The 1,150,562-nt window shown below is 45.5% G+C and overlaps 2 protein-coding genes across 3 annotated transcripts; one reads left to right on the top strand and one right to left on the bottom strand.

Moving 5' to 3' along the window:
- Positions 1–248,203: 248,203 nt before the first annotated feature.
- WDFY4 (WDFY family member 4) lies at positions 248,204–1,105,109 on the bottom strand. Of its 2 annotated transcripts, XM_086921796.1 has the most exons (63): positions 1,104,718–1,105,109; positions 1,090,179–1,090,242; positions 952,523–952,947; positions 947,661–947,775; positions 947,440–947,546; positions 935,007–935,150; positions 916,006–916,195; positions 905,221–905,410; positions 904,471–904,631; positions 900,301–900,753; positions 896,369–896,473; positions 893,092–893,282; positions 876,941–877,542; positions 848,904–848,997; positions 812,849–813,063; positions 742,751–742,848; positions 723,841–724,048; positions 704,104–704,180; positions 693,305–693,523; positions 688,910–689,094; positions 677,654–677,885; positions 670,212–670,363; positions 668,268–668,379; positions 660,964–661,154; positions 659,682–659,834; positions 651,937–652,010; positions 647,757–647,924; positions 642,121–642,221; positions 629,617–629,716; positions 623,181–623,386; positions 608,331–608,512; positions 603,655–603,780; positions 601,069–601,230; positions 592,596–592,787; positions 587,830–587,956; positions 583,928–584,094; positions 570,956–571,194; positions 569,745–569,863; positions 550,027–550,218; positions 547,252–547,376; positions 526,046–526,123; positions 513,772–513,975; positions 511,598–511,649; positions 494,323–494,489; positions 471,216–471,364; positions 462,031–462,319; positions 448,258–448,343; positions 441,277–441,339; positions 386,852–386,897; positions 386,248–386,367; positions 381,036–381,153; positions 364,546–364,655; positions 338,781–338,934; positions 332,535–332,626; positions 314,398–314,610; positions 306,027–306,174; positions 303,102–303,259; positions 279,424–279,582; positions 271,722–271,901; positions 270,273–270,455; positions 260,416–260,527; positions 252,033–252,153; positions 248,204–248,757 (listed from the first exon to the last, which is right to left on the bottom strand). In XM_086921796.1, the coding sequence occupies exons 3-63, from the start codon at positions 952,904–952,906 to the stop codon at positions 248,691–248,693; spliced, it is 9,927 nt and encodes a 3,308-aa protein (XP_086777922.1). In that variant the 5' UTR covers positions 952,907–952,947; positions 1,090,179–1,090,242; positions 1,104,718–1,105,109; the 3' UTR covers positions 248,204–248,690. The 2 variants fall into 2 exon arrangements, with proteins under 2 accessions (XP_086777922.1, XP_086777923.1); XM_086921797.1 differs by lacking the exons at positions 1,090,179–1,090,242; positions 1,104,718–1,105,109 and adding an exon at positions 1,079,312–1,079,450.
- Positions 408,521–425,027, top strand: LRRC18 (leucine rich repeat containing 18). The gene is made up of 2 exons (XM_086921798.1): positions 408,521–408,659; positions 424,103–425,027. Exons 1-2 carry the CDS (start codon positions 408,649–408,651, stop codon positions 424,899–424,901), a joined length of 810 nt encoding a protein of 269 aa, XP_086777924.1. The 5' UTR covers positions 408,521–408,648; the 3' UTR covers positions 424,902–425,027.
- Positions 1,105,110–1,150,562: the final 45,453 nt, after the last annotated feature.

The following is a 1,150,562-nucleotide window of genomic DNA, read 5'->3' as shown; positions in this document are numbered from 1 at the left end:
ATTGCAGCTGCCAGATATCAAATCAAAATTTGCACTATTTCATAATCTCTTTTGTCTGTCACTGTTGCTATGTTTTTCTCTCTTTCAGTGTGCCTTTGTGCTCCCGTAGTACTGGCTTTTTACCGTAGATTGCCATCGTTCTCTGGTAAGGAGGCATATGGCCAGGTATTACAGAGTCCCTTCCCTCAAAACATCCCATTTTTCTAAAACACTTGTTGCCGCTTCGGCTCCCTAACACTTCCACTCTCCCCCGAGGCATAAACAGGGCCAGACTGGCTACCGGGCATTTTGGCATTCTGCAGAGCTGGGGGCTGATGTCACTGCGGCGGGGGCTCATTTCGTAGATGGAGACCTGCATGTGCTTCGAAATCAACAATGCAAAACGAATTTCGTTTTGTACACGCAGGTCCCCATCAACGAAATCAGCCCCCAGCTCTGCAGAATGCCAAAATGCCCAGTAGCCAGTCCAGCCCTGGGCATAAATGCACATCAACACAGTGACTTTGGTTAAGGGTCGTAAAAACCCCGGCCGTATTTTTTTCAAAACATAACAAAACAGATAAAAAATGTCATATTTACAATACACAGAAAAGACCTGTCCATCAATCTACTACATCAGTACACCGATATTCAGTTAAATTAATATGTACAGTATTTCAGATGGCTAACCATAACGTTAGCTAATACATAGCCATTCTTGTCATAAACTAAATGATCTATATTATTCCTTTCCTGTGTATCCCGAAATGAGCCTACGGGCAAGGTCATGACTAGTCCAAGAATGTGCTAGGTCCCACCCTCCTACCGGATTAACCTTACACAGCAGGCCCAGTTCCCCAGAAGGTTATCTACCCCGGGCACCCCCTAAGCCCTCTATATTATATCCAAGGGGCTCTGCTGTTATGCCAAGTTTCTGCGCCCATACGCTTGTGTGGGGTTTGGCCCAAAAGGCCTACCGGAAGCAGAACTTCCCCTTCCCTACACCATTCCAGTCATAGTGTCTCTGTCCTGGAGACACAACCTTGTGTGGGAATATGGCTGTGGATCAGCGAAGGAAAAGACTGTCCCGCTGCTCCACAGCCCCTTTTAAACCCCCCCCCCCCCGAGTATGAAAACCGGCTGCATCCAGCTTCCAGCTTGCCCCTGCCCCACCTTTCGTGCCCCGGAAGCACTTGAGTGCTTCCGGGTCAATCCCATGACGCCCAATCAGGGCGAGGAGGGCATCGGCTGCATCACACTGCGCGCAACGCCCGCCCCTTCATTCCAGGAGATTGGCACAACCGCCATAAGTGCGGCATGCCCAAGTTCGGTTGACGCCTTTACAGACTGACTGCAGATAGCTGAGGTTTGGCAAATACTTTTAGTTTTTAGAGGAGGGGGGGCCTTGATCGTTTCTCTAGTGCAACCTTACATTAGATTTTCTCTTTCGTTCCTGTTTGACTATTCCCCCAGTGCCCTACTTCGATGTTCCATTCCATGACTTTTTATCCGGAGTCCCAGTAATATTTCATCTTGTACATCTCCGTTTAATCTCAGCAGGGTAGTACATCCTCCCTTTTGTTGAGAACTAGGATTTTATTTTAGGTGGCACGTGAACCTGCTTGGAAGTCAGAGGCACACTTCATGCCCTAGCATGAGAGTGACCAGGTATTGAGCGGTGGTGCTCTGGGGCATTCCTCCATGATTTTAGAACACCATTTATTGCCGTTTAAATGGGCACTTGGTCTAGTTCTGCTTGTTTTGTACTTCTCTTCAGAGAAGAGATGAAGTTGTCTACCATTCCATTGGCCTGAAACCATAGAGGTGTGGTTTTTAAAAGCCAGGTGTGTAACAAATGCTGCAAATTCTTGTCCATCAAAATGGGTCCATTGTTGATATTTATTGGTTTGGGGATTCCCCAAGCTGTGAGCATTTCATCCAAAGCCGGGATTACTACCACCACACTGATAGATGACAGCTGCTTTATGAAAGGAAATCTTTAGTACTCATTCATCATTACCATCACATATTTACCTGATTTTCTGAGCCAAAGAAATCAATGGGAATGCTGTACTACAAATAATGACATTTGTATTGAAGGCGATTTGTACTCGGAGTCACGTACCGGACGTTGGTGACATTCTCACAGAGTGTCTTCTTCAATTTGGTCAAGCATGGAAAGCCATACCCTTTCCCTCAGGGCTCTCTTTGTGGCTACTGTACCCAGATGTCTCTTGTGGGCAAGGTCTGTGACTTGCTTATGCAGGTGTATCTTATTCCTCGAAGCATGGAGCCACAGGCATCACTGATAATACGTTACTTGCATATCGGAATGCTATGAGCTCCTTGACATTGACTTCAAGGAAAACTGCATGATCCTCAATTTCTGTTGTTACTTATCCTTTCACCTCATTCAGCGTGGAAACTATTAGAGCTGCTCTTACAATATGGGTTGGACTGATAGAGGTCGGTGGCACTCTTTCCATCAAACAGTTTAGTTATCCTTGGTTTTCTTGATGCTTGAAGATGTTAAAACATGTAGTTCGTTGGATTATGGTCCTTCCTTGGCTTCTGTACAATGATGTAAATATACCTTGATAAGCATAGTCCCCATCTTTTGATTTTTTGTTGCATTTTTTCTTTGATGTTTCCATAGTTCGTGAGCAATGCTTGGTAATCAATCACTATTGTGTATTGTTTGCCATAGATGAACAGATGATAGTGTTTGCATGCCCACACAGCTGCTAGGCTCTCTTTCTCAGGTGGAGACAATGCGCTTTCAACATTGGTTAGATCTCCGTTGGCATTTGAGATCATCTGGCATCGATCATCTATTTTCTGATACAGGGCTAAAATCTATATTTATTTCAGTGCAGAGCTATGGATTAAAGCATTCAATGTTTTTTGCATTGCTGATTCTCTTCTCAATTCATCCAAAGGCTGTCACATTTCAATGACCAATTGAAAAGTCTTCCTTGCTTTGTCAGCTGTCTCAGTGGATTGCTGATTGTGGATAGTCATTCACTAGTCTTGAGCAGTAGCTGGTCATTCCAAGAAAAGATCTAACATTTCCGATGACACAGGGAGCTGGGGTGTCATTTAGTGGTTTGATTTTCTTCTGATCTGGAAGCAACCCTTTATCCAAGAAGATGTGTTCATAACATTGTAGATGGTCTTTGTGAAATTCACATTTATCTGCATTTTGTCTTAGGGTGTCTTCCTGCAAGGCTCGAAAGACCATGACTAAGCCTGCGCCATGTTACTCACCTGTAGATCCAAACACAAGGATGTCATCACTGTGGTTCAGCTCGCTGACGATGATCTTGAATCCCATGATGGGGATGCGTCGCTTAAGATGTCCCATTAAGATGTGCTGGTGGTTCATGCTTTCACTGCTCTTACAGGATGCTGGGATTTCCCGTACATTGTCTTTTTGGACATCTCCCGTGCTTTGAACATTATTTCGTAGCAGTTTTCTTTTCAACACTTTTGGCATATTTGTCAGAGGAAAGTAATACTCTTGTTTCGATTGGCAGTGATTTTTAATTTCCATGCTTTGCCTGTGCCATTTTCTGGATTTTGACCTCCATCCTTTGTCCCAGCGTATCTTCTTCTTAATGCACTCTTTTAAGCAAAATGCTTGTTCCCAATTTTCTGCCTTGCTAGTGTCGATTTGACTGGATTCCTACTTGGTTCTCAATGTAGGTCATTCTTTATATGGCCAGTGTGGGCCTCTTTCTTTGCTTTCAACTTGGCTGACCTGCAGATGGGAGGTGTTCCTCCTGTCCCTAGCACCTGCTGCGGCCTTATGCTATATGGGTTGCCTCATCTCACTCTGCATAAGTCGGCTGCATGAGTGCACCACCCTTTCTCATTGTCCTGAAAACATTCTACTCTGCTTTTATCTTCACATGGAAGGGCTTTACTTCACAGAACAGTTGTATGCGTAAATGGGTTCTCACACTTCATATAACACGACTCACTGTTTTCTACATGTGCGTTTCTTGGAATCTTTGTGACCAGTTGTGCTCTCGCTACATCTTATAAGCCTTTGGAACAAATCACTAATCAGAACGAAGAGACAAACTCGCTTTAGGCAGGCTATACTACTTTGTTATTTATGTGAAACCTCACTAATACTTACTTTTCTAGTGCTGGCGGACCTGGCTTCCTGCCCTTGTATATCCCTGATTCTCCATTTGTTCTGCTCTTCCTGCCCCGCCCACCCCACCTGGAAGTGGCGATGAGGCTCTCCTGGTTAGTCTGGGATGCTGGTGTCCTTCACCTCATTGTGTAGGCTCTGTTACCTCTCGACATGAAGAGTCCATACAACTCCAACTCAGTAAACATGAAAGAGGGAGATTTGGGAAAAAATAAACAGGAGAATTTATTTTCCCCATAGACTCTCATTGAAGGGTGGGTAATTTTAGGTGGGAGTAAGCTACAATAAAGCCACTTTGCCCTTAAAAATCGGGTGTATCCCTCGTGAATTGGTCATGAATGCAAATCCGAATATAAGGAACACTCCAAAGAGTTTAGGGAGGCCCTGCCTGCCTTGGTCCAACCAGGGAGCACTGCGGACATGCCTTCTGCCTTCTCCCGCCCCCATGCCCGCCCTCGCCTGGTCTCCGAAGCCAGGCCTCGCTCGTGCATCACTATAAGGGATAGTCTTCGCTCTTGTCCTTTCTCCACCCGGTGTAATTGGGCGGGAAAAGAAATGAGCGGCGTCTGTGGCACTATCAGCGCGCGCTCTGGCTCCTCGGGGGCGGGGGGAGGTGACATTCAATGGGCCGCACTAATTGAGGTCTTGAAGTGAAGTTGCTGCTGTTATTTAAAAGGTCGCCGTGGTTGGCAGTGAGGGATGCACCGTGATTTTCCACTTGGCTGAGCTGGGCTATTTGATGCAATTAGCGGCACTGCAAGTGATCTTGTGAGGGAGGGAGGAGGCAGACGACTCCCTGGGCCTCGTCTCAGTGTCATGCCAGCAAATCTTAACCCGGCTCGTTTCTTCCGGGCTCGGTATTGCCAAGTCCGGGAGTGCTCGTTTCACCGCATGAATCTGGGCCGTCCTGCGCTCCTCCGGGGGCTCGTGCTGCTGTGCGCGCGGTCAGATTCCAACGGTCAGTTGGGTGCTTCCGCTGTGCACGTGGGCATCCTCGAGCTGAGCCTCCTCCTGTCCGTCTTCAGCCGTGCTCTAGTCATTCTCCAGCTGGGCTTGGCTTGTGTTTCCAGCTGTGCTCCCAGCAATGGTCCAGTTCAACCTTTAGGTCACTCCAAAGTGGTAACTTATGTCAGGATCTGATCTGTGTCTGTTCCCAGCTGTTCTTCTGGCTTAGTCTTGGCTTAGCCAATTAAGGTGGTTTTGATCCTATATATTTATTTTATTTATTTATGTATTTTTATATAGCACAGACAGTACCCAAATATGCTAGAGCGCTTTAAAATAAAAAGAGGTTTGTTACAAGAGATACAAAGCTACAAACAGGTGCTATTTATGATCATTGCAAAAGGCGTAAGGTATTGGGATATTTGCTCATTTTGCTCATTAAAGGCACAGATTACATACAGATAAGAGGTGGTAGGTGGTGTATGTAGAAGCAACACGGCTAGGTAAGGTGAAACAGGAGTAGTGTAGTTAGTCTCAGTCATGGTTAGAGTAGATTATCTTGGGGGAGGTTGGCTAAGGGGACAACAGCATGGATTTAGTTAGATCTGGGCTACAGGTCTGGTTAAATCCACTCTATTGGTTGTCTTCTATTTTGCACCAACCTCTGTTCTTCACTAAGCTTTTATTCAGCCTTCTTCTATGATAGAACAAAGCAAACACAAGAAGATGATGGACGGAGCACTGAAACAGATCTGGGTTGAATCCATCATCGTTTTTTAGCTCACATCATCTCCCCAGTTCAGCCTTGGCTATATGCAAATCGGTCTTGACCCTGTGCCTCTTGGGAGCAGTTCAGCCTGAACTTCAGCCATGTCTTCCCTGTACTAGAAACAAGCATCCTGCGACCATTTTCGGGGTAACACCGCTCATCAGCCAGGCTAGCTTGAATCCAGTGGCAAAGTGACCAAGGGACCCACATCTGGGCATAGCCTGCCAACTAGGGCAAACAAAGAAAACACAAGGAGATGATGGACGGAGCGCTGAAACTTTTCAGACACTCACCCCCAGTCACAGATGTGGGTTGAAACCATTATGGTTCTTTAGCTCACGTTGCCACCCTAGTTCAGACCCAGTCATATGCAAATCAGTCTTGACCCTTATGGGAACAATCCAGCTCAATGCCAAATCGGTCTCGACCCTGCCCCTCATGGGAACAATCCAGCCCGAACTGCCAAGCCAAATCTTCCCTGGAACGGAAGAAGCAAGCATCCTGGGACCAGTTTCGGCGTAACACCCCTTATCAGCCAGGCTAGCTTGAATCCAGTGGCAAAGTAAGCAAGGGACCCACGTCTGGGCATACCCTGTCAAAATGATGGATTTAACCCAGATCTGTGGCAGGGGTGAATGTTTGATTGATTCAGCATTCCATCAATCAACTGTTCTTTTTAGGTTTCGCTTGGCGTCCACTGCGCAGCAGTGTTCGCGCAGTCGAAATCTTTTGTTAGGCAGTACGGGGCTTTGTCCCGCCTGTCTCTTCCATTGGCTAGCTCCATAAATGAAGGCTAGCCATTGGAAGAGAGATCTGTCAGTCATTGTCCTACCAGATTCGTGGGCGTTCCGGCGATTTTTTCTCTCTTTGTATTTGTCACCCTAAGCGGGAAGTGTATGCCCAGACATGGGTCCTGTGCTCCCTACGCCACCATATTCAAGCTATCCTGGCTAATGAAGGGTGTAACCCCGAAACCGGTACTAGGAGATGGTTGTTTCTGGTCCAGGGAGGACCTGGCCATGGCAGTTCGGGCTGGACTGTTTCCATGGGGAACAGGGTCAAGACTGATTTGCATATGGCTTGGTCTATACTGGAATGGTGTGGCTAGCAACAAAAATTATGGATTTAACTCAGATCTGTGACTGGGTTGAATATTTGGTTGAGTCAGCATTCTGTCCATCATCAGTTCTTTTTGCATGTGTCACCCTAAGTGGGAAGGATATGCCTAGATGTGGATCCTGTGCTCACTACGCCACCAGATTCAAGCTATCCTGGCTGATGAGGGGTGAGGCCCCGAAACCAGTCCTGGGATGCTTGTTTCTGGTCCAGTGAGGACCTGGCCTGGCAGTTTTGGCTGGATGGTTCCCATGAGGAACAGAGTCAGGACTAGTTTGCATATGGCTGGATTTAAAGTGGGATGGCGTGGGGTTAATAAAAACTACGGATTTAACCCAGATCTGTGACTGGGGTGAATGTTTGATTGATTCAGCATTCCGTATATCATCTGTTCTTTTTGCATTCTTCTGCAGTAGGTCAGACTCCAGGGGGCTTATTTACAAGGAGATAGTGCCGCATTGGGCCCAATGTGTCAGTTTGTTAAGGCCTGCGCCACATTACACCTGCACCAGGTATAGTGTATGCAGGGTAGGCGCTCCCACATTAAAACCCACGTACAACTGATGCAGTGAAATTTATAACTTTTCACTGCGTCACTCTAAGACTTGACTGCATCAAATCCTTACGCCTTCTCAAACCAGGCATAAGGATTGACGCAGGGCTTCTAACATGGGATTCACCTCTGGGGAGCATACTTACAAGAAGCTTGCGCCACTGCAGCGTAATTTGTTTTACACTGCGGTGTCACAATCAGTGCTCCACACTGCTCCATATTTATAAACTGATGCATTGGGCCCAATGCGTCCGTTTTTAGAGGCCTGCGTCACATTACACCCGCGCCAGGTATAATGTATGCATGGTAGGCGTTCCCAGGTTAAAAGCCATGCAGAACTGAAGCAGAGAAATTTATAAATTTTCACTGCATTACCCTACGACTTGACTGTGTCAAAATCCTTACGCCTTCGCAAACCAGGCGTAAGGATTGACATAGGGCTTTTAACATGGGACTAGCCTGTGCGCTCTGACGCATTGCTGGAGTTGTGTCAGTCTTATGACCAACTTCAGCAATGCGTCACTAAAGCACCAAAAGATGCGTCAGAATTTCTGAAGCAACCATGTATCCTTGCACCATGGTGCACTGTATTGTAACTACAGCGCATCCATGGTGTCGTTAGGGCATTTGCAGTAAGTCGAGAAATCTTACACATCAATGTGTCAGTTCTGGTAAATATGCCCCTGTGTTCTGACGCCTTGTTGGAGTTTCGTCAGTCTTCTGACCAACTCCAGCAATGCGTCACTTTAGCGCCAAAAGATGCATCAGAATGTCTGAATTATCTATGAAGCCTTGTGCCAGGGAGCACTGTATTATGAATACAGCGCATCCGTGGCGTCATTAGGGCATTTACTGCAGGTGCAAAAATATGGTGCATCGATGCTGATGCGTCAGATCTTGTAAATATGCCCCCATGTGTGCTCTTGGTTAATTTTCATTTTTGTTTTGGGTTGGCTCCTCGCTGGACTCAAGCCTGTCCCCCTGCAGTCCTCCTGCCTGCCCCCAGCTGTGCTCCCACCTTCATTTGTTTCAAAGATTGATATAAAGCTGTGCTTGAGCAGTACACTTGGAGCCTTATTTATGAGTGTTTGCCATACAGCCGCGCCACAGGCCTTCCTGCTGGGCTCCCCTACAGCAAAGAACAAGCATTTACAATGCAATGGTTTTGCCTTTGTTAAAGTTAGAGCTATTGGCATTGCTCTTGACATTATTTTTATTTATTTTTTTAACATAAATAAATGGCATTGTCATTTACAATGCCACTAGCTTTATCTCGCAAATGACACACACAAATACCCAGAGAGCCCCCCCAAACACACACAGAGCCCCCCCCACACACACACCCACACCCACACAGAGCCCCCCACACACACAGCCACACAGAGCCCCCCACACACACAGCCACACAGAGCCCCCCCACACACAGCCACACAAATCCCCCCACACACACAGCCACACAAAGCCCCCCCAAGTATAAGGTACTTAAAATGAGTAATTTTGTCAAAATGGCACGTCATGTGTAAGATTATAATGTGTTATTACGCATGCTCCGTGTGTGCGCCTGGTATTGTTTGGCATTAAGATGTGATACAAAGTGACCAAAATGGTGCTGGGGCTACTGGACCAAAATGCATTACATTCACCTTGCTACCAGAACCCACGATCTGGACGGAGTTCGAGCATTTAAAAGTGATTTAAGACACAACACATCGAAAACATGCCACTTTATACACAGTAAACTTGACGAGCTATAGCAACACGTTTTTCAATACAACGGGTATGGACACCAGTACATGGCTGGGGCTTTAGGAAGACGTCACCGTCCAACGCGTTACTAAGGCGGAAGTAAATGCAGCGCTCCTTTTCAATGGCCTCACACGCCCATCACGATTGCTAGTCGGCTTGCTACAATGAGTCATTACTATCGGAAACCGCATCCAACTTTAATCTTACGTTTTACAGTATTTTTACACGTACCCTCCAAACAATGCTTCTGGATAAATTGGTGCAATATTTTTTTTATTTACCACCCAAGATCCCACTCCTCCTCCCGGCAGTGAGAGCGCAATGAACAACAAATTAAAGTCTGAAGAATGGTTTTCAGGAAGGGTGTATTGGCGGCGGTTATGACAGTGACTAGAGTAATGCGGAGGAGTACGTTTAGTACAATTAGTCAATGTCGAGTGAATCACACTTTCGTAATGACCCCATGACCACAGTGCATTTCGGATAACACCATTCCTCAAGGGGGAAAAATGAGTTCAACACAGCTGCAGCCATGAAGTGTGTAACAGTCTAAATTCTTGTAACCATGCACGTTATGTAAGTGTATTAACCCGTGCGGCGGTGTGTGGCGCACAAATGCGCCGCATGAAGTACATGAAGAAGAATCATGGTGATATTTTGGCCGGGCATGCTGCCCGCGCCACCCTTGCATGCACTAATTTACTAGTTGTTTACTCAGTCATTAAATGTCGCATACCTCGTGACTACGAGAACTGACGTAAGCCTAAGCAGGAGGCTTCCAGGTCTATCGGACTGCTCCAGTCCCCCTATCATGAAAATGACTTAAAATGATCCTCCGCAATGCGATAAACTCATAAAATTATAGCAGTAAAGTGACCGGGTATCTTACCTCAGTCATGTGCTGCAAGTGAGCAATTGAGAGTCTATCTGGCACAATCTGGATGGATAACAAAAGTGACAAAAACAAAAAGGTGCTACCGCCGCTGGCCCGAAAACCGGAAGTTTGGGAGCGTGAAGCCGGTCGTGGGGTGGTGTTTCCGCCTTCTGCATGAAGCCCGCGCCCACGGAGTGCCTGGCAGAGAGCAGCAGTGGTGACGCGGGGCTCCCATGAGTGAGGGAAGCCCCGCGTGTGCCAGGTGATGCGGCGGAGATGACACCAGGGGAGTCCTAAGCGTGACTGAGCCTGTAGCCCGGTGAGTGGGGCTTGGTTGTAGGGGGGTGTGTGTGTGTGTGCTCTTGATTGCAGGAGGCTGACTTAGTTGTACCATGGCGGGGGGGGTTGTGTGTGTGTGCGAGAGGGAGAGTTTGCAAGAGGCTGAGAGATTGCAGGAGGCTGACTTGCCTTAGAAGTGGGACAGAAGATGCGCATGGCGCGTGGCTGTACGTGCGCGTACACCTGCTGAAATCGCTGAGGGCTTTGCGGGCGTGCCCATCCCCTGTCCCACTCCCAGAGCAAGTCGCTAACAATAGAGCTCGCTGGAGACGGCAGCGCTTCACGCTGCTTACGCCCGCTCGACCTAAAAAAACTCCCAGAAATGTTTGTTGACCACTGACGTTAACCCCTTGCATGTTGCCACGATTCTGCGCCTGTGCGGGAAAATCGCGAGTGGGCTGGTTTATGACGGCCCCCAGCCATCAGCACACGAGCACCGTAGTGCATGACGGATGTGGACCGTCATCAGCATGCAAGGGGTTAAAGGAACTGCTACTTGCATTCTGTATTGTAGCTTTGCACAAAAAAAGTATCCAAGCAGTGGACTCAAAAATTCTACCTGAAATGCAGCTCGCATTTAAAAAAATTACCCAAAAGCTACATTGTTTATTTACACATCTCCCTGAAATGACACCTGGTGGCATAATCGCTGTCATTTCACTAATTCAGTTATGTGAAATTGCCAAAATGATGTAATTACACTAGGATAATTAAAGTTTCACCCAGACCGGTCAGTGCGAGAGCCACCAGTCATTTCAAATTGCCCTGCAGGTCTGGGAGGTCGGGTCTCAAGCTCCATTAACCATGCTGTTAAACAATCTCAAAACCAAAACCCATGGTGATGGGCTCCCAGAATAATGATCATCAAAGCAGTTTTAATGGCAGAGCGCAAACCTCTCTGAATGGCTTCTGTCCAGAAATATCATACGGCAATAAAGTAGATGTGTGAGAAATGGACTATCAACGCCGACTGAAGAGATTAGAACTTCACACACCGAGCAGGTGTCTGGTGAAAGGCCTCATCATGTTCAAGTCTACACACCAACGGCATCCTTTCAGTTGATGGTTACTAGAAACTAATAAAGACTAAATGTAAATGGCAAGACATGAATGTATATTCAGGCTTCAGCCAACAGATTAGCTCCTTCTATTTTAGGAGGAGACTTGCACACAAACATAGGTAAACTTGAGTCACTTGTAGTAAAATCGAACACGTGTGGCCAGAGCCAGTCCTAGTAAAGCATAGGATGCAGGCAGCAATTGCTGAGTGGGTCTGGCCCCTACTTGCACATGCATCTCCATCCTCTGGCAAACTAAAAAGGTTAATTGGAGCCTTCGGGTAGGGGTAGGGGGTGGGGAGAGAAAAGGCCTCGTGGATTTTTGCAGTCATTCGTGGATTAAACTGGCATGAAACCTTTTCCGGATATCTTAAATCCCAATACATTATGTAAGTAATTAACTGCCATATTGTTAACTGCCATATTGTAAAGCCCCTCCCCCCCCACCCCGCCCCACCGGAGTCCTTATGGCACGTTGGTGTGTGCATATACCAATAACAAAGGCAAAGACACTTGGGGAATATTTGGGAGTCCAGTACACAAGCCGATCGGGTTAAACGGACATGAACTTCCATTGTATAGCATATGTTACAGCGTGCTCGGGCAGGTTGTTCCTCGCTTCACATTGCTTTGCTAAATAAAAGGCTTACACATTTAGCTGGACAGGCACTTGTTTCAATTTAAGGGGTTATACTAAAAAAGGTTTCAACAGGCAAGCCACATGGGCAAATAACCTAATGTTAAAGGGTTGTGCACCCGCTAATTTAACTTCTGAAACAGGACGGATAAAGGAGCTGCATCAGATCTCCCGAGCGGCAGGATCCCCTCTGTACCCGGGAAGGTTAGCGCTTCCCACACAGGCAATGTTTTAAGAAGCCCTGGAGGAGCCTCTAAGAGGAGGGGGCGGGGGGGCAGACCTCGAGGCTCATATCCCTCTATGGAGAGAGGGTCAGTGAAGTGCAAAGGTTCCTCATGAATACTTGCCGTGCATAAAAATAGACAAATCCATCTGCTAGAGGGTGGAGACCATATCAGCCAATAAGCATAGGGGGAGGTTGCCAGGTGACCAACATTTTTTTTTATCTCGGCGATTCAAGGTGATTTTACCAAGTATCCCAATCCCGTGGGCACAGAAGGGGGTTGTGGAACAATAGGGACGGGTATATTAATCCGAAACCCATTAAGGGGGCAGCGTTGAGAAGCGAAAGGTATCACCGGAGATTGTGAAACATCGCCACCCATCATTTTACGAAGGCCAATTCACACTACCTGCCAAAAATATTGACGAGTAAATATGCAGAGTTCTAATACAAAAATGACACCGGTTTCTCCACACTTGCAATTCGGGACCGAGGGTGCAATGCGCGCATTAACAAAATGTCGAGAAGCCGAGATTAGAACCCAGAACACACACTCACCAGCGGTCCGAGCCCCACACAGACTCATTCCGTGAATAGGTGGTACAAGGCTTAACTGGCAGCACCCATGCGGCGACGGGCCTTTGAAGTCCAACCCGGATACAAGCGGACATTGCAAACTTGACGGAACTGGCAAGATCTGTGTAGGCCTGACAAAACAGAATGTAGTGCCCATCCTCGTTCGCATGTTCACACTCTGTCCAGGTCATAACGTTGCATTCCACCTCTGTAAAGAACTATGGATAACGCCAATCTTACACCCCATCGACAGCGCTTACTACTAGCCAGAGGAAAGACAACGCAAAAAGTAACCTGGATTGTCGGATCTGAAATCAAACAAGCATTCAGGCACTTCGATTAAATGAACCCAAGTCTCCAAGCACTCAAATGTGACACCTTGATTGCCGCATCCCAACCCTCTAACTGTGCGAAACCTTACATTGCACGTCACGGTGTTTGCCATATGTCACCAGGGTCTCCTCGAAAAATAGAGATCTACTTTGAGACACGTCCTTTCTGTTGCGGTGAGTGTACACGCGTAGTTTGAGGATTTCATCGAATACTACATTCAACCCTAAATGAATGCGAGTTTATGCAAGGCGCTCCGACGGAATGGCACCCAAATCTGTATCTACGAGATTCCAGCCTATTTATAATCAGGGGCCTGGTTTTAAACGGACTGGGGTGTAACAACATTTATTTTCCGTGTTTTGGTGCGCACATAACATGCCACACAGCCATCTTCTGAAAATACAAAACACGTAGCACATTTTTTGGAGCAGAGAATTTACCACATCATGCCAGCCAGGGGGCACTTCGAAAGATCAGAGGAGACCTCTAGCCTGGACAAGACGCCCCGCCCACCTTTGCGAAGGCCAGGTTTATACAATCCGTTGCAGAGTATTCCAATAAAACGTTGGTTTCTGCGAGGCACCCTTCTTGCCGTCAGGGAGTGTCCATCCCTTACCTATTGTAGACGAGGAGCGATGGATCGCACTTATTACCTTTACAATCTTCATTTTAAAACGAGTAGAAAGACACCGTGCATTACCGAGGGTGGAGTTCACGAAGCCGCTCCGGCTGTACACATAATGGCTCCTCGGCAAACTCAGGGCGGCTCCAGCGATGACGCGGCGGCTCAAGAACCAATCCTAGCGCGGCGGCACTGAGGGGGCTCGACCACCTCAGCCAATGGCAGGGCAGCTCCTTCGTTCTTGCTCATGACGCGCCGGCTCGAGAACAGACGGGGAGCGATGGATCGCACTTATTACCTTTATAATCTTCATTTTAAAACGAGTAGAAAGACACCGTGCATTACCGAGGGTGGAGTTCACGAAGCCGCTCCGGCTGTACACATAATGGCTCCTCGGCAAACTCAGGGCGGCTCCAGCGATGGCGCGGCGGCTCAAGAACCAATCCTAGCGCGGCGGCACTGAGGGGGCTCGACCGCCTCAGCCAATGGCAGGGCAGCTCCTTCGTTCTTGCTCATGACGCGCCGGCTCGAGAACAAATCCTAGCGCGGCGGCACTGAGGGGGCTCGACCGTTTTAGCCAATGGGAGGGCAGCTCCTTCGTTCTTGCTCTCCGCGGCCCCGGCGAGGTCCTCAAGTTATTCTCGGCCCGGGGCAGCGGCGGCAATCAGGGAGGCAGCGTTTACACCGTAGTAGGAGGCGGCAGAGCGCTCGGGGTGCCACTAGTGCCTTACCAGATTCGGGGGCGTTCCGAGAATCGGCTTTTGGCTGACGTAGCGTGACGTAGCCAAAAGCCAAAAATTCTCGGGAACGCCCCAGAATCTGGTCCGAGATTGACGGACAGAGCCCTCTCCCAATGGCTAGCCTCCATTTATGGAGCTAGCCAATTGGAGGAGGGGGCTGTTACCCGACTCTACACACAGATCATAAGATTTTTCCTAGCGCATGCGTACTTCGTACGCATGCATCGCTAGTCAAAACCTAAAAAGGGCAGGAATGTGCTGTATTTATCAGATACGGCACATTCCTGTCCTTTTCCCCTGCGTTGGCGCACAATAGGTTGTTGTACGCCTACGCAGGCACCTTTGCACCATGGTGCAAGGGTGCCTGCATGGTGGGATGATTATTTTTGTGCAGGAAGGGTAACCTGCACAAAAACAAGCATTGGAAATGCAATAGGGCTCGCATTAGGAAAGTTTGAGCTATTGGTGTTATAAATGAATTATTTTTATTTGTGTTTTTTTTTAAATAGCTAAATTAATAGCTTTATCATTTACAATGCCAATAGTTATAACTTTCGCAAATGTGACACCTATAGCATTTGCAATGCAACATGTTTTGTATTTACGTGACTTAGATGTATTGATATTACAAATAACAATGGCTTTTAATTTTTTAAAATAATTAATACTTAAATAATGTATTTAATTTGTAATGGCAATAGCTTAAACTTTTGTAAATAACATTTGTGAAGATTATGTTCAGTGTTTTTTATTGTGACGAAAATCCAAGAACAGAAGTGAAATATTAACATCTTTTTGTGATTTGTAATAAAGCGTGAAAGCTTGAAAAATTGAAAGAACATATTTGAACCAGTGATGCTGTGGTTGCGCTGAGTGGTGTGTGCATCGGTGTAGCTGTTTGGTGGGTGCATTGGTGGAGCTTAGTTGGAGCATCGGTGGAGCTGTATGGTGGGTGCCACGGCGGAGCTGTGTGGTGGGTGCCAGGGCTGAGCTGTGTGGTGGGTGCATTGGTGGAGCTGTGTGGTGGGTGCATTGGTGGAGCTTAGTTGGAGCATCGGCAGAGCTGTGAGGTGGGTGCCTCGGCGGAGCTGTGTGGTGGGTGCCTCGGCGGAGCTGTGTGGTGGGTGCCTCGGCGGAGCTGTGTGGTGGGTGCATCGGCGGACCTGTGTGGTGGGTGCATCGGCGGAGCTGTGTGGTGGGTGCATCGGCGGAGCTGTGTGGTGGGTGCATCGGCGGAGCTGTGTGGTGGGTGCATCGGTGGAGCTGTGTCGGTGGAGCTGTGTGGTGGCTGCATCGCTGGAGCTGTGTGATGGGTGCATCGCTGGAGCTGTGTAGGTGGAGCTGTGTGGTGGGTGCATCAGTGGAGCTGTGTGGTGGGTGCATCGGTGGAGCTGTGTAGGTGGAGCTGTGTGGTGGGTGCATCAGGAGCTGTGTCGGAGGAGCTGTGTGGTGGGTGCATCGGTCGAGTTGGGTGGAGGGTGCATCGCTGGAGCTGTGTAGGTGGAGCTGTGTGGTGGGTGCATCGGTGGAGCTGTGTGGTGGGTGCATCGGTGGAGCTGTGTAGTTGGAGCTGTATGGTGGGTGCATCGGTGGAGCTGTGTGGTGGGTGCATCGGTGGAGCTGTGTAGGTGGAGCTGTGTGGTGGGTGCATCGGTGGAGCTGTGTGGTGGGTGCATCGGTGGAGCTGTGTGGTGGGTGCATCGGTGGAGCTGTGTTGGTGGAGCTGTGTGGTGGGTGTGTTGGTGGAGCTGTGTCGGTGGAGCTGTGTGGTGGGTGCATCGGTGGAGTTGGGTGGCGGGTGCATCGGTGGAGCTGTGTGGTGGGTGCATCGGTGGAGCTGTGTGGTGGGTGCATCGGTGGAGCTGTGTGGTGGGCGCATCGGTGGAGCTGTGTGGTGGGTGCATCGGTGGAGCTGTGTGGTGGGTGCATCGGTGGAGCTGTGTGGTGGGTGCATTGGTGGAGCTGTGTGGTGGGTGCATCGGTGGAGCTGTGTGATGGGGCATCTGTGGAGCTGTGTGGTGGGGGCATGTGTGGTGGGGGCATCGGTGGAGGTGTGTGGTGGGTGCATTGGTGGAGCTGTGTGGTGGGTGCATCGGTGGAGCTGTGTGATGGGGCATCTGTGGAGCTGTGTGGTGGGGGCATGTGTGGTGGGGGCATGTGTGGTGGGGGCATCGGTGGAGGTGTGTGGTGGGTGCATCGGTGGAGGTGTGTGGCGGGTGCATCGGTGGAGGTGTGTGGTGGGTGCATCGGTGGAGGTGTGTGGTGGGTGCATCGGTGGAGGTGTGTGGTGGGTGCATCAGTGGAGGTGTGTGGTGGGTGCATCTGTGGAGCTTTGTGGTGGGTGCATCGGTGGAGCTGTGTGGTGGGTGCATCTGTGGAGCTGTGTGGTGGGTGCATCGGTGGAGCTGTGTGGTGGGTGCATCGGTGGAGCTGTGTGGTGGGTGCATCGGTGGAGCTGTGTGGTGGGTGCATCGGTGGAGCTTAGTGGATGCATTGGTGGAGCTTAGTTGGAGCATTGATGGAGCTGGGTGGTGGGTGCATCGGTGGAGCTGTGTGGTGGGTGCATCGGTGGAGCTGTGTGGTGGGTGCATCGGTGGAGCTGTGTGGAAGGTGAATCGGTGGAGCTGTGTGGTGGGTGCATTGGTGGAGCTGTGTGGTGGGTGCATCGGTGGAGCTGTGTGATGGGGCATCTATGGAGCTGTGTGGTGGGGGCATGTGTGGTGGGGGCATGTGTGGTGGGTGTATCGGTGGAGGTGTGTGGTGGGTGCATCGGTGGAGGTGTGTGGTGGGTGCATCGGTGGAGGTGTGTGGTGGGTGCATCGGTGGAGGTGTGTGGTGGGTGCATCGGTGGAGGTGTGTGGTGGGTGCATCGGTGGAGCTGTGTGGTGGGTGCATCGGTGGAGCTGTGTGGTGGGTGCATCGGTGGAGCTGTGTGATGGGGCATCTATGGAGCTGTGTGGTGGGGGCATGTGTGGAGCTGTTTGGTGGATGCCTCGGTGGAGCTGTGTGGTGGGTGCATCGGTGGAGCTGTGTGATGGGGCATCTATGGAGCTGTGTGGTGGGGGCATGTGTGGTGGGTGTATTGGTGGAGGTGTGTGGTGGGTGCATCGGTGGAGGTGTGTGGTGGGTGCATCGGTGGAGGTGTGTGGTGGGTGCATCGGTGGAGGTGTGTGTTGGGTGCATCGGTGGAGGTGTGTGGTGGGTGCATCGGTGGAGCTGTGTGGTGGGTGCATCGGTGGAGCTGTGTGGTGGGTGCATCTGTGGAGCTGTGTGGTGGGTGCATCGGTGGAGCTGTGTGGTGGGTGCATCGGTGGAGCTGTGTGGTGGGTGCATTGGTGGAGCAGTGTGGTGGGTGCCTCGGTAGAGCTGTGTGGTGGATGCCTCAGTGGAGCTGTGTGGTGGATGCCTCGGTGGAGCTGTGTGGTGGATGCCTCGGTGGAGCTGTGTGGTGATTGCATCAGTGGAGCTGTGTAGTTGGAGCTGTATGATGGGTGCATCGGTGGAGCTGTGTGGTGGATGCCTCGGTGGAGCTGTGTGGTGGATGCCTCGGTGGAGCTGTGTGGTGGGTGCATCGGTGGAGCTGTGTAGTTGGAGCTGTATGGTGGGTGCATCGGTGGAGCTGTGTGGTGGGTGCATCGGTGGAGCTGTGTAGGTGGAGCTGTGTGGTGGGTGCATCGGTGGAGCTGTGTGGTGGGTGCATCGGTGGAGCTGTGTGGTGGGTGCATCGGTGGAGCTGTGTTGGTGGAGCTGTGTGGTGGGTGTGTCGGTGGAGCTGTGTCGGTGGAGCTGTGTGGTGGGTGCATCGGTGGAGTTGGGTGGTGGGTGCATCGGTGGAGCTGTGTGGTGGGTGCATCGGTGGAGCTGTGTGGTGGGTGCATCGGTGGAGCTGTGTGGTGGGCGCATCGGTGGAGCTGTGTGGTGGGCGCATCGGTGGAGCTGTGTGGTGGGTGCATCGGTGGAGCTGTGTGGTGGGTGCATCGGTGGAGCTGTGTGGTGGGTGCATTGGTGGAGCTGTGTGGTGGGTGCATCGGTGGAGCTGTGTGATGGGGCATCTGTGGAGCTGTGTGGTGGGGGCATGTGTGGTGGGGGCATGTGTGGTGGGTGCATTGGTGGAGGTGTGTGGTGGGTGCATTGGTGGAGCTGTGTGGTGGGTGCATCGGTGGAGCTGTGTGATGGGGCATCTGTGGAGCTGTGTGGTGGGGGCATGTGTGGTGGGGGCATCGGTGGAGGTGTGTGGTGGGTGCATCGGTGGAGGTGTGTGGCGGGTGCATCGGTGGAGGTGTGTGGTGGGTGCATCGGTGGAGGTGTGTGGTGGGTGCATCGGTGGAGGTGTGTGGTGGGTGCATCTGTGGAGCTGTGTGGTGGGTGCATCGGTGGAGCTGTGTGGTGGGTGCATCTGTGGAGCTGTGTGGTGGGTGCATCGGTGGAGCTGTGTGGTGGGTGCATCGGTGGAGCTGTGTGGTGGGTGCATCGGTGGAGCTGTGTGGTGGGTGCATCGGTGGAGCTTAGTGGATGCATTGGTGGAGCTTAGTTGGAGCATTGATGGAGCTGGGTGGTGGGTGCATCGGTGGAGCTGTGTGGTGGGTGCATCGGTGGAGCTGTGTGGTGGGTGCATCGGTGGAGCTGTGTGGAAGGTGCATCGGTGGAGCTGTGTGGTGGGTGCATTGGTGGAGCTGTGTGGTGGGTGCATCGGTGGAGCTGTGTGATGGGGCATCTATGGAGCTGTGTGGTGGGGGCATGTGTGGTGGGGGCATGTGTGGTGGGTGTATCGGTGGAGGTGTGTGGTGGGTGCATCGGTGGAGGTGTGTGGTGGGTGCATCGGTGGAGGTGTGTGGTGGGCGCATCGGTGGAGGTGTGTGGTGGGTTCATCGGTGGAGGTGTGTGGTGGGTGCATCGGTGGAGCTCTGTGGTGGGTGCATCGGTGGAGCTGTGTGGTGGGTGCATCTGTGGAGCTGTGTGGTGGGTGCATCGGTGGAGCTGTGTGGTGGGTGCATCGGTGGAGCTATGTGGTGGGTGCATCGGTGGAGCAGTGTGGTGGGTGCCTCGGTAGAGCTGTGTGGTGGATGCCTCGGTGGAGCTGTGTGGTGGATGCCTCGGTGGAGCTGTGTGGTGGATGCCTCGGTGGAGCTGTGTGGTGATTGCATCAGTGGAGCTGTGTGGTGGTTGCATCGGTGGAGCTGTGTGGTGGTTGCATCGGTGGAGCTGTGTGGTGGTTGCATCGGTGGAGGTGTGTGGTGGGTGCATCTGTGGAGCTGTGTGGTGGGTGCATCGGTGGAGCTGTGTGGTGGGTGCATCGGTGGAGCTATGTGGTGGGTGCATCGGTGGAGCAGTGTGGTGGGTGCCTCGGTAGAGCTGTGTGGTGGATGCCTCGGTGGAGCTGTGTGGTGGATGCCTCGGTGGAGCTGTGTGGTGGATGCCTCGGTGGAGCTGTGTGGTGATTGCATCAGTGGAGCTGTGTGGTGGTTGCATCGGTGGAGCTGTGTGGTGGTTGCATCGGTGGAGGTGTGTGGTGGGTGCATCGGTGGAGGTGTGTGGTGGGTGCATCTGTGGAGCTGTGTGGTGGGTGCATCGGTGGAGCTGTGTGGTGGGTGCATCTGTGGAGCTGTGTGGTGGGTGCATCGGTGGAGCTGTGTGGTGGGTGCATCGGTGGAGCTGTGTGGTGGGTGCATCGGTGGAGCTGTGTGGTGGGTGCATCGGTGGAGCTTAGTGGATGCATTGGTGGAGCTTAGTTGGAGCATTGATGGAGCTGGGTGGTGGGTGCATCGGTGGAGCTGTGTGGTGGGTGCATCGGTGGAGCTGTGTGGTGGGTGCATCGGTGGAGCTGTGTGGAAGGTGCATCGGTGGAGATGTGTGGTGGGTGCATTGGTGGAGCTGTGTGGTGGGTGCATCGGTGGAGCTGTGTGATGGGGCATCTATGGAGCTGTGTGGTGGGGGCATGTGTGGTGGGGGCATGTGTGGTGGGTGTATCGGTGGAGGTGTGTGGTGGGTGCATCGGTGGAGGTGTGTGGTGGGTGCATCGGTGGAGGTGTGTGGTGGGTGCATCGGTGGAGGTGTGTGGTGGGTGCATCGGTGGAGGTGTGTGGTGGGTGCATCGGTGGAGGTGTGTGGTGGGTGCATCGGTGGAGCTCTGTGGTGGGTGCATCGGTGGAGCTGTGTGGTGGGTGCATCTGTGGAGCTGTGTGGTGGGTGCATCGGTGGAGCTGTGTGGTGGGTGCATCGGTGGAGCTATGTGGTGGGTGCATCGGTGGAGCAGTGTGGTGGGTGCCTCGGTAGAGCTGTGTGGTGGATGCCTCGATGGAGCTGTGTGGTGGATGCCTCGGTGGAGCTGTGTGGTGGATGCCTCGGTGGAGCTGTGTTTTGATTGCATCAGTGGAGCTGTGTGGTGGTTGCATCGGTGGAGCTGTGTGGTGGTTGCATCGGTGGAGCTGTGTGGTGGTTGCATCGGTGGAGCTGTGTGGTGGTTGCATCGGTGGAGCTGTGTGGTGGTTGCATCGGTGGAGCTGTGTGGTGGTTGCATCGGTGGAGCTGTGTGGTGGTTGCATCGGTGGAGCTGTGTGGTGGTTGCATCAGTGGAGCTGTGTAGGTAGATCTGTGTGGTGGGTGCATGGGTGGAGCTGTGTCGGTGGAGCTGTGTGGTGGGTGCATCGGTGGAGTTGGGTGGTGGGTGCATCGGTGAAGCTGTGTAGGTGGAGCTGTGTGGTGGGTGCATCAGTGGAGCTGTGTCGGTGGAGCTGTGTGGTGGGTGCATGTTGGACAGGCCACATGAAGGGCCGCTCTCCCCCGGCCCAACCAGGCCTGAGCCCAGTCCCGCAAGTACCACACACCACCATTGCACGTCCTCCGTCCCCTCAGGGACCCCTGCCCTCGAGCCTGCCGACCTCGAGGGTCCGATCCACTGCCGGCCCACGCGCCCAGCCTGGGGCGCCATCTTGGACACTCCACCACGAGGCCGCCTGGCCCCCGATCGACCTCAACCCTGGGCCTGGCCCGGCCTCAGACATTCCGGCACCACCCTCCACCCAGGAGGTGAGCGGGCTACTTGGCAAGTCAATGGGAGAAAGAGGTGCCGATGGCTCTCCCCCGCCAAGTGCCGCTCGCCCATCGCCTCCCCGGGCGCTGGCTCCACCCCCCTGCTGGGTGTCTGGACTCCCCCATCCCGGACCTCCCGACCTCCAAGTGCGAGGGTCCGGACATCAAAGCACGCCAGCCCTATAACTGGGGCAGCTCCAGAGCAGGAAGGCAGTTGTATCTTGGAGTCGAGAGACGTAAAGAGGAACTCATCCTGGACGGACTACTGGCGCTGCCATAGCTCTGTCCTGTGCACCATCGTCCTGCCTGTTGGCGCTGCCACAGCCGTCGTAACCTTCATCCTTCATCGTCGTCGGGATCTGCTGGCGTGGCCGCGGACCGTTGTAACCGTCATCTTCCACCGGGACCTGCAGGCTCCGCCGCGGACCGTCGTCCTTCCTTCATCCATCTCGGGACCTGCTTGGCTCCTCCACGGCCCGATCATCTAGAACGCCGAGCTCGAGGATTGAGAGCTATTTTGTACTCATTGGTAACTAAGACTGTCCCGCTACCCCTTTCCTAAGCCAGAGACTAGAACCGAGGGGACCCCTGAGTCCAGACCTCCTTGTATCCATCCTCGTAACCTAAGAATTGCATATAAAGTCTCGTTAACCTTCAACCTTGTGTGGTGTCCGTCTGTGGGGGGGGAAGTTACTTATCTGTACAGTCGTTGGAGACGGCTCTCCCTGGAGACCTCTCCCCGTAACCTCGGCCGACCCTCCCGGTCCGTCTAACATTGGTGGCCAGCGGCGCGATCCGAATCACCGCACAAACGTACAGAGAGTAGCTCACCCCACGACGAAGTCACAATGACCACGAAAGAGAGCGGATCAACCGAGAAATTCCAAATGGAGAAATTGGAGGAGTACAACCATCGTGAACTTAAACAATTCTGCATCGAACTGGGTATCGCTACCACCGGACTGAGTACCAAGGACGATTTTAAACATGCCCTAGAATCTTGGGCAGAAACCGGGGCTGCCGGAACCCCTGATCAAAGCACCGTAAAAAAAACGACCCCGGAAGGGCAAAGAACGGGTCTTTCGCAAGGTGAGATCCAGGAAAGAGAAAGGACCCGACTACACGAACTAGAAATGGCCCGACTTAAAATGGACGTTGAACTTAAGTTGGCCGAACAAAAAATCAACTTAGAGCACCTGCGTCTCCGAGAAGAAAGAGAGGAGAAACAGAGACAAAGGGAGCTCGAGGAAAAAAAACTAGCGTACGAACACGAACGAAACCTAGCCGAGATCAACCTACGCAAGCAGAATAAAGAAGCAGGGGTACCGGAGCGACCCCCCACCTCAGGGGCCACAGACAAAAAGGTACACATCCCCAAGGATGTTGTCCGAGAATACTTCAGAGAGGACGACATCCAGCAATGGTTTAAAGCCTATGAAATCGCTATGACTGCACACCGGATCGATAGAAGCGACTGGGGAGCCGGTCTCTGGGGAAGATTCCTCAATGAGGGCCGCGACACCCTACTACAGCTCCCGGACCACCAGATGACCTCCTACGACCATATGAAAGCGGCCCTCCTCACCCGCTATGGTCTCACCCCCGAGATGTACCGTCAGAGGTTCCGAGACTGCACCCGCATCCCGGGTACAACTTGGGTGGACTATGTAACATACTTTAGCCGAGCCTTCGAGGGCTGGATCCGAGGAAGCAACGTCACGACCTACGAGCAACTATTTAACCTGATGGTATGGGAGCATCTGTCGAACAATTGCTTCATTGAACTCCGCCAACACCTCCTCGACAGCAAGTTAACGGATCCCCGGCAGCTCGCAGCCGAAGCTGACCGGTGGGAGATCACCAGAGTGGGCCGGAATGGGTCCTACGAACAGAACCGGAACAACAATGGTCAGCACCGACCCAGAGGAGGAGGAGGGGGCCAAGGGCGAGGAAGAGACAACGCCCCGGTCGCCCCCGCTACCAACACCACCCCCCCGGCCAACCGGGGCAGCACCCCAGCGCGACCGGGGTACAGAGCCAATGTCACGTGTCACCGATGTCAACGAGTCGGCCACTATGCGAACGACCCAAACTGCCCGCAGTACCAGAGCCCAAGACCCCGCCAAGTGGCCGCTGCAGCCCTAGGGGAAGAACAGATCTCCGAGGAACAGGAAGAGTACGAACAAGAGCATCAAGAGTGGGAGCCAGCTGCCATGACTCTAGCCTGCTTAGGGGGGAAAGACATGGTCCCGCGGGTCCCCCTACCCGCTAACACCCAGAAGTACAGCCAATGGGTGAGCATCAATGGACACCAGGCCGAAGCCCTTCGTGACACCGGGGCCAGTGTAACAGCCGTCCGCTGTCACCTGGTGGCCCCAGAACAGTATCTACCGAACATTCTCTGCCCTGTACGATCAGCCGATAACTCGGAGAGCCTGTGTCGGATGGCCTGCGTCCCCTTCGAATGGGGGGGGGTCTCCGGCATGTTGAAAGTGACGGTCCGAGACGATGCCCCCGTAGACTGCCTCCTGGGCAATGACCTGGAAAGCTCTCCGTGGGCCGCCGTGGAGAGAAAGGAACACCTGGGGATGTTGGGCGTCCCCGACTGGGCGTGCGTCACCACCCGTTCCATGGCCGCCCGTGCCAACCACCAGCCAGAAGAACCCGAATGGCCGGCGCCACCGCCTCCGGTTGCCCCGGCCGAAAACACCGACCGTAACATTCCCGCCGAACCAGCTCAACCCACCGACCTCGCTAACCTCGACCAGTGGCCTCAAGAAGGGGGGCCCACGCAAGAACAATTTCGCAAAGAACAGAAGACCTGTCCCTCCCTCGAGGGACTCCGCCAGCAAGCGCTCGCCCAAAGCGCAGGGGATACCCCCGGAACTCATTGGGTCTACTTGGACAATGATCTGCTGTACAGCGAGCAAAGAATCGCCGAGCTGGGGAGCAACCGAGTACTAGTGGTACCCCTCCGTTTCAGAGACTTCCTGTTAAACCTGGCCCACGATGTCCCCCTGGCAGGACATCTGGGACAAGATAAAACCTACAGTCGCCTAGTGACCCACTTCTTCTGGCCCAAAATGAGAAACGATGTGCACCAGCATTGCCGATCTTGCCCCACGTGCCAAGCCAGTGGGAAGAGCGGCCGCAAACTAAAGGCTCCCCTGCAACCTTTTCCCGTGGTCACTACCCCGTTTGAGAGAGTCGGAATAGACATTGTGGGGCCCTTGGACCCACGCACAAAACAAGGCCATCGATTCATCCTGGTGCTAGTGGACCACGCCACCCGCTACCCTGAGGCTGTTCCTCTGCGAACTGTGACAGCCCCGGTGGTCGGCCGGGCCCTGATGGGGATCTTCTCCCGTGTGGGCTTCCCCCGAGAAGTCGTCAGCGACAGAGGCACGAACTTTATTTCCAAATACATGAAGTCCCTCTGGCAACAGTGCGGGGTCACCTACAGATTCACAACCCCCTATCACCCTCAAGGGAACGGACTCGTTGAGCGGTTCAACCGCACGCTAAAGGGAATGATCGGGGGGTTGGAAGAGCCCCTCCGTCGCCAGTGGGATGTGCTGCTGCCGTGCCTCCTCTTCGCATATCGAGAAGTCCCCCAGAAATCCCTGGGCTTCAGCCCATTTGAACTGCTATATGGACACCCAGTGCGAGGGCCGCTCAGTCTCGTCAAAGAAGGCTGGGAGATGCCTCCGCTAAAGAACCCTCCAGACGTCTTCCGGTACCTCCTCACCCTCCGCAACCAGACCCGGCGGTTCAGAGAACTAGCGAAGGCCAACCTAGAGGCCAGTCAAGAGGACATGAAAAAATGGTATGACCAGAATGCCTCATCCATTGAATTCGAACCTGGCCAACAGGTATGGGTGATGTCCCCCACTGAGCCATGCGCCCTGCAAGACAAATGGACGGGGCCCTTCAAAGTAATAGAGCGCAAGGGGCCTGCCACTTATCTCATCGACATGGAATCCTCCCGGAACCCTCTCCGGGTCCTCCACGCTAACAGACTAAAGCCCCACTTTGTGCGAACAGAGCTCAGCCTCCTGATGGCCACAGACACTGGGGTTGAAGAAGACTCCGAGCCTCTCCCTGACCTCCTACGGACTCAAGAGCAAGACGGCTCCGTGGATGGGGTCCGGCTCTCAGAGGCCCTCACCAGAGAACAACGCCAGGAGTGTCAAGCCCTCCTATCACAGTTCGCCAGCCTGTTCTCCCTCACCCCGGGTGTCACTTCCTGGTGTGTGCACGATGTGGATACCGGGGACAGCCCCCCTATCCGCCACCGGGCCTACCGCGTGCCAGACCGGGTACGGGCCTGCATCCAGGAAGAAATAGCCAAGATGCTCACGATCGGGGTCATCAAGCCCTCAGACAGTCCCTGGGCCAGCCCTGTCGTACTGGTCCCCAAAGCAGCTGCCCCCGGCACCACACCCGAACTCCGGTTCTGCGTCGACTACCGGGGCTTGAATGCGGTCACCAGAACAGACGCGCACCCCATCCCCCGGGCAGATGAGCTAGTCGACCGAATGGGAGCTGCCCGCTACCTCAGCATCTTCGACTTGACAGCAGGCTATTGGCAGATCGGCCTCACACCCCGGGCGCAAGAACGTTCTGCCTTCTCCACCCCCGATGGCCATTACCATTTCACGGTCATGCCCTTCGGCATGAAGAATGCCCCAGCAACATTCCAACGGCTCGTCAATCAGGTCCTGGCGGGGCTCGAAGGATTCAGCGCCGCCTACCTAGACGACATCGCTGTATACAGCCACCATTGGACCGAGCACCTCCACCACCTCCGAGCAGTGCTGCAAGCCCTTCAGCGAGCTGGCCTCACGATCAAGGCCAGCAAGTGTCAAATTGGGCAAGGGTCTGTAACCTACCTCGGACACCAGGTGGGAAGCGGCCTAGTGGCCCCGCTACAGCTGAAAATTGCCGCCATCCAGGCCTGGCAGCCCCCCATCACCCAAACCGAGGTACGAGCCTTCCTGGGCCTCACGGGCTACTACCGAAGGTTCGTAAAAGACTATGGTACCATAGTGGGGCCCCTCACAGAACTCACGTCAAAGAACCAGCCCAAGAAAGTCACCTGGACCCCAGAGTGTCAAACTGCATTTGAACAATTAAAGGCCGCCATGTGTTCCGCCCCTGTGCTCCAGGCCCCAGACTACAGCCGGGAGTTCGTCGTCCAGACGGACGCCTCCGACCAGGGCATTGGGGCAGTCCTGTCTCAAGTGAACACCGAAGGCCTTGATCAACCGGTGGCCTTCATCAGCCGGAGACTCCTACCACGGGAGCAACGCTGGAGCACCATAGAGAGGGAAGCCTTTGCTGTGGTATGGGCCCTCAAGAAGCTCCGGCCCTACCTTTTCGGCACCCACTTTCGGGTGCAGACCGACCACCGACCCCTGCAATGGCTGATGCAGATGCGGGGGGAGAACCCAAAGTTGCTACGCTGGTCCATCTCCTTGCAAGGTATGGACTTCACAGTCGAACACCGGCCTGGGCCAGATCACGCCAACGCGGATGGCCTGTCCCGATTTTTCCGCCTCGACGAGGAGAGTCCCCAAGAGGATGGGTAACTCTCCCCGCCTTCAGCTGGGGGGGACGCATGTTGGACAGGCCACATGAAGGGCCGCTCTCCCCCGGCCCAACCAGGCCTGAGCCCAGTCCCGCAAGTACCACACACCACCATTGCACGTCCTCCGTCCCCTCAGGGACCCCTGCCCTCGAGCCTGCCGACCTCGAGGGTCCGATCCACTGCCGGCCCACGCGCCCAGCCTGGGGCGCCATCTTGGACACTCCACCACGAGGCCGCCTGGCCCCCGATCGACCTCAACCCTGGGCCTGGCCCGGCCTCAGACATTCCGGCACCACCCTCCACCCAGGAGGTGAGCGGGCTACTTGGCAAGTCAATGGGAGAAAGAGGTGCCGATGGCTCTCCCCCGCCAAGTGCCGCTCGCCCATCGCCTCCCCGGGCGCTGGCTCCACCCCCCTGCTGGGTGTCTGGACTCCCCCATCCCGGACCTCCCGACCTCCAAGTGCGAGGGTCCGGACATCAAAGCACGCCAGCCCTATAACTGGGGCAGCTCCAGAGCAGGAAGGCAGTTGTATCTTGGAGTCGAGAGACGTAAAGAGGAACTCATCCTGGACGGACTACTGGCGCTGCCATAGCTCTGTCCTGTGCACCATCGTCCTGCCTGTTGGCGCTGCCACAGCCGTCGTAACCTTCATCCTTCATCGTCGTCGGGATCTGCTGGCGTGGCCGCGGACCGTTGTAACCGTCATCTTCCACCGGGACCTGCAGGCTCCGCCGCGGACCGTCGTCCTTCCTTCATCCATCTCGGGACCTGCTTGGCTCCTCCACGGCCCGATCATCTAGAACGCCGAGCTCGAGGATTGAGAGCTATTTTGTACTCATTGGTAACTAAGACTGTCCCGCTACCCCTTTCCTAAGCCAGAGACTAGAACCGAGGGGACCCCTGAGTCCAGACCTCCTTGTATCCATCCTCGTAACCTAAGAATTGCATATAAAGTCTCGTTAACCTTCAACCTTGTGTGGTGTCCGTCTGTGGGGGGGGAAGTTACTTATCTGTACAGTCGTTGGAGACGGCTCTCCCTGGAGACCTCTCCCCGTAACCTCGGCCGACCCTCCCGGTCCGTCTAACAGTGCATCAGCGGAGCTGTGTGGTGGGTGCCTCAGTGGAGCTGTGTAGGTGAAGCTGTGTGGTGGGTGCATCGTGGAGCTGTGTCTGTGGAGCTGTGTGGTGGGTGCATCGGTGGAGTTGGGTGGTGGGTGCATCGGTGGATCTGTGTCGGTGGAGCTGTGTGGTGGCTGCATCGGTGGAGCTGTGTGGTGGCTGCATCATTGGAGCTGTGTGGTGGCTGCATCGGTGGAGCTGTGTGGTGGCTGCATCGGTGGAGCTGTGTCGGTGGAGCTGTGTGGTGGCTGCATCGCTGGAGCTGTGATGGGTGCATCGCTGCAGCTGTGTAGGTGGAGCTGTGTGGTGGGTGCATTGGTGGAGCTGTGTGGTGGGTGCATTGGTGGAGCTGTGTGGTGGGTGCATCGGTGGAGCTGTGTCGGTGGAGCTGTGTGGTGGGTGCATCGGTGGAGCTTTGTCGGTGGAGCTGTGTGGTGGGTGCATCGGTGGAGCTGTGTTGGTGGAGCTGTGTGGTGGGTGCGTCGGTGGAGCTGTGTCGGTGGAGCTGTGTGGTGGGTGCATCGGTGGAGTTGGGTGGTGGGTGCATCGGTGGAGCTGTGTGGTGGATGCATCGGTGGAGCTGTGTGGTGGATGCATCGGTGGAGCTGTGTGGTGGGTGCATCGGTGGAGCTGTGTGGTGGGTGCATCGGTGGAGCTGTGTGGTGGGTGCATCGGTGAAGCTTAGTGGATGCATTGGTGGAGCTTAGTTGGAGCATCGATGGAGCTGGGTGGTGGGTGCATCTGTGGAGCTGGGTGGTGGGTGCATCTGTGGAGCTGGGTGGTGGGTGCATCTGTAGAGCTGGGTGGTGGGTGCATCTGTGGAGCTGGGTGGTGGGTGCATCTGTGGAGCTGGGTGGTGGATGCATCTGTGGAGGTGGGTGCATCCGTGGAGCTGTGTGATGGGTGCATCGGTGGAGCTGTGTGGTGGGTGCATCGGCGGAGCTGTGTGGTGGGTGCCTCGGCGGAGCTGTGTGGTGGGTGCCTCGGCGGAGCTGTCTGGTGGGTGCCTCGGCGGAGCTGTGTGGTGGGTGCCTCGGCAAAGTTGTGTGGTGGGTGCCTCGGCGGAGCTGTGTGGTGGGTGCATCGGTGGAGCTGTATGGTGGGTGCAACGGTGGAGCTGTGTGGTGGGTGCATCGGTGGAGCTGTGTGGTGGGTGCATCGGAGCTGTGTGGTGGGTGCATCGGTGGAGCTGTGTGGTGGGTGCATCGGTGGAGCTGTGTGGTGGGTGCATCGGTGGAGCTGTGTGGTGGGTGCATCGGTGAAGCTTAGTGGATGCATTGGTGGAGCTTAGTTGGAGCATCGATGGAGCTGGGTGGTGGGTGCATCTGTGGAGCTGGGTGGTGGGTGCATCTGTGGAGCTGGGTGGTGGGTGCATCTGTAGAGCTGGGTGGTGGGTGCATCTGTGGAGCTGGGTGGTGGGTGCATCTGTGGAGCTGGGTGGTGGATGCATCTGTGGAGGTGGGTGCATCCGTGGAGCTGTGTGATGGGTGCATCGGTGGAGCTGTGTGGTGGGTGCATCGGCGGAGCTGTGTGGTGGGTGCCTCGGCGGAGCTGTGTGGTGGGTGCCTCGGCGGAGCTGTCTGGTGGGTGCCTCGGCGGAGCTGTGTGGTGGGTGCCTCGGCAAAGTTGTGTGGTGGGTGCCTCGGCGGAGCTGTGTGGTGGGTGCATCGGTGGAGCTGTATGGTGGGTGCAACGGTGGAGCTGTGTGGTGGGTGCATCGGTGGAGCTGTGTGGTGGGTGCATCGGAGCTGTGTGGTGGGTGCATCGGTGGAGCTGTGTGGTGGGTGCATCGGTGGAGCTGCGTGGTGGGTGCATCGGTGGAGCTGTGTGGTGGGTGCATCGATGGAGCTGTGTGGTGGGTGCATCGGTGGAGCTGTGTGGTGGGGGCATCTGTGGAGCTGTGTGGTGGAGGCATGTGTAGTGGGGGCATGTGTGGTGGGTGCATCGGTGGAGGTGTGTGGTGGGTGCATCGGTGGAGGTGTGTGGTGGGTGCATCGGTGGAGGTGTGTGGTGGGTGCATCGGTGGAGCTGTGTGGGTGGTGCCTCGGTGGAGCTGTGTGGGGGGTGCATCGATGGAGCTGTGTGGTGGGTGCCTCGGTGGAGCTGTGTGGTGGGTGCCTCGTTGGAGCTGTGTGGTGGGTGCCTCGGTGGAGCTGTGTGGTGGGTGCCTCGGTGGAGCTGTGTGGTGGGTGCATCTGTGGAGCTGTGTGGTGGGTGCATCGGTGGAGCTGTGTGGTGGGTGCATCGGTGGAGCTGTGTGGTGGGTGCATCGGTGGAGCTGTGTGGTGGGTGCCTCGGTGGAGCTGTGTGGTGGGTGCCTCGGTGGAGCTGTGTGGTGGGTGCCTTGGTGGAGCTGTGTGGTGGGTGCCTTGGTGGAGCTTTGTGGTGGGTGCCTCGGTGGAGCTGTGTGGTGGGTGCCTCGGTGGAGCTGTGTGGTGGGTGCCTCGGTGGAGCTGTGTGGTGGGTGCCTCGGTGGAGCTGTGTGGTGGGTGCATCTGTTGAGCTGTGTGGTGGGTGCATCTGCGGAGCTGTGTGGTGGGTGCCTCGGTGGAGCTGTGTGGTGGGTGCATCTGTGGAGCTGTGTGGTGGGTGCATCTGTGGAACTGGGTGCATCGGTGAAGCTGGGTGGTGGGTGCATCGGTGGAGCTGTGTAGGTGGAGCTGTTTGGTGGGTGCATCTGTGAAGCTGTGTGGTGGGTGCATCGGTGGAGCTTAGTGGGTGCATTGGTGGAGCTGTGTGGTGGGTGCATTGCTGGAGCTTAGTTGGAGCATCGGTGGAGCTGTGTGGTGGGTGCATCGGTGGAGCTGTGTGGTGGGTGCATCAGTGGAGCTGTGTGGTGGGTGCATCAGTGGAGCTTTGAGGTGGGTGCATCAGTGGAGCTGTGTGGTGGGTGCATCTGTGGAGCTGTGTGGTGGGTGCATCTGTGGAGCTGTGTGGTGGGTGCAGCTGTGGAGCTGTGTGGTGGGTGCATCTGTGGAGCTGTGTGGTGGGTGCCTCGGTAGAGCTGTGTGGTGGATGCCTCCTTGGAGCTGTGTGGTGGGTGCCTCGGTGGAGCTGTGTGGTGGTTGCATCAGTGGAGCTGTGTGGTGGTTGCATCGGTGGAGCTGTGTGGTGGTTGCATCGGTGGAGCTGTGTGGTGGTTGAATCGGTGGAGCTGTGTGGTGGTTGCATCGGTGGAGCTGTGTGGTGGTTGCATCGGTGGAGATGTGTGGTGGTTGCATCAGTGGAGCTGTGTAGGTATATCTGTGTGGTGGGTGCATCGGTGGAGCTGTGTCGGTGGAGCTGTGTGGTGGGTGCATCGGTGGAGTTGGGTGGTGGGTGCATCGGTGAAGCTGTGTAGGTGGAGCTGTGTGGTGGGTGCATCGGTGGAGCTGTGTCGGTGGAGCTGTGTGGTGGGTGCATCAGTGGAGCTGTGTGGTGGGTGCCTCAGTGGAGCTGTGTCGGTGGAGTTGGGTGGTGGGTGCATCGGTGGCGCTGTGTCGGAGGAGCTGTGTGGTGGCTGCATCGGTGGAGCTGTGTGGTGGCTGCATCGGTGGAGCTGTGTGGTGGCTGCATCGGTGGAGCTGTGTGGTGGCTGCATCGGTGGAGCTGTGTCAGTGGAGCTGTGTGGTGGCTGCATCGCTGGAGCTGTGTGATGGGTGCATCGCTGCTGCTGTGTAGGTGGAGCTGTGTGGTGGGTGCATCGGTGGAGCTGTGTGGTGGGTGCATCGGTGGAGCTGTGTGGTGGGTGCATCGGTGGAGCTGTGTCGGTGGAGCTGTGTGGTGGGTGCATCGGTGGAGCTGTGTCGGTGGAGCTGTGTGGTGGGTGCATCAGTGGAGCTGTGTGGTGGGTGCATCGGTGGAGCTGTGTTGGTGGAGCTGTGTGGTGGGTGCGTCGGTGGAGCTGTGTCGGTGGAGCTGTGTGGTGGGTGCATCGGTGGAGTTGGGTGGTGGGTGCATCGGTGGAGCTGTGTGGTGGATGCATCGGTGGAGCTGTGTGGTGGGTGCATCGGTGGAGCTGTGTGGTGGGTGCATCGGTGGAGCTGTGTGGTGGGTGCATCGGTGGAGCTGTGTGGTGGGTGCATCGGTGAAGCTTAGTGGATGCATTGGTGGAGCTTAGTTGGAGCATCGATGGAGCTGGGTGGTGGGTGCATCTGTGGAGCTGGGTGGTGGGTGCATCTGTGGAGCTGGGTGGTGGGGGCATCTGTGGAGCTGTGTGGTGGGGGCATGTGTAGTGGGGGCATGTGTGGTGGGTGCATCGGTGGAGGTGTGTGGTGGGTGCATCGGTGGAGGTGTGTGGGGGGTGTATCGGTGGAGCTGTGTGGTGGGTGCATCGGTGGAGCTGTGTGGTGGGTGCCTCGGTGGAGCTGTGTGGTGGGTGCCTCGGTGGAGCTGTGTGGTGGGTGCCTCGGTGGAGCTGTGTGGTGGTGTTGGACAGGCCACATGAAGGGCCGCTCTCCCCCGGCCCAACCAGGCCTGAGTCCAGTCCCGCAAGTACCACACACCACCATTGCACGTCCTCCGTCCCCTCAGGGACCCCTGCCCTCGAGCATGTCGACCTCGTGGGTCCGATCCACTGCCGGCCCACGCGCCCAGCCTGGGGCGCCATCTTGGACACTCCACCACGAGGCCGCCTGGCCCCCGATCGACCTCAACCCTGGGCCTGGGCCGGCCTCAGACATTCCGGCACCACCCTCCACCCAGGAGGTGAGCGGGCTACTTGGCAAGTCAATAGGAGAAAGAGGTGCCGATGGCTCTCCCCCACCAAGTGCCGCTCGCCCATCGCCTCCCCGGGCGCTGGCTCCACCCCCCTGCTGGGTGTCTGGACTCCCTCATCCCGGACCTCCCGACCTCCAAGTGCGAGGGTCCGGACATCAAAGCACGCCAGCCCTATAACTGGGGCAGCTCCAGAGCAGGAAGGCAGTTGTATCTTGGAGTCGAGAGACGTAAAGAGGAACTCATCCTGGACGGACTACTGGCGCTGCCGTAGCTCTGTCTTGTGCACCATCGTCCTGCCTGTTGGCGCTGCCACAGCCGTCGTAATCTTCATCACCTTCATCGTCGTCGGGACCTGCTGGCGTGGCCGCGGACCGTTGTAACTGCCATCTTCACCGGGACCTGCAGGCTCCGCCGCGGACCGTCGTTTTCCTTCGTCCATCTCGGGACCTGCCTGGCTCCGCCGCGGCCCGATCATCTAGAACGCCGAGCTCGAGGATTGAGAGCTATTTTCCACTCGTTGGTAACAAAGACTGTCCCGCTACCCCTTTCCTAAACCAGAGACTAGAACCGAGGGGACCCCTGAGTCCAGACCTCCTTGTATCCATCATCGTAACCTAAGAATTGCATATAAAGTCTCGTTAACCTTCAACCTTGTGTGGTGTCCGTCTGTGGGGGGGAAGTTGCTTATCTGTACAGTCGTTGGAGACGGCTCTCCCTGGAGACCTCTCCCCGTAACCTCGGCCGACCCTCCCGGTCCGTCTAACATTGGTGGCCAGCGGCGCGATCCGAATCACCGCATAAACGTACAGAGAGTAGCTCACCCCACGACGAAGTCACAATGACCACGAAAGAGAGCGGATCAACCGAGAAATTCCAAATGGAGAAATTGGAGGAGTACAACCATCGTGAACTAAAACAATTCTGCATCGAACTGGGTATCGCTACCACCGGACTGAGTACCAAGGACGATTTTAAGCATGCCCTAGAATCTTGGGCAGAGACCGGGGCTGCCGGAACCCCTGATCAAAGCACCGTAGAAAAAACGACCACGGCCCCTGAAGGGCAAAGAACGGGTCTCTCGCAAGACGAGATCCAGGAAAGAGAAAGGACCCGACTACACGAACTAGAAATGGCCCGACTCAAAATGGACGTTGAACTTAAGTTGGCCGAACAAAAAATCAACTTAGAGCACCTGCGTCTCCGAGAAGAAAGAGAGGAGAAACAGAGACAAAGGGAGCTCGAGGAAAAGAAACTAGCGTACGAACACGAACGGAACCTAGCCGAGATCAACCTACGCAAGCAGAATAAAGAAGCAGGGGTGCCCGAGCGACCCCCCACCTCCGGGGCCACAGACAAAAAGGTACACATCCCCAAGGATGTTGTCCGAGAATATTTCAGAGAGGACGACATCCAGCAATGGTTTAAAGCCTATGAAATCGCTATGACTGCACACCGGATCGATAGAAGCGACTGGGGAGCCGGTCTCTGGGGAAGATTCCTCAATGAGGGCCGCGACACCCTGCTACAGCTCCCGGACCACCAGATGACCTCCTACGACCATATGAAAGCGGCACTCCTCACCCGCTATGGTCTCACACCCGAGATGTACCGTCAGAGGTTCCGAGACTGCACCCGCATCCCGGGTACAACTTGGGTGGACTATGTAACATACTTTAGCCGAGCCTTCGAGGGCTGGATCCGAGGAAGCAACGTCACGACCTACGAGCAACTATTTAATCTGATGGTATGGGAGCATCTGTCGAACAATTGCTTCATTGAACTCCGCCAGCACCTCCTCGACAGCAAGTTAACGGATCCCCGGCAGCTCGCAGCCGAAGCTGACCGGTGGGAGATCACCAGAGTGGGCCCGAATGGGTCCTACGAACAGAACCGGAACAACAATGGTCAGCACCGACCCAGAGGAGGAGGAGGGGGCCAAGGGCGAGGAAGAGACAACGCCCCGGTCGCCCCCGCTACCAACACCACCTCCCCGGCCAACCGGGGCAGCACCCCAGCGCGACCGGGGTACAGAGCCAATGTCACGTGTCACCGATGTCAACGAGTCGGCCACTATGCGAACGACCCAAACTGCCCGCAGTACCAGAGCCCAAGACCCCGCCAAGTGGCCGCTGCAGCCCTAGGGGAAGAACAGATCTCCGAGGAACAGGAAGAATACGAACAAGAGCATCAAGAGTGGGAGCCAGCCGCCATGACTCTAGCCTGCTTAGGGGGGAAAGACATGGTCCCGCGGGTCCCCCTACCCGCTAACACCCAGAAGTACAGCCAATGGGTGAGCATCAATGGACGCCAGGCCGAAGCCCTTCGTGACACCGGGGCCAGTGTAACAGCCGTCCGCTGTCACCTGGTGGCCCCAGAACAGTATCTACCGAACATTCTCTGCCCTGTACGATCAGCCGATAACTCAGAAAGCCTGTGTCGGATGGCCTGCGTTCCCTTCGAATGGGGGGGGGTCTCCGGCATGTTGAAAGTAACGGTCCGAGACGATGCCCCCGTAGACTGCCTCCTGGGCAATGACCTGGAAAGCTCTCAGTGGGCCGCCGTGGAGCGAAAGGAACACCTGGGGATGTTGGGCGTCCCGGACTGGGCGTGCGTCACCACCCGTTCCATGGCCGCCCGTGCCAACCACCGACCAGAAGAACCCGAATGGCCGGCGCCACCGCCTCCGGTCGCCCCAGCCGAAAACACCGACCGTAACATTCCCTCCGAACCAGCTCAACCTACCGACCTCGCTAACCTCGACCAGTGGCCTCAAGAAGGGGGGCCCACGCAAGAACAATTTCGCCAAGAACAGAAGACCTGTCCCTCCCTCGAGGGACTCCGCCAGCAAGCGCTCGCCCAAAGCGCAGGGGATACCTCCGGAACTCATTGGGTCTACTGGGACAATGATCTGCTGTACAGCGAGCAAAGAATCGCCGAGCTGGGGAGCAACCGAGTACTAGTGGTACCCCTCCGTTTCAGAGACTTCCTGTTAAACCTGGCCCACGATGTCCCCCTGGCAGGACATCTGGGACAAGATAAAACCTACAGTCGCCTAGTGACCCACTTCTTCTGGCCCAAAATGAGGAACGATGTGCACCAGCATTGCCGATCTTGCCCCACGTGCCAAGCCAGTGGAAAGAGCGGCCGCAAACTAAAGGCCCCCCTGCAACCTTTTCCCGTGGTCACTACCCCGTTTGAGAGAGTCGGAATAGACATTGTGGGGCCCTTGGACCCACGCACAAAACAAGGCCATCGATTCATCTTGGTGCTAGTGGACTACGCCACCCGCTACCCTGAGGCTGTTCCCCTGCGAACTGTGACAGCCCCGGTAGTCGGCCGGGCCCTGATGGGGATCTTCTCCCGTGTGGGCTTCCCCCGAGAAGTCGTCAGCGACAGAGGCACGAACTTTATTTCCAAATACATGAAGTCCCTCTGGCAACAGTGCGGGGTTACCTACCGATTCACAACCCCCTATCACCCTCAAGGGAACGGACTCGTTGAGCGGTTCAACCGCACGCTAAAGGGAATGATCGGGGGGTTGGAAGAGCCCCTCCGTCGCCAGTGGGATGTGCTGCTGCCGTGCCTCCTCTTCGCGTATCGAGAGGTCCCCCAGAAATCCCTGGGCTTCAGCCCATTTGAACTGCTATATGGACACCCAGTGCGAGGGCCGCTCAGTCTCGTCAAAGAAGGCTGGGAGATGCCTCCGTTAAAGAACCCTCCAGATGTCTTCCGGTACCTCCTCACCCTCCGCAACCAGACCCGGCGGTTCAGAGAACTAGCGAAGGCCAACCTAGAGGCCAGTCAAGAGGACATGAAAAAATGGTATGACCAGAATGCCTCATCCATTGAATTCGAACCTGGCCAACAGGTATGGGTGATGTCCCCCACTGAGCCATGCGCCCTACAAGACAAATGGACGGGGCCCTTCAAAGTAATAGAGCGCAAGGGTCCTGCCACCTATCTCATCGACATGGAATCCTCCCGGAACCCTCTCCGGGTCCTCCACGCTAACAGACTAAAGCCCCACTTTGTGCGAACAGAGCTCAGCCTCCTGATGGCCACAGACACTGGGGTTGAAGAAGACTCCGAGCCTCTCCCTGACCTCCTACGGACTCAAGAGCAAGACGGCTCCGTGGATGGGGTCCGGCTCTCAGAGGCCCTCACCGGAGAACAACGCCAAGAGTGTCAAGCCCTCCTATCACAGTTCGCCAGCCTGTTCTCCCTCACCCCAGGTGTCACCTCCTGGTGTGTGCACGATGTGGACACCGGGGACAGCCCTCCTATCCGCCACCGGGCCTACCGCGTGCCAGACCGGGTACGGGCCTGCATCCAGGAAGAAATAGCCAAGATGCTCACGCTCGGGGTCATCGAGCCCTCAGACAGTCCCTGGGCCAGCCCTGTCGTACTGGTCCCCAAAGCAGCTGCCCCCGGCACCACACCAGAACTCCGGTTCGGCTTCGACTACCGGGGCTTGAATGCGCTCACCAGAACAGACGCGCATCCCATCCCCCGGGCAGATGAACTAGTCGACCGAATGGGAGCTGCCCGCTACCTCAGCATCTTCGACCTGACAGCAGGCTATTGGCAGATCGGCCTCACACCCCGGGCGCAAGAACGTTCTGCCTTCTCCACCCCCGATGGCCATTACCATTTCACGGTCATGCCCTTCGGCATGAAGAATGCCCCAGCAACATTCCAACGGCTCGTCAATCAGGTCCTGGCGGGGCTCGAAGGATTCAGCGCCGCCTACCTAGACGACATCGCTGTATACAGCCACCATTGGACCGAGCACCTCCACCACCTCCGAGCAGTGCTGCAAGCCCTTCAGCGAGCTGGCCTCACGATCAAGGCCAGCAAGTGTCAAATTGGGCAAGGGTCTGTAACCTACCTCGGACACCAGGTGGGAAGCGGCCTAGTGGCCCCTCTACAGCTGAAAATTGCCGCCATCCAGGCTTGGCAGCCCCCCATCACCCAAACCGAGGTACGAGCCTTCCTGGGCCTCACGGGCTATTACCGAAGGTTCGTGAAAGACTATGGTACCATAGTGGGGCCCCTCACAGAACTCACGTCAAAGAACCAGCCCAAGAAAGTCACCTGGACCCCAGAGTGTCAAACTGCATTTGAACAATTGAAGGCCGCCATGTGTTCCGCCCCTGTGCTCCAGGCCCCAGACTACAGCCGGGAGTTCGTCGTCCAGACGGACGCCTCCGACCAGGGCATTGGGGCAGTCCTGTCTCAAGTGAATACCGAAGGCCTTGATCAACCGGTGGCCTTCATCAGCCGGAGACTCCTACCACGGGAGCAACGCTGGAGCACCATAGAGAGGGAAGCCTTCGCTGTGGTATGGGCCCTCAAGAAGCTCCGGCCCTACCTTTTTGGCACCCACTTTCGGGTGCAGACCGACCACCGACCCCTGCAGTGGCTGATGCATATGCGGGGGGAGAACCCAAAGTTGCTACGCTGGTCCATCTCCTTGCAAGGTATGGACTTCACAGTCGAACACCGGCCTGGGCCAGATCACGCCAACGCGGATGGCCTGTCCCGGTTTTTCCGCCTCGACGAGGAGAGTCCCCAAGAGGATGGGTAACTCTCCCCGCCTTCAGCTGGGGGGGACGCATGTTGGACAGGCCACATGAAGGGCCGCTCTCCCCCGGCCCAACCAGGCCTGAGTCCAGTCCCGCAAGTACCACACACCACCATTGCACGTCCTCCGTCCCCTCAGGGACCCCTGCCCTCGAGCATGTCGACCTCGTGGGTCCGATCCACTGCCGGCCCACGCGCCCAGCCTGGGGCGCCATCTTGGACACTCCACCACGAGGCCGCCTGGCCCCCGATCGACCTCAACCCTGGGCCTGGGCCGGCCTCAGACATTCCGGCACCACCCTCCACCCAGGAGGTGAGCGGGCTACTTGGCAAGTCAATAGGAGAAAGAGGTGCCGATGGCTCTCCCCCACCAAGTGCCGCTCGCCCATCGCCTCCCCGGGCGCTGGCTCCACCCCCCTGCTGGGTGTCTGGACTCCCTCATCCCGGACCTCCCGACCTCCAAGTGCGAGGGTCCGGACATCAAAGCACGCCAGCCCTATAACTGGGGCAGCTCCAGAGCAGGAAGGCAGTTGTATCTTGGAGTCGAGAGACGTAAAGAGGAACTCATCCTGGACGGACTACTGGCGCTGCCGTAGCTCTGTCTTGTGCACCATCGTCCTGCCTGTTGGCGCTGCCACAGCCGTCGTAATCTTCATCACCTTCATCGTCGTCGGGACCTGCTGGCGTGGCCGCGGACCGTTGTAACTGCCATCTTCACCGGGACCTGCAGGCTCCGCCGCGGACCGTCGTTTTCCTTCGTCCATCTCGGGACCTGCCTGGCTCCGCCGCGGCCCGATCATCTAGAACGCCGAGCTCGAGGATTGAGAGCTATTTTCCACTCGTTGGTAACAAAGACTGTCCCGCTACCCCTTTCCTAAACCAGAGACTAGAACCGAGGGGACCCCTGAGTCCAGACCTCCTTGTATCCATCATCGTAACCTAAGAATTGCATATAAAGTCTCGTTAACCTTCAACCTTGTGTGGTGTCCGTCTGTGGGGGGGAAGTTGCTTATCTGTACAGTCGTTGGAGACGGCTCTCCCTGGAGACCTCTCCCCGTAACCTCGGCCGACCCTCCCGGTCCGTCTAACAGGTGGGTGCCTCAGTGGAGCTGTGTGGTGGGTGCCTCGGTGGAGCTGTGTGGTGGGTGCCTCGGTGGAGCTGTGTGGTGGGTGCATCTGTGGAGCTGTGTGGTGGGTGCCTCGGTGGAGCTGTGTGGTGGGTGCATCGGTGGAGCTGTGTGGTGGGTGCCTCTGTGGAGCTGTGTGGAGGGTGCATCGGTGGAGCTGTGTGGTGGGTGCCTCGGTGGAGCTGTGTGGTGGGTGCCTCGGTGGAGCTGTGTGGTGGGTGCCTCGGTGGAGCTGTGTGGTGGGTGCCTCAGTGGAGCTGTGTGGTGGGTGCCTCGGTGGAGCTGTGTGGTGGGTGCATCTGTTGAGCTGTGCGGTGGGTGCATCTGCGGAGCTGTGTGGTGGGTGCCTCGGTGGAGCTGTGTGGTGGGTGCATCTGTGGAGCTGTGTGGTGGGTGCATCTGTGAAACTGGGTGCATCGGTGGAGCTAGGTGGTGGGTGCATTGGTGGAGATGTGTGGTGGGTGCATCGGTGGAGCTGTGTAGGTGGAGCTGTGTGGTGGGTGCATCGGTGGAGCTTAGTGGGTGCATTGGTGGAGCTGTGTGGTGGGTGCATTGCTGGAGCTTAGTTGGAGCATCGGTGGAGCTGTGTGGTGGGTGCATCGGTGGAGCTGTGTGGTGGGTGCATCAGTGGAGCTGTGTGGTGGGTGCATCAGTGGAGCTTTGTGGTAGGTGCATCAGTGGAGCTGAGTGGTGGGTGCATCTGTGGAGCTGTGTGGTGGGTGCATCTGTGGAGCTGTGTGGTGGGTGCATCTGTGGAGCTGTGTGGTGGGTGAAGCTGTGGAGCTGTGTGGTGGGTGCATCGGTGGAGCTGTGTGGTGGGTGCATCAGTGGAGCTGTGTAGGTGGAGCTGTGTGGTGGGTGCATCTGTGGAGCTGTGTGCTGGGTGCATCGGTGGAGCTGGGTGGTGGGTGCATTGGTGGAGCTGTGTGGTGGGTGCATTGGTGGAGCTGTGTGGTGGGTGCATCGGTGGAGCTGTGTAGGTGGAGCTGTGTGGTGGATGCATTGGTGGAGCTTAGTGGGTGCATTGGTGGAGCTGTGTGGTGGGTGCATTGCTGGAGCTTAGTTGGAGCATCGGTGGAGCTGTGTGGTGGGTGCATCGGTGGAGCTGTGTGGTGGCTGCATCGGTGGAGCTGTGTGGTGGCTGCATCGGCGGAGCTGTGTCAGTGGAGCTGTGTGGTGGCTGCATCGCTGGAGCTGTGTGATGGGTGCATCGCTGCTGCTGTGTAGGTGGAGCTGTGTGGTGGGTGCATCGGTGGAGCTGTGTGGTGGGTGCATCGGTGGAGCTGTGTGGTGGGTGCATCGGTGGAGCTGTGTCGGTGGAGCTGTGTGGTGGGTGCATCGGTGGAGCTGTGTCGGTGGAGCTGTGTGGTGGGTGCATCAGTGGAGCTGTGTGGTGGGTGCATCGGTGGAGCTGTGTTGGTGGAGCTGTGTGGTGGGTGCGTCGGTGGAGCTGTGTCGGTGGAGCTGTGTGGTGGGTGCATCGGTGGAGTTGGGTGGTGGGTGCTTCGGTGGAGCTGTGTGGTGGATGCATCGGTGGAGCTGTGTGGTGGGTGCATCGGTGGAGCTGTGTGGTGGGTGCATCGGTGGAGCTGTGTGGTGGGTGCATCGGTGGAGCTGTGTGGTGGGTGCATCGGTGAAGCTTAGTGGATGCATTGGTGGAGCTTAGTTGGAGCATCGATGGAGCTGGGTGGTGGGTGCATCTGTGGAGCTGGGTGGTGGGTGCATCTGTGGAGCTGGGTGGTGGGGGCATCTGTGGAGCTGTGTGGTGGGGGCATGTGTAGTGGGGGCATGTGTGGTGGGTGCATCGGTGGAGGTGTGTGGTGGGTGCATCGGTGGAGGTGTGTGGTGGGTGCATCGGTGGAGGTGTGTGGGGGGTGTATCGGTGGAGCTGTGTGGTGGGTGCATCGGTGGAGCTGTGTGGTGGGTGCCTCGGTGGAGCTGTGTGGTGGGTGCCTCGGTGGAGCTGTGTGGTGGGTGCCTCGGTGGAGCTGTGTGGTGGGTGCCTCAGTGGAGCTGTGTGGTGGGTGCCTCGGTGGAGCTGTGTGGTGGGTGCCTCGGTGGAGCTGTGTGGTGGGTGCATCTGTGGAGCTGTGTGGTGGGTGCCTCGGTGGAGCTGTGTGGTGGGTGCATCGGTGGAGCTGTGTGGTGGGTGCCTCTGTGGAGCTGTGTGGAGGGTGCATCGGTGGAGCTGTGTGGTGGGTGCCTCGGTGGAGCTGTGTGGTGGGTGCCTCGGTGGAGCTGTGTGGTGGGTGCCTCAGTGGAGCTGTGTGGTGGGTGCCTCGGTGGAGCTGTGTGGTGGGTGCATCTGTTGAGCTGTGTGGTGGGTGCATCTGCGGAGCTGTGTGGTGGGTGCCTCGGTGGAGCTGTGTGGTGGGTGCATCTGTGGAGCTGTGTGGTGGGTGCATCTGTGAAACTGGGTGCATCGGTGGAGCTAGGTGGTGGGTGCATTGGTGGAGATGTGTGGTGGGTGCATCGGTGGAGCTGTGTAGGTGGAGCTGTGTGGTGGGTGCATCGGTGGAGCTTAGTGGGTGCATTGGTGGAGCTGTGTGGTGGGTGCATTGCTGGAGCTTAGTTGGAGCATCGGTGGAGCTGTGTGGTGGGTGCATCGGTGGAGCTGTGTGGTGGGTGCATCAGTGGAGCTGTGTGGTGGGTGCATCAGTGGAGCTTTGTGGTAGGTGCATCAGTGGAGCTGAGTGGTGGGTGCATCTGTGGAGCTGTGTGGTGGGTGCATCTGTGGAGCTGTGTGGTGGGTGCATCTGTGGAGCTGTGTGGTGGGTGAAGCTGTGGAGCTGTGTGGTGGGTGCATCGGTGGAGCTGTGTGGTGGGTGCATCAGTGGAGCTGTGTAGGTGGAGCTGTGTGGTGGGTGCATCTGTGGAGCTGTGTGCTGGGTGCATCGGTGGAGCTGGGTGGTGGGTGCATTGGTGGAGCTGTGTGGTGGGTGCATTGGTGGAGCTGTGTGGTGGGTGCATCGGTGGAGCTGTGTAGGTGGAGCTGTGTGGTGGATGCATTGGTGGAGCTTAGTGGGTGCATTGGTGGAGCTGTGTGGTGGGTGCATTGCTGGAGCTTAGTTGGAGCATCGGTGGAGCTGTGTGGTGGGTGCATCGGTGGAGCTGTGTGGTGGGTGCATCAGTGGAGCTGTGTGGTGGGTGCATCGGTGGAGCTGTGTCGTTGGAGCTGTGTGCTGGGTGCATCGGTAGAGCTGGGTGGTGGGTATATCGGTGGAGCTGTGTGGTGGGTGCATCGGTGGAGCTGTGTAGGTGGAGCTGTGTGGTGGGTGCATCTGTTGAGCTGTGTGGTGGGTGCATCTGTGGAGCTGTGGGGTGGGTGCCTCGGTGGAGTTGGGTGGTGGGTGCATCGGTGAAGCTGTGTAGGTGGAGTTGGGTGGTGGGTGCATCGGTGAAGCTGTGTAGGTGGAGCTGTGTGGTGGGTGCATCGGTGGAGCTGTGTCGGTGGAGCTGTGTGGTGGGTGCATCAGTGTAGCTGTGTGGTGGGTGCCTCAGTGGAGCTTTGTAGGTGAAGCTGTGTGGTGGGTGCATCGGTGGAGCTGTGTCGGTGGAGCTGTGTGATGGGTGCATCGGTGGAGTTGGGTGGTGGGTGCATCGGTGGAGCTGTGTCGGAGGAGCTGTGTGGTGGGTGCATCGGTGGAGCTGTGTCAGAGGAGCTGTGTGGTGGCTGCATCGGTGGAGCTGTGTGGTGGCTGCATCGGTGGAGCTGTGTGGTGGCTGCATCGGTGGAGCTGTGTGGTGGCTGCATCGGTCGAGCTGTGTCGGTGGAGCTGTGTGGTGGCTGCATCGCTGGAGCTGTGTGATGGGTGCATCGCTGCAGCTGTGTAGGTGGAGCTGTGTGGTGGGTGCATCGGTGGAGCTGTGTCGGTGGAGCTGTGTGGTGGGTCCATCAGTGGAGCTGTGTCGGTGGAGCTGTGTGGTCGGTGCATCAGTGGAGCTGTGTGGTGGGTGCATCGGTGGAGCTGTGTTGGTGGAGCTGTGTGGTGGGTGCGTCGGTGGAGCTGTGTCGGTGGAGCTGTGTGGTGGGTGCATCGGTGGAGTTGGGTGGTGGGTGCATCGGTGGAGCTGTGTGGTGGATGCATCGGTGGAGCTGTGTGGTGGGTGCATCGGTGGAGCTGTGTGGTGGGTGCATCGGTGGAGCTGTGTGGTGGGTGCATCGGTGGAGCTGTGTGGTGGGTGCATCGGTGAAGCTTAGTGGATGCATTGGTGGAGCTTAGTTGGAGCATCGATGGAGCTGGGTGGTGGGGGCATCTGTGGAGCTGGGTGGTGGGTGCATCTGTGCATCTGTGGAGCTGGGTGGTGGGGGCATCTGCGGAGCTGGGTGGTGGGTGCATCTGTGGAGCTGGGTGGTGGGTGCATCTGTGGAGCTGGGTGGTGGGGGCATCTGTGGAGCTGGGTGGTGGGGGCATCTGTGGAGCTGGGTGGTGGGTGCATCTGTGGAGCTGGGTGGTGGGTGCATCTGTGGAGGTGGGTGCATTCGTGGAGCTGTGTGGTGGGTGCATCGGTGGAGCTGTGTGGTGGGTGCATCGGCGGAGCTGTGTGGTGGGTGCCTCGGCGGAGCTGTGTGGTGGGTGCCTCGGCGGAGCTGTGTGGTGGGTGCCTCGGCGGAGCTGTGTGGTGGGTGCCTCGGCGAAGTTGTGTGGTGGGTGCCTCGGCGGAGCTATGTGGTGGGTGCATCGGTGGAGCTGTATGGTGGGTGCAACGGTGGAGCTGTGTGGTGGGTGCATCGGTGGAGCTGTGTGGTGGGGGCATCTGTGGAGCTGTGTGGTGGGGGCATGTGTAGTGGGGGCATGTGTGGTGGGTGCATCGGTGGAGGTGTGTGGTGGGTGCATCGGTGGAGGTGTGTGGTGGGTGCATCGGTGGAGGTGTGTGGGGGGTGTATCGGTGGAGCTGTGTGGTGGGTGCCTCGGTGGAGCTGTGTGGGGGGTGCCTCGGTGGAGCTGTGTGGGGGGTGCCTCGGTGGAGCTGTGTGGTGGGTGCCTCGGTGGAGCTGTGTGGTGGGTGCCTCGGTGGAGCTGTGTGGTGGGTGCCTCGGTGGAGCTGTGTGGTGGGTGCCTCGGTGGAGCTGTGTGGTGGGTGCCTCGGTGGAGCTGTGTGGTGGCTGCATCTGTGGAGCTGTGTGGTGGGTGCATCTGTGGAGCTGTGTGGTGGGTGCATCTGCGGAGCTGTGTGGTGGGTGCCTCGGTGGAGCTGTGTGGTGGGTGCATCTGTGGAGCTGTGTGGTGGGTGCATCTGTGGAACTGGGTGCATCGGTGGAGCTGGGTGGTGGGTGCATTGGTGGAGATGTGTGGTGGGTGCATCGGTGGAGCTGTGTAGGTGGAGCTGTGTGGTGGGTGCATCTGTGAAGCTGTGTGGTGGGTGCATCGGTGGAGCTTAGTGGGTGCATTGGTGGAGCTGTGTGGTGGGTGCATTGCTGGAGCTTAGTTGGAGCATCGGTGGAGCTGTGTGGTGGGTGCATCGGTGGAGCTGTGTGGTGGGTGCATCGGTGGAGCTGTGTGGTGGGTGCATCAGTGGAGCTTTGTGGTGGGTGCATCAGTGGAGCTGTGTGGTGGGTGCATCTGTGGAGCTGTGTGGTAGGTGCATCTGTGGAGCTGTGTGGTGGGTGCATCGGTGGAGCTGTGTGGTGGGTGCATCGGTGGAGCTGTGTGGTGGGTGCATCAGTGGAGCTGTGTAGGTGGAGCTGTGTGGTGGGTGCATCTGTGGAGCTGTGTAGGTGGAGCTGTGTGGTGGGTGCATCGGTGGAGCTGGGTGGTGGGTGCATTGGTGGAGCTGTGTGGTGGGTGCATTGGTGGAGCTGTATGGTGGGTGCATCGGTGGAGCTGTGTAGGTGGAGCTGTGTGGTGGGTGCATCTGTGAAGCTGTGTGGTGGATGCATTGGTGGAGCTTAGTGGGTGCATTGGTGGAGCTGTGTGGTGGGTGCATTGCTGGAGCTTAGTTGGAGCATCGGTGGAGCTGTGTGGTGGGCGCATCGGTGGAGCTGTGTGGTGGGTGCATCAGTGGAGCTGTGTGGTGGGTGCATCGGTGGAGCTGTGTCGTTGGAGCTGTGTGCTGGGTGCATCGGTGGAGCTGGGTGGTGGGTGCATCGGTGGAGCTGGGTGGTGGGTGCATCGGTGGAGCTGTGTAGGTGGAGCTGTGTGGTGGGTGCATCTGTTGAGCTGTGTGGTGGGTGCATCTGTGGAGCTGTGAGCTGTGTGGTGGGTGCCTCGGTGGAGCTGTGTGGTGGGTGCCTCAGTGGAGCTGTGTGGTGGGTGCCTCAGTGGAGCTGTGTGCTGGGTGCATCTGTGGAGCTGGGTGGTGGGTGCATTGGTGGAGCTGTGTGGTGGGTGCATCGGTGGAGCTGTGTAGGTGGAGTTGTGTGGTGGGTGCATCGGTGGAGCTGGGTGGTGGGTGCATCGTTGGAGCTGTGTGGTGGGTGCATCGTTGGAGCTGGGTGGTGGGTGCCTCGGTGGAGCTGTGTGGTGGGTGCATTGGTGGAGCTGTATGATGGGTGCCTCGGTGGAGCTGGATTCAATGGTCTTATTACGAGGAGGCCCTGGTGTCAGAACACTAATGTTGTAATAAAACAACGGATAGTACATTATCTAGAGATGTATTTGAAATCAACTTCAAGAAATTTGTTTAGCAATATTAGAATCTGAGTGCTTACTCACTCAGCATCAGAGTGGTTAAACTGCTGACCATGGAACGACTAGTTTCGTTCCAATTGTGCAGTACGGTACAAATAAATCTGTTTTGTGGCGTTCATTCAATTTCTTCATGCATGCCCGGTCACGTGCTTTAAACCACAGCGATATTACGTGGGCCATGCATCTTAGAAAGGATTTCTAGTTACTCTTTTTTTGGTCATTCCCTTTAGAGAACACACCTCAACTTTCACGAAAGTTACAGCACATTAACAATGAGAGCTGCATTAGTGAGCGCAGGACCCATGATCTTCAAATTGCACACAGTTCTGTACAACATGCACATTAACCCACTTAGCTATGACACCGCTCAGAAAAAAATGCCTTGATAGGGGAGGGTGACACAGAAATTGAGCTGCAGGTGTGCTTCGTGCAAATTATGATGCGATATGTTTGGGGAGCACACTCACACACAACTCTACTCCACACTCCGAGCTCGTGCTAAAACCCGAATCTCGAGGGAGTTGTGTGTCTGTGACATTGTAACCTGGTAGCTTTTCCATCTTCCTTCCTTGTGTGCAGATATTTTCGGTGTGACGATTACGATGCAAATACACTCGTTCGAGAGATTGGAGCAGTCACTAGGGCGCTGGAGTCACAGCTGAGTTTGGAATGAAAGAGGCGGATGCGTGCACTCAGCATTCAAAGACCCTCGGACGCCTTAATGGCACATGGAATACTTTACAGCCTTCTAATGGCAGGCGGCGGTTATTGACTGGGAAGAACAAACAGAAAGCACCAGAAACGAGGCGGAAATGCAAGACACATGGCAAGCTGGAGGGAAAACGTGCGGTATCGGCCTCTGCTTTTAAGGGATCTGAGATTTAATGAAAGGTTGGTGCATTTTAAAGGCATGGTGTTTGACGTCTGTGCCCCTTCACATGTGCGGGAAAGGCGGGAAGACATAGCCCTACTTGGCTTTCTCTGCCCTGCTCTCTACAGAGAAATCTCCCGAATAGCCCCTGCATTCTGTTGGTTAGAGATGCTGATTTATCAATTGTTAAGGTAGGTGGAAAATAGAAATGGAACTGTCCCTGGAATGGGTATTCAGCATGCATGAAAGTCTACAATCCCTAAATAAAACGCCTGTCTCTAATTTCTTTATACCTCAAAGAAACAAGTTAAACAGGTTTTAAAAGGAGACACGGCCTCCGGCCGTGAAACTGAAAGTACGGCCGGCCGGCCGTGAATAATTAGGTGGTGACAAATGCGCTGGGAGGGCTGCCTTTGATGTGGTAATGCCAGGCAGGCAGGCAGGCAGGCGGCTGGTGGCATTGTGCACGCGCTTTTTAGGGCTTGCGCTTGCGCAATGACCTAAAAAGCACATGCACTCAAAGGAATCGCCAGTGGAATCGCCAGTGGTGGTTAAACACTGGATAAGCCCCTATAGAGCTTCCAGCTGTGCACATGTGCACAGCAGGCGAGCCCTAACAATCACAAGAGGCGTTTTTCTCTTTCTATGTGTTCTGCAAAGTGCAACACCCATAAAAAAGGAAAAACAAGGGGAAATAACTATCAAGGGGGTTTATCTCCGCTTTTTTGGCTTTAAAAGCCAAGAAAGCAGAGATAAAATTATCTCCCTATTACCTAGCTGTCGCTAATCAATCAATCAATCAATCAATCAATCAAGGCATTTATAGAGCGCACTACTCACCCGGAGGGTCTCAAGGCGCTTGGGGGGGGGGGGGGGGGGGGGTGCCGCTACTGCTCGAACAGCCAGGTCTTGAGTTTATTCCTGAAGGAGAGGTGGTCTTCGGTCAGGCGATGGTCGGTCGGGAGGGTGTTCCAGGTCTTGGCGGCCAGGTAGGAGAAGGACCTTCTAACACCAGTTAGCAGCTGGTAGGAGATAGCGACCATCTTGGGCCCCACTTTGCATGTCAGTGATATTTATCACTAATGACATGCAAAGTGGGAGTGCCAAGATGTTAGCGACTGGAAACAGTCGCTAACATCGCTATCTCCTATTACCAACTTTTGGAGATATATTCGCGCTAAGCACGAATATCTCCAAAAGCTAACACCTGCCCTGAGCAGTTCTTAGCCATGTTATCCAATGGGAGGTGGATAACATGGCTAAGAGCATTAGCTCGGTAATGCATGAATATCGCAGACTTTTCAGCGATATTCATGCATTGCGGGCGATTTTTATTGCATTTGCGATAAACCTTGGTAATACCAAGGTTTATTTGCGATAAAAATCGCCGCAGCTTAGCTGTAAATTTTTGTCTCTAACCAAGCAATAGCGATAATTATCGCTATTGCTTGGTAATATGCCCCGATATTCCTCCTCGTTTTGCCTCCCTTACGCCTCCCCTGGGAGGCATACATTTTTGGCGCTACATCAGTTTCGATTTCTCGTAAATCTGGGGCAGTGTCCAAAAGCCATGGATGTTGCTGGAAATGCCCCCAGAAAAACCCATTGCATGCCCCTTTAATGCAGAAAACTGTGTTAAAGGGAACGATATTTACAAGGCAGCATTGAGCCAAAAAAAGTAGCTTTAGTGCTGCCTGGTAAATATGAATCAGGCTCCTGTGCCCCCGGAGCCTCACAAAAAGTAAGGCACCAGGGGCTTCATTTATGAGAAATGACGCATCACTGCGTGAAAGCAGCGATGCGTCACTTCTCAGTGCGCACTCCTTGCGACATTCCTGATACGTCATATTTAATGTATGACGCATCATGACGCAAGGAGTTACAGATACGTCAGTCTTTCGGACGTATCTGTATGGCGCAAAAGTGACGCATTGCTGGAGTGTGTCACAAAAGTGATGCAACTCCAGCAATGCTTCCTTTCACATGGGGCAAGCCCCATGTGAAAGGGCCTGCGTCAGTCTTACGCCTGCTGTGAGGCAGGCGCAAGATTTTGACGCAACGGCGTCCTAAAAGTGATGCAGTGAAATCTCATAGATTTCACTGCGTCACTTCTACGAACCTTCCTTGCGTCAATACGCCCCCCTTGCATACATTATACCTGGCGCAGGTATAATGTGGCGCAGGGGTTTACAAAGTGACGCATCTTCCCAGATGCGTCACTTTGTAAATATGGCACAACAAGGCGCATTTTTTCCGCCACTGGTGCGTCACAACAAGTGATGCACCAGCGGCGTAAAAGTGATGCACAGCCTCATAAATGAGGCCCCAGCAGCGCAAGGAGCTTATAAATAAGCACCTGAGTCTCCAGCACTTGCTCTAGTGCGACAAACCAGCTGTGCATCGAGCGAGCGGCACACTGTTCTGTGGATCATTTCCTGTCTGTTCACCAGGCCAGCGCCACAAGTGTATATTTCTCACACTTGCTCTGATTTTATCTTGTCTATTGCTTTTCCACTCTTTCTCTAGATTTGTGTAGATCAGTCATCTGGTGCTTTAGTCATTTATCAGCTATGCTTAGGGTCATCACCTGCAGTGCTGCTAGCCATCCAGCTGAGTTCATAATGTGCCTTGAGTTGTGTGTGTCAGTCAGAGGTGTGACTTCCATTGGTGCAGAAGGTGCAGTGGCACAGGAGCCCAGAGGTTTGGGGGATGGGCACAGACACCTGATTATGACTGATTATGACTGTGTTTTATCATGCAAATAGCAGCCAGATGATCCATATCTTTCCTTTTACTAGGGCTCCTGACACAATATATGCTGTGGCAGTCTCCAGCTCTTGCCTAACCTGCAGCTGTGATCTAATTTGAATTTGAATTTGATTTTAAAAATATTTATAGAGCGCACAATTACCAGGCGGTTTCTTGGCGCCGGGGGGGGGGGCAAGCCCTAAGGGAAGAAGGGAAAGGAAATTAGGATGAAAAAGCCTGTGAGAACAGGAAAGTTTTAAGCACTCTTCGGAACTCCGGGTAAGTCACTGTTGACCTAATGGAAAGAGGAAGGGAGTTCCAGAAAGCAGGAGCAAGGACTGAGAACTTCGTACCCCCCAATTTGATCTTCCTAAACCGGGGGACCGAAAGGAGAGATAAGGAGGAAGAGCGCAGTAGTCTGCTGGGAATGTAAGCCTTCATTTTGGAGTTGATAAAAGCTGGCGCAGTCCCAGCAAGAGCCTGGAAAGTCATGCATCCCATCTTGAAAAGGGCGCGTTCTCTAATGGGGAGCCAATGAAGGGATCTAAGATGCGGGGTAACATGATGTGATCTAACTTAGGGGCATATTACCAACAACTAGCGATAACTATCGCTATGTTGGCTTAGCGGCAATATTATTATCGCCGAGCTCCGCCGATTTTTATAGCAGATAAACCTTGCTATTATCAAGGTTTATCTCAAAAGCGATAAAATCGGCCGAAATGCATGAATATCGCTGAAAAGTAAGCGATATTCATGCATTACCGAGCTAATGCTCTTAGCCATGTTATCCACCTACCATTGGATAACATGGCTAAGAACTGCTCTGGGCAGGCGTTAGCTTAATATGCCCCTTAGTCTTTAACTTTGAGTAAGAGCAATCTGCAGCTGTGCTCTGTCTTTTTCTCCACCTGCTTCCCAATGCATCCTCCAGCTGTGCTAGTCCCACGCACCCTATCTTTCCTAATGTGTTTCACGTTAAACTTCGGTTCTCCAACATTTCTTCATTTTAATCACGGGTTCACCAGCATGTTCTGGTTCTATCTAATGTATCAAGCTGCCCTAACATCTGATCCAATGTACTTCTGTCTCCAGCTATGCCAAGTGCCAGTACTATGCTCTACTGTGATGGCATCAGGCAGCCACTATCCTATCCCAGAATCCCCCGCCCCGCCTCTGCCTACATTTGGCTCTTCTCGTGTGATTTTCTCAATCTCGCATTCTCAGTCTGTGCCACACCACTCCTATTCTGTCCTGACGTTCTTTCAACCACCGTTTACCTTGCTTCGTGGGCAGTCCCATTATTTTTTGCCATGTTCTCGGTCAGGGCTGTATACGCATGAACACTGTGGAATGCAAGATCTGTTTAGCGTTCTAGTAGCATCCATTTTCTAGTGAAAGTGAAAATAAGGCACACAAGTGGTGATTCGAATGTGTGTTTAATTTATATATAATTGTATTTCATGTATTTCATGTAATAAATTAGCGTAGCGCTAAGTCAATCCAAAAGTCTCTGAGGATAGAGAATGAAGCGTGGAGGAAGGCAAGAAGTGGCACCAGATTGTTGACTATCGATCGATAGCTCTTGATGGTTGTCAATCACAGTGTCCAATTGGCCATGGAGCAGGTTTTTGAAGGTCCTTGAGGGAGAATAGAAGAACCGGGTGCAAGAGTCGAGGTGTTTTCAGGAAAGATGCAGTTCGAGTGTACACCATTGAAACCGACCATCCATATGAAATTCAGTCTTGGCCCCCCCCTCAATGCAAACAATACAGCACCAAAATCTAGGCCACGTGCCCTCTGAAGAGAGATACAAAGTACCCCACATTGTGTGGAATTTCTAGGGCCTCATTGGTGAGGTTCAGTTTGAGTCTCTGTGTCACAGCGAGCTAGAAAACTAACATCTAGTCATCCTTTAGTGTGTCTCGGCTGCTCTGACATCGACTATGTAGTTCTGGTTTTCGCACTCTGCTTAGTTCTGAAACCAAAAGTACAAGGCTGAGACCAAAGCAGGACACAGAGCTGCAAATTTGCACAGATGATGTGTTTTACTTTTGCCTGCTTTATTCAGCAATGGCTCATGGCTGAAAATTGCATATTGCTCCACTAAAAGTTGGTATACACACTGATGACGAGGTGGTACATATGGCAGCGTGTTCACAGAATTGCCCAACCATGAGTGGCCTATCCACAAATTGTATTTTTAAAGTACATGCAGCAATTGTAGTACTACAAAATGCTATTCACAAACCTATGAGTATAAATCTCTACCTCCAGCATTCATATCTTTTCTATGGGGAGATCCTCGCACATGTAAGTGTACTACATAGAAGTAAATAAGGAAGAGACCGCGGCAGTGGTTGACAAATGGGTGTACCTACTACAAAATAGGTACGGTTTATGGAGAGAGGAAGGAAGTTTTGAAAAAAGATAAATGAAGCGTTTTGGGAGAAACGGACGCCCATCCACGAACAAGTAGGCCCATTCAAATTCACAAACTGCTCATCTTAAGTTGCCACAACAAACAAGCATTGGCATAGCCAATAGTTCTCGCCTTTGGTCCCTTATAAGAGTTTATTCATGCGGCACATATCCCCAAAATAATAATTTTAAAATAAGAGCGTGGGTGGGACTTCGGGGCAGCAACTGTAGTGAGAAGTGATCAGCAGCGAGAGGCCGAAAGAGGGCTTCCACAGGAAGAGGGTAGGAGAGGGGAAAAAGCAGCACTCTTCCAGTGCCCAGAATCACAAAATGTTAAGCCGACACAGAGGAACACAAAAAAAGCCAACAGCAAATTAGCCGAGGAACGACTATTTTTATTACAAACTATTGCCCTGGACAATATCTAGTAAAACATAAATCCTTAAAGCCCGACTGGAATTAAACTACCCTGCACACTAACCTCTAGCCAATTGGAAAACTGGTAAAGCGCTTGGTTACATTTGACCTCTTTCGTGGCCACTTGTAATCCCGCTGCATACATGCGCATTATCAGTGCCTAGAAGAGAGCAAAAGAGGCACAGTCTGCTTTGTTAATGATACAAATGATTTTACAGCACTCTTTATTGCCATGTCCTTTTGGCGCTATCGAGTGCACGTCTCGAATGTTGGAATCTGTGTGGCACCAAAATAAAATTATCTTTCTGCACTTCAACAGTAGAAGAGCGTTGACAGTACTTGCTGATCAGGCTACGCCTCACCTGAAAGCCCTGCTCTGATGCTGAGCTTCAAAAGAACCTGTCTGAGCGAGATTTACTGCTAGAGAGAAAGCATGCTGTGTGCTCGACACACCCCTGCACCGGATTCCTAAATGTGAAGTCGGCAAAGATGAAAGTAGCCTAGCTCGCTGCCCGGAGCCGCATCATGCACAAGTGACAGCGTGCACAAGGGAATGCGGGCTCGCTACATTCAGTGGTGACAGAAGACTCACTACAGGCAGCGTGTACCGCTGAACGTGAGAGTTGAACAGCCCGCACATGAGAGAGCGGTCTCACTACAGACAGTGTATACCGGTGAAAGTGAGAGTTGCAAAACCTGCACAGGTGAAAGCGGGCTGACTCCAGGCAGTGTGTACAGGTGAAAGCCAGAGTTGCAAGGTGAAAGCCCGCACAGGTGAAAGTGTGCTCACTACAGGCAGTGTGTACCGGTAAAAGCGAGAGTTGCAAAACTCACACAGGTGAAAGCGTGTTGGCTACAGGCAGTGTGTACCGGTGAAAGTGAGAGTTGGAAAACTCGAACAGGTGAAAGCGGGCTCACTACAGGCAGTGTGTACCTGTAAAAGCGAGAGTTGCAAAACCCGCACAGGTGAAAGTCTGCAGACTTAAGGCACTGCGCACAGGTGACAGCAGCGCGAGCTAGGAAGAGTAAGCAGCGCTCAACTGGATGTGCTCCCCAGGCATAAGTTATTCAAACAACAGTGGTCCCTTTGGGGAAAATATACATGGTGAATAAATATAGAATCAGTCGTGGCTATATTATTGGACTTGCCCAGCCGGGCAGAGGTCTAGTATTTACTTTGCAGTGGAATATAAGTAATGTTACACAACAATTCACAAAGTGGGGCACAAGCCTGCACCCTACTTAACACATGTGCAACAAACATTCAGTAACAAAACTGGAACAAAAGGGCTTGTAGGCTAAAAAGCTTGAGGTTTGCATAGACTGTCCTGTTTTCAGTTTCTATTTTTGGTAAATTCTGGTAGGGTTTTGTCAGTGTTTTCAATATCTTAAAAAACAGTTGTTATCAGTGGTTACACATTTTCACGCCACTAAAAACAACAGAAAAAGTGTTTTTCCGGTGTTTATGGAATGTTTTGCTTTTATCATTGCTTGCTTTCTGCACTGAAAGAACATGGTATATAGACAGTGTACATATAGTGTTTATGAGGTCCAAAGAGATTTTTGCAAATTAATCTTATTGTAGTACACCATACAATACTTCTTCAGTGAGTCTTTAGACATGCGCGCTCGCGCTATCCTTCCCATGTAAACTTCTATGAAAAGGCCCTCTCAGCATTCATAGCCCCTTGGGCTAAGAACCGTCAGCTAAAGGGCACAGTTGGGATGACTCTTTCTTTGATGCCACATAAAGCACGAAATTATAAATATTTGCGTTTTATTTCCTGGGCATAAGAAAACAGTGCACCAGAATGGACTAAAAAGTCAATAGCATCCCTCATTAACTCTGAAGATTGTAAAGATGCTTTCAGCATACCATCTAACAAGTGGCAATGATCTCTTACAGGGAATCACTTCAGCTCGGGTATCAATTTTGACAGGTCCCCACACACATTTTTTATATACGTTGCTGAATCACTACAAATACAAACAATATCACTCCAATCTTTGTTGAACTTGGAAAGAACCTTTTTTGCAGAGCATAATAAGTGACACTGCGTTCCATGTTTTCCAAAGGTCTGGTGTCACGTCTTCACCACTATCCCAGATGCTTGGTTATATATATACTTGTCACTATACCTTGCCTTTAATGTTTAAAGCCTGAGGTGTTGACAATTCACTTACTATCAATACTGTCCCACTAGAAACTATGGTCTGATGTATTAAGGGTTTTTACACATTCTCTGTGGGCAAATGTGACGACACATATTAGGAAAGATTTTTATGAAACTAGCCATTTTACCTATCAGTGAAAGAATAAAATGCAGCCAAAATATCAAATGTGAGTTTGATATGTCCTGATTCTCTATAGTTTATAAAATAATTAAACTAAACCTAAAACGTGAAACTAAACCCTGCATCTTTAGACCAAAGGCCATAAATCTGAAAAAAGTAAAAGGAAGAAGAAACAATATTTTAGTTGCATCCCTAAAGAACAAAACTCAAGCAGAATAATGTTAGCCAGTCTTTCTTACTGCTAGCTTGTATAACAAAGTTACATTTTATTGACCCCTTCAGTAAGAACAAAATGACTCTTTCACTTTCTTTGAATGGCATTTAGTTTGTGGTTGTGCAGGTGTTTTTTCAGTGTTTATATGTTTTCAACGGTGAGGGCTATTTTTCTGTCAGTGGGGTTTTATCAGTTATTATAGGTTTAAATCTAAAACCCCACACCCGTAATTACATAATGTCATGGTACAGCAGAACACAACAAACACCTTTACAGTACAAATACACATAAGGTTTGAAGCTTGTATAAGGTGTTATGAGAAGTCGACGACGTTTCAATCCGTTATCTTGATACACGGATCATCATCAGGACATAGATATTATGCCTAACAATTGTGGCCTCAGATGCCTAGCAGGAAGAGAGGAGAGAAAGGCCAAGGGGAGTAGGAGTAGTGGGAGAACGACAATATAACACAGTTCTACAACAAAAAAGGTGTTTAGGTTCACTCTATGCCCAGTCGGTGCATTAATGTGTTTGATGTTTAATGACACATTTCCTGAGAGAGTACAATTAATTACGAAGACTAGTGATATAAGGGAGCAATAACCTTAAATTGTGGCGGTCAACTAGGAACGTACTATAATTGATTACTTCACAGAGGCAAAAACATTATGTACTAAACTCATGTCCAGAGGTTACCCGTGGCGCCTAGTACGGAACGCCATGAAGAGAGCGTGGTACTGCCCGCGAGAAACATTGCTGGAACCCAAACCTAAAAATGATACTGAACGGCTGGTGTGTGTCACTACATTCTCTCCAGTGTCCAATATCATCTGCAAAACCATAAAGAAAAACTGGCCTATCTTGAATGCAGGCATACTCGAACTGGAGACGCCCCTCTTCGCTTTCAATAAAAATAGGAATATCAAAGATCAACTGGTCTGAGCATCTCTGCCTATTACCCACAATCCCAATCCTACACTACATGATATCTGGGCCCTCACAACTCTCAAGGGCCATGCAACGTTGGAAACTGTGTGGCATGTGAATTCACCATTGAGTGCAAGGAATTTGTATACAAAGATGTTAGGCTTGAACTGGGCTAATCCCCTTGGCTTTCCTCCCCTCTCTTCCTGCTAGATATCTGAGGCCACAATTGTTAGGCATAATATCTATGTCCTGATGATGATCCGTGTATCAAGATAACGGATCAAAACGCCGTCGACTTCTCATAACACCTTATACAAGCTTCACACCGTATGTGTATTTGTACTGTAAAGGTTTTTGTTGTTTTCCGCTGTACCTTGACATTATGTAATTACGGGTACTGCAAACCTCAAGCTTTTTAGCCTACAAGCCCTTTTGTTCCAGTTTTGTTACTGAATGTTTGTTGCACATGTGTTAAGTAGGGTGCAGGCTTGTGCCCCACTTTGTGAATTGTTGTGAAACATTACTTATATTCCACTGCAAAGTAAATACTAGACCTCTGCCCGGCTGGGCAAGTACAATAATATAGCCACGACTGAGTCTATATTTATTCACCATGTATATTTTCCCCAACGCGACCACTGTTGTTTGTATAGCATTCTCCCCAAGGTCCCTTTTGACTTATTTGGGTTCCCTTGTTGTTTCAAAATATTCCCCAGGCATAAGTGACACCAAGCTAATGTCAGGGCATCCCAATGCCACTGCCTCGTCTGCCTCCACCCGTAACATGTTGCTGGCCATGTCCAGGGCTCAAGTCGGGGTACCACGCGGGTGGAGGGCGTCCCCCCACTTATTTTACCGGGGGGACACCATCCCCCCTGCCCAAAAGCTGGCAGCATTGAGCATGTCCCATTCCGACAAGCAGACTGCTGAAAGGTACTCGCCACAGCACGTACCAAGCCACACCTGTGCATCAATGCGGCGCAGGAAGCGGGTTGCACGGAGGAAATAAGTCCACTGGTAATAGACCCCCACCAGGAACATATTGACAGCAGTTCAGCACTTGTCCTTGTTCGCTCTTCCAGCTGACTGGTAGCATGAACTGCTCATTACTTCAGACACTATAGACACAGAAAGCAGACACTAGATACAAAGGCACTGCTCACGTAATGGCGCAGTAAGCAATATATCCGGGTAAAATGTATCACAAACGGAGATTTATTATTACACGTCGACACACATTGGGATACATTACAAATAGAAATTATCAGTCCATACCTGCCTTCATACGCTACATTCCCCAGTTTTTTAAAGTGGCCCCCAAAGTGAACCGGGTCTCCCTGTAATAAGAGGAGACTACCTTTCGTGACATCACTTCCGGTGACTCCACCTAACTTGGAGCGCCCCCCCAACTTCTTTTTATAGGACTTGTGCCCAGGCCATGCCTCTCATTTTAATATGGCACAGTCTGAAAGCCTTGGTCTCCAGTGGGCACAGAGTTTCAGACGTTTCAATTTGTGCCAAAGGGCTATGCCTTTTTCACCCAATTGGGGGGAACAATTGTTCATTGATCAAACAGAGTATAGTGCTTTTTATATGTGCATCGCAATAAAGGTCAGTGTCTTATGAAGCAATGTTGTGCTTGTAAGGATGTGCTAAGTTTGTGCTGGTTTGAGCTACAAGTTTGTACATAGTGTGTTGGTGTGTGACAGTGTCATTTATTTTGCAGCACTTTGCTACCTATACTGCTGTGGTTCGTGTTGTCAGCATGATGGCGAATTAGTTCTGTCTAACATCTGCTTTCTATTGTCATTTGTAGGTGGGAATCGAAGAATAGTGTGTGGTGTTATTGGGCTTAGTATAGAGTAAAAATGTATGTAACTTTTTTGTTAGTGTGAGTTTTATAATTTTACTCTACTCTTTTTCACGCAAAGATCCTGAAATTATACTTTTATTCCACATCACATAAATATGTACTGTTCGCAGCAACAAGGTTTTAACCCCTCCCACGCTTGTGACGGAACCGTTCCGTCACGCCCCTCGGGTGGGCTTTGCTGGTGACGGAACGGTTCCGTCACGGCCCGCTAGCCGCGCCTGCACGGCGCTGATTTCGCGCCTACGCAGCGCGTTCTATTGAGCGGACGGGGCCGTGACGGAACCGTTCCGTCACAAGCACAGCTCACCCGAGGGGCATGACGGAGCGGTTCCGTCACCAGCGGGGAGCTTCGCCCGGCCCCCCGCCCCTTAGCACTTCGGTGAAATAGCCGCCGCAGTGAAAGGCTTAAAATTGTACCATTTATGTAAAAAAGTGACAGTGAATGCACAGGAACAACGCTAAATAGAGTGTGAGTACAGTGGTGAAAGGAAGGGGCGGGGCCACACACACACATGCACGCACACATACATACATACTCACTTACACCAATGCATTCATACGCAATACATACCCATTCCAACACTCACTCATTCAAATATGCATACATACGTTCATACATACATGCACACATAAAACATTAAAAAACAAAACTTACCTTCATTGCAGCTCTCTGAAAGGGAAACCTCAGCGGTCCCGGGAGGGTTGGGACTGCTGCCTTCCCTTAGGTCAGCCAATGAGGGAAGGCATTAGTCCTTCACTCATCACAGAGTGGGATGGGGTCAGTGAGACTTCTGGCCCCACACCACTTTGTGATAAGATGTCACTGATTGACACTCAGCTCTGGGCACTTCAGGGCATAAAACTGAGGCACCCATGTCCAAGGCACTCAGTGATGTTCCTCCTCATCACAAGGGGGAGTGGCTTGAGGCACTTTTGCTGAGCTGATGAGGTCATGCCCATAGGGCTCTGAAATCCTCAGCTCAGCAAAGTTTAGCTCAGGCAGCCAGGAGCCTGTGCATTTAGCGCATATCTAGCTCCTGGCTGCCTGATCTGAACAAGAAATATGTCTGTCTGGCCGACCTTTGTTCAGCCTGAGAGATACTCTTCTTTTCTGGAAAAAGGTGGGTGGCATTGCCTCTCTGCCATTACAGACGGGCCATGGCTGTATGAATAATTATTGTTCATGGTGCTTTTATTTTTAGCTCCTATTCAAAGTGAACACAAGGATGCATTGCGGCTAGTGTGGGTGGTGGCAGCTCCCATGCGGACCCGTTTGTTGGGCTGAGGCTGTATTTACGTTTTTATCACTTTGATCAATTTAAAATTGCATTTTAATCTTCCTGTGCCTAAGTCCTGCGCAGAGGCGCCTTCGCTTATTTTTTAGCTCACTGCTCTGATAAATCTTTGGATTTGTAAAACGCTTACCTGTTTTTACAATTGTGGTGCTGAGGTGTGCCTTCCCTGCCCCGTTCCACCGCCGCTGTTGTGCCGATTGAGTGGAGGGTGGCTGGCCATCTTGTGTGTAGTCCCGGACCCCGGCTGGACCAGTGGCAGTGTTCTAGCTGGGGGAGGGAGGTAAACCCATAAATTGACCATGCCATTTCGAACGCGCTATGGTCACGCACAGCGGACGCGCGGCTGGTGCGCCGATGGTAGGTCTGCGCCTGTCCGTGTTCCGGGCGCGCTTAGCGCTGGAAATGCTGCCCGAAGTATCCCTGACTTGGTGGATGATGCTATAAAGTATTCTCGAGAGGAGCTATTAGCTCTCAAAACTACTGAGTGCAGGGTCACTGGCTCATGGGATCTTTCAGATGGCGTCCCTAGCTTCTGCCCTGCATGCGATTTTGGCTCTCCTCAAACTTTGGCTGCTCCCACTCACGATTTAAATAATTCATTAACAATTACAGCTGCTCTCATAAATGCGCACTCTATGAGTAAACATGCCGCTGATATTTTTGAACTCCTGTCCGATGGCCACCTTGAAATTTTGTTTATAACAGAAACATGGCTTACTAACACCAGTGCCCCATCATAGAGCTCGCCATCCCAAGGGTTTTAAAATCATCAGGGCTGATCGAGCAACGGAGAGAGGGGGGCTGCTATTGTTATTAAAGACATTTGGTCCTTTCACAGCAAATCCTCCACTGAGCTAGGTGATGGGGAGATTCTTCATTTCTCTCTCACCCTCTCACCTCATTTCACGCTGGGAGGCACACTGGTTTACCGGCCCCCAGGCCCTTCTGGACCGTTCCTCAAGGCGCTGGCGGATGTTATTGTGCCCCGAGCCCTGAGGTTCTCTAGATTTCTTCTTCTGGGCGATTTTAATATCCACGTGGATGTGGGTGAGCTACCTGATTCCATAAATCTGTCGGAATCTTTTAGCCTAGCCCAACTAACTCAATGGGTCTTGTTGCCCACACACTGGGGGTCATATCTTGGATGTGATGTGCTCCAATTTTCCTCTAACGATATCTGACTCTGAAATACTTACCTGGTCCAATCATATGCTGATCAGGTTTTCCTGGTCTTTAGAAGACCCCACTTCTAATAGTATGCCTAACACCTGCCATCAGAAGATCAATCTGACTGCCCTGTCTAATGCTCTTCATCTGGGTCGCCCGGCGTTAGGCCCTGAGCTGACCACTGCGGTGCAGCTCTTTAACACCTGGATTTGCACGGGGTGGAGATCTCCGCTAAACGGAGCGTTAGCTCTAAAAAACGTTCCGTACCCGCCCTGGTTCTTGCATGCTCTAAGGGAGCTGAAGCTCGGCTGCAATAAACTGGAAAAATGCTTGCGGCGCTCTTATTGCCCTACTTCTAAGGGGATATTACGTACAGCTCAGAGGGAGTATTATGCCAGCATTAGGATGGCTAAGAGTGAATACTATGCAGGTAGGATCTCTAAGGCCAACAATAACAGTAGGGACATTTTTGCTATTGTCAACAGCTTCCTTTCCCCCTGTGCTGAGCAACCAATAGTGCCATCCTCTGCGGATTGGTGCGAGGATTTGTCATTATTCTTTGAAAATAAAATAGCAGGGATCCAGGCTAGTCTGCGCACCACCTGTCTTAGTCACAGCTTTTCAGCCCTAGCACATTCTCCACCTTCTTCTTCTACTATTCACTACTTTAGGGAACTTTCCCCACCATCTGCAGTTGACACTCTGGCAGTTCTAAAACCATGAAATCTGGATCACTTACTGACCTCTGCTCCGCGTGTGTTCTTGGAGGGGTGGAGCAGGTGCTCTGTCACGAGGTCACTGAAATCATTAGTCTCTCCTTTAGGACGGCGACAGTCCCCGACTGCTGGAAGCAGGCCAAACTTCTACCTCTGCTGAAGAAACGGGGCTTGGACCCGGCAGTTCCTGCTAACTACCGGCCAATCTCTCTGTTGCCTGTATTGTCCAAGGTGTGTGAGAAGATTGCTTTCCGGCAACTGAACACTTTTGTGGAAACCTCTCATGCCATCCATCCTGCTCAGTCCGGATTCCGCGCTGCTCACAGCACGGAATATGCTCTGGTGGAAATTTCGGAGGAGATTAGGGAGTGTCTGGACGCGGGCGGCAGAGCGGCTCTAATATTATTGGACCTCTCTGCTGTGTTCAACACGGTTCCCCATCAGCTTCTCCTTACCCGTCATCTATTGGCATTACTGGTTCAGCCTTAGAGTGGCTAACTTCATTTCTTCTTAACCGGACTCAGCAGGTATGGCTACCTCCTTTTTCATCATCGGCTAAGCTTCTTTCCACCGGGGTGCCCAGGGGTGGACTTTAAGTCTGTTATTGTTTAATCTATATCTGACCCCTTTGGTTTTTTTGGCCGAACAACTGGGCGCTAAAATAATAGCCTACGCTGATGACACGCAGTTGCTCTTCACTTGGTCGGCCATTGATTTGGACACCTCATCCGCCCGGACCTGTCTTTCCTCAATCTTCAATTTGCTGGCATCTGCCCAGCTAAAATGTAATGAAGATAAATCTGAAATTCTACTCTATGGGCAGTTCCCTCCACATTTCAGAGAATCCCTGTGTATATTCCATCTCCCAGCTCTGTGGGCAATCCGGCTAAAAACTTGGGGGTATGGTTCGGGGAAGACTTAAAATTTTAGGAACATATTAAGAAACTCACATGCGGTTGCTTTGGCACTCTCAAAGCACTCCGCAAATTCTTTCCTCTTCTCCCCAGAGTGGCAAAAGAAACAGTGATGAGAGCTCTTATTCTCTCTCGCCTCGATCATGCTAATGCCCTGTTCATCGGCATCCCGGCATACCTGACTAATCGCCTTCAGATAATACAAAATGCGGCTCCCAGACTCGTTTTTAACATCTCAAAAAAGACCAGCATCCGTTGCCATCTGCACAGCCTGCATTGGCTTCCAGTCTCTCAACGGATTATATTTAAGTCACTTACCTTTGCACACAGAGCTGTTTATGAGCAGGGCCTACTTTACCTGAGGAAACGTTTTTCGTTATACCTCCCTACCCGCCCCCTCCGCTCTGCCACTCAATATCGGCTGGCTGTTCCACGCTTCAAACGGTCCCGTCTTGGTGGACAGTCTATTGCCGTGAAAGCAGCAGCTGCCTGGAATTCTCTACCTTTGGCTCTTCGTGCTAATCCGAACTTTAATCTCTTTAAAAAAGTACTTAAGACCCATCTTTTCAAAATGGTGTTGTAATTTTCTTTCCTCGTCTGTAGTGTTGCCTCTTCATAACTCCACCCGCGCCAGGATAGGTAATTGAGCGCGTTATAAAACCACCCATAACAATAACAAATAACCATTTTGCTTTAAAATATAGCACCAAAGGTCAGTTTTGTATTTTGCGGAATTTCATGTAATTTGGCCAAAAAAACTTGTAATTTGGCAAAAGCAAATTATGCAAATTTGCCAAACCCCTAGTGTGAGTACTATTGAATGTCTGTTTAAAATCCTGAATCAATATAAGCAGCTGTACATTGGTTGTAAGTGTCTTCAACTCTGGCATGAACCTCATGCTGAAATGGAGCATGCCTGAAAACAGGCAATACAACACACCAGTTTTATTTTTAGGTCGAGCCTGGGCAGCGCATGCGCTGCTCTGTGAGGCATGATGTATTTAGCTAGGGACGTGAAGCTCCCCCAACTCTCCGTTCATATTTTTCATTGGCTTGTGTCATTCTCCTTTGTAAAATGTATATTTTCATTGGTCAATAGGTTTTGTAGTTCCTCCTTAACTCCGCCTTGTCTCATCTTGTAACCTCCCATAAGGATTGGCCCTTTTACATGTGTTGCTACTCTGCAGGCTTTAATTACAGCCTCTGAGCACTATTTCCTTAAATTGGTTTCACCTGCCTGCTGTTGCAGGCAAGACACACTCTCTCCTAAAGCTTTATTTTCTTTTTATAGTGCTAAATATAGATGCATGTTTTTATTTTACTATTGATTCACTTTTTTTTGGTTATTGTTTACAATCGCCCTATTCCACGCTTTCACGTTAATAGAGGCCGCGCCCCTTTCTTCAGATGAGCCACATCTAAAGAAAGGGGCACGGGCGCCATTAAAGTGAAACCGCGACATGGGGCCCTTTACAAAACAAAGCTCCATATTCCACGCTTTCACCTTAATGGCGACACGCCCCTTTCTTTAGACAAAACTTGTCTAAAGAAGAGGGCGCAGCCGCTATTAACGTGAAAGCGCAGTATGGGGCGCTTGTAAACAATAAAAAATATTTGCAATGCAATAGGTTTTGCATTTGCGAGAATTTAAGCTATTGTCATTTACAATGCCAATAGCTTCAAGTCTCGTAAATGCGAGACCAATTGCATTACAAATGCCTGTTTTCTGTGATACTGGTAAAAAAATCCATGAGAGATAAGGAGACAATGAATCCATTGTCTTTCTCTATAGGGACATGTATTTTATTTACAAGCAAGTGTGGAAGCACTAGGATAGGTGTGCAAAAACAAAAAGAGTACCGGTAAACCCACATCTGATCACCATATATATTGGTTACAATAAAAATATATAGTTATTTAATACAGCAAAACAACTATTCAAAAGTCCATGACAATAACAATTGCCATATAGAAAATGTACATTTAAATGCTTCACACCACATCCCTTGTTTCTATGTATGAAAGGATGTTCTGCAAGAAGGCTCAGTCTGTTTCAGCCAGGGCTGCCACTTTGATAAAGCAAGGTCAGCCTTAGGGTGCCACCAAGTGGTGGTGCTGCATTGCATCAAAAATATCCCAATACAACTGCTTTATGTTTTGCCTACAGACAGCTTTTAGCTGTGTGTTGTCAAAGATCTATTTTTACAATGCGAATACTTAGAGGGGGCTTTAGTTCAGCCCAATGCTTATCATTTATTATCATTATTTTCAATATAATGTTCTTGCTTCTTATTAAAAACATGTTTTGCACTTCTTGTGTTTGCTCCTCAATGGATGCATGTTATGTGTATTTGTAAAACAAACACAAGGAGATGATTGACGGAGCGATTAAACTTTTTAGACACTCACCCCAGTCACAGATCTGGGTTGAATCCATCATCGTTCTTTAGCTCACTTTGCACCCCAGCTCAGATCATCCATATGCAAATCAGTCTTGAACCTGTTTCTATTAACAGTCCAGCCCGAACTTCCAAGCCAGGTCTTTACTGGACCGGAATTAGGCATACTGGAACCGGTTTTGGGGTAACACCCCTCATCAGCCAGGCTAGCTTGAATCCAGTGGCAAAGTGAGCAAGGGACCAGCCATATGCAAATCAGTCTTTACTCTTGACCCTGTTCCTCATGGGAACAGTCCATCCCGAACTGCCAAGCCAGGTCTTCAATGGACCTGATACAAGCATCCTATGACTGGTTTCAGGGTAACAGCCCTCATCAGCCTGGCTAGCCTGAATCCAGTGGCAAAGTGAGCAAGGGGCCCACATCATGGCCTACCCTACCAACTTAGGGCAAAAAACGCAAACTCAAGGAGATGATGGACAGTGTGCTGAAACTTTTCAGACACTGACCCCACGTCACAGAACTGGGTTGAATCCATCATCGTTCTTTAGCTTACTTCGCCACCCCAGCTCAGACTCAGGCATATGCTAATCAGTCTTGACCCGGTTCCTCATGGGAATAGTTCAGCCCGAACTGCCAAGCCATGTCTTCACTGGACTAGAAACAAGCATACACTGACCGGTTTCGGCGTAACACCCTGTAGTGTCTTCTCTATCTTCATGACATAAGGTTCTGTGGAACTTGGAATGCTATGCCTTCTGATGTTCCCTAGAAATCATTTACTCGCTGGTAGCTGATGGATGGGGTGTTTGTTAATAAACCTCTTTGACATACTTCAACCTTGTATGTATATATTTGGAGAACTTTTCATTGACGATGAGGACAATTGGGAGAAAAAGGAGAAGAGAAAGACACCTCAACATCAAGCTAAGTTATATGTAAAAAAAGGAAAGAAAGTTTCATGACGGAAAGGAAAGTGTATGAAAGAAAGTATAACAAGGAAAATGAAAGCGATCTTGAATGACTGGTAATTAAAAGAATCTTCCCCAGCGGCAGTGTTTTAAAAAGGGAAGAAAATATAGCTTCCCCAGCGGCAGATTAAATCTAGTGGGAAGGTGTTTGCAAATGAAAATCGGATATGATTGAATCTGAGGAAATTAAAAGGAAATATCCTTCTACAGTGGCTGTATAAATTTGAGTAGAAAATACTTCTCCAGCGGCTGTCATTTATAGTTAAGAACAAGAGAAGGAAAGATATGAACTTTCAATTTGATTTTAAAACGATCTGTCCGATAATTTTTTAAACATCCTTAAGAGTTAAATACCTCTCTGGTACTTTTTGACTCGAAGCATTATGTGAACTGAGACTGTCCAAGACTCTCAAAGTTGTGCGTATTCATGTGCGGAAAGTCGTTTTGTTTGGAGCCGTTTGTGTGTTCAAGCGTTCTTCAAGCTGCGACGGTCTTGGAGAAATGATGACGCAATAGAATGCGTGTGAGCGTCCTGGCGTTTCTTGTAAAAAACGCGAGATTTGAGGAAAGTTTGTTCGGCGAGTGGAACGAGGAAGAAGTATACCGTGAAGTGAAATTATTCGGTGTGCAGAGAGGAACGCAGAAGACGTATTCTGTGAAGCGAAGTCGGTGTGTGAAGTTCGTCATATGAAAAGGAGAGCACTGTTTCTCGTAGAAGAAGCGGGGGACTTCAGATGTGTCAGGAGGGAAAGAAAGAAGTAAAATTTGAATATTGAACTAACGAAAAGAAGGTTATTTTTTAACAATAACATTTTTGGAAAATACATTTTGAAGAAAAGACTATTTTTTTTGTGAGTGAAGCTCTTTTAAAATATAGTATTTTTGTTGAGTTTAGAATAAGAAAGTATATTTAGTGTTTAAGAACATAGAAAAGTTGCAATCCTAAGAAATAAAAGGTGCTTATTGTAGGTCTGTTTAAAATTTAAAAAGCAGAATGTTACTACTCCACCGTTTTTTCTCCCTGATCCAGGTGAACCAAAGGTAAAATGGAGTAAATGAGAAAAAATATTTGCGCATTATGCACGTGTATGTGGGACAAATTTAAGTGCAGAAAGAAAGTATTCACTTTTAACACATTGTTTAGGAGGGGAAGGTCAAGAAGTATTAGAAAATTTACCTGACTTATCTGTACAAGAACAAAGGGGTCTGGATGAATATGAAGTTTGTTTATTGAAGTTAGATAAACATTATTTGCCTCGTGTTAGTACTATTATGGAAAAGTATCATTTTGGAAAAAGGGAACAAGGGAAAGATGAATCAATTGAAGAGTATCTGCTTTACGAAAGTTATCTTCAACGTGTAAATTTGGTGCGGTGAATGAAGAACGGTTGAGGGATCAGTTAGTATTGAAATGTAGAGAGGAAAAGATCAGAGAGGAATTATGGTTGAAGGGTGAACCGCCATTAGAAGAAGTTGTAAGTATAGCAAAAAGGGTTGAACATATGTTAAAATGTGTAAATGAATTAAAAGGGGAAAAAATGAAAGTTGAAACTGTAGTTGAGGATGTAAAAGAAATTGTTTGTCAGGTAAAGGAAGTAAAGAATGTTCCTAAAGATCCAAGCAAAGAAGATACTTCTTTTAATGCAATTTTATGTTTCAGGTGTGGAAAGTCTGGACATAAGGCGAATTCAAAAACGTGTCCTGCTTTAAGTTTTGTTTGCCATGCTTGTGGGAAAAAAGGACATTTTGTGAAATTTTGCAAATCAAAAGAAAGAAAGGTGTTTAGAAAAGAGATAAAAGAAGGCATATGTCAGGTTAAGGAGAGCTTGAATGATGATCATCCTGTTGGCAAAGTGAAGGTTGAAGGTATAGAAATTGACATGAAGTTTGATTCTTGTTCTCCCATTACGATCATATCCAAGGAAATGTATGGGAAGTATTTTCAAATGAATAACAATCTTTTAAGAATGGATCTCAATCCAGGAGGATATGGTGGTTTTCCAATAAGTATGTTGGGTTATTTTAATGCTATGATTGAAATTGAAAAGAACATGATCGTTGGAAAGGTTTATGTCTCAAAGGTTGGTGATTGTTTGATCAGTTGGTCACATCAGCGCATGTTGGGGGTGGTGTTAAATCCCAATTCTAATCCACAAATTCAGATTCAGGAAATAAAGCCAGATGGGAATTCTTTTGTTAAGGAGTTTCCTCGTCTTTTTAGAAAAGAGTTAGGATGCTTAAAAGGGTACAAACATTGCATTAAAATCAAGAAGAATGCAATTCCTGCGATTGCAAAAGTTAGGAAGGTTCCTATCACTGTTCAAGGAAAAGTTGAAGAGGAAATTAAAAAATTACTTGAGCAAAATATTATTGAAACAGTTGAGGCAACTGAATGGTTGGCGCCAGTTGTTGTCGCAAACAAACCCAATGGCGAAATTAGACTCTGTTGTGATTTGAGATCGCTAAATAAGGAGGTGGTGGTTGATAAATTTCCTCTACCAAATATTGATGAGATTTTAACTTCTCTAGGTGATTCAAGGATATTTTCAACTTTAGACTTAACTCAGGCGTATCATCAGATTGAGTTGACGCAGGAGTCACAAGACTTGATGCTTTTATCACGTCTATGGGCTCTTACAAATATAAAAGGATGCCGTTTGGTCTTGTGTCTGCGTCAGTTTTTCAAAGGGTTATGGCTTCTATTTTGAGAGGAATTAAGTGAGTAAAATGTTATCAAGACGATCTGTTGATGCATGGGAAAAGTCAAGAAGAACATGATAAGATTTTGAGAATGGTTTTAAGGAGATTAGAATCTGCAGGTCTTACTTTGAAATATGAAAAATGGAAATTTTCAGTGAAAAGTGTAAATTACTTGGGGCATAATATCTCTGCTTTTGAAATATCTCCAAAGAAAGATTTGGTGGATACTATTAGAAATTTGGAATGTCCTAAAAATAAAGAGGAAATTGTTTCATTTTTAGGAATGGTTGAATATTATGGCAAATTTATAAAGGATTTAGCCAGTAAGCCTAGCAATTTGAGAGGTTTAATAGTTAAGAACAAAGAATTTATTTGGACAGAGCTTTGTCAGAAAGAATTTGAGGGTATTAAGAAAGATTTAGAAAATGCTCCCAATCTACAGGCTTTTATTCCTTTTGAAGAAACGTTTGTTGTAACTGATGCAAGTTCAAAAGGACTTGGTGCAATTTTGAAAGAGAATAGAGGTGGAAATGAGAAACTTATTGCCTGTGCTTCTAGGAGTTTGCGAGGTGCAGAGTTAAACTATTCTGTTATGGCTTTGGCCATATTCTGGGCGCTTAAGAAGTTTAAAAATTTCTTATGGGGTCAAGAATTCAAGGTTTGTTCTGATCACAAACCATTAAAGGAGATTTTCACGACAAAAGGTTTGGATTGTGTATCTTCGCGTATAAGGAAATGGGTGATTGGACTTCAGGAATTCAATTTTAGTGTAGATTATATTCCTGGAGTGGAAAATGTGTCCGCAGACTGTCTTTCAAGATTAGTTGGAGATGCTAATGGTGTATCTGAAGACGATGAGATCTGTCAGGATGAAGTGAATGTTTGTGAGATTACATCTGGTGTAATACTTGAAGAAAAGTGGTTGGAAGAACGTGGGAAAGATGAGGTGATTTCTAGGATTAAGAATTTAATTCAAAATAATTCAGTGCTCAATAAAACTTTTGATAAAGTTTGGCACTTAGTAGTTAATGAATTATCTGTTGAAAATGATGTATTGTTAAGAGGTTCAAAATTAATTCCTCCAATCACTTTGAGGAAAAAAATAATTGAAGAAGCACATCAAGGTCACTTAGGAATTGTAAAAACTAAGGAAAGGATTCGCAGTTCTTTCTGGTGGCCTGGCATGGATTTGGAAATAGAAAGGGAAGTGAGAGAATGTGTACATTGTAAAATAAGTTATAACATTTTGGTTCCAAGGACAGCACCTATGGTTTGTAGAAATGTACCTACCGGTCCTTGGGAGGATATTGCTATTGATTTTGTAGGTCCTCTTTCAGGTGAACAGCGAACTCCTTATTTAATTGTTTTAATTGATCTCTACTCTAGATAGGTTGAAGTTTCTTCTGTATCGGATGTCACTTCTTTTTGTGTGATTTCTTTTCTTAAGGAGGTGTTCAGAAGGGAAGGATTTCCTACGACAATTTTAACTGATAATGGACCCCAATTTTGTTCAAATATGATGAATGAATTCATGTTGTCATGTGGGATTAAACATAAAAAAATCTGTATATCACCCAGAATCTAATGGCGTAATAGAAAGATTCAATAGAGTTATAAAGGAAAATATTCAACTCTCAAGGGTAAATTCCTTGGATTGGAAAGAAGAGTTGCAGAAATGTATTTTGGCACATAGATTTTCTCCACAAACTACAACTAAGAAAACTCCTTTTGAGTTATTTAAGGGTAGGAATCCCAATACTAGTCTGTCTCTTGGTTGGATGTTTTGGGGTAAAGGAGTAAAGGATAAAAATGATAATGCTTGGAGAGAAAGAGAAGAAAGGATGCAGATTAAAAATAAAGTTTCTTATGATTCAAGGAAAAGAGTAAAGGAAAGTGTAGTAGTAGTTGGATATTTTGTTTGTGTGAAAGCTCCAGTTGGAGCTATGTCCTGGTCAAAGTATTCTACTCCCATGCGGGTAGTGAAATGTTTTAAGAATTCTGTCAAATGGGAGAATGGAAAAATCTGGAATGTTAATCGTGTGGTGGTGGTCAATGAAAGTACTTTTAATTCTGTTCCTGTTGAAAGTAGGTCTTCTGATTCTAATGAGTCAAATTTTTGCTGTAGAAAGGATTCTACTCGCATTAGGAAAATGCCTTTATATCTCAAAGACTACGTAAGTTAAAGATGTGGCATTATGTGTAACATGTTTTAATTTGATTACTTTTTGCATTTGTTCCTATTCTTGTTTTTCTCCTCATGCTTATGTTGTGAGTTGATGCTTTGTTATAATAAAGAAGATGTGTAGTGTCTTCTCTATCTTCATGACATGGTTCTGTGAAACTTGGAATGCAATGCCTTCTGATGTTCCCTAGAAATCAGTTACTCGCTGGTAGCTAGCTGATGGATGGGGTGTTTGTTAATAAACCTCTTTGACATACTTCAACCTTGTATGTATATATTTGGAGAACTTTTCACACCCCTCATCAGCCAGGTAGCTTGAATCCTGATGAGCTCTTTCCAACCGGTAAAATGCTTCGTACATTTGGTCCTTGTGTGTGAGTGTGGATGTACATGGCACCTGGGAGAATATTCTCTCCCACTGCCCACAAAAGAGTACAGGGGACACTAACAGTAGTCCTAGCCATTTTAAAATGTCTGGAAGGAGACCTGTAGGTAGGATAAAGGACTTATACAGAAGACATTAGGGCAGAGATAGAGCTGACAGAGCGTCATGAACAATCAAGAGGAGATGAGATCTTAGCACAATGATAAGTGCCTAACAAAAAAATGAATGTGTCCTCATGTAAGGCAACTGGTGCTCATGTAAAGCGCTCTGATATCCGATACCTTCGGGTCAAGTTTGTGCTATATAAAACTCCATAAAAAATATAAATTTCTGTAAATCATTGAAGCGCACTCCAGATGGGCTGGAACATGGGCGTTCCCATTCAACCACCCTTGCCTTTTGACGCAAAACCCTATCTACAAACAATTGTAGGCAGGGTTTAGCGCCAGAAGTTAACGCCACTAACAGGAGAAATGCTTTTATTTCTCCTGTCTTTTCCAACATTGCATGTGTGCTGCACTGTGCAGCACACATACAAAGTAGGAGAAGCCTTAAAACTTGCCTTGGCATGGTATTTTGTACAGGAAGGGTACACTTCCTGTATAAAACAATGCTATATTCACGCACACACCCTAGCACTATGGCACTAAGTTGTGTAAGAGGCGCTTGGCAGCTGAAATCAGCGCTGACGGCACCGACGCTATGGAGAAGGGTGGCCATAACTCTGAAGATATGGCGTCTGCTCCCTCCCTAAATAAATACAAACCTTTGTCCTACTCTATCCTTCTGCTATCATTCCAAATCCAAATAACTGACTAACCTATCCACCACTTAAAATGTACTTGCATGTTTCACTATACTAATTCAACGCTAATCCTCTGTGGGTCCCGGAGTAGCGTGCTACCCGCCGAAAAAGCGCTTAGACGCCTCGTCAGGGGTAGTAAGCGCTGTATAAATGCAATTACAATACAATACAATGCAGCCTCTTTGGTGGCTGCGCTGCGTTGCGTAAATTTTTTCAAAATCTGCCGCTAAGGGTTATGCTGCCGCCTAATTTTGTGAAGCACCTGAAAGCATTTATAATGGTAAGTAAATCAATGCAATGCTTTAAGTTGCACCTTTTGAGCACCCGAGCACAGCCGCAGCAGGGGCGCGAAAGTGCATTCTGGTCTCACACACACGCATATTGGAAAGGCATTGTCTCTCACATTTGCCATTCAGCAGCAACGCGCTCGAGCCGTAGCAGCGCTGTCTGCCAACCGCTGACGATCAATATTGCAGGATTCTGGGAAATCCCCTGCACCGAACCCTCGCAGCGCGAGCGCAGCTGCCTTCCTGTAATGAAGTGAGAAGCTCTTTCTGCAGGTTTTATGTGAAAGCTTTTAAACTCTCTTTAATGTAAAAACAATAATTACGGTCGGTTATTTTTTTCTAGGAAGATATTTTTTCTTGTCTGCTTAACGTTCAGGATGTAAACACATCCTCTGTATACTGCTGGACAGCGGGATCCGTGAAATTGATGTATAGCTTCCTAGGAAACCCCATTTACAGCTCCAAACAGCTCCTGTGAACTCAATGATTGGAATTACAGATTGTGTGATAATTGGCACACACTCGTAGTTTTCCCTTGATTAAGTAAGGTGTGCCAAACCTGCAGAAATTATCGTGGGGTGGTGGGCGGGTTGCAAAACGTGGAATACGGTGTGGTAAAATTGATTCAGCCTCATTTTCTTGTTGAAAACTCAGAATAGAAGGTATTTACCACATATGGGAAATACTTACCCTGCAATATTGGCATTTACTGCATGTAGTAAATACCTCACCTTATTCCGACAAACTTGTAATTAGGGTTAATGTCTAGGGTCGTTGTAGGGCTTCATCGGAACAACAACAGTACTGAAAAATTATCAGTAAAATGATTAACTGAACTTATGTCAGGATCAAAACACTATCATGGAGGTCAATTAGGCACATTCAAAAGACACACTTACTACATGCAACTTGCTCTTTAGTGAGGCTGACCAGACTTTCAGAACCGAAAGTTTGAACAGCCACTGGGATAGAAATAGAACTAAATAGTGGCACTGGCCTGGGATGCTGAAGGACTACGATACAGCACCCGCCACCCACTGCCAAAGAAAACAGGCCCCAATGCCACATTCTACGAACCCATTTAAAAAATGAAATCTAAGAATGACATAAAAGTCCAGCATTTCAAAGGTTGTGCACTTTGTTTTGTTAAAACACACTATAGCACCCACAGCCGACTACAAGTTGAGCACCTCAATCCTAAAGTCCTATGTATATCAGTTTCTGTGCATAAGGCTTCCGGGACCTGCTGTGGTTGGGTCCCACTGAAATTCCAGAGAAAAAACTTCAAGAAGCGTGGAGGCAGCACCAGGTATGCAGTCACAGAAGAGCCAGGAGTAAACTTTATCAATATACTTTTATTCTTCTTAGTATTTAAAATGGAACAACAGCCAACGTGTTTCGTTCCTTTCGAAGGAACTTCGTCAGGGCAGATAGTATAATGTGTGGACCCTGATACGCCACCAACTTTCCCAATCCGGCGTTCTACCTGATCCGGGAGCAGACGATAAAAGGCCAGTTCCTTTGAAAAATCACTGTGCTTGGGAAAGTTGGTGGCGTATCAGGGTTGCTTCTACTATCCTGTCGAGTGACAGCTGAAATTTTGGTCGTCTACACACATGATTATTATTTTACTGTTAATTGAGCCATATTGAGGACTTGAGCGTCGATTTGAATTTAAGCTAATTGATCATTTCTGAATACGAACCATATAGCATATGGACAGGAACTTGGCCCAAATACCATTAGGAAATTGGATTCGATTAGGCGCCCTCTGATTTTGATTGCCCACCACTTGGAACTCTCTGAGGTCCACACATTATACCATCTGCCCTGACGAAGTTCCTTCGAAAGGAACGAAACGCGATGATAAAGTTTACTCCTGGCTCTTCTGTGGCTGCATACCTGGTGCTGTCTCCACGCTTCTTGACACTTTGTTTTGATAAAGAAACTGACTAGCTGAGGAAAGAGAATTGAGATCTCAAGTTGCATATCTTGTCACACGTGCAGCTCGATTAGGTTTTCGTTGCATTCTTGGACTAGTAGCCCTGTATTTATGATAAACTAAAACTACAATAACCAGAGGCAAATGAAAAAAGACTAGATAAGTTTCAATGCGTTTCCACAGGGTGTGGTGGCGGGGAAGCGAAGGTGGCGATGAGATGTCCATGGACTTGTGATGGGGAGTATTTCTATACTCCACTGAGTATCAAAAAGTGCATTTTGTAACTTGTATGCAAAAAATTTAACACACGTCTGGTGCCACCTGTCAAATGAAAATAGTCCCTCCCACATGCTTGACAAGCCCTAGGGGGAGGCATTGAATGAAGGGATATTTGACACTGATTCACGCCTCATTAAAACCTGTTGTGCTACGTGAATTAAACAAGGCAGCACACCAGGTGAATCTGTAAAGAAATAAACTTCTGTCCATGGAACTGGGTGCGGACATGGGGCTGAGCCAGGTTTCGGTGATGAAAACGAGGTCCAGTGCATTGTTGCTGAGGAGATCCCCGACCGATCTCGGTGACATGTTTGCTGAGTGATCGGGTGTTGAGGAGCATGTATTCAAGAGGCTTTTGTGGTGCGGGTCTGGAGTGTTTAACTGTGCTGACTCAGGCAGTTGATGGTGCTGCTGGTGCTTAAGGGGTATCGATGGGTGTGCTGCTGCAGGAGAGCTAGCAGTGGGTAAATGTGAAAGCTCCTACTATGTTGTGTGGTGAGGCATAGTAGAAGTGGGTGGTGCAGCCTCAAGGGTTGACCAAGTGGAATAGTGCTGCGTAAAAGCTCTGGGGATTGATCAGACCAAGATTAGTGGCACTGGGTACGATGCAGGCGCAGTCGGGTGCAGACAGGCTTGCATTTGGCATAGCACTGTCATGTACACTGTACACATGCATTGCTAGTGCCATTAAATAGTCAATAGAGTGGGAGAAGCATTGAGGGTGGTTGGTGTTGCTGCAGGACGTGGGAAGGCGACAGAGGAGCAGATGGAGCTGGGAAGATGCAGGTCAGGTGGGAAAAGGCACAAGAGGGGCGAGGAAACCAAGGCAGAGAGGCAGAAAAACTAGTACAAAGGGGTGAACGAGAAAGGCATAAACATGGGTGGATGCTCAACAAGGTACAAAGAAAAGCTGAACAAACGAGCAGAAGCTCAAGAGGCGCAGAGAAATAGGGAGAACATTAGCAGACACTCAAGAGGCACCGAGAAAAGTGGAAAAGGAGAAGCTCAAACGGTACAGAGAAAACAGGGAGAAAAGAGGAAGGCTCAAAGAAGCACAGAGGAAATGGGGGAAAGAGCAGAGAGCTTAAAAGGCACATGGAACATCAATGGAAGAGAACAGAAGCTCCAACAGGCAGAGGAAAATGTGAAAAACAAAATGGGGTGGAAGTGCAGCAGTCTCAAGAGGCACAAAAAGAAGCGAGTGCAGGAGCAGATGAGCAGTCGATTACAGGTAGGTGGGAGGGGAGCTGAGCCTAGGCACCTGCTTCATGGCTGTGGCTATCCCTATGGGATACAAGATCGCACAACAGGACCGGCTCCAGGCCAAGCCAGGAGGAAGACTCGCCATCATCCACAAGGATACCATCAAATATTCTACATCCACAGAACGCTACAGCAAGACTCGTCCTCAACCTCCTACATCGCACCCACATCTCACCACACCTCAGGGAGCTCCACTGGTTCCCTACACACAAATGCAGTCAATTCAAACTCCTCACAAACGCATACAAAGCACTCGGCCAATATACCTGAACAATCACCTACCAGACACCTATGCTCAGCCACACTCTCACTCACAGGCAGAGCTGGGGGTCGCTCATTTCCTACATTGCACCCAAAATCTGGAATGACCACCCTCAACATATCAGAGCCTCTTCCTCGCTTCTTGAATTCCGCTATTTGACTAATTCTACATGGCCCCAAGCCTATATTCCTGCTCTAACACCTGGATACCCTCAATGGTGATTAAGGCACTGCACAAATCCACATAACATGGTGAAATGAGAGTGCTGGTTGAAATGTCGGCATGCAGATTTCAATTAATGTTCATTAGAGCCCTTCCTAAAATCTGGTACATATTTTTAAATTAGCAAAAAGTGCCAAGACGCTGGCACAGTCCTTGTCAAATCAGAACTGTCCGGACAAAAACAGGTCGTCTGGTTAACCTACCTTTAGTACACCTGCAATGCCCTTTCAGCCCCTGCATATGCTTATGCATTCCATAGTATAATGTGAAGAAGACTGCATGCACTCAGACATCGAAATTATGCAACAAATGTTTCGGCAGGCTATATAGCGCCATATATAAGTGCAATTACAACACAATACAAAACACAGTTATTTTTTTTTCTTTTTACTAACATCAAAATGGGACTATTAAAATATATTGGACAGTATATCTGAGTAAGCATGGTTAAACTTCATTTTAATTCCACAAAGCAATTGTAACTCACTTTTTGAATAGACTGTCTTCTGTTTTATATCTTGAAGTTCTACTTTGGTGTCTGTACAATGTTCTGTCTACCTTGCATTTAAGTTATATACACCAGAAGGTGGAAAATACATTATCCAAACAAATGTGCAATCCATTAATTTATTATTGACAACAGAGCCGTAGATCATTGTAGAAATTCTCCTTTTACTCACCGTGATATAATGATTTGACAGTTTTAAGGTATATAATATTGATCGATCAACAGGTCACCAAAGGTAGTATCTATATGCAGCATTATATGAACTCATTAGCAATACACTTTTCTCTAATCAAAGGGTTCTTCTAATGCACATTTTCTTAAAGTTTTGATAAAGTCATGGATAGGCCTGCCTTACTAGTCTCAAGGAAAATATTCTTTTGCATTCCATGTTACTTCAATGTCTTATACACTAATGTACCCAGTAGCGGCTTCTACCGGAACCAGGCAGTGGGGCGAGTGGGGGCCGTGGGTTGAGGGGGGACCAACAAAGAAAAAATACAACACTTAGCTGAAAAAGGCCGGCCGCCACCTCTCCTCCGTTATCAGCATTGTGATTGGTCTGAGCTCCATGGATCGGCGCTCAGAAGGGGAATGGGAGGCTGGGCATGTTCCTCACCAGGCTGTACATTACAGCCCGGTGGGGAATATGCAAAGGGCACATGACTGTTTGGTTGGCTCAAGAAGGCCAGCCAACAAGTCCTGCACACTTAGGGAGTGCTGACCACTCCTCCCCCTGCTCTGGGCACCTTCGCCCCTCCCTGAGAGCCTCTGACTGCAATAGGAAAACCAAAATGACAATAACGATACGTTATTATCATTTTATTGTTCCTTTTGAGCAGTGGGGCGACACTCCTCCGCTTTAGCAGAGGAGCCACCACTGAATGTACCAGAAACAGTTACATATTGTCCATGCTCACATGTAGCAGAATTGAGAACTTATAACTCAGATCTGCCCTCTCACAAAAAAACAAATTCCTAAATGACCCAATGTGTCTGTTTTTCAATGCTGAAGGAGTGCGTCTTTACTGAGCAAACCCTCACCACATGCCATATGGAATATTGAATATTATGTAAGGTCAAAGGTCGCACGTCTCAATGTGTGATGTCATCATAGAGGCAGAGGGTGAACGATGGCACATCAACCAGCTGCCTCTGGTGGAGATCTCCCTTTCGTAAAGCACAGGGTAAACTAAAATCTTTATTTATTTTTACATATTATTTTAAATGTAATATCCATGTAAAAAATGCTACAGCACTAGTTATTTAATTACAATTTCAACTGTCATTCTTTTAAATATATTAAATTAAATAAAAATTATTTCTAGTTCAAATTAAAAAACTCCTCTAAGGTAAAAAAGTATACTTTTTATTATGTATTACCAATTATTAATAGTGATTTAAAATGAACTATATATCATTTAATTCCATTTTAATAACAATAATGTTACATGAATTAAAACATTGAAGACGTTTTATTAAATATTTCATAAGAAATTAATAAATATGTTTTTTTAGCATGAAATCAAATTAATGTATGTTTGTTACTAGTTTAAAAAATGTAATTTTATTTAACATTATTTTCTCTGGGGTTTTACTTTAAGCTAAGCCCCTATCTCCATTATTTTCTTTGAGAGGGTGTTGCAATACCAGTGGTTGCCAATCTGTGGAGCTGGACTTATATTAGCTCTGAGTTGGACTAAATTTACACCTGTTTGGGTCCTTGTGGTTGTAGTTACTTTAGTAGTGCAGTTTGGGAGTAGCAATTAACTTGGGGGCATATATATTAAATATTTGCGTGGCCCTTGCACCACACATCGGGGCGAGGGAGGAACACAACTGTTAAGTTGAATTTATGAAGCCAACAATGCCACTGTGCGTAGACTTGCGACATGATAAATCTAGAGTAATGCAACACAGCGCAAATCGGGGCGTTGCATTACTCTTCCCCAGGAAGGCATTACATGGATGGACCATGGTTATTCCCACGCATCCCCCCATGGAGTTTGGCGCATTTCCAGATATACCAACAGTGTTAGACCTGGGAATACCTCAAAATGCTACACCTCCACAGGTGAGGCGTAACAAGGAGAAATATCTTTATTTCCCCTTGTTAATTCCTCGCATTCTGCAACACACATAGAAAGAGGAAAATGCCTCTCAGGTTTGTTTTCATGCAGGAAGGTGTCCCTTCTTGCACCAAAACAATCTTGCTTACAGCGCAGGCACCACATTGTTCAATAGCGCAAAAAAAAGACAGGACTGCACCATATAATGTTAGATGTGGCGCATTCCTGCCCTTTCCCTATCAAGCAGCGTAGCAAGGTGACTTGCTCTGCTGCATGATTTTTTTATAAATATACCCCTTGCTCTTTTGTGCAAGGGTGAATGGCCCACCCTAAACGTCTCCCTAACTTCACTAAATCCCTCCTTACTCCTGCTTAAATCCCTCCCATTTAGTAAAAAGTAGGCCCTCTTTTTCGGTCGGAGTTCCCTTTGACGGACATCGTCGCAAATGCAAAACCGACTGACCTCAGGTCTGCGGTCCTCAGACAGCAATTAGGATGCGACCGCACCACAATGGGAGTTTCTACGGTGGTCCGAAACCGCCCAAAGCACAAGCTCTCATTGAGAAATGGAAGTTTTTGCACATCCCTGCACCTACGATGTCGGTCCGTAAGCCTCCGACGAGCGGTCGTAGGCTGGCCAACTGACATCGTTATAGGGCCCTAAGTAGTAAACTTCCATCTAACTCCCATTAGAAAAGATAGTTGAGGCTGAGATTTACATTTGTAGGTTTATGAGTTGCATTTTGTAGCAAATAATACCTCTGTAGAATTACTTTATGTAAGGCTAAATTTAGTTTGTGAATCGGGCACTCAGAGTTTATGCAAGGTTTTGATGGCTTGCCTGACTGACTGACTTGCCGGAGAGATGGTAAAGGGGTTCAGGCATTAGTGGCTCACAGCTCTAAGGGATATAAGAGCAAATTAGAAGGCAGAATTCTGAGCTTTTCCACATTTTGCCTTATGTTGTTACCACAGAGTATTCTCAACAGTACTGTGCAATAGCCTTCAAACAGTACAACCAGGCCAATTGTTCAATCTGATGCCTGCCTGCAGTGAAGTCGTACGCCTCCCCTCCCCTCTCTTCTCCGCACTCCGGAGTCAGGCTCAGCAAATACAGAAAAGGACTCTAGGGACAAAACCAAGTGTGGGCCAGAGAAATGTAATTTCTTCATAAATAGGTTTCTTACCTTTTTAATATGAAGACTTCATTTCACTACAAATTTGCACGCCTTGGCTGCATTCTAATGCTGCCAAATGCAATCTGCCCTCCGCGCGCGTGGCGGGAGACGACGATTTCCTCATAAGACCTAATACGCCTAGTTTTAACCGTTGAATGGTTGTCTTTTTAGTATAGTAGCCAGATCACAAGCTGATTTAAAATTACTTGTTTGTTATCTTTTTTTAACCTGCTAATAAAGAAAAGTGATACTTTTTGACTTCAGATCAGCTGATCTATTTTGTTCCGCAGAAGTAAGGACACACTTTAATTTGAGCAGATACAGCAGATTTCGCCAATGAACACAGCTATAATTTCATGAGATATATTTCATTAAATGTTTATCATGTTATGACTATAGATGAATAATTCAAGTTATCAAATCTATTGGCTTGTATAACGGAAAGGTAATATTAAAGTGAGAGGCGAGAAGCAAACCAAAGGTCAGAAGGAAAAAAACAAGGAAAGTGGAATTGGCAACATTGGAAAGGTTTGGTAATTATCCAAGACATTCCACTGCGACCCTGACGAGTTTCTATTACCTGACTGCCGTCAGTTTACCTATTACTCATGAGAAAAGACACCTTGAAGCAATGAAACAGCCACAGGGAACTGGACAGCAGCGGCTCCTCCACAATGGCGGAGGACCCTCGCCTCACTGGTTCAGCGCCAGCAGCTGAACAATAAAACAATACTTTATTATCGTTTTATTTTTCAAATGGTGGCTAAGGCAGCGTTTGCAGGGAGGGACGGGGCTGGGCCATGAGAGGGGGAGGAGCAGTGGTGGGTGCACTTTTAAGTGCGTATGTCAGTTTGGCCGGCTGTCTTAGGCCGGCCAAACTGACATGCGCACTTAGGTTTCTCCAAACCAGCTGTATTGAACAGCCTCCCTGTGCCTGAGCGATTGCTAATCCAGCCCGCTCAGGCCAATCCTCACTCTGCTCTCATGCTTGAGAACAGACCGGGGATTGCATGGGGAGCCTGTGATGCTGTTCCAGGGACTGCTGGGACCAGGAACTGGAAGCAAAGGAGCGCAAGGCGGCCAGCAGCATCAGGTAAGTCTTTTTTTTTAAACCCCGGAACACGCTCACCTCACTAATCACACCCCACCACTCGCCCCAACACTCTCAATCTGTGTCGGCCGCCACTGGAACTTGAATAGCTATTTAGAAAATATGGCATGTCTTGTTGAATGAGTCAGTCACTTTTGATATTAAGAGGCTTGCCCTGCCCTGCAGTGCAAGGTTAGTGTATTATCTCGTTTTGATAGGCAGGTGGTGTATTCCTCAGGAAGCAGTTTTAAAGCTACCTAGAAAGGTGATGGTGCATTTTAGATGCCCCATTGGTAAATCTTATAAAGTCTCCCCTGTAGGGGTGTGATAATTGCTTCTGAATTCTCTGTGTTGTTAGAGCCGGCTGTCTCTAGTTGGCAGAGGTATGCACTTCTGACAAATAGGGACACTCCTTTTCTAGTCAGGGAGAGGGGATCACACCCTTTGATAACCCCTGCTCACCCCCTTGGTAGCTTGGCAGAGCAGACAGGCTTATCTCAGAGGCTGTGTGTTAAGCATTTATGACCACATACAGTAACAAAGTGAATACACTACCAATGGACACGACACAGTAGTATTATAAAAATAAGGATTTTTATATAAGGCTTAGCACAAGGCCAAATAACGACAAAAAGGTACACAATCTTAATAAATACTCTTGGAAGGGGAAAATAGTTCAAAGGTAGTTTCTTCTTTAGCACAAAGTCTTTCGTATCAAAGCAATTCTTCTTCCTGGAAACACAGTTCTTGGCAACAATGTAACCCACACGGGAGTTACACGACGTCGAGGCAAAGTTAATCCAAAGGTTCGGCATCGACCGCGAGGAGCACTACGTCGAGCCCGGAGTCACACGGACCCCCAACAACACAGTACCTTGTAAAAGGAAGCACACGATGATCAGCGGCGTCGAGCAATCCGGCGTCGCGTCTTCGGTGTCGATCAGGCCTCAGCAGGCGTCGATGTCGATGATGCGGTTGCAAGAGTGAGCAGCGCTCACGGCGTCGAGTGGGTACAGAGTCGATGCGATCAGCAGCGGTGCAGACACGAGGTCCCTTGGAGCTGGAGCCGAACTCACTACTCACTGGCGTTGCTGCTGGCGTCGATCAGGCCCGGCGGCCGGCGTCGAGGAAGCGGGACACTTGAGCCGTCACTCACGGTGTCGAGCTGGATTCGGCGACGTCCGTCGGCGTCGAGATTGCTGGTTCTTTCAGAGGTGCTGGATTCACAGGTTCCAGCAAATAGCACTTTAAGCAGATGAAGTCCTTTAGCCCTGTGACTTCAACAGGAGACTGGCACTCTTCCAGTCCTTGGAGATTTTCTTAGCAAGCGTGAGAGTACACACACAGTTCCTCTCTCCTGGTTCCTTAGCAAAAATAAAGAAGCACTGCAGGATTCCCCCCAGCAAACAGCACACTGGCAGAAGGGGTAGGCAAGTCCTTGGATCAGCAGGCTTCTTGTACTTGGTTACAGGGTTCCTTGTCAGAAGTGATCTGATTTCTTGGTTCAGGGGTCCTTCTCTTATACCCCTTTTCGGCTTTGATCCCTTTGTCCATGCAGGGGAATTTCCCAACATCCTGGGTCTGTTGTGGGTGGAGCCAGGCAGAAGCACCTGGCCTATTCACTGAGCAGGGCTGGGTCCTCAGACGCCCAGCAGGAGGTGGAGCCAGCATGGTCACGGGCAGGAGCAGAGCTATCGGCCTCCTGGCAGGAGGTGGGGCTAAGATCGTCCATGGCAGGCACAGAGCCATCAGCCGCTTGGTAGGAGGTGGAGCCAGCATTGTATCAGGCAGGGCAGGCTGTCAGCAACTACTCTCCCCCTACTCTCAACGCAAATGTCCCACTCATCCCACACTGACTCACTCAGACCTCTGGAGCCACCCAGCTCCTGTCACACACACGCAAGACCAGCAGAAACCAGAAATGGTTAGACAAGAAAATAGACACTTTCTAAAAGTGCTATTTTCAAACCCAGAGTCCAAAAACCATCCACACCAACGGATGCGTAATTAAACCCCGAGTTCAGGGATACCAAACTCGATATTGCACCATGCTCCCCGAGCCAGCTAGGATCATAGCATTAATAATCCCGGCGGCCCATTCTAACTAACGGAGAGCAGGTTACCTCGCAATAGTGAAGAACGAAGATGGCTGTTGTTCACTATTAGGACATGCCAACTTGGTCAGGCGTGTCCTACCTTATACTTACACCGCACCCTGCCCGTGGGCCTACCATAGGGGTGACTAACATGAAGTTAAGGGAAGGTTGGAGGGACTGGCAAGTAGGTATACTCGCGCAGCCCGCGTGACAGTACCAGACTGCACGTAGGTCTCGCAATGACCGACCCGTAGACATTCTTTTACAAGGCCGCTCTTGTGGGTGGCACAACACGTGCTGCAAGCCCACGAGCGGCATTTGGATTTACAAGCCCCGGCACTCCTGGTGCACTAGACTAGGGACTGACAGTAAACCAAATAAGCCAAACACGGAATACAATCGATACATCAATTTAACATAGGGAGCACTTGCGCTGTGGCACTGATCAGCAGTGGCACAGCGCCCAAAGCATATACCAGCAAAACATCGTAAAACAGTGGAGGCAAACAGAACAAAATGGAGGAGAGACTCAAGCCAATGATGTCAGGTCTAACACGTGTCCCCTCCAGCTGAAATGTGGGGAGAACTACCCTTTACCTAGGGAGTCCTCATCACTAAGGCGGAAAAATCTGGACAGACCATCAGCATTGGCGTGATCTGTACCAGGGCGGTGTTCCACCGTAAAGTCCATCCCCTGTAGGGAAATGGACCACCTCAACAGTTTCGGATTCTCACCCCTCATTGCATTAACCATCTGAGGGGCCTGTGGTCTGTCTGAACCCGAAAGTGAGTCCCAAACAGGTAGGGTCTTAGCTTCTTCAGCGCCCAGACCACAGCAAATGCTTCTCTCTCTATCGCACTCCACCTCGTTTCCCTGGGAAGTAGCCTCCGACTGATGAAGGCTACAGGCAAGTCTCGGCCCTCTTCATTCACCTGAGCTAGAACAGCCCCCACGCCATGCTCTGAAGTGTCCGTCTGGACAATAAATTCTTTCGAGAAGTCGGGTGCCTGGAGTATAGGTGCTGTGCACATTGCAGTTTTCAGGGTATCGAAGGCCGTTTGACAGGCATCAGTCCAGATCACATTTCGTGGCTGCTTCCTGGAAGTCAGCGAAGTCAAGGGGTGCACAATGTTACCGTAGTCCTTGACAAACCTCCTGTAATAACCCGTGAGTCCTAAGAAGGCTCTCACCTGAGTTTGGGTTTTGGGCGGCGCCCAAGCCAGGATGGTATCAATCTTGGGTTGTAGGGGGGCAACCTTGCCGCTCCCTACCTGGTGCCCCAAGTACACCACAGAACCCTGCCCAATCTGGCACTTACTGGCTTTGATTGTGAGGCCTGCTCTGCGCAGGGCCAACAACACTTCCTGGAGGTGGCGCAAGTGTTCCTCCCAGCTGGCGCTGAACACTGCGATGTCGTCCAGGTAGGCGGCACTGAAATCCTCCAGTCCAGCCAAGACCTGGTTGACCAACCTCTGGAAGGTGGCAGGGGCATTCTTCATCCCAAAACGCATCACCCGGAACTGGTATAGCCCATCTGGTGTGGAGAATGCGGACCTCTCCTTTGCCCCATCAGTCAAGGCGATCTGCCAGTACCCAGACGTTAGATCACACGCACTAAGGTACCGGGCAGCCCCCAACCGATCTATGAGCTCATCAGCTCTGGGGATGGGGTGCGCGTCAGTCTTCGTGACTGAATTGAGTCCTCGGTAATCCACACAGAACCGAAGTTCCGGTGAAGCACCAGGCGCTGCAGCCTTCGGGACCAAGACCACTGGGCTGGCCCAAGGACTGCTAGAGGACTCCACCACCCCTAGCGCAAACATTTTTGAGACCTTCTCCTTAATGTATGTTCGAACCTTGTCAGTCACCCTGTAAGGCTTGTGCTTCACAGGAGGGCTGTCTCCGGTGTCAACGTCATGGACACACCAATGAGTGACACCCGGAACCAAGGAAAACAGATCCGGGAATTGTCCCAACAGTTGGCGACAATCCCGTTTCTGCTCAAAGGTCAGTGTGTCAGAGAGGACAACACCATCCACTGACCCGTCTTGCTCTTTAGCGCACAGAAGGTCAGGAAGAGGCTCACTCTCCTCCTCCATTCCAGCATCTGTAGCTAGGAGCATGCCCACTTCGGACCTTTCTAAGTGGGGCTTCAAACGGTTGACATGCAGGACCCGCAAGGGGTTCCTGGGAGATTTCAAGTCCACCAGGTAGGTGACATCGCTCTTCTTCTCCACAACCTTAAACGGTCCAGTCCACCTGTCCTTGAGCGGACAAGGTTCCACAGGGGACATGACCCAAACTTCCTGTCCAGGCTGAAGCTCTACCAGAGTGGCATTCCGGTCATACCAACGCTTCATCTCCTCCTGGCTGGCCTCCAGATTTGCCTGAGCAAGTTCTCTGAAGCGCCGAGTCTGGTTCCGAAAGGCCAGCATGTAGCTGTATACATCCTGGGGAGGTTTCCTGGGAGATTGCTCCCAGCCTTCCTTGACCAGACTCAAAGGCCCTCTTACCGGGTGACCGTACAAAAGCTCAAAGGGGCTGAACCCTAGGGACTTCTGAGGCACCTCACGGTAAGCAAACAGCAGGCATGGCAAGAGGACGTCCCATTTCCGCCTCATTGGTTCTTCAAGACCCATGATCATGCCTTTAAGGGTCCGGTTGAATCTCTCAACCAGCCCATTTCCTTGAGGGTGGTAAGGAGTGGTGAACTTGTAGGTTACCCCACACTCCTTCCACAGAGACTTCATATAGTTAGAAATGAAGTTGGTGCCCCGGTCTGACACCACCTCTCTGGGGAACCCCATCCGGGAGAAAACACCCATCAGTGCACGTCCCACCACGGGGGCCGTCACTGTTCGGAGAGGGATGGCTTCCGGGTACCGTGTGGCATGGTCCACCAAGACCAGGATAAACCTGTTGCCCAGGGCTGTCTTGGGGTCCAGGGGCCCAACAATGTCAATCCCCACCCGGTCAAAGGGGGTACTGACCACTGGAAAAGGTTGGAGGGGAGCCTTCTGCTTCCTTCCGCTTTTCCCACTTGCCTGGCAAGTGTGACAAGTCTTACAATGGATGTCTACATCCCTTCGCATCTGAGGCCAATAAAAATGGGTGACAAGCCTGTAATAGGTCTTGTCCTGCCCCAGATGTCCAGCTAACGGAACGTCGTGAGCCAAACCCAGTAGGAAGGCTCTGAAGCGCTGGGGTACCACCAGCACACAGGCTGACCCAGGCTCAGCAGCCTTAGGCTCGCTATACAGGAGGTCGTTCTCCCAGTACACAAAATGTGACCCTGACTGATCACCTGAGGATTGGGCTGAGGCCTGCTGCCTCATACCCACAAGAGAAGGGCACACTTTCTGTTTGGCACAGAATTCCTCCCTGGAGGGACCACCATCCTGCTGCCAATGGGTCAGCTTGGGCAGGTCTCCTAGTTCGGCAATTTGTTCCCCTGTGGGCTCCAGGGCATCCCCCTCAGGGTCTACCTCCTCCTGGACCACGGGAACTACGGGGGCCGGTTTCCCGCGCCTCCTGCCTCTTCTCTTCACAGCTGGGTCCTGGGCCGTACTTTCAGGCTCCGGGACCCCATCAACACCCTTACTCGCTGTCATCGAACGAGTGGTTGCACACACCCACTCTGGCACACCCAACATTCTCAAATGTGTCTCCCTCTCCACCTTAGCCCAAGGGGAGTCTTCTAAATCATTGCCCAGGAGACAATCGACAGGCATGGCGGGCCTCACAGCAACCTGAAGAGTACCTGAAACTCCCCCCCCCATTCAAAGGAAACTTGGGCTACCTCACACTCTTTCTGGGAGTTGTCAGCAGCTATCACGGGGTAGAATGCATGGGGAACCACCTGCTCTCTGGACACCAAGTGACACTTGACAGCTGTCACACTCGCTCCGGTGTCTCCGGCGGCCGGCGTCGAGGAAGCGGGACACTTGAGCCGTCACTCACGGTGTCGAGCTGGATTCGGCGACGTCCGTCGGCGTCAAGATTGCTGGTTCTTTCAGAGGTGCTGGATTCACAGGTTCCAGCAAATAGCACTTTAAGCAGATGAAGTCCTTTAGCCCTGTGACTTCAACAGGAGACTGGCACTCTTCCAGTCCTTGGAGATTTTCTTAGCAAGCGTGAGAGTACACACACAGTTCCTCTCTCCTGGTTCCTTGGCAAAAATAAAGAAGCACTACAGGATTCCCCCCAGCAAACAGCACACTGGCAGAAGGGGTAGGCAAGTCCTTGGATCAGCAGGCTTCTTGTCCTTGGTTACAGGGTTCCTTGTCAGAAGTGATCTGATTTCTTGGTTCAGGGGTCCTTCTCTTATACCCCTTTTCGGCTTTGATCCCTTTGTCCATGCAGGGGAATTTCCCAACATCCTGGGTCTGTTGTGGGTGGAGCCAGGCAGAAGCACCTGGCCTATTCACTGAGCAGGGCTGGGTCCTCAGACGCCCAGCAGGAGGTGGAGCCAGCATGGTCACGGGCAGGAGCAGAGCTATCGGCCTCCTGGCAGGAGGTGGGGCTAGGATCGTCCATGGCAGGCACAGAGCCATCAGCCGCTTGGCAGGAGGTGGAGCCAGCATTGTATCAGGCAGGGCAGGCTATCAGCAACTACTCTCCCCCTACTCTCAACGGAAATGTCCCACTCATCCCACACTGACTCACTCAGACCTCTGGAGCCACCCAGCTCCTGTCACACACACGCAAGACCAGCAGAAACCAGAAATGGTTAGACAAGAAAATAGACACTTTCTAAAAGTGCTATTTTCAAACCCAGAGTCCAAAAACCATCCACACCAACGGATGCGTAATTAAACCCCGAGTTCAGGGATACCAAACTCGACACTGCACCATGCTCCCCGAGCCAGCTAGGATCATAGCATTAATAATCCCGGCGGCCCATTCCAACTAACGGAGAGCAGGTTACCTCGCAATAGTGAAGAACGAAGATGGCTGTTGTTCACTATTAGGACATGCCAACTTGGTCAGGCGTGTCCTACCTTATACTTACACCGCACCCTGCCCGTGGGCCTACCATAGGGGTGACTAACATGAAGTTAAGGGAAGGTTGGAGGGACTGGCAAGTAGGTATACTCGCGCAGCCCGCGTGACAGTACCAGACTGCACGTAGGTCTCGCAATGACCGACCCGTAGACATTCTTTTACAAGGCCGCTCTTGTGGGTGGCACAACACGTGCTGCAAGCCCACGAGCGGCATTTGGATTTACAAGCCCCGGCACTCCTGGTGCACTAAACTAGGGACTGACAGTAAACCAAATAAGCCAAACACGGAATACAATCGATACATCAATTTAACATAGGGAGCACTTGCGCTGTGGCACTGATCAGCAGTGGCACAGCGCCCAAAGCATATACCAGCAAAACATCGTAAAACAGTTTGGAGGCAAACAGAAAAAAATGGAGGAGAGACTCAAGCCAATGATGTCAGGTCTAACATGTGTCATGAAGTATTTTCTGGGAAAAAATGGAGTAAGCACCGTGGAGCTGCTTGTTCCTTTTCACTGTGGTGGGAGGACTCAGTATAAGGTTGATAGTTAGAAGTGAAACATCCTAGTCATCATTTTTGTTTAACACTTCCTTGACCTTGCTCCTTATTCTTTGACCTCCTTTATGTTTTTTAACAAAACTTGAATTAATCATCCTTGTGGGCCCACATTACAAGTCAACAAAAGTGGCAAAAAAAACACACATAGAAGAGGCACCACAACAATAAAAACACTACATAATCCTCAACAATGCAGCATCCCTGGCATGAAGTTAGTTGTATTCTTTCACTGACTTTGAGTACCTCAAAATGAACCTTTATTGGAAATGAGCAACAACTGGATAGATTCTGAGGCCCCGATTTACTACGTTCTCATACAACTCAGTTCAAAATGTGTTAAACAGAACTGCAAGAAGAGGTAAACGAATCTACAAACATTGGTCTACTGCTGGTACTGCCACACAGAAAGGCCATGGTGCATGCTCAACGGCCTTGCGCTATGGTCCAAAGGAGAGTGTGCACTGTCTTGCATAGAGTTTGTACTAAAGACAATCTATTCCACTACCTATTTCTGTGCCTAGAAATCTGCAGAATGATGGGATGCATTCAATGTGTGCTGGGCAGCACATATGCAGTGCATCCGTTTTGGGGGGGAAATCAGTGCATTTCCCCCTTGTTTGCGTCCTGCTTCCACTTAGTATATGTTTTTGCCGCAAAGGTCGAGCGTTGCTCTCTTAGATGATTGAGCTATAAGTCAAAAACTATAAGTGTTTGCCAATGACATGCCCCTAGAAACACCACTCCCCATGGCTCAAAGTGTGACAAAGTGGATTTAGTGATGTGAAAAAGCCCCCTTTCCAGCACAATCACCCTTTGTAATGGAGAGAAAATCCAGCTGCCACTTTGCATTGTGCTAGTACTGGTTCAAAGTCTTAATACATATCTTTTAAACTTATTTGTTGTAATCAATGTTGAATAGCCATTACTTTCGATTGGCCTATGTACTCCTTTGCAAGGAAATTGTAAAACCCAGATTTTATTTTATTTTTTTAAACTTTTTTAATTGCATTTTTCAAATGTGTTAAAACATAAAACAAGGCATGAATACTCAAGTCACATTGTGTAGCAATCCACATTGGCTGCGCAGGATAGGCCTGGAACAGAGCGTTTAGGTTGAGCAAGTCTACACACATGTGTGAACGGACCAGGCACAAGTCAGAAGCAATAGTACAATTCACAGGTTTGCACATAATTGACACAAGCAATATATCAGTCAGTGCTCTACCCAGGGTCCTTCAAACGACAGAATCTCATCCTTCACTTCTTCCCCTACCTCCAAACCATAATATTTAATCCACGGAGACCAAATTTTCCGAAACTTTTTAGGACAGACCCAGCTTTCTATGTCACTTGTTCGGCAACCATGTATAAGTGCAGGCCTTCCCGCCATTCGTCGACAGTAGGTATTTGCGGAATCCCCCAGTATTTAGCTATATCCCGCTTGGCCATCACCAGCCCCAGGTTGGCTTAGACAAACTTGTGCCTCGGGATGTCTACCTCTGTTGGAATTCCCAGAAGGAAAATCCTTGGCTCCGATTCTATTTGGGCTTCCAATATACGATTGAGCTCCCCCACAATCAATCCCCAATAAGCCTGTATCTCAGTGCACCCCCATAGGGTATGTATGAATGTCCCTGACTCAGTATGACATTGAAGATACTCTGGGCTCTGGACTCTTCCTATTGCGTGCAATTTGGCTTTGTCGAAATATGTGCAATGTAGTATTTTATATTGGATGAGGCTTAAGCTTAATTTAATTGCCACTTCCCTTGGATGCATGAGGGCTGTTTCCCCATCAATGTCCTCTAGCTCACCAGTGACCCTTTCCCATTTTGCATGAAGTTGGGCCCAGTCTGTCGGGCATAATATTGAGTAGTGTTTTGTAGGTAAAGGACACAGCTTTAGCCAGGATTTCCTCTGGGAAGAGACGGCCTTCTAGTGGGGAATACTCCGGCAGCGCCATACCCGCCAACCCCTCTGCCCACCAGGCATGCTGCAAATGAAGGTATGCGTATGTCTGAGTGTCGTGTAGCTGGTACCGATCTTGGAGTGTGGGGTAGGAAACCAATACTCCATGGTCAAGGACATCGCCAATTTTAGTGATACCTATCAGATCCCACTTCCCAAAGCCACTCAACTTTCCAATCTCTTTCAGCATAGTCCCTTCCCACAATGGGGTTTCCCTGGTGCAATTTTGATCTCATTTCATTTGTCGCTCTGCACGCTTCCATGCTCCACTGTTCTCTGGGTCACCTGGAATAATCTACTACACCACTTACCCCCAAACAGATAGTGAAGAGGGAAGTGGGCTCTAAACTGCAGTCTTTCGAGCCTATATGTTGAATGTTCCCCAGGCGCATGGATCCATTCATTAATGGCAATGAGGTGAGTCGCTCTGTAGTAAGACAGAATGTCTGGCAGAGTCAACCCCCCATTATAGAGATTCCGCTGCAGAGTTGAAAGTGTAATATGTGGATGAGCCCTGCCCCAAAGGAGTAAACATAGCTCACTATCAATGTCCTTAAATATCTGATCCAGAACCTTAACGTAGGTATTTTGCATTATGTAAAGCAACTGTGGGAGTGTTACTATTTTAAACATGGCAGCCCTGCTCATAATCATTAAGGGAAGCTTCCACCATCTCTTAACATCTTCCTGAAAGTTTAAAAAGTCCGAATATTGCGAACCAGATTGGTGGTCTCGTCCAAAGTAATGTAGAGACCAAGATAAGAGAATCCTTCTGTGGACCACTGGAAACAACAAGGAAAAGTCCAATTCTCCACCGTCCCCCCCACTGGGTACAGGGTGGACTTAGATCAATTAATCCTGTATCCCACATGATATCCATAGGTTTCGACTATTCGCAGGATTTGAGGGAACGTCTCCGCCGGATTCGTCACATACAACAAAATATCGTCTGCATATAACGATATACGTTCCTCCGCTTTCTGTCGGGAATCATCGGCAAAGCCACTCAACCCGGGAGAGGCCCTAATAACACAAGCCAGGGGTTCCAAAATAAGTGCAAGCAACAGAGGGGAGAGCGGGCAGCCCTGCCGAGTCCCTCGTCGATTCGGCAAGGATTCAGAAAGAACACGGGGGACCCTAACTCTGGCCTCAAGCACATTGTACTACAAAGCCACCCACTCCTGGAATCCCGAACCAAAGCCGAACTTCTCCAAAACTTTTCTCAGGATGGGCCAATGGATGGTGTCAAACGCTTTTTCTGCATCTAGTGAGAGCAGCAAATCAGCCTCCTCCTGATCCCTGACCACATCCATCCAATTAGCCACTCTTCTTAGGTTATAACGCATGGCCCATTTCAGCATAAAGCCAGTCTGGTCTCCATGTATCAAGGAAGCAATACCAGCAACAAGGAGCGTTGCCAGGATTTTGGTTTCAATGTTTAACAGTGAGATGGGTCGGTATGACCTGCAATCTTCCAGGGGCTTTCCCTCTTTAGGGATCAGAACCACTGTTGCAAACCAGAGGTCCGCCAGTAATATTCCTTCTTCCTTAGAGGCCTGAAACATCTTAAGTAGGTACGGAGCCAGCAGGGTGCTATACGCTTATAAAAAATTCCCCCAGCAGGCCGTTAGGACCCGGGGTTGTTCCGGCCTTTAGTCGACCAATGACCTCTGTGACCTCTGCTAGAGTGAGATCTTCATCAAGCTTGTCTCTCTCCTTGGGGAGTAAACAGGGGAACTCAACCTCCTCAAGGTATTGGACTATTTGTGCCTCGGAGGCTTGCGTCTGGGCTGCATATAGCTTCGAATAATATCGAGCAAATGCTTCCACAATGTCCCGATGCACGGTATAGGTACTGCTCTGCTCTTTGATAGACAAAACCCATCTCGACTCCTGTTCCTTCCTGCCCAACCACGCCAGTAATTTACTTGGTCACCAGTCTCGTACAATCTATAATGGACTGCAAGTTGATGCGCTCGTGCTTCTTTAGTGACAAGCGCTTGATATTCCTGTTTATTGACATCCAGCTGAGTATGCTCACTCAGTGGATGGGGACTCCTCTCAATTTCTAGCAACCTACGTTCCAGCGCCAGTGTTTCCTGAAGTTCCCATCTGTTTTTGTGAGCTATAATATTTTGGGCTCTATCCCATATCACAGTTTTAATTGCCTTCCAAAGAGTAACTGCCGATTGCACGGAGCCCTCATTTTCTTTAAAATAAAATTCAGTGTCTACCCTAAGTTCTGCCACAACCTGGTCATCCCTCAGTGCCCAGGCGTTCAGCCTCCAGGTCGTGCCCTGACTCTTCCGTCTTCCCCCCACCTGCAGGAACAATGGTGAATGATCAGAGATTCCCCTGGCTAAATACTCCGCCTCCTCGATGTGGTCGATCTCACCAGCTGGGGCAGGAAGATAATCCAACCTAGAGAACACCCTGTGGGCTCCAGAAAAGTATGAATATTCACATGTGGATGGATGATGACGTCTCCAAAAGTCAGTGAGCCCAAGGGCCGCTTTGAACCTAGCCAATGCCGTGGTCTCATGTAGCAGCGAATAGTCTAGGGTAGGATCACTCACATCATTGAAGTCGCCTCCTATCAAATGTGACGCGGGACCAGATTGCAACAGGAGTTCGGACAACTTATCTAGCGTACGCTGCTGGATACGCGGGGGAGCGTTAATACTGACTGTCAACCAGCATTTGTGATTCCAAGTACCCTGAACCGCAACATATGCGCCCTCTGTGTCTTCCCATCGTCGAGTGACCCGGAAGGGGGGTGATCGTTTAATTAGAATCACTACTCCCCTTGATCCTCTGGTGAAACCCACGTGCACCAGGGTAGTGTATTGCCCCCTACCAAGGAAAGCGCAGTGTGACCCCATAAGGTGTGCCTTCTGTAGTAATATGATGTCCAGGTTCTGCCTCTTGATATATTTCAAGACTAACCCCCTCTTAATTTTACTACTTAGTCATTGATGTTCCAAGTCAATGCTGAGAACCCGTCAACCGCCATTGTGTAAGGTGCATCAAAGCCTCCCGCACCCATCGAGGCCCCCCATCACAGCCCGTGCCATGCCAGCTTGCCTCAATGTCAGTATTCATGCAACTTACCAAAACAGAACAAACCCCCATCACCCGAACACATAGTCTAGAACAGTTAGCAGTGTTCATCTTACCCCGTTCACACACTCTGCAGGCACCCCAACCACCCCCAAACTCGACAACATGACAACACTGGTGCAGGTAAACCGCCCAGAGGTCTGTAGCCCACCAACCCCTCCCCCTCACAGTCAACTATATAGCACTAGAAAAAGAGACAACTCACTGTATACTTTCCTTTCACGCAGCAAAGGTTCTGAATGTCCTTTATGCCTTGGGACAGTACAGCGTCTCCAGGAGGGCTCCCGGCCCCACCACTTCATTCCTCCTCGCCATTGTTCGGTTGCTGCAGCATGCTAGAGTCCCCACACAGGGAGCCGAGCCTGAGGCCTCCAACTGCTGGATGATTTCCAAAAGAGGGTGTTGAGCGTCCGAAAGTCGGGATTCGAGGTTCTCTGAGCGATCAGAGTCTCCATGGCTGCTAGACCTCATAGAAGTTCTTGATGCGCATTCCAGGGCTGTGTCATTGTCTGAGTCCGATATGGTGGCCTTGCGATCCCTGGGCCTCAGGGATCTCCCCCGCGTATTCCCAATGGAATTCCGGTGCTTGAACATTTATTTCCGCTCTTCACTTGAGGCCTCTCGCAGCCAAGACTGGGCTGCTTGGTGGCGGACAGGAGAGCAGGGGAAGGCTGCCCACGTCGAAACCGCTCCTCAATCCAGGACCACGCCTCCTCTGGTTTCTGGAAGAACTGCATGGCATCCTGGAAGACAACTTTGAGTTTGGCCGGGAGCAGCAGCATATATTGGATCCCATGGGCACTAAGTTTCACTTTGTTAGGGTCAAAGGTGCGTCGTTGTTTTTGAACATCACACGAATAACCTGTGAACACCATCACTCTCGTGTTCTCATATTTGATCTCACCTTTCTTCCGCAACTCCCTGTGTATCAGATCTCTGTCCTGAAAATTCAAGAACCGAGCTATCAATGGCCAGGGCGTGGCCCCTGGCTGCCGCCGAACCTGAGGAATCCTATGCGCCCTCTCTATGACAAAACAGGAGGAAAAATGCGTCTCGGGAAGGGCATCCTTAGGAAAAGTCAGGAGAAAATGTCCTGGATCGAGCGCTCCGCATGTCCGGAAAGCCTACAAACCGCAGGTTATTTCTGCGGGCCCTGTTTTCGGCTTTGTCGACCCTCCAGAGCACATCCTTCACTGCCGCCCGAAGGACGTTTACATCTGTATGCATGGTCTGCGAGGTGTCCTCGAGCGCCGAGACACGTTGCTCCACTTCACTCACTCTCTCGGAAACCTTGCGCAGGTCTTGACGCAGAAAGGAGACTTCTGTCTGCACCTCCACCAGCTTGCCCCCCAGGCTCTCCTGAGACACGCAAATTGCCAGCAAGATCTCCTCTGTGTCCCGTAGGGGGTTGGACCCCCTCCACCCCGTAGGTGCAGGAAGAATGTTTGTAAAGCGGTCCATCTTCCCCTGCTTGGCTGTCTTGGGTTCTTTGTCTTTTGTCATCGTGGCTAGGCAACATTGCGGACCAACGCCGCCAGTCCCTCCCAAATGAAACTCCCAGGAGATGGGATAAACGGAGGGAAGGCCTCTCCAGCCCCACAGCACAAATACTTCGGGATCACTGTGATATAGGAAGTCAAAATCAGGCCATTCGCAAGCCTGACACCTCCAGTGACCCAGTACAGGGAGGGGGGACAGAACCCCCAGGTTGTAGATCCTCAGCAAAGTGGATTGCCGTCTCAAGTGCCTTCCGGCCCCACACATTCATTGTGCTGTCACAGCCAAGACATACACGATTTAATTATGTGCCATGATCTTGACGCTCTTTTCATAACGGAAACATGGCTCAATGACTCCTCTAATCCCGATTTGGCTACTGCCCTTCCCCCTGATTTTACCATCTTCAGGCAGGACAGACAAATCGGGCGAGGAGGTGGGGTTGCACTCATCGTAAAAAAATCCTTCTCGTGCCACACATTCGACCTAGGCCATCTTAAAGGAAGGGAGAGTATCGGTTTCTCTATCAAGCTAAATCCCTCCACCTCTTTCACGGGAGGCCTAATCTATCGCCCTCCAGGCAATGCCACCCCCTTTTTGGATTCCCTAGACGAAATACTGGGGTCACTTATGCTACGCTACCCTCATTTCACTCTAATGGGAGACATGAATTTGCAACTGGAGTCGTGTGACGACCCACACGCCATCTGCTTTCAACATACCCTCAACATCTTTGGACTGGCCCAATTAGTGACCGCACCTACCCACCTTGCCGGTCACACATTGGACGGGATCTGTTCCAATCTAAGTACTATGTCCACGTCCCCTCCCATCCCGCAAATCTGGACCGACCATAGTTTTATCCCCTTTGTCATTGAACAAAGAGTCCAAGCCCCATTAACTATAAAGCGTTCCCAACCCTCCTTCCCGATAAACAGGAGAAAGGTGACCGACCGTATTAAGCAGAACTCCCAACCACTGGTACAGGCACCTAAGTTGGTGGGTGATGTTTCGGTTGACTCATGTAACTTCCATGTCTGGATAAATCAAATTATCTCGGACAATTCCAATCCTAAAGGTGACCGTGTGAAGTGTTCCAGAAGGAAACTGAGCGCCCCATGGTACACCCAGGCCTTAACTGAGAGCCACCTACTTTGTAGAATAAAAGAAAGGAAGTGGAGGAAAACTTATGACGAGGCATCTAGAGCCCTCTATGTTCAGCAGAGGAAACTATACCTCTCAAGCATAAAATCCGCTAAAAAAGAGTATTATACAAAAGCCATCAACGACGCCCACCAGAAGCAAAAAACGGTTTTCTCAATCGTAAAATCCTTCACTCACCCCAAAGCTCTACAGCCTGAAATCCCTCCCTCTGAATTTTTGTGCATCAATATTGCAAATTTCTTCGGGGAAAAAATTGCTACCATTCAAAAGGATTTCCCGCCCCCCCTGACCATTCCCACTCTAGAACCCCAGAAGCAGGTAGCCGATAATCATCATTCCCTCTACAGGTTTCAACCTGTCTCCCTCCTGCAGACCCGTAAAGCGATCATGGCCTGCAAATCAGGAGCACCTACTGACTCCTGTCCCCCTCGCATACTGCATCACCTAATTGAGGCAGTCAATCCGAACATCAACGCTATCATTAATGCTTCCTTAGACTCAGGGGTAGTGCCCAACGAATGGAAGAAGGCCATCGTGAAACCCTTGATGAAAAAGCAAAACAAATCCCCCATAGACCGGACTAACATGCGCCCTATCTCACTCTTGCCTGCTCTAGGAAAGATCACGGAGCAGATAGTGTACTGGGAGCTGAAAGCCTTTGTGGAGGACCATAACATTCTGCATCCGCAGCAATCTGGCTTTCGCCCCAGCCACTCTACCGAAACAGCCCTTATAGAACTCTCCGATTCCATCAAGTTCCTGCAGGATGAGGGGAGGAAAGCCGTCCTCATCCTGCTTGATCTCACAGCAGCGTTCGATACAATTTCTCATGCCATCCTGATCGACAGGATGCGTGAGATTGGCGTGACAGACACAGCTTTGGCATGGGTAACATCGTTCCTGACTAATAGGTCCCAATCTGTGTCACTGGGTCCCCATCTATCCAGCGTAAAAACCATTACATCGGGAGTACCTCAGGGGTCCATATTAAGTCCATTACTTTTCAACATCTATATGGCACCCCTCCTAGCTGTGATAGAGTCCCATGGGATCCTAGTCACGTCTTACGCTGACGACACCCAACTCGTCGTCTCTATCGACAAAAACTGCACGGACACAGAGCTGCGTTTCCAGAATTGTCTCACGGAGGTATTTCAGTGGTTGAACAAAAACCACTTGAAGTGCAACAGTGGGAAAACTGAAATCATACCATTAGGTAAAGATCTGCCCTTCCGCCCTAAGGATTGGTGGCCCAAAGATTCAGAGGCCCCGCCTAGTGCAGTGACCTCTGCACGTAATCTCGGCATGCAATTTGATGCAGCCCTCTCCTTTGATGATCACGTCAGGATCACGGCCGGTTGCTGTTTCGGACTTATCAAATCTTTAAAAAAATTCTTTGACTTCCTCCCCATTGCGTCCAGGAAATCGGTCGTGGTCGCATTAATACTCTCTCGACTCGACTACTGCAATGGGTTGATGGCTGGAGTGAAAAAGTCCACGCTGAAGAAGTTGCAAAGTGTACAGCACGCGGCTGCAAGATTAGTGTTAAAACTTCCCAGGAAATCCTCAGCCTCAGCAGCATTAAATTGTCTTCACTGGTTGCCCCTGCACAAGAGGATCCTTTTCAAACTTCTTCTAACAGTTTTCAAAGCACTAAAAAACATAGGTCCTAAATACCTTGCCAACCGTTTTGTCTACTATGACCCCGTACGATGTTTGAGATCCTCCGGTGGTAACCTCACCAAGATCCCGAGGTATAAATACAAAACCAGGGGCGGAAAAACTTTCACAGTCCTAGCAGCAAGGGCCTGGAACAACTTGCCTTTAAATCTCAGACTGGTTGAGACTGAGTGTCTTTTTAGGAAACAACTGAAGACCTGGGTTTATCAGCAATCTGATGCTTATGTGATGGCCGCTATCTAGATTTTTCATCATCTAATCCCATCCTCACACAATTTCTCAGCGCCAAGATGCTCCCTTCGGAGCGATAGGCTGCGCTTAATAAATACTCACAAATACAAATACAGTGCATCCAAGAGAGCAGGAGAACAGGCTTTTCCCAACCTGGGGCCCCCAACGTTGAAAGGCGGCGCTGCTGTACCCCTCTCACCGTCCGCCCAAAGAGCCACAGAGCCAACAGCCAGGAAGTCCCAGTAGTGATGTCATAGAGTGAGTTCCAATGGGCCACAGGGATAATCAGGGCCATGTTATACAGCTGCACCGGGTACAAAATGCACAGGGGGCCGCACACCCATCCACCGGAGCTCCTCTACACCTGCTCATGGAGGCCTCCACGCCAGCTGCTGAAGGCACAGGCTCCTCTAGCCATCAAGGCAGATCTTCTTTTGCCTCCACCCCGCCCTCCACACGCCCATAGAAAGAGTCTAGGGCGCAGACACCAGCTCCCGGACACTTCACAGTTCAAAAGGAGCAGGACAGTGCTCAATGCCACCGTCTCCAGTTGTAGCCACCCGGCGTGGGCTCACACAAGATGCGCCACACACCGCCGCCTCCCACAGAGTCTTGTGTAAAGGTTCCGGGACTCGAACACCTCTCCGCAGGGGCTCCCGGCTTCACCGTCTGTTCGTCGCAGCTGCCCGCACATTCACAGGGCTTCACTGCAGCTCCGGCGTGGGGCACACCTCTCTCCTCGGGCTCCGCCTCCACAGATCAGCGGAGCCCCTCAGCCACAACGAGAGTCCCTGGGGCGCGAGCAGGCCTGTCGCCACCACAGGAAGCAGAGCAGGTCACTGCATCTGCCTCTCGGCTACAACGCTTGGTTAGCCCACAACACCACAGCCGCGCCTGGGGAGGATCTCACTGCGACGACTCAAAACTGCCTGCATTCCCCCCCCGGCCGCCATCTTAAGAGCCGCACGCCGACAGACGTGCCAAAAAGTCTCCGAATTCAGCCAGTAAGAGCCCCAAAACTCCCTGGTGGGTGCACCACCATCTGCTCGGTCACTTCCGCTACTGGTGTGGTAAATTAATGGCGAGGAGAGACAGGATTAGGTCAGGATATGTATCGGGGCCCGCGGAGCTCACAACATGCGCAGCTACCCGGCCAAGCTGTTGGCCACGCCCCCTTTTGTGGCCCAGATTTATTCATGATTTACGCAATGCAGCACAGCAACTTTGCTGCACTGCATTGCGTAAAAGGGAGAGAGTTGACCAGTGCTGTTTTCCTCTCATCCTGCGCTTGTGCACTTTAGGCTGCCATGCTGCAACAAACACACTCTTGTGCTAAGAGAGTGTGTGTTCTGTAAGTAAAAATTTTTGTACTGGAAGGGGAGATAGGACTGAACGGCCACGTACCACCAACAGGACAGTTCCTTGACGCAAACTAATACAAAGCAGAACAAAGCTCTACTGGCATTACTTTAAAGAATATTTAACAGACCGAAAACAGTTTTGCACTGGTAACAACATTTTTTATCATCACTTTGTGTCATGTTTTGTAATTTTGCACTGGTGAATAGTGTTGCTAAATCTGCCTTGTAGGTTTGTGACCTACTATGGCACTGCAAAATAGGAGCCTAATTCTTCCTTTCTGCACTGGCCTCTCAAGGTGGTGAGGATGAGCAGTCAAAGGCTTCTCGGGTAGTTAGTGAGTGTAGAGACTCAGAACTCAAACAGTTGTGCAACAGAGACAATACATTCTATCCATCTCATTGCAATTCTTTATATAAAAAGAGAAGTGCTAATATTACACACAAAAATATAATACATCGCAAAGTACGATGAATCACGCACAAGGTTATAACATGTAAGCCTTGGTACTATAATCATATAAAATATGACTAGGTGAGACTATGGTGCAGTTGGGTCCACACTGTGGCACGTGAGAGAAGCCTTCTGCATCTGTAAATGTAGGTCAGTTCAATCATCTCCTACTGCCAAAGAGTTCACAAAAGGTTTCAAATAAGAAAGAACAAAATACTAGGTTTAACAGTAGAGGAACAGTCAATGTTCAAATTCACGTGCTTGGTTTATCTGAAGAATTGGGAAGTCAAAAATCTTGACCGTTATACTTGAAGACACTAGCCATGTGAGGGATACTACTCGCAGTACCCAGAAGTGCCATTTGTATTGTAATAACATGGAAGGCTTTAACACGGATGTCTTAATACCATAATGGAGCAATATATTCTCCTATTTTTATACATAATTTTATGTGTATATATATATATATATATATATATATATATATATCAAAACAAAAGTCCGGTAATGGTAGAGGAGGTCAATCAGGGCGGTCCATGAACAGGATACCGGTAACCCTGCACAATGCCACATGCAGATTCTTCTGAATACAGAAAACTTATGGACACCTTGGGTCATTGCAGAGATAGTATTTAATGTCTGCACAGTAACGCGTTTCAGCTTTCGCCTTGATCACGCTAAGGGTCAGGCGATATTGTACACACTTTTAAGCAGTTCTGCTAAATATAAACCACAGGCTGAAAATACACCCGGGGTGAAAATAACAAAAGACTAGCAGCCATCTTGTCACTGTCTGTGTTACATATCTATACATAAGTAACCTGTATCTCATGTGTTCTATATATAACATAAAAACACGTTCCGATTTTGTTAACTAATCACATATTGGCGATTGCAATTTCCAATTTGATTCCAAGGAAATGCGGTCAGTTCAAAAATATATACCAACCCAGTAATTACGTGAGAGAAGTCCAATTTCAGACTTAGCATAAACGGCATAATTATTGTGAATACTAGACACATTGTGCATTTAAATACAATATATTTGAGCAGTTCATAAATAATCTCTCTGTATGTACCTCGGCTTGTTATATACAAAATACTGGTGCTTTATTTAACCACAGAGAGGCTCACAACATACCAGGTAAAGCAACCAGTATAATGAAAAACGGTTGCCAATAAAGTTTTTAAACAAACATGTGATGTTGAAACGTTTCCCAATTCTGCCCAAGTGGGCATTCAATTCCATCAGTGACAATGTTGGCGATAATACACACATGTGCCAATACCTAAACATTGTCAATAACCACCATGCGGAGAAGTTTTTCATTTTGGAAATGGAGATCGAAAAAGTGGTGCACTACAGGATATTGTCTATTATTGTGAGGTATTGCCCTAACATGTACCAGCACTCGTTTTTTAGCGCAATGTATTGTGCTGCCTATATAGGCTTTGTTGCAGGAACAAACAAGTGCGTATACACAATATGTGGTGTTGCATGTGAGCGCTTTCCTAATAGTCATTTCCCTTTTATTGCTAGAGACGGTAAGTGTGGTACAATCAACGCTGTTACTGCAGCTTTGCAGTTTCTACAGCGTCGAAAGCCTGTACGGCCCGCCACATTGGGTCTATCAACCTGTGTCATGAAATTTGGACTCAATTCATCTCTCAGCAATATATTAATTTGGAAAGTGACTTGGGGGCAACTACGGAGATGTTTCTGGAGACTATTATCAGTTAGCAATACATGCCAGCATCTTCTAAGTATCTGGCAAACATCCTGTGCTTGCCTTGAGTAACTCGTGATAAAGCGCAGCATACTAGTCTCATCCTGCCTGCTTACTGGATGTAATAGTTGAGCGTGGGTTACTGCATCCACCTTTTTACAAGCTTCTGATATGGTTCTACAACTGTAGCCTCTATCCCTAAATCGCTGCACCATGATTTCTCTTTCTTGGAGATAGTTATTGTCCGAACTGCAGTTCCGCTTGGCGCATAACAACTCGCCAAATGGAATACTGTAGACAAATTTGCGCTGGTGGGAACTAGATGCACTCAAAATACTGTTGCCAGATGTTGCTTTACAAAATATTCTAGTGTGTACGATCTGATCAATGATTTCTACCAGAATATCCAAAAATTTAATTCTGGTTTCACTCATATGTTCAGTGAACACCAAATTATGATTGTTATTGTTAAGCTTTTGAACAAATGCCTTAGCTGAATCAGTGTAACCATTCCAAATTAAAAAAATGTCATCTATATAGCGCTACCACAGGGCACAGCGGTCGTATTCTTCCAGTTGTGAGGCCACCCACTCCTCCCACCGGCCCATGAACAAATTGGCATAGCTGGGGGCGAAGCAGGTGCCCATAGCTGTGCCCTGTGATTGGCAATAGATGACATCATCAAATAGAAAAAAATTACTGGTTAAGCAAATCTCCATCATTGCAAGGATCATCTGAGAATGAGAGAGTAAAGAGACAGAGCACCTGTTCAGGAAATATCTTACAGCCTCTAATCCAAATTGATGCAGAATAAAGATATATAAGCTGCAAACATCTAAGGTAAACATGATGTAACCTGGCTCCCACTGTATCCCATCAATAATAGTGAAAAAATGTGTAGTGTCTTTCAGATACGCTGGTAAACCGACCACATACGGCCTTAAGTAGTGATCAATGAATTGAGAAGTGTTTTCGAGCAGAGACCCCATGGAAGAAACAATGGGTCTTCCCAGAGGGTTAACTGGGTGTTTATGGAGTTTGGGGAGTAGATATAGGATAGGTATCCGTGGATGGGTCATTTCAGATAATTGTATTCCTCCCATTTCAACAGTCCCTGCTCTCGCCACTCTACCAGCATTTCTCCATATCTAGTGTTGGATTTAGCTATCTCCCCTTTATCAGAGATACAATAACATGTAACATCCATCAGTTGTCTACGGCCTTCTGTCAAATACGCCAGATATATATATGAATATCCCAATTCCGTTGGGTACTCCAAACAACATCTCAATTAATTCTTCTTTTGTTAGCAGCAGTCCAACACTGACGCGTTTCGGTTGACCTTCAGCCTTTCGCAAAGTGCGAGGCCCACTACCCAGTGAAAGTTTAAAAAGGCATTTACTGTAGATATAGAGGATATATTCTCATCTAGTTTATTTCTTTTTTCCTTCTTATCTAATCTCTTTTTTTCTTTTTTCATAGAGGGATACTTATTTTAAAAATTACGTACAACAATTTCATAATATAGTACATAATTATAAATTATAATCTTATACTATTTTTTTTATTTTTTTCTGTCTTTTTTTTAATTTACTATTTTTACCATTTTGTCCAGTTTGTGGTACCAAATTCAAAAGCATTTAGTACATTTGGAGCAAATGGGCCAATTTAACCCCCTTTTTTAAAAATCCTTACCTCTCTTTACCTCTTCCTGCCTCTATACCCTATAAACACTTTACCTCCCTTTACCTCTACCAGCCCTTTAACCTTAACATCCCCTTACCTCCCTTTACCTCTACACCACTTCATCCTGGCATTCCCCCTACCTTCCTTTACCTCTGCCAACCTCTAAACTATCCTACCTCCCTGTACCACTTCCTGCACCTGAACCCCAAAACTTTCCTATCTCCCATTCCTACAACCAACCCCAGAATCCTTTGAAAACTCTTATAGCCTGTTCTGACATGGTTTTTGGCTCTATTTCGGAGTGATGAAGACTTTAAGCTTGCTCACATCTATAATCTGTATTCTTACCTTGTGTTGGCCCTTTTAAGCCCTTTTTTCCAGACCTAGAAGAGGATAGCTGCTTTATATGATGATAGATCCCTTATTCTTGACTCTAATCCATCTATTGCCTATTGGCTTTGACATAATTATGTGTCCTTTCATTATCCTGCCTATAGTAGAGGGTGGATCCTGTGGTCCTGACTTTATATTACACATTGGTATGGTTTGTGTAGGTACTCTGACAGAGCTAAGGGTTATTTCATCCTTCTCAGGCCTACAAGGCCCAGAACTAGAGAGACTCCATTTTGCTTTCTGTCCCTGCAGAGCTGAGATGCTTGAAGGGTAAAGGTAATGTTTATAGTTAAGCCTGTTGTCTGCTAGGGGAAAACCAGCCGAGACTGGTTCTTATCGGAAGAATGTGTTTGTCTCCTGGGCCCAGACGTAACATGCGGATGCGCACTGCGGTTGCGCGAGGAGCCCTGGAGCTGGCACAGGAATTCGGTGGGAGGCAGCCCTCTGTTGGAAATTTCCATGAGGGAAGAGCATTCTATATTAGTGAAGTGCAGAGGCGGAGTTAGTGAGTTGAGCTGGAGTTGCAGAAAGAGTTCGAGCTGGAGTTGCAGTGTGTTGAGCTGGAGTTGCAGAGTCAGTTGAGTTGGAGGAGCGGAGAGAGTTCGAGCTGGAAAGAGTTTGAGCTGGAAGCAGTTGAGTTGGATTGAAGCAGAGGAGAGGAGTGGAGTTGCAGAAGGAGTGGAGAATCAGAAAGAGTTTATGTTGAATTGGAGCAGAGGAGAGGAGTGGAGTTGCAGGAGGAGAAGAGACAGAAGATGCTTGGAACAGAGAGAAGACAGACAGACAGTCAGTGAGCTGGAACTGAAGGAAGCAGTCAGAAGCAGTTACTTATCAGGAGGAGTTGTGAATAGCTGGAGTCTGAAGTAATGCCTTTTAGAAGAGACTGAAGTTATATCGTGGATTAATCTGTGGGAGCAGCTAGAGTGAATTGGACATTGGCATGGAGACAATCAGATAGAGTGAAGAAGCTAGTGGAGCGAACGATTATCAGAGCGGCAGAAACCATTAGACTGAAGTTGGAAGGTGGAGAGAGTTCGTGGGGGAGAGGAATCCAGTGCAGAGTGATCAGCGCAGATGTGTGTCGAAGAGTGCAGGAGAGGATCTAAGACGAGCTAAGGCACAGACGAGAGAGGAGCCCAGATGACAGCTAGAGCAAGACCCAGGCGCGCAACACCCATTGGGCTCACCGGGCTTCAGCCCCCCCCGTCGTCTTCTCCAGCCCGGGCTAATTTGACACGCACTGAAATGTGAAAGAAGGCTGCGCATCGGAGCCGAGAAAGTCATTTTCATGATGCTTTCTTTCTGAGAGGCCCAGCAGCCGGAGCCAGCCAGCCTCTGAACAGTTTCAGGGAACCCCCTGCCTCCACCTCTTGTCATCTGATTAGAGTGTCCTAGCGGCGAGTTGTGCTTTACCCAGCTGCCTTCCTCTGCTGCTGGGGCCCAGGTTAGTGGATGCAATGGGGACAGACGTCTCATCCAAGAGTAATTTAAGCATAGCCCGAAGGCCAGGGGCAAAGAGTTGACGCTCCACTGAGGTGTGCTGCTTAAGCCGACACGACTGCTGAGGTCTGTGGCTGAGCAGTAGTGATGTCATTGTTGTGTATGTTGAAAATAGACATGGGTGCGGTATTAGGCTTCCCCATCGTCGAGCTTGGAGTCCCACAGTATCATTACAATAAAGTCTAATGTTAAACATAGCCCTTAGGTTGTAAACGTTTCCACTTATGTTACCTGTCCCATCATTTGAAAAGAACCAAACTCTAACTCTGTGGCAGTTTTGGACTTCCTCCATGTTACATAACAAGACATACTTTTTTTCTTACAGCATTCATCCTCGGGCTTGTGAAGCTGTTTGACTACATGCTCATTGTAGTCAAACAACATCCTTTGCATGAAGTAGAGCTCACAGCAATTCCCCTAATAGTTTTTCATCACTGCATATGATATGTTATACTTTGATGCCTTTTTAAAACAAGCATTTGTAATGCAATAGGTTTTGCATTACTGTAAGTGTGAGCTATTGGAGCTAGAGGAGGTTACCTGCAAAACATAAAGAATAATATAGAGCATCCCATGCCCATTGTTTGACTAGCAAATGTGTGCTCTAATTGTTGTCCAGTTTCAAATGCAGAATTCATCACATGTTTTCTCCACTTGACCTGAGCATTAATCGATCCTGATTAGCTGCCATTTTAGCCCCGCCCCATTGATTAACATTAGCCACGCCCCTTCATTTGCCATGTTAGCCCCCCCCCCCCCGAAATTAAGACCTAGTTGCGCCCCTGGCAAGACCCCACACTCCTTAGGTGATATGGTTCTTTACTTTTCAAATATCAACCTTGTCCTTATACTGTATGTCTAATCCCTTTTCTTTCAGCGGTGTGTTACAGTTCCTGTTAGTTACAGAGACCCCGCAGATCTGTGTATGTGTCTATTCCCATTCTATTGTTATTGTAATAAAGATACCCCAGTTCTTAGTGAACCAGTGTGCATGTGTTGTTCTTATGATAGAGAGCGTTTAAATCAGGGAATAACTCTTGCATACAGTGTGTGTCTCTTGTTCTTAACGATTCAAAAAAGGGGGGTGGTGATGAACAGAGTGTCTGAATTAAGCAGACCACTCTTACCCAGTCCAAAGATCAGGGCTTGATCCATCACCGTTATTTATCTCACTGCACCATCCCAGCTCAGAACCTGGCTATATGCAAATCAGTCTGTCCCTGGCCCAGTGCATCATGGGAACAGGGCAGACTAAACTACCAAGCCAATTCTTCACCAGAAAGGAGACAAGCTACCGGGGACCGGTTTCTGGCATTTCAGCCGTCTTCGGCCCGGCTTGCTTGAATCCTGATGGTGCAGTGAGAAAGGGACTCATGTCTGAGTATACCCTGCCACACCTATAGTGGCCAAAAACGATTCAAAAAAGGGGGTGGTGATGAACAGAGTGTCTGAATTAAGCAGACCACTCTTACCCAGTCCAAAGATCAGGGCTTGATCCATCACCGTTATTTATCTCACTGCACCATCCCAGCTCAGAACCTGGCTATATGCAAATCAGTCTGTCCCTGGCCCAGTGCATCATGGGAACAGGGCAGACTAAACTACCAAGCCAATTCTTCACCAGAAAGGAGACAAGCTACCGGGGACCGGTTTCTGGCATTTCAGCCGTCTTCGGCCCGGCTTGCTTGAATCCTGATGGTGCAGTGAGAAAGGGACTCATGTCTGAGTATACCCTGCCACACCTATAGTGGCCAAAAACGATTCAAAAAAGGGGGTGGTGATGAACAGAGTGTCTGAATTAAGCAGACCACTCTTACCCAGTCCAAAGATCAGGGCTTGATCCATCACCGTTATTTATCTCACTGCACCATCCCAGCTCAGAACCTGGCTATATGCAAATCAGTCTGTCCCTGGCCCAGTGCATCATGGGAACAGGGCAGACTAAACTACCAAGCCAATTCTTCACCAGAAAGGAGACAAGCTACCGGGGACCGGTTTCTGGCATTTCAGCCATCTTCGGCCCGGCTTGCTTGAATCCTGATGGTGCAGTGAGAAAGGGACTCATGTCTGAGTATACCCTGCCACACCTATAGTGGCCAAAAACGATTCAAAAAAGGGGGTGGTGATGAACAGAGTGTCTGAATTAAGCAGACCACTCTTACCCAGTCCAAAGATCAGGGCTTGATCCATCACCGTTATTTATCTCACTGCACCATCCCAGCTCAGAACCTGGCTATATGCAAATCAGTCTGTTCCTGGCCCAGTGCATCATGGGAACAGGGCAGACTAAACTACCAAGCCAATTCTTCACCAGAAAGGAGACAAGCTACCGGGGACCGGTTTCTGGCATTTCAGCCGTCTTCGGCCCGGCTTGCTTGAATCCTGATGGTGCAGTGAGAAAGGGACTCATGTCTGAGTATACCCTGCCACACCTATAGTGGCCAAAAACGATTCAAAAAAGGGGGTGGTGATGAACAGAGTGTCTGAATTAAGCAGACCACTCTTACCCAGTCCAAAGATCAGGGCTTGATCCATCACCGTTATTTATCTCACTGCACCATCCCAGCTCAGAACCTGGCTATATGCAAATCAGTCTGTCCCTGGCCCAGTGCATCATGGGAACAGGGCAGACTAAACTACCAAGCCAATTCTTCACCAGAAAGGAGACAAGCTACCGGGGACCGGTTTCTGGCATTTCAGCCGTCTTCGGCCCGGCTTGCTTGAATCCTGATGGTGCAGTGAGAAAGGGACTCATGTCTGAGTATACCCTGCCACACCTATAGTGGCCAAAAACGATTCAAAAAAGGGGGTGGTGATGAACAGAGTGTCTGAATTAAGCAGACCACTCTTACCCAGTCCAAAGATCAGGGCTTGATCCATCACCGTTATTTATCTCACTGCACCATCCCAGCTCAGAACCTGGCTATATGCAAATCAGTCTGTCCCTGGCCCAGTGCATCATGGGAACAGGGCAGACTAAACTACCAAGCCAATTCTTCACCAGAAAGGAGACAAGCTACCGGGGACCGGTTTCTGGCATTTCAGCCGTCTTCGGCCCGGCTTGCTTGAATCCTGATGGTGCAGTGAGAAAGGGACTCATGTCTGAGTATACCCTGCCACACCTATAGTGGCCAAAAACGATTCAAAAAAGGGGGTGGTGATGAACAGAGTGTCTGAATTAAGCAGACCACTCTTACCCAGTCCAAAGATCAGGGCTTGATCCATCACCGTTATTTATCTCACTGCACCATCCCAGCTCAGAACCTGGCTATATGCAAATCAGTCTGTCCCTGGCCCAGTGCATCATGGGAACAGGGCAGACTAAACTACCAAGCCAATTCTTCACCAGAAAGGAGACAAGCTACCGGGGACCGGTTTCTGGCATTTCAGCCATCTTCGGCCCGGCTTGCTTGAATCCTGATGGTGCAGTGAGAAAGGGACTCATGTCTGAGTATACCCTGCCACACCTATAGTGGCCAAAAACGATTCAAAAAAGGGGGTGGTGATGAACAGAGTGTCTGAATTAAGCAGACCACTCTTACCCAGTCCAAAGATCAGGGCTTGATCCATCACCGTTATTTATCTCACTGCACCATCCCAGCTCAGAACCTGGCTATATGCAAATCAGTCTGTTCCTGGCCCAGTGCATCATGGGAACAGGGCAGACTAAACTACCAAGCCAATTCTTCACCAGAAAGGAGACAAGCTACCGGGGACCGGTTTCTGGCATTTCAGCCGTCTTCGGCCCGGCTTGCTTGAATCCTGATGGTGCAGTGAGAAAGGGACTCATGTCTGAGTATACCCTGCCACACCTATAGTGGCCAAAAACGATTCAAAAAAGGGGGTGGTGATGAACAGAGTGTCTGAATTAAGCAGACCACTCTTACCCAGTCCAAAGATCAGGGCTTGATCCATCACCGTTATTTATCTCACTGCACCATCCCAGCTCAGAACCTGGCTATATGCAAATCAGTCTGTCCCTGGCCCAGTGCATCATGGGAACAGGGCAGACTAAACTACCAAGCCAATTCTTCACCAGAAAGGAGACAAGCTACCGGGGACCGGTTTCTGGCATTTCAGCCGTCTTCGGCCCGGCTTGCTTGAATCCTGATGGTGCAGTGAGAAAGGGACTCATGTCTGAGTATACCCTGCCACACCTATAGTGGCCAAAAACGATTCAAAAAAGGGGGTGGTGATGAACAGAGTGTCTGAATTAAGCAGACCACTCTTACCCAGTCCAAAGATCAGGGCTTCAAAGATCAGGGCTTGATCCATCATCGTTATTTATCTCACTGCACCATCCCAGCTCAGAACCTGGCTATATGCAAATCAGTCTGTCCCTGGCCCAGTGCATCATGGGAACAGGGCAGACTAAACTACCAAGCCAATTCTTCACCAGAAAGGAGACAAGCTACCGGGGACCGGTTTCTGGCATTTCAGCCGTCTTCGGCCCGGCTTGCTTGAATCCTGATGGTGCAGTGAGAAAGGGACTCATGTCTGAGTATACCCTGCCACACCTATAGTGGCCAAAAACGATTCAAAAAAGGGGGTGGTGATGAACAGAGTGTCTGAATTAAGCAGACCACTCTTACCCAGTCCAAAGATCAGGGCTTGATCCATCACCGTTATTTATCTCACTGCACCATCCCAGCTCAGAACCTGGCTATATGCAAATCAGTCTGTCCCTGGCCCAGTGCATCATGGGAACAGGGCAGACTAAACTACCAAGCCAATTCTTCACCAGAAAGGAGACAAGCTACCGGGGACCGGTTTCTGGCATTTCAGCCGTCTTCGGCCCGGCTTGCTTGAATCCTGATGGTGCAGTGAGAAAGGGACTCATGTCTGAGTATACCCTGCCACACCTATAGTGGCCAAAAACGATTCAAAAAAGGGGGTGGTGATGAACAGAGTGTCTGAATTAAGCAGACCACTCTTACCCAGTCCAAAGATCAGGGCTTGATCCATCACCGTTATTTATCTCACTGCACCATCCCAGCTCAGAACCTGGCTATATGCAAATCAGTCTGTCCCTGGCCCAGTGCATCATGGGAACAGGGCAGACTAAACTACCAAGCCAATTCTTCACCAGAAAGGAGACAAGCTACCGGGGACCGGTTTCTGGCATTTCAGCCGTCTTCGGGCCGGCTTGCTTGAATCCTGATGGTGCAGTGAGAAAGGGACTCATGTCTGAGTATACCCTGCCACACCTATAGTGGCCAAAAACGATTCAAAAAAGGGGGTGGTGATGAACAGAGTGTCTGAATTAAGCAGACCACTCTTACCCAGTCCAAAGATCAGGGCTTGATCCATCACCGTTATTTATCTCACTGCACCATCCCAGCTCAGAACCTGGCTATATGCAAATCAGTCTGTCCCTGGCCCAGTGCATCATGGGAACAGGGCAGACTAAACTACCAAGCCAATTCTTCACCAGAAAGGAGACAAGCTACCGGGGACCGGTTTCTGGCATTTCAGCCGTCTTCGGCCCGGCTTGCTTGAATCCTGATGGTGCAGTGAGAAAGGGACTCATGTCTGAGTATACCCTGCCACACCTATAGTGGCCAAAAACGATTCAAAAAAGGGGGTGGTGATGAACAGAGTGTCTGAATTAAGCAGACCACTCTTACCCAGTCCAAAGATCAGGGCTTGATCCATCACCGTTATTTATCTCACTGCACCATCCCAGCTCAGAACCTGGCTATATGCAAATCAGTCTGTCCCTGGCCCAGTGCATCATGGGAACAGGGCAGACTAAACTACCAAGCCAATTCTTCACCAGAAAGGAGACAAGCTACCGGGGACCGGTTTCTGGCATTTCAGCCGTCTTCGGCCCGGCTTGCTTGAATCCTGATGGTGCAGTGAGAAAGGGACTCATGTCTGAGTATACCCTGCCACACCTATAGTGGCCAAAAACGATTCAAACAAGCATTTACAATGCAATGGTTTTGCCTTTGTTAAAGTTAGAGCTATTGACATTGCTCTTGACATTATTTTTATTTATGTTTTTTTTAACATAAATAAATGGCATTGTCATTTACAATGCCACTAGCTTTATCTCTCGCAAATGACACACACAAACACACACAGAGCCCCCCCACACACACCCACACAGAGCCCCCCACACACACAGCCACACAGAGCCCCCCACACACACAGCCACACAAAGCTCCCCACACAGAGCCCTCCACACACCCACACAGAGCCTTCCACACACACCCACACAGCACAAGCAGGCAACAGGGGCACGAAAACGGAGGCACAAGCAGGCAATAGGGGCACACGGAGGCACAAGCAGGCAACAGGGTCACGAAAACATGCACAAGCAGGCAAAAGGGTCACAAGCAGGAATTGTAATTTAGACGGGGCTGAAGTGGAGAACGGTCAGTAGGGAAGTAGTGCGGCTGGTGCAGTGGTACCAGGCTGAAAGGTGAGAGGGGCTGTCTGCACCCCAGTTTGGACAGTTTCCACTACCTAACATCATCATCTTGGTTCACTGATGTTAAAAAACAGGAGCAGCCATGATTTAAAAAACGTTAGAAGAATTTAATAAAATTGTACCTGCGTCAGCTTAGGTGTGCCTTCTAATTAAATTGTGCCGGAGGAAATCAAGGCGGGGATTGAGCCTAGTGTATTAAGACATGGAAATGATGAACGGTCTGGCGCACTTAGCATACAAACAATTAAATGAAATTCATAAATTAACCTAATTCACTGATAACTATTCAGGGCACATTCCATTCCATCATTGTCATCTTATTTATTCTGTTCTAGCCAGCACCCAGCTGCATTCGAGTCAGTCTTGACCACTTCCTAAAAGGGCCAGTACAGCCTGAACTGCTAGGATACAAGCGCCCTGAATGGTAGAAAGTTACCCCAGATGCGTTTCAGCTTCATCAGCGAGGTACAGTTGGGGTTACAATGCCACAGCCATCTCGGGTACAAATGGGGTTACACCCAAATCATTTGGGGCGACTAAGGCCGCAGGAGCATTATGGATGGAATGACGGAATCAATCTGAACCTCTGGTAATTATCTCAGGGCATTCTCCACTGTTTTAGCCCATGGTCATGTGAGACCGTGACCAACCACAATAAAACCAGCGTTAGCCACTACAGGATTGGGCATAGTTTCAGGAGCACAACCAACATTAAAATGACTGAATAGAGTAAAAGAAATCCACACTGTAATGATAGTACACGAGCTTGATACACCAAACACAAAAAGTTGGAAAACACACACAAAAAAAATTGGCATCCACTACAGATTTGCCAAGCTCATATAAACTCATAAAATAAAAAAAAGTCTGCCCTGTTCTTCATGAGAGTTATCACGCTGGAATCATCTCTTGGCTTTTTAGGCCTGGCTTGACAGCGCAGCAATTTATAAAAATTAACTTGCATAGAGAAGTATTCTGATCCACACACAGGTAGATGACTCATACCAAATAGCCAATGGCGCAAGGTACCATTTCATCGTCCAGGAAGTGCTTCCATTGGAAAGTACGCCATATCATCAGGCAGTTTGTCACTTCTAATTCTTCATATTTTTTATGGGCTCTAAACAGAAAGCACTTTTTTTCACTTTTACGCAATCATTGGCAAAGCCAATAGGGCAGTCTTTTAGTGTGCTAAAACGCATTTGTGCTTGCATTGTACACAAACGGCATCAGTGGATTGAGGCACCCTATTTGAGATAAAACCAAGGAAGCCTTTCAAAGTGGCAAATTCTAAGAGGTATATACGGGCCAAGAGAACAGCACAGTTGGTTACAGTATGCATTTCAGCATGGAGATGCCAAAATGTGCAGAATACAAGGCCTCCCAGGTGCAGTCACTCATCACTACAATGGGTGAGACAGCATGGGAAGCTGGGGTGCCACCACACTGGTTTTCAGGAGTAGTCTCCTCCTAGAGACTCCAGTGGGGACCTCAGTGTCAAACACTGAAACCATCAAGGGGATCATGAACTTCAAAACGGAGGGGATATTAATGTACTGAGTAAATTGGGCCCTTGTCTAATATAATGCTCAGCCCAGTTACTGAGCAGCGTCCCTGCAAGTCATTTGAACAGCTGAAAGATGGTGGATCAGAAGTCAGATTTACAGCTACACCACAGTTACGCCTTGCTCTCAGGCCAGAGTGTGGGAATATGAAAAACGTAGACACCCTGTAAACAGCATATCACCAACTTTCGACAACACGAGTGGTGGGGGTCAACTCAGTGTAGCTTTTCCTGGAATTACTACACAACCATCTAAAATTCCAGCTAAATGTGGGAGCATCAGAAGATAACAGCACTGAAGAGGTGGATGAAGGACAACACCTTCAAGAACTATTGCTTCAGAGATTCAAACTCTAATATCTTATCTTTATATGTATTTATCACTTAGGGCACAACTAAATTACAGGACGGGCGAGTACTGGGGATGCTGTAAGGGGAATAAGAGAAATCAACCTGGAGAAGTCCACAAATACTTGTGCTGTGGAAAGAAGCGTCATAGCTCATCGGCATTGCTTCAGTGTGTGTGAGATCAGATTTATATAGAGCTATAATGCCATCACTTTGGATTTACGGTGCTGTTAGTTCCTCAGAAAACATACCAATAAAGCCCATATCAACAGATCAGAGAAAAAAAACACTTTCTTCACAGCCCATAGACAAGGATTCAAGCTCTGACTCCCCAAGCAGTGAACAGAAGATTCCCGGGTACGGAAATGGCGATGCTATAAAAGATGATGCCGTTAGATAATGTCAAAACTATCTGGAATGGGTTTACAGAGAAAATTGTTCATTAACAAGACATATACAATGATTAACTTTGGAAACTTTGAACCAAGAAGCAAGCTCGGAAAAGCCTCACAAAGCACAGCAATGAGAGCTTCATATGGTTGTAACACAGCGACACATCACCAAGGAATAAAATGGTAAGCAGGGTGGACTATGGGAGGCAGGCAAACAGCAAGGGAAAATGTAAGGCTGTAACTCTGGTGATGTGGTCGATTACGGAAATTCCCAGTTTAATGTTGATCTCACCATGCGAGAGCACGCACCTTGCGACGGCGGCTACTAGGAATGATGCGAGTACTGTCGCCATATTAAAAATAACCGATTTACCTGAAAAGAGCGAAATTAGTGGAACAGAGCACGCACCTTGCGACGGCGGCACTTCTCGATCGGTCTGGGAGGCGAGCAGCGACAGGCTGGGCAGCCCAGACAGAGCGGCAGGTTGGAGAGGCACTTCTCCGGTCTCCCCGCGGGCGCCGCCATAGTGCTTGCCGTCTTCCTCTCCTTCTTCCCCGGGCTGCGGGGGGCGGGCACTTCCGGCCGGCCGCGCTAGGATTGGCCGGCCGGCCAGTCACGGGGCAATGCAATCGGGGAGGAGGAGACTGGAGGCCGGCGACGGAGGAGAAGAGACGCAGTAGTGCCGGCAATGCCGGACCAGACACGGGGGCGTTCCCGGCGTCCCGTGACGTCGGCAAAAGCCAAAGAATGTCGGGAACGCCCCCGTGTCTGGTCCGGCATTGACGGACAGGCCCCTCGTCCAATGGCAAGGCTCCGTTTACGGAGCCAGCCAATCAACGACGAGGGCCGAACAAAGCCACACTACAGTTCTCATCAGGTTTTCGCCTGCGCCGAAAAGATGCGCAGAGCGCATCTTTGGCGAGGCAAAACCTAAAAAGGGGGTGGTGATGAACAGAGTGTCTGAATTAAGCAGACCACTCTTACCCAGTCCAAAGATCAGGGCTTGATCCATCACCGTTATTTATCTCACTGCACCATCCCAGCTCAGAACCTGGCTATATGCAAATCAGTCTGTCCCTGGCCCAGTGCATCATGGGAACAGGGCAGACTAAACTACCAAGCCAATTCTTCACCAGAAAGGAGACAAGCTACCGGGGACCGGTTTCTGGCATTTCAGCCGTCTTCGGCCTGGCTTGCTTGAATCCTGATGGTGCAGTGAGAAAGGGACTCATGTCTGAGTATACCCTGCCACACCTATAGTGGCCAAAAACGATTCAAAAAAGGGGGTGGTGATGAACAGAGTGTCTGAATTAAGCAGACCACTCTTACCCAGTCCAAAGATCAGGGCTTGATCCATCACCGTTATTTATCTCACTGCACCATCCCAGCTCAGAACCTGGCTATATGCAAATCAGTCTGTCCCTGGCCCAGTGCATCATGGGAACAGGGCAGACTAAACTACCAAGCCAATTCTTCACCAGAAAGGAGACAAGCTACCGGGGACCGGTTTCTGGCATTTCAGCCGTCTTCGGCCCGGCTTGCTTGAATCCTGATGGTGCAGTGAGAAAGGGACTCATGTCTGAGTATACCCTGCCACACCTATAGTGGCCAAAAACGATTCAAAAAAGGGGGTGGTGATGAACAGAGTGTCTGAATTAAGCAGACCACTCTTACCCAGTCCAAAGATCAGGGCTTGATCCATCACCGTTATTTATCTCACTGCACCATCCCAGCTCAGAACCTGGCTATATGCAAATATGTTCTTAAAGCACAGGTAACCTTTCCTTCTAGTCAGGTGTTACAGCCAGAACAGATGCTGCCCCTGATCCGGTAAGTAGCCACTGAATAATTAGGGAGAGAGAGGAGTCCTTGGGCTAAAAGAACATTCATACACTAAGTGATTCGGCCTTTCTATAATATTATTGTAGTAGTGAACCTCTAGTGAATAGTGAGAGAAACTTCCCAACATAGAGAGAGAGAGCTGAAGGTATTCATAGGAAAGTGATCGTCGTTGGTAAGCGGCGTTAATGAGAACACCAGGGGGGACACTGGTGTGTAGATCCGTCGGATTGCGGATCGGGCTGTGAGTGAGAGAACACTGGGGGGGATACCAGTGTGTAGGGCCGCCAAATTGTGGACCGGATTGTGAGGAAGAGAGCACTAGGGCTGCAGCCTAGTGTGTAGGCACGCAGGATTGCGGAGGTGCCGAGTGAGCACTGACTGTGGTCAGTGTGTAATGGTAAATAATCAGAACTGCCCCAGGGTAGATTAGTCTGGACCCATGTGGTCGCGAGACTACAAGGTATGAGTGTGGTGTAGGGCATGGACGTCCTTAGTAATTAGTGAGTATTCCTAGTAATCCCTATAGATTTAGTGGTGTTTCTAATGATATGAGCTTGTGTATTGCGAGTTCCCCATCCTCAGGTAGGTACCCAGGTGCCTGGATAGATGGGTCCTGAGGAGGGAGGTGGTTACGTTTTGGCCAGGTTGGTGATGCTCTGGTGAGCTGGTTCTATCTGGTCTGAGAATCTGGTCATAACATCTGGCGTCACGAAAATGTTTACGTAGCCTGTGTGCGCTGTATTGTTTTTATCTTGTTGGTTTGCACTTGGCACGAAAATTGACCTATGGGCTTGAACAGTTGCAGTGTAAGGAGATTGCAGTACATCATGGCATTTGACTTATGCAGGGTGGAAGAATTGCTTTTCATCTTGGTGTTTGAACTGTCAGGCTTGAAGGGTGACATTACATGAGGGAGCCAATTCCATCTTGGTGATGATGTAATTGTACATATGTGTGTGAAAAATGCTTTTAAATTGCCCATTAAATTGCTTGCTGCATTTGCTTATGCTGTGCAATGTGAAATGTATTCAATGTAATATGACTTGTGGTGTTCCTTGTAAATAGCTCCTTGTAAATATGGCTTGTGAGGAGCATGTTCTCATTTTGACTTGCTGTGTTCCTTGTGAATTGCGCCTTGTATATATGCCTTGTGAAGAGCATGTCATTATTTGGACTTGTTGACTTTCTTGTAAATATGGCTTGTGAATAGCGCCATGTGGATATGGCTTGTACAGGGCATGCTATTGTTGCGTTAGGCAGGAGAGAGCTGGATCTCTTTCAAATGCTTGGAGAAATTGTTTTGAAGATGTGCGTACGTGTTATGTGAAAACGTGTAGAGATAAGTTCTTGAATTTCCTATGTACTGCAGACATTGGGGAATGATTGTGTTTGAGCTGCCAAAGGGTTAATATCTTGAATTGAGACGGCAGTATTTATTTTAACATGCTGTTTAACATGCATGGTTCTCTGAGCTGACACTAAAAGTCAGTGATTGTTTAGATTAATGATGGTTTGATTTGACTTTTTCATTGTTTGCTGGGTCTGCCTATGTGCTTTGTCAGCTTGCTGACAGAATGGTAACATCTTGCATGGAGAGAAAAGCAGTGTTCATTTAACATTCTCTTTGAAATGCGTCCACTAATTTGTGTGGGTTTGCCTTGGAACACATGATTTAATGTGTCTGACTCGGAGGTCGGTAAGTTATAAATCAACCAGTCGGATTGAGATATGGGTTTGCACGGAGGGTGCTTTAGTGCTTTAACGGTTGAGAAGAAAATATGAAACAGACCCATCATAGAATGTGCTTTTAATTAGTGAAATGCAACCGTGTGCTTTTAAAAAAAAAATGTGTTCTAGAAAATATACATGATTATTTTTTCCAATGCAAGCTGCCCTTTAGAATAGCGTGTGACAGTTAACCTACTCAGTTAGACAAATGGCTATTTAAACATAAAAAAATGATTCTGGCCCTTTTAATAGGTAGAATAGAAAAGCTTGCACACTAAATTATGAATTCTTGGTTATGCAATGCAAAATTACATGTTGCCCCTTGTTTAATTTGATGGTGTTTCACATGTTATTTTCAAAAAGAAAAATGAAATGTGTCTGCATGCAATGTTGTTCTAATATTTTTTCCCTTTCTGCAAGTAGCAGTACTTTATGATAGAATTATTTTAAGATGCTAGCATGTGACTTAGTTACAAAAAATATGTCTTTATTAATTTGCTTTTTACCACGTTTAAATCTGCTTCAGTTAGTTAGAATTCATGGTCAGTGTCTCTGGCCTGGGAACGGCTGTATGTTTTCAGTTTCAAGGCATCTGCTTTGACCTTGACTGATATGAGCCCGGCATCTGTTTGCGGCTCAAGTTTTGAAAGGGTGGAGGCCGTGGGTAACTTCTGAGAGCAGAGAAAGCCAGCTTGTTATTCTTGGCTATGTTACAATTTCTTTCCGCGGAGAAATGTTTATGTAAGGGGGGGTCAAGTCGCTCTTCCTTGCTGTCGGCGCAGACAGCTTCATTGACTTCAGATAAGGGATGCTTGCACATACAGAATAATTGGCAGACGCTTGGCCCTTGGAGTTAGATAAATACAGTAGGCCCAGTGAGCCTCCCTGACTAGAGATTAGAGATGCTTATACAGAATGGTTGGCAGTAGCTTTGCTCCTGCAATGAGATCAGCATTTGGCAGTGATTCAAAATTACATCGCACTGTAGCCCGGCTCCTGCTTATTATGGTTGGAGCAGATTCAAAACTTTGAGCGCGAACATCTTTCTGAAGGGAGGGGCTGTTTCTCAGATGAGTAAGGAGTAGCTAGGCCCCAGCCCTTCTGGCTGTGTATGACAAAATTAGATTTTGCCCAAACAAATTTAAAGAATATGATTTATATAGAATCTTTAAATCATTCCTTGGATTTAGAAGACTTCTTTTCATGAATTAGGAGGTTTCTTTCAAAAATAAAAAGCACTTGGGGTGCTTTTTTAAATGGAAAATGTATTTTTGCAAGATTGATGATGCGTGTTTCTTGTTTCAGATGGCTTTATCGTGTGGGGGCCCTGGATGAGTGTCATTTTCTTATTTTGGAGTGCTGTGTTTTTTTGTTTTCTGTTTATTGTTTTCGGAATGATTGTCTCCAACCCCCAAAACCCCCGAGGCTGAATCCAGGATTAGAAGCAGACGTACCAGGCTGAATCCAGGATTAGAAGCAGACGTACCCGGCTGACCAGACTGGAGGGTGTGCGTCCTTGGCACCGGATACAGATGAAGATGGAGAATCATGGCCTTTGCAAATAAACTTTTCAACTATAAATTGACAGTTGACTGCCTCAGCAGTCAGGCTCAAATTACAGATACTCAATTTTTGAAAAAATGTTCATTAACCTGAAAGTAATTCCTTGGCCTGCATTCTTGAGCCTTGCATTTTTTCCCATGTTTCTATTTCAGATGGACATTATGCCACTTTTGCAGTTACCATATACAGGCCCCACTTGGAAAAAAAGTCTCACAGTCCTGTTCATGGTTTTGATGTTTATGCAGTGCCACATTCATTTAAGATTCATATATATTTTGCTTTTAGTATGCTATGCTATTTCATTATTGATACACTTGTTTATCTTTCACCTATTTCATAGTTTTCCTGTTTTCTGCAAAACAGTCTTGCCAATGGAAGAGAAAGCCGTGTTTTAAATGATGGTGCACACATGTGTTCCACAGCATGATACAGAGAGGGACTAGGTGCAAACTGTTTCCTGAGTTAGATGATTTGTGATCTTTACCTATTGCCTTTGGCATGGTTCAAATTTAATTCTATGATCTTTTAGACAATATATACACCACACTTAGATAATTTTCTTTGACTTATTGCTTGATATGCATAGTGCTACATCAGCTATTTTGTAGGAATGGGGTTATCCTTATTTTCCTGTTATTACACTTTCACTTTGATTCATCAACTCTTATTTAGAACAGTGGGATTAGTTCCAAGGGTGGTTACCTTAGACTTTAAGTTGTCCTGGGAGGTGTGTCTTTTAGTCAGGTTATGTCCTACATCTATTAGTAATGTTTGCCTAGACTTTGAGGACCCTTTGTCATGTTTATTTGTCATATTTCACCAAATCCTTTCTTAAGTTGACCAAAGTAGGTAGGCCTCATTTAGGCCCTTTGTTATTTTCATTTCACAAACATGACCCTTCACCAATAGATGTTATGAGTTATCACTAGGAGTTGAAGCACATTTAGTTCTTAAGTTGACCAAAGTAGGTAGGCCTCATTTAGGCCCTTTGTTGTTTTATCATTAGAAGTTGAGGCACATTTAGTTCTTAAGTTGACCAAAGTAGGTAGGCCCCATTCAGGCCCCTTGTTGTTTTCATTCTACAAACATGTCCCTACATCAATAGATTTCAATAGTTATCACTAGAAGTTGAGGCACATTTAGTTCGAGGGTGCTTTGGTTAGTTTCTGTTGTTATCAGATCAATCTTAGTTACATTTCAGCATTCAGGTTAAGGGTGCTTTGATTTGTTTTCAGTTGGTTGTTAGATTTGTATTCCCTACATCAAGTTTTAGGTGGAATTTCCTTAAGTTGTCATTTATTTTAGGGAGTCTTTTGGTTTTTGGTTTTGTTGATAGATTATGTTGATGTTTGTTTATTTGTTTGTTGTTGTTTATAGATGTTCGCAAGATAAAGTCTAGGGTGGAATGTTCTGACATGGTTTTTGGCTCTATTTCGGATTGATGAAGACTTTAAGCTTGCTCACATCTATAATCTGTATTCTTACCTTGTGTTGGCCCTTTTAAGCCCTTTTTTCCAGACCTAGAAGAGGATAGCTGCTTTATATGATGATAGATCCCTTATTCTTGACTCTAATCCATCTATTGCCTATTGGCTTTGACATAATTATGTGTCCTTTCATTATCCTGCCTATAGTAGAGGGTGGATCCTGTGGTCCTGACTTTATATTACACATTGGTATGGTTTGTGTAGGTACTCTGACAGAGCTAAGGGTTATTTCATCCTTCTCATGCCTACAAGGCCCAGAACTAGAGAGACTCCATTTTGCTTTCTGTCCCTGCAGAGCTGAGATGCTTGAAGGGTAAAGGTAATGTTTATAGTTAAGCCTGTTGTCTGCTAGGGGAAAACCAGCCGAGACTGGTTCTTATCGGAAGAATGTGTTTGTCTCCTGGGCCCAGACGTAACATGCGGATGCGCACTGCGGTTGCGCGAGGAGCCCTGGAGCTGGCACAGGACTTCGGTGGGAGGCAGCCCTCTGTTGGAAATTTCCATGAGGGAAGAGCATTCTATATTAGTGAAGTGCAGAGGCGGAGTTAGTGATTTGAGCTGGAGTTGCAGAAAGAGTTCGAGCTAGAAAGAGTTGAGCTGGAGTTGCAGTGAGTTGAACTGGAGTTGCAGAGTCAGTTGAGTTGGAGGAGCGGAGAGAGTTCGAGCTGGAAAGAGTTTGAGCTGGAAGCAGTTGAGTTGGATTGAAGCAGAGGAGAGGAGTGGAGTTGCAGAAGGAGTGGAGAATCAGAAAGAGTTTATGTTGAATTGGAGCAGAGGAGAGGAGTGGAGTTGCAGGAGGAGAAGAGACAGAAGATGCCTGGAACAGAGAGAAGACAGACAGACAGTCAGTGAGCTGGAACTGAAGGAAGCAGTCAGAAGCAGTTACTTATCAGGAGGAGTTGTGAATAGCTGGAGTCTGAAGTAATGCCTTTTAGAAGAGACTGAAGTTATATCGTGGATTAATCTGTGGGAGCAGCTGGAGTGAATTGGACATTGGCATGGAGACAATCAGATAGAGTGAAGAAGCTAGTGGAGCGAACGATTATCAGAGCGGCAGAAACCATTAGACTGAAGTTGGAAGGTGGAGAGAGTTCGTGGGGGAGAGGAATCCAGTGCAGAGTGATCAGCGCAGATGTGTGTCCAAGAGTGCAGGAGAGGATCTAAGACGAGCTAAGGCACAGACGAGAGAGGAGCCCAGATGACAGCTAGAGCAAGACCCCACACTCCTTAGGTGATATGGTTCTTTACTTTTCAAATATTAACCTTGTCCTCATACTGTATGTCTAATCCCTTTTCTTTCAGCGGTGTGTTACAGTTCCTGTTAGTTACAGAGACCCCGCAGATCTGTGTATGTGTCTATTCCCATTCTATTGTTATTGTAATAAAGATACCCCAGTTCTTAGTGAACCAGTGTACATGTGTTGTTCTTATGATAGAGAGCGTTTAAATCAGGGAATAACTCTTGCATACAGTGTGTGTCTCTTGTTCTTAAAGCACAGGTAACCTTTCCTTCTAGTCAGGTGTTACAGCCAGAACAGATGCTGCCCTGATCCGGTAAGTAGCCACTGAATAATTAGGGAGAGAGAGGAGTCCATGGGCTAAAAGAACATTCATACACTAAGTGATTCGGCCATTCTATAATATTATTGTAGTAGTGAACCTCTAGTGAATAGTGAGAGAAACTTCCCAACATAGAGAGAGAGAGAGCTGAAGGTATTCATAGGAAAGTGATCGTCGTTGGTAAGCGGCGTTAATGAGAACACCAGGGGGGACACTGGTGTGTAGATCCGCCGGATTGCGGATCGGGCTGTGAGTGAGAGAACACTGGGGGGGATACCAGTGTGTAGGTCCACCAGATTGTGGACCGGATTGTGAGGAAGAGAGCACTAGGGCTGCAGCCTAGTGTGTAGGCACGCAGGATTGCGGAGGTGCCGAGTGAGCACTGACTGTGGTCAGTGTGTAATGGTAAATAATCAGAACTGCCCCAGGGTAGATTAGTCTGGACCCATGTGGTCGCGAGACTACAAGGTATGAGTGTGGTGTAGGGCATGGACGTCCTTAGTAATTAGTGAGTATTCCTAGTAATCCCTATAGATTTAGTGGTGTTTCTAATGATATGAGCTTGTATATTGCGAGTTCCCCATCCTCAGGTAGGTACCCAGGTGCCTGGATAGATGGGTCCTGAGGAGGGAGGTGGTTACGTTTTGGCCAGGTTGGTGGTGCTCTGGTGAGCTGGTTCTATCTGGTCTGAGAATCTGGTCATAACATAGCCCTTACTACCCCTCTCCCCTGATGGCCTGATTATGACCTCACATATTACATAGCTCATGACATGTTAATATTTCAAAAAGCCATGAGAATGTGAGATAGTGTTTGCGCAGTGATGCAGGGTCTAGCGGAAGGTCAGTACATGTTGGGGCGCAAGGTACACCTAGCTCAGTAAACTATAACTTGTGAATATCAGTGCTTTTTGGGGTTTACAAATATTAGGTTTTATGTCATTTGAACACCAAACTATAACATCACTTTAGCCTTTGTGAATGTCAGTTTAGAAAACAAATCATATTCAAACTTGAGGATACACCCAAGCTTCTCGGGTAACCAACAAGCAATACTCCAAAAGGCTGTGCACAGCAGGGAGTTAGCCGTACAGCCTGGTCTCTTTTCAGACTCTCCTACAAACCCTGGCATACGCAGCAGGGGTTGGAGCACAGGGACTAGTCGCTGACCAGGCACTCACCCATATCCTCCGCCGATGGCCAACACCCCACTGGTGGGTGCCTAACCTGAGATTTCTTTTCCTTTTACCCACAGAACCCGACATTCAAGCTTTCATCACATGGTGCCTCACGGAGGCTTGCACTGTACAGTGGTACCATGGGTAGAAGCTTCCGCAGGAGTTTCGCCGTACCTCACAGCAGAGCCTCGCTGGGTCCCACTGGAGTATCCCAATACCAGAGGCCTGAAAAAATAAATGTAACCTCGTGGGGGTTCTCTTACATTTAATGCTTTTTCTATATGAACATGAAAACATTTTCAAACAGATGTTGTCATAATTTTAATTTGATTGTGGACTGCCCGGTGTTACATGAGCTTGAAAGGGCCCTACGATGCAAAGGCAGAAATGGGAAATTCAATTCTGTAATATAACTATTTAAGTTTTATTGGAGAAACAATCCCCTTCAGAGTCTAATGGGCAGAGCTTAATTTGATCCAGTGGTTTCCGGTGCTCGACACTGGCACTTAATTGACCTCACCAACGCTTGTGATATTCTGCCAAAAGGTGGCACTGTCTCAGATGACTACAACAACAGTCAATTATAAATTCAACATACATAAAAAATTACTATTACCTGCTGCCCAAGCCATTGTTCTAGCTTTGAGGGCCTGAAATAGTCTGAATTGTTACACTTGTAGGAGTGTGATGGTTATTCGTTGTGTTGGGGGTGTGGCTAAGGAGCCAGAGGAAATGGCCGCCGAACTCGAGAGCTCCGTATCGGTGTAGCACGATGGGAGTCCACCAGGCTTCATTTCCAGCCACCTGACTCCCAAAACTGCTGCATCCTATATCGGAATGCCTGCTGCCTGGAATGCGACGTTCGCAATGCTCGGTGTGAGGATTATTTTGCCTTTTTCCTGGTCTTCTGCCAAACGCGGTTCGCGAGTAAAATGCAGCCGCCATTTTGATTTATGTCCGATCCCCGTGACACTCGCTGACAGACTTTCCTCACTGCATTATTTCAAGGATTACAAAAGCATGTTTGCTGGGAAATAAATACTAGTTTTCTCTAATTTTTCCCCTCATTGTAATTCTTTTAACTATTTTGCTGACTCTTGGACTGACCTTCATATATGCTGTGGTTTTGAATATTAACAGCTTTTCTGGCCGCCATTTTGTGATCTGAGCTTTGCTTCTCTCTCTCAAATTCCACCCAATTTTTCTCAATGGCAATGTCTCATTCCACCCGAGTTGGTCTTAATCAAATTAATACAAACAATTCGTCGTTGGAGGACACTAACCCATTCCGTGTATTACAAGATAATGTAGAAGTCGCAACAATGGATACTAGTACAACGAAAGGTACATCTTATCATAATTTGCGATCAGGCTATAAAAAGAATTCCAAAATTCCTTCCACATCTGCCACTACACCGGTTAAAAGAGTGAAAACGAATTCTCCTTCGCCCACCAATTCCTCCTCCTCTATCTCTATGGAATAGTTACTTGAAGAAATTAGCTCACTCAAACCATGTATGGTAGAAACAAATTCTTGTCTTCAGAACTTGGAGGATAATTGGTCACACACTGAACAAAAGTTGATGAGTTGGAGAGAAGAGTTGCCTCAGTTCAGGTAGTCACAGATCAAGTTCCATGCCTACACAAAGAAATCCAAATCTTAAACAACAGGTTGAGAAAGTGAAAAACCGCAACAGGCATAACAATCTACGCATTTATGGACTAGCGGAGGGTCTTGAAGGATCTAATCCTATATCCTTTTTCCAATAATTTTTGCCCACACTTCTTGGACTTCCAACCTCTCCTACCTTGAATATTCAACGAGCCCACCGCCTAGGTCAAATTTCTCATACAGCTGTTCCATCTTCCTCCTCAATGTAACCTAGAGGGGTAATTTAGAATTTTCTAGAGTATACGGATCTCCTTAAAGTTATTCAGGCTGCCAAACAGAAAGGAAAGTTCATATGGAATGGCTCAAATCTGTTATTTGAGCAGGACTATGCCAAAGTTACTGCAGATCGTTGAAAGAAGTTTCTAGAGATGAGGCCTACTCTCCGTTTTCTGAATGCCCGTTATGGCCTATTCCACCCATGCCTCTTCAAAGTGGCTTATAACAACAAAACGACGAACTATGAAGCTCCGGCGCTTCTTCAACATTTCCTGAATTCTTGTAGAGACGAGTCTATGGACACTCCTCGAGCTTAACCACTTTGCAATATATTTATTTAGTTATTATAGAGTTTTGTATAGCGCGAACAAGACCCGTAGGTATCAGAGCGCTTTACATTAGGAGGTCAAAGTCAAAGAGTAACATATATGATAAAAACATTTTAAAACACCTAAATGAGGTAGAAGATTATATGGCTTTAAACTATGAGAGTATGTATATATATTCTCATTAGCATGAGGTAGATAATAAGGATACAGCTTGGTCTCAAGGTGTATCGCCAGTCCTGAGTCATCGTTCATCTGGTATCTCTATTCACGTTGGAGAATTTCCCTTCTACTAACTTAGATGTTCCGTATTAAGGCATCTATAGATCCGATTCGTGATCCGTAATCTTCCCTATGTCAGGAATCTACTCATCAGGAGGTTCTTCACTTCCCTCTTAAATGTTGCTGTATTTTGAATTTTTTTAATGTTTGGAGGGAGTGAATTCCAGATTCTGGGGGCTGCTCCAGAGAACGCTCGGTCATAAGTTTTTTTCTTCCGGAAAATGGATGGTCTCAACAGCAACTCCTTGGCACTCCTTGCTGGTCTGCTTCCTCCTGATAATTCAATTTTCCCGGCTAGGTATTTTGGTGTGTTGTAGTGGATCGCTTTATGGGTGGTACAAGCTATTTTTAGCTGAATTCTGGCTTCATAGGGTACCCAGTTTAATGCTTTCAGGTGAGGAGAGATATGGTCGAATTTCCTCAATCCAGTGATGAGTCTTGCCGCTGCGTTAAGGCATGCTTTTAGTGGTGCTGTGGACATTTTTGGTAGTCCGGCTAAGGTGGTGTAACCGTATTCAATCCTAGAGATAACTAAGGATTGGACTAGCAGTTTGAGATCCGCCTTTGAGATGAAAGGTTTCATATTTCTTAAGTAGTTCAAATGGAAGCGGGCACTTTTTGCCATTGATTTAATGTGGGCTTTCATGTCTAGGTTCTCATCTAATGTGATTCCAAGCGATTTCGCTGAGTTGACTAGGGTAGGGGTGCATTTTAGTGCTGTCACCAGCTTGGTCCATTCCTTCACTTCCATATGGCTCCTTGGTGGTGAAATTAGTAGGAACTCGGTTTTGTGAGCATTTAGCTTCAGATGATTGGTTGTTAGCCATTGCAGTGTCATTTTTAATGTCTCATTCATTAGCTTAATGTCTTCCAGGGACGTGATCTTTATATATATTTGCGTGTCATCCGCATACATGTGATAGGATATCTTCGAGTTTCGGAGGATTTCTGTAAGAGGTTCAACATACAAGTTAAACGTAGATGGGGACAATGTAGATCCTTGAGGGACTCCAATTGAGTTAGGGCAGGAAGGTGACAGTGAATTGTTGACCAGGAATCTTTGTGTTCTGTTCCGCAGGAATGATTCAAAGCATTTCAGCACATTTCCAGACATTCCCATCCTGTCCTGCAGCCTGGTCAATAATGCTTCGTGATTTACTGTGTCAAATGCAGATGACAGGTCCAGGAGGATCAGTAGGCATGTTCGATTTTGGTCTAGGGCCTGTAGCGCGTCATCTACAATATGAAGGATCTCTGTTTCCGTGCTGTCCCCTGATCTGAATCCTGATTGGCAGTCGTCTAGGAGGGCGAAGTTGGTGATGTGTTGGCTCAGTTGGCCTTGCACGCATTTCTCAATTAGTTTGGCCAGTAGAGTGATGTTGGTCACTGGGCGAAAGTTATTCGGATCTGCAGCGTCCGCTGTAGGTTTTTTGATGATGGGGACAACTTGGCCTGTTTTTAGGCAATCTGGGAGGATTCCTTGTGATAAGGAGGCATTTATTATTGTGGTCCAGATTGGAATCACAATATGGCTGATTTCTTTTAGGCATTTCGCGGGTAGCGGGTCGTTATAGTGATTGTTAGGTTTGATATCCGAGAGCGTTTTGGCGATGGTATTCTGGTCATATAATTTGAAGGTATCCCATTGTGCCTTGTTTTTTGCTTTATTATAGTCCGTTATTGAACTGGTATTGATCGTTGACAATGGTTGGTTGGGTAGGTTATCAGCTGCGCTTTTGAGCTCTTTTTCAAGCGTCTTGGCCTTCTCCGTGAAAAATGTTGAGAATTCTTCGCAGCTTAGTTGTGTTTTTGTAGTCTCTTGGGCAGATTTGGCTAGTTTATTTGATTGCTGCTTTAGGATTTCAAATAGTTTCCGTGGTCTGTTTTTGGCATTATCCAGTTCTGATCTTATAAATTCCTTTTTGGAGTTGAGGATCTTTTTAATATATTCGTTTCTAATTTTTCTGAGGGATTTCAGTTCGGGGGATGATGGGTGTTGTCTCCATTTTCTTTCAGCCATTCTCAGTTTTCGCCTTTCTTCGTTCAGTGATCCATTAAACCATGGATTTTTTATCTTCTCTTTGACTCTTTTCAGTTTTATTGGCATGGTGTTGTTGACAATATTCGCAACTGAAGTTGTGTAGTGATCTGTTAAATCATTTACATTCTGCAGGTTATTAGGTGGCTTTAGGTCTCTCTCACAGCTTTCTACTAGCAGCTCCATATTCGACTCTTTTGTATCTCGAGTCCATTTTTTGAGCTTGGTGGGTTGCGTGGTCTTGCTCTTTTTCATTGTGGGTATCAAGAATGTTATGGCATGGTGATCTGACTAGTCACACGGAGCTATTGAGAGGATTGATGTATCTTCGTTTCTTGATAATATCCAGTCTAACGTAGCTCCTTTCGAGTGTGTAGGTTGCGTGCATGCTTGTGTGAGGTTTAACTCCGCTAGGAAGTCTTTGAGAGCGTTGACCTGTTTGTCATTGCAGTCATCCCAGTGTAAATTAAAATCACCTAGGAATATGTTATTGGCCTCGGTGTTAGAGTTGGCCGTTATGATCTCCATTAGCTGATCGATGAACGTGGCGTTATCTCCTGGTGGGTGGTAAAGCGCATGCAGGTTGCACCTTTGATTGTCTGCTGATCTTATATTGAGACCTAGGTATTCACAGGATTCTAGTGGGTCGGATTGTATTTGGTTGACCTCTATATCTGATCGGTGAATGCATGCTATACCTCCTCCTGTCTTTTTTAGTCTATCTAGTCTCACTATATTATACTCCGGTGGTACTAAGAGATCCAAAATTGGAGACAATGACTCCGATAGCCACGTTTCTGTAAGGATTGCCACGTCAATTTCCTTGTTGATGATGAGGTCCGCTATGTCTGATTCATGTTTGGTTGCAGATCGGCAGTTGAGTAGAAGGCATATCAGAGGTTTCCCTGAGTTACTAAGGTTCAGCTTTTTCGGTTCGGTTATTAGCTGGATTTGTTGTAAATTGTTAAGGTTGGATTTTCTTTCATTCTGTCTGGATGTTCTATTAGGGTCGATCGGTACTGCTAGCTGTTGTTTATGTTTTATCCTCATCCCGGCTGTTTTCTGTCAAGATGTGAGACCTGTTATTCATTTTTATTTTTCTGTTGGACTCCTTCAGATGCAGTTTTGTGATCCCTTGAATATGTCTTCTTCATTTGTACCTGGAGGTTGTTTTCCCTCTGACGCGTCTTCATGGAGTCCTCCTTCCGGTGTGCTAACTCCCTCATGTGGCTCCACCCACCCCATTCTCATTGTTTATTTGTGGTATGTCTTTTTGACATTGTTCTTCATTATCAATTGTTTGATTTGTTTTGTCTTTTCGTTCTGTTTTTTTCTCTCTCACCTTTTATTCTCCCTGTCCCTTTCTCGTCTCTTTTCCTTTTTTCTTTCTTCTATCCTCTGCACTATTTTCTTAGAGTATGCCTGCTTTCTTTTTTTAATCTCAACTCTCTTTTTTTAATTCTTTTTCATCTATTTTGTCTCTTTTTTTGAGTAATAAGCATGATACTTCGATTGCTTACGTAATAAATGTTCATGTTCATTTTAACGGGTTACTTTTAGAGTTGTAACATGGAATGTTAAAGGAGTTAATAATCCCATAAAAAGACAACATGTATTAACCCATTTAGCTAGAACAAATGTTGATATTGTGTTAATTCAAGAGACCCATTTATCAGACTCTGAAGCGGCTAAACTAAAAAGAGACTGGGTGGGAAATGTTTTTTCTTCCCCAGCTCTAGGGAAAAAGAATGGAATCTCTATTCTATGCCATAAGATATATCGATTTCAGTTCTCCATCAGGAAAATGATCTAGAAGGTCGCTGGGTAATTGTTAAATTACTTATAGATCAAATACTTTTAGTGCTTTTTAATATTTATGCACCTGTTAATATTGATAAAGTATTTTGGACTCTTGTATCTGATAAACTTATTGTGTTTGATGATGACTATGTTGTTTTTGGAGGCGATTGTAATCAGGTTCTTGACCCTATATTAGATGGACATTCTTCTGTTAAATTTTCCAGTACCAAGATGCACTCACAATTTACATCCACCATACATCGTAAAGCTTTAGTTGAAATCTGGAGGCTTTGTAATCCCGATATCCGTGAATATAGCTTCTACTCCCCCCTCACCATTCACAATCCCGAACAGATTATCTCTTCCTTAGTAAACCTTTATCTCAGCATGTCTCTCATGCTGAGATTGGTTCTATTCTAATATCAGACAATGCTCCAGTTTTTGTTGATTTTGAATTGATACCTTTTTCCCCTCATGCGGGCAGGTGGCGTTTCAATAATACTTTATTAGCTGCTCCTAATTTTACAAGCCAATTCACCTCCTTTGCTTCTGAATTTTTCTCTATTAATTCTACCCCAGATTCTTCTCTGGTAATGATCTGGGATTCTTTTAAAGCCGCAGCCAGGGTTTTATCATAAACTTTGCTTCACAGAAAAAAAGATTCTTTGAGGCTAAAAAATACTCAGTTAGTAGCCAAGATCAAGCAACTTGAATATTCCTATTATCACTCGAACTCTGAATCTTCGTTAAAAAATCTTACAGAGGCAAAATTTGCTTTTAATAAATTATCTACTGAAGCCACTTTCTCATATCTCTTCAAAAGTAGTGCCCATTACTATGGAGGCCAGAATAAAATGGGGAAATTACTTGTGAACTATTTAAAGATATGTCGTGAGCGGACTAAAATAGAATCGATATGTAACAACGCTGGTGATTCGCTATTTAAAGATAACAATATTTTGAATGAATTTGTTTCATTCTACAAAAATCTTTATACACCAGAGCAACAACCAACTTCAGCTGCAATTCCTACTTTCTTTCAATCGATTAATTCTCCTCCTCCTTACAACACCGATTTCACCTCTTTAGAATCCGACATCTCTCTCTCTGAAATCACTCATGCCGTATCGGTTCTGAAAAGAGGGAAATCTCCAGGTCCCGATGGATATACTATTAGATTTTATGCTCACTTCGCGTCTTTGATACTCACCCAACTCTTATTACTTTATAATGCTTTTGTAAAAGACGAGTCTTAATCAGGAACTTTTCAAGAGGCCATGATCTGTTTAATTCCTAAAGAAAATAAAGACCCCTCTCTTTGCAAAAATTATCGTCCGATTTCCCTAGGTAATTTGGACTATAAGATCTTCGCAAAAATTCTTGCCCTCCGTATTGACCCCATTTTACCTAACCTCATTGGCCCGGAACAATCTCGATTTGTTAAAGGCCGTTTATCTTCCGATAATTCCAGAGTCTTTTTTAACATTCGGAGTAAAGCTTCCTCTCTTGATTACCCTATTGCTGCAATAGCACTAGACACTGAAAAAGCGTTTGATAGGATCGGATGGGATTTTATGTTTCAGGGATTAAAATGGATAGGACTCCCTACTAAATTATTTTATCTTATTTCTTTACTTTACTCTGGTCCTAGAGCCTCTATTTTTGTTAATGGTAAAACTTCTGATTACTTTTAACTTTTTAGGGGGGTACGTTAAGGGTGTCCTTTATCTCCCCTTGTATTTATAATAGCATTAGAACCCTTTTTAACGGAAATTAGGTTCGATGCTAGGAATACTGGATTTCAACTTGATACCACTCATATTAAAATGTCTGTTTATGCTGATGACATCCTTTTATATAGTTTGAATCCATCTACATCTCTTCCAGCTTTTCTATCCCAAGTTGATATTTTTTCTCAATTAGCTGGATGCCGTCTCAACTCAGACAAATGTGAGGTTCTCCCCTTAAATATACTCTGTTTAAAACAAGATTTTATATCTACCGGTTTCTCTTGGAAAACTTCTAAAATAAAATGTTTAGGCTTGTGGTTCTCTCCAAACATCCCAGAAACTTTCAAGGAAAACTTTGATAATATTAACAAAGTTTTATCTGATACTATTGACCGATGGCACCCGCTTTTCCTCTCCTTGTGTGGACGGCTAGACTCTATCAAGATGATGCTTTCTCCTTTGATTCTTTACCTTCTGTCCATGATCCCAGTACATATTCCTGGATTCTATTTTAAGAAAATTGGTTCTCTTCTAAATAAATTCCTCTGGAAAAACAAATCTCCTCGAATAGCTCTGTCTGCTCTAAAAGCTGACAAGACCTCTGGAGCCTTACATTTCCTGACTTTAAATCTTATCACCATGCTTTTTCTCTAAAACAGTCCTCTCGTTGGTTTTCTCTTGATCAATGTGTTTATCCTCCTATCTGGATGAATATAGAAAAACACTTTATAGCTCCTGTCCATTTCAAGGAATCTCTTACCTTTACTAATAATATTTCTCCTTATCGTCCTCACGTAATCTTCCATACCCATAAAATACTAATACCACTTATGCCGTCCTCTTATCCCTCATTTTGCACGTTAGATCAACAACCCATATGGCATAATCGCTTATTATGTATTAAAAGTCCTACCATTTATTGGAAAATCTGGAGACTCAAAGGATTGCTATGGATTTCACAGTTAGTATTTAATAATGTTCCTTTATCCTCTTCAGAGCTCCAGTCAAAAACTTCTCTGCCCTCTTCCTGTAAAGCTCGATATGGTTTACTCCCTTCTTCTCTCTCACAATATCTTCTTTCCTTACCATCTAATCGCACTCTCCCTTCCTGATGTTCCAATCTTTTCCATTTATTATCTAACAATCCTTCAGCTTCTTCTCTATACAAAACACTATTTTTCTCATCTGATAGGTACAAGGAAAAAGCTGAATTGGCTTGAGAAAAGGACAGCAGAATGTTGGTCTATCCCCTTTTGGGATAAACTGTGGTTAAAAATTCATAAAACCTCGAGAGCAGCTAATACTTCTCAAACACTTTATTTATTTATAAATCCCTTTTATTCACCCCCACGAAACTAGTCTCCTTTTCTGTGGACTCGTCCTCAGCCTGCTGGTCCTGCTCACATGCCTCAGCTGACTTAAACACATGCTTTTTGAATGCCCCTCCATTACCGGTTTTTGGCTACTAGTCTGGTCCCAAATTAATAAAATTTTTAAAACCCAATTTTCTTTTTCTCCTTCTAACGTCTTTTTAGGTTCCTTATCACCGTCTTGGACATACTCATCTTTCACTCCCTCACTAATTGATTTATTACTAGCAATAGCCCTCCATTTAATAACTTCCAATTGGAAACAAGGTGACAAAGTCACTTTCAGAGCATGGTGGAATGCTGTTTGTTTTCGTCACAGGCTTGATACTAGTCATGTCAATCCCATATCTTTATCCATTAAAAGAGAACTTTTATGGCTCCCTCTGTCCACATACTTAACTTGTACTGCTTCAGCCCTTGCTACAATAGCTAAGTATAATCCTACTGTTACTCCTTTCACTGTTTTTGAACTATTATGGTTACTTTGTATTCCAGATGTCTTTTTATACTGATAGAGATTAAGTTTCAAATATTATTTTCATTGTCAATGTTTTAATATAATATTGTACTACCCATCCCTTTTTCTTTTTTCCCTTCCCAGACATCTCCTCCTTATTTTCTTTTCAATATCATTAATGGTTATGTATTTGTTGAAATGTAAAATTCTCTTATATTGCAATTTCCTAAATATGATGTTTTCCTTTGTTTTCTTCCAATATTTCTTAATAAACTTTAAACTTAAAAAAAAAGTAGTTGTGTTGTTACTGTCACTGGCAGCATGGCAGGGGCAAAGTGTGGTGCAAGCTGCAGTGGCCTCCCGACAAGAGCCCTGGCACTTATTTATTTACAAATGAAACACTGTGGGTGAGTGTGTGAAGAATGGAGCAGAGCAGAGCAGGATGAGGAGCAGAAAACCCTGGACCGAATGGCAAGTTTGAATGAGCTACAGCAAGGGTTGACTTGGGACATTGTTTCCATGAAATGGCTGCAATGACCTTTGATTTCCAAGAACAGCATAGTTCAAGTGACATAATTTTAGGCATAATTAAACACTGCAAAAGACACAGCTGGGGGACCGAAAATGAAGGATATCCTGCTACACAAAGAGCGAGCAGAGCTTTGTGCTTCATATTCCGAGGTTCACAAAACGCCTGTTGTATTTGTATGGAAAGAAAACCGTCTGCGTGCTTTTAACTAAGCAGATTTGACTTTCCACATTACTGGGCGAGAGACGGTCAGGGGAGCGGCCTTTCCTTGCTGAACTCTGCTGCATCTTAAACAAATCATGCACTGAGGGCATAACTAGGGGTATAAACTAACCAAGTCTCTAAAAGCATTTGCAATTCTAGGCTTTTTAGAAAAAAATATATATTCAGATTCAAGGAGACAGCTGTGGAGACTTCAGAGCTGGAACCCTGAACGTGTTCACTATTAAGGTTTGTCTGAATCAAACCTTTTCAACTTGTCTTGGCTGCGCTTCACCATCAGGTACACTGTGACAGGACAGAGGCAGGGCAGCTCCTCCGCAATGGTGGAGGAGCGTCGCGCCACTGCTTTTAAGCAGTGCCAAGTAGAAACATGAAATGAAAATAACTTAGAGTTATTATCATTTTATGCTTTGTGTCCTGCTGCTTTGTGGGCAAGCAGGTGAGTGGGCAGGGCTGCTCTGCTATTGGAGCAGGGGAGGAGTGGTTTTCGGACGCCTAAGTGCGCAATGTCTGTTTAGTCGGCCCTCTCGGGCCACCCAAACCAGTCATGCGCACTTTCCCCGTTCTCCATGCAAACTGAATTACAGCCTGCATGGAGAACATGCCCTCACCTCCAGCCCCTGGCTGAGTGCTGTGCACGGAGCTCAGACCAATCACAACACTACATTGCAGCATTGTGATTGGCTTAGAGGAGGGAGCCTGGCTGCCTGCTGTCTGTTCTTGGAGTCGGAGGCAGGAGAGCAGGAGTAGAGACGCGGGACCTGGTCTCAAGGTAAGTTCCACCCCCCGGCAACACCCCTCCCCCGAGACCACCACGACCGCCCCACCACCCGTAAGCCATGAACAGAGAGAAAACACAGGCCTGTCTCCATATTTTGCAGCGCCTCGTGACTCAACCAACCACTTTTAAGTCGCTTCATTTCAGTGTATCAGAAAAAGACATAAGATAAAACAACATGTAAGCTCAGTCACTATGAAGCAACTGCATAGCCTGGGCGAAATGAGGTTGTAACAAGAGTACTAAGGGAGCAAGGCCTACTATGGACAAAAAGCCAACCAACGTGCAGCCCCTTCTGTTGTGAGTTTAATGAGGCATAGTCCAAAGTTGAGACGCCACTCATCAACCTGAAAGTATTTGCAAGACTCTAGGATGGGGGGGAGGCAGTAAAATGATGTGATTCTTTGGCCCCTTCAGCTCAATTATAGATTTACTCTATTTGCCACCTGATCCAATATCAGCTGCATAATTTGCAGATTTTACCCCAAAAACTTTATTTTCTAGCCCAAACAGATCAAGAGTTACTAAAAACACTAAAACGTGTGTTGCTGCGTAGTAATAGCCCTTCGCAAAATGTGACTGGTCACCTTTCAGTTGCATGTTGCTGTATCACAGCCCAATTTGTTAGTCCTGGCTGCTTTGTCTTTAAAGAGGGCATACTGATTCCATCCATAAAGGTGGGACGAATTGGCGTAACCATGTAACATGTGTATATGTTGATTCAACTATACTTTATACTTTAGGAGCTTTTTACATATATCCTTTGGGGCATTTCAGATTAGGTATCTCAGAGACAGCATCTATAAACTTCCTCAGTTCATTATCTACAATTGACTGTTGAGTGCGGTTCCCCGTATTATTCGATAAGATTTGTATTACTTTTGGCCTTTGTGAGAGAGTGTATGTGCTGGGAACAACAGCAGGTGGAAGTGCGCTATCTGTGAAGAAGTTTGATATTTATATAAAGGGGAAATTTCTTGTCTGTTCCCTGTTAACTAAAATTACATGACTACATGACTACATGATTAAAATGATATGATTACATGATGGCTGGTTCATGAATGCATCCGGGACATTATAGCAGGCAGAGATGTTCTTTTTCCTGGTTTTCAGTTTTCTTCTCATTTAGTGGATGAACTCACGTCACTGACCATCATAGTTGTAAGGAAGTGAAAGCCCCATTCTTGTTTACTATCTGAAAGGAATCACTCTACAGTGATTGTTTAACAGAGACTGCCGGGACAGTTTCTGGTGCTTGTGTTTATCAAGGACAGCTAGGGAATCCTTATGACAAACATTTTCACTGTTCTTAGAGCAAAGGGTCCCGGGTACTGCTTCAAGCTTACTCAATTGCCAAAAATTACTGAATTGCCCCCAAAAAATAGCCCCCCAAAAAATTGCCCCCCCAAAAAATGACAAAATTGCCAAAAACGTGCACTGGACGGTCGGGTAGAACGTCTGGTTCTCTTCAGTGGTACTTAACCTGAGGTCCGCGAAGCCTACTCACGGGATCCGCTATTGCTTAGAAAATTCAATAATATTAACAGAATAAAGTGAAACATAGAAGGAAAATGTACCACTGAAAATTAAAAAATGTTCTATAAATGTGAAGATATTTTAAATGAACTTTGTGTTCTGAGATTGATTCGTGGGAGCAGTGCAAGTGCATCAACCAGAATATAGTATGGGAGATGAGTGGGCGCAAATAAATATAGAAATGCTCCAACCTTCTTTTACAATTAAAATATATATATTTTTTATATTTGTTTGTGAATTAAATATTTAATCTTTCATGTATCTGTTTGAAAAATGATTGTTTCTGTTTTTTTAATGTATTATTGTACGGTTCAAATCATTAAAAATGTTTAGGCTGGGGCCCCCAGCTTCCAGTAAAGACTTATTGGAAGGGTCCCTGGATTCCAACATTGATTCAATTGGGGTCCCCGAGTTCCAGTAATGATTACATGGGGGTCCTAAGAAGTTAATACCTCAAGAACCACTGTCCTAAAACATTTATCACTCACTGTAAATATAATTTCCAAGCAGTGGTATTCTTTTAGGAAAAACAAATACAATTATTTGTCTTTCAGAACCTAGGAGCAATAAAAGCGTGAAACTGTGGGCTAGTCAAATGTTTACAATTTCAGGCAATGAGGACAGCAAGTCAAAAAAAGGCAACCAAGTGAAACATCCTGTTGGCAAAATTCAGCATTTCTGCAGGACTTCACCTGATGAAAAGTGATCTTGTTGCTCAGCAGGCAAGACATAACTCCCAGGGAGAAATTTGTGACAACAGGCAGTAGGACATTCATATTTCACCTCAGCTCATCATTTGACAAGTGCAGTCCCTATCTTTGAGGAATCAGATACCAGCCTCTCGCCATCCTTTAGCCACTCACTGACAAGCCACAAATCATCCTGGTATGATATTTTTTTCCTCAATGCCAGCTTCCTTCATTGATTCCCACTTGATGGGAGTGTTTCATCTTTTCAACCCTGTACAAAATATTGTGCACCAGCTTGCCAGTGATGTGTTAGAGAAGAATTGTCTTACTAAGGTAAAACCCTGTACGTGGTTGGTCTCTGGACTTTGGTCTTTTTCTACCAAACTCTTCCTGCTTGAATGATTGAATGACAACATGACACTGCTACCTGATTATTTGTTTACTAACAGAGTTGCAGAGTTGTCTATGGTGACTAGGAGATGGTGAATCAACCGGTACAGGCCACCTGTGGAGCCCTTGACCCTCCAATAAGGCAATAATGGAAAAGGTTCAGTTGTCTTTGTCCACTTTCATTTACAGCTAACTCAAACATCTACAAATGTACAGGTCTTCCCATCAATTTCCAACTGTATTTTCCAATTTTTCAGCTCTGTATAGCACCTTTCGCTCTTAACACGTCCACTTAATCAATCAATTTCTCGAACACTGTTCCTACACACAATCATACACAAACATACTTATTGTCTTGGTTATAACCCCCAGGAAGGAGACTACTTGACAAATGCTTCTGAAAGAGCAGACTTTTTAAAGAAGTTGGATACACAATGTGTAAACACAAAATTACTTTGTGTGTATTTTCTTTTTAGAAAAAACACAAAATCGAAACATAAAATTGATAGCACCTGCCTCCCACAAAATTAGATGGACTGGAATACAGCCTGAGTAATTACCCGTGGCTGATAGTAACTCCACACATCACTTTTCAGCATTTTGTTATAGACAACATACGTTACAAGCACCAATGAGATGAATAAATACAAGGTCAATAATAATAATCCACATTTGTAAAGTGCACAATCACCCGTAAGGGTCTCTAGGCGCTGGGGGCCGTCGGGAAGATTAAGCAAGTTATTGCCCAGAGTCACATGGTGCTGGGCTAACCGGCCGCCGCTGCCAGGGATCGAGCCGTGATCCCCAGATTACGGAGTCAGTCGCCCTAGCCGCGGCGCCACACCTCTTCGGCATGCACATCGAAGACCGTTAACAATTATGGCTTCGTTTGCAAATTGCTTCCCCAGGAGGGATATCACTGCACCAACTATCAATGACACAGTGGTCACTCATCCAGATTACCTGGGTGAACTAACGTTGGGCCTGATTTTATATGCTGGAAAAAAATTGAAAAGGTAACATTGTATAAAGCTCAGAACTGAAGTACAGCCAGGGCCGAGGCCCTCTCCTCTGCCTAACCCCTTACAATGGCATATGGAAGCAGAGAACATTTTTTGCTTGATAGATTATGGACCCTTATTCCACTTGATATCCTTCCCTCATTGCACAGACCTGGTGCTCCAATGAGAGCAATAACCCTCACAGTGAATTAAGAGCTACCTGCAGAATTTGACCTAGAGGAATTGGCTTCACATGATTATTCCTCATTCTGTGGAGATTAACTAATTGTAGTTGGCTTTAGGTGTTTGGATAGTAACCAGAAATGTTATTTCCAGTAATGTGCTCCTCTTGCACCTGCATACACCCATCTTTTTCTCTGGCTTTATGTCATTGGTGAAGCTTCTAGATCAATTTTCTAATTTACAATTTTACATGCATAGAATGAAGGCACAAACAAATGCTTACTCTTTTTGTTACGATACAATGCAATAAAATGCGGACTATACAGACTGGAAACATCCATAACAATGCGGTGGTAACCACGCATTGCCTTTACAACACAGCCCTTACTACTCATTACCAACACTGATAGTCCTGGCTTGTTGTAGGTGTAATGTTTCTTGTATTATATACCTGGATGCAATGATAGAAGCTGCAAAATGCCAGACGGGAGGAACACTATGCTAAGGACAGATTTTTTAGCTTGGGTGTTTTTAAGCAATGCCCCTAATTACATCGGCAACGCCCCTATAAGAGACCCCCCCTCCCCCCCCCCTCCCCAGTTTTCCATCCCACTTAAAGCCCTGTTTATGGCTGTACTCTGAATGGCATAGTGGGCAATAAAAGATGCATTGGAATGTGGCCGCAAGTAACTGCTTTCATTTATTGACAATAATACGCTTGACTAGCAAATAAGTAGGAATATATCATTGATTTACAGATTTTTGATGTCCACTGACCTACTACTCAGGAAAACTTTTTATAGGCAATGTGTGTCAAAAAATTTTATAATGGTTCTGGTACTACTGGAATTTACAAGTGCAAAAATGAAAACAAAACGATTTTTTCACTTTCTAACTGCATTCTGAAAAGAAAGTATCTGGATTGAGTGACCTAGATAAAATATGTGCACTGGGTAAGTAGGGAGAGCCAATCGGAAAGCCACAACTGGAACAAAATGGTGCCCTCCATACCTCCCTCTGTTAGTCAGAACTGCAAACAGGAAACCAAGACTACAGGTGGCTGCTCTTAATCACACAGAGTGTGTCATTTAAATCCGCCGCAGTAGCAAGTTTTGTAAATTGTGATTATTCACTTAGTTGAATTTGGTCTTCTGAAGAATCTTTGTCCACCATTCTCAGGTCAGTGCGGTGGACTTAAGTCTTGCCATCAGCTGAACTTAGAATTCCTATATCCGTGCATTATAGAAACAAATGAATGGACTTCTCTTGACTTTACATCTGAATTGTTTTTGAGATAAAAATGTTAATCTTAACGAGGGTTTATTATCGCGCTGCTCTGGTGCCCTGGATCTCTGTACAGGAGGAGAAAATGCATTCTTGAGATTGGGCTAGCTTCTGTGATTCCTAGATTTTAGAAAATTCTACTTTTTAATGTTATGAGTGGTGGTGTTATATTTATTTTCAAGATTCGCGAAGGGAGGTGATCTTTTGGATCCTGCTTATGAAAGCAGGCTAAGATAAAAGTATAAAAGTTATTACCATGCAGTAGCAGTCAATAAATTCCCCAAACCCATAAAATACTGCGATCTAGTTCAGTACAGCAAATTCACTACCTTAAGCAAATCTTGTTACGTTGACCCTTTTTAAGGATTAGTCTAAAGTGTAGTTTCATGCACGTGCAGTAATATCTCGAAATAATCTGTGGTTCTAAATTTTCAACATGCAACTCTCAAAGACGAATGTAAGGAGTCCACATCGAAAGGCGAGTTCATGCAAACGTGTACAAAGTGCCAATTTTTTGCCTCCTTGCAAGGACCCTGGTGTGGTCAGCACTGCTGACCAACCGTTAGCCTGATGTTGTGCTCAACGGTGCAGTGTAATGCAGAACCCCCAAAAAACTTCAGTTTTAATCACAATGTGCTTATGGCTAACTTTTAGAGTTTGGAGCCCAATAGCAGTGCTGGGACGTGGACATCAAATCTCGAAAATGCCAGGGGTAGTGGAAATTACATCACGCATCCTTTGAAGTGACGCGTTTTCCTTCATTGGTGCAAGCTTCATCAATATGAAAAAGTCCCTCCGTTCTATAAGGTAAACGCTCAGAGCGTTTACCTTGTAGAACGGAGGAACTTTTTCACCCGCCAGAAGGACCTATTCCCTGATGAAGGGCAAGTACAGAAATTCATTGGGTGTTTTGTATTCATGGATAATTGAAGTCTAATGATGGATGTATAGTGTGATTTCCTAACATTATTATATCGATGAAGCTTACACCAATGACATGAATAAAAGGAAGATTGTTTGAGCAAATTACCTACGTTTGTGTCTATATGGATTTCGAAGAATAACGGTTCTATCATATTGACGGAAGGTAAAAAAACAAAAAATTAAACTTTGCGAGTGCCGGAGGGGACGTTTAGAGTAGACCTCTGGAAGAAAACTCATCACTTCGAAAATTCTCAGCTCAGAAGGCGATACCCACTGGCGCCCTTCAAATTCATTCAAAGAGAATCGCAGGAAACTAACTTGGAGTGCGATGGTTACCTCTTTAATGTCTAGATCAGGCATCCTTTGACCATGAAGGCATTTGAGGGTTGATCCACTTACCCTGACTCTAGCCCCAAAATTATGCATATTTGTTCTCATGGTGGTGGAGACTGGAAAGGAGTGTCGGCTCTTAGGCACTATTAAGGGTGACAATGGGACATAAAGTATTTACCAAAGTCAGTAAATATTGACACTGGGGGGTGAGGTGTTTTCTGTGTCCAGTAAATACCTTCTATTCTGAGTTCAGGCTTGGATCTCAGTACAATATATGAAAGGTCAAAGTTTACACCACCTAACTGTGCATGTCCCGGTAATTTCCTAGCATTTTTTGGCTGGTAAATTTTGGAAGGATTGCCTTTCCGTAATATATCTGAGGAGTTTATCACACCTGCTAATTACTGTAAATCTGTCATTACTTGGAATTCTGTTGCCTGTACAAATCCCCATTTTTATGGCTCCCTTATTTTGGGGCCTTACCAAGTGTTTCCATTCTGCACCTGCCATAAATACAATGGGCAAGGGTGGAAACGACAGTGGCATTGGTGGCACAGCCTAGGGCAATCCTAGGATGTATCGCTGTAGGTAAGTGAAGCAGAGCAGGATATGCTCAGCCATAGAGTTTGGAACACTTTTTCGTTCTGGCTAGACTCTTGTTTGCTTGTACACAAGATGGCTGAAAATGATGGGCTATCGGCTCCGCGGTGTGGGCTGGTCAGGGCTGCGGTGCTCCTCTGCACCCCAAGCTCTCTGGAAAGAGAGATGGGTGAAATATAAATTGCACAATAATGAAATTAAATAATTAGATTACAGTGCATGTGATAGATGATAGCAATAAAACCTTTGTTCACAGATTCACCTGTGCAGAGGCAGTGCTACCATTCTACTAATGGGATACATATATAATAACTGAATAACTAATTAGAGGCGAAAACAAGATTGAATTCACTGGCTCCGCGTCAGGGTTTGGGGACAGCTTCGGTAGAGGAGACCTTCTGCACGTGGTGCAAGTTTATGACCATGGGGTGAACCCAGATTGTTTTCATCAACATATTTTGATTCAATAAAGATTTACAGAAAAGGGAGGGAGGGCGTCAAAATGTCGTGATAGGAGCCAGGCATATAACAACCATTCAAGCCTCATATTGTCCAAAAATGGAGGTTTCCGCCCCGGTACAGATGAACCAGAATGGTTGACGCAAGTTCTGAGTATCTCCCTAGGGAGAAAAAAGCAAACAAGTGACCGTGAAATGGGGGACTGTAGCCCAGCTCTGTTTGCACGGAAGGTCAGGGGGGTGCACTGTGGGGCATATTTAAAATAAAGTCGCGGAGCACAGCGTTAAGCCAAGAAGGCTAACGACGTTATTCGTCACTTTAGAAACGCAGGGCTGCACCATTTACTAGATTATGGCGCAGCACTGCATTTCCCCCTGCGCTGGCGCTAACTTTAGCTACCTAGCGCCAGCGCAGGCACCCTTGCACCATAGTGGAAAGGTGCCTGTGTTGAGGGGAAGATTGTTTATGTGAAGGAAGGTCCCCCTTCCTGCACATGAACAATCTTTAAATGCGGATTTGTAACTTTATGTTTGCTGCTTAATGCAACACAAATAGAAGTTGCAAAACTGCATTTTTTTAAAGGACTGTTTATGTGCAGGAAGGGGGACGTTGCTGCACATAAACAATCAAAGGCAATTTGCCGTTTACATGTGTGCTGTACAAGGCAGCACACATGGAAACAGCAAAAAACGAGGAGAAATAAAGAATTTCTACTCATTTCACCTGTTTAAGACCAGGTTTTCCCTGGTCTTAATTTTGGAGCTGCCTCCTATTTACGCTGCCCTTGTAAATAGGGGGCATTATGTTTGTGGAAAACTCCTAGGTCCACCTTTGGGATGGGGAGGCATCATTTTGGATGCCTCTCAGGGCGGGCTTCCAAATAACCTAACCCGCATCATTTGTTATCAGTATCACTAAAGATTAGAGCACTTCTAAAGCGTCCATTCGACTGACATATTCTGTGCTTCAGTGCCTCCCTTTCCTCTCCAGTTAGCAGGTAAACACATGAATCTCCTCACGTCTGTGTTTTTCACGTTGACAGTGTGCAGGACTGTGCAAGAGACATCCATCCAGGGCCCCTCACATCTCCCAGGGCCCGGCTGGGAACGAAAACCGGCCCTGGCAAAGTGCTCGCCCCCCCGCCTCATTGGGGGGTTGGGGGTACCGCCGAGCTCTTTGCCAGGGCCAGTTTTCGGCCGATCTTGTTACAGGGCCGATTTTGCATCTGTGCTGCAAAAACGTCCCTGTAACAAAAACGGCCCCCAGGGGCCCAAAACCGGCCCCCACCCGTGCGGCGCACCAGGGGATTGCCCAGTGCCCGCTATGGCCAGTCCGGCCCTGGTGTCTCCCCAATAATCACTCCTGAAGCCCTGAGCGAAGCTCTCTGAGATACATGGTATGTCAGTCCCTACAGGACAGACGGCATTCATCCTTGCACATGTATCTGTGAGAATCCTATAAATTTGTCATAGTCTGTGTAAGAGTTCTGTACAGAAAAAAAACAACATGCCTGAGGCATCCTTGTGTGCAAGGGAGTAGCCATACAATTAAAATACCCCCCACTTCGAACCAATGGTCTTATGACACCAAGCAAGCAAAGCAAGTCATTGCAACGCTCCCTGGAAGAGCTTTTTTGTCTCTTCCATCCAAGCATCTATCCATTCATCATTTCTTCTTTCCATCCACCCACTGATATCCACCCTATCACCATTATATTCTGTCATCCATTGATTTTTCCATCCATCCATCATTCAGTCAGTCACAATTCTGTCTGTCAATCCATATTCAAACCTATCCATCCATCTTAACCCTATCCATCAAAGCTATCAAAACATCCAACCATCCTTCCATCTACCCAGCCATCCAGCCACCCTTTAACTCATTCATCTATCTATCCTTTAACTTATCCATCCCCCTTTTATCCGTTCATCCATAGTTTCAATCATTCATCCATCCTTTCACTCCATCCATCTATCCATTCACCCTTTCACTCACCCATCTGTCCCTCCTTTCATCCAGCCATCCATCCACCGTCCATTTCACTCATCCATCCTGATATCATCCTTTAATTCATCCATCCATGCATCCTTTTGCTCATCCATCTACTCTTCCATTCCCTCCATCCAGCAGGACTTTCATTTCATCCATCCATTCATCCACTCATCCATCCATCCATTCTTTCACTCACTCGCCCATCAATACATCCTTTCTCTTATCCGTCCATCCACCCTATCACTCACTCATCCATTCACCCTTTCACTCATCCATCCCTCCATCCTTCCTCTCTTTCACTCATCCAGCCTTACATCCATCCAGGGCACACATCGAGGGAATATGGGGGTAGATTATGTCCAGCCACAATTTTCACAGGGTTGACACAGTTGAGTTCACCCTGCCAGGAAGTTTGGCCTCACAGAAACATCCTGAACTTGCCCCAAAGTAATTTCACACTCAGTAGCTCCTGCAAGCTGCTGCAAAAGCTTTCCTTTCCCAGCAGCAACATACAGACAGTGAGGGGGCTTTGTTATTTAAAATTCGAGCTGGGCCCAAAGCAAAGGCTGAATTTAAGGGACCATAAGGCCTCCTTTTGTTGGATTATCCTGGCTGGGAGCTGTCTGGAGCCTCACAACTAGATGCAAATGTGATAGAGGGGGTAACAAAGACACAGTGTGTTATTACTTCACAGGTACTTAAGAGAGGCAATGGTTTTTACTTTTTTCAGTCCTCGTATATAAGAGATACTTATGCACTGTAAGAATGTCAGGTGTGTTGGTCTGTACCAGTATTTACACAAAGAACAATTTAAATACCACTATTTTGTTTTATTTCTTTTATAGCACCACTTATCCCAATGTAGGGTGTCAGAGTGCTTTACATCACAGGTGCACATTATACATTGACAATAAATCATATGAGTGTGCAAATCAATGTACACTATGTGTTACATAAGGCAGTGAGGGCTACAAGGTGTAAGAGTGACATGTCCTTCATAGCTTACTGTACTATATTAGAAGGATTACAATTTATGAACTCTAAGTAACAAAAGAACCTTTGTGTTAAAAGCAGTAACTACTCTAGCAGATTTTGTAGCGGTGCTAGGAATGATAGATATCTGGAGGGCTCTTAACCCCTCTACACAGCGCTTTACATTCGACTCCAGGGCCCAAAGTAGTATGTCCCGCATCAACCTTCTTATTTCAACGGCCTCTTCCCTGACTAATTATCGGAATGTGCAACACTTGGCGAGGGGCATATCGGATCACTCCCCTGTATGGACAAGATACTGTTGGGGCACCCGACGGATGAGGGGCACAATCTCTATAAATCCCCAGTTGCTCAAACTTCAGCAATACGTGAGGGACACCTAACACAAACAACCCACTATTTCAAGGAAAATGAACATTCAGTCACCTCATCATTGACACTTTGAGAAGCCAACAAGGCAATAATCCGACAATAAGCTCTCTCATTAATGGTGGGACATAGACAGGATACATATCCCATGATAGAGGCGCTCGAACTGGAAATTCTGGAGCTGGAGTCCCAATTGATGCAGGATACACAAATACTCACACAGTGCCGCCTACGCCTGAAACAACAGGAATATAGCATTATTAGCAGAGGTGGCTAGGAACAAATACAGATCCACACAACACTGGGTTTATGCACTGGGAGACCGGATAGGAAAATTACTCACCTGGCTAGAAAGGTGGGATCGAGCGAATCGATGGGTGGTGGCATTAAAATTGGCAGATGGGGAGTGCCTGAGCGACCCACAAGCTATTGCAGACAGTTTTGCAACCAATTACTCTAAGCTATACTCCTCTGACATGGCAAGCTTGGAGCAGGACTCCCTGACCTTCTTAACAGTTAGACCTCTCCCGACTCTTTCTCCCGATAAAGTAACGCTTCTTGATAATGATCTCACGGAGGAGGAAATGAAACAGACCATTCGAGCACCGGGCAAGACGATGGGGCCCAATGGCATACCCATAGAACTATATAAACTCATGGCATCCACCATAGAGCCCTACCTCCTAAAATGTTTGAAGAAAGTAGAAAAGTGGGCACACTTCCAGAGGAACAGAGGTTCACCTTGGTGGTTGTCATATATAAAGAGGGCAGATCACTGGAACAATGTGCCTCTTAAAGGCATCTCCTTATTAAACACAGAAGCGAAGATTCTTGCCAAGCTCTTGGCCCTCCGCTTTACCCCAGGTAATGTTGAAATTTGTCCATCCAGACCAACCAGTGTTTATTCCCAATCGCAATACGGCGATAAACCTGCATGGACTCCATGGATTCTTGGGTCTGGTGCACAACATTGGTAAAGATGTGGCGATCCTGTCTCTTGACGCCCGCATGGCCTTTGATACTGTAGAGTAGCGATATATCTTTGTTGTACTTCAACACATGGGCTTCGGCCCGAGATTTTTATCCTGGCTGCAACTACTGTACTTACAGCCTCTGGCACGAGTGGAGGTGAACGGTATAATGTCTAGGGTTTTCCCCCTTCATTGAGGCATTGGCGGCATGGGTCAGGGAAGACCCCTTGATCCAAGGCCTATGATGGACGGAGGATTGGGGGGACAGAATCTTCTTATATGCTGACGATATTATCCTCTTTGTGGCCTCCCCAAGATCTGCCTTTCCCAGACTGATGATTATCCTGTTGATCTTCAGGGACTACTCCGGAAATCCAATTAATTGGTCCAACTCAGTGATTTTTGTTTTGCATGGCCCAACACTGCGCCTCCCTCCAGGCTGTGAGGCCCATGTCACAATGTAGAGTTTCCGATACCTGGGCAACCACATTACTACGGATCTTAAGATATTCACAACCAAAAATCTATTAGGCCTCTTGGCACGACTGAAAAGTGACGCTTGTCACTGGAGATCTCTCCCGCTATCTTTACTAGGGAGAGCAGCAGCCTTTAAAATGATGGCACTGCCCCGCTTTCTCTATGTGCTGCAAAACACCTCCTTTCCGGTATGCGACAAGTATTTTAACGCAATAGGTAGGTAATTAGGACCCTGTTGTGGGATGGAGGCTCCCCACGCATTGTCCTAGTGAAATTGACACAGGGTGGTACGATGGAGGAATAACACTGCTGGAACTTCAATCATATGATAGAGCAGCACAGGTAACGACTATCCACCACTGGGCCCATCAGCAGAGGGAGGAACTTTCCTATTGCATGGCTGCCTGGTTCTTCAACTGGAGGGGTATCGCTAAGCACGATACACTGATCCAGTCTGGAGGGACCAACAGCGGTAACGGTTAACATATAACCCTGCGAAAATTGAGATGGAGAAAACCTACCAGAGTCGTCTCCACTGGAGAGCAGATTACTTGAAGAGCACCTCACTACCAAGGAGATCCCTTTTACATACCAAAAACTCATGAATAACTTCCCAGACATCGAGAACATTGGGAGACAGACCTGAGCGATTTTCATGATGAAGACTGGTCTGAAGCCTTGGCTTCACTGTGATAGGTTGCCATACGACTTCACTTTCGCTTAGTGCAACTTAAAATACTGCACAGGGTCTATCTATCCTGTACCACAAGGGTAAAAATGGGTAAACAGACGGACGCCATGTGTCTCTGGAAGTGAGGGCAAGTGGGAAAGTTTTTCCATATCTTGTGGGGATGCCCAAAGAACTACTGGGGAGCGATGATGTCATGCATGAGTGAGGTCACAGGAATAATCATGTCTCTATCGGCCAAATTGTGTCTCTTTAACATTTGGGATAGCACTGACTTGTCACAGGCTGAACAAACCTGGGTACATTAGGCAAGATGGTAGCCAAATGCAATATTGCACAGCTGTGGGGGGCGGTGTCAACCCCATCCTTTGGAGACTGGAAAAGGGACTTGACCGATGTATGGTAGCTGCGAGATCTGTGTATGAAAGTAGGTGGTGCCGACAAAAATGGGAAAACATTTGGGGATAGAGAAATGTATATAGAGGGAGCCCATGTGTCGCCCAGAGGTCTAGCGTATGAGATCCCACATCACTTGAAAAGGCAACATGATTAGGCTTTGGGTATTGAATGTGTTATCCCGCCTGCTTGATCTTTCTTAGAAATGTGCAACTGACTGTTGACTTTCTTGCTAATACTCACCAACTGTATAAGAATGAGACATATGTAATGTGGTGGGTAACATTATGTTAATAAACAAAATAAAATAGTTAAAAAATGCAGTAACTACTTACCTAAAGACGTAAAATAAAAATCTTTCATCTGCAAGTACCATGATGTGCTTAGTATACCCTCCATGCTACTTTGATTCAGAAGTGGGACAAGACAAAACACAGATCTTGCCAGCAAATGCTTTAACCTCCAGAGTTATTTTACCATTATTATTATTCCCCGAGGTTTTCTGAGCACACAACGATCAATGTAATAGGTGCCTTAACCCCATAAGATATTTTAAAATGCAGACTTTGCAACCAAATACGCAGAACAGATTTCCTGCCACGTTTCTCCTTGTTGCCAATTTCTTTGTGGCAGAGTTTTGAAAAATAGATGCGTAAGTTGAGGCCCAGATCTTGCATTGGGGTTGTGTCACTTTTTTGGCACAACCCACCTCAAAATCTCATTTGTTAAATGTAATGCGCTCAATTGTACTAATGATAGACCTGTTAAACATGCTTGCGGTCCTAAGATCTGATGTCACTTCATGTGAAGTCATGGGTTGTGTGATGCCACTTCCAGTGATGCAAATGTATAACAAAGGAGGGAGGGAGAGGGAAAGTTGATTCGATCTCCCCTGACAGATTACATAAACAAAATGGAATCCACTCTGGCAGTGGTAGTGGTCCCTACAATGGTGGGGAGCACACTGTGTGCTCCCCACCATTGTAGGGACCACTACCACTTTCAGTGATGCCACATGTGATGTCCCGTGCTGTCATGTTACTTTTATACTATCTAACTTGGCTAGTTCCCCCACTCCTTTTTTAAGGTCTTGTACCCTGCACCCATCCAGCATCCCTTTGACTCACCCATCCATCCACCATTTCACTCACATGTCATCCATCCATCACTCATTCACCCTCCCATCCTTTCACGTTAATTATGAGCCTTTGCCTGCCAAATTGCAGACAGAAGAGGCCCATCAAAAACCCCAGCCCCGCTGTAGCTGCTAAAGCAAGGGGTTACAACGCTCTATGAGAATGCAACAAATGAACTCCTAGTTGCACACAAATTTACCACAAACAGGGCCACTAGAATTATGCGATTCCTCTTAATTATGTATTTGCTACATGTTGCAACGTAATCTATTTTCAGCTGCATGATCTGCAAATTATAACTCAAAAAAATCTAATGACTCAAAAGCTACTAAAAAAAAGTCGGCCCGCGTTCCTGCAAAGTTGGAGCCAATTCGCAAAAGGTTGACTGGCCATCTTTCAGCTGTTTATCGCTGTATTTGGTTATTACGTCGGTAGAAATATGAGGAAATCTTTTCCCAAACAGTGTTACCATGCGGGAAAAAATGACAAAATAATGAATACTCTCACAAAATGTGGCGCATTACGCTACATAATTACCTTTTATTGCTGCATAATTTAGTCAACCCTGTTACATAATTTGTCCCTCTCCTGACACAAAATTCAAGTGGCCATAAGAGTTACATGAGAACTCCCAACTAACCAGCCTGTGGAGAGCGCCACAGAGGGGCTCTCACAGAAAACAAGCGTTTTTCTGGACGTGGGTCAGTGTTAAGGCGTTTGCTCTACATGGCGTTCCCTAGTTATCTTTCCTACTGGTTGCAAACATCCGAATGAAGGAAGTTAACAATGTCACCGCAGAAGCCTAATACATGTTTTAGTAGCCACCACAGTCCTCCCCTGACCGGCTCTTGCTCCGGACAGCCCTGTGCGCTTCTGTCAGTTTCGAAAGAACGTGTCCAGAGTGGGGCTGTGGACGTAGGAGGGAGGTGACCGGTCAGCTCTGGCGCTGCAGCAGAGCTAGGCCATCTTGCAGAGAGCACGGCCGCTTCTCCCCTTTCAAGGGAATTCCGCCTACTGCAACTAACCGCGAACCCAAACAGAGGGGGCTGTAACCTCAGCCCCCGAGTACACTTCCTGTTTATCAGAACTTTCCATTCTTTCTTCCCCCCCGCGCGCCGCGCAGCTGAAGCAAGAAGCTTTGACAATAATGCGATTCTCCCAAGCAGCTCGGGGCCAGAGGACAGAGACGTGGCGTACTGCCCTACGAAAGAGGGGTCAGGGGTGGCCTACAGCCCTATAAGCAGGAGTCAGGGGGCCCGTGCTGCCCTATGAAAGGAGTGCTATCTTGTACATTTGCAATTTTTCCCTCCTTTCAATCCACTTGTATATTTGCATTATTTTTCTGTTTGTATCTCTTATATAACTCATGTATTCCAAAGTCCTTATGTAACGCAACTGGTTCTTTTGTAAAGCACTCTGACACCTTCAGGTAATGTTCGCGCTATATAAAATCGCATTAAATTAAAATTAAATCCTAGGTAGAATGCGCCGTGAGTGGTCTAGGAAGAAGGAACCAGGGAAAGGCTACAGCTCTAGGAACTAGGGAGCAGTCATGGGGTCACGGTATGTTGCTCTAGGAACGAGGTGCCGGGGACAGCAATGCTGCCCTAGGGAGTAGAGGGCATGCTTCTCCTTGAGTGGCTGCCAGATATAGCGTGCTGACCCAGAATTCGGCGCTAGGCAATAGGGCTCTCTCAGACGCAGGTGTCCAGGAAAATGAGCTCCTCTAGGAGGTAGGGCTAATAACAAAGCTCGGCCTGCTCTGTAAGGTGCAGTGGGCAGTGGCTTAAGGGCTAGAGTGGCCGACTGTTACGCAGGGGAACCAGTGGCGTAGCATGGTCAGGTGGTACCCGGTGCGGAAAATTTCTTGTCACCCCCGGCTTGACAAAATAAATATATGTGTTTGAAACACATTTTTGCCATTTTGTCACCCCCCTCAGTGTTGACACTTGGGGTGGCCCACACCCACCGCACCCCCCTTCCTACGCCACTGAGGGGAACCAGGTTAGAATCTGGCGAGAGGCTAAGGCATCCTGTGATTCTGGGCAAATCACTTCGAGGCAGATTTAGAAGAAAGTGATGCATCTGTAGACAGGGCCGGTTCTAGAATTTTCGGGGCCCTGGGCAAAAGGAAATGCACGAGGCCCCTGAAATTTACATAAGTGACACCTTCTGTCTGGGAAGCTGCTTTGTGCAGACTCCACCTGGGCCGCAGCTCCTTCTCTCAGCCACTCTCAAGCACCTCTTTTACCTCTTTTACAGCCCATTTCGGACTGAAGGTGTGAGAATTGCTTGGGGGCTGAGATTTAAACCTGTGTGGGCTAAAGTGTTGACAATGGGCGTCCAGCGGAGGCTCTGAATGGGCAGCCAGAGAGGTGTCCCCCTCCCGTAGGCCTTCCCACACCATCCCTTGGAGGCCCCAGGAGGGGGCCCCCTCGAGCCCAATTGTAAAAAAAACGTATTTCTTTCACTTTGATCGGCAGGAGTACACAAGGACTGGTGGGGGGTTGACATTGTGTGGGGCCCCATCCTGGTAGGCAGAGTGCAAGGCCCTGGGCAGCTGCCCACTCTGCCCAAGCCTAGCACCGGCCCTGTTTGTAGAGATGCATGACTTTCTTTGCTCCACCTGAGAAACCTTTGCGCCACCATGGATGTGCTGTATTTACAATAAGGCGCACCATGGTGCAAAGATTGACAGATGCGTCAGTAATTCTGACACGTCTGTTATCGCAAAAGTCATGCATTGCTTGAATCATGTCTCAAGCACAACGTAACTCCAACAATGAATTGGCAGGCCTGTCCTCACTGTGCTGCGTCACTCCTTACACCAGCTCCAAGCAAGCGTAAGGTTTTTACACAGTGGGGTCGTAGAAGTGGCGCAGTGAAATCTTGTAGATTTCACTGCATCACTTCTAGGAGGCTTTTTTGCGTGGGAACGCCCAGCCTGCATACATTATACCTGATGCTGGTATAATGTGATACAACATGACGCATCTCCCTAGATGCGTCATGTTGTAAATGGGCCGCATTTTTATGCTGCCGCTGCATCACAAAAAGTGACCCAACTGAAGCGCAAAAAATTATGCAAGGGCCTTGTAAATCTGTCCCTTAATATCCCTGTGCCTACAAAAATATAATAATAAAAAAAATACAAAAAGGAATATTTCTCTCTATAATGCAACTAGCGCTCGTGTAAAGCGCTCTGAAACCTTCAAGTTCACGCTATATAAAACTGCAAAAAAATGAATAAAATGGAGAGTAGCCGGCACTACTCTTAAGTTCAATAGCATAAGCCATAATGCGAGGAAAATGGCCTGCGAGCACAGTGACTGGGCAGTCAAAACAATCACAATCAGAGTGCAGTAGGTACTCACACACTCTCAAGCCCTGGTGTTACAGCACCTGCTGCTGCATTATTGCTCGCTACACCTGCTAGTCCATTATACTAGGCAGTGATGAACTGGTAGCTGTGCTGTGCTTAGCATTGCTGAAGCCAGGATAGCTGTGCTGTGGGGAGTCGGGGACAAGAGTTAATAGAAGTTCTGTCAATGGTACAAAAGTGTCAGGCAGAGCAGCGCACTCCGGGGTGCATCTTTCGAGGATAATGTGGCTGTGTCAGTTGCTGCGGATCAGGGATAGCAGTTCTGCTGTCAGACCTTCAGTCTTCAGGAAGAAAGTAGAGGTGGGCAGGGCTCTAAGTGGGCCGAGTCTGAGCATCAGCAGTCTTTTAAAGGGGGCCTCGAAAAAGGTCTCTATCGGGCTCTGTTTTGTACCCTAGCACAGGCGGTCCGTTTTTGTCCGGACTGCAGTGACAGCATGTGCGCTGCTCACACTGCTCCCTTCTCACTAGCAGAGAAGTGACTGCATGACGTCATGCCAGGCGAGCGTTGAAGGGGAAGGAAAATACTTTAACCCCTTGGCTGCGGGGCAAATTCCCCTGCTGTGCTGGGGGGCGGGGGGCGCGCACAGCGCCCCGGTGCCCATGAAGAGCTCAGCTCATCATGAGCCACGGTGGCCGTGTGCTCGTGACGAGCTGAGCTCGTCATGACCACACCCGTTTCAATAGAACGCTCAGCACAGCAGGGGAATTCACCCGCACCTGAGATTTCCAACGGTCATGACGAGCTCAGCTCGTCATTAGCACACGAGCACCATCGCTCATGTCGAGCTGAGCTCATCATCAGCATGGGAGGGGTTAAAGAGAGCCATTTTCTCTCTGGATTTCCCTTCTCTTTTTGAAACTCACGAGCAGCAACATTGTCATGGTGTCACATGCAACCAAAAACCACTGACAAAGCCAACAGTCCTGACTTGTTGTAGGTATGATGTTACTTGTTATATCATATATCTAGATGCAATGACAGAAACAGCAAAATACAAGTCGGGCGGGACACTATGCTAAGCACAGATTTTTAGCTTACGTGTTTTTAAGCCACGCCCTTAATTACATTGGCCACGCCCCTTTGAGAGACCCTCCAGTTTTTTCATTCCACTTAAAGCCCTGGAGGTGGGAAAAGAAAGCAAGAATCGAGCCTGGTGCTGGCCAAATGTCCGACCATGCCTCAGCTCTAGTCCAAAGAGCCCTGGAGTGCCGGAAGAGACCCAAGGCATGCATCTCAGGCACTGCCTCCACCTCTGTGAAAGCAGATTTAGAATCTGTTTATATTATGTTCATATACTTCTAGAAGTGCTTTGTTAAAAAACACATCTGTAGTTATAGATGTATTAGCTAATAACCAATATATGGATCTTGCTTTTTATTGTTTTAAGCTTCCTGTCAGAGGGTTGCAGCTTTCATAGACGAAAATACCATCCATTTGTAGGTGTTTAAAGAGTCTGTGAAAGCTGGAACATGATACTAAACACAACTTTAAACAAAATCGTATGTACTCATTTGTAACAAGACATTTCTGCCTTTGTTTACTTTAATAATTAGCCAGGGACCGTTAACGCAGCTCTAGAACACATTTAAGAGTGCTTGCTCTTTGAAGTATGTAGGGATTAGGGGTTAAAATATTGGCTTTAGATGATTTTGCTTTTTTTTGTACCGGCCGGGACATTAAAATGTCACCATAGAAAACCCGTCAGGTGACATCCCTACCTGTGATATTGACTCATTTGCAAGACGTTTATGGCCTTAGCAGGCCCGGAAACCATATTGTTAAATTTTGTACTTTGCCCATTTTCTTTGAATGTAGCCTAATTTTCAAAACCTGGCAAAGGAAGGATGATAATGTGGGAATAATGAGGCCAGTATTATATGTTATGTTATGTTATGTTATGTTATGTTAATAACATTTATTAGGCGCAACAGCTGCCCCAGCAAAGGGGCGTCCTTATAATATACATTACAATGCATTATCATTACAACGTAGCTGTTACTATGCGAATGCCATTACAACACAAACCATTACAACAGAACATTTTACAAAGCATGCATTTACAATAAATGTTGTTTTAAAAGCATGCATGGTAATGGCATATGCATTCTAAATGTACGTATTAGGTAAAAGTGTTTGTATATATATGTGTATGGGTTTTTTGGGTGGAAGGGTAATGTTATGATTTAGGGTTCTGTATGGGTTTTTGGTACACACATACACATACACACACACACACACAGACACACACACTCACACACACACACACACCCACACTCTCTCTTATGAATTTATGTTTGAAAATATATAAAATAATATATATATATATACACACACATATATATATATATATATATATATATATATATATATATATATATATATATATATATATATATATATATATATACATATACACATAGATACATACATACATCCAGGGGCATGCCCAGTGAAATCTGACACAGCACGGGTGAGGCTCCAGATGATTATTTAGATAGACTTAAGTATTGGTTTGAAAGATACTCGGGAACAGCCAGTCCCATGGAGATGGCTCACAAAGCTGTTAGTGTTGATTGTGACCACCATATGTATTGGATGGCACACTAAGAATTTAGTAGAATTTGTGGCTATTGCTGTGTTGCATCTCAGAGGAAAAAGGAGGAGAATGTTGAATCAAAACTAATGTCTTTGGAATTGCAGAGTATGCAGCGAGTGATTAAAGGAGTGGGGCAAGGACCTAAACAAAAGGGGGAGGTCGATGAGGGCAGACAGGTGGGGAAATTAAAAGGCAAAATGGAAGGGGCTGAGTAGAGGTCCTGGGGCTGGAAGGTTTGAATATCTACATATAGAAAATGTCACAGGTCAGGAACATTTTTGGGGTACATCCTTACAATGATACTGGACAGACTCTAGGAAGAAGTTGTTGAAAGGGCAGTGCAGCCTTTGTCCCTCCTAGGTATAGCAGTTTTTTTAAAAATGGGTTTGCTTCTTCGTTTTCTACACATACAACAGAACATACAACACTAGATACCAGAAACATACTTTTTTGACATCACTTTGTGAACATTACTCTGGGAGCCTAGAGGATACAATTAAGCTGTACTGATCGAACTGCAAAGTCAGTATGTCCTTAATAACGATGGGGTTATCACTAGGTGGCCGGCTCACATAGCTGTAGCTCATGACTACTCCACTTTGGAGGAACTTGGAGTACCTTTTATCAGGTCTGGCTATAATATTTGCAGGAGCTCTCCCAACCCATTTAAAAAAATCACTGGGGCCGGGGAATTTAATTGTTTTTTGGTATTATTTCATTCTCACCTTTTACTCTATCTATCTCCCCTGTCACTCCTTTATTCCCTGTGCTTCACCCTGAACTCCACACCATCACCTCTCATCTGCATCTCTCTAGCCCTCCAATTTGCCTGCACTGGCCCATTTCCAATGCTACCAGGTGGCCTATGTTGTGTGTGACACTTTCAGCCAGTTCTGGTATCCTAGCAGGCTTTGCAAAGTTTGTATATTCTGTTAAATTCACAACCTGCATCTATGCTTTCTCCGGTCTAATGTTGCAGAATACTATCATGATAAAAGGTAACATTATTATGATGGTGTTAGTCCCTCTCAGACTGGCGATATTAAACACTGCAGCCTGGACTAAGCTGGCAAGATGTAAGTAAAACAAAGAAATGACATAAATAAAGGCATTCTGGATACCAAAATGCGAGGATTGTTGCAATTTTTGTTTAGCCAAAGGAAGGATTACCAAGGTGACCACGAGCAACAACAAAGTGCATATAAAATTCCTGAGCAGTGACTGCAACTGGTGAGTCTATTCACACTGCTTCTAAATCCTGCTGTGTGGAGCACAGGCCCAAGATACCCGAGGGGCACCAGAAAAACCCTACCCTGAACACAAGAAATAGAGATGCAGTCGCGGCCGCCGCCTAGAAGCAGCAGTGGGGTGGGTGAGGGCGAAGAGGCGGGAATTAGGGTAAACAAAAAAAATCGCTACCTCCCAGACGGCCAGCTGGCCGGCCGCCTCACCTGTATCCCGTCCAATCCTCTTCCTGGGTTCTCGTCAGAAGCAGGAAGCACCAGGACTCCCATGCTCCCCGCAGCCAATCGCAAAGCTGCAATGCAGGGTTGTGACTGTTCTGAGCGCCGTGACACTGCGCTCAGCCAGGGGCTGGAGGGGTGGGCATGTTCTCCATGCAGGCTGTAATGCAGCCTGCATGGACAACAGGGAAGTGTGCATGACTGTTTTGGGTGGCCCCGTGGCCCGAGAGCCACTGCGCACTGGAGTGTTCTACCACTTCTGCCCTGCAGCCCCACCCCCCCCCTCACGCATGCTGCCACAGCACGAGGACAAAATAAAATGATAACATTACGTTATTATCATTTTATTTTTTCCTTTCTTTTGATGCTTCCTGGCAGTGGTGCAATGCTCCTCTGCCTTAGCGGAGGAGCCGCCACTGAATGCAGGCAAGTTTAATTGGTACTATTACAACTGGCCGCGAAGAAACGAGTCATTCAGTGCACCAGAGGCACCGGAAAATCCCAAACACAATCACTGCAACTCATTTAAACTTCAATTTCTCCTACTTTTTTAAGTCAAATGAACCGTATTTATCATTCACTGTATCTAAAGTGGCAGTGCATGTCTGCCCATTTAAAAAATAAAAGTAACCCTGTTCCATTTATTTGTAAACATTAAGCAGAGGGCTTTGCAAACGTTGCACTCATACTATTTGAGCTCTAGCAAATTTAGCCCAAAAGTCAACATTGCCACATTTAACAAATGGTAGTTATTTTCTTTATTATGTCTGTTAGAAATGGAGGTCTCTAGTTGGCAATGGTTTGCACCTTAACCAAGTAGGGACCCTTCTTCCTAGTCAGGATAAGGGGGATACACTACTGATATAACCCCTGCTCACCCCCTTGGTAGCTTGGCACAAATAGTCAGGCTTATCTCAGAGGCAGTGTCTAAAGCATTTGCACATAACTGACAGTAACACAGTGAAAACACTACAAAAGGACACCAGACCAGTTTAGAAAAATACCCAATTCTTTACATATTCAAAACAAGACAAAAACTTTTAAAATTAAATATACAGTACCTAAAAATATGCACTTTGCATGAATAACCTTAAAAATGCAGTTCCTTGAAGTCGGTAGCTCCGTCCAGTGCTACAGAATCCAACAGTTCCGTCCGACTGTGTCGGTCGTGGTGTCGGCAGACCCGTAAACAGTACCTTTTCGTTGCGTCAGATCACGTTGGTACGAGCCAGTCATGGAAACCGTTGCGGTTGCGATGTGAAGCGAAGTGGTGCGGCATGCGGTGCCCTCAAGGCGCAGGGCAGGCAGCAGCTAGGTTACCATCATCCAGCAGCGTCGGTGAGACCAGGACTGCAGTCCGGAAGGAAGGCGGTGCTCCTGGCGGTGCTGACAGATCACCGTGCGGGCAGCGGGGACGGTTGTAGGAAGCTGTCGTCGATCAGTCCTGACTGTTGTGTGGGGCGGGGCAGTGCGTCATGAGCGAGCTGTGTCCCCAAGCCACGGTGCGGTCACGGGTGTCGAAGTCAGCGGGCAGCGACAGAGTCAGTGAGACAAGGGTGGCGAAGTGAAGTGAGATGGTGACGAGTGCGGGGCCCACAGGTCACGGTGCAAGCAGTCGCTCAGTGGCGTCAGTCATCATCGGTGAGACCAGGGTTGTGGTGCCAGATACCGCGGTGCCCTCTGCGGTGCCATCAGGACACAGAGCCAGTGATGGAGTCGGTTGCTTTCCCCCATCTGTGGCAACTGAAACCACGGTTCCAGAGGCATTACACAGAAGTCAGTGAAGTCTTTGTGGTCCCTGACACTTCAGAACAGGAGGCAATCTCTACTTCAAGCCCTTGCAGATACTCAGCAACAAGTTGAGAAAATTCAGTCCAGTCCTTTCACTGCCCATGGCAGAAGCAGCAACTGCAGGCCAACCCAACAAAGCAAAAACACAGCAGTGGGCAGTACTCCTCCTACCAGCTCTTCCAGCTCTTCTTCTGGCAGGTTTCTTGATCCAAGCGAGTTCTAAAGTTCTGGGGGCTGGACCTCAATATTTGCACTGCATTTCTCTTTGTTCTCTCAGGCAGAGATTGTCTGTGCTTAATCTAAACCAGTTTGGTCCTCTCTGGTCCAGCTTCCCAGCAGGAGGTGGAGACAACATTGTCCACTGCAGACCATGTCTATTCTGCCCAGCCCTGACTCATCCAGGAGAGGGAGGACACATCTCAACCCCCCCAGTGGCTGTTTGAAGTGAATGACCTTCCCCAGCAGCTGTCAATCCAAACCCAGACAGTCAATCCACAAACCAGCAGAGGCACACAGGATGGCTGAGCAAGAAAATACCTACTTTCTAAAAGTGGTATTTTCAAACACACAATATCAAAATCATCTTTACTAAAAGATGCATCTTTATATTCTGAGTTTAGGCATACTAAACTCTATCTTCTTAAATTGTCTCCATAGGAAGTTATGCTTATAAGTTGTTATAAGTAAACTCCTAATCTATCACATGGGATAGATAGCCTTTCAATAGTGAAAAAATGAAATACACTTTATTTCACTATCAGGACATGTCTGTCACACACACCAGGACATGTCGTACCTTTCACATACACAGCACCATGCCCATAGGGGTACTTTGGGCCTACCTTAGGGGTGACTGACATGCAGTAATAGGGACGGTTAGGGTTTGGCAAGTGAGTGCACTTGCCAAGCTGACAGGACAGTAAAAACTGCGCACAGACACTGCAGTGGCAGGTCTGAGAACTCTTTGAAAGGCTGCTCGTGTGGGTGGCACAATTAGTGCAGCAGGCCCACTAGCAGCATTTGATTTACAGGCCCTGACACAATCAGTGCACTTTACTAGGAATTTGCCAGTAAATCAACTATGCCAATCATGGAAACACCAATCTATAATATAATGTACAACAGGAGCACTTGCACTTTAATCCTGAACAGCAGTGAGAAAGTGCGCAGAGACACTAAACCAGCAAAAACCGAGTCAAATCCGGGAGGTTAGAAAGCAAAAATACAGGGGAAACACGCCAAAAGATCCCAGGTCTAACACATGTTCCCTCCAGCTTAAAGTAGGGAGAACTATCCAACATCCTGGGAGTTCTCTTCACTAAGGTGGAAGAACCTGGATAGACCATCAGCGTTGGCATGTTCTGTGCCAGACGATGTTCCACCGTAAAGTCCATTTCCTGTAGGGAGTTGGACCACCTCAACAGTTTTGGGTTCTCACCCCTCATTTGCATAAACCATCTGAGGGGCCTGTGGTCTGTCGCAATTCGGAAGTGAGTCCCAAACAGATAGGGTCTTAGCTTCTTCAGTGCCCAGACCACAGCAAAACCTTCTCTCCCTATGGCACTCTACCTCTGTTTCCTGGGAGTAGTCTCCTGCTAAGGAAGACTACAGGCTCGTCTAGACCCTCTTCATTCAGTTGTGAGAGCACAGCTCCCACACCATGCTCTGAAGCGTCAGTCTGCACTACGATTTCCTTGGAGAAGTCGGGTGCTTTGAGTACGGGCACTATGCACATGGCTGCCTTCAGGGCATCAAAAGCTTTCTGGCAGGCATCAGTCCAGATCACCTTCCTGGGCAGCTTACTGGAAGTAAGCTCTGTCAAGGGGGCAACAATGGTGCCATAGACCTTGACAAATCTCCCATAGTAACCAATGAGACCTAAAAAGGCTCTCACCTCTGCTGGGTCTTGGGGATTCCCAAGCCAGAATTGTGTCAATCTTAGGCTGTAGGGGCGCCACCTGACCGCTTCCAACCTGGTGCCCTAAGTACACCAGGAAGCCCTGCCCGATCAGGCACTTAATGGCCTTGACTGTGAGGCCTGCCATCTGCAGGGCCTTCAACACTTTCCAGAGGTGCTGCAAGTGTTCTTCCCAGCTGGAACTGAACACTTCAATGTCGTCCAGATAGGCAGCACAGAAATCCAACATCTGGTTGACTAACCTCTGAAAGGTGGCAGGGGCATTCTTCAACCCAAAGGGCATCACCCAAAACTGGTAGTGCCTCTCTGGGGTTGAAAATGATGACTTCTCCTTGCCCCTCTCGGTTAAGACAATCTGCCAGTATCCAGACGTGCTGAGGAACTTGGCAGCTCCCAACCGATTAATGAGCTCATCAGCTCTGGGGATGGGCTGCAAGTCAGTCCTCATGACGGCGTTGAGCCTGCGGTAGTCCACACAGAACCGCAATTCAGAAATGGCATCGGGTGCAGCAGCCTTTGGGACCAAGACCACTGGGTTGGCCCAAGGACTGCTGGAGGGCTCTATCACTCCTAACGCCAACATCTTAGACACCTCCTCTTTGATGCTGGTTCTGACCCGGTCAGTCAACCTGTAAATCTTGTGTTTCACAGGAGGGCTGTTACCAGTGTTGTAAGACGCTGTCTTGGTATATGGTGTACACTAATGTAAGTGGGCATCCTGCACCAATCCAGACAACTGTGATGGTGATTTTAGTGGTCTTAGACAACCTTAGAAAGCTCTCTAAGTGGTAGCTGTGGAGAGCAGCCTTCAGGCTTAGTCCAGAAGGAGTGTAAAGCAGCTTGTTTAACCAGAACATAATCTTATAGGTATAGATTAGGTGAAAAAGAACCACACAGTATATTTATAAAATATGTACTTATTGTAAGACGCTCACTAACACATACAGATATCTCCTAGCTGGACATATACACAATGCACACAATACTTTTCAATAGAAACAGGTAAGTAGCAAGAAATACACAGTGGTGACCAGGCGGAGACAAAACCATGTACTTAAATAGTGGTTGCGAATCATGACTGGAGTCAAGACTATACCCAGAAGACGTAGAAGACATAGAAAGGCTGGGGACCCAAGGTAAGTAACCAGGAGCCCCACAGAGGCTGTGTGCAGAGTGGGAACATGACCGCGGGATCAATGCAAGTCAATGAGCAAGTCGCAGTTGCAATTTTAAAGAAGAAGGACCCTTCCCAGTGGACCCTGAAGAAACCCAGTGGAAGACAGAAGGTTGGAGAGCCACCCCACCTGTGGATATCCTAGGAACCAGAATACCTATACCAGGGAAGTGGGGTGCATAGGTGTGAAGTGGCATTGGAAACTACTGTCAAACTCAACGAAGGACTTCAGGAAGATGCGACTTCTGGAGAAGGAGAAAGTGTCCGCTGGAACCCAAAGGTGGATTCAAGTCGAGAAGTACCTTCAAGCAAAGGGGACAGAGTCTAGGCCACTTGGAAGTGACCAGGAGGCCCGGAAGACGAAAGGCAACCGAAGTCGAGTGTTGTAGAGGAGTTGACGGTGATCTTGGAGCTGCAGCTGTGAGGACCAGGAGACGCTGTGGAAGACCAGTAGTTGTACATGAGCTGTTTCATGTCAGATGTCAAAAGTTGAGGGGTCGGTGTCCATCCAGAGCACCAACAAGCCTTGGCAACTGAAAACAACGGGAAAGAGAAGAAGGTGCAGTGTTGGGACCAGCAAGGTCCAGGTGACTCACCACAAGCAGGGGAGTCAGGGCAAGCCCCAAGCAATCAGGGGAGCTCACAGAAACCAAAGAAGACCCTCAAGAGAACATGCTGGCCGGAGGAACTGGAGTTGCTATAGGACCTCAAGCAGCACACCAAAGATGCAGGCTCATTGTGCAAGTGATGTGGTGAGGACAAAGATCTTGGTCAAGGGAGATACTTGAGGTAGGAGCTACTTGGAGCCCGAAGATCTTGATGGAAGGAAGCCAACAAGCCTTTGCAACAGCAAGTTAATGCAATGCACAGGGGTTCGGTTCTTGCGGCTCTGACAGGGAATACTGGCCTCAAACTTGGGTGGGAGGACAGGGATGAACCATCACATGTGTTGCTAAGCCTTTCAGAGTCTGTGGGAGCCCAGGATCATCAGACCAGTCAGCTTAGTTGTGGTGCCTGCAGATGCAGGGAAGTGACTCCTTCACTTCAAGGGAGAATCCTTCAGTTGTCTTGGATGCCCACAGGCCTTGGAAGGCTCCTGTATGGAGCACAGGCACATACGTTGCAACAGACGAGCAGGACGACGAGATCAGGAGCAGCAGGAGTCTTCCCAGTTGCAACCTTGTTGCCCAGAGCGAAGTCCAGAGTGCCCAGATGGTCAAAGAAGAAGTGATGTCTTGAAATTAATCTTGTCCCATGACAAATCTAGCGACCCACCCTCAGGTAAGCCCTTAAGTACCCTCAGGAAAGGGTTGGGATGATTCAGGGTTCCCTCCCAGGGGACGGGTTGGACAGTGGGAAGATACTCCCATGCCCTTTGCCCCGTTTCACGCCAGAGCGTGAGCCAACGGCTCCCTGAGCTGGTTTGAACTGGACTATGCAAGGATGGCACCAAATGTGCCCGTCAAGTAGACTGAGAGGCGCTGGCAAGCGCTCCCACCGGCTCTAATACACTAAACCCTGTCTGGAAGGAGGTCACACCTCTCTGGAGACCTATTGTTCTGCCTTCCCCTGCTTGAGCTTGGCTCAGCAGCAGAAGGTCAGAATTGTGTCTCTGGTCGGCAGCATTCATGTTGTGCTATCTGGGTCTAGAAGACTGGCACTGGGAGCACTGAGGGCCTTCTGGAGGAGTTTTACAGTGCATGGAATCATACCCCCCTCACCGTTTACAGGTAAGATGCCAACATGTTTGATACTAAACATGATAGGGTTTGTTACAGCCAGTTTAGAGATGGTCATCACGTAATGATGCATGGCCACTCCATATATCGTAATGGCTGATGCACTTACAGTCCGGGAGAATGGACTCCAAAGGCTGTAGGGGTGTCCTGCTCATGCAGGGGCACCCTCACACTTTGAACCGAGCACCCTGCTTTCAGGATTGAAAGGCGTGCATTAGGGGTGACTTATAGGTTTTAAGTGTAGTGACCTTAGATATGGAGAAACTGATACCTTTTGTAAGTAGTGCTAGCACCAGCTTACACAGGCTGCAATGGCAGGCCTGTAGTTACAGTTTGAGCAGTTCCACATGGGTGGCATAATACATGCTTCAGCCCATGGGGGACCCCTGGTGTACCTATGCCCTGGGTACCTCAGTACCATATACTAGGGACTGATAAGGGTACACCAGTGTCCAATCTGGGAGGTACCTAAGTACTTACCATACCAATTTAGGGGAGAAGCAGCACAGAGACTGGGGTCCTGATTAGCAGCATTAAATTCAGACTAGTCAGAAACACCATGGCACCAGGCAAAATGTGGGGGTAACCATAAAAGCAGATCCTACTTTCTTAGAAGTGTCCAAGTCATGGGTACACCAGTGAGTAGCACCTGGGGCCAGGGAGAACAGCGTGGAGAACTGCCCCAACAATTGGTGACAGTCACTCTGCATGTCATGGTAGGGGAGAGGATCACACCTTCCACTGACCCATCGTGCTCCTTGGTAGACAGGAGATCAGGGAGAGGTTCACTCTCCTCTTCATCATCTGTTGCCAAGAGCATGGTCCCTTCAGACCTCTCAAAGTGAGGCTTGAGGTGGTTCAGGTGAAGGACCCTCAAAGGGTTCCTAGGAGTGTGCAAATTCACCAGGTAGGTGACGTTACTTTTGCGCTCCACCACCTCAAAAGGCCCAGTCAACTTGTTCCTGCAAGGCACAAGGTTCAGCCGGGAACATGACTCACACTTTCTGGCCAGGCTTAAACTCTACCTGAGTGGCATTCTGGTCGTACCAGCGTTTCAGCTCCTCCTGGCTTGCTTACAAGTTTGCCTGAGCGAGTTTCCTGAAGCGGGGAGTTTGGTTCCTGAAGGTCAGCATATAGCTAAATACATCCGGGGGAGTTTTACTGGGAGCTGTTTCCCAGCCTTCCTTGACCAAACTGAGGGGTCCTCTCAAAGGGTGCCCATACAGAAGCTCAAGGGACCGAATCTAAGGACTTCTGTGGTACCTCCCTGTATGCAGAGAGAAGGCATGGTAAGAGGACATCCCACTTACGCCTCATGGGTTCTGTTAGACCTTTGATCATGCCCTACAAAGTTTGGTTGAATCTCCCCACCAAACCATTACCATGTGGGTGGTAAGGAGTGGTGAACTTGTAGGTCACACCGCTTTATCCACACAGGGATGTCATATACTAGGATATGAAATTGGTATCACAGTCAGATACCGCCTCTCTGGGGAAGCCCACACAGGAAAAGATCCTCATTAACGCATGGCCCAACACTGGCGTCGTCATTGTCCTGAGAAATAGCCTCCGGGTACCGGGTGTCATGGTCCACATAGACCAGGATGTACCTGTTGCCCATGGCTGTCTTGGGATCCAGGGGCCCCACAATGTTCATCCCAAACTTTTCAAAAGGGGTTCCTACCATGGAAAAAGCTTGGAGAGGAGCCTTACACTTGCTTCCACTCTTACCACTTGCCTGGCAAGTTTGGCAAGATCTGCAATGTGCATCTGACTACCTTCACATTTGAGCCCACAAGAAGTGGGTGACAATCCTGTTGAAGACCTTGTCCTGCCCCAAATGTCCTGCCCAAGGCACGTCTGGAGCCAGACCCAGTAGGAAGGTCCTGAAGCGCGGGGGGACCACCAGCATACAGGCTGACCCAGGCGCAGCGACCTTAGGCTCACTGTAGAGGAGACCATTCTGCCAGTAAATCTAGTGTGATCCGGACTGATCACCAGCTGCCTGGTTTCAGTCTGCTGCCACAAACCCTCCAGAGAAGGGATTTCCTTCTGCTCACTGCAGAATTCTTCCCTGGTGGGACCCCCTTCTTGCTGCCAATGGGTCAGCTCAGATAAGTCCCCCAGTTCAGCTACGTGCTCCCCTGTAAGTACCGGGGCGTCCCCTTTGAGATCAGCCTCCTTCCAGACTGCGGGAACCTGAGGTGTGGGTCTTCCACGCCCCCTGCTCTTACTCTTGGCAGGAACCTGGCCCATAATTTCAGGCTCCAGGTCCTTCTGATCACTCTATCCGACTACCATCGACCGAGTGGTCACACAGGCCCACTCTGCCAACACAAGGAGACCTGAGCTCAACATCCTTCCATAAGGACTGCTCCACGTCGTTACCTAGCAGACAATCTACAGGCATGGTAGTGCTCACAACCACCCTCAATGGACCTGAGACCACCCCCATTCAAAGGGAACTTGCACCATCATACACTGGCGCTCTGAGTTGTCCACAGACACTACTTGGTGGAATGCCCTGGGTACTACTTGCTCCTCAGAGACGAGGTGACACCACACCGAGGTCACACTGGCTCCAGTATCTCTGAGAGCCTCCACTCTTCTCCCAATTGATGGTCACCCAGGTGCTGTATTTTTTAGTGTTAGCAGGCACCTGGTTTCCTGGGACCATCTCACTATTGAAATGAGAGTCATTTCTGTGGGACCCCACCCCCCTGTTGGTACCCCTCCTCCTCAAGCTCTACACTAGCCAACACCTTGGTCTGCCCACAGATGGCTCGCTGTGCCGTCTTGGGACACTTGGGGTCCCCCTTCAAGTGACCCACCTGCTCACAGGCATAGCACTTGCGGGGGCAGCCTCTGCAGGCTTTCCTGAAGAGACTCCTTGTTTCTTATCTCCTGGGGGATGGGAACCTTTTCCCTGGGTGTTAGTTTGGGGCCCTTTAGAGAACTCCTGTGCTTTACCCTTGTACCCACACTCTTCTGCTGGGGACCCCGACCACCTTTGGCTGAGTATCCCCCATACACATTCTTGTGGACCCTGGTACTCACCCAGCGGTCTGCCTCCATAGCAAGTTTCCTGGGGTCAGCTTACTATCAGTTAAGTGCTGACGCAGCTCAGCCAAACATAGACTAAACAAGTGCTCTCACACAATTAAATTGTACAGCCCCTGAAAATCTGTTACATCGCTGCCCTTCCTCCAACCATCCAGTGCCCTGCAAAAAGAATCCTCACATTCCAACCATGTCTGGGAATCAGTTTTCTTACTAAACCTATACTGATCCTGGTATTTATCAGGTGTGAGACTATACCTAGTGAGAAGGGCCTTCTTCAGTCAGTGTAGGTGAGGCTGTGCCCCTTACCCAAAGCCAACAAAGTTTCCCTACCCCCTTCAGAGAAATGAGGCCACAATCCTTCCCCTCTATGCTTTTCATGCACCCCATTCATGTGTTTAGCTGCCTCATAGCCCAAAAACCTCCTTTGTAAGTCATCACACTTTTTAAATTCCTTTGCCTACATTCTTGAGAATGTTCACAATCCTGTCTGAGTGCAATGTAGAATTGCTGCCACCATTTGTGTGGATTTACGCTTTAATTCCAGTTCCTTGAGCCCATGCTCATGGTCTAAAACCATCTTCTGTGAATCCATCTTGAGCCTCCCAAGCTCTATCTGATGCCTCCTAGCTTCCCTTCTGTCCTCCAGCTCTTCTGGGGACAAACCACTGCTGCCTGGCCAGGAGGGATCCCCCTCTCTCAACAACACATCTGTCCTAGGAATAGGCTCCTCCGCCTCCACACTACGATTGCCAGACTACCCACTGGCATGTCTGGCTGCTAACCAGGCCCTCAGCGCCTTTTGTAGCTCCTTCTTCCTGGTGAGGCCTCTGACTTGGACCTTTAGGCTTTTACAAATAGCCTTCAACTCCTTCATGTTGTATGTTTTCAACCTTTCCCCCTCAAAGGTCACTTCTAGGAATGAAATTGATGTTGCTGCTGTACCAGGCATGGTGCAGTAGGAAGTTTAAGTTCCAAATGATGGAAAGACAAAAATAGACTAAAAAGAAATACAGTATGTGAGACGTAATGGTCTGCGATATGGTAGTAGTGCACATCAATCACTGTAGGTCAAGTGCAAACGCAATGCCAATCCTCACCGCTGACAACCAATGTTTGAAATCGGGGTCTCTAGTTGGCAATGGCTTGCACCTTTGACCAAGTTGGGAGACCTTCTTCCTAGTCAGGATAAAGGGGATACACTACTGAAAAAACCCCTGCTCACCCCCATGATAGCTTGGCATGAGCCGTCAGCCTTATCTCAGAGACAGTGTGTAAAGCATTTGCACATAACCGACAGTAACACAGTGAAAACGCTACAAAAGGACACCACACCAGTTTAGAAAAATACCCAATACTTTATATACTCAAAACAAGACCAAAACAGTAACAATCCAACATACAGTACTTAAAAATATTCACTTTGCAAGAATAACCTTAAAAACGCAGTTTCTTGAAGTCAGTAGCTCCGTCCGCTTCTACAGCAGTGCTGAAAACAACAGAATCCAACAGTTCCGTCTGACCGCGATGGTCGTATTGTCGGCAGACCCATAAACAGTACCCTTTCATTGCGGCTGATCATGTGGGTGCGATCCGGTCATGGCAACCGTTGCAGTTGTGATGTGAAGCATAGCTGTGTGGCGTGCAGTGCCTTCAAGGCGCGGTGCAGGCAACGGCTCGGTGATGGTTGTCCAGCAGCATTGTTGAGACAAGGGCTGTCGTGCGGAATGAAGGCGGTGCTCGTGGCAGTGCTGACAGATCACGGTGCAGGCAAGATGCCGGTTGTGGGGGCTGGCATTGGTCAGACCAAACTGCAGAGCAGGATTCTTTTGGTGGGTCATGAGACTTACAAGTGGTGCTCCCAAACCACGGTGCAGTCATGGGTGTTGAAGTAAGTGGGCAGCTACGGCGTCAGTGAGATCAGGGCGATGAAGTGAAGCAAGTACGGTGCCCACAGGTCACGGTGCAAGAAGCGTTTCGGTGGCGGTGGTCGTCATCGATGGGGCCAGGGTTATGGTGCGACATGCGTCAGTACCCTTTGCGGTGCCTTCGGGACATGGAGCCAGCAATGGAGTCGTGATGGAGTTGGTTGCGTTTCCCCCTCTGTGGCAACTGAAACCACGGTTCCAGAGTCGGTACCCAGAGGTCAGTGAAGTCTTTGCAGTCCCTGAGACTTCAAAACAGGAGGCAAGCTCTACTTCAAGCCCATGGAGGTACTCAGCAACAAGTTGAGAAAGTTCACTCGAGTCCTTTCACTGCCCAAGGCAGAAGCAGCAACTGCAGGCCAACCCAACAAAGCAACAACAGAGCAGCGGGGCGGTACTCCTACTAGAAACTCTTACAGCTTTTCTTCTTGGCAGGTTACTTGATCCAAGCGAGTTCTAAAGTTCTGGGGGCTAGGCCCCAATATTTATACTGCATTTCTTTTTGTTCTCTCAGGCAAAGAGTGTCTGTGCTTAGTCCAAACCAGTTTGGTCCTCTCTGGCCCAGCTTCCCAGCAGGAGGTAGAGACAGCATTGTCCATGGCAGACCAAGCCCATTCAGGTGCAAGGAAATCTCCTCACACTACTCTAAATGTAGCCCGGGTCTATTCAGCCCAGCCCTGACTCATCCAGGAGAGTGCACATCCCCAGCCCCTGTCACTCCAAAGCCAAACAGTAAATCCACAAACCAGCTGAGGCACATAGGATAGCTAAGCAAGAAAATACCTACTTTCTAAAAGTGGTATTTCCAAACACACAATATCAAAATCATCTTTACTAAAAGATGCATCGTTATATTCTGAGTTCAGGCATACCAAACTCCATCTTCCTATCTTGTCCCAATGGGAATTTATGCTTATAAGATGTCAAGTAAACTCCCATTCTATCCTATGGGGACAAATAGTCTTTCAATAGTGAAAAAATGAAACACATTGTATTTCACTATCAGGACATGTCATACATACCAGGATATGTCCTACCTTTTACATACACTGCACCCTTCCCATAGGGGTCTTTGGGCCTACCAAAAGGGTGAACTTGCCAAGTCGACATGGCAGTAAAAGATGTGTGCAGACACTGCAGTTTTAATAAATAATGGTCCGTGGACTATTTCTTCTCAATACCACAGTTAGTCAGTACTTAGTCACCGAATAAACATTTCTTGAGTATGAAAATCTACTCTAAGTCAATGAATGCACCAATACAGAAAAAGCAACAGTATACATATAAATCAAGGGGAATTAATTCATTCATTGCCTCTGAATAAAAATGCAATTGACTGGCAATACATAGGAATCACAGTGGTTGCCCTCAAGAGGAGCGGGCAAGAACTAGAAAAGGGTGAACTGAATAGTGTTGAGTGATAAAAGGAAGAAAAGAAATTCCAAGAGTTAGTGACATAAAATATTCAAAAACACTTTATACAAGACAGTACGGATCCGCAATTATCTGTACTATTTAACCTGGCCATAAATACAAATTACTCAATAATGTTCATAGTTTTTCAATGGGAGCACACATATGTGTCATAAATGATGTTGCACATGAATATCAAACGGAGACATGTGTGTCCAGGTTCAATATTAAGGGCGTTGACGTTTCGACTCGACTTAGGGCCTAACGGTAAATTATGCCTGGGCCATGCGAGTCTTCATCAGGACTATAAAACAACGGTCAACCAAATCTTTATTGATGACCCCTCAAGGAGGATGTGGTACATATATTAGGTTACCATGTTCCCATCAATGATATTACCTCCTGGCCGATACCCAGGTCCAGGAACATTTGGGTTACCCCATTGTATTAATGGTCAGACACTGCAGTGGCAGGTCTGAAAACCCTTTGAAAGGCTGCTCGTGTGGGTGGCACAATTAGTGCTGCAGTCCCACTAGCAGCATTTCATTTGCAGGCCCTGGCACTCTCAGTGTACTTTACTAGGGACTTACCAGTAAAACAAATATGCCAATCATGGAAGCACCAATCCATAATATAATTTACAATAGGACCACTTACACTTTAATCCTGTACAGCAGTGAGAAAGTGAGCAGAGACACTAAACCAGCAAAAACAGAGGCAGTACCGGGTGGTCAGAAAGCAAAAGACTGGGGAAACACGCCAAAAGATGCCAGGTCTAACAAAGGAGAAACAATTTAAAGATTTGGATCCTGTGGACAACACATCCATGTTTTTTGCTAATTGAATCCAATCAGTATTCATAGATTGCATGTCCATATTTAGTATCTTGGTAAAATAGGAAAATTTACTGAGTGGCCTAAAGTGGCTAGGCACAAATAAAAGCATATAGGTGTTTTGTTATTTCCTAAAAATTGTCACAGCGCTAATACATCTCACCTTAGAATGAAAGAACCTCCACAATTTTGTGGCTGTGACTTGAAATGTCTCACTCCAGATCTTTGTTCATCAACAAGGGGGATTAGAAAGGGATTTTGGTCAGGTCCAGCATACTTGCCCAAATGAATCTGAAACAGGAAGGGTATGCAGTTTCTAGGTGGGTCACCCTAAGGGTGAGTACAGAGAGTTAGGAAGTGTTTAATTCCCTTCAGGACAAGGTGTCCTCCAGGGAAAAAAAAATTGGAAGAGGAGGAGGGGGAATTCCTCCTTTCGGAACTAGTGCCCTCACACATCCAGCCAGCTATGTGTCATGCTTCATCATCAGGACTGCTCCTCGTCGGGTCAGCGCTGCAATACCCGATGGGCATCCAATAATGGGGCTCTTTGGCGGAGATCTTTTGTTCCTTGCCGTTTGGTGAGGTGTGGGTGAGGGGCCTAGGCTAGTGTAGATGTATTGTAGTGAAGGTGCAATTTAAAACAGGTTAGGTAGTCCAAAGCGATACTTTAATAGAATGGCTCCTACCTTATTAAAATAAAACTAGAGTGGCAACTTCTATCTTAAATTTATTAGTTCAAGAATATAGTGCTCTACTGTACAACAGTCAACATGTTTCTTGCCACACGGTCTAGTTGAGGGTAATCTAACACTTAAAACAACACTGTTGGTGTTGTGGTGACAGGCAGCACACAATTCCCCATAATATTCTTTGTAAAGTGGTTTTAAACCACTTTACAATGAATATTATGGGAATTGTTTTAAAGCAAATTATATGTCACCACGTGTGCTGCCTGTCACCACACCACCCACAGTGTTGTTTTAGGTCACCAGTGCAAGCACATTGGGTCACTTTTTAAATTTTACAGAGGGCTACAGTGTTATCAAGGATGCACAATAATCATGTACTATTGATCATGGTGTCTATTTCTTTTCTTTTTCCTTAGATTACCCTCAACTGTATTTAGGTACTTTGCCTAAAAAACAAACGTGGTAGGTAGATTGTGGTAGTCACCAACCACAAGGTGTAGATAGTTTGCACATTGGTCCTGATGAATTGCCGTCTGATTTCCTAGACGCTGTGGCAAGGAACATGTTTACCATTGTAGAGTAGAGCACTTTAATTTTGAACGAATAAATTTAAGAGCCCCATCATTGGGTGCCCGTCGAGTATTGCAGCGCCGACTCGACGAGGAGCAGTCCCGATGATGAAGCATGACACCTATCTGGCTGGGTGTGTGAGGGCACTAGTTCCGAAAGGAGGAATTCCCCCTCCTCCTCTTCCAAATTTTTTTCCCCGGAGGACACCTTGTCCTAAAGGGAATTGAACACTTCCTAACTCACTCCATATCTTGGAAGTTTCACAACCACACACGTGCCAATACTGATGGTTAATCAAAAATCATTCCATAAGATCACACGTGACACTCAATGTGACCTAAGAAGGTTTCTATGTTTTTATTTATTTCATTATGTTTAGGCTCCAAAGTGAGAACTCAATTTGAGGATTATCAATGGCGAACACAAAACCATTGTACAAATGTTATAAAAACACACCTATTTTGACAGATGCATCACTTATATTGCATATATTATACTTTAAACTTGTTGGACAATCAAAACATGACTTAGACAACAAATACAACCTTTAAAAAAAACCTGAACAAGCTCAAGTTCCACATTTTTGAAAAAAGTGAACAATCAAGGAAAAATTGAAGAAAGAAAAAAGAAGAAGGCCCCAGTTGGTTGCAAATTTCTTTCAGAAAAATAATTTTCTCAACATCCTTGGTCTGGGCAGTGACCAAACAGTGTACTATTCAGAGTACCCAGAATGACTTCAGCAATCTTTTCACAAAATTTCTTTACAAAAATGAAACTGAGGGTTAGTGGTCATATATTGGTCTACGCGTTTCGATCCCAAAATCTCCATCTCTTGGCACCAAGGTAATAATATTAGTAATAAATGTCCCCCAACCCCACGTGATTTATCACTCAATATCACCTTTATGTATATTTTGGAAATGTAATGAATTTTATCCAAATATCAACATGAGCTAAAAAAATAAAAAGAAATTCATTTCGAATGCACGATTTCCAATGTTGGTATACATGTATTAATTCAGGCATGTTAAAGCTTCTAATTTAGAAGGGTGGGCTGCACACAGGAGACCTACAGGTAGTAGGCGAGCTACCAGTAGCTCACGAGCTACTTGATGGAGAGGCGTAATCTAAGAGTATAATAAATTAGTAGTGTTTTTAAATGCATACCACTGCCTGGACATTGAACTCCATTGATTATTATAACTCTCTTTTCCATGGTACCGGATTCCAATCTCCATGCCCTTCAATTGAATTAGATGGGGGAGCTCGTCATGACAGCCGATCAAGCTCTGAAAGCAGCCTCCCCCCCCCCGTCTGCAGCCTATAAAGGAAATTCCCGAGTGCAGTATAGCCAGTACGGCTCAGGAATTTTCAATCAATGGGAAGAAAAAGCAGTGTTGTCTTCAACTAAGTCTGCTGGGTCATTCCATGTGGTCAGTGACACCACATTGATGTAAAGTGCTTCCTTATAAAACAATTATCACATACGCCTTTAGATAAAGTGAATAAAATTGGATAAAATTGAGATGAAACTGAATTACAATGCCGAGAATGGAAAGGGGCGACCACTCGGTCCCCTCGAACGTATGGTAGGGTGCCCTGACCCCCCCGGGAAACCATTTTGGGCGGGAGGCGTGTCTCGGCTGGTATGCCCGAAGCGGCGTAGCCGGGGCGCGCCTTTTTCCCGCCCAAGAGGGGTTGTCCTAGACACCTACACCGTTGGCCACGCCCTGTAGGCGGATCGGAGGAGGGTACACGCCCTCCCGAGGAAGAATAAAAGGAGCAACAATCCAAAGAAGCATCCTCTTGTTCCTGTGCTTGGAAGCTGCACCTCCTCGTTGCACGTGAGCCCTCGACGGAACAAGGAGCCAATTTTGAGAACTTGTAATTTTGTGCTTCTCTTTTCAGTGACTCCGAATCTTTGGATCCAGGACCTCGTCGAGCAGCAAGTTTCGAATATCCGATAACGATGCCTGGCAAGAAGGTCGGAAAGAAGGTTGGGACCGAACAGATGCTTCGCATGCTGGTGAAAGACATGGAGAACATGAAAAAACAGATGGCGGCAATGAATAATACGGGCAGGCCGAAGAGAGTCATCGGACCAGCATTGCCGGGAGTAGTCCCTGCCGGGAGAGGTAAAAGGGCCAGGAATAGGGCGGCAGGGGGGGAGGCCCCAGTTCCCGAGTCACCCCCGGCGAGCCCGGTCAGTCCAGTGGAGGCCCCAGTTCCGATCCCGAACGCGGGACAGCCGATCCCTGTTGTGGTTACACCCGTTAACGAGGAGGATATGCCTCCCGAGTTGGCCGCCCAGTTAGCTGCATGGTTAGGCAAAAACACTGAGGGTGCTACGGCGCCAGGAGACACGGCCGAAGAGGCCAGGTTACTAATGAAGCAGTTGCGGCAGTCGAGAGATGCTGCGAAGTCGCCTTTTCCTCTTGTTTCCCCTCGGGTTCCCTCGGAACAACCGGCGTCTGGCGTTGGAATAGCAGCAGGACCAGCTACCGATTCGGGTAAGCAGCCGTTGCCAATGGCAAGGGAGGGATCGTTACCCTCAAGAAGGGAAAGGGTGGTCCAACATATCCCGATGGCCACGAAAGAATTGATCTGGGCTGATAAATATGTGAACATGTTTTCTCTCTTGACCGACCACCATGAGGTAGAGCACGTTAAAAGTCAGAAGGATTTGTTGCATCCTAGTATATGGCGTGCAAAAATGGCGGGATTCAGGGTGGATGAGACGATCGCTAATTGGGCCAGGGCGTTTGCAATGTTCACTGCGATCATGGGGGAACGTAGGCCCGAGGTATTGACTGAATTGGCTTGCTATCAGACACGTATAATGGATTTCTATGAAACGTATGAAGGCAATCAATGGCTGGGTTATGATAATAAGTTTCGTAAGGCCAAGGAGCACGACTCATCTCTGACGTGGGATTGTTTCGACTCCATCTCTTGGTAGAAGCAGCTCATGCCGAGCACGACGAAGTCGTCTTCGCTTGGCGGGAATGGGGCGGAGCCCTCCCGCCATTATCCGGCGGCGCCCTTTCGAGCAGGCACCAGCAGTGATCAACACCCAAGGGGTAGTGGGAACTCGGGTAGAAAAGGGGTCTGTTGGAGCTTTAACAGAGGCAAGTGCACGAGGCCACAAGGGGCATGTAAGTTCAAGCATGAGTGTGCGGGGTGCGGACATCTTCACACCCCGAGATTCGTGCAGAGCCAAGAATGGTGATACAGGGGGTAGAGGAGGGGCCAAACAGGTCTAATGGCGACCGAGGGGCACCGCTACCTACTCCCGTGGACATCATGGCAATGATCCCTTGGCTGAACGAATACCCTGATCATGTCTCCGCCGGGGTGTTGCGAGACGGTTTCTCATATGGTTTCCGCATCCCGGCGGGGGATTTTCGGGGGGAATCACAGTGTAAGAACCAACTGTCGGTTCAACAGAATACGGCGGTAGTGCAAGCTAAGATTGCAAAGGAGGTGGCCCGTGGTCGGGTTGCTGGACCTTATGGGCATCCGCCAGTTACTAACTTCATTTGTTCACCGTTGGGAGTAGTCCCCAAGAAGGACCCAGGTGAGTTTAGGTTAATCCATAACTTGTCCGCTCCTAGGGGTCTTTCGGTGAACGATGCGATTGACCCCGGAGTTTGTTCGGTGCGGTACGCCTCCTTCGATGAGGCCGTCGCCATGTTGAATCGCCTGGGGCCCGGAGCGCTGATGGCAAAATCAGATATTGAATCAGCGTTCCGGTTGCTCCCGGTACACCCGCTGGATCAGCGTTTGTTAGGTTTTGTGTTTCAAGGACGCTACTACATGGATAAATGTATGCCAATGGGTTGCTCCATCTCTTGTGCGTATTTTGAGAAATTCAGTTGTTTTTTGCAATGGGCGTTCGCCAGAGCTACGGGCTTTACGCAGGTTATGCATTACCTTGATGATTTTTTGTTCCTGGGGGCAGCCGGTGACACAGAATGTGCACAGGCTTTACTGGAATTTTGCAATCTCATGAAACGATTTGGCGTGCCACTGGCACCAGGGAAGACAGTGGGGCCATCTACTTCACTCGAGTTTCTTGGAATTGAGCTCGACTCTGTGGAGGGATGCTTCCGTTTACCCAAGGAGAAGGTAATGAAATTTAAGGCCTCTCTCGAATTGTGCATCTGCGAGAAAAAGGTAACTCTCCATCAGTTGCAACAAGCAGTGGGCCAGCTTAACTTTGCCCTTAGAGTGATACCGATGGCTCGCCCCTTTTCCCGCTCTATTGCACAAGCCATGGTTGGCCTCAAGGAAGGGCACCACTGCACACGACTGTCAGCAGAGGTTCGCCAGGATATGCGCATATGGTTGGCATTTCTGGCAGATTTCAACGGTCGCGTCGTGTGGAATAAGCCACCAGCTTCCTCCGAGGAGCTGGGGTTATGGACCGATTCGGCGGGGAGTGTGGGATTTGGCGCCATCTTCGGTAATCGATGGTCGGCGCGAACATGGCCGACGTGGTGGCACGACAGTGGGCTCACAGGTAACATTGGGTTTCTTGAGCTGTTCCCCATTTTGGTGGCCACACATGATTCCCAGGAAGGTGTGGCGGGGGGCCCTCTCTGTGTCAGCTTTGAATCAGTCGGTAAAGAAAGTCAATAACAAACTTAGTAGGTTGTTTCGCTCAGGACAGTTGCATTGTATTCCACATGGATGTATTCGGGGGGACCACATGTATCTTGAAGATGGGGTCCATTTGTCCCGGGAGGGGAATGTCTTACTCATAGGAGACTTCATAGCTTGGTTAAAGGGTTTGTGTAGCCATGACCTTTAGTAGGAGTTTGTGGGGGGTCCGGATAGCCGGTCAACTATCCGGCCTGTGGCGGTAAGGTCATGATCGGTGAGCAGTAATTTGAAGATCCCTAGAGGTGGGGCGCCACCCATTATGGATGGGAGCGCCCGGGGGGAGGCGGCCATTGGCCCCTCACACGGGGAGGCGGCACCCTCTAAGGATGGGGCCGCCAAAAGGGAAGGCGGTCATAGGCCCCTCCCAGGGGAGGAGGCGGCTACGGCCCCCTCCTACGAATTTCCCGGGGCCAGGACATCCGCGACGGCGGATGTGGTAAGCAGTGTGGGGTGGGAGGGGGGTCTACGCTACCTTCTAGACACCTCACACGAGTCCTCGGACGACCACTAAGATGGCGTCGAGTAAATAAGGGGCCCCCATTAAGACAAGGGAAATTGGAAGTTGGCACAGAGGTACAGTCCTCTGTGCGCCCGCCCCTCACAAGTGAGGGGGGAGTTCTGGTATTAGGGATCTGACACCGGTTACGACCTTGCCGTTGGCCCGTAATGTTAGGATGTACAATTTTTATTTAGAGAATATGCATTTGCAGGATGTTTAGACTCGGCTAGGAGAACCTTTGTATTAGAGATGTGTTAAGGTTAGCCAATAAACATCGTAATGTATAAATGAAAAATTGTACATGATATGAAACTGTTATTTTAATGTTTTAATTTTGTTTCATATTTTAATAAATACGGCCGGGAGGGTAACTCCCTCCCGCCTTCCAAAAGTTCAAGAACTGTGTCCGTCTTCCCATCCTTGGGGATTGTGTTGGGAGAGGGTGACGGGTATCCCGGCCATATGGAAAGGGGCGACCACTCGGTCCCCCCGAATGTATGGTAGGGTGCCCTGACCCCCCCGGGAAACCATTTTGGGCGGGAGGCGTGTCTCGGCTGGTATGCCCGAAGCGGCGTAGCTGGGGCGCGCCTTTTTCCCGCCCAAGAGGGGTTGTCCTAGACACCTGCACCGTTGGCCACGCCCTGTAGGCGGATCGGAGGAGGGTACACGCCCTCCCGAGGAAGAATAAAAGGAGCAACAATCCAAAGAAGCATCCTCTTGTTCCTGTGCTTGGAAGCTGCACCTCCTCGTTGCACGTGAGCCCTCGACGGAACAAGGAGCCAATTTTGACCCACCCACCAGCCCCTTATGGCAACGATTAGTATTGCAATTAAGTCGATTTACGGTGATAATATCTCTTTTTCCAGGTTGTTTCAAGAAAGTTTAGTTTGTTTTTTAAGGCAATAAAATGATTTGCTTTTTACCATGGTTTTTAAGCGGAGTATCAGAGTCTAGATTGAAAGATGTGTTACATGGGTAGATAAAGGTTTATATTGCGAATGTCCAGTATAATCGTTTTTCCGCTCCTCATTAGGTTCAAAATGTCGTATTTATTTTGGTCGGGCGGTAAGGTCATGATCGGTGAGCAGTAATTTGAAGATCCCTAGAGGTGGGGCGCCACCCATTATGGATGGGAGTGCCCGGGGGGAGGCGGCCATTGGCCCCTCACACGGGGAGGCGGCACCCTCTAAGGATGGGGCCACCAAAAGGGAAGGCGGTCATAGGCCCCTCCCAGGGGAGGAGGCGGCTACGGCCCCCTCCTACGAATTTCCCGGGGCCAGGACATCCGCGACGGCGGATGTGGTAAGCAGTGTGGGGTGGGAGGGGGGTCTACGCTTCCTTCTAGACACCTCACACGAGTCCTCGGACGACCACTAAGATGGTGTCGAGTAAATAAGGGGCCCCCGTTAAGACAAGAGAAATTGGAAGTTGGCACAGAGGTACAGTCCTCTGTGCGCCCGCCCCTCACAAGTGAGGGGGGAGTTCTGGTATTAGGGATCTGACACCGGTTACGACCTTGCCGTTGGCCCGTAATGTTAGGATGTACAATTTTTATTTAGAGAATATGCATTTGCAGGATGTTTAGACTCGGCTAGGAGAACCTTTGTATTAGAGATGTGTTAAGGTTAGCCAATAAACATCGTAATGTATAAATGAAAAATTGTACATGATATGAAACTGTTATTTTAATTTTGTTTCATATTTTAATAAATACGGCCGGGAGGGTAACTCCCTCCCGCCTTCCAAAAGTTCAAGAACTGTGTCCGTCTTCCCATCCTTGGGGATTGTGTTGGGAGGGGGTGACGGGTATCCCGGCCATATGCATTGGGGAGTTGAATGAAAGACCTAGAAAGAGACAGGATGTCCCTGATGACAAGGGCACATCTAGTAACATTACTTTTAAAGCTTGCTGATGCTTTCCAAGACCAAAGAGAACGAAGACCCAAACCCCAACCTATCTATAGACTTTTAAGGACTCCCTGACACCAATTCAATGGAGCGGTTATTAAGATGCCTTCATATCCCGGTAGGAGGCAGAATTTTCCAGATTGAGAGAAATTAGATTGTGTTTTCAAATGGATTTTCATACTGCACAGATATTCTTCAACTATTGACTCCAGTTCCATTTGCCCAGGGCCGTACCTGGCACCAGGTGCTTTCCCATTGAGGTAGAGTGACCAGATGTCTCGGTTTTGCCCAAACAGTCCCGGTTTTTGAAGGACTGTCCTGGTGTTCCGATACTTTCGACTAAAACAAAGAAATGTCCCGGTTTTTAATGGAGGGTCAGTGAACCTGTACATCAATCATAGTCTTGTGCAGGTTCACATTTTAACCGGCCCTCTTTTAAACAGGGACAGAAGTTCACTTCTTTAAACTGTCCTGCTGTGATGCTTCACCTCATTCAAGCAGCACAGAAAGATTTACGGCCACATGCATCAATCTAGGATTTTGCATTTCCTAAATAGCGAAAATTAAGGAATCGCTATTTAGGAATTGCAAAATCCTATGCATCAAGAAATCCTAATTTTTTTTAGGATTTCTTAATTTTCGGAATTTGCGATTTCTTAATTGCGAATTGCAATTAAGGAATGGCATTACATTGATTCCTATGGGCCTAGAGGCCCATAGGAATCAATGCCGTTTTGCATTTCTTTTTTTAGGAAATTGCAATTTGTTGATGCATTGCAAGGGTGCAGAGCCCCCCCCTGCACCCCTGAAATGTATTTTAAAGTGCATGTTTCACACACACATGTCCTAAGGACATGTGTGTCTGTAACATGACACTTTTCAAAATGCATTTTTGTGCTTTTTTAAACAATTTCGCAAATTAACACGAGGGTCAACCTCATGTTAATTTGCACTTCCTATTTCAAAATTCGCATTTTTTTTTAATTGATGCATTGCATTTAAGGAATCGCACAAATGCGATTCCTTAAATGCATTCGCATTTTTAGGAAATGCAAAAAAAAACGAATTTTGAAAAATTGTTTCATGCAGTCCAAAAACGTATTTAGGAAGCGCAAACGGCCGAATTTACCGATTCGCACCGTTTGCACTTCCTAAATAGGTTGATGCATGTGGGTGTTAAAGAGGTGTGAATCAGGGCTGCAGAGCATATATAGGTCAAGGCTTGGCCCAATAGCAGCAGGACCCTGGAGCTCTTTACAGAACAGGGAGGGTCTGTTAAAAAAAAAAATTATATATATATATATATATATATATATATATATATATATATATATATATATATATATATATATATATATATATATATATATATATATATATATATGAACCCAATCCTGTGTTCAAAGTCTTGCTCACTACATCTGGTTTCACCAAGTGCATAAGATATATTCAAAGTGATACAATGTAACCCATTGGTTCTTAGGAAAACGACAAAACTGACATGTGACACAATCATAGACATGGAGGGTGAAAAAACATGTACATATGAAAATTCATGGGTTGAAATTTATAACAGTAATGCGTAAATAATTCTTTACACTTTAAATTTGCTTTACCCTCATAATTTGTAGACCTCCTGTGTTTATGACCATTTTTAAATGTATTTAACTCGGGAATTTGTTGTGTGTGAGGCTTTTGCCTTGCTAGGTGTGTTTGCCGTGGACATGGAAAAAAGATTGCGCTGTCTTTAAAACCTCTCAGCGCATGTCAAATCTGTAACTTTCCACCAACAACATTAGTCGAGCCTCGCGTTTGTGGCGGCAGGGATGAAAACGTGAGTTTGGGCTTGTCCTCGTCGGAGGTGTTTGTATGAGCATGACATAATGGAAGTGTCAATGGTGTCTACAAGCAGTGGAATATTATTTGAGAAATAGGGCACCTATTTTCCACCAACATAACGAAATGCTGGTAGCAATGATTAGATTTTGTTTACACAACAATGTGTTTATGTTTAATCATTTACTGTATTGCCAAACACAAGGTGTAGCCATGGGGGCTAGTTTCTCCCCAAGCTATTCATGCCTACATATGGGCAAATGGGAGGAACTAGTCCTGGGAGGAGTACACGCTGACACTGTAAGAACAAAAGTCAAAATGTGGCTAAGGTTCATAGATGATTTATTTGTAATCTGGCATGGAACGAAGGGGGAGGCGGAAATCTTCTTGGAAGAAATAAACAACAATCAATTAAATTTAAAATTCACGGCTGAGATAAGTGAAACAAGGGTGAGTTTCTTGGACACTGAAGTGTTTGTTATAAATGATACCTTACAAACAACACTCCATAGGAAGAAAACGGCAGGGAACTCCCTACTGCACGCCTCAAGTTCACATCCCCATCACTTAGTGGACAGCATTCCCTACGGGGAAATGCTAAGGATAAAGAGGATATGCAGTACCCAGGAAGAATTAGAGCTAGCCCAACAACAAAGTAAAGAGAGATTCCTAGTCAGGGGTTACTCCAACAAGATTATAAATCAAGCCATAGCAAAAACTAACCTAGCTGAGAGAGAGGTACTATTGGCTGGGAAAACAGACAAGCATGATCAACCAAATATAGAATCACAGGCGAGCCGACAGAATCTGGATGCCAATAATTTTCGTTTGGTTGTAGGATACAGCAAACAACACAAGACTATACAAAAAATTATTCAAGATGCATGGCCCACAGTTTTAAGCGACCCAGTATTAGGACCCCTGCTACCGCAGAGGGTGTCCATTACGTACAGTAGAGGTCCCTCAATGAGAGACGCACTGGTGGTGTCAGATCCAGACATAATTGGCAAGCCTACTTGGTATCAAAGCCTAAAGGGTTTTAAACGATGTCCCACTTGTAAAGCCTGCACACATGGTATAAATACCAAAACTTATCTCAGTCCCTTTAGAACAAAACCCTATTTGATTAATAAGATGCTGAATTGTAAAACTGAATATACAGTATACGTTTTAACTTGCCCATGCGGGTTGAACTAAGTAGGATCGAGCAAACTTCAGGCTCATGTACGTATACTACAGCATCTGCGAGCCATAACGAATATGGATAATACGTATCCGGTAGCTCGCCATTTTAAGAAGCATCATGCATCCAATAATAAAGGGTTAAAATTCTATCTCATTGATGCAATATCACCGAATAGGAGAGGTGGGGACCGGGAAAACAAGTTAAGAAAGTTAGAGACGCGATACATTCTCTTGTTGGATTCAAAACATCCTAATGGATTAAATCTTACGGAGGACATGTACACGTGTCTATCTTAGTTAAACCATGTATAAAATATGTGAATGAAACAAATGAGAAAACAAATTGGGCACCTGCTCCGACAGAACAAATAATGTATATGATATCTTAGAAATGACACCCCTGACCAATACTAATTTTAGTATGTAGCATATAATAATGTGTTTTAAGGTGTAAATAATGTATATATATATATTTTTATAAGAACAAAGGAGGTATATATGACTTTTTCAGGATATTGTAAATATTTTATAAATATTTTATGAACTGTGTTTTAACAGAATGCACAAAAGTTAAGGGGTGACTAAAAACAGTTATCTAGGTTGGAAAAGGTGTACCAATAAAAACTAACACATATGATAAAAAAGCAGGAAAAGGTGACATAAGAGGATGAAAGTGTAGACAAATGATACAAAATGATTGATTCTGAATACAATGTCGATGGAACGTAAAAACTGTGTAAATAGATGTAAACATATGTGAATAGGTACAAAAAGGAGAACAGATAAGTGAATGAGGATATTCAAAGCTAAAACTAAGAATAATATTTTTTAATAGGGTGGAAACACTATCACTTAAGAGCACTTTATAATTTATTGTCACTGATCATGGAATAAGAAAAATATAAATGACACGAAAATACAATTGATGCAATTGGTTAATGAATTACTGTATTTTACAAAAATTTAACAAAATCTAACAAAATGTAATTAACAGACCTATGAATTTTAACTTGTGATAATTTATCAAATATGCAAATGTATTATACGTATATCAAGTTTAATCATTTAAAGGTTTTAACCAGTGTCAAATGCAATGTATTTTACGAGGATCACAGTATTTTATCCATGTCTATGACTAGAGATATTCACGTGGTATACGAATCACAATAGCACTGTCACTTTAAAAAGCCTTCGCGCGCAAATGTAATGGTCGAGTGAACAAGCGGCGTTCGCGCCGCGAAACGCATCTCAGACATCAGGCTAAAATAAATATTTGAAGCACCAAGAAAACTGGGTCCGTGTCCTGTTTGGTTTCGGCGTGAGTTAAACGCGGTATCTAATCCAGGATTTGGGATATATATATATATATATATATGAACCCAATCCTGTGTTCAAAGTCTTGCTCACTACATCTGGTTTCACCAAGTGCATAAGATATATTCAAAGTGATACAATGTAACCCATTGGTTCTTAGGAAAACGACAAAACTGACATGTGACACAATCATAGACATGGAGGGTGAAAAAACATGTACATATGAAAATTCATGGGTTGAAATTTATAACAGTAATGCGTAAATAATTCTTTACACTTTAAATTTGCTTTACCCTCATAATTTGTAGACCTCCTGTGTTTATGACCACTTTTAAATGTATTTAACTCGGGAATTTGTTGTGTGTGAGGCTTTTGCCTTGCTAGGTGTGTTTGCCGTGGACATGGAAAAAAGATTGCGCTGTCTTTAAAACCTCTCAGCGCATGTCAAATCTGTAACTTTCCACCAACAACATTAGTCGAGCCTCGCGTTTGTGGCGGCAGGGATGAAAACGTGAGTTTGGGCTTGTCCTCGTCGGAGGTGTTTGTATGAGCATGACATAATGGAAGTGTCAATGGTGTCAAATTCACCCCTAGTCTGAGAGTTGCCGAAAGTGCAATGTTTGAAGTACGGGTTGGGATAGAATCGTACATGAACGCGGGTGCGGTTAAAGCGCCAATTACCCAAGTGATGCTCAAGGAAAAACAAATGCCGTAGAAAAGTGCTCAACAGAGCATTTGTATGTTAAACTGTTGGGGGTATTGCCCAGCTTAATTAATACCCATTGCAGTATGTGGCGGGCTATAAATGCTGTTTAGCACTTATGAAATGAATAATGCGGGTTTCGCCCAAGTGGGCAGTGTAACACCCAGGAATAATTTCCTAAAGTTCCTCCTGCATAGAAGAATATATGAATTTATATATTTTCGGGTTCTTCACTGGCCACCGCCTAGTTTAAAAGAGTACCAATCTCCCTTCGGAAAATAGTGTAAAAGAATAAAATTCTGTTCAGTTGAGGTTGAGGAAGGAGGCTATGTGCTGTGTGTTGAAAGAACATGGCACAGTGGTCAGTGATGGGGAGGCTTGTGTCACGGTTTGGTCCTATTGTCGCTAAGTGATGATGTCACTAATATTTACAAAAAATTATGTGTATGTATGTGGGTTAAAAACTATGTGCAAAGATGGTGAAGCTAGATGTTATGCAGCTTAATGGGTCTAATGTCTAGGCACGAGGAATTGCTTGTGGAACGCTTAGGGCTTCATCAGCGTTGTGGCCGTTAGGTATCCTTGAGTTTAACTGGATGATGTATTTGGACTCTAAATGTCTCAATGCTTGTAGTCTGTTACCACCTCTTGGTTTTGGTGCCACATTGTCGATTACAAAGTATGTGAGGTCATCTTTGTTCCCACTGTGATGTGCATTTATATGCCTGGCAAAAGGGTAAGTGGGATCATCATTGCTGATGGCGCGCAAATGCTGCAAGATCCTAACATGGACTGGGCGGATCGTACTCCCCACATATAGCTTATTACAGGTACAACTGAGCACATAAACTGCGTGGTCAGTCTTACAGGTATAGTGTTCTCTAATTGTGTAAGGTGTTTTCCTGAACGGGAATTCTACTGTTTTGGTGTTAACTCCATGTAAGCAGGCCTTACACTTTGGGCACTTAAAGAAACCTTTCTGGGCCTGTAACCAGGGCATGTTTTTGTTCGTGTTTTTGTTTACAATGGGTGCATAGTTAACCAATTCTTGTCGCATTGATATCACTCTGCGAAAGGTTAGCTGAGGTAGTTTGGCACAGTTATGACCAATGGAGGGGTCCATTTTGATGAGTGGCCAGTGCTTAGACATGATTCTACCTAGGTCCTTGTGGTGTTTACTGTAACCTGTAATCATTCTGGGAGTGAAAGGTTTGCTATCACTAAGGTCAGCTACTACCTTTGGTTTCCCCTTTAGTAAGTCTTGTCGAGTACGTTTTTCACTCTTTTTCTTAGCTTGGTCTCATGTATGTTCTTTGTTTCCTCTTTCGCTCAGCCTAGTAAAAAGGCTCTCTTTGTTGTGGAGTTGGTCAGTTTCTAGACTACAATTTCTTTTCATGCGGAGGCATTCCGCATATGGTATGCTCTCCTTCAGATTGACAGGGTGGAAGCTTGTGGTGTGTAAGATTGTGTTACCCGCTGTCTCCTTTCTATATGTTCTGGATTCTATTCTTCCATCTTTGTGAAAAACCTCTAGGTCTAGAAATGTGATTCTGGTGGTGTCTGTGGTACATGTAAACTTAAGGTTCAGGCTGTTTTCATTTATGGCTTTAACAAAATCAAGTACACTTTCCTCCGTCCCCTTCCACACCATAAAGATGTCATCTATGTACCTCTTATATAAAACAATGTGGTTGAGGTATGTGTGGTTGTGTTGGGCCATGAGTACTTGCTCCTCCCACTAGCCCATATGCAAATTCGCATAGCTGGGGGCAAAGCAAGTACCTATGGCCGTCCCTTGGGTCTGTTGGTACAGGAGTTTGTTGTAAGTGAAAGTGTTGTTTGCCAGGCACCATTCCGCCATTTGTACCAGCATCATAGTATGTTGGTGTAGTGTGATGTTACGACTACCCAAAAAATATTTCATAGCATTTAAACCGTCTGTGTGTCTGATGCTCGTATAGAGGCTTTGAACGTCCAATGTTACAAATATAAAATCAGGTTGCCATGCAAAGTCATTAATTTTATACAGAAAATCCCCAGAGTCTTTCAGAAAAGCTGGTAACGCCTGTACCAATGGTTGTAAAAAGAAATCTATGAATTTACTAGTATTCTCAAAGAGACTTCCTCTGGCCGAGACGATAGGTTTGCCAGGGGGACAGTCAATGTTTTTATGGACCTTCGGTAGTAGGTAGAGTTGGGGGGTTATTGGGTGGTTATTTTTCAGGAAAGTAAATTCCGGCTTGGTTAAGGGGCCTTTACTCCTCCAATCATACAGGCTCATGTGGTATCTCTCTTTGATGTTTGCAAGGTTGGGGCTGTTGATTCTTATCTAGCATTGTCTATCTTGTAGCTGTTGCATGGCTTCGCGATTGTACATGTCTAGCGGCCATAGGACTATATTCCTTCATTTATCGGCACTTCGGACTACAATGTCTTGGCGTTGTTTTATTTTGTCCATCACTTTTTCATATTTCATTCTGTAGTCGTTCGACTTTTTATTGAAAGTTGTACTACTCTCCAAGGCCAGGTTTTTAAGGTCTTTGATTACACTTTCTGGGGGACAGACAAGTAAAGAGGAAAGTTACACGATTGAAGCGCTTCCCTTAAAATAATGTCGATTTATTTCCCCCTGCGCTCTCTGCAAAAGAATACGGCCTGCGGTGATTAAAAGAATCAGGTTGGTCATTTGAAAGTCAGAGACTCCACCCGTGACCAAGGCTTGCAGAAGCAGAAACGTTGAGGAAAGGACGCCTACTGCCTTCGTGCTGTTCCACATATTAAATGAAATTACAACAATCCAGCCAGAGTCGGTGTGCCTCTTTGCTTCAAGGAGGGTTTTGATGGTATATATATATATATATATATATATATATATATATATATATATATATATATATATATATATATATGTATATATATATATATATATATGTATATATATATATATATATATATATATATATATCCATCAATCGCAGGTAAGCCCCAAAACAAAAGGATTCAGCCGCCAGAAGACCAATCGTTCCAACTTTTTATTCGAAGGCTTGCAAGCAGGCTTTTAGACATTGTACAAGCACAGAGTCATAAAAATGCCATACTCGTTTCAGGAATCCCAAATGTTCCTTTCATCAGTGGCAAGCACGGCAGCACAGAGCAAAGTTCATTGCGCACCTCTTAATTCACTAACACCTGATCCGATGGGCGTGGCTTATCGCAAATCCTACTGGTGTTTGTAGTGAGTCGAAGTTTTTCCCAGGTGGGCTGTGCTCTGTTGCTTCGTGTGAATAAGGTTCAGATCAATGCCCAAGTGGGTTTGTGCTTAGTCCGGTGAAAACTCCTGCCCCGCTTTGGAGAATTCGAATGGGAAAGCCAGCTGGCACCGACCCTGCATCGGCGCAAGCTTCTTCTCTCCATTTTCTGCAACACCTAGTGGCGCCACACGGACCTGCAGAGGAAGTAGCTTAAAATCCACGGTTGGGCAACAGCCGTATATATTCATCAATCACAGGTAAGCCCCAAAAGGATTCAGCCGCCAGAAGACCAATCGTTCCAACTTTTTTTTTCGAAGGCTTGCAAGCAGGCTTTTAGACAGGATACAAGCACAGAGTCATAAAAATGCCTTACGTGTTTCAGAAATCCAAAATGTTCCTTTCATCAGTGGCAAGCACGGCAGCACAGAGCAAAGTTCATCGCGCACTTCTTAAATCCCTAGCACCTGCTCCGATGGGCGTGGCTTATCGCAAAGCCTTCTCGTGTTTGTAGTGCGTCGAAGTTTTTCCCAGGTGGGCTGTGCTCTGTTGCTTCGTGTGAATAAAGTTCAGATCAATGCCCAAGTGGGTTTGTGCTTAGTCCGGTGAAAGCTCCAACCCCGCTTTGGAGAATTCGAATGGGAACACCAGCTGGCACCGACCCTGCATCGGTGCCAGCTTCTTCTCTCCGTTTTCTGCAACACGAGTCCGGCGGGCGGCCTCCGCGGGTGTGTCTGCGGCGGTGGTGGCATGCATGGAGGAGCCACCACCGCAGAGTAGAGGTGCATCGGGGAGGGGCGCGGCCGGTAGAGGAGCTGTCATGGTCCCACTGAGGCCTCTCAGGATCAGCTCGTTGCTCAATGGGGTCCACCTATTGACAACCTTACTTCCGAATTGCCGTAATGGCACGGAAGTTTAACGGGGTCAATCGGTGAAAGGAAAGAATGGGAACAGTGGGGAGGGAGACTTGACTCACATGGGAACAATGCGCCTCATCCAGTGAAGAATATATCAAAATGTCATCGATATATGCCACCACGAACCTGTCCAAAAACTCCTGCAGCACCTCGTTAACAAAGTATTGAAATGCCGTGGGGGCGTTGCACAGGCCGAAGGGCATTACCGTGTACTCATATAGCCATTACCTGGTGCGGAAAGCTGTCTTCCACTCGTCTCCCTCTCATACTCGCACCAAATGGTACGCTCCTTTTAGGTCTAGACGTGTGTAAATGGTGGCGGATTTGACCTGTTCTAGAAGAACTGGTATCAAGGGGAAAGGATACCTATTTTTTATTGTTACATTATTCAGAGCTCTAAAGTCTATGCAGGCTCTTTTCTCTCCATTAGCCTTAGGAATAAAAAATAGTGGAGAGGCCGCTGGAGACCTCGAGGGGCAAATAAAGCAGTTTTTCAGGTATTTATCAAGGTAGTCCCATAAATGGGGCATTTTCGGCTTCTGTTAATGCATATAGCCTCCCACAAGGAATCACCGCTTCCGGTATTAAATCTATCCTGCAGTCATAATGCCTACGAGGGGGCAATGTATCTGCTGATTTCCCACAAAACACATCCTGGTATTCCTGATACCATAAAGGAAGTTGAACATCGATCTCTGCTGCCGTTGCTACAGTATGAGACATGGGTACCTTAAGCAAGGGATGTGGGTGCTCATTAAAGCAATGGTCCTTACATCATGAGCTGCTGAACTCCACTTTTTTCTCTCTCCAATTAATGAAAGGGTTGTGCAGTTTCAACCAGGGAAGCCCCAGGATTATCCCATATTGTCGTGCCTGAATGACATTAAAACTCAACCATTCAACATGCCCTCCCCCACAACCTACTTTTAAGTTGTCAGTATGGAACTTGATAGGACCTGTACTTAGTTTCTTCCCATCAACTGCCAGAACCTCTTCTGGACTATCTTTAGTTATTAACCCAAGGCATAGATTCCTAGCTGTACTTAAGTCCATAAGCATCCCGGTAGCTCCAGAATCTATCATGGCTTCAATACTCTGCCATCCTTTGTGTGTCTTTATTTGAATGGGCAGAAAGAAATGTTGAGAGGACAACTCAGATTCATTACTTGTGGAAGGGAGGTTTATACCACCCTTCAGAGTACCTTGAGTATTTTAATTTTCGGACGAACTTTCGGGATTAATAGTTGATAGTCTTTTCACCCCTATGCTTGATCTAGGTTTGGCCAGGCAATCCTTTACGAAATGTCCCTTTTTTCCGCAATACATGCAGAGGCCTGTCTTTCTTCTTGTTTCTCTCTCAGCTTGCGTTAGTGGGGCTCTTACTGAACCTATGTCCATGGGTTCAACAGGAGGCAATGAACCCCCCGTACTCCTGCTTTTATCAAAACGCATAAGCTGACGCTCTACTCTCTTTCTGTCCCCTCTGCGTTGGCCCATACGATAATCTAATCGCAATACAAGGATGATTAGTTCTATACAAGTAGAGGGCTTGGGGTCAATCTGGGCTAACACATCTTTTAATTCTTCCTTTAGCCCTTGACAAAACAGTGTGGACCGTTTCTCTTCTGGCCACTGTGTTTCTGCCACTAGCCTTTGGAAGGTGTTAATATACTCCACCAAATCTTTGTTGCCCTGCTTGAGTTCTAATAGTTCACGGTCTGCCGAAATCATAGAGAAACGGGTCGTCACGGCGTACATAGGGTACAGCCCACTGAGCAGCATCTCCTGTTAAATAAGAGATCAGGAAAGCTACTCTAGCCTGATTAGTGGGAAAGGCCTTTGGTTTGCATGAAAAATGTAGTAACACCTGTGTCATAAAAACCTGGACCTTGGATGCCTCCCCATAAAATCGCTCGGGGGCTGCCAAGGGAATAGGAGTGGGCATTTCGACTGAAAATGGTGTTGGAACTGAGGGTGAACCAAACTGAAAAAGACTCCCTGACTGTGCGTCAAATGGGTTTCTCTGCATCCTATTAACAGTATTCTGTAATGCTGCTGTCTCTGCCCTAGACGGTACAACAGGGGGTGGTGATGGACGGAGCATCCGAATCAATCAAACACTCACACCCAGTCAAAAGATCTGGGTTTAATCCATCACCGTTCTCTAGCCCGTATATGCAAATCAGTCTGACCCTGTGCCTCATGGGAACAGTCCAGCTGGAACTGCCAAGCCATGTCTTCCCTGGACCGGAAACAATCTTCCTAGGACCGGTTTCTGGCATTCCAGCCGTCTTCAGCCCGGCTTGCTTGAATCCAGTGGCAAAGTGAGCAAGGGACTCATGTCTGAGCATACCCTGCCACACATATGGCGGCCAATATTGGCGGCAAATATTGTTTTGCCACCTTAAGTCTACCTGCAAAGAAAAAGAACTCAGTTCTGGTAACTATAAGAAGAAGGACGATTGTGCAGTCATCGAGACCTTCTCTTGGCTACCCTGTATTTGTGTAGTCCAATGGCAGAGACAAGTGATGGCAGGCAAAGCACTGGAATATAAAGGAACAAGGAAACATAAGCAGTGCACCCGGGAAACACAACCAATGCACCTCGTTAAACAGGTACAACGACATACAGTACCCACCCTTCTGTGTAAGTGAGCAGGCCTCACAAGGGAGGAAGGCTGGCTAGTGATAGCTACCTCTCTAAGGGCCAGATGTAGGTAAGTATATTTTACCGATTCATAAATACCGAATTTTACCGATTCGGTATTTATGAATCGGTAAAATAGAAGGGGGGAGATTAAGGTAGAATCGGTAATTGAATTAGCGATTCTGTAAGAATCGGTATTTACCGAATCAGTAAATACCGATTCGGTAATGCCCATTGATTCCTATGGGCATTGAAGCCCATAGGAATCAATGGGCATTACCGAATCGGTATTTACCGATTCGGTAAATACCGAATGTTGCAAGGGTGCAGGGGGTGTCACTTTGACACCCTCTAGCACCCCGAATTCAGGCACGTGTGACATGTGGCACACAGACATGCCCTAAGGGCATGTCTGTCTGTCACATGGCATTCGGTAAGGCCTGTGGGACTCAGAAGAGTCCCACCTACATCTGCAAGTTACCGAATCGGTAAAAATACTGATTTGGTATTTTACCGATTCGGTAGATTTACCGATTCGGTATATTTACCGAATCGGTAAAAAAAATAGGGCCCCTACATGCCAAATACTAAATATCGGTCTGTAACGGCCGTTACCGACCGGTATTTCGGCTCCTACATCTGGCCCTAAGTCCCCTGCTAGGAGATAAGCATAACACACACACACACTCTTATTTCACATGAAACATCTTTGCCATCATAATTAAACAGCCTTTTACCAATTTAACACGTGGTACCCACCGCAACCAGCCCAAGAGCAGTAGCACGTAGTAAAGATAAAATAATATATGCCACCTTGCATCAATACCAGTAGAAATGTCCCGTAATAATTGAGAAGTGTCTTTTCACGAAAAACAAAATTCGGATATATGCTAACACTTGTTAGTTATTCAAAGTCTGAAGAACCGGGTTTTAGAACCCAGCGGCGCCAGGGATAATGCCCGATGTCTTCGGATTCCCCTGCCTCTGCAAACAGAGACACGGGACACTTCTTGATGACTTCAAAGACCAAGTTTATTGGCTGCAACCAGGAACAGAGGTCTATGAAGCACAACACGGGTGGTTCGCTAGAGACTGCACAAATTCAAGGAGCGGAGCATCGTCTTTTATGCTAAAAATCACATTCCTGGCTAGCATCAATTACATACAAACTGACCAATGGAAACACGACATTTCAAACATATCGCATGACGACAATCCCACTTTCCGTTGTCCAGCCCACCAGAAATGACCCAGCACATTCCAATATTCCTGTTCGATCAGGCCGGACAAACCCTTCATAAAGACCTCAACCCAAATCAGTGATTAAGCCATAAAGGAAGGAACAGAAGCAGATGAGAAGCAAGATAGAAGGGTGTGTGCGTGTACCATAAACTCAGCAATGTCCTGCTCTTTGATCGTTATCTGACCAGCTGCTTAACAAGGAACTGGCTCAGCGAGGGCAGCCTCGAGCAAGGGTGTCAGTTCGGCCAGGTCACGCAAGAGTCAGCTAGGGTGTACGTGTCCCAAGGACTCGTTCGGCCATAGTCATCGGCCTATGTGAAGGCAACCACACAAAATGGCTGCCGCACACAAAATGGAACCCGAGGGTTCAAACGAAATCCCTGAATACGTAGTGTTCTCATTGATCGATTATGACGAAACCACTCGTACACACCGCACTCATCATTTGCGGTTCGCTGATACCAAAATCGTCTATATCCGACGACCTTCATTGAACGGGTTCAGAATCTCCGAACCACAAATCCTCGAACTACGGAACCACAGAACCTCCTTTTGCCCTCACATAGGCAATAAACCCAAACCCATGTCAGTCTGAATCCAGGTCTATATTCATCAGATCATCAAGATGTTGCTGTAGCATCATCCTAGTACTTAGCAACTCTCTCTGGACAGGTCTCCTCGCACACGAAGTAGCACAGAGGCCACATATAGCCGGAGCACACTGTACACAGAGACAGCACAGGAAAAGGATAGCTAAGATCATCCCAATGACCATCAGAATCTTCCATGCCCACGTGGATATCAATCCCAGAAACCATCCCATCAACGACCAATCTCCCTCGTCTATATGTGCAGACTCTGAGATCTTATGTAGTTTGGAAATAGCCTGGAAGACTGTCGGAGCGTTGTCTGGAATGAAAACGCAGCAGCTCGATTGAATCAGTTTACACACTCCACCTCTATCTGCAAGTATGACATCAAGAGCAACTCTATTCGATCCGACTGGAGCTCAGCAGTCAAATTACTAAGGGCACCGGCAGTTTAGACTATGGTGGACTCAACCACTCTCGCCAACTGGCGAATGTTAGCCATCGGTCCCCAGAACGGCAGAAAACCCTTAAAGAAATCTCCAAACTCTTGCCCTGCGGTATCTTCCTTACTGAAGACACCTCTAGCAACTCTTGTCTTGTGGTAATCTGCCGCAGCTGTAAAAGTGGGCGGCAACAGGAAAGAAACAAAACATGTGCCCGAGAAGTCAGGGGGCAACCATGTATACGCTTTGCAATAACAGATGAAGTAGGTACCCTTAGCTGCTAGGAACACTGGGGAAGTCTGAGACGCAATACATAAGTCTCAGTGCAGACACTCTTCCCTAACTGAGCTCTCAGATTCTTGCCATTACCTTGCAGACAATAGCGACCCTGATGGGGCACTATCCAAATCGGTGGAGAACTTTTCGCTCGCTGGTTAACACTCAGACTCACTCCATATCCAGTAACGTTCCAACCAATGTATGCTTGTGTCTCATCTCTCGGCATAGTCTCATACGAACTAATTCCTCTAATCTTATCGACTATACCCTTGACCAGAGCACTAGTCTTCGGACTATCTTTCACGGAACGTTGGGGATAGAAACTATGAGCATAAATGAACATCGCTCTGTATGCCCAAATAGAACCATTGTAGCTGAAAGGCAAAACCAGGTAAGGAATACCTTTATCGGTCGTATGGGGCATTAGGCCACAAATCCAACAATTTGTCATGTTCATAACTAGCTGGTGTTGGTGCAGGAGTTGAACAAAGGAATTGTTAGCAAATTCCAGTCTTCTAACTATTTCATGTTCAGGCAGAGGGTGAAAAGAATGAGAAGAAATAGTAGGAGGAGGTATAGGTTGCGTAGTGAGCATAAACGTCACTTGAAAAGAGAATGTCACAAATCCAATTAAAAACATCATTAATCTAAGCAACATAAATAAACACAATATTAAAAATCTTTTCCGGGACATTAATTTACATATTTTGCTCTTAAAGCTTATTGTCTCAACAGGTCTCTCCATCTCGAAAAACTCCATCCTTTCTAATTTGCTGCTCGCGGTGGTAGGGTGGTCTATGCTAAGGAATGCTTCTGTCAGCCCAGGGCAACTCCCTTAGGCCAACCAGAACCGTCAACCTAGTGTCTTCGGCTTGCACTCCAAAGACTTCGGCAACCGCGACCCTACAGCTGAACCCGGATGGCGGTTCGAAAAACAAAAATCAAAGTAGTTCCTCGGAGGAGAGTCAACCTGCAAAAAAAGTCATAAAAGGAAACTTTACACTTTTATTTGTCCCGCGGCTCTCGGTCGCAAATTATAACGCTCTTTGCCAGGCAATGTTTGTTCACGAAAAAGGAGTTCAGGTTCAGAAGTGTTCAAACGGTTCACTAGAGGCACAGCTTCTTGAAGAAGATCGTCACTTTCTTTTTCAGTGTTCGTTCCAATCAAACGGGCATCGCTGAATGGCAGAAAACGAGGCACGGTCTCAGCCTCAGAGTCAGGAAGTCCCTTCTGGACCCACCGGTCATACGGCAGAGGCAAAGGAGCCCTTTTGCAATGTGCGCCATGGATCCAGTTCTTTTTACCGTGCACTCGTACTGCAGAACGGGTAGACAACAAAACAAGGAAGGGTTTGGTCCAGCGGGGCTGCTCGTTCTTGCTCCGCTGAAAGTTTTTCACCAAGACCCAGGATCCAGGTTCAATGGCGTGTCCTGGATCTTTAGAAGCCTGTGGCAAGGTACCGTGAACCTGTTGATGCCAAACACGCAATTTAGCCGTCAATTCATACAAGTAGTCAAGCAACACAGGATGTTCAATCTCACTAAATTTTGTCGGCCTCGGCACTCCCCAAATGTTCGCCGGGCGACCAAATACTATTTCATACGGACTCAAACCCATTTGTGAATGCACAGTCATTCTAGTGGACAGAAGGGCTAGGGGCAAAGCATCTGGCCATTGTAAACCAGAGCTCGCTTGAATTTTGGCCAATTTTAATTTAAGGGTGCCATTATAGCACTCGACTAGACCAGCTGATTGGGGATGATTTGCAGCGTGAAACTTCTGACGGATACCTAACCCGTCACATACTCTCTTCATCACTTGACCCACAAATTCACTCCCATTGTCACTCCAGATCATTCTCAGAAATCCAAACCTAGGGAAGAATTCCTTAATAAGGGCTTTCGCTGCGGACAAGGCAGTATTGTCCTTCAAAGGGTAAGCTTCCACCCATCTAGAAAAAGAGCAAACAACCACTAACACATACTTTAGGTTGTTGCACCTCTCCATGTGGATGAAATCTAGCTGCAAAGCCTCAAACGGATACGTTGGAGGAGCAAAATGACCAGCTGGAGTTGGAATTCCCTTACCAGGATTGTACATCAAACACACCATAAAATTCTTAACCAGATTCTCTGCACACTTAGGAATTCCAGCATTCTGCCAAACCGGAGCCAACAACTTGCAAATCCCTTTCACGCTGATATGTGCCAATCCATGAGCCATTGTAACCACTGGAAGCACATACGCATCGGGTAACAACCATCTTTGATGCTCTGACAAATCAATCCAACAACCATTCAAATCCAATTTCCCCCTTCTCTCTCTCCATTCATTCAACTCTTTCTCTGTAGCTTCAGCTTGGATGGATTTCACACTCTCAATCGTATCTTCACACATACTTCCATCTGGAACCCATCTCGCCGGACCTGCAACATACATTCGGCTCATCACATTTCTCGCAGTTTCTTTCGCGACCTCATCTGCAAACGCATTACCACGACCAACATCATCCGTAACTTTCCTATGCGCACTGCATTTCACAATCGCTACTTGCAATGGCAAAGTAAGTGATTCAAGGAGTTCATTCACCAACTGGATCTTAGTCCCATGCGAAGTCAGGAACCCACGCTCTCTCCACAAACGTCCAAAACTATGAGCCACACCAAATGCATACTGGCTGTCAGTATACACAGTCACTCGTTTTCCTTTCGCCAACACACACGCTCTCGTTAATGCAATCAACTCTGCTGCTTGCGCTGAATTATGTGGGATACGTGCAGCTTCAACAATCGTATGCAAAGTCGTAACAGCATATGCCGCAGTCGTATCACCATTCGGAAGCTTGAAGCATGAACCATCAACCCACAAAGTACCATCACATTCTGGAAGAGGAGTATCCCTTAGGTCTATCCTCCCTTTCATTTCTTCCTCAGTCCTAAGGAAACAATCATGTTGTTCAGTGTCGTCTGACTCAATTGAAATCGGCAACAACGTGGCTGGATTCAACGTGTTGCATCTCTTTATATGCACATGACTCGCTAACAAGGTCAATTCATAACCCGACAACCGAGCACTAGTTAAGTGCTGTGTCTTGGTACGATTCAACAAGGTATCCACTGCATGTGGAACCATCACAATCAGTGTATTGTCCATTACCAAACCAGCAGACTGTCGAATCGAAACAGCCGCTGCTGCTGTAGCTCTCAAACAACTCGGCAACGCTCTAGCTACCGGATCCAAAGTCGATGAAAAATAAGCACATGGACGCTGCTTATCGCCAAATTGTTGAGTCAAAACTGACAATGCACATCCCTCTCTCTCGTGGACGTACAATGTGAAAGGCTTACTGTAGTCGGGAGTACCCAACACAGGAGCCGAACACAACGCATTGCGTAATTCTGAAAAGCTCTTCTGACATTCGTCAGTCCAAGGAATAGGATTTGGAGTATCCTTGACAGTAAGAGCTATCAAAGGCTTCGCGAGCAACAAAAAATTAGGGATCCACTGTCTACAGTACGATGTACTACCCAAGAAAACACGCACTTCTCTCTGTGTCGTAGGCACGCTCATTTTCGCAATCGCTTGAATTCTTTCTGGGGTCAGTTTCCTTCCCTCCTTCGATAAGAGGTGACCTAAATAGGTAACTTCTTGTCGACAATATTGCAACTGCGAAAGAGAAACTTTGTGATGGAAATCAGACAAGTGGCGTAACAACGACAAAGTAGCCTCTCTACAAATCTCTTCATTGTCGGCAGCAACTAACAAATCGTCAACGTACTGAATAAGAGCAGCACCATCAGGTAAAACCAGCAAATCAAATTGCGTCTTCAAAGCTTGGCTATAGATCGATGGACTTTCGCAATAGCCTTGAGGAGCGCGCTTAAAGCGGAAACTTCGTCCTCCTAAAGAGAAGCCGAAGATGTCTCTACTTTCCACGGCAATCGGGATGCTGAAGAAAGCATTCTTCAAGTCAATCACCGAAAACCACATGGCTGTAGCCGGGATCAAAGTCAGTAAAGCGGTGATATTAGGTACAACAGGAAATTGCGGAACAACAATCTTATTCACCTCCCGGAGATCGATCACGAACCTATATACAGGAGGCTGTGAAGAATCAGTCATTTTCAGAACAGGCAAAACCGGACTATTGCACACATTACCTCTCGTTTCCTCAATCACACCTTTCTCAATCAGATCATAGATGATCGCCAAAAGTGCTCTCTCACCGTCACTAGAAATACAATACTGTGGAATGCGTGGTAATCTAGCATTTGCTTTCAACGTCACAACATACGGCGGAATCTCAAAGAGGCCTACATCGTTTGGACCAGTAGCCCAAAGAGAATCAGGAAGAAAAGACAATTCAAGTGGAAGTCGATCTTTAGACAAGTACATTGGAGAGATCACTCTCTCACCCAATGTAAGATGTACTCCTGACGGAGAACCATATAGCGTCGCATACAATCTCTTTAACAAGTCCAATCCCAACAAGTTTTCACCACAACCAGTCGTCAAAATGAGGGGTGCTTCAAATTTACGAGGTCCAACAGAAATAGACAACGGACTAGAAATCGGATTCGTAACCGGGGTGCCAGAAAAACCTACTGAAACATTCTTTAAGCCAGACAAAGGTGCGCCAGGGAGTTTAGAGTGCATGATAGAACTCTTCGCAGCACCAGTATCCAACAGAAAAGGCTCTGACACACCTGATGCAATCACTTCAACATAGGGTCCACTCTGATCTACTGGAACTGAAACAACTCCCTCTCTTTGTCTATGGCTGTCCTAGCAATCATTACCATCCACTTCCTCACCTTCGACGTAGTAATCATCCGCATAGTACTGTGCTGTCCTACCAGACGCACCATTCTGCTGATCAAAGCTATTCATAGAATTCTGTGGAGGCAAAGAACGCGTATTCTGACCACAACGTCTACCTCTAGGAGCTTGTTGAGCACCTCGACCTCTCACACCAGAAGCACCATTCGTGCGCTGTAACAGAACCGGGCAACTACTCTTGAAATGGCCCTCTTCTTTGCAATACGCACACTGATTAGGACCAACTGGAAAACGCTGTTGAGAAGACTCGAACCTCTGCGAGTTTCTCTGATATTGCTGAGGTTGCTGATAATCGCGCTGATTATTACGGGGCGGATAAGCTTGCTGTAGAAGAACTTTAGTCTTCAATTCCTTAGTCTTCTTATCCGCTTTTTCTATCTCATCCTTATTCCTATTTTCATAGTACTGGGCAGTAGCTAAAATCTGTGCTGACGTGGAAACAGCCCAAGCACTCTCAGAATCCTTCAACCTATTGCACAATTCTGGAAGTAAATTATGAATAAACTTGTCAACGAACAACCGTTGACCACCTTCGGTACTCATGTCCTGACCACTGTGGTCTACAAAGGTCTCTTCGAACCGCGTGAAAAAGTCGGACACAGTTTTGTCTTTCTTCTGCTTGCAAGCGGACAACTTGTCCCAATTAACACGCAAAGCAGGCATTAAAGTCTTCATATAATCAATAATCCTACCAGGGAGTTCAGAAATTATATCTTCAGGCTTAGCGCCACCTACTTGTCTATTATCTGCATCTCTAAGATTATTCCATGTATCACATAATGCATGAGCATGATCCGTGTGATGAATCTTTCCCCAAATAGGCTGTGGAACAACATTCCCAAACAACATATCTATGTCTGCTATATTCATGATACATGAATCCGCAGTCTGAGATAGCTCCTTATAAAACCCTGCTGGACTTTTGCGCGGATCAGGCAAAGTCTGCTTAAGGGCTAAAACTTCAGCACGCTTCCAAGGAACATGCACCCAAACTCGCTGAAAGTGTGGAATAATAGGTGGAGCAGCATTTGCATCACCAGGACTCCAAACTGGAGCCACTCACGCATCGGATATTGACACGCCTTTCTCCTAACTGACGAATCAGGCTCAAACAATCGCTCAGAAGGAGATGCATTCCTAAACGACAACAACGTCCCAACTGCTTTCTGAATCTCGAGACCCACAACAGTCCCTTTCGCAAACTCAGAGTGTATACGGTACAACTCAGGCGGAGTTTGACCTACCTCACTATCTTCCCATTGTTCACGAAGGAAAGAACACATCATATCAAAAACGTATCATTGTTTCGGTGCTTCCCATTGATGGAAAACATCCATAACACCCTCAAGTTCATAGTGCGAAGGATACAAAACCCATTTACGCGCCAAGTGATCTAACACTGTCCTTTCATCAGGACTAGGCAACTGACTACGCGATTGCCTACGCTCGACAACAGGAGACATACCCAATGAACCCAACAGAGGAGAAAAGATACTAGCAACCGCATCAGTCATTCTCTGTCGAGCAGAAGAAGAAGGTGACAAAAGAACAGGAGATGGCGCAGAATGAGAGGAAACCAAAGTCGGAACAGTACCAGGAGGAGTATACAAGACAGGCGTAGGAGTAGCAGACGAAGGAGGCAGCAAAGGCGGCGGCCCTTGAGAAGGCTGCACCAAAGGAATAGGAGCCAACGGAAGAGGAGCTGGCTGTTGAGGAATCGCAGGTGGCAAAGCAACCGGAGGTTGCGCAACTACAACTTGTGGCGGTGCCGTAGCATTCTGTACATAAGGGGGTGGTGAACTCAATAGATGGGACATTAAAGGATCTTTCACAAGATCTTTCTTCTCTTCTTGTTGTTGAGGTGGCAAAGCTGGATAGCACTTGTCTACCGCTAGTTTACGTTGCCTAAGCATCTGTTCGCTCTCTTGTTCTTCCTCATTATCCCTAAACTGTATCGCAGCTTGCACCATTGACATACCTCGTTCTCGTTTATTTTTCTTCGCTAACTTAATTTCTTTCTGTTTGGCTTCCTTTCGCCATATGCGAAAAGAGTCAAACATCGCCGGCCGGGCTTTCTTCTTGAACAGTTTAACTTCGAGATTGTCTAAAATTTCTGTTTCAAAGCTACCATAACGGGGCCACTGTAGGACGCCGTCTTTCCTGGTATATTTTACCCATATTTCATTATACGCGATGGGGCCCACTCCATGTTTAACATAGAGCTCATAGGTTGGAGTTCCAATCGGAGGAACCGGACACGAATCCTCCAACCGGGAATCCCTAGTACAACCAAAACCAAATATCTTTCTAAGTCTGCTAAGACCAGGCATCTTCGCTCACTAGTCTAGCTTTAAACTTCAAGGGAAATCTCAAAACGATAGTCTTGTGAATACACGAGTCCCTCGGCTTTGGGGCCTGCAGGTACCAAATCAAAGCGATCCCGAAGGATACCCAAACAAAACTAAGGACTGGGAGACGCTCCACTCATACTTAACTGAAATGTCGATGGCATCACCAGAAGACCCGTCTATTGTCTCGCTCTACAAATCGTCTAATGGCTCCAAGACAGGGCGACAGTCAGGGCAGCAGTCCTTCGTAGCCGTCAGAAAGCGGGGAACCTCGCAGCAAAAACTTCCGGACCACGACAACATACAGGGGTCGATGAAGTGGCAGGCCTTCCTCCAGAATTTCCACACGAAGCTCCTCGCGATCTTCGGGCTTGGACCGGTACCGCTGAAGTCGCCCCCACGTTGGGCGCCAACTGAAGAACCAGGTTTTAGAACCCAGCGGCGCCAGGGATAACGCCGATGTCTTTGAATTCCCCTGCCTCGGCAAACAGAGACACGGGACAATTCTTGATGACGTCAAAGACCAAGTTTATTGGCTGCAATCAGGAACAGAGGTCTATGAAGCACAACACGGGTGGTTCGCTAGAGACTGCACAAATTCAAGGAGCGGAGCATCGTCTTTTATGCTAAAAATCACATTCCTGGCTAGCATCAATTTCATACAAACTGACCAATGGAAACACAACATTTCAAACATATCGCATGACGACAATCACACTTTCCGTTGTCCAGCCCACCAGAAATGACCAAGCACATTCCAATATTCCTGTTCGATCAGGCCGGACAAACCCATCATAAAGACCTCAACCCAAATCAGTGATTAAGCCATAAAGGAAGGAACAGAAGCAGATGAGAAGCAAGATAGAAGGGTGTGTGCGTGTACCATAAACTCAGCAATGTCCTGCTCTTTGATCTTTATCTGACCAGCTGCTTAACAAGGAACTGGCTCAGCGAGGTCAGCCTCGGGCAAGGTAGTCAGTTCGGCCAGGTCACGCAAGAGTCAGCTAAGGTGTACGTGTCCCAAGGACTCGTTCGGCCATAGTCATCGGCCTATGTGAGGGCAACCACACAAAATGGCTGCCGCATACAAAATGGAACCCGAGGGTTCAAACGAAATCCCTGAATACGTAGTGTTCTCATTGATCGATTATGACGAAAACACTCGTACACACCGCACTCATCATTTGCGGTTCGCTGATACCAAAATCCTCTATATCCGACGACCTTCATTGAACGGGTTCAGAATCTCCGAACCACAAACCCTCGAACTACGGAACCACAAGTCTTAACGGAGATTGGCCCTTGGCGGTGTCACAGACACCCAGAACAAGCTAGCATCCGCTAGCGCAAAATAAAGTATCACAGAAGATTGACTCTTGGCGGTGTCACCGACACCCTTACCCCACTGGGAATGCAGTTGCCCCAAAATCAGTTTGACAGCGTCTTGCAACAATGCCGGAATAATCTGCTTTCGTAGCCGGCCGGAGGCTCAACGATGCGTCACTTCCTGTGCGCGTTCCTTTCTCCCGCTCAGGTACCTGGGCATTGAAGTCCAGGGGCGCCGGCCCTCCAAACGCTCCCGCGGAAACTGACGGCGGCATGTTTCCATATGTCCCGTCTTTCGTCTTGGCCAGAAAAAACGTGCAGTGGATGAGGCTGTGCACACAACAGGAGCAGCGCGCGGAGGCCGGCGTAAGAGCCTGGCTCCGCGCTTGGGAGATTCAGAGAGAGTTGCGTGGGGCTGGTATTACAGGCAGCTAAGAGGGCCCCCTCCCAGAGGAGGCAGTCGGCTCCGATTTCTGCAGCAGGAGGGTAGAGGGGCGCAGGCCCACAGCTCTTGGAGGACCCGGCAGAGAAGATGAGCCTGCAGTTGGGAGGTGGGGGGGTGGGGGAGCTGGATTTGTCCTGCCTTGGGGGGGATGAGCTCAGAGAGGCCAGTGAAGGGGGGAGGCAGCCTGCGAAGAAGCTCGGGGTCAGTGCAGGGGCGTAACACAGGCCCCGCAGCCCCTGCGTTGCGGGGTGGCCCCCGCACTCCAGGGGCCACCTCACCCAGCAGAGACACAAGCCTCTTCTCTTCATTAATTAACCGTGCGCAGGGCCTCTTCAGTAATTACATGCCGGTATGCGCAGGCCACAACCTCTTCATTAATTAAATGGTGGGCACGCCCGGGCCCAGCCTCTTAATTAGGTGCACACACCCAGTCTCTGAGGCTCTCCTAGTTATTTAATTTATGCGCGGCGTGCAGATGTCTCCGCATCTGCGTAGTCTTCATGGTGGGGAATGGGGGGGTTGTTGGTGACTATTTTCAGGCATGCACATTGCGCAATTAAAAGTGCGCGTGTTTCGTGACCATTGAGGTGTCGGTGAGGCGTCCGAGGACCCAGCTAGAGACTAACTGAAAAGGACGGTGCAGCGCCGGCCATAATTTAATTCTTACTAGTCCCTGCCTGGCTAGCCTTGCCCTGTCTTCTGCTGGACTGCTGCCCATTAGAGCCTGCCTGCCACTTAAGCTGCAGGCCAGGCCTCCACCTTAGGTGAGTCTGTCCGACAGAGGCAGAGGTTGGTCGGGTGGGATCTGGGATGAGATCATAATCCTGGCATCTTGGGGCCCTGCGGCTGCCTGCTGGGAGTTAAAGAAAACTAAATATAGGCCCGGTAGGTTCTGCGGGAGACGACTGCACCAGTTTGTGAGAGGATTAGCTTATTGGATCGTGCACTCCGAAAGTTTCTCATATCGATCTGGTGCTCTGAAATGAGACCTGCAAGCTCAAGGAGCCGCTGGGATGCTCGTAAATGTTTGCAATTCAAATTACCTTTTTAATATTGGCAAAAGATGATAGGTAACCTGAGGCACTTGGTCTAGTATCAGCCCCGCCCCCCCGGAGGGGCTACAGTTACTGCCGTGCAGAGCTCCTGTTTACATGCCAAGGCATTGCGGCGCAGCCATAGAGACTGTGCCCTGTGCGCTCCAACACCCGCACTTTGTTTGCCAAGGAGAGTAAGGGAGGGCTTGCAATATCTTCCTTGTGCATAGTGATGAGGTCCTGATATGGCAGGGTTTATGGCATGGGAGCTTTTTACATTGTAAGAGAAATTCTAGCTTTGTCACCTATCTAGTCTTCTTTTCGTCTCTCCTTATTGTCTCTTCCCTTATCCTCCCTTTCTCACCTCCCTTGCCCCCTCCACTACTTTTCTCTCTCCTTTCTCTCCTCTCCTAATTGTATTGCCTATTTTTTTGGATGTATTGTGTAATTGTTGAACTTTCTCTGTTACATTGTTGATTCTCATGTAAAGCACTCTGATACCTTCGGGTCTAGCCAGCGCTTTATAAAACTCTTTAAAATAAAAAAAATAAAAAAAATTAAAAATTAGCCGTGAGATCTGGTGGTATTCCCCTCAAAGGGGTGAATGCCCAGGGGGTAGCGTTTTCGGGGTTTGGAGCACTTTTACAACCTAATACACTGCTTCAAACAGCAGGAAAGGTGCCAAAGATTGTGCAGAGACGTTTTTTAAGCCATGGGCAAGTGGGCTGTGGCCCAGGACCACAGCCTTTCAGTGGGGCCCCTGATAGGCCCAGTTCAGTTCTGCAGAGAGTCTTGCCCTGGTTGATTTAAATAGGTTTTCCTTTAAATTATTTTTAATGTGGATGATATGTGAGCCTATTACAGACAATTTGCAGATACATCTGTTTATGCTTCAAGCAACGTGCATTAAAAAAATCCTTTTAGATCAAAACAGGACCTCACATGGGAAGGTGTAACAGATTATTTGCATTAATGTTAGTGAGCTGCTGTTGTGTTACAATATTGAAATTACTATCCTTGAATACAAGATGTAAACGCATTTAAAATGTGGACCAGTGTGTCTGTACACTGTCAGTGACCTGGCCAAAAAGGGCATGAAAGAGCTGAAATTGGATCAAATATCGAAAGCTGTTCTGAACAGGGGACCCCAAAATACGTTTGACCCAGGGTCCCCAAAATCCTTACGATGTCAGGGGCAACGTAAACCACGAAAGGCAAAAATAAATATTCTGATACTTAACTGCTTCAGGCTCAGAGGCAACATTTAACAGTATGTCCTCGACTGTTCGTGCCATGGAAATTCCTAGCCAATCAAAATGTCATAGAATTATCCATGTGCACCTCTTCACAGCACCTGCAACCTCAAATAATGCTCACTGTTAGTCCGCCTGCACTGGCTCCTACAAACTACACAGCTTATTATGGGGGCGTTTATTACATACCCAATTTATAAACATTCCGGCACTCCTTCCAAATTCACCTTTTCAAATTGTCCTTTACTTTGGCCTAAATGTCTCATATTGCATCACTTGCTTATGTTGAATTACTGCTTAATTCCATTTTACATAGACCTTGCTACTAAATATTATTTTATTTATTGTATTTTTTAATTTAATGTTCCGTTTTAATACTTTAATCCTCTCTTTTATTTTTTGACTGGCTGTATATATTTTTGTTCAGGACAAGCAGCCTTCAGGCTTAGAAAGTATTTTGTTTTACAATTGTGTCAAGTTTCTTAAAACACAGCCTTGAAACGATCGAGTGAGATACAGAAACAGTAAGCATGGAAGCTTACTTTATTTGGTAGTGCAATCAAAGTACGACTTTGCTATTTGTTAAATATATATGAGATATTTGGTCTGGCATTTGTAATTTGGAAAATGAGGATTCTGCTGAAGGCACAAAGAATTGTTTATGCCTTCTCGGACTACTTCCATTGCTACAATTCCCACTGACATACGAGGCTGAGCACAAAAAACACTACTCCTTTCTATTCTTGGCAGTTCCATTACACTTGAAGTCCTCCCTGAAGTCAAGTTGGGCTTTTCTGTTTTCCTTTACAAGAACAAACGAAGGGTTAAGAATCCTAACACCTACTTTGACACAGATTTTTACTAAATATGCAGCATCGGCCTTTTTTCAGGTGTGGGTCTAGAAAATCATGGAAGGAATAGTGAGTGATCATAATATCATGGCCAAATATCGACAGGTAAGTATGTATAGATTTTCCATACCTAACTCCACATCTACGTACCTTGAAGATATGTTGTCAAGGTACGTACGTGTGAATTTAACAATAGTATATCGATTTGTGCCACTATCTCTTGGATATCTTGGTTTTCAATATTTTAGTGGTGATATTGTAAACACTCTATATTCCTTCTACTATATTCCAGACTACAGCCCTTTTTTCATCCATCTTCCATCAAAATGACATGCACATTATAGGTAGGCAATCTTTTTACAAATATTTATAATTTTTCATATTGTTCTGATTGTGTGGGTGTTTCAAACATTTATAGTAGCCTCTTCCTTAATCATCCTCTTGGAAACCTATTTTCTCACCATTTACTAACGTTGAAACTTCACCAACAGATAGATTTTCCAGAATTCCGAAAATTCAGTAATTCTTGATTCTATTAATATTTTTGTTTCAGCTTCCAAATGCATTGATACGGTGGTGAGGCCCGATGGTGTCGGAGCCCACCCAGGTTGGAGCGACCTGGGTGGTAGGGGGATCCCAGCAGGCGGAGGTCAGCAGAGGGGTGGTAGGTTCGGCGGGGCACAATACGGCCTCTGGACGCCACCTTGAAGCTGCAGGGGGGTCTGCGGCGGCCTTTCCTCCAGCGAGGGAATGGGCAACGGCGTCGTGTATGGAGCGCGAGAGTGGGGGAGGTGTGAAAGTGCAAAAAGGAGTGAAGAGAGTGGTTCGTGAGGTTATGTGGAAGCCTGTGAGAGGATGAGCCGGTGTTGGAGTTGGACTACGGTTCTGAGAGTGATGAGCTAGAGGACGGGGAGGTGAGGGATGACGTTGACAGGATGGGGGGTGCGGAGCAACAGTGGTCTTGCTTTTTACAGGCCTCACAGAAGAAGAAGGGCAAGGCGATGGCGGACATCACCAAAGCCAGAAGCTCGAAAGGACAGTCAGGAGAGACGCAGACACTTATGACAGGTGAGAGGTCGTGGTGGTCAGCATGGGACGAGGGCCCGAAAGGGGGCCGGAAGAAGGCCTGTAGGTCGGTGGGTGTGGGGGACTGGTCTGTGAGGGACACAGATGTTAGCAGCCGATGTGTCCGGGGTGGGGATGTCCAAGACAGAGGCAGGTAAAGCGGTAGTGACAGGGGGTCCAGACTGGCAAAACTGACGGGAAGGAGGACAAGGATGAGAAGGGGGAGAACAAACATCAGAAGAAACTGCTGTATATGGGTTTGGCCATGCCACTGGGTTCCCACTTATCGGACAAGATTAAGAATTGGATCTGGAAGCATGAATACATAGACGTGTTCAAGCTATTGCACAGGGAGGTACAGACGAAGGAAGGCTCTAAGGAGGAAGAATGTGAACTAACTAGGTGACCCAGGGTGCCAGTGAACATGGAAAACTGGATGTCCGCTTTTCTCATTTAGGCAAGTATATATTGCGAAAAACACTTAGACAGAGCTAGCCCCCTTTTGAAGTTCATGGATATTATAAGGAAGGCCCAGTTGCAATTTGGGGGTTTGCTTGATTGAGTTATGATGAGGAGTTCCGGGGATGGGTTAGTGTGAACCCCGACAAGCCTTGGGGGGAAATTGATCAGGAGCTGTGGATGCAGTGGATGGCGTGGAGGCACTCGTTGGCTTCCAAGCACACGGCCAGTGGTTTGCCGGTCCCTTACCGGTCCTTTCCGCCGCGGCCCGCCCGGTCGGGCGGTAGGGGCTGCTGCACCCGCGGGAACCACCAGTCACACAGCTAAGCCCTGGACCAGCACTACAAGTGCATGCTGGAGCTATGACAAGGGATATTGCTGCGGTACCCTTGCAAGTTCAAACATGAGTGCTCCAAATGTGGAGGCCGGCATGCCGTCACTCACTATTTCACCTTGGTCATGCCTTCGGAGCAATGGCAAAACACAAATGCAAAGGGTAGGGTGCAGCCTGGACAGAAGGGTGCCTACTCAGGTTAAGGTGGAGGCGATGGCCCCGTGGCTCTCGTGTTACCTGGACAGGGAAGCGTCTTTGAAGTTGCATTGGGGTTTTACGAAGGGTTTTTGAGTGGGCTATCAGGGACCGAGGGTGTGGAGATGGGCAGACAATCTGAAATCGGCTAAAGAATTGCCTGGGGTAGTGGCAGCCAAGCTCAATCAATCAATCAAAGCATTTATATAGCGCACTACTCACCCGGGGGGTCTGAAGGCGCTTGGGGAGGGGGGGGTCCGCTACTGCTCGAACAGCCAGGTCTTGAGCAGCTTCCTGAAGGCGAGGTGGTCTTGGCTCAGGCGGAGGTGGGTCAGGAGGGAGTTCCAGGTCTTGGCGGCCAGGTAGGAGAAGGACCTTCCTCCTGTGGTGGCTCGTCGGATGCGGGGGACGGCGGCGAGGGCGTGGCTGGTTGATCGAAGCTGGCGTGTGGGCGTGTAGAAGTTGAGGCGGCTGTTGAGGTATCCTGGGCCTTGGTTGTGAAGGGCTTTGTGTGCGTGGGTGAGGAGACGGAAGGTGATTCTCTTGTTGACCGGGAGCCAGTGCAGGTCTCTCAGGTGTCCGGAAATGTGGCTGTGTCGGGGGATGTCGAGGATGAGTCTTGCTGAGGCGTTCTGGATCTGCTGGAGTCTCTTCTGGAGTTTGGCGGTGGTTCAGGCGTAGAGGGCGTTGCCGTAGTCCAGTCGGCTGGTGACGAGGGCCTGGGTGACCGTCTTCCTGGTCTCGGTGGGGATCCACCGGAAGATCTTACGTAGCATGCGCAGGATGTTGAAGCACGATGAGGAGACGGCGTTGACTTGTCTGGTCATGGAGAGGGAGGAGTCCAGGATGAAGCCCAGGTTGCGTGCGTGGTCTGCTGGTATGGATGCGCTACCCAGGGCGGGGGGCCACCAGGAGTCGTCCCAGGCGGAGGTCGACGAGCCAGGGTCAGGACTTCCGTCTTGTCTGAGTTCAGTTTCAGGCGGCTGTTCTTCATCCACTTGGCTACGTCTGTCATCCCTTCGTGTAGGTTGGATCTGGCAGTGGCGGGGTCGTTAGTGAGGGAGAGGATCAGCTGGGTGTCGTCGGCGTAAGAGATGATGTTGAGGTTGTGTTGGCGTGCGATGGCCGCGAGGGGGCTCATGTAGACATTGAAGAGGGTGGGGCTGAGCGAGGAGCCTTGAGGAACGCCGCAGATGACTTCGGTGGCTTCTGATCTGAATGGGGGGAGGCGGACTCTCTGTGTCCTTCCGGCGAGGAAGGAGATGATCCATTCTAGAGCCTTCTCTTAGATTCCGACGTCGCTGAGGCGCTGCACTAGGGTGTGGTGGCAGACAGTGTCGAATGCTGCGGAGAGGTCCAGGAGGATGAGGGCCGCAGTCTCCCCGTTGTCGAGCAGGGCTCTGATGTCATCGGTGGCTGCGATGAGGGCGGTCTCGGTGCTGTGGTTGGCCCGGAAGCCAGACTGCGAGAGGTCGAGGGATCCGTTCGTCTCGAGGAAGGTGGCAAGCTGCTTGTTGACGGTCTTCTCAATGACTTTGGCCGGAAACGGGAAGAGCGAGATGGGGCGGTAGATTTTGAGGTCGGTGGGGTCCGCTGATGGTTTCTTCAGTAGAGCGCTGAGTTAGGCGTGCTTCCAGCTCTCCGGGAAGGTAGCAGTGCTGAAGTTGGTGTTGATGATGTCCCGCAGGTGGGGTGCGATGACGGCGTTGGCCTTGTTGAAGACGTGGTGGGGGCAGTGGTCGGTTGGAGATCCGGAGTGGATGGAGTTCAGCGTGCGTCGGGTTTCTTCGGTGTTGATCGGGGTCCAGGCGCGGAGGGTGGTGGTAGGGGGTGCCGGTGCGGTCGTGGGGTGCGTTGGCTGTGTGCTGAAGCTGTTGTGTATGTCTGCAATCTTGTTGTAGAAGTAGGAGGCGAGGGAGTTGCAGAGGTCTTGCGATGGGGTGATGTCGTCGTTTCCGGCGCTTGGGTTGGAGAGCTCTTTGACGATGGTGAAGAGTTCCTTGCTGTTGTGTGTGTTGTTGTCCAGTCGTTCCTTGAATGTGGTTTTCTTGGTAGCGTGGATCAGTTGGTGGTGTTTTTGAGTGGCGATCTTGAGGGTAGTCATGTTGTCTGGTGTTGGGTCTCTGCGCCAGGTTCTCTCGAGGGCTCTGCAGTTCTTCTTTGAGCTCTTGAGTTCGTCGGTGAACCATGGTGCTTTCTTACTGCCGGGTCTGCTGGGCGGGGTCCTCAGGGGGGCGAGGTCGTCAGCGCAGCTGCTGATCCACTTCGTGAGGTTGTTGGCGGCCTGGCTGGGGTCCGCTGAGCTGGAGGGGGGGTCCTGGCTCAGGGATGCGGCGAGCTGGTCGGATGTGATCTTGTTCCAGCTTCTGCGTGCAAACTGTTGCTGGTGGTGGTGGATCATGTTCTTTCTGAAGCTGAAGTGGACGCAGCTGTGGTCCGTCCAGTGGAGTCCGGTAGCGTGGCTGAAGGCGATGTCTTTGCTGGAGGAGAAGATGGGGTCGAGTGTGTGTCCGGCGTAGTGGGTGGGGGTGGTCACCAGCTGCTTGAGACCGAGGTTGGCGAGGTTGTCCAGCAAGGTGGCGGTGTAGCGGTCGTTGTTGTTCTCCAGGTGGAAGTTGAGGTCCCCGAGGAGGATGTAGTCAGCGGAGGGGAGGGCGTGCGGGCTGAATTGTGTGCGTGGTCCCGGGGGTCTGTAGATGAGGGTGCCTCTGAGGGTGGTCTTGGGGTCGGTGTGGATCTGGAAGTGCAGGTGTTCGGCGGCTTTGAGGGTGTCTTCGGAGTCGGTCATAATGCGGATGGTGTTCTTGTGGACGATGGCGATGCCTCCTCCAGTCTGGTTGCCGCGGTCCCTCCGGGTGATCTTGTATCCGTCCGGGATGGCAATGGCGATGTCGGGCGCTGAGGAGGCGTTCATCCAGATTTCCGTGAGGAAGGCGACGTCTGGTGATGTAGTGTCGATCAGGTTCCAGAGTTGGACGGCGTGTCTGTGGACGGAGCGGGTGTTGAGCAGGATACACTTGAGGTGGTTGCTGCTGGTTCTTGGCTTGTTGGGTGCGGGTGCAGTGCAGGTCCGGATGCAGTAGAACTTGCAGGAGTGGCAGCTGAAGGGTCCGTGGGTGCGTCTCGGGGTGGCTCAGTAGCATCCCGGGATCCGGCTGGTGTTGAGTGCGTTGAGTTCGGTGGCGGTGTAGGTCCGGCGGGTGGGCTGGTGTCTGCGGGGACCAGGGGTCCGGGCGCTGGGCGCGGGCCAGGCGCGGACGTGCGCAGACGGGCTTACCTTTGGCGCGCTTCGGCGCACAATCGGTGCGTACGCACGGTTGCCATTTATGGCAAAGTGGGAGGGAGGGAGGATCAGCTGGGAGGCGGGAGCGGGGAGGGCACAGAAGGCAAAGGGGCGTGGCCGCAAGCACGGCGGCGGGAAGCGGGGAGCGGGGCAGGGGGCACAGGGGGCACAGAGAGGGTAGCGGCACAGCCAAGAGACAAAACAAAAACACTGGGAGCAATACAGTAAGAGGAAAAGGAACCAAACAATGAACAAACCAACTTACAGGCAAACACGCAGTACAGTAAGAGGAAAAATAAGAACCAAACAATGAACAAGCCAAATTGCGAGCATGCAACTACAGCGGGGCGGGCTCAGCGAGGCTGAGGGCAGTAGTGGGGAGAAGTAGCACACGCTACAGCTGGTGGCCGTGCGGCGCAGGAGTGTCCTGAGAACAGGTCACGCTGCAGAAGGAGGTGGTGGAAGGCAGGGTGGTGGGCCGTTTGCGAAGTGGCCCATTGAACATTTGATCGTCTCCCTATTGGGAGTCGTGCCGAAGAAGGAGGAAGGTGAGTTTTGCATGATCCATCACCTCTCATGGCCGGAGGGACAGTCCGTGAACGATTTCATCGCGGAGTTGGACTCTTGGGTGCTCTATGCATCAGTAGATGATGCGATCCGCCTTGTGCAGGTGTGTGGGCCAAAGGCGGAGCTGGCAAAAGTGTGATATCAAATCTGCTTTCCACCTTTTGCCAATACACCCTGCGCATTTCTCTCTGCTGAGGATGCAGTTTGCTGGGGCCATCTATGTGGACAAGGTACTGCCCATGGGATGTGCCATTTCCTCTGCGCTTTTCGAGATGTTTAGCACATTTCTGCAATGGGCTTTTACACAGATTAGCGGGCATCGCGACATGATTCACTATCTGGACGGCTTTCTCTTTCAGGGGACTGCGGCAGGGACCTGTCACAGTTTCAGGAGATGGAACAGCTGTTTAGAGTTCCTTTGGCGCATGAGAAAACAGCTGGGCCCAGCTGTTGTCTGACGTTCTTGGGAATTTACCTGGATTCCATTCACTGGATGACTCTCCTCCCGCAGACGAAGGTGGCTGAGATGCAGGCTTGCCTGCTGTGGGCGATTGGAGAAAGGAAGATTGCTTTGAGGGCAGTGCAGCAGCTGTTGGGCTTCCTGAACTTTGCATGCCGGGTAGTGAGGGCTGGACGGACATTCTGCAGGCGGCTCAGCATGGTCATGTCGGGGGCAGTCTTACCACACCACAGGGTCTGGATTACCATGGGAGTGCGGGCTGACTTAAGGACATGGCTGACGTTCCTCACTGATTTCAACGGGGTGACACTCGACTTTGTGGAAGAAAGGATGGTTTGGCAAATCCAAATCTACTCTGACGCAGCTGGGGCAGCAGGTTTTGGCATCTTTTGGGATGGCAGATGGTGCGCTGAGGAGTGGCCGGCTCACTGGGTGAGGCAATGGAGGAGCATTGCGTTTCTAGAGTTTTTCCCTTGTTGGTGGCATTGGAGGTGTGGGGGTCGGAGTTTCAGAACAGATCAGTGTTGTTCCATGTGGACAATATGACTGTGGTCGAGTTGGTCAACCGGCAAAGGGCGAGAGATCTGAGAGTGCTGCGTTTGTTGCGGAGTTTCATGCTGAAATGTTTGAGGTTAAATGTGATTTTTCGAGCCAAGCATGTCCCTGGGGCGAATAATGACATTGTGGATGCTCTGTCTCGTTCACAGTAGCAGCAGTTCCGGAGACTGGCACCTGGAGGGGATCAGTACAAGACCAGACTGCCGGCCGGCATCTGGGCCTTGGGGAGTGAGGGTGTTAGGCCTGGTGGAGAAATCTGTGGCAGAATTGACAAAGCGGACCTACCGGCTGGCGTGGGCAGAGTTTGGCTCATTTATGGGAGGGTGACAAGATGTGGCATGTGGAGATCATTCAGTGGTGGAGCCAGGGGTGTTGCAGTTTGTATAACATTGCATTGACAAGGGGTTGTCTTCTGCGACCATTGCGGGGTTATCCTTTTATGGTAGCTTGTTTTTTAGTTTTGACCCTTTGAAAGATGTGGTCATAGGTAGGGTGCTCAGGGGCTGGGGTATGGAGCAGAGGGGGGAGGGGAAGCTGTCACATTTGATTTGTTAGTCAAGTTGGTGAGGTTTTACTGTTGTGTTGTTATGACAGTTTTGAGGTTCCTATTTTCCGGTGGTGCATTGTTAGGAGCATTCAGGGTCTCTGAGCTGCTGGGGACGAGGGCCAGCAGCGGCAGGAGGTAAAAAGAAATCAGGTTGGATGCTGGTTGTCTGGGGATTTGGTTGGGCCAAACTTAAACGGATCAGTTGGGGCGGGGTAAGTGGGTTTGGTTGTGTGAGGCTGGTTGTGGGGGGGTGTGCCCAGTGGCTGAGTGGAGGGCATTTCTGGGTCCCTCTGAGGCTACATTTGGTGAGATCTTTTGTCATGCGTCTGGGGCTACAGTCACGGCAGCACAATTGTTGGCGGTCTTGTGCATGGCTTTGAACAGGTTGGGGTTGAACCCGGCGGGCTTTGGGACGCATTCTTCCCGCGATGGGGCGGCGAAGGCAGGTGCACGATTGGGTTGGTCATGGGACAGGATTGGTAGGTGGAAGTCTCGGTGTTGTGAGCATTATGTCCGGAATGTCGAGTCCTGGTCTGTGTTTTGAGGTTTTGGGCGGGAGCTGTGTTTTCAGAATGTATACTAATTCCTTTTTCTTATCATAGGTTGCGCGGGTGGCCCGGGGGCCCAGACGGTCACATGGATTGTGGAGCATTCATTCATGCAGTGGGCCTCCAAATATGATGAGCGACAGGTGTATGGCCGTAACCTGGGACTCTGAGGACAACATGAGGTGCACTGGTGGGGGAAAGGTGGGATGCGATGGGGGGTACTAGTGCCCTGGCTCGCGAAGATGGTCCAGCAGAAAGGATGCCCAGATCTTTTGATTATCCATTTGGGGGAGAACGACTTGATTCAGCTGTCGGGTTTGGCGCTCTTACAGCTGATGCAAAGAGACTTGGAAGTAATGAGGCAAAAATTGTCTGGGACTTGTATTGCATGGACTGAATTTGTCCCTAGATGGATTTGGAAAGGTGTAATCAAACATGGGGCAGTGGAAAAGGCTTGCAGGAAATTGAACCAAGCTATGAGGGTCTTTTGCGAAGAAAAATGTATTAAATTAATAGCGCACCTGGACTAAGACTCGAAGAACCGCTACACTTTAGGGACGACGGTCTGCATCTTTCGACAATGGGGAACACTTATTACATGATGGAAATGAGAGACATGGTCAGCAAGTTGAGGAATGAGGCAATATGGTGTCACAGGAATGCTTGAATTGATTGGGAGCGAAAGATGCACAGTGGTTCCGCCCTAAAGGGGGTTACCTGGTTGGCGGTACTTGGGAGGGGTGGGGCAGTCACTAGCGGGCGCATCCACCTTTCGTGGGGGGGAAGAGTGAATGATGGGGGGGGACTGGAGGCATGAGTGTAATGCCAGGATGCTAAGAGAGCTGAGGAAAGGGATGAAGAACAGAGTGGGTCATGGAAGGGAATGGAATGGAAGGTGAGTCCGGAGTGTATGAAGGTTGAGTTGATGTTGGGGGGGATTTGTTGTTGATTAATGTGTATTGGGTTGTTGTTTATGTTTGTGCAGCCTGGTCCTAATAAATGGCCTTTTTCATTTGCTCGTCTTTTTTCATTCAAGCACGGGAACATGAACGTGGACGGGGAATACAAGCCGTGGCGCACAAGCCGCAAATCGCTGGGCCACATTGTAGACAGAGACAGCAACTGAATACTATAAGCAATACTAGTCCTAAGAATGACAGCACTTTCCATCCCCAGGCTGATATTACACTCCAGAGCCAACCGGACCAAGTCCAGGTGCCTGGATTCTGGTGTATCTGGTGAGCTATTTTATGAAGCCTTGTTATTGCTGAATACACTGAAGGTGCGTTATTAGGAATGAAAATACAACAACTGGAGCCGATCACTCTACAAGCTCCGCCCCTATCGGCCAGGATGACGTCAAGAACAAGGCGGTTCTGAAGAACAACAAGTCTCATAGCAGACTGCTCTTCGGTTAGGTTACCTAAGGCAGAAGTAGTCTCATTCACTACTGCTTCCAAAGTTCTTGTTAATCTACGTATTAATTTATTATTTTGAATGGGACCTATGAAAAAAAAGAATCCTTTATTGAAATCTGTATATTGCTCCAATGTAGTCTCAGTCTGATCGACAATTGGGGACTCGATCTCCCTCTTGTGTCTGATGTGTACGAGTCGAGAATCTCGATGATAAGTAGATGGGGCTAGAAAAACTGGTGGCAGTAGGAATTCAATATAACATGTTCCACCCCAATCTGAGGGCAGACGTACATAGGCTGTCTGACCACAAATAAAATAAGAATGACGGGAAGCTTTGAAAGTAGACTTTCCTTTATCACTGAAATCGACCACAGTATTACAATCACTGTGTCCTAGGTGTACTGAAACCATTTTTCCTAACGCATAATTCACCTTTTACGGGTAAAACTGTTATAGACGGTGAGTCCGAATTAGTCTCGGACTGGACGTTCAGAATCATGAGGTTAAGGGAAAAATTACCTAAATCATACACTTCATTTTCTAGATCGGTCCCTGTCCTTTGGGGAAGACCATTTTTGTCTGGGAAACAGGCTTTATTCATAACTGTATTCAGGTCTCCCCATATCCCATTGCTCTGGGAAACTGTGGCTTCACTGCCTAGTGAGGACATTAGAGCAAACCATGCTCCGCACAAACCATTGTGCGAAAACGGATAAGGAAAAAGGGGCAGAGCTCCCTTCAATTTCTGGTAAGGTGGGAGTCGGCCACATACCCAGCAATTCGTGACATTGCTGGTCTGGTGAGAATGGTGTAACATACGGATAAAAGTGTTGTTGCGCAGTGCTAGTCGAAAGGATAGTTCGTGAGGTGGCAGGTCACTAAATGTGTGCTCTATTGTGTCATTGAAAGAAGAATGTACATGTGAACCAAGAGGAGGAAAGAAAACATGTAGGGTCAAGCTTATACATATAATCGTAATACTTAGAAAAAACATAATAAGCAAGGTAACAATGCATCTACTACGTAGATTTTTACAATATTTCATTTTCATTATTTCCTGTCTATCTCTCTCACTATTTGGGTCTACAGTCTCAAACATATCAGGAACCTGTCTAACCGCTTCACCCGAGGGGGACTTAAACAATTAAACGCTGCCTGACTTACTAGACCGTAGCTTAGTTCTGTACTCCTGCTGCGGAGTTTTTTCTAACAAAGGGAGTTTAGTGTCGTTATCAGAAATGTTCTCAGAAACCTTCGCGAAACAGTCTTTGGAATCTGAGCTGAGTATATGCAGTCTTTTTACATGATGGGCATGGATCCAGCCCTTCTGACCTTCTACTTTTATTGCAGTCCTCGTCGTTAGCAGCACAAGTTTTGGTGATTTCCAGCGCGGCTCCAGGGGACTTGACCGGTCGAAATTTCTTACAAAAACGACGTCGCCCGGGACAATGGCGTGATCCTTAACCTGGGTGTTGTCTGGAAAGGCGGCGGCAACCTGTGAACGACAAGAGAGTAGTGCAGACATCAAGGAAGCCAGGTAATCTGTCAGCATGTTACTGTCAACGTTGGTAATTTTCTTAGGCATAGGGGTACCCCAAACATTTGGAGGTCGACCGAAGACTACCTCATAAGGAGATAGTCCGGTTCTGGAATGAGCTACCATACGCATATAAAAGAGGGCAACCGGCAGGGCTACCATCCAATCTACGCCTTTCTCTGCACAGATCTTTGCTAGTCGTGTTTTCAGAGTCTGATTGTGTCTCTCTACGAGACCAGCTGCCTCTGGATGTCGTACGCAATGGAACTTCCACTGGTACCCTAACAGAAGAGATACTTGTTTCATGAGTTCAGAAGAGAATGGCTGTCCATTATCTGAGTACACGACACGGGGCAAGCCGTATCGCGGGAAGAATTCACGGACCAACTGTTTGGCAGTGGTCACAGCAGTGTAATCTGGGACTGGGTACGCTTCTGTCCATCTGGATAGGGCACATACAACTACGAGGACATACTTGAATCCTCAACATCGATCCATCTGAATATAATCCATCTGGAGGACTTCAAAAGGGTGGTCAGGAGGATGAAATCCACCTTGTTCCACGGGAATGCCTTTGCCTGGGTTGAACTGACAACAGATCATACAAGTACGTACTTTCTGTTTTGCTGCTGCACGTAAATGTTTGTTGAACCAGATGTTCTGTATGCTGTCTAACATAGCTTTTTCTCCTAAGTGTGCTGGACTATGTGCTGTATTAATGATAACTTGAACCATAGAGTCGGGGAGAAACCATGTGGCTTTTCCCTTTGTCATCCATCCCTGATCTGTCTGGACCCCTCCTTGTTCAGTCCATTTCTTGATTTTGTCTGGAGTGGCATGTGTCTGTATGTCGAGTACATCTTGTGTGGGATCCCTAACTGTCATGCAATTCGTCAGTGATGGTACTTCGGTCTTTGTCGTGTCAGCTGGAATGTCTGTATGAGTCTGAGCTGTAAGCTTGGCTGTTCGATCTGCCAGGTCGTTACCCTGGGAAACGGTGTCAGTAACTTTCGTATGTGCTTTGCACTTCATGATAGCTATGGCTGTAGTCAAGTGTATTGCATCTAACAGAGCTTGAATGAGGGGACCATGCTGTATCTTGGCTCCATGAGAAGTCAGAAAACCTCTCTCTTGCCAAAGGACACCGAAGTCGTGAACGACTCCGAATGCGTACCGTGAATCTGTGTATATATTTACTCTCAAGTTCTTGGCTCGTATGCAGGCTTGGGTCAGAGCGATGAGCTCTGCTGCTTGGGCGGACAAGGTGTCAATACGATGTGTTTCTATGACTTCAGTTTCAGTGGTCACTGCATATGCGGCCACTAACTCTCCTGTGCTTGTTCTCATGCATGAACCATCCACATAAAGTGTCAGGTCTGGGTCGGGCAATGCAATGTCTGTCAAGTCTTGTCTTGGCTTCGTCAAGGTGTTAATGACTTCCACACAGTCATGTGGCGTAGGGTCTGCTGTGCTTGAGGGTAACAGTGTAGCAGGGTTTAATATGTTGCAACGTCTGATCTCTATGTGTGGCTGAAACAGTGTCAGTTCATATCCTGTCAGTCGTGCTATGGTCAAGTGCTGTGTCTGTGTCCTGTTTAAGAGAACTTCCACGGAGTGTGGAACCTGTACTGTCAGGGGATGTCCTAACACTATGGAGTCGCTTTGCCTGATTGCTAGAGCTGTTGCTGCAACTGATTTTAGGCACGCAGGCAAGGCCTGGGCTACTGGATCCAATGTACTAGAAAAATAAGCACAAGGCTTGTGTTTTCCCGCTTGATCTTGTGTGAGAACAGATAATGCTGTGCCATCGCGTTCAGTGACAAAAAGTGTAAAAGGTTTGCTGTAACATGGTGTCGCTAAAACAGGTGCTTGACATAGGGCTTTCTTCAATTCGTCAAAAGCAAGTGTATGTTCCTGAGTCCAAGGGAGGATAGTCGAAGTCGCTGCCTCCTGTGTTGTCAACTGTATGAGTGGTTTGGCTAGATATGCATACTGAGGAATCCATTGTCTGCAGTAAGAAGTGAGGCCGATGAAGGCCCGTACTTCCTTTTGTGTCTTGGGCTGTGGAAGATGTGCAATTAACTGAATGGGATCAGGTGTCAACTGTCTACCCCTCTTGGACAGCAAGTGTCCAAGGTAAACCACTTGCTGGGCACAGAATTGTAGCTTCGAAGGGGACACTTTATGCACCTTTTCGGCCAGGAAATACAAGACTGTCAGTGATGCACGTTCGCAGTCTCGTTCTGTTCGTGCTGTGATCAATAGATCGTCAACGTACTGGAGTAGGGCAGTGTCAGTAGGCATGTGAATACTGTCTAGTTGTCGTTTCAGTGCTTGACTGTATATACTGGGGCTTTCTGTGAACCCTTGAGGAGCCCTTGCAAATTTGAAGCTTCGGCCATTTAAACAGAATCCGAAGAGATACTGGCTTTCCGGATGGATGGGAACACTAAAGAAGGCGTTCTTGAGATCAATTACAGTAAAGAACGCAGCTTCGGAATCAATGGCAGTCAATAGGGAAGAAATGTCTGGGACCACTGGGTACTGGGGTATTATGCATTTGTTTAATTCTCGAAGATCAATCACCAGTCTATAGACCGGTGGTGCATTAGGGTCAGTTCGTTTAAGAACTGGGATGATAGGAGAATTACATACATTGGAGTCAGTTTCTACAACCACTCCCTGTGCAATGAGTTCGTCAATAATTTTCAGTAAGGCCACTACAGCCTCAGGTGGTAACTTGTATTGTCGGATTCGGGGCAGTATAACTCCTTGCTTCAACGTGACACGATATGGTGTAATGTGCATACAACCTACATCAGTCGGACCTTGCGCCCATAAATGCTGTGGTACATTCTGTAATCTTGGATCAAAGTCTCTTAACACATAATGTCCTTTAAAATCACGCAAAAACAATCTCACTCCTTCCGGAGAACAACAAATCACTGCTCCTAGTTCTTTCAATGTTTTTATACCAAGCAAGTTTTCTGGACATGATTTCGTAAGTAACAAGTCTGTAGTGCGGGACAATGGACCAACTTCTAGGGAAACTGGTTTTGACACTTCGTTAACAATAGGCTTTCCTGAAAATCCCAGGGAAACATTTCGTGAGCCTGAGAGGGGTGCCCCTGGAACCTCGTCATGACTGATGGTAGTCCTGCTTGCCCCTGTGTCAATCAAAAATTTTCTGTCTTTCCCTAATACATGGCTATGTACATAGGGACCCTCTTGATCTACAGGAACCTCGATAAGGGGCAAGCCAACCTCCCTCTCTAGGCTGTTTCATGAATACTGTTGATAATCTGGATAATCTGACTGTGCATACTGGTACATTTGCTGTGTAACATGTTGTGTGGCAGCTATGGGCTGGGGTACGGCTACTGTCTGTTGGGCATTCTGAGGAGGTTGCGTGTTCTGCGCGATGTGTTCCTGTCTAGGAGGACGCGGTCTTTCTTTCGTCCTGCCTGTAGCTATATTGTGTTTCAGGACGGCACATTCATTTATATAGTGACCTGGCTGTTTACAATAGTTGCACGTCCCTTTTACAGGAGGTGCACCTTTTCTCTGACCATCAGCTGCCGGAACAGTTTGGGCAACTAATACTTTCATTTTCGTGTCTTTCATGCGTCTCTTTTCGTGTTCCTGCTCCTCTAATTCGATTCTGATGATACTGTAACATTTGTAACATTTGGGAAGGGGTATTAGCTTGCCAGGTACTCTCAACCTTCAGTACTCTATTCTTAACCTGAGGTATAGAATTCTCTACTAATTTGGTCACAAACAGATGTGGATACGATTCACTACTTGTCTTTAGGCCGCTATTAATAATAAAACATTTTTCGAATCTGGAATAGAAATCACTAGTGTCTTCATCTGGTTTCTGTTTGCAGGCTGAAATGGCATCCCAATCTTCCTTTTTGGTAATCAATAATCTCGGCAAAACCTGTATCAATAGCTCTGGTAATTCTCTAGCTCTATCCCCGAGACCACTTCCAGGGACTCGTGTATTTTCTTCGTTTTCCAATTCTGTCCAATTAATCTTTTTCTCTCCCACCTCCCATTCTTTTTCTTTAAGTTTTTCGTAAATGCCTGCAGGTAACAGGACTTTTAACATTTTAAGTGTATCAGCATATGTATATTCTCCCATACGGAGCATGTCCGTTAATTCACGGTGGAACCCCGCTGGATCTTTATCATGACAGGGCAGTAATTTTTTCATTTCCAATAATTCTATTTTAGTCAAGGGTGTGTATACGAATACTCGTTGAAGCGTACCCGCGTCATTTCTGACGGGATGAACCTCACGTAAAGGATTCTGTCTGTCTATGTAATAGGTCTTCCTTTCTGGGTGTGAAATAGGAACGAAATGTGGAGTCAGGAAAGTCCTGTATTTGTGTCGTTGTTCTAGAATGACATTAATTAATTCCGTACCTAGACCTCTCCATCTTGCTAGGAGTAAATCGTCCAATAATTTATATAAGGGACCTGGATCAGAATGCTGATTCTCGTACAATGTAATGAGATGTTGAATCATGTACATACCAGCTAATCACTGTTCTTCCGGAGGAAGACTCAAAAATGTTTGCGCTACTATGTCATCTTTATATACGCTAGTATTGCCAGCCCATTGTACTGCTGACCGAGCTAGTTCCTGTTCATGCATGGTATTAAGTTCGCTTCTCCCTATTCGTCTTTTTAATGTTTGGTCAGTGGCTTGAAATATGTGTTCGAGGGAATACTGTTCTGGTACGGGAGAAAGAGAACGTTTCCTGTATTCTAGGCGTATAGGTCTATCGAAGGGTCTTGCCCTTCCTACGTACTGTATTCTATCCGGGTTCTCAATTGCTACATCATCGTCTTCTGAGACTTCGTCATTCTCCTTCTCGGCTTCTCTCTCTGCCCGCTCCCTCTCGTGTATCGCAAGGATTTCTTTACGAATCTTTTTATACATGGTTTCTATACAACTCTGTTTATCATGTTTACCATCAGCTATGTTGTCACTCCATTTGGTCAGGGTTCTCATTTCATCTTTGTCTTTACTTGGCTGGTCTTGTTCCCTTATCAAACAATTAATCAAAAACTGTAGGATCAAACGTTGAACCTCCGCTTTCCTATATGCCATGGCCGCGTGAATACTTTCTGATCCCTCCCCCGTTCTAATGAAGTGATATATCTTATCTAAATGTTCCTTCATGTCTGGTAGGACACTCAAGTAGTTTGAAACGAGTCTTACACGTAATGAGTATATAAGCATTTGGCCTTCACCGGGTACTGGATCATATATACAATCAGTAAGGTACTGTCTAAGTGTTGCGTGAGTAGCTGCTTTTGGCGTGCGCTGTAATGCTAGTTCTCGTAGTGATGTACGTTTTAGCTGAGGCGGGGTGGAGGGGCCTCCACCCGCTGCTCCTAAACTGAGATCGCCTAGGCCAGAGTCGACCTTTACTGGCTGTGCTGTCGCTGGTATTGTGGCGGTAGCCACTGGTAACGTTGTCACTGGTATGGCAGGTTGATCTTGGACTACAGGTGCTGAGGAAAAAGGATTGGGAGGGGGATTGGTAACAAGAGGAACAGTAGGGGAATTCGTGTTATTAACAGGGTGAGGAGGATTATTAGTAGGTGGTACACGTACATTTACATACTCTGGAGCAGCGTCATCTAAATAGGAAGAAAGGAAAATGTCCGCTGCGGTCTGTTTATGACGGAGTTTAGTCGGGATCAATGGTTGCGGCAAGTTACTGGGTACTTCCGGGGTCGCCTTAGGTAGGCCCTCGGCGAGAAGGGGGTACATGCCTTTAATAAGGGCATTTCTTTGTCTGTCTAATTGTTCTACTCTAACTCGTTCACCTTCTTCTAGTAGTTCTTTTTCTTGGGCTTTTTCTGATGCTTCTCTACTTTTCTCTGCTTTCCTAATTTCTTTCTCTGTTCTTCTATGTGCTTCTTTACGCCACAATTCTATGGCATCTTTCTGGGATTGTCTGGCTTTCTTCTTCCACAGTGCTTCTTCTACTCTCATGATGCAATCAGCATCCCATGTCCCTGATACAGGCCATCTATATTTCTCTTCCAGATCCTTGGTGTAGTCAACCCATAAATCTAAGTACAGTATGGCATCTAAGCCATGTTTATGGTACATAAAATGTCCTGGAGTATCCCTAGGCGGGACGGGAACTGCCTCTTCGAGTATCCCTTTCCTGGTTCCTATCTGACGTAATTTCGAAAACAGCGGCATATTTGAACTGACTTGAACAAGAACACATTAAACACAATAATGAACTGCAAACAATCATTCATACCACGACATTAAAACATTGCGAGCAGAGATTACCTGGTACATAAATAACACAAATCTGAAAAACAATACTAGAATACTGGATACTGGATGCACTGCTAGAACAGTACAGTCATACCGGTCCCATAAAGAGACACGTCATACCGTATCCACCTAAGTGGACACGTCTATACCGGATCTGTGTACCCAGACCCGTCTTGACCGGGCTCAAATAAATGAACCCGTCTATATGCCTTCCCAACAACGGTACTCACCGGGAAGCAAAACTGAAGGCCTCGGAAACTCGACACTGGACTGGACTGGACTGCTACGGCTTCTAACTGCTACGCATGCGCTTCGGAACAGGTGGGCCTCCGGATACCTCGGACCTTGCTCTCTCGGCTTGGGCTCTGGTCGGGACAGTCCGCATTCCTCACCGCCTCGTGTGGATGCCTGGTCGCAGTCTCCGTCTCCTCCGTGGGCCTGAGGGAGTTAGCAGGAAAACCCGCAGATGTGCACAGAAGGGGGTCCGTCACGGCTGTAGAAGGGGTCAGGGGGCTGCGTTACATCGCCGGCGCGTGGGGAAGGGGACGAGTCCCTGTTCGGGCGCCAGATTATGTGGTAAATAAAATTACCGGGACTATTTTTCTATACATTAAATGACAATAAGGATAGCTCATAAAAATGAGAGGCAGAGTCCGTGGTATCTGACTCATACGGGCTTTAATTAAGATGACTCGAGTCAACGAGAATCGGGTTCCATCACCACTAAGGTTCAGGAAGGGATATCTAATGATTTATTAACATCACACATTATATATAGTAAAACTGTACAAGTTCAATGAATACAGTAGGCGTAACAAGTGAAAAGAGAGAGATAAGAACACATGGGCGTAAAAGAAGGCGTGTAATAGGGCGTACACGGAGGTGTGTGCTAGATGCGTCACAGAAGTGTCATAAGTGGGTGGATGCATAGGGAAAATCTGCGGGGTCAGCAGAAACCTTTACCATACATGCGCGCGCAACTGAGCATGACGTGTATTGACGTGTAACTGGGGAGAGCTGGGGGGCTTGACTTTAGCACTAGTAGGGGAGTCTGATGTCTGGGATGCCAGAACGACCTGCACCTATAGCATATCTGATATCTTGTGTTTGAAGGATGTGTTGTCTGAAGTAAAAGGTCTCTCGGGCAGAGGCCGTTCATCACTGAATGCTAGTGGGTGCATACGTGTCTTCGTGTAATGCGCGGGGCCATGGGCCTACTATGGCAACGGGTGCAGTAATTTACTTGCAAGGAGACAGGGAGGCCGGGCCCTTTGCTCTGCAGGCGGGAATAGGTTTACCTATTTCACTAGACTGGAATGTGTTTTTGCGGAGGCTGAGCAGATAACTGTAGGCAAAATACCGTCTTGGCAGGCAGGCCAGGCCGAGCCGGGCACCGCTCGGCTGGGCAGGAAGTAAGGTAGAGGTCAGGGATGCATACCTAAACTGCAGTTTTCCGAGATAGAGAAGAGGCTCGGAGCCTGAATTAAGGGCCTGGCCCGACTGAGCCAGAAAAACGTGTGCTTCGCGATATTTTAAAAGTGCACCATGTAAATGCATTGGAAACGTAGGCCTGGATGCGGAATTGACATTAGAACCACCGAGGGCCTAATAACTGACATGCTAACATTTGACGGAAATGCAGGGGCATTATCCAAACAGGCACGGAAAAGGAATTACATGATAATAGGGACATACATGGGACATAGGTACATGGATAGGGTGCGAGGGGGGGTCACACTGACTACCTGAAAATTTCTATTTCCTCAGGATGTGCCATTTCCTCTGCGCTTTTCGAGATGTTTAGCACATTTCTGCAATGGGCTTTTACACAGATTAGCATGCATCGCGACATGATTCACTATCTGGACGGCTTTCTCTTTCAGGGGACTGCGGCAGGGCCCTGTCACAGTTTCAGGAGATGGAACAGCTGTTTAGAGTTCCTTTGGCGCATGAGAAAACAGCTGGGCCCAGCTGTTGTCTGACGTTCTTGGGAATTTACCTGCATTCCATTCACTGGATGACTCTCCTCCCGCAGACGAAGGTGGCTGAGATGCAGGCTTGCCTGCTGTGGGCGATTGGAGAAAGGAAGATTGCTTTGAGGGCAGTGCAGCAGCTGTTGGGCTTCCTGAACTTTGCATGTCGGGTAGTGAGGGCTGGACGGACATTCTGCAGGCGGCTCAGCATGGTCATGTCGGGGGCAGTCTTACCACACCACAGGGTCTGGATTACCATGGGAGTGCGGGCTGACTTAAGGACATGGCTGACGTTCCTCACTGATTTCAACGGGGTGACACTCGACTTTGTGGAAGAAAGGATGGTTTGGCAAATCCAAATCTACTCTGACGCAGCTGGGGCAGCAGGTTTTGGCACCTTTTGGGATGGCAGATGGTGCGCTGAGGAGCGGCCGGCTCATTGGGTGAGGCAATGGAGGAGCATTGCGTTTCTAGAGTTTTTCCCTTGTTGGTGGCATTGGAGGTGTGGGGGTCGGAGTTTCAGAACAGATCAGTGTTGTTCCATGTGGACAATATGACTGTGGTCGAGTTGGTCAACCGGCAAAGGGCGAGAGATCTGAGAGTGCTGCGTTTGTTGCGGAGTTTCATGCTGAAATGTTTGAGGTTAAATGTGATTTTTCGAGCCAAGCGTGTCCCTGGGGCGAATAATGACATTGTGGATGCTCTGTCTCGTTCACAGTAGCAGCAGTTCCGGAGACTGGCACCTGGAGGGGATCAGTACAAGACCAGACTGCCGGCCGGCATCTGGGCCTTGGGGAGTGAGGGTGTTAGGCCTGGTGGAGAAATCTGTGGCAGAATTGACAAAGCGGACCTACCGGCTGGCGTGGGCGGAGTTTGGCTCATTTATGGGAGGGTGACAAGATGTGGCATGTGGAGATCATTCAGTGGTGGAGCCAGGGGTGTTGCAGTTTGTATAACATTGCATTGACAAGGGGTTGTCTTCTGCGACCATTGCGGGGTTATCCTTTTATGGTAGCTTGTTTTTTAGTTTTGACCCTTTGAAAGATGTGGTCATAGGTAGGGTGCTCAGGGGTTGGGGTATGGAGCAGAGGGGGGAGGGGCATTGAGGGAAGCTGTCACATTTGATTTGTTGGTCAAGTTGGTGAGGTTTTACTGTTGTGTTGTTATGACAGTTTTGAGGTTCCTATTTTCCGGTGGTGCATTGTTAGGAGCATTCAGGGTCTCTGAGCTGCTGGGGACGAGGGCCAGCAGCGGCAGGAGGTATAAAGAAATCAGGTTGGATGCTGGTTGTCTGGGGATTTGGTTGGGCCAAACTTAAACGGATCAGTTGGGGCGGGGTAAGTGGGTTTGGTTGTGTGAGGCTGGTTGTGGGGGGGTGTGCCCAGTGGCTGAGTGGAGGGCATTTCTGGGTCCCTCTGAGGCTACATTTGGTGAGATCTTTTGTCATGCGTCTGGGGCTACAGTCACGGCAGCACAATTGTTGGCGGTCTTGTGCATGGCTTTGAACAGGTTGGGGTTGAACCCGGCGGGCTTTGGGACGCATTCTTCCCGCATTGGGGCGGCGAAGGCAGGTGCACGATTGGGTTGGTCATGGGACAGGATTGGTAGGTGGAAGTCTCGGTGTTGTGAGCATTATGTCCGGAATGTCGAGTCCTGGTCTGTGTTTTGAGGTGAAGGTGGAACTGTTTTTTTTGGGGCGGGAGCTGTGTTTTCAGAATGTATACTAATTCCTTTTTCTTATCATAGGTTGCGCGGGGGGCCCGGGGGCCCAGACGGTCACATGGATTGTGGAGCATTCATTCATGCAGTGGGCCTCCAAATATGATGAGCGACAGGTGTATGGCCGTAACCTGGGACTCTGAGGACAACATGAGGTGCACTGGTGGGGGAAAGGTGGGATGCGATGGGGGGCACTAGTGCCCTGGCTCGCGAAGATGGTCCAGCAGAAAGGATGCCCGGATCTTTTGATTATCCATTTGGGGGAGAACGACTTGATTCAGCTGTCGGGTTTGGCGCTCTTACAGCTGATGCAAAGAGACTTGGAAGTAATGAGGCAAAAATTGTCTGGGACTTGTATTGAATGGACTGAATTTGTCCCTAGATGGATTTGGAAAGGTGTAATCAAACATGGGGCAGTGGAAAAGGCTTGCAGGAAATTGAACCAAGCTATGAGGGTCTTTTGCGAAGAAAAATGTATTAAATTAATAGCGCACCTGGACTAAGACTCGAAGAACCGCTACACTATAGGGACGACGGTCTGCATCTTTCGACAATGGGGAACACTTATTACATGATGGAAATGAGAGACATGGTCAGCAAGTTGAGGAATGAGGCAATATGGTGTCACAGGAATGCTTGAATTGATTGGGAGCGAAAGATGCACAGTGGTTCCGCCCTAAAGGGGGTTACCTGGTTGGGGGTACTTGGGAGGGGTGGGGCAGTCACTAGCGGGCGCATCCACCTTTCGTGGGGGGGAAGAGTGAATGATGGGGGGGGGACTGGAGGCATGAGTGTAATGCCAGGATGCTAAGAGAGCTGAGGAAAGGGATGAAGAACGGAGTGGGTCATGGAATGGAATGGAATGGAAGGTGAGTCCGGAGTGTATGAAGGTTGAGTTGATGTTGGGGGGGATTTGTTGTTGATTAATGTGTATTGGGTTGTTGTTTATGTTTGTGCAGCCTGGTCCTAATAAATGGCCTTTTACGCTTTAAACTGGAGCAAAAAGAGGGGTACCCCTGAAGTAAGTACCTAAATCAGGGAAATTAATCCTAGTGTAAATATGAACATTTAGGAACAGAATAAATCTAGTGGACCTAAACAAAATTATTAACTCACGAATACCAGAAAATACATGTCATCAATCATACATGAAAAAAATGATTTCATAAAGTTATTTTTTTATTATTATTGAATTTTTTTTTATTTAAATATATAATAAATACAATAGATACACAATAATTCAAAAGTTCATTCATAGAATAGTAATACTAAAACATGTCAATAAGTATCAGGTCAGACAATCTATGGTCACTATACAATTCAAACATGATAAGTTGTAGTAAATTGGAGCATGGCTAGGGAATGTGTTCCTACGTGCGTTTCGGCTATGTGCCTTTATCAGGAAGCCATGTTTTCAAAGACATAAGATGTGACCTTAAGTGATGTCCCACAGAATTATGCCATCGTAGAGCTGGTCAATACCTGGTAGAATTGTTAAAAAGGGTTCTATATTATGAAGGCGGTCAGTCAGGGCGAGAGGTGCAAAGCCTTGCGGCCGGGTCCCAGTAATCTCGCTAAATATTCCGGAGTCTCTACGAAGGTGGAATAAACCGATTCAGAGGTCCGAATTCTATGGGCGGAAGGACTGCTCTATGATACCTATGTGACTCCTGCCAACGAGGATCTTATTTATAAGTTAGTCGCAGTCAGGATGCGGGCAGGGGTATTGCCTGGTAATGGGGTGCACGGGCTAGCAAGGTGCTCAGTGCATCAAATAAGAGACGCCAGCGCCAGGATACAGCGTCTCTGCAGCGGTCGGTTCGGCCGCCCTCTACTCCGATCGAGAACAGCTTCCTTTTACGCTTTAAACATCAGTGTGGCCTGATTATTGCGCGATGCAGGGCCCCGGGGGAGGTGAAGACGCAGTCTAGTCTTCCCCCGGGGTCGTTCGCGCGGGAAGGGCCAGGCTGGGGTTAAAGGGGTGGTTTTGGGGGGTGGGTATAAGGATGCAGGAGAGGAGGGCGACTTCCTCTTCCTGTACTCTGTTATCGTTGGGTGGGGTAGTTAATTAAGGCCTCCCACCCACCCTACAGTTATTAGGGTTCAGGGGTAGGGTTGGCAGAGCGTGCCAGTTTAGGATGGACTGCAGGGTTGGCAGTTATTTGGTTGAGTGGGGGAGTCACTAGCGGGCGCACCCACCTCTCGTGGGGGGGGGAGAGTGAATGATGGAGGTCGGACTGGAGGCCTGATGTAATGCCAGGTTGCTAAGAGAGAGCTGAGGAAAGGGATGAAGAACGGAATGGGTCATTGACTGGAATGGAAGGTGAGTCCGGAGCGTATGAAGGTTGAGTTGATGTTGGGGGGGATTTGTTGTTGATTAATGTGTATTGGGTTGTTGTTTATGTTTGTGCAGCCTGGTCCTAATAAATGGCCTTTTACGCTTTAAACATCAGTGTGGCCTGATTATTGCCCGAGGAGCACTCAGTGGTTTCAAGGGAATCCACTTTATTGAGACACATGAAAGCGGCAAACACGTTTCGGAAGAAATCGCCTTTTTCAATGCCAATTTGTATCAAGTGTTCAATTATACGTGTATATGTGTCTTTAAGCCACTCCTATTAGTCGATTCTTGATTGTAATTGGACATGTCCACCTTGTGTCAGCAGTCACGATCCTCCTTATCGGCTGGCGACGGTTCTGGGATTTTCATTCCTTAAATGTTCACCCCCAATTTGCCACCATAGGAATGCCGAACACTTTTCATAAGCGGGTGCTCCATACTGGGCTTGTGGCTGCATGTAATACATTCCAAACAAATTGTTCCCCCAGGAGCAACAAGCAGCACACAGCGGTATTAAGGAAATCCACTTTTTTGAGACACATCAGAGTGGCAAACGCGTTTCGGCAGAAATCGCCTTTTTCAATGCCAATTGTTTGGAATGTATTACATGCAGCCACTAGCACGGTATGGAGCACCCGCTTCTGAAAAGTGTTCAGCATTCCTATGGTGGTAAATTGGTGGTGAACATTATCTAATATAAGATGCCCTGAGACCTAAAAGAATATGTGGTCCTATTTCCATGTCTATGCCTGTCCCGTTTTCTCGTTCTGAAAATCTGGTCACCCTACGTTAGGGTGGTGGTTTTGAGTGGTGGGGGCTGGTTTTGTTACAGAGGGACGGTTTTGCAGCAGGGCTGGTTTGTTTTGCCAAGTCTGACCCTGCATATGCCCAGCACCACACATTCTTGGTCTGCTCATCATATTGGTAAAACAAAGAGCTTATTATAGTGAATTCGGCGAGACCATGAGTCTCTGCTGAAATTAAGTCTTTATAGCTCTAAATATCCAAAATATCCATATCCAATGGCAGTCTCTCATAACATATGTTTTTGACATCCCTGTAAAATCAATCAACAGTCACGGTAAAAACAGCCACGGTCCATCTCACATCAAACCGACCACAGACTGCTGCTGAAAGAAAAGAACTGACTGACATACATGATGCCCAGCACGTAATCTGCAATGATACAAAAGCAGTGTTTTACACAGCACACACTCACCAAGGTCTAGTGACAATGAGCAGGGTCAATGGTGACTTATTTTATTATAGTCCCTTTGGTGGTTCGAGTACAATTAATTGAGCTGTACACAAAACCAGGCGAGAACCAGCGCAATGCTCCGACCCTGCTCGCCACATTTGAGATGTGACCCATGAGGTGCACTGAAAAGGAATTGCGTGGGGAGTGTCAAATCAGGCAGCAAACCATTTTTGCTTCTGGTTTTTCACTCAGTGAAAATTGGTTTTGCGTTCACAATTTCCTTCACGTATAACGTGAAGAAAATGCACATGCAAAAACAGTGTGATTAGAGGCAAACAACTGAGTAAAATTGTTGAAAAGGAATATCGGACATTACAACTCGTGTCATTGCCATGCATGCTTTTATTTTGCAATTCTTGTAATATAATATCATGACCTTGACAACATGTTGCATTACATCTTAGACCTTTACCATGTATTTGTGTTGTACTATATATTTGTTTATTGAATTTGGGGGAACCCTCCCTTTTTTGTGTTTCTAATCCTAGCCTCCCTTTACTTCTCCCTCTGCACCCTAAATTTACTCTTACCTCTATTTGCCTCTACCCACCCCTAAACTCTAAAATTACTCACACCTCCCCTTACCCCTACCACCTCTAAACACTACAGTTACCCATACCTCCCTTCCCCTCTACCAGCTCCTAAATGCTACATTTACACTTACATCCCTTTTCCCTCACCCTAAAATTATCCTTACCTCCCTTTACCCCAACCTACCTCTTAACCCTAAAATTTCCCTTACCTCTTTTCAACTTAACCTACCTCTTAGCCCTAAAATTACACTTTCCTCTTTACCTCAACCTATCCCTTAACACTAAAATTACCCTTACATCTCTTTACCTCAGCCTACCTCTTAATCATAAAATGACCACCAGTTTCCTTTAATTTTAACCCACCCTAAACCCTACAATTACCATTCCCACCTCATATCTCTATCCACTCATTAATCCTAAAATTACACATACTTCACTTTTCCTCCCCTAAATCCTAAATGTACCCATACCTCCCTTTATCTCTACCCAGCCCTAAACCCTAAAATTACCCTTACCTCCTTCTTTCTATACCCACCCCTAAAACCTAAAATTACCCATAACCTGTACTTACCAGTGTTGTACTTACTTACATCCTAACGTCAAGTGTGGTAAAAGATGCATGGTAAAGGATGTATACAATTTTCACTCATAAGCCCAGTTACATTTTTATTAAAGATGGATTTGGGTGCAAAAGCACAAACCAGTACTATTTGAAAATGGTGTTGCACCAGGTTGGTTTTGTGCTGGGAGCTATTGGGACACTTAAAATGAGCGATGTACCTCTAAATGAAATATGGGACAAAAATAGTGGATTTTCAAGGAGATATAAAAACCAAGAAACACATCAATGAGCAGGAATGGGAGATATGAGTACACACACTTTCTTATGCACTGAATACTCACAAAAGTACTGCAAGTTGAGGGGCGTGGCCAAGATGACGAGCAGGTAAGAAATGTCTCCCTTCGTCTTCCAGCTCCCGAAGGCCAATCTGGCCCAAATCAGAGCATTTTTTTCCCCTACACAACACAACAGCGAGCAGCTCGGCAACCACTTTCCTCGTCGGTAGCTGCAGAACACAGCGGCACATATCTGGAAGCCCGCTGGGAGTGGAAAGTGAGATCAGGCCCGCTGCGAGGCCGAGTCAGAAGATGGCGGCCGGGTCTGCCCGGGCTCACTGAACCCACGGCCCAAACACTGCTCGGTAGCAACTGAGAAGGTATGTTCGCGAGCCAACGGGCGCTGCTGGAAGCCGAGTGGGGATCCACAGGGCGCGAGGACTTATGGGCGAACTGAAGCGCCCGGAGCTGCTCGCAGTGGGGCAAGAACAGGCATAAGGCCTATCGGACCGCGACCTGCAACGGTGTGTTCCAGTGGGAGCCATATAAGTGGGGCCACACAGCGCGGCCGTCCTATCGTGCAGAGCATCGGCAAGAGCGATCGCCTGGCGAGTGCGGTTCGGAACGGCGGCTATGCTGCAACGGAGAGCCGGGGCTTCGTGGGAGGGCCCAGTGAGCAACTGCTAACATGAGGCACGACTGGGATCTGGGCACTATCCGCTATGACCTGTGCTGAGAGAAACCGAGGCCCATATTCTTGAGGCGGTGGCTGAGCTTGCTGAGATTGAGCACCCACTGCCACTGTGAAGTGGGCCCCGCAAGCTGGTCCCGAGGCTCCCAAGGTCACAGGTGAGCAGCAGCAGCCTCGCTTATGCAGAGTTGGGGTGAGGCTTGCGACCGGCATGGCAACTGGCGGGAGCAGGACCCAGAGAGGCCAAGTAGGTCGTAGACGGCACCGGGATATCTGAGACTGGTAGAGAGCCCCGTCTTGCTGCACTCACACCTCGCAGGTTCTCGGCCTGAGTTTTCAGAAGGCAAACGAGGGTCCAAGAAACGGCTGGTACGGCGCCAACATCCGCACGGTGAAAAGACGCCTGGAGGGTACCAGATGATATGGGGCACAGATGAGACCGGGCACCCCCGCAGCCAACTCCCACGCTGATAGCCGGGCAGAATCACAGGGGGCCCTTGGAGAACAACGAGCATAGCATGCACTGGACGGGCCCCGCATCTGCCGGAGGTGCAAGCGGGCCCCGGCCGCCCACGCCGGAGCCTGATGCAGAGGTGGAGCCGAGTCTGAGGAGGCCAGCAGAGAATTTCACCCTTTACATGGCGGGAGCGGCCCTGGTGGATCATTGTAAAGCCTTCTGAGAACTTAGAAGACAGTAAGACAGAGCACGCCAGAGAGCGAGGCGCGAGGTACCGGGGCGCAGAGGCCCAGCACGAGAGAAAGCGTGATCCAGGAGCAGGCGTGGGGAGGGGTCCCTCAAAGGGTCTGACCCCTCAGCACATAGGAGAGAAGTAGCACGGCCCAGGGCAGAGGTGTGGGATCGACTCCGGAGCGCCCAGGACCAGTTGGAGGCCTGTGTGACAGTAGCGGCCCAGGCATCATTGCTTTAGCCCAGTAGAGACCGGCGTGGGCTCGCCGATTCAGATAGTGTGCAATCCGGAGAAGCACGGGAGCCAACTGGCTACCCGGGGGCAAGGGCACCAGCCCCCTTAACGAGGCTGCACGGGCTAGCTCCGACGCCAACAGGGCCCAGTGAGGCCTAGAGGGCAGAAAAACCCAGCGGCACAACTTCTGATAGGGCAGAGACGTGGAAAGCTGCATCGCTGCCGCCTTACTTGGAAGGCTATTGGCCAGGGACACCGGCTGGCAGGCAAGAATGGAGGGGGCGGCCCAGACGGAGTAGGAGCCCCAGAGCAAGAGTTTTTAACAACAAGGGGTGGTGATGGACAGAGTTTCTGTATTAAGCAGAATACTCTCACTCAGTCAAGAGATCAGGGCTAGATCCAACACCGTTTTTTAGCTCACTGCACCATCCCAGCTCAGAACCTGGCTATATGCAAATTAGTCTGTTCCTGTCCCAGTGCATGATGGGAACAGGGCAAACCAAACTACAAAGCCAATTCTTACACTGGGAAGGAAACAAGCTTCCGGGGACCGGTTTCTGGCATTTCAGCCATCGTCGGCCCGGCTTGCTTGAATCCTGATGGTGCAATGAGCAAGGGACTCACATCTGAGTATACTCTTCCACGCTTAGGGTGGACAAAATATTTAACAACAAGGGGTGGTGATGGACAGAGTTTCTGAATTAAGCAGAATACTCTCACCCAGTCAAGAGATCAGGGCTAGATCCAACACCGTTTTTTAGCTCACTGCACCATCCCAGCTCAGAACCTGGCTATATGCAAATTAGTCTGTTCCTGTCCCAGTGCATGATGGGAACAGGGCAAACCAAACTACAAAGCCAATTCTTACACTGGGAAGGAAACAAGCTTCCGGGGACCGGTTTCTGGCATTTCAGCCGTCGTCGGCATGGCTTGCTTGAATCCTGATGGTGCAATGAGCAAGGGACTCACATCTGAGTATACCCTTCCACGCTTAGGGTGGACAAAATATTTAACAACAAGGGGTGGTGATGGACAGAGTTTCTGAATTAAGCAGAACACTCTCACCCAGTCAAGAGATCAGGGCTAGATCCAACACCGTTTTTTAGCTCACTGCACCATCCCAGCTCAGAACCTGGCTATATGCAAATTAGTCTGTTCCTGTCCCAGTGCATGATGGGAACAGGGCAAACCAAACTACAAAGCCAATTCTTACACTGGGAAGGAAACAAGCTTCCGGGGACCGGTTTCTGGCATTTCAGCCGTCGTCGGCCCGGCTTGCTTGAATCCTGATGGTGCAATGAGCAAGGACTCACATCTGAGTATACCCTTCCACGCTTAGGGTGGACAAAATATTTAACAACAAGGGGTGGTGATGGACAGAGTTTCTGAATTAAGCAGAATACTCTCACCCAGTCAAGAGATCAGGGCTAGATCCAACACCGTTTTTTAGCTCACTGCACCATCCCAGCTCAGAACCTGGCTATATGCAAATTAGTCTGTTCCTGTCCCAGTGCATGATGGGAACAGGGCAAACCAAACTACAAAGCCAATTCTTACACTGGGAAGGAAACAAGCTTCCGGGGCAAGAGTGGCGCCTTGCAATCAGGGGGCCACAGAAAGCGCAAATGTGGCAACGGAGGGCGGGCTCCAGGTGAAAGCAGCAAGGTCCACGGAGCAGACAATGAGGAACAGTAGCCCAGCGGAGGAAACGGGAGCACCAGCGTCCGGGGTAACAGCGAAGGGGATGTCGTGATCCCGGACAAAGCACGAGCGAGCTGGACACGTAACCCCGGGGACGATAGCGAGGTGGCCTGGAGTCAAAGAGAGAGCCCCAGTGGTCATGTCTACGATCAGGAGTAAGAAGAACCACACTTTAAAGGAGATGCTGACTAATCCCCCACCATCCAGTAGTGGGAAAGAGAGGCTCTCCCCAACAGCCAGCGCAGTGCCAGACACAGACGCCGACAATGCCCTGTTTACGCATGCCTTTTTGGTGTAACTCTTCGGCACGCTTAGAGAGGACTTCCAGACGATAAAAGGGGAAATAGCGAGGGAGATAAAAGATGTGCGACGAGACATAGATGACATGGGCGAATGGGTTGCCTCCATAGAGGATCAGGAACGAGCTCAGGAGGAAGATATAGAATAAGTATGGGCCAAAAATTCGTTCCGCTCGCGGAATTTGTGGATTTTCCGCAATTTCGCGATCTGCGAATCTCGCAAAATTGCGGCAAAATCCGCGAATCCGCGAGCGGGACAAATTTTGTTCAGGAAGCACTTACAGGGTTACTGCAGGTGCCCAAGTTGAAGCTAATTTCTTTGTAACCATTTACAAAAGGGTTACAAAGAAATTAACTTCAACTTGGGCACCTGCTGTAACCCTGTAAGTGCTCCCTGAGCGGCGCCTCGTTGCCTACTTGCAACTATTCTCTGACCCTGCTCTGACCCTCGAAGCAGGGTCCGAGAACAGTTACAATTAGGCAACGAGGCTCCTGTCACAAAAATTAAACCTCAGCAGGAAGCACTTACAGATATAAATGAAGCAGGTGCCCGAGTAGAAGCTCAAATTCAGTAACGCATTATTATAATAGCCCAAGAATCTAGTGAGCATGGTCGATGCTAGGCAGGTGTGCTTTCTCCCCAAATCTACCGTCTACAAATAGCTGTAATCCGTGATGGAGGTCTAGGCATCCAAGAGTTTCTCGGGCGCATTCCCCCTGAACTTCCAGTGACCAGGAGGCTGCTTTCTCCTCATCTGCTGCTCTGATCGGTCTCTGACCCTTTATAAACAAGAGGCATGTGAACTCGCACAGAAGCCCGGCCCCACTCACACTAGGCTATGCAACCTCTTCCTGCCCTTACCCCCACTGTGATGGACAGCTCACTCGAGGGACCTCGGCGCCTATGGGCGCGGTGGCAAAGTTACAGACACACGTGGTGACTGGCAAGAGGCATGTGAACTCGCACAGAAGCCCGGCCCCACACACACTAGGCTATGCAACCTCTTCCCACCCTTTCCCCCACTGTGATGGACAGATCACTCGAGGGACCTCGGCGCCTATGGGCACGGTGGCAAAGTCACAGACACACGTGGTGATTGACAAGAGGCATGTGAACTCGCACAGAAGCCCGGCCCCACACACACTGGGCTATGCAACCTCTTCCCACTCTTTCCCCCACTGTGATGGACAGCTCACTCAAGGGACCTCGGCTCCTATGGGCGCGGTGGCAAAGTTACAGACACACGTGGTGACTGACAAGAGGCATGTGAACTCGCACAGACGCCCGGCCCCACACACACTAGGCCATGCAACCTCTTCCCGCCCTTTCCCCCACTGTGATGGACAGCTCACTCGAGGGACCTCGTCGCCTATGGGCGCGGTGGCAAAGTTACAGACACACGTGGTGACTGACAAGAGGCATGTGAACTTGCACAGAAGCCCGGCCCCACACACACTAGGCTATGCAAACTCTTCCCGCCCTTTTCCCCACTGTGATGAACAGCTCACTCGAGGGACCTCTGCGCCTATGGGCGAGGTGGCAAAGTTACAGACACACGTGGTGACTGACAAGAGGCATGTGAACTAGCACAGAAGCCCGGCCCCACACACACTAGACTATGCAACCTCTTCCCGCCCTTTCCCCCACTGTGATGGACAGCTCACTCGAGGGACCTTCACGCCTATGGGCGCGGTGGCAAAGTTACAGACACACGTGGTGACTGACAAGAGGCATGTGAACTCGCACAGAAGACCGGCCCCACACACACTAGGCTATGCAACCTCTTCCCGCCCTTTTCCCCCACTGTGATGGACAGCTCCCTCGAGGGGCCTCGGCGCCTATGGGCGCGGTGGCATAGTTACAGACACACGTGGTGACCGGACAACTCTTCTGGGCCTTTACGCAGCTGTAGTGTAGGAAACGCACTATACATTTACCCAACGAGGTAGCACTTACTGATTAGCCAGTAGAAAGTACTCCAGTTTAGTATAGTGCAATTGCAAAAAAATCTGCGATTTCATGGTGAAATCCGAAAATTCACAGATTTGTTTGTGAATTCGCGAACCGCGAATTCGCCCATACTTAATATAGAACAACTGCAGCAGGAAATTCTCCGGCTCAAGGACCAGCAGATTGATCTCCCAGCGCACACACAGGACCTGGAGAATCGCTCTCGCCTTAACAACATCCGCGTCAAGAGAGTGCTGTCGCAGGAAGAAGGATCGGCCATCACCAGCACTTGCAGGGGCTATTAAGGAGCATTCTGGAGGTTTCACCCGACTTTGACGTAAAAATAGATAGGGCACATCAAGCGGGGCTCCCGCGGTGAGCACCAGCGCCCCCACCAGATATTCTGGCCTACATCCCGGACTTCCAACTCAAGGACCGCATCCTACGAGCAGCCAGGGATAATCAGCCTTTATGGTATCAGGACCACTCCATCGCCCTATATCAAGACTTAGCTTTAATAACTCTCCAGAAGCGCAAAAAATTCAAGGTGGCCAGAGAGCATCACCGCAACCAGGGAATATCATATTCATGGGGATACCCATTCAGGCTCATTTTCAGGTGGCAGGGCAAACTGCACCAGCTTCGCTCCCTGCAAGATACATGCCGGGTGCTGGGCATTGACTACACACAGCTGCAGCAGGAGGAGGGAGAAAGCAGCCAGAGTAAAGTCCCAGGGGACAGATGGCACAAGGTCACCGGCAGACGACGGACGGAACGCACACTGAAACCCGACCCCCATGGCAATGGCGCTAGAACAGCAGCCAGTATCACGGGGTATCTCCCCACACGAAGACTAGCTGGCTAATTGAGGGACAGATAAGTGGCATATACAGGGCGGGATGGGTGGCAGAGTCAACTGTCGGGAGCGGAGAGGCTGGAAATTCTGACCACACAATGCTCTTCACTGTTTTTCACACCAAGGGTACACAGATTTTTTTTTAGCAGACCCTGGGCAATATGAGACTTGAAAGGGAACTCAGTTGGGGTTAGGGAAGGGATTCTTTTCCAGGGGCATGTGCACAGGCATGAGGATCGCTGGACATTCTTGGGAGTTGGGTGGGCCTTGGTTGGGGAGGGACGGGACTGGTGTGCCGGGAGTTGGGGATAAGGGAAAAGGAAGCGACTCAGGGGGGCAGGCGAAGGTGAGGAAAAGGGAACAGAGATCGACTGGGGCTTCAAGGGCCCACAAAGGCGGAGGACCACTTCTGAACCGATATCATGTCAGTCTACAAAGTGAAAATAGTTACCTTGAATGTGAAGGGCCTTAACAACCCTATTAAGCGGAAATCCATACTGTCATATCTGGAGAATCTGAAGGCAGATGTTTATCTGCTACAAGAGACCCACCTTTTCTCCAGAGATTGGCACTGGTTGGGTTCGAGATCGTTCCCCCACCAATTTTTCTCTTCCACCTCAGACAAAAGAGGGTTATGGACAAGATAGCAGAGGTTAAAGGACGCTATTGGCCTACACAATACATCTAGTGGTGCACACACTAGCGTTGGGGTCACTGTATGTTCCCAATATAGGGCAAGAAAAATTCCTGAAGGCAGCTTTCTCTGAGGTCCTGAGCAAGCAGGAGAGGTGGACGATGGTGGGAGGGGATGTCAATATAGTTATGGATGCAACCGCAGATAGGTCAGGCCACCGGTTTACTCAGACCGGGGAATTGTCTAGTGAAGGAAAGGAATGGCTCTGACCCAGGGGACCGATAGACATGTGGCGAGCAGCCCATCCGCAGACTTCACAATTTTCTTTCTACTCACATGCACATGATACTTATGCCAGACTTGATCACCTGATCGGCACGTCGAAGTTAAATGCACTGGTGGGGAAGATGGACATGACGCCAACTGCACTCTCTGACCACGACGCAGTGCTGGTCTCCCTACGGACGCCCCTGACACATAGACAGCCAGGAAGCAGGTGGCTCAAAGAAAACCTGCTCCTCAGGGAGTCAGTGACAGGGCAGATACACAAATGCATCACAGACTACTTAGAGATCAACGATACACCGGACATTTCCTTGCCCACTTTATGGGGGGCCCTAAAATCCGTAGTGTGAGGGGAACTGATCGACATTTCCACTGCAGAGAACAAGGGGCGCAGAGACCAGAGGGACACCTCACCGCACACGTGCTAGAACTAGAGCGGGTGCATAGCAGGACCAGGGCGCCAACAGTCTGGCGTCAGCTGAAAGTGGCACAAGCACAGCTGGCGGGGCTTGACATGGATAGAGCCGAATATGCAGCGCTTCGCCTCAAGCACTCATATTATATTGAGGGGTCAAGATGGGGCGCATGTTGGTGAATAAACTTAGGACCCGAATCAGGCAGACGCAAGTCCAAGTTATCAAGAACAACAAGGGGGAGGTGGTCGAGGCAGATGAGGAGACAGGAAAGGCATTTAGGGATTTCTATGCCGACTTATACAAGAGAGAGGCCCACTCAGAATTGCTTATGACAACATATCTGCAGGGAGCAAATACGACAGTACTAGATAGTGGTCCGGCGCAATGGTTAGATACTCCGATCCGAATAGAAGAAGTTATGGGGGTGATATCATGCCTCAAGCTTAAGAAATCCCCAGGACCGGACGGATTCTCGGCAGGTTTCTACAAATCCTTTTGTCATATCTTAGCTCTGCTCCTGATGCGACTGTTTAACTCTTTTGCGGGGCCGGGGTTAATTCCCCCTGATATGCTATCAGTATCCATCGTAGTCCTCCCAAGCAGGGGAAAGATAAAGCCCTCTGTGGTTTCTATCGTTCGGTGTCCCTCCTTAACGTGGACCTAAAGCTGTTCACTAGTATTTTAGCTGGAAGGTTGAGCCTGTAATGCCGGGTATCATAGAACCCGATCAATCGGGCTTCATTCAGAATAGGCAGAGCAGTGACAATACCAACCGAATTCTCCACTTGGTCGATAAGGCCCACCGCACGAAGATGGACACCCTCCTACTGTCGGTCGATGCCGAAAAGGCGTTTGACCGGGTTGACTGGGATTTTTTAGATCGGGCTATGGTCCACTTTGGGCTGGGAGATTGGTTCAGGGCTTGGGTGACAAGCTGTTACAGCTCACCCACTGCGACTATTATGGTGAACGGGCTATTGTCTCTGCCTTTTGCGATCCAAAGAGGGATGCGACAAGGGTGCCCACTGTCGCCCCTCCTTTTTGCCCTATACATTGAGCCGTTGGCCCAGAAAATCTGGGATAGTCTGAATATAACGGGCAATAAGCCTATATGCAGACGATATCATTGCATCCCTAGAGTCTCCAAGATGCTCTGTACCGGCATTCCTACAGGAACCAGAAGCATTCGGGCAGGTCTTCGGATTCCGGGTGAACATAGGGAAATCCATGGCACTCTGACTAGATCAGCGACAGGCATCCCCAGGGACGGGAGGGGCCACCCCCACAGGGATCAAGATCAAAGAGTCTATTCCATATCTGGGAATTGAGCTGGCTCCAACTATACATCAGACGATCACACTCAATTACTCCAAGCTAGTCCGACAGGTCACGAGGGAGCGGCAGGATTGGAAGCACCATCTGCTGTCACCGCTGGGGTGCGTGGCTGCAGTCAAAATGTCCGTTCTCCCCAAGGCACTATATGTGTTCTAAACGCTACCAGTTTAGCCCCCAAAGGGGAACTTCAAACACTGCAAAAGGCTATATTCAGTTTTTTCTGGGCCGGGGCTCGCCCACGCATGCGGAGGGAGCTGAGGCACTTGCGTCCAGAGGAGGGAGGCCTGGGAATCCCGAAACTGTTTGAGTATTTCAGGGCGACTCCACTGCAATACTTAGTGGAATGGAGTAGGCCAGAATCAGAAAAGAGATGGCTGTTTCAGGATAGGGCACTTGCGAAACTCTCCTTATGGAAAGTACCCTTTCTTAAAAGAGCGGACCGACCACAGAACCTTACGGGCTCCCCAATCACAAACACACTACTGCAGGTGTGGGATGGTGTAGCCAGTAGTAAGGGATTGACAACTTTTCCCTCCCTACTGACACCCCTATTTGACAACAAGGAGTTCACAGCGGGGATTGACAAGAGGGCTTTCCCGGGGTGGAGGACAACGGAATGCAAAGCAGCGGGCATCTATTTGATGTAGAAGGGAACATTCCGTTTACACAGCTAAGACAGGACTATTCCCTCCCAGAGACGGAAAGGTTTCACTATCTCCAGATACGACACTGGCTACTCAACCCAAAGGTACATGAGAAAGTTAATAGGAAACGGACACCATATGAGAAGTGGTTGGTGACGAAGAGCAATGATAGGAAAATTATTTCTGAATTATATTGTAGGCTTTCCTGTTTTTAGTTTCTACTTTTGGTAAATTATGGCGGGGTTTTTTCAATACCGTAAAAAAACAGTGGTTATCAGTGGTTACACATTTTCGTGCCATTAAAAACAACAGAAACAGCGTTTTTCTGGTGTTTATTGAATTTTAATTTAATTTTAATTATCTCTTGCTTTCTGCACTGATAGTGCATGTGTATTGATAGCGTGTGCACAGGGTGTATGAGGTCCAAATAAAGTTTTACAAATCAAACCTATTGTAGAAGACCATACAATACTTCTTTAGTGAGTGTTTGGTCATGTGCGCTAGCTCTTTCCTTCCTATGTAAACATTTGACTGTGAAAAGGACCCCTCAACATTGGCACTTGAGACGGGCAACACCAAAACAGCCAGTACACAATTTGCTAAAACTGGCCAATGACGTAGCTTTCCATGCCACTACTGGTGCACCTGAAGATTGTGATTCTCTAGGACATGTTCTGCAACATATGCGTTGAATTGAGCACATATGCCCTCTGTTATTGAATCGGTAAAAAATGAAGCAGTACTTTTATAAGTTTTGAAAAAATTCAGAAGGGATCTCGAACTCGTGCAGAGTACCTCAGTGAGGCTTCATTAACTTCAAATGCCATGGTTGGTGAAGGAACATTTCTATGCATCATTGCAAGCCATTTCCCATAGACTGTAAAATAAAATGTCCTGCATTGCTCAACAACAGTTCTTTGCTTACCAAGTGGCAACAATTCTAACATGGAGCATGTTACAGTGCCAAAGTCACTAAAATTGTCACCCAGTCTACTCTCAGGGAGATGTTTCACATCTACACCAGTTACGCTAAACACTTGGTAGACAAGGGTGTTTTCAGACTCTAGTATTTTGACTATGTCCACTACAGTCAATCAATCAATCAATCAATCAGAGTACTTGTAAAGTGCGCTACTTACCCATGAGGGTTCCAAGGCGCTGAGGGGAGGGGGGTGCTGCTACTGCTTGAAGAGCCAGGTCTTGAGGAGTCTTCTGAAGGCTAGTAGGTCTTGTGTCTGCCGTATGTGGGTAAGGAGGGTGTTCCAGGTCTTGGCGGCGAGGTAGGAGAAGAATCTGCTGCCGGATGTCGTTCGTTGGATGCGGGGGACAGTGGCGAGGGCGAGGCTGGCGGAGCAGAGCTGGCGGGTGGGGGTGTGGAAGCTGAGTCTGCTGTTCAGGTAGGCTGGTGCAACGTTGTATAGTGCTTTATGTGCGTGGGTGAGGAGCTTGAAGGTGATTCTCTTGTTGACGGACAACCAGTGCAGGTCTCTCAGGTGGGGGGTGATGTGGTTACGGTGGGGGACGTTGATGATCAGTCGGGCAGAGGCGTTTTGGATGCGTTGTAGTTGTCCTAGGTGTTTGGCTGGGATTCCTGCATAGAGTACGTTGCCATAGTCCAGTCTGCTGCTGACGAGGGCCTGTGTCACTGTTCTTCTTGTTTCGGTTGGGATCCACTTGTAGATCCTGCGGAGCATGTGGAGGGTGTTGTAGCAGGAGGGGGAGACAGCGTTGACCTGCTTGGCCATGGAGAGGGAGGAGTCGAGGATGAATCCTAGATTGCGTGCATGGTCGGTGGGTGTTGGTGCTGTTCCCAGTGTGGTCGGCCACCAGGAGTTATCCCAGGCTGAGGGGGTGGGTCCGAGGATGAGGACCTCCGTCTTGTCCGAGTTCAGCTTCAGACGGCTGCTCCTTATCCAATTGGCGACGGTCTTCATTCCCCCGTGGAGGTTGGTTTTGGCGGTGATGTGGGTCCTTGGTGAGGGAAAGGATGAGCTGGGTGTAGTCCGCGTAGGAGATGATGTTGAGGTCGTGATGGCGGGCCATTTGTGCGAGGGGGGCCATGTAGACGTTGAACAGCGGTGGGCTGAGGGATGAGCCCTGGGGGACGCCGCAGATGATGTCGGTGGCTTCGGATCAGAAGGGTGGGAGGTGGATGCTCTAGGTTCTGCCGGAGAGGAAGGAGGTGGTCCAGTCAAGAACCTTCTCTTGGATTACGGCTTCTAGGAGGCGTGTCTTTAGAGTGCGATGGCAGACCTTGTCGAAGGCGGCTGACAGGTCCAGGAGGATGAGGGCTGATGTTTCGCCCGTTGTCTAGTTGCCGCCTGATGTTGTCTGTGGCAGCGATGAGGGCTGTCTCGGTGCTGTGGTTTCATCTGAATCCGGACTGGGACGGGTCCAAGATGTTGTTGTCTTTGAGGTGGCGGGCCAGTTGCATGTTGAGGTCCTTGGGGTCCGCTTTGGACTTCTTGAGGAGGGCGTTGATTTCGGCGTGCTTCCAGCTTTCTGATAATGTCGCTGTTTCGAAGGAGATGTTGATGACCTTCCGTAGTCGGGGTGCGATGGCTGCGTCTGCTTTGTTGAATACGTGGTGTGGGAACGGGTCAGACGGAGATCCTGAGTGGATGGAGTTCATGATTTTGCGTGTCTCGTCATCTTTAACGTTGGACCAGGAGGTCAGGAGGTTGGCGCTGGTGGTGTTCACAGGGGAGGTGGAGTCTGGCGTAGTCGGGGAGGTCGTGGTGTTGAAGCTGTCGTGGATGTCAGCGATCTTGCAGTGGAAGAAGATGGCTAGTGAGTCGCACAGTTCTTGTGAGGGTGGGATGTCGTTGGTGTTGGCGCTGGTGTTGGAGAGTCACGTTTTCCTGTGAAAACCTAAGCATGCAGTAGAATGTACTTTTTTCAAATCACTCTCAATATGTGACCAAAGATCATCACATTTCTTGCCTTTGGCATCATCACTAAGCAAACATTCTGTAAATGGTCGCCACATGGATAATATAGCATTCGCGGCCTCTAGGATTGAGAACCACCAGCTAAATGACACAGTTAGAATGACTCTTTGATGCCACACAGTGCACAAAATGAGAAATATTTGCATTTTGGTTCCCAGGCATAACGAAACGGTGCACCAGAATGGACTACAAAGTCAATAGCATTCTTCAATAACTCTTAAGATTGTAAAGATGCTTTCAGCATACCATTTAGCAAGTGACAAGGATCTCTTACAGGGAAGCACTTCAGCTCAGGTATCGATTTTGACAGGCCATCATACAACTTTCCCATATACGTAGCTGATTTTCTGCAAATGCAAACAATATCACTCCAATCTTTATTGAACTTGGTAAGAACTTTTTTCAGCAGCATTCCAAGTGACACTGCTTTCCATGAATACCAAACGTTTGGAGTCATGTTTTCACCACTATCTCAGATGCTTGGTGACAACATTCTTTTCACATGTACCTGTTGCTACACTTTGCATTGAACGTTTAAAGCGTGGGGTGTTTGGCAATTTACAAACAATCAATACTGACTCGCTAGAAAAATGGGCTGATGTATCAAAGGATTTCACTCATTCTCGGTCTGTGGGTAAAAGTGATGGTACATATCGGGAAAGATTCTTATGAACCAGCCATTTTATGTATCAGTGAAATAAAATGTAGACAAAATATCAAATATTATTTTGATGTTTCCTGATTCTCTACAGTTTATAAAATAACTAAATAAGACCTGAAACATGCTTCTAGACACTGCATCTTTAGACCAAAGACCCCAAAACTGAAGGAAGAAGAGACAATGATTTAGTGACATCACTAAACAACAAAACTCAAGCAGAATAATGTATAACCTAGTCTTTCTTGCTGCTGCCTTGTATAACAAAGTTACATTGTATTGGCCCCTTGAGGAAGAAATAAAATGACTCTTTCACTCCTCTTTTCATTTCTTTGAATGGCACTTAGATTGTGGTTGCGAAGGTGTTTTTTTCAGTGTTTATATTTTACACCGGTGACAGCTTTTTTCCTTTCGGTGGCGTTTTATCAGTTATTAGAGGTTTAAACCTAAAACCATATAGCCTAATTATATGGTATGCTACGGCCATCAGCCCCGACAAAACCCACAGCCAGTCAGAGGCGTTGGGCAGCAGAAGTGGGAAGGGACATCACGGGGACAGAACGGAGGGAGATCTATTATAGTGGAAAGCATACGGCACGAAATACCACCAGCAGAGAAACTGCCTTTAAGATTGCAACGTACTGGTACTTGACGCCGGTGCGATTCAATAAAGGGAACCCAGACCGCAGCCCTACTTGCTGGAGAGGGTGTGGGGAGAAGGGCACGCTGGTGCATATACTGTGGGAGTGTAAAGAACTGGCCGCCTACTGGCACATAATTCTAGATGATATAGACCAGCAGTTTGAAACAAAGAACCCGAGATTTCCAGCTTATGTAGTGCTGGGACTGCCCAACCCATTGGCGTTTCCTCTGAAGTCCTGTAAAGGGAAGCAGATGGGTTTAGTTCTGGGGCCAGCACTTCAGAATGTCTTATCGCACTGGGGGACACAGACAATACCGTCATATATGGGGTGGCTACATAGGCTATGGCACATATCGGGGTTGGAACAGATACAGGCCTCCCTCACAAACTCTGCAGTGGGATTTGAGAAGGTTTGGTGACCAATAGTGTCTCTGTTGTCTACCGAATTCAACAAGATCACATGGCTAAAATACCTGCGCCTCCTTCGACTCACAACACCTGCAGAATCGAACGATGGACCCTGAACCTGAGTATCAACCTCATTCTGATCACTATTCAATGAGGGAATGGGCATGGCACACACCAGTTCGTGAGGGTGGGGTTAGGGGGGTTCTTCTTTCTTGTTGGAACGCTGTTTAGCTATGGAGGGGTCATATGACTTTTCTCATCACAATGTGGTACATAGGACCCTGGTTCATCCAATGCTTCAAATGGTTAAACGTGGCCGGCCCAACAAGGGTTATAGCGACATGCCTTGTATTTTACCCAAACAAAGAATCTCTTTTCTAGGGACCTTTTTTGCGTTTATGATTTAGATGCCGCTGGCCTGCAGGGTTGTAGGAGACAAGGCATTGTACGATTATGTGACGTGTTCTGCTAATAATAAAATGATTTAATCTTAAAAGTAAATGATTAAGGGGCATATGCAGGTAATTTCCATTTTGCGATTCTCAAATAGTGATTTTTAAGGAATCGCTATTTGAGAATTGCAAAATGGAGTGTAGGTTTAAAAATCGATTTTTTTTTGCGAATTGCTAAAATTCCTTGATTGCGATTAACAAATTGCGAATCGCAATCAAGGAATGAGTGTCCCGTTCATTCCTATGGGCCAAGCGGCCCATAGGAATGAATGGGGATACATTCTCAAATTGCTATTTTTTAATGAGAAAATCGCAATTTGAGAATCTCAATTCCAAGGGTGCCAGGGTGTCCAAAGGACACCTGTTGCACCCCTGGAATGTGCCTGTGTGTACATGTGGTGTACATACATGCCCTAAGGGCATGTCTGTGCGCCACATGGCAATTTGATTTTTTTTTAAAAATGCATTTTGACAGGAAATCGCAAAATACCATCTACTTGGAGTAGGTGGTATTTTGCGATTCCTTAAGCCAAAATCGCATTTTAAAAGTCGCCCCTACATAGCATTTAAGGAATCGCAAAATGCTTGAGCAAAATAAGGAATCGCAATTTTTGCGATTCCTTATTTTGCTATGTGCCACCTACATACCAAATGGCCGTTTGCGATTTGCAAACGCCGGAATTCTGCGAATTGCAGCGTTTGCGAATCGCAAACGCCTTCCTAAATATGCCCGTCAATCTTAAAAGTACTGCAAGTCGAGGGTAAGGAAGCAAGCGGGCACGTTTTGTAGAACCAGGGGCCCTGTTATGTTGGAAGATGGGTGGTCCCAACATGTGCTGTGATGGAGGTATGTATTTCTACTAGAGTATCGGCTCAATCTGCATGCCACGACCTGGGTGAACCCCAGCACTGTGTATGAACAGGATGGTGGTCGACACCATTACTCGTGTATTAGAGACATCAGCAGTCAGAAATGAGGTATCAGAGGTCTTGCTCCAACTCAAGGTACACAATAACAAAACATCAGTTAAAAGAAGAGCCCGGCAAAGGCATCTACAAGTTGGTTATTTGGTGCTTGTCAGGGATTGGCATCTGGAGAGTAAATTTTGTTTGCCATTTGAGATCAACCCTTGGAACGTCAGTGCAGTTTGAGGGACAATGGTCACGGCAAAGAAAGGCAATAAAACCATCCCCAAGAATGGAGTGTTTTACAAATATCACAGGCAACCAGGTCACAACTCGGACGGTTACCAGCGGTAAGTGCTGGGTTCCAGACCTCGTGGTTCCCAGTGCAGTAGATGTGTTGTGTCCGTTATTTCACTGTGTGCGTCACCAGGGCAGGTATAATTGAGGCCTACGTGAAGGCCTGCTTCAAGAGAGGCCTTCATACCCATTACTGCACAGAGTTCGGATGTAGCTGTCCAGTAGCCCCCATGACATATGTGACACCTTCAGCTACTGCTTGCCTCGTAATGAAGGGCACTGTGCACGCTGGGACCTGAAAGTTTTGTTTCTCATTCTGAATAGCTGCCTACAAGTCCCGAATTGCAAAATGCTGTTTGCAAAAAGCTACAACTGACTGACGATGCTTTCCTTGGCATGGGGAAGCATGGCATTCATGTTGCCTCTGGTGCACCTATGGGGCTTATAAGCTTTTTTGTGAAAAGAGTCCATCTGACCTTTATCTATAGGTAGAATACATTCACAGTGGTGATACGTCTCTTGGTGTCGTTGAGAAATTTGTAGGGTGGTCTCAGTTTTGAGCACAAATCAACCTGCACTGGTCCAGGGAACTCCATAAAGGTATCTTATACTAATTCCTTCCCATAAGACAGTGGTTTTCTTGAAGTGCCTTGATGCCCATGGGTTTTGGAAATTAAATGTTATTTTAGCCAGAAAACTGATGAACATGAAGAAGGTCTCTTCCGAATGTATGAACCGGGTCATTGTCAGCTTTTTTTCAACTCATAAATGGCTTTATTTCTCACTCTGTATATTATTATATCTTACGGTGTACCTCTTAATTTCATATTATTTTTCTTATTACAGAACTACATTCAAAGTCTTTATTGCAATGATTTCATAAGACTACGGAAGTTAAATCGGTAAATCTCAGTAAAGCAGGTTTAATGATGTTGGAGGGCCATGTTGGGGACTTTCTAAAACAGCTTCACACTTCAGCAGGGTCCACGTTCTGCAGCGCCTCTGTGTCTCGACGATTTTGTGCTGGATTTGGCTGAGGTTTTGAAGCAGTAGGAAGAACCTCCATGAGGTACGGCAGGGCGTCTTGCCAGAACCGGACTCATCCTGTGAATCTCCACTGCAGAGAAGGACAGCAGTAATGTCCAATCAGGCCGGGAGGGGGAGTAACTCTTCTGTACGACCCCTCTATCTTTTTCCCAAGTGTCTGGACCAGCAGGCTAGAAATATCCATCTATGAAAAAGGGTTCCATTTTTTTGGAGTCCTCGCAACATATTCCTTCCTCAAGTGTCCGCAGGAGTCAGGAGGTCAAGATGAAGGACAATCCTTAGCAGACTCCTACCCATCCATGGACCAGCAGTACAGCTTCCCATTCTTATCCCCAGTTAGCAGTTTTGTGTGGTTTCTAAAGAAAAAGAAGAAAAGTAATAGACATTGGTATGAAAATGTGGATTAGAACATTAGAAAGTAATGAGAAACTTTAAACATAATCAAGTGGACCAAGTCAACTGGGAATATACGCCCAATGATCACAGTCAAGAAAAAGAGCTCTCAAGAAAGTGCAGCCTATCAGAGCCCGAGAAGATGTATATAGCTCCTACAGCATTGTATAAACCCGAACACTTGCCCAACGGAGATTCCTTTTTTTATTGAAAACTTATCCACAGGTGGTTTTATCTACAGGAACGAGTGACGCCTCAATTCTAAATTTTACCTAAAATAGGGAACTCAATTACATCACTTTTATAGTAGTTGAAGTAGACTTGTCCATGACGACGTGTTTGGCCTAAGATGGAGCTGACCTGAACCTTCCTGAGATAAAAGACTGCTTCGAGACATAGAGTGTCACTTAAACCTACAAGCACGAAAAATATTTGTAAGCATGCCAAAACTGGCTTTGCTGTTGGGGCCTCAGTATGTCTCTTACTTAGAATGTCCCCGATGCTGGTGAATAAGTCTAGAGTGATGACCCCAGTGATAAGTCATAGAACTGCAGTAGCCTTGGTGAGAATGACTACAACAATTGCTTTTTAATGGAAATAGCCCAACGCAGTGGCCCTGGTCAGAATATCCCCCATAAAAGGGCACAGTAAAAGTGTCTAAAGTGTTGGTCCTACAGCAAATGCTACTAGCACTAGTCCTGTAGGAATTCTGTTCCTGCTCCTGCTTTTGGTTGCCATGAGAATGGCTTAGCAATGGTCCTAGTAGGAATTATCCTGCATTTATCCCAATCCTAAAATTCCTTGTATTGATACTAGTGGGCCTAGCCCTAGCATTAGCCACAGTTAAAATGGCCCCAGCCTAGGTCCTTGTCAGGAAGATACCATCAATGATCCTGGTAAGAATGGGCCTCCTAGCGCATTCCTTCTTGAGGAGCCACAGAATAATGGGCACAGTAAAACGGTTCCCAAGCAGTGGCTCTAGTAAGCATTCCCACAACATTTATCATAGTGAGGATGTGCCTGCCAACGTTGACTTTATTGAAAATGTCTGCACCTGCAGCACTGGAATTTGATACAACCCTCAGAGTTAGATTTAGGAACAGTGCCTTCATAATTGTCCCTTGTCAGAGACAACCTATATCACTCCACTAGAGATGACTGCACTGCAATGTTCTCTAGTACTGGTCCAAGTGAGAATAGACCTATTAGCCTACTGCTCTTGCCCATACAATGCACCTTATCTTAACTTGAACCTACCATACACAGCCTTGTTTGAACAATTTGGACAACAGAGGATCTGTACAACGCCAGGAAGGTTTAAGACAGTACTGCTAGTAAGGAATTCTGCATCTCCACTTAGCCACAGGAATGCTCAGAGAGCTGTAGGATTAGGGTATTAGGGTATGAGGATTTGCATTAGAGAGCATCGGAATTAGCCTATTTCTCTTCTAGCTTCTGCAAAAAATTCTAGCACATTTGCACTTAGAATCTGTAGAGCATTTATTTCTGCTGGAGTTATAGAGATGTTCTGTTTGTTCTTGTGTTACTGCTCATCTAAAATGTTTTGCAGAAAGCTAGAAAAATCCTTTTTACTGCTGAGCTCATCCCTGTTATTGGACTACACCATCTTGTGGTAGGAAAGTTTAGAAATTCATTTTCGGCAAGCACCAGATTAAAGATCACAACCTCTCCTTTAAAATTCATATCCCCATAACCTACCTAAAAATGATCTAATCTCCTGTGAATAATGTATTAATACCGCCGACCATTTGCATGAATTCACATACCGCACCAGCCCCCCCACTAAAACCCTAACTCCTATAATTTATTCTACCAGGTACACACTCGAATAAATGCACTGAACTGTTCCCTGAGAGCACAGGATGAATCCCCATTACCTCGAAAAACACCACTAACTTTGGGTTCCCAAGGGGCGTGTTGTCTGGAATAAAGCCCTTCAATGCCTCAGCATGGGCAGTGGGCAGTAAGCACTAAATGTAATTACAATGCAATACAACCCTTCTGGCCAACACTAATACTATTATCATGACACTCAGCTGTCGGGCAATCAATTGTAGTTCACACAGGATGCATAATAATATCCTTATACAGCTTGACACTCACAAAAGTCAAAACTCTTTAGTGTCATGTCTATCACCCAGTACTGCAGCAATAAACTCTCCTTCACCAACTGAACAGTCATGAAGTGACAGAAGAGATTTGCCACAAACCACTGGTCAATGGAGGATTTTAATTTGGTCCACCACTGCAGGTTCCGTGTTGATATTCAGATATGGAATGATAATACTAAAGTGCATCTCAGCAGATCTCTTCACCATGCCTTCCTCCTCAGAACTATTAACTTTAAACAAAATATCTCAGAATGGACATCACAGTGCGGTACGGAGCAAAGTGGACTATCATCATAAGAAACATCATAAAGGAAAGTAATTAGCTGTTCTAAGCAGCCAGCTTATTAAAACACTAAACTGTGTGCCTTTTGCTCACACTTCTTCATCCATCATACTGCTAGGCCTTGTGTCCCATAACACGGTAAGAGCACGGCATGAAAACACTTCCCATATAGGATCAAAACAAAAAAAATACTCTGGCAACCACACAGAATATATGGTGTAACATGCTACCCATGTAGGGAAGCACTTCAGTGCCTCACATAGGGGTGGAGTAGTAAGAGCTGTATAAAAGTTGAACCTACTGTACAATAACTTCCGTGGGGCCCTGTTCCAAGAGCTCAACATGGAAAGTGCTAAAAAGAGACTGGGAACAACAGTCTTTTACCAAAAACTTCATAATTGATTCACAATCTGCCAAGTAAGTGTTGTCAGCTCAAACACCAGAAAGTGTATCTGATATGGGGCCATCAAAAACTGAAATTATGCTAGTGAAGTGTGTGAATTTTCTGTTACGCAAATTTCCCGATAGTTTGCATAATGCAATATTGTGTTATTTTTTTTATTGCTGAGGAAAAGCTGCTTGGAGTTAGCCTGTGCTTCAGTGGATGCCTGGCTGCCGGCGAAATTTAAATCCAGGAAGTTCATAGCGATTGTTTAGTTACTTGGAAAAATAATTCAGATGAATATAATTAATTCATAGCGTCTCAGCAGCCCTATCGTTTAATCCCTGGTCTGCAGATGGCAAAGCTAACCAACCCCGCTCCTTCTAACACTCCCGATATGTTTCCCATGACGCATGTTACACACCACAGAACAGCTCTTACCTGGATATGGCCAACGCCGTCACTGCAGGAAGCCGGGAGCGCTTCCTTCCGTCCGAGGCCCCGCCCACGCGCAGCTCCGCGCACAGCTCCAGCCTCCTCGCGCCTCGCCTCTCCGGCTCACCTGTTGTTGTTTTGTTTAAATAACAAATAAATATTTAGAAACTGTTTTTTATTTATGGTCAGCAAGTTGTTAAATTGAGAAGAATATATTTAATCTCGGCCGGCGCGGCGGTGGGAGAGGCTGGGAATTGAATTTGCGGCTCGCGATAGTTACATGTGCTGACGCGCCTCTGTTGCCACTGCGTTCCAAATTGGATTTGTGGATTATTACTTTCGAAATTGGATGCCTAGTTCAGCAGAATCGTCCATCAGCGTTTACGGGCGGAATGCTTAATAAGCCGCCCCAGAACACCTTGCTGCCGCGACACTACACGGAGCATAATTACAGGGCGCACGGAAATTCCACAAGCACTGGTTTTATCAATTTACCCAAATCCTCTCACCGCCCCGGCGATAATTAAATGCTGCGAGTATTTAAAAATTAACCCTAAGTCAGTAATTGCTGCTGCCACTGTTGGTAATACTAATGATGGCGTTTACGGATTAGTTTTAATTCGCAAAATTAGATGTCAGTTAATACGGCCAGGCAGTGATACACAACCATATTTAGGAGGGTCGGGGGAGGCAGCCTGCACCCTTTTAGTAGTAGCTCACTCACCACATACCGAATGGTGTATTTTCTTGGCCAGTCACCAGGCCCTCCCTCTCACTCTCTCTCTCATTGCTTATTGCATGTGTTTTTAGGTGACTTTAGGCTAAAGAGAGGCACTGTGATTGCTTTTTTGTTTTCCACTGAATACATCTGGCTACCAGTGTGAGAACTCACAATACAGAGTGTTCCGTTTCTATGTGTACACTAGAAGATCTGAACACTGTGGCTTAATAATGCAAAATGTTAATCCGCATTCCGAAAAATCAAATTCTGGGATCATATCCACAGGACTGCGGAGATGGACAATGAATGATGCTGAAGATTTAATTTCACTACTCTGAAACAAGACAAAGAGCGCAACATCTTGGCTATCAGTGCTTTTACTCCAGGCACATTAGAACTCAGCACCGCAGCTCTGTGCTCATGTGGTCCAGTGTTCTTAAAAGTTTCAAGGTCTAAGTTTAACTTTTTGGGAAAGAGGACCAGAGATTGTTTGTGTTGGGAAGTAGTGGATGAATGAATTAATTGCCTTTTACTATAGTGCTAACAGCTGCTTCAGCGCTGACCAGGAGGGAATTTATAGGGGGTTCTACTTCTGCCTTTTTTTTAACAACACGTCCGATATTAAAGTGGTTAGTTCACCAGTTGTTCCAACATTTTTACCCCAAGCTGTGAGCAGAGTTATTGGCCTAAAAATGCTGAAGATGAAAGGGTCAGAATTCGACTTCTTTAAGCGAGGCAGGATCTTAACTTTCTTCCATTCACATGGGACGGATCCTGATGCTAGTGATTTATTAATAACTTATAAATTACTCAATTCATCATTGAAGTAACCAGTTTGGGTGGTGGTGGGGCAAGGATCTAATGGTGATCAGTTTTATGTTGTGGGGTGGTGTGGAGGGGGATCCAATGGTGATTCATAACTCTCATTACAAATAGATGAGCAAAGAAATAGGCTCAAAGGTGTTCAATATTGGGCCGTCCCTCATGGAGTGACCAATAGGGTGATAGCCAGAAATGGCAACCTTCTTCTGACTATCAAAGTGGGAGTAAGTGCCCTCCACCTTCTTGTAGAAATACTTTGAGAGATTGTCACACAAAAATTGTGAGGCTGGAATTTTCTTTTGATTTGCGGCTGAGGATAGGAAAGATCAAACACTATTAAATATATCCATTGATGTTTTACATTTATTCTTGTGACTTCCCAAAGCCTCCACTTGTACTTCTACTGATATTCTTTCATATGACTTCCAAGGCCGATTTACACGCTGCTCTGACTTCCTCATCATACTGCTTCCTCCATTTTTTTTCCAGTTGTTTGCAATTATGTTTGTCCTCCTGCAATCCAGAGGAAAACTGGGGAGCAGAAGGTTGTTGTCTTTTAGTTAACTCCCAACTTAAGGGGGCACATTTGGGGTGACGTGGCGATCAAAATAGCGATGGATTAAACCCAGATCTGTTACTGGGGGTGAGTGTTTGAAAAGTTTCAACACTCCATCCACCATTTTAGTTTGTGATATTGACATTTTGCAATAGCCTGTAATAAGGATGTATTGAAAGTCAAAACCTCAGTTTCCAAACTCCAATTAAGGCTAATTCAAGCGGAGTCCAGGACCTCTGATAAATTGTTGGGAGAGATTAAACAGCTGTCTACCCTTTTGAGGGTTACTGATGAGGTTAAAATCTGGTTGCTTAACAATATAGCTTCTTCCTTGGGATTGTGATGTTGCTGCAATCTGAAGCACTTTCTTTATTTCTTTTTTCCTCTTTTCTGAGTTCTGAGTTCAAAGGGCCTTAGAAAAATCCCTTTTGGAAAGAGATCTTTATTAATAAAGTAAATGCCTAGGAAGGAGAATAGGGCCAGTGGTCAGCCTAGTGGAAGACCCACCCTGGCAAATAGCAAATGCCAGGTGGTTAGACCTATGTGGTCAAAGCAAATACAAGGAGATAATGGACGAAGGGATGAAACTTTTCAGATATTCACCCCCAGTCACAGATCTGGGTTGAATCCATCATCGTTCTTTAGCTCACTTCGCCACCCCAGTTCAGACCAAGCCATTTGCAATCTCCTTGTGTTTGCATTGTTAGACCTATGTGGTCGCCAACTGGAACCTCTCAACGTAGAAGTAAATATCTTCGCACAGCCACATCCACTTGTGAGATGTAGCCCAAATATCTGCACTATCACCTTGATTTTCCCCATCATGTTTTGTGAGCCTTCAAGACCAAGAAATAATTAACTCAATCAGCATTTGTATAGCGCAGCACTGTCATTACTAAGTATATCTGGGTGCTGAGGGTACAGTGTCTTTGTCGAAAAGCCATGTCTTGAGTTTCTTCTGAAGTTCACCAGGAAGGGTGCTGTTCGGAGGTGGAGGGGCAGGACGTTCCAGGTCTTGGTGGTGTTGAAAGATGAGGAGCAGCCCCCACTGCTGTCACAACAGATGCGGGGTGGGTGAGGGCGAGGGAGGCGGAGCGCAGGTGTCTAGAGGGCAGGGGGAAGTTCAGTTGATGGTTGAAATATGATGTCCTTGATCATGGAGAGCTCAGTATTCGTGTTTGAGGATCTTGAACTGGCATCTCTTCTGGCTTTGGAGCCAGTGGAGTCCATTTGGGAAGGTCCAGGATGATTTGGGCTGCGGTGTTCTGTATAGTCTGAAGCCTTTTGAGGAGCTGGGTGGAGATTTTGGTGTAGAGAGCGTTGCCATAGTCAAGGAGGCTGGTAAAGAGGGCTTGCATGATGGTCTTTCTGGTGTCAATATGGAACCATCTGAATAGTCTGCGGAGCATGCGAAGGGTGTGGAAGCAGGAGGAGGCAACTGCATTGACTTGTCGTTTCATTGTCAGTTGGCTGTCGAGGATTATGCTGAGGTTGCGTGCGTAGTCTGTTGGTGTGGGAGTTGGTCCGAGTTCTGCAGGCCAACAGCTATGGTCCCATATCAAAGTGTTCTTCCCAAAGATAAGTACTTCTGTTTTGTCAGTGTTGATATTGAGGCAGCTGTCTCTCATCCTTTTGGCTATGTTGGTCATGGCGTTAAGGAAGTTGGTTTTGGTGTTGGAGGGTCCTCTGTGAGCAAGAGGATTAGTCGAGTGTTGTCTGCATTAGTGATTATGTGGAGTCCTGAGGGGTGAACCCTGGGGTATGCTCCAAATGATTTTCTTTGGTGCGGAGGTGAAGTGAGGCAGTTGGATACTCTGGGTGCATCCTGAAAGGAAGGAGGTGATCCACTTGTGGGAATTCTGCTGTATGCCGATGTTGTGGAGTCTGTTGATGATGGTGTGGTGGGAGATGGTGTCGAATGCAGCAGAAAGGTCGAGGAGGATCAGGGCCACTGTTTCTCCGTGATCAAGGAGAGTTTCTGATGTCATCTGTGGAGGCGATCAGTGCAGTCTCAGTGCTGTGTTTGGCACGGAATTCTGTTTGAGAGGTGTTGAGTAGGTGGTTTTTGATCCAGGTATTCAGTGAGCTGGTGGTTGATGCCTTTCTCGAGATCTTTGGCTGGGTATGGGAGCAGGGAGATCTATCAGTAATTTTTTAGGTCGGTGGGGTCACTGTGGGCTTCTTCAGGAGGGAGTTGACCACTTTGTGTTTCCATAGGGCTGGGAAGGCTGCTGTGGAGATGGAGGTGTTGAGGAGGCTGGTGAGTTCTGCACCGATTGGGTTGGCTCCGAGGTTTAAGACACGATGGGAGGGGAAGATGGTGTTCCCTGTGGCTGTCGGGTGGGAGTATTCTTTGGTGATTTTGAAGAGTTCCAGAACTCCGTATCACACAGAGATGCGCCTTCATGGTATGCTGTCTCATCTTTAAATCTCTGAATGGAAAGAGCCCTACATTTGTGGATAGCCTTATTCAGAGGCATTTACCCATGCGCAACTTGCGCTCGGCACACATGCAACTCCTGTCTACCCGCTCCTTCAAGCTGAAGCGCCTGGGTGGTGCTAGGTTTGCCGTTCTAGCTCCAAGACTCTGGAACTCTCTTCCCTTCGAAATCCAATCCTGCACCAACCTCTTCAGCTTTAGGAGGCTCCTCAAGACCTGGCTGTTTAGACAAGCTTATGAGTAACTCCCTAGGGCTCCAGTACCTCTCAGAGCAGCGCCATGAAACCAGTCCGGTGCATGTGCGATTTATAAATTTTATTTAACATAACATAACTTTGGAGTCTGACCGGATGGGCGTCTTTGCGGTTCACAACATGCAGGGTTTATTATGCCTGTAGAACTCCAAGGGCTTCCAGCGCAATACATTGGAAAAAATTCTTAATAGGGCAGTTCACTTTTGGATATCACTTGATGACCCTATAAGCCCTGATGAAGTTCCCCTTGAGGGAATGAAACCCGTTGGCTGAGCGTTGCTTATCCATATGAAATAACAAAATTTTAAATAAATGATTTTTTGATACTTATTACAGTCTACTGGACTTCATTGCCGGCGCACCCCCACTTGTAGTAATCTGTTTGGATCTGGAGCACAGAGGCATCACGCAACAGCTGGCGCTGGGGAGTATTGTGCAGGACCAGGATTTGTTGAAACTAGGGTGAGGTGCTCAGCTAGAAGTCCAAATTTAAAGCGTTCCTTTGTGTGGTTGGCTGCTGTGTTGATGTGGGCGATGATAGCTGCTTTCTTAGCTTCCTTTATGCTTAGTTGGTAGTTGCTTAGGGATGGGTAGGTGGCTCTGTCCTTGGGGTTCTTGGTGGTGTGCCAGCATTTCTTGAGGCGGTAGCAGTTGCATTTAGTGGTTCTGAGCTCTGGGGTGTACAAGCTGACTTGTTTTGAGGTTTTGAGTGGTTTGAGTGGGGCAACTCTGTTGGCACATTTGTTGATCCAAGTGGTGGAGTTCTGGACAGCCAGGTCAAGTCCTGCTGAAGTTTCGGGTTGTGTGGCACAATGGGCTTGTGTTTATAGAGTCTTGGTTACCTTGCCCTAGCTGCGGTGGGGGGTTCTGTGGTGCTTGGCAGCAGGGGGCTTGGTGTCAGAGAAGGTGAAGTACAAGATGGCGTGGTTGGTCCAGGTGACTTCTGTGAAGTTGGTGAATTTGATTCTGTAGCTGGAGGTGAAGATGGCATTGAGTGTGTGTCCGACTTTATGCCTGGGTTTGGTGACCAGTTGGGTGAGGCCAATGTTGTTGAGGTTGTCCAGGAGGATGGTAGAGTGGCGTCGTTGAGGTGGTTGACGTGGAAATTGAGGTCACTGAGCAGGACGTAGTGGAGGGAATAGATGGCAAGGATGGATGAGGTTGGAGATGTCTTCGCAGGAGGGTGGTTGGGGTCCCGAGGGGAAGGTGAAGGTGCCTCTTATTGTGGTCTTGGCGTTGGTTTGTAGACGTGAGTTGAGGTGTTCTATAAGATGCGTTGGGTTGTTGTTAGTGCTGGAGCATCTTATGGTTTGATTAAGATCATGGAGATGCCCCTGCCGTGTTGGTCGGTTTATCATCTTTTAGCTGGCGGGAGTGGCGTTGGTGATGTCGGGGGTTCAAGGAGGGGTTGAGCTACGTTTTGGTGATGAAGGTGAAGTACGGGGATAGGGTGATGATTGTGTCCTAGATTTCCGTGGCATGGTTGCAGAGGGAGCAGGCATTGATCTAGATGCATTTAAGTGGTTCCGGGTTGTTTGTAGTCTTCTGAGTGAGAGTGGCATAGGATTCATCTGGGGCTGTGTTGCAGGAGAAGCGGCCGTGTAGGCAGTAGAAGGGTCCTTTGGTAGATGTGGCCAGGTTGCGAAGCAGCTGTTGTTTCATGTCCAGGGATCAGGTTCGGGAATTCCTTGGCAATGTATGTGCGGGTAAGCCGGGGGTCCTGGCTCTGGCCACGGTACAGGCGTGACCAGGCGCAGGCAGCCTTGCCTTTGGCATGCCTTAAGCACACCAGCGATGCGGCCTTTCAGCGGCTTCCATATGAAGCCCTGGGAGGTGGGAGGGGCTGTAAGGGAGGCAGGAAGGCGGAAAGCGGGAACAGTGGTGGGCGGGTGGAAAGCGAGAACAGCGGTGGGTGGGCGGGGCACGAAAAATAAACACATAAGAAAGTGCAAGTAACCAAATAGAGGCTAAACAACCACAAGACAATGTTAAAAGTTAAATTCCAACAGGAATCAGACTAAAGTTAAATCCCAAAAGTTAAATGCCAACAGGAATCAGACTCCGTGCAACAGGAGCGAACAGGCAGCAGTGGTGACTAGATCGTTGATGCTGATCGCGGTCTCAGTCATGGGAGCTATGCGGCAGAGATGGGGAAGCGGCGCGCAAGACCAGAGGTCAGGGGCTGCACTGTGTATATTCAGCTTATGCCTCAGGTTAGTAGCTTCTAAAAGCCAACAAATGAGATGAGCACCTGAAGCTGAAAATATTAAAGAAGAGTGACCAATATTGAATCCCTGGACATGAGCAGGGACTTCAGTAACAATACTCAGTTCTTCGCTTCAGAGTTGTCTTTACTGGTTCTCATGGTTGCTGGAGAGGAACAGGAGGTTGCAGAGGAGTAGGCTGAACATTCTCAATACTGAACAGGAATGGTCTTTGCTTGAGAACCTGGCTGTGAGGATGAGTCATGCCGAGTGACCAATTGCGATGGCAACCTATTGGCTTCATATTCTGATGGAGTCATCTTGATAGGGGAAGAGAAGACATGTAAGACTGACCACTATCACAAAGCAGGACCTTCCTATCCACAGGCAAGTCAGAGACGAGTATAAGGTCCCTATTCTGATAATCTGTAACTGAGCTGGATGAAAGGCGAATTCTTTTGAGATTGACAACAATATTTACACATTCTTTTACTTTGTTTTCCCATCACATGTCATCACTACGACAGTGTGTAGAATGTGTTGTTTATTGTTTTCAGTTTACCTTGTATTTATTGGTCTACTTTGGTGTAATGATCTACGCTTGGAACAGAGTGTGCGCTCTGGAGTGTCCCTAGCATTCTGTGCTTGACACTTGCTGAGACACTCCGGCTCCTGCAGGACCTGTTCCTGTTGTCGGCTCTAGTAGTTCTATCTACTAATAAACTACCTGTGGTGGGTGCTATGGTGCCTCAAGTCTCTTACCACACACTGATAGCCAATTCAGTGCTGTGCTGACCATCTACCAGCCATCTTTTCTACCATAAACATGTTCGCTGATTGCCTCAGGTGAACAATGTCACCAAAAATGCATCCTCTAAATTGTACCCTTTGTGGAATCCGGTGTTGGCCCTCCTGCCGCAAAGATCACCATTGTCCTTGTGTCGTCATAACCAGAATGAACTCCCACAACAAAGTTGACAGTCCTATCAGAGACAGTTTTGAAGCTACATAGAGTGCAAGGTCTTGCTGCACACCTCTTCACCCAGCATAAACTGATGTCTCTCAACAACCTCCTACCCAATCCTAAATTCTGTGCCTTGTATACGTGGATGCTCATGTACAGGTTCCATGTTTACCTCTCCCGCCCCCTGAAAATACCTTGCCGGCATCTAGTGAAATGCAGACTTGTTTGAGGAGAATGCTGAGTGCCTGAGCCTCTTCTGGAACTCGATTCCTCTTTACCTCGAACTAGACCATCTTAGCTTCAGGAGAGGCCTGAGGATGCTTCTATTTAGCCTCACCTGTAATCTCTCTTACCCCCTTCTTAATGCCATTAAGCAGCCTCTCACCAGCAAGAGCACCACCTAAAAACAGCAAATAAATAAATATTACCTCTCCTGCACTTCTGATACACTTCTGCAGTAGCTTTGTTGTCTGGGTTCGATGCAGAATTATTGCCCCGTGAAGACACTTCAAGATTCCGTCCAGACTCCATTCGCCAAAGCTAAAAGAGCAGAGACACCATTACTGACAGTATTGTTAGATTCTGTGCAATTTAAGCTAGAGGTGGGGGATACTCAACTTGACCAAAAGAGGACTTTCACAGTGCAAAGTAACAAGAAAACGTAAAAAGTCAGATAAAAGTCGGAGTACCAAATGTTGGTAGATCCAAATGCGGGTTGACACACCTTGCAGTTCATAACTTCCAGAAAGATAACCTTTGTAAAAGTAGATGGCTGCGCAAAGGTAGTGATACTGTCCAAATGATCAGTGGTTAAGCCGACAAATGCTATCACAAGAAATCAGCTGGGGCACAAAAAGCATGGAATACGCTTTTAGACAAGATCAGTTACTAACAGAGCCTTGTCAATTGAAGTGCAAACAGAGTAGCCAGAAACAAACCAAAAGCAGCGAATTATGGTAAATGTGATCAAGAAGTACTAAAATATGACTGCTCTTCAATGTGATGGTGGACAGAGATCAAGTCCACAAAGAAGAAATCGATGGTTGCCATCAGCAGAGATAGACCAAGAGACAGTGTGTCAAACAAACAGACATAAAGCAAGAGAAGAAAACTGAGGCAGAAGAGAGACATTGCACCATCAGAAAAACAATCCTAGTACCTGGTAAGAACATACAAAGTGACCTGCATACATTTTGGTAATACAACACTGGTTTGTGTATTGTAAGCTCATTAGTTCAGAAGAGTTTCCTGTAATACAGTACTCCTATTTGTTGCAGTCCTGAAGATAACTCTTAACTTAGTTGTTTTCAGTTGTGTAAATAAAAATACCTCCAAGTGACCTTCGTTTAATGCGGGTAGGGGGTTTTACCATAAGGTGCAGCACTTCTGCTTCCAGGTTGACCCCATGCAGTATGTTCTGTGGGGCTAAGGCTCAACCTGGGTAGTCCCAACTACGACGCTGGGTAGACCCCATAGGTATCCAATTGTGGCTGAGAATCATATTTGACTACACTATACCCATTTCTGGGTGGCCTGCTACATCACATACTGCGGTATCTGGAAGGTACCATCTTGCTTCTCGCTGGCCTCACTGACCTACCTTGTAGAAAAGTAGGATCTGCTTCTTATGGTTACCCCCATTTTTTGCTTGATGTTATGCTGTTTTTGACTAGTCTGGTTGGGATCCTGCTAATCAGGACCACAGTCTATCTGCTTTCTCCTTAAAACTGTATATGGTACCCATGTACCCAGGGCATAGGTACCCCATAGGTCCCCCATGGGGTGCATCATGTATTATGCCCTCCATGGGAGACCATTCAAAATGTAACTATAGGCCTGCCATTGCAGCCTGTGTAGCCTGTGTAAGCTGGTGCTAGCACCACTTACTAAAGATATAGGTGTCCTATACCAAGGGACACTGCCCTTAAAACCTATAAGTCACCCCTATAGCAGGCCTTCACAATCCTGAGGGCAGGGTGCTTGGTTCTAAGTAAGAGGGTGCCCCTGCATGAGCAGGACAACCCTGCAGCCTACTGAGTCCATTCTCCCGGGTTGTCAGTAAAGAAGTCATATATTATATATAGAGGGGGATTATGCAACCACTTGATGACCAACTCTAAAATGGCTGAAACATACCCTATCACGTTTGGTGTCAAACATGCTGGAATCATACCCCCACACAAGTAACCGGTGTGGGGGGTATGATTCCACCCCTCAGAAGCTTCCTTCGGGGGACTCCTGGGGTTCCCAGTACCAGTCTTCTAGTCCCAAACAGCACAACATGGTTTAAGCCAACCAGAGATGCATTTCTGCCCTTCCGCTACTGAGCCAGGCTCAAGCAGGGGATGGCAGAACAATAGGCATCCTGCCACAAGGAGGTGTCACCACCTCCCAGGCATGGCTTTAGTGTATTAGGACTGGGTGGGTGCGCTTGACAGCGACTGAAAGTCTGCATGAGGGGCACATTTGGAGTTCTTGTGCATAGTCCAGTTCAAACCAGTCCTGGGAGCTGTTGGCTCCTGCTCTAGACTGGACAAAGGACCTAGGAGTAACCTCCCCCCTGTCCAGGCCCTCACCTGGGAGGGTGCCCTGAATCTTTCCAACCCTCTCCCGTGGGTACTAACAGGCTTGCCTGGTTGTAGGACCTTAGATTCCTCATGGACAAAATTCAGAACTGAAACCACTGCACTTCGACTGTCTGGGCACTTTGGACTTTGCTGGATTTCGTCTGGGCCTGACTTTGTCTCCCTCTCAGTCTGCTGCATCGTCTGTTCAAGTTCAAGTTCAAGAATTTGTATAGCGCACTACTCACCCAGAGGGTCTCAAGGCGCTTGAGGGGGTGTAGGTGCATTACTTATCGAATAGCCAGGTTTTTAGCTGCTTTCTGAAGGATAGGTGGTTCTGTGTAAGGCGGAGGTGAGTGGGGAGAGAATTCCAGGTCTTGGCCGCTAAGTAGGAGAAGGATCTTCCTCCCATGGTGGACCCATGGATGTGCGGGATTGTGGCGAGGGCTTGATTGGAAGATCGTAGTTGACGGTTGGGTGTGTAGAAGGACAGTCGCGTGTTGAGGCATTCAGGTCCTAGGTCATAGAGGGCCTTGTGTGCGTGGGTAAGGAGCCGGAAAGTTATTCTTTTGTTGACGGGGAGCCAATGGAGGTCTTTCAGGTGGCCGGAGATGTGAGCTTGGCGGGGGATACCCAGTATGAGTCTGGCGGAGGCGTTTTGGATGCGTCTGTGCCTGTGAACCATACAGGATAGGATCCGTGTAGGACCTGTGGAGCATCCAAGGCATCCGAAGATATTCTCCCTTGGAGCGGTGGGGCAGGGAGGGGGGAGGGGGACTCGGCCCACGTCAGCGAGGGAAACTAACATTTAAAAAAAGAATACCATTGATGTCGTATGTCGAATCCCCAGCACCCTGCCCCCCTCACTCTTACCTGCAGGTACTGCACCTGTGTGAAGGAATTGCCTCAGACAAAACACATCAAAAACTGAGATACTATTTAGCTACTAGCAACCTTCTGTCCAAAGGAGCTTGGCAACGGCCAATCCCTAACCCGTCACTCCAAGTGAGGAATCTAGACATGAACATGGATTCATACCTCTTCCCGCTGATCCTTTAAGAGGACCAGGTTACAAAAGGATACTTTTACACAAAGAGATGCCTATATATACTCTTTCCTTGAAGTCAACCGAAAGATACAAACCACAGTCAGTCTATTACTCTTCCAGCTGGACTATGCCAATGGTAAATATATCATCCAACTAGGTAATTTAAAAGCTACTGAGAAATCACCTTGCAATTGTGAGACAACTCCTCCAATTCAGTATCAAATGACACATGTACCTGCTTTTTAGTCTCTACATTAGCTACCTGTGGGAAGATGGATCACCTTAAACGTGATGCGCATAGCTTATCATGCCCTCAATCGATCATGTTTTTCTTCTTTCAGTATCAAACCAGAGCACTTCGATCGAGGTTGGCCCCACGCTTATTTGGACCCTCCTTCAACAAGTCTCCGTTTTTTGGAGGGAAGAGGAATGGGGGACTCCCTCTCAATCAAAACGGCTAATATATGGAACTCTCTTCCTGAAAGGATAAGAATTATTGAAAACCTTCTTGAACTCCAGAGAGCTCTAAAATGTGGACACTTCTCATGTCTATAACTTCTATATTATAATGAATGCCACAAATGGGTAGGTGTCAGTATGCACTAATTATCTATTCCTGCACTTTTTCTAAACGCTGCATGCTTAAGCACAGTGACACTGCCAGATCATGTGTACTGCATGTCTCCAAACCTCATGCACCCTCTTCTCACATCCCATTCCAATACAAACACTCCTTCAACCATGCGCTCTGATGAATGTGCCTATGGCCCTGATGTAAATCGCAGTGCCTCGTGACCCCGGCAGGAGTATGTTGCTCTATATAAATGCTACAGTACAATATATACCCTGGCCGTGGTTTCATAAGTGAACCCCTTTCCCACATTTTTTGTGTGGGGTTTTATATAACACGAACTAGACCCGAAGGGATCAGAGCACTTTACATGAGCACCAGTTACGTTACAGACAGACACATTCATTTTTGTTAGGCACTGGGAGATTAAGTGATTTGCCCAGAATCACAGAATTTTGAGCATCCCTGCCGAGACTCAAACCCGGTTCCCCAGCTCCGAGGTCGACCGCCCTAGCCGTTAGGCCACATCGGTGTAACTTGATTTCTGGGGTTTTCTTGACCATGTAGCCAGTTCTCGTTGACGTTTGTAATGAGACGTAGGGATGTTGCTGCTGAGGCAGGAATGAAGGGCACTGTCCCTCCCAAGCACTAACACATTGTGATGCTTCCACTGGAGATGGTGCTCAGGTTTTTCATAGGGCAGATGAGTGTGTGCATTGTTTGGAAAGGGTTGAAAATTCGGGGGTTGTCTCTATGCAATGGAGAAAGAAAGGAAAGATGATGATATTCAGGAAAGACAATTACTTGAACAGGGAGTCAACCCAGTGACAATTGTCTTTTAATGAAAATCTTGAAGTTTGCTTCCTCGGGACCATGTATTAAAATTTGTAGTAATGTGAGGGGAAATGGAAAAAAAATACCTATTAAAATAATGTATTTTGTTACAAAGATCAAAAAAGCATTCCCGTTGGGTCTCCATCTTTGAAAAAGGGGTGCTTTACCTAGTACCACGAGCCTGCAACATCACTACAGACCAGACCGCCCCAATCGGTTAAGAGCTGAAAGGATTTGGGGCGCGGCGCACAGAAGAGGCTGGCCACAGTTCAATTTGTGCATTACACTATAATCAGCCTCTCCGTGTGTGGTGCAAGGGATGATCAAAGCCCTGGCACCACAACAAGTTTAAATCTTTTCAACTCAAGGCTTGTAATGAAGACGGAGTTCGATTACTACGCCTTGCAAAGAATAGTACAAGCTGGGATGGATGCCTGCATGGGACAAAGGGCATCAATACTGGCATTCGCATTCGAAAACCGTGACGTGTTGTAGTAGCAAACAGTGACCGGTGGAACCACTCTCTGCACCTCCTGCTCTCGGCAGCTTGCACAAGCAGAGTGTAAACTGGCGGACTTTGATGGCTTACACTTTGTAGGGTGACCAGAATTTTAAAGCAAAAAAAGGGACATTTCTCAAAAATAGAAGAAGAACTACAATTTTACTGCAACACATTGCACAGAATGACAGTGCTCCAAAGCAGAAAATTACAGAAAAGGCAGTAAGAAAATACAGAAAATGCTATTTTTAAAGCCAGTTGCATGCCTGTTAATGTGCTTTCCTATAACAGCTGCTAACTATCCCTGCTTTGCGAAACATAAAAAAAATACCTCCCACCCTTTTCAGCCGACCCTCTAAAAGAACTGGGACATGAGCTTAATTTCCTGAAATCTGCCAGGGCAGTTGCCGAAAAACCGGGACTGTCCGGGCAAACCCAGGACGCCTGGTCAGCCTAACACTTTGCCAACAGTTTCTGTTTTCAGCAGGCTCTTGCCATTCTACTGTTTCCAAAGAGTTTGTAAACTACCAGAGCTGGATTTAGGGCGGTGTGACAGGTGCAGCCGCACTGGGCGCTGATCCAGGGTGGTGGTTGAGGGGGGTCGCTGACATCAGGGTGGGTGCTATGTTGAGCAATAACTTACAATTTAAAAGCACCTGCCTCAGAGTTCCTTATTAATCCAGTTGTCAGGCTGCAATAAAAATGTCAAGATAACTCGTGATTAATGTTCCTGCTAGAGAGAGAGATCGGGGTTTTGTCTAGTGGCAGTTTTGACTCGCCATAAAGTAGCACAGAGGGTTAATGTGGCTGCTGCAGAGAACAGATCTGTATTTTATATGGGCAGCTGAGTAGATTATTAAAGCCAGCGCTTACCAGCGCTTTAAAACAAATTAAATGTATGTGAGAGAGGGGCTGTGGCAAGAGGAAGGGCAATTTTGCGAGTGAAACTGAGGTAATACGAGGAGGAGGTCATGGGGGATGGAGGGGGGGGGGGAGGTGCCCAATAAGTTTGTTGCACCGGCCTGCACTGTACACTACACTTCTAACTGTACAGGGGGCGAAAGGCCCCCTGCGGTTTGCGTTGCTTACTTTTTGATTCTTAATAATAATTCTACGCACTTTTTGTGCATTACGAATTGTGAGTTTCCATTCACAAAAGCAATGCTCTGTATTTGCAAATGAAATGATTTGGGCATTAGACCATTGTTGCCACACTCAGCGTGCACCTTCTTAACCTATCCCAGTAGCTGGTTTAAAACGTACGTGTCATACGTACACGCACTGTGAGACCAGGATATTTTGAGGCCATCATTTAGAAAAGGTTAGGTCGTGTAAAATTGTGATGGAAGTGCAGAGTGCACGTTTAACACGATTTCTCCATTTAGAGATATGTGGTGTTACCGAATGAAAAACACAGTAATGCCACTGTAGCTATTAGCAAGAATCTTGTATCAACTATACAAGGTGTGGAAAAAACTTGTGAAAACAATTTTCTACATGTTACTTTCCACTTCTTTCTAAATTCACCGTAATGCCAAGACTACGACTTCATTAATTCCATAATCGAATTGTGGTGTTAATGAGAATGATCTGACAATCTCTGAATGGCCAGTGAAGAGTTATGGAACTCCGAAAATCTTTGCTGGCATTATCAGTAACAAAAACGTCACCTAAGCTCATCTCCATGGCCTTCAAACTGAAGTGGAGACTCCGAAGGGACCTTGGCCCTAACTAGGCCGGGCCAGTACTAGGAATTGCCTTTTGGTTAGTACAGCACCCCTCAATAATTGCAAAAGCCTGTCCTCGGCAAGTGCAGGCACGGCTTTCCCATCATGCACAGCGCTCATACAGTAATTTTCACAGGAGCTCCAGCAGTGATAGCAGGTCCCGCCTATCGACGGTGTGTGTTGCACACGTACACACATTTTCACACCGTGATACCCAGGGAACAAGTGAGTATAATGTGTGTACTTTGACAAGGCTACGACCACGCCACCGACACGTCCATGGCTCTCTGAGTGTGTAGTTTGACACGCCCACGCCCCTCTGACAATGGTTACGGCCACAAAGTAAAATGTGTGTTGTTTGACACACCCATGAACACGCCCCCGACACGCCCACGCCCACAAGGGACTACTTTACCCCTAAGGTTCTTTGATGTTTCTAATGTATATGGTGGCCACCTGTATAGCCTATGTCCATCTGCTGCAACTCCCCTTTGCAATGCTGTATTGGGTGTTGTGATTGGTGCTGTACTTCTTGAGTTTACCCGCCTCAAAGGTTTCAGCTCTCTCTTTATAAAAGTAGTATAGATATATTTTTTTGTGAAATTAAATATAATAATCATGTGCTTACTTGTTTGATGACTGTTTGTTTCTCTATCTTTTGTTTACTGTTTTGGGGTTCAAATCATCAAAAATGTTTAGGCTGGAGTCCACAGCTCTAGCAACGACTGAGTGGGGGTCCCCGGATTCCAAAAATGATTCAATAAGGGTCACGGGTCCCAGTAAACATTAAGTGGGGGTGCTCAGAAGTCAAAAGGTTAAGAACCACTGCTTAGGGTATTTGTGCACTATGTACGTTTTATTTAATTTCATTTCACAAAAATACTAGGATTGGGATACACGCGCAAACTTTGAAATGCAAACAATAGGAGACATGTAAACTGGGACTAGAAGACACAGACTTTAATGCTGGAAGACACTAGGACAAGAAGAAAAAGACAGTAATGTGGGGACTGGCACAGACGAACACTGGGGATGGGGAACAGGTTCTGAAATGGGAGACAAATAAACGGAGAGGCAAACAAGGAAACTGGGGCATTGAAACATTAGCAATGAAGCAAGGAAATGCAGATTGAATCAGATACACATGGACTCACACACTGAAATACAAAGACAAGAGAACAGGCCATGGGACATAGATACTAGGATGCAGGTGCTAAGGTAACAGGCAGATGCGTAGAACAACACTGGAGAAATGAAACAAAGAGCAGAAAGAAACTGAAAGTGGGTTAGAGAGGCACAGCCATAGAAAGGAAAATACAGAAATAGAGAGTGGAGTAGGGAGGTGCAGACACAGGGGCAAGGAGACACATGCACAAATACTGTGATAGGGCCTGGGCAAAGAATCTGAGTCTTGGACACAATGGTACAGGGAATGTGCAGACACAGGCTCTGGCATTGGATACAGGCACTGGGGCAGGGAGATATGGATACACACTTTCTTAGGAAGGCTGCAAGACCCAACTTCTCTAAAGAGGGATTTCCACAAGGTAACCCATACACTCATAATGCAGATCTCACTGTCTTCATACCTGGGTGTGATGGGGAAGGTCACAAGACCTAACAGCCAACCTCATGGCTGCATTGTGGGGAAAGCATAACTACAGAGCACATGCCCACACGGTGATGGGGAAAGTCGCTAGACCCCACACTTCTGCAGAGCTCTGCAATATGTATTCCCATAACTGATGGGAACATGGCTCTATGTCCATACAAAGCAAACACAAAGAGATGATGGACGGAGCATTGAAACGTTTCAGACACTCACCCCCAGTCACAGATCTGGGTTGAATCCATCATTGTTGTTTAGCTCACTTCACCACCCCAGTTCAGACCCAGCCATATGGAAATCAGTATTGACCCTGTTACTTGCCAAGCCAGGTCTTCCCTGGGGTGTACAACTGTTACCACGGATTTTTTACAACGGATTCCATGACCACGGATTTTCTACAACGCAGGTCATGTTACAACGGATCCTTTTACAACGCTATTCACAACAACGCAGGTACTATTACAACGCAATACCATTACATCGTAAGTATAATTATAGGTAAGTTTATCTTTTTTGGGGTTTTTGGGTACAGGGGTATGTTTAGGTTTTAGGGCTGGGTTTGGGTTTTGGGGTACAGGGGTATTTTTAGGTTTTAGGGCTGGGTTTGCGTTTTGGGGTACAGGGGTATTTTTTAGGTTTTAGGGCTAGGTTTGGGTTTTGGGGTACAGGGGTATTTTTAGGTTTTAGGGCTGGGTTTGGGTTTTGGGGTACAGGGGTATTTTTAGGTTTTAGGGCTGGGTTTGGGTTTTGGGGTACAGGGGTATTTTTAGGTTTTAGGGCTGGGTTTGGGTTTTGGGGTACAGGGGTATTTTTAGGTTTTAGGGCTGGGTTTGGGTTTTGGGGTACAGTGGTATTTTTAGGTTTTAGGGCTGGGGTTGGGTTTTGGGGAACAGGGTTATTTTTAATATATATTTACAATTTAAAAAATTAAAACTAATTGTATTAATATATGTTTTATTTTTTTAATAATAAATAATTTAAATTAATAATACATTAATAATTATTTACTTTAAATATTAATTTTATTTACTTACCTGTAATTATACTTACGATGTAATGGTATTGCGTTGTAATGGTACCTGCGTTGTTGTGAATTGCGTTGTAATGGGATCCGTTGTAACATGACCTGCGTTGTAATGGATCCGGGGTCATGGTATGCGTTGTAAAAGGACGCGTTGTAACATCATATATCCCTTCCCTGGACCAGAAACAAGCATCCTGAGACCGGTTTCGGGGTAACACCCCTCATCAGCCCATCTGTCCATACACACAGCATTGGCAAAAAAACAAGCCCCTTAATTCTTAGTTGCTCCTATTGTAGGGAAATCCTCAACTAGCAGACAACACTTTGCTAAGTAAAATACATTGGCTGATTAGTGCAGCCTACATGATGGAATGATTGTTTCAAAAGGCCCCATTTTAAAATCACCTACCCGGATTACCCCATCAGCACATCCAGTGACAAGGACACTGCGGGGGTCCCATTCGTGCAGTTCAGAGAAGCAGCAACATAAGATGTCCTTTTCTGGGCTCCCAGCAGCAGTAATACTGGTGAGAGGCTGGCCATTAATGGTCCACAGATGCAAAGAGGACCCAGCACAGGACAGAATGTGACCCTGAAAAAGAGGAAAAAATTCACTTACAGCAGAGACGACACATATGCCCCAAAACACAAGAGGCACAGCCACTCAAGAGGCTCACCCGTGCCTCTTTCTTCCCCTGAGGCCAAAGCAATATTTGGGTAGCATTGTTGATGTTAACTGGAAGGAACATTTCGAATCACTGCAGGGGAACTGCTGGGTTAACCTGACCTTCATAGGGTTGGGGTCGGGGACATTTGTAAGTTAGTGGGATGTGTGTATGTGTGTGTGTGTGTGTAAGCGAGTGCGTGTGTGAGTGAGTGTGTGTGTGTGTGTGAGTGAGTGCGTGTGTGGGTGAGTGTGTGTGTGTTAACCAATGGGTAGTGGTGAGCGCTAGATCAATAATAACATTGAGGTTGGTACAAGTGGGTATTAGTATAGCAAATTCTGGGACCCTGGTGATTTTGGGGCCGAGTGATGGGGCCCTTGAAGAGTTGCTGGCTTCAGTACAGCAGTCCTAAGAGGGCCCAGTGAGTGCCTCAGAGCCATCACGAGAGCCTAGATGGAACAATGATAAGGAGTTGGGCATTCAGTGGTGGGGTATGAAAGTGTTAGTGGGGATACACGGTCCGTATTCTTGAATGTTATTGGGGTGTTCTAGTGTAGGCTCCACTTTAGTGATGTTAGGAATCAGTGCAGTGGACTTTAGAGTGTTAGTATGGATGAAGTTCTGGGAGCGTTGGTGGGTGTCAGTATGGGAATCCTTCAAGTGTTACCCCACGAACAGTGCTAAAGGCCTTGAAGTGTTAATATGAGATCATTGTTGAAGTCCTTGGAGAATTGAATGGAGTTATAGTGCTAGTGGTGAAGGCGCAGAGAGGTGGACTTATAATGCTAGTGGAGTCTGTGATGAGTCCCTTGCGGTGTCAATGTGTGTTGGTTTTGGGAAATTTCATTTGGTGTTTTATGGGGTCAATGGTGGTGCACTTGTAGGGCTACTGTGGTGTCAAAGCTCGGCTAGGCCCTTTCATGTTTAGAGAAGGTCAATGCACCTCGAGGCACTAGTGGGTTTCAATGCTGGGACATCAGTGCTGGAGCTCTTAGAGTCATTGTGTAGATCAGTACTGGGGCCTCAGAGCGCTTCATGTGCAGTCAGGGCTGAGGGCGTGGGCACACACAAGGTTCAGTGCTCAAACACTCATGTCATTGAACATGAGCCAGGCCTGTGTGTAGATACAGGGCCCGCAGGTGAATCATCCCTGATCAGTGACCAGTAGGAGGAAATACATGCTAGAGCCTTACACTGGCATCGCTGATGGCCACCGCAGAGATCTGGGAGGCGTGTCCCGGCAGCTGACACACGTAGGCCAGGAGATTCAGGTCCCAGATGATGCAGGTTCTGTCTGATGAGCCACTGACAAGGACACCGTAAGGGGAGGAAGCTGCCAGGCATGTCACTGCCTTCTTATGTCCATACAACACCTGTTGGGAAAGTTAAAAGAAGGGTTGTCCATTACTGTCAAAGTCTTCCATTACACAACCTAAGTGCGCAAGAGGAAGAAGTAAAATGAAGATGGACAGAGAGACTGATCACAAGAGTAGGAAGGGATTGCAGAGTCCTGATGCAAAAAAATGCAGGGATTGAACAGAAAGGAAGGGCAGCCGCTCTGTGAGGGATCAAGGAGCACAGAAACCACTACAGAGGACGGATGAGACCTCTCGTTGGTATCCTTTACTCAGCGTCCCAAGGCAAATAGGTAAATCTGAGGACAATGTGTGTGACAAGTACTGAAAGGGCAAACGCAAGTCTAGGTTTTTGGCATGCAATCAATGGGCCTGTGGAGCACATTATAAACACAGCATGCGGATGACCACACAACCGGAGGTACATGATTCCGTAGGCACAGAGGAGTGAGCCAGGGGATTCCCGACATGCTAAAATGAACAAGACAGATCAAGGCATCTGAGATGAAGCCATTGGATATCAGATGTAACAAAACGAGGCACACAGGCCAGGGGATACTGTTTGAGGACTATTATGATCAGGGGGAGCGTCAATCTCAAGGCAACCACTCAAAAATAGAGGGGTAAAGGTTGTGTAGAAGATGACAATCAACTCTGGGCACTTGTTCCTAAACATTGTGGGCCTGATTACGACTTTGGCAGTGCGGCGCCGGGTCCGCCCCTCGCCGCACCACCAAAGCTGTGGTCAGACCACCCGTCAGATTAGGCATTTCCCCCTGTCTGGCGGGCTGGTTTTTTACATTTCCACGGCGGTTCCTAAAAGGAGCACTGCAATGGGAATGCCAAAAATTGTTGCTGCACGGCAGGGTCTACAAAGTCCATGAGGTAGGGGCTGGTGTGCATGCACACAGGGGGTACATATTGTGCCCCTGTGTGTGCATCAACAAGGCCCAGAGGCACGAGGGGGCCCTGGGCGCCCTCCACGGCCTGGTTGCCCCCACGCTCCCCGCCTGCTCTGCCTGCCTCCTTACCTGCTGCCTGCCTGACGCCGATCCGGAGCCCCAGCCGCCGCAGGGCCGCCCGACCTCGGATCCCCGGCGCCCCAGCCGCCGCAGGGCCGCCTGCTCCCCGCCTCCCAGCGGACCCTCCCTCCCGGCTCCCTTCTTATGACGCCCCAGAGCGACCGTGCAGCGGACGCGCGCAGCGGGCGCGCCGACTGAGCGCCAAAGGTGCGCCAAAGGTAAGCCCGTCTGCGCCCGTCCGCGCCTGGACCGCGCCCTGCGTTATGACCCCTGGCCCCCGCAGACCCCAGCCCACCCGCCGGACGTACGACGCCGCCACCCTCAGCGCACTCAACGCCGGCCGAATCCCAGGATGCTACCGAGCCACCCCGAGACGCACCCACGGACCCTTCTGCTGCAACTCCTGCAAGTTCACCTGCATCCAGACCTGTACTACTCCAGCACCAACCAAGACCAAGACGAGCAACAGCAGCAGCCACCTGAAATGCTTCCTGCTCAACACCAGCTCCGTCTACAGGCACGCCATCGAGATCTGGAACCTGCTTGACACCACAGCCCCAGATGTCGCCTTCCTCACGGAAACCTGGATGAACGCCTCTTCAGCGCCCGACATCGCCATCCCAGACGGCTACAAGATCGTCCGAAGGGACCGCATCAACAACACCGGAGGAGGCATCACCATCATAAACAGGAACACCATCCGCATCACGACCAACACCGACGACACCCTCGCACCAGCCGAGCACCTGCACTTCCAGGTCCACATCAACCCCAAGACCACCCTCAGAGGCACCCTCATCTACAGACCCCCGGGACCACGCACACAATTCAGCGAAGACATCGCCGACTTCATCAGCCCGCACGCCCTCCCCTCCGCTGACTACATCCTCCTCGGGGACCTCAACTTACACCTGGAGAACAACAACGACCGCAACACCACCACCCTGCTGGACAACCTCGCCAACCTCGGACTCAAGCAGCTGGTCACCACCCCCACCCACTACGCCGGACACACACTCGACCCCGTCTTCTCATCCAGCAAGGACATCGCCTTCAGCCACGCCACCGGACTCCACTGGACGGACCACAGCTGCGTCCACTTCAGCTTCAGAAGGACCACGATCCACCACCACCAGCAACAGGTTGCACGCAGAAGCTGGAACAAGATCACAGCCGACCAGCTTGCGACCGCCCTGAGCAAGAACCCACCCACCAGCGCAACAAACCCCAGCCAAGCGGCCACCAACCTCACGAAGTGGATCAGCGACAGCGCAGACGACCTCGCCCCTCTGAAGACCCGCCTAGCAGACCCGGTAGCAAGAAAGCCCCATGGTTCACCGACGAACTCAAGAGCTCCAAGAAGAACTGCCGAGCCCTCGAGAGAACCTGGCGCAGAGACCCAACACCGGACAACATGACTGCCCTCAAGCTCGCCACCCGAAAACACCACCAACTCATCCACGCCACCAAGAAAACCGCATTCAAGGAACGACTGGACAACAACGCACACAACAGCAAGGAACTCTTCAACATTGTCAAAGAGCTCTCCAACCCCAATGCCGGAAACAACAACATCACCCCTTCGCAAGACCTCTGCAACTCCCTCGCCTCCTACTTCCACAACAAGATCGCAGACATACACAACAGCTTCAGCACTCACCGACGCACGCCACGACCGAACCACCGCCCCCCACCACCACCCTCTGCGCCTGGACCCCGATCAGCACCGAAGACACCGTCCGCACAATGAACTCCATCCACTCCGGATCTCCTACCGACCCCTGCTCTCACCACGTCTTCAACAAGGCCGACGCTGTCATTGCACCCCACCTGCGGGACATCATCAACACCTCCTTCGACACCGCTACCTTCCCGGAGAGCTGGAAGCACGCCGAACTCAGCGCTCTCCTAAAGAAGCCATCAGCCGACCCCACCGACCTCAAGAACTACCGCCCCTTCTCGCTGCTCCCGTTTCCTGCAAAAGTCATCGAGAAGACCGTCAACAAGCAGCTAGCCGCCTTCCTCGAGACGAACGGATCCCTGGACCTCTCGCAGTCTGGCTTCCGGGCCAACCACAGCACCGAGACCGCCCTGATCGCAGCCACCGAAGACATCCGAGCTCTGCTTGACAACGGAGAAACAGCGGCCCTCATCCTCCTAGACCTCTCCGCGGCCTTCAACACTGTCTGCCACCGTACACTAGTGCAGCGACTCAGCAACGTCGGAATCCAGGAGAAGGCACTGGAGTGGATCATCTCCTTCCTCGCCGGTAGGACACAGAGAGTCCGCCTTCCCCCGTTCAGATCTGAAGCCACCGAAGTCATCTGCGGCGTTCCTCAAGGCTCCTCGCTCAGCCCAACCCTCTTCAACGTGTACATGAGCCCCCTCGCAGACATCGCACGCCAGCACAACCTCAACATCATCTCCTATGCCGACGACACCCAGCTGATTCTCTCCCTCACCAACGACCCCGCCACCGCCAGAGCCAACCTCCACGAAGGGATGAAAGAGGTAGCCGAATGGATGAAGAACAGCCGCCTGAAACTGAGCTCGGACAAGACGGAAGTCCTCATCCTGGGATCCTCACCCTCCGCCTGGGACGACTCCTGGTGGCCCCCCGCCCTAGGCAGTGCACCCATACCAACAGACCACGCACGCAACCTGGGCTTCATCCTGGCCTCCACCCTCTCCATGACCAGACAAGTCAACGCCGTCTCCTCGTCGTGCTTCAACATCCTGCGCATGCTATGAAAGATCTTCCGGTGGATCCCCACCGAGACCAGGAAGACGGTCACCCAGGCCCTCGTCACCAGCCGTCTGGACTACGGCAACTCCCTCTACGCCGGAACCACCGCCAAACTCCAGAAGAGACTCCAGCGGATCCAGAACGCCTCAGCACAACTCATCCTGGACATCCCCCGTCGCTGCCACATCTCCGGACACCTGAGAGACTTGCACTGGCTCCCGGTCAACAAGAGAATCACCTTCCGACTCCTCACCCATGCACACAAAGCCCTACACAACCAAGGACCAGGCCACGCCCTCGCCACCTTCCCCCGCATCCGAAGAGCCACCACAGGGGGACGGTCCTTCTCCTACCTCGCCGCCAAGACATGGTACTCCCTCCCGACCCACCTCCGCCTGACCCAGGACCACCTCGCCTTCAGGAAGCAACTCAAGACCTGGCTGTTCGAGCAGTAGCGGACCCCCCTCCCTTAGCGCCTTGAGACCCTATGGGTGAGTAGTGCGCTATATAAATGCTTTGATTGATTGATTGATTGATTGTAGGGCCCCCTTTGTTTCCCCTCTGCCAGGGTTTTCATGGAGTAGGAAGCGCCATAAAAAACCTAGCGGAGAGAAAACTCCTAATATGCTTGGCGGGACTGCGGCGGTCCTGCCAAGCATATTGATGCCTCTACACCACTGCACCAGCACCAAGGAATGGGGATTCCCTGGCGGCTGGGGCAGGGCAATGGAGGTCCGACCGCCCAAATCATAATTGGGCTGTCGGGAGACCTCGGCCGCTGCACCCCCATGAGTCCCCAACTCGTATTTGGCCCCAGACTCCTAATCGGCCCCTATATGGCCATGACCATTTTTCTGGCCCTCTGTGGAGGTAGAGTGTCAGAGCCTGTTCCCCAAACATCAAGCACACACATTGTACAAACTCTATATTGGGGGTTGATTGTCAGTAAGGGCATGGAATTTCCAAAACTGCATAGGCGAATATGGACGATTTACCCAAAACAACATAGTGATGCATAGTGTGGGATCCCAACAAATGTGTGTCCTTTAATTGAGTGCATCTTCATTTCAATGGTGTCGTTGGAGTAAAATTTGCACCAGACAAAAAGGCCTTGGCAAGCACACACGGAAGGTTCCTGAAGGGGTAAGGACCAAGAGAGGGCATGATCTAGAAAAGCTGTGGTCAGTGGAAGGTAATGAAATGGAAAGAGTGTTATCAGTGGAGATAGGGCAGATAGAAGAGGGTTTGACTTAGAACAATATGATGATTTCCACCTCTCTCTCTTGCTTTTATTTGATGGAAACTATGCATCACTCCGACTGGTATGTATCAGCGGGACAGAGTGCATTACATGTAATAGATATGGACAAACAGGACAGACATTGAAGTATCCCATTAGGGTAAATATGGTACAACAGAGCACCAAGTGTTCTATGCAAGAGTCAAGGAGCTGTAGGGTAGAGTTTTACCTATAAGCGAAAATAGCCATCGGGGCAGAGGATCTCGAGTGAAGTATATGTGATCAAGTACAGATAGTCTGGCTGCAAGAGATATTGACCAGCAGGGCAGAGTGTCCAGGATACATCAGTGATAGTCTATGAAGCCTGGCATCCTGGATATACTAAAGATGAACAGGCTGGTAATTTGAAGCCCGTACCCAACCCTGAAAGCTGCCAGGTGCCATGACAAGTTCTATGTTTCTCTGGTACTTTGCGGCTTAGTTCGGGCTTGGTCAGTGCTTAAATTGTAAAAAAAATAAGCACAGGAACCCAAAGCACTGCTCAGAAGTCCAGTAGGCACAGTGAAATGGCAGTGCGCTCAATACCAAGGCTGGGTAGTCCTGAATGTACCTCAGGTCTCTTTAATCCACTTACAGGCGGCACACTGCCCTTCTATCTCTCTCTTGCAGGTCCCTGCTTTCACCCTTTGTGACAAGTTTTCCGTCTTTTTCTTCCTCCTTTTGGCTCGCGTGCATGCTTGTGTGTGTTTTTTTTCACTCTCTTGCACTTGTAAAGTGTCTCATGCGCAAAAATAAGTGCTGATGGCTAAAAATAAGTGCCAGTGGGCCCCAATGGATCAAGTTAAGGACTGGCTAATGGCGTAAAATGGCATTTGCTCTGTCAAAACTGTAGTTTCCTAGCTCTATTTAGAGTCAGAGTAATGCTGGATAACCACTTGTGGTGCCTCATCTGGCACTGGCGCCGATGATCCTTGAACCGGAGGTCAACCCGCTACAGGGCCAAAGGACCACTGGGCCACTGTGATGGTCATTCCACCCTATTTAGAGTGGAACAATCATCATTCAGTTTTTTTCTCCTTACAATTTTTAGGTCGATCGTGGGCAGCGCATGTGCTGTTCTGCGAGGCATGCTGTATTCAGGTAGGGACTTGAAGCTCCGCCCATATTTGTCATTGGTTTGTGTCATTGCCCACTGTAAACTGCGGCTGTTTATTGGTCAATAGGAGTAGTAGGTCCTCCTTAGTACCGCATTGTCTCATATTGTAACCTGGCGACACCCCTTGTTATGTGTGTTATTACTCAGTAGGCTTTTATTACAGCCCCCTAGCACTATTTTCTCATTTATCTTTGTCCTGCCTGCTTTTGCAGGCAGGACATGCTCTCTCCTAGCTCTTTTAAGAAAATGTTTATTGCACAAAAGCATTTGCAATGCAATAGGTCTTGCATTTGCAAGTGTTTAAGCTATTGGCAGTGCAAATTACAATGCCTTTTATTTATCTGTTTTAAAAACAACACATAAATAAAAGGCATTGTCATTTACAATGCCAATAGCTCAAACTTTTGTAAATGCGAGTCCTATTGCAGTGCAAATGCTTGTTTTTCTTCTTGGGGTTAGCACTGTGACTGTCCTACAGAGAAAGGCCTGATTCAGGAACAGAGGCGAGATGGTCTCGTAGTGGACGTAGGGGCCCGTTTGCAACATGACTGAAGGTGGTGGTAGGAGTGAAGGTCTCGCAGCCCACAACGGTACAGAAGACCTCACTTGGAGAGCCTTAGAGCTGGGGCACAGTCCACTGCAGTGGCCTGATTTACTGTTGGATTTGAACTGGTGCAATGTGCTTCTCTAGCTTCTACTCCGCTTGTTGCTTTTGCCTAACCAGTATTTGGGTTGCAATTTAGCCTGCATCCGATGGAGGCCTTGACCCCATGTGTGAACTCTGCACACCCATGAAGGAATTACTGAGACCTATTGGCAATGGTGATAGCGATTTTTCTTACGTCCATCCCTCATCCCAGCAGAGGTGCTTCCATTTGCCCACAAGTCTTTACACTTCATCAGGATCAATGTCAGCTTATGGTACTTACGTTCATGGCCTCCATGCTGGGGGTGTTTGTTTAAATAACTCATTCTTATTTGTCATGTGAGTGGCTAGCTTCAGCCTTATGAAACAAAACGCTGTTTAAATTGCACCATAAAAATATCATTGGTTTCATGAGCTGGTGATGAGTGAAGCAAGAGTGGTTTCTAGGCCTTCATGAGCAAGGCATTATTATATTGACAGAAAATTATGTTTTGAGATGTGATCTTTATTTTCGAAATCTCTTTAGGAAAGGAATGTGCAAAGCTAGGGGATTAATGTGTAGGCGTCAGTGTCACCTCACTCAAACAAGAGGAGATACGTGACAATAAACTGTCCTGAAAAGTAACAAAGCGGCTTCTTTGTAGTGATGGGTGCTCCCTGAGGTTTCCTCAGTGACTGATCAGTGACACGATGAATAGGGCAGTATACCCGAGGGTCTGTGGTGACATACCTGCTTCAGGATAAGATGTCTCAGTTTATCCTTCATGAATGACAGCTCCCACACGCACACTACAGTGCTGGTCCCTGCAGTGATGAGTGTGTTGGTGCTGGGGCACGCCGCACAAAGACACTGGCCCCAGTCCGCCAAGTTCTCACACACGGCTACAACCTGTGACAGAAAAAAACACATTGCGTCAGTATCCTGGACCGATAGACAACGCCCCCATTGCTTATGGTCCATACAACACGCGCTCCTGCTGTGTGATATACCTAATTGTGCTGTGCTCCAGTATACATCACCCCACACTATATGTACCCTCTAGCCTGCTCAGTCACATCAGTGACTCTGGCTGCTCTTGGGTTTCTAAGGCATTGTGACGTGTGCATATCAGAGCTGTAGCGCCCCTTTCTAATCTGCTTATTTCCCCCTTTGAGGATCATGCTAACAGCCATGTGCCTGCATGAGCCCGCCATTTTTGTGTCCTGTCTGGAATTTTGCCTTATCTGGCTCCCTCCATTCTCTTTCTTTAGCCTTAGGTGGAGTAATTCCACCAGATTCTTCAGAGGCCCTTGCCTTTGGAAATCATAATAACAGGCTTGTCTGTTCTGGTCCGTGGTATGTGTGCCCTCTTGCTTCATTTGGACTATGGTAATGGTAAATGCAAGGTGTTGAATTACCAAACACTTACACACAAATATCCTGCACTCAACATGTTCAAATATGTCTAACGCAAGCTCACTTTTGTGTACATCTGTGGCTGCACCATGCCCCATCTGTACCTGGTAATGAAGGCAACTACCTTTCTTTCTCTCTGGCTAGGGATATCACTCAGTGGAGATAAGATTTACTAGGGCTATTTACCTAATGGGAAAAACGTAGGGTGCGATTTAGAGTCTGGCAAATGGCAAAATCCCTCACAACCATGATGGAGTAACTAGGGTTGTGCCAGGTGCTGCAGCACCTCCAGATCTGGAAGCAGGTCTGAAGGATAATGGAAAACAGTGGGGCCTTTCAATCAGTTCTCTTAGTGGTGTAGAAAGGGTGGGGTGGGGGGGGGGGCGGTCCGCCCTGGGCGGAATGAGTTGTGAGGGCGGCGGCCTCCCCCCTGCTCTTACCTGCAGCCGTCGTGGGGCTGCACCCCACCCACCCCCTCGCTCTTAAATGCGGCCTCAGCGGGCGCATCGGTTGTCATTTAAATCTAAGAGGTGGCATTGGTTAATCACATTTTGTCATTCGTATGATTGGTCCTATAGTTGTGATGTAATAGTGATCTCTTTTAAACAGCTCTTTTTTAAAATAAAAACTGACACCACTTATCCAAAGATTTAAGGCTATCGTATCATTGAACTACTTTTTCACAAAAATGTCTCGGACTACTATCACACGCTCATCCTTCCCTTCTACAAACGCACTGCCCACTTGTTGCACTGCTCATTCAGTAACACCAGGGTTTTTAGAACCCCTATAATTTGGTGAGCTCATGCCACTGGGCAGCACCGACACTCAGATAATTGCTAGAGGACCACTGTTTACAGCTGATGGGCACACATTGGGACGGCAGATTTACAAGGAAGTGAATCATTTGTAAGAATGCGTCACTTTCCCTGCGCCACCCTTGGAAACCCTTGTGCCACCATGGATGTGCCGTATTTACAATATGGCGCACCATGGCGCAAGGATTGACAGATGCGCCAGAAATTCTGATCCATCTGTTAGCGCAAAAGTCATGCATTGCTGTAGTCTTGTCTCAAGCACGATGCAACTCCAGCAATGCATGTTGAGGCCTATCCTCATTGTGCTGCGTTACTCCTTATGCCTGCTTCAAGCAGGCGTACGGGTTTGACGCAGTGGCATCCTAGAAGTGGCGCAGTGAAATCTTGTCGATTTCACTGCATCACTTTTACGAGGCTTTCCTGCGTGGGAACACCCACCCTGCATACATTATACCTGATACAGGCATATTGTAACGCAGGGCTTTACAACATGACGCATCTCCCTAGATGCGACACGTTCTAAATGGGCCGCTGCGTCACAAAGTGGCGCAACGGCGGTGCAAAAATGATACAAGGGACTTGTAAATCTCTCCCAGAGTGTTTGTGCGCCTCTTAAACTGATGAGTTCTCAGAGTGATTGTACTCCTTTAAGGACTCACAGCACGTCTGCACATGCAACCCTTGCACTGATGAACTCTCATAGTATATCTGTATGCTGTATGCTTCTGCCAGAATGCCTTTGGGGCCGATTCCGATCCGGTAAAATAACCGTCCGTACGATTCGCATCCGGAGCCGTCTCCGTATGACTCACACACACAGGTAAGGGCGATTCGTACGGAAAAGCGCACAATCACATACACACCGTACGGCCGTACCCCTGCAATCATGCGGTGTCCGCGCCGTACACCCGGCGTATATGGGGTATGCACCGTACACCCAGCGTACATGGGGTACAGTGCGTACTCCATGTACGCTGGGTGTACGGTGCATACACCCCATGATCGCAGGGGTACGCGCTGTACCCCTGTGATCATGGGGGGTACGCGCCGTACCCTGGGGGGCCGTTCCGTACCTGTTTCGGCGCAAACTCTGCTTTTACGGCTGGTTTTAGCTCCCAAAGAAAAAGGGACGTACAGTGCGTACCCGACACGTATTGTACTTGCTGGGTCGTATAAACCAGCCGCGAACCGTACATATGTCGCGTACAGCGGGTTCCGAGGGAGAATCATATGGAGATTAGAGTCGTACAGTCTCTGTACGATTTGTACGGAGTCCAGCTGCTGGTACGAATCGTACTTAGTCGTCGTAAGAGGGACGTTGCAGGGTACGAATCATACGGGAAAAACGCCCCGAACGGCTATTCGGAGCGGTTTTTAACAGATCGGAATCAACCCCCATGTGTTTATGTAGCTGATGATTTCACAATAATAGCCCGCACCCCCACTCACGGCCCTCATCACCAGGTACAAATATGGGGGCATTTGTATAGACACTGGTCGCAAAATGTTTGCGACCAGTATTTTTGCGACCAGTTTAGAATTTTGTTAACTGACCTATGTACTAATAGGTTGGTACACAAAATTCCAAATAGTAGTGAGTTGCAATCCCACACTACTGCACCGAATATTCATGCGGTAGGTGGCAACTACAATTGGTGCCCACTGAAGGGATTGCGGCCTGCTAGGTTCAGCAGACCACTAGTCAATGATCACTTTTTGACTAATATTTTTCTAAATAAAGTCCTTTTAGCTCTCGCCTATGAGAGTGCATGTGTTAGGGGCAAGATGGCGGCCGCGTGGATGGCCGGGTGAGAGTGCGCTATTCACCTTCGCAGAGAAGGATGCCAGGGAAAGCCGCTTACCCGTTTATTTAAAGTGCGGGCTGAATGCTGACGGAACCGGCACCGTTCCAAATCATCTAACCGCGGATAGGTCCAGTACGGCGTGTTTCGATGGAAGATTAGCCTTGACGGCTCTCTGCTGATTTTCCCCGCGGAAGCACGGTACGCGGGGCGGGCACTCCAGCCCTCTCAGCTCGGTGGCTGCTGCGGACCTGACGGCCTCGAGGGGCGGGTGATTGAAAACCGCTGAGAAAACGCTGAGAGAACGTCTACGGCGTAGGAGACGAAGACGGCTGACGGCTGCTGGCTGTTTTTTTTTCTCGGGAAGAAGTAAAAAGAACTTTGCAGCGATACTTTGTTGCGGGACATTTGGTGAATATTTTGACAGTGTATCACTAGCGCAGAGCATCGTGATAATCATGGCCCCGAAGGGTAGAGGCACGAAAAAAAACGGCACTAACGTTAACACCAATGCCGCCAATACTGTGAACCTGAATTCGCATCTATCAAGTACGGTTCAAGCTTTGAATCCCCCCGACCTCACAACTGGTATATCTGGGGATAGCACTGGATGTGTAACTGGGACTGTAGCGTCTACGACTAAAGCTAGTCAAGGTGAGCCAAGCATAAATACAAATTTAAATGCAAATGGGAAAGGCTCTAAAACTCCTGTTGTACATGCAATTTCTTTGAAGACAGGCGCAGCGGCTAGCGCAAAATCCGCTAGTGTGATAACATTAAATGGCAACACTGGTAATATTGGAGTTAAGAATGGCCTGGCTCCCCCTGAGCGCACTATTAATGTAGAGGCTGAAGTGAATCATCGAGTAATAAATGAGGATCTGACTGATTTGGCTGATTCGGAATCTGCAATCTCTGAGGGCAAGTTTTATTCTATGCCTGATCTATCAGTTGTTTCAGAAGATGACTGTAACAGTTTGCCAGGTGAATGGGGAGGTGAGGAGGCATTTACAGGGGAAGATGAAGATGAAGATGTGGACACAGAGCAGACATCTACACAGGTTAAGGGCTTGGTAGACTATCAAGATACTGTCAGACGGAATTTTGACGCAGAGAGCCTAACACAAGCGATGACGCCCTTTGTACAACCCACCAGGGAAGGAGAGGACATTGAACTACAAGAGCAAGAGCAAGGACAAAATCAAGGTTCAATTGAGGAAGAAGCTAATGGGGCCACTCTGGACATAATTTATAAAAGTATTATGGCTAAGCATGAGCGAATTTTGCGGATCTCGCGTTCGCGAATTTTGCGGATTTGCGGATTCGCAATCCGCAAAATCCGCGAATTCCCGCGAATTTTTTTTTTTTTGTGTTCGCCCGTGTTTCTGCAAGTTCGCGAGGGTTTTGTACACTTTCGCAAATTGCGAACTTACCTGTCGGGTCGCAAGTTTCGCGAACTTGTTGTTTCTACGTGTCCAGCCTGTTTGGGACACTCTTCTTCATCACTGCCACTCTCTGTCACCACTGCCACTCTCTGACTACTCATGCCACCCTCTGGCCCACCCATGCCACCCTCTGTTTCATCACCACACCCTCTGGTTGTCCAGTGTACATTATTTTCGGCAAAGCAAATCACACCTTCCCTGCCTCAAGTGACCTGAATTAATTTGGGGCTGATTAATGTGTCACAGAATATTTTTTTAGCTGGCACCTGCTTCCTTAGTGCGCCCTGATTAGTGATCTTTTGCACTTGCTAAGTGCTTTCATTGTTGCAAAATTAGTTACAACACCTGCCCTGCCCCAACTGACAATAATGAATTAGGGGCTGATTAATGGATTTTAACTTCCAGCCTGGCTCCTGCTTGTCTCCCTTAGCTGTAATTCAGGACCTTTTGTGGCATATGTGTAACTATTCTGAGGTTCAGAGCAGGGTCACATAATAGTTTCAACTGGCAACTGAACTCTGGAGGGGCCCCTCAGGAAGCACTACAGGAAATGGCTACTAATGATGAGCCTGAACTTTTGAACCTGGTAAGTAGTTACTTTCAGTTTTGCTAAGATCGTATTTCTGCAATTTTGCACTTATTCGCGGGGCGCGAACTCACGCGAACTCACGCGAACAGTGCGAGCAGTGCGAGCAAAATCCGCTGCTCGCGGATTTGCGGATTTTGCGGGAGATTCGCAAATCTCGCGGATTGCGGATTTCCCGAAAATCCGCAAAATCCGCGAGCGGAACGGATTTTCCGCCCATGTAATTATGGCACATAGGGCAGAGACCAAAGCTGAAAGCAACCGTACTCAGGGAGCAGTCCGGAAACTTCAAAATACCATGCGCCGGATGGTCAAATCTTTTAACAAGCTTACTTCGTGAGTTACAGAAACGGAGGAGCGCATCTCTAGTGCAGAAGATACACTGACAAAACAACAAGTGGCTATAGAAACTTTACAGGCGACTAGAACAGATGCGGAATGGAAATTAACTGACTTAGAAAATCGCGCAAGGCGTAATAATTTGCGTGTTTTAGGCATACCTGAAATGAAAGAAGGGAAAGATGTTCGTAAATTCATTATCAAGACTTTCACAGAAGCCTTCCCTGAGTTAAGTGATTGGCAATAGGAGAATGAGGTTGTAAGGGTACATCGATTCCCGTTTACTCAGCGCAAACCTCATGGATCTTTTAACTCAGCAGCGGGATCCAAGGCACAGCCACGTGCGATACTGATATGCTTAAACAATTTCATTTTGAGAGAAGCGCTATATAATTTAGCTCTGCCGGATAAACGCCGCACAGGCAGTGGGTGCAAATTCTTTGTCCGCCCAGATTTTTGTCCTGCAACTGTGACACTAAGATGGCAATTTCGACAACTGTTCTCGCCATTTCAAACCAAGGGGGCACAAGTATTCCTCCTAAATCCAGCAAAGCTCAAGGTGATCTACAGGGGGCAATCTAATTTTTTTACATCGGAGCCCCAGGCACAAGCGTATCTGAAGACTTTAGATACAAACACTGGGGCACCTTAACCTAAGTTTGATAATGGAGAATGTGGCACTTCAACACACCGGGTGGCAGTTTGGGATCACAAAGAAATCGATCGACTTCAGCTCGCATTAGTAGCATAAAATAAGACTGCTATTTGACTTTAGTATGGATTTTGAGTAGATTAATGGGACACTTATAATTAGAAATATGTAGTTTTGGGCCCTTGTTTAAAAGTCTTAAATGTTATAGAGATGTTTTTTTCTCAACCCAACATATACAGGTAATTTTTATTAACTGATAGTCTTGGTTGGTTAGAGATAAATCGCCTTTTTTTTTCTTTTCAAGTGTCTTATATCTGTGGTAAAATAACGGGAAAAAAGCATTAAGAGGGTGGCGGCCTGACTGGCTTCCTGTGGAGGTGGAACTCGCACACCCGCACCACTAAGGACTATGTCCTTTTGCTCTATAGTGGGTGGTGGGGGAGGGAAGGGGGGAAGGGAGGAGGGGGTTGGTTGGGGGCAAACTGGGAGGGGGGCGTTAAATTTAAAAAGAGATCACAAGTGCATTTTTCTTCTTCATTTTATATGTGTGGTACGCAGGGCAGCGGTGGAATGGCATTTTGGGTATTTTGAGATTATGGAATGGCAGCTAGAATGCTGAGATTAGGTACACTGAATGTCAGGGGTCTTAATGCCATTAATAAAAGACAACGGGTGGCTAGGGAATTGCAGTGGCTTAGCTGCGATATCATCTGTCTCCAAGAGACGCATGTAGCATGGTCTAACCGGAAATTTCTGACCGAGCTCGGGTATAATGTTTTAGTATGTACTAAGCAAACTTCCACGATCAGAGGGGTTGCCATATTAGCTAGAAAACATGTTTCTGGCTCCGGGCAGGTCCTGGAGGATACCGGCGGTAGATGGGCTATTACAGAATGTTTCATTGGCACTTTTAAATGTACGGTGTGCTCCATTTATGGATCTAATTTTGATGAGCCAGCTGTTCTAGAATATCTTAATGTTGAATTAGCAACTTGGCCCACCCCAGTAATAGTTTGTGGAGATTTAAATATCAATCTTCAACTAGACTCATTAGGTAATGAGAAATATATATATGTTGGTAGGAAATCTAAAGTATATAGAGCATTACAAGCACTTTTTACTTCACATGGATTGACTGATGCCTGGTCCCATCTTAGGAAGGGTAACCCTGGCTATACTTTCTTCTCGGCACCTCACCGGAAACTGGTGCGCTTGGATTATTTTTTACTACCACAAAGCTTACTCCATGGCACACAAATGCAAGTATACCCTCGAGTTACGTCTGATCATGGCCCTGTAGTCCTATCCATTCAGATAAACTGCCCTCTTAATAAGCCCCGGGAATTTACCTTTGACCGCAAGCTGCTGTTAGATATCAAATTTCAAGAGTATATGAGAGAATGGGTTGCAGAGTACTTTAATTATAATAGAGATAGTACTGAGAAGGGGATAGTCAAGCGGCTTTCAGAGGGGAGGTCCTTAGTTTTGGGCTATATGCGCAAAAACAACTACGCGCCAAACTCCAGGAGCTTCACAGTGACCCAGGAAAGGTTGAGGAGCGCTTGGTCCAGGATATAAGCTTAAGTAGAGATATTCAAGATACTACAGCAGAGGTAGCCCGATGTAAGGGAAAGGTGAATTATCATTGGAGTAAGGAGGCGGCAAAAACTTACGCCACTAAGCGCCAGTTCCTATATGAGTATGGTGAGGCAAGAGGCAGGTGCCTGGCCCAGAGAATGAGAACCAGGGAGGTTGCACAACGAATTAAACTTATTAAAGATGTAGACGGGCAAACAGTAGACACTGAGATGGAAATTGTGGAAGTCTTTTGGCAATTCTACACTCGTTTATATGCTAGAGAAGACTATGACACTAGTAAAGCTAATGCTCTGTTAGGACAATTCTGTGGGCAAAATTTAGATAGTGAAGTTGCAGCTAATTTAGAGGCTCCAATAGAGATGTTTGAACTTGAAGCAGCAATTAAGGCACTACCAGCAGGTAAGGCAGCTGGCCCTGACAAGCTGCCGTTAGAGGTTTACAAATCTCTCTTTCAAGTTGTAAAACACAATATGCTAGCCACATTCAGGATGGCACAGACTGGGAGGTACCCTAAAACGTGGGATGAGGCCAGTATTGTGGTTTTTAGAAAAAAGGGGAAACCAGTAGATCAACCAGCCTCATACCGGCCTATCTCACTGCCGAACACTGACGGGAAAATGTATTCGAAAATATTGGCGACAAGGCTCTCAGATGTGATATCCCCACTGGTCTCCGTATATCAGCATGGGTTTAATCCCAAACGGGGTACAACTGATCACGTCAACCGGGTGATTGCTTTAATAGACTACGCAAACGGTTTGGGAATTCCACTGAGCCTTATATTGTTGGACGCTGAGAAGGCCTTCGACCAAGTGTCGTGGGCCTTCTTATGGGATCTGATGAAGTATCGAGGGTTTTGGCCAAAATTTATAAAATCAATACAGACACTTTATCAACGACCCAGTGCACGGATCTATGTAATGGGGCTACAATCTGAATTGGTATCAATACAAAGGTGTACAAGGCAAGGATGCCCGTGTTCCCCGTTGTTATTCGCCCTCTACATAGATCCGCTCTTAAAAATGATAGAGAACAGTCCTCGGATCCCCCCAGTTAGGATACAACATCAACAATACCGGGTCCTAGCGTATGCTGATGATGTTGCTGTGATTTCTTCAAGGCCGGCCCTGGCAATGCCTGAGATTGAACATTTAGCAGCGGTATATGGCTCGGTATCCGGATATAAATTAAACACCGCTAAGACCCAGATATTATGCGTTAATATCAAGTCCTTTCACGATATTCGGGTTCTAACAGAGGTTACATATTTAGGGATACAGATCAATACCTCGGCTTTGGCTACGGTAAAATCTAACTGGCAGAAGCTGCTTAGTGAGATTCGTAAACAACTGGACCAATTTGAATGTTTACATTTGACGCTTGTAGGCAGGTGCAATACATTAAAAATGATGGTATTACCCAAGATCTTATATTTTCATCGTTGCATACCGTTAGAGATCCCCTTGGTATATATTACACAGCTCCAAGCGATTTGTATGAAATTTGTATGGGCGCGAGGAAAGGAGCGGCGCGCAAAAAAGTATATGGTATTGCCAAGGACTGTCGGGGGTTGGGCGGAACCCGATTTCCTTTTATACTATTATGCTTGTATGCTTCTGCGCATGAATATTTTGCTCACAGAGAAGGGACCTTTGGAGCCAGCATTACAACCATCGATATATGGTCTGCTATTGGGGGCTGAAGTCAGGAATCGTCTTTTTCTCAGTATGGATTGGAACTACTACAAACGCACTAGATTCAAGGTGGTAGTGGCTACCTATAAAGTCTGGAAGGCAATAAAAAACTACTATAAAATCGAAAAGATTTCTATATATACTCCACTGACTGCCCCGAGTCTACACCCCAGCATTAGTTGGGATAGTATAGTGGCGAGTTGGCGCATAAGAGGGTTAATTACAGTAGGGGACTTATACACAGAGGATGGCTTAAAGTCATTCAGTCAGCTGAAACAACAATTTCAGATCCCAACTGCACATTTTTTTAAATATTTACAAATTTGTGAGTATTTAATGAAAAATACTATAAACATGGTATCTAAACCTCTTATAGAGGCCAACAAGAAAGGCGCTCGGATCGGAGTACTTTATAATTTAATGCTAGAGGCTATGCCTAACGACTTAGAAGCACAAGTGACCAAATGGGAGAATAGTATGTATGTGTGTTCTTATATAGCGCTCGACTTACCCTTGGGCATCTCGGTGCTTGCATTGGGAACCCGTCCTGGCTTTTCCCTGTGAGATAACCCGTACTGGGCATCCCCAAGGTGAAAGCCAGGCATCCCGCCGCGGGGGGGGGCTTTCGTGGAGACTAAGCAAGCCGTCGGCGTCACCATGCGCTCTACAAATCTCCCTATTATTGCCCAGAGTTGCAGAGTGTGAACCCGTGATTCGAGTAGGCACCGAAGTGAGAATTATCGAGTCCATGGACCCTTGGGCTCAGACCCTGCCGCGTCGGGAATTGAACCCTGGTCCCGGGTCTGACCTCTGCTTCAGGGTATGCCTCCTCTAACCAGTGAGCCACACTTCTCCACAATAGGTTAGGATGTCAAGCAGTACCGTTTGAAAGGTCAATTGAACTTGCTGGAAGAATACTTATGTCTTCTAATCTTATAACCCAACATTATAAAACCTTGTTTTATTTGTACCGTACCCCAGATAAAATATCAACGTGGGGTGGAGACCCAGAAGGAAAATGTTTCAGATGTAGTGCCCATCAGGCGGATGTAAAGCATATTTTTGCCACTTGTGTAAAATTAGGGTGTCTGTTCAGGCATGTAAATAAGTTTATATCTGAGATCTTGGGCACCACTTTTCAGTTCTCAATAATGCAGATTGTGTTGGGTATACATACAAAGCTTGATCAAGCTGAGGCTAGCGATAATACCAGCTATCTGATTTCTGTTGCCACAGCGGTCCTAAGACTCTGTATTGCCTCATGTTGGTTACAAAGTGAACCTCCTTCGTTTGAAGCATGGCAAACTCGGTTTATATTCACTTATAACATTGAATATAATTTGTACGCCATGAAGGGAAGGAGGAAAAAGGCATTGGGGCAGCAAATATGGGGTCCGGTTAGAGCTTATATGGATGCAGAAGATTGATTAATCCTGACTCTCTATGTACCATAGGTAAAACCTATAACTGACTTCTCGCAGGATTATTATGAAACATTGCAATATGTAGTTCAATTTATAATATATGTAACACCGGATTTAACTCTGTTTAGGTTTTAAGTCTTGATTTGGCTGTACCTTCATATCTCTTTTTTTTCTCTTTTATATCATCTGTTTCGTTTCCAGGAAAATAATGCCTAGTACACTGTTCTTGCAACCTCACAAATGTCTGATGATAAGCTGTACGTTTTATTTTGTATTCGTGATCTCTACTTCAATAAAGAAATAAAAAAATAAAAAAAAGAGAGTGCATGTGTTAGCGTAAGCTCTCTCACTTGCAAGAGGTATTATGTTGCATAAGAGGCTTGGAACCCTCCCATTGCTTGCCATTCATTGGCGGACGTGTCAGTCTTCTTTGAGGGCTCTTAATTGGCCGGAGCTTGCGATGCCGCTTCCTCCTGTTTCAAGTGTGAGCATGGCTCAACTAATGATTAATATAGGGGCTCATTACTATGTCAGGCGGAAAGCCTCCGCCCGAGACAGACTCTATATTCGGACCAACCAACTTGCTGTCAGTGGTTCCGACCGCTGGATTACGATGCAACCAAACACAGTTCGATCGGAGCCCCATTGTTCCCTAATGGAGCTTGTGTTGTACCCGACAACTGGACGTAACACAGGCTCCTATAAAGAAATGGAGTGTGTGTGGAAAACCCTGCACCCTGTCACAGGAACCCCACGGTTCCTGCCACACAGTGCAGGGTTTTACATGGGGGTCCCCTAGGTATCCCCTTGGCTATCAACAATAACCACGAGGCCTAGGGGGCCCTGCCATGGGCCCCCAAAGTCAGGCAGCCTTTCTGTGTCGGACAGGCCGACGTGGAAAGGTTGTTGGAAAACAACATTGTAATCCTGTGGGCGGAAATGCTGTTCATAGGGGTGTACAATGCGGTTCCTACCAACACGGATACTCTGCGAGTCGATTAGAACTGATTTGGAATGACCGCTCGTTTTATATTCCAACCACAAACAAATAATCGGCCGGTCAGAATCTAAACCGACTGAGTTGGTCGGAAGGGCTCCAACGAGGTAGAGGTGATTCCGATTGTAGGGAGGAGGCTTTCTGCCCGACATTGTAATCGGCCCTATAATCTGATTAGGGTCCTTCCTCTGTCCATTCACTGCTTGCTCTGTGATTCAGGTCCTATTTTCTTACAAGTTCACTTGTACTCAACTTTGCGGGCAATTTCACCCTCCCCTTTGCCAATGCTTGTTGCATCTGCTCCCTTATGTCTGCGTTCAGTGCTGATTATTGCAGTTTTATATAGCGTGGACTGGACCCAAGGGTACAGGAGTGCTCAACATGACTAACAGTTACTTTACACAAGGGAATTTTTTTTTAGGCAGGGAGATGAAGTGATTTGCCCAGGAACACAGGATGTTGAGCCGACGCTGGGCCTCAAACCTGTTCCCCAGTTCCAAAAGCAGCAGCTCTGGCCGTTATGTCACATGCTCCCCCCTTTTAGTACCTTTGTTTCTGGTTTAATAATGCAGCAACAGAACACAGCTTTCACTGTAACAAATTGCATGTGGACTCAAATTTTGCGGGAAATTTTCCCCTCCCAGTCTCTTTTGCCAATGCTTGCTGCATCTGTCTCTGCCTATCTGCTCCTTCCTGTCTGTGGCAAAATTACTGTTTTTTAAAATAAATTAATTGCAACTCATCTAGCTCTTAGCTTGCTGTGAGGGTCACAGCTGCAATGGGCCATTATTATTTGTAGATGAATTGGGACAAGGGTTATCAGAATGCGAGAGTCCACTGTGAACTGTGAAGAATAGACAGGCTCGTACCCCAAACACTTAATGGTACAACTTAATCGCCTCTAGTAGATATGATGGCTCTTTTTCTCCTCGACGGCTAAATCCCATCTCTCCTCTGCGAATGTAACAAGCACTGGAGAAGCCATTAGCTCCTGCTTACAGGAGCATACCAGCCAAGTCACACTGTGCCACCGTGTGACACACGATAACAGCTCCCACCACATGGTCTCCCAGTGAGGAGTCAAAATCTCATGGTGTCAGGATAAACGAGCTTAAAACCACTTTACATTGTGGTTTTCCAGCTCGTTTTCCAAGACTTTAAACTGCCAGTCCATTAAGGGGTGTGAAAACACCCCAGGAAATTGACACCGGCCTCAGCAAGCTTTTGGGGAGGGGGGGGCATGGTAGGGATCAAAAGCAGGGGCGGCTCCCCTATTAGGGCGGAGGAGCGTCGCCCCACTGCTTTCTCGTAGTGCGAGAAGCAGAAACATTAAATGGTAAAACTACCATTTTATGTTTCTGCTTCTCGCACTGCAAGAAAGCAGAAGGGTTTGGTTGGGGGCGGGTGGGTGGGCGCTTACTGCTTGAGGGCACGGGAGGAGTGGCTTGCCCAATGCTGTGGGCCCTGACCAAACCAGTCATGTACATGGAGAAAATGGCCTCCCCATAGACGCCTGTGTGGTCGGCGTTGTGATTGGCTTAGGGGAGGGAAGGGAGGCTGCCTGCTTCCTGATCTGCCAGACCCGGCCACGAGCTGAGACGGCGCTGGACCCGGGAAAGTAATTATTATTATTTTTTTTAATTAACCTCCCTTCGCGCAAACCAGCGTGCAACCCCCACCCGAAATTCATGCCAGCCGTGACTGTTCAAAAGTGCCTTGCAGGTACTTCTCGGAACAAGGCCCGCCCCCTCCTCACATGGTGAGATTCTTCTTCAAGTTGGCAGGTATGCAGGAGGTACTGGTTTGGCCAAAGTTTTTATAGGCATGTTACACAGCATCGCAGCTACTCTGCAGCTCGGATAAGTTAGTGTCATAGCACATTTTCCCATACCTTAACATTGTTGCACAGTAGCAGTGCTGCTTTTCAACATCCCTAAAACAAGGGCTTTGAGTGGAAAAAGTAGGGGGTCTCTCAAAGGGGCGTGGCCAATGTAATTAAAGGTGTGGCTTAAGTATACGCAAGCTTATAATCTTTGCTTAGCATGGTGTGTCGCCCTGCTGGTATTTTACTGCTTCTGTCATTGCATACAGATATTTAATACTGACAGAACAAATAACATTACACCTACAACACGCCAGGGCTATTGGCTTTGCCAATGGTTGTTGTCTGTGTAAGATAAATCAGCAACAACTGTGGCTTCGTTGTATAGAATATTGAAAATGCTTCAGCTTTGAAAAGATGAGACTGTGAAAGCACTATAACGAGTCTCTCTGAAGTTACCTCAAAAGCAGTGAAGGGTGGCACTGCTGCAGAGGTGAGATTTTTTTTTTCACCCAGACGACAAAAATGGAGAGACCAATAGAGTAGAGTCCCGGTTCGGCACCTGCTTTATAGTACTGTCGGTGCTGAGCACCGGAAGGACCCGGCCCACTTAAAGCCCTGCCTAAAACATTGACATAGCCAAAGACTCTCGTCAGCGAGAAATAATGGCTTGTCAATGCTTGTTCCTTAAAAGGAAATGGGGCTGTGTGTATGTGTTTCCCTCCAGCCAGTGTGCCGTTAGATTGTGTGTTTTGCTCTGAAGCTGGCTAGCTTCTGACAGTGTGTGCCTGCCTGTTTCTCTGTGCAGCAGACGAGTCCTCGCACTGTCCCTGTGTCCCTCCAGAGTATCCCTCCCCACTGTGAACTTGTATGTTTCCAGCCTGTGAGCTCTGCATAGAATGTGGCGTATGTCCCTTTAGTTGAAGAGGGCCTCCCCTGCCTCCCTGAGGCTGCTGTCGAGGGCATGGAGAGGGCATCCGGACAGCTGTGGACAGATGCTGGCCGGGTTCCTCTTCCATTGTTATACATTTTTAAACACAACAATAAAATGGCACGACATGTTCTGCAGAACGGATACTGGCACCTCCACAAACCCGGGAAGAACGAGCAGACACTGGTAAACGATGCTGCTTTTAATGTCGGCCATGGCATTGGCAGCCTGGCTCAGGGGCTGAGCTTGGCACAGGAAATGCACGGGGGAGATGCAGCCAAGCTCTCTGTGTGGACCAAAAAGCCCAGAAGAGCCAATGTCCCGAGGCGAGTGAGCTCTAATGAAACACCCATGACCAAAGCTAATAGGCCTGACTTTCATACGGAAAAACATGCCGAGTCCCAAAGAAATGAAAAACTCATAATGCAGCAAAAGGAAAAACACAAAAAAGGATAGCTTTTTGTATAGAATGCATGTGTCAGGTAAAGAATTATGGGCCAGATGCAGTAGTCACTTTTGTGATCGCAAACCCTGCGATGGGCAATATTAAAGCGCTAGAAACTGCAAAATGGCTTCTTTTGATATTCACTAAATACATTTTGCGATTGGGGAAAGGTTACCAAATTGCAAAATGTGCTTAGAAATGGATATCGAATTGCATTTTTGAAGGTGTGTTTTTAGGGTGGCCCTTCCAACCTGCAATTCAGTATCAGGTGTATCAATGGTTTGCGACGAATTCAGGCGGCAATCAATTGAAAAGTTACCAACACCTCAAAGGAGGTGGTAAGTCATCGGCAAAAGGAAGGGTTCTCCTTTGTGAAGGCAAACAAAAGTTTGTTAGGGAGTAAGCAGGGGTCCAAAGGACTGCTGCCAACTAAACTTTTTTTAAAGAAGGAAGTTTTTCTTTTAAATGCAGTCCCATATTCAGTAAGGACATTTGGCTTCTGCTGCATTAAAACAAATTTGCTTTTTAAAAGAGATCACAGACCTAGTGGTCTGCTGACCCTAGTAGGCCACCATCCCAGTGATGGCTTCCAATCAGAATGAGTTGTACTTTGTGCCCTGCCTCATTAATATTCATGATGTAGGTCAGGTTGAGGCCCACCTTGGACGGGAATTTTGCGCTCCACTTATTAATTCGTAGGTTGGTTTGCAAAATCAGAACAGATTCACAGAAATACGGTGCACAATTTGCAACCGTTTTTTGTGATTTGATTCTTAATACATCTAGTCCTAAATGTGTGATTCATTAAAAATTGGGCTATCAGTTAATGAAAACCATAAACAACCACAGCAATAGATTATTCTACAAAATTAAATACACTTTTGCATTCTACCTGTTTCATTTAAACAGAGCAAATGAGGAACAAATTCACTTCCACATGTGACCCTCTTGATGTTATAAAGTTTAGGTCAGGAAAATACATAGCAGTTACTATTACACATCCAAAAAAATGGAGGGAGGAAGAAGCAGAGGTTCATTCAGCTTCGAAGAGGTACTGGTTATCTATCAGAAAGGGGGGGATGAACCAAATAAGTCTCAGAACTTTTTGTCTCGGAGACCCTCAACCACCATTCACAGACTGCAGTGCGACGTGGATATAGGTACCATCTTTAGGCCTATAACTTAAATATGCATTTCATTTGCATCATAGTGTGGAGAAACATAGGCCAGGTTGACATTTGCCACAACTCCTCAAGTCCCAGAATTTCAATGGATTCCTCTAGATATTTCTTAAAACGAGTTTTCCCTGTTTGCAAATGTATTTCAGTCCGATCTTTGTGGTGGAATTTCAAGATGATTTCTCTCCTGGCCAGGGTTTGTTTTGCCAGGGAAAACTCGAGCCTTACTTGAGCTGGGGAAACCGCTCTCAGCAGGTGGAAAACAAATTTGTACATTCTGATCTGAAGGGAATCCAGTAGCTTTCCATCTCGCCCAAGCATCAGTTCACTGCCATATGCTTTTGGCAAAAACTTAGCTTTGATCACGACGAAAAGCGGCTTCAAAGAGTGGCCCCACAGTGTTTTTGAAAGGGGTATAAATGCAAAGTTCAGAGCAGTGGCTTTTTCCTTGATCATTTCTTTCTGTGGAGGGTAGTGGGGGGAGGTGGTGAAGGAAGCCAGTGAGTATAGTTTAACTCCCAGATATTCATAGGAGGTTACTTCTTCTATAGGCTGTTCACTAAGCCGCCACTGACCCTGATCAATAATATGCCTCCTGAGCGACATCACTTTTGTCTTGTTGAGATTGATTTCAAGAAGGTTGTCTGTTGTGTACCTGGAGTGCTTGTTGATTAGTATTTGCAGCCCCACTCGAGTTTGACTCATCAACAGTAGGTCATCTGCATAAAGAATATTCAATATGGGATGACCTCCCAGACTTGGGACATGCGAGGGCACTTTGTCAAGGACACTCGAGGAGTCAGAGATATAAAGAATAAACAGGAAGGGGACAAGAACACACCCCGGCTTCCAGCCCATAGTTGATGATACCGCTCTTGATAGATGCCTGCCGCCCCCGCTTTGATCTTCACCCACGTGTTGGAGTAGAGCATTCTAATGGCCCTTAGTACATTTGAAGGAATGTCCTAAGCTGCTACTTTGGCCCACAGCTTTCCACGGGGTACATGGTCAAAAACCGCCTTGAAGTCAACAAAGCACATTTTCAAGGCCGGCTGCAATCGCACGCTCTCTCCATTAGAAGCCCCACTGCCATCAGATTTGTGAGAGTGCCTTGTTTTTTCATGAACCCTGTTTGGTGTAGAGGGAATCTTCTAGATGTTGTTGTTGTGTTAGAGAGGCCATGCAGCAATAAAGATGAACAATGTTCGAGTTCTACATCAAGCAGGGCTATTAGACGGTACTTACTTGGGGAGAATGCATTACCGCCTTTGTAAATCAAATGAATGATTGAGCCTCGCCAGTTCTCTGGCAGGACCTTATTGAACATAAATGCCAAGTACATTGCCCAGGCCATTGTGCTGTGCTTTAATAAGACTTGCGGGATGCCATTGGGGCCTGGTGTGCAATTGGGGTGGTACCCATCTATCACTCTGATGATTGTGTTGATTAAGTAACTTAGTCCCTTGTGTTCAAGAAGAGAGTCGTCTTCCGCGAGGATTCCCGATTCCTTCACTTCTGGACTTGCTTATCCTACTGAGTGTATCAAAAAGTGAGCATTAAGGTACTCTACCCAGGCCAGCTTGCTAATGTTGACATTATTGGCAGCCCACATTCCTTTTTCTAGATTGTAATGATCCTCCAGAACCTTTTTGAGTCCTTACTTTTTGCGGCACCTATAAGCTTTGCTCAGAGGCTCTTGCCCCTGCTTCTTTTTTTTAGCGAATATACCTCTTTTTTAAGCCATATTCGGATCTCCCTCAGCCTTTTAATTACCAGGGTATTTTGGGGGTGGATCCTTATTTGTCTCGGGGTTCAGCTGATTCTGGATTTTACAAGGTGTATATTTCTAGGTAGTCCGCTTTGTCTATTGCAGTTGAAGTCCATGCTTTTCTGAGAGCTTTTAGCTTTTAGCTGGATACTTTGCTGCTATTTCGACTGTGATTACTGCCTAAGCTCTTATTGGATCTGACAGCAGTTTCCAATACTTCCAGGGACTTAGATACTAGATCTTGAATGTTATCTAGGTCCCATCTTAGCTGCTAGGATCTGAGGGGCTCAGTTCTTATACACACATTTTGAGGCTGGTTGTCACTCTCAGAGCAGTTATTGATCCTGAAATCTGAGATACTGTTATATATACTGATGCTCGCCATGGTGTAGTCTGTGTGATTGATACTGTCTTAGTTGAGGCCCATGTCCAGGCTGGTGGGATGTCACCCTGGAATCTCCCATTTAGTACTGCCTGCCCTGTATGTTCACAGGCTTCTAACAGTCTTTGATCTATTTTATCTGGACATCTCGTCTCCGGGCAGGGTTGCTCCAGTGGAATTTCAGGCAAGACGCTTCTTGCCTCTACTGGGAATATTTCAGGCTGTTGAAAGAGATTGAAGTTAAAGTCTCCAGTCATTAGTAAGTTTGATGTCATATACTCGCATTTCAAGTTCGCTAATTAGTCAATCAGCCTCTCTACCAAGATTTCTTTGCCGCCCGGATTAATGTAAACATTAACTAGTATCAGGAGAGTACTACATGATGAGACAACCTATCCAAAAGTAACACCTATATCCATGAGTCTTGAGTCCCCAATATGTTTACTTTTATGGATATGCTTGAACTGATGGAGAACAATAGGCCTCCTTTGGCCCTACATTATTTGCTCGATTTCTGTGTGCAAATCTGGTGCTCCATGAACCCAATGAGCGGAATGCTCGTCGTGGTCCATGTCTCCTGTAGGGCTAGTATATCAAAGTTCTTCCAATATTGTATCTGGTCCGGATCCTCTGTTTTAGCTGGTGGGCACCCCATATCTCATTTTCCAGGAGCATAGCCGAAGATTGTCACTTGGGGTTGCCGGGTTAATAGGCTTAGTTTGGCATCAATCCCCACTTTGTGATGTTGACAGGGTCGATGGAAGCTAGCCCCAGTTGGCTGCTCGACCTGCATTGCAGGAATACTTTGCCTCTCCACGGCATGGATCGCTTTGATTTTAATAATTAGGCCGTGATGTTCACCTGAGGTGGCCATTCCTACTGCGCCTTTGAGTATCGAGATGATAGATCTTTTCTCGTTACTCATCTCATCTTTGTTCAGCAGTATGGGTGGATATAATTGGTCTCAAAATAGTGATAAATTGATGCCCCAGTTTCTCAGCAGATCTTTTCTTGCTAATATTTCCATTTTTCCGTGACTAGAGTGGGCTCTGTGATTTGATTACACAGGCAGGAATTTATTTGATTGAAAAGATTTCATGTGAGGTCACCCGATATAGTCCTAGTAGCCCTTTGATCAGCTTCACAATGACCCAGCATGGTTCACTCTCAACGAAAATAATGGGATCCACAATAGACTTGCTATATGGGAGGTCTGTGTTACCAATCCCTTGGTAACCACGACACAGATCCATTGATGACACCGTTCCCCAACCCTTGCGCCATTATTGATGGGTGCTTAGTTGCACATATATTTCTGTGATCCAAAATTGGATTGTAAGAAGGGTGGTCCTGTCCCATGCCCGGAGTCAGTGTGACAGATACTAAGAAGGAAAGTGCAACAATGAGAGGGAATTCCCAGAGAGAGATTAGGTTAGTGTGATAGATCACTGCCATTGATTTCTCAGAGAGAAATGAAGTGAGTATGGTAAGCCTTTGGTATTTAATAAACAGAATGATGATGTGAATATGACAGATCAGTGTGATGGAAAACCTAGACAGAGAGCAATGAGTATAACTGATCACAGCAAAAAATACGTGAGTCCTTTATTTTCTACTAGTAGAAGCTTCTAATTCTAATTTGTTGTGCATAGGGTTCATACCTCTCACCATAACTCCTCAATATGTTTATGCACCCATTAGCCCAACTGATTGACTTTCACAATGTACAATTACAAAGGGGTGTACGATACCCAGAGAAAATCATCAACAGACACCTCACCGAATACCTAAATGACCACCAACTCCTCAAAACCACTCAACCTGGTTTCAGACCCAACCAGAGCATGGAAACTGCCATTATCGCTGCCACGGATGACATCCGTATGATTCTGGACAGAGGCAACACAGCGGTCGTCATCCTACTGGACCTCTCTGCAGCATTTGGAACAGTCTCCCACCTCATCTTCATCCAACACCTATACAACATCGGAATCCAATGACAAGCACTCCAATGGATCTACTCCTTCCTTACTGGATGGGTCCACTCAGTGTGCTTGACACTGTACATCTTGGTTGCCCGCAACCTCATCTGCAGAGTTCCACAAGAATCCTCCCTGAGCCCGACCATCTTCAATGCATACATGATCCAGCTGGCCAGAATCATCTTCTCTCAAGACATCAAGGTCCTCTCCTACACTGACAATACACAGCTCATTCTCTCCCTCACGGACAAGATTCCCAGTTCCCAGATCAAATTCAATGCCTGCATGACTGAAATCGCCCATTGGATAAAGACCAACTGTATAAAGTTGAACATCAACAAAACTGAAATTTTGATAATCTGGAAGCGCACATCACCGTGGCACTCCACCTTGTGGCCAAAAGAGCTAGGACCGACACCCACCCACACCAAGAACCTTGGGATCTTCATCAACAGCAAACCTGACATGACCACCTAAGTCAATGCCGTCACACCTCATGCTTCCATACCCTGAAGATGCTTAGGAAGATTTTCATAACTGCTCCCAATCAGCACTAAACAAACTGTTGTGCATGGCCTGATCATTAACAAGCTGGAATACGGGAACACCCTCTATGCCCGGATGAACAAATAACTCACCAGAAGGCAGCAGAGCATTCGGAACTCGGTGACCAGAATAACTCTCAGCCTTCTATGCCGCACTAACATCACACTCCACCTGAAGGAGCTCCACAGGCCTCCCATTCACAAACAAGCAAAATTCAAACTCCTAGCCCACACTTTCAAGGCCCTAGAGAACACTTGCCCAGCATACCTTAACGATCCAGTCTGATTTCACGAACCTTCCAGATACCTCCGCTCATCCGGACTCCTACTTGCACACATCCCATGCATACACAAAGCCAGATACAGCGGTCAAGGTTTCTACTTTGCTCCTAAAGTGTGGAATGACTAAGAGCCTCCTCCATACTTCTTGAATTCTGCATGAAACTGTAGACCTGGCTTTCTGAGTAGTTCCACTAAGCCCTAAATGTGAGCATGGGAGAAGAACACTCCTAGCAGCCATGTCCACTCCTCTCACACACCATGCATGGACCAAGTCCTGCAAACAACTTTGACAATGTTTCACCATTTCAAACAGGCAAAATACCCAAGTGAAGGGAAGCAGTAGAGGTTGTAGGACATAAATGTGCTGTGGGGCACAGCTCATCTGTAAATAATGAAAAGTCACTCAAATATGGTTTGGATTGCTGAGAAAAGAAGGCAAAAGATTTGAAGTGGAGATGCATGACAGTTGTAGGAACTGGAAACCCAAGAGCATGAACATTTACACCTAGAAAAACATTGATGGTCCGGAATTAGGAAGTGACACCGCAAATCCTTGTAAACTGCAAAAGTGTAACTAGCTCACTGACAACACTAACACAGCACATTATCCGGTGTGAACCATCTTTGTCCACATGATATGTTTCAGGCTTCTCTTTACATATCATGAGTAGGTTAAGGATATTATTTATTGCTGCTTGTGGAGTTCACTGGTGTTCTCAGCCACTTTGACCTATCATTCCTCTATATGCAGTTCAAAGAAAATTATGAATTCATAATTTTCTTCAGAATGAGTTCTATATGAACGCCTGTTTCAAGGATCACTTGATACCCTTGTTTGCATGGGCATAAGGGTTGCTCTTGTAGTTTTGTTACACACACACACACACACACACATATATATATATATATATATATATATATATATATATATATATATATATATATATATATATATATATATATATATTGATATATTGATATATTGATATATATTGAGATTATATATATATATATATATATATATATATATATGTCTGCCACGCTGCTGAATTCTCAGGAATAAAGAAACCCTTTGCCATCATTTGGGATTCGTTGGTCTTTTGTTTGATCGCCGAGGCACTGGAGATTCCAAGCTGACCTTTTGAGTTGATATATATATATATATATATATATATATATATATATATATATATATTCTCTATGCAGTCCAACCAGTAAGGCTAAGACAACAAGCTAACATGCTTATTGCAGCAGAAGCATATTGAAAAAACTACTTTCTTACACAGGTGGATTTTAGCCGTTCGCAACATATGCTGTGAAAGTTGCTATGTGACTGAACAAAAAAACTGGTATAATAGGTAGGTCTGGCATTATTGTGAAAAATTGCCAGAATTACACCACTTTGCATAATTATGGACCTTTTGCATTAAAATTCACCTGAGACTCACGGGGAAAGCGGAATATGAGTGGCTATTGTTCCCTGTCTTTTGGGGAGTTTATGCACAACTTTTTTCACGTGAAATGCATTCTCATATAAAAAATTGATGCGTGGCTGCATTTCACAATAAAATAAAGTGGTGCCGGGGAAGTGGAATTGATGTCACACAGACTTTAAAATGGCCTCATAATATCTAAACACTGACCCTTAAATTCCAAACTCAGCTCCCAACTCATTACTGATTAAGTTCTAACCTACAACTCCTGACCTGGTACATGTGAAGCCTAGACTTAAACCTTAACAACCAAACCCTAACCATACCTCTCCAGGACCATCTCCTGTCAGTAACTTCTAATGTCCTAATCCTTAACTCTTTCTGTTATCTTCTAACATGTAAATCTGACCCTTAGGGGACATAAAAAAATACTCCCCAGGTGAATTCATGATAGCATACTGAAACCAGCTCAAAAGCAATGATGTATGGGTAATACACTCTTGACACCCAGGGCGAAGAGTGACGGTGTGTGGATCCTGAAGGCGTGGGGTAAAGTTTTACGGCAGCGCCCCACTCTGGAGAATGAACTAATACAGGCAAGTGGTGTGCAAATATGCTGCACTTCAGATGTTTTTATGTTAGTGTACAGCCCCTGTGGAAATAAATACATATAATTAGGTTATTAGGGCAACATACATACCTGAATTTATACCAGCATGTGTGTGGGGATGGGGATGTTTTATATTTATTGGTGTATTTTTAACTAGCTTTTGTGAATACTGAATCAGGGTGGGAGACTGCCAATGTGACCGCGTTCGCACGAAGGGGCCTCTGCTTGTCTGGCCCCATGGATTAGAAGAAATGTCCCTGTTGAGGAGGCTCACTCACCTTGTCATTACCGTAATTTCCGAATGAACAAGAGAAGTCATCAAATCCCCAGCTGAAAACTTTATTCCACAAAGGAGGGACGAGGATTTTATTTTTCTCCACGGCTAAAATGTTTTTTTCAGTGTGAACAATTTGCCCAACAGGTCCCCTTAGAATTTCTAGGAAGGAAAAAGACATTATTCATTAGTAAATCTGTCCCAGAGACAGTGTTTAGAAAGAGTTGCTGAGGATATTACACTCACTGTTTCTTCATAAGGCCACGTTAGAGTAGAACTTGCCTGTCTCAACTTTAGAACGATACATCACCCCCGACCACCCACCTTTTTTCAGAAAACATAAAAAAATTCTGAAATGGTTCTAAATGTCCCAAATTTCAGGCCTATTCACCACTTATCCCTCTAACAGGGCAAGCAGGAAGAAGGTATAAAAGGACAATTTCCATGTACTCTCTGCTTATTAACTGCAGGGTCCCAGAAGGTGATGGCAAGAGTTTGCAAAAGGACTAGAGTGGTGACCCACCACGAGAATGGGGTCTCTGTACCCTCCTGCTCCAGTGTTCATGGGGTCTCTAAACTAACCTCAAAATGCAACTCGTCTTAAGGAGATCCGCTGTAGACCCAGATATCTACGGCCCACATTAAGAACAGCAAGAAGGTTGTCTAAAAACGGGTGGCATATGTCGGAGGAGCACCAGATCTTTAATACCTACTTAGGGCCTGATTACGAGTTTGGCAGATGGGTTACTCCATCACAAACATGACGGCTATGCTGTCCGCCCTATTACGAGTGCCATTATTTTGCATTGGATATAATAGAACTCATAATACCGCAGATAGGATATCCGTCAAGTTTGTGATGGACTATCTGCCAATCAGGCGCTTAGTGTTTCGAGCTAGTTTTATGAGGAAGCATAAGACTGTTTTACAAAGGAAGGTCATTGCAGCCAGTGGAGATGATGAGTGGTGGTTCCCACTGGCAGGGATCTACAACTGGCAGATCCCCCACCTCACTGCAAGGCCTTCCGCAATGGAGCTGATGCTTCCAATTACTTGATTCCCCCACCGATGGAAGGAAGGTTCTCTAATGAAGCATTCCATGCATAGATGTGTTAACCTGGAATATTTTTCTTGTAAATTATATCATTCTGTATGGCTTGGCTGATTTGGATAGCATCTAAAAGCGGTCTTCTTTAAATTTCCCTTCACATTAATTTGATGGCATTATTCTTTTAATGTCTGTATGGATTACTAGATTTTTCTTTGTTAGTTATCAGTTGTAGCTTGCCTGTTGTAAAGAACTGTACTGTATAGCTCTTTTGGGATGAACAGCTAAGAAAGGGATTCTATTTATCTGAGACCTTGGCTACCATGAAGAACTTCTATTTGTTGCAATGTTACAAAATAAGTATGGGTTATCCAATTCCTAGATCTACAATTTTCTCAAACTGGAAGTCACAATAAGTAAATTAAAAAAACACCCATACTTAAGAGCTTCCTCATTTTTTAAAGAAAAAAATCAAAGTGGAAAAATATACACGGTCCAAGAAAGTAATGATAAAGGTTAACTCCGATTATAAAGAAATTGGAGGAACCCACAAAACATCATCAGTCTCAACTGTTGCACAGACATAGGGGCCGATCAGGATTGCGGTTTTTCCGCATCCTCGGGGCCGGCGGAAGCCACCGCCGGCCCCGAGGATGCGGAAAAACCGCAGCGGACTGACCAAGGACCCACCGCCACATTAGGATGGCTGGTGGGTCCTGGTTTCCGTCCGCAGCTTTTCCGCCGCGGTTGGCTTACAACCGCGGCGGAAAAGCTCTAATATGGTGACGGTGTCTCTCAGACACCGTCCACCATATTAGGATGGGCAGTGAATTATGCTTTTCCGCGGCGCGTTTCCCGCCGTGGAAAAGCATACGGAACTTCACTGCGGGGGCCCGTTGCGGGCCCCCTAGGTGAAGGGGGGGTGGGGGGTGCACATGGGGGGTACCTATGGTACCCCCCTGCATTTGCATGCAGAAAGCGGCAGGCACCGCACGGTGCCTGCCTCTTTCTGCATGCAAAAGCAATGCGTGCATTTTTAACATTGCCGCGGGTGCAGCTTGAAGCTGCACCCGCCGCAATGTTAAAAATAGAGGATGTGACCGCCAGGGTGGCGGTCACATCCTAATTGCACAGGAGGGAACTCCGCATGCCATGCGGAGGTTCCCTCCTGCTCTGGGGTCGCGGACGGACGCAAGTCCGTCCGCGATCCTGATCGGCCCCATAGTTTAAGAGTTAAAATATTGTAAATATTAGAAGCAAAAGATTGAAAATAAAGTGCGGTTTGTTTAAGATGTAGCTGTATACAGTGAAATGGGCATGCTAGATATGTCATGTAACCCTATATCTTTACCGACATTGAGACCAAAGCTCTTAGCATAACTGTACATACAACTTACCTAAAATTCCCATGTTGGCTTCAGTTCTACACTACAATTGTACCTTTACTTTAGCCCTGCCTCTAGTTGCAATTTTGCTTTAACACTGTATGACTATGAGAAGGAGTAAGAATTCAATATGATTTACATGTGTCTCTGTGAGTCTCAATGATTTTCTCCTTGGGTACTCTCCAGAACATCATACCAAGGGCAGTAAGCCTTGCAGGTTGGGTCCTTCAGCATGGTGTAGGGCTTCTAGCTTAGAAAAGTGGCAACCTTTTAAACATAGATCACGTACCTTTTGGCCAAAACATTATGCAAGCAACAAACATACTCATCAAAAGAAAAGATTGAAGAGAAAGACTCTTGTGACATGTCTGTGCCGGCACAGTGATAGGGTTAGCAGAGAGCCAATCAATTTTCTGGTTAGACTTGATATGGTGAGAATCCCATGAATGATTGTGGGGGCACAGCAATAGGTTTTGCCCTACGAATACAGAGATACCTTTAATTGGCACCGGTGTGGCTTTCAGACTCTGTGGCAAACAGAAGAATGGCTGTGTGTGTCCTGTTGAGTTAACTGAAGGCACCAAGTCCCTTCTTGACTGGATCTTCCCTGCGGGTGTCCGGGCTGGATGAGGCTTGTGAAAGAGCTGAAGTAGAATAGAAAATAATTGAGGAAGCAAAATATTTTACTTGAGCAACCTGAGCTTAGGCACTCAAATATTTACTTTATATAAGGGAAAAGTCCTTTAGCGGTATATCACGGTCCTCACCTCTTAAACTAACTACTCACCTACTGTTTTGACATCAATCCTGTTCTCACCTTCAGCTGTTCCACCTGTCCTTTTCAGTCATACATCAAACCTGTGCTCCTTTAACTGTCTATGGCACTAGAATCATCCTCTTCAATAATTAACAATAACATACTTCCCTTGAGCTACTGATCATAAAATGTCCATCTTCTATTCATCCTAGCATCCTCTTTGAGCTATCCAACCAAGTAACTGTCATACCAAGTCAAACAAAACAACACACAGTTAGCAGTTCATCCCAGCATCTCCATGTTAGGCAGCCAACAAATATATTCACCAGCTACTGTCCACCCGATCCTCCTTGACTGGAATTATCCATATCAATCAATCAATCAATTAATACTTTATTTCGCATTTACAGTCAAATACATAAAAAGTTCAGATAATTTATTGACATATCTGTATATTTTTATCATAAAATTGTCTTAAAAGATAAATATTAATCACAATGTAGATAAAAACGCATATGTATATCATATTACTAATCCATCTGTATCTTTTAGAATTAGAATTATTCATAATGTGCATATTATCAGTGATTAAACATTTAATCAGATGTTAGCTAGTCTGTGGGTTTTGACGGCTGCACAGAGGAAGGAGGCCACCGCCAGGCAAACATACGTGGTCTCTAGTTGTAATATGGCACGCAGTGCAGAGGTATAATTATACGGCGAGAATTTCTTCAGAAGTGGCACAATAAATCTTTTCCTCTCTAATTCATAAAAATGGCAAAAAAAACAAAATGCGTACAATTGATTGTTTAGATCGAGAGTCACATGGACATCATCCTAGAAAGGACTCAGAGAACACGTTTGCGGTATATCCCAGCATTATCGTTACATATCCCAACCTACACCTTATTAAAAGGAAACGCTGGCGATTATTAGTCACACAGCCAAGATATGAAGGTAGCCCATGTGCTAAAGAGGGTCTCTTGTTATAGGCAGAGACCGTGGTTTTGTCTTTATTCTTGTGCTCTCTTTCTTGTGTGCATTTCTCTCGGAAAATAATTTTGCCATTGAGAAGATTTTGCATTGCATTGGGTGGTCATACAAGGCCGACAACCTTAGAGAGACCAGAGTACACTTTATATAGTTTAACCACATTATTATATGCCCATAAGCCAATTTCATCACATCATTTAAGATGCATTGATTTATCTGTACCATCTCCCGTTTCCAGATTGACAGCCAAAGTAACAGTAATCCATATCAAATTCTTGCCTTCATATTGCCCATCAATCACAGCACTTCAAATGTTTATCATTGGAAAACACAAAATGTAATTCTACTTACATCAGCATCCTCCTATTCTTTGCAACCTTTTTCATGGTGTTTCATCTTGGCCTTTTTGAAATTCCCTTTGACCATCCATCCTACTTGCTGCAGAGCTCTTTAATGCTGCCAGCTCCCATCAATTTATCATAGCGTTATCCTTGAACATTCTAGCTGGCTGAGTATATTTATTGTTCAAAGCCACCCTTTTGCCTTTCCTATTAGTAGCTTCCTGAATTCATCCCAGCAACCCTGAAATTTAACCTATTAGGAGCTTCACAATAGTTTATTTGACATCTCCAACTTTCTTCAGAAGCAATTCCCTCAGTCTTTTCTATCTTGGAAGCCTCCTTTATTATCTGTGGATGTCTTTCATTTGTTATCCCATTTGAGCTGTTACTTTTATCCACATCAGACCACTGAGTTTCAATAACTGGATCCTTTTATCATTATTCATCAACATCCATTCTCCACTTGTATTTTAGAAACACACTTAAGGTTCATCCTGGCTACAAAATAAATCTGAGATCTATGCTGACCAGCGAGATAAATTTACCTCTCAAGATCTAAGCTCAGGGCCCTTAAAAGTGCAACACTTATGAAGATCGTTTCTCTTTGCAGTGCTGAAAAAGGTGTTCTTAATTGCTGTGTCTTTGCTGTACACACTAAGGTGTGGTAAGTGTAAGAGGATGGTTTCCTCTAGGTTTGTACTTTCATTTTAAAAGAGTCAAACTCAATGAGTCCCTGGAGGGGGTCCGGCTGTCTGTCACACTTTCAACACGGCTCAGGACCTACGCAGCTCAAACCTACTTGGCCATTACAGGAACTCCGTCTTACACTTACCGCACCTTAGCGTGTGCGTCACTTAGGAGCATTTACACACTTTGTAAACCCCTATATTAAATCACCACTCACACATAGGTCCTGATGAAAGCCAGAATAAACACAAGGCCTGGTTGAAACTAGTTGACCACACTGGATGTGGGAGCCCATAGTTACCTCCAAACACATCCGCAGCCTTGCTTTTAATCCTGCCAAGGGTCCATGATTAAATTACCCTTGTGGACTTTGGGACCCTTAAGACAGTTTTTAAATCTACGCACTTCACACGACCACTGCACACTCACCTAACAAAACCCGCTCCGCTGTAAACAGATGTCGCAGCACACTCAAGGAACACTCGGTGCCTTGGGTTGGGGCCCGATGATGAAGCATGCCACCAACTAGGTTGGTGAGTGAGGGCCTTCATAAAAAACAAAGTTGTTTTTTCTGACAAACATTACATGAGTTCTACATAATAGCAAGCTCCTTTTGAGTATCTCTATATTTCCACTGGGAAGTGAACTAGACTATTTCCTGTTCCTCTCTCTCCTCTTGATATTAATTATCAGCTTCTGGATGAGTCAGTCTTTGTGAATGTCTTGGTGCAAGTAGCCAGCCAGGTTTCAATGCCAATCTCGGTGCAGGACGTCTGTTGTCATGACTTTGGCTCTTCTTTGTCTGACCTTCAGTTCTCAGTAGATTAATCTGTGTTCCTGGTTTCAGAGGGACCTCTAAATACTGAATTTAAACGTGTTTAGGGGAGTAGTCAATGGGTTACTTACCTCTGGGGTGAATACACCCCCTTTATGACCACTTCTGGTGGAGAGTGGTCATAATCCTGACCCAGAGTTCCTAGTTTCACCAAATTCAAAATGGTGAAACTCTTTCTTGGTTTTCCACTTAAGGTGGCCCACCTTAGGGGTGAGCTTAGCCTCAAAGTGTGACACGCCTTCTGACTAACTATTTCCCTCCTGTTCTATTGCCAAATGGGTCCCAGGGCAAGGGGTGGCATGCCCCAGGTCTGAATGGAAGCTGTTGTTGCATATTAAGGGCAGCAGATACTGTGAAGCCTCTGGCCTTGACATACTAACTCACTAGTTATCCTGCTGGGGGAGGTGTGAATGCCTTCCACCGGAGAAGGCATTGTTTCTTTTCTGATCCCTGAGAGAGTGGGCTCTCACCTCCAGGGGGGCAGAGACTCGTCTGTGGTGGCAGGATGGGTGATACCAGTCAGTCAGCACACTAGAGGACTAGTAGGTTTTCAGGAGGCACCTTTAAGGTGCCCTATCGGTGCATGTCATAATAAACCTAGTACTGGCATCAGTACAGATTTATTAAGACAAAGTGTTTGATACCAAACACCATTGGTTTCAGTGCAACCATCATGTAGCTGGGTAGCTCGTAATGACCAGTGCCCAGGATATGTCCTTAAGATGGCTGCCTGATCACTTGCAATACCTATTAATTGTACTATACATCACAGGGGCCTATCTGCTCATGCAGATGTGCCCTTACATTTAATATACTGCATCCTGCCTTAGGGCTCATAGACCTGCTGTGGGGGTGACTTACAAATAGTATATGTAGTGTACATTGGCATGGAACACAGGGAGCATGTCTTGTCGTGTTTTCTACAATGGCAGTCTGTATGTGCTTTTTGTGGGTTTCTTTGGGTGCCATAATTTATGCTGCAACCCGTAGGGACCCTCTTAAGTACCCATGCCCTTGGTGCTAGGGCCACAATTTACTAGTGACTTACAGGGGTGCTAACATCCTTGCAAACTGGGTCACAATCAAACATTTACTTTGTATTAAGGGAAGGAGCACTGGCTTGGGGCCTGGTTAGCAGGGACCTAGTGCACTTTCAGTCAAAAAGCATCAGTACTTAGGGGAAAAAGTCAGGGAAGCCATGCCAAAACGGACACTTTCCTACACCATCCCTCTGCTCGATGGGTACAGCCATAGACCTGAGCCTATTTTGTTTATTGCTGCTAAAGTGTCCGGTAGCTCTACAGATTAGCCTGGTAGCTTTGTACAAAGGCTCTGAAACAGAGATCCAAAAGTAGTTGCCAGAATCATTAGTTAACTCTGTTGGAGAAACCAATAACATGTGTTTAACCTTTTGTAAGAGATGATTAAAGTAAGATGCGTGGGCCAAGAGGAGGGGTAATAGTAACAGAAAACCTCCTTGCTTTTAAATCCCTCACTTTATCTGATAAAAACCCTTTTTAGACTGTACATAATGTGATATCTCATTGGACAGCCTTTGACAGCAAACCTCCTCCCCTTGGAAGCCTTCTCAATTTGTAAATTAATGGAAAGCCTCAAGTAAGGGTTTCTAAGCCTCAATTTAAACGTATCAAACATGAAACTGCCTCTGGCTGCATATGCAGGCTATCTTTGCCTTTAACTATACTCAATGCCTGTACCAATGAGAGCTCCATTGGACTGCATCTGAGGCAATGCCTCTTGTGTTTGCAACTAAGGAAAGATACTCCATATTCTACCTGAAGAGAAGCCTCCTCTTTCTATACCTGTTAGGAACCATATGTTCTCATGGACCTTATGGACGCCTCATTGCTCTGTGTCGGACATACGTTCTTGTTCTGTCCTTACATTTTACAGTCTGGAAAAGCCCATCTTTAACTGAAGGGTACCAATCTCTACTTTACCAAGATGGGGAGTGCTTTACATGCCACTGACAAGGAAACCAGTTCATTCTATACCTGATGTGAGACTTCCTCAGTCTGTCTTTGAGGGGGAAGTCAACCTCAGGCTGGACCTGAAGGGAAGCCAGTTCTCCTTAATACAAAACAGAAAGCCACCGCAGACAGACCCTGGTGAGAAAGCCCCTCTTTCTGACATTCATCACTTTATGAGAGGTCTTCTTGATATGTATTGTACTTGTTTGCACACCTACTTTGTGCCTGACCCTTGAGGGTAACCTCTTCGTTTATTCTTTGTTCTGTACCCGACAGGATGTTTCCTTGGAATTTACCTACTGAAAAAAGGGGCCTCCTGTACCTGATACGATGGGACCCTGCCCTCTATAATTTCTATCTTAGCATTATTAGAAGTTTCATTAGCCAGTACCTAAAGGCATCCCTCTTCAGCTTGAAGCAAGTTTCCCTCCATCACATCAAACAAACAAAACGGTTAACCTGGTCCCAAAATGTAATATAGCCCTCCTCAGCCTTACACTCATTATATACGAACCAAGGAGGATTAAAGTTGAACATTTTTGTTGCAACTTATCTCTTTCACTAGTGAATAAAAAAGATTACAGAAAATATATTTCGATTCCACCTCAAATGTTGTCGTTGCTGCACATAACTAACTGTATGCTGCCAAGAATCATCTCTGAACAGCAGATTTTGCAATTGAACAGGGGTAGAATTATTTTCCTTTCAAATTTACCATGAGTTGGCATACACCGATTTAATGCAGATTCTAATTCCTATGCACAAAAAGAGGTTCTCCAACCCAGGCCAACAAATTTGATGTAAATGGTTAAAAACGGATAACCGTTTACATTTCCTGCAATCGCACAATATACTCCACTCAAGTTGTTTATTTTCAACAGTTTAAAAGAACAGATGTTTAGTGGGTTTTGCTAAGCAGCCATTCGTTGAAATAGCTGTTACTCATTCGTGTAGAGCTCTTAAGACCTTGCTGACGGTAACATAACACATTGTTGACCAACTCATAAAGAAAAGCATCTTGCGAGACTTGGGTCATAACAAAGGCTAATCTCAAAATTGCAGAAAAGGCTTAAGTGTTTAGGAGCGATAAGACCAGTTTGGGGCGGGTGGGTGGAAATGATGTACTTTGGCGTAAGCCCAGCAGCCTACTGGTGATCTAAAGTGTGCGCTGTCACACTTGCCCAGATCACGACACCATATCCCTAGGAAAGTACCTTTGCGTTGTCTGGTCTTGTAAGCTGTTGCATTGATGTTGAGATAAGTTTCTTATGTATATATATGTATGTATATGGTGTTTCTATAGTGTGAATCTAGCCCAAAAGGCATCGGAGCACTGCACATGGTCAAAGACAAGCATAAAGGTAATGAGTAGGAGGAGAGGAAGCTGGGTTGTGAATTTAGTGTTCTTTAATGAGATGAGTTTTTCCTAAATTGGGGCAGCGTTGGGGCAGTCCTGATGGATACAAGGAGGTTGTTCCAGATCCTGGGTGCATCGATGGATAAGGGAGGCTGACTTGTATGTTTCTTTTTTAGACTTCTTAGGTGTCCTGGCTGCGGGTGCGCTGAGATCTATCAGAGTTGGGTGTAGTACATGATGCAGCTAGTTCTGAAGATGGTGCACTGGGAGCCACTGTCTTTCCATCAAGATGGGAGCAGCGGCGACTTCTCCACTAAGGTGGAGGAGTGCCGCCCCACTGCTCTTTCAGCACTGGAGAAAGGAAAATTAAAATGATAATAACACAATGTTCTGTACTGAAGCAGGTTTAAGGGGCGGGCATGGCTGGGCTATCATCACAGCCTGCAGGGGAGGAGTGGTTGGGACACTTTAGTGTGCATGACAGTTTAGTCAGCCATTTTGGGGTGGCCAAACGGTCTTAGAATGTTCTCTACCTGGCTGTATGGCACAGCCTGGGTGGAGAACGTGCACAGGCTTCGCCTGCCTGCCTAAGCGCTTAACCACGGCACTCAGACTAATCATGACGCTCCGGTCATGCTGGTGACAGCAGCATCGTGATTGGCTCGGGGGGGGCCTGTGCGTGCTTCTTGCTTCCGGCAGGAACAGAAGAGGATGGAGGCCAGGCGGCGGCTGGAAGCCAGGTAAGTCAGTTTTATTTATTATCCTAACTCACCCTATCCCCGCCCCACCCGTACTACTCAGTGGCAGCCACCACTGGATGGGACTGATGTGATCATATTTCTTCAGGCCCAAAAGTAAATACTCAGGCCACAAATAGAATCAAAAATGTTGGTTTTAATGTCCTCCCTCTGAGCCTTTCCCCATTAGCCTCTCCTCGGTATGTAATGCCCCTATAAGGATCGGCTTGATTCCGAACCACTTCAGCATCAAGGCGATCCATCTTGTATTTTAGCACTCAAACAACACAAGTAAGGGTTTCTAAGCCTTTTCTTTATACCGTAATCTTGCAAACCAACAAGAGCTCAGTTGAAGTTCAGGATGAGGGTGGCATCATGGTAACTAGAGCTCGGACAAAACTGTGTAGAGAAACATTTAAGACTGAACAAAATTTGTGGCCATCAGTCAAGTACAAGTTGAAAAGCCCTAGTGTTGAAATGCAGCCCTGTTTCCAACTACTGTAGAAGGGAATTGTTCATGAAGCAAAGAACTCTAATTTTCACTGAAATTTGTAACCTGATTACAGGGTATAGATCAGACAGGAGGTAAATGGCAATGCCACATTTTGAAAACTCAGCCGGATAAATAAAACAGAAATATACCACCATGTATATGAGAATAGCATGCTGGTATTCTGCTGCAGGGCTGCACCGCTGCTGGACTGCCATTTGTGGCCATGAGACTGGCTAGTCCTATTTCACTCTTTACTGATCGGAACGCGTCTTGATCTTTTCCTCTTCATTCTCTAGTAGTTATTTGCAACCTTAAGTCTACCTTTGCCCCATGGGAAACGTTATCTGCTTGTGCCTGCTGGTCTACCTCCTCAGCCTGTACCCAAGTGGGAGTCGATCAGTGACCCTAACTCCTAGGAACCGCCCTCGACCTGTACCCCAAGGCGGCCTCGTGAAAATGTTCCACATTAGAAGTCTCTTTAGCCTTCCAGTATGGAATGGGAGATCTCCTGCCATGTCCCTGAGTCATAGCCTCCTCAGTCTGTCACTGTCCTTCTTAGACAGTCCTGCGTTGGAAGCTCCTATAGCCCTGAGGCTAAGCGGGAGCCATTGTAGGCCTTCTTTGGATGTTCAGCTCCTACAGAACTGTATAAGACAAAAAGGCCCTTGGTCTCTACCTGCTTTGGAATTTGCCCAAAGTTGCTGACGAATCCCAGGATGGTGCTATGAATCAGTGGGTCCGCCTTGCCGCTCAGGTCCGCATTGTCCATGTAGAAGTAAGGGTGGAAGACGTTCACAGCATCGGCCGCGGCCGGACCGCTCTGTTTGTAGCCAAATATGAGGTCGATCCAGTGATGCAGGTTAGCGCTGACATAATCACTCTCCAAAGCCTGCAAAGTAATAGAGAGAATCACCATTACAATTCACACTCAGTACACCAGTGGTGTGCATCAAGGCTCTTTACAAAACCACCGGTCAGGGTACTGATTTCTTTTCCACTAGAGTGTTGAGCTCTATGACTAGAGCTTCGGCCTGCGGGCGTGGTGGTATAAGGGGCACAGCCCTGAGGGGCAGCGTCATGAGGGGTAGCACAACACAAAAAGCTGATGGACGGAATGCTGAACATTGTCAAACAGTCACCCCCAGTCACAGATCTGGATTTAATCCATCGTTATTTTGCTTGCCAGGCCACTCCAGTTTGGACCCAACCATATGCAAATCAGCCTTGATCCTGCTCCTCATGGGTCCAGTCCAGCCCGGACTGCCAGGCTGCTTATTTCCGATCCAGAGAAGACCTGGCCTGGCAGTTCGGGCTGGACTGGACCCATGAGGAGCAGGATCAAGGCTGATTTGCCTTTGGCTGGGCCCAAACTGGGGTGGCATGGTGGGCAAAAGAAGGATGGATTCAACCCAGATCTCTTGACTAGGGGTGAGTGGTTAAAAAATTCAGCATTTCATCCATCATCTTGTGTTTGCTCATGAGGGGTAATGCCATGATAAGCAAAATGAATAGCAGCTGATACATTTTTAATCTACCTGACCCCATAGAAATTGGTGGCAAGAAAAACAAATAATCATAAATCTATTCTCACTTCATCACTTAGTCACAAACAGACTGCGACACATTCGCGCACTGGAACAATGAACAGAAATCTGCTGCACTGAACTGCATGAATGGCAAAATAAATGCAAAGCAGAGGTGTAGCACAGGTCCCTGCAGCTCATGTGGGGAATGGATGGGGAGGAGGGACAATTTTAGGGGCCCCATCCCCATTCAGCCCAAGGCCAATGAATGCCTGTGAGATATGGGAGACTAGTGGGCCCTCGTCGCAATCGGTAGGGGGCCCCAACATTTTGTGTAATGCCACTGACGAGCAGCGCTATATTTAATATACAAAGGGCCACACTTGCACTAAACAAGCATTGTTCGCACAACCGTACAAGATATGGCATTGCATTAGGGCGCATAATCGAGTGAGGGATGTCGTGTGTGACACCCCCTCCAATACAAATCTTGTGCACAAACAGGATTGTACCTTGTAGAGAACGAACACAGTTATCTTAAGAGGTGTTATACCTTGAGCATTCCTGGATACATGTAGACTGCTGCAGCATTCTATGTTATTGTACGACTGATAAATGGGTTCCCAGAGAGAGAAATAAATACGTCTACTAAGTGCAAAAAACCCTCTATCTCCCTCCCTCACGCACACACGCACAGTCACATACACACACACACACACACACACACACATTAAAGAAATTCCCTGGTATTTCTACAGATCATGCATTGATTTAGATGCCTTTTATAGGCCCAGAGCCTGAGAAACCCTTTAAAATATCCATCGATCCCTTAGCAACTTGTGAAGTTGGATCAGAGGCGGTGCCTTTGTTTCCCTTGATGGGGTCCTGGATATGGCAGGCAGGTCTGATGTTCCAGCTGTGCTGAGGTTTGAGCTACAGCTGTTCTCAGGCACAGAAACACTTGGACACAAAAGGAACTAGATTGTCTGCGAAGCGGGCATCAGGCAGCCCGCCATAATGGAAGGGAAAATGAGCACGCTGGCACCCTATAGAGCCAGTTTGCCAGTAAAAGTCTCTCCAGTCACTCTCCTGTCTCCACAAGTTGCTTTTGCGGGTGGTGAGCCCCTGACCATACCATGGTGTGTGGATCCGCAGAAGTAAGGCAGGGCATGAGTGTCTAATATCAACTCGCGGGGTGGTTGAAGTCGATGAGCGAGGTCTCAGTGTCAGCTGTGGGGTGGCATTAAATCTTTGGGGACGTCCACAAGTGAGAATGTTGGTTGCTTTATTATTTCCACTTGCCCATGGTAGGTGGGGAATAGAGCAGGTAGAATGCTGTGGCTGCATGGTTGGTCCAGGTGTGATTTGTGCGTTGGCATGGGAGATAGGTCATGGAAGAGCAAAGGACCCCTCGGGCGTGGCAGCATGATGAGCTGAATCCCTCATGGCCTAGGTCTGTGCATTGCCTGCTTGAATTTGCATTGGAGGGTGTTGTGCAAGCAACAGTCTGAGCCTGCTATGATGCGGGTGGGCATCTTGCAGCTGAAAGCAGGGTCGGTTCTGAGTGTTTGCTAGATCAAGCAAAAGAGACTGCATACATAACTGTCAGCAGAAAGCGGCAACAGAGGTGCAGAATAATGGATTGTACTGCATAGTAAGGTGTCACAATGATCGAAGGTCACAGAAGTAAATACTACTATTCTGTTCTGTGGGTCAGTTTGATGGAAGCTGAACTCTTGTGGGACACAGACATCAATGATATGTGTGGTGTTCAGAAGACCCAGGTCTCTAACGAAAACAGTGTTGTGTTTATGCGCATTTCAGAGGTCTGCTTTGATCATAATTGTTGATGGAGCATTGCTCTGGACAAAGTAAAGTGTCTGTTCAGTAGGGTTTGCTGTGTGATATGGTGATTGGAATGTAATGAGGTTGATTGAGATGATTGTGCTTGGTTTCAAGGATTGGTTGGGATGGTACATGGTGAGGTGGGTAGGATGCCCAAGGTCTTATTATGGCTCGTGTAATATCAGTATCTTTTCATCAGCGCCCGTGTGATAACCCTCTTGCTGTATGGAAATTAGAGAGGAGGTGTGGGAAGGTTTCAGGCAGTTGATCTGCTCTGAAGCTAGTGGTGGCACAGCAAGGTTATGTGCCTCTTTTTGACTTTTGCACCAGTCGTTTAGTATTTATAATCTACTGCTTTCCAGTTTCTTTAGCTTAAAATTGTGGAAGACAGGTCTGCCCATGGGTGAATTGCCTTTAACATCATGTACTCTGCTTATGAGCTGGGGACTAAATTTCGATACCTGTGAAAAGAAAAGTTTGCAGAGAAGTTTGAATTCTGAGATGTGTAATAATTATCAACTCCTGCTGCTTTCCCATGACATGTTTCAGGAGGTCAGATCTGCAGATGTCTACTGGAGGGAAAAGTCTGGAAAAGGGGAAAACATGCAGAATTCCGCATGGTAAATACAGATTCTACATTTATGTCTCCTTTTCAAGTTCAAATCTCAGAGTAGGAGGTATTTAGTAAAGCCTGCAAATACCTCATCCCAGGCTAATGTTATGTAAGAGGGACAGTAAATACGATTTGTAATCAGGGCATTAATGAGCATGGAATATGTGGACAACTACTCTATAACTGTAGAACAACATGTGAGTTTCTGCACCTCCTGTGCCTCCTGTATAAATGTAGAACAACATGTGAGTGTCTGCACCCCCTTTGCCTCCTCTATAACTGTAGAGCACTGTGTAAGTGTCTGCACCCGCTGTGCCTACTCTATAACTGTAGAACACCATGTGAGTGTCTGCACGCCCTGTGCCTACACTATAACTGTGGAACACCATGTGAGTGTCTGCACGGCCTGTGCCTCCTCCATAACTGTAGAACGCCATGTGAGTGTCTGCACCCTCTGTGCCTCCGCCATAACTGTAGAACATCATGTGAGTGTCGGCACCCTCTTTGCCTCCTCTATAACTGTAGAACACCATGTGAGTGTCTGCACCCCCTTTGCCTCCTCTATAACTGTAGAGCACCGTGTAAGTGTCGGTACCCGCTGTGCCTACTCTATAAATGTAGAGCACCGTGTAAGTGTCTGCACCCGCTGCACCTACTCTATAACTGCAGAACATCATGTGAGTGTCTGCATCTTCTGTGCCTACACTATAACTGTAGAACACCATGTGAGTGTCTGCACCCCTTTTGCCTCCTCTATAACTGTAGAACACCATGTGAGTGTCTGCACTCCCTGTGCCTCCTCTATAACTGTAGAACACCTTGTGAGTGTCTGCACCCTCTGTGCCTCCTCTATAACTGTAGAACACCATGTGAGTGTCTGCGGCCCGTGCTTACACTATAACTGTAGAATACCATACGAGGGTCTTCACCCCCTGTGCCTCCTATATAACTGTAGAACACTGTGTGAGTGTCTGCACTCCCTGTGCCTATTCTTTAACCGTAGAACAGCATGTGAGTGCCTGCACCCCCTGTTCCTCCTCTATAACTGTAGAACACTATGTGAGTGTCTGCACCCCCTGCGCTTACACTATAACTGTAGAACACTGTGTGAGTGTCTGCACCCTCTGTGCCTCCTCTATAACTGTAGAACACCATGTGAGTGCCTGCACCCCCTATGACTTCTCTATAACTGCAAAACACCATGTGAGTGTCTGCACACCCTGTGCCGCCTCCATAACTGTAGAACACCATGTGAGTGTCTGCACCCCATGTTCCTCCTTTATAACTGTAGAACACCATGTGAGTGTCTGCACCCCCTGTGCCTCCTCTATAACTGTAGAACACCATGTGAGTGTCTGCACACCCTGTGCCTCCTCCCTAACTGTAGAACACCATGTGAGTGTCTGCACCCCCTGTGCCTCCTATATAACTGTAGAACACCATGTGTGTGCCTGCACCCCCTGTTCCTCCTCTATAACTGTAGAACACCATGTGAGTGTCTGCACCCCCTGTGCCTCCTATATAACTGTAGAACACCATGTGTGTGCCTGCACCCCCTGTTCCTCCTCTATAACTGTAGAACACCATGTGAGTGTCTGCACACCCTGTGCCGCCTCCATAACTGTAGAACACCATGTGAGTGTCTGCACCCCCTGTTCCTCCTTTATAACTGTAGAACACCATGTGAGTGTCTGCACCCCCTGTGCTTACACTATAACCGTAGAACACCATGTGAGTGTCTTCACCCCCTGTGCCTCCTATATAACTGTAGAACACCATGTGAGTGTCTGCACCCCCTGTGCCTCCTATATAACGGTAGAACACCATGTGAGTGTCTGCACCCCCTCTGCCTCCTCTATAACTGTAGAACACCATGTGTGTGCCTGCACCCCCTGTTCCTTCTCTATAACTGTAGAACACCATGTGAGTGTCTGCACACCCTGTGCCGCCTCCATAACTGCAGAACACCATGTGAGTGTCTGCACCCCCTGTTCCTCCTTTATAACTGTAGAACACCATGTGAGTGTCTGCATCCCCTGTGCTTACACTATAACCGTAGAACACCATGTGAGTGTCTTCACCCCCTGTGCCTCCTATATAACTGTAGAACACCATGCGAGTGTCTGCACCCCCTGTGCCTCCTATAAAACGGTAGAACACCATGTGAGTGTCTGCACCCCCTGTGCCTCCTCTATAACTGTAGAACACCATATGAGTGTCGGCACCGGCTGTGCCTCCTCTATAACTGTAGAACAAAGTGTTAGAGTCTGCACCCCCTGTGCTGTAACTTCTCCTGAATGAGTAGAGATTATTAATAAGCTTAGAGATCATTGTGCAGTGAGATTTTATTTCAGTGGACACATTTATCTTCTTTGAAATGACCCTTCAGCAGTAATGCATATGGCAACAACTTGCAGTGGGAGGCTTTTCCTAAATTTCTGATGGCTGATGGCTGGTGCACCAGCCATCAGTGCATGCTTTCACCAGGCATACACACCACCGGCCGTCAGTGCACGCTTTCACCAGGCACACACACACACCACCAGCCATCAGTGCAAGCTTTCACCAGGCATACACACCACCGGCCGTCAGTGCACACTCTCACCAGGCACAGACACCCTCAGTCATCAGTGCACGCTTTCACTGGGCACAAACACCACCAGCCGTCAGTACGCGCTTCCACCAGGCACACACACCACCAAACGGCAGTGCACGCTTTCACCAGGCACACACACCACCAGCCGTCAGTGCACACTTTCACCAGGCACACACCACCAGCTGTCAGTGCACGCTTTCACCAGAGACACACACTACCAGCCATCAGTGCACGCTTCCACCAGGCACACACACCACCAGCCGGCCAGGCACACACACACCACCAGCCATCATTGCATGCTTTCAACAGGCACACACACACAACCAGCCATCAGTGCACGCTTTCACCAGGCATACACACCACCGGCCGTCAGTGCACACTTTTACCGGGCACAGACACCATCAGTCGTCAGTGCACACTTCCACCAGGCACACACCACCAGCCGTCAGTGTACACTTTCACCAGGCACACACACACACCACCAGCCATCAGTGCACGCTTTCACCAGGCATACACACCACCGGCCGTCAGTTCACACTTTCACCAGGCACACACACACCACGAGCCATCAGTGCACGCCTATACTAGGCATACACACCACCGGCCGTCAGTGCACGCTTTCACCAGGCACACACACACCACAAGCCATCAGTGCACGCTTTCACCAGGCATACACACCACCGGCCGTCAGTGCACGCTTTCACCAGACACACACACACCACCCGCCATCAGTGCACGCTTTCACCAGGCATACACACCACTGGCCGTCAGTGCACACTCTCACCAGGCACAGACACAATCAGCCATCAGTGCACGCATTCACCAGGCATACACACCACCGGCCTTCAGTGCACACTTTCACCAGGCACACACACACCACCAGCCATCAGTGCACGCTTTCACCAGGCATACACACCACCGGCCGTCAGTGCACACTCTCACCAGGCACAGACACCATCAGCCATCAGTGCACGCATTCACCAGGCATACACACCACCAGCCGCCAGTGCACGGTTTCACCAGGCACACACACCACCGGCCTTCAGTGCACACTTTCACCAGGCACACACACACCACCAGCCATCAGTGCACGCTTTCACCAGGCATACACACCACCGGCCGTCAGTGCACACTCTCACCAGGCACAGACACCATCAGCCATCAGTGCACGCATTCACCAGGCATACACACCACCAGCCGCCAGTGCACGGTTTCACCAGGCACACACACACACCACCAGCCATCAGTGCACGCTTTCACCAGGCATACACACCACCGGCCGTCAGTGCACGCTTTCACCAGGCACACACACACACCACCAGCCATCAGCGCACGCTTTCACCAGGCATACACACCACCGGCCATCAGTGCACACTCTCACCAGGCACAGACACCATCAGTCATCAGTGCACGTTTTCACCGGGCACAAATACCACCAGCTGTCAGTGCACGCTTCCACCAGGCACACACCACCAAACGGCAGTGCACGCTTTCACCAGGCACACACACCACCAGCCGTCAGTGCACGCTTCACCAGGCACACACCACCAGCTGTCAGTGCACGCTTTCACCAGAGACACACACTACCAGCCATCAGTGCACGCTTCCACCAGGCACACACACCACCAGCCGGCCAGGCACACACACACCACCAGCCATCATTGCATGCTTTCAACAGGCACACACACACCACAAGTGGACGCTTTCACCAGGCATACACACCGCCAGCCATCAGTGTACGCTTTCACCAGGCATACACACCACCGGCCGTCAGTGCACACTTTCAGCAGGCACACACACCACCAGCCATCAGTGCACGCTTCCACCAGGCACACACACCACCAGCAGGCCAGGCCCACACACACCACCAGCCGTCAGTGCACGCTTTCACCAGGCACACACACCACCAGCCATCAGTGCACCATTTCTACAGGCACACACACCACCAGCCATCAGTGCACACATCAATTGTGAACGCATCCACAATTAACTATAGTAGCAATCGCAGTATGGCACACCTTACTTTTAAACATATTCATCTAAAGCGCAGCATGCCACCATTCCCTCACACTCAGCACCCTCACACACTCTGCAATGGAACATACACTCCAAATAACACTCCGTGCCACATAATTGCACGCCACATAATTACACTGCAATCAATGCAACATACACCTCAAATACCACTCAGTGCCACATAATTTCACTCCACATAATTACACTGCACTCAATGCAACATACATTCCAAATACCACTCAGTGCCACATAATTACACGCCACATAATTACACTGCACTCAAACCACTCAGTACCACCTAATTACACGCCACATATTTACACAGCACTCAATGCAACATACACTCCAAATACCTCTCAGTGCCACATAGTTTTATGCAACATTATTACACTGTACACAATGCAACATACACTCCAAATACCACTCAGTGCCCCATAATTACACACCACATAATTACACTCTACTAAATACAACATACACTCCCAACAAAATACCACTCAGTGCCACATAATTACACACCACATAATTACACTCTACTAAATACAACATACACTCCCCACACAATACCACTCAGTGCCACATAATTATATGCTTCATAATTACACTGTGCTCACCGCAACATACACTCCAAATACCACTCAGTGCCACATAATTACTTGCCACATAATTACACTGCACTGAATGCAACATACACTCCAAATACCACTCAGTGCCACATAATTAAACTCCACATAATTACTCTGCACTCAATGCAACGTACATTCCAAATACCACTCAGTGCCACATAATTACACGCCACATATTTACACTGCACTCAATGCAACATACTCTCCAAATACCACTCAGTGCCACATAATTACACGCCACATAATTACACTGCACTCAATGCAACAGACACTCCACACAATACCACTCAGTGCCACATAATTATATGCTTCATAATTACACCGCGCTCAACGCAACATACAATCCAAATACCCCTCAGTGCCACATAATTACATGCCACATAATTACACTGCACTCAATGCAACATACACTCCAAATAACACTCAGTGCCACATAATTACACAGCACTCAATGCAACATACACTCCAAATACCACTCAGCGCCACATAATTACACTGCACTCAATGCCACATACACTCCAAATACCACTCAGTGCCACATAATTACACTGCAATCAATGCAAAATACATTCCAAATACCGCTCAGTGCCACATAATTACACGCCACACAATTACACTGCACTCAATGCAACATACACTCCAAATACCACTCAGTGCCACATAATTACACAGCACTCAATGCAACATACACTCCAAATACCACTCAGTGCCACATAATTACACGCCACATAATTACAATGCACTCAATGCAACATACACTCCAAATACCACTCAGTGCCACATAGTTATATATAGAAAGGTATAGGTGCCTTCAAGGGGATTTGTTTAACAAAATATAATTAAACGTGATTTAACTAACTCTTTAGGACAAGTCAATGGTCCTTTCAAGAATAAGGACCATTGACCTGTCCTAAAGAGTTAGTTGAATCACGTTTAATTATATTTTGTTAAATAAATCCCCTTGAAGGCACCTATACCTTTCTACTTACTCACCCAAGCCCTCAAGGGTATTTTGGGTTGCTCACTGTTCCTTAATCACATAGTTATATACAACATACACTCCAAATACCACTCAGTGCCACATAATTACACACCACATAATTACACTCTACTGAATGCAACACACACTCCACACAATACCAATCAGTGCCACATAATTACACGCTACATAATTACACTGCACTCAATGCAACATACACTCGAAATACCACTCAGTGCCACATAATTACACGGCACACAATTACACTCTACTGAATACAATATACACTCCCCATATTACCACTCTGTGCCATATAATTACATGCCTCATACTTACACTCCACTCAATGCAACATAAATACACTTAATCTATCTGTCTATCTATCTATCACCCTTCTATCTGTCTATCTCTCTATCACCCTCACTCTATCTATCTATCTATCGCCCTCACTCTATCTATCTATCGCCCTCACTCTACCTATCCTCCTCCCTCTATCTATCTATCGCCCTCACTCTATCTATCTATCTATCGCACTCACTCTATCCATCTATCGCATCACCACAGCATCACTCAGCACCACCAGAGCATCACTCAGGGGTACCACAACATCACTATGCGCTACCAAAGCATCACCGAACGCCACAGCATCACTTGTCGCCACCACAGCATCAATCTTTGCAACCATTCAACAACTGGTTCAAATATGTTCTCTCAATGTTTCAAGCTTCATTACAAATGTCACAAAAATAAGTTAATAGTTCACTTCTGTTGTTGGATTTTCATCACAATAAAATACAATGAACATAATCTTCACAAAAGATATTTACAAAAGCTATTGCCATTATAAATTACAATAACTTTTAAGTATTCATTATTAAAAAAATAAAAGCCATTTTTATTTGTAATATCAATACATCTAAGTCACGTAAATACAACACATATTGCATTACAAATGCTGTAGGTGTCGCATTTGCGAAAGTTAAAACTATTGGCATTGTAAATGACAAAGCTATTCAATTCACTATTTTCCAAACCAACACATAAATAAAAAATTTGTCATTTACAATACCAATAGCTCAAACTTTCCTAATGCGAGACCTATTGCATTGCAAATGCTTGTTTCATCGGTTGACTTAAATCCAGAACACGACAAATAAATATAGACAGGGGAAAAAGAGAAGCAAGCGAAAAGTAAGAAAACAGAGATAGAGGGCGAAAGCTACAAGAACCTGCAAAAGTGAGCTAAACTGAGATAGAGAAAGGGCAAGGTGGTAGAAGAAAGAGTTTTGAGGTGGAATCAAGGCATGGAAGCCTTGTTATTCAGCAGCCCTGGCATTTGGCAACACCAGCCGCTGGCTACTATGAAGAACTGTGGGCTTCTGCACTCATTTACAACTTTGGTAATGCTTGTGACTGAATATTGTAAATATGTCAAAGTCGGTCCATGTTGTTTCTGTCTCACTTACTGTGTAACTGTGGAATCCTCTCACATTGAGAGTAGCTCTTTGTTAGAATCCCCCAGTGTGACCCTGATGGATTGTACTGGGGTAACAATAAAAACTGTGTGGTAAATCACCCCAGTTCCATCCAATTATGAGTTAAACCTCTTGAAATTGGGAATTACTGTGTGGGACTGATTTTTCCACTCATGATAAAACCACAAGTCAGTTTCAATTCCCTGGGGTGTAAGAGCATACCTTTACCACCTGCTGTGAGAAGGTGCTGAATGCGTTTTGTGGATCTTAGGGCGAAGTGGGGGTGGGCGTAAGACAAGCAGCTGGGGGACACGGTGAATGAAGGGAGAGATCATTTGAGGCAGGAGGAAGCACTGCATGCCGCCCTTGGCAGAAGAAACATGGAGAACGAGACTGCTGCATCTACAGCCTGAATACATGTTTCTGGCTAAATTTAACAGCTGGGAAAACCAACACACTTAGAATTAGGTGGAGTAGAATTCCATGCATTTGTTCTGCTCGGTCTAACTTGTAACTCAGGGCCCTTTACTGTGGGAAATGATGTATATGACTTTTCAGTATTTCGCGAGTGCAACTCTGTGACTATATTAGTGTTGCTGCTCTTTGTCTGTATGTTGCTGCTTGAGCGAGAATTTTGCACCTGTGAGTGTGTGAAGAAGTGTAGACTAATTGCCCTGGGGTGTGTAGTTTGTGATCCTTATGTGTCAATGACTTCAGACTGTTAACCTGTGTATCTTCTATAAGTGTTTGCTGTCCTCCTGAACTGATTTCTATGTCAGATCTGTGATGTTCTATAAGTGCTCGACAATTGTTTATGTTCATCCCTTACTGCTCTTTGATTGCTTCATTCGAATGTATGCTTCTCTGTGGCTGATTTACCTGCAGTATTTCCGATTGTTCATTGTTATCACTGGTTGCACTCTGATTACACTCTGTCTTTGTCTATTCTGTGATTGTTCCTCACTGCTCTGTGTTTGGCCATATCTATTAAGTGCTGGTTGCAAGCTGTTCTGTAATTGATTGCACTGTAATATTTCTGATTGTATCTGATTGCCACCGTATTTTTTGTGATTGTCCGTGGCTGTTTTGCAATTGGCCCTTGGTGGTCTGTGATTGTCTGTTGCTGGCCTGTGATTGGCTTTGGCTGTTGTGTGACTGTCAATGGCTACTCTTTGTTTGTTTCTCTCTGTTAAGAGGTTGTTAAAGTATGTTCTACGGCTGCCTGCTCTATAATATTTCAATCTGTTCTGTGGCAGCCTTGGGTTTCTTTTCTGTGTTTGAAGCTGCTCTGTGATTGCCCGTGGCAGTTCCAGGGTTATCTATTTGACTCGTGCAGCCCTTGCAGTCTGAGGGCCTCCTCAGTGTGCAGGTTAAAATTAACTTTGAGATCTGTTTTTGCACCCTGACACGTATTACAGTAAGGAGTCCTAGAATAGATGACATGCGTCCTTCTAAGGTTTTACGAGGAGGATGCCTTGCGAGGTAACTGATTGTGGCAGGAGATAGGAATAAAATATAACAACCAGATAGCTGTAGTTCGGGAGGGGTGAGAGGAGAAGTTAGGTGCTTAATTTGTAAAATAATAAGTGCCAGGCCCTGACTACGAGGCCACTGCAGCTTGCACCACCCATCGCTGCCAATGGCGGTACCAAAACAACTGCTAACTATCTCTCTCACCTGCAAGTGCGACAGGTAAGATTATTCCAGGTCCCCAAAGCCAAAGGAATGGCTGGGGAGGCAGGTATTAGTCATTTTTGATGTATATTGTATTCATAAACAACCATTGTTCTTCTACTCTCTAAATTAGATGAGCAGCACCACCATGTGGCAGACTGTCATAAGTGTGGTGTTGACAATTAAATGCTGGTGCCGAGCACCCGAAACCACTGGCTCAAATTAAGCACTGGACTGACCCAAAGCCTTGGCAAGGAAATAGATGGAAACAGTACAGGCAGACCTCGCTGGACAGTGTGCTTGTATGGGTAATCTTTACACCACTCCTAGTCTTCCTTGTCACACTCCTAAAATTTGAGGTTTAGTCTCCCTTCTGGACAGGCATCCAGAATTCAAAAGTGAGATGCAGGAAATTACAAACACATGGCCCCACCCTAATGGTTTTAGGCCATGCATTGCACTGGAGCACTATTGAACATAGCAAGCCTCAGAGATAAAACAGTGAGGACATCTACCCTCCATCGGTGGGAAGGGTGGGGGGCGTTGCAGGGCGGTGACACAAAAAAGCAGAAAGCAATGTAATGAAGATTACTGGTAAGTAATGCAGACTTTACCCTCAAGTCCATTCATCCTCATCCCGCGACATAAATCAGGAGGATGTAGCCGCAAGCATCAAGTGAGTGCCCATATGAACACAGCACTCAAGTAGCAATGTGATTCAACACGACAGTTTTAACCCAAAGGACAACGTCCACAGTCCTACAGCATTTCCAATGGAAGGCAAATCAAACAGAAGAAGCAGCGCATGACACTCAGCACTCAAAACAACAGCAGGTATACTGAAACCATAAGGCAAACTGAAAGTATTACGTGCGGCCCATGTGGCAGCCCTACAGATGTCAGAAAGGGCAACACGTTTACATTCTGCCCACAACGCAGCCATCGCTCTTGTCGACTACCGCCGAACAGTAGAGGGAAGGGGAAATCTAATGGGCAGATTGCTTGCTTTCATTCCTCCCTTTCTATTAATTTTGCCACTTAATTGTTTGTTCTGACCAGAAGATCTCTCTGATCATAGTAGGACATCATTCCCACCCAAAGAGCTTTGTGCTCCCTCCAATTTGAAAACACTTCAGTCTCCTGGTACGACCACAAGGCATGAGCTAAACCCAGAACCAGACTTGCACATTACCCCTTAGAGCTAGCATTTGTGGTGAAGACTACAAGAGGAGTCAGATGAAGCTCGATCCGAGGTACCCAGTCTCAAAATACCACTGGAGATCAGTCCTCGGGGACTTGGTAACCTGGCCCGGCGTAAGCACTCATGGCGCCCGGTGCGACATCACTTTTGGCGCCCCCTAAGTCCCATGAGACCTCCTTGGATTCTCTCATTACCACCCGGCAAAGTGTCCCTCATCTCTCTAATCATGAGATATTGCTAAATACAGCGCTCCTCCTGAGGTCGGCCGCCCCCAAAGTTCAGCGCCCAGTGCGGCTGCACCAGTCGCACTGCTCTAAAGCCTGCCCTGTTGGTAACTGGAACCCGCACTTTACAATCTTTCTAAATCAGATTGCAATGGACCAGATTATGCCTCACCAAAGGCTCCAGGTGATGTCTTAGCCAGCACTCAACAAAGACACAAGCTCTCCTGACCCACTAGGCCCAGAACCAAAGTCTCACTGATGGAGCTTTTTGAGCCAGAAGATCCTGGAGCACCTAACACTGCTGTGGCCCCAACACAGCTACTAAAAAATCTGTCTTCAGACCATCACCTGCAATGTCAGAAGATATCTGAAGTAGCAGGTCATGGACCTGAAGAATAGGTTTACAATCGACTGTGGATTCCAAGCCACTTGGGCCCTGATTATAAATTGGGCGCAGTGGTATTACCGGGTGGGATAACGATTTGCCCAATTATAAGTGGTCCAATGTTCCTGCATCTATTTTTTCCGGGTGCAAGAATACTGGACATGATTTTACCACTCAGACTATCCAGTCAGTCAAATCTAAAATTATGTTAACTGTGCGTAATTTGCTTTTGTAAAACTACACAAAGTTTTGGCAACATTTCTATAATTACATATAATTACACCAAATGCAAAACAGTTCTTTAGAGCTATATTGTATCTTGCATTGATTTTCGAAGCAAGAATGCAATTTGCGCTTAGAAATAGTGGAAAAAATGAAAGCGCTGCAAACAGCAGCTGCATGCATGCTGTTGTTCCCACGTGTTTGCAGTACATTTTTACCATGAATGGATCATATGCCAAAATTTACAGCAACTGGTACGGAATTTACACAAAAATGGCATAATAGCGTCATTTGGGGAATTTTGTGTAACAAGCATAATGCTAAATTTCTGAAGCTAGCAAATTATGCCAGTATAATTTAAATTTCACCCACCCTAGTAAAATCATATGAGGCTCTGATTGAAAGGGGAGCCTGGCCGTCATCTGACCACCCCATTCAGTGCATGAGAGAAGCAGAGAACGCCTCCCTCTACAGAGCAGGTGGCAAATGGAAGTGGACTTGTCCCCAGAATGTGGACACCAAATGCAGATTTGGGCCCAGCATTTCAGGGTATGCATGTTATTCCTAATTCTGGGGACAAATCCTCATGACAGACAAATGTATGTGGTGAGAGAAAGGATGTCTGACAGAAAAACATTATTTCAAGCCAAATTGTATCCCAGCACATAAATCTGTACACCTTGTGATAGGGCCAGGGGTGTAACCCAATATGTCAGGCCTACCCTAACCCTTCAAGCCCCCCCCCCCCTCCATTCAGCCCAAGGCCAATGAATATCTGTAAAATATGGTGGACTAAGGGGCCCATCTTGACATTCTGCAAGTGGGACCTATCGTTTTGCGTTATACCACTGATCTAGCCCTCAGAAGGAACTGAAAGTCTTGCAACAGAGATGAGATCCTATAGTGTGGAGTAGCAGGGCAAACACACAAGACGAATGAACTCCCTTCAGGGTGGATTCCATCTTCCTTTTTAGGGGGGGGGGGGGGGGGGGTCAATCAGAGCAGAGCCACATTCATGTGACCTGCCAAGCTTGGAAGGAGAGAACCAACCTTTAGAGTCTCTGGAAAACCTACTCAAATCCCTGAAGTGCAAAACATTTTAGCTATGCTCAAGGAACTGCAAACTGTTCAGAGTCAGCCAAGTCCTTGAAAATGAAACACTTTATAATGAAGAAAGCGGTAATGCTGGAGAGGAACAGCTTGATAACTACTGAATAAATTCTCCGAACAGGAGCCGCCAAAAAACTGCGACTCTTGAGCAATGACTAAAAGGCCCAGAATCTCCTGAAAATTAACCAGGACCTCAGCGACCAATTCATGAAAACACACAAGCTAAAACAAAGAACTAAAGCTCACCTGACACCCCTGCAAAGGGATAAGTAAAAATAAGGTTTGACAGGTCCCTGTTATCTGCGGCTACTTTGTTTAGCTGAACCTGACACAACTTAATCTGCAGCACATTTATAAGCGAATCATATAACCTTCCTGAAAATACACTTCATATAGCTGAGGGTACTGGGACTGGGTGGGGGAGGGATTTGGAGAGGTTGGGTGGGGGAATGTCTGTTTATTTTTCCTTGTGCTTTTATTTATTAGGATTTAAAAGTTGTATCCTCATATTGCAATCTAGAGAGAGGTTCTCTTGGATGGTATGCTCTTGTTTTGATTTATTATGCAACAATAAAACCAGATTTAAACATAAAAATAAGGAAGTGGGTAGTGGAATCCGTGGCCTTATGGGTGGATGTGAAGTTAATACTACCAAGACAGCTACCAGACACGTTCATTTTTAGGCATGGGATATTAGGAGATTTGCCCTAAATCACAGGATTCTTGAGCCTCCCTGCAGGCTCGAACCTGGTTCCCCTGGTTCAGAGTCACCTGCTCTAGCCGTTTAGCCACATCCTCTCTCTCGAGGAGGTTAGCGCTAATTACAGCATTTCCCATACTTTTTCTCTGTCAAAATTGAGCGTGTCAAACCTGTCGAAGTTTGCCTTGGGGAAATGCTATGTAAATATCGGTGCATTCCGATGTGGGGGCTAAAAAGCACTGACATCTGCATGTAATTCCTCATTTGGGTGCGTAAATCTCGTAGTCTTCCTTTTCAGACTGACCAAGAGCAACACAGAGGGAAAAACAAAAAAGAAGGAAGAGAAAGACGGAAAACAGCGACAAAGAAAACAAATAAATCAGGGATGAAAAAGAGCCTGATAAGTGAATTGAAAGGGAGGCGGGAAGTGTCTGGCGGCTGTTGAGAAAGGCACAATCAACTATGTAACTATATAGCCTCGGTATTCGGCATCGCCCCCCATTCATTCTGCAAAGAGGATGTTCAGAGCTGGGCCAAGACCTCCCTCTAGTGGAGAGATGGGGAACTCCTTGTAGTTCTTCAACGTCTTCCAGTGCCCGCCCCTCTCAATCTTTCTCCTGCACTTTTGCTTCACGACTGCAAGTCAGTCCTTGTCAAGCCGCTTCCAGTTTCCCCACCAGTTTTCTCCTGTCATCTTTTTTTATCTGCCTTCACGTTTCAACAAGGGGTGTACGAAATATGCGTAATGTGCTTTCCTGTAATTAAGCAAAATATCTGAAAAATGAGGCTAAACTACTTGCAATTGTAAGAAAAGCAGTACATTTAAACGCAAAATGCGGCCTTTTTATTCGAGGTCGCATTTGATGTTTAAAAATAATGTGAAAAATTAAATTGCGCTGAATAATAGCCGTCTGGGTTTTGGTTGTTCGTGTTGTTTCCGTGCTGTATATATATATATATATTTTTTTTTTTTTACCGTGAACTGCGTTGTAATTACACGCCTGGCGTAATGGCATCATTTCGGGAATTTTTTCGTAATGCAAAATTCCCAAAATATGGGAATTGCGGTGGCATACTTTACATTTCTACAACGCCTAACTTCAGCTATCTGTCTGCCTTCTAACCCAAGCACTACAAAAGCCATACTTACAAAATGACCAAAAAAAACCCTTCTCTCAAAATAAAAATTTCGCAACTACAAAAACAAAATCCACCAACATTCACACGTTTCCTTTTTTTTAAATTAAACCACGGAATCAGTTTTCTATTCCTAACATGCTCGGTTACGTCAGAAGGACTTTAGAACGGTACCACAATCGTCCCTGCCAACGATGGGACACTTTTCAACACATTGCATTATACCCCCAAGATTAGGAACGGCGATAATGCGACGCCCATAACGCAAGATACTAGTGCATTATTGAACAAAACATTAAAAAAAACGTGTGAAGGTGTGACAAAGACGTGGTCGCTAGGCAACTCCCAAGTACGAAGAAGTCTGGATCTGTTTCACTTCCCCTCCGACTCCCGCTTCTGAGACGCTCCCTGTCCCAGACACTCTGCTCAGGTGGAGCCACGTGCAGTCTGTGACCAGTTACCCGAGATGTACTCCCTCCTCGATTACCTGTCTGTGTAACCTGATGAAGGCGTCAGGGTCCCCGTCAGCCCAGGGAGGCAGCAACACGTCGCCCAGCACGGTCCCGTCCTGCATGGTGCCTGTAGAAGAAGGGCGAGGAGTTAACAAATAAGAAACATCCCAGCACAGTCACATAAGGGCATTGCGCCTTCAGCACTCTCAGTGGCGTAGCAAGGTCAGGTGGTACCCGGTGTGGATAATTTCTTGTCACCCCCGGCTTGACAAAATGGCAAAAATATGTGTTGAAAACACATATTTTTTGCCATTTTGTCACCACCTCAAGTGATGACACCCGGGGCGGCCCGCACTCACCGCACCACCCTTCCTACCCACAGAGCACTCTATGGGATCAAGTGACTGATGCAGCACAACACTGCTTGACAACTGGCTGGCTGGCTGAGTCCAGGAGACTGGCACAAATGTCCCCTGCCTCTTGTCCCCTTCAGTAATGGGTGGGTTTAGCCACCGGTACCGAGAGTCACTGGCAGCCACCTCTTGGTAAGACTATCATAAGGGACACAGGGGATATTTACAAGCGAATGGCGGAGTGCGGCGTTAAGCATAAAATGCTAACGCCACGGTCCGTCATTCCGAAAACGCAGGGATGAGCTGTATTTACAAAGATACGGCGCATCCCAGCGTTTTCCTAATCTCTAAATTAAGCTGCCTAGAGCCAACACAGGCACCCTTGCACCAACGCAGTCACCCTTGCACCATAGTGCAATGGTGCCTGCATTGATTGAAATGATTGTTTATGTGCAGGAAGGTGTCGCTTCCTGCACATAAGCAATCACTAATGGTGATTTGAAACTTCTATGTGTGCTGCATTGTGAAGCACCCATAGAAGTTGCAAATTGTCATTTTTGTAATGATTGTTTATGTGCAGGAAGGGACGCCTTCCTACACATAAATAATCATTCATGGTGTTTTGCTGAAACAGCAAAAAAAGAGGAGAAATAAAGCATTTCTCCTCGTTTTGCCATGTTAAGACCAGATTTTCCCTGCTCTTAATTTTGGCACGGCCTCCTATTTACGCCACCCTTGTAAATAGGGGTAACATAAAAATCAACGGGTGTTGTGGCAGAACGCACACTGTTACACCCACTGCCCCTCTCTTTTATGCTAAGTACAGCGTGAAAGTGTGGCTTATTCTCAAGGTGGCGTTCGGCCCCGTTTAAGTGTCTTGACGATGCCTTGAAAATAAAGTGAAGCCCCTTTTGTCATAGGAACGTTGTTATAAGTGACGTTCCTGTGGCAATAGGGGCTAGAAAATATGCTCCTAAGTGTCCCAATCCTAGACTTTCCTGTCAGAAACCCTTGAATTCAGCAGTCCAAGTTGCTCAGTTGAAATGAACCAAGACTACAACTTCCAGAATGCACCAGGTTAGTAATAAAAAAAAGCCTAGAACTGGAAAAAGGTGCCACTGGTGACAAGTCTTCATCTAGCAACCTTATGCCTTGGTCTATGAGGCTAATAGGTGTTTACAATCGTAAACTAATGTTTATGGGCAAAAATGTCTTCATTTATGCCAGGCAGCTATCCACAAAAAGATATCAGCCTGGCGAGAATTATTTTACTATTGGTAATTCCTTGTCACAAGCATGCGGGATAAGGCAGGTGAGAATCTACGGGTGGGGAGTAGCATGTGCAAAGCGTGGTTTGCCTTGCTCATCCTTGGAAGATCGTGAAGGCCCACAAATGCCTATCTAACTCTCCCACCCTGGACATGTACAGAGGTTTACTCCAGCAGAGGGGCTCGAGTAACCCTCCTTCTAAGGTGGGAAGGAAAGGGATCACCCACACACCTGGTGGGAGTGTAGGGGTTCCTCCAAGAGGAAAATGTTTGACAGCGAAGAAAAATAACAATATGCACGTGCTGCCTCGACACAGGGCATCCTCAGGGCACGCAGGGCCGGACTGGCCATAGCGGGCACCGGGCGTTTCCCCGGTCGGCCGCTAGGGTGGGGGCCGGTTTTGGGCCCCTGGGGGGCCGTTTTTGTTACCGGGGCCGGCAATGTCGGCCCCCGGTAACAAAATCGGCCGAAACCGGCCGTCGCAAACTGCACACCTGCACTCCCCCTGGCCCCAGGGGAGGCCAGCTGAGCAGTTTGCCAGGGCCGGTTTCTGTTCTCAGTCCGGCCCTGAGGGCACGATTCGGGGGTACACGCGGCTGGACAGCATACACCCACTTTTTTCACAGGGTGGACGTCGTCCACCCTGCCAAGAAGTTGGGCCCCACTGAAAAATATGCTGAATTCGTCCAGGTGTAATTTCCAAACACCGGGACACTTTCAGCAATGCCTGCAAGTTGTTATTTGCTTTCGATCCGCAACAACGAGCAGGCGGGTAAGGGATGGGGCTGTCTTTTTTCTGACTCCTGCTGGGCCCATAACAAAGGCCGAATTTGAGGGCTCATCAGGCCTCGTTTTGTTTGAGACTCCTGGCTGGCAGCAGTCAGGAGCCTCACACCTAGAAGCAAATGCAGCAGAGGGGAAACAAATGTTAGCACTTCACACATACTTAAGAGAGACAACTTTTCATTTTATTCAGGCTCTGTTTAGGAGATATGCATGCACAGTAAGAACTTTAGATGTGTTGATCGTTCCCAGTATTTGCACAAAATAAATAGCATTTATATAGCGCTTACTACCCCTGAGGAGGCATTGTAATAATTTAAATATCACTATTTTTTCTTTTAAAGCACTATGGGTAGAGGAAGCTTTACGCTGACTAAAGTCAACATTGGTTTATGTGAAGCTTACAAAAGTGTGAATCTTCTGCCTAAATCAATCTGCTCAAATGTACCCTCTTTAACATCTACGTGACCCCACTTGCCAGGCTGATCAGATCTTACGGGATGGAGATAATTTCCTACGCTGACGACACCCAGATCCTGGTCTCTCTCTCCCATGCTAGCGTTCCAACTGCCTCCAATTTTAGATCTTGCATGGAGGCAGTCGGCAAGTGGATGACAACTAACTCGCTTAAACTAAACGGAGAGAAGACTGAGGTGATGGTGTTCGGAGGGAAAGAGGAAGTATGGTCGTCTAGTTGGTGGCCAGAGTCATTGGGAACCTGTCCCACCCCTACTGCCTCTGCCAAGAACTTGGGGGTCATGATTGACCCCCCCCTGGACATGTGCAAGCAGGTTAGTCGTACCATCTCCACCTGCTGGGGCATCATTCATATCCTGAGAAGGATTAGGAACTACCTCTCCCTTCGGGCCAGGAAACAACTAGCAGTCGCTCTGATAGGCTCTAGGATCGACTATTGCAATGCACTGTATGCGGGCCTGAAAAAGGGCCTACTGCAGCGCCTGCAGGTAGTCCAAAATGCCACTGCCAGGTTCGTTCTGGATTTGCCCAAGCGTTCCTCAGCCACAGCAGCTAGAAAGCTGCTACACTGGCTACCCGTAGAGGCCCGGATCCGTTTTAAGATCCTAAGTCTGACATACAAGACTCTGGCCAGAAACAGCCCCTCTGGTCTAGGTTCCATCCTGTCCCGCTATCTCCCCACCAGAACTCTACGATCCTCCGGTAGACTTCTGCTAACGATCCCTCGCTTCAGGAGAGCGAAATGGGGTGGCAGGGCCTTCTCCACCTTGGCTCCTACATGGTGGAACGCACTTCCTTTGGAAATAAGATCACTGTCTACCCTTCAGGCTTTTAAAAGGGCTCTGAAAACTCACCTTTTCACGCAAGCGTACCTGTAGCAAAGCAATATTCTTTTTTGACCTCTTTCTGTTAGGCGCCTTGATACCTGCGGGTTATTGTTTGCGCACTATAAATTTTAATCATTCATTCATACTCATGAGAGACCTGTTAAATATATATGTGAGAGCTTAAGATCTGATGTCACTTCTTGTGATGTCACTTCCTGTGATGTCACATGCTGATGTCATGCGCTGTGATCCTGTAACAAATTTCAGCTGCCAGGTCTTCTTAGAAGTACAAAAAACTTGCAAAATAAAAAATGAGGAGAGGAGAAGTGGAAGCAACAAAAGAATGGGACTGAAGTGTTAGGGAGAGAAATTCAGCACATATGAAAAGGAGCAGGGAGCAAGAAAAGGAAGGGGACCAATGGAATTGGCCGGGTGATGGACAGGTGATAGTAATTAGAAAAAGCTCAAAAGGGACAGTGGTGGATGTTGGAAGCAATGGATGAGCTTGGTGTGGGACAGCAACATGGAGAGTGAAGATGACGGCATGGGAAGGGGGATGCAGCACATGGAAGAGTTGCTGAAAGCAAACGAAAAAGAGTGTTCCCTGAATTTAAAGAGTGGTAGGATACAAGTCACACAAGAACATGCTGGTAAAGGCGCTAAAACAAAAGAACGGGAAGGAAACCCAACAAAAAGAAACAAGCAAATGAGATTGACAAGAGAGACAACCAATGATAACCAATGGATAGACCCATAGCCCAATGTAAGTATTGGTATAGGGCAAAATAGGAATTCTGACAACAAACAGCAAAAAAGAGCTGTCGGTAGGCGAAGACCTAAAACAGTGATGGGCACAATGGTTTGGCTCTAAGTAAACTACACTTGTCACCACTAAGAGCTAACGGTGGTAGGTAATTTCCAAAACAATAAAAAGCATTTCACCTGAATATGGGGGGTGATATAGGGATAGCATGTCACTCAATGGCAGTTGAGCAAAACCATTTAGTGGTTGCAAAGCCGGCAATTTATTAAATCACAAGGTTTGCTGCTACTAGATGACTTTTTTAAATGTACTTAACCCATTTGCTATTCAGTAACAGGTTACCAAATCTCAAAACGAGTTTAGAAAGGCATAATTGATCACTATTAGGAAGGGGTGTATTTAGGGCATCCTTTCTAAATAGAGATTCGTTATGGGATGTTTCAATGTTTTCTGACTGAAATCCGGTTTTAAAACATTGAAAAGAACTGACTCCTAAGCTTGGGTGGTAACACATTTGCAAAAGGGATCGGGTCCCCTAGAGACAAGTCAGTTTACTGTGTGTGCTTCACTTATTCACTTATACTGGCCCAAAGCAAAGTTCCTTCCTCCTCCAGATGTGAGTTCATCTGCCTTCTTACAAATTACCCCTTATCACACAAATATGGGAGGAGGGGCATAGAATATGAAAAGAGTTCTGAACCTGGAAGTTTACATTTAAAATCGCTAGAGTTAGTTGAAATGAGAGTTCCATAACCGGTATGTTCAAACCTGATTTTACTTCATTCGATCCAGCCTCTTGCTAGCACATCGGTACTCTTGCAAACTAGCCCTTATTTGTAAAGTGATGTTACACAAAAAGACGGTGTCCCTGCAAACTATATTGGGGGCGCTGCAAAATATATCGAGGGGTGCCACCACAGGTAAAATATTCAGGTATGAGTACTTAGAAAAAACACAACTCAGCTAGAAGAAGCAATGGATGTCATGCAAGGATCGAAACATTGAAGAGCTGTTATTCTGGATTCCCTCCTAGAGGACTAAAAAAGACTTCACCGATCCCCAATGATAGCCCCAGTGCACTCTGTTAACCCGTTGCATGCTTGTGACGGAACCGCTCCGTCACAAGCCATGGGTGAGCTGTGCTTGTGACGGAACGGTTCCGTCACGGCCCGCTCACCGCGCCTGCGCGGCGTGAATTCCGCGCCTGCGCTGACTAATTAATGGGTGGGCGGGTTCGTGACGGAACCGTTCCGACACAAGCACAGCTCACCCGCGAGCCGTGATGGAGCAATTCCATCACAAGCACGGGACCGCCGCGCGACCGCCACCCCCCACCCCCCACCCCTTCGCGCTGCGGCGGAATAGCCGCCGCAGCGAAGGGGTTAATAACCCTTTTCAACTGCCCATTGCTCTAAAGTCATGGAGTCAAGCAGTGATTGTGAAGTCAATGACCTGGAGTACAGAACTGACCACCCACCCTCGCTCATCATCTGTGATGCCAAACATGCAGCGTTTCACTACTTTAGTGCAGTGTAAATCAGTGCAATTTTGATCCAGTGAATCCAACCATTCCGTTTCAACGGGGATTGTCTATGTACTCAGTAGATACAGTTGGTGACATATAAATATGCCGCCACACTGCCCCTGCTCGCTTCCTTCGTCTCAGACACACCCACGGACCTAATTCCTCCAAGTCCCTATCTTCTCAAAGTTTGTTTCTCTCTAGGAAAACAGTGATTTTTCCACTCACCGTGGTGTGTTTGAGATGCCGTGAACGAGAGATTTAAGTGTTGAAATCCATACACTTACCAAACTGACAGTGGTTGGAATTGGTCAGGAATTCGGGCAGGTAGAAGAACTCAGGGGTGAGCTCCCGGATGTCACTCATGTTCTCTCTAGAGGCTGAACTCCATGCACCCTTCAGACTGTGGAACATCCGGTCTGCGACATCGAAGCTTCCACCCTGAGAGAAATGAGACATTTTCTTCAGAACTCTAATAAGGGAAAAATCACACCTACTGAGAGCCCTCATATCTCCAGAACGAGATGACAGCTACTGAGTGTACCATCACATCTTTGGAAAGAACTCACACCTCCATACAGGGGCTTCAAAATCTACTGCAAATGGCGTATGAATGTGTGAGAACTGCATCCCATTTACTGAGAGTGAATACACTTCCTGTAAAGGCTCAAAACAAAAACAACACCCTCACAACCACACACCCTTGCCTTTGCCTTTGCCACGCATGCCTTTAATATGAATGCTTTTACCACAAGTATGACTTTACCATGCTTGCCTTTACAAAGAATTAATGATAAATGCATATGCGTGGTATTGGTTTAAGTGGCGGGACCCCCAACAGATTGTCTGCTGTGTCTGGGGACCTCCTAACTGACCATCTCTAGGGAGTGTGCGGAGGATTAATTGGCCCAGAAGACTGATGGAGAAAAACTACTAAAATGGTGGTGGTCCGACACTGTTGAAACAGTCGCCATCTACACTGCTGGTTCGGCGCCACAGGCAACGGCTTCCTCTGGCTGTACCTGCTACCTTATCCGAGAGCACACAGTGCAATATATGAGGTTGTCAATGGCTTGCAGCCAGCGCTCCTGCCCTGGTCACGGCCCCCGGAAAAGAAAAGCTACGGTAGCAGGCAGGGCCGGTTCTAGGATCTGCGAGGCCCTGGGCTAAAAGGGAACCTGCGAGGCCCCCTCTAATTTAGATAAGTGGCCCCCTGCAAGGAGACCATTCACAGACACTGTGGGGGGGCCATTGTCCAGCATTTTGGCGCCCCCACAGTTTTAACTTTTCCTCCACAAGCATTTCTCACACCTTCAGTCCGATAGGTGTGAGAATTGATTGTGGTCTAAAAGTTAAAACTGTGGGGGCGCCAAAATGCTGGACAATGGGCCCCCAACAGTGTCTGTGAATGATCTCCTTGCAATTGAGGGAGCGTCTCCGTCTCCCTCCCCTATGCCTCCGGACACCATCCATGAGAGGCCCAGGGAGGGGGCCCCTTCCAATGGACCTTAATTGCAGGCAACACCTTTCTTTATAATAGATCGCCAGGGAAACAACAGGACACATCACTGATGCGTGGCCCCATGCTGGTGGGCTGAGAGCGAGGCCCTGTGCAGCCGCCCACGCTGCCCATGCCTAGCGCCGGCCCTGGGATCAGGACTGCCTTGAGACAGTGCACCGGAGGAGGCGCTGGGAGTGGCAGGCACGGAGGAGGTGGGTCACCCCTGGACTCCACCCCTCGCAGGCTAAGTAGTGGGTGCATCGGCATGAGAGGAAAGTATGGGGGCTAGAGTGCATGTTTGCACTGCGAGTGACGCATGATATACTGTGGATACACTTGCAGGTACATAGGTGCTGGGTCACCCCTGAACTATACCCCTCAAGGGCTAAGAGGTGGGTGCATTGGCATGAGAGAGGAGTACAGGGCAAGAGTGTATGTTTCCCGCCTGAAGTTCTGCCGTGGCAGCTGCTTCCGAAACTGAGCAGCTGAGCTGCCTGATTGTTTCCTGAGTGCACTTTTTGGTGTTACAATTTCATTTTAAAAGTTTGTGTAGAAGTAGTATGCGTGGTTACTATATGCATCGTAATGGTGCTTTCTAATTTGTCCTGATGAAAGCGCATTCTAATGACATGCATAGTAATGGGGTGCATGGTAGTGGGTCACGAGTGGCACCCTACGCATTGTTAAGGCATGCGTGATGAATGCCTGGTTTGTTCCATCATACAACCACAGATAATCAACAGTTTAATGACCTCATAGGGGCTGGCAAGACCTAAAGCCTAATACTGTGTAGCTCTACTCACTAGAGAATAAGATGGCAGGTGCACTTACTATTTGTGGATGGTTTAACAGGAGGCCAAAAGTACCTTCTAGATAGTGAGCACTGCTTGTGACAACCTGTTTGTGACAATGTACAAAATGGCTCCCAGCCTGCCTCTGCAGACTGGAAGGGCAGTGGTAACACCGCTATTTCGACTTTGCCATTTAAAGTAATGGCAAAGCCTCCACTTCCCTTAAGAATTTATGGGAGTCTCCCCTAAGGAAGGCATATTGAGCACTAAGGCAGGGAGTTGTATATTATTAAGTAGGACATGTATTTTTATGCATGTCTTAACAGCAACACTTCTAAATTGTTGTTTTGCTGTGGAAGGAATGATAGCCCCATTGGTTTAAAAAAGGTGTAAGCTATCAAATTAATCGTTGCATTAAAACCGACCTGATGCCCAAGTCGAATTTAATGTTACTATTAAAGAAATGCAACTTTTAGAAAGTTGTCACTATGCCTCACACTGTCACTGACCAACAACCAGCTGTAGTCCCTACTGGAAAGTTGGGTGAACGACACCCAGGTTTAAGAAAAATAGGAGCCAGCTGCAGGGTGAGGTGTTACCTTCCTGTTGCAGGAAGCCACTGACGGTGTTAGCCCAAAAGGCGAGCTGCAAGGGCGAAGCAACCTTTGGTAGGCAAATGGCATTCACAGTCCTGAGGGGTTGCCCTTTGTGCAGGTAGGGAGATTGGAGACAGGGACGGAGAGGGGAGACCAGTACCCAAGCCTGTTTTCCCGTGGGTGTGTAACCCACAGGTCGCCACACCTCTAGGGTGGGCTACCAAGCTCCTAACATCTGAGGTAGGGTCTCAACATCTTGAGAGTGGGAAGAATAGTGCACTCATTCTGGGATTGCTAGACGATACACACAGCTGGGAAGTCATCACCAAGAGGGAGGGGACATGGTAGCCCTTTGGCTAGTGAGCGCATATTCCCCCTCAGAGCACTTTCTGAGAATAAATATGGCACCTTTGACACCCTGACCCTTAGTTCACGTTAGCACTGGAACAAGGACTGAAGGACAGCCCTCCTGTCCCTTGTACTACACGAAGAGAGGCTACCCAGTCTTCTAGACTGCACGGGTTGCACCTGCTGCATCTTGGGCTAGCGAATAGAAGACTGTGCCTATGGTTCCTTGCTTGGGGAAACATCATGCCCCAGCACTAGATCAAAGGAGTCACTCAAAGGAACAGAGGACTGACTGCCTGGAACCTTGACCAGGGTCAGCACAACTGAAGTAGCCCACACCAGAAAGTTGGTAGCCACTATGGAAGATTCACTACTAGCTGCCAGTAGGCACCCCAAGCGACTGATCCTTGACACCCAAGTGTTGCACCAAAGTCAGTTAAACCCAGGAGCGCCATCTGAGGCCAGATTTGTCACCCAAGAGGGACAGCATCCCCTACCAAAGGATATCACTGGGACCACTGTGGACAAAGACCAGTGGCCCAGCCGCTGTTGGCTTTCTACGGTCTCAAAGAGGACTTTGAGGGACCCCCTCCCTCTATGGGCAAAGTCACCCACCTGATACGTGGACTGAGTAATAACAGCAAAGGCAACTCGTCGACTGCACAGCACCCAGAACATCTTTGAGCATCTTCAACTCCTGTAGCCGCCGTATCAGGACCACTCGATTCAAATCTATGGTTGTAATGCTGTAAAGTTTAGAACTGGACTGGAAAACATTCTGGTGGCCTGGTAACTGTCCAGATCTACCCATTGGCCCACAATACCTTCTCCCTGCCGCATTTGGTCACCCAAGGTGACAGGGAGTAGCAAAACTAACTTTTACAAACTTTTTAAAAGTTTACAAACTTTACAGTTACCAATGCTTGTCTGCGATTGGATTAAAGATTACGTTTTCTTTAAAAATCTGTATCTCTGGAACCCTCTGGTAATTTTTGCTAATATTGGACTCTTAAAAGTCATAAAAAGATAACCTATCTTTATAAATTGGTGTCGTATTTCTTTTGTGTTGCGTAGCTTTCATATTTTGTTGTTTGGTACTGTGAAGTACTTTACACTAGTTCCTTTGTTCAAGCCTTGCAGCTCAGAGCCATAGCTACCCAGGGTTGAACTTAAGGTTGCACAAATGAACCTCACTAGACCTAAGATAGTTTTTACGAGTGTATTCAAGGTCGCACAGCCATACCATATAATACAGCCAAATCCTCACAATTGAAAATTGGCAAGCGAAAGCTTTGGCTATGCCAGCATCCATGCGTGTGTGATTCGGACTGTCAGTGTGCAGCACTTTTGCCTACAGGAGCAGCTTTGTGAGGATCAATGCCATGAGGGCCTACTGTGAATTGATCCATTGTCCTGAACTGTAACTTAGCATTATGAAAATCTAGAACAAACATTCCCAGTGCTTTTAACAAGCTTTAGAAACTATTTACATGTTTGCACATGTCATTGTGCATCACGTAGTTGGGATGCACCCATATAACTCAAACAATGGGGCCCAGTCTAGCCCAGCAAGAAGGAATGCCCCCCAACTAATATCCTGGACCCCTTGTATGGGTGGAGTAACCCACAACTACCCCTTTCTTACGTCATCTATGCAGGATGATCGAAGGATCCCACAGGGCATTAAAACATAAGGCCATCGTTTCAAGTTTAATCGGAATAACCCTTCAGGGATACGGAGACAAAATGTCCATAAAAGCAATTTATTTGTCAGCCGATGAGTTGAGAAGTGTCTCCATTGTTGCTTCCAGCTAACATTCTTTCGCTTTTCTATGCTCTGTGCGGATTTTGAGCCATTTCCAGTCTCATCTTGTAGTGTTGTTGCCTCCTCTTTAGCTTTCTGGATCTGTAAAGGCCCACAGCTCTTCTTTTCTAGGCCCAGAAGATTCCAGGCTTCACTTAGGTGACATATTGCATGAGTATTCGCTTCCAAGGTGAATAGATGGCACACTGGATAATCCCATTTGTAGGGGAATGATTTCTGGTGGAGCATGGTGAGAACAGCTTTAAAATCTCTCCTTGGAGCTGAAGTTGATGATATGACATCTAGAAACAGCTCAATTTTATCTCACTGAATTTGTATATTTTCTATTAGTCTCGCTTTAAACATTATTTTTTTCTTTCAGCTCGAAAAAAAAGATCGGTAGTGAGTACATCTTGGGATAACCTCTGATGCTGCTAAACGGTACAGACAACCCCATGTATCCTGTCTAAATCAAGTGAAAAGTCATCGGTTTCAGACAGGCTACGGCAAAAGAGTGCCACAACATATCGTTCCAAGGCTGTGCTGGCCATTTCGGTGTTGATGTCTCAGATTCTAACATTGCTCTTCGGGGAACAATGTTCGCCATCTTTAAGCTTTTCTGTCAAGTTAGTATATTGTTTTTTCGGTTCCGCCACCCTCTACCCCAGCATATCTTGGTCATGTATTGCTCTGCGACCAAAGTTTCAATATTGTTTATTCTATTTTCAGATTTTTTTTATATTATGGCCCAAATCCAAAATAGACTTTGCCTGTCTTGTCTCAGGGAGGTCAGTTCTGTATTAAACTCATTGAGTATGTCAATGTGCCCCTTTTTGCGGGAGGCGGGGTCTCAATTGGGTCCAGGGGGGTCAATATCTGTTGGATCATGAAAGCCTTATGTGCCTGCTTGATATTTCCTGTCCTTTTTTGGGGAACAGAGAAGGTCCTAATGGACAGTGTTTTAAGTTGCTTAACTCTTGAGGATGCACTAATGTCTATGAAAGGTATCTTAAAATTACCCTGGGGCATGCTCTCTTTGATGTCGTTTATTGTTGGGTAGCCTGAATCTCAAAAGCCCCCCTGCCGGACCCAGCTCTAACCATGGGATAGCCGTCTTTAGATATAATGCACGGGTTGCAAAGTAAGGGCTCTAGAATGGCTCTTTAGATGCTAAAGGCAGGTCATTTAGCTGTCTGGTACAAAAGGTGTAATTCACACTGTATGGAGAGTCTGGATCACTGGACTAATCCCAGTGGAGCTGTTGCCACTCCCAAAACTGGTAGCACCCTATTAAGAGTTGGTGGGGTAAGCGCTATGTCCTTTGGAAACAAGGGCTGGATTTAGTATCTCCTTCTTCATCAAGGCACGCCTCAGGGCCGGCTCTAGGCTCATGGTGGCCCTGTGCAGGGAGCGTAGGTGGAGGCCCCGGGAACTTTGCCATTAACCAAGGCGTATCTCGCTGCTCGTATGTCACCCTTCAACTCAACAAGCACGGCTAGTGCATATAAAAGGCAGCCAGAAACAAACACTCACGCAAACAACCACACATTCGCGTGCTCACGAACGCACAAATGTGCATGCACGCACTCACGCACAACAGGAACACACACACACGTTGAGGAGCACACAGACGCATGCATTCGTGAGTTCTCGGTTATGCACAGGCACACACTCAAATGTGCATACACATGCGTGTCTTGAACATGCATAATGCAGACAAACCATTCAGTATTGACTACGCTGCGCATCTGAGACATGTTGTTAACACTCACCTAACTAGGCAGCTCAACTGGAAAGACAGGCGATTACATTATAAATATTTTGTGAGCAGTCTTGTCTCAGAGACAGTCAGACTCTCACCATTCCAAATTTGAAGGGTCGGACTCGGGGAAGAGTCGAGATAGTGCCGGAGTCGGACAGTGTTCTCTGTCTGATGATCGGGTGGCGACGTTAATTGTTCTTTATTCTCAATCTCACACGATGACGACGCACCGCTCACTCACGTCACGCACTCTCCCTGGCGGGAGCGTGACCACCGTGACGTGTCACTGAGCGGCTAAGAGCAGCAGGTGCACAGTTGCGCAGAGCGCGGGGGCTGTCCCAGGGCCGTCACGCCATTGGTATAGTGGGGCTAAGATTGACGGCCCTCGGACCCAAGCTGCTGGCTGGCTGGGCAAGTGAAACTGAAAACAACAACGCTCACGCTGCCATTGCCCGGAGGCCGTCAAATCCTGCCAGGTGGCCGCCAGACGGGCCTGCCTGTCAGTGTATCCTGTCCGTCTTTCTGTGGAGGTCTGGTGTCCTGCCCGCCCTTTAGAGCCGAGCCTGACTGTCAGTGTGTCCTGTCCGTCTTTCTGCGGAGGTCTGGTGTCCTGCCCGCCCTCTCCTCAGTGGCGGTTGCCGGTTGGTTCCTTGTTATCCTAAATATTTGCCATTGTGCACACTGTTTGTAGGACAATCTGAGCAGGTGTGCATGTGGGAAGAGGACCAGGCCAAACCCTTCCCTCGCAGCGCCTGGGCGCAAGAGCGCATACTTCGAGGCACTCTCTGCCCGGGAGGCGGCGAGCCCTCCGGCATCACAAGTTGGGACAAACTTTCTGTTTGTTTCATATTTCGAGGGTCATGGGCCTGTTGACTCCTCGCAGCTCTGCTTGTTGGGTGTAAACCTCCCCCGGTGGCAGGTGTAACCATCGGCCGAGGCCCGCTGCGACGCGGCCTCTGGGCGCACAACAAACTTGCCGACCTCCGGGCAGCCTGCGGCCTCAAGGGTATTTATACCCGACCCGTCGAGGCGCTGTTTGTGGTCACAACACGCGCTGCATGCGGAAAAGTATCCGTCTGGGTGTTTGTGTACAACGCGGGGCTGTCCCTGGCACGAGAGGAGACACGCCGCCTGCCCGAGTGCCAAGAAGCCAGGCAGTGCTTAATTTGTAAAATATGAAGTCCAGGTGCTCAAATGTTTGTCGGAGGCCACACCTACTTCTCCCAGGCTCCACCCACTTCCTCCACTAGCTCCACCCACTTGGTCTATTGGCTTCACCCACATCCTCAACTGTCACTGCTAAAAGTTAAATGTAATACCCAATCTGAATTTCAGCAAGGGAGCCTTCCTCATAAGCAAATGCAACGATACATGTAATTTTACTGAAAGTAATGAACAATGAAGTAGTGATGTCTGAGTTTTTGAAAACTGTTTCTGAAGCTCACTTGGATTATACCATAAAGAAGAATGCATGGGGGCGTACTTGCCTGCAAACAATTAAATATCTTCCGATTTGTGAGTTTGAAAGTTGCTTCTAACAGGTGTTCTATCTTTAAAGAGTTGAGCAGGCTTGTCAGTCACACTGGGACTGGCACTTTGGAAATGCCTGATCTGCTAGTACAACACTGTGTTTAAAAGCAGGAGTGCATTTACTAAATCTATGGGCAACAATTTGTTTCTAGTGCAGTCTTTTAAAAAAGCAAAACTTATGATGGTAAAAGGCTAGTGCAAAGCCAGAGTAAGCCCAGGCAGTGCTCTCCTCTAAGGTTCTTATGAAACGGTAGTACAAAATATACTGTTAGCACCTGTTTTTTTTCACTCCCTACGATAGCCCACAAGTACCTTTCTTTCAAAATGATTTGCAAGGATTTGGATATTGTGATTTGGCGAACATAAAGGTTTCCACGTTCTAACAACCATGGGAATAAAGTCAAAGCTGTAGGTTGAGAAACAACAATCTATCTATATATCTAGGAAGAGGGAGCCACTGCCATTCTTTATGGATATTCTGCTTCTGGGATGGTGTATACAAACTTCAGATTAAAAATCTTTTTTTTTAAAGTGACATACATAATCCATGCCAGTTTGGACAAAAACATGTTGCCATAGTCAATATAATGACTTGCAGAAAAAACGACCAGGCTGATGGGAGGGCCACACCATTTCCATCAACATCACTTTCACATAAAAACTAAATGAGTCAGCAGCACTTGATTACTCAAAATGCTGTCACGCTGTGGTGTTCTGAGAATGACAAGCATGTAATAAAAGAGAGAGGGAAAGGATTTGACGGAAAACGAAAAATAAAAGGAAGCATCAAGATGGAGCATGTAGGAGACAGAAGGCTATAAAGAAAGAGAGGGAAAACAAGAAGCTATAAAGAGAGAGCGAAAACAGAGTCAGAGTGGCAGGGAAAGAGAGGGAGGGGCAGAAAAGGATAGTGAAAAATGTGTGGGAGAGAGAAAGACAAAAAGAGACCACTTAATTGCATTAATGGTGTTTTCGTGCAGTGTATTTCTAGAAGAGGAAGTGCCTGATTAAGAACAGGAAATACCAGTACATTATGACATTGTAATAGTATTTACCCTATGGCTTCAAATCACGTTAATAACAGGTATTACTTTAACATGAAAATATTAACTTGTTAAATTGCAGAATCACAAAAGGCTGTGACACCCGCCAGGCCTCAAGTTGTGCCCCTCTGGATGCTGGCATGTCTCAACCGCACACTTGTAATTCTCTAAATTATCTTCACAGATTGTACGACCTTCCCGTGGCTTCAGGAGTGGAGTTAAGTATGAAAAGAGACCTTACAAATAGGACAGGATGTGTTTTCAAGTCGCTGCAAATGTCTTATGTTAAAAAAACGACTTCCTGCTCGTCTTGTAAAGATAACGTTCCTTTCACCATACCGCCGCAAATGTATCATATTTAACAGTAAGGGTTGGTTAGTGGCTATGTAGACAATTAAAATCATAGCAAAACGTGGCAATCTGAAAACAAATCTGACTGCACACGCTGCCTACCGCACACAGAACTAAATAATCAAGATTCCAGCCGGGGCAGGGCCTTACCTTAACTGCTTCTCGGCCCTTAAATTAGGTTCAGACATACTACGGGAGCCAAAGTCTCAATCAAACCAACGTCTAGCCTATTTTTCCCTTTTTTTTCCATGATGCTGCGTAAGACCGTGTGTAGAACTTGCAAATGTGGATATTATAATGTGTATGATCGACGCCCGCGGGCGCTACTAGGCCAGGGCAAGCACTGCAGTAGTGAATGATGGAATCTTGTAGCGCCGCCACCACGCTCCAAAAGATAACAACACCGCCGGTATGACATTGGCGTACTTACAGTTTACTCATGGTGGAGGACTGGGGTCATTGGCACTGCTTTATTAACTGGATATGATGTCTCTGCTCCTCAACGCTGGGCGGACAATGACTCGTGGTTGTGCTTCAGCCACGGGGGTGTCCTAGAGCGTCACGTGGCTCTCTGAAAAAAATCTGTACAGGCTGCCTGCTGCACACAGCCCTGCAGAACCAAATACATACCAGATTCCAGCCCAATTCGGTGTCCCTACTCCCGCCCTTCGGCAACATTGAACCAAGGGCTGGGGGCTTCTGCACGAAGCAGTCAGGACAAAACCCACCAGCTGTCAAAAACGGCACCTCAGTAAACCGCATCTGTATGTAAAGCGCACTAATCACCGATCCTCGTCGCGTGGCGGCCCCTGTGGTTTTGGCGGCCCTGTGCAGGTGCACACTTTGCACATGCCTAGGGCCGGCCCTGCACGCCTCTTTCAAAAACTCTTGAGTTGCACCCCTTTCTCCAGCTGTCTACCTCTAGTGCCAGCTCCTGTATCAGCTTACAGTAAAAGTGCTCCACTGGGCGACTGGTTACATCACTGCTTCAGCCTCAGCTCCCTGTCCAGTGAAGCCAGATGCCCCTCAACCCTCTTGTGTCATCTTGAGTGATCTAAGTGCCCACCAATTCCACTGTATCCAACAACATGGCTCACACACCATCCAAGCCACCACTGCCTCTGGCCTCCTCATGTCCTGTACACTTTTGAAGAGGAAGTGAGTAAACCCCGTCCAACCCTCTCAGGCCTAGGACCACTCAGGTCCTTCGATATCCGTAGCCAATCAAATCCGTTCGAGGGTTCAGCAGTCTGTCTTCCCTCTGAGGTTGTCTGCACAGAGCGGTGTTGTGGCTCTCCCTTCCCACAGATCACCAGCTTCACTCCATTCTTCCAAGCCACTGTATCATTTTAAGAGACAATGGCACCCTTTTGGACTCAGGCACTTTAGTGCTGATTGACCTATGGATTTAATATATTTCCTATTTGGTGTTATGAGATGCAGAGATGGGTATGCCTGACACAGTGAACGATATGCCTTTAGGGGGGTAGTGAGTGTGTTTACAACAGTTCTTTGTATCATCAGGCTGAATCCTTACTCATATAGATTGAGTCAAAAGTCCATTTTTCTGTAGAAAAAAGATCTTTATTGATTCTAATAAAAACATGAACAGCCGACACGTGTTTCGCCCCCTTTGGCGATTCGCGCCAGGGCTTTTTCAAGGCTATTTAATATCAATCTGCTCATTGCAGTTCTTCCTCATTATTGTGCTGTTTTCCAACAATCATCCGTTTTTTAAAAATATAAATTTGTAAGGGGAAATCCCTAAGTTTCGAAGTCGGGAGCCTGCAGATCGTTCCTTCCGCTTTCGCGAAGGAACGATCTGCAGGCTCCCGACTTCGAAAAACACGTGTCGGCTGTTCATGTTTTTATTAGAATCAATAAAGATCTTTTTTCTACAGAAAAATTGACTTTTGACTCAATCTATATGAGTAAGGATTCAGCCTGATGATACAAAGAACTGTTGTAAACACACTCACTACCCCCCTAAAGACTTTACTGTTCAAAACTCAAGAGGTCCAGAGTTTTTTTGAGTGTGTCCCTCTTACACAAAACTACGTGAAGACTGATATAGCCTTGGAGTCTCCTTTGGACCCCCCCTCCTTTCTAGAAACAGTGAACGATATGCCCTGTAACTAACAGCATTATCACCAAATAGTACTCGGGGGAAAAGTGTGCTGTCAGGGACGTGTACAATACACATTTGCTTTTGTACTTTTATTTTCTATTTCTGCGTGCCCCCGTTTCTAACAAAATAACAATAATCATATATTGTTTGCTAAAAATGAGTGCTAGAATTACTGAAAATGGAAAATAAATGTAAAGTTGCGCCAGATAGGAGGCCACAAAGTATGTTTGCCTGGGAACCCAAAAATCCTTCAGCTGTCCTTGGTGTGTGCAGTGCAGATGATTGTCCCCATTGGGATGAGTGAAGGGTCTGTCTAGAGGGCAGGCCATGTGACCAACACCAGCTGCACACAGCCAAAAGCCTTGCACAGCAGGTGTAGGCTGCTCAAGGAGGGTAGAGTTTAGCAGAGCTTGGCTGCCCACAGAAGGTTGGATGCAGGGCCAGGCTAGAGAAAGGACCCTGCAGACATGGGCATTGGATGTCCATGGGTGTCTGGGTAGAGGCTCTGTAGCTAACCCCTGCTTCACAAGGCCAAGCATGGGGTTAGTTACCCTTGGCTTGCTGAGCAGCAAGGGTGTGTTGCTACAGGTTGTTGAAACACTATAAATCCTTATATTCAAGCCTGAAAAATGATGTTGCGTACAACAAATATTAGAAAAAAAGGTTGTCCACCTGCAGTGGGTTGGGTACTTGGCCTCACCAGAGGCACAGGCCATGCTGCCAATCCTACTGTGGTGTGTGCAGAAGGGGTCGGTTGCAGAAGTTTGGGGGCAGTGCCTGCCCACAGACTAGGCCTTGTGGCCTACCTATGCTGTGCATGACCGAAGGCTCCGGGCAATTGGGGTTGGCCACCTGTTGTGGGTTGAGTGCAGAGCCTTGTCACAGACTGGTTATGCAATCAGCCTCTACCTCGCCTGACCAAAGGATGAGCACAGTGGGACCGCTGAGGATTTGGTGCACACACTTGAGGCCAACCACCGCTGTTCGCAGCCAATGGCCCTGTGTGGTGCAGGTTGATCACTCGTGGCAATTTGGGTGAAGGGCCTGTCCGTAGACCAGGCATTGTGGCCAAACCCTGCTGCTCCTTAGGCAGTGGGGGTTGGCTGTAATCCCCTGGCTGCAGGCCAAGGTCTGAAGTTCAATATGTGGATTACTATCACAAACTCTAAAAATTCACAGAAAAAATGAAAACATTAAAGTACTGTTATGATTGGCTTTGCCTCTCAAAACTTTACTTATTATCAAAAATACCTCTGAAATTCACTAAAACACAGTTAAAGTGTAGGTATGTTGGCTTTTGGCCGTGCACACCAGCTATGGGTTACCTTTGAAGGTTTGACTACAGACACTAAAACTACTGAATAGGGCTGCGGTTCATGCACAGTGGGGGTGCTAAAGGCTGTGAGTAGTGTAGATTGGTTATCACAGAGAAATTGTGACAGAACTCAAGGCTTGGTTTTGTGGCTAAGCCCCACTGTGCATGGCTGAAGACTGAATAATGGTACTATTAGATGATGTCATCAATTACGTCATTTGAGAGGTCATCGGTGATGCCATCAATGATTTAATTTAACATCATGAGTGATATAATACACAAGGTAATACCCAGTGCACGACAAGGCAGCAAAATATGATTCGTTTATCTGACCATAGCTGGTGAATTTCAGTGGTTTTTAGGGTTTGTTTCTTAACCATAACTATGCTTTACCTGTGTTTCTTTCAGAGACTTTCAGATGTTTTTTTTAAAATGTGCCTTTAGCTCTTGTAACCAAATATAACCATGATTGTACTTTCATCTTTGTTTTATTGTGGAAAAAAGAATATATATATATATATATATATATATATATATATATATATATATATATATATATATATATATATATATATATATATATATATATATATATATATATATCCAAGGAAGCAAAGTTCGTCATGAGCTCTCAGGCAATCAGGCAAAGGAATCCAAAGTGTAGGATTTGCAGTTTATTTACACAACGCGTTTCAGCTCAACAGCCTTGTTCACGTGTAACCCAACACAAGTAACTCCGGTATTTAAATAAAGTTCAGCGTTGTTAATCACATATCGACATAAACATAGGACTAGTAAATGCAAATGGCAGACATGTTGGAATGGTAAATTAACGTCAACACAGTTGTAAATTACATTGGACAGATTGAAAATAGCATGTCATTAGTTACGCATCAAGGTATATATAGTGAAATACGTAATAAATCAATTAATGTATAATACATAGAGGTAATCATTCGACCTGCCACAAGTCAATATTAGACAACCTGTTGTGTTATCGTGGTCCCAGTGAATCAAAAATTTCTTACTCGTAATGATATGAACATGTTGTGTCTCTCTCGATCGAACATTCAATCAATGTAAAATACATAAGCCTGACAAAGATCCACACCTATTATGAATAACATGTTGTGTTATTTATCAAAACGTAATGACCTTGGTATGAACATGTTGTGTCTCTTTCGATCGAACATTAAATCAATGTGAAATACATAGTCATTGAGCTTGACACAGATCCACACTTAGTATGAATAACATGTTGTATAATTTATCAAAACCTTTCTCATATTAACAAGAATGTATTGTGTTCCGCTCAATCGGATGAAAGACAGTGTGCCAATGTGGACTGGAGTCTATTTGATCTCAAAAAAGTAGCAAACATGAGGAAAATAGTCCAAAAATCAATTAACGTAAAATATATAATGAATGCAAAACCAGATGCTACTGCCCCGTGCAGAGTAGAGCATAAATGTTATCACTGGATAATATCTGAAATTCATGAGAAAAAATACTAATCTCTTCTACCACAAATCAGACTGAATCCCTATATATATCAATCAATCAATCACGTCATTTGTATAGCGCACTACTCACCCGGAAGGGTCTCAAGGCGCTGGGGGAGGGGAAAGTTACTGCTCGAACAGCCAGGTCTTGAGCTGCTTCCTGAAGGCAAGATGGTCTTGTGTTCGCCGGAGGTGGGTGGGGAGGGAGTTCCACGTCTTGGCTGCCAGGTAGGAGAAGGATCTTCCTCCGGCGGTGGCTCTGCGGATGTGTGGTATGGTGGCGAGGGCGTGGCTGGTCGATCGTAGCTGGCGGGTGGGCGTGTAGAAGGTCATGCGGTCGTTGAGGTACTTGGGGCCCAGGTCGTGGAGAGCCTTGTGTGCGTGGGTGAGGAGTCTGAACGTGATTCTCTTGCTGACGGGGAGCCAGTGCAGGTCTCTCAGGTGTCCGGTGATGTGGCTGTGTTGGGGGATGTCGAGGATGAGTCGGGCGGAGGCGTTTTGGATGCGTTGGAGTCTTTTTTTAAGTTTCGCTGTGGTTCCGGCGTAGAGGGTGTCCAGTCGGCTGGTGACGAGTGCCTGGGTGACGGTCTTCCTGTTTTCCATGGGGATCCATCTGAAGATCTTGCGGAGCATGCACAGGGTGTTGTAGCACTAGGATGAGATGGCGTTGACTTGTTTGGTCATTGATAGGGAGGAGTCCAGGATGAAGCCCAGGTTGCGTGCATGGTCCCTCGGTTTGGGAGCGGTGCCCAGGGCCGGGGGCCACCAGGAGTCGTCCCAGGCGGAGGGTGATGATCCCAGGATGAGGACTTCCGTCTTGTCCGAGTTCAGTTTGAGGCGGCTGTTCCTCATCCAGTCGGCGACGTTTTTCATCCCTTCGTGTAGGTTGGCTCTGGCGGTGGTGGGGTCGCTGGTGAGGGATAGGATGAGCTGGGTGTCGTCAGCGTAGGAGATGATGTTGAGGTTGTGCTGGCGTGCGATGGCTGCGAGGGGGCTCCTGTAGACGTTGAAGAGGGTTGGGCTGAGCGACGATCCTTGTGGTACGCCGCAGATGACTTCGGTGGCCTCGGATCTGAACGGAGGGAGGCGGACTCTCTGGGTTCTTCCGGTGAGGAACGAGATGATCCATTCCAGTGCTTTTTCTCAAATTCCGATGTTGCTGAGGCGCTTCACTAGAGTTCGGTGGCAGACGGTGTCGAATACCGCAGAGAGGTCAAGGAGGATGAGGGCCGCTGTTTCCCCGTTGCCGATCAGGGCTCTGATGTCGTCGGTGGCTGCGATCAGGGCGGTCTCAGTGCTGTGGTTGGCCCGAAATCCGGACTGCGATGGGGCGAGGGATCCGTTCGTCTCGAGGAAGGCGGCCAGTTGTCTGTTGACGGTCTTCTCGATGACTTTGGCCGGAAAAGGAAGGAGCGAGATGGGACGGTAGTTCTTGAGGTTGGTGGGGTCCGCCGTTGGTTTCTTCAGTAGGGCGGTCAGCTCGGCGTGCTTCCAGCTCTCCGGGAAGGTGGCTGTGTGGAAGGAGGAGTTGATGGTGTCTCGGAGATGGGGTGCAATGGTGGCGTCGGCTTTGTTGAAGACGTGGTGTGGGCATGGGTCGGTTGGTGATCCGGAATGGATGGAGTTCATCGTGCGGGTGGCGTCTTCGGTGCTGATCGGGGTCCAGTTGCAGAGGGTGGTGGTGGCGGGCGTTGGTTCGGTGATAGGGTGTGTGGTCTGTGCGTCGAAGCTGTTGTGTATGTCGGCGATCTTGCGGTGGAAGAACGAGGCGAGTGAGTTGCAGAGGTCTTGCGAGGGAGTGATGTCGTCGTTTCCGGCGCTGGGGTTGGAGAACTCTTTGACGATGATGAAGAGTTCCTTGCTGTCGTAGGTGTTGTTGTCCAGTCGTTCTTTGAGTGCCGTCTTCTTGGTGGCGCGGATTAGCTGATGGTGTTTGCGGGTGGCGTGCTTGAGGGCGGTCATGTTGTCTGGGGTGTTGTCGAGTCCCCAGGCTTTCTCGAGGGTGCGGCAGTTCTTCTTGGATTCCTTGAGTTCGTCGGTGAACCAGGGGGTTTTCTTCCGGCCGTGTCCGCTGGGAGGGTTCTTTAGTGGAGCGAGGTCATTGGCGCAGGCGGTCAGCCACTTGGTGAGGTTGCTGGCTGCTTCGTTGGGGTCCGTTGTGCTGGTGGGGATGCTCTGGCTGAGGGAGGCGGTGAGCTGCTTGGCGGTGATCTTGCTCCAGCATCGGCGAGGGACCTGTTGCGGGTGGTGGTGAGTCGTGGTTTTTTTGAAGCCGAAGTGGACGCAGCTGTGGTCGGTCCAGTGGAGTCTGGTGGTGTGGCTGAAGGAGATGTGCTTGCTGGATGTGAAGACTGTGTCGAGCGTGTGGCCGGCGTAGTGGGTGGGGGTGTTCACCAGTTGCTTGAGTCCGAGGTTGGCAAGGTTGTCCAGCAGGGCGGTGGTGTTTCTGTTGTTGATGTTCTCCAGGTGAAAGTTGAGGTCTCCTAGGAGGATGTAGTTGGCGGAGGGAAGGGCGTGCGGGCTGATGAAGTCTGCGATGTCTTCGCTGAATTGTGTGCGTGGTCCTGGTGGTCTGTAGATGAGGGTGCCGCGGAGGGTGGTCTTGGGGTCGGTGTATATCTGGAAGTGCAGGTATTCAGCGGCGGTGAAGGTGTCGTCGGTGTTAGTTGAGTTGCGGATGGTGTTCTTGTGTACGAAGGCGATGCCTCCTCCCGTCTGGTTGATGCGGTCCTTCCGGGTGATCTTGTATCCGTCCGGGATGGCTATGGCGATGTCGGGCGCTGAGGAGGCGTTCATCCAGGTTTCGGTGAGGAAGGCGACGCACGGTGCTGTCGTGTCGAGCAAGTCCCAGAGTTCCACGGCGTGCCTGTGGATGGAGCGGGTGTTGAGCAGGATGCACTTCAGGTGGTTGCTGCTGGTGCCGGGCTTGGCGGGGGCCGTGCAGGTCCGGTGGCAGGAGAAACGGCAGGCTTGATAGGCGAAGGGTCCGTGGGTGTGTCTCGGGGCGGCTCGGTAGCAGGCAGGCTTTCGGCCAGTGTTGAGTGCGATGAGAGTAGCGGCGTCGTAGGTCCGGCGGGTCGTCTTGCTTCGGGGGGATCCAGGGGTCCTGGCACTGGGCGCGGTCCAGGCGCGGAAGTGCGCAGGCGGGCTTACCTTTGGCGCGCCTTCGGTGCACAATCGGCGCGCCCGCTGCGCGTGACCGCTGCGCGTGTGAGGGGGCATCATAAGAAGGGAGCCGGGAGGGAGGGTCCGCTGGGTGGCGGGAGCGGGGTGGCCAATCAGCCGGCAGGGGGCGGGGCCGCAGGGAGGCAGCGGCGGGAAAAAGCGCGAGTAACAAGTGCGGGCGGCTCAGCTGGGTCGCCTGCTGCGGTAGAAAAAATAAACAGGAGGAAGGTCACAGGTCAGCTACTGACACGAACGGCAGGAGGAGCGTGGGGGCGACCTGACCTGGGAAGGCACAATGCTCGCTCCTGGACGAGAGGCCGAGTCCCCTTAAGAAGAGAGCCGGGAGGGAGGGCCCGCTAGGTGGCGGGAGCGGGGTGGCCAATCGGCCGGCGGGGGGCGGGCCGCAGGGAGGCATCGGCGGGAAAAAGCGCGAGGAACAAGTGCGGGCGGCTCAGCTGCGGCTGGGTCGCCTGCTGCGGTAGAAAAAATAAACAGGAGGAAGGTCACAGGTCAGCTACTGACACGAGCGGTAGGAGGAGCGTGGGGGGGACCTGGCCTATATATATATATATATATTCACTGAAAAAAACTAAGATTACAGGGATGTTATAGTTAGGAAATAGAATTTTAAAAAACTTCGAAATTCACAAAAAATCCAAAGCTTACAGTGATTTTATAGTAAGGTTTTGAATATACACGCTCAAAATCATAGTAATTCAACTGAGATAGATATACTTATGCATAAAAGAAGCAGAGAACTCTGGGTAGTCACCAAGTTTAGGTGGAGAGCAGCTACTCTATAGAGCACCCTACAACAACAGCAACACTCTGAATTTGCTTTGCTATCAAAGTTTTTAATTGTAGGATTAGCACAGTGCTAATCCACACACAAACACACAAAAATACTTCGCTTCTGAGAGAGCTTTACCCCCCGGGCGGCTGCGAGTCGTCTAGTTCCGCTTCACCGGTTATAGCGGTTTAGACTGGCTCGCACGCCACGGGGGAAGAAGTTTCTGTGGCATTCTTTGCCATTAGCGTTTTGTAAAAGTCTTTGTAACTGATGCTTTGGGCTTTTTCTTCTTGATAACAGAGCCCCTGCATGGAGCCTGAACACCCGCGCTGCGGGTAAGACCTCTGGCTTTATATTAAGGGACCGGCCCAGGCAGCAGTTTTTTCTCCTCAGAACTCAGAGGGTGCTTTGTCCCAGTCCCGTTTGAACGTTCCCATCCACGTGTGGGCTGATATTTCAAGGGTTCTGCCCTTCGCTTTCCCCTTACTTATATTGGTTATAGACCAGTGATTCACTCAGTATGGAGTACGGAGATTATTATAAGGAAGAAGAAGAGATCATGTACTTACCGTTAGATGATCCTTTTTGCCAGGTGATGGATTCCTCAATTTTGAAGGCTGTGTACCAGGTGGTTGAGCCTCTGGAGAGGAAAATTGACTTACTACAAGCGCAATATCAACCCCTCGGTCAGAGGGAAGATCTTTTGGGGCATGCAAACCCCCTACCTCCAGGCCAACCAACCGCTGGAACGGGAGAGTCCAAGTGGAAGCGCTCTGAGGACGCATGGTGGAATCAGACACTTTAGCGTGCCTCAAGAGGGCATTCCTGGACACCAAGAATTCGGACCCCCCTAGTAAGCCGGAGGAGAGTCCGGCAGGGCCCTCTGGGGTTTCAGATGACGTAGCGACTCTAGATCCGGATGAGTCCCCTCCGACTTCTGATGGGGAACCAGAGCGCCCGTGGCGCCCATCTCAACCCAGTCAGTCCACATCCACGGACCTTAGTGGGGATATGCCCAATCCTGATGAGCTGTTACATCCCTGCTCGTTGCAATGGGTGCCGGCCCCTAAGGTGGCCGCCTATATGGCGGCTAGATTGCGTAAGCCCCTGGATCAGGAGGTACGTAGTTGCCTTCAGGCGGAGTGTCCGTGTCCTACCTTAGAGGGTAAGGTCGCAGTTACTCCAGAAATAGACCCCAAGATGTCCACATTTTTGACTAAGTTTGTGAAGGACCCCAAGAAAGGCATCTTGGCGAGCGTGCCAAGACAAACTTTTCGACACTGTGGGGCCTTTGGCCAAAATCTTAGATATGGCCGAAGATGCCAAGGCCTCAGGCTCTCTGATTTTCCCTGACAGCTCTCAAGTTGGGCACAGAGAGAGGTTATTTTCCTGGGAAACGCTAATGTGGCTATTTCAACGGAAAGGCGTAGGACCATACTTATCAAGTAAGACCCCAAGCTTGGGGAGCTAGCCACTTCGGAGGTGGGCCCGATTGCAGAAGGACATCTCTTTGGAGATCCCTTCGTAAAGGAGCTTGGCAAGTTCGTTAACACCTTCAATTTTTTAGACAAGGCCCAGACGTCAATCAAAGTATTTTTACCCCGCGTGCTTTTGGCGCAGCCGGTCGTGGCAGGGGGCGCTCGGCCGGTCGTCCCTATAATAGAGCCTCCTTTAAGCAAGGTGAGTACAACAGAAGGCAATATCAGGACCCGGACAAGTTCAGGAATTTCTACCCGACTAGAGGCTTCACCCGTCGCTGCGGTGGCTGAGGCAGAGGAGACGGCGGTAACAACAATCAAAGAGGTGAGAATTCAAGGGGTGAAGGGTGTGCGGTTGGGGGGCAGACTCCAATGTTTTCTTCACAATTGGTCTTTGCTTATCTCCGACGCTTGGGTTTTACAAACTGTCTGCGGTTTTCAAATTGAGTACTCAGGTCTGCCCAAGCAGCCCCTTTGGTCCAAACCTATAGTCTTTACCCAGGATCAGAGTGTTCTCATAGACAACCAAATTTCGGAACTATTGAGGAAAGGGGCAATTACTCACTCCACCCTACATCCCCGGGGATTCCTCAGCAACATTTTCCTAGTGGAGAAGCAGGATGGGGGCTATCGCCACGTGATAAATCTCAAAGAATTCAACGGGTGGCTCATTTGTCGCCATTTCAAAATTGAGGGTATTCACCTTCTAGGGGATCTGCTTCAGGAAGGAAATTGGATGGTCCGCCTGGACCTGAAAGCTGCCTACCTGACGATCCCAATCTTTGCCCCACACAGACAGTTTCTTCAGTTTCAGTGGGTCTCTCAGATTTTCGAATTTACTTCCCTTCTTTTCGGGCTGTCGTCCGCTCTGTGGTGCTTCACCAAAAGTGATGAAGCCGGTGGTGGAACACCTCCACTCGGAGGGCATTCAATTGATAATCTACCTGGATGACATGCTCATCATGTGCCAATGTCCACCTTGGTTGGTGACCCATGCGCAGAAGGCGCTGTCCCTCATGGAATCACTGGGGTTTGTTCTCAACGAGGGCAAATCAGACCTTCAGCCTTTACAGAGAATGCAGTTTCTATGCTTCATGATAGACTCGGTGGAAGCCAACTTGTCCCTGCCCTCGCGGAAGTTGTCCAAAATAAGACACAAACTGAAGCGTACTCTCACAAGGCCTACAATTCAGTTGCGACACCTGGCCAGGGTGGTAGGTCTTCTGTCGTCCTCGATACAAGAGATTTTCCCGGGCCCTTTCCATTACAGGGCCCTTCAACGTCTCAAAGCCTTTCCCTTGAGGAAGGGTCTTACCTATTCTCAAGTCTTTTCCCTCACAGAAGATGCCAGAACGGAGCTGCAATGGTGGGTCGACCACATGGAGGCTTGGAACGGTCGAGCGATTTTCGGTTCCAAGCCGGATCTAGTAATAGAATCCGATGCCAGTGGCTCAGGCTGGGTCACTCGCTGCGGCAAGTTGTCTACAGGCAGAAGTTGGTCATCTTCAGAAAGGACCCTTCACATCAACTGCCTGGAGTTGATGACGGGTTCGTTCCCTGTGAAGTGCTGGAAGAAGGACAGGGTCCAAAGTTGTGTCCTACTCAAGATGGACACCGTGGTGGCGGTTTGTTACGTCAATCATCTCGGCGGGACTCGCTCCAGGGCGTTGTTCAACCTGGCCCACGATCTTTGGGAATATTGTCTGTCCAATTAGATTTTCCTGTCGGCAGAGCATCTGCCGGGGTCGTCCAATCAGGTGGCAGAATGGTGCTCTCGCCACTGGAAGGACACCAGTCTCTGGCAACTTCATCAGACGGTCTTCAGGCAGATTCAGGATCAGTGTGGTCTGTTTTCGGTGGATCTCTTTGCCTCTCGGCTGGACGCGCAGCTGTGACGTTACTACAGTTGGCGCCCGGATCCGGAGGCATTGGCAGTGGATGCGTTCCTTCAGGATTGGGGCAAGGAGCGGGGATACGCATTTCCCCCCTTTGCGATGATCATGAGGTCATCAACCCAGGTGAGGAGACAACAGGCGGATCTGGTGGTAATTACCCCGGTATGGAGGTGGCAAGCCTGGTTTCCAGTTCTGATGGAACTTTCCTGGGATTTCCTGGGATTTTCCAATCCCTCTACCCCTCGGTCTCGATCTCCTCAGAGATCCTCAGGGGAATCCTCACGATCTTCTGTCCACGGGTAGCCTGCGTCTGATGGCCTGGCGGGATACAGGCAACGCTGGAAAATCCCAGGCCTTTCACAGGATGCTGCGTTGTTACTCGGGAAATCCTGGGCTGAATGCACCAACAAGAGGTACAGATCAGCCGGGTCCCGCTGGGGCTGTTGGTGTCTGCGACGAATGGTGGATCCGATGGAGGCAGACGTTGTCCACGTCCTTAACTTTTTAGCTTCACTGGCAGAGGAAGGTTTTTGGCGTATAAGTCGATTAATACCTTTCGTTCTGCGATCTCGGCAGGACACGTCCCAGTAGACAATCACCCTATTGGGGAACATCCTTTGGTCTGCAAGTTATTGCAGGGCATCAGACTGTCGGTTTCTCTGGAGCCACGTTACTCTGTTTCATGGGATGTGAACAAGGTTCTGAATCTGTTTAAGTCGTGGCCCTCTAACAAGTACTTGTCCAGAAAACAGATGTGCGGGAGAGTTTCGGACAGGAGGGCATTGGATTTCACGGGCCGGGTTTTCAGTCCAGAGGGGGTGACCTTCTACATTTCTAGACGCACTAAATGCAATTCACACTTGGTCTCCTATCCTGCATTTCCTGACGTCCCTAAGTTGTGTGTGGTTAGAGCGCTCAAAGCCTATGAGGTTGCGACAATAGATATACGTCCACAGGGCGTCAAACAGATGTTTATTGCGCTACGAAATCACATCGGCGGTTTCAACCCCTACTTTTGCCAGTTGTGTCTGTTGGGTTATGCAGGAAGTGGGTATAGATACCTGCCGTTGTAGGGCTCATTCTGTCAGGGGTGCAATGGCTTCCAAGGCATTTAAGATGAGAGCAAGGCTAGAGGACATCCTGAATGCGGCGGACTGGTCCTCAGATTCAACCTTCAAGAGGTTTTACTTTAAGCCAGTGGTGTCACTAGGCTCTTTAGTGGTGGACAAGTTTTAAACTAGCCTAATCATAAGCCTTGGCCCCTGCCATAGAATGCAAAATTTCCTAGCTAACGTGCAGGAAAGCTTCAATTCTATTAAGGAGGCGGAGGCGAGGATTAGCCGACCCGATATTCGTTCAAAACCTCCCAGAATTCTTCGTTAATATGGTGAGTAATCTCTTTATGGTGTATATGGAATGTGAGGTGTTTTCAAAGAGCTTATTCTCCCGAGCTGATAGAATGTCCTCTTACCTTAGGTTCCGACACTGGCAAGCAGGAATAATCTGGAAGACTACCACGAGGGGTCGCAGGAAGAAAGAGGAAGATAGAGCCCCTGCAGGGGAAGATATGAGGCGTCCTGACATAGGATTGGCTGAGACTGTTTTGAGACTTTTTCTGTTTCTTTTTCCCTATGTTCATGGGAAATGTAGTTTTATGTGCTGTTTGAACCTTTGAAAGGCTGCTGGAGAAAAATTAAGTGATGAAAGTGATAGCCTAATCCTCGCCTCCGCTTCCTTAATAGAATTGAAACTTTCCTGCACGTTAGCTAGGAAATTTTGCATTGTCCATCTGTATACTGGCAGGCTCTAGTTGCAGAAGAGGCAAACATTCCTGCATGCACAGCTAGGCTAAATGACCTTCTGAAGGAGTATATCTGCAACTGTTTGATCTGAAAGCTAACCTCTTACTGTTTCATTGTTCCACCTTCCCCGCTCTGCTTTGTTTTTTCTGTTCTGTAGCTGTGACTGTTTACTCACTATTTAACTGAGTTTGCCTGAAGGCTCGTGGAATTTTCTTTGCTCTCTCACCAATCACCAGATTGCTTTGAAGTCTTCATAATTCGACAATCTCTTAGAACCTTTTTGCTATTTTCAATGGATATTTTTTTTTAAATCTTAATAGCATCTGACAGGGGGCGGGGAGCAGGGTGCATCGAATGCGGTGGTTTGGGTGCCAGCCTCCATGGCGCAATTCATCCGGATCACTGCTGGCGAAATCTAGAGGGCACTGTAGTTACCAACTCTCACTATTTCCTCTTTTGTATTTTTCTCTCTCTTGCTGTGGATCAAAGCCTGTTGTGGAAAAATAAAGTGCTGATCCCCAAAAACGAGAGCCAATTGACCTCATCTGCAACCACCGGCTCAAATTTAGCACTGCCTTTTTGTCTCACTCTTCTAGGTTTTTCCAGTTGTGTCACCGCTTTCATATCTTTGACTTCCTCCTTTCAACCCTAACTGCCTTTCTTTATCTTGCTTTGGGTCGAGGTCTGGTTATGAAAAGTAAGCCCCTGCCCACCACCTGCAACCACCTGCACAAATTAAGCACAGAGTTTAACATTCAAGTAATGGGAAAGCTAGAGTAATGAGAAAACGCTGAAGTAACAAGCCATGCTCCACTCAAACTACACCTTCAACACTTTTTGGGAAAAGGTTGACCTTGAATGAGAAAGCGTGGATGCGATGGACCCTCAGTCAGTGATCACAATACCTCTCATTGATCACATCATTCACAGTGCCCAACAATGGCAATTCTATCAGGTAAATGTAGGACTTCTCTTCTTTGTTCATTCAATTTTCATAATTCTGTATTTCAATTGACCAGCTATTTACTGTGCTATGGAGGCTCTTAAGCTCATCCTTTGTAAATCCCACTAAGTGGGCTCTGTGAGTGAACATCTACTGTTTTCTTCTGAACAATTTATAACACAACTTTGTATGTTAAAGGGAGTGACAGGAAAAAAATCAGACCAGGGAAGGCCACATAAGTATTTGGCGACCTTTGACCCAGAAAGTGACATGGTTCTTGGGCAGTGAGTGATGGGTCTTGCACTGGTCCCCATTGGTCCAGGAAGCCTTGAGCATTCAGAGTAAAAGCTATGAGACTGAAGAGGCCTTCAGAACAACAGAGATGACATTTAAGGAAGTAAAACCTGAGGGAAGGGGGCCGGGGCAGCCGCAGCCTCCGCTCCTGATACGCGCTTTTCATCTTCAGCGGCTCTTATGATGCTAACCTCCAGAGGACCAATCGGATTTGTAATAAAAAGATTACCCAGATTAAATAGAAATAATATATACACAGCAAACCCTGTTAGGGACGAAAATCTGGTTACAGATATTACCGGTGAGAAAAATGCGATTCTTGCCTGCGCCGTTTGATGCCTTTCTGGGGAGGGGCAAGGGGGGGCAGCGGTTCTTTATTCTCGCTGCCACCCATTAAATATACATGCCAATTGCTTTAATATATTACAGGCTGCTTTAAACTTAACTCTGTATTATTCATAAGCAAAGCAATAACAGATTTCAACATATTAATACATTTGTTTGCATATTTATACGAATATTGGTACGAAAATTAATGGGGCGCATTCCTCTAGGAACACAGGGAAGAGGCACAGAAGCAGCAGCAAATTCAAGAAAGTAAGCTGGTGGAAAGGCACTGCTCCTGGGCCTATTTTTCTCTGTGATAGCAACAGTGGTGCCAGGTAAGGCTGGCACTTAAGGTATCTGTTTAAAGGGACAACAGGCTGGATGTGAAGCATTTCAGATGCCATGCACACTTACTAGTACAGAATGTCAAATACCGGTCAGTGACTCCAGGTACCGTAAGATCTGACCTGTAGGAAACCCAAGGCACTTGCCGAGTGTTCGCAGGACATCAGGTTACGCAAGATACTGGCAAATGGCTTCTGGAAACTGACATGCCTACCGGTAGGGGAGACAAAGTACTTCCCAAAGACTCTGGACATTTAAGATACTCACCTACAGTCAACAAGGGGGCTCAAGGCACCTTCTGATAGTATAACGGACTGGCCCATAGGCCCATCACCGACTCACCTGCAAGGAGCACAGGGTACTTGTGAAGGGCTCCAGGCGCATCAGGTAGGAGGCCACAATGCTTGCGGAAGAGTAGTGTGTGCAGTAGTGACACTGGACCGGTAGCTCCCCTGAAATGAGAATAAACACCTGAAATTAGAACAATATGGACTGATACGAAGGGTCTGCTGGATGTTTAAGACCAGGAATCGGGGCAAAAAGAACTGTTATGATCAGTGCGAATAGGAATGGGCGGAAACTATATACCTTTAGTACTTATAGTACTTAAATAAATCCCAAATATATGGAGAAGTGAAATTGAAAGAGTATGGCTTCCCAGTCCCCTTTTCTCTTTTTATTATTGTTTTTTTTGGATTTCTGTTTGTATTTCTTTTTTTCAAGAACCTACCATGACCGCAAGGGACGCTGCACATTGTTTAGCAAAGGCTGCGTCTAAGAGCTCGGCACTAGCTTATAATGTGATGCCAGTGAGCGCTTGCCTTGGGCCCCAAGCATCGGGTAGCACAAACCCAAACATGTCTAAATGGCATCAGCGTGAAGGTCTGTGAAGCAATCGCACAGTTTCAAGTCAAAAATGTAATTGGCAAGTGTTCTCCTGGACCAGCCACTGTTACACTTCAGGTACCCATTACTAAGACATGATCTCCAAAAATACCTTTAAATCGAAGGTAGGGACCTTGGACAGCAGAACAAAGGCAAGAAACAATGGGAAAGTAAGCACGACAATCAAGCGAGGAGAAAGAGACATTTTAGACAAGATAGGAAAAGAGAAATGTTTATGGCTGAGTAGTCCTTGAACAGAAGAGAGGTTTACAGCAAGGGAACAAACCCTGGAATATGCCAGGAGCATTGAACCTAGAAAGTTAGGGCATGATGGTTTCACCCAGGGCTTTAAGTGGGATGAAAAAAGTGGGGGGGTCTCTAAGAGGGGTTTGAGTTATGTAATTGTAGGCATGGCGTGAAACGTAAACTACATTTCTGTGATTTCCAGTGTATCCAACCGGTATATTGGTGTCTCTCAGAGCTTTCAGTTTGGCATCCAGATATATAGCACAACAACTGACAAACAACTAAAACCAGCCAGGACAATTAGTTTTGTCAATGGTTGTCTCTGTGCTATCTGCAGCGAGGCCAAGGATTGGATGACCATGGATTCTGAACGCCTTTTTGACACACGGACGAGCACTGTGGGAGATTCCCCCTGCTTTCAGCCTCAGCCCCAGAGCTCTCAATCTTGGATCGTTATATACACTTGGAGGCGACTCAGTTTAAAATATGCACTATATAAGAGTAATATATTACAGAAAAAAAATACAAATTCACAACATCCTCGACATGACTAAAACTCTTACGGAGTACACAATTAAGTAAAACACGTGAAATATAAACAGGGACCAAATCACTGACATGGATTACCTTAAATGTTTTTACATTCATTGTTCGGAAATCGCCAGTGTTTTTACCAGTAAAGTTAAGGACATGAATATAGGGAACGATAGGAGCCCGTTTCAATGCCCGATTTAAATTACAACCAAGTCTGAGACCCAGGGGGACCCGGCCCACTTAAAGCTCTGACAATTGCCATTCTTTGTCCGATATATAATGGTCCTCGTTCATTGCAGGCTGACAGTCTGGGAGCTGCTGAAATGCAGATTTACACAAGTAGAGTAAGCTGGCATCGACAGACCACCCAGCCCGACCTCAGAAATGGGAACAATGAATTCACATTGGAAAAAGGGAATACATATCTGCAACTTGTAATTTGCTGGATTCTGAGCAGAATGCTTACCCCATTGTGAAATATCCTAAAAAGCAAAGATTTTTCACAAGCATTCTGAAACTGAATGAATGAGACTTTAACAAACATACAATGATCAGACTAAAGTACAGCCTTTCATTTTGCTTCATAGATTGTTTCAAACAAAACATCTAAAAGACGAGGAGGAAGTAGGCAGGCCAATTGTTCAGGAAATCACAGGTGACAACGTCTGGGTGAACTGAGTTTACTCTGAAGAAAAGAAGGTGACAAGTTGTCTGCCAAAATGTCATGTTCTTGTTTCAGTGCCCCTTAAAGTATTGATAGGTGACCTTCAAGAAGATCTGCGGCCTACACAACACTTCATTGGCGACGAGGCGTCTGGACCCTGTCTGCAGCCTTGTCCTGCCCAGGATGACGAGGTCCGGCCCCTTTCTAATCTGATGGTGGGCCAGGTTATCTGTGCCCACTCTAGCCTCTGATGGTGGGAGGTGGGTGAGTTCAGTGCACAGAGACCTATCTGAGGACGTCTTGGGAGCGGGGAGCTTACCTGCCCTGAGCCCGTTCAACTCCCCACACTGTCGGTGCCACAGAAGAGAGAGAAAGAAGCTTGATGACACCCTAGCACTCGAGGGTTGCACCACCCCTGCTGCTGAAACGGCTAACCTATACAATCTCTACACTACCCCAACTCTTCTAACAGCAGAAGAGGCCGCCTGCTACATTGACTGTCCTGTCTCCCAAGTGCAGAGAAGTTCAGAGATCACTACCAACATTGAAGAAACTCAACTCTACAAGGAAGGCAGCGGTGGGACCTGAGGACCAGAAAAGAAGGCCAGTTAGCTCATCACTAGTGCCTGCCCTGCATCTCACCCTCGGAACTCATAAGTCTAAAGTTTCCGCTAGTCACCCCTGCTGTGTCTTTAGCAGGACAGAAAGAAATTATTTCCAAAACTGACCTCCCCGCCTCACTTCTCGCACGGCCGCAACTGTTGAAGAGGACAACCTGCTCCAACAAGAAGGGGATCCCCAAGGCTCTACTCAGCCCACTGCCTGGAAGCCCTGCAGAGGAAAGAGACTCTACTTCTGCGACTTGAGGGGGGAGGGGCGGCCTCATGCTCTTCCTGCACCCAGGAAGTGCAGCACGGCATTCGTCTATGCTGCAGCGTGGAGCCCTTGTGAGGAACAAGACTGTGAGGGGGTCACCGCCTCATTGGGTAGCACTGAGCTGCACATCAGGCAGGCTGTTCTCTTTCTTGGTCTGAGGCGCACATCATTGAAATAATGAATTGTGCAAACATGAGACAAAAGGGGAAGACTGTCCATGCAAACCCAATGCCACTACTTGGAATATTCCCCTTCAACTAAGAGCTCCACACCCAGACTGGTCTGAAAAACAACTCGAGATAAAACTCTGTCAGAAAGTGCTACCCAAACAGCGTGTCCACCAACATTGCAGGCCAGTCCCTCAAAGGCTCCAGCTGCTTAAACATCTCACACACACAGAAAGTTATGGCTACAGTGCCTCAACACCACAAGATCAGTCACGTACAGCACAATAGCTTAATTTACGAGGAGGCCCCTTTTGAGCCCCAGCCTGTACCAAACAAGAGGCAGTACATGAAAAAGAGGGCTGCATGAAACCCCTCACCTGCCTAAATGTGCTCCAATAAACCCATACTCCATATGCCCCTATTCTGTGGCAATCTTAAGATTCTAACCCCCTTCTGTTGCTCACCTCCACCTTTGGACCTGAAGCTCCAAAAGGTGCCTCCTGCAGCTGAAGAGGTATGAATCCTCAATACTTGCCCCACTGAAGATGAGGCGTGTCAGCTCCTGCCCCAACGGTGCCGTCCTTCACCGCCGCGCCACATAGAGACCCTGTCAGCCTGAACTAAAAAAGTGCCACACTAGAACACTGAGAAAGAAGAGAAGGGAGGCAGCTTCCGTTTTGTACTGGTGAACCTGAATACCACTCTAACACAAAAGAAGAAGAACCCTGCCTTAGCATCTATTTAGGGTTTATCATGTGTGAAGACTTTGCCATCACAAAGGGCTCATATCATTGGCAGCGAATGCTTTTAACCACCCATTACAGACATGAGTAAAACATGGTAGGAGAACCAAGGGTAAATAGTTCATTCGTTTTCTAGAGCCTATAAAACTAGTTTCCCACAGCAGCTGTTGAGACATCGTCAACAGCTGCATCATCTATGACACGAATAGTCACACCTACCTCGCCTAGGTCAAAGATGTTCATCCATCACTCAAAGTGCCACCAGGATACAAAGTCCATCCTGCATCTACCAAACAACTACCAGCCTGCCTGCGGAAGCAAGAGTAGCCACAACCCCCCAGAGAAGATGCATTATGAATCTATGGACAAGCAGTCGAGAGTTTTAGAAAGTTATAAAAGTTGAACAGTTTACAGCTGTTACAAATGTGAGAAATGTTAATTCTCACCTATGACTTCACCACCCTATGTGTCTCTCAAGAAAGGGATCCTGCAAACATCAACTAGTAATGGATCCATTTGTAAGCTTAACTGACCTGCCCAACACCACCCTGTCAGTTCTGATCAGAAGTACATTGCTACTGCCGCTTCCCAAGCCAATCACAACCTGACTGGAATCAGACCATCAGTACCCCACTGAAAAGATCAAAAAGCATCTTTTGATCCTCAGTATTCCAAATCAACAACCAAACCACTTACATGACCCTTGATCACCACATTTGTATCCTATAGCGGTCTTTAACGCACCTAGGCATCATCTACCTGCCCTTGAGTGTTCCTTGAGCATCTTGACAGTGGCTCATCAGTAGTACTGTAGAGGCCCCAAAACAGCCCATACCCAAGAGAGATGGGCTCAGGGTTGCTCCACTGAAGGTTTCCAGATTTGTAGGTGGCCCTGATGAAGACTCCAAAATCCATTGACAAGTTTCTATGCCGCTTCAGGGCAGTTCTCTGATGTCATAAATTGACACATCGTGTTGCCAGCATAGCTCCTTCTTCAACGTACAGTTTGACAGAGTTTAGACATTTACTATTAAGCAAGGCAAATCATCTGAGCTCTCCAGGCGTCACCATGCCTTGTTTGCCAGCGGCCATCTGAAGTGCATAAAAACATCTTGGACCATTCAAGACCAGTGTTCATACCTCGAACTAGCAGACAAAGTAAACTATGACCTGGAGCGATGATTTCATGTTGCAGTCAACATCATCACTCCAGAATCTATCAATGTCCTGTTGATTTACTTTGAGACAGTGATAGACCAGCGGGAGTATTCTATTTGTTTTGTTTTTCCTGTTGGGGCTATATTGGCACATCCACATGACAGCCCCCCACAGAGTAGTTAAACTCTCATGCACACACCCATTCCTCAAAGGTGTCACCAGGTCAGATGACCCTGCTTATAAAAGGAATTTGGACATTTATACACTCACTTCAGTTACCACCCTAACTCAATGTTCACTTATTTCTTTATCGCAGTCCAGCTTATACCAGGCAACACTTCCGCCCCGGCTGCAAATACTACTAGGATATGCAAATGGGATGCAACTCATTATCAGATGATCTCAAATGCAAAACAAAATAGTATGGAAGGCAGCAGCCACAATTTAATACAGTCAATCAATCAGAAAATTTAAGAGCTCTACTCACCCATGAGGCTCTCAAGGTGCTGGGGGAGCAGCTTCGGTCAGTCAAAGAGCCAGGTCTTGAGGGTCTTCCTGAACATGTGCAGGGTGGGGGCGCGTCTGATGTTGATCGTCAGCTCGTTCCAGGTCTTAGCCGCAATGTAGGAGAATGTTCTTTGACCTGCTCTTACTCTGTGGATACGTGGGGGTTCGGTGAGAGCGAGGTCGGTGATCGGAGGTTCCTCTTTGGTACGTGGAAGGAGATTCTGTTGTCAAGATAATGAGGTCCGGTGTTGTGGAGGCATTTGGAGGCGTGGGTGAGTATCTTGAAGGTTGCTTGTTTCTCTACGAGGAGCCAGTGGAAGTTACGCAGGTGTTCGGTGATGTGTTTGTGTAGAGGGATGCCAAGGACGCGTCTGGCTGCGGTGTTCTGTATGTTCTGGAGTTTGCGGAGCAGAGACTTGTTGATTCCGGCGTAGAGGGTGTTTCCATAGTTCAGTCTGCTGTATGAGTGCGTGGGTGACGGTCTTCTTACACTCGGGGGGGGACCCATTTGAAGGTCTTGCGGAGGAATTTGAAGCAGGTAGAGGCTACGTTGTTGACCTGTCGGGTCATTGAGAGGGAGGTGTCGAGTACGATGCCAGGTTTCGGGCGTGGTCCATGGGGGTGAGGTGTTGCCGAGTGAGGTGGGCCACCAGGTGTTGTCCCATGCAGAGGGGGAGGGTTCGAAGACAAGGATCTCTGTCTTCTCTGAGTTTCGCTTCAGGCAGCTGCTGCTCATCCAGGATGCGACGTCCTCCATTCCTTCCTGGAAGTTGACTCTGGTGGTGATGTGGTCCTGGGTGAGGGAGAGGATGAACTGGGTGTCGTCGGCGTAGGATACTATGCTGGGCCATTCTAGCTGACGATGGCGGCGAGGGGGGCCATGTAGATGTTGAATTCTGTGGGGCTGTGCGACGATCCTTGGGATACTCCGCAGTTCATTTCCCTGGGTTCGGAGAGGAAGGGTGGCAGTCTAATTCTTTGGGTTCTGCCGGTGAGGAAGGAGCAGAGTCAGTCGAGGGCGATTCTCTGTATGCCCGCGATGTGGAGTCTGGCGGTGAGTGTGAGCTGGGAGATGGTGTTGAACACTGCAGACATTGTGTCCTTGGTCAAAGGGAGGGTGCGGATGTTGTCTGTGGCACCGAGTAGCGCAGTTTCGGTGCTGTGGTTGCTGCGGAATCCTGATTGGGAGGGGTCGAGGATGGAGTTTTCTTCGATGAATTTTGTTAGTTGGGCGTTGACGGTCTCCTCTGTGACTTTGGCTGTGAAGGGGAGGAGGGAGATAAGCAGGTACTTCTTGAGGTCCGTGGGATCTGCTGAGAGCTTCTTGAGTAGGGGTCTGACCTCTGCACGTTTCCAAACATCAGGAAAGATGCCGGTTTCAAAGGTGCAGCTGATGGTGCGTCGCAGTTCAGGGGAGATGGCAGCGGCAGCTCTGTGGAAGATGTGCGGGGGTAGGGGTCCTTGGGGGTCCCTGAGTGGATGCCTTTCATGGTCAATGCGGTGGTGACTGGGGTCCAGTAGGAGATGTTGGGTTGGTTGATGTTGCTGGAAGAGGGGGGGTTTCGGAGTCAGGTGACTGGTCGTTGAAGTTGTTGTAGAGGCCCTTGATCTTCAGATGGAAGTAGGAGCCAAGCTTGTTGCAAATGTCCTGGGATGGAGTGATGTCCGTGGATTCGCTGGGGGGTTTGGCAAATTCCTGGATGACGCTGAAGAGTTCCTTGGAGATGCTGGAGTTGGCTAGGATCTTGTTCTGGATGAAGATCTTTTTGGTGGATCTGATGCGCTGGTGGTTATCCGACATGGCGTTCTTGTAGGCGGAGCAATCTTCTGAGGTTTTGCTGTTTCTCAAGTTATTCTCGAGACGTCTGCAGCTGCCTCTGGATACTTTGAGGTCGGTGGTGAACCAGGCGTCCTTCCTGGGGCGCTGTTTGTTGGGGTTGAGTAGGGGCGCAAGATCGTCTGCGCAGTTGGTAATCCATCTGCGGAGTTCTTTGGCTGCAAGGTTGGCATTGATTGAGGTGGTGGGGGCAGCACAGTTGAGGGTGGAGTTGATTTGCTCCTCAGTGACTTTGCTCTAGTTTATTTGTGGAGGGCGGGGTGCAGGCTTGGGCTGCGTGGGTTTGTTGACGAGGAAGTGTACGCAGTGGTGGTCTGTCCATGGAGGTGGCGTGGTGTGGCTGAGGCTGATGTTGCTTCCCACCTGTGAAAATGGGGTCCATGGTGTGTCCTGCCTTGTGGGTAGGGGCGGTGATGAGCTGTTTCAGTCCGACATTGGCGAGGTTGTCCAGGAGGGTGGAGGTGTTGGGGTCGCTGGGGTTGTCGAGGTGGAAGTTCAGGTCTCCGATGAGCATGTAGTCCATGGAGGTGATGGTGTGGGGTGCGATGAGGTCGGCGATGGTCATGGCGAACGAAGCACGAGGTCCTGGGGGTCTGTATGTGATGGTACCATGCAGCGTGGTTCTAAGGCTAGTCTGGATCTGGAAGTGAATGTGTTCTGTGGTGGAGGAGGGGTCGCTCGTGGTGGAGGTGGAGAGTCAGAGGGCGCTCTTGTGTGCGATGGCGAGTCCTCCTACTGGGTAGTTGGGGTGGTTCTTCCTATGGATCTTGTATCTGTCAGGGAAGGCGGTGGTGATGTTGGGGATGGAGGAGGCGTTGGTACAGGTTTCTGTGAAGAAGGCAATGTCTGGCGAGAGGGTGTCGAGGAGGTCCCAGATCTCCACAGCATGTTTGTGCAGGGAGTCCACATTGAGGAGGAGGCACTTCAGGGCTTTGGTGGTGTTTGCATCCGGCGAGAGGGTGGCAACTGTGGGGGTAAGGACGGTGGTGAAGGTCTGGCTGCAGCGATGGCAGGAGTACTGGCAGTGGGTGGTGTTCGGCAGTAAAGTGAAAAGACAATTGTCTGTAAAACCAGATAACAACGGTAGGGCACTAGATACCTGCTCGAAACAGACTGTTTTGGGGAAAAGTCTGTGGTGACCTCCAAGATGAACAGCGATATTGCATCTGTTACATTAAATTATCTAAAAACGAGTTTGATCTCTATGGGTGAGCAGTGAAAATAGCAGGATCTATAAAGGGGTCGATCTGGGACTAGATTATCTCTTCTGTGCCCATCAGTGGAAGATTCTCATCTGGAGTTCTAGAGGGCACATCTAAAGCATTGTATGAAATTCTGAGGTACAATCTGAGGAATCATTGTATATTGTTTTGGAGGGTTTGCCTGAAGCATTGTATTCGAAAGGATTTGTAAATTGTAATGCACACTACAGTGTGGCACAGAGCTCAAAATTTGAAGAAAGGGTTGGGTATAAATGGGACATAGGTACGGTTGTGAGAAACTGGGGGGGTGCCATCGAAGGATTAGGAGAAGTGGAGTCAATAACTAGGTGCAGGAGGAGGGAACATTTCTCATGTTTAAAAGACTGTCAACTTGCCTTGCAGTGATATGTTGTTTAAAGTGGAGGCATTGTGTTCCAATGTTTTGGGGCTCAGTTGGAGAAAGCTTGCTTTCTGGTTGTCTCTTTCTTCCATTTTCTGGTCTTTAGTATGGTGACTGTGCTGGGTTTTGTACATCGGATCGGTTTTTAAAACTTGGAGGATTGGTATTGACAATAATGTAGGAGTCAGAATCTGATCGAACCAAAATAAGTCAGGCTGACTGTGGCTTCTACAATACAAAACAAGGTGCCAAAGAGCACATATCACCAGTACCACGAACAGTGAACATGATCAACGGCAACCAGGAGTACACTCTGCCTAAAATTCTTCCAATTCAAAGCAGTAAAGCGATGGAGACCTGCCCATAAATCAGGCAGTATAGGTCGAAACATATCAGCACAAAGTCCACTAAGGGAGAAAAGACCTAAACACTTGTTCCGCCATACTACAGTGAGAAGAGGGATGTATGACGTTACAACACAACGCATACTTTTACAAAGCAGTTTTTACAACGCATCTTCCATTACAATGCATGCCATTACAATGCAATCCATTACAAAGCATGTTCCATTACAACGAAATTTACTATTATAACACCACTGGGTGCTTACCTCAGGGATGGTGCTGGTCAGTGAGGGATATGCGTTGTGATGGCATGCGTTGCAATGGAACTTGCGTTGTATTGACTGCATTGTCTAGGCAGTGCGTTGTAATGCCTGCGTTGTAATGAATGTTTCCCGAGAAGAGTGATTTCTTAACAGAACAGATGCACTGTTTCTCTGCTTCCCAGTCAGTCAATTAGGCACATTTCTAATGAACAGTGAACATGAACGATTAAAACCCAATTTTTATTTGTGCCAATTGTGAGTATATGGGAACATACAAAACACAGTTTTTAATCTGACTGCTTAGTGAGACAGCACGCTTCACATTGGTGGAGGGAAAATATAAGCGAACGTTGATATGAAATAGCGACACTATTCTGCAATGGATTCTGGGACTATAAGGATAATATGTTTACAAAAATGGATTTGCTGTGTATAAAAAAATATAAACAATATACATGTGCTTGAAAAGATATTTTGTGGCTTTGTATGTACGTTAAAAAAGGAAGTGAAATGTGACTAGAATGTATGTAGAAGCAAGACACAAACAACATTGTATAATAGCACTATGTGCTTGATTTTTGACAGGTTAGGTTACCATATTATCCAAACCACAAAATAATTATTTTCGATGATCTTGATGGAGCTGTGATTCAGAAAAGGGGGTGGTGATGAACAGAGTGTCTGAATTAAACAGACCACTCTTACCCAGTCCAAAGATCAGGGCTTGATCCATCAACGTTTTTTAGCTCACTGCACCATCCCAGCTCAGAACTTGGCTATATGCAAATTAGTCTGACCCTGGCCCAGTGCATCATGGGAACAGGGCAGACCAAACTACCGAGCCAATTCTTATACTGGGAAGGAAACAAGCTACCGGGGACCGGTTTCTGGCATTTCAGCCGTCTTCGGCCCGGCTTGCTTGAATCCTGATGGTGCAATGAGCTAGGGACTCACATCTGAGTATACCCTTCCACGCTTATGGTGGACAAAAATGATTCCGAAAAGGGGGTGGTGATGAACAGAGTGTCTGAATTAAACAGACCACTCTTACCCAGTCCAAAGATCAGGGCTTGATCCATCACCGTTTTTTAGCTCACTGCACCATCCCAGCTCAGAACTTGGCTATATGCAAATTAGTCTGACCCTGGCCCAGTGCATCATGGGAACAGGGCAGACCAAACTACCGAGCCAATTCTTATACTGGGAAGGAAACAAGCTACCGGGGACCGGTTTCTGGCATTTCAGCCGTCTTCGGCCCGGCTTGCTTGAATCCTGATGGTGCAATGAGCTAGGGACTCACATCTGAGTATACCCTTCCACGCTTATGGTGGACAAAAATGATTCAGAAAAGGGGTGGTGATGAACAGAGTGTCTGAATTAAACAGACCACTCTTACCCAGTCCAAAGATCAGGGCTTGATCCATCACCGTTTTTTAGCTCACTGCACCATCCCAGCTCAGAACTTGGCTATATGCAAATTAGTCTGACCCTGGAGCTGTGGCATGAGCACTGTTCAGATGTTTTATTTCTAAGTCAGCAAGCATGTGCTTGGCTGTGGGATTTACACAGAGACTGATGACTTTGTAGATTGTTCTGCTTTTGTTGGACACCTCATGGATGGTCATTTTTAGGTCTTGCATAGACAGTGCAAACACTGTCTCTTCAAGACATTTTGTTTACAATCAATGAGCTTACAGCCATTGACTAGCTTCTGCGTCGATCTCATTAGCTTCGTTCCTGTTTGTCATGGCATGAGTGTGTGATGTCTTCTTGCGTTTGGCCCTCCTCTGGAGCATGGACCAAGTACTTGTGTCCTTCCACTGCTCCCGTTGTTGGAGCTAATTTGTTTGTGGTTTTAAACCCTCCATATGAGTGCTTCTGTTTTCAGGCTGTCTCCTATATCCCCGTCCATGTTCCATGTTGGTTTGTTTTCCTCCCAGCACCTCTCTGTACTTCTGTGAAACCTTCACCTGGAGCCATATTGCTCTTTCTCATCCCCTCCTTCTCAGTACTCCTCCTCCCCCCATTTTTGCCCTCTCACCGCCTACCTCTCTGAATTCCTGCTTCTTTTTCTCCCTAGGGTTCTTTTAATTCACGTTGGTATAGCAAGAACTAGGTGTTGGATCGCTTTACATGAACACCAGTTACATTACACAGCTTTATTTTGTAGGCACAGGGAAATTCAGTGATTTGCTGAGAATCACAGAATGTTGAGCCTACATCTGTCCCAGCGCTGCTGTGTGCTTCTGTGAAACTACCACCAGCAGTCATATTGCTCTTTCGCCCACTCCCTTTCCGTGTTCTTCCTTTAATTTTCCATCTTGTTTTTGCTCTCTCAAACCTCCCTCTCCGCATTCCTTTCTATTTTTCGTCCTACCATTTAATTTGGGTTTTGTATGCACCTTGGTGAAGCCATGGTATTGGAGTGACTAAGATGAGCACCAGTTGCATTACACAAGGTCACATTTATTTTTAGGCACAGGGAGATTCAGTGATATGCACAGAATCACAGGATTTTGAGCAGACGCTGACTCGAACCTGGTTCTCCATGTCCAAATTTCACAGCTCTGGCCATATCCTACACCCTCTCTCTTTGTTTCAACCCATTCTCTGACCCGGTTAGCTGTCTTGCTTGCCGCACCCCCATTTTGTGGTGCTTGTCCAGCCACTACAGCCAGACAAGAAAGCGCTATGATGCTGATAGACCTGGCCTCTTTATTGCACATTTTTCCCTTGACTTTCAGCCATGCTGAACAGCAGCAGTGCTGCTATACAACTTGGCTTCGAAAATGCCTGTTTTTTCTGTATCTCTGAGATGTTTTCATAGTATATGAAAAAGCCCCTGATTTAGGGGGGGAGAGTCTCTATTTTAGAAGTCTTCATTTTAGCTCCCTGCCAAAAATTGTTCCGCTCTCATTCAAGTCAACTACAAAGAGTTAGTTCCTTGGATTTTGTTTTTCAAAATCTACCTCTTTCCTGATTTTAAATGTTGACATGTATGCTGTATACCCAAATGGTTTTTGACAATATATGGATCTTATTGTATTTGTGCCTTACCCTTCTTTTCAAAATGTTTCACAACCTGCATATGTTACACAGCTTTTGCAAGAACCTGCATGTTTTGTTGCAGAGGTTTATTATATGTGTGTATGTGAACTGGCCCTTACGCAATTATCTCATTGGACACTTTTTCGCTGCCAAGCCTTTGCCAGGGCTACTCAAATAAGAATCTCCTAATGGCCTATTTCTTTATTAAGTCTTGCTTAAGATAATGTGCATGCAAAGTTGCCTGCAAGATATATTGTATAGAACAAGGAGTTTGGAGCCCACCCATTGCTTACCATTTGTTGGCTTCATTGGCACTGTTATTTGCTGCCTCGTATTGACCAGTACTCATTGCTTCATCTTGATTATTTTCCTTCCTCTGTTCGTACTGTGATTGAGGTATTATTTTCTTCTCCCACTGCTGTCTTTATCTGTGTTGCTTCTTCCTCTCCCACCACCCCATCTCTGTTGCTTCTTCCCCCACACCCCTTCTTGATTTTCTTTTCTCCCCTTCCACCCCCAGCCTTGTCTGTGTTGCTTCTTCAATCCGACCCCCATCATCCTGTTGTCCGTGTTTCTTCTTCCCTCCTACCCTCCTTGTCTGTGTTGCATCTTGTTGCTTCTTCCACCACCCCCACCCTCTTCTTCCCTCCCACTGCCCCCTCCTGTTGTCTGTGTTGCTTCTTCCCCCCCACCCTTCTGTTGTCTTTGTTACTTCTTCCCATTCCTGTTGTCCTGTATTGCACCCCCACCCACCTTAAGGAAAACAAATGCTATGACGCAGCCGTGCTGGCTGTGTCATTGCGCTTTGTTTACCCTCCCATTGTTCATGTTGCTTGTTCCCTCCCTTTCAATTCTGTGCTGCCTGTTCCCCCCATCTTCCCTCCTGTTTTTCATGATGCCTACCACCTGCCATACGAAAAAAAGTCCTCTGATGCGGCCAGTGGTGGCTGCATCAAAGTACTTTTTCTAACTTTTTGTCATGCTCCCCAGCAGCAGCACTGCTCTGCAACATGGCTAAAAGACACTGGCAAAGCCAGTGCTTCTTGCATAGGCGAGACCTATTGAGTTTGCCAATTCTTGTTTAGTATGTGGTTTTGGATTCTATGAAGAACTGACTATAGAGGAAAAGGGTACTATGGTGACACGTGGTCATCCAGCACTTGTGAGCATCTCTACTTCATTTCTGATAGTATGTTAGCCGTCAATGAGTCCCTTTGTTATACCACAGTGCAAGGGGGTGGCTTTTGATAAAGTGGCCAGCAACCTCGTTGGCAGTCTGAATCCAGCGTCTGGTTCGCCATTTAAAGTAGTGCATGTAGCTCTGAAGGTCTAATCTAAAGTATTATTTCTAGACTCGAATGCCTTACATGGTGACACTTATAGTTCTGAAAGCAAGTACTAAAATGACGTATTCAGTTCATGATTCCTCAGTTGGATTAATCTGGAAAGATTGAGTGAGGCAGGGGTAGGGGGTGTTGCCTTGCGTTGGTTTCGCTCCTTCCTGTCTGAGAGGAAGCAGGCGGTGTCTCTCCCCCCTTTTAAATCTGCTTTTTCCCCGGTGTCTCAGGGGTGCCTCAGGGTTCGGCAGTTAGTCCGATATTATTCAACGTTTATCTAAGACCTTTGATTAAGCTGATCTCATCAGATTGCTGCTGTTAACTACGCAGATGATACTCAAATCATCTTGTCATGGGAGGGTGTAGAATCGATCCAGCTGGAGTCATTTCATGACTGTATGCGAGACATTGCTAGCTGGTTACACAAGAATTCATTACAGTTCAACGCCAGCAAGACCGAGGTGCTGCTCTGTGCTGGACGTCGGATTTCTCCCCCTCCCCCAGATAATTTTTGGCCTCCAGAAACGCTGACTAAAACTCAACCGGTCTCTACTGCTCGTAATTTGGGCGTCATGCTGAATAAAAAGTTGAGCATGGAAGCTCATGTGACGAAAGTGATGTCAAGCTGTTTTGCCCTTCTCAGGTCTCTTCGAAAGATCCTGCCGTTACTTCCTGTACAGGCACGGCCTATGGTAGTCAGATGCACTATATTGAGCAGAGTCGATTACTGTCATGCTCTCCTGCTTGAGTCACCGGGTCAGTTGCTAGACAGACTTCAAAGAATTCAGTCTGCTGCCGCTAAGTTGGCTCTTGGCTGGACAAGAAGATCCTCCGCAACAGCGGCGTTGACCGAGCTTCATTGGCTACCGCTGAGGCAGAGAATATCTTTCAAATCTCTCTGCCTTGTCTTTAAGGCCCTGCATGGACTCCGGCCTAGCTCACTGCAAACCAAATTTGTATGGTACATCCCAAGCAGAGCACTTCGCTCAGCAACTGCATGTTTGGTGAAGGTACCCAGATTCAAGAAGGTCAGGGTTGGGGGAAGATCTTTTGGAGTTGCTGCCGCCAAACTCTGGAACAGTCTGCCCTTGGAGATTCGTCAAACGGAAGAACTTCTCCTTTTTAGGAAACATATTAAAATCTCTGTCATGCTCACCGCTCCTACCTTGTGAAGCCTTAGTGCCAGGATACCTGTAAGGTGAAAGCTGCGTTCTACAAATTCACTATACACTAAATAAATAAATAAATAAAAAAATAATAATCTATCCTGGCCTAAAAGCTTCATATCAAGTAACCAACTCCATATTTGGTTGGAGTGTAATCTCCCATTAGCCTTGCCATGCTACTTTTTCCCTCCATAGAAGCAAGTATCAACATTTGGCTAGATATCACCTTTTTCCCACCTCCCTTACTCTTGTTGTCTCCAAAAGGGGGAATTGCTCTCAGTGAGGAAGTAATCGGAAAAGGTCTATTGCACAAATGCCGAGGCACATCCAAAATTAGTCCAAATCTGTGTAACAGGCATTGACCACCATAGTAGGAAAGAGGCTTCTCGGTGCATCTGAGGAGAACACATTCTGAGTTGTCACCGTTAAAGGCTTATCAAGGCTTGGCTAATCAGAACTGAGATAGCGGGAACTGATACATACCGGGTCCCAGCACTACAGGCTTTTATTGGCAAAGCGATTGTGATCGTTTTTCGAGTATTCTGACTCTGAAAGTACGACGTGCTCTACTAGTGTTTTTTGCCTTGAGGAAGTCCTTTCGGGCGAAACACGTGTCGGCTGCCTGTTTCTTATGTATTGGAATTGTTGATATGGAATAAAGGACACACAGAAGGACATTAAGATCGACCTATGGACTTCCTCTTTCCTACTATGGTGGTCAATGCCTGGTACACAGATTTAGACTAATTTTGGATGTGCCTCGGCATTTGTGCAATAGATTTGTATATCTCATAGGGTATTTTCTTTCTCTAGTGAGTTGGTTTGGTCTCCCAGAGGCGGAGGGAGGCTATATACCTGGAGAGTACTACAATATACTAAGACATTGAAAAGTACTTCCCGACGAACGAAGGTTGTAGATGTGCATTCACAACTCTCCAGTTCTGCCTTCGTTTTTTGTGCAATAATCGGTAAAGGTCTTTAATACTCTCATGCCCAGAACCCACATAAGCCAGGGGATAGCAAAGCAAGGCTTTCTAGCAAGAAAAGCACATCAGCACTCAGCGGATAGAAGGGAATAGGACTACAAAAGCAAAGGAAAATAGGTGTTAATTCCAAGAGGTTTCTATTGCAAACTATTTGCAGTTTATGTGTTTTTACATCAACGGAACTTCCTTGAAGGAGCATCAAGTTGATTTAATTGAATTCTAGATCTGTTTATTGGTGTCTAATACAGAATATTGATTTCAGTGGTTCTTTTTCACCTACTAATGAACTTATAGTTTTCTTCTTGAAACATAAGTGAATTGACACAAAAGGTATATGCCACCAATGCATAAAACATAAAACATCTGTGACTGGTCGAACAGCATTTTTAATGGGAAAAGATGATGCAAAGAACAACAGGGGACTAGGCAGTCTTGGTTTTCCAATGGGATTCCGGCATGCCCCACTCACCTTCACCTTTCTCCACCTCATTGAACCTCTGGACAAACTGCAGCATTCGCTCCTGAGTCTGCGCCCCCATAGGCTTTGAAAGGTCACGAAACGTTCTGGGATCACTAAAGTTCAGAGTCTGAAAGAGTTAAGAGTTGGAGTCAGTAATCTGAAGAAAAAGAAACCCGTTCTATGTCCCACAATAGACATGCCCACATTATAAGTGTGAGCTGCTCTGATGTGTAAAACCATAATGTTGGAGAGGACACATGCAGGCTCTTCAGAGCAAAGGGTCTTAATGTTTGGGACAGCCTGGACCCTATTTCCCAGCCGCCTGATAAAGGCTCCATCATCTGCTGAACAAGTTACCTGGGACTGAGTCAATGTTTGGAGTAGAGAGAGGCAAGCATGGGTGGTCTCCGTCATCTTTTCCTTTTCAAGGGACGGCAGATGCCGGGCCTGGTTTATACACCCGAATGGTGGCCCACCTCCCTTTCTTCTGTCGGTCAGCATGGAAGGGCAGTACGGTGGTAGGGTGATTCTACGCTTCCAGGATGCCGACGTTCAAACCCTTCCTTTTAGAATCCATTGAAATTATGTACTTAAGTAAAACTTGCTCAACCAAGACTACTATGCCCAGAAGCCTGCCTGATTCTCAAGCAAACTAGACGAACTTCGGTCCTATTACACCTGAAGAACCTGCACTGGCTCCCTGTTGATCAAAGGATCCTGTTCAAGACTCTTGTCCTCACGCGCAGAGCCTTGACGACTCTGGCCCCGAGTACCTGTCAACTAGGTTGAGTACTAGACTCCCCTTAGAACTCTTCATTCTTCCCATGGTCATTTGGGCAAAGTTCAGAGAGAGAGGCTGACAACAAAAAGGAGCCACGTCCTTCTCTCTTCTGGGCCCTCAAGCCTGGAATAGACTTCCCATTGGACTACGTCAAATTTCAAATAAGATGCCGTTCGGAGCACAACTCAAGACATGGCTTTTCACCCTCTTTCAGCCTGTGCTTCCAACTTTCTGTTTTCGCGATGGGATACTCCTCCGAGTAGCTGCGCGCTTTAGAAATCTATATATTTATTCATTCAGAATGCATCACCTTGATGAATAAGCGGTCAGGGGATATATAATATAAAAACTTGTGCACTGCTTTAGGTGTAGTTACCAATGCAAATACTGATTACCAGAAAGCTCTGCAGTGCAGAGCCATGCATGTGTTCACAGGGTAGCTCAAATACCTGGCTCGGTTCCAGGGAACCTCCGGGATAAATTTAAGAGGCGACAAGTACCCCTTACATAAATGCTTAATTTATAACAAAGTAAGAAGCAGGGCTCTCGTCAGGTGGCTACCGCAGCTTGCACCACTCATTGCAATTCGGATTATTTCAGGCCCCTCAGGCTATAAGAATGGTTTGGGCGGTAGGAAAAAGTAATTTAAAATGTATTTTGAATTAATAATTAAATGTTGTTGTGCTCATTTCTAAATTAGTCAGACACCGCCACCTTGTGGTAGACTGTCACAAGCCCCGGTGTTGTCAATTGAGTGCCAGTGCCAAGCCCTGGAAACCAGTCTCTAATTAAGCACTGCCTTACACTCTCAACTTGAGGAGAGCATTGCACAAGAATACACTACCTAGATTCGATTCAACCAGATGGTGATAGGCAGTGATTAATTTACAAGAACAAAAAGCGTGTGAGCCGAATGCTTTTCTTAAGAGCCCAATGATGGCACTTGCAAATGTTGGGCTTACCAAATACTAAAGCTGCCTGGTCTTGATTCCATCTCATGTCCCTTTCTTTCACCACTTTGTTCTTTCTGTCTTTATATCTCACTCTAGCAGGTTCTTCTTCATCCCTCCTTTCTCCCTTTGACACTACCTAACTAACTTTCCCTTCCTCCTTCTTTGTTCCAGTTCTGTCTTTCTTTCACTATTTCTGGGTGAAAGGCTGATGATTAAAATGAAGTTGTGGCCCCAACATTTCCGTCCCGGCAACCAGTACCTGCAACCCCCTGCACAAATTAAGCTCTGGTTGGAAACAGCACAGCCATCGCTTAAAATGGTCTAGAGTGAACGATAAATAGACCATTTTTGGGTAGTCAACATTTTTTGCTTTTCCTGGATGGCGTAAAGGCCGACTGCACACACCAAAATGTAACAGCCCATTCACTGTGTCAATCAGGATAATAGTGCTGTGCATGGGCATAGCCCATTCCAATGGCACACAATTGCCCGTATTTAATTGGCCGGCGTTGAAATAGTCAGCGCACTTTTAGGGTTACAGGTGGAGCTCAGCTGCAGAACCCTTTCTGTAACACCAAACATGGCCCCTGTTGGCAAAACGGCATACAATGCTATCGGCAGAGGACTGTTACCAGGCCCTTCTAGTGTCACTGGTTACCAGCAGGGGCTTTTGGGACCTAGAATAGTCCGGAGTAGTGTAATTGGCAGTGGTGTCAGGGGATATGGGTGGTGCAAGCTGCAGTCACCTCCTGATGAGGGCCCTGGCATTCATTATTTTACAAATTAACACTGGAGTGGATTTCGTGGGGTGGGATATAGACAATGACAAAGAATGGAAGTTAGGTGGAACACTTAAAAATAACACAGAGGGAGTAAAACAGTAGACAAAAAAGAAAATGAGCCAGAGAAAAGAAACAAGAGAGCAAGCTATGTGAGCAGTGGAAGTGAAATAAAAAAAAAAGAATTACCCGGAAGTAATAATTATAAAAAATGATACATGGATTAAACAAGCAGACTAAGGAGAGAAGAGCAGTAATCCAAATGAGGGAAGCTAGGTGAGAGAGTATGAATGTTGCAGTGTTTGCCATTAAAAAAAGGATACATTGTCAAGGGCCCATATGACAGAAAGTGCCAGGGGCATGTTCGGCGCTTTGTGCACCCCTGGGACTCTTTGGTGTTACAGAAGGGTTTGCAGAGGCTTGTGCAGCTCCTTCTATAATATAGATTGCACTGCTGCAATCCTAGCAGGTGTAATCTCCATTTGCATAGGAGCATGTACCCATGTAAATGAAGGAATGCTGTGCCTCTGGGCCTGTGCCGTATTACAGACGAGGGCTGAGAGGCACAGGCTGTCATGGGGTGCAGAGACTGTGCCAGAAAGAGGTGGCGGACAGTCAGTCCATCCAGGGCCGGCCTTAGGCATGTGCAAGCTGTGCACGTGCACAGGGCCACCAAACCCCAGGGGCCACCACCCCAATATATATCCTTAATATAATAATCCTCTGAGGATGGATACATATTTGCGTGGCGGCCACTGGCAGGGACTTTGCAGCCTCCGGCACTGTTCCACTTCCAAACACACCTCCCCACCTCTTCACTGGCCTCTGCGCCCTGCCCCGCCTGGACCCCCTCTTCCGGGGCCCCCTACCTACGCTCCCTGCCCAGGGCCGCCATGAGCCTAGAGCCGCCCCTGTTACCACGATTTATCTGATAACACTATGTCGCAGACATTGGTTAGAGGACCATTTCCTTTAACCCCCTGTTCAGGTTTCTTGTTTTGCCTCCCTCCACTCTCTGTGTACACAGTACACTTGCGGTGGTTTTTAAAGCCGATGCCGCCTTCCCTGGAGAGCAAACACTTCTTTGTATATTGACCAAGCTTATCCTATTACCTCGTTATCTATAAGCATCGGAGAAAATTACAGAGCATGCCCACGGTGAAACCTGAGATTACACCACGGACAAAGCCCTGCCTAATGGACATGAGTAGAGAGGCGGGCTTAACAATCAATCTGCCAGGAATGTCCCAGTCGTCACTGCGCAGTTCTTGTGAAATACAAGGGATTATTTATGAGAGCCCTGCATCATTTTTGGCACCATGTAAAGTAGGAAATGTGTGGCGCAGGGATTTCATAAGCCACGCAAAGCCACTCTGTGTGGCTTTGTGTCCCCTCATAAATCATGTGTAAGGTGATGCCGCACAAATCGCTGTTCTCCTTACTCTGTGTCCGGGAGTCATTCCATGGGCGTTGCTTTTGGGGTTTTATCCATGCAACACTCATGGAATTTGGCAATGCCCCAGATTTACAAAGTGATGTAATCCTGGAAGCGCCAATCTTTACGCCTCCTGAGGTTAGGTATAACAAGGAGAAATATCTTCATTACTCCTCGTTGTTTCCACTTTGCATATTTGCTGGATTCTGCGGCACACATAGAAAGAGGAAAATACCTTTTAGGATTGATTTTGAGCAGAAAGATGACCCTTCCTGCAGAAAAACAATCCTGCCTGCAACAGAGGCACCCGCGCACCATGGCGCAAGGGTGCCTACGTTGGTGCTAGGCTGCCGAAACGGCACCAGCGAAAGGCAGTAAGGACAGGAATGCACTGTCTTGCTTTAATATGTTTCTTTCCTGCCCTTCCACTTTGGCATAGGGCAGTGCAGCAAGGCGCTTTGCTGCACTGCCCTATGCCAAAATGCCATAAAGGAGGCCGTAGCCTCCTATGACAGGGGCCCTTAGACCTACGTGCATGCACCACTACTTCAAGAGGCCTGCAGTTAAGCATCTACCCAGGTCCCCACGTGCAGGGAGTGTAATCTGGAAAGTGCAGACACTAGGCCTCATTTATGGCATTTTGGTGTAGTAATGCACAGCAAGGCACCTCACTGCGCTGCCCAACACCAAAGTGAAAGGTCAGGAATGCACGTATTTAAGCAATACGGTGCGTTCCTGTCCTTTCTGAATGCGCTGGTGCCATCATTTCAGGAAGGATTGTTTTTGTCCAGGAATGGGTACCTTCCTGCACAGAAAGAAACTAAGAGGTGTTTTCCTCTTTCTATGTGTACTGCAGATTTCAGCACACATGGACAGATGAAACACTAGAAATTAAGTAATTTCCCCACGTTACGCCTCACCTCGAGAGGTGTACGGATGTGGGGCTTCCCCAGGTTTTCATCACTTTGAAAACCAAGGCAGCGTCAAATTACATGGGTGTTCGATGGGAAAACCCACTGTAATGACATGGAATGCTTCCTGGGTGGCGGATAAGTCAACGCAGCAATTTGTGCGGAGCCGCGTGACTCATGATTTAGGATGTTGCCCAAAGTCACACAGGGTGGCTTTGCGTGGCTTCATAGTTCTTTATAGGAGCCCTGCATCACGCATGTACCACTTTCTGTGGTGCAAAAGTGATGCAGGGCTCTCATAAATAAGCCCCACTGTGTAGAGGAGTTGTGTTCCATCCACCCTAGATACCCATTGGATTTACCTCAGAATCATAATCGGCGACAATCCATGGAAACACTGGATACTGCATGTAATCTTTATATGTCCGCCCGGCTTCCGTGTTCAGGAACATGAGATACTCGAAGTTACTGATCTCGCCTTTCTGTCAGAGAGAGGGCATGGAGGAGAGAGATCAGAAAGCCACACAATATCCTTCACATTCCGTCTTGACTCCCTCTACTGTCAACCATAACCACACTTATTGCCCGTTGCAACCCCGCTGACCTGCCCCTGCTTTTAAATATCCCACCCCCCTTAATTCAGAGCTCAGGAGAAGGACCCTTCGACCAATCACCCATCGACCACTTTTATCCAACGGTACTCCTCCCACGATACACACAGGGCTCACAAACAGGACGGATATCCCGTCCGCCGTATTACGAATTCCATTATATTTCAATGGACATAACGTCCGCCGTATTACGAGTTCCATTATGTTTCAATGGACATAATGGAACTCGCAATAACGCAGGCAGGATATTTGTCACGTTTGTGATGGAGTACCCCGTCCACCAAACTCGTAATCAGGCCCACAGAGACTACCTCAACAAAATACTACCAGGATGCGAAGGCAGTCGTATCCTTACCTGCCACTTCTGTAGCATCGTCTTCTCTCCTCCTGTGATCTTTAAGCTGCAAAAAAAACACATCTATAATAATCTTTTATTCAAAAACCCAAGCTTCATATCAAGAGCATTTAATAACATTTAAACTCTTTTCAGAACATTCCCTTGCAATCCCTATGTATAAGTAACATTATGAAAACTCCATTCCCAAACATTTGAGTACACAACACTTGTTAAAAGGATCATTGGAACACCAAACTACCATTCCTATTGAAACAGCATCATACAAACTCCCATCACAAACATTCCAACACACATCCCCTTCATAAATAGCATCATACAAAGCCCACTCACAAACTTACCTTTACTGATAAAGGTATTTTCAGACGCAGATGTACAATTAAAGCTGAAATTGCCCCATTTTTGCCTGTAAGGCATTCGCAAAGGATTCCTGGCAGGTGATAAATGCATGCATGACTGTGGATTTGTCCACAACAAATGAGGAGAACTCTACCATGTGTGTGGGGACATCCGCAGTCATAAACTCCACTCAGTGGGTGAGACGCGGAATCATTTGCATTGGAGGTTTGGAATGTCCACAAAAGTGTACGTTTGTGGGCATTCTCAAACTTTGATCCAAACCTCACCTTTCCCTCCCATATAAGTTACTTGAGCCACCTGCCCCACCTGAGTAGGATGGGGAATGGATTACTCCCACATTTGGCAGGGGTGTAGGAGAACAGGCTTTTTCCACCACAAAAATAAAAAGTTTTTCTCATGGAAAAAAAGTGAGTTTGCACGGGGTGCTGTATCGCCAACATGCCTAGTTCTAGACCATGCAACAAATGTATGCAGAAGGGGAACCGAACACCACGGGAGATATCACACCACATTTCCAGAAGTACATCTGGAAACCTACATCTGGAGAAATGATACAGGCTGATACCTGGGGATGTTTTTAAGCAGAAAACAGTGTTGTAGAATGTACACTTTCAGACTTCCGGCACATATGCAAAGCACCTTCACAAATATTCCCTAAGAGTGTGTGAATTTTGTGTAATTTACATTTTCAGAACAGTGTGTGAAATTTTAGGTAAATTACGCAAAATGATGTGTAATTAAGCAAAACATAAAACTGCCATTTGACACTGTATATTAGTGCAAAATGCCTCCTCAATAGAAAAAGAAATCACAAAAAACACAAACTGCAGCTGTTCGTTCTCTCGTTGTTCTCGCTCCTATCAAATGTTTATCTCAAATGGTCGCCTAATATCGTAATTTTGGTAATTTCATGTAACAAGCATACTGCAAAATTAATTAAATAAAGTGAGATTGTCTGGTGTAACAGAAATTTCATTCGGGTCTATCCTGCACCCTCTTTTGCAGATAAGCTATGTTTGGGTACTAGATGAATATATATATATATATTCCCTATAAGTAGCAGTAAGAGTCACTCTGCAGGACTATTGGGTATTCAGATTCAGATATGCTAATCGCAGCGGCCGTGCCTTATATATGTTTATTCACAAATGAAATAAACCTGTGTTATTTCTCTTTCTCAGATAAGCTATGTTTGGCTGGTAGAGGACTAAATATACATATATATATATATATATATATATATATATATATATATATATATATATATATATATATATATATATATATATATATATATGTATATATATATATATATGTATATATATATATATATATATATATATATAGAGAGAGAGAGAGAGAGAGAGAGAGAGAGAGAGAGAGAGAGAGCGAGAGAGAGAGAGAGAGAGAGAGAGAGAGAGAGAGAGAGAGAGAGATCTATATATATCTATATCTATCTATCTAAAACACACCTAATGAAATAGTCTACTCAGTGTCCATATAAGTAACAGTAAGTGTCACTCTGTAGGACTATCGGGAATTCAGATATGCTAATCGCAGCGGCCGTGCCTTATATGTTTATTCACAAATGAAATAAACCTCTATTATTTCTGCAAGTCTAATCTTTAGGGAGAAGCAGGGCGAATAATAAATAATTAGAAAGAGCAAACCGTGCTCCCATATATCACCCTGAGGGCAGATGGAAAAGGCTTGTATCCAGTGTCAGGGCAGCGCAACACACATTTTCGGTGTTTCCTTATGAAAACTCCAGGTTGATTTATGTGCTTAATTCGTGATTCGTGTTTATAGAAAACTGATTTTTTCAAAGAATTAATTTGTTTTAGAGGATTTGTTTTCCATTTGGCTTGGTTGATTATTTTGGGGGTGAAATAGGGCTAAATCGCATGTATCCTCTTTGCTTTTGTGATAATGGAATATGCTCAACCCTAGTGCTTAGACACATCAGACGATTTCAGGGGAACTATAATTTATACAGTAATTATTTGTGAAGCAGCAGCAGATAAACCGCGTTTATACGGTGTCAATGCAGCCAGATAAAACTATCAGCCAGATTCATGAAGGTAAAATCGGCTTGCAAAGGGCCAGATTCTGCGAATCAGGCTTTTTGCGAGCGCTTTTATTGCATTTGGGATTCATCATCCCAAATGCAATATTCGCAAAATCTGAAATCGCTAAATTGCGAAGAATTGCATTTAAGGAATCTCTATTTGAGATTCCTTAAATGCAATTCATGAACCATTTTAGAATTGCGAATTCGCAATTTTTGGCCGCTATTTACCGCGAAGTCTGACTTCGTGGTAAATAGCGAAAACTTAGAAAAATGCACTTTAGTGCATTTTTCTAAGTTGGATGTTACACACACACATGTCCTTTGGACATGTGTGTGCGCAACACCAGTGTAAATCACCATTTCAGGGGTGCTACAGGGTGTCCTTTGGACACCCTGGCACCCTTGAAATCGCTTCCTTATTTGCGATTCGCTAATTGCGAATCGCAAATAAGAAATGACGAATGATGAATCTGGGGGTATGTCTAGCTTTGAACGTCTTCAAACACATAAACTGGACATAAGGGGTATTTTTATTAATGCACTGGTGGTCTGCCACAAACATTAATGTAACAGCTGGTGTTTATTTTTAATATGGACACATTGTGCCTTGGTAAATTTTAAGCATTATAGGTTTACGATATTGTAATGAAGGTTTATCATATGAAACACTGTTTGTATCTACCATACATCCCTCAATCAGGCTTTAATCAAAGGTTTTCACCCTAAATAAAAGCAAAACGAATCAGGTACTAGTGAGCAAATACTAACAAAACGTACAATACTATTTAAGTGTAATTGTGCGCGGAGGATGCACCGCTGACACCCTGTAATGGATTTCAAATTGTTATGAGGTAATTCGAATGTTTATGAGTGGAGAGTCATAATCTTGGATGCCTGCCAGATTTGTCAATAACAGGATATAATTTACAATCACTATCGGCCTGATTTAGTGTTTGGCGGGCGGGTAACTCTGTGTCCGCCGTATTGCAAGCACACTATATCCTATGGCCCTTCTAACAGTGGACGGGGTAGCCGTCAAGGTTGTGACAGAGAAACCCATCCACCAAACTCTATATCTGGTCCTGAGATATCATGTTATAAACTAATGCTCGTCTTTGACAATATTTTATGGTTCATACTGTTTTAAAATGCTTGTTTTGCTGAGGTGGATATTAAATGAAAACTGCAAATGTTTACTACTGATATCAGCCAGCATTTGACATCATTTAGCAATGATGTGTATAGGATTTTTGTATTCTGCCTGTAAATATGTACAGTTCAAAACTTCATGTACACCTCATGCAGGGCTGGACTGGGAACCCAAAGCAGCCCTGGCAAATGTTGTCACACTAGCCCCCAAAGGGTGCATATCGAGTGAGGCCATGAGAGAGCCTGACCACTCTAAAAGGGATTGGGGGGGTTCTCCTCCTAGAAAATTTGGGAACAAATGGCTAAAAGGGTGCATTCTATAACACTTTTTTCATTAGATATTCACTTGTATTCGTTTTTAAACCATAGTAAATGATGACCTTGCAGAGCACGAGGACAAGTTAATCTTTATTGGGGCTCTTCAAGGATTCCCTATCACCCTCCAGCAGTGACTCTCATCTCTCCATAGACCCTCTGTCACTTGTATTTAATTTGCTTTATAGTACCTCTCATACCAGTGTAGGCTGTCTGAGCAATTTACATCCCAGACACATACAGAGCCAATTTATCATATCTGTGCAAATCATTGTATAGAAAATGTTACATAAGACAAACTGGACTATAATGTGTAGGTTCACTTCTCATTCATACTGGTAGGCATTTATTAAGAGTACTTGGTCTGGGGAAGCACAAAAGCTAGGGTTCAGAATGTAACACAGTGGTTAGGGTTGACTTTAGTAATGAGAGTTTATTTCTAAATGACTGGGACAAAAACACATCATTTTCTAACCTAGAATACAATTGTAATTTATGAACTGCACAGTAACAAAAGGATCTCTGTGATAAAAGCAGTAACCCACAGAGCTATGCACATAAAATACCGCTCTGTAATCTGCATAGTGCACATTCTTTGCAGCAGGCATATTCACCCTCTGTACTACTTTAGATGAGTCAAAACTGTCACTAGACAAAACATCTCTCTCTAGCACCCCAGCGAAAGATGCGCGCACTCCAGCAAGCCAAGCAGAGGCAGGGTCACGCCTAAAAAGATTGTTAGAAAATGGAGGCTCTTAATGACCCTTAACAAAATGTTAGGGATTCTATTTATGCTCAGATTTCTAACAGTAATATTTGTCTGTGCTAATGTGTTAACTATTACTATCATAACTGCATGTCATACCTTACACTCAAGATTAAGGTATCACAATATAATTGTGGTAGTCATTTGCTTTTAAAAAACAAAAATAGGGAGCATGCACATAAATTACCATGCAAGAGTACCTGGCATGTCTGGTACAGCCTCAATATCAACAGTTTTTTTTATTCCAGAGTTATATAGCGCAAACTTGACCTGAAGGTGCCGGGAATCAGAGCGCTTTACATGAGCACCAGTTGTGTTACATGAGGACACATTCATTTTTGTTAGTAACTGGAAGATTAAGTGATTTTCCAGGAATCACAGGATTTTGAGCATCATTGCCAAGACTCGAACTTGGTTCCCCAGATTTGAGGTTGACTGCCCTAGCCGTTAGACCACATCCTTTCCTGGGTTCCCTGTAGCTGAACCATGGAGGTCCACTGACCTCCCGCTCTGCAGATCTTTAAGCTATCTACATGGGGGTGGGTGTTCAAATCCACAAGAAACATTACTGGGTGTTAGGTGTTGGTGATGCAGGAGTGGGACAAAATCCCTTTTACCTCCAGCAACAGATCCATGATTATGATTTATTGCAAATTCTGATAGCGTTACATAAAAAGTGCAAACCTATTTCCCCCTTAGTTGCGCCTGGAATTAAACAAAGTAAGGTTACTGCACCCAGAAATCATGATTGAGTGAGAAAAAGACAAGCTCAGGCAGATTGTCATTGGTGATCCTGCTGCAATAAAAATGTGGTATGATTTACACACATCAACTAAGCTGCAAATGCTACATTCTTTGAGGCAATGGTTTAAGTGAATTTGGCTAATACTATGTTGATCATTTTAAATCAGGACAGAAATGGTGGAATACCCACCAGCTAGCTTACAATACATCCAGTGAAAAGACCCATGTAGAGATAAAAGGTAAGGGCAATTACACATGTTACCCGTATTGTTGAATACGTGTAATATCTATGTTAAGTTTAATAAAGTTTACAACAGCTCCAGGTCAGAGCAGTAGCAGAGGTAAGACAGCTGAACCATCTTAGAAAAGCTGTTTCCTGCTTTGGGAGGACGCCATGTGAATAGACCCTCCGAAAGTAGGTCTGGTGTCATAGATGCTATAACGAGGGCATGTAACAATATGCCAAAGGTGGCACCCGGTTGTGAAAGCGGGTTACAGTATAGTGTATTAATCAAGAGGACTGATGTCTTACTTGTTGATATACTTGTGGATAAAGATTTTGGTCTTCATTATTTGACAAGAGTCAACAAGAACTCTTGGTTCTGTGAAAATAAATAATATTGTGACTCTGAAAAAGTGCTACTTCTATAAGTATTATTTGCCAAACATAGTATTTTGTGTGTGTGGGAGGGAGGCCTCACCTAGGCTATTTAATCCTCATCAATAAAGTCAGAGCAGGTTCTTCCACTAAAACTGATCACTGGCATCTCCATTTCTCCTTCCCTTTCTCCCTCTCCCACTTGGCCTTCAGAGTGTGCCTATCTATTGTCACATAACATTAATACCATATAATCATTTCCCTGCAATACCATTTGATATCCAAGCCATGTTGCTTATAAATTCAATATTAAAGACATTTCTCTTTCAAATTTACAATATCCTCGGCACGTCTCAATCCACAGAGACATTTTTGGCTCATTTTTCTATCCACAGTTAAAATCAGAGACCACCCATGCTCAATGAGATAACCCTATGACCATCCTCTTTAATATCATTTAGAGTGCTGTCTCGCTTCGAATTGCTCACTCTGTGATATTTAGGGTACAACTTTCTCGCCCACGCGATACTCAGACCATATGTCAGTCTCTCCTAAGGCATTCTTTCTCATGCTCCATTTAAGAATTGTGTTTATGTCTCAAGGGGACATGTCTCCCTACTTCGACATGCTGGGCTTATATGATATGACTCATTCCTTCATGATTTTCGGGCCAAGCCTCTCTCTCTTTCCCTCTCTTTCTTTCTCTCTCTGTAATCATTTTACGTTAATTTCTCTCTCTCGCTCTCGCTCTCTCTCTCTCTCTCTTTCTCTCTCCACAATGACATTCAGTGCATCTCTTTTATCTCCATGATATGTAATGTCTCGTCTCTGCATCATGATAGTCAGCTTCTAGATGTTTCTACTCAAGTAAAGGGCAAATACCTAGACTGTCTCACAGGCCAAGTCAAGGTCAAAGGTTTCCTTCAAATAGGGCCTAAGAGCCTCAGTACTATTCCATATTTGGGTAAGAGTTCAACAGGGGTGCAGCTCCAATCAGAGACTGAATGAGCTTTATAAAGTCTGGTGGCAGCCTATAAATGATAAGCTGGGGTTGAAAGTTCCTCCCCGGCTGCCAGAGGAGAACCCATTTCTACTGTTGATGGATATTAATTCTATTTCAGTCCGAGCGAGACATCTGCTGGAAAAAAAGGATTTTATTAGGTAGAATGAGGGTGAATGTGCACAGGGACCAAAAAAACTAAAGAGTACTTCAGTGGTGGGAAGGGGGTCAGTTCCAGAAGCGACATCCTCAATGAGCCACAAAAAGTGAGCCGTGACACATGGACTCACAAAGAGCTGACCCTTCTCCTTGGGTACAGAGAAAACTGTATCACACAAACCAATCACACTGCCAACAATCCCCTTCACTACTTTATGAGTTTACTACCTTGAGGATAAAATGAGAGGCATGGTGGATGCCCCTTGATAAAGAAATGTCTAACTTTGCCTGGTGGCAGAGTAGATTTGTCAATTGAGTAGTCTTCAGAACAGAGGTTACTGGTTCAAAATTGATCCAATCAGAAAAACACATTGGGAAAAGCAAAGGATTATGGGATGTAAGTCCTGTGCCTGAAAACACTGCACTTTAGTCATTACAGGAGTCAAGGAGTTAAACTGAAAGTCACTGGTCCACTATGGAGATTGTTATCCATGGGAGAGTCAGGGGTTGTCTACCCCACACTTTTTATTTTACAACTATTTATTTTTTTATTCATTTGAAAAGCGCATGGTTACAGCACTGGTGTGTCCCCGCACTACATGTATCCGCTGACTGACGTCAGTAGCCCTTATGGTTTTCTAATGGCAATTCGAGGTCTGCAAATCGCTTGAAGAGAGATCTGAAAAAACGTGCTCTTCTACCACGGCTAATCAAGGCAGTTAATGAGACCTGTACCTGTTGCCAGAGTTCATAAATGTAATAAGAACAACAAGTGGTCTCAACGTTCCTCTTCGGACAAGCAAAAAGGTTGTGACTTTTCTAATTAAATTTGATCAGTCACTGAAGAGTATTCGTTCATCTCTTGTGGAATCATGTTGTGAATATACTCTTTGAGTGACTGATCAAATTTAAATAGAAAAGTCACAACCTTTTTGGCTTGTCCAAAGAGGAATGTTGGGACCACTTGTTGTTCTTGTTGTACTATATCCAGGTCCTTTGATGTTCATTGAGTTACCCAATAAGTCTGTAAGAGTTCATAAATGTAGTGTAATATATAATGAAAGAACCCCTCCATAAACCAGACGTGGTGCAGCTAGTGAGGATTGTAACTTGGACATAAATACCGCCGTTTCCAGCATCAGACCTTCACCGCTCTGCGATCAGAGAGCTTGGTACGTACACATTGGAATATTGCCATTTAATGTGTGCTTCCCGCTACTCTTTAGGCAGGAACAAGGTTGCAAATTTGTGAAAAACAAAGTGTCCTGCACTATCAGCAACAGAAAAACAAGGGCCTAGACTTCTTTGGGTTTGCCAGTCTATGTCAGTTAAATAGTCTGGCAATGAAGTTATAGGAAAATCTTAAAAAGCACTATCTGCCACAGACATTAATTTTAGGCCGCAGAGATCCACGTGCCGAACTACGAGGAGTTACGCAAGCGGCACAGTGCGTTAGGTCAATTCAATTAATTTATATAGCGCGCTGCATACCCAGAGGGTCTCAAGGCGCTTGAAGAAGGGTGGGGAATTACTTGTCGAATATCCAGGTTTTAAGTTGCTTTCTGAATGCTAGGTGGTTCTGAGTGAGGCGGAGGTGAATGGGAAGTGAGTTCCAGGTTTTAGCCGCCAGGTAGGAGAAGGATCTTCCTCCCATGGTGGTTTTGTTGATGCGAGGTACAGCAGCAAGGGCTTGGTTGGAGGAGCGTAGCTGGCGGGAGGGGGTGTAGAAGGAAAGTCGTGTGTTGAGGCATTCGGGTCCAAGTTTGTAAAGTGCTTTGTGTGCGTGGGTTAGGAGGCGGAATGTTATTCACACAGATTTTGTGCCGGGTGTAACCAGTGACAATGACACCATGCGCAGTGCAAGATGCACTGCTTCTTTCTGCCACTGGAGTAGATATTCTACTCAAGCAGCAGCTTCCGCAATCGGAGCAGAGGGTTTCTCAATACGAGCATTTGCAACCATCCGCGCCCGCCTGCGTTGAGAAATCTCGCTGGGAGGTGGTCTAGCGTTGGATTTTCCGTATGCGCTCGCCAACTTAATGTTGGCGAATGAGGAAAAAACTCCACTCCACTTCTCTTTGTGGAGCGGAGTTTGCTGGAATTCTACGTGCTCGGCAGAGTGCAGAAAACTCCGCGAATCGTGCGGAGTTCGCTGCCCAGGACTAAATTCCAGAAGAAAGACCTTGCCTATTTGGAATTGGATTGCTTACGTAACACCCGCAGAACATCCTAGACTTATCTCAAAGTGGTCTGCTAAACAAAAAGAAACATTTAACAGAGTCAACACATCTTGCTAGCATGTAATATAAAAAGTATGCACAAAGTGACACCATTATTTAATTTATTCTGAACTGTGAAGCAGAAAGTGATTGTAGTTACTTCACCTATGGCATGTTTTCAAAAGTACAATGTACACATCCCCGATATATTTGGATCTGATAGTATGAATTCTTTAGCAATGCCAGCAGACAAGCTAAAAAGAAAAGTGGTAGTGATCTATGTTACCTATGATGGCTTCTGCAGCCTGGAATTCTTTAGCAGATGATAAAATGGCCACCTTGAACTCTGTAGTTTTTCACAAACGACAAAGGAAATATCCCTTTATGAATGCATTCTAAGGACTAGAAACCTGTGAATGCGTCTACGCTGTTTGCCCCAACCGGATTGTTACCCAAACGTGCTCTGAAGCAGCCTATTTTGAAGTATGAGGGACATTACAAACAAGCAGTGACAAAGACAGTAGTAGGGATTTTTATTTAGTGGAAATCGTTTCCATCGCCTTCACTAACACACAGAACAATTCCAGCATATTTTGGAGGGTTAACTAGATGCTACTGACTGTGCAAGAAAGCCAGATTATAGAGAGGGTTTGTGTACACTGTCCGATATTATGGCTACTTTGCTCTGTGAGATGTCAAAATCAAATGTTATTAGAAGAATGAAACGAAAGAGAGAGAAAGCAGGAGAGAGAAAGAGGGAATGTGCTTTTTTTTAGCTTGAGCTGTGGGCTGAAAGTTGACAACCGGGATGAAAAGAGCTCCTGCCATTTTTCCAATGAGGGTGGACAGCAGTGTAGATTTACCCAGGGTACACTCAACAGTTTTAGGTGCCTTGAGATCTTCTCCCTGCTATTCCGGGAGAGGACATCTAAGCACTACCTCTCCTGCTAAGGGTGAGCAGCTCTTCATGAGCCTAGAAGATAAAAGTGAGGCAGACGGGGAGTGACGGTATTCCTGGCGGAATCAAACAAATCTCATGGACTGAGTAGTACTGACTAGACCTAGTAATGCAGTGATTCTCCGCCACAGGTGGCATGTATCTTCAGCGGCTGCTGCCTTCGTTTACAATGCAACCTATAGAAAAATAGAAGGTACATCTTCTGTAGGTCTGCTGATCCATTGTAATGTGGGTATGAGGGTGAAATATGTGGAAATTCGGTTTCCTCTTCGAAGCAAGGATTGTAGGCCTCATTGGATTCTGTGGTTGGCCATAATTCTGTTGGAATGGCAGGTGCCACGCCTCACTGTAAATATATGAACTTATTATGTAGGTAACTCATGCAGGAAGGGCAGAACGAGAAGGAGGAGCGAGGGATAAAGAAGAGAGGGAGAAAGAGTATTCTAGTAATTTGACTATCTACTCACTCAACATGGCTTAGCATGGTATAGCACTTTATTAGGCACTACATATACAACTGATGTATTTATTAGGTGATTGAAATGTGTTTCATGCATATAAATGGATGGAAAAGATTTACAAAGTATAGAAACGTGTCACCATATACTCTAACTCGGAAGGACATTGGGCGACATTTTGTTGCATTTCAATAGAGGATGGAATATATTTTTTTACAAAAATAATCATTTGTGAACCAGACCTGTTATTTATTAAAGATGTTTTGCAGATAGTTTACGGTAATGATAAAAAAGTGAATATTGGTCATCCTATATAGACTCTTACCACTATTTCTGTCAAAGTACTTTACATAACAAAGATGGTTCGTTGATGGGACAGCTTCCCATTTGCAATACAGTTATCATTGGGTGGAGGGGGGGGGGGGTGTGAAATTGGCATAATTTGTTTTTGTATAATTATGCAAAACTTCAAGAAAATTACAAGAAATGCAGCTCTATCATGTAGTGCTATGTTTTAGCGCAAAATGTGGTCTCCATCAATTTTTGACGCGAGGATGCATTTCATGCTAAATAAATAGCACGACAAACACAACTGTCACAGATAATGGGCCTCACATTCTGGTTATTCATATTGTTTCCCGGCTATCATTTTGCCACAAATGGGTGCATATGTATGTGATAAAACGTAATGACATAATTTGGGGAATTTAGATTAAGAAGTGTAACACAAAATTCCCGAAATTCCGCTGGGGGATTTTGCCTGCACCTATTCATCACCCCAATTCAAGGCTCAGTAGTGGTCACAAACTTTTGATGCATCTCTTTTTGAATTGCAAATATGAGGGGGGCTCTTCATGCGTCCCCCCATTCATGATTTGCAAAAAAGACTTTTCAGATTTATAAAGGTTTTTTTTACATTTTAAAAAGCGATTTGGGGTTGTAAACCCTTTGATTTTTCAAATCCCAGGGGTTGCGACTTTCTGAGGGGTTTGTTCATTTGGCCCTCGAAGTTGGAATGGTAATTGACAAAAGGGAAACTGCCCCAGTTAGAGTAATTCGTCTTTGGTATTTGTATCGGAGGCCACATTTGAGGCAGACAGTGGTCAAGAGGAACACTGCCTTCTCCCTCCTCTCAACACCTTCCACGATGACTCTTACAAAAGGAAATACATTTTTTTTTTAATCAAAAGCTGTTACTTTAATGGCCTGGGTTGTTTTTCAAAAAATGTTTCACATCTGGGATAGTGACTGTAGGGAAAGAAGTATGCTGTGCCAAGCAGGCCTCAATCTCTGCATTCACAGCTAGACAGAGAGAGTCACAAATTGCGACCTGCCTAATTAATGTTCATGAGCATGTCTTATTACGACCTTCTGCGCATAAACAATTTGCAGTTTGACCTATTTGTTCACAGGTTCAACGACAGATTGTATGCCAATCTGAACATCAGTCAGTGAACAAATTGCACATCCCGGTCTCGAAAACAGAGATAGTAGATCTGGTCCGAAGTCGCTATTACATGCTCTTACTCAAAAGAGATTCTGATTCCCGAGGTGAGGCACACTCCTCTCACATGCTTCATTCCCGAGTGTGAAGAAGAGCCCTGCAGAAACTCCACCTGTAGGCAATTGCCAACACCCTAATTCTATTCACCACTGATTCAGCTCACATATCTCTCAATAGGCCAGCCAGTCCCTGTGGCGACAGTGAATGGGAACCTCCGACTCCAAAACCCACTATAACAACAAGCACCAACCCCTTCTCCAACTGTATAAGAGTTGTTCAAATAAACAACAAAGCGCAGCCTATCTGAGTCCAAAGAGAAAATTCCATTTATCAACATTACCAATGTACCTTAATGATGGTGCCCCTTTCCACATGCCCTTCATGGTCAAGTGGGTACCTACAGCACTGAACCGATGGAAGGGTCAGCCTAATTTGTGTCACGTGTGTTTCCCGGGAAGGGGTACATGCGGGGGGGTGGGGGGGGGGAGGGGAGGGGTAAGGTAAAGTACGCAAGCTGATGTTCAAGTGATAAACTACAATTTTGAAGGCCTGCATCCCTTGAGCAAGGCACTCGGATATGCAAGGCAGGACTTCCACCACACGCTCTGGTGTAGGCACAAGGCATCATTCTGAAAATGAGCATGGGATCTACATAGGGGGCAGAAAACATCGCCAAAGGATACAAAAAAAGCCTGAACCTACAAATACGAAAGATGTGCCCCAGCCAGGCAGTTACCCCCATGAGGAGTCAATGGAAGCTGTGCTGTTAAAGAGTATTCAGGGTGAAGGGCAGAAATCAATATAGGAATGCGGGTGGTCTCTTGGAGTTCAGAACCCCCAGGTGTGAAGCTGAACAGCCCTCTCCCCTTTCTGGATCGATCAGATGTGGACTGAAGGGTTGGTTATCACCAAAACTCCATATAAGAGCTGGGAGTAATTCTTAGTAGCTGACTAACGCAAACCGCACACAAACCATTTCTCAGTCATCTTTTGCCCCTCGCCCTGTGGAGCCTGTGGACAGGATAAGAGCAGCACTCGGATTACTCACGCATTGCACCAAAACACTTCCCATACAGGCCTCGTTGCAAGTACAATATCCTTCCACCCAAGCAATTCCCAGTTGCCCAGCTGAAAATACTCTCCAGTGCCTCGAAATGGATGGTGAAGCGCTATACCAATGCAGTTACTGTAAACCAGTGTTGGACAGCCGCATCTTAAGGCTTGGATGGTCATCTTTACTAATAATATTTAACATTTGTGAAGCGCACAATCACCTCACCCGTAAGGGCCTCTATGGGGGGCCGTCGGGAAAATTAAGCAAGCTGTTACCCAGAGTCACAAGGTGCTAATCTGCCGCCGGTGCCGGGGATCGAACCGTGATCTGCAGATTCCGGAGTCTGTCGCCCTAGCCGCGGCGCCACACATCTTTACAATGCTTGTTTCTCATACATTCACTGTATTCAGTGGACGTTTCTCTTGTCCTCCCTCTTGGCAGGCTATGTGCCTACTTTGCCACCTCTTTATACTGTATGCGTCTTTCACGCCCTCTTCCTTCATGACATTCTGTATCATTCCCATTATGGCCTCTCCCGAAATCAGATAACTAACAAGTGAGGCACCTTTTAAAAGTTGAAAATCAAGGGAGTTTTGAACTTGTAAAGAAATGCTCTAAAGGTGTTTGGCATGGTATGGAAGAGTGCACCTATTTCTACTTGCTGTAGGCAATTTTTGTAGTAATATCCTGCGAATCAACAGTTAAAACGAAACCCTCCAGGCCATAAAATTGGATGTCAGTAAGCCAGAAAACCGTCCACACCCAGGACTGTCAGACCAGCCCCTTTGCCATGGCGAATTTCCCTACATGCCAGCCCGACCCTGCATCCTTTGCAGCCTCTCGTTGATATACTGCCCTTCCCTCTCCGCGTTAATCTCCTTGTCCCTCGCGCCCCCTCTTCGTGACATAATATATGTCCCTCTTGCCCTCCGACCCCAATACGTCAAGTGCGCCTCCCCTCCCGTCCTCGCGCCCCACTTCCTGTGTTTGGGCGGCCTGCGCCTGTCTCCTGGATACAGGCCGCGGCTCGCGCTCACCGCGGCCCCGGCCCTGCTCTGTACACACCGGTTGCCTGGTGTAAATCTAGCCGCCAGATCTCCGTGACAGGAGATTGGACGGGGATAGGAACGCCCTGCCGGCCGCTGCCAGGCCCGGAAAACCCTCACGTAAACATTGCTAACTTCATTCATTCCCGCGCTCGCTGTCGCGGCTTCCTAGTGAGAAGGAATTCAAGCCCACAGAAAACACACGGTGAGTTTATAGCAACCGACCGGCCCCGGGCGCGCGAAACACCTTAGCAGCCCTGACTGCCGATGACCTACCAGTACGTGATGTGCGCTGAACGTGTATTCCCGGGAGCGTGGCTATACAGGGGTGATAGGGACAAAGCATATGTGTTAATGAGGGCAGGGAGAAAAATCTTGTGAGGGAAATGCAGCTTCTCCCGCAGATGTGCTGCTGTAACTTACAACATGACCGAATGAAAGCACCGCCGAACTAAAGGGGGCAATGATGACTGTGAGGTACCGATGTGAGCTGGAGACAGGCGATTAAAAGACTCTTTTGTAACTCTCAGAAAGGTGTGTGGTGGAGGAGCAGGCTGCTGCTGATGCAACATAAAAAAATCGATCAGGATAAGAAAAGATTATGCCTTTCTGGATGTTCGGTTGTATGAAAAATATGATGCGTAACACAGTTCCTCTCTTGTCCGCATCCCTTTGCACTGAATGCATTTGCACTTTATTGGGCGAATTAGTGGTAGATTGTATTTTAAGGAGTTTTTGAATATTGGATTTTATATTTCATCTGTGATATTCCAATGTACTCTAAATGTGCACATATATTATCAATTAATTTCTATACGTGAGATATATTCAGCATGTATTTTTATTTTTCACTTAGCTAAATATGCTTTTATTGTGTTTGCCTCGTCACCGAATAAAGCTGACTTGACTTGACTACCGGAACGTTTTTATTTAAGTATGTAATACTGTTGATTGGAGAGTACCGGTACTTCTCAGAAACAAACATGTACTCTGGTACAGAGTACCTACACTTATATTTTTCCATTTTAAACACAGGACCGCTAAATAAAGCCAGAGGTGTGTCAGATCCATCATTATACCCCCCAAATAGGTAAATTAGAGGAAAAAGACAATGCTGTCACTCTTGGAGGGTAAAGTGAAACGCGCTGCTCTACCCCAGGAGAAAGGATGTGATGTAATAAAAAAGGTGTGGGTGAAAGACACACCTGTAACCACAGACAGGGGTTTGATGCTATTACTCACAGTGCTGTGACCAATCTCTGAGCGGCAACGCTTGGTTAGCTTGCTGGTCACTGTTGGTTTCTCATCTTATCGCAGCTATGTGACACGCTTGGCCCGGGTTCACCCTGGCAGTAAGTAAACATGAGCTTTGGTAAAGCGTACCTGGCGGAATCCGCTGCTTCTGGGTGCCAGGTGGCAACTGATAAACAAATGCAGCATTACTGATTATTAATCACTTCTATTGTGGAAGTTTATCATTTTCAAATTCGCAGCACGGCGAAACTTATCGCCCCTAGGCATGAACTTTTCAAAGATGGACACGCAGATGGTAAGGGTGTGAAAAGAGAACGAGTGTATCCCCCACCACATCAAATATTGTCGTTTTGAAAACGAAAACAAATTGCTTTGCAGATAGAAGAGCCAGGAATTAATTCAGTGACAACTCCTCAACCCTTATGACAGACTGTCTCTGTTCCTACTCCCTCTTCCATGAGAAAAACATGGACTTTAATTGAAACGGGGAATGAATCGAAAATGTGTAAATTGCAGCATTTGAAGGACATACTCACCCACAGCCCACCAACCCATGATACAATGCACCAACCCCTGCTCCACAGCACTTTGCAAAGCCAGTTTCTCTCCCAGAGAAGGACAGGGGATGTGACGTTCCCAAAGGCACCACAAGTTTCCGGTAACGTCCTAGGTGTTCTTCATTTTATAGTATTCTCTGCTCTCCAGGCCTTTAAACAACATTGGGCGCAATTAGTGTCCAGCAGAGGTGCCCAATATTAATTCCTACAGTATCACCATGGAAGAACCATAACTCCCCTGCAGGACACTCAGCGATGGCCCATTCCAACATTGTGACTCTTCCCACCCCCCACCACCAAGATGGTCCTTACTCATTCTGTTGCATCTTCAGAGATAGATCATTTATTGTATGTAGAAATAGAGATATAACAATCCCCCCATGTGCCCTCTTCATGAATGGAACCTCCCTTCTGGCCATTTCTGTGGCACAATATTCCTTCTACATGTCCTCCTGCTGAAAGGGATAGTCTCTCAACGTGCCCTTCTCATGGATTGCAAAAGACACACAGATGATAGACAGAATGCAGAGCAAATGACATTCACCCCCAGTCAAGAGCTCTGGGTTAAATCCGTTGTTCATTTGCTCACTATGCCACCCCAGTTCAGACCAAGTCATATGTAAATCAGTCTTGACCCTGTTCCTCATGGGAACAGTCCAGCTCAAACTGCCAAGACAGGTTCTCCCTGGACTGGAAAAAAAGCATCCTGGGACTGGTTTCGGGGCATCACCCCATATCCGCCAGCCTAGATTGAACCCAGTGGATTAGGCCCAGAACTCTATACTGGGCTGAACGTTTGACATTGTTCAACATTCTGTCCATCAATAATTCTTTTAGCATTTGTCAACCCGAGTGGGACGGGTATGCCCAGACATGGGTCCCGTGCTCTCCATGCCATTGGAGTCAAGCTAGCCTGGTTGATGAGGGCTGTTACCTAGAAACCGGTCCCAGGAGGCTTGTTTCCAGTCCAGGAAGGACCTGGCCTGGCAGTTCGGACTGGACTGTTCCCATGAGGAACAGGATGAAGACTGATTTGCATATGGCTGGGTTCAAGCTGTAATGGCACAGGGAGCACAAAATGACGGATTAAGGACCAGATCTCTGTACTGGGGTGAATGTTTGACATTGTTTAACATTCTGTCCATCAGTTGTTCTTTTTGCACTTCTCATTGATAGAACATCATTTCTGGGTTCTCCTCATTAGAGGTATATTCACTCTATGCATCCCCAGCCTGCTATCGAACTGAGAAACGTGGCAACTATTAGGGGGACCCTGTCTACATGTTTAAATCGGATTCTACTTTGAGGATTTCACTGATAGAAAGTGTAAATTCATCACAAACTCTTTGTAGCGCGTAGGCTAGCATACAGCCAACGTTTGCATTGTAAAATTATAACAACTCCTTCACACTTCTATCTTTCCTAAGTATGCATTACTATTAGCCACTTTTGTGTTATTCAAATGGCTAGCTAAAGCATGCACTGCTACGGAGACAGGGAAGACGAGGCAAACCATCTGTGCAAAGACAAATTCAGCCCTGGACATCTCAAGCTACAGGATTCCACATACTACACCCATTTTTCTAGGCTTTTTAGTGATTGAAGACGGATGCTGGCTGGTCCTTACAACATAAAGGGTTCCATTGAATGCGGAGTTACATTATTTATAATTCCTGGCAGTGTAGAGTGACCAGAAGATGAACAGACCGAGGTTATACCAAACAAAAGTAACGATCACAGATACTGTTCGCACAAAACGAGCTAACGCTGTTTAATGGGGACTGTAAGGATGTTAAAGATACTGAGACAGAGATCATGTTTTCCAGAGGGAGGAGCATGGATGTAAGACTTTCCTATCCCCATGACTAGGACTGAAACGTGTGAGATATGGTAGGGATTCTATTGTAACTCAAATACCATACACACAAATCTGCTCTCCTTGGGCTCTATGAAGCCTTATGTGGGAAGCACAACTAACTCAAGTAGAAGAATGGTGCATGTGTGACTCTCTGAAAGCCGCCCACTTGTATCCTGGACTCCAGCACTTGGATGAAGGACACACATTGTAAGTGAGTATCCGACTTGCAAGCTATATATTTTTGTGGGCTTGTGAGGGCAGCTTGTAGGTCACAGAATGTGTGCGAGATTCTCTAATAACTCTCTATGGGAGACTTTTAGCGTGTGGACCTGATGAAGAGTAACGCAGGAAGCGATCTGTGTTTGAGATTCTGACCGCTGCACGCAAGGTATGCAGTGCCTTTATGGACTAGGGCAGCTGTCCTTGAGCCAGAGACTATGTGCGTGGCTCTGACAGCTGCCCTTGAGGTAGACAGTGTGTAGGCAGATCAGAAAACTGCCTTTGAGACAGAGATTGCGTGTGCAGCTCTGACAGCGGCTCTTGAGACCGAGATGGTGTGTGCGGCTCTGACAGCTGCCCTTGAGACAAAGATTGTGTGTACAGCTCTGACAGCTGCCCTTGAGACAGGGATTGTGTGCGTGGCTCTGACAGCTGTCCTTGAGACAAAGATTGTGTGCGCGGCTCTGACAGCTGCCCTTGAGACAGGGATTGTGTGCGTGGCTCTGACAGCTGCCCTTGAGACAGGGATTGTGTGCGCAGCTCTGACAGCTGCCCTTGAGACAAAGATTGTGTGCGCAGCTCTGACAGCTGCCCTTGAGACAGGGCTTGTGTGTGCGGCTCTGACAGCTGCCCTTGAGACAAAGATTGTGTGCACAGCTCTGACAGCTGCCTTGAGACAAAGATTTTGTGTGCGGCTCTGACAGCCGCTCTTGAGGTAGAGACTGTGTAGGAAGATCAGAAAACTGCCTTTGAAACAGAGATTGTGTGTGCAGCTCTGACAGCTGCCCTTGAAACAGAGATTGTGTGTGCAGCTCTGACTGCGGCTCTTGAGACAGAGATGGTGTGCGCGGCTCTGACAGCTGCCCTTGAGACAAAGATTGTGTGCGTGGCTCTGACAGCTGCCCTTGAGACAAAGATTGTGTGTGCAGCTCTGACAGCTGCCCTTGAGACAGGGATTGTGTGCGTGGCTCTGACAGCTGCCCTTGAGACAGGGATTGTGTGCGCAGCTCTGACAGCTGCCCTTGAGACAAAGATTGTGTGCGCAGCTCTGACAGCTGCCCTTGAGACAGGGCTTGTGTGTGCGGCTCTGACAGCTGCCCTTGAGACAACGATTGTGTGCACAGCTCTGACAGCTGCCCTTGAGACAGGGATTGTGTGCGTGGCTCTGACAGCTGTCCTTGAGACAAAGATTGTATGCGCGGCTCTGACAGCTGCCCTTGAGACAGGGATTGTGTGCGTGGCTCTGACAGCTGCCCTTGAGACAGGGATTGTGTGCGCAGCTCTGACAGCTGCCCTTGAGACAAAGATTGTGTGCGCAGCTCTGACAGCTGCCCTTGAGACAGGGCTTGTGTGTGCGGCTCTGGCAGCTGCCCTTGAGACAAAGATTGTGTGCACAGCTCTGACAGCTGCCCTTGAGACAAAGATTGTGTGCGCAGCTCTGACAGCTGCCCTTGAGACAGGGCTTGTGTGTGCGGCTCTGACAGCTGCCTTTGAGACAGAGATTGCGTGTGCAGCTCTGACAGCGGCTCTTGAGACCGAGATGGTGTGTGCGGCTCTGACAGCTGCCCTTGAGACAAAGATTGTGTGTACAGCTCTGACAGCTGCCCTTGAGACAGGGATTGTGTGCGTGGCTCAGACAGCTGTCCTTGAGACAAAGATTGTGTGCGCGGCTCTGACAGCTGCCCTTGAGACAGGGATTGTGTGCGTGGCTCTGACAGCTGCCCTTGAGACAGGGATTGTGTGCGCAGCTCTGACAGCTGCCCTTGAGACAAAGATTGTGTGCGCAGCTCTGACAGCTGCCCTTGAGACAGGGCTTGTGTGTGCGGCTCTGACAGCTGCCCTTGAGACAAAGATTGTGTGCACAGCTCTGACAGCTGCCTTGAGACAAAGATTTTGTGTGCGGCTCTGACAGCCGCTCTTGAGGTAGAGACTGTGTAGGAAGATCAGAAAACTGCCTTTGAAACAGAGATTGTGTGTGCAGCTCTGACAGCTGCCCTTGAAACAGAGATTGTGTGTGCAGCTCTGACTGCGGCTCTTGAGACAGAGATGGTGTGCGCGGCTCTGACAGCTGCCCTTGAGACAAAGATTGTGTGCGCGGCTCTGACAGCTGCCCTTGAGACAAAGATTGTGTGCGTGGCTCTGACAGCTGCCCTTGAGACAAAGATTGTGTGTGCAGCTCTGACAGCTGCCCTTGAGACAGGGATTGTGTGCGTGGCTCTGACAGCTGCCCTTGAGACAGGGATTGTGTGCGCAGCTCTGACAGCTGCCCTTGAGACAAAGATTGTGTGCGCAGCTCTTACAGCTGCCCTTGAGACAGGGCTTGTGTGTGCGGCTCTGACAGCTGCCCTTGAGACAACGATTGTGTGCACAGCTCTGACAGCTGCCTTGAGACAAAGATTGTGTGTGCGGCTCTGACAGCCGCTCTTGAGGTAGAGAGTGTGTAGGAAGATGAGAAAACTGCCTTTGAAACAGAGATTGTGTGTGCAGCTCTGACAGCTGCCCTTGAAACAGAGATTGTGTGTGCAGCTCTGACAGCGGCTCTTGAGACAGAGATGGTGTGTGCGGCTCTGACAGCTGCCCTTGAGACAGAGATTGTGTGTGCGGCTCTGACAGCTGCCCTTGAAACAGAGATTGTGAGCGCGGCTCTGACAGCTGCCCTTGAGACAGATATTTGATGTGCGGCTCTGACAGCTGCCCTTGAGACAGAGATTGTGTGTGCGGCTCTGACAGCTGCCCTTGGGACAGAGATTACATGTTTGGCTCTGACAGCCGGCCTTGGGGTGCAGAGTGTGTGGGAAGATCGGATTGCTACCCTTGAGACACAGATTGTGTGCGTGGATCTGACAGCTGCTCTTGAGGTACACCGGGTGTAGGAAGATCGGACAGCTGTCCTTGAGACAGAGATTGTGAGCGCAGCTCTGACAGCTGCTCTTGAAGCACAGACTGTGTATGAAGATCTGACAGCCACTCTTAAAACTGGGACTGTGAGAGGCTAGGACAGCTGTCCTTTACACACAGTGTACAGGCTGATGGCAATATATAGGGCATGAATAATGTAGTATTCTCTTGAACATCTGCTACTAGGGCAAACCATCTGGATGTTGACAGACACATAGCACAACCTGTGTGCTGAATGATCTGATACTCAAGCTCAGGGTTCAGACGTGGGACTCCCTGGCAGTATTCTAAGAGGTACAGACAGTAGGAGACAGATTCCTAGAGGGTGCATACTCTATGTGGTCATTTGTACTTAATCACTTCATTTTTTTTTCTCTTTCTAGGACCCTATGAGCTTCCAAAGAGTTTTCATTCTCAACAGAACGCTGAGGGCTCAGACAACAGGACAAAATGGCGTGGGGAACAGAGCCAGACATAAGACCTCAAGAATCCTGACATGCGAGAGCGTTGCTGCCCTAGCACAACCCACAGAGCTGCCGCAGGACAGACCTAAGAGCTGCCCTCGTTTACCACAGGCAGGTTCCAGAACGACAAGATCCTCCCAATCATCATGGCCAATAAGTAAGTCAGACCAACAAAACAGTTACCATTACAGCTACCTTGCTGTAGACTCTTCCAAAATCTAATTTCTTCGATGGCAGTGTGTGCATAGAAAGAAATGTTATCACCGGATAACTCCGTTAACGACGATACAAGATTCAAATAAATGTTCCAGTCTGCAAACTATTGTAATTAGGCCTGGGCGGAGCTCGACCCTAAAACTCCACCACACTATAAAAAGTTCTGCAGTGACGGAGTGCGTGGGTCGTGCCGTTCAATCAGATTTTTAGCTCCAAGTGTTTTTCCCACATTAGAAAATCAGTGCAAACTGCGCCATCTGCAGTGCAAGAGGGCGCTGCTTCTTTCTGCCGCTCGAGTAGATATTGCACTCGAGCAGCAGCTTCCTCAAAGGGAATGGAAGCTTTCTCAACGGGAGTGGTAGCGGACATCCGCGACCACCTGCATTGAGAAATCTCGCCCGGAGGTGGTCTGAAGTAAGATTTTCTTCGCTACGGCTTGCAAACTTGACATTGATGAGCGCGAGTGAAGAGAAAACTCCGCTACGTGGCGCAGAGTTTTCCGGAACTCCGTGCGCTACACAAAGCACAGAGTGGGGAAAACTCTGCAAGCCGAGCGAAATGTCATGCCCAGGCCTTACTGTCATCTAGAGCTTTATCCTAATTGGCTAAATTGATGTAATGTACAATTGCAACGCCCAAAATGTACTGAGTTGGTCAAGACAATCCTAGGACTGGAGCATGGTGTTTCTTATGATATTAAATAATTACCTGCTCTTTAAAAAAAAGTGGCAAAGGACTAACGGCCACATGCATCAAAGTCCGGTTTTGCGATTCCTTATTTGCGATTTTTAGGGAATCACAAATAAGGAATCGCAAAATGTGATGCATGATTTAAATCGCATAATATTTGCGATTCTGTAAAAATCGCAATTTTTACTGAATCGCAAATATTATGCGAATTCTAATTTGCAATTTCGCAATTCCCAAAAGGCCCATAGGATTCAATGGGAAGGCATTGACATTTTGCGAATTTCAATTAGCGATTCGCAAAATGTTAATGCATTCCATGCACCCCTGAAATGTATTTTGACGTGCATGTTTCACACACACATGTCCTAAGGACATCTGTGTCTGTAACATGACAGTGTTTTAAAATGCAATTTTGAGCATTTTAATACATTTTCGCAAATTACCACGAGGTTCACCCTTGTGGTAAATTGCACCCCCTAATTGCGAATTCGCAATTTTAAAAGTAATCATGTATTGCTTTTAAGGAATCTCAAATTTGTGATTCCTTAAAAGCAATCGCATTTTTGGAATTCGCTAAAAATAGCGATTTTTCCAAAAATGTTTGATGCATTCAAAAAACCTATTTAGGAATCGCAAACGGCCGAATTTACCGATTCGCACCGTTTGCACTTCCTAAATAGGTTGATGCATGTGGCCGTAAGTGTTGACCCCCAAACGATATCTGTGCCAAATTCTGGAGATGTGGACTCTTTTGAGCTGTGTCTGCTCTGACCTGTTTCTAACCAACCTGATCACCCCTGGCACTCCGAGATGAATATTTAGTGCACCCTATGCTACCCAGAGCAAACCTAAAAATCACTGGTGCCAGAAAAGCCTGAAATTAGCTGTCACTTTGATGCTATTTCTTGGTCATATGCAGAACATTAACTTGCACTTCTTAATTGTACAGAAATACAGTATTGCAACCCCAATCTAAAACAAAACATTACCTTAAAGGAGCAATCCTTAACAACCCCAGACAACAAACTCAACACATAATAACTAATCAAGGTAAAAGACAGGTCAACACATTTTTTTTGTTTGTTTTCCCTTTCCACGGTTTATCACTAAGCAAGCAGATAAGGAGGTCCTTATGCTCAGGATATTTTCCACCTCATTGTTTTTCTGGGAACCATGTGACTGAAGGAGGCCATCAAAACCAGGAGGCCTAATGTGTGCTAACTGGCTCTTCTGGTTTCCTGTCTTTTAGCCTGTGTTATGAGGCCTCTCACTTACTTCCTCCAATGCCTCTCCCTAGCCTATTCTTGGCTCTTCACTGTGCGACAGTCACCAATGAGCCAATCATTTGATTGTGCTTTGCCCAAACTAGGCCTGAGGCATTTATGGGTAAATCGACAGACCACTCCTAAATTATAGGTTTGTAAAAGCCAGAAAGGCTGTTGCTTCCTGCCCCTAGCTCTCTCTAGTTTCCCAGTTTAGGAGGAACTTGTTATTTTTAGATAAAGTCGCCCATTGATGTCAGGAGGCCTACCCAACAGCCAATTCCCGAAGGGGACATATTAGGACCACTATTTCTCCTCTTTCAGCCAGAAAGTGTTTCCCTTTTTTAACATCACATGGGAATGTATGTTTCCCAAGTGTCTTTGGATGTGGTTTAGGAGAGAATAAAGCACATCTCAAACTTACTTAGCCTGCATTAACTTGCTACCAGATCGTGCCCCCTGGGCACCTGGTTAGATGTTATCAATCTCTATTTTCAATATATAGTCAGACTTTGAGTTCGATGGCGCTTTAGATGTAGTGTGCATATGCAGCCCTTGGAGGAATTCTGAAAATGTAAAGTTGTGTCAGAGATATTTAAGTTTCGTATGCATGCATTGCACGACTGGTAGACGATACAATGATTCACTGTGGTTTGCTTTACACTCCTCAATGATCGAATGAGTGACTTGAATAGACGAAATATATCAGTACCACAAGTAACCTAAAACTGTTGAAGTACTCAAACTTTTTGCGTTTTTTTTTAATATAGCGCAAACTCGACCCAAAAGTATTGGAGCCTTTTACATGAGCACCAGTTATGTTACACAAGGACATATTCATTTTTTGGTAGGCATGGGGATATTAAGTGATTTGCCCTGAATCATAGGATGAACCTGGTTCTCCAGCTCCAAAGTCAGCAGCATGTCCGCAAGGCCACATCCTCGCCACGAAATTTGCAGATCCCTCCAATTATCCTATGAAAGGTCTGTACTAACTGATTCGATGATGCTGGTAATCAATGAAAATAAACATTAGCGATTTTCTCTACAAAAGTTGGAATAAAAACAAAAATAGTTACAAATGTATTTGCATCCAATATTGTGTTGAAAGGTATTTATGAAGGCTACCACTACCGGCCACCATCTTAGCTAGACGTGGGCGAGCTAAGAAATTACCACAGAGCCGAGCCAGATCCGAGCCAATGGTCAAGCTCAGTTCTAACAAGCCATGCACAAGCCGAGTGCATTTCTTGAACAAGCACGAGCTTTGACATTAATAGGTCACATTTAATCACTGCAGTGAGAGGTACATATGAAAAGGGATAGCTTTTAAACATGAACTTAGAACTATGCCCATCCTCGTCCTGGTGACACTGCCATTAGTGAACTAACAGGTAAGTTAGTGGTCATGTGCATCCTATATGTGGCCATAGTCTTATAGATAGATTGACACAATGTGCTTGTGCAGCTCGTACTCTGAAAACAAGTATTTGAAGGTGCTTTGATATGCAGTAATGAAGAAAGAGGGGGAATGGTGAAATCAAATAATTGCCTAAGATCACACAGTTTGTTTGAGTGTACAAGCCTGGATTCATTACCGTTTTTCTGGTTTCACTGTCTTTCCTTTTTAATTCAAATGGGAGGAGAGGATGTGGTCTAACGGCTAGGGCGGTCGGCCTCAAATCTGGGGAATTGCGTTTGTGTCTCGGCAATGACGCTCAGCATCCTGTGATTCTGGGCAAATCACTTAATCTCCCTGTGCCCAACAAAAAGGAACGTGTCCTTGTGTTATGCAACTGGTGCTAATGTACAGTGCTCTGATACTCTATATTCTCGGGCCAAGTTTGCGCTATATAAAACTCCAGAAAACAAAAATGCTAAATTTATTTATTTATTTATTTATTTTATAAAGTTTTGTATAGTGCAAACATGACTCTAGTGGGTATCAGACGCTTTACAAGAAGGGATGGTAGGGTATAAAACAAATAACCTACATGATCACATATATGAATTAAGTAAAGGGCCTTGAGAATACACAAATTACTATGCTTATTACCAGTGAAGAAAAAGTCTGGCATCATAAGAGTTTTGGGCTCAAAGATCCAAGAGCGCCTCGAGCTGGGCTAGAGCCCAGCATCTGGCTCAAGCTTCCATTCGCTTGCCCACCTCTTCACTCAACCATGCATCGTCGATCTTTCCTAACCTCCCAGTCTCATTGACACATGTCACCATCAACAGACAGAAGACAACTCGGGAGGGCCCATCTCCCAAATCCACCCACCTATCGACTGCCATATCACCATAGCTCATGAAATGTACATAAGATTTGATAGGGAATCATTGTTGTCAACAACCTGTGCAGATCAGGAAAACAAATTAATTTTAAAAAATGGTCTGGTAGGTGGTGTACAGTAAAATAGAATCCTAGTGACTGAATAGTGAATAGCTTCAATAGTTAGGAAATGTCAAGTTCGAGGCCAAATGGAACAACATTCCTATGGGTGGAGATTCATGAAGCTAGATGTGCCCAAAAAATCCATTGAAGATGTGCCCAAAAAATCCATTGACAAAGGTAGAAAAACTCTAAAATACTTGTGTACAAGCTATTAAGTGTGCACAGGAAAGGTATTAACTTATGCCCTATGGGGTGGTGCCCTCCGAGACGAGGACAAGGCTCCATACGTTGGACATTTCTCACATTTATGGTAAACACACCCCGAATGGAGATTCCATAAGTCAAAAGTTAGCTCTAGTTTGGAAGAGGGAAGATGGGACAACACCTCCTCACGCCTGCCTGTTCCCATGTGCTGACATTCAGACAGGTGCTGCTGCTTTGCAGGAATAGAAGCCCTACGACCTGGCCTGCTAGCATTATGCAATTTTTCGGCCGTGGCATTTTCTGCATAATTCTGGATCTGTCATGTTTGCCACATAATCCCTCATTTGCTGCATAATTTGCAGAATGTAATGTTTTACTTAAATGCAACTAAAGTTACTAAAAAGGCTGCAACAAGTGTTGCCATTCAATGACGGAAACAAAGCAAAGGTTTATTGGTTGCCTTTCAGTTGTGATTGCTTTTAGGTGTTTAACTGATCCTGAGATGAAACTTTTGTGCAATGTTTAATGTGTAAAATGAATAAATAGTGCAGCGGTTCTGCCACAAAATATGCTGCTTTAGGCCAAATAATTTGCCTTTTCCTTGCCACATAATTTAGTCAATTGCTTAATCTGTTCCTTCTTGCTGCGTAACTCTAATGGCCCTACCTATAACACATGTTTAGTTTTTCGTGCCTTTACACCTTATCATCTCTGGTCCTCAAACCCTGATTTTCCCGGGTTAAATCCCTGCCTTCTTTTGCGGGTACACTCGGTCTTCTCCTCCCCTGCCACTCAGCGTCCCCTAGTGTTCTTAATGTGTCTTCTCGAGGCGAGACCGAAATACCTTCTCCTGCCCTCATGTCCGAGCTTTTCCTGTCCTCACATCCCAGCTCTTCCGAGCTACGTCTGCCCAGGACAGGCCTCCCTGCTACACATTCAAGCGTAGTGTGCTCAGTTGTGGCTTCCTCTCTGTGTCTTGTCATGAGGATGCTGTGTGCTGACCTCTTCCGGTGCTGAGGGCCTTCCACCCCAAGGGTCTCATAGATAGTTTTCTCACTGAATTAGGTCCTGAGCCTTGCGAGGGATGGTTTCCTCACTGTCCCCACTCCTGCGGGTGCCTAGGAATGCTCGGTTTTGTTATGTTAGGGCCTGTCGCCAGAGACTGCATTGCCTGGCGAGGCACGGTTTCTTCCTGTGTGTGCCTGTTCTCTCTGCGGGGTCCCGGGATGCTCTGGCCTGTCCTGCTCCCTTGCCTGTGTCAGGCCCTGCCTGAGCAGTGACGTCACAAAGACCACTTTGGCTCTCAGGCTTTGGCAACACTGATCAGCCCGGCGGGGGAAGGGGGTGGGCGCAGTAATATCTTAAACACAGGAGCTTAAGCCGGTTCCCCTTCGACACCCCCTTAAACCAGACACCCGCAGACAGCGGCATTGTCGGCCACCCTTCATCACAGGAAGGCCTGGATAGTGGGAGGTCTCCTGGTTGTGGTTTCTATCGGACTCGGGATCTTCAGGGACCTGCCATTTTCGTTGCCTGGTAACAGTTTGGGAGCTTGACGGTGAGTAACTCTTCGTGTCAGTGCCAAGCACAAGGCTACTAGGGGTAGCTTTGGTATTGTCAGTGCTTTCGGGGGGGATGAAAAAACTGGGAGGGGGGGGGGGGGTCTCAAAGGGGCGTTGCTGCTGTAATAAAGGGCGTGGCTTAAAACCACATAAGCTAAAAATCTGCGCTTAGAAGAGTCTGCCGCATGAATGGCATTTTGCTGCTTGTCATTGCATCCAGGACCAGGTATGTAATACAACAAGTAACATTGCACCTACAATAAGCCAGGACTATTGGCTTTGTCAATGTCTGTTAGTTGCAGAAGATAACAAAAAAAGCAACAACTAGTGCTTCGTTGTATAGAATATTGAAAATGCTGCAGTTCTAAAATGATGAGACTGAAAGAACTATAACCAGTTTCTTTGAAGTTATATCCCAGTGAAAGGTGGTTCTGCTGCAGATGTAAGCTGTTTTTTTTCTCTCCGAGGGTGAGGCCAAAAATGAGAGCCCGGCAGGGGCCCGTTTCAGCACCTGCTTTTTAGAACGGGGGTGCTCAGCACCGACAGGACCCGGCCCACCTAAAGTCCCGGGTATTGTGCAGAATCAGGAAAGCACCTGGCGGTTCAAGATGCGGCTTCGAAACACATGGGCGTAGGGTCGGCCAGTTTAGAGGCCACGGGGTATGGAATGTGGTGTGTCCCTTCTTTCAGCACAGCTCCTTCGTCTCCCACTATGACTACTCTTCAGTTCTCACATCCCTCGAGCAGGGCCGCGTGGCAGTGTTAATCGGTGACGTAGCACATACATCGGTGACTCGCGCTCCAGGAGGCCACATGAAATTACCGGGGAAAAGGTATTAATTATCCTGTGGCCCCATGGGTTAGTGGCAAGATCCCACGACCTCGCGAGGCAAGAGGGAGGACCAGGCTGGGCCGGAGAGGCGTGATGGGGAATTGTGTGTCTTCCTAGCGTGATGGGACACGGAGTGTCGTCCTTTAACTTGTGAACCAGCCATCAGGTCTCTGCATTCTGAAAAAGTGGGAGCGATGGAAAAGAGTGAGTCACAGCCGCCTTTGAAATGACACCTTGTGCAGGCTCTGGAGTGGTGCAGATTTCTTGTTACACTCGACTCGAGCCAACCAGACAGGTGTAATGCTCGTGCCTTCTCAAAAGCCATAGGACGTATTGGGCTTTTTCTCTGAAGTGGGAGGGGCACTGAAAGTTCTAGCCAGGTGCCTGTCTCTGACTCAGCTTGAGGCCAATAGGGCAGAGCTTCCACGTGGCTGGCCAGATCCATGCTCTATCCTCGAGCCCCCATAAATGTAAAAACATCACACACCTTGGATATTAAAAAGGAGCCTCCCCCCCCCCCCCCCCCCCCCCAGCGCCTTGAGACCCTCCGGGTGAGTAGCGCGCTATACAAATGCCTTGATTGATTGATTGATACCCATTTGGCGGTTGAAGAGCATAATGTGAAACTCAAAATCCTGGTTTCAAATCTGGCTCCCATGTCTCACCAACTTGTGTGATCTTGTGCAATTTTATTTTTTCACCAAGTCTCCTTTTTCTTCGTCATCACGTATGAGAACACCTTCAAATATCTAAACTCGGGATGTGTTTAGACACCGGGCAAGTTAACAAATTCATACTTTGAACTCCGCAGTTGGAATGCAGGATTTTTTGGAGTAGTGAAGGTGCATTGGGTCTCAGGCACCCTGCAGTTAGAGTTACAGGAAAGAGTTAACCGCATAGACACTGCAACCTACTAGTTGAGGGCTATTGGGGGTCATTGAAAATTCTTGATCACTAGACCTCCAAAGGGCTCTTTTTTTGCTGGATCTCGATGCAAAACCTGCCAAAGGGGTGTCCCACAACTGTCTCTGACTCTTTCGGTGCATAGGTTAGCAGTTGAGTGTCATGCCCCTGCTCAATGTGTAATTGCAGCGTCTGAATGGGGAGCTCATATGGGTGCAGCATCATAGTTTTATCTGTTTGTGAAACCTGCTGCCATGAATTTGTGTGAGGAGATTCTATCTAGGACACCGTCCATTGGAAGGTTGATGTCCTCCACCTACTACGAAGCCAACATCTGGGATTACTGAAAGGTGTTTATCCAGGTCCTGCCAAACGGTGACTGAATTATCGTTAGGAGCATAGGTATTCATTATTGCAATCTCCCTGTTTTTCCTTAGCATCCGTGTGATTAACCATCGTCCTTGATGGTCAGGTGTATGGGAGAGAACGGATATCCCAGATTTGTTTGCGAATAAGATGATGACTCCGGGCCCGATTCCCAGAACTAATCTGAGCCAAAATCCTAAACTTACTACTTTTGGTATTCACAGAAGGCACTTACTACTTTTGGTATTCACAGAAGGCACTTACTACTTTTGGTACTCAAGGAAGGCACTTACTACTTTTGGTTAAACTTACTACTTTTGGTATTCGCAGAAGGCATTTAGTAGTAGTAAACTAACTTTACTACTACTAAATGCCTTCTGCGAATACCAAAAGTAGTAAGTTTAACCAAAAGTAGTAAGTTTAACCAAAAGTAGTATGTGCACTCTGTGAATACCAAAAGTAGTAAGTGGCGGGTATAAAACATGCCTTGAAGACCTGCTTAGGGGATCGTGATGCTCAGGGCTACCAGGGGGGTAAGTGGGGCTGAGGTGAGTTGTAAAGGGGAGAGAGAAGCAAAGGGTGAAGAAATAGTAAGAGAGAAAACTTAAACAAAATGAAACATGAAAACCTAAGTCGCCCGATCCATTCCTCGAAATGCACCCGAGCCGCATTTACTCACCCTATCTAGAAAAACAGTGGCAAGAGAACTCTATCTCATTGTAGACACATTATTCACTCATAACAAAATCATCTTTGACGTGATATATTCTAATGAGAGAGAACTAGGAGAAAACAGTAGAAAAAGTAACATATGTAAGTAACCCTGTAGGGAGACCCAAGGTGTAGAAGAACTATTTGTGTGTGGTTACTATCACAAGCGAAAGGGAAGCAGGGAAGGGTAGTAATACTGCAGCAGTGCAACAATACTTGGTAGCATAATGAGGGTGGAGCAATGCGCTAAAGCAATCATAGGCATATGTTTAGAACACAAAAACATAGAGGCACATGAACATGCACAAAGGCATAGTGAACAAAGCACACAGAGGTTATCATAGGCAATATCACCAAACAATATTGCTGAACAATTTCAAACAATGTGAGCAAAACTGTTATGTTGGTACAATGTAAAACTGGTGACGACAGAACATTGAGTATCACGAGAGGACCCGCTATTGCGAGAGACTCAAATGGTCATGGGTAATGTAGGGACATCGGACAGTAATAACCTAGCAGCTCATCAATGCAGGTTAGTGTAATGGGGAAGGGCTCATACCGTTAGGCATGCATAAAAGCACATAAGCACAGGCGCATGCATATGATCAAGAAGTGTAGAGAAGCATAGCAACTGAGGTTATTATGGGTAGCAGTGCTAAACAGTGTGAGGCATAAGGAACAAGGCCGGTTTGTTGTAGGCTTAACAGGGTCGGGAGATCATTGTTCTTGAGTGGATGTAGTAGCCAAGATGTGGTATTAGGCAGTTTGCCCAAAGGGAGTGTATTTCCCCCAAAATTCATAATTAGGAGGTATCTATTACACCCAATAAATTCTGACTCTGAGAAGGGCGATTTTGTCAGATGCAATCACATATTTTACCAGGCCCCCCGTAACGACGACCCGAGTCAGCAGTGCTTAATTTGAGCCAATGGTTGCCAGTGGGGGGCACCAGCACTTATGTCTAGGGATCAGCAGAGGCTGATCCTTCGCTATGGCGGAGGAGTGTCCCCTCCTGGCAGCAGCCCCAAATCGTGAAAAATAAAACGATAATAAACATGTTTATTATCAAAAAAAAAAAATCTTTTTCTTTTTTCTCTGAGGGCCAGGTCTTCGGAGGCAGGGCTATTGCGATGGCTGTCACGGAGGGGGAGTGGTGGGCACTGTTATCAGTGTGCATGTTGGTTTTGCTGGGTGACTTAAGAGCACTTACCGAAGAGCACTGAGCAGTCTCCACCCTGAAGTGTGATGCCGGGTTGGAGACAGCAGTACAAAAAGGGGTGGTGATGGACGGAGCATCTGAATCAATCAAACACTCGCACCCAGTCAAAAGATCTGGGTTTAATCCATCGCCACCCCCTTTTGTACCGGGGTTGGAGACAGCAGGCACAGGCTCCCAGTCTCTTTGGGAGTGCAATCGAGGGCGCTCAGGCCAATCCTGATGCTATCAGCAGCATGAGAGCAGCGCCTACATTGGGTGCAGAGGAGTCTGGGAGCCTGTGCCTGCACTGGAGCCAGAGAGGCGAGGAAGAGTGGCGATGCAGCAGGTAAGTTACTTTCTTTGTGTTGTTTTATCTCGTCGTCTCGTTCCCACCTCGCCCCATTACTTTGGTTTGAGACCGGCCACTACTGGGCACCGCCACACATTTGTCCTGATCAAATATTTTTGGAGTGCAAGAGAGGTAAAACACACAAACGGGAAAGAAGGAGGAAGATAAAGATGTCACAATGGGAGACAGCAACAACCTGCACAAGGGAGATAAAGGGCTGGTAGCGGATTAACCCCTTAAGTGCTGCTGACGGCCAACGGTCGTCAGCAGCGCTACCTCCCCAGTGCTGCGCACGACCATTGGACGTCCATTCAGCACTGGTTCCAATGGACAGCGCAGCACTGGGGAGGGATGTTTACACGCAGCTAAGGTGTTAAAGGCTACCAGACTTGGTAGTCAGGGCACCACGCATAATTGCACCGGCCACTGGCTTCTGAACAGAGATTTGGGCACCAGCTCAGAAATTAAGCACTGCAGGAGTGTGAGTTGAGCAGCCGAGGCCGGTAGGGGGAGTACCTGCCGGGCGCTGACGTGGGGAGGGGCAGGGTGGGGGGTAGGAATGTATGGATTACGGACCTTAACAGGTAAGTAAACATATAAATAAATAAAACGAATTTCGTTGCGCAACGAAATTCGTTTTGTTTATTTATATGTTTACTTACCTGTAAAAGTCCGTAATCCATACATTACTACCAACCCACCCTGCCCCTCCCCTCCCCTCCCCACGTCACCGCCTGGCAGGTACTCCCACTACCGGCTGCGGCTGGAGTTGAGGCTGTGCAGTGCTGTGGAAAACTGCGAGTGCTTACTCTGCTTTATTCTGTAGCCAGCGACGGAGAGAAGGGGCAGGTACTGAGTCCAGGGAGTTGGTGTAAAGCGAAAGGACTGGATTTGGTGTGTATGACAGTGCAGATTTAGCAGGTTCAGTGTGTAGGTAGAGGGTGATATTCTGCGTTGGAAAGAACTTATGTCTACGTTGAACGGTATGGTGCAAGGGAGGCGGTGCCCAGATGTTTTGGTTCTCCACTTGGGGGAGAACAACATGGTGCGGGAGACTGGCCTGGTTTTAATGAGGGCGATGTGGCGGGATTTGGCAGAATTGCGGAGAAGTTGGGCTGGTTGTTCGGTGGTGTGGACGGAGCTGGTACTGCGGAGGCTTTGGCGCGGGGCGAGCCGGCCGCAGGCGGTATTTAAGGCGCGGAAAAAGATAAACGTGGAAATGGTGCGTTTCTGTCGGCATTTGAAGTTTGCGAGGATTTGGCAAAGAGATATTCACTATGATGCACCGGAAATGTTTAGGGGTGATGGGGTACACCTCTCGAGGATGGGGATGGACTTGTACCTGTTGGAGCTATGGGAGGTGTTGGCCCGTTTGTTAGGAGTGCGCCGGGAATAGGAGCCTGGTTTGTTCAGTTTTGATCTGCTGCGCGGCACAGAACGGAGTGGGGGGGGGGCAGGGAAAGGGGGAGGCTGTGTATTCACCTGCAATCCACCTTTCCCTGGGTGGCGGAGTTTGGCCAAGTTTGGCTGGAGTTCGGTATTTTGGCGTTAAGTTTGGGGACTTGGGCAACGGGAGTGGGGAAAGGGGTAAACAGTTTGGTGGTTACATTAGAGGGTAGTTTGGTTGCAGTTGCAATAGGACAGACAGGAATGTAGGTATTGTGAGGTCTTGGATTTAAGAGGTAGGGGAGAAATTTGGATATTCATAGGATATAATGCTGTTATATATTGTTATGTTGCGGGGTGGAGGGATATTATCACGTGGGATCGTAGGGGTGGAGGGAGAAAAACAAAAAGGGGGTCAGGTAACTCGATGTTTAGAGAGGTTCTAGTTTTGTAAGGCGGTTTGCCAGTTTTGGTAATAATGTGATGTGCACCTGTTTCAATAAAGCGGCCTTTTACACACACAAAATGGTAGTCGGTAGTGCTTGCCTCCCTCTCTCCCTCCCAACTGCGAGTGCTTGCTCTGTTTTATTCTGTAGCCAGCGACGGAGAGAAGGGGCAGGTACTGAGTCCAGGGAGTTGGTGTAAAGCGAAAGGACTGGATTTGGTGTGCATGACAGTGCAGATAGAGCAGGTTCAGTGTGTAGGTAGAGGGTGATAATCGAGGATCTATGAAGGCTCAATGTGCAAGGGACTGGTAAAGTTTTCCGGCGCAGTGTGTCTGGTGCGGGTGCAGTGGGCATGGCACAGGTGCAGTGTCCAGGAGGGGAGCACCTTATGCAACGGCAAGGGCAGTGTGCAAGAATCAGGGTAGTGTGCCCAGTGTGGGCGCAGTATCCAGGGGGTGAATGCAGTGTGCAAGAAGTAAGGGCTAAGGCGTATATGGGTGTAGTGTGCAAGGAGCAAGTTAGAGCGTGGGTACAATTTGAACGATGAGGGCAGTGTGGAAAAAAGGGTGCAGTGTTCGTGGTACAGGTTTAGTGCACAGCCAGCGAGTGCACTGTGCAATGAGCTGCAGAGAGTGCAACGATCGGGCCTGATGTACAATTGATAATGCGAGAGCACTCCGCGCATTGTCCAGCGCCTATCTCTGTTCTTCTTGTAAATGGTTAATGTGGAGCCCTAGAGCCTGAGGCCTGTGAAGAAGCGTGGAAATTACTAGCAAAAGCAGCCAGGAATCAGTGCTGCACCAGTCATTGGCCTCACCATGTGACAATACAGGGAGAGCACACAGGAGCAGGCCCAGCCTTTAGCATGGGCGAGCTGGGCTCACGCACAGGGCGCTGACCTCCAGAGGGGGTGCAGGAGCTTCCTGTAGCAGTCTCCCTTTGACCTTGCTGCAAACACTGGCACCCATGCCCACATTTTATATGCATTTCTTTTCATTGTCCTCTTTTCTCTTATCCCCCTCACCTTTCCCCCCACTCCTCCCATATTTCCAACACACCGACTACAGGTGGTAGGTTGTGCCACATTTGGTTTCGCCCAGGACGCTGTCCAAAGGCCACCTTTTCACTGAAGCTGATGTGGTTTTATAGTCACCCCCATGAAAAAACTGGCACTAGATAAAATAGTTGAGCATAGAAAAACCCTGCCTATCGTCACGAAGAGCCTGAACAGGAAATATCGCAAGCGCCCGTTCAGGACACTTCCTGCTTGATCAGAATGTTTTGCCTCAAGAGTAAAGTGGAAGACTCACATGAACAGTTTTCGTGAGTGCACTAGAATGGAATTGGGTGGGGAACAAATACAACTTCGGACACTGCTGCCTGTCAGAGTGAACCGAGTGAGTGAGTTTCCTGCTACTGAGCCACACAGTTATTTGGAGTGAAAATAATGAGATCAAATTATATCAAGCTAAATTATTTAATTAAACCTAATTGTACGCCTAGCCCTAAATCATGTTAATTCCTTCATATTTCATTATTAAGCATCTTCTAACCCTAATACTATCCATATCTGTACTACTTATTTATTAAATATGTAACCTTGTTATGTTATGGTATGTTAAATTAATTTATTAAGCGCACTAACACCTTTAGGTTCCTTGGCGCTATACAGAGGGAGCAGGGAGGAGAGACAGAAAATAACATAACAGAGGATATCAGCTAATTGTACGCTTCAGTGAAAAGGTACCTTAACCTCAATTTATAGCTAACTTCAAGCCTTTCGTATATGTTTATTTTATTTAAATTAAATATAAAGTAATCTTAATTTATTACTAATGCCAATCCTAACCATAATCCGTAATTGTTTAAAAAAATTTGAATTAGGTAAGCAATATCAACCTTGACCTTATGCCAACTCCTTACATCAATTAATTTAAATTAAATTAAATAAGTGACCATCAACTCCTAATTCAATTTGAATTAAGGTAACTTTAAGCCTCTACTGAAATTATATTACCTCCATCCTAAATTATATGCTATTGAATTTTCCTAATTCAATGTAGTGGCATGCAATAGAGCATGAATAACACTGCGGAGGGTGGGTGGGGCACTGGCAGGACATTGGCGACAGGGTTGTGGGAGGTGACTGAATATGTAAATTTACCCCGCAGTCTTTCTCCCCGCAGGGAATCACAACACGGCTGTTACAACGACCGCATTGTGATTCCGCATACCATTACTCCGCAAGTCGGAACAAAGACTTGCGAAGGGGAGGCGCTGGATGTTGGAATAGTATAATTTACTATTCCAAGTCCAGTCTGTGCGGACACTAGGGAAGGTGTTGGATTTTAGATCCAACACTCTTTCCCCCCCCCCCCGCAAGTCGTTGTTCCGACTTGCGGAGTAATGATATGCGGAATCACAACGCGGTCGTTGTAACAACCGCGTTGTGATTCCCTGCGGGGAGAAAGTTTCAGGATAAACGTTGTTTACCGAGTTGACTACATAGAGTTCCACTTCAAACGTCTGGTATTACTGGGGACACATTCAGGGAGGTGGATGTGTAACTGTGGGAGAAGGATTTCAGCAAGAATACTGAGAATAATGGCATGAGGTTAACTGGGAAACAACCTGGTATCCTGGACACAAAGGAAATGGTACATAGTTCAAGAAGGTGGGGGCAGGGCTACATTCCTGGATAGCAAATTAACACATCAATTGTTAATTCAAAGCAACCACACATACCTCTTCTTGAGTACTAAAACCCCAGTGAACATTAACTCAGCAGTAATCGAATGTGAAGGAAATCACTGAAACTATTGTTATGGTCCCAAATGCTGCCAAAAGGTTTTATTGGATTGTAGTTAATTGGCTAGAGGCACAATCATCCATGTGGAATACATAACCTGTTACATCAGATAGTGAGTTGTGGCAGTAAAGAAATACTGCTTGGTCTACAGCTCAAAACAATTATGTCTGCAATGTTTCACAAAACGTTTGCTAAAGCATGCAATTAAATAATGTCAATTTCATTATCCCATGTAGATTTCAGTGCATTTCACTTTTGCTCTTCATAGGAAAATGGCTAAAGGAAAACGCAACACTGGCCCAAAGGGCAAGAAGATCACCCTGAAGATTGCTAAGAATTCCATCAAGATTACTTTTGATGGCAAACATCGCCTTGACCTGAGTAAGATGGGGATCACCACGTTTCCTAAGGTCATCTTGAAGTTGGCCGAAGTGGAGGAGCTGGATCTCAGCAGAAACATGATTAAGAAGATTCCAGACTACATTGAAAAGTTTCAGAACCTGCGTTGGCTGGACCTCCACAGCAACCAGATTGAGAAGCTTCCAGAGACCATCGGAAACCTTCCGAATCTGTTTCACCTCAACCTAGCAAACAATAAAATAACCAGCAAGAACCTCCCCCTAGAGATCACTAATCTCAAGAATTTACGTAATCTGAACCTTGGTCTCAACTCCCTTGACACCATTCCCAATAAGATTGGTACATTGCAAGAGCTTCAGGAAGTGGGCCTGTTCGACAACCTTCTGACAACCCTCCCAACCAGCTTGCAAAAGCTCCCCAAGCTGAAGAAGCTCAACATAAAGCGAAACCCATTCCCAGAAGGAGAGGGAGAAGAAGAGATCATAGATTCCATCAAGCGTGTGGAAGCCCTCTACCTAATCAATGAGAATGATTTATGTGAACCTTGCAAGACCAAGTCTAAGAACGAGAGGGACAAGCTAAACAAGTTGGCAATATTGGCACCCTCCTCCCAAAAGAGAGCCAATTTTGCCAACTTTCTCACACCCAACTCGAATGCAAAGGAGAACCAAGAGGAGTGGAGGGTAAAGGGTGATCTGATTGATTAGATAAAGGTGGATCTCATGATGTGTCCATCAATCAGACCTATCCCTAGGAGCAAAACAATTTCTCCCTAAGGTTATACTGTTTTCAAAAATAGATATGGTTGGCAGATGTGGACCTTTTGTTTTTGATTTCTCATGATGGGAATGTCAACTGCTTAGGAATTGTGCACAGGCACTTGTATACAGACTCAGTTTTGTTTCTGGCAATGATCAGGTGATGGTTTAAAGAAGCTGTGCTGGTGTGTGGAAGGGTACGCTGCAAGAGAAAGGCTCATTTTCTGAGCCATGGTGCTAACTTCTTACAAAGCCCTCTGTTCTCAGTTGTATTTGCAACACAAAGCATAACCTATTGAGGTCAACAAGTGATTTTCATCAATGACAGTGGATGCTCTTCCTCAAAGCAATAGACACTTAATCATTAACTTTAAATATCTATCTGCTGGCAACATCGAGGCAAATATGTTTGATGATTAAAATTAAAGTAAAGCATTCGCATTTCCTCCCTAAACTCAATCAGACCAATGTTTTAGGAATTCACCAATACGCATTTCTAATAAACCTTACAACCTAAATTAAAAACCTGCCAGTTGCAGAGACTTCATCTCAAGTGAGCCGCAGCCCTAGCATAATAGTGCACCTTGTTAGAACCTGTTCCTGGTACAGCGGCCCAGCATGTGTATTTCCAATTGGTGCCCAGATACTTGCTCCGTTGTTAAACAGTTCCCATTGTTAAATCCTGTTACGTACCATGTTTAATGTTGTACTGGGTGATCAGATTACTTCTCAACCAAACTATCAGCTTAAGACCCTAGTTCAAGCTTGAACTTGTAAGATTGTCCTCATGGATATTTGCCTTCGGGCTGTGTATTACTATCATTGAAATCCATCTCTATGCTCACATTCACGCTCCATTTGATGGATACCCCCTTATGGCAAATCTCACCTACAGTTGTTCTCTCCCGAGGCATTCTGAGGACCCTCTTCTTGAAACTTCTCTGGGGACTATTGTACCCCTGGAATCTCTAAGGATCCCAAACCACATGCTCCTTTGACGTCCCACCAGAATTTCTCAAAAATCTTCTCAGAGGCACCTCTGTGAACTCAGTCTCTTCAGGCATGTATGAAGATTCACCTTCTATACTCTGGATCCTCCACATGCACATGTTAGTTAGTAGTCTTGGTCTACAGCCTAATACATCTTCAACGCAAGTTTTTTTGTGAACTCATGAACTTGAGTCAACTGAGTGCCTGCTCTCACTCACCTCTCACTTGACACCTTGCACAGGCATCACTGTGCACCCACCTTCTTCAGAGATTTGCAGCCCAATATTCCTCAATTCTGTGTACCTTCAATGGGTATTTCTCAGGTCCCTATAACAATCATTTACAAGCAGGCACCGGTGATGTCCACTGGTGTAAAGGTATCTTTGAAAAACATTCTCATTTTGTCAAATGTAAGAACCATCACCAAAGGAAGTTCTGGAGTTCCCAAGAACATGTTAAAAACTCGAATCCATTAAGAAACTTTGACCCCCAATTAACCTCGACCAATGTTAGGGGACATTATCCTCTCAGTCTTATCTCTGAGGATCTCCTTTTTAAGGTCATCTCTGGGCACTCTTCGCCATAAGGCTTGCCTGAAAGTTATCGCTGCCCCTCCCCAGAACTGGTGAGAATCCTCAGCCCTCCAAGTTCTCCAACTCCTCCTCATTCTCGTGGCTCATTCTTTGTGCAACATGTCTGCACATTTGGTTTGATCTTCTAAACCACTGAAGACATCTTCGCGGCTCCCCTATGCGGATTATCTTATAGAGTCTTCGTTCCCTAAATGCCCCTTTTTAATACCTTACCAATTGCCTGGTTCAGCAGTTTTCCTTCCACCACTGCCATCCTATGTCTGATGACGACAGGCTGAGTAAAGTACTAATCTGTTTTGGGTCTGTAAAGCATTCAATGCAATGGGAATTCCACCAGTGAATTCTGCACTGGTTTGTGGAGAGATTGGAAGAGTAAGACTGATAAACCCATACACTGGGACCTAAGTGCTTCCTCAACATGTCACTATGCTTATGATGAGATGCCTCCTCCCAGGCTGGGCTTGGGGTCCTGGCACAGCTGATAATCTCAATGAAATGAAACTCTTCTAGTGAGACTGTGGCTGCTCCAAGCATGAGGCCAGGAGGTACTAGAGGGAGCGCGATTTGGGAATGCTGAAGGCAAGAAGATTGTGGCGCTGCCAGAGCATAGGAACCTTTCACATCGCCATTGCTGTGCCAGTGAAACCCAATCAGATTTACTGTACCTAAAACAAAAACAACTAAATGGCTGGCATCGCATTCCAGTGTACTGGTATCCCATCTAGGGCGAGCCCATATATCTGTTCAAATATTGTAGGGTTCAGTCAGTGAGAGCAGTCTGATGCACCGTGTGCCAGGGTCCGAGTCTCTGGCAGGGCTGAGTGCTAGGAAGTTCTGGTGGTGAGAAGACAGAAGTGGAGTTTTCCTACCCAGAGCCCTGAATGATAGAGATTTCAGCTTTGAGGGAAGTCTGTCTTTTTGATGACAAGACCCATTGGCAAACTCTTTATCTGACAACCGACACCCAATAACGAGTGGTTCCCCATGCATTCTGAACAGGCCTGCATACTTTTTTGTTTCTGGTGTGCGGTAGCGAAATAGTCAAAGGTTCGCTAAAGTTTGCTTTTGCTTTCTGTGAAACAGAGAAAAAAAAATCCAAAGAGAAGCCAAAAACATGAAATGTCATTTAGTCAGACATGAGGGCATATTTACAAGTCCCTAGCACCACCGGAATACCATTTGTTTTGACGCTCTGGTGGTGCTGTGTGCTGGCCCATATTTACAAGGCCACGCAAAGTCACTGTGTGGCTTTAGACGGCCTTCTAATATGGCTCTCTTTTACACCATATTCTGTGTTATAGGGGCGTTTCATGGGTGCTGTTGTGGGTGTTCCCACGCAACACCTATGGTTTTTTGACACTGTCCCAGATTTGCAAGGGTTGGTAAATCTGAACAGAGCCAAACACTATTGCTTTTCAAGAGGCGGTGTTAAAGTGGAGAAGCGTGGCTCAATGGTTAGAGCGGCAGACCCTGATGCAGAGGTCTGGCCCGGGACTAGGGTTCAATTCCCGCATCGGCGGCTCTTGGACTCAATCTCCCCGGACCTAATAATTCTCGCCTCGGTGCCTAATCTAATCATGGGTCTCACTCTGTGACACTGGGCAATAGCTTGCATAATCTCCACAACGGCCCCAGCATCGCTTGGACGCCTGGCTTCACCTTGTGGGTGCCCAGGAGTGGACATCTCACAGGAAAGCCAGGAAGGGTTCCACAGCGGTATGAATACAGCGCTACGAGACCTCTGGGTAGAAGGCGCTATATAAATACAAACACATTTACATTAACATTTTACATTTAAAGTGGCTCAACGCAGAGAAATGCTTTTATTTCTCCTTGTTTTTTTGCTCTTTCTATGCGTTATGCATTCTGCAGCACACATAGAAGGAGCAAAATACCATTCATTGTTTTTGTGCAGGAAGATGTCCCTTCCTGCACAAACATAATCATCCCTGCAGCCCAGGCACCCTTGCACCATGGTTCAAAAGTGCCTGCATTGGCACATGGCTGCTGTTTGTTCACTGGTGCAGGGGAGAGCACATTACTGTAAATACCGGGCATCCCTGCATTTTTAAATGACACAACTCGGCAAAGTAAAATTGCTTGCGGCTCCGCGATGGACCATTTCATTGTAAATGCCTTTAAGATGTGAAAAAGTCGATGCATCCAATAGAAAAGGTTCGTAAACGTTTTCCTAAGATTCTTAGTAAAGAGGTCTGAAAAGGCTTTATTGATGTGAAATGCCATGTCTTGATTGAGACACTGCGAGGTTTGACACGAAGGGCTGCGTGGTGATTGGTGGGTGGCCATTTTGTGATGTACAATGTATGTAAGGTTTTAGTCCTGCGATATAAAATACTGTGTAATGACTGGAAAATCACCCTTCTGTGATATTAATTCTCTGCAATGATAGGTAGACCACTCTTTTGTGATCTAGCAAGATGAATATTAGTGGTTGTCAAACTGGCCTCATGTGATGTTAAGTAGTGTATGATAATTGATTGGCCGTCTCACTAGGAGTTCCAAAATAAAATACAAACACTTTGCAAGTTCTTCTCGTTGTGAACAGTGTTTTGTAAAACAAACTAAAAGAACTGCAGGCGCCCAAAGTTTTCTTATTATCCTGCTGTGTTGTGAATGATGCCGGGGTTGCAACTTTCTTCTACCACCCTAAACTTCCTGTAGCTTTTCTAACTTTTGCGGCTCATTTTCCATGCTTGCTTTCTCCATTGTCACTGTATCTTTCACTTCCTCACTTCTCCCTCTTCCTCCGGGTCAAAGTCTGATGATTAAAAACAAGCCCTGGTTCCCACAAATGAGTATCGTGACCACCACCTGCAACCACCGGCACAAATTAAGCTTGGATTAACCCCAGTCTACAGTGATTTACAGTTTGAGCACTGATCCGGTCACAGATCGAGGATATGGACAAGCAATGTGAGATATCGGCTCGCAGCATATTGTTATTTTAATTGCCAAAGTGGCGTGGAAAAAGCTCAAACAAACAAATTCAGAACCTAAGGTAAACTACGGGATAGTAGGTTAATATGACCTAGCTGGCCATACTTATAAAAAAATGGTGTCTATTTTGAATTTGTTCATTTTTTTAATGATATCCAGGCTTTAGTCACATTCGTTCCAAAACCGAATTAAGGTTGGCCTACACATTAAAGTCAGCTGGGGGGTTGGCTAGGATTGGTTTGTACATAAGTAGAGCGCAATCATAGTTGGTTCATACATAGTATGGTTTTTGTTGAAGCTTTATCAGTTTTGGTCTATACATTATTGTCATTTGAGGCTCAACCAGAGTGGGTCTGTACAAACCATGTCAAACCATAAAGCATGGGGCTAATTTGCAAGTTTTCCTTCAAAACTACCTATTGAACCATATTGTGTTGTCAAATGGTTATGCCTGGCGCTGTGGTGCAATATGATGCGAGTGTCAAACCATCTGCCAGGGCTGCTGTCCGCTCCTGTATTAAAAACCTGCAAACCCACAAAGAAACAAGCAAGCAAACCCCATAGTGTGAATGCGCCCGTTTCAATGAGTCTTTCCCAGGGATTCTTCCGCAATAATAATTTCGAAAAAATAGAACTTGATGGTGATGTGAATATCATATTTTACCAAAATTATTGAGGACAAAAAGCCATGGATTTTAGAAAGAGTTCTAAAGAGCTCAAAAAAGAATGCGGTAATTCGAGTTAGTATTCATCTGCAGCAACATCAGGAAAAATGTATGTGGTATAAACACTTAATGGGCAAAGGAAAAAATGTTTGTTGCCGAGATTACATATTGCCTGAAAAAGTGCGTCCCGCGGATTGTAATTATAATGCCTGCGATTGGAGAAAATCACCAGTTAAAAAAAATAAAAGTGGCAAGACAGACTCAGCCCATCACCGTTTATCTGTGAACACCCAATCAGAATTACTGTACCAAAAACAAAACCAACTGTGTAAATGGCTGGCATCGCTTTCCAGAGTAATGGTAGCACTTCTATAGGGTGATCCCACATATCTGCACAATTTGCCAGGGTACGGCCCTAGGTGTGGAAGGTGTTTCTGCATTTGTACATATTTATACTAATAAAGTTTTACGAATTAGAAAGTGCAGTATAAATATTGATGCAGTGAAAAACAAGAAGATAGTAATAGGGATTAATAAGAGTTGCGAAACCAGAAAGAATAGAGGAGACGAGGCGAGTGCGAGGATGTGCCATTGAAAATAAATGTCTCTTCAATACAGGATGCCTCTTTGTCATCATGGGTGGCCAGGGCTCTGCGAGGCAGCTTAGCCATCATTTACTCTGCCCCGAATGACCTGCCTGTGCACGAATATGAAAGGAGAGCAAGAAAGCTGGTAGGGTGGCACAAAGCATCCTACCTCAGGCAGACACCAAAGACCTGGGAGATGGCTCATCTCAGTTTGGGGGCTGTAGGCCTTGCATGGTATGGCATAGTGAGATCACTGGGTCACACTTACAAAACATGACAACACCAAAATGCAGGCGTGGCCAGCAAAGGTAAGAGCGGTGGGTGGTGGCGGGGTTTCTCAGAGTTGACATTCATCTCTCTGTGAGAGCGTTAGTTTTCTGTCTCTTTGATGTGCTACTTTACTCCTCAAATACTTCCCATGCTGTTCCCCAGCTGTGTTGCTCCCCACCCATACCAGCCTGTCTATAAGAACATAGCAACAGGCTTTTTTTCTGTATGGCTGAGGGGCAGACTTTAGGGTTGTTTATATTTTATGTCCTGTGTTCCAAATGTTAAATGAAAGCACAAAGATTGGCTCACAAAGGCTTGTATGACCCTGGGGGAACGGTTGTCTGCCCCATTCTCTCAACTGGTGTGTAAGGTAAGAGGTGTACTTAGCATGACATTTCTCCTGGACGTTCATAAATCTGCTCTCTTTTGTCCTGCTGACCATCAAATGGCTGAGAGATGTGGAAAGTAAATTAGGCCTTGGAAGCATTTCCTTTTACATTCTAACACTTTCTTAGTCTTTTTAGATTCTCTGCAGAGTTTCTTGAGTGAAACGTATTTGAAAAGTAAACCATGCCATTTAAAAAGATTAAAAACAATGAATTCAATGTTCAGTTTTGAGCTACCATACGAAATGCGTTTGCTTTCCTTCAGTATTTTTCCTTTTTTCTACCTTTTGTAAACAATTCTTTACAAACAAACCTTGGCAAAGTCAGCAGCTTGGCACTCACATAATAAAGGCTAGCCTTATTGGCTTTACCAATGCTTGTTTTTTTCTGAAACACTTGCATCCTCCTTACAGACACATGCCTTTATCCAGTGGCAATTATTTAAAGCAGTAATGCTATTCCTGTAGGTTATTACTGACGGTTTTCAGCAAGATATACAAATATAACTACAAAATGTGATGAATCATTTACTACCCAGTTTTGCTCATGTTTTTGATCTCCCTTATCGCCAGCCAAAGGCTAGTGGGAATGGATCAGGACACTTGTTTTAATACTGAGCTATTTCTGCCTAGCTGTAATATTTTTAATTGCAATTGTTAGTACAAATCTTTTAATGGCAAACATATTCAGTAACTCAATTACACAATGGTGCTCTAAATTTCCAATTACGTGGTACTTTAATTGAGGCTCTGCTTGCGATGAGTTATTCAGTTAAAGAACACCCTGTACGGCTAACGCTGTTATATAAAGAAAACACTGCTTGACAGAAACTAATTTGTTCTAGAATGTTCTTTATAAACAGAGGTTTGAGCTCATAGAGGTCATTGTATGACTGGAACGTATCTGTTCTAGAACACACTATATAAATAGATGTGTCCTTCCAGACGTCACTCTATGAATGAAACTGATCTGTTCTAGAACACACTGTATAAACAGAGATGTCTCCTTCCAGACGTCACTCTAAGAATGAAACTGATCTGGAGCACAATTTATAAACAGTGATGTTGTCTTCTAGAAGTCATTATAGGAATTGAACTGGCATGTTCTAGAACATACCTTATAAACAGATGCTTTCTGCTCGAAGGAATTGTATGAATGAACTGGTATCTTATAGAACGCAGTTGATAGGCACTGACGTTTTCTTCTAGAAGTCATTCTATAAATCAAAATGGTATGTTCTAGATCACACCTTATAAAGAGAGCTGTTCTGTTCAAGAAGTCATTATCTGAATGGACGTGATCTGTTTTCCAATGCACTTTTAAACTGAGACTCTCTTCTAGTGGTCAGTGTATACATGGAACTGTTCTGCGGCCTTCTTAGTTAATCTACTGGATCCAACAGCTCTTTTAAAGTAATAACAAAGGCAGTGGGGCAGACAATTAGATGCGATTTTGCCAGGCCACGAGCAGAAACTGCGCATCCAGAAGTAGCAATGAGCCCTTGGTTGCAGCTTTGCTAGAGCAGGCCTCCAGCACAATTGTTTTTGTCAAACAAATGAACTGCTGAACGCTTAATAGATCCAGGAACCACTTGAAACCAACAATATACTGGGCACCTCCTGAGGCATGCAATCTTAACTCCACCATCAGTCATTTGTTTCACCATCTGTCAGTCACTAACATACTGTAAACATCCTGGTATAATGAATCACGTGACAGCATATACGCTTTCTCCCTTCATCTGTGATCCTAAAGTCATGCTCGAGCTCCCTGACAACTTGCAGTGTCTGTGGTTGCTGGTTTTTTGTGAGATGCACAATTGAGCATCTGCACGTCAGACTGCCATTGACATCCACAATACAGCAGGTGTGTGAAACGGTATAGTTTTATTATCTTGAAAAATGTGGCATGAACATTTTACTGACTTTCACAACATTACCGGAAATGACATTTTATTGATTTTAAAGACCAAGACAATATACTTGACATGCAAATAACAAACAAAACAAATTGAAACTCAGCAGCCATCGTAGAGGTGCCAGACCCGGTCTCCTGCCTCCACCCACCCCCTTCTCTCACACATAACCGACCCACCTTCCTCCCTCACAGTCCTGGTCCCCTCTGTACCCCAATCTCCCTCGACCTAACCCCCTGGACCTGTGCCTAGACCCCCCAACTAGGCCCCCCAGATTTTCTCATATTTACACAAGCAACCCCAACTCTCATATACCATTCTCTCCCTGACACTGCACTCACAGTTCCATCACTTCCAACCACTCCATCAGCCGCTGGCAGTACGAGCTACCCCAGTGTCTAGAAAGATCTCTCAGCCACCATATAGCCCAACGTTAATCAAAAGCTTAGTGTAAGAGGGAACCTCATAGTCTGTCCAGACCTAACAACACGCTCAATGCGGTCAATAGCAAGGGTACCCCTGCGGTCTCTTCCAGGTTCTTCGTCACTCCCACCCAGAAGAGTCGAAGGATTGGGCAGTCCCATAGTGTGTGGAGGAAAGAACCCCACTGACCATACTGCCGGAGACAATGATCGTCCATAGCCCTACCTATTTTGTGTAGCAAGACCCAGTTGTAATATGTCCGGTGCAGAATTTTTAGTTGGATGAGACGGAAGATGGCCACCTCCCCCCATCAGAACTGTAAAGCACCCCACCCGTCCTCCTCCTCTGACTCCCCCATATTGGCCTGCCATCTTTTTCATATGCGTATTAACCCCCCCTCCGTTTTCCTCATCAATGTAGCATACGTGAGGGAGAGGGCGTTGGTGTCCAAGGGTCAAGCATTATGCTTTCAGATCTTATTGCGGTTTGACAGTATCTTCTATGACTTTTTGTAGCCAGCACGACCCTTGTGAACAAAAAGTCCTGTACAAGAGCTGCAGGAGACAGTTTGGGGGACAAAATGTGTCTCGTGACACATTTACTGTAGGAACCAGTTTCTCATGGGTGATCGCAAGACTTTTATGCAAGGGGCACACTCCAGTAAAAATGTTATGCAAAAATTTCGAGAATTTTTGCATATTTTGATCTACGAAAAAGCCAAGAGCTTTACAAATCTCGCTGACATAATTAAGATGTCACCAAAGCCTACACTCTTCAATCAGAACATATATCCTAAACTTCACCAGCCATAAATCTATTCGGACTATCTCCATAAAGACAATAACGTCATCCTTGTAACTTTCTACCATCCCCTTAATAATCTAAACATCATCCATCTAGCCAAAACGCGTTCATTCTCACGCTGCATCTGTTCCATAGAACAATTCACCCAGAGCCCATCTACCCACTCATCAACGATGCCATCCATCCACCCAATCAGTTCATCCACGCACACCATCCGTACCTTCCAGCGAATACACAACACACCCATTCTATCTACCTGCCCACCCATCCACAACACATGCATCTACACATTCTACTTTTAATAACTCAACCATTCTATCCTTTCATCCATCCTTAGCCCCTCAAATACACACAAACAACCTTTATATTTTCACATCTCATTTGATGCACACCTCACCCACTCACACCTTACATGTCCTCCCAGGCCTCAGGCCTCCGCCCACACCTGTTCTATCCACCCACACCGCACCCCATTCATCTTTCATCACCCCATACATACATACATTACTCAAACACTCTATCTTCATCTGACACACTACCCACATAATACCACTTAATCTACGGTCTGTGGCTCACCATTTTTCTGTTGGATACAATGAGGTAAACTCTTCAAATGTAAGCGCACCAAACAGTTTAATGACATACCTCTCCTTTTTAGCACTTCAGCCTATTTGAGGGCCTAATGTTACATGGAGGAGGCTGAAAGAGTCCATTCCTAATGTACATGAATGGACATATTGTCTTATTTATTGGGAGAAGTATACATGTGATATGTTTCCTTGGTAAGGAAAGTATCTATCGGCAGCATGCTGGGGTTTATCTCAAGAAGTCAGTTGGAGATAAGGGCACACAGAAGACAAGGTTGCAGCAGTAGAAAGAGTTTAAATGTTCCAGCTCATGAGAGCAGGTAATGTAGTCAGTGCTGTAGAGAACCATGGAGAAACTTTTCCAGAAACCTATCCACTGGTTGAAAGGGGAGTGCTGAAACACTGCTAGCAGGTTATATTGGATACTGTAACCTAAAGGCAAGGACTGCCTAGAACACAAGAGCAGCCTGCAGCAGGACGCTAGGATTACAGAACAGGAGATGGAAGCCTACCCAGTCGTCTGTGCCTGGCCTGTTGCTACAGAGCAGGCCCTGAATCAGAGGTCTCATCAGTGGAAGGAACCTGTGAAATATCAGGAGATACTACACACTTCACCTTGAACTACAAGCAATTGCAGGGTCTCTGCGCAACACAGGGGATCATCACAAATAACTTAAAAATGCCTGTAAATGGTTCTGAACTCCTATAAGATTTATTCTAGCAACCAATATCAAGGGTTCAACAGGCCAAACCAGACTGAGCTTTCCCTCAGTCAACAGTCAGGCAAACACTGAGTATTTTACAAATATAAGGTTGTGCCTTTCGTCCTCCATGTTCTCTGCCATTTACTATATATGCTGGTATATATTGTTCCATTTGAATTGTTTTCCCCACACAGAGTGTTTACATATATACATGTTACTTGCCCAGTAGCTAGGAGCACCCGGACATAATTCATCCAATTCACATACCCATTAATTTATAAACCTTACCTTTTAATCACACCACACAATAATGAATCCACCTATTCACAACTCCCAGACAGACAACCAAACAATCCACAACCTCACATACTCTTTCAATCTACTCTTGATTTATACACCACACTGCCCACTCATACATTCTATCAGTATAGCCACACACCCAACTCACACACTATATCAATTCACTCCCTCCTGCCATAGATTACAATTCACACCCTTCAACCCGCCTCCTCAACCCAAACACTCACGCATCCATTCATCAAACCATAGTTGCATACACCTCATCATTAAACCACTCACACTCCAAAAAAGTTTAACGTACCCTCCTTTACATCTGCAAACTGGCATCTTTTAATCCACACAGCTACCTACACATCTGCAAACACACCCATCCAGTCACACATACATCAATACACCATCTCTATTTATTGACCAACCACTATTACGGCTGCACACCATATCAATTCACACGATCCAATTTTCGAAATGATGTATTAATTCACACTACCGATGCATCTACACTACCTCCCATCCATCAGCAGTCCCATCAACCATATACTTATACTAGGGGTTTGTACAAAATTATGAAACATTTTAGGAAAATTGTGCGAAGTTACGAGAAATACAAATTTGGCATTTAGCTCTATATGTGAGTGCAGAATGCATCCTCTCGTTCATTTTGGACACAAGAATGCATTTTTCACTCCCCCAAAAAATAGCACCAAAACACAAGTACTGCTTATGGCAGCCACTCGCATTTGAGTCATTTATATTCTCACGCTATAATTTGACTGAAAATGCCTTGTAATAATGAGACAGCGTAATGGTATAATTTTAGGAATATACAATAACAAGCATATTGTTCAATTCCCAAAATTAAGCAAATTACACTGGGATAATTAACATTTCTCCTAGGCCTAATACATACACAGTCTTCACCACCTTATTCATGTACACAGCCCATTTGATTGCATAGTCCAGCTCTACATCCACAAACTTTTTCACAAGTACCATCCAACCGAAGATCACTGCATACAGCCGCCCACAATGATCAACCACACATTTCATCAGGACTCACCCTAGCACCGAGTTCAATTAACACAAAAACCCTGCCATCCACACAATTTCTGTCTTTAACCCTGATCAATATACAAACCCCATCAAACCACTGACATCCCTGATTGATCAATTCACGCTACCGATTATTCCACATACATCTCTTTCCAGTTTACTCTACTCTCTGGACACGAGTGGCAGATATGGATATATATAAATACCAATAACATAAAATTGCATTTGCACATCCGTCACCAATGTCTTACATCTATGCATCATCCATCCATCCACACAACACAACATGACTGTACAGAGCACACTGAACAATCAATGCAGAACATTAATCTACCAGTGCCATCCACATGCCGCAGTCATTGCACAGGTTCTGTCCATCCACACATCCATCCATACACCCCCCCCCCACACAACTTACTCAGCTCTCTATGACATCATATCTTTACACATGACTGCTCCATGTGGCTCACCTTCCCACTCCATTTCTCTATGCTGCCCCTCACTTCCACAATACTCTTTTGTGACAATATCATTTCCACTATACTCCCAACCTCTCGTTCTCTAGCTCTGCATGTGCCTTGTCCTTCATTGGCCATGACTCTTCACTTCGTCACAGGCCTGATCTCATTACATTTGTTGTCTGCTGAGCATTCTGTCTATTCCAGTGGAACATCACCCAAGTAAGTGGATACTTGCTGATTGTCTTTTCCTGAATAAATTCAGACCCATCAACCACCCTCTTGTCGCAACAGCAATTCCTTTTTTAGGGCTCGTCCTTTTCCATTCCGCAGGAATGAATAGGACAAACCCTATTGGGGTGAAACTAAGAGCTAAACTAAGCTCTTGGAAATGTGGATTTCCAGAAGTGCACGAGACCTCGATGAGGTCTCGTAAACGCGCTTCCATCCGCCCGAGCCGCCTGCCTCCACATCAAAGCCATCTGTTGCTTTGCGCTCGGCCTCAGGCCAGCATTTCTCCTCCCCTAATTATTCACTGCATGGCCGGCCGACACATCAAAGGCTGCTGCTCCCCATGCGTCTCGTTCGTTATGTAAGTGATGTGGGCACGCTTTAGGAAATATTTGCTCGTTTCCGAATTTTGAAGCCCCTGTGCTTACATTTGTGATGGACTTTAAAAAAAATAATGAAATGATGCCTCATAGCTTAGCTTGGCTTTTCAACAACCTCACCTGCCTTCTGGCAAGCCTTTGACACAATTATTCGGGGTGCTTCACACAGCATGTTATGACTATTTTGCATGGTTTTCAATTATGGTTCTGTTTCTGGCATGGGTAGACTTAATTGCATTTTTGTTTCAGAGTGCAATCTCCGATGGGTGATTATCTCACGTTTCTGAAAGAAAATATCAGAGCCAGTTTAGCTGTTGGCCCGTGATTTTCTTACTATGCATTCAGTCACGTTTGTGTCCCTTGGCTGCGCTTACCTTATATCTTCATAACTTTGTTTAATCGTCTATTGTATCTGCGTTCCTCGGTTGTTCACGAGCGCCCGAGCCGCCTGCCTCTACATCAAAGCCATCTGTTGCTTTGCGCTTGGTCTCAGGCCGGCATTTCTCCTCCCCTAATTATTCACTGCATGGCCGGCCGGCACATCAAAGGCTGCTGCTCCCCATGCGTCTCGTCACCCTTCCTCCCTTGTTTAGAAGCCTGTGCTGGCCTTGCAGATTTATCTCTTCAACACTGTGAACAATGTTGCATGGTAAGCAAGTATAATGGAGCCATTGGGCATTGGTAAAGGACACTGAATATGACGGCTATAACGGGCATCAACAGATATTGTTTTCTTTGGCATTGTTCAGTGCAGCCAAGGTTCATTTTGTGCAGCTGCTGATGAACACACACAGTCTGATGTATGTCTTTGATGACCTACCAACCCCATCACAGAAGGGCTTTTAGAATGCCCACTCATCTCTATTAACTCTTACTGTATTGTCTAAAAATGGGCAATACATGGGAGATATTACAGCAACATATTTGTTCAAGTGTTATTTACATATTTTGTAAATGCACAATAGAGGTCTTGTGAAGTTATACTTTTTATTTTCGATGCCTTATGTTATTTAACACTGGTTGAGCTTACAGTAAATTGTTGTCTCATGTGAACTAGTTAGTTTACAAATTTGACTGCAAAGTTAATTTTGGCCTGTGCTTAAAGTGAAACCATTGTTCGCATATTTTACAGAGGCAGAGTTCAAACGCGCATGTTTTCAGGATGTTAGTTCTCTTGGTGTTGTGCATGTGTAAGCTCAGCTAAACCAGTTGCATGAGCTATAAACACAGAACAACATTTTGGGATGATCCATCAGTTCCATTGCATTAAAGTGCATACACTTCCAGTGACTGTGGTAATGGCAATGATATCCTGCGCATGAAAAGTATTTTCTTATGGATAAACAAGACATTTCACAGTTTTAGTCAACATGGTTGTTCTTGAGAGTGTAGAAAGTTGTCAAGAACCCAGGAATATGCTCAACTCCACATCACCGCTCAACTCCACATCACCGCTCAACTCCACACCACCGCTCAACTCCACACCACCGCTCAACTCCACACCACCGCTCAACTCCACACCACCGCTCAACTCCACCCCACCGCTCAACTCCACACCACCGCTCAACTCCACATCACCACTCCATCCATCCATCCCCCACTCCATCCATCCATCCCCCCACTCCATCCATCCATCCCCGCACTCCATCCATCCATCCATCCCCGCACTCCATCCATCCATCCATTCCCCCGACTCCATCCATCCATTCCTCCCCACACTCCATCCCTCCCCCGCCCCACACTCCATCCCTCCCCCGCCCCACACTCCATCCCTACCCCGCCCCACACTCCATCCCTTGCCCACACTCCATCCCTTGCCCACACTCCATCCCTCGCCCACACTCCATCCCTTGCCCTCTTGCCCTGCCTCTATCTCTCACCCTGCCTCTATCTTTCGCCCTCCCTCTATCTATCTATCGCCCTCACTATCCATCGCATCACCACAGCATCACTCAGGGGCACCACAACATCACTATGCGCTACCAGAGCATCACTGAACGCCACAGCATCACTCGTCGCCGCCACAACATCATTCAGAGCCACCACAGCATCAATCTGTGCAACCATTCATCAACAACTGATTCAAATATGTACTCTCAATGTTTCAAACTTTATTAAAAATGTCACAAAAAAAAGTTTCTTTCACTTCTGTTCTTGTATTTTCATCACAATAAAATACACAAAACATAATCTTCCAAAAAGTTATTTGCAAAAGTTTAAGCTATTGCCATTATAAATTACAATAACTTTTTTAAAAGTATTAAATATTGAAAAAAATACAACCCATTGTTATTTTTAATATTAATACATCTAAGTCAAGTAAATACAACACATATTGCATTACAATTGCTATAGGTGTCACGTTTGCAAAAGTTAACACTATTGGCATTGTAAATGACAAAGTTATTAATTTCGCTATTTTCAAAACAAAAACATAAATAAAAAAATTGTCATTTACAATACTAATACCTCTAACTTTACTAATGCGAGCTCTATTGCATTGCAAATGCTTGTACTGTAAAGTCTTACTTCCATGCACCAGTGATCTTAATCTAATGTGCTTTAAGGTAAAAACCACAATTTTCTTTGTCTACCCCACTGTAAACCAGTTGTGTTTGTTTCTCACAATAAGCAAATTACCTTTATCTTCTCCACTAGAATCATGACAGGCTATCCTGTGGCAAGGGTTCCATCCGCTGTGTGAAGAAACAGTTGCCGCCGCATTGGGTTTGAAACGCATTGATGCGCATGCTTCCGCCAATGTGGATGCATCAAAGCATTTCATAAAGTTTGACTTTACAGTGTTGTAGAATGCTTGGCAGTATAAGCCAGTGCACCCCTTACCCTAAGGTGGCCCGATGTAAAGTGGATTTTACCCCCCTTGTGTGCACATCATGCAGTGTAAGCAGACATGTGCCTTGGACGAATAGTTTCCGTATAGGTATACATCAGTTGTATAATGGAACATTTTAACAGTGCATGCTGGGCAGGACATGTTAATTGTTGATGCTTCATAACTTTACCTGAAGTTTATCGTGTCTTCGGTCACACCTTTTGCTTTGAGGGAAACTTGAAATGAGCAAAACCTAAAGGAAGGAAGACGGAGAGACAAAGGTGAGAGAGGCTTCTTCAGCGGTGGACATACATGTTTGACTTTTGGGAACTTTCAGAGGGCAACTTCAAGAGGCCAGCACACTGTAGCCTGTAGTGATGCGCAGGGAGGCCACCTTTCGAGAAAAGCCTCGATCTGAACCCAAATGTAACCAGTGATGAAGTCCTCTGAGCACTAACACCTGCCCTGTGCTGTACTGTACAGGAACACGCACAGAACACCGCAGTACTGTGAAACAACGCATACCATCCAGGGCCCTATTTGCCCTCATGGTCTCTTGACTCGCGTGACACACACTGAGCATTCAGTGAGTACCTACGTCTTCAGGGCACCATTTTGGACACAAAAGTTGATTTAAACACCAGGACAATTCCTCCTAAAGGCGCCTAATCTTTCAGATATTTGTTCAAATGCCCCCGCCCCAGGAGCAAAAGGTTAAACGTAGTTGAAAATGTAATATTAGAGTTCCCATCTTGGGGCTTTTTCCACAATAGTTTTTTTGTAGCCTTTAACAATTGCTATTTCTAGAACTAAAGTGCCTGAAACCTGTGAAGATGATGATGATGATGATGTTGTGTTCTGAGCGTTCGGAGAGTGCCCAGCATTTCAACCTCATCTTAAGGCAGTGAAAGTAATGGACATTGAAAGCAACACCAGAGAGTGCAGAGCGAAAGACTTGCAAAGGCAGAAATAATAAAAAGTGATAATGTAAAACCTGTGCAAAGCTATGGAAAATATTAGCACAGCCCTAGCCCAGTGGGTCTTAATCTGTGGTCCAGAGACCACCGGGGTCAGTGACACCTACTCAGGGGGGGTCCGTGACTGCTAACAAAAATTAAATAATGTTATCAGATTCATAATATATATATATATATATATATATATATATATATATATATATATATATATATACACATATACACACACACACATATATATATATATCCACCAATACTACAGTTCAGCACGCTCTCAGGAAATCGAGACACAGCAGCCCAGTATGAGTTGTGTTGTTTAATTCACAAAGGTTACCTGGGACATTATAGTTAGCCTCAGATTTCACTCATACAAAACCAGTGAACTTCAGCAGTTATAGTTACCTGAGCTTACTATAACTTACGCCTGCAATGCACTGCTTATGACCTCACATATTACATCACTCATGACTTGATCAGTGGCATCACTCATGACATCACTCATGACAGTGGTGTGTGATTGTCTGAGTGGGTCTGGGACTGGCTTCATAAGTGTCTCACTGGGCATGGGAGTGTGTGTGTAAGTGTCTGAATGGGTCTGTGAGTCGGTGCATGAGTGTGAGTGGATGTCTCCGAGGGTGCATGAGTGTCTTCATGGGTCTGTGAGAGTGTTGAGTGAAACTGAGTGGGTCTGTGAGTGGCCATGAGAGTGTTATGTGAGTGGGTTTATGAGCACCTGTATGGGTTTTTCAGTGTGTGAGAGAGTGTCTGAATGCATCTGTGAATGAAAGTATGTGTGTCTGAATGGTCTATGAGTGCATATGAGAGTGTCTGAGTAGGTATGTCATTGAGTATGTGAGTGCTTGAGTATTTGGGTAGGTGCCTTAGTGTTTGTGTGGGTGTCTAGCTGTGCCAGTGACTGGGCCACAGCGGAACCGCACCTGCCCCTTTTTCCAGAGAACAGTCCACAGTTTTGCACAAAATATCTACCCAAGTGCTTCTACTGGTTAAGTACTAAGTGCTACATCCTTGGGTAAATGTCAAGTATGTATTCTATTCTACAGCTGCGTAATGGAGCACGAGGAAATGTCACCGGTGACCTTGTGTGTGTTTTGGCAATGTGATTGGTCCTTGTGCATCTTTTTTTTTTGTTTAAATTTGTTTATTGGGTCTGAATCATCAAATATCAAAACAATCGATCGCAATATATTACTACAGTCGTACATCAAAGAAGTAAAATTGCATGACTCGTGACCATAGGTTTTCTTTCTCCATGCGTCGAAAGCCTTGTGTGCCCAGTGTGCAACCTGTCCTAGGGACATCATGGTGTATCGGAGAGGTGACAGTGAGTCACCTCTCAGTAAATGGCGATGGGAGCGTTCCAACCGCATCGTCAGGCCTTTTACGATAGTAACTTGTAGTCGGGTATGGGTTATCACTGTAGGCATACTAGGTGGGGTTAGTAATGTAGGCGTCACTGGTGACCTTGTGTGTGCTTTGGCAATGTGATTGGTCCTTGTGCATCTTTATCCAGAAATTTGTCATAACATGAATCTTCCTAAAGAGAAGATGACAAGAGTACAAAGAGGTAAATATCCACCAAACAAGGGCCCTTCTTCTTATTTATATGAAGGTGGAGATGTCCTCATATTCCTCAGCATCAAGAACACGTCACTAAAATCAGCGAGAAACACACTGGGGGGCCTCTTGTTAAGCTGTCTATTATCCTGGCAAAAGGCAGGAAGACCTTTGAATACTAAAGTGGGTGTGGACAAACAGGCGAGGCTTCCAAGTGATTTTGCACATTTGAATACTCATAGTAGTTTAAAGGGAGAACCATGGACTCGGCTCTAACCAGGTAAAGGCAAGAGAACCCACTCATTGTAGTCACTACAGATTGTGCTCCAATAGATGAACGATTCATTACCCTCCACGAACCATTTCAGATTGTCTTTCAATGGGGAATTGCTGAGAAAACACACCTGTTTTGCCTTTGTCAAGCCCAGGAGGTCCGGATCATTTGTCTTTTACAGAAGTGGAGCTTCAACTGGGACACCTGCTATGTTTACATATGTAAGTGCTTCCCGTTGAGGTTTAATTTCTGTTAAATGAGCATCAGGGTCAGAACAGCCCTGCCAATATTTAATGGGGGAGAGGCGACACATGCCCCCCCTCCCCGGGCCGATTTTTGCCCCGGGGAACCCATACCTCCGGGTCACGTCTATCTGGGTGCCCTGGTCCCACCCAGGGCACCAGTGTACTTTGATGGGGACTGCGGGGAGCCTTAATGCCCCTGCAGTCCCAGGTGGCTCGCTGCCTCTTGCAGGAGCCGGCATTCCTCCCGCATGCAAGGATCTGTGATATATGCAGCTCCCTCCATGCAGGAGCAATATTTTATCTGTTTTCCTGCCTGCATCACATCCGGCAGGGAAACAGATTAAAACTCCACTCCAAGCAAGCGGGAGCAGTATGACAGTTTTGGCTTGCTGAGAGTAGAGTTAGTGTTTGCTGTCGCTTGGCTGGAGCTGTCACAACTCCCGCCTAGCAAAAGGAAATGGCTATCTTCCCTGGGTGTGAGTGTTTGATTGATTCAGATGCTCGGTCCATCACCACCCCCTTTTGTACCGCTTTTGGCCGCCATAAGTGTGTCAGGGTATGCTCAGACGTGAGTCTCTTGCTCACTTTGCCACTGGATTCAAGCAAGCCGGGCTGAAGATGGCTGGAATGCCAGAAACCGGTCCTCGGAAGCTTGTTTCCGGTCCAGGGAAGACATGGCTTGGCAGTTCGGGCTGGAATGTTCCCATGAGGCACAGGGTCAGACTGATTTGCATACAGCCATATCTGAATTGGGGTGGCAGAGTGGGCTAAAGAACGGTGATGGATTAAACCCAGATCTTTTGACTGGGTGTGAGTGTTTGATTGATTCAGATGCTCCGTCCATCACCACCCCCTTTTGTATCGCTTTTGGCCGCCATAAGTGTGGCAGGGTATTCTCAGACGTGAGTCTCTTGCTCACTTTGCCACTTGATTCAAGCAAGCCGGGCTGAAGATGGCTGGAATGCCAGAAACCGGTCCTCGGAAGCTTGTTTCCGGTCCAGGGAAGACATGGCTTGGCAGTTCGGGCTGGAATGTTCCCATGAGGCACAGGGTCAGACTGATTTGCATACAGCCATATCTGAATTGGGGTGGCAGAGTGGGCTAAAGAACGGTGATGGATTAAACCCAGATCTTTTGACTGGGTGTGAGTGTTTGATTGATTCAGATGCTCCGTCCATCACCACCCCCTTTTGTACCGCTTTTGGCCGCCATAAGTGTGGCAGGGTATGCTCAGACGTGAGTCCATTGCTCACTTTGCCACTGGATTCAAGCAAGCCGGGCTGAAGATGGCTGGAATGCCAGAAACCGGTCCTCGGAAGCTTGTTTCCGGTCCAGGGAAGACATGGCTTGGCAGTTCGGGCTGGACTGTTCCCATGAGGCACAGGGTCAGACTGATTTGCATATAGCCATGTCTGAACTGGGGTGGCAGAGTGGGCTAAAGAACGGTGATGGATTAAACCCAGATCTTTTGACTGGGTGTGAGTGTTTGATTGAGTCAGATGCTCCGTCCCTCACCACCCCCTTTTGTACCGTATTTTCCCTGGGTGGGCACCCCAGGAGATAGCAGGAGCCAGCCCCGGGGGAGTAGAGGTCCCTAGTGCCATAAATAGCTCCAGGAGAGGAGCTGAATGCCCCCTCCTTTAATGACCATGGGCTGGCCCCAGGGAGGTGGTGGTTGCCAGGGCCGTGTAGGGTGCCTGTGGCCCCCCTCCCAGTTTTAAATTATAATTGGCCCGGGGGAGGTGATGGACCCCAGGGGGTCCATGCAACCCCCTTGTCATTATTTATTCAGCCACGGGAGGTGGTGGACCCCAGGGCATATTAGATCCTCAAGAAGGGGTCCATGCTGCCCCCTTCACTATTCTTGTAAAGTCCCAAGCAGATGGTGGTACCCGGGGTTTAACAAGACCAATAGAGGGGGTCAGTGCAGCCCTTCCTCCCATATTTAAATAAATCATTGGAGGTGGTGGTAGCCAGTGCTAAAAAGAGCCCTAGGAGGAGCCCCCCCCTTTTTTTAATTAAATACCCTCATGTCCCCGGGACCTGGGCTACCCATGGGGCTTAAGAGAAAAAAAGCAATTTTTTTTTCAAAATACTTTTTTTGCCCTGGCGAGGTCCCAGCACCAGACCTAAGGGATTAGGGTATTCCTACACTGTCCCTTTATTTATTTTTTATGTTTTTGTTTGGGACTTTGCTGAGTCCGAGTACCAAGATGGCTGCCAACACTTCCTGTTTGAAGTGTTGGCAGCCAATCCGTTCTCTGCATGAGATCGGGAGGATTCAAGGACGGGTTGCGTCCCTAGACATACAAATCTGATTTTCTTTTAATTACACTAAAACTACTGAACCAATTCACACAAAATAACAAAAAGGTCGTTTTCTGGACCAACATCTAGATTTCTGCCAAATTTGGTGTAATTCCATACAGCATTACAGGCTGTTGCCGTGTCTATAATTCCTATGGTAATTAACATGGAAATGCACATTATTTGACCAGTGGAGACTGCTCACTTTAGACAGTGGTGGGGCACAAAAATTATTTTCAAACAATGAAAATTAAAAATAAACTTACCTCTCTACAGGCTGCACCACACATTCGGCTCCTGCCTCACGCTGCCTAGTGGATAAAAGCATCGAGCAAATCCAAGCACTGCTCTGAAGCTGCTTACAATCATAATAAGCATAGGAGCAGTGCTAGGATTGTCTGGAGCAGGCAATCACAGAGCTCCACCGAAGACCTACGGGGCTGTGCTTCTTCCTTCTCAGCTGCCTTTCAGCTGTTGAAGGAGAAGAATGAACTGCATATGTCAGGCTGGCCAGAGTAAAAACCCATGCCGATCTGACATGCGCACTTCAGTTAGCAAAGCCTGACCTGTTGCTGTCACGCTGGGAGAGAGAGCTATGTCATGACCCCAACCCTAAGACGGTGGGAGTGAATGCATGAGGTGGGGGGAGGTGTGTGTGTGTGTGTGGTGGGTCGCAGAGGGCAAGTCAGGGGGTCAATGCTCCCATGCTCCTATGTAAACCAACCCTGTTTTTGACCCCCCTTTTTCCTGGCCCTGCTTGGCAGATAACACTGAAACTTTCCATGCACAATAAGACCCACTGGCACAATTATTTTTGAAACATTTCTTAAAGATTCAGACACCGGCGTCAAATATATAAGCAAAAAAACACTTTTCCTATCAAAACTAGGTCCTAATTATAACTACCTACTGCCACTAGAATATAATTATAGATAGATGGATAGATAGATAAAGAAGCAAAATATACAACTGAAAAACATAAAACATTCTGAATCATGGTAGAAGTGTAAGAGCATCAAACAGAATAAAGAACAGATCATCAGTGGCCTCAATTGAATTAAGAAAAGAGCCAACCTTCCCAATAAAGTTTTGATTTTCTTATGTTTGTTTGTGAATTAAATAAAATATTTAATCATATGTATATTTGTTTGATGAATGCTTGTTTCTGTATTTTTTACATATGGTTTTGTGGTTCAAATGATCGAAAATGCTTAGATCAGGGTCTACAGCTACCAGTAATTACTCAGTGTGGGCTCCCAGCTTCCAATAATAACTCAGTGGGGGTCCCGAGTTCCAGTAATGATTAAGTGGGGTATTGCAAAACCAGCACAACCTGAGACAGTGAAAAGCAGTAAACATTGCAAGCATAACCCAAGAACGTGAAACATGATTGACATAAAGAGCACAGCCCAAGATAGTGAAAAATGAAAGACACACAAGCAGAGCCCAAGATGACGAAGAGTGACAGCCAATGGAAGACACCACTGGACAACTGGAGTACACCTCAAGACAGTAAGGAATGTTGGAAAACAAATGTGCAACCAAGCCAGAACAAAGCAATGAACAATACAAAGAAAGCCCAAGACAGTGAACAGGAATGGACATCACAAGAGGGATTGATACCTGGCCAGAGCCTGAGACCATGCACACCAATGGTCAACTCAAGCACAGCCTGACACACCATGGAGCATTGTTGACCCAGCAATAACAAAAGCGGTTCAGAGTCGGCCATGGAAGCAGCATGGCCTAAAAGGTGAACAGAGAAGTCATCAGATGATATCGAACTGCTATACCTTTTCGTAGCCTTTTCTCGATCCTTGTTCGGAAACACAAGAAATTTGGAATATCCATTCTTGAAAAAGATTTCAAGAGCAATGTCCTGAAAGACAATAGACATTATTAATTAGAGCAGAATATGTGGTACTTCATCAGCTGTTCTAAATGTATATAACCACTGATCTCAATTTGCTCTGCAAACTTCAATAGACATATTAAAGTCACGTCATCCTATCACTCTACAAAACATTACCATTACTGACCTCTTTGTTTTTACACAGCAGCATCACTAGCTTTATTTATTACCTGTTTTTCTTTTGTCATACATAAATAATATTTTATTGACTAATATTTTTTTTCCACATTGGACTGAAATAATGTGGTCTATAGCTTCATAAACATTGTCATTGAAAATAAATACAGCCTTGGTTGACTTTACTTTCCTAGATCTGAACCTGCAAATGTCTTCTGCAAAGGGCAGCTACATAAGGTTGCATGTTACGAAAACATTTAGCAACTAGTCAGTACACTCAGCAGTGCGGGTGGGGGCAAGTACACCTTTACAATTGCATTGTTCCTATAGAGTTATGTGAGGCAGGCCACCTCATTTGCCTCCCAGCACGCTTAATTGTTGGAAATAGAGTACAGTGGATAATTGTGCTGATACAAACTAAAGGAGTGCGCGACACATCATTCAAATTCACGTTACGAAAATAAACACAACTGCTTCTCAAAATTAGTTCTGAGCTGTGAATGAGACATGAATGGCACAACATTTTCAACAGGTCGTACACAGCTCATCGAGCTGAAAAAATGACAGCTTTTGATTAATACAGTGAAGAGCTGACATTAAATACCATTTCCACTGAATGGATCAATTGTGTGTTTCTTCATTTTCTCACTTTCGGATTTATCTTGTCCACATGTTTCAGTGTGATGCCTTGTTGTTTTTGTTTTCTTCTCATATTGCTGGCTTTGGTCCCTATATTCCCATCATATGCCTTTTGTTCTGATCTACAGGTAATGAATGATCTTTGAGTCCAACATAAGGTGGAACTTCACGAAAGTTGACCTGAACCCAGAACCTTCTGTGCATTATAGTATGAAACACCGCAGCTGCCCTGCATTTGTTTGGGTTATATGATTATACAACGCTAACAAGTACCACGCATGGCATTACCACGCAAATCTTACTTCGCAAGTGGCTTTACCACGCAGCATTTAAGAACGCAGGATTATACACCGCAAAAAAAAAGTTACGAAACATCTAACGTCCCTTAGGCCCACATGTCATTGAAATATACATAATGATAGTGATAGGCTAAAAAAATTGTCAAAATTGCAGAACAAAGCAAAAGATCGATGTATAAAACAATCAAACAAAAACAACAGATTACCTTACATTTAAAAATGCATTTAATTTAAAGTGTGCTTAAATAATACTTTTTTAAGAATAAAGATTAGGGGCCAGATGTAGGTAGCCCTTTACCGATCGGTAACGGCCGAAAATACCGATTTTTGGCCCTTACCGATCGGTAAACAGCCATCGAGATGTAGGGAACGAAAAACATAAAGAATCGGAGTGAAAACCGAATCGGAATGAGCACCGAATGGGAAAGAATCCGATACGTACATACCGAAAATCGGACATGTAACGAATCGGAAAAACACCGATTCGGATGCAAAGACCGAATCGGTCCATGTACCGAATCGTTCGTGACACCGAATCGGAAAATCACCGAATCGGTCCATTGACCGATTCGTTCGTGACACCGAATCGGAAAATCACCGATTCGGTCCATTGACCGATTCGTTAGTCACACCGATTCGGAATATCACCGAATCGGTCCATTGACCGATTCGTTAGTGACACCGAATCGGTAAATCACCGATTCGGTCCATCTACCGATTCGGTAGAAAGACCGATTCGGACATGAGCCGAATCGGAAAACATGCCGATTCGTAGGATTCGCCGATCGGGAAATTCCCCGACTCCGACAGTTGGGGAGATGTAGGGAGGCACAGAAACACCGAAATCGGCTCAAAATCGGTAGAATTCACTCGGTATTTACCATGGATTGCAATCAGGTGGTAACCAACTCCAACCCATATAAACAGTCCCAAAATGCATTGCAACTTGCAGGATGGCAGCTTTCTATGTCATTGCGAGGCGGCTACGGCTACAGCAGGAAGGACAGAGGGAATGGCTAAGAAATGAACAGGTCTACAGACAGAGGATAACCCTGTTCATGCTCACAGAGGCAGAGATACTACAGAGATACAGGCTGGACTCTGACACCATACTTGAGCTCATCAGGGATCTCAAGCCATTCTTGGACCACCACACCCCAAGGGCACACGCCATCCCTGCGCACATCCAGGTGCTATGCAGCCTACACCTGCTAGCGTCTGGCAGCTATCAAAGTGGTGTAGCAGCAGCAGGAGGGGTGAGCCAGAGCAGCCTGTCAAGGTTCTTCCACACATTCCTTGACGCCATGATACACAGGATGGACCAATACATCTCTTTCCCTGCAACCCACGCAGAACTGCTACAAACCAAAGCTGACTTCTACCAGATGGCACAATTTCCCCAAATCATCGGTTGCATAGATGGCACGCACATTCCGATTTGCCCACCAGCAGACACCGAATACATATACCGCAATCGCAAGTCTACACACACCATCAACGTGCAGGTGATCTGCAATGCAAAGTGCACCATCACAGACCTGGTAGCAAAATTTCCAGGGAGTACCCATGACTCCTATATATTTCCAACAGAGCGGCATATATGCACGGCTGATGGCTGGCAAATTTGGAGAAGGATACCTCCTAGGTGAGACACTTCATCAGACCCCCATAACACATAGTAGGTAGGTGGAATACATGTATGCATGTGTCTAATGTGACCCCTTTCTCTTCCAGGCGACAGTGCATATGCCCTCCGCTCATTCATACTCACCCCCTACCTCAACCCCTCCACACCCAGCCAAAGGAGGTATAACCGGGCCCACATACGCACAAGGAATGTTGTCGAACGGACCTTTGGCATCTGGAAAAGTAGATTCAGATGCCTGCACAAGAGTGGAGGTGCAAGGCAGTATACCCCCATCACCTGCTGCAAGATCATAGCTGTATGTGCAATGTTACACAACCTTGCGGTCAAGAAGGGCACTGAGGTGGAGTTGTCTGACTACGAGGACCATGACGACGACGAAGCTGTGCCACTGACACAGCCAGCTGGGGTGTGTACGCCAAGTGATGGCAGATACAGACGTGAGGAGATCACTGAGAACTATTTCTGACTGAGTACAGATGCAAAGACAGCTAAATGTTGTTTTGAAACAAATATTTTAATAGTGTAGCACCACAGTTACAGCACTGATGTGCAACAAAAAATGGAGTATGGTAAAAAAAATAAAGTCCAAGGTACTGGTTGCCTCACCCGCCCTTGCCAGGCTATTTTTTTGCCCGCTTGCCAGACCCACTGGGGTGTCCCTCAGCCCCCTCTGAATGCCCAGCAGCATCAGCGGAGCGCCTGGTGCTCCTCCGTGGCTCAGACGCAGCGCTGACCGGGCTGCTGCGGCTGCTGCTGTCCCCAGCATCACCCAGGTCCAGGGCCGGATTGGAGGCGGTGTTTGAAATTATCATGGCCTCCATGGCAGTGGTGATCCTGGCCATCCCCCTAGTAAGCTCAGCCGTATGCTGACTAAGGACGGATTCCTGGTTGGCGCTGCGATGGCACAGTTGTGCCGTCGCCGCTGCAAGGCGGCCCATGGCGCGGTTCAGAACCCGGGCATCCCGCCTGCGCACCAGCTCATGCTCGTCCTGTCTGCTTGCTGAGTGGGTGATGGCAGTGGTTAGCCTGCCTAACCCTGCTGCCACCTCCTTGTTGGATTCCACCACGGCCTGGAATCCCTTCACCAACTCTCCCATCTGCATGTTGTGCTGCAGGAGCTGGCGTTGGCAGGCCATAGTGGATCTGGCTTGTTGCCTCTGAATTTTCACCATTTGTCCCTCCAGGCCCAGGAATACACTGCCCTCCCGTGCTGGTGCAGCAGTGGTGGTGATGTTACGGCGCCGGGCACTGCTGCTTCCAGCCTGCTGAGTGGGCTGGGGTGCCACTGGTGGGGGTGTGAAGCTGGCCGGTCCCTGAGCCCCTGCTCCCAGGACAGGTTGAACAGGTGGCAAGGCCACGGTTGTGGCAGGAGCTGGAGTCGGCGGAATGGTGTCCCTTGTAGGGGAGTTCTCTGGGGAGAACTGCAAGGGGGGTGTGCTGGCCATTACTGGGGAGTGCAGTGCATCGTAGTCAATGACCAGGACTCCCTCCATACCTAGCCCTGTGGTGTCTCCTTCCTCCTCCTCCTCCTGGCCAGCCTGGCTGGTGCTGGGCCCTGCGACTGCAGTGTCGGACGCTGCTGCTCCCTCTGCTGTCACTGTTGTTCCGCCTGATGGGGCCCCTAGGTACAAAGAAGCATTTGTAAACTGAGTGCCGATGTATTACAGTCAGTACAATTATAGCATTCCACATGTCCTTGCATCTCCTTACACTGTGTCACACTGTTTCCTGTCTTGTGAATCTGCACTGCCATAGTTAGCTAACTTCTGCTGACTACATGTACCATGATGCTTGTCTCTTGTATGTTGGTGACAGTACTGTGCTGGGGTTTGCCTATGCATTGTGTCTAATGGGGAGGTGTCTGGTAGGGTGTGTCATGATGCGCATGCTTCTTACCTGTAGCTGTGGCTCTCGCAGAGCTGTCCAGGGTCCCGATTCCAACGACACTCTCCCTCTCAATGGTGCTGGAGACCAGTTCCTCCAGCTCGGTGAGGGGTGGCGCCGGGTTCCTGCCTCCTCCTGTGCCTCCAGCCTGCCTCTGTATCTCGCCCATCTTCCTCTTAGTGAGGCTGCGGATGTCATAGAACCTTTTTTTAAGTTCTTCGACAGACCTGGGGGTGACACCCGCAGCATTCACCTTCTGGGCGATGTCGGCCCAGATTCTCCTCTTGGTGCTGTCTGGCACGTTCAGGGACAGCTTGCCAAACAGCTGGCGGTGCACCCTCACCACCTCCTCCACCAGCACCTGAAGTTCGGTGGTGGTGAACTTGGGCTTCCTCTTCTGGGAGGACTTCTGGCTTTCTGACTGCTCTGCCATGTTCTCCAGTTCAGTTGGCAACCTCCTACTCCCACTGCTGCAAACTGTGAGTGTTGAGCTCAGGCTGGCTCTCCAGAAACTTCTTAATTAGCTGCACCTGCCAGTGTTGCCACTCCCTGTTTGGGTGGGGGAGAGGGAGCCACCTCATTGGCTGAATCGGCTTTTGCCGAATCGGCTTTTACCGATTCGGTAATATCCGATTCGGTAAAATCCGATTCGGTATTATCCGATTCGGTAAAAGCCGAATCGGTTCCTTCAATGCATTCCTATGGGCTTTTTCGCCATGGGTGTGTTTTCATGGCTACGAATCTATGATTGCCGAATCGGATTTTACCGATTCGGCTTGTACCGAATCGGTATTCGCCGATTCGGGAATATCCGATTCGGTGGTAGCCGATTCGGTAATTTCCGATTCGTTGTTAGACGAATCGGTACTTTCCGATTCGGACCGAGCCGATTCGGAACGTACCGATTCTCATTACCGATGCCGACCGAATCGGTATTCATTCGGTTTTTTTTCCCTACATCTCGTTTTCCGATTTCAGAATACCGATTCGGCCCGCCTCGGTATTTTGAAATCGGAAAATCGCGTTTACCTACATCGGGCCCTAGATTCTTACCTGACACCTGCACGCCTTTCACCAGCAGCCCTTACTTCCACCAACCATGGAAACAAGCGTCAAAACACGTCTAGCAAAATTAAAAAAGGACTTCTATAATGACGTACACGCCACGTCGTTGGGGAGGTTCTTTCCTTGAACGACAGAGGCACTGAAGAGCGTTTTTATGTAAGTTTTCTTTTTATTTTTTAAACCCGCTTGTTTTTTGCGTTTTTTGGGGGGGGGTAGTCCCCCCAGCCCCTCCATTGGACCTTTAACTCACATTCCTTTACTACGTATTTCGTAGTAAAGGAATGCGTGGTAAAGGTTATAGTGGTAACCACGCATGCGTTGTAAAGCATGCGTGGTTAGTGCATTCGTGGAAATGGCCACGTTGTAGTGGCTGTTTCCCTTTGTGGTAATATCGAAAGACTCCGTATTTCAATGAAATCCCTTTCTTTTTCTTGAATTCAACCAACCAATTACGTGTATTGTGATTCCCGTTGTTTAAAGTAAACTCTTCTCTTGGTGCCTGAATTCTGACTTCATTTATATTGCAAGAGGTGATGTCCCAGAGAAAAAAACTTTACACCAAGACCAGATCTCTCATGAAGCCAACGTTGCAACATATGTTTTTAAATTAACAAACTGGTTTCCTCTCCTGAATTCCCTCCTGGCGACTCCTACTGGCTCCTGTCCACTTTGAGCATTTACCAATGCCACTTTTGATTTTGCAGATATCTAGGTCTATCCCAAAATATTTCGTATCTATAAAACTTTCTTGCTTTCAGTCAGCTATATGGCACGGCTATCAAGGTCATAAATATCGACGTGCAAAAACACTGCATCCACATAATCGATACTAATACGACAGTTTAAGGTGCATATATACAATTACAGTTCTTCATTCCACCCATACTTAAATGGGAGGTGTGTGTAAGTTGAACTAGGAATAGTAATTATATATTTACATTGCAATACAGAGGCAGGCTAATGTGGCGGATGCAATAATATTCTAATGGGATGCACCTCATGAGATATAGTGACCGCCTCATATTTCAGTCTGTGTGTGTATTCAGCACCTCCTTTCTCTTTGCTTCAAGTGCCCCACCTGCCAAACTAAAAGCTTGCTTATGTCTTTAATCTGCGTACCTATATACACCTTCCTGCTAGTACCTATGTATCTACTTCAGTTGAAAGATTTATTTTCAAGAGCACCTTCCAGCATTCCCTCTTCCTGCATTCACTCTACATATCATGTTCAAAGTCATTTCTGTCTTTATACCCAACTTTCCTCATGCCTGGGCTGTTTTGCCAGAATTTCCTGTCCTATGTCAATTGGGCATTGCCTGTTTTTTTCCCACTCCAGTGCATGCTTGGCAGTTCCAGCTCCAACCTTTTCATCTACAGCTGGGCACCACATGTTTCTATCTTCCACTTGTCAGCAGGACACCTTTTGTGCAGCCTACTTCCTTCTTCAACTCAGCAACCAGCTCAGATTTCATTTGTCTGTGTTCCACGTTTGTGCTATGTTGACAGGAACCTCTGTTCTACGGGTGAGCCCTGCGGTGTTTGTGCCTTGCCAGTTCTTTTAACAAGTTCTTGCTTCCAATATAGCCCCTGTCTACGTCTCCTTAATATCCATATATTTGCTTCTTTTGTATTTCTTGATGATTTTTCTGCCCACGATTATTAACTCCTTGACTGTGGCTGGAATTCAGCGCCGGTGTTGATCATTCAGATTGCGGGCGTGGTCATGAAGGCTCCCGGCCGTCATGAGCACACGCCCACCATGACTCATGACGGCCGGGAGCCGTCATGAGCACTGAAGGGGTTAATAAATGAAAGCAACATGTATCGCACACAGCAACAGCGGTTTCTTCTCCTGCCATTCTCTGTTCTTCCGTCTAATGTTTCAATGCTGCCCTCTCTCTGGATTTTCAGGCACCCTTTAGCTAGAATACTAACTAAATTCTATTTTTTCTTATTTACTGGAACCCAATAAACATGCTTGCACACCTCCTTGTGGGGATGGCAGGCCTACAAGGCTTAGGGAGGCCACTGAGCCACAGCATGGTGCTTGGGGTCGTTTGCCCCTGTTCCCTGGGGTCTGTCCCAACAGGGCTGGGGACACTGGGCCCTGGACACCCTTTTCACACCTCACTCTCATCGAAGTGGGGAAGAGCAACCAAACGCTTCTCATAGAGGTAGTGTGGAGAACATTGACTCCGTACACAACAGCCAAACAACAGGTACAATCAATCACTTTTCCGCCCAGTGCTTGTCTTTGTAGTAAAAGAAAGTACTTTAACGTCTCAGTAGTACAGAATAGTGAATAATTACATAGGGATATAAATAGAATGTTTTATGATCTCATCCACTGGGTCTTAACAAAGCACCACACCCTCTACGGTGCCCTTCTCCCAGCTCTATGGTGGCCTCCAATGTCCGTGGTGACCTCCCCGCAAGTCAAGCTTAGGGAACATTAGGCACAGATACAAGTTTTACAAAGTGGATCCGACATCAATAATCTTTAGGTCAGTTCGAGCAGTTTTTAGCCCAAAGAGCCTCACCGATAAGGACAACTTCCTATTGCCACTTACCTTCACATTAACTTTTTCAGTCTCTGGGGCCATGCCTCACTTATACCTGCTGAGTGGAGATGAAGCTTGTTTGGCTTTGGAAGGTGCATGTGTCAGTGTGCAACATCAGTGTCTTTTTTGGTGGCGGAAATGCTCATCTCTCTTGGACCCCTAAAGATATCAGCGCAGCAGGTCAGAGTGATGGATGGTATTCACCAGCTGTTGCAGGAACATACTGGTAGGTACTCGCCTTCTGAAATTTCAGAGCTTGGGCCAATCTGGCAGATACTTAAATTCTGCAGTTGCAGTCCCAAAACCAATGTAGCCGGTGCTCAGCTTCTTCCACAATTGTGGCCTCTGAACAGGCAGCTCTCCAGTTTCAGTAGTAATGGCTCCTCCAGTTTATGCCATACACCAGCAGTAGCAGCACCAGTCGTTTGGGCTGTGGGGGTGCTGGATGGCAGGTTTTGGATTGGCTCAAAGTTTATTTGCGCAGTTCATACCAGAACCACACTCTAGAGACCAAGTGACTCCTCATTATATAAGTCTTCCTTATGATGCTCTCTCTTCGCAGGTGCTTCTTCATGGTCATACACCAGGAACACAGCTAAGCTTCTCCTCCTGGAGAGTCTCTCTTCCTGCAAGGTCAGCTACTCTCCATCCCTATCTGAGCAGACAGGCAGGCTTCTAGACAAACTCTGAGCTTCTCCTGAAAGTTACGCAGACTTCAATGTTATCCCCTCACCAACTGTAGACTGACTGTCATGCAGACCACAGCGTGATCATGCAGCAGTTCTTAAAATACTCTGTGGGTAACGCTATTCATTGAACAAGATGAGCGTGGAATTGGAACAAAGTTGGGTAGTTTGGGTTCCCCTTTTATACTCACTTTCCAGACAGGAGATGTGGATCCAATATTTAAACTCCTGGACCGTTTTGGGATAGTTCCTTTTAAAAATGTCATGTCATGGTTGTAGTGCAGACCCAGCATTTATTCCAGGTGATGGTTAACACAGCAAGTAGTTAAGAGGCTGGCTCCAAGAAGGAGAATCCAAAACAAGGGCAAAGTAAAGTGCGAGATCTCTAAATCAAGCGGTCATCACCCTTTCTGGAGTCGTAATAGGAGAAAAATAAAAGCACAGGCCCTGCCTAGAAACCTCCTCATCTTAAACAACAGCATCTGATGATTCAATCCCTCTCGCATACCTCTCATCAAACAGCAGTGCTCAGGAATATCTAATTAAGCAAAACCAAAAGGGATGATGGACAGAGCGTTGAACATTGCAAGCACTCACCCCCAGTCAACTGATCTGGGTTTAATCCATCATCATTCTTTAGCTCACTCCGCCACCCCAGTTCAGACATGACCATATGCAAATCAGTCTTACCCTGTGTTTCATGGAAACAGTCCAGCCCGAACTGCCAAGCTATGTCTTCCCTGGACCGGAAACAAGCATCCTGGGACCGGTGTCTGGCTATTCAGCCGTCATCAGCCAGGCTAGCTTCAATCCAGTGGCAAAGTGAGCAAGGGACCCACGTCTGTGCATACCCTACCAACTTAGGGCGAACAAAGCAAAACCAAAGGGGATGATGAACGGAGCGGTGAACATTGCAAGCACTCACTCCCAGCCAACTGATATGGGTTTAATCCATTATCATTCTTTAGCTCACTCCACCACCCCAGTTCAGACATGGCCATATGCAAATCAGTCTGACCCTGTGCCTCATGGGAACAGTCCAGCCCGAACTGCAAGCCTTGTCTTCCCTGGACCGTAAACAAGCATCCTGGGACCGGTTTCTGGCCAATCAGCCGTCATCAGCAAGGCTAGCTTGAATCCAGTGGCAAAGTGAGCAAGGGACCCACGTCTGGGCATACCCTGCCAACTTAGGGCGAACAAAGCAAAACCAAAGGGGATGATGGACGGAGCGTGGAATATCTAATTGGCAAGGGTCTCATAGAGTTTCTGATGGAAGCCTTGCCTCCATCCTTCCTCAGTTTAGTTCCTGGATCTCCACCCTCTAGCTTCAGGAATGCAACCAATACACTTCCACCAATAAAGAGGAGATGTGCACATCTTCCACCATGTTCCATACTAAACCAGGGGCCACCGAAAATAGATAATATTGGTCCAAGCAAACATACACACAGCCTCACTATCATGTATGTGCCTCAGGGTATGGCTGTTGCACTGAAGAAAAATGTTCGCTTGAATGTGGCCAGTAGATTGCGCTTCCCCTTTAAACAGAAAAATGGTTGGTTCAGAAGCATTATTATTCAAACACAGATACTCCACTACCACTACTTTATGTCAACAGCCCAGGATATGAGCAGTAGTCCCGTGTTATAAATCAAGGCATGCTTGGTGCACCCTTCACATCTTAGAACAGGTTATAGACCTTGGCTTTACCAAGGATAGGCCCAAGCCTCAGTGAACACACAAAATTAACGTGCTAGCTGAGCCAGGATTCCAGTTTCACATGGAGACGGATCACTCGGGGTAGGTCTCCATGCCTGCACACCATGCAGGGGACATTTCCTTTCCAACTATGTTGCTCCTGCAAGGCATAATGGTAGGCATAGTTCAATCTATTCATTTTTACTCATGTTCAATTGTTCAAGTGACCCCCATCTGCTGTAAATTTGCTTTGTAACATTTCATTTAAAAGTCTTGTGTCAATGCCTGCTAGATCTCAAAATATAAAAACACTCATGGGGGCTGAATAGCTGGGCACAGTCAACCACATGTAAAACTGGTAGCTCCTGAAAACAGAATGTTTAGGGTAGAGTCAGTCACATAGCTGGTCGTTGTCCCTGCAATGCTGGTCGGTAGCAACGGAGCCCATTATATGTTGTTGATACCAATGGTAATCAGCAGAACAGGATATCAGCCAAGTGTAAATCTGATGCTTTGAGAAAGTTTCTATGGTTGGGGCATTTCGGTTAGTCATGAGGCCTTTGATTCCAGAAGACCAGTTGGTCGTAGATGGGAACAATTACCAATCTGGCCCATATCTTTGTTAGACTGGTTAGCTGAGAAAGAAGGATCTTGGGGCACCTCAATGGCATGCTGGCCCCCAGGTCTGCTCTAAACCAGTGGTGGAGTTAGATACATGTTCTGCTGGTCCTCAGGAGAGCGTCAAGTTTGTTTAGGGGATTTGTGGCGCCGTGGACGTAACTCCGAATTTTTCTTCTAAATGATTTCAGGACACTTACTGCCCTGTCATCGATATTCTCAGCCAGCAGGCCTAAATCATGGATGATTGGAGGTTTAAGGAGTACTTTTGTGCATTTTTGGGAGCATGTAGAACCTTCCAGGTAAATTCCATCCATATAGTTATTAAATGCCTGAGCTACATCGATACAGCATCTGAAGTAAGCAGGACAAAGTAAATCAACCCAAACGAGCTATTTCTGATGACAGAAAACACAAAGAGGGCATCGAAATGAAGTGCAAGCATAACAGCAACTAAAGGAATTCTCCTTTTTCAGTGCCTGGAAACATGGTGGGAAAGTGTTCATGTCCACATACTGGCAAATCATTGTTCACCAGAAGCTAGAAAGCCTTACACCAACATTTTCTTAATTTGCATGGTCCTAATGGATGTGGTAGGGGCATGGAAAAAAGAACTTAGTAGTTCAGGAAAATAATTGAGGATGAAGTGAGGCTACTCTGCAATGGGACACCACCTGAAAGTTGCATACCGCCAAGAGTGTTCCATGCATGCGTGTAATGAGTAATGGTGATAGCGTACAAATATAAAATACCATAGCTGCCAAGTTTTCAGTTTGCTTAAGTGTGACATTTCAATGTTTTCAAGATACTTATGTGTGACACTTCAGCGCAATATGCGCGACACTTTGAGTGACACTTTATAGTGAGTCGATTCAAGTAGATGGGCTCCTGTAATGATGTAAATATCAGAAATGATTCCTTTTACCAGTTTTTCTAAGGTAGTTTCTAGATTACTGTAATGGGCAAGAAGATGCCTTAGAAAATCTGCAACAGAGCCTAACCAGGTCACTAACTAATCCAATTTTAAACATGCATGAGGTACACAGCAGCTACGGGACCAAAATGTTCCTCCTGTTGTGAACCCCTGGGTTAGTGAAAGATTGTGGATCAGAATTGTGCTTGGCAGTCACATCCTTTCCACAATAAACATGCATATCTGCGGGACATGACTCACAGCTGTAATGGGCCAGATGTAGGCTATTTCCAATGTACTTTCAGTGGGTTCACATCTCTGTTTTATGAGTACTTAAACCCCACAGACTTTCAAAGGAGAGAATTGGAAGTAAAGTTGCGTTGTTTTGCCTCTGGATGTAGGCAGGACAAAGGCCTGATTTGGAACTGAACCACAGTGGAAAAAATCCCACCTCTGGATGAAGTACCAAAAACAGAGGCCAACCACCCTTGACCCCCTTCCCTAAAATACAATCCATAAGGTAAAAATAATTCAACGGGTACCCCTTCCATTTCCCCAGATTGCACACCTCCACTACAGGGTTCCCAGCCAACACGCAGCTTCAAACCAGGCGCCAAATTATTTGACTGCAAGAGCACTCTGAACTCAACAAGGAAGTAACTCAGGGCTTGGTGGCTTTCTGTAAAAATATATTGACACAATTGTCTGTGTGCGAGGCCCTATAATCCCCTCTCTTGTTGTTACAGATCAGGAAACGTCTGATAATATCGTTCCCATTTTTCTCTTCTCATCCTTTAAACATTCATCCCCACTTTTGCTACTCCATTTACCCTTTTGAGCTCCCCCTCTACGCTCATCCCACTTATGCCATGTTTACAACCACCACAATCTTTTCACTCTAGTCTTTTCCTCATATGATCTCTTTTCTTTCCTTCCTGTCTCCATCTCTGTACTTTTCTAGACCCCCTTCTCTTTCCTTTTATCTTTCCAACTTCCTCCCCATATTCTACAGAATTTAGCTTTTTGTCTCTCTCATTTCTCTGCTATTCCATTCACCCCTCTCAGTCTTTTTGTATTTTTCTTTCCTCCTCTTACCTATCTTATTCCAAGCTTTTTTATTTTGTCTCTCCTCATTTTCTCTCTCTTTACTCTTTCAAGTCACTATGCCTTCCTCTCTTTGCTTCTCCTCCTCCATGGTCCTTTTGTTTAATATCCTTTACTACTATTTTTTTTTTTAAGCGCGAACGTAAGAAATTTACTGGTTTAGGACAGGAATAATTTTGACCAAATGTCTTTTTATTTCAGTGTGCTCTTTCAGTAACAGTCTCTGCTCCAATCACTGGAAGAATAGAGAAGGTTTACTTGCGTGACTAATGCATTTTATTGTGGCTATGCGGGAATAAGTACTGAAATGCGTTAGTTTAACCCTTGATGCATGGCACTTAGCAGGGCTGAAAAATAACTGACCAGTTATACATAGTCTTTTCATCACAGTAACACATTGACATTATCTGCTTCTCTCTCACCTGCAGAAGATAGCGCATCAGCTGGATTTCTTTCACTTCATGGTATGAGTACCTTTGGCATGTTGGACTTTCTGGAAGTGGCACATGGCTAACTGCTGACAAATTCCCACTTCCTGTTGGCTTGATGTCACTTCCTGTGAGCTCTGACTCACTTACTGTGGGCACTATCTCAGGTCCTTTCTGCTGAAATTCTTTTTTTACTGATAACTTCTTACTATGCCCAGGCTGCATCTTCCTTTCGGACCACTGATCTTCATGATACGGAGGGAAAATTAAAGAATCCCCAATGCTGAAAAAGGAAACATGGTCTTAATGAAAGTCCAATGGATTCTGTGGAGAATTTGCATTTATATGATACTGGGGCAATAACATCAAGAAATTTGAAGTTTCCACACAAGTCAATATTTACTATCTATAAAAAATGCCTCCCCGATCAATCAAACTCGTTTGGAGGGCCCTGCTCTAATTCTAACATATGTTTCATTCAATCACTACCAGTTTAAGACATTCATTCAGCCTGGTGCCTCTTAATGAGACGTTCATGCTAGGCCACCAAAGAAAAGTGCCCCATACTGCATTGTCAGAAGGCTTGCACTGATGTTCACTACAGCAGATCCATTGTTTTTGGTGGCTCTGCAGTGCTGGAAATGAGGGGGAAAAATCAAATCCCAGACCTGACAACTCTTATTAAGTGAAACATGCAGAATTTGTCCTGGTGTAACATCACTGGGGCTCATTCCACAGCGCTCATACGTCTGCTTTCGCCTTGGAGACACAACCTGCACGCATGAAGGGACTTAGCAATTTTCACTTCCAGGTGGGCCCAAACGTGATTTAAAGCGCCATCAGTCCATCTTTCTTTCCAGCATCATCCTGGCTGGGAGCAATTTAAAGCCTGTCACTTAGGTGCAAATGCAATGGTGGGAAACAAAGGTACTCAGCTTGTTATCACTTCACACCTATTTAAAAGAATCTATGATTTGCAGGTAAGTATTTGACTTTGATCAACCCCTGTATATAATACACACAAATAAAGAATTAAATACCATATACACATTTTTATTTTTTTATAGCACTTCGCATCCCATTGGAGGGTGTCAGAGTGCTTTATATAACGCACACATTTACAGATAATAAATCATACACATGTGAAAATCAATGTACAAGAAATGATACATAAGACAATGATGATTATAAGGTAGAAACAGTCACATCTTTCCCTTACTGTTAGGCATTAGTGCCTACAAGAAAGAAACAGAGTCAGGATTTAAAATGTAATGTAGTGATTGGGATTGTATGCACTAATAGGACTTTAATACTACCCAAAGTAACTCTTTTTAACAACCTTAGAATAATGACAGATTGAGAAAAAAAAATAACATTTTAAACCCATGCCTTGCAGTTTGAATGCAGCACCTGGATGCTGGTGTATAGCTCACTGTGCTATATGAGAAGCCCTGCAACTTATGAACTGCAAATCACTAAAGAATCATTGTGTCAAGACCAGTAGCCTACCTACCTAGCCACATAAAACACAAATCTGTGTTCTGCTTGTTACATGACAGAATGTATGACCGTACTACGCATACTAATACCACACGTTCCATTTCAACACGGGTATTACTACGCCAGTTCCCCTACAACGACCTACCATTAAAACGCATTCTTTTACCACGCATATGCCTTTACCACACCAGCCAATACAAAGCACAGGCATGCATGGTAAAGGCATACACTTGGTAAAAGTGACTAAGGTAAGTTACACTACACTGCCCTACCCTAAACCCTAAAGCAGTACCCCTGCATGACCCCCCCGAGCCCCAATCATTTCCCTATCCTAAACCCTAAATCACTACCCCTGCACGACCCTCCCCCGACCCCCAGTCCTCTCTCTACCATAAAATACTACCCTGCATTACCCCAATTTTACCCTGAATCCTAAAACACTACCCCTGCACAACCCTCTCCCGACCCCCAGTCCTCTCCCTACCCTAAACCCTACAAACACTACCCCTGCACAACCCTCCGCCAGTACTCTTCTTACCCTAAAACACTACCCCTGCATGTCCCTTCCCCGACCCCCAGTCCTCTCCCTACCCTAAAACACTACCCTGCATGACATCCCTGACTCTACCCTAAACCCTAAAGCATTACCCCTGCACGACCCTCCCCTTGACCTCCAGTCTTCTCCCTACCCTAAACCACTACCACTGCACGACCCCCGACCCTACCCTAAACCCTAAAACACTACCCCTGCACAACCCTCACCCGACCACCTTTTACCCTAAATTAGTAACCACCACCCAAGGCCCGATGTCCCTTACCTGTCTCTCCTCGTGGTTACTCTTTTTCCTCGTGGTTCCTTGTTCCTTTCGGTCGTCTGAGGGGCGGTGCACGTCGTTGTGAGGAAATGGAAGAGCCTCGGTTTCCGCACAACGATGTGGATCGCCTTATTTTTTACAACGTATTTGCTTTTACCATACATACCTTTACAACAAAATTTGTTGTAAACGCATGCATGGTAAAAGCACATGCGTTGTAAAAAAATAGTAAAGATTATGCGTTGTTACAACATGCATGGTAAGGCTTGCGTTCTAATGGCATGTGGGGAAACAGCAGCTATCTAATGGCTGTTTCCCTACACGACAGGCCCTACTGCAGGCACATTATCCATCTATGCTACTTTTAGGTAAAACTGACTAGAAAAAAACACAGATATCTCCAGCAAGTGAATTAACCACCAGAGTTACCTTACTATTATTATTATCCCCTGAAAATTACGGGGCACAAAGAGATCCCTGTGGTAGGTGCCTTAACCGCATAAGATATTTAAAAATGCAGACTCCTTGTGACCAATTAAGAAAAAAGAGACACATTTACTGTCATGCTTGCCCTTGTTGCCAATTTCTTGGTGGCTGAGTTAAAAAAAAGTATAAGTTGACTGTCAGACTCAGCTATTTATTACTCCGCCCCTGGCTACTCCAACCCCTTTCCACTGCCACATCTTACCTCCAAATTTATAGGTTCCCAGAATAAGTGTTTTCCAATACTAGTACTGTTACTCAGCACATAAAATTGCTACTTTCTGCGAAATCCGCAATTCAGTCGTGACCAAAAGTACCTGCTTGGCAACTTGTCAGTTCTGGGCCAAGGCTCTGTGCACTGGGATTCACCCTATCCAGCAGTGACCAAAAGTGTAGCAAGGCTGTCATGAGCCCTAGTGCAAGCAGGCAAAAGAGTCCCTTTGACTGCTGTTGGGGTTGTAAAATACAGCAGTTATCAGGGTTCAATGGGCCCCTCAGGGATCTGTGTCCGGCGCCACTGCACCTGCTGCACCAATTGTATGGCAGTGACCCAGTGTAGGCCAGACTGCTGCAAAGCCACATATAATGGTGTTTGCGAAGTATTCTCACCTACACTTCTGTACGCGCAAGCAGTTCTCGTAGATGACGTCTGAGCTTTGAGCAGGGAAGCATGAAAAATACATTGTGCTCTTCAGCTGGGTGCCAGGACACAGCACCTGCTCTCCTACCGTCTCACAGCGCGAGTTGCCACAACACAGAGCCGATGCCAGCGGGCCCTGGACTGAGGAGCGGAGAAGCTGTAGTTTCTCTAAAGTTTATATTCAGTTTCTGTATTTGGTTGCTTCATGGAAGCAATACCAATTTACAAGCAAATGCAGTTGGCGTTAAAACTGCGGCTACCTGCAATATTTGCCTCTGTTCTCACCTAGATTCATTCTTTGATATGGCATGTAACATTTAATTTCCATTCACGCACTCAGGACCTGGACTAGCATCCATCTGGACCATCGCAACACTGCCCATTTTAGGAAAGAGTTGAAGACTATAGCCTTATAGCCCGCTGTAGCGGGCTATACTGGCTATTAAAGGCCGGCTGAATCGTTAAAGGCCCGAGCCGAAGCCGAGGGACTTTAACAAGACAGCGGGACTTTAATAGCCGGTATAGCCCTGCTACGAAGGGCTATAAGGCTATTAGAACATTCTGCCACTAGAGGGCAGAATGTTCTAACAAATTAAACAGGGTTCTCGAAGCTGGAGGGGATATAAATCCCCTCGAGCTTCGAGAAGCCTTTGTAGAACATTGGAATGTTGCTCTGCGGGCCTTTACTTTCCCGTAGAAGCAGGGAGAACTCCATTGTCTGCAATGGAGCTCCCAACATTCCAATGTTCTAATACTCTTTAAAGAACACTACATCTTAATGCATTTAACCGTCCACAACTCAGCTTCATTTCCTATTATTAGCTGGCTTTGAGATTGCCTTTGACCTTGCATAGCACTCCGCTGCCTTTTAGCTAGGTGCGATTCAGAAAAGGGGGTGGTGATGAACAGAGTGTCTGAATTAAGCAGACCACTCTTACCCAGTCCAAAGATCAGGGCTTGATCCATCACCGTTATTTATCTCACTGCACCATCCCAGCTCAGAACCTGGCTATATGCAAATCAGTCTGTCCCTGGCCCAGTGCATCATGGGAACAGGGCAGACTAAACTACCAAGCCAATTCTTCACCAGAAAGGAGACAAGCTACCGGGGACCGGTTTCTGGCATTTCAGCCGTCTTCGGCCCGGCTTGCTTGAATCCTGATGGTGCAGTGAGAAAGGGACTCATGTCTGAGTATACCCTGCCACACCTATAGTGGCCAAAAACGATTCAGAAAAGGGGGTGGTGATGAACAGAGTGTCTGAATTAAGCAGACCACTCTTACCCAGTCCAAAGATCAGGGCTTGATCCATCACCGTTATTTATCTCACTGCACCATCCCAGCTCAGAACCTGGCTATATGCAAATCAGTCTGTCCCTGGCCCAGTGCATCATGGGAACAGGGCAGACTAAACTACCAAGCCAATTCTTCACCAGAAAGGAGACAAGCTACCGGGGACCGGTTTCTGGCATTTCAGCCGTCTTCGGCCCGGCTTGCTTGAATCCTGATGGTGCAGTGAGAAAGGGACTCATGTCTGAGTATACCCTGCCACACCTATAGTGGCCAAAAACGATTCAGAAAAGGGGGTGGTGATGAACAGAGTGTCTGAATTAAGCAGACCACTCTTACCCAGTCCAAAGATCAGGGCTTGATCCATCACCGTTATTTATCTCACTGCACCATCCCAGCTCAGAACCTGGCTATATGCAAATCAGTCTGTCCCTGGCCCAGTGCATCATGGGAACAGGGCAGACTAAACTACCAAGCCAATTCTTCACCAGAAAGGAGACAAGCTACCGGGGACCGGTTTCTGGCATTTCAGCCGTCTTCGGCCCGGCTTGCTTGAATCCTGATGGTGCAGTGAGAAAGGGACTCATGTCTCAGTATACCCTGCCACACCTATAGTGGCCAAAAACGATTCAGAAAAGGGGGTGGTGATGAACAGAGTGTCTGAATTAAGCAGACCACTCTTACCCAGTCCAAAGATCAGGGCTTGATCCATCACCGTTATTTATCTCACTGCACCATCCCAGCTCAGAACCTGGCTATATGCAAATCAGTCTGTCCCTGGCCCAGTGCATCATGGGAACAGGGCAGACTAAACTACCAAGCCAATTCTTCACCAGAAAGGAGACAAGCTACCGGGGACCGGTTTCTGGCATTTCAGCCGTCTTCGGCCCGGCTTGCTTGAATCCTGATGGTGCAGTGAGAAAGGGACTCATGTCTGAGTATACCCTGCCACACCTATAGTGGCCAAAAACGATTCAGAAAAGGGGGTGGTGATGAACCGAAGACGGCTGAAATGCCAGAAACCGGTCCCCGGTAGCTTGTTTCCTTCCCAGTATAAGAATTGGCTTGGTAGTTTGGTCTGCCCTGTTCCCATGATGCACTGGGCCAGGGTCAGACTAATTTGCATATAGCCAAGTTCTGAGCTGGGATGGTGCAGTGAGCTAAAAAACGGTGATGGATCAAGCCCTGATCTTTGGACTGGGTAAGAGTGGTCTGCTTAATTCAGACACTCTGTTCATCACCACCCCCTTTTCTGAATCATTTTAGCTAGGTGCGAGCTATAGAAATACCTTATAAATATATACATACATTTAAAGATTTGTAATTTTTTTTATTTTGTATTCAAGTGGTATAAATTGAGGCGGAATTAGTCACCAGTTACCTGCTTACAATAGAACAAAAAGTGTGGTAATTACCTCATCAAAAGCGCCCCAATCCTCAGACAAGTGCCAATGCAATCCTATTAACCACATGGCTGCTAGGCGTTTTCCCGTTCTGCGCTGAAAAATATAAAACACCATAGATCATGACGAGCTGGCCTGGTCATCCGCGCACGGCAGGTAAGCGCCATGACGAGCCCAGCTCGTCATTAGCTTCGAAGGGGTTAAAAGTGCTACAGTCCTGAGTGCAGTGAAGGGCCTACCCGTTAGAAGCAGTGAAGGGCCTACCCGTTAGAAGCAGTGAAGGGCCTACCCGTGTGAAGGGCCTACCCGTTAGAAGCAGTGAAGGGCCTACCCGTTAGAAGCAGTGAAGGGCCTACCCGTTAGAAGCATGGTAGCCATGCACAAGGGTGACTACACTGCATCAATAAATGTAATGCTGTCATGACCAGTGCTAGCAGTGTGCATGACTAGAATAAGAGCTGTACTGAGAAGTGCTGGCACTGTGCATGACTAGAATAAAGGCAATGCAGGAAGTGTTTGGAATGTAAAATGTGAGGGTGAACCAGTCTTCAGATGTGCCAGTTCTGCACATATGGTGACTGGATGGATTCCTTAAAGCCATACTTTTCGGGAGCTTATTAGCTGCCAGTCACAGGGGCAGATTAGACCTACCAGCTCCATGCCTAACACTCATCCTGCACTGGAGAACAAAGAGAGGCTCAGCCTGAAAGTCATAAACAGCAAGTTCTGCTTTTTTGTAACTTTTTACTCAGCAGGCCCTTTCCTATGCCAGGTCTCTTCTCTATACAGGCAGACAGAGGCCTCTGACGGGCTGAAGGCAGGCTTCAGCCCAGCATTAATACAGTATCGGCTCTCAAGAGGTTTGGAATCATTAATATCAGTCCTCCAGTCAGCAGTGACCTCACCAGCCCAGGCCTTTAAACAAGAGCAGGTCAATAACACTTTTTTAACTATTGATCGGAGATGATAAAACAGTGATGGGAGCTGAGAGGTTCAGTGATGGATGGCCATTCCAGAGGGAGTCGGGACAGCCCCGCCCTACAAGTTAAGCACTGCTGCAGTGCTTAACTTGTAAAACAGTAAGTGGGGCTCAAAGTTGTTCTCAGGAGCTCACAGCCAGAGCAGGGAAGTCTTGATGCCACCCTCTGCCTCTTTCTTTCTCAACCAGGTACTCATTCCCTTTATTTCTCTCTTGCATGTTCTTTTTCATCCTTAATGTCTCCCTCTGTCACTGTTTTTCTGTCTTTCTCTTCCTCCTCCTTTCTTGTTTTATATCTTGATCTGGGTCAAAGTCTAATGAGGGAAAATAAGTGCCGGTCTCCAAAAATGAAGCCGGGCAGACTGCACCAGCTCAGATTAAGCAACACAAGCACTGCCCTGCTGCAGGAGCAGATATCTAATGCCTGCAGCACCATCCACAAGACACTCCCCACTGTCACGGCTCAAGATACAGAGGCACTCCTCCATGTAGAAACAGTACAAGCCTTCCATTCCAGTACACCTCTCTCAAAAACAGAAAGAAGTTTCCACTTCCGGTACCAACAGCTAGATTGGAATCTACCCCCTAGGTGTGGTTACTTTCCAAGGGAGTTTTCAGACACCCTCCCGCTGCAGGAACAGCCATCAAATCCGCTCATGAATCCATCCCGCCCACTATACGCCACTTCACTCAACACCAATGCACTCTACACCAATGCACTCTATGACACGCTACTCTGCAACACTGCACTCTATGACAGTGAACTCTACCCCACTCTACTCTGCACTCATGCATTCTATGCCAATATACCCTATGCCACTGCATTTTACGCCACTCTACTCTGCATCACTCTGCAGCACTCCACTCTATGACACTGCACTCCATACCACTACACTCTACTCTACACCACCCTAATCTGCACCACTCTACTCTGTACGGCTCAATGCCACTGCACTCTATGCCACTCTGCTCTGCATCGCTGTACTCTATGCCACTCTACTCTGCACCACTCTAATATTCGGCACTGCATTCTACGACTCTGCATTGTACGCCACTGAATTCTATACCACTGCACTCAATGCCACTAATTTCTGCAACACTCTTCGTCAATGTGCTCTACATCACTCCACTCAACCCCACTCCACTGTACGCCACTCCACGCGACTCCACTCTTTGCCGCTACAATACACAACATCTATGCCACTCCTCTCTACTCCACTCGTCGCCATTCCACACCACTCTTTTCTACCCCACTAACTTTTTGCCATTCTGGTGTACAGCATGGCTAAAACACATTGGCAAAGCCAATAGCTCTTGCATAGGCAAGACGTATTGGCTTTGCCAATACTTGTTCAGGATAACTGTGGATCTCTTATCTAACATTATGGTTAATGTTGTACTGCAGTGCAGTAGTGTGGCTCACTGGTTAGAGGCGGCAGACCCGAGAGCAGAGGACGGCCCGGGACCAGGGTTCGATTCCCGACGCGGCAGGTTTCTGGACCAGGGTCAGCGGACTCGATAATTCTCTCGCCTCGGTGCCCACTCTGATCAGCGATCACACTCGGCAACTCTGGGCATAAGCTTGCCTCATCTGCACTAACGGCCCCACCAGACCGCCGGGGATGCCTGGTCTCACCCTGGAGATACCCATTAAGGGACCATCTCTCAGGGAAGCCAGGAAGGGTTTCGCAGCGGTCGAAGCGCGGAGATACTCCTCCGGGAGTCGATCCTAGCGCTATACAAACTTGCAATTAATTAATTAATTTTATGATCATTCTAACTCTTCATTTCAGTATACAGCTATATTTTGATGTAACCACTGTCAACAAGTCTTCATTTTAAATTTGGGTTGACCCCAAAATAGTGTCCGCGTCATGCACTTGTTTCTTCTAACAAGTGGAGAGAAGTAGAGAATGAATTTATCTGGGTTTATTTTTGATAGAGTATCCTCTCCCTGCACAGAAAAGACAGAAGACACTATCTATGCATTCACCACTGGTGGACCAATGTCGGGACTGTTGCAATCTATCACTGTTCGCTGTAGACATCATAGGGGGAGAGAGATCTTACCTGGAGATACAGTGCTTGGTGCAGTACACATCACCGATTATTGAGAGGGTGAAATGTTGGCAGATGTAGAAATGTTCTTTGCCAAAAAGCAGCACTCCCTCCGATACTGTGTGTCCTTCAACAAGCGCTACTGCCAACTTCAACGAGATCTGAGGAAGAAAGAAAGACAACGGTGAGAGGATGATGGACTGAACTATTGAGAAGACAAACGATCCAATGATTCATGTTGGATAAAGCTAGCATCCCAAAATTTCAAAGATTCCCTTGAGTCAAATTAAGAACAGGTTCACATAAACATACCTCCAAATGCAAGCAGTACAATCATATATAACACCATAATTGACAGTTTAAAAATCATTTATTATGAGTACATTGTGAATGCTTGGCCTCGCTTCCCATACCATCGGAACAGGAGTTTAGTCTCCTAGCGGCCAAGGTCAAGTCTGGCTCACCGGATGACCCTTTGAGACCGGCCCAGTTTTTGGACTCGGCGTCCATTTGCCTCCCTCCGATTCGACAATTGGTGGATCAATCCCTTACCACCGGGTCAGTTCCACCTAGCTGGAAGGCTGCCTGTGTCATGCCCATTATAAAGAAGCCGGGATTGGATCCAGTGAAGCCGGAGAGCTATCGACCTATCTCCCTCCTTTCATGGGTGACAAAGATCACAGAGGCTCATGTGAATAACATCTTAACGAAACATCTGACCTCTGCACACCTACTGGATCCTACACAGAATGGTTTTAGATCTGGGCACAGTACAGAGACGGAACTCCTATATATGGTTGAACATCTCTGCTCTGTACTAGATGCAGGTCAAACGGCGGCACTGGTCTTATTAGACCTCAGTGCCGCCTTTGACACTGTATCCCACACCATTCTTATCCGCAGGCTTGGTGAGGCCGGCATATCTGGCAAGGCGCTGGATTGGTTTCAACCGTTCCTTTCGGAACGATCCTTTCAGGTAGTAGTGCCACCGTTCAGATCTAAGCCTCATGCCATCACTCAAGGAGTTCCGCAGGGATCGGCGTTGAGCCCCACTCTCTTCAACTTATACGTTCAACCTTTGGCGGCGGTTGCGAAGAGTTGGGGTCTCACAATGGTATCATACGCCGATGATACCCAGTTGGCGGTGGTTCTCAACGGGGACTCTGACCAATTGGCATCAAACTTTGCGGATGGTTTGAGGGCTGTTGCTGGCTGGCTTACTGCCAACTGTCTACAGCTCAACGCCCTCAAAACGTAGGTGATGGTATTAGGGAAACATCCTGATCTGTGGGGTGCGAGCTGGTGGCCTAACGAACTGGGACCCCCCCCTAAACCGGTCTCCGAACTAAAAAATCTTGGCGTGTGGTTGGACTCCAAACTAACCTTCTCGTGTCATACTAAGAAGGTGGCATCTACGTGCTTCGGCATTCTGCGCGGTTTGAGGCCTATCCTCAATTTTTTTGATGCCCCCACTCGCCAGATGGTGATTCAAGCTAGCGTATCATCAAGGCTTGATTACGCGAGCTCACTGTTTTTAGGTGCCAATCAGGCGGAGGTCCTGCGACTCCAACGGGTGCAGAACACGGCTGCCAGGGCCCTGGTGGGCCTGCCACGCTTCTGTTCAGCCTGCAGTACAATCTCTAAACTGCACTGGCTGCCTGCAATTAGACGCATAGAGTTTAAGACTCTGTGTTTTGCGTTTAAAATTCTCAAAACTGACACCCCTACAATCCTCCAGCACCTCCTGACCCTGTACACTCCTTCACGTAGCCCTCGCTCTGCAGGTCAAAATCTAGCACTTGTTCCACGCTTCCAAAAATGTAGACTAGGCAGCCGATCATTTACTGTGTTGGCCTCCAAGCTCTGGAACGCGCTCCCTGTTCATATTCGATCTTTAGAAGATCTCTTTGCTTTCAGGAAAGCTGTTAAAACGTATCTTTTCCCCCTGCCTTATTAAAATTTCCCTACTTTGTCTGCTTTTGTTAGTTATGTTACCTTCTCAGATATAGCGCCGGGACGCCCCTTCGCTGGGGCAGCTGTGCGCTCAAAAAATCAATTAACATAACATAACATAACAAAAACACATAGTTGGGCTACCTAATCTAGTGCCCTAATCTAAAATGCATAAAACAAAACAAGACAATCAATTATGACCTGCACAATTGAAGTTAAGGACAGAAAAAGTAAAACATGAAAATTGTTAAATGCAGGTTGTACATTCGGACTCCATTATGTTTCCATCGATATTTTGCTACTACAGCATCTGTACGTCAACATCGATGTCAGAGTCTTGAATTATACCAGGAATGGCATTGACGCGTTTCGGTGGGTTCTAATCGTAATAACCACCTTTATCAAGACTTGCTGTTTATCTGTCACCATAAGGGGGTCAGTGAGATCTCCCTATAATAAATATATATACAATTAGAAAAATATGTGAGGTCTATTATGAGTACTTATAGTTAGATCTATGTAAACACAAGCTAATAACGCTAGCCCCATTATAAGGCCAGTAATGTTCTAGCTATAAAGACAAAAAAGCAAAAAAACTAAATAGCGACATTTTTCTTGGGTTCACAGTCTGTTACGTTTTCCCACTCCTCCATTACTAGAAGTTTATACATGTAGTATACTAACTTCATACTTTTAGAGAGAAGACAACAGAAAAACAACAACAAAGTAAACCGTTGCCCACTGTCCCAGCTTGGTGACAACAAATTTTCCAAAATGTACAAAATCTTTTTTGCTATATAATTACAATTAAAGGGGGGGTTATAATCATGAGCTCCTACTTTGAAAAGTTGGTTTAAATATGCATGATCTCAATACATTACTAGTCTTAACCAAACACGGGAGATTTTTTATTACTCACATTTCTTATATGACTAAGTGTCAAATCTAGGGGTGGTCTAATTGAGGATTGCTCTTACCCTTATTTCCCAGGCAGCTAAGGTTCTAGATATCAAGATCTGTACCTATTATGATCCATTGGTCTTGTGAAAGTCGTGAAACTCTGTGTGGCTGGTTCTCTTTCCTAAATAGAAAATGTGCGCCAATCAAAATGATAGCTCTCTACGTTATGTCCTTTCGTGTATCTAAAATATTAGTCTGGAGCCTACCTGTTTAAGTCTGCGAACTGGTATTTATTGCGCTCTTACAAGTTAAAACCAGTAATCCTTCCAGTGGATTTTTCAAAATGTGACTATTATAATTCGAGTACCAGATGACCTGATGGAGGAGAGAGGAGAGGTAGGGCTACTATTCTTAAACCTTAATAAATCCTTCTTCCTAGCCACCTATCTGGGGCAAACATTATATCTGAGAGGCATACCTGCAGCGCTATCTTAAAAGGATCAGCTTCTCCCGTATATCGAATATAATTGTGGGTTGATGCCGTCTCGCTCACTCGCTGTCTGGGTACTTGCAGCTACCTTGAAGGTTAATAAGCAAAGTGCCGCATTAATTCATGAAATTCTGCTGAAAATATAAAATCCTGCTAGAAAATCGGCATAGAATTTTAGGCTAGTTCTTACCTACTAGGTCTCTGGTAGCACCGGTGTGTACTGGGGTTCTGTGATGAATGCACAGATCTTACACGCTGGTCCTGTTTAAGAACCCTTCAGTGATCTCTGATTGGTCAATTGAGCTAGTCCCCGTGGGCCTATTGTAGTCAAGCTATTGAAGTCTGCAGTATGCAAATCAAGTGACTGGAAATCCTGGAGGTTGATTGGTCCTGACATCGTCTGACTCCACCCTTCTTCCTCCAAGAAGGGGTTCTCTATCTGGTCCGGATCTGAATCGTAGGTTCAGAATGGCTGCTATTTAGACTAGCCTTTTCATTTGTAAACTAAGTGGTCCAATCGGCTTCTTAGTACATAATATGTATTAAAGGAAAAGATACCCTATTCTGTTGTTAATGCCTGCATTGGGTCAAAGTGAAATAAAAATACCCAAATGCGACAGAATTTAAACTTGTCAATGAATGGCATAGATCGCTCAAGGGCAAAGTAGCAGTATAGTGAAAGCGGCCTATCGCATGAACCAGCTAGGAAACGGGAAACTCTATTCCGCTGGCAGACATACCTAGAATGCCATAGAGTGTCTAGCTAAAGGTATACGATAAAAAAGTGGAAGGAAATTTATGTTATATAAATGTCGCTATCATAAACATCCACTAAATGCACCCCATAAGGGAAACAATTTGAACAACTGGAATGGGCTTTAATGTATCCCAAAATTGAAACGTAATACAATTAGTGGAGACGAACCCAAAACCGGTCAATTAGAAACCAGGGGGCCACATTACGTATCTACAGCCTATCTCATGTTATTTTTCCGGAACATTATAGACATTTGGCCCAGTCTTCCCTCGTATTAAGGCCTTTTAGAATGGAATTGAGATGGCAAAAATACCATTGTTCTCTTGTCTTTCTTGTTTTATCTATGTCACCACCTCGCCGATTGATCCTGATTTTTTCGAGAATGAACCATCTGAGGTCCTCGCACGAGTGGTTCGAAGATTTAAAATGTTCAGTCAAAGGTGCATTACATTTATCAGTACGGATAGCTGACTTGTGTTCAAGAACACGGGTACGCAATTCTCTGCTAGTCTCACCTACGTAACCTAAATTACAAGGGCAAAGAAGTAGGTACACCACATTCTGGCTCCGGCAATTGTTAAAAGTCGTGGGAGTTAGCTTTTTGCCATTACATTCAAAGTTCTTGCTGGTAATACAATGGGGACATATGGAACATGTCCCACATTTGTAGATACCAGATGCTACACTGCCGGTTAGGGTTAGTTGGGTTTCCTTTAGAGGCTTGTATGTATGAACTAGGCAATTTCTGATTGTCTTGTTTTGCCGAAAGGAGAATAAAGGTTTATGAAGCTGCCTGTCTGTGTTAAAGTTTAACATTTTCCAATGCCTGTTAACAATATTTTTAATTTGGTTGCTCACATGCGAGAACTGCATCACAAAAACCACTCTGTCCAGAGAGGCATGATTTTTGTTATTATTTTTATTTTGGTCTAACAAACTGTCTCTGTCATAGAAACGTGCACGTTTAAGTGCATGTTTTATCAATTTGCAGGGATAACCCCGTGCTTTCAGCTTCGTCTTGGTATTCTCAGCATGTTTATAGAAGTCCTCCAAACTGGAGCAATTTCTCCTTAATCTAAGGAACTCGCCAAACTGAACATTATCCTTTTTGGCTTTGGGATGGTTACTAGAATAAAGGAGTAAAGAGTGTTTATCATTAGGTTTTGTGTATAGCTCAAACTTAAAGCTAGCATAACATGTCCCTACACAGGTAGTAGGTGTAACACCTCCCTTTTCGTTCTCTCTCGAGCATGCAATCTGGGAGATTCATTGAACTCGAACCATGTCAAACTCATGTCAATGCTAGGAGAGCAGTGACCATAACTCAAGGGTGGATCATCGGCATTAATACACATGTCTATTCAGAAGACACACAATAAGAAAATGTCAATTTACATACACAACATGTAATTTGTAGGTACCTAGTACTATTTCAAATGTTCTACAAAACAAGAGAATGTAAATAAAAATCACTTATCAGAGTGGCCGTTGTAGTGATAGACAATTGTACCTCTTTTCCAGCAACTCAATGAATGTCTGAACCAAAGCTGAGATTTAGGGACACTGCTGGCACAGTAAGAGTTGGTTCTGGAATCCAGGAGTTAGTGGACCAGAGACACATCCGCCATTGGGTCGTCAGACTACACACCTTATTCTTCATATGCTCCTTCTACGCATAGGTGTTCGAAGAGTGGACCTGCGGGTTGGCTCCCTCGCGGAATCAGGACTATGGATTACCAGCATTAGAGACTTTTATTTATGATTTAGTATAAGTCAGTATAAGTATAAAACATGGGAATCTGCAATTCTCATATAAAAACCCATCTCCAAATTCCGTATTACAGGCCATTTGGGACTTAAGACAGCAGCCATGATGAAAGACAGGCCATAATTGCAGCTGCAGTTCAAACAACGCATGGATAGCAAAAACTCGCTTTTCATTCTTATGATCTGTTTTTCTGAAGCAAACAGTGGTGACCAGAAAGAGATATGTATGTCTGTTTTTTGTACACTAAAGATCATTGTTGAAAACATCAAATCACACTTTTTGTGTACATTTTGAACATCTGTACTTTTTTAAGCTGACTTACATTAAACTGATTCTAATATATTTGTTGTAACAAACTATGTGCCTCTATGTCTAACTTTTCTCACTAAATTCCACTTTAATTCTTAATGTCTGCAACCATACTAGCAACAAAAATACATTATCAAAAGAAATGAGCGTCTTTGATAGACACATTTAACATGCTCATCAATTGATTGAAATCGCTGCATTTCAAGTGTGACTGCCTTCAGGCTATGCCAGTAATGTGATCTGTGCTTGGAAACCCTAATGCTGAAAATATTTGTCATGCATGAGCATTCACTAAAGGGGTTAAATCCCCCGACAAAGAGTTACGGAGGGTCTGTCTACTTGGTCACACAGATGCCTTAAACAATTCTTCCCACTCAAACCACCGTAGTCTTCTCTGGAGCTGAGCTTCCAATTCTAGAATCTATATTTATGTACCTCTGATGAAGCTCAGACACACACACCTGGAACTAAGGGCTAGATTACAAGAGTCAGGAATAGCGATTTCCTAATTCCAATTTTTAACGAATCATAATTACGAATCGCTATTCCAATTGTATGAAACTCTTTTCAGTTTCATTAGCAAATCGTAGTGAGTCTCAAATAGACCTACTTGGTGAATATTAATGAGGTAGATTGCAACTTGTGACCAACTATGATTCGCTGCCATCACTGGGATGGTGGCCTGCTGGGATGGTGGCCTGCTGGGGTCAGCAGACAACCATGTCTGTGATTGCTTTTAAATAAAACAATAGATAGTTTTTTTTAATGCAGCTTGTTTTCCTTAAAGGAAAACAGGGTGCATTTATCCCAAAAAATGAAACTGAAGTTTCATTTTTAAGAGTACTACCTGCTCATAACAAATATTTTTCCACCCCTTTCCATTTGCGAATGGGTTACCACCAATTTTCCATTGGCAGTAAATTGTGAATGTTTTACAGCCGCATTTCTGTCACAAAACATTCATACATATCATTTCAATTTAGTTTTAGCAAGGGACGCTTTCAACACACCCCTTCCAAATGGCGAATCGCAAACCCCAATTTGCAATTAATCGCAAATTGGGATTTGTACATCACAAAAAGCGTTTTTGTGGTCGTAAATGGCCCGATTTACAGAATCGGGCCGCTTGCGAATGGAAACATGCTTAATACATGTAACCCATTGTTTATTATTTGTGCACTGACTAGGGTGTAGAGATAAAAAACACAAGTATTTGTGTGTGGGTTTCACCAACATGTGTAATAGATAAGAAAAAAAGCAGCTGGCCTGGCATCCGTGTTCATTCTCCTCTTACCTGATGTAATGTCATAGCAGCAGTGGTCGAAGTGGGCAGGATCGGCAGGGCAGGGGGTGCCCCTCCTTTTTTAATTCAATAGATTCCGTCTTTTACTTTTTTATTTTAAATATGCATCCCTCAATGGCAGAAATAGCCAAGGCCTATAGATAAGGCTCGACGTTTGTCGTCGTTTGGAGACAAGCGGACGGGCGGGGTAGGCAGAGAAGTCAAAGGGCTCTGTCTTTTCCTTCTTGCCCAGAGAAGACAAGGGCAGTGTCCACTTCTGCTCTGCTACAGGTAGCTGCCCCCCCCACCTTTCTTTCTCTTATTCCCCATCTTTCTGTTTAGCATCTCTTCACTTACTGAAAACCGTGACTTTAAGAAACGGTTCTCACCCTCTCTTTCCTCCTTTTGTTTATTTATTTCCAGCAGCAACACAAGGCACATTTTTAGTAACTTTTGATCTGTTAAAGCTACAAACAATGTATTAGTTAACATTGTCAGATTATGCAGCAGGTGTTGTATTATGTGACAAATATGTCAGAGTCATAATTATATAGAAAACATTTGCAAACTGGGATATTTTGCCATTCATGTTTGAACTGCTCTTGTGGAAAAAGGGAGAAGACGTGCTGATGACAGAAACTGCCTGGCTTGGAGACACATGGCTTGTTATTCCACTTTTAAGTGTAGTTGGAACAGTCTGAGATTGGAAACATACCCCACTTTGTGAATGTATTTTAATGTCAATAACTCATATTAAACCTTATATATTCATGCGTATCCATTGGATGAATTAAATAACATAATAGGATGTAACTGGTCAGTGTAATGCCGAACAAATAAAAAAAATTGGGATGTTTTGTGCATTCTGGCCACACCTCTGTTTCCACCCACTGATCCAATCCTCTGGTTAATCCCACCTTCTGATTCTCCGCCCACAGTTCCTGCTGTGGTTTCTGTGCACGGGCGTCGGAGCTCCGCCCCCTTACATTCACAGAAAAACAAAGCAATCATAGCAATACTTAAAATCTGTCTTTTAATGAAAATACAATTTTCCATGCAAGTTTCTAGAATGGGGGCACTGTCTGTCCCACTCACCGACATCAGTGGTGTTGCTGTGCTCCACAACAATGTGGACACGCGACAGCGCTTTAACTACTTGCTTCCCTGGGAGGCGGGTATTAGATGACCTATGAGGTCATCAGCTTGGCAAAGATCTAGCATCAAAGCCCAGTCTCCACCCCCTGATGACGTGGAGGTAATTTGGCCCAGGGCGTTTTAAACACAAGCCTGTTACCGCTAATACTCCACATCAATCAGGGAGTAGATATCATTGTCACCCCGCCCTCCCCCAACTCGTTACAGGGGTGGGACCCCAATTTGGTATAGGGTGTGGGTGGGGTCCCACTCTGTGACTAGTTGGGAAAGGGTGTGGCAGGTGGGAAGACCAGAAATCAAGTCTGCACAGACTTGACTTGTTGTGTGTCTGAGACTGCTTCAAGCACAAGCTTGTTCATTGTGGAGTTGGATGCCATTTTAGCAGTAGTGCATGTGTGTCTGTAGTGTTCACACAGTCAGACGCAAGAATGACTTACTGCATTGCTGGTAGCTCGTGAGCAAGACCATGTATGTGAAGGAGTTGGCAGGCAGTTCACCAGGTAAGGACCTGCAATTGTGCAATGGAGGAGAGTGTATGCCAAGGGGCAGATTTACGATCCCCTTGTGCCACTTTTGCGCCGCCGTTGCATCACTTTTGTGACGCAGCGGCGGCGTAAACCATGCGCCATGTTGCGCCCTATTTACAACATGACGCATCTAGGGAGATGCGTCACATTGTAAAGTCCTGCACCACATAAAACCTGCGTCAGGTTTCATGCGGGCGTTCCGGCGCATGGAGGGCATTCCAGCACAGTAAAGCCTCGGTAAAATGCCTGAGTGAAATGTAGAAGATTCCACTCAGTCAGTTTTCTGACGCTGCTGCGTCAAAACCTTGCGCCTGCTTGAAGCAGGCGTAAGGCGTGAGGCGCCACGTTATGTATGAGCAGGCCACGAAACTTGCTGGAGTTGTGTCGCGCTTGCGACATGACTCCAGCAATGCGCAACGCATCTGTTTATCCTTGCGCCACAATGCGCCGCATAATAATGCGGCGCATCTGTGGTGGTGCATGGGTAAACTTGTGAGACGCATCTTACCTGGCACATCCCTGCTGCTAAAAAACAAGATAGAGTCCACAAGGGAGTTAGTGTGGTCCCTACTATGGTGGGGAGCACTATGTGTTTTTAAAATACCCCTCACACACCCTTGGTGTCATGCTTCATCATGGAGGTCTTCGCACCCCTCAACGGGATGCGGCGTGCTACTACCTACGCGGGAGCACTTTTATACAGACTAAGGGCCCGATGTAGGTGGCCAATACCGGTCGGAAACGGCCGAATTCGGCCGTTTCCGACCGGTATTTGGCCTTTTGAGATGTAGGGGACCTTTTTTTGTCCGATTCGGTATTTTACCAATTCGGTAAAATTACCGAATTTGAAAAATACCGAATCGGTAAGTTTACCGAATTTTAAAATTCGGGATGTAGGTGGGACTACTTTCAGTCCCACAGGCCCTTCAGATTCGGTATTTTAACACCCAATCCAATTGGGTGTTAAAATACCGAATCCAGGTGTGCATGCACATGTGTGCATGCACACCTATGCCATGTGACAGGCATACTGCCCTTAGGGCATGTATGCCTGCCACATGGCACCCACGCCTGTATTGGGGGTGCCAGAGGGTGTCAAAGTGACACCCCCTGCACCCTTGATGGATTCGGTATTTACCGATTCGGTAAATACCGAATCGGTAATGCCCATTGATTCCTATGGGCTTCAAAGCCCATAGGAAGCAATGGGCATTACCGATTCGGTATTTACCGAATCGGTAAATACCGATTTTTACCGAATCGGTAATCAAAACATCTGGATTACCTACATTTCCCCCCCTCCAATTTACCACTTCTGAAATACCGAATCGGTATGATTCGGTATTTCAGAAGTGGTAAAGTGGAGTTTACCTACATCGGGCCCCAAGTGTGGTGTGTGTGGGTTTTCTGTGGTGATCAGTGATTGGTGAGGTTTGGAGTGTATGGTGATAGTTAAAAAGTCGCCGAATCAAAGGAGAGAGTGAGGACTAGGTAAGCTAGTCCGAATCCCCAGGATTATATGTCAAAATCAAAAAGGACTAGCTATATTAGGGGGGGGGGGAAGACTCAATGAAGTACGCGTGCCGGCAAACCCATTGGCTTGTTCATGAAGCCCTCACCCACCAACCTAGTTAGGGGCATGCTTCATCATCGGGCCCACCACAGTGACACTGAGTGTGTCCCGGGTGTTCTTCGACGCCAGTTTACTGCGGAGCTGGTATGTTCGCTGAGAGTGCAGTGTAGTGAGTGAGAAAGTGAACGTTAAAAAGCTATACAGTGGGTCCCAGTACCTGAGGGAAAACAAATAAAGTTTAATTACTGGGCCCCTGTTAGCTACTAAAAAGGCAAACGGACGTGTTGGAGTGCGAATTATGACCTCCTGCGTCCTGTGTGGTCTACATGTTTCAGCCAGGCCTTATTTAATTTAAAACTGGCTTTCCTCAGGACCAAGTGAGTATGTGAAAAAGGTGCAGATAAATGAAATTACTAAATTATAGTGATTGAGTTATTTCTTTGCTATGTGTCGCACTCCCTAAGGTGCGTTATATGTTAGAGGGGGATTCCTCTTGCTTTACTACACATAACATATAAGGCGTAGACAGACGAACATGGTAGAGTCATATTAGCATGATATGCTAATTTCCACATCATTAGCCGACTTATAAGGTGGGTGCTCGACCTATGTTCGGCTATGGTGTGGTCATGTCAGAGACATAACCTGCGTGGGTTTTATCTTAAAACCGATTGTAGTGGTGGTGAGCTAAAACAGCGGATATTAGCACGGTGAGGTACAGGTAAGTAAAGTGCATTATCCTCACACAGGCTATTTGCTGTAAAAAGCTTCCTTGGGTCACCTGGCAGAGAAAGAGACCCTGAAAGAAGGTTGTGAGAGTATTTGGTTACATCCGACCTGTAGGGAGAACGATATCAACAGCTTACCCCAGTGTCCCAACCTGCCTTTCCTTTTTCTCTTCTCACAGTGTAACCCAGCATAGCTATTCATACCCTCATGCATAATATCAGCGCCCAAGCCTACATGTAGGCACCTCTGTATACAGCATACTATTTAAATCGCTGCATACACATAGATGTTTTTTGGTATGCCACTGTTTTTTCGAGCAAGCCATCCTTGCTGCTGGCGCTAAACAGCGCTACCTTCTGAGCATTCTCCCCTCAGCCTTTGCCAGCAATAGACTTCTAATACGTCTGCGCACATGCGCAGACCCGGAGGCACTCCTTGTCCTTCCGACACTGCGATGCGCATGCGTGAGAAACACTGTTCACTTGGGCATGCGCTCCACGGCAGAATGACGAGGCATCTAGCGCGAGCGCATCCCTCCTTCTATTTCCATACTTACCCAGGTGAAAACAATAAACGGGGCTACTTAAACTCGACCGGCGGGCCTCTGCTTCTCATTTCGGGCACCGCAGAAGGACGACAGGTCCAAGGAGGATCTAGACCGGCAATTCCGTGAGTAAGTCCAGCGCACTACTGCAACAACTGGGGTAAGCTGTTGATATCTTTCTCCCTACAGGTCGGATGTAACCAAATATTCTCACAACCTTCTTTCAGGGTCTCTTTCTCTGCCAGGTGACCCAAGGAAGCTTTTTACATCCAGTGGAGCTGCGTAGGGGGACATACAAGACGGATGCTGCGTGAGTGAGTAAGGTGGGGATTTGTGCTACCCCGTACTGAAGAAGGAGCCCTAGACTCCGAAACATGTTGACGCACACAGCAGGTTAATGTACATCATACTACATTAGTAACCTCATTTCACAATTTTTTTAGTAGTATCAGCTCGGGCCCATTAAAACTTTTTTGAGTCACGCCAGGTACTTTTTAACTATCCAATACACTTCAAACCTCACCACTCACTGATCACCACAGAAAACCCACACACACCACACATAGTCTGTGTAAAAGTGCTCCCGCGTAGTCGTAGGTAGTAGCCCGCCGCATCCCGTAGAGGAGTGCGAAGACCCCCATGATGAAGCATTACACCAAGGGTCCTTTTGGTGTGTGAGGGGTATTTTAAAAACACGTAGTGCTCCACACCATAGTAGGGACCACTCTAACTCCGTTGTGGATTCTATCTTGTTTTTGATACATTCAGTTAGGGAGAACGAATCCACTATTTGTCTCTCTCCCTCTTTTTGTTCCATGTAACATCCCTGCTGATATAAATCTGCCCCTAAATGCTTTGAGGAGAGTATGTGCGTCCAAGCTGCATGGGCTGATGGATTTGCTTTGGATCCTGCTCTATAAAACTAGAAGAGTCAGAGTTACTGCAAGAGTGACGGGCCCGATAGCAGAACATGTAGTGTCACAGTAACTGCCCTGGGCTCTCAGTAGCCCGATGGTGAGCCAAGCCAAGACCTCCTTGCCCGCCAGTAAGGCCATTCCAGTGATGCTCTGATGACCCTGCGACAGGCACAGATCGGCACCTGACAGAAGCCACTCTGCCACCCGACAGTGCCAGCAATCTGAGATCGAAGGTTAGAAATGTGACGGATGGTATGAACAGTAAGTCGTGGCTTAAACCGTCCTTTATTTCCCCACCCGCACCGCCTTGAGTTGTCCCTAAAATGAAAACTCTCATGCTACACACAACTGAAGTCAGAGAGTTAAGTGCAATGCTAATTGTCACTTGTGGAATTATGTTATAATTCCCACTGGTGTGAGGCACATCCTGCGCTTCTTTATATCGGGTTCAGACTACCAGGCAAGATTGTGCAGTCTCATGCAGTTCTACACTCATACAACTCTCCTTCCTTCGAGACACTGTTCCCTCTTGTGGAAGTCTGAAGAAAGATCCCACATGCACTCTAACCTCTTCTTCCATCCACCGAGAGGTCGTGCGAGCTGATTAGATGCATCAGAGGATTCCTGCCCTAGTGCCACTCAAACTAGAGCTCGTTTACCAGTGCTGTTAACAACCCAGCCCTCCCGGGACCACAGTGCCTGGGAGTGGTCTTAAATGGGGCAGTGCTGTACCATCCAGACAGGTGAAGGGCCCGAACCCAGCAAGTGCCCTGGCAGCAGACGATTGCCGAGCTGCCTATTCTCCCACAAGCAAAGATTCCTCCAGAGGAAATGCTCCACGGGGCTGATGAGTACAAATGAGTACTTGTGAAAAAGAAATAGGTCCTTTAGGTGCTCCAAATGTTCTATCAAGCTGTATGTCTACACAGTAAATGGTGCCACAAGCACAATATCCTTATAAACATGATCAAGGACATTTGCAATAGTTCTTTATTGTATTCTCGGTGCTCGTTCTGTATTTCTTCCTATCGATCATCTTGAAAGAAGGAGCTTTATCAAACAAAGCTACCTTTACCTTTTTTTAAGCACCTGACGACCTTGATTCAACCAGAGAGTGTATGTGTTTTATGTCTTGTAACTCTGTATACCTGTATACAATGGAGCCATAACCTTAGATTCTCCACGTGTTCTGTCACACTGAGTTGAGTTGTTTGTATATTTTATTGCCTTGAGACTAGAATCATTTTGGATTCTCTGGTCTGGAGCCCAAGACAACGGCATTATGTGGCTCTTCGCTCGAGGTTCCTCTTTAGTGCATGTCCGTGAGCACTGAATCCACGTTTTTCTTTGTGGCCCACATTTCATGTGAATTCAGTTCTCGATTACAGGCCCTTCACTGCGCCGTAGGTGAGTGGTGTGGTTTTGTATGTCATGCTTGTTCCCACATTGCCATTTATGTAAACCATTACTGTGTGAGTTTGTATGATTTCCTGTATGGAGAACATGCTCTCACTCTCCCACTTAGTTAAATATGCTGCTTGTATATAACTATTGCCATGATCAATTACAAACAGGGCTGTAAGTGAAGCACAATTGCCTTGAAATATAGTGCAGCAAAGGTGTGTTATCTTGTTTCCGTATATGATACTGATCTCCTCTCTTTTCAGCGGCGATTTGTTGTGTTGTGGTACTTGATCAGGCGCCAGGACGCCCCTTCGCTGGGGCAGCTGTGCGCTGAATAAAAGTTATTAACATAACATAACATAACATTTGTGAAGCAGGCATTGTCATGGTTATTTCCAAATGTAATTGCTTGGTATGTAAGAGATTATTGCAGTGTCATATTGCTCCTCATCCAATTAATCAATCAATCAGGGGTTTGTAGAGCGCGCTACTCACCCGCGAGGGTCTCAAGGCGCTGCAGGCTCCAGTACCCACTCACTCATTGGTGGCACAAGGCAGGAAAGGTTGGCAATCTGCTTTAGGACTCAAAGGGGTCACAGGCGACTTGGCCACCTGGTATAGGGGCGTTGATTAAGAGTGAACAGGAGGGCAGGTGGGCAGTGGCAGATTATGGCTACTGCCCTCTAGAAAAAAAATGTCGTAACACCCCTCACCCCGCCAAGCCCAGCCTTACCACTCACTAACTTCACCAGCCGCCACTGACCGTCCCCCTACGTTTTTCCCACTTCGACGACTGCATAGCAGTGAAGAGGCGCGAGCCTGCTCTCTCACATGCGGGCTGAAAAGATCCCGTCTGCCGGGAGGCGGCAGCAAAACTTGTGCAGAGCTGGGAAAATGTTCTCCCTGCACCGTTGGTATCTTGGAAGCACGCACAGGCACACAGCGTTATCTTGTGTGCAGAGTACATAGCCCTAAAGATAATGCAACACGGATCCAAACTCGAGGTTGTCTATTTGGGTAGATCTTCCATTGGAAATTGCGGCCTTCCTGCACCACGGGTAATTCCACGGGAAATTAGCGCTTCTCAAATTCGTCAAAAGCTGGAGGGTCTGATCAAGGGCAGATCTGCGCACGGGCTCCGCAGGCTGTCCGTCCCATCACCTTCTGTGGCTGGTGACATTAAGGTATCGACTGGATCCATTTGTGGTAGCAGAGCACCCCGAGTGACCACTACTTAAGACGGCCCCTCAGGACGGCAGTATCACATCTGTCGGTGAGCGCTGCTCTCAGGCCGCGAGTGACCTATGACCTTCAGAGACCGCCATCGACGTTTTGTGCCAAAGTGGTGTACTTAAACCTCATCACGGGTTGCTTCTATTACGGGATTGCAGCCTACATGGTCTAGGATCCTAGCCAATGGGCGAGAAAGCCCCCCGTAGCCACCCCGACTAGGCTCAGCTGCCTCTCCACACCATAGTAAGTAGAAGCCCACCTGGTAACCAGGCCATAAACCGGTCCACATTTCCCAGCATTCACTGGGTTAATGACCACCGAGGAACTTCTGGAGATCAGCACCGTGGATAGCACCCCCGTAGCCTCATCGGGAGTGAATTCTGCATCACACTGCCTTTGAAATAAGGAAAGCGTGTATAAAACAATAGTCTACCATCACTATTTGGACTAGAATTCAGTACTAGTCACCCAATTTGATCTTCCACAAGCCCCCCCCCTGCTTTCCTCATACTCGATTTCACCAGACATCCCAGTACCATCTTCTTAATTGTTTAAATACGGAAGCCGTTTTAACCAGGCTATTTTATCCCAGAAAATCTGGAGTTATATTTTTATACACTTTTTTCTGTCTGTGTGTGCACATGGGTGAGTGTGCGTGTGTGTGCGTATTTTTAAAACACTTGTCAGGCCTTCTCTCCATGTCGTGAGGCAGATTTTTGTACTGTTGTTTCTCCTCATGGGCGAAGCTCTTGGGTACAGTTTCTTGTAGTGGTTAACAAAGACTCTCTTAGTTTCCTTGATTCTACAGTGGTAGCTATGCTCAATTAGTCAAGGCGTACTTCAGGAGGTGGTTGTAGGTTTATACTTAAGAAATAGTCGTCTTGTCTGCTGAGCTAGCGCCTTGACACCTTCGCACTTTACACACTTCTTTTTCATTTCATTTCACAGTTAATAAAGATAAACATGTTACGTAGGTATTTCTTTGAAATTTAAAATGGCGGCAGAAAGGCTGAGCAGTTCAAGCAGAGAAACCCCACAGTTTCTGTGTCTAGCACTTATAGATGAAGAGGTTCGAAACCAGATGAATCCCATCCTGCTCTATGGATCCAAAACATAAGTCTGTGTGCCTTTTTTGCAGCATAACTTTGGAAAGGGCTCACGTCTTTGTGTTACAACTTTGTTTACATTTTCAAGTCCATGTCAGTGGAGGGATGGAGAGTTGATAGAGGTGTTATTAGCGTTCCATTGGTGCCCCCAAATGACTTCGGTATTAGCTTGACTGCTAAGTTGTTGACATTTTACAGCTCCTTGTCATACTTGGCCTTGATGGGCTAGTATATTGTGACAAGGGCAGTTGGTGGGCAGAATATTTCTGTCCATGGGTGTCTAAGAGTTCTGACAGCCTTCTTGTGAATGGGAAAGTCTACCAGGAAAACCTTGGAACCCAGTATCTCAGGAACCCATGGTCGTGATCGCCTTAGTTGTGCCCAGATGCCTGTATCACAAGAAAAATCTGTCAGCATAATAGGCACAAGTCTTCACAAATATACCAGAGTGCAAGGAAATACAATTTGAAGCATCATAAGCTTCAAGCACTGGAGTTAAAACTGCAAGCTAGAGGACAACGTCTTCAGTCAAAGCATCGTATGCGAATGATGGAGCAACAAATGTAAATATTTTAAATAATTCCTGAGTATGGCCTTGTGGCTTTTGATTATGTTAAACAAGAGCATTAACCTGGGGGCCCTGACTCTTTGGGTTGACGTTTCAGTAATTAAACATCCAACAACTTCATCCCCAATAGTCCAGTTTGGCTTTCAATCTACTAGTGAGGGAACCTACACAAACAGCGGACCACACACTGGACTCAGTATTTACATTGTATTGGGAAATTGATGCTCTTCAGACCATTTCACAATTCTATGTCGAAGATTACCTAGTGAATGAAATGTACAGTTGAGTACTAAAGCTTTAGAAGCCTAGAATACACAAAACTTGGTCTCAGAGCAATCTGGGACATCTTCCTTTCACTAAGCACCAACTCCCTTACACTGGTTTGACTCCATCATTGATTTCCTGAATCCAAAAATGCGTATCATAGCATGTAACATTTGTCCTTCTCTGCGTGGCTTTTCAACAACTACCTGGGCACCAGGGTTGCCATTTTGGAACTTTACAAGATGCCCTTCCAGAATTACGCTAATGATACCTAGATTACATCTTGATCGTGTGGTGGTTCAAGAGACTTTAGACACCTCCCTCTGCCTGACCCACGTTCAAGCATGTATGAGAGAGATCAGTCTCTTCCTTGAAATATCAAAAACCGAAGGGTTTCATGTTGGGATGTTGAGCCCAGATCAGCTACCTTTCTGTTGTATTGATCCAAATGAATCATCTTTCCAACACCAAGCTCTGTTGCCAAAAAAGCTACCAAAGGAAGACATCTGGGAGTTATTTTTTACCCAGAAGACTCATGCAAATAAAGGGCTTGTCCATAGCAAGCACCTTAAGTTCCTGATCATAAGAAAAGTCACACACTTGCTCCAGTTCCCACAAATACTCACAAAAGTACTCCAACAGGTTTATAACTGAGTAGTGAGATGACGAACAGGCCTGAGAAGATCATACCATATCCCACCAGTTTTGTGCTCATTCACTAGCTACCCAAAGAATAAATAGTCACTTTCAAGGTGCTGCAAATGATGCACAGAGCCAGAGTAAGTTGTTTTGTCACTGAGATCTGCGACACATAATTGAGTTGCAAAAGCATAGTAGTTCAACAAAAACAGTGCAGAAGGTAACCCCTGAGGAGTGTCTGAACCTAGAGCATGGAACAACGCAGGCCGTACTCCAGACAACAACACAATGAGTTAAGGTTCAGAAAGGAGCACAAAAGAACTGATACACAAATTTGCTTCTATCATTCCTAGAGTATTGCACTGATACTAGACTGAACATTCACACAAGCCATTGCCTTCTCAAGCCAAGAATCTATTAGAGAATTTCACAATGCAATGGTGGTAGGCTATGCAACCCAGCAGGCAACCTGCAATATGATGAATCTAATATATGAAAGTGCATGTTTGATGCCCCATTTCCTCATGTTTTCCTCTTTCCACTCTCTTGCTTAGTAGTGCTCTAAAACCCTTTGAAACTTGTGCGTAGTGCTACAAAATCCTCTATCATTTAATAAGCAAAACACTCAGGTAGAAGAAGATACCTTCGTAGGACAACTAATCGCTAACTGGAACCATTATGTTGCAAGAACGTCTACACACAAACCTACTCCTTCGTAGGTTCCCCCTGAAAGTATAATCACTCTAAGAAATGGACATGACCCATCCTGCATCACTTTCCAAAATCACCAGCTCTTTAACCTGTTAGCCACCTCCTGAACTCACTTCTTCACTTCTCTCTGACTGAAAAGCAGAGCCTACCATAACTACCTGAAACTTTTAGTTCTTTTGAAACACATCAAATTGCTGGCTGTAAGCACCACTGTAACAACAAAAGTGTAAATATAAATATATGCAAATATGTAAGGTAATGGCTAAGAAGATGTGAAGGATTTGTGTCCTTCCCAAGAAATACGTCTACATTCATGTCAGGCTCAACAAACAAGTTGAATAAATAAACCTTGGTCCAACCACTGGTAGCTATGGCACAGATCAGGCTGCCTTAACTAAAGGAAAAGTGTGTAAATATTTAGAAGTACAAAACAGTTGGAAAAAAAGTCAAAATACAAGACAATAAAATATCCCAAGTTCTAAAAATAGAGAAAATTGTAATTAGAAAAATTCAATCAAATAAGAGGAACAGGCTATATGATTTTTTAAAAAGTTTTAGGGAAAAAAGCACCAAGAAAAGTAAAGTCCTAATCAAAATCTACTGTTTGGGGTTGACCTGGACCTACGTGTATCTTCAAGCTGAGCACAGGGGTGCAGAGTTGGATATAGATGTCCTAGTAAAAAAGAAAAATCCTTCTGACTTAGTCTCCGAAATGGAAGTCAAACTTCTACAGTGGGACAAAGATGAAGGCTGTATCGAGCAAAGTCCTCTTAAAGTCAGATTGCCATTGGACGAGGTCCCTCTAAAGCTGTTGGTTCATGTGGGAAAAGCTCTGAGTTAGAAAATTCAGATTTCACATCTGCCCAAGTCCTCTCATTGGCAGGATACCTTTTGTGCCTTGTTATCAATATTTCTAACTTCAGACTTAGTCTCTTTATTATCACCCTAAAGACTCCAGCAGGGCAAGTTGGAAGGTGTAACTGACAAAATCCTCTTGAAACTGGATGCCTTTGCAGCAAGTTCCCATTGAAGCTCCCGAGGTCCTATAAGTCCAACATGTTCTATGACACCACTTTTGAAACTTTATGGAGCCTATTCTATTTGTCACTTTGATGGCTACTAGGACCTTAGGGCCAAATTCCTATTGCACCTTGATGTGTCCCAGTAGCCACACTGGTGGTCAGCCAACTGACCCTTGAAATACATTTCTCAGTCCTGGGTACAAGGAAGATTATGTCAAGTACTTCCGCTCTCCACACAGGTCAATGACAGTAGGCCCAGACCTCTTCTTTTCTTCCACAGGTCCAGATGTGTTCTCATGACCTGGGGCAAGGTGCTACTTTTGTAGGATTCACTAGCCAGTCGGTTGTTGTGACTCCTGGACACTATCTGACCAATGAGGAAAAAAGTTCCTGGGGCAAACCTTCCCACTTTTGTAGCACATCCTTTTTGCCTTACTGAAAACAATTCCTCAAGGGACTATTCGATTTTAAATCCAGCACAGCAGAATCCTCCTGCTTCTGGAGGTGGGTGGTGTCCCAGCTAAGGGCATGTCTAAGGATATGAGCAGTCACCTTCCTCCTCAACTACAGCAAACTGGTTCTGGGTCCAGCTACCCCGCTACTGAACTGGTGCCCAAGGTGGCTACACTGTTGCCTTGGATCAAAGAGCATCTATTTCCCAGGTCTCCCTTATATAATATAAGTATGCCTCACAATGGTCCTGTTCAAAGTAATAAAGTTCTGGAACCCTTCCCAAATGCCCTTCCATAGACAGGATGAACCACATACCTCGCACCAAGGTCTTTCTATCAAAAGACCCAGGATATTGTGTCTGTCTGCTCTGGGAGCAGTTCTCACACCACATTAAGGGGAAAGCTTTGGCATGGGCAGCTGCCAGCAGGCTGATTATAATTAGCCTACTGGAGCTGCAGACTGGCAAAGGCTATAATTTCTTTAGCTTATCACAAACCAGAGTCATTAAAATTAGCATTTTAGTTGTACTTTTGTTTTTGTCATAGCATTAGCTCCAGCTCTGTAAATTGGAAGCAGCCTTTGGACATCAATCACTGCAGAAACATCTCAACTCTAAATTCTTGAATGTATCACCTTTAAAAATGAGGTATCCTACCTTGTGGGCTATGAGACCTCCTTAGAGGAGACTTCATTTATATTTAAAAGTAGTGTCCTTTCCTCTAAAACGGGTTATTTTGTCAGGCTTGTTTGCAGATTTAAAAGTTGCAGTAGTCAGACTGCATATGCAGGCTTGAAGTCATGTTTTTCTAATCAGCCTAGCGAAAAGCACACCTGTGATGCAGTCCATTGATGACATTTAACTTTCTATACCACTGGTGTATTTTGCTCCATCACATGTTATGGACTTACTGGAAATGTAACTATGCCAATTGGGGATTGTCAGGGGTTTGCCATGTTTTAGGGGCCAGATCACATAGACTGGGGACTAGCCACCAGTGCCCTAGTGTGCAATATAGTTAGCAAAAAATGGGGGTGATCGCGCACAACGATGGTGTATCTTACAAAATGGCTAAATGTAACATCATCTGTCCTACACTCTGAGCTGTACGCAAGTGTTTGAACTTTTTCCCCGGCTTACAATTCTGTAAGGATAAATTTGTATATGTACCCCATTTTTTAAACTTTATGTTAAGCACTCTGACATCCTCTTGGGTGAAGATCACCTACACAAATCTATACTACTATTATAAAGAGAGAGCCCAAACCTTTGAGGCGGGTAAGCTCAAGAACTACAGCACCAATCGGAACACCCAATACAGCATTGCAAACTACAGTATCAGCAGATGGTCATGGGTTATACAGCAGCCCAACATATACATTAGAAGGGGAAAAGAACGTTTTGTGAAAAGTAGTCCGTTGTGGGCGTGTGCGTTGTGGGATTTGGCAAAAGAGAAGCGTTCTGTGTTGGACTAGCGTTCCAATATGAGTGGGCGTGTCCTTTAGCATTGTTGTGGGCGTTGGACGTTGATGCGATGTTGTGTGTCTAAGTGGCGTAGGCTGGAGTGGCCAAACATGTTCGGGGATGGAGCGAACACACACGTTCGCATTTTGCAGTGGCGTAGGCTGGAGTCGCCAAACACGTTCGGGGATGGAGCGAACACCGGACAAACACGTTCGCAGCTGGAGCGTGTTAAGGTACAGTGGCGTTGGCTACAGCATGCCCGGACAACGTCGGGACGGGCTACTAGTATTGAAATAAATAAATAAAATATATAATATTAGGAAACAGGCAACAGTGCCACTGAGTAGCCTTTCCTTTTATTTGAAACAAAATAAGCTCAAGACCCTGGGTGCACTACACAACTAATCACCCATACCATACACAAACGACCAAGCATACCACATTGGATAAGAAGTAACATTATAGTGGCACACACACAACCAACTTGCAACCTACTGAAAGGCTAGCTGTGCGGAAAAGCCAAGTGGTGACTGAGATGTGCAATGGTTACAAGCCCCAAACTCCCTCAATCAAGGTATACACGTTTGTCTAACAGACAAAGGGCTATCACTTGGAAATGAGTGTAAAAATGGCAACCTTTAATGTGATGCAACAGCTGACACTGTCAGCAGAGCTTTTCCCCTTCGCCTAGGGTTGCAGGACAGTCTGGGTAGTGTGTACACCCATTAAGTTGAAGTACCACCAGCATTAGCTTTTTCTCTCTCTTTACTTCACCACTTCACGATACCACTGCTGAAGGGACACCAGTCACTCAGACTGAGGACCAAGGTAAATAAATCCAACAGATTCTCCCATTGTAATCATTGCCAGATTCCTGTCCAATACTCCTGTGCTTGTTCCCTACAGCATTATGGGCGAGGAGGTGGGTACGAAGAGGTTTGGATAGCTGTCTTGCCACGAGTGGATACATCTGATGCCTGCCTTGCTGGAAAAGACAGCGGTCTTCACAAGCAGCCCCACAGAGTCCCATGAGCCAAGTGATTTATAAGAAATGCAAAGAAACATCAGAATACTTACCAAGCTACAAATCAGCCAGTAAGAGAACCCCCATCACCACTTGCACCTGCCTGGAAACTGACAGTCACCCATCAGTGTTGTGTCTATGGCTCATGGTGTGCCAGGTGAGGCTCAGATTTTCTCGCCCCCTACCACCAGCTAGGATGGCACATGCGCCATTTCCTTGACCGTGGAACTCTGTTTAGCTTCCAGACTCTTCCTAACCCTGCCCTGGGCTCCATCATTGACCTGTTTACCTCTTCTCTCCTCAGCAGGATAAGTCAATACCAATAGTACCTTTTCGTTCTCTGCCAACTCCTGCAAGAGGATTTCCCTTTCCAAACACTGGTGGAAGAGCTCTTCGGATTTCAGTCCATCGTGCAGAGCAGGGAAGAATGTCAGCTGGCCTTCATCCCTTCTCGCATCACCAACCTCCACATCCAGAGCGTGGGTTCGGGAGATACCTGGAACGAGGAAAGAGGTGCAGGTCACAAGCAACAGTGGCAGACAGAGGCACAGACCATTGAGAAGCCATAAGAACATTTAAACTCTACGCTAGAGGATGGGAGATAAATAGAGTCACATACAACACCAAAAGGTGCCACAGAAGTGCACATGGCGTACAAGAGCTGAGTATGACCTTGTACCATACAGCAGAGGTCTGTCGGTGTAAAATAAAGGCACTTACAACAGCAAACAGGGAAGAAGAAGGGCAAAGAGCTAAATAAGCCCACAAAAAGATAGATGCAGAGATGCAGGACGTCACACAGAATGACACACAGAGGCCAAAGTGAACGCAGAACTCCACAGACCCGCACGCACCGCTCCAAAAAAACATTCCCTTTCAGTCAGCACCTCAAGACCATTTTGGTACTAAGAGCTTGAAAATATATTCACCAGTAGTAATTGTAGTAGAGGTAGTAGCAGCAGTAATAGCAGCAGTAGTAGGGCAATATCATATAGGGCACAGAAAGGAAAGTGGTTAGAAATAGGGTTACGGGGCATAGAAAGCCCTATTCAACATCATGCAATGCCAGAGAGTGGGACATGCAAACAAAACAGGTGATGGACCGAATGTGGATCAATGTCACACATTCATCCCAGTCCAAAGATCTGGGCCCAAATCCATAGTTTTTTTGCACTCCACACCACCCTGGGTTAGACAATGGCGATATGCAAATCAGCTCTGACCCTGTGCCCCATGGGAACAGTCCAGTCCGAACTACAAAAGCCATGTCCTTCCCAGAACGGAATCAAGCATCCGAGGACCGGACCGGTTTCAAGGTAACACCTCTCATCAGCCCGGCTAGCTTGACTCCAGTGGTGTGGAGTGCCTGGGACCCACGTCTGAGCATCCCCAGCGCACTTATGGCGGTATTGCAAACAAAACAGGTGATGGACCGAATGTGGATCAATGTCACACATTCATCCCAGTCCAAAGATCCGGGCCCAAATCCATCGTTTTTTTGCACTCCACACCACCCTGGGTTAGACAATGGCGATATGCAAATCAGCTCTGACCCTGTGCCCCATGGGAACAGTCCAGTCCGAACTACAAAAGCCATGTCCTTCCCAGAACGGAATCAAGCATCCGAGGACCGGACCGGTTTCGAGGTAACACCTCTCATCAGCCCGGCTAGCTTGACTCCAGTGGTGTGGAGTGCCTGGGACCCACGTCTGAGCATCCCCAGTGCACTTATGGCGGTATTGCAAACAAAACAGGTGATGGACCGAATGTGGATCAATGTCACACATTCATCCCAGTCCAAAGATCTGGGCCCAAATCCATCGTTATTTTGCACTCCACACCACCCTGGGTTAGACAATGGCGATATGCAAATCAGCTCTGACCCTGTGCCCCATGGGAACAGTCCAGTCCGAACTACAAAAGCCATGTCCTTCCCAGAACAGAATCAAGCATCCAAGGACCGGACCGGTTTCGAGGTAACACCTCTCATCAGCCCGGCTAGCTTGACTCCAGTGGTGTGGAGTGCCTGGGGCCCACGTCTGAGCATCCCCAGCGCACTTATGGCGGTATTGCAAACAAAACAGGTGATGGACCGAATGTGGATCAATGTCACACATTCATCCCAGTCCAAAGATCTGGGCCCAAATCCATCGTTTTTTTGCACTCCACACCACCCTGGGTTAGACAATGGCGATATGCAAATCAGCTCTGACCCTGTGCCCCATGGGAACAGTCCAGTCCGAACTACAAAAGCCATGTCCTTCCCAGAACGGAATCAAGCATCCGAGGACCGGACCGGTTTCGAGGTAACACCTCTCATCAGCCCGGCTAGCTTGACTCCAGTGGTGTGGAGTGCCTGGGACCCACGTCTGAGCATCCCCAGCGCACTTATGGCGGTATTGCAAACAAAACAGGTGATGGACCGAATGTGGATCAATGTCACACATTCATCCCAGTCCAAAGATCTGGGCCCAAATCCATCGTTTTTTTGCACTCCACACCACCCTGGGTTAGATAATGGCGATATGCAAATCAGCTCTGACCCTGTGCCCCATGGGAACAGTCCAGTCCGAACTACAAAAGCCATGTCCTTCCCAGAACGGAATCAAGCATCCGAGGACCGGACCGGTTTCGAGGTAACACCTCTCATCAGCCCGGCTAGCTTGACTCCAGTGGTGTGGAGTGCCTGGGACCCACGTCTGAGCATCCCCAGCGCACTTATGGCGGTATTGCAAACAAAACAGGTGATGGACCGAATGTGGATCAATGTCACACATTCATCCCAGTCCAAAGATCTGGGCCCAAATCCATCGTTTTTTTGCACTCCACACCACCCTGGGTTAGACAATGGCGATATGCAAATCAGCTCTGACCCTGTGCCCCATGGGAACAGTCCAGTCCGAACTACAAAAGCCATGTCCTTCCCAGAACGGAATCAAGCATCCGAGGACCGGACCGGTTTCGAGGTAACACCTCTCATCAGCCCGGCTAGCTTGACTCCAGTGGTGTGGAGTGCCTGGGACCCACGTCTGAGCATCCCCAGCGCACTTATGGCGGTATTGCAAACAAAACAGGTGATGGACCGAATGTGGATCAATGTCACACATTCATCCCAGTCCAAAGATCTGGGCCCAAATCCATCGTTTTTTTGCACTCCACACCACCCTGGGTTAGATAATGGCGATATGCAAATCAGCTCTGACCCTGTGCCCCATGGGAACAGTCCAGTCCGAACTACAAAAGCCATGTCCTTCCCAGAACGGAATCAAGCATCCGAGGACCGGACCGGTTTCGAGGTAACACCTCTCATCAGCCCGGCTAGCTTGACTCCAGTGGTGTGGAGTGCCTGGGACCCACGTCTGAGCATCCCCAGCGCACTTATGGCGGTATTGCAAACAAAACAGGTGATGGACCGAATGTGGATCAATGTCACACATTCATCCCAGTCCAAAGATCTGGGCCCAAATCCATCGTTTTTTTGCACTCCACACCACCCTGGGTTAGACAATGGCGATATGCAAATCAGCTCTGACCCTGTGCCCCATGGGAACAGTCCAGTCCGAACTACAAAAGCCATGTCCTTCCCAGAACGGAATCAAGCATCCGAGGACCGGACCGGTTTCGAGGTAACACCTCTCATCAGCCCGGCTAGCTTGACTCCAGTGGTGTGGAGTGCCTGGGGCCCACGTCTGAGCATCCCCAGCGCACTTATGGCGGTATTGCAAACAAAACAGGTGATGGACCGAATGTGGATCAATGTCACACATTCATCCCAGTCCAAAGATCTGGGCCCAAATCCATCATTTTTTTGCACTCCACACCACCCTGGGTTAGACAATGGCGATATGCAAATCAGCTCTGACCCTGTGCCCCATGGGAACAGTCCAGTCCGAACTACAAAAGCCATGTCCTTCCCAGAACGGAATCAAGCATCCGAGGACCGGACCGGTTTCGAGGTAACACCTCTCATCAGCCCGGCTAGCTTGACTCCAGTGGTGTGGAGTGCCTGGGACCCACGTCTGAGCATCCCCAGCTCACTTATGGCGGTATTGCAAACAAAACAGGTGATGGACCGAATGTGGATCAATGTCACACATTCATCCCAGTCCAAAGATCTGGGCCCAAATCCATCGTTTTTTTGCACTCCACACCACCCTGGGTTAGACAATGGCGATATGCAAATCAGCTCTGACCCTGTGCCCCATGGGAACAGTCCAGTCCGAACTACAAAAGCCATGTCCTTCCCAGAACGGAATCAAGCATCCGAGCTTTTGTAGTTCGGACTGGACTGTTCCCATGGGGCACAGGGTCAGAGCTGATTTGCATATCGCCATTGTCTAACCCAGGGTGGTGTGGAGTGCAAAATAACGATGGATTTGGGCCCAGATCTTTGGACTGGGTTGAGTGTGTGACATTGATCCACATTCGGTCCATCACCTGTTGTGTTTGCATATTCCGCCCTAAGTGCGCTGGGGATGCCCAGACGTGGGTCCCAGGCACTCCACACCACTGGAGTCAAGCTAGCCGGGCTGATGAGAGGTGTTACCTCGAAACCGGTCCGGTCCTCGGATGCTTGATTCCGTTCTGGGAAGGACATGGCTTTTGTAGTTCGGACTGGACTGTTCCCATGGGGCAGAGGGTCAGAGCTGATTTGCATATCGCCATTGTCTAACCCAGGGTGGTGTGGAGTGCAAAATAACGATGGATTTGGGCCCAGATCTTTGGACTGGGTTGAGTGTGTGACATTGATCCACATTCGGTCCATCACCTGTTGTGTTTGCATATTCCGCCCTAAGTGCGCTGGGGATGCCCAGACGTGGGTCCCAGGCACTCCACACCACTGGAGTCAAGCTAGCCGGGCTGATGAGAGGTGTTACCTCGAAACCGGTCCGGTCCTCGGATGCTTGATTCCGTTCTGGGAAGGACATGGCTTTTGTAGTTCGGACTGGACTGTTCCCATGGGGCACAGGGTCAGAGCTGATTTGCATATCGCCATTGTCTAACCCAGGGTGGTGTGGAGTGCAAAATAACGATGGATTTGGGCCCAGATCTTTGGACTGGGTTGAGTGTGTGACATTGATCCACATTCGGTCCATCACCTGTTGTGTTTGCATATTCCGCCCTAAGTGCGCTGGGGATGCCCAGACGTGGGTCCCAGGCACTCCACACCACTGGAGTCAAGCTAGCCGGGCTGATGAGAGGTGTTACCTCGAAACCGGTCCGGTCCTCGGATGCTTGATTCCGTTCTGGGAAGGACATGGCTTTTGTAGTTCGAACTGGACTGTTCCCATGGGGCACAGGGTCAGAGCTGATTTGCATATCGCCATTGTCTAACCCAGGGTGGTGTGGAGTGCAAAATAACGATGGATTTGGGCCCAGATCTTTGGACTGGGTTGAGTGTGTGACATTGATCCACATTCGGTCCATCACCTGTTGTGTTTGCATATTCCGCCCTAAGTGCGCTGGGGATGCCCAGACGTGGGTCCCAGGCACTCCACACCACTGGAGTCAAGCTAGCCGGGCTGATGAGAGGTGTTACCTCGAAACCGGTCCGGTCCTCGGATGCTTGATTCCGTTCTGGGAAGGACATGGCTTTTGTAGTTCGGACTGGACTGTTCCCATGGGGCACAGGGTCAGAGCTGATTTGCATATCGCCATTGTCTAACCCAGGGTGGTGTGGAGTGCAAAATAACGATGGATTTGGGCCCAGATCTTTGGACTGGGTTGAGTGTGTGACATTGATCCACATTCGGTCCATCACCTGTTGTGTTTGCATATTCCGCCCTAAGTGCGCTGGGGATGCCCAGACGTGGGTCCCAGGCACTCCACACCACTGGAGTCAAGCTAGCCGGGCTGATGAGAGGTGTTACCTCGAAACCGGTCCGGTCCTCGGATGCTTGATTCCGTTCTGGGAAGGACATGGCTTTTGTAGTTCGGACTGGACTGTTCCCATGGGGCACAGGGTCAGAGCTGATTTGCATATCGCCATTGTCTAACCCAGGGTGGTGTGGAGTGCAAAATAACGATGGATTTGGGCCCAGATCTTTGGACTGGGTTGAGTGTGTGACATTGATCCACATTCGGTCCATCACCTGTTGTGTTTGCATATTCCGCCCTAAGTGCGCTGGGGATGCCCAGACGTGGGTCCCAGGCACTCCACACCACTGGAGTCAAGCTAGCCGGGCTGATGAGAGGTGTTACCTCGAAACCGGTCCGGTCCTCGGATGCTTGATTCCGTTCTGGGAAGAACATGGCTTTTGTAGTTCGGACTGGACTGTTCCCATGGGGCACAGGGTCAGAGCTGATTTGCATATCACCATTGTCTAACCCAGGGTGGTGTGGAGTGCAAAATAACGATGGATTTGGGCCCAGATCTTTGGACTGGGTTGAGTGTGTGACATTGATCCACATTCGGTCCATCACCTGTTGTGTTTGCAGAGAGTGGGACATGGCAATCTAAAGGCACGCGCAATATTCGACAATGCTACAGAACAGTAGGGGCGTCATAAAGCACTTCTCAGCACTATATGTTGCTGTAGAGAAGTACAAGGCAATACAATGTCCCAAATCACACCACTTAGTACATCGGAGGGGTTGGGGAAATATAAGGGCACAAAAACATTCTTTATTACAAAGGTGTTCAGATCTCCTTAAAGCATCATATAATATGGGTGGCTAAGCCTAATTAAAGCCATATACACCATTATAGTGTGTCAGAGTAGGATATGACACCAGGAGACACAGCTAAATGCCATGCACTTGGGTGATAAACAAATCCCTGTTGACAGTCATAGAGCATCAAAAAACCGACTGCCAGTCCAAGAGCAATCATAACACACACAAATGAAATAATACAATGGAGCAACTACATATAGCAGGATTAAGGCCCATACAATATAAAAACATTTGAAGTGTACCGCAAGCATCACACAAGTGGATGCAACAAGATATAGCGCCACAGGTTATCAGTCATTAACATATATCAACTGCCTAAAAGGACAGCAGAATATCAAATATAGCAGATAGCTATAGGAGACAGCTGTTTTATAACATCATTCAGCACGGCCACGTAAAACGTTGTGATGCACAATGGGGTATTAACTGAACTGAACTTGATTGAGGAGCAGGGGAATCTATATCTCCACATGCGTCATCAAACAGCACCTCAACCACATCTATTCAATTTCATTTTAAATCACTTAAAATCATAAGGTCTCATACAGCATCACACAGTCCTACACAGCACCAACGAACAAGACACTACGTTAATCAACCTCACAGGACACAATATAGCATCGACAGGACATCAGCCCACCAAGTAGAGCACCACACAATACCACAAGGCCTCCAGAAACCACAAACGACAACCAATTAAAATTCATTATATGGACACACAGGACATCAACCAATCAGATATCACCTCAGATACAATATCAGACAACTCAATAGGACATCAACAAAGATATATAGCATTACAAAGAAACAAAGGACAACAAAACCAAACAATTTGAAACAGCCCAACAGGGCATTATGCATCCAGTTATTAATGGATACAGGTCAATACGTTGACAAGCATCTTGACAACTAACAACAAGAGTCAGTCGCATACAAATTAATTTGGCCATACATGACATAAAACAACCAGATATGACAGCATATAGGACTGCTGTGCATCAAACAACCACAGACAATATCATACATTACAGCACAACATCAACAATCCAGGCAATACTGTACAACAACATGGAACATCAAATAACAACATACATCCTCATACACACACATGGGACATCAGTCAACTAGATACAATGGAGACCCAGCACCATACAACTTCAGTCAAGCAAGTATGACAACTTAAATTACTTCACCCATCAATGTAGACCTTACAATGCAACTATCATTTTTTTTGTGTCCTCATTTGCCACTTAATCCATCCAGGGGCATTCCTACCACAGGACCCAGAAGCCTTTTTTAAGGTACCGTCAATTTTTCCTGCAACTATCATATAATTATAACACACCGAACCAGAGTACAACCATCAACCAGACACTGCATCACATGACACCACAAGACATCAACTAGCCAAATACATCAGGTAGGGTCAAAGGCTATTAATCAACCAATGCAATATCGTAAAGTGCTACAAATCCAAAACCAACTGGATGCAATACCAGCGTTACATGACAATGAACGAAACAACCATCAGACAGACACACAGAAATACTCAAACAATATGACAAGACAAAAATAACAAATAGGCTGTTTGTAAAAAGACTTTAATTGGCTCATTCAAATTAATCTGCCTTAATCTTTAGTAGAGACATGATACATCACTATGTGTTATAGAAATTACTAAGGTTTGACTGTGCGTTGGTTCGAAATAATCTTAAGCAAAATATGTCAAAGATTTTGGGCCTGTTCTATGGTAAGGTGAGCGGGCCACCGTTCGCCAGGGTGGCGGAGATCATTACCTCCATCACTTTGGCAATAAACCCGCCCACCATATCTAGAGATCACTGCATACCCTCAAAGCAGCCAGCACCACGGTGGTTCCTGTGAAGGCACAAATTGGGGTGGTGGGTTATTAGTTATTTCTGTTTGTGACTGCCAGATCTGACCTGGTGGTCATGAATAAAAACAGAAGGATATCAAGACCTCCGATGTATACTAGGCGGGCGGTCTGATGCCCTTACTCCAATGGCCTCTACACTGCCTGGCTGTCAAAGTAACATTTCCAAAAATATAACCAGGGCTGGACTGGGAACCAAAACCGGCCCTGGTAAAGTGCTCGGGCGTGGGGGGGGGCTGGGGGGGGGGTGAGGGAGGGGGGGGGGGGTTGGGGGTGCCGCCAAGCTCTTTGTCGGGCCGGTTTTCTGCCGTTTTTGTTACAGGGACGATGCTGCAAAAACGGCCCTGTAACAAAAACGGCCCCCAGGGGCCCAAATCTGGCTCCCCACCCGTGCCGCGCACCGGGGGATTGCCCGGTGCCAGATACGGCCAGTCCAGCCCTGAACATAACCAGGGAGGAACCACCATCAGAAAACTGAGGCTCTGTCTGACCCAAAATTTAGCAGGAGGGAGGGTATTCCGTAACGTTTGAGACTAAGTACTCTGTCCATCAAACTCTAAATTAGGCGCTACGTTATTTATTGTGTAGAGTACCAGAGCCAGGCCCATTTTTCCACATATTTCCACTAGTCCAAGATGGTCTGGTAAGTGTCTGGTGGATATTTAATCTCTTTTCCCATTTGTAATGTATGTGTGTTTGAGTGGCCATTTTTTGTCATTGTTGTCTTCAGCACAAGCATGTTCTTAGGACTTGGGACTTACTTTGACCGTATTTTGATAACTACGTTTTTACCACGGCAAAGGAGCTAATAATGCACTGTGGAAGTGAATGTTTGCAGAAGTTTGATTTAGTCTCAATACTTTGAGCAAGGCAACAAGGACACAAACAGTGGGTGTACTCAGTCTGGCTCCTGATAAGAAGTAACGTGGAATGACCGCCCTCTGACAGCTTCGGAAAGGGATGGAATGAACCATTGATGATCTTGAGGAAGAGAGAGAGATTAGAATACTTTACCTACATGGACAGATTGGTCATCTCTAAGAGCGAATCAGGCTCCGCAAAGTGTCTCGAAATCCCAAAAAATACAAACTATGTTTAGTGATCATGCAGAAAGAACACCAGAACATTTCCCTGGGATGGACAACATTTAACAACAAAATAACCAATTGTCACACATATGCTAGAACAGGTAATGACTCTGTTGGTCTTTGTTGGACTTGGCCCTGCTGGCAGCGTCATCCCGAAACGTTTTGGCTTTCCCCTTAGTTTTTTTCCTGACATAAGGTTGGTGGTTTCAGGACTCTGGGCACTTTAGCGCTGGTTAGCAGTGCAAAGTGCGTGTGCTTTCTGCCTTCCATAGGCTTACATTAGGAACCCCCCCTTTAGGGGATATTTCCCCCATGGTAGAAAATGTATGTGCCATGTTTGGTGTGTCTGGAATGGAGATATTAAATGCTGCACAATGGTGTGCATAGATTTATTTTCACCAATGTAGAAAGGTCACTTTTAAAATGTCACTATTTCTGTGTGCTTGGGGCCTGCCTGCCTGAGGTGGGTTGCAGGTCTAGTTCTCAAAGTGACTGGGGCTGGGAAGGCTAGCTCCGCCCCATGGGGTGTGTCTGTCTCCCAGACCCCCAGCTCATGAAGGGAAGAGGGAGGTCTGGCAGACAGGGTGCGCTACACCTCCCACAAAACCAGTTGGGACCGATTTCCCGAGAGACCCTTCCAGAAGCTTCTGGCCCTTTCTGGTAGGTGGGGTGAGGGGTGTATATATAGATGAGTTGAGACTCCATGTGGGGCTGCTGTGTGTGCTGAGGTAGAGGGGACCCTCTGCCAGGAGGAACCGCCACTGGACCCTGTGTGCTGGCTTCTGTGCCCAACTGTGGCCCTCTGCCTGTCTACTGGATCCAGGAGAGACTCTACTGGAGTGAAGACTGTTGCGCTAGTAGGATTGCTACCTTGATGAAGTTTGACTGTTCCCAAGAACTGCTACTTCATTTCTTTGGTGAGCTGCCCTACTGCCTGGTGATCTTGCCCAGCCTTGACTGTGTTTTCCTGGCCTCTAGTGCCTAGTGAGTGCTATATTTGAATTGAATGTGCTTCCCTGCCTGCACTCCAGCACCGTGTGGGCAATATTTTCTTGATTGCTAGGAGAGAAGCACTTCTGTGTTTAATATGCAGCACTGGATTGCCAGAGTGACAAGGGGGATTCCCCTAGACTGTGTGGGTAGCTTCCGGGAAAAGTCCACATTCCAAGCGGGGCTCCCGGGTGCCTAGGGAGAGCCCCGCGTTTGTGCCGCACTTCTCGCTCCTAAGTTAATCAGCGGGAGCCCACCCCTCATGTATGCCGCATTTTTGCTCCACTTGAAATTATCCTTAGAGCGGGTGCCCACCCCGCTTTATGCTTTGAATTGAGCGGGTGCCCACCCCGCAATTGCCGGTACTTATCCCCGAGCGGGTGCTCACCCCACTGTAGTGCTGCATTTGTGCTGTTGTGCTGTGGAGCTGGTGCCCACCCCGCGCTGGCGTCAACAGAAAAGGAATCACCGCCGCTGCCCAGGTGCGACGCAGAAGCCAGGCGCCTCTGCCTGGATCTGGGCGGGGCCGGAGGGAGCGCTGGAAGCCCTGACCCGCAAAGAGGGAGCAGGAAATCCGGAGCAGGCAGGCTCCACACCGAAGTCCTGGGTCCCGGGAGGGGGCCCTGGTGAAGTCAGGTGGGGGTACTGGCATTGGCGGGCTCCAGTGAGCAGAGGAGAGCCCCGTGTGCTGAGCCTGCTGCCTGGAGACCGAGGGAGAAGACAGAAGCCTCGCGGGCACCTGAGCAATACGAAGAGAGCCACCCATATCCAGAGAAGCTGCAGGAAAGGAGGGCCGGCTGCAGGGAGAGGCCCCGGACTGCCAGTAAGGGAGGCCGAGTTTGGGGCTGGCGGGGCCTGGCCGTGGTACATTGTCGGTGCCTGAGGCACCCGAGGTACCAGGAGGGTCCGTGTTGTTGGATTGTACATCTGACCTGCAGAAGAGCGGGCAGCTGCACCGAGGGGGAATTTTCTTGGATTCAGGGTCCCAGTGGGGGCTCTGGAGGCACGGCAGTGCCAGTTGCTCTGTTTTTGGCCAGTACTGCTTTAGTTCCCCAGCTGCCCTGCTGGATAGTGGGCAGCTGCAACATTTAGGCCATTTGGAGTCCCAGAGTTGGGTTTCAGGGAGCATTGCCAATTTTAGAGTCTTGGAAGGGGGGGCGCCATCGCCCCCAGGACTGACTTTACTTCATACAACTGCCCCGCCGGACAGTGGGCAGTTGCAACGTTTGGGCGGTATCTTTCATTAGAGTCCCAGAGTAGGGGCTCCCCAGGTGCAGTGGTGCCAAGGACCAATCTGCAACGAGGGGCATATTTGAGTTTAGTAGCCTCGGGAGGGGCTCCGATCTCTGCATTTTTGGGGTCACTATGTTTGCTCTGCTGATTTTGGGGGGGTGCATTTATGCTAAAGGTGATACCTGATTCCGATATGATGATGCCTAATTCTTCACCCCTAATGCTAACATTGCTGTTATGATGCGTAATGTGTTTATATGCCTAAGGAGATGCCTAATGTATTTAGGCTGGAGCTGGCCAAATGTGTTTTATGCCCCATATTTGCTTCCTAACGGGGTTCCTGCCTGCTGAGGAGGCCATCCTGCTCATATTTTATGCCCCGTTCTAATAGGGGTATACATGATATAAGTTACGTCTAAAGATGTTGCATTCCATGCCCCATGATTGTAGTAAAAAGTATGGTGATGCCTGCCTCATGATGAGGCTTATATGTAATTATGGTTATGACCGATGTACTATGTTGGTGCGGTGCATGATGGGTTTCTATGCCTAATCGAATGGGCTTCACGTCTAAGGAGGTGCATAATGTTTTAATGCCTAAATGTCATGCTAGGATGTCTTAGGTAATTGCATAATGCAAATGTGTTTATACCTTATGCTAATATGAGAATGCCTCTATGTCCACAGGTTTCTGCCTACTTTAATTTATGCTGACGTGATGATGCTCAGTTCCTGTTCTTGCCAGTAGGTACTGGCTGTTACACCTTTATTGCCGATGGTCTTACATTTATCCCCTGTGCCTTGTGATGGTTCTGGCAGTGGCCTGATTGGCCCTGCCTTATACATAATCCCCTGTAAATTGCTAGCTGGTGCCGGTTGGCACAATGTATATGTACCTGCAATGGTTCTACATTGTGTTTCACCTAATACACAAGTTATTTTTACACAACCTGGTGTGGAGTCTCTTCTGTAGTATGCCTAGTGTGTCGCCTGTGGGTGTGGCTGCGCAGATGCTTTACACATTGCTCCGGAGTTTAGCCTACCTGCTCCGCGCCAAGCTACCCCGTTTCTAACAGTCTTGCTTCATCGGTTTGCTTAGACCGCAAAGTAATACTTCAACATTGATTATGTGCATCCTGTGGCATAAGTACCCAATCCTGGGAGGGATCTCAGATATTGCATAGGAGAGGAGTCTGGCGGGCGCAATCCTAGGTAGAGGGTGGGCTTTGTATGTTCAGTGGATCCTGTGATGGATTGGAAGAGATACCGTGAGGTACGCAAGCATTCGCATTCTCCACAGAGGAGAGTCTAAAAATGTTGTTACAGGAATCTCGTGAGGTCGAAATACTATAATAATGCGTTGATATTGTACAATACAAAATTAGAAATAAATGAGCATTCAATAGACGTGCTGACAAGGAGGCAAGTATAATAACCGTTTTGGCCCTTATTCTGAGTCAGGCTGAGTGGTATCTTTGGGAACATAGGGCTCTGTATGATCACAGCTGTTCCCATGTTCCCACATCCAGGTTTTCCCGGAATCACACCATTATGGATGATTTTACAGTCCGTATAAAACAAACACCTGGAAATCGCAGGAGGATAGAGCATGTGCTGCAGGCACAAGCTCTGGCTGCCTCTGCCCAAACCCTTCTATGGCACTGAGGGAACATGGATGTGTGCTTAGAGCAGGTGGTAAATGAGATTAGAAAATGGTCAATGATTCAGGCCAGAAAAGGCACCATTTTTACCTGCTGAAATCAGGTTCACACATTATTCCCAACTTGAGCAACATTACTCAGTCACACCAGATTTAGGGGAGGGACACTGACCGGAAAAAATATTTCTGGCCTCATTGAATCCTGACACCTAAATCCAATTGTTAGAAATTGGATGGTTGAATGACTGTGGTGTGAGCCTTGGTCAAGCAGGAACCACTATCCTTGTCAGGCTAAAGAGCAGGCAAACCCTTAATTAACCTGTGCTCACCCTATAGTAGCTTGGCACAGAGCAGTCAGGCTTAACTTAGAGGCAGTGTGTATAGTATTTGTGCAACACTTTGAACAGTAAAATAGTGAAAACACAACCAAAATGATTCCACACCAAGTTAGAAATATAAATCCGACTTCAATGATGAAACAAGACCAAAACAACAATAATCCAATTAGTAGAACAGGAGTAATTGAATTTTAAACTTTATAGTAAGAAATAGAGGTAAAAAGCTCAAAGCGCTATTGAAGGATATCCAGCTGTACCGGAACAAAGTCACAAGTTCACGCCGACTTCAATAGAGCATGGGCTGGCTACAGGGACCCAGTTAGGCCCCCTAAACAGGGTACCCTAAAATGTGGTTGCAGAGCATTGCTTGGATCTGCCTAGAAGATGCGTTGTGCAGCTGAGCCGATATGTCGGGTCTGAGATGCAGCGAAGCTGTGGTGCGAGGTACTGATGCATCGACGTCAAGGATCCTGTTGACGGGGCTTGCGATACAGAGTCCGTTGCCTAAGATGCAAGGTGCAGCTGAGGCAATATTTTGGTACTGATGAGTGGTCAAGCTATGATGCGGAGTTTCATCGTCGAGTCTGCCGCTAACAAGCGATGCAAGATGCTTGTGTTGGGAAACGCGTTGCGCAGCAGCGGATCCGAAGGTGATGCCTCAATCCCAAGATGTGGGAGGTGGCAGCAATGTAAGTCTTTTGCAAAGGGTTGAATCCACACAGAGATTCATCAGTTCTGCTGTGTGATGAGCTGCTCAGCCGAGGAGATGCTTTGGTTCTCCTCAGTAATGCATCGCTCAGCAGAGAAGATGTGTTGGTTCCACTGGAAAGCACCTTAGGCCCACTTCCAAGGGTTCAGGACTCAGTGCCACCCCTTGGCAGGGTAGATGTACACATGGCAGGGCCCAGGTGCAAGGGTTGGAAGCTTGTTATGTCCCTGAAGATTCAGATCAGGAGGCTAGCCAGCTAGCCCTTGGAGTCAATCTGGGTTCTGGAGTTAAAAGAAGCAGGTCCATTCCCTTTCACCCAGGCAAGAGGGCAGCAGGCAGCATCAGCACAGCAAAACAAGAGCCCAGAAGCTTGCAGTTTAGCAGAGAGGCAATCCTTCAGCAGCACAGCAGTCCTTCCTGGCAAAATATACACAGGTCCAGAAGTGTACTGAAATGGAGGTGTCTAAGGTCCAGTACTTATTCCCAGTGGTGTCTTTGAAGTGGGGGAGACTCCAGGGACATGCCTTTGAATTACACAGATGTTTTCCTTTCCTGCCCTGGCTCCAGAATCACTACAAGGGATAATGCAGCCCTTTGTCTGGACAAGACACAGCCTATTCAGGTGTAAGCGAGCCTGTGCCCCACTCCGCCCTTCCATCCTGCCACAGATGGCCCATTTAGACATATCTAAGCTCCCATTGTGCGTGGCTGTCTAGGAAGAATTCACAAAGCACAATTGCCAACTACACCCAGTCGTGTGATCAGAGACAGGCTACAGGAACCAAATGGCAAAAGCAAGAAATTCATTCAGGAGGGGAGAGACCAGACCAGAGGCTTCAAGCTGCCCCTCAAGAGGGCAGCATACGCATCCCTCCCACCACCCTATGCAGAACACTCAGTGATTTAAAAACCTGAGAGCAGATGCAATCTCGATTGCCTGAATGAATACGACCAGCCGCATAACCATGTCCAGGGGATAGTTTCCCACCCGACATGAGTAATATATATAAAAAAAAGGGGGAATTATCCTTTTCCCTAAGGTTGGTCCTGACTAAAGTCATCGACGTAGCAAGGGCGCATGTCGGCTGAAACATGTAGACCATTTTTTGGACCTTTTGTAAGTGATGTAAAGGACACATTACAGGTCCTATTTTTCACATTTTTTAACCTTACCCACATCATTGTTTTGAATAAATCTAATTCTATGATAAAGAGGTCATTTTAATTCACTTTTTTTACGAAGTAGATCCCAACTATTTCCTTGGGATCACATCCTGGTGGAGGCGTACAAGACGATGACGATGTATTTCAACCATGACTATCCCAATGGCCAAGGACATACCAAAGGCGGAAAATGGCTGTTGAGGGTCCCACATATTTCTTATCAAGATCCCTTAAGGCCTCAGGGGTTCAGGCCTCAGGGCTCCACTCCTTTTTGATTCTTTGTAACATATGTGGAAGCTGAGTGGGACCCCAGACTGCTTCCACTTCCCTGTCTCGATAGATTGTTGATAGGACTCCCGGTTTTATGGTATTTATTTTTTTAACATTTCCGTCTGTATTTATCCATAATTAGTTTGGGCCATTTTATTTGCATTTATCCATATTTATTTTGTGTTTTGCATATAAATGAAGTTGTAAATCTCTACATTTCCATATTTAGTTAGCTGATCTACGCGCACTCATAATTTGATGTCTGTCGTGTTTTAGCTAATTAAGCTGCCAAATATCAAATAACAATACATCCACTAAATTCTAGTATTATACATTAAATGTATGTTGATATATGCCATTATTTAAAGAAATGTCAACCTGTTTTTTAATTTCCCACTCAGCTGCTGGCCTATAATTCATGATAGAGAGCACAGAGAGTCACTTAAAAGAAGCACATTTTCTGTATTTTGCCACTTGAAAAAATAAATGCGGACAGAAATCACATTGTTTTCTGTCTGTATTCATCTGTAAAAATCCGTAAAAACGGAAAACAAGAAGCCTTAATTGTTGATATTAAAGCAAGAAAATGCCAACTTCCTAAAAGTGGCATTTTCTAGAATTACACTTTAAAATCCAACGCCACAATAAATATGGATTTTTTAAAATTGTGATTCTAGAGACACCAGACGTGGAGGGTGTATCTCTTTCCAATTGGAAATTACACATATATAATATAATAAGAGAAACCCAATGTTATCCTATGGAAGAGATAGGTCTTGAAGTGGTGAAAAATGAATTTGAGAGTTTTTCACTGCCAGGTCATGTAAAACATAAAAGTACATGTCCTGCCCTTTAAATACATTGCACCATGCCCTCTGGGTTGTTCAGGGCCTACCTTAGGGATGACCTATAAGTAAAAAAAGGGAAGTTTTGGGTCTGGAAAAAGGTTTATTTTGCCAGGTCGACATGGCAGTATGACCTTCACACAGTGGCTCTGCAATGGCACATCGGAGACTTGGATAAGGGCAATCAGTGCTTCACGCCTACTAGTAGCATTTAATTTACAGGCCCTGGTACATGTATTACCACTTTACTAAAGACTTATAAGTAAATTGAATGTGCTAATTCAGGATGAATCAATATTACCATGTTTAGGTGCGAGATCACTTTAGCACTGGTTAGTAGTGTTAAAGTGTGCAGAGTTCTAGTACCAGCTAAAAACGAGGTAAAAAAGGTGGAGGAGGAAGGCAAAAGGTAGGGGACTAGATCGCCTTAAGGCTGTCAGGTCTAACACCAACTCACTCATAATCATGGTAAAAATGTATTTTGTGCAAACGCAGTAACACTGTCCGGAGGCGAGTTCAGTTTCACATATCATTTCTCCGGTTTAACTCTCTGGTATTCCTCAATTCTAATTACTGGTAAACCCACTACTTTTTGCAACAGCTACAAAAACGAAAGTTAAGGTGACTTGTTTTAAAGTGTCATTTCCAAACATTTGCTTGGGGGCAGTATTGCATCTGCACTCAGCCCTCTGTCATGTGTCGACTTCTCTCATATCCGAGATGTCAATCAAGCCTTACCTTTCTGCCCCGTACAGTCTGAGAGCACACCCTTTCCATTCAGCTGTTGTACCTGAAAGAACATACATGGTATGAATAGACAGTACAGGATACCTCTATACAGAGTGGTCACTCCAATATTTTATGTGTAGAGACAAAGAAAACATTCTCAGATATATTAAATATATAGGCGGTTTACAGAACAAAGTGGACACTACAGAAGTGGTCACAGAGGCCGCTGGTTAAGGAAGCAGAAACCTCTGCTTGTGTTACACAAAATCCAGACTTTTGGCTGATAAAAGATTATTTGCATGCAAGCCTTGAGAGATCCCAAGGGTCCAGATATTATTTCCTGGTTGTTAGCCTTCCTCAATTAAATTCCAATTCCAGATTAAATATTAATAGGTCAGACAACAAGTGGCACCCAAGAGGGATGGCTCCACGGTGCTGGGCCAAAAGCTGATGGACTGCCCGAGAAGCCTACAGCCTCCAAGACAGCAGAAACTAGCTCTTGAAAAGCCCAGATTGTTGTTTGCAAATCAGTCCATACCTTTGTCGCGTACATATGCCCCAAGCCAGGTCAATGGCTGCTAATCATGAGCACGGAGACAAGGCAAGAAAAGGGAGAGCATTCTCCTGGCAACTAGCAGTCACCATTCAAAAATGAACATCAACTTGTTATTTCTAACAGCATTTATACAGGCCAAAACCAAGCCTATGATAAGAGCACCCTACCATACGATGATCACAACTCTGAGGGTAACAATCAAAAAAAGGTGTAAGGCATGGCATACCAGCACACAATTTACCCAGGTGCATTGTGGTAAATGCAGTGAAGGATAACACTCACTTTAGCTGAAAGTCTTAGCAGTCACCATTGTTGGCACAGCCAGTGCGGTCTATCAAGTGTTTCAGAATATGTGTCCTTTTTCAGTAGAGAGTAACAACTTAACTTTGGGGTGCTGACAATACTGCTCTACTACAGTCTATTAAGGTTACTGTACCCCCCCCTCCCCACCAGGAACAGTTGAATCCCAGAGCTCATCAGCCCAATATCTTAACAAGGAGCCAATCAAACAAAGGTGGGAGGGAGCAGAACTCTGATGGGATTTGCATCAGCCTCGGACAGTCTAATGGACCACTGACTGCCATAGGATCACTGCTAGATAATACATATCCTGTCACATTTTAAAATTGGTGTTTTTTTCCAATAGTGGAAGGCTGATGATGACTATGCTCCCCCGCGTGATACTGATTTTTCTAAACACAAACATTTGTCTACTGGTCATTCAGTGTTTTAACAAACGCAGAAGGGTGTAATGATGTATTAGTACATTTATTGCTGCCGAAATACGATCTTGTGTATTCAGTGATAAAATGTATGTCTTCATGGACAATATATTGGTAAAATGTGTTGTAAAATGCACTACTTGGTAATCGCCTTAACCCTTTCCCTGCCCCCATCGGCCAACGGCCATCGCGAGCACTACCTCCGTAGTGCTGCGCACGTCTGTTGGCAGACGCGTCCCCGCCCACTCAATGGAACGCCCCGCACCACGATGGAATTTTCGCTGCGGTTAAGGCGTTAAGAAACCCCCTCTAGAGAGGGATTGGATTGCTTGCTGTGAGTACTCACTTTGTGAAATATGGAGGTATTTCTGCAGGGAGAGCAGCTGGTTGCAATTGTTGCTGTTGCAAACGTGTAAATGCAATCCCTTTCTCAAGGTCTGGGTAGTATTTTAAGAAAGGAAAGAGAAAGAGGAAATTACAAAATATGGGCTCCATTTTGAAAATACACATGTCTGATTCTAAATTGTTTAAGGAAGCCTGTGACAGGATATGCAATATCTAGCAGTGGTCCTGTGGTAGTCAGTGGTCCATTAGACTGACCGAGGCTGATACAAATCCCATCAAAGTTATACTCACTCCCACATTTATTCGGCCGAGCCTGGACAGCGCATGCGCTGCTCTGTGAGGCATGCTGTATTCCAGTATGGAGTGGAAGTTCCGCCCACTCTCTGCCCATTTTTTCATTGGCTTGTCATTGTCCTTTTTAAATGCTGGCTACTAATTCGTTAATTGGCTTTTTAGTCCCTCCTTGCCAGGCAGTGCATTGTTTCTTAAGAGTATTCTGTCTATCTCAACATTCACGGTCTGGATAACTTAAAAGATGAGAGGTGCACGGCAATAAATACCTCTGGCTTTGTGGGGGAGGTGCTTGCCGGGAAATGACGCAGTTTCATCCTCTTCCTCATCCGGGCTGGGCCTTCATGAAGGCTCAGTTCCATCCTTCTGTTGGTCTGGATATCTGGAGCACCCCACAGGCCCCTCTCAGACAGTAGTTGTTCTTTGAGCTTCTCCCAGTTTTTGGCAGCATTCCTGGCACTGCAGTGAAGCTTCTGGAAGGAGAAGAGAGAAGGAGAAGAGATGTAGCAGAGAGTAATGTCTGTATTTAGTGCCATGGAATGCTTCACACTACTTCATATGTTACATACACTGGTATAGCACTTTACAACTAATGATATGGTCAAGTACCGCTGCTGGAATCAAGGGGACCTTTGAGATCCTAGGGTGCTAACTGACCAGAGTCAAAGTGGTCTACTTACATTGGACTTGCTTGTGCTTCATATTGGGAGAACCAAAATCTTATTGGATAATGCCCGGTGAGCAGTGCTTAATTTGTAAAAAAAATTAAGTGCCAGGGCTCTTCTTGGTCACTGCAGCCTGCACCACCCATACCCTGCCAGCAGTGTCAATGACAGTGACAACATGACACCTAACCATCGCACTCTTACACGTGTGACAATTCAGGCAATTTCAGGCCAAACAAAGCTATAACTCTTTCCGTGCTGATGACGGAACCGCTCCATCATCAGCCGCGGTGGTGCTGTGCTGATGACGGAGCGGTTCCATCATGGCCTGCCCGACGCGCCCGCGCGGCGCGGATTCTGCGCCTGCTCTTGGCGTTCTATTAAGCGGGCGGGGCCATGACGGAACCGCTCCGTCATCAGCACAGCTCAACCGTGGCTGGTGACGGAGCGGTTCCATCACCAGCAGGTGCGCGCAGCGGGGCCCCCTTAGCGCTCCGGCGGAATAGCCACTGCAGCGAAGGTGCTAATAATGGCATGAGAGAATGGTATTATGAATTTTCAATGTAGAGTGACTTAGTAAACACAGGTGTGCTCAATTCAAAATTATGAGAACAGTGCCACCGTGTGGTGGACTGTCACTAGAGCCGGTGCTCACAATTAAGTACCGGTGCCAAGCACAGGAAATCACGGCACAAAGTAAGCACTGTTGGTGAGGTGAGACTATACTAATGTGTTGTTTAGGGATGCATTACATCGGGCAGCATCTGGCTAGATCTCATCGTGGATCTGTGTGGAGCACTGTGAGCAGTAATAGTGATGGACTTCAGAGTGAGGGGTATCAACAGAAGGAGGAAAGCAGCGAGAACGCCCCCACCCCCGGGCCAGTTCATTGAACCCTCACCTGCAGTAGTGTCACCACTCCTTAGTAAGGCATAGCTTGTAGTATTGTGTTAACTTACATGTGAGAGTTCACCCAATGAGATCTCATCTTGAAAAGTGGGTCTACTCATGAGTCTGGTTGGGCCATTTAGTGGCTTCTGATAATGCAGCAGAGTGGGAAAAATGGACTTTGGATATTTCTCTCTACTACTGTTGGCAACTGTTTCAGGAGAGAGGATGCGGAAATGACCAGTGGTAACAATTTTACGGCCTGTATTTACCACCACATATAGTGGTATTCAAATGATTTTACTGCCACCATCTTTACCACCGTACTTCCCAGAATGTTTGTGAAAAAAAAGCCCAGGAGTGTTGCTACCACTCATTAGTGGCACCTTCACTGACTCATTCTGCATGCTTTCCCTAAGGAGTGAATATTGTTTTTGTCATTAGCGAGACCTTATCTACAGTGAGGTATCCAGTCATGAGCGAGACCGCACCTGGGCTGCTCATCAGTAAATATTAATAATTTAAAGCTTTTCCAAAAAAACAAAAATAAGAAGGCTCCAAGACATCCAACCAAAATGAAGCCCCACGAGGAAGAAAGAGATTTCGTAGTGGAAGTGATCTAGTAATCATTGTGTGTCTGGTGTCCAAAATGAGGAGAGAAAGTAATAAAATGTGTCCTATTCACAAACTGCATTTTGTTGGAAGTTTAGTAGTACTACAGTTGTACTACTCTTGCACTACAAAATGCAATTCACACACCTCTGAGCTCAGATCTCCTTCTCCACTTCTCCTGTCTTCGATAAGGAGATATCTGCCACAAGTACTGGGATATTTGCACTTGAAAGACTACGTTATAGTAGTAAATGTGTAAGGAAGATTGGGGAGTGGCTGGAAAATGGAGACTACTCACACCCAAATGAGAGGAGTTTAGAGCGGACATGCAAAAACAAAGCACCCACCCACACTAGAATTAGGCTGTTACTGTTCACTAACAGCACTGCTAAAATTATTGAAGCAAAAAAGGACTCACAACAGTCACAAATATACCCAGCCCAGCCTTGGTGTATATCCAACACCACCCATGGCCGCTCACAGGTATTGCAACACACTCCCTTTAAAAATATTAGATGCAAGTACTATTTGAATTCATATATAGATTTTGACTAATTTTAAACATTCACAAACACACACACATATATTATTTTGTTAGGTAATGATTTATTTTAAATGGGGGGCGTGGCTTGGGCGCCGATGGCGATGGTCGCCTGAGAGCTCGGCTCCGGGACTGAGCCCGGAATTATCCTGTAAATCGGAGGCTGCGGGGCACCCCAGACCCCGTATTCTGCTGAGCGGACCGACGGAGACCTGCCGGGGCCCCTGGTGGGGCTCGGACGAGGGTTGATCCGGAGTATAACCGAAGTTTGCGGAGTTGCGGAGTGCGACCCAACATGGCGCCCGGACTTCTTTGTCCCCCTGGTCGGACCCACTGATTCGGAGGAGCGTCGCGAGCAGCGACTTGCGCCCGGCTTTGCCATCCCCGGCTGTTCTGTGCACTAGATATCAACTTGATCGGACTTTTTACAACGAATCTGCACTCGGTTGGATGACTGGGCGGATGCCCACGGTATAGGGGACCCCGGGAGCGGACGCCCTGTGATCCAGGCGGTGGCCCAACTCACGACACCGCACCTAGCCACGTTTTCCTGCCCAGTCCACTTCCATGGGAGGCGCGACACTTTGGCGCCACAAATCATCCGGTGGAGTTGGGGACCCCCACCCCGGGTCTCTAGCGGCTGAGCGGGCCTGCCCGACGCGGCGGCGGTTGTCTCCGCCCCCTCATCGGTGCCCTCGGACGCCGTGGCGGTGGCATGAGCCGCAGCGGAGAAGTCTCCACAGGCCCTGGAGAAGGAGATCTCCCATACTTGATTTGCAGACCAGTAACCGGGAGGGTCGTGGTCGGCAGCTGCACCCGGAGACGCCTACCCCGGGACCTTCGCGGAGTGCCCCCGGTGACATGGGGAAACCTAGAGGAGCCAAGGGGACTACCTCGACTGCCTCGGACTCGGAAGCCCAGGACAAAGAGGAACATGGGGACTCAAAGAGTTCTGGTGGCGCAACGATGCAACAACAGTTCGACCGCGTCCTGGAGGCGATAGCGACTACGAGATCGGCCCTCCAACAGGACATTGCCCAGGTGGCGACGAGCCTAGGCCTCCTTAGGGCGGACCACGGTAAACTGTCGGACCGGGTCAAGGAAGTGGAGAGCTCGGTGAAAACCTTGGAGCCGGCGCAGCGGACCTTGGCTGCAACGATGAAGGATGCCTTATCCCGAATCGCGACCCTGGAGCAGAGGGCGGAGGATGCGGAAGGCCGCAACAGAAGGAACAACATCAGTGTAGTGGGCCTCCCGGAAAAGATCGAGGATGGCGACATGGTGACATACTTGGAGACCTGGCTCCGTGACACGGTGGCCCCGGAGGGGCTATCCTCCTTCTACACTCTGGAGCGTGCCCACAGAGTCCCGGCGCGGCCACCGCAACAGGGACGCACCCCGAGACCGGTGGTGGCGCGGTTATTGCACTTTCGGGACAGGGACTTAATCCTTAATGCAGCCAGACATAATGGTCCATTCAAAGTGGCGAACAGTCAGGTGAACATCTTCCCGGATTACACCTACGAGACTCAACGCAAGCGGTTCTCCTTCCTGGCGGTCAAGCGCGAGCTCAGGAGCGAGGGCATCCAGTACTCGCTCCTCTATCCTGCAAGGCTCCGCATCATTGTCGATGACAAAACTCAGTTCTTCGACACCCCGGAGGATGTTTGTGCCTGGCTTGAGCTTTACAGGACAGGGAAAGATGGCTTCGGCTCCTCGTCCCAACAGGCAGATGAGCCGGAACAGAGACGGCGATCCAGGAGGATCAGGAATCGCCGCGGCCGCACGGGAGGGCCCTCAACTGCAGAGACGTTGTCGGAACGGAGGGGAGTGTTGGAAGTCTTGTCGGAGTTGTCTGGTGCACGGGACGGAGCCATTGAGGAGGAGGACAACCCGGGTGATGAGGAGGCACCATCGGAATCGGAGGACTCGGTGACTGATAGTGCCCATACACCGGTGATCACACCGAAATCGGTGGAGGACCTCTTGGATGGACAAGGGTAACGGGGTGTGCTGCCTTCTTTTGGGTGGGGGCCCGGCAGGGGGGAGGCGGTTGCCGTCCATTGATGCTGACAAAGAGGGAGGGAGGGGTGGGGTGCCCCTGTTTCTGCCCCGAGGGATTTTTGGTACTGTTTAGGGCTTGTTTTAGTCCTGGTGGCCTGAGCGTCGAGGGCCCACTGCCTCCGCCCGGCCCGCACCTGGCCCTTAAGGCCTTCCTACGGTGGCGACCGTAGGAGTAGTAGGGGTTATTGGGTTGATAGAAGGCGAGGTTTGGATGGGATCTGGATGGTGCAGTTTGGGTCCTGTTCTGGGGTGGGTGGGTGGGGGTTCGGTTTGTTCTTGGGTTGTTTGGTTTTGGTTGGGGAAAATGGCCGCCATCAGTGCTGGGATGGATGATGTCTTTTCTTTGTGGGAGCCCGGACGGGGAGACTGGGCGAGAACAATATGGGACAATGGCTGATGTTGCTCACTTGAAATGTGTTACTTGGAACGTAAGGGGGCTTCATACTATGTCCAGGCGCCACAAAGTCCACGCTTATTTAGTGCGTAGGGGAGTGCAAATGGCGCTGCTGCAGGAAACTCATTTGACCAAGGCGGAAGGGGCGGCGCTACAGCGTAGATGGAGGGGGCAGGTCTTTTCCACGTCGTACTCCGCGTATGCCAGAGGGGCGCTAATATGGATCAGAGCAGGGGTCCCCTTCCAAGTCACGAGAACAGCGATAGATCCAGAGGGGCGTTACGTGGCCATCTCGGGCACTCTAGGAGGGAGGGACTTGAACGTTTGCTGTGTGTATGCTCCTAATGTGGACCAGACTGCCTTCCTTTCCAGGTTATCGGGCTCGTTGGCCCACTTTTTCTCCGGGCCCCTTCTGCTTGGGGGAGACTTCAACTCCGTAGTGGACGTGGATATTGACCGCTCCCATCCGCCACTTCCCGATTCTCCGGTTCGTCGCACGGCTAAGGGTCGTCAGGATTGGCAGACCCGATGGGGTTTGACGGACATCTGGAGGGCGCATCACCCCGCATCTAGGGATTATTCATACTTCTCGGGCCTGCATGAGTTGCATGTCCGACTGGATGGCTTCCTTGGGTCGCCCGAACTGGTTTCGGCAGCGGTCCGATCTGAGTACCTGTCCAGGACCATTTCAGACCATAACCCGCTCCTGCTGGACCTTCGCTGGTTCCCCGGGGCGCCGGCGGTGCCCACCTGGAAGCTGCGACCCGAGATTCTTGAGGACAGTGTTTTCAGAGCGGACCTGGGAGATAAGATATTGGAATATTTTGCGTCCAACGGCGGCACCGCGAGTACACGAGCGTTAGAATGGGACGCTTTTAAGGTAGTGGTGAGGGGTTACTGTATTTCTAAGAAAGTGGGCATGAGGCGCGTTATTCTGGCTGACTTAGATGCAGCGGACCAGCAACTCCGCGAGCTTGAAATTCGCCGCCCTGGACACCCGGAATTGCAGGTGCGAACGGCGGAGGCGAGGGAAAAGGTGGCGGCAGAGGTCGAACGGCTCCGCTGTTTTGATTATAAAGCCTATACGGTCCGATCCATCGCAGAGGGGGACAGATCGAGCGCGCTGCTGGCATGGTTGGCCAACCCTACGCGCCAGTCCCAATTGACGACGAGTATGCGTGAGGCAAACGGCACCCAGGTACACACTCAACCGGAGATTCTTAGCTGCTTCCGGCATTATTATGAACGGTTGTACCGCAGTCGCTCCGCACGAGACCCTGCCCGGCTCGATAATTATCTACGTCCACTGGAGCTTCGCGCAGTGGAGCAAGAAGTGGCGAAGGCCCTGGGGTCCGACATTGAATTGGGGGAGATCCGCGGGGCCATTAAAAGGATGGCGAGAAACAAGACCCCGGGCCTGGATGGCCTACCCGTGGAGTTTTATGCAGCTTACGCTGATCTCCTAGCCCCTCGATTGTTGGTGGTCTACAGGGAGGCGAAGAGGCTGGGGCGACTCCCGAGCTCGATGTGTGAGGCGCTGGTGGTTCCTCTCCTCAAACCGGGACGAGACTCGTCCGACCCGGGATCTTACCGTCCCCTATCGATGTTGACGGTGGACTATAAAATACTGAGCAGCATCTTGGCCTCGAGGCTGCTGGGACACATGAGTTCCCTAGTGCATGAAGACCAAGCTGGTTTCATCCCACGGCGAAACACGACTATGAATATTCGCAGGTTGTTCCGTTTGCTGGGGGAACCATTTGTGGATGCCCCGTCCCCGGTCGTCTTGTCGGTGGACCTAGAGAAGGCTTTTGATAGCCTCGAGTGGGACTACCTCTGCACGGTGCTGCGGAGATTCGGCCTCGGGGAGGGATTTGTCAGGTGGACCGCGGTTCTCTATGCCTCTGCATCTGCCAGGGTCCGTGCGGGTCCACTGATTTCCTCACAGTATCCGGTGGAACGTGGCACGCGGCAAGGGTGTTCATTGTCCCCACTTCTCTTTGCGCTGGCGGTGGAGCCACTCGCGCTGCACCTTCGATCGGGAGCCCACTATACGGGCTTGTGGACGCCTGCGGGCCCGCATTATGTTTCGCTGTTTGCGGACGACCTGTTGCTCTTCCTAGAGGACCCGCTCGACGCTTTACGTGGAGCGGCGGTGGCGCTCACAGAGTTTGGGGAGGTTTCGGGCCTCCGAGTGAACTGGTCCAAGACCTGTCTCTTTCCGGTACGCAAAGGTGCTCCCGCCCCTACCCTACATAGGGAGATTAGATGGGAACCCGATTGCTTTAAGTACCTTGGAGTGTTCGTCTATCACGACCAACCCGACCTCCTGGATGGGAACATTGCCCGCAGCATTCGAGCACTTCGAGGCTGCATGGACTTTTGGGCCACGCTGCCGCTTTCGGTGGCGGGACGGATCGCCCTGCTTAAAATGGTGGCGCTTCCCCGGCTTTTATATTACTTTCGGACTCTACCGATCTGGGTCCCACCGGCCACGTTTCGACTGTTACGCTCTATGGTGGTCGGATTCCTCTGGGGGTCGGGCCGCCGGCGGGTAGCCCTCAAAACCCTGATGAGGCCGAAGGACGAGGGGGGGCTCGCGGTGCCGGACTTTGAAAAGTATTATCTAGCGGCGCAGCTCCAGACCTTCACCCAGGAGATCGCCAGGGAATTCCGGGGCCCGGAAGACAAGAGGGGAACGGGCATGGCCAGGCATGTTCTCTCCTTTATAGCGCTGCGACAACGTTTGGCCCTGCGGGAGTTGTCGATGGAGGAGCGGACTGTCCGCCTGTGTTGGAATCGGGCTCACGCCCGAGGCCAACTGAGAACACCATATGCGCCTGAAATACCATTGGGGATGCTGACGGCCCTCCCCCATGGAGGGGATTGGTCACGTTTGGTGGCCTGGGAGGAAGCCTGCTTACAGCTGGTTGGAGATCTGTACGAGGACGGAGCGCTCTTGTCCTTCCAGGATCTTATCGACCGCTTCGAGATCCCCCGTGGTGATTTTCTGCTGCACTCGGCCATTGTCCGAGCAATCCAGGCACACTGGAAGAGCGGGCAGGAGGAACCCCCCTTATCTCAGGTGTGCCAGTACGTGATGATGTCTGCGGGCATGGTGAAGGCGGTCACTTGCCTTTACGGCAGGTTGATTAACGAAGGGTTGGCTCCCCTCACCACTCTGAGAAACCGCTGGGAGGAGGACATTGGCAGGGAGATCCCGGAGACGACCTGGGCCCAGTTGGTGAGACGAGCCTGGAAGGGCACACGTAATGCCCGTTTCCAGCTGGTCCACTATTACGTTCTCCATAGAGCGTACCTGACCCCAGTGAAAATTAGACGGTATTTTGCCACGAATTCGGCGGAATGCCCTAGGTGCCCAGCTCAGGAAGCGGACCTCCTACATATGTTATGGGCCTGTCCGGGATTGGCGTCTTACTGGCAGGAAGTAGAGAAGACCCTGGAGGAGGTGACGGGGAGGTCCTTATCATTTGATGCGGCGGTGGGGCTCCTACACTGGTTCCCCCATACCCCCAGGAATAAAATTTCTAGTAAATTTATCGACCTAGGGCTCCTCCTTGCTAAACGAGAGGTGACCAGGAACTGGAAGGCACGAGTTGGTCCGACAGGTAGCAGGTGGCACAGTGAGCTTTTGAAGTGGGCGGCGGGGGAGAGCGCGCTGAGATATCAACTGGCTTGGAGGCAGCGTAATGAGAAGGCGCAGGAGGCCGCGTTGGAGTGGGAAATGTTGGTGCAGGCCCTCAGGGATTATTGTGCCCCCAGCAACTCTGAAGGTGAAGAAGCGACTCGCCCCGAGTCCCGGTAAACATTTGCACTGTTAGTCCTATTGCTTTCCCCGTGGGTCCCATGGCAGATCCTATGGCGGTAGCTCCCAGGCGCTGGTGGCGGGGTTGGGTGGGGTTTCTTTTGGTTGGTAGTATTTTGAGGGTGGGGGTTTTCTTTTGGGTTTATAGGCTTGTTTGGAAAAGCAGATGACGGACAGTGGATCATCCGGACCAGCTCAAGCATCCTGCTGAGCCCCCATTGCATATCGCCGCCCGACCCCAGGGTTGTGGGCCGGATGGCTGTGTACGAAACTTACGGTGGGGGGCCAGAGGGTTTTCCTATGTTGATATTGCTTGTGATACAATGCTGGTCTATATTGTAACGATTTACTAATTCCTGCAATAAAAATATATTTAAAAAAAAAATAAAATAAAAAAAAAAATGATTTATTTTAATATTAAAATTACTATTCAGACTTAAATAATGATTAGAATGTAACCTTTAACCTTTAATATATTTTATTGTATATTATATATAAAAAATATGTAATGTAGGTAGGATTTTTTTCATGTATTATTTAGAGCTATTTTTAAATTAGATAAATATATTCGAAATAAGAAATTTATTAATTAATATATATTTAAGTTAATGTGCCGTAAAATTTTATTTGATTACATTTTGGATTTCAAATAAATACATAAAATTATTTTCTAGGAATGCTTTATAGTAAAATACTTCTAATATTTTGAAAAAAGTTAAAAAAAACATGAATATATTTTCCTACACTTTACCATAGGTAGATATTTGCCTCAGTGGTGAAGCCCTCTGCATACATGTGAAACGTTACAAGTAGTAACTCTATACTTGTAAATCCTGATCTAAGAGGTTCCGCCAGGGGGTGGAGACATGTAAGTATACACCTAGGAGTACACTCCGAGATGTTAAACAGCAAAGTTACTCCTTGGTGCAGGAGTAGATTTACATATAATTAAATTTACACAAGTAATTTACCTTTGTAAACAGGGTCCATACACTATATTGCCTCTGAAACAAATTGTTACTTTCTGTATTGTTATTAAATGTGAGAGATGTTGGTGACCTATATAAAGCACCATGGGCAAGATGATCAAAAATACATTGCATTTACAAAGCCACTGCGGCTGATTTTGCAAATACAAAGTCCCCATCTGTAGTGCACAAAAGTGCATTGCGATTTGAAATAGCCATCAAGCATTGCATTGCACACACTAGAAAAATTTGCAAACCACACAGGAATGGCATCGGCAAAGGTGAGCTCCACATCTATACTTATTGAGAAGTAAAGGATATGCACACGTGCAATGCAACAGCTGACACTATTACAAAGCGTGGCAGGTAGTAACCATTCACACAGTGTATATAGTCAATGTCAGACATCTTGCAGTGTGCATGGCAGGCTGTGGACATCAAATGCAAAGTACGGGGTCCCAAGAACTGCTCCATGCTCTCCTCAGTGTCGTTTCATAATGAGACACCTTTTGTGACGTGAGACCCCTCTCCCTTTAAATGACGAGGATTGCAATGCTGTCATATTGCGAATGTCATTGCTCGGCTTGAACCATTCCATGGAGGCCTAGGACCCCACCTTTCCTACAGTTCGCCATGAGTCAAAAAGTTGACTCCCACTGTCCAGATAGTTTCTGATGAGGTTCACTGTTGCGGAGAGCAGGTTACTGTTGAACGCTTAGTAGGATATACGTTTTATAGGAATGCTGGTTCTTTCCCCAGTAGACTTTATGGCTAGTAAAGAGGACTTTGGGTTGTTTTCTAGAATCCACTGTGAGCTAGACGGGCGTATTCAAGGGGGTTTGGTACGTCAAATTTAGGAAGGCTTGGGCATGTTCTGGTTGCATGGTTTGCAGTCTTTGAACTTTACCAGTGAGTTTATTGGGGAGCCCAGTGCTGAGGATGTTACAGTAGTCAAGGCATGCCATCACCAGGCCTCTCGCTAATTCTACCCGTTTGCCAATTGGGTGGAAATGAATACCTTTGATCACCTCATTGACTTGGGGGTTGGAGAAGATTTCTAAATCAAACATAACCCCCATTTTCTGTACTTTTAATTGGGGCCTGATGTCACACCAAGGCCGGGAGGCCAATTAAAGGAAAATGAGTTTGATTGTATTCTGTTCACTATCAATATCTCGGTATTTGCTCAATTCAGGCATAGGAAGCTCGCTTTCATCCAGTGGTTGATATGGTCCAGGCAGGCAGCAGCTGAATTTGTAACTGGAAATTAATTTGCCTGTCCTCAGCACACATCTGGGTTTTACCTGGTCCTGCTAGTGGAGTTGTGCTTTATCAAATTGGAAATTCTCCCAGACATATTATAGCATTTTCAGAATGCATTTAACCCAATTCCTAAACCAAAACACGATTTAGGTATGTGAAAAAGAAAAGCTCTGGTTTTATGTGGCACAACAAACCCACCAGACCAAACGGCAACTAAAACAGGTGCTACATACAGATTTTTGGGAATAGTATGGGCAATAGGTTTCATGCGAAATTGCCTGGTCACAGTTCGATCTGGTGGTTTGCGCAATCCAGGAAATTCTCATTGCATAAAAGTTGATCCACTGTCTCCCCCTATTCACACAAAATATAATTGTAAGTGTATAGAATTACATCTCTAGCCTTAGTTTGTATTTACTCCATGTCTTCCTGACCATTCCTTTGTTTCCACAAAGGATTTCTACGTTGTACTCTAGGTCATTTTTTTTCGTATTAACTTTGCTGTCCTTGCTTGCTGGACATGGGATTAGGAAAAAACAAAAGGTTCAGTTCAGACAACCACTTGCTTTGGTATAGTATGAAAATATGTACACAATTCACAGAATATTTTTACGCATGATGTACTATTGCCTCCTGAAATGAATGTATTGGTATATGCACTTTTGAATGTTTGGTTTGCTTTGTTTTTATTTAGTTTGCTAAACTGATTTTGAGTATGATTCTTGGAAAGGCTCTACAATTTCTAACTATTAATTCCCCGAGAATGCAGAAACAAAGAACATTTGTGTTAGAAACCCCTTCCACAGCTTGAGAGATGTTTACACTTAAAAAAAAGTAAGATGGTTGATTCTGTCAAAGCTATGCTTCAAACCTGGAGCAGATGCACCATTCCACATTTTTAAAGAGCAGTATTAAAAGTATCAGTGGGCTCTGATTCTGTCCAATGCCAAAAATATCCCTGATATGGAATGTTGTTCTTTATGTAATATATCACCAACTCTTTATTACCTTACACCACTTTCTTGATATTTGTCACTGATACCATTACATCCTGCGATTTTGCCTCAAAAGTTCCCATTTTCTCACACTCTACAATGATTTCTCCTGATTCCTTCAGTATTTTTCCCATCAAATGTCCCTAGTTCCTGTTTGTGCATATTCCTAACCCTGTGTGTGAAATTGCTGTGCTGTTTCCTCCAGTGTGCCTAACATTTTCTTTAGAAGCCTCTTTGTACATACATTCTTGCCATTAAAGGTTACCTTCTTGTCATTTTTTCTGTTCTTTCCAAAAAGTGCTTGTTAATGCTCCTGTTGCCCCTTACCTGCAGATGATCTTCATAGAGGCAGGTGAATACATCTTGTGCACTTCTCCAGCATTTGTCTAAGCACAAGGAGAAATCCTAAAGAAAAATTAAAATAGCATGAAAAATATTTCCTTGAAATACACATTTCATTTTTGAGCAGAGCTAGCCTTATCACTGCCCATCATAAAAAACACAGGCTGTATTCTTTAATAAAGCCAACATTATTACTACTGGTGAACCTGAGAGTTCATACACTTCAAGGGAAAGTGAAGGATGTGCAAAGCCCCTTTCTAGTGCTGACCCCAGGAGGTCTGGCACAAACTGGCCTGGGCCAACTTAGCTTGCTTTAACTCACCAATGCAAGTATAACTTGGAAAGATGTGGCTGACACACTTCATATCTGTCTGTTGAAAGCAGGCAATTAATTACCTAGTATTTCTTAGCACTTAATACTGATGGAAAACCCTGATTCTAAGCACAATCAGCATTTTAAGACATCAGAACTGAGACGCATTGTTTAACTAGGGGTGGGTGTAACTCGCGTAATTTCATGCAGCGTAATCATGAATAATTACACAAAAATTCTGAAAGAGAATATGCAGAATTATGTGAAAGGAGTAATTATGCTTTTAGATCTACTTTTCTTGCACACAAATGCCCCCTCGCATCCAATAATGGATAGCTCTAAATACAGCAGAACAATAAACAGCAGTGCGAGCAGTCACTGGTGCTCAATAGGCAGTAGCGGCCTGTGGTTGGCGATGCAGCGCGCGCAACGAAATTTGTTTTATTTATTTATATGTTTAGTTACCTCTTATCGACCGTAATCCGTAGCCCCTCCCCCGCCCCATGTCAGCGCCCGGCAGCACTCCCACCACGGACCGCTACTGTCAATAAGTATACTCTCTGTAGGATTCTTTCCCCCCAAATAACTTCTAATTACGGGACATGCATAATCACATAAGCATCTGTAAATCCGTGTCAAAGTGTAAAGCAGGATTGCCGAAATTACTCCGATTACGCAGGGGTAACTGAAACTCCACCCAGGCCTACTTTTAACCCCTAGATGACTGGCCTGGGGACCAGGCCTCGTCACCTGCCCCATTAGGAACCAGGGCCCACCATATGTAGACCACTATGCTGTTCAACCCAACGTCTACCTACTTGACCCCTTACTGGTGAACTAACACTTGGAAGGGACTGAAAAGTGACCTTGCCCCCTACAACACCAAAAAAAAGTAAGAGTGATATATGAGCAGAAGCTGACATTGGCTGGGAAGGATGCCATGATAGCACCTCTCTTTCCTGTAAGCGCTGGTCCTCCTTCACCTAGGAAGTGCCTGTTTTCCTTTCTTCCAAACAGTTCCTAAATTCCTCTCTTTTTGGCAGTCCCTGCTCCATTCTCTCCCCTAATCCACTTGTTGGCTGAGTTCTGATTTCCGTGTCTCCCAACACCAAGCAACAATTTTTGCCTCTCTTTATTCTCCATCAGTCCAATGCTTCCCAGTGTTACCTCCCCTCTTCTCTCAACAACATGCCTCCTCTTTGCTGGCTTCCCTTTGGCCGTTCCTCCCCACTGACTCCACCAACCCTCTCTCATTTCCTTGCTGGGCTGATCTCCAATGTTACTCTTACTTCTGTAGAACCAATATGAACATGAGCAACACACACAAACTCAACAGGACACATTAGAGAGAACACAGCACACACACATCCAGCAAAGCACAAATATACTGTATAGTCGAGTATCACTGTGATCACATCAGCACTTGTCACTACAGCACCCCATGCATGCAACAGACAAGATAAGGAGTGAACTCCTAACATACATACAGCACAGCACATGTATGACACTAACCGGCTTTCACAGAGTCGAGCACTTGATAACACAAACTGCCTTGCACAAGTACTTCTGCCAAGCGGTGGAAATGCCTGTCATCCTAGAAGATTCATAAGCATCTTGTTACAGGTCTTCTACCTCACCATTCAAACATCAAGAATGTTTACACAATTCATAGCACTCAACACGTTCACCTACCAAGAGTTGAATCCCACTCACACTACTGATAGCGCATCATAAGGCAAATCAGACTCTGGACTGTGATGGAATCTTCTGGATCATTTCAAAGGTCACCCCCAAGCCACCAAAAATGCTAGAGTGCTATATCAATGGCAGATTGTGAGCTGTACCATGAGGGTAGCATAACATAACACACAGAACATAAAATAAAATAATATAACATATTGTAACGCAATATAAAAAAAAATGCCTGTAATCTGTGCCAGAATTATGTTTGCTAACCATAGTCCCGTTATTGCACTTTGCCTGGCTAAATAGTGGTTTATACTGAGTTGATGTTACTTAACTCGTGGGCCAGGTGCCTACAGCCTGCAGGAGTAGCATGGTGTGTGACACTTGGCCAGGTGACAGAGATCAGTGGTTCCCGCTGCCCGTTACTTCAGACAGGTACTTATACTCCGTGTGAGTATCTGAGTACCTGCCAATTGGTAGCCTTGCCAGTCTGATGTCTGGGCTGGAATCCTTTGCAATCATGATGCCTGGCATATGACCAAGTACAAGTAGCCTCTGCTGACTGTATGCTTCCTGGCACTTGGCGGGTTCCTGCGTTCAGTGTTGGTTTCATGCTACCTGGCACTTGATTGGGTATCTGCATCATTCCGTGTTGGTTTTCGTACGGCCTAACAGTTTGTCCCAGTACCTGATTTCAATGCTGGTGTCATGCGATCTGAAAATTAGGCTGGTGCATGCATTCATTGGTAGTTTCACCCTCCCCAACATTTGACCAGATACTTTAGTATTAGCCTCATGATGGACCCTTGGTCAGGGCCTGGGTTCAATGCTGTTTTCAAATTGCATGACATGTTTCCAGGTAGCTCAAACCTTTGCTGGTATCCTGAATCCTAAAATAGGGCCTGGGTCATGTTTCATGTTGGTTTCTGGCTGCCTATGACTTGTACCAATAGCTCCCTTCTGTGTGGGATTTCTTCTGTACCACACTTAGCCACTTACTTACAGTCTTTGCTGCAGTCATGCTGCCTGGCTCTTTGGCGGGTTGTTGCGTTCAGTACTGGTGCCATGATGCTTGACACCTGGTCAGGTGTCTATGATGAATGATGGGTTGATACTGCAATAGAGCTGGTCTGAGGCTGCCTTACACATTGCAAGATAAGAGTGATCTATGTTAGCTTAATGCTGCAACATCCTTGGCCAGATACATATGCACAGTCGCTTGCTGTCTGTCATTGCCCCGACAACCTCGTTTAGTACTGGATTTTTGCGGTCTGACATGTAGCCACCACCTTTATTCAGTGCTTGTTTCATGTCGGCTGACACTTGGAAAGGTACCTTCATTCATGCCCTATCTATACTGTCTTTTGCTTTGCCAGGCACCTGCATTTATTGCTGGCTTCCTTCTGTCTGAACCTTACCCATGTGTCTGCATTAAGTGCTGGTTTAATGCTGTCTGGCTCTTGGCCAGGTGCTTTCATTCTGTGCTGGGCAGACACTCAGGGCACTTTGCAAAATAACTGTGTTTTAGTGACGATTTCTTAGTGCTGCCTGGCACTGGCCAGGGTAGTGCTGGTATCAGGCCAGTACCTGTACTCATAGCTGTTTTTCTTCTGCCTGACGAGGGTGGCACTGAGAAACCCAAAGAAGCCCGGGCAAAAAAGCTCAAACCAGTTCCTCTTCCTTCTTCTCCACGTGCAATCTCTCTTGCCATCCACACATTTCCCCTCTCTCCTCTTTTCTCTCTCTGATCGCTTCCTCCCTTCTCCTTTCTCTCTCTTGAAGTTTCCCCATGCCTACTGCAATTAACCTTGGGGAGCTGGAAAAAGTGGCAGAGGCCCGAGCATCAGTTTGGACTTTAAAAACCGTCCGCCAAGGGCTCCAGCATATCTGGGAAATGCCCGATGGAATAATAGGCCTGTACGGCTGTGTGCCTGACCATCTCCAGCCCTTCGGTGAAATGCCCGATGGAATAATAGGCCTGTCCGGCCGTGTGCCTGACCATCTCCAGCCCTTCGGTGAAATCCCTGATGGAATAAAAGGCCTTTACAGCCATGTGCCTGGTCCTTTCATGGACTCCTGTGTACAGGAATAGCTGCCTGACCTTCTCCCAGACACTTTTCTTCAAGAATGGCTTCATGATGCCTGATACTCTTCCTGATAGCTGCTTCCAGTGCTGACTTCCTGACACTCTCTCAGATACTGCGTTCACTGATGAGCTCCACTTGCCTGACTCTTTCCCAGATACCTGCGTTGAGTGCTTGCTTCCTGCTGCCTAACCCTCTCCCAGATTCCTGCGTTCAGTGATAGGTTCCTGCTGCCAGACCCTCTCCCAGATACCTGCGTTGAGTGCTGGCTTCCTGCTGCCCGACCCTCTCCCAGATTCCTGCGTTCAGTGATATGTTCCTGCGACCTGACCCTCTCCCAGATACCTGCGTTGAGTGCTGGCTTCCTGCGACCCGACCCCCTCCCAGATACCTGTGTTGAGTGTTGGCTTCCTGCTGCCCGACCCTCTCCCAGATTCCTGCGTTTAATGATAGGTTCCTGCGGCCTGACCCTCTCCCAGATACCTGCGTTGAGTGCTGGCTTCCTGAGGCTTGACCCTCTCCCAGATACCTGCGTTGAGTGCTGGCTTCCTGCTGCCTGACCTTCTCCCAGATTCCTGCGTTCAGTGATAGGTTCCTGCTGCCTGACCTTCCCAGATACCTGCTTTGAGTGCTGGCTTCCTGCAGCCTGACCTTCTCCCAGATTTCTGCGTTCAGTGATAGGTTGCAGCTGCCTGACCCTCTCCCAGATACCTGCTTTGAGTGCTGGCTTCCTGCAGCCTGACACTCTCCCAGATACCCGGTTTGAGTGTTGGCTTTCTGCCGCCTGACACTCTCCCAGATACCCATGTTGAGTGCTGGCTTGCTGCTGCCTGACACTCTCCCAGATACCCGTGTTGAGTGCTGGCTTCCTGCGGCCTGACCCTCTCCCAGGCGCCGACGCTCATTAATGCTTTGATGCTGCCTGACACTTGCCTGGGTTGGTACCTGCCGCTTGTGCAGGTTTCATGCTGCCTGACAACTGAGTGGGCTACTAATTAATTGTATACACAGCAGCTCTAACCGCTGATGTCTGCAGCTCCTGGCCCACCGCTGGCACCCCACAGAGAGCTAATGGCTACTGCTGTCCTCTCACCAGGAGGCTTGTTTTACAGGACAGCTGATTGCGGTCTGTTTAAGCATCATTAAACCTATTATCGCAGTCCTGCCCTTGCAAGATACAGAACTCCCACTGCTCAGACTCCCAAACTCCCGTGAAGACTGACCTGAAAAAAAGAGCTGAGATCGTCTGTGTCACATTTATTAACATAACAAAAAGTATCAGACCGATGAACTGCGGAAAGTCCCCTGCCAGTGGCAGGTAAAAGAAGGGGTTCAGACCGCTACTGTGAGAACGGGAGCCTTGTGCACACCACATGACAAGGGGGGCTGTGGCTTTAAATGTGTAAATGTAAATGTACATGTATTTATATAGCGCAAATCACCGACCCGGTATCTAAGCGCTTGCTTAGGGAACCGTCCTGGTATTCCCCTGTGAGATAACCCCGGCAGGGTATCCACAAGGTGTAAGCCAGGCATCCCGCCGCGATGGGCCGTTGTGGAGATTAAGCAAGCTATTGCCCAGAGTCGCAGAGTGTGAACCCGTGAATCGAGTATGCACCGGAGCGAGAATTGTCGAGTCCGTGGACATTTTTTAGGACTCACGACCCGCCGAGCCGGGAATTGAACCCTGGTCCTGGGCTGACCTCTGCTTCCAGGTCTGCCTCCTCTAACCAGTGAGCCACACTTCTTTAACACAGAGCAGTTGTACCCCCTCCAGAGAGTGGGGGGGACCCAGAGCAAGGACAAGCGACAACCAGCCCGAGAAAGGAAGTTTGAGGTTAGAGATAAACATCTTGGGTAGCATTTGATTACACACTTAAAATTACAAGGATATACGAACATTGCTCAAAATTGACATTCAAAAGCCAATCCAAAAATTGCGCTCAGAACCCACTAGATATAGAATATCCCAAAACATCTTCCCCATCCATATTTAAAACTCATGGTTGACTCCTCAACAGGGCCACAAAAATCAATTTCCAGTCTCAACAGGAAAATGAAAGGGCTCATGCAAAATACTTGAATACTCAGCTCCCCTAAAGGAGGAGCAAGGCCTGTTCAAACGCGAACCTGTATGACCATTCCAGAGGCATCGCCGTCAGCAGCCCCCGACCACTTTCTGAGGGATGTATCTGAGCAACCAGGCCATAGCTTGGTCCCCTTACGCAGCTTCTCATTTACCCCCAGTCAGGAGCCACAAGATGGAACTTCCAGCTAATTAGAGGGTCAGAAACAGATGTTTAGGAGCCATTTCAACCCCCCCCCCTGTTATGAATCAAGCGCCAAGGCCCTTTTGATGCAAGATGTCAAGTTGGCTGGCATTATTGCTGCCAACCATGAATGCGCCTCGCCTAAAACACAATAGATTTATGATATTCCAACTATTGAAGCGACTAAACTGAAACGGAAACGAAGCACCCAAACGTATTTAATTAAAAAAACAATTGATTCTAATGTTAAAGTTAGAGTTGGTTGGGAAAAATACAGAAGTTCCTGTTGAGAAAACAGAGGCACACTGTATAACAGGGCAGGGATCAGAAGGCAGGAGATGGCTGTGTTCTCATGGCAAAAAGAATTACCTGTCCTTTGCCCTGATCTTTTTAAGGCCACGATGGGTACGCCCATAGTTGCGCCAATCCCCATAGCCCCCCCCATCCTGATCGCTTTCGCCAGAAGTCCATTATTCGGGCCACGTGGTCACACAAAGAATGCGCTCTACCCCTTTGGTCACCAATATTGTGGAACCCCCACCTGCAACCACAGGCCCGCTCCTTCATGCCGCACCCCACAGGCGGGGTGCGCTTCAGTGCATGTTGAACGCAGACTAGGTTCCAGTAGTGGTAGGTTCAGGTTCCTGTAGTACCAGGTGGCTGCAGTGTAAGCTAGGGGTTCCTGCAGTGTGGCCCTGGTTCAGTCACTGATTCGCAGCTTTATGCAGCGTGGATTTAGGTTTCTCTTCCCGTCGTGTGACCATGGAGTTTCTGCAAAGAAACAGCTTTCTGCAATGTAAGCCTTGAGTTCCTGTAGTGTGATTTTATACCGATGCAGCGCCTGCTGTGTGCACTCCTTGTTCTTGAACTGAGGGTCCCTTTTTCGAGTGTTGAGTCTCAAGTCACGGAATGGAATCTCAGATTTCTGAAGATCTGGCACTGGTTCGTGCAGTGTCCATCCTGTTTTCCCAGTGTGGGGCCCATGTTCCTAAAGGGAGTCTCAACCTCCTGCGGCAAAGCATAAGATTCTGCGCTGTGGACCGAATGCCCCCAATAAGTTCCCTATGTTCGTGAAGTGTGTGCCCAGGGGTGAAGTTATCTCTTGTGGAGCAGGTTCAGACTCAGAGGCGGCCAGCACGGATCTTGGGTGGTGGGGCGGGGGGGCCAATCGGGTAAGGAAGTATAATTGTAAAATTAAGAAAAATTCACTTACCTCCTCGCCGCTCTGTCCCACGTTGTCTCTCCTGCGCCGAACAGGAAGCAGCAAGGCTTCCCTAAACCAATCACAACGCTGCACTGCAGCGCTGTGATTGGTCTGAGCGCCGTGGTTCGGTGCTCAGACAGAGACTGGGGGGCCTGGGCATGTTCTCCACACAGGCTGTAATGCAGCCTGCATGGAGAACATGCTAAAGTGCGCTGACTGTTTGGCCGGCCTGAGAGGGCCAGTCAAAGCATCATGCGTAGTTTAGTGGGCCCACCACTCCTCCTCTGCCCTGTCAGCAGAGCAGCCCCGCCCCCATCCTGCTGCATTAAGGAAGAATAAAATGATAATAACATTGCGTTATCTTTTTTCGTTTCCTATCTTCTACTGCTGCACAGCAGCAGTGGGGCGACGCTTTCCGCCTTAGTGGAGGAGCTGCCAGAACCAGAGGTCTGAGAGGATCTCTGCATTGTAATTATGACTGCCCTACTACCTAACCAGGAAGCAAGGGGCCCATGTTCCTATCTTACATTAGGGCCCCAGGCAAACTTGCTGGGCTGCTGAGGGTCCATGGAGGGATTCTCAAGATTTCAGTAGTGTGGTCTTGTATCCTGCAGTGTGCATCATGTCCTCCGTAGGTGTGAACTCCCAGTTCCTGCAGTGAGCATCAACTTCTTTCATCATCATATCAGTGAGCAGTGACGCAAAGGTTCCCTGGGAAAATAGGTCCTCTGTCCATGCTTTGGTAGTAAAAAATTGCTACATTTGGGACTCAGCAGTCGACTGGGCCGAACTGCGTTAGAAAATAGGCCCGGGCACCAAAATAAAAGTGGCCCACATCAGTAAATTAAAATAGCTAAAATGGTGGTCCCTATTTGCAAACTTGCAAAGACACACTGCATAAGTGATTTTCAAGGTGTGGAAGACAGCATGAATCAAAACTATAAGAACTCTCCCTCACAACCCATTTATTTTAAGGATCCATTTTACAGATTCCACAATGGGCACTAACAAATACCAAAAACCAATTGTTTCTTTCACTTTCTTTTTTCACTTTATGTATTCATCTTTATGTAGTCATTTATAACTCTTTTTAACTTTTTTTCTGTTTTCCACTGCTTTCTTTTATGGATTTTTTTTTCCTCCAAAACAAACACAGTTGTATCATAAAATTACAATATTGCAAAAATTATTTATACAAAAAACCTCTACTGAATTACATACACACCTGGGTAGAGAAAACATGCAACCAACATCATACATACATACTACATACACACTCTTCACACAATACACTCCATCTGTACGAGTTAACACGTTTCAGTTGTTTTTCTATTGATCACAATAAGTTCACTACATTCCGTAGGATTCAGTAATAGACTTGGTCAACGCGTTTCGGAGGGATAAACGATATTAGGAACCACCTTCTTCAGGACCCGCCAGAGTATTGCATAGGAATCTCTACACCCAGGAGTATTCCTTTTAGTTACGCGCCTTTATGTTTTCACAACCAGGAGATCTGTTTAAAGTTTTCCTTATTCTTTTCTCGATTGTGTATTCTTTTGGTTTTTACAGCTTAATTTAGGTACGGGTTAGACGCGGTTTTTATTTCTTTTAATTTTCTCTAGTTGTTCACTCTCTTCCAAGTATTTCCTCCTTTAGTATGGTAATCACCCTTTCTTCTAATGTTTTTCTTGGGTTAGTGTCACTTATCTCTTTTTTCTTTTGTTTATTAATCCAGTACTTCTCCAAAAAATGTTCAGTTATTCTTCCTTTCTATCTCAATTTGTCCTTTCACCAGAGCCCGAGACACAGCATCCGTCCACACCTTCCAGCATGAACCATAATATAGGACCACAAACCACTCTGACCTGTCTAACCAGCCCATCGGGCACAGATTACCCTTTAGACCAGCCCGATCAGGGCCGGCTTTAAGACAGTGAGACTGGTGCGGCCGCACTGGGCGCTGACCTATGGAAGGGGCACTTACCTCAGGGGAGGTGCTATGTTTAGCAATAACTTATGATTGGAGAGATGAGGGGTACTTTTACCCGGTGGTAGTGAGAGAATCCGAGGAGGCGGTCATGGGATGTGGGGGCGCCAAATGTGATTGTTGCACCAGTTGCCACCAGCGCAAAAACCTGCCCTGGTAGTGGACCCCTCTGGCCCATGGTCCTGGTGCCACTGCACTACCTGCACTATTGATGGCTACGCTCCTGAGTGTGAGCCTGGTTCCTGCTAGCTGATCCCTGGGTTCCTGAACTATGAGTTTGAGGTTCCAGTGCTGAGCCCAACTCCCTCCATCCTAGCCCTGCTTCCTCGCGCAGCGGCTCCCCGCCGCCCAGAGGCGGGCCCTGTGTGTCCTCCGCGAGGCGACGCTGCAGCGGGGACGGCTGATCGCAGACCCGCCACACTCCCTGATTTACATTTTAATTGTTTCCTTGGAATCAAAGCCTGTCTGACAGCAGAACACGTGTCAGCTCCAGGGGCCGCTGTTGGTAGTCACTTAATGAGCTTAATGAGATAATTAGCAATGTTAATTATCCTTCTAATACGGGGATAAAGCTGTTGGAGCAGCCACAGAGTTCCAGTTTCTGTTTGAAGCTACCACGCGCTTGGAAGCCCTTGTCCAGTGTTTTAGCACTATACTAATGCAGAGAAAGAACATGTAAACGCGGGTTGATGAACTGGCTTCATGTAACAGCATGAAAAAGAATACAAATAAGAGCAAAAACATTACAATAGCCCTAATAATATGTGTATGGATTCATATTATTATTATTATTAATATTATTATTATTAGTAGTAGTACTAGTAGTAGTAGTAGTATTACCATTTGTAAAGGGTTACACCAGTGGCGTAGATAACACTGCGGGCGCACGTGGTGGTCTCTGAGTTTGCCGCCCCAAGGCGGCCGCAGTGAAGAGCGGTGGGGTGTGTGGTGGGGAATGGGGTGCTGGCGAGTTTTACCGCCATTTGTTGCCCCCTCCACGCAAATGCATTGAGGAGCTGGGGGGGTTGCTGTTGCCGCCCGAGACGGAGGTGATGGGGGAGGCCAGTGTCCCTAAAACGCTCCCTGCACCCACCTAGCTACGCCACTGAGCTACACTACAAACCGCTAGGAGTCTCTTGGAGCTATAACTAAGACGCATGAATTAGTTCTAAAAATACTATGTTCCTCCTTCCAGCAGCCGATGGAAGATTGCAGATGCAGCAACGGAACAGACCGTGATTGGGTCTGGACCATAGGAGTAAGTATTTATTCATGAGTAAAAATCCCAGCTTTCAAATTTTTTCCTGAGCCTAATTAAGGTTGGTTCAAATTGTGTAGCTTGTGTGGTGTGTGTGTGGGGGGTGGCGGGTGGTTGGAGGTGGTTTAATTCCATAGTTCCCCCGCTACGGCATGAAAAGTAGAGGTCTAGAGGACAAAGTAAAGCCCACTGAGAGCCGCTAAAGGGCACCAACATGGGAACCAGCCAAACAGCAGCATCTCATCGAAGACCAACGTCTCCCCTCAGAAGAAGAGGTGTAACTGCAAAACAGGGGCCTCGACTGAGATTAAGAGCAGAGCCTCCAACACTGGAGGCTACTTTTAAAACACGCACACACCTACATCAGTGGCATATTAGAATAACAAAGGGTCCAGCAATAGGGCCTCCACACAGGAATATTATTGGGGCCGGTCACTGAAACCTCCACCTAGAACACTTAGAATAATTCCAAGGACTGCAGCACTGGGGAGGCCACATGGAAAAAAGATAACCTGGTTAAATAGCTACTGGGCCTTCATCAGAGGAGACTGAACTTCTCAGTAGACAACATCCGGCAAGAAAAACTTCACTGATCACTACCACAAGGCCTCTAGCAATGGGGATTGCACTTGGAACTAAAGGGCCTCTTTCACAGAAGTCTCCACTTTGAATAACTACCAGATCTCTAGCACTGAAGCCTCTTTGTAGAATACATTAGGGCCTCTAGCAACCAGTAGCGGCTCGCAGTGGGAGTGCTGCGGGCGGTGGGGTAGGGTGGGGGAGGGGCAGGTCGAGGGGGTAGGGGAGTCGGACATACAACGTCCACGAGTAAAGTAAGTAAATAAATAAGTACAACTATTTACTCATGCTCGCTGCATCGCTGAGATGGCGATGCAGCGAGCGCAAGGTAAATAGTTTTATTTTAGCAACAGAGCTTCCACTTAGAATAGCTACGGGGCCTTCATCACTGGATCCTCAACACAGACTAACTACAGAGCCTCCGTCACTGGAGCCGCCACATAGAATATCCACCGTGCCTCTGGTCGTGAAGCTTCCACTTAGATTAAACACAGGTCTCCAGGGAGGAGACGTCTACTTAGAGGAGTCAAAGGACCTCGAGCCCTGCCCTGGAAAATTTAACCCATAATACCACAGGGCCTTTGAGATACCAGACCACTTCTAGGACTCTTTGGCCAGCCCGGGCAGTTGTGCAGAAGTCAACACGAGTTGCGGGTTTCACTTCATTTCAGCTCCAGAGGAGTTAAGCAGGAAGGCCAGTTTGAGAGCGGTGACGTCACAGATGGGTCTGTATAGCGGGCAGGTGATCTCTTTTTAAGGCAGAGGCTGTCTTGGCCTCATTCTTTTCCTTCTGGCCCTTGTCACCACCTGCACAAATTCCCACCCTCCCAACCCTACGCATAGGAGATTGGGGATATGGTGATTTCAGACTGTAGAGCAGTGAAGCAGACCATAGCACAGTCAGTCCAATAAGAGCTTTTCTCCATAATCATCTTCCGATAGCACTAAGGTTGCCACCCTACATTTTCATTCTGTGATAGTTATACCGCTAGGATAGGAATTAAGGTTTTGAGGCTTCAGGTAGTTGTGTAGTGGATGGGGCTTTAGCTGTTGGTCACTCTGCTAGGGTTAGTGGCCTATAACATGGTGGTTTGGGGCCTGAGGGCAGAGCCATAACGAATGTCCAGTGGAGGAGAGTTCTGGTATCTTCCCGCAAGATGCAGGCGGTTCCTCCTGCAAAGAAGGATGGAATAGAAATGGGGCTGATGCGCTTTGAGAAATGAATGTGCAATCAGCTGGCCTGCTTTTGATGTAAATAGTACAGTGTGGTGTTTGTCTAGATTAGGAAGTAATACATTTTTAATATGGTAATAATGTGAGAACAATGTATTGTTTTTGGTAACTAACTGTTTTTTCCCCATAAATACCACCAGTGATATATATCCAATTTTGAGATGTTATGATGTCATTGACTAAGTTGAGTTGGAGGGAGACGGGATCCAGACTAGATGCCTCCCCGGCTTATGGTTACGAAATCTTCACCTGGAAAAACTACAGAATAGAACACTAAAGACTCCATTTAGAGTAAATGAAAGGTATCTAGCACTAGAGCCTGCACTTGGAATAAGTGTATGACCCCTAATACTGGAGCCTGCGGTACAAGAACCTCCACTTGGTATAACTACAGAACTCTAGCACTGGTGCTGTGATCTCCCCCTAGAATACATATAGAGTACAATAGCAAAGACCTCTTCCTCGAATCCACATAGGCTCGAATACTGGAATCTTCTTATTTTGACACAGATCTCGTAGCTCACTTCCTGCTTTAATGCATATAGTGTTTTGTAGGACACGCCTAAGATAGCACGAGTACGCTGTTGCTTGAAAAATATTTTATAGAGCACCATACAATTGCTTACCATCCCCCAATCTTGGAGCCACCCGTTGACTAAATTGTCACTCTTCTTTGCTGCCTCCTAATTGGCCAGCACGTGCTGGCTCCACTTCCTGCTCTTTTGTGTGAAGCAAGGACCAAATACTGATTGATATACCTTGATCAGTATTCTTCCGCTACTTGCGCTGTGATTGAAGTACTGTTTTTCTTTTTTCTTCATGTCCTGTTGCTTCTTCCCTCCCACCACCACTGTATGTGCTGCTTCTTACCTCCCACAACCCCATGTCCGTGTTGCTTCTTCTCTCCCACCCCGATTGTCCGTGTTGCTTGCTTTAAACCCCATTCACCCCCCTTGTCCATGTTGCTTGCTTTAAATTCCTTCAGCCACCCTTGTCCATGTTACCTACTTTAAAACCTTTGCGTCCCCAATTGTCCTCGTTGCTTGCTTTAAACAACCCCCACTGCCGGTTTCCACGTTGCTTGTTTTAAACCAATCCCGCCCCCAACTTGACAATGTTACCTGCTTTAAACCGATTATGCCCCCCCAGTGGTCTAAGTTGCTTGATTTGAACCCTCTCCCCCAGGCTGTCCACGTTGCTGTGAACAAACTGTTTGCCGACCACTGTTGTGTGGCTTTTAACCCCCTCCCCTGTTGTCCTTGTTGCTTTGAACACTTTCCTTCCCCTGTTGTCCTTCTTGGTTTTAACCCCACCCTTTCCCCATGCCTGTGCTGCTTTTAACCCCCTTCCTCCCCCAAGTCCTTGTTGCTTTTAATCCCCCTCCCTGCCCTGTCCATGTTGTTTTAAAGCCCCCCACACCCTGCAGTCTATGTATTTTTTAACACCTCCCACCTTTTAACCTTGTGCCCCACCCGCCATAAGAAAAAAAAATCGCTATTATGACCGTCCTATTTCCTGCCACCCTTCCTCTTGTTGTCCACGTTGCCCGTTCCCTTCCACCCTTTCTCCTGTTGTCGTGTTGCCAACATGCAATATGAAAAAACAGTAGTAGCCGCCATAAAATGAAAGTGGGGGTGGCGGACGAGTGGGGGACGGGGGTTGGGCGGGGGGTGGAACAGGGAATTTAGAAGAAAATCTAAGTTAAAAATCATACCTTTTGCTGCCGCTGCCTCCAATGCCCGTCTCAATGCTTCTCTCCCACCAGTCTCTGGGAAAGCACAGGCTCCCAACCCAATATAGACAATGCTGTCATGCTATGGAACAGCACCAGGATTGGTCTGAGCGGACGGGTCTGTCGCTCAGACAGTGCCGGGAGCCTGTGGCTTTTCTTGGACCTGGCTGTGCAACACGGCTGGGTTGGAGAAATAGAAGCGTGCATCCATGCTTGGCAGGCCTAAGACAGCCGGCCAAACGGACATGCGCACTTCTTAGTGTCCTCCACTCCTCCCTGTCCCGGCCCTACATGTATGCCTAAACCACAGCCAGTCACGGAAAAATAAAATCATATTGTTTTATTATCATTTTATTATTTTCTGTGACTGACTCTGACGAGTAGGGCGAAGCTCCTCTGCAATTATGGAGAAGCCGCACCTGAGAAGAAAAAGAGCTATGACCCGGTCAGTGCTTTTTCACAAACTTTTAGCTATGCGCAGAGCAGCCATGAAGCTATACAGCATGGCTAAAAGACATTGACAAAGCATAGGCGAGACCTATTGGCTTTGCCAAAGCTTGTTTATCATCCTAGCTCTTCCACCCACCCGGCGCTCTTCCCATGATGCACCAGGCCTGCCCTCCAGCACACTGTCTACCTTTCCTCCATCCCCGCATCCCGTCTCCCTAAATCCTCACACCTCCACAGTGATGTCATAATACAAAACACAGTCTTCGCCCTAGGGTCTGCTTAATTATTTTTTTTAATTAATTCAGATTATTACAGCCGACGACGCCTCAGTGAGCAGTGTAATTGATTTTCATTAATTCGTCCCACGGAGCGCCCGGAACAACATGTATTTGGCTGCTGAAGGTTAAAGACTGCGTTATTGGCTTTTCCCTAAATAAGCCCGGATCATTAGCTCCTCCAGTGAAGGGGTTACCATCTGGAAAGGCAGCTCGGAAACATTACTCAGGCAGGAGTGCATGAAATTGATGTCTTTGCTTCTCCTGTCCTGCTTCTGCGAGGAAGAGGCACTAATTACAGGAGCCGGGATGCGAGGGGGCATTACTCATGCGCTGTTATTCCTGATCATGTCAGCGCTGACAGCTCGACGGCCGCGTGATAAATGAGCCCTCCCAGACAGACACCCGGAAGAGGCGCGGAATGGACTGTCTTGGAAACTTGGGGAGAGATTGCCATTGGCCGGCTCTGCTGTGGGTCATCAGATGAACTGGGGAACCATGACAGTCAAGTGCTTCAAAAGGTCAGCGGGCAGATAGATATGTCTTGCTGGCCTCCTTGGGCTTGTAAACCCCTCTGTTTATAGGTTCTGTTGGCCCACTGCCAGCCATTTTTATCGACGTCCATATAAATGGATTTCAGTGGTTCAAATAGCCGTGGTGGACAGGCTGGCCTAGCATGTCTAGCCTGGTCAGTGCTTGAAATGGGAAAGTAGAAGTGCAGGTACTCTGTACCAGAGCACCTGCTTGTTTCGGAGAAGTGCTGGTACTCTCCAATTGAAAGTATTGCGTCTCTCTTGAGAAGTGCTGGTACTCTCCCTCTCAAAGTAAAAAGGTGCCGGTACTCCGTACCAGGCAGTACCGGCCCATTTAAAGCACTGATCCTGGGGTTATAACCAGACGAGGAGCCAGAAACAGGAGGTGTCCTCCCTCAGCGTACATTGGAATCAAGGCCATCCTGTAGAACCAGCAATCTTCAGAACACACCGCAATCCAGGTAGATTATCTGAACTCAGATTAACAATGCAATTCAATCCACATGCGATCCAGATCAACCCATCTCCAGCACGCAAATAATTCCAAACCAACCAAGCAACAACATTCAATGCAATCTAGTGCAGCCAATAATAAAGAACACACAAAGTGATCATTAGCGCACACTATAATACGATACAGACCAATCCCTCACATCAAGGTAGCCCTGGTCATTTCACCATCAACACATCCTGAAATACAGCCCATCCGATCTCAAGACATTGTAAAATAAGTACATGTTTATGATTAGATAATGCAATGTAAACAAACCTGTGGAACCCCTATTAACAACACACACTGCTTGGTGGCATGCACATGTACCCGCTCAGCCAGTCCTCTCTAGAAGATGCAATAGGAATCATGAAATGTGTCCTGTTGATGCAGCAACACCAGGCAGTGAAGAGTTTTCTCATATTGGCCTTGAAAGGTAGAAACATATCTTGTTCCAGCTCTCATCAGCCTCAGCGGTTCAATCCAACAGAAATCCTGCAAATCGCTTCTTTCCTGAGATTGGTTGAGAACCTAAACTTTGAATGTTGCTCCTGAACAGTTTGCCGCTCCTGTCCCATGATGCTGCCTGTCTGAGCTACCACTGTGAAGAATTTCTGACGCCAAGTATGAACCTGCGTGACGTGTTGCTTCTGGGATGATGATGGTCTGTGTGTTTTGCATTCTCCCAAGGCTTAACCAAGTCAGTTGAAATCTTTCAGAGGCCATGCTGATGTTCTACCCGGCAGATGCTGGAGTTGGTTGTGTGAGGAGAGGTGCACAGCACATTTTAAGTTTTGGGTAACTTTAACCCTCTCTAAGGACTAGCTTGTTCTTTTGACTCCCGGGGGCTACATGCATATAGGCTACGTTTGGTAGATCTCACAATATTGGTTCTGGCAGGCAGCAGTGAACCGCACCTTTGAGATCCTAGGTGACCTTATTGGTCACAATTTATAATTTGCATCCGCTGGAACTGAGATATTAAAAAAAAAATCGTTTCCATTATTAAGAATGGGACTTTGTGCTGCTTCACAAGCCATGCCAAGAAGAAGCACAAACTACAGAGGGGGATTCAAAAACAGTCCCAGCACTGGATCATCAGTAAACTACTTTCCCAGAATCCAAACTGCGGAGACCATATTAAACATTTCCAGCATCAAACAACATCCCAGGACTTATCCATGGTGCTGAATTCTCATCAGGTAACATAGGCATATGCACACCTTTGGTAAAAGTTTCAGGAGCAACAAACGCGGACTGAACAGCTGTCTGGATCACGAAATACAAAAGGTCTGTCCAGCCCGAATGCTCTTCCCTCCAGTGTATGGAACGGTTACGGTGACACACTTGAAGACTTGATGTGCGCTGCTTTTAACTTTTCTGTTCTTGTATAATAAGATCGTAGTCGATATTATCTCATATCCTGCTCCACTTACTTTAGATCTTTAGTGCTGCGTGAGGCTTTTATGTGTATGAATTGTATAAAAATGTATTAATTCTTCATGTCTTATATCAAATTTGTGTAATATTTGCAACTGAAGACTCATAATTCAAGATAGAAATGTGTAGAGTTTGAACATCAATGAACTGAGCATTTGATTGCATATTGTTTTTAATTGTGTATTGTATACTTTCATTCAGGTTATTCCCTAATAATACATTTGAGAGTAATGAGGAATCTATAGAGTTTGAATAATTCTTCATGTCATGTCAAATATAATTGATTGGATATATCTGCTATGTGCCAAATGGTCAATAATTAACTGAAAAACACAGAAAGGAAACCCTCTTTTTTTCATTATCTATACCCAGTCCTTTCTGGTTTATCTGGGAAACTCTCCTCTTTGGAAGAAGGACTATCAATAGTGTGACACCTTATCTGGTTTAGCATTCACAGCACCCACGAGGGAAAGTTTGACTGTTTGACAAGGTTAGCACAAGAATCAACGAGGATTTGAAGGATACATATTTATCCTGTTAAGAACATATTCAGTCTCTTCGTTAATACTGTTAGGAGGTGTAAGAAACACAGGGCCTGACTTACAGTTTGACAGACCGGTTACTCATCACAACAAACCTAATTGATAAACCCTACACCTTATTTCAAGTACCAGAGGATAAAATGCACCTGCAATAAGGTTCGATGGGATACCCGTCACATTTGTGATGGAGTATCATGTCACACTCTAAATTAGGAGCAAAGTCCATAATCACATGGGCAATTATTCAATTCATGCAATTTATATCTTTTGTCCCTCATTTCCCCAGAATTATATGTTTTTTGAGTTTGATGAGCTCTTAATCCCAAGGGAGACCTTTTAATCTCAAAATCTAGGGCCCCATACAAATACCCTTTGTACATACTGCGATAGTGGAGTCTGACAGCGGGATGCCCAAGAGATATCCACAAACAAGTGCAAGAGAGTTGCGTAGTGACTGCATGGTGAACATACACAATGCGGACGGAGTGTCGCAAAGGCTTTTTACTAACAAACCACATCTTGATATCTGAGTGTGATACGCTACCACCTAATCGGACTACATCATAAGGAACCAAGGACAAGAATAGTATTTACCACAATCTCCTAAACCTTGCGAAGCCCTAGGGTTGAGTGCCAAAAGAAAGTGAAACATGTTTGCTGTTAAACGGAGCACAAATGTATTAGACTGATGAAACCTAACACTATGAAATGAACTTCAATGTACATCTGTACAAGGACTATGAGTACCAACAACAGAAGAAGAAAAATCATGTATTCCACAGAGAATGACATATTGACTTCTAAACTGTGTTGTCCACAGGAGCAGAAATGATCAAATAAACTATGGTTTTCTGAGAAAGTGATGCCATTTAGTGCTGGCTAGGGGCAGACCTTTGGACGAGAGTTAACACTGTGTAGACAGTTCCCCCAATGGAGCTCACACAGGATTCATAAAAAGTTTGTGCTCTCCATTAGGAAGTCCCATTAATACTCAATAGGAAATCAGTGCCTAATCTGTGCCGGTGGTTGCAGGTGATGGATATCTGCACTCAGTTTTGGGGACTTGGAACTCATCATCAGACTTTGACCAAGAGAGAGGGAAAGACATAAAGAGAAGGAAGGAAGAAGGTAAAGATAACAACGAATAAGTAAGGGTGAAGCCAATAGGATTCGCCTATGCAAGATCTATTAGCTTTGTCATGTTTTTAGGCATGTTCTACAGCAGTGCAGCAGCTGTGCCGCATGGCTGAACGTAAGAAAAAAGAGCTATGACAGTCAACGCTGGAAGTAACATAGCACAATTTTTGTTTTTCCTATCAACCATGCTGTATAGCATATGCAAGACATAATGGCTTTGCCAATGCTTTAAAAAAGTGTTATGATTCAGCCAGCACGTATTGGGGGTAGCGGAAGAGGCAAGCGACAAGCGGGGGAAGGGGGTTTGAGGACATGGCAAGCAACAACGGAGGAGGGGTATAGAGAGGAATGGGCAGCAACAAACGGGTGGGGCTGATGGCACAGCTCAATCAACAACGTGGGTGGCAGTTGTTGTGGCGAGGTAAGCAGGCAACAATGACGGGAGGGGGACCAGGCAAGTAACAGTATGGGGCAGGGGGTATATGGGTTAACTAACAATGTATGAGGGGTATAGGACAAGCAATAACAGGTCAATAACGCAGGAGGTGAGCAACGATGCAGAGGAAGATGGTTGGAGGAGGGGAGTTGGCCTGCAAATAACATGGACTCTTATGGAGTGCTACAGCTTAAATAAAAAAAGTACCTTTGGAAGAGGACAACCAGTGAAAGGACACTTGCCACTGACTTAAAGCTGTACTTGATCTATGCTCCACAGATGCGACATATGCCAAAGAAACAGTTGATGAATGGAATGCAAACATTCACCCCCAGTCACAAGGATCTGGGTTAAATCTATCATTCTTTTGCTCACCACATCACGGATGCGACAAGCACACGAAGAGAAACTGAAACCTGCACTCACTGACCACTGAGAGGCAAGGACATTACAGCAACGATGAAGCCAACCGATGGTTTCTGACTTCAGGAACAGGAAGCAGGCAGCTTGGTTCCCTGCCCTAAGTCAATTACAACGCTCCTTGCAGAGTTGTGGTTGGTCTGAGCGCCGTGACACAGCGCTCAGCCAGGGCCTGTAGGGGAGGCCATTTTCTTGATGCAAGGTGTAATGTAGCCTGCATGGAAAAGGGGAAGTGTGCATGACAGGTTTGGGCGGCACATGAGGGCCGACCAAACAGTCAATGCACACTTGGGATTGGGCATACCATTCCTCCCCTGCCCTGCTCCATGATCAGAGCAGCCCTGCCCACCCGCCCGCAAAGGAAACATAACATGATAATAACTTAAAATTATTATCCTTTTATATTTGCTTTCCAGTGCTCGAAAGCAGTGGGGCGATGCTCCTCCGCCATAGCAGAGGGTCCGCCACTGGAAAAGTCAAATATAAAACACTCTTTGTGGCACTTAAGAAAAGGGGGACTGTATTTTGCAATGCATTAACTTTTCCCAGAAGGATCAAAGATGTGATCCGTCTTACACTAGGCTTAAGCTTTTCAACGTAAAATTATTTACATTATTCTTATTTTTTTTTTATTACTTGCCAAGTGTGCTTCTCTTCATTTCAAAATGACGATCTGTTGAATGTGGATTAAAGCGAATGAGACTGTAGGGTCATTTGCAGATTTTCTGAACATTCGGATCTGAGATAGATGTAAAGATTTCATTGAAACCGTTGAGTGGGTGGTGTTTGCTTTTACGAGTAAAGTTTGGTGGTGACTCGGTACAAGGCGGCTTCTCCCCTTTCCTGATTTTGGATTTTGTGGGGGGGGTTTTCTGGATCATGTTCCCATGCATGTAAGTTACAAATCGAAATCACATTTTTTAATTTAGACAAAGCACATGAAATATTGGAAGAGAGAATTGTTTAACTACCTACCCAAGACTGCTACATTTTTTGAGGCACTTATCAGATCACTCAAGCATTCGCAGTTTACATTGCACCGCACTATTTCTTTGAAGCAAGAATCAGAGGAATTCAATTTTACAAGGCCTATGAATAGTCAATGTGCAAGTCACTTACCTGAATGCTGCCCTCCATGCCTTTGGTGTGACGCCCTTGTACCTTCCGCATCGCTGATGAGAGATGGTGGGGAGGTTTTGACCGAGGGGGTGCCCACTTGTTTGCCAGAGACTTCTTTTCTGAGGCTGCAAAGCACATGAAATAAAAATGTTATGGCCTGAATAGTTTTTATCAATACTGGCTGCTCAAAGGTGGCGAGGCACTCCAGAATCTATGTAGTTTCTGTTTTTATCGTTTTTATCAGGGGTGGGTGTAATGTTTCTTTCTGCCCACAGAAATGGCGGAATTTAGCAAAGAGTAACGCAGAGTTCTGGTCATATTCCGCACATTTACGTGTGCTGGATTCAGGCCCGGACTGGCCATAGCGGGCACTGGGCAATCCCTCAGTGCGCCGCATGGGTAGGGGCCGGTTTTAGGCCTCTGGGGCCGTTTTTGTTGCAGGGCCGTTTTTGCAGCCCCCCACACCCCCTCCTCGCCCGAGCGGGGAGGTGGGGCCGGCCAAGCACTTTGCCAGGGCTGGTTGTGGTTCCCAGTTCGGCCCTGGCTGGAATTTATTTCCTGCGAGGATCCAGAAACGTGAGCAAGGTTTGGTGTCCCCTAGCGTGATTTTCTAACGTGGGCAGATGCACCGGTCTCAGTCAGAAGACTCCTTCTTGAGTAGATTTGCTGCGGCTCGAGTAGATTTTATACTCGGACGAGAGCAAAATCAGCTTGAATGGCCCCGCGGTCTCACACACCGCATGGTGCCATTGGCTCTGATTTTTCTGAGCTGCTCGTGCTGATTTTTCAGTGCTACTCGCGCTACTGCCTCTAAACTGTAGTGTGAGCACCACAGCATTAATATTTTCTGTCCAGTGGCTGAAATCCGCGGAATCTCGTGGAATTTTTACGTAACTCTGCAGAATTACAAGGAGTCAAACTCCTCTAGTTCCGCCCACCCCTAGTTTTTATGAGACCCATCAGACTTTCACTGTAATCCCCCTAAACAGGAGGTAATGTGATGCACTCAAGTCACGTGGCTTTTTGGCTATTGCATTATGTTGGGATGGAGTTTTCGCCTGTATGGATCAAGAACTGTGTGCAGTTAACTGTTAATGGCTGCGGTGGTTACCTTTCAACTGTGCATGTGACCAGGGTCGGCTCTAGGGCGGTGCGATCGGTGCGACCGCACCGGGCGTTGACTTGGGGTGGGGGCGTCTTTTTTGAAAATGGTTACTATCATTTTAAAAGCACCTGTTGCCTCGTTCCTGGCCTCCAGCAACTGTCAGACATCAATTAAAATGTCAAGAGAAGTCCGGTGATTAATCGTCTTCCTGGAAAGGGACCGTTTGTCTAGTGGAAGTTTTGACTCATCCTAAGGTAGTGCAGAGGGTTAAAATGCCTGCTGCTAAGAACGTGTACCATGCAGATAAGGAAGTGCATATAATGTAAATAGGCCAGTGTTCTGTAAGAGAGCTCCTTTTGTTACGTGTCTTTTATAAGTCAAAATCCTAACATAGAACATTGAGCTATTAACTGTCATCCTAGAGCTGCATGCAAACTGCAAGGAATATGTAAGAGCTATATGTTTTTGCCCAGTCTTTCATCATCCTAATCTTGTGAAAAGGGTTCATTTGGGTGGAAAACAATTCTTATTATGAAAGAGAACCCCTAACAATGATGTTACATTTTAAATTCTGAATTTTTGCATTTCCTGAATCAAAACATAAACTATATTTCCGACCCGTATCGATGACATGTCACTCCTACACTACACCTTGTAGTACTGTCCGATGTAACATTTCCTATACACTGATTTATTGAATATGATTGTCTCTGTGCAATGTGTGTGTGGTGTAAAGTGCTCCAACACCTTACACTGGTATGAGTGGCGCTATAAAAATAAATTAATCTGAGTGACAGTGGTTATGGAGACTTAAGGGGCACTGTTAAAGGGTGCTAGTGAGGGAATCCGTGGTAGAGGTGGTCATTGGGGGGGAACCCAATAAAAGTAAAGACATGAACGGGGAGTTCCCATTACTCATGAAGACCAAAAATTCAAGTATATACAATTGCCCACAGAGACGCTGCCTGATATCAAATCATTTTATTTTCGTACATGTATAAATAAGAGAGACTTTATTTCTTCCAAAAATTCATTTAACATGTAAAATTCATGAAATATTAGCCCAGAACCACAAAAACCAGTAAAACATTATGTGCAATAACCATTTGTACCCTCAGGCATACACACATCCAGCCATCACCTCATACAGCAAACAGGAAAATTACAAACACATTTCAGACCAACAGACAGAGGAAAGCGCCGACGCGCGTTTCGGAACAAGTGCCACCATCAAGGATTCCTTCATCAGGGCGCAAGTAAAGTTTTTACAGTTCCACTTCAAATTTTCTGGGCAACAGTACTACCATTCGTAGCGTATCTGTAAAGGCTACACAAACAATCATTCAGTGGAACGGCAGTAGTATAAACAACCCAGTCCACGGGTGTCGTAAACCTGAACAATGTAAGGAATACTCCGAAATTTTGAGAATCACAAGAATATGGTAAAGGGAAGCAGACCGACAAATGTAATGCACACTGGAACGGGTTAGGAAAGATCTTTAGTCACGTTTTCTCCATTGGGGGGGGGAACCAACAGACAATGTCGCACAGGGCGCCACCAGCACTAAAGCCGGCCCTGCATGTGACAACAGCACAACAAGGAACAGGTCCAAGATTTGGATCTGCTTGCTAGTAAACACGTGGTCCACTCTAGCAACACAGCTACGTACCAAGGTAATGCTGCCATGCCTTTGCTGCTGCCTCCTCCCACAGCGGGGTAACATCAGAGATCTTCAGCCTGCTCTCCAGCTGCCCTGGCTTCACGGACAGGTCCATTTTGTAGGTGTCCTCCAACGCCTGCCTCCGTTGGGAAATCAGCAGCTCCCACACCATCTCCACCATCTTGAGGACCTCCGCCTGGACTGAGGGACAATATTCACATTACTGTTAGGGCATCAGGGCATGAGGGTGCTTCTGTGTGGGTGTCTTATGACATTGCTCACTATAAAAGTGTCAGTTCACCATATCAACAGCACTACAACACTGCAGTGTCTCTATGTAGCTCTGTGTTATTATATATCTGTCACTTTTAATGTGTTTCTGATCAACAGACACTAGGTGTAACTGACTCAATTGTCCACGAGGACCACAAAGTAAGTGCACATGAGAGTGTCTGAAATGTTTTTAAGGGCCTACTAGTGAGTATGAAAGAGACTGCATGCCTGCATGTTTTTAGTGTGTGCTCATGTGTATTCATGCGTTTATGAAAGAGTTAATATACCCCAGTATGGATATGTGCTTGCATGAGCACTTCTGAGCAAGAAGTGTATTCTTTCACTGTGTGCATGCTCATGCCACAGTCCTTTAGCAAGCAATCATTGTATATGTATTTTATATGATTATTGTGAAACTATTTGTATTGTACAAAATAAGAAAAGTTTCAATTGTTTTCCAATTGTATTCAATTCAGCATCTTCAACATCTACAAAAAATGTCAAGCAGCAGCAAACACATGTTTTGCAGTGAGGAGTCCACAGCTTTTTCAAGGCTGGGTGACATCAGTTAACAAGCATTGGCAAAGATAGTAGGTCTTACCTATGCAAGCTCTATTGGCTTTGTCAATGTTTTTTTTAACCATGTTGTACAGCAGCCTAGCATGGCTGAAAGTCAAATAATTTTAAAAAGCGCTGTGATGCAGTCAACACTGGTTGAACCATAATGCTTTTATTTTCTTTGCCTTTAGCTATGTTGCAAGTTGCTGTACAACATGGCTAAAACACATTGACAAAACCAAAAGATCTCACATAGGTGAGACCTATGGGTTTTCCCAATGCTTGTTACACTCGATGTTGAGTTTACTGTTTTGGGATTAAGAGAAATAACTTTCAGTGCGCCTTCAGGCTGGTAGATCTGATATGGTATTTTTTGTGGAGTTTTATGTAACGCGAACTAGACCCAAAGGAATCAGATCGCTTTACGTGAGCACCAGTTGAGTTGTAGATGTACACATTGGATTTTTTGTTAGGCACAAGGAGATTGCGTGATTTGCCCAGAATCACAGGATGTTGGCGGCCCTGCCATGACTCGAAACCTGTTCCCTAACTCCGAAGTCGACTGCTCTAGCCGTTAGGCCACATCCTCTCCATTGAAGCAGTGAAGCCAGTCCATTATTGCACAAGTACGTTTCATTCCCTTAAGCTATCTCTCAAGGCTCTTTTGAGAGTTTTCGTGTGTTTGCAGCCAAAATGACATAGCGTGGCATTTAGGCAAATTCACACACGTTTTCTGCCCTTCTCCTCTGCAGACTGAGCCTCTTCCGCATTTGAGTGTTCTGCAACAGAGACAAAGGAAAATTCAGACTTCCCTGCCACTCTGTAAAAAAGATACTAGTTGGATTCACACCTTAAGTTGTCGTGGTCTATTATAAGACAAATTACAGTGTGATTTTTCCCACCTGGACTAGTTGTTCTACAGATGGCCAAACCTAAACAGTGTTTAATTCATTCTAAAAAAGTAGTAAAACTCTAAACAGAATGCATACTAATTAAGAATGTGGGAGTCATTCTATTTAAGAGCCGAAGTACTATCTCCTAAACTTTCTTAGCTAAAAATTCCTTTGGTCGCTCAATGATTCCAAACAGACATACGTTTTAGTTCTACGGATGCTTCCAATGCTTTAGAACCCTACAGAGAAAAAATATTGCATGTGGTGTATATTGGGTGGTCAAATATTGGGCTTCAAAAAGACAAGCAGGCTAAATACAGAAAGACGAGAGGTTGTGGCATTACGGCCAAAGCTGCTGACTTAGGAGCTGGGGAACCCGCTTCAGGTCTGGGCGTTGGCTCAACATAAGGGCCGGACTGGCAGTAATGGACACCAGGCATTTCCACGGTGGCCTGGAAGGGGCGAGGGCGGTTTTGGACAGGTGGGGTGGGGGGTGGGTTGTTACTGGGGACCGGTTTTGCAACAGTAATATGCAAAAATTGTCCCCTTGTAACAAAAGTGCACGCAGCTACAATGGTCCCGCCATACCAACACCCCGGGCCGTTTGGACCTAATTGCCAGGGCTGGTTTGCGATCCCACTCCGGCTCTGCTCAACATCTTGTGATTCTGGAATAATCACTTCATCACTGGGCACTGGGCATCCCCGCGCAGCGGATATTAGCGCTGTCGCGGGCTTGAAAAACATTATTGCCGCCATTACCGGAGAACCCCAGGCCACGCCCACTATCGTAAGGCCACGCCCCCCACCGAAGGTACATAAAGGGCGCTGAATACAAGCGCGACTTAGAAACAACCATCTCCTGAGGTGGAAGCCGGGAGAACGATCGCCATTATTTTAAAATTTGAGTGTACTTACTGTGTTTTTATCCACCTGATCCCCTCTCCCTGGGCACTAAATCTTGGATTAAAACGCACTGGGCATCCCAGCGCAGCGGATATTAGCGCTGTCGCGGGCTTGAAAAACATTATTGCCGCCATTACCGGAGAACCCCAGGCCACGCCCAATATCGTAAGGCCACGCCCCCGCCTACATCTCCTCTCTCCTATAAACTATGTGCATTCCCCAGACGTGCAGCGGACGAGCGCAGTGGGCGCGACGTCTGCCCGCCGAAGGCGCGCCTAAGGCAAGCCCGTCTGCGCCGGGACCGAGCCCAGGGCCATGCCCCCTGACCAAAATCATACCGATAGAAGAGGATGGACTTATTCCAGCCAGGAGCTCCTATCACTAAGACCTTGTATCACATGCATTCCGATCGACTTACATAAGGAAGGTAAGACCTGTCCATCTTGCTCACGAGCATTTGCTTTCTCATGGATTAGAGCTCTAAATATGACCCACAACCAACCTAAGATACCAATCTACAGAAATTCAACTATTAAAGAGGGACTAATCAATGCTAGATCTATGGTTAAACATAATGTCCACACAGCAGAGTTAATTGAAAGCCAAAATATAGATCTTCTATTCGTTACTGAAACGTGAGCAGACGAAGCATCTGACGCTGATCTGACCCTGGCGCTTCCAGAGGGTTTTTCTATCTTCAGAGCTGATAGAAAAATGAAACGCGGAGGAGGATTAGCAATTATAGCTAAGGAGGAATTTAAGATCAAAAGTTCAGACAAAGGAAGCAACCCAGATTGTGAAACGTTGACTTTTCAAATAAAAATCACCAACAATTATACGTTTAATGGCCTACTGATCTATAGACCACCTAATGCCAAAACGCCTTTAATTGAGCTTTTAAGTCCATTTGTAGAATCAAGCGTGACAAGTCTTGACTATACAATTCTAAGAGACTTTAATATACACCTGGAGAAAACGTCTGACCCCAAGGTAATTTCATTTAAAGATGAAATGGCAAACTTTGACCTAGAACAAAAAGTACATTTAGATACGCATTGCGCCGGCCATACTCTGGATGGTATTTTTACATCATGTCAGAAGATAAATAAAATTGATACGCTCACAATCCCGTGGACAGATCACAAGAAGGTCTCCTTCTCATTAGAAATTACACAAGATACAGGAAGACCGGTCGAAGCCATAAAAAAAACCACATATCATGACTGGTCCAAAATCCAACCCCAGGCATTCATGGACACTCTCTGCTCATCTTATCCGACTCTAGATGTAGACAACAATAAAGCCTGTAAACAATTTAATAAGTGGCTCGAGAACGCAGTCCGACTTACAGTTCCACAAAAGAAAGTTACTTTTAAAAGAAAGACCCCTTCACAACCATGGTTCTCAGAAGCTTTGAAGGAACAAAAACAATCATGTAGAAGAGCAGAAAAAAAGTGGAGAACCAATTACGACGTACAGCAAAAAAAAGAATATAAAGCAGTTTTAGCTAGTTATAAAAAATTAATAACAACAGAGAAAAGCAAATACTTTGTTCAAAAAGTTAATGAATCAAAAAAAATCCAGTAAAGCCCCCTTCTCTACTGTTACAAAACTTTCAAAAATTGAAAATAATACTTTAGAAGAAATGTCATCAGAATTCTGCAATACTCTAGGTGAATTTTTCGTAAAAAAAAGTTTCCTCAGTTTATGACTCTTTTAAAAACCATAATACAGATAGGGCAAACCAGGCAGATCAGGCCACCTCACAATCAACAAATTTAGTGGAACAAACAGTCCAACCCACACTGTTCCAATTTACCCCTCCAACAAAGGATCAAATTCAGAAAGAATTACTCACCATTAACTCAGGTAGTCCAACGGACCCTTGCCCACCCAAAACGATGCAAATCTGTTCAGAACAACTGAGCCTGGTATTAGAAAAATTATTTGGTCAAATACTCGGAACTAACACCTTTCCAGATGACTGGAAAAATATATCAATCAGACCATTACTAAAAAAATCAAATCTGGACTGTGAAGAACCAAGTAACTACAGACCAAAAGCCAGGATCCCTTTCGCCGCTAAAATATTAGAGAAACTCTTAAACAAACAGCTATCCCACTATTTGATGGAAGGTAACTGGCTGGACCAGTCTCAGTTTGCTTTAATTACAGCTGTGGAGAAACTCAGGAAAGTGATGGACAATGGAGCGAAGGCCGCCTTGATACTACTCGACCTATCGGCGGCCTTCGACACGGTCAGTCATGAGATTCTTCTAAATCGTTTAAAAACAGCAGAAATACATGATTCGGCATGTACCCTCATCGCATCCTACCTAGCCAACAGAACTTTCTCAGTAGAAGTAGGAGGAGCGAAATCTGCCATGCGGGGTCCCGCAGGGATCCTCGCTGAGTCCCACCCTTTTTAACTTATAGGTGGCCCCCCTTGCAGACATAATAAGAAACTGTGGTTTCACCCCAATATCCTACGCTGACGACAATCAAATTGTGGTGACCATCAGCAAGGATGTAGAGGAAACAGCGGAAAAACTCCAACTTTGTATGACACAGGTCAGTCAATGGATGGAAAGGAATTGCCTAAAGCTCAACGGAGATAAGAGTGAAGTGATGATACTAGGGGGTGACACAAACATCTGGTCCCCCGCCTGGTGGCCCAAGGATTTGGGTAGATGCCCAGGATCACCAGAAAAAGTGAAGAATCTGGGCTTCACTCTTGACATCAATTTATCATTTGAAGCCCAAGCCAGCAAGCTGTCATCAACACTAAAAATGATAAAAAAGTTACTTCCCTATCTACCACAGGATTCACGTAAAACAGTAGTAACAGCATTAGCATTGGCGAGACTGGATTATGGAAATGGTTTATATGCCGGAGCTAGGACAAAAGTTATAGACAAACTACAACGTCTGCAAAATGCAGCAGCCAGACTGGTTCTAGGCATACCTAAGTTTGAGCCAATCAGTCACAAACTAAAAACTTTACATTGGCTGCCAATTGCAAAGAGGGTGAAATTTAAATCACTCTGCCTGGCCTACAAGGCATTTCAGGGAAAAGGATCACAATTTTTGAGGTATCATCTGAAACAATATGAACCAACTAGACCTATGAGATCCGGCCAATTCAAACTAATTACCGGTCCCAGATTTAGACGAGCTAGCTGGGGCGGTAGAAGTTTCCTTCTACATGCAGCACGTACTTGGAATCAGCTACTTCTTGCCATAAAAACCTGCCCATCTTTGGAATCCTTTAGAAAGGAAGTAAAAACATGGCTATTCTCTGCATAACTTTAGACACCGTTCAGGAGATGGAAGGATTTATCATAGCGCCAAGACGCCCACGGGCATTTGCACGCTCTACAAGTTGACAAATCAAATCAAATCAAACAAATCAAATCACCCTATGACTTATAAAAGAGTAAAGCGTGCTGAAATTGCAAAGCGCTTCAATATGTTCAGGTGGGGTCGAGTTCGACCTATACAAAAATGCCCAATAAGAAGAATTATAGTGATGCTAAAGAATAGTAAGCAATGGGCATGCTAAATGCCCAGTTTTAGATTTTTTTTTAATTAGACACAATAGGTCACCAAGCAACAGCAGTGCATCCATGCTGCCTGCAGGCTCGACCTAAAGAGGGATCAATATTAATTGTATGGTTTATCATCTGTTAAATACAAGGAAACATAGGAGATTGGATTTTTTGTTTTGCTCTGTTTCTGTTTTTATTTTTTTATTGATTTAACACAGCCCCGAAGAAGTGCAGATTTCTCGCTGTGATTCATGTTATGACTGCCCTATAACAATTTTAGTAAATTTAGTGGATACTGAATTGAACACAGTTGAAAAGAAAATTACAATTTTCAGATTTTGTACACTACCAATATTTTTACAATAACTGTATGTAATACATATAAGATGATTGTTTTTAATTGCTGAACATAGAAACATAAATATTTCTTATATTTGGACAAAACGTGTCAATGATGTTGTGATTTTAGGCTAGATTCCCCACACATACCACGGCATTCTTCAGATGCAACCCTGCATTAAAATTTGCTAACTTACCTTAATACCACCCACACTTATTGCCCTCCATGAGGAGACGGACCACAATGCCCAATTGCGTTTCCAAGGAGCCGTGAAAAGACCAATTAGATTCTGGGGACCACAATATCAGATATAGTCTTGACATTAAGTATTTGTCAGGGTCTACGGTTTGTGGAAGTTTCTCAAAAGGGGTAAGCTCTCTAGATGCTCTTGCTTTGGCTGAGTGGTGTAAAGCCCAGTGAGGTAAAGAATTATTTGTGTGTTCCAAAACCTCTCACTCTCTCCTAGGTCGAAATCTCATTTTGGTTGCCCGAAATGCATTATGACCGCCTTGTTGTAGAGGACTCCCAATTTTCCATATCTGATCACTTCTCATTTTTGAGGTGCCTTCATGTCCAATTCTGGAGAATTCAGATATGAGAAGTAAGGAGAGATGGATAGCTTTCTAAGAGCATCCTGAGGTTCATAGGTTCCAAAATGTCCAGGGTTGTGCCCCGAATGATAGAAATGTGTGCTGTATCTGCTTTATCACTTTTCCTCAACTGCACTGTCAACCTGCTAGCTCATGGTCTAAGAAGCACCAATGGCATTCCGTTTCTCTCCTCGATCTTCCCACATGATTCTCAGTTTGGATAGCATTTTGTAGGATGTAAAATCCAGTATGTGCCCATTTTTGGGGAAGAAAAGTTTTTGTCTCAGCCGCAATCTTTTTTCCCCATAAAGTTGGTGCACTGGTTCTATATACTCTGAAGTTTGTTGTGGGGCACTTAGTTTGTATGATTTGAAAAGGCAAAAGTATCTGTGGTAATATTACCATTTTAACCAATGATATGTACCCAAATGAGGTTGTGCCACTGTGGTATACCTTTCGTTTTTGATTCCCAAAGCTACAGATAGATAGCAGACAATAACTGTGGTATTTAGGTGAAAGACGATCCTAAGGCATTTTATAGAGGATAGAGGGAGGAGTCCCATTTAGGTGGCAAAGCGTACCTGGTTAGAAGGTGCGGCTGAAGGTCTCATACATGGACATATTTACCTTATCCTACTTATCTTGCAAACTGGTGCAGTTACTGCAGTAGGATAGATAGGTATAGGGCTGGATCAGACAGAAAGACCAAGATATCATGAATGAATATTGATAGTTTGGACAAGACCAGTCCCAGCTAAATACCCCTTATTGTGGTTTTGTCTTCGATTCTCCATGCCAAGGGTTCAATAATAAACTGAATACCAGGAACCAGAGAGGATGATGCTGTCTTGTTCAAGGTTTCTATCAAAACTAAGGAACTAAAAAGGATGACCCTGTGTTGTTCCACTCCTTAACAGCACCCTCTGTCAGTCTATGTTCGTGATTGCGACCCTTGCAGTTGGTGCTACTTTCCCAGCACTTATCAGGTTCCCAGAGGCACTTCTGAATCCTCGCTCCTCTGTTGCTCACTTAAGAAAGGCCAGCTTCCTCTCTATCAAAGGCTTTCTTGGCTTCCAGGGAGAGGAGTATTGTTTTTTGCTTGAGCTAACCCTACACCCACAAAAATGGTAGGATTGATCCAGGTGTTTTAATTTGATGGCGAGACTTTAATGAAAATCTTGACATCCGTACTTAATTCAATAGGTTTATATACTCCAAATTCTTTTCTGTAATTCCTTGTCATAAGGGCACCATAATCCTTGCTTCCACCATGGAGAATGGATAGCAAAAGAATTAAACAAGCTTTCCTCCATTGAGGTAAATAATCATGCATGCCCACTGCGAGTTCTTCTGTAAAAAGACCTGACATGAGATGTCAGAGACAGGCTCGGAGGTGAAGGTCAGAACCCAAAGCTCATCTCTCTTTTGTATTGATGGGTACTGCATGAACTACTAGAGACTGGCAGTGGTCGTAGAAAAATCAAGAGTCTTGGAATAGAGCTTTTTCCTGTACAGTGTGTGGGAACTCCCTACTAGTTTAACTCAGGTAAAGTTCCATCTAGTTACATGTAACCAGGGTCCTCTGCCCCCATCACCACTTAAGAAAGTGTCTGCACGTGTGTGTGTGTGTGGAGTGTGGTGGAGTGTGAGATCTTCAAATATGGCTGGCTGAATGAATGGGTGAGGTATTGTATTGTATTGTATTGTATATGGTATTTATAGAGCGCAACAAACACCCTACGGGTACCCTGGAGCTAGAAGAAACGTGAGATGCAGACCAGCAGGAACAAGAGAAATGGCTAAAGAAGGAATACAGCCAATAAGAGCGATGTTACATCCCAACAGAATTAATTTCTCGGGAACAGCCATGTTTTAATTTTTTTCCTAAACAGGGACAGAGTACTGCATTGTCGAATTTCCAGCGGAAGCTCATTCCAAAGTTTTGCAGCCGCAAAACTAAAGGATCTTCCACCCAGTCTGGCCTTGTGAAACCTAGGTACACTTGCCAGGTAGGCAGAAGAGGAGCGAAGACTCCGGGCGGGTGTGTACCAGACCATTTTCTTCTGCAGTGGCTTAGGGCCAAATCCATGCAGTGCCCTGCATCCGATACACAGGTCATTGGATTTTGAAGCGTTTGGTGACAGAAGGATGGTAGCTTGGATTGTGCAAGGCTGATGAGGGTCTGTGATGGGCCCTGGAGCCTGCAGTTTGTCTCCCATTCCCCTCCCTCCACAAGTGAAAGAGGTAATTAGCAGTCCCTTTGAAGAAGCCGCAGCCCCTTCCCTCACCATGCCAGGGATCTGTAAGTCTCTGGAACCTGACATTAAGCTTGGGGTTAATCCACATTCAAATTGGACCAGCTAAAATTGGCAGAGCAGAAGCAGCAGTTAGCCCTGACTCCTTCATGTACAGCTCATACAGTGGTCATGCTGATCTAACCTCGAAAGGGTCCCCCCTCCCACTGCAACCCCGCCAAGATTCAAAGGGGGAAGAGATCCAATGGTCCAAGTCTGCCCATAAGTACTTGGTCCTTGCCCAGTGTGGTGTTACACTTTTTCCCAGCGTCCACGGAGTGGCTTTTCATGATTATAGCAAACAACGCAAGGCTGCTATCCTCCTTATAGACTGGGCAACAGTACGGGCTATGTCTGAGGCTACTGCTGCTGTAATTGAACTGTATGAGGGGGAAGATCTGTGTGACTGCTATATGATGCACAGAGCTGGTTAGCATCTTCTAGTCCCACGTAGAGGTGTGCAAAATAACACCTGTGTGACATTTATCACGCCGAAGGATGTGCACCTAAGGATGTGCGGAATTTATCATGCCATCATTACTGATGATGTTTTATATATAAAAAGAACACATGATTCATGATAGGGAATCCTAGTTGAGATGTTAGGCCTGAAGTCTGATTTGAACTCATTTGAATGTTCCTGACATCCAAGGCATTAGGTGATCAAGTGACTCTGCTCAGATGTCCCCCTCTGCCACCCTGGGTACCCATATCACAGCAACACTCAGTCACCTTTGATATATTGGTGGGGTCGGAAGGACTACCACATCAAGCAAACCCTTTCCAGTCAAGAGTGTGAGACAAGCTGTAAGCTCCAGGCCTACCAGGCTGATCCTCCGGCCAGAGGCATCATTCCAGACCATGGATGAGTGCCAATGGCTAGCACAAGACTCCCCGGCTCCTGCAGGGATGAAAGATCTAACAGGTCCCACTCAGAGATACAATAGTCCCAGGATGATGGCCCTGGACCATGGGCACCAGGCAATGACAGTTGTCTCAAGCCACCCAAGATACAATTCTGTTGGTCCAGGGAGGCTTCTCTACTCAGAGTGGTGTTTAAAGCTCCCACTGGGTGCTGGTCAGAGGTTTGGAAGATTCAGGGTGCATTCCCCTAGACATGGGCAGAAGGCCCCAGGTGTAGGTGCCAAGCACTCACTGTTTACCTTCTAAGCCACCCAAAATTCCCTTCCTCAGGGTTAGGGAGGCTTCCTCTCCTCAGGTGAGGTTGAAAGCTAAGACTGGCTTCCTAGTTAGAACTCCAGCAGGCCAAGCATGTAGGCCAAGGGACCGGGGCTCTGTTCACTGGCCTGTGACATGACAACTTGCCCGGAAAGGGGTTTCGCAAGCCATGGTAGACTTTTCTGCTTACATAAGGTAAAAAGTTGTGACCGGTCCCAGTCAGAGCTCCAACTGGCCCAAGGTGCAGGTCCATAAGCCTTTACTCCATTCGCTGATCCATGGTGTCACAAAGTGCACAGAACAGGATTCCATAGGCCCAGGTATGGCCCCCTGCATTGGTAGAGTGGGAAGATGTCACTGGTCGAAGCTGTGGTAGGCCTGGAGCGACAGTCACTGACCCCTGGTGTCCTAGGTTACCCAGCGTACACTTCTGTAGGACCAAGGATTTCCCACCTTAGGTGGTGTGTAAAAGTTCCAATCAATTCTCAGGTCAGAGCTATGTTTGGCTGGGCTTATGGGCCCTTTGTCTTGGGCTTCATTCGCCGGCCCATAGTGCCACAAACTGACCACAACAGGGGATTGCAGGCCAAGGGAAAACTCCCCTGCTTGGTGGGCTGAAAAGCTCAGACCAAGTCTTTTATCATTGCTACAGCAGAGCAAGGGTGCCAGTCACCAAGGTCTGTGCTCCCTTTGATTACCAGTGGTTTCACAAAATTTCCAGGATGGGCTTCCAACCCTCTGTAGATAGATACCTTGCTTCAGTAGGGTGAACAGCTCTGACCAGGCATGTCAGAGCTTTGGGAAGCCACTCAGATCAATTGAGCATATTTTGTATATTTAGGGATGGACTGGTTGGCCAACTTTAGCTCTTCTTTCAAGCACAAGGCTACCACGCCACATCGGACTGTCTGACTCAAGAATGCACCTTTAAGAAATGCTGTCAGTAAGGGCCTTCCTACCTAGCAATACATATTGAAGGTTTTTATAGGGATTTAAGGAACTTCTTCTGGGATTTGTTTTGGCTGATATTCTGTGAAATTTGCAAAAAACATGAGATTTGGTGGACATATGAGACAGAGCCCTGCTGTTTAAGTCAGTGCCTTGATTAACTTGACTACTCTAGCAATTACTTTGATAGCATTAGGGTGTTCAAAGCACCCTATTCATTTGAATAGCTAAGAATAATGTAATAGGACTCTGTTTCTATTTTGTTGTTTTTCAGGAATAGGGACATGATTAAGGGGGAGGAGGAGGGCCAAGGCCATTGGTATAATGCCACTTAAGGTGAACCAAAGTGAAAACATTTGCCAAGAATGTTTTCAGTAATCAAGAACCAAAGTCAGAGGTTTGAAGATGATCAGATGGTATCAGTTCCAACCATAAACAATGCCGACTATGAATCCAGCGTCATTATTGTCATGAATCGCCAATTTGCTTTTGGGAAATTAAAGGCTGTCCCCTTGCATGCTGAATGGCAGACCAATCTGCAGCTGCTGTGTGCTTGGATGAGGACAGGGTGTGTGGCAGGCTCCTACCCTGGCATACCCAACACCAGAGGACCAGCATCTGTGTGGCCTAGGCTTTATATTCAGGCGCCTCGGGCGAGCTTGGAGGAGAGGTCTGCAACCCAGAAAGAGCCCAATGTGACAGGAAACCCTCTTGAGATACAACCAACACTCACCCAGCATGGTCCCTGAAGAACCAAATCAAAGTCTTTTCACGAGGGCCTTGAGAGGTTGCACTGTCTGGGTCCTAATCATCAGATCCCAGCATGTATGGATTTAAAACAACTGAGGAGTGCCTTCTAGATGCCCACACCCAGCAGGGCAGGACAGCATGGATGAGACGAAGACAAGGCCAAAGCCACAAGGGAATCACAGCTTTTCTTGAATGAGATATTGGGTCATTCGAATCCCTGAGTACAAACCTCAGTAGGTGCATGCGGTTAATCCTTCAAAGGGGAGGGGAGTTGCTCCGGCCTCCCAGTCTTCCATTATCACACCCCAGTGGTCACTGCGTGAGACAGCAGGAAGTAACCTAGCTCTTCTTCACTGGCACTTCCTCTGGACAGGAAGTCATGTCCGCTCACAAGGCTTGAGGCTGCCACCTAGGCACAGGACTCTTGACATGCAGGGGTAAAGCTTTGGCCCACCAGGCTACAGCTGTTGGCTGGAAGTCCCTTGTTGCCAAGTTACCCTGGTATCATGGGGCTGGGATAGGGGTGGAAGACTCATGCAGGCCTGCACGGAAAGGTTCAGCAATGGATCTGCCTGCCTCTCCTGCCTTGTAGGGAACACTTGCCTGCCTGGTGCATGCGAGGGGCTCCTAGGCAGAGTGCCTGAAAACTCTTTTTGAACATCGAGTCTGCCTCTCAAGAAAAAAACTTAGCAGTGCAGGGACTTCTCACAGTTTGGGCAGAGGACAGATGATGTTGATTTCCTCCCCCCTTTTCAGTGCTTAGAGATGGACGAACATTGCAAAAGTTCCCTGTTACCCATAGCAGTTGATTACTTGGTGTGTATCTCAATTAAGAATTATTACAAACTGCACAACACACTTACATTTCGAATGCACCTTGTGGCCAGAGTTCCTCCTGTGGATAGGTCTCTCTGAGTACTGTGTAAATGTCAATCACCCTGAGCGCACAGCTGGGGCTTCCCCCTTTTTTCCCAAAGGTCAAACCTTGATCAGCCCTTCCAGGACCAGTGGAGGTAAGCCACCGGCAAACCTGGCTTCCACTGACACGGCAGGCAGGTGCTTAGTCCGACCTGGACCTGAAACCCAGAGGCATGCCACATGCAGCTGTCTGTGGTGTCCCAATGTTTCCTGTTGCCCTGAATCGGAGGACCAGTTCTCGGACAGAGACAGATGGGCTGCTCATCTCCAGGGCAGGTTCTGATTCCCTCCTCGTAGGCTTCGGTGTCCGAACCTGCATAAGAGAAGCCCCTCTCTATGTGGATGACCAGTGCCCAGCAGTCTTCTGGGTCCCTGCACATCAGTATTCGACTATAACCTCTGATTAGACATAGCAGCCAACTGAATTGCAGCATATTACTAAGCAGAGGAAACAAAACTAACCGGGATTCCCTCAGTGGTGGCGAAGGGGGAAGATTCCAGCACCAACTCTCCACACAGTGAACATGTAGTAGACATAGGAGTGACTCCCCAGTATTGCTTAGGGGACCCTAGATCTTCTGCCTGAGTCTCACACCATATACAGTGTTAGACCGTTAGCTGCCCCTGGAGTGCTGAGATTACCTCTTTTCAGGTTGCTTGGTAATGTATCCTAAAACAGAGGAGTAAATTCCATCCACGGCTACATATAGATATGAGGACAACAAATACCGTAAGGAAACGTTCTAAAGAACTTTGAGGAGTGAGTTCAAGAGGACATGAAACTACTGAGAGATAAATAGGTGGGATTGATCAGTCTGCCCGGAGGATTCACCATGGTGGGAAGGTTGGTCACCCAGGAGAGTAAATCCCTTCCTCTGGACCAGTTCCTTGGAATACCGGCCCTTGCAGGGCCCATTTCCTTCAGTTAGGTCAACTGGGAAGGATTCAATGGCAGGTGACTCTTTGCTTCCATAAAGAGTGTTACAGCCTCCTGGCAGCTTTGCCATGTCTGTGGGGCTGGGGAAGTCTGGCTGCCTCCACGCCCTTCTCTGGCAACCATGCAGGATCCTCTTGGGAAACATGCCTCCTGTTTCTTTCACAATTGTCAACTGAGGCAGATTGTTCTCAGTTCATTACAACCATGTTACTTTGTGCTTCCGGGGTGGAGGCCCACGCTGGACACCAGGCTTCTGTGGCAAAGTTGGTTACCCACCTGATCTGTTTTGATGCATTGAACAAGGAGTGTAATGTGTACGAGTAGAACGGCTGACTGAAACCCTGTGGTGCAATGAATGTAATGACCGGAATGAGTTCGTTGAGGAGGGATTCCGCCATGGCCTCGCAGCACATAGGTGGCCCATCTCACCCACTTTGCCTGGCAGGTTGTGCACAAGATTGTTTAGTAGAACCTGAAAGATGATGAACTATGCCTGGGCAGGGCGAGGTCAGTAAAAAATCTGCTGGATGTTCATAGAATTCCTGATGTACATCGCAATAATCTGAACTAGGTATAGGGGTGTAGGGTATAAGGGTTGAAGACTAATCAAATCATCTAGTGGTTGGTTCCCTCCAAAGTTTCCCTTGGGATAGCTGGCGCTTGGAAACCATTTTGAAGTCCATGATTTAAGATGTTTGGGCCGAAATGATAAAAAAAGACTTTCATAGTTTAAATGGGTAAGAAGCCCGGCTGCTGGCATGAAGCATGACATCAAATGTGAGAACCTAGTAGCTTTGTTTTGGTGAGAAGTACTGACACTTTAAGACGACTCAAATGCCATGTTAAGGCGCCCAATGGCAATGCTCATTAGACCTCAGAAAAGGTGTTCGTTGATACAGACAGAAGGAGTGTCACATGGAAGGACTATATAATGACTCCACCACCAAATCAACTACCCTGAAAATGAATGGCAACCATCGCTGAGAGCGAAGGATACTAAGGCACAATGATTAGGAGGGTCACTGCTGTGTGCATGGAAGCCCAGGACAAGAGACCCCAAGGAGCAGGTGCAAATCTTGGTGGTAGGAGCAAATATTCAAACACGAACTTTGAAGCCAAAATGCAGAAGGCTTTCATGTGAACAGCAGTTCTACATTGGTCAGTCAGTTCTAAGAGAAGGGTGAGCACTACTCTGAAGGGACAGGCATTCCCTCCATTGCCATCTGTCAATCAAAGGTTAAGTGGGTTCGGATTCCCAATCCTGCAGTGGTTGAAATGGGCCTCCTTGTGGTGTCCAGTGTAATAATGCAAGCAATCCAGGAGAAGCCCTCAGGAACCCCTGGGAGTGTCCTCTTTCTTACAGACCTTAGTCCTGGCCCGTCCCAGGATTTTCATAGTCTCTACCTTTGTCCTTGCTTATCCTGTACCAAGTGGACCATTATCTCTGTGGTGCCTCAGCACCACAATTTCTTTACCACAACTGATGGGTTTGTGTATAGTGGTCTCCCAACAGTTTGTGTCATCTATTTCCCCCTATGTTACGCTCAATTGAGATTTTACTGGTAGGATTCCAATAAATTGTGCCCTACACCAGACATTGAATATTAGGCACTAGATACTGTAGCACATTCTGTACCCGTGGCAGACAGCGTTGTTGTTTTTGAAGATCTGGTGGGCACTAAACACCAAGGCAGTCCGGAGGGCCTGGACAGGTCCACAGCAAGTGCCTGGAAACCTCATTGATATTCCTCCTCCAGTACCTGAAACTAAGGGACTGATTTAAAGTTTGGACGACAACTTACCCAGTCACATACGTCATGAATATCCTGTCCGCTTCATTACAAGGTTATTATGTCCTATGCCACTTGTAATAAGACGGACAGGATACTTGTAACATTTGCTTTGAGTTTACATTGAGTAACCCGTCCACCAAACTCTTAATCAGACCCTAAGTCACAGCAAGTCAAGCATAGCTACAATATTTCTCTTTGAGACATACCAAACAAGAACTCTCACCTTTAGAAGTGTATCTTTGAGAGACTGTGAATAGGTTTGAATACTTGGATATGCAATCCTTTTTTCAAGAATCATAGGTTTTCATTCAGTTACACCACAGAGTTGTGAGAGAGTTTCACAATTACTGCCTTTTAAATAACACTGAGAATAGGCCTCCATATTAATGGTGTCTAAAGTGTTTAGTGCTTATATGCTATAATACTGTTTGCAGTCTACATAATTAAAAAAAAAAAAAAATTGTAAGAATGGGGATTCCCATGAGATTTCAACCAATAATAGTAATTTACCAACTTATCCAGGGAAATCTTTGTAGGAAATTGATGGTAAATTCATGTTAACTATACCTTGTTAAGCGCACCAACATACTAATATATCTATATATGAAATTGGTTATAGCTTACTAAGAGTGTCGTTTTTACTGTGAAGAATGAACTGAATCCTTTTATTTGGTTTTGAATGGTAGTATCTAAGTTCCTAAATATTGTTATTATTTCTTGCACAGTAGGCAAGTTCTTAATTGCTGGTGGAACTGTATTTATTGTTACATCAATATTATTAAATTGTAAATACTCTGACAGAGTTGTGCACTGACACGTTACTAAACACCAAAATATATATGGTTCTCCAGTATAGTTATGACATGAATTTGGACTATCCCAAAATTAAACTGCCATCTGGAGATGATACTGTGAATTGTGACTAAGTTACATGTCCCAGGCATTTTTGTGCTTTTATAGCATTATTTTATCTTGAGGATATGGAGTTGGGAAAACCTTTTTAAATGTATTTGTATTCTGGTGTGTTTTTATGCTTTTTTCTGCAAAAGTCGTATAACGATACTACTACTACTGTTTGCAGTTGCATCTTGAGTTGGAAAGATGCAATGAATGTCCTTTAACTATCTAATGTAATGTGTAATTTCTTTTTATATAGCTCAAAAGTACTTTCTTTTATAAGTAAAGCACTGACTGGAAGGTAGCTGTATTGACTGGCATTATTGTGTCTAAGTTGGGTCACCTCAATGCATAAGCACTGAACTACTATTACCCTATTTGTCGATAGAGTTAAGCACTAAAATGGCAATACTTAGGGGCTGATTTAAAGTTTGGCGAATGGAGAGTAAAAATTGTAAATTGATACTTGTATAGCGCACTACTCACCCGCAAGGGTCTCAAGGCGCATGTACGAATACCGCTGTGGAACCCATCCTGGCTTTCCCTGTGGGGAGTCCACTCCTGGGCACCCCCAAGGTGGAGGCCAGGCATCCTTAGCGTTGTGGGGGCCGTTGTGGGGGCCGTTGTGGAGATTAAGCAAGCTATTGCCCGGAGTTGCAGAGTGGGACTCCATGACTGGAATAGGCACCAAGGCGAGAATTACCAGGTCCGTGGAATTTTGAGCCCAAGACCCGCCGAGGCGGGGAATTGAACCCTGGTCCCGGGCTAGACCTCTGCATCAGGGTCTGCCGCTCTAACCATTGAAAAATATGGCTGGTCAACAAACTGTTAACACAGACTTAGCTGCGCACAACACTATTTGAAATTTATTGATCAAACTTCACTTTATACATTGTATTCATATTTTTAATTCATATGTAACTTGACATTCATTCAAATCTTTTCAAAGGCATTCTATACCCATTAACTAACACAACATTTACTAAACAATATACAACATTATATACAATAAAGAACATTAGATTCTCTTGTGTGTATCATAGTTCGCCCAATGCATTTCGGGACAAAAGTAGGGTCCCTTCGTCAGGGGAAATGATATACACGAGTCAATAAGTCTTCTCTTCTCTTTCGAGCCTCTTTGAATATTGGAAGTTTACCCGGTGGATGTTTGATGAGCTACGTCTTTTTTGAAAAGCGGCATTGAAAATAGATCGCACGTTCAAACGGGAGTGTGTCCATGCTTTGCATTATCCTGGAATAACTGCAGAGTAGTGTTGGACCTAGGAGGCTCGAAAGAGAAGAGAAGACTTATTGACTCGTGTATATCATTTCCCCTGACGAAGGGAACCTACTTTTGTCCCGAAATGCATTGGGCGAACTATGATACACACAAGAGAATCTAATGTTCTTTATTGTATATAATGTTGTATATTGTTTAGTAAATGTTGTGTTAGTTAATGGGTATAGAATGCCTTTGAAAAGATTTGAATGAATGTCAAGTTACATATGAATTAAAAATATGAATACAATGTATAAAGTGAAGTTTGATCAATAAATTTCAAATAGTGTTGTGCGCAGCTAAGTCTGTGTTAACAGTTTGTTGACCAGCCATATTTTTCATGACAGTAGCGGAGTACTAGGGTATACTCTATTAGTTGCAGCACACAGATCAAAATAAAACGGTTTAGGTTTTGTTAAACTAACTGAGAAAAATAGGAGTGCTCAGGGCACAACAGTTTAGAGCTCTAACCATTGAGCCACACTTCTCCACTAATAAATATGGCAGAGGATATTGCTCACACCATCCTGAGGGATCTCTGATCACCAAATCTAGAGTTGTCCTCCTCCCCCATGGACAGCTCTTAATACTGACAGGAACCACCATTATAGTGGTCCCTGCCATTGTTGTAAAAGATTGACAGATAGCTCCATCAAAGAGGATAGCTGCCCATCAAATGTTTACACTGTTTTAATTTTTTGAAAACAAACTCTGAAAGCACAAGTTTTACTTTTGAGAAATTAAAGCCGAAGGACCCCCACCTCAGGAAAGTCATCTACCCTGGTGTGGAGGGGGTCATTATGCATAGAAAAAAAGCCATCTTATTACCCACTCTAAATAATTGGGCAGGCGGTCAGCAGGGCCGGACTGGCATTTGCAGGCACCGGGCATTTCCCCGGTAGGCTGGAGGGGTGGGGGCTGGTTTTGTGGCCGCAGGGGGCCGCTTTTCTTACAGAGTGCCGGTTTTGTAGCAGCGCTTCAAAATCGGACCTCTGTAAGAAAAGCGGTAGCAGTGCTTTGCAGGTAACATCCTCCTCCCCTCCTGTTACCAGGGCCGGTGGAGAAGCAACCTGCCAGGGCTGGTTGCTGGTCTCAGTCCGGCCCTGGCGGTCAGTGGCTAATCTCCAACAGCCCATACTCTGTCAGGAGGTCAGAGGAACATGTCAGGCGACAGAGCCGGAGTACTCTCCGTCATTGACTACTGCCAGTCCGCCCACTTCTAAAGCGGGTGCATGAACCCAAAGTTGCGAAGGAATACCCTCTCTGCCAAAATCTCATCAGCCTCTAAGTCAATAAATGTGGTTTCAATGGTAATGTGACCCAGAGATCAGTTATAAATGACTTCAAAGGACACAATTGAGTCCCAGTACTCCCGAACTGCGATCGGACCCCAGAAAAAGATGTCACAACCTGTATTAGTGCAAGTTAGTGATTATCCTTTTGGTAACAAGTGTGTATGATACTCAATTGTGAGCTAGAGGACTGCCCAGTGTGTACAACCCTATGTGTATAATGTAGCTGTGTCCCCTACTTTAGAACCATCCACTGATCTGCCTCGCCAGGCCTTTGGGAGATTGTGTGGGCATATGTTCTGATTGTGACCTCTACCCTGGAAGATTCCTTACCATCATACTCCGACAATGCTTCTTCTTCCCCACCTTTCATCTCTTCAGCCTTGCCCTGGAAGATCAGGTGCCAGAATGATGGATGAGATGCTGCATCAATGCCAAACCCTTCTGGATAACTGAAGTGACATAGAAACTATTAGATAGCAATCAGGGTACCAGGTTAAATGAGGTGTACTCAACTAACATCACCCAATGCACTGATCTATGAACACATGGCAAATTACATCACACTATGCAATAACCTGTTAATAAACATGGCTGCTGATATCAACCCCTGCAATTGGATATGAATGCACACTACAGCTTACAGAAACCTATGCTGTGATCTACGACACATACTGTAAATGACAAATACACAAACTGATAGTCACATCAACCAATGAAGTGAACTAGTAATAATAATAATTATAAAAATACAGCTTTATTCCGTCATTAAAAAATAATCATATAAACACAAACAACTAGAAAAGATTAGTATATAGAAATATACAGTTGTACAATCAGCGTACACAAGTTGAACAATACTACAAACGGCCATAAGGTCAAAATACATTAAGAATACATAATAACACTTCTAATCAATGACCAGCTTTAAACCTTTTTCTGTGGTCCCTGCTTGGTTGTGGAATGCTCTTCTACTGCACGTTAAACAGGTGAGCGACCCTCTTCCCTGCTTGTTTCAAAGTAGACATGATGATATACTTTCATTGTATGTGGGGCCTGTTTTTAGTGCAAGGAGGTCTCCTTTGGTTTGAGCATTACTATTAACAAAATAACACCTAACGTAACATTAACACTATTCTGAATTACACATAAATCCCACTGAAGCAAATGATCTTGACACATGCAAAAACAGCTACCATGCTAGATGCAAACCAGGAATCTACACCATGCCTGCTGGATCTATTCTACAATATGCATCAAACTTTCAAGCATGTAAAACATAGAGGCCTTTTCCTGGATTCAGGATCCTTAGTCTGACACAAAACATGAAACAAAAACCTACAGTTCAGGAGCCTCTTGGGAATGGTGCTGTTCAGGCTGCCTTTGACCGTGGATTCACAACTACAGGGGAAGTAACTTAGGAAGGCCTACTATAGGCTCAAAAGTACAAACAAGTGCTTTGAAGTAGCCACAAGGCAAGTAGTAGGACTTACCCAACCCACACATAAAGGATTGACAGTGTGAAAGTTGCAGTCTCTGCCTACCTCCCTGAGCGAATCTGGAACAGGCAGTGGATGAAACAGGTGATGAAGCTCATGTTCGAGTTGTAGGTGGCGAAGATGATGTCCCAGCGCTCGACCAGCACTTTCAGGATGTGCAGGAGATTCAGCAAGTCCATGAGGGTCTGGCGGGAACCAGACAGACAGTACAGGAGAGTACGGTTCAGGCTGCTGTACAGGCTGCTAAAGAGCTGTTCCCTCTGGGTGACAGGGGCATCGACGACCTGCAACAGGACGGATATGTGAGACACACAGCTCTGGCTACCTCCTTGGGTACAGAGCACAGCTCCCATTGTTTCTGTGACAAGATACAAAATAAAACACAAGATTCTGGGGCAAATGGCATCCCTCGGTGGTAAAGTCTATCTATATACTTTTTAAACTCATATTGTTAATGAAGGCTTTAAATGGAAAATCACCATCTAAGATAGAAAATGCTGAAATGTTTTACAGTTGGTTTACTCGAAAGTAAGCCTTTTTTTACCATGGGCGTTGATTCAAGAAAATGCCTGTGGGTAGCAGAAGTGACATCATTCCCCTTGACCCCACCTCTCATGACTTCACAGGAAGCGACTTGAAATGGCCTTAAACCCTAATTACATCAAAGGAAGTGATGTCATGTGACATTTGAGACTCTTGATATTACAGAATGTGCCAACAATGAACTTCGAAAATCCACACACAATAAAAGCAATAGTAGTAAAATGTAGGAAAGAAAAGTGAAGCAGATAAAACTCTTGTTTTGATTCCAAGTATTAACTAGGTGCTTCCATGGTATTGCAGAGGTGTAAACGTGATAGACGAAGGGCAAGGCAGCCATAGGCAAGCAGCACCGCCTCAAATGCCCTAGCACTCCCATCCTTTGCTTAGGCGCGATCATAGCATCAAATGCCCAGTTACAGTACCATAATAACATGTGAGCAGGCTCTCATCCCTCTTAAAACTGGTGTGCACACAGGATACATCTTTACCACAGCTTTAAATTAGTGTATATACATCTTATTTTATTTGTCTCTTAATGTCGTGCATTGTGATTATTAGACTTGCTAAATGAAATGATATAATTAAGTTTTACTCATGATCGAAGAAGGCGCGCAGATGGAGGCACCTCGCCCAGTCTTTTTGTAACAATTTTAATTAATTGAAACAATAAATAAATTCATTCATTCATACACACATGATACGTGCACGCTCAGGTCACACAGTATGCATAATTCTGTGGGCTCTGCTACTAACAATTGAGTGTGTTCTGGGGAACATGTGTGTCTGTTCTGGTGACCTCAAGCTTAGTTTTATCATTGATTTGTGTAGCATAGATTAACACACAAAATATTCTGAAAATTGCAATCGTTTGGTTTTTATACACACTAAATATGTTTTGCATGTATAAAGCCCACTCCAAAAACCAAATTACCTTCTGTGGACCTCTTAAGTACAGTGGTATAATGAGAGAGCTGCTGAGCCTGATCATGAAGGTTTACAACTGTGACTGCATGCCTTTTACACAGGTTTTTGCAGTCAGCATTCAACTTGCTAGGCTATTGTTCCACCTAAAAAGTTCTACACATTTTTAAGAATAAAGCTTAGAAAACATGCCATGCAAGGAGATAAAAAATAAATTATCCATTAGACACAAACCCTTACATTTCAATTTGTTACAAAACCAAATCCCAATTTACTGTGTCTGACCCCAATGGTGGATTGTAAACATTTAGCCTGGAGATACCCAGAGGTACATGCCTACTGGAGAACCATTTTCTCAACCTTGACAATGGTGGGATGTAGGTAAGTTAATAATGCCACTGGTGGCCCAAATCGGCTGTGTGCCAGACATCCCAAAGAGAGTCAGAACACTGGCTGCTATTCCATTACTCCCAGCTAAATGAAGAGTACCTCTGTTACGGACGCATAGTCCAACTTCTAAAGAACCACACTGGGTTGGGGTTGTGGTGATGTGCGATGAAGGTCCAGAGGCCAATGCTACGCTCCAACCCAGCATATCTTGTCCCTGATATATCTGGGGGCCTCTTATAGAGTACTTGGCCAAGATGAATGAAAACAAGAGGTTTAGAAGGTGATCAAGGAGTGGTATCATGTAACGCACTGGAACCTACGACCCTCACCATTAATACGCTGACCCTGGCTTTGGCCTGTATGTACATTTTATATCTGATGTAATATATATGTCTTTTAGACTACTTATTAATGCATGTAAATTGATAATGTGTGATTTAATGAAAATCCTTTATGGAAATTAACCAAATGAAGATTGTTTTGACTTGACTACTGATTTATACTGAACAATCATCCACCTGAAGCTCGTCCCCAACATCTGAAGGCACCAGCACTTCTAACTGAAATTGCAAGGAGTCAGAAAGAATCACCAGCTCCTCGGAAAATGGAGCAGAACTCGTCTTTTTTCCTCACTACGACCATAAGGGCCCATATGACATTCTTAACAGAAGTAACCTTATCCGTTTATTCAACTGTGTTTCAACACTGTCTGGAGTCACTTCCTCAGACCTCACATCGGTAAAGTTCTCTTCAATACCAGGGAAAGGGGGCTCAGAGGCCACCATTACAACATGGTCCCAGGAATCCATCAGAAATGCAATTCTCAGGGAAGCCAGTCTATTTGAAAATTGGGGCATCGAAATGTGGGTCCCTACGCAACAAAAATATCCCCACGTTCTTCTCCCGCAGGCCCCAATGAAGCAACTTACTAGCGTACTAAAGGGGTCTCGGGGTGCAACCCATGCCTGGCTTCCAAAAGCGTCGAAAGCGGACAATCTTATAAACATTGCATGCTATAACAATCAACGCCTAATAAGTTGCAAACTCAATTGCCCTGTCTCCTACGCTAATGACAACCGCCAGAGGCATCCTGCCCCAGAGCCTCCAACCATCTCTGTCCAGCAGCACCCTTCCTAACAAGGAAGCCAACCGGTCAGACTTTAAACTAACAGTTATGTCCTGGAATGTGGGCGGGCTTAAGTCAACTTTTGCCTCAAAATCAGCCGTGGAATTTTTGAATAAAAGCGACATCATTTGTTTGCAAGAGACTTGGTCTTTATCCCCATCGCCTCTGCTTGGCTATTACGAACGTTTTCAACCAGCCGCCCAGGCCAACTCACACGGAAGACCCTCTGGCGGCCTCTCTATTTTCATAAAGCACAGGTGTAAGATAACGACCAGACCTATTCTTCGGAACATGACGACAGTGCAGACTGCACTTATTACCGGCCTCTCATCCTCAAGCAGGGCCTTTTCATGCTCCTAATTAACTGTTACCATAATACAACGAAAACCACAAAATCAATTGTAACAGATGTTCTGATAAAACACCTGGAAGATCTTTTACTGGAATTTGCGTCTACGGAGGTACTGTTATTAGGGGTCTTTAACATCAAAGACCTTGCTATTAACGCCCTAACAGCTATGAAAACCAAAGAGCAAGAAGCGATGACCACCTTTCTAACAATTCACAATCTCCGCTCTGCTCAGCAAATTATCCTGGAACAGCACCCGGGTGCTCATTTTTTGCCAACGTTTAGGAATATCTCAACTATTGATTACATTTTTCTATCGCCGCTTCTGGGAAATAAACTGGCCAGGATGGAAATTCCCTATCGCTCGGAGAGCGACCAAAAATCCCCTAACGGCAACAATGCACTTGCAAATGCCAGTCGCTGTTGAAATAACAGAAGTGGGGTATTCAACGCGGGCCACACTCCATACCCTGTCTAGAAGAATCAAATGGGACTCACCGGGTTCTGTCAAGGTGGGAACTTGGCTTAAGGGTGAAACCTCTAATTTCAGGAACAATGCTCCCACAGATTTACATCACCGGTGGGACAATGCCATTGTTAAATTACAAGATCTCCTAGCGGGCCCTGTGGCTCATCATAGATTACCCGGGCTACACCCGAAGCAAACTTATGATCCAGCATTTGCCTCCCAAAGAAAGACCCTGAGGAGGGCGGTGCGCCAGCACAAATTGATCGGAACTGTACATACTGCCAATAATGTAGCCTCTCTGCGAAAGGCCTTCAAGAAATTGTCATGGGCGGCCAAGCGACTAAAAGATCAGAATGAGTAGCTAAAAATATTCACCTTGCTAAAAGGCAACAATTAGTCCCAGTTTTGGAGTTATATGAATGAGCTTCGTTCCACGAACAAGATGAGAGAAAATGCGGTTCGTGAAGAAGATTGGGCCCTGCACGTGACTCAGCTATATTGCAGTGACGCCTCGGACCCCGTGGTGATTGAATTAAGAGACCGTGTTGATTCCATCCAAACAGAAATTCATGAACTGACCACTGTAGCTGAGGTCTCCAAATATCTGCGAGCCATGAAGAACGACGGCGCCCCAGGGCCCAACGGCCTTCCTGCTGGGGTATTCAAATGTGCCCTGGAAGAGTGGGCGGAATGTTTGACTCCCCTATATAACAACGTGTTTAAGTCATGTCAGCTACTGGACTCATGGTTAGGCTCGACTCTGTGCGCCATATTTAAGAAAGGAGACCCCATGCTACCGGCCAATTATCGACTCATCACCCTACTAGATCTTGAGGCAAAGGCATACGCCCGGTGTCTTCTAAGGTCGCTTGAAAAATGGGTTGCAGAAAATAACATCATACCCTATTATCAAACAGGGTTTCGGGCATCGGCCTCCACAATAGACAACATTACAACTTTAGGCATTCTGAGTCAACAAGCAGCACAAAAAAACCATCTCCCACTTTACTGCTGCTTTATAGACTACAGTGCGGCCTTTGATAAAGTGTCTCGTAACATCCTATGGAGGAAGCTGAACAAGTGGGTGATTCCGCAGAGCCTTCTAGGAGCACTCATCTCCTTGCATAAGAACACATGGGTGCGAATTAAAACCGGCCCAAAGACAGTCTCTTCAAAAATCGCCATTGAAGACGGGCTAAAGCAAGGCTGCGTTCTTGCCCCTCTCTTGTTCAATCTTTATACAGCTGACCTTGGAACATTCCTGGAGAATAGTAATCGTCTTTCGCCAAAATTGGGGCCTGCAAAAAGTACTCTGCATATATTACAATACGCTGATGACATTGTAATAATGGACCAAGCAAAATCGGGTCTCCAAAGAGCCTTAAGTATGCTCCACACATACAACACTGTCAACACCCTCAAAATCAACCAGGAAAAGACCAAGGTTTTGATATTTGGCGGATGCAAGAATAAGAAAAGTTTAAAGTGGAACATTGGGCCTGCCAGGATTAATACAACCCTAAAATATAATTACCTGGGAGTCTGGTTCAACGAGACGTCTAGACCAGTAGCTCATCTAGCCGCCTTGAAAAAGAGAGCAGGAGCAATTACATTCTCCCTGACACGATTGAACCTGTCCCTGAGCAGCCCCTCCGCAGAATCTATTCTGAAGGTGACTAAAGCTACTCTACTTCCTGCCCTAACCTACGGGCATCAGGCCTTCCCCGGCGCATGCTCTGTTAGTCTTGATCTCGCTCAAATTTCCACCTTTAAAAAAATCTTCCATCTCCCAAGTTTCATCCAGCGGGCAAGACTACGTTTGGAGCTGGGCTTACAAAGACAATCAATCTATTGTGAGGCAGACACCCTGAAATATTTTATAAGGACACTAAAAGCTGGAGACAATAACTTAAAATCCCTGCTAAAAGAAACTCTTTCTAGTCCCGGTAACCATTGGAACACTTAGATTGTAAAGGCCATAACAGTGCTAGAGATTGACAACTTATCTCTTTTCTCAGACACCATTCCATACTCAGTCTGGAAAAAACTTATCAACAAGCAGGTCAAACTAATCTCCCATCGTATGGACCTTCAGGCTGTAAAAACATCTACCATTTTGCTTCCCATGAACTCCTCGTACCTTCCCGGGAAACCGCAATCTTATCTCCAGGAAAATTTAAATGCACCGGCACGAAAGAACATAATGCTTATGCGACTTCTAGGCCTGCGTTCGAGGGCCTTTAACAGATGGGCCCCAACAAGTGAGGGGGGGCTTGCAGACTGTGCAACTGCCACTCTGAATCATGGCTACATCTCTTGTGCTGCTGCCCCGCCCTGGCTGCCCCTAGAAGGTCTCTCTTAAAACCTTTGTATTTAAAATGGGGCATCAGGAAATGCTGGGAGGCATCGGCCCTGTGCTTCACGTCCACAGACACTCAAGTACTTGCAAGGTCTGGAAAATTTGTGAGACTTTTGGACAATCTTTTTTAACCTTCTTTGATTTCTGTGTTCCCACCCCCTCCCCCTCAAAAACCTATTACAGACTTTTTCTGTCCCCCGGTTTAGTATTCTTTGTCATAATTTATTTTTTATTTTAGGTCTAGCACAGTAATATGTTTACTTTGGCAACTACAAGACTGTTTCCTTATAAGTGTAATGGTCACTAAGCCTGGAGAGTTGTTTTTCAACTTTGTCCTTTTTTAACACGATAAATGTGCTAATGTTGACTTTTATAGCAATGGTTTTAAGTAACTGTACTAAAATAATAAAAACTTCAAACTTTAAAATTCAAACTAGCAAGAACAAATAGTCTGGTGGATAGCAGAACGGAATATAAACACTTGGGGAGAGTAGCAGGAAGGTTTTAAACGTGAGATAGTAAAGAGCATTACCCTCGCCAACCTGGACCATTGAGATGTATTGCCCATTACAGCATGCATGCTACAAGTGCTACATAGACATCCAGTTCATCACTTGGAGAGATGGTCAGGGGTGAAAAGGTCAAGGGAAATACAGTGACACACACTCCAGACTAAATGCAAGTGACCTGCTGTAACAGAAACAATCCAGTGTAAATTCACCAAAAGCATCAGTGTGCTCAGTTTTGACCAAATTCATATCTTATGAAAGAATGTCCTGTGCCTCAAAAACTCATCTAGTTCAGATCCATCCTCCCTTTTCTCAGGTAGATCATGGTGTATAAATCCAATTGTCTGCCCCAAAACAAACTGGAGGCAAGCAACAGCCTACATGATCAAAGGTTCAGAATATTAAGGGTTATCAAGTGCATGTTAGCTGGCAACAGAGACCATCTCCAATCTTCCCCTGACTCAGATCTAGCCTGACACATATAACAAGGTGAACTATGAGAGATTCCTGCACCAGCTTGGAAAACAGGCTAGGATCTCAGGCGCAGCCCTACAGTGTATTTGCTTCATTTTTTCAAATAGGAGTCAACTGATAGGAATTAGGATACACCACCTGCAGTGCAACTGTTACAAAGTCTACATGCAATCCGTGGATATTGGTTTCCCAAACCTGGAATATCGATACGCAGGCCCACCTATGTTAAGGGAACGATTCGTCACCTGACATTGAAATCACAGGCTTCAAGTCAAGTCAAGTCAAGTCAGAAATTTGTATAGCGCGCTACATACCCTGAGGGTCTCAAGGCGCTTAAAGAAGGGTGGGGAGTTGTTTGTCGAAAATCCATGTTTTGAGTTGCTTTCTGAATGCTAGGTGGTTCTGAGTGAGACGAAGGTGAGGGGGAAGTGAGTTCCAAGTTTTAGCTGCTAGGTAGGAGAAGGATCTACCTCCCATGGTGGTTTTGTTGATGCGAGGTACAGTGGCAAGGGCTTGGTTGGAGGATCGTAGTTGGCGTGAAGGGGTGTAGAAGGATAGTCGTGAGTTGAGGCATTTGGGTCCGATTTCGTAGAGTGCTTTGTGTGCGTGGGTTAGGAGTCGGAAAGTGATCCTCTTATTGACGGGGAGCCAGTGGAGGTTTTTCAGGTGATCAGAGATGTGTTCTTGACGCGGGATGTCTAATATGAGCCTGGCTGAGGCGTTCTGGATACGTTGTAGTTTCTTCTGGAGTTTTGCGGTGGTGCCGGCGTATAGGGTGTTTCCGTAGTCCAGTCGGCTCGTGACCAGAGCGTGGGTGACTGTTTTTCTGGTTTCGGTGGGGATCCAGCGGAAAGTTTTTTTGAGCATGCGAAGAATGTTGAAGCAAGATGAAGAAACGGCATTGACTTGTCTGTTCATCGAGAGTGAGGAATCCAGGATGACGCCCAGGTTCCGTGCGTGGTCCGTCGGGATGGGTGCTTTTCCAAGGGCCTCTGGCCACCAAGAGTCGTCCCAGGCGGAGGGGGAGGTACCTAGGATGAGGACTTCTGTTTTGTCTGAGTTCAGTTTCAGTCTGCTGTGCTTCATCCATTCGGCTACTTCTTTCATCCCTTCGGTTTTGGCCGTGTTAGGGTCTCTGGTGAGTGATAGGATCAGTTGAGTGTCGTCGGCGTAGGAGATGATGTTGAGGTTATGTTGGTGTGCGATGGCCGCAAGGGGGCTCATGTAAACGTTGAAGAGGGTGGGACTGAGTGAGGATCCTTGAGGTACTCCGCAGGTGACTTCAGTAGCCTCTGACTTGAATGGTGGAAGGCGGACTCTCTGGGTTCTTCCGGAGAGGAACGAGGTGATCCATTCCAGAGCTTTTCCTTGGATTCCGATGTCTTTGAGGCGCTGTAGAAGGGTGCTATGGCAGACTGTGTCGAATGCTGCGGAGAGGTCGAGGAGGATGAGGGCGACTGTGTCTCCATTGTCCAGTAGAGTTCGAATGTCGTCTGTTGCTGCGATGAGGGCGGTTTCGGTGCTGTGCTTAGCTCGGAAGCCGGACTGTGAAGAGTCGAGGGATTTGTTGGTTTCGAGGAATGCGGCGAGCTGGTTGTTGACAGCTTTCTCGATGACTTTGGCCGGAAATGGAAGGAGCGAGATGGGGCGATAGTTTTTGAGTTCGGTGGGGTCAGCTGTGGGTTTCTTCAGGAGGGCGCTGAGTTCGGCATGTTTCCAGCTTTCCGGGAAGGATGCGGAGTTGAAGGAGCAGTTGATGACGTCTCGGAGGTGCGGTGCAATAACGGAGTCTGCTTTGTTGAAGATGTGGTGAGGGCAGGGGTCTGTGGGGGATCCTGAATGGATAGAATTCATCAGACGGGTGGTGTCCTCAGTTGAGATTGGCTTCCAGTCCTTGAGGGTGTTCAGGGGGGGTGGGTGTCCTGCAGGGGATTGGGTGGGTTGGTCTCCGGGTTGGTTGTCGAAGCTGTTGTGGATGTCTGCAATTTTATCGTGGAAGAATGAGGCTAGGGAGTCGCAGAGGGCTTGAGAGGGGGTGATGTCGTTGGAGTTGGCTGAGGGGTTGGTGAATTCCTTGACGATGTTGAATAATTCCTTGCTGTTATGGGCGTTGTTATCTAGACGGTCCTTGAAGGCTGCTTTCTTGGCATTTCGGATTAGTTGGTGGTGTATGCGGGTGGCGTTTTTGAAGGCGTCCTTGCTGCTGGTGGTTGGGTCTTTTTTCCAGGCCTTCTCGAGGGAGCGACAGAGTTTCTTGGATTTCTTAAGGTCGTCGTTGAACCAGGAGGCCTTCTTGCTGCCTGGTTTGATTTGTCGTTGTTTCAGCGGTGCTAGGATGTCGGCGCTGTTGGATAACCATTGGGTGAGGTTGGTGGCTGCTTGGTCAGGGTTTGAGGAGTGGGCGGGGGGCTTTTGAAGAAGCGATGAGGAGATCTGGTCGATGGTGATTTTGTTCCAATTTCTTTGCAAAGTGGGTTGGGGGTGGTTGTTGGTTGTGGGCTTGTTGTAGGTGAAGTGAACGCAGCTGTGGTCAGTCCAAAGGAGAGCTGTGGTGTGGCGGAAGGAAACATGCTTGCTGGAGGTGAAGATAGGGTCGAGTGTGTGACCTGCGATGTGGGTGGGGGTAGTGACAAGTTGTTTAAGTCCGAGGTTTGCGAGGTTGTCCAGAAGGGTGGTGGTGTTGCGGTCGTTGTTCTTTTCAAGGTGAAAGTTGAGGTCTCCCAAAAGGATGTATTCCTCGGAGGGGAGCGCGTGTGGAGTGATGAAGTCCGTGATGTCTTCACTAAATTGTGCGCGGGGTCCTGGTGGTCTGTAAAGCAGGGTGCCTCTGAGTGTGGTCTTGGGGTCGGTGTGGATCTGGAAGTGGAGGTGTTCAGAGTTTGCGAGATTGACGTCTGAGCTGGTTGAGATGCGGATGGATTTCTTATGGACGATAGCGATGCCTCCTCCTGTTTGGCGGGTACGGTCCTTGCGAATGATCTTATAGCCTTCCGGGATGGCAATGGTGATGTCCGGGGCAGAAGAGGCATTCGTCCATGTTTCTGTTAGGAAAGCGACGTCCGGAGAGATGGTGTCTAGTAGATTCCATAGGCCAATGGCGTGCCTGTGGACCGAGCGGGTGTTGATCAAGATGCATTGTAGGTGGTTGGGGTCGGATATCTGTGGTCTGATTGTAGATGAGGAGTTGGTCTTGTTACCGTCGAACTTGCAGGAGTAGCAAGAAAAGGGTCCATGGGTGTATCCAGGAGCAGCTTGGGCACAGTTGAGGGAGCGGCCGGGGTTGAGGGCTAGGAGGGTGGTGGCATCGTAAGTAATGCGGGCGGGGTGGACAGTTCGAGGACCAGGGGGTATGGCGCTGGGCGCGGTCCAGGCGCGGACGGGCGCAGACGGGCTTACCTTTGGCGCACCTTCGGCGACTGGGACGCGACCGCTGCGCGTGAACGCTGCGCGAGAATGCAACTGACATATGCTGAAAGTGGAGGGGGAGGGGCGAGGGAGGAGCAGCTGGGAGGGGCGGGTGCGTGGAGAGGGCGGGCTCCGGGCACAACAACAACCACTATCACAATGGCGGCAGAAACGAAACCGCAATCCGGTTGGGGGAGATACGTTATTTAATGATGCTGTGGGCAAAGCGGCGCTTAGGGAATGGGGCGCAATATGGCTTAGAACGGTCAGGCCCTTAACATAGAGATACACAGCCAAGCGCTTTAAAATCAGATCACAGCAGCGCTACGATATCCAGTCAAGCGCTATAAAACTCAGCAGATCTAAGCAGCGCTACGATACCCAGTAAAGCGCTATGAAGGTCAGCAAAGCAGAGCAGCGCTATGGTGTCCAGGAGGAGAACGCACAGGAGAGCAGGGGCTGAAGGGAGGGACTGCTTCTGACAAAGTCAGGATGGTCACAGCGCCTCGGTCAGCTAGGAGAGCCTTGCCACTTAGTGGGAGGGAGGAGCAGCTGGGAGGGGCGGGTGCGTGGAGAGGGCGGGCTCCTGGCACAACAACAACCACTATCACAATGGCGGCAGAAACGAAACCGCAATCCGGTTGCGGGAGATATGTGGCTTCACAAGCCACATTTGGGGCAAATGTGGCTTCACAAGCCACATTTGCCTTTGCAAGATGGAAATCTATTTATGTTTGAATGGTGGCGAAGAGACACTGACCATAACCAAGATCAAAATTGCAAACTTGTCAGATGTCAAAAGAGACCTTACAGAATTCTAGAAAAACAGGATAGAATTCAGCAGGGGCAAGACAATATCACTGTTATTCTATTCCAAAATAATGAATAAAGGGGCGTGGGCAAACATGATCCAGTGATGTCAGAGCCCCAGCTAAAGTGGCCACGCTACGTCTGAATTTGAAAATGTCAGATCATATCACCACAGACCTAAACACGCTCTTCTTTCTGTACATAATGGAATGAATCAAATTAACATCCACAGGACCTTGAGGCGGCGATAGCCACCAGGCTGCGCCTGATACAGTTCAAGTACCTGCAAAGAGTCTATTATACAAGGCAGAGAATTTGGAAGGCGGGAGTGGTGGCGTCACCGGAGTGCCTGCGATGTGGTCATGCAGAAGGCTCCTTTATACACACAATATGGCACTGTCCGGTACTCCCTGCCTTCTGTGATGGTTTCAGGGCGTGCTTAGCGGAGGAGCTGGGATATCCCTGTATCACCGAAATTAAGTATATTACACATTGTCGAGGGAATTGGGGGGAACCTGTATAAACGTCACGTCTTATTGGTAGGACTCACGTTAGCCAAGAGGGACATTGCAAAAATGTGGAAAGCAATGGCCGCACCAAAACTATCTACTTGGAAAAAGGGCTGGATTTTTGTATGGGCATGGAGCAACCAGTGTTCAAGGCTAGGGGGTGCCCACAGAAACATGTGAAAATTTAGAAGAAATGGGCCCGAATACCGGGGCTTATGGTTGGAGCCAACGGACCAATTGGGAAATGATGCATTAGCATGGATATCGGAAGTGGCGGGACAGAGAGTTGTGGGAAGAGATACTATGTGGTCATCATGGGGTGGTTGGGTAGCTTAAGAGATTTGGGGCATGAATCGGTTGCAGCACAATGGGGGGAGTTTTTACAATGGGACACGGTTGTTGCTTTATACTTGTTTCATATACCAATTTTGTAAACAAAAAGTCAATTTCAATACATTGATATATGTCGACGGCTTCCTGAGATAGGGAGAGTCGATTGGTATGTAATAAATGACACAATAAAATACGTTTCTAAAAAATAAAATCCACAGGAACTAATATTTGTCCATGCTACAGCCCTCTTGCATTCATTGTTGCGGCCTAAATTTAGGGAATGCTCATTTGCCAATCAAATTTTCAACTGCAAAACAAGACTGAGAGAAATATGTGAGAGGCAGTGGCCCACGGTTATAGAATATCCTAGTCTCACCGGAGAGAATTGTCATCTTGCTCTGTTTTATAAGGGAGTGGAAGAGACTGCTGTTCAAGGTAGACACTGCCATCGCAGGGACCACCCAACCTTCAAGGATCGACTAAGTCTCCCAAATCCACACTGAATACACAAAATCCGCATCAATCATATCTTGTTTGAAAGACCCATGAGATGAGATCAAGATTCATTCCTCTGTGCAGAATCACCTGCTCTGTCAAGGAGCATGGAGGTGCCATGCATAAGCTGGAAACAACATCTACATACATGTATGAATGAATGCCTGTCAGTTTGGAGAGGTGTTCATTTGAATGTGAAGCAGACATCTTCTTTTCCTTAGCCCTCTTGACCTCTCCTCTTGCTGTTCTTTTCTTGCATAAAATAAGTTCAGGTTACCTTAGGTATACTGGGACTCACACAATCTGCTCAGAGTACTGGACTCACCATGGTGATCTGCTCCGTGATGAAGAGGAGGATTTGTTTGGGGTCGGAGTTGAATGTTCCAGAGTAGAGTTTGTCCACCAGTTTTTGACAGAAGTAGGAAATGTTGCTGACAATTGTGGAGACTGCACTGTTGGTCCCATCTGCGTCACCTGTCCCTGTCTTTTCACCTGAGGGGAGGAAAAACATTCAAATATCTGTATCTGATCAGAGCCATTTTGGAAGGACATTGTTTACTACTTATTACATTAGATCAGGTTTGGGATGAAGTCTTCTAACTAATACTTGGGCAACATGATGAATACAGCACACTGGTCCAGTATTAGCCTTGGTATCCTTGTAAGTCTGGGACAGTGCACCGTATCACCGCAAATGCCCTGTGCAGGCACAAACCTGTGCCTGCACTTGGAACCGTACATTAGTGAAATTCAAGCAGCTGTTTAAAGCTGCTAGTTTGCCTTTCACTGTGTAGGCAGCAACCAGTCTGAAATTTAAAAGGGGAGCAGAGATTCTCCTGCAGGTAGGTGCAATGAGTGACTAAGAGCCAGATGTAAGACCATTGTGATATGCGACTAGTAAATTGCGACAAATTGCGAGTCACAATTTGCGACTCACAATTCACAATGTACAACAGTGTCTCAGACACTGTTTGAGATTCCCAATGGGGTCGCAAACTGCATGCCTCATGAATAATAATGAGGCACTCGCAATTTGCGACCGCTTTGAGAATGGTTAGCCCTCCCAGTTATGGCGGCCTGCTGGGCTCAGCAGACCTCAGGTCCATTTTGGAAGTGAGTTTGCATATTGTGCTTCGAAAATAGCACTAAATGTTGAGTCCCTCTCCTCGTGTAACTTTGAATAATCTTGCTATAATTTTGCAGAAATGCGCTACATCAAATTACGCAGGTAACGCCTGCCCCAAGTCTCAATGAAAACCCTCCTTGCCCTTTATGCATACTCTGATCTAGAGCAACCCTGGACAAAGCACTATGCTACACTCGCGTAGTTTGCGCCACTTCGCACTACGCGAACTGCACGTAGCACAGTGCAAATATGCGCAGTGTCGCGTAGTGCAGCGGTCATTTTATGCTTGCTCGTGGTCCTCACCGTCAAGTTGGCGACCGCGAGCAAGCAAAATGACATCCTGGCGAGACTTTTTCCTCGATTGCGATGAGCAACATCAAGTTGCCGATCTCATGCGTGGAAAATAAACCTCCCAGCGAGATTCTCAACGCAGGGAGGTCAGGTTTCTCATTGGAGTGGTCGCGTATGCTCACGACCTCTTGCGATGAGAAACTATCAGTCCGTGTTGAGAAAGCTGCCGCTCGAGGAAAAATATCCTCATGCGGCAGAAAACTACAGTACGCACTGTGCAAGATCCCGTTTTCAATGATTGCACATTGCCGGATGCTTCCCTGCACTTTGCAATCATTGAAAACGGCATCTTGCACAGTGCGAACAGGGTACTATGCAGTTCGCGTAGTGCTATGCATAGCTCGTGTAGTGCGAAGTGCACTTCGCGTAGCTCTACTTCACGAACTACGCCCAGGGTTAATCAAGAGCGTACACTATTCACACTCTTTCGGTAGACACACACACACATATGCACTCAGTATAGAAAGTCAAAGCTCTTTGTACAGAACCCCAGTATCCACATACTTCCAGTTCTCATCTCTCTCTCTCTCTCTCTCTCTCTCTCTCTCTCTCTCTCTCTCTCTCTCACACACAAAGACACCCGAAGTACGGATAGACACACATGCACTCCTCACTGCATGTACTAGAACAATTCTTCAAATAGACACTATTCGAGTGAGCACACAGTTTTATCTGTGTGTGAAGGCACACACACATACATACACAAACACATACAGACACAGTCTAAAAACGCACACTCATATCACAGTGCACACTGTTGCTGTAGTTTTTGATGGGCCTATTCAGTGAGCAGACATTTTTGGCAAAAATACACTAGATGCTAAACAAAGCCTTCACTTACTTTGCTTCTGCAGGCTAAAGCCCACCAAACAAGAGCTTAATTTGTTAAATAAATAAATAAGTGCCAGGGCCATTGTCAGAAGGCCACCACAGCTTGCACCACTGATTGCCCATGCCGTCACTACCAATGAGAGTACCAACACCACTATTAACCATCACACTCTTACAAGTGTGACAATTCAGACCATTCCAGAACCCCAAAACTATAAGAATGGTTTTGGTTGGCCAGGAATGGTCATTTAATGCTTATTAAATTATAATACATCTGTTGTTATGCTCACCTCTAAATTTGAGAGACAGCACCACCATGTGGCAGACTGTGATAAGTGCCAGTGTTGAAAATTAAGTGCCGGTGCCCAGCACCAGAAACCACAGGCTCAAATTAAGCACTTCACCAAACTTACAAAAATGCCCCCAGCGAATATGACAAACATGGCGCACTGTTTTAGCAGAAATATGTAACCTTTAAAAAATGTTAAATACAAGAATTGATGTGTTCAAGTGGATAATAATGTTACGCTCAAGAACCTGCAGCAGGTCCACTTTAACAGATGATCGCTGAGGCATGTTTGTAGAAAGAAAATGCTTTCATAAACAATACTTATTATCTATGCTACACAATGCAAATACTTAATACACATATCAATAATCAGATCCAAGTTTAGGAATGGAAGACAGACACACTAAGTTGTTGTTGCAATTTGCATATTTTGTGAGCCAGAGGAATGGAATGACAGGCAAATGAAAACACAAAGTTTTACAAAGCAGTGCAGTAATCCAAATCGCTATCAATCTGTAAAGTGATTGATATGGGGCTTAATTTTGTGAAATGAGTTTAGACTGATGTAGACAGACAATGCTTCATATTATCAGCTCATTACATGTGGGTGTGCTTCCAAATGTCCCATACACCAACTGTATCCGGCTGCATGTCTACCACTCAGGGTCATGCACTGGTAAAGCCAGGCTACTTGGCTGGTATTACCACAAGGGTAGCAATGGTAACTGCAGAGTCTCACTTCAAAAATGGTACAGTTCCAATCTTCAATAATTACCCAACTGTGTGTCTTCATATATCGAGGAGGGCTTATCCTAAAAAATCAACCACGCCACCCAACGCTGTCAGTTAGTGGTCAACTGAGCACAACGTAAGCATGCAAGCAGTTGAGTTGTTAGCAATTAATTTTAGGTTACAATACAGTACTACCATATAATTCTGGAAACAGACAAACCACCAAACTGTACAGCGTGCCCGGTAAATACTATTAATGTTAATGAGAATGGATTTTATTAACGCACAATGGAGATTTTCATGTCCTAGTTAGTAGCAGACTTGTTTCATCCTTGTTACTGGAACTAGTAAGTGTTATATAATGCAGCTTGAATCAAGGCATTTACCATTCATATGCTAGTGTGAGACAAGAACTTGAATTTAAGCCATCATGAAGTCAGGCGCCCTCAATTAGTCATTCAGACAAGTAGTCCTGGTAGTGGTGGCGGAACCTCAAAAAGTAAACCCAATTAATTGTGGAAGCGGAGATAGATCATCCATCAGTTCATCTGGTAAGTTATGGCAACTCGGATGGATCCTCAATTACTAGATCAAAAAAATTGTGGTTGTGGCGACTGCATCCTTACGCATTAGGGTGATACAGTGTCTTTGAAAAAGAAGTCCAGGTACCTGGCCACAAGTATCACTGTGCATGGCTCCAAGCCTAGTTTGACAGAGTGATTCCTATGCACAGTGGCCAGTGCTTGAATTTTGTTGAAGTGTGACCCTGTAATATATATTGTGGGCTCAAGTTAAAAGAGCTGTGACAAGTGTTCTCTATTGTATTATGGCTATATGATGACTATAAATAAAACATACATTCCACCTTGCAATAACACCCACAAGTACCAATGCTCACCTCTCCCTCTTGCAGAAACAGTCTGGCCTCCATCCTGGCCAATGACATGAAAGATATTGATGGTGGCGAGAAGGATCTCAGTCTGGAAGCTTTTCACCTGCTCCGTGGTGCAGTTGTCAGTAGATGCCTGAAAGGTGGAGCAGTCGCATGTTACTAGAGCAGATAGCAAAGAGGGTTTCACAGTGCACACCTGATGCTTCAAGAGGAAATATGCTTGCCAGGTAGGGACAATTTAGGGTGCTGTCCACTACAAGGGAAAGATGGTGGCACCAACTCGCTTAAGGGTCTTGCGTATTTTTTACATGGGCATTGGACAATAATTACACATAACATTTTATATGCAGAAACAACACAAAACTTGGAAATAAAAATGTCACATCAACGCCATCTAAAAAAGCAATCATAAGAGGAGGAGAGAGGTCTCCTCTGGTTCTTTGACAGCTGAGGTGCCCCTGCAGACTCAGTGCTCCTGCACTGAAATCGCCATGACCTCGCCACTTGCGGCGGCCGTCCATGGCGAGGGGGCGAGCCTCCAAATAGGCCCGGATAAAGGAAAAATAAAATGATAATAACATCATTAGTATAATTGTATTTTTTGTAGGTATGAGGCTGGGTTACAGCAGAGCAGGCTGGTGGCACAGGGGGGAGGGGTGGTTCATACACTTGAGTGCGCATGACAGTTTTGCCAGCCGTTTTGTCAACAGTCATGCGCACTTAGCATGTTCTCCACTGGGATGTAATACGTAGTCTGGGTGGAGGACATGGACAGGTTTCCAGGCACCTTCTAAGTCCCAGCGCTCAGACCAATCACAACACTCCATTGCAGCATTGTGATTGACTTAGGGGAGCCTGTGTGCTACCTGCTTCCGGGACTCAGAACTTTTGCGAGAGACAGCTAATAAAGAACACAGGAGAGGGAGAGGATAAAAGTAAAATTTGAGAGAGGGAAAGAGAAGGAGTGGGAAATGGAGAAGCAGATGGACCCCTCAATGGGATGCTTCTGTTCTCGCTCTCACTTAGATTGCCTTCTGTGGCACCTCGTTCATGGCGGCTCCTAGATTTTGTGTTTCAATATTGTGGTGTCCAATTTTTAAAATTTGTAGTATGAAGCTGCTTCTCAGGCTTATCACACAGATTATTTTGGCAAATTGATTAATTTGAGAAACCCTTGCTTAGGAAGCATGTCCAGCCAAACAACAGTGCAAGCCAGCCGCGGCCCGTGCAGGTAAAAGCGGTAGGGCGGTGGGACCGGGTTGGAGGGGAATTCGACAGACGATCACAAGGGGAAATTAAATAAATAATTAATATCCCCTCATTGTCTTCTGGCAAAATCCCCCCACATCTGGCCCCACCGCTCTTACCTGCACGGGCCACGGCTGGTGCAAGTTTATACATCGCCCATTGCCTAGCACTGTTTGGCTTTTTTGTCACTCGCATGTGCTTGCATATTATTCAATGGCTTTCCTTGTCCCAGCTTGTCCCTCTTTTATTTGTTCTTCCATTGGATGTCCCCTAAAACACCACTCCTCTGATTGGATGGCTTATCTGCTTAGATAGCTCACTTTTCTTTTTGCTTAAGCATTCTGTGAAAATGCATGTGTTGTCCAGCTCGCTCCTTCTCTTCCACAAATGCCCACCCCCTTGCTCTGTGCTTCTTTCTCATAAACCTCTCCCTCCATGCTGTTTTCACCCTCAGGTGCTTCTGTCTTCTCTTCCCATGGTGCTGTCACTTGTGTGTGCTTCTCACTCTCTTGTGGGCTTCTCTCCCCTGTGCTCCTTTTTATTCGTCCACATATCCCCAATCCTCTCTCCGTATGTTTTTTTTTACCTATATCCCTAATGCAATGCTTTTCCCCTCCTCGCCCCACCCACTCACTCCTCCATTACCTCCCACCCCGTTGTCCTTTACTAAACAAAAATTGCGATTTGGGGATTTACTGATCCAAGTTTTGTTCGCTATCTTGGATCGTTAAATAAAAAATAAAGTCAAATGGGCCACTTGGAGCCATCACGCATGCACGCGCAAGTGTAAAGACGTGTCTGCCAGCAGCAATGTCATCATAGCTTTTTTTTTTATAATGTGGCACAGCTTCTGGAAAATGGCCAATGCAGTAGGGCTTCCTCAATAGCATTTACAACTATTTTTTTTTTTTTTTTTTTAAGCATTTACAACTATTTTGATGGCCTTTTATGTAAAATGTGGCTTCTAGCAGTGAGACTATTTAACACCACATCAAAGAATGAGTACATCATGCTAATTAAAAACCTGTGGGAACTAGATTCTTTACACCATTCATTTTATTGAGGGTGGACGGAGTTGCCCTCACTTTTATCCAAAAGAGCCATGATACTACCTCCAATGTCCAGCATTTTCCCTCTTCTATCCCCCCATTCCCCTTTTCAATCCAACTAACAGACTCATGTCCTCTGCAAAAATTAACTCACATTTCACTATACTAATCAACCACTAGTCCTTTTTGGGTTCCGGAGTAGCGTGCTACTTGCCAAAGAGTGCTTTGACGCCTCGTCAGGGGTAGTAAGCGCTATAAAAATGCAATTACAATACAATACATCTTTAGAGACTCTAGAACCGAGCTCTGGAGTTACCAAAGATCACACAACACTCTGAATGAACTGTGACTTCTACTGCACCCTCCCAAAGGCCGACTAGGCAGCACATAGTGGCTACTAGCACTGGTAGAAAACAAGTATAAACTCTTTGATGACAGGCTACAAGGTTTTGTTATGTTAGTTGCCTCACATCGGTTTGTAACCAACCGCTACAACCATATAAGAGTGCAGTATTTGAATACAAGGATAAACCTGCTTCTATGCACTCCCAATTTTGGCAGAGAAGGGAACTTAAGATGAGGGTGATTAATGGTTTGCCCAGGTTCCTACAATGCCATTAATTACAAGAACTCTAGTATAATGATCACCCCAAACCACATCCCTCTGCTTCCTCCAACCGCTTATGAAACTACCCAATTTTGCTTTATTAAAGTTATGCACCATTACTTCGTAGCAGTTTGAAAAGTTCTGCCTGGACATACATATAAAACAAAATATAAATCAGAATAAACATGAAGGAATGGACGTACACAAGTAAGACCTCCAGAGTGGCAGTGGCTTTACCTAAAGAATCTTGGATGCTGTGTGCAAAACAAAATTCGCAGACTTACATTCTGTTTAAGCCCAATAGCACAATTTAAAAAAAGGTTAGCATCCTTCCAGTGGCGGCTCCTCCACTAAGGCGGAGGAGCGTCGCCTCACTTCTCGCGGAGCCGTGTAAAAACATAAAATTATACTAACAGAAGTTATTTCTGTTATTATTATTTTTGGGCCATGTTGGGGCTGGGTCTCCCATGAATGTCCGGGAGGAGGAGCAGTTGCTGCACTCCAAAGTGCGCAAGACTGCTTTGTCGGCCCTCTCGGTGCTGCCAAGCAGTCCTTCTCACTTTGCATGTTCCCCACCAGGCTGCATCACAGCCTGCGGAGAACATGCCCAGCCTCCCATTCACTGTCTGAGTGCTGTGCCACAGCGTTCAGACTAATCACAATGCTGCATTGCAGCGTTTTCGTTGGCTTAGGGGAGGGAGCCATGTGCTTTCTGGCTCTGGCGGAGAGACGACATGGGGCGATGTAGGAGATACAGCTCAGGAGTCGAGATGCGGAGAGAAGGTAAGTGTTTTTATTGTGTAATTCCCCCACCCCACAACCCACACCCACCCTTCCACTCCTATTAGCTGTCAGCCGCTACTGCATCCTTCTCGCATAATTCAGGGCCCGATAGACTTTGTGGTTGCAAGGAAGAAACTTTTCCTCACCTACCTTTTTTTATATCCTGTAATGCTCATTGCTAGCGAACCTTGGGGCAAATACACCAGAAAATGGCGGAGTGCGGTGTTACGCCAAATTTGGCAACGCACCGCTCCGACATTTTCAAAGCGCAGGGATGGGATGTATTTGGAAAAAATACAACACTCCTGTGTTTCCCCTAGCGCTGGTGCTAAAAAATCTATCTAGTGCAGCGCAGGCAACCTGCCGCCATGTTGCAAGGGGTGCCTGCACTGCAGGGGCTATTGTTTATGTGCAGGAAGGTACACCTTCCTGCACATCAATAATCAATAATGGCGATTTGCTCTTTCTATGTGTGCTACAGAATACAGCTCACATAGAAATAGCAGAGAACCAGTAGCACCATTCTAAGACCAGATATTCCCTGACCTAAGTTTTTACTCCTGCCCTAACCTTGTAAATCTGGGACAGCGTCAAAAGCAATAGATGTTGCGGTGGAACACTCACCGCAAATCCCATTGCACTGCCCTTTCACTCTAAGTGGTGGGTGAGGAGGGGCAATATTTACAAGGCGGCGTTAAGCCACAAAAGGTGGCTTAACGCCGCTTTGTAAAAATGGAGAAGGGCATATCGCCGTCAGACCGTCGCTAAAAGTGACCTTCTGGTGGTGATATCCCCTTGTACAAATTCCCCTGTGATGTGAGGTCTACATCACATACTGTACAGTTTTGGGTGAATCATAGTTCTATGGTGCAATTTAAAGTAGATACATTCATGACAGCTGTGTGTTCTGAAATGCAGTCAACGCCAGCCACTTGATATTTTTGATGAGTTTGTCTTGTACCTATGTATTCTTAATGTGAATTATGATTAAGATCTCAAATATTCAACACTGGTTTTGCCTACCTTCCCAAAATGCAAGATAGAAAACAACAACAAAAATGAGAAGAAATTAAATGGACTCAAACCTCTAGCAGCAGGTCCAATGGGTGGCTCTGTTTGCGAGCAGGAATGTTGAGCAAACTCTCCATGAGGAGGTTGCGCATGAAGTCACACACTTGCTTTCTCGCCGGGTGAACCTCTTGAGACTCTGGGACATCTTTTTCAACAACAAGAGTAGCAGCTTCTGTGTAGGCACTGACCACAGCATCACATATGTCCTGGAAGAGTCAAGAGTTGAGTAAATGCGGTAGACAAATCTTGCTTGACATCTGATAACTGTAGGTTTATACAGAAATAATAATTGAAGAAACTTTAACAGAGCATAAGATGTACAGGAATCAGTGGCGGCCAGCGGCCCTTAAAACAGGTGAGGCGACAGGAGAAGATTTAACTAATTGACAGGCACTAAAACACAACAGTGACCTTGAGCTCCTAACCAAAGTTATCAATTGTGGTCCATTATAAACAGTGTTTATAACAGACCACGATTAGGAGCTATGTAGTTGAGACTGAAAGCACTGCAAGTTTCTGAAAATGCGTCTCAGTGAGTTTGATCACTGTTGTCAGTCTGGGCATCCAGTCAATTTCCTGATCTCTCTCCTGCGACCTCTCCCCAGCATGAAGCAATCCATTGCAAACATCCACGGTAATTCAGTGCACAAAACGTCCAGAATACATGGACAAACATAAATAAATTGCAACAGACTCCATAGGAATGTGGTGTGTCCACAATACTCGGTTGTGATAAAACCCACCAGGAATAGGTTGGGAAGAAATCCTTGGAGCATCACATGGTATTGTAATTTCAATCGGAATATGTTGAGATTACCTCCGCGGATTGATTAACTATCCACAAAGAAGTAAAAAATGTCACAATCAGCCAGCACACTAAACAGTAATTCAAGGATGGAATATGGTACGCGGCTCTCAGGCACACGAACGGGAGAGTTTGCCGCAGAATTCAGGAGACGTTGAGGTAGGCACCGGGGGAGATCCTCACATGATCAGACCATAGTCTCACAAGCAGTGAATGGCACTGACTGTGGGTAGAGAATAGACTATACATTCAGTGACCGCGAGGAGCAGAAAATAAGCCACATGCTCCTCACGACAGTGGAAAGAAAAGAGGACACATGCTCACTTACTGGAGGGAGAAAACTAGAAATATGATCACTGGATATAGGGAGAAAATAGACCATACATTTCACAACTGTACAAGTAAACTGACCACACACACTCACTGAAAGTCAGGAGAAAACGTATCACAAGTTCACTAAGGGAAAAACGACCATACATTTCTAGAGAGAGTACAGAATTCAGATCATTGACTCACTGATAGAGAATGGAAAAGCGAAAACTCACTCATCAACTGTGGGCTGGGCACAGACCACACATTCACTAACTGTGAGCAGAAAACACACCATCCATGCTCTGACTGTGAGGGGAAGCAGGCTGCTCAAACTCAATGGGTCTTGGAAAGAAGTACACCATGCCCTTGCAGATTGGATTAAACGGCAGCTCCATGCTTTCTGTATCGATAGGATTGCATGCAAGGACCGATCAATGAAATATAACTCGATGTTTTGACAATTACCAGTCAAGTGAGGTTCTTATAAGGAATAGATGTCCTGCATTTAATGCAATAAATATGACTCATTGCTCCATTAGTGTTGTCAAGCAAGGGTCTACCAATTAAAAAACACTTGAGTCATGCAGTAAAAAATGGCAAACATGGACACGTCAGTGAAGACTCAATGGCTCATCAATGGATTCCGGAGCTCGGAAATAAGACTTGAATCTCTATCGGCATCCAGACAAACCAAGACCCGGTCATGAGATATGGCTTGAGGCTCCATCAATGCCATGGCAGGCAAAGAATGATACAAAAATCAGACAAAATATTTGATCACTGTCTGTCAATGAGTGTTAAGCCAACAGCACCAACAACATCACAAGTCATGCTTCATCAATGACAAGTTCAATAACAATATAGGACTAAATGCTCAATCAACTACGTATGAAACAATAACAGACCAACAAATGTAAACTGAATGCTCATTCACAGACATATGACTCCATGATCCATTAATGACATGTCAAAGCGCACTTCACTAATTAAAAAAGTCAATTATTTCCAAGACACTACAAGCAACAACTCACCAACAACTATATTCTCCATCAATGATGTTACAAATCACAGTGTGCCAGCAAAATCAGGCAATCAAGTAAAAATGACCCTCAGGCATTCAGCATGAGAAGCATTAAGGACACATCAATGAAATTATGGAGAAGCACCCACTCATTAAATGTGTTGTAGAAAGCATCAACAACGTATGACTGAAGCATGCTTTAATGACCCACTGAATTTACAGGATCCAGGCATAAATGGAAAAAAAATGGAGATAGTGACAGGAGAGCCGCTGATTGAATGTGACCTAAAGATCATGCAATTGAATTTAATCTTGAAATCAGTTAATAGATTTATCCAAAGATTTTATTTCTTGCTAATAGGACATTCTGCAAAAGATGCTTTCTTGAAATTTACTGTTATTGTCGAAGCATGACATACTTTTTGATCTCCTTTAAAGTATTTTTAAAACTGTGAAATGAAACCAGGAGACAGACATGAACTTCTAATATAGCTTCCATTATCATATTCACCATCATTAGACATGACTAAAGAAGCGGCCAATGAAATGTTAGTATAAAATGACTAACATGATGACACACAAGAATGCAAAAAACATGTACCTCTATCAATGGGAAATTCAACTAATTAATCACTTGTCTTCATATATTTTTTTTATTTGTTTGTATGTTTTTGTTCTAACTTTAATGCAGATAAAAAAAACGCAATCTCCCTAGCATTTTTCACACAAGATTGGAAATTCTCCACCTACATTTTTTGAACAGATAGCTGTTTTAACGTGGTAGTCTATGTACTTATTTACCTGATGCTCTACAACAATATCTTGGAATTAATTGAGAGTATTAAGCATGCAAAAAAGAGCAAGGAGAGACTTACTAGTTGCAAACAAAGGATCCCCTATTCAGTATTCTTCATCTGCTCCATCTGAAGGCAGGAGTACAGAGAGTGGACGTTGGGCAGAGTAAATATTAGTTAGTTATGAGTTGCCCTTCAAAGAGGAGTTGGCTCTGTGTGGGTTTTCTTGTTGCAAAGAAGGCACATTTAGCTAATCAGGAAAGGTGAGAAACATATCTCGTAGAGCTATTGCATTGTGATCACAATTTAAAGAAAATTGACTTTCAGAGAGGACATCTCCTTGTATATGGTGATGGTAGAAAGCTTTCCTGGGAAGAGGGTTGAGGGAATGCTATACATTTGGTGGTCCTGCTGACTGTCAGTCTTTAGACTGGAGCAGGCTTGAGGAGGGGTATAGATAAACTGTGGTGGGAGGTGTACCAGAGTCAGAGCTCGCCCGACCTGGTTGAAGTTGAGGCTAGATAGGAAGCCGATCTGTGAGTTTCGGTGTGGGTACAGGGTTGTTGGGTCTAGGTTGTCAGAGTAGGAGTTAGAATGAAGGATTGAGTGCAAATGCTGCTAGGTGAAGTAATCAGGTAGAAACTTGGGGGAGAAGAGTTGGCCTAACGGCTAGGGCAGTCGACTTCGGACCTGGGGAACCAGGTTGAGTCTCGGCAATGACGCTGAACATCCTGTGATTCTGGGCAAATCACTTAATCTCCCCGTGCCTAATAACAAAATAGATGTGTCCTCATGCAATGCAACTGGTGCTATGTAAAGTGCTCTGATACCCGATTTGGGTCAAGTTTGCGCTATGTAAAACTCTGTAAAATAAAATTAAAATACATTTTTTTATAATAAAATAAATCAGTCAGTCTGAGGGGCCATCCAATAAGGGTCTAATGAGCAGATGGGAGTCAGGACCATGGTGAGCGATTGAATCTTGGAGGGGGCAGTGTGGCAAGACTGGGACAGTGACTATGGATTCTTAAGCATTGTCACCTTAATAGGAGTCTTTTCGCACACCAGAAGGCAGATCAAATCGCACACGACTTCTTAAGGATTCTACCAAATAACTATATTTGACCTGTACTCCTTGGAAGATGTAATGGCAATAGCAATGGCAAGATTCAGTGCCCATGGAGTGTTGTTGGCTCCAATTATATTGGCTCCATTTTGCAGGAAAACGTATATCACACTGTACCAAGGAAAGTGGAAATTTCCTGGATTACTGTGATAACCCGTCTTCGGATAATAAAACCTGGCGAATTATTGCTGGGTCTAAAAATGCTCCAAATATTTCATTGCGCAAATTACCTCTGGTTAAACTGCGTCGCTTCAAGTGCATGTGACTGGCAATATATGATTTTTATTAGTAATAATGTATATATTGCTGCCTTTATTGCAAAGTATTTCGATGATGCTTATTGTCTCGGAGGGTACAGTTTTCAGGTAGCATTTGGCTGTCACAATGTCACTGTAGTAACGTAGTAACTGTAGTAACGTTCTCAGTGTCTCAAATATTGGCAGGTAATTTTATACTACCAAATTCTTTCATGGCTATGGTTCTTTATGGTCCACCAGTATGCGAGTCGTTTTTTGGGCCAACAATTATGGGTTCTGCTTCCTTAATTCTGCAAACATTGATGGTTAGAGAATTATATGCCTGGTGAGGCAACCCCTATAATAACTTAGCTGTCAATCTCGTGAAATATTTGGTAAGAATTAATTAGCAACAAATTATACAAAATGTCATAATGGAAGGTCACATTTTGAACTGATCAATACATTTGTAATCTCTTTTTGGTCACAGTAATTATCTCTGTGACGCTGCTAGATTGAACCAATACTTGTGGAATAAACTTTTATACAGCAATATACGACGTACTCCACTTTATTAATGCTTATATAATTTGTTCATGAGAGGCAGATGTAAGCTGACAGCCTGAGCATACGTGCCAAATGTTGTGGATCTAGTTTACCAGTATTCCTCAAAGTGTGGCACATAGGAGGTGTGTGGCTCACAGTGGAGAAGTGTGGCTCACTGGTTAGAGGAGGCAGACCTGGAAGCAGAGGTCAGCCCGGGACCAGGGTTCAATTCCCAGCTCGGCGGGGTCTTGAGTCCTAAAATGTCCACGGACTCGACAATTCTCGCTCCGGTGCCTACTCGATTCAAGGGTTCACACTCTGCGACTCTGGGCAATAGCTTGCTTAATCTCCACAACGGCCCCTCGCGGTGGGATGCCTGGCTTTCACCTTGTGGATACCCTGTCGGGGTTATCTCACAGGGGAATACCAGGACGGGTTCCCTAAACAAGCGCTTAGATACCGGGTCGGTGATTTGCGCTATATAAATACATTTACATTTACATAAAACATTGTAAACCGTTTTTGCTTCACTGGGGACATAGCGCACTGAGCTACTGGCTCATCCACAATATAAAATCATTAATTAAAGAAGCAGATAGCACCAATTAATAGCCATTTTACATCAAATTAAAAGGAAAATTGCAAAAGTGGAAAAGTCCCTGACCTTGTTTTTTTACAAAAGGGGTTAACCAGCTTCTATAAAGTTATTGTGATTCTCTTGTGAATGCAAAATGTATATACTACAATTCACTAATACATCATAATAAGGAAACTAGAGATATTTTCAAAAGAAAATATTGGAACAATTGAAATGCTCGTCAACATCCTCCTCCTCCTTTAAACCTACTCAGAATTGAGTGCCAATTTAACCCATTTCTCTGTTGATAAAGTCATAACTCTAATTAGTTGATGGCTACTAAGTCAAGGGTATGTCAACAAATGGTCATTGGAACTTGTTTTCAACTTTGTCAACATTTTGACTTATGATCTAATGAAAGGGATGGACCATAGGCAGGGTACTGCCTGTCCAGCTGAATCTTCTCACATCTCTGTCAGTTTAGGCATGGACATTACATAAGCTCTTCTTCTTCTGTAAACAGTCTATTCCTTACAGTTAATATTTCTATTACTCTGGGACAATTTATTTTATTTATTTTTGAAGTTTTCTATAGCACGAACCAGACCCCAAGGTAGGGTATCAGAGCGCTTTACATAGTGAGCAAGGTATTGGATAGCACAAATAGTAAAAACGTGACATTAAAAAAAAGAAGAAAAAGCGTAGCATATAAAGTAACAACAAAGCATAACAGAGTTCGGGGGATAAAGGCAGAATGGTTAAATACAGCATTCAAAAACCTTTCCCGCTTTAACTGGATGCTTTTAACCTAGCACTAACATTTCCATTCGCTTGAAAATCCTGGCAAGAGTGGTGATCATCAAGTGACTGGTTCCTCTCTATCTTTGCAAAGGCCATTCTAAGCTCAGACAGAATAGCAGCATTGACGTGGCTTTAATTGATGTGCTAAGTAGCTTTATGGAACTTCTGGCTAAAGGAGAAGTAACCTTGCTGATCCTATCGGATTTCTGAGTTATTGATGACAACCCTGGCTTACTTTTGGACTATTTGGAAGAAATGGCGGCGATGTCGGATACTGCTGTGAAATGGTTTGCCTTGCTTATTTCAGAATCCTAAAGTTGGGTATCCTTTAAAGAATGCATGTCTAACTGGTCCAAGGTGTCTTGTATGTTTCACAAGGTTTGTGTTTGTCAACACAACTGCATAATGTATATGTTCCGCTATTCCATGAGTTGCTTAGTTTGTTTCACCTGTGTTGTCACGCCCATGCCGATCAACACAGCCCATTTTCTGAAACGGGTGATAACTCTGTTGATATACGTAGGTTTTAAGATACTTTATAATCAATAATCGTGCTTGGGTAAAGGCATATTGGCTTAGTGTAAACAGTGCTAACAATAAGTTCTTACTCTTTGGTGTGTCGTTAAAATATACTATAGATCAAACAACTATAGACTACTGTTTGATTTCATAGCATATCATTCTGACAGCAAGCTAAGTGAAATTTCTTAGAGTCTTCTTCTGCTCTGATCTGTCTATGGCCACTCAAGTGAAATGTTATTTTTATTGCAACAACTCTAATTATTAATATAATTATTACTGTTATTAACAAACATCTACTAATCAAATAACGAAATGGTCTAAGAAGACGTATTTGGTCCAAATCAAGACGAAAACAGGTTATTTTTTTCTGAAGAAGAGGAGAGTGGGTGCCAAACAAACAAATGCTGCGAAACAGATCCAGGCTCTATGGAGCTAGAGGGAAAAAGTGCTTAGTGTATGGTCTCTCACTCCTTGATTTTAGGGATTTTGAGGTGGAGAGATCCTTTGCAGAGTGTTTTCCAGTCCCACTGTTCAGGCGGCATGTTTTCAAGTAGCAAGGTTGCGTGAAGTAAATGGGTTCATAGGTAACAAAGTAAACTATAAACAAAAATGTCATAGTGTGACAAGCAGTGATGAGGGGAGTGGAGAATGGTCCTGGGCTTTGGACCTGGATTTAGATGCACGGGTGGCTAGTTGGCGGGACGTAGCAATATGGAGCAGTGCTAAAGGTATTTGGATAGATATGTGGGAGTTTGTGATCAAATAGATGTTAACAGTCCTTGAGTAGCCTCCAGCCAACATAATGGGAGGAGTAATTCTCTGATTTATCAGTGTTCACTGTTTTGGTGGGTCATCCGGAGATGCAGGACACACTCTTTAGGTGGTGAAATTGCTGTTTCATTTGGTGTGGGTATTTTTTGCTAGATGCCTGTAAGCAATGGTGGCAAACAGCCTAATTTAGTAGTCTTGTTTGGGAGACCCTGTCTGAGCTTTCTGATTGTCTTCCATTTGGAAGGGACACAAAGTGTGAGTGAAAGTTCTTATTTGGCTCCAACAGATGATGCATTTATTAGCCTATCTGGGGAACTAAAATCAAGAGAACAGCAGGTGTACCAAACAGAGTGGTCATGTACGCGAGATAACTCATCACTCTGAAATGCGGACAGTGTACTGTCCCGAGGAAGTCGTTCTAGACCACCAAATAAGAATGATCACTAGATGATTACAGGACTTTAACTTTATTTATACTAGGTGAAAGGTCCGCAAAACAGTGATAAAACCACACGATTGGGACCCGAAAGAAAACACGGTTGATGAGATAGGACTCAATGATCACTCCGAGGCAGGTAAGAAGAGACTGCACTGTTTGGAGTCAACCTCAGAGTGCCGTGGCCCAGTGCTTAATTTGTGAAATAATAACTGTCCCAAGAGCTGGTGTTGACAAAGAAGTGCCTGTGCCAAGCACTGTAAACCACCGCCTCAAATTAAGCACTGCCCTGGTCAGATGGGACACAGGGTGGTGTTACTGCGAAAAGAGATTCCCCTATTGCTGGCCAGCAAAGAGTCCTTGCAGTGTTCCATTGGCCTCTATTTCTTCTAGACATGTAACTATGATCCTTGTTGCCCCGCGGTACCATGTACCAACAAAGCATACACAGAGAGAAAGCATTTCTAAAAACAGGGCCCTCATAGAGTGCATTGCTATCACAAACACATATCACCAAAGCTGCTACTGAATCCCACAAACCATATGAGCACCAGAGGGCAAGATGATGATGGCTAACGTCTGAAGGAAGTCTGCCGAGATCCACAGGGGGTCACATGGGTACCGGTGATAGGTAATGCACAGGAATTGCATCACACTGCCAGGATAGCTGATCTCCCAGGAGTCTTCCTCGCCTGATGGGGTCTAAACATCAAACAACATTTGGTTATATATTGGATACATTTTCAGGTGAGGAAAACACATCACCCCTCAGCCACCTTGCACTTTACATGTTTGCATATTCGACAGACTTGGGGAAAATTGCTGATTCTGATGGAAGGCACACATTAAATAAATCTCTGATGATCAGAATTACAGCCAATCAGAACAGTGATGCATGCCATAAACATAGAGATGGTTCTCTATCTGAATTGGAAAACACACTGTTAGACAGGTAGATGGTCCAAAAACACTGACAGCCAGGTATATACAAAATCAACACAATGATGGGCAGACATACATGCAAAGGAAGCTGATGGCCTGGTCTATATCCAATAAGCATACTCAGGCACACAAACAACGCAACGTAGAAGGTGTCAGTCATCCTTATAATAAATGGACGGATTGCTAGACGGGCATATAAAATATAAAGCAAAGCATGCACACTACTATAACAATGACATCAGTCTTTGTCTTAGCGGTAAGGCATACATGGGAAAACTCAATGAAGTCAATACATTCACACAAGGTCATACTGATGGCCACGCGCATTGGTTATATAGGCACTAATCAGTGTATACATACAAACTTACAAACTACACATGTTGTACACAGTGATGTAAAGGCAACCAAGCACATACTCAAGTCAAATCACATTGATATACACATCATAAAAATACATACTACAAAGTACGGTAGGAAACAACCTAATGGTAAAAGCGTACATTTTACAAACACACTTATGAAGCTGGATGTATGGTATAAAAACACTAAACACAAACTAAATGGTATGAATAAAATTGTAGCAAGCTCTGAATGCTAGAAAACACACAGACGTAAGACATGTATGCTATGTACACGACTATTGCCAAATATGCATTCTATATAAATAGCAATAACTGTTTTGTGGACAATGCAGTAACCTGTTAATGGGAAGTTCACATCTTTTAATGGAGGTGAGTGGCACCCCTTGCATATGGAAGTATGATTTAAAAAAAATTGTGTATTTGAAGAAACTACCTGCAAAGGTTTATACTTCTGAAGGCTGCATGCCCTCGGTTTGTCTTTTTCTCATAAGCATATCCTTGTGTGCTAGAAGAGTGAAACATATATCAGAACATTGCATTGTTGAGCGCTCCGTTGAAAACAATGGAGTGCTCAGGGATTCCAATGGCCGGTAGAAGGCCGGAGCATCAACATTCCAATGTTTAACAAAGGCCTCATGAAGCCCGAGGGGATTTCAATCCACTAAAGCTTTGTGAGGCCTTTGTTTTACAAATTAGAACATTCTGCCCTCTAGGGGCGGAATGTTCTCATAGCATTAGAGCCCTCCGTTGCAGGCTCTAATGGCCATTTAAGGCCCGCTCCCTTGTTAAAGGCCCTTGCCTTGTCTCGGGCCTTTAACGCTGGAGAGGGCCTTTAATGGCCGTTAGAGCCCACTAAGGCAGACTTTAAGACTAAATCAGAACATTGGAATGTTGAGCGCGCCATTAAAAACAATGGAGTGCCCCGGGCTTCTAATGGCCGGTAGAAGCATGGAGCAGAAACATTCCAGTGTTTAACAGAGCCCTCATGCAGCCCGAGGGGATTTCAACCCCGTTGGGCTTTGTGAGGCCTTTGTTTTACAAATGAGAACATTCTGCCCTATAGGGGCAGAATGTTCTAATAGCCTTAGAGTCCTACGTAGCAGGCTCTACCGGCCATTAAATGTCAGCTACCTTGTTAAAGGCCCGATCCGAACTGGAACGGGCATTTAATGGCCGGTAGAGCCCGCTACAATAGGCTCTATGGCTATAAACATGTGAACAATTCCACAAACCTCTGAAATTGGATATGTGTGCTGCCTCTCCTTAGAGACTGACTCTTTGGCTGATGTCTGGGGATCCCCTTTTCCATATCTCACCATAAGTACATGCATTAACAGACTCAACCATGAGCTAAGTCTGAAGTTTTCTTTGACAAAGGCATGCATGAGATGAACTAAAAGATGGCAAAACATGCATGACAAATACACAGATGGCAATGTATGCATGCTGGCATGCACAGAGGGTAAACAAAGCTTGCAACATGCACACGTAGGGCAAGAATGTGTGCATCAATCAACTGATCCCACCGCACTCATGCTATGAACAAGCTGTTGGCAAGGCACGCATGTTTAAGTACACGGATAATGAAGAAAGCATTTAAACCAATGAAGGTCAGGCCTGTCATCAACAGACAGATGTGAAGGCATGCATGGTGTACACATACACTAATTGCACCGCTTGTGTGAAATAAACATGCCAACCAAAACAGGCAGGCAATAAGCATTGATGGTGAGCATGTGAGAGACATGAGAGATAAGGGCTGACAAGGAGTGTGGGACACTGAGGCAGGCAGGCACTGGGAGGGATTGGAACCAGAGCTCACCTTTCCGATTGTGACGTTCACCATCTCCAGCAGCAATAGCGCCGCCTCAGTGCAGAGTCCGGCCTGCACCACCTGCTCACGGTTGTGGGTCTGTAGCACAGACTGGAAGGCCAAATCCAAAGTGCACTGAGAAGAGGATGAAGGGAAGGAGGAAAAGAAAAGAGACGGAAGTCATGTTCAAGGGACAGGAGATGTTAATTTGAAACATGACAAACACAGAAAGAGTTAAAATCAGATATCCATATCTAAGCAAAGGAACCCAGAATGAGTGGATTTAGCTGCACCGCTGAGGGGGTGATGCTAACCACCCTTAGGGTCATGCAAGTGTCTCAAGTGTACTTACCTGCACCTCTGCGCCACACTAAGGTGTGCTGGTGCCTGTGAGGGGCTCATTGTTCTGATATTTACTTTGGAGGTGACAAAAAATGCTCGACTGAGTAGCCTGTAGACTGTAATACAACTTTAAACATTTTAAAATGGCCCAAAACCAATATTCAGGCAAAGTAAAACCCAACATAAGGATAATTTAACACCAGACATTAATTAAGACAAAATATAGTTTTGAGCATGGGTCTCGACCATGTCAGAACTTGAGCTGTTTCCCTGGGGACAGGGATCTGCCCAGATACATAAAGTTCACTGTTGGCGTAGTCATTACCTGAAAACCTTTGAAACTGCCCTGTCAGATCTGCCCCTGTTTTCCTCACCCTCTCTGCTATGCCCATAAAAGGATATCTTATATATCAAGGCAGTCTTCCTACTGTGTCTCTACTACAACAGAGATAGGCCCTTGTTATATGTTTTCTGAAATTCTAGTTCGGGCTTAGTTGGGAAGACCAGATGTGAGGAGAAACCCATGTCTTGAGGATTTTGTCTGGACACATTACATCTGGCAAACAGATGTGGAATTTATCTGGGGAAAAAGTGCCCACAATGTGTGGCACAAATGGTGCCACAACTGAAATCCCCATTCCATAGGAGAAAACAGGTATGGGTGCAAAAATATTGCACCTGATAATTACCAAACTCAATGGAATCAGTAATTCTAGGTGTGGTATAGCTGGATCAGTTATCCCCAAAACCTCATAATGACGACCACCGTTAGAAACCTCCATTGTCCTCCAGACGTATTTATATATTTATCATTAAACCAGGTTAACAATTCCCATATGCTGTGGTTGCTGAAGTTCATAATTATAATGAAAAATTATGAGTCGATTGCATTATGCTATGTGGATCAGGGGAGATGCTAACAGTGTCGCTTTGCTTTGCTAGGACATTCTTAATTTTATATTTGGGCAAAACTTGATTTAGTAGTGAGGAAGCTCTTCGTGAATTTTAAGTTGAGGTGCGAGTGGTGATAACATCTGGTTATAATCCTCCACAGCTAACAAACATGTTGGTTGTTAAATTTGTAATTGACCTAGGAAAGACTTGAATTGGATGTTTTTTATTCTCCTGGGTTATTAAGTTTAAATAAAAAATGTTTAGGCTACCAATGATTAAATCTTGAAAGATGTGTGAACTTTTGTGTTCTACATATTCAGTTACTATCTGTTCTTTTTATTTGTGTATGTTTTTGTCACTTTTTTTAAATCATGTTACTAATAATTGTATACGGTGTAGTTCTGTGAAGACCAAGCAAAGTAAATTAAATTAAATATATTAAAATTTGTGTGTGTTTCGTAGAATGCTGCACTGCCGCCTTTGCAGCTACTTAGCAGACTGCGATGTTGTACGGCAGCAACATTATCTGTAGGTACTGTGGCATCTCACACAAGTTTCCCATGAACCCTGGGTGCCTCTCAGGGCCTAACTTGTAAAAAACAAACGCTAGGGCCTGCGGTCAGCACTATAATTATATTGGGCGTGTTGAATACCAAGACTGCATAGATTTGATCACCCTCATGCCTCTTACATCCAACAGCAGACACTCCCTAACCCTGTAGGTCAATATTGCAGGTTCTTTTTCATCCCTCCCTTCTCCCTTCGTCACTTTTTCCCACCTTTCTCTTCCCCTTTCTTTCCCCCTCTTTTGTGTTTTTCTCCTTCTTGCTCTGGCTGAAAATCTGGCCGTTTTCTGTCCCCAAAAATGAGTGCCAGTGGGCCCTGTCTGCAACCACCAGCTCAAATAAAGCCCTGGTTAACTCAATTGATGAGTGACAAAGGAGCTGAGCTGGGTTGTACCCATGAGCAGATATCCATCCCTCTTTTTCTAACCCTTGAAGCTAACCAATGCCCCACAGGTTCAGTAGGGGGACTAATAAATGAAGGAGTCTTCAGACTGAGGGTTTGATGAAAGTCAACACAGGCCCTCATTCACCTGGTCACTTTGCACTCCTGATGAAGGGGTGTCTGAAGCGATGTAGGAGCCAGGGATCATCGGACGGTGTTATCAAATGTCAATGCATATCCAACCTATCCCTATCCTTTCAGCATACTAGAGTGGCAGTGTTTAGTTGGAAGAGTTCAAACCTTGAACAAAGTGCATAGAAGACATTGAGGTCAGTTACCTGTGAGGTTTGGTGTTTATTTTAGAAGGTGGTCGGTCCTTCGGTTATGTCTTTAGTAGAGGGTTGAGGAATGTTTTTGAAGTTGCCCTGTACTGCAAGAGTCTGTCCTACCCATAGGATAATTACATTTAAGCTAAAAATACAGCATTGCCGCATGTAGCCACAGTTCCACCGCAGGGCTTAGGAAACTGTCCAAAATAAGCAAGAGCGTCATTTCAGCTACAACGTCCTTGTAGAAACTTGGATAGGAGCTTGAGCCAAGAATACCTGCAGATTTTCATAGTTACCTTAGGTAAACCTGACCATTTTCTCCTTCAGTCTGGAAAAATATACAGAGACATGCACACCACATTTCCTGTATCCAGCTTATCAAGCCCTTCGGGTTTAAACTTTCTATTATTTCCTAAGATGGGACGATATTTTTACAGATGATATTAAGGACACAACATTTATGTCAGGCAATTTCCTGTCAATGATATTCTTGTGTCACACCAGTGAAATATTAGCCAACATCACCTTGGTATTCAGCAGGACTCAGGCCATTTATATCTACAAAGATGTTGAGTAAACTCTCCAGTTGTCATACTATTACGTGGTATTTTTATTTCACTTAATCATTTTACTTTTAAGTTGAAACAACCTTTTATGTGATGTTCCTTATGCTAAACCCTGAGATGCAAAGTTTATGTGAAAAAACAAGAGATAGTAGGCTCCTGACATATCCTTCTGGCTGCAGGTCTCCCAGAGGACCAACGCATTGTGCCTCCATTCGTTCTACGTTCTGCGTCAGATGTTGCACCCCTACTGAAAGGTGCGTGTGAAGGGGAGGAGAGATTCTCACCTAATGTGTAGTTAATGTTAAAGTGGTGGAGTTTCCGCCTCGATGATGGACTAGGGTGCCAGCTTAGCTTAGCTTTGACTCAGGAGGTCCACCCAACTCCAACAGTTTGGTATTGTTGATTAAATGTTCCTCAATTGCTTTAGTTTCAAACGTGATTTAGAGCATCAACAAACTCCACTAAATGCCAAGATGGTTTGTAATTTTAAATGACAAAAGGAATAGCTACAACCTTGCAAAGTAACTGGTGAAATAGAGAGGCTATAGGCTCAAAACACCAATAAAGCCCTGGTGATTACAACAAACATTTTTTGGGGTGGACTGCATAAAGTCTGGACGTGCTATGGTACGGCGTAATCTTTATCACTACAAAAGCTGTTTTTGGGTGCTATGGCAGAATCAAAAAGATGGCTCGCCTCAAACTCTATGGAAAAGACTCATGAATGGAGAAGGCAGCTCTATGTTGGGATCACTGCACATGGACCTAGCGTTGATCTGCTCTTTAACTAGACAATATCTTAGGATACTGCGACTGTTAATGTCGCTTATGGAGAGACCAACAGGGAATTCCTGTTGGTATCTGAATGACCCAACAACCTCTTATGCACCTGGATGTAACCAAAAAAGGTTGGATCTGATCTAAAAGCCCTTTTGAGGGCCTTAAGTTTGAAGCACTTTTAAACACCCATAAATTCCCCATTATCAAAATTGCAATCCAAGTGACTGTGCGCAGAAATATTAATTTATGCTGCATGCAAATTGCCACTGTTCTCCCCTTTATAAAATACCTTCATGGAGAATTTTGAACATCCTGTTAAGGTAGCCAGTTCAGAGCCCTGTTAAAAGGACCTTCTTAAGGAGTGCCTCTGCTCAAAAAGACAGCAAGATGAATTACACTGAGCAGCATTTAAAGGCCCAGTCATGTGATGTTGCGTTCGAATGCGAGACCTGCCTCTTCGGTCTGGTCCTATGTTATTCATTTCACATTTTTCCTTTATTTTATGAAATATAAAGCCTTGTGTTGATGATCCTTAGGGAGTTGTATTTTTGGAAAAATATGATAGTAATGAAATTGAGGGTACATATTTTCTGCTTCCTGTAAGGACTTATGAGATGTATATTTTTTTGTCTCATAAAACAAGGAAAACAACAGCATCTTTTCACAACAGCTTCAAGTCAGTGTCTGAGAGTTTGCATGTCAGACTTTCTTGAAAGGACCCAGCTGTACCTTTTCATGAGGGCCACACTTAGGATTGAAGGAGGGGGGACGGATAAGAAAAGAGTGGGAGAGACAACCTCACTATGGAACACCCGTGGACACTTACCTGCACTTCTTCAGAAGGACCACATTGTGGGGTCTGTAGGAACAAACCCGCCAGCAGTCGATAGATCTGCAGGTTCTGCACATGGTGCTTCAGGCATGCCTGCAGCATGGCGAAGCCAGATATGAGTTGAAAACAGGGTTCTGGCATGAGCACAGGGCCCAGATTGCTGCTCTTCAGATTATCTGTTACAATGGAAAAGAAAATGTGTGAGATGCCTTCCAGGCAAAGATGCATTCTATCTCAGAGAAGACAACATCGTTACCTAGTAGAACATACAATCTGGATCATAGAGGCCCAGCACTGTTGAATGTGTGAGCTGCCAAGATGGGTCATTGAATCATAATAACATATAAACAAGAATTTCTTACATAGTAGGTATATGCAATGGTCCATGAGAACATTAGCAGACAATGGTTATAACAGCAAATTGGAAAAGTGGCAGAGAGTCACTAGTGCATGACATTATAACAAAACAGCAGTGGTTAGTGGGATGCAGGATAGAGAGAGATGCTGTAACATCTGGATGCTTGGAGAGTGAGGGCGTCTTTGAGGAAGGTAAATCAAAGGTAGAGAGTGCACCAATGTTGACCTGAAGATCTCAACAAAGAAAGTAGAGGAACGAGAAAGAGTGATTTGGGACGTGATGTTGAGAATAGGGAGCCAAAGAAGTGATGTTGGATGAGGAGAGAAGTAAGTGAGTAGCTGAGGGCATGAAGGGCAATGAACTACACAGGATCGAACCCAGATCTTGGAATGATTTGAAAACAAAGGAGAATAAGTTGAACAACCTTCATTTACTCAAAAGGAGAAGCAGCCTGCTATCAAGGGGAGGTTGTGGAGGAATATCTGGACCGTTTGTATTGGGCACATGTGGGAAAGTTGAGGCCCTTCCTCAAGAGGCTGGAAAAAGAATTCTGGGAGACCAAGGAGAACCAGTGAAGAGGGTCTTGCAATAACTGAGTTTGCTCCAAAGTAAGGTGTTTAGGAATGTCTTGACCAAGGAAAATGAGTGGTCTGGTATCTTGCAGATATTTAGGAAATGGGGTCGAAGAGAGAGGGGTGCTGAGGAAAAGTTAGCTGCCAAAGTGAGTCTGCATGTTGTGCGCTCAAGAACAGAGCCTGAATACATCAGTGATAGAAGGCAGAGGAAATGAGTGAGGGGATTACAGTATATGATGCAAATAATGTGAATGTGTTCTGTCGGCCAGAAGTTAGTGGCATCCAAGTACAGAAAAATGTAATCAAACATACTGAACAAAGGGTATTTGCCCTCAAATACTCCAACTCCTCAAGATTTAGAGCCAGCTGCACTGCACTGTAACATTGTTAGATCAGGATATTATCCCTTAATGTATTGCTCTACACTAAGTTTACAATAAATGTTCATTTGAGCGTCTGAGACAGTACATACAAATTATGTGCTGTCACACATAAGACGTATATTTTATGCTTGAGCTCTTAAAAGGCAACTGCCACAGGGTCAGGCCAAAAGGGCCCTATTTTAAAATGGCATCAAACAAGCGTTTTGTACATAGCTGGCACCTGATTGAAGGGCAGACTTCAGCAATTAGTGACTAATTGTTCAGAGTTTAAGCAATGTGAGTTATGTTTTACATTACAACAGGTTCATTATTCTGTCCAATATTTTAAAACATGTTTTTGAATAATTTAAAGATCCATGTGATGAACATTGTTTACAGATGTGCATTTCAGACATCAGCATTTTTTTTTTTTTGTGGAAAACCTTTATTAATTCTTCAACCAGTTACAAGTACGGGACTACAACCACCAGGGCTGGCCGCTAATCAATGTCATCGCAGCAAAGCAATTAGAATCAGACTCGGCCTCCCGGGAGGTAAATACAGCATAACATCAATTGAAACTGGCAGCAGATCATACGATATGAATACCAGGATAGTAAAGGCTCCATTTTATAATATAAAGATAGAAGGATCAGGTGCCATACAAAATCACAAAGGCGTGTAAAGGGCGGGCAAAACAGTAGGAGGTCCACAATTAGTTCGATCTCATTCGAGATAGTGGCGCTAAAACATACAGTTCAGGGTAAACAAGCATACAATTACTATTCGCACCAGTTAAGCGCCCGCCCAATGGTACTGAAGTACCGTGAAAGTATAGGCACAGATAAAAAGTCGACAGTTAACAAAAGAATAGACCCGCTACGCTGACCCGAAAAAGAAAGAAACAAAAGAAAAAGCGAAGAAAGATAAGAAGAAATAAAGGCCATAGAAACAAAAAATGAAAACAAAATTCCCCGCCCCCAACCCCCCACCCTGCACCCCTGCAGATGACTATGGCCTACCCCCCTAGCAGGGTGCCTGTCTCCCCGTAAATGAACCCGAAATATAGAAGAACAAAGGGAAAAAAAAGGGAAAGAAAGAAGGGACTAAAACCCTGCCGTAAAAGGAGAAATGGAGGAGGGCTATGCCATACGCATTCCCGGACTCTCCCCCCCGCCTTGCGAAGAATCCCCCACAATGTTGACACGATCAAGCAGACCACAATAAAACAGTACACCAGAGGAAACTATAAATCCCGCCCCGGACTCCGTGAACCAAATAAAGCAATCCCGTTACCGATGAAACAATAGTATGAAATCTCAAATAACAGTCTCAGCCTTGGCCCCGTCGATCAAATTGGCTGATCCCTTCCGATAAGTAGAGCCCCACCGTAAAGTTGTCAAAGTGTATACAGAAGTCGCCGAAACATGGTCTATCAGACAAATAAAGGATAGCAAGTCCCACAGTAGATGTTCGGGTCCACCAATGCCCCTCTCCGACTCCAAGACCAGGCACTATCCCGTCCGCCATCTTGATGGACCAGTTGGGAAGGGGGTGAATGAATGAATGAATGAGGGGTTTCTTGTATCGCGCACACTTAGCCCGATGGGCGTCAAGGCGCCTAGATCAAATACAGCAACTTACATCCTACCTAGTCCTATTTTATCATAAGTAGGCCTTCTTAAAGAAATGTGTTTTTAGAGCCTTTTTGAAAGACTCGATAGAGGGGAGAGTTTTTATTTCCGTGGGGATGGAGTTCCACAGCTGTGGAGCGACGACGGAAAAGGCTCTGGCTCCCCATCTGACAAATTTAACACGGGGGACAACTAGTTGACAGAGTCCCGCAGAGCGCAGGTTTCTTGTGGGGACGTAGCGCAAAAGAAGGGAGCCAATGGCACTAGCCGGACCATCCATCAATGCTCTGTGGGTGAGACAGAGAATTTTAAAGGCGATTCTGTGCTGTACCGGAAGCCAATGAAGCTCCTTCCTGGCTGAGGTGGCAGAGGAGGCTTTAGGAAGATCCAAAACAAAACGCGCTGCAGAGTTCTGAAGAGTCTGCAAACGGTGGATCAGCCCTTTGTTGGCTTCCATATACAGGGAGTTGCAGTAATCCAGTCTCGAGCCTACCAGGGCGACTGCAACCTGTTTACGCGCCTGAGGGGAGAGGTACCCACGGATTTCATTGAGTACCCGGATCACACCACAGCAAGTGGCCACGGTCCTGTTAACTTGCAGGGACATAGAGAGCGAGGTGTCAAATACCACTCCCAGATTTCTGGCAGATAGGGAGGGAGCGGGGCAGGTGCCAAGGGAAGTGGGCCACCACTCGCTCGACCACAGATTCTGGTTCTTCCCAAAGATCAACACCTCGGTGAGACCCAGTCCAACACAGTTCACTGTTACGATCAAAAGTCTCCAAATCGGGAACAGCAGTGAAATGTTCCGCCAATTGCAGTTCCAAAGATTCCGACCTTATAGGTACCTCGCCAATCTCCAAATGTTCGAACCGTTCCACTTCTGCGGGGGCAGGTATAGCTCCGAGCACCGGGTCCAATTGCACCGCTGGGGTAGCTATAGGGAATTGAAATGGCCACCGGGTCTCGGGCGGCAAGTCAGAGTCCGGTCCCAATCCTCGAATTCCATCCGCTGCCGACATCAGATTCCAAGCCTGGGTCTCCATAGTAGCCTGAAGAGACTCCAGGGCTGCCATCACTGACCGCAATGACGGGTTACACTTAACCCGCTCTGTCGGGTTCCGCATAGTAGCAGGCATAATAATCCCCACGGAGAGGCGCCTTCCCCGGGGTAAGATTAGGCGGAGCAGGAATGAACCGTGAGGGATCGATCAGCAATAAGCGTAAGTGCGCACCAAGTCTCCGACCTAACGGCACCAGCGCTACAAACGCCAGGCTCCCGGGTCCCGGACCCTCACCACACCACCTCGGGCGTCACTGGTCTCCTCACCTCCGGTACAGTTCCAGGCAACAGATCGGCAGCAAAGCAACCATAAAGATGTCGGAATTTCCATGGACCGGACCCTGCCGCTCTCTCCGGTCCGCTGTTGTTCAACTAGGACCCGGCTAGGCCAACACTCGAGACCCCGGCTTCCAGACTGGGTTAGGCCTCAAATCAAGCCTCGACATTACTCTACTCCACCATGTCGGAAAAATCTCGGGATTGCTCCATCAGTCTGCAGAGTAATTCATGCACCCGGATATGGGGCGAGAAATCAGGATATACGACAGGATCTTCGAGGAAAGGACGGAGGTCGGCGGAGCCGGGAAGCTACGCGGCCATCTTGCTTGCTGTCGTAGCTCCTCCTCCCAGACATCAGCATTGGGTTTGGTTGACATAGGAAAGTTGTGGACAAAGCAAGAAAACCCCATAATAAACACTTATTTGCCAAGCCACGTAAGAATGCTCGGGACAACATCCTGAGTAGAGGTCTGTTTATCCTAATATAGCTTTAAGTCCCTAGAACTGTTTCCATGTGACAACCTTCTACTCATTATATATTTTGGCTAACTTAGAACATCTTCTTGAGTAGGAGACCAGTGCCACAAGTCATCAGACAAGTGCTCAATGTGATTTTGCTGATTTGTTCGGGCTCTGTCAAGTGACAAAGGTACACCCACGTCATTTCACCGTTGTTGCACACCTCTTTCTTCAGCAACCTAATGTCTTTGTGATTCACATGTGTCAGCTGTCACGTTATCATTTCACAACTCCTTAAGAAATTTGATGCCCATGTGACACAGGTCTGCTTGTGGATGCATAGTTGCATACCTCTTTCTTCAACAACTGAGGCATCTACATAGATTTTACTTCAGCAACTCCATATCCAGGTAAGTGGATCACTGCAACTGAAAACCCAGTTTTTCCTTAACCATGACTGCTGCTCGAACCCCTGGTTTTACCTAACCATGACTGCTGCATCTAATTGCAGTCAGAGGTACCTGAAAACAGGGACCTCTGACTGACTCTGCCAATGTTAAGCAATGCATATTAACCAGCAGCCTGATATATCTGCATTAATTTGAACAAACAACTGAGAACTGAAACAGGCATTGAACTGTAGTGGTGAGAACCCAAACACACATTGCATGTCAAGTTATTGTACCATATTGTACCGTATCCACCAATTGATTACCTAGAAATGCAATTACAGTAAGCTCTGTGTCATAACAACGAATACAGCTAGAAAGTCCATTATCATAATATAAAAACAATCTTATATTTTTACTTAAAGAATAGCTGTGCTTGGTCATTATATTGTAGTGCCAGAGGTACTCCCATATATTGAGACCACATGATGACCTTTGACTACCATTGTTTTTTTAGATGCTTTAATTTGTTATAGCTTGACTGTACAACATATTTTTTCCTACATGTGCATTTTTCCTTGAGGATTTCTTTCATGTCTCCTTGTAGCTTCAAAATGGGATTCTTGTTTGCTTTTTACAGCTTTGCCAGGAACAGAACATGTGGGAGTGCAGCATTATCTATTATTTGGGAGGGCGAAGCAATACATTTTGGCGTCACTTTGTAGGATTAAAAGGGGAGACATGTTTTCTAACCTGTCAATGTTTTCAGTTGCAGATTCCCAGATGCCAACTGGGGTGGAAAGTTGCCTCTAATGCAAGTTTAACAGACGAGGGGCAAACATTGAAATGTTTGCAAAATGTTTCTTTTGAAGAGGGAAATAAACTTGGTATTTCAGGGAGAAAAAGAAGTCTCATTTTGAATGCTGTTCGTTAAATGTTCACAAAATGTGCACAGCTAGAAAAAGAACGCAATGAAATACAAAAGCAGTTGGTTGAAGCTAAAGAGAATTATAATATGTTAATGCATGAAATTAGATCGTTGAAAAAAGAGCAGCAGATGTACCAGGCAGCGCAAGATTGAGAAATTGTGTGTATGATGCAGTTTATATTACCAAACTGTTTAGATTGCCAGAGTGAATTGCCTACAAAGAATGTGGTTGAAGGAGAGCTGAAGGTTAATTTACAATACTCGCAGGAGGTTTTAATTAATTATTTGGAGGACTTTCCTCAGTTAGAAATTAATTATATTTTGGACAGGTTTCAGCAGAATCCGGAGGAAGATTTGATAACGTAGCTTGTACATATGTTTGAATTAGAAGCCTCTGAAATGATAATTCCAAGCATACTTTTGAATGAAGAAAAATGCTAAAAGATAATATTTTAAATATAGCAGGGGGGCTGGATACCTTGACACAGAACTGATGGAGAATATGTTTCATTGATTCTAGCATTGCATATCCAGAGTGTTACAAGAGAAACTGTTCAGTTTGATGAAAACGATTTTGAGATTACTTTATTGTCTTAAGCAAAGTATATAATATTGGCGGGTTCAATAGTAGAAGTTGCAGGATTAGCCATTTATAACATTAGAGCATCAATGAGTTAACATGTTTGATTCTATCTGTGTATTCATCACACATTTATTTCTGTAGCTGAGTTATCAGATATGCATGAACTATTTTAGATTAAGTAATATGTTACATGCTTCTATAATGTCACTGTTTTAATGTGTGCTTCATTTTATATTTGTGCTTTCACTTCAAAAGTTGATTTTAGATGTGTCTGTTATGATGGTCAGAGGTCATAGGGTGGAATGTAGTGCCAGAGGTACTCCCACATGTTTGGACCACGTGATGACCTTTGACTACCATTGTTTTAATTGATTTTAGGTGCTTGAATTTACAACATCATTTCTCCTGCATGTGCATTTTTCCTTGAAGATTTCTTTTGTGTCTCCTTGTAGCTTCCAAGTGAGCATGTTTGCTTTTTACACCCTTGCCAGCGACAGAACGTGCGGGAGTGCAGCATTTTCTATTATTTGGGAGGGTGAAGCAATACATATATTGATTGTGAGAGATACATCTACTACCTGAACTAGACTTTCTACCCCATTTGACATTCTAAAATTAAGGGCCTTTTTTAGAGTTTGGCAAACAGGGACAAAACTTATATGTTGTTGAGGCCATTTGCGTCTTGTTTTTTCAAAATAAAACTCTTACTTCGGGAATTTGTTTCTTAAGAACAAACCGTTTCGCTGAGTGGCTGCATGAAACATGGCAGCATCTTAGCAAAGCTACAATGCTTTCAAAGGAACTGCAATGGCGACATCTCCTCGGAAGGCAAAAAGATTGCATACTGCAGGCAGACATCTCTAAACTGTCAACTGCCAGTGTGGTGGAAATTATGGCCTCTGCCACTGGAGGGGCAGCGGGATACCCACAAAACTTTAAAAACGGACATAACCCTTGACGGTTCGACTTTGCTTCCCCCATAAAGTCAAAACCTAAATACGAAGCACTTGACAATTTAGTGAACTCGTAGTAGTATCTATGCTTACAAGGACAGCAGCAATACTTGTTACAAAGATTGGCTAACTACCCTAAAGTCAGACAGGCACCAGATAACTGGGTTGACTTGCCAACTACCTCAGAAATGTTCAATCACATCTGGAGGGCAACTATTGCTAAAGAAATTAAAATCCCCAGAAGAAAGATGTGTTTTTGAGTATGCATCAACAGATGCAATTAAGACTTTACAATCATGTGGAAACTTGAAGTAGATTGCGAATATACCTGTGAGGCATTGCAACAGAGATTACTCCACCATATTGCTTACTTCTGCATGTGCTACACAAAACCAAGAAAAAATGTAACACAATGTAAAAATGCTGTGCCATCTTGACTACAGAGGAATTATGGCTGATCTTTTGAAAAAATAAGTTCTAAAATGATCATTTTAATGTTCTAGGGAAGAGACATCAACAAATCAACAACAGTACAAAATCCAACACTTTGAAAACGGAAGCATATCAATTCTCGTGTCCTTTCCTTTCTCCTCACATTCCCAATCCTTACCTTCTGCCCAACTACCTATGCTAAGCTTTCAAGCAAATCTGAGGATGGTATTTCAAGCCTTTGCCTACCGTTAGTTAGTAATAACCCTGTTTAAATTTTCATATTTATTTTCACATATTTTTATTATAAAATATGCAAGAATTTTTCGTATACCAAGGGCTTAAACATTGCAAGTTTTTTATAATAGACTACAGTAGTACTAATGAGAAACGGTGCACTACTGGATCAAGATGTTGTTCAAACACTGGCGGGCCAGTGGCAGCTGCTAGATAGCATGGAGGTAATGCATTTGGGTCACAACCATTCACAGGCCAAGGCAGAGAAAAAAGAGTGATCACAGATCTAAAACTCATCAAAACAGAACAATGTCAATGTGACAGCTTGCAAAGCAGGAAGTACACATTCAAGTTTTGAAACAGGCAGATATGCAATTTTACGTCTAAATGAAGCTCAGGAGAGATCACATGCAGTGTTTATTTTTTTGGGTACAATGTACAAAAATTGCTGGTAATAAATTAGAAAATGTTCGAAGACGTTTCCAGGGGAGAGGATGTGGCCTAACAGCTGGGGCAGTGGACTTCGAAGCAGGGGAACCGGGTTCAAGTCTCAGCACGGACTGCTCAACCTCCTGTAATTCTGGGCACATCACTTACTCTTCCTGTGCCTAACAACATGAATGTGTCCATCTGTAACACAACTGGTGCTCATGTACAGTGCTGTGATACCTTCGGGTCGAGTTTAAGCCATTTAACTGCCATTATTTCCTAAAAGGAAATATGAAATTCAGGTGTTGTGATTATTTCATTACAATCTAAAGTAAAACAAATACTACCTTTAGTCTGTTGGGAGGAAATCTGTTAAACCGCACAATGATAAACATCATGTCATTTGATAGAGGAGACTGAACTGTCTTCGTTTTAAATTCATCAGGGGCGTAACAAACACCCCCGCAGCCCACGCAGTGCGGGGGGGCCCTCAGTCTTCAGTAAGTGAAGGGGGCCCCCTTAGCACTTGTAGGGAACTGGGTAGAGAGAGCTGTGACTCTCTCTCCCTAAAGCAGCCTGTAAAGCAGCCAGCCTGCACGCGCTGTGGACTGAAGAGAAACAAAGTAGCAACATTGTTTTCTTCAGTCAGAGCCAGGAGCAGGCCCAGGACAAGGGTGGGGGCCCCAGAGAGGGCACTGCACAGAAAGGGGCTATCTTCACTTCAGCTACTGTCAGCTTTGCTTTTACAAGTCAATGGAAGTGAAGCGAGAGACAGAAAGACAGACAGACAGGGCACCCTTTGGAAACTATTTCACAGCCACAGAGGACGAACAAATGAAGTCAAGTTTGTAGAAGGCATTAACTGTCACAGACAGCAAACCCATTATTGGAGTGGTTCAGAGTGAGTACCTACCGGACCAGATCTGACGCAGTCCTCAGATGGGGCACTGAAATGTGTTCATTTTTAGCCTGCTTCGTCCGTGTGACTGACTGAAGGATTCTGGGTAGAAAGTGAACTCTTGAGTGCTTAACAAAGAGGCCGCCGATGGAAGCAACACTGTGGGCAGAACCACAGTATGTTTGGGGCCACAGCGCTGCACCCAGATTGGTCAATGTGTCACTGAGAACCGTCCATCGTGAACACCACAATGTCCGGAAGTGACGTCGCTTGGTCAATGGACATAGTGTAGATATTGCCCAAGTAGACAAGAGCTTCAGTCTCCCACGTCGGTGTAGTAAGCGCTATAGAACAGCTGCAATACAATCCGCATCAGTTCTTCAGATGTGATACAACGTCCTTTAACCCGATGACGTCACAGAAATATTTAGCATTCTTTACTACACCCTGGTGGCGGCAGCATGCTAATAACAGTGGCTGGTGACAGGCACACACGCACTCACTAGTGACAAATACAGAGGCACATTCACTAGTGAAGAGCACGGAGATGGATGTTTTCAAAGACAGGGCACTTCAAGCTCCCCTTCTTGTGAACTCACTCCAGTGCCTAAAATAACATCTCAGAGGACACACAGGCCTGCACATTGCGCACAGCATAGACACACACAGATATACACACACTCTCACAGGCACATAAACCCATAAGCACAAGTCACACACAAAAACCCACAGTGATACCACCACAACACAAACACATACATACACAAATACGTGATATGCACGAAGTGTTATACACTCAAATATACAGGCTCATAGGTACACACGGTCGCATACACGCAGTGATAAAACCACACTCAAGCACAGACTCCTAACACGTGAACACACTCAAAGTGTGCTGTCACACTCATGCACAAGAAAACACACAAAATGTGTGCTGTCACACTCATGCACACAAACACACTCACAGTGTGCAGTCATACTCGTGCACACGAACACACGTCACACTCATGCACACGAACACACTCACAGTGTGCTGTCACACCCATGCACACGAACACAAGTCACACTCATGCACATGAACACACTCACAGTGTGCTGTCACACTCATGCACTCAAACACACTCACAGTGTGCTGTCACACTCATGCACACGAACACACATCACACTCATGCACACAAACACACTCACAGTGTGCTGTCGCACTCATGCACACGAACACAAGTCACACTCATGCGCACGAACACACTCACAGAGTGCTGTCACACTCATGCGCATGAACACACGTCACACTCATGCACACGAACACACTCACAGTGTGCTGTCACACTCATATACACGAACACACGTAACACTCATGCACATGAACACACTCAAAGTGTGCTGTCACACTCATGCACAGGAACACACTCAGTGTGCAGTCATACTCGTGCACACGAACACATGTCACACTCATGCACACAAACACACTCACAGTGTGCTGTCATACTCATGCACACGAACACACTCACAATGTGCTGTCACACTCATGCACACAAACACATGTCAAACTCATGCACACAAACACACTCAAAGTGTGCTGTCACACTCATGCACACAAACACACGTCACACTCATGCACATGAACACACTCAAAGTGTGCTGTCACACTCATGCACAGGAACACACTCACAGTGTGCAGTCATACTCGTGCACACGAACACATGTCACACTCATGCACACGAACACACTCACAGTGTGCTGTCACACTCATGCACACAACACACTCACAGTGTGCTGTCACACTCATGCACACGAACACACTTTCAGTGTACACCCACTCTCATGCACACAACTTAGACATATAACATCGTGATATACACACACTGATATACTGATGGATACACTCAACCAAAGGCTCACATTCACACACCCAGTAACACACCAACAATCACACACAACTAAACACACGCACTGTGATACTCTCAGCAGTGCACTCAGCACAGATGCGCAGATATGTTCTGTACACAGACCACTCTCATATGCACAGGCACAAGGACCCACCGCTGCAGATAGGGGCACACACAAACACGCACAACTAAGCACTCACACTCACTGTGATACACTCAGCCGGGCACTCAACAAAGATACACATATACTTATATATACACCCTCCACTCTCATATGCACACTCACAAAGACTCACAAGTGCAGATAGACACACACACACACACTCAGTTATACACAGACATTGATAAAAGCAACAGAAACACACAGACACACGAATGGTACACACTCTCACACACACACCGATACACAGGCCCACAGGAGCACAGACACGCACCTGGTGTCCTGCCCTTAGTTTTTCTGCTCTGTGTGGTCTGAGGATTGAATGTCTCTTTCTCCAAACCTCTGTTAGTCCTTCCCTGTCACTAGGATCAGCTGTGTTACTCTTGCTGCATTGTGTGTATGTCCGTGTTGTACCGAATGCGCTGGTGTAGTGTTTTGCTCATTGACTATGATTTTGTTATTCATACTAGAATATGCGTATCCAGTGTATATAGCGCTGACATGCCATGAGATCAGCTTTGAAGCACGCACAAAGAAGACAGCAAATAAATACACGCTAGCCAAAGCACACAACACAGAGCAGGACACCTGTGCATCACAACAGTACAGGTGTGTAACTGTCCCATCTTGTGTCCGGCTGGGCTCCTAATGTTGTGTTTCTTGCACCTCAATGTGTGCTATGCTTATTACTTATTGTCACATATATTGTTCTCAATAAAGCACTCCCACCACCCGGGCCTTCTATGTGCTATAAAATAACTTCAGAATAAACACAGACCGACCAGAATAAACACGCGCACACACAAACACTGAAGCACATACACAAAGACACACACAGAGACATAGGCAAGCACGCACAAATTCACAAACACAGACACGTGCAGCCGCAAACACACACAAACTATATATTCATACTCATGCACAGGCACGCAGGCATGCTGAGATACACACAAACACAGACACGTTCACATAGATTTGCACGCAGATAAGCATGCACATACCCATACAGCATCACCGAGGGGAAATACATACACACACACACACAAACGCATGCACGTTTGCAAGTACAAACACATGCAGGCACTCCGACATACCCAAACAAATATGCACATTCAGACACACACATGCAGGTATGCAAGCGCACATGTACATGCGGGCACATACGCGCACATACATAGACAATCATCCACATACATGTACACGCACGCACATACATGAGCGCTGGAGAGAGGCTGTGGAGAGGCCTTTAGGGGCAGAGAATCACAGGCCGAGTCTGGGTGGCATGGGGCCCCCACTCACTGATGAGTCGGGTACAGTCTGGCAAGGGCCCGTGGTCCCTTTGGGGTGTCGAGACTCAAGAGAAACTTAAGGAAGGGTCTGCTTACTGTGGCACCCCTTACAGGCCTGGGGAGAGGAGGGTCTGTGACTGGCGCCTCTTTGCCTCCCAGCCACTAGTGCCGCATGCCTACTTCTGAAATCAGACCCCAGCTGGCCCTAGTGTCCCATCGCCTCCCACTGCCTACTACATCATGGGCATTCTAACCTTCAAATCCAGCCCACCCATTCCACTCACCCAAATATCCATCCAACCAATCATCCACCCATCCCCAGCCACACACCCATCATTCCATCCACCCGTCCATCCATTCAACTATCCATTCATCCATCCATCCAGCAGCGGCCGGTACAGTTAAGTGCCGGAGGGGGATCTATAGACCATAGAATAGAGTAAATTAAATAAATAAATACATTCTATTACAACATCAGTCAACAACACCCGCACGCCGAGCTTAACTGCATCACCCGCTGCAGCATCCATAAGTCCGTCCGTCCATCCATTCAGCCATCCATTCCCAGCCATACACCCATCCTTTCATCCATCCAGCCGTACCTCTGTCTATCCATCCATCCGTCCATCCCCAGCCAGATATATCCATCTGTCCATCCCTAGCCACACACCCATCCGTTCATCCATCCATCCATCCACCCACCCACCCATCCATCCGTCTGCCCATGCAACCATGCCCAAGCGCACACCTATCCTTTCATCCATACATCCTTCCATCCATCCATCCCCAGCCGCACACCCATCCTTTCATCCAGGCATCTATCCGTACCTCAGTCCACCCGTCCATCCATCTCCAGCCACATACCCATCCCGAGCCACAAACACATTCGTTCATCCATCCATCTATCCGTCCGCCCCTCCACCACATACCCATCTGTCCATCCACCTATCTACCCATCCCTCCACCTATCCATGTACATCCATCCATCCGTACCTCCGTCCGCTCATCCATCCATCCGTCCATCCATCCAACCATCTATCCCCAGCCACACATCCATCCATCCACATCCATCTATCCATCCGTACCACCGTCCACCGACCCATCTGTCCATCCATCCAAAGTGGGGCAAAGTGGTAGGTGGTGGGCCGGCCACCGGGGGAGGGGGGCCCCCTCCATGTATTTTGCACACAAGTTTCGTTACGCCACTGAAATTCATCTATACACTGTGAAGAGTCACGCTTCCATAAGCAGTGGTATTTTTAAATGTAATCAGTGCTTTCAAGGCTAGGCTGGATGAGTTATTTTAGAGGCATGGCATTGATGGGTACTCAGATGTTCCAAAAATATTAGAAACTTTTGATATAAGATCGACCAAGTAATAAAATCCAACCATAACAAGCATTGTTTGCCTTTCCTTTTTCAAGGGTGATTCTGTGCAAATGTTTTCCTTGAACAAGACATTTTCACCTCAAACCAGTCTCCTCTTTGAATCTCGCATTAATTGTCTTGTGCAAGGAAAACCTTTGGGGAGAAAAGATACTGAAGACTGCAGAGAAATTATTTCATGTCACATTAATTGTTTCATAAAAATTATCAATTTTTCACAATTTGTTTTTCAAAATGTACTCTATGCAGTATACATGAGAATGTCTGGACATTTGGATGGTCACTCACTTGGATCTTTCTTCCTTTCACTTTAGGATAGACAAACCCATGACCAGTTTTCCTTCTAGAATCCTTGTTTCCCCATTGCAAATCATGTGTCCAGCCCCTTGTCCTTCCCAGGAACTCCTATATTTCTTCAAGGTTTGCAACTGATAGACTACTGATGCTACAGCATTTTTCCCTACTGCAACACCATGAGGATGCCAGGTTTCAATGTCCAATGCCTTGGAACCCCACCTCTTTCTAGCTTTCTGTATTCACAACTTACCCATGAGGATTTCCACACCAGCAGTACTGTTCCTAAGCCAGGATCCAGATTTCACCACATTCTTGAACTTTTCCAGCAGAGGTGAGTGATGCAAGAAGTGCACCAGTAGTCTCATGCCAAGCTCCACAGTGGTCGGGTGAAGATGACTCTGTACAAATAGTAGAAACCAATCGGGTCCTAGTGATAGATATATCTCTTCTTGCTTTCTAAAATGTATACAAAGAGAAAAAAAAAAATTCAGGAAAGTTTACTTGTCATATTTTATGAAGTATCAGTCCATCATTTTCTAAACTTTCTTTGTAGCTGGCATGAACAATGTGAGAGTATGGATTCTACAGATCCCAGTAGTCACATGGAATAACCATCTTCCTTATTCTATTGCCTTAGGACAAAGTCATACATAGATACATTTTAGATCCTTCCTTCTGTCATGGAGTCAACTACTAAATAAACACATTTCAGGCACATTACTCTTACTTGCAACAGACTTGGACAGACTATGCGTGCTGAATCAAATATTACTACTCTAGTTTATTGCACCAGAGAACAGTAAAGGTCATTTAGCTGGAGTTCGCCTTATGGACAAGGGAGTAGCCAACAAATTAAAAGAACCCCCCTCTTCAAACCAAAGCTCTTATGGCACCTCGCAAACAAAGCAAGTCATCACAACCCTCCTGCCCCAGAATAGCTCTTGTTTCTTTCATCCAAGGATCTATCCATTCAACCTTTCATCCTTCATTCCACCTGCTGATATTCAAATTTTCACCTTTACATTCTGTCATCCATTAATTCTTTCATATAACATTCAATCTTTCATCATTCTGTCTGTCCACCCATCCATATCCAAACCTATTCATCGATCTCCAAACCAATCAAACTTATCCATCCATCTATCTATCTCTGTAACTATCTTTTCAGTCATCCATCTCTCCATCACCCTTTCACTCATCCATCCATCCTTTCACTCATTCATCTTTCTATCCTTTCACTCATTCATCAATCCTTTCACTCATCCTTCCTTTTTTCCACCCATCCACTCATCAATCCATCTACCCTTTCACTAACCCATCAATCCACTCACCTAGCCATCCATCCATCCACTCACTCATCCATCCACTCATCTATCCATTCTCCTTCCATTTCAGTCATCCATCTGTTCCTCCAGTCATCCATCCATCCACTCATACGTCCATCCACCCTTCCTTTCACTCATCCATTCTTTCATTCATCTATCATCCATCCACCTTTTTATCAATATATCATCCACACTCCCTATCAACCATCTGTCTATTCTTTCACTCATCCATTCGTTCTTTCACTCATCCATCCTTTCACTCATCCATCCGTCCAATCACTCATTTATCCATCCTTTTGCTCCGCCACCCACACTTTCAAACATCTGTCCATCCATTCTCCCGCTCTTTCACTCATCCATCTGTTCTTCCACTCATCCATCCAGCCACTCTTTCATCCATCCACTCACCCATCCATCCTGTCAGCTATATATTCAACCACCCTCCCTTTCACTCATCCATGCCTTCTTTCACTCATCCATCCTTGTATCCATCCTTTCACTCATTCATTCATCCATAATGCTACCCTTTCACTCTATCCATATGCCAATTTCCCTTTCACTCATCCCATCCACTCTCTTTATCACTCAGCATTCCATCCTTTCACTCACTCATCCATCCTCTCATCATCCATGCATCCACCCTCTATTTCATTCAGCCATCCATCATTTCACTCACTCATCCAATGGCAATCTTTTCACTCATCTATCCATCCTTCCATTCCTCCACCCTCCCTTTCACTCATCCATCCATTCTTTCACTCATCCATCCTTGCATCCAACCGTTCACTCATTCATCCATCCATCTACTCATCCATATTTCCTTTTACTCACCCATCCAGCCACCTTTTCACTCACATCTCTATCCATCCATCCTTTCACTCACACATTCACCTTTGTCTGCCAACTTGCAGACAGAAGAGACCCATCAAGAACTCCAACTCTGCTGTAGCTGCTAGAGTTGTGGGTGCATGAAGTCACAGCTCCATCCTTTCATTCATTGGACCCTTTGCTGCGAGTCTTCATCAGTAAGTATGCAACTTAAGGAGGAGACCATGTGTTAATGTATGGCTTAAATGTGTGGTATAACAGAGATCCGCATAATGAAAAGTCTACTGACCTATACCTGCAGCCAAGCCTGGCTAAACAGGTAATCCATTCGCGGGGTGGGAACAATCCAACATGGAAGACAGGGAGGGGGAGAGGGAAGAAGCAGGTACATTTCCCCCCGGTTGTACATGGGGACATCAGAACCCGACGACAACATTACCAGTGGTAGAACAACTGACTAATAATCCCATTATCAACATCTCTGATTACGACCTGAATGAACATGAGGAAACTGTCCTCCAAAAAGGCCTTTCATACGTACCCACAAATGTACCAGACAGCTTCAATCTCAAACTTGAATTGCACCAATTCTTTAGGAAAGTATGATTGAAATATAATTTCAGTAAGATTCCTTATAATCCCAAGCCAACTAGCACTGGCCTCAGACCGCCCTCTACTTTTAATCCTCCTGCACATATGATGCCTAACAAAATTTTGGCTTATGAACAAATAGTAATGAGGGATGTTATGAACTTGGTAGGACGCAGGGAATACATTCTATTTAACATCTCCAAAAATGAACGCCTGGTCATTTCATCCCTTAGAGAGAATACAGAGATCGTGATCAAACCCGCAGATAAGGGGGGGCCATAGTGGTCCAAAACACCTCAGACTACAGATCAGAAATAATGTCCCAGCTAGGGGTATCTGAAAATTACCGTATTCTCCCCAGTGACCCCAGCCTGGAGGTGGCATCACTGATTAAAACTACTGTAGATGTAGGATTACATGAAGGCTTTTTAAGCAAACATGAGTATGACTTCCTCATCAATAAGCAACCCCGCATGCCCACCATTTATACTCTCCCTAAGATTCAAAAACGGATGCAAGACCCTCCTGGACGACCCATCATATCAGGATGTGGCTCGTTACTGGAACCACTATGCAAATTCATCGACCACTTCCTAAAACCGATTGCCATTAACACCACCACATACATCAGGGATACTATGCAAGCCATAAATCTGGTTGACAACCTTCCATTTGATAGCGACAACGAATTCCTGGTAACCATGGATATTTTGTTGCTTTATACAAGCACCCCCCAAGAGAAAGCCCTTGAGGTTATTAAACTAGCACTAGACAAACTACCGAAACCCATCAGAATTCCCAATGAGTTTTTAATCTCATTATTGGATATTGCCATGAGAAAAAACTTTTTTATGTTTCAGGAGAAGTATTACTTTCAGACCAAGGGCGTGGCGATGGGGGCCAGCTTTGCCCCCAACCTGGCCATTATATTCATGGATGCATATGAACAGGAGCATGTCTTAAACATAACTAACCCGCACAGGAACAACATCGTCCTGTGGCGAAGATATATTGATGACGTTGGTGATGGTCTGGAGAGGGACTGAAATTGATTTACAATCATTCCACGGTTGGCTTAACAATTAATCATCAGACATACAATTCACCTTAGACCACAGTAATATCCAAATCCATTTCCTAGACATCACTATCAAAGCGGAAGATGGAAGCTCCATACGACACTCTATCGTAAAGCCAGTGAGCGTAATACTCTACTAAGATATACCAGCCACCACCTGCGTGACCTGGGAGACAACTTGCCCTACAGACAATTTCTTAGAGTGAGACGCAATTGCTCAAAGAAGACTATTTTAGGGAATCCACTGACTTACTGAAAAGACTTCGTGATAGAGGTTATCCTATTAGGCTACTTAAAAAAGCCCAGAATAGAGCGCGGCATAGCCACAGGGAGTTCCTTTTAACGCTCAAAGACCGTTCTACCACCCCCATCGACAGAATGACTTGCGTGATGACCTTTTGTACTAAAAGTAACCAAATAAAGAAAACTATTAACAAACACTGGCACATGGTCGCAGATGAGCTAAACATGAGTGAACCACCTATAAATGCGTTTCGCAAAGGCAAAAGGCTCAGGAACTCATTAGTCCAATCCTTACTTCCATCTAGGGGAGGTAGCACCCAGACCAATTTATGGAACATGCCACCCCTTTTGGGGCATTTTAAATGCGGGAACTGTAAGGCATGCCCACTAACCCGAGAGATCAAATCATTTACCCATAATGATTACACATATACCCACAAGGAACACACGAATTGCAACTCAGCAGGAGTTATATACACCATTCAGTGCCCATGCAATTTTTTGTATATAGGCCAGACAACCCAAAAGGTCAAGTGCCGGATTCTGCAACACTGCAGTAAAATAAGGTGTGCCACGCAGGGGGCACCTTTTGTCGATCATTTTACTCAATTTGGGCATACTGCTGACAGCCTGCGTTGGTGGGTTGTGGAAAAAGTACATGTGAATTTAAGTGGTGGCTGCATGAATCATAACCTAAATTAGAGAGAATGTAAATGGATCCACATTTTTAATACCATATCAAAAGGTCTGGATGAATATGAGGAAATTGCACGCCAAGGGGCAACATTACTGGTGCACTGAATCATGCAATTTTATCCACTCATGTACATGCATTGACAGAGATATCTGTGTGGGGCTCCACCAGCTATCTTACATGTGTTGTTCCATTGTATTCACTTTCAATTGTAAATAGATGTCGGAATTCTTGCAGAAAACAGGGTTTATGATGATATGTATGTTTAAATTGTATATAATAACTGTAAATAATTGTATATAGCACTTTTTGTATTATTTGTTTTGTATAGTGCACCACATTTCACTCGTGACCAATACGCTATCCTCTAACTCCTATGTCACTTGGCAAACGCCTCCACCGTGGGCATCCTTCACTCCGAGTAAGATCCTCTAGTGAGGTCTGCCGCAGCATCCTGATTACTGAGCTCGGCACAGACCACTTGCACGTTGCTCACGTAACCGGACGGGCTCTTCATATACGCCGTCTCGGTTTACCAGTCTGCTTGCAGACGCTCTGAGCAGCAGAACCCACCACGGATGCCGCCGACAAACAGGTATTTCTCCACGCCACAAGTAATGTAAGCAATGCGCGATTGTGCACGCTTTGGAACTTGATAACTACTGAGTACGATATGGTAGTTATGCGCGATAAATCGCACTTGTAGCTTGGAATTTCCCAGTGAGCCACCCACTGCCAAGAGTCATGTAATTAATAGCTCTAGATCAGTTTACCATATCTGGCGCCTTGATTGATCGGGGAACAACCCCCCCACCTCCTTTTTTATATACGACTCAGCTCGAATTATGTGACCCATTCGAACAGTCTGCTCCTCATATGAGCAGGGCACCGAGGCTGGTTAGCTGTTTTTTAGAATTCCTTAGTTTTGATCAATAAGGCTCAGTATGTTGTACTTATATTGCAGATAAGGGGCACCAGTTGGACGGTTGAAAACAGAATTGATGTTTCGCCACTGTTGGTGATGTGCTTTCAACACTCCAGAAACATCGCCTGAGGCGATTTTGGGGCTCCAGGCATATATCGAATGGATTACCTGTTTAGCCAGGCTTGGCTGCAGGTATAGGTCAGTAGACTTTTCATTATGCTGATCTCTGTTATACCACACATATAAGCAATACATTAACACATGGTCTCCTCCTTAGGTTGCATACTTACTGTCCTGATGAAGACTCGCAGCAAAGGGTCCAATTTCCACATTGCATAGTCGAGTCGAAACGCAGACACCTTCAACCCATATCAAGACCTGTACTTGCTACCCACCATATTAACACCAAATTGTATTGAATACAGAAAAATATTTACAGATTGACATGTAAAATGTTTTTGGACAGGTCTTATGCACACTGATCTTCATTATCAGTAATTGAAATATTGTTTCGTCCTTCTTCAATTCTTGAATCACCTTTCTGATTTCCCACAACACCACTTTACCCTTCTTTACGTTTTCTTGAGCGCAACCTGAGACCATTTTTATGATAATCTCATAATGTTTGATAATAAATGACTTAGAATTTATTACACAGATTTTTATGTGTGGTTTATTAAATAGATGCAAAGAGAAATTTAATTTGTGTGCATCTATATTGTCTGATTATTATACTTTCTGCATAAACTGATTGGCAGATAAAACAATAACTGTAGTCGAATCCAGGTCATGGACCCCTGTTTGTTTTCCAGTATAACGCCCAGGTCCGGACTGACCTTAGAGGCAACCCCATTATCATTAATGGCCTTCTGGAGCATGGTCAAGTCCGAATTGCAAATAGTTACCCCTCTGTCATTTTGCAGAATTACAGAAAAATGAGACACTGAAATGGAATACCGTCTATGTAGCAACAACAGGGCTAATCATGTCTGATCAACTTACACCAATGACATATGGTTGCTGTCTGCACACAGGACTTGTAGCATCACCATGAGTAACTGCTGTCTCAACCAGATGGTCCTCGCTGACGCTCTGCTGTTAGCTGCAGTGATCAAATGGGAACATTAACAAAATATAAAGCGATAAAGCAAGTGGTCAAATACATCAGACATAAATAAAACCGTGAAAACCCATCAGAGAAGTGCTGAAGGACATAAAGGCTTCTGAAAGATAGCAATGAAATGGTGAAAGTTATCATGAAAGAACCAAAAGATAACATGGAAATTGTGATTCGCATCAGACATTAGATATCAAGATACGCAAAATACTCGGAGAAATGCTGGAACTTTAACAAAACGCTTAACACATGAGGGAGGAAAAACTTAAAGACATCAGACATCAAGGAAATGGCAAAATGCATTAGAAGAACCTTGACAGATATCGGGTGACTGGAATAACAAAAAAATGTAATCATACATCAAGGAAAACTGTAAATGATTTTAAGGGAAATGTAAGCACCAGACATCAAGAAAATGGAACAATAAACACTTTACTGGTGCTCACATAGATACATGCACCTAGACGTACACATAGACAACAGATAGAAACAATCTCCTACTTATGTAAACCTACACATATTGTTAAGAACACATAGAGGTGCACATAAACACACACACACACGTCTGTACACCAATATATACATATATACCTGCAGATGCAGGTGTACAAATGCACATCTGTAACTTTAGGTGTACATGTACCAACAAGTTCATGTAAACCAAAATGATATATTTCCAGATCCATGAATAACAGAGAGCGTCTAGCAGGAAATTAGCCGAATCAGACCCCTGTCTGAGACGGAAACGACAACCTCTTGGAAAGTGATTAAAGATCGAACTACCAACCCTTAACAAAGGTAAATGTGTGCTACAAAAAAGCAATACTTTAACATAAAGGGACATATGATAACACAACATAATGAACACTACATAATACAGTAATTCAACATAGTAAAACATAACATATAAAAAGGTGTCATGACATAACATAGAAAAAACAAAGGAAATGATGGACGGAGCGTTGACAATACAAGCACTCACCCCCAGTCAACTGATCTGGGTTTAATCCATCACCGTTCTTTAGCCCACTCTGCCACCCCAGTTCAGACATGGCCATATGCAAATCAGTCTGACCCTGTGTCTCATGGGAACAGTCCAGCCCGAACTGCCAAGCCATGCCTTCCCTGGACCGAAAACAAGCTAACAAGGACCGGTTTCTGGAATTTCAGCCGTCTTCAGCCCGGCTTGCTTGAATCCAGTGGCAAAGTGAGCAAGGGACTCACGTCTGAGCATACCCTGCCAACTTATGGCGAACAAAGAAAAAGCAAAGGAAATGATGGACGGAGCGTTGACAATACGAACACTCACCCCCAGTCAACTGATCTGGGTTTAATCCATCACCGTTCTTTAGCCCACTCTGCTACCCCAGTTCAGACATGGCCATATGCAAATCAGTCTGACCCTGTGCGTCATGGGAACAGTCCAGCCTGAACTGCCAAGCCAATCCTTCCCTGGACCAGAAACAAGCTACCGAGGACCCGTTTCTGGCATTTCAGCCATCTTCAGCCCGGCTTGCTTGAATCCAGTGGCAAAGTGAGCAAGGGACTTAGTCTGAGCATACCCTGCCAACTTATGGCGAACAAAGAAAAACCAAAGGGGATGATGGACGGAGCGTTGACAATACGAACACTCACCCCCAGTCAACTGATCTGGGTTTAATCCATCACCGTTCTTTAGCTCACTCCACCACCCCTGTTCAGACATGGCCATATGAAAATCAGTCTGACCCTGTGCCTCATGGGAACAGTCCAGCCCGAACTGCCAAGCCATGTCTTCCCTGGACCAGAATCAAGCTTCCCAGGACCGGTTTCTGGCATTACAGCCGTCCAGAAACCGGTCCTCAGTAGCTTGTTTCCGGTCCAGGGAAGGCATGGCTTGGTTTTTCTATGACATAACATAGGGCACGATTTAGAGTTTGGCAGAGAGGGAACTCAGTTGCAACGGCGACAGAGTTTCCCCTCCTCCAAACTGAAGGTCCACCCACCTCATTTAGAGTCAGGCGGCCATTTTTCAAGATGAAGGTGGAAACTACTCAGACTCCACCACCGACATAAACTTTCAACTGCCCGACAGAGTAAGGGCAGTCGGAGGTTTGGCTATGAGTTTGTCCACTTGATTTAGAGTGGGCAAACACATAGTCTGCTTCCAGTGTCCATCACTGCTAGGTAAAAGCTGACATTAAGGGGCACTGAAAGCCGCAAAATGACACACTCACCATGGGAAAAAACTCCCATGGTGAGGGGGGGGGGGTTTCTAATTTTCCAAACCAAGATTCCAGATTGAGAGTTTGTTCCGTAGAAAACAACAAACATTGCAAGTCATCAGTGCCGCTCTGTTATGTTGATGAACTTATAATGCATCGACAGGAACTACTGTGACAGCAGTTCCTGACCTGCCAATGCTAGAGATGTTCTCTGGTGGGGCAGACATCTCAAAATGTGCAGGTGGGGACTCCGTCAGAGCGATGGAGTCCTTTACTCCGTGACCCTGACAGGTTAAAATCTCATCCCCCAAAACTAAGATCCGGCAACATTATTATTAACAATGATACTAAAAATGGTACTACTGCTACTAATAAAAATAATAATAATATATGACTGGTAACAGTAACAACAATAATAAATGGCTCTTCGACCGCATCATCTATCGGTCTGTCTCTTGCTGAGTCCCACATAGTTCCTCTCTCTCGCTCTCTCTCTCTCGTCGATGTTGTTTAAAATCCGCTTAGCCCAACTGAATATAGCCTTTGCTTGTCTTGGCATTTCATATTATGGTATTATTCTGCTGATTGTATGACTTCATCATCAGGCACTCAGTTCAAGCACAAAGCTGACTACCTGCTTTTATGGAGTTCAAAGATGGATGTTGTGAAGCCTTCATAAGCTCAATGCTAATATGACTGCAATCTTATTGGTCTGCAACACCATTGTAAATGGGCAAAACACTATTTTGCCTATGACCTTTGGACATTCCGCAGGCGATAAAAGAGAAAACCTTTGGAGTTCTTCTTGATGAAGACCTTTCTTTCAAATTTCAGATGAAATACTGTCTCCTTGACATGTTTTCCTGTTCGTCGTTGCTTTAAAAAAATTCTTCAGTTTTTGCCTTGCCGTCTGCATACTCTGCTGTTCTTAACTACAGACTTATCAAGTATTGATTATTGCAGTAGCGTCTATTTAAAAAATCCTTTATTGACTAATGTCGGAAGATACAGAACTTCACAGTTCGGCTAGTGTGCAACCTATGGAAATTTGTTCAAGTGACTCAGACCACAGTCTGGTTCCATTGGCTTCCAGACAGGTAGATCATTCTCTTCACAACACCCTGCTTCATAAACAGTTATCTATGATGAAGAAAGATCCCATCTGCTTTAGCACTTGACCTTCTATAATCCAATAAGAAGACTAGGCTCTTAGAATTTATTTTTGATTTCTCATGTTAAACTTTCTTGGACTAGTGGCCCAGAATCTGACTGGGCCTCAAGTCTGCAATTATCTCCTTCCACACATAAAGAACATTCAGTTCTACTTGGCCTTTGGGGGAGCTGTTAAAAAAATATTTTCTGCTAATTCCTTCCTAGTTTTAGGATTTTCTACAGCTCCAGAGTTCGAAGATGAGTTTAGCTAGCCTTTCCAAAGACTAAATAGGAGTGAATGCTCTTAATATGCCCCTGGTGAACGATCACATGTTTTTTAAAACAAACTTTATTGAGACCCATGTGTTATCATATATTGCCAATAATTATACATACAGTCATTTTTCCATTATCGTTTTACAGACATAAATGTAACATACTTTCTTATATAAGATGACTGTTGATCGCGTATGGTGAACGATCACTTAAAATAAATCTATCAATAGTAATAATGGAAATAATATCAATGATGATAAAATTAATAGTAATATCATATATTTTTGTTTACTATTTTAATTACTATAAAATAATATAAAGATTGCTGCCACAGTCTTGCAGCTTCTTACAACTGTACATACCAGACATTACAATTAGCTATTTCATGTTCTTCTGTAATCCTCACAGTTCTAATGCTTAGTCCAACCATTGATCAAGCCATAGATCTTCTGATCTCACCTAGATCTGTGCCGAAAATGCACCAATCCACTTAAAAATCTTAGCAGCTTCTATCATGTTGGCTTATTTATTAATTACATTAATTAGTATGGATTCAGTGTGTGCATTGGTGCAGTGGTGTTAACAGGAGAGAATGTGTGTGTGTGTATGTGGGAGTAATTCAGTTGAGTATTTTCTGTTACAATTGTAGACTACATTACTTGTTTGCAATGCAAAACGAGATGTACTTTTCTAGGTCTCGCCTGAGCCAGCACGTGCGCTGGCCTGCGAGACATTTAGTGTTGGGGTTTTCAAAGTGCTACCAGACGCTTTTGCTGGGCTCAATCTGGCGGTTACGCGCACTTACCTGCGCGCAGCCGCCATCTGCCTTTCCTCGCCATGGCTCATTAGCGAGCTATCACTTTCAATTTTGCGGCTTGTTTCAGTACTCCACATGAGTGCTTTGTTTTCCCCTCTGCCTCCGTCCGATCACTTTCACTTTCGCAGCTTGTTAGAATTAGTTTTTTCTCACCATCTTGTGCTCCCTGTCTGATGTGGCCCAGTGTAGAGAGTCTGTGAGTGCGCACGTGCACGCTCCCTGCAGGGTTGAAATTCCAGTTCAGTTTTTAGACTTCTGCATATTTTTCCAGTGACATACAGCTCAGGGTTCGCCAATAATCCAGCAGTGGATTTCACAGTGCTCGGAGCTGGAGCGACAGATACTCCCCTATTCATCGACAACGGGCCAACGAAGCCACCTTGCCATAATGGCCAAAGGCAGTCCTGCCCTTGAATAAATAAGACACCATGTGCTCTACGCCCTGCTTCTGCGGTATGTAACAGCAGTCAGACCTGCCACCCATTTTCGGTACGTGCACTGAGGCTCCAGGCTTCCTCTCCGTGCGTACAGCGGTGCAAGTTATTACAGCCACTCTTAATTATTTCTCGGCGTCACCATACAAATTAAGGGCTGGCTAATTCCACCTGTAATAAAATGAAACCAAACTGCATTTTTGACAATTACGCAAATGGTTCATTTTACTGTGCACTTAAAAGTGAATATTCTAGCAATAAACTACCCGTCATTATACGCTTGTATAAGCCATTATTCTTAAACAAGCCTTTTTTTTTCTTTTAATACCTGCTTATAGCTTTGTTATACATATTTTTAAAATATGCATTACTCAGGTTATATAATTCTGTTTCATATGAAGCAGGCCAAAGGTTTCTGGAGCATTATACAGCAATTAGAATATTGACCATGCATTTAGCACACACTACTCACTGAATTTACTTTTGGTGCATAAGTAAGAAATATTGTTGATATCCATCGCTGTGTTACTTACTCGATAGACCATGGCATGATGAATGACAGAGTAGTGCCGCATAGAACTCATTATATTTTGGCTCATGATCACGATTCGTCTGTTTTTCTTGAAAAAGGTTTTAAGCACCCGAGTGCCCTCCATAGGTTTTTATTGTTTTATGTATCAGATATGATGGTGAAGATGATATGCTGCTGCAATGATAAACAGATCACCCATATAGCATTGCAACTTACACTCAACCAACTGAGCTATCTTAGCACATATTTTTGAAGTCTTACTCAAGACAGCGTTAGCTGTCTATTGCAGATGGCCTTTTTTTTAAAGATCTTAACATATACTTTGGTGGGATTTGTCCTCACTCTTGGAGCATTGCTAATATTACATGTCTTTTTTGACTGGATGAACTGTATCCTTCCCTGACTGACGTCATGGGAATAAGTTTTAGGTCTCGCTTGACAGCATTGTTGGTAGCTGACCTATTGTTACAAAATTCTTTAAAATATACATAGAGTGGTCTGTGGCTCTTCTCATAGGCATATTTTTCTCTCACCTCATGCTATTAGCTGTTTGGTGTATCATTCCACCTCCTACGGATTGCGTAAATTACAAAGCACGAGGGACTTTTTTACATCTCAAAGATACACTCAATCATGACATATTAGCCAATAATGTTTTTATTCTGTTTTTTAATTGCAGTAGGCTTTAATTTAAATGTTTTAGTTAAAAATCACAATTCAAGCCAAACCTATGGGCTTTGTCAATGCTTCTTTCCTACATTTTCTACAGCATTTTCATTTTAGCATTCATGTTTGTGCAATGCCTCCTATGTTGCCCCTTGTCCCTCTCTTCCCTGTGTGTCAGCTTTAGCTCTTTTTTCTGAGCCAATGAGCACTCCTCTCACACTTGTTTCTCCGGCGCATCCACACGCCTCCTCTCTTTTGAATGCTTTTCATTCCCATACCCGCTGTTTGTCTCTCTACTTCGCTCTTTGTCTCCTATTGCCTCCCCAATATGCTCACACATGTACATGCTCTTGCAGCCACTGGTATTGACTTAGCAAATGTTTGTACAATTGCTGCAGAAGCATTGTCAAAGCCTATACAGTCGGTTGGCCAACTTAAACAAGCATTGGCATAGCCAATAGGTCTCGCCTTTGGTACCTTATAAGTGTTTAGTTATCCGGCACAATATCCTTGGTGCAACAACATCAACTGTTGCATGGCTAAACACTCATAAGGTCACAAAGGCGAGACCTATTGGCTATGCCAATGCTTGTTTTACTTATTTCTTGCACATTGCAATGTTGAGAGCTCCAGTGGAAGAAACTAAAGTGGCAGAGGGTCAATATTGGCTGGCGTTCACCTTCTGCTTCTTAGTGCTTCATTTTAAAAATCCACCCTTGGTTGGTGAAATGTATTAATAGCATAATAACTAGACCCGGGGGAAATTGAAATTACACCAGCATTATTTGCATATTTTCAGGTTACACTTTTTGTGCAAAATACTGAAATATTGCAACTACACCACATTGTGTAAATAAGCATCAGTTCATTGCAAATTTACAACGTGAGCAACCAAAATGAGAGTAGCTGTTCACAGCATTTGTTCTTTTTTTTTTTCTTATAGCAAGAAATTTGTCCTTGAGTCACAAATTGATTCAAGGATGCATTTCCCACTAAAATATTGCATTAAATGACAGATTCACTTTTTTGCATAATTAGGCATATTTTTTCTGAAACTACGTGACAGCAAATTACTTGAGTTTCTCACACCTCTAATAAAAATTGGGTAATGTCCGTAAGCGGTGCCGGGGAAGCCACCTATAACCGTGGGAGATGACCTATTAACATTTTCGTTTGGTTGCAATCTATTGCAGTATTCTTTTTTTACTGGTGGTCAAAAGTTTTGACAACATTGGTGGATTGACTAAAAATCAGAGAGTTAAAGTTTGAAAAATAAATAGTTTGGAAGCAAATAGTTTGATGAAATAAAAGAAAGTTTGAAAAAAGTTGTAAAACACTAGTAAAATAATAAATAGAGCCTAACAGATATGGATGTTTTGTATGTTTATTGACCCAATTTAGTAAAGGGAAAAAAGGTTAATGTTACTGACAGTTAGCTTAGCATATTAACAGCTAAATTGTCTTTAAGTGTGTAGTAGAGGCAAGAGTTTGCAGTATGGGCAGGGTTGGGATTGCATGGTTAGTGCTGGGGAATGCATTGAATGAGTGCCTGGACTCATTTCTGGAGGCCCATGACCTTTTGTAACAGACACATATAGTACAAAGTACAGAGACAGCTCTTGGATCAAGGAATGTCAGTTGAGCTCATTCTTTTTAATTTGAGCACAGCTTTCAGCACTGTGTCCCACCTCATCCACCGACGTTGGCTGGAGGTACTTGGGATAATAGGAAAAGCACAAAAATGTCTGACCTCTTTCCTCAACCACAGGTGCTTTCAGGTCACGGAAGGTTCCTATTTTTCAGAGGTTCATCAGCCCAAGTGCGGTGTGCCCCAGGGTTCATTACTGAGCCCCACCCTTTTTAACATATAAGTATGACTCCTAGCAGACATTATCTGCTCGTTTGGTTTCACCAGGGTGTCGTACGTTGTTGACACCCAGATTGTCATCTCTCTGGCACCAAATATTAGTCAACCTGCAGTGAACTTAACCACCTGTCTGTAACAAGTTAATAATTGGATGGCTGCAAGTTGCCTTAAACTAAATGTCAATTAGATGGAGGTTATAGTGGTTGGGAACAATCCATCTCGCTGGGACCACCTTTTATGGCCTATTTGCCTAGGTGACTTCCTGTCCCCACACCAGAAGTTAGGAGCCTGGGAGTTCTTCTCGATAAATTCCTCACTATGGCCTCCCGGACCAAGAAAGTCACTGGGACATGCTTTGGTCTGCTAAGGACATTGAGGAAGACGCTCAAATGGCTTCTGGCGGAACCCTGAAGAACAGTGGCACAAGGCCTCTTACTCTTGCGACTAGACTATGGCAATTCACTCTATATAGGTAGCCCTGCGTATGTTATAAAAACACTGCAGTTTATTCAAAATGCTGGAGCCTTCACTGCCAGTAAGAAGAAGAATATCATTCAAATTGCACACAAGATAAAACATGCTCAGGACCCACACATTATAAGCCATTTAATTGTCTCGCATAATAACAAACGAGACTTGAGGTCAAAAGTGGAGGGCAGTCTTTCGCTTACTTGGTATTCAGGCTCTGGAACACCCTACTCACCCACTTAAGAGCCAACGGTAATCTGTCCAGCTTTAGAAATCTATTAAAGAATATCTTGTTCATTTAGATATCACACTATATCTCTTTCATAATTTCTGTCAGTGCTGGGAGGCCCATATTTGGATAGCCATGTGCTTTATAAGATTTGGTAAAATAACAAAACCTAACATATCTTTATGGAAGAGGTTACGGGCTTAAGAGCATGGAGATCAGAGAAGGATTTAGACTAGTATATATCCTATTAGTTGGGGATTTAGCAGCATGAGCTAGGTGAGAACGTTAGCTCTATGATTAGGAAAGAGTTTAGTTTAAGTGGTATAACTGAGTGGAAGATATCTATAAATCCCCCTACCCCAAAAAAGGTAAAATGTTCAACCTTCAGTTTTCAGACTTATAGCTAACTGTTTATACCAAAATAAATGTTGATTTTTAACCTTTTACATTTTGTGGATTTTACAAACATTTCCGACTTTCAATCTATGGTTGCTATTATCATGCAATTATTAGAAGAGGGAATAGCTAGGATTTTTAAGGTTAGCTCAATGTACAAACGTTAAGACCTTGCAATATGTAGTACTTGATGTTTGTGTTGTCCTAGTGTACTCAGGGAAGAGTGTGCTGGGAATCTCCCAGGAATGATATGTTCTTGGATCCTTCACTATTTTCTAATCTTAGAGCGGTTTAAGTGCTCTTCTGTCAATGTCCTATTTCAATATATTGTTTTACTGTCCTGCATCTACCGGAAAAGCTTCCAATCATTGTAAAATCACTGGACACAAATACTGGCAAATCCTCTTTGGCTTATTTACTCTGAAATGTGCAGAAGAATAAAGAGTGGTGGAGAAAGAAGGGACAAAAAGAAATACAAATGAAGAGAGTACACACACACTAAATCAATCAATAAATAAGAAGGCAAAATGTCAGTTAAGGTTGGGGATATTTCCAATACCAGACTATTTTTTTAATTTGTTTGGCGTGAACAGGAAAGAAACATTACCTAATGTGAAACAGTTGGGTTTGATAAAGAGACTGGCAGAGACCCAGAAAGGACAAATAAGGGTAGTTTGTCATTTACTCTATTGGGACTTTTATGACATTGTATGTTTTTACATTGTTCATATTCGATATTGATTGGACATTTTCATTTTGCTACATATTGGCTGGTAATCGACGCATAGCCTCTAGTGAAGGTACAAATGTATGTGCCTGAGTCTCAAACTGTGCATTGAAGTAATACCAAACGTACTACAAAATGTATGTTTTGCCTATACATGTGTGTGGAGCTCTTCGCCCCAAAAACTTTCTCCAAACGTGTAAGAATAGATTTTAGTAGTAGATGTGGGAGGGACACAGGGGAGTGGGCAGGAAAAGAGGTACGCTTAATCTTAAAGAGGGTGGGATTTGGGAGCAGTAATGAGGGTTTAGGGGTCAGGGAGAGATTTAGGGAGGGACATTACCTGCCCACACAAGAATAAGAAGATTGCTTTATCCTGGGGGTGGAGACATGTAACTTACACTTTAGTAGTAAATTTACATTTGGAGTTTGTGACTCCCGAAAGTAGTAAACTAACTACAAAGTGTAAATGTAATCAAAAGAGTAACTTACCTTTGTGAATCAGGCCTGTTAAATTTAACCAATTGATTTTATGTTCATTTAATCATAATTGTCCTCCAGCACCTATGCAGCTGGTTTTGGATTTCATGGCCTCCTATCACTTAAAGCTGGAGTTCTCAAAAGCGACTGCCAAAATAGCATGTAAATGACACGTGTGTCTGTAACATGACATTTACTGATCTTGTTTTATGCCTGGACTGGACAATTCCTATCAAGGTTTAGTCACATGGCTGTGCTGTGAAGTTACGACTGGCTGAGATCATCGAGGTCTGATGGAGACTAAGTTAGATTTCTGGGGAGACTTCTAAATTCTCCCTCAAGGGATCATGTTGCTGCTACCTGCACTCAGAATGAGACAAATGTAGGTTTAATCGCACAGTCACCATTAAAGTGACACTTGCGATCATACCCCTTTATTTTATTTCTCTCCTAACATAAAGGCAATCCTTACTCCCACAAAACGACTATATTGTCTGCTTTGATTGAACCGACAAGATGAGTTGGTTGGTGAGAAGAGAACTGTGAAATAATCTAGAATGTCTCCAACATTATATGTTTAACTATCAAATTCACAGTCACATTCTCTGCCAGACATCTGCTCTCAATTACAGATAAACCCTCAGGAGTACTTAAATAGGGTCCCTTTAATATCAGGTCCTTAAAATCCTTTATGGACCCAGTCACCAGTTCCCTGAAGTCAATCCATGTTGGACCCTAATGGAGTGTTGAAGACTGGCACATTCGCGGAGACCTTGGATCCAACTTGTAACTTTGCAAATGTCTCAAGATGGCATTGAGGAATTGTCCTAATATGCTTTTCGTCATGTCCCACGTCTGCCTCTGTTTTAGTCTCTGTAGATGCCTCCTTCAATGTTTTTTTCTGTGTGTCGTAGTGTCTTATATGGAATGTAGAAAGCATGCTCCTCTTTGGCCGACTGTGAAAATGAGTATGTTAACGTTCTCATGTGCGTTGTGAATGGCTGGCTAATTTGGAGCACGTGAAGAGGCAATGTACATGTGCATGGATACTAGATTCTTCTCTTTTCTATCTCTATTGCACTCTCTCTGTCTCCAATTCACGTTTGTATATTATCTGACTAGGGCCAGATCTTTTCTTGAAAAACACAGCAAAGAAAAATCAATGGCTTTCCAGCAGCTGACAGCCTAAGTTAAAAAATATGACAAAAAAATGAAAAAGTGATCTTTGCTATTATTCATTTTTTAATTCAGAAAACAGTAAACAGTTGCCTTTTCTAGAGCCAGAGTGCCTCATTCCACTGAAGCAGAGCTGTGAGAGAACGCAGAATTCAATCGATAACACGAGGCAAAGTGTAGGAGGAAGCAAATAAGTGCAAAAGACAGAGCCAGCTAGAAAGTGGACAAAGTAGTCAACGGTAGACAGGATGAGATGACAGAAGACCAGAAAAGCAAGAGGAAGAGGGAATTAGAGGCCAACAAACAAACAGATAAGGACAGCGAGGAAGACAACAGATAGAGAGAGCAAAAGAGACGGCAGAAGGACATAGACATGATAGAAAATATAGGCAAGAGATGACAAAAACCCAAGGAGAAGAGTGGACAGAAGTGTGCAACAAATGGATTCGAGATACCCAAAGTCAACCAAAAGAACACAGGTAATGGACAGGACAGGACCCAAGACAGCCAGGACAGAACTAAAGATGGATAGGAGTGCAATCAAGATGGACTAAAGCAGGCTTGGAGTGGAGAAGGTATCAGATAGAGAGCTAGGGATAAAAGGTCAAAGGATAGATGTCGGCAACAAAGGAATGTACGAGGGGGAGGCATGCAGTGGGGAAAAGAAACAGACAAGCATGGCAGGTTAATGGATGGACAGGGGAAGCGATAAACAGAACATAGAAGAGATCAGATTGGACAAGGTTAGATGTGAAAGGACACAAGATGAACAGGGGAGGGCAACAGATGGAAAGACACAGAAGAGGAAAAGGAGACAGACATGAGGAAGAACCTATGGGCAGGAATAGACAAGAAAATATTGACAGCAAAAATCAAAAAAGACCAACAGCAAGATAGAAGCAGACAGGAAGAACGGCAGACAATAGGCCAACAGATTAAGCGGAGAAGACAAATACCATACAACCTACCTTTAGTTTCCACAGTTTCCACATCAGAGAACACCTCCAAAGATGTCTGTCTTTCATCCACTGAAGACGGGTGCAATGTGTAAACGAGAAGCAAGCCGACTCTTTAAGAAGACAGTAAAGTACTCAGTCAGGGGTACATACATGGTAAAAATTAGCATGCCTTTGTGTACACCTCACACCCACCCTCTTTATCAAGCACAGCTGCACAATGAAAGCAACACATATGCCTCATACGCCTGTATCCTCTTTTTGATGTAGGAATGTAGACGTTGAACTGGTCATAGTGCACTGGGCATTTGAGTATTTGCTCCCCATGGAAGTCTATCTCCAGTGTATGGATAGACCTTCCCTCTACCACATCTCCCAGCGAGCGGTACACTTTACAGCTCCCCACGATGATAGGCGCTACAGAACACCATCACCTCCCGACCCGAGGCCCAGTCTAAAGGGCTCCATCACTTCATCATAGCAAATCTGTGTTATGTGAAGATCTTTCATATAGCCTTGGAGCCCGCCGTGGTAGGCTCTACAGTCAATCAAGGCCCACTCCAGCATCAAAGGCCCCAGCCGAAGGTAAAGGCCTTTAACAAGGGAGGCTGCATTTAATGGCCTGTAGAGCCTGCTACAGAGGGCTCTAAGGCTATTAGAATATTCCGCCCCCGGAGGGTAGAATGTTCTAATTTGTAAAACAAAGGACAAGGGGAGCCCAAGGGTATTGAGATCCCCTCAGGACTCTGAAGCCTTTGTTTATAGCAACAGCTTCGGGCTTTCACCGGCCATTAGAAGCCCGGGGCACTCCATTGCTTTCAATGAAGCTCCCAACATTCCAATATTCTAATCATGCTAATAACTATAACCATAATAATAAGAAACAATAATAGCAAAACAAAATGATCATCATTAGTTATGGTAAAAATTATAATGTTACCATCATGTAGGTTACTGTAATCTGTGACCTGCCCTGCACAGCCAGGTTGTGGAACTCCATGCCCCTCAATCTTAAAATCTTAAATTGAAGATTGATCTGCTGTCCTTCACAAAGGCGTTAAAAACATGGCTTTTTAATCACTAGACTCAGGACTTGGGCTTATCCCCTACTCCATCTGGTAGGCTTTCTCTTTTTTAGTCCAGTTCTTAGACACCTCCGGGTATTAGAGCGCTTTATAAATTCTTTTTTCATTTAATTTTGTTGTACTGTTTTTTTTTACTTCTTACTGGTGTGTCCTGACGTCACAGCGCCCAGGGGGCGCAGTGACATTCAATTCAGGCACTGTTGGTGTGCAGCAGAAGTTTCGAAATCAAGCTGCCCCTTTACAGAGACATTGCTTGAGGCGGTGCCCAGTGCACAGAATGTAGGGTCTCTTAGGCAGTCAGCAGGAATGAGCAGCGCCTGTCTGTCTAAGCAACGAAAACGATTTCATTGAGAGCGTAGGGCTGATTAGCTGGTTTGATTGCTCCTTTATCATTTACAGGTGAAACAAATTAAATTTTTTTATGAATGGGCCAGCACTGACGATTCCTTATAGGGCGCCTAAATACAGCTGCCAAGATGTCCCTGCAGTGTAAAATCTCCACCATCTTCTGCCTGCAGTAGGTTGTATTCTGGGACATATAGTTTTGATTTTAACATTGAAAATCACATGATGCATAGCGTTCATGGCTAGAAATACATGACAAGCAGAAAGGTGTTACACATGAAAGGACATGACAGTGCTACTTGCATCAAACATTATGAAAGATATTCTGAGTCACCTCAGGATTCTGTGATCAATTAAGGCACTTTGTTTGGGACCTCTACGTGGTCATTTAGTGGCCTGCAATATTCTTATAATGTGCAGAAGGGGGCACTTTATCTGATATATAGTAACTATGATATAAATAACAACTGGAACATCAAATGCAACAATGACATAATGTTTCAGTGCTGGTTGGAATTCTGACACCCTAATTTCTGCAGATTGTGGAGATTAGTACTTCAGAAGTGATCACCACACAGTGATGGGGTTTTCTTCCTTATTTGCCCTTAGATCTCTATTCAATCAATCACTCAATCAGGAATGGTAAATTGCAACTACTCACCCATGAGGATCTTAAGGCACTGGGGGGCTCAGGGGTGGCTCAGTAGAGTCCTGGTGTCACCCGAAAAGCCAGGTCTTGAGGTCCTTCTTGAACTGGGGCAATGTGGGAGATGGCCGGAGGTGGACGGGGAGGGTGTCCAGTAAGCATGAGCGAATTTTGCGGATCTCGCGTTCGCGAATTTTGCGGATTTGCGGATTCGCAATCCGCAAAATCCGCGAATTCCCGCGAATTTTTTTTTTTTTTGTGTTCGCCCGTGTTTCTGCCAGTTCGCGAGGGTTTTTACAATTTCACAATTTGCGAACTTACCTGTCGGGTCGCAAGTTTTGCGAACTTGTTGTTTCTACGTGTCCAGCCTGTTTGGGACACTCTTCTTCATCACTGCCACTCTCTGTCACCACTGCCACTCTCTGACTACTCATGCCACCCTCTGGCCCACCCATGCCACCCTCTGTTTCATCACCACACCCTCTGGTTGTCCAGTGTACATTATTTTCGGCAAAGCAAAGCACACCTTCCCTGCCTCAAGTGACCTGAATTAATTTGGGGCTGATTAATGTGTCACAGAATATTTTTTTAGCTGGCACCTGCTTCCTTAGTGCGCCCTGATTAGTGATCTTTTGCACTTGCTAAGTGCTTTCATTGTTGCAAAATTAGTTACAACACCTGCCCTGCCCCAACTGACAATAATGAATTAGGGGCTGATTAATGGATTTTAACTTCCAGCCTGGCTCCTGCTTGTCTCCCTTAGCTGTAATTCAGGACCTTTGTGGCATATGTGTAACTATTCTGAGGTTCAGAGCAGGGTCACATAATAGTTTCAACTGGCAACTGAACTCTGGAGGGGCCCCTCAGGAAGCACTACAGGAAATGGCTACTAATGATGAGCCTGAACTTTTGAACCTGGTAAGTAGTTACTTTCAGTTTTGCTAAGATCGTATTTCTGCAATTTTGCACTTATTCGCGGGGCGCGAACTCACGCGAACAGTGCGAGCAGTGCGAGCAAAATCCGCTGCTCGCGGATTTGCGGATTTTGCGGGAAATTCGCAAATCTCGCGGATTGCGGATTTCCCGAAAAACCGCAAAATCCGCGAGCGGAACGGATTTTCCGCCCATGCCTAGTGTCCTGGCTTTGGTTGTGACGTTGGAGAAGGACTTTCCTCCCAATCTAGTCTTGCTGATACATGGGACGGTGGCCAGTGACAGCTGGGCTGATCGGAGGTGTCTTTTGGGTGCGTGGAAGGAGTTCGGTGTTGTGAAGCGCCTTGTATGCATAGGTGAGGAGTTTGAAGGTTATTCTTCTTTCGACTAGAAGCCAGTGGAGATCGCGGAGGTGTTGGGTGATGTGACTGCAGCGGGTAATGTCGAGGCTCAGTCTGGCTGCGGTACACTGGACAGTCTGGAGTTTGCAAAGGAGTGACAGATTTTCTGTATTCTGTTGGGATCCATCTGAAGGTCTTTTGAAGCATGTGGAGGGTATTGAAGCAGATAGATGAGACAGCATTGATCTGGCGATTCATTGTGAGTGATGAGTCTAGTATGATGCTGAGGTTTTGTGCATGGTCTGTTGGGGTGGGGGGATTTCAGAAGGCGGAGGGCCACCACGAGTCATTCCATGCAGAGGGGGTGGTGCCAAGGATGAGGACTTATGTCTTTTTTGAGGTGAGTTTCAGGCAGCTGTTCTCCATCTAGGTGGTGACAACATTCATCCCTTCTTGAAAGTTGGTTGGTGAGGAAGAGGATCAGTTGGGTGTCATTGGCATATGAGGTGATGTTGATCCTGTGGTTCCTAACGATGGTTGTGAGTGGGGACATGGAGACGTTGAAGAGGGTGGGGCTGAGGGAGGAGCCCTGGGTACTCAACAGTTGGTCTCTGTCAGTCGGAGAGTTTGGGAGGGAGTTCGACCCACTGAGTTCTGCCGGTGAGAAAGGAGCAGATCTCGTCAAGGGCCTTGCTGAGGATGCCGGTGTCGTGGAGTCTAGTGGCTAGGGTGCGGTGGGAGACAGTGTTGAATGCAGCTGAGAGGTCCAGGAGGATGAGGGCTACTGTTTCACCCTGTTCTAGGAGGGAGCGTATGTCGTCGGTGGCGGCGAGTAGGGCAGTCTCGATGCAGTGATTGGTTCGGAATCCAGATTGGGAAATGTCCAGGACATTGTTAGCTTTGATTAAGTTTGCTAGCTGGGTGTTGATGTCCTTTTCGATTACCTTGGCTTCGAAAGAAAGTAGGGAAATGGGCCTGAAGTTCTTGAGGTCCGTCGGGTCTGCGAAGGGTTTCTTCAGGAGGGGGTTGACTTCAGCGTGTTTCCAGTCGTCGGGGAAGGTGGCGGTCTCAAAGGAGTAGTTAATCGTCCAATGTAGTGCTGGTGCAATGGTTGGTGCAGCTCTAGGCCCCAAGTACTAGCTTTGCGCAGGTGCATCTCGGTTTGGTGGTGGATTAGCAGACATTAGTAAAAAGTCCAAACCTCTTTTGCTCGTTTTGCTTCTTACTACATTTGGAATAGATTTCCAATGTTATTGTGGTTGACAAAAAACAGATGGTGTACACCTGCAAAGCTTGAACATTCCGATTTCCAGAAGTACTCCTCCATTCTTACGCCTGCGACAGTTACTTTGTAGGGAAATCTCCATTAGTAAGGGGGACAGAAACCTTACTTCGGATCTTTTCCATAAATGTTCTCTGTAAAGAAACTCTTTCCCTATATCAACCTGCTAAATTGTGATTGTTTGGAGGAGAACATCTACTAATCAGAGCTGTCAGGTACTTCCCTTAAAGCCTAACCTGAGTAAAATAGTAGTCCTATTCACCATCAGCTTCATAAACCACAGATCCAAGCCCGGCTGCACCATATGAACCCTGAGTACCTTCAGCCCTCGGACAAGGTTAAATAACTTGCATGCACAGGCCTCACCTTCAAAGAACACCCATGTTCCATGTAGACCCTAAATGTATGGTTATCTGACACACACATGTTTTTTTCTGCCATCCTAAATCCATAGCGTTAGGACATTCCTCTGAGTAAGAGATCGCTTTATAAATGACAGTTACATTACATTACAATGTATGGTCACAGAATTGTAATCATTTAAATTGACTCTATCTCACACACTATGAAAAACAATCAAGGTTTAAGATACAAAAAAGGGTAACATTTACAACCGTAATTGCATAAACGTGTTACAAAAATATTTGGGAAGCTGGCCAAACCTCACGCTCTATTCACATCCATCTTATAGGAAAGGTAATCGCATCCCAGGTGCAAATAGCAGTTTGCAACTGAATTAGGATTACAACTTGTATGAAATTACAACACAAAACCATGAGTTTTTCCACACAAAATTGCCAGGTGAAACTGTGCAAGGTGTGTACAAGGAAACCCACAAGATATCCAAGTTACACAGCTCAGAAAGGAGGAATCATTCAGAATATTGGAATGGGGATAATAACACGCCAGGGAAAAAACAAGCCCTGTGGTATATGTATTTCCTTGGGCAGTATTACTACAAAAAAATACTATCCAATCAGGAAAGCCTTCAAGTTAAATGCAGACACATACATTACCTTAAGATATCCTTCGTGTTGAAATATCCCTTCAATAAGTGGGTGAGGATTGTGCATATGATGGTGACTTTGGGCTTGGTAATACTGGGCTCATTCAACAGGAAGGTAAGTTTGGGCACCATGTCCATTTGATGTGCAGCTTCCGCATTATCACCGCCACCAGTCGTGCTGCAACGAAAATACAGATTAGGAGCCCGAGGGCTTACATCACAGATTCCTAGCTTACATGAAACATGTGTCCACCTTTAATATATGTAAAATGAACACACAGAAGTGCGGAGCTGTAAAAAAAAATCTATGAATCTGTAACAGGTCAGTAAACTAGTTTGATTACCAAACAGAATCAACCCTTTTGTAACCTTACCCTAATGAGAGGGTTCATCCTGTTTTACCTCTGCTGAAATCTTTGAGCCAGACATGTGAAAATCCTGGTGTCGACAATGCATACTGATCTTATAGTTTCACAACCAAGGTAATAACCATTAAGTATCCGAGCAAAAGCCATCTTTGTCTCAGGAATGTGGAAAAGCTTTAAAATTACATTTTATGTGGCAGAATAGCTCATGGCAGTGACACTTCTCTTGATAAGATAACATCCTGTAGGATTCCTTAATTCTGCTTAAGTCATGAAAATGAGTCTAACGAAAAGCATCCAGACGTTCTGATGAAGGTTGAAACAAAGACCTTCCAATGAAAGTGGGCCGGTGGAATCAGGGAACTAATGAAGGCATCGCCAATGGGCAGTACGGGTTTAGAGAGAGTGAGGGCAGATGGGAACTGTCCACTGCATTAAGATGTCCAAGATCCTTCTTGTAGCACATCTTCATTGCTCATTCTGTGCTCCTGATCCCTCCCTGTTTTCCAGGCAGGCCAAAGGAGAGTTTCTCCAACCACATTGCTAACGTCGGACCCAGTAAGGGAGCCACTATGTCCTTCATCTCCACTTTAAACGTACAAGAGAGTAGTGTCTCTTCTTCACACGTACTGTCTTGAACAAACTATGGAGCAAACCAGTATCAAGGGTCTCTAAGCATGCACAGTAATGGAGCATCTGACACCTGTGCATGTTGTTCTTTTTTTCTTAATGGACACACAACAGACATATATCCCTAACAAACATCATCCCAGCTTCACATTTGTAGTCTTCAGCCAGAAGCTCTGTTCCTCGTTAGTGATTCACCAATTGCTCTATGTTCCTGCCTGGTCTCTCCATTCTCTTTATTCCTGGTTCCTCCTTCTGTGTCCTTGGTGCCAGCCCTCCCTTTACTGCCAGTCTATAGGTAATCACCACCAGTTGTCATACAGCTGTCCCAGTCAACTTTCAACCAACGAGCCTGCTTTCCTACAGGTCGGCCCAGCATTCCACTAGCCTGACTACCAGAACACTGCCATCTTAAGCGTATCACCTCATCAGATGGAGACTTCCCGTCATCCTGGGAATTCTGGCTACAGTGCCCTTCTTCCTCGGTATGCTTCTGCATCTCCCATCCAAAAAGACCCCATTGGTATAGCTTTTCTGCTGTTCACATCTGCCAGGCCTAGACATAGTTATTGTCTACTATCTCCCAGTTGACATGGACTTTATTTTTAATACTTCTGAACCGCAGAGAGCATTGGGATTTAGGGGCACATGCATCAAGGGCTTTTGCATTCGCAAACGGTGCGAATCGCAAAATTCGGCCGTTTGCGAATGAAAATGCCTTTTTTGGGATGCATTAAGGTTTTTGCTTTTTTCGCAATTTAAGAAATCGCAATTTATTTGCGATTTCTTAAATTGCGATTGCATTTAAGAAATCGCAATTTTGCAATTTCTTAAATGCAATGCATGATTTTTTTAAAATTGCGAAATCGTAAATAGGAAGTGGTAAATTACCATGAAGTTAACCTTCATGGTAATTTGCAAAATCTTTCAAAAATGCACAAAAGTGCATTTTTGAAAGTTTCATTTTACACACAAACATGCCCTTGGGGCATGTGTGTGTGAAAAAAGTACTTAAAGGTACATTTCAGGAGTGCAGGGGGGGGGTCCTTTGGACCCCCCCTGCACCCTTGAAATTGCATTCTCATTTTGCGATTCCTTAATTGCGAATCGCAAAATGAGAATGCCTTCACATTCATTCCTATGGGCCTCTAGGCCGTAGGAATCAATGGAAAGGGATTCCTTAATTGCGATTCGCAAATTGTGAATCGCAATTAAGGAAAATTAAGAGAAAGCAAAAAAAATTGCGATTTCTTAATGCATAGCCGTTTGCGAATTCTTAATTGCGATTCCTTAGTTTTCGCAATTAAGAATTGGCAAACGGTAACTTTGATACATGTGGCCGCTAGTTCCTTTGCATTTTTTTTAGAGTTACAGAAATCAAAAATTTGGATTGCTACATCGTAGGTGTGTGTCGTTTAAAACACCTGATTTATTATGAATAAGGTGACAGCAGTAAAAGTCGGATTGAAAAGCACCACACACAGGCTATAGATGGTAAACCACATCATCCTCTCAGTACCAGACTGACTCAGATAGTGTTCTCTCAGAAACAGATTTAACAATGGCACCAAAATATTATGAAATGATAACTTCGGGTACCCTACATGGTGACGCTGGGCTACCCATTTGCCATACATACAACTTTAGACTGCTTTTGTATCTATTTTGCACCTTCCGGATGACTATTGAGAAATACAACCAGACGTAATCATTACCACTGTAGATGGCATCCATGAGATTGTGATTCCATTTTGAGTTATTATTCTCACTTCGGTTGAGGCCAAAGAGTTATGTGCCCTATTTGCAGGGGGAGAGACCTTTCTTAGAACGAGAACCCTCACTCACCCAAGGGTGACCCAAGGGGGACATACTCCATTATAGGGTTCGCTCCTCACACTAGGGCCACATGGTCCCTGGTGTGGGCTACAACGTTTCTGGAATAGAAAAAGAGCTGAGGGGTTTTGAGGAAGGGACCAAAGATAAGGATGGTGAGGGGCAGAGTGCAAAAAAATAAATAAACTGTATCTAGGAGACCAAATGTCTTTATTATGCGGTCTCTTAGGACAGGATTAAAAAGAAGAGGACTAGTAGTTATCAACAAATATACCCCCAATTTAGGTCAACATGTTTCTGCCTATCAGCGACCCCACCAGTGTTCAGGGACATTCTTCAGGACCAAAAGGTAAGTCACTCTGCATTAAAAATGTAGAAATGTGTAGTGGTCTTGACATAACGGTAGCCTGTAAATGTGAACAATGCCCCATAAATTGTAGAAGGGAGGGTGCACCGTCTCGTCTGATAGGTGGTATACTAATACCTGTCTTCAGCCATATGGGTACTCCACTATGTACATGGCTGTGAAGCAGTCCATGTCCTTTTGGCTAGGATGGTCCGGCAAGTTCCCGGGACAGTTCAAAGGTGGTGTTCCTTGCATGACGCCTCGCCTCAGCTTTGTGTTTTCCTCTCGCTTGGACCCTCCTACCCGAAAGGAAACGGGCCCAATTCACAAAAAAATTGCTGTGAGTAGGTGTGACTTAGACTCCTAATACTCCTGGATTTCCGGAGTAAGGTAGAAGTACTCTTTGTATTTTTGGCACTAGCACAGTAGGCTGCTCTGGTCTGAACTAGCCATAAAAACAAACATTGTATACTCAAATCTGGTGTTTTAGTGAGGACTTGGGACACTTTCCAAAACATATCAAGCTTCAAGTGGATGAGTTTAACAACTGCATTTTTCTCAGGAAGGGAGGTCAATACAGAGTCAAAGGTAACCACTAGATGTCTTATGTTCATAACCTGAATTAATGACAGTGATAAAATTTGCAGCCAATTAACCAAAAGGATACTTTTGACATTGGGGCACATAAGTATTACTTGACTTTCTGTTTAGGTAAAGTGCAGACAGGGAAAGATCTCCTTCAAGAAGTATTATATGTGAATGAGGCATTCTGCATATGACGCGGACCCTCGCTTTGTAATGGAAGATGGGTTTGGGTATTATGCACATACTTTGGAAATAAGATATTTTGATTATAGATCACCTACCTCATCTTTGCCTGGACCATCACAGGTAGTCACAATAAGTCAAAGACATAGCTTAGATTCACCATGCAAGTGTCTATGCCCTCTCATGATGGTGTATTTATTATCTTTTTTTTTACCAGGCTAAAGATGCACCCGGATTGTTTGTACTCTTACCTTGAAGATCTAAGAACATCCAGCAGATGTGAGAAGACAGCAAGGTCCAGGTTGTCTGGAGCATTCAGCCAAAGCTGAAACAAACAGTAATAAATATAATGCAACCAGAATCTGAAACCTTACTAAATACATGAATTAGCATGGTAAGTATATCTGCAGGATGTGGAACTCCATCCAGGTCATTCTTTTATAAGGCAAACTATTGACACTCATTTTGAACACCACTGCCTTCACAATGAACAGTTAGAATCCAATCCAGAGACTTCTCATGATAAACGGAACATGGGGCGTTAGCCAGACCTTTCCCTCTCTTTACCAGAGGAATCCCCATTCAGTTGCTCCTTAGATGATACAAGGTCCCGGACTCCACACAGAACATTCTAACATTATACAGAGCTTGAAACATGTAGGGCCCAATTCACAAAGGTGAAGTTAGACAAAACTTTGCGACTTTTATAATTTACAAAGGCCATTTACTACTGTGAATACTGAAAGTCAAAGTTTGATTTTCGGTATTTAACAATGCATTTACGAGTAGTAAATGCCCTTGTTGAATATCAAAAGACGTACAACTAGACTTTTGTCTAACTTTACCTTTGTGAATCGGTCCTGTAGTCTCTGCGGAACTCGATCCACCTCCTTCCTAATAAAAAATGTTAAACAATGATGAGACCCGCAGTCCAACACAAAGTTTGAAAATCAATCCAGGTACTTCACCCGTTAGACAGAATGTGGAACCAGGATTCAGCATCCAGATCCTCCTTTCGTAATCGAAATTATCCAGACTCTTCTCTCATAATAAAAAGGCAGTACAACATCCATGTGTCACACTTAAATCAGGTGTCATTTTAGATGTTTGATAAGTAATAAGGGTTCATTGAGGGGGACCACTTCATTTGTACCTACAGGTATCCAAAGAAGCTCAGCATAAAGGGTGCTAGGAGTAATCAACTGGGTTTGCCCTTACCCTAGTTTTGCTAAGTTTAAAATTTTCAGGGTACCTAGCACAATGTAGTTCACAAATAAATTATTTAGCAAGTATAGTAAGTGGTATGAATCAATTAGCTCATTTGGCCTGGCCATGAATAAAGAAACATCAATGTACATAACATTTGTTTTTAGTTTTCGTTTTTATTTCTTCAAAAAAAATTATAAAGAGAATCTAAAGTTCTTTGTTTCAACATTAGGCATAGTGGAGCATCAATCGATTCAGCGTATGATGCAATGCAACAGCATCAGCTGTGGTTCACCCCCTAAGGATAATCCATCTGGGTGTTTCTAAGGTTGTGGATACATGGGTTGGAAATGTTTAGAAGCTTGCAAGCCAAGCATTACAGTAAGATTACACCTTTAAAAAATGAAACAGAATAAAAAAAAATCTAGTCAATACACATATTGGTGCACAGCAGGCATGACGCTGCATAATAATGTTAGAGAACTGGTGAGTGTATAAAGAATTGGTAATTTTGTAAATTAATTACATTTAAACTTAATTAGAGATATTACATAGTGAGAAGATACTTAGTATGTCTGCGAAGTCTAAGGAATTAGTTGATTGGCTATTTATCTACAGTACATCAGAATGCTGTCTTTGGGTGTACAGTGCTTTGGTGTAGATAGTGAAATAGCATCTAGAAATGTCCCGAATGGGGAGTTGATAGTTAGTTAGTAAGGGGAATATGAGAAAAGTATGCACCGAATGGAACCAGCATCTTAACTCCAGGGTGATGTCATAACTGATGTATGTAGAGATAAGCTTCTTTTAAGTCAAGATGAAGATGTTTTGAATGGTTTGGACTTTGCATACGTGGTTCCAGATAATTGATTTGGCTGTTGGATTGTGTTCTCGGTAAGGCAGTCAATTAAACTAGTGTTAAATAGTAACAGCCATGTGGCAATAGAGTCGTTCGGGGTAGTCATATGGCAGCCGTATATGAAATAGGCTATTATTTCATATGTGCAGTGTATGAGTAGGGAACTCTTTGGTCCTACACTTATGGATGCTGAATACAGAATAATGTCAGCATTTAAGTGGGGTCACTTAGTCTAGAGATGTCAGGGATGAAGGTGGTTTGATGTAATAAATACATTATCAACTACATAAATGCCAGCCCTGAGAGGGCTTGGTCATGACTGCACATAAACATGAATAATGTTGGTAAGTAAACAAAATTTGCTGTGGAACCATAAAATGTAATGTAAGAAAATTGTCATTTCTCCAATATAGAACAGAAATACTGTGTCTTTTGGTGCTGAGAATGATGTGCACTGAACAACAGACTGCAACATTCGGTGAAGATAGACCAGGGGTCCCCAACCTTTCTGTATTGTGAGAGCTACTTCTGATCAGTGGAAACCATTGTGTGCTACTGAAGACAAAACTCACAGATTGTTACTAGACACCCCCGCATCCCGCTTTATTGACTTTAAGCCTAATGCCCATAGAGCCAGAGACTATGGTTAGAACAAAATACTTTGACCAGGGGCACTATGACAGGGTTGCCATGTGCGATAGCGAGAGTGTGGTCTTTGTGTTGCATGTACTTGCAGCACAGAGCGTACTTTTTGCCATATGTTGCACCTTTACATGTATAACATAAACATGCAATCGTTTTTTTTTTAAATGGGAGAAATTTAAAGTGCAGAAACATGTTCTGCAAAAATGTTCATATTATTGAACATTTTTTTCTGCACTTTAATTTTCTCTCATTTAAAAAATGTCTGTATTTTTCAGCTATGCTTATGGCATAGTGTCTACTTGCCACTGGAAGCAAGATGCCTGCTGTTTGTAAATGCAACACTTTGAAATTGGAGGAAATTAAAATGAAGAGTTAATTTAATCATTAAGGTAACTTTCCATTTTAATATTCTCCCGTTTAAAAGCATTCAGAAACATGATTTTGTTCACAGCTCCAATACCGAGTCAACAAGGACTTTTATTTAAGAGTTAAATACCTCAATGCTTCAGTTGTTCACATCAGTGCCCCAGCCTGGGTCATAAATCTGGCTGTGCACTGCTCATTATCAGGCCCTGCTATCTGTAGCCTCATGATAATAATGTAAAATAGGCACAGCCTTCCCTCAACTTTAAAAGCTAAATATGACCTTGTGCTGATTAAAAAATTACCTCAAAGGCTGTGAGCTACTCTGAAGGTGTCTGGGAGCTACTGGTAGCTCGTGATTGAATGGTTGGAGACACCAGAGATAGACAGTACATCTTCCAGTGATTGGACACAGTAATATATAGAATGGGAGATAATAAGAACAAGGTTACACACAGTATGCATTGAGATTGTTTATCATTCGGTTCTGGCAGAAAGTGAAAACTTACAGAGAGGACACCTCTCTTAGCAAAATTATTAGTTGGTACTCCTTCGCTGCAAATTAATTTAATCACAGGAGAATGGTTTCGTTAAAATAAAATTATCTGGGAATGAGCAAGGTATTTCCAGGAGATCAGGAGTCACTAACCAATAGATCATTGGGAGCCTCAGAGTTTTGAAGGCCAGGCTTGGTAAGGGAAGCAGTGGCGGTTTGCACAGGTAACGCTGTGGGGCGGTGAGGCGGGATGGTGGCAGGGTGGGGCATAGTGGATTTGAACATACGACGGGAAAGATTAAAGTAAATAAATAAATTAAACCACTTACCTTGCACTCGCTGCATCGCCGAGTGGGTGATGCGGTGGGCGCAAGGTAAAGGATTTTATTTATTGATTTACTTACTTTCACCTTTCCCGTCGCATGTGGAACTCAACTACTCCCCCATCCCACCCCACCCCCGCCCACCTTACCGCCCCATAGCTTTTACCTGTGCGAGATGCCACTGCAGGGAAAGACATGTGGGTTCAGAAGTTAGTGCTCAGTAAGGCATCTCAAGAGAGAGGCTCCATTCTTAGAGGAAATGGCTAGGTTGATCAAAGAATGTGCCTGTAATGGGGATCGAAGGAGATGGTTCATTATACTAGCTAATAATTTGATTGTGCTTGTTTGAGTTCTATTTTAACTTTGTCGCATTTAAGAATGCAATACTCTCCCTTTGGCACAGCGTTAAATCTCAATCTCTCACACAACACTTCTTGAGAATCAGATCTTTTACAAAGAATTAGAATTCCTTGAGGTATTCGTGGTGTGTATAGAAAGGGTCCTTTAACTGAAGTTTCAATCATTTTTGTGCCCATTTCTGTGGTACTCCAGTATTCTTATGTTCAGTGACTATATTGTGCTGCCTATGTATGCTAGGTGGCATGTATATCACATAAAACTGCTGCATATTATTCTGTTGTTGCTTCTGTAGGTGAAGCTTCCTCTCTATGTGAACTCAGGTTTTTTGTCCTACACAAATTTGTAAATATAGGCACTTGAAAAAGCCGAAAGGTTCGAGAAATATTGGGCCGAAAATATGATATCTTAGTTGAAGGGTTACTAGAAATAAGATGCAAAGGTTTTCTCATTATGTTACAGATAAGTTGCTGGCCTTCATTGGAGCTTGTGGTAAATTGAATTTTGTTTGCATTAGAGTGTTTGTCTTTAAATTCTGGTGGTAAATTTATATATCACTTTGTTTGCTTTCTGTCATGGCTTTCTAGATACAGTCTGCTGTGTAGCCTCTTTTTCTGAATTGCTCCACTGCTTCTAGATCAATAACTTTATCTTCACTACAGTTTCTTCTAATATGCAACATTTCCGTCTTGATTAAATTGACGATGATATATATTGGGTGACAACTCTGTCCATATAGTATGCCATTGGTGGAGTTTTTTTTCCTGTGTAGTTTCAAGTGATGTGAGCTGGCTTTAGTGAAGATAATGAAGTGCCTGATCTAGAGTTTGGTGAACAGGTACTCTGTCATCTCTAAATCAGTCTCTAAATCAGACCCTAAGTCATTGCACCTGGTTTCTAGAGAAGTGGTATGAGTGTGATGCTATAGTTGTTATGGTTTATCTGACTGATATCCTTTTGCTATTTGTCAGTGCTGCCCTGCCCTATCATTAAGACATCATTCTTGCATCTAGCCCAGTATTTTACATTGAGTTGCATTCAGAGAAGTTGTCCTCCATTGTTTTACTACTCGTCTCCTTAATGAGGTAGAGACAGAGTAGTTTTGCACTTGTAAACGTATTGTCTGATTGATGGGGAAGTTGTTATGGAGAATAAAGCCCACCAGTTCCAAAATCATGGTGTTCTTGGTTATGTAAGATGCATGCAATTAGCATGCTTAAATACCTGAAGCCCATCAAATTTACTTTATTGACATGTAAAGGATTACTACCTCCATTTTAGCAAGGATGCTATTAAGTCGCCATTTTACCTTTTTGAAATTTAGCGAGAGTGACTTTAATACATTGAATGTTAGAAGGCAAGTCTCTCATAAAAGGTTAGAGTTGAAAGTGTATGTGTTCCTTAATTAGGGAGCAGTTGGAATAAATTCCAGAAATTAAGGGACCTCATGGGGTGGATTGGGGTGGATTGGTATATAGTTAGGGAAACTAGTATAGCAGCGGTATTTAACTTGTGGTCCATTGACCCCTGGTCTGTGGAGCCTATTCAGAGGGCTCATGTATCCATTTGAACTCTGACCATTATTTTCAATCAATGATCATAAACATATTGAGCTAAATAACTGTATAAAGATAGTTCATCCTACGAGGATAATAGTTTTAACAATAATACTTACTTAAAGTCTGCTGTGTTGCCTACCCAATGTATTTAAAATATGTATTAATGAAAATGAAAAAGAATAATGTGCATTTACATTTTTTTATCAGAACCTGATTGCTGCTGATTAAAATCAGTTTTGAATTGCTGGTGATTTTCTAGAAATCCAGCACAAACGTTGGTATAATGAGCACCTGTTCAGGTAGCTTTTATCCAATCACTGCCTTTGTCACCTTTTGACACTAAGACCCTGGTGGTCTCCAGCTTAGTCTATACCAAGCTCAATTGGTGCCCTATCCAGTCAATCCAGTTACTACTTCTGTTCTACCACTTATGCGGCGCGTTCTGATGCAACATATTTACCTATTGATTTGTGAAGACAACCTGCTACTTATGCGGTGTGTAGTTACTCTCAGATTGCAGTTGGAGAGGAAGGGAGATGTGCTGAGTTCATACAATGAATACTTGTGCATTTTTGTGTATTACTGTTGAGGTACAATTCGTAGCAATGGCTTGGGGTTCTTGGATTCCAGTTGTGATTCACTAGGGTTTGCAAAAGTGAAAAGGTTAAGGACCAACAGGACTACAGCAAAATGTGACAACTGGCTATTCTAAAGCATTCCTGTCCACCACACATATGAAGGCAGGGTACCACATTCTGTCACAGCAGCCAAAAAAAACTCTCATCACAGATTAAAAGCTTTTCCAATTTTACGTAAATAAACATAATTCAAAGATATTTTGTGGCACGTGTTACAAATCCATCACCTTTAACACACCTTTTATACTGTGCACTCAAAGTTAAAAAGAGAAGAGGCCTTTGCTTACCAATCAATGCACTCGACAACCTATGAAAGGCTACAAAGCTAAAAATCCCATCTAAAATTAAATGATACACATTCGCTTAAGTGGGTTTAAACTGCTCCATTCAACGCATAATATAGGAAAAACAACATATTCCTACATGAATTATAAATGCCATGAGTGGTAAGACTAGTCTCTAAGGGGAACAGGTTGAGAACCTGAACACTATAAAAACATAGTGGCAGCACTTCTTCATACCTAGTAGTTGCAAATGCTGTCTAGTGTAAGAAGTTGTTCATTACTAATAACAACAGGGCAGAACTCATTGCAGAATCTTTTCACAACATACAGAGAATCTAACTCATCTAGGGACTTCTCACACCATGTAACATGTAGAGCTTTATGCAAACCCTTTTCACATAACACAGAGTACTATACCATATGCTGATGTGTAGTTGTTTATCTGAATATCATTTTGGAGACCTGTAATTGCTCGATATACTGGCTTCTACTGCTTGGTAAATAGACAAGGAGGTAGGGTAGATCTTCATAAAGGCTAAAGAGATTAATAGATAATGTAGAAAGACTAATCTTCAACTCACTTGACAGGGCATCAGTTCCATATCCAGCAAATGACAGATAAGAAACCTATTGGAAACAGATGATAAGCACCACTCACCTAGGAACTCCTTCCCTCAAATTAATCAATCAACTTAAGCAAATTTATGCTTCCAGTCTATAACAACGGAAATTCTGATCAGTGATTGCCTACTGCAGTCAGCATGAGTCCTTTCCAGTGACTGCAGTAAAAGTAAGAACTTTTGAGAGGTTTAAGTCTCTTCTGACTTTAAGGTTCTGCGGAGGAAACGGATGTAAAACACAGTACACTACCAAAATATTGAATCCTCAATATCATTCTACAAAAGTATAGTAACTAGAATATTAACTACGAGAATATCATGGAGATAACACTATACCTAAATCAACATATAAGTACTCATCTTATCAATATTTTGTTGTTGATTTACTTTCTATGATATTATTTGGCCGTGTTTTTGCTTACTAGTAGTATGTCTTGTATGAGAGGGGTTTAAGGTGGTCTCAATTGACCCAGGCAGCTAAATGTGAGCTACGTGTAAGGACTCTGCTGGTTCAGTACCTATGCTGGCCACACAATAGGCTATAAAGTTAGCCTCAGAGCACTTATCCTTGGACAAAATATTCATATTGAGTTTGCAGAAGAAAGGAAGGAAACACAAGCAGCAGGCATGATTTTGATTCCATTACCTCAAAGTCACATAGAAGGGCCTGGAAGGCACTTGGACTTTCAATAGTTGGAGGGCCAAAGTTGAGGTTTGCTGTTCCAGTGATGGAGAACAACAGCTGCAAAATCCGAAGGTTCAGTAGTCTGGATTTCTTCTTTAACAGGAAGGACAAGACCTAAAACGGAAAGAATGTCAGATACTATTACTAGGAACTCAGCAGGTACTAATCTTGATTGAGAGGCTATCGCTATTGCATCTGTAGCTTGAAACACTGTACCACTGCTACCACCACCAGTGAACAAGTAGTCTGTAATTGCTCTGAAGCCACTGTCTCTAAAACCTTGCCCTGATACCCTCACTGTACCACTAGTGATTTGGTGTCATTAACCTCAATGGCAAGTGTATCCCTATCACCTGTGCATCTACTGACCATCAGCTCTGCGTCCATAGACTGAAATCTATGCTGCAGCATTATCATCCCTGCATCTGTAGGGTGAAATACTAACTATTACATGTGGCTTTGCTATATGTAACCTGTTTAAATGTAGACTCTCTAGACAAAACAGATCATGGCCATATCCATGGAAGATGGTAGCCTTACAGTACATCAGCTAAGTGGTGCCTCGCCATGGTCCTATTTCCCCAGAGTATGAACAAAATTCCCTAGTCTGTTGAACAGCACAGGATCCTATACATTGTCATTTACACCGTGGATCCAGAAACTATTTTCTCTCCACAGGAAGACAGCAACAACAAAGTCTGTACAGCGACAGTGCATGATTGCAGTTTGCAACTCACACAGCGTACTTGATATGCCTGATACTGAAATATGTTGAAGGAGTAACCCATCCACCAAACTCTAAATCATGCCCTAGGAGATTTTTCACATAAGCCACAATGCATTCACACACCTTCTTCCATTAATACACTAATGCCATCAAGCTTCAGCTTTCTACATCTCACTCCTTCTGTTTGACTACACACAAATACATAGCAACAAAAACACAATAATCGCACAAGGCTGGTCATTGCACACAATATAAAAACATTTTATACAAGAGACCCTCACTCTTTTATCCAAGCATCCCTACAGGATAGCATGCTGCTTCTCCGTACATGCACTTTGGTGCCTCCTGAGGGATATGAAGTGCAATGTAAATGTAATTGCAGTACAATGAAAATGTCAAGAGCAAGGTCATAATACACACTTGGACATGAACACTGGCAGAAGAGGCAATGTGGTGATACAAAGGATAGGGAGTATTGTAAAATGGCCAGAGACACACCACAAAATACAGACTTACCTGATACCCAGCCATATGATTCATCAGCTGCCTACTCATGGCACTGCTACTCAGAACAGACAGAAGAACCTTGACTGCCGCATACAGCGCATGGTCATCACTTGTCATAGCAACAAGACCCAGCAGCATGGCAGGGCCACCAATGTAGTTCAAGGTGATGGCAGCAGGTTCGGAATGGAAGACACGTAACCCTAGAAGAGAAGGATTGGAGGTGAACAGTTGGCAGGGGGTTAGATTCCGAATGAATGAGGCAACGAGTAATTAGAGAGTGTGGGTTTGCAAAGGGGTTGATGTAGCGGCTTGAAGAGTGATGAATATGTCGCGATGTTAGAAGGGCCACCAATAGAAAACAAATGTAAGATTGTTGATGATACAGGAATGTAGATCTTCCCTTCCACTAGGTCCATATGAAATTAGGGCAACAAAGTTGATTAGAAACAAACCATTGAAGGAACAAGCTATGTTAATCTCATTACAAATCTAATCAGTTCTTCCTCAAAGTAAGATGTCCCACAGCAACTCAAGCATATTTTGATTATCTTATGGCTGAAGAGGCTGAATGCTGACCCAGAGTACTTAGCCAACTATAGACCAGTCTATGGACTCCTTTGAGTGGCAAACTTCTCAAAGCATCGGCAAACTCTCATTCGTTCATTGAGAACAGAATCGATTATATAATGTCTTCTAATCTGAGTTCTATACATGACAAGACACCAAGATCACACTAGTGAACATCATAGAAGAAAAGCTCTCTTCACTGGTTTATGGCAAGCCTTGCACCTTCACCCTACTCAGAGTCTGGAAGGTGGACCATACCTTGCTCCTCAACTGGCTCTTGTCAGTTGGTGAAATATGTGGAATAACCCTCCGATGTACCAACTTTTTTCTGTACAACACAGCTCGCCTTTTAATATTTGTATGTTAAGTCATGTCATGGTAATTATTTGCAGTGTGCACTTACAGTATAAAGAACTCTTGTGCTGATGAGATTTTCATTGATTTAAGAAGAGAAAAGATAAAGTTTTATTGAAAGCTGAAATATGTCTGTCAGAACAGATGAGTTTTAGATAGTGATTTAAGTGAACATAAAAATGTAATTTGAAGGGAAATGAAGGGCATTCCACAGTGTTGCTGCCAATTTATGATGTAGTATTACATGGTTGACAGCACTGAAGTCTGGCACTGGGCTTTGTAAAATAAGGGTTTCATCTGATGCCATCAGGCGACAATCATCCATAAATGTTTGTTGACGGATGAGATTGATTTTCAATAGAGGTCTGACCCTGAAACTGAGTTCTTGCTATTTGGTTTAGGGGCTTGGCCAGCAGAGCTGATTCTACATAAGAATACAGTTGACATGTTTCCTGGCTCAGCGTATGGCTTTGTTATAGTGGGCACATAAAAGCTTACTCCAGATGAGGGGAGGCCACTGATGACTATAAGAAATGGGTGTCTGCTGAAGTTAGAAGAGGGGTACAAACAGGAAGAAGCTGACTTTCCTTGAAGATCTTCATTGGACACCTACACTTATTAACTTCCTTAATCATAGACTGGAAATTGGTGATAACTGTGAAATCATAGATTTGGCAGTCACATGGGAGGGTGAAAGGTCAGCCATGTTCAGTTTGTTACATTTCAGGTTAAGTTCATTTGGAACATTACTAAACGTTTAGGTTGATAATATCAGTGATTACATTGCATACATTTAAGAGGATGGATTGGATGATTTATTGCCAGAACTTCAAAGTGTATTGATCATTTTCTAGGCCTTCGAAAGGGAATTTTCTTTAGGGGGGTTAATAATCTTTCCTCTTTTCACACTTGACAATATTCTTGGTCTTGTTTGACATAGTCATCATTTCTGTAAATCCTGCCTGGTGCAGGGTTTATGGATTAATATTCCAATTGGACTCTGACATCTGACTACAGTGCCCTGAGGCAATTCAATCAGACTGTTCTAAAACTTAATTACAAAATCTTTCAAGGAACATTGCACAAGGTATTCTTGGAGTAACTCCATGTTGGGAGTTTTTGTATGTACATTTTGTTATTCAGTTTAGATCCTCTTTCGGTTTCAGATGGAAGATTTTGATTGAGAAGAAGGTACAGGCTGAACTGAGAAGATAAGTAGGTAATTGGGATGTGAAGAGTATATTGAGGTGTATGTGTGGTACCCATGGAGATGCCCTACCTGTTCAAAGCATCAGGCATCTCCTGCAGAGTTCCACAAGATGCAGCACTCTCATTAGCCCTTTTCAAAAACTACATAAAGCCACTTTTGAACATGCAACCCTTGCATTCCACATATACACCAATAATTCTTTGACTACTTCAAAATACCTAACAAACCTAGTGACTTTGGGCTATGACTGCGTAACTGGCATTCAAGGACGGATGCATCAGAAAATACTTTACAGATGGAGGTTCTGTGGAGACCAGGAAATTCCTCCAACCTGCTATTCAATTGGCCTCTATCTTGGGTGCACAATGGCTCCTTGCCAAATTGTTTCCCATCTTGGAATCATCCTCAATGTTCACCTAGCCTTGAGCTCAACATTGCCATTAATAATAGGCTCTACCATCTAGTATACTACCTTTAGAACGTTCCATACCTTATAAAAAATTAATCACATTCAGAAATCAGCAAAGATATTATTACAGCAAACTAATGTAAGTGTTTAAATAGCTGGACCCTGAAGTCATTGCTATTTACATCTGCATAAGAACACTATAGGTTTTGAATAGACATAGTTTGCACCAGTTAAAATACAAAATATTCAGTGTTTCGTCTTCCATTATAATGCTATAACTTTCAAATAGGGAAGTAAAAAGCACTAGCCACCAGTACCAAATAACCCCACACTCAATTTCGGTGTGGCATGCCCAACAAATTTTCTCAGGTCTCTCTAATGCAACCAATAGCCATCTCACTTCTCCGATGTTAGTTAAACATGTTAAAAAAATATAAACATTTGTTTCAAGGACATCAGATAATCTAGAATTGGCATTGGGACATAAAATCTCCTCCGGCAAATGATTTTCCAATACTTATTGATGGACCATTTGAATGTTATACTTTTAATGGAAAACTTAAAATTTAAATTTTTGGTTGAGATTTCCTTGACATTCAAAATATCTCAGCATCACACAATCTTAGACTTGTGTCTTTTAGGGATACCGTAAAAGTTCAAGGATCATTTATCTGGAATTCCCTACCTCTGACCTTATTCCAGGAAGTAAGCCTGAAGGTTTTGAGGAAAGGACCAAAGAAACATGTTCCAATGTTACCTATTCAGATTCCTGCCTACTCACCACTTCATGGGATATGCTATGGCGGCAAAATATTGTCCTACTGATTAGTTAGCTACCAAACCCCAACACTCATTTACATTTGCCTCGAAATCACTTCCTAGCTGAATTATATAGAAACAATCAATAAGAAATAATCCAAGAAAGAGTGAGCACATAACATCAAAAGTCAACAAAACAGGCCTACGGGAAAGTCTTTCAATTACTGAGGGCCTAGTATAAAGGTTTCGAAATTCAAAAGATTTCTGTAAAGGATTAAAAACCATAGGGCAAGTAATTCTTCTTCTATGGGCTCCTACTTCAAGTACTGCACAATGCACAATGTTCATATTCACCAAGACTCAAATCATGGATGATTCAGGGTAAAGATTACAAATATAGTTCTTGTCCCTAATACTTTTCTTTTGAGTATAACATGTCTCTGAGCTTAATTCAAAAATGTCCCCAGCATCAGCATTCAGATGTTAATGTACCACTAGAACTTTAGAAATATTAGTTATGTGAAATTAGAAAGGAAATGGATGGTCTCAGTATTAAAGTTCAAGATTATATAACAAAGGTTGGATTTACGCCTTAGCCTCCCAAAAATACGTTTTCCTCAAATATGTGAGGAAATCTAAGGTTTACCAGTAAAGATGGTTCCTATCTCTTTAGCATAGAAGTAATTATTTCTTCTGTCTGTTCATTTCCATATATGATTCAATGCCACATACAATAAATGCCCCCATACATCTGGGCACTTTCAAGCTTTAACTAGTCGGGATGTTACTGTTATTGACTATGTTCTGGTAATGTGATAATTATTGTCCTTGAAAGGATAGGAGGTGATTCCAGGGACAGCAGAGGCCATCAGTTTTCAGCCATTGTCTTAGACCTGTCAGCCTTAGGGTAGTCTTTCCCAAAACATTTTGCCTCACTCCACCATATGTTTCTGATCTTATTTTTGTTAGCCATGGGACTCTGTGCACTTTATCATTGCTAACAAGTGCTAAAATGTGTATGCTAACTTTTTAAAACATAGTAACATTGGCTTATCCCCAATTACCCAATTTAATTTACTTATACGTTTCTAGTAAAATGGTACCACATGTACCCAGGGCCTGTAAATTAAATACTATTCGTGGGTCTGCAGGAATTGTTGTGCCACACTTTTAAGTAGCCCTGCAACCTGTCTAAGCCCGGACATTGCAACCTGTGTGTGCAGTTTTGAACTGCCACAGTGACTAGGAAAATAAACCTTTTCCTAGGCCCAAACCTTCCCTTTTAATGCATATAGGCCACCCGTAGGGTCGGTTCTAAGCAGCCAACAGGGCAGGGTGCTTTGTATTTAAAAAGTAGGCCATGTAACTTTGAGTTTTACCTGACATGAGATTAGTGTCTTTTGACATGTAATGAGAATCTCTTTTTATGATGAAGTCAGATTTTAAATTACAATTTTGAAAAAGCCACTTCTGGATATTTGACGTTTTCTTGCCGTAGCCATTTAATGCTTGGAGCCTGTCCTCCGGTCACATCACTGGGTGTAGTTGGCAGTAGGTCTTTGTGTATTGGTCCTTAACAGTCACACATAATAGAGAAATTAGGTTGCTTGGATGGGCCATCACTGGCAGGGTGAGAAGGTGGACTTAGGAACAGCCCCACTTATATCTGAATAGGCTGTTTCCTGCCTTCCCACAAAGGACTGCTTACCCCCTGTAGTTAGTCTGGAGCCAGGGCAGTGGATGCAGGAAACCTATGCACTACAAAGAGAATGCTCTAGAAGTTTCCCCCACTTCAAAGAATGTACCAGATATAAATATTGGCCCTCAGACACCAACTCTTCAGAGCACTTCTTGACTTGTGAAAGTGTCTGCCAGTAAAAAGGACTGCTGTGCTGTTGAAAGGACTACCACTTTGCTGGACTGCTGACATGAAGGACTGCTGACCTGCTGTGCTGGCATGCTGCCCTCTTGCCTGTGTGAGAAGGACTAGACCTGCAACCTGAACTCACTACCCCTAGAGTACTCCAAGGGCTAGTCTCATGTAAATAGCACCTAGACTCTGGAACTGTGAGTCCTACCATGCAAAGGTGTGCCACCCCAGCCCTTGATCCTTCGAAATGCTCTGCCAGCCCATCTGTGGAACCGGCAGGACTGGTACATCTTCTCTGCTGTGCCATGCAACCCCAAGCAGAACTGAAGTATCACCTCTGATGCAAGGACTTTCCCGCCACAAGGATTCCGCATTGCCGGCTCGTCCAGCAGCCTCATTGGAACCGCTGCTGCATGACACATTCTCGACACAGTTTCACACATTGCAAGCACCTCATCAATGGCATCCTCGACGACGACCTAGGCCTCTCAAGCCCAATAGCTTCTTTGGAACCAGCTGTGCATGGTGCATTCTCAACACACTACTGCCCTTTGGAAACCCTTCATCGTTGGCCTCCTTGACAATGACACAGGACTGCACATCACAGCCTCGCAGCTCTCTGAACGGTGCTGCGTGATGCATCTTCGGCCAGGACTTCCCATCGCCATGCTTACATGACACATCCTCGACTCCACAACAAAGATTTAAGGTACTTTTGTTCGGCTTCCCTAACTGGGTCCCTGTAACCGGCCTGTGCTCCGTTGCGGTCAGCCTAAACTGGTCACTTTGTCCCAGTCTGGCATGACCAGATAGCTACAGTTGACACTTTGTGCTTTTAGGCGCTTTGTGCTTTTTGGCGCTCTTTTCGTTGAAATCTTTACACTAGCATATATCCAGTTCTACTAAGTGGGTTTTTATCATTTTGGTCTTGTTTTATTTACTAAAAATGACTCTATTTTTCAAAATTGTTGTGGTATTCTTCTTGTGTTGTGTTTTCACGTTATTACTGTTTGAGGTGTTGCACAAATACTTTACACTTTGCCTCTGAGGTCAGCCTGTCTGCTCCTGGTAGGCTACCCGAAGGTTTAGCATATGTTAATTTAGGGTAGCTTGAGACCTCACCCTGACAAGGATTGTGGTTGTTGCTTGAGTAGCGCTTCACCGCGTTTCTTACACATTGGATGAGCCAAAGGCATATGGGCTGAATGAGTGAACTGTATCCCCAACACTATCAGTCATTTTGTAGGCCAGGGTCTGCTTACCACTTACTCTTGTCTGCTTTACCTGAAAACCATCTCTTCTCGTCCAGACATCTGAAAGGGGTAGCAAGGACCCATGGGCTGAAATCAAATTCCTGCCTCTAAACCATGAACAGAGACAAATATAAGAAGTATCCAATATACAAAGGTAGAAACCATGCACTGTCACAAAATCCTGTGGAATGAAAATTAGAACTCACACAGTGAAAAACAACTCACCTACTCTACCAACAGCATTATGGAATGACATGCAATTTAATGGACTGAAATAATAACCTATGTGTGAAAACTTAACTCCTGGACTCAAACAAATGCCTAAGAATTTCATAAAAGAATACAAGTGCTGTCATGTGACCTCAGTCAACATTCGCAAAGAATGAAATAGACTGTTACAAGAAGCTCTTAGGTAGGAAACAGTACTACACTGTCTTAGACAGGAACTCATGGCCTGGAACAAGATCCAAGTCCAAGAACAAGAACTGAGAGAGTATTCACAACCCCTGAATGGAAACAAATCATGGATAGATGAAGCTATGAAGAGCAACAAGAATCCTTAGACTGAAATACGAAGTCAATGATGGTAACAATAACCCATGAAATGCAATAAGAGTGAAGGACTGAAACAAAACAGAATTGAGTTTGGTAGGAGAAACCAAGCATTGTCACAATATCCCACTGGTCTTCAAAAAGAGACCAACAAACTGCAGCGAGAAACCATGGCCTAAGAAAGGATCAAGAACTAAAAAAAAACAATAACTGAAAAAGGATTGAGTGAATAAATACCTTAAAACAACCAGTTAGTTGTGTTACAATATGAGTCTAACCTTACAGCACACAACCTGATGTGATATGATGTTCGGCTGCAGTGTCTCCACTGGTACATACCCATATGGCCCATCCCTGCAGCACCGATGGTACGAGCCGGGCCGGAAAGGTGTGCTGTCACATTCCTCGCCAGCAGGACCGGTGTCAAATTGTCCCGGGAGTCAATACCCATCTGCAGAGCATAAAAAAAGCATCAATGCGCCATCTTAGAATGGTCTGTCAGTTCTTATGTGGAACACACAGCAGCAGCATATGACTGGTTCATCTCAGAAGAACAGACGCACCAACGGTCAGCCCTGCAGATATATCTCCCCACAGAAGATGTTCCTGGCGGTATCTCAATGAAGTTCACATTCCTATAAATAAGCAACAAAGCACAGCGCCCTCCTGCAGGTATATATCAAAGCAGTGAAGACTCCTGCACCAGATATCCTTCAGAATAGCTACAGTCTTGCACATACCTACAACATGAGGTGTACTCCTGATGATACACCTACCCAAGATTACTCCACATTTATCACACTCTTGCAGTTAGTACTCACAGCATAGCTGTAAATTGCATCGCCCAACAAAATACACCTATAACATTATATTACACAGCAAAGCACACTTCTTCAGGCAGATCTCACACTCAAGCACACTGCGGGAGCATTTATCAGACCAGAGTAAACGTATGCACGTACGTATCACAGTATTGAATGAGCTCACGGCCATCTGTTTGGGCGTGAGCCACCTACTTCCTGGCGTGACTTAGTATGCAATAGATCATACAATACTTCGTCAACAATCGCGCCCTCTTCCTAGTTCACTATTAGCGGCATAGCATCATGTTCGTCTGCTCTCTTTCTATCATGCACTGAGGGAGGCATTGAAGTCATGTATGTTTTACCCACTTTCTTGTCATACAGACATGGTCACATTTGCTTGCTTTCTCTTGCCATCCCAGGATCGCCAAGTCATGCCTGCATGTTCCCCCATGCCCTCATGATCAACAGGTCATGCCTAGGATTCTCGTTTACAGGTGCCAATGTCACCAGTTCATGTCTAACATGCATTGGAGATCAAAGATTCCATGCTTCTACTTTCTGACATGATTCAGAGGCTACCTGACATGTTTGCATTACTTGCCTTGCTGACATGCCCTCATTGCCATCCGTTAGATCTCTTCCTAGAATTACCCAGGGAGTACCTGTTCATGCTTGGAAAACCTCTCTTGCTATCTATCACGCTTTGTGGAAACTAGGTCATGTTTTGTCACGCTTACTCCACGCTCTCATTCTCATGTTTTTATACCCCTTTTGCTCAGATATGGGGAAATGTTTTCATTACGTCCTTTTTCCACAGACCACTGCATTTCAAATATGCATAAGTCTGCTGTGACTATGCTTCTAATGGAGAGATGGCTACAATACTAAGTATTGACATGTCATTGTTCCTCACACGAAAATGAGAGGACTACGCAAAACAAAGCGGAAACATGTTGCCAGCACTACAACTCCATCCGCAATGGTCACTGGCTCATGCCGGAGTGTCCCATCCTCATGTAATGCTATCCAGGTTGCAAGCATGGTCTCTTGGTCGATCCATCAACCTTGATATTAACTCTTCCTAGTATCCTCTTTGCGTGTCTAGACCTTGTATAAGTCATCCCACTTGCTAACATGCTTTTGCAGTAACCAGAACATGGCTACATGCCAACTCATGCCGTCGTGCTCTCCGTGTCACAATGTCATTGACTGAATCACCTACCTTGCTATCGGTATTAGTGGCCAAATCCACGGTTGTGTTACTTCTCTTGCATTCATGATTGTGTTGTCAGGTCTCACTATCATCCTCTTGCAAGCATCAGGTCATGCTTCCATTACCCCACTGTTTATCATTACTCCCGCGTCACCGGGCCACGTGTTCGTTACCACTGTCAATATCATGCTGTTGTCAGAACCAGATCATGGTTCCATTACTTCTCTTGCTACTATTGCTTTGGGTTTCCCAAGCCCCCCTTACCTCTTTCGCTATCATACGCCCATCCACATCATTGTATTGCTCTTTGATTTCACCAATGTTTGTCCAGGAGGTGCTCCGGACACTAATGCCCCACGAGATCTTCTCCTCGGCAATGAGTGATGTTGGTGCAACTGATGTCACACAATCTCCACCTGGAAGACAATTGTATTCTTTAGCTGATGAATAAACACCATGTTCAGAACCAGAATAGCCCTCTCTGAGACTGAAGAGGAGTCTGACCATGAGTGGAGACTATTGCAGTCAACACAAATCCTGTTGACCAATTTTATTAGACAAGCTTATTTTTTTATCACATTCTAAACATGTTTTAGTACTGCAAGCATTGTGAACCGTTCTCTGCATATATGGGTAGAAGAAAATGCACTCACTTGTTTTACCTCTACATTTGTCCCTTCCTGTTAAGAACTTCTAAGCTTGATTACATTTCTCAGTGTGTCGAGTGCGGGGTCCGCCATGATGGCGCTCCTGCTGGAAGAGGCTAAGGGTTGCTCACCAGGAGGAGACCTCTATTGTACTTGGTTGCTGTTGACACGCAGCCAGCTCTTTTTTTAGATTGAGTCTGGTAGTTTCAAAATGAAGGCAGCATTTAGCTGATGGTACAAAGTCTTCTACAGGTTGGGCAAACGTGTGCTGCAATAAGTAGGAACAGAAGGCTGCTTGAGCTAGTGTGCATCAGCAGTGTACTCAAGGAAATGTGTTCTGTGCTGAGACAATTTCTGGACGGTTAGCAGGCCCATCAGTGTAGAGAATGTACAAAGTTGTGATTTTGTAAGGGAAATGCTGTACAACCCTGAAATACACAGGACATATGCACTAACACTTAAGTCACAAATTCAGCATCTACTTTTTGCAAAACAGCCTATATACTACTAAATCAGTTCGCAAAATAACCGCATCGCTGCGGCGGCTTTTCCCGCTGTGTGCGGCAATTTTCAAAAAGCCGTCATCAGCATACGAGCGCCGTAGCTGATGACGAGCTGAGCTCGTCATCAGCAGCGAAGAGGTTAAGGGATTGCAAGGGTCGCAGAACAAACGTGATTGGCAGGTTTCAATTTGCAACCCCCTACGATTGGGCACAATCACAGTGATGATGGCTTTTAAGGGACTACAGACCACCACTCATGTGATTGAATATCAACGAACAACTTTTCAAAGCAATTTGGTTTCCATAAAGGAAGCCTCAATAAAAAACATTTCCATTTAGAAATACTTCATGGAGAGTTGGACTCCCCCCACCCCTGTGAATTTGCCACCATATTCCCAAAGTGATACTGATGCACAGGAGACCCCTTTCACTTTGCAAATCAGTTACCGCACCAACTGGGTAGTCGGTAACTGATCAATGGTTTACAACTGGAATTGTGATCACAGACCATTGATACACACCTTACCGATTCGCAACTTGGAAGGGAGACACCCAAAAAGTACTCCTTCAATTTTGTGATTCACAATTATTTTCTAAGTCCGTAATGTTTCTGAATCACAAAATTGGTTTGAAAAGTAAGAAAGCATCATATGGTGGTTGCAAAACCTGTAATTTAGCGATTTACATGGTTTGCGACCACTGAATAACGTAGTACATTCGGCCCACTAGTTCATGATCTCTTAGATTGTGCATTTTCCCAGCATGGATGCTGGTGACGACCCTTGGGTATTTCTGATGGCACTTAGCAACTGAGATTCTTGGTTGGCGATTGTTATAGGGCGCCACCATACAGAAATTAGGCGCGGCTTCTGTGAGGGGGAGCAGGTCTTGTCTCTGTGTTGAGGCCTTTGAGCCATATCAAAGCTGTGGGAAAGCAAGGACCAAGTCAAAAGATAATTGTTATGTCTTCTATCCACCTTCATCTCCCCATCCCACTGGAGGAAAGATGGGGTTAAGTGCCTGCTGTATTGCTGTGAATCCAGTTGGAGAGATGCATGTGGTATTCACCATTCCTTCAAACTGTGCCCCCCCCCCAATGGAGGGTGGAGGTGGAAATGCACCCAAAAGACTTCAAGCATGAGACTTAGTCATGATGCTCCAAGGAACCCCCGCTCGGAACTCTCCTTATCTGCAAACATCTCCACCTCTGTAATCCCCCATAACTCCACCTTTGTAAAGTGCTCCATTGCTTTACACCTAGGTTTGTACAATATTATTCCCCAAACATATCTACGGAAATGCATTGCTGCAATGCAGTTGAAGGCCACGTCCCTTTTTGGTTTGCAGTAGTAGGCGTATCCTTCAAAGTGGAGGCCTTAAAGTCCTTGATGAATAAGACTTAAGCCCAATTTAGAAGTGGGCTACAGTTTTCTGATCTCTGTGCAGGGGTCAAAATCCAGGTTGTTTGGAAATTACACCACCTGGTAATTACAAGGTCGCAAAGGGCCTGCACCTTTCAGTTTCAGTAGGGTAAACCTACCAAAACTTAACAGGGAAAAGAGTATGCTATTGGTCGTGAAATGCAGATTGTGATGTAGTAAGCACCAAAATCCTCATTTTATTCCCCAAAAACTCAGAGTAGGTGCTATTTATTGCACCAGTTAAAGTCATATTTCATTCGCTGCAATGCCTCTCAGGAGCACTCGTACTCAGGACTATAGTTACTTGAATTCAGTGTCGAGGGCTATTCAGGTTCGATTGAGTTACTGGGAATTTGTGCTGCTGCATTTTCTAGCCCCTGCTTGGGATAATCTAGGTGGTGGGAAAGACCCACACGCTTTTGTATTTTTTACACGGAAAACACTAAGGCCATAAGATGTCAGCCATATTTGCAGACTGCACATTCACCTCTGAGGTGTCTCTTGACAGATAACAGATGCCTATATTTCCTAGACAGATAATAGATGTTCATTATTACCCAACCTAATTACACTAATGTTCCTGACCTCATCAGCTTGAAAGCCTGAGTGGGAATGGTGGGATTCGAACCTGTCGCTCTAATGTCAAACAGAGACCCTTACAGCTGATGCATTACACCACCGAGTCACCAGGCCCAATAAACCAGACTACACAACATGAGTGAAAGTATGGAGATATACATTTTAAGGTATTTTGGAGGAATAACCTCATTCTCATTTCCACTTTATTCTGCCTAGCTAAGGATTCACCTGAAACATGAAAAGCTATAATTTTTTTATTACAGCAAGAGAGCGGGACAAGTTCCCAGGGCTGTTGCATGGATATCAGTGTTTCATTATTGACAAGGAGCTTATCGTCCATCAACAGACTTCTTACAAATCGATAAAGAGTAGACCAAAATGTCAAGTTTCTTGTACTGTTCATTTTTACACAGTTTCTATTGTGTTTAGTATTTTCATGCTCAATATGCAATTAACCTTGCATAATATATGTTCAATTTGCACGCTCTTTGTTTATAGTATGAATTTTCTTCTGTGATTTGTTTCCTGATATGTTTAGTGACTGCATCTTCATTACCAATGAATTAGCTATACAGATAAATAGTGGACTGCGTAGTAATACATATTGTTCTTTTGTACTCTGATTACCACTGATTTGATCAATTCTATCCATGATGTATGCAACAATCAAGTGATAGTCAGAAATTGTTCTCATTGACAATATAATATTCTGTACCTACTATTACAGATGCGGGCACAGAGGCAAAGATGCAGGATATGCTCTGACTGGATACCAGAAAGAGTTGGTGTGCCCCACAAGAGCCCTTGGAACGAGACATCTCGTCCCAGGGACCACCCAGGCATCATTCTGCACATGGGTTATTCACTGCACCCACCGGTGAGGTGGTCTCTGATTTCCCTTTGAAATGCAGTCCGAGATGGTTGTTGTCGGCAGTGGAAGATGGTCTGGTGGCTTGAAATAGCTGTACGACCGATCACCAAGGTGCTCTTTACAGTGGCGAGAGCTCACGCCTGCACTGTGAAAAGCCCATTCACAGTAATACGGTGCAGTGAATGTTTCACAGAATGTGCTGGTAAATAGACAAACTCTGTCTCCTCGACACCTAGTTTTGAGTCCTGTTCTGCAATGGTAGCTGCTGAGGAAGAGAAGTGGTGAGACAGTGCAGGGAACAAAAACAGAAAAGATTACTTACTTGCTGGCCCCTGCCTCCATCCTCTTCTGTTCTGGTCAACTTCCGGCAGTGCACAGGCACACAGACTCCCCTAAGCCAATCATGACGAAGCTGTCATGCTGTAAAACTATTCCGGTCCAGGGAAGACATGGCTTGGCAGTTCGGGCTGGACTGTTCCCATGAGGCACAGGGTCAGACTGATTTGCATATAGCCATGTCTGAACTGGGGTGGCAGAGTGGGCTAAAGAACGGTGATGGATTAAACCCAGATCTTTGACTGGGTGTGAGTGTTTGATTGATTCAGATGCTCCGTCCATCACCACCCCCTTTTGTACGGTAAAACTATTCCCAGCATGAGAGCAGTGCCGGAATCAATCTGAGCAGCCTGGTTTGGCATTCAAGCAGGGCCTAGGAGCCGGTGTCTATTCTCCACCCAGCTGTACAACGCAGCCTGGGATGGAGAAATGCTAAGTGAGCAGGTCGGGTTGGTCGCCCTAAGACGGTTGGCCAAACCAACCTGAACACTTATGGTGCTCACCACTTCTCCTCCCTGCTTCATTAAGACAGCCTAGCCCAACCCAACCCCACCCCGCCCTAGACCGCCTCAGTGCTGAAAAATAAAATGATACTCACATCGTTTTATTATTGTTTTATTTTTCCTGTTTGGACTGCTGGGAGAGCAGTAGGGCGACGCTCCTCCACCCTAACGGAGGAGCCACTGCTGTTCTTACACTTAACAAATCCGGGCATGTGGATTTTTTTTCCCTTTGTTTTCTAAAAATTATTTTTATACAGAATACAATCACAACCGCTGTACAGAGGGTTAGCCAAGAATGAATAGTAGTCGTTTATACATTGGTGTTTATATAGCTAGCCCCTACTGTTTGTATTTTGAGAGCGGAAGAAAAGTAAGAAGGAAAGGACAGAAAAATTAGTGGTAAACAGAAGAGAAATAGGACAGGCACGGAGATAGGAACAGTCGCTGTACATTACATTTGGCATCAGTTATACATTCTACATTGTATGTGGAATTTGTAATCATAGTTTGTTTTTTGAACCAAATGGACTAATACCCATGGAAACATTTTGCGTAAAAGAAAATTCCTCAGTTAGAAAACGTCTGTCCCTTTAATACAGAGTTTTCCGTTAGTAAAGGTCTTGATAATAGCCTGGGAGTTCTGCTGAGCAGGTTAGTTCTACCGGAGTGTGTAGGCATTGCTTGTGACACAGTGGATCTCAGCAACATGCTGAATCATGGATATGCTTCAAATGCAAAATAAACAGGTTGGCATTCTCAGAGGACTTCCTGCCTTCCATAATGAGTCCTACAAAGTACCCTGCAACCAGGCCAGGCATGATCAGTTATGAAGCCGAGATAGTGCCTCTAGGGCTATGAAAAATTAAATTTATGCACTAACATTCACAAAATTTGTGAATTTTGCCTTTCTCAAATTTTTTCAGAATTTAGCAGGATGAGATTTTGCAGGATTTTTACCCCCAGGAGACCTGTCCACACAGAAAATGTCTGGCTAAGAGACATTGGGCCCGACATACGACGGATTTTTGCATGCGCAAATTGCTTTTAGACCCGTTTGCTCATGCAAAAAACCTGTGGCCCATGTACTAACCCTATTTTGCAAGTCGCTAATTAATTAGCGACTCACAAAATAAGGTTAGTGACTCACTATTAGGAAGGGGCATTCCGAGGGCGCCCCCTCCTAATAGCGAGTCTGAACCCTATGTTAGAATGTTTTGCAACTGCAATTGCGGTCGCAAAACACTTGCAGTTTACCACCCTAAACCACTGAAAAATGGGAAGGGGTCCCCAGGGGACCCTTTCCCCTTCGTGAATGGGTGCACAAATATTTTTTCAGAGCAGGCAGTGGTCCCAGGGAACACTACCTGCCCTTAAAAAATGAAACAAAAACGCTGCATTTTCCCCCAAAAAACTGCTTTATTTAAAAGCATTCCCAGACATGGAGGTCTGCTGACCCCAGCAGGCCACCACCCCTGGGAGTGCCAGCCATTCCCAAAGTGGTCGCAAATTGCGACAGCCTCATTAATGTGCATGAGGCGTGCAATTTGCGACCCAATTGGGAATCGCAAACAGTGTCTCATACACTGTTATACAATGGCCATTGCGACTCGCAAATTGGCGCAATTTGCTAGTCGCAATTGCCAATTGTTGTACATCTGGACTATTGTCCGCTGAAACCAGTCTCCAGTCCAGTACTTAATTTGAGCTGGCATTTTCCGGTGCTGGCACCAGCACTTAATTGCCTGAACATGCCCTTATAAGAACTGCCATATGGCGGCGCTGTTTATGCAATTTGAAAATTAGCAGAAAAACTGTTGTTTGCTAATTCAATATGCATTAAAAACAACTAATACCTGCCACCCAGACCATTCCTAAAGCTTTGGCGGCCTCAAATAGTCTGAATTGTCACACTTGTAGCAGTGTAATGGTTAGTAGTTGAGTTCACGGCCAGACTGGGAACAGCAACCAACCCTGGCAACCTGCTCGACCGGCTGTGGTAGCCGGGGGGAACGGTGCTAGTGAGAAGCACCACTCCCGCTACTGTTACAAGGGGCCGATATTGCAGCACTGCTGCAAAACTGGTCCCCAGTAACGAAACCTGCCCCCCACAGGTCCAAAACCGGCACCCATCCTTTCGGCACCCCGGGAAAACGCCCGGTGCCCACTACGACCAGTCTGGCCCTGGTTATGTGGCAATGTGTGGCAATGTGTAGTGCAAACTGGAATGGCCTCCTGATGAGGGCCCTGGCACTTATTTTTTTTGTGCAAATGAAGTATTGCTCCTCCCAGTGCATCGAACAGCTTTCTTAAGCAGAGTATGCCCTCGTGTGAAAAAGTAAGGAAAGATACTAGCAAACAATATTTCACTGAAAATTGATAATTATGCCCGTTTCCGCTAAATTTGAAAAACAATAAGGAATTTTTGCGCCCCCCTCTACTTTTATCATGTTATCAGGAGCAATTGCTCTACTTGGGCATGAGCACTCTTTTTAACACCGGCTGAGCCAGGGCATCGGATGTGGAGTGGGCACTCGACTCCTTTGAACTCCTGCGATCGATGGCGGCCATGCGGCTGCTCTGTCTGCTCAATAATGGATGATGCCGGCGTACTTTAGTTAAAAAGCTTCTTCATTAAACGCCGATGCCCCTGGCCCACCTCTGAAGCTCTTCGGCTCTTCTTCTGCCTCCCTGTGCAGATTATTCAGAGGAGAAACTCCAGCACGGGTCGTAAATCTCCACAAGTCGCTGCAGTATAAGCCCTATCCTTAATGGAGGCGCAACAGGTCACCACATTAGAAAGAACTGACAGGCATCCATCATGGATTGGTCAATGAAGCTGCACGTACCGTGGTCCTGCAGCCCCTGGAAACTTCCACAGTAGCTGGGCCCGAGTCTGTACATCACTTGCAGGGCCTCGGCAGGGACAGGGTCGTCGAAGAGGTAGGTGGGACCCAGACGCCAGAGCAGAGAGGATTTCTGCTTCCATATCCTTGGTGTAGAAATGTAGGCGTAGACATCGAGGAAGGACATGGAATCCAGAGCAGTGGAGGGCCCCGCCAGAGGCTGGATGTACTGGATCTGTCAGAGGAAGGAAACTGTTAGAGTGAGTGGTGTGTGTGTGGGGACAGATAGACCAGAACTAAGCATGCGATTCACAGATACAGTCAAAGCTCTCCATCAATGTGCCACATGTCACCATGGAAACATATTAGGCCTCTCAGGGCAGACACCCTAGTCATCCCGAGCCAAAATTCCCTTGTGGGTATCTGTGAACGTACTGATGTCCTATTCATAGCTGCAGTGTCTGGAAAGTGCCTACACCAAGTGTGTCCTAATGTGTTAGCTCAAAAGCATTGGCTACAATGTGCAAGGTTTTGCAAGAGTTTCTTAACAAACAGCATGCCCTTGCCGCACACAGCAAATAGGCTTAAGAAAACATGTACCTGTGTGGTGGTGCTCATGCGCGGTTTGGATTTGGACTGTTAGGTCCCTGTTGCCTTATGTATGGTGATGGAGCGTTCAGAACACGCAACTGTAACCATCCTCTCCACAGCCGACTGTAATTCACCACATGCATGTACGTGATGTTCCCACTTCTACCGTAGGCTCTTCGCTGCTCTGGCATGCTTCCGGCAAGGGTTTTACTCTCCTTGGGTACCAATGAAGCTGTTGTGGTGACACTCCCAACTATTATCAACAAGCATTTGCAATCCAATAGATCTCACATTTGCAAGAGTTTAAGCTATTGGCATTGTAAATGGCAATGCCTTTTATTTATCTGTTTTGATAATTAACACATAAATAAAAATACATTGCCATTTACAATGCCAATAGCTCAAACTCTTGTAAATGCGAGGCTTATGCAAAGAAGTGGCCACCCTTGTCCCGGACGGATTGGAAAATAAAAGCGCATGGCGCGCTGAATGTTGAAGGAAAGCATGTCGTGCCTGCAGTACGAGAAACTCATTAACCCCTTCGCCGTGGGGCTAATTCCCCCGCGGCGCAGGGGGAAGAAGGGCCGCGCACGGCGCTGCGGTGCTGATGACGAGCCCAGGCTCGTCATGCAGCACGGTGCTCGTGTGCTGATGACGAGCCTGGGCTCGTCATGAGCCCGCCCGCGCAATGGAACGCTCAGCACAGCGGGGGAATTATCCCCGCGTGTGAGCGTTCCACGGCTCATGACGAGCCCAGGCTCGTCACCAGCACACGAGCACCGTGCTGCATGACGAGCCTGGGCTCGTCATCAGCACTGAAGTGGTTAAAGAAAATAGTGCTTTCAGACTAAATAAGACATACCATGTAACAACAGAAGTAAAAGGGCCAGTCCTCATAGGAGGGTACAAATTAAGACAAGGCGGTACTAAGGAGGGACTAACAAGCTTATTAGCGAATCAGAAGGCAGCATTTACAAAGGACAATGACACAAGCCAATGAAATACAGCATGCCTTGCAGAGCAGCATATGCCCTGCCCAGGGATCGACCTAAAATGCAAGTTTAAGCATATTTTGTATCCTGCACATCTACTCACCTTGTTCTGTGTCATTATTGGCAACTTGTATAATTATGAGTCTAAATGCCAACACTATTCCCATTCTGTCATGTCTTGGACTACTCTGGGTGCTATTCCGTACCATCTTCGTAATATGCACCATTTGACTTATTGGGTGGCCTGCGTTCTTGAGCTCTGATATTGTAAAACTGTAACGTGCTTGGGCACAGATTCGCATGCAGGTGTCATTCAATGTCACCTCTGGAAAGCTTCCTAAGAACTTCCATGTTGGTAAAACAGCTACTCATGTGGTTGGACCTCATTTGCAATGATGAGCATTTTCTTGGTGCAGTGAGACATTTCGAGATCAGGGACCTGCCTCGTTGCCTTCTACATAAATAACACTGGTCACTGTGTGTAGAGCTGGTTTCACTCGTGCTGCCCACGGCCAGACTGAGAATGCAAACCAGCCCTGGCAATTAATTCGGACAGGCAAGGGTGGAGTTGGGGGTTGCTGGTGGGAAACACTGCTGCTGCTTTTGTTACAGGGGGCTGATACTGCAGCACTGCTGCAAAACTTGTACACAGTAACAAAAAAACACCCCCACCGCTCCAAAACCAGCCTCACCCTTCCAGCCTACCGGAAAAACGCCCGGTGCCCGCTACGGTCAGTCCGGCCCTGGCGCTCCTCTCGGAGGTGCCTTGACATTTTTACAAGTTCTCTGGTGCTTCCTAGTGCCCTCTTGCTTTGTGTTGTGGGCCTCTCAGAACATCTACAATGTGTGGGTTTAGAGCACGTTTTGACTGATGTTTTGTGTTGGTGTTAGTGTGAGTGTTAGTGCTGCTTGTGACAACTTATTAGAAGACTTTTGACTTCTGGAACTGCTTTCTTGACTTGGCTTTCCAAGGCACTAGTTCATGTAGATTGACCAACAGACATAGGATTGTCACGCATTCTTAAATGGGCAATGGCGCAAGTGCCCTGCATGAGTTACTTGTATGTTATATTGTGCAACAACTTGTTACTTGCAATTTAGACTCGATCTTAACCGTCGAGGAGTTCAGTTGTTAAAAGGATGTGATGTCCACAAGATAGCTAAAAGGTGGTCCACATTTGCAAATCTGGGCAGTTTTCAACTTGAACAGACATTCTGTATAGGGAGACTGTATGCATTTGTGCTTTCTGCAATCAACAGTTGTGGTAATATCAGAGAAATCAAGAGTAAAGTCTGGGCCACCAGACCCACAATTATCCTACACACAAACCTGTTAGTCCAGCCCTTTAGGTGCTGGCAGATTCCCATTCAGACAGGGCCATTGGAATTATGCTGCAGGGGACGCCAATTTACTCGGCCAAGGAGGACAAAATTATGGGGTCAATTAGGATGCCGGCCGGACAAAGTCCGTCCGCCATCCTGTCGGAGGACGGGACCGTCCGCCACAGGGGCGGATGTCCCGTGCCTCGAACTAGGATGCACCCGCCACAGTGCCGGGGGCATCCCGCATTTTTTACATTGCGGCGGGCGGTGCTGAAAGCACCGCCTGTCGCAATGCAAAAAAATGCATCTTGTGCGTTTCAAAGCACAACATGACAGGCACCGCGCGGTGCCTGCCATGTTGTATTCTGAAATGCAAGGAGGTACCATAGGTAGCCCCCATGTGCACCCCCCACCCCACCCCCCTTCACCCTGGCGGCCCGCAACGGGCCCCCAAACCAAGGACCGTATGCCTTTTTGTGGCGTCATTGCCGCCACGGAAAGGCATTCCCCTCAGCCCATCCTAATATGGCTGGCGGTGTTTGATAGATATTAGACGTTTTCCGCCGCGGTCGCAAGGCGACCACGGCGGAAAAGCGGCGGACGGTCTTCCCGTCCGCCACGGTCCCCCCACCATTGTGGCGGGGGAAAATAGGTGGCGGACGGGCAATGATGGCGGACGGATCGCCACCACCTGTATGTTATGTTGGTATGTTATGTTACTGAGGTTTTTGTAGAGCGCTCAGCTGCTCCGAAGAGCGTCCCGGTGCTATAGATGATCACGCCAATACCAGCAACTAACAGGCAGCCATAACGGTACCAAAATTCACTAGAACAAATTACAGGGCGAAGAGGTAAGTTTTGAGTCCCTTTCTAAAGACAGACAGATTGGAGCATGTTCGCAACGTCAGGGGCAGCGTGTTCCAAAGACGGGGGCGAGGTAACTAAAGGAACGACCTCCACAACGAGCACGTTTCACTGTCGGCACGATGGCATTGGCCTGGGCAGCGGACCTCAAGGGTCTAGATGGAAGATAGAAATTGACCCTTCTATGCAGATATCCAGCGCCGAAATTGTGAAGTGCCTTAAAAGCTGTAGATAAGGTCTTAAAGGAGATGCGCTTACGAATCGGCAGCCAATGCAGAGAGACAAGGAGGTTGCTAGCCCTAGCTCTTCTGGTTAGATCAAAGATTGCCCTGGCTGCTGAATTTTGGACTATCTGCAGACGGGTCAGCAGATATTCAGGAAGACCCAGATAGAGGATGTTGGCGTAGTCTAGGCGTGAGCCTATCAGGGCCTGCACCATAATCTTCTTGTGCTCCCAAGATAGGTATGGCAAAAACTTTCGCAACATCCTTAAGATGGCAAAGCACTTCCCAGTCAGGCCAGCAACCTGGGCTTTGAAGGAAAGGGTGTTATCAACCATCATGCCCAGATTCTTGGCTGTAACAGAATCGCTGGCAGGGGGAAACATGGCCGAAGGCCACCAGTGCTTCCATCTCGGGTCGGCAGGACAACCAAAAAACATTATCTCGGATTTGTCTGAGTTGCATTTGAGGCCGCTTTTCCCGAACCAATCAAACACAAACTCCAGACACTTCCGGATGGCCGCTCCGTCGAAGTCACAGCCCCTGTCACAGATAAACAGGAGCTGTGTATCATCCGCATAGGATACGATCTGAGCCCCTAACTCCTCCACCCGTGCCGCCAGAGGTCTAAGTAAGATGTTAAAAAGGGAGGGGCTAAGTATGGAGCCCTGCGGGACCCCCACCTTAAGCTGCGGCATAGGGGCGGAGAAAGGGGGGGCCCAGATCGTTTGTCTCCGGTCGGCCAAAAAAGATTGGAACCATGCGAACACCGTTCCCCTCAGGCCAATCTCCCAGAGTCTTGTTAGGAGAAGGTCGTGGGAAACGGTGTCGAAGGCCGCCGACAGGTCGAGCATGATGAGCAAGGCCTTTCCACCCCTGTCCAGAGTCTCCTTCACAGCCTCGGTTACCTCGAGTAGAGCGGTTTCTGTGCTCAGGTTAGATCTAAACCCGGACTGTGACTGATGTAATAAGGAGTTATCCTCTAAAAAGTTGGTTAAGGTGGTATGAACATGCTTTTCCATTATTTTGGCCAGGGCAGGCAACAACGAGATTGGCCTGTAGTTGGAATGCAATTTGGCGTCTGCATTCGGCTTTTTAATTAGGGGAAGGACTAGGGCCTGTTTCCAAGATAAGGGGACTTTGCCCGAGCTCAAAGATGCATTGATAATAGGGTTGATGATAGGGTTGAGAGCAGGCGCCAAGGTCGCAAGACACTTGGCGGGACAAAGGTCAAGTGGGGAGTCAGATTTCAGGCTAGACAAGAGGTCGAGCGAGGCCTGAGGCTCTAAGGAGGGGAAACAGTGCAGAACAGGACCCGGGGAATCCGTGTACGATACCAATGAATGTAACCAGGGGTTGAGAGAGCCGTCGGCCACAGAGCCAGTATCCGAGATGTTATGGGCTCCTTGCAAGGCCGACTGGATAGTGCGAATTTTATTAGTGAAAAATGCTGCAAGCTCCGTGATCCAAGGTTCCGAGAAAGCAGACATAGGAGTACAGCAGGAAGGAGAGATAAATTCTTTAACAATCTTAAAGCTCTCTTTGCAGGAGCTGTCTGCTTCCTCAATTCTTTTAGCTAGAAAGGATTTTTTCTCTGCAGTGATCTCCCTATGATATTCTTTCACTGCTTCTCTGTAAGACTGCTTAGCAGATGTATCATACTGCCTCCTCCAAATTCTCTCCAACCTCTTGCAATGCCTTCTCTTACCAGCCAAGGCAGCAGAAAACCACGGGGCCGATGCTTTTGCCAGTTCTGATCTACCCTGGCGGGGTGGAGCCAAGGCTTCCAAACGTGCAGTGAGCCAGTTCTGAAAACACACTACATCGTCCTCCAACCTACCCGTGAGAACACAAGGATAGGTTTCTAAAGCCTGGGTAAGCATGGCCGGGGTGACTTTGTGAAAGGCTCTTGACATACGTGCTGCTTGCCGCTGCGTAATGCGGGCGGCCGCTAGATGATGTAATATCATAAAATCCGCTAGGAAATGGTCCGACCAGAGGACTGGGGCAAGGGAGGAAAGGGCCACCGGAACAGTCGAGAAAATTTGATCTAGAATATGCCCCTTATGGCGGTGGCGATCCGTCCGCCATCTTAATCGGCCCCTAAGTGTCAAGAAAAAGGCAAATTATGTGACCTATGTTTGACCTTTTTTTACTTCGTAACAGGGCCTGGGCATAGGTTTCACCTCACACGTACCAGTCTATACAGCATTAAGAAATAGAAAGGCGAGTCTTTTCAAGGGGCCTTCTACTGCATGGTAACATGTTGCCACTTTTTTAGTAACTTTTAATCCATCTGAGCTAGAATGTATTTTTAGTAAATATCTGAAAATTATGCAGCCAATGAAGGATTGTGCGCCAATTGCAGCGAATCCATATTTATGCCTAAAACCAGTGGCAGCTACTCCCAGGCAGTAATAGTGAGGTGGGGAGAGGAGGGTTTTAAAGGAATAGAAAAAAAAGAAGATAAGATCACTTACCTGCTGGCAGTCCGGCTGACCAGACGCCGCCTCTCCTCTGCCCTCTCCGTCCTCTGCTTCTGTATAAACCGGAAGCACACTGGCTACCAGACTCCCCTAAACCAATCACGAAGCTGCTGTCACCATGACAGCAGCGCTATGATTGATCTGAGTGTTGGGGTTCGGCGCTCAGACAGGGAGGATGTGCATGTTCTCCACCCAGGCTGTGCATTACAGCCTGATGGAGAACAGACTATGTGCGCATGAATGTTTGGCTGGCCCAAGGTGGCAGGCCAAACAGTCATGCGCACTTAAAAGGTGCCCACCACGACCCACCGAACTGCCTCAGCACAGAAAATTAAAATGATAATAACAGCATGTTATTATAATTTTATTTTACCTTCTTAGCAGTCCTGAAAACAAGTGGGGCGATGCTCCTCCGCATTAGCGGAGGAGCCACCTCTGCGTAAAACGCTGCTGCGGCAAAACAGCGGAATTATAGATGATGTATTGCAAGCTGGCCAGCCATAGAAGATCTGGTCTCCAACCTTTGGGGCTGCACAATACCCGTACAGTCAGTGCTGTGAAGCTCCTTTGTGACTATAATATTATTTTATTTTTATATTTAGAAATTGGCCCAGGGGCAATAGAACATTTTACATGAGCATTAGATTACATTGCACAAGTGGAAGTTTATATTACACACTTTTTTAAGCACCAGAGGACTGTTATTTCCCCACAATTACAGGATGTTGTGCAAAGACCGGGGCTCAAACCATGTGCTCCATGTCCAGAGTCAGCAGCTCTATCCATTACGCCACATGCCATCTCATTTTTGTTGAGTTTCATTCTTCCTTCCAATGGTGTTTGGCCACACATTGATCCAGTTATATATGGTGTAGATAGGGTCACTCCCTTGAAGCAGTATAGCTATACAAAGATTGGTGAATAGACAGTTATTTGGGTTACCACCAGTGGTGTTCCGAACAATTTTCGGAGTGGGTGTGCTGCCATCAATGCCACATTATTGAAGTCATAGGGGTTGTAAAAGATTCAAGCATCACACAAAGAACAAGTGTAGCAAATGAGCGACACCAATTCAACTGGAGAGTGGTAGGTGTAGTAGGTGGTGCATTTCGAAGAACTCTGTCACATATATTTCTAAAGCATGGTGTGGTGTGCACTGTCATTTACAGAGAGTGCATTCTCCATATAAATGGTACCAACATTTGCATTGATATGCAGTTTTACTTATAAGCTATAGAGTACACAAACGTGGAAATCAGGTTTCAGACAATATTTATCATTTGGGCATCATCAAGTAAAGTGCCTTGATTTATTTTGAACCTTTTTAAAATCTTTGTTTCCATCACACTTCTAAACTACAAAAATGTACTTCATTTTAGCTTTCCTATCTGCGGAAATATTTTTTTGTATTTGTTCAGTTCATCTACAAGCATTTAAATATTGTGTATTAAGAATAACTGACATCCTACAGCCTTTCCTTTCAAACGTCCTGTACCCCATCAAGATTGTCAGATAGGATTTTGTAAAGTGAACTCTTACTTTGAGAAAGAAAATAATATATATGTTAAAAGAATATGCAGCAATTTTTCAGAAGACATAACCTAATATGTGACCTCTGTCTTTGAATGTACAGCAAACGGCAAAAGATCAAAACAAAATTTAAAGGCGGCTTTATTGCTCATTCACCTTCTGAACACTAGCATGTTTATTTTAAAGGTGCTCCAGCACCCCAACTGTCAGCGCCTATGGTCAGGACCCACAAGACTAGTAGGGACGGTTTGCTACTACTACTCCAAAATGTTTGGCAAGGGCATCTTAGTCTTTCATTCCTATCCATGGCAGTTCCCCTGTGACACGTCTCCGCCAATACTTCTTGTTGTGACAATGCTTATAATTTATTTTTAATGTAAAGCTTCATACCACCTTTTTTCTAAGTGTTTTTGAAAATAGGTAGATTATCAACCAATTTAATGGCACTACAGTTTGACGACCTGAGAGGGGTACAGGAGGGTGAGTTAAAAATGTCCGGCAGATCACAGCTAATGTCAGAATTTGTGCTGGAACAATATTCAGAGTGGGGGTGCTGCCATTAATGTTATATCACTGAAAACATGGGACTTGGGAAAAATCGAAGCACCACACAAAAATACACAAGTGTAGAAAATGTGCCATGCCCATTCACCAGTAGAGTAGTAGGGGTGTGGGTTGTAGTCGAAGGTGCATTTTGGAGCACTGGTGTGGTGTCACACTGTCATTTACAGACGGCACATTTTCCATTGAAATGGCCACAACATCTGCACAGAAATGCAGTTTAAAGGTAAATTTATATAGAGCAAAAACGATAAGGTTTGGAAATTGAGTTTCAGGGAATATATACTATTTGGCATCACCAAGTAAAGTGCCTTGATTTATGTTGATCTGATTAAAATCTTTGTTTCCATCACATTTCAGAATTGCAAACATGTGCTGTCCTAATTGCTGATTGAATTTGAAACATGTGTATAGTTCACTTAGTCGTATTTACAGGTGTGTTAGAAATAGACTCCCATCCTACAGCCTTTCCTTTCACCTCCTGTACCCTGGCAGTATTGTCACCTAGATCACTTTTACAAAATCCTATGTGCAGTCAGTACAATAAAAGTGCACACCAGTTCCAGAATAAACAACAATTTGTTGGACAGCATATCCTGACATTTGACCTTTGTCTTTGAACGGGCAGCAAATGTGACAAGATAATTACAAAATATAAAGGCATCTTTACTGCTCAAGCACCTTCTGTACTCCAACTATTTATGGGGAAGCTGCATCCCTCCACCCATACTTTCCACGCCTATGTATGTCAGCAGAGGTTTGCACCATGTGTAGACTGTGCCATGGTCTCCTGACTTCATATCCCCTGGTAATGTTTTACTTTTGTTTTAATTTTTGTTTTGTTCACGGTGTGGAATAATATATGTGTTGTGGTTGCTAGGTGTTATCAAGATCCAGTTCATAATTTGAGCTGATGGTTGCTGGTGCCTCATTCTCAAACAAGCTAACATCAGTTATCACCTCTACGCTGACGACACGCAACTATATTACAAGATCAAGTCCCACCAAGAAATCCTTCACCTCAATGATACTTTGAATAAAGTCCAAGCCTGGTTCCATCTTAATCATCTCAAACTGAACACCAAAAAAATGGAAATCATCCTTTTCACTCCCAAAAACAGTTCTTTGCCTATCCAACTCTGGAGCAACGATATCAAAGCTCTCAACTGCTCCCTCTCCACCTCTAACTCTGTCAAATCCCTAGGTATCAGCATTGATCAGAATCTTACTCTCATCCCTCACATTAAATATGCAGCCAAAGGTGCTCTCTTCACCCTTCTCCACCTTAAAAAAAATCAAACTATTAATTCCTGCTGATGCCTTCAAAATCGTTGTCCAATCTCTTGTACTTTCCAGAATTGACTATGGTAACGCCACCCTTGTAGGCACCCCTAAAGTACACCTTGCCCCGATTAAATCTGTTCTCAACCTGGCTGCCCGGCTTATCTCTGACTGTAAGCGATTGGATCACATCTCTCCTGTCCTCAAAAACCTCAACTGGCTACCAATTGAAGGTAGATCCACCTTCAAGATGGCATGTATCACTCACAAAGCCCTTCACCAAAATGCCCCCTCCTACCCCCTCCTACCTCTCTGACAAACTACAAAAAGCTGGTTGCTCCAGGTCCTTGAGAAGCACTAACACCCTTGTCCTCATCCCCCCGAGACTCAAATGTAAAAAGACCCAATCACGTGCATTCTCTGTTAATGCCCCTATGATTTGGAACTCTCTCCCCAAAGATCTTCGCTGCAACCCCTCCTACCCTCTCTTCAAAAAAAGACTGAAGGTGCTTCTTCTCAACAAATATTGGGGTACCTAACGTCGCTGTAATGACACTGTCCTTATTTTGTATTCTCCTCAACACATCCCCTCTTTCTTCCTTTTCCTATTTTCGCTCCCCCTCTCCTTCTTCCCTTCTCTCTCCTATTTTTCAATCTTCCTCGTCTCCCTTATTTATCTCTTACTTACTTTCTTTCCTCATTTCCCTCGTCTAACTGAAATTCCTTATCCTATGTTAGTTTAATTCACTATGTCATTTTGTCCCTATGTGTTTACCTATCTGTAAAGCGCTCTGATACTCTTGGGTCCAGTAGCGCTATATAAAACCTTTTAAATAAATACATACTGTATTTTGGCCTGCCTGATCTTCTAATTAATAAGCTGCTGATGGTCCAGAACACAGCCGCTCATATGATATTTTGCCTTCCTCAGAGAACTCATGTGTCTCTACCTCTTAGAGACCTACATTGGCTTCCTGTTGGGAAGAGGGTCACCTTTAAGATCCTACTGCTTATCCACAAAGCATTGCATGGGATGGGCCCAGGGTACTTAAGAGCCAGAATCAGGTTTTACACTCCCCTCAGAAGTCTGCACTCAGCAAATCTCTGTTTGGCCAAAATCCCTGAGATCGGCAAAGCAAGGACCTGGGGCAGATCCTTTTCCTTCCTGGGTCAGTCTCCATGGAACAAACTCCCCCTGGAATTAAGACGCATTAAAGCCACCCCTATGTTCTGAAAAAAGTTAAAAACATGCCTCTTTTCCAACTACGGATATTGATCCCATGCTCCCTTCGACCGGTCCACTTCTGCACTAGCGTCAGGACACTCCTTGGAGTAACGGTTGTGCTTTATAAATGCCCATACATTTACATCTAACTTTCTCTTACTCATGGTAGGAAGTGGACAACAAACCTTTGATGAACCCACAAATTCTCCGTCAATGTAAGCTGACACAGTGCAGGTCCTCTTCACGTCCTTGGTCAGCACCACTGCTAGGTGCTGCCACTGGCCGACCGCCAGCAACCTGGAGACATTGAACTGAGCCTTGCTGGGTGCAGGAGGTAGGTTCATATCCAGGGTTTCCAGTTCCATCATGTCTACAATGGAAGATAGATGAGCTCAGGTAAACCACAAACAGCACAAGACGAGGCTCCTAAATCCATTCTTGACGTGCAGGCAATAGACTTAGGGTCCGATTGACAAAGAGCCTCTGCAGTCGTGGCGGAGGCTCTGCCCTTGTGGTGGAATCGCCACACTACAGTTTCTCATTGCGGATATTCTACCATGAGTGTGGAGCTTCAGTCACGAATGTGGAGGCTCTTCGTGAATCGGGCTGTCAATAGCCAGCTCTCTGAAACAATCATTGCACAGATTTCGTACGTAGCTGAGCTATACCTCACTTCACAAAGAATGTAGAGATTTAAGCCTATGATAGCAGAGACATCCCTTAAGCTATATGGTTGGCATTAGGCCGAAAGTTCAACAATAACATTTAAAACAACAAAAAGTCTGAAATCAAATATAAGGACTTTGATTTTTTTTTAAATAAAGACAGAAAACTGTCAAAAAAGTTGGGAAGTAAGTATTAGGGTAAGTGTAGGATTAACTGTCAGTGCATGAAAAATGCTTGGGTTTGGTAGCGGAAATTTTAAGATTAGGGATAGAGTAAAGGTAAGGGATAGCTTGAGGGATAGTCTTCAGGGTGGGGTTAGGAGCAGTGAAAGTTAGTGATAGGTTTAGGGGTAGGGTGAGAGTGAAGGTGGCGGTTTGGATTAGATTTAGGTTAAGGGTATGGACTGGCGTAAGTAAAGGGGTTAATCCTAGGGTTAGCGCATTTCACAGCAACAAGTATTTATTGAGGTTACTGTTACTGTCTGGGTTAGAAGGTGGAATTCCTGATTAGTGCGGGATATGTAGCTATCATTAGCGCAGTAGGTGCAGTAGCACCAATGCACAAGGGAGTGAGGGGCCCATATCACTTCAATTGGTGGCTGTTTTTGCTGCAAAACCATATCTGTCCCAATATCTATTCTTGCGGAATTAGTGCCCGTATCAACTTTACTACAAAACTTATTCTGTGTAAGGGTCAGGGTTTTGGAGTGACAATTAGCATTAGCGTTAAGAAAAACAGTAGGGCACATGTGTAGGGGATAGAATTAGCTTCCTCAACCATAGGGAATATCTCAGTAAAAAATTTGAAAAATATGAAAGATTTGATTTTCAAAATTAAAGCACATTACCTAGTCTGTATGGGATTTCAAGCTACATTTTTCAAACCTTTGTAGTCTATTTTCTGTTCCTTTAGGTTTTTAAGCTCATACCTCAAAATACGGAGCAATTCATGAGGTTCACATTGTGCCTAAACTCAGAGAACTCAATGGGTTAATATTCTATCACAGCAGGCCCTTGATATCATGTTCAGCGAGGCACAATATCTGAAACCCCTCACCCACTGAGACCATTCTTAAACCAAAAAAAGTATTTTGTGACCATAGATTGTGATGTCCCGTGCTTGTTCTCTAGGACTCCTCATGTAAAAAACATCAGTTCTGGAACATAATTAGTGGCTTTAAATGAAAGAGATATGTGATCTGCAGTTAAATAACTGGATGGATAGACTCACTGATTTAATAGATTGATATTCGACTGGTTATTGATGTCTCCTTAAATTAAGTGCTCAGGGCACAAATGTGGTAAACGAGTAGCTAAATGGATTTTGATGGCATAAATAATGAGTCGTGACTCGTGAATGAATTAAAAGATGTAACCAATTGTCACAGCAATGGGTAGTCTAATGGTATTATTCATTTATGGACTGATTGTTGAACAGATGTACAGGTTTATGGATTGTTGAAAATTTGAGTTTATTTAGAAAATTAAAATGGTTAATGATTTAATTAATATAAAGCAGGTAGATGGATTGATGCCTGATTGAGAAAGTAATAATATGCGTATATTTGACATGATGAGAGGATTGATGAAAAAATTGATGGTTGGGATAATTTAGAGAGTAATGATTAAGAAGATGGCAGAACTGATGTAGTATTTCATTGGTGCCCAGTGGTTAATCTCATGGAATGAATGTTTGATAGACTGATAGACTGAATGATGGACAAATAAGTGATTGGAATGGCGAGGAAATGGTAGCTAAAATGTTGGAGGAAATCCTGCATGACTAGGTGGTTGGACCTTTGGCGGAAATGCTAGATGGATTTATAATTGGCTAGGTGGATGTAGTGATGGGGGAACTGATCACTGTGCCAGGGGAGTGGACAATAGTTTGTTTGACCATTGGACTGGTGAAGACATTTGTAAATAGTATTGATGGTTGGATATAGAGAGAATGGAAGATAGATTGTAGTTTGTATTAATAGCAGTAGTGATGGATGGATTTGTGTTTAGTCTAGTGGCTATAATGAGGGATTGTGGGTAGGATACTGGTTAGATTGAGGGAGAGTCTAAATAATAAAATAATTATTTGGTTGGTGGAGAGAATGCAGTGACTTGACTGTTGGATTTATGTTTGGTCTAAAACAGGAAACTGTAAATGGATTGTTTATTGTATTAAAGTGAATCATAATGAGTGAAAACGCTGTTTTTGTGAAAGAGGATATATTGTTTGAATAATGGTCAGGTTGATGGAGGGGATGAAAGGTTATTTGATATATTAACTGATGAAGTAATGATGGAAGGACTGATGCACATTATAATGATGGGCCTAATTGCTGAATTTGTGGAACAATGATGAATTGATGTTTGATGGAGTGAATGTTGTGCTGAAATAGTGGGAATGTTTGATGGATTATATAGCTAACTTTTGGAACAGGCAGTGGGCAGAGAGGATGTAGGTTAGAGGAGATAGACATAGAATAAAAAATGGTGAAACAGAGGGGCAAAGGGACAGGTGTTAATACAGATGGGTGGATGGACAGACAAGGCTATATTGATGGTGTGATTTATGAAATGAATGCTATGTGGCTTCTCGGTTTCGATTGATGGAGGGAATGAAAGATAGATTGATAGTGTGACTTATGAAATAGGTGAGGAAGGGAATGATATTTTTAATTGTGCATTATTTGATGGTTAGGTTAAAAGAGGGAATGAAGCAAAGGCTAATTTTGAATGGATAGTGGTATGGATGGATCTGGTAACAGATGGAACGATGGAAAGAATAAGGCGTGACTGTAGGTTAAAAGGACATTGGGAAGGTTTGGCCCTGATAACACCAATGATTGGGTACATAGTGTCATGGTTGGAAAAAATGATGTGTGAGTTGGTAGTTTAATATTTGATAGAGCAGTAGATTAAATTATGGTTATATTGCTGGTTACCCAAAAGGGGGCCCAATGGTTATTTTGACGGAGGGAATGGTGGATGGTTGATTTGCCTAAAGGAATGAAGGACGGCTAGATGAACGGATGGATGGATGAATGGATGGATTGATGGGCAGTAGATTTTTTGATAAAATGAAGGTCTGATCTATAGTTGAGTTGAGAAAAGTGTTTTTGTTTGTAATAGGGCTTTTGAGAGGTTTTATTGCAGGATTTGTGAAATAATTGATAAAATAGAATGATTGATGTGTGACAGATGACCTGTTAGATTGGTAGTTGGTTTGGTCCCTTATTGGATTAACTGTTTGATTGAACATGAAATGATGTGTATATTAATAGAGTGATAAACAGTTGAATTAATTGGTTGACTGGTGTGTGGAACATCTATGTACTGATGACTAAATTAGGGAATTAATTCACTGACTGAAAAATTCACGGATTTGTGAATTAATGGCTAGTCAGATAGAATAATTAATTGGTTGGGTGGGTGGCAATTACCCTAACAGAAAGTTGAACAGCAAAAGGGATTGATGGTGTGACTGACTGATTGATTGATGGTCATGTTGACTCATGTTCAGATTGACTGATAAATGGTCAGTTTGAGGATAGAATGGCTATAAGATTGAAACATGGATTAACCCCATGGTAAAAGCAGATTGTATTAATGAATTTAAGAATTACTTAAAAAATAGATACAATTATAGATGAACTTATTGATGGTAATATTGATGTATTTGTTGCCTCCTGCCTTAAGTCAGTCAAATAAGGATTATACAACATTTTACTCTTTAGATAAAGACAGGATATACTTTTACAAATAATATCTATTAAAATGTATCTAAATGTACAAATGGCATGGTGTGCACCCTATGTTTATCCAGGAAACAGGATCTATTGGTATTAATTTCAAACATTAAGTCCTTTATTTTCCAACGTATTGCCCAAAAAGGTAGTAGATGTTATCTAGGAAACTTACCAAGGAGCTGGAACTCCTCCTCCTCTGTGGAAATGACCAAAGAATGGTCCGAAGGAGTAATGTTAATGGAGAGACATACAAACTGCTGCTCTGCCCTAGACATGTGACGGACCATGGTCAAGAACCGGATGGGATGGGCCTCAGATGCCTCACTAAACCTGTTGACCAGGAACCAGGAGGAGAAGCTCAGCCCTATTGGAGGAGGAAAGCTGCGTGTTCCTGCAATCGCAAAAAAAAAAAGAAAAGGAAAGGGTGAGTGAGAGAATGGGAAGACACTGATGTTTTAGTAGTGGTCATTTCATACACATACTATTATTATTACAGGCTTCTCATTTCCATCACTGTGATGAGGTAGAGGGGCTCCGCCATCCACTTATTCAGGCACCTACCCACCATCTCAGGAGCAGATATGCTTCAGAGACATGCTTCTTGTCCCCATTGTGCAGTTTTGTTCAAGTAAAATTCAGAATTTCAAATTGGAAGACAACAACTTGATATATTGCCCCAATGCTGTAATGAAAGTTACAAGACAAACTAATACTGTACTTTTGCAGGCACACCAAAGGCTAGTCTGAGGTGATGTTACCAAGTCAGCATCCTCCAATCCAACCAAGACCACCGCATTCCTCAAGGGTCTGCCCTCCATTAGTATTAATTCCAGCTCTGTAAATCTGTGGTAGTGAACACGTGCATTTATGCCAATAGTGCAACATTTTGGAAGTAGGTTGACACTCAAAATCATCTTGTAAATGTAGAAGAGTGAACCTGTCTAAGGCATAGTACCAAACCCATGTCAACATGGGATCTGTGTGTCCCTTTGTTTGGCGGTTTCTACTACTTCCCAAGCCAGGACCTGGCCCACAGAAGCTCAGGTATAGGCACACAATGACCATGTTCCACTGACTGGTGAAGAGCAGTCATCCATATTGCTTCAGGAAGGATCATGTAGTCCAGGACAGGGACGGGCGAGTCCTAGTAATTCCCACATTTCACGGTTTCTCTGGTCATTATGTACTTAGCAACATTCATTGCACCATGAGCCTTGTCTGCTCCAGGTAGCTCATTTCTCTGACTCTATTATTCATCATAAGGTGGCCTGGGTGTTTTTTTTCTACGTAAAGTAGTTGAAGGAAGGCATATCTAGCAAGGTTCAACTGTGTTAATAACAGTGGTGTAAGGAGGGTGTTATGGACTCTACTGCAAGAAAGGAAAATTGACCCACCGCACCACTTGTTGGATGTTAAAAGTAAAACGTTGTAATATTCAGATTTAGAGGTCTCCTCAGGTCTCTGTGTCCTGGTGCACTGCACTTGCTGTGTCATTGATAGTTATGCAGCTGATTATGCATATAAAAAAAATTCATATTCATGCCAACATTTCTTGGAGTAATAAATAGTATTGTGCCCTCAGCCATATTTACATGGGTGGAGAATGCAAAAACAGATACAGTAGTGTGAAATACAAGCAAAGCTACTGAATGCGACAGAAATTGACCCAAACGGAGAAAATAATTCAGAGATTTGGCCATGTTGGCCAACTTTTTAACTCATCAAAGCAGAAGGGTTGGTGTGAGAAGTAGGGAGATTCGTCCCTACTAAGAGAATTTCGTCCCTTCCAAAGCAGGAATCCCTAGAAATAGGCAGAGATGGGCGGTTGACCTTCCATGTGGCATCAAGACCGGAAGTGGTGCAGGAAGAGACAATGACAGGAAGCGATAGTCCCATTGTCAAGAAGACAGGAGTAAAAGTTTGAGTGGCTCCCTGGCAGTAAATCATATGGTCAGATGCAGCGGCACAAATTATGAAATTGAACATGGCTTGATACCCAAGACAGACAGAAACTTCCTAAGCGAATAAAGAAAGTGACATATGTAATCTGCCATAAAACCCATAACTGTAAAACCCAAAGTGATATTAATGAAAGAAGTGATACAAAAAGTGACAATGACACAGCATCACAGCCTCAATGATACACAAAGAGGTGGAACGTAAAAGCCTCCATGTGACATTAAATAAAAAAGAAATTCAATCAGATGTGCTGTTAATAAGCAAAACCCCGATGTGTTATTACGACAGGAAGCGCCAGACCAAAAGCGACAATGACACGGGCAAAGATAACGCTGGAAATGGCAAACCACTGTTACAAAACGAAGGGAAGTGTCATACCCAATCTGACAAATATAGTTATTGAGAAAAAGAATGAAAATCAGTAAATGAAAAACCTGGCTTGAAAACAAGAAGTCTAATTTCAGGGACATAAAATGCCAAAAAAGAGAGATTCAGTGTGGCACTAAACAGGAAGTGATGCAAGAAGAGGAAACAGCAGGAAGTAGCAGGCCACATGCGCCCTTCAGACAGGAAATTGTACAGGCAGACAATTATGCACAAGTGATAGAGTTCTGCACCGAGCATTAACTCAGAATTAAAACAGGTCTAAAGTTTGTAATCTCAGCCATCATTAAAAATTTATTGAGATGTCCAAAGGGCTTGTAAAGTTTTAATGGCTTTTTCTTCTTTTTTTATGAAATCACTTATTTTTGCTAATGCATCTGGTTTGAGCGTAAGGACTAAGTGATGTTCTTAAAGGCACTGCTGATGGGGTCAGGCCAGCAAAGGACTCGCCTTTCCCTCTGCTGCCACCTGGCAGGAAATATCTAACCACAGAAACATTCTGCAAATGCACAGAAGATGGCAATCCACCTGTTCCATGGTTCAATTACTATCTGCTGTCTTCTATGATAAAGAATATTTTTCACAAGATATATAAAGCCATAGAGTTAGTTCATAAAATGCTGCAAATAACCACATGCAGTGCGGCTCATATTATAACCAATGCACAGAAGGGGCTTCCTTAAAGGATCCTGTATACCACAGGTCTCCAACCTTTTCTGCAGTGAGAGCTACTTCTGATCAGTGAAAATCATCGCGAGCTACAGATGCTCCCACACTATGCTTATTTGGCTTTAAGCCTAATGTCCATGAAGCCAGATGCTATGGGTTCAACAAAACACGTTGACTAGCACTATGGCAGGGCTGCTAAGTGTGTCAGTGAGAGTCTGTTCTTTGAGGATGTATGCACATGTGTGTGTATGAAGAGTAGGTATGTATACGGGTGACAGAGAGACCGCGGCATATGTACTTGTGGCACAGGACATACCTTTTGCCATATGTGGCACTGTTACATGTATAACACAAATGGGAGAAGTTTTAAGTGCAGAAAAATGTTCTGCAAAAATGTTCAGAGTATGGAACATTCTTCTGCACTTTACATTTTTCCACCTTAAAATAATGGCTGCATTTTTCACTTCTAAAGAGGTCACTGTATCGAGAAAATTAAAATAAAAAGTTTACTTTGATTATAAGGATTCCATAAAACTCATCATTTAAATCTTCGCCCAATTGCAAGTGTCACATTTACAAACACCAATCATCTTGCTCCCAGTGGCCTGTAGACATAGTGCCGTATTTATAACAGCAAAATACATTTGTTTAAATGGAAGGAATTTTAAGTGAATAAACATGCATCATAAAACATTAAGACGTATTTGGCTTAATTGAAAGTGGAAAAAGACATTAATACTTAATGTTTCATTAAAAAAGATTTCTTCACTTCAAATTTCTCCCATTTGAAAAACAATGACTATGTTTCAATTTTAAATATGACACAGTGTTTACTGGCCACTAGGAGCAAATGGCCTGCTGCTGGTAAATGCAACACTTTGAAATGGGGAAAAATTCAAATGAAGAGTTAATCATTTAGGTAACTTTTCATTTTAATTTTCTTCCATTTAAAAGCATTCAGAAACATCATTTTGTTCTCAGCCTCCAATATTGAGTCAAGAAGGACATTTATTTATCAGTTAAATACTTCAGTTCTTCACCTCTGTGACCCAGCCTGGCCCATAAATCTGAGTCCACTATTGCTCATTATCAGGCTCTGCAATCTGCAGCTTGGTGATAAAAATGAAAATTAAACATAGCCATCCCTTAACATTAAAAGTAAAAGTAAAATGTGACACTGTGCTTATTCAAAAATCAACTCAAGGCTGCGAGCTACTCTGAAGGAGTCTGGGAGCTACTGTAAGCTTGTGATCGAGCTACTCTGAAGGAGTCTGGGAGCTACTGGAAGCTTGTGATCGAGCTACTCTGAAGGAGTCTGGGAGCTACTGGAAGCTTGTGATCGAGCTACTCTGAAGGAGTCTGGGAGCTACTGGAAGCTTGTGATCGAGCTACTCTGAAGGAGTCTGGGAGCTACTGGAAGCTTGTGATCGAGCTACTCTGAAGGAGTCTGGGAGCTACTGGGAGCTACTGGAAGCTTGTAATCGAGCTACTCTGAAGGAGTCTGGGAGCTACTGGGAGCTACTGGAAGCTTGTAATCGAGCTACTCTGAAGGAGTCTGGGAGCTACTGGAAGCTTGTGATCGAGCTACTCTGAAGGAGTCTGGGAGCTACTGGAAGCTTGTGATCGAGCTACTCTGAAGGAGTCTGGGAGCTACTGGAAGCTTGTGATCGAGCTACTCTGAAGGAGTCTGGGAGCTACTGGGAGCTACTGGAAGCTTGTAATCGAGCTACTCTGAAGGAGTCTGGGAGCTACTGGAAGCTTGTGATCGAGCTACTCTGAAGGTGTCTGGGAGCTACTGGAAGCTGCCAATTGACTGGTTGGATACATCTGCTGTACACACGTGTACTGCAAAAGAGAGATCTTACAAGCCTTAATCAGTCGTGAGGGCACCTTTTGAAAATGTTGCCACTGACCTTGTAACCAGGCCCCTTTAATAACCCAAAGGCACCCGGCCCGAGTCCAGATTTTGAGGCTAGTCCACAGATCTAGAAGGCTTCCACTATTACACACTATGGTTTCAGCAAGAAGCAGTTCCACGGACTTGAAGGTCGAGAGTTGGATATTGGCTGCGTATTGTGCGGACCCAATGTCCATTGAGTACAAGCCATTTATGCATCGGTGACTATGCCAAGGAGTGTCAGCAGCAGCCTTCCCAACTAAGTGCAAGCAGACGCCTCACACAAAGGATCAGTTGCTGCATGCATGTAGAAGCCGCTCTGCCTAAAGCCATCTCCTGCCCCAGTGGCCTTTTTATGGTCTCCGTAGCACCATGTGGCCAGATGCAGAGACTGCTAAGGTCGCTACAACTTCAGGTAGCAGGGATAGAGAAGTTAGTTTAGTTCAGACTGAGACAGTGGACTCTGAAATAATCTCTGTCTAAAAAGTGGAGTGACATTTGATTTTTAGGGTTTGAGTGAGAGCGAGTCACGCGGCGGGTTAGGAACCTGGCTGCATGCTTTCCAGCAAATGGTGCTGCTTACCTTTCTTAAAGGCCCACGGTTTTCCCTGTGACACATGATATATCAAGGTCCAACATTGTCTCACAGTGATCTTCATAAATTCACGCATGCATGCTTGCACACAAGCACAGATCCGAATTCAAACATTTGGGAACAGTGAAGAAGGTGGTTTAGAGAAAAAATTAATCAGAGGCCTGTAATCTCCTCATTATCTTGTATTGGGGAGTGATGGCAATTATCAGAGGGAGAAAGATAAAATAACATCAAATTTGGCAGAAGACATCCGGAACCTCCTGTCTAAATCTACAGTGCTCACGTTTTACGTGTTTATCACCTGAGCACTGCACCGCCACGTATTCACGTCTGTAGCAGGCTGAAGTGGTCTGTTTTTAACTGTATATTCTTTTTTTGTTAATATTGGCTTTAATATATATTCCTCAATTGCTCTATGTGATGTCTGCCTTATTCATGATTGTAATTACGAATTCATTTTTTTGTGTACCTGAATAATTAAGTTTTTCTTAAAAAATATCCAGAAAAGACCACTGTAGTTTCCAATGTTCATACAATATCCAGGTTTCCAGGTATATTGGGTTGCCCTGTATTTTTGTTCCTTATTCTAGGGTATTAGAGTGCATGACAAATATCAATGTAAATGTAAATGTGTGCCTTATGTAGTCCACTTTCATAATTCGGCCTGCATGGTGGTCACCAACTAGCATAAATATGTGCACTGCAGGGATTGCAAAACACAGGCCTTATTAGAATAGGCCACACATACTCATATGCCGCACAAGTGACAGGAAATTGAACCCATGGGTTTCTGGTGAAGTAAGAAGCTAGATTTGGATCCCAGGAGTGCTGACACCATAGTGGCACTTGTGGTGTTTCAGATCACTGGAAGTGATAGCGGTCAGGGAGATTTAGGACCAATGAAGAAATGCCTGGTGCCCGCTTTGGTCAGTCTGGCCCTGGTGATGGGACATTTTCTGCATAATACTAGAAGCGAATTTAATAAGCAGGCGCACTTATTGGTTTTGGTCGTGACAGACGAGAACTTTCTCAAAGCACTAGATTGTGCTGTGTGTAACTAAGGAAGAAACCTACCCTGCCCTGTTCCTTTCAAGTAATGACCTTGGTACCTGCAGAATGGAAAAAATAGCTGAAGGAAGATGGTATTTATTTGGTTTATATTATAAACCATAAAAGATAATACAATACAACGTATACACCTGCTTAAAAGATTAAAAAAAGAGAATTTTACCAACATGTTTTTCTTTCCAAGTTCACAAGATGATAAATTGCTTCTACATTTGCTTTAAACATAATTCTAAGTAGAAGTGAAAGTACAGGTTATACAAGGCAAACACATATTCTATATTGTTAGTGCCATTAAAACACACTCTACAAAGGGGATTACCTGTAGTGCCATTCTCCTATAATACAAACACTCGGAGATGATTAAAAGCAAACATGAGAAAAACACACTTGTGCTCACATTCAACATAGCTGTAAAGGTTGGATGGTGCCAAACTGGAGAGCAACTGATAAACCTAATACATTTTTAAAGAGATTACACTGATAAGAGCGTTCAGACTGCCAGTACTTGGCATCGTTCATAAGAACTAAAACAATTACTATTTTCTTTCCACAAATGTTTGAAAAGTGGCCTATAACCTAATCGCTGTAAAAAACAGAAAGTATTGGCAAAGCCAATCGGTCCAACTTTGGCTGTTGCCAATGCTTAGTTTGTCAAGGTATTTGAAAAAACTGTATTATTTGGGGGCACTGCCAGGCCCCTGCCATTATAACAAAAAGTCTAAAAGCAAAAATAACTACTATTGTCATAGTAGTCACTGTTCCCAAAGAGAACTTCTTTGTGTTCAATCAACTGTGCTCCTTGTGAAAGAGCAGAATTCCGTCACTCAGTGCAGTCAGCCAATGAGTGAACTGGGCTGACCCATTGCTCCATGCTGAATGATGTAGTGCATGTGGAATTACAGTGTGAATGACCAACCAAGAGACCTATATATGTAGAGAGCTCACTGAATGCCCTATGTGAAAAAGTTCGGTAAAATCAAAAGGCCTTGGCCAACCCCAGACCAAATGAAGGAAAGTCCAACTTCTCAATTCTTAGATAGTTAGGGAATAGAGTTGGAAATGTCATGCTGTCTTTAACGATCAATCATATAAAACAGATGCTGACGTCAAGGCAAGAATTGGCAATGCAAGGGAGGCTTTCATTCAGCTAAAGAAGATGTGGAGCTCCAAGGGCCTAACACTGCAGACCAAGATCCCACTTTTTAACACCAATTTAAGAGTGGCCTTCTGTTTGGATCAGAAACCAACTAAGTCCAGCCCTGTATCAACACCTGTCTGAGGAAAATCTGCCAAAACCACTGGCCAAACACCATCAGTAGCAACGCCCTATGGCAGCAGACTTTCCAACTCCCTGCTCATGAAGAAATCATGAAAAGACACTGGGGCTGAATAGGTCACACCCCCCTCAAGCCCGCATTAAACATCACCGGGCAAGCCCTGACCTGGAACCCTCCACTGAAAAGGAATAGAGGAGGGCCAAAAAACACTTGGCACAGAGGCCTCGAGACCGACTGCAAGGACATGGGTCGCACCTTGAGTCAGATTGAAAGAAAAGCCCAGGCCAGAGATGGTCGGAGAGTCCTGGTAACTGCATAAGTAAGTAAGGTCTCTACATTTGCTATCCATACATTATATATGGCAATAAAGCTGTTGCTAGCCTCAAAACTATAGCTTTATAGGAGTTAAGGGGCAAATCAGCTTCATATCTTGCACTGGAATTTCACTTGTCTTTAGTATCATTTAATGTTTCTCTTCAAATAAATCGTTTCATTCTTCTCAACTCGAAACCACCTTACTGCCACTAAAGGGATGGTCCATGTGTGAACAGAGGAATACCATTTACAACTAGGGGGGGGGCAGTAGTGGGGTTATCACTTAATGCTGCCAGGCCTCTCAGACGACACCTTGAAGAATTAATAACATTGTGAGGGCTGTGGCCAGGATTTTTATGCAGTCTGGAATAAGCGATTTATTTATGTTGTCCGGAGGACTTTCTGGTGCAGAGCAGAGTGGATGAATTCAGCGAAGCATCACTTTCAGCAATCTTATCGTGGTGATTGTTATTCGGTCCTTTTAATCATATCAGTTAGTTAGAAATCGTGATCTCAAACTCAGAGATGTTGAGGAGATCATGGCAATGTTAATTACAGTAATTTTATGGATCTGAATCCTATGATCTCGATAAAACATTTGAAAAGGAAATTGGGAATTGATTTGGTGTGTTCTCTCAGTGGTGAGCAATTCATAATATGTTTCTTTGGGATTAAAAAAATGCCATGTGCCAGCATTCTCCTTTAGTGTCAATGCATTTTCATGGTGCACACAGCTGAGTTATAGGAGGTCGATTTAATATCCTCAGACTTCACACATCCCGAGGCATTAATAGCTTAGTTCAATGTTTCCTAGCTCAGGAAACCCCCATCTCTGTTTCTATCTTCAGACTTACTTTACCTTGAGACCCAAAAATTAGCATAATAAGCAGGTGTTGCATATTATCCCCCCCTACATGAAGTCCTTTTCTAAATACAGACCAAAAAGATACAGAAAACGTGTCTGCAGCGCTGTGCACAACCTTTGGTGTTTTCAAATTCATAATAAGTATTCAGTCATTTCTCTTCTCTTGTTCTGATATATTATTGTCTCCTAGAGGCCTTTTTAAGGCAGGCAAAACATTGTCCAAGCTTGCCCATTCTATGGATTCACTGAATCCCCCAAATCCATATTTGATTTTTTTCTGTTATTTTTAAACTCCTACCCGCCTGGCATATCATGACACTTGCCCCCGGGGAAGGGGTGTGCACTGCTCCACTCTCCTCTCTTCCTCTTGACTGTATGAACACTAAATAATGAGGACCCAGCGGATGGCACTGAAGCGAGAACTTAGAAGGTTGGAATGATTGCGGCATGAGGCAGAGACATAGCAAAAGGAGTAAGGGCTAAGCTATGTTTGCAGGTTGGTCTTGTGAATGATATCTTGCATCCTATGCTTTTGTGCTTCTCTCAAAGCCCAAATCCTGCTCTTGTTCTAGCCAGACATACTCCAACGTGGCCAAGGAAATCACCTCAGAGAATACAAGAAAATGCAATGATGGAGCAAATTATCTGCCTTCTTTAAAAATATGTTTGCCATTGGAAGGCAAATTATACACCAGACAGTAAAACAATTTGTGGTAAATGGCTGTGGCAGGAACAGTGCACGTAGGTGGATTAGGTCACACAGCCTTTATTGTTCTTGTGCAGTCAGCATAGAATCTGCATAGGTATAGATGGCTAACCTGACAGTACACAAGGAAGCCTTGGAGATAGTGTTTCAGTCTGCTCAAAGACAAACTTGTATGGAACATTGGCTTATCATTTCTGCTGCTCTGTGGACAAGCAGGGCCTCATCTACAATCTGTGGGCCAGCAGCTGAACGGGTGTTGAGGTGAGGGGCACCACTCTAGCTACCCCAGGGGACCTGCTGAATCATCTCGAGGTAGCCGCCTTTTGTGCAGGTGTATTGACCGGAAGAAGCCCCTGCCTCCATGGTGGGAGCCTCTTCTAGGCAAAAAACAAGGATGGCAGGTCTGCCATTCCCCTATGGTGCAGCAGTCTAGTTGGCAGGTATGTTTGCTCCAAAGACTGCAAACCTAGGGGTTTTTCTTCAGACAAAAGATATCTAATGTCTCTGGTGCACTGGGAGTATTCATACAGTACGTAGGTGGTGTGTTTACTCTTTTTTGGTCCGGAAGTGCTATGATTGACATGGCAGCCCAGGATAGAACAGATGCTGGTGTCGGATTAATCGTTCGCAGTGTTAATTTGTAAAAAAAAAAATGCCAGGGCTCTCATGAGGAAGTCACTGCAGTTGCACAACACATTGGACCGCCATGCTGCCAATGATTGTAACAAGACAACTTTGAAGCATCACATTCCATAGGTGTGACAGTTCAGACTATTCCAGGCCTCCAAAGGTATAAGAATGTCTTGGGCGGTAGGTAATATAATTTTAATTTCTATTGAATTAATAATTACCTGCTGTTGTGTACATATCTAAATTAATCAGACAGCGTCACCTTGTGGCAGACTGTCACAAGAGCCGTTGTTGAAAATTAGGTGCCGGTGCCGAGCACCAGAAACCACCGGCTCACATTAAGTACTGATCGTATGGAATTGCCTGATGGTGGAGCGGTGGCAGCTCGGCCATTGGATAAGCTAATTTCTGTAGCCTTTAAATGAGCAGTTGACTTGGATGAGGGATTGGTATGACATTTGCCTTTTTTACTTCCTCTAAATGGCCACAATATTCACTAACAGACAGTTACAAACAGGAATCAAGAGACAGTCCGGTCACAGAAGTTTCAAGAGTACGGTTAGTATCACGCAGGCTTTTTAAAGGAATGATCTGAGAACTGCTTACCGTGCCCTATTCCACCAGAGAATGAATGTTCAGCGTTCATTCCCAGGACGGTGCCAACAGTGGGGAGAAATAAACCTCTGCAAATAAAGAATGAACATTATTAGAGAAAAAAGATTGCCTTGAAATCATGTCTGTTCATGGAAAAGAGTAAATACATCACAAAACATCATACAACTGCAAGAGGATTAAATCAGATGCATAATCAAGGTACATAACATCTTCCTTTAAGTTCCTGACACCATAGAAAGCTCTTTCCACGGCCACATAGAAACACATTACACAGTACACTCTAAGCATACTTTTCCAAGCACACCCTTCAACATCATGTCATGGGTGGGGTCCACCATTCATCTGAGGTAAAAAAAAAAGGTCCTGTACCAAGCCAATGGGTTTTGGCGTACCATAGGTCAGATTCCCTGATGCCTGATTTGATGCGGTTGGAATGGGGGAGTGAGCTCTGCAAATGAAATACAAATCTATTTTTTATCAACTAGCCATTTTGCTTCTGTCTCTCACCTGTGCCCCATGTTGCTCCCATGCACCTGCTTTAAAAAAAATGTGTTTTTGTTGTTGTTACTGAGCAAACGTGGACTGTAACTAAACAGGAGAAAAACAGTTGTGTCATTTTGTAGGTTTGGACAAATACTTTGAGGTGGTGACTCGCACACCATTTAAACACGTTCATCTTAGTTAATTCACTTATGGAGCTATCCTGGTGAGCGCTTCATCCTTAAAGCGCCAAGCATATTAATCAAAACGGAATACTGATAAGTAAAGTACTATCAGCACCAGGATGCATCACGTTGTACAGGTTGGTAACCTTGCTCATAAACCAATTAATCCACAGTCCACTTTTTGTTCCATATTTAAAATAGTTTATTGTTCGTTTGTAGATATATTCAAACCAAGGTGATTTCAATTTTCAAATGCATGTATAATGCCCAATCGCCTTTGAATACAGCATGTAAAATCCCTTGCTCCATGAAATGTGATAGTATTTAACCCAATGCATTTCAAGCCGTTCAGGCCCTTCGTCAGGGGTTCAAATCTGTAAAGTTGAAATCAAATATATTACCATTTACGTTATGAACTTATGTACACATGTCAATGTAACTTGTCACACAGTTTTCAATCGGCCATTGCATACCCTGTTATACCTCACCATAACCAGCGTTTTCCCTCTAAGTGCAGGGATTTTACATGCTGTATTCAAAGGCGATTGGGCATTATACATGCATTTGAAAATTGAAATCACCTTGGTTTGAATATATCTACAAACGAACAATAAACTATTTTAAATATGGAACAAAAAGTGGACTGTGGATTAATTGGTTTATGAGCAAGGTTACCAACCTGTACAACGTGATGCATCCTGGTGCTGATAGTACTTTACTTATCAGTATTCCGTTTTGATTAATATGCTCGGCGCTTTAAGGATGAAGCGCTCACCAGGATAGCTCCATAAGTGAATTAACTAAGATGAACGTGTTTAAATGGTGTGCGAGTCACCACCTCAAAGTATTTGTCTGAACTGTCATCCTACCTGACTCAGCACCCGTAAAAAGTGTGGAATTTCGAAGAACGATGAGAACGCATTAACTACATACCAACTTGGAATTTATATATCGTATCATTGGACATTGTGACACCATGGAATGTTTCACTTGTTTAAATGTTTTGCATATTTATTAGTTTGTGCCGAACAACAGCCATTGTATCAACAGCGTAGCGATCAAACACCCGAGGGTAGGGCGGGGCAAAGAATGGTGACCGAATGGGGTTGGACTACGATATGATGTGAATTGAGAAGGGATACATTGAGGCCAGGAAGATTAGGTAGATTGGCAGGTTCCAACCCGGTGAGAAAAGACGCAGTTAACTACTAGGCGAAGAATGTGGGCGGGATTAAGGAGTTAACAACAAGAGACGAAACTAGAGAAGGACTAGAACTGGAATTGGGAGAGAGGATTCAGAGCGTTATGTTCGTAGCTGATGAGTTAAGAAAGGTACGTTTGTATACCGCTTGTCCATCGGCCGTATGCCGGCAGTATAGACTGTTATCGAAAAGCTAGAAGTATAGAGGGCATAATTTATGAAACTACTCCAGTACGTTATGTAGACAACATTTTTTGCACTTAGAGGGAAAACGCTGGTTATGGTGAGGTATAACAGGGTATGCAATGGCCGATTGAAAACTGTGTGACAAGTTACATTGACATGTGTACATAAGTTCATAACGTAAATGGTAATATATTTGATTTCAACTTTACAGATTTGAACCCCTGACGAAGGGCCTGAACGGCTTGAAATGCATTGGGTTAAATACTATCACATTTCATGGAGCAAGGGATTTTACATGCTGTATTCAAAGGCGATTGGGCATTATACATGCATTTGAAAATTTAAATCACCTTGGTTTGAATATATCTACAAACGAACAATAAACTATTTTAAATATGGAACAAAAAGTGGACTGTGGATTAATTGGTTTATGAGCAAGGTTACCAACCTGTACAACGTGATGCATCCTGGTGCTGATAGTACTTTACTTATCAGTATTCCGTTTTGATTTTGTAGGTTTGCACATGCATGTTGCGCATGCCTGCACAATTATGCTGCTGGCCACATCAAAGGCTTTTTAAAATTATTCTTTAGTCAAGCTGCACAGCATCCCGGATGCTCTGTAGTTCCCTGTTTTAGCAGGTACCGCGGGGTTAGCCTCTTCTGTCTGCAAGCTCGGCAGACAAAGGCTCATAATTAATGTGAAAATTAGTGAGTGAAAGGATTAATGAGTGAGTGAAAGGGTGGGTGGATGAGAGAATGGGTGGATGGGTAGATGGATGGATGAGTGAGTGAAAGGATGGCTGTAAAGATGGATAAGTGAGAGAATGCTGCCAGAGAGGATTATATTGCAGCTAATTGTACTCCATGTTTTCTTGCACTAATAGTGAATAATATATTATTATTCACTGTTGTGTAGTAAAAAAAAAAAAGTGAAACACACCAAAGGCCTCGGGTCGAGAGTCAATTAAGACGAATAGTGAGTGAAACAGACTATGCTGAGAGTAGAGAGGGGGAAATCCCTTTTAAGGACGGTCTCCCTCACACACCAGATGTGTCATGCTTCATCATCGGGATGCCTCCTCGCGCCACGAACCTAGTCGTGACGCTGGCTACAACCCCCTTGCTGTGAGGGAGGGGCTCAGAGAGGTTTTTTAATATCAGGAATGGTCATAAAACCCAATGTGAGCGTAGTGTGTGGTGGAGGGGGTGCAGTGCTAAGTAAAAAGTGACCAAAACTAGCTACAAGGATAGCCTAATACAGTTTATTATTGCCACCTTGTGCTGGGGTTAATAACAGATAATGAGTAATGCTACTGCCGGCATTAGAGGCTGTGGAACTTGAAAGTGATTCACATGTTTCAGCCCATTGACCTATAAAAGTGTCATGGCTTTCTTCAGGATCTCTTTGGTAAGCTACTGCTATGTTGATAAGAAAAAGTGAGTGAAAGTGGGTGAGAACTCTCTACTCTCAGCATAGTTCCACACACTATTAGTTTTCATTTTCCCTGGACCCGAGGCTTTTTGTGTGTTTCATAGTTATAGAACGGGGAGTTTGTACTTGCTGGTCCTTGAATCTCCTCAGGCCCCCTCTTTTGCGTTTTTCTAATACAAAAATGACCAAAAACAAGAAAATTGGAGCCCCAACCATTGCCCATAAGGACGAGTTGCCCCTATGTTCTTGGCACTGATTTTGCTACCTGTGAGGCTATGGGTGCAAATGCAGTGCCAGGGGTCACAAGGGGCAATCCAGGGGTCGAAGCTGCGTTTGGCAGATGATGTATCTACTGCTAATTGGGTTTAGGCTATGTTTTTTTATAGTAATTTCTTTTGCCATTTTTTAATGTTTACATGTCACATTGATGTATCATATAAGGTGCATGCTTTGTACACTCTTGTTTTCAACATCTATCACCATCTCTAAGCAGGTCTGAGTATTACTAACAGTTTACATCATTATAGGTCATGTGTAATAACCCCTTGCTTTTATGAACACGGGGTGTGTGGACAACACAGCAGTACAATGAATTCTCATTCAAGAGAAATTGAATGGCCAGATATATAACAGGGAATCAAAAAGAATATTACATTCAACAAACGAAAATACAAATAAAGAGGTTGACCTTGCTCAGTGAAATGAGTCAGTCATCTTCGAAGCGCCAGACCTCAACGTCAGTAGGCAGTGGCCAGGAATTAACAGGGGTGTGAGGGACAAAGACGGATAGGCTGCCTCTTTTTTTTTTTAGGGGGGGGGGACTTTTTATTGGCATTTTCTGTATTTATGTACATTACAGCAGTAATGATGGCATTGTTATTTATACACAAGAAAAAAAGGGAAAAAAATCTTGCATACTCTACATCTTGGTATGAGGTCAGGTAACAGCATGGTCTACAATCTCTTGCGTAGCTTCAGAGTCGATGATGGGTCTAAGGGACAAGTAGTGGGGTAGAGTATGCACCCATACGAGGCTGTCTTTGTTGTATGCTGAGATGTTAGGCGTGCTCACCCTGCTAGCACAATGTCATAGGGGTGGTGGTATGCCAGCAGTAATAAAAACTTAAACAAACCTAGGGTATAGAACTGGGGTGCACTGTGTCTTTTTATTGCTACCATTTGGGGGTAGTCGCCTCATTGATGCTTTGTGACAGGGTGGCTAGTTAGGCATGTGTAGGTGGGAGGAGGGGGGAGGGAAAGTGCCGGAGATCACCCCAATGAAGAAGTAGTTACGGTCCGCTCACTGCTGTCAGTTGCGACCCGCGGGGTGACCCGGCCCTCTGCAAGTCATCATGGGCAGCTGCAGGGGCCACGAGCGCCCCCATGGAACCGGTAGGTTGGGACTCCTGCGTTGTCAGTGTTTCTTGTGTGAAGTAGTGGAGTAACATGGCCCATGGCATAGACATGGGATGTTTACGAATTCTCTTAACCTCTTCTGTGCGGAGTATTTCCTCTTCAGCTGCGCCCCACTTCTTAACAGCACCCACCCATGCTGCTAGAGGAGGGCCCCGTGTTTTCCAATGCATAGTGATGCATCGCTTAGCAAGGAGGAGCAACAAGGACGCAAAGCGCATTTCCACCTTCATGTTTTTGCGGCGTTTGCAGATTCAAAGAGCGCCAGCTTCCCATGTCGATAGGTCTGGGAGACCCGCGACCGTCTTAAGTGTGGTGTGGACTGTGTCCAAGTAGCTGTGGAGTGTCGGACAATCTCATAGCATGTGCTGGTATGAGGCATTAGGCTCCGGGCATCTGGGACAGGTGAAGGAACCTCCGGGAAAGTACTTTTGTAACTTTTCGGGGGTAAGATATGCCCGGTGTAATATATGCAGCTGTATGTTTTTAAAACAATAGTTCAGGACACTTTTTTAGTGAATTCTAATGCCCGAGTCCATTCCCTATCGTGAAGCGGCGCACGGAAGTCTGTTTCCCATTTCTCCCAGAGAGGTGCAAGGGTGAGTTGCTTAAGGGGACCGACCGTATGGCTTTATATATACATGTAACTAAGTGTCGCCCGGGACCCATCTGTAATACTGCATGAAGTACCGGGTGAGTAGGGGGTTCTGTTTCTACTTGTTGCCACTGTTTGTGGCAGTCTTCCATGAGCTGCCTATATAGGAGAAACTGTCCTCTAGGGAGGTCAAAGTCTTCTACGAGCACCTCAAAGGTTTGAAGTTGTTCGTTGAGGTATATTGAGCCTACGTCCGTCAATGAGTGTACCGACCATGTGCGCAGCATCCGCTCCGTGTTGTGTACTCGACCCTTAGGAAACCCCACCAGCTGCAGAAGGGGGGAGTATGAGGGCGCCGCGCGGTGCATTCTATGGATGCACGACAAACAGGCAGGTGCTGTCATCACCTGGAGTGGCTTGGTCGGAGGCGGCGCTGCCCCTGGTAGTAGCATTCAGTTGATGGCTGGGATTTGGATTCGCACCAGCTGCTGTAAGCAGTTCCCCCTGTGCCAGGCCCGCTGTCCAGCGCGATACCCTTTGCAGCTGGGTGGTCAGGAAGTAAGCTTCAAAGGACCGGGCAGCTAGTCCCCCCTGATCGAGAGGCAGCTGCAGCTTGGCAAGAGCAATGCGCCTGCACCCGAATCCCCAGATGAGGGTCCCAAGCAGGGTGTCCAGCTCCTTGAAAAAGGAGCGTGGAGGAACTACCGGGATGTTACAGAAATAGTATAGTAGTCGCGGAACTAGGATCTTGGGGAGGCACCAGGTGGGAATAGGGGGGCGGGGTGGGCACCACTGAAGCCCGATAGGCTCCCTCCTAGCAGTAAAACAGATTTCCCTATACCCCAGATCGTGCCCTTTGTCAGGTGGGCTATGCCAGGAAGTTTAGTCATCGCCCGTCGCCCTGTCCGGGCAGCAAAGTATGCTTAGAGGTCTATGGACGTTTCCAAATCTTCCCAAACACACTTCCACCCCTTAGTATCCCTGCTCCTCATCCACTTTATCATCTAGATAGCATCTTTTCCCCCAGGTTCCATCCCCTGACCAATCTCCGGATGCTCCCATGCCACCAACACTTCGGTCCATAGGTCTACAAAAACTGGAAAACATCGGCCTCGGTGGGAAGGTGCTGGCCTGGCTGCAGTCCTACTTGAACGCTCGCTCTCAGAAAGTCGCTCTTCGCCCTTTTTCGTCCAAACCTAAACCTCTTTGGTGTGGTGTCCCCCAGGGCTCAGCCCTGAGTCCCTTACTTTTTAATGTGTATCAGGCCCCTCTCTTTTCCTTAATTGCCAACTGGGGTGTCAAAGCAATCTCCTATGCCGATGACACATAATGGTCTTCTCTTATCAAGAGCAGACAATAGAGGCTTTTGGCAATTTTAAGACTGTCTTCGTGACATTGCTATCTGGATGAATATGAATAAGTTAAAATTAAATGCAGGGAAAACGGAGGTGATCTTCTTCGGAAAAGGCCCAGTGCCTCCGCCAGATCTCTGGTGGCCTACTGAAATTGGGCCCCGCCTTCCCCTAGCACCAGTGCCAAAAATCTGGGGTGAGATGGGAAGCCGACCTCTCCTTTTCTGCTCACATTCAACAGGTATCGGCTGGGTGCCTAAATAATCTAAGAAATTTTCGAAAGTTCCTGGATCTACTACCAGAAGACTTCCGTAAACTAGTTGTCCATACCACTGTAACATCTAGGCTGTACTATGCCAACGGCCTCTACCTTGGCCTGCTGAAGTATGTGACCCAGCAATTGCAGATGGTGCAGAATGCCGCTGCGAGGCTGATCAAAAATATTCCGTTTAGACATCATGTCTCTCCGCACCTGCGCGATCTGCACTGGTTGCCAGTGGCAAGCAGAATTGAATTCAAGGCCCTGACCCTCGCTTACCGGGCATTGCAGGGTAAGTGCCCAAACTATCTCAAACTAAGATTCACCCGATACAAGCAAGCGCGGTCCCTGCGCTCAAATACGCAGAATCTGCTCTATGTTCCAAGCTTCTCGAAGGCTCGGCTTGGGGGTAGAGCTTTTTCGGCCAGAACAGCTAAATTGTGGAATGATTTACCACTGTCTCTTCGAAATGCGAATTCAGAGCCATGCTTTAGGAAACAGTTAAAGACGTGTTTTTTTAATCATTAATTTTTTTCAACTTCCAAGCTTTCTTAACTACTTCGGTATGCTGACCCCTGCTCACTAAGGGCCGGGACACCTCCTTGTGAGGTAGCTGTTTACGCTATATAAACTTCAGTATTATTATTATTATTATTATTATTACTACAGGGCGAAACCGTACCCCCCTGGCCTCATCTTTGGCAAATGTCCTCTCTTCAGTACTCGCCCATTGGGTAACATCCTCCCTCCGAATGTGGAGCCAAGGGCCTCCAGTCGATTTCTAGGTCATAGCAATTAATCTTTCAGCCAACACTAATGCCAGATCTATAAACTGTGTACCAAGTATTCGTGAGGTCTGTCTTGGGAATAGGCCCAAAACACCTGCCTTCGGAGAGCATGGAGGGGAATGGTCAAATGTTGTCTCCAGGGCCGCAATTATTTCTGTCCAATAAGGTCGTATTGTAGGGCAATGCCATACCATGTTCACAAAATCAGCATCTAAGTGACCACATTTAGGGCAGGGGTGGGGCTCGCCTCCATATATCACCTGAAGTTTATGTGATGTCATGTATGTTGTGTGTATATAGTTGAACTGGGTATATTTCAGCCTGATATTCCTAGAGATATTTCAGGGGAGGCCAAAATTCTCTGCCATTCGGAGTCGGACAATTCTTGTTCTAGAGCCTTTTCCCATCTTCCCCGCAAAACAAGTAAGGAACGATGTACCATTGTCGGAAGGGATTGATAAAACCCGGGCATCAGGTGTCTGGTTGATCCCAGAGAGACCAGTAACTGCAGAACAGCATGAGTCACAGGTTCATCCCAATTCCCCACCCACAGGTCTTGTAGTGTTTGCGTGAGTGCCTCGTACGTAAGGAATTGTCCTGGTGGCAAATCATACTGCTCCATCAGCTCATCTGTAACATCAGGGTAGCAGGGTACCCTGATGGTTACGGTCACCCATGTTAACAAGCCAAGCATCTGTCCAGGTCGCCATTTGTCCAGCAGTAAAGTGAGATATGGGGTCATCGTGAGGAAGGCCTACCAAGGGCAGCGCCAGTGCATATAATGGCATCCTCGCTGTCCTCAAGATGCATCTATGGCAGCATTTCAGTGCCACAGTAAGTAGCACATTTGGACACTGGCGGACCATTAGTGGGCAGAGCAACTTAGCCAACAAGATTTCCATGTGTGTTGAGAGCACAATCACCCCTAGTCTGCCCGAGCGGTGTGATCGAGCCACAGTGCAATACACTGGAGCTGGAAAGCCAAAAAGTAAAGTTTGTAGTCTGAAACTTCCAAACCTCCCTTCTCCAAGGGGCGCTGAAGGATGGCCAGTGGCACTCTATGGCAACCACAGTCTCATACCAAGTCCCTTACTAGGGTTTCCAGATGCTTAAACCAAGAGACTGGTACTCTCACTGGTAGGTTTGCAAAGAAATAAAGGAGTCTTGGGAGCATAACCATGTTAGAATGTGTAATCCTAGACATTATGGGAAATTTAAGTGCTCTCCAGAAGGTAACCGAGGTCTTCTGGGAGCGAAGGGCTTTCCCCAATATGGCTTCACGAAGGTCGTCCAAGTGATGAAAAATGTGGATCCCCAGATATCGGAAGGTGGTGGGCGACCACATCAAATCTGGTGGGAGACCCTGCGGCTGTGCCACATCAAGAAAGACAGGAAGGATATGCGTCTTGGTCTTATTAACCTGCAGTCCGGAGACCAGCTCAAACCTCTGCAAACAGTCAAGAGAATGCGTAATGCCTTGCACACCGTCCCTCAGGTAAAGGCATAGATCGTCTGCATCAGGGAAGATGATATGTTTCTGTGCTTTAACTTTTACACCTGAGCCTCAGCATTCCCGTCTCTAGAGCACTGCAAAGGGTTAAATGGCCCTAACAAACAAAGATGGGGACAAAGGTCATCTCTACCGCTACAAACCTTACATTGCGGGGATAGCGTGGTGCCTGTTCAAACCCGGGCCGTCGTCGGGGCAGTGTATAGTAACTTGACTCAGCTAACCAAGTTCTCACCCTTGCCCATTTTGGACATCACCCAAAAAGATAGTCCTAGCGCTCTGTGTCAAATGCTTTTTCGAGGTCCACAGACATCAGCAGTACATCTAGGTTTGCGAGGGCCTCAGAGTGATGCATCATGTGGTACAGTCGCCTAAGATTTCGGGAAGTATTGGGGTGGGGATAAAACCCCTTTGATCTTCATGAATGAGAGGCTGCATATGGGGGAGCATGTGAAGGGCCTATACCTTACTAAGTATCTTAAAGGCTATGTTCAACATAGAAAGAGGGCGGAACTCAGAAAATCTGGGTTCCCTGCGTCTTGGTTTTGGGAAGCGGAATGACCACGGCCTCATTGGAAGACTTTGGGAATGCACCGAGTCGCCATGAGTCAGCGTGCAGCTGTACCAACCATGGGGTCAGGGTACCAGCATGAGTCATGTAGAACTCAATCGGTAGGCCATTGGGACCCAGTATGTTGCCCCTCGCCATATCTTTAATAGCCACTTGGATCTCCGGTGCTGTTATAGGCCCTCCCATATCTCTAAGGCATTCCTCTGATATAGCAGCTAGGGGAATGGCCTCTGAAAAAACAGAGAGGATTTCAGCCTAGTGTCACAGGAGCAGCGTACAGGCCTTTATAACAGTCATGAAACTCACCATTGATAGCCGTGGGCGAGTGTAAAGATCACCATCTCTCTGTTGGATATGTGTGATAGGCCCCCCCCACAAGATTACGGCCGAATGAGCTATGCTAACTACCACCCCGCTTTGCCCTCCTCTTCATGTGCTTTAGTAATGTACTGTTTATGATCATGATTACGCATTCTTTCTAATATAGACCTGTACCGTTCTCTTGTCTCCTGTATTTCCTCCAGCACTCTTGCCTGGGTGCCTAAGGTCCCATCCAAGATGTCTAATTTGTCTTCTAGCATTTGAAGTTTTCTACCGAGTTCCCTCTGGGTACCAACTGTCAACCCTATACAAAGACCTCGGACCTCCACCTTAAAAGCTTCACAGTCGACTACAATCGAGGACGCGGTGCGCTCGTTCTGAGTGAAATATTCTGAAAGCACCTCCGCTAGAAAGTTGCGATAGCACACGTCCTCCAGGGAGGTTAGAATTAGCCACAACAAAGGTATAGATGGGCTTTTGCCCAGTGGCTGAAATCCTAGGAGTACGGGGCTATGGTCATATAAGGTGCCTCCCCCTATTCAGAATATGCAATATGTTTGGTACGGTTCTGAGAGCACGCAAATCTATTAATCACCACCTATCAGAGGGATATCAATCTGGAGGCCAACCATATGAGTGGAGAATGAGTAGAAGAAGACATATGGTCCTGGTTTGGAGCATAAACGCATCCCAATGCAATCTCCTTTCTGAATAATCTCCCCTCCAGAAAAACAAACCTCCCTTCCTTATCTGTAACGGAGTGGGTGAGCTCGAAAGCGACCCATGCCCGATGTATATTAAACTCCCCCCTGGAGTAGGCCCGAAAAGGAAGTGGCATAAAGCTGGCCCTGCCATCTATGCCTCAATTGAGCTATCTCGGCCCCTGTGAGGTTGGTCTCATGGAGCATGGCGACCTGCACTCACCTTCCCCCTTCCATGTCTCTTTGAAGCTGAACGCATCCCCCTAATGTTCCAGGATATACACTTCAGGATATGTGTTGGTCAGTCATGTAATTTCACTGAGATACCTCATCTGCAGCCTCCCAATATCTCCCTGCCCACCTCCCACATCCCTGTATACCACGGTGCTGTTCCTGTATGACCAAAAAACAAGGATAATAAAAAAGAGAAGGAAAAGGGGCATGATCGGCCCTCAACTAGGAACTCCCCAACCCAAGAGCAGTGCTGCAACGTCCGTCCATCCAAACCAACCACATCAAGCATGTCCCAAATGAATACCTCCCCCCGTCAGCCTACAAGGGCTACCCTGTGAGGTGCGGGCCAAGAGTGGCAAGCCAGTTCTGTGCAATATAGGCCCATTACATTATATGCAGAGCAATTGCCTATACAGTAGACAGGTACATTCACCCTGGGGAAAGTATCCATAGAAAATGTGCAGCGCTGTGTGAGTCAGCTCAGGAATCTTCCCACCCCCACCCTACGCCGCCCGTAACCCAACCTCACCCCACCAATTGAACGCTGTACAGTAAAGGATATCAAGCCAGGTCATCTGCTGTCTGAGTCGTAACCACTGGGAGTCCAATCTTGTCTCTGTGGAAGGACATAGAGTCAGATAGTACTGATTTGTGGTCCGATGCAGTAACCGTCTCCAAGATTGTCTTCTGTTCTTGTACAATGTCAGCTACTGCCTGCAGAGCTGCTGCATGTTCAAATTCAGTTTGTGAGGGCAATGGGCCCTTTTTAAGGGTTACGCGCAGAGCCCAGCATGGGCGCCGCCTTAACCTCTGCTTGGGGGCTGAAGATCATGGCCGTATTTTAGGAAGAGTTGTTCCTGCTTTGTAGGCCTCCATCCAGGTCCAGGCAGATGCAGGGTCCTCACAAAAGTGTGTAGAGCTGTCAAAAACAATCCAGAGTTTCGATGGGAACATCAAGGAGCACTGGAATCCATTGTCACGAAGAGCTCTCTTAACCTTGAAAAAAGGAAGCTCGCCTGGCCTGCACGGCCGCCGGAAATATAGAGACCATCCCATTGTCCACAACACAGGGGACCTCTGAGCGAGCATTCTGTGGTATAAAATCCCTGTCTTTGTAGTGAAGCTGCCTAGCCACCACCGGTCTAGGAGGTAAACCCGGTGCCAGTGGTCTTGGTCACACTGGATGAGCTTGCTCCAATATATAGAAGGGGATGAGTAAGCCAGTAGCTACCTCTGTTTACAACCATTTCTCCAAGTAATTTGCCATATCGACTGTTTCAACACCCTCTGGAAAGCCTACCCCCACCCTAATGTTGTTACGTCCATTTCGGCATTCCGCATCTTCTGCACATCATTCAAGGCATTGTGCCCTGTCCTTTAGATCTGCCACCTGACTCTTAAGTGTCCTATATTCGGATCTGACTTCGGTTATGTAAGTCTCCACCCTGTTGACTCTGTCCGCTGGCTTGTGGTGTTCCGTTTGAAGTAGGCTTACACACACTGACACCATGCCTATGTCCTGCTGTAGAGTGGCCTTGGTATCCTCTAGGGCTGCTAGAATCTTGTCCAGCTGGAGCCTAATGGGGCCTATTGTTTGGGAGTCGCCGTCCTCTTCGGCCGCAGTACCATGATTGGGGTCAGGAGCTTCCGGCGGGGCTCCCGACTGTTTGGGTCACGCCTTCCCTATTAGGACTGCAATGAATGGGGCACTCATGTCTAATCTAGCCACTTAGGAATTGTGTGAGTTGCTACGCCTGCGTTAGGATGAGTGGTCTTCACCTCTATATCTTCGTGTGGGCCCTACCATGGTTAATATTCTCTGCTAGCAACAAATCAGTCCCACCAACCATATATATTATGGTGAGATCCAAATACTTAAAGAGTGCCAGGAGACATTCACTTTCACTGCCTGATGCTTCCTGATGTCGCGGGGGATGGCAGCAAGAAACAGCTAGCTTGAGACAGCGACCTTCAGGAGTATTTAGGAGGGGGGCAATAAGGACAACCACCATCCAAGGAGCCTCCCCCAAACCTCGCCGCACACTCAAGATGCCTCTATGCCCCAGGCAGATCTATTGTCCACTAAAGCCAAGGCTCTTCTAGGAGGCCACCATCTTGCAATGGTTCCAGGGACTTTCTTTTAGGGCTACTTCGTGTCCACAACGTGTATAGAAAAGAAGGGACCCCCAGTACTCTAATCATCGCACTCTCGAGCATTGCGGGGTGTCCGCCCCTGCTCCTCCGAGCTCTTCAGGGAGCCGCAGGCCAGTCCACACTCTTGAGAAATTCACAGCTGCTACTAGGGTTCTACGGTTGTGGTCCATCAATAGCAAGAGCCAACCAGATCCAGCACACTGCTCCGAGGTGCAGTCCCCACACTCGGCACTCGGGGGAGAAGGGCGCCACAGTCCCGTAGCAGCGTGGTCCGTTACATGCTCAGTGATGAAGAGGGGCTAGTTCTGGGCCACAGCCAGGCCTCCCATCATCAGCCCTTTTCCCAGCCTTCTGTCCCATCCTCCATCCTTACTGGAACTAGCCTTCGGAGAAGGGCCAGAGAAGCTCCCCATAAGTCGCTCGCATAGTCCTCTTTATCAGCCTGACTCCCGGGTACCTTCTTCCTGGGTTGCAGCCTCAACATCAGGGCGCCTCCCTCAAGATCCGGCGGTAGGAACCGCTAGGGCGTCACAACCCTCAGGGGCATGACCAGGGTCGGATTGGGATCACAATTTGGCCCGGGCACTGACGAAAAAAGTGGGCCACATTCAAGGGGCGTGGCCCACAATTAAGGGGCGTGGCCCACATTCAAGGGGCGTGCCCTTTCATGAAACACCATTTGGTTACACACGTCAATGTCCTTGAATATTAGATGTAAATACATTAGGAATTTGTACAAGTATGGTAGTGCACTGTCCAGTGACCAGCTGAAAGAGGGCATCAAAGATCAGAAATTGGATTATAAATTCAAAACTGTTCCGAACAGGGGCCCAAAAATATGTTTGGCTGACGGCCCCCAAAATCCTTAAGATGTTTGGCACAGAAATGAATTAAAGTGAGAGGATACTGTTCTTGCACAGGAGACACGGGGGAAAGGTGACAATGGCGCCATGCTGAGCAACTAAAAAAACAGTAAGGCCCCTTTCTGTCACAAAATTATTCGAGCCCTTCAGGGAAGGAGAACCTAATAAGCAGCAAAGCCCCTGCTATTACTAGCCTACTCAGTCCTCCCCAGACCTTCAGCTCAGGAGCACATGAACAGCAGTGAGGCCCCTGCAATTAGTAAATTAATCAGCCCTCCCAGCCCTCCAGGCCTCAGGGCAATGTCCTGGCAAGGGAGCACAAAACACAGCTGCTGGGTCATCCATGGTAGCCAGGGGGAGGCTGAGGTGAAGATGGTGCAAGTTGCAAAGATCACCTGGCCCCCACAGCGAGACCCTTTCTTCCTCGCCCACTATTCACTCGGCCGTTTTTTTCTGGACCCCGCCCCGCCATCTTGTCCATTCCCTCGTCTTATACCCTTCTCCCTCGTTTCCCCCTTGACGATCCTCAAATGTTTCTTCCCTTTTCTGTTTTGCCTTTTCTCCATACCCTTGTATCCCTCCCACCCTCCCTTGGTACTGTGACTGCATCCCCCCCTCCAACCCCACTTAATGGAACTCTGCCTGAGAATATCTACTATGTGTGTATATCTATACTACTATTATAAAGAGAGAACTTGCACCTTTTGGCCAGGTAAACTCAGGAACCACAGCGCCAATCTACACACCCGATACATCTATGAAAATGTCAGGGTGTGTAGATGGACATAGGCTATATAAATAAAAATAAAAAAGTACATTTAAAAATTACGTTTGTAAACAAAGTAGTCCCCTGAAAGTAGCGCCGGCCGGGACCTAGCGCTGGCCGCGACGCGACGTGCGTGATGACGACAAGGAGGAGGGCAGTGCAGTGACGAGCGGCTGTGCAGTGAGGAGCGGCGGCACAGGTAAGGAAAGGGAAAGTGAGACTGTGATGCAGGGGGAGGAAAGAAGGTGGCAGCAGTAAATGAAAATGTCAGGGCGGGAGGGGGGTCGCGAGTGAGTCTGGGCGGGAGGGGGGCGCGAGTGAGTCTGGGCGGGAGGGGGGTGCAAGTGAGTCGGGGCGGGAGGGAGTCGGTGCGGGAGGGGGTCGGCCGGGTGTACTGCCCCAGCCCCTTTCTGCCCCAGGCAACGCTGGGGCGGGCTGCTAGTATTTGTATAAAGAGAACTCTAATCACTAGTATATGCAGTAGACCTTTGTACTCTCTACCATTCCTATGTGACTCTTAGAGTATTTCCATTTGTTTCTCTTCCTTGAGTGACTTTACTACTTGTACATTGGCAATTTTTATTTCTGTTTGTATCTCTTCCTTGTGTGACTTTACATGTTGTACATTTGCAATTTTTTCTGCTTGTATCTTTTATGTAACGCATGTAATCCTAAGTCCTTATGCTTCGCAACTGATTCTTATGTAAAGCGCTCTGACACGTTCTGGTAAAGTTTGAGCTATATATAATCGCATTAAATTAAAAACAAACAAAAAAAAACTAACACTGTTTATGTGCTGCTTGGGCCCCAGGGGGGCCGAGGTGAAAATGGCTCAAAGGCCTGAGCAACACCTGGCCCCCAGGGAGGCCGATTTTTGCAAACAATTACCCCCTCCCCAGCTTGATTGCTTTGCTGGGCAGGGGGTGAAGGAGATGCCACATAGGATAATCACATTCATTTCTCTGTCTCTGTCTCCGTGCCCTCTGTGGGCCGTTTTTTTTTCTCCCCTTTTCTAGTCCACAGATATCACGGAGACAGAGACAGAGAAATTAATGCAGCTTCACTGTGCGGCTGGGAAAGGGGAGAAAAAAAAAACGGCCCACAGAGGGCACGGAGATACCGGCCCTTCGGCCAATGCCCAAATGCCTGCATTGCCAATCCGCCCCAGGGCATGACTCCTCCACAGCAGGGCCAATCTCGCGTCCACACCCCTCAGCATCACAAGCCACACGGCCCACAGAGGGCACGGAGATACCGGCCCTTCGGCCAATGCCCAAATGCCTGCATTGCCAATCCGCCCCTGGGCATGACTCCTCCACAGCAGGGCCAATCTCGCGTCCACGCCCCTCAGCATCACAAGCCACTCGGGCGGGCCCACCAACACTGCAGGTAAACTATTCAGGAGAAGCCAGGAGGTGCAGCAACGGTGGAAGTGCCCCAGGCCAGCCCCGCTCGAGGTAGCTGTCGCCCGCGAAGGAGAACACTGCAGGCTGCTCGCCACTGGCAGCTCGAACCATCAAATAGCACGACTGGACACTGCAATTACCGGCTCTATCTTGCACCTCCGGTGTTCACCGGAGGTTGGGCAAATTAATATTGAGCCTATTGACCTGTAGCTGTCACCGGATTACAGGATAATTGGTGGTCCTTGCAGGGAGCTTTCTTAAAATGCATCTGTTGCAGCCGCTATCTTGGCCACGCCCCTGGATTTAGGCTATGTGATCAGAAATATATACAATATATGTCATTATAATTCTGATATTCCTTAGTGTTGTTCTACATATGTATTGTGCTAGTTTGGTCTATACTTAAAGTCTTCAGTATATAAACCTATGTGTTTCTGTGTGTGCACTAACATGGGTGTACATAAATAAATACATGGGGGATAGCGAGGCAGGCTGAAGACACTCATCAAATACTTGTCTGGTCTGATTGTCCATCCAAAAAAGACACTCCATCAGGTAGGTTATGAGGGAGAGGTCATGGGTCACTTTTTTCCGTTTCCTCTGTTCCACATAGCAGGTAAAGCAAGTTCAATGCCGGTGGACAAGAGGGATCTACCGGATGTGACGAAATCCTCAGCACACAATTGTACGTCATGTACTATGTTATCACTTTAGATTAAGACGCAATTTAGTTTGTGATTTTGGCCCTACACTAAATAAATAAATGACATAAAAGATGTTGACTGCCTGGGTTACGATTATTCATACAAGAGCTTCTTTACAGCTTAGAAAATCCTCAAATAGGTTAATACAATTAGCCAATTAAGGGTCTCATGTTGACGATTCCGATCTGTACTAACAAGGATTTAACTGGACTCTCATCAATAAAAGCTGTTCATGTTCGCTGAAGAAGGTGTGGCACGGGATGAGGAGAGTACCCAGTACTTAGAGTAACATTGGGATGAGTCTGCTCCTTTGGATCTGGGGCTAGGTCCAGCCCCACCTACTGACTGAAGGTCCCAGAGAGGGAGCTTTAGCCCTAGGTACTTGACCACAACATACAATGTGCTGCAGAAAGAGAAGGATGCAGGACAATGAAAGATGCCTAAAGAGAAGCTGAACAAACAAAGTGCCTGGAAAGCTAGTTCTGAGGCACTGTGCCAAGCAGGTAACTGAGTCTATAATTGGTTGATGATATACCCATTGACACTATACAAATGTAGATTTAACAGCCAAGGTATCTTATTACCCTATGATTAATCTCCAAAATTGGAGAAGAATGGAACCCGAAAATCCAGTTTAGGTGTTTTTTTAGATTTTCATAGAACATTTTTAAGAGGGTATGGGGATGCGAATACCCATAAACACCACTGTTTATAGGTTTTAACTATACATAGGGCACCGAAAATTGATGAGAAACTCGTGTGTCCCTGAGGTATGTTTAGTCTGAAATCCTGTGAGGTATTGTCAAAAGTGCTCCTGGAAATATGGTTGAGCCCATTGTGGTTTATAGTGACCAGGATGAGACCCAATGACAAACCATACCACTAATAGAGTGAGTGACGGGTTGAAAAACAACATAATAGAGTTTTCTCTTGGGTTCTATTCTGCTTCTATTTTGGAGAATAATGATAGTTTTACAAGGTTACCTTTACGCATTCATGACTGGCTAGAGAGTCGGTATCCCGTGTTCAAAAATAAGTTCTCTCTCCTCCTTGCAGACAAAATGGGGTGCACCTAGGGTTAATATGTGGACAGTTGTTTTGACGCCAACACAGATACTTTTATAATATTTGAAGTTTGTAGTTAAACGACATTTTGAGTCCATGCTGTGGTGATAACCTCCTGTAAAATCTTTGACATTTTCTCAGTTACATCTAAGGAGCATGATGAAGCATTTCCATCAATCTAGAGAAGACATCTTCTGACAGACATCTAACTTTTGATCCCCGTGTCTTACCTGGAGCGAAATAAATCAATGTTTACAACCTTCCCCAGTAAATATTTTCTCATAGATTTATAAAAAGCAATAAAAAAAAATTGAAAATCATTTTACCTTATCTATTAAATATTTAATCGTTTAACTTCATACTGAGTGTATGTATAGATGTCTCTCTCCCTTAGCACCCCTAGAAAGGTTATGAGTATTTGCGGGATTACTACGACCCCCTGGGTACTCCCAAGGAGGTCTGCATGCTTGCACCCAGCTGTAGACCTTGGGTTGTGTGACAATGGGAATGCTCAGCCAAAGCATGTTGAACACTTTGTCACTCTCACACCCCTGCAATCACTTTCACATAACAACAAGGCCATTTTTAGACCTGGTAAGCCCGTACGAATATTTAAGTCTCACTGTCATGCTAGTGGCTCTTTAGGTATATCCTTTTTTTCCTACTAGTAAGTGTTTCTATCGAAATGCGTAAGGGACAATAGACTTGATCATCAAGCATTCTGCTCTTTATCTCATACATGCATCATATATTTAAAAAAGTAGTTATCTGATATTTCGTTTGATTTCGTCAAACATTAGTTCCATTATGGCACAACACATTAAATCCTAGGGATAGTTTAAAAAAGGGGAATGACTATTTGGTGACCCATGCAATGTCATTGAGGAGTAGCGGCAAACCTATAAGGTCCAGCATGTCTGGCAGCTCCCATGTTCCAGCTGCAGAGTCACTGCTAAAATACAAATTCATCATGGCCATGGTTTTGGCAAAGCCAATGGTTCATGCCTAGAACTCAAAATGCAAAACAGACCTATTGACATCACCAATGCTTGCTGTCAAGGGAACACATATTTTACTTCTTAGCTCAAGGTCAATGCAGAGAAAAGTAGCAATATCGGACCTAAATATGCATGCATTAGTCTTATTAAAATAAACATTGACGCATCATGAACATAATATTAGATGATCTTGGTTAAGTTCATCTCTTTTACAAAGGTGACAACCCTTTCATAGCATAGTTACCCTGAATTCAAAATTACAGAATTGGATTGTCTGGAGAGAACTAAGGGCCAGATGTTCCACGCATTTTTTCGGTCTGATTCGCAGAATCGGCCAGTTTGCGACAGGAAAATTGCTTTTTCAAACGTACAAAATGCTACAAACGGCTAATTCGCAGAATCTCCCAATGCACTTTGAAGCCTCATATAGTGAAATCAGCACCATATACAGACAACAAACTGCAAAACAATACAACAATGATGCAATAACTCAATAAATGACAATACAGTTTGCAAACAAAACCATATATAAAGGAAGTACCCATATCCACTGGCAGACATATCGAACTCTACAAATGAGGGTGACAGAGTGGCGGTGTGTGATTGGAAGCTCCTCGGTGATGTCATCGAGACCAGGCTCACAGCTATTTGCAGGGACCTAGCTGGTGGTCTGGGTTGCTCTGAGTGGTCTGCCTCCTCCTGCTCTTCCAAGTGCATTAGTGTTTCTGATCCAAGACCAAGGTCATTCTCTGAAACAAAATGAAAAAGCTGATATTTTAAACAGCCCATTGTGATAGTTTTAGTTGCAATCAGTGCTTTAAATGGAAAAAAAATATGTGCAGGTACTCATTAAAATGAGCTAGAGGTGTGGAAAGTGGGCGGGGCTAGGGCGGGGCTACAGGAAGATATGATCATACATAATGACTTCTGATCCAGTTGCAGCACATATCAAACCAAACTAGAAATGTGTTTATGTCAAAAAAACAGATTACCTCATTACACAAAATGATAGCCAAACAGTGACATGTTAACATTTCCTTGTTTTGTAATATTTGCTACTTCTTAATGCCATCCTGTTATTTGTTGTTGTTTGGCACAATCCTATAATTCTCAAGCGTGCACACACACAAAGAAAGAAATAAGCACACATGTACACAAAAGCATTCCACACAGTCCCCTTAAAAAATCTCCAGAGTGTCCTGATTCTCTCCCTCTTTCTCTCACAAAAGAACAGGCAGACACAGGCAGGCAGACACAAGCAGACAAACACACAGCCATATGCAAACACTCACATAAACTCCCAGGTTGAATTAAAGCCATTTTAAACTCCTTCCCTCCCATGGCTTTTTTAATAGCTGCTGTCAGCCTGCTGCCTCCATACCTGTGTTTGCACAAATCCACACAATAGTGTGAATGTGATTAATAGCACAGGGCCTAAATGGGGTCTCCTGAATAGTTCAGCCGCAGCTCAGCTCAGGAATACAGTGGGCCTTGGCTGTCAGATAGGTTCCAACGCTGACAGCCTAGTGCTCACCAGCACTTGCAGCCAATCCGTCTATCTTTCCTGAGTACTGGTACTCTCCTCACAGTAGAGAAGTGCAGTACTTATAGTGATAAAAATAAGAAGTGCCCGTAGTCAGTACCTGCCTGTGAGTGCTGGCCCATTTAAAGCACTGCCACTGCCCTTTTCGCTACGACCAGGCTCTTCCCGTCTCTTGCTGGTTCTGTGTTTTTACATCCACGTCTGCTTCACTTGCCTCTCATCTTTACCGAGCCTATAACCTTCTATCGCTATTTCTGTCTCTCTTACTCCCACTTCTGCCTTATTTCTCCACAGGTCTCTTACATTTTCTCACTAGTTTTTTTCCCTACTTGCCTCCAGTTCTTCCCTCCATGCTATACTCATCCCCCAAGTTTGCCACCTGGCCACTATTTTGTTCTGCAATATTTCATTATTTGTGTGTGTGTGTATATATATATATATACAGGACAAACTCCGAAGCTACTTCCAATCGCGTGGATCGGCGAAGCAGGAGACGGACCACAGGATCAGGTAAAGTGGAATTTGTAAAGAAAATATAGGCAGCAATGACGTGTTTCGGGCTCGGAAGCCCTTGTTCACAAGCGGAGTACAGCAACCACAAGCCATCTTTGAATATTTAAAGAGAACCCGCCTCCACATCTCAGCAGTGCCGATCACGTGATCCAGGGACACTGAAAAAATACTATTGTGTGAATGTTAGATATAACATCATTCTTAAAATTAATACACAAACTCCAGCAGTATCAACAATTGAATAATGGCATAAATGCATAGTAATATCACATATATCTGTATAAATACATTTATAATTGAGATAAGTCAAAGGATACATCCTTAAATCTCAATAAAAAGCAAGCAGAATGATTTAAATTCATTACAATTCATGGATAGTAAAATAGAAGGAAAATTCATTTTGGCATACGGTACAATTTCTCTATTTAAACAAGCAGCAAGTATGGTTGTAGTGCAAAACTGTGCAAAAAGACTAGTGCAAATATATTCTAAAGTGCTAACTGTGTGATAAATATTAAATATGGCCATAAATAACAATAAAAGCAGGTAAACACCTGATTTCATTATTAAAATCATATAAATAAAATGTTATCATAAACACAGTTAAAAAAGTGCAAACAAGTGATAAGAGAGGGGATGGAAAGCAAAAATATAGTTGGAAAAATGGGGAAAGTCATTCTTTCTATAAATATTTAATATTTATACATTTTTAACTATATAAATAAAAAAGGAGGAAAGTAATTCAATTCAGTTTCTGGCAGGAAAGTCAAAGATACTCTGAGAGATCAAAAGTGAACAAGGAGCATCAATGGAATACAGGCAATATGGCGGGACATGTAATTCAGGTATTCTAATATATGTATGTTAAAAAATATATATAAAATACACATAAATAGAATACAAACATAGAAAATAGATACCGATAATAAGAATGGCAATAGTTCAGATCTAAAATAGCAATTACAAAACGGAGAACAGATCATCATAGAAAATTGTACATGTCTTCTGTGTTGTTCAAACCGTTCTGCCATTTGCTATCAAATTCCAGAATCATGGAGGTTTCAAGTTGTCTTAACCTGTGTTGTTCTCTATTACCACCTCTACGTGACTTTGGAATGGCTGCTACCATGTAATATTTCAAACATGCCAGGTTATTGTCATGGAATCTTTTAAAATGGCGTGCTACCGGATAGGCTTGATCATTGTGTAAAATTGCTCTGAGCTGCTGGAGAATCCTGACATGCACCTGTAGCTTGGTGCTCCCGATATAATTCAAGCCACAGGTGCATGTCAAGACATACAGAGCATAGTCTGTCTTGCAATTAAAACTACCAGCTATAGCTGTGTCTTGAGAGCTGAAAGGAGTCTGGTAATGGGTTTTATTAATACCAAATTTACATGCTCTGCACGTGGAGCATTTGTGAAAACCACGCGCAGGCTGTAACCCTATAGTGTTAGGACTCAATTCAGGACTGCATTTATCGAGGGGGGATCCCATACTTTTAGCCCTTCTAAAAGTAATAAGAGGAGAACTAGGTAATTCAGACCCAAGCACTACATCAGTTAAAACTATGGGCCAATTCTTCTTAATGATAGTTCTAATTTTGTTTTCCTCATTACTAAATGCAGTAACTAGTCTAGGACAGGACATTGAGTATTGACAACATCATTAGCACTCCGATTCTCACAGGTTACACCTCCACTGACAATCAGAATGTTGGCAAGTGGATAGCCAGTGCAGGGGCACTATTGGGATCAGTCGGCAAAAAGAACCCTAACGCCACTAAAACCAAAAAAAGTGCCCCATGGTTCACATTGGCCCTGAAACTCGAACTCGGAGCAGTCAGAGTTCTGGAACGGAAGTGGCGTAGGAATTATGATGCCACCGCCCGCAACGCGTATCGAGTGGCTAGGAGGAACTACCACTCAGGAATAAAGTCAGCTAAGAAAGCTCACTTTCTTCAGGCCATTTCCATCGCAGGCCAAGGACAAAAAGAGATCTTTAGGGTAGTTCAAAAATTCATGAATCCTTCAGCTCTTTCGCAGGAGATCCCTCCCTCCCAAGATCTCTGTCATGCGATATCTGACTATTTCGATAAAAAGATCTCCGACATCGTGAACACTTTTCCACCAATACCCACTACTCAGCTGTTAGCTGTACAAACTGAAGAGAAATGGACTAACGCCCGCCTGGAGAAATTTGCAGCTATCCCCCTTGAAGACACTCACAAAGCCATTATGGCCATCAAATCCGGATCCCCCTTCGACCCATGTCCCCCTTCTGTGCTCCACACTGTTGTATATTTATCCTTCCTCCATTTCCATGCTCCACTATAATTCTTACCTGTGTCATCCATTCCAGAATGTACATGGCTCTGTCTCCTTCTAGTGTTCTAGTTGGTGACAGTTTGTGCCTGGCCAGCTTGTGTTGAGGTTGCTTCATTCTGCTTCTCTGCAATAAACCCTTATTGCTGCATCTGTGGTCTTCACTTCATTTACTACAATTTTTGGCGACGTTACTTGCTGGCCAGTACCACTGAAGACCTCATCTTGATGTCTAATTCCAAGATTTGTGATGGAGAACAGATTTTAGCGGAGTTTCCTCAACGAGAAACGAACCTACAGCGTGCTGGTCTCGTCGACATCCTTTTGGTCTCCTTCCGTTTTCAAAGAAGACACCTGTTGTGGTAATTTACTCAATTTTATCTTCTTTGAGGAGTGCAGCTCGAGCGCAACCAGCGCTGACGTCATCCAAACTCAGCAGGCCGAGCCCGGCGCGTGACGGACTGGTGAGTCAGTCACGAGAGTTGTTATTGTTGTCACGGGGACGCCGGAGGAGTCTACGCGTCAGCCGAGGACCTCGAGCGCTGTTGCCTGGTTACCAGCGGAGTCGGCGCGTGAGTGCCTGGTTACCAGCAAGACGCCGAGGGAGACGCAGTGACGAGGAGCTGTTGCCTGGTTACCAGCGGAGTCAGCGCGTGAGTGCCTGGTTACCAGCGAGGCGCCGAGGGAGACGCAGAGACACACCAGTGGAGTCAGCGCGTGAGTCAGTGAACGCGCGTGATGCGTTGTTGACTGGCGTAACCAAGAAGACGTCCCTTTGTGCGTTTCAAGCCTCGTTTTCAAAGCACCTTTAGCCTCATTTTCAGCGGCGGCCATCTTATCCTCTGTTTGCCATTCAAGCCTCATTTTCACCGCAATTCAGCCGGTTTGGGCTATTTTAAAGCGGAATCTTTACCGTTTTAAGTCAAACTCCTGCCTTTTCATCATATTCAGCCGTTTTTCGTCATTTTTAAAGCGGATTGTTTCTCTTTCAAGTCAAACTCCTGTTCCACATTCCTGGTATCGTTTTGGACACTTTTGTATAGCAAGAGGTATGTTACTATAATTCAATACTGTGTTCTGTTGTGCAAAAGCAAGGTTATTTTACTATTTTGTTTTTCCTTTTCTTCGTTCTGCATAATTAAGTCAACATGGCACAACAATTTATAGTAACTTTGCCTCCTCAGTTCTTACCTGAACCTGGTGTACCTGAGATACCTTGGGAGGATTGGTACATCATGTTTGACAATTATTTGGATGCGCTTGATGGACAGGAGTTTTCACCCAAAAGGAAAAAGGCTATCCTTTTGAGCACCCTGGGCAAGGAAGGGCAGAGAGTTTTTAGATTCCTTCCTATCACACTTGGTGCTGGTGGACATGATATTGATGAGTTTAAGGAGGCAGTTGATCGTCTGGAGATCAGGTTTGCAAAGGAGGAGAATCTGATCATGAACCGCTATAAGTTTTACACTCAACGCCAAAAAGAGTCAGAAACTATAGATGACTTTGTGGCAAGGCTTAGAGAACTTTCCATTAAGTGTAAGTTCGGTTCTATGAATGACGAGCTCATAAGAGATCAATTGGTTGTCCAGTGTTCAAGTAAGAAAATTCAAGAAAGGCTATGGGCAGCTAAGAACCCGACCTTGAAGGATGCAATTGATCTGGCCAAGGTAATTGAGGAGTCTAGTAAGTGCATGAAGGCGCTAGATTCACACAAATCTACTCCACATCAAGAAGTTTCTGTGGTCACTGACAAAGGTGGTGTTACGGAGTGCGAACACTGTTCTGGTGACAATGTTGCTGTAGTAAAAAACAGACCCAGACCCTTTGCCAAGAAATCCTCAGTAAGCAAAGTTTGCAACAGGTGTGGCAGTAGCAGTCACTCTTCTGACGCGAGGTTTTGCTTTGCCTCTAACAAAGAGTGTTTGAAGTGTGGGAAAGTCGGACATTTTTCCAAAATGTGCAAGGCAAAAACCAGACAGAGAGTAAATATTGTTGATGACTATGTTGATGATTCTGCAATTGAACCTGATAGACTTCTGGTCATTGACGATGTTGATGTCATCTGTGACGATCCAAGGCAAACCAGACCCAAAGCCATATTCAAGATTGATTCCCACGAGGTGTTGTTGATGGTTGACACTGGTTCTCGCCATACCATCATACCCAAGTCTACCTTTGATGCCTTTTGGGAAGGGGTGAATTTACAACGAAGTGACATTTCCCCTAAGGGGTTCAATGGCCAGAAAATTGAAATCCTTGGTTTCTTTGAATCTGAGATCTCATTTGAGAAGAGGTCTATCTTTGGGAAAGTTTATGTTTCCATTGATGGTCCGCCCATTCTAGGGTGGGTACATCAATATGACCTCTATATCGTCATCAATCCTAGGGCAAAGAACCAAATCATGGTGGTTGATGATGATTCCATTGAGTTTATCCTGTCTGAATTTAGGTCTGTGTTCAGGGAGGAGTTGGGTGAGCTTCGGGGTTATGCCCATCTTATAAAGTTGAAGAAGGGAAGTTTGCCTGTTCAACATCGCGTAAGGAGAATTCCCATCTCCATTCGCAGTGATGTAAAGCTCTTAATTGAAGAGATGCTCCAGTCTGGTGTAATTGAGCCTACAGAAGCATCGGCATGGGTTTCGCCCGTCGTGATTTCCAAGAAATCAGACGGAAAATTGAGATTCTGTGTGGACCTCAGGTCCCTAAACAAGTGTGTCGTTGCGGACACCTTCCCCTTACCCAATATTACGGAGATGGTTTCCACTCTTCAGGGCGCGAGATATTTCTCCAAACTTGATCTGAAGAGTGCCTACCATCAGGTTAAGCTCCATGAGTCATCGAAGCATCTTACCGCCTTCATCACTCCAGAGGGGATCTTTCAATTTACTCGTCTTCCCTTTGGGTTGATTTCGGCGGCGAGTGTCTTCCAGAGGTTGGTCACCGAAATTTTTAAAGGACTCAAAAATGTGGTATTCTTTCAAGATGACATCTTGGTCTTTGGAGAGTCTGTGGCTGATCACAATCTTGTTCTCAGGAATGTTCTACATAGAATATGGGACACTGGTCTTACATTACGTAGGGAGAAGTGTTCCTTTCTCGTAGAGAACATCGAGCACTTGGGACATGAAATTTCAGCCAATGGAGTCAGACCTAAGAGGAATCTTCTTGATGCAATACGCCTAGCTCCTTGCCCGTCTGACAAGGACCAGTTACGGTCATTCATGGGCTTGATCGAATACTACTCCAAGTTTGTGGAGAGATTCTCAGAGAAGACTTTGCCTCTGAGGACCCTGTTGAAGAAGGGTTGTAAGTTCTCTTGGGGATCCGAAATGGAAGCTTGCTTCAATGGAATTAAGGAGGCTATCTGTAATGCTAAGGTCCTGGCACCCTTCGATACTGCCAAGTCCTCCACTTTGTTAGTAGATGCCAGTGCCTGTGGTCTTGGAGCGGTCTTGCTCCAATCCCACAAGGACGGTGACAGGCCGGTTGCTTTTGCCTCACGCACTCTTTCAAAATGCGAACAGAACTATTCTGTTATCGAGAAAGAGGCTTTGGCTGCTGCGTGGGGTGCTCATCATTTTCGACCATACCTATGGGGCACCCGTTTCAACCTTAAGACTGACCATAAACCCCTCATCCGCATCCTCTCTCCTGGGGGAGGGGCATTTGGTTCTCCAAGGTTGGCAAGGTTGGCCTCGAAACTCCAGGAATACCATTTTGACATTTCCCACATTTCTGGGTGGAGGAACTTCCAGGCTGACTGTCTGTCTAGGTTAGCTGTTCCTCCTGGAGCAGATGTTGGTTTCAGTCTGGAGGGTCATGATGAAAATGTTGCCTGGATTGATGATGTTCTTCTACTATCTGAAAGCTCCTTTTCTCGTTCTGAGTGGGTGGATGCCATGTCCAGGGATAGTGTATTACAAGAAGTTATCCAGCTCATCAAGTTGGGTTCCCGCAGGGAGAGCTGTCTTCATGTTTCTGTCCGTCCTTTTCTTAAAGTCATTGATGATTTGTCTGTTTGCAATGACAACGTCATAATGCGTGGTGACAAATTCGTGCCTCCCGCTGACTTGAGATCAAAGCTCATTTCTTTGGCGCACGAGGGTCACCTTGGCCAAACACTGACGCAACAGCGTCTCAAGTTGAACTTCTGGTGGCCTGGTATGGACTCCATGATTTCCTCATGGGTTGAGGATTGCCATACCTGCAAGGTGGGTGAGAAGAGGCTCAAAGTTTCTGTGGGGTCTGAGATGGGCGCGCTGCAGTTTCCCGAAATTCCATGGCACACCATCTGTTTGGATTTCATAGGTCCCATGGCTGAACTACCTCCTCCTCAGAGATTTGCTGTTGTCGTTGTTGACTGCCATTCGAAGTGGTTGTGTGTGTAGTTTCTTAAGGATGTTACTACGGCTACTACCATTAAACATCTTAAGTCTTTGTTTTTTAGAGAGGGTTTCCCTAGTGTTCTTATAACTGACAATGGCACACAGTTAGTTTCGCATGATATGCAAACCTTCTTGTCTGATTGTGGTATTTCCCACCATAGGACTTCCCTCTACAACCCCCAGGGGAATGGCCTTTGTGAGCGTCTTAACAGATTGGTGAAAGGTACCGTTCAAATGGCTCTCTCTAGTGGTTCTTCTGTCTCCTCCCTTGTTAGTGAAATGGTTTATGCGTACTGTACCACCCTTCACGGTTCTTTCACCACTTCTCCTTTTGAGATGATGAGGGGTAGGGTTCCCAGCACCAAACTCATTCCCTCTTGGCTCAAGGACCTGGTCTGTCAGTCCCTTTTGGGTGATGCCTCCAGGGTTGTTCCCAAGTCTCCCGGTAAGGGTCTTGTGGCTTCGCCTGGCAAGTGTCCTTCAGGTAGGAGGGTTGTTCCCAAGTCTCCCGGTAAGGGTCCTGTGGGTTCCCCTGGCAAGTGTCCTTCAGGTAGGAGTTCTAAGGTCCCTTCTTGCAAACCCCTTGTAGGCTGTAAGTCCTCTAGTCAGGTTGCTGGTAAACTTGCTAAAGGTGATCTTGTCAAGGTGAAATCTGGTCGTGTCTCAGGTGGTTTGTCCAAGTTCCGTGGTCCATTCCTCGTCAAGACGGTCTATCCTCACTATGTTGTCCTCTCTAATGGGGAAAAATGGAATTTAAGGAGGGTTGCTCTCTATCAGAAAGCTGGTGTTGGTTCTGTGGTTGGTCCTGGTCCTGCTCTTTCTCCTGCTCCTGTCCAAGACCTTCCCTCTTCGGGGTTCATGTTTGTTCCTTCTCAGGATCCTCCTCTTGTCGTTCCTGCTTCTGTGAGTGTCTTGTCTAGGGGTGATGGTGGGAGGGATGCTCCTGATCCCGTTGTGTCTGCTCCCAATCCTATTCCCATCCCTGATTCGAATCCAAGTCTCTCTTTGTCTGCAACTAGACCTCAAAGGTGCCACCGACCTCCTGCCTATTTGAATGACTTTTGTTGCGATTAGGCCTTTCAGAGGGGTGACGTGTGTCCCTTTCAATGCTTACTTATTTCATGATGTTTTGACGCTGCCTTGTGTTAAGTTTCTTTTACTTCAAGAGCTCTCTTTAGTCTTGTGTTAAGTTTCCTTTCCATGACATGCTTACCTTTTGTGTTAAGTTTTCTTTTATCTTTTGTTTATTCTACGAGAGGAGATGTGTTGTATATTTATCCTTCCTCCATTTCCATGCTCCACTATAATTCTTACCTGTGTCATCCATTCCAGAATGTACATGGCTCTGTCTCCTTCTAGTGTTCTAGTTGGTGACAGTTTGTGCCTGGCCAGCTTGTGTTGAGGTTGCTTCATTCTGCTTCTCTGCAATAAACCCTTATTGCTGCATCTGTGGTCTTCACTTCATTTACTACACACACCTTAGTAGAGGTGGTCAATCCCATCATCAACAGGATTATCAACACCTCCTTGGCCACAGGAGATATACCTAGTGATTGGAAGCTGGCAGCGGTTAAGCCTTTACAGAAGAAGGTACTGGCTGACCCCACCACCCTTTCCAATCTGCGTCCTATCTCCCTGCTCCCAGTGCTGTTCAAACTGGCGGAAAAATTTGCCAACATTCAACTAACGAACTTCCTGGAGGGGAATAACATTCTACACCCCAACCAGTCAGGGTTTCGATCATATCACTCTACTGAGTCAGCCCTACTTTTCACAGCAGAGACCCTAAGAGCAGCCATGGACCAGGGAAAAGAGGCCGTCCTAATCCTACTTGACCTGTCGGCAGCCTTCGATACGGTTTCACACCATATCTTAGTGAACCGGTTGGCTGCCGCAGGGGTAGGGGGACAAGCCCTGGTATGGCTTAGGAATTTCCTCAGCAACAGACGTCAGGTCACTGTGCTGGGCCCTTTCCAGTCGGAAGCAAAGGTCGTCAGCTCTGGGGTACCACAGGGCTCTAGTTTAAGCCCTGTACTTTTTAATCTGTACATGGTCCCACTTATGGAACTGATCGCATCTTTTAAGATCAGTACAATTTCTTATGCTGACGACACCCAGCTAATCCTGGTGCTGGACAGGGACAGGCCAGGTGCTGAAGAAAATCTAAAGGAATGCCTAACAGCGACATTCAACTGGATGACCAACAACCATTTGAAATGTAATGCCGGGAAGACAGAGATCATGCCGTTTGGGAAACACAATCTGTTCTCCCCAAAGAGGTGTTGGCCTGCTGAAGCAGAAGCGCCACCCAACACCATCACATCGGCTCGGAACTTGGGTATCAAGTTCGAAGACCAACTGTCTTTTAAAAATCAAGCAGTAACTATAGCTGGGACCTGCTTTCAGATTATAAAGGCACTGAGGAAATTCTTCGATCTCCTCCCGCTGCCAGCCAGAAAAACGGTGGCAGTGGCTTTAATTAACTCCAGGTTGGACTACTGCAACGGCCTGTATGCTGGAGCTAACAAGTCAGTCCTGCACCGACTGCAGATGGTCCAACATGCCACTGCGCGCCTAGTACTACGCTGGCCACGTAGATCCTCAGCCTCAGCGGCCCTGAAGGCGCTACATTGGCTGCCTATTAGTAAAAGGATCTTATTTAAGATACTTGTCATCACGTTCAGGGCGTTCCAACAGCAAGGACCTAAATACCTCTGCAACGGGTTTAAGAAATATCACCCCACCCGCTGTCTGAGATCTGCTAGCCAGAACTTGCTTACCATTCCTCGCTTTAAGCTGACTACAAGAGGTGGCAGATCCCTCTTCTTTCTGGGCGCTAAGGCTTGGAATCAGTTACCACCCTCCCTAAGAGCATTATCCCAGGAGACCCACTTCAGGAAAGCATTAAAAACTTGGGTCTTCTCTTTAACTGATGTAGCCAGCAGAGCCTTGATCTAATAGTGTGATGTAATAGGGCACTCATCATCTTGCCCCCTACCCGTCCACCTGGGTTGGTTAAGCGCCAAGATACTCCCTGGAGTGATAGGAGCGCTATAGAAATGTGCTTTACATTACATTACATTACTGTTCAAGCTGTTGTCAGAGCTTTCAATGTCATTGGAAGTTGGAAGCAGTAGATTCTCTCTGGGTCGCATGTTGGCTTTCGCTATAGCCTGATTTAAAATAGTATCCGAATAGCCTCTCATTTTCAATCTAGCCTTCATGTCTTTGACACATGCTTCAAAATCGCTGGTGGTACTGCATATTCTCTTAAATCTGAGAATTTCTCCATACGAAATGCTGTTAATCGTATGTTTGGGATGTAGGCTAGTGGCATGTAGGGTTGTGTTGCCCGCGGTGGGCTTCCTGAAAAGGGTTTCTATCCTGGCATTACTGATATATACTTTCACGTCCAGAAATTCTATTTCTTTCTTGTTAACGTGGGACGTAAAATTTAAATTGAGGGTGTTGTCATTAATTTCTTTTAAAAACATAGTAGCCTCATTTTCATCACCCTGCCAGAGAATAAAGATGTCATCGATATAACGAAGATATCTGACTATCTTCTCATTAACCCACACTTGATGTTGTTTATTCGGGACTTGTTCCTCCCACCAGCCAACGTGTAAACACGCGTAGATGGGGGAGAAACAGGATCCCATCGCCACCCCTCTGAGTTGTTTGAATAACTAATTTCCAAACAAAAAGTAGGTATTGTGCAGACACCATTCGATTAGACTGATTAAAACCTTAGTGTGCTGATAAAACTCAATAGCTCTTTTCCCAAGAAAGTGTTCAACAGATGCTAAGCCTTGGCTATGGTTGATGCTGGTATATAAAGATTCTACATCTAAAGTTATCAACAGAATATCATCATTCCATTGGAGTTCCTTTATTTTCTGCAGAAAGTCACTTGTGTCTTTGACATAGCTGGGTAAACTTTTAACCATGTCCTGTAGAAAAAAAAGTCAATATATTGACTGACCTGTTCACTGGCACTATTTATAGCCGAAATGATGGGTCTACCAGGTGTGGGACTTGCATTTATGAACTTTAGGAATTAGGTAAAGCACTGGAAGGACAGGGAATTTATTGTTCATAAATTTGAATTTATGAATTCAAATTAAGCCTTCTCTACGCCAGTGAGACAGTAATTTCAATAAAGTCTCTTTTGCTTTAACATAATCTTTATGAGACTTTCTTTCATAGCAGTTGGTGTCAGCTAATTGTCTTTTTGCCTTCGTTATGTATTCTTTCTTGGGCCAGAGGACCAAATTGCCACCTTTATCTGAGTTCTTTATCACAATATTGGTGTTGTCATGCAGTTTCTTCATGAGTCTGTTGTATTCCATTAGCTTGCGAGCGTTTTTCTTTTTCTTTGCTCTTGAACATTTGTAAAGTTGTTTTATGTCATTAGTTACACAATCATGGAAGGTGTCAACAGCATCTTTTGTCATCATTGGGATGAAGGTAGATTTCGCTTTAAAGGGTGTTATACCCACACCTTCCTGTAACATATTGATCTTGGTTAATCTGGATTGGGTGTTGATATCCATATCCTGCTGCATAGGTTGAGAATCAGTAGTAGCTTCAAGATCATGCAAAGATAGAAGAGTAGAGACATCAGAAGTAACAAGGTTCGACAGAACTGTGTGGGACTCAGAAAGATGAGAATCTGACTGTAGATTTTGTTCATATTTTGCAGTCTGAAGAATTTTTTCAGTTTAAGTTTTCTGTTGAAGCAAAAAACATCTATGTGCGTTGATGCATAGTTGAATGGTTGTTTAGGACAATAATTCAATCCGAGAGATAAAAGTTGTTCTTCTGCTGTTGTTAATGTTACATCGGACAAATTGAGAATAGAATTATCATCTTTTATTGTTTCTTGTGCCACATCGGTTTCTTTGTCTTTTTTTTTTTTTTTTTCTTTATGCTTCCTTCTTCTTTCTCGTCTTCTTTTATTCCTGCGTTTCTTGTGGCATTCCTTTGTCTTGGTCTCAGGGATTGTAGTCTCTCTTCTACTAAAAAATCTAACTCTTCTTCCAGATTTAATATTGGTGCTGTTTGTGTGTCTGCATCAAAGCTTGAATCACTAGTGAGTTATTCAGTTTCTATGCTGGTTGTGTCATCGCAGGTTGCGTGAATTCCTTTAGCTGAGGCTGTGGTAGATGCAGTGATTTTGTTGACTTTATTGGTGCCTTTGTCACTGTATTGTTGCTGCTTCACGATGTTATACTTGCGTGCAAATGTGAAGATTTGACCGTTATTGTAATCCGCCTGATCTCTAGCGAACTTCTGAACTTTTCTGGTCTTAATTTTGTCTTCATGCCTTTTTAGCCTTTCAGCCATATTTTCTTTCAGTTTCTTTGTCACATCCGTTTCCTCAAATTTGTCAATCTCTAAGTTGAGTTTTTCAATTTCTTTTAGCACCTCCACACGATCTATGGCAGCATATTTATTGAGTATATGCACCAAGTTCATAGATGCTGCAAGATTACTTTGCCCCCACTCCTTCAGCATCAGGGGGTTGGGTTTGTCAAAACTGGGTGCTAATAAAATACTCAAACCTTGAGGAACACAACCTGCTTCAGAATATTTAGTCAGCGAATAATGTTCCCACCATTTAGTGATTTCTAATTTTCTATTTTTCTCGAGCTGCTTTATTAATGCTTTCACGTCAATAACATCGTTTTTTGCATCTTTATTTGGATTTTTATTAGCTCCGGTCACAACGGCTGGTATATTTCCAAATAACTCCTCTGCCTCCATCTCTCTAGCGCGAACAGTTTCCGCTGACATGCTAGCTATGCCTGAAAATTCCACAAGTCGAGTTGCTGTAAATCGTGGCAACTGCGTTGTATCTTTCACCAATCCGATTACCTCCCAATCTATGCTCTGCCAATGACTCACCGCGTAGCATTGGAGACAGACCACGACAGGTCCTCCGACCCGGCCAATGTAAATCTTCACTTCGCTTCTTCGAATCTTCCGGCTGCAATAGGGGGCCTTTCGCCACAGTTCCCGTGAGGATTTTTTGCAAGGTGGTTTGGAAGGAGAAACGCCAACTTTCAGGGAGGGAGTCAGTTACCGGAAGCAAACCAACTTCCTTGTTTAACATGCAGGACAAACTCCAAACATACTTCCAATCGCGTGGATCAGCGAAGCAGGAGACGGACCACAGGATCAGGTAAAGTGGAATTTTTAATTATATATATGGGGTCTGTCTCCTTCTTTCGCCACGCCGTTGGTGTGGAGGTTTGGGGATTCTCATTGGATATATATATATATATATATGTACTTTCTTGAAAGGAAAACGTGTGGAGAGATAAATTGGGCTTCCGGGACCCCAGAGACGACCCACTCGAGAGCGGGTACTAGCTTGTACCGGGAATCTGTGTTCGATATATATATATATATATATATATATATACATACACACACACACACACACACACACACATATATTCACATATACTATTATACATATCTATATGTTAACAAGAAATGTACCAGAGTTTTGACTTTACAAATTTAACAAATGTGTGTTAAAATACATTTCTAAGCCCATGTATGATTTCAGAACTCATCAAATATCTGCCATTTTTATCTGTAAAAGAGGCAATCCTAACTTCACCTGTCACCTCACTTCTTTACATTCCTCCCTCCCTCTTCCTTCTATGTTCTCCTTGTCTTTCCCCAAACCAAATACATAATCAGTTGTCATGGCAGCTCATTCCTGGTGCGCTGCAAGTTCCTTGCTATACATAGCCTAAAGGGCAGGGCTAACTTCACACCCATTACCAAATGCAGCGATTAGTATTGGAGGGGCACACTAAGGGAAGCAGCTACAGTGCTGGAGAAAAACAATTAAAAGAAAAAAAAACGACTTTGCCGAAGGTGGAGGACTGACATGCGCTGCCACTCACTCACTACAGCCAGTGCCAGACCGTAAAAGGGACTGGGTTTGTGACTGGAGGCCAGACTCATTTCACACACCTGATGGAGGGGTGGGGGTAGGGGCACTAAAGCTAAATCACAGCGTGACAAACCCCTGCAGTTTGGGAGCAATTAAATGGGCGCTGCTAATATTCAGCAGCAACTCTGCAAAAGGTCGGCTACTTCACGGGCTCACGGCTCATTTACGTGCAAGCTGCTCGGAAGCCCTGCCCTGAGGTAGAGGAGATACATAACCTGAGCCTGTCGGTGATCAAGGTACCGGTACTCTCTCTTTCTATAAAGAAGTGCCGGCACTGAGGACCCAAAAATTCGGAAGTGCAGGTACTCAGTACCGGTGAGTACCGGCCCATTTAAAGCACTGGTTGGAATCCATTGCGATAAAGTAGAAATAAAAACTATTCCCTGGGCATGTCTGAGGACCAACATATCTGAACGCTCCACACCACAGAACTACTGGTACCACTAATCCTTCAACTACCACTGTCGACTACAACTACAGTTGCTAGTACTAGGATAACTACTTATGTTGCTACGACTAATAGTTCTACTATTATTCCTAGAGCAATTACTTCTACTGCTGCTGCTACTACTAGGACTATTACAGCTATATCTACTAGTACAAATAAAGGTACAACTACTAGTACTATATATACTACTTGGATCACAACAATACTACTAGTAATTATAGGGAAGAATTTGGTGGAGGTTTGGTACTTCCTGATGGAAAAGTTGGTACAGTGTAGGTACCATGGAAACAACACCATTGGTTAGAATAGACATATACCATTAAATTACTTCCTCCTCCGCTGCAAAACTGTAGAGAGTTTGTTATGGAGAAAGCCCTGTAAATGTAAATGTGTCTATACTTGTAAAGTGCACTGCAGCCCCATCCCGGGGCATCGTAGCGCTGTATACCGCTGTGGAACCCTCCCCGGCTTTCCCTGTGAGATGCTCCCTACTGGGCACCCCCAAGGTGAAGCCAGGCATCCCCAGTGCTATTGGGGCCGTTGTAGAGATCAAGCAAGCTATTGCCCAGTGTTGCAGAGTGGGACCCATGATTAGAATAGGCACCGAGGCGAGAATTATCAAATACGCAGACATTGAGCCCAAGACCCTGCCGCGTCGGGAATTGAACCCTGTTCCCGGGCCAGACCTCAGCATCAGGGTCTGCCGCTCTAACCATTGAGCCACACTTCTCCACCAACTGCACCTCCACCCTCTAACTGCATAAGATAATACTCTGTGCAAATTATATATCATGTTAGAATAGATATTTGCAACAGAGCAAGGTATATCATGTGGTAACCAACGACCCCAAGATGATCATCTTAAGGAATTTTAATGTAATGTTAAAGTTTGAAAAATACTTCTACTGTTGGTACTATGTCAACTACAATAAACAGTGCTAATACTACCAATATTAGCATTACTCGTATTATTACTTCTACTGATGATGGTCGACAATTACAACTAATATTGCTACCAGCAGCGGCCTGTGCAGATAAGAGCGGTGGGGAATTAAATAATTAATTTTCCCTCATCGTCGTCTGTCGAAATCCCCCCGCACCCGGTCTCACTGCTCTCCCCACCCCACTCTTACCTGCATGGACCGCTGCTGCTTACTTCTATTAGCCATAGTACCAGTCCTGGTACTACAACTATGGCTACCATGCATTAGCCTAAGTGTCAGTAGCCTGGACTCTGAATGCTCCATTCCTAATGGTCTTTTGCGAGCTAAGGCATGTCAAAGAACCTGCATCTGTGCTCAAGGCAACCCTAAGGTTTTCCCTCACTCAGGAAACCTGTGCAGGTTTTACATTTGCTGTTGATGCTGATGGGCTTGGATGAGTGGATTTGGGGAATGTGTAAATAAAGTTTTCTGCCTGCGTGTCACCCCAGATGTTTCAAGGATGGTCCAAATAATGCATGGGAAACTCAGAAGCAGTCTCCCACCACACAACTGAGTGACAGCTAATATGTATGCTTTGCAAATTGTGTGCTCAACACAAATCACACTAAGGGGCCAATTTTTTTCCGTACTTTGAGACTGATGCTGTCGATTAAAAATGCTGTAATATTTTGCATGTTTGGTTTACACTTTGCTTTGACTGTAATATTGGAAGTGTAAAATAAAATAGGGACTATATAAAAAGTACAATGGCAAAATACCTAAGTTTTCGCCACTGCAATTATACCAGAATTAATGGAATTCTTATCTTAGTGCACCATGGGTATCAAACGTTGGTCAAGGTGAGAGGCCCATTCCAGATTTTCAGGATATCCACAAATATAGTTTTTCATGCATAATAGAAGAGGTGTACTTTGTGGTCACAACTTCCCCCTAACGAGGACTCTCAGTGCTACGGAAAGATAAGCAATGTGTATTGTTACGCAACTCATTGGTACATATTTTATCAGCCTTAGAGGGATGAAAGGCTAACTGGACCAGAGCAAACACTGCCTGTGACAGAGGTTAAAATCCACAATGCAGGATTGAAATAATTCATCCACCGAGTTACCATATACAGAATGAACCATAATGGAGCTACTTTCCATGGCTCATGGTTAACTTGAATATCTGGCATGGATTCATCCCTGCTTGGCCCCCTTGGACTTCTCTGATAGTCTCAATACACCAGCTGCAGTGCCAGCTTTGTTTGTTAGTTATGATAGACCTTTTTCAATGGTTTCTTTGTTTCCAAAGCATATAAGGATCATGGAATGACATCCAAAAGGAATCGTGCCCATTATCTGTCAGCCCAGTACTTAATTTGTAAAAAAAAAAAAAAGAAGAAAAGTGCTGGACACTCGCCAGGAGGTTACCGCAGTTTGCACCACACATGACCACTGTACTTACACAACCAGTAACCATCACACTGCTACAAGTGTGACAAATCAGACTGTTCGAGGCCGCCAAAGCTTTAAGAATGGCTTGGGTGGCAAGTATTAATTGTTTAGTTTAATGTTTATTGAATTAACATACAACTGTTTTTCTCCTCATCGTTAAATTACACAATTAAGTGCAGGTTCCGGCAATTAAGTGCTGTGCCGAGTCCTGGAAAACACTGGCTTAAATTAAGCACTGTGTCAGCCATATCTTCATTATAAAGGCATCACTAGAGAAGCCAGAGGGACCAGGCCAACCAAACATGTACACTTGCTTCTGAGTATGAGTAGGTGCCTTGATGTTAGCTAATTGTAGAACTAGTTAACCAGTAGGACATTATCTTCAAAGCATGGTGCAGATATGAATGTTTCAAGTGGGCCTTATTCAGTAGGTATTTTCAACCATAATTTTGCATTTACAGCCAAAAATAACCCTTTTACACTTGCCACGAATTCACAAAATGATTTGTGGAAATCTGCAGTAGTGAAGGGTGGAAAGATCGGCATTCAATATGAGGCTTGTGAACGTTTTCAAATATGCAAGTTTGTGGCCATTTTGAAACCCCCATCTGACCTCTTCCTACCCTGGAAATGTGCTCTTGCATGGGGGGAAATAAGAGTCCGCAGTCACGTGACATTTCCAGTGGTGCAAATACCACTTCTGAAATCGCTTGTGAATTGGGGAAAACAGTAAGTTCAGGTGGAGGTGTAAATCTCTGCCTGCACTTTTAAATTTTTTTGTGAATTGGTCCTATCAGGTTTAGCTGCATCCTTTAACAGTTACATTTGAATCAACTTGAAGTCTATTCACAGCCTCCTTCCGGCTGTGGTTTGCGTTTTACCTGGACTGCCATGTGAGACGCTGGAGGCTCCATCAGGAGAACAGGAGACTGGATCTTGTTGGGATACATCTGGAGAGAGTGCAAAACCAAGGTACTGTCTGCAAAGAAAAGAATATCACTTGTGAAAGGGGGCTACAAAAAGCATATACAATCCAAACAGTAAATGAGCCGCACACCATGACAGCTAAAGAGGCAGTTCAAGTGGAAAAATACAAGCAACACATGAGAAACAAAAGAAGCAGGGAGCAAAACAAATTCAGAAAGGGAAGGCATTCTCTGTATGTTGACACAACCAGAGGATGGATTCAAAGAACCATCTCTGACAGGGCAGATCAAAGGATCACTAGCCAATTGACAAATCAATAGTGTAAGCACAAGAGCCCTTGAGCAGTGACAAATCAACAGAGACAGCCCTAGGGACAATTATCCAAATACCATGCTAAAAAGCACGAAGTTAAGTGAGCACGACTCAATGTAAAAGCAATAAAACATATCACGAGGTCATTGCCTCACGGATAAACTGACCGTATACTGCTAGAGGCAAGGAACATATTCCAGTGTTTTAAAAGTCAAACGGTAGGATGCCAGGCTCTCCTTAATGGACAAAGGATAGTAAGACAACAAATATGAACTGTTAAAGGCAGACCAAACCAAAACAACAAGTACGATAGTTAGCAAACAGAATGTCACCAGTCAACAGAAAAAACAACGGAGCAGGTCAGCAGAGGAAGCCAACGAGGCAATTAGCAAGATGATAAAATGAATAATGTAAAGAATAGAGCATCAGCAAAAGTGCAGCTAAAAGAGTAAATTGGAGAGGGTTACCTTAACTAACAAAAGCAAGAGGGTAAAGAAATGATCTGTGGCATCCCTGGATTCTATGTGTTGCCATGTGATATAGAATGTTATCTTGTGAAATGTCCTTGACTGTGCACTGCAGTTGGAGCCTTGATGCTCTGCTGTTGACAGGAAGTTCATGGATGGGATCCTTTCCCTAAAATAAACTTATTTTGATTCTCTCCAATGAGTTTTTGGATTCTTACATTTGGCGACATAGTATGGCTCTACTCTTCTAGGGAGAATTAAGAAGGATCTCAACATTACATCCATTTATACTGCAAAGGAAAGTCACTTCTTCTATCCTTTTAATAAGGTATTATCTTTTAATTCTACGTAATGTCTGCGTGAGTTTTGATGAGAACTACAACAGTTCTTCAAAAATAAAAATCCTCGTCTGGCACGTGTAAAGTGAAGAAATATTTCTAATGTCTTTTAAAAGTGGTGTTTCTTGATGGATGGATAACCTTGCTGGGCACTAGGATTTCAATATCTTTTGTACCTTGTCTTAAGCGCTTGAAGATTGATGTAAGCACTTGAAGATTGATGTGAGCACTAGACTTTACAAAAGTGAAGTTTAACTTGAAGTAAACGCTTGAAGTTTACCGTGAGTGCTAGAGTTTTACCAAGTGGAGCACTTTGCTTCAATTCACAAAAGTGTGCAATTTTAGAATGTCGGAGAACAGCGTGTCTTGTCAGTGATGCGCACACTTTATTTTTAACACAGTGATACATTTGTGATCTGCAAAGCATATTTAATGTCAACCCAGTATCTACATTTTAAACTATTTTTATGCATTGTTGGAGGTGTTATTTCATTGACCTTTAAATTGTTTGTGACCTAGTACAATCTTACGTCATTATTATATTTTATGTTACAAATGTACCTACTTTGAAACTTTGTTTGTTTATATTAGTTTGTGCATGCTTTTATCATACAAGTAGGTCCTCTTCTCACATATTTCAACAATGCAAAATGTAACTGCACCGCCGTTCTTCTTATCAAGTCCGGGGGATCCTCCAATAAAATGGCAAAAATGGCGTAAAGGTTTTGAGAGGTACCCCAGGGTTTGTGGATCCTCCCTAAATGCAGAGAGAAAAACGGCTTTGCTTTTACATTGCTTAGGCTCAGAAGGCTAATAGGTCTTTGATCATCTTCCGGAATTTGATGACCATAACCTAAATGAGTGTGAAATATGCATTGCTAAACTAGATAAGCATTACTTGCCAAAGGTTAGTACAATTCTTGAGAGATACCACTTTGGTCACAGATCACATTTGGAAGATGAAACAGTTGAGAATTATGTGACTACTCTCAGAAAAATTAGCATCATCTTGCAAATTTGGTGCCACTCTTGCTGAAAGAATTAGAGACCAGTTTATGCTAGGGTGCAGTATTGATCGAGTCAGGGAGGAGCTTTAGCAAAAAGATGAACCCACTCTAGATGAAGTAGTCGTCATTGCAAAAAGAGTAGAACACTCCTTAAAATGTGTAGAGGTAGTTAAGAAAGGCTGTGAAAAAAAGACAGGAATTCAATACAGGTCATTAAACAAAGTGGTAAGGATGTTAATGGACAGAAAGATTTTAAAAAGAAAAGTTAATTTCCTGAAAGTAGCACTACATTTAGTTTATCTCAAGCAAAGTGTTTTCGCTGTGGTAAGCTAGGTCAGTTGGCTAATGACAAACAATGTCCTGGGTTGAATGCTACTTGCAATAAATGTAAAGAAAAGGTCATTTCACGACTGCTTGTAAAGGTAGAAATTATAGAGGGAAAGTCAACCAAATTTACTATGATATGAGTGACACATATGAATCTAGTGATGATGTAGATTGTGGTCAAATACAAGTTCAGGTTGTTCAAAATGAAGAAAGCAAAAATTATCCCACTGATGAAATCTTTGTTGATGGAAAAACTACAAAGGTTCTTTTTTATTCTGGTGCTAAGATCACTATAATATCTAAAGATTTCTATCTCAAAGAGTTAAAGGAGAAAACTAAGGTTTTATCCCCTGATATTAGATCATTTGCTTACCAATTAAATGATATGGTTATTTTTGGGGTTTTGCTAGATTACAAAAAAAGATTAAGATTAGCAAATGCTAATATATATATTACTATATTATATATATATATATATATATACTAGCAGCCCGTCCCGACTTTGTCCGGGTATGATTTGGTGCCGGGCAGTAGTATATTGTTTTGTAGGATTTCGTTTTGATAGCATTTCTCATCTGTGATAGGCCTGTGAAACGCTCCGATTCCCAGTGCACTGCTGATGCACTTAAGAGTGCGCGTTCAGTAGTGTGTGAACTCGAGTTTCCCTACTTTATTTTTCCTTGCAATATTATATAGCGCAAACTCAACAACATGGCATGAGCATAATTTACATTACAGAAGAACACATTCATTTGTGGTAGGCACGGGGAGACAAAGCGATTTGCCTGGAATCACAGGATGTTGAGATGATGCCGAGATTCGAACCTAGCTCCCCAGCTCTAAAGTTCGCAATTCTAGAACTTGTGGCGGGAGGTGTGTCTAAAAGTGTATGTCGGTGTTGGCCATCAATGAGAGAGACCTGTGCATTTTTCAAATGGGTGGTGAAAAAATATGAGTATGTTGCTGGAGATGTGGGCCGCCGTGCCACCAATGCACTTACCGGGGGAGAGTAAACACCCATTATTCCGCAACTTTCTTTCCGCATAACATCACTCCGCATACTTTCATCACGAAAGTACCATGACTACGCAATGCCATTATAACTCATGGCATTACATTTTATATGCTTTTACCACGCATACATTTACAACAAAATTCATTGTAAATACATGAAGGGTAAAAGCATGTTTTTTTTAATGTTTAGATAAGGTAAGTATGGGTAAAGGGGTATATGTTTTGGGGTACTGAGGTATATGTTTTGTGGTGTTTGGGTATTTTAAGGGTTCAGATATAGTTTTGGGTTATGGGGTACAGGGGTAGTTTTAGGGTTTAGGCTAGGTTTGGGTTTTGGGGTATAGAGGTATTTTTAGGGTTCAGGGGTAGGTTTGGGTTTTGGGGTACAGGGGTATTTTAAGGGTTCAGGGCTAGGTTTGGGTTTTGGGATACAGGGGTATTTTTAGGGATCGGGGCTAGGTTTGGGTTTTGGGGTACAGGGGTATTTTAGGGTTCAGGGGTAGGTTTGGGTTTTGGGGTACAGGGTTATTTTTAGGGTGCAGGGGTAGGTTTGGGTTTTTGGGGTACAGGGGTATTTTTAGGGTTCAGGGGTAGGTTTGGGTTTTGGGGTACAGAGGTATTTTAGGGTTCAGTGCTAGGTTTGGGTTTTGGGGTACAGGGGTATTTTAGGGTTCAGGAGTAGGTTTGGGCGTTGGGGTACAGTGGTATTTTTAGGGTTCAGGGGTAGGTTGGGTTTTGGGCTACAGGGTTATTTTTAGGGTTCAGGGGTAGGTTTGGGTTATGGGGTACAGGGGTATTTTTAGGGTTCAGGGGTAGAATTGGGTTTTGGGGTACAGAGGTATTTTAAGGGTTCAGGGATAGGTTTGGGTTTTGGGGTACAGGGGTATTTTAGGGTTCAGGAGAAGGTTTGGGTTTTGGGGTACAGTGGTATTTTTAGGGTTCAGGGCTAGGTTTGGATTTTGGGGTACAGGGGTATTTTTAGGGTTCAGGGGTAGGTTTGGGTTTTGGGATACAGGTGTATTTTTAGGGTTCAGGGCTAGGTTTGGGTTTTGGGGTACAGGGGTATTTTAGGGTTCAGGGGTAGGTTTGGGTTTTGGGGTACAGGGATATTTTTAGGGTTCAGGGGTAGGGTTGGGTTTTGGGGTACAGGGGTATTTTAGGGTTCAGGAGTAGGTTTGGGTTTTGGGGCACAGTTGTATTTTTAGGGTTCTGGGCTAGGTTTGGGTTTTGGGGTACAGGGGTATTTTTAGGGTTCAGGGGTAGGTGTAGGTTTTGAGGTACAGGGGTATTTATAGGGTTCAGGGGTAGGTTTGGGTTTTGGGGTACAGGGGTACTTTAGGGTTCAGGGGTAGGTTTGGGTTTTGGGGTACAGAGGTATTTTAAGGGTTCAGGGCTATGTTTGGGTTTTGGGGTACAGGGGTATTTTAGGGTTCAGGAGTAGGTTTGGGTTTTGGGGCACAGTAGTATTTTTAGTGTTCTGGCCTAGGTTTGGGTTTTGGGGGACAAGGGTATTTTTAGGGTTCAGGGGTAGGTTTAGGTTTTGAGGTACAGGGGTATTTATAGGGTTCAGGGCTAGGTTTGGGTTTTGGGGTACAGGGGTATTTTTAGGGTTTAGGGATAGGTTTGGGTTTTGGGGTACAGGGTATATTTATAGGGTTAAGATGGGTTAGTGTTTAAGGGTGTTGGGGTATTTTAAGGAGTAAGGGTGGGTTACTTATGATTATGAGGTGCAGGGGTATTTAAAGGGAGCAGGGTGGAATTAGCACACGATATGAGACATGGGTTGAAGGGCGAAACATACCGCACGCCCCCAGCATTTGTCACGCCCCCAGCACACACCCACATCACAACGCAGACACGCCCACAAGGGACTACTTTGCTGGCACGGTTCTTTTACCTTTTAAATGTATATTGTGGGTGTCTGCATAGCCTATGTCCTTCTGCTGCAACTGCCCTTTCCAACGCTGTATTGGGTGTTCTGATTGGTGCTGTGGTTCATGAGATTACCCGCCTCAAAGGTTTGGGCTCTCTCTTTATATTATTAGTATGGATATATATATATATATATATATATATATATATATATATATATATATATATATATATATATATATCCACTCCACAACACATCAAATTTATGATGAGAGCAGGACACCCAGAGCTGCAATTTCAAAGAATTTATTCGGCAGATGACAAAAGTTCCACGACGCGTTTCGCCATTACGGCTTGGTCACGCTCATCTCGTGGCGTTGGTTGCGATTTTTTAAACACAACACCCTAGTGCAATGAATTACCATCACGATAACTGGTGGCGGCCATGTTGTAACATGTTATTTGCTTACAATCGTCTGTATATTAATCAAACAGTCAACCTCATGCATCTCATATTAACAATTTAGTTCAATAAACACGTTTGTATGAAAGTCATATGATTATCTGCAATATTGCCATTCCAAAATTTCATATGAAAAAATATTCGCCATATAATGCCGCATATTAGACATAAGAGCACATGCACAGTCTTTTGGTCGTAATGCTGTTTAAACCAAAATTATAGAACAATAAAGATAAAATATCACAAAGACATGGTCGTACGGAAGGTCGCCCTGTGATTGGTTACTACATTCCGGCTCGTATGTTTGGTTGCTAAGGAAGCGTACAGCATGTATCAACAATCCTTTATTCGTATCGTCTCAAATTGTTACGGCATAGGCGGCACATACGCAAATTTCTATTCATAATGGTGTTTAAACCAGAGACATCGTAAATAATAGATAAATTATCAAAAAGCATAATTGTGCAGAGGATCGCCATTTGGTTACGTACTACGTTCCAGCTCACGTGATTGGATGCACTCCTGTTACTATGGAAACGTACAGCGTCTAACAACAATACTGTGTGCTTAACGTAATCATAGCAGTTACTACATATTCAATCCTTTGCAGTTATGCCCCAGTGGGCGAATGTACTCAATCTTATCAGAAAGTCATAGCCATTGTCATTGAAAACTCCCAAAGTGTTTGTTATACAGTTTTGCCCCAGTGGGCGATTATGCATAGTGATATCGCGGTAAGTAACTGATTCCGAAAAATTCATCGTGCACAAGTGGGCACTTTTTGTGGATCAACCCAATTGTAGGACTCATTTTGGAAACAAAGTCTGGACGTAATACATATTATTATAATTCCATGTTGTTCCGCCACCTCGTGATGTGTGAAATCTGAAAATAAAATGAATTAGATTAAAATCAAGAAAGTCGCGAATATCCATACAAATCAATTCCTAATCATATAAGTGGATTGATAGTTCTTCAGTAACATTTAAACCTTTTGGTGTTAAGCATTCAAAATCCACAATATATTTAGACTCCAATTTTCTGAGAGACAATTCCATATTGCCTCCTCTTATTCCAAGATCAACACTGTCAATCACAACCAACTGCACCAACTGTTCGTTTTGCATATGCATACTTGAAAAATGTCTAGCAACTGGATATTGTTTGTTGTTGTTGTGTATGGCACGTAAATGTTCAAGTACCCGTTTTTTTGCAGTGTGCTTGGTACTGCCTACATACCATTTGTTGCAGGGACAAATCAAAATGTATATGCTGTATGGAGTGTTGCATGTCAATCGTTTCCGAATTGTGAACACTCTCCTACTGTTAGGAACAGTCAATGTTTTACAATCTTTGCTGAACTTGCAAGCTTTGCACTTCCGACAGCACTTAAAACCCACGTCCTCTATCTTGTTAAGATTCATCCTGGAGGTTACATAGTTGTGACTCAGTTCGTCTCTTAATGATTTTCCCTTCCGGAATGTGAGTTGTGGATTGTCATTAAGATATTTTTTCAAATGTATGTCAGTGTGTAAAACATGCTAGTGTTTTTTAAAAATCTTCCGAACTTCCTGCGCTTGTTCTGAGAAAGTGGTTATAAATCTTATTTTGTCAGTCTCTTCCATCTTATTGCGAGGGTTAAGTAATTCTTCTCTGTTCTTTAAGGTCACTCGATCTTTAGCAGTATTTATCAATCTTTGGCTGTACCCTCTACTACGGAATCTGTCACACATGATTCTTTCCTCCTCCTGGTATGCATCCTCATTACTACAATTGCGCTTTGCCCGTAGTAATTCTCCATAAGGAATACTTCCTATCAAGTTGCGGGGGTGACAGCTAGTAGCATTTAGAATACTGTTCCCCGCTGTTTTCTTACGGAATAGTTTGGTGTTCAATTGGTTGTTTGCAACCTCCACATTTACATCCAGGAATTCAACTGTGCTTTTGCTGATGTGTCCTGTTAGTTTGAAGTTAAGATGATTGTGATTCAGTTTGTCAATAAAAGATTGTATTGACATTTCATCACCACACCAAATAAAGAAAATATCATCTATGCATCTAAGCAACAGGGCGACCTGATCGAATTCTGCCATCTCCCTGACGACCTGCTCCTCCCACCATCCCATGAAAAGATTCGCGTAGCTGGGGGCGAAGCAGGTCCCCATGGCCGTGCCCTGTGACTGTCGATACAAGATGTCATTAAAGAAAAAGAAATTGTTTTTGAGACAAAACTCAATCATGTTGAGAAGCATCTGTGAATGTTGTGAATATGAGACTGACCTTGTTTTCAGGAAGTGTCTGACTGCTTCTAAGCCTTGGTGGTGTACGATGCTAGTGTATAGGCTACTAACATCAAGTGTAGCCAACAAATACTCTTCCTCCCAATGGATGCCGTTTATAACTGTAAGGAAATGTGTTGTGTCCCTAATATAGGAAGGAAGGGACATAACATACGGTCTAAGGAAATGGTCTATATATTTAGACGTATGCTCCAGTAATGAGCCAATTGAAGAGACTATTGGGCGACCCGGAGGGTTTTTAGAGTCCTTGTGCAGTTTTGGGAGCAAATATAGCACCGGTGTCCTAGGATGTGCACAGTATAAGTATTGGTACTCTCCTAGAATACCAATACTTATACTGTGCACATCCTAGGACACCGGTGCTATATTTGCTCCCAAAACTGCACAAGGACTCTAAAAACCCTCCGGGTCACCCAATAGTCTCTTCAATTGGCTCATTACTGGAGCATACGTCTAAATATATAGACCATTTCCTTAGACCGTATGTTATGTCCCTTCCTTCCTATATTAAGGACACAACACATTTCCTTACAGTCATAAACGGCATCCATTGGGAGGAAGAGTATTTGTTGGCTACACTTGATGTTAGTAGCCTATACACTGGCATCTTACACCACCAAGGCTTAGAAGCAGTCAGACACTTCCTGAAAACAAGGTCAGTCTCAGATTCACAACATTCACAGATGCTTCTCGACATGATTGAGTTTTGTCTCAAAAACAATTTCTTTTTCTTTAATGACATCTTGTATCGACAGTCACAGGGCACGGCCATGGGGACCTGCTTCGCCCCCAGCTACGCAAATCTTTCCATGGGCTGGTGGGAGGAGCAGGTCGTTAGGGAGATGGCAGAATTCGATCAGGTCGCCCTGTGGCTTAGACACATAGAAGATATTTTCTTTATTTGGTGTGGTGATGAAATGTCAATACAATCTTTTATTGACAAACTGAATCACAATCATCTTAACCTCAAACTAACAGGACACATCAGCAAAAGCATAGTTGAATTCCTGGATGTTAATGTGGAGGTTGCAAACAACCAATTGAACACCAAACAATTCCGTAAGAAAACAGCGGGGAACAGTATTCTAAATGCTACTAGCTGTCACCCCCGCAACTTGATAGGAAGTATTCCTTATGGAGAATTACTACGGGCAAAGCGCAATTGTAGTAATGAGGATGCATACCAGGAGGAGGAAAGAATCATGTGTGACAGATTCCGTAGTAGAGGGTACAGCCAAAGATTGATAAATACTGCTAAAGATCGAGTGACCTTAAAGAACAGAGAAGAATTACTTAACCCTCGCAATAAGATGGAAGAGACTGACAAAATAAGATTTATAACCACTTTCTCAGAACAAGCGCAGGAAGTTCGGAAGATTTTTAAAAAACACTAGCATGTTTTACACACTGACATACATTTGAAAAAATATCTTAATGACAATCCACAACTCACATTCCGGAAGGGAAAATCATTAAGAGACGAACTGAGTCACAACTATGTAACCTCCAGGATGAATCTTAACAAGATAGAGGACGTGGGTTTTAAGTGCTGTCGGAAGTGCAAAGCTTGCAAGTTCAGCAAAGATTGTAAAACATTGACTGTTCCTAACAGTAGGAGAGTGTTCACAATTCGGAAACGATTGACATGCAACACTCCATACAGCATATACATTTTGATTTGTCTCTGCAACAAATGGTATGTAGGCAGTACCAAGTACTCTGCAAAAAAACGGGTACTTGAACATTTACGTGCCATACACAACAACAACAAACAATATCCAGTTGCTAGACATTTTTCAAGTATGCATATGCAAAACGAACAGTTGGTGCAGTTGGTTGTGATTGACGGTGTTGATCTTGGAATAAGAGGAGGCAATATGGAATTGTCTCTCAGAAAATTGGAGTCTAAATATATTGTGGATTTTGAATGCTTAACACTAAAAGGTTTAAATGTTACTGAAGAACTATCAATCCACTTATATGATTAGGAATTGATTTGTATGGATATTCGCGGCTTTCTTGATTTTAATCTAATTCATTTTATTTTCAGATTTCACACATCACGAGGTGGCGGAACAACATGGAATTATAATAATATGTATTACGTCCAGACTTTGTTTCCAAAATGAGTCCTACAATTGGGTTTGATCCAAAAAAAGTGCCCACTTGGGCACGATGAATTTTTCGGAATCAGTTACTTACCGCGATATCACTATGCATAATCGCCCACTGGGGCAAAACTGTATAACAAACACTTTGGGAGATATCAATGACATTGGCTATGACTTTCTGATAAGATTGAGTACATTCGCCCACTGGGGCATAACTGCAAAGGATTGAATATGTAGTAACTGCTATGATTACGTTAAGCACACAGTATTGTTGTTAGACGCTGTACATTTCCATAGTAACAGGATTGCATCCAATCACATGAGCTGGAACGTAGTACTTAACCAAATGGCGATCCTCTGCACAATTATGCTTTTTGATAATTTATCTATTATTTACGATGTCTCTGGTTTATACACCATTATGAATAGAAATTTGCGTATGTCCCGCCTATGCCGTAACGATTTGAGACGATACGAATATAGTATTGTTGATACATGCTGTACGCTTCCTTAGCAACCAAACATACGAGCCGGAATGTAGTAACCAATCACAGGGTGACCTTCCGTACGACCATGTCTTTGTGATATTTTATCTTTATTGTTCTATAATTTTGGTTTAAACAGCATTACGACCAAAAGACTGTGCATGTGCTCTTATGTCTAATATGCAGCATTATATGGCGAATATTTTTTCATATGAAATTTTGGAATGGCAATATTGCAGATAATCATATGACTTTCATACAAACGTGTTTATTGAACTAAATTGTAAATATGAGATGAATGAGGTTGACTGTTTGATTAATATACAGATGATTGTAAGCAAATAACATGTTACAACATGGCCACCACCAGTTATCGTGATGGTAATTCATTGCACTAGGGTGTTGTGTTTAAAAAATGGCAACCAACGCCACGAGATGAGCGTGACCAAGCCGTAATGGCGAAACGCGTCGTGGAACTTTTGTCATCTGCTGAATAAATTCTTTGAAATTGCAGCTCTGGGTGTCCTGATCTCATCATAAATTTGACGTGTTGTGGAGTGGATATATACAGCCAGCTGGTCGCTGCAACAGGACTGCTCGTGCCAGCACTACTCCTAACCAGCGGTGGTGGGAATATATATATATATATATATATATCACAGAAAGGTGATAGTATATTAAATTGGTTCCACCAGAGAGATCTTGGTGTGATTTCAAAAAAAGATTAGCAAATGCTAAAATATGTATATCACAGAAAGGTGATAGTATATTAAGTTAGTTCCACCAGAGAGATCTTGGTGTGATTTTAGACCCTAATGCGTCTCCACCTATTTCGCTTAAAGAAAACTTTATTTCCAAATCCATTGCTGCCATTGATAGTGATAGTGAGAACAATTTTACATTAATGTTAAAGGAAAAGTTTCCTAATGTATTTTGTGAAACCTTAGGCTGTCTAAAAAACTATGTTCATCATATTCGTCCGATTGATGGAGCTAAACCAGTTTGTTGCAAAGTTAGAAATGTTCCTGAGGCTGTCAGAGAACAGGTACAATTAGAATTAGAATGTTTGAAAAATGATGGGATTATTGAATAAGTGGAGGCAACTCATTGGCTTGCTCCGGTGGTGGCCGCGAAAAAAGCTGATGGCTCTCTTCGGTTATGTGTTGACCTTAGAGAGTTAAACAAAAATGTTGTGGTTTACAAGTATCCCCTTCCCAAAATTGCTGATATGCTGATGCTTTTGAAAAGGGCAAAGGTTTTTAGCATAATAGACTTGAAATCTGCATACCAACAGAACAGATTAGATGAGGATTCAAAGGACTTGACAGCTTTTGTAACCCCTTTTGGCATGTTTCGTTTTTGTAGGCTACCATTTTGCTTGGTTTCGGCAGCCTACATTTTCCAGAGAGCATTAGAAAATGTTTTAAGGGGCTACATGGGGTAAGAGTATATCAAGACGGTATCTTGATTTTTGGTTTGAATGACAAGGAACATGAATTGAGGCTGATGTGCCTTTTGAATAAACTCAATGAATTTGGATTAACAGTCAAAATTGAAAAGTGCAAGTTTAAAAGAAAGTCTATTGATTATTTAGGTCATACGATTGGCGAAGATGGTGTTTCAGCGAAGGAAAATGTGATTGTTGCTATACAAAAGATGCCTCCTCCAAGTAACAAAGAAGAATTGTTGAGTTTTTTAGGAATGGCTGAATTTTATAGTAAATTCATTCAAAACTTTGCCTCACTGTATCTTTCTATGAGAGCTCTGTTACACAAAGGTTGTGAGTTTATTTGGGATGAAAAATATGAACGTGAATTCTGCATTCTAAAGGAAAAATTAAGTTTGGCACCTAAATTGAGCAGCTTTGATCCTGAGAAGAAATCTTTTTTAATAACAGATGCTAGTATTAAGGGCTTAGGAGCAGTCCTTTTACAGAAAAACAATGGACATGATGAGGTGATACTATTTTTATCTAGGAGTTTGAGGGGAGCTGAGACATGTTACTCAGTAATTGAAAGATAAGCTCTTGCTATTTATTGGAGAATAAAGAAACTGAAGAGTTTTTCGTGGGGTGGAGTTTTTGATGGTAGGACATACCACAGACCTTTATGTGATTTTTTTTTTTTAAACGGAATTGATGTGGTTTCCAGTAGAAGAACACAGTGGGTAGTGGCTCTTCAAGATTATGATTTTGAAGTTAAGTACTTACCTGGAGTACAAAATAAAGTAGTGCCTTATCTCGTCTGGTAGTGGATGATGATATTGAAACCAATGATGTTTATGAAGAGGATAGTGAAATGGTGTGCCTCATTGAGGGAAGCATCATAATAAATTGGATAATGGATACATTTTCATCAATATCCTGTACAGAAACACTTAAGCTTCTTTTGTCAGCCAAATCAGGCTCACCCTATGACCCCTGCCCAGTGGCAGTGGCAAAACTGGCTTCTGAACCTATAGCCATGACACTCACTCCTTGTGCTAATACTCTTTTAACGCCTACTTAGGTGAATGACTTACAACTTAATAAACTTATTGAAAATGAAAAGAGTAATTGGAAGTTGGCTGAGTCAAAAAAGAATTGATGCCAGAAAGAAACATAATGATATGAAAAAATGTGTAAAGAAAACTATTGTGAAAGTTGGTGACTGGGTATTAATTAAAAACCCATGCAAGAGTAAGCCTTCTGAAGCATTTTTGAAACCTATTCGAGTCATTAAGATTTTTAACAATGCCATTAAAACTGCTTACCAACGCATTTGGAATTTGAACAGAGTTGTTGTGGTTAGAAAAGATTTTGTTTTTAAATCTGAAGAATCCGCTAGTGAACTGTGTCATACTTCTAATGTTCCACATAACTTATTGAAGTCATCTAAAAAATCCCCTGAAGAGCTGGATCTTAATTCTGATGTTCCTAGTGACATACTGAAATCTTCAAGAATTTAATCTCCACCAAGCTACTTAAAAGACTTTGTTAAGAAGTGTTCCACATGTTTTGTATTTCCTTACTTTGTTTTTCAGTTTGTACTTTATTTTATTTTGATTTGTTAAATTGTAAAGGAGGGAGATGTGTAGCATCCCAAGATTCTATGTTTTGCTTGGTGATAGAGAATGTTATCTTGTGAATGTCCTTGACTGTGCACTGCAGTTGTGTGGTACTGAAAATGCTGGACCCTGCTATTGTGTGGTACCGAAGCTCTGCACTCGTGCCATAAATATCATCGTACCATGACGATTTTGGTATTAGCAGGCCGGTAATGATTGGGATACTATACATAAACATTTACGTCATGATCGAGTGAAGAAATCACCCTGAATCGTAGTTTTCGTCTTGAACCCTCGGGTTCCATTTTGTGAGCGGCAGCCATTTTGTGATTGCCCTTACATAGTCAATTGACTAAGGCCAAATTCGATCTGAAAGGACACGTACACCTCTGCTGACTCCTCTGTGACCTGGGCGAGCTAAAACATGGAATTCTTGCCTGAAGCTTATAATTTCGTATAAAAAGAGAAGGCTGGCTCTGTAAAAACGAGCAGTCTCCTGAGAACCTACATGCTGTTGTACTTCTAGGATACCTGTTACTGGTTGTAACCAATAAATACGATCTTTGACTTCACCTAGAAGACTCTGTGTTTCTGTGGTCCAAAACAGGAAGGACTCGAGGTCTTTGGGTGTTCTCCCTGGTCCATAAAAACCCGGTACCTCAGTTGGCGCCCATCGTGGGGCGGTATCAAGCGGTACCGGTCCAAGCCAGAGGTTCGTGAGGAGCTTCGTGTGAAAATTCCAGAGAACGGCCAGCCACTTCAGCGACCCCTGTATGTCGACGTGGTTCCGAAGGTCGTTGCTGCGAGGTTCCCCGCGTCCCGATGGCTAAGAAGGACTGCTGCCCTGACTATCGCCCTGTTTTGGACCCTTGATGATTGGTAGAGCGAAACAATAGACGAGTCTTCTGGTGACGTCATCGATCATCGATACTTCAGTTAAGTATAAGTGGAGCGTCTCCCAGTCCTTAGTTTGGTTCTTAGTTTGGTATCCGTTGGGATAGCTTTGATTTGGAACTTGCAAGTGCCAAAGCCGAAGGACTCGTGTATTCACGAGGCTATCGTATTCGATAATCTTTTGAAGTTTGAAACTAGACTAGAGAGCGAAGATGCCTGCTTTTAGCAGACTTGAAAATTTGTTTTGTCTTGGTTGTAATAGGGACTCCCGATTGGAGGACTCGTGTCAGGTTCCTCCGATTGGAACTCCAACATATGAGCTCTATATGAAGCATGGCGTAGGCCCCATCACATATAACGAAGTATGGATCCAATACACCAGAAAAGATGGTGTTCTAAAATGGCCCCAATATGGTAGTTTCGACACAGAGATTTTAGATAATCTGGAGGTTAAACTTTTCAAGAAGAAAGCCCGGCCGGCGATGTTTGACTCCTTTCGCCTATGGCGCAAAGAAGCAAAACAAAAAGAAATGAAATTTAGCGAAGAAAAATAAATGAGGTATGTCAATGGTACAAGCTGGCCTTGCGTTCAGAGATAATGAGGAAGAGCAAGAGAATGAACAAACGCTTAGAAGTAGGAAGTTAGCGGTAGATAAATGCTACCCAGTATTGCCACGTAAAGGACGAGGATCAAAAGAAGAACTTGATAAGGATCCTTTAATGTCTCATTTACTGAGTTCACCACCTCCTAATGCGCAAAGTGCTACAGCACCACAGCAACCTTTGGTTGTACAACCTCCTGTTGTTGGACCACAGGTTCTACCACAACAACCAGCTCCTCTTCAGCTGGTTCCTACTCCTCCGGCGCAGCCCTCTCAAGGGCTGCCGCCTTTGCTACCTACTCCATCTGTTTTTCCTACGACTTTGCCTACTGCTCCAACTGCTTATCCTAATACTCCCTCTGCTACTGCCTCCACCTCTGCTTTACATCAGCCTGTGTTTTCGGGCATATCTGCCTTTCCGTCAGTTTCTCCTTCTGTTCGACAGAGAGTGGCCAACACTGTCACTGGTCTTTTCTCACCTTTCTTTGGGTCGCCTAATACGACCCCTAGCACAGAACGAAGGCAGTTGCGGAGTCAGCTGCCTGACTATCAAGAGAGAGAATTACTGAATAGGTTAGCGCGTAAATGGGTTGTCGATACTGCAAGATATGATGAAGAGTCTATCATAGAAGTCTTCCGTCAATGGGAAGCATCTAAGCAGAGATATGTTTTTGAGCAAATGTGTGTACTTCTCCGTGGAGACCTGGAGGGAAATGACTCAGAACACGACCTGTCTGAATTGTGTCGTGTGCGGTTCAAATTCGCGGAGGGCATGATTGTGGGCACCGATGTTGAACAAGCGGTTGCGACATTATTATCCTATAGGAGTAAGGGGAGCACTTCTCGATCACTATCTGAGCATGACGCACCAGGTAGGAAAAAGGCGCGACAGTATCCCATGAGAGAGGTTCCCCCAGTTTGGAGGGAAGGTGACGCAAATGCTAATCCAGCCATTCCGCCGCATTTTCAGCGTGTGTGGGTACATGTTCCTTGGAAGAGATCTGAGGTTTTGGCTCTCAAACAGACATTGCCTGACCCCCGTAAAAATCCTGCAGGGTATTATAAGGAGTTATCACAGACTGCAAGCTCCTGCATCATGAATTTAGCCGATATAGACATGTTGTTTGGAAATGTTGTTCCACAGCCTTTATGGGGAAAGATTCGTCATGCAGATCATGATCAAGAGTTAGGTGACACATGGGTTAATATTACTGCTGCTGATGCTAGACAAGTTGGTGGTGCTAAACCTGAGCCCATGGTAGCAGAACTTCCTGGTAGGATTATTGCGTATATGAAGACTTTAATGCCCGAATTGCGTGTGAATTGGGACAAGTTGTCTGCGTGCATACAGAAGAAAGATGAGACTGTGTCTGACTATTTCACGCGGTTCGAGGAGACTTTCGTCAATCATAGTGGTCAGGATATGGCTACTGAGGGTGGCCAGAGATTGTTTGTTGACAAATTTGTACATAATTTGCTTCCTGAACTATGTAATAAGTTGAAGGATTCTGAGAGTGCTTGGGCTGTTTCCACGTCAGCACAGATTGTAGCTACGGCCCAGTACTATGAAAATAGGCGCAAAGATGAGCTAGAGAAAGCGGATAAAAAGACTAAGGAATTGAAAACTAAAGTCCTTCTGCAGCAAGCTTATCCACCTCGTAATAATAGTCAGCGCGACTATCAGCAACCCCAGCAGTATTTGAGAAACTCGCAAAGAAACGAGTCTTCTCAACCACGTTTACCGTATGGACCGAATCAGTGTGCGTATTGCAAGGAAGCGTGTCATTTCAAGAGTAGTTGTTCGATTTTGTTACAGCGTACGAATGGTGCTTCTGGTGCAAGAGGTCGAGGCGTTCAACAAGCTCCTAGAGGTAGGGGCCGTGGAAATTTCCCCCAGAACGCTCATTCCTTTCCGCCTCAGAATTCCATGAATAGTTTTGACCAGCAGAATAACGCGTTCGCTAGGACGACTCAGTACTATGCTGATGACTACTATGCAGAAAACGAGAATATGGAAGGTAACGATTGCTAGGACAGCCATGGACAAAGAGAGGGAGTTGTTTCAGTTCCAGTAGATCAGAATGGACCCTATGTTGAGGTGATTACATCAGGTGTGTCAGAGCCTTTTCTGTTGGATACTGGTGCTACAAAGAGTTCTATTATGCACTCAAAACTCCCTGGCGCACCTTTGTCTGGCGAAATGAACGTTTCAGTAGGTTTTTCTGGCGCCCCGGTTAGGAACCCGATCTCTAGTCCTATGTCCCTTTCTGTTGGGCCATGTGAATTAGAAGAACCCCTCATTCTTACAACAGGTTGTGGTGAAAGCTTGTTGGGATTGGATCTGTTAAAGAGATTATATGCAACTTTGTACTGTTCTCCTTCGGGAGTACAACTTACACTGGGTAAGAAAGTGGTTTCTCCAATGTACCTGTCAAGGGAAAAGCTTCCAACAGAATTGTCTTCTCTTCCAGATATACTTTGGGCTACTGGCTCTAATGATGTGGGTCTCTTGGAAATAGCGCCATATGTCATAACATTGAAAGCCAATGTTAGAATGCCACGTATTCCCCAATATAAAATCTCAAGCGAAGGCGAAAAGGCGTTGTTAGCAATAATTTATGATCTGATTGAGAAAGATGCCATTGAAGAGTCAACAGGCAACATTTGTAATAGTCCTGTTCTGCCGGTTTTAAAGCGTACTGATCCTTCCCAACCACTTGTTTATAGGTTCGTGATTGATCTTAGAGAAGTGAATAAGGTTGTTGTGCCACAGTTTCCAGTTGTTCCTGATATAACTGCCCTATTGACTATGATTCCAGCTTCAGCCACTTGGTTCTCAGTAATTGACTTGAAGAATGCTTTCTTCAGCATCCCGATTGCCGAGGAGAGCAGAGATATTTTTGGCTTCAATTTAGGAGGCCGAAGTTTCCGCTTCAAACGCGCTCCTCAGGGCTACTGTGACAGTCCATCTATATTCAGTCAGGCTTTGAAATCACAGCTTGACACGATTGTCTTACCCGATGGCGCTACTCTTATTCAGTACGTCGATGATTTGCTAATAGCTGCAGATACTGAGGACATTTGTAAGGAAGCCACATTGTCGTTGTTGCGTCATTTGTGTGAGTTGCACCACAAAGTCTCTCTTTCAAAGTTGCAATATTGTCGACAAGAAGTGACCTACTTAGGTCACCTCTTATCGAAGGAGGGAAGGAAACTGACCCCAGAAAGAATTCAGGCAATTGCAAAATTGAGTGTCCCAAGGACACAGAGAGAAGTGCGTGCTTTCTTGGGCATTACATCATATTGTAGGCAATGGATACTGGAAAGGGGCGACCACTCGGTCCCCCCGCACGTATGGCAGAGTACCACGATCCCCCCGGGAAGCCATCTTGGGCGGGAGGCGTGTCTCGGCTGGTATGCCCGAAGCGGCGTAGCCGGGGCGCGCTTTTTCCCGCCCTAGAGTGGGCTGGCCTAGACACTGACGCGGCTGGCCACGCCCTCGGGGCAGGCAGGGGCGGGTTTACGCCCGCCCTGAAGACAGATAAAAGGGGACGCAAGACCGGAAGGCATCCTCTTGTTCCTGTGCTCTGAAGCTGCACCTCCTCGCTGCACGTGAGCTCGAGACGGAACGAAGAGCCAATTTTGAGCGTTGTAATCTTTCTTTTGTCTCTGTCGGAGAAATGCCCAAGAAAGGCGGGAAGAGAATGACGACTGAACAGATGGTTCGGGTCCTCATGAAGGAGATGACCGAGCTGAAGAAGCGGGTGGCGGAGAGAGACGGGGAAGGGGGGCCGGAACGTCCGCCGGCTGGAGCAGCCCCAGGAGGGAGAGCCAAGAGGCCAAGGAGGGGACCGGCTGGGGGAGACGTCCCGGTTCCCTGTACCCCGCTCGAAGCGCCAACCCCAGTACCGGCGGAGGGGAACCCGATTCCCGTGGTGGTCACCCCGGTGTCCAATGAAGATATGCCGCCCGAGCTGGCAGCACAACTTGCAGCGTGGTTGGGCGAAAGTAGTGAGGGCGCCACGGCTGCCGAGGCGCAGACGCTGATGAAGCAATTGCGCGAGAAACGGGATGCAGCCAAGGTGTCCGCACCGGTTGCAGTAGTTGACAAGCCACAAGGGACGATTGCGACCGCAGAGGCAGCGTCCGGTGCAGGTAAGCGGCCATTGCCGATTGCGAGGGATGAGTCAGCACCCTCTCGTAGAGAAAGGTTGGGTCAACATGTGCCTTTGGCAATTAAGGAGAAGATTTGGGCGGGGGAATATGTGAACATCTTCTCGTTGCTTGTTGATCATTATGAGGTGGAGCATGTTAAGGGTCAGAAAGACCTCATGCATCCGAGTGTTTGGCGCGCAAAAATGGCCGCCTTTAAAGTGAATGAAAATATTGGCAATTGGGGCAATGCATGGGGAATCTTTACGTCGATCTTGGGGGAACGTAGGCCCGAGTTGCTTGCCGAGTTGCCGACCTATCAGTCGCGAATCATGGGGTACTCGACATCATACCAGGGTAACCATTGGTTTTGCTACGATAATCTTTTTAGAAAGGCTAAAGAGCATAATAAAAGCTTAACCTGGGATTGTTATGATTCTTTGACATGGGATAAAATGAAGGAGACAGGTATGTTGAAAATGCCATTGGTAGGAAGTAATGTTGGCGAATCCTCCCGCCAATATGGGGGGACGCCCTTTCGTTCAGGTACGGGTACCGACGATTACTCGAGACCTGCCGGCAATACAGGAAAAAGGGGGTTATGCTTTAATTTCAACAGAGGTAAATGTACTAGGCCCCAGGGATCGTGTAAATTTAAACATGAATGTAGTGGGTGCAGGTCGCCCCATCCTGAGTCCACGTGCAGAGCCAAAACGGGTGATAACGGGGGGAGAGGAGGCGCCAAACAGGTCTAACATAGTCCGAGGGGCGCCTTTACCTACCCCGATTGATACCTTGGCGATGATTCCCTGGCTCAGTGAATACCCGGATCGTACTTCTGCTGGGGTGCTGCGGAACGGATTTTCGTATGGTTTCCGCATCCCGGTAGGGGACTTTCAGGGTGTGGAGAAGTGTAAAAATCAACTGTCGGTCCTGCAGCATACGACCGTGGTACAGGATAAGATCCGGAAAGAGGTTACTCGAGGTCGGGTCGCCGGCCCGTTTAGTGTACCCCCGGTGCAGGATTTTGTTTGTTCTCCTTTAGGGGTGGTCCCCAAGAAAGACCCGGGTGAGTTCCGATTGATTCACAATTTATCAGCTCCACGTGGTTTTTCTGTAAACGATGCAATAGATCCGGAAGTATGTTCGGTGCGGTACGCATCCTTCGATGAGGCCGTAGCCATTTTGAATCGCCTGGGGCCCGGGGCGCTGATGGCGAAGTCAGATATCGAGTCAGCGTTCCGATTGCTCCCGGTACACCCAGACGACCAGCGTCTCCTAGGTTTCATGTTTCAGGGTTATTATTACATGGATAGGTGTATGCCGATGGGGTGCTCTATATCTTGTGCCTATTTCGAGAAATTCAGTAGTTTTCTACAATGGGTCTTCACAAAGAAGACGGGTTTCCAACATGTAATGCATTACCTTGATGATTTTCTGTTCCTTGGGGCAGCCGGGGATCTCGAATGTGGCCGGGCCTTGGCCGAATTTTGTATGTTAATGAAGCAGTTTGGTGTGCCATTGGCACCAGGTAAGACAGTGGGTCCTGCGACTTGCCTCGAGTTTCTGGGGATCGAGTTAGACTCCAGTGAGGGTTGTTTTCGTTTGCCAGCTGACAAAGTGTTGAAGTTCAGGGCAGCCCTGCGAGTGTGTATAAATGGATCTAAAGTTACGCTGCATCAATTACAGCAGTTGGTGGGACAGTTGAATTTTGCCCTGAGGGTTATACCAATGGCCCGCCCCTTCTCCCGTTCAATTGCCCAAGCTATGGTCGGCTTAAAGGAGGGCCATCATCGCACGAGACTATCGGCTGAGGTCCGCCAGGACATGCGCATTTGGCTAGCATTCCTGGCGGACTTTAATGGTCGAGTCGTCTGGAACAAACCAGCCGTGTCCTCGGAAGAGCTGGGGCTATGGACAGATTCAGCAGGTAGCATAGGTTTTGGTGCCATCTTCGGCACAAAATGGTCGGCACAAAGGTGGCCGACATGGTGGCATGACAATGGTCTGACAAGTAATATTGCTTTCCTTGAACTTTTCCCCATTTTGGTGGCCCTGAGAACCTGGCCCGAAGGGTTCAAAGATCACTCTGTGATATTTTGGTCTGACAATATGACCGTGGTCGAGTGCATCAATAGCCAAGCTGCACGATGTAAACTGATTTTAAGACTGCTCAAAGAAATTGTTTTACTGTGTATGCAACTGAATGTGCTATTCAGAGCAAAACATGTCCCGGGGGTAATGAATCAGGCGGCTGATGCACTGTCTCGTTTTCATATGCAGGCTTTCTCGGGTTTCCTTCCCACAGCGGACCCAGAGCCGGCACCCTTTCCCGAAGCTCTCTGGTCTCTCGGTGCCCCGAACTTCGTCACCTCGTGGGAGAGAGTCTAGCACCAAGGACGAGGAAGGCATATGAAGGGGCATTTCGGTCCTATTTAGCCTTTTTGGGGACCGATAGAGAGGGGCTTTGGGGCCACGAGGAATGGGTAGTGAATTTTCTGATGTCCTTACGTAGGGCTGGGAAATCAGTGGCTACGGCCCAGAGGCATCGTGCTGCCATTTCCTTTGTTGCCAGGGCTCATGGTATCCAGGACCCGACAGCGTCTTTCGTGGTACAGAAAGCGCTGCGTGGGTGGCAACGCCTTGAGGGTCGCAGAGTAGATGAGAGGCGCCCGATAGGTTTGGATAGGTTGGCCCAGTTGTTGGCCACACTCCCTTCCACATGTTCATCTCAGTTTGAGACAGTGTTGTTCCGAGCCGCTTTTACGCTGGCATTTCATGGGGCGATGCGGGTAAGCGAACTAGTGGCAAGGAACAAACAGGATGTGACAGGGGGTTTGTGCCAGGAACACGTTCAGATCAGAGGAGAGACAATGACTGTCTCCTTTGTCAGGTCCAAGACCGATCAGGGTGGGATGGGTGACTGCATAATCATACGCAGGATTCCCAGGTCCTCCATGTGTCCGGTAAAGTGTTTAGAAGACTACTTAGCACGAAGGGTGGCATCATGGGGGGGGACCTTGTTGAGACACGCGGACGCCACCCCACTGACGAAATTTCAGTTTCAGCGGGTGCTTGCGATGTCAATTGCCGCTGCGGGCTTGAACCCGGGCGAGTTTGGGACCCATTCCTTTCGGATAGGGGCTGCTACAGAAGCTACAGCTAGGGGTCTTAATGTTGAACAAGTAAAACGAGTGGGGCGTTGGTCCTCCAATTGTTATAAGAGGTATGTGCGGTTGCACATGTTGTGAAGCTGTGATGATGTACTCACGCCTCTTGTTTTTGTTTGATTTTCAGTTGCGCAAGCCTACGAGGCGGGGCGGACTATGCAGTCGACCCAACACCGGGCCAGCGGTCAGACATCACCGGCTGTGAAAAAGGAGGTGTGGGTCGTGGGCCACTCATACGTGAGGCGTGCCGCGGACGTATTCAAAGCAGGTGACATGATTCACGTAGCTGGGGAATACGGGTACAGGGTGTCCTTCTACGGAAGAGGCGGTCTCTGTATTGACCAATTTCAAACATTTTTCGAGGGTTTGTTAGGGCGGACGAGGTCACCGCCGTCTATAGTCATAGTACATCTAGGGGGCAATGATTTAGTCACCACCGGTAGACGACTTCTCCTGGAAGCAATGCTTTCCACTGTAAGTTGGTTGGCAAGGAGAGTTCCGGGGTGCATAATTGCGTGGTCCCATATGATCCCACGAAAGGTATGGCGAGGGGCTATTTCTATTCCTGCTTTGAATCATTCTGTTAGAAAGCTTAATAACAAAGTGAGTAGGTTGTTCCGTTCCAGGACATTGCATTCTATTTCACATGGCTGTATTAATGATGACAGTATGTATTTGGGGGATGGTGTGCATTTGTCTCGGGTGGGGAATGAGTTACTCATAGGAGACTTCTTAGCATGGTTAAAAACGTTAAAACATGACCTTTAGGTAGGAGCTTTGTGGGGGGTCCGGATAGCCGGTCAACTATCCGGCCTGTGGCGGTAAGGTCATGATCGGTGAGCACTAATTGGAAGATCCCTATGAGTGGGCGTCACCCAACACGGATGGGAGCGCTCGGGAGAGGTGGCCATTGGCCCCTCAACGGGGAGGCGGTCCCTTCTAAGGATGGGTCGCCGAAAGAAAAGGAAAGGCGGTCAAGGCCCCTTCCTGTGTAGGAGGGGTTACAGCCCCCTCCTGGGGAATTTCCCGGGGCCAGTGACGTCTGCGACGGCAGATGTGGTAAGTTGTGCGGGGTTTGGGGGGGGTCTACGCTACCTTCTAGATACCTCACACGAGTCCTCGAACGACCTTTAAGTGGCGTCGAGTTTTATTGGTGCCCCCGTCAAGTCAAAGGGAAATTGGTAGTTGCACTTGAGGTACGCCTCAGTGCTGTCGCCCCTCACAAGTGGGGGGTATTTCTGGTTAGGGATCTTGACACCGGTTACGACCTTGCCGTTGGCCCTTAAACGTTAGGATGTACAATTTCATAATTTCAAGTAAATGTGTGTAGGATGTTAGTTCGGCTAGGAGAACCTCTGTATTAGAGAATCTGTTAAGGTTAGCCAAACATCGCAATGTGGTAATGAAATTGTACATAATATAAAATGTTGATTTAATGTTTTAATTTTGTTTTAATAAATACGGCCGGGAGGGTTACTCCCTCCCTCTTCCAAAAACTTCAAGAACTGTTTCCGGTTTCCCTCCTTTGGGGATTGTGTTGAGAGGGGGTGGCGGGTATCTCAGCCATATGGAAAGGGGCGACCACTCGGTCCCCCCGCACGTATGGCAGAGTACCACGATCCCCCCGGGAACGGCGGGAAGCCATCTTGGGCGGGAGGCGTGTCTCGGCTGGTATGCCCGAAGCGGCGTAGCCGGGGCGCGCTTTTTCCCGCCCTAGAGTGGGCTGGCCTAGACACTGACGCGGCTGGCCACGCCCTCGGGGCAGGCAGGGGCGGGTTTACGCCCGCCCTGAAGACAGATAAAAGGGGACGCAAGACCGGAAGGCATCCTCTTGTTCCTGTGCTCTGAAGCTGCACCTCCTCGCTGCACGTGAGCTCGAGACGGAACGAAGAGCCAATTTTGACCCACCCACCAGCCCCTGATGACAGCAAGTGGTTTTGAATAAAGTTGATGGATAACTCTGATTTTCGTTTACAGGTTGCGGTATTATCGTGATGATTTTGAGTATGTAATAAAGAATGTCGATTTGTGTTACGTTTTGCAAATAAAGAAATTCTGCTTTAGTGTTCATTGGTAGCAGGCTTTTAAGGAAAGTATAGTTGCTACGGTAATTTTAGTTTAGTCATTTAGTTAGCATTGTCGTATTTATTTTGGTCGGGCGGTAAGGTCATGATCGGTGAGCACTAATTGGAAGATCCCTATGAGTGGGCGTCACCCAACACGGATGGGAGCGCTCGGGAGAGGTGGCCATTGGCCCCTCAACGGGGAGGCGGTCCCTTCTAAGGATGGGTCGCCGAAAGAAAAGGAAAGGCGGTCAAGGCCCCTTCCTGTGTAGGAGGGGTTACAGCCCCCTCCTGGGGAATTTCCCGGGGCCAGTGACGTCTGCGACGGCAGATGTGGTAAGTTGTGCGGGGTTTGGGGGGGGTCTACGCTACCTTCTAGATACCTCACACGAGTCCTCGAACGACCTTTAAGTGGCGTCGAGTTTTATTGGTGCCCCCGTCAAGTCAAAGGGAAATTGGTAGTTGCACTTGAGGTACGCCTCAGTGCTGTCGCCCCTCACAAGTGGGGGGTATTTCTGGTTAGGGATCTTGACACCGGTTACGACCTTGCCGTTGGCCCTTAAACGTTAGGATGTACAATTTCATAATTTCAAGTAAATGTGTGTAGGATGTTAGTTCGGCTAGGAGAACCTCTGTATTAGAGAATCTGTTAAGGTTAGCCAAACATCGCAATGTGGTAATGAAATTGTACATAATATAAAATGTTGATTTAATGTTTTAATTTTGTTTTAATAAATACGGCCGGGAGGGTTACTCCCTCCCTCTTCCAAAAACTTCAAGAACTGTTTCCGGTTTCCCTCCTTTGGGGATTGTGTTGAGAGGGGGTGGCGGGTATCTCAGCCATACGAATTTTTCCTTATTGGCCAAACCTTTGGTGGCACTAACTCGTAAAGATACACCGAAACCCATTCCGTGGTCTGAAGAGTTTCAGAAAAGTTTTTCCGAATTGCGTGATGCATTGTGTTCGGCTCCTGTGTTGGGTACCCCCGACTACAGTAAGCCTTTTACATTATATGTCCATGAGAAAGAAGGTTGTGCATTATCAGTTCTGACACAGTCTTTTGGGGACAAACAGCGTCCATGCGCGTACTTTTCGGCGACTCTAGATCCGGTAGCTAAGGCGTTGCCAAGTTGTTTAAGAGCCACTCAGGCAGCAGCTGTTTGTATTCGACAGTCTGCTGGATTAGTAATGAATAATATGTTAATTGTCATGGTCCCACATGCAGTAGACATTTTGTTAAACAGAACAAGGACACAGCACTTAACTAGTGCTCGATTGTCAAGTTATGAGCTGACACTGTTAGCGAGTCATGTACACATAAAGAGGTGCGATACGCTGAACCCAGCACGTTATTGCCCATTTCAGTAGAGACAGATGAGGTCGAAGAACATGACTGCTGTTTTAGGACAGAAGAAGAGACAAAAGGGAGAATAGATCTTAGGGACACTCCTCTTCCAGAATGTGATGGTACTTTATGGGTTGATGGTTCGTGTTTCAAATTGCCGAATGGTGATACGACTGCAGCATATGCTGTGACAACTTTGCATACGATTGTTGAAGCTGCACGTATCCCCCATAATTCAGCGCAAGCAGCAGAGTTGATTGCACTTACAAGAGCGTGTGTTTTGGCAAAAGGACAACGAGTGAATGTGTACACGGACAGCCAATACGCCTTTGGTGTGGCTCACAGTTTTGGACGATTGTGGAAAGAACGTAGGTTCCTGACGTCGCATGGTGCTAAGATCCAGCATGGTCAGTTAGTGAATGAGCTTCTCGAGTCACTAACCTTGCCATTACAAGTTGCGATTGTGAAATGCAGTGCACACAAAAAGGTCACTGATGATGTTGGTCGTGGAAATGCGTTTGCGGACGAAGTTGCAAAAGAAACTGCAAGGAATGTAATGAGCCGAATGTATGTTGCAGGCCCTGCAAGATGGATTGGTGACGTTGGTATGTGTGAAGATACGATTGAGAGTGTGAAGTCTATTCAAGCTGAAGCCACAGAGAAAGAGGTGAATGAATGGAGAGAAAGTAAGGGTAAATTGGATGCGAATGGTTGTTGGGTCGAATTGTCAGAGCATCAGAGATGGTTGTTACCCAATGCGTATGTGCTTGCAGTGGTGACAATGGCCCATGGAATGGCTCATATCAGCGTGAAAGGGATCTGTAAGTTGTTGGCTCCAGTATGGCAAAATGTTGGGATCCCTAAGTGTGCGGAGAATGTGGTCAAGAATTGTATGGTGTGTCTCAAATACAACCCTGGTAGGGGAACCCCAACTCCAGCTGGTCATTTTGCGCCTCCAACGTATTCGTTCGAGGTTTTGCAGCTAGATTTCATCCACATGGAAAGGTGCAACAATTTGAAATACGTACTCGTTGTTGTTTGTGCCTCTTCCAGGTGGGTGGAAGCATATCCCGTTAAGGACAACACTGCCTTATCCACAGCTAAAGCCCTTGTCAATTAATTTTTCCCTAGATTCGGAATGCCTAAAATGGTTTGGAGTGATAATGGGAGTGAATTTGTGGGTCGAGTGATGAAGAAAGTGTGTGAGGGGCTAGGCATACAACAGAAGTTCCACGCTGCAAATCACCCCCAATCAGCTGGACTAGTAGAGTGCTATAATGGCACGTTAAAACTGAAACTGGCCAAGATTCAAGCAAGCGCAGGTCTTAAATGGCCTGACGCCCTGCCCTTGGCACTCCTATCTACAAGAATGACTGTTCATTCCAGAATGGGACTTAGGCCACATGAAATTGTGTTTAACATATGGGGAGTGCCAAGGCCCACCAGGTTTAGTGAAATAGAACACCCTGTACTGCTTGACTATCTGTATGAATTGACAACTAAATTGCGTGTTTTACACCAACAGGTCCACGACACTCTACCTCCAGCTACTGAAGCTCCTGGACACCCTATCGATCCTGGAACCTACGTCCTCGTGAAAAATTTCCAGCGGACAAAGAATGATGAGCCCCGCTGGACTGGTCCCCACCTAGTTCTCCTCGCCACGAGATCGTCAGTTCGAGTGGAAGGAAAGAAACACTGGATTCATGGGACCCATTGCAAGAGGGTCCCGTTACCTCTGCCTTACGACCGGTGGGTCCAGGAAGGGATTGCTGACTCTGAGACCGAGACTTTGCCTCGCTTCTTGCTCTTTAGTGATGCACAGATAAAAGGAACAAACTCTGTACGCGAAAGTGACGACATTCTGCAAGGATCTGTGCCACCGTCAATGCGATTGGACACTACAGAGCCTGAACTCTTGTTTCAAGACCAGACAGCACCTGGTACAAATCGTTATAATTTGAGGCCGAGACCTATGACTATGGACAAATAAACTTCTTTTTACTTTTTATTGTGCAGCTCTCTCATCTAGGAAACTTGCTCATTTTTATTTTTTGAACCGCCATCCGGTTCTGCGGCTAGGGTCGCGGTTGCCACAGTCTTTGGAGTGCAGCTGGAGACGGTTAGGTCGACAGTTCTGGTTGGTTCAAGGAAGTTACCCTGGACTGACAGAAGCAATCCTTAGCAGAAACAACCTCCCACCGCGGGCAGCAAATTAGAGAGGATGGAGTTTCCCAAGATGGAGAGGCCTGCCAGATCAACGAACTTTGAAACCAGAATATGCACTGTGATGGTAAAAACACGATTTTTAATAATATGCATTTTCATGTTGTGTAGTATAATGATGTTTCTAATAGGCTTTGCTTTATACACCTTTCGAGTTTCGTTTGCACCCACTACACAGCCCATACCTCCTCCTACTGTTTCCTCGCACTCTTTTCACCCCTGTCCGAACATGAGTCCTCTAGGAGATTAGAATTTATAAATAACTCATTCGTTCAGCTCCTACACCAACTCCAGTTTGTAGTGAACACAACAAATTGTTGGGTGTGTGGACTTATGCCACACACGACAGATAAAGGTATACCATATTTTGTCTTGCCATTCAGCTACCATGGCTCTTTGTGGGCATTTCAAACAATGTTCCTGTTTGCCCTCAAACCATATTCCCCACGTTCCACAGGAAGCAACTCGAGCAACAAGGCGCTAGTGGTGGGAATCACAAATATGAGCAGAGATATCGACACGTATAGAACGATTCCCAGAGACGAATTGAAGGCTTACAGTAGATGGAATATAACAAAATATGGAGTTTCCTTGAGTGAGAGCCAGCGAGCAAAGAAATCCTCCCCAATCTGGATAGTACCCCATCAGGGTCACCTATCTGCAGGGAAATGGCAAAAACCCCGGAGCTCAGTTAGGGAAGAGTGTCTGTACCGAAACATATGTCTTCTCGTCTCAGACCTCCCCTTCATTTTTAGCAGCTAAGGGTACATATTTCATCTGCCATGATAGAGCATATACATGGTTGCCCCCTGACTTTTCAGGCACATGTTTCATCTTGTTCCTGTTGCCACCCACCTACACGGCCGCGGCAGATTACCATAGGACAAGGACAGTTAGGGGTGTCGTGAGTAAAGACGACACTGCTGAACAGGAGTTTGGGGATTTCGCAAAAGGATTTCTGCCGTTTTGGGGGCCTATGGTGAACAGCAGGATCATTCGCCAATTGACAAGGGTAGTTGAATCCGCCGTGATTGAAATGGCTGGTGCCCTTAGTAACTTGACTGCGGAGCTCCAGTCGGATCGCCTTATGACTCTTCAGAACAGGGTTGCCCTAGACGTCATACTTGTAGACCGAGGTGGGGTATGTAAAGTGATCCAATCCAGTTGCTGCATCTTCATCCCTGATAACGCTCCGACAGTATACCAGGCCATCTCCAAACTGCATAAGATTTCTGAGTCCATTCACGTGGATGAAGGAGACAGGTCCTTGATGGGGTGGTTCTGGAAACTGATATCTGCCTGGGGATGGAAGATTCTGATAGTCATTGGGATGGTCTTAGCAGTCTTTTTCCTGTTCTGTCTGTGCGTGCATTGTGCTCTTGCAATATGTGGCCTCTGTGCTACATCATGTGTAGGGAAACCTGTATCAAGAGACGAACTAAGTAAAAGGATGATGTTACAGCAACATCTCAATGACTTCATGAATACAGACCTGGACTCAGATTAGCGTGTGTATAGGTTATTGCCTATATAAGGGCAAAAGGAGGGTCTGTGGTACTGAAAATTCTGGACCCTGCTATTGTGTGGTACCGAAGCTCTGCACTCGTGTCATAAATATCATCGTACCATGACGATTTTGGTATTGGCAGACCGGTAATGATTGGGATACTATACATAAACATTTGCGTCATGATCGAGTGACGAAATCAACCTGAAATCGTAGTTTTCGTCTTGAACCCTCAGGTTCCATTTTGTGAGCGGCAGCCATTTTCAGATTGCCTTACATAGTCAATTGACTAAGGCCGAATTCGATCTGAAAGGACACGTACACCTCTGCTGACTCCTCTGTGACCTGGTCGAGCTGATTCCACTGCCTCAAGCCAAACCTGTTCAGGCAGTTCCTTTCCCAGTGGCCGAATGAGATTAGTATCAAGGCACAACATGTCATAAACCGTTCATCGCATACAAGCCATGTTTAATCTCACACACACCTGTCCCTGTTTCTTCTTTATGACCTGTTTTACAAGGAGGAGGTGCCCGATTTTATTAGGGGTCCGTCGATATCTGATGAAAGTTCTGGGCCTTGCCGTGTAATCTATCATGAACTGGACAAACTGAAATGTGGGCTTGTCATCATGACTCTGCTTTTTCTTTGTAGTAGAAATATTTGTATGACCAACTGTAAAAATGGAATTATTGCCTGAAGCTTATAATTTCGTATAAAAAGAGAAGGCTGGCTCTGTAAAAACGAGCAGTCTCCTGAGAACCTACATGCTGTTGTACTTCTAGGATACCTGTTACTGGTTGCAGCCAATAAATACGATCTTTGACTTCACCTAGAAGACTCTGTGTTTCTGTGGTCCGAAACAGGAAGGACTCGAGGTCTTTGGGTGTTCTCCCTGGCACCGCCGGGTCCATAAAAACCCGGTACCTCAGTTGGAGCCTTGATGTTACGCTGCTGGCTGGACGTCATGGATGGGATCCTTCCCTAGAACAAACTTATTTTGATTCTCTCCAATGAGTTTCTGGATTCTTACATGATCCTCAGCCAATAGTTACAACTATTAGAAAAACGTAATGCTCATCATGCAACATAAAGTAAAAATGTTTATCAGCTGACTCGCATATCAAGCCGAGTAAAGTGATGCTACATCAATACAGCCCAAGACGGCAAAAATGGGTTATCAGTTAACGGGCAAAAATGGGTCATCAGTCAACAAACAAAACTAATAATGACAAGAAATGCTCTTCAGTTGACAGATAACATTTAAAGATGGCATAATGGATTACCAGCTATCATATACAGCTAGCACAGAATAGAACGGATAAGAAGCCATCAAAATGCAAACAACGCACTATTAGGCCCAACTAACTCACTAACTACTCAACTAAAATAACGAACAAGCGGAGGTAAAGCAAACAGGCCTTGCTTTTTAGGAGTATTGGCTTTGCCAATTCTGTTTGCGATACTGTGCAACATCATAGTCAAAAAGGTGTGACTTCATAGAGGCATGCGTGCATGATGATGTATCTGCTCATGCTTCACCATGCAAGTGCTCATGCGTCACTTGTCAAGCTTACATGCAAGATGACCTATGCACACTCATGTGTCATCATCACCCTTGTGTATGCCTACAGTATGCTCTCTTTAGGTCGATCCTGGGCAGCACATTTGCTGCTCTGCAGGGCATGCTGTATTGTGGTATGGACTTGAAGCTCCTCCCACTCTCCGCCCATATTTTTAATTGGCTTGTGTGATTGTCCTTTGGAAACTGTGACTTTTTATTGGTCAATAGGCTTATTAGTCCCTCCTTAGTACCGCCTTGTCTCAATTTGTAACTTCCCATAAGAACACTCCCTGTTACATGTATTGTTACTCTGTAGGCTTTAATTACAGCCTCAGCACTATTTTGCTAAATGGTTTTCTCCTGCCTGCCGTGGTAAGCTCTCTGCAACACTTTACAAAAGATTTTTTAATGGCGGCCTTGCCCCCTTCTTTAGACGTGGCTCATGTAAAGAACAGGGTGAGGCCGATAGACATTATAGTTAAAGCACGTCATGGGGCGCTTTGACAAAAAAAGCATTTCTTTGTGCACTTGACAAACAAATGTTTTTTTTGTGCGCCCATTCAAAAAAAGGAAACACGCTGGGAGCCCACAGAAAGGAAAAAAAAGGAAGGAAAACTTTATGGTGGATCTCCCGGGCTCATCAAGGGAGCCAATACTATAAGATTCACTGCATTATGGAAACTCGCCCCATAATGCTTTGCGGGCCATTTATTAAAAAAAGCATTATTGTGCATAAATCCGCCTGTGGTGGTCCTAGTACGATGGGACCACCACAAAATCATTCCACACGTCATGCTTTTCCTTTCCAGGTCATTATCTAGGTTCTCACCTTAAGATGGGGGGGATCCCAAAATATTCACCTTTTCCACTGAGATGAATTTTAAATCCACTCTCCCGTAGTTGGAGCTAATTCTCTACAGCTGGAAGGGTGTGTTAAATGTAATTTTTTTTAAGTTTTACAAGGCCTAAGGGAAGTGTAAAGCCTTATTGATGAAATGTTGTTTTCTAGGAGGTGATTGTAAAGGTTGAGGAGTATTGCTTTTTATTATGATGGTGAAATAAAAGGAATGCATTCAGTTGCTTTAGCATGTTTACCTACATTGCTATTTACAATGCCATTAGCTGTAAAACTCAAATAAATGCAAAACCAATTGCATTTCCAATGCTTGTTGTAAGGTGGCGCGGCCAGACAGCAATTTGCTGCTGGTTCTGCCAAAAATGTAAATAATAAAGAGGGAGTAAGTGAGTGGAGGGTTAACAACAGGGGAGTGGGTGGGCGAGTCAGTGGGGGAGAAAACAACATGGAGGACGGCGCAACGGAACAATGAAAACGCTTGAGAATGCCCTGAGTTGGCCCACAGAAATATTACAAATGTCAGAACGGCCTGGACAAGGTAATGGATGAGCTTGATTGGTGGGATGACAGAGCAACAGAAGCAGGAGGGAGCAGTTGTTTGGAAAGGAAAGCTGCACACTAGGGAGAGAGCTAGACAACACAAGCACTCTCATTGACGGCAGAAAGAAACCAAAAAAAGCAGTTCCCTAAATGTGAGCAGTAGAAGGGAACAAGTCTTCCAATCAGAAAAATGCTAAAGTCTAAGAGGCTGTGCTCCAGGGGAGGAAAGAGTAGAAGAAGGGTAGGGACAAATACAAGATGGACAAGGAAAGCCAATGACTAAATAAAACAAGCAAATATGAATGGCAACCATAAAGGCAACCAATGATAAGCAATGGGTAGGACCAAAGCCAGCTGTATGTTTTTGGTGTAGTCTACAGTAGACTTTTGCCTACCAAACAGCTAAAAACTGTCTTGTAAACAAGACATAAATGTAGGGTCATCAGCCTACAAACATAAGTAAGAATCAAGGGAAAGAATTACCAACAACAGGCATAAACAATTAAAAATCTGCCAACAAAGTTAAGTGATAGTCACGTGGATGCTGCCTGCGGACACCCTGAGGACCGTAGTCCAGGCTCTTGTCATCTCACGCCTGGACTATGGGAACATCCTTCTCTTGGGTGCCGCCAAGGAGGTAACCAGGAAGTACCAGGTGGTACAGAATATGGCAGTTCGCCTTATCTGTCACCTTCCTGCCAGATCCTCGGTCACTCACCATATGCGGAAATTGCACTGGTTGCGAATCGAGAACAGAGTTAATTTCAAAGCACTTTGCTACATGCACAAGATCATGACTGGTAGAGCCCCCCACTATCTCTCTGCTCTGGTGCACCAATATATTCCCCCCCGTACACTTAGGTCCTCCACGCAGAATAAGTTTAAGATTCCGCGCATCAACAGAGACAAAATGGGAGGTCGTTCGTTCTCCCTGCTTGCCCCCTCCTTATGGAACTCTTTACCCCAATTTTTGCGTTCTGAATTGTGCTTTCTGACATTCCGTAAGGGAATTAAAACTTGGCTTTTCAATTCCTAATTTTATGGTTTGACGCTCCTCCCACCCTTTATACCGTTCAGTTTGCCTTAGCGCCGGGAAACCTCCGGGTAGCTGCGCGCTTAACAAATGTAATTATAAATAAATTATAAATAAATAGTGTTCAGGATGTAATAAGCCATGGAAATTCTTACATTCTCATATGCTACACAGATCTTGCTCCCTGACTTTTCCTTGTTCTTATACAGAATGGAATCCCAGAATCCACTCTCAGATAGAACCTCTAAGGGGCATATTCACAAGAGGATATTGGTATCAGAACATCACTTTTAGTGACATTCTGATGGTGATATGCCCTTCTCCCTATTTACAAAGCAGCGCTAAGCCACTTAACGTGGTTTAATGCCACCTTGTAAATAAGGCCCCTTTTACGCTTCACTAAGTGTGAAAGGGATTGAAATCGGTGTTGCAGTGGGGTTCCGTTGCAGTACCCTTTGGTTTTTGACGCTGTCCCATATTTACAATCCTGGGGCAGTGCTAAAAACTAAGACCAGGGAATACCTGGTCTTAGACTGATGATACGAGGAGAAATTATTAATTTCTCCTCGTTTTTTGCTCTTTTCATGTGTGCTGCAGAATGCAGCACACATGGAATAAGCAAATGGCCTTTCAAGATTGTTTATGTGCCGGAAGGTGTCCCTTCCTGCACGTAAACAATCGCCCCTGCAGCACAGGCACCCTTGGAACATGGCACAAGCATGTTAGGCAGCATTATTCACACCAGCGCTAGGGGAAACACAGGGGTGTGACGTATTTTTGTAAATACGATACATTCCTGGGTTTTAAAAAATTCAGAGCATGCTGTTACCAATTTTGGCATCACCGCGCCTCAACATTTTGTAGTAAATATCCCCTTAAGTTTCGTACTAGGATCAAAGTGGAGTGGCTTTGTTGCTTCTGTCACAAAATTGTGCTACAATTTGCACCAAGCCCAACCAGGACCTTGCTCTCCACAATTTGGCAAGTTGTTAGAGAATGAAGGGATAAATGGTAAATCAGCTTCTGTAAGCAGTCTTTATTAAACTTCTTAAGTTCAAAGATGATGTGAAGACTCCACAAAGTCACACATTGGTTGCAACAATAATCTAAAAAATGGTATGTAAACTACCCACCTTAGTAGATTTGAACATATTGGTGGAAAACATGTATAGTGTGTACTGTAAATATTATAGGAAAGCCCAGAACTAGCCTACTGCTCATCTATGATAAGAAAATGGCTGAGCCTGAGGCTGCTGCATATTCTTTCTTTTTATCACGTTAATTTATAATTAACACTAGCAGCCCGTCCCAACGTTGTCCGGGTATGAATTGCTGCCGGCCAGTAGTATATTGTTTTGTAGGATTTCGTTTTGATAGCATTTCTTATCTGAGACAAGCCTGTGAAACGCTCCGATTCACAGTGCACTGCTGATGCACTTAAGAGTGCGTGTTCAGTAGTGTGTGAACTCGAGTTTCCCTACTTTATTTTTCCATGTAATATTATATAGCGCGAACTCGACAACATGGCATGAGCACAATTTACATTACAGAAGAACACATTCATTTGTGGTAGGCACGGGGAGTCAAAGCGATTTGCCTGGAATCACAGTATGTTGAGCTGATGCCGAGATTCGAACGGAGCTCCCCAGCTCTAAAGTTCGCAATTCTAGAACTTGTGGCGGGAAGTGGGTCTAAAAGTTTATGTCGGTGCTGGCCATCAATGAGAGAGACCTGTGCATTTTTCAAATGGGTGGTGAAAAAATATGAGTATGTTGCTGGAGATGTAGACCGCCGTGCCACCAATGTACTTACCGGGGCAGGGTAAACACCCATTATTCCGCAACTTTCTTTCCGCATACCATCACTCCGCATACTTTCATTACGAAAGTACCATGACTCCGCAATGCCATTATAACGCATAGCATTACATTTTATATGCTTTTACCACGCATACATTTACAACGAAATTCGTTGTAAATGCATGAATGGTAAAAGCATGTTTTTTTAATGTTTGGCTAAGGTAAGTATGGGTATAGGGTTATATGTTTTGGGGTACCGAGATATATGTTTTGGGGTGTTTAGTTCTTTTAAGGGTTCAGATATAGTTTTGGGTTATGGGGTACAGAGGTAGTTTTAGGGTTTAGGGATAGGTATGGGTTTTTGGGTACACGGGTATTTTTAGGGTTCCGGGCTAGGTTTGGGTTTTGGGGTATTTTTAGGGTTCAGGGGTAGGTTTGGGTTTTGGGGTACAGGGGTATTTTAAGGGTTCAGGGCTAGTTTTGGGTTTTGGGGTACAGGGGTATTTTTAGGGTTCAGGGGTAGGTTTGGGTTTTGGGGTACAGGGTTCTTTTTAGGGTTCAGGGCTAGGTTTGGGTTTTGGGGTACAGGGGTATTTTAAGGGTTCAGGGCTAGGTTTGGGTTTTGGAGTACAGGGGTATTTTGGGGTTCAGGGCTAGGTTTGGGTTTTGGGGTACAGGGTTTTTTTAGGGTTTAGGGGTAGGTTTGGGTTTTGAGGTACAGGGGTATTTATAGGGTTCAGGGCTATGTTTGGGTTTTGGGTAAAGGGGTATTTTTAGGGTTTAGGGATAGGTTTGGGTTTTGGGGTACAGGGTATATTTATAGGGTTAAGATGGGTTAGTGTTTAAGGGTGTTGGGGTATTTTAAGGAGTAAGGGTGGGTTATGATTATGGGGTGCAGGGGTATTTAAAGGGAGCAGGGTGGGATTAGCACACGATATGAGACATGGCATGAAGGGCGGAACGTACCACACGCCCCCAGCGTTTATCACGCCCCCAGCACACGCCCACAGCACAACGCAGACACGCCCACAAGGGACTACTTTGCTGGCACGGTTCTTTTACCTTTTAAATGTATATGGTGGGCATCTGCATAGCCTATGTCCTCCTGCTGCAACTGCCCTTTCCAACACTGTATTGGGTGTTGTGATTGGTGCTGTGGTTCCTGAGATTACCCGCCTCAAAGGTTTGGGCTCTCTCTTTATTATATTAGTATGGATTAAATATTTTTTCGGTAATTTCTTTGATATGGTTTGAATCAATTCAAAATAAACACCTATTAAATAAATTAAACAAAGGGTACTTTATGATGTTAGAACATTTTATTAAATGCTAGGCATTGGCAGATAATTTTGAAGTAATGGATTCCTGCTGTTTTCCTGTCTCAGTAGTTAGGCCACAACTAATTTGTAAGATGTTAAAAAAATAAATGGAGTCACAGAATGCCACCGTTGCTACTTACAAACTGGGGAAAACCAGGACCAAATGAAGGTTGATGGAGATAGTTCAGTTAATCATGGTATTTTGCAAATTGTGTTTCCTCTACCCCATCAAGAGGCTAGGCCCTTAACACATCACAGGAGAACCATTTCAATGCTTACAGCATAACTCGATCACAGGCAGTTCATTCTCACTGCATCCCGCACACTGCTGAGGTTCAGAAATTAAATAAAACTGGGGGGCATATTATCAAGAAACGGTGTTAACATTATCGCCGGTTTAGCGGCAGAAAACTGCAGCTTAAACGGCGATAATGGGCTTTATATTATGCCCTTGTGAATTCCCATAGAAGCCCATGTTCTGCTGTGAATATGGGCTTCTATGGGAATCGTCTACGGCATTTTATCAAGCCCATTATCGCCGCCTTAGCAGCAGCTTTCTGCCGCTAAAGCGGCGATAATGCTAACTCCATGCTTGATAATATGCTTCTTGGTTTTTGCAAGTAAGCAATTCGAAGGCCAACTCATAAAGGGCTACCAATTCTTCATTGCTGAATCAAAAAGATTAATTGAAAGTGCAAATTGTGACCAACAAATTATGAAAAAGTACATTTAGCAAACAATTCTCTCAGCAAAAAACACCTTTAAAGAGGTAGAACTTTCGCAAAACATGTTTTTTGCAACCAAATTATTTTCAAGCAAAATTTTGAAAACTATAAAGCAACCAGCCAGCCTTTGAACTGGTTGTTTCTAAATACAAAGTGTCACAACATCACAAAATATTTCAAGGTAAATTTAAATATCATCCATCACTACGAGGAAATATGTGAAATCCAAGGAGGGCATTTACATTCTTTAGCTGTTTAGAGTATTAATGCTCCCCCCCCTAGTTTCCATGTTGAAGCTGCATCAATAACATCTCACCTGGGTTTATGACAATGAAATAAGTATGTCTGCCTGATCTAAACTTGCATGTTTCCTTTGTAAAGTAGACATTAAAGTAAACATAAGTTGTAAGGAGCTAAAGAGGCTTGAGTACAGATTTAGAGTTTGGCAGACAGGGTATTCCATCGTAAACGCAAAGGAGTACCCTGTCCATCACACCATCAGTCCACACACCTCACTTAGAGACAGGCAGATCTTAGGATTTCTGCTGACTGAGTCCCTGTTGGCTCTGTTGATGGAAAGCTTCCTTAGTCGGCCAAACATAATAGGACCCATCAGAGGAAGGACAGTGCACCATCGACCCAACCTATTTTGGGTGGAAGGTGTCATGTTTTTTTCCTGTGCATCACCTCTAGAAAAATCTTGACAGTGAGAGACGGAAAAAAATAATGGATCCCTGGGAGAGCACTTTCAAGTTGTGGGGAGCCATTATTTTTTTTTATTATTATTATTTTTTTAAACAAATTGCATCTTAGGGAGTTTGTTTCTGAAAAACGATTTTTTTAAAAAGTTTGGTGAATCACTGTCAAAACAGGAGATATCTGTCCACCTAACATTTTGTATAAAGGAATAACTGCTATGATGGTGGTTCCTTTCAGTGTACAGAGAAGACTGCTGGGCCAGCATTCCACTCTAAATTTGCTAGATGGTAGTCGATCAGGATGGCAGAGGTTGCATTCCCTGCCACCCTGACATAGAGAGTATCGTCCGTCAAATCGTAAATCAGGCCCTTAGGTTAGAAGCATCAATAGCCTTTATCTTTGTAGTATGCTTATGTGTTACAGTTTGGATCACAAATGGGGACGGAGGTTAGTTAAGTTGAGTGTGATTACAATGGACTTCATAAGGACATTCATAAGGACATTTACGTGAATGGATTCTGTCATTTTTGTATATGTTATGTTGAACACAATTTGAATTACAAAGGTATTTCTTCAAAACAACCTTCTCGATTCCCTCACAGATGCTATGACCATATACTGTTTTAAGTTTCAAAAGGTGATATAGAAAATATCCCTTCATTATATCTCAGGAGGTGACTACGTTAATTATGCTACCTTATAAGATTACCAAATATTTCACATATGTTTTCACCATGCCTCTGATTACAGATGATTATGCTAAAAAGGGCCCCTGTCCACTACTTAAGAAATACTTTTTGTGATTACATTTTTGCATAATATATTTTGGAAGCGATTACTTGCTTACATTAACAAATGATCAATGTTCTCTCATTACTTTACTAAGAATAACACCACCCAAGAATTTACTCTGATTACCATACTGGATATTTCTCTCATAGAGGCAGCTGGCAGTGATTGCTTTGCCCTACATTTGATTGCAGAATGAGGTTATTCTAATTATTTTGCCATTCACTTCATTACATAAGATTTTTTAATTGTCTTGCCTTGGGTTACATTTCAAGAAAACATTACATTGATGACTTTGTCCGGCATTTTAATATTGAACCTACTATGATTAATTAGCCCTGTATTTGATTGCAGCACAGTACTGCTTTATTGTACATGATAGTACAGAAAGAGAGCGGTCTGACAACTATATCTTACCTTGTACAGTAAAAGACTACCCTTATCACTTTACCCTAAATTAGATTACAAAAGATTGTTGTTAATTTACTTTTTATTAGATTATAGATATGGAGCACTATTATTACTTCTCACTGTATAAAATAACTCGGATTGCCTAATAGACAAGAGCGCTAAAACGCATTTGTTAGGTTACAAAAGGAAATTGATTTCATTGCTTTACCCTAAATTAGATTTCAGTATATGACTGTGTTTGTCTTCATTTTCAGTGGATTATAGAAGAACCTTTTGATTATTTTACCTTGTTTTAGATTACCCTAGTAAAGATCTGTTATTACAGTAATGTTCTAAATCACAGTTGAAAAATAATTTGGTCAATTCATTAGTGTTACATTACTGAATTAGGTTGCACTTATTAGTTTGCCCTGCACTAGGTCACATGAAAGGCTGTTTCAATTCAATTCAATTTCAATTTACCCCGCATTGTCCAACAGGAGAAGATTACATAAACTACTTTCACCTGAGATTATTCTAATCTGAATACATTTCCTTGGAACATAGAATGAGGTTGTGCACCTATATGGCGTTGTCAGTCAATCAGGTGTTTGTTAAGCATGACTACTTACCCGTAAGGGTCTCAAGGCGCTGGGAGGGTCACAGGTTCCAGTCCATCAAGGAGGGGGTCTGTCGAAGAGCCAGGTTGTGAGGTTTCTTGCGAAGATGGGGAGCGATGTTGTCTGTCTGAGGTGGAGCGGAAGGTCGTTCCAAGCTCTGGCCGCGCGGAAGGAGAAGTAGCGGCTTCCCGATCTGGTCTTTCTGGTGCGGGGGACCACGGCGTAGGAAAGCTGGGCTGATCGTAGGGTCCTTTGGGGTGCGTGGAATTTGAGTCAGTTGTTCAGGTATGCTGGTCCGGTGTCATGGAGGGCTTTGTGAGTGTGGGTTAGCATCTTGAAGGTGACTCGAGCTTCGATGGGGAGCCAGTGGAGTGTACGCAGTGGCTGGGAGATGAGGCAATGTCTTGGCAGGTTGAGGACCAGTCTTGTGGCGGTGTTTTGGATGTTCTGTAGCTTGCTGTGAGGTTTTTGTTTATTCCGGCATAGAGTGCGTTGCCGTAGTCGAACCTGCTGTTAACCAGGGCTTGAGTTACGGTCTTTCTGTGTTCGAGGGGGATCCATTTGAAGGTCTTACATAGGAGACGGAGGGTGTGGAAGCAGGAGGAGAAGACGGAGTTGATATGGTGGTCCATTTTGAGGTCTGAGTCCAGGATGATTCCCAGGTTGTGTGCGTGGTCCGTGGGGGTGGGCAGGCTTCTCAGGGCGGGGGGCCACCAGGTGTCATTCCAGGCATCGGGGTTTGGGCCCACGATGAGTACTTCCGTTTTGTTTGTGTTTAGTTGTAGGCAGCAGTTTTCCATCCATTTGGCGATGGCTTCCATGCCTTCTCAAAAGTTGTGTCTGGCAGTGTTGGGTTCTTTGGATAGTGAGAGGATGAGTTGGGTGTCATCTGCATATGACACAATGTTGAGTCTGTAGGTTCTGAGGATGGGGGCGAGCGGAGCCATGTAGACGTTAAAGAGCGTAGGGCTGAGGGAGGACCCTTGGCGGACTCCGCAGGTGGTAGGTCTAGTGTCCGAGAGGAAAGGGGGAGTCTGACCAGCTGCATTCTGCCAGAGAGGAAGGAGCGGATCCAGTCGAGGGCCTTATCTTGAATCCCTGCGTGGTGGAGTCTGCGTATTAGGGTGCGGTGAGAGACTGTGTGGAACGCCGCTGAGAGGTCGAGGAGGATGAGGGCTGCCATTTCTCCTTTGTCCAGTAAGGTACGGCGGTCGTCTGTTGCGGGGAGGAGGGCGGTTTCCATACTGTGTTTTGTTCTGAAGCCGGATTGGGAGGAGTGGAGGATGTTGTGCTCTTTGGTTAATGTGGCAAGTTGGCTGTTGATGACTTTCTCAATGACTTTCGCTGGGAACGGGAGCAGGGAGTTGGGTCTGTAGTTTTTGAGGTTGGTGGGGTCCGCCGAGGGTTTCTTCAGGAGGGGGTTGAGCTCAGCATGTTTCCAGTCATCAAGGAATGAGGCGATTGCCAGGGAGCGGTTGATGGTGTGGCAGAGTATGGGTGTGATGGTGTTGGCAGCTCTGTTGAAAATGTGGTGGGGGCAGGGGTCCTTGGGAGTCCGAGTGGATTGACTTCATCCTCTTCAGTGTGTCTTCGGTGGTGAGGGCTGTCCAGTTGTCGATCACTGGCTTCTGGGTGTCAGGGTGGTTGGTGAGGGTTCAGTGTGTTGGTTGTCTTCGTCGAAGTTCTCGTAGATGCTCTTGATTTTGTGGTGGAAAAAGGTGCTGAGTTTGTCACAGAGGTCTTGTGAGGGAGGGATGTCGGTGGACTCACTGGTGGGTTGGGCAAACTCCTTGATGATGTTGAAGAGTTCTTTGCTGTTGTGTGCATGAGTGGAGATTCTGTCTTCAATCGCTTTTTTCCTGGTTTTTCTGATGAGTTAGTGGTGGGCGTTGGTGGCGGCTCTGAAGTTGTTGTGGGTTTCTGTGGATTTGGTGTTCCTCCAGGCCTTTTCGAGGTGGCGGCAAGTGCTTCTGGACTCTCGAAGTTTGGTGGTGAATTATCTAGCTTTCTTGGCGTGGATGTTTTTTTTTTTTTCTAGGTGGGCCATGGTGTTGGCGCTGTCGGAGATCCACCTGTGCAGGGTTTGGGCTGCGGTGTTGGGGTTGTCATTTTCCGCGATGGTTGGGGTGGAGTTGCTGAGTGATGAGGTTAGCTGGTTGTCGGTGATTCTGGTCCAGTTTCTTCGTGGGAGCAGGTGCTGGTGTCTATGGATGGTGGGTGTTCTGAAGGTGAAGTGGACGCATTAATGGTCAGTCCATGGGAGTTTGGTGGTGTGGCTTAAGGTGATTGAGTTTCCTGTTGTGAAGAGGGGGTCGAGGGTGTGTCCTGCTGAGTGCGTGGGTTCGGTCACGATCTGGCGGAGTCCAATGTTGTGGAGGTTGTCCAGGAGGGATGTGGTGCTGGGGTCCAGTTGGTTATTGAGGTGAAAGTTGAGGTCTCCCAGTATGGTGTAGTTGGTGGACGCGATAGCATGCAGGGAGATGATGTTGGTGATGGAGTCCGCGGGGTCCAGTGGGTCGGTAGATGATGGTTCCTCGAAGGGTGGAGGTAGGGCTGGCCAGTATCTTGAAGTGAAGGTGTTCCATCAGGTCTGTGGGCTCGTCGGGTAGTGTGCTCAGGCGGAGGGTGGATTTGTGGACGATGGCGATTCTTTCTCCCGGGCTGGTGGGCGGTCTTTCCTGGAGATCTTGTATCCTTGGGGAATGGCAATGGCGATGTCCGGTCTCGAGGTGGTGTTGGTCCAGGTTTCGGTAAAGAATGCTACATCTGGGGTGGTGCTGTTGAGGAGGTCCCAGATTTCGGTGGCGTGTTTGTGGAGGGATCGGACGTTGAGGAGGATGCATTGCAGGGCCTTCAGTTCGGTTGTGTTCTTGCGGGCGGGATTCGCTGGGTCCATAATCTTGGTGGTGCTGCAGGTGTGCTGGCAGTAGTGACAGCTGAAGGGTCTGTGGGTGTTGGCTGGTGATGCTAGCTTGCAGTTGTTGTTGCGGCCTAGGTTGAGAGCCTGGAGTGCTGCTTGGTTGTAGCGTTGGCGGTGCAGAGATCCAGGGTTCCTGGCGCTGGTCGCAGTCGGGTCGCGGACGGGAGCAGACGGGCTTGCCTTTGGCTGCCATTAAGTGGGGGTCAGGGAAGGCTGGACAGCTGGGAGGCTGGGATGGGAGGTGGATAGGGCCAGCCACACAGATCGTGCTGGGGGGAGGGGCCACGGGGGCAGCAGCGGCGGGGAAAAACGGGCTGAAAACAGCAAAGGAAAGAGGCAAAAAGAGAGAGAAAAGTGCAAATACGGCAGCAAAAGTGCAAGAAAGAGTGGAGGAAAGACAAAGAGGACACAGAAGGAGAGTGAAAGGGGGAGATTGAGATGGGGTAAAAAACGAGGGAAAAACGGAGGAAAGACACAGAAGGAGAGTGAAGGGGGGAGCTTGGAATAAGGGGGAAATGACAGAAAATGGAGGAAAGACCCAGAAGGAGAGTGAAGGGGGGAGATAGAAGTGAGGGAAAAAAACGAGAGAAAAAGGAGAGAAGAAGCAGAGTGAGAGAATGGAGACAGAGATCCACTGGACCAACAGGGATGAGTTGCAGGGGAAACCTGCGGGTTGAAGAGAGCCTCAAAACACCAACACTCGAGAGTGCAGGGGCTCGGGGGAAGGTCTCACTTAATGGTGGAGCTGCGAGGGAGGGAGAGCAATTTCACTGACAATGAGTCAGTGGTCTTGCTTGCCTGTCCCCGCAGCGGCCGCCATTAAGTAGGAGTCGGGGAGGGCTGGACAGCTGGGAGGCTGGAGTGGGGAGGGGAGCTTGATTGGGCCGGTCGCACTGGTCGTGCTGGAGGGGAGGGGCCGCGGGGCCAGCAGTGGCAGGGAAAAACGGGCGGAAAAAGGAAAAAGGAAAATGGCAAAAAGAGAGAAAAGTGCAAATAAAGCAGCAAAAGTGCAAGAAAGAGTGGATGAAAGACACAGAGGACACAGAAGGAAAGTGAAAGGGGGAGATTGAGATGAAGGTAAAAAACAAGTGAAAAACGGCGGAAAGACACAGAAGGTGAGTGAAGGGGGGCATTTGAAATGAGGGGAAAACAACAGTAAATGGAGGAAAGACCCAGAAGGAGAGTGAAGGGGGGAGATAGAAGTGAGGTGGAAAAAACGAGTGAAAAAGGAGAGAAAAAGCAGAGCGAGAGAATGGAGACAAAGGACCACTGGACCACCAGGGAGGAGGCACAGGTGAAACCTGCGGGTGGAGGAGGGCCTCGAACACCAACACTCGAGAGTGCAGGTGCTCAGGGGAAGGCCTCAGTTAATGGTGGAGCTGCGAGGGAGGGAGAGCAACTTCACTGACAATGAGTTAGTGGTCTGTGAGAGGTGAAATATATCTAGAAGCATGTTCCAATGTGCATTATGGCATGAAGCAGTGGAAATGGACACTGTTTTGAGGTGTAGGAAAATGTGTAACATTTTGTAGTACGGAAAAAAGTGCTACCACACCAAACCTTAAATAAGCATTGGCATGGTCCATAGGTCTTACCTTTGGGACCTTAGAAGTGTTTAGCCATGCAGCCCATTATCCTGGGTCCTGTGCAGGCAAGGAGTGAAGAGCTATACAGTTACTACATGCTGGGTTATGCAGTGGGATTCAGGAATACATGCTTGCATCAGGAAACATTTATGGACACATTCCAAGGCTTTTTAATGCACAGACAGAAAGACAAGTGCCTTGATGCAAGTGAACAGCACTGTAACATTATGTGTGTGAATGCATCACTAGAGAATTGAACATCCTATGAAAAAAGTAATGAAGTACTTCCAATGGCAAAGATGTGACATCCCCCCTGCCCCCAAGCCTCTATTCAGGAGACACCCTTCTCCAGAGTTTTCCATTGAAAGCACTATGCACACCATCCGCTTACCAGCACGCGCGCGCCCACCCTCTGTCCCAGCCCCCAGGGTATAGGGGTACTGGACATAGCAACAACAACAAAATGCTCCCATTTGTCAGGCAGAGGGGAAATAATTCATCAACAGGGATGGCGTCAGCATACCTTAATTTCCAAGCATCTAAAAACTGGAGCTTTCGTAAAGCGCTTCAATACCATTGGGTCAGTTGAGTCCCCACTCTATAAAAATGCTCTGAATAACGAATCTGACATTGTATATTGTAACTAGCGCTCCTGTAAAGCGCTTCAACACCTGAAGGTCCCTCTACCTCACATTCTATAATAAAAAATGTGTCACATTCCCTGGGGAGCTGCCATGGATGTGCTTTGAAATTAGAGCTCTGAGAGGAAGAGGATGACAGGAAGGGGCAGTAGGGCCGGCATGTGAGAGGAGGTGGGTGTGACGAATGATGCTCCCATTTGTAAGGTAGAGGGAACATAATTAATAAACAGGCGTGGCGTTGGCATCACTTAATCTCCGTGCACATAGAAACAAAAGTATTTATCTGACTAGGCGTAATGTAATTTATGCTTTTGTAAAGCGCTTCAATACTTTGGGTCAGTCAAGTTCCACACTCTATAAAAATGCCCCCAGAATTTAATCTGATATTGTGTAATGTAAAGCGCTCCAACACCTTCAAGTCACTTGAGTTCACATTAAATAAATAAGCATCAGACAATATGCGAGGGGAGTTGCCCAAGCCTTGCCTTTAACTCTGTACAAGATTTATCCGCACAAGGTCTGGTGAACGTGGCTCGCTAAAAGCAACAAGCAGCGAAGTGGAGGGATGTGGAGGAAGTCAGAGAAAATTAAAGAGGCTATTTCGAAAACAGCATCTGAAGCGTCTGACATTTCATCTCGCTATTCGAACGGGATGGGGAGATTAAGTAACAGGTGCCGAAGCTGAACCACTGAAGACGGGCAAACAGTGACACATGCAGAAATCAAAAAAATATATAGTCTTCCAAATGAACACATAAACACAGAAGCATCATTTAAGTAGTAATTAGGTGGTGCTTTGTGGGAAGAAGCCAGACACAAACAGGAGTGATGAAGAGGAAGGATTAACCACTAGCAAGCAAGAATTTGTGAAGGACAATCGAAGGGATGAATAAACAGGCAATGGGCAGGCTGTAAGCTCACAGAGTGAATACAGCATGCCTCGAAGAGACAGCGCATGCGCTGCCTAGGTTAGACAAAGGTCCTTTCAGTGGCTACTGCAAGAGTGAGAATTAGATTGGGCTACAAAGCCATTAATTTTAAAGCTCGACCCTCGGTCGCATGATTGCAGAACAGATTAAATGTGCCCTAAAAAGCACATCATCACAGTGTTTCAAAATCTTACCTAATTTATTATGAGAAAATGTAAAGTAGGATTGAACATCAATGATTGTAAATGGTACTTAAACCGTATTCATCCTTTCTGCCTCACCAGATCCACTCTTCATCGCCCTTCCAGTTACCACTTGATTTGCTCAGACTCCTCGCTATGCTCGTCTGCAAATGCCTGGACCATCACATCTTTACTACGAGGAAATAATCACCTTAACAAACTTTATTTGGTATTTCCATGTTTAAAGGCTATTTCACCTGCACAAAACCCCTTAGACAAACTGGTGTCACTCACAATAGTTTTTTTTTAAATTTAATTTCTTTATTAGATAGAGACCACAGGCACAAAAATAACCAAACATTCGATTATAGTGGGTTATACAATGCAGGATCAGATCATAGAGATTACAGATATATACAAGATGTTTGAGACTAGAGGACAACTTATGCTACTGAAAAATAAACCGTTCCCTTATATCATTCATTGCTTGCATGACAAGATCAAGTCAAAATACCAGCGTCAAATCACCTACATTAAATCCTACCAAGTCACAAGCAAATATATGACTGATCAATTTATATTAAATTGTCCTTAGATGATAATAAAGGAAAAAGAAAAAACAGAAAACAAAAAAAAGAACAGAAGCCATGTAGGTACACTAGATAGCTTAACCTCACAATCTTATATGTCCATATATGCCCTAACAGCGCCCCATATTGCCTGCCCCAGTGCCTTTTTCCGCCTCCCCTTCAAAATATACAGATTGTATTCCATATTATACATAAAGAGAAAACGAGTTCTCCACACATCAAATGAAGGGGCCTTAGTTTGTAGCCACGCTGAGGCAATGCACAACCTTAGCACTGCTGATGCAATGAATATCAAATAACAAACTTCATTACCGTGATCTGTACGCAATCCACCTGTATCTATACCCAACAAAATCTGACTTGTTGAAAGTTGTATAGGAACACCCAGAATCTCGTATAGAAACCTGTTTGTGTGTCTGAACAATTCTAATAATTTCGTGCAAGTACCAAAGATATGTACTACATCAGCATGTAAAGTATTACATCTAAAACACTTTCCATCTGGGTCTCTCCCCCACTTTGCAATTTTATCAGGCGTACGATAAAGATAAAACAAAGTCTTATAATGTTGTGTCTTCAAGTTGGCGGACATAAATAACCGGCCAGCCAGTTCAATCGAAAGCTCCAACGGTATTTCAGGGTTCCTTAATCTTTCTTCCCATTTTATTCGGTGTGATTCCGAATCATTGGGCATTGCCTCTATAATTATTTTATACAGTGCCCCAATGCGTGCGCGTTTTTTATTTGCCTCAATAAGAGGATTAGCCATGTTCACTATGTTCAATTTAGTAAGATATTCACGCAGCTGCAGGTACTTAAAAAATTGCAAAGTAGACAACTGATATTGTTCCTTCAATTGGGAGAAAGATTTTAACCCATCTGTATTATAGAAATCTCCAACTGTTATTAAGCCTCTTAAGCGCCAGTTAACCACTATGCGATCCCAGCAAATACTGGGGTGCAGAATCTGTGCAGTTAATGGGGTATAGATGGACACGCTTCCGATATTATATTGCTTCCTTATTGCCTTCCACACCTTATACGCAGCAGCAATCACCTTAAACCTTGTGCGCTTGTAATAATTCCAGTCTATGTCGATAAAGAGCTGATTCCTAGCTTCAGCCCCTAAAAGTAAAGAATATATAGAAGGTTGCAGTGCTGGCTCCACAGGTCCCTGACCAGTTAATAAGATATTCATTCGCTGCAGCATACATACATAATAATACAAAAGAAAATCAGGGACTGCCCAGCCACCCACTGCCCTGGGCAGCACCATATATTTCTTAGCCGTCGCTCTTTCCCCTGAGACCACATGAACCTCATACAAATTGCTTGCAGTTGTGAAATAAGTGGACAGGTAATCTCTAATGGAAAACATCGATAAAGATATAGCACTTTAGGTAATACCATCATTTTCAAGACGTTGCATCTACCTACCAGTGTCAGATGTAAACATTCTAACTGATCCAACTGCTTACGGACCCCGTGTGCCAGCTTCTGCCAGTTAGCCTCTACCGTGGCCGAGGCTCCAGCACTAATCTGCACTCCCAAATACGTAACCACAGCTGAGACTTGTGGATCATCGTAAGACTTAATATTCATACAAAGTATCTGAGTCTTAGCGGTGTTTAATTTATACCCCGATACCGATCCATATAGTCGTGCTAAATTTTCAATTTCAGGCATAGCCATAGTTGGCCTTGGTGAGAGCACGGCTACGTCGTCAGCATACGCCAATACACGGTACTGCTGAGATTGTATCCTAACTGGAGGCACCCGACTGCTCTTTTCTATCATTTTTAAAAAGGGATCTATGTACAAAGCAAAAAGCAGGGGGGAGCATGAGCATCCCTGCCTTGTCCCTCGCTGTATTGGCACCACTGCTGATTGAAGCCCCATTACTTTAATCCGTGCGCTAGGTTGTTGGTAGAGCACCTGAATTGATTTAATAAAGTTTGGGCCAAATCCCTGAAGTTTCATCAGGTCCCATAAGAAGGCCCACAACACTTGGTCGAAGGCCTTCTCTGCATCCAGTAATATGAGACTCAGTGGATTCCCGGACACATTTGCATGATCGATTAAAGTAATCACCCGGTTAACGTGATCAGTTGTGCCGCGCTTTGGGATAAACCCATGCAGATATATAGAAACCAAAGAGGTTATCACTTCTGAAAGTCTAGTAGCTAAAATCTTTGAATACACTTTCCCATCTGTATTTAGTGACGAGATAGGCCGATATGAGCCTGGTAGGTCCGGCGGTTTTCCTTCTTTCTAAACACTGCTATGTTATGTTATGTTATGTTATGTTATGTTATGTTATGTTATGTTAAAAATCTTATACCGCGCACGTACACCGAGACGGTTTCTTGGCGCTCATAACAAACATAGCGGACAAGGGTAGGTGGTTACTCAAAGGCAGCTTTGAAGAGAGAGGTTTTTAAAGTCTTACGGAAGAGCTCATAAGAGGGGCAGTGACGAAAGGAGGAAGGAAGAGAATTCCAAAAGGAAGGGCCTAGAAAAGAGAATCGCAGACCCCCATGTTTCTTGCGATGGTTATATGGTATGCACAAAAGATTGTCGGCAGAGGAGCGTAGGTTGCGGGTTGGTAAATACCGCTTTAGCTTGGAAGAAATAAAAGCAGGTGCCCGATTATAGAGGGATTTAAAGATAGTGCATCTGAGTTTAAAGGAGCACCGTTTGGCCACTGGGAGCCAGTGGAGGCTCCTCAGTAGTGGGGAGACATGCTGGTGTTTAGGTTGGTGGAACACCAAGCGGGCGGCCTGATTCTGAATCAGGTGGAGTCTTTGGAGCTGGTAGGCAGGGATCCCCACATATAAAATGTTTGCAAAGTCAACCCTGGAGATGACAAGGGCCAAGATGACTAAAATAAGTGCCTCTCTGGTGAGAAATCGACAGATCTTACGGATCCTGCGCAGCTGAAAAAAGCAGGAAGATGTTACAGCCGAGATCTGCGATTTCATAGATAGATCTACAGATATGACAACTCCAAGGCTTTTCACAGAGCTGACCGGGCAAGGGGGGGTGCCAAGAGAGGAGGGCCAATAATTGTCATCCCAAGGATTGGTCGGACCACCCACCAGAACAAGTTCCGTCTTGGAGGGATTTAACTTGAGCTGGCTGTGAGCCATCCAATCAGAGATGTATAGCATGGTGGTTTGGAAATTGGTGCGGGAAGAAGGCGAGGTATCCAAAGGAAAGATCAGCTGCAGATCGTCTGCGTAGTTATAGATAGTGGCAGGGGAGAGAAACCATAAGGGGTTGCATGTATAAATTAAAAAGGAGGGGAGATAGAGCCGAACCCTGAGGGACACCACAGGAGAGGGGGGAAAGGGGAGCAGAAAAGGTAGAGAGATGAACTGCCTGGGAGCGGCCGTGAAGAAAAGATCGAACCCAATCGAGAGCAACGCCCTGAATGCCGGCGTTAGTGACACAGTCGATCAGTATGGTATGATCGACCGTGTCAAAAGCCGCCGACAGATCTAACAGGACGAGGGCTTGGGGGATGTTGTTGTCAGCTCCTGTTCTTAAGGTGTCCATGACTGCCGCAATACCCGCCTCGGTGGAGTGGAGTGCTATACTAGCTTCGCCCCATGTAATAGGATGCTTCCCTTTCCGCGCCATTTGGAATGTGGCTAACATGTCCTGTTTAAGAACTTGAAAAAAGGATTTATATATTTCAAGTGGAAGCTTATCAGGTCCAGCAGCCTGTCCTGCTGGTAATGCTTTAATAGCCGCTTCCAGTTCAAACATCTCTATAGGGGCCTCCAGAATATCTGCTAATCCTTGATCTAATTTTTGCCAGTCATTTTACCCAAGAAAGGATAAAGCTCTATTACTGTCATATTCTTCTGCCGTATATAACCGGGCGTAAAATCTTCTAAAAACTTCTAGAATTCCACTCTCAGTTTCTTCATTTTGTCCGGCTTCATTTTTCATACTTTTAATCCGCTGAGCTGCTTCCCTAGTCCGCATTCTCTGAGCCAAACACCTCCCGCTTGCCTCCCCATACTCATACACCATCTGTCTCCTAATCTCAAAGGTCTTTGCTGCTTCCTTGCTCCAGTGATTGTTAACCTTAGCCTTAACTCGGGTCACCTCAGCTGATTTATCAAAGGTATCCCTATTATGAATGATATCTTGAGTCAACAGCTCCTCCGCCTTACCTAAATCCTGATAAAGTTCCTGTAGCTTATTTCGAAGCTGTTTTTGAGCATGCAATCCATAGCTGAGCACCTCGCCCCTAAAAGCAGCTTTGAACGTGTCCCAAACTATCCCAACCCCTGCACTTCCCCTGTTCACATTAAAGACCTCTAGAACCCAATCCCTCATAAATTCTTGAAATTTATCCTCAAGTAATACCTTGCGATCAAAGGAAAATTCACGGGGCTTGCGGGATGGATATGATATCCGAATAGACAGCACTACTGGTCCATGGTCAGAGGTCACTCGGGGATATACAATAGTTTTTAAAGTCGTACATTTGGTTTAGCTCTCTAGCTTAAATTACAAGCATTATTTGACATTGCTTGTCAGAAAATATTAACCAACACGTTCGGGGTTGGGGTTTTCTATTCCCTCAAGGCATTTCTGCATACAATAAGAACATCGCTGTTCTGGAGGACCTTAGACTTAGAGTAAAGCATTCTTCACCTGCAGATGACAATTTTTTTTATAATACATGCAGACTTTGGCATGTTCACACTCGAGCTGTATAATGCAGCCTCCAGAGTGTTGCACAAAGTACATTTGTACAGCACACATCACCTGGGTCCTTGTTCCTTTAAGAAAGGCTCTGACAATGCTTGTATTTAAACCGTGTATATTTTCAACATATAATGGCATGTAATGTTTCACTCTGCATTCCTAAGTTTAATTTCTCTCTTTTACTCTCCAAGTTGGCTCGCAATGCAGTAGCCAGAATAATAAAATACCCCACCCTCTGAACCATATCTTTAGTGACACCGAACATGCAAAGCCAGTGATCCCGACCCTTAGTAGAAGAGTACCATTCACACTTTCGTCCTCCTTCCAACCATCCATCCATCCATACTGTCCCCATTCTATCTATTCATCCATCCACTTATTTTTCTCTTCCCGTCCATTCATGTATCATATTGCACTTTCTTCCATCCATCTATTCATCCATCCATTAATCCATCCATCAAATATACCCTCTTATGTATCCTCTCCATTTTCCACCCATCCATCCTTTCACTCTTCCTTCCTCCATTCTTTCAAATCTTCACTTTCTCCAATCTATACTTTATCCTACACTTTTCTCCACATTCTCCTCGATCCTCTCATCTTTCCTTTTTTCCTTCCTTTCAGTCTTCCATCCATCTTATTACCCCTCCATCCATCCTTCCTGTCAATCTACCAATCATTCATTTACCCATCCTTCCACTCTTTTTCTCACCTCTTCTTCCTTCATTTCTTCCATATTTTCTCCCTTGCTTTGACTACTCCCTAACAGTGTTCTTTATGACCATTTGCCTTCAAGCATGCAGACAGAAGACACATGTGGCACCGAGTTAACCCCCCCCCCCCCCCCATGGGGCCCAATGGTCCCCGCCTTCAGCTGCTAGAGTAGGGGTTCACAACACTGCTGGAAGCTTGTCCAGCCATTACATCACCCTTTGACCCCTCAGAGGCACTCCCGACCCTAACAAGAGCAGGGAAGGAAAATATAAGAGGGAATGAGTGCGAAAAGGCACATGAGGGAATGGGAGTGAGGCTAGAGTAAAGGGGTGCCGAGAGGAAGACAGGACATGGCAACCTGGGCAAGTGAGTTTTCCTGATACCCACATTCTGTGTTCGTCAAGGTACCGAAGTTCAAAGAAAATGTACAGACTTTTGCAGTGCTTACTTTGTAAAATATTAAGTGCTGGAGCCTGACTTTTTGCTCTGAAGCCTGCGACCATCGCTATCGAATGTCGGGGGTGCTGAATACCAAGGCTGCATAGACTTGATTCCACCTTATGCCTCTTTCATGCACCCTCTGGCACACCCAGCACGATTACCTCACTCTTTTGGGTTCTTTTTCATCCCTGCTTTTTTTGTCACTGCTTATCCATCCTTCCCTTCAGATGGGCAAAGAGTCAAATTTCTGAGGTGGGGATGGGGGGGAGGGCTGAAAAGATTTCGGGGTGGGGGTAATTCTTCCAGCCATAGGCAGAGTGGCGCTAAGAAGGGTGAAAACACAACAAAAGCCTCATTAACAAGTACATGGTCTTTTAAAGACCTGTGAAGTACTCGGGTGCGGCTGCAATTAGACGGCTGCCAGCCCGCGAAGTTGTCTCAGCCGGGCTGACACACGCGATGGGGTGATGAAGTCCGATGAACCTAATGGGTGTTGCGCGCCTGCTTCTCTTTCTCCTCCTTTCCCTCTCTTGTTAGGTCAAGGAACGTAAGGCTGCGCTTGCGTAGTCTTCGGTGAGAGATTTACTGTTTTTAGGTATGGGGGCTTGAACCCGCCTCTCTCCTCCATTGGCTGGCTTCCTAAACGGAGGCCAGCCATTGGAGGAGAGGGGCATAACACCGTTCAAGCCCCGTCTCTTTCGGATTCGGGGGCGTGTTTTTTGCATTCTTTTGACCTGTGACGTCATCCGTCACTCAGATCGCAAAAAACAAGCCCCCGATTCCGAAATTTTCGATGCTTTGCGGCCGACAATTTGCTGCTCGGTAAAACCAGGAGAGCAGCGTCTACCGAGGACATGAGGTAACAATCCCTTGTCTTGCCTCTGCCACCCTGTTTGTGCCGTTTTTCGTGCCCCTGCCCCCCTGTTTGTGCCGTTTTTCTTGCCACTGTGCCCACCGCCCTCATCCGTTCCGCTATCGCCCCCCTTCCCTCCGCCCGCAGCTATCCTTCATCCCGCTCTAGCCCCCCCTTCCCTCCGCCCGCAGCTCTCCTTCGTGCCGCTCTCACCCCCCCTTCCCTCTGTATACATTCAAAGAAAATGGTAGGCAGTATTCTAACGTATACAATCAAACGGTGAAATGGCTGCATGGCTGTGTGTAGTTTTCTTTATATATGGCGCGATCTCGACCCAAAGGCAGGGGGAGACTGGTGATTTGCCCAGAATCACAGGATATTGAACTGACCCAGACTCCAACCTGGCTCTACACTCATCAGCAAAGACGGCAGCTCTGGCCATTAGGGCACATTCGTTCCCACGTTCTGTAATGCTGTGCTGTGTTGCTGGCATGAATGACATTGTTATGGACTCTGTGTAATCTGTCAGTCACGTAGCGCCTCAGTACATATTCACTATTATTCTGGTTTATTGCACGTGTTTGCGTGTATTTGTGTTTGTTTGCTTTACGTTCTCTTTTTCATTGAACCTGCGCATATGTACACGTGTGAGTTGTATCGTTTGACACTGCACAGTAAGCGGGGCCGGGTAGTGGAAATGCTGCCCAGAGTGCCCGTGTATATCTCCACCATTACAGTTTTGTGACGTTTTTGGTGCCCCTGCCCCCCTTTTTGTGACGTTTTTCTTGCCTCTGTGCCCACAGCCCTCATCTGTCCCGCTCTCGCCCCCCTTCCCTCCGCCCGCAGCTATCCTTCGTCCCGCTCTCGCCCACCTTCCCTCTGCCCGCAGCTCTCCTTCGTCCCGCTCTCGCCCCCCCTTCCCTCCGTATACATTCAAAGAAAATGGTAGGCAGTATTCTAACGTATACAATCAAACGGTGAAATAGCTGCATGGCTGTGTGTAGTTTTCTTTATATATGGCGCGATCTCGACCCGAAGGCACGGGGAGACTGGTGATTTGCCCATAATCACAGGATATTGAACTGACCCCAGACTCTAACCTGGCTCTACACACATCAGCAAAGACGGCAGCTCTGGCCGATAGGGCACATCGTTTCCCACGTTCTGTAATGCTGTGCTGTGTTGCTGGCACGAATGACATTGTTATGGACTCCGTGTAATCTGTCAGTCACGTAGCGCCTCAGTACATATTCACTATTATTCTGGTTTATTGCACGTGTTTGCGTGCATTTGTGTTTGTTTGCTTTACGTTCTCTTTTTCATTGAACCTGCGCATATGTACACGTGTGAGTTGTATCGTTTGACACTGCACAGTAAGCGGGGCCGGGTAGTGGAAATGCTGCCCAGAGTGCCCGTGTATATCTCCACCATTACAGTTTTGTGCCGTTTTTCGTGCCCCTGCCCCCCTGTTTGTGCCGTTTTTCTTGCCTCTGTGCCCACAGCCCTCATTCGTTCCGCTCTCGCCCCCCTTCCCTCCGCCCGCAGCTATCCTTCGTCCCGCTCTCGCCCCCTTCCCTCTGCCCGCAGCTCTCCTTCGTCCCGCTCTCGCCCCTCCTTCCCTCCGTATACATTCAAAGAAAATGGTAGGCAGTATTCTAACGTATACAATCAAACGGTGAAATAGCTGCATGGCTGTGTGTAGTTTTCTTTATATATGGCGCGATCTCGACCCGAAGGCACGGGGAGACTGGTGATTTGCCCATAATCACAGGATATTGAACTGACCCCAGACTCTAACCTGGCTCTACACACATCAGCAAAGACGGCAGCTCTGGCCGATAGGGCACATCCGTTCCCACGTTCTGTAATGCTGTGCTGTGTTGCTGGCACGAATTACATTGTTATGGACTCCCTGTTCTCTGTCAGTCACGTAGCGCCTCAGTGCATATTCACTATTATTCCGGTTTATTGCGCGTGTTTGCGTGCATTTGTGTTTGTTTGCTTTACGTTCTCTTTGTCATTGAACGTGCGCATATGTACACGTGTGAGTTGTATCGTTTGACACTGCACAGTAAGCGGGGCCGGGTAGTGGAAATGCTGCCCAGAGTGCCCTTGTAAATCTCCACCATTACAGTCAATCTATTTTATTTTATTTTTTTGTTGCAGTTTACATAGCGCAAACTCGACCAGAAGGTATTGGAGGGCTTTACATGAGCACCAGTTACTTTACACAAATACACATTACATTTTTGGTGGGAACGGGGAGATTACGTGATATACCCGGAATCACAGGATGTTGAGGGGACGCTGAGACTCGAACCAGGTACCCCAGCTCCAAAGTCGACAGCTCTGGCAGTTAGATCACATCAAGGTAAACGTGTGTGCTGTTACAAGGTCCTCATTAAACAATGGTAACAAAGCACGTTATGTTTGGGTTTCGTTTTTATTCATTAGAATGTGCAGGTTGACAGCATACAACCTTTTATAGGTGCTTTGGGTTCATTGTCGCTTTTTTTCGCGGGGTTCTTAGGACCAGCGATGCAGGGAGCAGGACAGCTCAAGGATGCGCATATGGGCTATTACAAGGCCAGCCTAGCGCGCGCCATAGTGCAACACACAATGGCATTTACCTTTTTTAAGAATTGGTGTCAATTTATATCCAAGGATTCTGAGAATGGAGAACGGGCATTATAGTGTTTGGAAACAGGCATGGGTGAGGTACTTCAGTCCTCCAAATCTGTGTTTATTGAAGCGCTACGATGCAGACCTGAGTTGTTTAAAGTCTGTGAAAATTAACGATCTGTTTTTAGTCACCCTACTAGTAGGCTTAGCTTTGGAAGTCTGACAGGATTAACTAAAATAAATACTGAAGTGTCAAGGCAAAACACTTATTGCTGCTTGCAAAACGAATTAGGCGCATTTGGAGTCTATCACAGTCGCCCCGAATCAAAGACAGGGATGTGAATTAAAGCCCGAGCGGCTAGAGGTTAAATCCTGGCGAAAGGAGGGGGTGGGGGTCTGATCTTCTATGTCTTCATATACACGGCATGCTAGAGAAGTGTTGTGTACATACATGAGCCGCTAGAGTAATGTCACGGGGGCCTTACATAAGGCACTAGAGCTTTAGTAGTGTCCTGACCTTACAAGTGCTGTTGAAATGGTTGTGTACACACATGAACCGCTAAAGCAGTGTTGCGTACATACATGAGCCGCTGGATTTGTGTTTTTATCCAACATGAGCTGCTTGAGTAGGGTTGTGACCTTACATGGGCTGCCAGAGTAGAGTTGTAGCCTTACATAAGCTGCAACAGTTGTGTAGTGACCTTACACAGACTGCAAGAGTAGTGTTATGATCATAAATGAGCCGTGAGAGTGATGTTGTGACCTTACATGTGCTGAATGCACAAGGATGAGTGTAGAGGCTATTGAAGACCGCACCTGACAAATGTACAGTGTCCCAAAGTATCAAGTAGTGCACAGAACCAAGGAGCACTCCCCTCTATGCTCCTTAACTAGGAACAAGTCCTACAACAACATTTAAACAAAAGGGTTCAGCACTATATAGCAATTTTCATCAGTTCAACATCGGTGTTCACAGACAGTGTTCTCCTTGTGTTCAGATTTGAATCAGAACACAAGGAGAACACCGGCTGCGGGTTACTATGCTATGCCCCCTGGCTGTGCTTGCTTCCCTGCCCCCTCGCTGTGCTTGCTCTCCTGTGTGTGTATGTGGCTCTGGGTCTGTGTATGTGGCTCTGGGTCTGTGTGTGTGGCTCTGGGTGTGTGTGTGGCACTGGGTGTGTGTGTGTGGCTCAGGGTGTGTGTGTGTGGCTCCAGGTGTGTGTGTGGCTCCGGGTGTGTGTGTGGCTCTGGGTGTGTGTGTGGCTCTGGGTGTGTGGGGGCTCTGTGTGTGTGTGGGGCTCTGTGTATGTGTGTGGGGGGGCTCTGTGTGTGTGTGGGGGGGGGGCTCTGTGTGTGTGGGGCTCTGTGTGTGTGTGTGTGTGTGTGGGGCTCTTTGTACGTGGGGCTCTGTGTGTGTGGGGCTCTGTGTGTGTGGGGCTCTGTGTGTGTGTGTGTGTGTGTGTGGGGCTCTGTGTGTGGGGGGGCTCTGTGTGTGTGTGGGGGGGGCTCTGTGTGTGTGGGTGGCTCTGTGTGTGTCTGGGTGGCTTTGTGTGTGTGGCTCTGTGTGGGTGTAAATGCTATAGGTCATGCATTTACGAGCGATTAACCTATTGACATTGTAAATGACAATGCCATTTATTTAACGATTAAGCTATTGTCAATGTAAATGACAATGCCATTTATTTAAGATGTAAAAAAAAAAATGTCATGCACAATGCCAATAGCTCTACCTTTGATAATGCCGAGACCATTGCATTGTAAATGCTTGTTTTCTCTCTCTTGCTCTTGGTGAAAGTCCGATTAGGAAAAAGAAGTCCCAGGCCCCAAAAACGAGTGCAGGTGGCCCCCCACCCGGTGCCACCAGCTGAAATAGAGTACTGGACTTTGGTTCATGCATAAATCTTGTGATCAAGGCACTGGTGTGTTCTTTGCACGGCAGAGTCTAAAGGCAATCTCATGTGTTTCCCTGAGTGCTGTGCTGATCGATAGTTACAATATTGATTATTCACACTATTAATATTTATGGTTGGGAAAACTGAGGGGAAGTCACCTTGAACTGCAGCGACTATTTACAGTAAATGTAATTGTTATTTATTGAATCTTACAATTTTAACACATTAGGAAGATTTGTGCGCCTTCCACAGAATCACACTCCATGGTGTGAACTGAAGGAGCGTGTGGGGTGAGTGCTGTAAGAGTGACACTGATCAATAGCAGAGATTGTAGTCAAGGGCTCTCTTTTCAGCACATGCACGGCAAGACAGATCTCCCCTCAGCAAACACATTGATAACAGACTACCTCGATTTCATCTACCAGAATCCCAGCACCGTTCTCAGCACTTAGGCTCCAAGAAGGCTACCGGACCATACACGGTAGAAATGGGCTAAATGAATGTCGGTAACGTAACATAGCATAACATAACATAACGTAACGTACCGTAACATAACATAACATAACATAACGTGATATAACGTACCATAACATAACGTAACATAACATACCGCAACGTACCATAACATAACATAACGTACTATAACATAACATAACGTAATGTAACGTAACATAACATAACATAATGTAACGTAACATAACATAATGAAACATACATAACTTAACGTAATGTAATGTACCGTAACATAACATAAAGTAACGTACCGTAACATAACATACCGTAATGTACCATAACATAACGTAGGGTACTATAACATAACGTAATGTAACGTAACATAATGTAACGTAACATAACATAACGAAAGATACATGACGTAACATAATGTAATGTACCATAACATAACATAAAGTAACGCACCGTAACATAACATACCTTAATGTACCATGACATAACATAACGTACTGTAACATAACATAATGTAGCGTAACATAATGTAACGTAACATAACATAACATAAGCGAGAGGCTGCCCGAGGAAGAATGAAAGGGTGTGAGGCAGGTGGCTGGGTCAATTGGAATGAATCCAATGAAGCTGTGCTAAATATGTTCTCTGGCGGCAATGTATCTATATTTCTCATTGCCTGTTCATCAATCTATCGTCTAGTTGTATTGTTGCATTAAAACCAATAAACCTGATTATAAAAAAAAATAGAACAGAACATAACATAGCTTCGGCTGGCGTTCTGGGCTACCCACAATTGCTCAACTATTTACTATTTACTGGGGCAGCGCACGTGCCTGTCAAGACCCTGCACGTCTTTGGGATTCAAAATTTCAGAATATTGAAAGGGCCTTCGCATTACCCAGCTTCCTGTAAATTTCAAATATCCTTTATAGGCAAGAGTGTTAAAAACACTACAGTTAGACAAACCTTGATGTTAGCTTCTATGATACTGGCCCACAAGTTCAGAGAATAATAGAAATAAAGACACAGAGGTGGCCTTATCCACCACCATGTCTAGCCCCAGGTGTGTGTTACAGGAAATATATCGAAGTATAGTCCACTAGGGCACCCTGGATTATCAAGACCCATGGTGTGGTGTAGAAACCATTGCCATACTTAAATTTCAGAACTTTCTGTGCTGTGGGACAGGGTCTATCACTTTACTAATATGGCTGTTACTCTTAAGGAATATGTGCACACTGCCAGCTGCAGGGAATCTACCGCATCCACACTAATGCCCTACAGAATGGGACCCTAGCATCCAACCCTCTACCACACTGCAAAACCACATCTATATTAGCTAACTAGCTCACTCCTGAATCATTATGGCCCACCTCCGAAGTGGGAAAGGATTTTTTGGATATTAAAGTACTTAAACCATGAACTTGTGTTCATGCAGTGGTGCAAGGAAATTGAACTGTATACACGATTCCCATTAATGAAAACACACAAACGAAAATGTGGAAAGAATGGCTCAGAGATTTAAAAATACTCTGTTCTGAAGAAAGATCAGACACCTCTGTGGTCTTGACATTTAAGAATGTTCACCTAACAACATGGATTCTTTCTGATCCCCTAGCAACGATGAACATACTACCTATATGATGTACAATTCAGATCATCTCTGTCATAGGGCAGTGAACAGGTCTTTTACTATGTATGCTTTGTTAGAACACTTGGATTGCATTGACCACAGAGCAGACCACCACAGGCAACACAAACCTAACTCGGTGTCCTCCTGTGTGGTTAAACAATTTAAAAAGCGGGGTGGATCACTCTATGAACAAGCATTTGCAATGGAATAGGTTTAGCATTAGAAAAGTTTGAGCTATTGGTCTTGTAAATGACAATTGTTTTATTTATGTGTTGTTTTTGAAAATTGCTACATTGATAGCGTTGTCATTTACAATGCCAATAGTTATAACTTTCACAAACGTGACACCTATAGCATTTGTAATGCAACATCTTTTGTATTTACGTGACTTAGATGTATTGATATTACAAATAACAATGGCTTTTAATTTTTTAAAATAATTAATACTTAAATAAAAGTGATTGTAATTTATAATGGCAATAGCTTAAAGTTTTGTAAATAACTTTTGTGAAGATTATGTTCAGTGTATTTTATTGTGACGAAAATCCAAGAACAGAAGTGAAATATTAACATCTTTTTGTGACATTTGTAATAAAGCTTGAAACATTGAGAGAACATATTTGAACCAGTGATGCTGTGGTGGTGCTGAGTGATGCTGTGGTTGCGCTGAGTGATGCTGTGGTTGCGCTGAGTGATGCTGTAGTTTTGCTGAGTGATGCTGTGGTTGCGCTGAGTGGTGCTGTGGTTGCGCTGAGTGGTGCTGTAGTGGTGCTGAGTGGTGCTGTGGTGGTGCTGAGTGGTGCTGTAGTGGTGCTGAGTGGTGCTGTGGTGGTGCTGAGCGATGCTGTGGTGGTGCTGAGCGATGCTGTGGTGGTGCTGAGTGGTGCTGTGGTGGTGCTGGGTGGTGCTGTGGTGGTGCTGAGTGGTGCTGTGGTGGTGCTGAGTGATGCTGTGGTGGTGCTGAGTGGTGCTGTGGTGGTGCTGAGTGGTGCTGTGGTGGTGCTGAGTGGTGCTGTGGTGGTGCTGAGTGGTGCTGTAGTGGTGTTGTGGTGGTGCTGAGTGATAACGTGGTGGTGCTGAGTGGTGCTGAGTGGTGCTGTGGTGGTGCTGAATGATGTTGTGGTGGTGCAGAGTGGTGCTGTGATGGTGCTGAGTGATAATGTGGTGGTGCTGAGTGATAATGTGGTGTTGCTGAGTGATGCTGTGGTGCTGCTGAGTGGTGCTGCTGAGTGATGTTGTGGTGGTGCTGAGTGGTGCTGTGGTGGTGGTGCTGAGTGGTGCTGTGGTGGTGCTGAGTGATACTGTGGTGGTGCTGAGTGATAATGTGGTGTTGCTGAGTGGTGCTGTGGTGGTGCTGAGTGATAATGTGGTGGTGCTAAGTGATAATGTGGTGGTGCTGAGTGGTGCTGGGGTAGCGCTGAGTGATGCTGGCGTAGCGCTGAGTGATGTGGTGATGCAGAGGGCAGAAAGGCACAAAAAAACGAGTCTAACAGAGGGCAGAAAAACGAGGGAAAAACGAGTCTAACAGAGGGCAGAAGGGCACAAAAAACGAGTCTATCAGGGGGCAGAAAGGCAAGAAAACGAGTCTAACAGAGGGCAGAAAGTGGGCAGAAACGGCAGAAATGAATGTCCCGTACTAGCAGTTTACATTTAAGGTAGAGGATAGCAACACAATGAATGGATATTAAAGAATTAATTGAGATAGGAGTCAGATACTCAGTCAGAGGGGACCCTCTGTAGACCAACGCTGGATACACGTACTTTACTGTAAAGAGGGCTCCGCACCAAGAGGAGTCGTTGCATCTGGGGCGCTCACCAAAAGCGCACAAAGTCGGTAGTCCTGTAGGAGTGGATGGAACTTGCAGGCTGCTTGCTGTCAATCCCTTTGTGTTGATTGTGTCTCTGTTGCACTCTCTCATATGTGTTGCCCTGAGTAGCCACCAAGGTTTGCCTCATTTCAGGACAGGTCCATATGGCCAGGGCATGCTCAACGCCGCACAGGAGATATTAAGCCAAGGACAGAACAAACAACAAATGGCTTAGCCTTTAAAATGACCATCAATCGCTATCTTTGCCACAAACCGCTGGTGGGTGACTTTTTTTGTCCTCTGTCCCTAAACCTGTGCTCCAGCACCTCTTTATGAGGGTCAAGACAACTGCCTGTAAGACATACATCACAGGACTTGTGGCCAAGGCCGATCCCATGATCTGTTATAAACCTTTTAAAGAGGGCCTGAGCCCCGGGACGGGTCTTTGGCAGCGAGGGGTGGACCTAACTCAGATTTATACATTATTGTACGAGTTTGAAAAAAAGCACATTTAAAGTGAAGAAGTGGACAAAGATTGGGCGGAAGCCTGTTTCACGTGACAGGTTATCTGGCAAAGAGGTAATGGCAATTTGGCAAACGCCACCAGCCTCATGAAATAAACGTTGATTCCGTCCAATTAAAACCCTGGGTCACTTGGGCATGAAATGTCTTCGCATCCCCAAAAAACGAAAAGCTTTAGCGGGATATCGAGCCTTCTGGAGGGCTTTTTTATTTTTTGTGCTCCCTCTGCAGTCTTCGGAGGTATTGATGTATCCCTTCTAAGCAGCACTATTGATGAGACAATGGTACCATTGTCTATAGCGATGGAGTAATAATCTGCCTTATGACATTCAATCAACATGCAGCATACCCACTGCGGGCATATTACGTAACTGGTTGGATGCCTTGCATTATACAGAACTGTTTTGGTGTTCACGTGACTCCTTCCTGCCCTTAAGTGTCCCAATGCACCGACGGTGGCTGCTTGTTTTCTAGCGCATGCGCTGTCCCTGGATCTGCGGCTAGTGCCTACATCCGGGCCGGGGAGGAGGAGGGGGTGGGGGCGCGAGGGCTGCTCGCGCATGCGCTGTCCCTGGATCTGCCGCCGTAATTAAGGGAATGCTGCGAGAGTCGTGCAGAAATGATTGTCCCCAACAGCAGTGAGGAGCGGCTATCGGAAGCAGGTAAGAGGGAGGCCCAGCGGGTGCCTGTGCAGGAGCGGACTCCCATAGACGCAGACTCCACCCTCCCTCCGCGCGCGCGTGTGTGTGTGTGTGCGCAAGAGCGTGTGTGTGTGTGTGTGTGTGTGCGTGCCTGCCTGCGTGTGTGTGTGCATGTGTGTATGTGTGTGTGTGTGTTGGCGCACTTTAGGGAATCAGAGGCAGGAGATGTGCACGGCGCAGGCCTGGACGTGCGCGTCGACAGACACCAATCGCCACGCGTGCCCTACCCCCGTCTCAGATTCCCAGGAGGCGGACAACATTAGATACTTCGCTGGATACAATGCTTCACATTGCTTTCTCCAGCTCGACCTAAAAAGGGCAACATTTAAAAATGGCTTTACCTGTAGTTTTTTATGTTTAACTGTGTGTTTATTCAGGTTTTTATAGTCTAAACCTCCAATTCCTGGGGAGCTTAAATTTAAACCAGAAAGTAAATGAAATAGATAAAGAAAGTGCAATAAATTGCTTTTTTGGGTTTGCTCAGAGGGTGGACACTAGGGATTGGGCCTAGGCACAAGGAGCAGAACATTTGGAAGCATTAGGAGTGTAGAGAATATGAGTGACTTTTGAAATGCGGAGAACTGATGCATTTCAGGGTTTGATTGGAAAGTATCCCTGGGTCTATAAGGATGATGAATTATTTGTAATATAGGAGGTTCTTAATTTTACAGTGGTGCCGTACTTATGTAGGTTAACCCTAGTAAGAGACTATCGTGTGTTATGCCTTTAGGTGTCCACCATGGGACACCGTACTTATTGTTCCATCTGGATGTGCCTTCGGCTGTCGTCTGACAACATTCCAGAACGCACAGCTGATGACATGACCAGATGGAACAATAAGTAGGGCGTCCCATGGAGGACACCTAAAGGCATGAAACACAACAGAGACCACTGTTCAGAGTACAGGAGAAAGGAATGAATCTGGTTCATGTACATGCTGCGGAGAAAGGGAGATAATGGCCTAGTGGCCTGGTCTTGGGGACAATGAAATAGAGGTCCCTTGCCATTGTGTGACAGATGGCATTTAATATTTTCGTCAAAAAAGGTTTTGCCCATGGATCTGTGCTTGGCCCTCGCTCTGTTTCTGCAATTTCCCTGGCTTCTGCAATTTCTTCTTTTGCTCTTTCTTAGAATTTTCATGCAAATGATTCCAGGAACTTTTTACCCTTCAGCTCTATTAATCTTGAGTTACTAAATAACACTGTATGCCACTTCTCCACAAAAATTAACAGGATGACCTCCACTCCAGCTACCTCAACCCGAAGACCAGTACTTTTGTGTATTATTACCATGCACCTGTGTCTCTCCTGATTCAATCTTCTTTTCCCTCTTTCTTTCACTCCTCTGACTGCCCATAAGTTGAGTACTAGTTTGAACTCCTGATTACATCTCCTCTGTTTCATGCACCAGTACGTCCCAACTGTGAAATATCTGGGGCCGTATTACGTGTAAGGCGCCCTCCCCTTGTCTGTGCCACAACACACCTTTAACTGGGGCACTAGGGGCAGACCTGGTCAGTGCCCCCTATTACAGTTAATGTGCTGCCCTCCCCAGGGCAGAAAACACGATCATTCCTGCCCTGGTGCAGCGCATTAGTGCAGCCGCTCAGTCGTTCACTCTGTAGGCAGCACCAACCTGCATTTCAAAGGGGGCAGAGAGTACCTGAACCCAACGGCAGGGCACTCTCTGGGGGTTCTCTGAGGCCTCTTTTCCCTTCCTTTCGAAGGATGCCCGCAAGGGATGGACTGACTGTCCACCACCTCTTTGTGGCACACAGCCCTTGCACTCCATAAACGCTCCTGTGCCTCTCAGCCCTCGTATGTAATACGGCATAGGCCCAGAGGCAAAGCATTCCTACATTTACATGGGTACATGCTCCTATGCAAATGGGGATTACACCTCCTAGGATTGCAGCTGTGCAATCTATATTATAAAAGGAGCTGCACAAGCCTCTGCAATCCCTTCTGTAGCACCAAAGAGCCCCAGGGGTGCACAAAGCGCCGAACATGCCCCTGGCACTTTGTGTCATCATATGGGCCCTGGACAATTTCTCTTTTTTTTTTTAATGTCAAACACTGCAACATTCTTACTCTCTCACCTAGCTTCCCTCATTTGGATTACTGCTCTTCTCTCCTTAGTCTGCTTGTTTAATCCTTGTACCATTTTTATAATTATTACTTCCGGGTAATTCTTTTCTTTATTTCACTTCCACTGCTCACATAGCTTGCTCTATTGTTTCTTTTCACTGGCTCATTTTCTTTCTTGTCTACTGTTTTACTCCCTCTGTGTTATTTTTAAGTGTTCCACCTAACTTCCATTCGTTGTCATTGTCTATATCCCACCCCACGATCTCCACTCCAGTGTTAATTTGTACAATAATGAATGCCAGGGCCCTCATCAGGAGGTGACTGCAGCTTGCACCACCCATTTCCCCTGACACCACTGCCAATTACACTACTCCAGACTATTCCAGGTCCCAAAAGCTATAAGATTGTCTTGGGGGAAAGTATTAGTAATTTTTAATGTGTATTGAAATAATACACAACTGTTGGTGTACTAGTGTGAACTAGACAAATACGACCCCATATGGCGCACTGCCATACGGGCTGGTGTTGACAATTAGGTGCTGGTGCCGAGCACCGGAAACCACCGGCTCAAATTAAGCACTGCGAGTCTGCTTCTCAGGTTAGATTTGCGCCTCACACGATGCTCAGTCCTTTTCTATGCTTCCTCTTAAAACACGCTACCTCTTTCTGTAAACTCTGTCGGCACTCCTCTGTTCAACACAAATACATTTGACAATTTTCCGCAAAGGATCTTACATCATAATTACAAAGTACGGTTATTGACAGGTTTAAAATACACAAACATTAAAAAGAACGTTTTCACTAAAAACGAATCTAGATGAATTAGATAAACTATACATTCAAAAACAGGCTGTTTCTATCCACCAATATTCTTATAACCTCAGAATTTCCGGCCTTCCATTTTATTCCTAACATTTACACTCAAAAAAAGAACTTTTACTCCTGCAGTCATAGACGGGTTTACAAACGACAATCAAGGCTAGTCTGCATTTCTTAAAATGCATCTCTAAAAAGAAAAAGTAGATTAAATTGTGCTCTTGGCTTTTTGTTGCGGTGGCAAAAAGAGGAAAAGTGCATTAGAGCGCGGGCAGAAATATCACCAGACGAGTAGATGTTGACAGAAATATAGTTCATCTTTCCTAAATCCATCAGCAATTTTACCAACTCTGAGTCATTTCAATGAGTGACTTACATGATTGTTTTATGGTGTACTAAGATTCCAGACCCAATCCAAATGTAATGGGGAAAGAGGCCCTTAGAGAGCATTTTTGTATTACATCATGCTCACGGACATTTAGACATATTTCGGTATATTGTGCTTTCATAATATTATTATCTGCTGCCCTTAGTGTACTGGGATCCATAAACGTTTTAGTGCAGATCATCCTGTTTTACGGCTACCCATCCCATAGACTACACTCTTTCATTGTACGAAGTGCTATAGGAGACGTCATTAAAAGCAATTCTAATCCATAGCACGGGTGCCCATTATATTTAACTGTGATTTGAGACATCCCCACTTCCTGGTGCATAATGTAAGTAGATGTATATATCATGGCACCCACATTTTCTTCATGCCGCACTTTTTTTTTTACCAGTTATCCCCACTACATCAGTTTCTGTTCTAACTAGTTTGAGTTAAAGATTGGTGTACAAAAGTCATCATTGCTCCAATAACTTGTGCCATATGATGTGCTAAGTTGACCATTTTAAAGGATGGTGAAAATGTACTACTAGATAAAGGAAATAACTGACCTGTTCTAAATATTGGGGGTCTCCATTGTGCACTACCTCGAGTCCCTTCTTATGAAACATAGTTTGGGATGATGTTTCATTTACATTGTACCATGTGAGTACTGCACTTTGGCAAAATACTTAATTCCCCCAATAAAATGGAAAATAATTAAACAAATCAAGGGTATTTCAGTTAAGTTTGGTTGGAGGGATTTCCAGATGATAACAGAATTTCCTGAGAGTACTGCTCGGCTATTCCCGTAAATTAGTTTGTGCCTGTCTATAGGTGACTAATCGGTTCTGGTGAAAGATTCAGGCTAGACGAAATGGAATGCTGACTTGCAGTGGTGAATTGCTCTTGCTGGTATGGGATGATTTGGTGTCAGCACTAGGCTCTTTTGATGCAAAGACTGTCTATACCTCTATACCAGAAGCGGCCAGCAACTAAAATATGGTGGGGAGCGATGCCCAAAAATACTCATGATATGTATGTTGCTGACCACAGGCTGCGGTCACCGTCTCTTGTTTCGGTGCTCTCCTCAGACTCGGGCATAAAGGGAGGGACTTCCTCCCTTGTGCCACGCGAATCCAACCAAGCTCCAGGATTGGTTGGAGCAGGCTAACCCAGCGCTCATTTTGAGGCTGGGGGCCTGCGGCTGCAATCCCTCTGCTGTTTTTCAGCCCTGCTTTGAAGTGCGCATGACAGATTGGTTAGCTGTACACAGCCGGCCAATCTTTCATGCGCACTGGCAGGGGGCTGACGTAAGTGCAGTTGCACTAATCAGCCCCGCCCCCTGCCCTTGCGCTGAAGCAGCGCAAGCCTGCCACACATAATAAAATGGTATTTTTGACCATTTTATGAATGTGTGTGCCTGCTGCGCTGGCAGGAGGCGGGGAGACGCTCCTCCGCCATAAAGGAGGCAGTAATGTGAGGCAGCCGTGTTCCGTGCAGGTAACAGCGGTGGCGCGGTGGGGCCGTGTAAAGGGGAATTTCGAGGGACGATGCAGAGGTAAAATTAAATAAATAATGAATTTTCCCTCTGCATCGTCCCTCGAAATCCCCCATTACATGGCCCCACCGCTGTTACCTGCACGGACCGCAACTGCAATGAGGTGTTTGATTTTTTTTCAGCATGTGATTGATTTCTGTATGTTTTTGATGACGTTGTTCTGAGAGAGAGTCATGTACTGGGAATAGTATGTGTGTATCTAGGGTCACAGAACTCTATTCATTTATAATGCTGAGAGCCTGGATCGGACTTGGATTTGGGGAAATTGAATTATATTTTTGAAGGGCTGAATTTCAGGGAATGGAGGGACATCCAACTTATTTTGTGACTTGTATGAGAGATCAGCTGTGTCAGCAGTGAAGTATCTACCTTCAATTTAGCAGAAATAGGAGGTTTAGCATGATTTGCACCTGAAAGGGCAACATTACACAGCTGCGGCTTAGTAATAAATAATGGTGTTTCATTTTGCAACATGACACATGATTTTTGCATAATTTCTCAAAAATTTCTTATAATTACGCAAAACTTAAATTATGCAAATTTCGCACCCCCTAAATCTTTAGAGAAACCTCCTTCCAATGATCTGATGGGTGGTCCTGATGCAGCCCTGAATCGAGAAACAGTGTTACATTTTTTGTCTTTCATCTATAAGATATTTTGTACTTTTTCAAAGTTAAGCTTGTCATGTATAGGAAATATCAGCACATCCTCTGTTGTAATTAGGTTAAATTGGAAAGCATTGTTTGTCATCAATGTTTAAAAGTCTGGCTGATATACTGTGATGTTCGGTCAGAAAAGTGTTACATTTAGTGCTATATTTTCGAACGAAACACACCATTGTGTCTATTTTTGAAGCAAGGATGAATTTTTCGTAAAAATAATGCCAAAAAACACAATTGCTTGCATTCTTGATGCTTGTGTTGTTGCTTTGAAATAAGATAATTCTCATCTTTTGAGCAGATTGCTCCCAAGCAAAAACAAAAGAATACATGAGTGCAAAGAAGACTTGAGAACATCGAACAAAATTAACTATAGAAAATAAATATTTGCAATTTCATTTGTCCTGCTGGGCATGTTTCTTCCAGTCACATGCCTTCTGTTTGCAGGGAAATAAAACTTAACCCCTTCACTGCGGCGGCTATTCCGCCGCAGTGCTAAGGGGCGGGGCAGAAATGCGGCGGGCGCATGCTGGTGACGGAACCGCTCCGTCACCAGCGTCGGTTGCGCTGTGCTTATGACGGAGCGGTTCCGTCATGGCCCCGCCCGCTCAATAGAACGCTCAGCGCAGGCGCGGAATTCCGGCTGCGCAGGAGCGTCGGGCGGGCCATGACGGAACCGCTCCGTCATCAGCACAGCGCCACCGCGGCTGATGACGGAGCGGTTCCGTCATCAGCATGGAAGGTGTTAAACAGAACAAAATAGTACCTCAATCACATCGGGAGCAGAAGACGGGCACTGATTAAGTTGAATCAATCAGTTCTTGATCCCTGCTCCATAGAGCGTCAAGCCAACAAATGGTAAACAATGGACGGGCGCCAAGCTCTTAATTGTTAACAACAGTATCTTGCAAGTTAGATGGATGCGCTAGCGCATGCTCTCGCAGGCTCGACCCTAAAAATTGCACCGCTATTTGGATAGTGAAATACAACAAGAATCAGTACTCGATGGGGCCTTGAGGACTCTAGGCCATGGTGTTGTGTACCGCTGAACAATTGATAATTACGCTCTTGCAAGGCTAGCTTTTGCCTCAAAAAGGTTTAGGCTTCTTTGAACTGTGTAAAGGTTTAAGGGTTCTTGTGCATTACCTTAGTGGTAATGGGATTGCTTTATTGTGCGTGTAAAAGCGCTCTAACGTTACTGTCACAAATTTATAAAACCTTTCTATAACAATTCTGTTTTATCTAGAGTTTGGAAAGATCGTAGCAGCGTAGACAACATAGCACACACTTGGGACGCAGCACCTACCTTAAGACTTCTGGCTCCACAGCCTGGCATGCGAGCTTCTCGAATACCCTCACAAGCGGTAGGTGCAGCAGGTCCTGGCTGTCACTCATCGCTGCCTGGCAAAAGGTCACCAGGCTGTGAAGGAGCCCGCCTCCACACATCAACTGGCGATTCTTTTCTGATTTCACCAAGGACTGGATGTGGTCCACCACTGCACACTGGATCTCCATTGAGAGCTGTTGAGGGAACAGCATGCTTTGGTTAATGTCAAACATGGGTCCAAGAGAACCACAGCCTTGGCCATGGACCAGACCAGGCAGACAATGTATGTGTAGTCTTCTATGTATGAGATGTCTGTGCTCCCAGCTGAGACATCAACCTTAACCCGTTAACCGCGGCGGTAATTCCGCTGCGGTGGGGGCGTTTCCGTGCGCGGGTGGAATGCCGTCGGCCAATGGCCGACAGCAGCACTGGGGAGGTAGCGTTGCCGTCTGCCAACGGCCAAAGGCAGCGCTTAAGGGGAGAATAAATAGAGAAGAGGAAGGGGTACAAAAGGGGAGACTGAAGAAAGGGGAGTCTAAAGGTCCAATTATGAGTGTCAGAGAATTGGGTGTGAAATACACTGCAACTGGTTAATTTCATTAGTGCACACATCAGAATTTAGCCCCATACATAAAACCGGGGCCTACAAAGAGGAGGAGAAGGAAGGAAGAGATGGAGCAGAATTTTTTTTAAAAAGATTTCAGGGCAAAATGGGGAAAGGAAAAAGATGGGGCAGAACTGGGGTAGTTGCATTAGAAAGTGGAGAGGTGTGAAGGGATAGGGAGTGTACAATAAAGGAAAAGGGAGAGAAGAGAGTAGGGAAAGAGCATGAGGAAAATCTGGGAGGGGGAAAAGCCAAAGGAGAATATTGGGATTGAAAAAGAAGAGGAAATTCAACCAGAGGACCTGAAAAAAGAAGTATGCAGAGTGAAAATGGGATAATGGAGTATAACAGGAAGGGGGAAGCGGAAAAAATGATTAGGATAGTATTATCTGAAATAACGTGTTATTTGTTAAGTTTGCTAGCACTGTTATACCGTTGCTTCTTTACACTTTATAATACCAAATATAATGGTACTCAATTTTCTTACCTAAGATGGATGAAAGGTTAAGTCATCCCAGAGAGTATTCACACCATTTAACTACAACTGATACATGTCTGCATCAAGCACTTGACCCACACCACTATTTGTGGATCTTAAAAGTGCTGAGCAACAAACAGTCCACCGACGTGGTATTAGGAAGTTATATAAACCAACTAGCAGCAAACAAAGGGTGGTGGGCAGATGGAGGGAATGCGGGCAGGGGATCGCGTGAAGGGGGGTGTTAGTAATAATATATATAAAAATAGAATTTATCTGAAGCCGCTGGCTGCTGGCAGCCGGCGGCCTCCCGCACGGGCCTCCTGTCCTCTTCCTGGTCCCAGCAGTCCCTGGGGCAGACTCCCATCCAATCCCGTGCTGTGGTTTGCAGAACAGGGATTGGCCTGATCGGGCTGAATAGATGCTCTGCTCAGGATAGGGAGTCTGTGGGGTGTTTCCAGCCGGGCTGTTCAATGCAGCCGGGCTGGAGAAACCTAAGTGAGCATGTGCTTTTGGCCGGCTTGAGATGGCTACCCAAACACATATGCGCACTTAGGGAGTGCACATACCACTCATCCTCCCATGTCCCGCTCCTCCCTGCACAAGTTGGCTCAGAGCCGGCAAACAAAATAAATTAAACTATGCTAGAACATTGTTTTATCTTTCATTTCCTGGCTCTGTGGGGAGTGCTCCTCTGCCACTGCGGAGGAGCCGCTGCTGCTGGGAACCCATACATAACGCTGGAGGAAATACCCACACGCCTTACTGCTTTGTGAACTCCATACACTTATAAAGTGAGGCGAGTGTACCCTGCAAGACATTCAGCAGGGAGGCTACCAGCACAAAGAGAAACTACAAACTGGCCTTCAATTATGCAAGCATGGAGGTAACTAACCGTAAAAAGATGAAGGGTAGAGTATGATGATATGTAAAGGGATTGGTCCGGCCACCATGTGACCTCAGTGATAAACAGGGGTGTAGCTACTGTGGTTGTGCAGGCGGCGCAAAGCACCGGGGCCCAGAGTAGTAAGGGGGCATTCTGCTTTGAATGGTCAGAAGATGTTCCGATATGCTGCCCGCTCCTATTTTGTTTTCTTGTGTGTCTGCCCGAACCAGCTCTCTCCACTCTATGCTTCCTCCTGTCCAGCTCGTGCTGCTCTCTCACTGGGGTGTTGCTTTCTCTCTTCTCACGCCAACCTGCCTAACTTTTTCTGTCTCCACTGCCCACACCATGTTGCTTCCTGCCCACACCCGCTCCTCCACATGCTGGTTCTTCTTAAATGTATTTTTTGTTTTGTTTTAAGGGTGCAGCAACAATTTGTGCTGACCTTTCTATCTTACAAAAAAGTGCTTCACTCCAATTAAAAAAAAATTGATGCCATGTCTTTTCGTACATGCGTGCATGTATGGTGACACATGCACACACATATGTCATCACGCATGCAACTGTCTAAGAAATGAAGTGTGTTATCTCATGTTTTTTTTCTTTTGCTGATGCTGCACAGAATCAGAAAAAAAGGTGTTCTTTCTGACACTGTACAGTATCACCAAAAGGAATTTCAAAGCCAATATGTCCCAAAGGTAAGATTATTTGCTTTGCCAATGCTTATTCGTTAGTTGGACTGGCTCTAGTTAGCCCTGCCTGAGTGTGGGCAATGGGTGGGAGGGGGCGAGCTCTATGACTGTTCTGTATTCAATGGAATGGGCCAGATGGCTGCACAGATTTGTACATATATTATTCAATTTGCACGTTTGTATTAATGCTTGGAGCAGACAGAGCCCACTGGTGTTCATCAAGAACTGTACACCAGGTCACACAGATGGCAGCATATGCCTTAGACTGCAGAGCACAGTCTAATTTAAGAAAAAAGTGTCACTTCCTTTTGAAGCCACATACTACGCCGATGAGTGGTCATCCCGTCATAGGCCCACAGTCCAAAGGGTCAGATTTGAGATGTAATGCTATGAACATTAGGTTTATAATGACATTTTAATTGATAAAATATATAAAAGAAAAGAGCAGTATAATTAAAGCTATTACTCAAATGCCACTGCAAGCACAACAGAAAATGCCTACCACTAATCTAATTAGCCCTTGATCCAAACAGGTGGACACCAAGTGAACAATGGTGATCAACAAATTTGGTTAAACATCTTCTGCTCAAAAAGTGACATGTCAATTCTGAAGATCTTGGTAGAGGGTGTGCGAAATTCGCGTAATTACATTAAATATTGACAAATTTAGTGAAATTATGCATGATTAAGCAAAATCCAAATCTGTCTCTATTGCCTCATTTTTAGCATAAAATGAGTACTTGCTTTTATTTTTTTTCACACGGATGCATTAAACTAAAGCACCGCAAAAAATATTAGTTTGTGTTCTTTTGTTCCTTTGCATTTGGGGTAGAATTTTACAGAGAATGGAGCGTTCACAGTAAATTTAAGCTAAGTGGCATAATGGCGGGAATTTTGCTTAATAAGAGAAACGTAAAATTTCTGAAATTACCTGAATTATGCTTCTGTTACTAAAATTTCAACCCAGCCTAATTCTTGGGCTATTTTTCATTATCAGACTTTCAACAGGCACAGGAGCAAAAGGCAAGGAAGGGAAAGAAAAGGCAAAAGCAAAACAGGAAAACAGTGGATAAAAGGAGAAAGCAGGGACGAAAAAGAACCTGCAAAAATGAGAGACAGAAAGCGTATGGTGGTGGAAGAAAGAGGCATATGGTGGAATGAAAACTAGGTGGTGTTGGTGGAATTTATCTATCCTGACATTCGACAACACCTGTGGTGAGCTTCTAAGAAAAAAACTTTACGCCTCTGTCCTTATTTATTTATTTATTTTTTTACATATTAAGCACTGCTTTAATTCAACAGCTTTTATTACACAGGATACAGAAACAAAGGTTTGTTTGAAACGTGTAATATTTTTTTTCGCATTGCCAAACGGTCAACACCGGTTCATGCGACTTTCAGCCATTGAGCTAGAAAGGTCTTTGTAATTCACACATACTTGCATTGCTGACCATGGTACCAATTTTTGGGTGAAGATGCTTAAGAATAGGTGAGATTTTAGCATGAAAACAAGTCGCTTTTATTAACCACCTGTGTTATGGCCGCGCGCTCGCAGCCTTGAATGCGGCAGCGTGCGTGAATCCCCGTCTACCGGAAGTGAGCTGTGCAGCCCACCCCCAGCCCCTTCCCTGGAACCTGCAGGCTGATTTCAAGGGTTCACGTCAATTTTTCCAAAAATGTGCAGATTAACGCGAAGTGAAAGGCCAAGTCCCTCTCTGGGGCCTATAATGGAGCACAATTGATCCTGTCAGTTACAGTTCTGGCAGGCCAATAACCGCACGGGCTTCTTTAGGCTGAAATGAGTTTTTTTAAGCGATACGAATTCCAGTAAAATGTGTTTTTAGCGAAAATATAACGGTGGCAGGAAAGCTGCCTGTTTCGCATGAATATAAATTGATTTTTATATATAAAAGGCAGCAGTCTGAGAGGGCATGGGACCATGAGGCGTGGACAGGGGCAGGTATTTAGGGGACGGGGATGAGGAGTGGTGTGGGGGAGTACGGAGAGCTGGGGTATCGCTAGAGCCTTACTTCTCACATTATGGAGAGATATCACTATCTCCTTTAGGAAGGAATGGACCTGACTCGAGACAATATAAACCGACCTGATGGACAGCAGTAAGGCAACTAGGTTTCACCTTGAATTTGTAAAGCGCACAGCTACCTCCAAAGTGGTTTCCCGGCGCTGGGGGACCTCGGGAAGATTAAGCAAGCTATTACCTAGAGTCACATGGTGCTGGGCTGACCTGCTGCTGGCGATCGAACCGTGAACCCCGTGGTCCGGAGTAAGGCACTCTGGTTGCTGCGTCACACCTCTTCCACAAGGCAACTAGGTTTGAGGTACTGACCTCAACAAGAGCTGGTGACTTTGGAGCTGGGGAACCAGGTTAGTGTCTCGGTGTCGCTTCAACATCCTGTGATTCTGGGCAAATCACTTAATCTCCCCAAGCCAACCAAAAATGAACATATCCTTGTGTAACGTAACTGGTGCTCATGTAAAGCGCTCCAATACCTTTGGGTCAAGTTTGTGCTATATAAAACTGCCCCAAAAAATAACATTCGCTATAAAAAACTGCCAATACATAAAAAAAAATCTAGTCAGGACCGTCAATTTATATTTTTTATTTTAAATTTAAAAAAAATTATTTTGCAAAGCATACAAAAATAAGGCCCGACGTTTCAACAGCCAGGACAAGTCTTTGCTTATAAAACACCCCAGACAAAAGCAGATTTGCGCTCTTCCAGATCAACCGCACCAAATTGGAGGTGAGGAGGCAGCCGCGGCCCGTGGAGGGAGTTCCGTGGGGCAGAGAGGCGGGGCGGGGCGGGGAGGGGCAGGGTGGGGGGTGCTAAACACCGGAACATGGATAATTGGAGGTAAGTAAACAGTTTAATAAATAAAACAAATTTTGTTGCGTGCTCTGCATTGCAAAATGCGATGCAGCGCGCGCTACGAAATTCGTTTTATTTATTACATTGTTTACTTACCTCCAATTATCCATGGTCCGGTGTTTAGTACCCCCCACCCTGCCCCTCCCCCGCCCCGCCTCTCTGCCCCACGGAACTCCCTCAACGGGCCGCGGCTGTGAGGAGGTGCTAGGGGAGAAAGAAGGCGGGGGGAGGTTGGAGGGAAAAAGAGGGAAAATAAGCTACTAAAGGAAGAGAACAAGAGATTTATAGAGGGGCCAAAAGACAATGAACAGGCACCAGTGATCTGGAATAGTGATTAAGAGATTAAAAGCAATTTGGTAGGTTAGCTCCATGTACTCATCTGCAGTAAGGACACCTGGGCCCAGCTCGGCCATGTCTTAAGCCGGCCATGGATCTAGCCACTCAGGGATTCATCCACCGCGACCCGCTCTATACACCTTAAGGGTAGGAGGATATGAACTCTAGTCATCGTTGCGAACTTGAGAGTTTAAGGTTTTTTTGTCTATCAAACTTTCTCTTTCAGGAGAATTTCAGTACCTGCAGACGGTGGGCAAGAAAAGCACAGGACTGAGTGTGCTAGAAATGAATTCAGAGACACACAGACAGAGGTAAGAGAAACTCAAGGTCCAGACACAGAACTGGCCATAGGAACTGAAAAAAACTCCTGCACAGGAGCAAAAATAAAATAGCTCCCAGGCTCAAGGATGCAGGATGTGGGACTCAGACCTTTTCTAGATTAGACTCACAAGAGTAAGGAAATAGGAATTGGAAAAAAGGACGAAAGGAGGGATCAAAGAACAAGACTTTCTAGAGTCCAGGCTACAGGGCTTGAGACTGAGGGCTAGGAAGGCTGGAGGGAGGCCACAATTCATGGTCAAGAGCGGCTCCAGACTCCATGCTCATGGGGCTGCGATAAAAGGACTCCAGTTACTAACAAAATCTTGACAAATGGCTTTGAGGGAGTGCAGAACTTCTGGGTGGTGATGAGGAACTGAATAAACCTCTCAGTGAGATGAAGGTAGCATGCCCACACCGCCATGGCACTGTTTAGAGATCAAGGCATGCGATATCGGTCAGCCGCTAATCCATTTTCAATAATCAAGAATTCGATTGTGTTATTACAGAGCACAGACATCCTCGGCCTGTAGGCAGTGGTATGGACATGGTAGAAGTGCCGGGTCTTCAGCGAGATCCAGAGGGTTAACTCAATGTAGGAACTCCAGTTTACCGCAAGTAGATGCAAATGAGAAGCTGGGGCACTGCAGTGCACAAACGTGCTTCTGCAGGAGAACAAACTAAACAAATAATGCACTAGATTGAAAACATTTGGTGAAAGAACAATACACAGCGTGTAATACAGTTATATGTATGACACATCATTGAAAATCTTTTGACTCAATTTCCACTTCTCTCTTGCACCAATTTCATACGATCTGAAATGCATGTTTAATACATAAATTACTTTACATCAATCTATGTTTTCTTTATTCATTCTCTTTACACTTTCAGTCCGTCTTCCTGTATTAAATCAATAAAGATATATTTTGCAAAATTCATTATTAATGCATTCAAACAATTTACTCATAGGAGCCATTGTGACTGAGTATGACAAGGCTGATTAATTGTGCCCCGGATCTATTTACTTTTTGCTTTGCCAAATCAAGGCTGACCCAGAGTCTGTTTTCTCTATCTATGTCTATCCAATGTCTTTTCACGTTTTCTGGCTCAACATTCGCTGAGCCTGTTTCAATTTGGATCTCATTAATACAAAGCCTGCACTTTTTCCATCAAAAGCCAGTATTAGGACATTTCTTTCCTATTCAACTCCGCTCTGCCCTCTGTCTCTTAAAGTGTTTTTGAACTTACCCATGCCACCAGGGGATTAAGACTATAATTGTTTTGGCATATTTAACAGCAAAGTATATTATAAAGTGTAACTTGGAATGATAAGGAAAGCCAATGGGCACCAGACCTGCTCAAACGTTTGCAGTTTTCTTTTGCAAGTGTTCAATTCATCTGTTTCTGAAGGATTAGCTGACATTTGGGAGAATTACCCAAACATTCTGGATCAAGCAACTTGAGAGAGAAGTCTGTTAGGAATATACGGTCCAAGAGGGCTGATGATGTACAGGGGAAAAAACACTTAGGGTTGTTTCCAGAAGCAAGAGAGGAAGCCAACCTGGAGGAAGACCAGCTGCCTGAAACTCAACTCAGAGAAAACAGAAGTCCTCATCCTCGGCTCCACCCCCTCAGCGTGGGATGACACCTGATGCCCCCGCCCTTGGAAACCCACCCAACCCGACAGGCCATGCACGCAACCTCAGCATCATACTGGACTCATCGCTCACAATGAATCGCCAGATCGACGCCGTCTTCTCCGCATCCTTCAACACCCTCCGCATACTATGCAAAACATTCAAATGGATACCTGCCGACTCCAGAAAAATGGTCACTCACGCCCTCATTACCAGCAGATTGGACTATGGCAACACCCTATATGCTGGAATGAACAAGAAACTCCTCGGCAAACTCCAGACCGCCCAGAACGCCGCAGCCAGACTTATCCTTGATATCCCAAGGCAAAACCATATTGTCCCAACACCTCCGCGACCTCCACTGGCTACCCATTGACAGAAGGATAGCTTTCAAGCTGCACATGTACGCATACAAGGCCCTCCACAACATCGGACCTCAATACCTCAACATCCGCCTCTCCTTCCACGCACCCAAGAGAAACGTACGATCAACCAACCTCCCTCTAGCCACTGTCCCACACTTCTACAGAAACAGAGCGGTGCAAGGACCTTCTCCTATCTTGCAGCCAAGACATGGAACGAGCTCCCCCTCCACCTCTGGCGAAGCCCAACACTGGACCAATTCAGGAAAGACCTCAAGACCTGGCTCTTCGAATGACCGCAATGGAGCTTCACCTCCCCACCCCCATCCAGCACCACCTTGGGACCCTAACGGGTGAGTAGCGCACTTTATAAAATACTGATTGATTGATTTATTGATTGAAAACAAGTGCTTCCATGCAGAGGGAAGCACTCTGTGTGGACCGTTAGCTAATTTCCCTCTTTAGAAGTATCAGAGCACGTAATCTATGCAATTGAAGAGAACCAATGCATAAAAAAGCAGGCTACTACCATGCAATGCGGAGCAGATGGACTCTTCTCCAGCACTCAGCCATTGCTTCTCCCCATCTAAGGGAGTAGATGGACCCTAGGTTCGGTATGGCAGGTGCCTAGATGATTTGCAATAGTTCCCACGATCTGCAGGATCCTGGAATAGTCTGCCCAGACCAGGCCCAGACTGGCTGTAGCGGGCACCGTGCAATCCCCCGGTGCGCTGCACGGGTGGGGGCCGGTTTTGGTCACCTGGGGGATGATTTTGTTACAGCGCCGTTTTTGCAGCATACCTGCAAAATCGGCCCTGTAACAAAATCGGCCAAAAACCGGCCCTGGCAGAGAGCTCGGCGGCACCCCCAACCCCCGGGGAGGTGGTGGGGGGGGGACGGCCCAGCACTTTGCCAGGGCCGGTTTTGGTTCCCAGTCCGTCCCTGGCCCAGACCCTGAAACCATAAGTAAATGAGGAAATTCCCTGTTAACAAAAAAGTGTTGTATAAAGATGCATTGTATTTGAAGCAAAGGAAACAGGCAGCAGGTTTATTAGCGAATTTAACCACAAGATTCAAATCTTTTTTGATCCAGCCCTTCAATGAGTTGAGTCATAACATCAAAACACTTAACCCACCATAAGACTGCCACAAACTAAACAGGATGGGCTTGCTTTTAACAAAACACACAGCTAGTGGTCAAAGAAACCTGGCCAAAGATCCCTCTCAAACACCATATGCATCGTCTACTAATTATACTACTAAGTTTAACAAGTTATGCTCATCCAAGCAGGTAAACAATTCTTAACACCTATTATAAACAGACCTCCATGAAGCTGGGTGACCATGGAAGTAAAGGTTAACTAAAACAAGCTTTTATTGATCTTGTTATTGGAAAAGGTTAGTTTACTGAATGTAGAGAGGGGAGCAAGAGAGTGCATGCTTCAGAAGCTAAAATAGGTGATGATCACAGGAGGGAGTACGTGTACAGCAGCAGGATCCAGTTGGCAGTAGAGCTTAAACATGCATGGACATATTCACAAACTGCGTTTTGTAGTATGCTTAGCAGTACCTCAATAGTACTGCTCACAAACAATTGTATTCACAAACCCACAGCTTCGCCACTACCATCTTTTCTGTGCCCTGACTGCACAGATTGCTACACACACGCCTACATTTTAGTAGAAAATGTGAGAGAAACAGGGGAGTGGATGGATAATGTGGAATACTTACAACTTCATAGGAGGGGTTTGGGGAGGAGCAACAAGGGGTTAAACAGGGGCTCAGGAGAGTTTTAAGGAGGGCGAGGCACCACCCATGAAAGAATAAGACCATTGCTATTCACAAATTGCACTTCTATAGTTAATACATCCAAAAAGTTTCAACACAGTAGTAAATGCACTCCAGCCCAGACCTAGAGGAAGTCCAGCACCACACATGGCCAGGCACTGGTAAAAATGTCCAGCACACTCCCATAGGAAATACAGGGATAGGGACTTAAAATAAATCTTCCTAGGAAATACTGTTATAATAAATCTATTTTTACTTTTTTAATATATAATTTATATTAAAATTAAATAGTTTCAATATAATAAACAAGAAATATGTATTGATTAAATATTATAATAATCTTTTTTTAAATTTTAAATAATGAACTTCACTTTTCTAAAAAGTATTTACATTAATTTATGTGAATTATGTACAATTAGCAATTAGTCATTTGAATACATAATACATAAATATAAACATTTTACTTTAGGTGGGATTTCTCTATACATGTTTACAAATTAAGTTTTAATTAATACATTTAAATTAATTAAATATGTAATTCAAAATTCATTTAATAGTGCCATAGCATTTTATTTACACTGCTCTTCATTTAAAATAAATGCCATTAAGTTAAATTACTATTAATACAAATATGTTTACTGTTTTTTTAGGCATTAATAAACTTTTCTAAATGTCCCCATACTTTACCATAATATGTTCTCCATCCTGGCTGCAGAGGCCTCAACCATGTGAGCGTAACCTAATGGTAAAGTTACTACCAGTGTGACTGTATGGTCAAAGTGTGAACGCACATGTCTCCAACCCCTGAAAATGGAGGTGGAGGCATGTACGTCTACACTTTGTAGTCAAGTTACATTCGAAATGGTGAAACAGCCACAAGTAGTAAAGTTACTACAAAGAGTAAGAGTAAATGTACACACGAAAATGTACCTACATGTAAATTGAACTTGGTGAAAAGCCCCATTAATGTATATATTTTAAAAGCCTGTTTATGGTGCTTCCTCTCCTCCTTGTTGCATCACCACCCGGATGGCTGGAAGGAATGAGCTGAATGAAGGACCAAAGCATTAAGACAGGTTGGTAAAGGACTGAGTATCAAAAACACACCTAGGTTAGGGTTTCCTAACAGAGCATGGACAATCGAATAAGGGTGCATGAAATGTAAAGTTTGCAAACTTAAATATTTTGTGAGGTTTACAAAGTTTATCAACTTTTCAAACTTTGCCCCATATACAAAAACATCCACAAATGCAAAAATATTTTCTAGAGAGGAGTCATGCTATAAAAAATTCTGCAGAGCTTTTTTTTCCTGAAAACCTACCTTTGTGAGACTTTACCCACTTTCTCCAAAAGCGTTATTTGACCTTTGTATGCTTCATGGTCTTTGTAAAGTATTTTTTTTTTAACTTCAGTTTATCATTAACCCTTTGACCCTTTAGACACCTGTTATTTTCAGTAAAAGTAGGGGGGTTCTTCAAGACTTATGTCCCACTACATGTGCACTGGTGTCTTCCTTAACCTGATCATAGCTAAGAGTTGTCTTAGAAATGTAGGATTCCTATGGTCAGTTAGTCATCTTCTAGAAATAAGTCGTTTTTCCCGAGCTTGCTAACTGTTTGTCTGTTATTTGGCTGTTTAGATGTTTTGCTTGTTCTATGATGAGCACAATATTTATTATAATGTTACATTCGTTTGATTCACCTTGACTCCTATCAGGGATTAGGCTTCCATTCACTGTGTGTACCGCAAAGCCCCCCTCTGCTGCTTCATTATTATTTCTACATCTGTATAATGCCCTAAACCAACCCGATGGGGTTTCACAGCTAAATTTGATGAGAATTGAGGACCCCTAAAATTACACATTGACTGGTCTGCTTGCCAAGATACATGGGGCTACACTAGAGGGATCTCCTCCTATTACTTACTCATTTTTAGGTCGAGCCTAGCGCAGCGCGCATGCGCTACTCTAGGTAAAACAACCTCTTGGAATCGCTCTGGACTTCCGGCCTAAGGCTTGCGGTTACGAGCAACACGAGCACGCGTGTACCACTCGAGGGACCCTGCAGTTGCATTCCTCGCTCGTGTTGCTCAGAACCGCAAGGCTTAGGCCGGAAGTCCCGAGGATGCTGCAGCGCTTTCACTCCATCATGCCGACGTCAGTAAAGTCCAGTTATTGTACTGTGCTCCTGGAGATCATGTAAGAGAGAGGTGTCCTTTGTTTGTTTCGTTAGCCCAGCCTGCAGTGTTTCTCGAATAGTGCCATGCACTGCGCTCCCTCCTGTCCCAGGCTGCTCATCCTCTCAGTCAGGCTGCGTCTCTGCCCCCAGGCCTCTCCTGGGTTTGCTCCCTTCTGTACCTTGTGAGCTCTTCCTGGCCCCTAATCCAGTCCTACGTTCCCTCCTGGAGTGCTGTGCTTCCACCAGTCCTAAACTTCATCTTGGCACCGCCTGCACTCTTTTCTTTACCAAGATACATTTCTCCTGGAAGCAGGTGTAGGCGCAAGCAACCCCAGTGTCTGAAGGAGCAAAGCACCACATTTATAACTTTCACTACACCACAAAGGCACCCATGTTTTAAGAATGGCGTCCCATCTGTCTTTCCTCCTAACCCTGAGTGTACCCCTCCCTTCTGCCCACGCGTGCTCTCGCTGTCCCGATCTGTGCTCTTCACAGAGATGCCCGTGTTGTTAGCACCACTAACTTTGTCCCTTGTCTCGGGCTGCGCACTCAGAGAGTGTGCCACGCTATCCGAAGCTGCGAGCCCTTCTGCAGGGCTGAGCTGCCTCTTGTACCAGGCTCTGTAATCCGTCCGGCCCCTAGATTTGTGCTCTGGGCTCTCCCCGACTGTCTTCCCTATCAGTCGCATTACCCTCTAGTGTGGTTGTGCGCTCTCCTGCTCCCGATTGTGCTCTCCGCTGGGCTGGCAAAGGCAGCTGTTCCCTCCTTCCGGCCATGTGCTTCCTCCAGGCCATGGCTGTGCGTTGCAGCCTCCAGTGGGGTGCACTCCTTCCCTCTGGTGACTGGCTCTCTCGTGTATAGCACTATGAGGTAGGTTCTGTCCAAGTCTTTTTGTCTCTGCTGTTCTCATTCCTATACTGGACTCCTCTCCCTCAGAGTGAAGCCCCACTCGGGTCTCCCTGCAGTCTGGGACTGCTCTAGTCTGCTTTCTCCTCAGCCCATCCTGAGCAGTATTCACTCTTGCCTTGGCACGTGCTGCAGTCCAGGCAGTGGTTCCTCTATCTGCTGTTAATACTAATTCTCCTGCCCAGGCTACAGCCCTCCTGTTTGAGACTCTTCTCCTGTCTTTTTCTTGGGCAGTGCTCCATCCAGCCTCGTGATGTGCTCCTTCCTGCTCTCTTCTCGACGCCCTCATGTCTGCGCTGTGCTCCCTTCTGCCTCACGCTGTGCTCCCTCCTGCCTCGCGCTGTGCTCCCTCCTGCCTCGCGCTGTGCTCTCTCCTGCCTCGCGCTGTGCTCTCTCCTGCCTCGCGCTGTGCTCTCTCCTGCCTCGCGCTGTGCTCTCTCCTGCCTCGCGCTGTGCTCTCTCCTGCCTCGCGCTGTGCACTCTCCTGCCTCGCACTGTGCTCTCTTCTGCCTCGCGCTGAGCTCCCTTCTGCCTCTCGCTGTGCACTCTCCTGCCTCGCGATATGCACTCTCCTGCCTCGCTCTGTGCTCTGTCCTACCTCGCGCTGTGCTCTCTCTTGCCTCGCGCTGTGCTCTTTCCTGCCTTATAAGTGTTTAGCCAATGCAACACTCTATGTTGTTGCACCAAGAATATTGTGCTGCATAACTAAACACTTATACGGTCCCAGAGGCGAAACCTATTGGCTATGCCAATGCTTGTTCTGTAAGGTAATTCTTGTGTACTCGACAGAGACTTTGTTTTAGTGGTCCTGTTCTGTAATACTACTCCCACTACTCCCCTATAGACACAAGGACGGGCCTCACCTCCCTTAGCCAGCCATCCCATTTGTTATATCTCGGCATTAGCCAAGACCTTTTGATTTTATAAAAACGATATTATATATAATATATTTACCCTAACTCTCCTCATCCATTGGCCTGTTGTTGTGTCATTCACATTTTTTATTCCCCTTCTTCTCACTGCAGCATACAGCATGGGGCAATTGGTCAAATTCAATGTAACCATTGCCAATTTCACTGTGAGTGATAGCATTCTGCCCTTGCACAAGGAACATGTCCACACAAAAAGTACTTCCCTTAATGCTAGAGACCCTATGGCAATGCATGCTTTTTGAGACCAAATCTTACTTTGTTGATCTCACCATTCAATGAATTTTGCAATAAGAACAGCACACATGAACTGAAAAGGTTTGGCTGACTTTCACCCAAAAGATAAGGCTGCCGGCATTGGAGCTAGGGAACCAGGTTCGAGTCGCGGCGTCGGCTCAACATCCTGTGATTCTGGGCAAATCACTTAATCTCCCTGTGCCTACCAAAAATTAATATGTAATGTAACTACTGCAATACCTCGCCTTCGGGGCGATTTGGTGCTATATAAAACTGCCAAAAAACAAAGCTAACTGCCTACAAATCCCATGTATTAAGCAAGGACCTACTCTAAGTAATAGCTAATGTTGGGTTTCAACTGTTTTTAACCTAATTCCAAATATTTCCCATCTTGGTAAAACATGAGTGAAGGAGCATGTTCCCAAAGAAATTGCCCAAGAGCACACAGTTTGGTCAAATGCAGATGCTGAAATAAAATAAAATAAGCCTTTTGGTTCCATAATTCTTATCCTGCACCTTAGACCTCAACTGGATGTGATTGTCTCTCATTGCAAGGCCAAGGAACTGTCCTCTCCACTGTAACGAGACTCAGTTGGGTGCCCTTTTCAGCTTTTTGTTAAAGTGTTTTTTCTATCATATTTGAGTAAAGTGGTAAGGCCGTGATATATGTAAAATGTTCTAGTTCCACAGTCAAATCATACTTCAGTAGATCAAATCTAGTGCTACGGTGACAAAATGTGTCTTTCCCAATCAATTGCCTGTCTTGTTAATGGCATTGACATGTTTCAGCACCTGAACGGAGCCAAGTTCTTAACGCCCCCAATGTTAACACATAAGGGAATAAAGACAGGTGGCTCCTGGGCAGTACCTGTGGTGGATATTGTTACTGGGCATTGATGTGCCAGGTCCTGAGATACTATCTGATTTCAATTGGACAAAAAAGTTTGTACACTTGACTCACCAAGGCTAGTGACAGCCAGAAGTCAGGGCTCACTCCAGGAAGTGGTAGAAGATTCTGAACACAGATAAAATGAGACACATGAACCACACTCGAAAACTAATATACCAAAAGAACTATTAAAAAAGAGACTAGGGCCCCGACTTACAGGTGACTGGCAAGGAAGGAGCCCACGAAAGTACCCCTTGCAACTTATAGCTCCCACACCCCAATAAACTTGTTCTTTTAGCACTGCTCACACCTAGTGCCCTGCAAATGGTAGGGTCGAGAGGAATTTTACAATCTGAATTCAGAGCTACAAACTTGCACAAGAAGCTCTGCCTGTCTGGGTCAGGAAAGGAGCAGACAAGGCTGGGCGTTGTGGGGGTGTGGACGGATGCAGCTGACATGTAATCAATATGTGGGAAAAAAAGCTTTTGCCCCTTCACTTTTCAGGGCTTTTTAGATTTCTTTCTATTTACATCTCACACGTTTAATGTCTGGAGAGAACCACAAGTCTACCATCTCAGTGCGCATAGCTCTGTAAGTCTGGCAGGGTCTCACCTGCAGGAAGTGCATTTATTGTGGCCCAGGAGGTGACCTGCTCTTCCCATTAGAGGAGCTCGCGCAGCGGCCCTGGCGTGCTGAGCAATGGCCTCTGCACCCTCTTAACTCTTGCAGCAGCCATAGCGCACTCTGCAATGCCATCTCCCTTCTCGGAGCCCGACCTGCTCTGGCACATGCAATGATCATATTCATTCGTCACTAACTTTTATAGTATTGTATCGTATTTATATAGCGCTTACAACCTCAGACGAGGCGTCGAAGTGCTTCTCGGTGAGTAGCACGCTAATCCGAACTCAAAAAGAATTAGTGGTAGGATTTGTATAGTGAAATTTGAGTTAATTTGAGCGGTGGATATGTGAGTCTGTTAGTTGGATTTATAAGGATAATGGCGGGATAGAAGAGGGACGAGTGTAGAAAGTGTTTATTGGGAGATCATGGTCGTAAAATGAATTTTGGGACGAGTCAAAGGAGGGATGTAAATGTAAATGTATTGCGACTTATATAGCGCACGTATCACCCGAAGGCATCAAGTTGCTTGCCTTGGGAACCCGTCCTGGCTTTTCCCTGTGAGATAACCCCTACTGGGCATCCCCAAGGTGAAAGCCAGGTATACCGCAGCGGGTGGGCCGCCGTAGTGGAGATTAAGCAAGCTATTGCCCAGAGTTGCATCGTGGGACCCCATGATTAGAGTAGGCACCGAGGCGAGAATTATCAAGTCTGTGGCCATTTTTGGGCTCAGGACCCTGCCGCGTCGGGAATTGAACCCTGGTTCCGGGCCAGACCTCTGCATCAGGGTCTGCCGCTCTAATCAGTGAGCCACACTCACTTTAGATGGGTTGTTTGGGAGATCGCAGTATTAAAATGAGGTTTGGGGTGATCCAAGGAGGCATTGAGGAGGGAAGAGTCTAGAAAGGGTTATTGTAGAGGTCATAGTAGTAGAATGGGGTTTGGGATGTAGTTAGTGCATCCTGCCTTAGGGCCACAAGATCTGCTGTGGGGTGACTTACCTATACTGCATGCAGTGTCTGCAAGCATGATACACAGGGGGAGTGCCATGTTCTGCCCTTACTTTTCTCTGCACCATGGCACGCAGCCTGCAATGGCAGTTTGCATGATGGTACTGAGGGGTCCCTTAGGGTGGCACAATACATGATGCATCCCTTAGGGACCGTCTCTAGCCTCTCTGCCCTAAGTTTTAGGGATAGCATTACTAGGGACTTATAGGGGTGCCAAAGATTTGCCAATTGGTGGAAAGCTTGTACAGTTTTAGGGAAAGAGATCTGGCACTGGGGACATCGTTAGCAGGAATCCACTGCACCAATGACAAACCTGCATCAGGTACCAGGCAAAAAGTGTGGGTAACCATGACAAAAAGGGGCACATTTCTACACTGTATTTCAGGAAATACCTTAAGCATCAGTTATTCAAGCTCCACCTTCCAGAATAGTGACCTCCCCTTTCCTCTACATCCTCCATGGGTGGGACAAAACAGATGGGATGACAACAGCCATTGTATAAGAAGAAAGCATATGAGAGACAATAACGCCAACCAATGGTAAGAGGCGAGCTGGATGTGCTGTCAGGTAGGCTCAACTTAAAAATTTGAACTGGAATTTTGTCTGGGGCAAAGAGTAAAAACTGCTTCTTGTGTTTTAAATTTGCCTCTAACAATTTTAACATACGTGCTGATGCCATATAGTGAAATATCCAAGCTAAGCTTAGAAGAACAACTTTGATTTACACGTTCCTATTACATTTTAAATATAGATAATTGGACATATTACTGACACTATTATAAGAGCAAAGTGAAGGAGGTTGGGGGCAAGTCAGTATCAATGTGTAATATCCCTGATATTACGATAAAGAAGGTTTAGGCTGGAAAATTGATCACCTAAGGGAAATGGTACATCTAATGATTTATGGATTTGAAAGTGGGCGATGGTTTCAGTCCAAATGTAATGAATAAGCATCAAAAAAGGAGCACAGTTTTAACTTGCCAGTTCTTGTCAAAGAGAAGATACATGGCACCTCTTTGTTATGCTAATATCGCGAACAATGGTCTTGTAGGTACAAATTTGACACACAGATCTACCCACCCAAGTCGAAATAGGCACAGTGGGATGTGGTAGTATCACAAAAAATTAATAGTGAGGGCAGATACACACATTCAATTATAATGTTTTGAACATCATAATGCATAATTTAGTGCAGATGGCATAGAGTTCAGAAAGTGCTTAGTGTGTAATATATAGTGTGTCCGTCACACGAGTAGGTATGCCAGAAGTTTCAGAGTTATACCAGAGGCCTGTTTGAGTCATAGAAGCAACACTTGAAAAAAGCACATTGCAGAGCAGCATATACAATTAACATTTGAAAAAGTAATTGTTCGCTAGATAGGTGTTTTCGAGCACCGAATCAATCACTCCAACCAATCACCACTCTATAGCTCTATCCATAAAAGACAGGTGTGATTGTCTGTATTTCACTAAAGCTTGCAGTGCACTATTTGCCTTTCGCCCATGACCACAAATATGCCACCCCCCCCAAAAAAAAAACTATCTCAACCGCCATACAGAAAACAATTAAGATCACTCAGACCTAACTGATTTTAACTATGTTCATCAAGGAAAGTTTTTTTGTTTTAAAAAAACAAAACAAATATTCTTGTATCTTTCATTTTCATCCAAAAGGAATTTCATACAAAATTCAATTTCTTGCTTGCTTGTTCCAAAACACTTCGAAGAGGCGCTTCCACTCTAGCAAGAATGCCATCTCACATTTCTTCGAAATGCCCCATCTTCCCTGATCACGGCACCATGGTCAGTGGGGGCAAGTCACTCAACCAAGGAAAGGGGTAGATGTAACATTCTGAGGGAGTGACTCCACCAATGAAAGCTGAGCCAGTCTATGTAAAAAACATTATAGACAGGGTCACTGGAACTATGTGGCAGAAGAGGGCCATATTATGCGGCAGGGTTGAGTCAATTATACAATATCAAAAGGCAAAATATGCAGCATAATGCAACACTTTGTAATAGTATTTATTCATTATTATGTCATTTTATAAAACTTGGTAACACTGTATGAGCATTGGTTGCACTTGGTCATCCTTTGACACCTACAAAGAAGATTCCATAGGCAAGATCCTGAGCACCCTAAAGCCCTCCAATCACCTCTCGGACCCTCTACCTGCTAACGCTGTAAAGGATCTTATCCCATGGCTTTTACCGCTCTGGACCAAAATCATTAACAGCTCTCTCCAACAAGGATGCATCCCAGACTCCCTCAAAGTGGGACAAGTATCGCCCATACTCAAGAAACCCACAGCTGACCCTACTGACCTTAATAACTATCGCCCTATCTCCAATACCCCCACCTTAGCCAAACTGCTAGAAAAATGTGTTCACCTCCAACTGACAAAACACATCGATCACTTTGACCTCCTTAACCGACACCAATCCGGCTTCCGCGCAGGCCACAGCACAGAAACAGCCATGACTCACATTACTGATGATGCACTTCAAATTCTTGACCAAAACGGTACCTACCTCCTCATCCTTCTCGACCTGTCTAGAACTTACTCGATCTACTGAACACCAGAATGGGTCTTTCGGGAACAGTACTCAAATGGTTCACCTCCTTCCTCCACAATCGGACTCAGAAATTCAAAATCAACAACACTTTTTCCAGCCCTGCCCCAGTAACACTAGGTGTCCCGCAAGGTTCAGCCTTATCCCCTACACTTTTCAATCTAGTCATGGAGCCACTCACCATACTGCTTCATGCCTCTAATGTGCAATTCCACATGTATGCTGACGACACCCAACTCTACCTCAAACTCCAATCCCCTGAAGACATCAAACTTCTCAACTCAACTCTTAAGGAAACACAGACATGGTTGGCAGAGAACCATCTCAAACTTAATGCTCTAAAAACTGAGTTCTTACTAATAGCTCCCCCGCCAAAAAACACATTGCTCAGGATTGGCTTAAACACCTCAATGCATTCAACGTCCAACCCACCATCGTAGACTCAACAAAATCTTTAGGTATAACCCTGGACTCCAATCTCAATATGCAACGACATATCAGCAATGCAACAAAGGGAGCCAATTTCCAAATCAACACCTTGAGGAAGCTGAAACCCTTCCTCCCAGCCAACAACTTCCGAACTGCGGTCCAAGCGCTAGTTATCCCTCGGATCGATTATGGAAGCACCACACTCTGCGGCCTCCCCCATCTACAACCGCACCACTAAGAGCATCTATCAATGCTGCAGCATGACTCATCACTGGATCAAAAAAACGCTCTCACATCTCCCCCGACTTAAAATCTCTGAACTGGTTACCCTTTGAAGCCGGAATACACCTGAAAATTGCGTGCATTACTCATAAGGCCTTACACCACAATTCGCCGAGTTACATCGCACAGAAATTGACAATCTCAGGAGGCTCAAGAACAACAAGAAGCGCACAAACTCTCCTCCTGAAACCACAAAAATTCCACAAGACAAAAACATACAAACGCTCCTTCTCAGGGATGGGCCCCAGGATTTGGAATGCCCTCCCTCCAGATATAAGACTTATTTCATCCACTGCATCCTTCAAAAAGGAAGTCAAATCGATCCTCCTGGCTAAATTCACTTGAACTTAAAACTGTGTAAATACTATTTAACTGTTTCTCTTTCCCCTGTATTTCATTGTTTTTGTCTTCTCATTATATGTAAAGCGCTCTGATATCTGTAAGGATCTTGTTCGCTCTATATAAAACCTTGGAAATAAAAAATTAAAAATAAATTAGTACCTGTTTAACACCCAGATATAGCAATAAGCAACAGAAACGTGACCAGTGCAGCTTTGCAAAGAGCCTTCCACTGCGAGGCAATACGTGACGCTGCATTTTTAGTAACTTTTATAGTAATCGTTTGAGCCAGAAACAACATTTTTTTTCTTCGTCAAATCTGCTGATTATGTGGCAGATGATGGATTTTGAGGCAAATGCGGCAAATCTATATTTAGGCGAAAATTGCTGCACAATCGCATAATTCCAGTGGCCCTGATTATAGAATAGAGAACAACACAGGAACAGGGGGGGGGTAGCCAGTGTGACTGGGTCTTAGTGCATGGAGAGAAATGTGCAGGTTACTTGGAGCTACGCTACCCTGTGAGCCACTATGTGTCCACCCTGACAAGCCAAGTACCCCACTGAATTGATTGGACACTGACATTTCTGCCCTACAGCATGATTTCGTTTCACCAATAGCTGCATGCCCTGTGCAGAGTTGGACTGGGATGAGAACTTGGCCCAGGGAACCCCAAAAAAAGTGGACCACATTTGCAGATCCAAACCTTTCATGATTCAATGATGTGGTTAGCATAAGGGGCTTATTTTGGGGAGAAATATGTGGTAAATTAGGCTTTTTAAAGATTCATAGGCAAGTAGCATCATCCAAGACTGGAGACACCGTTATTCCATTACAGATCACCCACGTCTTCTGACACATACCTTCAGGTCAATAAAGCTCTCACTGTCAGGTCCCTGAACGCTTTGCTCTCTCTTAGATCCCCGAGCCTTGCTCAGCTTTGGATCTCTGCATCCCGTCCGGAGCTAAAACTCCTAGTCATCCTTAGGGAATCTCAGTCACTTCTAACCAACATGGCCCCAGATTCTGTAGGGTTTTCTGCTCACCTCAAGGACCCAAGGGTTCTGCAAATCCTAAGGACATGAGGCTCATGTTCCCTACCAGTTGGTCCCTAAACTACCCACTTAGCAATAGGACCCTTAGGCTCATTTCCACTCCTTGGTCCCCTGAGGATCCTACTCAGGCTCAGATCTCAGAGGCTCCGGATCACTCTCAGGAGTCTTTGGTTCAGCTCATTTTCTGGCCCCTTGATTTCCCTCTTTACCCTCAGGCTCTGTAGCTCACTCATACCTAAAAGTTTCAGGATACCCTCAGTTCACTGAAAAGTATGTTCACCGGAGGTTTTGCATAGCTTATATTCTGTGTAGTTCCCTTGCTGCTTGCACATGGTCACCACCAGATCTCTAAAAGTCCTGTTTACTTTCATTGGGCATTGAGGGAGGGGGTAATATTTGCTCAGCCACTCTCACTCTCAGCCAAAGCCTTGCTCACACTAAGGTCTTAAAAGCTCCAGGTTGCACCAAGACTACTGCAGTCAGTAGTTATCTGCTTTAGCAAACCTTAACATTTTTCAGAAGACCACCATTCCCCATAGAAATTCAATGTATTTCAGTCTTTGTGAGTACTTTCATTTCTGCAGTCTTCCAAAAGTGATAGGTGGAGTGGAGGGACCTTTTGCTGGCTCAGGTAGTGGACAGACAATTAGCCTGGGTGGTAATGAAAAAGCCACCTATTTCTGGAGGAAGTGTTAAAACCAGAATCGAATTGATGGGTGGTATTTCCTTACCATACTGTCCATTTTTTAAAGGAAACTCCATAGGTGGGTTCTGCTGTGGGTTCAGCACTTCCCCTAGGTGTCCACTAACTCCGAATTCAAGCCATGGACTACTGTGCCCAGGAGAGACCTAAGGAGTGGGCATGGGACACTTTCCACCTGTTCCCTATTCTCACTGACCAGGAAACGTCTGGCATCCTCTTCTTCATCAATGCTTTGTTTCATTATTCGCGGTCCACTCTTTTCCTCAATTTGGCATCTCCTTTCTCTCTACTTTAATTTCTCATACTTCACTCTCTATATTTATATATCATTCAACCCTTCTCACCACTCAATCTTTTATCTCTCTTCCTCAGTTTCTCTCCCCACTCTTCTACCTGTCTCTCTTTTACTTTTGCCTCTGTCTCTCTCTCTCTCTCTCTCTCCTTTCCTTTTTCTCGCCACTTTCATCCCAGGATGGAGGGTGATTTTTTTTGCTTTTTACACTGCCCCAAAAATTATTTTTCTTCTATCGGTTTCTATTCGGATTTCTTTTGCATTGCAAAGTTATTTTAAACTTTTGTGGTTCTTGGTGTTTTTTCTCTCATTCCATTGCACAGTATTTGAATGAAACGCCCAATCTCAATTGGAGAAAACTGTCAGCAGGCCCTGCAGCTTGTCTGTCCAAGTTCTGACCTGCTGTGGAGGACAAAAACCTCCTCCCCATGCCAAGGGCTTGTTGATTTTGCGGCTTAAGAGACGCACCTCCCTCAAAGGCTCATTGTCACCATCTGAGGCCGGGGATCGAAAGGGGTGTACCACATGATGTGCGTCCTCCGACTCCCAATTGGCACTGTGCAAATAACAATTAATGGGCAAAATATATGACTTGCTCTGAAAACCTCATATCTGAAGCTGCAGCAAACATTTGATCAGAAAAATCAGCCCAGGCATGTGGGGCTACTTTATCACAAATAAAAAAAATGGCCCACTACCTCTTTGCTGCCACAGGCCCCTCCGGCAATGGCCGACTGCCCGCCTTGTCAATCCGACCATGCCTTGTGACACCCTGTAGATTAACATGATATGTGATCACTGATTTTACAGGTTTCTGCTCTGAGACTTACACTCATCGGCTAGTCACTAATGTGGTTCTGAGAATGCTCAAAATGAATCCCCCGACGTTAAGAAAGAAAAAACCAAGAGATGAGAGAAAATGATTTACGGAAAAAGAATAAGAGATTTAAAGCATGCTCTTTGTTATGAGTTTTACAGCATAGTGTACTCTTTCACATAATGCCTCAAGTGTGGCTGTGTGACTGCATCCCCAATGCAGAAGTCACTCTTCACTTACTACCTCCTCACTATAAGCACCCGTACCCTGATGAACCCTTGTCACCATGCACCATCTTCAAAGCAGCTGCACCATCTACCATACCATTATGACTGGCACACCGTGTATCTAGCTGGCATCACATCTTGTGGCTCTTGACATACCTGCAACCAGGACACAGTCATACTTGAGATGAATAAATCCCCCCCACAAAAAAACAAGGCAACCGGCATTCTCTATTCATGCTCTTAAATTCGGAAACAGCATTCCTGTATCCATCAGGACTGGCCCAACCCTATTCCAATTTAGGAAAGAACTGAAGATGCACCTCTTTCAAGAACACTACATCACAAGAAGGTAATAGACCACATCCACCCAGGACTCGAATCATTGATTGACTGTATTTTTCACTCTGTTCCTGTACAGCGCTCTACTGCCCTATGGTTAGGTTTGCATTATACAAATATCACATACAGACAGACCTAGTTCAGAAAGTTTGAAAAGTACCTAAAGCCCACAGAAAACAGCTTTTTGGATGTCCATTCCAAGGATCGTGTTAATGACTCCAGTGTAGGATGATATGGGGTACTTAAGGTTTTATTTTTCACTTGGGATCCCTGCCCTCAGGTGAAGAATTTTATGACACATTTAAGGTCCATTTTCTTTCACTGGGGATCACTTTGAGGCACTTTTTTAGAAAGCAGCATGATTGGCTTGCTTGGTATTTTTTTAATTATTTTTCACACAAAAAAAGCTACCAAAACAGGGATTACTTTATCAAAAAACAAAAAACCGTTATCCTGATGTTCATGGATTTTTTACCTGCATGTGGGGACCGTTAACTATTTCCCTGCCTAGGAGGACCATGGCATAGTAACTTTGCATAGAAGAGGTCTGTCCTAAAGAAACTGGATGCAAGCCTTAAATGACCAATGGCAGAGAGGGTGGAGGGTCCTCTAACGGTCAATTAATGCTTCTCCCACAGATAAATGGGACGGTCAACCCTAGGTTTGGTGGGGCAAGAGCCTTGATGGTTTGCAACAGTTCTCACAATCCAGACCCTGAAATAGGCCATTAGTTATCACATTCCCTGGATTCAACATAAAGCCTTAACTTTGGTCAACGTTGGAAATGTAATCCTAAACTTGACATTGGTTACGAAATTCACATATTCTACATGACAAGCCAGATGCTAGGGAATTTTATGTACAAAACTGTCATACATATACGACAACAGTTAATGCACTACGCCATTTTTGATTTTATTAACAATGAAGCAATTTGAAGATGAATCATTAATTGCTGACAATCAGCGACATTCAGGAAGAATCTTCCGCTTAATGAAGAAATCGTTGCCACTTCCCAAACTCCTACAGATGACACAAATCGATGACATGACATATGCCCATACACTATAGACTGTGAATGAGGAAGAGCATACAAGAGAATGCCATTGGTCATGTGAGTGCAAGTGGAAACCAAACATATCAAGAAATGTGACAAAATGGGCTATCACTATGGGTTGTCAATCCTGTCCAGGCATGAGCCACAAATACAGCAATTGTGAAAAAGAAAATTACTTTGCTAAGGTGTTCAGAGCTAAATTAATGACTAAATGATAGGTAGACGTACCATGTCAAAACGAACAAAACATGACTTAAAGGAGATATACTACTGTGAAAATAGATTCTCTGTGAATCCTTCCATGTTGATTAAAACGTCCCTATACACAATGGCACCACAAAAAAGGTTGGCATCAAACCACATGATGTATGACACCTCCACCGACAAGTGAGAATGCTGTCAAGAAATAAAGAACTGAAAATGTCAGCTGTGGAACTAGTTGAGGGTTCACATACCAGTAATTTTATATTGTACACCAGGACTACTTGTAACATCACCTGCCAGTGAAAGTGGTGATAAAATGTGTCCTGACTCTCCCTAACACTGACGGTGGCCATTAGGTTCAGGTTCTCTAGGTGTCAGTTTAGAAATATTCTCTGACACCATACAAAGCAGATCAATATCCCTTTGTGATCCATTATATGTGCTTAAGACTGAGGCACATCCCTTATGTTTCCTTAGTGTTACTGCTCAGCTCTTGGGACTGAAGGCCATGATGGTAGACATGATAATCACTCACTTTGTGAAAAAGAAATCGCTGGCCCTAGACTAGTGACTGGGGAAGCTCAGGGGACCTCAGGCCACCGGACATCTTTCCAATGTCCTATTATACACAACATTGCTATTGTATCTAGTCCCATTCAATCAGAAGGGAAGAAAGAACCAACAAGTCTCCTCAATAAGGCTTAATTGAACATGGACTGGACCCTCCATTATGATAATCTCAATGTGGTGGTGCCCGAGAAAAATACAAGTAACATTTGCTTCTGTGTAGACATGCCTTGTACAATGCACTGGGTCAACAGGAAAGAAACACACCCATGGATATATCAATGAGGTGGAGCATAAGCAAACCACAAGCTGGATCACTACAAAGCCTTTACGTGAATCACTTCTACAACTTTAAATGGGCCGGTACTGTCCGGTACGGAGTACCGGCACTTTTTTATTTTGAGAGGGAGAGTACCGGCACTTTTCGAGCGTGACGTAATACATTTACTTGGAGAGTACTGACACTTCTTAGAAACAAGTAGGTACTCTGGTACAGAGTACCTGCACTTCTATTTTTCCATTTCAAGCACTGTCTACAACAATGTTGTCTACCTATTAGTGATCGTACAGGAGAAGAGGCTGGACACTGATATTTCGTCTGCAATGTAATTTTTCAAGAAACTACCAAGAGGTTCTAGTATGAAAGGGCTTCAACTACAGAAACAATATTCTTGTGGTTGGGAAGAGTGCTTGAGGAACAGCCTCGCACTGGTCTGTCTGGCTACTGTGGGCACAGGCCTAACGCTCAACCCTGAAAAGTTCATCTTTAGGGAACCTGAACTGAAATTCTTTAGACACATACTTTCAGAAACAAGGCTGTAACCCAAAAAGTGGACATGGCAACTGTGATCGAAACCAACCCAGTGAAAGCCTTTATTTTCGTTAAGGCTGGTATTTTTGGGATTGTTTAAGCTCCCCTGCTCACCCCTATCCACACACTCCTCCCAGTTCGGTTACTTTTTCCTTCTTTAAAAAGAACCCTTTCCCTTGCCTTCCATGTCTCTTTCGATACTCCCCATTTCATTTTACTCCCTTTTTTTCCAATCCCCTTACTCCCCTTTATGCTTTGCTCCTACTTTTCAAGCCCCTAAAACCTACTGTCTCTTTGCTCCAATGTTATTACTAATCCCTTATTACCTATCCCATTTTACTTTTTTTTTTTAAACCTCTCACCATCTCTCCTTCTTTATCCACGACTCCTCCATCTTGTATACCTACCCGCTTTATCCTACTTACCTCTTTGTCATGCTGTCCTTTAAAATGAAAATTTTCCTTTCCACAGAAAGATTATATTTTAATGGAGGGGGTATTTCATAATATTAAATGATCAAAATAACAGATTACCGTCCAGTTTCTGCCTGAATTACATCAAAGGCTATGCTACGTCAAGCACCCTCCTCAGGAAAAACACCAGACAGGCACCAGATGTACTAGTCCTCTGAATGACAGTCAGGATTTTTAGGGATCAAGGATGATATTACAGAAAGAAGTCGCATGATGCATTTGACACAAATAAGCCTTTGCTCCCAGTATAATTGCAGAAACATTCAAGATGAACAATGGAGCTCCCTTCAAAGGATATGACTTTTAAACGTTTGTGTGTATGGATGTCTGAGGCATGTCTACAGCCTCAAGCTAGCCAAAAGGCATAAGAGCGCTGTGATGTTCTCATCAACAGCGAGTGAGCCACAAGGCAATCACATCCTTGTTCTCTCAGGTAAATTAGAAGGCGGAACATTTTATATTCTCACTAACGGAATGGTTAAAAGAGCTGGATTTTTTGAGGGGGCGTGGCTAGCAGCCAACGATGGCGGCTGCAACTTAGGGAGGCTCCTGGGCAGAGGCGGCTTTCCGTGAACATCCGTGACTAAATCCTGACATTTACAGGCGGAAAGGGGCGGACCGGACCCGGCGTCCGTGCGGCAAGCATCGCTGTAATTTCCAGGAACGGCGGCGGCCTGAAAGGGCAGGATCCCGTGGTCAAGGGGCGGAGGAGGAGCGGGGCCTGACCGCAGCAGTGCAGCCGCGGACTGAAGGCGCGACTGAATCCGGCCGGAAGTGGCCCAAAGGCGGGGGTGAGTGGCAGGAAGCGCCGGCTCTACGAGCGCACCACCCGGACACCTCCGCGAGGCTCCCCCCCCGTCTCCCGTCACCCGGAGCACAGGGGCGCACATCAACGCTCATCAACGTCCCCATCGGCGCCCCCCGGTCCCGCACGCATTCACCAGTGGAGCGACAGAGGCTGCACAAACGCCTGGTGCCGCCATTGCCACGCAAGCGGAGTACGCCGGGCCCCAGTAACGGCCGTCAAAGCCTCACAGCGTCCGGAAGCATCACTCGGCGACCGCTGCGGTCATCGGGCAGTGGGCGCTGCGGACTTCTCCACGGGAACACCAGGGGCCATTTGCGCACTGAGCCACAAGAGGGGCAGGAGCCTGGCCGGTGCGCTAGGCGGGGAGATACTGAGGAGAGACATACTGCGACGACCGCAGCTGGGGTAGACCGCAGCTCACAGCGCACCACCAAACTCCCCTTGGGACCCCTTGCTGGGGGGCGACCTGGCACCTGATCAGTACACGATCCATGTGAGTGCGCTGGACCGCTGCACACCAGCGAGGAAACACCATCCCCCACGGCGGTGACCAGTACATCAAACACAGCCAGCCATCGGAGAGCGCGACCCACGCAAGATCACTCTCCCCTGCTGCCAGTATACTTCGCGGCTGAACCATGTCTCACAGGGGCCCCAGAAACAATACGGCCCAGGCCAAATTGGACAAATTTGCTTTTGAGAGGCACTCGCTGCCCCAAGACCAACGCAAGGCCGCCGGCAAAACGGCAGAAGCGGAGGGGGCGAGAAAGGCCACGCTAGATGATGTCCTGGCTGCTCTGGCCCAAGTACAAACGACGGTGGGTGCCACGGCGACGGAGGTCACCCTGATTAGAGCGGATCTCCAAAAGATGAACGAGCGGGTCAAGCAGGTCGAGGTGGTCACTAAATCGCTGGTTGAGGATGTATCCGAACTGCAAACAGCAGTAGAACGTCTGCAAGCCGATAACAGACTGCTGAGGGACAAACTGGACAACCAGGAAGGGCGCTCCCGGCGCAATAATGTCCGAATTTTAGGTGTGCCGGAATCAGAAGACACGGGGGCGTTGGACCTATATGTGGAGGACCTGGTCAAAACACGGCTCAAGCCCAAGGGACTCTCTAACTTCTTCTCCGTCGAAAGGGCGCACCGCGTTCCGGGAGGAAAACCCAAGTCGGGGGCCTCGCCACGACCGATACTGGCCAGATTGTTTAATTTCCGGGATCGGGATGCCATTCTGCAGGCCGCGAGGGTGGCACCGGCCATCCAGATCCAGAACTCCAGGATTGCTTTCTTCCCGGACTACACAGCGGAGGTGGCCAGGAGACGGAGAACGTTCCTGGAGGTAAAAAAGACCCTGAGAGACAAAGAACTCCCCTATTCAATGATCTTCCCGGCTAAGCTGAGGGTGGTGGCGGACAAAAAGGTATGGATCTTCGACTCCCCTGATGCAGCCCGTGACTGGCTGGAGGGTTGGCACACCGTTGGAAGACAGCGCAAATCACACAGACCGGATCGAGACCACGGGGAGGGCAGCAGGACTGGCTCACAAGCATCAGGTCGAGTGGAGGGAACGGAACCCTCGCCCTCCCATGGATTTGAAGGGGGCGGCGAGGAAGAATGACTCCGACCACGGACTCTGCGCACCAAGAGGCCGCTGACCGCTGAACTGACTTATCTCTTTCGTTGCTACACGTAGATGCTGGCATGGCTGCCCCGAAAGCCTTCAGGGAGGCCGCCTGCCTGGGGAGACGCTCTCCCCCCCTACACGCAAGTACTCTGGTTTTGGGATGGGTAAAGCACTCTGCTCAGTTGGGGAGGCGGGCAGTTAAAGGTCCGTTAAGCAGGGAGGCAGGGAGGGGGGTTTGTTTTGGAATGTTTTTGTTGGGAATGTACACAAAGGGTCGAGGGCAGTGTTTCGGTACGTACAGGAATCAGAACACATTATTGGGAACGGACAGTGACTTTATGCCCCCATGATGCATCTACATACTTGGCTGCAAGGCGACGCAGCAGAGGGAACGGCCGCATCTCCGGGGCAATACATCATGTGCCTATCACCCCTAGATGGCTAGCTATCCCGTAACTGCAGAGGGGGTGACGCCCTCTGATACACAATGCCCACCTTTGACCCTGGTTTCCTGGAATGTGAGGGGCTTGGGGGATAAGGTTAAGCGGGGATTGGTATTGACTGCTATTAGGCGCCTGCGACCTGCTGTAGCCATGCTACAAGAGACACACCTGATGGGGGGAGCTACGAAGGCCTTAGATAGACGGGGCTACAAGATGTGGGCCCACTCTGCTTTCACGTCCGGTTCCAGGGGGTCCGGCATTCTGATACAGAAGAACTCACGTTTTATGCCCCTAGCAGTTAAAACGGATGATCAGGGCTGCTTTGCGGCTGTGCAGGGACAATGGGAGGGGAAACTCTTTAATTTAGTATCAGTGTATATTCCGCCGGCTTTACACTCGGTCCACCTCCCAAGACTAGGAGACTTCCTTTTAACTCTCCCTGAGGGAGAAGTCATTCTAGGGGGGGATTTCAACGCGGTCCTAGACCCACAACTAGATAAGCACCCTTCCCCCAACCAGACAGGGGGGGAAACATACTTTCGGCGATTTACCACGGCCATGGGCATGTCTGACATCTGGAGGCACTTACACCCGAGCACGAAACAATACACATTTCACTCCACGGTGCATGGCAGCCTGTCCCGCATCGATTATTTCCTGTCGCTGGGGGAGGCCCTTTGTCATGTGGAAACCCTGGTGATTCACCCTCGCGGTATTTCTGACCACTCACCACTAGCACTAACGCTTTCCCTACAGACGAGAGCACGCAAGCGCATCTACCCCATGCACGCATCATATTTTAAAGTTCCACAGATTAGCAAAGAACTCAAACGCACCACGAAGCACTACTTTCTTGAAAATACCCGTTCAGTGCGCTCCCCGGCAACGCTCTGGGAGGCCTATAAAACAGTTCTGCGGGGCCAAGCCATCAACACCATAACCGGTCATAAGAAACAACAGTCTCAGGAACTGGCCGACCTGGAGATTACATTGAGGGAACGAACCACAGCACATGAGTCTCACCCTTCCACCGCTAACATGCACGCACTCGCTCTCCAGCAACAGCTGTACAATGATCGCCTACGATTGGTAGTCAAGGGACACATAACCGACACCCAGAACAGGATTTATGAAGTGGGGGACAAAGCGGGGAAGATGTTGGCTTGGCTCGACAGACGTGAGGGCAATTCCAGGGGGATCCAATGTCTAAAGGATGAACAGGGAGGGACGCACACTGACCCGAGGCGGATAACGGAATTGCTTGCGACCCATTTTGAAAAAGTGTACACCCCGGATCGTGAAATCACACCTGAGTGTGCCAAGGCGCTCTTGGCACCGATCGAAGTCCAAACCCTCTCACCGGAGGCGTCATGCGAGCTGGAGGCGGACATCACAGCCGATGAAATCCAGCTGGCCATTAAAGCACTAAACCCATGCAAGGCGCTGGGACCAAACGGGATACCCATGGAATGGTATCAAGTGATGCCGGACACCCTCAGTAAGCATCTGTTGGAGATGTTTGAGGACTGTTTACAGGGGGGATCCCTCCCACCGGACCAACGTACGGCTACTATAATACCGATCCCCAAGCCGGGTAAGCCCCCAGAGGATTGCTCCTCCTATCGTCCCATTTCCTTATTGAATGCGGAAGTGAAAATCTTGGCCAAGCTACTGGCACAAAGAATCCTACCCCATCTGTCCTCGATTATACACCCGGATCAGTCTGGGTTTATGCCACACAGGAACACGGCGATGAACTTGAGGCGGTTACACGGTGTGCTGGCCAGAGCCGACACCATTACCACACCGGCAGTAATCCTGGCACTTGATGCCAAAATGGCATTTGATTTGGTGGAGTGGGAGTACCTCTTCGAAACACTGACACGTATGGGGTTCGGGCCTCGTTTTTTAGCGTGGGTCAAGCTGCTGTATAAGGCCCCAGTGGCTCATGTGGTAGCGAACGGCCACATTTCCCGCACTTTCCAGCTGGGGCGGGGCACGAGACAGGGATGCCCTCTGTCACCCCTGTTGTTTGCCATTTCACTGGAACCCCTGGCGACTCTCATACGAGCCTCTCCCATCCTCAAGGGAATACCGGGGTCCGGGGGTTGGGAAGACCGTCTGTCCCTATACGCAGACGACATGCTGCTGTATCTAACGGACCCCGAGGTGGGAATACCGGCCTTGTTACGCATTTGTGACGCGTACGGCAAGATCTCCGGCTACACGCTAAATTGGTCCAAGTCAGAGATTTACGTGTTACGAGGTCCGGCTCCAGCTCTCGACGATAGTTGCCCGCTGCGACTGGCGGGGTCATCTTTTAAATATCTAGGCATACACGTCACGAGGGACCCGACTGAGTTCGCGGACAGGAACCTGAAGCCCCCCCTGGACAGACTCAAGCGGGATGTGGAGTTTTGGTCCAGCCTGCCATTAACACTCCTCGGCAGGGCAGCACTCTACAAGATGATGGCGTTACCACGCTTCTTGTACGTCCTTGACAATTCACCCTATCCTGTGCCACCCAAGTATTTCCAGAAAGTGGCGGCTCTGGTATCCAACCTACTCTGGGGCAACCTCCCGGCGCGCGTGGCACAATCCAAGTTACACAGAGACTGGTACAGCGGGGGCATTGCGCTACCGGATTTAAAACTGTACTATTGGGCTGCACAACTGAAGCCCATTAATCAATGGTTACACGCACCCCACGATGAGCCAGCGTTTCATTCGGACAGGGTGCAGCTGGGAGCTGATAGTCTGTTGGGTCCGCTATATGATTGCCGCAAAGTGCGCACTCTGATAGGCCCCACAAAGATAACGGTGCAGATATGGCACGCAGCTACGGCAGCACTGGGCTGGAAAGGGAGAATTACTAGGATGACTCCGCTTTGGGACTCTCGCATGCTGGGCAACCTGAGGAACACCAAGGGGTTCGCACAATGGGACACTATAGGCATTTCAGTAGTGGGCGACCTATGGGAGAGGAATGAAGTGGTCCCCTTTGCCCGATTGCAGGATCAATATGAGCTCAGTGACAGGGAACTGTACAGATACATTCAAGTCCGTCACGCACTGCATGCAGCCATTCCAGCAGACACACAGCTCCCAGATTCTACACCTTTGGAGGATCGCCTACTCACCGATTACATGTTGGAACGAGCGACCTCCCTCACTTACCGCAAGCTGCTCAATAACAGTCCTGAACCCACAGCACACCTGAAAGAGAAATGGGAAGGGGAGATTGGAGATATGGATGAACATGAATGGAACGAGGCACTTGGGTCCCCAAAGGAGGTAGGCATTTCGGCACGCATGCGGTTGGTGCAATTTAAGATACTGCACAGGGTTTACTATACAAGGAAAATGCTACATCACATACACAGGGCGCCCCATCCCTACTGTCTGCGGGGATGTGGGGAGGAAGGTACGTTCTTACATACCGTATGGGACTGCCCCAAGATCCAGGAGTACTGGAAACAAGTGCTCCGCACACTTTCGCAGGCACTAGACCGCTCCATATTACCAGACCCGAGGAGGTGCTTGCTAAATATATGGGAACCTACTGACTTGAACCGATACGAGCAACTATGGGTCACGGCAGGGCTAATGGTAGCAAAACGCGACATAGCTCAGCGCTGGGGGGCAGTAGAACTGCCAACCAAGTCCCAGTGGTGCCTAAACATGGACCGGGTAATGTTAACAGAGAGAGCAGTATACATCAACCGAGCATGCCCCGGGAAATGGAATAAGATATGGCTGAAGTGGAATGAATACAGGGGGGACATCTGCGAACCTCTGAGAGAAGATGATCAGGGCGAATCTGATGAGGAGGGTGAGGAGGGCTGAACTCGGGCGGGAGGGGGCGGCGGGGTGGAGACCAGGGTTGCTGCAACAGGCTTCTTCTTAGAGCTTAGGCAGATGGGCCAGAGGGGGCAGGAGTGGATGGGGTGGGTAGAGGAGTAGGCGCACTGTGATGGGCTGTCGAGTTCCCATACTCCCAAGAGACTCGAGAGAATTGAAATGCATTGATTAATGTCCGACCGCAATGTCATTCCTAACTGTTAAATGTTACGGGTTGTTGTTATTTAAAGGAAAAAAGGGGAAAAAAAACAAAAAAAGCTACATCAAAACCTCAATTCATGCATTGAATAATTGCCCAACTGGCACTTATAACTCTTTCGGCACGATCAGTCGCGACTTTAGCGTTCCTACTGTATTGATATTCTTCGTGCTGGAAGTTAATGTTTACACTGATCCACTGATAGCGGCCGGCCCACAGGGTTGTAGGCATTCCGCTGTGTACTATGCAAAGTGCAATAAAGGTTTTTGAAAAAAAAAAAAAAAAAAAAAAAAAAAAAGAGCTGGATTTATCATGCTATCAGCCAACTTGGTACTGTGTCAAGTATTAGGTGGCTATACGTTGGACCAGTCAATATTCCTGAGTAGTGATTGTTGGATGGTTGCACTGCGGGTTTTCAAAAACAATTCTGAAAGGTCAGACAGAATATGAAGTGCCTTAAATGGGAAAAATAAAGTGATATAGGGGAAAAGAGCCTCAGATTCCTATTACTGGGAGAGACCTGGGTGTAATTACGCTGGTTAGCAGTCATCACTCATGGGAGCCACACTCTAGTATGATCCCTGCCCAACACTAACGTCTTACATGGTTCCCTGGACATTTACCCCATTATCCCCGCCACATTCAGTGAGTCGGCCCTTCTCCATGCAACTCCCAGGAACTCTAGCCCCCCAGGAAAGATCCAGCACCCGTACCATACCCATCCGAAACAGCTGTCTGTTTTTCCAGTCAAAAGGTGTTTTACCCTTCATTAACAGAAAGCCCTGCAGATGGAAAACTGACCATTTGTGCAGGCCAGAGACGGTAATCAGTACATTGAATAATTCAGAAAACTTCAGTAAGCTCTGTCCACACAAATGCTACCAGTTCTCCTCACGTTACTGGCAAACATTTGATGTTCATCCACTATCTAGGATCACTCTTTTGTTTATCTTTGACATGGACCCTAAGCCCGTCTGTATTCCACTCACTCACTCTTGCTCCACAATCTAGGAAAATGCTCAAAACGTTAAGCTCAGGCAGCTTTCCAAAGATTATGGAGAAAAAAGTGAATTCTGCCAGGCAAGGAACAAGGCAACTCCTTGTGTGCTTCTCTTTTTCAAACGTTTGGCTTGGATCAGGAATTCACACAGCAGATCCAGTCCAAGCTAGCCACTCATCACTCACTGTTGGAGAATGATGAAGAAGCATGCTAGGATACAATTAGCTTGACTGGTTCCTAACTATGCTCTGAACACTTTTAGCCTGATTGCCAATGGGATTCTGAAACAACTTCTCCAAATTGGATATAAGCTGGAGTTCACATTCAGCAATATCAAGTCTCCATCAAGGTACATGACCTGCATGGACCACCAGTGGTTTTTCTTGGATGACAGGGTGCATACTGTGTGCTTCCTTGACACTGCAGACCTGGTACTGTCTGCCACCTGCTGCTGAGAAGTGCTGCATAGGAGGACACTGACCAGCAAGCCCAAGTAGAACAGAGGAGCTGCAGAAAGGGTTTTGAAGCACTGCATAGACCCCTGACTAGTGGTGACAAAGAGCCATAGCAACAGCAATAAAGAGCAAGAGATCTGACCCCAAGAACAGAGACCCACCTCATTCTTAGTATCCCCTAGCCTCAAAAACTAGGATAACAGGAGCACATGTCCACCACCAAAGTCGGTCATGAGTACAAGTAAAAGATGTTGGGGCCACAGTAGTAATCCAGCTTGACTGTTGTCAGCTGTGCTAAGGTTTAGAAACCAGCCAACCTCTGATCTACATCCAGAACACATAGGCTAGACTTCAAAGACTGTGTGCGACTCTTTAGCTCATTCAAGTCTGAAATACAATACCAACTTCTATTATCCTTCACTGGTGAAGGTGGGACACACTTGAGACCTTTGACAATTGGTCCTGTGTGGCTATCATCTACAAAAGAAGAGCTACTATTATACTAGGCTTTAGAACCCTTTAACCATCTTAAGGAGACAGAACAGGCACCCCTGTGTCTGGTACCAGAGTTGGCCTCGAACTGTGTATGAACGTTTTCTGTCATTAGTTTTGAAAGGCCCTTTTGTGTTTTCTAATTATTGTAGCTCCATCAAATGTGTAATCATAAGCAGTAACAAAAGATGAAAAAAGATGCAACTCTCTTTATTACCTGAGGATGCTGTTCGCTGTATATGTTCGGAAGAAATCTCACTAATGCACACACAGCCCCAGGGTGCACAATTTCAGGATCCGCTAGGTGCGACCTAGAGTACATTAAGAAGATAACATTTTTTATATAATAACTGCATTAATTCAAAAGGTATTGCATGCCACCATATAGCGGATGCAAAATACTTGCAGCTCAAGAAACACAGGGAAGTCACAAGAGAGATAAACAACAATGGAACACATTGCAGTGTACAAGGACTCACCTGCCAGTGGAAGGATAGCAGCCTTAGGACAGAAGTGGTCAGCCTGACAACTAGTGCTCAAGACTAGCTTAAGCTAGTAGAATCCACTATGCTGCCAGGACCATCATCAACAGGACCAAAGCCCCAGACATTCAGGGTCTAGCATGTCATTGGGCGATCTCAGAAGAGAGTGGTGACTGCAGTTGTCCTGTGTGGCACTTCCTGGTGTTTGTAAGGCCCACCTTGGAACATCCACAATGACCATCACACAGAGATCTCCTCACACTGCAGCACATGATGACACCTCATACTACCCCTAAGACGCCAACGAAACCCTAATTCGATGACAACTTTGAAAGTTCAAGTGACATTCATAGAAGTTGTAATATTTTTAAAATGTTAATGAGATGGGATGCATTACAGCATGGGGACCTAAGTACAGCTCTTCTGATATAACACCACTCTTTATATGATACCTCTATGAGGCATCCCTGTCACGCATCCTGCAATCCTCGCCCCAGTTTGAGAGCCACGACTTAGGAAGAGTTTATACAAATCAAAACATTATTGACAATAAAATGTGAGTTTGGCCGTGTTTTTTTGTCAATACTGGGCCAGCCGGTCCTAGTATCGGCACTTTCATAGGGTGGAATATAATGTCATCTCTGCGATACTAGGACCGGCTGGCCCTGTATTGATTTGTTTAAGAGCCATTCATTTGCTTATAATTCCCCCTAGGATTGTTTTTTCCTATATTTTTCTCATTTTTTGATTGTATTGTTTGTATTAATGTTGTTTGTGATGTATTCTTAGTTTTTTGTAATGTTTGATGCAAGAAATTTCCTTTTTGTACTGTGTAAAGAATTTGTTTTTCATGTATGTACAAAGTATATAAAGGTGTGTAAATATTTAATGTATTGTTGTTTTCTGTCAAACAGCTTGTCATAACTTGAAAAAGACAAAAAAACATTGACACTAAGTAAGATGTTGGGGGGGGTCACAATAAATGTATCTTTTCCCTCTTAATAAGCTTGTGGAGATTTTGTGGTTCGGGTAATTTGTGTTATATATTCTATAAAGGGTCTAGCCCCCACCACGTGTTTCTGGACCTATCCCCTTTTGTTCTCTGGCTATGATCAAGGCAATAATTAAAGGTTTTCTGAAATAAAAACTTCTGTGCTGCTTCTTAGACTTCTCTCATGTCCACCAGATGTCTGCTGTCTTATTTGAACACACTGGTGATTTCTGGTACCTTGGAAACTGCTGACTGCAGTTGGATTCATTTAGGGCCTCGGTGAAGACATGTTTCTTTGAAACCTCGAGTTAGGTGTTCATGGGCATAGCTTGGTCAGCAACGCTGGTGGGCAGGAGGGGGTACTTCAGGTTTCCCACAACCACAATGGTTAAAATATATCAAAAGAAGCAGGGCAGGATGGCCCCTTATGGAGCAGTATGAAGGGGGGGCGCAGATCGTGAGGGACACTTATAACTCAATTTGTTTGTAAAATAACCATTTTTCAAGACCTTTAAAACAGAGACAAGTGTGTCTCTGTGTGTGCTTTATCTGCATGTGTATGTAAAAATCCCAAGTGAAAATTGACAAACACCTCACCATACCCAACTTAAAGCACCTGTACATAACTATTTTCTACAGAAGGCATTTATTAGGGGAGGCACACATTTGGTTTAACTCCAGAAAAGTCTCATCCGAAGTTCTAGGATATCCAGAAATAGTCATCCCATTTTTTGCAGACTTAACTAGTAAGGCCCTAGATGGCTGGGTGCAGGAAAGTAAGGTAAAGGATTATGATGGGCTGTATAATTCAATTATGAAGGGGCACATCTTCAGTAATTGCTTTACAGAGTTATGCCAGCACCTGATAGATTCCAAACTCACTGTACCTGGAGAGCTTGGGAAAGAGGTAGATATTTAGCCCAGCACCAGAATTGCCTAGAAGGTACCAGTGAGTGACCACAAGGAGGGTGGTTTAGGCCCCAAGCAGAAGGTCAACATTGAGAATCCCTTTGGGCCCCAAACGTCTGCAAGAGGAAAAAGTCCCTGCCCACCTCTCAATATAGGAAAGGGGGTGGTTTGGTCCAGTGATCTTAATTTAGGACTGCCTTCGGAAATACAAAAACTGGATGAGTTTCAATGGTTTTTGCTGTAAGAGAAACAACACTGTGATTCGAGTGCTAGCCAATATTTCTTATATCTCATTACTTAGATTTCGGACATTGCAGCTGGATCAATCATAAGTCCAGTGCTTAATTTGAGCCTGTGGTTTACGGTGCTTGGCATCAGTACCAAATTGTCAACAAAGTCACAGTATGTCAGTCTGCCACATGGTGGTGCTGCTTGGCTATTTTTTAAATGGGCACAGCAACAGTTGTTTAATCATTCAATATACATTAAAAATGAATAATAACTGATCCCCACACGATTCTTCTAACTTTGGGTTGCCTGGAGAAGTCTATGGCTAGTAGGTGTGTTGGCACTTTCTTTGGCAGAGCTGGCAGGGTCAATGGTAGTGCAAGCTGCAGTGGATTCCTGAGAAGGGCCCTGGCACTTTTTTATTTTTTCTTGTTTTACAAATTAAGCACTGCGATGAGCCCCAGTTGAGAATGTATGCAATTTGAACCCACTCTTGCTTTTCAGCTGTCCTTTGACCCACATGTAAGGTCAGCTAAACTCCATTGACAAGCCCTGTAAAAAAACCTGCCCAATGTTGACAATAGAACATGGTCGTTAAATGGGCATTGAACTTCACAAGGTAAACCACGTTGAACGGCGTGATTTACCTTGAGAAGTTCACCAGTCATTGAAAATAAAGTAGTTCACTGGAGGGACGCCACCCCTGGGGTGGTGCTTACCACATACTTTATCGACGCACGTGGATCAGTGAGCGATACCCGAAATGCACGCATTACGCTGTTGAATTTGGGATATGAAGATTGGAACTTTATTTCTCTTAAATGAGGTGTGTATGAACCATCACTCTGCAACAATAGAACATTGTTGCCTGCACATCCAGGCATAGGTGATATACAGGATTCAATGCATTATTTTTAACCACATCGCTGCTGCCCATTTTCCCCTCCGGTGCTGAAGAATTCAGATTTACATGATTTCATGACGAGCTCAGCTCGTCATCAGCACAGCTCCACTGTGCCTCATGACGAGCTGAGCTCGTCATGAGCATGGAAAGGGTTAAAGAGCATTTAGTATTAACATCCTCAGCCCCCACTGCTATTCAAGGAATTGAAGGCCTTCACTTTTGCTTTCAAGTGAGCCCTCAGCTATCACTAGCAGGACTAGTGATATATCGCCCCCCGGTCGGCGCAGACCCCTCCCTAACTACCTTATTAGACACGATTGTTCAGAGCTCGCTCCTCCACCCCCTTTTTATTGTGGTAGGTGATTTCAATATCCACATGGATAAACCCGACTGTGCCCTGGCAGAACTGCTAAAAACCACGTTAAATACGGCCAGTCTCAGACTGATCAATGAGGGCCCTACACACACTGGGGGCCACACTATTGATCTCATCTTTTCTAATATCAAGAATGTGCTATCTGAGACTCCTCTCCCTCTTACATGGTCAGACCACTCACTCGTCCCTTTTACACTGAACATTGTGAATGACATCCCCGCTGCGAGTAAAAGCTACTACCTGAAGAGGCAATGGAAAAAACTGACCCCTGATACTATGTGCCCTGTCCTAGCGCAAACCTCCCCAATAATGCCAATACGGATGCTCTACTACTTAATGAATGGATCGGAAAGATGGTTTCCTCCATTGCTCCAGCCTCTCGGGCTCTATCAAAAAGAGACTCCCCCTCAGCTCCCTGGTTCTCGCAAGAACTTAGGAATGAGAAAGCAGCCTGTAAAAAACTGGAGAGACTCTGGAGAGCAAACTACGGTCTGGAAGAAAAAGCTAGGTATAAAGAAGCTTCCAAAAAATTCCGGAAAGCTATCAGAAAAAGTAAAAAGCGTTTCTATGCGGACTCGATTCTTCAGGCAGAACAGTCTAGCAAACAGGTCTTCAAAGTGGTACAATCGTTCTTCAAACCAAAATGCATTGAAAGAGAGGTTGTACCCACAGCTACGCTATGCGAACAAATTTCAGAGTTTTTTGACCAAAAAATTAAAAAAGTATATGACTCTTTTGGTCCAATAATAAAAACTGTGAAGCAGGACCTAGCGAATAATGGCGGGCCAGGCGAGATCCTCACCCAGTTCATGCATATCCCCCTGATTGAGGTAAGGCAGGAACTTATCCGCTGCAAATCCGGCTCCCCTGACGACCCCTGCCCAGCTAAACTATGGAGTGCCATAGCGGACTCGGTCGCCCCCACACTTCAAGGCATCTGGAACTCCTCCATCATGTCGGGCATATTCCCGGACGTCTGGAAGCACGCTACTCTCCTACCCCTAAAGAAAAAACCTAATGGGGACCCAGATGACCTTACGAACCTTCGCCCAATATCCCTATTAGCTGCCCCGGGAAAAATGCTGGAAAAAGTTATACAGCGCCAACTGAGCAAATTTGTAGAAACCAACAACATTTTGCATGAAACTCAATCTGGCTTCCGCCCCGGCTTTAGCACAGAAACAGCGCTCATTGAAGTTGCCGAGTCTGTGAGGTGGTCGATGAATGCAGGAAACTCAGCAATGCTGGTACTCCTGGATCTGTCGGCCGCCTTCGATACGGTGGACCACGCCAGACTACTCAGCCGGCTGGCTGAGATAGGTATTCAGGACAGAGCGCTGGGGTGGATAAACTCCTACCTATCTCAGAGAACGCAGAAGGTGGCACTTGGGACGATTTCTTCTACACCCAAAACCCTCAGCTGTGGAGTCCCGCAGGGGTCGGCCCTCAGCCCCCTTTTGTTCAACATCTACCTGGCTCCTCTCTTTACGCTAATTGCCAACTGGGGTGTCAAGGCAATCTCATATGCCGACGACACCCAGTTGGTATTTCCTTACTCTGAGATGACGCAGGAGTCTTTCTCTAATTTCAAAGGCTGTCTCCAGGATATAGCATACTGGATGAACACTAATAAATTAAAACTTAATGCCAATAAAACCGTAGTCACCTTCTTCGGCAAGGGTCCCTCCCCCCCCCCAAAACTCTGGTGGCCTACGGAGATGGGCCCGCCCCCTTCACCCAGTCACTCGGCAAAAAATCTTGGTGTGAGATGGGATGATAACATGTCCTTTTCATCCCATATCCAACAAGTCGCCGGTGGCTGCCTGAGCAAACTGAGAAACCTCCAAAAAATCCTAAGATTCCTACCAGAGAGCTGCAGAAAAACGGTTGTCCACGCGACTGTCACCTCCCGACTGGACTATGCCAATGGTTTATACCTTGGCCTCCCAAAATACCTGACTCACAAGCTTCAGGTAGTTCAAAATGCGGCTGCGAGACTACTACTGCGAATCCCGTTCAAGCAGTCAGTCTCTCCGCATCTCCGAACCCTGCACTGGCTGCCAGTAGCCACAGAATAAAATTCAAAGCTCTGACGCTGGCGTTCAGATCTCTGCATGGCTCCTGCCCACAATACCTGAAAAACCGCCTGCCAAGATACCTCCAAAGTCGCGCACTACAGTCCAACGACCGTGTCCAGCTGGCCGTCCCGCGCGCAAAAAAGGCCCGACTAGGCGGTCGGACCTTTTCAGCAAACGTCTCCGCTCTGTGGAACTCACTGCCTCAAGCAATCCAACAGGCCCCTTCCGAACCCTGTTTTAGGAAACTACTAAAGACCTGGCTATTCACCCAGCCACGCTAGCTTTCCTATTCTTTAGCCAGGTCATTTGTGTTCTACTAGCGCCGGGACACCTCCTCGTGAGGTAGCTGTTCGCGCTGTATAAAATCCAGTATTATTATTATTATCATTATTATTGCCACATAGACTTTGATTGGCCAACATTAATAATCACCAGGAGTCCAGACGAAGGATAGCGCTTGAAGGCGTCAGTGCCAGCCTGATGGGGCAGTGCTGCTCCCCTCCCATCACTGTGCATGAGGTGTAAAAGACAGTCTGGAAACGCACCAATAATGCAAGCACTGGTGAATTTTACTACAACCAGTCCCTCCCCATACCTGTGGCTCTTCAAACGGATGACAGATGGACGCCTTCTCAAAAACAGCACCATGGACCACTATGGGGACATGCCCCCTAGTATGAAGACGTGTGCCCTAATATGATGCCAATTCCTCCTTGGTGAGGGCAGATCCTACAGCCATTGGCTAAACACCGTGCGGAACACAGACTGAACTTCCAATTTGAATACTGCATAGTGCATGCCCAGTGCATACCAGATGAATACCTGACATTGACAGCACTTGCATATATTTGCCTATGCATTGACCACAGCAGACTAAAAGCATGTGCAAATATCTACATGTAGATCTCCTAAGGCAACAAGATAATAGCCAGCCACATAGGTGGATGCGCCTACCAATGTCTTGGGCCTGGGTCTGGGCCTGGGTATGGCGGAAGAGAAAGACTGCTAGCACCATTTAGTTAGGGACTGTCACCCACAAGGGGACTTGTGAATACTCGGTCCCAAGGAATAAGTGCTCAGTGACACCAGAGCTGAGTGAGGAGTGGTTTTCACTTCTCTAAGTGCGCATGACAGTTTGGCTGACCGAACCGTCATGCGCGCTTAGCATGTTCTCCTTGCTTTTATGAGTACATCTCGAATAAAGCTATTTTGACTGACTGATTGTTCTCCACGGGACTCTGTTGCACAGCCGCATGGAGAACATGCCCAGGTTCTCAGGTACTGCCTGAGCGGCCACACAAGCCGCTTAGACCAATCCTGACACTGCTCATGCAGTGTTGTGATTGGCTGGGAGAGTACAGGAGCCTGAGTGATTCCAGTGCTACCAGCCATCTACTGCCAGCCTTTGAATATAGACTTATAGCCCGCTGTTGAGGGATATACCGGTTGTTAAAGGCCCTGAACCTGAGTTTGGCAAGGACCTATTACAAGGGTGAGGGCCTTATAACGAGGGTCAGGGCCTTTAACAACAGGTATATCTAAAGGAAGAAGCACAAAAGGTTATTAGAACATTCCACCCATAAAGTGTAGAAAGTTCTAAATTAAAAAGGGGAAACATGAAGACAAACATTGGAACTTGGAGCTCCGGGCTTATACCAGTCATTATAAGTCCGGAGACACTGCATTGTCTTCAGTGGAGCTCTCAACATTCCAATGATCTAATCGGACATTAATACCACTTTTCTACAGCAAGCAGGTGGCTAGTGTCTACGGTTGGAGTCCTAGGGTCTTGGATGTACACTCCGCAATTAGCAATAAAATGCAGAATTTGTTGCCTACCAAACTCAGCATGTCTCTGTAAGCACCAGGTATTGTGTAATTTGCTTTTCAGTATCTACACGTAATTCTGCAAAAAAATATGTAAGATTATGATCCAAAATACAAAACCAGCATTTAGCACTATATTTTATGAAATGCGTCCTTGAGGCTATGTTGGAGAAAATGATTTTACAGCTTATAGTGGCGCCAAGTGGTAAAGGTGCACCATTGCACCCCGAACAGAGGCACGAGAAAAAACTTCTGAACGAACAGTGCTGGGCCGTGCACCCTCTGGCAGTGAGTGAAAAGCTGGAAAACATACACTTATCAAACTACTGCTAGATTAAGCATAGGAGATTTTGTGGATCCTTAAAGATAAAAACAAAATACCTCTTCTCAAAAACGGCCACAGTAAAAAGTAGAACTGTTCAACAGAAGTGATCTCAAACCCTGGGGCAACGTTGCAGGGGAACACCAGGGGCTAATACCACCAGGGAAATATCACTGCCACTGTGCCACATAGTTAAAGCATTTTTCCACCGCTGCGGCAACACTCACCCGTTACATCTTCCACATGTTAATTGGTAAAAACAACAGCTTTACCCTCATTCAAAGTTACAAAACGGAATCATCTGTTTTTTCCCCTCGGTTATTAATTACATGGCGACATTCGAGCGAGGATATTGCAAAATCTGAGCACACCTTGTGATTCTGATTCGGACTCAACTCGAGGTTTCTACCGAACTTTACTTCACTCCCCCTGAAGGGAGGACATATTGATTCTCTCACCAGAGGATTCACCTCGCCGCGCCTGTACGCCTTCTTGAGACGCAGATTCTATGTCTGAAGACATTACTCCATCAGAGAGCCCTGTTTTCACCAGCTGAGGCAGTGCACCCCGCTTCTTTAGCATCCCTCTGGTCGGCTCGTTTTACGTCATCACGCCTTTTTTAAATGCGTAACCGTGGTGAAGAGATCATAAGAAAAGACTGTGCCATCCAGCAAGGGAGTGCAGAGACCATTCAGGAATGGAAATTCACAGATATGTATGGTTTATTGAGCAGAGTGCCACGTGCCAGGGCACTGTACAGTGCACCCAAATCTTCATGAAGGTGTAGTACCAATTAGAATGATGTCTAGTTGAAAAATACTCTGGAAAGGAACCTATACTATCAGTGTATTAAGTTTCACTGAGCTCCCAAGACTGACTATCTCCAAGTGTCTCTCTGGTTTGGCAACAGCAGATCCTCACCACCACTCTACCCTTCCAGAGTTCCTCTTCCCGTCATCTTTTAACCCTGGCTAATTCTCAAGAGACGTCATTCACACTAACTTATCACATAGGGAGAGGTGTGGCGCCGCGGCCGCTGGAATCTGGGGATCACGGTTCGATCCCTAGCTCTGGCGGCAGGTTAGCCCAGCACCATGTGACTCTGGGCAATAGCTTGCTTAATCTTCCCGACGGCACCCAGCGCCTAGAGACCCTTACGGGTGATTGTTCGCACTTTATGTTATGTTATGTTATGTTATGTTATTGGGTGTCTTATAAAGCGCTCAGCTACTCGGGCAGAGTGTCCCGGCGCTATACAGATCTGTAGAGGAGTGGCCAGAAAAACACAGACAGACTATAGTCCGAAAAGCCAGGTCTTTAGTCCTTTCCTAAAGGACAACAGATTATCTAATTTCCTGAGGGAAAGGGGAAGTTTGTTCCAGAGTTGAGGGGCCAACAATCTGTATGAGCGACCACCAATGAGTGCACGTTTAATGGCTGGGACAATAGCCAGTGCTTGCGAGGAGGAGCGAAGAGATCTAGAGGGAAAATAGAACTGGACTCTTTTCCTTAAATAGACAGCACCAATACCATGCAAGGATTTAAAAGCCATGGTGAGAGTCTTAAAATAGATATGTGTACGCACCGGCAGCCAATGTAGCGAAGTCAGGAGAGCCGAGGTATGAGCCCTTGTAGCCGAGTTCTGTACCGATTGGAGGCGTGCAAGAAGGTATTCCGGAAGGCCCAAATAAAGCACATTGGCGTAATCTAGCCTAGAGCTGATCAGCGCCTGAACCGTGATTCTCCTGTGGCCATGGGAGAGAAAGGGAAGGAATTTCCTAAGGGTACGTAACAGGGCAAAGCACTGGCCGACTAGATTAAGAATGTGGGGTTTAAGGGTTAAGCCATTATCAATTTTTACACCCAGATTCTTTGCCAGAGAGGCGGCTGATGATGGATGATGCATATCAGTGGGCCACCAAGCTTTCCAGTGGGCGTCAGGGGGACAGCCAAAGAAAAGGATCTCAGACTTATCGAAATTGCATTTTAGCTGGTTCTGTTGAAACCAAGAAAAGACGTCCTCAAGGCAGCTCCTGATGGTATCGCTGACGAAATCTGTGTTCTTGTTGCAGGTAAAGAGAAGCTGCATATCGTCGGCGTAGGACACAATCCGGGCTCCATGAGATTCCACCAAGTCAGCCAGGGGAGACAAATAAATATTAAAAAGAGTGGGGCTCGATGCCCTTTCTATGGCATCATCGGCCACGACTGCTAGGAGAGACCTTCACTGGCTTCCTGTCCAGTATAGAATCTCTTTTAAGATCCTATGTCTTACATACAGAGCACTTGCGGCTGGCCCTGATGACGCACTCGGTACCCTGCTCATCCGCTATGTTCCAACAAGATGTCTTCGATCGGCCGGGCTACTTCAACTTGTAGTGCCCCGTACTAGGCTGACCAGATGGGGAGCGAGAGCTTTTTCTGTCGCCGCTCCTCAGCTCTGGAACTCTCTTCCAATTGAGATTAAAACCTTACCCTCAATTTAAAAAGGCCCTTAAAACGTGGTGCTTTATTAGAGCCTACCAATAGGAGAATGCTGTTTGATCCGGCGAGCTGTATTATTTGAAGTAGGCGCCTTGACGCCCATTGGGCAAAGTTTGCGCAGGACAAGATTAATTTCATTCATTCATTCATACCGAGCCCTGTGGAACTCCCACATCCAACGGGGGAACAGTAGACGAAAAGGGAGGGGCCCAGATAGATTGTTGGCGGCCAGACAGAAAAGACACGAACCAATTGAATACCGTCCCTCTCAGTCCAATCTCCTGGAGTCTTGAGAGAAGACGTCCGTGAGGGACAGTATCAAAGGCCGCTGACAAATCCAGTAGCACCAACATCGCCTTCCTCCACTATCCAAAACCTCCTTAATAGACTCGGTGACTTCCAATAGTGCAGTCTCAGTGCTCAGATTTGAGCGAAAGCCGGACTGAGTATGATGCAGGATATCTCGGGTTTCAAGGAAGTTGGAAAGAGTGGAGTGTACATGCTTTTCCACAATTTTAGCCAAAGCAGGAAGCAGTGAGATCGGTCTATAGTTAGAGTGCTCTAAGGGGTCCAAATTGGTGCCAGTTTCGAGGGAGGCATTGAGGAGCGGGTTGACAATAGGGTTGATAACATGTGCCATTTGGCCAGGATTTTAGCGGGGCAGGGATCAGACGGAGAGCCAGACTTTAATTTCAATAGTAGATCTAGTGACATTTGTGGAGATAGTGGGGGAAAAATTGAGAGCATATGACTCTCAGGAAGAGAGCAAATTACAGAGAGATTTGAACCTGGATCACTTGTAGAAACAGCAGGCACAAAAGAGGCCTGGATGCTTAAGATCTTGTTAGTAAAGAAATTAGCCAATTGCTTAACCCAGGATTCTGAAGGGGAAGATTTTGAAATTAAAGAGGAAAGGGAGGTGAATTCCTTGACAATTTTAAAAATGTCTTTGCTAATATTAACCGCCGAGACAATTCTTTTAGAGAAGTACAGTTTCTTCTCTGCAACAAAAGCCCTGTCTGGATTATATAAGAGAAACTCCTTGAGCCCTCGTGAAAAACAATATCCCGCCTTGATCTCTGTTTGACAGCTTTACTAATAAGTATCGTATTGTATTGCAGCATTTATATAGCACTTTTACTATGAGGGGCAATAAAGCACTTGCCTATATGAATACCATGCTACATCGTGTAGGGTGTGTCTATGGAAGGATGTTGTTTTTGCTTTGATGTGGGAAATGTCAATGTTGTACGTGAGGACCACTGAGGTGAGTGTATTGTGTTATGGGATGCAGCGTGTAGCAGTGTGTTGGATAATGAAGTGCAAGAGACAGACACATAGTTTAATGGTTTCAGTATGCTGGTAGCTTTCAAGAGCTCTGTAGGCCACTTTATATTATTTCATACGATATAGTCTGCTTAGCTAGTTACTGCACTTGGTATAATGGCAGACCTTTTCCCCAGATCCAGGGGCAGATAAGCGTGCAGGGCAATATTAATACTAGACACCAGTGTTTCTTACTGTCCCAGGTCCCTAGGTAATGTTATTTTCATTGGCTCCCCAAGACTTCCCTATTTTGTGTAGCTCTGCAGTGAAGAGATGGTCAATCAATGATTACTGTCGTAGATAGGCAGCTGTCTGGATTCGGACACAATTTTACATACTAGTTAACACAATCAACAAAACTGAACAACTATCAAGATGTATTTCTTTGAAAAAGCATACATTGTTGTGTAGTTCCTATAAACATATATAGGACCTGCGCATTTAGACAACATACACTGTAGGGTGTCTGGACCAATTCTAGACACCCCTACCGGGTATGTTAGCATGTATACCAGCTAGCTAACAGTGCAACTAGAAACCCCTCTTACCAAGGAGAGAATAGTTCTTGGCAACTATCGAAAATGACAACCCTGATCCCTCAGGATCGTGGAAACAGTGCAATACTTTTCGCTCAGTCACTTGTGCTTACTTCGTCTCAGAGAGATACACAGAATAAACGGTGGAGACATTTTTCAATAAGCATTTATTGAACCAGCGTCATTCTAGTGTAAAATAGATGTGCTGAAACAACCACTAGACCGTAACAGATATAAAGGATTATAAGCACTAACAGAGTAAAAGGATGGTAGATTTCTACCATCATGCTAAAACAATGAATACAGCAGCCGCGGCCTGTGAAGGGTGTTTCGGTGGGGCAGAGCGCCATGAAACCGTACGGTGTCCGAGCGCGGTATAAATGTTTTTACCATACCATACCATACCAGAGAGGCGGGGTGGGGAAGGGCCAGGGTGGGGGTTGCTAAAAACCGGAGTATGGATAGTTGAAGGTAAGTAAACTATTTAACCCCTTCCCTGCTCATGACGAGCTCAGCTCGTCATGAGGCACAGTTGAGCTGTGCTGATGACGAGCTGAGCTCGTCATGAATCTATAATGATCAAGGATTTTCAGCACAGGAGGAAAATATCAATAGCAGCCAAGGTGTTAATTAATAAAACGAATTTCGTAGCGCACCCTGCATCACATTTTGCGATGCAGGGTGCGCTACGAAATTCGTTCTATTAATTAAATTGTTTACTTACGTTCAATCATCCATACTCCGGTTTTTAGCATCCCCCACCCTGCCCCTCCCCCTCCCCGCCTCTCCGCCCCACCGAAACTCCCTCCACGGGCCGTGGCAGGAATACAGGCAAGTATATCAAATGATTAACAGTAGAATGCATACTCCTACGATGCGACCCTAACTAGATCTCTCTATGATAAAGTCAAACCCATTACCTGAAGTAAGAGACTGTGGGACCCGTCTTGGTCTCGAGATGGGCAACCCCCAAGGGATGTCAGACCACTACGAGCTAGAGTGTCTAAGTGCAAGAACCTCAGCGTCTTGCGTCAGTGTGTCAGCATGGAAGTCCTTTACTCCTCTGACAACCTCAGCAGGATATGGTGTTTATATACCCAAAGTGGTATCCCCATGGGTTTTACCTTGCTGTGTCAAGTTGGACTTAGGATGATGGAAGGAATGATCCTTGTACATAGTTATTATGCCGGAGATGGTAGTCCTGCTAAGTTTCCAAGAATCCTCATGTATAATATATGAGGCTAGTTTCAGGGAAACCCCAGGTCCTCTATGCAGTACCATAACTAGGTAAAAGGTCAGTCTCAAGAACCGTTATGTAGTGTAATGGTAGGGGAGAATATAGGTGAAAGGTTAAGTTGCTACCAAAGTCTATATTGGGGTACCTATAAGAAACATAACAACGCCCACCACAAAATGGTTCGCCACCAATTTGAAACATAAATTATACAAGATTTTTAGAACACACAAATTGAGAGGCAACTCTCAAGCAAGCAATATGTATCAGCCAGATGCTATTTGAATTAGAAAAAAGATTAATCGAAAGGTGTTGTTCTTGATTTATACTATTCTTTATTCAAATCTCAGGGAGACACTCTAAGCCTCATTTCTGGTTTTCTTTGTTCTCTACTTTTATTTAATCCCTCTTACTGAAGGACCATCTTTACTTCTTATCTTACTGTGTCTCTCTAAGGTTACCAGCATCTATCGTACAAAATCCGAAGCTGGTCATGCTCCCACTCACTTTTTAGGTTGAGTCCTGAGCCAGCGCGCAAGTGCTGCTCAGGAGTCGATCTAGGGTCGTTGAGTACGGGAGGGAAGCCCCACCCACTCCCCCACCCATCTTTTTCATTGGCTTGTGTCTTTGTCATTTCTAAATGCTGCCTTCTGATTGGTTTATAGGCTTGTTAGTCCCTCCTTATGACAGCCATGTAGTCATTTGTATTCTTCCATGGTTACTGGCCCCTTTACTCCGAGTGTTGCATGAGCACTCTTTTCTTCCTGTGCCTTCTCCCCCCTCCCGCTGTCTGGGCCTCCTCTACGAGTGAGCCAGTTGAAGCTGCATGTTACACAATTGTGAAAGCCGAAGCATGGTCCAGTCACCACGCATGCGCACAAACCACCACTGGATTTGCGTACTACCTTGTTGTCTTGTGAACTGAAGAGCTGTTTTGCACCTGGAAGTGAAACTGCCGGTTCCTTCCTTTACTCCTTTGAATGATTTCTGGCTGATTCATTGGAGGTCGGGGGAGCAATACGATTTGAAGAATCCCTAAGAAACAGTGTATTGTACGTCGGTAAGAGACAAAACAACCTTCATTTGTTGCTCAGTGAGTCGCACACGTTATCACTGCCTGGTACTGACACTGACAGTTGCACCACTTCTATACCTGTGGTTGCGCTGTACACCTCGCCGCCCGGTTGTGAGACCAATCTGTGCCACCTTTTAGTTTCACAGGTGCCTTTCTGTTTGTTTCCGCAGGGGCTGCAGCTAAAACAGGGTTTCTGTATACTTCCAGGTCTTTTTGAAAAGCCATATGTAAACTCAGGCTCTTAATTACAATTGGACGTTATGTATGCAGTAGGAAGTTATACTTTCATCTTCACCCCATGTCACTCTCACAAACTTAATTTTAGCAGGGCTGCTGCCGACCCAGCATAAATGCAATGTCATTATCCGCGGCCTAGATTGATGGAATTGTGAATGTAGGCGCACTGGTCTCATTAGGTGCGCCTTACGAGTACGTCCTACTGACTGCATTTTGGTTTGAGCCTCAGATGAGACTGACTCTTCTTTAAATGTCATTATACTTTATTAGGAATGCGCTGTCAGTCCGTGTATGTGCTTTCATCTGTGGAACTATGTGTGCGGTCTTCGTTCTCTTTTATGTTTGTAAGAAAGTATTTAATACATTTGTAAACTCTATTAAAACTGCAGAGTTTTGGTAACATATTCAAGCAGCCTTGCTCATTTGAATGAAAATGGATCCTTTGTATATTTTATAAATCATATTGAGCTTTTGGGCGTGGTAAGAATAAGTTAAACAACGTATTTTTGTTAAAGGAATAGATTACTAAAAATAGTTATAGACCTAACCGGAATGATAGTCTCTGTTTTGGAATTTCATACTGTTGAGTATCCATGAGAAAAGCCTGGAGTTGTTATTTCACCTCAACTCGAGCTCATTGCTAACTGATCCCGCTGATGCTTATGCATAGAATGTGAGATGTGATGTAGCTATTCTCTCTCTGCCAGAACAGAGATACATAATTTCTTTTAGAACATTGGAATGTTGAGATCACCATTTAACACAGTGAAGTGGCTCATAGCCAGTAATACCTTCTGCTCTAAAGTTCCAGTGTTCGTATTTCTTCTTCTCCTTTATAATTTACAACATTTTACCCACACAGGGTGGAATGTTGTGATATCCGTGGAGCCCTCGGGCTGTAACAGTTGTGCAAGCCAGTCATCTTGGTTACCCACCCTTGTCTGTGGTCCAGGCTTGTACCTCTAGTTCGGGGCCATCAATCATTATTGCCCTCAGAAGCAGGCTGTAATGCTTAATAATTGTTCTTCCTGTTTGGAAACTATTATACTTACTAATCATGATTTGTCTATCTAAATATTTATTAATGTACTGTTGCACTATGACTGATCCATTTTTGTTCACTGAATCTGTGTGCACGTTTTGAAAACATATATGCCCACATGCATCAAGGTAAATTGCATTCGCAAACGGTGCGAATCGCAAAATTCGGCCGTTTACGAATGCAATTTCCTTTTTTTGGATGCATCATGTTTTTTTATTTTTTCGCAATTTAAGGAATCGCAATTATGATGCGATTTCTTAAATTGCGATTGCATTTAAGAAATCGCAATTTGTGATTTCTTAAATGCAATGCATGATTATTATTTTTTTGCGATTTCACAAATAGGAAGAGGTAAATTACCATGAAGTTGAACTTCATGGTATTTTTCTAAAACTTTCAAAAATGCACAAAAGTGCATTTTTGAAAGTTTCATTTTACACACACACATGCCCTTGGGGCATGTGTGTGTGAACAATGTTCTTAAAGTTACATTTCAGGGGTGCAGGTCGGGGTCCTTGGGACCCCCCCCCTGCACCCTTGAAATAGCATTCTCATTTTGCGATTCCTTAATTGCGAATCACAAAATGAGAATGGCTTCCCATTCATTCCTATGGGTCTCTAGGCCCATAGGAATCAAAGGGAAGGGATTCCTTAAATGCGATTCGCAAATTGTGAATCGCAATTAAGAAAAAATAAGGAATCGCAAAAAATATTGCGATTTTTTAATGCATAGCATTTTACGATTTCTTAATTGCGATTCCTTAATTTTCGCAATTAAGAAATCGCAAAATGTATCAATGATGCATGTGGGCCATAGTGCTGTGCTGGATATTTAGCCTTGTGTTGCAAAACCTAGGCTCAGTATTTGATAGAAGACATGTAGTGTCATTGAAACAGTGCTGCCTTTGGACTATACAACTATATATTTGACTGGTACTCTTTATATCTCTCATAGTTCCATCTCATTGTTAATCTGGCCGCCTCTAAACTCAATTTTCACTGTCTCTCAGTCTCAACTCAATCTTTGCATCACTCGCTTTCATTTTTCTCTGCTTCCGTTTCATCTCGCCTCTGCCCTTTCCATAGCTCCATCTTTAAGTCTGTCACCCCACCCTCCCTACCTCTGGCATGCACTGACATCTATTTTTTCTGTTATATCTACCACCATCAGGCATCTTCAAACCTTTCGGTCCAAGATATTCTTAGCAGCAGATCATGGAGCAAATAAAAATCTTGAAAGGGCATGTAAGCATTTTTTTGTGTAGAAAACAGTAGGCATATAAACATATGTGTTTTGTAGACGTATACTAATTAACAGCACAACACATTAACTACTTTTATGTTTAGAGTGAAAGCACAAGGAAGTTGGTCTGCATATAGAAATTCTACATGAGAAATTCCTTTCTTTATGTAAGTCACCATGAAGGAAGCACAATATTGTTATCTGAAGGGATGATTCTGAGCACATAAGGGATGTGTGTCAAAACTAGGTCTTAAGTAAACAGAGATGGGGTTTTAGTGCAGTGCAGATTTACTGTAGTTGTGAATGCTGGTTAGGAGGCACTAAACATCATATTAACTTTGAATGACACCCTCCCCACGCTATCTCCCGACCCTAACAACGCCACTTCCCAATTTTACAACTGGATAAGCTCGGCAGCAAAAGAATTGGTCCCAGTCAAACAACGGTCACGCAACAGATCTACCCCTTCGGCCCCGTGGTACACGGAGGAACTGCGTACACAAAAGCAACACTGGCGGAAGGACTACTCTTCCGAGGCCAAATTCCTATTCAAGGAGTCTGTAGCAAAATACAAACATCTTATTTTTGATGCAAAAAAAAAGTACTACTGCAACAAAATAGAAACCGCACAAAACTCGAATAAATCCCTATATGAGACCACTAAACAACTAGCAGGTCTCTCAGTTGATCTCACACCTCCCCCGTCCCAAACTCTCTGTGACGCTTTGTCAAAGTTCTTCTTCAGTAAAGTTGACGACATTTACCGGGTCTTCGCCAATAACGTAACCCATTCACACAGGCCTTCAACTCAACTTGAAGGACCTATCCTCCCTCAGTTCAGAGAGGTGACGTGTCCGCAGGTGTTAAACATTGTATCCTCCATTAAATCCGGCTCGGCCCTGGACCCTTGTCCCCTGAAGGTCCTGCGACCAATCATGGATGCAGTTCTACCGACTATAACCAATATCTGCAATTCCATGTTTAGCACTGGTATCTATCCCGAGACACTAAAGAAAACTCTAATAAAGCCGCTTCTCAAAAAAACCTACCCTTGATAAAGAAGAACTCAAGAGTTACCGCCCTATCGCCAGTCTCCCACTATTAGCGAAAATAGTGGAAAAAATCTTGAATGCCCAACTCTCCTCCTTTATCGAGGAAAACAAATGCCTTGATGAATCGCAGTTTGGCTTCCGTCGTTTCCACGGAACCGAGACGGCCTTGGTCAAAGCGGTGGACGACATCAGATCCATTCGGGATGAAGGAGGCACCGCTGTCCTGATATTACTGGATCTATGGGCGGCCTTCGACACGGTCGACCATACCACCTTGGTCGACCGTGTCGAGAGCATAGGCATTCAAGGCAATGCTAAAAATCTTCTTGCCTCCTTCCTGGCTAACAGGACCCAGGTCGTCACTGTAGGACCTTTTGAATCCTCCCCCCTGTCACTACCATGCGGAGTCTCCCAAGGCTCATCCCTCAGTCCGACACTATTTAACATTTATGTGTCGGACCTTGCCAATGTCATCAGGGCACACGGGATGAGCCTCACGTCATACGCTGATGACACTCAACTGGTCCTTGCCGTCAAAAATGACGGGCCTCAGAAAGCCATCTTGTTCAACCAGGGCATGTCGGCAATCGGGAACTGGATGTCACACAATTGTTTGAAGTTAAACTCCGACAAATCGGAGGTTGTAATTTTTGGAAATCTCTCCCCGGATTGGTCCCCCCTTTGGTGGCCTTCACCTATGGGCCAGCCCCCAGACCCGGTTGACAAGGTGAGGAACCTGGGAGTCATGTTCGACAACCGTCTGAACTTCCTACCACATGCCAACCAGATATCCTCCTCAGCCTTTCATAAATTAAGGCTCATCAAAAAAATCCTGCCCTTTCTACCGGAAAACACCGCTAAAACTTTGGTAAGCTCCCTGGTGCTCTCCACCCTAGACTATTGTAACGCTCTGTTTCTAGGTGCCCTGGAGAGAGTGTTATCAAAAATGCAGGCTATCCAGAACGCGGCCGCCAGGCTCCTAGGGCGAATCCCCAAATATCATCCGGTTTCACCCACCATAAGACAGCTTCACTGGCTCCCGGTGAAGAAGAGGATTAAGTTCAAGTCCCTGTGCTTGGTATACAAGGCTTTCCACAATGCCGGACCAGTGTTCTTCACTCAGAACCTAACCCCCTACTGCCCGTCCAGAACACTGCGCTCCTCCAGTTCATTGGAACTGGTGATCCCTCGAACTAAATCTGTCAATTGGGGTGATAGAAGATTCCTTGTGGCCGCTCCAAAATTATGGAACACATTGCTTCACTCTTTCAAGACCAGCACTTCCCTTTGGTCTTTCCGCAAAAACCTTAAAACCTGGCTTTTTAATCAATGAACTCCCAGTCCCCTTGTTGGTTAAACATTGCAGCTACTTAGCGCCGAGATGCCCATGGGCCTTCGTTTCGCGCTTTACAAATGTTTTTATAAATAAATAAATAAATAAATAAAGTTTTTCTTTTTTATGGAGTTTTATATAGTGCAAACATGACCCGAAGGTATTAGGTATCAGAGCGCATTACACGATCACCAGTTGACTTACAAGAGGACACATTCATTTTTCGTAGGCACGGGTAGATTAAATGATTTGCCCAGAATCACAGGATGTTGTGCATTGCAGCCAAGACTTGAACCTGGTTCCCCAGCTCCGAGGTCGACCGTCAGAGCCATTAGGCCAACTCCTCTGTCTGAGAAGCAAGGCTGGCAGTAAAAGAGGTGCAGTTACTGCCAGCTCTGCGTCTCATAAGCAACAACTATAATTACAAAGTGCGTGTTTACGCACTGCTTGCAGGTTTTCAAAACACATTGAAAAGCCATAGTCATTTACAATGCCAATAGCTCAAACTCTCCCAAATGCTAGACCTATTGCATTGCAAATGCTTATTGTTCTTTTTTATCCCTGCCTATGATAGTTTGGTTTCTATGTGTGTTCTCTACTCTACTACTCACCCTGCTTCATTTCAATGTCAATTTCCTTTAGATATTGGAATGGATTAGAATTTGTTAAGCACAACTTTCACCCCAGCAAGCATCTTGGGTGTAGAAAACAAACTATTGGCAGAGTACAGATAATGTCAGTAACAATTAACAGAATAGGTAAGTTTTTTAATGTTTCCTGAAGGCCTTGCATAAACTAAAAGATGTAATCCCCCAAGGAAGCCTATTCCATGGTTGGGGTCCGAGGGAGGGCAGGGAACGTCCTCCAAATCTGGTCTTCACAAGAGTAACTGAGTCCAATAATTGAGAATTAGAACCAAAGCTACTAATTGGATAATGAAGCTCAAAAAGTGAGGTTAGCCAGGAATTCTCTACACCATAAAATATCCTGGACATCAGTCATAAGGTTTGATTATCAAGATTGCTGATTTTCGATAAAGACTTGACAATACCCTTCAGTTATAGTGAGGACTGGAATGCAATGCCAAAAAATGGTGAGAATTCATCTTGACCTACACGTGAATAGTTCATGATATGTTTCACTTTTGAAATGAAGTCAATTCTTTTTTCTATTTTTCTATTCTGTTTCTGTTTTAAAAGAGATATAGGTTACAAACTGACCTAATCCCACAAGTGGATTCGTTTCTATCCTCTTGATTGGGGCTCAGTAGAAGGACATTGTGCCAGATAAAATTGTCTTGTTTTGTTGTGAACCTCTCTGTCCAAGGAAGCAATACAGAGTTATCCATCAGAGATAAAAATCTCGGCGAAATCTTTCAGAAAACATGTAATGGGTTCAACATCAAAACCAATCTTTGTGCCCATCGCACCATACACATTCTTTTGTCAAGTTGTAACATGTTCTATTAGCTCATGACTGGGCCAAGAATCAACCAGCACATACATACATGGATATTTCATTATACTACTGTAAAATAGAAAAATAAGTACACTTCTATCCCTGAATCTAACTTTTGGGGCAAGCATTCAAAACACAGTCACATTTTATGGAGTTCACTAACCACTTATGCTTCTGCTGCATAGACTGATTCGATTTCATAAAGTTATTCCATTTGTGGGGCCACCACTAACAAAGGGCCCTCTGCGCTGGAGTGGCAGAAACCCGTTTGCTACCATTTTTGTCCAAACAGGTGCAATGGGCAGAATACCTATTTCTTGGAGCCACTTCTTGTCCCTGACAAATGTTATAGAAGGTGCCTAAGCATTAAGTAATGCCATTTTCAACAGATGTAACTTAGGTTACATGTAGAGTGAAGGATCAGACCTCAGAAATATCACAGACTCAAGTTTTGGAAGAGCCTACCCTCATCGCAAGACATTTCGGAATGAGACCTCAAACAACAGATATATTCCTCGTAATATGCCAAACAGGTTACATGTTCAGCCACTAACCAGTAACCCTATCCCCTAATAGGCTTGAACTCTGTGCATTTTGGTGTCCTGTTTGAACTCTGTGGCAGCGGACTGGGGAAAGGACTCTGAAGCCCCTGACTGGCGGAGAGCATCTACGGGAAACAGCAGGGTCGGGACTGCGAGTTCCAGCGGGCCGTGCGGTGTGTCCAGTGGCCGCAGCTGGAGCCTCTTCCCGAACCCTCCCCCTTCGCACAAAATGCCTCGCGGGCCCCGCTAAACGGGACCCGCTCATAGGCTTGAACTCTGTGCATTTTGGTGTCCTGTTTGAACTCTGTGGCAGCTGACTGGGGAAAGGACTCTGAAGCCCCTGACTGGCGGAGAGCATCTACGGGAAACAGCAGGGTCGGGACTGCGAGGTCCAGCGGGTCGTGCGGTGTGTCCAGTGGCCGCAGCTGGAGCCTCTTCCCGAACCCTCCCCCTTCGCACAAAATGCCTCGCGGGCCCCGCTACGCGGGACCCGCTCGTAGGCTTGAACTCAGTGCATTTTGGTGTCCTGTTTGAACTCTGTCGCAGCTGACTGGGGAAAGGACTCTGAAGCCCCTGACTGGCGGAGAGGATCTATGGGAAACAGCAGGGTCGGGACTGCAAGGTCCAGCGGGCCGTGCGGTGTGTCCAGTGGCCGAAGCTGGAGCCTCTTCCCGAACCCTCCCCCTTCGCACAAAACGCCTTGCGGGCCCCGCTACGCGGACCCCGCTCGTAGGCTTGAACTCTGTGCATTTTGGTGGCCTGTTTGAACTCTGTGGCAGCGGACTGGGGAAAGGACTCTGAAGCCACTGACTGGCGGAGAGCATCTACGGGAAACAGCAGGGTCGGGACTGCGAGGTCCAGCGGGCCGTGCGGTGTGTTCAGTGGCCGCAGCTGGAGACTCTTCCCGTATCCCTCCCTCTGACTATATTTGACACGCCCACTGATGCGCTAGCGGGACACGCGCGCGGGAGGAAGACCGGGGCGAAGCCCGGGCTAAGGGCGGGCCCTTTGTGCCCGTTAGTGACTAATAGAGACTGGACTGAGCCCTCTCTCCAACCTCTGAGCTATTCAAATTTGTAAGTTTTATTTGTATAATAACCTGCGCTTTAATTATCTGTACGGCAGTCGTACATCTGCGCTCACACCCCGGGTCCAACTATCACCATGACTACCCGAGGCACACGGAGCAAAACTGCAGCGCGGGGGGGGGGGGAAACTCACAGGCCCAATAGACAGCTTTATAATAAGGGCAAACTCGCTTATCGATCAAGAGATAACCCAGCTGGAACGTAGAGTTTCCCAGGATCTTGCCCTGGCAAAGAGATCGTCCCTGGGTCTTATCTCAGCAGCCTAAATCCCTGATAAGACTAAGGATAGAGGCCTCATGCATGCTGAAATTCATAGCGTACCGACCGAGGTAGACTTATCAGTATCTCAGTTTTTAACTGATTCACAGCTAAGCCTTGCCTTGGAAAAAAACCTTGGACCTTAGCCTGAACCTATCTACTGAAAACAATGCCACTGGGCAGTCCAGGGGGAGGCGGGAGGGCGCTATATCAAAGAAAGAAAAACAAAAAAAAGAAGAATATAGAAAAAGCTGGTGTAACACACAAAGTACCTGACAACACTAGAGAGGAATCTTATCAATTAGCACCTCCGGGTCAATCACACCCTGAAATAGATCTGATAAATGGGGATGTCAGCTCAATGAGCCTTGAGGCCACTGCCATCCTTGTGGGTGATACCGACACTGATGAAGTCGAGGGGCGACTTTTAACTGAAATAGACAAGCTACTTAAATTCTATCTTTCCCCTTTAGAGGTTAGACTGTCTTGTGTAGAGAATCAGTTATCTGAATTATGTGCCCTTATTAAAAATGGAACATCTAAAACGGTACCTAAAAGAATGGTCAATAAAGCTAATCAACCATCCAAGCCACAAAGCAAAAATCCGGGGGGGGGGGGGGGGGCCGTAAATATTAAAATTATACCTACCCCAGCGTTGCAGTTAAAACCAAAGACCCCTGCAGCTATAGACAATAATAAGGGAACTAGTACCAAGAACCCTACTACTCACCCTAGCCAGGAAGCGAAAACAAATGGGACTCTGTCCCCACTTCCTACCAAAGCACGATACGGGGGAGGAGGAGTTGGCAGACCCATTGTAAACTTACCGCCCGAGTCAGTCGCCTATGTGGTAGTGATGACGGGGGTTCCTGAGCTGAATGACCATAAGGAAGAAGCAAACTGGTCACCGAAAAACAAGATCATACACTGGTTAAATATTAACAGACCGCCCCCGCCAAACCACTCTAGCAGGATCTTAACGGTCCGTAAGGTACACTGGATAGGGAAGGAAAGGAAAACAACCCAGGGTGATTGCATTGTGATAAATTTCGAGGCCCCTTATATGGTTGACCACATCTGTTCTTGGAACTTGCATGGAGGAAACGAAGGGATTGAGACTAAATGTCTCTCTTTCTTCTACCCCCCTAGCTGGCGCCTGGTTTTGACTATGATGCTTATGAGGAAAATTGGCGTAGAGTAGGTAGACGTGACTGGGGGGTGATTGGGGGGATTGGAACGGTAACTTTAGTTTTATTAGAGACCGAGCCTTTAGAGAGCCTTGGAGAGGCATTCAGACTACCAACAGATTTGATTGTCTGGAGATGGTAGACTGACTGGCCCCGGTCCCCGAGGGTAAGGTTATGGATCAAGTAGTACCCTCCAACCCTCCATGCCCCATAGTAAACAAAAAGTTATGGTTAAGTTTACCAGCTAAAACCTCAACTGAGCCGTCTAGGATAAGTAGCCCAACTCGACGTAAGTCTCCTGTTGAGATTATGAGGGACGATGACATCAGTTTGGTTCACATATCTAGCCCAGGTCAAATTTCAAATCCTACCACGCGAGACATGCCCAAAAGGTCAGGATGGGGTTATTATCATGGAATATAGCGGGCCTTTCAAATAAAATAAGGGACCCAACTTTCCTGGAACTTGTAGATAAGTTTGAGGTAATCTGTCTGCAGGAATGTTGGGAGAAGGCTGAGATACATATAGTGGGCTATCGCACATATTTTCTTGCAGCACTACCTAATAACAGAGGGAGATGTTCTGGGAGGTTATGTACCTTCATATCTAACAAAAGCAATATACCCACCAAATGTTTATCCAATGGGGGAGCTCAATATTACCAGGTCCTCTCCCTAAGGTCAGGCGAAAACCACTCAATTCTCTTGGTTAACTTCTACAATAACATCCCAAAGGCCGCTTTACATAGGGCCTTAGAGGAATTAAATGATGCCATGCGCAGGGGACTGGGATCCGACCAGAAAGAACATTTTATCATTTTGACGGGGGATTTTAATTGCCATTTATGCATGCATAGCGATACGGAGATATGTGGTATGGTGAATCTCAGGGGTGATCCCTGTACACACTTCGAGCATTCTGTGCTCGGGAATTTATTTAATCATCTATTATTTGAGTGGGACTTGGGCTTTGTAAATGAACTTTGTGATCCACCGATCGACTTCCAACCCACATTTGTTGGGCGGGGTTCCCGGTCTATCATAGATTGCACACTGGGCTCTACAAATTATCACTGTAGTGTACTCTCATTTAATATAGAGCACATTGCACTTAGTGATCACTATCCAATTAGCTCTAGTTTTGAAATAGGGCAGAGTGGCAGGAAAGCTCCCAATGTAGTGGAAAACATTTATTCACGTGGGATTTCCTTGGCTAGAACCAATGGATATGTAATCAAATGGAGCAAGGTTAATCCGATCATTTTTTTAGAGAATCTAGTAATGGATCAGAAAGATGATTTTATGATCTGTCTAGAGGAGAACCCTAATCCCACTAAGGTTATTGCAGCTTTTGATAAGAATTCAGTCCACATCAGTAACAAACTAACTGGTACAGCACGAAAAGCGGGGCAGAGTAGAGCAGAGGGATGGTTTAACCCTGAGTGCACAAAAGCACACTCTCATCTGATCCAAACCTTAAAAAAAGTCCCTCGAAATCAGTTAGATATTAGAGTAGCCAGACCTTCCTATAAGGACGGCTTAAAAAAACGGAGGAAGGATTTGAAGCAGTCTGCCTGGGAAGCACTAATCAAGGCGAGTGCATTAAAAGATACTACTGCATTCTGGAACGCAGTCAATGCCCCATTCTTTGCGGAAAGGAACTCTGACCAGGTAGAGATTGCTATTGAGGAAACTCTTTGGGTCAAACATTTTACCGAGCTATATCAACAAGAGACTCGTCCTGGACTACTGAGTTCAGGAGTGGGACATATGAGTATCACAGAACCTGACGTATTGGATCTATTTCCCCTCAATGTAGCCTTCTCTTTAGCAGAGGTGGAATCAGCATTAGCAGATAGTACAAAAAGCAAAGCACCGGGACCAGACGGTATAGCAATTGACATCTATAAGGATAACGTCGCCCTGTGGGCACCACTCCAGACCAATGTTTTAAACAGTTGTAACATCAAGGGTTTTCCAACTTCCTGGCAGGAAGCTATTGTTGTGCCCATATTTAAGAAGAGGGAATAGAAACGACCCCAAATGCTATAGGCCGATCTCCCTCCTCGACTCGTTGATGAAGGTGGCGGGTAGAATTCTCTTAAATCGTCTCCAATTATGGGCTGAGGAGAAAGCCGTCCTTTCCAAATTCCAGTACGGTTTTAGGTCAAGCCTTGGTACTGTCGAACAAGGCCTAAATTTGGCTTTAGTAATAGGTAAATACACGGCAGCAAAGAGGGGAAATTTATTTATGACTTTTGTAGATCTCAGTTCTGCCTTTGACTGCCTGAACCATGATATTTTGTGGGCTTCCTTAGCAGATCTTGGTATTGATTTTAACATTCTTAACTTTCTTAAAGAGTTATACAGAGGAGCAGGGGCCAAAGTCCGCTATGGGAAATTGGGTGAATGCACGCCCAAATTCCCAATTGAGAAAGGTGTCCGCCAGGGATGCATCCTGGCTCCTTTTCTCTTTAATTTATATATAAATGGGGAGGCAGACAATTTATTAAAATCAGAGGTGGATTACCCGCAAATTGTAGTTGAACGTGTCCCTATTTTTCTGTATGCCGACGACGCGGTCATTATGGCTAGAACTCAAACTGGCCTCCAGAAGGCTTTAACCAGCTTCTCAGCATACATGGGAGATAGGGGCCTTAGGATTAATATTGGAAAGACCTTTACCATGTGCTCCTCGAACAAGGTAAATATTACTTGTAAAACTCACTTAGAAAAATCAAAGTTAGGCTTAACTGACACCTTTTCCTATCTAGGGATTGTTTTTAATAAAAGGGGTACCTGGAGATCAGCCATTACGACTAGGAATCTAGCTTTTTCACTGGCCATTGGTGCTTTGAAGCAGTTCGCAAATAAGCTAGGGGACAGGCCAGTACGCATCCTGATTGACATATATAGGGCTAAATGTGTGTCGACTGCTGTGTACGGAGCTGGTATATGGGGGGTGGCAGATTGCCACGAAATTCAAACAAAGGAAAATGGTTTTCTCTGCTACCTGCTCGCTGTTCCCCGTTTCACCTCCACTTATGTCTGTCATAAAGAATTAGCCTTGCCCTTTATCTCAGATCTAATTAAAATTAGCCCTATGTTGTTGTGGCATAAGATCTGGACTACAACAGAAACTGCTTTCAATAGGGTGATTATTGTGGACTGTAATAAACTTTGAAGTGTCTAAAAAGATCCAGTGGCTCTTCTATGTTCAGGAATTTTTTAGAAATATAGGGCGGCCTGAATTTTATGATTCTCCTGCGACATTGTCTTCAATCTCCAGGAGGGCATTGAAGGAAGTTTGCCTTGCCCATCTGGAAGATCGACGCTGGTGTCTAGAGGGGAAAAAGGCCTCTGTTATTTATCATCAATTCTTGTTGTAAAACTCTGGGCTACAGCTTTATTTGTCACTCGACCAGACAAGCTTAGGCAGAATGCTTTCAGCCCGCCTGAGAACTGGAAGCTTTTTTAGGATGTTAACTTTTCCTAACCCAAATGATTGGTCGTCACAATTAACCACTTGTCCGTGTGATGATTCTTTCACTCAATCAATCATACATTGCGTTCTGTTCTACAGATTTTATGAGTGGGGGCGGAAAATATATCTATTACCTCTTCTTAAATTTTGGAACCTGAGACAATGCAGAGCAGCATTATTTAAACTACTCACCTTGTCTGATGAAATGACTATTACTGCTGTGTCTAGGTACCTGAAATTTGTGATTAGATGCAGATCCACTATGGTTTAATTGTAACCCTTATGAGATTTAATGACTGTTGTTTTATTCTAGCTTCCTTTGAGTAAGGGGTGTGCTGTATTCATGAATTATGTACTGTATATAGCTTTTTAAATATCAATTGTAACTGTTCTACTGGATGTATTCATTTTATCTGCTTTTATGATTTTAATGTAAAATCGAATAAAGCTATCTTTGATTTGATTTGATTTGATTTGATTTGAAATCAATAAAACTGAGGTCACATTGCAGTCATCCAATAGCTAGGAGCATCTCATTAATTTAGGAAAGAGAACTTACCTGCTTTCCGATAAGCTACGAGTGGACTCTTTCCTGGTGCTTTGGGCCTCAATATACTGCTGACTGTATCCTTCCTGGTCACCTAAACATGCACTTTTTGTAGCTTCTTGACATGAGCATGTTTGCTTGAGGTCACTGGGAGATGCCTCATAGTGAAGGGATCCTGAGGCAATGGAGTTTAAAAAGCTGGAAAGTGCAAGACAGTTCTTCAGGGAAGTAGGGAAGGAGCTGTCCGAATGTAAGGCCAGGTGAATAAAATGTTCAAACGTCCGCCTTTCGGTGAGGCTGCCCACAGTCCTTACCCAGTCAGAGCCACCAAAGCAGCCCAGCAGCAGCAGGTCTTCGGCCATTTTGTCGAATAGCCGCTCGCTCCTGAAGAACTCACAGTTGACGATGTCCTGGTGCAGAGCTGCAGAGATGCCGCTCAGTATGGCCTGGATCAAATTCATGATGTGATGTGACTGGATCATGGACCAGGCTTCACACGGCGGATCACACAATGCACCCTCCATGTCTGACAGAACCGACAACAGCCCGTTGAATCCACTCGCTGTCCGGAAGGCAGAGCGGGCTTTTGGTATCCGTAGAACACGAAGCAGAGACTGAAACAGCAAAAGGGATTGGTTGGTAGGCAGTCAAGACATGGCATGGACTTATTCACCATTTAATCTTTGACCACAAAAACAGTCCTCCCTCATTCAGTAATCCATAGAAATGTCCTATGGTTACACAGTAAACAACACCACAGAGATCGTTTGTTGGCACTGAAGGTATATGCACTATTCCATGATTATCATCTTGCAAGCGGATTGGACTGTTCCCTGTTGATACAATGAGGATAGTGAAGGGTTTCTAGTTGTAAACTGATTACGTCACTCCATAAATGCTTTCTTTACTTAGAATCTCCAGTGGTTATTTTAAAACAACATGCAACTAACCATTTGGAACTAATCTGGTGAAGCGTAAACTAATACCTGTTCTTAAGAGCTCTTACCAGCTGCTGTAGCTGTATTTCAATATTAACAGTTATCAAAATGTAATATTTCAAATGTCTGGTCAGGCTTTTAAGTATAATCGGTGCCCCCTATTGACATGAAATTCCATTCAAAGTTAATGTTTTCAGTAACACAGGATCACATCTGCACCCGCCCCCAAACATCATTGCACTTGGTTTAATCTGCACGCACCCAGACATCATTCTGCAAGCTGTCACCCAAAAAACCTTCGTCATATTAGAGTACACTTTTCTATCCTGCATGCCCTAATTATATTACACATCCCCTCACCTCATAATTCCAGCGTATTCTGCACGCGCACCGATTAACAACGATGTACAAAGTGTGTTTTAGAAACGTCTCATAGTAGAGTACACGTCTGTAAGAGTTAGGACCCTAGGCCCTCATGCACAGCTAATAAGGACGCAGTCATACAGTGATATAGGGGCAGATGTATCAAGCCTTTTGCGACTCGCAAAGGCGGAAAATTCACAGAATTTCGGCCTTTGCGAATGGCAAACGGCCTTTTTGCATGTTTTGGAATGTATTAAATAATCGCAATTTAAGGAATTGCAAAAAATTGCGATCCCTTATTTTGCAATAGCATTTAAGGAATCGCAATTTTTGCGATTCCTTAAATGCTATGTATGTAGCAATTTCAATTTGCGATTTTTGGTTAAGAAATCGCAAATTACCACCAACTTGTTGTTGATGGTAATTTGCAAATTTTTTAAAATAAGCACAATTTGTCATTTGTTAAGGTGGCATGTGACGCACACACATGCCCATAGGGCATGTATGTGCGCTATATGCACACACACATGTACATTTCAGGGGTGCAGCAGGGTGTCTTTGAGACACCCCTGCACCCTTGATATAATTCTCAAATTGCGATTAGCAAATTGCGAATTCACAATTTGAGAAATACTTCACAATCATACCTATGGGCCTCATGGCCCATAGGAATGCATTGGAAATTATTCCTTATTTGCGAATTCGCAAAATGCGAATTCGCAAACAAAGAATATTAAGGAATCGCTAAAAAATAGCGATTTTTTACATACATTCCATTTTGCGAATTCTTAATAGCGATTCGCAAAAAATCGCTATTTAGGATTCGCAAAATGGAATCTTGATGCATCTGCCCCTATGTCTGGAACTGGCCCAGGGCGCATGCGTCTGGCCCCTTTTATTACTAAGGTCACCAGACCAGTGACATCTGTGATGGGGTGAGTGTGAAAGCCAGCCCTCAAGGAGTGGCTGGTGGAAACCCATTACAAACACTAGACCATAGCCAGCTGATCAATACAACGTCCTTTATTAATGCACGCTTTATATCCTCCACACATCTATCAATGTCAGTGTACATCTTTTATTGGACGTACACCACCCTAATTCAATGTGGGCCTAATATTCTGCATACATGTGAATGCACACACTGTAATATCAGTACACACCTTGTAGTGCGCGGACACCATGTACAATTTGTGTACGCTTTTGCGTTAGCATACTCACACACCTTTACACATACCACACCTTCTTTTTGCACACACAGCTTATTGTCTTAACATGGACTTTACATCCAGCGCGGACGCACACCCACACACAGACAGACGGACAATAACTTTATTCGCATTGAAAGAAAAAATGCATAAAAGTACATAGAATAAAATTCACTTCATATATATGGACGATAAAATTGTTACAATATAGTCCAAACTCATTTACATTATGTAAAATAATTAGATTATTTAAAAAACAGGATCACTTGATTTATGTAAAATGATAAGATTCTTTAAAAAAACATCACTAATTTCCTATTAACACTAGATTACCTATGGTACTTTGTATCAACCACCTTAAGTAAAATTGTAATTTAAAATAGATCTAAAAACACATTTTGGCAAAATTTAATTGCGAGATGCAGCAGCAGTGTCACAATCTATGCAAGCCAAATTTCTAACACAGGATTTAAAAAGGATAAAATGCCCTCTCTTGTTTAGATTTATTTAGGAATCTTGCATGATACTATATATACAGAGCATAAACTATTTGCGGGTTGTCCTTGTACTAGAGTCATCAGAACCCCCCCCCCCACATACACTAAATTGTTTATATGTTTACAGCCCCACGAGTTTTTACAGCTGCCAGTAAATATGAGGCTGTAACAAATGAGGTTTCAAGTTGTTGCAGATCAAATAATGCCTACTTAGAATAACGCAGACTAAATGTTCGTACTAATGGTAAAAGGAACTTCTTTCTTTCTGTGGCATTAAAAGGAACAACACATATTTGTGCAGAGTAGATTGCTTTGACTTTCTATCACAGGGACACAGGGAGAGGTGGATCAGCGAGAATACATTTGAAGGGTGTCCCAGCATTAATGGTATATAGTTCAAACAAAATCTCGTCAGAATGAAGCGATGCCTGGGATCTCTACAACGGAGAGGTATGAGAGGGAGCCATGTTGTGCTACCGGTAAATCGTGATATAACACTACCGTACTTTTCCCTGTACACGCATACACATTTTTCAGGAAGTCCACTCTCGCATGCTTTAGAAAATTTAAAATATAATTCCCTCTCAAAAAAACAAAAGAACAAGAGTGTAACACAGCCCCTTTAGCGCAAAAGTGGGGAAGAATACTATTCAGGATCCCCCCTTTCAGCCCAAGGCCCATTAATTTCTCTAAAAATGCACACTCAGGAGCCCATTAAAGCAATCTCATGAGGGGTCCCGGCATTGTGTGTTACGCTACGACAACCGCAACTTCTTGAAGTTCGGAACAAATAGATGGACTGCTGCAGAAGGTACAGCCCTGGGAGTGGAGGAATCACCCTCAAAACCTCCTATTTGTGGAAGTTTGTGAGATAAGAAGGTTCAGAGAAGCCACTTTAAGGAGTTTGGTCAGCTGGTATGTTTTTCAGATGTTGGAGATGTAAATTGGGCTCTGCCATTTTAGCGCCTTGTGGATGAATCTTATGATTTTAAACTGAGTTCACTGCTTTATAGGTAGGGATTCGTTCTTTGGGGTAATGTGCGGTTAGAATATTATTTAGAATTTGTAGTGTTGCGTTCAGTGCTTAATTTGTAAAAAAAAAAAAGTGCCAGGGCCCAATGTGTTGCTTGAGAGCCCACTGTAGGTTGCACTACTGACTGGAACTGTTGTCATCGTCACATTCCAGTCTAAAAGCCTCCTATTAAACATCATACTGCTATAGGGGAGGGGGGAGGTGTGGCGCCGCGGCCAGGGCGTCTGACGCTGGAATCTGGGGATCACGGTTCGTTCCCAGCTCCGGCGGCAGATTAGCTCAGCACCATGTGACTCTGGGCAATAGCTTGCTTAATCTTCCCGACGGCCCCAGCGCCTAGAAACCCTTACGGGTGATTGTTTGCGCTTTACAAATGTGGATTATATTATATTATATAAATGTGACCGTTAGACATTTCCAGGTCACCCAAAGCAGTATGAATGGCCTGGATGATAGAAATATTTTTCAGATATGGATTTAGTTGTTAAACAGATGTGCTCCCTACAGAGATAGACAGATAATGCCACCATGTGATGGACTGTCATAAATAAGTGCCTGTGTTAACAATTAAGTGTTTGGTGCTGAGCACTGGAAAACACTGGTACAAATTAATCACTGGCTGTGGTGATGTGATCATATTCAGGATGACCTGGAAGCAGTACTTAATTTGAGCCTTGTGAGGTGGTTGGTGGGGCGCGCCAGCATTTCCTTTCGGGGACCAGCACTTATTGTTCCTCAACTGACTTTGATCCAGAGCAAGAGAGAGAAAATAAACACGATAGGAGGAAGGAAGGAGGAAGAGAAAACAGAAAATCATTGAGAAATGGAGAAAGAAGGGATAAAAAAAGGTTGGGAGTGGACTGAACAGGCATGAGATAGCATGAAGACTGCACAGCTGAAAGAAAGACCACAGGTAGGTTGTAGAGTAACCTAGTTTATTACCAGTGAAAACCAGCTTCAGGCAGCAACTACCATCCTGGAACCCGCGCTACACATTCAATCCCAAGATTCGACCCGCAACATTCCACTCCCAATCTCCTCGGGAGAGCTAAACCCAACACATCTCCCTACCGACAAAATATTACAGCAAATGCAACCGGGATGGATACATTGTAAAAAATTAACAAAGGAAAAGGAAAACATTACATTGTTACAAGAAGCACAATAACATAGGGGAAATTGTTTACAATTTGCAGTAGGCATAAAATGGAAAATAAGAAATAATCTTGTATCATATGTTCAAATCAACTGTGACATACTATTACCAAGCGCCATAACAGTCTATTGGAAACACTAACTAATTATTTACATTTTGGTCAAAATTAGTTCAATGTCCGTTTATTACATAATCCTTATTTGGGAGGTAAAGATTTAACCTGAACTGCCCTCGAGCACCCCACCGAATCTGTCACCACATCTTTTCCATGGTCAGAATTTGTACTTTAATTTTCTGCACATAATCAGTCATGGCATCAGGACAAAGGCAATCATACTTTTGTTCCATATCTTACGGTTTTCTAACACCACAATATGATCTCTAACCTCTTTAACTCTGTCTGGTGCAGAGTACCTTGGCACTCCGTTGGTTACAAAAAGGGTTTGCTTGACTCACACCCAATGTCCCTCTCTAACCGGTAGATATCTGCACAAACTCTCCACAGTACTGTATTTCCTTTGTACCACACTTCTAATGTCCGCCACCCATTCCACCTTACTGGAGTGCATAACCTTTCTATCCATCCACTCCTTATACAATCTGGAGTCCGCTATCCTCCCCTCAACAATGAAAACGGTGAAATTCCATTAGTTATATGAGGCATCTTTCTGTTTGCCCAAAGTATGTCTCGAATATCTTCTCTTCAATCCATCCATTAACTAGTGCTAACTGTAATTGATCTTTAATAGTGTGATTACATTGGTCCACTAATCCATAGCTATCTGGATAATATAAGGATCATCTAATGTGCTTGATTCCTACTGATTAAAAGAATTCCTATATCTCCCTAGACACAAGTTGGGTTCTATTGTCAGTTACCACCTGTTCTGGAAGACATTCTCCGACAAATGCTGCTCGTAAAAATGAAATAATTGTTGTAGCATTCACTGTTCTCACAAACTTTAACTCAGGTCATTTAGGCATATAATCTAGTAGAACCAAGACATACTGAGGAGTAGAACCCCAATGGTCAATGGCCCAGCAATCTCCAATGCTAATTTGCTCAATGGGATATTGTCCATTTGCATTTGGTGTGACAGGAGCAGGTACACTTACTTGAGTTTTTTTATGACTCAAGACACTGGCATAACTCTCCTTTTCATGATGTTCAATATCCCTGTCTACTCCCGGCCACCAAAAGTCTTCCCTTACTCTTTGTTTCATGGCACATATGCTCAAATGACCCTCAGGAGCAGGTTTAAATATTTTACTGCAAAGACCACATGGTACAACCAAACCCTAACACCTGTGCATCACCCTACTCATTGTAGACAATTCCTCTGCCACTCTCCAAAACTAAAATAGGGTTTATCGCATTTCTTTACTTCAGGGGCAAGACCCTGACAAACACTGCCCAACTTCTTGCATCACTTCATCATCCAAGCATGTTTTCTTCCACTCCTCCTTCAAAAGTTCACTATTTAATACTGCATCAACCGCACACATAAATTCCACATGCTCAAAGTCTTGATCAATTTTGTGGGATTGATCCTTCAAGACCAACCTGGATAAGCAGTCGGCGGTAAAACTTTGCACAGCCGAAACACACTTCAACTTAAATTGGAAATCCTGCAATCTGTATTGCCATATGGCAATACATGAAGTGGCTCTCCCACCACACATTGATTTGCATAACTCCACCAGTGGCTTATGATAGATTCTCCAAATTAATTCATTTCCCAAGATAAATTCCTTAAAGTAATGAACACCCCACCACATTGCCAAAGCTTCTTTCTCTATGGCAGTGTAAGTATGTTCAGCACCCTGTAAGTCTTGAGGCAAACCTCTGCTCCACTTCTTATCTTTTGCAGGAGGACAGCCCTTAAGCAATTACTGCTTGCATCCATGGAATAATGCACACATTACTGGTTTTGAAAGGTTTTTGGGGCCCGCTGCAATCATTTCTCCCTTGAGGGTTTTAAAGGAATTGTCACAGTCATCATTCCATAAGAATTTGGCATTTTCCTTCATAAGTGTGCTTTAGCACACAGTTGTTGCAGTAAAATTCCCAGCAAACTTCAAATAATATTTGAGGTGCCCTAAGAATGATCTTAATTGATCTTTATCTTTAGGCGCTGGTGCATTCTCAATTGCTCTAAGAATCTCAACCTTGGACTCTCTTCCCTTGCCAGATATGTGGTGCCCTAAGTAGACTACACCTAACTAAACCTACACTTGTTGCTCCCTATTGTAAGTCCACACTTCCTGTGTACCTGCAATACCTCTTTTAGCCCTAAGCCATGTTCTTTTTGATTTTTCCCATACACCCGTATATCATCTTGGAAATATGCTACACCAAGCACATCCCTAAATACATTTCCCATCAACATTCAAAATATGGCTGAGGCAGAAGCTAAGTCGAACAGTATATGCACATAATGATAAGCTCCCTCAGGTATCACAAAAGATGTTAAGTGTCTAGATTTGGTGCACAATTCTATTTGGTAGTAAGCTGCTAAAATATCTAGGGATGTAAAAAGTTCAGCCCCATCGAGAGTGGTTAACATTTCATCAATATTTGGAATAGGCTTTCGGTCAACCCAAATATTTTTATTCAAAACCCGTAAATCTATGCATAGTCTCACAGACTTGTCAACTTTGAAAGCTAAATCTATAGGGCAAAGCCACTCAGATCGCTGAAAAGGGTCAATTATATCAAACATACATAACCTTTCCAACTCTTCTTTCAACTCCTTCCTCAAAGCCAAAAGCTCCCTATGTACTTTGTGCACTACCGGACAAGCATTCTCTTTCAGGACAATATGATGTTGAAACACCTTAATTTTCCCCATGTTATTGTTCTTCTTGCAACAATGTCATGGTTATGTTTTGATATCCCTTTGTTAATGTTTTCCAATGTCTTCGTTTCAGTTGCATTTGCTTTATTATTTTGTAGGTAGGGGGATGTGTTGGGTTTAGCTGTACCGGGGAGATTGGGAGTGAAATGTTGCGGTGGAATCTTGGGGGTTTGGAATGTGTAGTGCAGGTTCCAGGACATCAGTTGGTGTCTGGAGCTGGTAGTCCCTGGTAATAAACTTGGTTACTCCACAACCTACCTGTGGTCTTTTTTTCAGGTAATTTGTTTCTTTGTATTTGGGAATACCTTCCTTACTGATGAAATGCCCCAATTCAAAATGGTTGCCAACAAATATAACCACATGAAATATGGCTGCCAGTTATGAGTAAATAGATACCCTTTAAATTATCTCCTTGTCTAAAATGGCTGCCGTTATTTTACTTCATTTCTATAGAAGGTTGGGCATGATAACATTATCCCAATGTCCTAAAATGGATACCCAAACCTTCTATAAGTGCTAGGGCTTGCTACGCACACTAGGCCCACTGAAGCGTATTTGGAGCACGGCACGTGACCTGGTCAGTCCTGGCTCACTAGGTCTCACAAGGGGCTGCCACTGCTGTCCAAACACTGCATATCACATTACCTAAATAGTCCTGGCTCATGGGATCACGCGCCACAATCGCCTGAGTCACACAGGCACCAGGATGCTTCGAAGCACCCCTCTAACTCACTAGTGCTGCCAGGAAAGATAGCAGATCAACTCCCTCCAGATATAGGGAATGCCGAACTTCATGAGCAGATGAGAGCACCCGAGGATCCAAGTTTATTGAAGCTAGTGTCATTGGTGCTCACCACCACGTGTAGACCGCAGGTAGGGTGTAGAGTAACCTACTCTATTACCAGCAACAACCAACTCCAGGTAGCAACTGCTGTCCTGGAACCCACACTAAGCACTCCAAACCCTCAAGATTCCACTTGCAACATTCACTCTCAATCTCCCGGGTACAGCTAAACCCAACATAGCCTTTGGGCTCAGGTACTTATTCATTTACAAACTAAGCATTGGCTGGGAGATATGATCTTGAGCCTTTGGTAATTGCTGATTATTTAGCTGAAAGTATGGCCTGGATGGCCTTGATGTAATGCTGCATAGGTATTCTCCCTGTGAGGACAAATAAGATGTGGTGTGCAAACATTAACAGGGGTAGGTGCCTCTAAGTAACCATGAGTGGTGAAAATGTCCATGCCCTTGTCGACTGTAGAGATGAAGGATAGGCTGGAACAGAACATAACCCAGATATTACACCAGTCATTAGAGTGCCCTGGTGGTATGCACAAAGAGGTGCAAGTTGAATGTGATGCTAGAAGAGTTGAACCCCTCCACAGCCTTTTTTAACCCCATTTTATTAAATTGTATTAAGTCATTTAATTAAAATATACAGCTAATCCAAATAGGCTTTTTAAGCAACAAATTATGGTTACACATGATGATACGCCGCAATGCCCTTTTTGGGGGAGATTCAAGCATGTATTAAATTAAAATAACATGACAATAAGATAATATACATTTTGTCTAGTGTGTACAGTCAATATGGTTAAAAATAGATGAATTCTAACATAGCAAAATAGCATACTAAACCAGTATCTAATTTGTAAAAGAATAAGTACAGATGCCCAAAGCTCAGTTCAAATGCCCACGGCCAGCACTAATAAATGTCAGTGCGCCCAAGACAGTGTAGTCTTGAATCCACCTAATGCCTCTTTAAGCAACTATCAGACACTCTCTGCCCTTTTGCCTCACTCTTTCTTGCAGGTTCCTGCTTTCTCCCTTTGCAATGGTTTTTCTGTGTTTCTCTTCTTCCTTCTTTCTCTTTGTGTGCTTCCCTTTCTGTCTGATAAGGACAAATAAGTGCTGGTTCCCAAAAATGAGTGCTGGTGGTCCCCACCAACAAACACCAGCTCATACGAAGCACTCTGTAAGCCTGGGCGGTGAACTCCCCTCCGTTTGCAGAGTTTGCAGAGTTTTCTGCTCTCTGGGTTCTGCAGAGCTCGCTGAGTGCAGAAAACCCCGCTCTGGATAGTGCAGTTGATTTTCTTCCCTGCTTGAGCTCGTACGGGCTGCTGCTCGGGTAGAATTTCTACTTGAGAGGCAGGAAGATCAGCACCAAGGGCAGTTCCCGCTGCACTCCGCCACTTGTGGAAATCTGCTCAGTTTTTTTGTCACTTTGCGGAGTTCCGCGTAGCTGAACTCCACAAACTCCGCCAAGGCCTGGTTTCAATCACACATTGTAGGTATAACTTGTATCCTGACTTCAGCTATTAAATGTGTATGTATTATTCTACACTCTCCATCGGTAACTCTATTTCCTCTAAGCTGCTTCTCTATGCTATGCCAGTCCATAATATTCTATTACTACAGCTGCAAAGGTCACAAAACAGGAGTAAAAGTACTCCAGTCCAGCCTAGAAGTAGGTTAGCTCAACACATTGCCACTCAGAGGTACGGCAACACACTCCTTTTGAAAATAACGGAGGCGGAGACTTAAAATAACACACAGGAAACACTATTAATATCTTCTAGGGGTTGTGCCATTTGTTCAGAGCGAATTCCAGTCGTCAAAGGTTCATTCATATCTAAATAGCTGCGTGTCTTATTTGGCCATAGATTAATTACTGCTGAATGTAACCATGAGGATTGGATTTGTAAGAGATTCTTAAGGGAGCTGAGGAGCCATCACAGGAAGTGGTCATTTTTGTTAGTGTTAGGCCACTTCCCTCTTCACACAGTCTTAATGCTAAGATATTCATTCACAAACAATTTGCAATGCAATGGCAACAGAGATTGTGTACGCATTAAACTCATAGATGAATGTTCCTGGTGTACATGACGCATAAAGTTGGAGACCTTGCACAAAAGTGAGCAATTTTCACTGAGTGATTGAAAGGGATATGTCTACTGAAGGAAAAAGTACACTTGGAAAAAAAAGTATTTTTCGACAACTCCCTTAACTTTACAAAGAATGCTACATAAATGGACAACAAGGAAACAAAGTGTATGACACAAGAATACCTACACATTAGCATTTATCTCCATTTATAATAATAATAATAATACAGAATTTTATAGAGCGCAAACAGTTACCTCAACCGGAGGTGTCCCGGCGCTAAGAGAGCAGTTCAGAGAGACAGTGAGTAACACCAGTGACTCAGATATTTTGAGCGAAGAGCCAAGTTTTTAATAGCTTCCTAAACCCAGTTTCTGTGGTTGCCGACTGAATGGCAAGCGGTAGGGCATTCCACAACTTCGCCGTGCTGGCCATTTATCTCACAACAGGGACATTTTACACATGGGTTTAAAGGAAATATGTATATGAATACCTAATATGGTCATAAGTGCAGTGTTGACATATTTAGCCATGTCCGGTAGCATATCACATGTTTTTTCTGTCATTTTTCAAAAAGTCCCCTTAGGTCTTTCAGGTTGATAGTTTAAAGGAAGTGGTTAGAACAGGCGAGTTTAGCGTCAGGAAATTCCTGGAGGGCTGGTCTGACAGATCCGTGTGTGGTCCGTTTTTTTTGTCTTTTTGAGGGACTGTTTTGCGTCTGCTGGGCCTATATTTACTCTTGGTTTCTCTGATATTAAACAAAATTGTCTGAGGCAATCTAAAATCCAAACGAATGTAATCTCGATAACTGCCAAAACACTTATGCAGCATGTCTTTATAAATTCGAAACTGCCACAGTTTACAAGCGAGGGCAACTTTTTTAGCTATCAAAATTCACTAATGGGGGGCACTTTTATTTTGGTGACTGGGACTATTTTTCGACCCAGCACGACCCTAGGCGGTTGGTCTTATTGATGTCACCGTCCGCCACGCATGGTGTCTACTTTGGCGGGAAAGGAGAATAGGAAAGGCCTCTTGGAGGGTCAGCCGCCCAAGGTCGGGGTCTTCCATCACTCAGCGCAGGTACACAGTCCCACAGCGAGGCCGTGGGTCCTCAACAACGGTGAAATGTAATAAGTCCGGCCAGGCAGTAATCAGGGCGCCTCCGCCGCGCGCCACAAAGGGTCGCCCATAACTGCATCAGCGCAGCCTGAAACGCGGTTACGCTTTAATCGCCTATAAGTTAGGATCCCTCCAGCCAGGACCCACGGAGCCGATGCGCGTGCCGAAGCACTAACTCACTTAGCGCTAACAGGATTTATTTGCCATCCCATTATTGGATATTGCTCATAATTTTTGGTGTGTCACGTCGCAGGACTGCCGGGCTAATCCAATTGCAAAGGCGTTAACAGCTAAATCTGTATTAGCGAATCAATCTGAATTTGTGCGTAACGCAATCAGCCTCCCCGCGGATCTCATAATAAATTTGCCAGCTTATTATATTTTAACTGGGTTATCATTTATCAAAATTAGCTGAGGAAAGAGCGCTGGATTTCAGGCCCAGGTCGGTTGGAAGCGCGGCTGATTTTTTTTCTGGCAGCAGTCGACAGCACTGCCCAGTCAGAGCCGGATTTGAGGTCCTTGGTGTGAGGTGTTTAGTGAAGCATTTCGGGTGAAAACAACTGGGAAATAAGACCAAGAGAAAGATTTTTGCTAGATAAACTGGTTTTAAGAGAACATTATATTTTCCCTCATACTCACAGCCCACGACATACTCACTCTTGGCACGAAATTGCATAATCTGTCATTCCAACTCCCTCTGTAAAATAGTGAACACTATTGTTTACAGATCGCTTCCTTCCTCTCAGTCTTTGTACACACAAGGTCTCCCACCTCTATCCCCTTAGTATATTATTCCCTCATGTCTTTATTCACTCACAATCCCCGTGTATAGGCTTCCTCACTCCCTTTTTAGTAGTACTTCACTTAAAAGAACACTAAGCTACTGTCACTCCCAGTGTACACCCTCCCATACTCTCTGTGAACAAATACTGCCCGACTCCCACTCACTCTTGAGATTACTCACTCAATTACAAATGAGTACAAAGAAATATGAACATTCTTCTCACCAGAGTTTGCACTCACTCTGAATTTGAATTTGAATTTATAGCAATTTGTATAGCGCACTTATACCATGCGGTTTCATGGCGCTAGGAGGACGCTTAGCCAGAGGTGAGTAATCGGGGGAGCGAGGTGCTAAGATGGAAAAGCACGGGAGAAAAGAAAAGTCTTAAGTGCTCTGCGGAAATCAGAGTAGGAAGGGATGGATCTGATGTGAAAAGGGAGAGAGTTCCAAAAGTGGGACCACTCACTCTGAATCCCTGTGTATATGTGCGTAGTCACTCTGTGTACACATAGTACCTCACTTTCACTCCTTGTTTGTAGAATGCTCTCCCACTGCCATAGTAGTGTAAAACATACTCAACCATGAGCAACATTCCCTCACTTGCACTCTGTGCATGTACAAGCTGGCACACTTCTTATGTACAAATGCTCCCTCGCTCACTCTTTGTGCACACAAAACTGACTGTCTCACCCGTGTGTTAAGAATACTTCCCACCCGTATTAGAAAATAGCCACCTTGAACCTTATGTACAAAAAGTATCTCGCAATCAATCATTATTTAGAGAATGTTCCCTCCCTCTCACCTCAGTGTAAGGAATACCAACCTTTCCCTTAAAAAGTACAGAATCTTTCACAAAGTCCCCCTCACTCTTCCGGCTTGACAGAATGTATCCTCACTCACACTACCTCTCCGGAGAATGTTCCCATGCTCTTTCGTCCTCTATACTGAATATTGCTTTTGTCTAATTCTCTTTGTACAGTATTGTCCCTCATTCATTACACAGTAAAATACCCTTCCAGAGTCTCCATGTGCACAGAAGGCTGCACGCTGTCATTTCCTATGTAGTGAATACTCCATCACTCCTATTCAGCCTCTACTCACAGATAACAGGGCGGCTCATTGTTGATGACATCTCAATGGACCTCTATACTCTGGGAAACAACTTACAATGTCATCCTTCTAAGGTCGATACCACATTTACTGCTAAGTTGGGTAACACCTGAATTTTGCAGTGCCTAGAGTCTTCAAAATATGTGGTATGATGCTAAATTAAATCAATTAATCAGAGGTTAATAATCTAAAGCGCAATCTCCCACTGTCACTATATATATATAAACATACTTCATTAGTACTGTCTCTGTAAAGAACAACCCTTCGCTCTTTTTTCACTGCCCCAAAAATTACCCACTCCCACTACAAGGTTACATTATTTGCATTCACACCCCCTTCATGCGTACGGAATACTTGAATGCATTGTGAGGAACTTTCTTCTTTTAGGTCACATCCATCAGGTAGCACAAGCTGTCTGATTGCAAAAGACTTATTGTGAGCTTGCCAGAAAGTTACAGTGGGGTTAGTACCCACCCATTGCTTACCATTGGTTGGCTTTCTTTTCACTCTCTTTTGCTTGCGACTACTAACTTGTTAGCTTCCATTGGCTTGCCTTCCTCTTCTCGTGTTTATAGCTTCCTTACCATCCTTTTGGTTGTTTCTTTCCACTGCTTTCTCTAAGGTAGTACTTTTTAGTTAAGCACTGCAAGTGTTTTCCAGCTCTCGCCCTCATGTGCTTCTCCCTCCATGCTTCATGTTGCTCTCTCCCTCATGTGCCTCACCTCCAGTGCACCGTGTTGCTCTTTTCCTCATGTGGTTCTTCCCACGTCCTCTATGCTCTCTTTCTCATTTGTGTTCCTTTCCCAATCCTCCCTACACAGCTTTGTCTGTGTTTTGACACTCCACCCGCTCGACCTCACCACTCTTCTGTTGTCCTCCCCCCGCCGCAGTTTTTTTGGGAAAAAAAGTATATTTTTAAAAGTTTTTTTCGGAGGGCCAGGCAGCAAACTGCCACTGGCCCCTCTGCTCTAAAAAAAAAAAAGTGCTTTCGCGCTACTTCAATGTAATTTTTTTTAGATTTACAGATCCATGTTGGATTGGTAAATATATAAAGATGCAAACCACATGCACATGCGTGATGGTGCATGGCTGGACCAACAAAATGACAAGCCTGCTAGTAGCAGCTGCATCCCCACACTTTTTTACTCTTTTTTTTGCTTTTAGCTATGCTGCAGAGCATTAGCAAACCATTCTTTTAAATAATGCTGTGCAGCATCGTCAAAAAGCAATAGGCCCTAAAGATGAGACCGAATGGCTCTGCCAATGCTTATTCTTATTTGTATATTGAATCCCTTCTGTCTGAGTGCAAAATGCTCCCCCATTCTACACATAATATTGCCCCACAATCCTAAACTCTCAATCCCCGCCTCATTCCCTTTATAACTAACCTGCCTGCCTCGAACATCTTGTATACAGTGTTTACCTTTACTCATTTACTGTGTACAAGAGTGCACTATACACAGAATGGTTGGTGTGCAGACTGCCACAGGGGCGTCGTCTCCGTTTGCGTGGAGGAGCATCGCCCCACTGAAATGCACCCAGAGAGAAAAATAAAATGGTAATAAAGGTAATTCATCACCATTTTATTTTTCTTCACCCCGTTCCGAACAGAGCGTCATGATGGGGCCAGGGCTACTGCTTTGATAGCAGGGCACTATCAGTTTAAAGTGCGCGTGTCTTTTTGGCCGGCCGTCTTGCGGCGGCTAGAGACGCATGTATATTTTAAACCTCTCTAACCCAGCTGTCTTAAAACAGCTGGATTAGAGAAAGCTAAAGCCTCCAGAGTGCTGTGGAGCACCAAGTGAGGCCGCTCCCACCAATCCTAGCACTGCTCTCACGCTGGTGAGAGCAGTGCTAGGATTGGTGAGGGGACTTTGGAGTCTGCCTGCCTGCCTCCAGGAGAGAAGAACATCGAGGAGGAGGGGGACGTCGCATTGCGCTCGCAGGTAATTTTTTTTTGTTTTTATAATGTAATGTTCCACCTGCCCTACCACCTTTGGGACAATCCAGCCGCCACAGCTGCCACTATGACTCCCTGTACACCTTTACCATTTTTTCACGTTTCATGCACCTTCTTCATGGTGCACGCACTGCTTCCATGTACAGTGATTTCTTGGTACCATGTACATGTCGGCTCACCCGTCTCTGTCCATTGGGTATGCAAAGTGACAAAAGAGGAGAAAGGATGATGGTGGAGATGGTACTCACGTTGAGAGCGTCCAGCCTGAGCTGGGACTCCCCCTGTGTAGAGGAGCATAGCACCCCGATGATGATGCTCATATACTCCTCCGCGTTAATGACGGACAGCTGCTCCAGGATCTGAAGGGCAGCGCCGCGGAAGCATGCCTCGTCCAGGAAGATCTTGATGTATGGGACCATACCATAGTCCTTGAGGACCACTGGAAAATAAAGGACACCTCAGAGGTCAGGTGTGTGATACCTAGAGTTAATGCCAAGAACAAAGTTTAAAACTGAATAGCAATAGCATATTAACTCGTTATGCAGCACACAGTTAAAACGGAATTTTACTTTGATGTATGATAACTCAAAAGCATTTATTTTCTCAAACACAGAAGTATGAATGGCTGAACTGGCCCCAGTGGCATTCAGATTGTTGATCTGCAAATTGTCTTTTTTTTTTTGTTTAGTTATATGTAGCACGACTTCGACCCGAAGATATCAGATTGCTTAACATGAGCACTAGTTGAGCATCCCTGCTGAGACTTGAACCCAGTTCCCAAGCTTCGAGGTCAGCCGCATTAGCCTTTAGGCCACATCCTCTCCCAAAAATTACATCGAAATCTCTGTTAAAAGCACTCACTGCCATGAAAATTGTGGAAGGGACTTTATCCCCCGCTGATGGAATGTTCTTGATAATAGAGATCTGTGAAAGACTACGGGGCCATTCAGTATTTGGTGAACTGCCATAAATTCATGAAGCTCCCATCTTGTTAGACTTGCAGTTCCCCTGCCCAATACCTTGCCTGTTAGGACTCAGCTGGCTCTGATATAGGTTACCTTTGACCCAGTGCTCCATTCACCACAGGACTGTTGGGTCTCAGTGGTGCTTAGACCACCCTCTTTAGCAACCGTCACAAATGGGTCTGCCAAAGAAGTCACAGCAGATGGTTAAAACATGGTGTCCGCTTGGGTTTCAGGTGTGTACAAAGTGCTTAAGCCTCATGGGTAAAGGCACTAATGCAAAGATGTACCCAGCTAGCATGTGGAGGTTTCGGGACATGGCGGTGGCCCTCTGCTAGTGAAGCGGAGGCCAGGGCCTCCTTAACCCCTTAAGTGCTGCGCCCGTTCAGCGGCCGACGGCACCACTACCTCGGGAGTTAGAACGTTCCAACTGCACTGGAGCTGGACGTTCCATAGCTGCTAAGGTGTTAACCTAGTGAACAGTCAGGCCGCCTACAGATATATTTTGCCCACTTGCCACATAGCCTTCCAAAATCAAAAGGTCTAACCGTGCTCTCATCAGGACCCACCCAGGATTATGCTACTGCAGGCATCCTTTGACAGACGATGACTTGATGTTCAAAGGGAGCTTCATCACCTTACCTGGCAACGGCTCATGAAAAAAGAGGAGGCCCCGCTCTGACCATCGGTACCTCGAGACGGACAACCAAGCCGTCGGGAAGGTGGTTGTCCGTCTCGAGGTACCGACAGTCAGAGCAGAGTGGGTCCTGATGAAAGCACGGTTTGACCTTAAAACCAAGCATGCTGAAACATGTCGACCACAATAAGATTCTAGATAGTTATTTGTTAACACTATCTTTGCACTGTTTTTAACTTGAATTAAGAGACACATCAATAAAGTTTAGGTTTCTCATATATCAATTTTAACCTCACTTTTACACCGAAGAACTGCACTCTATTCCCATATAGAACAATCACTCTCATCGGGTTGGACCATCTGTTTGAATTAGATCAAAACATCCTCGGGCTCCCTATCCTTCTGATATGGTTGTAGCCCTTAGAACCACCAGTGTGGTTAGAAAACGAGGAGACTCAGATGATGAAGCATGTCACCAGGCTTGGTGAGAGATGGTAATCCGTAATTTTCTTGAAGACTCTTCTTGATTCTGCGCGACACTGTTCTTAATTTGGCAATATTTCGGATTTGTACAGGACATATAATAATGAGTCAGACCCATGGATACTCTTTGTGTGTTACATTGTATACTTTGATACCTGTGGTTCAAACAAATAGGGAACCGTCTATGGTTAGAATTGTAATGGAGGACTTTATCTGCTGTGGTCCTTTGGATGGCCCAGTATGGCGGTGCAAGTACTGACGGTTCGCTGTTCATTTAAATGCAAGGGGCCTCATTTACAAGCCCATTGTGCCGCTGTGTGTCACTTTTTCGATGCACTGGCAGCGCAGTGTGTCTGCCCATATTTACAAGTCCACTTAAAGTTATTCTGCGTGACTTTTCATGGCCTTGTAAATATGATCCTCTTTCATGGATCACTCTGCAGGAAAGGGGCATTCCATGGGTGTTGCTGAGGGTGTTCCCGCACAACATCCATAAAATGCGACACATTCCTTGATTTTCAACCTTTTGCAAAGCTGGGTATGCGTAAGAAACACACAGAAAGAGGAAAATGTCATCAATTGTTTTTGTGCAGGAAGGTGTCCCTTCCTGCACAAAAACAAAAATCCCCACAATGCAGGTACCCTTGCAATATGAGGCAAGGGGGCCTGCACCGGTGCATGGCAGCCCGCAGGGGAAAGCTTACGGATGCGTTGTAGTGTTTTTAATACGCTGCATCACTGTGCTTTGGAAATGATGCAGCACGGCGCAGCCAAATGGCTTTCGGTGCCGAGCCATTTTCTTGAAAAATGAGACCCAAGGTATCCATGTATGCAACATATGTTTACGACCTTACGCTATACACACAGCCATACAGAACCAAAACCTTTATCAAAGCAATTGTCGAACAGAGCTTATTTGATTTGAATAGATTTGTTGCAGAAGTGCTATATATGCCACAAGTGGCTTCTTGGCGCCTTGAAGAAATAAAGAGAAGATCACAATGGGCTCGGGACTCTTGAAGACCCTAACCACATCAGCAGTGGGGATTGTGACCACCAGCAGGAGAAGTGTGAACTAGAATCAGGCCTTGAGTACAGGCAGCGTGCTAGGAGGGGAGAAGATATAGTTGACAAGTGATGTATGTAATCATCTTCTGCTGCTTTAATGAGGAAACACTTCATTTTTACACTTATTTATTAATTTGGGTATTTAATTTCCATGTCTCTTTTTTAATGAGTTTAATTAATCCACATCGCTCAGTCAGAAGGAAGCATGTGTTAATTGCCTGAAGTGCCGCGCGCTTCTCCGCGTGGCGAGCAGGTGCCACCAACCGTGTGCGCCTGAAGAACATGTGTTTGTGCAGCCTTTTGGATCAATAACCACAAATATTGAAATAAAAAACATCTCTTAAGGGCATCAATCTGGCACTAGTTTTGACTTACCAGCATTCCTGATGGATCCGCGGATGAGGGCCGCCACGGCCTGCAGCCTGACCACGGTCTGGCCCCGCTCGGACTCGAGCTCCGGGTCCACCACGCCTCGTCCTGCTGCGGGACACAAAATGAGAAACTCACAAACATGGCGCTTCATCAGGGACTGCATCACAGATACATTGAAGTTCAATCTCGGACCAGTGCTCTGAATGGAGTGGAAGGTCCTTTGCCCTCAAACAACCCAATTAATCCCAGTGAATTTAATTGTTTAATTCCAAATCTCTATCTTTTACTACACTTGGCAGCCACGTAATGTTTTCAGGACACTTCTCTCCATGTCTTTTAGGACAGTATTTCCAGTCCTGTGCCTTTTTTCCTAACAACTCGATAGGTTCTGTGCATTGTAGTCCCAATCTGGGTCAATTGCCCTAATCAGACGAACACTCCTGAAAACAATTACTTGCAGGTGAAAAGCTTAGTACTTGGAACAGCGTTGGTAAAGACATGGAGTGACGTAGTCATTCTATACATTTCTTTTTCAACAAATCAACCATTTAACACGAACTTCAAGTCATCATTGGACATGACTTGTAAAGAAGACCCCCCACCACCACCACCACCACCCCCCTCTTCAGTACCGGAAATCAAGGTTCATGGCTCCTCAAAGTCTTGGCTGAAATCTGTGGCCCAGACCCAATTGGTGTCACAAAAATTAGGTGCAAACCGAGAGCCCGCCTATTTCTGATTTAAAATTAGCGGATGGTATGGTATAAACTAATTCACGCTGTTCACTCCTTTTCCTAAATATCATTAGGTCTTGATAATCTAACTACATCTTATTTAGTTTCACTTGTTTCCCCACTTTTATTTGCTGAATGCATATGTTACACCTTGTATTTGCTATATTCACAAAACTCTAATAAAGATTATTGTGAAATACAATTAGCGGACGAGCAAGCCATTAGTGCCCGATCACAAGCTTGACACCTTGGAATGGGGGATAATGTACATGGGTCTCCCTTTTAGTAGGCGCACAGACAGCCCATGTGCACTATCTCTTGCTGCAATAAATACCAGGTTTTACCTGCAGCTTACCAGGGAAGGAAACAAGTGACTTATACCTGGATTTTAGTTCCATTTAGTGAAAATGAGAGTTTGCACCTAAAACATGGTTACCAGGCTCATGATGCTCAGGACATTTTATTCATATTAATGTATACTCTATGACATTGTGATGCAGCATAGAGGTCACACAAAGCTGAAGAGGATGGATGAAAAGACATGTAATGTACCGGTATCTGCAATTCACGTTTTTACTAGCGCACTGCTGGTACTGGTCAGCTACAATCTGCAATATTAGAAGGCAAATGGCTCAACTCCATACTCTAGTCTTTCAGTAACTTGGATAAATCGGAAAGGAGGGAAGGAAGAGCCACAAGGGGCAGAGCCTTGTCGCCATCTTCATCGGAAGGACACGCACACAACCCAGGACTGGTCTCCCTAGTGGGCAGGGCCAGATTGACCTACAGTGCCTGAAGAGCTGCTTGGACAGGCCAGTGTGCAGGCCGTGTTGGTTGTTTTTTGGCCTGTTTTATGGTCTGCTGTGCCAAGTTTTACTGTTGATTTCTCTGATATTACCACAAACATGGCCTGCAGCAGGCACAAAGGCATGCAGTTTCCTACACCATGCAAAGCTCTACGAGTGTTATTACAAGTTAAAAAACGTCCTGATTTACAAATCTGGGCCACTTTTTTACCTGTCTGATTCGCTAATGCGGGCCCCTTTGATTTTGTGCCCGGGCCTATTTTTGGTCCCAGTCTGACCTTGTTCGTGGGTAGAACCCTCTGCTGGTCTCTAAAGGGACCTCTTTGTGGACTGTCTGCCTAATGGGATACAGAACCCAGTCCGTATGAGATTCATAACTATTAAGATGTGCAGTGGACACTGAACAAATAAATATAAACAAAGTACTTAGATATAAATCTCCACAGCTGCCTTTCTCACTGAGGGCAGGGTCCAATACTGGTCTTACTCAAAGTGCACATAGTTCTGTGCCTTCATTGCTAACAATACAAATAGACATGTACCCATCTTCCTACAGGGACCAATGCTTACTGACCTGTTCTTCTCCAGGAACAAGTGCTTCTATACATGTTGTCTCAAAGGCAAAAAATGGTCATTACAAGTCTTCTTCAGAAAGAGATACAGAATCCTTTACCAGTTTTTATACTGGGTTAAGAGCACTATACTTATCATTCTTTGGGGTACAAACCCATGATGTGGGGGCTTCCAGAGGATCACTGCCATGTACATGTATTTTTGAGAGACACATCGCATTTTACCTCAAGGGGCACAGCCGTGCCATTGTCTTCATCACATGGCACTGCCCTGTGCATGTTCTCATGGGGTATATAACAATGTACAATATGTTGGTGTACCATATTGTTGACGTTGAACAATTGACCATCAGATGTGACTGGAAAATTGATTACTGAAATATCGTCAGGGTGGAGTTAATATTAGAAAATCTACACCTACTTTGATATTATTTCGGAAGTCAGTATTATGGTCCCAATATAGCTGTAGGGAGATATTTTGAGAGTCAGTAATGAGCGATACAACCATACAATACCTGCATCTCGTAGGGCAAACAACGAGAACTGCACAGTCCCTATATAATTAAGCAGCACAATCTAGAGTGTCTGGCTCATAGAGAGGTGGACATCCATACAGGACACGTGTCTTCCTCTACAGGAACAGACCAATGTGCAGTATACGTCTTCCTCAAGGAAAAACATAACTATGTGTCATACCCATCTTCCTATATGGAAATCCACTATGTATAGCACCTGACTTCCTAAATGGAACACAACTATGTGTAGCACCTGTCTTCCTCAAGGGGAACACAACTATGTGTAGCACCTGTCTTCCTTTATGGAACACAACTATGTATAGCACCTGTCTTCCTTTATGGAACACAACTATGTATAGCACCTGTCTTCCTATATGGAACACAACTATGTATAGCACCTGTCTTCCTCAAGGGGAACACAACTATGTGTAGCACCTGTCTTCCTCAAGGGGAACACAACTATGTGTAGCACCTGTCTTCCTTTATGGAACACAACTATGTATAGCACCTGTCTTCCTATATGGAACACAACTATGTATAGCACCTGTCTTCCTCAAGGGGAACACAACTATGTGTAGCACCTGTCTTCCTTTATGGAACACAACTATGTATAGCACCTGTCTTCCTACATGGAACACAACTATGTATAGCACCTGTCTTCATATATGGAACACAACTATGTACAGCACCTGTCTTCCTCAAGGGGAACACAACTATGTGTAGCAACTCTCTTCCTATATGGAACACATCTATGTGTAGCACCTGTCTTCCTATATGGAACACAACTATGTGTAGCACCTGTCTTCCTCAAGGGGAACACAACTATGTGTAGCACCTGTCTTCCTTTATGGAACACAACTATGTATAGCACCTGTCTTCATATATGGAACACAACTAGGTGTAGCACCTGTCTTCCTATATGGAACACAACTATGTGTAGCACCTGTCTTCCTATATGGAACACAACTATGTATAGCACCTGTGTTCCTCAAGGGGAACACAACTATGTGTAGCACCTGTCTTCCTATATGGAACACAACTATGTGTAGCACCTGTCTTCCTATATGGAACACAACAATGTATCGCACCCGTGTCTCTCAAGGGGAACACAACTCCGTGTGGCACCTGTCTTCCTATGTGGAACACAACTATGTGTAGTACCTGTCTTCCTATGTGGAACACAACTATGTAGAGCACCTGTCTTCCTAAGGGGGAACACAACTATCCGGTGTACCTTTCTTCCTCAAGCAGAACACAACTATGTACAACACTGGTCTTCTTCAAGGGTAACATACCTAAATACAGTACCTGTTTTCCTCATTAGCTTTGCTTGCTTCCTAAGCTGGGTAAGAAGAGTCCCCAGAAGGCCGGAGTCGCGGAAGATGTCACTGAAGAGCGTGTCTCGTTGGGTGATGCGCAGTATGCACTCTAGAGCTGTGATGATGCAGTGAGGTGCTTCGTTCTCCTTGATCAAACCCTGGACCTTCCGGAGGATTTCATGAGGGATGTATGACAGCTCCATGATGATGAACTCTATGAGCTGGAAGAACATGATCTGGACTGTGACATCTTGCAGATGGATTTTCTCTGCAAGCTGGGAGATGGGCTGCAATGTCCACTCCAATAGGAAGAAGTTGGCCTTGTCCAGGGCCCAGATGGTGCGCATGGTGGATAACATCTTCCTACAAAGCCAAGAGTCTGTGCTTCTCTGGAGCACTGTCTGCAAAACCTGGAATGCCTGTATGTTTTTCACACAATTGCCTGAAATAAATTGAAGTTGATGAGTACAGGAAAGCTGACGTCCACTGATATCGACACAACCTATTAAATACAAGGCAAAAGCAATTTCTAATAAAGTAGGAAATATTTCATGTAGCATCAAATCATTCAAGTATGTGCCTTGAATTTTAATACATTTGAAAAATGTTGCACCAGATTGTACTGATTAAAATACACAAGGGTATCAGGCTCTATTCATCAGTTTTATCCTGTTGTTAGAAATCAAATACACGTCATATTACCATGACTGTCCTGCTATTATATGGTGCTCAATGCTAATGTACAGCCTACCTCTATGCACTTTCATTTATAGGAGACATTGCCACTGATGCACATGGAGATAAAGTAATTTACCCAGTGTAATGTTCGTTTAAGCGACAGATATTTGTGAAGAGCAGATTTGTCACTGATGTGGCCCCTAGTGCTTGTGGACTAGCATAGCCATTGTTCTGGGCTGTCTGGAGTATGTGTTCTAACACTGCCTGGAATGTCCGATTGTGCTCTGCCGCACAGCTCTAGGAAGGTTGAGGATCAGCTCAAGCAGCAGTTCTGCTGTCTATGCGTGTTGTTTTTGTGAATGTTTTGGATGTGCTGGCATGCTGCCTGCTGGTATGTAGATGGCTGTGTAGTGCATGGATTTTTAGATGGGGCTACAATTGTGGCGACGAGGACATGCAAAGGGCAGTAGGGTGTATAAATATTGTGTTGAGAGTAGCATGTTCCCAATTGTAGGGCTGATGCTCTATAGGTATTGTAAGCAAGAAGGGCTTTGGGAGAGGAAATGCAAGATTATTGGCAGATGGAGAGAGTAGTAAAAGTCTACTGTGGGCAATGGGATGGTTTTTGATGCTATGGAGGCCGCAAAGTAAATGAGATGGCATTTGGGGCAAGTGGAGCTGTGTGTGTTTTAATATGTGTGTAGGTTTTACATGCAACATACATATTTCAGTACGCTGTGAGGCACCACATTTAGATACATTAGAGAGAGCCTGGATGGACTTTGGTCTGGGTGGCTAAAGTCCTGGGTGGCTTGTGGTGTTTGTGACCTATTTATTGGATGCCATTGTATGGGAGGGCAATGGTCTGGGTGGGAAACTAGCTAGGTGTGATATGGCCTGACAAATAGTCAGATTCTCCTTGTCAGTGTTTGTTAATCAGTGTCTCGTTGTTGCCATCCACTCATGGGTGATTCCATGACTGAGATTCCCTGAGCATTAACCCAGGTCTTTGTCATTACACTACAATGGGGTATGGTCAGGCAGGGTTCTGGGAGTAGGATCTGGAGATGAAGCAATGATTGGGGCCTCCAAAGGGGAGGAGTGGGTGACAGATTTGATGTTAATGGTGGATGCATTGTCAGACGGTGGAGTGATGAAGGACAGGGGTTCTGGGCCTCAGCCCTCGTAGGATTTACACTGACGACAAGGGTCAAACAATGTCACCCGAGTTGTTTCGACTCTTTATGAGGGAGTCTGGTTAGAGTGCTAGTGAGGGCCCTAAAAAAGTTGAGGGGAGTTTCCTTGACCCCACCATACCCAATCCCCCAATAATGACAGCAATCTGCTTACAAGCAAAGACCATAGCCAGCAAGTTAGGCACAGCTCCCTAATTCTCCTAAATCACCTAACCTTACCAGCACCTTCATTGAGGAGAAGGAGCAGGAGACATAGGGTTAAAGTGCAAAGCCAATAGCCAGCAGGGAAGACACGGGTCCATAGAGGAAGGAGAGAAGGAGGAGGGAGAGATGGGGAGTAGGAGAGGATGGGGTAAGGGAAAGAAGGGGAGGAGGAGGGGGAGTGGGAGGCAGAGTGGGAGGAAAGAGAGGGGGATAGAGGAAGGAGAGGGGGAAGGGGAAGAGGAGGAGGAGGAGGAGGAGGGGGGGAGGACACATAGGGTAAAGCACAATGGGAAAATACAAACACGACCAAAACATTAAAAGGTCTACAATAGTAAAATAAGAATAAAGGATTGCTTTCTGTATACAACACATTTATGAGATAAAACATGTATGTGTGATTATTCTGTGGTCCCTCTGGCATTGCAGTTCATTGCCCCGAAGAAGGCGGAATGATACTCCACACAAGCAACAGTATCAGATAAGAAGAACGCTGTCCTTTGGGCAGACCAGAGCCCCGTACATTTAAAGAATAGGTAACAATAGGTGTTGCAGATGGCTTCGCGGTCAAGCCTGACCTAAAATGGATGCCGCAGTTCAGTTCGCCAAGTAAAGACCCAGAGGAGGACAACATATACAAATCAATATTTCCAAACACAAAACTAAGACAGGACGAAAACCAGCTTTACAACAAAAAGGGCATTTGCCCCTACAAATACGACACACATATTGCCATCATTCTCCATAAGGTTAAACTCTATATGAAAAGGCTGGGACAGGCAAGTCTCTGCTTTTATGGCAGGCCAAAGATAAAGGGTGGAAATGTGGCGGGGGAAGTGAAGTTCACTTTCAAAACACTGCTGGACTACAGCAGGAACACATAGGAAGTACAACCTGACCAACTGTTATGTCCCCCCCAAAAATGATCATTTTGAGAAACAATTTTACAGATGATTGAGTAACTAGGAAGTCAAAACTACACAATCGATGGAGGTCTTTGGGAAAGATGCTCTGGGAAGCCGCTCTCCTCTGCAGCTGTTCATCTCACTGTGTGTCCATTATGCTGTTGAGAAATCCTTTCAATCGAAAGCATTGCTGCATTCCTTCTTTCACTTCACTATTCCCTTTACCACAAATCTCCACAGGACCTAGCCTAGCATGGTGCTCAGCAAAACCACTCTGGCCATCAGGAAGGTCTTACGTTTTGTGCTCCTTTTTTCAAGGCAACATTGTACTGCATATTATTCAACCACAGGATACTCTCTACACCCAACTCATCCTATCCACCCAGCTAACGTGGGCGAATCTACGATACTCCTTCATAACTGATGGCATTCAGCGACCCTGGATGAGCATCTTCTAATTACACAGACCCAATATGCACCGTCCACCGTTGACTCTCACTCCACGTTTTCTGACAACTCTGATGTCCGTGTGAACCACTGAACCTCTTGGCATCTCAGCAATCAAGTATCCATTGAGGTCTGCTTTACTCCCACAACACTTGGAAAACAGGGGGACTTTGAAAATTATATTAAGATCTTTGTTTACAGCAACATTACAATCACACGCTTTCGACTGAGTTACAACCACACTCATTCTAATAGTAGGGGTACGATCAGAGGGATTCTAATAGAGAGGATACTATCGAAGTGTGCCACGATGAAGGAATAATCGCAAACAGCCATTAATGTGGCTACAATCACAAGAAAACTACCAATGTAGGTACAAACACACACATTTCATCAATATAGACACAATCATAATCCTCCCACTTCCGTGGGTAATATAATAGCAAGTATTACATACATACAAGGACACTCACAATCAGGCCATTAATGTGGGACAAATCCAAACAATGTGTGTACAATTATATTGATGTGGGTACAATCACAAGAACATCACAAGAGTGAGAGGATAGCAGAATACCATAATACAGTACAGTACATTGTGCCCACTGGCTGCTGTGCCTTAGAATGGCAAGAATCAAAAACATATTCACACACTACCATCCCGAGCATTAACTAGGTCCAGCTTCCCCACACTTATGAACTGTGGTGCACAAGAGTTAGAAAATGATGTACCTGAGTTTGAGGAAGGCTGGTTCTGGAAGTCAGGGAGCTGTGGATGGGTAATGTTGCTGGCAACTTTGAGATCGGTTTTCCCACAAGTTGTCAGATTAGCCAGTAAATTGAGTAGCTCGTCCAGGGGTTCCGCCGCTGCAGACAAGGAATCCTCCTCACAACTGAATGGAACCACAGTATTTTAATGTTATTGATTAACATAAGGATATTTACTATTAAAATACCCTTCCCTACATTTTAAGATGTTATCTTCCATTGTAAGATTGGACTATTCATCACCCTCACAGCTGCAACTTTAAGCTAGGCCTTGAATTAAAGAAGGACACTGGTTTTTGTGTGTTAACAGAATTATCAAAATGTGGCCTCCCAAAGTACTACATCTTTACCCACACTCAGTCACGCAGATAGCATTAAAGCAACTAGTACCTTCCCAGAGACAGAGAAAAATCTATCAGTCATTCTTCCTCAACTCTTGTATTGCTGCTTCCTCTGATATTTCTTCTTTCTCTGATGTGCTCATTCGTGTCTCAGAATTTACTGGCTCTTACCTGTTTAACCTTCTATTTCCTACTTCACTCTCCTTCTTCATTACTTCTCACTCTCTACCTATTCATTTGAACACTTGACCTACACTTCTGTTTTCATTGCCACCACCAGCCCTTCCTACCTTGGGACAACTTAAACCTGAAGTTAGCCTGATGTGCTGCTCCCACCTTGTGAAGCAGAAGAAAACAGAGCTGTGGTACTTGCCGAAGTAATATCTTCACCAGCATTGGATAGCCTTCATTGTCCTCGAACTGTTGGAGAAGAGCCATCGAGAGAGGGTAGGAGTCCTTCAGGAAGCCGAGAAGCAGGGCTGTGATCTCACAGAGATCGACTGGAGGTAGAGCATCCACGCGGGTGGACAGTTCCTGGACAGCCATCTTCAGGCAGCAGGAAGCTGAAGCAAGACCAGGTGACATTCATTAATAATGTAACACCTGCATCATCTCAGAAACTTGGAGATTTTAAATTCTAAGACAAGCATTCACAGTCATCTCTACTGATAATGGTTTGGACATATGTGACAAACAAGGCAGTGACATGGCAACTTCCATCCAAACTTGCAGGGGTGTGAAACTGTGGGCGAGCTATCGCTTAGATAATCTGCATGACAATGGCACGCCTGATTTTGTCGGGGTCGGGCACGTTCTTAACCTCAAAAACTAGGAGGTAATGTGTCCCTAAAGACACAATTCAAATAGCTTTCAAATACAGTCAATAAGAAAGGACTGACTCAAAAAGGAGTTTGAGATCAACAATCTAGGAAAAACCTTAAAGGTTAATTAAAAATTTGAAATGCAAAACAGGAAATGGAAAATGAAAATGCAGCAGTAAATAATAAAACAGTCAAAGATACAGGAATCACATGCAATGAAGTCTATCAGTTACAACAATAATGCAATAATAAGCAAAATCAGGAAAAACAGGCCAAGTCCTAAATATGGAGCAAATCAATAGAAAATTCCTAGAGGCTCAGAAAAAGTACAGTCTCACCTTTAAATCAAGGGGCAGCATGGTGTGAGCAAAGACATCATCATTTCAACAAATCACATAACATTATTCCAAAATGTCACACAACCCTACCATCTTTTCACTAATTCTTTACATGATTATTGATTTGCCCCTTCTGAACTAATCCCACCTAGAGGTGTCAGAATAAACAAGGTTCATAAACAGCAGAAACCAACTGTGAATTAATGCAGTACAGGGTGCTAGCAGGAAGAGCCTTGGAAAGTAGCAAACGGCTTCTTCCAGCAAGTTCTTCAAGAACAATATGTCATACAAAATAAACAGTGTACATATTGTTATATGTGGTATAAACAAACAATGGACATCATGGCAAAGCTGTCCTTCTAACACAACTTGAGGTGAGGCCTAGCTGAGGCCTAGTTTTGCCTAAATTAAAAAACACATTAAAACACATCATAACAATTTTGTTTGAATTACAATAGCTTCATTTTAATATAGTTTTGTAAATGCAAATACAGAATGACATATTAATATACACATATAAATCAAATGTGTACTAGCTTCCACAGTACCTTAAAACTGAGTCCTAAATATCGTTGTACCGCAAACTTGTGGGGGAAATAGTATGATTGCAAAAATATTATAGGACATAATATTGATTGTAAGTATATTGTTTTTTATCATCAGGCCACGTTCCTGGTTGTGGATTACTTTTGAATGTGTAATATTTTGCTTACTATTTATTTTATTTCAATTTTACTTAATTATGAGTTATGTTTATAAATGTTGAAATTCAAGTATTTATAATTAGGTCGAGCATTCAAGATCTCTTGTATATACTTTATGTGTATGTACTATGTGGGCCCTGGAGATCAGCCCCAGGACTTGTCTGCTTCCGCTTAGGGACTTTTGTTTCTGTTTAACTGCCTCTATGTAACTGTCTTGATAGAAAACGACCAGTAGACATCAGTAAAATACCAGAATTGTTTTCTGATTGTTCAACTGCCTCTATTTATCTGTCTTGATAGAAAACGACCAGTAGGGTTCAGTAAAATACCAGAATTGCTTTGGCATTCTCTAGATTCTAGTCCATAGAAATTGTCTTCTACGAGCACCCGTAGACAATAATCTTTTTTAAATTTTATATTTTCAGTGATATGACCACCGAAGGCCCTGATTTTATATTAAAAATAGTGCTTTGGACTATACCATGTCCCACTGTAAGGCAATATTTCTCTCCATGTTTTCCCAATCCTGTTGTGTCACGCAGTTTGGTGCTTACTTTCCCTCCATTTTAAAGAACAGTAGATCTTTCGTCACCCAGGCTAATGTGCTGCATAGCTAAATACATATAAGGTCCCAAAGGCGAGACCGATTGCATTGAAAATGCTTGTTTCTTATGGGTTATGGGGTTTTAATGTTAAGATAACTTTAATAATTAATTTTTTGGGGTTTGCGTGCAACTATTAAGTTTATTGGCTACATTGTTTTTAAATTAGATATATTAGAGGGTTTAATTTGGAAAACATATATTTACAAGGTATATGGGTTATATTGGGTTTTGTAATTATTTTATCAAAATTTGGGCTTTTGCATGGAATATTAGTATATGTGAACCCACATTTTCTTAAAAGTGGAGAAGATTTGTACCCCAGTCCAATGTATACACTTTATCCAATATTAATAGGAATGGAAGTAGTATAGTATAACTTATTGTAACCACTTGAGTGCTTTCCTCGACAGTACCAACTCTCTTGACCCCTCAGAGCACGGTTTCCGGAGGACCCACAGCACTGAGTCGGCACTTACAGTGGTGGTCGATAGCATCCGTTCTAAGGTTGACACCGGACAGAGCACCTTACTGGTGTTACTTGACCTTACGGCGGCTTTTGACACCCTGTCCCCTACTATTGTTGTAAGCCGACTCAGTGAGCTGGGAGTCAAGGGCTCTGCACTCAATCTCCTTGCTTCCTTTCTAGGTCAATGGAAGCAAAGGGTCAAGCTAGGCGAGTACATGTCACCCATTAAGGCCGTGAAGTGTGGGGTCCCCCAGGGCTCCTCACTGTACCCGACGCTTTTTAACATCTACGTCGCCCCTCTCGCCAGGCTTATAAGATCCTTTGGCCTGGAAGTTCTCTCCTAAGCCGACGACACACAGATTATGGCTTCCATCTCTCAATCTGCGAGCATAACTGCGCATAATTTTAAAAACTGTATGGAGGCGGTCGCCGGATGGATGGTCAAGAACTTCCTTAAGTTGAATGGGGAGAAAACGGAGGTCCTCATTTTTGGGGGCAAAAGTGAGACCTGGTCCATGGACTGGTGGCCGTCTGTCCTTGGGGCCTGTCCTCTGCCGACCTCTTCTGCCCGTAACCTTGGGGTCATATTGGACACCTCCCTCTCCCTAGACAAGCAGGCTAGTAGGACTGTGTCCACCTGTTGCAATGCCCTGAGGATTTTAAGAAAAATCACTCACTATCTCTCCCCTGACGCACGCAAACAGGTAGCAATAGCGGTCATTGCCTCCAGACTGGACTATTGCAATGCCCTATACCTTGGCATTAGCAGTGGTCTGATCCAGCGCCTCCAGACCGTGCAGAATGCGGCTGCCCGGTTCGTTGTCGGCGCCCCTAAGCGTTCCTCGGGCACCACCATCAGAAAAGACCTGCACTGGCTCCACATGCAGGCAAGGATTAATTTCAAGACTTTACGCCTTACTCACCGTGCCCTCAATGAATCTGGACCGGAGGCTATCCGTGCCCTGGTGGCCTATTACATTCCTGGGAGAACACTCCGCTCTTCCAGTAAAAACTTGCTTGCTGTCCCCCGTATAGCCAAGGCCATGTGGGGCGAAAGGTCTTTTCGCTTCCTTGCACCCAGACTTTGGAATACGCTCCCTTATGATCTCAAAGTGATTTCCTCTCACACTCTGTTCCATAAGGCACTCAAGACCTGGCTATTCCAAGAAGCCTATCTCTAATTCCCCCGTTGGTGATATTTGAGCTCTCTGGTTACCATCTTCAGCGCCTTGATGCCTACGGGTTTAGTTGCGCTCTTTGTATACAAATTTCCTTTAATAATAATAATAATAATAATACTTAGTCCCCCACCTCCCCCTCCTCATTTTATACACTTTCCAGATTTTTTATGGGATTGAAGTTTGTATGGCAAATGTTACTTCCTGATTTAACCAGCCGTGGATTGCCTGCTTTCAATCCTACTCCTCATACAGACACTCGTGGATATATGAGCAGCCAGCGATGGTCATTTGGTTGTAAGCTCCTTAATAATTATCAACCAGTTTATCAAATTGGGTATTTAGAAAGAATCAATTAAGCCACAGAACAGTAATGTTGTATCAGAAGAAGAAACAAAAGATGTTTGATGGAACATTGAACATTACATGCTGTATGATTATAGTGCAAAAATTCAATCCAGCTCTTCACATGAAATCGCAGTGGGACAATTTCCACCTGATTCCTACCACATCGCAAACTAAGTCTCTGAAGGATTTTCTCTGTCTCCTTTTATCTTTCAGACCTCCCTCTAGCCTCTCTTCCAGATTAGTAGCGGTAGGCAGCTCCTCTATAATTCTCTTGCAGTTGACAAGTTCTACACAAGTCCTTTCACATACATGGCAAAAATGTTGCATATTAAGCCTCATAAAATGTTCTGTTTTCCATCTAAGCATGTCAGGCCATGAGGTTATTCAAATGTAAAACCTCCAAACCAGGAATTCTTTCCTGTGAAATATAAGATGTAACACCATAAACTTGCCTCAGAGTGCATGTGCTAGCCCTCCTGGAATTGCAAACTATAAGAGTTTGCTTTTAGGGAACACAGATCCCAGGACCCTGCTAAATTGAATACAGAACATTGCATACTACCCAAATAACCTAATACAATTTTCCAATGAAATACTCTGTGAGAAAAGATAATCAACTGAACATAAGACCGTCTCGCACTGGCCTCATTTGCAAGCTCACCTGGGTATTCTGCAGTCTATACTAATATAATAAAGAGAGAGCCCAAACTTTTGAGGCGGGTAATCTCAGGAACCACAGCACCAATCACAACACCCAATACAGCGTTGGAAAGGGCAGTTGCAGCAGAAGGACATAGGCTATGCAGACGCCCACCATATACATTTAAAAGGTAAAAGAACTGTGCCAGCAAAGTAGTCCCTTGTGGGCGTGTCTGCGTTGTGCTGTGGGCGTGTGCTGGAGGCATGACAAACGCTGGGGGCATGTGGTACGTTCCGCCCTTCATGCCATGTCTCATATCGTGTGCTGTGGGCATGTGCTGGGGGCATGGGCGTGTGCGGGGGACGGGATTACAGAAAAAATAAAGCGAGCATTGTGCCCAATATTTCATTGTTTTTTCTTCCCAGGTTCTGTACATTCCAGCTCCGGGTGTCCACCATGCTCCCTTTAAATACCCCTGCACCCCATAATCATAACCCACCCTTACTCCTTAAAATACCCCAACACCCTTAAGCACTAACCCATCTTAACCCTATAAATATACCCTGTACCCCAAAACCCAAACCTATCCCTAATCCCTAAAAATACCCCAGTACCCCAAAACCCAAACCTAGCCCTGCACCCTATAAATACCTGTGTACCTCAAAACCAAACCTACCCATGAACCCTAAAAATACCACTGTACCCCAAAATCCAAACCTAGCCCTGAACCCTAAAAATACCCTCTGTACCCCAAAACCCAAACCTACCCCTGAACCCTAAAATACCCCTGTACCCCAAATCCCAAACCTAGCGCTGAACCCTTAAAATACCCCTGTACCCCAAACCCCAAACCTACCCCTGAACCCTAAAAATACCCCCATACCCCCAAAACCCAAACCTAGCCCTGAACCCTAAAATACCCCTGTACCCCCAAGCCTAGCCCTGAACCCTAAAAATACCTCTGTACCCCAAAATCCAAACCTAGCCTTGAACCCTTAAAATACCCCTGTACCCTTAAACCCAAACCTACCCCTGAACCCTAAAAATACCCCAGTACCCCAAAACCCATACCTATCCCTAAACCCTAAAACTACCCCTGTACCCCATAACCCAAAACTATATCTGAACCCTTAAAATACCCAAACACCCCAAAACATATACCTCAGTACCCCAAAACATATACCACTATACCCATACTTACCGTATCCAAACATTAAAAGAAAAACATGCTTTTACCATTCATGCATTCACAACAAATTTAGTTGTAAATGTATGCGTGGTAAAAGCATATAAAATGTAATGCCATGCGTTATAATGGCATTGCGGAGTCATGGTACTTTCGTAATCAAAGTATGCGGAGTGATGGTATGTGGAAAGAAAGTTGCGGAATAATGGGTGTTTACCCTCCCCCGGTAAGTACATTGGTGGCACGGCGGCCCACATCTCTAGCAACATACACAAATTTTTTCACCACCGATTTGAAAAATGCACAGGTCTCTCTCATTGATGGCCAGCACCGAAATACACTTTTAGACACACCTCCCGCCACAAGTTCAAGAATTGCGAACTTTAGAGCTGGGGAGCTACGTTCGAATCTCGGCATCAGCTCAACATCCTGTGATTCCAGGCAAATCGCTTTGTCTCCCCGTGCCTACTACAAATGAATGTGTTCTTCTGTAATGTAAATTGTGCTCATGCCATGTTGTCGAGTTCGCGCTATATAATATTGCAAGGAAAAATAAAGTAGGGAAACTCGAGTTCACACACTACTGAACGCGCATTCTTAAGTGCATCAGCAGTGCACTGTGAATCGGAGCGTTTCACAGGCCTGTCACAGATAAGAAATGCTATCAAAACGAAATCCTACAAAACAATATGGTACTGGCCGGCAGCAATTCATACCCGGACAACGTCGGGACGGGCTGCTAGTCTGCTATAAAGGAGCAGGTACCTGAAGCTTTTTGCCCGTGCATGGTTGCCTGACTTATCCTTTGCTGAAAATATGCCCTGCAGTCTACTGATATATATGACCCAAAGTCCCTTTGTTCAGCCCTCTGCCTTTTGTGGGTTCCCTTTGCAGCCTCAGGCCTCTTCTCTGGATGAATTGCACCTAACTGCCTAAGATAGTTCTCTGCTCGCAATGGCCATGGCAGTAACTGTCAAACATGGCCAGCAGGAGCTGTGAAAGGAGGCTGAAGTCCATGGGCATAAGGCAAGGTCCTGCAGTTCAGGGGGGCACCCTTGAGGGTTCCCCCAAACCTTCAGGGGTCCCACGTTCAGCTTGAATCCAAATATATGTATGATAGGGGAGATTCAGGGTTCCCTTATCACATTCTGGATGGAGGCCCCAATATTTTGCATTACGCCACATCTGAAGCTCACCCCTAATTCTCCCTCCACTCTGTCAAGCTACTTTTCTTCATTTGCTAGAAACAATTAAAAGATAGGAGCTGAGGAGAACATCTCACTCAATCTTTCCACAGCTCTAGTAATGCTGGAGCCTGCCTTTACCCTCCTCCACAGATTATGCCCTTCTCTTTGCTTTCTGAAATCCTAATATCCTGGATAGAAAGGAGAGAGAGCCAGAAGCTGTAGTTTAGGGAAGGGAAGGGTTGACAGCAGGGTCCTATCCAAGTGCTTTTCGCACACTGGTTCTCCATTGTCTTCCATGAAGATGACAACTTTCCAATATTGTTATGCATGTTACAGGATTGAAACGTTGCACAGCGAACTCAGCCCTTCATCCTCTGAAGGTAGTTAAAATGACGACTGTTTTGGCAGGTTACAGTAGCACCGGCTATATACAGCAATTAAAGAGGCCAAATGGGTGGCAAACAGATCTTCATAAAACACAATATTTATAATCAGTATGGGCCTCATTACGATGTCGGGTGTACTTATGTCTGCCCGACACGGTTGCAGTTTGAAACAGTCCGACTATAGGTTGGCAGTTCCGATTGCAGATTAGGATGCGACCGCCTATAGGGCGGTCGCAAACCTCCATTTTTCAATGGAAGCTTGTGCGGCAGGAGGAAAGGGCCGCAGCAGAAGCTACTATTGAAAAATGGATGTTTGCAAACATTCCTACACCGCAAGGCATACAGTGCAGGGATGTTCAGGAGGGCACCATTGGTGCCCCCAAGGCCCCATAACAGAGGACCATAGGGGACGGGGGCCCTGCTAGGGGGCCCCAAAGTCACTTTGACAGCCTCTCCATGAAAGACCGAGACATGGAAAGGCTGTTGGAAACTGAAATTGTAATCCCGATGACGGAGCTGAGGCTGGCTCTGCCGTCATTTAAGGGATTACAAATCTGCTTCTCTTCCGACGGGCTCCGTGAGCCAGTCGGAAAAGGAGCGGAGTCCCCCACGGGTTTCCCTCTGACCGGGTTCATCATAATACGGTGGTTGGAGAGAAACCCTCCATGTCGGGCGGAAAGCCTCGGACAGACTATCGGATGGTTTTCTGCCTGACATCATCAGGCCTTATGTAGTTAGTCCCTTTATCAGTCATTCTGATGCACCCACACACAGTTCTCATGCCTTTGGCTTTGTGATAATTCTGGCTTTACCTTTTTAGTTCTTCCTGATCACCTTACATATTGAATCTTCACATTTTAGACCTTCTCTATTTCAAATTCCATGTAAGCGTTCTTGTCTAAAAATCATCCAAGCAGCATTATCATGTCTAGATACAATACACAATAAGCACATACTGCCAGATTAATCAAAGACCCGTTTTGCGAGTCTGTAATAGCGATTCATAAGGAATCGCTATTACAGACTCGCAAAACGGGATTCATGTAGGAATCACAAAATAAATTGCGATTCCTACACAGTCCTTATTTGCGATTAGCAAATTGCTAATCGCATAATCGCAAATAAGGATGCGATTTCAAAGGTGCCAGGGGTGTCCAAAGGACAACCTGTAGCACCCCTGAAAGGTAATCTACATTGGGGTTGCGCACACACATGTCCAAAGGACATGTGTGTGTGCAACATGCAACTTAGAAAAATGCTTTTAAAAGCATTTTTCTAAGTTTTCGCTATTTACCACAAGGTTTGACCTTGCGGTAAATAGCGGCCCAAAATTGCGATTTCGCAATTTAAAAATGGATGATGAATTGCATTTAAGGAATCTCAAATAGAGATTCCTTAAATGTAATTCCTCGCAAAATAGCGAATTTGCTATTACCGATTTTTGCATTTGGGATGATGAATCCCAAATGCAATAATTGAGCTCGCAAAGGGCCAGATTCTGAGAATCTGGCCCCTTGCAAGCGCAATTCAGCTTCATGAATCTGGCCGATAATTTTTATAGCTTCAGAAACTGCTTTCGTTAATGTGTGTTAAATGCTTAAGCAGGGTCAGAGTGAGACAAAAAATATCCCAGGACACCAACATAAGAGTGACCCACATAAGCAGATCATAAAGCTAAATAAAAAAGGGGGCCACGTTTGCAAATCAGGCCATTTGTAACTTGTAAAAATCTTCTGTTTAAGTGTTGTGCAAGCTGTGGAAGATTACATGGATTTGAACTTGCTGCAGGCAATGTTTGGGGAAATATTTGGGAAATCAATAGTAAATCCTGCCCTTCTGACCATTAAACAGGCCCACAAGCTTAAAACCGGCCCACACACTCATCTTTCAGACCCGCCCACAGGGCACTGCCAGGTTGCTCTTAAATGCCACTCCCATACGGATCTCTGAAAAGTTCCTCCATGAAATGAAGTATAAGATTTCAGGCAAATGCCTGTTGACTAAGTTTCTGAATAAAATAAAAATTATTTTCTTTTCGTTAGGCACTTCACATCAGGCGTCTGTTTCTAAGCGCTGTGCATACAAACGTTACTATAACCCACTGTAATGGTCCTCAATCTAATGAATCAGGAAGGACTGAAGTAGAATCTCTTATTCTGGGATCCCAACATGTGATGGTCTGATCTCTGGCGAGCATTATTTCAATGGGCTGTCTTGCCTGAAAGATTGGAATGGTTAACCTCATAAAATCTCTGGCCTTCTCACTCTCACCATATTACATTGAGTATCACTGTGACCCAGGGCCATATGTAGGAAGCCGTTTGCGATTCGCAAACGCCAGAATTAGCAGAATTCCAGCGTTTGCAAATCGCAAAAGGCGTTTTGGTATGTATGGGCCACATAGCAAAGTAAGGAATCGCTAAAATTGCGTTTCCTTATTTTGCTTAAGCATTTAAGGAATCGCAATTTTGCGAGTCCTTAAATGCTATGTAGGGGTGCCTTGAAAATTGTGATTTTGGCTTAAGGAATCGCAAAATACCACTTACTCAAAGTAGATGGTATTTTGCGATTTACTGTCAAAACGCATTTTTAAAAAAAATTCAAAGTGCTATGTGGCGCACAGACATGCCCTTAGGGCATGTATGTGCACCACATGTACTTACATGCACATTCCAGGGGTGCAACAGGTGTCCTTTGGACACCCTGGCACCCTTGGAAATGCGACTCTCAAATTGCAATTTGAGAATGTATCCCCAGGACACTCATTCCTTAATTGTGATTCGCAATGAAGGAATTTTAGCAATTCGCAAAAAAATTGCGATTTTTTTACCTACATTCCATTTTGCAATTCTCAAATAGCGATTCCTTAAAAATCGCTATTTGAGAATCGCAAAATGGAAATTACCTACATATGCCCCTTTGACCTTAAAATAACACAAAAGTTCAGTTTTCAGGATCAAAACCTTTTTACATGGATACTAGAGGTTACCCAGATGGAGTCAGTGTTCGGTTGCTTACAAACCAACAAAGACACAAGAGATGAATGAATGAATGAATGAATACGATTTGTAAAATGCAACAAATGCCAAAAGGCGTCAAGGTGCTAGTAGCAAGATAGTTTGAAGAAGAAGAGAAACAGAAGAAGCTAACTAGTGGCTGTTAAGAAGTGAATAGCCAGGTCGTTAAGGACTTACAGTGGTGTGGGATTGAGACATAAGAAATTGAAACCAAATAGGTTACATCTAAGAAAAAAACAAAAACAGCTGGCTTTTAAGCAACAGAGAAGGTCTAAGGCTTACCATGCAAGTAATGTATGGTGCTGGAGGTCTGGACTTTGGACACTGCACAGAGCACGCGAACCGTGGATGAACGCCACTCTATGCTGCTCCGCTCCCACAAGGAGATCGTTGCGACTATCAGCGACTGCAGCTCTGAGGTCTTCAGCAGTTCCTCCACCCCCTCAATCTGGCTGCAAATATTCAGCATTACCTGGGAAAATGGGATGAGATCTTAGTCAGGCAGTCAGTGAGCTGGTGATAGTTAACTGGAGGGAGAAACACTGCGTGAGAGACATTATGGACATAGTGTGGCGAAAAGAGAAGTGTGTGATGGTCAAGAAAAAGGTGGAAAAGAGAAGGCAGGAGATAAAGGAAATAAATTAATCTGGAAAGAAAGAAAAAGGTTGGAAACTTGAAAAGGGAAAATTAAAGTATGTCTGTGAGTCTAAGGCTTTTGTTTTCCGTGTGTGTTGCACTCATCAGAACAATGCTGGAGTCCCTCTGTTTGTGTATGACTCTTTCAACGTCTTGTTTTTAATGCAAGCCTGCTTTGGAGATTTTGTGTATCCATGATATGCCAAAGAACAGCACAGAAGTTTACACTGAAGTTCAGAACTGAATTTTTCCGAAGTGGTGCATTGAGCTGTGGTGTGTGGTTGAGGAGGCATGATGATTGTAGTGTATAGTACAATGCAAGAAACACTGCAGAGTCAATTGACAACATTTGTAGCATGATATAGTACTGTACTATATTGTATAAAGTAATACAGAGTGCACAGCTGTGTGAAATTGTGTTGTACAGGGTTAGTTGTAGTGGCTTGAATTAGTGTAGTGTATGGTCAGTGGCGTAACGTAAAACGATGGGTCCCCCCTTGCAGAATCGGAAGAGGGGCCCATGAGTCTCCCATATCTCACAGCTATTCCCTGGCTGGGGGCAGAATGGGGTCACCCAGAAGGGTTATGGGGCCCCTGAAGGGCTGAGGGCTGCCCTACGCCTCAGGGGCTGCAGGGGCCTGAGTTATGTCCATGTGAGTGGTTCAGTGTTGCATGGTATCTGATCAAGAGCAGAATATCTGGATCCCCCTTGACACTTGTCACTCAAGAATACTTCATCATTTAGTAACAGAGATTTTATCTGGGTTCTCCAGTGGTGGTCGGCATGGATCATGTGTAGATGGTAAGAGGGATGTAAAAAAAACATTTATCTTATCACTGCATCTCTTTGTCTCTCCTCCGTCGTACTCGGCTGCAACAGAAAGGCGGAATCACCCAGGAAGCACCCAAGCTTGCCTGACCAATCACAACGCTCGATGCAGCTCTGTTATTTATCTGAGTTCTGTGGTTTGGCACTCAGACTGTGACTGTGGGCTTGAGAATGTTCTCCACCCAGGCTGTAATGCAGTTTGTGTGGAGAACATGCTCAGTGCGCAAGACTGTTAGGCCGGCCCAAGCATCATGCCCACTTGGAGTGGGAAAACCACTCATCCCTTGTCCTGGTCTTAGAGCAGAGCATCCCGCCCACCCCGGCCGTAAAGCAGCAGGACCAAATAAAAGGAGAATATCATTGAGTTATTATTATTTTATTTTTCCTTTAGTTGCACTGCTTAAAAGCAGTGGGACGACGCTCCTCCGCCTTAGCGGAGAAGCCGCCACAGGTGCTCCGCCCGAGCATGAACCACTCTATGTAAACTGACCCTGCTACGTCAAACATGCAAAGCCCATCGTATTATTGAAGAAACAATCATTGTACTTCAATGAGCAATCACATTTCTGGCTTAGTTTCACTTGCCACACGTATCTGGGTTAAAAAAGGCCAATAAGAGATTTTGTTAAAAGACTGCACTTAGTTGACTGCACTGGACTTGGCATTTGGCCAGCCATGGAAAAGAATGAGTTATAGTCTTAGGCCTTGATGACCCTTAGGATGTGAAATAGTCATTGGCCACTTTTTCTCTGGAACCTTACCTAAAAAAGGCAAAAGGTCTGAATTGGAATTTGTCAAACATGTACTCCGTCACAAAATTGACGATTATTCCATTTGACTTATTACAAGTGCAACAGGATATTGATAAGCCAAGTTGTGACAGAGTAAACCCTCCACCAAACTCCGATGTGGGCGATAGGATGCTGCATCTAAACATGACGGATATCCCATCCTCCATACTACAGATACCATATGCTATAATGCACTTGTAATACTGCAGATGGGGTATCCACCATGTTTCTGATAGAGTATGAATGAGGCCCCAAATGTTGTCTGCTCCCTATATCCTACCACTGTGTCAGTGTGAAATGGTACACGCAAGCCCAATGGAGTTACATTTAGCTTGAGACCGTTCTGGCAAGCAAGTATCCATTTTTTTATGATCCACTTGGCTACTTTTAGACTTAGCTTAAAAAAAGGACATCTTTAATTTTTTTAACTGCCGAATGTTTGTCGAATTAAAAACAAATAAAAATAATTAGAAGCGCACGTCGGAACGGCAAAGAGGTAGACAGCTAGAGAGAAAATAGGATGTAGCTCAGACTATGGAAACAAGAGGAGCCATAGAAAAACGACAAGATCAAAATGAATTAAATTAATTATTCACAAAACTATGAGGCCTTTCTAGTAATCTGGAATGTCCAAATTGAAGGAGCTTTTTATCCTTCACTCTAGAGTGATAAGTGTACCCATCCCAATTGCTAATTGTTATTTACTGTTAAGTGGATCAAGTTATGAAAACAAAATGGGAGAGAAAGGGTGTTTTTCTTTATATAGGGTGGATACTCCTTGTCCCCTTAATCAGTGTTAAACAACAAATGGAGGAGTACCCCCAGGAGGCTTCTCAGTGCCTCCGTCTAAGAAATACCGAGGTGCACACGATGCCAAAAAAAGGGAAAAATGTTGTGCTTTGTTAGAAGACCCCTCACTCACCAACCTAGTTGGTGACATGCTTCATCATCGGGGTCCCACCCGGACAGCCGAGTGCCATCCGCGTGTGCTGCGACACCTGACTACAGTGGAGCGGGTTTTGTCTTTGAATTTTTATATGTGAAAGTGAAAGATTGAAAGTGAATATTAAAAGTTGTCCAATGAACTACTCACTAGTAGGACTTTATTCTGGAGTGATTGGGCAACAGATAAAAATTATAAATGGGACATCTTTGCCTAGTTATGTGGGCTATTGGTGTCAAGAGTCGTGTTGTGAATTAAAAATGGTCTACATGTTTCAACCGCTTATGCAAATGTAGGACCAGTGATGTAGCCTGGGTGGTGTACACTCGCTAAGGTGTACCCTGCCCATGACTATGTGAAAAAAACACCACAAAATAGTAGTGGTAGAAAAGCAGCTGTTCTTCTCCAGTATTCCTAGAAAAAAACTCGAAGCGCAAACTTCATGGGCGTCCGGGTTGCCGGGATTAGTTCCTGCCACAATTTGTGGGGATTCTATGAACGCCAGCTTCGCCTAAAGTGCAACCTCCTCGGAGCATTTGCATAAGCGGTTGAAACATGTAGACCATTTTTAATTCACAACACAACTCTTGACAGCTCTCTGGCACTCTGCTGTCCGGGTGGGACCCCGATGATGAAGCATGTCACCAACTAGGTTGGTGAGCGAGGGGTCTTCTAACAAAGGACAACATTTGTCCATTGTTTTGGCATCGTGTGCACCTCTGTATTTCCTAGACAGAGGCACTGAAAAGCCTCCTGGGGGTACTCCTCAATTAGTGGAGGAAGTTCTCAGTTTGCTTAGTCTTTCTTCCGATCTGCGTATTGGACCCAAGATATTCCATATTCTTCTTCCAAATGCCTGCAGCAATAAAGCCACTTTTTGAATATGCATAGGGACCAGGCACATTCCTCAGCAAATACATCCTACTTATCTACATGAGGCCTTTGCAGAAGAAAATGTACGACAAATTGTCCACCAGTCTGTTTTAGGTGATAGCTCAACCCTTCATATTATTATATACAAGTGTTTTTTGTCACACTTAAATTGTGCCTTTTTTCTGTATTTCTTAGCCACATGCTATAGGGCTGCATGTAGGTTGAAAAATATATGTATTATACATGGGACACATGGCTTCAAGTCCAGCAGGTAGGCACTTCCATTTATTCAGAAAGTAGTTTATTCAGCAAGCGGCATCATGGGTTGGGGTCTTAATAAAGTATCTGAAGTAGTCCAACTACTAAGACACACCAAAAGTACTGTGTAGTTGGGACCCACACTTCAAACGCAAGAGAAAACGAAGGGTTTAATTCCAAGTCTCTCACATGGACTTTTTTTAAACTTTTGTTTCTACCGAAGGGGTAAGTAATCTTCGACTGTTCCAGTCAGCACGTGTTTCGCTCTGGGCAGCATACAGAGAGCTTTTTCAAGGCTGCAAATGGAAATAAATCAATAAAACGAAAGAGCATTCTGACTGTGTTAGATGAATTGAATCCCCACCTCACCCTAGCAGCATTAAAATGATAATGGTGAAATGATTATGGGGCAACAGATCTGGCATCGTTCCACAAAAGGGGTGGACCATAGTTTTTGTTGTTTTTTCTTATGGTTTAAAGGTACGTATATTTTAAATGATTTTGAGGATTTAGAAGCCTATTCTCAAAGGTGTTTGCACACCTAAAATAAACCTCGTTGGGCAAAAGGCTGGATATAGAAACGTAAATTGATGTATGATCTAACACTGATTGGTAGTCCAGAAATGCTATAGAAAAGATCTAATTTTTCCCGCATATTCATAATGATGTGGTTTAGTATAAAAGCTAGGGGCAGGCAGAGTTAATTCGTTTTTTGTGTACCCCACCCAATTCTCAAGCTATATATTGTATGTGTGCTATTGGAGAGAGTACTCAGGACTTTTGCTACACTTTTCACCCAGAGATCCCCATTTCCATGTTGTGCTCACAAGAATACATTCCTTTGCTTCATGAATGACTGTCTATTGTTGCAAGAGATATCTGCTCGGACTAACTCACTGAAGAGGGAAAGCGACTCGGTCAGTGTAAGGGTACGGAAAATTACACCAACTAGGGGTAGCCCACTAATCAGAGTCTACCAGTGCTTAGTTTGTAAATAAGTGCCAGGGCCCTTCTCAGGAGGCCACTGCAGCCTACACCACTCATTGCACCAGCCAGCACTGCCAATGGCAGCACCAACACAGGTACTATACGCATTGCTAGAAGTGTGACAATTCAAACTATACCAGGCCACCCAAAATGATGATAATGGTGAGAGCGAAAGATGTTATTAATTTATAATGTCTATTGACAACAAATATTGTTGTTGTGCTTGTCTCAAAATGTTGAGAGACAGCGCCACCTTGTGGTGGAATGTCACTAGAGTCGGTGCTGAAAATTAGGTGCAGATGCCAAGCACCAGAAACCACAGGCTCAAATTAAGCACTGGAATCTAGACAAGATTAGGCTTCTGTAATCAGAATTACACACTAACCATACAAATGCTTTTGCCATTTATCAATAGACATTGTTGAATGTCACCATGAGAAATGGCCAGCACTTGCTTCTCTTAAACATTACTGGGGATCATTTTCATGAAACCCTGTAGGTACTTCTGTAGATAGGGAAAAATATATTGTTACGAAGTAATGGGAGACTGTCCTTATGGAAGGGCTACCGATGATTAGAGAACTGGCTGAACAATTAATTCAGGAATTTATTTATCGCAGGTGCCTTCTCGTATTTCTCGGCACCTGTGGCTTCTATTATCTGATTCAAGTGACTAACTTTAGGATCTATTTATACCAGCTGTTTTTGATCTGTAGGATACGCCCATTTGAATTAAAAGATTTGATTTTTATAACAGGCCCTGCAAAAATACTCTGAAAGTGTGGAACCCACATTTTTTTGAGCAACATTCACTTCTATATTGATTAGCTGTGTCTCTACTCAAAAATTTGCTTAGCTTTTTGTTTTGGCTACATTTCTAAACTCTTCCAATTCTCTCTCCATAGGACCTCCTTGAAGAACGGTTCATGCTGTTCTGCACTGATCAGGACAACCAGGGCCCCACATCTCTCTTGACTGTCACCCATTCCACCTGCCACTAAATGTATGCTGTGATGTGTCATAAAGATCAATAAACCCCCCCAAAAAAACATAGCATCACAGATCCCCTAACTGCCTCCTCCCTGCAACCCTGCCTCATATGCCCAAACATGCCCCGCCCCACTTTCAGAGTACCTGTTGCCTGTAACATAACATAGATAAATTGGGGAGGGCAACCCACGCCAAATTAAAACTAATAAGAGTCAGTAGAAATGTTTAGTTACCCCTCTAGAGGAGAAGGTATTAGGCGTCTCTATGGACAGTGTCAGTTTTTAATATTAATCCAGCAAGGGCATTGCAGCGTTTATCAACTCAACCCACACCATCAAGCAATCAATAACTATGCTTAAGTCACAGAGTGTGTATCATTAGATGAAAGCCCATAGGGTCTATGATTATGTGTCCACCATGAGATTTGGTGATCGGCGCTCTTCAGGGGTCATGAGTTTCCGGTATTGTACCAGGCCTCAGGTCACAAGTCCATTTAGCACTGCTCATATTCCATTGTGCAGGTTTCCAACCTTTGACCTAGTTCCCGGCTTCTTCAGGAGAGTTGAAGTGCCACATCTTGCCTTCATCAATGACATGGAGCTTGGCTGGGCACAGCATCATGTATTTGATGTTTTTGTAGTGCAAGATTTTCTTCACTGCCTCAAAGCTTGGTTGTGGCCTCTTTACCTCCAAGGTAAAATCCAGGGGAAATCTGATCATCACTTTGTCGATGCAGAGATCTCAGTGAGATCGTGCTGCCTGAAGGATTGCGTCCCGCTCTCTACTTTTAAATATCCTAACAATAAGGCCGTGATCTCAAAGCTCTGTGCGCCCGTTCGATAGAGGATCAAGTCTTCGACAAATAGGTCCAAACTGGGGCCCTCGCTTCCTTCAGGGACCCCCATCACCCTGATTTTGTTCAGACGAGTCCTGCTTTCCTGATTAGCTATCTTAGCCGTAAGTATAGCATTGTTTTTTGGTTAGGGTTTGGACCTGTTCCTCCAAGCGCTCTGTCGTGGATTGGAGTCCATTGATCTGGGACTTCACCGTTTTCACTTTGTCAGATATTTTCTTGACATCTGCCCTCATCAGGTTTACGTTGTTGTGACTGTATCTAATTTGGGCTCAAAAGTCCCTCTCAGGTCCTGTATTGTCACTGTTGGACATGGCCCTTTTGGCAGGTTCACCCCTAAACTTTTTGCTTTTATATGTGACCTGGTGTTAGTTGTTTTTGGCTGCTGTGCACTTTAACACTGTGTCCAAGTGTAAAGTGTGTGCGCAGTCTGAGTGCGTGTGGTGAGATTGGCATGCCCTCCCATAGGAATGCATGGGGAATGTGTGTGTCCATGGTAGTTCCTGATGTGGGGGGAGTGCATGGGCGAGTTTGGTATGTGCGAACTCGTAGGATTAAATACTGCGCAACGGTGTGCGCAGATTTAATGTGTCTAGTGTAGAAGTGCCACTTCGAGAAGTTGGCATGTCTGTGCAGTGAATGTGAACTGACTGTCTGGCTTGTGATTGGCTGGAGCTGGCTGGTGTGCCTGGCTCCGGGAGTCAGGATGGGTCTGCCCGGTGGTGAATGGGGAGATCTGCATGTTGATGGCAGGGAGGAGTGCACCTGGGACCTGAATAGGGCTGGGCCTTCCCTCCACAATGATGGCTCCACCCCCTGTGGTGCGTCTGATGTCCCTAGCCTGTCCTGTGAATGGGGAGAGGGGCTGAGCAAAACAAAGTGCTCAAGAACCAGTTGTAACTGGTTCTCCCCTTGCCCTACAGTTGAGACAAAGGAAATGTATGTATAAAAACGGGACTGTGACCCCTTGTAAAATATTCTCTCTTTGGATCCTATCTTGCGGGGGGCCTGCTGCTGCTGGGCGCCAGGAGGTACCGCCACTGGGGACTGCCTCCCTGCCTGGAGGGCCCTGTGAGCTGGCCCCTGGGCGCAGCCTTTGCCCCCCTGCCTTCCTTCCAAGACTTTCCCTGAATTTGGTGATTATAGCGCCTGGCAGTGCTTTATTACTCCTACTGGAGAAGCTCTGGGTCTTTCTTTCCTGAGGAGCGTGTTATTGTGGTGCCGAGAGGAGCAGCGCTCCTATTCTCAACAGCAGCACAGAGCTGTGATCGCTTTCGTAAGGGAATCCCCGGCGTGGAGATTTCCCCTCAACTCTGCTTCTTTGTGGCCCGGGAGCCCACCCCGTAATAAAGTACTTTGCGAGTGCCCACCTCGCATATCTGCCGGCTTTAGAATGTGAATTTGGCGCAAGGTGATTACATACTGTGTTTGTGATAATAATTGCCTAATGTGATTTATGTGTAATGTGCAATGCCTTTATGCCTGGGATACCTCTAACTGTGTTTTCATGCTTAGGAGGTTGTTTTGCCTAGCAAAGTTTATGCTAGTCAGTTTATGTTTCTCTGCGTGATCTATGCCTAAGGTGATTAGTATAGCGTAGGGTGTACCTACCTTTTACCAGTGGTTACTGGTTGTGTCCTACACTTGTTATTTTGTGCTACAATTATTCTATGTTCTAGAAGTGCTATTTCTACTAAGTGCTATTTCTACTAAGTGCTGTTTCTGACAGTGGCCCAAGTGGCCCTGTCTGGTGTAAATAATCCCCTGTAAATACTGCCCAGTGCCCGTTGGCACAGTGTAATTGTGTGATTATGATCTAATCTGTTGATGGTAATACAAAGGCTATTTTTATATATAACCTTGAGTGGAGTTCCTTTTTGTGGTGTGTCTAGTGTGTCGCTGCTGTGTGTGTGTTGCGCAAACGCTTTACACATTGCCTCCGGGATAAGCCTTACTGCTCATGTCACGTTGCCAAGGGGATGAGCAGAGGTTATCTAGGCGTGTCACTCCCTTGCCCTAACTACAGTGGTGGTTTCTGCCTGGCTTTGGCGCAAGCCTTAGCCAACCAGAAATCCCATTTCTAACATCCACCAATATTTCTCGTAGAGCGAGCTCTTCATCTCATGGGGGGGGGGGGGGGGGGGGGGGGGGTAATTCGCCCCCTCATTGGAATGCTGAGAGGCTACATTCTCAGAGGCCATGTGTACTGTGCATTTGTCTAGTTTATTGGACTTTATTAGCTTGGCCCCACCATTTCTGACCATTGCCAGCATGTTAGCTTGGTACCACTCTCAAAGTCCACCGCCAATTAGCGCCAGGATAAACTGCACCAAGTTCGCATCACCATTAGAGCATGGGTCAGATCAGCTAGATACACTATTCATCAGGCTCACAGGGGGTCCACTTGTATCCGGTGCAGCCTTGGGGGGGCAACTTCCAACCACACCCACCCACCAGGGCATGCACATTCACTGACAGCCTGTGGAGCCCACACAGCACTCACACCTGGCACACAGCTCCTCAGTGCCCAAAAGGCAGCAGGGCATCCTGCACCCCAGGAGACCCAGGTGGGTATTATTTTGGGCCACCGGGGAATCTCTGCAGGCCCTCACCATGGGGCATTTTGATTTGCTAGGCATGCTCACGGTCAGATCCAGACCAAGGAGACACCCTGCTACCTTCAATAGCTATTCAGCTCCCACCCGGCGATATGCCCCTGCTGTCCCAGGCAGGAACATGTGGTGTTTATCGGGCCAGACATGCCTCTTGGGGACCAGCCCTCAGGAGCAGAAGTCAGCGGGGGTTGGAAGGGTCTGTCGGAGTCCCCGAAGGAGCCCATGTACACTGCTGGGCACCACCATTAATATACCCCTGCACAGCCAATCACCAATACCGGCGACTCTCTTCGCCAGATGGGCACAAAACTGCTCCGGTTACTGCTTCTCCTCCGTCACTGTCTGGGGTGGGGTGCCACGCTCGATTCTCTTTGGCCGCAGACCCTTTTTCTCTCCGCCCTACAGATGGCACTGACCGCATACGCTCCACCGTGCACACTCAGCTTCAAGAGCGGCTCTCTCTTCCTCACGGAGGGCTTAGACGACCAGAACACCAATCTAGTCCAAAGAGTGCACACGGGCTGTGCTGGTGTCAACCTTGTGCCGAGTTTCTAATAGATATCTTGGCCAGTCTTATGGTGAAGAAAGCTCAAATCACCATTCGAGGAGATCTAAACTTTCACCTTGGTGATCAGAATCTCCCTAACATTAAGGGGCTGCTGCAAGACCTTGAGGGGCTACAACTACCCCAACTGATAACCTCTGCCACACATATTAAGGGACATATACTTGATCCATTAACTTCTAACGATCCCAACCCCCCCGTACGTAAGCCTTGGTCAGACCACCATTTTTCCCTTTTGCACTTTGTAAGATGGGAGCCGGAGAAAAGAATTATCAACCCACTATCATCACCCAGAATATGAACTGCTAAACACAGAAGAATTGGGGGGAACCTCTAGTTTCCTCTGCTCCCAAGACACAGGGTAGTGTTGAAGAAGTATATTCCAGTTGGGAATGCTGGATCACACAATCACTGGATAGGGTGGCCTCTAAAACAACTCCTAAATGAAAAACTACGTCCAAAAGGGCACCATGATTTAATGCACAACTACTTTCCTTAAGGAAAAACTGTAAAAAATTTCAAAGGGAATGGAGGAAGAACTTCAATGTGCTACTTAAAGTTAGGTACAAGGCAGCCATTTGAGTCTACCAGAATAATATCAAAGATGCCCAGGCAAAATCTCTCGAGCAAAAAATTAACAGACTCATAATTCATCCAAGGAACTCTTTAAAGTGGTCAAAGCCTTAACCACCATAACGCATGACAACCCCACCTCTAAGGTTTCAGAGGAGAAATGTAATGACCTACCCACTTATTTCCATAAAAAACTCATGAATATTTGTAGGTCCTTTCAGGATAGGAGTGAGACAATGATATGCCAATAAAGGGATCATGGGTGGATCTTTTATTCCCCTGCCACAACTTGCTTCCCATTTACTAATAAAAATGATGTGAGGTATCTTATGGATAGGGTCAGATCAGGCTCACCACTAGATCCAGCTGCACCCCATATACTTGGTAAAGTCATTGACTATTTTCTCCCATCAGTAGTGGAAATCATTAATATCTCATTAGAGGTAGGCAAAGTTTTAAAAAGCTTGGAAACACGCAATATTTAGACCTTTAATAAAAACATCCAACCTGGATCCAGCTCAACCAGGGAACTATCGGCCGATATCACTTCTACCACTAATTGTTAAACTAATACAGAATATGTAAATAGCGCTCTAGTGGAGTTTCTGGACTCTAATCTCTGCCTCTATACCACACAGACGGACTTTTGTGCACAGCACAGCAAGGAATCAGCTCTGCTAGCAGTGTCAGAAGAATTAAAAATGACCTTGTATCAAGGCAGCTCAGCAGCCATATTACATCTAGACCTCACTGTGGCATTTGATACTGTTGATCATTCCATTTTACTAAATAGACTAATGGAATCGATATCCAAGATAAAGCCTTGGAGTGGCTTGCATCTTTTTTAAAGGGCAGATCCTTCCAAGTCTTGGAAGCCAACCTTTTTTCTAAAAACAATGCCCCTGACTTGCGGGGTGCCACAGGGCTCCTCGCTTAGCCCCATATTGTTTACCATCTATATGGGGCAGTTGGCTGATATAGTCAAGGAGTTTAGTATCATATGATATCGTATGCAGATGACACACATTTGGTGGTCTTCCTTGATTCCAGAACTAATGGTGAACCAGATATTTTAGAGCCATGTCTGGAAAGGGTTGTGGATTGGATGACAAGCAGCTGTCTGAAATTGAACGGGGACAAAACAAAACTGAGCTGTTGGTCCTCGGTAACAATGTGGTCCCTATGCTTTGATTAGTTGGCCTAACTGTCAGGTTTGTCACCAGTCCCAAGCTCTACAATTAAAAATCTTGGCCACTATTTTCATGGGAAATTACTGGGGAAAATCCAAAGTAAGATAGGGAGCTTTATATGGCCTAACAAAAACTCAAGGCTATCTTGGAAGAAGTTAAAACGGAGGCTGATCAAAGGTGGCCTCGCTCTCCCAGATGTATTTTTATATTCTCTTGCCTTTTTAAAAAAAAGATTTGTTGTTTACTTTCTAGTCCTCCTGGTTCTAATTGGGGGATGATCCTGAATGCTATGGTTCATTTTGAGGGTGGTAGTACCGGGTTTTTATATAAATGTGGTTCCCCCAGATTTTTTAAAAAGGTACGGCTAAAAGTAATGAGGTCAGCTCTCAGGGTATGGCAAAACGTGAAAACGAAGTGGGGAATAAGATATTACTCCGACTTTGCCCCTATTTGGGATTCTCCAGGGCTCCCCGCCTGCCTAAATGATATCTTGGCTATTCCGATTAGGAGGGCGGGAAATGTTCTAGGTGTGGTTTAGTGGAGGCTGATAATTTGCATATGTTTTTCGATTGTGGATCCCTAAGGGTCTTTTGGGGGAATGTGGGGAGGGCATTGGAGGGAGTTTTTAAAGTTGAGATTAACCTTAATTTGTCACTAGTTGTTTTCGGTATTGAGAATAATCTTATAAATCAATTATCTAACAAATCAATTGGTTTATTCCTCTGCTTGATATTAGCAGCCCGTAGAGAGATTTGTAGGTTGTGGAAAGACCCCGAGCCACCGCAATATGAGACCTGGTTGAAAGCAGTATTGAGTATGGCGAGACTGGACCAAGGGGAAGGGAGTATCTGGGCACCGCTAATTATTTGGGGTACAGAAATGAGGCTGGTCTAATTACCCGAGGTCCAATGATTACACCAAGTCTCGCACAAATGAAGCTGGCCTGGTCGGCCTAAAAGCGAATGCAAGCGCATGGACCCAGTGCGCCCAGTTTGGAAGAAGGTTTTTTTCTATGTGAAATTGCAGATGGTTAAGGTGAAATGAGGACAAAAAAAAATAAATCTTGGCCTCCGGCTCGACAGGGAACTAACAATGGAGACCGAAGCAAAGAAACTTGCCGGCACCTGTTTTGGGTTACTCAGAATGCTCCTTAAGACTCTGGAGCTTATTCTTATGCAGTTAAGAAAGATAGTAATCCATGCACTGGTCACATCTCGTCTCGACTATGGAAACTCCCTTTATCAAAATATGTCATAAAAAACTCCAATTTGTGCAGACTGCTGCAATGAGACTTGTGTGTAAGGGCGCAATACTGGAACTAGTGGGAAAGCATCTAAGAGCGCTACATTGGCTTGTTAGAGTCAAATTCAAGGCACTTTGTTTGAGACACAAAGCCATACACAACAATGGCCCGTTAAATTAGAGACTTGGTGAGCCTATATCTCCCTAACTAATGCCTTAGATCCTGCATGGGACTGTTACTAAAAATGACTAGAATCAAAAGAGCCAGATGGCGCGGTAGATCCTTTGTATATCTAGCACCCACGCTGTGGAATTCTCTTCCACATGAACTCAGATTCCTGGAAGCAGAACCAACCTTCTATAAAAAGCTTAAGACCTGGTTTTCCCATCAGTGCCATTTAACTCCCCTCTGGCTTTTGCACCATATTCTTACCTCTAGCGATGGGAAGCCCTTGGGGAGCTACGCACTCTATACAGACCCTCCAGGATATCGCGATTTCGCAATTTGCAGCGAAATCGGCACTTTTTAAAAAATGCCGCGATTTTTACAAAAATGCCTGCGAAATCGGCATTTTTGTAGAAATCGCGGCATTTTTCGCTATATCCTGGGGGGTCTAATTTATGTGGCTATCGCCTGTGAATTGGGCTAGCAGCCAAAGACATCCAGTGCTGAGTTTTACGCCACGCCCAGCCTTCACTGCCACGCTTGTCTGCCCACACCATTCATGGAGCATTCGAACAAGGAAGTGTTTGCTAACGGACGCCATTTGTCCGTCATTTTAACAGGGCACTGGTTGCCCCACCCTAAAGCCGGCACAGTTTGCACCCACCTCCCTTCTTCACTCCGATGCTGCACCAAAGCTCCTCAGATACTCAGCAGCATTGAAGCGTCACAGCTGGATGGCAAACCTCACACCTCCAGCCCTTGATGACCTGTTAAGAGGTGCTTCGAAGGTGACTGAGAGGGAGGGGCTGCAGGTTCAGGAGCTGCAACATCTATTCACATGCAAACAGCCCTGAATGTGTCATGTCTCTGCTATTTAGAGGGGGGCTCACACATTCCATTTCTACCCAGGGCCCCAAACATCCGAGACTCGGCCAGATTACACCCCTGATTACACCGAGGCAGCACGTGGTTCTCTTCACAGAGCGTAATTATTGTCACTAAATTGTAAGCAAACCTCGGTTCTTCAAACATGCAGTCTATAATTTAAGAAAATACAGAAATGGCACAATCGCACCCACACTGATTAACAGAGTATGGAGGACAATCAGTTCAATCAGTTCTCTTAGAGTATCTCCTGTAAGTACTGTACATCACAGTGGGGGATGGCATTTTGGACAGAGAGCCTGTCTTCTCGTTGTCTTGTGCAGGAGGGGGCGAGGAGCCCAAGATGATACTAGAATACTGCATGCCCACCCCTGTGCCCACCCTGGTGGATCCTGTTCCCTCTCCTGTGATGGCTCCTGCCCTCCCCTCAGTGATGGCTCCTGTCCCCCCATGTGGTGGCTCCAGTCCACCCCCGCCTGTGATGGCTCCTGTCCCCCATGTTATGGCTCCAGTCCACCTACACCTGTGATGGCTCTTGTCCCCCCCTGTGGTGGATCCTGTCTCCGCCCTGGGTGGCTTCTGTCCCAGTCCTGGAACGGCCCCTGCAGCGAGGGTGAAGTTCTTGATGGGCCTCTTCTCAAAAGGGCTCAGCTCAAAATTAATATGGAAAGGTCGGCGAGTAAGTAAGTGAAGGGCTGCATGAATTAGTGAAAGGGTGAATGGATGAATGAAAGATTGAATAAATGGATAATGAGAGAACATGGATGGATTGATGAGAGGGGAAGGATGGAGAGAAAATGTAAATAGCTGGATGTATGGGTGGAAGGGTAGCTGGATGATGGATGAGGCGAAAGATGGATGGATGAAGAGTGGGTGGGTAGATGGATGGATGGATGATGAGGGAAAAGGATGGATGAATGGATGATGAGGGAAAAGGATGGATGGGTGATGAGGGGAAGGATGGATGATGAGGGGAAGGACAGATGGATGGATGGATGGATGATGGGTGGGTGAAAGGATGGATGGAAGGAAGGATGGCTAAGTGAAAGGGTCGATGGAGAGAGAAAGGGAGGATGGATGGATGACTAAAATAGTGGATGGGTGGAAGGATTAGTAAGTGAAAGGATGGCTGGATTGGTAAAAGGGTAAATGGCTGAATGGATGAGTGAATGGATGGATGGGATGAAGAGTGGATGGATAAGTGTACAGATGGATAGGGTGAAAGGGTGGATGGATAATGGAGATGAGTGAAAGGATGGATGAGGGGATGGATGAAGGGATGGATGAGTGAAATGATAGATGGAAGGATACATGATGGATAGGTTTGCAAACGGTTGAATATGTTTGGAAATGGCTGGGCTTGCTTATATACTATTGCGCGACCTCTGATGTGTCTGTAAAACGTACCTATTGTCCTGAAGTTTTGTCCTGAATTTTGAGCTCCTGTCCTGAATTTGTGTCCTGAATTTTGACCCTTTGTCCTGAATTTTTACACTCACCGTCCTGAATTTGCACCAATGCCAGTTGGTCACCCTATTCGCTGGCTTGGAGACGGAGCGCCGTGCAGAGATGTCTGTCCCTCAAGATAAACAGACAGAACCACTCAGCCGAGAGAGCTGAGGCGCACACGGGACGGGGTATCTGCAGAGACGCGCTGGACAAGGGATGAAGTCAGAGGGTTGAGCTCACCTATTGCAGACCATTTCCCCCTGGGAGTGAGCCATGGGAAAAATCCTAGAGGCGAGAAATTTAACACGGGCGTCAAGTGGCCCCATGTCATGGGTGTCAACTTCAACCAGTCCCTGCTTTTAAATCGGAGACGATTTGCAGGCTGACATTTTGCAACAAAACTACAAGTACCAACATGCAGTTCCCTACTGTTTAACAAGTGACCACTTGGCGGTTTGGACTGCTCTTTCTCTAGTGGTTAGGTCTGTCAAACCAGCATCCGGTGGGATATCAGGTCGTGTTCAAAATACAGTGTACTATTTAACGTGCTTAATAATAAAAGGGGCGATAGGTATAGCCATCATTAGTGCAGCAGGTACAGTGGCACCAAGCTCTAAGGCTATTGCAAGACACAAACTGACCTGCAATAGTACGCCTCTTCTGGCGCAGGGCTTTGCAACGTGACGCATCTGGGAGATGCGTCACGTAGTAAATACCCCGCACCATGGTGCATCTTTTGCGCCGCCGCTGCGTCACAAAAGTGACGCAACGGCGGCGTAAAAGCAGCGCAAGGGCTTGTAAATCTGCCCCAAAGTGTCTACATTGTAAAGAAACCAAATATACATAGCTTCATGTTGTTAAATAACTAAAAAAACTAAGATATCTGTGTTTGTTGTAGGAAAAACGGCCACATAAAATGCCGCAAAATTGCAGCTAAATTTCCATATTTGTGCCGCTAAATTTGCTAATCCATGCCGCTATATCCTGGGGGGTCTGTCTATAAATCCTATAAAAGGACATTGGATCCAAAACTGAATATTGTCTCCAAATGTATTTAATTTTCTGGCTCAGAAAAACATAGAGACATGGAGATCTGCCTTATAGGGAGTCTGTCAGGCTATTTGACTATGAACTAAATAAGGTGTGCATGTCAATGCCAGGAAGTGACTGGATCTGCCATCACGTGCCTGGGTCAGTCCCAGACAGTCCCCTGCTCAAGGATTTCACTCCCTCTGACACAGTGACTCAATCTTAGTATCGATTTCCCCCACATATCTAACGCATGAACCCACAATGGCGATAGGAGTACTCTCCGATATATGCTATAACTTTATCGACATTTGTCCAGACCAGATTTTAAGTCCGATCGAGATATTTGTTAGAAAAACACGTCAGACCGGTGAAGGATATGAATTGTACATAAGATATATATTTTCTAGACCCATATTATATGGAACCATACACAGGTTTTACCTGGAATGTGGTGAATCTGCTATCGGAGATTTGCGCTTGCCCTGAGGAAGTCGTCAGGTTATTTTCCCTGAGACGAAACATGTTGGCTATTGGCTACATTTTGGTGATACCATCCATACCAACTTACTATCATGAACTAATGTATAATACATCTATGGTTGTAATGAGGATAAAGGAAACAAGAAAATAAAGAAGAAAACTACCTGAGAATATCGAATTTGAAAACTTTATTGGACTGATGTTTTGATATGGCACAATTCTGAATGTCAATTTGTCTTTTGTTCGGGAGCGATATTTTGTTTACCGATTTCCCCCACAATGCAATCTAGCCCTCCAAGCTTTTGTATTTAAGAGCTGAGGGCACACAGTGAAGAAGTGCATCTAAACGTACGGCATGGATTCCACCTTTCATAACAACTCAGTGAGGTTAGTACTTTTTGTTGCTAACTAATGTGTGTGTCAAAGTTTGAGTGGTGGCTTGACTGACTCAGTCATCATCATTCCAAAGTTCGGCCAGGCTTTATCAATATCCTACAATATCTGAGAGATTATAAACTGAGTTGTCCAAGAAACTCTGCCTCAAACGGAGCATGCCAACCTGCATGTTTGATGTCTTGCAAGAAGAATGGAATAACTTTAGGAACATCCACCACGAGTATGGTTCCAAATTATAGACAAGGGCCAGAAAAAAATGCTTGTGATCAGTGCATCAGGAGAATTTAATCGACAAATAAAAAAAGTCTTGGGCTGAAATGCTTTATTTCCTCAAGGTACAACATCAGATCTTGCCATGTGCCTTGTACCTGGTAGATCCTACTTAAGGGAGTAAATCATATGGCTAATTCTCAGAACATGCTGCTTTCTCTCAATAATCCTACACAATCTGCCCTTAAGCTTCCACCTGATCAATGTCTTTTTAAGAAGCACCTAAACCGCACAATGTATAGAGAATAATGTTATTGTTTAAAAGGGGCTCAGAGTCAGCAGCCATGTAATGAAGGGCTGGTGGTAAAGGGACCCTGGTCTCGAGTTTTGCCTACCTCCTTAAAACAAATATTGCGTGATGTGTGGTTCTACTCTAAGCAAAACCTTGATACTCTTTGCTCTGCAACTGTACATCAAAAGGTGAGTAATCAGATCTTCCCATGTTTGGTGCATCATTTTTATGAAATAAATCACATGGCCCTGGTTCTTGGGAAGATCTTGCTTTCTTTGAATAGTCCCTTGACTGTCTTTCCTCCATTTAAAACTCAGCATTGTTTAAATATATATTTTACCAGTTGCTAAGAGAACTGGTTGATGTTTTGTCTCCCCAGTGAGCTTCCCATGACAAGAAGCCACCTCTGTAAGGTATAAGATGACATTCTACACTGCTACCATGCTACCCAAGAAATGGAGGCCATCCCACAGCACCTGTTGGTTAATCCAGCCTTTGAACCATGGGGAAAGTGGAGAATGCCCTTTCCTGTCTCAGTTCCTGCACCATAGAACTTCTACAGGTCACTTGAGTTTAATGAAGACGTGTCAGTTTGTTTTCTAATCAAAGCCACATCCCCATCCCTTCTGCCCTCAGTTTCACAAAGGCAACAGACAACATTGGGGAATGGATGTGGTGGTACAGTAGTGTGCATGTGAATGCTCTCAGATGTGAATTAAGTCTTCTGTGTAGTTCTGTGTAGGAGTGTGTATGTAATAGATGGGTGAGTGTGCAATTTGGGAGTGTAGGTATGCAGCCTTATATGTACTTTAGTGCACTGTATAATGAAACATATTGTGTAATGTGGTCTGAATTGTGATATACTTTGATGGAGTGTTGATGTGGTATGATTTATAATGTCTAGTAATGAAGTGGGGGGGGGGGCAACATATTTGTTTAAGTATGGTTGTATCCGGTGTGCAGGGTTGAGAGTGGAGTAATCTAGAGTCAATGTAACAGGCACATCCATCAAGCTTTCAGCAATTTACCTGAGTGAACATTTCCTGCAGAGTGCAATCCAAGTCATCCTTCAAAGGTTCCTGTCCAGTGTCAAGCGGAAAAGCGAAGAAAAGGTAAAGGCATTGCAGGCAGACATCTGGGAGGCCGCTTCGAATGATTGGGCGCAGGGTCTCCTGAGAGAGGGGATAACAGAGGCATCATGGTCATATCTCTGAGGTGATGGGAAACCTTGTTTAAAAATGCTATTAATATTAATTTAAAGTTCAGAGATTATTGTTATGCCCCTACTTTGCATAACACAATGCCAAACACAATGCCAAGCTACAGCACAGTAGAACATTTTAATTACTCTAAAGTTTAATTAGTAGTGAGTACATTTGCTAAAAGTGTCAATATATACAATGCTGCAACAATGGTAAAAACAATTTTTATTTTTATTTGGTATTAATGGACTGGTTCGACCCTACATTTTAGTTTTAAAAAGTGAATGCCATTTACTACTACTTACTCACCAATCTGAAATATTAGTTTGACCTTCTTCATAAAAGATGCACCAAAGTCAGTTGTAAATTTTCTACAATTGTAATTCACTAGTTTGCACATTCACAAGCAAGCACAGTATTAGATTGCATCTTGTTTGACATAATTTCAAAGGAAGTAAAGCAGTTTATCACCTGAGCCCAAATACACTAAACTGCTGAGGAAAATTGAATTTTATATGGCCAAGTATGTCCCCTATCGTGTACCCCAACGTTCAATGTATGTGCATGACATCCATGCATTCTCCCTCCATGGCCGAAATGAAGACGCAATTGCATTTGCGTCCAACGTTAACATGTCATCTACCAGGCCCTCCATGAATGAAACGATAATTCAGCCTCAAAGCCTACGTTTCCAATGCATTTACATGGTGCACTTTTAAATAACGCGAAGCACACGTTTTTCCACGTTTTTCTGGCTCAGCCGAGCCAGGCCCTTAATTGAGGCTCCGAGTCTTTTCTGTCTCTGAAAGCTGCAGTTTAGGTATGCATCCCTGACCTCTGCCTTACTTCCTGCCCAGCGAAGCGGTGCCCGGCTCGGCCTGGCCTGCCTGCCAAGACAGTATTTTGCCTACAGTTATCTGCTCAGCCTCCGCAAAAACACATTCCAGTCTAGTGAAATAGGTAAACATATTCCAGCCTGCAGAGAAAAGGGCCCTGTCTGCCTGTCTCCTTGCAAGTGATTTAACGAACCCGTTACCATGGTAGGCCCATGGCCCCCGCGCATTGCACCAAGACACGTATGCACGCGCTAGCGTTCAGTATTGAACGGCCTCTGCCCGAGAGACCTTTTACTTCAGACAACACATCCTCCAAACACAAGATATCAGATATGCTATAGGTGCAGGTCGTTCTGACATCCCAGACACCAGACTCCTCTACTAGTGCTAAAGTCAAGCCCCCCCAGTTCTCCCCAGTTACACGTCATGCTCAGTTGCGCACGCACACAGGGTAAAGGTTTCTGCTGACCCTGCAGAATTTCTCTATGCATCCACCTACCTATGACACTTTTGTGACGTTTTCAGTACACACCTCCGTGTACGCCCTTGTACACGCCTTCTTTTACGCCCATGTGTTCTTATCTCTTCTCTTTTCACTTGTTCCGCCTACTGTATTCATTTCAATTATACAGTTTTACTATATATAATGTGTGATGTTAATAAAATGTTGAATATCCCTTCCTGAACCTTAGTGGTGATGGAACCCGATGTCCCGTGTCTCGAGACGCTTAATTAAAGCCCGTATGACTGAGATACCACGGGCTCTGCCTCTCATTTATTGAGCTATCCTTTATTGTCATTTAATGTATAGAAAAATAGTCCTGGTAATTTTATTTACCACACTGCCCAGGGTGAGATACAAGTACTAATATTTTCTAGTACAGGGATTCGTAGATAAATGCGTCTTAGGCATGAATCTTGATTTTTTTTGGCTTTTGGCCTATAGTACTTGGGCCTCTGCAGTGTGATGAGTCTCACAAAGGAGTCTCATATATTGCATGCTTTATTTAATTTGATTATGAGCTGCAGCCAGTAGCACTCTCCTTTTAATATCAGATCACCTTATTGTGGACAGAAATAGTCAGGAAGTCTGGGTGGATCACAGGGAACATCCATGGAGAGAGTGTGCACTGCACACATTGCTTTTGTTAATTATGGTGAGAAGTGAATATATATGTTTATTGCGTGGTGACAAGAATCAATTCTAGTTCTCTTATGTGTGAGTGGTACATAAAATGGAGGTTGGGTAGAGATTTCTAGATATCAATGTCAATTGCAGGATTCATTCAAAGTATTATTGATGTACTCTGACAATCTACTTGCCAGCTACAGTTGCCCATTATCCTCATCCTCCTCCACTCTCTCAACCTCCTCTCTTCCAAAAAATACAAATCAATTAATTATTCCAGGTATTCTATTAACTAGGACTAAACTCCAGTCCCAGACAAAGCTGGCATTGCCTAAGCATCAGTCCTACACAACACAGGCACTGGCTCACAGGAATGTTATTCCTATTAATTATGACTACACCTCTAGATACTCCTGCCACCAAATCCATCACCTCAACCTCACGTTGCATGCTACATGACTGTAGATCAACCATATCAGTGTCTAGGTGCTCAAATCAAATTGTAGTGTTTCGCTATAAGAACCACATTTACAATTATAGTGGACGTAGTGATTTATTTCACACTTATTTCTCTATTTAGAAAATGATTTTAAAAATTCATTGCATGTCTTTTTAGAAGGGAAACTTTTCCCCCCCTTTTTTTTGCATATAAACATTTCACAGTGATAATAAAACATACAAAAACATTAACATTTCAATGAAAAGAAAAAACTATTGTGAGGTAGACTAGTCCTTCAATATAAGTAAAAGCACCTGGCGAAATTCTCTTTTAAAAATCAATCATGTTATTCATCCTGCCGGTGTAAGCTAGTGGGGATTTTTTAGTGCAAGGACAGGCGTATTGCCGTGTTTCCTAACTTCTACTAGTCTGTTTGAAAAATATCTTTCCCCAACCAACGCGTTTCGAACCCTTCACAATTTTCTGGGGTTCTCCTCAGGACCGGGAATTGGTCAATGCTTTCTCATTATTGTTCACTATTGGAGCACGCAGTGACTTCTGTTCTTAATAGTTTCTTTAAAAGTGCGACTATTTCGTATATATTGAGACAGGTTTCTACTCTTTGTGGCAATCTATGAATTGCAATCCTTAAACGAACATGAAGTAATTCAAAACCTTTGGCAGACCGGCATGTCTTATGGAATAAATCACATCCATTCCTTCCTGCGGTGTGACTCCTTTGTTATTTCAGACCGGCGTGTCTTTCAGAATGAATCGCATTAATTCCTCTCCCCTCTTCAGGCAACCGGTAGCATTCCGCGTTCCTTGAATGATCGTGTTGGGAGAGTAGGGGAGGCATCGCTGCCATATTTTGATACTCTTTACTTGCAGGGATTCACCCAACTGCTCTTTTTACACTTTTGAATGCTTATCACCAGTTCTACATGCCCAACACAGTCCTCTATCAGATTAAATGCCATCTTTCACCCACAGGGTGACAATAATGGTTTCATTTAGAAATTCATTGATTTTGCAAATAATCAATCAATGCAGAGCACCAAAGCGATCTTTTTGGAAGACTTTAATCTTCACTAGGGTATCAATGAAGATTCAGCTGTCAACCTTTCTGATTGGGAATGATCTGGCCGAACACTAAGAGCATCAATCACAGCATTCTCAGTGACAATGCACAGATCATTCTACCACCCATCAGCCTAGACCAAAATATCATTGAGGCACCTGCATCCTGCTTTACCTGCCTTTTAGAACTGCTTGATGAGGTTGCTCCACTCCAGAGCAAAGTGAAAAGACTCAAGCTGTCAGCTCCCTGGTTTAACCAAGCCTTATGTGAAGAAAGAAGAGTCGTGAAACCTCTGGAGAAGAAATAGAGACAATTGCCCTCATCTTTAACCTCACATCCCTCAGTAATGCAAGATCACTCTACAGAAAGCGATTTTTTTTGAAAAATCAAATTACATCACATCACTCCTTGCCAAGTACTGACCAAAATAACTCTTTGATCTGGTCAAAGCCTCCAATTTTCCCTCTATGTCCATCACAGTTGTCAATCCTACCTCGAAAGCAGAAGAAATCGTACAATTCTTTGACACCAAATGAAAATGACTTCTGTTTCAAGACGATTGCCCTTATCATACTCCTCTGTGCAAATCTAAAAACACTGGGCAGCTGTTTGACAGAATTAGAGAAGAAGGCTTACTGAAGACTATCATGAAAACAAAGCCAACAAAACACTTTATGAACCCTATCCGAGGTAACATAGCAAAAAAACCTTTGCACACACACATTCTCCCTTATTGGACTAAACTGGTGACTATCACTCAGTCAAGGATTTTTTCCTGATTGGTTTCAGACAGGTCAAGTCAACCCACTTCTCAAAAATTGCTCTGCAGATGCGACTAACCTCAACACCTTTTGCTCTGTCTCCAGCCTCCCATTACTGGCAAAAATCATCAAGAGAGGAAACAATGGTTAACTTACCCATCATATCAGAGACAACAACCTCCTGGAAGAATATTAATCAAATGAATATTATTCAAAGGAGCCTGCAACACAGAATCCGCACTGTGCAGTTGGTTGATGATGTACTCAGAGTCCTTGACTCGAGCAACACCTGCCTCCTGATTCTTTTCAACTTATCAGCAGACTTTGATACAGTTTACCATTCTATGCTTCTTCATAGGTTGTAAAACAGAGGCACACATGGCTAAACCATGCATGCCTCTACAACGCAGCCCGAGCAAGGAAGGTATTTGAACAACATGTTCTTTACTGAGCATGCCTTTACCACACAATTTAGAGGTATAGGCATGATTGGTAAAGGGATGTTTGGTAAAGATCACATCCCAACCCCTCTGACTTGAGCGCTAAACTCATGACCCCTGCCCTATAAATAACCAAACCCACCCCAGCCCGTGAGCCCTAAAAACTACCCCACTCCTAAAACCTAAAACTACCCTGAATCCCAGCCCCCCGCCCTGAACCCTAAAACCCTAGCCCCTGCCCTATAAACTTCTCGACACCCCAGCCCTCTAAACAACTCTATCCCTAAATCCACCCAATCCCCTTCCTCAACCTTAAAAACCAGCCCTCCTGCCATATAAACAATCCTGACCCCTTCAGGCCCCAAAAACTAACCCCCACCCCCAAAGCCCTGCCCCAGCCCCACTTACCAGTCCGCGTCCTCTCGCGATCCTTCCTCTTCCTGTGCCTGCTCATCCATGCATCTACACCACGTACTGCCTTAACCACACATATGCGTGGTTAAGGCTTATGCATGGTTAAGGCTAGCGTGGTTACGCTTGCAGGGAAACAGCATGTATGGCATGGCCCACGTTGTAAAAGCTGCTTCCCCTCTTGATACACTCAAACATCAAATAGACATTAATGGCGCTGTCCTTAAATGTTATGATTTACTACTCACAGGCAGGTCGCACAGCGTAAAAATTTACAAATGTTTCTCAGCAGCGAAGTTGCTCCAGCACTATTCAACCTTTTTTATTGCGCCCCTCAGAGTCGTTCTTAGCAAATTTGGGATCCTCTACCACCAATATGCAGATGACACCTAACTATATTTAAAGGCCTCTTCTTCCAATGCAATCTCCCATTTTGCTAACACTTTAACTACTGTTCAAAACTGCATGACTTCTGACCACCTAAATAAAACGAAACCCTTCTAAAACTGAATTCCTCCTCATCTCTTCATCCAATACAATGCTGGATGGACACACTCAATACCCTAAATAATAAACCCATCACTGTGACAGAACAAAATCCCTAGGAATCATCCTTGATAAAAGACAAAATATTGAGTGGCAAATCAACAACATGGCCGAAAATGGCGATATCAACTCGACTTCATTTCAGAGGCGGATTTGAAAACTCTTGTTCATTCCTTAGTACTCTCAAGACTGAACTACTGTAACTCTCTCTTGATTGGTCTCCTCCAAAACCATCTCTCCCCTTAAATCCACCCTACATTCGGCAGCACGCTTTGACTGTAAGGCCAAAAAAAATCATCACATCTTACATATTACGCTTACTCTACGAAGGCTGCCCATTGAAGCCAGGGCCATATACAAGACTGCTGGTATCACATATAAGTCCCTTCGCACGTCCACTCCATTCTGCCCAGCAGGCAAACTCAAGCTCTCCGGAGGCATCAGACCACTGCAAAAAGATGAAGCACTGCTACCTGAACCCCCAACATTTAAAAAGGAATGACTCATGGCACAATCTTTCTCAGAAGTGCGGATAGAGCATGGAACTCCATACCTCCGAACCTATGCAACACTCCACTTAGACGGCTGTCTTTAAATCAGAGTTGAGAGCACTACTCTTTCGAAGACATTTTGTGTAGTCTCAACAATGACCGTTGACATGGAACTGACTTCTTTTTTCCCTCATCTCAATTTGGGCATCAATAGCAGGGTCTTACTGCCTCAGACAATTATATGTTTTGGAAATCTTGTATCTTTGCAACAAACCTTGTTGTTTGTAAAGCGCTCTGGCACCTTTGGGTAATGTCTGCTCTATATAAAAAAACATACATTAAATCAAATAACTAAAAGAAATTCCCTTTTATGGGAAGGCAGTGCATTGGAAGGGTAGGGGCCTTTGGAAGACTAGAACATCAGGAACATATCTCAAAGATCGTCCGTGAACGAAAGGGCCAGAAACACACTCAACTCCAGAAGGGGCAATACTCCATGAAGAATTAATGAGACCGATAGGCCAATGGCATTAAGAATCTGACTAAGCATTACTTTAACTACAAACAAAAGTAGGGATAGCCTTAAAAACAAACATATTCATACTATCACAATAGCAAACACCCAATTCCTGAAAGAAACTGAAATGAAGACACCTTCCACAAGCTGAGGTGAGTACTTCTTTATTTGCTGTGAAGAAGCTGTGATGCCGCGACCACCAGCAAGTCTCAGTAACTGCTCCAACAGCCCCCCTGCCTGGAATTCCAAAACATTCTACGTTCTATGGAAAACCCCACAGCATGGGGCACAACATATCCCACCCCTTTAACAGGGAAAATATCTAAATAAAATAACCTTTCATGAAAATAGGCAAATGTAATGCACTCTGAAAATAAACACCAATAATGTGAGAAAATATCACATTTAATACAATCTGGATGAATGACTAAATACAGGCAATTCTAATTTGCCAATGGTATAATATAAAAATAAATGTTCAACTAAACCAATATAGTGAAAGTAAATAACAATAAAGTGAGAATGATAATAAACTTCAACATTAATTAAATGGAAGGATTTCTAACCACAGGAAATTTAATTGACATAATCCTTAAAATGAACAGGATAATACCTTGATAATGACGGTTGAGTGGGACGCATCATTGCTTCCCATATGATTCTGCCCCATCTCCACTTTGTCATTAGGGACCACCAACATGTCCTTATTCCATATATGGCCATCACTAGCTATCACAGCATTAGACAACACTTGGTCTGCACGTACTGGAGGAGAATACCGTGACACTCTTTCACAATATGGACAGGTTTCATTATTCTGACTCAATATCCTTCTATCACATACACCTTCCATCTACTATGTTCTTTCTTTTCATAACCAGCTTGAACCATTGCCCTGACATCCACAACCTTGCCCAAACAAGAAATATCAATAATTCTGTAACCCATCCAGTGCAGATTTAGCTTAGAACCAGGGATAGGCTCTCTCAAAAAAACAAAGGGTAACCCATAGATTCATAGGAGTTGCCTGCACGGCCCATAATATTTTGTCAGCTGATCAATTCCAATCCAGTCAATTGAATTAACACCAATTGTAACTGGTCCTTCAATGTTCGAATGAATCGTTCTACCAGACCATTACTCCTAGGATGATACAATGTTGTGCAAATGTGATTAAGATCATACTTGCTGAAAAAATGATTAATTTTTTTTTAAACCAGGCGCGTGCTCATGATCAGTCACAATCTCATTGACATGGTCTTCTCAGCTGAAAACTCCTGGTAAGAATTCTACCCCAGTATGTGTTTCAATATAGTTCACAAAGAACACATTTAATCCAGCAACACCATAGCATACTGCAATTACTACTCTGGGAGCAGCTCTTCCTCCCCTTTTGTGCTGAACAATTCTGCAAGCAGTTTGTGGTCTGTGAACAACACAACTGAAACTCCCCACAAAAATGATCCAAAGTGTTGAGTAGTCCACCATAATGAAATTGCCCAATTCTCAATGGTGGAATAGGTCGACTCAGACCTCCGTCATGCTCTGGATACAAAGGCAATTACCTTGTAACTATTGTCCCTCAATTTTTGCAATAATACTGCTCCTGGGACATTGTGGCTGGCCTAAGTGACAATATTATTGGAATGACAAAGGTTGAACAGTTTTACGGTTTTGATCACTTCTGCAGCATACAGGCAATTCTCAATCCAGAAGTATGCATCTACTTTTTAAAGTAAACTCGTAAGGGGTGCTGTTCTATAGTCATAACGGGGGAGAAATTTCGAGTAGTATCAGATCAGACCCAAGTAAGATTTTAACTGCTCCTTATTTTCTAGAGATGGAGCCTCCACAGTGCTTTCCAAAATGTTAATGGTGGGGTCCACATCATTAGCCTTTATATGGTGTCCCAGAAAACCAACACCATTTTCTTCGAATTTGCATTTGTTTATACGTCACACAAGTCCTCTCTCAACACAGACAATACTTTATTCAACCTCTCGTCATGCTTGACCACATTACTTCCAATCACAAAATGTATAATTCTACAGACAGATCCTGGAACATCAACTTCATGAGCCATAAACTGAGGAGGCTGATGACAGACTGAAAGTAATTCATTTGTAACAAAATGCTCCCAGTGGAGTAGCAAAAGAGGGAAATTGTCTGCATTTATCAGTTTAGACTATCTGGTGATAGGCTGCTAACATCCCTCGAATGGTAAAAATGACACCTCTTTTCAGTACACAAAACGTCTAGTTTATATTAGGCCGACGTTCACGATCCAACCAAATATTATGGTTGAGATCGCATATGTCTACACACAACTTCAAAACTTGATCACATTTGCGAGAAGAACTAAAGGAGCAAACCACACAGAACCTTCCATGGGCTCTATGATGTCATGTTCACACAAACAATCTAATTGCAACTCCCATAATAGAGGTATCTTGTGAACCTTATGAACCACAGGCACTGTACTATTTTTTAGCAGAATCTGCTGGTGAAATCCAGTCAGTTATTCAAATTTAGCCTCAAAACCATCAGGGAATTTCTGAATCCATATATCAGTAAAAGACACACTCATTCAACCCACACATTTTACATTGAACATACGAGATTTGGATATACCTCGATCAGGATGATTAGGGTCCAAAATCTAGTCTAATTCACCTGACCAGCAATACAAAAGTTGCCTGTCCTCAAGATGGCGGTGGGACGTGTTGCATTGCACTGCATCAGCAAGTTGTGATTGCAGCCGATAGTATTTCCCAAATGAAGAGGCAGGTCCTCTACACTCTTGGACTGCACAGCGACTCAACCCTGGCGTGCTTACATTCACTATTACTGCTGTGGTCGCCATTGATTAAGGTAAAGGCCAGGATTAATGAGTCATTGGCAATGCAAATAGGTGCAGACCGGACTGGCTGGATGCAGGTTTCAGGCTAGTGGTCCCAGGGGGATGAGGCCCTCACCATTCTTGTCTCCCACTCATCATCAGTGAAATGAGGATCACTCCACAGGCTATGGCAAGTGCTTGTATATTCATCCTGAAGTTGTGATGCAGCAACCTCCCGCACCTCACCATAACTGGCATTACAGCTGTGCCGCTTGGAATCCCAGGACATTCCAAGATCCATGCAACATCCCACAGCCCAAGGTGCAACAGAAACACACATACTAACATTACCTAAAACACACATATGCATACATACATGGCCATGCAGACAAGTAGGATCAAAGGAACAATTAATCCAATGGCCTTTCAGTGGTGAGACATAAATTAACTATCCACTCACACACGCTTCATCAATGCTCTTACACATCCACGCAAGGGGTAGTCTCTCCGAGTCCGACGTTATACAAGCTTTTTAATCTTAAATGTTTTTGAGGTCCCTCTACTTATGGATGTCTTAGTACAGCATCTTCTTCCAGCAACAGAGTCGTTGCACTTCATTGGTCTCTTATCATGAGGTTGGGGCAATGAGGAGATACTTAGAGGAAAATGATGAGTATCCCATTTTGTTGTAGCTGACTCCACTCAGGCCATAGTTGTTAACTATAGTCTTACACGGGGCAATATAAATTAGTGCAAATACGAAAAGGGCCTGGGGATAGCTGGTCCTCCGCTGAAACAGATGTAACATTAAAAATGAATGAAGCAATTACATTCATGTTAAATTGGATGACAATCAGTATGGTATTGTTTGTAATTTAGTCTTATTAACAGCATGCTCTTTTTTTAAAATTAAATTTTCCCTTTCCTGTTAAATTCTTAATTGTTTGCAGGAGAAAAGAAATACTTCCTCTGAGGATATTTGAGGAAAATTACCATTCAAAATTAGTTCATGCACTGCCTTCTCTGTGTGAACTGTCACTCTGTATCATGACCAATATTTGGCTGAGCACCTGTGTGCTTTGGAGACAGCTTGTTCACGTTAATAAATACTTTTAAAAATGAAGGTCTGCATTCACTAGTGCAAACACTCTCACAAAGGCTCACCCACTCTTAGGGGCACACCACAAGACCCAATTAGGAACAGAACTCCATATTGTTCAACCCATCTGGCATTGATAACTTTGGGGTTGTAAGACTCCGACAAAGAGAGAGACTCATGAGATGAACCCATACCTCGATGCACAAGAGGGTCACAGGAAGTACAGTAAACGGGAAACAGCCATCACATCACATGCGATAAAACTCACGCGATTACAACGCAGTCGTTACAACGACCGTGTTGTTATATCGCAGTGCCATTACAACACAAGTTGTTACAACAACTTGCTCTATGGGGGGCTCTCTAAACTAAGGAAGGGTATAATTCACTAATCCAACACCTTCCCTACTGTTGCACACAGTGGAGTTGGAATAGTAAATGATACTATTCCTAAATCCAGCGCGCCCCCTAGAGCAAGTCGGTGTAACGACTTGAGTTGTAATGGTACTGCGATGTAACAAGGCGGTCGTTGTAATCACATGCGTTCTTAACACATGCGATGTAAATAACTATATTCACAGTAAAATGGTGAGCACTGAGTTGTTTCTCTCATATACTATTATGCAAATCTCTCATGAAAGCCAAGGCAGACAGCTTAAAATAAACCGAGTCGATAAAACTGCCACTCTCTTAGCATAAGTGGCATACCTGCAACAAGTCAGACATCTTTGAGCAAACTGCTGAATTAATAAGGAGATAGTAGAAGTAACTGATGAAATACTACTGAAACCAGCCGCAGCTCCTACACTATTTAAGGACTGGCCATGATATCAACTGGGTAAAAGGGCTGGATACTGTAGTCTCAGAATGAATACTAAGTCTGGGCGGTGAACTCTGCTCTCCTTGTGGAGTTTGTGGAATTTTCTGCACTCTGCGTTACACGGTGCTCGCCAACATCAAGTTGGCGAGCACAAGCGAGGAATATCCACCTCCCGGTGAGATTTTTCCTCGTTCATGATCATCAATGTCAAGTTGGCGAGCGCGAGCATGGAAAATCAACCTCCCGGTGAGATTTCTCAAATCGGACGGTCGGATTTCTCATTGCGACCGCTCACATTGAGAAACCACCTGTCAGCGTTGAGAAAGCTGCCGCTCAAGTAAAAAATCTTCTCGAATGGCAGAAAGGAAGCTGTGCCCGCTTGTGCTGTGCATGGTGCAGTTGATTGATGATTGCACAGTGCGGACAAACGTCTGGTGCTGAAATTTACCTCAAACTGCATTTATCTAACGCACTCCCCCGCTTGGGGAGCTCTGCATAGCCCAGCTAAGTTTTTATTTTTAACTTCCTTAATATGGATGTCATACCCTGTCTGTATGGAGAGAAGGTATATGGATCTCATAGTCTTAATGTATGGAAGAGGATGTATATGGATCTCATACCTCATCCGTATGAGGGAGAGGGTTCATGAATCTCATACCCCATACATATGGTAGAGGAGGTATATGGATCTCATATATGGAATGAAGGTATCGGGAGAGGTAAATGGATTTCTTTCAGAGAATATATGGGAGAGAAAGTGCATAGATCTCTTATCTGGTATGCAAGGGAGAGGAAAAACATAGCTCTCATATACGGTATGAGTAGGAGAGGAGCAGCATGGATCTCCTACCTGGTCTCCCTGAGAGAGGAGGTAGATGGATTTAAGCAGTAGGTATCCATGGTTCTCCAGCTCACTTCCCTCCTTCAAGAACCGGTGCACGACAAGTCGAGCTTCCTCTGTCATGACATTAAAATTCATACACATAAACGTTAATTCAGGAACAGGCTTCAGTCTCTTTCTGTCAGCTTCACTAACACAAGCAGATCAGTCTCTCAGCACAGAAGCGTTACCTGCAGGCTTGTTTGAAATCTTCTTCCTTAGCTCCACTGTTAGTAGCACTGACAATTCCTTGGCAAGGATCTGGATGTTGGGCATTGTGACTACACCAGCAGTGTGATTGCATGCCTAGAAGGGGGCAGAAAAGTAAAAGAATAATACAGTGCTTAATTTAAGCCAGTGGTATCCAGTGATCTGCACCAGCACCTTATTGTCAGCACCGGCCCTTATGACAGTTTGCCACTTTGTTGCACTGTTTGTTTAATGTAGAGATAAGTACAACAATGGTTGTTTATTGATACATTGTACGTTAAAATGGCCAGAACCTGCCACTCAAGCCGTTCTTATAGCTTTGGGGGCCTGGAAAAGTCTGAATTGTCACATTTGTAGGGTGTGATAGTTAATAGTTGTGTTGCTACTGTCATTGGCAGTGCTGGCTGGGGCAGTAGGTGGTCCAAGCGGCAGTGACAGTTTAGGACTTTTCCAAGCAACATGGAAGAACACTACATTAGACATTCCACACTTCTTACATTTCACTTCAGCGTCAGGGGAAGCTATACCTATGCACTCTGGGGTGATATAAAAGTAATGTAAAAATTTGAGCTGTATAAGGTTATGTCTCTATGCGAGAGGAGAGTCTTTGACCTGTATGCAAACATATGACCAAGACAATTCTAAAATTGGGAACCCCAGGTCAACTTCATACTCTATTCTGCTCCTCTGTAAAAGAGGTCACACGTCCGCAGTGATCTCAACGTATAAGCTGGAGAAAGTTTGCTCGTCCTAAGTTTTTCGAAGAGACACCTAATTTAGGTGTTGGCTTGGGAAGCCAGTAAAAACCTTCTTCACGTCAGATCATAATCGGTAGTAGAATAACACAACCATAGAGAACATCCTCCCCTGACCTGTAACTCAGTGAGACTACTAAATTACCCCATTAGGAAATAGGTCCCCTAGTATGTGTATTCACCTTACTCACAAACTGTGATACCAGCTTGTCCAGCATGGAAGGAAGTAGTGGGATCGGTCGAGCTAGCAAGAGTGAGGAGTATAGGAGCAGGCAAGCCACTCACTATCTTTGACAGTAACCACCTTGCCTGACGTTATTCTGAGCACATCTACATTGTTCATGAGCACTTCCGGCTGTTGGAAGACCATCACTAAAAGGGATTAGAACGTGTCATTGAGAATTCTATTCTGGCGTAAATCGGCATTTCTACGCACAAAATCCAGAATTTAATGTAATGCACTTGTGCCACTAAATAATAGCCGTGAAAGTCTGGGACGGACAGACCACCAGCTCTCAAGGGACGCACCGGGACTCCCATTTCACATGCTACTGCTTACACCTCCATACTAAGAGGCTCAATGTTTACTGTAACTGTTTGAAGAATGCAACTAGTATCCTAATGGGTATGTTGGCGAACAAATACAGACATTTTGGAAGCACCGCCATTTTAATAATTGAAATATGACCCAATAGGGAAAGTTATAGACGTATCTATTGTTCAATCCATGTGCCTCTTTAGCGCTACTCCAAAGTTATGGTGAAGAAACATCGAGGTTTCACTGTTCACGTGAACACCCAAGCCTTCAGCACTAGACTTTAGAGAATACCCAGAAGAGGTAGCGTACATAACGTCAGTCAAGGGAAATACCATGGATTTGTTCCAATTAATATGTAGGGCTGAGTGGCACCCAAACCTGACGACCTCTATAACAACTGGTGCCAAATTGTCCTTCGGCCTTTGAACATAAAATATGATGCCATTCACATATCAAGATACCACCAGAGATCGGCCACTGAAGTAGATCTCATGCGTTGTGTGAAGTACGCATCGGAAACATGAGAGGAGCTCAATCGAGATTGCAAAAATGAATGGGGGAAGCCATGAGCATACTCCTGAGAACATTGATAATCTTGGAATGTAGGCCATTAAACCTGATCCTGGTGCAATGTGCTATATCCTGTAGAAACCACGTGCCCAGCCCCCTATGTTGTAGGGCTTCAAACATGAACGGCCATTCTAAGGCATCAAACGCCTTTTCTGCATCAAGTTGCGCCACCACCACAGCGAGTAATTGTGTATCAATTTGATGCAGCATTGCCATGAGGGTAAGTAAATTAAAGGCCGTAGATCTTTGAGGAATGAATCCTGACCTCTCTGGAAACAACAAAAACTTCATCAAAAGTTGCAAAGGTTGCACATGGAGTTTGGCTAATATTTTATTATTATCAATAAGGACAATGGCCTATAGGAGAATCACTGAGTGGGGCTGCTACCCGCATTTGGCAAAATGGTTATCTTTGCTTCGTTCAGAGAGGAAGGCAGGTACCTTTGGATACTACATCCTGATATGCATCTTGCAACCAGGGGGCAAGCAAATCTATATAGACCTTGAACAAACTCTACAGGAAAACCCCACCCCACCACAGGAGCCTTTTTGCTAGCGAGACTCATTATTGCTCTCCTGTCTTCTTCCTGAGTAAATGGAGAATTCAACAACTCCCCCAATCCAACTCAGAGCAATATGATCCAGATAGTCAGCAATGGCAGTGACACCTGTTTGGGCCCTGGAGGTATATGCATCTGAATAATAAACCCTTAACGCCTCCAATATTTCACCTGGCATAGAGGGGGCCTTCTCTCTATGCCTGGCTATGCCAGCTATTTGGCTATTGTGTAGATCGGCTCTAAGTCCCACCCCATGGTCCTGCCTGGTCTAAAACTTGGCCCAAATAATTGGGTTCTCAAGTGACCGATGCATGTTACTGAATTGAATTAATAGAAACGTTTAATCATTCTTATGTCTTCAGAATGTGTTACCTGCAGTAAGATGTACCTGAAGTTTTCACAGTGTAGTCCTGAGAGGCAGTGTATGCAATGCAGTGTCACAAATTAAATGACCTCAGGTCAAGAAGAAAAGAAGGGAAATAGAGCAATTAAATTGGGGTAGGAATAGGGCAATTCCATTGGAGAGGGCACAGGACCAATGAGTGAGATCTCTTTTTGAGGAAGGGTTGCAACAAGACCACTGGGTACAACAGTACACACACTCAGTCTCAGGTCCTGGAGTTGGGCGATTTAGTCTAGCACCTCACTGGCAGAAGAGTGGAAGAGGAGGATGAGAACTGAGAGTGACAAGCATTTCATCTAGGACAGCCAGGGGCTCTTTTTGGGTTTGGGAGAGGGTTTTGACAACACATTGGTAGCGATGTCTGAGTCAGTTGGGTGGAATGTATGATGGAATTCCACATGCGTTTTTCACACATGCCTTAGGAACTCCGTTATTTGAACGAATGAGTCTTTAGCACACATTTGATCTGCACACAAGTCATTTTAAAGATTTGCCTTAAGCGGGAAGCTTGATATTGGAACAGTTTAATTTACTATTCCAACTCCAGTCTGCGCAACAGTAGGGAAGATGTTGGACTTTAGTTCCAACAACACTCCACCATTGAGCAAGTCGTTGTAACGACTTGCGTGCAGAATGATTGCGTGCTAAAGACTCATTCATTCTGTTGCAGGCGCTGTGAAGGATCAGTGTTATTCTGGCTTCATTCTAGAGGACATTTCCCGTTTGGTGAGCCGTGGGTCTGGTGTGTGAGGTATGTTCTCTGGGTGTCAAAACAGTATGCACCATTTTAGCAAGAGTTAAATCAAGCATGTTATTCATGTTGGATGCCAAAATCAGAACACTATAAATATTAATCCAAATTAGAAATGGAGAGACAATTGAAGCATAGCAATCAACACCATTTAAAGAAGAGTATAAACAGGGCCAGGCTGGCTACCGGGCAGTTTGGAATGCTGCTGAGTTGGGGGTGATTTCGTTCATGGAGACCGACATGTGCTAAACGATATTCGTTTTGCATGAATTATTTCGAAGCACACGCAGGTCTCCAAGAACAAAATCAGCCCCCACCGCAGTGAAATCAGCCCCCAGCTCTGCAGCATTCCAAACTGCCCGGTAGTCAGTCCAGCTCTGAGTATTAAGACTCCACACCAACTCTTCACCAGTAACTTCTCCATCACCACTAGAGACAATACCTTAGAGATGAATGGCCTTGGGTGAGCTTGATAGCGAGAAGTATTAGGCTCAAAGGAGACAGTAATGAATGGTAACATTTAATTGATACACAGGAGCAATAAGGTTCTTCTTGGGAAAACATTAGTGAGCAATGGGGACAGGAATTTATGGTGAAAGTAACAGAAGACAGCAATGGGGTTGTGGTGCATTGTTAGGGTAAGCCAACTGAAGGTCTGTTGGGGTGGTAGGTGGGAATATACTAATTAATACTGTTGTTGAGGTGATGAGAACAATGGAAGTACTTTCAGTGGGGTGATGATGAGGTAGGGCAATGGAGGATCACTTCAAGATGGTGGGGTAAACGAATGGGGGGTCTTATAGGGATGATGTGAATCAAAAATTATGACTTTGAAAGAACGATAAGGAAGAACAATGGAAAGTCTTACTGCACTAAGAAAAATGGACAATGAGTGTCTTATTTGAGTAGAAAGGAAGCATAATAAAAATGTACATTGTAGAAAAGATGACTAGCGAGCGAGCATACAGGAGTACAAAGATAAACTAAATTGGGGTGAGAGAGATGTGAAATAGAGGTTCTTTGCTGAATCAGACGGATCAAGTAAGACCATATTGGACAGAAAAAGACGGTGGTAATAGGAGACTTACTTAGACTGGGCATCAGTCACACTACCTAAAAGATGCATTTTAAAATAACTTTTTAGGGTAGAAGGCATTATTAAACTGATAACAGACCTTTCTTCAATGTTTCTAATGGCCTTGTTAAACATCTGGAACATCTAGGAGAATCCAGCTCTCAGTGCAACAAAATAGTGCAACAACAGACCTTTAAGAAGAGAGAGTTGAGAGCCCAGAGCTTCCGATGTTGTTCTTCCAGGATCAGAAATGGGCATGACTCTTGGTATTCCAGAAATTGGCTGCTGAGCAATTCCCAGAGCTCCAATGGGCGCTGCAACTTCCACGCGGGCATGGACCTTCGCATTCCATCCTTGGTTATTCCTGGCCCTTCCTTCTGGTCTGACCCTGGTGCTTCTTCCTTGCTCATCCCAGTCGCATCTTCCATGTCCGTGTCTGTTCCCTCTTCCTGGTCCAACTCCGGCCCTTTTTCGCTTCCTGCCTCTGCATCCTCTTTTTTGCTTGGCTCTGGCCTCATTTCGTGGCTCTTCTGTCCTACTTCCTCTTCCTTGCCCATCATTGGCCTGTGTTCCATTTGAGTGTCTTCTCAGTGTATCTTCATGTTGGGCTACAGGGCTAAACAGAATATAACATATTAAATTCAGGAGATTAAGGAACCAATAAAACACATTACTTCAATACCTTCATTCTGATATATCATAAATTGCACGGGATGCCATTGTTCATTCCTCAACATGATGTATTCTCAAACAGATTGTGGATGAAGAAATGGAGACAACTTAACTCACCAGGAACATGTCGCTTATGCTTCGAAGTCTGTAGGGGCTTTCTCTGCCTTGTCCTAATTTAAGCGGTCCATTGTGGCCCCACATCATCTGGGGTCCAAAGACCAGCACCCTGTAATGTGGTTCATCCATCCATAGCATAGAGGGCCTGTGATGGCAACCTCATTGAATACACGCAGCCTGTGACGTCAGACCTCCCAGAACATCTCTGCTATACCAAGCGGCGAAATTGCCAAGAATGACTTGGCAGCAAAGTCAAAATTAGGGTGGGACAAGCACTACCAGGTGCTTCAAATGTTGTACAAGGTGTAGTGTGCAAAGTCGACTGCCCGGTTACAATGGGATGGATGCATTCTGCATGGCTATGACTATTAGCTGATTGGGTATTGCAAGGCAGCGAGAGGCAAAATAAACCATATCTGGGAGGATGGCTGGCTGAAACACTGTTGGTCGACATGTTGTGTTCAGGGCCGGACTGGGAACCAAAACCGGCCCTGGCAAAGTGCTAGGCCGCCCCTCCCCACTGGAAAACAGCCCTGTAACAAAATCGGCCCCCCAGGGGCTCAAAACCGGCCCCCACGCTTGCGGCGCTCTGGGGGATTGCCCGGTGCCCGCTATGGCCAGTCCGGGCCTGGTTGTGTTTTAATCACTCAGAACATTGCCCTGCCTCTCAGAGGCAAAGGTATTTCTGATTAGAAGATACTGTCATGGACTGACCTGTGGTTCATAATTATTAGCATCCTCTAGACTCTGTCTAAATGTTTCTTTGAGTTGGAATTGGTAACATGTACCTCCAAGGATTCCCCCCCCCCTCCCCCGCGAGAGTCAAGGTTGTATTTGCAGCTCTCCCAGCTGCAGCAAAAGTGAGCCGTCTGTGGATCCCTTCTGGTGGCATTGTAAGACAGACAACTAGAACCGCCTTAAGATGGAAATGCCAGTCAAGGTTATGGGGTCATTCTCACTTGGTTGGCTGAGTGAAAATGACTCGAGGACTCCATCACATACCGCCATTTCAAAATTACATTCAAATAATTCAGGGTTGCTGTACTTTTCATGGACATCACCAACATTTTTCAGGAGGCCGTATTTCAGTGTAAAGATAATAACATAAAGTGCTAGAACTTTTCAGCAGCTATAGGCACATTTCGGTAGGATAATTTGGGCAATTTTCAGAAAAGTATTGTCATCCATAATCGTATGTTTACAGCCAAAAGTACCTCCATGTGTACCCCCTGGTATTAACAAAAGAATCCCTGATAGGCATACATTGATTTATTACTGCCTATTTCTCAGCTAAGTTTGCAGAGAAATCCACAGTGGTAAACCCCATCGAAAGGGCGGGAAGTGGTTGTTAAAAGGTGTGGTTAGCCTTGTAAGGAATGAACTTGTAGGTTTGTGGGCATTCCCAGATTCTGACCCAACCCTTTCCCACCCTGAAAATGGTTGGAAATGTACTCCTCTTCCTAAATGGGAAGGAGAATCATCCACAGATATGTTGGGAGAGGGGGCAGAGGAAAGGTTTTCGCCACTGACAAAACAGTTTTCCACTTCGCGAGAAAAGGGAAACTTTGCTTTTTCACAGCAGGCTCCATTCTCCCAGTTCTGAGATCTATGCTAGCTAGATTTCTGTGCAGGAGGGACTGGAACAGGTTGGATGTCTCACATGCCATTCCCAATGGTATACCTGGAAACCACACCTCATTTGTGCTTTATTCTCATCAAGCTCAGTTTTCTCCCGCATATTATTCACTCATCCAGATTTAATGGTTCCGCCTGAGTGGATAATGGGTTTCCACACTATTTGTAGCACACTGCATCTTTCTACAAAGATGCAGTTTTCTTGTGTGACTGGCAGCCACACCTGAATGCCAGGCCCGGACTGGCCGTTGCGGGCACCAGGCAATACCCCAGTGCACCGCAAGGGTGGGGGTCGGTTTTGGGCCCTGGGGGACGTTTTTTGTTACAGGGCTGTTTTTGCAGCATAGCGGCAAAATTGGCCCAGTAACAAAATCGGCCGAAAACCGGCCCCGGCAAAGAGCTCGGTCGCACCCCCAGGGGTCCGGCCGAGCACTTTGCCAGAGCCGGTTTTGGTTGGCAGTCTGCCCAGTCGGCAGACTGCGTTTTGTTCATGCTCCAATCCATGGGCCCGATTCACAGAACTAACTTAAGGCAAAATTCTAAACTTACAATCATTTTGGTATTCACAGAAGGCACTTCCTCATTTTGGTATTCACAGAAGGCACTTACTCATTTCGGTATTCACAGAAGTCATTTAGTAGTCCTAAAGTTAGGAGTCCTAACTTTACTACTCCTAAACTGAGAAAAGTCCTATCTTTAAGACTTTCGGTATTCACAAAAGGCATTTCAGAGTAACTTTAGGGCTCCTAAATGCCTTCCGTGAATACCGAAAGTCTTAAAGTTAGGATGTTCTCAGTTTAGGAGAAGTAAAGTTAGGACTCCTAACTTTAGGACTCCTAAAGGACTTCTGTGAATACCAGAATGAGTAAGTGCCTTCTGTGAATACCAAAATGGTAGTAAGTTTAGGATTTTTGTCTTAAGTTAGTTCTGTGAATCGGGCCCAAAGTTTTTTTAATTTTTGTGCACTCAGTTGAGGAGCTCACGCTTCACTTTCTAGTCTACTATTTTGAGCAGATAAAGGTAACACCGTATAGAGCTCCACGTAATTCTTTTTTTTTGGGCAAGATTATTTTTGTTTTGCCTCCTTTTTGGACTGGAGGCGTGGCATTCCTTAAGCAGTAACACTGAAATCTGTCACGCCGCTAGCTCGCTCTCTTAAAGCAAACGGAAAAGTATGTTTGTAAATTTACTGAAAACCACATAAGATATATTTTACCCATAAATAAGAGGAAGTGGGAAATATGCGAATAAACTGTGGTTTGAAGAACCCCACTTTCTCCTCATATTTTCCTCACAATTTCTGCAGACTCTACGCATTTGAAGGGCATGTCTCATACCCCCTGCAGGTATTGGAAAAATATTAAAGTCAACTGCATTTCTTTTCTCATATTTTCCCCTTGCCCCTCACTTCAGTCAACTATAAGTAAGGCTGTTGGTGCAGCTTTGTTTGTGAAGTATAAACAAAAGTGAAAACTAAAGTACGTCAAGCAGAGATGTAAATCTCTGCATGTAGTTGTACTTTTCTTTGTTTTGAATTGAGTCAATTGTCTTTAAAAGGAACAATACCATTACATTTGCTTGGGCTGCTCTTCTCTGATTGTGACACTGCTGGTCCTTTTGAGCATATGTAGTGTGCGTTTCAGGTGATTGTGTACATATTTTCTACAGAGCAGTGTACATTTAATGAGTCACAACTCAATATAAATCTTGCTGAATTTGAATGTGATTTGTTTGCATACTTTAATGTGTTATCCCAAGTGGTACGGGTATGCCAGACGTGGCTCCCATGCACACTGTGCCCCTTGAACCAAGCTACCCCTGGCAGATGAGCCCCTAACAGGGCAAAACTGGCCCTGGGTTGCTTGTGTTCCAGTTCAGGGTGGACCTGGCCTGGCAGTTCGGGTTGTACTGTTCCCATTTGAGCAGGATCAAGACTGATTTGCTTATGGGTGGGTCCAAACTGAGGTGGCACGGTGTGCAATGTAACGATGGAGTGGGGTGCGAACAATTAGTGGGTACGATTAATTCAAGCATTCCATCCATCACTTTTTTGTATATTTACGAGTTCTATGGAAATCCCAGACATGGACAGTGCAAGGGGTAAAAACTTGAATGAGGTGTCACAAAGTGCAGTGCTCTATCACTCATTGTAGGAGACTGGTTGTGTGGCCCAGAAAATCTCCTGTCACAGGCACCGCTCAGTAACACCTGTGGTCGGCTTTTATACTCTTTTTCTAGAGGCGTAACCTTCAAACAAGCTATCTTCCTTTCATAGCCAAGAGCAAATGATAATCAAGAATATGGATAGCCCTCAGAGCAGTGTGTGTGTGGGGGCGAAGGGGGACTAAAGAGTTTCTTCAATACCATCATGGAACTGGGGATCCCAAGGGACCTATGTCCACTTGCAGCATGATGGCCATCTCTTGGGGGGCACCACACAGCCCCTAACCAATCCACAAGAGTCATTTGAAGCAGGGGAAGAATAATCCACTCAGTCTGTTTTGCCGCCCTCCCATGTAGAAACTCAATATTTTTTGCCTGATTCATAAAAAAAGAAAGATAAAACTCTTGCTGTTTGAGTACAGTTCAGATTTGTATCGACATCACAAAGGTTTCAGGAGTATGTGAAGAAGCTGGTACATATGGGATGAGTAGCCCTCATGTTATTTGCTCCTATCCAAGACTTTAGCTTCAATTGACTGCAATTTATAGACCCCAATCCAAGATGGTGACCTGATCAGGAGAACTTGGTATTGTACTAACCATCCACCTTGAACACTGCGCCGTTTTGATTTTTGATTTTCTTTTCTAATATGTTCTCTTTTCTTTTGGATTAATACAGCTGATTCTAGCTCCCCCAACTAATTTCCTAGAACTTGTACTCTGACCTTTCGATTGGATGCATTTCTTTCAGGTCCAAGACATTATTAACAAGTTGGTTTAACTCTATGAGTAGCATTGTCCCTTGAACTCATGCCTACTAATCTCTGTCTCACTTGTGTCATTCCATACATTTTGCTGTCGCTGCATCGCGGGGTGTCCTCATACAAGCCTCGGCTCCACTACCAGTGGCAACAGGAACTTTCTCATAAGGCCAAAGCCAAGACTGCTGCATCTGTTGGTGTTTGTGTTTGGGACACATTACCTTCGATGGAGCTCTCCATAGCATTAAGGTCACTACACACCTGTCCAGGTAGTGTCAAAAACTATCCCTTGAGTTACAAGCTTTTATCTCAAAGGCTCAGTTCTCAAATAGCAGATCTTACAGGAAAAAGCAACAAAGATTGGAATAGTAACAAGTTAGCAATAGAGATCCTGAAATGACACAACAGGCGCCATGAAATTACCACAATAACAGCGAGGAAAAACCCTGGTGTACCAAATGAAATATTGTCATAAAAACAATATTAACTGATCTCAAATTATATTGATTTGTTACCTAGATATCAGCTTGAAAATGTGTGTAAACACGCTCGTTTTATCTCCTAAAGAGCACCTGAAGGGCAAAAATCAGCATTTCTGCAAATGAAATCTTTTCACTTTTAGCAAACAAACCCATTTTACAAGAACTAGCATTACATTCCATGACGTACACTCATCTGAACTGTTTTCACTGCATGGGCTGTATTGTGTGGGGAGTGCCGTGGAAGAGTGTGCAGGGTGGAAATGGGCATTGCGCATAGTGTAGAGTGTTTTGGGCAGGGCCAGCTCCTCCGCTATGGCGGAGGAGCGACGCCCCACTGCTTTTAAGCAGTGCCAAGTAGAAACATAAAATGATAATAACTTTGCTTTATTATCATCGAAGGCTGCTTCCTGCTGCTTTGCGGGCGGGTGAGTGGGCGGGGCTGCTCTGCTCTCGGAGTAGGGCAGGGGAGGAGTGGTTTGCCCTCTCCTAAGTGCACAGTGACTGTTTGTTACGCCCTCTTGGGCCGCCCAAACCAGTCATGCAAACTTTCCCCTTCTCCATGCAGGCTGCATTACAGCCTGCATGGAGAATATGCCGACCCATAATTCAATTCAACACATACAGCCCCTGGCTGAGCCCCATGTCACAGCGCTCAGAACAATCACAACGCTGTATTACAGCATTTTGATTGGCTTAGCGGAGGGACCCTGGCTGCCTGGTTCCTGATCCTGTCAGAGACGGAGGTAGGAGAGCAGGAGCAGAGAAGACTCAGAACCCGGCCTCAAGTTAAGTTTTTTTATTTTAAATTCTGATCCCTAACCCCCTACCCCCTCCCTCCACCCTCTGCGCCCGTCCTGCCACCCGCAAACCATGCCGGCCGCTACTGGTTTTGTGGGTTAATTAAACTTGTGAAGGGGCTGTGCAGTCAGTAGGTTGACATTGATATTGGTACGCCCCCACCCACCCACCCCACCCCCTTAACCATTCAGAACTGCAAAACTCATGTTTATGTTAGAATGGAATACTTTGTGGAGTACTTAGTATCTCATTACAGTTCTTTTTCATGTATAATGACAATTTCAATGAAGACATGTATAAAAACAGATCTGCACAGCCGAGCTATCACCTTACTAATGAAACTGGCATTTTCTTTGTTCTCCTGCCTCCAACATGATGGCACGCCACGCAACAGATGGTAATTCATCATTCAAATGCTTGTAAACACACCCCATTCAATGCATCCACAATGGAGTGGGTGGGAACTGGGCAGGTACTAGGATCATAACTTGATACCTACCAACTTGCATCTCTTTCGTTCACCACGCAAATGTTTAAGTCTCGAATTTCCAAGAGAATGTCACTACTTTTGGGTTGAAAATGTATGAATCTGGCACGTATATGTGAACCACTCATTTTAGGTCTAGGACAGAGTAGCTGTTAAACAGACCTGTAGATAAGACTATGCTTAGAGTGGGCTTAAACATCATCCCTTTCAACTATTTGGTTTCTTCAATAAACCTCTTTGAGCTATTGGATTGAGACTTTGTCAATCACTTCTTAGTTCACCCAAAGAAGTATTCATCTCTCTCCTTATGCTACTGATTGTATCCTTCCGCCTCCACTTGAGTGCTTGCATTGAACTGCAAGAAGGACTAATTTACAACTATAGCCCTCTCTCCTGGCCCTGAAGCTCTTTCCTGTGTCTCTTGCTCTAATGAAGGCATGCTGACTGTCTTCGCACATTAAAGACAGACCAAATGGCTTCGCCAAAACGTGTTACTTTTCTTAGCATGAATAGAGCACACAATGTCAGCAGAATTAGTGCCTCTGAGAGAACAAGCAGAAGTAATGTACCTTACAGACAGGTAGCCATGATTGTACCTAAAGTTACTGGGGTTCAGTGGAGAGATGCAACTCAAAACAAGGATACCTCCTCAAATGTTTATGGTCCGTCGTATGAGCGAGTTATTATATTTTAGTGAAAGAAGGGGTTACCTGTAGCACGGTGACTGGCCCAAGGTAGAGTCCATATCAGTGAATTAATAAAAAAAGATCTTGGACAAGTAATTATAAAATGGGGTGGAGGGCACAGTAAAGGGTACAAACAGTCTTGTTGAAACAAAAATGGAAAATATCATTTAATTTTTATAGATAGAAATATCACTATGTCATTGGAAATGATTGTAAACAGAAAAAATATAAAATATATAAGTAACATACATGACAATCATCAGACAGTCAAATGCTCATACAAACTGAAACATATGTCCATTTCTTATTTCTCTCATTACCTATATGTTACAAAAGTGAATACTGTTATTATAATAAATATCTAAATCACAAAATGAAACAATTTTTTTGATTAAATGATACAGCAGGAATCTATACATATTTGTGGACAAAGAATGGGGTTCTGTAAATCTGCGGTTTTCTACAAGCGCTACAGCATAATGCCTTCATCAGGAAACCACCAGATGGATGGATGAGAGTAATGTCTTTTTAGTGCCTGATGCTCCTTTGGCTTGCTACACTCTGTCAGCATCAGTTGTAAATGGAAAGAAGGGCTCTATGTGCTCCAAATGTATTCTAAATGGATTGGAAAGTCGTCATATAATCAGCGTCTTTGGGGAACTGTTCATCAATATATATCCCAACTGGCAATCCAAGTGTGGTACACTAATGATAGCCATCAAATATTGAAGGCGGGGAGGGTTGACGGTGAGATTGGAGCACTTCGGTATCCCCCCGTCGGAAGACCTTCACAGGATCTGCCGCAGTGTAAAATCAGGCTCCCTGCGCCTCCCAGGGTGCTGGCTGAGGGTTTGGAGGTACTTGAACCCCTGCTTAGGCAGGTGCTTCACGTTTCTTTCACCCCCCAAACTCTCCCGGCAAACTAGAAGAAGGCTATTGTCCTGCCAATCAGGAAAAAGCCGAATGTGGGTATGGAGGTTCTTGAAAATCTGAGACCTATATCTCTGCTTCCTTATTCGGCCAAAGTGGCAGAGAAGGTCGTAAATCGTCAACTGGTGGATCACCTGGAGAGGGCTGAGATTCTTCACTCCTCTCAGTCGGGCTTCCGGGCAGGCTTCTCGACGGAGACAGCCCTTCTGAGAGCCACTGAAACGTTGAGACAGGGAGCGGATGCTGGGCACACCATGGCACTGGTGATGCTTGATCTCAGTGCCGCTTTTGACACTGTAGCACACTCCATCTTGCTGCAGTGTCTTAGCAATGGTGGTGTAACCGGGGCTGCCTTGGGATGGCTAAAGTCATTCCTCACGGGCCGTTTCTTCCAAGTCCAACTGGGGTCTGCCCGCTCTTCTGAAATGGCAATGGACCAGGGGGTGCCTCAGGGCTCTGCCCTGAGCCCCACCTTATTTAACCTATATATGGCCCCCCTGGCCGGGATCGTTCAGGCGTATGGAGTGGAATTAGTATCATACGCCGACGACACCCAACTGCTGTTATCTCTGTCCCAAGCCCCTGCAATGACAGCATCCAATTTTAAGGCCTGTATGCAGCCTCTGGCCAATTGGATGGACTCCCACTGCTTAAAATTGAATGGCTCTAAAACGGAGGTGTTGATAGTGGGTGGAGATAGTCTTAGTTGGTCATCAGAGTGGTGGCCGCCATGTCTGGGTCCCACCCCGGTACCATGTGAGGAAGCAAAAAACCTAGGGGTGTGGGTTAATCCCACCCTGTCTTATGAGGGACATATCCGACGACTAGTCGGTAAATGCTTTGGTGTTCTGAAAACACTAAATAAAACGCTGGACCTACTCCCCCTGCCAGCCAGACGGACCTTGATTCAGGCGCTGGTTGTTTCCCGGATGGACTATGGGAATGTGCTATTCCTGGGGGCCACCGAGAAAAGTTTGGGGCGATTACAAGTCCTACAAAATTCGGCCGCACGTCTGGTTCTGAGACGACCTAGGAGAGCAGCCTCCAGTCTGGCTCTGGACACCCTGCACTGGCTGCCGGTTAAGAAAAGAGTCCAATATAAATGCCTTCCGATATGCTATCGTATTGTATGGAAGAGGGCCCCTTCTTATTTGGATAACCTAGTGTGCAGATATGAACCCTCGAGGGCTCTTTGCTCGGGAGGCTCGGGTCAGTTGGTGGTCCCGCGGGCTAATAAATCAAGAATGGGAGGGCGCTCCTTTAGTGTAATAGCTGCCCGGAGCTGGAATAAGCTCCCTCTGGAGATGAGACTAGAGAGCGCAGAAGTCAAGTTTAGCGCATTACTGAAAACTCATCTGTATAGGCTATAGGGGCACGTCGGGGCGGGCAGTCTATGCTAAAGTGTCTAGCTCTTCCTTACTAGCGCGGGGACACACCGGGAAGGTGTTACCAGGCACTTTATAAACTGTCTATTATTATTATCATTATGTAGTCAGGAACAATCGTAAAATTGTTACTCTAAGCGCAGCCTCTATTTTGGAGAATCTTTGGAGTTTGTAGCTGCAGGTGTGCTGTCACGGGAGCGAGGTTGGTCCGACTCAGATTGAGTTGGCTGCCCGTGTGCTCCGGTGAGTTTACTATTTTTTTTATAAATGTATGGTCAATGATGTGAGTAAGTGTCAGTTATTACACATTAAGAGAGGTTTGGTGGAGTATTTCAGTTCATTTCTTATAATTGTGAGGGTGATGGGAGGGGCAAGCCCAATGAAATCCTGGGGGTCAAGAAGTATTTTGTTAATGTCCATAATGCAGGTCATGCGGAGTAGTGTATCCTGCGGCTTTAAGCTTTACAGTGTGCTGGAATGCACCCGGTAAAATCTAATGCCTAATGTTTTAATGGAAAATATTGCTCTTTGACAGTGGCTATCCAGGTAAGTGAACATGTGCAACACTTTTCCCTCTATTATAACTCATCAGCTCAATATCTAATGGCTTGGGAAATAGTGGCTAACTTGGCAGTCTACCTCATGAGAACGTAGGTAAGGCCCAGCACTCTCAATGAGCAAAACAGAGTCCCACAGATGGACCCCCAGTGAGACATGGATGATGCTGTGAAGAGACACAAGAGCCCTTCTAATGATGGGCCTGATTACGTCCTCCAAAACGATGAACGGAAACCATCAGATCAGTGCTTATCTCTTAGTGCCCTTAGAGGAGCCGAAGGTATCAAAAGTTTGGTGAACAGCTGCCTTCAGTTTTGAGGGCCATCAAAGTGGCAGTTTGTTTTTGAAAAACAAATATGTAATGACCCAAAATCCCCTGGAAGTTTTTTCCTTAGGTGTGGGGGTAATTATTTACATTTTTCTGTTTATCACCACTAGGTTTTCACCAGCAACGATGGACAAAATAAGATGGGTGGGGTAATGCATTTACTTTAAGGACCAGTACTCCATCAGGCTGTTGGAGTAAGCTTTTCAAAGGCTGCGCCAACAATGGTATTGATGACAGAAAGCTAATGGTCTACAAGAATAGGGCTGGGTGACTGAGAGTTTGTGACCATGTACAGTGTCTGCCAAACTCTAAATCAGGCCCAAGGTTTCGACAGTGGCATTAATTAATAGTTATTTATAACCTATCGTGAAATGGTTAGTCATTTTCCTCTATTTAACTGAATTGGGTGAGGAATTAGACTATCTAAGATCTCTCTTAGTAAGTGAATATCACGTTTGCTGGGACACTTACTTCTGCTGACAAGGTGTTGCAGGGAAACCGATGATAATAATATTGCCCACATTCGATATGCTTTAGGTAAAGTTCATCAATGAAAGTTGCCATGGACCAATTGCCAGTGATCAATAGTGCATATGTTGAGTGTTAAACAGTTGTCTCAAAAATATCAACTATATTACTCAAAAACAAGTTGTATTGAAAAATAGTCTTTAGTTTATATATTATTTACAATTCCTTCAGAAATGTATTTTATATTAAGTTCCTCACAAATAACTGCTATTTCTAAGCTAAATGCATTTCTTGTAAAAAGGTACTTCTTCAGGAGCATCAGTATTCCATTCAATATCTAAACATAGGTGTTAACAAAAATAGTAGCAAAGAATAACCCTTCAAATATTGAATAAAATAAACTCACATATGCACTTCTGATATAAGACTCCTATTCCTCATATGAATCCTTGGAACAACCAGACACCAACCACGATGTAGTCATTCCTCCACCATTTGTGTCAGTCACTAATCAGAGTATGTTCAGTTATTTGTGTATCTTTATCTGTACTCGGAACAATCTGATTTCAATCTTTAATATAGTTTCAATTATATATAACGAAAATTAAAGTCAATTTGGTTGTTTAGAGCGGTGAGATATGAAGTGCTGAATCTTTTATTCCAAAAGCATCCCCTCTGAGAGAACATACGTTCACAGATGCCACTGCAAACAGGATTGGGTATTAACTCCAATGTTTGAAATCAAAGCTGATATTAAATCCATAAAACATACAACTAGAAGAGTTTTTAAATTTTTCAGTCTCATAATACTTGTATCTTCTGTTTATCCTATTTCAACTTTCTTTATCACCTTGCCTACGTATCCTACTACCTGTGCATGTTTTATAGTAAGGGCAGTAATTAAGCATGGGTGAATTTTGCGAATTGGCAATTTGCGAATTTGCGGATTTGCGAATTGGCAATTCGCAAAATTCGCGCAAATTTGCGGATTTTTTTATTTTTGCGTGTTCGCAAGGCGCTTTGCGTGTTCGCGGGTGTTTGCGAGGCGCTTTGCAATTTCGCGGGTTTTTTTTTTTGCCTGCTTAATCACTGCCACCCTCTCGTTTTTTATGCCCATCTGCCCTCTGTACCACTTGTTTCTGTGCCCTTCTGCCCTCTGCCCCACTCATTTTTTGTCCCCTTCTGCCCTCTGTCCCACTTTTGTGCCCTTCTGCCCTCAGCCCCACTTAGAATGGTGCCGGCAAGCTGCCAGCGCCATTCTAAAATAGCTAGAAATAGCTTCAACAGGAAGCACTAATAGATAAAGTAAAGCAGGTGCTCCAGTTGAAGGTCAAATTAAGTTACACAATCATTAATCACCCCAAGTTTGGGGTGATTAATGATTGTGTAACTGAATTTGAGCAGCACCTGCTTTACTTTATCTATTAGAGCTTCCTGTTGAAGCTGACTTTTGTAACTATTTTAGAATGGCTCTGGCAGACATCATCGATTTAATGACTGGTGTAGTCACATGATATAAGTGCAATGTTTGTTCCTTGAATGTTTTTTCTAATGAATTCATTATTATATGTTTTTATAATATTCTTTGAAAAGTTTTGAAATGCTATTACAATGAATGAAATGTGTATTCCTCTTATGCACTTTGAAAGACGAATTGTTATTACAAATTAGGTTGAATTAACACAAATATTGAAGTACAGTACAAGGACTCATGGCGTTGTATTTGGAATCTGCATAATTAATTAGCAGTACAGAAATTGGTGGCCAGGAATCTCTTGAGCGAATTTTCTATTTTTATTTTTATAGCACGCATTTGCAATGAAATAGGTCTTGCATTTGCGAGAGTTTAATCTATTGGCATTGTAAATGAGAATGCCTTTTATTCATCTGTTTTGAAAACAATACATAAATAAAAGACATTGTCATTTGCAATGCCAAATTCTCAAACTCTCAGAAATGCAAGACCTATTGCATTGCAAATGCTTGTTGTTATTGCTTCTGTAGATTTTTTCCACATAGATTTTTTGCACATTTTGGATTGTTCATAAACTCTATTCCATACATATTTTTTAAAGATTTTTAATATAGACAATTGCTTTGTATTCGTAATGGGTGGAAACTGTTACAGTGTACTCGTTATACCGATCTATTGGTTTAGTTTAATTTAATGCATGGATTTCAAGTATTTGTTATTTAGTCAATGACAGAACTGGGAAGAGTGGGTAACTGACTGCAATATAGATCCAATACATTTCTAAATATATTTAATTTACTTGTTCATTCTATGAAAATAGACATCACTTGAACTTAACTGGGCCCAGGATAGATCAACTGCAATTAAGATACAAAGGAAACCTACCAATGAAAAGAGGGAATCTTCTCACCTTGGTCTGTGTATGGAAACGGAATGCAAATTAATAGGCCTTTGACAAATAAACTCAAAAATATAGACTTCCCACATATTGAACACAAATAAATATCTCTCTACAACCATTCCAAAATATTGAAAATGTTCATTTCCAAACAGTTCCCAGGTATTTGTGGGCAAAGGCTTGATAGTGAGCTCAGGTGCATGCCGAAATACCCGTAGGGAGATGCTAGGTTACAGAATTTTATATGGCGTTCGATCACTGGTCAGGTTTCTTGGCACTGTGTAACATAGGCAAAGCACTGCAAGCAAGAACTTAGTTAGAAGCTTGCTTGAAGAGTCAAGTCTACAAAAGCTTCCAGAATCTCATATAATTGGGTGTAGATCTAAACTCAGGTGGAATGGAGTTCCAGATGCGTGGAGCAAGAACAGAAAATCTGCAACTTCCAAGTATCTTCTTTTTAAATGAGGGGGTTATGATGAGGTTCTTATGGGTCGACCTAAGGTTGTGATTGGGAGTGTGTTTTTTTATTCTTAATGAGGTGAAAGCAGGACTTTTGCCATGCAGAGATTTAAAAATGATACAGCCCGTTTTAAAAATGGAACGCTGTTCCACCGGAAGCCAGTGAAGCTTTTTCAACAAGAGGGTAATATGGAAAGGTTTCATTGGATTCCAGGGACTTGAGATATTTCTGTAAAGTAGACATTTTGCCACTTAGGGTGTTTGAGTGCATGTTTCTGGAGCCTATGACGTCACATACTTCTTTTATGTTGAGACTGACAGTTAAGATTGAATCGGGTTGGGGGCAGGGAAGATGTAGATTTACTAAGACGATGTCCAACAAACACTGTGCGTTTGAGGTGGCCCATATGTCCACTGAGAGAGTCTGTAGACAAGGTGAGAGTCAAGAAGATCTAATTCCATTGAGGCCAGGATCATAAGGTTGTGTGGTGGGAGGAGAAAGCTCCTCTCGTACAGAAATACTGTTGGGTTACAGAAGGATGCGTGTCTGGCACAAGAACCAATTTCCACCACTATTAACTGTGTTTTTTTCCACAGACTTATACATAATAAATGTTCTGGAGTAAGGCAACAGGAGGGGAGCTTTTTTTCTGAAATTGATCAATTGGTGGTAATACATCAGCAAGTAATCTTACAACGGAAACAAAGGATCAGGTCTGGCACCAGATATGTGTTTGCCAGGAAAGCATTAATACTTATTTAAATGAAAAATATATACTTTTTCGATTTTTGGTGCTTAGAGATACTGAACTCTTAAAGACTGAGACATTTTGTTCAGCCAGGCATATAATTGTCATCAAAGACATTGGTTGACTGTTAAAGAAAGCCTGTTCAACTGTTTTCTGATATATCTCATAATATCAGCCCGATTCATAGTCAATTAACATATGTTTATGCATGTACTTAGATTGAGGATATAACTCAGAACAATTTTACAGTCACAGCATTATGTGCAGGGATACTTAGGCCCTTAATATACAAGAGGGCAGTAAAGAATCAGGCTTATCACAACTTTATCCCTCTTCCTCGCTCACCCCAACCGCATCCGCCCAAGCAACAGTGGAGGACGCTTCTTTTCCTACCTCACTGCTAAGTCCTGGGACGGCCTCCCCACTGCACCTCTGGCACTCCACCGCTCTCCTAGAATTCCAGAGGGCACTCAAGACCTGGCTGTTCAACTAAACCCATTTGAAGCAGCAAAACCCTCAGTGCCTCAAAACCCTCACGGGAGATTAGCCATGCTTTACAAATCCTGCATGATGGATTGTTTGATTGAGTCAATGCATTTCAATATCTTGGGGTGTGTTACCTACAATGGGCCGTATGTACCTCAAATTTGAAGTGGCACCTTGGAAAGTGACGAATTGCATACAGAATCTGTGTTTTTTGCACCAGGGCCTTAGAAAAGATTATCTTTAGGGTGTGAAAAAATATAAAACGGGAATTACTGGAAATCTGTGTATTAATAGATTTAGAGACCAGGAAATGCACATAAAATCCAGCTTACATTAGTGGCAATTGTCCAGTGTATATTAATTCAACATTTCGAGCATTCATGCCAGTGGGGGCCACCACTAACAAAGCATGGTGGGGTGGGTGGAGGGACCATGGAGGGTTCACGTCACGCAGGTGGAATTAGTAATAATATATTCATTTAAATAAAATAACTTACCTGAAGCTGCCTCCTCCATCTCCTCTCCTCTTCCTGGTCCCGGCAGCCCCTGGGACACACTCCCACCCAATCACTGTGCTGCAGAGCAGTGCAGGGATTTGCCTGAGTGGTGTAAAAAGATGCTCCGCTCAGGTCAGGAAGTCTGTGGGGTTTCTCCAGCTGGCTGCTCTATGCAGCCGGGCAGGAGAAACGTAAGTGTGCATGTGTGTTTTGGTCAGCCTGAGATGGCCGGACAAAACACATATGTGCACTTAGGGAGTGCAGATAGCACTCCTCTTCCCCCTGCCATGCCTTGGCCCACCCCTCCCTACAGCACTGGCTCAGAGCAGGCAGTATGGCGATGCTCCTCCGCCATTGTGGAGGAGCCGCCACTGATGCTCTTTAGCATATTTTTCCATCTGAGACATTCCAACATACAGGTCTTATAAAGCTGCTCCATCAGTGAACACTATCCTCTAAAACAGATTTATGCTTTATCATTGTACAGTTGGCAAAACACTTTAAAATGTTTGTATAAAGGAAGTAACCCCATTACCCAGGTCTGCATGGCCTTCTCCAAATCCTTACTCCTCAGTCACTTATAGTAACGTGCCGGATGAAGCCTCAAAAACAGTCTTTGTTGTGCTGAAGGATGTCAGAGGCAGCGCACAGATGGAAAGGGAACTTAGGCTTGAAAATGCTTTGACTTCAAAAATAGCATAACACCACCACCACCACCACCTCTTCACACCCAGAAATATGCTAAACGCTCTATAGAATGGCATTGGCTCGCAACTCAAGTAGCATGGGCTAAACTCGTGGCAGATGATGCAGAGATCAACAAACACCATGCAACACAGTCAGAAGATAAAGAACCTAAAACCATAGTGATATAGATATGAAAATAGGAAAAGTGAGCTAAATAAATATCATGGATAGGTCAGAAAAATGTAGATTTAAAAAAATTACTTTTTTCAAAAGGAAACAAATCCTCTAAATTAGGGATCAATATCCAGCATTAGACAACAATATAAAAAGAGGAGAACTGAAACTTTTAGTAGTCTTTGAAAGGTATATGGGCCACATTAAGAGGCGGGCAGTAACAGGATATCTTCCAAAAATTGATTGATTCCTCGTCTACCCAGCAGATATACATTAGTTAAAAAATTACCACAAACCAGCAGTTAAATGTAAATTTGGTGGATGAGCTGCAGCTGGGTAAATGGATTAGAACTTGTACCACCCCTGTCCGCCGAACCATTAGTGACACCCTAAATCTCTTCTCAATAGCCCAGCAAGTAAACAAAGTATGAATGAGCTGAGGAGAGGCTAGCTTGTAATAGTGGCTTTAACTGCAAAGAAAAGATTGTTTGGATGTGTTCAAGAAGTGTGGAGCGAATTATTCTGTTTATCATACAGACAAGAAGTGTAGAATGAATTTCTCTGGGTGTCATCGAGATCTAAAGCTACGGATCCTCAAGCAGACTGCAGCCGTTAGAAATCTCTGCCACTTTGAATTCTTGATTTAATGAAAAACTAATTTCAGTCATTTCTCCGATTATTACGAGTAGCTTTTCAATAGAAATTTGGATGAAGGCGCTGTCCTAGCCTCCTTGGGTTACTTTTTGACAGATTACCATGTGTTTGCTGGCCATTGTTCTAAAAGCAATGCAGTCAAAGGACAATGTCCCAAGCCGAAGAGCGCGGTCATCTTCAGGTGTGGGTGCAATGTGGTCGCCTTCCTGCTCCCAGAGCTATGTGTCAATCAAACAGATCAGGGTTTTGAGATGTGCTGCAGCATGTCCTGAAAAGAGATTTCATCACTGAGGCTGGAAACATCTCACACTCAAGGCTGGAGGAGAAGGATTCAGGTAATATTTGTGGTGCTCTTCATATCAGATGGGACACCTCACTCTTAGCTCATTGGTTTGTCCCTCGAAAAGACATGCACGACAACTCAATCCACTTCGACAAAATGAATGGAATAGTCTGCTGATTACAAGAGTTCGGTGGCCCTGTGATGTCTCAGTCGTCTCCGATTTGCCCTATGGTGTTACTTCAGACCTTAGTGCCTTACCAAACAAATTACGCCCTATGCTCTGGTGATGCCCCTCCTGAGTCAACCATGTCACAGAGCCCACTCACGCAAAGTAGGCTAACACTGGCATAATTCCAGTCTCACGTCGTTGGGAGACCTGTTTGAGGAGGGCAGCCTTCTTTCATTCCCTGCACTATTAAACAGTTTTCACTACCTGGTTGTAGTTCCCCATTCATCACACCATACAACATTCCCTTCACCCATACTGGCCTGTAGCCGATGCCAAGCCAGAGATGCTCACACTCCTTCAATCTCTCTATGCCGTGGGTTCAGGACGTAGACATGTTACCTGGTTTATTAAAGTCCTCCTATCTCATATTGGAATATCACTACCATCACTGCAAGACAAGTCGGAGGCAGAGGCTGGGAGAGCGCTCCACGAAAGGGACTGGTTGGATTCCTTGGCCTATCATCACTTGCTATACCACAAGGGGGGTGCAGCTCGGTGGGGATGCAAGTGACCCTGCCCTGCATAGGAAGCAGACGAGGGAAAGCCACAGGTCGGTGGGTGCCCCACCTGCCCGTCATGCCACTCCTGCAAATGTAGCTCCCTGCTTGTCCTTAACACTATCGAGCTCCGCAGACCTGAAATAATAAAAGGCTCAGTTTGACCCTGCGACCTCGGAGCAGCAGTCCCCGCTGTGGGGATGGCACTGTCCTTAGGCCCGCTTTCAACGTGCCGCAAAGGTAGACTTCACATCCCACACTGTCCTGCTGCCGACTTTCGCGCCAGGAGGCACTGCTGCCATTCTCCCGTGCCCGGAGGCGCATAAAGGACTGCGCGGCTCCAGCTTCGCGTGGGCGCGCGCCGGGCTAAGCCCGGGCCAAGAGCGGGCCAGGGCCGGGTTGGGCCACCCCCCCTAACTTCCTGAAATATTTCTTGGATTGCCCCATGCACAAACTACAGTTCAAGAAAGAAGGTACTGTTATGAGTGACTTTACTTACTTATATGGACTGGGCTCATAAATATCGAGGCAGGATCCTAATAGACTGAATTTAGTAGAGCCCAGGAACAGATCTGAGGAGGCCGTGCAGGTTTTCCAATATTTGGGACTGGTGGTAACCAACTGTACAGTGCTACGCCTAAGTTATTGTGGAGGTCTTGTAATTTACAATGAATAGGCAAAAATCTCTTACTGGGCAGGGGGTTGTGGGAACATTAGATGCATTTTTAAAGAGGGCAGAGTCACCGTTAATCCATGAAATACAGTTTATAGAGCAGGCTCTCACTGGACCCACAAAATCGCACAACCTGCCCTGCAGTAATTTCCCCCGTTGCAAAAAGCCCTCATAACAGTGGTCCATGTATAACCTCAGTGTCCCAGTCGATAGTGGAGGACTCAAAGGTCGCAGTCTTATTAGAGAACCCAGAGATCAGTAACAATAGGCCCAGGCCGAATGTGACCACTAGAGGCCAAAAGGCCAAATCCACTGATTGTGATAGACTTACTCCTCCCATCTAAAAAGAGAAAGGGACAGGGTATAAATAAACAAAGAAAATCTGTAAAAATTCATGCCTGTAAGAGTAAGTCTGTGGGAAAAATACCACACAGGAGACAACTCAAGACCTGGCTGTTCGAGCAGTAGCGGCCCCCTTCCCCCAAGCGCCTTGAGACCCTTCCGGGTGAGTAGCGCGCTATACAAGTGTTATGATTGATTGATTGATTGATTGACACCAGTAGCAGGTTCCAACTACGAGTGGCCAAGAAAGTTTACGTCCAGGACTTCAGTCTGATATTGGGCGGGAGGATTTTTGGTCAAAACTCGAATCTACTGTGGGGTTTATGCTGGATACATTAAAACAAATGCTAACACAAATTGACAACAGGTTGACATCACTGGAGAGCTTAATGAACACTAACACGAAGGTGTGCAGCTGTTGTAGTCAAGTAGTTAACCTCAGTCCAAATAGAGCGATACTAGGTAGCCATCTCTTAGCTAACAACGAAAATGGAGTTGTACAACAGCAGCAGACAGAGCTAGATTCGAATACTCCAAACACCCTGATTAAATCAGAGTTGTCGAGAGTAAGTGCACCAAACGCTTTCCATACTCAAGCACAGGCAACCTATGTTAGACAAGGCACATTACCAGGGACAGGGAGAGGGAAGGCGGCAGAGGATTCCACGCAGACCGCGCTATGGCGGATAAGCCTGCAAATATAATAGGTAATGTAACATTAAGGCAGGAATGTTCATTAGAATCCATGAACTTGCATCTTCCGCCTGAAGTCCTGGACGTAAACTTTCTTGGCCACTCGTAGTTGGAACCTGCTACTGGTGTCAATCAATCAATCAATCAATCATAACACTTGTATAGCGCGCTACTCACCCGGAAGGGTCTCAAGGCGCTTGGGGGAAGGGGGCCGCTACTGCTCGAACAGCCAGGTCTTGAGTTGTCTCCTGTGTGGTATTTTTCCCACAGACTTACTCTTACAGGCATGAATTTTTACAGATTTTCTTTGTTTATTTATACCCTGTCCCTTTCTCTTTTTAGATGGGAGGAGTAAGTCTATCACAATCAGTGGATTTGGCCTTTTGGCCTCTAGTGGTCACATTCGGCCTGGGCCTATTGTTACTGATCTCTGGGTTCTCTATTAAGACTGCGACCTTTGAGTCCTCCACTATCGACTGGGACACTGAGGTTATACATGGACCACTGTTATGAGGGCTTTTTGCAACGGGGGAAATTACTGCAGGGCAGGTTGTGCGATTTTGTGGGTCCAGTGAGAGCCTGCTCTATAAACTGTATTTCATGGATTAACGGTGACTCTGCCCTCTTTAAAAATGCATCTAATGTTCCCACAACCCCCTGCCCAGTAAGAGATTTTTGCCTATTCATTGTAAATTACAAGACCTCCACAATAACTTAGGCGTAGCACTGTACAGTTGGTTACCACCAGTCCCAAATATTGGAAAACCTGCACGGCCTCCTCAGATCTGTTCCTGGGCTCTACTAAATTCAGTCTATTAGGATCCTGCCTCGATATTTATGAGCCCAGTCCATATAAGTAAGTAAAGTCACTCATAACAGTACCTTCTTTCTTGAACTGTAGTTTGTGCATGGGGCAATCCAAGAAATATTTCAGGAAGTTAGGGGGGGTGGCCCAACCCGGCCCTGGCCCGCTCTTGGCCCGGGCTTAGCCCGGCGCGCGCCCACGCGAAGCTGGAGCCGCGCAGTCCTTTATGCGCCTCCGGGCACGGGAGAATGGCAGCAGTGCCTCCTGGCGCGAAAGTCGGCAGCAGGACAGTGTGGGATGTGAAGTCTACCTTTGCGGCACGTTGAAAGCGGGCCTAAGGACAGTGCCATCCCCACAGCGGGGACTGCTGCTCCGAGGTCGCAGGGTAACTCCATACACTGTAGTCTTAGCGAATGTTCCCCCACTTCCAACTGGAATAGTAGAGCACTGGACAACACTGAGAAAGAAGTCTCTTCACCTCCTGGGGGCAAGGACCGGGCTTACTAACATCTTATTTGGCGAATTTAAAATGGCTAGAAGAATTGCTTGGGTAGGAGGGTCTAGTAAATCCTTGCCAGGAGATTGTATAGTGCTAACATTTGGTTCACCTAACTTGACTCAGACCATATTGGAGAGAGCTGGATCCAGATACGTCTCTACACAGGAAATAAATATCCTACCACTGGGCTTTTTGTTATCAACTTTCCAGGCGCCACAGTACCCCATTGAAACAGAGAATTTGTTAAGGGGGTTTCAACAAAGATTCCCTATTCCAACTAGTAATCGATTTAAAGCTCTATGCTCTCTGGGGGAAATTGACTGACTGAATGCGGGGGCGTATCACACTGCCGAGAATACTGAGGCAGGAAGGATTATCTGGGAGGATTTCTCACCATCGGGGAGAAGCAACAAGGTGCTTGAAGCTAGTAACCAGCAAAGATCAGGGGGTGAGCGAGAGAGGGGTCTAGAGTACAGGAATGAGGTATTTTTACCCCTAAACTCCATTGCTGTCATGCAAACACTAGAATAGACTTGCTCTGGCGATAGTAACAACTCCAGGCCTACCCAATTGCTGCCGCTATTGAATGGTGATGTGTCCATTTGTGATATCATTTCCTGGAATATTGCGGGCTGCAGTCGAAAATGGATAACCCAGAGTGGTACAAGTTCATTTAAGAAATAGATATAATAGGCCTACAGGAAACCTGGGTCAACGAACCATGTCATATTAATGGTTTTAAAATCTTCAACACTCCGGCCGTGTAAGGCCTCGGGGCAGGCTTAAGGGTGGCCTGAGTCTGTATATTTCTAACAAGTTGGTAATTACTAAAACACAAGCATTTTTGAGGAGCAGCCTTTATCAGATAATTAAGGTGTCCATAACTACGAATCAATGTGTAATATTAGTACATTTTTATAATAATGTAATCTCAACAGAACTGTGTCTGGTTTTAAAAAATTTAACTGAGGAATTAAATGTGATTTGTAATGCTAGCCCAGCTAATGCTATGATAATAATGATGGGCGATTTTAACTGCGCAATGTGCCCCACTGAGGACAAAGGATTATGTGGCCATATACCTGAGGAACCAACTCATTTAACTCATTTCTGTCATTCCCCGGCTGGAGAATTATTTAATGAATTTCTAGTTACAAATAACTTAGGCTTTGCAAATGAGCTTATGGAGCCCCCAGTAACGATGCTCTACACTTATAATGGAAGAGGTGCTTCTACAATAGATTACATACTAGTCTCCCCTAATCATGTATTAAGATTACTTTTCTTTGAGGTCGACCAGAATTCTTTAAGTGACCACTTCCCACTACACTTGGTTATTGCACTACCTGTAAAGAAGGTATTCAATACAAATAAGGACAGGGAGGAAGCGGGTGAACTGAAATTAGATAAAATCAATGGGTATACTCATAAATGGTCAAAGGTGGATCTCTCAGAAATAACCAAATCTCTTGTGGTTAACTGTAAGTCAGCAATTGAAATTTGCCTGTCTGAGTCAGCACCTGCTGCAAGTATAGTAGCATCCTATACTGAAATAGCGAATGTGCTTAAGAAATTATTATTAGTGCGACATCGCAAGAAAAATAAGGAATTAGGCTGGTTTAATTCAAGATGCACCCAAGCCTATTCCAATTTAAAGCAGAATTACATAGGCAACCTAGAATAGTGGATAACATCAGACTTGCAAGACTGGAATACCGACAGGTATTAAAGGAAAGGAAGAATACCTTGAGAAACGAAGCATGGGAAGCCCTTCACACAGCGGCAGTATTAAAGGATAGCACAGCTTGTTGGAGGGTAGTGAAGACACCATTCCTAACCACACACGAAAGTCCATCAATAGCCATTGCTATTTCAGAGGAGGAATGGATAACCCATTTCGCACAGGTATATAACGGTATTGACACTTCCTATATTAGACCTGACGATGAACTAGAGAATGACTACTCAAATATTAATTTAAATTTCACTCTAGACGAAGTGACTAAAGCACTACATGGGAGTAAGACCGGTAAAGCACCTGGCCCGGATGGCATCCCTATAGACTTGTTCAAATTTAATATTGCATTATGGGGGCCCATCATAACGCAGGTCATAAACGCAAGCTGTCAAACAAAACTGCATGAAACCTGGGGTGGGTCAATAATAGTACCAATTTTTAAAAAAGTGGATCGCCAGAATCCGGGCTGCTATAGACCGATCTCCTTATTAGATTCAATGGTGAAAGTGGTGAGGCGTGCGATTTTAGAACGTCTGCAGGAATGGTCAGAAGAAAATAAGATTTTAACAAACATACAATACAGCTTTCAAAAGGGGCTTGGAACCACGGAGCAGTGCTTAAATCTGGCCCTACTTATAGGAAAGTATACAAGGGCAAAAAATAGTAGATTGTATATGGTCTTTGTAGACCTAACTGCCGCTTTCGATTCGGTAAAACATGCAAGATTGTGGAAAGTTCTTGAGGACTTGAAAGTAGACCCTCAATTGTCTTTTTAAGGAACCTTAATCGCAACTCATCAGCTAGTGTGCGTTTTGGAACAGGGGGGGGAACTCACAGCTAACTTTTCAGTTAGAAGAGGGTTGAGGCAGGGCTGCGCACTGGCCCCCTTTCTTTTTAGTTTGTATACTAACGGGTTAGGAGAAGCACTAGTTACAACGACATATGACTTTCCCCACATTGCAGGCCGACCCATCCCAGTACTTCTTTATGCGGATGACGCAGCTATGTTGGCAAGAACCCAAATAGCTCTCCAAAGGGTCCTTAACGGATTCTTTGTTTTTATAAAGTACCTAGGTCTCAGTATTAATATCTCAAAGACATATGTAATGAGATGTGGCCGTGGACCTATGCGAGTTAAGGACATTTTTGTAGAGGGGCAGAAATTAAGCTCAACCAAGAGTTTTTCATATTTGGGCATTTTGTTTAATCAAAACAAATCATGGGCCCAAACTATAATTGCAAAAAAACTGTTGCTTATCCGGACATCGAATGCCTTGGTGGGGTTTTCTAAGAAATTGGTCCGGAAATCCGCTGCGGAGCTGATACAAATTTACAAAGCAAGGTGTATCAGCTCCACAATGTATGGAGCCGGGGTATGGGGACTAGCAAATACCACGCAGCTGCAACAAGTGGAGAATTCTTTTTTAAGATTTATATTTTCCGTCCCCCCGAGCACATCAACGTTTGTTTGTTATGAAGTGCTGGGTCTCCCTTTTTTATCTGATCTACCTTTTTGATCTGATCTAATTAAAATAGAACTGATACTATTGTGGCATAGTATCTGGATTAAGGAGCAGACACAGTTAAATCGGCATATTCTCGCTGATTGTCTTAAATTAGATGGAGCGTTAAAAATACCATGGATCAGCTTTGTCCGTGATTTTATGACTGATTTAGGGCGCCTAGAGTATTTTACAAATCCAAGTTCCTTGGAGAAGATTTCACGGGAAACATTAAAAAGGGACGGGCTCTGCATGTTACAAGAGGCCAGACTGTCTAGCGAACTCACTAAGCCCACCGTTAACCATCATCAAATTATTATTTATTTATTTATTTATTTTTTATTTATTTTTTTATTCTTTTCTTTCTTTCTTTCTTTATTTATTTTGTCCTCATATATGCCACCAGTAGATGATTGCTCTAGATAGGCGTTCTTCAGGCCACTGACACAAACCTTCCTTTCCAACCCTTGTGTTTGTGGATAGCCAATGAAGATTGCCCAGAGGTAGGGCTGTTACCCGTCCAACTTCCTCTCGTGATGATACTTGCTACTTAGGAAGGACAGGACCACAAGACCTCTGGCATAATCATTGGACTATTAGTTTATTTCTCACTCCATGCATTCAAGGCCGACCACAGATCAACAGACTTCTCACCCCCACTTAGTGTATCCAATCTACTCACCGCCATGATGTTTTTAAGGCAGTCTGCAAATTTTGGAGGGAGTACCGACTTCCACTCTTTACAGATCTCTCTTCTAGCGATGACTATTACATAAAAAATAAACTGTGATATATTGCTGTTAATATCATAATCAGATGGGAGACCAAAGAAAACCAATCTAGGGGTGCATGTGACTGAAAATGAAAGTACCTCCTCCAAAAAACCACACACTTGTCCCCAGAAGTTACCTATTTCAGGACATTCAACAAACATATGTATATCATTAGCTTCTTGAGACTTACATCTGGGGCAAGAGTATTGAACTGCTGACATCTTAGAAAGTTTCGCTGGAGTCCAATAAGCCCTGTACATTGTAAATAAATGATTTCTTCTTAAATTTGAAGGTTTAATAATTTTTTGAGGCATGGAAAAAGAGTCTACCCAAAGTTCCACTAAATTATCTGAAATCTGAACCGTGGAGGGGTCCCATAATTTACTAATATCTGTTTCCAAATTATCCTTATTTTCCAGCAAATTTTTATACCATTGAGCAGTCTCCCCTTTCCTTCCTGTGTTACCACTTATTAAATCAAGCAGGGGGTTCTCATCTTCTATATTCCAAGTTTGGCTTCCCCGCCAGGCCAACAGTTGATAAAACTTAAATCTTGTAAGAGTGCCCCCGGTTAAACTCACTAGGACTTCCCAATTTAATGCTTTCGAAGCATCACAAAGGTCCCCCCATTTTGAGAGACCGGCTCTCCTTAATGGAAGAGCTAATTGATCCATCAAACAGTCCGGGGTGCCGGGGGAGTCCCAAATTGGGGCTTGTGAGTGATAATAGTGAATACCTAACATCTTACGGATCTGTAGCCAATTATCTAGGGCAGCCTTCAGAAGCTTCAGTCGAACCTTTTTAAAACATTTTTGGTCTCCAAACTTTAACAGAAAGAAATCTGCACTATGTGGGAGGTCTAATAGCATAGCCTGAAAGAGTATACCGTGGGAAGTAAAGTCCTGCTTATTGGCTAAAAGTCTAAAGTTTTTGAATTGGAAGGCATAGCAATAAAGAAGTAAATCTGGGAGGGCCAAACCACCTAGTTTTAATCCTCTCCTCAACTTCTTCCAAGCTATCCTAGGAGATTTTGTCGCCCAAATAAAAGAGCCTATCCTACCTTGCAAATTAAGAATATCTTTTTTATTAAATACTAAGGGGATGGAGTTAAAGAGAAACGTTACCTTTGGCAAGATGATCATTTTAATTAGATTCACTCTGCCATAGATGTTTAAAGGCAGGGTGTTCCATCGAGACAGGAGTTTTTTATACTCTTTTATTACGAATTCCCAGCTGGTCTTGGGAGTATCTTCTAGTTTTTGAGTAAGTTGAATACCCAAATATCTAATCTTGGATTTAGCTTCTGGGATAGGGACTGGATTATTCCAACACATAATATCAGTTTTGTCTCTGTTGATACTATACCCAGATACAGTACCAAAGTCCTCAGCTAGTTTGAATAATCTTGGTATTGCTTCTAGCGGATTTGAAGTATAAAGAAGAAGATCGTCTGCGTATAGAGCTGTCTTAATTGTTAAATCTCCTATTTTAAATGGTTTGATTACTGGATCCTGTCTTAAGGAACAAACAAAAGGCTCAATATATATATCAAACAATAATGGAGACAAGGGGCATCCTTGCCTTGTCCCTCTACAAATGTTCAGCCAGTCGGACAAACCACCGTTTACCAAGATCTTAGCTCTCGGGCCCCTGTATAAGGTTTCAACTCCTTTAACAAAGATCTCAGGGAAGCCGAATTTCACAATCGCTTTCCATAGAAAAAGCCAGTTCACTTGGTCGAACACTTTGGCTGCGTCTATTGCAACAATGGCGAGCGGCTTCTTCTTCTCTATTGCAAAGTCTATAGCACCAATTACTTGGAAGGTAAGTTCATTTAATTGGCGGCCAGGAATAAATCCCCTCTGGTCTGAATGGATGATAGATTTTATGACTTTAGCGAGTCTGGTTGCCAGGATTCCGGAATATATTTTTAAATCAGAATTCAAGAGTGAGATGGGACGATACGACTCTTTCGGGATCTTTATTTGGTTTTGCTATTAAAGAAATTGTGGCATCTAACCAAGAAGACGGTATTCGTTCTCCCTGAATGAATATTTTATTAAATAGTTTCTGTAATGGGTCTAAAATTTCTTCAACACTATCCTTGTAGACCTCTATCGGGAGTCCGTCGGGACCGGAAGCCTTATTTCTTGCCATCTTCTTCAATTGGGACCTAATCTCTCCCTCTGATATCTCCTTTGCCAGAAAAGCTATATCTATATCACTCAGCTGTGGTAGGTCTCTTAAAATCCACAAAGTGTCCAGTTCTCCTGTAGGCCGATTGATTTTTTCTAGATAAAGTTCTTCATAAAAGGATCTGGCTTCCCTTTTAATCTCAGCATCTTCTGATAGGAAAACACCGGTCCCACGTTGTATCAGGGATTTAATATTGTTTCTGCTTCTCTCCGTCCTAGCCTTCCATTCTAGCAAAGACCCACATTTCTCTCCATATTCAAAGTTGCGTAACTTACTTACTTCCCATTTGTCTTTGAGTACTTTTTCAGTTCTTGTTCTGAAGTTTATTTGTAAATCTAATAATTCCTTTTCCAGTCTTGGTATATTAGTTCTATCATCCATAGTAGCAGAAAGAAGAGGGAGGAACATGGCGGCGGCAGGCTAACGGCTGCTGCGAGGCTCTGAACCCAGACGCCCCGAGACGAGTGTTATGCCGGTCTCTACGCCTCATAAACGCGGACTGTTGCATTTATTCAATCGGTGAGATGGTTGGTTATTACTAGCTGACTTTTGTATGTTTTTTTGTTGAGTTTTCCCCCGCTCTTCTCCTTTCCGAAACTCGAGTCTGTAGGAACACGGAGGCACTAGGACCTGCGCAGAGACCTGGGCGGGATGCGAGAGCGAAGGTACGCTGCGGAGCAGGACACCGGGCAGCTGTACCGGATTTCGAACAAGGAGAGCAGCAAGTTGTCGAAGCAGGGGAAAAGCAGTAACGGCAGTAACGGCTCACGAGCAGAGAACGGCGCAGAAATCCCTAGGCTTCGGGTAAGCTGCTACAATATATGGCTGCGCTCGAGATTAGCCTTTTGGTATCGAGCAAGCACTTTAGCGTGTCGGGACCCTTTTTCAGTAGTCTTCAGTAGCAGTGTATTGGGTGATTGTATGGAGGCAGATAGAAACATAACTGACCCCCAAAATGACAATATCACCTCAATAGAAGCTATTAAGAGAGGAGAAACGACAGAAGGGGCTCCCTCAATTGGTTGTTCTACAGAATTAACCCTTAAGGAGGTTGCTGCTACTAACGAAAAAAGAGGAGAAGTAAAGAACCGCTATCAGCTACGCTCTAAGCAAGAGCTTAAGAAGAAAGGAGTTCTCAATCCTACTGATTTAGCTGAGAGGGAGAGCAGTGGACCGGTACCTATTTCACCCTATAAGCAAAACAGGAAAGGGGGGACAAAAAGAGGGAAATCTAAAGGGTTAAAGCAAACACAAGTACCTAGAGGGACCCCTTCGTTAAAAAGTTACTTTAAAATCATGGAGCAAGCCTTGAACTCTAAGGAGAACAACATAGAAAACAACACAGAGGCGGGGGGAGTGGACAAAGGTCTACACGGGATTGAGAAATCTACAAAAGATAAGACTGCTAAGTCCAATATAACATCAGATCCCCCTCTCCTATCTACCTTTCCCTTGAGTAATAAGTATGCTGTTTTGGATTCAATTCATTCTGGAGAGGTATCAGGGGCAACTTTACAGCAACTTTCCAGTCAAAACCCTGAGTTAGATTTAGATATCTTATTGAATGGTGAGCGAACGATACAAACTGTTCCCCCTCCTCCGGAAGATTTTGCAGCTACGGGTACAGTTGAATTTCCATCAAATAGTTCTCTTCCATTGCCTCCATCTAACGCTGGCTTGGGAAAATATGGCTTAACTTCACATCCAGATGAGGAAGCCGGAAGTAATGGAGAAGAAGAGGATAGACTGGGCTCCCTACTGCATACGTTGAGAGAGGATTTACTGGGTAAATTTGAGATCTCTGAAAAAAATCAGAGGGATTTACATGACAGATTCGACCTTCTGGAGGCCAAAATTGAAGGTATCAGTGCTAGAACTAGTGTCCTAGAAGGCAAAGTGACATCCCTTACAGAGACCTCTAAAGGAAACTCTAAAGACATAGAAGCCTTAAAAGCCCAGAATCGTACTTTAACAATGGACCTGGAAAGGTTGGAAACCCAAAGCCGACGCAACAACTTGAGGATCCTCAAAATTCCTGAAGGGGTTGAAGTAGAAGACATAAAGGGATTTGTATGTAGACTGTTTCGAGAGGATATTCTGAAGGATTGTCCTGATATTAATCTGGAAGCTGAGATTCAGCGAGTTCACAGAGACCCGTTTAGGTTGCACCCTGACCGTAAGGCACCCAGGAAGATTCTGGTGTACTTTCAAACTTATAGTGTTAAAGAACTGATCCTCACTAGATGTTTGTCATGCACCTCTTTACATTTTCGAGACAATCCTTATCAAATAAGGTCGGATATAGGTGGAAAAACTGCTCAAAGACAATGGGAGCTTGGCTCCAGAATGCCAGATCTACGCTCAATTGGGGCACAAGTGCAAATGAAATTCCCAGCTCTCCTTAAAATAATGTGGAATAATAAAATGTTTACGTGCCATTTCCCTGAGGAAGCTGATGCAGTATTAGCTAGGATGAAGGAGCAGACAGAATAACTGTATCATTACTGTATCATTACTTAAATTAATTCTAGTTAAGAATGATGAGGAAAAAAAATGCAATAAAAAAAAAGGAGAAGAAAGGCTGATGGTGTGGGAAATGGGTAAAAAAAAAAAAAAAAAAGAGGTGGTGTGTTCATGAGAGGAAAAGGGGAGGGGAAAGGAGGGTAAGGAAAGGAAAAAAAAAAGAGAGACCTACACTCTTCTATGCCAGAGGTACAGGGCCTCCTAGGGCGTAATTTCGCCAATCAGGAGGGTAGGGTTCCTCGGGGGGTGGGAGGGGGGGGTTCATAGGGGTGAGGGAAAAAAACAGATAAAAAAGTCCTCATTTGCCATAAATCTCTATTTTTCTAAACTCAATTGCTACTATAGGTCACTATGCTCTTTATTGGCCATATACGGAAGGGTAGTAAGGTTACATGATGACTCAGTCTAGATGTACTAAAATCCTTTCCTGGAACTTGAATGGTTTGGGGAGCCGTAAGAAACAACAAAATATCTGTCATTTCTTGAAAAACACTGGAGCTTCTATACTCCTTCTACAGGAAACCCATTTGGAGGCAGAGGAATGTAGGAAAATATTTATTAGGTACAAATGGGTTCAGGATATCTTGTGCTCAAAACAAACGGGTGCCACGAGAGGTGTAGCAATAGTATTTAGCGCTAATAAAGGGATTAGAGTTCACGACTGGACTACAAACCAGTCAGGAAGATGGCTGGCTGCTGTAGTTTCAATAGGTATAGTCAAGTTTCTATGCGGGGTTTATTATGGCCCGAATGAAGACAATGCCTGTTTTCTACAAAAGCTAGAAAAATATATGCTACAGCACACAATTCCTATTATATTAGGAGGTGATTTTAATTTACTATTAGATCCCGAAGTAGATCGCACCTCGAAAGCTAAATATAATTGTCCCAAAAAATCCCTTACAATCTTGAAAAACATTATGAAAGATTATACATTGCGCGATGTGTGGAGAGTTAAACATGGTACCCAAAGAGAATATTTCTTTTACAGTAAAAAGTACCACCAGTTTTCAAGAATAGATGTTTTTTTTACTAGACCAATCTTTCTTAGCAAACACTTCTTCTATTTCTTACATCCCGATAGGTCTGTCAGACCACTCAGCGGTTGAATTAAACATTAATTTCCAAAATAACATTCTAGAATATAGGTGGACACTGGATAGGACCATTTTGTTAAATGAAGATTTTAAGAACAAAATTAAGGAAAAGTCAACAGAATTTTTCAAGTTTAATAATAATACCGCTCCAGATTACATTATATGGGATGCATTTAAATCTTATATAAGAGGAATATACGGCTCCCAAATGACCTTAAACAGGAAGCTTAATAAAGAAAAGGATATTAAAGAGCTCAGCTTGATTAAAATAAAAGAACAGCAACTTCTTTCTGCTACTTTGGATGATAGAACTAATGTACCAAGACTGGAAAATGAATTATTAGATTTACAAATAAACTTCAGAACAAGAACTGAAAAAGTACTCAAAGACAAATGGGAAGTAAGTAAGTTACGCATCATCAAATTATTTTAACTACTTTTGGAATGGAGCCATACTTGTCATAGGTAACGGTTACCTTTGATAGAATGTTATTGGCTAGATGTAGGTTAAATACATTTCATAGAATGGTGTCGTGGCCCAAAATGAATGATTGGTCAAGACAACTCCCACCGTGTTCTTTCGATAACCACTCATGCCAGTCTACAATCCAGACCGTTCTCTTCTGTAAATTTTACTCTGAATTAAGAAAAATGTGGCTGGTCCCGCTCCTAAAAACTTATGGGCTAAGACAATGTTGTCCTGCTTTTTTAAAACTTCAGTTACTGGAAAATGATCATGTAGTATGGAGACTGGCCATGTTTTTAAAGAGAGTATTGTATTCAAGGAAAAGTTTCATTACCATTGATGAATGATCATTCTTGTTCGAATGGTTTTAATTCTTCATGTGATAATATTGTTTATTTTATGAATGCGTTATGCCCAACATGATAGCTGCTACTCTGTAACTTTTACTTAATTGAATGTAATGTAAACACGATTTTTAAATTGTGCTTTTTTGATTGTAAATTTGTAACAATCGAACTGAACTGAACTATACCACAGTGACTAATTTAAGCTTAGTTGTTTCTATTGTATTGTATCACTTGCATAGTGCATGCTATTTCTATTTTGGACACTCAAGTGCCTATGCACATGGTTAGCAAGCTAGATTGTATGGGGAGCATGATTGGAAGGGTGTTGGTTTAGTTTTGAGCCTATGTGGGAAGTGTTTACATGTCATGAGTGATGCCCGCCAAGGTGAGGTTATTGGGTTATGGGATGTAGTGCATGGTCCGGTGATGGGTGAGGGAACGAGAAAGATCGAATTACTACTTGTCTCTACGCATGTATCCCTCAAGGATTCTACATTGGTTCAACACTCTACACCTTAATCATACTGTATTTTTATTGTCTATCAATGTTATAAAGTTTTATTATTGACTGATATTGCTTAACCCGTTGGCTGTGGCGCACATTTCACCACTGTGCTGGTGAATTCTACGTGTGAGCAAATCGGATGGCCCCCAGCTGTCCAACGCACACGCCCACTGTGACGTCAGACAGCCGGGGGCCGTCCAATGCACGGAACGAGTTAACACTGTTGTAGAGCGCTCCGATACACTAGGGTCTAGCCAGCATCATAGAAAACTGTTAAATAAATAAATAAATAAGCTCATCCACATTTTCATCCTGCACAGACCCTAACTATCCCTGGATAGGCAGAGGCCTGCAACCCACGTTGCTCTGTTGATTCAGTAGATTTCATGTACATGCTATAGATAGGCCCCTCACAGGGAGATTACCGGCCCAAAATAATGACTCTGCTCTCTTCTGTTAACGCATTCCAGTAGATTGAACAGCAATAGCTCTGGGAGAATTTAAACGAGTCAAAAAGGAGACAAGGTGTCCTCCCACTTTGCCAACCATGCACTTCTAATAGCTATTTGTGCTTTCACCATAAATTGGAAGGCCAGGTTTCCCCACTCTTTTGATGCCTGGTGCACCACCTTCATCAACTGGGCCACAGTTGAGAGTAGACCACTTTATGGAGAAGAGATTAGAGGCCTATGTAAATGCTTTACTGCTAGGGCCTGGAACGCCTTATTAGAGGGCCTTGGAGTACCCCAAACGTCATAAATTGCCCACCTGTCATCCCTAGGGCATACACCGAATGTCCATTGTTGAGACTTTGCAACATAATTGGACACACGATTAAACAAGCATTTGCAATGCAATGGGTCTCGCATTAGGATAGTTTGATCTATTGGTATTGTAAATGACACATTTTTTATTTATGTTTTGGTTTTGAAAATAGCAAACTTAATAGCTTTGTCATTTACAATGCCAATAGTTTTAACTTTCGAAATGTAACACCTATAGCATTTGTAATGCAATATGTGTTGTATTTACGTGACTTAGATGTATTGATTTTCCAAATAACAATGGCTTTTACATTTGTTAATAATTAATACTTAAATAAAAGTTATTGTAATTCATAATGGCAATAGCTTAAACTTTTGTAAAAAAAATTGTGAAGATTATGTTAATTGTATTTTATTGTGACGAAAATACAAGAACAGAAGTGAAATATTAACATCTTTTTGTGACATTTGTAATAAAGCTTGGAACATTGAGAGAACATATTTGAACCAGTTGTTGAATGGTTGCACAGATTGATGCTGTGGTGGCGCTGAGTGATGTTGTGGTGGCGACGAGTGATGCTGTGGCGTTCAGTGATGCTGTGTTGGCGCCCAGTGATGTTGTATTTCCCATGAGTGATGCTGTGGTGGTGCTTAGTGATGCTGTGGTGAAGCGATAGATAGATAGAGTGAGGGCGACAGATAGATAGAGTGATGGTGATAGATAGAGTGGGTGCGATAGATAGATAGAGTGTACTTACATTGCATTGAGAAGAGTAATTATATGGCGTGTAATTATGTGGCACTGAGTGGTAATATGGGGAGTGTATGTTGTATTCCGTAGAGTAATTATGTGGCACTGAGTGGTATTTGGAGTGTATGTTGCATTGAGTGCAGTGTAATTATGTAGCATATTATGCGGCACTGAGTGGTATTGTGTGGAGTGTGTGTTGCATTCAGTAGAGTGTACTTATGTGGCACTGAGTGGGATTTGGAGTGAATGTTGCATTGAGTGCAGTGTAATTATGTGGTGTGTAATTGTGTGGCACTGGTTGGTATTTGGAGTGTATGTTGCATTGAGCGCAGTGTAACTATGTAGCATGTAATTATGTGGCACCGACTGGTACTGTGTGGAGTGTGTGTTGCATTCAGTAGAGTAATTATGTGGTGTGTAATTATGTGGCGCTGAGCGGTATTTGTAGTGTATGTTGCATTGAGTGCAGTGTAAATATGTGGTGTGTAATTATGTGGCACTGAGTGGTATTTGGAGTGTATGTTGCATTGAGCGCAGTGTAATTATGTAGCTTGTAATTATGTGGCACTGAGTGGTATTGTGTGGAGTGTGTGTTGCATTCAGTAGAGTAATTATGTGGTGTGTAATTATGTGGCACTGAGCGGTATTTATAGTGTATGTTGCATTGAGTGCAGTGTAATTATGTTGCATATAACTATGTGGCACTGAGTGGTATTTGGAGTGTATGTTGGATTGAGAGCTGTGTAATTATGTGGCAGTGCAGTGTGTGTGAGGCAGCGCAGTGTGTGAGGCAGTGCAGTGTGTGTGTGAGGCAGCGCATTGTGTGTGTTTGTGTGAGGCAGCGCAGTGTGTGTGTGTGAGGCAGTGTGTGTGTGTATGTGTGAGGCAGCGCAGTGTGTGTGTGTGTGAGGCAGCGCAGTGTGTGTGAGGCAGCGCAGTTTGTGTGTGAGGCAGCGCAGTGTGTGTGTATGAGGCAGAACAGTGTGTGTGGCAGTGCAGTGTGTGTGTGAGGCAGCGCAATGTGTGTGTGAGGCAGCGCAGTGTCTGTGTGAGGCAGCGCAGTGTGTGTGTGAGGCAGCGCAGTGTGCGTGTGAGGCAGCATAGTGTGTGTGTGTGAGGCAATGAAGTGTGTAGCAGGGCAGTGTGTGTGATGCAGCGCAGTGTGTGTGAAGCAGTTCAGTGTGTGTATCACAGTGCAGTTTGTGTGTAACAGTGCAGTGTGTGTGATAGGACAGTGTGAGTGACACACAGCAGTGTGTGACTACATAGTGTGTGTGTGAGGCAGCGCTGTGTGTGTGTGTGAGGCAGCGGTGTGTGTGTGTGTGTGTGAGGCAGTGCAGTGTGTGTGTGTGAGGCAGAGCAGTGTGTGTGTGTGAGGCAGTGCAGTGTGTGTGTGTGTGAGGCAGCGCAGTGTGTGTGTGTGAGGCAGCGCAGTGTGTGTGTGTGAGGCAGTGCAGTGAGTGTGTGTGTGTGAGGCAGCGCAGTGTGTGTGTGTGTGTGTGTGTGTGAGGCAGCAGTGTGTGTGTGTGAGGCAGCACAGTGTGTGTGTGAGGCAGCGCAGTGTGTGTGAGGGAGGGCAGTGTTTGTGTGAGGCAGCACAGTGTGCGTGATGCAGCGCAGTGTGTGTGAGGCAGTGCAGTGTGAGTCTCACAGTGCAGTCTGTGTGTAACAGCGCAGTGTGTGTGATAGGACAGTGTGAGTGACACACCGCAGTGTGTGACTACGTAGTGTGTGTGAGGCAGTGCAGTGTGTGTGTGTGATGTAGCGCAGTGTGTGTGTGAGGCAAATGCAAAATCGTGCAGTAAACCTCGAATCGCAGCGGAATCAATTCCACTGGCCCCGCCCAATGTTTACACAGTATTTATGAAAGGTAATGGAAAGAAATCTTAATTTCACGCAACAAGGGCCTCTGAATATTTCAAAATTAAATTTTTTAATTCACGTCACTTTGGAAATGTTCTTCCCAGGAGGTAACGGTAGCGGTCCTAAAATAAACAAAAACAATGACCGGGAACATGCTGCAATCGCCTGTCATTTCCAAACCGGGAGAGCAGGGAGGGGGCCTGTTGGACATAAGGCACATTCGCTGCAGAAATAGCATTCATCTGGCGGGAGGCGCTTTGCAGGGAGGGCCTGGCAGGTCAGGGGTGGGGTGATCGAGCTTTATTAGGGTGCCCCAGGGGAGTTCTAGACACTGCTGTCCCAATCCTTTCATTCTCGCAGCGCCTTAGGCAGACAAAGGAATCCGCCGTAGATCGCACAAGGCGCTCTCCTTGACCTCAACCTATGACGCGAGGCGCGGCAGCAAGCCTCCTCTGCCCCAAGATCCCACCTATACCAATAACATCGATTGCTCAAGCGCCTAAATATGGTTCACAATGAAGCGCTATATCAATGGCCTTATAAAAACAAGTAGTTGACACGCATATCTCGGCAGCAGGTGCATTGCCCCCAGATCTGCCTCCGCAGCCCAGACTCGCCCAGAGGAAGAAGTTGAGGGCCTCCCAGCTGTACAGGTCGCTCCCTAGAGGAGGATGAGGATGCTGTAGCCTGGCCGCATGGCCATGGGGGCGTTCGGGGGTGCAGCCGGCCCCGGGGTGCCGTCAGCATGGCGCTGGGTGTGTGACTCTGAAGGGGAGGGGGGGGCGGCGCGAGGGAGACGCCTGCTTCTATGCAACCAATCAGCAGGGCCGAGGGTGGGTATGTGGAGGGGAGGATGCGATGCACGTGCAGGGGAGGCCGCTGCGTAGGAGGAGGGGGTTCTCCTTAACCCGTGATTCTGCTGTTTATTTAATTTGTATTTATTTAATTAATGCATTATTATAAAGCGCAGACTTTAAACGAAGGTGTCACTCGAGGCGCCCAGTGCGGCCCCCGTGCTCTACATTTAAAGACAGCCCGGCTCGGATAGGAAGCCAGGCAACCTGTGTTGGGACGGGGGAGGGGCCGTAAGAAGACAGGAAGCAGACGAGAGCCTACTCCGCGCTCCTGTGCCCGGTGAAGTGTGCCGGAAAAAGAGAGCGTGAGTCAGCAGGGCTCCCGTGCTCGTGGAGAGCCCCGCCTGCTGCTGAGCCTGCCCAGCTGACGATAGAGAGATCCAGGTGAGCAGGGACTCCTCGAGAGCAGTAGGGGAGTCCTGAGTCAGCTCGGTGAGTTGTTATTCCCTGTGTGCCTTCCCGCATTAAGGGAGACAGGAGATGTGCACAGCGCGTGACTGTATGTGGTGAACGTGCGCGTGCCCAGTCCGGCCTGCAGCATGTGCGTGCCCATCTCCTGTCTCCTTGAAAGTATAGCCGGTGACTATAGGTCTCGCAGGCGAGACAGCGCTTCAAACTGTAATCGCCAGGTGCGAGACCTAAAAACTGCCCCCTCCGCATCGTAATCCACTTGAGACGCCAACCCATTACAATAGCATAACCTGCACAGACCTGCTTGCCTTTCTACGCTCATTTATCGCTCATTTATCATACGTATAACCTGGCCAAGACCCCTTCCACCTCTATTTTTTTTTTTGCTTCCCACCTCACACCTTTTTTCCCCACATCCTAACAGATGCTTGAAAACGTCTCAATACGATGTTTCCTGTCAATTATGCATCATGGCTACAGTAGTAACTATTAATATATGTATCCTTGATAAAAAAGCATTTCTTAAAGTTTCTGAAATGTTATTGCCTTTAGGAATTTATGTCATTTCTCACATGATATATCCGGATTTTCTTCCAAAAGGATTGTCAATCGTGAGACTAATGCACATTACAGTAATACAATGTTAAAAGGATAAAAAAAACAAATGTCAATAAAAATTATTTTAAAAAAATCAGATGTGACAAGACTACACTACAGAGTAGGGAAAGAAAGCTACACAATAATGTACATTCCTACCAACTGTTGAAGAAGAAGTCCAAAGAGATTTTTTCGATAAACAGTAAAATGTAACCTACAAAGTAAATATTTGTACGAAACTTAGCTACGGAAGGCATATTTAGAAGGTTAGTATTTGTTGGCAGCTTAAGCAAACAGGTCTGTAAAGATGTTGCTGCACAGCCAGTGAGCGGCTCCTCCACTAAGGCGGAGGAACGTTGCCCCACTGCTAATTCAGCAGTGCACAAAAGAAAAAGAAAATAAAAATAACATACCGTTATTATCATTTAATTTTTTTATGCGGAGCTCGGAGCAAGGTGGGGGCGGGGCTGGGCTCCATGACACCAAGCAGAATGAGGAGTGGGTTGTACTCCTCTAAGTGAGCATGATGGACCGTCATGCGCACTTGGCATGTTCTCCATTAGGCTTTGTTGTACAAGCCCCGTGCAGAACATGCCCAACCTCCCCAGGCACTGCCTGAGCATCCAAATAGGATGTTCAGACCAAATACGACCCTGCTCCTGCAGCGTCTTGATTGGTTGGGAGAGTCCGGAAGCTCGAGTGCTTTCTGTGCTTCTTGCAGATCGTGAGGAAGAGGACGGAAGAGAGATATGTGGTGGCGAGGGAAAAGTTATGTTTTTTGGTATTTTTTTTGTAATCCATTCCCCTGTGCTCACCACCTTGTTCCGAGACAACCGCCACTCTGAACAACCCCATCACGTGCAGTCTCAGCCATGCATTTGTTCCAAATTCAAGCATTCAAGAAATTGTTTGCTAATATATTCAGAGAAGAACAAGTGCAGATTAGAAAACATTGAATGGGGTAACAATGGAATGGTACTAGCCTGGAAAACTAAAAGCGCACCAGAAATGAAACAAGCCAAAATCTCTAAAGGTGACTGGACCAGATGGTTTACCAAGCAGGAGGCAGTTAAGTACAGTCATTGCAAATTATTTTCAGAGACACCACAGTGAAGAAAAGAAAATGACAGTGCTCAAAACAGAACACGTGTTAAAGGATCCAGATGGCCATGTCTTGAAAGCTAGCTTAGAACCAGTTTAGAAGCTACAATTGTCAGGGACGAATTTCAGCTACTTACAGCAGAACAAAAGTGGAAGACCAGATGCCTCACTGGGAAACTCTGCAGTACTCTACAATTTACTTCTCAAAGATCTTACATTAATGTCTAGTGAACTACTTAAGGAGAATGTAGACAAATGGAATAGCTTTTGAATACAGCTTGATAGCCTTATGGGTGATGAAAAATATAACCGGATGGGCAACATGCTACGCTGTGCGGGAATTCTTGGTTAGAATGATCTTCAGGGCTGGACTAGCAATTCTGTACTCTGGCCACTCTCAGAGCAGGATTGGCTGCTATGGCCCGCATATGCAATCTTGGCGCTATTCTATTTGTGTCCCTCCATCAGTGTGGGGCTAGTGTAAACAATTTTGCCTGGGCTGATTTTGGTTTCAATTTGGCCCTGATGCTGTTGCACTTTTATTGAAGTCCATGTGGGAGACATTTTGGTGTAATGAGTGAGTGACCAGAGCAATGTTCCTATCCTGTCTTGGGCCACAAAGCTTAAAGTGTAGCCTAAGAACAGAGGGGGGGGCACAAATGCAGTTCACATTAAACAGTTGTTCTAAGAAACTCTACAGGCCCTACATGGAATTCTTGGGAGGCTGTCGATCCATCAACCCACATCCTGTGCTTGACACTGTTTTGTATACTTAGTGTGTCACCCTAAGTGGGAAGCATGTGCCCAGACGTGGATCATGTGTCATTAGACAAACACAAGGACATGAGAGACGGAGCGCTAAAACTTTTCAGACACTCACCACCAGTCACAGATCTGGGTTGAATCCATCATCATTCTTAAGCTCACTTTGCCACCTCAGTTCAGATCCAGCTATATGCAAATCAGTCTTGGGCCTGTGCCTCATGGGAACAGTCCAGCCCCAACTGCCAAGCCGGGTCTTCCCTGAAGACCTGGCTTGGCAGTTTAATGGGGTAACAATGGAATGGCACTAGCCTGGAAAACTAAAAGCGCACCAGAAATTAAACAAGCCAAAAGCTCTAAAGGTGACTGGACCAGATGGATTTACCAAGCAGGAGGCAGTTAAGTACAGTCTTTGCCAATTATTTTCAGAGACACCACAGTGAAGAACAGAAAATTACAGTGCTCAAAACAGAACAGATGGCCATGTCTTGAAAGCTAGCATAGAACCAGTTTAGAAGCTATAATTGTCAGTGACGAATTTCAGCTACTTACAGCAGAACAAAAGTGGAAGACCAGATGCCTCACTGGGAAACTCTGCAGTACTCTACAATTTACTTCTCAAAGATCTTACATTAATGTCTAGTGAACTACTTAAGGAGAATGTGGACAACTAGAATAGCTTTTGAATACAGCTTGATAGCCTTATGGGTGATGAAAAATATAACCGGATGGGTAACATGCTACGCTGTGCGGGAATTCTTGGTTAGAATGATCTTCAGGCGTGGACTAGCAATTCTGTACTCTGGCCACTCTCAGAGCAGGATTGGCTGCTATGGCCCGCATGTGCAATCTTGGCCCTATTCTATTTGTGTCCCTCCATCAGTGTGGGGCTAGTGTAAACAATTTTACCTGGGCTGATTTTGGTTTCAATTTGGCCGAGTATTAAAGGCAGTCCTGCCTGACGCTGTTATGATGCGTGAAGCTCCACTTTTATGTCAAGAAAGGCAGACATGATCTAAATTTGATTTATATCAAATCACCATTTTCTGGGTAACACCCTTCATTAGAACCAAGCTGTACCCAGCTGATGAACCCATAACTAGGGCAAAACCAGTCCTGGATTGGTTGTGTTCCGGTTCAGGGAGGACCTGGCTTGCCAGTTCGGGCTTGAATATTTTCACAGGAGCAGGGTTGAGGCTGATTTGCATATAGTTGGGTCCAAACTGAGTTCGCGTGGAGTGCCGAGTGACAATGGTTTGGGATGCGGCCAGAGTGATTACCAGTGGCTTAGATTAATGCAAGCATTCCATCCATCACTGTTTTGTATACTTAGAATGCAGAGGTCAAGGAAGAAGGACTGTGTAATCATGAGGACAAATATCCACACAGTGGTCTATATTGAGTCATCCATGACGCAAGGTGGAATTTTTACAGCAGAATTTACAATGCTTTTAAATGTCCAATCGGGAAGGGGTAAGCAACATTAGGAGGGACTGCAGTGATGGTCTGTAATAAAGTCATTTAAGATACAAAATTATTAGTGTGTAACAAAGTTTAGAATGCTTAATGGGTCCGCTCATAGTTATGGATGGTTGATATCTGTGTGCTTTGGCGACATGTTCTCTACGTAATGAGTGCGATGGAGGGTTGATCGTGGCTACAGTGCAAGATAGAATGCTATCCAGCTTAGGAGGCCGATCATTGTCCTCAACAAACTGTTAATATGGCCGGAGGCTGCTCTTTCAATCAGTTTCCCTAAGCATGGGTCACTAGAGGTTGGCCACAAGTTCACAAGGTTAGGTGAATCAAGTTCCAGGTCTCCATCTGAATATAGTGCTATCCATAGATGTGTTGTTGAAGGCAGGGTGGATTCTTGAGAATACTTGCTAACTTGCATGTGGTCTGCCTACTAGGATCCTAGTTTAAACATCGGATGGTGGAAAACAGGGTGTATTGGAGCATTTGAAATTGAAAATTGTAATCAGCCTTCAGAAATGTGATATTAGCCTACTAGGGCAGGCTTGGCTCCAGGAATGGCCAAGGAATTTCAGATTGCTTTGAATGTCTAAGATTTCACAGCAGCCCGTGCTATTAAACCTGTACAGCTGAAAAATAAGATAAACAATCACAATTTCACATACACTGACAGTGTTAGTATATGATTTGCATTAAATAAAGAATATATATTATTCCTGGATTCATTTTTAGTATGAATGCTCATAGCGGCTTATGTGTGCTACAGAGGGACACATTCCCAGAAATAGGTATAAATACATAAAATGCATTTAAAGTAAGGGGGAAGGGAAAACGAAAACCAGTGAAAGACAACCAGAGATTGGGGATAAATAACTGTGTAAGAGCAAATACAGGACTGGGCCTGGATGCTACAGACACTCTACAGTGCTACACAAGCAAGGACATGCTAGAAACCAAAAACAACCCTGGACATGTTTTCCAAACCAACCCCACACTAGAGGAGGTCATGAGTAGAATGGGGCAATGGGACCCACCCCGCTCTAATGGCTGTCCCTTTGCATGCAGCCTAGCAGGAGAATGCTAGAGTGGTCATTCTAGACAAATAGCATCTTTTATCACACATGCCAAAACCAAGCGTGACTTAACAACTCAGTAAATACCACAACAGTGTGGTTACCACGAGTTTCATTACAACAGAAGACATTACAACGACTTGCTTTAGGGAAGGGCTGGACTTTGGAATAGTTCAAATTACTATTCCAACATCAGTCGGTGTGTCAGTAGGGAAGGTGTTGGACTTAAAATCCAACACCAGTCCCACACCGCATTCCCTAAAGCAAGTCGTTGTAATGACTTCCGTTGTGATGGAACTTGTGGTGACTTCACAGTTGTGGTACTGAATACGTTGTAAAGGAACTATGTTGTAATGCTTGCGTTGTAATAGATGTTTCCCTCCCGGACCGGTGCAGGAGGCATGGGAATTAGCAGAGTAGACTGGCCTGGTGATGCTTACCTCCAGGTAACATCTTTGTACCAGGGTTGGTTTTGTCTAGACTAATCCTTAACTGGACAAAGACCTCAGGTGGAATCTGAGAGCTTCCTCTTCAGATACAGAAACAAGCTAGGGTAATAACTACAACGGGAGATCAGTTCTCTCTTTCTCACACCTGTATAGCTAATTTTCAGCGAATATTTCCGTGCAGTTTCACATTACTTTTAAACGCCAGTGAAACTAAACTATCATAATACATTGATTTAAAACCAGGGCATGAATGTAAACTCCTTTAACAAATACAATAGATTGAAAACAAAATTACACGGTCCTACCTCTAAACACAAAAACATCACCAAAACACATAACTGACCAGCTGTACATAATCAGAGTTACATGAGACTGTCTGAACAGTCACAGACATATTACACTTGCTTCTGCAAGGTAGATCAAAAAGATCAAACATTACAGCTTCAATTGTTATCATCATGAAAATCTGTTACCAAATTATAATTTTTACAAATATTCATGTTTTTTTCCTGTAAACATTAACCTGTAAACATTAATTAAAATCATTCTAAATGTTTGCTCTGCTTATGAAATAGCAAAATTGATCATGTGGGATATTGAATAGTGTACAAAAAGAAGAACATTGGAATATTTTTTAAGCACAATTGAAGCTGAAGAAGCGACCATGTTCGTGAAACACATGGCAATCTTGAGGCTGAATATCCGATGAGAAATGTTGATTCTGAGATGCATAAAAGAAACAAACTTTTTATTGATTGAATATTAGAAGTCTGAAGATTACTTTTTGATTCATTATATGGTCTTTGGATTTTTAACATGGTCTAGTCATAAAATCAATATGGAAATGGACAACCAGCTATGCCAAATTGAACTGGCATAACCGCAGGGTACTACTTAGTAGCCAGCTCTTGAGACTAATCGAATTCTTTTCAGAATGGTTCCTAGTTTGTTAGGTGGCTGTAGTACCCTGTATTTGCACTTGCAGCCAACTATAAGTGAGCTTGATACTACAGTACGTCACACAGGAACACTGTAGTACATTACATTGAGTGGACAGGTACATACAAGTTCCAAAGCATTGCCACACAAACTGTATATGTGTGCGGGGTCACAGGTTATGGCAACCTTCTTCCAAATGAGGGCTAAAATAGAGAATAATATATACACACATTATTTGTGCAGATTATTTCTCCTAGCCGGTGATTCACAGAGGCAAGTTCTACCAGATATGACTAGGCAGGGGCGACTCATCCGTTGGAGCGGAGAAGCGTTGCCCCACTTAAAATCCCCCAAAGCCCCAGAGATTAAAAAAATGGTATTGTATTACCACTTTATTTTCCATGCCCCATCCCGAACAGAGCATCAGGACAGGACCTGAGCTGCTGCTGAGTGACGGGAAACCGCGTTTACAACGCATGCTTTAGATCACATGCATTACAACGGGGTTGTTACAATAACCACGTTGTTACAACATTAACCATTACATAGCAAGTCATTACAACGACTTGCTGTAGGGGGCAGAAGGTGTTGGATTTACAATCCAACACCTTCCCTGCTGTTACACAAACTGGAGTAGGAATAGTAAATTATACTATTCCTAAATCCAGCGCGCCCCCTACAGCAAGTCGCTGTAAAAACTTGCAATGTAATGGTTCACGTTGTAACAACGGGGTTGCTGTAACAACTGCGTTGTAATGGCATGCGATCTAAAGCATGCGTTGTAAAGAGATACATTCCTGAGTGCCAGCAGCAGGGAGGAGGGTGGGCTGGCTGTGCACTGTTTAAAGTGTGCATGTCTTTTTTGACAGGCCACACATGCTCACTTTAAACTGCTCTAACCCAGCTGTCTTAAGACAGCTGAACTAGAGCAAACCAAAGCCTCCAGAGCACTGTGGAGTGCTGAGTGAGGCCACTCCCAGCAAACCTAGCACTGCTCTCATGCTGATGTGTTGGGCAAACTAGTTCAGTGTGTTTTTAAATATATTATTTGTGTTTACATTTAAAATATATATATATATTATTTGCACACGTGCACCCACTCAACACCCCGTAGATGCCAGCCACCACTAGGGCTAGGTAGAATATAATTTCAATAGCAAGTTGATGTACATCACAACAAGTTCATCAATGCATGTGAAACTAGATAATAGCAGTGTATTTAAGAACACCCCAAACAAGGAAGCTTAGTATAGCACACTGGCCAGGTTGCTCAGAAGGCTGAGTATCCACTACGCAGAATTATCTTCTTAGATGCAAAATTTAAGGAAGAATTCAGTTTGAGATTGAAACCTTAAATTTTGTTCATTTACTGCAGTTCTCTCAACAGGAAATTATTTCAATTGTTTAGCTCCTATTCCAGCAACATTGTGTTTAGGTGTGCCTCACCTACATTATGAATATACCATGTCAGTGCTTTGGTTACTCATTAGAATTCTGTTGTGAAGCTGCAATAGAATAATTGAGAATTATTGGAGGAGTGGAGAAGTGTGGCTCACTGGTTAGAGGAGGCAGACCTGGAAGCAGAGGTCAGCCCGGGACCAGGGTTCAATTCCCGGCTCGGCGGGGTCTTGAGTCCTAAAATGTCCATGGACTCGACAATTCTCGCTCCGGTGCCTACTTGATTCACGGGTTCACACTCTGCGACTCTGGGCAATAGCTTGCTTAATCTCCACAACGGCCCCTCGCGGCGGGATGCCTGGCTTTCACCTTGCGGATACCCTGCCGGGGTATCTCACAGGGGAATACCAGGACGGGTTCCCTAAGCAAGCGCCTTGATGCCTTCGGGTGATACGTGCGCTATATTTATTTATTTATTGATTTATTTATGCGACTTTTAAAGCGCGCAAATACCCGTAGGTGTCTCGGCGCTATAGATCAAAAGTAGTCAATATAAATCGCAATACATTTACATTTACATGCACTTTCTTCAAATGAGTGTGATTAGAGAGACTGGATTTAATTAAAGACACTGAGGCTTGGATTATGCATAAACCCTTCTATTGCTTAATGCTGCATTTTAAAGTATACATCAACAATTCTAGAACTGGAACAAACCATGAGTGTATATTACCCTTTAAAGCCATCTTTCTCATTTTCTCTGCTTTGAGTCTCCCCTCTCGGCAAAAACTATTAACTATACTTTGTTTCCTCAACAGGCAAAACATTTAAAAATTATTTTATTATCAATGAGTTATTTTCCGTCAACCGTATCAAGAAAAACAAATTACAACAAATGTTTCTACTTTTTCCAAATATATGACTTTTCAGAAAAACATTGTTTTCTTTTTTTGTTTTTTTACAATTTACACATTAACTTTGAAACATCTTACACATCTATGGCTGAGTAGGGAGTAATAATTCTAGCCTCCGTGTCCTTAATGAAATTCAGAGTGTCCGATCAAGCTAACTTGGCAAATCTATATTTTATGTCAAGACCGGAAGCTCACATTCTGCATCTTTAAAGCTCCTTAGATCGACTGCAGACACATTTTTGAGTGGTTTCTAGTAACATCTTGCGAACCCCCTGCATTGACTAATCGTCTGCTTTCAGGGATTCTTCCAAATGACCTTCACTCAAGGAATCTTTACTGGCTATAGCACCTCTAATTAAAAGTGCCTTAAAACATGCCTATTTGCACTTGCTTAGTTTATAACCATCTTGACCAATTTTGCAGTTGCAGTAGAAGTAACAGGTCGGAAATGTTTCACATAAGAAATGAGCAGTTGATCATCTCCATCACCTTTAAATTTACTCATTCTACCTTCATACTCCTTCATACGTTGCCCGATACATAATTCAGGATTTCCTTAGATTTCCGGTACAAAACAATTGATGACATCGTTTTGCATCTTTGAGTTATCCACAATAACACTCTTTCAAGATTATAAAATTGATTGCTTAACTTTAATGCCTTCACGACTGATACTCTTCAAAAATATACTTTACATAATAATATCGCCATTTTCCTTGTTAATTGACTCAAAGATAGAAACTGTTTTGAAAGCCATTTTTCAAATTTCTTGACAATTAAATTAACATTTCAGATTTTAATTTCTAGATCTAGTTGGACTGCAGAACTTAAGATGACCATACAGACTAAAGCATCTCTTCCAAAGGACCTTTCATTCGCTAGCTTTTGTCCCGTTGACCTATAACAATTACTTTATTTACACGTAAAACCCTTTACAAACATGTCTAAAAATTTGCTAAATGTACAACAGAAGCTTCCAAGGGTTCCAAACCCCTTAACATGCACTAAAATATCCATGAATACCGTGCTCTTGAATATCTTGTTCTTGTTCCTGGTGCCCAGGACTTTTCGAGTAGCTAAAAAAGTCTCCTTCAAAAGTCCCTCAAATCGCTCTCCTTCCCTGATAAACTCCAAGTAAGTAGGTGCATAGTTTTATTGATCACCAAAGGGTGTTCTTACCTTTCTGGAGCCACCCTTGAAATGCTGGGATTTTATAGGGCTCCTCTATTGACAATTCCATTACCCCTGGAAGCCAAAGTTGACTCACCCAAAAGGGTGTCACAAGAGCTACTTCGCACCTCTGTGTATATACTACCAGAAGCACTCTCTGAATCACTGACCCTGAGAGTTAGATCTCCATTTGAAATATCTGGCCAGCTCCTAAGTCAGAAGAAAGGCACACAAATCCACCTCTAATGTTACCTACTTAAATCTATAATCTTTCAAAAAATTCTGTGTTTGGGACTCCAATCAATGTAGTCTCTCAAGTATCTTGAATTCCAATCCTTTACAATATTGCTTTGGCTTGGCAAATATTCTGTTCTCAATCCTATCTTGTGTTCCAGACAAAGGCACCATAATTGCTTTGTCAAGTCTGATAAAGCATGTGACTTGCACCCCAATCTGTTAAGGTATTGCACTGTTCCATCTTTAATAATATATTGTGACCAACCAAAGAACTCATCAGTGCAATTAAACCTGCTCTTTTGATGTGTAAGATTTTCTCTTTAAAATTCCATCGGCCAACTGTCCCCTCCTGGTCCAACTGGCTCCCCAATATGCAAATTTGCATCTGTCTCTAATACATAATCGGGATCCATGCCAAATATTACTGGACTGTTCGTTGCTTCCAGATTTTGATATCACCAAATTCGCTCCATCATGGCTACTTCTGACAGATATATCCAATTTCCATGCCACAGACCTTTCCTTAAACTTGTTGCTTTCAAACATTGCGATACCATGAAATGACAAGGGCCAGGAACAATTGCCTGAATTGAAAACGGAAAAGGCTAATCACTCTTACTAAAGAACTCATTGACAGAAATTTTTTGGTCAATATACTTTTTTAGATTTTAGCACTTTCACCTTCCTTATTGGTAAACTCGAAGTACACTTCTTTGTGTCCAACTGAAACCCCAGAAATTTCAAGCCTTTTGTTGGCACCAAATTCGATTACTCCTTGTTGTGTTATGAGCCCTAGACTCTCCAACAGATTTATCACAGTCAGTCTGTCAAATACTCACATTTGGCTAATATAACCATATAAAGACAGGCAAATTAAACAATACACAATTGCTAAAAGGATACATTAAAAACATAAAGTCCTATTGGTACATTACAGTGCTTATAAAGTTGCCACAGAAAGAGATTAACACATTCATGCAGAAACTAACTTTTCAAGCATACTACATCATAAAAACATTTTGTACGTGACAGTCCTTTGGCTCCAAGTTGGTAAAATTTCTGCTTAAAAAAATACCTCAGGGGCGTGGCCAAGATGGCGGCGAGGTGAGACGTGTCTTCTCGTCTTTCCCTCCGACCGTCCGAAAAAGCGCAAGGCCTGGGCCTTCTTTAGCCTGCTTCGAGCTTGATTCCTGATCGGGGCTGCACGCTGATTAGAAGCAGCCCCCAACTGCCCGGGAAAGCTTCCCAGGTAGCAGCGAGGGGCGGAGGACACCGCGTACAGATGGCCGCGGGCCTGCAGCCAGTGGTCAAGCCGCGGCCTGGATTCAAGGCCGACACCTGTCCTGCGAGGCAGTGGTGGGGCCCGGAGGCAGACAGGGCCGGGACGCGTGCCTTTTGCTACGCATCCCTGCGAAGTGCACTCGCATCGCCATATCTTCGCTGCAACAAGATCAGCGGTGCCCGTGATTGAGGGCCACACGGGCACATCACTGCGACTCACCCACTGCCCGGCGGCTCCACTTGGCAGATTGCGACCGAAAGCCCGTCACCACTCCAGCCTGTGCACCCACTGGTGGCCGTGGAGGTCTGGTTCGGGGCCTACTTAGCTGGGAGCACCGTGTGGGACCGTACCACGACCTGGGTGCCCCTCGACTGACAGAGAGAATGCCTGCAGCGATCTAGTGGTGTGGGGCACTCCTCCACGGCCTGTGGGGCTTGCTGTCGGCCTGCAACATCTAGTGGTGGACTTTGAGCTGGTGGCCCGAGCACCCATAGTGGGCCTTACACGTGGACTTTGAGCCCACAGCCGGATTGAAGTGACGCGAGCACGATTGCCAGAGGGGGAAACCGCCAGCGGTGGGTCCTGGCGCACCGCGGAGGCGGCCCGTCTGGGCCTAGAGGCGGCTTGGAGTGGACTGGTGGCCCTGTGCGCGACCCCTGCCGATCGGACACTGCAGCATACCGCACAGAGGCGATTGGTACCCGTGCACATGGCTCTGTCTCTGGAACCGTGATGGGAGTGTGTTGGTTTCCGGGTCTTGCCAGCGTTGGAGTGACCCTGCGCAACGGTAGCCAGCAGGGATCCACAATGGCCGCTTTGGGCAGGAGGTGAGGCCTTGTCACTCCAGCATGTAACAGACTGTGCACCGTGATGGTTTGCCCGCTGGTCCCTCTTCGGTGGGGCTGGGGTGGTCCCCTGCTTCTGCTGGCACTGGACGGCTCCTGGACTGACAGTGGCCCCCCCTGTATTGACAGCTCTGTTTGAGGCAGGGTGGGGGACCTTGGTGGCCACTTCCGGTTTGTCTTCTCCTGTCAGTTTGCCACTGGGCGCAGTTCCACCAGCACGACAGTCGACCCAACTGGACTCGAGGTGGACTGGGAGCCCCCTAATCGCCCCTTGAGTCACACACGGCAACATTCCACGTGGGGGTGAGCGATGCCAGTGCAAGTGACTTTGCCCGGTGAGCCTGGGTGGCGCGTTTTGGCTCCTGGCCCAGATCGCGGAGCAGAAACATGCCGTGGCCTGAGATGGCAGAACTGAGCAGGAGGTGAGACCTTGAGAACTACCCTTTGCGCTGACTGTCCAACGGGGTGGCTTGCCTCACTGCCCTATAGTAAGGTCAACAACACACTGAGCGTAGCCCCCCACTGTTTCTGACACTGAGAGACCTGCCCTGGGAGAACCTCCCCAAGCTCCCACGTTGCGCTGAGCGGGGTGGTGAACAGACTGCTGGGGGCCGAGCAGTAACTGTCTGCCCTGTGACTCTCCTGCTTGGTGTAGCCCTAAATGTGGACACTTCCTTGAGACCTCAACGCTTGCTTCAGGTGCTGGTGTGGGGCGCCGCAGTGGCGTTCAGCTCCTGCCACATTCCATGTCTCCTCACAGGGTGGGCAGAACTATGTCTTCCACATGGGGGAAGAAGAGCAAGTCCCTCCAAGAGCTCTTTGCGCGCTCCTCGGGAGGCACCACTTCATACGCAGTCAAACAGCGCGATGTTGCCTCGCCGCACGTGGGTGGCCCCGGGGAGGAACCAGTCGCTCGGGCCTTCCTGGAATCTCTCTTCTCGGCCCTCCGTGATTACCTGCACGCCATGAAAAGGGATATCACCGGGGAGCTCAAAGACATTCAAAAAGACCTCAACAGTGTTGGAGACCGTGTAGTAGCTCTGGAGGCCAAAAGTGACACGTGGGACACTGAGGTTGCCTTCTTGCAACAGGAACTTCTTTGCATACACGACCAGCAGGTGGACCTCCAGACCCACTTAGAGAACTTGGAGGACCGCTCCAGGCGGCATAACTTACAGATACGGGGAGTGAGGTCCAACGCAGAGGCCGGCGATATATTCACCATTGTGTGCGAACTGTTCAACCACATCCTGGGCAGACCCCAGAACTTTGAGCTCCGGCTCGGCAAGGTACATCGAATGGGGCCCCCTCGGGCTGACAACGCTCCGCCGGAGGACATCCTGGTCTGTGTCCACGACTTCCGCACCAAAGAGGAGATTTTCCAGAAGGCCAGGACACAACACCCGCTCACATTTAGAGATCAGTCTCCGGTTCTATACCAGGATCTCGCCACCCTCACACTCCAAAAATGTAAGACAATTCACCCCATCACTGCTGCTTTTCGGCAACGCAACATTGCGTACTACTGGGGTCACCCATTTCATCTTGTATTCCGCCACAATGGCAAACTCTATCAACTCCGCTCTCTCACAGAGGCTAGCAGGATGTTGGGGATTGAAATACCGGACGAGGATGAGGGCAGTGACACACAAGCAAGAGGGCCCAGAGACACACAGCTTTGATGGAGGCAGCAGTGGCGCAGATGCCGCCCTAACCGCCCGTGACGCCCTGATCCCAAAGAGATCGCAAAGAATCAGCAGGACGCTTTGGAGGCCCTACCTGGAACCCTTGCTAGGACATTGCCCTAGTAACGAGCCTATGCCATGTCTCTTTCTTAGCTTCTCGGTTTCTTGGGCAGCTTGGGGGGGGGGGAGACGGGGGATGCGATTGGCCACGTAATTCCCGTATCAATGTTTTACCTGATCCTCTATGGAAGAAAGACTTTCACCAAGACTCTTGCTTTATGTTGGTACCTATTGTGCTTGGGCTTTTCTATTCCTCTTTGGGGCTGTCTTTCTCATTTCTTTCCTTCTGCGCTTCCCCTCGATCTCCCAGAAATGCTGGGAATAGTTTTCCGAGCTGACATCATGCACCCCTTGACCCCTCTAGGCTATGGCAGCTGAGCATAGTCTTAAAGTTCTCACACTCAACGTGAGGGGACTTAATAATCCCATCAAGCACCAAGCGATTCTGGCTTACCTGGAGAGCTCCGGGGCTGACTTATGCCTACTACAAGAAACACATTTGCTGGCTAAAGACTGTCATGCACTCCGGTCATGGGGCATTTCCAACCCAATTTTTCTCCTCGGGATCCTCTAAGTCTGCAGGTGTGGTGACCCTGATATCTAGGGCTTTTAAGGGAAGAGTGGTGCAAAAGGCAGACTTCTCACTTACCAACTCTTGATTGGGGGTCACACGCTGATCATAGAGTCCATCTATGCCCCTAATGAAGGACAGGAGTGATTTTCCCAATACGCGCTGACCGAGGCTACTACCAATTCCCGAGAGCAGGTTACTTTTGGGAGGAGATCTCAATCTCGTCCTTAACAATGAGCTGGACAGGTCGGAGCAATGCTTTGGCAAAGTTGGTGCACTTTCCCGCGTCGGACATGCTAGGCTGGGGGACCTGGGCTTGATAGGTCTGTGGAGGGACCTACATCCAAATTCCAGAGAATACTCTTATTACTCTGGTGCCCATAGGACCTACGCTAGGCTGGATTACTTTTTAGGCACCAGGACTATTAGGGACATCACAACCTCCTCCGACATTATTGTGGCTGCCTTATCGGACCACGCTCCGGTAGTAATCACCTTGTCTTTGCTCCCTGTCCGGCTTCCTACCCGACGGTGGTGCTTCAGTGATACCCTCTTACACCGCGCGGACACCACTGCCCAGATTCAGCATGCGCTCAATGACTATCTGTCTCACAATGACATTCTGGCACTCCTGTCTCCACCAGAAGGGAAGCCCTGAAGGCAGTGGTTAGGAAAGCTATCTTCGCTCTCTCCTCTGCGGGCAATGCAGAACGTAAACACAAGAGGGAGGACCTCACCCAGCAAGTGTGCGACCTTGAACAGATCCATCAACAAACTGGAGCGCTGTGCATCTAGCGTCAATTGAAGACAGCTAGGGCGCAGTTAGCTGCCATAGATCGCGATAAAGCTGAATACACTGCACTACATCTGCGCCACTCTTTTTAAGTCGGCGGGGACAGGTTCGGCCGGCTACTTGCACATAAACTACGGGAATCCCCGCTGCATGGTGGGGTACAAGAGATCACAGACCAGGCGGACTGCACACACGCGGAGGACTCTGACGTAGCCGAGACATTTTGTGACTTTTACGCACAGCTGTATGATACACAGCATCTAGACCCGAAGGCCATAGATGCATATCTGAATCAGGTTTCTCTCCCCAGCTTGTCCCAAGCAAAGCAGATCACATAGACAGTGAGATTCACCCGGAAGAAGTAATCTCTGCCATCTCGCTCCTAAAAGTGGCTAAATCGCCTTGCCAAGATGGCTACATGGCGGCCTTCTACAAGCAGTTCTGCCCAACGCTTACCACTCTTCTCACACGTCTCTTTCATTCTTTTGTTTCTTGGGGCCGATCCCTCCTTCCATGCTCAAGGCGGATATTGTGGCCATCCACAAGCCTGGCAAGGATAAGAAGTTCTACGCGGCATACCAACCTATCTCTCTTCTAAACATCGACCTGAAGCTTTATACCAGTCTCCTGGCGGCTCACCTAGCTCCCTATATGCCTGGGTTAATTGACCCTGACCAGGCGGGGTTTATACCCCAAAGGCAGACCAGCGACAATACGAAGCAGGTGCTCCTTGTCATCAAAAAAGCTTCTCGTATCCCGGGGGACTATATGCTCTTGGCCATCAATGCTGAAAAAGCATTCGATCGCGTGCACTGACCCTATCTGAAGCAGGGACTGATCCGTTTTGACTTGGGGGACAAGATGAGGACCCGTATCCTCAACTGTTATTGTGGCCCTGCGGCGGTGGTGCGAGTGAATGGACATGCGTTGACTCCCTTTCATATCCACAGAGGCACCCGACAGGGGTGCCCTCTGTTGCCCCTGCTCTTTGCCTTCTACATGGAGCTCTGGCACAAAGAGTCTGTGAGCACCCGAGGATTCCGGGCATATGCTTTGCCAGCAATACCCATACCATTAGCTTGTACGCAGCCGACATACTGGTCAACCTGACGGAACCCACAATGGCCCTGGGCATCTTCTTGGAGGAGCTGGACTCCTTCGGGGGGGGCACCTGGGTTCAAAGTTAATATCACCAAATCCACGGCTCTCAACCTTTCCTTGCCGCCCCAGATGCTGGCGGACCTTCAGGCTCGACACTCCTTACAGTGGTCTACAGATACGGTCCCCTATCTAGGAATCCGTGTAGCCTCCACTCTACAGGCAACAAGGGCGGTCCACTATAGCATCTGGCAATCTCACATCCATGCAGGTCTGTGGCATTGGAACCACTACCCTATCTCCTGGCTGGGTCACATCACCGCAGTCAAGATGACGATCCTTCCAAACTTCTTTATCTTTTTCAAACGCTCCCTTTGCAGCCCCCCACGGGCTGGCTGCAGCGGGCGCAAGCAGAACTTTCTCAATTCATCTGGCAGGGTCGCTAAGCAAGGATGAAGCGGCTGGTCAGTTTTATCCCTCCTGATGAAGGGGGTCTAGGGATTCCCGACCTGCTCTTTACTATAAAGCCGCTCAGCTCCGATACGTGGTGGAGTGGAGTGGACCCGAGTTGGAAAAGCACTGGCTCTTCCAGGACCTGGCGATAGCGGGCACTTCCTTGATAAATATCCCTTTCCTTCAGAAGGGCCCGCGCCCTCCCAATCTATACGCCTCTCATGTCACCCGCGCTCAATGTTGGTTTGGGATCAGACAAACAAGCGACATGGCCTGACAACTTTCCCTTCCCCACTCACCCCTCTTTTTGGCAATTCTGACTTTGGACTGGGGATGGCCGAGACCTCCTTTCCTCTGTGGAGAACCACAGATTGCTGCATGCTAGGTACCCTTTTCGACGCTGAAGGGTCATGCCCTTCGCACAGCTACGCACTGTCTATGGTCTTCCTGAATCTGAGCGCCTGCACTATTTGCAGCTACAACATTGGGCCTCACACCCAGACAATAGATTAGAAGCCCATATACTCCTCAGCCACTATGAGAGATGGCTGATCACACGCTCCTCAGACAAGAAGCTAATCTCGGACCTGTACAGAATGCTCCTCTCCCGCTACACTCATACCTTCCATGCAGGGCGGGCCCGATGGGAAAGAGATTTGGGTCGAGGTCTCACTAGCAAGGAATGGGAAGGGATTTGCTATAGGGCGCCACATACTGCGACTCACACATGTCTCACCGAAACTTTTACGAAGCTTGACAGCACACATAGCCCGGATTGTTGGTGAGGGTGTGGGAAGGTGGGTACACTCGTCCATCTACTTTGGAAATGCGAACACCTAACGCCCTATTGGACTCAAGTCCTCGATGACGTCGACAAGCATTTAAACACAGAGATCCCTCGGCTTCCAGAGTACGTACTTTTGGGGGTTCCCAACCCACTCACCTATCCTCTGAAATCCCTGAGGGGGAAACAAATAGTGCTTGCTTTGGGCTCTGCCACATAAAACATCCTCACGCATTGGAAATCTACACAAACTCCAACACTCACTGGGTGGTTCCACCGCCTATGGCATATATTAGGCGTGGAAAAGATTTCGCTCATCGCGTCTGGCAAAGGCTCAGTATTTAGTGACTTATGGCAACTTTTCCTGGCTCTCCAGCACAGGACTTCAGGGAGTTAACATGCCCGAATGACCTGCAACTGCTGTCCTTGGCACCACCGGACATTCCTACGTCAGGGGTGGGCCATTCCAGCTAGTCACCACCTATTGATAGATGAGCAGGGATGGGGGGAGTGGAGGAGGAGGGGAGAGAGCGCTATTCTATCTTTGTTCTCTTCTTTTTTCTTATTTCTGGGTTAGGGTGTGGGATGGTGTTTTTCTGGCCTCATTCTCATTCTTATAGATATTTTTTCTGGTACTCTCATATGTCATTGGTTTGCACTGGAGGCCTGTATGGCCAAATTGGTCACACTTCTGATTTGCAGGTTTGCAATGCATGGCATTTAATTCAATAAAAAGCTTTAAACAAAAAAAACTAAAAAACTCATAAAAATAAAGATAAAGAACGAATCTTAAAATACCTAAATATGGGCTTTTCCAATGAAACATTCAATTCTCTCCTAATTTTGAAAGCATTCCGGATATAACCAAGAACTGCATGACATTAAAAAAATGAATCTAGCCGCTGTAAAAAACAGAGGCTAAGTCTGCCAGTTCTCAGGTTAATCGAGCATAGAATAGGCCTTAAAACTGGACTCAAGGCATGTTGTAAAAAAACCATAAACTGAATAATGGATTGCTGGCTGATTGTGTTGCAGGGACAGCAATCTAATGAGGAAAACCATGTTCCCTGTTGAGGAAAAGCTGCCAAGAAGTGTACAGATAACAGTCTAAACCGAATAAGAAAAAAATCTGTATTCAATATTCGAAACCGATAACAAATAAGGTGTGATCCCTTTAACGGTTCTACATATCGGCGAACAGTATCCATCGCCTGAATTTTTGTGTTTCTTACGGTTATTCTATGGTTACAGAAAATTATTTGAAAGGGGCTCTGGATTTATTATCCATATGTGGTTGGGGAATGAAATTAATTTGGGACACCAAGTTCTGTAAAAGTTTTCTAAAAATATATAAGCCAGGGGATGGAGTCCCAATGGTCCAATTTAACACAGTCTACTAAAACTGGGCAAGAGAAATGTGTATGACGTGAGAGCAATATCTTCAACCGCAATAAGAGCGGGAAAGTTTAATTTTATCGCCTATATACGAAGTCTAGCTTCAAGATGAGTTATAAAACTGGCAGTACTCTTTAAGACTGTGAGCAATCCAGCAAAAAAATTATTTTCGATAGCCTGCAGATACCCTGGGTCCATATAACCCCAGAACCCTGTCCTACACGTTTCCAAAGAAAGACATTTGGCATTGTACAACAAGATTAATTCTTTGATGGAGTTTTCTGGAAATTTTACAAGATAGCTTTTATAGCCCCTGCTATTTTTAAAACATTCTGTGATAAAAGCTTATCCCAGTTAAAATTAGAGTTCATCATAGTACCAGGGTAGTTAAAATTTCAGGGCTCTTTTAATACGACTGTCACCAATGATAAATCTAAGTGACCGTGTATTCCTGGGACCAGAGGTCATAAATGTATGATTTTGGTCATTGATGTTTAGTTCTAGTTTCCTCATTAATCTGTTAAAACAATCCAGCAGATGTTGCAGGCCATTGGCTGTGCGGGAGATAAGCACTGCGTCTTCCGCATAAAGGGGGACAGGCACAAGTCATTTACCCACCTTGGGGTAATCTTTCCCTCTGGTCCTCAAGAGAATTAATATAAAATACAAACATAAATGGGGCAAGAATGCAGCCTAACCCCCTTTTAGTCCTATGGGGGGGGGGGGGGTAAATTCTCATTCTTGGCCATATGGTACTTGAGCAAAAGTGTCCCAATGAAAGCGCTTTCAAAGCTCAACCAGTGGGCCTCTACCCCTGACTTCAAAATCATGCACCTGTCCACTAGATCAAAGGCACAGGAGAGGTCCATGAAAGCTAAATGAAGAGAAGTCTCCCCTGGCCTTGGCATACATGCCCATGAGTAGGTTCAGGGAATTCTTAACCATGCCGACATCAGGAAAGAAAGCAACATTGAGTTTCTGAGAAGAAACCTCTCTCCACCGTCCATTCTTTCAGTTTTTGGAGAATCACTCTTCCTAAGATTTTGCCAGTGGAATCTATAAGGGAGATGGAGTGATATTGTAGCTCGAAAATGAATTTACCTAGAAAAAATTAAAAGACAAGAGGCGTTTGGCAAAACAGGAACACGTTGGTTTAATTAAACCCTGCAGCTCGAAATGGATCAACAGAGTTGTGTCTGAAGACATTCACAATGTACAGAACCTTTGGCCAGTAATATTTTCAGTTCTTGAGGGACAGTAAAACAATTACACATTCTTCTAAAGCATGTATATCTGGGCCAAGTCATGAACCATAAATACAACCATCTGATGAGGGGGACACAGGTGGCCCTTGGCCTTGTAGACAGCTTCTGTGGGCCAGTGCGTTTGTGTTCAGATGTCCGTCATGGAGAACACGTGATCACTGCGTGTAGTGAGCATGCTGTGTTCTTATTGCCTGAGTGTTCCTAATTATATGTGGCAACTGACTTTGTGGCATTATGGAAACACACGCTTTTGGCCAAACCTGTTTCATAGGGGCCAATCTCCTCGGACCGGTTTGTGGTGGAATTGTGGGATCGATCATGGTTTTCCCTGTTTGCGCGTTTGTCTTTGGGCTAAGTGTAACCCAATCTGTGACCTATCAAGTGGTAGGCTTGGGTTTGGGTCGCGAGGCCTGTCTGACCATGTATCTCAGACTCGGAGTTGACGGGGAGGTCATCTCTGCTGAATTCAACAGCAATGATACAAATTCATTAATACATGTACATATAACAGGGCGCTCATTGATATCATATGTACCAACATTCTCATTGTTATGCCCACATTTGTCATAGCATACATCAGCATTGTTTTTACTGATATTGGCATTGCTATGCGTGCATAGATTATGGCGCATGTTGACATTGCATTAACTGGTATTGATGCTGTTATCCGTGCACATATATTAAGGCGTACACTGGCATTGCATTTACTGATATTAACATTAGCATGAGGATTGCCTTCTATCGCCCTTTTTAAAAACAGGAACAATGGTGCGTTTTCTCCAAGAGCCAGGAATTTCAGTTTCGATGGCAGCACAGAACATATTAGTAAGCAGGGGGACCCATAATGTTGTATTTTGGCTAAACTCATCTATAGGCGCCCCATCTGGGCCAGGAGCCTTACCAAGGGGGCACTTTGTGAAGGCAATACCTACAGCACTTATGGCAATAGAGTAGGCAAGAGAATGTGTGTCATCTAAGCTAAACTGCTAGCCGTCTGGGGAAAGTATGGCCGGGCCCTCTTGATCATAAGTTTATGAGAAGTGGTGAACCCACCCTTCTGGAGAGGTATCACATGCTATTTTAGGGAAACCTACTTCAGAGAAAAAAAACGGGTTATGACCTCCCAGAAGGCCTTAAGTTCAACAGCAGTTTATATGTCCTCCCAAGCCTTAACTCAAATTTCTTCTTTCCTCTCTTCCAGTACCTTCTTATACATTTGCCTGACTTGCTGAATCACCTTAATGTAACATGGTTGGGAATTGGTAGATTTCAAATTTCTAGATGCAAGACAGTAATCACGGTTGAACCATCGACAAAAAGCTGGTCCTGTGGAAGTTTTTTTTAGAGTTCGTCATATTAGACACTGAGTTACAGAGGACATCAAAATTTGCTAAGCTCTCAAGTGGCTTGGCCTCATCTGATAAACAGCACATCACTGTTTTATTAGATTCATTAATTGACTTCTCAAAAAATGAGTTTGTTCCACATTCCTCCATTTAATGATTAACCCCTTGTTAGGACAGACAGGCAATTGGGGGCAACAGGAGGATTTTGAAATCTTTGTAGGCTGGCAATTTAGGCAAAGAGAGACTGGGTTGCGGTCACTGATACAGGATGTTAAGATGTTTGATTCAGATATTAACGGGGCCAGATGTGAAAGATGACTAGATGATATCAATGGTAGACCCTCTGCCTTTTCTCTAAAGGTTGGGGAAAACACCACACCACCATTAAAAAAATCTGAGTCAAGCATTAAGTGGTATTTGCTGAAATTAGATTCAGTGCATCTCCATATTCATTTTGCAAGAAGTTTTCCCCTCCCAGGTTGTTAGACCACATACACAATCTCCCTTTAAAGGACATTTGGTAATGTTGAAGTCACCCGACCAGATAACCACCCTGTTTTCACACTTATAGTAAAGTCCCCCATACAAATATCTAAGTCCAGAATAGGTTAAGCTGGTTGGTCAGCAAAGAAATTAAAATAGAAATTAATCAATAAAATTGTTGGAAAAACAGGAAAAATCTAAGTAAAATTTGGCAACAGGAAATTGTCAGCATCCCTTCAATTCTAAAATTAATAATTCCAAGGGAGATAAACACTGCTAGGCCTCCCTTTGGTCTGCCGGAACAGGTTGACGCATTAAGGCAGAAGGACTGGAAACCATTTATATACACATTTTCAAGGGCCCATGTCTCCTGACAACAGAGAACATCATAGGAATTAATAATTTCTAGCCAGTCTGCATTATTCAGTTTCAAACAGATTCAGACTGTATTCCAGGAGAGGAAATATAGGCTACCATGCATGTTCATTTGTGTCTGTATGTCACTGTTTGTAGGTACTTCTCCCTCCAAGATAACAGACTCATGAAGTGGTAAAGCCGGTGGCAGAGCTGTAATGCAACCCTAAAAGGAGCCAGTCAATCAATATCCGAGAGGCTAAATTTAGGAGCATAGCCGTCTTCATGAGCAAAGGCATCAGTATATTGGTCAGACAATAATAAATCCTGCCTCTTTGGCCTTTCAATAATGGTTGCTTGAATTGGAGGACGATAAAGCCCAAGGGAAGTGCAAAAAGCTTGGCCTGATGAGTGGCTAAATAGCTAAGAGGAAGTAGAAGTGAGCTTACCGGCCAAGGATTTCTGATGTTCTCCACCAAGCAGTCCCCTGCTAAGGTTCTTGGTTCGTGGCCAAACCAACCTACTCTTCAAACCATCATAATCTCATTCACTAGCTCAGTAGGCCAGCCTGATTTATAATCAAGCCAATGAGCAGCACTGTATTTTAAGCTTTGCCAGTCCTCGGGGGAATCCTTGCCCAGGGGGTAGACGCTTGATATAATTATAACATAGGGTGAGCATTCCGGTGGTAACAAAGGTGAACCAAGTGAGCCAGTTGCTCATTATTTTTTAGAGTTCTGCCTTGTGTTTACAGGTGGCTGATGTTGGTCCGAGATAACTTGTATTTGGTCAGCTGAACCGGTGTTTTGTTGAATACTAAGACCCTTCATGGAACTAGGCATATTACTAGTTGATATCCTTAGTGTAGTGACTAACTTACTAGCAAGGGTTCGCGGTTCAGGGCAGGTACTTTTTAGTATAGGCTGCAAAAGGGCGGATTCAGGATGGTACCAACAATTTTATTCTGATTATCTGCCAGAGTTTTAATTTTTTCGTCAAAGACTTTTAATTGTGTCTTTGCGATTTTATGAAAGTCCTTTATCAGAGCTTCCATATTTTCAAAGAAGGGTTTAGAGATTTCCAATAAGGCAGTGCTTAAATCAGCAACCCCCGGAACAGCTCCAGAAGTAACTATATTTTTTGGGTGGAGTAATGAGTTGGACTTAGAATTGTTTTTGTTTCCCCTTTTTGAATGTTGCCATCATTTCGCTTTTTTTAGGAGTAGGTTTTAATGCCTTTGCAAAGGAGCAGCTTACATCAACAATAGTGATCGTGCAAAATTCAAGGGTTGGTGGCTTTGGCCAGGGCAGAGGTGGTTAAATGCTGACCTTTTGAAAGGTTGCACGGTTGAATGTTAATAAACTAGATTGACAGTACTTTATCAAGACTCAATGGAGAGGTTCCCAACTGAATGAATGGGTCCTTCTAATGGGTCCTTCATCAGCTTTTGGACTGTGTCTATGCAGGTTTCCACTAGTTCGATTTCCGTGGTGATTGCCTCCATAATGGACGATAGGTAGGTTTTAATCAGAGATGATGAAGTTACCCATGACACCGTGCTTGGATTGGAGGGTAATCTTTTCCTTCCCCTTGTTGTGGCAAACAAGTTAATGAGACACAAAAATGGGCACAATGAAATCCTACCTTAGACTGAGGGGGTTCCCCCACAAGAACCAAGGGGGGTGGCCCAGCTCAGCCATGTCTGCCCGCGGACGGGTGCACACGGGCCCGTCCTTGGCCCAGGATAAACCTGCATGTGTCTCGCACTGCAGGTATTAGTATTGCGCTTTGTATTGCTCAAGATGATCCCCTGCAGTAGCGGTAGTAATGTAAGGGCCTCCTTAGTCCCAAAGAACACTGGGCCATGCAGTCCCCGGCAAAAGTCAGCTGCTCCGTGGGTATTAGGAATGTGCATTATAGCGCTGAGATTATCCCCAGCAGGTGCAGCAGTGAAGGCAGGGCCTCCTTAGGTCCACAGAACACTGTGACACAAAGTTTGCGTCAAAAGTCTCAATGCTTCTTTCAGCCCCAGATGACTTAATGACAAACAAAAAAAACATCTGAACACATTATGATATAAAAAAATTCTTTCATTGGGTAATGCTGCAACAGGATCCAGATCATGTGAATTGAAGATATTTCATACCCTTCACTGAAATAAGGTTTGGAAAGAAAACATCTTTGAGATCCAGTGTTACCAATCAAAATCCTTCTTGAAGAATATCTCTCAACAGATGAACATCCTCCACCTTGAAATGATTATTCTCCACAAACCTGTTTTTTTTCCCACAAACGTATTACTGAACGGTAACCCTTTTCCTTCTTTCTCACCAAAAATATTGTAATCTCAAAAGGTTCTGACATCCTCTGTTCTGATATCCCCTTTCCTCAACATTTTCTGTACCAAACAATGGACTTTGGTTCTCTCTCCTGATAGGGCAATCCCCTGAATTTCACTTAATAACCTTCTACTATTTGAAGGGACCATTGTTTTTTTGTTGAGGTTTTCCATTTTTCTTTTAAATCTCTCAAACATTCCCCTACATTTACATGGAAAAAAAACTACTAATATCTTCATATTTCCCTTGACACTGGGTGAATTGTTGAACTCTACCTCTAGCGGCTCCTCCTCTGCTCTATCTTCCATAGTGAAGGAAAAACCTGTTTCAGATAGGAAACCTCTGACCAATCCTCTTCCTTGCATTTGATAATCAGACTTGAATGGCATTCAGCTGTGCAAATGTCCCATTTCTCCGGCCTTTCTAAAAATTCCTCGTCTGAACACCCTTTTCAAAGACGATTGGGCCTTATCCAAGGCTGAAAATGAAGAAATGCATTTTCCTACACCTTTAACTACTCCATCTCTGGAAAGTTAAACTTTTGGGTCTTCCCATGGTATTTTTTTAGCAAAGTAATTTAATTTAGGACTTATTCTGATTACGATTGCCTCAAGACTCTTAGCGGATAAAGCTGTGTTTGCATTTCCTAAAAAATATACAACATGCCAGCTCCATTGCCTCAAAAGATCAATATCCACACCAACTCTTTAGAGTTTGCTGCTTCCACGATATCTACTGTATGGCCCAAGGGTCCAATGCCAACCAGGAGTTTACCCTGCCCCTTTTTTAGAGCCATCTCTAGTCCTGTTCGAAGTTCTTGCCCCAGCTCAAATTAAAAATACATATTAAATCTGGGTCAGATCAGAAGTAGTGCAAGCTTTACTAACCTATGCTTCAAGGCTGAAAACAAAACATAATCGTTCTCTTTTAACTGTGTACTATTTTTAAAATGTAGATCATGTTCCTGTTTCAAGATGGCCAATGTGTATTTATCACATATTACACGAGATAAACAAATTGGCACTCAATCCCATCATTCTTTCCAGTGTGACTAGTGTTACCAGGAATTTTGGCGCTACACAATGAAAAAATAAAAGAAGCCCACAAGCACTTCCAGTGTTGTGCTGCCAAATTCATTTAAATTGCTTTACATCTCTCATAATCTGGAACCAACATTCAGTACATTTCCTCTTGTACTGTTGTAAATGAAACTCACAATTTGCAAAACATTTCCCTACTATACTTTTGTTTATTAGCTAAAAATAATGTTCCCAAACTTTAGGAACTCCCACAAAGTGATCCATAAAAAGCAAATAAACGTATTGACCTAAGTGGTATTCAATATATAATTTTAAAATGCTTGAACACATTGAAAGTAATACTTATGAGAAGTAGCAGTGAAAAGAGGAAGACAGCTGCTGTCCAAGGGTTTACATGCACTTGTTGTTTGTTCCAGTTCCGGAACATTGGATCTGGTTGATGTTTACTTTAAAATGCTGCATTAAGCGTAGCAATGAAAGGATTTATGCATAGGTGAGCCTACGGTCTTGACGTGAAATTAACTGACAGACTGCTGCTGTTGAGATCATGTGAGTTTCAGCATATCAGACTTAATACTTACAAGAACGGGGAAGTCATTTGTGAATGTAAAAAAAATGTGTTCTCATTTTAGTTTCGTGAGTTATGACCAACATTTCCAAGCGAAAAACCATGGAAGAAAACCGATGTCTTTCAAACGTCATCAACCTGGCATAAATAAGTATTTTTCACATGGTGACATGTCCTTACAACAAACAATTACAAAAATGAATACAGCACCACTAACAAACAATTTATAATTGTGACTAAAATCAGTTACCTTCCTTTCTAAATGCACCTTTATGTGGCCCTCATAGACAGATATTCACTGCAAAGTATGTCAGCTGGACAAAAAAAATCATAGCCTTATCAAAAAATAAATCGAAGCGGTGTGCTTCTTGTCGCTTTTTCCCTAAATAGTCTCATAAAAAGAAAAATCAAAAAATACTTTTGTGAATTCCCCCCAGATTGTATGGTTTTAATTTACAGCAATGTTATCCAAGGGGAGGGCACTCCCAGGCAGTTAGTGACGGGGGTAAAGTATGGCCGTTCTGTATGTAGAAATAGCCTCGGCCCCCTGGCATGTCAATAAGTACCTGGGAGTGACTTCCCCCTTGGATAAAATTGCACTTATAGAGTACAAGACTAAAAAACGTTCATACAACCAATTCATTAACAGCACAAATAATACATGCGGCTCTGTCGGCCTTCTGATACAGAAACCTGTCTATATTTACCTCCTAATTAAGACTGCTACATATGTCAAGCTACTTCCTGATGACCCAGAATAAGTGGGACTTCAGCTGTGTGCTGCCTAGTATCCGGGAGGTGGGGTGGTTATCTTCCATCGGGGGGTATAGGACTATCGGGGTGAATTGGAGGGTGGAGGGAGGGTGGTATCCTTTGACCTGCTGGGTACCAGTAGCAACACGATAGGGTTTGAGTGCATATGTGTGCAAGAGACTGCCTTGCTAACTGGGCTGATTCCTGTCGCACTGAGTAGCCGTGTGGAGTGTGTGAGTGGGAGTGATAGTCTGCGGACTGCCTGTGATTCACGACACTGGCAGGTGGTGCCACTTCATACGTTGATTTCATACATTAGACATTGGGTTTACCTGCGTGGCTCCAGCCAGCGGTGCTGCTAAAAAGTGTCCATGGTATACATATCTTTGATATCATTGTGACCCGGGGTCTATCCTATAATTGTATGGGATTGTATTATCAGGATTGATAGGATGGGTCTGTGGTGGACAGTGTGTCGCACTGCATCCGGATGCCCTCTCTATGGGGGGGGGGGGCTTTAGATTAGTAAATGTCCACAGTGTGCATACCATTGATATTATAAAAATTCGAGAGGGCCTAGTACTACTAGTAATATTTCCAAACGTGTTTAATGCCCAAAAATATATGATGTTCCTGTTATAATGATTGAATATGTGTGTTAAATATAACAATCTTTACATGCATCCTGTGTGAAGTCTCTTGTGACGCTCAGTGTATTTATAGTGCTTGACTGCTGTGCCTTTGCTGTATATATTGCCTCTGAAGAAAGCCAGACTCCTCAGTGCCAAGCTACCCAAGGGTGAGGACAGGTTATACAGCAAGTGTAATCACCCGCCCTTGACAGGAGTGGTAGGTTCTGCCTCGCCAGGGGTATCCTTTCAGCCAACCAGAAAGTGCTGGTTCCATCAGTCATTACCTCACACAAGGTTAATAAGTGTTCAACAGATGTAACAATGCTATAAACGCACCATCAGCCGTATATGTATATACATTGTGGAGCTATCTGGAAAATACTGTCTGCTCTCTGTCTGAGTCTGGGAAAGAGAAAAAAGGGCAAGAGACTTAAAAATATAATGATCAGTGAACACTCCTACATGGAAGTTGACAATACATTGGGACCAGGAACACTCTTTTACCGAGTAATACTGGCTTGAAGGCAAGAAAACCCTAAACATCAACTCAGGCTCTCCTCACTGAGATGGGGAAGTCTGCAAAAAGAGTTCTGCGAGAAGGAGCACTGATTACAGGTGGTAAGTGACTGCATTCATTTTTGCTTAACTGTACTTATGTTTCATCATAAGACTTTGCCGGAAAAGACAGAAAAGGGAGAAGTAAGAACGAAGAGAAAGATAGCCACACTGTTACAAAAGGAGAAACGAGGAGTGCAAAAATCTACAAGAGTGAGATAAACAATCAAGAAGTGTAGGGTGGTGGAAGAAGCTTAAAATGGTGGCAGCTCGATGAGTGTAACAGGAAGGATCCAAACCGCTGCTGGGGCCGACTAAACTATCATAATCACCCCTCTGAAGTGATAGTTTCCCACAACAGATAAGGTATTTGGAACATTTTAGCCAAGATTTGTGATGCTTTACACACCAGCGCCGGCTTGCCTGACCTACCAATGGCGTCCGTAATGTGACATTAAAGCTCGTCTTTTACCGAGCTTGCATAAGTTGCATTAAATCAAGCGATTGTTGGAATTTGGACAGTAAGCACAATGTGTTTGTATTACCACATGTTTAATCACAGTGTATGCCCTGCATTGCTGCTTTTCACCTTACCTAAATATGCGTGATCGTAACATGGCGGCGGCTCGCAGACACTAAATCGAGCCCATCTATCAGTAGAGGGTTACCGCTCGCTCTGCACCAGCGCAAGTGTGTTGAACTATAATATAATAAGGACCTGCATTGTTACGCTTGATCTCGTCTGGAGGCGGCAGACCTGAGTCCCATGAAATGGCGGCCGCAGCGGACCTGAGCCGGCAGGGGTGCATAATACCCGAGAAGGTGCCGAACCGTCTCTCTGGGCTCCCCGAAGGCTATTTCACCGGCGGACTTTGCAATGCGGCGAAGCTGCACTCACGGACCCGAGCAGTGGGGGGAAGCTCTGTGGACCCGCGACCTCCGCAAAATGGTGGGCGGCACCTTGCTCGAATCGGCGTCCGCATGCTGAAGGATCCCCACAATCTCCCGAGGGCCCCCCATTGGTATACTGATTGCGAGTGAGAAGCGGGCTTAAAGTGTGATGGCAGCCCAGAAACCTTACCCATTCTAAGACTGGCACAGGGAGGCTGCATAGCACAGAGTTTGCAAACCCCCTCTCCACCCACTACAGGTGAACGATTCCAGGGGGCCGATGGGGGGCAGCTGCAGGCGTGAATGAGTCAATGGAGCCAGAGTGATACCTGCGCATCCTTGTCCACCAGACGACCATTTGGGAATGCCTGACTTTAACATGGCCGCCAGGGCCTATGCCTGATACTTTGAATGTGGCACTACTGCTGGGGCTGCTCTCCCATTACAGCTCTGAGCAGTGAGGTGAGGCAGGGAGCTCCCATCCCCCTTCTGGTTGAAAAAGCTCTGAGCAGTGAGAAGCGGTGAAAGCGGAGGTGGGGACAACGGACCTAGCTCCTCGTACAACGTTTCTACTCTCTGAGGCGTCTGGGCAGAGGCTCACATGAGGTACCCTGAAAACAGCTCTGCTTTCCATTGGTGCCAGGGTGAAACGAATAAAAGTCGTGATGCTATGCCTCGGTTCAAACACTCACACCCAGTCAAAAGATCTGGGTTTAATCCATCACCGTTCTTTAGCCCACTCTGCCACCCCAGTTCTGAAATGGCTATATGCCCGAACTGTCAAGCCATGTCTTCCCTGGACCGGAAACAAGCTTTCGAGGACCGGTTTCAGGCATTCCAGCCGTCTTCAGCCCGGCTTGCTTGAATCCAGTGGCAAAGTGAGCAAGGGACTCACGTCTGAGCATACCCTGCCACACTTATGGCGGCCAAAAGCGGTACAAAAGGGGGTGGTGATGGACGGAGCATCTGAATCAATAAAACACTCACACCCAGTCAAAAGATCTGGGTTTACGCCTAGCATGCCAAGCCTGACACTCTTATAGTGGCCCGCAGTCACCTTTGGGTGCTCTCCAATACTGTCACCCCACACAGTGATCGCTCTTGAAATACTGCCTGTACCTGACTAAAATGACAGCCGCAACAAACCCTCCTGCGTCTCTCCTGACCTTATCTCATTCCTCCCCCTACCCCTCCCCGCTCTACTCTTCTCCACTTTCCTGCTACTGACCTTTGCCCTCACCTGTCCTGGCCCTTAGTCCTCATCCTGTTTATCTGTGAATTTTTCCTCGTCAACTGAGATCTAGCTATTTTGTCTGACGCCCAATGGAGCTACCTGGTTTAGCTATAGGGGAGACAGTTCGGGGATTCCCTCCTTGGACGTCACCTACCCAGTCGGTCTTTAGACAGACTTCCTTTCGTGTCTCCTGTCATCTCTTCCCTCATCCTCCCTCTATTTATGTCTCTCCTTCTCACCTCACTCAATGTATTGAGACTGAACTATTTTGTCCGATGCCCGATGGAGCTACCTGGTTTAGCTATAGGGGAGACAGTTCGGGGATTCCCTCCTTGGACGTTACCTACTCAGTCGGTCTTTAGACAGACTTCCTTTCGTCTCTCCTGTCGTCTCTTCCCGCATCCTCCCTCTATTTATAACTCTCCCTTCTCTCCTCTCTCAATGTATTGAGACTGAACTATTTTGTCTGATGCCCGATGGAGCTACCTGGTTTAGCTATAGGGGAGATGGGCCTTGGATCCCTCCTTGGTCGTAACCTACCCAGTCGGTCTTTAGACAGACTTCCTTTCGTCTCTCCTTGTTGTCTCTTCCCTTATCCTCCCTTTCTCACCTCCCCTGCCCTTTCCACTACTTTTCTCTCTCCTCTCCTAATGTATTGCCTATTTTTTGACGTATTGTATAATTGTTGATCTTTTTCTGTACATTGTTATTCTCATGTAAAGCGCTCTGATACCTTCGGTTCTAGCCAGCACTATATAAAACTCTTTAAATAAATAAATAAAACTAAATAAATAAACTGAGACTAGGCCGTTTTGGTACTCTCCAATCTCTTTATTCTGCAACTTCAGCATTCTGCAGCACCAAAAAGCTCTTTGCCCCCCTACAAATTATGTACTGAGAGGGACATGTAAGGATTGGAACAGGGCAGAAATTGGAGACAATAAGACCTGGAGCTAAAGGGAAAAAAGGAAACTGTTAACTAGTATTGGGAAGTACTTCAATATAGTTCTAAACATCCAGACCTGTTAGGAGTACATCAGAACCACCGGTGTGACTGTTAGCTGTTCCCCGTTTGCTATGATAATCTGAGGAATGGTCTATGCATCCATTATTAACTCTATCACCACTCTCTTACAAGTAACAATTCAAGCTGCCAGCAACTAAGCTGCAAAGAATCGTGTGGGAAGTTTGGGCAACATAGTGCATTCGAAAATACACATGACACTGACAGGCCCACCACAATTCACTCACAGATCTGATAGTATTGACACCCATACAAGGCCTCATCATCGTAGCTCATTATACTCCCATTGGTCAGTGGAAAGTTTCAAGAAGAGACAGATCAGATCATAACCTCCAGGTGACAATCAGGGAAGAGAGAGCACACTAAGAACAAGAGTAAACTAGTCTCCTTATAAAGACACAGACAAGAGGAGAAAGGAACCATAAATACCATAGTGTTTGTGTTCTCATCTAGAGATGGCCTGGCCTGACAATTTGAGCTGGACTATTACTATTGGAGTAGCAAGAGGGAAAGATGTGGACCAACACTCCTCAGCACAGGCACAAACTTACAAAGTTTACTACTGTGCTAGGGAGTGCGCATTTTCTTCTTTAATTCCTTAATTGGACGCACTACTCTGCCTGCACTGGATGCAATCAATTTAGACAGTGCCAAGACACAGATAATCACTGTGCGACCAATCAACGATAAAGTTCCAGAACTCAAGTTTCACAAGTCAGTGAAAAGGCAACATATTCACGTATACCATTCAAATGATTGTAATTGCATTCATATAGCGCTTACTGACCCTAATGAGGCGTTGAAGCGCTTTTCGATCAGTATCACACTACTCCAGAACGCAAAAAGGATAAGTGATGAATTAGTATACAGAAAAATGAAATGAATTTGAGCGGTGGACATATGAGTTTGTTATTTTGATTGGAAAAGCATAGTGGAGGGATAGATGAAGGAAGGGTTTGCATTTATATCTTGCTTGTTACCCCTGATGAGGCTTTAAGCCCTTTTTGGCAAGTAGCAGGCTACTCCAGAACCCAAAAACAGAATTAGTGCTGAATTAATATAGGGGAATATGATATTAATTTGAGCTGTGGACACGTGAGTCTGTTAGTTGGATTGAAAAGGATAATCGAGGGATAGAAGAGGGAAGTGTCTTGAAAGTGCTCATTTGGAGGTCATGGCAGTAGAAGGAGGTTTGGGATGAGTAAAGGGGAGGTGGAGGGGAAAGAGTCAGAGAGAAAGGTTTAGGAAGACTTGTTTGGGGATTCTCAATAGCAAAAGAGGCTTGAGATAATGCAAAGAGGGGTAGAAGAGGGAAGAATCTAGAATTTTTTTTGGGGTATCATAGTAGAAGAATAGGGTTTGGGATGAGTCAGAGAGTTGAGGTAGATGATATACTGAGAGGTATAGGGTGATATATATATAGGATAGTGCATTGGAGATGCTGAATTAGGAGTAAAGTAATAAATATAAAGATACATACGTATATGGTAATATATATGTATAAGGACGGTAATATATCTAGATTTAGGTTGTATTTAATAATAGTAATTTATTAAGTTTCTGACCTCTATTTTGAATCTTTCTGCTCATTTCTGACCTCTATTTTGCCTTCTTCTGCTCATTGTTGACCTTTATTTTCCCTCTTTCTGCTCATTTCTGACCTTTATTCTGCCTCTTTCTGCTCGTTGCTGACCTTTATTCTGCCTCTTAATGCTCTTTGCTGACATTTATTCATTGTCTTTCTGCTCATATCTCACCTTTATTTTGTCTTTTACCTACACTCCGACTTATGCGCAAAAAGGGAAGGGAAGTGTTATTAATCACATTCCGGTCTCTGCCACCTTGATGTATTTTTTAAGCAAATATGAGGTTTTGTCTTCTCCTTTGAGTGATCATCAATCAGTTAGTATCATATTTTCCTTTCCATCCACACCACCACCCGCCTTCTAGACAGACCACACCCTTAACTGTCTCTCGAAATGGAGAGGTCCGTAGAAAATGAAAAAAGATAAGTCCCTCCAAAATTCATTCTGACCTGGTCTCATCTAGTCTTGATGAGATTATGTATTGTTTAACCAAAAGCATAGACGTTGGGATAATTCAGGATAATTTTGAGAAAATCAGCTTTTTTATCACTGGGTTGTTAACTGAGATCAAAACATTGAAGGACTACCCCGTACACTCATGGTTTAATGAAAGACATCACTAAGGCTCTCACACTCCTGAAAAAAAGTAACTAATAAAGTGCCCTGGGATGCTGTGGAAGTTTGAGAAGTGAGGCAGAATTATTCTGTTTTGCATGAAAAAAGAAAACCAGAGATAGGAACTTAGGAATGGGAGGATCTTGAATGTGCCGTCTCTGTCAAAGATAACAAGGCTTTCTGGAAGATAGTAAACTACCCTTTTTTACAAGTAAAACTTCTCAAGAACTGATTGTCTTATTTTAGAGCAAGGTGCGTCTCCCATTTTTTGAAAATAATTAATGCTGAGTTAGGGGAAATGTCTCTTATGGCTTCACTAGATACTGTTTTTAATTATCAGGATCTGGTGACTCTCAGTAATTCAATTACAATTGGGGAAGTCCCAAAAGCTATTGTAAGCTCAGCTTCAGGAAATGTTTCAGACCCAGATGGGGTTCCTGTTGAGCATTTTAAGTATGATCTAGACCTCTGGGCACCATTGATAACAAATGTCTTTAGAGCTCTGGCCATTAAAGGCCCGGTCAACTCCTGGAAGGAATCAGTGACAATCCTCATTTATAAGAAGGGCGATAAAAACAACCCATAAGATAACCAGCCCATATTTCTTATCGATTCTACTGCTAAGATCTTTGGGAGAGTGATCCTGGGGAAACTAAAAGCCTGAGCAAAAGAGAGAGCCTTCTTTATGGAGGTTCTATATGGGTTTCGACCAGGCTTCAGCGCCTCAGAATAAGTGCTTAATCTGTCCCTTATATTAAATAAGTATGTCAAGGCCAGGAGTTGCATATGGCCTTTACGGACCTCGCTTTGGCCTTTGATTTTGTGGACAGAGATAAACTTTGGAAGATTATGGATCAAGCTGGGGTTGATCCTCCCTTTTGAATGATTTTGAGAAGGTTACATTAAGAAGCTACCATGAGGATTTGTTTTACACAGGATGGGGATTTAACGTCTCCGATTCCACTTACTAGAGAGGGTAGACAAGGTTGTATTTTGGCCTCCTTTTTATTTTTATTTTATATTAATGCACAACATATATTTTTAAGGTCCCTAACCACTGATATTCTCAATGTGGGCAACCGCTTGGTTCCCATACTCCTATATGCGGATGATGCAGTGCTTTTATCACACACCGCTAATGGGCTGCAAATTTTGCTGGATGGGTTTAATACCTTTATGGGTGATCAGAAGCTCAAGGTCAAACATGAGAAATTTTACATTCTGACTAGTGGCCCCAGAAATATCCCCTGTAGACGTTTTCTGTGGGAGGTACGCCAATAATAAAAATATCAACTTTTAGCTATCTGTGGATTTATTTTTGGTGAATCTGACCTAGGATAGACCTGTAAATCTGAAGTCACAACTTGCTGAAGCAGCATGTGAGGCACCCTATAGATTTGCTAAAAAATTGAGACATAAACCCTGAAAGAATCAGTGATGCTATATTAAAGTCAGTGTCTGTCACTGGCTATATATGGAGCGGGAGTATGGGCCTGTGCTCCGGGTTCATCCTTATAGACAGTAGAGAATAAATTCCTGTCCAATTTTAGGACTCCAGAGATCCTTTATGAGCCTGATCACGCATAGTCAAATTGGACTGGGTTTCCTCAAAGATTCGGTGAGGCAAGCTCCTATTATATTAGGAGTCGAAATATGGCTGTTTCTGGATTCGAAATTTACGGATGATATTGTTAAAGACTGTTTAAAACAGAGTAATTCACAGGCCATTCCATGGTTAAATTATGTCAAGATATCCTTGCAGGAAATTGGGCTGACAGATCCGTGGGCAAATACAGAAACATTAGGATTCTTACCAAGGGGCAGATTAAGTTGAAGTTCTTAGAACGCACGGAAAAGTTAAGAACGCATATAACTATTGACATGATACGAGTCCAACAGTATATAGTCTTTTCTACGTGTACTGGTGTGGTGCTCTATCTTCTGTGGATTAGTACTACCCTATATAGTTTTTATCTTTCATGTTTTTGTATGAATATGATTCATAATTTAGGGGCGTTCCTGACCTCAGGTTCTTGATTCGCCTCCTTGCTGCCTTGTCATTGTGACGGGATTTCCTGTCAAACTTTCAAGCACTTTATATTATTCTGGCCACTCTATGCAGTCTATAGATCCCAATTCTTACGGCCAATCCTTAAAGAGAGGTCTTTTAACTTGCATCTAGAAGGTTTGACTTTCTTACAGTGCTTAGAGTCCCCATTGATCTGTTTTAAATTTTATTATTCAGGCCCAGAGACTGAGAAAAAGGTATCCATCATGAAGCTAATTTGGTGATGTGAGGAGATATGATTTGTTTCGATCTAATATGTAATTATACTTTTTGTCCTTTTATTATATATTGCTGAGTTGGAGAAACATGTATGTGTTATGAATTTAAACTGGCGAAGTAAGGTTTCATGATTTTATCTGATATTTATTAGTACTTCTTATGTTTTTATACTCTTCTATAAATAAATTGCCTTTTTTATGAGCTTTTATGGTTGGAAATCTAACAGATTAAAGTAATATTATTGAATTGAATTGGCCTTTATTCTGCCTCTTGCTGCTCATTTCGGACCTCTATTTTGCCTCGTTCTGCTCCTTGCTGTCCTTTAATCTGCCTATTTCTGCTCATTTCTGACCTCTATTTTGCCTCTTTCTTCTCGTTGATGCCCTTTATTCTGCCTCTTTCTGCTCATCTCTCACCTTTATTTTGAGTCTTTCTGATCATTGCTGACCTTTATTCAGCCTCTCTCTGCTTGTTTCTCACCTTTATTTTGCCTCTTGCTGATGGTTTCTGGCCTCTGTTTTGCCTCTTTCTGCTCATTTCTAACCTTTATTTTGCCTCCTGCTGCTCAATTCTGACCTTTATTCTGCCTCTTTCTGCTCATCTCTCACCTTTATTTTGAGTCTTTCTGATCATTGCTGACCTTTGTTTTGCCTCTTTCTGCTCGTTTCTCACCTTTATCTTACCTCTTTCAGCTCGTCACTGACCTTTATTTTGCGTCTTTCTGCTCGTTTCTGACCTCTTTATTTTGCCTCTTTCTGCTCCTGCCTGACCGCCAGTCGGTAATATATATATGTATATATATATATATATATATATATATATATATATATATATATATATATATATATATATATATATATATATATATAGCCCATCTAAGGGCCATATCGAGTGTTTGGTCTTACCCAGGGGGGCTACCTGTTATCTCTGTGAGAAGGTGTAGCCCATTCAGGGCGATATCATGATACGATGTGACAGACTCGCTTGGGACAATGATGAATTTGGTCGTAGCACCCAGACTGAATCATGTTGTGTTTCAATTTAAAACAATGACATTTTGAAATCAGGAAATAGTTGAACTATGAGACTATGACAGACAATGATTTACCTGCATTACGGCAGTAATTTATTTTCTTTGCCTTGATTGTGTAAAAATAAACTTTGGCTAAAGCTGTGCAGGAACGCTGATGTATTACGCCATTTCTTTATCCACATTAATGCTTTATATAATTTTTTGTATTGTTCACACGTGATGCCTGATATTAAGATGGTGCCCCGCAGTGACACATCCCACGTGATTGTATGATGTTCGTTTGTTTATTTAATGAGTAGCGCCATGGCGGCCGCCTTACACTGACGAATGCGTACCTCTGAAACGAGTCTGTACTTATTTATTTTGTGCCTAATAAATCCAACAGGGATTTAACCCCCCGCGAATGCTGGTTTTCATTTTTGGAGCAATATATATATATATATATATATATATATATATATATATATATATATATATATTTTTTTTTTTTTTTCACGTGGGATGTGTCACTGCGGGGCGCCATCTTAATATGATATCACTTAACCATGTGATAGTGAACACAAAAGAAATACTGCAAAGATTTGTTATCAGCATGTGCAGAAATCAGAGGTGATATAATTTAACTGTCAAAACAACATATATGTGCGTGTATATATGTATATCTATATAAATAAAAATGTAAATGTTCGTTTGTTCAAAATCGTAAATCTCCGAAAGTTCTTCCCCGATTGCTTTGAAATTTTAACACAACGTTGGATTCGAATACATACGTGTTTTTATATACACAAGGTTGGATTCGAATTCACGCATGTCGAATACGCGCGTGTTTTTAATCGAAACCTCGAACAGACACATAAAAATGTCAATGTTCGTTTGTTCAAAATCTTAAATCTCCGAAAGCTCTTCAACGATTGCTTTGAAATTTTGACACAACGTTGAATTCCATTAAGTGCGTGTTTATATATACACAATGGTGGATTCGAATACGCGTGTGTCCAATACGCGCGTGTTTTTAATTGAAAGGCCGAACAGTCTACATATATTAGGATGGACAGTTGGTGTCAGGATGGCAGACCGGGAAGTGGGTGGAGGGAGGGGGAGGAGTTGGTTCACTTTGCAACAATAAGAAAGGACGCATTGAGACAATAGTCTACATATATTAGGATGGACAGTTGGTGTCAGGATGGCAGACCGGGAAGTGGGTGGAGGGAGGGGGGAGGAGTTTGTTCACTTTGAAACATTAGCACGTGTTTATATATAGACAACGTTGGATTTGAAGACGCTCGTGTCCAATATGCCTATGTTTTTAATCGAAAGGCCGAACAGACTGTATCGATTTGGTTGCTGTGCAACAAATACAAGGGATGCTTAGAGACAATAGTCTACATATATTAGGATGGACAGTTGGTGTCAAGATGGAAGGCCGGGAAGTGGGTGGAGGGTACCGGGATTACCAGGCGTGATCGCCACAGAACACCACAGGAGCTCAGGTCTCCCTTGCATTTGGATGCAACCGTCCTTTTGCTTCCGCATTTCCTTACTTAGGACACGTGGGGTTCCTGATTCGTATCCCCATTATCACAATTACCCTTGACCAGGCCGCGACCGGGTGTGTCCACACCGGCTCTTGCGATTTTTTTGAATTTTCATTCAAACTGACAGCCCTGAAGAGTCACATCTGTTGCACTGTGTGATGAAACACGTGTCGGCTGGTTTGTTTCTCTTGTACTGGTCAAATTGAGATATAAAGAAACTTTTGTTCACATGAAACCCTGGATGTTGACCTCCGTTATTCCTACTATGAACGTTGCTGAATACACTTGGTTTTGACACCGGAACCTGATAGCACTTTATACGTGTGCACAGGACTTTGAATCATATGTGTCGTGTGGGTTTTGGCTCTCACACTTGCAGGGGTTATTTTTCTCCTCTGGGTTTGTTCCTCCTGATCTGTTTTGCAACCTGAACTTTACAGATATGATCACAAACTACTAAACATACACGCTTGAGCGCCATTACTTCCTGTACCCAATCAAAACCCATCACAGTTTTCTATAGTTGGTGTCATGATGGCAGACCGGGAAGTGGGTGGAGGGAGGGGGAAGGAGTTGGTTCACTTTGCAACATTAGCGCATGTTTATATATACACAACGTTGGATTTGAATACGCGCGTATCCAATAAACGCGTGTTTTTAATCGAAAGGCCGAACAGACCCTATCGATTTGGTTGCTGCGCAACAAATACAAGGTACGCTTAGAGACAATAGTCTACATATATTAGGATGGACAGTTGGAGTCATGATGGCAGACCGGGAAGTGGGTGGAGGGAAGGGTGGGGGAGTTGGTTCACTTTGCAACATTAAGAAAGGAGGCATAGAGACAATAGTCTACATACATTAGGATGGACAGTTGGTGTCAGGATGGCAGACCGGGAAGTGGATGGAGGGAGGGGGGAGGAGTTGGTTCACTTTGCAACATTAGCGGGTGTTTATATATACACAACGTTGGATTTGAATACGCGTGTGTACAATACGCACGTGTTTTTAATCGAAAGGCCGACCAGACCCTAACGATTTACTTGCTGCGCAACAACTACAAGGGATGCATACAGACAATATTCACAAAAACATATTGTATACCCACAAGCATTGTGAAATGAAACATATTAAAAAAAGTGCACTTACTCTTTTCTTTCTCTTCCATTTAACCAGACTGAGCCACAGCAATGCGTGGCCGGGTACAGCTAGTATATGTGTGTGTGTATATATATATATATATTGCGTCACTGAAGGGCAGAGCATTTGGAGAAAACATTTTAAACGGCGGTTTCGGTCGTAGCTGGCGCACCACCTAAAGAATGCAGGGCAATATGGACAGGAACCTTCCTGGTTCATGGCGCAGCAGGCAGCTTCGAAAACAAAGGAAACATTGCAATCCGGAGCTCACTGGAGAGCTCTTCAATGCACAGTGAAGGCAAGATAAATCACTGTGTCCCCTTTTAATTACATGACGAACTGTGGGACCCACTGTGGGTAAATACATTGTGTTACTTCATGCTGGATGGTTGTGCTACTGAAGCAACTACGAATCCCAAGAGACACTGAAACTGCTACAAAGCATGAATGGGATTGAACACACGTGGGGAGCACTACTCCACACCAGTCATCACGCCCAGAGGAAGAAGCGGACAGCTTTGAAACGCGTCGGTGAAAGGTGATAAATGAGGATGAATATGTGACCTTTAAAAGCAATAAATATTTGAATTACCTGCTGCGGAGTGCGTCACTGAAGGGCAGAGCATTAGGAGAAAACATTTTAAACGGCGGTTTCGGTCGTAGCTGGCGCACCACCTAAAGAATGCAGGGCAATATGGACAGGAACCTTCCTGGTTCATGGCGCAGCAGGCAGCTTCGAAAACAAAGGAAACATTGCAATCCGGAGCTCACTGGAGAGCTCTTCAATGCACAGTGAAGGCAAGATAAATCACTGTGTCCCCTTTTAATTACATGACGAACTGTGGGACCCACTGTGGGTAAATACATTGTGTTACTTCACGCTGGATGGTTGTGCTACTGAAGCAACTACGAATCCCAAGAGACACTGGAACTGCTACAAAGCATAAATGGGATTGAACACACGTGGGGAGCACTACTCCACACCAGTCATCACGCCCAGAGGAAGAAGCGGACAGCTTTGAAACGCGTCGGCGAAAGGTGATAAATGAGGATGAATATGTGACCTTTAAAAGCAATAAATATTTGAATTACCTGCTGCGAAGTGCGTCACTGAAGGGCAGAGCATTTGGAGAAAACATTTTAAACGGCGGTTTCGGTCATAGCTGGCGCACCACCTAAAAAATGCAGGGCAATATGGACAGGAACCTTCCTGGTTCATGGCGCAGCAGGCAGCTTCGAAAACAAAGGAAACATTGCAATCCGGAGCTCACTGGAGAGCTCTTCAATGCACAGTGAAGGTAAGATAAATCACTGTGTCCCCTTTTAGTTACATGATAAACTGTGGGACCCACTGTGGGTAAATACATTGTGTTACTTCACGCTGGATGGTTGTACTACTGAAGCAACTACGAATCCCAAGAGACACTGGAACTGCTACAAAGCATAAATGGGATTGAACACACGTGGGGAGCACTACTCCACACCAGTCATCACGCCCAGAGGAAGAAGCAGACAGCTTTGAAACGCGTCGGCGAAAGGTGATAAATGAGGATGAATATGTGACCTTTAAAAGCAATAAATATTTGAATTACCTGCTGCGGAGTGCGTCACTGAAGGGCAGAGCATTTGGAGAATATATATATATATATATATATATATATATATATATATATATATATATATATATATATATATATATATATTTTTTTTTAAATCAAGATCCTCAGTAAAGAAGACGCCGCGCACCACTTCAAGTTGGTTTTTATTGTTTTATTTTCTGTAGGTTTCTCCCACCTACAGAAACCTACAGAAAATAAAGTACTAAAAACCAACTTGAAGTGGTGCGCGGCGTCTTCTTTACTGAGGATCTTGATTTAAAAAGTACAGCGAGGCTGTCCCACTCCTCGCCGCCAGCGCGAGCTAGAGAATGCTCCCCCCGCTTGGGACATTTGATCGTGTATATATATATATATATATATTCAAAAACAGCAGTCTCTCACCACGTCACCACCTGACAGGCAGGAATAGGAAAGACCACGCGAGTCCCAATGTATTTTCGGCAGATTTTATTGAGAAAGAGAGTTTACCAAATTGGACGCGTTTCGGGCGTCCGCCCTTGGTCACAGATCATCAGGCTAATGAACAAACACCCTTTATAAATGGTACACTGCACGATTTTTTTCAAAGTTTCAATTAGTGTTTTTTTCACTTTTGCAACACCATGTGATGAAAGAATAAAAACTGAAGACACACTACACATAACTGACATAGGTAGTCTGTTTTTCAAGCAATAAATACCGTACACAGAATCAAAAAAGGAAGTGTGGTTTTCGACATTTACAATTCAGTTAGGTAATAAATTTAAATCATTTAAAAAAACAAATTTGACAAAATGTAAGATATTAAAGGAACCGCTGTAATTAGCAAGTTGAAATATGTAATTATATCAGCATAAATGCTTGAATCAGGTAAACTGCCGTTGATCCAAAGATAACTATATACAATGATCAGTTTATATTTGAAAGTGCAATTTGTGCAAATAAAGTGTGAATGCATTGTGCAAAAACGCAAGATAATATGTGCAACCCAGCATATATACATAAATATATATAGATATTTATAAATAATTTTATGGTAAAACGTTCTAGATCATAATTTATAGATCTATTCGATAAAATCAAACCATAAAAAACCATTGTCTATTTCATATCAGCAGTTTGTTGTTTTTCTGCATAAATGCAGTGGTGGTTTATCTGCAATATTCAGAGCACTAATGAAAAACATTTTTTTGTGTTATGCAAGTCGAAAACATAATCATCCGATAACTTCAAAATGAATTCATGTAGAATATATCTGACGAAAACATACCAAAATATTGTCATAGTGTCTGTGTCCCAAAAACAGTAGGGAAAGTAGTGTGAATCCTCTAAACCAGTGAAAAAAGGAAAAAGAACCAAATGTGCAAAGAGTACAGAAAATGTATAAAATAATGTAAGTGAAATTCATAGCAAATCATGGTCTTGTGAGGCCGATCAAAGCGGAAAATTGCATATTTTGAAGGTAAAGTGGAAAACATGGTTATAAAAAACATGTAAGTCTTCCGTTGTATTCAGTCCATTGGGAAATCTGCGGTCTAGTTCTAAGATGAACTGAGATTCAAGTCTCCTAAGCATTCTCTCCCTGTCACCGCCTCGCCTAGGTTTGGGAACAGAGGGAATGACATAGTAGTCCAAGCATTGTAAGTTGTTGTTATGTATTGCTTTGAAAAGCCTGGCAACCGGGTACGTGCCATCATTGTTAACGATGGCACGTAAATGCTGGAGTATCCTGGCATGCACCTGTAGCTTTGTGCTGCCCACATATCTGAGGCCACAGGTGCATGTCAGGACATAGACAGCAAAGTCAGTCTTGCAGTTGTATATACCCTTGATGTCCTTCATAACCGGACTGAATGGAGTTGAATATTGGGAGGTGTTTTTCCCAAACTTACACGCTCTACATGTAGAGCAACTTTTGAATCCCGGCCGGGATTTTAACCAATCATCTTTTTTTTCAAGCTCAGGGTATTTGTGACTGATCTGAGTTTTAAGGGAGGGTCCCCTCCAATAGGTGACAATGGGATTATCTGGAAGCCTGGGGGCCAGAACCAAATCAGTTTTTAACACAGGCCATCGTTGTTTTATAATGGATTTGATCTGTCTGGCCTGTTTGCTGTACCCGGTAATCAGTATCGGAGTTTGTTCCTCAGTTACACTGATTGTTGTTACCAAGTCATTGTTAGTAGAAGTTAACAAAGACTCACGGGTTCTGGCGTTGGTTTTCTGAATGGCAGTTCTAAGAATGGATTCTTTATAGCCTCTGCGTCTAAACCTATCCAGGGCTTCATTTGTACAAATCTCCAAGTCCTGATCAGTACTACAGATTCTCTTTAATCTGAGCAACTCCCCAAATGGAATGTTATCAATAGTGTGTCGTGGATGAGCACTGCTGGCGTGCAGAATGTTATTGCCGGCAGTGCTCTTTCTGTGGAGTTTTGTGGCAAGACGACCATCTTTAACATATATTTTTACATCAAGAAACTCTGCTTCTCTAGTACTCATGTTTGAAGTGAACCTCAGATTTTCTTGATTAATGTTAATACATGAAAGAAAATTATTGGCACTATCCTAATTCCCCCTCCATATAATAAAAACAGCGTCTATATAGCGCATCCATTGCACGACATGCCTTTCATAGGCTGCGCCGTGGGTGCGCAGGAGGACCTGTTCCTCCCACCAGCCTACGTGAAGACACGCATAGCTGGGGGAGAAACAGGCCCCCATCGCCCCATGTTGTTACCAAATAGGAAAAAATTGTTATTTAGGCACCAAGCAGTAAGTTCTATAATCATTTTGTTGTGCACATAACAATCCACAGGTCTCTTCCCAAGGAAATATTCCAAAGCTGCTAAACCAGTTGTGTGCACGATACTGGTGTAGAGCGATTCAATGTCTAAGGTGATCAATAGTAGATCATCACTCCATGGAATGTCCTTGATTTTTGTGATGAAGTCTCCTGTGTCTCTGATATACGTTGGCAATTCCTTGACTAAATCCTGCAGGAAGTAGTCGATGTATTCAGTAACATGTTCCACCATTCCACCAATGGCCGAGATGATAGGTCGACCGGGAACTGGGACAACCTGTTTGTGTACCTTAGGGAGGAGATATAGTTTAGGTAATATGGGAAATTCGACATGCAGGAAGTCAAATTCTTGTTTGGAGATCATACCCTCCCTCTCCCACTTGTGTAGTAATTTCAACAATGATTCTTTGGCCTGATTATAGTGCTTGCCTGTGGTTTTAGTATAACAAGAAGAGTCATTAAGTTGTTTCATGGCCTCCTCAATATAGGCATCCTGAGGCCATATAACCACATTTCCCCCCTTGTCGGCAGTGGTGATGATGTTTTTGTGGTCCTTGTTCAATTTGGAAACCAGAGACATGTCATTTTCCTCCTGTTTGCTTTTGTAACGTTTCTTGTGTTTGATCTTATTGTGCAGCTGTTTGAGATCTTCCACAACTACATCATGAAAAACGTCAATCGAGTCTCTGGGCATGATGGGCGTAAACTTCGATTTAGGCTTAAAGGGACTACTGTTAGCGCCCATCTGTGCAATGGAGGCGTCTCTGAGTTCATCTTGAGTAGCTGTGGGAATACTATTGGATGTGTCATTTGTAGCCAAATGATGCAACAAAAGAAAGGCCTTAGTGTCTCGAGCCGGTACATTCAAATTTGTAGCAACACTGGTGGTATTACTGGTTTGTGTGTTACCTCCAGGACCATCTTTGATATTAAAAAACTTTTCTAATTTCAGTTTTCTAATGTAGCAGTAGACGTCAACCCGGGTTTTGGCGTAGTTGAAGTCTGAAGTCGGGCAATAGGTAAGACCAAGGCTGAGTAGTTGTTTCTCCGTCTCGGTGAGGGTTAAGCTGGATAGATTAATTATCGCATTGTCTTCTATCGCTTTTTGCGCCAGTATTGTTTTTTTGGCTTTTTGGGCGATTTTGCGCTTTTTTCGGCGCTCCCCCCTCCTTTTGTTGCGTCTTGACTTTTTTTCTGCTGTCTCGTTAGAGGTCTGAGTGTTTGTAGACGGTCTGAGACTAAAAAATCCACTTCTTCTCCCAAGTCGAGAATCATGGAGTTAGGATTCCTTACAGTGAAATCACCATCCTAGGATGAAGGGCCACTGGTCAGTATTTCCTCATCACTGGTGATGATATTGGAGTCAGAGGCAGCTGATGCCGTGGCTTCAGTTTGGCTGGTTGGTTTAGTTGGCTTTGATTGTTGTTGTGCAAGTTTATTACTTTTGGCTTTCTCAAACTTGCGTGCAAAAGTATGAATCCGCCCCTGCGCGTAATCTTTTTTGTTGCGGGCGAACTTGTATATTTTGTGCGCCTTTATTTTTTCTGTTTGCTTGGAAAGTCTTTCTTGAATTTCTTTACGTGTTTTAGTAATAACATCATTGGGTTCGAATTTTGCCAACAGTTCATTAATTTCATTGATTTCCTTCATTAAAATGTCTCTATCTATGGAGGCATACTTGATAAGAATTTGAACCAGTTTGGCCGATGATTCTAAATTAGTCCTGCCCCATTCCCTCAACATCTCGGGATTAGGATTCTCGTAGCTTGGGGCTAAAAGAATGTGAAGACCACGTGGGACTCGTCCTTCTTCCAGATACTTGGTGAGGGATTTGTGTTCCCACCATTTTGTCATTTCTTGTCGCATACATTTTTCCAAACGTTTCAAGGCTGTTCTAATTTGACTCTCATCAGTATTGTCTTGTTCACTCGACACGTTTTTACCGCTGGTTCCAAAGTTGGAAGTGACTTTGGGGAGATTAGAATATAATGCATCCACTGCTGCCTCTCTACCCCGTAGAATTTCTTCTGACATTGTATGGTAAACTCAAAATAACTTTCAGATATTTGTCCAAAAAACGGAGGACTCAAACAGATGTAGATAGAGTCGAACCGTTTGTGCCGTTTTACTCCCCCCCACCGCACGTGTGCTTAGGAACACTCACCACTGCTGTTTCCTGAAAGTGCTGGGCGATGCTCACCGTCTTGTATCTCAGAGGTGCCGCTGTTGTTTGCTCTTCCAGTGTGAAGTGACTTTGTGTAAAGCCATAGAAAGCTTCCACCACGGGAAACGGAAGAATGTTCAAAACTTGCAGCAATGCGCGCCGTCAGTGCTTTTCAAAGCCGTCGCTGCTCGCTGGATATTTTCCGATGCAGTGTTGGTTCCCGTTTGTGCGGGGGCTGTCGCTGAAGAATTTCCGTACATATATATATGTATATATATATATATATATATATATGTATATATATATATATATATATATATATATATATATATATATATATATATATATATATATATATATATATATATATATATATATATATATATATTTCGCTCCATAGTCCACCTTAAGGCGCAGCTGCACTCTTCACACGGGGTTGCATGCACACACAGAGGTGGGTCCATGCCGTATATCAACGCTCCAGTTTCAAAGAAACTTGATGCACTCGCGGGCCCCTTTTAAAATAGCTTTATTTGCAGGGACGCGTTTCGGCTGTGTGCCTTCTTGTGCTTGCTTCATAAATAAAACTAAACTGGAGCGTTGAGATATATATACAAACATTAACTGCACGAGTTGGTGCAAAAACGGTGGAAATAACACTCTGTGCAAGACAAAAAAATGGAAAAGAGAGAAGTAAACAGATAGGAATTTTTCACGTCTATGTTTGAAAAGGACCAGGTACAAAAAGACGTGCAAACACAGAACACAACTGGGAGACTGGATGTTAAAGGAAAACTGAGAGTATGGGAAAAACTGAGTAAAAAAGAAATAAATAAATCTTGGGAAGTTTTGGCAATAAAAAAAATATCTGGAGGTACAACGTGTACCAAGAGGACTGAGGATCATGTTAATGCCCAATTATCAGGATGCTACCAATGATTTATTAGAAGACTGGGGTAACTTTGTTCTAAAATCGTCATTAGGCTTGATTGCCATATTAGTGAAACATATAGATATTGCTTTGATCAAAATAAAAGAGGAACTTTGCGAAATGGAAAAGGTATTGGCAACACTGAAATTAAGTCCTGATATGGTTAAATATAAAGAGGACTTGGAAGGCCATATACAAAAACATGAGGAAGTGGTCAGACAACGCAAACACTCAAAATTCATAAGGGATACCGTTGATTACGCTGAAGGGCGAATATTCCCTTTCGCGCGAAAATTTGATTCCTTCAGAAAAAATGCATCGCAATTTGAAACAACAAGTGTCTCGAGCAGTGTCTCCTCCTTAACCTCTACGGGACAAGTCAGTGGAGAATAATCCGATAACCAAGCAGAAAGGGAAAGACAGGATTTTTTAGGGGACTTGCGCCTGGTTCTTCAACAAAGAGAATGGGAACAGAACTGCGGTGCGCAAATTCAAACAGGAGGAAAGGGCAGAGGACGCCCTTGGCAAACAAAAGCAAAAAACTGCGGCGCAGAGGAAGACGGAACAAGCAGTACAACAACGAAAACTGGAGCAACAAAAAGAAGCATGGCCCAAAGGAAGGAACACTGATAAACAATAATATGGAATTAAATGATATTGAAGAAACACATGAAATGGAACTGCAAATACTCAACTTATTTAAACGACAACTGACTGTGTTTGAGGAGACCCTCCTTAAAAAAGGCAAATACAAACAAACAGTTACTATTGGTTTACATATGTTTTGAAAAGGTGTGACATCATTTCCTGCAGCATTTGGTCAATACAAGTCCATAAGCCTTATGGGACATGTAGTTTTATATATTATGACAAATACAAAAGCGTGCAAATTTACAAAACCTTCTCGGGTGCACTTTCAGTTAAAGTTTTTTCCTTTTCTTTTTGGTTACATATATACACAAAATGCAGTGTATTTGACCCCATTTGATATTTAGATGATTTCAAAAATACCAACAATTATTCACTTTTTTGGTGCACAGCTTATTTAGAACATTTCAAAACATTCTATTTGCTGTTTTATAATAGTTCTATTAAGGATCAGTAGAGGTGCACATAAAGTTCCTCCGGCTGGTTTAAACCAGAGGGGGTCATTGTTATGAATTTTACTATATGTCGAGATTCCTTTTGACGGAGTAATTTTTCCAAATTTCCTCCCCGTTTATTGTCTATGACTTGACCAATACCATAGAATTTCAAAGTTTTCTAATCCCCATTGTGGGCCAATTCCATGTGTCTGGCTATTGCTTCAGTTTTGTTGATTTGATAAGTGAATTTTAGAGTTGCCATACTCGTATTCAGTATTTCGAAATACTCCTGAAATTCCATTGCTATTCCTTTCCACACAATTATGAGGTCATCAATGAATCTCGACCATTGAACAATTTTCTCCACATATTTTTTGTTCTGTATGTTCCATGCCACTTCTTTTTCCCACCATCCCATGGTGAGGCATGCGTAGCTGGGGCTACAGGTAAAACCCGTGGCCGTGCCATTGCATTGTCTGTATATTTCCTCTCCAAAGAGGAAGATGTTTCCCGTGAGGCAGATTTCCAACATTTTCTATAACATACAGTTGTGGTCACTTAGATGTATGGTTCTTTCTTGTAAGAAATATGTACGCGCATTGATCCCCTCGTCAATAGGCACCAGGCAACCGCCGCGACCTCCCGGGCTCCGCCCACCGAAGTAGGCCACGCCCCCTCCCTATATCTAGGCGCGCCCTGTGACCAGCGCTGCCTAGACAGAGCTCTTGAGGCGGAAAGCCGAGAGCCAGGAGTTACCTTGCCATTTTAAAACAAAGTTGATTTTAATAACTGTATAAATTGATTTTACTTGTGTGAATTGTGGAAACTTGCACTTTGCTCACCTTGGTTGGTTGAATTGCCGCTCAGCCGAGTAAAGCGCTGAAGCAGGCACCAGGCAACCGCCGCGACCTCCCGGGCTCCGCCCATCGAAGTAGGACACGCCCTTCTTTTTGAATTTTAATAATGTGCTGTTTCCGGAGGCGCAGCGGACGGGCGCAGCGGGCGCGCCGGCGGTGCGCCAAAGGCGCGCCAAAGGCAAGCCCGTCTGCGCCCGTCCGCGACCAGACGGGACCAGGGGCCACAACCCCTGCCTCCCCTACTCCCCAGGGCAGGATTTACAGCACAAGTGCCCTACACAGCATAGGAAGAACCGTCGCTGGCCGGTGCACACATATATATGCCCCCATAGAGCTTCCCCTTCGTTGTCCAGACTGTAATCATTCCTTCCGGAATACTCCGCTGGCCTCAGCTCAGAAATACAGCATGTATGCACTAAACTGCCGATCACTACCTAAGCACTGCACACAAATTGATATGCTGCTTGAGGAGCACAAACCAGACGCGCTCTTTTTAACAGAAACGTGGCTCACGGCTCACTCGGAGCCTGATATAGTTGCAGCCTTATTAACTGGCTATCATATTTCCAGACTCGACAGACCGGAAGGGAGAGGGGGTGGTCTGGCCATTATTACTAAGGACCAGTACCACTGCCGCACCACAACAGATACCATCCCTGGCTGTGAGAGTCTGGAATTCTGCATACAGCTCAACGCTAATAATTCCTTCTCAGGTACCTTGATTTATCGCCCCCCCGAGCCTGCGAAATCATTTCTTAGAGCTCTCCCAGAGATCTTAGCAAAAAGAATTTTATTGACGGCCAATCACACGGTGTTGGGAGACTTCAACCTGCATTTTAACTCTCCATCAGATTATACCGCCACGGAGTTACTAGACGATCTTGGAGCCCTCCAACTGATCCAGCTGGTTACTGGCCCGACTCACGAAAAAGGCAACCTCTTGGACCCTATCTTTAGCAACTGTTTGGATCTAATTATGGATCAACCCATTCCCCTTCCATGGTCAGACCATTTTCTGGTCCCGTTCACCTGGGTCACCTCTAAAGCCCCCCAGCCAACCCCTCAAACTACTATGAGGAGAAACTGGTCAAAACTCCCTGTGGAACCATGGAGACGTGAGTTAGACTCCACTCGCCCGTTACCTTGTCCAGACCCCAATGTGGCGTACGATAACTATGTAAGCTGGATCACAAAATCCTTGGATCCACTTCTGCCTCTCCGTAGGTCATCCTCAAAGCGAGTGCAGAAATCAGCCCCCTGGTTTTCCGACTCGCTAAGAGAGTTGAAACGCATCTGCAGACAACGAGAGAGAGCTTGGCGCGTAGACTTCCTCCCGGAAAAAAAGGCTTCCTATAGAGAGGCGATCAGAATTTATAAAGAAGGGGTCAGGACAACCCAGGCACTCTACTATTCCGACAAAATCCTGGAATCCAAATCTAAGCCCAAAGAAATTTTTAATATAATAAAGCAATGTACCAATGTCGCCACTGCCCCCCCTCTGATCAAGACCCATGAGCAATGCAATGAACTGGCGGAATTTTTCTACAATAAGGTATCAAACCTATACTCCACCTTTCCAGCCACGGCCTCAAATCATGAGGCGACTGAGTCATTCCTCCCGGAAAACTCCCCCCCCCCAGACCAGCCGACTCCTGAGCCTTTGCTCGATCATTTCCCCCTCATGGACCTGGACACTTTGAACAAAGTGGCTCGCCAAGTAAAGTCGGGTTCCCCCCGCGACCCAGCCCCTCCAGGAATCCTGATGCAGGCAGGTGAAGTCACCCTCCCTGTTATCCTGGAACTACTAAATCTGTCCTTATCCACATGTACAGTCCCCATTGCTTGGAAGCAAGCCATGGTTCGGGCACTTCTAAAAAAACCTAGCCTAGACCCTGATGACCACTCCAATTACCGTCCCATCTCACTTCTTCCGTGGGCTGGCAAGGTATTGGAGAAATACATAAACGCCCGGCTGGGCCAGTTCCTGGAGAACCATTCCCTACTTCACACGTCCCAGACAGGCTTCAGACCAAATCATGGGACTGAGACTGCCTTGTTAGCAGTCGCCGAAGAATCTCGAAGGATACTGGATCAGGGAGGATCAGTGGCAGTGATCCTCCTTGATCTTAGTGCTGCCTTCGATACGGTCAGCCATGCCACTCTGCTGAACCGGCTCCAGACCATCGGAATCTCGGGAGATGCACTAAGGTGGTTCAGTTCCTTTCTAGCTGACAGATCTTTTCAGATCTTTGATGGCGACACAACATCTACCAGCAGGCCACTTAGCTGTGGAGTACCGCAGGGCTCGTCTTTGAGCCCTGTATTATTTAATGTTTACATGAAGCCTCTGGCTGGGGTAGTCGAACCGTACGGCATTAAGATCGTGTCGTACGCCGACGATACCCAGCTAGTGGTTTCATTGGCCCAAGAGAACAACAGACATCCCTCGGCTGGCCTGCTGAACTGTTTGGAGAACGTGAGGGAATGGATGACCAACTCCTCCCTCAAACTGAATGGAGGAAAAACAGAGCTCATGCTCCTAGGTCCAGCTTCACCAGTACCTTTTACCTCCTTGTGGCCCGATGGTCTAGGCACACCGCCCATTCCCAAGGATAGTGTGAAGAGCCTGGGAGTATGGCTTGACAACAAGCTCTCTTTCTCCACTCAGGCCACCAGGCTGTCTGCCACCTGTTTTGGCTTACTTAGATCACTAAGGAAGGTTCTTCCACTTCTGCCCCTTGATGCCAAGAAGGTGGCAGTACAAGGCCTCATTCAGTCCCGTCTGGACTCAAATAATGCTCTTTACCTAGGGGCACCCGAGATGACTCTTCGGAAGCTTCAGGTGGTACAAAATTGCGCGGTACGTACCATACTCCAGATTCCACGATCCCAGTCGGCCAGACATGGCCTGAAAAGCTTACACTGGTTGCCAGTAAGGCAGAGAGTGGCCTTCAGGGCACTGTGCATTACGCACCGGGCCTTTTGGAAGACTGGTTCAGCAATTAACAACAGTCTGGTCACCCCCTACCACCCTAACAGGAATCTGCGGTCCACGGGTGCCTTTCTGGCAGTTGTCCCTAGAGTGAAGAGAGCTAGGTCGGGGGGCAGGCTGTTCTCGCTGAACGCCGCCAAGCTCTGGAATGCCCTCCCCCTCACTCTTCGATCTACATCCGACCTGCTCTCATTCCGTAAGAAGCTGAAAACAGCCTTCTTTGCCAAATCCCTCTAAGTCCCTGCACCCTCGGCCCTGTCAGATCTCTGTTTAATCTCAGCGCTTGGACGCCTCTGGGCAGCAATCGCGCTCAACAAATCGATAATAATAATAATAATTTGCTATGGTGGTATACAATGAGATGACATCCATTGTTATTAAGTGATAGGAGTCCTGCCAGGTGATTAGTTCGAGCTTTCGCAAAGTGTCACTTGTATCCTTAATATAGGATTCCAGGTTGGTTACAAAAGGTTGCAAGAAGTAGTCTATATAGTTAGCCATTGGCTCAAGAAGAGATCCGTTGGCCGAGACTATTGGTCGTCCCAGGGGGTGTGCTGCGTCTTTATGCACTTTCGGGAGGAAATAATTTATTGATGTGTTCCTCTATCTCTCTTTTCATTTTATTGGTGGGATTCACTAGTAGCCGCTCATAGTAAGTTGCATCACTTAGTTGTCTGTGAGCCTCGTCGATATAATCTTGCCTATCCAAGATCACAATGTTTCCGCCTGTGTCGGCTGTCTTTATTATTATTTGTTTGTCATTTGAGAGGTTATACAGAGCATCCCTTTCTTCTTTTGTTAAGTTGTCGTTATAACCCATTTTTTTCATTTGATATAAATCTTGTGTGACAGCTTCTTGAAAGAGATCTAATTTATTCCCTGGATGTAACTGGGGATAAAATCTTGATTTGGGATGTTTGTCACTCAGGCCTGCACCAATTTGTTTATGAGCATCTTGAAGGGTGATCTCTTCATCTTCCAACGCATTAAGATTGAGTAACGTTAGATATGCTGTTGCGTCTTTTGCTTTAAGAGTGGCTTCAGGTATCATATCTGAAATAGGTTCTTTCTTTGGATGTTCCATAAAGAATTTTGAAAGTTTCAATTTCCGTATGTAAAGGTATAAGTCTATCCTAGTTTGCGCAATATCCATGTTTTTAGTTGGACAGAAATTGAAATGCTGCGAAACGCGTCAGCTTTTTGTTTTGTCTTACCGAGTGAACCGATAAGATGCAATTCTAAAAATTAAATAAGCAACCTTGTGGAAACTGAATCCTTTGGCGTGTGCGACCCTTCTTTTCCTGGTCTCCGGGATCCTTACTCCATTCTTGTATTCCTGTTTTTGTATCTTCTGACCTCTCCATTACTTCCTTTTACAAGTCCCGGTGTGTTTCCTCTCGAGGTGATTGTCTGATTTCCAGCCCCTGGCTAATTCCTTCACCTGGCTCTCTTCATGCACCTGTCACTTCCACTGAGCAACTAGCTATATCTTCCCTGTGAGCTTGATGCTCAGAGTTCTCATAATTCTCTGCATGAACTGATTTGTCTAGCTCTACTGCTTGAAGGCTTTTTCCTAAATAGTTTATGTTCTGAGTTTGTATATTCAGGATTCCTTAACTTTTCAGTACCTGGCTTGATGCAATACCTACTCTGTCTGTTTCTAGTCTCTGGTTATGTAGCTACAGTTATCCTGCTTCCATAGTTCCTTGTTGTATCTGCCTTCTTCAGTTGACTAGTTGTGAGAATTGCAGATTCCTCGACCTGAATCCCAGAGTTCCTTATCCTAGTTGCATATGTCCAGTCCTTGTGCCTCATATTTATCTTTCCTAGTACCTTGTTTTGTAGAATCCAGTGTTGCTTTCCCTGGGCCATGTTTCTGTTATGTTCATGTCACCCAATTCCCTATATCTCAGAATCCAATCATGCCTTTCTCTTTGTCGTTTCTGTATTCTGTTCCTCTGCTCTGTTACATCTGCCTTCTGTTTGGTTGCTTACAGATACTAGTTACTGTTACCAGACAGTGCCAGTGAGTACTGAGGCTTGGGGCCTCATGCATAGAGACTCAAGTACTGCCCTTCTTCTGTAAGAGCTTCTGTGTGTCACCCTAGACTCAGTGAGAAAAACTGCCTCTTGCATTGTTGTGATCTCTTCTCATTTATAGGCAGATTTATGGTAGCAGTCTATCACTGATCTGGCTATCGCTTTTCAATCGTCTTCCCATTGTTTATTTTATTGTGCATGTCTTGCTTTTCTCATTTTGTCTTCTACAGGTAATACCCAGTGCTTGTCCGGAATTCAGATCTTACTCTGATCCAACCTGCTCCAGTATTCAGCTTCTGTCCCGCCCTTCTCTTTCTTGCTGAAACGCCTCCTTCCAAAATCGTTTGCACTGTGGATAGCAGGTGTTCCTTTTAGTTGTTTATGCCCTGGTCTCAGCTGGGGCCATGACACACAAATGTATTTAACTATCCAAAACTATAAAAGTGTGTTATTGCAAAATTATACACCTTGCCTAAAGGGGGGACTTTTGCCTGATCATGTGGTAATCTCCAAGTTGAATGAAAAACTGTCTATTAACATGTAAGTATACTTAAAGCCATTTGTGAGGCGTTTAAGGCCCTGATTTAAAGAGAAGCCCTGAAAGGGGTAAAGTATCCATTCCTGCAATCCTATATACTTTCGAGCTTGTTAGAACCATCATAATCTCGTTGGCTTCTGTAAAATGTAACCTCACTTTAGTAGAGCTCCTAACACAATGGGAGTTTTTTTTTATCTTTTTCTTGTAACTCTGTCATTCTATTCTCACCTGGCCTTGTATTGCTTTGAAAATGAGAACATAAATTTAATGAAAAAACTTTTTGCAGCGCTGGTTAATGAAACAAACATATGTTTTTAAACAAACTTAATATTTAAGGGTGAACTCCAACCAAAAACAACCCAGTCCCTCTCATCACTATTCTGACTTTCCCCAGAAAAGTTTTTTATTTCATTAGGTGGGAGACATTAAAACTCTGAACCTTCTTTTTTAGAAAGACTATCCCAAGCAGTTATGCAATGCAGCTACCAGATCATGGAAGACGGCTTTCCTCTAATGGGAAGGCAGTTCTAATGTCAAGTTCTTGCAAAAGTTGTCACCTAAGACAGAGGGGGTATATTTGAAGGCGGCAGGGCACTGTAAGGATTTGGGATAGAAAGAGGCACGACACCAACCAAAGCAGGAGACAGACTTGTCAGGTAAAGAGTAGGAAAATGTGAGATGAGAGGGGTTGGAGGGCTGAGCAGTGGCAGCTGAGGCTAGTGGCTAAACACAAAAGTGATGCCCCCAGCAGGATGTGATAAAGGGGGCCCTGTGTCTCTAATATCTTTCAGACATCCATTAACCTTAGGCCGAATGGGGGCCCTTAGAAGAGTTGGGGGCCTGGAGGGTTGGGGCCTCCCTACTCAACAGTGGCTGCAGGGCCTGTGTTACACCCCTGGCTGAGGCACACAGTTATCAGGTACTGGGTCAAATCATTAGGAGAACAATCAGAGTGAAAGCCCCCAAAGGAAAGCCTTCAGATAAAATGTAAAAACCATCAGACACTGTGGACAGTTGTCTCACAACTGCTTAGTTGTATGGCTCTCTGTTAGAAATTGGGTTTCTGGTTGACAGAGTTATGCACCCTTTCCAACCAGGAACCACAATCCTAGTCAGGGTAAACTAGATACACACTAAAAGATAACCTGTGTTCACCCTCTGTTAGCTTGGCACAGAGCAGTGTTAAAAGTGGGGGTCTCTAGTTGGCAAGTTGTTACCCTGTCCAAGATGAGACACTTCTTACTATTCTGGATAAAGGAGTTACACATCTAAAATAAGCCCTGCTCACGCTCCTGGTAGCTTGGCATGAGCGGACAGGCTTATGTGAGAGGCAATGTGTAAAGCATTTGCACATAACATACAGGAATACAGTGAAAATACTACAAAAGGACACCACACCAGTTTTAGAAAACTAGCCACAATTCATCTGAGCAAAACAAGAACAAAATGATAAAAATTCAACATAGTTATTAAAAATACTCATAAAGCGAAAATAACCTTGAAAAACAATTCCTTGAAGTTGATAGCTACGTCTGGGACTATCCAGTCGTTGAGACCAGGGATGCGGTGTGAAGTGGGACGGTGCTTGTTGCGGCGCTGGCAGGTCATGATGCAGGCAGCAGCATCGTCGTTGTTGAAGCTCTCTCATCAACTGATGAAGGGGAGTCGATGGTGCTGATGTCGGTGGGCCAAGACTGCAGTGTAGGATGGGGCGGTGCATTGTGTAACCTATGAGTGGTGCCACCAAACCACGTGCGGGCAGGAGTGTTAATGTGGGCGTGGAGCATCGTCATCAGGGATACCAGAACGATAGAGTGAAGGACTGCTTTTCCCACAGGTCATGGTGCAAGCAGGGGCTCAGTGTCATTGGAGAGACCAGGGTTGCGGTGCGAGATGCAGTGGGGCCCTCTGCGGTGCCTTCAGGTCATGGAGCCGTTGGCGTTGATGGCATCAAATTGCTTTTTCTACTGTTGCAGCCCAAAACACACAGTTCCTGGGGCTGGTAGCGAATGAACTTGAAGTATTTGCTGTTCCTGAGGCTTCTAGAACAGGGGGCAAGCACTACCTACAGCCCTTGGGGAAACTCAGAAAAATAAGATGCAGAAAGTCGAGTCCTTTTACTGCCCAAGACAGAAGTAGCCACTGCAGGCCAACACAGCAAAGCACACAGCAAAGTGGTAGACTTTCCTCACAGCTTCCCCAGCTCTTCCTCTTGACAGGTTTCTTGATCCAAAAGAGTTCTAAAGTTCTTGGGGCAGGGCTCCAATATTTATACCACATTTTCCTTTTAAGTTGGTACAAACAAAGATCCTCTGGTACACATAAACCAGTTCAATCTGGCTCAGGTCAAGTTCACCACAGGAGGCGGAGACAGCTTTGTGAGAGGCAGCCACAATCCATTCATGTGCCAGCAACAACTCCTCATTAAACCGCGAGCTCAGCGATACCTCGGCGTCGAGCAGCACAGAATATGGGCGATGCGTCATTGTTCAGCCACTCACTTGGGGAAGCTTCAGCATCGAGCAGCACTTAAGATGGGTGATGCATCACCATTGGGTGAAATGCGCCAGTTCCATTCAGCGCAACAGCGGCGATGCGTCAGCATTGAGAGTTGCAGCACAGAAAACCTCACTTCCAAGGGCCCAGGATTGAATTAGCACCACTTGGTAGTACAAGACTCACCGATAACTGGGTCCAAATGCTGTTGCAGGGTTGCAGGAAGTCTTTCATGTCCCTTGGAATTTAGAACAGGGGGCAAGCCAGCATGCCCCTGGAGTCACTCTGAGTTCAGGTGAGATCGGTCAAGTCCTTTTCTCAACAGGGCAGAGCAGAAAAGCTGTTCTTCCAAAGCAGTAGTCCAGCAGAGTGGCAGTCCTTGTAACAGGACATCTGTCCTTCCTCCTGGCAGAGTTCTGCACAGGCCCAGCAGTGTCTGATTTGGTGAAGTCAGGGACCCAGTACTTATACCCAGTTGTGCCCTTGAAGTGGTGGTGATTTCAAAGAAGGGTCTTTGAAGTGCACAGAAGGTCTTTTTTGTTGGCCCTTCCTCCAGACTATCAGAAGAGGATAATCAGCCCTTTGTGTGGGGACGGTTCACTGCCTATTCAAGTGTGTTAGCCCTTACCTTCCTTCCGGCCCAGGAAGAGCCATCAGAATGCAGATAAGTACTCAGACACACCTAACCTTCCTGTGTTTGTGGCTGTCTAGAGGGAATGCACAAAGGGTAGCTGTCACCCACCCCAGACGTGTATTGGAGACAGGCTGCAGGTACACAGAGCAGTAAGAGCAGATTAATGTCCTCTTTCTAAAAGTGGCATTTCTAAAAAAGTACTGTCAAATCCAACTTTACGAGTAAAGAGGATTTGTCATTACCATTCTAAAGATGTAATACATGGCACACCTACTCTAATCAGGAAGTACAGCTTAAAACTGTATTTAGTAATTCCCAGTGTTAACCTATGAGAGGAGTAGGCCCCACAGTAGTGAACAATGAATTTAGGGGTAATATGCAAAACTTAAAAGTACATGTCCTATCTTTTATTTACACAGCACTCTGCCCTATGACCGCACCTAGAGCCTACCTTAGGGGTGACTCATGTCTAATACAAAGGATTTAAGGCTCGGCAAAGTGTTTCAAATGCCAAATCGAGGCAACAGTACAACTGAACACACAGACTCTGCAGTGGCAGGTCTGCAACATGTTTACAGTACAACTTTTGTGTGTGGGACAATCAGTGCTGCAGACACACTAGTAGCTTGACATTTATAGGCCCTGGGTATATGGTATACCACTTTACGAGGGACACACAAGTAAATTAAAGATGCCAATGGTGTATACACCAAGGTTATCGTGTTTTAGGGAGGGCACACACGCTTTAGCCCTGGTTGGCAGTGGTAAAGCACCCAGAGTCCTAAAACCAACAAAACGAAGGTCAGAAAAAGGGGAGGAAGGCAAAAAGTTTGGGGTGACCCTTTATAGTGGGCCGTTTTTCAACACTCTCCAACCCATAGTCTGACCTACCAATGCTCGTTGTCTGCATCTTTGTAGGATTCCTCCTTTCCTTCCACATTTCCTCCCTTCGTAGTTGTCTACTTTGTTTGGCTTATTCTCTCTTGTATCAGCTGTCCAATTGATATAGATGCTCTGAACCTTCCTGGCTGCCATGTACCTCTGGTACCTCATCCTGTAACATTGCGCTGGTTTCTTAGCTGCTGTGTCTTAATTCATCCACTTTCCATTCTTCAGGTTTACCGGGTTTATCAAACCACAACGGTAGCCAACTGTTGCTTTGCCCATCTCAGGCTCTTAAATTGAAAATTTCACCTTTCTAGGCCTCTGATCTCCATGTTCCAGTGACTAATAAATTATTACTGTTAAGAGTTGATTATGGAAATTCTGACTACTTTGCCTTGCCAACCAGTAGTATCCACTGCTTACAGGTAGTCTGGAACGCAGCTGCCCACATTGCTCCAGGTTTCTCTAGCCAATTGTATTTCACCAGTACTGAGATGACTCTATTGGCTGCCAAAACACAATTGAATCATTTTTAGGGCTCGCTGAGTCAGCGCATGCGCTGCTCTGCAAGACATTTAGTAGGAGAGTTTTCAAAGTGCTACTGGCTGGCCTAGCGCTTGCGTTCAAGCGGCGTGCATGCACGCAGCCGCCATCAGTCTTTCACGAGTCATTAGCACCACTCGGCCGCAGGTCTTGTGGCTCCTGCCAGGTCTGCTTTTGACCCTCGCACTTATTCTTTCGTTTCTCCAGTGCGGTCTCATTTTCTTTTGGTTTACTACTTTTTTCTTTGCTTTTTTATTTAAATATCCACTAAACTGAAGCAACTAAACTGAAAGCTGTCCCCGGGAGCAAGAAGCAGTCAATTAGGCAGATTATCAATCCGCCCGTGCTGCTCGGAGCCAGAGGATGTCTGCGGCAATTTAACCGCTTCTTCTGTCTTGCGCTCATTGAATGCATCTCGATGTCCGTATCAGTGGCAAGAAAGGAAGTTACCCCGGTCTTGTGGCGTCCAATGGCGAGAAATGAGCAGCACACTAAATGATGTTTTCAAACGTTTCTCTTCACCTAAAGTTATGAGTGAGCGGCGCACGCAGGAGTGTATGAAATGCCCAAACCTCTTCATTTACGTACACAAGAGATATATGTTATAACGTGTGTGGGTGTTGTACGGGTGTTGTATGTTTGTATCTTCTGTGTATGTATGGGGTGTGCAAGTGCACAGAAGCCTGTGTGCTGGTTGTATTTATTACATGTTGTAGTTATGGTACAGGGCCAGCCATCGTGTCACTGGTTGAACTTTGAACTGAATAATTGACCAGAACAATTTTGTGTTCGATGTGCACATTTATTGCAGCACTTTGTCAAACTGACACAAAGGTGCGTTTGCAACTTTTGTTTTTTCCCGAGTCGTGTTTCGCATGCGTATCAGTGACGTGCAATGGCTCCTTATGTTACTGCACCAGCGCGTTTTCAGGGCACCAGTGACGTGTCACGCACTGCTGGCAGACAGTTGTTCTCTGACACTACTTGCACTCACTGTGCCCTTGTTAGAATTAAAATAACAAGCATGAACATTATCTGCGCCATCTTGTCTGATGGAAGTTCCTACGTGCACATAAACTGCAGTCATTCTGACCACCGCAGCCATTTTGTATTCCGTTGGTCACCTTTTGTTTCACCCTGCCCATACTAGCATCCCTCTGACCAACCTGGTATATGAGCTGGGGGCTATAAACTATCGCCAGGACAAACATCAACAGCACTTACTGCCACAAACTCGTTTTTCCTCTCATCTCTGTTTACAGGCGAACCCATGGACACCCTTACACAAACAGGTTCCAAATACCAAACAGACTCTTGCAAACATGGTTTATTGCACTGCACACAGCAAGACTTGCTTTTGCCAACAATGGGACCTGTTTTTATCAACAGAACGGACTCTTAGATCTGGCCGGTCTCACATGTTTTAGACCCTGAAGCAAGGTCCAGCTGCAAAATAAAATTGTCTGTTTGGCCTGGGTGGGAGGAGAATAACTGTTGGGCTTGTGTAACCATGTTGATGAAACAATGTTTGGCTTGTGTGACAACCTGTCCGGGGCGGGGATACCAAGCTTACATGACACTGATCATGAAGATTACTTTGTCCTGATACTGTATAAAAGTGACCTGCAGGAGAGCTGTTGTCAGAGCACCTCCTGACGATAGCCCTGTGTCTAATGTGATGTGTTCCCCTCCGGAGAAATAAACTTGTTCTTCGCCATCCAATTCCCAGCGCCTGCCTCGTTATTTTGATCGCCATTCTTATGTGAATTAGAGGTGGTTTGCACCAAGCGGCATCGAAAGTCTTGGGAGTCAAAGCTGCTTTTTCACAATTGGCGCACCAACGTCGGGCCCATCAGCGACACGTGGGTCCAGTGAGAGAGGTCCTAACGGCGGAGTGAACATCTGAACGATCGGTAAAGAGCACCTGCCTGAAAGAGACCCTCGTCTGGCAGCCTATCAAGTGAACTTCACCAGTTACGAAAAGTCCTCTCTCGAGTGACTTGCGGTCCTGACTGGGAACTTACAGGAACGCCTCATTGGAGTGAGAGGACAAAACGGGCACTGGAAGGGGACGACGAAGAAACTGTCCATAACAGTCCGGGTAAGGTCGTGAAAAATTGATTCTTGCTTGTTATTTGATTGTTTAGCTGGTCGAATAACTTTGAACGAATACTAGTATTCCCCTTAGTTGAGACATTCCCTGCATGCAAACAAACAGAGATTAGGCATACTCTCTTTCTTTGCAGACAGCGAAGGACACGTAATGCGGGCTTTTTGCCTAAATTGATTTGAGATTTTTTGTTGACCTTTGTTACGTCATGCCTGTCTTCTCAAAATTGATTGATTGTTTGGCCGGATCGTTTATTAGAGGTCAGTCATACGGCACCGCCGGAAGGCACCCCTAATAAGGACATGTATGTGAAATATGGACTAGCCACTGTAACGTATAGCAAACAATGGCATAAAAGAACTAGAAAAGACCGGGAAAATCCGTGGCCACTACGGGATCTTTTTGACCCCAATAAAATAGAAACGCTAGGAATAGCTCTTCGCACAAAGAGAACTACACCAGCCATGTTCGACAGCTATGGTTTATGGCAGAAAGAAGCCACTCAATGAAAGAAAAGAAACAAAGTTAGACTAGATAAAGAGATACGAAAAGCAGCTCACCAAGCTTGTAAAAAGTAAGAAAAAGACATAAAAGAAAGAAGAAACTCGATTTTCAATGACCAGTAGAATAAATAATACAATCCAAAAATATAATTGATTAAGACGATGCAGTACGCGGAAACAATGCTAAAAGAATAATTAAGATATGCTTCATTCCACAACATAGGCACTTTGTAAGACCCTGGCGTTTTAGATATGAGCAATGAAAAGGATAGTAAACTCAGCCTCTTTTACTTTGCGGCCTCTTTTACAGAACAAAAGCACACATTGTTGTTGAAACATTTTTTTGTACTACTATTATATGGTCCCCAAAGAGAGTACTGTCCCAGATATTAGGTAACTGTGAACCCCAGGTGCATTCTGGTTCTTGAGGTCCTAGACATTGAAATTTTTGCACACCAAGTGTTTCGCCTACCTTCCCACCCACGTTCCCAGTGCTTGATTTGTCAGTTTCCATTGACATACACTAATACTGATTTGCAAAACGTATAGGCTCCCTTGATGTGTGCACCCGCCCTAGGTTAGAGGGCTTAAAACTGTTACCTAAGGAAGTAAATGCATAGGCATTGTAAAAAGCACCGTCACAAATTAAGACTGCACGTTCCACTCTAAATAATATTTGCCGACTTTCAGAAGAGTGTTTTTAAAACGTTCCTGAGCCTTACCAGGGGTATGCCATTCAGTCAAACATTAGACAGAAGTAAGGTGTAAATCTATTAAATAAAAAGAGAGATGGGCTTCCCTAAAATTGCTTGCATTGCCAAAACAAAGGCTTGGAGAATCATCACAAGCTAATTTTAAGTGCCAACATTTGGTGCCATGCACAAGTTACATGACCTGAATGAACATTTAAGGAAAGTTTTGCTCTGTTTTAATTAACAAACCACAATCTCCTTGAAAGAAAAGGTTATCTGTTTAGATCGTGACCTGGAAAAGTTTTTCTAGCGATCGCATTTTTGGAGTCGGGCGCAAGACACATTGCTGGTTTTGGAAGTCAGCCGGCCCTGGCAGTTACAAATCACTTGTTTCCTAGCAGAACTGTGCCCACGCGTTTTCTGAACAAAAACTGCACTGTCTCCCCCCCCCCCCCCCGTCCGCCGGAAAACCGACCTCCATGCAGAACATTAAAAAGGAATTTCTGTTAACGATCTTTCCACTGTAACAAAGATGCACACCCTTAAAAACTAGGATACAACCGATGGAACTTGCCCCCTCCTATAGGTTCCCTATTTTTGCGGATGGGGACAACCCCAAACTGCTGCAGATCGTTTTTAATGAAAGCATTAATACGCCGCCCCTCCCCTACTCTAAACTGAATGCATCTGACATCTGACCTCTTCCTACAACGCGACCTGTAATGCTGCACTTTGAAAAATCCATGTAGTGAATTGTTAGACCTGTCTGCCTTTGGGTAGTCACTCCAATTTTTTATTTATTTTGTCCCCTTTTTGCCCCTCATACCTTTAAATTTTTATGTCCACTGCCTACTTATTTTTATGGTGTTGTCTTGGGGGTCAGATGCTCTTTGGCCCTCATAGACTTTTACCTCAGGCCTAGGTGCCTTCCCTGACTAGAAAGTGAGGGTTTTACAAAATGGTGGTACACAACTGCCATAACTGCCGTCCTCTGAAAAGCCCAATAGGATAACATAGAGGCCTTCCAGAACCTTCTGGACCCTACTGGACCCTGTGTGGCCAGTCTATAAAAGGACAGGGGCAAGGAAGCCATTTTGTGTAGTCTAGAGAGCGTGAGGAGTGAGACAGTGGCAAGGGGAGGTGGACGCACAGGGAAAAGTTAGTTTAACCGAGAGTTTGACAGCCTCTTCTGGAAGATGTTCCCCCCCTAGCCTCTAACCAAACCCTCTGGTGGGACCTTGTCATCTGAGGGAGTCAGCTCAGTGATTTCAGTTGCCCCCCCCCCTTGAGACCCTCTGGCCTCTGCTAGCCTAAAGCCTCGCCGCTGACTGGGTAAAATCCCCTCCCTCTAAACTGCCTTACCGGTCTCTCCGAAGAGCAGAATTGAGACGCCCTGCACCGGCCGATGAATCCTTGAAGCGGAGGTGAGGGACTACAGTGGAGCTGTCGGGCGGGCGCATGATTGAAGAAACGCTGATCTCCGCGCATGCCCAGAAGCGCGGAGCGGTATCCAGCATGGGTAGGCGCCACGTCCCATGCCGAAGTGTAGTGGCCCGAGTGCCGCGCATGGCAAGTGCGAGGCGGGGCGGTGCCTTTAAGGAGGAGCGCTGTCTCTGAAGCGAGCAGGCTTGGTAAGCGGGCGGCCCCGGAGGTGCGGAAGCGACCTGTGCGCCTCGCAGGCCCAGAGGGGGGCTGAAGGAACTCCCGGCTGGTCCGTGAGTGAGGCGGAGTTGATCCACTTAGAGGAACCCGGCGGGAGGTGCGCAACAACTCTCCTCAGCCAGTGAAGCCTTACGCCTGACGCTAGCCCGGAGAGTGAGTGGCTGGTCTGGTGGGTTAGGCTAAGGGGCAAACAGCTTCTCTGAGAGCCTCTGTTGATGTCTTCCTATCTCCCGGCGATTCAAGACTGTGGCCAATGAGGGGCCTTCTTTGAAAGTAAGGAGGGTGTGTGTTGGGGGAGCTGGAGAGCGGGAATCTACTGACCAAGAGTCCTGAGAGGTGTTTCCCTCTCCTACTGCACAGATCAGAAAGTGTGGGTAATTGACTCAAGAAGCCTTTAAGACTTCCATCAAAGGCTCTTAACTCATTAATGCTGTAAGAGTTCTCCTGACATGGTACTGGGATAAAAATGTCTCTGTTATAGGGGTGGTGGAGGAGATCCCTGGTAAGAATCAAAAGGGAGTTATTAGCCATTGTTCCTTAATGCAATAGGAGGAATAGACAGTAGTCTCCACTCATGGAAACCAAAGGTTTTTCTGAATGCTCATAGTGTATAGCTGGTTCTCATCAAGATTCCTAGAAATGACCTCTTTTGCTGATAAATCGAGTAGTGATGATTTCTCTTCTGTAAACACTGTCTAGTGATGATTTCTTTGATGCAGAGCTAAATCTATGTATTGTGTCAAAAGAGTGTTAAGCATTTACGGAGATTTAAAGTGAACTTTTATAAAACAGCTCGTATTTTTCCAGACTTGGTGTAGTGTCCTTTTTGTGTGGAAGTGCATTGAGTTACTGCTGGGTGGCGTGCAACCTTTACACATGAGCCTCTAATATTTGACTGTCTTACCCTAGGCCAGGCTACCCTATGTGACCTGGCAACTCTAGGTCCAACATGAATGTTCTGCCATTAGTTAACCTTGCCGCACTGAATCTTTCTGGGCTTCAATACCCAGGTGCCAAAGACTGCATCTCAGAAGATGGGTCTGATTCATGGTGGGGTAAAAATCATCGTCATCACACGTATTGATGTGTTTTAGATGCTGGACCCTCGCACCCTTTTTAGGTCGAGCAGACCTACCCTCAATGCGTGAGCATTGATGGTGTCTGCTTCAGACCTAATGTTACCCGTATTTAGGAATGTGGACAGCAATGTGCCACGCGCTTTTCGTTTCCAGATTTCACCGCGGGAGCGCGCTCCTAGCTACTTGCTGTGTGTGCGTCGTCAGTTTCGCTTTCGAGCCAGTGCCCCTGGGCAGCCTTGTGGGCTCTGGAGAGATGCCGGCACTATCGTTGGGAGTCCCACACTGGGGACTCCAAATACCATGGCCCCCGCAGCCCTCAACATGCCCGAGTACCTCCTGTCCCCAGAAACGCAAGCACGGAGCCCCACTCACCGGGACTTCTCCTCCGCAGGACTCTTCCGGGGAGACAACGTGCCCAGCCAGGTCATGCTCCGGGTCTGCTCCCTCCGGCGTCAATGGGCACAGGGACACTGGCACTCCGCTCCTTTGCTTCCTGGGCGGACGCCGGCTGCATGCAGGGCTCTCCTCTCTCTGCTCCGGAGCCTTGCGCCAGCCATTGCAGCCTGCCTCCTGGGAAGCTCCGGTCGCGCTCGACTTCCTGCTTCTGGTCAGGCCCCGCCTCTGTCTCGAGGAGGGCTGCCTGACTTCCGCCCAGCCCGGGCTGCTTTCTTGTTTTTTTAATGCAGGTTTGTGTTTTGCCCGTTTGTCGTTTTGTTATTCTTTGAAGCTTATTATCTCGTCCAGGTCTTGTGGCAGAGATGACCTGGCAAGCAGCCCTCCCTTCTGAGATAACAGGGTCATTATCCGGTCCTGCGTCACTTAGGGTATACTTGTATACCGTTTAGTCACTCTGCTTTCAAGCTACAGTTAGCGGCATTCGTTATACGGCATTGTTTGTGTCACTGCTTATCTTATGTTTTCATCATATATGCAATGACTGTTTGGACACACTCCTCGAATATAAACCGCTGGAGGTCCACTTGCTGATTCCTAAATTGGGAAGGGGTGGAGTACCCCACGTCTACCGTACTTTAATCAGTAATGCACACCATGTCCTCACCTCCCCTGAGGCAGTCGTACAAGACCTGGGTTGGACCCCTAGAAGCTGTGGACTGGCAACTCGCTCACTTGATTTCCAGTGAAATTGCCATGTCCTCTCGACTACGACTGTTCCAAATAAGCTACCTTCACTGCACTTTCCTTATCCCCTTGAAACTATGGCGAGCAGGAAAGATACCCACTCCGACCTGCATTTGCTGCCCTGACACGGAGGTATACATTTTTCACATGACATGGTCGTGCACGCTGATTGCTGGGTACTGGAAATGGATGATGTCCTCCCTGTCCTGAGTTCTGGTCTACGTGCTCACATAGACACCAAAGAAGCCCATTTGAGAACACTAGATGACCTTGGACACATAAGAGGAGAGAGGTTCTTGATTGGAATGGCCACAATGATTGCCAAAAGGGCATTGCCTGTAAATGGAATGCGGCAGCCGCACCTATGCTGGCTGAATGGCTGACCGGAATTTACTGGTGTGCGTCCTTAGAAGCACCTATCTACTATGCCCCTGCATGCATGAACGAATATGGGGGAATGGAGGTCTGTCATTGTCAAATATTAAATATGAACTACTGTATAGGAAAATGAGGGTGCTTATGGTTATCGTGCGAATGATGCTGTTAATACATTGAAACTAATAAAAGTGTGTATAAAAAAAACAGGTGTCCCTGTAATTCCATCACTTTTTGCCTCAGTCTGGTTCCTGAGCAAGTTCTTTTGATATAAGAAGGCCTTTTGCTACAGGGTTCTGTCTCATGAGGGCTAAGGAACATGTCTCTTTCCTGCTGCATGGTGTCAGAACTGTCAGTCGTGTAGCAAACCCCAAGACACCCATGCAGAAATCCTGCGAAGGGGAGCAGTCCACTGGGGAGTGACATGCAGTGCAGGCTTGCAGGCAATCCAAGACCCCAAAGAGCAGCTCCAAGTGTCTGACCCCAGCTAGTGGGACTTGATCTCATGAATGTGAACTGTCACCCAACACCTGTCATGACGCATATGAAATATTAGGAAGGCGACCGTAATCTCCTGTATATCCTTCTCAATCTCACCTATATGGCACCAGTAAGAAGTGATCGATCCATGCTCATACAGCAGCGGTGAAGCTTCAGTTCCATGTACAAGCCGCCTTCCGAATCCTCAGCACTAGAGACACTCTCTGCCAATGACAAACAGACTTCGTATTACCGGGGCCTTAAAGTAGGTACTCCCATGTGGTTCTGCACAAAGCCGTATTAGATGTTAAAAGTGAGGTAATCTTGCTCATGGCGTGAACAGTTCACAGAGAGTTGTTAGAATCAGATATAGTCACGGTGGTCCCACGGTGGGCTAAGCTATTAGCATTGTAAATGTTTAAAAACAAAAACATAAATAAAAGGCATTGCCATTTACAATGTCAATAGCTCTAACTTTAATAATGCGAGACCTATTGCATTGCAAATGCTTGTTCTTTAGGTTATAGCGGTGTCTCAACTGAAGGGTGGAAAGGCTTAGTACACTGTCCTTTAGGCGAAAATAGGCTAGTGTTATGAAATTGCGCTTTGTGTGTAGGGACTATCTCTGAGTACGTGAAATGTTTGTGTAGTATGCACGTGTGTGTATCATATACGTATGGGCCCATGTGAGAATACTTTTGTATGACTGGATTGCTAGCAAAGTGACGTGCATTAGCGACAATGATGAATTTCGATTTTTGAACTGACCAAATGAAGAAGTGAAGGGCCCCTGAGCTCGGGTTCGTACTATCTCCCACCAACTAGAAACTAGCGACATTGTCATGTTTGAGATTTACCTCTTCTTCTTCCATCCGCATAGAAACATAGAAGCTGTGCCATTGTACATCTGATTGGCATCCCTACTTTACGCCTATACATCAACTCGAACTATCGCTGCTAGATATTGGGGGACCCCACTGTAAGTATTAGTATGAGTGCACTTGTGTCTAGCCATCAGGAAAAGAAAGTAAGTATTTTTCAGGTCATCTGCTTAGATCTTCTACTGTCAAAAGGGGAAGGAAGGAGCCTGGCCCCTGGGCAAATTGAAATGGACTATGAGTTGCGCGACGTGCATAAAAAATCCCTTTTGTGTAACTAACGCTTATTGTGTGTATACAAAAACTGTGCATTTTGTGTTTTTCTTTGGTTTATGTGCTTAAATGTACGAATTGTCCTGTACTGTTCTACGTAGTAAGTGCACTGGATAAACTTGTTGTAGTGGACTCACTCTCTCACTCTATCTCTTTTTGAGCCTGCCTACGCTGTCCAGGAAAGACCATGCTGGGATCAATTCCATGTGACAACTGGGTGGACTCACTCTTAGCTGTTCACTTCACCGAATGCTGTGAATTCGCTTTTTGAATAAATGACGACACTGTACCTCACAAGTACACGTCTAATTGGCTCCAACACAACAGTGTTTGAATAAATTGACAGAAACTAAATACTATATTTTGCCATGTTACTACCCTTCCTTTCTGTAAAATGATGGAATTTAATTGGCTGAAAATGAAAGGATGGGTAAAACGACTGATGCCCCCTAATCTGACCCTTAAAAGGGAGCTATATGTCAGTGGCGTTTGTTTTAGATACCTTAGTAGCACCACCATCCTCGTTCATGTTACTGCACACACTGCACATAAGTAGAGTGACCAAACTTCCCCGTTTTGCCAGGATGGTCCCAGCTGTCCCAGAAACATTTCAAGTAATGTAACTCATGTCCGGGTTTTTAAAGATAATCGACAAAAATTGGTGGGAGGTGTTTTTCTCGTTCTACAAAACAGGGATAGTTAGCCGTTGTTTCCAGGAAAACAATTTGATTAGCAAGCAAGCCGCCACGTTTAAAAATCGCAACTTATGTATGTTCTTACTGACTGTAACTCTCTGCTAAGGAGCGCGCTCATTGCCCGAAGTAACATAGTAGTCCTTCTCCCAATTTTGTGAAATGTCCTTGGTTGTGTTGGTTTTAGAATTCTGGTCACCCTACATATGAGTTGTAACGACATTTCAAGTCCTTCATTGACTAGTGAAGTAACTAGGGGCCAGATGTAGAAGAGAAAATACCGGTCGGTAACGGCCGATTTCGGCCGTTACCGACCGGTATTTAGGATTTGGCATGTAGGGGCCATCATTTTACAGAATCTGTAAATATACCGATTCGGTAAATCCACATGTAGGTGACACTCCTAAGAGTGTCACAGGCCTTTAAGAATCGGTATTTTACCACCCAATCCAATTGGGTGGTAAAATACCGAATTCAGGTGTGCATGCACATCTGTGCATGCACACCTGTGCAATGTGACACACAGACATGCCCTTAGGGCATGTCTGTGTGCCACATGGCACACAAGTCCGGAATTGGGGTGCTAGAGGGTGTCAAAGTGACACCCCCTGCACCCTTGCAGGATTCGGTATTTACTGATTCAGTAAATACCGGTATATTCGGTATTGCCCATTGATTCCTATGGGCTTCATGGCCCATAGGAATCAATGGGCAATACCGATTCGGTATTTACCGAATCGGTAAATACCGAATCCTACCGATTCAGTAATTCTGAAATTCAAATTACCTACATCTCCCTCCTTCATATTTACCGACTCTTAAATACCGGATCGGTAAAATTCGGTATTTAAGAGTCGGTAAATATGAATTACCTACATCTGGCCCTGTGTTGCAAAGGATGGCGCAGAAATGAGAAAAATGTTTATAAAAATGATTTGAACTAAAGTAAAAGGAATGTTGCAGTAAGCCCTGCTGAATGGGTACTGAGGTCAAGCTGTTTAGTTAAAAGTAAGAAACATTGACAGGATGGGACAACGCTCAGCTTGTGTACTAATATGGTGCACAATACTAGGAAGGGTACCTGTAGGCCCATGACAATAACGCATCACACCTTCTATTGTGGTCAACAATTCTTGAAGAAAACGTAGCCCTGCAGGAATTTGTTTTGTAACGACGGTTTTTCCTGGAAAAGTTAGTTTGAATTTGACAGACCATATGGTTAATAGTTTTAGATTTCCTGCCACAACCATATTCGTGAAAGAGAAAAGTACACGAAGGATAATATGTATGATTGGAATTCCCATGGGTGTTCGTAGACCTGCACAACAGGGAAAAGTAGGAATGAATAAGTATACCCAGACAAAAAGACACAGAGTATCCACATTGTCTTCCTTTTTAGTAGATAATACATATTTTCTTAGCTGCTTGGGGTTGGGAGAGAAAACTAAAATTGTGTAACATCTTCCCTTGCCAGTTAGTTTTATACTCACTGCTAGATTTAAGAATGCCCTCCAGTCATTGGAAGAGAGAGGTCGGACGCGATGCACAGCCTGACTGCAAGGAGTGGAACACCTATAACTGCGACCAAGGAGAGCCAAGATTCTGGACGAGGCACTAAAGAAAGAAAGAAAGAAAGAAAGAAAGAAAGAAAGAAAGAAAGAAAGAAAGAAAGAAAGAAAGAAGGGCTATTCAGAAGCCCCCAGCTTGTTGGTCTACTTGTGCCTGAAGTCTCAATCCATTGGGCCCAATTGGTGGGCTCATTTGTGCAGAATCTCTGTCCCCCTTGGTCCATCTCCAGTTCGACCCCCACTCTACCCTATCTTCCTTTGGCTCCCCATGACCCCCCCTTTTTCACATGGGGTTTTTATCAACCTGATGAAGGAACAATGGACAAAAATAGGATAGGGATAGTAGGGATGGACTTCACGGATAAAGAATAGGGGGCGGGTACCCTCTCTAAGGTACCAGCGATAGATTAGTTAGTAAACAGGGAAGAGGGATTGTGACCACAGAGAAAGAACGACCTCGCCCTGCAACTTGGAATCTGGACCCGAGCTGGACGCATAGCTCCATCGCCGGTGCTCAACAGCGCCAACGCCAAGATGAACAATGGGAGCCTACCAGTGATGGCTCACTGTAAAAAGACACTGGAAAGAAGAGCTCATCGATTATATTAGGTTAAAACTTCTCTCCCAATCACCTTGTATTAGTTGTGCCCCAAATGGACAAGAAAAAGTTTTTTTGTGTGAAATTCTACATCACTCGCATTCATAGTGTCATTGTATTGATAATAGCATGGGAATGTCATACCATGTGGAAGAAAAAGTAAACTATGTATCACAAGGATTGTACAACGCCAATTGCCATCCTGAATATGCTTATTAGTTTTGCCCCCCCCCCCACAGTCCAGTTTTCAAAAGTATACACAATGATCTCTATCCCTCGAAAGAATTAGTACAATAAACTGGTTTTCTGTGTTACAAAGAATGTACTGCCTCATCTAGGAATTGTGCTCATCACCAAGTTTAAACTGCGGTACAGCGAATTCCTTTTTGCATACACCCTCTCCTAGTTTGTTGCCTCACTGCATAAGTTATTGACAATACTGTTTGTGCTGATAACGATCTTCTTCTCCTATTGTCTGTGTATCCGCCTGTACCACATTTATGCCACCACAAACTACAATAATCAGCCCAACTGCATGTTTAGCTATGAGATATCTCGAAGGACTGGGGTTGAAAAATATCAATGTTTCTCTTGGTCTCAGTACTGACAATATGTGGTTGTTCGTTGGATGTACACTGTATACCGCCCTAGTGTTCCCTTTTCACAAGTACCTTGTGCCCCGAAGATATTGAAATAGATTAGCACGCTGGCGAGGTATGTTCAAAGGGAGGACTGTTCGAATTAAAATAACAAGCATGAACATTATCTGCGCCATCTTGTCTGATGGAAGTTCCTACGTGCACATAAACTGCAGTCATTCTGACCACCGCAGCCAATTTGTATTCAATTGGTCACCTTTTGTTTCACCCTGCCCATACTAGTATCCCTCTGACCAACCTGGTATGTGAGCTGGGGGCTATAAACTATTATCACGACAAACATCAACAGCACTTGCTGCCACAAACTCATTTTTCCTCTCATCTCTGTTTACAGGCGAACCCATGGACACCCTTACACAAACAGGTTCCAAATACCAAACAGGCTCTTGCAAACATGGTTTATTGCACTGCACACAGCTAGACTTGTTTTTGCCAACAATGGGACCTGTTTTTATCAACAGAACAGACTCTTAGATCTGGCCGGTCTCACATGTTTTAGACCATGAAGCAAGGTCCAGCTGCAAAATAAAATTGTCTGTTTGGCCTGGGTGGGAGGAGAATAACTGTTGGGCTTGTGTAACCATGTTGATGAAACAATGTTTGGCTTGTGTGACAACCTGTCCGGGGTGGGGATACCAAGCTTACATGACACTGATCATAAAGATTACTTTGTCCTGATACTGTATAAAAGTGACCTGCAGGAGAGCTGTTGTCAGAGCACCTCCTGACGATAGCCCCGGTGTTTGATGTGATGTGTTCCCCTCCGGAGAAATAAACTTGTTAATTCGCCATCCAATTTGCAGCGCCTGCATCGTTATTTTGATCGCTATTCTTATGTGAATTAGAGGTGTTTTAACCAAGCGGCATCGAAAGTCTTAGGAGTCAAAGCTGCTTTTTCACACCCTCACAATCACTTTGCACACACCTTCACTGAGCAGCCCCCCATCGCTGCACACCGCCAGCCAGTACAGTCTTTACAACACTGGTTCACCCTCTCCTTGCTTCCCCACCACCTGCATGGGTGCAACCTTCACTCAGTGATTCCATACGCTCACTATCACCTGTGCACACATCCACTCTCCCCACAGTGACGTCTTGCAGTGTGCGCCCTATTCACAACTAAGCCACACAAATGCACACACAGTCCAGGTAGACCGGGATTTCCCCCCATACACACTCACTGCTTTCAAGATCTCACTGTGACTGCTCTCTACCATACTGCGCACCTCTGATCACTTCCCGAGTTACACCTTCAACCAGTCCCGCGCTGCCCGGCCTCCCTCCTTGGGGAATCCAATCTCACACAGAGGAACACCCGTTTACATACTTATCACACTATCCGCTCCATCCTTTTGGTGTTAGCCGCGCCATGGCACTCCTCATTCTGGTAGTGCCCCCAGCTTCACCCTCTGCAATGCCCTCAATGAATTCTGCAGCGATCCCCTCTCATGCACAACTCCCAGGCACACGTCTGTGCCCTTCTCACACCAGCAATGTCCCCTCTCCCCCCTTGCAGGGCATCCCTTGCCCCCTGCAGCCTCCAACCCGAACCCCTTAGTACCCTTCTCACCCCGAAGTACTGCTTGTCTACTACAGTGCCCTTTCGCTCCCCTTTCAGCACATCTGTTACCCCCACCAGGCACTCTCTCGCTCGAGCAGTGCAGCTTTCACACCACCTGGAGCTCTTTCTCACCTCTAGCAGAGCCCCTCTCACCCTTAGATGTGCCACTCTCATCCCCAGCACACCCCTCACAGCGTTCTCTCCCCCCGCAGCGCCCCTCACACCCTCTCAGCGCCCCTCAAACTCTTGCAGTGCCCATCCGACCCTCGCAGCACCAATCACACCCAGGCAGCGCCAATCACACACCAGCTAAAGTTCTCTCAGCCCTCGCAGCACCCACTCACTCTTAGCAGCACCCCTCTCAAGCTTTAAAGCCATCGTTGATGCATATTTATCTTATGCAACGAACAACCATTGACAAAGACAATAGTCCTGGCTTGTAGTAGATGTAATGTTACTTGTTATATATGGATGGAATGACGAAGCAGCAAAATACCAGTTGGGCGACACACTATGCCGGGCGTGGATTTTCAGTTTGGGTTTTTAAGCTACGTCCTTCATTACATCAACCATGCCCCTCTGGGAGCCCCCACTAGTTTTTTCATTCCACTTAAAACCCTTCCTCCGGTATACTGACTTCCTGCTGTTCAGGGACAACAAATTCACTCCGGCCATCATACTTGCCAACTTGAACAACCTGCATCTGCAAAAGGCAATATGAAATCTACTGGGTTTGGCAATTGTTTTTTTTTTACATATTGCATAGCAGTTGAGCTTCTGTGAAACATGGCATAATATTAAAAAAAAGTGCTATGATGCGCGAACCATTGACTGCGTCACAGTGCCTTTTTTTTACTATAAGCTATGTTGCGCAGCAGCTCTAGTGCTGTGTAATATGTAAAACAATTGACAGAGCCAATAGAGTTTGTAAAGGCGTAACCTGCTGGCTTTGCCAGTGCTTGTTACGATAGTAATGAGGGTGGTTTTTAAACGTATTTGCAAATGACATCAGAGATTCCTTCCTTGCAAGGTACCTGCTCTAAAATAAAAATGAATGTGGACGAGGAGTCTTTATCCTAGTTTAAAGAAATGGACTTGCGTGGCCATTTGCACATGTTTACTGATAAGCAACTTTGGCTACTGCTTATGGTATAAATTTTTTAAAAGGAGGGTTTGGTCTACTCACGGTGCGCAACTTGCTAAGGACTAGTTTATTACAAGCATTTGCAATGCAATAGGTCTGGCATTACTGAATGTTTGAGCTATTGGTGTTGCATTATTATTTGCAATGCCAATAGCTCAAACTTTAATAATGCGAGACCGATTGCAATGCAAATGCTTGTTAAATCTATGACAATACTGCACAAGGCCATCCACCACCAAAATCCGCCATTTACCGCCACATTTTTCCTGCCATGCTCCCTGTGGAATGCTGGCTCTGCTGATCTTTCATTTATTTCTATCCCTTGAACTCTTAGCAATAGACCTTTCTCTATCACTTCACCTACATTCTGGAATCCCATGCCTCTCTCCCTTCAGAGCGAAAGATTTCTACCTATTTTTTGGAAATCGCTTAAAAGGACTGTTTATTGTAACCAGGCATTTAAAATGCTTGCTTCTGTCTCCAGAGTAGTGTTACTTCTGCAGCACCAAGAAGGTTGGGTGCACACGTGCTAAAATAAATCCATACAAAACAAAAAAGAAGTTGATCAATGCACAGATATATAAGCTGTTAGCCGTCCAATAGATCCAAGCAGCAACCACGAGCCGCAAAGAGGGCCCGGAGCACCGATACATACAAAATAAACTACAACTGCAGTATCCTTAATGCTCCATGCCTCTCACAAACAATGTTAATTTGCAGTTCAGGGAACTTTAGGCCTAACAGCTCTATGAAGTTGTGAAACCTGTTTAGCCACCTTTCAGTCCAATGCCAGACTGCCAAAGACTATAGTGCTAGACACGCCTCTGTCATTGTTGCCTGTGTAAACCTGGTGTAAATGGAGAAACAGATATACAATCCCTGAATACCAGAGTACTTCCTAGCAACTAGGATGTCCCACGCAAAGCAGCGGCACAACTATTTTGAACTATTTTCTTTTCTATATAAAATATTTATTTTAAATGAGATAGATCTGCGTGGGCAACGATTTTAATAAAGTGTGATTATTGTATCGTTCTATAAATGAAACTAATGTCCACACCACCTTCCTCTAGTATCCATTGGCAACAGCTGGAGAGTGAAATGAACGGAGGGAGTCCTACAGTCCCTCGAGGGTATTTATTCTGCTAGTTATTTGGCTCATGAAAATTAAAAAAAAAAAGAAAATTATAAAACAAGCAAAAGCGATAGTCATACTCCACTAACCCAAATTGTTTAATTTACAAAATCATAGGACTACTAAAATAAATTAAAATATTTGACAGTAAACTAAAGCTGCTTCATTCGGGAGCTGTATGAATACAATACTATATATATATATATATATATATATATATATATATATATATATATATATATATATATATGTATATTTCTATAATGCACTTGCTACTCTAGTTTTGCAGTTGCATAGTATGGCATGTAAGAGATGCTGCTTCTACCCCACTCAAAAATGGCTGCTTTATCTACTTAGGAAGGATTAAAAGATGAGCTTGGCCTTTACTTATTAATTCCTGTGACTTTTCGCTAAATTGCCTTTGGCTACTACAGTTCAGCAGTTTTATAGAACTGCAAACAGCAGGTGCTAATAGAATCCAACTCAGAAATTACCCCACTTTATCCACTTTGGAAGGATGAAAAAGTGAATTTGCCCTACAGGGATAGGAGCATGTGACCTTCAGGTTGCACATGTGTCGTACAGCACAAACTTGCCAAATCCACAGATCTCTCCTATCACCTAGCCTACGTTCTCCATGAAATGCACATTCAAAGCAGCTGATATTGCATACATACTCCAACATATAACACAAGTAAAATGTGCACAAACTCAAGCAACATGCACTTTCATTGCACTTCCCTTGGCTGTCACATTTCGGTTGACTGACACAATATTCAGGCAAGAGCTTGAAGAATTTTCAGGCAGTCAGGGTGAAGAATTTAAGGCAATCAGGGGTGCTTAAGGCAGTTACGGCGCTTTATCACATCTGTAACTGCCTTCAAAGGTATTGGGCCATTGGGAAATCCCCGGTTTCCGCTAGTTACTTAATTTGGTTAATATAGTATGGCCTGTCTTTAAATCCTTAACTATTCCACGTAACAACATTATGTATTCTGAAATACATCTCTTTACCCCGCTGCACCTTCCATTACAAGACAAAACTAGAATAACTTATATATAGAATTTTAGATGGGTAAAAGTGAATTACGGGGATGTTTTCCACCGAGGAGTTCTGAGTGTCATTAAATAGACAACAATAGCGAAGGGGTTTTGATGTCAGTCAGAACCCAGAGTGACAAACATCCCCGTAACTCACTTTTTACCCATTCATAATTTTATGTTATGTATATCCTCAAAATCATCTTCCCCTGCTTTCAACTGCCAAGAAAGGGGCAGAGGAGTAATGGGAAGCCATTACATAACACAGCCTCTTCCCCCGCCCGTGCCAAATAAAAAATAAAAAAAACTATACCTGCAATCCCTAACCATCCCCACCCATCTTCTCTGCCTTCCTCCCCCCTTCTGCAGCTCCACTTTATGCTTTCAGTTGAAGCAGACAGGCAGCACTGCACTGACAGGCTCTCGGAGAGCCCTGTCAGTCTGGCCTGGACGGCCTCTATGACATCACAGCGGTGAATAACCAGTTTTGTTATCAACTGCTGCTATGTCACAGCAGTGAGTTATGACATTTAGAAACTAAAATAAATGATGGTGGTTCCTTATGAGAGCCATACATAATGAATGTCTAACAGCCAGTCTCTAATTATCATAACGAAAAAAAAAATAGTTATTCGAATGATGGGAGCTCGATTGAAGACTAGGATTGCAGAATATAGGATTGTAAAAGCCTTCTGCTCCAGCAATCCAATGTTTGACTTTTTGTTTCTCACTTTATAATATTCTACTCTTAGAGAGTGGAATGCTCTAATAGCCTTATAGCGTTTCTGCCTCAGGCTACACCCGTTGTTAAAGCCCCCCTCCCACATTATTGCCCATCGCCTGCAACTCAGGCCTACTACTCAGATTCAGGGCCTTTAACAACGAGCATAGCACTACACAGCAGGCTATAATAGAGCCAAAGATGCTACATGTTCTCTATTGAGACTCACATTTGATGAATGAGTGGGAAACTGCCTATTTTTCCTCCTTTTTGTGCTTCAACCTCTTTATGGCTAGTGGCAGAAATGGGTGTGAAACCAATAATGGTTCATGGAAAGCTATACAATTCTGAAAATAAAACAACATTCAGAATTTAGCAAGAGGTAATTTGTGTAGATCCTTCAAGGTTTACCTATAGAAAGGAACAGTTGAAATAAAATATTATTGAAGTTAAGTTGAAATAAACAGACATTTGTACCAACGTTTTCATGTGTAACTTCTTATAAGTATGTCACATTTTTAAAAGCTATATACCATTTGGTCGGCTGGATCCTTATGGTTGGGGGAATATATGAGACTTGTAGGTTTTTCAAGAACCCGAGGTACCCAGAGCCAATAAATGAGCTGCACCTTGCAACGGTTGTTCATTGTTTACTAGTGTAGCAGGCCAAAAATATCCCTGCCCAGATTAAACCCGGGTATAGTTTGGCCCAGGCCGGAGTATACCCGGGGGGAGGTAAGGTGTCCTAGGCTAAACTACACCCAGGGTAGTAAAATAGACTGGGCCAGACCATACCCCACCAGGTCAGATTAAACACGGGTATAGTTTGGCCCAGGCCATCAGCTACATCTTGACAGGATCATAAAACGCCCACTCCCTTCTCAGAGTTAAAGTCATCCACCACACAAAGACTTCCTTGACAAAAGAACTACAGGACTACTTGAACCAATACTACGGCCTGTTACACCGGGTATACAACAATTAATTTGGTAAAATATAAAAGTGAAAATAGGTGTCAGGAAACCTATGTATTTCTGAAATTGGAACAACATATTGAATTTAGAAACAGTGGTTATTTGTACATTTCTAAATGTGTGGGTACCCATACTACCATGTAAATTAAAGGGCATTTTTTCAAAATGACATCTTTTTTTACACACATTTGGAAGTCAGAAATGTATAGAAAGTCAATTCGTAATAACACTTGATCTACTACTCTGTATTCCACTAAGTCTCCCTATGAAAATGGTACCTCATTTGCGTGGGTAGGTCTAGGGCCCGCCACAGGATACGGCCCAAAATGCAACATGAACACATCACATTTTTTCAATGAAAACTGACTCTGTTTTTGCAATGTGCCTAGCTCCAGATTTTGGACCCTACCTTAGGTGGCACACAAAAACACATTTTCCCCACATTTCTGTCATGGAAAGTTCAGGACTCTGCGGGAAGCCACTCACTTCCACCCACCCAGCATTCCCCAAAGTCTCCCTGTAAAAATGGTACCTCACTTGTGTGGTTAGGAATAGTGCCTGTGACAGGAAATTGCCCACAACTCGGTAGAGACTTCAAAATTATTGATCACAAAAAGACCTGGTTTTGAGAGGGAGTCACCTGCGTTTTTGGTCCCAGGCTCAGCAACCATCTAAGGAAACCTACCAAACCCAGACAGTGCTAAATACTAGTCCACGGGAGGTGTGACTTGCATGGATCCCCCAACAATTTCTTAACCAGAATTCCCTGCAAACTTCAAATTTAGCTAAAAGAAAATCTAATTTTCCTCACATTTCTGAGCCTGGGACCAAAAACGCAGGTCACCCCCTTGCAAAGTTAGGTTGTTTTTTGATCGATCATTTTGATGCCTCTACAACAAGTTGTGGGCTCCTCCCTGTCGCAGGCACTTGGTCCATCCACACAAGTGAAGTAGCATTTTCATCAGGAGACCTGGGGGGAACGAGGAGTGGGAGGAAATTTGTGATGGCCCACTGATCCAACAGCTTTCCCACAGAGAAATGTGAGGAAAATGTGATTTGCTTAGATAAATTTGAGATTTGCAAGGGATTCTGGGTAAGAAAATTTTGGGACATCCACGCAAGCCACACCTCCCTGGACTCCCTGGGTGTCTAGTTTTCAGAAATGTTTGGGTTTGGTAGATTTACCTAGATGGTGGTCAGGCCCGGGAACAAAAACCCAGGCAACCCACTATCTATCATAAAACCAACTGTTTTACAAAGGGGGCTCCTGCGTTTTGGTCCCTGGCTCTGGGGGCGTAGCATAGCTGGCAATGGCATAGGAAGTAAGCTTCTAGCTCTCCGGTCCTTCGTGGCAATCCCAGCGCCATCCACACCACCAGGGCCGTGATAATCGCCGGGAAATCAAGGTGAGGCATTCCTGCACCAACTTTACGTGTGGGAGAGGGTGGGTGTCTCCATGCTGGTCCTGGGCTGAACGAGTGGGCCCTGATCAGCGATCTCATAGGCCTGGTGCCACAATCTTGAGGGAGCTGGTCTATGCTATGGCAAAGGCAGCAGGGCAGCATTGTACAAGAAATTCACTCGGAGATAGGGTTGATTAAAACAGACCTCAAGAGCTGTACCAAAGACCTCAGGAGGGAGGTCTCTGAGATAGGAAGACGTGTGGATGATCTAGAGTGCACTGTGGATGCAAGGTCGGAGGACCAGGGAATGTTATGGAGAAAAGTGAGGACGCTTGAAGAACACCACATCGAACTAAAAAACTAAGCAAGAGAACTTAGAAAACAGAAGCCGCCGAAAGAATATACATATCAGAGCAGTCCCTTGTAGGGCAGCAACATCATGATGTTTATGGCATAACTCCTCCAAACCATTCAGGGAGATGACGATGCCCCTCCACCTGTCCTTGATAGGGCACAACAAGTGGCCTTATCCCATAGGCGCTCAGACTCCGTCCCTGACATCTTGACACACGACCACTTTTTCACTGAAAAAGAGGATTGAAGCCGACTTTGTGTTTCAAGGGCACACAAATTACTAGTATCAGGACCTATCTCCTGTAACATTTTGCCACTTGTGGGATTTCAAATTGCTAACAGACATATTAAAAGAAATGGAAATACGCTATCAGTTCCCTCTGCTCTCAGGCAGAAGCGAAACAGCTGTTTGGCCTGGACATTTACTTTCGAGATAGGGATCCTTCAGCCACCCAAGGGCCACTTATATGGATAACCGATGTGCTGAAACCTCATCTGAGGATACGAAACACAACACTATCCAGCACCTTTAAAATATGGACAAAGATACATCCCCAGCACCATCTACAACAGGTTCCCTCTAGCAGAGGGGTCTCTCTGTGCCCACCCTCTCGCATCCTCAGTCGCAGGTGTTGACATTTTGCCTGCCCCCATGCCTTTGGATGATTGCAGCTGTGAGGGACCGGAGGAGCACACTCCTCTAATATCTCACAACAGACCGGGAACATTGCCTAATAGTCACTCCCACACTGCACAACCCAGGAGGTTAACTCCTCCAGCGGGATGCAGGCACACCAGTGCTGGTCTCTGCAGGAGGCAGATGAAACTGTTGGGCCCTGTTGGGCCATGTTATTTGATTGGTTTTATCTCTCTCACATTGGGTTCCACTTCATGGGGGAGGGGTCCTGCTCCCTTGGTAATACTGACCTTCTAGTACTGGGAGAGACATGCGGTGCCATGATCCAACACCTGACTAATCCCAGACCAAGATGGTTTACGTCAAATTACTCTCTCTTAATGTTTGTGGGCTAAACTCTCCAAATAAATGCAAACAAGTCTAGAGGTACATACTGCAGCATGATCCTGAAGTCATATTCCTACAGGAAACTCACTTATGGGAGCAGACAGACATAAAATGGCACACCCGAAATACCCCATCAGCTACTGGGCATACACAGACTCAAAATCAATGAGGGTGGGCATTCTTTGTAAAGCAGGAATCAGCACTGACATAATGAAAGTGGTAAGGTACAAAGAAGGCCGCTACCTGACAGTGCGCATGCTGCATGGCAAACCGCCTCTCACCCTCCTTAACACATATACTCCAAATACTGCTGAAGATCATTATCTCTGATGCGTCGTATGGGAACAATGAACCGAGGCAGAAGGAGACATAGTTGTGTGTGGTGACTCGAACTTAGTATGGGACCCGGAAAAGGTCCATACTAAGCACATATCACACTTACCAACGCAGTGGGGCGATGTTGGCACATCTTAAGAAAGACATAGCGGAGCTGGGACTCTTAGACACTTGGTGTTATAAGCACCCTGACACACGGAATTACTCTTTCTATTCCCATGTACACACATCATATTCCTGCATTGACTTTGTCTTAATAACACATCCCCCCTTGGAATCTTACAGCAGTGAGATGTCAGATACATTTATTTCTGACCATGCCCATGTTAAAGAGACATGGTCTGATGACCTCTCTACATGTCATGGCATGCTGAGATGGCACCTACTCATGCGACTCCTCCACGACCCAGTAGGTGTAGAGGAGATACATAAAGTAATCAATTAGTAGTTTGCCCCTAACTCCCTGCTGAACATATCACCCTACACCAGATGGAACGGCTTCAAGACCACAATCTGGGAGGTTATCTCCCCGTTTGCAGTCGACCAGGGGAGGGCAGTCCAAATGCTTGAAGCTAAGCTGACAGCTGAAGTCAAAGCTCTAAAGCAGCAAGATAAACTTACACCCACTGATCGCAATACACAACAGCTTGCCATCTTTAGAGGTCAACTTCGGATGCATAGGACAAATAAGGCTGAACACTCCCTCCTAGCACTACATTAGGACTACTATGAGGTAGAAAACAAAGTGGGTACACTCCTGGCTCGCAGACTGCACCAGGCACATGCTAAGGTGCACATCATGAAGCTCCATACTGAAAACGGGAACTGGGCAACCTAAGAATGCGATCAGCAGTGGATGTTCCGGAGATAATATCAGACCCTCTACAAAGACAAAGAGATTTCGCCAGCTTAGATAGACGATTATCTGGCCACATGCGAATAGGACCCTCTACACTCTCAACATGAGAAAGCCATTGATGCCCCAGTCACACTAGAGGAACTCTAACACAGTTCGAGCCCTCCCTCTCGGTAAGACGCCTGGACCGGACAATCTTCCAGTTAGCTTCTGCGGCCTATTTTTGCCTAAATTGCGAGACCACTTGCTCCACCTATTTAACTCCTTCACACACATTATCAACAAGAACATTTCCTTTCTGTGCTGTTATGCTTCTAATGAGTGACCAGAAGGCCTACACACAAACCATGATTAACTTTTATATCAAGATTATGACACAGATGATTAATACTACACAACTCGAGTGATTACTATTTGTTTCTCAGATTTTATTTACTTTAAAAACATTTTCTTTTTCAATTAAAAACATAAACTGGTCAAGCATTCATTGTATATTGTAATCACGATCACGTGCTCTGGTACATGTAAAAAATCTATCTAACAATTCCAATTTACGGTTACTATCACAGAGTTACTGATCCTAATGCTCTAATCAAAACTAAACTTCGATCACAAATTCAGTAGATAAACCTGAAAAATATAATCAATTAAAAACATAATACATAAAGAGTCCTTAGTCGATTCGTTTTGGTGCTTTTGTATTGATGTAACACCTTCTTCAGGACAGACGAATTAAAAACAGGTATGGTCTTCTTTCTACAAATGAATGCACATAATTAATTGATGCTTGCTAGAGAGAACGTGTAGTAAGACGAGTTGTGTGCTAGTAGTGTCATATTTGAAAAGATTTAATTATTTTCACAAACTAACAGGCTTACTTTGGTTAGTTGACTATTGGTCCTTCTTTTCATTTAAGGCCAATGGAAATTCATATTAAAACAGGAGCCAGTCTAATAAACGCTCTCAGGTTTTCTGTAATTCAAGAGGGTAGCATTAGAATAAATGCATTTATCCTCACCTGATCAAACATAAAATCGTATAACATGCATAATTACTTGAAAACGGGGAGACTCGTTTTTATAGTGTCAAATTAATCGTTACTGCGTCTTTCAATCCGCGCAAAACAATTTGTGATCGAGGTTTAGTTTTGATTAAAGCATTAGGATCAGTGTTTTAAAGTAAATAAAATCTGAGAAACAAATAGTAATCACTCGAGTTGTGTAGTATTAATCATCTGTGTCATAATCTTGATATAAAAGTTAATCATGGTTTGTGTGTAGGCCTTCTGGTCACTCATTAGAAGCATAACAGCACAGAAAGGAAATTTTCTTGTTGATACTGTTGATACCCGGTCCTTTCTGGTTTCTGGGAAACTCTCTTATTTTTAAGACTCCTTCACACACACCACAGGCCTCACACACACTATGGCAGTGGTAGAGATAATTTCTAATACCAAAGTCGGGCCAAGATCCAGCACTTTGCTCATTCTACTGCCAATAGATGCCAAAAACTTTACCAAGATCCTGACATCAAGACTGGAATGCTACCTACCGAGACTTATTAACCCCGACCAAGTTGGATTTATTCACAATAGACAATAGGCGGACAACATACAGGGCATAGCACACCTTGATGAGAAGTTGCACCACTATCACATCCTGGCTTACCTTCTCTCACTAGATGTGGATCAGACTTTTGATAGAGTAAATTGGTCTTTTCTCCAGGCTGTCCTGTGCAAAGTTGTGATGAGCCCAGGCATCATAGCCAAATTCATGGCCTCCTATCTATTCCCTGTAAACACACTTCGTGTCAACGGACAACGCATAGATCCCATAGCTATTTGTAGGGGCAAGCGGCAGGGCTGTACGCTCTTGCCCTTGTGGTTTGCTCTAGCGGTCAAGGCACTGGCTATTTCCATCCACTGCACAACTGCAACAGAAGGAACTCCTTTTGGTGGTTTGGCTCATAAGATCAGTCTGTTTGCCGATGACCTCTTACTTACTCTTACAAAACCAGCCACCTCACTCCCAGCCATTGTAAATAGTCTGACCTACTGTGAAACGGTATCAGGTTTCAAGATCAATTTGTCAAAGTCGAGCATGCTCAACTTGACGTTTCTCAACCAGGACCTCCTTGCTTTACAACAGCTTGCGCCCTTCTATTGGTCCTTGGATACCATTAGATATCTAGGCCTCAATCTCATACTATCTACCTGGACAAGGGCAAACTGGCTCCCACTCCACCACTCTATTGGAGCCCTTCAACGTGGAAACCCCTGCACATCTCATGGCTGGGGAGGGTTGTGGTCATCAAATGAACGTGCTCCCATACTCCCTATATCTATTTCAGACTCTACCAACCCCAATCCCACAGGATGACATTATGCATTTGCAACGCGACATACATGCTTTATTTGTAATGGGCAATGACCCACAGTTTCTAATGCCAATCTCACGCAAACCAGACTTTACCCTTGCATTGCCTGCTCACTCCCTTCAGGTATGGACTGCAAGTAATTGTAGAACGCTATGTGACCTCTTCACAGGGAACACCATAAAAGCATTTGAGCAGTGCAAAGAAGAATATAGCATTCAGAGACAGCTAGACTACAATATCAAAACAATTAAGGCAATGGCTAGGTTAGACAGGCAGAAGAAATAAAGGGAAGTCCCTATCTCGCCATATAATTGGAAAATGGAACTCCTAAAGAATAGTGGAGGGGGTGTTCACACTTTTTATGTATATACCATAACCACATGGATAATAAATCACAACAAAATGAATAAAATCTAAATAAAGAACAATCTGAAATACTAAATATAGAAAATTGTACAATGTATTCAAAAGATAATACAATCATAAAACAATTTCTTTAAAAATCATTTTCACAAAACAATTTTTGTGCCATTAAGACCAGTTAAAAATGTGACAATTCACATGAAGAACATTTAAAATAATTGTTACAGGGTTGTCGACGCAGCGTTTCGGTTTTATGATAAGACCTTCATCAGGACAAGGTTCTTTTGCTATCTGTTGTACGAAGATAGTTCCAAATTCACACCACATAGGTTGGTTATATAATCAACTTCTTCCTCTGAATTGCATCACTATTGTCTTCATATATAGTGTACAAATCTTATTTGAATGAGGATGTTCTCTATGAATCAAGGGAGCCACCGATCTTTTGTGAGTGATAAAAACAACTCCCACTAATCTGGGAGAATGAAATTTAAAAATACAGCGCGTGGCTGGATGCAATTATATCAATGCCGTTCATCAACCGCTTTAATTAATTAGCGTGAAGCACGTCATCTTCTCCATGAGCCGCGTTTTTAATTGGTCGAGCTCTTGAAGCGTTACGTCGGCCTCCCTGCTCCTCTTGTCTCAGTTTGTGTTCAGGTTAGACAGGCACACTCTACCTCACTGGTCGATAGGAAGTAAAAGGTATTGTTCATTAACAACCCATGTATCTTCTGGTGCCTCAGGAGGAGAAGGCGCCACCCATTCCTTCTCCGGAGTCCAGTATATGCAAATCACGATGTATCCAGTCACACAGAAATCCCAACACGTTTCGTCTTATTATGTTCCAATCACAGCAGACTTCATCAGGGGCATTGTATTCGGTGTTATTATGGCCAGCGTACAAATTGTCCAGATCAGGATTTTCTCAGGGTATTCATGCGTATTCTTAAGGTCATTATTTCCTTTCGCTAGTCAGTTAATGTGATAGGGATAACATTCTCTTATCGTGTCAGGTGATAGAGAACGTTACAGACCAGATTCCAAGAAATCACCATCACATTATCTGAGTAACTAAAGGAAATAAGGACCTTAAGAATAGGCATGAATACCCTAATAAAACCCTGATCTGGACAATTTGTATGCTGGTCATAATAACACCGAATACAATGCCCTGATGAAGTCTGCTGTGATTGGCACAGCATAAGACGAAACACGTGTTGGCAAAGGGACATGTCTACTATGATTGAATAAAAGACAACTGAAACCACGACCTCAGCTTGGGATTTCTGTGTGCTTGGGGACATCATGATTAGCTAGCACACCATACTTCCAGCTCCCACTCTAGGCACTACACCCCTCAGTGTACCCTGAGTTTGTGCGACCCTTCAATCCCTTAGAGAAGCTGTTTGGAATGTACAAAGGCTCCCGGGTGCTCATTTGCAACACTTACCTATACACGCCAACACTCCATAGCACACCCCTGCACCCACACCTACCAGACCGCATCACAGTCAACCACCACGGAGGGCATATCACCTAAGCAATGGGACACACTGTGGAGGGATATACCAAAAACTTATTGTAGCAGCTCCCTCCAGGAAATACCAAATAAGCTTGTGTTCCAATGGTATTACACACTAGCACGCCTCTCTGCTATATTTCCTGCCACATTCACTCTGTGCTGGCGATGTAAAACAATTCTGTCACATATGGTGGTCCTGCAACCTCATAGCTACCTTCAGTTAAGTCATTAATATGAAACTGTGGAGTACTCCAGCCTGCTATCCTATACCATGGTCATTCTGGGGATTCGACCTCTGGACTTGAAAGCAATGACCCATGCTGATTGATCTCTTAATAGCTACATTCTCCAGGTGGCCAGACAACTTGCACCCTAGCATGGAGGAAGACCACTCCCCCCTCTGCGGCACAATGTTTTTTTCGCCTATGGCATACCCTGGCGACTGAACGGCTTTTCCAAAACCTAAATGGAACAGAATCCAATTTACCAATCTGTGTGGCGACCCCTGATACAGTACCTGAATCGCATAGAATTCACCTGTTTTATCCCGCCAAAACTGAGGACTCTTCAGCTCTTTTGCCAACCCGCCTTTCATGGTGCCCTGGTGAACCGCTTGGCACACCATTGCTGTGTAGTAGGGTGGGCCGATGTTGTCCCCTGGCCCTGATGCCTCAAACTGCCTCAAAGATGATACATCACCTAGGCACACAACCCGGCCTTGACCTGGACCCCACTACCCGTGTCCTTGTTATACGTTTGTTTTCCTGTACTCTTTTACAATTAATATCTAAATGGCAATCTTTAATCTCATAGATGATCTGATGCTATGCTTTGTTAAGAATGATTAATAATGCATTAAAAACGCTTTGTTACCTGCCATTTTAGAAACCAATCTACACTCTTTAAACTTCATCTCTGTTGTCATGATGCAACGAAACAGTCGCCTTCTGAAGTTTTGATTTGGAAAAAAAACAATAACAAAGAGATTTTGAGTATAAGAAAGCCAAAATGGCCCCCGGCACGTCTTGACATTTATGTGCGCTAAAGTTACGAAGCATACATGCATGTGTCATGATGCATATGTTCATGCGTCGCGAGGCACATGCACAAAGGTGCACTCATAATGGCCATCGATAAGATGCATACGTGTGGGCCATGACATGCCAGTGGTCATTTTGGCTTTTTTTCCGCTTACCTCTCCAAAAAAGCCAACGGACAAGTAAAAATGGTAAACTCAAAAAGAAGTGCGAACAGTTCCAATGCAAACAGAAATTGAAGCACCATTATGTCTGCACTTGTGTTTTTTAAAAAAAGACCTATTGGCTATGCCAATCCCTGTTTCACAATTAAACAATCATAAGTGACACCAAAGAAGTATCATTTGAAGGCAATAGCAACATTTGACAAGATGGAATGGAGACTACAATGCATGCAGGAATGGTTACACAAGAAAGATATAATTCTTTAAAGCGAGATGTTGCACATTATATAAAGAACTTAAATTAACACACACGGAAAAACAATACTACTTTCAAAGTGCAGTAGAAATTCCCAATAGAGGTCAGAATGGATGTATGCGAAGGGACCATTATAGAAAGCCATAACCATGAAAAAGTAATCTCTAGAAAAGATAGAAAAAACAATTGAGAATGGAACACGAAACCCTCCATGACCTCAGACCAGCACACAAACAAACACATCATCAAAGCAATATAGTTGGATAACAGATGCCCCCAGCAGTACGATAAAACAAAAAAGATAATGTGATGACTAAAGACAACAGACAAAAACCACCATCTGGGATCAAGCACCCAAGAGGAATAGTCAGATCGATAACTTAGGCAACCAATCTAAAAAAACAAGGCATTTCTTAACGTTTTCCACTCGAATACAACGAGAGCGGCCACTCACACTCCCTACAAACGAAGGGAACCTTCCCACTCCACTGAGCAGAACATAGAGGAGACACATAGCTGGGTCTGGTGGCTTAGTGGGCCAATGTATCCACTGCAGGGGCCTGTGTTTGACCTCATGGTCACAGGTTCAAATCCGAGTGGGTCCACTCAGCCTTTCATCCATTTGAGGTCGATAAAATGAGTAGCATTGAGTTGGGTACCAATAAACATCTGTTATTCCGCGCCTTGAGACCCCTGATGATAAGTGAGCTTTACAAATAAAGTGTTATGTTATTCAGGGCCGACATGGACAGCCCAACAGACTGTATCACTTTTCGGGCCTCTAGGCGTGTCATATATAATCACTCAATGATACACTGATAGCCTGGCTGCAAGTGCTGAAAACGCTCCAAAGTATGCGCAAATCTTCCAGGCACATGTTCATGCCAAGAGACTATACCAATGAAAGAAGTGTGTGCTAGAAAACTCTCATAAGATAATTTTTTGTGGAATGTTTCCCTTTTCGGAGGGAAATCTCTAAATGTTCCTATATATGACTTCACATTAAAGAAATATATATATTTTTTAAATAACTGTGTCGGGGCATTGATCTTTATTGATCATGTTTGCGTTTCATACTAGCACAGATCAGACCTAGAAATATACTCATATATTTTACAATAGTCTAACCACAACAGCGCACACATGCAGTACAGTGAAGCGTAACCTCATTTTTTTACACAAACCAACCACAATGCACGCTAGCCACAGCAATGCTTATTCTTGTATTTTAGAGCAGGGCAGCCCCAGCAGTAAATAAGATATCTGTGCAAGGTCAGTCAAGAGGGAGTTGATTTGATTGTGTGTACTCACCTAGGCTCTGATAACTTGTGGTTGAAGAAATATCCTTTATCTATTCTCTTGGTTGTCGTTCAGGCATTGCCCAAGGTCGTCCTCCTTGAGAAACAAAGTCCAGAAGAGTTTTCGTCTAAACTGTTTGCGACATGCCCACTACAGAAGCGTTAGTACTTTCCACTCAGAATCACATGATTCGCCCACCCTCATACGTGCTTCCTGTAAAAAGCGGAAGTAGACCAATACATCGATGACTTCTTACTTTCGTCTGTGGGTTTGAGATAAGGTTTGCGTGTTTGCATATCACATTGAATAAACACTATGGGCCTGATTCACAAGCTGCACTTAGTAGTATGTTTTGTGGTATCACAGTAGTAATACAAAAAGTGTCACATAGTAGTATTCAGAAACGGCGCTTTTATGGTAACTTACACTTTTGAGTAGGTTTACTTATTTTAAGTAATCACAAACAACACTTTTCTAGTAACTTAGGGTTTTGTAGAAACGTAGACTTTTGTAGTAAGTCACTACCGCCATTATTATCTATGGGATGGTGTTGCACCAACAGTGGTTGGCCATGTGTAATGCTGTACTCACAACAAAAGTGTAAGTTGCTACAAAAGTGCAGTTTTTGAATACCGAAAAATAGTAAACGTACTCAAAAGTGTAAATTACCTTTGTGAATTAGGCCCGCTTCTTCCTCCTTAGATATAGCCAGTCTCGATTCTGCTACTGCAGTGGTGCAGTGAGGATACAGTGGGCCTGCAGTGTGCAGTTTGTGCAGGTGGTTGTAGGTAGGGGACACCGGCACTCATTTTTGGGGACTGGGACTAATTTTTCATCAGACTTTGACCAAGAGCAAGAGAAAGGCATAAAGAAGGAAGGCTGGGAAGAGAACCATGTAAAAGAGAGACAAAGAGAGGTGGGACGAAAAAGAACCTGTAAGTGTGAGATAAAGGGACCGAAGTGCAGGGTGCGGGATGAAAGTTGCATGAGGTGGAACCAAGATGGGGTAGCCAGGGAATTTAGCAACCCTCAGAATTTGGCAGCACTAAGGATGGGCCTCTAACAAAAACATTTAGGCCAGCTACTTCTATTTTAACAAATACATTAAGCACTGCACCAGTACGTCTAAGAATAAGACTGCAGTAGGTATGGCGTACCTGTGTGGGTAAGTTTTGGACTTGGCCCTTTTTGCAAGGTCATCCCTGAACTTTTTGCCTTCCTCCTGTCTTTTTTCTGACCTGTTGTTGGCTATTTTATGACTCTGGGCACTTTACCACTGCTGATCAGTGCTAAAGTGCATATGCTCTCCCTATTGTAAATTGATGTATAGATTAGGGACTCCATGATTGGCCTATTTGATTTACTGTCAGACCCTAGTACAGTGCACTGTGTGAGCACCAGGGCTTGTAAACCAAATGCTGCTGGTGGGCTTGCGGCACTGGTTGTGCCACCCACAGAAGCAGCCTGTAAAAGTATGCCTCAGGTCTGCCATTGTAGAGCCAGACTGTGGCCAGTCTGGTACTGCCATGTTGACTGGGCAAGTGCACCCACTTGCCAGTCCCTAAACCTTCCCTTTTCTTCATATCAGACACCCCTATGGTGGGCCCAGGGACAGGGTGCATTGTAAGTATAAGGTAGGACATGCCCTGGTGTGTGTAGCATGTCCTAATAGTGAATTACAGCCATTTTCGTTTTTCACTATTGCAAGGCTACCTGTTCTCCATAGGCCAGAATGGGCAGTTAGATTGTTACATCTTATAATCCTAACTGACTCAGGGAACATGGTGAAAATTCGAGTTTAGTAGGCCTGAACTCAGAATGATAAAATACATCTTTTAGTGAAGTTGATTTTAACATTCTGTGTTTGAAAATACCACTTTTAGAAAGTAGGTATTTTCTTGTCTAATTATCCAAACCTGCCTCTGCTAGGTTGTGTATTCCTTGTCTGGAGTTTGAGTGACAGGGCTGGGGGAGTTCCAGGAGACTGGATGAGTCAGCCCAGTGGTGAATAGAGAGATCCGCAACTAGATGGGTGGGAGGAGTTGCACCTGGGACCTGAATAGGGCTGTGCCTGACTTCCACAATGCCGGCTCCACCCCCTGTGGTGCGTCTGATGTCTCTGCTCTGACTGTGAAAGGAGAGAAGGAGTCCTGTTAACAAAGGGCTCCAGGGCTGTGCCTTCCCTCCACAATGCTGACTCCACCTCCTATGGTGCGCTTGATGTCTTTGCCCTGCACTGTGAAAGGAGAGAAGGAGTCATGTCAACAGAGTGCTCCAGAACTGGTTTGGACTGGGCAAAGGCCCCTCTGCCCTCAGAGGACAAATAATTTTGGGGTATAAGTATTGGGACCCTGATCCCAAGAATTTAGATCACTTTTGGACTACAAGAAGAAACCTTTGCTGAGGAGAGGAACCTGAAGAAACTGAGGAGAGACTATCCCTAAGCTGAAGTGCGGCTTGGGTATTGGCCTGCAGTGGTTGCTTGACTGCCAAAGAAAGGAGAGAGGAACTTTGTGTGTACTTTCATCAACTTGTGTAAGGATCTCCAAGGGCTTGGAACAGGGCTTGCCTCCTGCTGAAGTCTCAGGGACAACAAACTTCACCCACCAGCTCCTCAAGAGATCTCCTGAATTGCCTACAGTTGTGTTGGACTTTTTGGGGACTTGCGTGTCGCAAGGAGCTGGAAGCGCGACTCAAGATTGAGAAGCATGTTGCAGTACTGCCGCTGTCGCTTCGCAGCACGAAGCGCCTCGCATCGCAGAAGGAGAGGATCTACGTCGCCGCAGATGCCGCCGCATCACCGCAAAGCGTATCGCAGGAGTAGAGGATCGACATCGCATCAGACGCCGCCGCACCTCCGAGAAGCGTGTCGCAGGGCCTGTCGCGGCTCATTGCCGGAGAAGAGGATCGATGTCGCCACAGATGCCGCTGCATCACCGGGAAGAGTTCGCAGGACCTGTCGCGGCTCACATCATTGTGGAACCAACTCGCATCGCCAGGAGAGAGTATTGACGTTGTTGCAAATGCCACCGCATCACTGGGAAGCGGGTCGCAGGGCCTGTCGTGGCTCGCATTGTGTCAAGCATCTTGCATCGCCGGGGGAGAGGGTCGACGTTGCCACATCACCGGGAAGCGTGTCACATCAAGGAGAAAGTGCCATCTTTATTTATTTGCACTGGATCTTTTCCGCATTTCCATCTTTGCAACACTTCCGTTGCCCTGCGTGTCTCATCTTAAGGTACATTGACTCAAAGTGTTGCATATTAAGACCTAAAGAGAACTAAGCTAATTCTACCAGTTTAAGTACAGTATTGTGGATTTTTGTCGTTTGTGGTCTTGTGATAAGTCTATATAAAGAATACTTATTTTTGATATAAAATCTGTGTGGTGTCCATCTGTAGTGTTGTCACTTGATTACTGTATGTGTTCACAAATGCTTTACACACTCCCTCTGAGATAAGCCTGTCTGCTCGTGCCAAGCTACCAAGGGGGTGTGCAGGGGTCATTTTAGGACTGTACCCTCTTACCCTGACCAGAGGCAAGGGTCCCTATTTGTCACAAGTACCTACTTGTGCCAACTAGAGATCCCCAAATCTAACATTGGTGGTCAGCGGTGAGGATTCTGGACTTGCATTGGTGACTCATGTACAGTGATTGGTGAACACTACTAGTGAGTGCATACCAAAATGCGATAACATACTTTCTGGTAGATTGTTTTTCCTGGGATTTTGTATTTTTGCAAAGAACTGCCAAGTTTAATCACCATGAGTAAAGCAGCATCCACAGCATCTGTTGATTATGATTGGGAGGGGAGGAAAGTAACCCCCCCCAGCAGGTAGCTGTGTCTCTGCCAGAGGCCTGTACCCAGAGGAGCTGGCTGACAGGAAAGAAAACAGGATGCACAAATTGGAGCTGGCCAAGCTCAAGCTAAGTGGGCAGTTAGAATGTGAGATGCAAACTAGGAAATTGGCCCTAGAGGAAAAGAGGATGCAGTTGGAGCATGAGTTGAAAATGAGGGAGCTTGATTTGGAGCTCGAGAGGCTTGAGGCCATGAGTGTCTCAGCCCAGAAAAAAGAAAAGCGTGTAGCTCAGAGAGTGAGCTTTGCTGAGTTGGGGATGGAATCCAGCTCAGATGGTGGCAGCAAAACTAAGTTATCTAGTGCCGAGGGAGCATTACATACACCCAGAGATGTGGCGCCTGAATTGGAAGGGGTTAACATACACCAGGAGGTTCAAAGACATGAGGTAGTTCCAGTAGTGCGCAGTATCCCTGAGGAGAATGGGAAAACTGATGCAGGGGTTCATGGTCCTAGTAATGGGAGGGACACTCGACTGACTCTAGATGAGAGGTGCAGGGAGAGGGGTACCCCCAAGGTTGAATGTCTTGATATGTGAGTGTGAAGAACGCCCGGAAGAGTGTGGGTTGAATGACAGAGACAGTCAGGTACTGCCTTGCCAATCTCAGGAGAGTTATGTGGAGTACGTGTGCGAGGCACTGGATGGTGAGGTAAAGGATAGCTTGGTTAACCCCTGTAAGGGGGTGTGTGATCCAATTGTAGGAGAGCATATTGCAAGTCCCTGTTTTCCAGAGCTATGCCAACACCTGTTGGAGAGTGAGTTCTCTGACCACAGGGAGCTCACATTGGAGGCAGACCTTCTGGTACATTCCAGAGGGTCTGGAGAGGCATTGGGGAAAGACCCTGTGGGGAGTGGCTCGGGTATCTTCCAACCAAGAGTGGTGCAAGTGGTGCAGAGTAGCCAGCTAGGTCCTGTTGTAGTGGAAGGGGTGTAGGGGCTCATGTCCTGTCTCAGTGGAGAAGGAGTGAGTGTGGGGCTGCGTGTCCCCATGTGCCCGAAACCCAGTCTCAGAGCCTGGATGGTTCTTTAAGGGAATACCAGGTGGGGAGCCTAGGCTGTCCTGATGGGCCACCCGTCTAGGGGATCCCCTAGTGTCAGGTGAGCTGGGAGTGTCTGTAATCAAAACTCCATCAGTTCTGGTGTCTGGTGCCGCTCCAGTTGGGAGGGTACAGAGTTCCAGACTGAGGGGTGAGAGGGGGAAGGAGTCCCCAGTGGAAGAACCAGTGGGTCAAAGGCCAGCCAGAAGGGCTGTGTCACCAGTGAATAACCATGGTGACACCACTTCTTTCCTGGGGAATGTTCGCACACTGTCAGATGGACAGGGGTTGGGAGATCTGCGCAAGGCAGACTGTCACACGACACATGAGTCATGTGTCACCCTCGGGGGGAGCATATGTGCTCCAAAGAAATTCCTGGGTTGCCAGGCAAGTGTTCAACCGCAGGGTTTGGTACCTGGGTTGGGAAGCCAGGTTCAGGTGTTATCTGACCAGGAGGAAGGAGCAACTGTAATCAGTGTCCTGACCGAGGTAGCCTCTAGGGGTACCCCTCCAATTGGGAGGGTGCAGTGCTCTGGAAGGGGGTGCAGAGGGAGGGAGCCCTCACCTCTGACCCCGGTGCAGCCTGAGGGTTTAGACCCTGCGTTGGAGGGCCAGGTTCAGGGTGTCCCCCCTGACCTGGAAGCCCAGTTGCAGGATAGAACCCCTGAACTGGCGGACAAATTGTGCAGGACACCTGCTACAGGGACCCTGACAATTCTGGAATGAGGTACCGCTCCAAGTGGGAGCGTACAGAGCCCCAACGAGGAGGACCGGGTGGGGGAGAGCCCACATCAGTCTCTGGTCCAGCTGCCGGGTACAGGCCTAGGGCTGGTGGGTCAGTGCCAGGATGTCATACCAGACCTGACAGGAGGGAGAGTGGACAAAGGGTGCCAAGCACCTGGGGCTACTGCCCCCGCTCTCTGCGCCACAAAGGTTTGAGAGCCCTGAGAGGTATAAGGCCTGGGTCTCATCACTGACTACTGTCAGTGGCCACAGTGGTTTGCTGTCTGTCTGTTGGGACACACCTGTGAGCAAGTTAAGGTTCGATGCTGCACAGGTAGTGCCCACATGTGAGGAGAAGGGTTCCCCATGGATTAGCTTGGTGGTCCCTGAGAGTATGGGCAGAGGGATTCCAATAGGTTCCGATTGATGTAGAACTGGAGTATACCCCTGTAGTTGCGGGCCAGGTCCAAGTTCTATCGCCCAAAGCAGGGAAGCCCATCAAGGTAGTGATTGGTCTACCCTGTGTTTTGACTGGAAGGGGGTTGTGTTGGACTTGGCCCTTTTTGCAGGGTCATGCCTGAACTTTTTGCCTTCCTCCTGTCTTTTTTCTGACCTGTTGTTGGCTATTTTATGACTCTGGGCACTTTACCACTGCTGATCAGTGCTAAAGTGCATATACTCTTCCTATTGTAAATTGATGGATGGATTAGTGACTCCATCATTGGCCTATTTGATTTACTGTCAGACCTTAGTACAGTGCACTGCGTGTGCCCAGGGCTTGTAAACCAAACGCTGCTGGTGGGCTTGCAGCACTGGTTGTGCCACCCACAGAAGTAACCTGTATAAGTGTGTCTCAGGTCTGCCATTGCAGAGCCTGTGTGCAGTCTGGTACTGCTATGTTGACTGGGCAAGTGCACCCACTTGCCAGTCCCTAAACCTTCTCTTTTCTTCATATCAGACACCCCTCTGGTAGGCCAAAGGGCAGGGTGCATTGTAAGCATAAGGTAGGACATGCCCTGGTGTGTGTGGCATGTCTTAATAGTGAATTACAGCCCTTTTCGTTTTTCACTATTGCAAGGCTAACTGTTCTCCATAGGCCAGAATGGGCAGTTAGATTATTACATCTTATAATCCTAACTGACTCAGGGAACACGGTAGAAATTCGAGTTTAGTAGGCCTCAACTCAGAATGATAAAATACATCTTTTAGTGAAGTTGATTTTAACATTCTGTGTTTGAAAATACCACTTTTAAAAAGTAGGTATTTTCTTGTCTAATTATTCTAACCTGCCTCTGCTAGGGTGTGTGTTCCTTGTTTGGAGTTTGAGTGACAGGGGTGGGGGAATTTCAGGAGGCAGGATGAGTCAGCCCAGTGGTGAATAGAGAGATCTGCATCTAGATGGGTGGGAGGAGTTGCACCAAAGACCTGAATAGAGCTGTGCCGGCCTTTCACAATGCCAGCTCCACCCCCTGTGGTGTGTCTGATGCCTCTGCCCTGCACTGTGAAAGTAGAGAAGGAGTCCTGTCAACAAAGTGCTCCAGGGCTGTGCCTTTCCTCCACAATGCTGGCTCCACCTCCTGTGGGGCGTCTGATGTTTCTGCCCTGCACTGTGAAAAGACAGAAGAAGTCATGTAAACAGAGTGCTCCAGAACTGGTTTGGACTGGGCAAAGGCCCCTCTGCCCTCAGAGGACAAAGGATTTTGGGGTATAAGTATTTGGACCTTGATCCCAAGAATTTAGATCACTTTTGGACTACAAGAAGAAACCTTTGCTGAGGAGAGGAACCTGAAGAAACTGAGGAGAGACTATCCCTAAGCTGAAGTGTTGCTTGGGGGTTTAGCCTGCTTTGGTTGCCTGACTTCCAAAGAAAGGAGAGAGGAACTTTGTGTGTACTTTCATCAACTTGTGTAAGGCTCTCCAAGGGCTTGGAACAAAGCTTGCCTCCTGCGGAAGTCTCAGGGACAACAGACTTCACCCATCCGCTCCTCAAGAGATCTCCTGAAGTGCCTACAGTTGTGTTGGACTTTTTGGGGACTTGCGTGTCGCAAGGAACTGGAGGCACCACTCAAGATCGAGAAGCGTGTCGCAGAACTGCCGCTGCCGCTTCGCAGCACGAAGCGCCTCGCATCGCCGCAGAGTAGAGGATCGACGTTGCATCAGATGCCGCCACATCTCCGAGAAGCATGTCGCAGGGCCTGTCGCGGCTCATCGCCGGAGAAGAGGATCGACGTCGCCACAGATGCCGCCGCATCACCGGGAAAAGAGTCGCAGGGCCTGTTGCTGCCCGCATCATTGTGAAAGCACCTCGCATCACCAAGAGAGAGGATCGACGTCGCCGCAGATGCCGCCGCATCACTGGGAAGCGTGTCACAGGGCCTGTCGCGGCTCGCATCGTGTCAAGCATCTCGCATCACCGGAGGAGAGGATTGCCACAGACGTGGCTGCATCACCGGAAAGCGTGTCACATCAAGGAGAAAGCGTCATCTTTATTTCTTTGCACTGGATCTTTGCCACATTTCCATTGTTGCAACACTTCTCTTGCCCTGCGTGTCTCATCTTAAGGTACATTGACTCAAAGTGTCACATTTTAAGACCTAAAGAGAAATAAGCTAATTCTACCAGCTTAAGTACAGCATTGTGGATTTTTGTCATTTTTGGTCTTGTGATAAGTCTATATAAAGAATACTTATTTTTTATATAAAACATGTGTGGTGTCCATCTGTAGTGTTGTCAATTGATTACTGTATGTGTTCACAAATGCTTTACACACTGCCTCTGAGATAAGCCTGTCTGCTCGTGCCAAGCTACCAAGGGGGTGAGCAGGGGTTATTTTAGGAGTGTACCCCCTTACCCTGACTAGAGGCAAGGGTCCCTATTTGCCCCAAGTACCTACCTGTGCCAACTAGAGACCCCCACATTCAACAGTAAGATACTTTGGCTACATTTTACACTAAATAGTGTACCCTCCCATCAGAGACTGGCATTAAGGTAAGTTTTTCAACAGTGTACCACTTCTCAACCGATTGATTTGAGAGGGCTTTACATTGTATACGCAGCAGCTGATTTCTTTGCAAGAGCAGGCCTTCACACTTAAACTAGTGAACCACCACGGAAACGTTGACCACACCCATCAGACCGACGTAGAAACACTCCGCGAACCATAAAGAGAAAACACTTCTGTTCTTAAAAGGGCAAAGAACCCTCCAGTAAACCGTCTGCATTTGCTCCCTTACCCCAGCAAAGCCAAACGCCACCCACATGCCAAGACCCGTGCAAATATTTACACACAAAAAACAACCAGCTACGCAAATACAACTATTGCAACCCTTAAAAATGCAAATGGCCTCCCTAAAATCAGGCAAAATTGTAAAATAGGCTACGACTACCCCTTTGCACACAGAAAAGGAACATGCCATCAAAGGCATAGATTCAATGCCACAGCATTAAGAAGTAAAACCTCCCAGGCACATTGAGGGAATCTCCTCATCTGAAGAGAAACAACAGCAGAAGGGAATATAGAACCATGTCAGTACTAAGGTTTTAGCTATATTGTTCATCACACGGCTGGAACGGTAGGTTCTAGCTCTGTTGCCTGTCTCTGGACCAAACCTGTTGACCGCATCAACGTGTTCATCAAGGCCTTCAAAGTGATTGGTTGGACAGGCTTAAGAGGATTTTTGAAATCAGGGGATAAAACTCCAAGCCAGCACCGACACCCTCTTTATCTGACACCTTCCACTGACCCACTTTTGTTATTGCATTTGAGTATCTTTTGCAAAAAGCTCAGTGAACAATGTTTTTTTCATTTTGCTCAGTTTTTTTTAGCAATATCAAACCTTGCTTGCAACATTTCTCAACTGATTTGTTGTACTACAGAGAACCAGCCGCTAAAAGCCCCAAAAGGGTAGTATCAGTTCTGCTGGCTCTCAGATTAATCAATCCCATAGGAAGAGCCCATATTCCAGCCTAGATGCAGTGTTTTGGGTCTATGGATTAAAAGATCTCATGATCTCTACGCTTCACAGTTACCGCAAACACGGAAGTGCTTCACCCCTGCAAAACTAGCTGCTTGTTGGAATCATGGCTCTCTGTTCTTCTGTCTGATCTTGCTTGTGCATTGCTCTCTGCAGGGACCCTACTGACGCCTTTCCCACAGTGTTCATTATAAAGTAGTGAGGGGCCTTCGGGACTATTGGTATGTGTGGCATGGCTTTGTTCATAACTTGATAACGCTGCATACAGCACAGGCCTTACTATTTGTTAGCATGACCCAGTATGTGTGGTTGTATGACAGAAGCACGCATGGCTACCCCATTGGTGCCTCAACAATGCGGTCCCAACAACGAATGCATCTTAACTACGCATTCTTTTACCATGCATGCCTTTACCACTCAATTTAGTTGTAAAGATATGATTGCTAAAGGAATGCCTGGTTAAGAAGCATTCACCCTAAAACTGCCCCAGTCCTGAAAACTGTCCTCCGCTCTGCCCTGAGCCTTAAAACTCGCCCCCATGTCTTAAAAACGACCTCGTCCCCAGGCTCCCCCACCCTGAGACGTAAAACTGCCCCAGCCCTGGAAATTCTCCATTCCCCCCCCCACCCTTTGCCCCCATGTCCTAAAAACTACCCTGATCCCAGACCCTGGCCCTGAGCCCTAAATCTCGGCCCCCAGCCCATAAATGATCCTGACCCCAGCCCCCCCCCCCCTCTCACCGCCCTGAACCTTAAAAAAATGAGCCCGACTCCTGAAAACTGCCCCATTCCCCCACCCTGAGTCCTAAAACCTGCCCCCCAGCCCTAAAAACTGCCTGGCCTCCCCCATGAGTCCTCAAACAAGCCCTAAAAACTATCCCTCCCCCCCATCCCCCACCAAACCCCGCCCTAGCTCACTTAGCTTCCTTTCCTGATCCCTCCTGTTCTCCTCTTCCCGCCCATCCACACATCTAGACCGCCCACTGCCTTAACCATGCCTATGCGTGGTTAAGGCAAGCGTGGTTCTGCTTGCGGGGAAACGGCACGCGTAGCTCAGCCCGCGTTGTAAAGGCCGTTTTCCCAGTATATGCATTCAGTCTATGAGAAAGCCTAATTGATAGGCCTGTTCTTTTTTTCATGAGCTTGTCAGTGTGATGCAGACCTACAAATTAAATGTGCATGATTGCCACATACGTTTCTGGTGCCAACAGCAACAGGCTAGAGAGAGTGACACTGCTGCATTTAGCATTACACTAGCTAGTGATCTATGTCACAAGCGTGAACTTACCTTGTGTAGATCCATTACCAGAAGAACCAGTGGGATAGAATAAGCGGCATCTTCAGTGAGCTTCCTGAAACAAGAACAGAATCAATGTTTAATTGTTTTGTAAAAGTACAAAAGATACTGGTGGTTGGGATGGGGCAAGGCAGATGTACCAGTTGCTAGAGGGACACGGACAGGTGAGTCTTGAGATTCAGGACTGATGACAAAGGTATGAGAGGAGCTGTACGTGAATCATGTAGAAGAAAAAATTGAATAGCTGCAAATGAGCTATTAATATCTTAGGTAGAGTTTAGACTAATTCACTAAGGACGCGTGATTGGAGTGTATCCAGAATTCACTCTTGTAACCAGATTGTTCACTGAATTGTTAGTAATTATTATCACAATTCTTACCCACATGATTGGTTGGGATAGGAATATCCTAACATACCTAACTGCATTGATATCTTGACTTTTAGTATGGCCACAGAATCATGCTAATCGCTAGATTAGCATGATTCTGTGGCCATATGCACAGAGTTCAAGGCCTGTCGTTAACTATGCAAGGGCCTGCACCAAGTGTGCCCTTATAAGTGGATAGAGGACTAGTGTCCTTGTATTCGCTGTAACACATAAACTGGTGGTGGCAGAATACTGTGTTTTCAAGATTGATAGTGTGACTAAACCTTTACATCTGTATTACTTAGAGTGTGGGCTATAAATCCCTCCTGTGTAAAATGTCACTGCTATGTGTATGCCCAGAACAGTTTCACTCACACCCTGTGTGCATACAGACCCGCCAACTCACACGGTGCCACAGTGTGTCACATGATTTCAGCTCCCTTCACAAGGTCATCCAGTAAAGAGTCAAAATCATATGGTGGCAGGCAAGGTGAGCTGGAAAACATGGCATACAGTGGATTTCCAGCTTGTCTTTTGTGGCTGTAACCACCCGATGTCCAAGATGTGAGAACACCCCAGGACATTGGCAACAGCCTCACAGACCCTTGTATGTTTTGGGGGAGGGGGTGGTGGGCGTGATAGAGGGCAGAGTGTTTTTTAGATAGTTCTTGGCCACTCGCAACTCGTCAGTGTTTCTGAAGACTCTCTTTGCCGCTACAGGAGTAGCCTACAACCCTTCCAAGTGCTGCTGAATCGTGGGGAAGCCCTAGGAGACCTTGTGGCCGCAGAGGAGGGTGAGGCGTCGGCCCCGGGACTGCGAGGACCAGCATACAACAGCTACAGCTGGTCCTCTTCCCGCGTGAGCCGCGCCCCCTCCCAGTGCCACGCCCCCAGGACAGCGAGATAACTTCTCCCGGCACCCGCTTCGCGGGTGCCACTCGCAACTCGTCAGTGTTTCTGAAGACTCTCTTTGCCGCTACAGGAGTAGCCTACAACCCTTCCAAGTGCTGCTGAATCGTGGGGAAGCCCTAGGAGACCTTGTGGCCGCAGAGGAGGGTGAGGCGTCGGCCCCGGGACTGCGAGGACCAGCATACAACAGCTACAGCTGGTCCTCTTCCGGCGTGAGCCGCGCCCCCTCCCAGTGCCACGCCCCTACAATCAAGCACAACATAAAAGCCACTCCAACAACGCGCATCGCGGGACGCGCGCGGGGCATAGTCCGGGGCGAAGACCGGGCAAAGAGCGGGCCGTTTGAGGCCGTTCGAGGCCCGGCGAGCCCGGGAGATCGGCCAGAGCCCTATCTACTGTAAGGTATTTCACCTACCCTGCTTCACAATCGCCACTTAACCCATATTATCACAAATCACGAAAACTACCATCTATCACTTCATCATCTCATAGTATTATAAGATGGTAGCCACAAGAGGCTCTAAACAAAAAAAACCTGCTCCAGGGAGTGCCAGGAAGTTACTGGGACCCATGGACGACTTCCTGGCAAAAGCAAATTCACTCATTGACCAAAGTATCACCCTCATGGAAAAAAGAGTTTCACTGGACTTAGAATTTGCCAAGCGATCTTCCCTGGGTAATCTCGCAGAAGCCAAAACTCCCGCCCCGACTGCAAGCAAAAAAGCGCTAGGTATCGCGCAAGAAGGCAGACGCAGCCTTCCAAACAACGTAAACCTATCTGTTTCTGACCTTGCAGACTCCCCGTTAGCCTCAGAATTGGAAAAAACCCCAGAGCTACCACCTCAATCCCCCACCCAGACATCCCCCCTGGAAGACATACAAGCAAGAGGAAGGAGAGAAGGAGCGATTAGTAAAAACAAGTTCCCCCAAAATAATCTTATACTAGCCAACACTGCTCCTCCCCCGAATATCCCTCAGATTCCTTTAACCTCGCCACTAATTCCCCTACAACCACAGCAAGCACTTGCGACGGTAATAGTCCATCAAGACCAACAGGAAGGATCCATACCTATTCTGTTGGATTCGCCATCGCAACCACACATAAAGGCTCCGGAAAACCCGGATAACTCCATACTGTTAGAGAAGATAACAGAAATCTTTAAACAACTACTACGACCTGTAGAATTAAAGCTAACTAAGCTAGAGACACAGATTTCGAAGCTCATTCCGTCTCCACAACACTCTCAGGGGCCCCCCCCCAAAGAAGAAAGGGAACGCAAACTCTTCTCACAACGCTCCCTCTAATTCTTTGGGCAGCATCACAAAACCTTCTATCCCCCACACAACCACTTTGCAGACAGTACCACCCACTGTTCCTCCCCCCATTCCAAGACCTCCAGCCACCCTGACCCAAAGCACACCAAACCCTACCACTGCAGGTCCGACTACATCAAAACAAACCAAAACGCAACCACCCACAACCACTCGACCACAACCAGCCCCCAGAAAAACTGCTCCCACTAAAACCCCGGTACACAACTCCTCTTCTCAACCAGCCCAAAAAAATCCCCCAAAAGAGCCTGGAGAAGCCAGACTCCATACGGAGCTTCCTCCTGAGGCCGCTCCCTATGTAGCAGTCATGATTGGAGTAATCGAACTACCTCCAAATACGGCGGAACCGCCGTGGTCCTTAAAAAACAAAGTTCACCATTGGCTGCAGACTAATCGCCCCATGCCGCCAAACTGCCATGGTAGGATCTCCTCACTCTACAGGACTCCGTGGGTGGGGAAAGGTAGCAAACAATACCCAGGGGACTGCATCATTATCACCTTCGAGGACCCTTGGGTGGTAGACTATATCACCTCTTGGGAACACCCAAATCCAAAGGGAAGTATAAGAATTAAACCCCTCTCATTCTTCTACCCCTCCATCCAAACCTTAAATAGCAATTTCTTCGAGGACCCTGCTTTCCCCTGGGTCGAGCCATCCCAGCGCCAACTAAGCTTCCCTGATAATAGACAATATGGCACATCTCGCTTTAGGGAACAGGAAAACCCTTGGCAATTAGTCAACCAACGCCAGCAGGGAGAAAATCACGGAGAATGGGGATACCAACAACAGAGGAGGATCCGTAGAGCTCCACCTAGATGGGACCCCTGGTACAACATCCCAACAACAAACAGATACAGTCCCCTAGAAATGGTGGATTGACCATCAAGGGATTTAGAACAAACTACCCCAAACTCGATACACTCCTCCTCCCAAAGTAACAACCCCGTCATAACATCACCAGCCTCTGCCCCGAAAGAGAACCCACATATAATACCTTTACTATTCTGGAATGTGGCGGGTCTCCGAACCAAGATCAACGATCCTGTGGCAGTCAACTTCCTAGAGCAAGGCAAAATAATCTGCCTCCAAGAAACCTGGGCAACCTCAGAGTTACATTTACTAGGGTACAAAACCTACTTCTCACCCGCTACTCAAAGCCCAATAGGAAGACCCAAAGGAGGTTTAACAACTTATATTGCAAACACTCTTTCCCATCTAAAAGTGTCTAACCTTTTCACCGACCCCAACTACCAGATACTTTCCCTCTCCTTTGCAAATGAAGATACCATCATCCTCATTAATTTCTACAACAACTTAGCGGAAAACGACTTCCTTACCTTCATCGATAACATGCAGGAGAGACTAAGATCCCCCCTACATGGGGAGACCAATTCCAAAACGATCCACTTCATCTGGGGAGGGGATTTTAACACACACCCGTGTCCAATGGCAGACACCAAAATTTGCGGTTTCGTGGACGATAATGACGCCCCACTAGCTCACTTCATCCATAACAAATCCGGCAACGCCCTGAATAACACTCTCTCAGAGTTTGACTTATTTATTTCCAACTCTCCGAAGGCTGAGAAAAATCAGTTTAACCCAACCTATGTAGCTAGAGGCCACCAGACAACAGTGGACTACATCATGCTGTCCTATAGCCTTGCCGCAAAAGTCACAGACCATCAAGTAATATACAATCTACTAAGTGACCACTATGCATTAAAGACCGAACTACACCTATCGGAACATAGATCCAAGGCTACGGACATTGCAGCTGCCCTTACCCAAAATAATCTACAACTGCACAAACAAAATGGCTATTCTATAAAATGGGAAAAGATCGACCCACAAAAACTCATAAAACAATTAGTCAAACAGGCATATTCGCATATCATTAACTGCCTGGACCCAGCTTTAAACCACTCCGAGGTCCTGTCGAACTTTGCAGAAATATTGAAATTAGCCAAGAGACTACTTACGGGGAAAACAACCAACAACCACACGGATAGGAAAGGTTGGTTCAACCACAACTGCACGAGAGCCCTAACTGATCTAAAAACCGCCCTTCATAAAAAACCAAGGGACGCAGGCCACATCCAACTTCTGAGAAGGAAATATAAGCTGGAACGTAAACTAAAATTACAACAAATGAAAGAGAAACTCTGGAACGACCTAGATAAGAGCTCCCTATCAAAAAATAGTAAGGACTTCTGGAGAACGATCAGATCCCCTTTCCTCTCGGACAACAACTCTCCTAAGATAGAGGTGGCAATAGATGAGGGAACTTGGATAGCTCATTTTGAACAAATTTTCAAAAACCAAGTAATTACAGATCATCCACCTCACCACCACAACGAAGTACAATACCCAATCCCAATTTCTTTTGACATCACAGAAATTCTGGTGGCTCTGGATAAAAGCAAAACCGGAAAGGCCCCGGGTCCGGACGGCGTGCCTGTGGACCTTTTTAAGTTCAACCAGGAGCTTTGGGCACCTATCTTAACAAGAGTATGTATAGCAGCAGCTAGCGAGGGCATCTTGGACTCCTGGACCAGATCAATCATGGTCCCCATCTTCAAGAAAGGGGACCGACAGGACCCAAAATGCTATCGTCCCATATCCCTTCTGGACTCCCTTGGCAAAGTGGTGGGAAGGGTCATTCTGGAGAGACTGCAACTGTGGAGTGAGGAAAAGTCCATTATCTCGGATTTACAATTCGGCTTTAGAGAAGGTCTTGGAACAGTTGAGCAGGCACTTAATCTCAGCCTCATAATGGCCAAATACATGCACGCAAAGAAATCGACGGTATATATGGTCTATGTAGACCTGTCTGCCGCTTTCGACTGCGTTGCACATTCCAAATTATGGACAGTCTTAAAAGAGATGAACCTGGACCCCTCATTGCTGGACCTTCTAAGAGAGCTGTATTCCGGGGCCTCAGCTAGAGTACGGTTCGGAAAGAACGGCGAGTTGACGGCATCATTTGGGGTGGAGCGAGGAGTTAGGCAGGGCTGCGTCCTGGCCCCCTTTCTCTTCTCGCCCTACACAAACGGCTTGGAGGAGGGATGCTAAGAGGGGCCCAGGACCTCCCAAAAATAAAACAGAGATTGATTCCAGCGCTCCTCTACGCGGATGACGCCGTCATCCTGGCCCGAACCCCACGTGAACTTCAGTACTCTCTAAATAGATACACCACCTTCATGAACTCCCTGGACCTAAAGGTTAACGTAAAAAAAACTTTTGTCATGACCACGGGGAGGGGGAAGAAAGGAAAAAAAAACATCTTCCTCGATAGTCAACCTTTGGAGACCGCCACACAATACCCATATCTTGGGATTGTGATTGACGAAAACCTAACATGGAAACCAGCAGTTGAGGCGAGATGTCACAATTTTAAGCGCGCAATAGCAGCCCTGCAGACCTTTTCTCGGAAACTGGGAAGGAGGCGCCCAGTAGAACTCCTAAGAATCTACAATGCCAAGTGCCAGGCGATAGCTCTTTATGGAGCAGGGATCTGGGGTCACACAGACGTTGGAGCCCTCCAAATAATCGAAAATCGATTTATAAGATTTCTTCTTGCCACCCCAAAAGGCTCATCAAATTACGCCTCCCACATGGAATTGGGAATTCCTTACTTGCAGGATCTCCTTAAAATTCAGCCACTACTCTTGTGGAGGCGTATTTGGACGTCGGAAGTTAACACACTATCACAGTCGATAGTGGCCGACACAATGTCACTCGACTACGCCTACAGAATTAAGTGGCTTAGCTACGTCAGAAACTTTTTCACCGACCTTGGCCTTGAAAAACACTACCTCCATCCAGAATCACTGGTAGCTCTCCCAAAAAAGGAACTCAAGGAACTTGCACTACGGCACTTGGAAACACTAAGACTGTCATCAGAGTCAGCAAAACCCTCAGTGGTTCACGCAAACACAGTCCAGCAAACGTTTGGCATTCAACCGTATCTTACTCTCGACACTAAAACATACGAGAGGATGTTACTTACCAGGCTCAGACTGAACCTCTTTCACAGACTGGTCGCCTTTCCGTTAAACAAAGCCTGGGACCCAAACCTGCCTCCATGCCCTTGCGACGCGAAATCTACCCAATCCAATATCCACGTCATTTTATTCTGTAAATTTTATCATCCCCACAGAAAATATTGGATACTTCCGCTGTGCAGGCGATGGGGCCTCAGACAATGTCGTCCAGCCTTTCTAAGACTCCAAACCTTAGAGTCGGAAGAAGTCTGTTACCTGGTTTTAAACTTTTTAAAATGCATTTTGAACCACAGAAAAAACCTTTAGCAAACTGCCCTAAGGAAAAAGTAAAAGAAAACGATTTAATGATCAAAGACTCTCTGAAACAAAATCACCTTTTTTCCTTTTGCTTAAATTGCACAAACGTTTTTTTTATGAAATGGTCTTCTTTTTAATCTATGTATGTATGAATTCCTTATGTTATTTGCTTCTTTTATGGTTTCTCTGTGTGATTAACCGAATAAAGAATTATTATTATAGTTCTTGGTGCAAGGCCCCGCCTTCTCCAAGGCTCCATCCCCTCCTCACATGCTGACATGTTTTTACAGGTTACAGGTCCTGTGCATGAAGAATGTGTGCAGTAGCAGGGCCTTGTTTGTGAGTCAGGCTGAGTACTGAAGCCAGTGGGATCCCTTTAAGGATGTCCCTGGCTTGGCATGGTACGAGATAGAGGATGAGGACAATTGCATCATATATTGGAAGCCTGTTGCCTGCATTCCTGTGGCAGGAGAGTGTAGATCCAAACACTGCAGCAAGGAGGATAGAGGCATGGCTACCTTTAGAAATTCCACAAGAATGTTTGTTTGGATGGGGGTATTTATTAGTCCTTCCTGAGTGTTGCCTTTTGATTGGGCTAGGGGTGAGGGGTATAACAGCAGGTTCTGTTGTACAAGGTCAAGCCTACCCTTTTGTCTATCTGTGATTAATGCTTCAGAGAGGATGATTACAACCAGGTGCTGAAACCGCACACTTCTTTGGGCCTCTGTTGTGGGGTGCTACAGTCTGTAGACAGTGTCAGTGCTACTTGCCGTGAAAAGCACCACCCTACAAAACAGGGTATATATCTGGAGAGTAGCCTGATAGGAACTTTTGTTAGCACAAATCCAGTTTGGAATTTGAGAGAATAGATCCACATCCCCTTTGTACAAAATATGTAAAACCTTTGGCCCTACATTAATCCAGTTCCAAGTAAGGCAATGTTCTGCGGAGTAGTCAAAGGGCTGGTGTGTGATGAGGGCTGGTGTCTGCTTGACACCTAGACTCCCAGGAGTGAGGAGACACCCCCTGAAGTCTGCACTTTCTTCTGGAAGTACTGAGGGTGTGCCTAAGTGCCAAAAAGGAAAGTCTTCCTGGTCCTGCAGGAGGAGACTGTACAGGAGGAGAAACCTAGTGTGTCTCAGGCACTGAGGGACATCCAGACAAATCTGGCTGCCTGAGAGTCAGCTAAGAGTGGCCCGTGCGGCAGATGGTGCTGACTGGTCTTTCAAAACTAGCTCCTGGTGGGAAACCTTTGAAAAATGGGTGCATGCATTGGCCCAACTAGTGTTGCAGTTGCCTGCACCTGCCCATGCAGGTATTTGTTTGCCGTGCTTACTGCATCAGCCTGATCAGGGTGGGAACTGCCTGCATATGCCTAACTGAATCAGCCCGATGTGGGCTTCTATTGCATGCATTGGTCCGGCTGGAGCTACAACTGTCATAGTCACTAAGATAGACCAGTCAGGGCCTTTCATTGTCCAATTAGCCAAGTAGGAGCTAACCCCCATCCAGGGGTCAGAATGAGCCACAGCATCTGGCCTGTACTGACTCTCAAGTGGGAGGGACTGGACTGTGGGATATATGCAAGGGTAGTAAAATAAATATTAAATAAATACACTTAAATTAAACATTTACAGCCCTTCTGTGGACTCTATACTCATGATTTTTGTTATTCTAGTTCCTGCTTGGTTTTGGTGCAAACACAGAGTCCTCCGACTGTGCCTTCCAAAGACTTAACACTTTTCTGATTTAACCCCATCCCCGACTCCGATCCGACAGTTGAAAAGCAGGATGTGATTGCTATCTGATATTGTGTTAGTTTGTTTGAGATTTCAGTATGATGTTCATGCATTATGATGTGGCTGCTGTAGCTGTGTAGCTCTAAAGATGTCTTGCAAATTATTAATACATAAGTGGCACTATTGCACTTTTGTTTAATTTTGGACTTTGGTTATTATTTTAATTACGTGAAAAATAATCTTATGAAAACCAAGAAGGTGTTAGTATGTAAAAGTTATTAGTTTAGCAATATTTTATGTGAAACAAACAAATAACATTTACGGCTTAAATTATTGCTAAAATAATTGAAAACATGAAATTACAAATACATTTAATAAATTACAAGGTTAGGGATAACATTACAGTTACAATTACTTTTCTTATTATTATAATACCATAAAAGTTATTTTAATTTAGTTTAAGGTTTGGGTAAGAATTAGTGAAAAATGGCCGAGACGGTGATGGAAAGTAAGTAATTTATTCAGTTTACAGGTGAACAAACTGCACGCCTAGCACAACCACCTCCACTTGTCAATTTGCCTTCACATTTCAACAACTGAATCATCCACTTTCCATTACTTGAAATCCTCCAAGATTCCACACATCTTCCTTCCCAGCTGATAAGCCCCACCCAACTGAAACAAGCAACAAGAATAACGCCTAGGTGGTAAAATACCTTCGAACAGAAATCCAAACCAATACACACAAGTGTTACCAGGGAATCAGTGACCATGTGACATGCATAGGTAGTCGTCCAGGTCCCTAGGTCTCATCCTGGATAATCTGGAGGAACCATCTGATGTCCTTGTAGTTGCTTTGTCTTCAAACGTTTATTGAGGTACAGTCCTTTGTACAGAGGTGGCGGCTGATGAAGTTTAAGATTGGTAAGGCTTAAATCGCAGCCATTGTACATAGCAAGAGTGCCTGTCCTATGTTCATTCCCTAGAGAATTTCGGCATCCATCGTTTTTAACAGGAATTTTTGGCGAGATCATGATGAAACAGTTCAAAGAAATATTGGTTTGGCAAGCTAACCTTGTCTTCAACAGAGGTGCAGACACCAGGCAGAAGACCTTTAATCCCAAGTTGACTTTGTTTGAAAAGAGAAAACAAATGATGCATTTAGTCAGCTGTTTTTTCCAAGGACAATCATCTGAAAAGTCTGTCCAAAATATAGTTTCGTTTTGAAGATTCCATGGAAACAACAAATCCAAACAAATGTTGTCAGGAGTACTGGTGAAACAGGACACGCCTGATCATTGTTGTGCAAGTGGTGTTGTACAAATAGACCAAGGCATCATGCCTGGGCTGGGGACCACACTATGAACTGAATCTCCTCTATGGACAAGGGTAAACGTGATGGGTAGATATACTCATGGGGGAAGGAAGACATGCTCATTTGTTCTTTGTACTCATTTAAGAGGTCAACAGGAACACCGTCCATCACCCAGCAATCATTGTGGTTTGCAGAAAACAGAACAGAAGTGGATGTATGCAGAAGTTGTAGTAACAGAGCATTATGACTGCAGTAGGCAGAGAAAAGAGCCATACAAGTGGCAATTATTCTGCATAGGTGAGATAACCATGCATCACTACGGACCACACTATTTCCTGGTGCACTATCAATGCAGAACAATTCATAATGGAATCTGGGGTTCTGACACTGCCTTTTTGGTGGTAGGTTCGGTTCTACATAAAAGTCATAATAAAATTATTTATTACAATTAATTTAGTTAAATATTCCTGGAGGTTACTCGGTGAGCACAAAACACTTGTGATACATAAAATGGGGGCCAACAGAGTATTTACTGCTATGTAAAAAAGACATTATTATAAGTAAAAGAAAAAACAGGAAGTGCCAGACGTTTCCCTGGTGCCTGGCTTGAAGTTTGGATCTCGATACTTCACCTTTTTTGGGTGTTTGAATTTACCTCAAGGGAGCAAGACAGCGTAGTGGGTTAGGCACCTGCTGCAGATATTTGTGTAAAACTGGCAGGTCAGTGTTCCAGACTTTAGGAGGGATAACATAATCCTACCTTGTTCTAAGGATTTTAGAACAATCATTCCGTACTTTATACAGCTCTGAAGACGCCTGAGGTATCGACGGATAGAGTGGTGCCCCCTTTTCCGGGCCGTTGCCAGGTGAGGTGAGGTCCTTTCCTCGTGCAATACAGATGCCATCAGTATTCCGTAATCTGCAGAGGATTTGTACATCCCTGAATACAGGTGACTAGGTTGTATTTGTTCCAACCTTGCTTTTTATATCACGTTCTGTTATTTAGGCAGTAGGAATAATTTGTTGTGGTCCTGAAGAAGGCCTAGGATTACTAGAATCCAATTGGCTGAAACATGTAGACCCCCTTTTTTTCATTCACGGACAGTTATTTGGTTAAAACTGTCTTGCACTGTTTTTAATTTGAGCGGTGAGAGATACCAATTAAAGTATTTTTTCTCTCACTGTTCAATTTTAACTCACTTTTTCTCACTTATGTGCACTGCACTCATCACTCCTACATAAACCATTTCCTCACATCTGCAGGATCGGACACAGAGTGTTATTGCGCTCCAATTTAATGGTAAAAAACAATCCGTGAGCTCCCCTTTCCTTTTGAAAGGGTTGCAGCCCTTATTAACACCAGTGTGTTACTAGGAGGAGACCCAGATGATGAAGCATGTCACCTTGGTGAGTGATGGGAATCCGTCCTTTTTAAAGGATGTTTTGTTTCTGTAAAGAGGTTTAGTGTTGCAGTTTCTATAGGCCCTGTGTTGCTTGAGTATACATTTTTGTGATTTAGTCGACCCGTGGATACTATGTGTTGGGTGTAGCATTTGACTGGAGAATATATCCACACCAGGTCTTTAAATGTTCCCTCAGACCCCCCAATTCTCTTCTAGTTTTTATTGTTAACAAACAGCCCCATGATACTGAAGGGCTGTGAAAACAAAAGCCCTAGGTCATGACATTACATGTTCAAGAAGCTAATGAAACTGCCTGGCTTCCGGATCCTGGCTCAAAGTTACCCTCTTACTAGGATTATAAAAACAGGGGACGACTGGTTCTTGACATGCTCTGTGACTGTTGGAAACACATGATGGTGACGTAAATTGGGGAAGTGGTGAATCCCAGGAGGAGGGCTGACTTGGTCATTTTAAAATGTGAAGAGAATCATCTTCAGCAGAAATAATGTGGTAACACATGGCGCCTACTCAAACTAAGCAGATATTGAACACTAACACTTGGGATAGTTAGGCTAAAGAGATAGCCTCACAAAGCCTAGCATAGGTCTAAGTATTCCACAACTGTGCTATATTTTCTGGATAATTGCTGATGTGTTCGAAGGATTTCCTTTTAACCCGGCTGCCAATTTTCCCAAGTCCATGCATGACTAACTAGTCCTATACTGTTTTTCTAAGGCATTCTAACACTCTTGGGCTTAAATTGGACACCCTTGGTGTACCATGATGAATGCACAGCTCTCAAGTTCACCAGTTCCATGCACGAGTAACTCATACAGCTCAAATTGTTTGTTGCATTCTGAGATTTGTATTTAATCTCTTATAAAAAAAAAACAGGGCTAGAACTCAAAGAACTCAAACAGATTTCTTGGACATTATAATAGTGGTAGGTGAGCCATTGAAAGCTTGTCCTGGAAGCTTGGATCTGGTTCAGCTCGGGATACTCTTGGAACCTTGAACCCAAAACAAGCTGATCATTCCTAGGTAGCAATGTGGCATAGTGGCTACTGCTGATGACTGTAAAACATTGGGTAACCAGGTTCAAATCCCAGGCAATCACTCTACCCCACCAAACAAAAGGTGTCAATTAGTCTGTGTATCTTATGAAGCCAATCTATGTAAGCGTTACACTATGTGAAACTGTCAACAATATAAGGATCATTCTGCTTGTCACCCACGCTCCAACTTTTTCCTGTACAAATATTTACATTTTAATGTCAGAAAGCGATACCTTCAAGTGGATGATTAAACAGTAATGCTTGATCAAATTGAGCGATCGTAGGCAAATACATTAATTCACTGAGCCCCCTTTTTGTTGAATATCACACGTGAGAGCATCTTCCAATAAATTAGTTCAGGGTGTGTCCAAAACAAAAACCTGTTTAGTGGTTGCTGTAATAGCCTATGAAGTTGAGCCATCTACAACAAGAATCTAGGCCACACATTGCCTAGTGGTTAGGGTTGTCAACCTAGGGACCCAGACTCCAATCCTCGTGTTAGGCTGAGCACAATGTGTCTCTGGGCAAATGTAATGAATGATACAATGTAATGGGTGAATTGTATTAGTGTACCAAATGTATGATCGACTCTCATCCGCCCATAGAATGTACAGAACTCCATCACTTAGCTATGTTTGACTCAATTGACTTGCCTCGTAGTTCTCTGATAACATCGTCACCAGGGAAGAAGCATGGAGGCTTCTCAGTGCATGTTTATAAACTCCCATTTTAAACGAATAATTCTCAATGCAGTGATACTTTCTGATATACTAAGATAAAACACTTGTCTGTGATAAAGAAATGCACTTGTTTGATATTACTGCCAAGAGTCCCATCTCATGTAGTACATTTTCAGACAGGCTTTTAGAACAAAATTACCTGTAGTTTTGCTTTTAATATAGTACGAGCTCTGAATTCCCAGCATATACTTTGATGTTGACTTAAAAGCCAGGACTGGCTGAAGTGTCACCAATAACAGTGAGATCCTTGCCAGCTCGAGACTTCTGCGGTGCTTCAACTTCCAAACGTATGTGAAGTGGCTCTGTTGCTACCCAACACTCACCTTTAGAGACCGCCTTGAAGGTAGCGACCCAGGGGCCTGTATTGCTTCTCCCGACAGATCCAAGTTGTGATCAGAATAACCAAATGACTCCATGTCACTGGGGCACATCTGTTCCAGTCCTAGGTTTTGAATTATCATATTAGTGCATTCTCTGATTCATTGAACCAAGTACACCAACAAACCTGATAAAAGCGATATGTAAAAGCAAAGTCCAGGGATGAAAAAGTGGATCCTGGTGACAAGGAGCCACCCGGTTACCCTGGTTGTAAATAATGCTGGGTCAATGTCTGAAGTTTCGTTCATTGATCTCAGGTCTATGTTACATAGCGTTTCGCATTCTCTAGCACCGGGAAAAAAAACTGGTGGGATTGCACTATAAGGATCATGCATTGCTAGCAGAGGGCACCACACCATTCATTACATACACCACTTGCATCATGTGTTGAAATCATGTGTTCAAGGGTGGGTTAACGGCCAGAGCTGCCTACCGTGGACGTGGGGAACCAGGTTAAAGACCCTGCTTTGGCTCAACAGTCTGTGATTCTTGGCAAAACGCTCAATCACCCTCTGCCAAAAATTAAAAAATGAATGAGTGCTTGTGTAATGAAACTGGTGCTTGTGTAATGAAACTGGTGCTTATGTAATGAAACTGGTACTCGTGACAAGCGCTCCAAGCTTCGGGCGAGTTGGCGCATGTAAAACTGCCAGAATAAGTCACAACACATTCGAGGAGCTTGCCAAGCAACGCACTTTCAACTGCGTAAGTAAGTGTTTCTCTCTGGAGTTCCCTTCCGGAGCAGTAGTGTGTTAATGAACCTTTGACCTGCCCATCCCTTGCTCAGAGGGGAGCCTAGAACTATCGCACGCGCAGTTCACCGCTTACACGGTAAAAAAATGTTCTTCTGCTTCCCCCGCTGCCAGCCCTTAAATGGTTTCGCCCTCACGCGCTCGCTACTGATTACCGGCTTCGAGCTGCACCTGTTCAAATATTTGACAGCTGGCCCAGCCCGTCAACGGTTTCAAGAGGACCGCTCTCCCTACCTGTCGGCACTAGCCTGTGTCCGCCGACCTCAGCAGTGTGCAGCCAGGAACTCGCAGGGCACGTCTGACTGGAAGCTCCCGAGTGAGAAGTACCATGACGGGGTCGAAGGGGCAGGGCAGTCCGCGGGGGATCGCCGTGGGTCGCCCACACCCCTCCCTTCCCGTTGGGGAAGTGAGAGCGTGGTATCGCATCCACTGTTAGACTTGCCTTCCTGTTTCCACCAGTGCTGCTGCTGTTTACACACCCCCTGCAGGGAGGAGGAAATCTGAGAAAATCCAGAGCCCTCGAGCTTTCCAAGTCCAGGCGTGAGCAGCTGAGCAGTCCGGATTCGTTTATGCGTTGCTTTCTCTGACATCTAATCCTGTTTAAGCCATTGTAAAAGCAGCACTACACGTCCCAGCATGCAAAGTAAAAACCTGAACTGGACGATTTTTGAGCTATCCAATTGCGTGTGGACCAGGGATTCCCAAGAGCTCTGGTATGTGTGCTGGGAGTAAAGTCCCTGGATGACGTCATCTCATCAGGGACCTCTCTTTCCCTGCTTGGGCTTCCGTTTTCAAATCGTTGGTGACTGCTGCATGTGCCGGATTGTTTTAGTTGGCTTGAACCAAGACTACAACGCCCAGTAAACAATGTTTTTTTTTTTAAAATACAAAAGGCATAGTGTAAAATAAGGAACATGGATGGCTCTGACTCATCTGGTAACCTTAGTTCTTAGTGGACACAGAAGATGGTGTTGCCGGCTTTTGAAACCTTTCCCAAGACCAAATCGGGTTAAATATACGCTCACATTAATGGTAAAACACACCAGATAGCATTGCAAACACAGCAGCTCTCACATAACGTAAATCTAGCCTTCTGGATGTTTTTTTAACCATTATTATAATTTCAGTTCAAGACAAATGTACAGGCTTTATTCTTTTAAAAAGACAATTATCATAAGTACTAAGAATGAAAATGTGGAATTGGGGAAAAAGTCACTCACTTATAATAATATGTTGCAAGATTGAGAACAAAATACTTTTAGACCTGACCGTGAAAAGCACAACCACGCAGTGTTCTTCCGGGCCTGCTTTATTCAAAGGGTTGCACACTTGGCATGCCTACAGCAGACCTTCCTAACACATGATGACATAGCTAGTTGTGTAGTGTTTATTCACATTTCGTAGGCACAGGAAGTAGGGGTACTGCACCCACAGAATTAATCATGCTGGAGCTCAGAGGGTGAATGAGCAAAAAGATGCTTTATATTTTGTGTGTATCCTGTCACATTTGTTGTGCATTCAAAGACAAACGTTAAATGGCAGACTATTCCTTCCGAAAAACTGCTGCTCATCCGGAAACTGGATTGTACTTTTATTTCTCTGACTTCGAGGTGAGAGGATTTTGTAAAAGTGATCTAGCTGACAATCCAACTGGGATAAAAGAAAGGAAAGGAAACGCTGGAGCATGTCATTTTTTTTCCCGACACAATATTAAAATATTGAGAAATGAACAATATACATATTTCAGTCAAATCATATCAGCAATTAGAAATGCACAAATGAAGCACTTTTTTGAAATTCTGAAGTGTGACATGAGCAAATATTTTTATAGGATCAAAAGAAATTAAAACACTTTTACTTGGTGATACGCAAATGATAAATATTTACTGAATCTCGATTTCCACACATGCTCATTTTTGTGGTATATATTTTTACAAGTAAAGCTGCATGTCTGGAAATTTAGCAGCCATTTGAATAGTGAATGTGCAGTCTGTAAATGATAGTGCACTACCACACCGGTACACCAAAATGCAGCACCAGCTACATACCCCACCCATACCACTGACACTTGCATCTTTCACAATCCCTATAACTTCAATCAGCACCACCATTCTAAAAATTGTTCCAGCACCACTGCATTTCTTGTGGGGATCAGGAGCAGGCAATGGGGAAATGTTTTCTATATAACTATATTTCTTATGTTTCGTAAATTTTGGTACTCCTCTGAAGAGAGGAACTCATTCCATGGAGGAGGATGGCTTGCTATAAGCTCGTTCTGGACATGGCACTGGCAAACAAAATAAATTGTTTAAAAAAAAACCTTGGACTTCCTCATACAACAAGCGCAAACATTGAGTAGCTCCAATTGTCTTTGAGCTTCTACTCAGCCAGAGCATTCTACATTGCTTTTTAAATTTGATGAACACCCAACAATACGTACTACTAAGTGCATACAGACCAATTTTTGAGTACAGATGAGGATTTTGGGATAAACACCAGGTATTCAATAGCTCATTAATTTGAAGGGAAAGAGAAGAAAGCTACAATAAATGCATTTGTTAAAAAAGTTCCAGGTTACGGAGACTCCCACCTAAATTATGTGAACAAAAATCAAATTTCTTTTAATTTCAGACGTATACTAACACTCCCAATTTACATGAGATATGCATTTTTTTTGTCTTAAGAATAAATTCGATTTTTTTTGTTGTTGCTTTTTTCTTTTTAAAATTCCAACAGTGCTTCAACGTAGCGGGAAAAGTAATTGTGCCATTTATTTTCCATTATTTTTTTTTTAACTTTACAAAACGTCCTCTTAGTTCTTTATTAATGTATGCTTAGCTCTCCTTCCTCTCCATTCACTTTTGTTGGTCTTGCTGCACTATTCAGTACTTGGGGAGGAAGAGATGGGCCCTGACATTGCGGTGGCTCGAGCTGTCTTGTCACTCACTGGTCTGTTACCACGGTGCCACGAAGACTTGGCTGAGGTGAGCGCTTCAGATGAACACTCAACCTCACTTCATGTCGTGTGGACAGGAAGTGCGAGTGGTAGGTATAGAGGAAGCGGTGGACACAGACATGGTGGGGACCAGCTCCAGCAGCAGTAGACCACTGTACAGAAGATAGGGTGAAGAATAATAAATATGAAGAGAACTGATTGTGTGAGCTGGGTCTATGTAATAATGAAGGTTGCTCCAGTAATAAAGATAGAAATAAGAGGCTTATTTGTAAGTATGTCCTCTCAGCACCAACAGTCCTGTCTTCATCAGCTCCAAGCTTACAATGCCACAGTGCAGTTCTAACATTCCATATGACATAGTAAGAATTCTATTTGACAGCCTCTTGAATAGTACAAGTAAATTACAACAGTCTACCAATCTTGTGCACCAATTCTACTCCTCTGGGAATGCAACAACTAGCGACAAAAGTAACAAAGGACCAATGAAGCAACACTGTGAGTACAGAGAAACATATCAAGCAAGGAATGGAATGCATTCGAGCGACGCAACAATGGAGAAGTTGAAGCACATGTTAGAAAGGCTCCCCCTTCAGCAGAGAAGCACTGGCGTCATGCTCTTACTGCAACCCAAGCGCGCACACCAGACACATAGCTGCCCTAAAAGGAGAGTGTTGGCGAGTACAAAGAGAACAGTTCTGGCCCAGTTACGGCTCGCTGAGGGAGTGCTGTGGGGCAGTGGGGTGGCAGGGTAGTCTAGTCCGGAAGGATGATGTGAAGTTCAAGAGGAGTGCAAGGCCACAGCCTGCCTGAAGCCTGGGAAACCGGCAATGCAAGACCCGAATGAATGAAGATCACATATTAAAATTAACATTTGTATCAAATGTAATGTGAATGGGGGTGGGAAAATAAAAATGAAATAAAATTAAGGGGATGGGTTTATTAACAATAGACTAACTGAAAAGATATATATATATATGTATATATTTTTTTTAAAGCTTTATTGAAAGAATTTACATACATTAAGACAATCTACAAAAAAACAATATCAAGAACATAACGGAATATTATACTTTTGTAGAGACACAGTCTGCACGGATCTTGAACTATACAGAAAGCACAGAATAATAAATACACACAAAAAAATACAATAACAAATAAAACAAATACTCAACACATTGAGGAGGGGTAGCGGCGTTGTGTCGGGGTTAGGGGATGCAGGTGTGTTAGTACTTCATGGTGTAGTTGGGTGATTGTGGAGAGGATTGCCATGTGAGCCTTCAGATGTGTTGAGTCACATGTGGTCTCGGAATGTCATGAGGCTAGTAACTTAGTTCAAAACAGGGGTCGGTAGGTGGGAATGGGCGCCCGTGCCAGACTCTGCTGGGACAGGGGTGAAGAACTAGGATATCAAATACCCAGCGGTGCCAGGGACACGCCCAAAGTCCTCTGAGTTCCCTTGCCTTGGGATACAGAGACACGGAATACTTCTCGGTGGCGTCAGAGATCAAATTTATTAGCTGCAGCTACTAGCAGAAATCCCAGCAATACAACACGGTGTACAAGTCAAGAAACTGCTCAATTTTACTAAGGCGAGACATCCCTATTTATACACAAAAAGGTACATTTAAAATGCACGCCCCTGCACCAAAATTCAACCAATAGAAATTACATGACATCACACAGCATCATACAGTAAAGCTCATTTTACAGTATCCCAACCCACAAGTTAATATTTAGGCATATCTAAATAATAATCTGGAAGGCCCGGACAAACCCTTAATTGAAAGCGTAACCTATGAAATGAAGAAACAGTAAAGAAAAGTAGTTTCAGATAATGTGCAAGATAACAGAAACGTAAAGAAACTTAAAAGTTAACAAATGTCTTGAATGGTGATTGGGAAAGTGGATAACAATCTTGCAGGGTAATTGGCTTGGCAGGGTCAATTCCAGGTGAAAGGCCAGCTTCTGAAATTAACTCCAGCGCATGAAGAAAACCTTAGTTAATGTATACATGACCCACAAAAGGTCAGACTGCTTTGCTCGCAGACTAACTTCTGAGGCCTACGTAAAAGGCAACACCAGATGGCAGTCACGACGCATGGAAAAAACCCATGTTTAGAAAAGAAAGTCGTAAGGAAAGAAACAATTTAGATATTGTTTAGGATAAGATATGTGCAAGGAAACTAAAGGTTAACAAGGTCCTGAACAGTGATTGAAAAACTCAGACAACGATCAGCTGAAACTGGTTTTGCAAAAGGTCAGTTTCAGGTGAAAAGGGTCACTCTCTCTGCAGTTCATTCAGAGTCAGAAAAACCCAAGTTAATATATGCACGAACTCAGAAGGCCAGGCCACTTGTTCGTTGGGCCTACTCCACAGGCCTACGTGAGGGCAAAACTAAAATGGAGTCAGGTTTGAGAATTACAGAACCACAGGCCCTCCTTTTGCCATTACGTAGGCAATAACCTAAACTCATGTTAATCTGAATCTAGGTCTATATCTATTCTCATCAGGTCATCAAGGTGTTGCTGTAACATCATCTTATTATCCTTCACTTCTCTCGGGACTGATCTTCTCACACAGATCGTAGCACAAAGACTACGAATGGCGGGACCACACTCGATGCATAAACAACACGAGAAAAGGATAGCTAACACCATACCAAGGAACATCAGAATCTTCCATCCCCATTTGGACAGCGATTCCCATAACCATCCCATCAACGACCAGTTACCTTCGTCCACATGAATAGACTCAGAGATCTTATGTAGTCTAGAGATGGCTTGGTACACTGTCGGGGCATTATCTGGTATGAAAACGCAGCAACTAGATCTAATCAATTTGCATACCCCACCTCTATCTGCAAGTATAATATCTAGAACAAAGCGGTTCTGTAATGTCATAAGGCGATCCGCTTGAAGCTCAGCTGTAATATTGCTAAGGGCACCTGCAGTCTCATTTATAGTGGCCTCAACCACTCTCGTAAGCTGACGAATATTCCTACTATCAGCCATAGGACCCCAAAAGGGTAGGAAACCCTTGAAGAAGTCTCCAGCTTCTTGTGCGACAGTATCTTTCGCATCGATAATACCTCTACCATATCTTGTCTTATGGTAGTCAAAAGCAGCATTGTATGTAGGGGGAAGCAAAAATGCCACGTAACATGTGCCGGAAAAATCAGATGGCAACCATGTGTATGCTCTATCGTGACAAACAAAATACGTGCCTTTAGCTGGCACGAACGGAGGAGATTTCTGGGACGTATAAATGTATGTGTGAACACACACACTCTTACCAAGCTGAGCTCTCGGATTCTGACCATTACCTTGCAAACAGAGATGACCTCGGTGGGGTATAATCCAAATAGGAGGAGACCTTCGCTGCCTTTCTTTCTCCGTCAAGCTAACACTATATGTCGTCTTATTCCAACCGACATATGCTCGTACCTCATCTCTAGGGATAGCGTTATACGCATCGATATCTCTAATCATATCAACTATTCCCTGTATCAAGGCATTATTACTTGCATTGTCTTTGACGGAACGTACAGGAGAGGCTTCATTCGCATAGATAAACATTGATTGGAGTGCCCAAACTGACCATGTAGGCGAAAAAGGCAAAACCAAATATGGCATTCCCTTATCTGTAGTATGTGGCATAAGACCACACACCCAACAATTCGTGGTATTTATGACTAGCTGATGCTGATGCAACATCTGTATAAACAAATTGTTCACAAATTCTGATCTTCGTGTCTGTTCATGTTCAGGTAACATATGAAACTCATGTGGAGAAACAGTAGTAAAAGAAAGAGTAGGTTGGGAGGTAGAAGTAAGTGGCAATTGTGTGACATAGAAAATCCAACCCACACATACTAACGTAATATTCACAAGCATAAGAAAACACATTATTAAAAAACATTTGCTACGAATCAATATACATATTCAGACTTTAGAATCTACTTTCCTAACACATTTATCAGACTCAAGAAACTCCATCCTCTAACGTGCTGCTCACGGAAATTTTCCTTCTTCACTTAAGTGTGTGCCAAGATTGCACTAACGACCCTGAACCACAGACCTTGTGTCAATACGCGGCTCACCCCTTAAGAACTTCCTACCGTGACCCTGCAGCTGAGTCCGGATGGTGACTCGAAAAAGGAAAAAGCAAAAAAGTCTCCTGATCTGACAAGGTGTAATTCACGATATAAAAAAAAATTCAGTTTTATTTGTCATGGCAATAGGCTTTGTTGGCCTTAAATCATAGCGTTCTTTATCAGGTACAGTTGGATCCTTAACTAAAAGTTCCGGATTGGTGGTGTCAATCTTTAGATGAGGAGGCACAGCAGCTTGCAGAACATCATCATCCTCGCGTTCTGACCGTGTCCATGTCAAATGAGCATCACTAAATGGAACAAATTTGGGGACTCTCTCGCAATCTGTGTCAGCTATACCATCCCTTACCCACTGATCATACGGTAAAGGCAAAGGAACTTTTTTTCATATGGGTGGCATGCACCCAGTTCTTTTTACCAGCTACTCTAACAGCAGTTCTAGTGACCAGCAATACCAAATAGGGACCAGTCCATCTCGGTTCCAAATCCTTGGATCGCTGAAAATTCTTTGTCAAGATAAAATCACCAGGTTGGATCGTGTGCCCTGGATCTGTAGTAGCTGTCGGCAAACTGTCATAGACCTGTTGGTAGAGAACACGTAATTTAGCAGTCAAGTCATGTAAGTAATCCACCATTATAGGGTACTCAATACTGCTGTATTCTTTAGGATGAGGCACACCCCAAACATTCGCAGGACGACCAAACACAATTTCATACGGACTAAGTCCCACTCAAGAATGAACAGTCATCCTTGTTGACAAAAGAGCCAACGGCAAGGCATCCGGCCATGTAAGACCAATGCTCGCTTGTAACTTAGCTAATTTCAGCTTCAAGGTACCATTGTAACATTCAACAAGTCCAGCAGACTGGGGGTGATTCGTTGCATGGAACTTCTGATTTATTCCCAAACCAGCACATACTTTCTTCATGATTTGACCCACAAATTCACTCACATTGTCCGACCATACAATTCTCGGCAAACCATACCTAGGGAAGTACTCTCTCAGCAAAACCTTGGCTGTAGACAAGGCAGTATTATCCTTTAGGGGGTAGGCCTCTATCCACCTGGAAAAGGCACAAACAACCACAAGGACATACTTCAAATTATTGCATCTCTCCATATGTATATAATCTAGCTGTATCACCTCAAACGGATACATCAAAGGAGCAAAATGACCAGCTGGAGTTGGAGTTCCCTTACCAGGATTATACTTCAGACAAATCATAAATGTTTCACCAAGTTCTCTGCACATTTCGGAATATATATATTCCCTTCGAACTTATGTGAGCCATTCCATGAGCCATTGTAACCACTGGGAGCACATACGCATCTGGCAACAGCCATCGCTGGTGTTCTGACAACTCAACCCAACAACCTGTCGAATCCAACATACCCGTAGTCTCTCTCCAAACACTCACTTCTTTCTCAGTCGCTTCAGCCTGAATCATTTTCACACTTTCTATTGTGTCTTCGCACATTCCATCAGCCATAACCCAATTAGCTGGGCCTGCAACATACATACGGCTCATCATGTCTTTCGCCGTTTCCTTTGCAACTTCATCTGCAAACGCATTCCCTCGACCAACATCGTCCACAACTTTCTTATGCGCACTACACTTCATAATTGCAATCTGCTTTGGGAGAGTGAGAGATTCCAAAAGTTCATTCACCAACTGCCCATTCTGTATTTTTGTCCCATGCGAAGTAAGGAACCCACGCTCTCTCCATAAACGCCCAAAACTATGGGCAACCCCAAACGCATACTGGCTGTCGGTGTAAACATTCACTCACTTTCCTTCTGACAACACACATGCTCTAGTCAGTGCAATCAACCATGCTGCTTGCGCAGAATTCGTTGGTATGCGTGCTGTCTCAACAACTGTATGTAAAGTTGTAATAGCACACGCTGCAGTCGTTTCACCATTCGGAAGCTTAAAACACGAACCATCTACCCATAGGGTACCATCAACATACGTAAGGGGAGTATCCCTCAGGTCAACTCTAGCCTTCGTTTCTTCCTCTGTACGAAGAAAACAATCATGCTGTTCCTGAGGATCCGTCTCTGTAGAGATCGGTACAACATAGCTGGATTCAACACATTACATCTTTTAATGTGCACATGAATAGCCAACAATGTCAACTCGTAACCTGACAGACGTGCACTAGTAAGGTGCTGTGTCTTAGTCCTGTTTAATAAGGTATCCACTGCATGTGGGACCATCAAAATCAACGTATTATCAAATACCAAACCAGCAGACTGTTGGATAGAAACAGCCGCTGTAGCTGTAGCTCTCAGACAACTCGGCAACGCCTTAGCAACTGGGTCTAACGTTGCTGACAAATACGCACATGGACGCTGCTTGTCCCCAAATGGTTGTGTCAACACTGACAACGCACAACCTTCTCTCTCGTGCACGTACAACGTGAAATGCTTACTATAGTCTGGAGTACCCAACACAGGAGCCAAACACAATGCATCGCGTAGTTCAGAAAAACTTTTCTGACATTCGTCAGACCAAGGAAGAGGATGCGGAGTATCTTTCAGAGTCAATGCTAACAGAGGTTTCGCCAACAGTGAAAAATTGGGGATCCACTGTCTACAATACGATGTAATACCTAAAAAGGCACGCACTTCTCTCTGTGTGGATGATACATTCATTTGCGCAATTGCTTGAATTCGTTCTGGGGTCAATCTCCTTCCCTCCTTCGACAAGAGATGACCTAAGTAGGTCACTTCTTGGCGACAATATTGCAACTTTGAAGGTGACACTTTATGATGAACGTCAGACAAATACCGCAACAAAGAAAGAGTAGCCTCTTTACAAATCTTTTCATCATCAGCAGTAATCAACAAATCATCGACGTACTGAATAAGAGTAGCACCAAGAGGTAACACAAAACCGTCAAGCTGAGTTTTCAACGCCTGACTATAGATGGAGGGACTTTCACAATAACCTTGGGGAGCTCTCTTAAACCGGAAGCTTCGGCCTCCTAATGAGAAGCCAAAAATATCCCTGCTCTCCTCAGCAATAGGAGGAATACTGAAGAAAGCATTCTTCAAATCGATGACAGAAAACCAAGCTGCCGAAGCAGGAATCAAAGTCAACAAGGCAGTAATATCAGGTACCACAGGAAACTGTGGCACGACAATCTTATTTACCTCTAGAAGGTCGATCACAAACCGGTACACAGGTGGCTGAGAAGCATCAGTACGTTTAAGGACAGGCAAAACAGGACTGTTACAAATATTACCTCTCGTTTCCTCAACTACACCCTTCTCAACCAGATCATAAACAATCGCTAAAAGAGCTCTCTCACCATCACTCGAGATCTTGTATTGGGGAATACGAGGTAGCCTAGCATTTGACTTAAGGATGACAACATAAGGTGGAATCTGCAAAAGACCAAAAGAACAACACCATTTGGACCTGTAGCCCAAAGTGTATCAGGAAGCGAATGCAATTCCAGTGGCAAACAATCCTTAGACAAATACATTGGGGAAATCACTTTCTTACCGAGGGTAAGTTGTACTCCTGAAGGAGAACAATGTAATGTCGCATACAATCTTTTCAGCAGGTCCAAACCCAACAGATTCTCACCACAACCAGTCGTTAGAATAAGTGGAGCTTCAAATTCACAAGGGCCAATGGAAAGGGACAAAGGACTAGAAACCGGATTACGAACTGGGGCGCCTGAAAATCCTACTGAAACATTGGACAAGCCAGACAAAGGTGCGCCAGGAAGTTTAGAGTGCATAATAGAACTCTTCGTCGCACCAGTATCCAAAAGAAAAGGTTCTACCACACCTGATGTAATCACTTCAACATAAGGTCCACTCTGATCTACTGGAACTGACACTACTCCCTCACTTTGTCCTTGGCTGTCCTAGTTATCATTATAACCGGAACTCTCACCTTCGACATAGTAATCCTCAACATAGTACTGGGCAGACTGACCACTTGGAACATTCTGTCTGTCAAAATAATTCTCAGAATTCTGTAGGGAAGAGGAACGCTCATTCTGAGGGATCACACCACGTCCCCTACCCCTAGGAGCTTGCTGAAAACTACCACGACCTCTCTGACCAGATACACCATTCGCACGCTGTAACAAAGCCGGGCAACTATTCTTGGAATTACCTTCCTCTCTGCAATAAGCACACTGATTAGGGCCAGGAAAGAATCGCTGAACATAAGGCTCAGGCTTCTGTAACAATCTCTGAAATTGTGGAGGTTGCTGAAACAGGCTGATTCTGACGAGGCGGTTAAGCTTGCTGCAAAAGAACTTTCGTCTTTAACTCTTTAGTTTTCTTCTCCACTTTATCCTTCTCATCTTTATCCCTATTCTCGTAATATTGTGCAGTAGCCAATATCTGGGCCGACGAAGGGACAGCCCATGAACTCTCAGAGTCTTTTAACTTATTAGAAAGTTCGGGAAGCAAATTAAAAACAAATTTATCCACAAACAACCTTTGACCACCCTCCGTACTCATATCCTGACCACTATGATCAATAAACGTCTCTTCAAACCTAGTGAAGAAATCAGAAACACTCTTGTCTTTCTTTTGCTTACATGCTGCTAACTTATCCCAATTCACTCATAAAGCGGGCATCATTGTTTTCATCAGATTAATAATTCTACCTGGTAATTCTGAAACTAAAGGTTCAGGTTTAGCACCTCCCTCCTGTCTACCATCTGCAGCAACAATATTCGCCCAAGTATCACCTAATTCAGCAACATGATTCTCATGACGAATCTTCGCCCACAAGGGTTGAGGGACTACATTACCCATCAACATATCGATGTCAGCTGAATTCATAACACACGCTTCAACTGTCTGGGACAACTCCTTGTAATAACCAGCAGGATTCTTACGAGGGTCAGGTAAGGTCGGCTTAAGAGTAGGCCTGGGCGGAGTTGGCGGAGTGGGGCTTCGCGGAGCTACGCGAAGTGGGCGAGAAACTACGCCCACCTCCGCACTCCGCGTAGCCCCACTCCGCAAACACCACCCGGCCGCCAGCCCCGCCACCCGCCTCCCGCCTCCCTCCCGCCCTCCCGAAATACATTAAATTAAAGGAATAAATTAATTTAAAACACACTTACCTTGCCGGCCGCTGCCCGCCGCGTCCCCGGGGCTCGCTATCTTCCGGCTTCTTTCGTAATGCGCATGCGCGGGCGGCCGCGCATGCGCATTTCTCACGAGAAAATGCGCATGCGCGGCCGCCCGCGCATGCGCATTACGAAAGAAGACGGAAGACGGAAGATAGCGAGCCCCGGGGACGCGGCGGGCAGCGGCCGGCAAGGTAAGTGTGTTTTAAATTAATTTATTCCTTTAATTTAATGTATTTAGGGAGGGCGGGAGGGAGGTGGTGGCGGCCAGCTACGCTCCGTCTGCGGAGCGTGCGTAGTGCCGCCTGGCTCCGCCGGCTCCGCAAAATGCGGAGTAGGCGGCACTACGCACACTCCGCAGACGGAGCGTAGCTGGCCGCCCACCACCTCTGCTCCCTTCCAAGGGACATGTACCCATACTCGCTGAAAATGAGCCGGAGCAGCCTGAATACCCAAATTTACATTAGCCAGTACTGCTTCTTTCCATACAGGAGGAACTTCTCTCATAGGGTACTGCTTCACTTTCCTCCTAACAGAGGAATCAGGTTCATACAATGTCTGAGGCGAAAGTCTAGATCTGAAAGCAAGTATTGTCTCTACGGCATCTGTAACATCAGATTCCACTATCATCCCTTTAGCAAAATCTGACTGAACATCAAGCACATCCTGCGGAATCGGACCCAACTCATTATCTTCCCATTCCTGACGCAGAAAAGTACACATTACATCAAAAACATACCTTTGCTTAGGCGGTTCACACTGAAAGAAAACATCCATAACTGCTGGCAAATCATACCGCGGAGCATTTACAATCCACCTACGAGCCAACAAATCCAACACTGTCCATTCTTCAGAACTAGGAAGCTGACTACGACTCTGTTTACGTTCTGAAACAGGGGTCATATTCAGTGACCCAAACAATGGTGACAACAGATTAACAACAGTCTTGGTCATTCGTTTTCAAGCAGAAGGGGAAGAAGTAGACATAAGAACAGGAGAATAAGTATTCTGAGGCAAAGAAGGTGTAGGGACAAGAACAGTAGAAGTCGAAGATGCAGAAGCAGACAGGCAAAGGAGTTTGAGGCAAAGCTGGTAGCAAGGCTGGCGACCCTAGAATGGGTTGCGCAGGAGGAGGCAAAACCATCTGTGGAGCACCGGGTGGCTGAACAACAGCAGGAGGTTGAACAACAAAGGGTGGAACAACCGGGGGTAATAGAGGCGCAGTAGCACCCTGCACATAGGGAGGAGGCAATCTCAGTAAATGAGAGATCAAAGGATCTTTTTCAAGGTCTTCCATCACTTTCGGGGGAGAAGATGGCAAGGCCAGATAACATTTATCTATGGCCATGCAACGCTGTCTATCTAAGACTTCACTCGCACGCTCTTCTCCATCTTCCTTAAACTGTCTAGCAGCTTGTAGTACTGACACATTCTTATCTTTCCTATCTCTCTTTGCTTGCTTAATTTCTCGCTGTTTGGCTTCCTTACGCCAAAGGCGGAAAGAGTCAAACATTGCCGACCGGGCTTTCTTCTTAAATAGCCTAACTTCTAGATTGTCTAAAATCTCTGTTTCAAAACTACCATGTGGGGGCCGTTGCAAAACACCATCTTTTTTTGTGTCGCAGACCCATACTTCATTATAAGTAATGGGACCCACTCCGTGTTTAGAATAGTGCTCATAAGTCGGAGTTCCAACCGGAGGTATCGGACATGAATCCTCCAATTGGGAATCCCTGTTACTACCACAAACAAACCAATTACCAAATTTACCAAGACCAGGCATCTTGCTCACTAGTCTGGTTTCAAACTTCAAAGGGAATCAAAAAATGATACACTCGTAAATATGCAAGCCCTTCGGCTTTGGGTAGTGCAGCAACCAAATCAAAACCAAGGAACCAAACAAAGTCGTGGGAGCGACCCACTTATACTTAACCAAATATCTGTCACGCCACCAGAAGACCGTCTATCGTCTCGCTTTACAAACATCAATCGGAGGGTCCAAGACAAGGCGACAGTCAGGGCAGCAGTCCTTCGTAGCCGTTGGAAAGCGGGAAGCAGAAAAGACCTTTGGTCCACGTCAACATGCAGGGGTCAATGAAGTGGGGGCCCTCCTCCAGAATTTCCTCACGTGGCTCCTCGCAATCTTCGGGCTTGGACCGGTACCACTGAAGTCGCCCCACGTTGGACGCGCCAACTGAAGAACTGGGATATCAAATACCCAGCGGCGCCAGGGACACACCCAAAGTCCTCTGGGTTCCCTTGCCTTGGGATACAGAGACACGGAATACTTCTAGGTGGCGTCAGAGATCAAATGTATTAGCTGCAGCTAGTAGCAGAAATCCCAGCAATACAACACAGTGTACAACTCAAGAAACTTCTCAATTTTACTAAGGCGAGACATCCCTATTTATACACAAAAAGGTACATTTAAAATGCACGCCCCTGCACCAAAATTCAACCAATAGAAAATACATGACATCACACAGCATCATACAGTAAAGCTCATTTTACAGTGTCCCAACCCACAAGTTAATATTTGGCATATCTAAATAATAATCTGGAAGGCCCGGACAAACCCTTAATTGAAAGCGTAACCTATGAAATGAAGAAACAGTAAAGAAAAGTAGTTTCAGATAATGTGCAAGATAACAGAAAAGTAAAGAAACTTAAAAGTTAACAAATGTCTTGAATGGTGATTGGGAAAGTGGATAACGATCTTGCAGGGAAATTGGCTTGGCAGGGTCAATTCCAGGTGAAAGGCCAGCTTCTGAAATTAACTCCAGCGCACGAAGAAAACCTTAGTTAATGTATACATGACCCACAAAAGGTCAGACTGCTTTGCTCGCAGACTAACTTCTGAGGCCTACGTAAAAGGCAACACCAGATGGCAGTCACAACGCATGGCAAAAACCCATGTTTAGAAAATAAAGTCGTAAGGAAAGAAACAATTTAGATATTGTTTAGGATAAGATATGTGCAAGGAAACTAAAGGTTAACAAGGTCCTGAACAGTGATTGAAAAACTCAGACAACGATCAGCTAGTGAAACTGGTTTTGCAAAAGGTCAGTTTCAGGTGAAAAGGGTCACTCTCTCTGCAGTTCATTCAGAGTCAGAAAAACCTAAGTTAATATATGCACGAACTCAGAAGGACAGGCCACTTGTTCGTTGGGCCTACTTCACAGGCCTACGTGAGGGCAAAACTAAAATGGAGTCAGGTTGAGAATTGCAGAACCACAGGGGTATCCTGGGCAGCAGTAAGGGTTTGTTGGAAATAATTTCGGTAAATACACCTTATATCTTGCGGCCTGGAAGTGGGAGGTTGCAAGGAGGAGAAAACCTCTGACTGTAAACTGCAGTAGGCTAAGCTGCGTGTCCACGCTGTACTCTGGGGCCCAGACTTAGTATTGTATTGTATTGTATATGGTATTCATAGAGCGCAACAAACACCCTACGGGTACCCTGGTGCTAGAAGAAACGTGAGATGCAGACAAGCAGGAACAAGAGAAATGGCTAAAGAAGGAATACAGCCAACGAGAGCGATGTTACGGACCAACGGAATTAATTTCTCGGTAACAGCCATGTTTTCATTTTTTTCCTAAACAGGGACAGAGTACTGCATTGTCGAATTTCCAGCGGAAACTCATTCCAAAGTTTTGCAACCGCGAAACTAAAGGATCTTCCACCCAGTCTGGTCTTGTGAAATCTAGGTACACTTGCCAGGTAGGCAGAGGAGGAGCGAAGACTCCGGGTGGGTGTGTACCAGACCATTTTCTTCTGCAGTGGCCTAGGGCCACTGCAGACTTAGCTCCCCAATGTAGTGCTATTTCTCTTTTTGTGAGCAGCAGAGCAATAGCAACAAATCGTCGGTAGCAGCATTTGACACGATTCACCAGGCCAAGTAGGCCTAGACGTGGTGAGGGTAACAAAGGGGGAAAAGAATGATATTTTAGCATGGTGTGATCTTCCCCCCTTGCCTTACCAATCAGAGTTAGTATTTTACGATATTGAAACATTAAAGGGTGGTGCATGAGAAAAGAAAAGGTATAATTGAGGTAGTTTTTAGTTAGTTAGAGAGACGTCGTTGCTGAGATGCTGTGAGCAAAGGGTGCTGTCAGAGTGACAAGAGATGCTAATGGAAAAAAGTATGCAGAGCTTAATATCCTAATTATTAGGCTTAGAAAGAAGATTGCGGAAGAATCTCAAGGAGGAAGAGAGTGTCAGAGATGGGTGCAATGCGACCGCCAGTGTTAGAGAGGTCATGTATCTTCTCCTGAATCCTGTCCTGAAGTCTTTATCTCCTGATCTATCCAGGGGGACCCCTAACAGCCCTTTGGCCAGGGGGTTGGTCTTCACACCATCCTATGTAAATATACATTTTCATGAATGTGCAGGTGCTCTTTTCTCTCTGTCCTCTCCCTTTCTGTGCATAAGTCATTGCAAGTTTGAAGTAAATGTTGGTGATTTGATTAATTACAGTTTTCCTCCTATGAGTGATGGTGACTGTATTGTGCTTTGAAGTAGTTCACATGCAAAAAATTTAGATAAAGATTTTTAAAATTTCGAGTCTGTGGTTATTTTCTTTTAGTATAAAGGATAAAATTAGGTTAGAAAACGTCCCATCAACTAGTTCAACTAATGGTCCATCGACCAGAGGAAATAACTTTTTGATTAGTGAAAGGTTGATTAGGAATAAAGAGTAATCAATCTTAGAGTATAAAAGAAAAATTTATAAAATTTGACTCCAGCAGTTTACTCAGATGTTGTGTGTGTTTATGGGCCCAGGTGAGTATATGGTACTGGAGTATCTGTTGCTGGTGCGCCGCTGGATCACCACCATATTAGAAGGGCCTGGTGACCTCAAAGCAAAGAATCATTTCTGCCAAAGCAAAGCAAATCAGGAGCCCCCATTGTAGCAACCATTTGGAGCTCAGGTTACCTCATGTAAAAGAGGAGCCGTCTTTTTAGGGCCTTCTAGTGCTCCCATTCAGCTATACAGGAGTTGCCATCTTAAAGTCAGGTGGTTGCCTGAAATGCCTACATTGGCACTAAAGGAGACAAAAGGCAACTCCTGAATGGAACCTTAGTGCACGTGCAGTGCACAACAACTAGACTAAAGAAATCACAAACAACAAATAAACAAGGAAAGAGATAACCGTGTCCACAAAACCTGGAAAGGGGTCAGCCTCCTATCTCCAGCTCCCTGATCAGCTTCTCTTAACCTCCAGCAGTAACATGCCACAAGTAACAAGTTCCTGAAAAGTAAGAAGTGGACTAAAAATAGTGCATATTCAACTGGGCATCCCAGAAAAAGGGAGAACCCGTTGGTGAATTAATTACAAGACTGTGTAGTCTAGTTAGATACTGAACAATCGGCAGATTCACGGACGAGGACACCACCAGGCTGGGAATCATAAAGGGATGTTAGTCAAAACCCTTGGGTGTCATCTGATGCAAAAGAGCTGCACTCCATAAGGAATTGAAGAAATGCAGCATATAGACGATCAAGCTGAAGGGCAAGCCAAAGAGATCTAAGCTGGAAAGGCAAAAACGAGGCCTGTCATTATGGGTATAGATAAACAAATGTAGCTGCACAAACATCCCTCTAGACAAAAAAGTCCAATCAATCATCAGAAACGCAAAGGCAGACATCACAGCTCCGACCATTTGATCGCAATGGGACGGGGGGGTGTGTCATAAGTGAAGAAAATACAATAATTTCAAAAGAACGTGCAAAGGAACATGTCAAAGAAAACACATGAAGTCAAAAGAACATGCGGTGTGACACCGCGCAACATCTGTGATGGACAAAAGCAGCAGCAGATCATCCAGGTCTCACATGGCCGCATGCACCATGCCAAAGCCAAGAAGGTCGTCATTCAGAAGCTCCAAAGGCATTTAAAAAGCATCCTCGACTGCAGAGGAATGCATCAACTTTGTTATATGTCAGGCAGCCCAACCATCCATTCCTCTAAATGTCAACGAAGAAGCCATGAGTAATTACCTCAAGCTGGCAGAGGTGAAAAAAAGTAAACAAGCAGAGCAGTGGAGGCACCTTAAAAAGAGCTTGTTCCCTTAGAAAGTAAACTGCAGAGACCTGCTGGTTTCTCTACAAATTCAAGAAGAGGTGATGGTGGCCACACAAGGCATTTTACCTAGAACACTTGATTTGTGGTCCCCATCTCATTCAGGCACCAGACTGTGAACCTGGGTTTGTCATGAGGGACACCGAGGAATGATTGTGACCAAGAGAGCGCTTCGTCACCCCATTTGGTTCCCCGGTTTGGACATGTTGTTTGAAGACACCCTACAGAAATTTTACCAGTACCAGCTAGTCAGTGATAGACTCAAGGCACTGTCACTACAAATGTCTGGCACAATGTTGTGATTGATGTCTTTGAATGCCTACAATCAGGGAAATACATGATGGTGGTAACAGATGAATATTCAAAATTTCCCATAGCCAAGCATATCTCCTCCACTAGCGCAAAAATAGCTATCCCGACAATAGATTAAATATTTGCCTAATGCGAGATTCCGGAAATTGTCAAGACCAACAATGGACCCATAATTAATTGACATGACTTTGCCGAATTTGTTGTGCATCTAGATTTCAAATACTGAAAAGCAACCCTGCAGTGATCACAAGCAATTTGAATGGCTGAAAGATTCATGAAAACATTGAAAAAGACCATACACCAAGTACAAAGTGAACATCAGCACTTCCACAAGCTCTCAACACAGACATCAGAGCATACACTACCACCGGACAGTGCCCAGACACCCTAATGTTTGCGCATTAGCTCAAGACCAGAATACACAGCAAGATCCATCGGATGGATGAACTATGAGCGAACAAGGAAGTCTAAAAGCAAGCTATGTGCAAAGAACCAGAAAGAGAAAGAAAAAACAAAAGTCATATACATGCATGAAAAAACTTGAGCACTCCACAACACCCAATGCAATTTTTGGGTACTTGTGAAGCAACCACAAGGCAGGGATCCAGACACCTACAACACCTTCAGCACACAGACTCCAGAAATCACCTTTTCCCCCAGCGATGACAGTTAGTCCACCATCATTGCCTGGATCCCGGTCACCTCAGAAGATACCAACATGACCATGAAGAGCACTCACTCAGGAGCCCCCCGGGAACCCCTGCCTGCCATCAACGCCGCCTTTGAATCCGGCACTCTCTTTGATGACTGGAAACAACCAGAAGTCATGCCCCTCCTCAAGAAGCCCTCTGCAGACCCGACAGACCTGAAAAACTACTGATCCATCTCTCTTTCCATCGCAGCTAAAGCCACAGAGAAGATCATCAATGCCCAGCTGACAAACTTCATTGAAGAGAACACCATCCTCGACTCTTCCCAATACAGATTCCGCAGCAACCACAGCACCGAGACAGCCCTCCTCGCTGCCACAGACAACATCCGCCTGCTCCTCAAACAAGGCCACACTGCGGCTCTCATCCTACTAGACCTTTCTGCAGCCTTCGACACCTTCTTCCACCGCACTCTCACAGCCAGAGTCCATGACCCCGGCATACAGGGAACCACCCTTGACTGGCTCTGCTCCTTCCTTACCGGCAGAAACTAAAGAATCATACTCCCACCTTTCCTCTCCGAACCCACAGAGATCAACTGCGGAGTACCCCAAGGATCATTTTCCAGTCTCACACTCTTCAACATTTTACATGTACCCCCTCACCGCCATTGTCAGACAGCATGGACTCAGCATAGCATTCTATGCCAATGACACCCGACTCATCCTCTCCCTCACGAAGGAACTCAAAGCCACCAGACTCAGCTTCCAAGAGGGAATATAAGACGTTGCATCTTGGATGAGCAGCAGCTGTCTGAAGCTCAACTCTGAGAGGACAGAAGTCCTCGTCCTCGGACCCACCCCTCAGCATGGGACAACACTTTGTAGCCCATCGCCATTGTCAACCCCCCAACCCCACGGACCACGCTGGAACCTCAGCATCATACTCGACTCCTCCCTCACCATGACCCTTCAGATCAACGCCATCATCTCCACCTGCTTCAACACCCTCTGCGTCCTTCGCAAGACCTTCAAATGGATCCCCCCCGAATCCAGATAGACCGTCACCAACGCTCTCATAAGAAGCAGACTGGACTATGGAAATGCCCTCTACCCTGGAATCAACAAATCCCTGCTACGCAAACTCCAGACCCTCCAGAGCACAACAGCTAGACTCGTTCTCGGCATCTCACGACGTGTACATCACCCAACACCAGCGAGACTTCCACTGGCTCCCCATCGAGAAGAGAGTAACCTTCAAGCTACTCACCCATTCCTACAAATCTCTCCACAACACCGGACCCAAATACCTCAACAAAAGAGTCTCCTTCCAGGTACCCAAAAGAAACCTCTGCTCCCCGACCTTGCACTAGCAGAAACCCCATGCATCCACAGAACCAGAGCGGGTGCAGCACCTTCTCCTACATCATCGCTAAGGCCTGGAACGAGCTCCCGGTCAACATCAGACGCTCCCCTAATCTGCACGCCTTCAGGAAAAGCCTCAAGACCTGGCTTTTTGGGTGACTTGGAGCTGCACCCCCCCCCCATGCCTTGAGACTCTCATGGGTGAGTAGCACGCTTCACAATTCCCTGATTGAGTGGTTGATTGACACCAACTATGGCAAGACACCACTGCTGGTGGTTGCAAGGAGATGGATTCGGGTAACTGCAAGTACGGTAGCGAAATAAATAACATGCAACATCTCATGCTTTGAGCTCTGCCATCAGCCGAAGGAGCTGGGAAATGACTGAACAAGATCAATGACAGAGTCCAACAGTAAAGAAGAATCCAAACTTGACCATTGTTGAACAAAAGTGACAATTGACCAATTGACGCAGGCACAGATTGAAGCAGAACCACAAGTAGCCAATCTGGCTAATAGAAGAAATGTAACTAGGAAGAAAGAGAGGTTGTCATTTAAGGGGGCAGGGACGTCAAATCGCTGGACTGTTGCCACTGTGTCACGAAGAACTCACTGAGGAACTGTACCTCATCTTCTGTGAGGACATGTGGATGGAAAGTGGAAGGGATAGGGGCGGAGGAAGAGGACCAGAGAGGGACACAAAATTGCTGGTGATGCGCTTCAGCCGCTGTAAACCACTGTACATCAGATAGGGCAAGGAATAATAAATTTATTTTAGGCTATTTGTTAAGCGCTCAATTACCCGTAGGTATCTCGGCGCTGAGTGAAACGAATTAGCTCATGAGGCGATTATTGCTTAAACAGCCAGGTTTTTATCTGTCTGCGAAGGAGAGCAGAGAAGTGTATGTTTTGATGTAGGAGGGTAGACTATTCCAAAGTTTTGTGGTAGTTACTATGAAGGATCTGTCACCCCAGGAAACTCTTTTTGTCCTTGGGACTTGGAGTAGTCCAGCAGTTGATGATCAGCGGGATCTGGTAGGTTCGTAAGGACGAAAGGAGTTTTTCAGATACGTTGGTCCTTGATCGTGAATTGCCTTGTAAGCAATACAGAGAGCCTTAAATTTGGCTCTTTTCTGCACTGGCAACCAGTGGAGCTCCCGGAGAGTTCCGGAGATAGAGGCGTACTTGGGAAGTCCAGTAATCAATCTGGCCGCGGCATTCTGCACAAGTTGCAGTTTCTTTAAGACACCCTCTTGGGCATTGACTAGCAGGCCATTGCAGTAGTCAATGCGAGCCATGATAAGTGCGCTGATTAGAGTTTTTCTTGTATTCATTGGAAGATAAGGTAGAAGTTTCTTTATCATTCTTAGAGTATAGAATGAGGAAGATACTACCGTGTTGACGTGAGGCATGAAGGTGAGTTTAGTGTCCAGTATAACTCCAAGATTCCTGGCCTTGGTTACTGGGGAGGGGGGAGGTCCCAAGGAGGTCGACATTGTGGGTCTCGATGAAATTGGAAATTTCAATTTTATGTTTTGGGAGGGAGCGCACATTTAGCAAAGCGGCTAAATAAGGTTTAGGCAAAACTTTTTTGGTGGTAGATATCGTAGGTAACAGTTGGTAATTATTAGTGACAAACGAGCAGTTTGGACAGGTGTACGGAAGGTGGAGAGGTTGATTTAAAAGGTTGATGACAGCTGATAATGCATGCTGGGTCATTCAACCTTGTGAGTCGAACCCGCTCCTCTGAGAATTCGAAAGGAGTCTGTGACACTGGCATGCACACTGGCACTGTGAGGGATGAAGAAGATTCAACTGGACCTGGCCAGGTGGTCACATTGCAGGAGCAGTGTTCTCAGTACCACAGCACTTCTCAAAGGCCAGGCAGTCTTCCTCCCTCTAGTTTCCATGCAAGGCGCAGGCAGTCTTCCTCCCTCTAGTTTCCATGCAAGGCGCTTAGCCAGGAGTAGATTTAGGGGTGTTAAGAGTGACCACTGGGTATGAGATTAGCTGCATGGTGAGACCATGGGATTGGTCAAAGGCAGATTCACAGTCACAGCGGTCATGTCCAGGGCTCAAATAAAGGCCAATATTGTTAGCGCTTTTGTCTACTATGCAGGTGACAGCCTTTTGCCATAGGGTGAGATGGGACATGGTGATGTCATCATGGTTTCACAACATTTTGCAAAAGCACTTGTACATAGGCAAGTTTAAGACCATGTCTCACAAAAATATGGGAGACATCACCTATTTATGCAAGAATTCAAACAAACTAGCAACACTTGACACAAGATCAGGAGTCTCAAAGAAGTAGATATTGGATTGAAGATAACTTTCAGCTTTGCCAGAAACATAAATGACTACTGGCCGAGGGTACAGACCTTGTGCTAGACCTCCTCAAAGGAGCTCCTATGTTGTTGAACTACTCTTGTTTAGTCTTGAAAAATCATGATCTTTGAGTTTTGGAAGTGGAGCTCCAGGTGTCCCTTAGATTCCCTGAGAATTGTGTTGCCATCGCGATGATTGAGGATCCATGGAATCAGTGAGCAGGCTGGTTTCCTCAGAGGAGTGCGGCAGGCATGAGATTGGTGGGCCCGCTCCAGTACAAGCCAGGGTGAAAACATGTCCGCGGGGACCCAGGACCTCACCTATCTCTCTAAAAAGTGTTCTGCTTCAGGGGTTTACAACCCTTTGGGAATCCAATGAAGCGACTGTTGTTCCTGCGGGAGTGGTTTACGGTGTCCTCAGCTCATTCCTCCAGTTGCGCCATCGTGGATAATAATTTGGAAGCTTGCAGCTGGAGTAAGGCTAGGTCATCTTCTACTGAGGAGACTCGGGTTGTGGCCTTGGTCACCAGAGTGGAGACATTTTGTAGATCTTGGCACAGCAATGATACGTCCACCTGTACCTCGCCTACCTTGGTTTCTACTGCCTCACAGGAGTCTTGAACTGCCTCTAGTATGCTGGTACGGTCAGATTGCATAGGAGGGTGCTGCACCCCCACAGGAGCATCAGGGGGAGCAGTTGCCATATAGGGTGGCACAGTGAATTGGTCCATCTTGGTTTGGGTGGATGCTGGAGGCGATGGCATGTCCAGCCCACAGCAACTTGTGTCATGATGCTTTAGGCAGTGACAGGAGTGGGTCGGGGTGGGTCCTGTCCCCTCCAAACTCCCAAACCCACTTGCCCAAAGGCAGGGCAAGCAGTCAGAGCATCTGTTTACCCCAAGTCGCCGTTCAGGAGAGGGGAGGATATCTGGGTGTCCAACTCCCAGCTACTAAGGCCTCAAGCAGCACTCTGGAGCACCTAGTGGATGGAGTAAGATGAGTGGATGGGGGACCTGGAAAAACATTAAGTTGTGACCGCCATCCTGGGTGCCTTGACCATGCCCCTGTTCGTTGCTGTTTTTATGGAAATAGTTTTTAATTTTTGGTTAAGCACTCCAGAGTGCATGTGTTTTCCAGCCTTTAAACTCATGTGAACTTTGTGTTTGTTTTGCACTAAATCATAAAGGCAGCCTCCACTACAAGATAAATTGCCAGCTCACCTACATTCTTTTTTTTTTAGCTTCACTATATGGTGTCCATCAATGTTGCGCTTAGAGCATGTTCCCGTCTTCGCATGAGACAATGTCCCTGCATTTACAACGTCTTTCTTTTCCATTATATTAACTCGCTTTTCTGCATTTTGGTCTTCCAAAAATTATGGGACAGATGATTATTTTAAAGGCGAAGAGCATACACATCATTTAAAGAGGGTTGTACAACACGAGTTGCATTTCTTTGTATTTCCTTGCTTGTATTTAAACCATTAAGAACATACAAAAACTACCCCCACAACGGGTTCACTTATCTAAACATTGACAAAAGACCAGCAGTTTAAGTGCATAAAAAAAGTATGGGAACTGGCTAAACAGAACACAATATTCTGCAACAATTTTGTTGGCCTTTTACCGTCATGTATCAGTCACAATAGTTTATTTCGGCAATAACATTCCTTAAAAACGTACATGTATACACATTTTCTTCAATCGATCCATTACAATAAAATCATCTTAAGAAGACAAAAACAGTGGTCATAGAGGAAGAAGAGTAATGCAGTGCGAAAAATAATATTTCATAATATGATCCTAAGATTTAATTAAAAACAAAGACACCTATAACAGTTCATTTAACAATTATGCCCTCCACTGTTTTATAGACCAATTAATATAGATAAAAAACAAGACAACCTTCGTGCGACTACACAAACGTAAAATGCAAATCCAAGAAACTCGTTAAAATACTCTTGAAGAATTTACTACATCAGTCAACATTAGCACAATTCCACCAGACAGGATTTAAGCTGAGCTAGAGGGTCAGTGCATATTCATATTCCCATTTTTTATGGCCTGAGACCTGCTTAGAGTTTTAGGCCCTCTTGCTTTCTAGTCAGGCCTTTAACAAATAGAAAACTGCTCATAGTGATCATTATGTGAGGAGCGATGTCGCCCTTCAGTACCCTTAAAGTTTCTAGATGACACTTGAAGCCCAAACGCATACATAAGGGGCGAATCCATTTACTTCTAGGCCATGTGTAAGAGGGCAGAAAAGTAACACATGGGCAACATTTTCTTTGGCACGCATCTGACACATGGGGCAATGTCTTTTGTCGTTGGCAACTATAGCCTTGTTCAATTTTGACATAAATGCCCCAATTTCGAGTGTCTCATGATGGGACTTCATGTACAAGGTCTTAGCAAGTTGGCGTTGAGAAACATCGCAAAATTCTCCGAAGTGGGGCTGGGCTAGGAAGCCAAGCATAGAGCTGTGGATCTCCCCAGAGTGCTACTTCGATGCAAGTTTCCGATAATAAGGGCCCAAAAAAGACGATTTTGGTAGCTTCTTCAAGGACACATTTGAGGTTCTGAGGTCAGTCCAAAGGTTCCCAAGGCCTATTTTAAAGAACCTTGATTGACGGTGCCCAAAGCATGGAAAGGTGATATTCTAGTCAAGTTCCAGGAGTTCACTCATTACCCTTCTATAAGGCAGGAGCTCCATATCCTTACCCAGTAGAGGAGTGGCCTTAGTAATGCTATCTGTTCTATTCTCTTTAACTCTACGTCAAAAAACATGGGGTTAAGGGGAGTACTTTTAGAAAGATGAAAGATTGAGTGAACAAAGTTGTTCACACTTTGGGTAAGGAATTCTATGTTGGCAAAACCCCAAATCTCAGCGCCATACAAGGCTGCAGATTGAGCTTTTAGTTTGTACAGATCAATGGCTGGGCGAATTGATCTAGACCTCGTTGCCTGATATGTTTTTAAAGATAGCCATGGCTTGGTGCTGAAGTACTGCCATTCTCTTTTGTATATGTGAGACCCAGTAAACTTTGCTGTCTATCATAATACCAAATAAATTCAAATCCAGATGCACATTCAAATTTTTCTTGGTCTAAGCATAAGGACTCTCTAAAAGACTTGTGAGGGGTTGTCAGCATAAATTTAGTTTTATTAGTGTTGCTCTTCAGGCCTTTTCCCCCCAAGTAGGCGTTAAATTTATTCAGCAAATGTTGTAAACCAGTAGGAGCTTGTGATATTAACACTGTGCCATTTACAAATAAGAGTGCAGGGACACACACTCCTTTTAGCCCCAGGATATCAGGTGAGTCAATTCTCATGGACTCTATGTGCAGATTTAATGTTATTTTATTACAAATCGCAAGACTCCCAAAAGCCCTGACCCATGTAGAAGGAATAGCATCAACATAGAAGGTTTTATAACCAGACTTGATGGAGGGTGTGTTGGCTATGTTTCCTGGAACATGCACATATGAAATTGATCAATATATTCCAACCAAGCAGGGTCCATCAATTTGGTCTTTAGTCCTGCAGTGTTACACATAAGTACACTTAGGAGCTCATGGGAAAGAGTACCAGTTTGCTTCATGGTTGGGCTCCCAGTGATTGTATGTGTGTGATCAACTAGAAGGATTTTATCAGAGGCGTAGATTGCCATATTTGTTGACATTCCAGTAAGCAATCTCGGGGATGCACTTAATTCAAGGTAAGAAGCATCCTGGTGGATTTCATTGTGCACTTGCCTTCCGGGGGAGGGGTGTCTGTGGTATCCAGGGACCATTAATCTTGGCCATCCAAAGGTGACAGTACCTCATAGGTATTTGGGGTAGGAATATTGAAGAGAAGCTGATCTGAGTTGGTAAGTTGCCGTGCAACAGGTTTCCTCAACCTGGGGAGCCTAAAGGGACTGTAAAAGTACTGGTAGACTTGACATCTTTTGGCTTGTTTCCCCTGAGTTTTTACTTTCTGACCTCCTGGTTTTGACTCTGTTTTTGCTGGTGTAATGATTCTGTGAACTTTCCTCACTGCTGACCAGTGGTAAATTGCAAGTGCTCCTGTATTAAAATGTGTTATGGATTGTTGTTTCCATGATTGGCCTATTTGGTTTATGTGTCAGTCCCTTGTAAAGTGTACTGTGCGCACCAGGGCCCATAAATCAAATGCTGTTGGTGGGCTGCAGCACTGGATTGTGCCACCCACGCAAACAGCTCGTAAAGTGTAACTCTGGCCTGCCATTGGAGAGCCTGTGTGCGGTCTGGGACTGCCATGTCGACTTGGCAAGTGCACCCACTTGCCAGTCTCTAAACGTTCCCTTTTCTACATGTAAGTCACCCCTAAGGAAGGCCCAAGTTACCCCTGTGGGAAGGGTGCACTGTATGTGAAAGGTAGGACATGCCCTGATAGTGAATTACAGCCAATTTTGTTTTTCACTATTGCAAGGCTACCTGTTCCAATAGGCCAGAACGGGCAGTTTGATTATAACATCTTATAATCCTAACTGACCCAGGGAACATGGTAGAAAAACAAATGTATTATGCCTGAACTGAGAATGATGAAATACATCTTTTAGTGAAGTTGGTTTTAACATTTTGTGTTTGAAAATACCACTTTTAGAAAGTAGGTATTTTCTTGCCTAACCATCCAGCCTGCCTTTGCTAGGTTGTGTATTGCATGTATGGTTTGTGACTGACAGGGTCTGGGGTGGCTCCAGGAGACAGGGTGAATCAGCACAAGGCTGAACAGAGCCATCTACGTGTAGAGTGGTGGGAGGGGGAGCACCTGGGACCTGAATAGAGCTGTGCCTGCCTTCCCCAATGCTGGCTCCACCTCCTGTGGTGTGTCTGATATCCCTGACTTACACTGTCAAAGGAAATGCAGGAGGCTTGTAAACAAAGTGCTCCAAGACTGACCAGAACTGGTTTGGACTAGGTACAGGACCCTCTGCCTTCAGAGGACAAAGGATTTGGTGGTATAAATATTGGGGCCCAACCCCCAGAACTTTAGAACTTTTTTGGGATCAAGAGGACTGCCAATAAGTAGAGCTGGAGAAGCTGTGAGGAGGAACTACCACTTTGCTGTGTGCTTTGCTGTGTTGGCCTACAGTGGCTGCTTCTGTCTTGGGTAGTGAAAGGACAGGACTGAACTTTCTGCAATATACTGTTTTGAGTTTCTCCAAGGGCTTGAGGTAGAGCTTGCCCCCTGTTCAAGAAGTCTCAGGAACAGCAAAGACTTCAAGCTCTTCTACCCTCAGCACTGGAAACTGTGTGCGTTGTGCTGCCACAGAAGAAAAGCAACTCAACGACGTTGACGACGACGCTGCCGATTCCGTGTCCTGACGGCACTACAGAGGGCACCGCTGCAACGCCTCACCGCAACCCTGGCCTCACTGACGATGCCTGTTGACACCGCCGAGCTGCTGCTCGCACTACGACCTGTGGGCACCTCACTCTGTACCGCCTCACTTCAAGATGACGCCTTGGTATCCTCCACTACGACGCACCACGCCAGAATCAACGCCGCTGCTTGCACCGTGGTTCAAGGGCACTGCTCATAAAGTTACATGACGCAAGCCCTCATCCAACACCGCAACCTTGGCCTACTAACGCCGATGCCAATTGACTCCAGTCCGTCAGCTGACAACAGCGTTTCAGCAACACCAACGCAGCTGCTTGCACTGTGACCTGCCAGCACCGTGACAAGCGCGGCCTTCATTTCCCACCACAACCCTGGTCGCACCGATGATGCTATCTGTCGCCACCACCAAGCCGCTGCTCGCACCACGACCTGGGGGCACCGCACGCCGCACCACTGCACTTCACACCGCAGCACCCGATGCCTGCCGACACCAGCGCTCCTGACTTCAACATTCTTTCAATGATTCTTGGCTAGAATGAGTGTGTTGAAGGCCTGCAATGCAATTTGACAAGGGGCTCTCATGAGCTCTTCAATTGGAAAAAAATCAGATCTGCTCTAAAACAGCTGATCTATGCTGTCTTCAGCTGTAAGACCAGAACAGGTTGCATAATGTTGAGTGCCATTATTCAGGTTTATTATGGGAAGGCAGTTGTGGCATCAATTTATGGTCCAAATTCGGGGAATGCAGCAACATATAAGATGTACAGAAAGTAGAAAATCATTTGCTAGTTTTAGGTCAAGGCACACCTTTAGCTGCTCTGAACCTTGTACTGGTTATTCATTCTATTACTGACATAATTGTCCTATAAGCTGTATTTTATTGAAATAGATTGCTAAGGAATTTGCAAACTGAAATTCACCATAATGCATGTGGGTATATATTATCCCTATGTAATTAGAGGAAGTGTTGATGGTCAAATAACGTGAAGATAATCTTAAGTGACATAGGTTGTGAGGTTATAGGGTAAAACTTCATTGGTAGATCAATTATATCCATATACATAGTATGAGGTGAAGGAGAACTGCTTCATAACCAAACAAGAAAAGATGCCACAAAGCATCAAGTGTTGGCCTCAGTTAGAAGTACCTGGTGGGTGTAAGCTCTGTGTTGATGAAATGACACCAGTCACATGGCAAACTAAGCATGATACATTTAGGCAAGGCAGTTTGAAAGTACGTTCATTTCATACACAGCTAAAGGCAAGAGTTCAACAAATAAAGATGGCTTTTGCAATTGAGTATTTTGAGGGTTGGAGGTAAAGAAATGTTGCTGCACTTCATGCTTTATTACTTCAGTTCATGTAGCATTAGAAGAAAAATGTTGAGCTATTGGCTTTGCAAAAGAAATTCGGTGTCTGCCTGCCTTTGTGTTTTTTATTTATTGACTTTTGTAGAAATGGCAGTATGCCACTCTTTAGCTTTAGATGTTTAAAGCTAAAGCGTGGCGTGCCGCCATTGCTTCAAAAGTCAATACATTTAAAAAAAAGTTGTGCGATTGCCTTTTTTTCCTCAGTTTTTTTGCTATTGTACCAATCACTGCATGCAGCGCTTTAGCTTCAGATATTTAGAACTAATGAGCGGCGTGCCACCATTGCTAAAAAAGTAAAGAAATGCAACGTGCACCCACCTTTGTTTGTTTATTTATTAACTTTTGTAGCAATGGCGGCATGCCGAGCTTTAGCTTTATATTTTAAAAGCGAAAGCACGGCGTGTTGCCATTTCCACAAAAGTCAATGCAGTGTCGTGCAGGGGGATGAGGCATGCCAGAACGAATAATAAATACAATTACGGCACTGGCGTAGCAAAGGGGTGGCGTGGCAGGCCGCCCCGGGCAGCACGAGTTTTGGGGGTGGCTGCCTTCCTCCCCCGCTCTTACCTGTGGCATTGCCAGCCCCCTCTTACACATGCCATGGGCACCCGCCGCAGGTATCACAAACCCCACCACTCTTACATATGGCCGTGTGGTGGGCGCCACAGGGACTGCCACAGTTGTCAATTGGTCTAGCTACGCCACTGCATTATAGTCATAGGCCCATTATGGCACCACACCACAACAGAGTATGCATGCATAAAAAAATACACAACACAACTTTTGTTTAGGAAAATATTGCTGCAGGTTTATTCCCTACAAAAGTATGCAACATGGTGGGTTATCTTACGGGCGATCCAAGGGCAGGCAGCTGTACCAACCTATGCTGCCCTGCCCGCCTGATGAGCCAAGCACTGTGGAGAAACCACTCAGCGCTACCCTTATGGGGGTGATCCATTTACTGGATCACGTGACACATTGGTCCCTTATTACTCACAGCCCTTTCAGGGCGGAGCGTAGCAAGGCAAGCCCCCGGTTGTTCAGGCCCACAACCGCCCGAAGGACTAATGGGGCACCAACGTAATTACTCCAGGACTCTCCCCTGAGGCTCCGGGGAATTGGCTCTGGCACCCTTACTGTGCTCTTGCAGAGGTACCCTTATGAACCCATATGCTTCCAGATCGCCCTGTAACTCCGCCTGCAACGACAAAGAAAACATTACAACGTTCAATGCTCTTAGCCTGCCAAACCCACGCCGGGTAGGCGGTAGGGTGGGAGATGACGTGTCCATTGCAAAGAGGATGCCAAGATGGGCGGGGGAGGCATAAATACCTCCTCTGCGTGCTGGAAGTGACGTGTCTGGTAAGGGGACTCCTCCTGGAGTCCTGCATTATAGTGGGGGTGGGGAAGTGCCCAAATGGCACTAAGGGAGGCCGCCCGTTACCAAAATTCAATGCAATTGCCACAAAAGTTACGGTAGTGTCATGCAGGGGGTTGGAGCATGCCGGAGCGAACAATAAATACAATGTGTTTTGGTCAGTAAAGTTATCAAAGTACAATACATTACGTCAGCAGGTCAGCAGCAGAGCAGGAAGGATGGCAGCAATGACGGGAAAGAGGGGGTTTGAGCGAAGAGGCGGCAGATGGCCTGAGATACGCAACCAAAAAATACAATTGGTGATGTCCACTGGAAGGGAACCAAGCACACAAAGGAGGGGCAGTTAGACAGTATATTGACTAACCAGAGTGAAGGAATTTAGAAAGGCAAGCCAACTAACCAACCAGAAGCCCTCACAAATAATACTACTAGCACCAGTACATAAGCACTAGTGCATACACACTAGTACATAACTGCTATAATGAATGCTTTGTCAGTATACATTTAAAATTAATGACTAATTATCTTAATTACATTGTGATTGTAAGTACAATAACGTATTCACAACAATAACAAAACACCTATAGAGTACTGTTTCATACATAATAAATATATACCACTTTTAAATTATAAAAAAATCCTAAGTTTCCAACATATGCATAAACATATTTACTAACATAGGCATAATGCATACACATTTGACATATTGTGGAATTTCACAACCACTCTTTCTTTTCCAACACGCTTTATGATATTCAGAAATATCCACTTTCCTTTTTCTCAATAACTATGGCAGCACACTCCAATTTGTACGCAAAACACAATAACGCCAAAACTCTATAAAAAATATGTGAACTATTGCTGAAAACAAAATTAATTAGTAGCCAAACCCATTAGCTTTTTTTATTTTCAAATCATTTCTTTGTGACACATCAGATTCTACTTTGTCTGTGTCAATATAGTTGTTGCATGCAAAATAGCAGCACCAATGTCCATACTTTGCTTTGTTAAATTTTTCCCTGCTTGCCACATATAAACAGCAAATGATTTACTATTTAAGTGCCACAAGGCGTCCTGCAAGACCACTTTCTTTTCACATTCCCCAAAATGAAAAAAACCTTAGACACACAGCTTTGTACATTAAATCAACATACTTTCTTTAGTATTAGTGCCACATGAAGAGAGGCGGTGCAGGCCCACCTTTGTTTTGTTATCAACATTCTGCTCATAGCATTTAATTATTACGGGTATATTATCAAGGGGGCGTGATAAAATTATTGCCGCTTTAGCATCCGTTTTCGGGCAAAAAGTGGCGATAATTTTATCACATTATTTACAAGGACACGCTAGCGCATGATTCCTTGACTTAGCTCCAGTTTTTCACACGCCTCGCATCGATAATGAGATGCAAAGTAGGCGTGGCTGTGAAAACAACATGGGAAAATATCGCGAAGGCAGCTTCGTGATATTACCAACAAGGCGTAGCAATAATTTAAATTGTGCTAACTCTGCTTTAACTCAGGAATTTAACATCTGTTTAATTCCTGACTAAGGCATACCTAACATAGGAGGTGGATTCTGGGGCTAAGGCCAAAGGGTTTATCATCAAGCTTAGCGCCGTTTTCCATGGAGCATCGCTGGAATACCAGCGATGTTCCATGGAAAACCCTGCTATTGCTGGAGTATTTATCGCCACAGCGCTAAGCGTTGATAATACAGCGCTAGCTTGGCGATATATTCCAGCGATAGCCGGTCTATAATTAAAAGCGCGCTAAGCGATAATTATCACTGGGGCTTGATAATATTCCCCAACATTTTTAAAGTGAGGTGTTATCCCTTAAGACTCAGTTACCCAACCCTAGGAAAAATCCTACTGTGCACTATAAGGTATTGACAGTGATGACGCTTGCGGATATTGAGATGTTCTTTGGTTTACTGGTACCTGTTGATATTTGGAGGCAGGTACACACACAGGACCATGGTGCAAAATTGGGTGGTACATGGGATCAGATTAAAGCATTGGATCAAGAGAGGAAGCATGGTGAGAAGCCTAGAGCTGAGATACTAGCCTTGCCTGGCCGAGTTATCTCTTATTCCACCAAGAAAAGTAGATTGGGACAAGTCAACGGCATGTTATCAGAAGAAAGATGAAAGTGTGTGATTTTTTCACTTGGTTCGAGGGTGTGTTTTTGGACTTTAGCAGACAGGATTTGTCGGTGGAGGGGGGTGTCAGATTGTTCGTTAAAAGATTTGTTACAAACCTGCTCCCAGAGATTGCGGCTCAAGCTTCGGAGAGCACTTGGACAACATCCTCCCCTTCTGCAAAATTGAGTATGGCACAGTAGTAAGAGCACAGGGAAAATGAGGAGAAGGAGAAGGTGGAGGAAAAGCACAAGAACTTGAAGACAAAGGTGTTGTTGCAGCAGGCTACTCAGGGAAATGGTAGAGAACGGGGAGGTGCTGCCCGCCAGTTGCCTAGGACCAGCCGGAATACCACGCCTGTAGGGCCAAATCAGTGTTCATATTGTAAAGAGGAGGGACACTGGCATAGCAAGTGTCCCGTGTTGTTGCAGAAAGTCTCTGCCCTTAGAGGAAGAGGTTCTAGTGGATGGGGTCGTGGATCTTGTGGACAGGACAGAGCCCAGCATGCTGCTACATCGTTCAGATAGTAATTACTTTGATGAAAAATAGGGTGGGCCAGTATTACCACGATGACTAGGATTTTGATGAAGTGAAAGGAATGTCTCGCATCCAGGACAGCCAGGGACAGAGTGAGGGAACTGTCCAGATACATATAGATCAGCGCAGACCTTATGTTATTGCAAATTTGCATGGCTCAGCTAAGGAATTGTTGGGAGATACAGATGCAATGAATAGCTCTGTTTCTCTGTCACTGTTCCCTGGGGCAGCTCTGTCTGGCCATATTAACCTTTCGGTAGGATTTTATGGTGTACTGGTTGTAAGACCCATTTTCAAGCCTCTTACATTGACTATAGGTCCTTTTACTATGGATTCACTGTTCCTATTGACATCAAACTATGGAGAAAATTGAATGGGCCTAAATTTATTAAAGAGCTGCATGTGACCATTTATTGCTCTCCCGAAGGTGTTTACATGACATTGGGTCCGATTGAGGTTAGCTCTAAGCAATGTCTGTCCGAAAATGTGCCCCTTCCTGCTGAGTTTAAAGATGTGCCGTCCACTTTGTGCGCAACAGGTGACATGGATGTAGGACTATTGCAAATTCCCACAGTTTCCATTAAAGTTAAAGACAATGCCATTTTGCCTCGGATTCCTCAGTACACAATTTTACAAGCGGGGGAGTGAGCTTTGTTGTGGAATATACAGGACCTGATTGAGACGGGAGTGGTTGAAGAGACAACAGCCAATGTGTGCAATAGCCCTATTCTTCCTATTCTAAAAAAGGCATCTTCAGACTCCCTCAATGATCACCCAGATGTTTATCGTTTTGTGATTGATCTGCGCGCAGTTAATAAAATAGCGGTCCCTCAGTTTCCGGTGGACCCTGACATTACTGCCCTCCTGACAATGATTCATTCCTCTTCTTTCTGTCATTGACTTGAAAAATGCATTCTTTAGTATCCTGATCCATCCCAATAGCAGACATCTGTTCAGTTTTACCTTAGCTCGCAGAAGCTTTAGATTCTGTCGAGCTCCTCAGGGCAATACCGGGGGCCCTAGTATATATAGCCAAGCCTTGAAAGCCCAATTGGACTCCTTCATGCTTCCCTCAGGTAATGTATTACTTCAATATGTGGATGAAATACTGATAGCTTCTGACACTGAAAAGGGATGCAAAGATAGTACGGTTAAGTTGTTGCTCCATTTGGCCCAACATGGACCTAAAGTGTCCCTTTCTAAATTTCAATATTGTCGACAGGAGGTCACCTATCTAGATCCCCTACTGTCGAAGGAGGGTAGCAGATTGACCCCTGAGCACCATTGGGAAAATGCTTATCCCTAAAACTCAGAGGGATGTGCGTGCTTTTATTGGTATCACTTCCTACTGTCACCATTGGATCCCTAATTATTCATTACTAACAAAACCCCTGCTCACACTCACCACTAAAGATGTGCATTGAACCCCAGCCTTGGATGTCTGAAGTCCACCCAGGCAGCTGAAGTAGTCGCCCTTATTCAAGCGTGTGAATGGAGCAAGAGACTGGTTGTTAATATTTATACTGACAGCCAGTACACCTTTGGGGTTGCCCATAATTTTGGGCAGCTATGGGCAGAGAGAGGGTTCTTTACTTCCCATGGGACATGCGTCTTGCATGGCCCTCTTATACATAGGCTTTTGTCCACTTTGACATCTTTGACACTCCCTAAGCAATTGGCCATAATAAACTGCAGCCCCATAAGAAAGTCACTGATGATGTGGGTAAAGGGGAACGCTGTTGCAGATCAGACAGCTAAGGAGACAGCCCAAACTTAAATGAAAAGAATGTTTGTAACGGGTCCCGCGAGGTGGATGCCTGAGTTCGCCATGTTCGAGGATACACTTGAAAATGTGAAGGAGATCCAAAGCAAGGTCTCAAAAGAGGAGTTAGCAGTGTGGCAAGAAAGTACAGCGAATATGAATGATGAGGGATGTTGGATTGATAAGTCAGGGAAGCAGAGATGGATGTTGCCAGATGCATACATTCTACCTGTAGCAACAATGGCTCATGGCCCAGCCCATGTTAGTGCTAAGGGTATTTGCAAACTGTTAGACCCTGTATGGCAGAATGACAATATTACAAAAATGGCTGCCCACTTGGTCAAATATTGTATGGTATGCATGATACATAATCCTGGGAAAGTTACCCCTACACCCCCTGGTAGTTTTGCACCTCCCACTTTTCCTTTTGAGGTCCTCCGGATGGACTTTATTGAACTGGAGCAACAATTTGAAATGTGTTAGTGGTGCCTTCAGTAAATGGGTTGAGGCTTAGCCCACTAAAGAAAACACAACTGTGATGACTGTGCAGCACTCCTAAAAGAGTTCTACCCTTGTTTCGGTTTGCCCCGTTTGATTTGGAGTGATAATGGCAGCCATTTTAATTCAAAGGTCATCCAGTTAGTGTGTGAAGGTCTGCATATCGAACAGAAATTTCATGCCGCACATCACCCCCAGTCAGCAGGCTTAGTTGAGAAGTACAACAGTACTCTCAAGCTGAAATTGGCAAAGATTCTGGAGAGCACAGGATTGCAGTGCCCAGATGCATTAGCCCTTTTGTCTACGAGAGTCACAGCACACTCTAGGACAGGACTGTCACCTTACGAGGTCGTGTTCGGACGTCCAGCAAACGTGTGGGGTGTACCGCGGCCGTGTAAATTTTCAGAAATTGTTTACCCTCTGTTGGTAGATTACCTATATAAGTTAACTAAAAGTCTGCGTTCTATTCATCAATAGATCGAAGACGCCCTTCCATGTTCACCTGAGGGGCCAGGACATGATATTCGGCGTAGTGATTTTTCCCTGATGTGACATTTCCAGAGGAAAGGAAGTTTGGAGCTGCAGTGGAAGGGGCCAGTGCAGGTGCTTCTTGCCACCTGCACCGCCGTGAAGGTTACCGGCCGAAAGAACTGGATTCATACCAATCACTGCCGCTGAGTGCCTTTGCCCCTGCCTTACGATCAATGGGTTCTTGATGGCATTGGGGCCACAGAGTGGGAGCAGGTGCCCCGCTTTGTCCCCTTTTCGGATGCCCAGCTAACATGGACCCAAACGGAGAATTATAATAAGGCAGTGTTGAATGCAGCGGTGCACCCTTAGGTCTGGGCCATTCCGGAACCCTGCTTTGCTAGCCCATCTGTGCTTGAGTTGCAGCCCACTGGCCCCTCTTTGTTTGAACACCTTTTTGCTAACCCTTCTGTGCCTGGAGTAGCTAGGTACAATTTGTGTCCCCGATGGAAGAACATTGCATCAAAGAAAAAATAAGATTAGCTGGGATGGACTTGATAAGTCAGGCCGCAGTAGAATAGGGAGAGGTGAAATCGGTGCATTGTTCAGACATTGGACAGGATAAATAGAGCTTTCTCCCATGAAAGGGGGTACTTTATCCTGAGCAACGTGGGATTTCTTCAGTGCTCACCAACGTTGATGAAAGATAGGAGTCTACAAGTGAGGCTCAGAAGGGCACTGGAACATTTGCCCCCTTCTTGTTTTCTTGTTGTCAGCTTCATTACATTTCCTTTCCTCTGGTTACAATGTATCCTTTTGGTCACCTAAGTATTGAGGAGGAACAGTCATTTGCAGCACCGCATTTAGGGCAGGATGAGTCTGGTTGGTCCAATTGGTCAACAAAGCAAAATAGTTTTCATGGTGATTGTTCTAATAGCGGTACTTGGAATAGTATGGTTTCTTGAGGAGAAATATCCCATGCACTCTCTGATTGGTACAACGCCTGTCCCCCCTGAACACATACTTGTTACTTTGGCCCCTCATAAAGGTGAACACAGAAAGACATATGTACATATTGGGCCCGATTCACAGAATGAACTTAAGACTCAATCCTAAACTTACTACTGTTTTGGTATTCACAGATTGCACTTACTACTTTTGGTATTCACAAAATGAACTTACTACTTTTGGCATTCACAGAATGCACTTACTACTTTTGGTATTCACAGAATGAACTTACTCATTTCGGTATTCACAGAAGTTAGGACTCCTAACTTTAGGACTCCTAAATGCCTTCTGTGAATACCGAAAGTCTTAAAATTAGGATTTGTCTCAATTTAATAGTAGTAAAGTTAGGACTCCTAACTTTAGGACTCCTAACTTTACTACTACTAAATTGAGAAAAATCCTAATTTTAAGACTTTCGGTATTCACAGAAGGCATTTAGGCGTCCTAAAGTTAGTAGTCCTAACTTTACTACTACTAAATTGAAGAAAATCGTAATTTTAGGACTTTCGGTATTCACAGAAGGCATTTAGGAGTCCTAAAGTTAGTAGTCCTAACTTTACCACTACTAAATTGAGAAAAATCGTAATTTTAGGACGTTCGGTATTCACAGAAGGCATTTAGGAGTCCTAAAGTTAGGAGTCCTAACTTTACTACTACTAAAGTGAGAAAAATCCTAATTTTAAGACTTTCGGTATTCACAGAAGGCATTTAAGAGTCCTAAAGTTAGGAGTCCTAACTTCTGTGAATACCGAAAAGAGTAAGTTCATTCTGTGAATACCAAAAGAAGTAAGTGCATTCTGTGAATGCCAAAAGTAGAAAGTTCATTCTGTGAATACCAAAAGTAGTAAATGCAATCTGTGAATACCAAAACAGTGGTAAGTTTAGGATTGAGTCTTAAGTTCATTCTGTGAATCGGGCCCATTGTGTTTTTACAAACTCTCGACCAAGCCCATGATACGTTGAATGTTACTCATTGCTGGATATGTGGACTGCTCCCTTCAGTTACACATAAGAGTGATAGTCTGTAATTGTTGCTCTTGTCTTTTCTGGGGAGTTGTGAGGGAGGGTTTGAATTGTTTACTATGGTGTACATTCATTATCATTCTTGTACTATGAATATGACATCTGCTGATTATCACACAGTGTTGAATATATACGTGTCCACCAAGGGTTTACACCAGGAGAACAAGGGACCCCTGTTACATTGTTTCCGACAGCTTTCATGAATGTATATGAGGGAGAGAAAAATGTAACATGGCTTCAAAATGAAATGTTGGATTTCCAGGGGTTAAACTTCACTGAATATTTTCACTCCTTTCAAATGCACAATATTACTTAGGATGAGGCAATGCCAATGTCAGTAGTCAACACGACAGCTGGTTTCTGTGTTCGAGGGTTTGGAAAGGTAAAAGTGGGAGAGAGTAATTGCAACTATACATATACGTTGAGCACGAGCAGTAGCCCGCCTTTGATCCCACTGCATAATATCTACTTTGTTTGTGGATCTCAAGCTTATGTTTGGTTTCCTAGGGAATGGTCAGGTATATTTTACCCCTGTTTCCTCCTTCCCCCAGTGTACATAGTACCACCCAATTATCATAATGATCATCGATTGCAGTGTAGGAGTGCCAATCTGTTCTGAATTAGAAGAGTTATTAATACAGAAGACATAGATCAGACAGACACCACTATGCAGCAGTTCACAGAAGCTATGAAGGGTATCATACCCGTTTGGGGCCCTATGTCCAGTACCCTTAACATTCGTCGACTCACCAGAGTTGTAGAAGGGGTCATTAATACCACAGCAGGACAGGCTACGAGGCTTGTTGCTTTACAAAACCGGATAGTGTTAGACGTCATCCTTGCTGACCGGGGAGGGGCCAGTGCGCATCATTGGCAGCAGTTACTGCATATACATACCAGACCACACCCCTAATGTATATGCTGCTATACAGAAGTTGCATAGGGTTGCATATGACATCCTCCAAGAGAATGGCACTTGGACTCTTTCTGGTTGGTTCTGCGGTCTACTAGCATCTTGGGGGTGGAAGATCCTTCTTTTTCTAGTAGGAATTGCAGGTATAATTTTCACATGCTGCCTGTGCATACATTGCCTTCCTGCTTGCTGTGCTTATTGTGTTAAAAAATTAACACCCACACCGAAGACTCCAGTACATGACACTAAGCCTACGGCTATGATGATGCAGGCTGTCCAAGACCTAATGTCAATAGATGAGGGTGTTTTTGAATATTAATAATGTATGTATTAACATGTAATAGTAGTCTTCCTCATTTGCAAGGAGTTATTTGCTTCCTAATGCTAGACAAAATAGTTATTAAATGCTAAAAGGAGGGTCTGTTGGAATGGAAAATGTTTTGGTCGACTCCTCTTTGCATTGTACGCTTTAAGTTAGAATTTGCGGCACCATTTTGTATTCAGCCGCCATTTTGTACCATGAGCAAAACTAAGTTTCTGTCTCATTCTGTTTGCCTCAGCAGAAAGCAGCCTAGATGTTTTTTTTCTATTTCTCCAAGGTTGAGCTTCACTGCACTAATGAATAGACTGTTTTGTTACACAAGACAAGAGGGGTGTTCCTACAGTGGCCGTATGATTCAATAACGTGTATACATCTCTAAGTAATCACAAGGGGCAGTGACAGAAGGTAAAGTGCAAACAAAGTTCATTTAGAAAAATATTTATTTATTCTTTTTTCAAAAAAAAATTTCTAGGTATAAGTTCATATAAATATTATTATTCAACAAAAGAAACCTTTTTTAAATTAATAGGTAATACATAGATTAATTGAGAAATTTCATAAAGAGCACAAGACAGTCATAAAAGCAACAGCAAATTAACAGGTCCCCTGAAAAGCAATCATGCACCACACCTCACTCACGTGCTAACAATCATTCTACATTCATACCACATACAAGAATGGAGAAGGAACTGGATTCCAAATAGCAAGATGACTATGCTAATATGGTCCAAGGGCACCAAGGTGTAATTGTTGGCCCTTGTAGCGGGTCTACGCGCGTTTCGGTGGGCAAGCCACCTTCATCAGGACCTTCTTGACCAAAAAAGTGAAGATATCAGGGGATCAAACAAGAGGAGTTTTGGCCTAAAAAAGAAATAAATACATATATAAATCTCTGTCACTAGCACATACACCAAAAAACTATGTACAAAAGAACATTAATGCATTCACTGTTGGGTTAGAACCCAGGGCTCATCACTGTAGTTAAAGAATAAATCTACGATATGGAATAACAAGCAAAGGAGCCAAGTCATACATGCGCAAGAAATGCTGACACTGGATAACTAATAAATATGGGAAATCAAGTAAGCTGGGAGATTCCCATATTGCATAAGTTGTTATTACATTTAAAGGCATGTCCAGTCAGATAACAGTACTTACGAGTGAAAGAGATCAGCTATCACTAGATCGAGTTTTCTTTTAAGAGTTAGAGGCTAAGGTCACATAGGTTGCATCATTTCTGTGGGGGAACCAAGGTAGGAAGTTAGGGTAGGTGATAGTAAAAAAGAGAGACTGGTTTGCATGTGTGCGTAGTCCTTGTTTCATAGGCTTACCCATAATGTCAGGTCCGATGTGCTAGGTGACCCTCAAAACTTCATCTTAATGTCTTGGAAACCAATTACTGGTTTGGAGGCTACAAAAGAAATATGTAATAGCCTATGTCATGGTTATTCTAAACGAGGTAAACCTCAATACTGTGAGACGGCTAGACCCCTGATAGTAAATGTTTAGTAGAACATACCGAAATGGGCAAGTTGTTGACGTATCGGTTGGGATTCTGGGAGGATACTCTTATCTCATAAAAACAAGGAGAGGGTTCCAGTCCACGTAGAGGGTAAACTTTTGTGTAGATTCAAACTCTGATGACAAGAAGAGAGATACCAGTACGGCTGTAAAAGGGGGTCCTCAACATTGTCGATATATTAGAGAAGTGGAAGGACCAGAAGGGTTACATGGCAACTTACTTTTTAGTAAAGGTGGATTGTAACAAATGTGTAGTTAATCCAAGAAACGATTTGAAGTTGATTAGCCACCTCCGCCCTGCAAAACAAAAGTAGAGTGCATATAATAAAGTACTCGGGCATAAGTGTGAGTAAGATTAACGGGCATATCGGAAATGGGGAACAAGTTGCACATACGCCGAAAAAATATATGGCAAACTACTTATGGTGGCTGATCCATATACGAGGTCCACATTCCACGGGTAACCAAGTGTAGATACAGCAAAAGGTGAAACCTGCTGTAAAAGTCGGCGATATTGCGCCGTGAACAGGATTACATTTAAGGGTCTACGGGGGAAACTGCTCTATACTCGGAAATGGAGAACAAGTTGCACATACGCCGAAAAAATATATGGCAAACTACATATGGTGACCGATCAATAGAGGCGTTCCACATTCCAAGGGTAACCAAATGTAGATACAGCAAAAGGTGAAGCCTGCTGTAAAAGTCGGCGATATTACGCCGTGAAGGAGATTACATCTAAGGGTTTACGGGGGAAACTGCTCTATACTCCTCTGAGTAAGACAGCTTTCTGTCGAATTTACCTTAGTGTCCGGTTGGTAGCATCCAAGCCTCTCCGCGTGTCCGGGACCCTCCGTGGAGTAGTGTTGGCGTCTGCCTACTCTTATACTCTCCCTAATTAGACACAATTAGCGCGGAAGCGGCGAAGAAAGACGCGAGAGCATGGCGTCATAGTAATAGACGACGGACTGCATTGCGGCGGCCATATTGTAAGTGTCAAATGACAACGGGATAGTAAATTCACATAATTGGTTAGTGATGGGAAGTTCCCAAGGTGCATTGAAGACGGGGGTCATGTCCAAGCCGTCATGTGTAAAATCGGAATGCCTTGACAAGTTGTGTCATAGATTGGTGACTCAACAATGATCTCGTCAAAATCAAATTATGTGTGTTAATGCTGACTACACAATGAGAAATAATGTCACCGTCTGAAGAAAGGGGCCATATGTGAGTGGTCGTGAAGAAGCTGTGAGTACTCATATGCACTGGATAGCGGGAAGCTAGCCCGGAGGCGATCGTATAATGGCACAGATTCAGAGGGGTGAAGGTGGGGGTTTTTTGTGGGGGAGGAGAAGGGGGGGGGGGGGGGAAAGGGGGTTGAGAAGGAGAAGGAGAAGGAAGGAGAGGGCAAAAGATACAGATTCTTTATTTAGTGACATACCAGGATAGTTCTTCGTTTAGTCCCCGCTTGACACTGTCAAGAAGAAAGATCCAGAAAGTTTCACGTTTTTTACGCGTGATTTCCATGGACTGGCCCATTTTGGGAGTGATCTTTTCCAGGATGGACCAACTGATCTCATCCTCCTTATGCGACTTCTCAATGCAGTGTTCTACTAGTGGGGCTGAGAGTTTCTTAGTCCTAATAGCGGACTTGTGTTCGCTGAAACGGACGCGAAACTCACGTCCTGTTTCGCCAACATAGGCTAAGCCACAATCACAGAATAAGATGTATACAATATTGCTACTGCGGCAGTTGGTAAGATAGCGTAGTTTAATCGTTTTTGCATTGTAGGTGACCGTGTCAGAAATAAGGGCTGAGTCGCAGGCGTGGCAGCCGCCACACCTGTGGTTACCTACAACCGCTGGAAGGCCAGTGATGGAGAGCTGGTTATTGAAGTAAGCATTTCTGGTTTGGGGTCTCGCATGGACAAGCATGTCCCTTAGGTTTTTATTTCTTCTATAGGCCAACATGGGTAGAGGGAGTGGAGAGCTGCTTTCATCTACGTTCAAGATTTTCCAATTTTTATTTATGATATTCCTCAGTTTGTGATTCAGGGTAGAGTGATTAATCACGCAAGTGATCCGGTCGTGTTTGTTCTGGGGTTTGCCCTGTAGGAGTGCGGATCTATTGAAATATTTGGCCCTCTTATAGGCTTGTCGTACTAAACGATGTGGGTAGCCTCTTTTAAGTAGCCGTTCTTTAAGAGCATCTCCGTGTCGGTGGAATGAACTGATATCTGTACAGTTGCGGCGAATCCGCAGAAATTCGCCGAAAGGTATGGATTCCCTTTGGCAATTGGGGTGGAAGCTTCCAAATTCCAGAATAGTATTTTTGGCAGTGCTTTTCCTGAAGAGGCTGACCGATAGCTGACCGTTAGTGCCTGAGATACTGATGTCTAAAAAGTCTACCTTCTGAGTGCTCAGATTTATCGTGAACTTCAGATTAGTGTCACTGGCATTAAGCCAAAGGTAGAAGATCTGCAATTCCTCTTCCGACCCTTTCCAAATAAAAAAAATATCGTCAATAAAGCGCTTCCAAACAAAAATATTCTCAAAAAAGGGCGCCAGTTCATTGAAGATATTTTTCAGTTCCCACTCCCCCATGAAGGTATTAGCTACACTGGGGGCACAAGAGGCCCCCATAGATGTCCCCTTGATCTGTTTATAGATTTTCCCATTGTATTCAAAGTAGTTATTCATGAGAACAATTTCCAGGCACTGGAGAATGAAGGCATCGGGGCGGTTAGATGGATATCTACTGAGAAGGGTGGACACAGCCTGTAACGCTCGACACTGAGGGATGTTGGTGTAGAGCGCCTCAATGTCGAGCGTCACCAAGATGTCTGTATTGGGGTTGAATGGCAGGCCTTCTATTTTGTTGATAATATCCCCGGTGTCGCGGATATACGAGGCATATTTCTGGGTTAAAGGACACAAAAATCTATCCACATATTTGGACAGTGGCTCAGTACATGAGCCAATGGTCGAAATAATGGGACGCATGGGTGGATCATTTTCTGATTTGTGTGTCTTCGGGAGACCATACAAAACAGAAGTGGTAGGAGTAGTTTTATTGAGAAAGACAAACTCATCTTCACAAATATAACCATCTGTGAATGCCACTTGAGTAGTTTCTTGGATGTATTTATTCAAGCGATCTAGTTCTTTGCGTTGGGCAGGTCTGTAATGTTCGGTCACAGCTAGCATTTCCAACATTTTATCATCATACTTAGATCTGTCAAATACCGTGATGCCTCCACCTTTATCACAAGGTTTGATGATTATGAGGGAATTGGTTTTAAGCTCATTCAAGGAGTTTCTTTCAGAATGAGAAAGATTCGATGGAGGGGAATATGTGTTTTTAATGACTTTTGCAACATCTTGGAGGACGCTCTGTTCAAAGATGCGTACCTCTGCACCTACCATATCAAGGGTTGGTGTGAATGTTGATGCTGGTTTACAGCCCGATAGATTGTCTGCTTCCTCACAAGGTGGTCGGTCATGGAAGAATTTATTCAGCCTAATTTTGCGAAAAAAGGCAAAAAGATCTTCGTGCAGTTTGAATTTGTTGACATAACTACTAGGGACAAATGAAAGTCCTCTACTAAGGACCTTTATGTCTTCTGGTTGGAGATTGGTAGAGGACAGATTGTAAACGGGTAAGTCATTTGTAGTTTTGGGTTCATTTTCTGACTCTACCACCAGTACTGTTGGTTGCGAGTCCTCACGTATTGCTGAGGAGGTTGAGGGTTCATTTGGGCATGGCTCGCTTGGTCTTGCCAGCGAACATTCCTCCCTCTGTGTTGGCCCCGATGTAAAAAACCCCTCCCATTAAATGGGCGTTGATTCTGTCTGCCCCTAAAGGATCCTGAATTTGGTTGACCGAAATTCATATCCTGGTAGTTATCTCCATCAGAGCCAGAAGACCCTGTATCGGAGAAGTTGGTATATTGTCTCCTACGATATCCGTTGTAATTAGGATTATAGTTGCCTTGTGGTGTCTCTTGGTAGAAATTGGGATTGAGGTAAGGATAGATTTTCTCTTTGGTGAACCACCTCACATCTTTTTTAAGTTTATCCATTTTTTTATTGGTGAGGTAGGTTTCAAAGTCCTTCATCTCTGATTTAATTTTTTCCAAGCAGGTCTTGGCATCTTCCACAGCAGTGGATGTATTGAGTTTCTCCTCAAGATCATTTATTTCCCGCAGGAGGGTAGATGCTACATCTTTCGCAGTTTCAATAATGAGCATCATCCAGTCCCTGGAGCAGCGGTTAGAGATGAGTGACCACCGCTCCAGGAACTTTTTGATGTCAATGAAGAGAGCTGGGGCGTTACGAACTCTCAAGCCTGTGGGAATCACGCCTGCTTTTAAGTATTCAAACATGTAGAAGGCGTGTGATTCAATTCTTTTTAATCTCTTACGCATGTTAAGGAGATTCTGCCATTCACTATTCCCTAGTTGTTGGGGAGGGGTGGGTGTATTATCGCCTGCTAATTTTCCCATCAAGGTATTGTATATAATCCTAATTACAACGGATATCGTAGGAGACAATATACCAACTTCTCCGATACAGGGTCTTCTGGCTCTGATGGAGATAACTATCAGGATATGAATTTCGGTCAACCAAATTCAGGATCCTTTAGGGGCAGACAGAATCAACGCCCATTTAATGGGAGGGGTTTTTTACATCGGGGCCAACACAGAGGGAGGAATGTTCGCTGGCAAGACCAAGCGAGCCATGCCCAAATGAACCCTCAACCTCCTCAGCAATACGTGAGGACTCGCAACCAACAGTACTGGTGGTAGAGTCAGAAAATGAACCCAAAACTACAAATGACTTACCCGTTTACAATCTGT

Source organism: Lissotriton vulgaris, chromosome 5 (assembly GCF_964263255.1).
Source record: "Lissotriton vulgaris chromosome 5, aLisVul1.2, whole genome shotgun sequence".
In the NCBI taxonomy this organism is placed as follows: domain Eukaryota; kingdom Metazoa; phylum Chordata; class Amphibia; order Caudata; family Salamandridae; genus Lissotriton; species Lissotriton vulgaris.
This window is presented reverse-complemented; position numbering and strand designations above follow the sequence as displayed.

Excerpts from the sequence above, each read along its gene's own strand:
- WDFY4 (XM_086921796.1), bottom strand. The coding sequence starts at position 952,906 with ATGGAACACAGGCCAATGATGGGCAAGGAAGAGGAAGTAGGACAGAAG. Across the intron at positions 916,196-935,006 it reads TGCAGGAAATGTTCACTCAG|GTAATGCTGAATATTTGCAG; the intron begins GTAAATTGCTGA and ends CCATTTTCCCAG. Across the intron at positions 260,528-270,272 it reads GTGCTGATGGGGTAATCCGG|CTTTGGCGAATGGAGTCTGG; the intron begins GTAGGTGATTTT and ends CTGCTCTTTTAG.